The 1,110,968-nt window shown below is 37.3% G+C and overlaps 2 protein-coding genes, 3 long non-coding RNA genes and 2 pseudogenes across 11 annotated transcripts; 3 read left to right on the forward strand and 4 right to left on the reverse strand.

Annotated features, from left to right (window-relative positions):
* The first annotated feature begins 147,340 nt into the window (after positions 1 to 147,340).
* Positions 147,341 to 628,833, forward strand: OXR1 (oxidation resistance 1). 7 transcript variants are annotated; one of them, XM_073229956.1, is made up of 18 exons: positions 147,341 to 147,503; positions 242,152 to 242,302; positions 385,598 to 385,794; positions 441,691 to 441,780; positions 548,059 to 548,141; positions 552,509 to 552,616; positions 553,539 to 553,652; positions 561,285 to 561,437; positions 573,137 to 573,321; positions 576,009 to 576,760; positions 587,932 to 588,100; positions 591,136 to 591,298; positions 618,680 to 618,760; positions 620,486 to 620,611; positions 621,346 to 621,498; positions 623,250 to 623,345; positions 624,936 to 625,009; positions 626,942 to 628,833. In XM_073229956.1, exons 2-18 carry the CDS (start codon positions 242,280 to 242,282, stop codon positions 627,075 to 627,077), a joined length of 2,703 nt encoding a protein of 900 aa, XP_073086057.1. In that variant the 5' UTR covers positions 147,341 to 147,503; positions 242,152 to 242,279; the 3' UTR covers positions 627,078 to 628,833. The 7 variants fall into 7 exon arrangements, with proteins under 7 accessions (XP_073086057.1, XP_073086058.1, XP_073086059.1 ...); XM_073229957.1 differs by lacking the exon at positions 618,680 to 618,760 and having other exon boundaries at positions 147,344 to 147,503; positions 626,942 to 628,832; XM_073229958.1 differs by lacking the exon at positions 441,691 to 441,780 and having other exon boundaries at positions 147,344 to 147,503; positions 626,942 to 628,832.
* Positions 178,656 to 179,174, forward strand: LOC108384763 (large ribosomal subunit protein eL42-like; annotated as a pseudogene).
* Positions 532,315 to 533,237, reverse strand: LOC140847975 (uncharacterized). Its single transcript, XR_012128357.1, has 2 exons — positions 533,101 to 533,237; positions 532,315 to 532,677 (listed from the first exon to the last, which is right to left on the reverse strand). It is a non-coding gene; the product is annotated as an uncharacterized lncRNA (long non-coding RNA).
* On the forward strand, positions 534,162 to 535,859 carry LOC140847976 (uncharacterized). Its single transcript, XR_012128358.1, has 2 exons — positions 534,162 to 534,255; positions 535,632 to 535,859. It is a non-coding gene; the product is annotated as an uncharacterized lncRNA (long non-coding RNA).
* A 5,934-nt stretch (positions 628,834 to 634,767) lies between the features above and the next one.
* Positions 634,768 to 643,316, reverse strand: ABRA (actin binding Rho activating protein). Its single transcript, XM_017644685.3, has 2 exons — positions 642,597 to 643,316; positions 634,768 to 635,367 (listed from the first exon to the last, which is right to left on the reverse strand). Exons 1-2 carry the CDS (start codon positions 643,259 to 643,261, stop codon positions 634,890 to 634,892), a joined length of 1,143 nt encoding a protein of 380 aa, XP_017500174.3. The 5' UTR covers positions 643,262 to 643,316; the 3' UTR covers positions 634,768 to 634,889.
* A 41,619-nt stretch (positions 643,317 to 684,935) lies between these two features.
* On the reverse strand, positions 684,936 to 687,878 carry LOC140845696 (NADH-ubiquinone oxidoreductase chain 1-like; annotated as a pseudogene).
* A 37,157-nt stretch (positions 687,879 to 725,035) lies between these two features.
* Positions 725,036 to 732,057, reverse strand: LOC140845415 (uncharacterized). Its single transcript, XR_012124193.1, has 3 exons — positions 731,926 to 732,057; positions 731,582 to 731,638; positions 725,036 to 726,226 (listed from the first exon to the last, which is right to left on the reverse strand). It is a non-coding gene; the product is annotated as an uncharacterized lncRNA (long non-coding RNA).
* Between the last annotated feature and the right edge of the window lie 378,911 nt (positions 732,058 to 1,110,968).

A 1,110,968-nucleotide genomic window follows, 5' to 3' on the forward strand; every position in this document is an offset into this window, starting at 1 on the left:
GTCCAGAGGCAGCTAAATTAAAACCAAATCAATACATAGTGCTTAGTAAGAGTTTATTGTGCATATAAGAGTTCTTTAACTGGGAGCTTTCAGGTTCCAAGACTGAAATGAAGCTCAGATGCATGATGATCTAGGATCGTTTATAAAGTCAAAATGGGATGCTATTAACCTTTACAATGACAGGTTATAACAATGGGGGTCTCTATGCTGCAGGGGATTGGTTAAAAGTGATTATCTTGTATCTTTTTTTTTTTTGGAGGATGACTTTTTCTTTTATGATTGTCAGAGGCATTTGCAAGAAATGACCTAACTTAAGTTTTGCTTATGTTCATGAGATAAGATAGATTTTAGTTTTGCTTATGACTAAATTGTTTTGTCTGCTCAAGGAATTCTCAAGTCTCATCTCCATTTTGTACTTAATTTTAACAATTCCCCCCATTTGGCCATTGTCTTAGTAAGCTGAGAGTGTGACTGACTAGTGTAGCTTTACTCTCAGTTACCACTGTCCATGCAACACATGGACACATATTCACTGTTTCCACTAGTTGAATTATCAGGATGCTCACGTAATCACTGTTGCTACCAGTCATATTGTCACAGACATGGGAAGTCAGATCATGGAGCTCCTCCAGTTGTCTAATCCTGATAGACATCATTTGATGTGTGAGGGGCTGCTGAAAGGCATTAAAAATGCTTGAGAGGGTACAATGCACTAGAGAGATTAATATGATGACTGTAAGGAGAATAAGCCAAGGATTGAAAATTTTCCCAAATCAAAGATTCCCAGAAGCCAATATTTAAATTAATCAAATGGATTATAATAAGATTTAGATTTTACCTTTCTAACTTAATCTATATATTTTTTGGATGATGTGTAATTGATTTTCAATTATTTCTGAGTTATTTATTTAGGCACAACATGATGTATGAGCAATCATATATCCTTGTGATTACTTAGGACAAGATGCACTTGAGGATGTTTTATTTCAGGAGGCAGTGGTGCAGAGCTTCTATATGATGTAAGCATCTGTAATTTAAGAGAGACATTTCTATGGAAACAAATAAAAAATAAAGTTTAATTTTCAACAAAGGCTAAAAGGTTAGCAAAGGTTAAAATTCCAGCAAATTGTAAACTCAATTTCTGAGTTTGGAGAGCAGCCAGTTGAGAAAATTTCTAGATTGGGGTTGGAAGCATCTTTAGATGGTGGAATGAGATGATAGTTCTAGCCTGATGGATTTTCCTGAGTTGCAGTTTGACTACCTTTGTGACTGTGTGTTTTGATGAACTCTCTTGAGTGGCCCATGTAACAACAGGCAGGCATGAAGATTGTCTGTAATATGTTGTGGTGTTTTTTCTGAGGTTTACAAATAGATGACAAAATCTCAAAGACAATTGAAAGGACTAGAATGTGAAATGGGTACACTATGTTTTTCTACTGAAACACATTTTTAATAGTCATCCCAGTTTTATCTCAGATATTCACAGTCAAACTAATTTTTTTGTGAAATAAATCTAGTCTTACTAAACTTGGCTTGGTTATTTATATTAATGTAGTAAAAACAGTGAGTCTATATATATTCTCAATATAACATTTCAGTTTTGATCATATCTAAAGGGCTTTCTATAAAGTCAACCTTGGTTCTTTAAATATATTCCTTTGATAAAAAGGAATCTCAAATTAGACTTTACAAATCTGTTTAGACTACAAGGCCAGGCTAAGGACTTGTTAAATTATGTCCTATTACACAAAAAAAACAGATTCTTGTTGAACCTAATAAAAGTACATATATTATCAGGATATAAAGAATAATAAAAGCTTCTGAATTCTGGAGGAATCATCTAGGGAGAAAATGAAATATTTCAACTTTTGCTTACGAAAGTTTAATTTTACCAAATTGTTGTCAGTTATAGATAGCTTAAAAAAATAGCAAAAGGGGCCCTTTAAAACCGGAATACAAAACATTGAAGAACTAGTGATGTTTTAAGTGAAATTATAAAAATCAGAGTCATTTTTTAAAAGTTCATTCAGTCTCCTGTTTTGCTTCTTCTTGGGTTAGCAGGGATTAATTTATGAATCAAACAATTTTCATTAGAGTTTTAAAAATTCTTACCCAGTTCAGTGTTACGATCTCAAAGTTATCAGAAACCTGTATTCTAGAGTACTTGTTAGGGTCTTTTCCATGAGTATCTTAGAAGATGAAGCATTTTTGCCTGTATGTGATTATAAATACTTTCAGAGAAGAATTGAGAATAAAATAATTTTCTATGACAAAAGACTTAAAAATATCTATAGTTAAAGATCTGATGAGATCTCTCACACACACAAAACAATGCAATTGTCAAGTAAGTTTGGCTGTTTTCTGATATACAGTATTTAAGATAATAGCTGGAATTGTGATTTATAACATTATACCAGGAGATATAAGAATTTTAGGAATTTCATGTAATTTCTGAATTACTTATATTAATAATATATGCCCATGTAAATATAATATGAGGGTTAAATATTACTTTTTATTTGACAATGCATTTGACATGCAATTAACATACCAAATAAGCCTAACTATATCCACATTTCTCTTTTATAAGGAGAGGGAACAAATCTTTTGAGATCTTCCAGGAACTCTCTGGGAAGTTCCAAAGTTAGTTCGAAGTCAAAAAGGCTTCATTCAGAATTTAATTTGAGGAAGCTTGTCAAAAATGTCAAAGGGTTTAAAGCATTTGATCAAATAGGAGCATAAGTCACTGTGAAACAATGCTTAGTTATCCATTCAAGGAAAGTGAAAATGAAAATATAACATAGGCAAATACAGAGAGTTCGTAGTTGTAAAAAACCTTAGCTTGTTTACTATTGAGATGAGTTTGTTTTTCAAAGTAACCAAAGACCTGATAAAGACAGCATGGAGCACAGGAAATATATTCTAAGGCACAGAGTCTTTGTTTTCTAGACAGATTATCTTTAATGTTTTTTGTCTTTAAAGAAAAACTTTTTATAAATTAAGAGTAGAGCAAAAGATTTCATATACATATACTATGGAATATAATTCAGCCATAAAGAAGAATGAAATCTTGCCATTTGAGACCACATGACTGGACCTAGAGGGTATTATGCTAAGTGAAATAAGTTAGACAGAGGAAGACAAATATCAGATGGTTTCATTTATATGTGGAATATAAATTATAAAACAACCAACAAAACAAAACAGAAACAGACTCATAGACACAGAGAACAGGCTGGGGGATGTCAAGGTTGGGAGGATAGGGGATGGGTGAAGTAGGTAAAGGGGGAGAAATTAGTGAGAATGTCAGTATTTTGTTTGGGGTGATGGTTGCATGTCAAAATTCATCGAGCTGCACACTCAGATTTGTGCATTTTGTTGTATGTATGTATCTCTATTTAAACAAAAAAGTAGACCAATAATGTAAGAAATTTTGTGCTTTGACAGAGAAAAAATTAAGCTTTAGTTATGTACCAATATATTATTGAGCTCATTTAAAAAACCCTTATAAATAAATCTATTCAACTTAGCCAGTTTTGACAATATAAAATTGATTTTCTATAAAACTTTGGCAACTTTTTATACCTTTTTTGGTTTTGTCTTTTATTCCTCCCATATTTTGGAATAACCAGTCATTTTATTTACATTACTCTCTTTTTCCTTAACAAAAACACATCTTATATTCCTTGCATACTCTTCATATAGAAATGCACCCCATTTTATTTTCCATGCTTTGTGTATCAAGATGTTTTCCTTCACTGTTTCTAGTAGTCCTACTTTTACATATTAATTATAAATTTAACTATTAGTAACATTTATTCTCCATATTTAAAACTAGGAAGCAGGCAATCATAAACTATCATATATTAACATCCTATAGTAGATTAGCACATTTATACATAATTAAAAATGTGTAGTTTTTAGAGCTGTATGTTTTTTATAGTATAGTTTTTTTAAGAGGCAAAAGATTTTATTAACAGAGAACTAAGTATCTTTTCTCTATATAAAAATTGAGAAGCCAAAAATAGATAAATTTGAACTTACATTTAGCAATCAGTGTCTCAGTGTTATCTTTTTAGAAATAATCTAGATATTAAGTAAATATCCATTATTTAGTCACATAACTTAATATAAACTTTTATTTACATTTGCATTACTTGTTTTTAATAATTATGCTAACATTGACATCCAACAACCAACTATCATCTTAAGTTATTTTTCTTGTTGATAAATTTTATAACATAGAGATAGCATGAGTTTATTAGACTAGTGAATCCAGGTAGAAAAAGCTGTATGTTTGAATTATATTTAATGGTGACAACTTTGAAGACAAACCAACTAACTTTATTAAAGTTTACTACCGACTTTAACCAACTAACTAATTTTACTAAACCAACAAACTGAAGCTAGCTTTTATTAATCAAAGATTATCCCAAATCATGTGACCTTAAAAAACATTTGAATTAGTTTCTGTATTTCTGAGTTATAGGAATATTTAAATATTTAGTGCTTATTATTCTTTAAGCCAATTAAATAGGACTCTTTTAAAGTATCACATTTACATAACATACATAAACATATAGACAGACACAGATCTTATAGCTTTCATTTTAAAATTTTAGCCATGTCTCAGGTACAGTAATGTACAACTCAAAAGAAAGTTGGATTCACACTGTATTTCTGGCAGATGGACTAAGTTAAAGTTGCCTGCTCAGATGGCCAGAAGTTTTTGCTTTTGTTTTTGTTTTTACTGAAGATATATCATTTTTATGCTGAAAGAATTCTTTTAGACTTGTTTTTGAAGTCATTTTTTTCCTTTAGAAGCTTCTGAATACCAAAGAATGCATTTTGTTCTCTCTGAGAGTTTTCAAAGTGCCCCTTAAAGTGAAAGGTGATCTTATCTCAGTTAACATTTTCCCCAAGTGCCTGCTACAATTTCAAATTATCCAAAAGTTTAACTGTTTTGCATACTTGGCTTAAATGGTTTGTCTAAGCAGGGAATTCTCAAGTTCAGTCTCCATTTTGCACTTAATGTTAACACTGCCTAGACAGGAGCTCCGTTTTCCAGCCCCTTGCTTCTGGTGGAACCATGTGACCTGTTTGTACCAACTGATTAGAGCATTTAAATAGGTGTCCCTTTCCTTTCTGGGACTAGATGCAAAGGACCCCAAACTGCAAGATGAAAAAAGCTTTGGTTTCTGAATCACCATCTGGATTAAAATAAATCTGCTGACCAGGAATACTTGCATTGGACTGCTACATAAACAAGAAACTTTTGTTGTGTGAACCACTGACATTCTAGGATTTATCTGTTAAAAAAGCTACCATTATTCTAGCATGGTTATTGTCTGCCACTAAGCTCCCATCCATTGTATTTCACTGGAAAACTGGCCAGAAACTCCTTCCCTTTTGTAATCCTTTCATCTCTTCAGGGAATTCCAAGTATTTCCTTAGATTTATTTGTGTAGTAACTCTGGTAGTTACCCTTTTAATATCCTTTAATCTACCTGTTGATGTAATCTCCCAAGACACCTATCACTTAGGGAATTCCTTTACTAAAATCTGAGACTACTAGAAGTGTCATTCTTTGCTTTGGGACATTGAGGAAGACAGCATAAAAGATTCACAGAACATTTGTGGAGGAAGCAGCATTGTTCTCTCTTGCTCAGTGTTCAAATGCACAAACTCCCAAGGTGACACATTACATCTGGCCTGGCCTCCTGGCCTCCTAACACCAGAGCCAGGTCCTCTCACCATGCTGCTCAGTCTTAGTCATTCTGTATATTTTAGAAAGGATGTGAATATGAGCACTCACAAAATGGCTAAATTGTGATTGGGAGATGATCATACATGAGACTGTGGTTGAAACATTTAGTTTAAAACATGTGACGAACTCTCAAAGCAAGCTGAGTCAGCTTATAAGGTTTTACAGCTAGAATGATGTGTAAAGCTGTAGGGTATCATGTTCAACTTACTCTCCTTTAGAGCCAAGGTGTGTTCTGCACAATGATGATGGGAGTTAAAGAAAGATGACTTCTGTGCTCAAATATATTTAAGACATCCTGAATTAAACAAGTTAAATATTTTAGTTTTCTTGGACATTATTGGAGCATTTGTTCTATATTCCTAAGTAAGAACTATAGCATGCAAATTTCCCAAATATATTTGACCATAAACTTGCATTAGCAAGCCCTTAAAGGTTTTTGTAAATTTTTTGGCTTATGATGCTGAGTTTTAGAGGCTAAATTTCTAGATGGTTATTATTCACCCTGCTTTTTTTCCTTTATTAAATGATTTCCACCTAATCGTATATATATTCTCCAGATATTGTCAGTGAAAGGGAAAGTAGAAAAACTCAGAGCTTTTCCTGGTTTACTGTTCTGGCTTGTCCAGGATTGCAAAGAATATTTTGACTCTAAAGACAGTCATACCCACATTTACTTGAGCCTTCATACAAAATCCAGGAAAAGAAATGAGAAGTCTGGCAGAGGGGAGGACCTGTTGGAGTGAGAAAGATGTCTAATGGGGAATTAAGTTTCGGTGGTGTGGTATTAAAGAGCTTTTGTCCACTATCTCCCTATTAAATCATAAGTAAGAAATCTATTGTTCTTACATGCCTCAGTCAGTTTAGGCTGCTATTACAAAAATATGATAGACTAGGTGGATGGCTTAAACAATAAAAATATATTCCTCACAGTTTGAAGTCTGGGAATTCTAACATCAGGATGCTGGCCAATAGGGTTTCCAGTTTGCAGATAAACATCCTCACATGGCCCAGGGAAAGAGAAGAAACGAGCTCTCTCAGGGTCCATTCACAAGGGCTCCACCCTCATGACCTGATCACCTCCCACAGAGCCCATCTTCAAAAGCATCACACTGGAGATTAAGCTTTGAACATACGAATTTTGCAGAAACACAAACATTCATCCCATAGCAAGGTGGTTGTTAAGGTGCATCTATTCTGGCTTTGTGATGGTGTGATGATTGATGACTCAGGTTAAGTAGCCTCCCAAAAAGAGGTGCACGTGGATAACACAATAAAGATGGAGAATGCACCAAAGTCGGCATCAGGAGCTGCGTAGCTGGGAGTCCTCGTTTATATTTTATCATCTACACATGCTCAGTAACTCTGGGTCATGGTGCTTAGTTCCATTATCAGGAAATCTGCTTTCTGTAATCATGCAGGAGTTCTTCCGATCCAAAGATAAATACTGTGGGAAAAGCTTGAGAAGGAACTGATGTTAACGTAAGTGTCAGACCCAGAACACATGACACACTCAGTTCACTGTCAGTCACAGCCTTGTCACAAAAGTGGCCTGTTATACTGAAAATCTGAAAATTCTGAGTCATGCAGGTTGTACATGTGCCAGAAAAACTCTTCAGAAAGAGTCGCCATGGAAACAGCACACCAGATGTCTCAAGGGGTATATAAAAACATCTGAAAACTAACAGTCAGAAGGAGTGTTTGGCAAACACTGGGAGAGGTAAGAAGAGCCTGTTCTTACCTTGTGGATAAAACAAGGACCTTTTGATGGTTATTGCTGCTCTGGAAAGTCTGAAGGCAAGAATTCTGGCCTCAGAGCAGGTTCTGTGGTGACTAACTTCACAGCTGGCATCTGTGGTCTGCTCTATGGAGCTCCTGTAGAAACCTAGAATCTTTAGTCTGGGCTTATTTATGGTAAAATCTGACATGTTGGCAGTATGAAATGCTCTGCTGCCATCAGTTCTGTTATTTAACAACAGAAATCTCTGTCTAGCAAAACTCCAGGAAAGTGTGCCTCTATATAGGAAGAAGGACGCTTGCCTCTAAACTGTTACATACGTGAATCTACACTGCTCTCCTTATAAGCCAGTACTTTTAATTCAAACAAAGGAGTTTACTTATGTGTATGTTTTATTTAATTACATATGAAACACATGGATTCATTCTTGCACAAAATTGAAACTACAGAGTACAAGGCGAAAGTCTCCCTTTCCACCTCTTAATCCCACTGTCTTCTGTGAGGCCAGTTGTGCATATAACCTTAAGTCCATTTTCTATATGTCCTACAATTTATTATTTGGTTTAGGGTTTATTATTTAATAAATTGGACCTCCAGTGAGCTTTTTCCCCACTTAACTGTGTTTTGAGTATCTTTCTACTTCTGTACTTCTAAATCTACATTCAAACTTACTTTTCTAAAATTTACATTAAAACATGACCCATTTTCCTGAGATAAAGTATTTTCCTTTACTAAGTTCAAATCCAGAAATAACCAAGAATAGGAGAGAACAGACTGTAGAATAAGAAAGATGTAATTCACATTCCATCTTAGCTACTTGATATCTTGCTGAAGTGGGGCACATTACATATACTTTATGGGCCTTATTTTCCTCATAAAAAGGGGAGAGGCTTTAAAGTTGTGATGAGTGAAAATAAAGAAGAACCCCATCAGCATATTATCCAGCACAAAGCGGATAAACAGTATGTATTTATTTCCTTTACTTTTTAAAAACTTCTGTAAAGCAATAATGTTCTAGAGCAGACATGTTGGTGATAGTTGGCATGTATTTGGTAATTAGTGTATTTTGTTGTAGGATAAGTTAATGAAGCTGCAGCTGTTGTGGAGCAAATATAAGGGACCTTCCCCATCAGATCAAGTGTGACTCTGCTGTAACTGTCTTAACTTCCGCTGGGTGTGAGCTCTTTGTGGGAAGGATGTAGATTTGACTCAATTCTATATACCCCAGAGTATACAGAGCCTTGCCCAATTTCATATAATCATGCAGAACTTTTTTCAAATGAGTGAATGAAATTGCCTTCCCACTGGAGCAAATGCTGACTCTATATAGAGATTTCCACTTTTCTACATTCTTCATGTAAAGTTTCCATTATGGTATTATCAATCTGATTATACGAAATCTTGTTAAATTGAGAAATTTTGGGCATTTATCAAATGATCAATACAAATTTATTGAACAAATTGATCATCTGTTAGAAACTAAGGCTTCCAATCAGGAAAGGATAGTATTCAAATTAAAAAACAATATTGCAAGCTATACTTCTCATCTTCTCTCTAAATCCCATATGCACAGTGTGCTCCCCTGCCCCTACTTTTACCCTACATAGTTCTTCACCACCATACTACCTTCCTTCTTCCATTTCTTCCTTCCATTACATTGTTTTCTGATTTGTTCAATGATTTATGAACAATATCTGCTATCTAATAGAAATAAGTCAATGTATAATTAATGTCTCCCTTCCAGAAATTCAGGGTCACCACTGCATATTGGTTAAAATATCACTATCCTACTTATATACATAGTGTGACTCCTGTCTGTCTGTCCAAAGTCATTTCAATCCATCTTTCCCTTAATTCACACCTAGGACCTTCCTATTTCTCAAACACTTGTGTCCTTCAGGGCCTTGCATTCAATCAATAAAAAATGGGTCATATTTTAATGCATATGTAGTTTCTCCTGCTGGAATGTTCTTCCTGATCTCTCGCCTAGAATCTTTTAGGCCCCAGCATAAATGTCACATCCTACAAAAGTATTGCCTTTCTAAATTCTACTCCCCCATTATCCTCTAACACTACTTTTTCTTTGTTTCTTTTAAGGTTTTAAGTTTCAAATTGCAATAAATTGGTTTGTAATTCCTTCTTTTGTCTGTTAATATTGTAGCTCCTTGAAAGCAGTTTCCATGTCTATTTCTTTTAACATTTGGATATATCAGCAACTAGTGTTAAGTTTTGACATATAGGTGATACTCATAATGTTGAATGAATAAGTCAACAAAGGATATTTGTTCTATTAATTCTTCCAGATTTAAATTTCAGTTTCTGGGAAATGTCATTTAGTAGAGATTTTAGTTTATAATGACTATATTGAGACTTCAATGTTTTGAATTCCTGTGCATGATGATTTACATTAACAAACCACTTGTTTAGTTCTCATTTTTCCATTAAGCAAAGTGTTACTCCTTATTCATAGGGCCAGTATTTGCATTTGTGCAAACGTGTTCACACCAGTCAGTCAGTCATCAGAAACCTAATCAGTAATACTAAAGTGTAAGAAACTCTAAAGGACTTTCTAAGCCAAGAAAACTATTTCATTATGAGGTAATATTTCCATGCCAAGCTCTTAGCAATTCCAGAACTTGGTGTCATTCTTACAGACATAGCTCATAGCTCATCTTTATTGCATTAAGGCAGAACATTGTAGAATAGGACACTGATTCAATCAATATTTTAAATGAATATAAGACCCTCAATTATATGCATGTATTCTAAATTTGGATATATCACAAATAAGTATTAGTAACAGAGTTTATTAAAGGTACACCATTAAATTATCATGGATGAAGAATTGGATTCTTCTTCAAAATTTTTTTCTTCTTGCCAAGAACTCTTAATTATTTTGAGCTTTAAAGACATCCCATCTGCATCAACATGTCCCTGATGGCATTCCTATTTTGAACATATCTTTTGAAATTACTTTATAAAAAATTGTTTAGAGAAGAAGTAAAATGCTGTCTCCATCACAGCATAAGTAAATATCTCTTAAGAATATTTAATGAGTGAAGAGTTTTTAAAAACCAGAAGTTTCTAGGAATGCAATATGATTGCCATATATCAGCATAAGAATGGATTCTGTGATCACAAAAAAGAAGTGTCCTTGAGCAGATGATAATTTTGCCAACAAATTCAACCTTTTGCTCATTGTTTGAAGGGTTTGAATCTGTGATGTCCTTGGACCCATTTGCTGCCAACATCTTCAGCAAGTAACAATGATTGTGACTATATCAAAAGTCAGTACTTTTGAGACAGGGACCATGGGCTTAGAGAGACTAGGGTGAGGGCCATCAGAAAAAGCAAGGCAAGATATTTACAGTCAAAGCAATGTAACAATATAAAGTCCCTATCAAAACTCTGTTCAGCATTATGCAAAGTCAAGGTCACACTAATTCTCTAGGGTAAAGATACCAGACTAAGAGTATAGACATCTTCAGTGACAACAGTTAAAGGTCAAAATGTTTGGCCTGGAATGTTTGAGTGTTCTGCAAGGGTATCTCAGCATAACCCATGACTTCACTGTAAACAGCCCTAGCAGACAGACAACAACCCAGCCCACCTTGAGGGCAGGGCAGGTGGTACAAATCTACACCCTAAGCCCTCTATTCCCCAAAATCCTCAACTGCCTATAAATCCCCTAGCTGACGTATCACCCCGGGCTCTCTTGTCCCCTCCTGGCATGAGCCAGGAGCTCTGTCTGTCCTCTCACTGTATCTCTCAATAAAAGTCTCCCTGGCTCTCCTACCTTGGGTGTTTGCTAAGTTCATTCATTGACTCTGCAAACAAGAACCCCGGCATCACTTCTTAATAGCCAGACAGTGTGCTGACTTATATGCTTTGGTTAATATAACCCTCACCACAGCTAAGTAGGAACAATTATTACCCCAATTTACAAATGAGAAAACAGGTTTTGAGAGGCCAGTATAAGCCTCATGATATCACTTATTAGTTTGTGGCTAATTGGAGGAGCCGAAATGTGTGTGAGGCAGAAAGGTGCTCAAACTTCCCTCACTCAGCAGGGAAAGACAGAATTCCTGAGGACATGTAACAGAAAAGAGGGAGCAATTCCAAGGACATCATGGTCTTCTAGAAGAAAAAATAAGTGAAAATACATTGCTTTAGCAAAGAGGGATGACAAAAGAACAGAAAGATAGTGTATCCTTAGATACTGAGAAATGTATCCCATCTGAAGTCATTAGCATGTGAAATAGCAGAGGCAGAGGAGAAATGAAGAGGGTAGGGGTGCTTACCCCCGGTTCTGTTCTGGTATTGAAGTGAATTCTGGAAAGCATTCTGGTTGGAAACGATAATGTTATAGTAGGTAGATAGCTAGGTATGAGCAGGGAGGGAGTTAGGGACTTTGGCTGGTGTTTGTATTTGGTTATATAATTGTTTATATTCTAAACATTCTTTGTAAACTGTTCTCTGGGGAGTGAGGGTATAGATAGCAGACCTGCCAAAACTGGGTGGTTCCAACATGGAGGAGAAATTAACTGTGACTTTACCTCCAAATACATTATACACTCATTAGTATACTAAAAGTCATACCCTGTGACTCCACAACAGTTCTGAGGCAGACCATTTAAGGGAAAAAAAGAGGGTATCACCCTGTTTCCCAGAAATTTCCTCCCTAATCTGAGAAACCTCACCTGTCCCAATGAGTATTCCACCCCTTGCTTGAACTCCAGCTGTAAGACCACCTAACACAGACCCCACCTTGCTGCTCCCCTCTGTGACACACCCACACTTCCTCTTGGGTGTGTACTTTGCCTTATTAAACTGCTCTTTGCTTATATGTGATCAACCTGCTTGTGAATTCTTTCTCAATCAGAGTCAAGAGCCCTTTCTGGGTTGAGGTCTCCCCTAGTGGCTAGAGGGCAAGGAGATTTCCCCAGAACTGGATTTACCAGCAGCAATAACGGGAAAAAGATAAAATGGGAGAAGATGTTCAGAGAGTTGGATGAGAGCTGTCCTTGATTCGGTAACTAATGAAAAAATAATAATGGCTAATTCATACTGTATACTATGCATGACATTATTTAATGATCATTATAACTTATGCTGTCAGTACTATTGCTATCACCATTTTATAAATGAGAAAACTGAGGCACAGAAAAGCCAGGTAACTTGACCAAGCATCAACAGCTATTGTATAGTGGGACCAGCAACTAAACCTTTGGAAGCTGACATCACAGCACTACTTCCAGTCACCAAATTACATTCTGTTAAATCATGGGGTGGGGTGGGGGGGGGGGCAATCACAATTATGAGAAGCAACAAGGATATTTTTATTGTTGTTAATTTGGATGAATAGGCAGTGCTTTTATTAAACTTGGAGGAAATTTACATTCATTTTATTTTACCTCTCTTTTTTCAAGGTAGGCATGAAGGACCAAAGAGATAAAGTAACTTACTAAGGTCCCACAGGGAGGCCCCACTATGTAACAGAAAGACTCCAGCTTCATGAGACCAGATTCAAGGCTAGGCTCTACCAAAGTAATAGGTGGAAGCCACTTCTTATCTTTTGATCTCAGCTAAGTCATATTGAGACAGGGACCTTAGGTGTACTCAGAGTAGGTTGAGGGCCTCCAGAAAAAGCAAGGCAGGATATTTACAGAAAAAGCAATGTAATGATGTAAAGAAGTCCCTGTTGAAACTGTGTTCAGCATTATGCAAAGTCAAGGTCACACTAATTCTCTAGGGTAAAGATACCAGACTAGGAATACACATCCTCAGTGAGATCAGTTAAAGGTCAAAAGGCCAGGAGCAACTTGGCCTGGAATATTTGAGTGTTCTGCAGATAAAGAAGGGGATCTGGCAAATAAAGAAGGGGATCTGGCATAACCGGTGACTTCACTGTAAACAGCTCTAGCAAACAGACAACAACCTATCCCACCTTGGGAGCAGGGCAGGTAGTACAAGTCCACACTCTAAGCCCTTTATCAGTTCCCCCAAAGCCTCAACTGCCTATAAATCTCCTAGACAATGCAGCACCCCAGACTCTCTTGTCTCCCCCTGGCTGCACCAGGAGTTTGTCCTCTCACTGTATCTCTCAATAAAAACCTCTCCCTCCTACCTTGGATGTTTGCTAAGTTCATTCTTCAACTCTGCACACAAGAACCCCAGCATCAATATGAGAATTGAAATTTTGATACCTACCTTGAGTACAATTCAGCACACAGAGTTTAAGCTTCACAGTCCCTCCATGAATAGGCCTTTATACCTAATTTTGTGTTCATAATTTTAATAAACTTTTCCATCAGAAATGTATAAGCTTCACACAAAAGCTGGGTCTGGTTTATATCTATTTTTATTTGAATAGTTTGATGACTTTGTTTATAAACCTGAGTTAAAAAGTCAAGACCTTTTGACAGCCAAGCCAGAGTTCCTTCTCTCACATTGCCAAATGTCTGAATCTCCTCTCACAATCCCTTCCTTCTCACCCCATCCTGTCAGTGGCTCACCTATGGCCAGTACCCACGCATAACACTCTTAGACAGTGCTGTGGGCTGTAAAAGCAGCTCTTTCCTACCCCCGAAAATATCTGCAAGTAGAATAAAAATACATGTTATGTTACATTTTCTTAATGATAAATGGTCTTTTTAAACCAAGTAATGAGAAACAAATGAATGCCTTCTTTCCAGAGGGCATTTGCATTTTAAGAGAGGTTTTTATTAACACAAAGGAATGAGTGGAAGACACAAAGGTGGAATTGGCAGCTGCTGAGGTGGTTCCTGACTTCTTGTAAAGCCAGGCTCCCACTCTGGTCCAACCTGGAATACGAGGATGCTAGTGGTGCCCCATGAAGCCTGGCAGATATAATACGAAGTGAGGTCAGAGTTGCTAAAACTGATTTACTTAAAAAATTTTTTTAAATCTCTACTTCAAAAAACTGTTTAGCCAAGGTTGTGAAAATGAAGAATGGAATTATGAGCTCTGATAGTTTCATTTTTCATAATGTTTCAGTTGAATTTCCAGTTAAAATTTAATACCTAGAAAATATTTGCATACTTCATGAGTATAAATTCAGCTCTGGATGACATAAAGCAGACTTGCTAGTTAATGAAGCATTTGAAATGCATTTATCTTCTCATAAAAGAAGGAAGAAAAAAAATCAAATTGTTATTGAGCTTTAATCATCATCAAGGATGCTTGTCCAGTACAGTATTTTACAGACAGTTAAAATCCCTTTTCCCATAATGCCAGTACAGCAAGAATAGTCTTAAAGTATATCAATTATTTATACTAATTACTCAAATATGCTCATTGCCCACATAATAATTTGCCAAGTATTAGAGCAGTTCCTTTGGATTTTCTGCTGCATGTAAATTAGTACATGCATGATTTAGTTCCAACTCATTTACTTTCAAGATGATACACACAAAGAGTGTTGGGAAGTTTTAAGAACAATTTTTTTTATATTCTGATATGGAGAAGATGGGAGCATAACTAATAGAAGCACAATGCAGAGTGAAAGTGGAATGCTAATGGAAACTTGTACTGTGGAATAGCAGTGTCACCATCTGAGATTCCCTCATCCTTAACTCTCCCATCTTGGGGTACAAAGGCTAAACTGCTCTATGGCCCCTGATCCTCACTGGTGGTGTATCTTCAGGCCTACCAGAAAAAGAGGGAAACAACGCAACAGCAACCAAAAAACCCTGTGCACAGCTGAGTGGATTGTTTTGCTTCAGTTTCAGCCACAAGCCATCTGGCCGGAAGTCTGAACAAAATACAAATGAGAAACTTTTTTGAACCTATCAGATGGTTATATGCAAATGAACACTGGTGTCCAGTGATTTCACTACAGACTGCCAAATGGGGATGTCATTATTCTCCTGAATCCCCACCCTGACAGCATGTGATCTCAAGGATCAAAGGAAAACTCTCTGTCCTGTAATCCAAGCACTGCTGATATCAGATTGATCTTTGAAAATTTTTTATCCAATTGTATTACACGGGCCTTATAACCTGACTTTGTGCCTAGAACAAAACTAAACTTCTTAGCTAAAACTTCAATTCCCTCCTCTAATCAGACATCTCAGTTCCACCTCATCTTACCCAACTCTCTTCCCTGCTCAACATATTCCAACTCCAGTAGCCTCCTTTTCTTCTGTGGAGTTAAGGTCTCTCCTTTCCAAGGGTCTTTGTATTTGCACTTGCTTGAGTCTAGAAAAATCCTCTTCCCCAGCTCTGCACTGGTGGGGATGCCCTGACCAGCTTATTTAACTCCATGCCATCATCCAGCTTCCTTGTCCCTCCCCCGGCCTCCAATTTATCACAAACTAATATTCTCTTGTTTATGTGATCAGTTCATTTTTTATTTTCCATCTCCCATTGAGGACCCTTTAGCACTTTATGTTTGACACCTAAAACAGCTCTAGGCACACTGTAAGCATTCAAAACTTGTACTGAAGCAATTTAATTAATGAAAGCATACTTACAAATTGAGAGAGAGAAAGAAGAAAGAATATTAGTGAATGACATGGTGAAGGTTAGCATCAGCCCAAATAAGCTGTAATATGGACAAGGCAAAGGCTCATTAGAAAATCAGAAAATCAATATGCAGGACCATAATAACATGGAAATATTCCTATTTACATTTATCATGTTCACTTTTTCTGAGCAATCTGAATATTTATTGAATAAATAAAGTGAGCTTTAGGGTAGATGCTCTGCAATGTTTTTCTAATAAATAATTCATTGTTTAAATTGGCCAGATTTAATCTTACAATATTATAAATCTATTTATCTCTCTGTGCTTTCCTGTTTCTGAACAACATAATTTTGGTCCAAGGCTTAAATACCACATTCATTTATTTCTATTTTTGTGATGGGTTATTACATGCACTTTTTAATTTTCCTTAGTACAGCTTTGAACAAAGTTCAATGCCATAATTCATGCTCAGAGGAAGAAAACAAGGTTAAATTTCCTTTTTGTTTTTCAAAATTTATCTTGTCTCTTTTTAAAGGTACTTGGTCAAATAGGCCTTCTATTATTTATGACACAGGGCGAGCTGTTTCAACAAAGAGATACACAAATCCAGCTGTTCAAATAAGAGAGATGTTTGTTCTTCCCTCCTGTTATGGCCCAGAGGCAGGTGATTCAGGGCTGAAAGGGAATCTCTGAAATCCTCAGTCTATCCAAAGCAGCTCTTCCAGTTCCCTTCATCATGATGCCTGTGTCAAAAAAGATTGCACTAGATGGAGTTAAACAGGCAAAGAAGACTTCCAAGTGGACAGTACTGTGTTTTATATTTAAAGCATGCTGGCACTTGATCTGGAAAGTTCACATCACAAGAAAAAAGTTTCTGACTATGAAGTGATGTTAACGGAACTTCTTGTGATAATCATTTTGTAATATATATATCGGATCATTATGTTGAATACCTAAAACATATATAATGTCATATGTCAATTATATCTCAATAAGACTACTGAGGAAAAAGACTATTGAAACAGATGAGGGAGATGGAAGGTGAGGCAGTTTCTACACACTGGGGGGAGCAAGTAGAAAAGTGGTGAAAGGCACTGGGTGGAAAGGTGATCAGTATGATCGGGCCACTTGTCTTTGCTAACTGGTGCTTCCTGAAGTTAGGCTCCCCTGCCACCCCACAAAGCCTGAGTGATAGGGGCACTGTCTTTCTTTTTTTAATTTTTAGTTGAAATGTAGTTGACATACAATATTATATTCACTTCAGGTATACATCATAGTGATTTGACATTTAAACACATTACAGAATGCTCAGCAGGATAAGCGTAGTTACCATCTGTTCACCATACAAAGTTATAACAATATGACTGACTGTATTCCTATGCTGTGCTTTTCATCCCTGTAACTTATTTCTTTTAGAATTGAAAATTTGTACCTCTTGATCCCCTTCATCTCTTTTTGCCTACCCCCACCTCTGCTGTAAGTACCAGTTTCTTCTCTGTATTTGGGTCTCTTTGCTTTTTTTTCTTTCTTCATTTATTTTGTTTTTTAGATTCCACATATAAATGAAATCATGTGGTGTTTGTCTTTCACTTGGTATTATACCCTCTAGGTCCATCCATGTTGTGGCAAAAAATTTCATTCTTTCTTATGACTGAGTAATAATTCACTGTAAATATATCCTCTATCTTCTTTATCTAATCATCTATCAGTGGACAGTAGGTTACTCTCATAGCCTGGCTATTGTGAATTGCTGCAATAAATAATAGGTTTCATTTTCTGTGAGTAAATACCCAGAAGTAGAACTACTGGTTAATATGATAGTTCCATTTTTAGTTTTTTGAGGAACCTCCATACTGTTTTCCATAGCGGCATTATGTTTCTTGATGGTTCCGTTTCTAAGAAATGGCTTTCAGATCTTTAAGAAAGAAATTGAGGGGTTGTGAAACTGCCAAGAGACTGGGAGATTTATGTTTCAAAGGAGCAGAGAAAGAACTTACAAGTTTTCTAAAGTAAATGCTTCATATAGTTTACCTAGTATCACTAGAAGCCCATATGACTTACTAGGAATTCCAGCACGCTAGCCACCTTGCATCATCATTTCCAGTCAGCGTGATGCCACTGATATAACGGGTCAATGTAATGTTGTAAGGGACTCAGTGAATCTCTTCAGATCATATTAGGACAGAGAGCAGGAGAGTTAACACAGCAAAAGCGTCAGTGAATGTGTTTGTGCCAGTCACGTAAATGCAAACTATTCCTGATCCTCTCATCTGACCAGAATGCATTCACTAAATCAAGAGCTGTACACCATGGGAACATGAGGGTTTACAAATCTGCTCTAGTAATGATGCTACATCTAGCACAGTGGCTGTGAGCAGAGTTACAACTTGTTTTGAGCTTGCAGTGGGCTATACTGTAGTCAGTTCCAGGATCCATCCACTTCTGCAGGAGCCAGACTGGCAAATTAAACAGATCTAAGATAGGGACCAGCACAGTATTCTTTAGGTTTTAATAGAGACATTAATTTCTGCCAATCCCCATCTGAGTATAATATGAGGAAGAAAATTATTTATAGCAGTTACAGAAAGAAAAAAGAAACAGTAAGTCACTGATTCACTCTTCAAGGAGGTAAGGTAATCTAGAGAAAAAAACACAGTCAGAAAGACCAAGGTTTGAATCTTTTAATTCTGTGGCCTGATTATTCTCTGCATCACTTACTATAAATTATTTAACTCTCTGAGTGTCAACTTCTCTCTGCATAGGCTTATTAATGTTTGCTTTCAATATGTCTAGTTTGTAAGACTAGCTATTAAGTAAACAGATGAATATAGAATGTTTCTTAAAAATGGTAGATATTGGTGTGGAAGAAATACATTGGGCAGGCCACTAAACACCTGAAAAAGAAATGTAAGCAATTCAGCGTAGGGAATAGGATTTACTCCTGACTGTCTGCACAAACTTCTGAAATAATGGTGTTAAAATCTCCAGTCATGTGATGTGGATATTTCTTTTTCTCCTGGCAGTCTGTCAGGCTTTGCCTTATATATTTTTAGGCTATCTACCAGATACCAAATTTAAGACTGTTTATCATCTTACTCAATTGACCTTTTATTATTATAAAATATCTCTAAGTTATCCTCTCTCTTACTCTAAAGCCTACTTTGTTGTGGCTGTATAGATACCAGAGAGTCTTCTCTGTAGATAGACAGTAAATGTCTTCTGTCTATCTAGTGACATGTCTTGCCTTAAAATGTACTTTTTCTGATATCATTCTATTATACTAGCTATCGCTTGCTTAGTGTCTACATACTAATTACTAACTGTGATAAATGCTATAAAGGAAATTTTTTAAACTGTGAAGAGATAAGAGAACAATAAGGAGGAACTTTAGCTATGATGTTAAGGAATACCTCTACCCAAGCAGGTGAGAGTAGACAATGAACAAGTACCAGCCAATCAGCGATGCACACGAAGAGCATTCCTTATAGAGGGAAGAACAAAGAAATTCATCCTGCCAGTAAAGCACTAGCCATAGCCCTGTAATAGAAGTAAGGCCTGCTGGGAAAAGGCATAATAAGTAAGCTCAAGGCAGAGGGGATAGAGATGAGTTCAGAGCTGAGTAGGACCTAGATTGTGTGGGACCATATTAACCAAGATTAACAAACATTTTCTATAAAGGTTCAGATAGTAAATACAGGCTATGCAGGCCAAATGGTTTCTATTGTGATGACTCAATTCACCACTGTAGTGCAAAAACAATCATAGGTAACATATGAGTGACTCAGCAATATTGCATTTCAACAAAACTATTTATAAAAACAGGCAGTGGACTGAATGTGCCCTGCAGGCAGACTGTGGTTTACCGCCCCTGGTATGAACCACAGTAAGGATTTAGATTGGTCTAAATATCCTGGCCAGTCTTTAAAGAGGTATTTTTTTTTGCTCCTTTGTTTGTTTGCTTGATTGCTTAGTGTAATAGTCTGATACATATTTTCAGCTGATCACTCTGGTTGGCATGTGGAGATTGGGTAGCAGTGGGACAAGAGTAGAAGCAAAAAAAAAGAGGGAGAGTTATTACAGCACTCTGCCAAGATGTCAGATAGCTTGGAGTAAATTAGTTTAGAGTGGACCTAGAAACCCAAATTATAAACTGATGGCAAAGGGAGAGGACTTGGTGATAGATTGCATTTTGGAGATGAGGAAAATGCTTACATCAAAGATGACTGTTAGGTCATGGCATTTAGTGACAGAGAAAACTTGTAATTGAGCAAGATGGATAGATACAAAAACTCCATTTGGGATATGTTTTATGTTTGAGATGCATATTAGGCATCCAATGGAGATGTCAGGCAGTCAGTTGGATATAAGCTCAGAGAAGAGGTTTAGGTTAGAAATATTGGGTTGAATCAGGAAATTGGTATATTCACCTGACTTTCACTTGCAAAAATAATGGCTGCATGTGGTTGTAACATACCTTATATAATCAGGCAAGGTGAAAATGTAGGTGAGAGAAAATAAGAATAACAAGTAGAGACCTGTCTGAGTAACACCAACCTTTAAAGGTCAAAAGAGGAGGAGATGTCAGCAGAGGAGACTGAGAAGGAGCAGCCAATGAAGTAGGAACAAACCTGGAGAGGACCACGTAAGCTCAGAGAAGAGGTGCTGCAAGAGAAACGATGTTCACTTTGCTAAAAGTCTACTAAAGAAAGTAACGTGGGTGATCCAAGAGCAGCCTGGGGCCTGACGATGGGAAAGTAGTAAGTCGATGAAAGGGCAGGAATCTGGAGCACAAGCTAAACAGAATAAGGACTGGTATGCCTGAGTTATTCATTCTCTACAATCTGGAAGTCAGGGCTTGCTTGCCCTTCCAGCCCTGAAAGATGACATTAGATTTGCCATCTATTTATATATATATTTATCCCCCCAAAATTTATGCCATATATTTATCCCAACAGAAGGATAAAGCAGTATATTTCCAGTACAAAAGTAAAAAACAAAATTATAATTCTGTAAGTGAATACAATAAGATTAAGGAACTCAGAATTTGAAATGTATTGGGAGCTTAGTTCCTGTAAATACTGGCTCCAAGATGAAATAATCAAAGAGTTCAATGTATTCTGATCGGTAAGGCTAGACAGAGAAAAATTGCTCCACTTCTTTGAGACAAAAATACGAATGGATTGCTACTAAACAAAACCATATTTCAGTTGTGATGAAAGAGGAAAGGGAGAAGAATAAGAAGAGAGTTTGGGGGTATTTTAGGATTCCATTTAGATCACTCAAACAAAATCCTACCACTAAGCATCTTTAGCCAGGACAGCCTGGCAGGACCATAAGAGAAGTTTAAATATTTAAATATCATACCCATCAATTAACAGACCCTGCCCCAAATTCTCTAGAGCTCTGCTACCTACCCTAGCCCCTTATATAGTACTCTGTGCCCCACCCCCACCGTTATCCAACAATGAAGGGGTTAATGCTTAGCACAGCAGGGGGCCTCTGATATACTACCTATCTGAAATGTTTTTCTTTAGCATCCTTTCTCCCAACCCACCACAGCAAATAATGCAGACTAACACTAAGGTAAGGAAAAGTAGCTCCCTCTAAAACACCCTCCCCACTCCCACCACCAACTACAAAACGTCTCCAGAGCTCTACCTAATAGCATGCAACCCTCACAAAGAAACCAGGGAGAGGACAGCATGCTCAGAGGGCAGTGGCAGTGCATAAAATGGGGATCTAACTTACAACGGAAAGAATAGGAATGTGTTTGGAGAGCTGCAAAGTAGTCCAGTTTGACTGCAGCACAAAGTATATGTAAAGCACTAGGAGGTGATGGCAGAGGCAGGAGAGGACAAAGAGAAACTGAGACTACTGCATAAGGAATCTGGTGCCACCTCACATAGAATCCCCACTTCTCTGTGTGAACGTCAGCAAGTTATTCAACCTTTTGCACCTCAGTTTACTTATCTGAAAAATGGTAGTAATAATATCTTCTTGCTAAGGTTATTAAGAGAATTAAATGGGTTCATGGATGAAATGTGCCCGGAAAAGTGCCTGATGAGAGTGAATGTTCCGTGAAAGTTAGCTGCTGTTACTGGCAGAGAGTAGTCTTATTTTTGTAAAAGGGAGTGCTGCGGCTGGTTCTATGCGCAAGTGTTTGCACTTTAGTGACTAAGTATAGCTGCCTCTGATGTCGTCAAAGCATAAAGGGCACATACTGCAAACTATTCCAAAATGGTTCATGACTCTTCTCAACAGAGAGTGGGAGGCCTGGCTGAGTCACAGGAAATGCAGCAGATTAAGGCCCTATAAAAGAAGTTCATTAGCATCCAGCTGGCCCAGCATCAGCTCAGGGCCATTTATTTATGCTTTATGACACTGCTTTTATGCTTTATACTTTATGACACAGTTTGACACAGTTTGCAAAGCTCAACAGTTAGCTTTCTTCTCCTATTGCGAATCTCCTAGAACAACTTTTATTTGGGATGCAATCCAATCTATACGTAAATGTTGGCACTTACAACATAAATTAGAAGTTCTTAGATAGTATAGGTGGTTTAATAGGAATGAAGTTTGGTACAATTCATACAGGCAGAAGAATATTAGTCTAGAGAGGTAGGTAGGGGGCACCCTTTTCTGTAGCATTTAATTCTTTTAACCCCTAAGATCATCCAGTGACAAGAATTTCACACAAAGATTAGTTCACTGTTAGAACTTGGATCTATGAAGAGCGGCTAAGGCTTTTTAGAAAATGAATGTATATACAATATGTACAAGTACCATAAAAAAATAATTCCATAGAAAATCCAAAAGCCAGGAAGCAGGCAATCAGTTATTTTTTGACACCAAATGGAACAAAACAGAAATTGATATGTTTTTTCATTGTATCCCATATCTGACTTCTAAGTTAATTACAGTGAGAAATTACCTACTTCTAAAAGTTTTCCAAGTAACTTATCACAATAAACTACTCACTGAGTTTGTGTGTTTAAAATGCTAACCTAAATCCCCGCCCCACGGTGGGGCACAGGACATGTGGCATACGGAAGACCCACTCCTGGGCACTGCTGGTGGTGGGCCCAAGTCCTTCTGATTGAGGCCAAAAAAAACCAAAAAAACAAAAACAAAAAACAAAAAACAAATGCTAACCTAGTCTACCTAAAAACTTACCTAGTGACCATCAGTTAACTTCTCCAAATTTTCTAGGGAAAAAGGACATAAAGGGAAATACAAATATTTGTACATTTACTTCTCTGTCTCACCTGGTTCGTATTGCTGTTGCAGGGGGCCAGCTCATTTGCCATGGGGTCTCAGCAGCATGGGCTGAGGTCACATGATTTCTCTGTCACTGTTGCCTCCCAAACAGAATGTCACATAGAGGCTAATGAACAGTTGCACGAAATAGAAGAAAAAGGAAAACCGTTTATTACCTCTCAATATTTGTTACCTCTGAAACACATGGCATTTATTTTATTTTAATGAAAGATCATCCAGGTTATTTCTATCCTGGAATGTGAACTTGTCAACATTGCTCTAATAAAGGGGCCAATATCCCAATACTACCATAAACCCTTGCAAAAACACAGTAAGAGATAATTTACTACATCCAGATGAATCTTTGTTGTGTGAATAGGTGAGTTCAGTGGTGAGGTGATTAGCATGTACTATGTGAGAGAGAAAAATAAAGAAAGGAAATGCTCACCTAAATCATCCCTTTAAAAAATGTATAGCTTAAATAGATAGCTGGAGCACACAGCTGAAAGGGGGGACTTGTTAGTGTACAACCTCCACAAATTTCATATTTAAAAATTGCTAGATATTTTCCTGACATTCAAGAAAATTTACAAAATAAAAAATCCCTAAGTTTATCATGCTTTTAAGTGAACGCATTACTTGTCATATTTTACTTGATTGTTATCAAGTCCTGTACGAGTCTCAAACCCTCCCAGCTCTCTGGTGTCCCCATCATGCCTTCCACTGGCCCTCCCCTGAATCCCACAGGAGCAAAACCTTGAGAGCTATGCTAGCAAGATTTACAGGATCTTCTGCTGCTCCATACTAGAGGATTCTGGAGGTTGCTCTTGGTATTCTGTGATTCTAATTTCTGGAAAGCAGTCCAAGCACAGGGAGGCCCAGCTTCCTATGATCTGCTCCTCACTCCCATCAGCAGCCATCCACCTCTGCTGGAATCTCGTGGACACCTAGGTTTCACACTGCTTCCTAGCTGTTGACACCAGAAAGAGCTCTGTTTGTCATCTGTACTGTGGTAGAGTTTATTCTTTTAACTTCCATCCATCTAAGGGTCAGAATCAAGTTTCAATCTCCTTTGACTTTTCTCTAGTTGATATTATAAGAAAATTCTTCCTTCCATCTCTGGCTCTCCCTCCATCTTCACTTCACATTTCTGAAGCCAGTTGATCTTCTTCATCTTTTAGTGCAAATGCCCATCGAGCTGGAAGCCCAGGCAGCTTAAGACAGGTGCACTGCCACAGTCCCTGGGACTGACTGGATGGACGGCTGTCCTGCCAACAGAGTTTGGTAGGTAGATAGGCCTCCTTCCCTGTTTTCAATCCTCTCTGAATAACTGTGTGTACATGGCTGACCCCTAAAATTCATTTATGTTAAGCTCTTCACGTGAGTCAGTTTTTATAGCTGTAACTGTAGTGGGCTCACCATACTATATTATTTTATAATTTAGCACAATTAAAAAAATTTTTTTAAAGTCTACATTACTTCATATTCTCTATAATAGTTCATTGAAATGGGTGTGTATTCTTTTGACCAGTTAAAATAATCATTTCATAACCATTTCTGTATTACTAAATGATAGCTTGTTCTATTTTTGAGTTTAAACAATGTAATGGTTTAGAGTACAAAACCTTGAGTCTAATGTCTGCTCCACTGTATCAAGTTTCTTAAGCACTTTGCACCTCAGTTTCCTTCTCTGTAAGATGGGAAGAGATCATTTGAGGATTAAATCAGTATATAAAGCATCTAAAACATCCATGGTACAGAATTAGTATTATATAAATGGCGCTGGTTATGGGAATAACTTCACTTTCACTACATAGAAAATGTTTAGTGACCATTCCCATGCATCTTTTGCTCTTAAAAAGTTATTTTTTAAGAATACATTCTATAAATTTCATTTGCTTGATCAAGAAAAGACAAAATTTGCCTTCTCAAAGAGGCTATACTTTTTTCCAATTTCATAAAAATATATTAATACATTAGTTTTAAAACAAGTGTCAAAATTGTTATCATTTTTACTATGCTATTATCAACTTTTAAAAATTAATTTATTTGATTTTTAGTGAGTTTTTTAAAGTATATTGGCTGCATGATTATGTTTTCTCTATTTAATCCTGTGTGAAATCTTTAATAATATTCTGAATGATCACATAATCAATGCATCCCATTTTTGATAATGCAGCAGTAAACCTGCAGTTCAGGAAATAGGATGAGACTGGCAAATTCATTATAAGTCGTAGATTTTTCTTGGTTTCTACGATAGAAACTTTTCAAGGAGGCTGCTAGAATTAGAAAATAACCATGTGTGTCTTCCTCTGATTCCATTAAACTGAAGCCAGTGACTTATTAGATCAATTAATTGCATCTTCTAAAGAACAGGATGTTTAGGGAAGACCATGGTATGTTCATTTATTATTAACAGTATGAATTATTTATAAAATTTTGTGCTGGGTCTAAAATTTATTTCAAACTTTTAGTTAATGTTCAGGACAGTGACATGTAATGATCACTGTGATGGTGATAATGAAACACTTATTAGTTTATCAAGCATTAACTATATACTAAACATTTCACTAGATACTTGATATTCATTATCCCTAATCCTCATAAATTTTCTACAAAGTATTGGGCAGATGAGACAATTGAGAATTTGAGAGCATAAGTGACTTGCCCAACACTGAAAGATTAGTAAATGTGTATAGAAGAATCAATTCTACAGTAAGAGCTGCTGTTTTTTAAGGTAACCTCCAAAGGTTCATTTCACAGAAAATGTGAAACATTATGGTGCTACTGGGTAAGGCTGTAGTTCATTTTCTCTCTTTCTGTATCTGGAGTTATTTACACGAGACAAATAGAGACATCTATTCACCCTGTAAAACAAACTTTTCCTTCTGTGGCATTTTGTCTTTTATTTTTATTGGATTGGAGAACTTAAAGTAAGTTTACATAACTGTCTTCTGCTCTGCATACCTTCAAATATTTGCCAACTTAGTAAGAGGTTGGGAAATTACCGTTCTTAGCTTCACCGTGAACTTAATGCATGGGACAAAGCGTCTATCGCTAGTTGCCCTAGACAAATTGATCCCCAGGAATTACTGGCTAGTTTTCCTAGATGAACATCCAGATTCCAAAAATGAACACATTTTCTGTAGATACACGTGAAATGAGAACCTCAGACGACCTTAGAGGTGGCCAAAAGTCTTTTCTTCATTAGGTAATTCATTCATTTACAAACATGTATTAAATGTCCACTGTGTGAAACACTGCCTAGATTTTAAAAGGGAACAAAAATTAAACAAGAGATTGTCCCACTTCTTGAACCTGTAATTCAAGAAATGTGATGACATTGTGTTGTTAGGGAAGGATTAAAGAAGGAAATTGAGCCTAGCCTTGGTTATAACCATGACCTTATTAAGGCGGAATCACCTGTGGAGAGAAAGCTTTGAGTTATGCTGAGGACTCCCTCTTTTACCCGCAGACATTGAGTAGTGTGCTGTAAAATGGGAGCACCCAGCTAAACATCGTGCAGACACCCACTGCCTAGCAGTGCAAAATCCTGTAAAGAATATAAACGTGTGCACAAGCGACTGCTGTACAATGTAGTGAATCTAATGATAGAGGCAGAGCCCAGGCCTCGATGGTGCCGTTGTTCCTTGATGTTTAACTGCACACGTGGAAGAAATTCTTCCTTTGCCAAATATCAGTTCTTCATGAAGAGCATGTCTTTATTTTATGGTATCCAAATTTATGACAGAAAGTTGGTTATCATCCCTCATACCTTGAGTAACACTATAGCTATAAATAGGGAGACTTACAATTTAATTCTGGGGGTGTAAACCAATATCTACACATTGTGATCCTAATGGGTGCAATCATTTCAGATTTTGTACTTGAATATATCCTGGATCTCAGTGGATACAATAATGCTTTTGTTTTCAAATTCTGTGCATTCCTAGAAAAAGAAAACATGTGTTAAGTAACCTAAAGGTAGACTTTCTGCCTGAGGTGACTTTCTTGGCCTTTCTACACTGAACTATTCCCATTGAATCAGTGTGTTAATCTCAATTAATAATAGATTGCTAGTTATTGTCAAGTACCTACAATGCTTATTATGTTCTTCTAAGTATCCTGATAAAAATTAAAAGTCCAGGTTATAATCTAACTTGGGAGGATATAAATATGTGTGTGTGTATATATATATATATATATGTATATATATATACATATGTGTGTATATATATATATATATATATGAATTATATTTAGAAATATATATATATATTTGGAGTTAGATATCAAGGTACAAGTTATCCATCCTGATACTATGTGTGTGTGTGTGTGTATGCAATATATATGAAAAGAGAGACATGGTATATCTATTTTTAAATTTAAAATATGTTTATAGAAATAGAACTTTTTTAGAAATATATTTAATCTATAAAATAGCAAGCATTCACTAAGAATAATTCTGTATATTTCTATACATGCTTTTCCTCTTTAGCATCAAATGCCTAGCAGAGCACCTGACATTTAATAGGTGTTGAGTAAATATTTTAGAATGAATTAATAAATATTTTTCTGACTAAGTATCAGCTAAAAGTGATAGCAATAAACCAACCCACCTGTTCATATTATTGGATGTTGAAAACATACAGAGGAAAATATGGATGAACTTTTTTGTAGATTCCTATCACGCTATTTTTGAAACAGCATAACCCTAACATCTTCAAGTTGACAAGCATTCTATCACAAAGGAGATGGTAGCTTGTCTACAGTGAAGATATGAAGTCTTCATTGCTTTACAAATGGTGCAAAATTTATGAAACTGAAAGACTTGTTTATGTGACTGCTGAAGCCCAAAAGAGAATCTCTTCTGACTAATATTTTCTCCATCTCTGGGACCGTCCAATGAAGTTAATTGCACCTTCTTTCTATTAGTATCATTTTTTAAATTTGCTCTTGAAATATTAGGAGATTTAAAACCAGCCAGGAAAAAGAAAAGTTTTCTCAGCAGTACTTAAGTAATTTATTTCTGGTTAAATACAGAAAACAAACAAAAAGAAAATCCATTGGAATCTATATTTTATAACCAACCCCAAGACAGATTGAGACACCTTTTGCATGCAACATCCTAACCAATCCTGAAATATGCTTAGATGTAGTGAGAGTTTGGGTCTGTTTTTAGAGCTTACCTGTTGTTTGTTTTATTGTTTTTAGATTATTAAAGAGGATATAAACCTCTGATGAGTTAGCCTGCTTTCACAGGTGGCTCTGATGCTTCCCTAAACGTTGTCTCTGAGCCGTTATACTTGATCTCTGGGCAGAGAACCAAGGTCTCCTGCTGTGAAGCAGTAAACAGTAGGCCTGATTAAAGAATGGTCTGACAGCTTCTGTAAAGATTTCTATCCAATTTCCTTCAGCTTCCATGTTGGTGGATTAGGTGAAGAAGAGGGGTGGCAAACAAAGAGGCTGTTTGGGGGAACATGGAAAAACACTGTAGAATCATCAGAGGTATGAGTGAAATACCATCAGGCATTCTTTTTTTCAGCCCAGAAAGTAAATGTGAACCTTGATTTACTGTCACAGGCAGTAGGAGTTTTCCAAGTAAAGAAGGCTGTATTTACAAAAGAACCTGACTGCTCGATGATTATGAGAATTCAGATGAACTTTGTCACTATTGCCAGTTTCATGAGAGAAAGATGTCCCTGATGAGAGACAGAGTACCCATGGCATGTTTGAGCAAGAAGCTGATTAAACCAAGAGGCTAGTATGCCTGCGAGCACTGCTTATTGATCTGTGAGTAGGACCGAAAGAGAACTAGCGATGAATATTGATCTGTGAGTAGGACTCAGAAGAGCTAGTTATGGAGAAGAATGAATAACTCTCTCTAAAGCACCTGAGAGAATCAAAGAAACTTTGGAAGTGCACATCCAATACAGGAATTACTTTAATTCTCCTGGTCGCTTCTATTCTCCATCTTAAAATAACTGGAAGAAATCCCATTTGTTTGAAATGCAGCACACAAAATTAAAAACATAGAACATTGGAAGCCAGTACTTAGTTAAGACATACTTGCATGCAAAATTCAGAAAAAAAATATGCAGGAAGCACGGGAAAGCAAGGAAAGGACATTCAGAAAAGGCTACAACCAGGGTTACTTCAGAAGCAAAACCAAGCTTTAATTCTCTAAGTATGGGCTTCCACTGGGCTCACTTCTCGTAAATGACAGCCTTTATTTTAGAATCTTTGTCCAGTTTTGCCTCTGTCCTCTTCAGTACCTGATGGAGACTCAGAATACAAAGGATAAAAAGAACCTTTGCTGTTTATCAGCTCTCCTTGTATCAGCAGATATTACTTGGAGGCATAAACTTCACTAATATAAAATATTTGGGTGTCTTGAAATGGAGCTTCCCTGAAGACCATAAGCATGTTTAGATTTCTTATTAATAAAAATAAAAATGAATTAAAATTCATTTAGCAATTCTGTATATATTAAGTTACATATATTTAAAATACAAGTTCTTGATCGCATATACAGTAAAATCTAAGAGGAGAAATAAACATTGACCCAGAAAAATTAACCTGAGAAATGTCATTCAAATACTCCTCCATGAGAAGGTTAGCTAACTTTAAAATGTATGTTGGAATATATATATATATATATATATTATATATATATATATATATAATCTTAAAATATTTTCTAGAATTATTTTATTCTTGTTTTTTTCAGAGCAGCAAAGGAAATAAAAATATCCTGGTTTTTTTTTTGTTGTTGGAAATAGTCTCCCTTTTGTTGACACATGAAATAGCAATATGAAACCATGAAGCTGTGATTAATGACCATGACCACCCAGTGGAAAGAAGTGTCTTAAGTCTTCCACTGTGGTCGTGGGTTGCCAATTTCCTCATTTAGTGCAGCCTATTTTTGTTTTATAAGTTGTGAGACTGTGTTATTAATTACAAACAGATTTGGAATTGTATGTCCCCAGGCAATGACCCTTTTATTTTGAAACATCTCTATCTCTAGTTATGCTTCTTGCCTTAAAATCCATTTAAAACCATATATAATAGCACAGCTACACGAGCCTCCTTTTGGTTAGTAATTGTGTAGTACGTCTTTTTCTATTCTCTGCTTTTCACTTCTGCATCCTTATAGTTGATGTGTGTCTCTTAAGTTTCATAATTGTTGTTTCTTTTTTAATCCAGACTCTGCCTTTTAATTTGGTATTTAATTAGTTGCTACAAACTGATGACTATCACATTTGGATGTTATTCTACCATCTTACTATTTGCTTTCTATTTGGCCAATTGCTTTTTGTTCCCTTTTCTTCTTTTTTGCCTTCTTTTTGATTAGTCAAGTGCATTTATGTATTATTTTACTTGCTCATTTAGCTTGTTGGTGATACATTCTTTTATTACCGTTCAGTCACTACCATATATATTATCACAGATCTTTGACATTTTAAAATCTATGACAAATACTTTTAGCATTTCCCAACAAGTACCTTAGAATATATTTATTCTATTTACCCTTCCCACCTTTTTGTGATATTGTTAAGTACCTTAATTCTATATTTCTTTAAACCTAAAAGTCATTATTATTATGATTGTTCTATGGAGTTATTATTCATTTATATTTACTCACATTATCCTTCCTTTGCTCTTCACATATTTACATTTTGTGTCTGTAACTAGATCACAAACCCCTTATGCAAGGCATATCTGTCTCCTTCATAATATTACCCCTATCTGTGTCCTCCATCTCATGATCCAGCCATATCAAATACTTGCCTCTATTCTGGCTCCTCATATGATTTACAGGCTACCTATTGCCTTGGTGTCTGTGTAGCTATTACTACTTTCCTTCTCAACCCCATCTCTGTCCTTCAGTTTTCTAAGTCATACTCTGTCTTCCAAATAAGTTCAGATATCTCTACCTCAAAGACAAGATGCCCCATGCTCTGATCATATCTGGATTGCATGTCCCTCTTGTGTGACATGAATTTATCATCTATATACTGATTGAGAGTTTACAAGACTGTTTGTCTACTAGACTTTGAATTTCTTAGTACCAGGACAATGTTTTGTACCTAAGAATCCTTTGCCCTAAGTTTTGTGTTTGGCATATGGTAAGTTTTCTAGAGCTACTGTAATAAAATAGCCATAAACTTAAATAACAGGACTTTATTGTCTCATAATTATGGAGGCCAGAAGTCCAGATCAAAGTGTCAGTAGGGTTGGTTCATTCAGAGGGCTGTGAGAGAAGGATCTATTCTAGGTCTTTCTCGGTAGCTTGGAGATGGCCATCTTCATGTTCATGTTATCTTCTATATAGTATTCTCTTTCTAAATTTCCCCTTCATACTGAAACCTGTAATATTGGATGAGCCCACCCTAATTACCTCATTTTAACCAAAAAAACCCCCTTACCCCAAATAAGGTCACATTCTGAAGTACTGAGTATTAAGACTTCAACACATGAATTTTGGAAGGACACAATTCAACTCATAACAGCACATAATAGGTATTCAATTGCTGCATGTAGAATTAATTGATTGATTGGGGGAATGAAGGACTTGTATTGCCTAGATGGACATAGGATAAAGGTTATGATGCATCATCTTGCTCTATTTGTGGCAAAGGGCCTCTTCTTTAAGTTTATACATAAAAGTTCTAGACAATATATGAAATGGCAAAGATTAGTAATATGATATAGGTGTTTATACCCCTGTAATGATAAAAATTATTTTTAAACTTAATTATATATATATATATAAAACAAAGTTTACTTGTAACACTTTAATTAAATTCATCATTCTGAGACATGTTTAAAAAAAATGTGATCCTGAAGTATTAATTTTTCCTAAATCATTTCTCTAAACATTCACAAACAAGTGATGGTAAAATACAAAAGCTTGAACTTATTCACTAGAGGGGAGCTCTATGTCACTATATATAGTAATTTAAAGAGCAGATGTCATTCTCAAAATGATAGACATTAATATAAACTAGATTTATAAGAAAATCACTTATAATAGAGGTACAATAAAAATAACTAAGATTTGAACAAATTCACCTATTTGATATTTATAAGAACATTCTACCCAAGAAGAGCATAATGTGTATTATTTACAAATGCATAGAACAGTTGCCTAAATAGACCATGTTCTGGGCCATTAAGGAAGTCTCAAGAATTTTTTAAAATTTAAAAGCAATTCAAGACATATAAAGTATGTTGTCTGACAACAATGAAATTAATTAATCACAGAAAGATTCCTGGGAAAATCCCTAAATAGTTGGAAACTAAATACCCTTCAAAATAACTCATACTCAGAAAATATCAAAAGGAAAATTTAAAAAGTATTTTAAACTGAATGAAAATGATCACACTACACATCAAAATTAATGGGTTACTAATAATGTAGTACATAGGGAGAAATGTATAAAACTAAACTACTTTCTTAAAAGATAATAAAGTTCTCAATTCAATGACATCAGCTTCAACTTAAGAAAAATAGAAGAGCAAATTAAACCCAAAATGAGCAGAAAAAAATGAAATTATAAAGGTCAGATTAGAGGAGAGGGGTTCAAAATGGCAACATAGGAAGATCCTGAACTCACTTTCTCTCATGGATACAACAAATTTATAATTACACGTGGATAATTCCCTTTGAAAAAGACCTGAAAACTGGATTAACAAAGCCCCCACAACAAAAGATCAAAGGACGTTGAAATAGGTAGAAGAGGCAGAGACATGGCCTTGTCAAAAATGCCAAACCGAAACAAAAAACCCTCCCCACATGCAGAAATCCACAATTAGGAGGAAATCTCAAAAATGCAGAAGTTTTCCCAGAGAATCAAGTGGTCTGTGTTCCACATCATGTACCCTGACCCCTAGATGTGACACAGGAGAGATAAACTCCCAAAAAATCTGGCTTGCAAACCAGAAGGGATTATGTAAAGGAAAAACATAGAATTGCAGGGAACAGAAAACCTATTCTTAAAGGGTTTCCATACTCACCTTGTGACACAGTAGGAAAAAAAAAAGAGCTTGCAAAGCACCTATACTGTATGTGAAGAAGACCCATTTACTAATCTTAAAAGTGTTTGCAATAGAGGCAAGAATTTGTTGGGACTCTGATGATAGAGACGCTGGTGGCTGCCATTTTTTTGCAGTCTCATGCTAAACTGATAAAGCACTGGCAGACACTACTTTGGAAATCTTCTAAGCTGTCACATGGGAGGGCCTACTGAGGAGGAAGGCCTCACTGCTAAGGACCCTGCCCACCACAGTACTGCAGCCCCACCACAGCAGGCAGTCAAATAGAGCTCACATAGGGGACATCACTTGAGCACTTGGCTTTGGTGATGAGAGGGGATAATGCTTCAGAGCCCCATGGGGCATCTTTACACAAGGCTGCTCCTTCAAGACTGGGAGAAATAGACTTGCCCAATGCATAGAAACAAACACAGATACTCAGATAAAATGAGGCACAAACAATTAACAAAATGGCAATAAGTAGATACCTATCAATAATTACATTAAATGTAAATGGACTAAATTTTCCAAAAGACATAGAGTATGTGAATGGATAAAAGAACAAGAAGTGTCTATATGCTGGTTCTGGATCTTGTATTTGGAAACAAAATAAAATTGACAAACCATTAGTTACAATCACCAAGAAAAAGAGGACTCAAATAAAATCAGAAATTAAAGAGAAGTTACAACTAACACCACAGAAATAAAAAGGACCATGAGAAACTACTATGAATAATTATGTGCCAATAAATTGGACAGCCTAGAAGAAATTGATAAGTTCCAAAAAATACACAATCTTCCATTCTGAATTGTGAAAAAATAGAAAATCTGAATAGACTGATTTTTAATAAGGAGATTGAATCAGTAATCAAAAACCTCACAACAAAAAAAACATATCCAAGTGGTTTCACTGGTGAATTCTATCACACATTCATAAAAGATTTAAAAGCTATCACTCTCAAACTCTTCCAAAAAATTAAAGAGAAGAGAATGCTCCTAAAGTCATTTTATGAGGCCAGCATTACCCTAATAGCAAAATCTGACAAGGACACCACATAAAAGAAAATTGCAGGCTAGTACCTTGATCCAAATGAAAAATCTTTAACAAAATATTAGCAAAATGAATTCAACAAACAATAAAAGGATCATACACCATTATTAAGTGGGAGGTATTCCAGGAATGGTTCACATCTGCAAATCAATCAACATGATTCACCATATTAGCAAAATGAAAGATAAAAAGCATCTCTCAATACAGTAAAAGAATTTCACAAAATTCAACAACCATTTATAATAAAAATTCTCAACAAAGTACATATAGAGGGAACATGCCTCAACATAATAAAGCCCATATATCACAAACCTACAGCTAATACCATCCTCAATGTTGAGAAGCTGAAAGCTTTTCCTCTAAGATCATTAATAAGACAAGAATGATGACTCTCACTAGTTTTATTCAACATAGTATTGGAAGTACTAGCCACAGCAATAAGGCAAGAAAACAATTAAAGCCATCCAAATTGGGAGGGAAGAAGTAAAACTGTTGCTATTTGCACGTGTTGTGATGCTATATAGGAAACCCTGAAGTCTCCACCAAAAGCTGTTAGAACTAATAAAAGTAAGTTTAAAAGAAGAACTTATACTCTTCATAAAATGGATCATATACATAATTGGTAAACATAAAACTATAACTCCAGGAATATAATGCGGGAGAAAACATAGATTACCTTAGGTATGGTGATGGCTTTATAGAAACAACACCAAAATATGATCCATGAAAGATACAATTGATAATCCATACTTCATTAAAAGTAAAAATGTCTGCCCTGTGAAAGACAATACCAACAAAATGAGAAGATAAGCCACAGACTGGGAGCACATATTTTCAAAAACATCACCTTATAAAGGACTGTGATCCAAATACAAAGAATTCTTAAAACTCAATAGTAAGGAAACAACCTAATTTAAAAATAGACCAAAGACCTTAAGAGACACCTCATCAAAAAAGATGTACAAATGTCAAATAAGCATGTAAAAGTGTGTTCTACATCATATGTTGTCAAGGAAATGCAAGTTAAAATGACAACCAGATACAACTGCCTACATATTAGAATGTCCAACATCTGGAGCACTGACAATACCAAATGCTGGTAGGGATGTGGAGCAACAGGAACTTTCATTCACTGCTGCTAAAAATATAAAACTGACAGTGTTGGTAGTTTCTTACAAAGCTAAATACATCTAATATATCATTAGATCCATGAATCACACTCATTGGTATTGACCCAAAGTAACTGAAAACTTATGTCCATACAAACCTGCCAACAGACATTTATATCAGGATTATTCTTCCTTTTTTAAAATTTTTTATTAAGGTATTATTGATACACACTCTTATGAAGCTTTCATGTGAAAAAACAATGTGGTTACTACATTTACCCATATTATCAAGTCTCCACCCATACCCCAATGCAGTCACTGTCCATCAGTGGAGCAAGATGCCACAGATCCACTATGTGTCTTCTCTGTGCTACACTGTTCTCCCTGTGATCTCCCACACCACGTATACTAAACATAATACCCTTCAATCCCCTTCTCCCTCCCTCCCCACCCGTCCTCCAACAACCCTCCCCTTTGGTAACCACTAGTTCATTCTTGGGGTCTTGGAGTCTGCTGCTATTTTGATCCTTCAGTTTTTCTTTGTTGTTATACTCCACAAATGAGTGAAATCATTTGGCACTTGTCTTTCTCTGCCTGGCTTATTTGACTGAGCATAATGTCCTCCAGCTCCATCCGTGTTGTTGCAAATGGTAGAACTTGTTTCTTTCTTATGGCTGAATGGTACTCCATTGTGTATATGTACAACCTCTTCTTTATCCATTCATCTACTGATGGTCATTTAGGTTGATTCCATATCTTGATTATTGTAAAAAGTTCTGTGATAAACATAGGGGTGCATATGTCTTTTTGAATCTGAGAAGTTGTATTCTTTGGGTAAATTCTAAGGAGTGGTATTCTGGGGTCAAATGGTATTTCTATTCTTAGTTTTTTGAGGAACCTCCATATTGCTTTCTACAATGGTTGAACTAGCTTACATTCCCACCAGCAGTGTAGGAGAGTTCCCCTTTCTCCGTATCCTCACCAGCATTTGTTGTTCTTAGTCTTTTCAATGCTGGCCATCCTTAGTGGTGTGAGGTGATATCTCATTGTGGTTTTAATTTGCATTTCCCTGATGATTAGTGATGTGCAGCATCTTTTCATGTGTCTGTTGGACATCTGAATTTCTTCTTTGGAGAACTGTCTCTTTGTATCCTCTGCCCATTTGTTAATTGGGTTATTTGCTTTTTGGGTGTTGAAGTGTGTAATTTCTTTATATATTTTGGATGTTAACCTGTTGTCAGATATGTCATTTACGAACATATTCTCCCATACTGTAAGATACCTTTTTGTTCTGTTGATGGTGTCCTTTGCCGTACAGAAGCTTTTAAGTTTTATGTAGTCCCATGAGTTCATTTTTGCTTTTGTTTCCCTTGCACAAGGAGATGCATTCTGGAAGCAGTTGCTCATGCTTACATTCAAGAGATTTTTTGCCTATGTTGTCTTCTAAGAGTTTTATACTTTCATGACTTGCATTCAAGTCTTTAATTCATTTCTAGTTTACTTTTGTTTATGGGGTTAAACAATAATCCAGTTTCATTCTCTTGCATTTAGCTGTCCAGTTTTGCCAACACCAACTGTTGAAGAGGCTGTCATTTCCCCATTGTATGTCCATGGCTTCTTTATCATGTATTAATTGACCATATATGGTTGGGTTTATATCAGGGCTCTCTAGTGTGTTCCATGCATCTATGGGTCTGATCTTGTGCCAGTACCAAATTATCTTGATTTTACTGTGGCTTTGTAGTAGAGCTTGAAGTTGCAGAGCATAATCCCCCCAGCTTTATTCTTCCTTCTCAGAATTGCTTTGGCTATTTGAGGTCTTTGGTGGTTCCATATGAATTTTAGAATGATTTTCTAAAATTTCAACTTTCTCTAGTTTGTTGAAGAATGGTGTTGGTATTTTGATAGGAATTTCACTGAATCTATAGATTGTTTTAGGCAGGATATCCATTTTGACAATATTAATTCTTCCTATCCATGAGCACGGGATGTGTTTCCATTTATTGGTATCTTCTTTAATGTCTCTCATGAGTGTCTTGTAGTTTTCAGAGTATAGGTCCTTCACTTCCTTGGTTAGGTTTATTCCTAGATATTTTATTCTTTTTGATGCAATTGTGAATGGAATTGGTTTCCTGATTTCTCTCTCAGCTAGTTCATTGTTAGTGTATAGGAATGCAACAGATTTATGTATATTAATTTTGTATCCTGCAACTTTACTGAATTCAGATATTAGATATAGTAGTTTTGGAGTGGATTCTTTAGGGTTTTTATGTACAATATCATGTCATCTGCAAACAGGGACAGTTTAACTTCTCCCTTGCCAATCTGGATGCCTTTTATTTCTTTGTGTTGTCTGATTGTCATGGCTAGGACCTCCAGTACTATGTTGAATAGAAGTGGGGAGAGTGGGCATCCTTGTCTTGTTCCCCATCTTAAAGAAAAAGCTTTCAGCTTCTCATTGTTAAGTATGATGTTGGCTGTGGGTTTGTCATTTATGGCCTTTATTTTGTTGAGGTACTTGCCCTTCATACCCATTTTGTTGAGAGGTTTTATCAGGAATGGATGTTGAATTTTGTCAAATGCTTTTTCAGCATCTATGGAGATGATCATGTGGTTTGTGTCCTTTTTGTTGATGTGGTGTATGATGTGAATGGATTTTCGAATGTTGTACCATCCTTGCATCCCTGGAATAAATCCTACTTGATCATGATGGATAATCTTTTTGATATATTTTATAGTTTGGTTTGCTAATATTTTGTTGAGTATTTTTGCATCTACGTTCATCAGGGATATTGGTCTGTAATTTTCTTTTTTTGTGGTGTCTGCCTGGTTTTGGTATTAGAGTGGTGCTCGCCTCATAGAATGGGTTTTGAAATATTCCCTCTTCTTCTACTCTTTGGAAAACTTTAAGGAGGATGGGTATTAGGTCTTCACTGAATGTTTGATAAAATTCAGTGGTGAAGCCATCTGGTCCAGGTATTTTGTTCTTAGGTAGTTTTTTGATTACAAGTTTAATTTTGTTGCTGGTAATTGGTCGGTTCAGATTTTCTGCTTCTTCCTTGGTAAGCCTTTGAAGGTTGTATTTTTCTAGAAAGTTGTCCATTTCTTCTAGGTTATCCAGTTTGTTAGCATATAATTTTTCATAGTATTTTCTAATAATTCTTTCTATTTTTCATTTCTGATTCTGTTTATGTGTGTAGCCTCTCTTTTTTTCTTGATAAGTCTGTTTAGGGGTTTATCTATTTTGTTTATTTTCTCAAAGAACAAGCTCTTGCTCTCATTGATTCTTTCTATTGTTTTATTCTTCTCCATTTTATATACTTATGCTCTAATCTTTATTATGTCCCTCCTTCTATTGGCTTTGGGCCTCATTAGTTCTTCTTTTTCTAGTTTCATTAATTGTGAGTTTAGATTGCTTATATGGGATTGTTCTTCTTTCCAAAGTATTCACAATATACTTTCCTCTTAGCACAGCCTTGGCTGCATCTCACAGATTTTGCGGTGTTGAATTATTTTTGTCATTTGTCTCCATATATTGCTTGATCTCTGTTTTATTTGGTCATTGTTCCATTGGTTATTTAGGAACATATTGTGAAGTCTCCATGTGTTTGTGGGATTTTCATTTTCTTTGCATAATTTATTTCTAGTTTCATACCTATGTGGTCTGAGAAACTAGTTGGTACAATTTCAATCTTTTGGAATTTACTGAGACTCTTTTTGTGGCCTAGTATATGATCTATTCTTGAAGATATTCCATGTGCACTTGAGAAGAATGTGTATTCTGCTGCTTTTGAGTGTAGAGTTCTGTAGATGTCTGTTAGGTCCATCTGTTCTAATGTGTTGTTCAGTGCCTCTGTGTCCTTACGTATCTTCTGTCTGGTTGATCTGTCCTTCAGAGTGAGTGGAGTGTTGAAGTCTCCTAGAATGAATGCATTGCATTCTATTTCTCCTTTTAATTCAGTTTGTATTTGTTTCACATATGTAGGTGCTCCTGTGTTGGGTGCATAGATATTTATAATGGTTTTATCTTCTTGTTGGATTGACCCCTTTATCATTATGTAATGTTCTTCTTTGTCTATTATGACTTTCTTTCTTTTGACATCTATTTTATCTGATACAAGTACTGGAATTCCTCCTTTTTTCTCTCTATTAGTTGCATGAAATATCTTTTTCCATGCCTTCACTTTTAGTCTGTGTATGTCTTTGGGTTTAAAGTGAGTCTCTTGTAAGCAGCATATAGATGGGTCTTCAGTGACTCTATGTCTTTTGTTTGGTGCATTCAGTCCATTTACATTTGGGGTGATTATTGGTAGGTATGTAGTTATTGCCATTGCAGATTTTAGATTCGTGGTAACCAAAGGTTCAAGGTTAACTTCCTTACTATCTAAGAGTCTAACTTAACTCACTTAATATGCTATTACAAACACAATCTAAAGATTCTTTTTGTCTTTCTCCTCCTTTTTCTTCCTCTTCCATTCTTTATATCTTAGATATCATATTCTGTACTCTTTGTCTATCCCTTGATTGACTTTTGGGATAGTTAATTTAATTTTGCATTTGCTTAGTAATTAGGTGTTCTACTTTTTTTACTGTGGTTTTATTACCTCTGATGACAGCTATTAAACCTTAGGAACACTTCCATCTATAGCAGTCCCTCCAAAATAGACTGTAGAGATGCTTTGTGGGAGGTAAATTCTCTCAGCTTTTGCTTATCTGGAAATTATTTAATCCCTCCTTCACATTTAAATGATAATCTTGCCAGATAAAGTAATCTTGGTTCAAGGTCCTTCTGCTTCATTGCATTAAATACATCATGCCACTCCCTTCTGGCCTGTAAGGTTTCTAGCAGGTTTATTCTTAATAACAAAAACTTGGAAATAATCAAATAGTCTTTTCATAATTGAATGGGTAAATAAATGGTGGTGCATCCACACAATGGAATATTATTCAGTACTAAAACTAAATATTATTCAGTTTCTTCATCTTTCATCTGAATTATAGTTCAGTCTCTAAACTGACCCTCTTACACTTCTCTGTGATCTATTCATTAATCAGATGCCAAGATAAACCTTTTTAATAGGTATCTGAGCATGCCAAACCCTATCAAAGTTGCCTGGAGCCAGCTCATGCTGGCTGGCAAGTGCTGATGATGTACATCTTTCCCCAGCTCTGCCTTTAGTTATATCAAGTTAGTACCTTGAAATATATCATAGTGGGAGTATTTACCCTATGGAAAATGGCAAATACCAAATCAGGCTTAGACACAAGTTTACCAGCATAATGCTCCCTGTATTTTCAAATGTTGGTGTTTCCCATTGCCTAAAGTTCAAACTCTTTAGCATGTTAGATCTCTATAATCTGGCCTTAAACTTCCTTTCTAGCTCCATATCTCACTGTTCTCCATGATCTTTCTCCTACAATCTCCAGTTACACCAGCTGCTAATAGTTCCTTGATTATACTAAATAATTTCCCAAATTTGTAACCCAGAATGTGCCAGTCCTAATATCAAGAATTCCAGTCCCAATACCAAGAGCCAAATATATTCTGTTTGAAGCCAATCATAAATATTGCCCTTTTTATTGAGTCTTTCCTAATACTCCTACTCAAAATCAATTGCTATTCTGCTGTAATAGCAGTCCTTTACTCGTCCATGACATTTAACAATTGCTTAATAAACATTTATTGAGTGCCTTCTAGGCAATGGTAATATATTTCTGTCTGTTCTAAGTTTATTGTAAGTTCTTACAAGGCAGAGATTATATTTATCTTTTTAATTTCCCACATTGACTCTCCATGCTAAATGTAGAATTTATCCATTGTAGATGTGATATGCAATAAAAGTTTGTTGAATTTAATCAAAACCTTTTATGGTTCCAGTACAACTGAACATCTCATTTAATTTTTAATAGAGTTCCAAGTAGTGAGGCTGAAATGAATGCTGTATATGTGTCTATCCAACATTCAGTAAAGTTGAAAATAGATATCAACTATTAACAAAGTAGAGGATAATTACAGTATGACACATTTGTCTTCATGCACACAGAGCACTTCTGGGTAGTTTCTTGTTCTTAAGGTTAATTTGTAACCTGCCTATATAACACTTTTTAACTGTGTGCTTTGAACCCCTATTGAGGAACAGTTATTGGTAAAACTACTGTTAGGAGCAGGTTTGAAAAATCTATGGTTTCACCCAGTTTTGGGTGGGTATTAACTGAGCTAGATGTCACATCTTTTCTATGACTCATTCCTCACAGCAGTTAGGAAGAATGAACATTTCTATTCCTAAATTCCCAAAGAGGAAAGTAAGGCAGAAGACTGTGTGGTTTGTTCACATTTAGCATGAAATGTGAGTAGCATATGCACTGACACAAAGCAACCAGACAGCATTTTAATTGCTCATCTAACCTCCAGAAAGAGTCACCATCTGTTGAAATCCTGAAGATTAAAAGATATAAAACCTGACAAAAACCTGAAAGCATATGATAAACTATAGAGCCTAGTCACAAATCTTGGAAAACTCCACAGTAAAGTATAGTTTATTTACAAATAAGAAAGGAATACCATCAATTAAAAGAGAGTTCCAAGAAGAGTTCACGTGGGGATAGAACACAAAGTGAAATAGTGTTTTTACCTTTGAATGACAGATCACAATGAAAGCACTGTTTTCTGTGGTCAAGGTAATGCCTTTGCCATTCCTCCCAGAATCAAACCTTGTCCCTGAACAACCTTTGATTTTTATCACTGAGATTAATTTCAATCAAATCATCAAAGGCTAGATGACATTTGACCATTGTCAGAGAGGCAAGCTACTCATCTCTGGAAATGTCAAGGTTTTGCCACAGATCATTTGTTAATATATGTTTTTAGAAGCTCATTTTGCCAGTAAAATTTGTAACTGCTAAACCTGAACTTCAATCAGTCCCCATGTACTTCTGTGTGCACAAAATAGTTCTCAAAATGTGTAAAGTCTACTTGTGAAACAGACACTCATGTACTGACCTTACCTCAAATTTTTTTCCTGCTCCTCGAAATCATGACTGATTATACAGTAAGCAGATGGAGGTGAAATTTCAACTGAATCCCTGCCTGAACTGTTATCACCACTCAATAAGTATTTGTTAATGATAATAACATCTGCTAAAACTCATTGCAGCAGTCTGAGAGTTTTACATTGTTAATCTCTCTACTCCTCTCCTATGAGATCAGTGCCATCATCAGCCCCGGTTTACATTTGAGGAAACAAAGGCATCAAAAGTTATTATTGCTTTTTAATATGCTTAGTATCACAGCCAGTAAATATCAAAGTTGGAACTTCAACCTAGACCTAGGCAGTCTGGTGCCAGCACCATGCACTTACTCACTATTTAAGCCTAAGGAAAAATTAGTTCTAATAAGTTTTTAATATATGTTTACTAAAAACCTGCATGCACTGGAACTTTCCAGCAGAAGTTTACCTTTTTTTTGTCAGCAGTTAGGTGACAGCACTCACAATGTTCTCAAATAAACTAAATATAATATATTTTTAATTAAGGTATCACTGATACACAATTTTATGAAGGTTTCACATGAGCAACATTGTGATTTCAACATTCACCCCTATTATCAAGTCCCCCACCCCCACCCCATTGTACTCACTGTCCATCAGCATAGTAAGATGCTATAGAGCCATTACTTGCTTTCTCCATGCTATACTGCCTTCCCCTTGACCCACCTACATTGTGAGTTCTAATTATAATGCCCCTTGATCCCTTTCTCCCTCCCTACCCACCCACCCTCCCCAACCCCTTCCCTTTGGTAACCATTAGTCCCTTCTTGGAGTCTATGTGCTGCTGCTGTTTTGTTCCTTCAGTTTTGCTTTGTTATTATATTCCACAAATGAGTGAAATCGTTTGGTACTTGTCTTTCTCCTCCTGGCTTATTTCACTGAGCATGATACCCTCTAGCTCCATCCACGTTGTAGGATTTGTTTTCTTCTTATGGCTGAATAATATTCCATTGTCTATATGTACCACATTTGCTTTATTCATTCATCTACTGATGGACACTTAAGTTGATTTCATATCTTGACTATTGTACATAGTGCTGTGATAAACGTAGGGGTGCATATGTCTTTTTGAATCAGGGATCTTGTTTTCTTTGGGTAAATTCCTAGGAGTGGAATTCCTGGGTCAAATTGTATTTCTGTTTTCAATTTTTTGAGGAACCTCCGTATTGCTTTCCACAATGGTTGAACTCATTTACATTTCCACCAACAGTATAGGAGGGTTCCCCTTTCTCCACATCCTCACCTGCATTTATTTCTTTAGCCATAATAATTTTTAAGTAATAGTTATGAAATGCCTACTATGTAGCAGGCACCATGTGGTGTGGGGAATCTGAAAATTGATTAGGAATGACTCAGCCCACAGGAACTTTAGACTTGGAAGAGGCAGAGTCATAGCAGCACAGCTATCTGGTATAGGGCTATTGCAGAACTGCACAGAACCCCCTGAGAGGACACAGGATGCTGTGTTGTCACCCAGGCAGGACAGGCTAAGGAAGGAGCTAAGAGTAGGTCACACATGGCTGGGTGCTGTGGTAAGCATAATAGCCCCCCACCCCCACCCCCAAATGCATGCCCTTATCCCTGGAACCTGTTATATTAGCTTTCATGGCAAATGGACTTTACAGATGTGATTAAATTAAGGATCTTGACATGGAGAGAGTATCCTGAATTATCCAGGTGGGCTCAATAGAATCACACTGGTATTTGTGGGAAAAGGGGAAGCAGGAGAAAGAGAAGAGAAGCAAGAAGTCACAGGGATTTGTTTCACTGTTTTATGCATTTGGCTGCAATAGGAGAAGCCACAACTTGTCATCCGCTTTACTAACATGTTTTGGACTGGAGAGGGTAGAATATAATATTGCAAAATGCATGTGAGCCATCTTAAATCTGGGTACATTTTGTATCCCAGATTTCTCAAAATATACCATCAAGCCAACACAGTGAAAATATAATTTCAAATATTTTAATCAGTAGTTTTAGATATGAAACTAAATTTGAAGTAAAATAAATGGAAAATCTTGCTTTCACAATTTCTCCTGCAGTTTAACTTTATCCCACTGGCATTCACTAAATAGCCACATGATGAATTAATTGAATCAAGTATCCCTTTACCAAACCACTGTAGTGTAACCAAGTAATAAATAATTCAGAAAAATCTATTTTCTGACTGTATTATTGTGGGATATGCAGAAGTTTAAACAGGTTGAGCTTCAATTTACCTTCAAAGATAACATTTTTTAAATTGCTTAAGTTCAATAATGTAAATAAGGGAACCATTTAATCTGCTTCATAAAACAGCCAACTGTTTCAGGAATTTGAAACAAATCCCTTTAAATGCAATATTTGCTTTGAAATAGGAAATGAGCTAATCAAACTTTTTTCAGTATCTATGTTCAGCTACTTTATTGAATTCTACACATACATGTTTAAATGTATAAGAATTATAAATATTTAAATACCTCTAAAAAGTTTAAAATACTTATAAGATTTTAAAATACTTAAAATACAATGTATATGTGTGCATGTGTGTCTGCATGTGTGTGCGTGTGTATGTGTGTGTGTGTGTGTGTGTGTAGACAGAGGGATTACCTTAAAATATTCTCCTAGGTACTATACTGGAAAATGTTTTTTGTTTCTCATAGCTCAGCTTTTTACCATGAGAATTAACTTTCTTCCTACTAGTCATATATTAGAGTAATATGGGCCATATGTGTATTTTTTTTTGCTCCATAATACTGTAAATACATAGTTCTAAGTAGAAAGAGATGTCTACAGAAATATAATTTAAAAATTAGATAAAAAACTCCAACAATATGGAATACTTACTCTACCAAAATCAAAGTAAAATGTTGACTCATGTTTATATATAGAATGATTTTACTTTTATAATTTAAAAAGTACTCTTTACATTAACTTATGAATATATTCACATAGAGATATCTTAAAGTTTAAAAGATAAAATTGTTTGGAAAATTTTGAATATATGTAATACTTTAATAAGTATATATTATATATGTGTTATAAACACAAACATTTATATAATTTCCCCTTTTTTCATATAAAAACATATACTTCCCAGTTTATCATTCCTTTGATCAAAAACCAGCCCCGTCTAAACTTTGGAAAACCTACCTAATGAAACTGATCTTTTTTGGTATATAGATAGAAATTCCATCATATATACACACATCAGCTTAATCTTTCTACTTTCAAGCAATAAGAATTAAAGTTTCTTATTCATGCAGTCAGATTTCAGAATTATGATTAAACCCCAACTAGTGTCATGTTTCTCACTGCTTCCAAACCTCTTACAACTGAAGTGTTTATGGCAGTCTAAACCTAAACATTAATAATATGTTGGCTTTGCCAACTCTTCCAGAATTTCAACCAAGCAAACTAGAAATAAGAATAGCTTTTAAACTCTGAGGTTGATTAAAATCTTTTGTACTAAAGTACTTTTGGTAATTTAACTTCCTTTACATAGTAAATGTTTAAAGAAAATAGTTATTAAAATAACTCAATCTGAATACAGATGTATAAACTTTTTAAATAAAGTTGGCAAATTTAGTATTTGAATAAACATCAGAAAACAGTCTATGACAAAACAACTTATAACCTTCAGTTTATTTAAAAATCTCTAATTAATACAGTAATTTGTCATTACTGGAGAAAACTTGGAAACTACCAAAAATTATAATGAGGGGAGAAATTATACATAATCAATCCTAACAGAAAATACATTCTCAATGTGATGTATTTCTACCTGAAGATTTACATAAGTATTAAGTCATATACATACCTATACATCCATTTTCCTTTTATGTAGCTAAGATCACAATATATACTGTACAAACTTTACTTTTAAAATATTATCATTATTTTTCTTGCTATTTCTTTGGTAACTTAGTGATTGAAAAACACAAATAGTATGTCAAAGTGATATACCCAATTTATCACTTTCCAAATCGTTTCCAATTTTAACAACACTGTAACATCACATGCTTGTAATATTTTTCCCTCTGAATCACCGATTATATTTTAATCTTTTCTTTTTCCAACATCACTACAACCATCCTAGGCCAATTCACCTTTGAATGGCCAAGTCTTTCAGGCCTTTAAGGCCAAACGTTCTGCATTCACTTTTGCCCGCTACAGTCCAAACTCTATCTAAAAGCCATAGTGGTCTTCCTAAAACACCTATATGCTGGTGTTTTCTGCCTTACTTAAACCCTTCAATTGACTGCTTATTGTTCTTGGGATAAAACCAAGGTTCTTAGGCTAAAAACCTGCCTGCCTTCCCCTCAGATCTCACCTTGAGCTAGGCTGCCCTTCCTTTATCAAGTTCCTACTGTTCTAGAATTCTTATAGTTCCTCCTTGGTGCCAATTAAAACTCTTTTCCAGCATGTGATCTTCTCATGTGCCATTCTTTCCATTTAGAACAATTTTCTTCTTCTTCTAGTAGCCAACTTTGACATATCCTTCATGTCATTTTCTAAATGCTACTTCTTTAATTTAAGCACATCTTATATCCCTCCCTGGCCCCTTGAAATTCTTTCATAGCACTATCACAGTAGGTAATTTTATATATATGTATGAAATTATTTTTCTTTTACAATATTTAATTTGACATTGTATACACCTTTCTGCACCTTGCTGTTCTGACTCAATAACACCGTAAGAAAATTCTTCTTGGCCAACTGACATCCATTTTTAATGGTCATATATTATGTCATGGTATTTATTCAGCCATTCATCTATTACTCAACATTTACTTTGTTGCCAATTTTAGTTAGTACACCCAATGCTACAATAAAAATCCTTTTAGATACATATTTTATGTGCCAATGCTTTTATTTCTAGGAATTATTGTCCAAAGATTTGCTTACATCTTTTAAGAACACATGTATTGCACATTGTAATAGATGCGGTCAGATCAAGTTCTTAAAAAGCTGGAAAAGTTTATATTTCTGCAAGCCAGCAATATATAGAATTTTATTTTCCCTCTGTGTTTACCAGCAATAAGTATTACATTTTTTTAGTCTAGTCTAATGAGAATAAAGTGATTATATCATAATTATTTTAGTTTGCATTTCCTTTATTGTTAATGAAATTGGGAATCTTTCTGTGAATTTATTGACTATTTGGATTTATTCTCTTGTGTAATTACCTATGCATATATATTGCCTATTTTTCTTTTCATTGCTTTTCCTTTTCTGTCAACTTTAAAATATTTTGGTAAATTACAGATTTTAACTCTTTGTATACTATGTACATTACAGTTGTTTGTTTTAAATCAAACATTTATGTGTTGACATTGCTTGGGGTATTTTGTGCCTCACAAAAGGAGACAAAAATGTTTACCTCTTCTCCTATGTGTCTTCTCTGTCTTGATTAAAAAAGTATCTTCTACAACTTGGTGGTTTTACATGAAGTTAATGTTTCTTGTAAGATGTTTAATATTTTTACAGATATGTTTTGTATTTAATGTTAATCCATCTGTAATATGTTTATATATAGCATAAGATGATTTTTTTCCCAAGATGAATAGCTAGTTGATTCAGCATAATTTAATACACAATCCCTGTTTTCCTCATTGAATTAAACAATTATTTTGGCATGAAATTTCCAATATTTAATAGGCCTATTTCTGAATTTCCAGGCTTTCCACTATTAGTTCATATGTCAATATTATTTTAATATGATTATAAAGGATTTACTTTTAGTATTATGACCCCTGATATGGCAAGAGTCATAATCATATTATCCTTCCAATTAATATATTGTGGCTATGTTATGACATTTACTCTACTACATATATTTAAGGTTATTTTATCCAATCTTCTCTACTTAAAAATAAACTCGTTGGGATTCTACTTGGAAATGTATAACATTTGTAAGTCAATTTCTGGAGAACTTAGATTTTATGATACTGAATCTTACCATACAAGAACTTGCAGGTCCCCCAAGTCTTTTGTTCTGATGACAAAATGGGAGCTTAGCTAAGCTTGGATTTTTGTGTTGTAGTCCTTTTCTTTTAGTAATTTATAGATGCTGTTTCACTGCCTTACAACTCCATTGTAAATAAGATGTCCAATATCAGTCTGACTTTCTATATTCTATCTTTCTGTAGACTACTTATTTTTTCTGCACAGAAGCTTGCAAGCTTGAGAGTTTTGCCAGAATTCATCTAGATGAGTGCATTTTCTCATTCATCCTTCTTGAACTTACTATAAGTCCTTTCAATTGCCAATGCAGATCTTTCTTCAGTTCAGGAAAAAAAAAAGTGTGTTATTTGTTTGCTATTCCCTCTCTTATATCTGCTCCATTTTCCTCCTGTAATCTCTATTTTTCACTTTTTAATTTTCTTGTATCTATCCACTAACTCTCTGATATTTTCCATTTTATACCTTCAATCTATTTTTACTTCCCTATGTGCTTTGGGATAGTGCTTAAACTTGTTCTTTAGGCTAATAATTCTGCTTTCAGCAGAAATTATCCTCTCCTCTATAAACTAAACTGTAGAGTTGTGAAAAATCATGTTTTAGCTCTAAAAAGTGCTCTCATTTTTCTCTTCAACTCATTTTTCATCTCCTTCAGAAGCTCTATTTCGCTTGAGATGGATTTCATCTATTCAGATTTTTCTTCCTATTTCTGGCTTTTGGTCCCCGAGATGGGTGACATTTTCCTTTGTTCGTTGACAAGGGCCCTACCAGCATTACAGTTCCTCACGTGGCAACCTAAGTTGTAGAAGGTAATGAGTCCCACCCCATATGCTAAGGGTGTATATGCAGGCAGGCTGCCAGTTTGTCAATGAGGGCTCTGCAGGAAGACTCCAGAGAGAGAGAGCCCCTCTGCATGAGCCTCTGTACTTCCCTGAGGGCCATGCTCTTACTGGGATTTCACAGGGAGACTCATGCCATTCTCCAACTGCTCTCCAAGCCTGTAGGGAAGAAATCCCAGTATTAGTTTTCTCCACCAGGATGCCAACAACCTTAGAGCATCATCTGTCCACGTTGCCCACAGAACCCTGTACCCATTTGTATCAGTAGCGGCCAATAGTGTAGAGTTAGGTTATGGGAACAGGGGGATGGAAACAGAGCTGTTTCTGGGCTGCCGTGTTCTGAGGATACCTCTCCCAAATATTTTGCAAAGTGTGTCTTTTCCTTCTAAATGTTATTTGTAGTCCAAAAGGCATAAATCATGTCTGTTTCACTCAACACTGTATATTTAGGGCCTCACACAATACCTGTATCAAATAAAATAAGGTCCTAATTAAATTTTTACAGACTGAATAAATGTTTGTTATATTAACCCTCAAAAAATTATTCTTTACACTGCATTCATACTTAGATCTTTCCAATTCAGTTACTTGTTAAACTTTTATACATGGATTTGTCAGGATTGTCCTGTTATCAGACAATCCAGAGCTTTTCCAACTTAATAAGTCACTGACTTCCCTTGGACCTATCAAAGATGCGCCAGATCTTTGTTGTTCAGCCAGCATATGTTCCCTTAGAAAAGGACACGTTTGCATTTATCGCACGAGCAATTCTAGCTCAGTTTCCCCATAAAACTAAATAGCCCTCAGGAAGCCATATAGTTAGAATCAGATGAGCAACATATGACAATGTTTTTTAAAAGATAATGAAAAAGCACACTGGCTAATTTGTTTTCTGTCTTTTTCCTTAACTCAGGAAGCTTGAGAACATTAACTGCTTTGCCAGTCAAGAACAGGTGCGATTCCAGTGATCAGGTGACACTGTTGCCTGAGCAGAGGATAACTATTCTTGTTCATAACAGTTATACCCAAAGGTGAAATGACAGTATGTTCTGGACTATTTTTATACATAAATTTCTACATACAGTAGAGAGGAGAATTTTTATGAAAAGCAGCTCTCACCCAGCTGTCTTGTGCTCCCCTCATACTCATCCTGCTCTTTATTACATCAGTGGGTTATGGGAAGCCTTAACAGACCCCAGTGATACCCCATACTATTTAAATCAAAATGCCTGCAAGTAGACCCTGAGCATCCCAGGTGATTCCAATGTGTGGTCATGTTTGAGAACAAGGGTACTAGATCCTTGCCACTCAAAGTGTTATCTGAAGTCTAGCATCATTGGCACAACCAGGGAAATTGCGAGAAACATCAAATCTAAGGCACCATCCCAAAACTACCGAGTCAGAATCTGCAATTTAAAAAGTGATTTAAGTGCACATTCAAGTAAGAAGGACAGGGCTAGATTGCCTGGTTTATCTCACTAGTCCTGACCTCTGTAGGTGGGCAGGCTCTAGTAATTCATTCAGAATTTGCTAATTGAGTCTTTATTCTGTGCGAAGCATCTTGCTAATAGTACAAGATAGATTGTTTGGGTAGATAGAGCTTTTTTGGAGTCCCTGGAGGAATACAGACTAAAATACCTTTTAAGACATATCAAGTTAACTACAGTTCCCTTTGACCCAACAAAATTCATAAGTAGGGCCGGCTCTTCTCATAGACATGATACAAAGACATTATAGACCTTTATGCCTTTTCCTTGGTGAAGGTTTGAAGTTTAAGACATCCCAATCCTGTAGCCATGATCCCTAGTATTTCACAAATATTTGCACAACTAAACTGCTAGACTATCCCTGAGGATTCTGAGCATCAAAGAAGGCTGCCATCTGGGTGTGAAAATGAGGTAGTTGGAGAGACTTTTGCACATAATCTGGAAATTGGTATTGTGTCAGCTATGTAGGCCTTTTGGCTGATTTCGTGGGCAGCTTTTTATTGGTTCTTCTTTTGGCATTTTTATCAGTAAATTTTTAATTAATTTTTAATTAATTCATTATTTTAAAGGTATCTTTGTTTAAATTGCACCATCTTAAAACATCTGTTTTATTTATAAATAATCAACTGCACAAGTCAATCATGTTTACCAAGTAGATAAATACACAAAAGGAAGAACCCTGACCTGCAGAACTCCCCATACTACAGATTCACCCTCTCTTGTACCAGCAAGTATTATGGGATACCATCACAACTTGGGCTTAATTCCAGTAGGACGAGAGAAAAGTGGGACTGCCATATTCTTGACAGTAAATTGTTTCTCTGGTGGAAATAATACTGAGGTAGCCACATAGGAATATAAACTCTTAGTAAAGCCTGCCTCTTTAGTTAATAAACAGGCTTATCAAACAATGAGTAGTTGCAATATACTAAGAAGGTATAACAATGTAGATGCCTTTGGGTTGCACATTATACAATTAATGTATACAGTCAAGAGGTGGATACCATTTTATCCATCCCACAGATAAACAAAACTGAGGTGCAAAGAAGTTGAGAGGAAATGAGAAGTGACTGTCAGAGTGGTGAGGCAGGTTGCCAAGCAGGATCAGAAAAGTGATCAATAGCAAGTAGTATAGATTTCTACTCCCCCTCTCCTTGCAAAGATGAAACACAGCAACTCATCTGTTTCTTACTTATTAATAGTAAAGCCAGTTGTAAAGAGTGAGAACTATGATGATGAAAGAACAAAGTGCTAATGATAGAGTTTCAAGACTTCTTATGTTTCCATTCGTGTAATATATTTTACACAAATTGGTAAATATTGACTGACTCATTATCTTTGGTAGAGGACTAATAACTAAGGGTTATTTAAATGACATGTTGACGAGTTATAGTAAATACCATAACGTCTTTCCCTACCAAGAATTTTCATGCATAATAGATAAAATCCAATCATTAAATAGTGATTTAATACTTACCATTTAACTTTGAGTCAAAACTTTTAAAATATCTTTAGGAGAGAAGATGCCAGAACACTCACAAAAAAATTAATTTCTAGGAGCTAGTATTTTTTTTGTTTCTAACCCCAAGTTGACTACAAACTTAACTCTACTAGATTTTCCAGACTGTTCTTATACTGAGTATATGTAGAACATGTCTTCAACTTAATAATTATATACATGAAATTGTCATTCCAGAGCCAGTATTCAGCACCTCTCTCAACAGCTGACTCACTATCCAACAGGATGTCGGCAATCCTGGTTGTCATTTCAAAGCACTGATAATCAGACTTAGAGTCTTGAGACCCCATGCATAAGAGTAAAAGTGAAGATGTCACCCAAAGGGGTGTTAAACATTTTGTATTTAGAGAGGAATGGTAAAGAACTCTTAATTCTTCTTTGAACATAGAGCTAGTTTTCATTTGTTTGCTGGTCAAAGAAACTTCTTTACTTTTCTTCTATCATCCAGCTGGTGGTCTCCTTGCTAATCATGCTTATGAATCATCCCTTCCAGGGCACAGAAGGGCAGCTACCACTACGGCCAAGACCCCTAGCTGAGTTCAGTAATACACCTTCCAAATTTTATTTTGCGACTTGAGCATCTGGGAAAAGAATGTATTTCTTAGTCTATTTTATAGTTATGTGTGACCACGTAACTGAGTCTGGCCACATGACTAAATTCTGGCAGGGGTTCTGTGTGGCAAATATTGGGAGCTCTCCCTACCATCTCTTTCCCACTTCCTTCATTATGCCTCTTCTGTCATACTACTTAGAATAAAACTCTGCCGTCTTGGATTATGAGCATAGCGCCCAATGGAGCTAGACATGCCAACTATAGTTTGCAGACATCTAGACTTTGGTTGAGGGAGAAATAGACTTCTATCCTGTTTAAACTACTGTGTTGTGTTTGTTTAGTCAATCACTCCTGAAGTGAGGCCTATCTAATTCACCACACAAGATGCAGAATGTCAGACCAGAACTCATTCAGATTTTCACCAGTATGTTGGTGATACTCATGCCTCTAATCCAGATGCCAGGACCACCTAGGAATCCACTTCTTATGTGGAGTAAAAGGCATGAAGATTTTTAAGGGTGATGGTCTAAACAGCCTTAGTTTAGAAGATATCCTTAGCTAGAGTTATTAACTGTAAATAAATAAATAAATAAATATAGTAACAATATTTCACATATATATGTATAATCACCCCTAGGGGTATGATAATTATAATCTAGACTATTTGTCTGGAATAATATCATCTGACTTTAGTCTGATCTACAGAGAATTGTCCTTTTAAAATGATGTTCGATGGGCCTTGATTACTAGATGCACTGGCATTTGGGGAGGAAACAGTTTGCTGGCAGCCTGGCCTGGAGGGGCTCCTGCCTCACACTCACCCAGAGCTGCTACACAAATCTCACTGCAAAATGTCAGAGGCAGAAAATAAATGGATGAAGGCTAATTACCACTTGGAGAGAACAATCTGATTGTGATGTCTATTGCATAATATCTACAGATTTAGGGTGAACAGCTTCCAAGACTCCAAGGTGAATAAGGGCTATAAATCCATTTGGGGATTAAGTGTAGTATTTTGTCTTTACAAATTGTATACTCTCCAAAAAGCTTTGAAAGGATTTCAAAGATAATGCCAACATTCTCCACAGTGTTCTAGAAACACACAAAAGGACGTAGCCTGAATTTATTTCTATTCTCCATGAACCCTACACCACTAACAGAATCCCACTCCTTTGCAGGAATGATTGAGAATATCTGTTATGAATCCCGTACCTCCTCCCTCCTTTCAAATGTTGTTCCTTGAGAAGGATTTCTCAAGAGCTCTGTTCCTATGGGTCATTTCAGCCTTCCCTGGCTTCTCCAGGACCTCGCTGTAACAGTCTGTTCCTCCTTACATCCTCAAACTCTTCCTTCCTACCTCCTCCCTTGCCCAAAACTCCAAGCAGCTTCAAATCTACCTCTTCAACTCCCCTTCCTCCCCAGGCTAGCTAACTTCTTCCTTTTACAGCCAAACTCAAAAGAGCCTCACTATTTATTGTTTCTACTTTCTCTCCCTTTCTCTGTGTGGACTCCTATAATCTGGGCACTATCCCCATCTCTAATCAATCTTCTTTATTAAGATTCACTGATGTGCCAAATTAAATGGACTTTTCTTAGGACTCATTCTGCTTGACCACTTCTGTCTACCCACCATTGGTTCTTTGCCTTGTCCCAAGCCAGCTTTTTACCTTCAGCTTATACTGACCCTTCAGGGTCCCTCACTCTTGGCCATATCCTCCTTAAAATTCTTTCTTCACTTGGCAGTCTTTCAGTCTGCAGTGGCCTAGTTCTCCTCCTTCTTCTCTGACTTCTTCTGACTCTACTTTTCTAGCATGCTTTTATCTGCCCAACTTTTAAACATAAATGTTCCCCAAAGTTTGCACCTTTACACATCATGCTTCTATGATCTATGTGCTATCTCATCAGAAATGCCTAACCACAACAATGAAAGAAATCAGAATTTCCTTTATTTCCATAACTAACTCCATTCAAATAATTATCAAATAAAATGTCTCAAACCCTGAAACCTCTTTCAAGCTTCAAACCCACCCCTCTCCACCCCACAGGGCTGCAGCATAAAGCATAGGAAGCATTTCAAACAGCACACATCATCTTATATCTTCATCTCATCTGTCCTTCCTTCTGTGTTTCTGGTGCTGATTAATGACCACTTCACTTTAATTTTTCATGATACAAGTGTTATCATCTTTCCCTTTAACTCATGACCAATTCCCAACCCTATAACCATTGATTTAATTCTAAATAAGTGCATGGAATTCTCACGTGCTGTGACAGATGCAAAGCTCAGTATAAGCTTCCTGACGATGCCCAAACAACTCTGTGCATCCACTTATCTTCATTCTCATGGACTTCAGTTCAAACCCACATGAACTCTTTCACTGTCCACTGTCCACTGTTATAGCCTCACAAGAGGTCTCTCTCCCTCTACTCTCTTTTCTTATCCAGATAATCTTCTACATTGTTTCCATAGTTACCAAATCTAAAAGAAATCTAAATCCAGATATTTGTCAGGTTAAAAAAAAACAAAAAGGCCTTTGATGCTTCTCCACTGCAACCTAAACAAAATCCATACTCCTGCCTACAACTTAAATCCCAACACAATTTATTTGTGCACTCAGCAAAGATTACTGAGTATTTATGTGCCTAGGTACAGTCAGATACTGGGGGTATGAAGCCCACACCCATAGGAGATATAAACTGAGCATCACAGGGCCACAAATGATATTAAACACAATATACCAAAAAAAGCCAGGATACTTATGGAGTAATATATTTTTTTAAGTTGAGCAGTTGACAGTAATTCAAAAATAATTCTAGTCTTTACATATTCTTCTTAGAAAAATTACAAGAAATTCAATTTATAGCCTACAGCAACACTCCACAAAAATATTTCCCTCTCCTGTTCACTAAAATTCTTCTTTTCTCTGAAAATCCTTTAGAGTCTATTATTTGTTTAATCCTTAAGAATTCCTCCCCAGTCTATCCAGGTGGCTTTTCAGTTTTTCCTCTCTAGCTTCAAATTTAGATGTTGTCATCATTTTTAATGAATTACTGGGATTTTTCATCAGAGAAGCAGACCAAGGAAATCACCCCATTCTGCAGACTTTCTGTTCCTGCCTGTCTCTGCCTTTTATCACAATTATTTGCACGAAAAGTCCAGGAAAGGGATTTGGCAAAGAAAGAACCTTATTTGAATTGGAAAAATTGTGGGAAGACAACTTGGGAAAGCTCACATAAAAAATGACAGTGTTCAAATAAAAAAAACACAAAAAGGAATTTCTTTGCTAGAGTTATCAGTGCTGGGAAGCTGAGAAAAATAGGGCGAATCAGGCAGAGATGGCTCCCAACACCTGAGCTGAATCTAAAAGAGTGAGTTAACCTGTGGAGAGCAAGGTCTAAAGGGCATATTTGAGTCAGGTGACAGGAGAGATGTGGACATCAAACAATGGCAGGGCCTTAGTGATGAGGCTGAGAATATGAAACAAAGTTCCAGTTCTAGAATGCAGACAAGCGTAAGAAAGAGAGTGGCAGAGCTCCTGACCTGGGTACTGACATGTGGAATTTAGTAATAGAGACCAGTTAAGTAGCTCCCATCTGTGTGTGTGTGTGTGTGTGTGTGTGTGTGTGTGTGTGTGTGTGTGTGTGTGTGTGTGTGTGTGTGTGTGTGTCTGTGTGTCTGTGTGTGTCTGTGTGTGTCTATGTGTGTCTGTGTGATAAAAGGAGTGGTGAAAATTGCTAGCAGAGAAAAAAGTGGAGAGAGGTAAGTGGTGTTTACATATGTGTGCAGGGTCACCCCAGAGAGTTGATTTCAGATGTGTAAGGGAATTAAGGAGCCCCGTGGTTCTGACTTACCTCCTGGATCCCAGTACGAGCAGCTCATGTAAGTAGAAGCCCTTATAAATGGAGTGCTAGGATGCCAGTATCACTGGGGTACTTCCTGCTTTAGAAGGGATGGACCCAAAATATAAATGAATCTGTTCTTTCATGCTTGCAAATGAAATTAACATTTTCCAAGGATAGGAAGGGACAAAGAAAGCTATAGGTGGAATTATCTCCTACATTTCCAGCATTATTTCCCACTGCTTATTTCTTAATTTTCTTTTAAATTTTTAGCATGTCACTCAGGGGCACAGAATTGCCCAATATATAATCATAAGTCTTTGTTCACAGTATACCATTTATCATTAGTGTAATGAACTTCCTTTATCTTTATTACAAATTTAATTTTTATGACATAAATATCCATAAAACCAATAGCCAACAAATAACTGAACATAAACCATAACTTGCTATCTGCTTACTTTCTTTTTCCCAACTCCCTCCCAGTGGTAATACTATCCTGAATGTTTCTGACTCTGGTACTTTTGATTACCTGTATGTATATAAAAACAGCATATTGTTTGATGTTAACTATTCTTCTGTTCTTCAAAAAGGATGCAATATTGTGAAAAGTCCTCAATGACTTGCTTTTTCATTTAATATTCTATAATAATTCATCCATGTTAATGAGTTTAGATAAAGATAGTTTATTTTCATGGCTGTATATAAATCCATTGTGTACATAAACTATTCAACTCACCTGTTAAGACCATTCCCTGAACACCCAGCCTCTTTGCTTTGACTGTAGCTATTCATCTACCTTTTCTTCCAGACTGAGATTACAAAAGTGTTAGAGTTGGCAAAAAACATTAAAATAGATCTTCTAAATATGTTTAAAGATGTAAAGTAAAATATAAACTTGATGAGTAAACATATGGGGAATCAGAGCAGATAAATGGAACTATAAAATCAAGATGGAAATTTTAGAACTAAAAAGCATGATATCTGAGATGAAAAATTCACTGGATGAGCATAAGAGCAGATTGGACACTGGAAAAGAATGGATCTGTCAACTTGAAGACAAATAGAGGCTATTCAATCTGAAGTGCAAAGGGGAGAAAAGACTTTTAAAAAAGGAGGAACTAAGCCCTGGTGACCTGTGGAAGAATAACAAAATCCATAATATATGTATAATTGGAATCCCAGAACAGAAGGCAAGAGAAATGTGGGTAGGGAAAAATATGAAAAAATAATGGTCCAGATTTGACAAAAAAAAATACAAACCCACAGATCCAAGAAGCTTAACAAATTCCACATAGGGGAAACCCAACTTGGAGGGGTTAACAGGAATAAATAGTTACTGCACAAATGGCAGCATGAGGTAGTGGCTCAGAGGGTGGTCTTCAGAGATAGGTTTATTGGGTTGAAACTGTAGCTATTCCATTTACTAGTTGTATAAACTTGAGCAAACTAGTTAACTTCTATGCCTCTCTCTTCTCATCTGTAGGGACAATAAAAACTATAGTTAAGATTGAATTGAATTAATACATAAAAAGCATTCAGAGCATAGCCTTGGGCATATTAAGCACTCGAAATTCTAATTTTAAATATAAGGGGAAGCTGATTAAGAGAAGGAATAAAGAAAGAAATAGTATGTTATGAAGATGATGCACAGTTTGAATTATATATAAATGAAGTAACTTTGACCCTTACAAGTTTTTGTATTTTTTAACTCTCTATTCCTCCACTTCCATATTGTAAAACTCAATAAATCAAGAGAACAGATGCTGTATTCAAATAATGACATTTCTAAATTTTCAGAACACCAACATAATTGAAATTAAATATGCCAGTCTTAACAATACCTTTTTTGCATAGCATATTTCTCAGAAATGTGCAGAGTATCAATTACATGAAAATTGGCTCTTAATAATATAGGAAACTTCTTCAATCCAGATGTCATTATAATCTCTAAAGGAACATTTATTTTTCTATATATAAAAGCATCCAAGTAATAGATTCTCTATAATTTAACAGATAGAACTTATCAGGTATATTTGTAGTATGTTATTTCTTTAAAACAATGTAAAAAAATAGTATAGCATTGTTAAATTATGAATTATTTTCTCACTTTTATTGACCTAATTCAATTATAGAAACTAGTTCAGTTATATGATACTCTTCTAAAATCATGATTCACTTAAGAGTTTTGTTTATCAAAAAACTTAATAACATATTCAATTATAGAGATGTAAGGAATCCTTTTATTCATTCATTCAATGAATATTTATTGAGAACCTACTATGTGCTCGGGGCAAACAAATGAAGACAATTCACAAAACGTTATCTCTTCAAAACATACATTCTGAATGTTCTTAATTTTCAGGTCATTTCTATTGTGTTCCCAAACAACATAATAGAACAAAAGGCACACTGAAAAAGACTTCAAAGCATTCGTGGTTAATATCTAAGAAAACAATTTTCTTGTCCCCCTTCTAACTCCCTAATCATACAACTACCTTCTTCATGCATAATTATAAATGACCCCAAAACTCTGAGTTGAGCATTCTTTTCCATGTCTCTGAATTCATTTTTTTCACTCCCCTTTGATTTACTTCTTTCGTAGTTTTAATCATCTCTATCCTGATAACAGTTTGATGGCATGATAGGAATACTGAACATCAAAAAATCTAGGATCCAGTTCTAGGTCACACAAAGTGCTTTATGATTTTGGACATGTTATTTGAACTCTTAGGCTCAATTGCATAATCTGTAAATTAAGAGTTTGTACCAGATGCTAAGATACCTTTAAGCAATGAAATGCTGTTATTCTCTGATTCTCAAACATAAATCTTCATTACTGTCATTCATGGTCTATTCCTACAATTCCAGTCATCTTTAAAGCATTTTAAGTTGCATGTCCCATAGCCTAAAGTTTATTGTATAAAAACTCAAGTGAGCCTAAAATAATTTGTTCCTTGCCAAAGTTTCTTTCCTTCCAAATTAATAATGTCTCTCAACCCTATAACTTGAATCCATATGAATGACTAACAGACAATAATTGGTTAGTGGGAGGGTATCAGTTCAATGACTAAGAGAAACACTGTCCCAAATGAAAGTAGTTCCTCTTTGGCAAAGGAAATAAAATTTGGGGAAGTTTCAAGGGTGGGGAGTTTTACAGGCAGTTTTCAGCTCAAATTTCTTTTCCCTTCTTAAAGTCCACACAGGTTAATATGACCTTTCCCACTGTACACAACATTTTCAGATAATATTTTCAGGCCTGTGAGAGCACTTAAGGAGAACTTCACAAGAAAACTGCAGCTCAGGCTCCACAACACCCTATAAAAAATCACTTTTTTAATCAGACAGTGTTGGGCAGACTTCTGCACCCTGTTTATTTCTTATATCTTCCTTATCACTGGTTATGCTGCTCTCCCATCTAAAATGGTGTAGCTGCTTCTTTCTGTTTCAAGAGAGGCTGTATAATGTTGTAGTTATATTAGGATATGGGCACTGGGAGTCAGAAAGACCTGTGTTTATTGTACCTCTTACTACCTTTGTGACCTTAAGCAAATTACTTTAACTCCCCCAGCCTCACTTTCCTCAATCTCAACTCACAGCACTGAGGCTGCACATGGTAATGGATGTATCAGTAGTATATAGCATCATCCTCATCATTATCCATTATCTAACTCGTTCCCTGTGTTCTTTTAAGCTCACAGGAAATTGCCTTTCCCTCCTCCCACTCCAACCTGGCTTATAAATTTATTTTTTTTTTTAAATCACTTACACATCTCCAAATCAAACCAAAGATTTGGTGGCATTCATAAAAATTAAAAAAATTTTTTAATGATGTCAGATTCAAGAACCAAAGGTCTATTCTAGGACTGACATGCTGATTTAGGTTCTGGATTTGCTTTCATCAATGATGAAGAGTGAACTCCATTCAAGAAGGGCCCTGCTTCCTTTCCTCACCCTACCTTCTCTCTTTGTCACTCGTGATGCCAATGAGACTACATGAGTAAAACAGGAGGTAATGCAAGTCATGTTTGTTATCAGAGGCCTTTTCCTGTGAGTGTAGAAAGACACAGGCAAGTAGCAGGAGAGAGCTGGAGGAGAGGGAACAGCAAAGCAGAGGAGCAGGAGGTATTTCCAAGGACCAGTCCCTGTTTTTTACTTCAGTGCGTTTATTTCTGGAGGAAACCAAACTTAACAAAGACCTTGGAAAACCTGAAGGCATTCACTTGAAACATTTTTAATGGAACAAGAGAGAAACCCAGGTTTGCAACCAAATGCCAAATAACACATAACTTTGTAGATGACTTCCCAAATCCTGACATCCAGTTTGGGCTAGATCAATAACCAACTGTTTGTGATGGTAAAAATAGATTTATCACACCACCTTAATACCAGCAATAACTCTTCTGTTATCTGGGATGCAGGGAGAAGAAAAGAGACAGAAGAACAAAACATATTGCTGTTACTACATATGCCATAACAATTTTCATCTGGAAATATTCTTTGTTCACAGGTGCCTCCTACACAAACTTATGAAAAGAAATACTTAAAAAAACCTCACTATTTTTTATAACTAAAATCCTAAACCTCATAATACAGGATGCACTAGAACAATAGAAGAGTTTGATCTGACATCTGTCTTATCTTCTTATAACATGTGGCATCCCTCACCATTGTTTTGTGAGGCCATATCACTCATAAAGCAGAATTGCACGCAGGTATTGTCATAATTATCAGTATGCACCAGAAGGCAGGTAAATAAATAGTTTTTCTGAATGATGCCCTAACAATGTAAAAGTGTTATACTTTTTGTACCAAAAGTGCTATAACATTTCTCTTCTTTTCTGTAATAAAGACTTTTTTTCCAGTCCAGCAGGGGTGCAAACAAAATTAACCTAATGCTTCATAAACATTTGCCTCTCTTTCAATGAAAAAAATGAGACTTACCCCTCATTATTTACATGAAGTTGCTTTTTTGGGCAGTAGCAATGGGCTTCCATGAGAGTCTAAGCACATATGTTTCCACAGTCTTCATCCATAAGATGGTTTAGATCTTGGCTAGAACCAGAGGCATACTTTCTGTGCTATGGCCCCTCCTTGCTGACGTTCTCATTTAATCGGGCAGAACATGACCAATGAAACAAATGAAATGATATTTAACATATGGGCACATTGTACATAAATTAATCTTTTATTTAACAACAGTCTTCGCATAGAAGTGATGATGTTACCAGGCAGCTGCACTTGGGGAGGTCTTTCCCTGCACGCTATGTGGAGCACTAGGAGAAACCTCAACCTGAACAGCAGAGGGTTCTTGACTCGGAATGAGAAAAAATTCTCTAGCAGTTCAGAATAGATGCTATTCATTCATTAAAGCAAGAGCAGCAGGGAATAGCAACTGCCACGCAGGCAGCAGAGAACAGGTAAATGCAGACGGAAAGAGGGTAAGTTCTCAGCCAAGGGAAGATTCCCTTGCCAGCTCCTGAAACCAGGGTCACCTGGCATCCTGTGTCCCCTTGGATTGGCATGGTATGGGGACTAGCCCCTACCACTCCAGGATTCGGAGGAGCCATGGAGCACAGGATGGAGTGATTCTATGTTCTGAGAACTTCCCAAAGAAAGATTTTCAGGCAGACTACTAAGAGCAGATCGCATAGTGGCAGTTCCGTCCAGGTCACCCAGGCGATGGAAACATGCAGGCCCAAATCTGAGCTCTTAGCAGCCACTTCCTACTTATTAGGAGTAAAGCAGAGACAGAGTGAAGTCTAGGAAATAAAATAGCAAAGAGACAAACTGCAATAATTTGAGCAGCAAGAAAGTTTTATTTGAAAGTATGCACTTAAAGAAAGGAAAGTGTGGGCATCCTCAGAAAGGAGGCGCAATGACAGTTTGGGGATTTTGGCTTTAAAGGCTTTCAAGAATGGGGCAAAGGGCAAATGAGGGCAGTTGTTGGGCATAGGCTTGACTTGTGGTCTCAAGATGCTTATCTCTGGTGAGAGACATCATATCTCCTTTCCTTTATCATCAGCCCTCCAGCTAATTCTGCTAAATAAACCCAACACAAGGGATTTATTTATCCTGTTCCTCTCCAAGATAGTGGGCACCCTCAAGCAGTGGGGACGTTTCAGCTAAGACTGCTCGCCCTGCCATAAGATAAGGTTTTGGGTTATTGTCTGATTACCAGAGAATATGTTAGGAACCTTACTTCTCAACTCTCTGCTTTTTAAAATGAAATCTCAGCCTTAAGATGGGGTCCCTCCTGTTCTTACTATACTGTTTATATCTTAGCGTTTTCCATCATAGGCAGGAACAGTTCCTCATGATGCTTGTCCCATGTCCCTGCCCTGCCTCACTGAGTGGGCATCTTTGCCTTCTTCTGAATATTAGGAAGAGTCAATATTCCAGTATGAAGTGTTATGTCAGTTGCATGTTTTTTGTAGATGCCATTGGTCAGGGTGAAAACGTCCCTTTCTATTCTTAGTTCCTGAGAGTTTTTAATCATAAATGATGTTAGATTTTGTCAAATGCATTGTTTGTGTTTATTGAGTTGATGGCACAGTTCTTTTTCCTTATTCTGTTAATGTGAATTAAATTGATTTTTTTCATGTGTGGGTAAAATTGTAGTATTTCCATAATCTCCTATCTGGCTTTAGTGCATCTGCATATCAATAGATGTCTCCACAGGGTAGGGATAATTAGTTCATCTACATATCAATAGGTCATTAAAAGGGCATGTGGGGGTTTATCTGGACTGTAGAGGTTGTGTGGAGCTCTCATGCTGCAGCCTGGTCAAGAGAGAGATCTGATGACTGCTTGTAAGAAATAAATTGGTTTCTCCCACTTTATTTCTCCCTTTGACTGATTTCGGTTTCAAAGGTATTTTGACCCGGGATTTTCCCCCCAGAGTTACATCATGTTAAACCATGTTTACATTCTTGTGTTCATTCATTGATTCTTGGTCAGTTTAGATAGAAATTCATTATCAATTGTGTTGATCTTTTCAAAATCTTCTGGCTTTGTATTTTTCTCACCTTTATTATATCCTTCTAGCTATTTGCATTTATTTTGCTCTTTTTGCTAGCTTCTTTATATAGATCCTTAAGTCATTGATTTTTCTATCTTCTTTTCTCATATAAGCATTTAAATCTATAAATTTCACTCTAAGCACCATATTGGCTGATCCCATAAAGTTGATACGCTTTATTTTCATTATTATTCAGTTCAAAATACATTCTAGTTACTCTTGTGATTTTATTCTTCCACAATGGATTGTTTAGAAGCATGTTATTAAATTTCCACGTATTTTATGATTTTCTAGATATCTAATTGCTATTTATGTGTATTTTTCTTCCCTTAGAAAAAAACACCCAGAATTATTCAATCTTTTAAAATTTGTTATGATTTGTTTTATGGGCCAGTTTATGATCTACCTTGATAGATCAAGATGTGATCTATCTTGGTGCCATGTGTGCTTTTTAAAAAGTTTTGTTTTGGACTTATATAAATATCAGTTAGGTCAAGGTGATTTATAGCATTGTTTGGATCAGTATTATCATTACTGATCTTTTGTCTAATTGTTCTATCACTTGCTGAGAGTAGTTTAAAAATCTCCAAATCCTACTTTAGAATTATTTTCTCCTTTTAATTACATCATTTTGAAGAACCTTAAAACTTTAAGTACCATTTATCCCATCTATCTTTTGTATTGTCATATACATTTTTGTACATTTTTTGTTGTGCATAAACTCTCTAAAACATTTCAGTTAATGTTGTACATAGTCAATATTCATTTATATTTCTACATGAATATGCTGTTTCTTAGTTTTCATTTTTCTGTGTGAGATTGTTTTCCTTCGGATTGAATCTCTCTTTTTAGTATATTTTTAAAGTTTTGTTTGTAGTGTAGGCCTTCTCGTGACAAATTAACAGGTTTGGTTTGCTTTAGACATACTTAATAAACCTTCATTTAAAAAAAAATTTTTTTTCACTGAGTGTAGAATCCTAGGATGACATCTACTTCCATACAGTGCTACTGAGGCTTCCGTCACAGGCCTCCATCCTCCCACCTGGAAGTACAGGTACTATTTTAAATGGATTGGAAAAACTCTCTGAGGAGACAAAATTTAAGTAGTTTCTGAAGACAGTTGATCCTGGAATATTTTGGGAACGAGCATTCCAGAAAGAAGGAAAAGGAAATTCAGAGACTTTGAGGTAGAAACACAATTTTTTATGTTGAAGAAACTATCGGGAGGGGAAAAAATGGCCAGAAGGGCTGGAATATAAGAAATGTGAGCAAACATTTTAGGGGAAAAATTGTAAAACTCTCTTTGGTCCAAATCACATGGGACCCTGCAAGCCAAGGTAAAGTATTTGAATTTTTAATCTAGGTATAATTGGAAACCTTTGGACTGTTCTGAGAAGTTATTGATAGCATTGGATAACTTGATCAGAATTATTATTTTCAAATCACTTTTCTCATATGTTGTCATTAGGTACCATTTAATCCTAACGAATCCTAGAAAAATTAATGTAGTGATGCCGGGGTTCTTGTTTGCGGAGCCAAAGATTGAGCTTCACAAACAGTCAAGGTAGGAGAGCAAGGTACAGGCATTTATTTAGAGATAAAGTGAAAGGACAGAGCTCCCGGCTCACGCCAGGAGGGGACAAGAGAGTCCGTAGTGGTGCGTTGTCTAGGGGGTTTTATAGGCAGTTGAGGATTTTTCAAGAACATGAGAAAACTTAGGGGTGGGGACTTGTTAAGTGGTCCCTGAATATTAAAAATTAACTTAACTGTAAGGAATTTCCTGCCTTGATTTCTCTCTGGGACACCGGCGCCTTGGTCTGGGAGCATATCAAAAGGCTGCCTGCCCAGCCCCCAAGGTGGGCTGAGGTATTGTCTACTTGCTAAAGAATCTTGCCACTCGAACTTCCTGGGTGTTAAAATGCAATTTTATCTTTAAGATGGAATTCTTCCTGCCTTTTATCATGTCGTCTACAGCTGGGTCTGCAGCTAAGTTAGTTGCTCAGTTTGCAAAATCACCTTGTCAGATCTGAAGGAAGAAAGACAGCACATAGGCCTGGGCCTTTTAGCATGCTAAAGTGAATCTTACACATGGTTACAAATGTTGAGCATAATAAAACGTGTGCTATTCTTTATCTGGGAAATATTAACTGATTTCACTGAAGAATGATTCTAGAGCTCAATGTTAAACATAGAGTCTTAGCGAGGGGGGGGGGTGCGTTCCTTGCATGTAGTTACATTGCTCTGACTGCAAATATCCCGCCCTGCCCCCTCCAGAGGCCCTCACCCTACTCTGACTACATCTATGGTCCCTGTCTCGGATTCCCCCCCTCTACAGATAGAGACCCTAGCTTCTGCTAGGGAAAGGGGGCGATGACCGCTCTGGCTGCTTCATGCTGAGAGGGGGCGCAGTAAGGGGTGCAGCTAAGTCTCCATCAGTGGACGGGTGAGAGCGCCTCGGAAGATGGGCACTTCTATTCTAGGTTCCATTTCTATTATTATTTGCAGTTTTGTGGCTTCTAGGAAAGATAGAACAAATCATGTTATTAAGTTAAGTAGCAATATCTGGAATTGGATTTTCCATTCTGGAAGGACAAATTTGATGAGATTAAGAATGCATGGCTGAATATGAGAACTAGAAATAGTAAAACTTTAATTGCAATGTTAGGAGAAAACTAAAACATCTAGAGAATCATAGCCAGATATTTTGAAGAAGCTAGAATTCTGGATCTAGTTTATGTCTCAATGACTAGTACTAGGATTTAGTATAGAGAAACAATGCTTTTCTCTAAAATCACCTTCATTTTTATTAGAAGTAACCAGATTAAGAAAATAATTAACACTTGGTTTTATTATTTGCATAAGTGCAGCAAGACGAGCAATTGATTACATAGGCTCTTTTAAATGTGTTTTGCTGGAACTTTTTATAAGGAATTTCAGATTGAACTTTTAAAGGCCTCTCGAGGCTAGAAAGCCAAGTAAGACTTGCTCTCAGGTTTTGCCTGCAGTACTTGTAGATTTGGGAGAAATAAAGTGGGAGATACCATTTATTTCTTACAAGCAGTCATCCCTGTCTCTCTACCCAGCTGCAGAAGAAGAGAGAGCTCCACCCAACCTCTCTGGTGCAGATAAGCCCTCACTCGCCCATGTAATTACCTTTTGATATGAAGATGGCTACTTCCTCCACCCCTTGGAAACACCTATTGATATGTAGATGCACTAAAGCCAGGCTAGAGATTCTGGAAATATTGCAATTTTACCTACATCCCTCTTATGAATGAAGGAACTGAGGCTGAGTGTAATTTAATGACTTCCAAAGTTTCACAGTCAATAAGGGACACAGCTTTAATATTTACCTGTATTTGTACAGGTAAATATTTACCTCCAAAACTATCATCATATTTTGGGTTGAATTTTACTTGAAACTTTCTAATGATTGCATACAGTGTGTGTGTGAGATTTCAAATGGTGATTTTTGAGAACATTTCTAAGAGTGATGGGCTTAAATAGGCTTCCTTTCTATTTGAGTTTTTGTACCTTGATGTTATGCACATAAAAAAGATTTTTCAGCAGAAATGGAATCCAATCCTACTCTCTTCAGGAGAAAACCAGAAAACCTAAAATAACTTAAAATAAAACTTCTTTATTATATCTTAATGACTTTTCCTCCTGTTCTCTCATTTTAGCAGCCTTTCTACAGATTGATCCAAACAGTCAGAAAGCAATTTGGAAGTACTGAATTAAAAAATTTCCCCAGGATTTGCTTTCCAAATCAAGTGAGTCCCTTTATGTAGCTATTAAACTAAAGGGAAAAAAATGACAGAGGAAATCTTAAATCACTTCATTCAACACCAAAATTATAATAATATTTCACTTACCTAGAATAGAACATAGCAACATAAAAGGGAAATGCTGTCACACCCACAATTTAAGTGCCTGCATGTGTTTGACAAAGTTGCTTTTGAGAGGGAAGAGAAAAGCTGGGACCACCCACTTCCCCTTCCCACTTTAATTCACAAGCAGCAAGTGAGAGGACAGCCTCCTTCCTTGGCTCTAGGAATAAAGACTGAAATAAGTATACTTTAAATAATCCAGTTTCCATTTGGAAGAAAGGAAAAACAAGGAGCAGTGCCAATCCAGGAAAAATATCTCTTATCTTAAATATATAGCTGCCCCATAAGATCAAGAAAACATGAATGCATGGAAGTCGAAATGCCACAAAAAAGGAGATGACACAAAAATCCTCTCTATTCCCTAGTCTGGACCCAACCTGAGAATTCATTTTTTGCACATCATCCTCTCAGATCTTCCACAGCATATCCAGTCTAGATACTTTTATCTACTTCTTAATAAATCTAATTAACTGTAACTGATATCCTTTAGAAGAAAGTACATGACTTTCCATGAATGCCATATTTATTCTCTTAATCTCAGAAAATGTATACACCAATGTTAGTGTCACAAGCCCTAGACAATAGAAATGATAGTAGGTACAGAAGTAAGAACAGTGCATAACCATTTGTTGCAATGTTTGTTGCACAAACCTCCCATCTGAGATCTTTGAAGTGCCCCAGAGAATGTAAGCAGGACTTCCATTGAGTGATTAACCTGAACTAATGCATAGTATGAAAAGCAGCATTAGGAAAAACACCCCTAGAAGAAATTGCTAGGGTACGGGGAAGCCACTTATCTTAGGTTTCACACTGAAAATTCATGAACTATATAATGAGTAGAAACTACAGAGAGAAAGCTTTTGACTCCTTAGGAAAATCTTCACAGTGAAAGACCACTGAAAGATGGAACAGGCTGCCCCATAAGATCATGAGTACTCCATCACCAGAAGCGTTCAAGCATAAAAAGTGATCAACAGTTCTCTGTGGTATTAACCAAGTACCAGAAGAGTGGAGGGAATCGATTTCTACCAAGACCTCTTCCCACTCTGAATTGCTGAAATTCTATAATATATCTACTGGGAATTATAGGGAGGATTTAAAATATGTGGGTATAAAATAATTCTATCTAGAGAGCTGACCAAAAGATGAGTGAATAAAGCAATTATAGCACTGATGTTTCATTTGTGGCAATTTTAAAACAGTACTTTACATCATTTATATATGTCATTTATCACTATTAAATTATCACCAATTAAAAACAATTATATTACCCAGGGTAGACAAGCATGTGAGGAAATAGAGACTCTCGTACACTAGGATGAGAATATGAATCAAGGCAGTCTTTTGAGGGACAATTGTCAAAATTTAAATACTCAGTTCTTTGCACATCTAAAAATCTATCATACATAAATATTTTTAATACAGAAATACTTTCAATACTTATGGTAATAGGTACAAAAATGTTTATTTCTGAAAAAAGAAAGAATATAAATGTTCATCAATGGAGAATGATTAAATGAGTATATCCCTATTACAGAATATTTTGTAGTTATGAAAACAATGAGATGCTTCTCTGTTCTAATGAAGAATGATTTCAAACCTTTCCTATTGTTCAGGGAAGAAATGTATATACACCCTCTGGTTCTATTTTAGTTTTTGTAACAACAGCAAAGCTACTATATATGACTGGATTAACACTGAGAAGACTTTCTTAAGAATCTATGTCATGCTGCTAAGAAGAGAAAGGAGATTGAGGACAATATTTTCACTTTGAAAATGTGGATAATTCACAATTGTTTAAATTATTTTTGAGGAACATTTACTTCTGTAACTTTTTTGGAAATCCATCGCAATTTTAAAACATTGTCCCTTTTGTAGCCAGTATTTCCTTACTGATAATCCCCCCAAAGGTCCTAAAAACAGTCAGGTTGAGGAAATCTATGCATTCTTGAAAAAAACTGACATTCCCTTGGGCCAAAAAGCATCAATGTGAAAACAAAAAAAAAACTTACTAGAAGAAAACACATTAAATAAGGTGATTCATTACCTTCTATTCCTTTCTTTGTATCATTGTCACATCATTGCTTTATACTCCTAATAAACATGCTCCCAAACATCAAAATGAGGAAAACAGAAAAATTGGGTCAAGTCTAATTTTAATTAACAGCAATTTATGTGACCGGTGGATGAAGGGTCCCCACCAGTAAGATGGCAAACTTCCGGCTTCTCTTCGGGGTCCTCAGTTCCCGCCGGCGCCACCTGAAGCCCAATCACCTCTCGCCCCCCTCCCAATCCCAGCACCTAGCCAACAGCCACCAGCCCCGTTGAAGTGACACCTCAATCAATTCATGCCCCCTCCTATATAACCCAGCACCTTTCCCTAATAAAGCGGAACTCTCCGGTGAATTGCTGCTATGTGTCGCTCCTTTCCTTTCATTGGTGCCAAAACCCGGGAGACGGGACACCCCAACTGGGCCCCATCTTCCCCCGACACCAGCGGCAGCTTGCCCTCGTCCTCTTTTTCCGGCGCTGGCTCCTCACACTCACCACTCCTCTCTGGCCTTTAGGTAAGTTTTCCCCCCGGAGTGGGCCACTCTTCCCCGAGCTATCGCAGTGCCATTGACCGTGATCGTCCGGCAAGGCCCTGACGCTCGGGGATGAGGAGGGAACGCTCCCCGCCTCAGGCCTTCACGGCTGCGGCGGACCCTCAGGACCCTCCTCCAAAAGCCATAAATCCCCGCCTCAAGCCTTTACGGCTGCGGCGGATGCTCAGGCCCCTCCTCCGACAGTCAAACGCATTCACCATCCCTTCCATCAGTGCTGAAAGTTTTTAAGCAAAATTTCCCCGGGGTGGGCCACTCTTCCCCGAGCTATCGCAGTGCCATTGACCGTGATCCTCCAGCAAGGCCCTGACGCTCAGGGATGAGGAGGGAACTCTCCCCGCCTCAGGCCTTCACGGCTGCAGCGGACCCTCAGGCCCCTCCCCAAACAGCCATAAATCCCCACCTCAAGCCTTTACGGCTGCGGCGCACGCTCAGGCCCCTCCTCCGACAGTCATAAATCCCCACCTCAGGCCTTCACGGCTGCAGCTGACTCTCAGGCACCCCCCTCCAACAACCATAAACGAGGTGACTCCTTTGTGGATGAGAATGCTCCCTTTTCCCCCCCTCCTCCTCCTGTTCCGTCCGCCGAAAACGCCTAGCGCTAGGTACCTCGAGACTCCGGCACTCTGCCTTCTTAGGGAAGTCTGGGTGACGACCCACACTTTCCAAGAAATTCCGACTCGTATACGAGTTTCCGCAGACCACCAAGGATCATCGGGGACGCCCTTTGTCTCCTTGTGGTCTGCTTCCAGTCCGAGGATCTCCGTTCGTCTTCCCCTGTTTGTCTCCTTCTCTGTCCTTTAGCCATGGGAGCCTCCTCATCCCTCCCTGAAAGTTCACCTCTTGAATGCCTGCTTAAGCATCTGGCTACCCTCTCCCTGATGCCTGATATAAAACCAAAACTTCTCCGTAAATATTGCTCCCAAGATTGGCCGACATACCCCCTAGACAATAAAAACCAATGGCCTGCTGGGGGAACTCTTGATCCTAACATCACTCGCGATCTTTTTAACTACTGCCAGCGCCTGAAAAAATGGAAGGAGATTCCCTATATCTAAGCTTTCTGCCTCCTCCTCTCCCCGCCCCCTCCCAAGTACTCCTAGCCTGCAAGCCGCCGCCCCCGCAGAAGCCTCCTGTTCACTCCCTTCCCCTTCTTCTCCTACAACAGCCCTTCTCCCTTCCTCCCCAACCATCTCCTCCCCCATCTCACCTCATCCACCTTCATTCCCTGCAGATTAAGCCTGAGCCTTTCAGCCCCCCTTTAACTAGGTCCCAGGGGCCTCCTCCGTCTTTGCCCTCATCACCTGTTTCTCCCCTGTTAGGGACCGCCTTTGTCTTCTCACATGTTTGTAGAGAGAATGGGAAAGCACCTCCCCCCATGTCTGAACGCAGCATGGGAAAGCACAAGCTAGAAAACAACCGGTGCAGTCCTTAGAAGTTATCTGTCCACAAAAACATATCTTGCCAAGACTCCTCACTCTGAAAATAGGGAGACCTTGAAGATGTGTAGAAACTGCCACCCCTGCTTCTAGCTATGCCCTTCCCCCACTTGCCGATGTGGCAGGAATAGAAAACAATGCATTCCATAAGCAATTAACTGGAGCCCTGCTGTAGCTCAGTAGAGCATGGGACTCTTAATTCAGAGTCATGAGTTCAAGCCCAACTAGAGCGGCAGAAGTAAGCAGCTGGGCTGCTAGCTGGCGACATGTGGGTCCGATTCTATCTTTCTTTATTTTCTTTGCCCCCCTTCTGCACTTCAGGACCTGCTCGACTAGGCACGGCTAGACCGCGTCACTCCCCCACAGACTGAGCCAGAACCCTTCAGTCCCCTCAGATTCAGTCCCAAGAGCCTCCCCAAATTATCGCCCCCCTCTGGGAGGTAGCAGGATCTGAAGGCAGCGTGCGCATTCGCATCCCTTTCTCCTTAAGAGATTTAGCCCAACTAGAGAAACGCCTAAGTTCCTTTTCCACTGATCCCATGACATACATTAGGGAGTTTCAATACACCCTCCAGTCTTACAGCCTCACACATCATGACATTTTCATGCTCCTGGCCAATACTCTCCTCCCTGAAGAGCGTAGACGAGTTTAGGACTTCGCCCAAATGCAGGCTACTGAAACCCACAGGACTGACCCCACCTATTCCCCTGGCCCCACTGCTGTCCCTGAACAAGACCCACACTGAAATTATAACACCACCATGAGTCTCCGCTCTCGAGATATTTTTGCCTCCTGCTTAATAGCAGGTCTGAAAAAGGGCAGCTTGTAAAGTAGTCAATTTTCAAAAGCTCCAAGACATAATTCAAAAGAGAGATGAAACCCCCTCCGAGTTCTTAGACAGACTCACTCAAGCCCTATTACAGTATACCAGCCTGGACCCAGAAACACCTGAAGGAAGACATGTCCTTATGACATACTTCCTAGCTCAAGGCTACCCCGACATTAAAGCTAAACTCAAAAAGTTAGAACAGGGCACTGCTACCCCACAGACTGAGATCCTAACAGTGACCTTTAAAGTCTTCCATAAGAGGGAGGAGGACAAAGAATGCCGTAAACAAAAGGCTGATCAGGCCAATTTCCAGATGTTAGCCCAGCTGATAAAACCACAACCTGGGCGCCCCTCTACAAACAAGCCCCCCCAAGAGCTTGTTTCAAGTGCAGAAAAGAGGGACATTGGTCAAGGGCGTGCCCCTCCCCCAGATCTCCTACCACCCCATGCCCCAGATGCCACAAAAAGGGCCACTGGGGGTCTGATTGCCCAACCACCCAAAGGGGAGGCTGGACGAACAACCCCCATCCTAAGCCCGCCGTAGTGGGGCTGGCAGAAGAAGATTGATGGAGCCCGGGGGCTTCTCGCCCGACCATTTCCATCACCAAACAGGAGCCCAGGGTTACTTTAACAGTAGACGGTCACCCCATCTCCTTCCTCCTAGATACAGGAGCCACCTTGTCAGTCTTGTGAGAATACCGGGGCCCTACCATGCCAGCCATTACTCCTATAGTCAGAGTAGGAGGTAAACAGATTTTCCCATTAAACCCCCCACCCACCCTTTTATGCACAATCCAAGACAATCCCATACCTTTCTCCCACTCCTTCCTGGTTATGCCCCAGTGTCCCATCCCTTTACTAAGACGAGACATCCTTTCCCTCCTCCACATTTCCATAACTATATCCACTCCCACAGCCCCCAGTACTCCCTTTCTGATGGCCCTCATAGCCGACAACCCCCCTCTACCCAATGAAAGCTCTGGTTCTGCCCTCATACACCCTGTAAATCCCAAAGTTTGGGACATTACAAGCCCCTCCGTGGCCCTATGTCCCCCTGCCTCTATCAAATTATGTGACCCCTCTCAGTATATCTGTCAGGCCCAATACCCCCTAACCACTTCAGCCCTCATAAGCCTCCAACCCATCATTCAAGCAGACCCACTCACTCCCCATTTAATACCCCCATATTAGCTGTTTAAAAAAAACCAATGGATCTTTCCGCCTTGTCCAAGACCTTCGCCTCATCAACATAGCCATTGTCCCTATCCATCCCTTAGTTACAAATCCATACAGCCTCAGCATCCCACTTCTCAGTCCTAGATCTCAAAGACCCATTTTTCTATCCCTCTAGACCCCTGCTCCCAAGATCTTTTCATCTTCACCTGGACGGACCCATACACAAGACATTCTAAACAACTCACTTGGTCGGTTTTGCCACAAAGCTTCCGAGATAGTCCCCATATTTTTAGACAGGTCCTAGCTCAGGACCTCAAACAGTTTCATCATGATCACTCCAAGTCCACCTTATAATACATAGACAATCTTCTACTCTGCAGTCTCTCGTGGGAACAGTCTCAACTTGACACTGCCTCCCTACTTAACCTTCTAGCTTCCAGAGGTTACTGAGTATCCCCCGTCACAGCTCAAATCTCTTACCCTCCTGTCACTTACCTCAGATTCCTTCTATCTCAACAAAGAAAGTCCATTACCTTAGGCAGAAAATGGCTCCTCTCTGACCTGCCCATTCCCAAAACCAAGACAGAAATCCTTTCCTTTCTAAGCCTGGCTAGATATTTTAGACCGTAAATCCCTAACTTCTCCCTGCTCCCTGTTGGCAAAACCCCTATACGACCTCAGCAAGAGCCCCCCCTAAAAAGCATTATCCTCCTCACCCCAACACTCCTTCATTAAGCTCTGTCAAGCCCTTGTGGAAGCCCCAGCTCTCCATCTTCCTGATTTGTCGAAGCCCTTCTCATTATACATTCATGAGAGGTCCAGTCAAGCTCTAGGAGTCCTAGGCCAATATTATGGCCCATCCTTTGCCCCAGTAGCTTATCTCTCCAAGCAATTAGACCCCACATTTCGGGGATGGGCCCCCTGCCTACAGGCATTAGCCGCTGGGCAGCTCTTGCAGAAGGCAGCTCATAAACTGACATTCAGGGCGCCCCTTACCATTCTGTCCCCACATCACCTAAAAGATCTCTTAACCTACAAAAGTTTATAAACTCTCCCTCCCTCCAGACTCCTGACCTTATTGTCCTCTTTCCTCCAAAATCCCATTCACCCCCTTTGCCATCCATACCCAAATCATGACTTTTTCCTCCTTTACTGCTCTCTCGCTTTTTTTCCTCATTCCTATTGTCTTCCCCGCCACCCCAGCCTCCTTTGTATGGCGATTCAAAGTCAGACAGACTTACACACAGCATTAAACAAAAGTTACTGCCCTCATTGCCACACCAGACTGCCCTCTGAAAAGCTGCTCTGAGCCTTTATACCTCCACTTTCCTCCCTCCACTGAAGTGTTCACTAGCAGCTACCCTTATTCTCCCTACCTCTGCCTCCTCTATGACCAAAAACAATCCTATTGCAGGCGATGGCCAGATACCTACGGGAGATGTCCCTACTAGTCTTGCACCATTCACTACATAGGTAACTTCCAGTACCCACAGTGTTACTCCTCCAACAGTTTCATGAAATATCCCAACAGTTCATTCTCCTTATCAATCCCAGATCCCTGGGACTCTCGATGGGCTGCCAGAGTCACAGCCTCAGTTTACTACGGGGGGTCCTCGACCCCCCACAGTACCCTTCATATCTCTCGAAAGTATGTTCCCTCTCATTCCCAGATCTCTCAAGTTGCATCAGATAGCAGACATTCCGAAAAAGTCATTATCCAAACTCTTGATAGCGCCTCTTCATCTTCTTATCCCCACCCCTCTTCCCATTTCTCCTACTCTTCGTTACAGCTCATTCAGGACACCACCATCTTTCTCAACCACACCCTTAACACAGCCAATTGTTTCTTGTGCGCATCACTACAGCGCCCACTGCTGGCCGCCGTGCCCCTTAATATTTCCAACTACTCCTTCCATGCAGAAAGACAACCCCTCTGCCCCCTGGCAGACATACCCCTATGGGAACCAGAATACGCAGATAATCTCACCATCCACCACTGTGTAAGCCCAACTCCACCCCCCTCCAGCGCACTTCACTGCCTCTCTATCTACACCCCTACCTCCGGCTCTAAGACTTTTACGCAACCGGGACACTTCTTTTAGTGTAATAGCAGTCTTTTCAACTCACTGCCTCTCAACTCCGATACACCCTGCATTCTCGTCACCCTAATCCCACAGTTAACACTTTACAGCATGGCAGAATTTCTTGAGCTCCAACCTCCCTTGCCCTCGCGCACAAAAAGAGCTGCTTTCCTTCCCATCATGGTCAGTAGCTCTTTGATCACCTCAGCCATTGGGGCAGGGTTTTCGGGAGAAGCCTTGGGTCACTCTCTATAGGCAGTTAGAGATCTCAACGCCAAACTTGAGGGAGCCCTGCCATCCACTGCTGATTCTCTAGCCTCTCTCCAAAGACAGGTCACTTCGCTAGCTAAAGTCACCCTTCAAAACCGGCGGGCCCTAGATCTGCTTACAGCCGAGAAGGGCGGCACCTGCGTCTTCCTCTGGGAAGAGTGCTGCTATTACATCAACGAATCCGGCATTGTAGAAACTGACATTACCAAACTCACCGACCTTGCCTCCAGTCTCCACTCTGCTTCCCATTCCAACCCATTCTCGTCAATACTAACAAACCCCCTCCTCACCTGGCTCTGGCCCATTGCAGGCCCCATAATAATCATTCTTCTCTCCTGTCTCTTCTTACCCTGTATAATAAAGTTCATCAAATCCCAAGTCGGAAAAATCTCTAATCAAGCTTTCAACCAGCTTTTACTCAGGAACTACCAGCTTCTGGCCACAGAAGATCCCTCACCCTCACGTGACCTTACCACACGCTGAGATGGACCCCTCTCTCTACTGGAAACTGTTCCTGGAAACAGTAGCCACAGACGCCTGGCTCCTGACACCCATATCCTCTTGGCCAACCTATGGTTACAGGGAACCTTCATTAATTTCCAAACCTGAAGAAGTCCACATCTACTCGTCCTTATTGCGGGGAGTCCTATCAACCCTTTCCTCCCAATCCTCAAGCCCTCACTCCCTTCTCCGCCCCTGTTCAGCAGGAAGCAGCCAGAGAGAAAGCAACGTCCACAAACCCATAGAGGAGAAAGGGGGGAATGAAGGGTCCCCACCAGTAAGATGGCAAACTTCCGGCTTCTCTTCGGGGTCCTCAGTTCCCGCCGGCGCCACCTGAAGCCCAATCACCTCTCGCCCCCCTCCCAATCCCAGCACCTAGCCAACAGCCACCAGCCCCGTAGAAGTGACACCTCAATCAATTCATGCCCCCTTCTATATAACCCAGCACCTTTCCCTAATAAAGCGGAACTCTCCAGTGAATTGCTGCTATGTGTCGCTCCTTTCCTTTCAAAAAACAGTCAGGTTGAGGAAATCTATGCATTCTTGAAAAAAACTGACATTCCCTTGGGCCAAAAAGCATCAATGTGAAAACAAAAAAAAAACTTACTAGAAGAAAACACATTAAATAAGGTGATTCATTACCTTCTATTCCTTTCTTTGTATCATTGTCACATCATTGCTTTATACTCCTAATAAACGTGCTCCCAAACATCAAAATGAGGAAAACAGAAAAATGGGGCCAAGTCTAATTTTAATTAACAGCAATTTATGTGACCGGTGGTGTCAAGTGAGTCTCGCAAATCCTCCCAAACTAGTCAATATTAATGCAGGGCTCCAGACACATTCCCATTGCTTCTTTAGTCTCCTTTATTGGACCTCAAAAGCTTATGGTTTAATCTTGCCCAGCTTCCCTGGGTGACTCACAGGAAATTATATAAATCTTTGGTCATTGTGCAGAATTGTACAAATGCCTGCTTACAATAAAACTTATTTCAGGGAATAGGACTTTTTTGTTGTTTTTCCAACTTCTTCATAATCTGAATTTGGCTTCCAAAGATACCATGAAAGGAAAAGGAAGCCATGTAAGATTTTATTAAAGATTGATAGCAGATCAGACTTTCTTAATGTTCTGTAGTTACACCTTAAAACATTAGGTGTGATGGAGTGCAAGTGAGGTTAATTCTCCACAACAGTGTAATAGCATGTTGCAATGAGTCAATTTCTCATTGTTTTCTATTTCATCTGAAGAAGGACTCTTTCACATTCAACATTCCACGGCTAACCAGTTTTTGGCTGGTAGAACTATGGTACTTTCACATTAAAAACGTCAGCAATTCAAGCCTGAGATAAGTAGTGCTAGTTCAACAATATAAATAAAATTAATTGCCCTCAATGCCAAGTCTCAGTAGGAAGTTTTGCAGAATGATTAGAATATGAATTATCTAAATTAATTATTCCTGACTCCTCTGAAGTTTTCTGCAGCCTCTTTATACCTTTCACCACAATGCATTCAGTAAAACTCAAAATAAAAACCCCTGACTCAAGGCCATTCCTTGTAATGAGAAGTCTAGCAGTGGGGGAATGTGCAGAACAGAAGCTCACCACACCACAGGTTTCCAGAGTGGACAATAGAACCCTTGGGAGTCTGCTCTGCTCTGATACTACAATCTGTTCTGATATGATTGCCTTTTGAATCCTCTCTTTGGGGCTACTTTGCCCGATTCTCAATTCCATTTCAATGGCCCAATTTTTTTTCCCCTTATACAAAAGATGATCTCTTCTCCTAGAGTCTTTGAGTTTTCCTCACTTCTCTTTTCCCTTCCTTATTTGAAGATTTGATTAAATCACTGAGTGCACTGGCCTCATTTCCTGACAATTTTTTCTACATTAAAGCAAATTCTTAGCATGGATAATTTCCCCATGTCAACACTGTAGAACTCTGAACTGGAGTACTAATTGGCTTGGAGACACGTCAGTCTTTTCTTAAAATCAAAATGCCTTTCCCATCAATAGCCACTTATACCAATGTCAGATATATAAATGAGGCAGATATTGTCATTTTCCCTCAGTGAAGCTGCTTATTGGAAATCTACAAAGACCATTTAACAGTTACCGGGCACTTACCAATGCCAGGGGCATTCACATAGGCCATCTCACTTAATCCTCCACAAACTCTCCAAATTACTTACATTCTCTTCAGTGTACACATAATGTAACCCCAGTGCAGACAGGTCACATAACTTACCATGTTCACACAGCTAATAACTGGCAGAGCTGGGATTCAAGCTCAAAGCTCCTAAATCCAATACTCATTTTTCTTACATGTTCCCCATATATTGTCAAACATGAAAACCTCAAGAACAGAACAAGGATATGGAAGTAGAGAAATTCAGTTTCTACCTGTCTCTTCAAGTTTTGTGATTTTATGTTAATTTTAATTCTTCATGGCTTAGCTTTTCCATCCATAAAATTATTTGCTACTTTATGGAGATATTTTTTAAATAGTGAAATCATGCTTAGAGAACAACATGGAAATAAAATGTAGTGCATGTGCCTTTGTCCAAAAGGAGTCAGGATTAATCTAATGAGAATTAGTCAATCTAGAAAGAATCTGATGTATGGTGTTCTTCTCTGGAAGCTCATGTCGGGTACTGAGAGTGAATTTACAGTAGGCAGGAAATTATATACATTCTCTAAAATAAGATAATGGAATTGGTAGATACAAGTCCATTTGAATTATTATAAAACAAATTGTATATTTATGATCTAACAACTACTATAGAGAATACTGTCATTGACAGGAAAGCTTTTTTAGGAAGAAAAGCCTCATCTCATTTATTTAAGTCTTGATGACAAGGGTGTGGGAAGAAGGAAATGCAAGTAGTAAATCTTTTGTTGGAATGGGAAGGAATAATATCACCATCTGCCTCACCCCTGCATGGGGAACCCTGACAGATCCCTTTTTTGTGTGACAAAAAAAAAGAAACCTAGCAGTGGTAGGTGTCATGAAAACATGCCATGATACATCTTTGATATCTAGCCACATGACATAGGTCAGCTGTGGTAATCCCAATATGCTTGTATCTACATATCACCTCTGGGTTCCTTCTGGGTTTTGGGGGTGCCCTAAGATGAGCTTAGAGGGTTACTTGTGGCCCTTTTAAAGGAGGACAGCAACAATTAGAGACCAATAAATAACAAAATGGTTTACTTATCCAGGTGAATGGCCCCTTTGCATACTTGGGAATTTGCTGGCATCTGCTCTGTAAGTATGTGGCAGGTTATCCCTGGGCTCTCTAGAATGTTAGATAACCTAGTAGGTAACAGTGGTATGCCTGCAAAATTATACAGCAGATTCTATGAGCACCTTAGATGAATAACTTTTCTATCATCTCGTATAGAATGTTCACTGCCTTTTCTCTGAAGCACTGAACTGGAAACAAAATAGGTAAAACAAGGGGAATAAGGAGGAAGGAATTTAAAATAAAATCTAAAAGATTCACCATCAACTTAATGGAAATGTGACTGCCAGTCATATAATTGGATTCTTTGCTCACATATTTTAGATGAAGGCTCTCAGTACAACCATTGTAGATATTAAATATATACATTGAATGACAAGGCTATTCAAATGGCACAGATGATAATACTCAAACTTAGGGATTTGGAGTTTTAAGAAGTGGATCCTTATCTTGGCTCTAAGGCTTATTTATAGTGGTTACACCTGAGCTGTTTACTTATATGCTTCATTTCTACAAGGGGATTAATAATTACATATACCTCACAGAGTTTTGGGAAATAACTAAGATAACTATACTTTATAATACATAAAGCCCTATTAAATCTTAATTAGTATTGTCATTGACAAAAAGATAAAATAAGGAGATTTCAAAACAACCAAATTATGTTATTTGGTGCTGTAATCAATACTGAAAGGGTAATATGATAATGATTAATGGAAAGTTGTAGTGATCTATTATAGTTATGATCATTAATGAAAAGTACACTAAATATAAGTAGCAAAAAGTTTGATTATGAATTCTATAAAAATCCCCCATAATTTTCACATGCCCTTGCCTACAACTGTGAATCCAGGTCTACAGCAGCAAAGTGGAGTGGAAAAATTAGTAGATGCATTATGCTGGTTTATAAACAGGCATGCCTTCCTTGCCATGAAAACTGGTTAGCATTAATTTATAGTTCATATCATACTTTAATCTACCTGCTGTTATTTATTGTACATATTATTTTATGCACTTTTAGTACTAAAATAAACATCAAACATCCAGTAATTTTACCTTGCCTGAGGTTAATTTTTTTTTTAATTCTTCAGTAGATTTAGCATATACTTGTCATATCTGTGATACAAATATGTATCTAAAAGAGAGCCTTTCAGAGCTATGATTGTGCTTCACTGATTGCAGCAACCTTTTTTATTTTAGGAAAGGAAAATTCATGCCTCAAAGCAAAAGAATCAGGGCCAAAGGAGCAAGGAAATGCAGTTAAAACTAAAGGTCTTCTTTTTACTCATCCCAAGGAGTATGGTTTACAAGGACAATTTTCTTCTTGTTTTTTTCAGAGAAGCAAAGGGAAAAAAAAATGTCATATTTAAACTGATAGAATCCAGACAGGAGTGCCGTCTTTTTGAATAAGCCCACCCACCATCTCAGAGAGGCCTAGGTTTCATCTTACCTAGGCCACAAGCATCCTCGGGAGGACACATCAGCAAGCCGTCAGCCCTCCTTTTCCCAGATCCCTCCTCCCAAAAAGCCTGCCAAAAAACTTGGCCATAACAAGCCTCTCAGCCTGTAGGAGACACCCTCTTTGCTCTGCTGGCCAGAACAGAGGGGTCCCTCTCTGGTTTAGCAATACCCCTGCTTCAACTGTGCAGTTTGCAGCCCCTCATTGCCTTTCAGAAACTTATTCCCCTGGGTTCCATAGCAGCTTTTCCCAAAATGTGCTCCAGTACAAAATAGTTCCTAGAGCTCCTTATGGTTGGGAAAAAAATAGTGGAGGGTTCTGTCTTTAAGTAAAGCTCCAACACTCTAATTCCTCTCAGAAACGATTTGCATTTTTAAGGTTCTAGAAAATTACTTAACTTAAATTCTTCCCAGCATTTCCTAAGTGCATTTGACCACCCAATGGTTTTAGTGCTTAATATTTACCATGACCACATTTTGGGGATCTCTGTATTTCTGAAAAGTCATACATGAAATATAAAAAAGAAAAATGACCTCAGCATTGAGCATACCATAAATGTGTGCAAAATTTGATAGACAGAGCTGCAGTGACCTAGGACCAAAAAGACTCAGACTTAAAACATACCAATTTTCAGAGTTTTTTTCTAAGCAAGATCTCTCTCTTCAGATACAAAAAATCCCATTAAGGGGAAACACACATGCTCATTCACACATGCACAGAAGGGTCCTAAGCTAGGCATCTCAGGCAAAATGATTTCTAATAATTGTACCCTCACTTAGAGGCAGAAACAGTTATGTCAGTTTTCTGTGCAGCCTTTGAAAAAGATGGTATGTTGGGTCTACTTCCTGGCTCAACAAGTTATTAAAAATATACTTTGGATTAAGTATCCTAGTGCATGTTTGGCTACCCACGCAACTACTTTCCTCCCTTCAGTGCTGAGATAGCTTGATTCTCCCTTATAACCTGAGACTCTATTCCTCCAGGACACAGGAGGAATTTAAGATCCTTTTCAATATTCACGGTACGCAGCATTGCATAAAATATGCTGGTGATTCTGCCCAGACAGAACTGGTGTCCAGCTCAACTAACTGGAATATTATCATATTCCTTAAAATCTTAAAATGAATCCCTGCCTTAAAGCACAGTTGTCACTGTCCCTTGGGCCTTTTGTTTCTGTGAGCAGGTATAGACTGTATCTCTAAAAGTGCAGCATAAACGGAGGCTCCTTCACAAGGATTGCACTGAAAACTGAGGTTCTAGAACTGGGGACAGTGGCAGATCAGACCCAGGTCTAGGCTTAGTTAAATCTTATCCATAGAAATACTGAGTAGAGTTCCTTAAATCACAACACATAGAAAAGTAGTGTCAGCATCTTGTTTGGGGCTAAGCTCACAGAAGGGGATGATGGGGGTCCATGTAGGTAGGAACTTCAAAAGCAAGGGGCAGGTAAACTTCTACCTTTCTATTTCTATTTCTCCCTATATTGCTAAGCTGAAAGCTTTTGCCCTTGCCTACAACCGTGAATCCAGGTCTACAGCAGCAAAGTGGGGTGGAAAGATTAGTAGATGAATCAGACCATTCAAGTCCCTTAAACTACTAGAGAATGCCAGAAAATTAGGGAACAAAGTTGCTGGGATTTTATCTTGAGTTATCTTGGATTTCTTTTATAGTTTCTCCTTTTTCTGGACACCTTATAAGTAATTTCCCTACAACTGCCATCTACTTCACCAACAATCATAACTAATTATAATTAGTAAATTGTTGTATTAGTAGATTATTGTACTAGCTCTGCATGAAGCCATTTCAAAGGTAAGTCTCTGCCCATTAGATTCACTGTAAAGCCCCAAATTTCCAATAAAACAGAGTGGAAATCTGTTTGGCTATTTGTCCTGCTGCTCTTCGGTTGAGTCCTTGGCTTGTATGCCTAGTTTATGTTCATGTCAGGATTAGTAAGGATCTACAGTACAATTTCTGTTATTGTCTACATTGCACAGCAATCCATTAATAGTTTTAAATTAATTCATTATATCATAAATCATGAAATTTTATAATATGTGTATAGAAGTTCCTTTGGAATGTTCTAATTTTGTCTTTCAAATAATCTTATGGCAACATTGTAGTCTTAAAAGTTGCAAATTTATATATAACAGAAATAAAAAACTTTTGAATTTTTAAGTGTCCGAGTAGGATCCTTGACTATAAATTATAGAAATAAAAGGAGACCGGCATCAGCAGTGCTGGCCATCAATCTGCCACAGCTTTTATCTGCTCCTACTTACTGAATATTATATTATGCTAAGGGTAACACCTCCTCTCCTTCCTGTGAACATGTTCGGTTGAAAATGCTACCAGAAAAAGATAATGTTTCAAAGAAGTCCAAAGTCTGTGTGAAAATTTTAACCTACTTATACTTTTAGTTGTTCACATTTAGTTTGTACAGTAACTTCATTATTTTATCAGTAGTCCAATCCCTATTTGGGTCATACAATGTTTAGCCCTAATTTGGTAAGCTAGAATCTTTAAATATAAATTCTATATAAAGGATTTCCTTTCCTCTCAGATAATCACAGGGACTTCTACAGTTCTATAGAGGGTAAGAGCCTTGACGCTGGACCCCAAACTAATGACCAGGGAGTCAAATAGCCAGTCAGCACCTGTGTTTATAGCCATTAGCCTACTGTCTGGGTCCAAACACCCTTAGTATCGTGTTCTACATTCTACTAAGCAAGATACTTTTAAACTTACCTTCCACAGAACTGCCTTCTTACCCATCAGCCCAATGTGCTATTGGTGCTGGCTTCTCAGGTGCAGACAGAATGGGTCCCTCCTTGTCCTGTGGGTAGAGCTTATTTTATCAGCTAATTTGGCTCTTATGGTCTGAATAGTCTGTAGGTTCTAGCCAAGCTTCCTTTAACCCACCATTTTGCTAGAAAACAACAACCTTGGTTATAAGAAATAAGTAGTAAAGACAAATGCATACATTTGAGTTTGAAAAGACTTCATGGACTTAGTAACTCCAGAGAAGTATAAAAAATATTGAAATCACCCACTCTTCATTAATTCATTCATCCAACATATATGTACTAAATACTTATGCTATGCCAGTCAATGTGGCAGACACTAAAGATAACAGTGGTGAATCAGACAGACATATCCTCTGCTTCATGGTGCTTAGAGCCTGGTTCAAATCTACCACGTCTCCTATTCAATAAAGCCAGGTCAACTTGAGCAAGTCACTTAATTACTTAAACCCAGATTTCCTTTTTATAATCTAGTAAAAAAAAAGAAACATTTAAATTAGATTATACCACAGATTTCTTCAGCATCATGTTCTAAGAAAATTAACTGTCTCACAATCAGAGTCAATGATTTAACCTATAAATCCTTCTACATGTATCTTGCCAGTTAGCCAACAGTTAAATGATCAATCCTTCCACATGGATATAAAAGCAAAGATTCTTCAGTGGTGGCAAGAAAATCATAGCACTGGTAAGCCAAAGGAGAGAATATTCTTCTAATTCCATTTATAAATAAATCTACCTAAGAACTTTAACAAGTTAAATAAGAGCATTAAATAAATAAGAATGCTAACATTACCTTTATGTAATAATGAAGTTAAGAGCTGAACAGTGATTAATTCCAATTCCCTGCAGTTTTTCTATATTTTCAGTTTTTAACCAGCTCAGGATCACATTTTGAAAGCAAGTCCATTCTTCCAGTCATTTCTCACATGGTATGATTGAGCTTTCGTCTGGAAGCATAGGCCTGCACAAACCTGGGCCTTCAAAGATAAATTTTTAAAAGCTGTTTTCACAGAGAAGCCTTAGTAGTACCTGTCCCTACTTAATGTCCCTACATAATGGCTAAACACTTTTTCCATGATCTGACCTACAAGTAACTACTGCTAAATATGTGTTAGAGAACAGTCACTATAATTGTTAACCTTGCAGATGTAGAAAATCTAGGGAAGGTTGCTAGATACTGGAAAGATAAATTGAGAGCAACTGCAAATGGAAAAGTTGAGAGAAACAGATGAAAGGGAAATTTAAAAAGATAAAAGTACAAGGAGCTTTGAGAGAAATAGTCCTCTGTTTTTGCCAAAAAACAAATATTAGTGCTCTCCTGACCTTCTAGGACCTGGAAAGTCAGTGTTGTTTATATCAGAGAGCAAAGAGGGAGGTGGACAAGTAGAGTCAGTTACAATATGATCTAATTAAAGCCTAGCACAGGCCACAGATGGTAGGTACTCAACGAATACATAGCACATGGGTGCAAGAATCTCAGGAGGAGCTGCAAGTGCCCTAGAGAAGTCAGCTTGGCTTTAAAATGAGGGATGCGTGGGGCCTAGATGGAAATGTGGAATCAGCAGCTGCATTTACAGTGGAGTACCAGGGAGATCTGAGCTGGAGGTAAATATTCAGAAGTCATCTACTGAGAACAACTGAAGACATTACTAACACTTCCCTCCTGTTAACTGCACTGAAAGACTAAGTGACCATGAGATAGACAGATGATTACAGAGAAACAGGTGACACTCTGTAGGTTTCAGAGAGACTGAGTGGAGTCATTAGGACAGAAGGTGGCCCAAATGCACATAAGTAAATTGAGGTGGGTATTTAGCACACTAGATAATGAGAGCAGAAGAGGTGACAGAATTCCAAATGCAAAAGTGACCAACTTTTTAAAAATGTTGTCCTGGCATCCTATAGAGAGCACTGTCTTCACAAATATAACATTCTAAGCTTTAAAAAATGTGAAACAAGAAACAAAAGTATAATTTAATTCTCTAAAGGTCCTGACATATTTAAGTAAAATTTTAATTGTAATAAATAATATTATTATCCCTACAATGGGCTTCCCAGAAACTAGAAGCTCTGTGAAGTCAGGGAACTTGTCCTTATCACCCACTCACACATGTACACATAGGGCTAGCTTGCCCAGTACATACAGCATAGTGGCACACAATGAAAACTTATTTCAGTGAATGAATGAGTGAAAGGCTCTCCAAATTTCTTATTGAATTCGAATGTAAATTATGTGGTAACCTGCTGAATCAGTGTACTGTATGACCTCATACCCAAGCCTAGATATTTGAAGGCCTCCAGATCCAATTGCTCTTGTAAAGTTGAAGGCACTAGGGGAAGGGGTGAGCACATGAGACACTGATGACGTGCCAAAGTCCCCTGCTGCTGCCCCCTCCCAACCTGAAAAATGTGCCTTAAGCTGGCCAATCCTCGCACCGCTGTAAATCTAAGCTCTGCCTCCCCCTACCTTCTTTAAAAACTTGCTGCCGGTCTACTTTCACGCGACTTCCCCAGCCTCCATTTCCATTGACGAGGGAACCTCGCCCAGGGCGTTCAAACAAACTACCTGGCCCTTTGTTGCCTCTCTTTGCCTGCTTATTTCAGCTAAAATTTATCTTACAGTTCTAAGTTTTAATTTGGCTCTAGCCTACAGATGATCTTTTCAAAGATAAAAAGTGTTAATGAGTCAGTTTTTTTAGATCTTTCTGTTTAAAAAAAAGTTTCCTGTTCTAGCTAACTTTTAATCTTGGAAATATTTTTAATAATCAAAGACAAAAGGTAAAAGGTGACATAATAGTTCATTGTTTTTACTCCCACATAGGACATTCTATTCATTTGAATAGTGTTTAATTTCATTTGAATAGTGTTCCTCAGTGCTTTTACCATAGCAATGCCTTACTTTCCTGCAGAAAATATTAACCCAGTTAGAAATGATATACAGACATAAGAATCACATCAAATATTCCGTTCGCTTCTCAATGAAAGTCATTTAGACAGCAAATTTTAAAATAATTCCAAAGCCCAGTCTAACCAGGCAAATTATGACATAGCCTCTTCTGAGAACTTTTGTTTTGAAGATTTCCTCCCTCTAGTGGTAGGAAAAAAAAGAACTGATTTTTTTTTTTTTTTCTCTGCTGCACATTTTGCTTTTGTTGCAGTGGTCCTTTCAGGTAGGAGCCCGTTTTCTTTCCTGATCAAATTTGGCTTACATAGAATATCATGTTTCCCTAATAGAGTTTTCCATGTATTTTGGGGTATATCAGGATATTCCTCATGCCCAGTATATAGAAACAGTAAAAAATTCATAGCAAAACAGCTGCCTGCCTTGGTTGTCTCTAACTGCCCAGTTGATTCTCTTACACTTGCTGTATAAGGTTAGCTGCAAATTCTTTCTCATCCTCCCCATTGAGTCTAGCTGGCTGTGAGCTGCTCAACAGTAGACTGGTAGAAATGGCACTGCAGGTTCTAAGCCTGTCCATTAAGACTCTAATCATGGTGGCTGATTCTGCTCCCCCTGGAATGCTCACTACTGGGGCACTTCATCTTACTATTCTGTACTATGATACTTAATATTAGATGCTCAAGACATGTAGAAGGTCGTATGTAAATACTCCAGTTGAAAGCCCCAGAGGAGCACCCATCTAAGAGCCAGCATTAACTTCCAGCCACATGAGTAAGAAATCCTGGACATTGCACTCGGTGGACTCCTCAGGTTATTGCATTCCCAGCCAGTCTAATGTAGAGTGGAAGAACCACCCAGCTCAGCCCAGGCAACTCACAGAATCATGAGAAATAATAAGATAGTTTTTGTTATAGGTCACCAAGTTTTGAGGTTGCTTATGCAGCAATGATAATTAAGAGATTGTCACCAATGAAAGACCTCATCTTTCTCTTCCTGTTTCTGTCCTAGCTTTACAGATTTCCCCTCCATGGTTCTCTTTCTAGCCCCATAAACTAATTCTGTTTAACTCCAGCCATGTTGCAGGGAAAGGGATATCTGTAATTTTTGCTCAAGATACTAATTTTTTAAGTAAACATTTTCAGAACAAATAAATTTAGTAAATAACAAAAACCATTCCTTCTTTATTTTTGAAGTTATCAAGACTTAAGTAAGGGTTAATAACACAATGGCTGCAGTTGTAACTGTAGTTTCACATTATTACTTCCCATGCTCACTGCATCCTCAGTGGTAAAGATCCCCATTTAAAACAGCTTTTTCCTCTAGTGAAGCTGGTCTTTCAGAAATCATTTTTTTCAGTTTGCATATCTCTTGGTCTTCCCACAACATCTGAGCAGTGCCTGAATCTTTTCTGGCTCCTCTTTCTCCTCCTAATACCTACATGCAACCTTTCCCCCAAGTTCCTGTCTGAATATCTTTCTTTAAACAAGCACTATCAGTTAAATTGGACTTGTTAATGCTTCCCAAATCAGTCAGGTCTTTATTCAGTTTTACATTCTGATTCATGCCTTTCTTTCTATTTGAAGCAGGCTTTACCTATCCTCTGTGAACATCTTTAAATAGTCAATGCCCAGTGATATAAACCCACATTGGGATCCAGTGAGAAACTTAACATCCATCTATCCTTTATTTTTATCTAGATCTCCTTTAATCAGCTTACTCCCATACTCCTTACTCATTTCTCCAGTTCCTTCTTTTTTTCTTGTACCATGGTCCTCATTCATCACCTAGCCCTTAGGTAGGAAAGCCAGTTGGGATTGGCTGTCTCACAGCTTGCATTGCATACTGCCCAGCTCCTCAGATTCGGCTCCCTCCTGCCTCCCACCTTGCACTCTAGGCACCAGTGTCAAGATCTAGCAGGTAGGCCTATGTCTGGCCTGCACTGAGTGTTAGCTAACCTTCAAGAGCCCACTCAAGGGCCCCTTTTCCATGAAGTATCCTGTTGCCACTATTAAATATGAACTCCCTTTATTTGAACTACCATATCTCTTTGTTTTTTGCAGAACTTATCAATATTTGTCTTGCATAGAAGGAGCTCGTGATTATGATTCACTTCTCTACTAATTCCTAACCTGCTGAAAGGGCAGGCTCTATGCCTTTGAGCATCTCATGATTGAATACTCACATTTCCTTAGTTCTTATTATTTAGTCAAATTACATATTTTTTGTTTACATTATAATAATCATTAACACTTATCTATTAAAACATTTCACAAAAATCACAAGTTAGCTATTATCCTCAAATAATCTTCATTAGGAGGTTAGATTATAGGAATTCTTTATACTTAGAAATAACAGAGAATACTGAACATTGTATCATATCATCATGAAAGATTTTATCAGATAAAAGTAGACTGGCTCTCTGAAAGCTAATTACGTGACCTGTCTTCTTTCTGAATTCACTTTTTGTCCACTTGAATTTTCCTCTGTGATTTTTTCATTTAATAAAGATGAGCCATTGTTTTCTCCATCTTGTCTCCTAATTTATGTCACTTTAAAAACTTCATGAAAGCTTTCAAGGTCTCCACCAATCAGACCAACCTTCTTGATAAAAATAACATTGCTTCATCGTGCCATTTTAGCTTTCAAGTCATTTAATTGATTTATTTGGCATAATCCCAATTTCTTACTTAAGCCTTTCTGCTGAAATAAAATCAGAAGTATTCTTTTTAAGCCTGCCCTAATGAAAATATATACACTTCTAAATATGTGGCCAAGAATGTAGAATTTTGAAAAACAAGGAAGAGAGTTAGGAGAGTTATCACTGATATTTTTCATTATCTCTTCTTATTAGAAGGTGAAAAATTAAGGAGTAAGATGTGTATGCATCATATGCATCATGCGATTTCTCGAACCACTTAGCACCAAGCTTAGTAAAATAAACAAGTCAATAAATGCTTTATATTTTGACTACATGAGAAGGGTCCAGTAGGAGACAACGGTGAGATTTATTTTGCTTGGAGATGGAAAATGTGAGAAAACCTGTGGGATTTTCAGGTATACATGCTCACTTAGTACTTGGTTTTAAAGCTTGATTATGATAAAGAAGCCTGGGCTGAACATACCAATATGAAAATTACCAATGTGTAAATGAAGTTTAGAGACTGGGAGTGAATAAAAATATCCAGAGAAAACCTGTAGCATGAGTAAAGAGATGTTAGAGAAATAATCTTATTTAGTACACATCTAAATTCTTTAATAGGGATAGAAACTAGAACTATGTCTCAATCCTGAAAGCTAATTACATGACCCAAGTCCTCTTTCTGAATTCACTTTTTGTCCACTTGAATTCTTCTCTTTTTAAGAGAATGTGATTCATCTAGGACCACAGAGGTACTAATGAAAACGATACATAAAGAATAATTGATGTGTATGAGTATCTTCCTAGCTTATAAAGGAAATAGCCTATGATTTATCTGTGCAAACAAGACTGAGCATAGCTCGAGGGGAAGGAGTAAGGGAGTGCGTTTGGAGTACCTGTTAATGAATGAATGAGAAAATGTTAAATTTTGTTTCTGAAATCCCAAGGTCTACACGATCAAGCCTATTTGTCCAAATTGTCTTCCTTCTTCCTTGGCCACTTCTCCTGAGAAAGCCTCTGGACAATTGAATTGAAGAGTCAGTTCCTCTCTTTCTCTACTTGCTTTTCTATCCCAACTGCTAACCATTATACCAAGGTCCTAAGAGATACAACAAAATGGATATTCCATTCAAATGCACCTACCCCATTTCTTATCACACTGTCTATTCTGAATCCTTGCCTTGCTGGACATGACTGTGTAATAAGAAGGATCGCTTTACTCTTCTTGACATTGCTTTCCCTCCTCTGAGCCCAGCTCTGACCCTTCTGATTCTAAGGAATTTAAGTATTGCCCAAATTGAAACTTCCCACACTTAGATGTGCCTTCCCTGGGCTTATCCTCCATCATGTTACCCTGGTAAAAATGAAAGGCATTTCATAATGGCTTCCATTACTCCATTCTCATGCATTAAATGTTTTAGACTCTCTAGTTTTCAGATACTCAGTGAGGATCATGGGGATATCTGGGGCAGGAGTTTGGGCGAAGGAGGATTCCAGTAAGTTTCTAATAAGTAGTTTTTTCCTCTTTATGAGGAAGTTCTTAACTTCTATAGTAGCTTTTTTTATTCCCATATCTTTGGTACCTAATAAGGCTTGTAGCAGACCGTGAGATACCTAAGCAAATGGATTTCCCCACCTCACTTCCATAATGACAGATTCCCATTCAGATGTTTGCTCTCCACAGGACTTTGTGCTCGTGGAGGTGTGAGGATCCCCCTCCTCAAGAGTATGGGTCTTGATTACTGCAAGCCAGTGGGCTCATAGCAACTCTATTTCCCTAGCTAGTGAAGGGAATGACACGCGTGACTTAGTCACGGCACCCAATTCTGGAAAATGAGACAGAGGGGAAGGCTGGTAAATGAGCTATGCTTTTTAAAAAAGAATTTTTGCTCTTAAAAAGAAACTCAGGAAAAGGAAAATTGTTTCATGCCTCTGGGCATTGCTTGGTGAAGATATCATTATTGAAACTCTTTGTGCTGTTTTCAAACCACAAGTGGGGCTAAAGGAGGGCAACACTGAGCTATTAAGGATAAAACTGTTGGAAAGCATGTAAATTACCTGCCCTCCCTCAGACTTTTATATGACGTTACAGATTGGCTTCATTTTTATGACCTTGAGTTAAGGTTTTTATTAATTGCAGACAAAAGCTTATCAACTGATACAGGACCCTAATGAATGGGGCAGAATGAGGAAAAAAGGTCGAGAAGGAGCCATTGACTTCCAGCTACGGTACAGCATGGAGCATGGGCGAAAAGGCTTCCACTCAGGACTTCCCTCTGGGTGGAGGAACCTAAAGAAATAGGTCAAAAGAAGGTATTTGGTCCGGTTTCCTCAATGTCACATTAAAAAAAAATAGTCTGATGAAAAAAAAAATGGTAAAAGTAATTTTAGTATTTCCTTGGCTTCCCCCAGACACCAAAAAGTTTGGGGTGAGATTAGCATATATCTAATTTATTCCAAAAGGTTTAAAAAAAAGTAAATCCTCTCTCCATTTATATGACCTCACATTATCTATGAAAATGTCAGCTACTCCCCCAAACCTTTCTCTCCCAGTTTCACCTCCCAACCAACAGCTGCTCACAGTCAGACTGAGTTCCCGCCAGCACTTCTTTTTCTCCCCCTTCTTTTGTTTCCATTTCATCCTTTGTTCCTTCCAAATATGTTTTGTCAATTTTGGAGGCAGATTCTCCATCCTGGTTTTTCCCAAGCTCATTGCTCTCTGTTTCCCAGTTCTGAGCACAGAACCCCAAGAATTTACACGGCAAAGTCAGACTTCTCTTAGAGGCCAAGAGCACAAGGCTGTGAACACTCACACCTCATATATTATTATTTTTTGTTCTCAAGAATTCACAGTTCCAGACTAGGAAACTCTATAGAAGAAATGACCTGGTTTCTTTAACAAGTAAATAGCAAGGCACAGCAGGGGGAGAAAAAAAAGGGTGGAACTTATCAATGGAAAAAGACTAAATAAACATATCATCAATCATAATGCATAAACCTTATTGAATTTTTATTTCACCCCTTAGCAAAAACATATGCTCATATTTATGACATTTATGAGATAATTGAAAATACTGACTGGATATTTGATAAAACTAAGAAAACACTGTGAATTTTCTTTGTAATAGTGGTATTGCAGTTACATTTTTTAAAAGAATTGTTAACTTGTAGAGATATCTGCTAAAATATTTGTAGATCCAATTATCTGATCAAGTACTTGCTTTAGAATAATATGAGAAGGGTGGAAGTAGCCACATCTTGTTCCTTCTTGAAGCTGGGAAATAGATACATAAAGGTTCATTATATTCTTTTTGTTTGTGGTTGGATTTCTTTGTAATAAATAATAGGGGATAAGATAGATGATAGATAGAAAGATAGATAAGAGGTGGAGAGAGAGAGAGAGGGAATATCCTGCAGGAATAGATGATAGACAAATCTGAAAATACTATTGGTAGGTGAGTTGGTGAGGGCTGCTTGACTAGACCTGGGAAGAGTCATTCTGGAGAGACTCTGAGGTGTCTCTGAGCATGTGTCATGCACATCAATGTTGTATCTGCAGAGTTCTGTGTTAGAACTTGCATTTCAGGCCCACTGTACAGTGTTTGCAATGATTCTGAAGGACAGCATAACCTTTCCAGATTTGCTCACCACCCAACTACCCACTTGATGTACACTTACAGAAAAATTTTTCTAACTCTAGGCTCTGTTGGCGCATCTGCTTGAAACAGTATGGTCAGGCAAGCCCAAGTCATTGGATAAATCTATTACAGTTTTCTTGGCCATTGATGCCATCAGCCATACATAACGGATTTTTTAAAATCTACTGTTTCTGTCTTACGTAATGTGTATATTCAGGTTTTCATTACTTCTCCATATTCTCCAGTGGCCAAATTATATTTAATGTCTAATTTGAAGTTGTCTCAGAAGATGTAAAATTATTGTTCACTCATGATGACTCACTTGTTTTTATGAAAGGCCATGAGTTCAAATTTTAACATCATCAAAATATTCCTTCAATTTTGCTCATCTGAATTTTTTAACTTTATTTCTAATGGCTCTGATGAAACTCTTCTACATAAATCATTTTTCTTCATACAATGCAGCACCAAATTCTAACTCTGTGGAGCTGATTGTAGACTTTTAATTACTCAAACACCTCTCAAACTCAAAACAGCTCTGTGTATTCCTGAAACTTGGAGTCCCTTTGTACAAATTTCTCCACTTGAAAAAAATGTAATTCCTTTCATAGTTATTTAGCCTTGTAACTCTTCAGAGCACATCTGAAGTTCAGCCTGCAAGTTAGCATGTTCAAGACTAGGAAGTATACTATTTCCAATCCTGCACCATAAAATGTATTCGTGAAGAAGACTGACATATAATACATGGGCCAGAACAAAAAGAGCAGAGGGATCTTACATAGAAGGCATTTGTCTTTTTCTCCTTTGTGTAATGTCTGACTTTGCTTCTTTCTTTTGGAAATTCCATGAACATGAGTCTTAGTAGGAAGCACAGTCCATCTTCTGCTATAAAAAACCAAAGAAGACAGTTCATTGCTTTCTGAGCCTATGTGGCAGCTTATTGTTCTTATTGTCCAGACTTGAGATGCAGGCTCAGCCAATTGAATGTACCTGACATGGATATGGAGTCTGGAGCTAGTGACATAAAGAAGTGGGGGAATTCTGTTGTAGCTGCAGAAACAGCAGCCGAGAGCCGGTGTCCAGAGGTAGGAGTGACAGTGTCGCCATGGTGACAGACAGCCCATGCCCAGTGCCAGTGAGAGTGTGGGCGCGAGCTGCAGCATTCCTGTCTGGGGGCATTCTCACTGGTCTTCGTTGCTACTCAAAACTGGTTTTCTCTTTCCATTCTGGCTGCACCCTCACCTTTTATATTTGCCCATTTTCTGACTGGTTCCTTACATTTCCCAAATTCTTCAAGTAACTCAGTATCAGTTCAATAAATAATTTTTCAATGTAAGTCAGCCAAAATCAGCTTCTGTTGGTATTAAGAATCCAGACTTCATAGAAAATGGCTCTGAAATTGGTGGCAGTGCAAGTCACTCTAAGGGATAGGAAATGGGTAGCCTGTGACTTGCCATGACAAAACTTCTAATAAAATTATCTCCTGAGCTCCTTTGGAATGAAATACCCACCAAAGGTAAGATGTTGGAGGTCCGTGTGTGTAGCATGTGAAGGGCAGGAGGTATTGACTGGAGGGCAAGGTGGGATGAGGGCTTTAAATAGCACTAGTCACCTGAAAAAACAAATGAGACGCACATTCCAAATTCTTGTCTCAAGGCATGAACGTGTGTTTCTAGTGCTGGCACAGCAGCACCACCTCCTTTTCCATCCACAGCTATGATGATTCTGCTCAGCATGCTGGTATTAGCTGGATGCAGATGGCTGCAGAGCTACATTCCCTCTAAGCATCACTTAAAAGGCAATGGATAAGCCAAGTCTTACCAGTAGGCAAAACCCTGGGCAATTAGATGTCTTTGTCTTCTTTGCCTAAAAGGGGAGTTGTTCTAAAATCAAAGTCTGCACCAATTTGTGAAGAACTAAGTGTTTAACTGGATGGCCAAGGAACATGGGGGCAAAAAAGAGAGATAAACAGTTTGGGGGAAAGTTATAAATAGAGCCAGTGGATGAGGATACATGTTTGTCATATGAATTCTCAACAACGGTTTCCACTCTGGGAAAGGTGTGTCATAATTAGGAGGAAAGGTGATTCAATCTGGATTCTTCCCCAGTCATCCCAGTGCTTATTCAGTGGGCTCATGAACAAAGTGGCCAGAATAACTCTATCAGTTTCCTATTGCTGTATAACAAATGGCCCTAAAACTTAGCAGATTAGAACTAGGACTGGGGAGCACCTGGGAGAACATGCATGTACATTTGCTGTGGTGCTTCAGGTCCCCCCTTTTGGGAATCAGGTCTCTTTTTCCATCAGCAGTTTCCAGATCCAAGAACTGTCTCAGGTCCAGGCAAAGGTGTTGTAACTTTTGGGGAAAGGGCAACAGCCTTCAGCCCCTCAGTCATTCATTCATGATTTCTTTTCATTGCACAGTTTGAGTACTTAAACTAGCAGCCAATCGGGACACCACGTTCTATTAACCATCTCCATAGGTCTCTGAGAGTCAGGCTCCACCCGGCAGCCTTTCTGTAATTGCCTCTCTTACAGCGTGTCTACCTGACTTCCAGGTTTCAGTGCTGCCATTGAACTGTTGTTTCAAGGATCTTTGCTTGCCCACGGCTAATCTTGCTATGAGCCCTAGCATACAGGCAGCCACCCCTGCCTCTCGCCGGTGCCGGTACCGCTCACCAGAACATCTGTATTGCCTTGGTGGATGGCATATCCTCTGCACCCTTCTGTAGAGCACAGTTAGTGCCCTGGTGAGTCTTCCAGCCTTGCCTAACGTATTCAGAGGATATTCCTTCTACCACACCCACATCTCTGAGCCTTTTAATCCCCTTTCACTCTATGTTTTGGAAATGCTGGCATTCACACCTCATGCGTGGTCCATGATTAGTAGCTTGTCTGCACTGTCTCCCCACGTCCTTGCCAGTGTGTTCAGTCATCCATCCCAGGAGAGTGATCCCAAATATATAATGAATTCTCCCTTCTCCAGGCCTTACATTTTGCCCAGCCTAATCAAGCACTCCCCAAATGCAGGGTTCTGTGCTCTCCCCCAGGTTGTGTGTTAGCAGGCCCCATGGCAATTTGGGGGTGTCGTCCCTTCCTTATCAGGCCCAGCACATCCCTAGCTGAGGTTATGTTGTACCTCAACCTTAATTATTTCCTTGTGGACAGAAGGGAATTGGGGGCAAATGCTGGGGAAATGGGGGGGACACATACTGTCTTTGAGGGGAGAGGCTTCTACATCATTTCTAAATGGAGGAAGTATCCTAGTCTTTAATAGGGAGAAATAAACCTTTGTTGAAGGCCCTAAGAACTCAAGCAGATCTGGGATTCAAGAGTTTTAGGATATCCATCCCATCCTATGGGTCATGGTCTCATTTTTTTTCCCAACCAGGGTCTGCTGCAGTACTACCAGAGGTGGGGTGAAGACCTACATTTCGTGTTGTGTAAACTACACCAAAGCATTCACCAGAAGGTGTTTGCTTCTTCCTGGGAGCAGGGAAGACTATAAATGGAGCCATTTCATCTCTTGGGGTCAGCTTCAGCACTACCATGACTCCTGGGAGGAAAATAGCGGAAGACTAGGGAGACCCTGCATGACTGGGCTCTTTCAAAATGATTCCAACGACCGTCTGGGAGTTTGCCCAATGATGCTCTTTACTCAGGTTGCTGACAAAGTCTACTGGGCAAAGGTGTTTTATAGGGGAAACACACAGAAGGGTTAGCTGCCCTGGCCTTGGTGCAGTCATGGAAGGCTTCACATTCAGTATTTATATAGGTAAAGTAGGACAGAGGGCATTTTAGGCAGTGGTAGAGCAGTGGTAGAAGCCCGACATGAAGAAGTATGCCATGTCCAATGCACCGCAAGGCATTCAATACTAAAGGCTTTTTTGGCATCAGAAATAAAGGTTTGGAAGATAAAGAGTACAGGTGCTATTTCCTTTGTACCATGATGAAACAGGAAATATTAAGTACCTTTGCTGTTTAGATCACTGCATATCTTTAAATGATGTCAGCTGTCAGTATAAAAGAATGTGATCTCAATGTAGGAATTCTCAGTACTCCTTGGATTTGTTTGCTGATATGCTTCCAACCATGACTTCAAATCTCTCATACTCACTTTTTCTTGTCTATGCAGTACTTTAGCATGTTTGATATCTAACTCCAAAAGATCTCAGAAAGAAAAAAGTATTACATCATTTTTTTGTGCACTTGACCCTGATCTGGCTCAACTTAAGATATAGCTCTTGTTGACCCATGCTAGTGGCCTCAAACCATCTCAAGCCATTATTTCTTTTCCTTTTTTATGTCATCTTTCCAAAACAGGGGACAGATGTTGAACTCCCCCCCACTAATCATCCTAGTGCTAGCCAATGTGTCTGCTCCGATTCACAGGAATGCTCAAGCTGGTCACAGTGGTGATGTAATGGCTTTCTGTGAGTAACTGCAGGCTCCCTGGGAAGGTTTTGCATGACCTTACATGCCATCTGCCAAACCATCTGCCTCTTAGTCTGGATCTGAAATAAAAGCAATTGTCCCTGCTAACTTATATCTACCATTCAATCCACATTTATTGAGTGCCTATTCTGTGAAAGGCAACTCTACAAGGTGCTGTGGGTAAAAAACTCTCATGAAGAAGAGCCATTTGCAAGCAACCAACTAAAAAACAGCTTTAAGTGATGCACAGAATTATGAGCAAATTCGAAGGGAAGAATATACACATTGGAAAGAATGTGCATAAAGATTTTCTTTATGTGAAAGTGTGTACATTCTTATAAGCAATTAATTCAGCCATATGTAAAAACAGAATCAATGGTAATGATACGGTGTTTTAAATTGTCTTTAGTCAAGTAATTATACTTGTCATAGAATGAATGAAGGTTCACTGCTTTCAGCTTGTGAAGCATTACCTATTACTCATCCTTAAATGAACAGACACCCAGGGAGAAAAAGATAGATGGGCTTTTTAGCTGAGAGTGAGGATGTTATAAGCAACGCTCCTGGTTACACTTGCAGCCACTTATATTATTGCACATTCTTTCTACTCCTGGGTGTTAGGCTACATTTATATTGGAAAAAGGCTCATTCCAGTGTGTAAAAATTGAAAGAATGCTCTTGGTGCACTCCCTACTATGCTAGTTATGTTTTTAATTGTGATATTTATACAGTCTTACATTTGTGAAACACTCTGTGCCAGACACCAAACTGTATTACAGAGGTAATGCCATTTAATTCCTCACGGAAAACACTTTGGCACAGCTGTTAATATCCCCACGTATGTAAGTAAACTGAGGCTCAGAGAGATTTAATAATGTAGCAATTGAGGACCCACAGCAAACAGATGACATATTCAAAAGGGGTGATTTTCCAAGGTGTAAATCACGGATAAGGAAATCCATAAGGGATGGTGAAGTACATGGACAGAACATACAATAATTGCAATGAGCATGTACAATAGCAGGGCGCCACCCCTACATTGGGATCCAAATGGGAAAAGGGAGAGACGGAAGTTTCTAGAGCCCCATGGGGGCTTGAGAGAAGAAGGCTATCCTATGGGAGTTGCATCTGCAGAACAATGCAGCAACTTCCACTGTGGAAAAAGTCTACTGGGAAAACAAATACCCTGACCATTTTACTGTCTCTCATGCCATCCTCCAACCTCCTGCAGATGCCTCCCATTGGCCAAATAAACCTACCAGGTAATGGAAAGAGAGGGTGCCTCAGTGATGCACTCTGAAAAGGTCAGCACAGCAGGAGGAAGGGGGTTGGAGGAAGGAGGGGTAAACAGAATAACCAGCACAAATAACTTTTCCCAAGTCACATGGCTAGTAAGAGGTAATGCCAATGGATTATGTAAAAGAGTGTGAGTTACTGTATGAACGGATTATCCTATTGGGGATCTTATAGAAGAAAATTCCTGTACTTCTGAACTTTTCTAATTTGATAAGCTCTGAAGGTTCCTTCTAACTCTAACATTCTATGATTCCATAAGCATCCAATAAGTTCTTCAGACCTCTCACTTACAAATGCAGAATGCTTTAAGGATTTCATTGTGCAATATGCATATGACTGGAAATACTACATTCCCAAGGGGGAAAATCATGAAAGATTGTGTCTCCATTACAAATGCTTTCACCTGTTGGCTACAAAAAATTGGGGGACAGAAATATTTAAAAAAAACAGGACAGTGTTTATAAGGCAGCTGTTGTCTGCGCGGGTGCTTACAGTCCTCCAGGGGCTTTTGCTTATGGCTCTACTTTAGCTGCTACCTGTATCCAGAAAGCAAGAGCTTTCCCTGGAATCACACCATAGGACTCTGCTTCTGTCTCATGACATCCCAAAAATAGGTTGAAAATGGGAGTTGGCCAGCCATTCAAAAGTGTCTGCCAGCAACTTGCCTAGCAGTATGCATTGTAAAAGTGGCCTTCCAGCAGCAGATGTTTGCATCTACTGATAAAGAAAGGAGACACCTCTCTCAGGTTCAGGTTCTGATTCAGGCTCTTGTGGGTGTGCTGTGTTGCTTGACATTTTCTTTAGAGGTTGGAGTCCAGGGCATGTTCGCTCCCAGCCTTCTGTATACTGGGATTGCTGTGACGGGTAGGTGTGTACAATTTCTCTAAATAGGTTTGAAAGTTAGTGGAGCACTTAGCATCAGCCTTACTTCTCTAGCTGTGGAAAATAGAATTAATCAAACAGAAGTATCTCTGATTTGGAGAAGAAAATGATGAACTTATTTTAATTACAAAATTATAGGGTTTCTGATGGAATTTCATTCAGCATTGGCTTTAACCGTTCTGGCCACAAGTTGCTTGTAATGGGACAGAGTTACCTCACTATTTTGTTGGGACAACCTCTAAAACATTTTAGACTTAACTGAAGCTGCTAATCTCTTAAATTCCAATATTGATCCTATAAATTTTTCTAGCAATAAATTAGGACAAACTTCACTAATATTTTAAGTCACCCTTCATATTCCCACTTTGGTCACTTTGTCTTGCTTTCATCACTGTTTTCAAGCTAGCTGTCACTTAGTATTGCTCATCCTATTACACTACAGTGTGGCAGCGCCCTTCTTAAATTAAAAAATACATGTATCCTGACACCGAGGAGGAAGAGCATGCTACAGAGCTACACATGTGATAAGAATATTGGCTGATTCTTTTTCTTTTTATATCACTCTTTCTGTGGTCAAAGATTACATTGGCTCTTCATGTGAACTATTGTTAAGTTAGCATAAGCTCAACTGCAGAGCACGGTGGCCTGACTCCAGACACCTCCTTTAAAGTTGACTCAATCCCTTAATTATTTCATGTCTGCTTTGTTCAGAGTCACTTTAGGGCCTTTTTTTTCCACCCTCAAACTCTTCAACTTACATAATCACCTATCCCAATGCTCTGTTTGCTCATATTTACACTATCAAACACCTTGTCATATGTCTCGTTGAAATCCATTATATTATTTTAATGTATTTCCCCTCATAAATAGGTATTTTTGATAAACGAGGGAGAAAGTACAGAAAATTTCAATTAAACTACATAAAAAAACCCACTAATCTATATGAATTCTAGAAGTCCTTCAAGATGTCTGAGTAGAATCTTGATATTAAATATGCTATCAAAATGACTATATCTTTAAACAAACAAACAAAAAAAACTCCCCCGACATCCTTAGCTGGAAAATTTTAAGGAATTATCCTGGAAATATTCCTTTTTTTTTTCCAAAAGATGTAAATCTGGGCAAAGTAAAAAGAACTTTAGCACATTTGACTGTAGCAGATGTATCAATGAGAAACGAAGATAAACAGCACCTTCCAGTCTCTAATGTGAAAGCTGTGTCTTAAGGGCAGAAAACAATCATTTGATAATCATATGTACACAGGGCAGATAACAGAGACAGTAAATAAATTGTCAACATTTTTAGAGAAGCTGTTGAGAGTCTTCTCACTCCCAAATTGCTTTTTGAAGTGTACAGGTAGGAGGTGCCTGAGCAAACACTGGCAAATGCCCAGGCTATTCTGGGAATTTCAAACAAACTAAATGTATTTGAATCTGTGAGAGCAGATGGTAGCTACCTGAAAATTTTAAATTAATCCAAAGAGGAAATTTTTGAATTGTTAGCCAAAAATGCAAAAATTAACCCTTTTCTTTATAAATACAATGATGCTAGAGGAGAGTTTACCAATGATACCCTCAACATGAGAGGAGTCTGCACAGGACACTGTGGAAACCATAGCCAGGGAATCACTGTCAAAGGCTGTGTGACTACATGCATTAAAATTTCTAGCCTAACACTACCTAATTTCTGAAGAGGAAATCATCTGACCCAATTAGTACATAGGGAGAATAGAAGAAACAAATCCATTAATTCAGCCAACATTTACAGATTCCCAGCTAAGTGCCAGGTGCCAGACTAAGTGCTAGGGAAAAAAGATATATTTCAAAAGATCCCTAAACTCAGGGATCTCAGTTCAATATTTGGAGGAAAAAAGCAACCCAATGTAACTGTTCTTAAATCTGCATGGATTTCCAGGCTTTATGTTTTAATCCTCACCATGGCTCTGCCTCAGAGAAGGGTGGAATCAGGATACATCCCTGCATGTGCCTCATGCTTAATTATGGCTTCAGTCAAACCTGTTGAAATTGAACACAAAGGCATGCATATTCTAGGACTAAAATAAAAACATTAATAAAAGTTGTAAGCAGAATGCTTAGTGAGAAAAAGACTCATGGAACAGTGAAGGGATATCACCAAAGGGCAGCAATCAGTTGTAGGATAGGGTGAACAAAGGAATGAAATGCCTTCAAGTCGGCAGAGGAGCAGCTAAGCTGATCGCCTCTAGGCTTCTGTTCTCTCTGTCCACATAGGCTAGAGATGAATCTGAGATGGTAGGATTTTCACTTCCACAATAGGCCAATCCTGAAGTCACAAAGAGAACACTGAGATAAGTAAAACAGGCCAAGGATGCAATAAACTATAACTCCATTGGCTGAGTCTAATGAGAAAGAAATATATTGAAAAATTGAAAATGCATTTGTTTCTGAGAACAAGGAGCCAACCACAAGCGTGAAGAGCAGCAATATTCAAGCTGGCCTGCCTAACCTGCTCACTGAGCAGTTAACACACAAGCAGAGCTTAGACACAGAATGACATATAAAAAGCTCATGTGGTTTTATGAACAAGCTCCTACTAGACGTTTATAAATAAGGTTGGCTAAAGTGTTAATTGGACAATGATATGATTGCCTCCTTCTGATTCTATTTGGTATAAATCTATGAAGATGTTTAAATGGCCAGATGTTTTAATCTGATGTCTTTCTAGAAATAAAGAAAAAAATTATGGAGATCTAGGAGTTGCTTCAAATTGTGATTTGAGGATCTGCTGTAGTGTATGTGTACATGTGTCTGTGTGACAGACAGAGAGAGAATTAACAGATACACAGGGCATTGGACACAGTGATTTGGAGACCATGGATAGTAAGATACTGTTGTTTTGATGCTGTAATTCTGAAGATAAAAATCCATACATTTTACCACCAACCACAAAAAAATAACATAAGGGTTTACAACAATTTCATTCCTTATTTAGCTTGAAAGTGTTTATGGTTCTTACACAAAGTCTCATACTCATCCTAGCTGTCACTGGTCATTAGAATGGCCATTACCATCTTTAGTCTAATAAAAAGGGAAAGCGTAAGTGAATTACCTCCAGAATTACATTAGGTCTCCTGGTTATTCACTCTCATGGCATGCTGTCCTTTGCCCTTTTAATACTTATCACAATTGAATTTATGAATTATTCTTGAAATATCTATGTCTCATAATAAATTTGAAGCTCTAGGATGGTCTAGACTTGTTCACTGGTGTATGCTAACACCTGTACAGTATCTGATACACTTAGGTCCTCCAATATTTGTGAAAGAATGAGGAACAGGGTGAGTGTAGGGAATTGGCATGTTAGTGACGAAGTGAGGAGAGGTCAGGAGTGATATGCAGATCAGGAATAAGGTGAGGGTCAAGGATCAGGAGTGGTATTCAGTGAAGGTGAGGGGTACCTGTTGTGAACATGACCACATAAGATAAAACAGAACATTTATTTTAGAGTCACTTAATTTTAGAATCGAAGTATCATTAAGCCATGCTTTTTATATTTTCAACCCCAAATTCTAGAGTCTGTCTTAAATAGTTAGTGCTGAAATGTTGATAGCATTATCTGCTAGTGATCACTTGAGGATATTCACTCTGTGATAATTTATTTGAGCTGTTCAGTTTTGATATGCGCACTTTGCCAATATGTAACATACTTCAATACAAAATTTACTTTAATAGATGTTTATGGTATAAATTAACATATGTCCATTTACAGCTAGTCCTTTGCAGAGCTCTAACTTTCCATCCAAATTTTAGATCCCTAAAGAAGGACTATCTATCCTTGAACTGCACAGAGTAGAAGTGTTCCATAGCTTATTTTTAATTTCAATGTTAATTGAAATTAAATGTTAATGTAATGTTAATTTGGTGCACTAAGAAAACACTGAACTTCCACTTTAAAGATCCTTCCAGCTTCAACACTCTTGAGTCGCTTTTGCTCCCAGCAGGCACACTCGGATGGACAAGGCTACTATCCATGGGCACGGCAAGCATCATGCCACGACTGTAATGCCTTTAGGGGCTATAAAAATGTTTTTTCTTCTTTAAAATCAGAAGAAAGGGAAAGAATGTTTAGATTGAAGAAAATGTTTTAATATATAATGTTAACATATTTGTCTTCATATCTTGTAAAGTATATTTTTAGTATTCTTATGGAGAAAGGGATCCACAAAGACAAAAATGCCTAGCACCTAGAAAAACCATAATATTGCCCATGGGGATGAATGAAGTAAAGCAAGACTATTATCCTGAGGCAAGCTATGGTCTTAGGAGGAAGAAATCCACTAGGTCTCCTCCAAATTAGGTCATGCACCAACCAAGCCTATACCAACTATTTCACTTTTATATAGCTATGAATCAGGCTGTAAATTTTTAATGGAAAATTTCAGTAAAGACCATCACTTCTACCTTGTTAAATTATTTTCAGGCCCTTCATCAAACTTGCCCTGATGCTGCAAGAGTAAAGAGCACTCAGAAAATGCATTAGCCATAATTCTCTTTTTGATTTGCTTCTGTTATTTTTTATTTTTTCCATATGTCTCAAGTACGTGTTTTCCTATTATTAAAATAGAGTATCTTTAAATTTATATCAATGTGAACTTCATATACATGGCAATTTCAGTAAAAAAAGTTGTGACTGTGATGCCACCCCTCTCTGTCTCTCATCTTTTCTTACTTCCACTGAATGCATGGCATGGTAACTCTATGTTGTAATGGCCTAAAGAAAAGTAGCAAAGATAAACAAAGGACAGGCAGAGGTTCCAGCAGGATGTCAAAAGAAGCCATAAGTCACAAGCATAATTGAAAGATATTCCTCATTAGATATTCACTCAACTATCATTCAAAAAATATTAACATTTTAATGCTTTTTATATGACAGATAAGTGATTTAGTCCATAGGAATAGGAAGTTTTCAACATCTGGTTCATTTCCTTCACTAATAACCTGCTAAAAGTAGGACCCAATCAAAGTCCTAGGAGATCCCACTCAATTGAAGGTAGAGATAGTTATTTGGAGAAGATGCCTTTGAGAAGGTGCCCTGTTACTGAGCAACTGGCAAATTAACAGGACATGTGATAGCTGAGAAAGATGTACTCAAAATGGGCAATTTGTGAATAGCCTAAATAATTATAATCTGCTTTAAGCTAATAGCACCTTAGAGCATAGAGAATTGGGTGTCTGACTTGTTAACATTGCCATAAGGACTTGGAATAAATGGAAAAATCTAGGACATGACAGTATTACAAAGTGAGCTCCAATAACTGACTGATTCTGTTCAGTACACAGTTACCAAAGAGATAGTTCTTTTAAAATTGAATTGTAATTACAGAATAAAGAATTTATTTCCACATAGTGCAGGCATTCCATTCTTGCTTGAATGCAAGATACCCATTTTTATCTTAACCTTGGTTTGGACCCCAAAATTTACAGTTATACACATGCACGTTAAATATTTATAGATGATTTTTCCATACTTGTCAATATTTTCAAACTTAGAAGCCCAGAGGAGTCTATGGTCCCACCTCACCGAACACTGAAATACAGATTAATATCTGTATCTATTTTGCAATAACTATTTACTTTCTCTAAGGTCATTTTAATGATCTTAAACTTGTATTGGTTCTTGGAAATACTGACTGAGCTTCTCCAGGATTCCAAAGCATCTCCTGAATTTGGCTGCATATTTTTGCCTAGTGGGATCAATTCGAATTCTGTAAATCAAATTTTAATTAAAATAAATTAGCTTGACTATAGGCTTTCTGATGTTCTTAGTTGAATAGTTTTAATTACTTATATTAAAAAAGAGCTGAATCTACAAAAAGTTGGTAAAGAAGATAAATAGTTTTCTTGAACAGAAGAGACATATAAGGAGTAAGGAGAATTCAGAGAAAGCCAAAGTTAAAAATGTTTAGTTAATTTGACTCTAGATTAAACAAGGATGCTTTTAAACTAAGGCTAAATGTTGGATAGCATTTTTTCCTACAAAGATAGTAGAACAGAATGAGGTTTTTCCCTTTTCTTCATTCCTACCACCTAGAGAGAGCAAAAAACAGCATTTAGGAACGTCATTCAAGGTAGAGGAAGAAAAAGATTATTTTAGCATCATAGTAGATCATCTTGAGGCCCACTGTTGGAGACTTGGTCATTTCAATAATTCATTGGGAAGATTCAGCAATCCTTACCCCATTCTACCTTCTTTATACAAAGAGGAAATGAGTGGAACAAAATGACAGAAAACTACACCAGAGACTGAGGAAAATGTGAAAATCACGGAAGAGATACAAAGCATTAACAGATGAAAGAGGGAAGAAACAAAAAGAGTCTAAAGAGGTGGGTGGGATTGTCCCCTAGGGATTGCAAGAGAGACAGTCTTGGGAGGTATTCAGTGCCTTTTCCAGAAGACCCTGGTCTTCTGGTGAACAGGGAACAATTTGAAAAGAACAAAGGAGCCACTTTCAGATGCCACAGCATCTTTCCCCCACCTCACCAAAGTCACACAAGTCCTGTGCACCTTGCACAGGTTAGAAATGTGGTTCTTGAGCCTGAATTAAAGGTTTGCATATTCTTTCAGGCTTCATGTGTGTGCATAACTAGCAAACAGGAAAAGTGGTTTAATAAATGACCCTACTAGCACTCCCTTCCAATGTTACGGGGTAATGAATGCTGAGGCAACCCAGTTTCAATTTATCCTGTTTAGCTTCATCACTCTACAGACAAGGACAAATAACCTGGTTTTCTTCTCTCCACATAGGATATTAAGTCTTTCAGGGAAGACTTTAGTCCTATACCAGAGTCCAAGTACTTTGGAGAAAATATATAAAAATAATCATTTAAGGGGCTTTAAGATACACATTCAGAGGAACCACTAATTCCAGGTTAAAGTGGGGGACTCCTCTGACCAATGAAAGAGTTGGAGAAACAAGGATCCAGAATTGAAGAGATGTGATACAGGTTGTTGTTGGCTACAGGAGATTAGTGGCATGCCTGGGTGGACTTAACCTCTTCCTTAGTGTGTACTTATAGTAACAATGCAGGAGGGAGGAGTTTTTTCTGATTAATGTATATCCTGCAGGATGATCATAGGATACAAAACAGAAATATCTGGAGTTCCCCCCACTGCACCACAGCTATAAGAAGAATCTGTACTGGGACCTAGAAGGACAGAGATTTGAGAGTAAGAGGACCTGGGTAATCCATCCAATTGACTCTCCCTTTGAATAGCCAATTTGGTCTGACAATCACTCTTCAAATGTTATAAGTTAACTAAGCTTGTCCCAACTACAGTTGCCCTAAGCCTGGTCTCATTTCTAATATTAGGGTGATATTTTAAATCTTAATTGGATGAGAAATATGATCAGGAAAATGCATTCTGCATTTTTTTCTAACTGCATTTTTTTGAGCAGGTAATTTATTCATAAATTTCAAAATTAAAAACATGTAAAAGTATATATAATAAAAATTTCCCTTCCTATCCCTGTCTCCCAACCTCCCATTTCCTTTCCTTCAAAGTCACTGGTGTTCAGCCTCTCACATACCACACTAGAGACGTTTTTTACTTCTATGAGCAAAATTTATTCATCTCACCCTTTTTTGCATAAATGGTCAGATATTGTACACATTGTTTGGCATCTGGCTTTAATAGCATGAGTCTTGAAAATCTTTCCATTTCAATACATAAAATCTTCCCTGTTGTTTTTAAATGACTGCATCTTGTTCCATTGAATGAATGCACCACTGTATATTTCATTTCTTTCATGTTGACTGACATTTAAGTTGTTTCCAATATTTTGATATTACAGCATAGATGCCTTAATGAATATTCTTCTACACATATCATTTTGCACAGTGCAAATACATCTTTAAAAAGATTCCTAGAGAGGGAGATGATAGGTCATAGTATAAATGTACTTGTAATTTTGATAGCTATTGCCAGATCGCTCCATAGAAGTTGTAAAAATTTATGTTCTCTCCTTCATTAACATAAAGCTATTAAATGTTTTACTATTGTTGGTCTTATATATGAAAAGTAGCATCTCAATTTGGTTGCAGTTTGCATATAATAATAGTTGTATATCTATTGCTGGGGCATATTATGTCATCCAGATAAAAAATAAATTCGTATACATTCTCACTCAGGTTATGGGATCATTTTTCTGGTTAATGCAGCCACCATTAGTACTTTTGTGCAAAATGTTGTTTGAATATACATGGTCCCTGGTCATAAAACATCCACTTAGGGAATAAATTCCACAACTAGAATTATCTATGAGTGGGTGCATAATATGAACATAAAATGAAACTTTCACCTTGCTCTCACCTCCAGGCAATGGATATAATGGAACTATGTCATGGATTACCTAAGTCCCAGATCAAAATCCTCACCATGCTGTAACATGAGCAGGTTTAAAACTGTCCAGGGGAATTCCCTTTTGGGAGGCCAATTTTAATGGACCAGTCTTTATGGTGCTCTCTTCCTTGGCACCTGCCTCCTAGCAGACAGGACCAAGGAATAAGGAAAAATGAAGTTGCACATATAAATGTGATAAATAAATCAGACCACCCTCTCACTACAGGTGCAGTTTGTTATAAGCACCATAAGGAACCGCAGATAAAAGACTTGAACATTTCTCTGTTGAAATCCAAGTGGAGGAAGTAAAAGTGAAGCTTACCTGTTAACTGGATTTATACAAGAAATACATAATCCATGAAAACAGAAGCAAAAAATTTGGAAAAGTAATGTAAACTCATGAGATTGTCCACTTATTAAACCAGATGAAGAAGTCAGCACCTTATGACTCACCAAAAATACTAAGTAAAAATGAAAGTTTCCTTTCACCAAATAGGAGGCAAGTTATGGATTAATTATGAGCAAAGAAGTAGTGCTGCAGAGCCCAAGAAGAACTATATTGAACACATACAAGAAAATCATAATTTTAAATCTCCAAATTATTTGATAATAAGAATTTTTGCTTGATAAAAGTTTTGCCTTTCCAGTCTGGGTCCCCAATCCTGTTCACTCTGATGGTAAACTGCTCTTGATCCTGGCTGTCATTATGATTTTATTTACCTAAATTTCCTTGAGCACAAGTATTTGTGGTACCTGGAAAGCAAAGCCACCCCTGTTTAGAGCACATCTGGAAACTACTCACAAGCCTCTCAGTACAAACTAAGGAAACTCAGTCCCCATAGCAGAGACCAGCTACCAAATATAATAGTTCTTACATTTGGTCACACACCTGGGCAGCACCTGTAGGTGGAGATAGCTTCATGGCAGGGGTAGGACTGACCCACCATAGTTACTAGGAAGTGAGTCCATGTTGAAAAATAAATGTTAATGATAATTGGTGTGTATGGAACCGAAGTCAGCCTTGCAGTGCCTGGTACAAGGATTGGGAAAAAGTATATTTCATCTAACAATGCCTGACTACAATTTAAATGTTTCTCTTGAGAGGCATCATATTTAGTAAGCATTTGCTGATACCCTGAGTATAGATCTCAAAATAAATACCATTTTTAAAAATCTCAAGTCAGTTAAAAAATCAGTCTAATATAATTAAAATAGCAAATGGACAAGTGCATAGAAATTTTAAGAACCAGACCTTAAAGGGTTTGCAGCAGAAGATTAGACTGTTTTAAGACTCTACATAGAGCTGAATCATATTTGGATAAAATATTGCCTGGATTTCACTGGAGCCAACCAAACTTTTAAAATCCTATGGAACAAATAACTAGGTCAAGTTCCAATAGGTGATGCCAATGTCTGGTCTACATCATAGTCAGCTCAGCTTTAGGGGCAGGGGGACTATTAATGAATGAACAGAGCTACAGTGGGGTTTGTGATGCATGAATCAGTCAGCATTTGAACTGTGCATCAGACTTTGCCTATGTCCAAAAGACTGAGGTTCTTAATTGATTAGAAATAGCTAGCCAAAGAATAAAACTTGATTTAATAGACTTACAGAAGCAGAAAGTATTTCCAAATGAATTATTAAAACCTCACCACTCATGATTGTGCCTTTAGTTCTGGAGTATTATTTCTTTTCCTTTTTTATTAAAGTGTAACATATCTATAGAAAAAATGTGCAAATTAGAACTACGGCTGACCCTTGAACAACATGGGGGCTAGGGGTACTGACACCCCACACAGTTGAAAATCTGCACATAACCCTTTGACCCCTCAAAAACTTAACTAATGGCCTAGTTGGCCAGAAACCTTACTGACAAAATCAACCACTGAGTAACACATATTATGTATGTTATATGTATTCTATACTACATTCTTACAATAAAATAAGTTAGAGAAAATATTTTTTTTCATATTGTCCCAAGTCTCAAAAAACTTTCCAATTTATTGAAAAAAATCTGCATATAAGTGGACCCATGCAGTACAAAATTAGGTTACTCACAGCTCAACTCTATACAATTTGATCATTTATTATGAATGGAGCAAACTGTATAACTACCACTGAGATCAAGAAATATGACTTCTGTCCCTGAAGGCGATGTCCCCACCCAATTTCTAGCCTCTGCTTCCTCTGCAAAGACAATCTGACTTCCAGCAACAGAGATTACTTTCCTCTAGCTTTATGTTTTCTAAATGGAATTATACACATGTACTCTTTCGTATATGGCTTCTTTTGTGCAACATTATGTTTGTGAGTCTCCTCCATGTTGTTTCATGTTCCTTAGTGGGCTTATTTCATTTTAGCGTATAATTTTATCAATAGCATCTCAAATGCACATAAAGAAGTGAGATCTGCTGAGAATGGTACAAAATCCACTTGTGACATTACCCACTTGTGAGCCTCAAGAGTGCCAGCTCATTTTTGGTCTTCCAGTCAATAAACTGTCACTTGTCAACACTATGCTTACATATACCCTAGTCTACCGTAAGTTGTTCTTTGCTTCTGGTTGGGAGTTCTAAGTCATGGTCACTGCAGCATAGGTAGAAATGTCTGGCTTTGCTCTAAGAGACTGTTTTTACATATTCATCTACACTTCTTTCTACTGGAAAAGAATTAGCAATACTAACAATTGCTCGAGAAATAAATGGCAACTAATTAAAGCATATATCATTAATGTCAGCATCCCTCAGAAGACCACACCATCAAGGTTACAGAGACCCTAAGTCATAGCGTACCTTTTATAAGTAAAGCTAAGTGTTGCTTTTCAGAATGCAGTTGCAGCATTTGGATCAAAACTTCTGAGAGCCAGGAGCATCACACTTGGACTTAATGGGCTGAGAAAAACAGGACCCATTTCAGCTTGTAAATCATCCTTATCTGTACCTTAGGTTAGTACAAAATGGAGAGACCATAGAGGTGGATGCTAAATGAGCACAACAATGAAGCAAATATATTTGACAAATTAGTAGACAATTTAAAACTTGTGAATGGGAGACCCTAAGCCTCAGAGGAAAATGCACTCTTGCCTAGCAACTCACAGCCTTGCTGTGATGGGGCTGGGGGCCTATTTTTAGATGTCTTCTGTTAGTGAGCCAGATGAATTCTGCCCCCTTCTTTCATTTTGCTTTGGACAATGGCCAAATATCAGGGTTTACTATTCCTTAAATAGTATAGCTCCCATCTGTTCACAGTCAATAGGAAAAAATTGAGATGTGGAATATGCCAGAATTCTTGGCCATTCCTGCCACAGCAGACTAAGAGAGTTTTAAGCAATTTGTTGTGAGACTTTGCTTTCTTCTTCTTTAAATGTATAATTGGTAGAACACCATTATGATGGTACGTATACCATACCATTAAGCAGGGCTTAATCCAGGCATTTTTCAGCAAATAATTTATATAATTCATAACAGGGAAAATAAAACAAAAGCATAGGATAATTGTTAATGTTTCTGTTTTTCACAATATCCTGAGATTTTTTTACATGTAGCTGAGAATTAAGTGAGAAAAATCAAATTATTACATGTTACTTGAGAATAAAATAAAGGGACTTGGTTGGAAAATGCTTCTGACTGACAGCTATCTTTTAGTATGCTGAACCTTTTACTTGCTTCCCTGTAGGAGTAACTTAAAAATTAATTGGGGCTCTCACAAGAAACAAACACCTGCCCTTCCATTTTTAAAAATACCTTTATGTAATACTCCCCTTGAAAGAATATTTGCACCTCCACAACTTCTGGGCTTCAGTCTTAGAATTACAACTTCCAGGGAAGAAACTGATCTTATGCTTTCTTTCATCTCAAGTCCCTTGGAAAGGATTCATCCATTCAGCATGGCTCTTGTGTCTGTTCATAAGCCAGTCATGCCTAGGGATGGGGAAGGGTTCAGAGTCATACAAATATGGCTACTCATAGCCAGCCTTCCAGCTTCCCTCTTGGCTTTTTTTAAATGACTTTATGTCAAATGTTCTTTTTTTTCCTTATACTACACTGTACTGCCTCAAATGGTATAAATAGCCTCAGACATGATTGCTGTAGATCAGCTCCACTTGCTTGACTAGTGGCTTAGTTTGATGACACACGCATTCCTTATGATGAACAATTAAAAAAATATACCTGAAAACATCTAATATACTGAGAAAATATCAAAACTAGAACAAATTATCCCATATATATATATATATGTGTGTGTGTGTGTGTGTGTGTGTGTGTGTGTGTGTATGTGTGTGTGTGTGTGTATACATTTATTTATTCACTCACCTATTTATTACTTATTCATCCATGCATTCATTCAGCAAGTATTCATTGGGCTCTTTAATATGCCAAATACTGAGCTAAATGAGTTATGATTCCTGTGAATATACAGAAAATGTGACCTCATTTTCCTGGTCATTACCATAAGGTCAATGTAGTTCACTCATTTTGAAATTCTAAGTCTTAATCTTAGATAAGTGGCTGGGAACATAATCTAACAATTCACTTACTCTTGTAAAGTAATTATTTGGAACAACTTTTTAAGAAATTAATTTGGAAAAAATATATTGAGTCATAAAAACATTTTTAGAATATGACCTAATGGTTTGAATTTAAGTATTTATTCCAAGAGAGAAGTGCTCAGAACAGGTTTGTTGTACCACTATATTTATTATAAGACACTAGAAACCATCAGATTATGCAAAACTAAGGGAATGATTAAGAAAACTCTGATATATCAATTAAATATGATGCACTTAACTAAAATAATATATATAACCAGGGCAATGTTTATATTAAGTGGCAAAACCAGAACACAAAAAGATCAAATCACTCTGATGGATATTATTTAAAATTTGATATATGAAAAAAACTGAAAGGCAAACAAAAATAACAATAGTTGTGTTTACCATTAATATGCTCAACATTTTTTTTATCATATTGTCCCCTTCAGAGCCATTCTATGAAACATGAAGTCAAGTACTATGTAGTTTCAGGTATACTAATTCATTTTGGTTTTGTACCTTCTTGCAAGATCACACATTTTTCTGGGTGGTGATAGTGCAATTAAGAACTATGTTAGAGAGCTAAGAGCTACTATAACAAATTTGCCCCCCAGAATTTATATTCACTCAAGTACAATAGAAGTTCATTTGTTGCTCAGGTATTCTGGCTGGTGGGATGATCTCTGCACAAGCCATGTGGGGCTCAGGCTGATGGCTGCCCTGCATGTTCAGGAGTTGTAAGGTTGCTTGGATGGTTGGCTGTAATCTCGGTTAGCCACAAAGACAAAATACCATGGGGAACATGAGGAGGAGGTTTAAATGGGGTAAGGCTCACTCATCAATTCTGCTCATATTCTTATGGCTACAACTCAAGCATTTCCCCATACTCAGTTACCAAGGAGGCTGTGAAGCATAGATTCACTGTGCTCCTAGGAAGAAAAGAAAATTAATTTTTTGAAGATCTGGCAATCTCTGCCGAAATTGAAAGTTTACTTGGCTCCAGATAATGGATCCCTTACACATTTTCTTGGTACGTGGATGTGAAATAATCAGTTATGAGCTGAATCGCAATAAAATCTAGCACCTGTAGAGAACCTTCTATGTGCCAGGCACTATTTTAAGTAAATTTATATTATTGATAGGTAGATAGATAGAGATAGATAGAGATAGAGATATTTACACATATAAAATTTATGTCCACAGAAAAACTTAGATACAAATGTTTATCCCAGATTTATTCATAATTGCTAAGCCTTTTTAAGGTTAGATATCCTTCAGTAAGTGAATGAATGACCAAATTGTTGTACATGCATAAAATGGAATATTATTTAGTGATACAAAGAACTGAGCTATCAAGTTATGAAGAAGCATGGGGGATATTTAAATGCATACTGCTATGTGAAAGAAACCAATCTGAAGAAGCTACATACTGTACAATGCCAACTACATGACATTCTGGAAAGTCAAAACTACTGAGACAGTAAAAAACTTAGTGGTTGCCAGGAGTTTGAGAGAAAAAAGGAGGAATGGACAGGTGGAGCACAGATGTTCAGAGCAGTGAAACTATCCTGCATGATCCTATAACAGTGGCTATATGTCATTATTTATTTGCCAAAACTCATAGAAAATACAAGGCAAGCTATGTTAATAATAATGTAACAATACTGGCTGAGCAATTGCAACAAAGTGCCATACCAAGGCAAGAGCTTAAAAGAAAAAACTAAAAGGGGAGTGATAAGAGGTTATACTGGAATTCTCTGCTGTAATTTCTGTTCAATTTTTATGTAAACCTGAACAGTTCTTTAGAAATTGTCTATTAATTTTTATATATGGAATGAAAATAAGTTGACACTTACAAGCTCAGGGTATGTTTCTTAAAGTTAATTAAATATTTTCCGTAGTTCATTTTGTACATTGTTCAGTAGACAATACTTTTTCCCCAAATTTGCCCAATCAAATTCTGTAGAGGATGAGTCAAGGGGATACCAATTTGGTCACAAGTAGTGGATAGGGAGATTCCCCTTGAAATTTGAGAACATAACCTTGGAATAATGAAGGTATGCCTCTTTATATGCAGCAAAGTAAAAAATGTAAGTCAAAAGTTAAAATTAAAATTTTGAGGTAACAAATTTATGAGTTTACTTTCTAGGAAATTAAGAGACAGTCTCTATTGAATTTAACACTAGTTGTACAGAACTGAAGCAAATTCAAACTTGTTATATGATTCTGTGACTATACACACAACACTAGGATTTGATGGAGTATTATCATTGCTGTCTCCCCCCTTTTTTAAGTCATATTTTGGAAGATTCTGCCCTATTAATGCTAAAATTGGATCCAAAATAGATCTGCTCATGTTAGCTGCTGCTTCTAATAAAAGTGTGGAATTTCTATTGAGTTGATTAATCAGATCTGGGTGAATTTCCCCAATTTTAGATTTTCTCACTGATGAGAAATGTAGGAAGGAGATTATGCCTCTGAATAATGCATTTGACACCGATATTTTAATATATCTTGCAGTGAAATAATATCACGTGTATTTAGGGATATTCCCAGCATATTGTTTGAAAGAGTTTTCCTCTTCTCAATTCTAGGCTCAAGTTTAACTGCCTGTAGAAATGTTTTTCAGACTGTTTCTATCTTGGTGCTTCCTCTTTGTTTGAAATCCTGCAATATGCCTGTTCTTATTTTTTCATGTGCATTTTTAACTTAATTGTTCATATTCTAAACTCCTTCAAGGCTGTTTCTTATGTGATTTTGTAGCTCAAGTACCTAAATCATAGTATTAAAAATACATGTTGCTGATAATGGCAATGTTCAAATTTTTGAATTCTGAGATATATACCCACAAAATATTTTAAGCATTGATGTTATGTAAAGAGATGAGTTTCTTGGTTTACTGAGGAAACAGGTATTTTTACAACACTGAGACTTCAGAATATTAGGCTCTCTAACTACAGAGCTCCTTAAGGTTAAATTTTAACAAGGTCATAATCAGTCATACTAACATGTAGAACTGAAAGGCTCAGATATAGTCATACAAAATTCCATGAAAATCCCCTTAGAATTGAGTTCTCATATTTAATCTATTTTCATGTTTAAAATGATGTAAGAGTGAATCACCATTTATTTTCACTTGCTAAGAATCAGACAGTATGTTACTGTATATTTATTACATGCTATTACATAACAATCACTATATGATGATAATTTTTAATATTAATGGCTTTCTCTTTCATTTGAAATAAAATTCAGTCTCTTGCCATGATCTCCTACACCCTCCTCAGTCTCATCTCATGCCATCCCTCCCCTGCTCTTTCTGTTAGCTAAGTGGCCTTTTTAAGGTCCGCAGACATGGTGCTGGGCTCTTTCTAACTTCAGAGTCTCCGCGCATGCTGTTCCCTGTGCTGGGATTCCCCCCTGCTCTTCCTTAGGTTTCCGTTTACCAGTCACTTTTTCTGAGAGGACTTCCCCACCCCCTTCCCAAATGTAAATTTAGTTCATCTTTTTAGTCTCTTCTCTTTCATACAGCACATAATTCTTGTGCTCTAGTATCATGTATTAAAACTCATAACATTTATTTAGTGACATATTCATATATAAATACCTAGCTACCTCACTAAACCATAGGCTCTGGGAGGACGGGACTCAACTCTAATTTGTGAAAGATGCTTAATAGTATTTATTAAGTGGGTTAATAAATACCTCAAAAAGGAGTTCAAGTTATGGCACTGAAACATTGTATTCTAAACTATAATATTAAATAACTTCATTTTAAAACAGCTTCCTTCCCCCCAAAAAACCAAAAAAAACCCCACTTATTCCAAAAATGTTATTTAAAAGTTATTATATGTCTAACTATAATAACCTCTTGTCTTTTAGATAAAATAACCTCTTGCCTTCACTCTGATAAACAATTTTTAAAATAATCTCTTATTTTATGGTTAAAATGGTGATAATTTTCCCATACAATTAAACACTGTCTTACATCTGAGAAGGAACCCTTTGATTTTTGTTGTAAGGGGAGGTAAAGAAATTATTCAGAATATCAAGCATGGAATATTTCAAAGAATCAAGCTTAAAACAAAAGAGTTTTAGGGAATCATTTAACCATAAGCATCCTTTTTGTAGATGGTTAGATCTCAACTAGCTCTGAAAGGCCTTCTCCAAAAATCCCTACACTAAAATCTCCAGTCTAAAAAAGAATTCCACAGCACTTATCGCACTCATTTTTGCAGGTAATTATATATAACTTTGAATTAATGTTTTGCTATTTTATTTCTACCCAAATAGACGTAATGTTTCTTCCAGAAAGTGGAGTCTGTTGCTTAAAGTTATTTACATTATCCTTAGCACAGTGCAATGTACATGGATTGCACAGTAAATACTTGCTTAATAAATTAGTTTCTAACTATTTTATTTCACTGAAGAGTCCAATGCAATGATCAGCAAATAGTTTTGACTCTCCTGCTTTCACAGGGAGAAGGAGATAATTGCAAAAAAAGTGTGCAGTTTGCACATAAAGAGAATTTTCCATGGGAGCTTGACATATATTGAATATCAGTTATATGCAGGAGTTTAATGGATATTTATTACATTTGATACTCCCAAGAACCTTATGAGACTGATATTATTGTTATTATTCTGCCTTTGAAGAAACAAAGTCTAAATGAATTTTAAAACCAAGTAGTTATTAAGAGTTGTAACTGAATACAAATCCAGATCTATTTGATTCCAAGACTGCTCTTTCCACTAACTTACCATACCTTTGAAGACCCAAAGAACAGAAGTAACTATATAATGGTAGATGTGGGTGATCAGAGGGGCAGGAGATTAAAAGGAAGAAATTAAGCCCAAATGTTAAGTTGAAGTGGTGATGTAGAGACAAAGAAGCTGTGACTTTTCAAGGTCAGCATATAATGCAATAATCCAAGGAACTGAACAAATGCTAAGACCAGGCACCTACCAAGAGGTCCTTGTGAATATCTACAGACCAGGAGGAGATTCCCACAGTGAGATCCCAGGGAGGGCAAGGCAGAGAGGAGTGGTATGTCAGTGACACACAAAGGAGCTGGTTGGCAGACAGGACAGGGTGGGTAGCACTCTGCCTCTCAGGCTTCTGTGAGCCACCGGAAGGACTCACTGGAGATTGGAATGTTGACAATAAGAACAGTGGGGTTTTGCTTTGTCTTTCATATCCTTGTCAGTTGACTTGAAGTTTTTGAAAAATATACTTTTATATTTAATTTTAAAACGTTAAATATAGTAGTAAGGCCACAGAAGACTGTAAATGCCTGCTCTGTAGTTCAGATATTCTCAGCTCATAGGGGGAAGGGGAAATTATGCTGACACTAATTGTTAGAAATGATTATTTTGAACTCACAAAAAATACAATAATAACATTTTCATTCATATATATGTCTATGTATGTCATTACATATTAACAATGAATATATGAATAAATGAAATCTAAGTGAAACTCCTAGAAATAACAACTGTCTCACCACACGGTCTGTATTTGCAAAGATGCCAAGATTATTCACAGGAATATTCTCTTTAAGAAAAAAAATCTAACTCTAAAAATTATCTGATAAATATTTCTGAACTTCAGTGTGAAAATGCAGAATCCTTAGCTGACATATTTCAAAAATCTTAATGTGGCAATTCACTCTCTCTACACACATTGTTTGTGGGAATAGAAATTTCAGTGCTGTCATTTTTTCTTGCATAAATCACTGTGAAATTTTTCAGATACTTTAGAGATCATGATGTTACTGTAGATAATACCTTCATGATTTCAAGTGAGTTGCAAATAACTAAAGTACATGGCTTTTAAAGTTTATAGGGCTTTTGAGACTTTTCTTTCTCTTTAAATGCAAAATTCTTGGTCACTTCAAACTTTTAAAAATGTGCATGGTTTTACAAGACTTATTCTAAATTGTTCTAAACAATTAGAGTATGACATTTTGATAATGACTTTTTTATATGGAACTTTCAACTAGCAGTAAACAAGAAAATGGAATAGATGAATTTGGAGATACAGAATTTATCTGCTTACTAGAAAAATCCAAATGTCTGAACAGAAAGGAAACAAGTGTATTGTCTTCATAATTCCTATTCTTTCCACTTCCTGAAGGCCTTCCGATGGCCTTTTCCCACAGTGTGTTCTAAGGAACAATACTCCTGTAAAATGCTCATTACCAAAACTTTAGTGATAAAGTAGGTTAGGGAAATGCTGCATATAAAATCCACCCTCTAGTGGAACCTCATGCACATTAGCTTAGTAGAGGTCCTGAAGTGCTGGATAAAGCTTCTCTGTCTTGTAACACCCAATCTTGCCTAAACTTAATACTACAATCCTTTTATTTTCAGAGAGAATTGAGTACTTTCCTTCAGACCTCAGAGTTTAGGGAACAAATTTTGTGGAGAATTGTTATATAGGGATTTTATTAGTCAGGGTTCTTAAAGAAACAATGTGTATATATATAAATGTGAATATGCATTCAGAATATTATGAATAAGTTATGAATATTGTATTCTATAATATAATATCCTGTGTGTATGTGTATGTATGTATTATCTCTATACCCATATATAAATATTATATATTATCTAGATATATAATATATAGTATACAAACTTAATATATATAACATATTATGTCATATAATTTGTTTATATATATTATATATCAAATAAATGTAATATACAATTATAATTTTATATATTATATATAACATATTCTCTATACTATATATTCTATATATACACATACACATATATGTATAGATTATATAATATATATATTTAGAGAGAAAGGTTGATTTATTAAGAGGAAGAGGCTCATACAATTATGAAGGCTGAGAAGTCTCATGATCTGCCATCTGCAAGCTGGGTATTCAGGAAAGCCAGTGGCGTACTTCAGTCAGAATTCAAAGGCCTAAGAACTAGAGGACCTGATGATGTAAAGCCCAGTCTGAGGACAGGAGAAGAGCAGATGAGATGTCTCAGCTTTTTGGTAAGAAAACAAGTCTGCAAAATGTGGAAGAATGTACAGTTACTCTAATTGGTCTTATCTTGATTCACTATTAGAAATTCCACTGCCAGTATTAAGGTATACTATGGGTTTAATGGGTGTCTCACATATTTTTACATAGATGGATTTCACATTGTGTGATTTTTGGTGTCCCACATATTTTCCCATAGATGGGCTACATACTGTGTGATTTTCAAAGACTCAAAGAGTGACACATAGTGTAGGGGAATATTTTCTTTCCAGGTGTCAGTTTGCTAGATCCTATTTATTCTCATCAACTTTTGACAAATTTTCACACTAGTGTGAAAGCACATGTCACATCCAGTATCATCTGAGATGAATGAACGAACAAGTACGCTAGCTGTCCTGGCCTCTTATCATTACAAGCAAGGTGAATTTGGCCCTGACTTTTCACACTGTTCTACTCTCCTCTCCCATTATGTCAGTCAGGCTCTGAACATACAAACAGTTGCAGAAATTGACATTTTTGCTGCCAATAATGACTGTAACAAAAGAGAAAGCCAAGATAAGTAAGATATTCTACCTTTAAGACTATGGCCCTAAAGAAGGCTTGTTGTGAAAATATTTATGAAAAGGTGGGTGGTTTTATTTATTTAAATGTGGGTAACTGTGCAATTCATCTAGTTGAAAGGAGAAGAACATACAGAATGAATGTGTCTATGAAAAATGTTTTAACCAATGGTATTTAAAGATCTTTGTGAATGCATAGCCCAAATCTAACTGGTCTTGAAACACTCAGACCACACTGACTGTGCTCTGTATTTGGAACCGAATGACCTGGCAATGTGGGAAATAAGCACAGTTATTAGTTTTTTGTAGTGGTATATACTTTGATATGGCCTCTTTTTGAGGAAGCACTCAACTTAGATGATCCCATCTCTTTGCACCAAAAGCTAGTATTTCTTAAACGTAATCTCCACTGTTTTTGTTGTTGTTCAATAAGGAGAAAAAAGAGGAGGAGAAGGAAGAGAAAGGTGGAAGGATAAGATTGGGAAGGGCAAAGAAGAAGAAAGGGAAGAGGAAGAGGAGGAGCTTGAAGGGGGGTAAGGGAGACAAAAAGAGGAAGGAGGGAAAGGGGGAGGGAGAGGGAGAGAAGCAGGTGAGGGGGAAGAGGGGGAGGAGGAAGTGGAAGGAGGGGAGGAAGTAGAGGGAGAGGAGGAAGTGGAGGCAGGGGAGGACATGGAGGGGGAGGAGGCAGAGGAGGAAGAAGAGGGAGAGGAGGAAGTGGAGGCAGGGGAGGAAGTGGAGGGGGAGGAGGAAGTGGAGGGAGAGGAGGAAGTGGAGGCAGAGGAGGAAGTGGAGGAGGAGGAGGAAGTGGAAGCAGGGGAGGAAGTGAAGGTGGAGGAGGAAGTGGAGGCAGGGGAGGAAGTGAAGGTGGAGGAGGAAGTGGAGGGAGAGGAGGAAGTGGAGGCAGAGGAGGAAGTGGAGATGGAGGAGGAGGAAAAGGAGGCAGAGGAGGAAGTGGAGGCAGAGGAGGAAGTGGAGGCAGAGGAGGAAGTGGAGGTGGAGGAGGAAGTGGAGGGAGAGGAGGAAGTGGAGGCAGAGGAGGAAGTTTCCCTTTTGGTAACAAAGTAACAGTAACAAAGCCAAGTTTTAATGTCCTGAAAAGAAACAGTCTTTCCTCCAGCGGCTTATTCTTAAAAAGGAGAGACTGTCTTTTCCAAAAAACCCTTGGAAAACTTCCCTCACCTCTCATATTTCTCAGTGGGTCTCATGCCCTTCAGTGAGGTCCTTTATATCAGCAACTTTTTTGCCAATGAAGCCCTCAGCTTCCTTTGAAGTACGTGGACACTATTGGAGAGATGAGAGTATTGGAACAAAAATCTGGGCATTATCAGGAAAGATAGAAGGATGAAAAGGATGTTCCAACCAGTATTTTCCCCTATGCCATGTTTTTTTTTCATAATATAAGTTTATTTTGTAATACTAATATCCCTATTCCTTTGTACTGTTAAGTTAATTAGGAGGCCATTAGACAAGGATGCTGAGGTGGCCACCTAAGCCTGTAAATGTCTAAAGCTTAAGAAATCAAAACTTAAGGATGAACAATTAAAAACCTTAGGCTTTAAGTTATAAGGACAATCAAGTAATTTCCTTTCTTTGTTACAGGAAAGATGTTGTCTTTCGCCTGACTCCACTAAATAGAATGCTTCTAACCACTTCTGGTTTGATGCTGCCCAATTCTAATCAAGTTTTGTTCAAATAAACTCTTAAAAATGTTAATATTCTTCAGTTTCTTTTAACAGTATTCTTTTGCTTTCCTTAGTGTTTATTTTTTCAAGACCTATTCAGCCTCAGCTGTACTAAAGAGACCCAATTCAGGTTTGTTTACTTTATAAAAAAGAAAAAATTCTTAAACCAGAATGTTAAAGGAGCAGTGCAGTGTCAGAGAGATGATGGCAGTAATCATGGAGACAGTAGAGGCTGCTTAGTCAGCCACTCTTCCCTCACAACCTGGAGTTTCCCCTCGGAGACAGAATATTATGTGATTTTGCTGCCCCAACAGCCACTCATCCTTCTGCTGGTCACATCACCCTGGCTTTTCCTGGTGAGCTACAGCTCTCTATTCTAAGACTATAGGGTTACCTTGGGTTGACCCCATTCTCAGGTTAGTACATAACTCAGCATTGGTCAATCAAAGAACCACATTCCTCTGGCCACAGTGATTGGCATAGGGGTAAGCATGAAACCTAAGTTTTGCCAAACAGAATCCCCCAAAATCAGCTCCAACACTTTCTCCATTATAGTTGATCACCTGGCAGCTTATAGCCCAGAACAAGCAGCAACCAAAATGACCACTGCATGAAGAGTTTCTCCCTAATACAGGAGAAAGTACAGTCAATAGGCTGGGACAGAGTGTCTAGTGAGTCTGAATATTTTGGGGCAGGACATAACTGGACCCAGTTACATATGAAATTAGCATCCCTCTGGGCTTTATATGGATGGCCCAGTGCATTGCCTTTCTTAAACTTTAGTCAGGCTCTTAACAGAGATCTAACCAATTCCCCTTTCCACTGCTAAACTTTGGAAGTAAAAGTATATTTCATGAAATATGTATCCTTGCACATATCCTTTGGCATTTCTTCATTTCCTTCTTAGCCTCCACTGTTTTGTTTTGTTTTTTTCCCCACAAGAAAATACCAGTTAACAAAGAAAGAAGAAATAGACATCTGTCTCCTACATAAAAGCTTCCTGGAGTTTTCGACTGAGAAATAATCTTCCCTTCCTCTAAATTCCCACGAGATTTCTCCCTCTCACATTCAATATCACATTTGTTTTCAGCATTTCTGCTTGTTATTCAACATGTAATGCTTCTTAGTGCACTGTCTACATTTTGTTCAACTTTGTAACTACATCACATCTGATGTATTTCCTTTATTTAATGCTTACTTAAAATAGGAAGAATAAATAAACAAATGTAGTGCCTACAGACAATATTTGATCCCACCTTAAGGCTCTTTTGCCTTTTAAAATTCAAATACACTTTATCTTTCATTTTAGGACTAAAGAAGTTTCAGCAACTTGCCTTCTTTTGAGAACAAGAGCTAAATGAATCCAATAAGTAAACAAGTACTGTGTTATAAACTACTAGCCTTTAATATTATCGCCTAACACTTCTTCCCTTGGTTCTGAATCCAGAATAGCTTTTAAATTATTTCCCATATTCCTTTGGAGAGCACAATCCTGAACTCTGCCAGACATCATTGCCAGGGTAATTTCTAGAGACAAGAAGAGCAGAGGCGATTGTCCTGGGGAAGCACATAGCAAAGTCAGCAGGAGAACATAAAGGGTAGCAAAGGACAGCTGATAATTTGAGATTGAGATGGAAAACACCAAAAGTTATCACAGGTTATGAGCAGAAGTCAAAGTCAAGAAATGGTAGAAGCAAATCACATGTTGGCAAATAGTATTTCATAGCACTCCACTTAGTTTTAAAAGGCTCTCCCCAAAACTCTTCAGGTACTGCCTAGTGGCGTCTAATATACATCCAAAGAGAAGGAAGGAAAATCCCAAACATCTAAGTATATGTAACTCAGAAACTAGTTTCTTTTTTACTTTATATTCAAGAAAGCATTTCAAAATTCCAAATATGTACTTTCTAAGTTACAGGGTCTGCTGACTATTGGAGAATCTCTTGTATCTCTCATAACAATCCTAGGAACTTGAGTCTATTCTTTTGCTCATCTTACTAACAAGGATATTAAACACAGAACAGCTATCGCTTCTCCAGCATCACTTGTCTAGGAAGAAAAGTAAGGATTAGAACCCACATCTTTTGACACTAAAACTGTGATGTCCAAGATGAAAGCTTCTTTCAACTCAGAATAATGTATAGTACAGTATGTGCTTGGTATCACGTGTGGAAGGGGAGCACAGAGCAATACCAGAGGGAGGGTATGGGTTAAATGGCTTTCTCTGTTTTCATTCTACTCTTCTGATATTAGACAACTGCGAATACTGATATAGTCCCTTATCCTTTTTCTTTCTCTACATCTTTTTCTCTCCAATGGTTTAGGAAAACAGACACAGAGATGACTAGGAAAGCTAGACAAGATTATACTGTAGTGGACAAACTAGCTCATTTAGGAAAACCTTAGATTTCTTTCATCTAAGAGGCATGTTAGGGAAGAAAGAAATGCTCATAAAAAGCTTTGTAAGTTGCCAACTCGGGATAAAATGAGACAGCCAGGCAGTTGTGTTATGGTATCAGCATGCTTTTTAAACAAGGTGGTGTTTCTTGAGAAACCTTTCAAAAGGGCAGAGATTTTGTTGAAATAAATCATGACCACAATTGTTGAGATTCATTCTCCCCAAAACATAATAGGACTGAATTCTGTTGTACTCCCTTTATGTATACATATTGAATCACCTCCTCCCCGTACCTAATGAGAACTTTTAACACATCTGTCTACCTGACATTTAGAATTTCTAATTTGCTTTGTGAGAAAAACAAAAACTCTTTAACATACCCGCTGAGTAAACTGTGTAGGAAGAAAGAAATCTGTCTGCTTTCATTTGAGGGAAAAGACTAAGGATACTGATGAAGGACATGTGAGGAAAAAACAGTACAGATAAAGGAAAAGGAAGTAAAAAGATGTAGAAAAAGTTTAAAGAAGGGATTGGGAAGAGATGACAGTAAGACTAGCACACCTGGGGTCTCTCTGGCTGGTTATTTATCCATATGGGTGGCTTGTCTTCCCCGCTGGCTTGTGAGTTCCTTTCAACTGCAGTACCTAGCTCACAGCTTCTCTCCACACTGACTGCCAAAAATCCTTGGCCGTCTACTCATCATAAAGAACAAAATGGAGGGTTTATTTTTTTAATGCCCAAAGATAAGTTCTCTTCCTATCTTTTGGGAAAGCCTTAACTAAAAAGAGAATTAATCCACAAGTAAAGGGAAGAGACACAAGTGCTTTGAAGCAGCTGAGGAAAACAGTAGAGAGGTGACGGTTTGCCTTAGCCTAGGAAGCATAGGAGGCCCCTAAATTCTATGAATAGCAGAATTCCCCCAGCCCCCCAAAAAAGGCAAAGTTTCCTATGTGCTGGGTAGTAAGATACTGACAGTTCTGCTGGTCTTCAAGGACCCAGGTCTTCCTGGACTATGGCGATTGAGAAATACCCAGTGTGGATCAATGAAAGGTGGGTTCGTCAGATGTTGTATTGTTCACACAACTTCAGGGCGTTTGCAGGGCTGTAGTGAGCAGGAGTTGTGGGAATGTCTAGGGTTACATTTCCCATCAGTTTGGCAGGATGAAGGCTTTGGTTAGATTAGGTTGACTCAAAGGAAAAATCTGCACAGATACATTTTTTTGGTGCAAAAATCATAGCTGCTCCATGTTTCAAGTGTTTTGAGCCTTTCATAGCATCAAAGGGAAAATACATTTTTATAATAAATTTTACCTTTCTTATTGTTTTGAAAAATACAGAAAAGTATGATGAAATAAGACATAATTTCACCATGCAAAGATCACCACTTCTGAATTCTGGCATATTATCCCTTCAGTCCTACACTACTATCTAAAAAACTGAAATTTTCAAAAACCTCGTGTTGTCTATTGCTACTACATATTGTATATTTCTAGTAAAAGCACACTTATAATTAAAATATAAATTAATTAGTAAAAGCTAATGTATAATTAGCTTTGTAACTATATGTAAAACAACTACCTAGAGTTAGCTCTGTATGTCTAAATAGTTTTAATGTCAACACTTTCTAACTAAAGCATCATGATTCTTGCAGGTTATTTTTCTAGTTACGCTTTTGTTCCATAGCATATCTTCAAGCAAATTATTTAGGCAATGTTGGTAACTGCTTAGTTTTACGGGAAACGGCACAGCATGGTGGCTTTGAAAAACATGAATGGTCTTTGAGGTCACACCGCCTAGGCTTTGAATTCCAACTCCACAATATGTGATCTTGTGACTTTAGGAAATGTATTTAACATATCTAAGGCATAAAAACAACCACCTCCTAAAATAATTTTAAGGATTAGATAGAATAAACTGTTAACCACTGAACTGGAGCCTCATACACTCTCAGTGAATGGTAGCTGGCATTAATATTTTTCCACAATAAATTATTTCAACTGCAGTCTGATGAAGAGGTAGCTCTAGTCAGCAATATTTGATTCTATGTTACCCATCCTCAAACTTTATCTACAACTGATTAAGTCAAGTGTGGATTCTATACCTAATGGCAACTAATCCATAAACTGATAAACTGAAAAAAAAATTGATCCAACAATGGCAACCTGAACCAATCATGTTGTCATTTTGGGGAATTTGACTTAGATAACTTGTAGACAGAAATATACTGTAGGAATGGCTATCTTTTGGCTTAAAAGAAATGATGGCAGATGAAAAGTTGGACCAACAGGAAATAAATGATAAGTAGGTAAATGTAAAATTTTGTTTAAAGCAAAGCAATAACAGTGTAAGAGAGGTTTATAACATGTAGGGAGAAAAGATTTTAAACAATAACATGAAGTACAGGAGACTGACAAGTAAAGAAAATTACATTGTTCTTAGGTTATAACATTAGTAAAGTGGGAAATATCAGGTGGAAAGTGAAAAGTTCAAAATAGGAATAGGGTGTGTAAAATATCTGGTAGAATGTGAAATGGTACAATATTCTAATTAGTTTTTGATAAGCTAAGGATGCATCTCAGTATCTAGAGCAACCACCAAAAACAAAATAAATGAATAAAGTAAGTATAATGCTAGAGCAACCCCTTAAAAAATAAAGAAGAGAGACAGCTAAGAAATCAATAGAAGAAATAAATGTAACATTAAAAATTATTTGATAAACTCCTTGGAAGGTAAGAAAAAGAGCAGCAGAGAAACAAAAACACACACTCACAAATGGAAAACAAATAGCAAGATGGTGGTTTTCAACCAAACCACAACTAATAAGTATATTGAATGCAAATGAAATTAAAAATCATAAAAAAGTAATAGCCAACTGCAAGTTTTCTATGAAACATGCATATTAAATATAAAGACATACAGATAGAGTGGAAGTAAAAAAAATGGAGAAAGACATATTGTGTAAACAGTAAAGATAAGAAAGCTTGTATTATTTTAATATTTATATTAATAAAAATAAGAAAAAGACACCTAGAAAAAGCTGCAAATATTTAAAAAATAATCACATTTTTAATAGCCAATGGCTCAAAGAATAGAGAAGCTTAAAAATATTTTAAAGTGAATGATATTGAAAACACGTCATATCAAAATATATGGGATACAGCTAACTCAATGTTTAGTGGTTAACATGTAACTTTAGGTGCCTATGCTGAAAAAGAGCAAATGTTTAAAGTTGATCATACCTTAATCCAGGAAAGTAATTAAACTTAAAGTAGTTAGAAAGAAAGAAGTAACAAAGATTATGACAGAAATCAATGAAAAAGAAAGCAAACAGTAGAAAAAAATAACAAAGACAAAAGTATTTTAAGACTATATTTTTTAGAGCAGTTTCAAGTTTGAGAGGAAAGTACAGAGATTTCCCATATACCTCCTACCACAAACATGCATAACTTTCCCCATTATGAATACCTCCACCAGAGTAGCACGTTTATTACAATAGATGAACTAACATTGACACATTATAGTCATCCAAAGTCCATGGTTTTTCTTAGGGTTCACTCTTGGTATTGTACATTCTATGGGTTTAGACATATGTATAATGACATGTATCTACAATTAAATATTGTACAGAGTATCTTCACTGCCCTAAAAATCCCCTGTGCTCTGCCTGTTCATCCCTCCCCATCCTTCCTACCCAGCAACCACTTGATCTTCTTATGTCTCCATAGTTTCACCTTTTCCAAAACATCACATGGTTGGGATCATACAGTACATAGCTTTCTCAGGTAGGCTTCTTTCACTTAGTAATATGCACTTAAGCTTCCTCCATGTCTTTTCATCATTTAATAGTTCATTTCTTTTTAGAACAAAGAATATTCTTTTTTCTGGGTGTGCCACAGTTTATTTGTCCATTCACCTTCTACAGGGTGTCTTAGTTGCTTCCAAGTTTTGGCAACTATGATTAATGCTGCTATAAATATTTGTGTTCAGGTTTTTGTGTCAATAGTAAGTTTTCAATTTCAATTGTATACCTTTGAATAAATACCAAGGAGCATGATTGTTGGATCATATGGCAAGAGTATGTTTAATTTTATAAGAAACCACCAAAATATCTTCCAAAGTATCTGTACCCTTTTGCATCCCCAAAAGCAATATATAAAAGTTTCCGTTGCTTTACATCCTAATTAGCTTTTTTTGTTGGTCCAAATTTTGAACATTCCAATAAGACCCAGTGTACTGCTCTCTTATCATTGTTTTAATTTTCATTTCCATAATCACATGATGTGGGGCATCTTTTCATATACTTAACAGCCATCTGTGTATCTTCCTTGATGAGTGTCTGTTAAGGTCTTTGGCACATTTTTAAAATCTGGTTGCTTCTATATTTTCTTTTTGTTAAGTTTTAGGAGTTATTTGTATAATTTCGGTAACTGCCCTTTTTCAGATGTGTCTTCTACAAATATTTTCTCCCAGTCTGTAGTTTGTCTTCTCATTCATTGTCTTTCACAGAGCAGAAGTTTGTAATTTTAATGAACTCCAGCTCATCACTTATTTCTTTCATGGATCATGCCTTTGGTGTTGTATCTAAAAAGGCATCACCATAATCACAGCCATCTAGGTTTCTCATATGTTATCTTCTAGGAGTTTTATAGTTGTGCATTTTGTGTTTAGGGCTGTGATCTATTTTTAGTCCATTTTTTCGTGAAGGGCAAAGTTGTCTTTTAAAATATTAAAATAATATTAGTAAAAAAAGCTAACAATGTTAATCAAGTAAAAGAAAACAAAAAATAATAACATTGAGAATGAAAGAGAGACTATCACAACAAATCTGAAAGATATTGAATGAAAGAATTGAACTTTTGATTCTTTAAGGAATTATGAACAACTTTAAACTAACACATTCAGTAATTTAGATACATGGACAAATTCCTGAAATATATAATTTACCAAAACTCAAGAAGAAATAGAATCCTTTCATATGATCTATTAATTGAATTTAATGATAATTAAAAACCTTTCCACAAGGAAAATTCTAGACCCAGAGAGTTTTAGATAGTACTAATCATACACAAATTCTATTGGAAGATAGATAAGGTGGGAACAATTCCCATCTCATTTTTTGAGTGTCCTAATCCTGATTCCCTGATAAAAATATTAAAATATAGGTAAATTAGAGACAAATATCCCTGATGAGGATGCACAAAAATCTTGAAAAAAATATAAGCAAATTGAATCTATTAACGTAAGTAAAAGAATAATGCACTACTATCAAGTGAAGACAATCCAGGAATAAAAGCTTGAGCAGTAAATTTATTTCAATATAATTCATAATTATTAAAAAAGTGACATTCAGCACCTATTTATTATAAACACTAAAAAAATGGGGAAGAGAAGGAACTATTGTAATGTGATGAAGGGCTTTGTGAAGACCCTGAAGTTGACATGATATTAGTGGTGTGCTTAATGGTATATCTAAGGGTATACTCTATTTAGGATCAAGAAAAGGCAAGAATGTCTGCTCTATTACTTCACTCACCATCAGAATTCAATTTCTAGCTATGGCAATAAGGAAAGAAAAAAATAAAAGACATAAATATTGGAAAGAAAGAAATATAACTGTCTCTACTTGTAGATGACAGGACATTCTACATAGAAAATGCTGAGCAATTTGTAAAATGCCTACTGGGACTAATGAGTTAACTTCCAAAGTACAAGGTCAATATAGAAAAGAAAATGCATTTTTATATACTAGTAACAAACAATTGAAAATGAAATTGACATAGCAATACTATTTACAATAACATTAAAAAGCATAGGGCCTTAAGGCCTTGAGGCAGACAGGACATAAAAGGTATAACCATAAAAGAAAAACAGTGAAACAGCCTTTAGGCAATGGGGAAAGAACTTTATTAACCTTATAGCTATAGCAGAAAATGCCTTAAAAAAGCATTCTCACAGCACTGTTTCCTTTGTTGTACAAGAGTTTGCACTACAGGGCTTTCTTCCTATGCTGAATGGGCCAAAACGTTGTTGAACCTCAGAAGAAAGTACCAGCCCAGGTTATGGTTCTAGCCACATACAGTTTAGCTAAATGCAGGTTCTAACCTCACAGTCAGTCCTCATCTCACAATGCCAGCCACCTTGTCTCTCTGAATTAAAGAGCAGCTTCAGGAACATGACTCTTCTCCCTTGAATCTGGAAAGGAGCTCTGTCAGTAGAGAGGGAGTTGAGTGTCACCTTGTGTGCCCTCGTTCATTCAGCCCATATTTATTGGAGGCTACTTTATGCATGAGCACTGTTCAAGTGCTGGGGATATTATCTAAAACAAGTTCTAGCCCATCCCCTCAATTTAGGCATTAGATGAGAAAATAGGCAACTGAAACCTTTAAGGATTATAGAAGAATGTATGATAGAATATGATAATATGAGAGAATTTAGGAAGATCATCCAGTACAACTATGAGTGGACGTCAGTGAAGTGCTATGCTGGCTGATACTAGGTGGATGATTGGAGGTGAGTAGGTAAGGCAGATTCCTCTGTCCCTCTCTGCAGAATGACCCATTCCCAGTTTCCTATGTAGATTTTTCTCTGTTGACATAATATCTTAGATATTGAGAAAGGAGTCTCTGATGTCTTACCATAGAATTTTAAAGCAATGCACTTTAATTTTGAATACAAAACCAAATTCTCACCAATTATTATTTGGGTAAGCAATGAACATTACATATCCCCCCCTTCCACCATGACTTCTTTTAACAAAATCTGATATAAAAAATAATATCTTAGTGATGTTTCAATTTTGTTTACTCTTCTTTTGTTTCTGTGACCTCTTGTCTTATTAAATATGTATCATTTTGGTATTTCATGAACTGTTTGCTCAGTATTAAATGATAAAAGCAAACAAAAAATATACAATAGAGTATCGTATTTGTTATGTTACCAATATCTTCTTAGCATTTCTTAAAGTAATTACTCTGTCCTTTTCCATAAATGGAAGTTCTTTCAAAACCAAGTGACTGGGAGTGGCTCAAGATGGTGGCGTGAGTAGGTTGGTGGAAATCTTCTCCCAAAACTATATATATTTTTGAAAATACAACAAATACAACTATTCCTAAAAGAGAGACCAGAAGATACAGTACAACAGCAAGGCTACATCTACATCTGCGAGAACCCAGCATCTCACAAAAAGTGTAAGATACAACGCTGTGACTCGGTGGGACCCAAGCAGTCCTCCCAACCCCAGTTCACCAGCGGGAGGAAAAGAATCAGAGTTGGGAGGGAGTGGATGCACAGGACTGCTAAATACCCAGCCCTAGTAATCTGTACTGGGAGTACAGACACACATTGCATGGTGAACTGTATATTAGAGAAATGGAAAAGTAAAATCCGAGATGGAGACTGTGAGCAGAACCCCACAGCTGGCTCCTCTGGGACAAAAGAAAAGCGGGCACTTTTTAAAAGTCTTAAAGGGACAAGGGCTTAACAGCTGGACAAAATTGTCCCAGCACACTTAGCCCAGCAGGCTGGGACTCTTAAGGAACTTCAGGTGCACTAACCCCCTGAGTGGTAACACAGCTCTGAAGCACCTCACAGTGATAAGCAACCTGCCATTTATTCCCCCCCCCCCCCAAGGGCTCTACAAGCAAACCAGCTTACCCACCACAGCTACGGAGCAGCTGGGGAGCAGCCCCACCAACAGCAACCACACAGAGTCTTCTCTCAGCATGCAGCTAACCAGTACAGACCCAGAGGCTGCTGCCAGTGTGCAGCTGCCCAGCACAGACAGAGGAAGCCAGAGAAGGTCTAGAAGGCACAAAAGGGAACCGTTCTCACAGAAGAACACACCTGGCGCATCTGCGACCCACTGCAGTGCCCTTGGCTATCCCGAGGGCCACCCTGAAGACAGCAACTCAGAAGATTATCCCAGAGACTGCTTCCTGTGTGTGGGTAACCAACAAAGGCAGTGGAGAAGGGCAAGGCAACCAGCAAGCAGGGAGGGACTTTGTTCTCCCAGCTGACACACACACACCCTGCCTGGGACCACTTCTATCTCCATGAAAAGGCAGAAGAATCTGGTTCAGTCAAAAATCATTCAGACAACCCCAGAGAGAGAGCCTGGTGAGATAGATATAACCAATCTTCTGGAAAAAAAATTCAAAATAAAAGTCATAACCATGCTGATAGACCTGCAGAGAAATATGCAAGAGCTAAGGGTTGAAGTCCAGAGGGAGATAACAGAAATGAAACAATCAATAGTAGGTCTTAAGAGCAGGCTGGACAAGGTGCAAGAGACTGTTAATGGAATAGAAATCAGAGAACAAGAATACAGAGAAGCTGAGGCAGAAAGAGATGAAACGATATCTAGGAATGAAAGAATATTAAGAGAACTGTGTGACCAATCCAAATGGAACAATATTCACATTAAAGGGGAAACAGAAGAATAAGAGAGAGAAAAAGGAATAGAAAGTGTCTTTGAAGAAATAATTGCTGAAAACTTCTCCAAGCTGGGAAGGAAATAGTCTCTCAGACCATGGAAGCCCACAGATCTCCCAACACAAGGGACCCAAGGAGGACAACACCAAGACATACAATAATTAAAATGGCAAAGATTAAGGACAAGGACAGAGTATTGAAGGCAGCCAGAGAGAGGAAAAAGGTCACCTACAAAGGAAAACCCATCAGGCTATCATCATCCTTCTCAACATGAACCTTACAGGCCAGAGAGAATGGCATAGTATATTGAGTGCAATGAAACAGAAGGGCCTTGAACCAAGAATACTGTATCCAGCATGATTATCATTTAAATTTGAAGGAGAGATTAAACAATTCCCAGACAAGCAAAAATTGAGGGAATTTGACTCCCACAAAACACCTCTACATGATATTTTAAAGGGAATGCTCTAGATGGAAGCACTGCTAAGGCTAAATAGATTTCACCAGAGAAAATAAAGGCACAGAAAAGAAGGCAGACCAATGAAATAATAACAAAGGCAAAAAATAAAATCAACTATCCACAAAAGTAGTCAAAGGAAACACAAAAGAGTACAGAATAAAACACCTAACATATAAAGAATAGAGAAGGAAGAATAAGAAGGGAAAGAAATAAAGAATCATCAGACTGTATTTATAATAGTGTAATAGGAGAGTTAAGTGAGGCGGTTAGATAGTAAAGAAGCTACCCTTGAACCTTTGGTAACCACAAATCCAAAGCCTGCAATGGCAATAAGTACATATCTTTCAATAATCACCCTAAATATAAATGGACTGAATGCACCAATCAAAAGACACAGAGGAATAGAATGGATAAAAAAACAAGACCCATCTATATGCAGCTTACAAGAGTCTCACCTCAAACCCAAAGACACACACAGACTAAAAGTGGAGGGATGGAAAAAGATATTTCATGCAAACAATTGGGAGAAAAAAGCAGGTGTTGCAGTACTTATACCAGACAAAACAGAAAGAAAGTAAGAAGAGATAAAGAAGAACATTACATAATGATAAAGCGATCAGTCCAACAAGAGGATATAACCATTATAAATATATATGCACCCAACAAAGGAGCACCGACATATGTGAAACAAATACTAACAGAATTAAAGGAGAAAACAGAATGCAATGCATTCATTCTAGGAGTCAACACACCACTCACTCCAAAGGACAGATCCACCCAACAGAAAATAAGTAAGGACACAGAGGCACTGAACAACACGCTAGAACAGATGGACCTAAGAGACATCTACAGAACTCTACCCCCAAAAACAGCAGGATACACATTCTTCTCAAGTGCACATGGAACATTTTCCAGAATAGACCATATAGTAGGCAACAAAAATAGCCTCAGTAAATTCAAAAAGATTCAAATCCTACCAACCAACTTCTCAGATCACAAAGGTATAAAACTGGAAATAAATTGTACAAGAAAACAAAATGGCTCACAAACACATGAAGGCTTAACAACATGCTCCTAAATAATCAATCGATCAATGACCAAATTAAAACATAGGTCAAACAATATATGGAGACAAATGACAATAACAGCACAATGCCCCAACATTCTGTGGAATGCAGTGAAAGCAGTTCCAAGAGGAAAGTATAGCAATCCAGGCCTATGTAAAGAAGAATGAACAATCGCAAATGAATAGTCTAAAGTCACAATTATGGAAACTAGAAAAAGAAGAACAAATGAGGCCCAAAGTCAGAAGAAGGAACATAATAAAGATCATAGAAAAAATGAATAAAATTGAGAAGAATAAAATAATAGAAAAAAATCAATGAAACCAAGAGCTGGTTCTTTGAGAAAATAAACAAAATAGATAAGCCCATAACCAGACTTATTAAGAGAAAAAGAGAATCATCACACAAAAACAGAATCAGAAATGAGAAAGAAAAATGACAGACACCACAGAAATACAAAGAATTATTAGAGAATACTATGAAAATCTATATGCTAACAAGCTGGATAATGTAGAAGAAATGGACAACTTCCTAGAAAATTACAACTTTCAAAGACTGACCAAGGATGACACAGAAAATCTGAACAGGCCAATTACCAGCAACAAAATTGAATCGGTAATCAAAAAACTAACCAAGAACAAAATCCCCAGGCCAGATGATACACCACTGAATTTTATCAGACATATAGAGAAGACATAACACCCATTCTCCTTAAAGTTTTCTAAAAAATAGAAGAGGAGGGAATACTTTTAAACTCATTCTGTGAAGCCAGCATCACTCTAATACCAAAACCAGACAAAGACCCTACCAAAAAAGAAAACTATAGACCAATATCCCTGATGAACATAGATACAAAAATGCTCAACAAAATATTAGCAAACAGAGTTCAAAAATACATCAAGAGGATTATACACCATGACCAAGTGGGATTCATCCCAGGGATGTTCTACCAAGAATGGTACAACATTTGAAAATCCATCAACGTCATCCACCACATCAACAAATAGAAAGACAAAAACTACATGATCATCTCCATAGATGCTGTAAAAGCATTCGACAAAATTCAACAAAATTCGACAAAATCCATTCATGATAAAAACTCTCAATGAAGTGAGTATAAAGGGCAACTACCTCAACATAATAAAGCCCATATATGACAAACCCAGAGCCAACATCATACTTAACAGCAAGAAGCTGAAAGTTTTGCCACTATGATCGTGAAGAAGACAGGGATGCCCACTCTCCTCACTGTTATTCAACACAGTACTGTAAGTGCTAGCCACGGCAATCAGACAAAGCAAAGAAATACAAAGCATACAGATTGGTAAAGAAGAAGTCAAACTGTTACTATTTGCAGATGACATGATATTGTACATAAAAATCCCTAAAGACTCCACTCCAAAACTACTAGATCTAATATCTGAATTCAGCAAAGTTGCAGGATACAAAATTAATACACAGAAATCTGTTGCTTTCCTATGTACTAACAATGAACTAGCAGAAAGAGAAATTAGGAAAACAACTCCATTCACAATAGCATCAAAAAAAATAAAATACCTAGAAATAAACCTAATCAAAGAAGTGAAAGACTTATCACCTGAAAACTGCAAGACACTCTTAAGAGAAATTAAAGGGGACACTAATAAATGGAAACTCATCCCATGCTCATGGCTAGGAAGAGTTAATATCATCAAAATGGCCATCCTGCCCAAAGGAATATACAGATTTGATGCAATCCCTATCAAATTACCAGCAACATTCTTCAATGAAAATTCAAAAATTCATATGGAAACACCAAAGACCCCAAATAGCCAAAGCAATCCTGAGAAAGAAGAATAAAGTAGGGGGGATCTCACTCCCCAACTTCAAGCTCTACTACAAAGCCATAGTAATCAAGACAATTTGGTACTGGCACAAGAACAGAGCCACAGACCAGTGGAACAGAATAGAGAGTCCAGACATTAACCCAAACATATATGGTCAATTAATATTTGATAAAGGAGCCATGGACATACAATGGTGAAATGACAGTCTCTTCAACAGATGGTGCTGGCAAAACTGGACAGCTGCATGTAGGAGAATGAAACTGGACCATTGTCTAACCCCATACACAAAAGTAAACTCAAAATGGATAAAAGACCTGAATGTAAGTCATGAAACCATAAAACTCTTAGAAAAAACATAGGCAAAAATCTCTTGGACATAAATCTGAGCAACTTCTTCATGAATATATCTCCCTGAGCAAGGGAAACAAAAACAAAAATGAACAAGTGGGACTGTATCAAGCTGAAAAGCTTCTGTACAGCAAAGGACACCATCATTAGAACAAAAACACATCCTACAGTATGGGAGAATATATTCATAAATGACATATCTGATAAAGAGTTGACATCCAAAATATATAAAGAGCTCATGCACCTCAACAAACAAAAAGGAAATATTCCAATTAAAAAATGGGCACAGGATCTGAACAGACACTTCTCCAAAGAAGAAATTCAGATGGCCAACAAGCACATGAAAAAATGCTCCACATCATTAATCATCAGAAAAATGCAAATTAAAACCACATTGAGATATCACCTCACACCAGTAAGGATGGCTACCATCCAAAACACAAACAACACAAATGTTGGCAAGGATGTGGAGAAAGAGGGACCCTCCTACACTGCTGGTGGGAATGTAAATTAGTTCAACCATTGTGGAAAGCAGTATGGAGGTTCCTAAAAAAGCTCAAAATAGAAATACCATTTGACCCAGGAATTTCACTTCTAGGAATTTACCCTAAGAATGCAGCAGCCCAGTTTGAAAAATACAGATGCACTCCTATGTGTATCTCAGCACTATTTACAATAGCCAAGAAATGGAAGCAACCTGAGTGTCCATCAGTAGACAAATGGATAAAGAAGATGTGGTACATATGCACAATGGAATATTATTCAGCTGTAAGAAGAAAACAGATCCTACCATTTGCAATAACATGGATGGAGCTGGAGGGTATTACGCTCAGTGAAATAAGCCATGCAGAGAAAGAGAAGTACCAAATAATTTCACTCATCTGTGGAGTATAAGAACAAAGAGAAAAACTGAAAGAACAAAACAGCAGCAGACTCACAGAATCCAAGAATGGACTAACAGTTACCAACGAGAAAGGGACTGGGGAGGATGTGTGGGAAGGGAGGGTTTAGGGGGAGAAAGGGGCATTACGATTAGCAGACATAATGTAGGGGGATGCATGGGGAGGGCAGTACAACACAGGGAAGACAAATAGTGATTCAATAGCATCTATGCTAATGGACAGTGACTGTAATGTGGTATGTGATGGGAACTTGATGATGGGGGGAGTCTAGTAACTGTAAGGTTGTTCATGTAAGTGTAGATTAATGATACCAAAATAAAAAATAAAAAATAAAAAAACCCAAGTGACTGAGATTTGAGGAAATTAATGCTTATTACCTATTCCAAACCATACTTCTTTCTTAAAATGATTTCACATCAAATCTTGTTTTAAGAGAATTCAAAACCTTTCTGAATTATAATGTCTAGCAGTAATAACGTCATCTCTTCCTAAATAGGATAGGTGTTAACGAACTTTCACCATTCTTTAGGAGAGGGTGTATGGTAAAAATCATACCTATCTATCGAGGACTCATTTATTCTAAGTGCCAGGATTGTGCTGGGAATATGGTCATGAACAAGGCACACAGTTCCTGCTCTCATGGAACATACATTCTAGCCAAAAGTATATAATTGGATAATAAGTACACACATACATACATACTTACATATGTGGAGTTTTTATCTGAATCGTTTTTTTCTATCACCTGTATATCTTACCAAGACAGCTGATGTACTTTTATTTCCTGATCACCAGATCCTACTAGCAGAATGTCATCAGTATAGTTGTTCAGCATAAAACCTGGGGAATAATGACATAATCAACAGTTCTCAGGATTATGTGTTACCATAACATGAATGTTGATACTGCCCTGAGCCAAGGCAATAAATTGTTTTGCTTTTTTATCAAGTAAAGGTGAAATCAAACACCTTTTGGGATTCTGTGTTTATGGATACAATGGAAGACACATCTGGCCAATAAATAGCTGTATACCACATGTCAGGGGCTGCTTTGAGTTGTTCCAGTAATGAAGTCACCTTTGAAAAATAATCTGCAATTGGTGTAATCATTTAAGCTTTTGAGAATCCTCTGTCTTTTTCCAGCATTCACGTAGCTTGTGCATAAATTAAACACACATGTTAAGGGAGGGATATGATTTCAGCCACCTCCCTTGCAAGTTTCAAATATTTGGGGATGATAGTTTTCTCTATGATTCTCCTAGGGATGTGTCACTTCCTTGGCTCACTATCATTTTCTAAGGAGGTTGAGGTCTAGGTGTTTGGGGAGTTTTTGTGTTGTTTTCTTTAGGTGGCGGTGTGTGTTCACAAATGGGTTCCAAGAACCACAGAGCCCCTGTGACACTAGTTAACCATGGAATTGCTATTTCTCCCCTCCCAGTGGACCACAGTAGCATTCTGGGTAGGAATTAGACTACCACAATGCCAAGAAAGGTCTGGGTACTTTGATTTCCTAGGGTGTAGTCACCCTGGGAAATAACTGCAGGTCCTTTAGGGGAAGACCAGAATAAAGAATCAAGTATCTACATGTGATGCAGGATCCCTTTCTGAGATTTCTCAGACTCTAATGCTGTAACCCAGGTCCTGAAATTAGGTGGCAATCCATGATTTTCTATTGTGATGGTTAAATCAGGTCTATTTTCACCACAACAAAAGCTACCTTGGTTGTATAGATTAGGTAGGACTTCGGTGTGTTATGTAGGTATTCTGTCCTAAGACGCTCAGGATCTTTCAGCACTTCCAAGAATCTTCATGGGTCACCCTTTCTATAACCATTTCAGCCCCATCATCCATTAGGAGACTCACTCACTTTGCTTTGACTCTAGGGGTTACATTGCTGCTTGGCCCCTTCACCCTGATAATCCTTTATTTCCATTAAATCCTAGAAACCATTTTCATGTCAGCATCTACTACTTCATTCCTGGCTAAAGAGGAATGTTTTGATGAAAGAAGGGTTTTCTGGGTCTTCTCAAGGACCAATATTTAGGGAGTAGGTAAGTCAATCATCCTTGATAATGCTACTCCCACATCCCTATCTCCATAACTTCCTAGATCCCTTTCGTACGTCACCTAGGAATTTCTAGCATCAAAACTTCATTCACTATAGTCCACCATTAAGACCAGGATTTAGTTAACTAAGTGAACAAACCATTAGAATATTTCCCAGTTCTTCAAGTTAGTACATCAAATGTAGATTCTCATAAATACCTCCACATTGATAAATTATGTCCCTCTTTCTTCCCTGATATAGAAACCTTAGAATACACACACACACACATACACGCCCTCCTGGGTGTATATACATATTCAGCCCACCTCAAATTCTTTACATTTCCTATTCCCATTATATTGTATCATGGCAACAGCCAACTGGACCACCAATGTTGCACTTTCATTGGGCATTTCATTTCAATTATCCTCAGGGCATAATCTAAGTAACCCCAGGTTGTAATGCACGTAACACTTGACCAGTGACTATTATGGACTTTTTCTAGTGTCTCATTTCCTTCAAACACGACCAGGTTAGCTAACATATCCCAGACTTCCTTCCTTAATGGCTTGCAAGCACTTCTGGCACCAAGTACTGCATAACCCATGACTCAGTAGCAGACAGAAGAAACCGTGATTATTATCTTCTGGAGGAGAAATTATTCAGAGAACTAGTGCTTACAAAATCATTAGAACAGTTAGAGGAACAGGCTATACACTGAGATCCAGGCACCATGTTCTGAACAACCCCACAAAAAGAGCCCACCAGGAGAGACGTTATCTTTCCACAGGGAGGTGGGGTTTCACACAGACTTTGTGCCAACTGCCAGTTCCAGAATCACACTGCTGTAGCCATGATGGGGGGTACTGAGGGAACATCTAAGCTGATATCAAAGATCAGAGACATTGCCACACCTGCAACTACTGAACCAGCAAGTCTCAGGTTCATCGTGTCTCTCTCCCTTGTACTCAGTTCCAATTTCTAGAATTTTAATAGGTGCTTCTGATTGGTGGAACCTAAGTTATATCTGGGCATCCAGGTGCAAGGATGTTTGGAAAAGGTAGATTTTCAGCCTCTTTCAACTTATATCTATAATAAAATCTCTAGAAAGAGTCCTGAACATATGATGAGCTGGCCATGTGGAACAATTATCTGTCTGCTGCAGTGCCTGGAATCCTACAATAAAGGTTTGTACTTGTTTTTTTAGTCTCGGCTTAAGCACCATTTCCTTAGATCATTTTTGTCCATACAGACTAGGTTAATTCCCTGATCATATGCTCCCTGAACTTCTATAATTTTTAGATTCTTACTTCATTTTAATTGCACTATAAAAGCTCCTTGAAAACAGGAACCAGAAAGATTAAAATATTTTTGTAATACAGTATCACTAGGGCCTAGTATGGTGCTTGGGTAATAACAGGTGCACAATAAAGGATTATGAATTTAAAAATTGAATTGACTGAGGCTTTCATTCTATTTTCTTAATAGCATGGTAGAGTCTCTTAAGGGAGGAAACATATAAGCCCATGTTTTCTGGTTTCACAATATTTATTAAACTAAGTAGGTACGTGGTTAAGAAAGTGTAGTTTTTAAATCAATCTAGCTTCTTTCTAGCTATTTGAGCTGAAATATCAAAATATCTCTAAAGTGGAGTGTTATGACATTTCATGGTTATTACATATAAAATAGCCTAAATCCTGCTCCTTGATTATCCTGCTTCCCCAAAACTCCATCTAATTTTCTAGATATATATATATATATATATATATATGATATCTTGGTCATTACTTTATCAGAATAACAAACTTTTAGGTCACATTTACCATGGTTTCCATTCCACTTTTGTTTTTGCAACTTAGATAGATGTAATTAGCACTGGTCATATGGTTGTATGGTCAATATTGGGGGAAGCATGAAAGTAATGACATTCAAAGGTTTACTTTGTTTTCTGGAGCCCAAGTAATAGAATGACTAAAAGCGTGTGTTTGAATTCTGGGAGTTGTCACTTACTATTTTCATAGAAAAAAATATCATATTTCACCACATCTAAAATATGACCGATAGAAAGAATAGATACAAAAAAAGGTTAAATGTGGAGTATTTTATCTTAATATCGGTGAAATACAGTACTTAGTCCCTGGACTTTTAGCTTTTCATCTGTGTTCTCACCAGTGGGAAAACCGTCTGGCTCACAACTATCAACTCACTCCTCTCCCCGTTCCCATTCTCTGGGAATGGCTGGAATAGCCAATGTGGGACCCAGGGGTCATTTTTCTTCTAGGTGACTTTGCCTGCTGATAGAAGTTAGTTGATTTTGGATGGATACCCAATCCAAGTTGGTTAAATGTGGTTCCCTGGGACTTTGTTTTTCTAACATTGGTTTTATATTCTGTCTTTTAAAATGTATTTAAAAAATTTTTAAGTAATTGTAGATTTATGGGAAAGTTGTGAAGACAGTGCAGAGTTCCTCTGCATACTTCATACAGTTTTTCCTGTGGTTAATATCTCACATTTGTCAAAACTAACACATTAACATTGCTACATCAAGAGTAACTAAACTCCAGATTTCACCCATTTTTTCATTAATTTTCTCTTTATGTTTCAGAATCTGGTCCAAGGTACAATATCTCATTGGTCTCCTTTGGTCTGTGACAGTTTCTTTGTCTTTCCTTATTTTTTTTTGTGACTGTCAGTTTTAAGGAGTCCTGGTCAGGTATTTTGTAGAATGTGCCCCATTTGGGTTTGTCTGATATTTTCTCATGATTAGAGTAGAATTATAATATTTTGGAAATAATCCCACAAAGAGAAGGTGCCCTTCTTATTACATTGTATCATGAGGTAAAAGATACCCATACACCATCACTGATGCTATTACCCTTCATTGCTTGGTTAAGTGGTTCTGCTAGGACTCCCTACTGGACAGTTGCTGTTTTTTCCTTTTTCATACTCTATTCTTTGGAAATATGGCATTAAGTTCTCTGGGGATTTTTAAGCCAAAACAAATGGGATAGATTCAGTCTTTATTTAATGGGAGGATCCTTGAACTATGCAGGTTGTAGAGGAAATTTGTGTACAAGGTGGGAAAATGCTGCTGACACAAGAGAGAGGTGTTAATGAGAAGCAGATAGAATCATGACAGCACATCTGCGATCTGAGGCTCAGAGAAGCCCCCTGCTTTCTGGAGGTTAAATTTTGCATCACTATTGTGCCAGAAAAATCTCCCTTTTCACCTAAACCTGCTTGGGTAGGATTTCTATCTGTACAGCCAAAAGGCTCTAGTAACATACTGTATCATTGGATTTCCATGCAAATTAAATGATAAACAGTATGCAGATTGAATGCCTACTGCAGAATAAGACATATAGAGATACTGATAAATCTTGGATGTTATTGTTACTATTGTTATTAATTGATGCACAGTAGTATTTTGAATGCAATTTATTCAAATGTATTGTGAAATAAACTAATAGTCATGAATCATTTCCTGATAATACTTGAGAATCCGAGATCATACATAAGAAACATTGGTTATTGTAGCATTAGACTCAATGAGAAGTAAAAAGAGTTGCAGCTGTATTAAGACCTTGCTCCTTGCTCAATAACTAAGTCATGTTGTGCTGGATTTAGAGGCAAGAAAAAAGCAGGCTGATATTTTAAGTACATAATTATCCATATTCTTCTTTCCTGAGGAAAGGGCCATCAGAACTAAGTCTTTTAGTCAAAGAGCATTTTTGATTCACAAATACTATGAGCATTTTTCATGTTCCATGACTATTGCCTTAGACAAAGTTAGCCTTGAGATACAGAGAGGGGGAAATGAACATTTATATCTTTAGTATATATCATTAGTTGATCTGTTATGACATTTATCTATAGTCAGGAAATGAAAGAATAATTTAGGCATTAATGTCTTTTAATTACTCCCATTTAATTCTCCATATTAAAAATTATGTTTCTTAACAATGGGAAAATAGCTAACACAAAGACAAGCTTTTAACAGCTCTTCAAAGAAGTCATCTTGATATTTCTTTTTCTCTTAACTCAATTATGAATTAGTTTAAATTCCTAATTTAGTTCTGATTTTCTAAAAGTAAATTTAGTATGGAAGCTCAGTGGAGAGGTAGCCTGGTGCCTAAGTGCCTAAAATGGGCTGCTGTATGTAAAAGAAGCAGAATAGGCTCAGGGATCAGTGCCAATACCTGGAAAAGTAGGGATGCTTGGCAATGTGGCATGAATCAACTCAAGAATTTCCAAGTTAGAAAAGTTTGAGTAGAAAAAGCAAAGAACGGAAAGGATAAAATAAAGGAGCTATACAGGGCTCTTCCCAGACAAAGTGGTGAAATGGGTAAGGTCTATACCCCATGCCATCCTGCCTCCAGCATCAGCTCCCTCCCTGTTTTCTCCACTCCCTGAAACCTGGAGACTTAAAGCCAGCCCCATGAGTCCTCATTTCAGATCTAAATACTCACCTTCCCCTTATATCCACTAATGCTTCAATATTAATGGACACTGAGGATAAAAAATTACAAACATATATAAATTTGCCATATCCCAATCCTTCATGAATTTGTGGCTCAGTGGGGAAGGAAAGCAAGTGTCTAGGTAATTAAAACAAATGGGAGAGCAGTGCGAGAGAACAAAGCACAGCAGAGGCAAAATAAAGAACTAGGAAGAGAGGAAGATAACCAGGGGTGTGGAGTAAGGTGTGGTGTCAAAAGTGCCCAGTTAGGATTTCCTAGAATACCATGTGCAAAAGTCAGTGAGAAAGAAGATCATAGAAAAGATCTTGGATTTGATGATTTTTATATATAACTATAAGTACAGTTTAAATGAAGTGATTCATGGCTTATTTTAATTTATTCAGAAACAAATATTAAAAGAGGTGATAAGTAAAGAGAAAACGAGTGATAATTATTTATTTAAATAATTCTTGTACTGATTCATATGAAAGACATGATACATTTACTGTAAGAGGAGCAGCTTCTCCCCCATATATGTTCAGGAGTAGAGGCAAAAGAGAAAAAGCCCATTTTTTGTTATCAAATGGTTTGTATAATGACCAGGTATGTCAAGTCAAAAAAGAAAGAATGGGCTTTAAGAATATGGAAAAGATCCTTTTCCCATAGAGACAGATTGTGAACTGGAAGCCATAGGTGACTGGAGGCTTATTAGAAGACTTTAATAAGTGGCACCATCTTGTAGTAACCAGGGCCCTGAAATAAAGATGAAAAGGCAACAAGGAGGGGACTAACTGCTGCCCATACACAGGCAAATAAAGGCATCTGAGCCTAAAACATAGGAAAAATAATTTCAAAGCATTATTATTATTTCTACTCATTTGGGAATAATAACTCAAACCAACTGATATCCAGGGGCTTACTGTCCTTTGTTGTCTATGGGGAGACATGGCTGTGGTGGAAATCTGTTATTTGCCATCTTGCAAGCATCCCCTATCCTTTTTTCCACTGGCTGGATACTTTCTCTCCATTTGAGAAGTTTCTTCCCGCAGAGGATGCACAAGGTTATGCGTGTAACCCAGGACAGCCAACCAGAGTCCTTTTTTAAAGATTGAGCTGCTCATCAGAGGACGAGATTTGCTTTGTGAGATTGAAAACTTTCTTATCTGTGTAAGGCTGGAACTGCACTGTGGATACAGTCTGACGGAGAATGAAGCCAAAATGAAAGGAGTGCTGAGAGTAAGTGAGAAACATATTCTTGCTGATCTTGTTAAGCCATGGATCAGTCCTGCCAGGTTCTTATACCTCTGAGTTATATAACCCAATGCATTTTCTTTAGTTAGAGCTGAGTTTCTGTCACTTGCTATTAAAAGTCCTGAATGTAATGTAAAAAAATGTAAAAAGTCTTCAACCACGTATTTAGGTAGAATATCAAACATTTTCATTTTGAAATCAAAATCTTCCTTTTCTTGGTTATGCTTGGTGTGCAGACTGAAACATGAAGATGTTCAGATAATTCATAAGTATTCTAAGATTAATTACTGAGAAGGGAAGAAGGGAAACAACTAGCATGAAGATAAAGCATATTTTTCATTTTCTTTCACTGCCTGAAAAAACGAAGGGGCGAGTTGTGTTAATACCCTAAGGAAATTCCATTTTGATCTTCCCAACAAATAACTCATGGGCAACTAGGAAAATGAGGTTGTCATAACAAAGTGGCTCTAGCCCTAGAGATGACATCTATTGGAAGCTCATTGTTCAGGAAGAAGGATTAAAGGAGCTGGAGACTAGCAAGTGAAAGATCAAATGTGAATTGATCATCTATTTGGGGCTGGTTATGGCATGAAATGGTAAGGGTGGAGGGAAGGAGGCAACTTAGGAGGGAGGACAACTCCACCCAAGTACACTACAGTTCTGTGAAAAAGCACATCTTCATCACTAGGTAAGGTTAGCAAAACCTCACTAATTTGTAGTAAAGGCAAAAGAGAGGAACCTGAGCAAGGAAGTTGAACTTTGAGATTTTTATAATACATTCCAGGTGAATCTATTGTTTTTAGAAGATTCTCAGTAAATTCTCTCTGAAGGAATAAAATTGAAACACACCACTTTCAACAGAATATACAGAATCTAAGCTGTGAATGCCCAGAAATTAGGGGAAAAATAATGCAGAAAAAATCTGGTAGTTGCATTTTTCAATTATTAGCACTCCACAGAGAATAATTGCTAAATTTTTTCAGTCCTCATTCCAGGTAAAGCTATTGATACAGGGGAACAGGTGATAGAGAAATCATGGAGTTTCTAGTATGGACGACTCTGGATTCAACACTGTATTATTAGTCCAGGCAAGAGATGAGTAAACAGGAATAATGATGATTATCCTATGGGGCAGCTGCGAGGGGTGAATAAAAAAGGAGAGAATTTGACCCAGGAAACATTTGTGACTCTTATATCAAGGGAGAAAAAGTTTTCAAAAGCAGATTATCAGGAATTAAGGTAAACTTGCAGGTGCGGCGGTTCTGACAGAACATGAAGATGCAAGTGCTGGAAGCTCAGGAGGCGTGGGACACATCCCAGCCCGAACTTGGCAACAGGACGGAAACCTCTATTCGCCGGGTTACCAAACGGCCAGGTTCCAGTTCAGGCGTCAGAATGGGCTCATAAGCAGTCTGTGCCCTTTTCTTTACGCAAATTTAAACCAGGTTAGAGGAGTGAGGACGGAGGCAGAACGTGGGGGAAGGAAACGACAGCTCAGGGTACAAGAACAACAAAATCACCAAGGTCAGGATGGGTGTCGGCGACACATGCAGAATCCAGCAGAATAAGGAGTGAAAAGAATTCTACATTTTAGAACCTTGTTTCAGAGTCCCTTTCTGCCAGTTGCACAGCGCCCTTTGCCCCGCCCCCCCTGAGCTGCTGAACGTCTCCCTTCCCTTTTTCCTTCCAACAAATCCCAGCATACGAAAAACTTTAATTTGTCTCTATAAGTCTTAGCCAATTTTGTTGCGGCGGAGCTTTTTCATCGCTTTAACCCAACTTTCCCCCGTCCCTTTGGCGAGAACCTGGAATTAGAGCTGCCCGGCAGGCGGGAGCCCGAAATCCGGGCAGCCTCGGGCTGGGTTCCGGAGAAGCCCCCGGGAGGCTGCGAGGGAGGCGCCGCTCCCCAGCGCGCGGGCTCAGAGTGCGGGCAGGGCCCCGCCGCGGCCGCGAGCGCCTCGCCGGCGACCCGAGCTGCCGGCGGCGGGGACGCGCGCGGCGGGAGGCTTGGGGCGGCGTGCGCGGGAGCCGCGGCTTCCGCAGGAGCTATTTTTAGCGGCGCGGCGCCCCCCGCCTTCCCCGGCATCCAGCGTCGTAGCCTCCGGCTGGCGGGGCCGCGCCGCGGCTCTCTCCTGACTCCCCCGCCGCTGCTCGCTCTTGGTAGCGTCCACGCGGGCTGGTCCGGAAACTGAGCATGTCTGGAAGCGCTCGGCGGCCGCGGCGGCGGCGGGGGCAGAGCCAGGCTGCGTCAGGCTGAGCCCATTCACCGCGCGGCCGCAGGAGCGCAGCACCCGCGCCGCCCAGCCCCGCCGAGAGGGGCGCCCTCGCCGCCGCGGGCCCTGCCGCCGCTCACCGCAGCCCTCTTCTGGCGACCCGCAAGTAAGTTTGCGAGGCGGTTGGGCGGTGGGGCGAGGGCTTGGCACCCCGGGGAACCCAGGCTTTGGGGCGGGGGGCGCGGCTGGCGTCCCTGAGACCTGGCCGGCCGCTGCCCCTACACCCGGTCCCTCGGCGAACCTCTTGGCCAATTTGAAAGGAGGTGGCCGCTGGGATGCTCCAGCGGGGAGACTGGCAAAGCTGTGGGGCTGAACTGACTCTGGCGGCGTCCAAGGTGGCCAACTTGCGGAGAGGGAGGGACCGCGCGATGACAGAGGGGACCCGGCAGGCCGGGAACCGGCTAGTGAGGGACGGATAGGCTGCGCTTGGGATGCGGGAGCCCGGCCGAGGACAGCCGCAGAGGGAAAGCTAGGTGTCCCCGGGCGTAGGGTGGAAGCCACGTCAGGGAGCAGCGTGGGTGCATGGTAGAGTGTGAGCGTGTCCTGGCCAGAGCGACGGGAGGGAAGGTGGATGGGAACTGGGGCGTGTGGAAAGCGGATTTCAGCGACAGCGAAGGACGCCGATGGAAGGGCAGTGGGCGCCTGAGAACGAGTGGACTAGGATAATTTGGGGGGAATCAGTACCAGGTCAGGGCGATATAATGATGGAGAGAGGCAGCCTTGATTCAAGGTCTTCGGAGGGAGTATGCGAGGCCACATGTTGGGACCAGGCTGGACAGAGGATGGGTGCAGAAAGTGGCCTGGAAGGGCCAGCTAGAAAATCGCTGAGGGATTTGGATTGAAGGGGAGGAGGGGAGCGGTGCAGAGATACGGTTGAGGAACCGGGCTGCTGATGGGGCCCAAAGGCTGGGAAGGGTTGGAGGCTACCTGCGGCCTCCCGATGGTGACTTAGTAGCGGTTCGCTGAGGTACACTTGCACCCCAGGAGGCTCCTCCTCCGTCTACCTGGTTGGGTCGTAGGGCGGCTTGCTCTAGGCGAGTTTGCAGGAGATTTGGACAGATTAGGCACCCGGAAGGTAGTTATTTACAGGGGAGCGGCAGGGGCTTCCATTAAGTGGCTCCCGGCACCCGCGAGCGAGGTGAAATTTAGTGTCTGAATGTGTGTGTTGCAGGGGGTCGGGCCGGGGGTATGGTGTGTCTGTTCTGGGCCGCGGGAATCCGTGGTCTCCCCTTTTAAGTGCGGGGTTTTGAGCAGGGAAGTCAGGCAGAAGTCTGCAGCGTGCAACTCGCGGCGGGGCGTGCGCGCGCGTGTGTGCGTGTTACCGGTCGGGGGTCTCCTGTGTTGCTGCAGTCTGTCTCGGCGACGAGGATGGCCAGGGGCACCATCCAACACCGGGAAGGAATTCAGGCAAAGTGCTTTTCTCCGCCTTTTCTACCTCCTTTCCCCAGGGTCACATTATTTGCTCTTTCAATAATTCTTCCTTCGAACCTCTCCCCGGCTCCTGCACATCCCAAACTGACGCTAGTCTTGTCTTCTGATACGGTACCAGAGGAGGCGGCTGTCCTTCCTCTACCTGAGGGAATCCTAGGAGTCCCGGGGTCAGCGGGGCTCACGAATGCACGGGTCCTTCGCTGGGCATCGCTCCGGGGTCCTCAGTTCACTCTGCAGCGCCTGCAGGTGACGCGGTGATATTGCCCCGCGGACTCCGGTAGCGCGTTGGCTCCAAGTGGCCAGTGGGGTCGAGAAGCCCGGCCAAGTGACCAGCACTTACTGGTTCTTGAGGTGGGGGTGAGGGGGTCTTCCCCGAGTTCTCCCTATGTAAATACAACTTAAGTCGTAAAAGACCAGGTAAGTGGAATAAACAAGCATCTAGTGCAAAAAGCTCTATGCAAAAACGCCTTTTTGACTAGGAAAGATTCCACCCACTAACCTCAGGAAGGGAAGAAGCTTCTACCGCGTAAGAGGATGGGAAACGGGCAGCGGCGGTGTGGGTGAGGGGGAATTGTCACCACGTCCCAGGCTTCTCAGATCTCATCCGGCTTGCTATATTTTGTTCTCTGTGCCATATTTTGAGACTTTACCAGATACAGGAAAGGGGGATGAAAGTGGTTGGAAACCTGTGTCATCTGTGGAAAGATTCAGAGAAGGAGGAGCGAGAGCTATGCCTACTGTCTGCCGACGTCTAAGAGGGCTGGGCTTATGAGGTGTGTGTAACCATAAGAAATGCTTAAGACGTCCAAACTGCATGGGGGAGACTTAGATGAAGGGACATGAGAGCTGTAAAAAAGTGATGGGGGCCATGGCATGGGTTGTCTTGCCGAGGGATCAGTGACCCAGGGAGGGACACAACAGTAAGGACAGCAAGCTTGTAATGGCCAGGGCATGTGCCATGGCTGGCCCAGTTTCTAGTACAGTAACTATTGAAATGTACCATTTGAAATATGTCCATGAGTCTTGGTGTCTGTAAGGTGGAGAGTTTGAATAGAAAAATTTATGCTGTCATTTTCTGTTTCTGTTATTTTTTTTCATTATCAGAACATGGTGCAAGTCAAACAAATCGTTGTTTTAGCCTTTAATTCAGTTCTCTCCAGAGTGCTGTTCAAATAAAATATAAACTTATATATTTGTCTGTTTTTTTCTTTGGGGGAGTGTTGGACAGATTGATTATGCTGTCAAATATAGGCAGAGTTTAGGCATCTGAAGATCTTAGGAGCCTGTGGAGGTGAAGACTTCATTTATAGAATGCCAAATTTACTGTGCAATGAGAAACCCTTCCCACCCTATCCCTTACCTTCTGATTGGAAATACAAAGGATTGTACCCCTGGGCTTATTTCCTAGTTCTCAGAAACCTAATTTGACAATAATTTTCCTGGAGCTATTGCCTAAACCCAGGTACGCCTTAGGAAATAGTTGAATCTTTCCTGTCCTAAGGTAAAGGCATTTAAAAGAACAGGGAGGAGATGGTGAAATGGCTTTATGAGGCAGAATAAGGAGAGGTACAAATGTTAGTTATGTTGGGAAAAGAGAAATCACTTTTTCTTACCTTAGGGGATCTTACTGATAGGCTTTGAACAGTGTTGCTCAGTGGGGGCAGTTTTGCCCCCCAGGCACTGGCAATGTCTGGGCACTTTGGGTTGTCAGCACTTGCAGGAGGGGGTGCTTTTGGCAAATCCTGGTCCGAGGCCAGGAGTGTTACTAACCTGCAACTCACTGGATAGTCCCCCACAACAAAGAATATCTGACCCCAAATGTCAACAGTGCTGAAGTTGAGAAACCGTGCCTTGAATAAGACATGATTATAATTAAAAACAACTCTTGTCATTCTTGTTATTCAGATATTTCTAGTGGAAGTCTATCTTGAAAACAGAGTAGTTAATGTTAAGAGACTTTCTTTGTAAAATAGGAAACACTTGTTTTAAATAACTCAAACAGGTTTCCTTTTAGCAGAATTTCTTTTCAGTCTTCAAAAAAAATCCTAAAATATATTTGGGAATGTCTAAAAAGACAGGTTATATATAGTATACATGTGAACGAAGTAAATTAAACATTTTTGATGAAAACAATTTAAAACTGCTCAGCTATAGTACTTTTTCACTGAACTTATTTGATTATTGCTTCTTTAAATACAGTTTTGATGTTTTCAAATTAAAAGCAATTCAGTTGAAATTGAAGCTTAGTAAGTTCTTCATGCAGTGAGGAACAGAATTTCTTTAAAGCATTCAAAAAAAATAAATCCTAAAATATATTGGGAACATCCAAAAAGACAGGTTATATAGTATGCATGTGAACTAAGTAAACATTTTAAATGAAAACAATTTAAAGCTGCTCAGTTTTTTTTCACTGAACTTATTTGGTAATTGCTTTTTTGAATACAGAGTTTTGATTTTAAAATAAAAGCAATTCAATTAAAATTGCAACCAGAAAGTTCTTCATGTAATGGGGGATTGAACAAAATCAGAGAAAAATGTGAGATGAGTATTTATTCGAAGCCTCATGAAATTTTCCAAAATGAAGCCTTAGTATTATAGACATCTATGGGATGGAAAGAATCCCATATAATTTTCATGTATTTAGTTTCAGTTTTAAATCGACTGAATGGCATGTATTAAGAAACAAACCTTTCTAGCCTGTAACACAATACCCTGCCTAGAGAGGAGGAACAATAGCCTACGGTCATAAATGTAATAAGATCAGGGAACTGTTCTAATATTGCTTGTATGCAGGAACATGGACGCTTACTAGGTAAAAGCTTTATCATGATCACAGCGAGTCCTAGGAAAACCAAGAGAGATTTGGTCAGTGTTCTACCCCTTCTTCCTGCCCACCCCCACAACTCCTTGTGTCTATCTGTAGGTTGGTTAGTTGATTGATTGGTTTCAGAATTCATTCTGCAGAGATCATCATTAGGGCTGCTTACTTCCCTTCCTGTTCTAATAACCATTCCCTCCATCCTTGGCCATTACCTTCCCTCAGTCCCTCAGGAATTCATGTAGCAGAAGAGGCTTCATATTCCTGCTGAGTCTCTGGGGCACCCAGGAACCCCTCCTTTTCTCCAGTGTGTACAAACACAAACAGCTCTTCCCTGCTTTCAAGTGGAATAGGGGTTTTTGTCTCTTGGAAAAATGCAGTGGTTGAGCCCTTGTTTTCCACAAAGGCAGCCTCACTTTCTCTGCTTGCTTCTTCAAATTGCTGTGTTCAGTTGTTTGTTCAATTGCATTTTCTTGCTGTTGGGAAGGCTTCCTCCTCTTTCCCTAAGGAATAGTGAAAGAAGAGGGAAAACAGACCTTCTTTGTGAGCAACACTGGTGTTTATAGAGTGAGTCCACCTATCACTGGGCTGTGTGAAAGCTCATGAATAGGATTTGAACGAATGAGAATCCTATTTCATAAATTCTACAAGCATCTGTAAATTCGGCAGTAGCAGGTTCCATATCAGGCACTGGGACCCTTGCATTTGCAAGGCTAAGCTGCCTTGTATATTGTCACTGGTTTGTAAAACCAAGTTCATTCAGAGAATATACATGTATTCTATATATGTCTCTGAGAATATACATGTATTCTATATATGTTTCTGAAAGTCTATCTATAAAAAAAACACAAGGTGGATATTCATTTTCATGAAATTTGGAGCAATTACAGAGATATAGCCTGATTCTTGAAAATACTTCAGAACACAGTTGGTGAAATGCAGAAGGAAGAAGAAACCATTAGGAGGGAAACAGTTACATGGATTTCTGTAGAAGACTAGACAACGAGGAAGGGAGTGTTGAGGTGAAAGGGGTCAGTTCTTATCTCCTTTTCCTTTCTTTGGAAACAGTTATTGATTTTGTTTGACTACTGAACAAAGAGAGATAATTTTTTTCCTGGCAGTTACTTGTTGAATGGATGTGTGCCCTTTTCCATTTCTTACTGCCACAGTGGCAGAAGGCAGTGGGATGGCTGGTACTGATGGTTAGAGTGAAGCAAAATTTCAAATCAATTCTGTCCTAATAATGTTTGCTACAAAAGGCTTTGAACACACATTTTCAAAGATGGAACAAATTTCAAAGATTCAAAGATACGATGTCATTATTTTGAGACCAATAAAAAGATTATAGAACTGAGCATTTTTGTTGTTGTGTGTACTAACTAATACATACACTTTATTTTGGGGAAAAATGAAATAATATGACAGCTCCTCTCAACTATAAACAAACTTGCCTGTGACTGGCATGTCAGTTATTATCCCAGCTGGAAGAAGAGTAATGTGAGGGGAGGGCATTTTATCAAACACTGTTATGTTGTCCTTGCTGAATTTAAGAACAAGAGGAACAACAAAAGCAGGAGTTCGAAATTTATGGTATAACAAAAGCAAAGAGAGTTTCTGTTTTTCATTTCGTTTTAGCCTATTATTGTTAAGGATGAGAAAGAGCAATGCACACAAAAGGCTACCTTGCCTGTGGAAGGTTTTACTTTTGTTAAATGCTTATTCATCTTAAGAAACAAATATCCCAGAACATTTCCTAAGGCTTTCAGCTTTCATTATAAATAGTGTGTCTCTTCCATCTCTGGAGTATTCATTATGTGGTATCATTTGGAATCAGTATACTGGGCTAAATTGGCTGATATAATCCGTTCTAATTTTTTGATTTAGAGTTATGTCTGTCCTAAAGAAGGCCAAAGAGAGGCGCTGTTTGTCACTGGGAGCACAATTACAGTGCTGAACGCAGCCTGTTTTACACAAGGACATGAATGTTATTTGAGTTTGGTCTGGAACCCCACTGACCAGATCTCAGTCTTCTGGATTATGAAGACTGATTTTAGCAACTTTGATGTGAACCATTTGGGACTGGGACTGAGATTCAATTTGGGTATGTTTGGAAAAGGCTGACTGATGAGCCAGAACACTGAGCACCCACTGCCAGGAAAGAAGTCTAGCAGTTTAGGGATTGTCATGAGCTTTGCAATTAAATCTGGCACTCCTATTTAGTAGTGTTGTGACTTTATATGAGTTTTTTAGCTTCATGGATCTTCAGTTTCCTCCTCTTTGAAATGGACATACTTTTGTATTTTCCTGTAGCATTCATTATAGGATTAGAGGAAATATCTTCAATGCATAGGTACCTATTAAATAGTGGTGGCAGTGGTGTTTATATATCTGTCTAGTGCTGGAATCTGAATGGCTACTGTCCAGAAAGGGAGAGCAGAGGAGGTATGGACTCAGAAGGGTCATTGGTGAATAAAATGATATGGAAAAGAACCATAGGGATGTAGCATTCATTAAGAAGGGTTCAGAGCTGAAGCAGTCTAATGTCCTCTTGACTGATGAGGTCTTAGAGATTCAGGATTATGAAGCCATTTGTCCAACATCCACATTCACTGTATCATTTCAGTTGAATCTACGGTTTTCAAAGTCTCCATTCAAACTTTCTCCCTCTTAAGTGTATGCTTACTTTATTGCTGAAATCCATGCATCTTCGCTTTATTTAAAAATGCTTATTGAGTTCAAGGACCTTTTTTTTTCAGTTGTTATATTCCAGGTCTTCTCTAGGCAAAAATAAGTCATCTATGGATCTCTAATTGAATTTGTATGAGTTCAGCTCATTTTTTCACCTAAATGATCAAAGTGATCAAGCATATCTTTATTTTTTTTCTAATTGGGGTTAACACAAATAAGGTTTTATGTAAATATATCTAAAAGCAAAAAATTACCACTCTGGATAGTGTCCTTCAACTAGGTTATATCTATTAACTATCAGAAAACTCAAGCTTGGCCTTAGTTGATTGATTGTTGTTAAGTTAATAGTTTTGTTTTTGTTTTAAATCAGTTCAATGCTGTTGCCATTGAGGTGTACTGAAGAGTTCAAACTCAATAAAAATGTAAAAACCTATGTGTTAAAGATACTAGTTGTAAATTATATATATATATATATATATATATATGTCACTTTACCTATAATTTGACAATATGACAATATGTAATCGGTTGTAATAATGAAAGACTAAAATTGGAAGCCAAGGCAGATGGCAGTTTTGAAAGAACTGCTCTTCAGATCGGATAAACTTGAAATCAAATCTCCATTTTTTAGTTAGTAGTTATGAAAACTTGGACAAATTACTTGACTTTCCAGCTTTTCTTATCTTTGGAGAAGCACACCTGCCAGATTATAGGTGAAATGCTTGTGATTAGGCGAGAGAGCTGAGCATGGTGCCGTATGCACTGCCTTCTTTGTCTTTGTACACTGCTAATTTTACCACACTTCAGCTAAGCCATTGAAAGTGAGCATTTATACTTGAATTAGTTCAGATTATTTTACTGTCAAGAGCCAGAAAACCTGATTTTGAGTGACTTGAGGGGAAAAAAACAGACTTGATGACTGTGTAATAACTGAATAGAGGAGGGGAGCCATGGCTCCAAGTAGGACCTGGCTCAGGGCATGAACCATGGACAAGTTCCTTGTTTTCCCATTGTAATGTTTTAGCACCACTTCCTAAGAGTTGGCCCCATTCTTCACAGGTTCTCTCCTCCAGGTTCTAAGATGGCTGCTTGAAGCGTGCAGAGTTTCTTACTCCTAGGTTCAAATTTGAAGAGGAAGGCTTTCCATAGCTTTTGTAGAGAATATAGGAAATTACTCTTCAGAAATCCTAGCAAGTGTCTCCCTTACATCTCATTGGCTCTAATCAGGTAAAGAGCCTATTCTCCCACCAGTCACAGTGTCCAGAAGGATAGTATAGGTGGTGTGAGTTTTCCTGTAGACAGGTGGGGAGTTATTTTTGGGAGAAGGGGGATTGTATGTTAGGCACTGTATTGGATAAGCAATAAGGGGCTACCAAAGCACTTACATTGTTGTTTAGCATCAGAGGAAGTTTTGGAGTTACAGTTTTATTTCATCTGAGTTGTGATTAAATTCTAGAGATTTCTTCCTTCCTTTCCATTACAAAATATATCTTTCTGGTGATTGGAATGAATCTTCACGATTAATTGAAACCAATGTACATTAGGTCACTTCCCTCATAATACATCATTAAACTGGATGGGTAGACACTAGGATTCATGTTTTGCTACAAATGTTTGTTAAAGTGACAAATCAATACATTTTCTTGGTCATAGGATCACTTTTTCTCAAAAGCATCAGGAGTAGCTGTCATTATGTAAGTTACTATTATCTAACATCCAATGATACATCCCTTAGATCATGAGTAACCTGGCTGGCCTCTGGTCCTCAGACCAAAATGTAATGGACATTAAAACTACTAAGGTTTATGCAACAAATGATTCTTAGTGTCTGTTAACTGCTGCACTTGGGCAGCAAAGAAATATTCCAGAAAGGCTAATGTGTTTCTTTATATTTATTTTAAAATTCTGCAGTTCTCACTGGGGCTGTTGCTGCAGAAGTCTCTTAAATGCAGTTGTTTTCTATGATAAAATGTGGTTTTATATTGTAAATGAATACATTAATAGTCTAAGGATTCCTTTTCTCATCTTTCTTAAAACCTTTATGTAGATCACAGTGACAGGATGTCATAAGCACATGTCACACATTTAGCAGAAGAATGTTAACAGCCATGAAAAATGGCTTTGGGAAAATTTTTCTTAGGTTTTCATTCAACTAAGTGGTTTAGTAATATAAATATCCTTGCATTTTTAAAGCTAGCTTTCAGGTTACCATAAAATGTGATCTACTTGTGATAAGAAGAGTATGTCAGTGTAGCAGTTGTTTTTCCCATAGTTGGTTTCCACATGAGGAGAAATATATTCTCCCATAATGAAGTAAAAAGCTATAGAAAAATCAGCAGGGCCTTCATTACTTGTTAAATCTGTTTAGATCTTAAATTCTTAAGGGGCCAAGGAAGTTTAGAGGTTAAAGTTCAAAGGTACTCTTTTACACCACTGAGGTATCATTGAAGTGAGATTTTTAACTCTTAACTAGCATGTTTTTAATTCCAGATAATCAACCATATTATTGTAAGTATACAGCAGGGAAAGAGTAAGATACAGTTTTTAATTATTTGAACTATGATGAACAACCAAGAGGGGAAAGTAACCATTTTGACACTATGGAAATATTCAGGAATTTTTAGAAAAATCTAGGAAGATGTCATGTTAAAATAGCCTTATAGGCATAGCTGCTGATTATGTTATATATTAAAAGTTTTATGTTTCAGTGTTAGGTACACATCATGTCTGTCATTAAATATGATGGGGTAAGTTTTCTTTGGGTATTGCAGTTAGTTATTTTTGCCATCTGCAGTGGGAGTGAGAATAGAAAGGTTGTTATGCATTATTATTATTTTGTTTTAGTTTTCCATCAGCTTCCACTTCTTGAGCTGGAGCACATACACTTGCAAAAAACAATAATAAATCCATTATAGGTAGTTGTACATGGAAGTATTTTGAGTCAATCATTTAAATTATTTTGTGGGAGGGAATGGGATGAAGTTGAAATATTCAGGGAAATCACTCATAGTGGCAAGTCAAAATAAGACATGATAAAACAGAACGAAATTCAGAGCTTCAGTTTTAGAATTTATCAGAGTTCCTTAACTGGATTAAATGGAAACTGGTTCTGGTTAATTTAAGCAGAGTGGCATTCATGGGTGGTTGTGGAGGAATTGAAGGAAATGCTGAAAAACAAGACCTTGGGAAAGGATAGGTCACTGCTGGGATGAATCTCTAGCTCTTTTACATCATTCCCTGTGCTCAAGACAAAATTTTGAGAGAGAGAGAGAGAGAGAGAGTGTGTCCTGGAGAAGTACAAGGCATCTTGATTGACAGTCCATCAACACTGTGTTTGATGAGCCTAAGAATTACCCAAGGAGTAATCTATGATCTTTTGTTAGAAGATGGGGAATAGAAAGTGCTGAGCAGGCACACTCAACTAATGTCCATTACATAGATTCAGGATGGATAAACTTGCTTGCGTAATGATTAATTACTAGAAAGAATAAAGGAAAACAAACAAATAAACCCTGAATGTATTATCTAAACAGTATCTATGTGGAAAACAACAGTTTCCTAAGGCTATCATAACAAATTACCACAAACTCGATGGATTGAAACAACAGGAATTTATTCCCTCACAGTTCTGGAAGATAGCAGTCCAAAATCAAGATGTGTTCAGGCCATTATCTCTGAGGACTCTTGGGGGACAACCTGTCCAATGCCTTTCTCTTAGCTTCTGGTGCTGCTAGTCATCCATGGTGTCCCTTGAGTTACAGATGCACCAGTCCAGTCTGCTTCCATCATCACATGGCATTCATTCTCCCTTGGTGTTTCTTCTCTTCTAATAAGGACACCAGTCAGGTTGGATTAAGGGCCCATGTTATTCCAGTGTGACCTCATTTTAACATAAGCAATTACATCTACAGTGACCCAATTTTCAAATAAGGGCATATCCTCAGATTCCAGGAAGGACACAAAATTTGGGAGGACACTATTCAACCCAGTGAAGCTGTGGTATGGAGAAACCAACAGAACGCATAGCTGGATCTAAAGGGTGGAGGGGTAATAGCCTACTAATCTCTGTTCAGGAACTATCTGAAGAATCATGCCTGGTTTCTTAGGTACCTTTTCTAAATGATTCTGTGTCCACTGGGGAACTAATGGAAGAACAATTTGCTTTTTAAGAGTAGGGGTTTTATATGAACTATGGACCATAAACTTGGCAAAGAGTAGTTTAGGATAAATATAATATGACCTTCCAAATGTCAAAAGGAAGGAAGATGTAGTCCTCTTTGCTCATTTAGAAACAACTGGGACCTGTGACTGAAGTTCCAGGGGAGGCAATTTTCTCTTACAGTAAGCAAGAACACTTTTATATTAGTGTGGTTCAGGAGATGAATGAGCTACCTTGACAGTTAGTTAGGGCCCCATTTCTGGAAGTACTCATCAGAAGCCTAATCAATCTTTTTCATGGATGATCTAGAAGAGATTTTGGGATGGGAAGGGAGCTTAGATTAGATAACTGTCCAAGCTTCCATGTTCAAGATTCTCCTCTTCTAGGGACACGTAGGAGTTGAGGGATCCCCAAAACACTTACTGAGCATCAAACAGGGTATTATATATATGTTGGTGGAAATGAAAGTAAACATGACATATAAGTCTCTAACTCCTACATAGGTAAATATTTCAGAGGTATGTCATGGTGTTTACTATGGTAGTGATAAAGAACAATCCAGGATCCTACGCAGTAGCTGATGCAAAGCACAAGATTAGTAACTATTTGTTGAATGAAATTGTAATTTAATCAGACTCTACTTTATGAATATATGTTCAGGTTATTTACCTGGAGTACTTACCTGATCATTACTAGCCCTGCCATATTCATTCATGCTATTTTCCTAGCCTTCTGTTTATCTAGGATAATACTGTTCATATATCATTCCTCTCTTTATTTCATTTTTAAGATCTTAAAAACAGGGCTGGAGGTGGGAGTAATTTTTCTCCTTAATCTCTTTGCTCCTCTGGGCTGTCTTTGCCAGCATAGGTATCCCTGAGCCTCTGAAGTTAATATATTGATGGAAAGACTGGAGGGTATTTTGGCTAAAGCAGTGTTTTTCAGTGTGGCATGCAACAACTGGTTTTAGGCAAGATGACTTTGGGTGGTATTTGGATATGTACTGAATTGAATGGAAAGGATTTTGAATCTGTTCCCTTTCATGTTTCTTAAGGCAAGGAGGAAATTTCAATTTGGTACTAGTTTTTAACACCTCTCTAAAACACATACCTTTCCTTTTTTAATGAAGAGCAGGCTTCTGATGATGCAAAGATTCCAGAAATCCAGTAATACTGTTATATCTTCATTGTATTCCTTTTAAATTTTACTTTCTACTCATACTAAGTGCTAGTTTCCATATAAAATAATGACAGAAAGCTTCCTTTAAAAATCCATGCAGTTAAATTTTGAAAAATCGTATGATACTGTACAAATCAAGAAGGTAGTATATGTACACAATGGAGACTAGCAATTTCTCTGTCAGAGTTCTGCTCATGCTTCATTTGTCTGGGTTTTGTTGCTGTTTCTGGCACTCCTTTGTATTATAGACACCTGGAAGCAGCTGTTCTGTGTAAGAGTCCTCCCTTTCCGTATTGGTTCAGAAAATACTGGTTCAGAGTTCAGTCTGGTGGGTTCCACCTTATGTGTTTGTGAATCTCAGGAGGTCTGATGTCAGACTTCAGAGCTATAGATCCGAGCTGTTCCTCCAGTTTTGATTTGGTGCCCTGGCAGGCTGGATATGATTTAAATGGGCACACTTAAAGAATAAAGATCTTATATTCTTACTTTTATTATATTTTAAACTTTATTCTAAATGCTGCCATGCAAGAGCAAACCACTTGGGTGACTTAAATGCCAGCAGTGGAATGGTCTAACAGGAATCCATCCAGACCCCTGAGAGATGGGGGACTGCTCCCTGTGGGTTATACTTTACAGTGAGGTACAAATCCATTCTAAAGGTAAATTTTCTGAGCATCTTAAGATAGCTCCTTTCATTTTTAACAATATGACAGAAAGTTTTGCCTCTTTTGGGGTAAAATCTGCTTTTGTTTAAGTTCTATCATTGACCCAAGTCTGGTCTATGAAACCTCACAATTATCTAGGAATTTTCTGAAGTTACTAAAATGCTCATATTGTGACCTTTCTGATGTGTTCAAGGAATGCAGATCATAGTGTAACCTGCCAAATCAAAATACATTTTGACAGATACATACTTGCTGGGAAACATTAGTCTTAGATTGTATGGAACATTTTTCTAACAAATGCTTGGGATCCAAGTATGTGCCAGGCACTCAGTTGAACACTCAAGATGCAATAAGAGCAGACAGATATGGTCCTGTCTTTAAGGATGTTAGGGGGGAAGGGTGTTAATTTTAGTATAGGAAGGTGCTCTGAAGACCAAGCAGGTGCGATGGGAGGCTGTGCAGCAGAGAGACCTGAGCCTGAGAAAGGAGGGGCTCCTTAGGTTGAGGGCTGCATGGGCTGGGTTTAGAGCCAGGAGTAGACGTGTGTTCCAAGCAAAGGAAATAGGTTGGTACATAACGAGGAAATGCAAGATGATCAGTGTGACTAGCTCAAGGGAAAGGGTAGGACCAAATGAAGGAAGAAAGACATCAGACAATGCAGTATCAGACAATGCAGGGTCTTCTTGGCTAGACTGAGGATATTGGTTTTTGAAGCAGGGGGTGACATAATCAACTATTCTTTATTGATACAGAGTAACTATATTTGTTTTCTAAAAGAAGAGATAATATTAAGCAAAAGCAGAATGCCTAGCAACTTAAAATAAAAGTCTGCTATTTAAACACCGTGGACATGACGCAGGTACCACAATAGATATACATTATTACAAATATTCCTTCACCTCTGGGTTGGAAGACTTTGGTTTCAGTGCCAGGATTAAATTACTTGTTTCTTTGAGGTTCTAAGCTAATAGAATTCTAAACCACTTGCCTTTGTCATCTACCTTTGAAGACTTCTTTGGAAAGTTTCCATTATGAAAGCTATTAATGTTATCTTCACTTAAAAAAAAAGGCTAAAAAAATCATTCAGGTATCTGCTGGTTATAGATGCCATTGTTTACCTGTATATTTGGACATCATTATCATCATTATAAAAGACTGGAGGTTTTATTACTATAATCAAACTGACTTGCAAAAAAGCCCCTTTTAGGAATAGTAATCCCTGCTACACTTAAATGTAGAGAAATGTTTTGAATTTTCCATTTGATTACCAAATATGGGCCGTAGTAGTATTGAACACTGATGTCTATATGACCCTCTTAATCACTACTCTGAATTAAAAATTCTTGTAATCTTAGATCATTTGAGTAAGAATGCAAAACACAGTTTTTGCTTCATGTATGTACTTGTTGAAATAGCAAAATTTTGTCCACAAAGTAATCAAGCAGCCCTGCCTCATGTTTAGTATTGGCTACTAACAGGGATGAATTAGCTACCAGCTCATTGTACTGTTCTCATGGATAGTCAGCCTTCATTTTTGGATTCTGTGAGGCATGGACATGAACAACAGGAACATTATTCCCTTTAAAGCTGTCAACCCAGGGTCTGTGTGCCTCCATGTGTACATTTCTGAAGTGTTTCACATAAAACTAAGGCAGAGTGTGCTGAAACTGAGGGCATCCCCCAGTACTTAAGTGACTTGTTATTCACACCAGATTCTTTTCTCCTAGTACACAGAAGATATAAGAGGAAACTTATTGATTCTGCATTATAAAGGACTTTGGAAGGTCCTTGAGACAAGGACATTTAGAGGAAGTGACTAGAGTAGTTACAGAGAATTCTTTTTCTGTGTGTTTGGCATCTTTACACACGATGTCAGCAAGAGCCTCAGAGCCTAACCATAGCATCAAAGGTCTTTGTTCTCTATATCAGGGTCTTAGTTTTTGAGAATGTACTTCCATGAATATATGTCTTCCTCCTTTGTGGGCTCTCCCCAGACCCAGAATCAACTTTTTCAGTAGTGTGGTTGATGTGGGGCTGACCTACCTCCTTTGCTCCTGTTCCGCTAGGGTGGCCATGTGACCCAGCCAGCTGAACCACTCCTGCTTGTAGCCACTGTGGTTTGTTAAAGATTAGGTAGATGATCTTAGCCAGCAAGATGAGAGTACTACCTGGGATTCTGGCAGAACACCTATAACTCCAGGATGAGAGGGTGTGTGGGGCTGGTGGGTATATATTTCCAGCCTGGGGCAAATAACCTTTGAAGCCAAAGTCAAAGGGAGAAATAAAGTGGGAGAAACCCATTTATTGCTTATAAGCAGTTGTCTACTTCTGCTTACCTGTGCTTCTTGCAATCTGGCTGCAGAAGGACCCCACCACACTTCTGAGGTCCAGATGTGCCCTCCACCCCTTGGAAACACCTACTGATATGTAGATGCACCAGGTGAGAGATTCTGGAAATACTTCAGTTTTACTCAAAACACCCAAAGATGCTCTTTCTCATGGGGGTTGCAAAGCTGCTAGGATTTGTATCCAGAGCTGCTGATGGTCCTTTTTTTTCACTAAATGGAGAAAGCCTACCTGAAAATGCATCCAGTCCCAGGGAAATCAAAGCAAAAATGAAAAGACATGTGCCAGTGCATCAATCCCAGCACCCCCAAAGTCAGTACTATTCCTCAGTATTTCAGTGGCATGAACCCATTATGTTCCACTTCTATTTAAACTAATTTGAGTTAGTGTTTTGCTACTGTCAACTAGAAGAATTCAAACAACTGTTGCCCGAACACTGTCCCTATGCTGAGGTAACAAGAGCCGGGAAGAGGTCTGATGTCATCTGGTATAGGTATGAAAGATTTAAAATGTTTCCCTGAGCCAAAAAGAGTTCATAAGAGAAACCAAAGAATGTGCTAACTTTTCCCTCCTGTTGCCATTTCCTTTAAATAGCACTGCATCTTTCAAACTATATTCTGAGGTAGTAACATCCTAGTTTTTCTCATACACAGAAATGAAAGACTTAGTGTTTGCTGTGTGTTACACAGACATCAATGGTACCTGCCAATTCTTACTTAACAGCCTTTCCCTCTGAAATCCATGGATACGTTTGTTATGCATTTGCTTTTACAGTGAGGCATTCTAAGGTCTATTGTTTGACAAATAAGATATTACAACCCCAGTAATGGTCTCTAACATGAATAATAAGATTAGAGAAATATGCAATAAAAATAATAAAAGACAAATTATCCTCTATTTCTAGAAACTCAGCAATGAAAGACATTTATGTTCTCATCTGGACATTTAATAGCTAGAAAATATGAGTCAGTCATTTTGGATGCAAAATTCTGCCATAGCTTCATTCTGTTTGGCATCCTCGGTCTTAGTTTTTTACAGACAGGGAAGAAAAGATCCACTGTGGCAATGAAGAGTATTTCAAGGGTCCAGTGAACCTTAAGTGGAAAGCAGAGGAACTGTAGTGACATTTCTGATACAAGTTTGTGCTAGGGGCTTATTTGTTCATGATTTCTTTATGAATAGATAAAACATAAAACATCTACAAATTAGGATTGTTCATGGCCGAAAGGAAAGCAAGGGAAATGAGAGGCATTAGTAAGACTCACTTTATTGTCCACTGATGCTGGTCTCATGGATAATAATTTCTGCTAAGAAGGGTTATAAGATAATCCCTTTATCTAAAAATAGGACTTGGTTACTAAGCATATCATAATTCAATGACCAGAAAACAATGTCTTCCAGGCCTGAATGTTCTCCAATTATATTTTGAATCAGCTTACTTCCATTTGGAGGGGAAAATATAATAAACACCCATTTTCTACAAGGTACTATGGAATATACTGAGGTATTTATTAGCCCTTGTGCTCACATAAATAGGGAAAAATAGATTTCTCTCTCCCAGGTAATAGAAAAGGGGAAAACATCACATTTTCAAAAGAACAAATGCTGTACAAGAGGAAGTAGCATGAGGATAATGAAACTCTTTGGTGCTATGTTTAGTGAACTGTGGCTTAATGAACTATTGCTTTGGTGACCAAAAACCAAACAAAAACAGAACAAAAATCAATTTTCACTTTTGTATCTATAGCAGATTGTTTAGTAAATAAAAATTAGCATTCACATTTACATTTGGGGTTTGACTCCAAGTATGTGGTTTGTTTTCAGTTATTAGTTCTGCAAGGCTATACAGCTAAAAGAACAGAGACCCCCACCATCAGGCTGTTCCTGCCAGATGGGACACTGCTAGTCTCTCACAGTTAGGTGTCTGGAAAACACACATCTGTGCAGTCGAGTTTCCTGTGCATTTCTATCTCAGTCTGCACTTTCTTCTACCAAAAGAAGTAAGGTATGAAGCACATCCTGTTGCCGTGGCCATGCCCGGGCCCGTGCAGAATACAGAGGCTGCTGGCTGGGCTCTGTGGGCCATACTCACAGACAGGGTTCCTGGGAGTGTATTGAAACTTGTGGGATTCTCCTTAAGTGCAGAACAGCATGCATCATAGAGGAGCAACATCTGGGTAACAAAAGTTCAGGGAAGATCCAGACAGCTCCAACAGCCTGGCATGAAGGCATCTGATTGGAGTTGATGCAGATACACCCGGCCAATGTGTACTTCCACATAATGTACTTCAACTAACTGTGTAACAAAAGGATTGTAGTTTTCATTCCATATTAATTTCAGGAATCCCCAACTCATTTATTCATTCTCTCTTTCTTTCAGTATGTAAATTGATTGTTCACTCTTTGCCAAACACTGGGAAAAAATGGTGAATAAACCCAAAGAAATCACTGCTCTCACAGTAATTTCTGGAGTGTATTGGAAACTGTGGGATTCTGGTTTGTGGAGACAATCAACAATTATACAAAAATACATAGATAAAGGCTGTGAAGAAAAGATATTCCCATGAAGGGGAAAATGCTATAGACCATGACAAGCCTGGGGATTGAGGAATAAAAAATGGAATGTAGTAAAACAGAGAAGGGATCTGAGGATCGGCTGGGGGGTAGATTAACATTGAGAGAATGGGAAAGCAAGGAGGAAGAGGTGAGGGGCCTGGGAAACGCAGCTAGTTAGGTAGCAGAAGAGCCAAGTTAGCTGTCCTTGAGAATGTTTAAGTCATTTGCTAAGCCCAACAGGGACCTGTTCCAGTTGGTGATTTTGGAGTTTTTACCGAGTATTAAGGAGGCAGGACTATCTCAGTACAGAGACAAAAGCAGAGAATCAGTGTAGTGGGCTGTGGTAGTAACTGACAAGAGAAATAACAATTGTTTGGACTGTAATCTTAGTGATTGAGGTGGTCAAAGGAGCTGCATTTGGGATCTGCACAAAAGGTGGTGGTGCTCATGAATTATTAATGAATCTGATACCGGGTGTGAGGCAAGAGGAACAGCCCTATTTGGGTGAAATACTTTGTGGAATGATACCTTCTTAACGTTATGACTTCTAGATTTTCTTAAGCTTTGTTTGATTTTGTTCAGATTAATAGGCAAATGTAGAAGAATAAGATTAGGAAAACATTAAAAAATAAATTAATTAACTCATGTTTATGGAGTGGGGACACAGGGTTCAAGCTAAACCTATCTTGTTCTTCAAAACTTCACCTGTGTCATCATTTAGGAAGCCTTCCAGGTCGTCTAGCCATTCTGATATAAGTGTCTCTCTTATGTGCTTCAATAACACTCTGAATTTTATCTTTATTATAGCACTATTATAAATCAAGCCTGGTTGACTTTTCTCTGCCTCCCCTCAAACTGTAAGCAGGTAGAGGAACGATTGTGTCTTATAACCCCAGTAACCACTTAGGATGTCTGGAACCTTGTAGGTATCTAATTAAACTTTATAAGATAGGTAGTGTGATCATAATTTCAAAGAACAAAAGGATAACTGCTGTGTACACTGCTGGACATAATGGCTAGTATTCAAGTTTGGGGTAACAACCAAAGCAAATACTTTTTTAAGTTAACCAAAATCTGAAGTAAATGACATGAATTATAGCCTCAGTGTTAAAAAGAGAGTTTTAAATATTTAAATGAGTATTACACATTGGACTTCTCAGCCATACCTAGTATGTCATGAGCAATGTCAGTTCAGAAATAAAGGACACTACTGCATATACATTATAATAAAACCTCATCATAGAGGGAAGGACTCATTATACAACAGTGTTACCATAAGACTTGAGGTGGTGAGATATAGCAATTTCTTTCTCTTTTTTACCATGTGTTTAGCAAATCCCTTGAAATGTATTTAGATATATTTAGCAAAATCTTGAAAATCTTAAGATATGACTACGGTTTACAAAAGGATACTAGGTCTCTGAACCAATCAGAATACTTGGAGCTAAAGGATTTTTCATTTTTTTCATCCAATAGATTTTATTTTAAAAATAAAATCTACCGTGTGAAAAAGAATCAAGTGCCACTAAAGTATTAGGAGCTGTGGGGACTAGAAGATGAATCTGACATAGGTCTTGTCTTGATAAGTAAAATGAAAGACCATCAGTCTCTGATGCACATATCTCCAGATGTCACAGGATAACAAAACTAAATCCTTTTTGGTAGACAGTGAGTCATGCTTCCTTGGTGGAGATCTCAGAGCCTGACGGGGCACTAGCCTGACCCTATCTGCTGTTCCCAGTCATGCCCCATGAGGTGGCTGTTCCCATCCCTTCTCACAACTATTGTTGCCTTAAGCGTACCCCTCATCAGGGAAGATCCCAGCCACACAGCAATTTTCAAAGCCACTGTTGCTCCAAGTCTTCTTCTGGTTGCTCCAGTCCAATTCTTATAGGGTCTTCTGGGTTCATCATTAATCTAGATTGTACCCATTCCTTTTATTGCCTTGAGGCAAGCAGAAGTTCAGTCAACACTCACTTGGCTCTGAGTGAACTCCCTAAGGATATCCTTCCTGTTGCTATTCCTAAAAGCAGGTATAAAGAGGACTTAGAGATTGCCTCAAGCTCTTTTAGATAATATGTGTATCAGTAATATCACTAATATTTACTGAGAACTAAAGACAGGTGGGTCCCTGTCCCTTGCAGATACTTTCTCATGTATTCTATATAACAACTCTGGAAGGAAGATACAATTATTACATCCATTTTCCAGGTGAGTAAACAAGGCAGAGAAATTAAGTAGCCTGACCATCACCCTCCTCAGTTCCTACCACCAAAAAGGAGACACCTGTAAAATGAGCCCCATATGGAGCTCTGGCTCTCCCATTAGCTTCCTGTGATTTGCTGAGTCTAGTGATGACTGGAGTTGTGGTGATGAATAGTGGTAAGGCCAGTGTACATATTGTGGACTAAATATATTCTTTGGCTATCATTCTCTCCTTGGATAAGCAGTGAATGAGTTTGGGTCAGAGGCCAAGGTGGTTCCAGGAAATGAAAAATAATGCTGGGACAAGAACCGTCTCAGATCTTGACACCTAACTCTTGACCCATGCTGACATAAGTGTCCCTAAATTTTGGTTTATGATTTCCATTATTTGTTTTGATCTGAAACTGGTAAGAGATGTGGTATTGCCACTGGTTTGCCCTGAAAAAAATCATTCTTCACTTACCAGGGAAGTCCGCGCACATCTGAAGCTGTGTTGGTGGCGCCACTCAGTGTCATCACCTCCAGAGGCACTGACCCTGAGGCTGCCACCTCCTTCACTTCATGTGCATCAGCTCATTTACTCTTCATACAGACCTTATGAAGTTGACTGCACTGTATTATCAGTACAGTGATTTGCATGGCTGATGAATACATTACTCATTCCTTTATATCAGCATGAAGTGACTCGAGTGTCACGATGGGGAATATATTAGACAAATGGACTCTGGGATTTTATTTTATTTTGTCTTGGATTAGATAATTTTCTTAAAGGGAGGGATTCTAGCTCTTACTACAAACCTGCTCTTTGCTGGTCACTATCCTGTTTGCATATAGGTTCTTATTTCTACCAATCTTAGGATTCATTGTAAATATTCACTGAGAGTATTTTCTCACATATGCCTAAGAACATTTTTGCCTAAGAACACCTTGTGAAGTAGGTAGGAAGAAATCTATAAGGTGAAGGAAATAAAAACTGGCATGGGTACTTCATGTGTACAGAGCAGATGCTTAACAAAGAGAATTTTTTATGGCAAGCTGTTGCCCTGGCAGATATATAAAATTTATCACTATGAAAAGCAGTGATCCAGCAATGGACTAAGCATAAACCTTGTAAAGAAACGTTGTGAAAAAAAATTTGATAGGCAACAAAACCTTTTCATTCTCTGCCTACTCTGTTGGAGTTGATGCTGTTCATTGATGTGTATCAAGTAGGGACTAGGGGGCAATAAGTCCTTATAGTCAGAATCAGCCATGATGAGTACAGCCTTTGTCTCTGAAATACCCATGTTTTATGCAGTATTTTATAAAGATGAGTGGAACAGAATAGAGTAGAATGTAATAGAAAATGATGCAAAAGTGGATAATCAGAACCAGAACTATGAAAAAATAGAATATGCACATCACTGATTTGATGTAGAGTATTAAATGATGTTTATGTTTACTGTTTTATTGAAAGGAGGTCCTTCTGGAAAGAAAATAGGGCAAGAGATGTTTATTGACAGAAGACCGAGAACCTTATTAATCTGTCCACACTGACAAAACTTTCCTTCACCTCTGGGGGCCTTGAAACCCCTGGAAAAGAAAACATGAGAAAGACATGTTTATACTATATGTGTGCGTATTTTATATATGTATGTGTTTATATGTGATGTACTGTTTATGTAATCCCACATTTATACAGACATGTAAGGAGTCAGGAAAAGCTGTGCTATGGTATGTTAACAATCAACCCCCAAATCTTAGTGGTTTAGACCACAAAATTTGCATCTCACTTATCCTGTATGTCCCTTACAAATCAGCTGCAGCTCTCCATTGCATTATTTTACTCTAGATCCATGCTGAATGAAGTGTAGCCTGTATCTGGAATATTGCCTGTCTCATAACAGAATAAAAGAACATTGCAGACCTCATAAGAGATCCAAGAGCCTCTGCCCACATGTGTCAATTTTTTCCACACGTCATTGGTTGAAGCAAGTCATGCTCAAGCCTGACGTCATCATGGAATGAGTGTACATACACTCACATATACATATATATATATATATATATAGCAATGTTTTTAAATAATAATGCAGCTACCACAGTAGAGCAGCCCATTATAGTGACACAATGCTAATACAGTATTTGTTGGGGGACTCTTGGTATATAGTGAATGCGTTATAGTTTTCAGAACATAATTATACTAACAGGAACTGGTCTACATACTCAGATTTTTTTTTCTAGATGGTTGGGGAGATAGTGATAGATAAAAACAGCATGCTCTGTGGCTTTAACCTCATTTATTCTCACATTCTCTTTCTCTCCTGTCTGTCATATTTCCATTCATTCTATTAATGACAATGGGTCGCTATTCTGTATTATAAAGTCCATTCCCAATATTTTTCAATCACATGTCTGTTGAGAACCTACTCTGTGCCAGACGCACTGCCATGTGCTTGATGACACCTTGATTAGAAACTGTTGCTAAGTGATTTAAGGCCTGGAGGAAACAGAGTTTATTTCATTAAAAAAATCTATATATTGATTAAGCACTACAGTGGGTGAATGAAACTAGATCACAGTTTTGTGGATGAGTCAGACATGGTGGAGGAGAGTTTACAAAGTGCTTTGGAACATGGAGAAGAGAAGATGATTCTTGGGGAATGGGATAGTTACACAGCATTACAGATGAGATCTGTCCTGTCTTGAGAAAGATGAGTAGGATTTGGTTAAAAGTCAAGGAAGTTGTGGGGTGAAAGCCTTCAGCAAAGTAGTTAGCATACACAAAAACAGAGACACAGGATGATATGTAAAGCATGGTTGAGAAATAGGAGTTCTTTACAGTTGGGGTATAGAATTTGGGGAAATGATAGAGATAAGACTGGATGTATAGATTAAGAGAAATTTTGTAGTTGTTTCATAGAATTCATCATGTCTCGAGAAAGATCAGCCTACCTGAGCCTCTGCATTTGTCCCTGGCCCCTGACAGCAGAGCCTACCTCTTCTTTTACTCACCTTTCAGTTGAGCAATGTCCCAGACTGTCCAGGGTTTCCTTGCATCCATCACCTTTGGTTATTTGGGCTCCTGATCTTCTCCCTTTTCCATGTCTAAGATTTATAGCTAAGCCTCTTTGTTTTGTGGCTTACCCTACTTGCAGAGAGTGGGCTTGTTCCAGTGAGTGACCTAAAAGATTCTGTCCTCTAAATGTCATGTGTGGACTTCTGTATTTCTGTTCTACATATACCATTTTTCTGTTGTGCATAGATCTCTGAGTAAATGTGGTTAGAAAAATGAATTAATGAGTTATTTGCAGCATGAAATGCACCATGAATCATTATTTTTATGGTGTTCTACAAATACTCGACCCAAGGCATGAATGACTCAGCTGTGGCATAAGGACTGTGCTGCACAGACATTTCAGAGACAGACCAAAATGTAACCTGCCAGGAAAACCATCGCTGCTTCAGTTACTCTTTCATCAAAGCCAGTGGTATAGATATTGAAAAAGAACTTCCTCTGCATCACCTTTTTGAAGAGGTTGAATTGAATTTGAGGTTGGGATCACTGTGTATCAGTGGTTTGCTTTCCACTAGGAAGGAAGAATTTCTTCACACAGCTGCCTTCCAGGGTATTTTTTAATTTCATTCTTTTTCCTCATCCTTCTTTTTCTCCTTTATATCTGGGTTAGAGAATGGATAGTTTGGGTTTAGAACTGAAATGTTTCAAAATGACTTGAACCCTTATGTTGTGAAAATGTGACAATTTAGGTAAAAAAATATTAAGTGATAAGACAGATTTTACAAAAGCTGGTATGTAAAGTCAGGATTCTTGATTTTAATATAGTGCTTGTTTGGGCACAGCTTAAAATTGCCCCAATTAGGAGTAAGGAATGTTACCTGGAGCCAAACAATCTGAGGAAAGGGTATGTGTTACAGATGGTCTGGTGTTTATAAATTCTTAAGTCACTGTGTATTTCAACTATACTTATGTGTTGATTTCATTCCTTAGAAAGTTGAGTCATATAATTCAAGAGATAAAGTGTCCTCATGATATACATGTAGAGCACTCAACTTAAAAATTTATTTCTTTAATTTTTCATATTTTGATGCATTAATTTCAGTACTCAATCAATAGGAAAATAAAAATTTGATCAGGCTTTGAAACAGGGACTTGAATCTCAGTCAAGATTTGAACCCCAGATTTGTACCCATCTAACTGTAGTAATACAGTTGTGAAGAGGATCCAGGAGGGTTTGGATTGAACTAATTGGGGTCCAAATCTCTATCATGATGCTCTTGTTACTGAATTTCATCAGATGAAGACACCAGTGGTTGTAAACAGTATCCCAATTTTAGGGATACATTAAAGTGAAACAAGCCTATCTTAAAATCTAATATAGTACCTTTGTGCTTAGGGGTAAGTTAAGTAATAACCTCTTTGAACTTTAATTTCTCTATCTGTTAAGAAAGTGAATGACTAATAGTAACTTATTCAGGAAGATTTAAATATCTGCAGAAGTATTCTAAGAGTTTTATGAGAGAACATGTAAATATGTCCAGCCCTATTTTAGGGACTCAGTAAATGCCTCAGTTAGTTGAGATGGCTTTTTACATTTTATGTAAAAAATATTTCCTCCTAGGAATCAGAAATAAAAATGTAGTTTTGGCTGTATTTTCCATCGAAGAGAAAACAAAAATTTCTATCACATTAAAAACTGAGCAGACAGAAATAAAAACCAATTTCATTAGGTTACTGATAATAGGGAAGAAATAACCAAAGAAGGACTTACATACATAAGGGAATACTGAATGTTGTCATCCTAACTTTATATGAAGAGTTCATGGCCACCTGCTATTTCATACCGGTCTTTTTTAAGTTAAACATATGAAAAGGAGAACCCTGAATAAGTCAGCCTAATATTTTAATTTTCTTTATTTGAATGAATTTGTCTTTAATTTTTAAAATGTGTATCCTTCACATTTATAGGGAAAGGAATAAATTTTATGGGTACTTACTCTGCCATGAACTTGGAAATTTGTGTATTTACTTTAGTCATTCAAGTAAACCTACTGAAGAGGTTAAAGAGGATTCAAAGTTACTGTTGGCATTTTTAGTGTTTATGGTTCACAAGCTCAAAAACACAAATACCTGTTCAATGAAGTATTTTATATATTTGAATAAAATATGTATAATATGTAAACTTTTTAAAATTTTAGACTAAATATTTTAAAACTGGTGTGGCTTTATTTCCTATATCTGCCAGGTAAATATATGTGAGTATGTGGTTCACCTTCCAAAATTGTAGTATCTACTAGTGTTATAACAAGTTGTATTTCACTTATCTTTGTAAGAACACTAAAATAAAATAGCACCATTTGCCTGTCTCTTTTTTAGGTGTGCAAATTATTAAAAGATTTTTATTTTTCTATAAATAGTAATAATCACAACTTTAAAATGTCTTATGTATTTCATTAAATAAAGGTGTATATATCAGAATATATTATTTTTAATTATTTTTTCCAGGAGAATTGATTCAATGAAGTCTTTCTGCTAGTGATAGAAATTCTGATTAAATTTGAGTTGCTGTAAATCAAATCCTCTCTAATTTAGTTTGTGACTGTGCCACAATTTAATCTCTTTCCAATCTCTAAGTGGTAACTGAATTTTTTGCTAACCAAAAACCTTGACTCATTACCTACATTCCTAAATATTTCATGTATTTCCTTTAAAAGGCAAACAACTTTCTTTTAAATGAAAAATAGCCCATCGTATTTTACATTCTGTGTCTTCTGCTTGAAGACACATTTCCTTGGATAAGTGTTTTGAGTCTGATCTTTCTTGGTGTATAAAGTCTAAGCCTAGAATTATGACTAATCAATAAATAGTCAGAACCAATGTATTAATCCCCAAAAATGTTGGGCTTAATCATCATGCATTTTACTTTGAAGAATTTCAGATGAGTCCATAGCCTTTAAAACCTGTTAGAACCAGACTCCCTGTTTTTGTTTGTTCTAGTAGAAATGTAACGTGAGCTACATATATAGTTTTAAGTTTCCTGCTACTAATGTTAAAACAGGTGAAATTACTTTTTATAATTCATTTTTTAGCCCCATATGTCAAATATTATTTCAGATTTTAAGGAATATAAAAAATATCCATGAGATATTTAACATTTTAAAACTGTTTTCAAAATTTGGTGTATATTTTAAACCTACAGCATATCTCCATTAAAACTATTTAGTGTCTCCATTGCACTAGCCTTTTTTGCAGTGTTTAGTAGCCATATATGGCTAGCTATATTGGACAACTCAAATCTAAATGGTTATTTGTGGAAAATTTCTTGGCAAGCTGTACTTTTGATTCAAGGGAACTTTAGTTTCACTTTTTAATTGGGGTCAGTTGTCTAGAGTGATCACAGTGTAATCCACAGTATCTGCAGTTCTGCTTGTAGAGAGAAGCCCACGTGCCTAGTTGTGTTGTTTCTCCTTATTTCAGACTAAGATAAAACTGTAATAATCTCTACCAGAATTACCTTTCTTCGTTACATGTCATTTTCAATAATATAATGTTTTATAAAGAAAAGAATAAAATTAGGTTCTGAGATGTTGTGCTTTTGCCTTCCAAATAATAATAAGAAATTACTACTTAGGCTAAGGTAAAACTTAGATAGTCAAAATTTTGTTCATTATACTTGAAGATGTTATAGTACTTTCTTTTCTCACTCTATCAATTGATTGTATTTTAATCATTTTTTTGTACTAAGATTTGTGTTTTCTTAAAAATTTTCTGAATCCCAAAATATATTTTATAAAAAGATAACCAAAGGAGTTGATATATATTTCCAGTTTAACATCCAACATGTGTGAAAGTACATGCTTTTGAGCATTCCTTCAGAGTTAGATTTAGCAAATACACATCTAAATGTTAATAGCTCTGGCTAGGGAAAACATTCCAATTAAATAAATTTAAATTAACTTATGAGATAGATGTAAATAATTCTTTTCATGACTTTGCTAATAGCTCTTTTTTCACTAAAACAAAAATGATCTTCAATTTATTTACATTAACTTGGGACATATTAGATTAAAATAATATTTAATGATTTATTTGGTTGTGTGGGTAATAATTTCAAAAACTAATTTTTACCTTCAATATCTCCTAAACACTCATTCATTATTTTCTTCTATGGCTGCTACTCATTTTATTTTTTTTGATCTTCCAGTATACATCTTGAATTCCCTAGGCCCAATATCTATACTTGTAGTGTCCATGTCTAAGATTCATTCTCTGTTCTAATATTTTGCTTTGTCACCATTTATATAACTATGTGAGTTGCATCTTCCTTCTGTTTTGTACCAGCCTGTAACAGGGATAGATTTTTATTTGCTATTTTAAACTCAAAGCCACAGGTTGTATTCTAGAGCAAAAACTAGAGGACTCCTTGCTAATCTATTTATATACCTCAGGACAGGGGAAGAGATTACCCAAGGGGTTTAGATTTTGAGGAAGTAAAGTGAGTTACTCCTTACTTTTTAGGCTACCTTTATTGCACATTTTCCCCCATGCCTTCAGCTCTTTTATTTTTTAATAAGATACAGTATGAATCTGATTCTCTGAATTTTGAAGAGCTATTGATACTGTTATAGAGTTTAGTTTTTAAAATTTCCTTGTACTAAGAAGTTTCTTCTTTGGGGACATTAAAGGAGTAATTTCTTAATGCCTCCTAAGTTGCAGTATTTGACATAAATGTTCAGATTTAATCTTCAAGTGAGATTCAACATTTAGATTCACAAAGCACTGATACATAAATCCTTAAAGTTAATAATTTTATTTCATTCTTACTCATAATGAATTAAGATGTTAAGTGTGGGAATCCATTATCTTTTGGCCTAATTAGACACACACCTAGCCTATGGTTATTCCAAGGTATTTATTCAAACAAATGGAAAGGCTTGTTTACAAAAATGGTTGTACATGTTATCCAAGGAGTTTAGATTTTAAGGAAGTGGGTACTTCCTACTGTTTAGGTTACATTTATTGTACAGTTTTCCCATACCTTCAAAGCTCTCTTTATTTTTCATTGAAATTCTGTATGAATCTGATTCTCTAGATTTTGAAGAGCTCTTGATAGTTATACACCTTCATTTTTAAAATTTCATAGCTTTAGTTGTAATAGCTAAAAACTGGATAAAAACAGATACTCACTAATAAGAGATGGATAAACAAACTGGTATATACATACAATAGAAAACTACTTAGCAATATAGAGAAAAATGAAGTACTGATACACACAAAAACCTGGATGTCTCTTCAACTTTATGTTGAATGAAAGAAGATACATATTGTATGATTCCATCTTTATGGATTTCTAGAATAGGCAACACTAATCTGGGTGATAGTAAATTAGAAGAGTTGTTGCCTGTTAGATTTGAGAATTAATTACATTACAAGGGAAAATGAGAACTTTCTGGAAAAAGGAAGATGTTCTATATGTTGATTGGGATGTTGGTTACAAGGATGTATACAATTGCTAACACTTATCCAATTGTACACTTAATGTTTGTGCATTTTTCTCTGTGTGAATTTTGTGTTGATTTTCAAAACAGAATGTAGATGTTAACAAGTTTACAAAAATAAAAGGAAAATGTTAGCCAGCCAAAAGGGAGGAAAGTAAAAAGGATGTAAAGGTAAAGGCAGACATAGAAGCACTTGTAGTTTACATCTTGCATAGCAGGGCAAGGAGATACTGACTCTGTATTTAGATTTATAAAAATAATATTATCAAAAATTGTGAAAAGAATGAATAGCGTAAGTTGTTAAGAAAACAATATTTTATTGGATTGGGAGCCATAATGTGACCTAAAATAAGGAAAGGGTAAAAGAGGTTGCTTATTGGGAATGGAACAGAATGGAATGGTGAAGGAAGGCATGGGTAATTGCTTGAGTGAACAAGGCTCTTCACATAGATCTTTGATGGAAATAAAATTTTGAAACATGATTTCCATCTTGTTCTAGGGATAACATTCAGAAGCTTTACCTTTCCTGGTCTGGAGCCCACCTACTCCTCCAGCCTCATCTTTTGTCAGCCTTCCCTCTTCCTTATACTCCTCCTCCATCCACAGTCTTCAGGTTGCCAGAATGATGATTCTGTTTTCTTCGGGGCTATTGTACATGCTGTTTCCTCCATTTCAAACACTTTTCCACAACCTTGTGGTTCACACTTAGGTCTCATGCTTGTTTGCTCCAGGATTTTTTTGCCTTGTTTTGTGTTCTCTAACTTTTTATCTGTATGTATCTCCCATAAGCTTCATAGTATAGATTTTGAAAAATAACTGTAAACAGAAAATAATCATAAGCAGGAACCCTAAGTGTGTCCTCTTGAAGGTTGCATCCTCAACAAGTAGCACAGTGGCCCAGAGTGTAGTTAATTTCCAGGGACATATTTTAAATGAATCAACAGTTTGAATTGTTAAAATAGTGGCATGAACTTAAGAAGTTATATAACCATTGACTCCTAGGTCTTTTGCTGTGTGTAGGCAACTCAAAAGATGATAGATCAATGGATACAAATTCTTGAAGTAAGATTTCTGAGGATACAGAGTAAAGGCAGTGATTGTCAGAGTCTACTTTCTGAAAATGAGTTATATCTACTACTACCAGGTCAGTAATCCAGTGCTGACCTGGTCAGACCTTGAAGGATCCAAGAATTCCTTGCCTGTTCTGTGTATTAGCAGCTTCCTCCCTGTTAACTGCTTTCCAGTTAAATCAAAACCCAGAGACAAAATACAAGTGACTATCTATATACAACACGAAGCTTTTACATAGTCTTCTATTTATTAATGACTGAAAGTTCCTTTTTTAAAAAAATGTTAGAATGCACTTAGAAATTCTGTTATATAAAATACTATGTAGTACTGAAAAATCAACACAAAACAAAACTTCAAGTCAGCTAAATGTATATTCACATTGGAAAATACTCAGTATTTACCTGCTTATTGCCCTTCTTATAAATTGTTGACAAAGAAGGACACAAATATTTCTCATTATGAAACAATGTGTGATTTCAACTGCCCTACTCTGAAACAAACTTTAGAACTGATTACAGGAAGTTAAGTATTTATAGGCCATTGTTTCATACAAAGAAAGGATTACTTGAATCAATTACTAATATATACAGTTTCTGTTTCTGTTATAAAATCTTTACTCTCAATCTATTTGTAAATTATTTCGTTGGTTGGATAAATATAAATGTACTCATAAAATACCTACTTTTTTCTGTAATTTATTCTTAAAGCTTATTGGAGCTGTCATCAAAAAAGTTAGTATATCTAATTGGAAAACAGAGGATGCATCATCTGGAACTAAAAACTTCAAAATTTAGAATAAAGCATACTTTTCCAAAAATCTACATATTCATTGAAATACCGAACTGTGTTTGTTATTCAAAATAACACTCATAAAAATGATCTTACTAAAAATAATACTCATAAAACCTATCTGCCTGTCTATTAACTTACAAATCTGTAAGTTAAGTTAAAATGCTTATATTGAGCAAAACATTTTCAGAAAAATAAAATCAATTCTCTGACAATTATGGCAAAATTATCTTTCCAGATCCTACATCCAAATTTTAAATAATTTCTCTCTATATGTGTCTATGTCGATACATGTATGTAAGCATGTCTACATAGACATTAAAGTATGAGGAACACATTTCAGGTTACATAAGATAATTATATCCTTTCTCAGTGGACCCAAAACAAGTCTCATCTGTTTAGCTTTGATATTAGTCAATATTTGAAACTGTATCTGGGCTACATTAATATAAGGTGTTAGTTATTGAAGACTTATGTCTGAAGAACAATGAAGAAGTTGAATTTCTCATTCTTATACAGGTAAATACTTTTTCCTTTGGTAGATGCAATTTGCTTTCTCCCATTGGATTCATATGTGAAGGAATTTTTCTGATGTTTTATTGAATGTAAAAATATTAGTACTCTTTGCAAAAGTCATTTAGCTTTGCTCTTTTGAATCTCCATTTTATTTTTAATCAAATTAATATGTATGTCTAATTTAAAGGTTGGTAGTTTTACAAGGTTTATGACAAATGTAGCAGTAAGTACTCTGCTCCTTTTCTCCTCACAGCCATCCTCTTATTCTTTATTTAGGGTAACCACTTCCAACATTTTTAGCTGCTTTTTTCTCAGACCTTCCTCTGTGTTTCTAAATAGCTTTGTTTCTTCATGTTTCTGTTTTGTGTAATGTCTTCTGATTTCCTACTATGCAAAATGGGAATAATTTTTAAAATGTCTTTTCCTCCACCTTTTCAGTTGCTTATGTACATTCTCAGTTAAATCAGTACTTAGTGCTTTTCCTTGCCAATAACCCTCTTGCAAACATGGTGAACGTTCCTGAAACCCACAGGACTTTATGTAAGAAGTGCAGCAAGCAGCAACCACAGAAAGTGACACAGTGCAAGGAGGGCAAGAAGTCTCTGTGTGCCCAGGGAAAGCAGCGGTGTAACAGGAAGCAGAGAGGGTAGGCTGGGCAGACTAAGCCAATTTTCTGGAAAAGGGTAAAAAAACTACAAAGAGATTGTTCTGAGGCTTGAAGGTGTTGATTCTAACTGCAGATCTAAGAAACTGCTGGCTATTAAGAGATGCAAACACTTTAAACTGGGAGGAGAAATGAGAAAGGGCCAAGAGATACAATGCAAAGCTTTATGTTTTATTTTATTATGGAGATGGTAAAATCTTGAGTTTATGTTCATTCAAAAAAAGGTCAACATTTAATACTAAAATTATGACTATGAAAATATTATTCATTATTGATAACATTTCTTAGCAGTGTTTTATTTTATGTGGAGCTAATAAATGACTCACTTTCTCTGTCCTTTTTTTTTATTATTCATTCTAAACTCCCTATCAGAAATGTAAACTTGACAATAATTTCATAAAAATCAGGTTTCTGTCATGTTTCTGTTTCTGTTTTTGTTTTCTTGGAGACATTCCCCATACAGCTGTGTTATAGCTGCCCATCCTCTTGTTCTGATCTGGATTAGTTGCTGTGTGATTCTGCTGGACATCTGTCATGCGTAAATCCCTCCACTGACATGCTGAAAATTCCCTTTGCTTCCTTCTTGTCTTGGGTTCCCACCTGTCTGATCTCATGCCTTCCCCTTTCTTAGTTTCCTCTCATTTTAGACAGGTTTATCTTATAACTTCCAGAAAAGATTATAGATTTTGAAGTACATTTTTGAGATTTTATGTGGTGTACAACTGTTCTTATTCTGATATCACATTTGATTGAAGTTTGGCTTGGTATAAAAATAATAGATGCAAAATATTTGTCCCCCAAATTTTGAAGCCATTTCTTTTGGCGTTCAGTTGTTGCGAAGTATGATGCTATTCTGTTATCTCACATTTTGGTTTTGGACTGCTTTTTTATTGTTTTGTTGTTTTCTCAGATTAAAACTGTTAGGGATTTCTCTTTGTCCTCAGTGTTCTGAAATTTTACATTGATGTGCCTTAAGCTGGATTGTTTATTGTGAAATTAATTGTGAAATAATTAGTAAACCCTTTCTATCTGGTGACTCATATACTTCAGCTCTAGTGTATTTTCTGAAACATTTTCCTTGATGATTCTCCTGGTATTCTGTTTTGCATTTCTGGAGCTTCTCTAATATGGATATTAAACCAACTTGGTAGATCTTATGATTTTTCTTAGCATTTCTTTCTGATTTCCATCTTTTTCTCTTTCTTGTTACCACTTTGTGAGATTTCTTCAACTTTATCTTACATCTCCTTTATTGGATATATTATTTCTGCTCTTATTTTTAATTTCTACAATATTTTTTTTATAATACCCTGTTCTTGTTTCATGTTTGCCTATATCCCTTATTGATTACAGTTTTCTAAACTTTTCTTCTGTTCTGGGCATTTTGCCTTTTTTCTTGTTTCCTTGGTCCCTGTCTTGATTGTCCATTCACACTTGCACATGAGGCAAAGTCACCTGATATTCATGGGTAGAACTTGTTGATTGGTAATCTTCACTCTGTTACCACTTAGTCATTCTTAATCATTTTATTTCTAATATACATTGAACTCTATAGCTTTATCTGTCTGTATATACCAAACTACCAGTCACTGTAAATATTTTACCTTGTGTTTGTCAATTTGCTGAGAAGGAATATTCTGAATGCCTTCCTACTAGGCTGTGACATTCTTAGAACTGAGCAGGGCAGGGTGGTTGGGGTGCATGGTAAGGGTGGGAGATTACTTTTCAGTATATAGAGATTCACTAGACATTTGCTTAGTCCCTGTTTTCTCTATGATACCCTAGCTCTTGCTTCTCCCTGGTATCATTTATACCTTAATTCAACTTTTTAGGAGACTGAACATCCATTCTTTTACCTGGTGAAAGAGGTGTAGTCATCAGGTTGCACAGAAGATTGGCTCTACGGGCCTAAATGCTTCTTAGATGGTCAATCAACCATCCTTCTTAGGCCCACCCTTGCTACTCGCTTCTCAAATACAAAAATGCCCTGTATTCCTACATTTGTCTGGTTTCTATCAAGTGAATTTGCCTGTTTTTTGGCAGTAACTCCTTATTACCCCTTCTTGGCACTGAACTTTCAACATTCTCGGCTCTGTTAAGTCAGCTATCCCACACTCCTCTGCATCTTCAGCAGTCACAATTTTCACTTTCTCTGCCTCCCTCACTCCTTTCCCTGACACTGTCACCATTCTTATTCTTGTTGCTCTCCAAAGTTTATGCTTTTTTAAGCCTCTTTTTTTTTTGTCACTTTTATGTCATTATAGGAGGAAGTGGAGGTTAACTTATTTAACTAGGAGTCTTAAAGATTTTAAGAAATTGGATTTCATATCTTTTCAATATACTCATGAACTGGATCTATCTTGAGTGTACATCTGCCTCTCTACCTTCTGTGTGGTAGCTAACAATCCTAGTGTTACCAAACAATATCCTGAGTGCATAAAGATAAACAGCTGGACTCGATACAAAGTCAGCTTCAGTTTCAGTGGGGGCACATTTGTAGTGAAAAGTAGGGAGTAGGCATAGAAGAATGTTGGAGCAGGGGACACATGTCTTCCAAGAAGACTTGCAGAGCATATATTCTTTTTTTCCTATCTAATGTTCTTTATAGTAACAGAAAGCATTGTGAGGCAAACAGTGTTTGTACTTAATGAGAGTTACATGGGAGATGCCTTCCCAACTCTGTATACATTCATTCACTAGTACTAACTAAGCACTAGTGTGATCCAGGCACTGTTGTAAGTAGTGCGATACAGTAGAAAATAAAATGGACAAAAATCCATATGCCTTCATGGGACTTAAACTTATATATGTTCCTTGTAACTATACAGTGAATTCTGGACATTTGAGAGAAATGCCAACTTTTTTGAAAGTTTGTATTCACTTAATGTGTACCACTGGAGCATATATATTACTTATAAAATAAACATGTAACAAGTCAAGAGCTACAATCATCTGAAGACCTGGCTTGGGGTGGCTTCCAAGATGTTTCATTCTCAAGGTGCTAGTTTTTGCAAAAGGCCTTTGTTCTTCCTCATCTGGGCCTCTTCATGCTTGAGTGTCCTTACGACATGGTAGTGGGAGAAGATACACAGTGGTATGAATTCAGGAGGCAAGAGTCACAGCAGGTCATACTGAAAGTTGGCTACTTACTGGTTCTCTCTCAATTATTAGGTTATCTCTGTCTTTGTCTGTCATGGCTGCTATAATGGAATACTGTACTCTGGGTTTCTTAGAAGCAACAGAATGTTGCTTACAGTTTTGGAGGCTGGGAAGTCCATGATCAAGATACCAGCGGATTTGGTGTCTGGTGAGGAACTGTTTCCTGGTTCACAGGTGGCCATCTCTGTGCTGCATTCTCACATGGCAGAATGAGCAAGGGGACCCTTTGGGACTCTTTCATAAGAGCTCTCACAAACATTCAGGCGTGAGTGGCTCAGATGGGTGCACTTAGATGCACTAAATCTTATGGTGTTACTTGTGATGAATCAAAATTAAAAATACTAGTTTCTTGGGAGCTATTTATAAAGCTTAGTTTAACCCAGCAACCTATATAATTTGGTATAACATAATTCAATCATTGGCTAATGAAGGACTCTATAAACAAGTTAAACTTAAAATTACCTATTCAGATGTTAATAAAGTACACCTACATTATGGACGTCTGGTGTTTCATCTGGGTAGGCCAGATCATCAGGTGATACCAGAATAGACACTTCTGTTTGGAAGAGCCAGTACTTTGAACTGAATAGAATGTTTTTTAGGTGTGTTTTCTTATTTAACAAAGTGGTCATTAGAAATATGGGATCATCAAGAATATCAGAGACCACCAAGTAAAGTGAAATTAAAGGAGGACATAGAGGATCTTGATTTTTTTTCTTCAATATACCTTTGTATTTTTCATACTAATACTACTAGTAGTCATAATTCTGCATGAAATATTGTTTCAGGATGATGGGATATTGGCCTCTCCCTTGCTGAGAAATAGTTGCTGTAATCATGACTGCCTTAAAAATTGGTGAAGATTTACTATTCCCTACATCACACTGTTAGAGCTACAGGTGTGCTCTTGGAAATTTTAATATCCCCTAAATGCAAACTTTTTTTTAAAGAAAGTTGTAATTGTAATTTTAAGTCCACTGAAAACCAATATAATTAGGGTACAACATATTCTGTCTTGCAGTAGATTTTAGAAACATGCAAATGAGACACACTATTTTCCATGGTCATTTGATTTTCATTTGGGTGTTTCGAATTTAATGAGATTTTCCTCAAGCTGATGCCATGTTTTATTGTGGAAGAAGTTCTTTTTTTCTTTTCACAAGCACAGTTGTCAATTGCAAATACATGTTGATATTTTGTGATGAGGAAGAATCCCTAGTTCAATGTAGTTTTTTTTTCTCCCTCTTGCTAGGACAAAATGAATTCTTCCAGTCATATCATAGCCTATGGATACATTATTTCTATGGCAGGAATGCATTGCCAAAAAGAAATCATCAAGCTTTTTATGAAACTCAAACAGTTCATGTAGGTAGGAAGTGTAAGACTTACTGCCATATGCTCTTCTAATCCTGTAGTTCTCCACATTAAATTAGTTGAAATTTTAACATGTATCCTCTATACCTTTGTAGCAGAACTTTTTGGAAAACTGAAAAGGATACTGGAGATTAAAGGGGAGATATTTTTGTGTACCTTCCTGTGGGGATTTAAAATGGGACTATTGAATCCTGAACTATGTTTCCATAGAAATTGGTTTAATAGGTGTTCTGTGGATAAAAAAATCTGTGATTATGTATATTCAGGAAATCATAAATCTGTAAACAAAGTTAAACAGTCTCCCTGACTGCAGGTGGTCATCTAACACATGATCATCATGCATCACCAAGAAGGAGTATTTTATGTGACTCCCCAGCTGCAGGGAGCTCTTCCCTCCAGGAGAATGTCATGAGGTCTGTGTCTACCGAACAAATTCTGGGAAACACCTTTCTACGTTATCTCTCATTTATTGCAAACCAAAATTTACCATGGTTCTTGACATTTTGATCAAGGTGTGACCTCTAAAAAGTGCATCATATGGGCCACCATGCAGTTTTCATCAGTGCCAATTCCAAAGAAAAGGCAATATTTGATATGTTAATTAGTGATGAAGCTGAATATAAGATGCCTAAGTCTAAAATTAGTTTTAATTACTTCTATGTATAAGACACTGAGTACACTTAGCTCACCGCCTAAGCTAAAGTTAAATGCATTGAGATTTTGAATTCCCTTTTATAGGCTCCATGCTTCAGTAACATTTAAAATATTTATGGAACAAATCAAACTGGGCTTATTTACTCTGTGCTAGGCCATGGACTAAGAGCTTTATGAACATGAACTCATAAATGGTGATGACACTGTGGCTTAAAGAAGCTCGGTAAACTGGTCCAGTGTCCCACTTCTGGTAACATAGTAATGCAAGGAATCAAACCCAGTCCAGCCTAGCTTCATACAAGCTCCTACCTACCTACCTCCTGGCAAATATGGGCAGGGATAGAATGCAAGTAATTAGTTGTTAAGTCTGCTTAAAGAAAGAGTATCTTTATTTATGTGAAAATAATGGGATCTAAACTGAATTTTTAAAAAGATGTTGTTAATTAGAATGTAACATGTAGTCACTCAGAATTATCTCTGAGGATGACATTGGCTTTAGGTGTTGGCTATCAGAGAGTAAATGCCCCTGAAGAATTAGATTGAGATGATAGAAAAGATATATTTCTAAACAAATTGTCTTAAGCATATGAAAGTATATTTTAGCAGAGATTTTGTTAGTTTTTTTTTAAACTTGTCAAGTTAGCATTTCTTGGAGAGGTATTATAGTGGAAAGGGTCTTAGACATTTTTAATCTCCATTTTGTCACTTACTAGAGGCTGTTTTAGGCAAGTGTTTTTTTGTTTTGTTTTGTTTTTACCTCTTTGGAGCCTGAGTTTCCTTCAGTAAAGTGGGTATAGTAGTATGTATTTTATAGGATTGCTGTAAATGGTAAGTGAAAGAACTTAAAAAAGCATATAACATAGGGCAAAGAGCCAATATCAAATAAATAATATTTTCCTTCCCCTTTTCCCTATGTTAGTAATATTTAAAATTTTTATTATTGAAATTAACTTATTTGATATATATATATATATATACATTTAAAACACAAGGTAAAATATCTGGGACCTTCTACAACTGCATGGCATCCTCCTGAAAAACTAATTTATAGTTTGGAGATCTTTGAAGCTTTGCTAAGAATTGTCTTAAAAGTCCTTTTTTACTTGATTCTAAGACTGATATTTTTCCTCATTTAGCATTTCAGAAATGGCCAGAAAAGCTGTTCACTCATTAATTCATTAGTGAGACTTGTGATCAGTGTCATCTTAGAATCAAAGAAATACAGTAGAAAACATAATGGGTAATGAAGCCAAAAGTGTTGTAATTTATCATGTATACAGCTGTTATTTTCTCCATTTTATTGAAAAACTCAAGTTCAAAAAGGCTGCCAAGCAATGGGTAGAGAGAGGACTTCTGATTGCATTTGTCGAAGAAGGTCATCTTTACTTAATGTTTAACACTAGCCCTTAACTCTACAAAGAATAAATCCAAATGGACCAAATTGGAAATAAGGTACATGCACAGTAGATCAGAAAAACCTTTTTTTTTTTTTTTGGTATGTGTAATATTTTTAAATCTTGACATGAACCAAAGAAGGATCATGAAATATATTTCTCAAAGGCCTTTAGAAATGGGTAATTTGCAGGGTAGACCATTTAGAGAGGCAGTTGGTCTTCAATGATTAGTGTGATATTATAACTTTTGTTAAGTAAAAAGTTGTAGTAAATCCACAGTGCATTCATATCACTAAGGTGGCTCAATATTGGTAGCAGTGTGTAAAGGAAAATCTGGCCATTGGAGAAAAGTAGGCATCCATATTGGATGGTAAATGCCAACGCAAACCTATCTGTTACTTTGTTCTGTAAATGTACATTTACAAAATATAAGAGTCAAAGCTTCCTTTTCCCTGTGTCATGTATAGACAAACACAGGCTAATGAAATAGCCAAGGAGGATTTTAGCCTCTCAGAATGAAATATCTGAAGAATAATGATATACATTCTGCCTTGAAGGCTGTAATCAATCTTTATTGAAAAGAATCTAGAATGAAGACATGCAGGGTTTTTTTGACAATCCTACCTCATTATATTTTGCATTTATCTGCCATCTTCTTACCTCTTTTGGTCATTGGGGGTTATGGTATTTACTTAGAGTGATTTTTTTTTTGTTTTTACAAAGGAAGATAAATGAACCTACAATATTAAATCACATCCTTGTTTCTTCATTTTATTTGGATACCTATAAAGATTCAATGTTGAATATCTTTCAAAACTTAAGTAAAACACTAGGCTCGGAAAGGCTAATGGCTTAAAGCATTTGTTCACTCTTTGGAAAAAGAACACTTTGATTTTTAACTGCAACTTTATGACCAAGTCTGCAACACACCTTAATATTTTTTATACTAAAGTTTGTGTAAACATGACTGATTGTGTGTGTGTGTGTGTGTGTGTGTGTGTGTGTGTATGTGTGTTGTGTATAAAGAAATTTTTGAGAAAATGGACATTCTAAGTTTAAGGTCTGATTTTAAATACTGATCATATTAATACATTTTGCATAAAGTATGACCTTAATGTCTGTTTTCCTTTCATTCATGCCCCCAGATGACTTTCTAGCTAGGACACCACTGGAGCAGGGCTGTTGGAAAAAAAAATGAGAGCTCCTCTCCCATTACACAGCACAGTGCTTCCGGATATTTCCTATTTTGAGCAGCTGTAGGATCTGACTGACACAGCAGGATGCCTCAGAATATCTTTATGTAGGAGAACTCTCTCTCTCATTCCTTCTCTCTTTTTTTAATCTTTTCTACATTCCCAAAAAATCAAAACAGGAGTTGCAGAGTTTGTGTTTTTCTAAAAATTTAACCTTAGAAAAAAAATTTTATTTGCATTCTGCCACAATGAAGTACATCCAGATTCTAATCTTCCTTTTGCCCATAGAGACACAAAAAGATGAATATAAAATAAACCTGTTATGTAAAGAATAATGTTAAATGTGAAAAGATAAAATCAATATATTCCCAACTCTGACAACTCTACTTTATTCAACTCCAGTCCCTCTTACATAATTTTATAAGTACTGAGTATATGTGGTGCTTATACACGTAGCTATCTTAAACAGATATACAGCCATGATATTTATGGTAATAAAACTGATAAAAATTTAAAATTATCAATTGCTCCATTACCTGAATACAAACACTCACAAAATGAAAAATCTAAAGTAAATTTATTAGGTTTTCTCCTCTGTCCTGAACCTAGAGCTGATTAACTAAAATCTAAGAGACAATGTGTCTTCCAAAAACTCATGTATAATGTTTGTTGTAATTAAAAATCATTAGTTTTTGTTTAGTTTAACCTCTTGGCAAAGTCATGGTAATCTTTCTGTGTGTTATTTTTGTTCAAAGGTTCTTCCTTGCTCAGAAACCTTTGACAGCTCCCATGCCTTAATGACAGTTTTAATTTTTTGTTTGGTATTCAAGGCCTTACCAAAACCCATCCTGTTAGCTTTTCTTCATCCTTTCATCCTGCTTCCTAAGCTCACCAAGCTCTCCGACTTTCCTCAAAGTGTGATGCTTTCAGTGTCTTTGAAATGCCCCCCTCATCACTTTCCTGCTCAGCAAATTCTGATTATTCTCAAAGCTCGGCTCAGATTTCCCCTCTAGTGAAGAGTTCTTGTACACTTTCTTCTGTTTCTGGACCGAATTACCTTCCCCTCTGCATTCCTCCACTGCTTTATGCATGTGAAAAGTGTGGCGTATGTTACACTATTATTATAGGATACTTGTTTTTCTGTTTATGTTTTAGTCTGTTGGAGAGAAAATACAATACATTGTTTATCTTTCCATCACTAGAACCTGGCATGGTAAAAGAGGTAAATAAATGAAGTAAATTATAGATTTATATATGGTTGTCAATAACCATTTTAATAAATGAGAGATAAAATATCCAAAATGTCTTCCATTTTATAGGAGTGTATTAATCTTAATGTTTAAGTGGATGGGCTCCTTGGATAGTTGGTATTTCTAGTAGTCTCTATATTCCTAAAGAAATTTACATTGCTACCATGTTTAATGATAGCTTTAATTCCACTGGTGGGCTTCTTAAAAGTTCCTTTTAAAATTAATTTAGCTAAAATATATCATGCCATATTCTCTGACCTGATTGTTCTAAAGGTCCTATTTCCATAAGATCTTCCAGCAGAAGTAATTTAGGACTGATGCCTCTCCAAAAGCCTTTTGTATAGTTGACGGCACTGAAGTGGAGCCAGAAAAAGGTAAAGAATGAGGCTAACTACCCCTTTGCCAAAGAACCAGACGGACAGGCTGAGAAGTGACTTCCCTTTGACTAAAGAAAATCACATTCCACTAGAGGCAACACATTTTCAGGTTGGTGATCGCCCATCTTTATATCCAGGAGAGTGATTTACTGGAAGGAGAATAGCCTTTCAGAGAAGTAAACTTTTGTCCAAGTTTGGACTGAACAATCCAGACCTATCTTGCCCATCTTGAAGTAGGGCAATTAAAGCTCTTTTGGTCTGTAAGAGAAAAATTCCCAGGGAATTTTAAAATGCCTTTTTCTTGTGAAATATGACAGTTTGCAGAAACCTTTTCTTCTTCCATTTACTCTTTCAGTGAGGAAACTTATCTTCTTGACAAAAATTGTATTCAGAAGCAGCTGCAGCCATTTCCCCTTAGGCAGCATTCTGGGGAATATTTGAGGGAATAACACCCTGAAGATAAATGCGTTCCTCAGTAGCCTCAGGCATAAGAAATAATGGCGGTCCCTTTATTTTTTATTCTCTGAGTATTTCTGTGAATTAGCTGGTTAGCCCAAGTCAAAAACCAACAAAACTTTAGGATTAGGAGTAGTTGCCAATCAGCAGTATTTCTTATCCTAGTTAGTTTTGGGTGTGCGTGGCCGGGCTGGGGCTGGGGGGTCTGGCTGGTTAAGGTTCTTTACTCTGTTTCCAGGTTCCGGGCAGTCTGAGTGGTGCCCTTTTATGATCTGGAGTGAGGCTGAGAAGCTGAATGAATTTGTACCATATAAATCTGTCCTTTTCAGGAAATCCCTCTTTTCAGTCTCAGGTTGCAGATCTTGGATCAATAGTAACTATTATTAAAGTCCTTTCTGAAATTGTACTTAGGTGCTCAGATTTCTCTTCATAATGTGCTGGGATTCTCCTGTTCATTGTACCCCACTTTCCCCCACTTTCCCCTGCTTTCCACACAGACATTTTCTTCTCTCTCTCATTGCCCACTCCTGCCTTCAGGAATCTCCTTGTCCATAGATTTAAGTTTCTCCCAATATTCATTTTCATCCTTTACCTCTAATTAGCCCACAAAGGTCCATAAAATAAATAGTATTTTATCAGGTAAGAATTAGTAAGTATATACTTCTTTCCATAATTTCTTGGTGACAAATATGAAATCAGTGTGTTTTTAATTTTCATTCTATCCTTTCTCTCTTTTTTCTTTGTCATTTTTTACAACAGTCATTACTTCCTTACCACTTTCAACAGCTGAATGTGTTGATTAATAGCACATGGCTTAATAACACAAATCTATACTATTTTCATGTGCCAGAACAAAATTTCTTCAAATCTAGGATTCATTTTACCTCGCAGATTATGTGTTGAAAACTGTTTTAAGGTAAAGTGGCCTTTGTAATCATAATTTACAAAAGCAGAGCTTTTTGAAAATTTCATTTGTTGATAGAAGGACCAATGGCTTTAAACACATTTTTCTCAAATATTTTGAGTTGACAATTCACATTTTAAGGAAAAAAATATATAATGGATTTAATAGTTGTTTTAGCATATTCATTTTTCTACTCTGGTTAATGAAATGGACTCTTACAGTGCAGAGGGTCCTCTGACAGTGGACATGTGACTGGCAACAGTTTGTGGTTCAAGGTGTAGTAGAAACAGGTAGACAGCAGAAGTTGGAGGGGGATGTTGAGGTGGACTGGTGGTGGTGGTGAAAGGCACGGATGGACCAAACAACCCTAGATGCTCCTAAGTGCAAAGAACTTTTACACCAGTTTCTAAATGGTGTTAAGACTGTTTTGAAAGGATATTTGGGGCGCAAAGAGAAGTAAGAGTGAGGAGGTAGAACAGAAAGAGTGTAGCCTCTTCACACTGAGGCTTTCCCACCAGCCAAAGGCACAGACCCCAGATTCTGTGCCCACATTCATTTTAACTGATGTTAGGAGTTGCTTTTAGTTCTCCTGATAAGGGGCTATTTTCTAGAATGACGATATATGTTGTAGCTGTGAAATAAACACTGCTTTAATTGGAAATGACCAAATATCTGTTGTATTTCATGTTGGGGTAATCTTTTTTATTTATGTTTTTATTGAAATATCATTAATACACAATCTTATATTGGTTTGAAATATATAATACAGTGGTTCAACAGTTGCCCATATTATTAAATCCTCACCCCCACTAGTGCTATTACTATCTGCCAACATAGGAAGATGTTATAGAATCAGTGGCTCTCTTCTCTAAGCTGTACTACCATCCCCATGACCAATTTATATTATGACTGAGAATTTTTGTGTCCCTTTATCCCCCTCACCCTCTCCACGCACCATCCCAACCCCTCTCCCATGGTATCCCCCAGTCACTTCTCAGTGTCTGTGAGTCTACTGCTATTTGTTCATGCTTTATTTTTATATTCCACAAATAAGTGAAATCATATGGTATTTGTCTTTCTCTGCTTGGCTTATTTCACTGAGAATTATGCCCTCTAGATCCATCTATGCTGTTGTGAATGGCAAGTTTCTATTTTTATGGCTGAATAATATTCCATGGTGTATATGTGCCACATCTTTTTAAATCATTCACCTATTGATGGATACTTTGGTTGCTTCCATATCCTAGCTATTGTAAATAATATGGCAATAAACATAGGGGTGCATATCTCTCTTTGGATCAGGGATTTTGTTTTCTTTGGATAAATTCCCAGAAGTGGAAATACTGGGTCGTATGGCAGTTCTATTTTTAGTTTTTTGAGGAACCTCCACAATGCTTTCCACAGTGGCTGTGCCAATTTACATTCCCACCAACAGTGTAAGAGTGTTAATCTAATATTACTTTTTGGTAAGAAGGCCCTAGCCCTAGATTATTACTTAGAAAACAAATTTGTTATAACATTTTTTAAATATGACTCTATTATTTTCATTACTCAATAAAATAAAAGCAGAGCAATGACAAACCACCGTTACATGAAAGAACAGTGTGTGATGTGGAGAAAAGAACAAAAGCCAGAGCCCCTGTGCCTGGATTGCAGCTCTGCCATCGGCATCCCTGCTTCCATGAGAACAGTGTTGCATTCCTTTGTTTTGCATATTGGATTTCAATGTAATGTTTTAATTGAAAAGAAAGTTCTGTACAAAAGAGAAAAAGAAAGTTTAGAAATCACTACCAATACATACATGGCTCCTGGGTTTGTCTTTGGATAGTGATATTCCTTTCTGTTGTCAGAGGACTGAGTGCCCTCTGCTGACATCAGCCACTCTCTGCCCCCCATGCTGAGCTCTCATCTATTGAGTACTCACTATGGGCCAGACACCCTAAGGGTTTTGCCTGGGTATCATTCAGTTACTTCTTAGATGATGGATGGGCCAATTTTTTCTGTTAGGGCCTCTATAGTAAATAATATAGGCTAAAGATTTATTTTTTAGGGTAAGGGCTAATTTTAGAAAGGTCTCTGTTACAATTACTGATCTCTGCCAATGTGGTGCAAAAGAAACCGTAAGATGTGTATTGTGTTTGAATAACACTCACACAATACAAGGTAAGAGAATTAAGAATATAATCCACATCCGTTAGCTTCCATTCTTATATTTTTTAAAATAATTCCTGTTAATAGTGTGGTCTCCTGAACTATAAAGGAAATTTTATAGGTTAAAAAAAAGATACATTTATAATCTGTAAGTGAATAACAGACCCTTTGGGAAAAGAATAAAAGTAATAAGACAAAAGAGGAAGGAAACCTTGGAGAGAATTTAATTTTTATTTTATTTCATAGAAATAGTTTTCTCCCAATAGCAATGAATTTTCATAATACTGTTTATTAACTCTTAATGTATTATCATGTGACATATTCTAACAACATAAAGAAACACTGGCTATCTTTGCTTCACTAGAATTCTCTCTGAATCTTCAAAATCTTCCTTTAGAAAAATCATTGTGTTCTCCCATGTTTATTTGAACATTTTTCTTACAGAGGACCTAATGTTTATGGGAAGCAATATAGTATAATGGTTAAGAATCCTGGGGCTGGAGTCAGATATTCTGGTTTCAGCTCCCACCTCTGCCATTCAGCTTTATCAAATAGCTTAATTTCTCTATGCCTCATTTTCCTTAACTGTAAAATGAGTATAGTAATAACATCTATGGCATAGGATTACTGTAAAGATTATATGAGTGCTATACATGATGGCACTCACCACGTATGTGCTGGTTTCACTCCTGCCTGCTCGGTAAATGTCATCCTTATCACTGTTGTTATTAAGACAAATCAACTTGAGTCAACCAGAAATGTGCCAGTCACATTTATCTTACTTGATTTCTATTTTTCACTTGGATCTGAATGTTTAGGAAGATGTCCTTACATCTTAATATGTATTTAATATATATTAATATGCAATTTAATTTATATTTCACATTTACATTCCTATGCAATATGCACATATTATTTTCATTTTAATTGCTCTTTATACAAATACTTATCCCATTTTTTTGCTTGCTATAAAATTGTTTTCTATAAAATAAAATTCTCTTTAAAGGTGAAAGCATTTGTATATGAGAGTCTGAAGAAGAATAAATTTAGATGATGTCATCTGTGACAATTCATTTTATTGCTTATAAAGTGAAAGTACAAAAGAGAAGTATATACAGCCAGCAGTCATCATCAGTGTGGTTAATCTTTAAAACTTGCTTTGGCATCTTTGAAAGTATAGTAGGCATGGATGAATGCTTTGAATGTGACTGCTGGTAATTACAAAATTTGGTGAGAATGTACCATCTTTGACCACATCTTCTGTCACAAGTCCAGTTTATCTGTACGTCTCCTTCCATCCCTCCCCCTTCGAGAAGCAGTCCCAAGGTGAACCGGTCTTACTAATGGGAGAAGTCCCTCTAGTGTGTTGAGGGGAAAATGACAGCCACTGCGGTGAAGTCATTTTGGATGAGGACCTGGGGTACTTCCTAGGAAGAAGACATAATCCTATTCTTAGCAGTTTAACCTAGTAGCAAAGGGTAGTGTAGTTTTCTGGAATGAGCAGTCTTCTTATTACTTAATATCTGAGTTCCAGGGAGAAGGAGGGCTCTGTGACTGTTTGCCTTAATAATATGTAAGAAATTGGGTCATGTTCTTTGGTTCTCCTCCCTCACATAAAACGCACTTTTATACACACTTGCACCTGAGGAACTCAGTACAATGCTAGGCTAGAGTGAAATTTCAGGATCTGGTTAGTGCTAGCCATGGTGTCTAGTATGAAACAGTAGCGCCTACCAGAACTGGCAGAACAACCCAGCAACAGTGGTAACAGGCTGGGGGACCAGTGAATCTAAGTCAAAGTGAAATTGGCACTTGGTGGAAGTGTTGAGTGCTTGGAAATCATGTGGGTGGCTGGAAGTGGTATCCAGCATGTACTTGTATCAGAAATAGCATTACCCATTAGAGGGGGCTGCACCAGAACAGGAAAGAAAAAACAAGAGTCCATATGGTAGCAGCCAGACCATAGACCCAACCAAGTGGCGGGCACCTCTTGGGTCTCCCAGAAATACTTGGGGAGCACTTGACTAACCAGGAAGGAAAAGGGGAGTACATTGCTGGCTGTTGGAGTAACTTGTGCATTTTCTGGTAATATGTTTTTTTATATTTTAAGAAATAAACAATTCTGAAATATGTTTGTGCTATTTCAAGAAGATGGGGTTTGTGTAAGCCCCCGAAATTGAGAAGTAAGTACTATGTTCTATTGCAGTTAGGACCTAGGTGGAATTAGGAGACCTTAGTCTGGCTCCCTCATTAAATTGTGTGGCTTTGACCAAATCACTTAACTTCTCTGAGCTCCCAATCTCTCTGTGGGTTAAAATATCTTTAAGATACTTTTCAGTAGTAAAAATGTATGCCTAATATTTTTATGATTATTAAAGCACCCTAGATATATTTAAATGGGTAGTGAGATGAAAATATTGATACTCAAGTACCCTTTTCAAAGAACTGGTAAAATAGTGCTTACTTCATATAAAAATATATTTTGAACTGTGAGTCACTCTCTCATTTACCAACTTCATTAGTATATACAAATAATTTGTTGTACATATGAGCAACCAAATGGTAGGGAGAGAAAAAAACATCTGGTAATATTTGACTATAGTGCATTATTGACTTGACTAGTGGTGGAAAAAATCTAACTTAGCTTATAATACTGGTTTTTCAATTTAGCATACAAATGAATTAATTATCTCCATTGTAACCATCTTGTTTCAATTGCAAAGTCTGAAAGTGTTTGATTAGTGTTCTATAAAGTTGCCAATAACTATCTGAATTTAGTCCAGCATAACAGATTTTTATTGAATGTCTGGTTAGAGGTAGCATTGGATAGATATTATTCATAAGAGTTCTGTAATTATCCAGTTGAAGCAGTAAGATTTTCAAGTCAAAAAATCAATGTACAATAGGAAAGGATAAGAAAATATGCAATTTAGTGGCAAAAAAAAAAAAGGGAGGGTAAATCAAAGAGGGCTGAAGAAGGAAGTGCTTCTGGAGTTTGTGGGATTTAATAAGGGCCTTAAAAGTTAGATGTTGTGTTGGGGATCTCCAAGACCACCCTTAGGTTAGATGATGATTTGCTAGAAGTGAAGGACTCACAGGATTCAGATGTTGTTATGATAATAGGCAATAAGAAATTAACTCAAATGGATGTCTATGTTGCATGCAAATAATATGCAAGACTAGAAGTTCCCAGCCTTAGCTGTACTTTAGAATCACCTGAGGAGATCTTAAAACTCCTGATGACCAGGCCACTCACCAGAACAATTAAATCAGGATCTCTGGGGTTGTAACCAGGATCAGTTTTTTAAAGCTTTCCAGATAATACTATTCTGTAGGCAGGTTTGGGAGCCACTGCTCTAGAATGTAACTTCCATGAGGGCCGGGGTTTTAGTCTCCTTCACAGCTGTATCCCCAGCACCTAGAACAGAACCTGGCAAATGGTATGTGCACAACATAAACCTAGAAGCAACATTGATTGAGGCTAGTTTTTAGAAACTTGAAGTGAAACAAAGATAGATGGTTATTTACTAATTGTTGGCAAGATCATAACCAGTAAGTATATGTTAGGCTAAAAAAAAAAAAACAAAGCACTAGCAGAAATTTATCCTACTTCTTTTTTTGGTTCCTCAGTGCCTGGTACAGAGCCAGGAATACAAAAAGAATTTAATGCATATTTTTTCCAAGTAAATATATGAATGTGACTATAAAGCAAAAACAAAAGTAACAAAACAAAAAACTGATACATAGAATACATTAAATGGATGGAATTAAGTGTGATGATTCTATTCTTTTAAAGTTGTAAGTTCTTTTAAATTACTCATTTTTACTATGCTTTAATAACTTATCATATTATTGTGAGCCCCAACGTGTTCTGCTGGCACTTGTGTGATTAACCACAGGCAAACAATTTTCTAGACTCTGTTTTCTTCATCTGATTAAAAAGAGGGCAGGATAGTTAGAATTCTCCCCTCCTTTCCCTCATCTCTTTTTTCTGTCCCTTTCCCTGTCCTCTCTGACTTGCTAGGTCTAACCTGTAAGAGCAAAGACTCCAAACCAATGAATACTGGGGTATATTTCTGTTATCCTTTGGTTCCAGGTATATTCTTTGGGCCCAAATTACTTATAATTTTCCTTTTATACACAATTATCAGTTGTACTAATTAAATTACACTTTGTTGGTTAAAAGTGATGTTACAAACTATATATGGCATTTTATTTTCATTCAACTTTGTCACATTTCACCTTTCAATTATTTAGCAACAAATATCTATTAAATACCTACATGCACATCTTTAAGTACTTGAACAAGACAGACACAGATTCTTGCCCATTTTTGTGAGACAGGGAATAGAGAATAAACAAAAAATAACAAAAATTGAGGAGTAGGAAGAGAGACTAGACAGAAACGTAGTAGAAATTAAATTACATAGTTTGCTAAAAGGCAACAAAGAGAAAACAACATAGAGCAGTATAAGGGGACCTGAGAAGTGACGTAAGTCATTTTTAAATGGAATGGTCAAGGTAGGTCTTCTGGAGAAAATTGCACTTGAACAAAATCTTGAACAGAGGGAGTGAGCCACATGAATATCAAGCCAAAGAGTATTCCAGGCAGAGGGAACAGCCTATGCAATGTTGAAGCATGCCTTTTGAGAGCATTAAGGAGTCCATTTGGGCTGGACTAGAAGTGGAAGTAAAGGAAAGCAATAGAGAATAAGCAGTGGGAAGATTTGAGGGACATCATGAGAGTTTTGTAGGACTTTGTAGAAGGCATCTCTCATATTTATTGATCAAATGGTTGTTAACAACAATAAAATTCAGTATAGGGGGGTCAACGCTCAATGTACAATCATTAATCCATCTCAAGCCTAATTCTCGTCAGTCTCCAGTCTTCTGAAGCATAACGAACAAGTTCTTACATGGTGAACGAATTCTTACATAGTGAATAAATTCTTACATGGTGAACAGTACAAGGGCATTCATCACAGAAACTTTCGGTTTTGATCATGCAATATGACCTATAAACAATCAGGTCAAATATGAATATTCGTTTGATTTTTGTACTTGATTTATATGTTGATCCCACATTTCTCCTATTGTTATTATTATTTTTATTTTTAATAAAATGCTGAAGTGGTAGGTAGATGCAAGATAAAGGTAGAAAACATAGTTTAGTGGTGTAAGAGGGCAAATGTAGATGATCAGATGATCAGGTGTGTGCCTATGGACTAAGTATTAATCCAGGCTAGACAAGGGCAGCAAGACAGCCACAGATGCAGAAGATTTCTCTCAAAGCAGGGGGGGTGAGGTTCTGAGCCTCACCTCTGTTGATCCCCAAATTCTCACCTGATGGCCCCCCTGCGACTGTGCCTGTCTTAGGTTGTTCCTCCCTTGAGGAATCTTACCCGTCTCTGGCTAACCAGTCATCTTCCGGGGCCATACAGGGAAATGTAAAGTTGGTAAGTGAGAGAGAAGCCATTTTGTTTGCAAAGGTTAGCTTTTTACTTCTTTGCAGATTTATGCCCTGTGGCTTCTATGCCCAGCATTTGTCTCGAGGTATCTTTACCACCTGGAGGAATTATGATACTCGGTAAATTCGATATGAGGCACGAATTCTATTTAAGGGTTGTAATTAGGAAGGAAGAAGAAAAGCTATAGATGTAGCATATGAAGGAAACATGGGAGGATTGATTATTTCTTTGACATATCTTCTTGTAGAGTACCTTAAGTATGTATAGGTTTTAAACTACTAACTAATTTGCAAACACATATTAACATAATAGGAATACGGTCACATAAACAAAGCAAATCTATAATTACCATCCATCTCCAGTGAAGCCAAGAAAACCATTTAGGCACCCTAGGCATTTGTGAAAATTTATCTATGATATGATGGATATTGTCCAACTGTACTTGAACCATCAGACAAATTAAAGCAGCCCATTTCTGGGATCTGTTCACATCCCATATGTTCTTTTAACCATAGATAGTCTATAGTCATGAGATTTTGGAGCGCTACAACTTGCACCCCTCCCAACTCCTGGTTGAGTTCCAACAGTACAGATCCACTCAAATTCTTTGTCTCACTGTATGAACATGCCAGCCTAGACATCTCCTTCCTCATTCCTATGGCAAGTCCAGGAGACGGTGGGCTGGATGCAGCCACAACCGCAGCATCGTCCGGATCCCTGTGGAGGCTTTTTGATGATCATCCCCCGGCACAAGTCCTCCAGAGAGTGCTGATGCTGGAAGCTCCTCCTCATATCGTATCTTAGTTCATTTTCTGGGTATCCAAGCTAGGCCTTGATCTTCTGCATAGAAACAAACAGACCCTTTGCCCACACGTTGACATGCCCTCTATACCACTGTGCAGAACTCATTGGAGGTCAGCACACAGTAACTGCTTTTTTTTTTTTTTTTTAATTAAGAGAAAGGAATATTATCAGAAAAGAGTACCTCCATAGCTGATCATCTGACACCCTTTAAGTGATCAACATTAAGGATATTTAAAGCATGCTTTGATCTTTGATTTACCAATAGTTTTATCCTGTTAAGGAGTAATCCCCCTTTTCTTTCTTTCTTTCTTTCTTTTTTTTTTTAATTTTTAATTTTTAATCTACACTTACATGAAGAATACTATGTTTACTATGCTCTCCCCTATATCAGGTCCCCCCTAACAACGACATTACGGTTACTGTCCATCAGCTTAGCAAAATGTTGTAGAGTCACTACTTGTCCTCTCTGTGTTGTGCAGCCCACCCTCCCCTTTCTCCCTCCCCCCATGCATGCTAATCTTAATACTCCCCTTCTTCTTCCCCCCCCTTATCCCACCCTGCCCACCCATCCTCCCCAGTTCCTTTCCCTTTGGTACCTGTTAGTCCATTTTTGGGTTCTGTAATTCTGCTGCTGTTTTGTTCCTTCAGTTTTTCCTTTGTTCCTATACTCCTCAGATGAGTGAAATCATTTGGTATTTCTCTTTCTCCGCTTGGCTTATTTCACTGAGCATAATACTCTCCAGCTCCATCCATGTTGCTGCAAATGGTTGGATTTTTCCACTTCTTATGGCTGAGTAGTATTCCATTGTGTATATGTACCACATCTTCTTTATCCATTCATCTACCGATGGACATTTAGGTTGCTTCCAATACTTGGCTATTGTAAATAGTGCTGCGATAAACATAGGAGTGCATCTGTCTTTCTCAAACTTGATTGCTGTGTTCTTAGGGTAAATTCCTAGGAGTGGAATTCCTGGGTCAAATGGTAGGTCTGTTTTGAGCATTTTGATGCACCTCCATACTGCTTTCCACAATGGTTGAACTAATTTACATTCCCACCAGCAGTGTAGGAGGGTTCCCCTTTCTCCACAGCCTCGCCAACATTTGTTGTTGTTTGTCTTTTGGATGGCAGCTATCCTTACTGGTGTGAGGTGATACCTCATTGTAGTTTTAATTTGCATTTCTCTGATAATTAGCGATGTGGAGCATCTTTTCATGTGTCTCTTGGCCATCTGTATTTCTTTTTTGGAGAACTGTCTGTTCAGTTCTTCTGCCCATTTTTTAATTGGGTTATTTGTTTTTTGTTTGTTGAGGCATGTGAGCTCTTTATATATTCTGGACGTCAAGCCTTTATCGAATCTGTCATTTTCAAATATATTCTCCCATACTGTAGGGTTCCTTTTTGTTCTGTTGATGGTATCTTTCGCTGTACAGAAGCTTTTCAGCTTAATGTAGTCCCACTTGCTCATTTTTGCTGTTGTTTTCCTTGCCCAGGGAGATATGTTCAAGAAGAGATCACTCATGTTTATGTCTAAGAGGTTTTTGCCTATGTTTTTTTCCAAGAGTTTAATGGTTTCATGACTTACATTCAGGTCTTTGATCCATTTTGAGTTTACCTTTGTATATGGGGTTAGACAATGGTCCAGTTTCATTCTCCTACATGTAGCTGTCCAGTTTTGCCAGCACCATCTGTTGAAGAGACTAGACTGTCATTTTGCCATTGTATGTCCATGGCTCCTTTATCAAATATTAATTGACCCTATATGTTTGGGTTAATTTCTGGGGTCTCTAATCTGTTCCACTGGTCTGTGGCTCTGTTCTTGTGCCAGTACCAAATTGTCTTGATTACTATGGCTTTGTAGTAGAGCTTGAAGTTGGGGAGTGAGATCCCCCCTACTTTATTCTTCTTTCTCAGGATTGCTTTGGCTATTCGGGGTCTTTGGTGTTTCCATATGAATTTTTGAATTATTTGTTCCAATTCATTGAAGAATGTTGCTGGTAATTTGAGAGGGATTGCATCAAATCTGTATATTGCTTTAGGCAGGATGGCCATTTTGACGATATTAATTCTTCCTAGCCATGAGCATGGGATGAGTTTCCATTTATTAGTGTCCCCTTTAATTTCTCTTAAGAGTGACTTGTAGTTTTCAGAGTATAAGTCTTTCACTTCTTTGGTTAGGTTTATTCCTAGGTATTTTATTCTTTTTGATGCAATGGTGAATGGAATTGTTTTCCTAATTTCTCTTTCTATTGATTCGTTGTTAGTGTATAGGAAAGCTACAGATTTCTGTGTGTTAATTTTGTATCCTGCAACTTTGCTGTATTCCGATATCAGTTCTAGTAGTTTTGGAGTGGAGTCTTTAGGGTTTTTTATGTACAGTATCATATCATCTGCAAATAGTGACAGTTTAACTTCGTCTTTACCAATCTGGATTCCTTGTATTTCTTTGTTTTGTCTGATTGCCGTGGCTAGGACCTCCAGTACTATGTTAAATAACAGTGGGGAGAGTGGGCATCCCTGTCTGGTTCCCGATCTCAGTGGAAATGCTTTCAGCTTCTCGCTGTTCAGTATAATGCTGGCTGTGGGTTTATCATATATGGCCTTTATTATGTTGAGGTACTTGCCCTCTACTCCCATTTTGCTGAGAGTTTTTATCATGAATGGATGTTGAATTTTGTCAAATGCTTTTTCAGCATCTATGGAGATGATCATGTGGTTTTTGTCTTTCTTTTTGTTGATGTGGTGGATGATGTTGATGGATTTTCGAATGTTGTACCATCCTTGCATCCCTGGGATGAACCCCACTTGGTCATGGTGTATGATCCTTTTGATATACTGTTGAATTCTGTTTGCTAATATTTTATTGAGTATTTTTGCATCTACATTCATCAGGGATATTGGTCTGTAATTTTCTTTTTTGGTGGGGTCTTTGCCTGGTTTTGGTATTAGGGTGATGTTGGCCTCATAGAATGAGTTTGGGAGTATTCCCTCTTCTTCTATTTTGTGGAACACTTTAAGGAGAATGGGTATTATGTCTTCTCTGTGTGTCTGATAAAATTCCGAGGTAAATCCGTCTGGCCCCGGGGTTTTGTTCTTGGGTAGTTTTTTGATTACTGTTTCAATTTCTTTGCTTGTAATTGGTTTGTTTAACTTTTGTGTTTCTTCCTTGGTCAGTCTTGGGAGGTTGTATTTTTCTAGGAAGTTGTCCATTTCTTCTAGGTTTTCCAGCTTGTTGGCATATAGGTTTTCATAGTAGTCTTTAATAATTCTTTGTATTTCTGTGGAGTCTGTCGTGATTTTTCCATTCTCATTTCTGATTATGTTGATTTGTGTTGACTCTCTTTTTCTCTTAATAAGTTGGGCTAGAGGCTTATCTATTTTGTTTATTTTCTCAAAGAACCAGCTCTTGGTTATGTTGATTTTTGCTATTGTTTTATTCTTCTCAATTTTGTTTATTTCTTCTCTGATCTTTATTATGTCCCTCCTTCTGCTGACTTTAGGCCTCCTTTGTTCTTCTTTTTCCAGTTTTAATAATTGTGATGTTAGACTATTCATTTGGGATTGTTCTTCCTTCTTCAAGTGTGCCTGGATTGCTATATACTTTCCTCTTAAGACTGCTTTCGCTGCATCCCACAGAAGATGGGGCTTAGTGTTGTTGTTGTCATTTGTTTCTGTATATTTCTTGATCTCTATTTTGATTTGTTCATTGATCCATTGATTATTTAGTAGCATGTTGTTAAGCCTCCATGTGTTTGTGAGCCTTTTTGTTTTCTTTGTAGAATTTATTTCTACTTTCATACCTTTGTGGTCTGAAAAATTGGTTGGTAGAATTTCTATATTTTGGAATTTACTGAGGCTCTTTTTGTGAGCTAGTATGTGGTCTATTCTGGAGAATGTTCCATGTGCACTTGAGAAGAATGTATATCCTGTTGCTTTTGGATGTAGAGTTCTATAGATTTCTATTAGGTCCATCTGTTCTAGTGTGTTGTTCAGTGCCTGTGTGTCTTTACTTATTTTCTGCCCGGTGGATCTATCCTTTGGGGTGAGTGGTGTGTTGAAGTCTCCTACAATGAATGCATTGCAGTCTATTTCCCTCTTTAGTTCTGTTAGTATTTGCTTCACATATGCTGGTGCTCCTGTATTGGGTGCATATATATTTAGAATGGTTATATCCTCTTGTTGGACTGAGCCCTTTATCATTACGTAGTGGCCTTCTTTATCTCTTGTTACTTTCTTTGTTTTGAAGTCTATTTTGTCTGATATTAGTACTGCGACCCCTGCTTTCTTCTCACTGTTGTTTGCCTGAAATATGTTTTTCCATCCCTTGACTTTAAGTCTATGCTTATCTTTGGGTTTAAGGTGAGTTTCTTGTAAGCAGCATATAGATGGGTCTTGCTTTTTTATCCATTCTATTACTCTGTGTCTTTTGATTGGTGCATTAAGTCCATTTACATTTAGGGTGACTATTGAGAGATATGTACTTATTGCCATTTCAGGCTTTAGATTCGTGGTTACCAAAGGTTCAAGGTTAGCTTCTTTAGTATCTTACTGCCTAACTTAGCTCGCTTATTGAGCTGTTATATACACTGTCTGGAGATTCTTTTCTTCTCTCCCTTCTTATTCCTCCTCCTCCATTCTTCATATGTTGTGTGTTTTGTTCTGTGCTCTTTTTAGGGGTGCTCCCATCTAGAGCAGTCCCCGTAGGATGCCCTGTAGCGGTGGTTTGTGGGAAGCAAATTCCCTCAGCTTTTGCTTGTCTGGGAATTGTTTAATCCCACCATCATATTTAAATGATAGTTGTGCTGGATACAGTATCCTTGGTTCAAGGCCCTTCTGTTTCATTGCATTAAGTATATCATGCCATTCTCTTCTGGCCTGTAGGGTTTCTGTTGAGAAGTCTGATGTTAGCCTGATTGGTTTTCCTTTATAGGTGACCTTTTTCTCTCTAGCTGCCTTTAAAACTCTTTCCTTGTCCTTGATCCTTGCCATTTTAATTACTATGTGTCTTGGTGTTGTCCTCCTTGGATCCTTTCTGTTGGGGGTTCTGTGTAATTCCATGGTCTGTTCGATTATTTCCTCCCCCAGTTTGGGGAAGTTTTCAGCAATTATTTCTTCAAAGACACTTTCTATCCCTTTTCCTCTTTCTTCCTCTTCTGGTATCCCTATAATACGAATGTTTTTCCTTTTGTATTGGTCACATATTTCTCTTAGTGTTGTTTCATTCCTGGAGATCCTTTTATCTCTCTCTATGTCAGCTTCTATACGTTCCTGTTCTCTGGCTTCTATTCCTTCAATGGCCTCTTGCATCTTATCCATTCTGCTTATAAATCCTTCAGGGATTGTTTCACTTCTGTGATCTCTTTCCTGACATCTGTGATCTCCTTCCGGACTTCATCCCACTGCTCTTGCATTTTTCTCTGCATCTCATCCACTGCTCTTGCATTTTTCTCTGCATCTCATCCCATTGCTCTTGCATTTTTCTCTGCATCTCTGTCAGCATGTTCATGATTTTTATTTTGAATTCTTTTTCAGGAGGACTAGTTAGGTCTGTCTCCTTCTCAGGTGTTGTCTCTGTGATCTTTTTCTGCCTGTAGTTTTGCCTTTTCATGGTGATAGATATAGTTTGAAGAGCTGGTACAAGTGACCGCTGGAAGAGCTTCCCTTCTTGTTGGTTTGTAGCCTTTTCCTGGGAGAATAGCGACCTCTAGTTGCTTGTGCTGGGCAGCTTTGCGCAGACAGGGCTTCTGCTTCCTGCCCAGTTGCTTTGGGGTTTATCTCTGCTGTTGCTGTGGGCTTGGCCTGGCTGGGGCTGTTCCTCCAAAATGGTGGAGCCCCGTTGGAGGGGGAGCGGCCAGGAGGCTATTTATCTCCGTAAGGGGTCTCTGTGCTCCCTGCTGCCCAGGGGGTTAGAGTGCCCAGAGATCCCCAGATTCCCTGCCTCTGGTCTAAGTGACCTGTCCTGCCCCTTTAAGACTTCCAAAAGGCACTCTCCAAACCAAAACAACAACAGCAACAATGAGAGAGTGAACAGAAAGAAAGAAAAAAAAAAAAAGGAAAAAACAAGCGATTTTTTTTTTTTCTTTTTTTGTCCTCAGGTGCCGGTCCCAGGCACCCGCTCACTGGTCCTGCTGCCCTGTCTCCCTAGCACCAGGGTCCCTGTCCTTTCAGGGCTTCCAAAAAGCACCCACCCACCGGTCCCACAGGGAAGGAACGCTCGATATTCTTTGTCCTCAGGCACTGGTCCCAGGCACCCGCTCACCAGTCCCGCCGCCCTGCCTCCCTAGCACCGGGGTCCCTGTCCCTTTTAGGCTTCCAAAAAGCACTCGCAGAAAAGAGAAAAAAAAAAGGGGAAAAACGCGCGATTTCCTCTGTCCTCAAGTACCGGTCTCAGGCACCCGCCCACCGGTCCCGCAGGGAAAAACGTGGGATATTCTTTGTCCTCAGGCGCCGGTCCCAGGCACCCGCTCACCAGTCCTGCCACCCTGCCTCCCTAGCACTGGGGTCCCTGTCCCTTTAAGGCTTCCAAAAAGCGCTCGCCAAAAAGAGAAAAAAAAAGGGAAAAATGCGCGATTTCCTCTGTCCTCAGGCACCGGTCTCAGGCACCCACCTGCCGGTCCCGCAGGGAGAAATGCAGGATATTCTTTGTCCTCAGGCACCGGTCCCAGGCACCTGCTCACAGGTCCCGCCACCCTGCCTCCCTAGCAACGGGGGTCCGTCCCTTTAAGGCTTCCAAAAAGCGCTCGCCAAAAAAAAAACCGCTCCGGTTTCTTTCCACCCGGGAGCCGGGGGGAGGGGCACTCGGGTCCCGCCGGGCCGGGGCTTGTATCTTACCCCCTTCGCAAGGCGCTGGGTTCTTGCAGGTGTGGATGTGGTCTGGATGTTGTCCTGTGTCCTGTGGTCTCTATTTTAGGAAGATTTTTCTTTGTTATATTTTCATAGCTCTATGTGTTTTTGGGAGGAGATTTCCACTGCTCTACTCACGCCGCCATCCTGGCTCCGCCCCAGATGGCATCTTTTAATTAATTTCTCTGTTAGAAGTTTCTCTTTTACAAAGTGGTGTATATTTTATAAAGGAAATTAATTTATAATTAGCATATAATTAATACATTTTATGGGAGAAATCATTAAGTCATTTTAACTTTTAGAAAAATTCACACACATATTAGATAATCATTTAAATTTCCCATCTGTGATGAAAAATATTTTCCTATAATTTCAATAATGAAATGCCCTTTATAAAAATTTTCCCCTATATCTAACCACCAGATTCTTTTTTAACATGTTAGATTCAGTTTGAATGTAGAGCCTACATTGATCAACTCATTGCTCTCTATAATTTAATTTTATTTTAATTCATTCACATGTGAACTACTTTGTGGAGAATAAAACTAGAGAGAGTAATTGTATGTCCTTTAAAAATTAGCTTGAACCAGAAGGAGGTTACTTCTTGCTCCTGCTTTTTGATTTCATTTTAATTTCCAAACTAATTTCATGCTTTTAAATGTTAAATTACTATAAGGGTTTTCAACTTTGTCTTTAATTCTAGTATTATCTGTTATCTACCATGCTAATTTATTTTCTGGTTAATTGGAAATAAAACAGACACCAGCACAGAAATAGCAGAGGTCAGAATGCTTACCAAATGAGGTTCTGACACAATGCATAATTCATGAAATATATTCACTCATGTTTTCCATTATCCTCAATTGAAAACGTACCTTGGTAAATGGAGCTCTCTACGTTGTTTTAAATGTTGTTGAAGTCTTCAGATTTCTACTCTTTTTATATTTTGATGTCTCCTCTAGTCCGTTTTGTCTTTGCTTTCTTTATAAGTGTTTCTTCTAAAAAGAGTACTTGTTTGCTTTGTACTTCAAGGTTTGCCAAGCTGGTTATTCAGTGCCAAAGGAATTGTGTGTCCCAGCTCATGATTCCAGTTAATCTATTGATAGGCAAAATGTTTATTTCACTACACAATGTACCTGTTTTTAATGTGTATGCTATTATCTCATGGTTTTAAAGAGAAGAAACTCATTTCTTGTTATTCTTGTATTGATAATCAGGACTCTCAGCTCCAAGTGGCAGAAATTCAGTTCAAATTAGCTTAATTTAAAAGGGACTGAGAAAGCTGAGGGTTGTGTGTTGATTCAAACACAGTGGATCCAAGGCTTTCTGTGCTATCACTAGGATTCCGGATGTCTGTATGCCTTCCTTGCCTTTACTAACTTCTGATTTTGGCATCATTTTCAGGTACCATGTGGCAGCTATCAGTGCCAGGCTTACACGTGGCCTCATGACTGACAATCCCAGAAAAAGACCAAAGATTTTCTTTCCCCTAATGTTTATCATTTCTTCAGAGGGTTACACTTTGCCTTTCTTGGTCATGTGCCTATCCCTGGATAAATTTTCATCTAGAGGGAAGAGAAACTTTGCTTTAAATTTTGGATTGAATGCCTAACTGAGGTGGGAAGCTGAAATGGCATGAATAGAGAATGGGAGGTTCTTTTTGAGAAGCAAGACCAGCAACAATAATAACAAATTCCCATGTCTATCTCAGTTCCTTTTGCTACCAAGTGTCAGTCAGGGGCTGCAAATATTAAATGTCTCTACTACCAGTTCTTAAGGTTAGCTGTTTTAATTTTAGAACTTCTTCAAAGTGATAAAATTATATTCTAAATTTTTAAGAACCACGGACAGCTCTGATACAAGAAGTCTCAAAAAATAGGGCCAAGTTTTTCCCTCCGTTCTAATGGCTGTCTCCCCAGTTAATTATGCTGCCTATTCAGAACTCCCATAGAAATAGAAACAAACTATTTTGGAGTAAAGTATAATTTTGTTTGTGTTCTATCAGGTAGCATTTCTTGAAGTGTTGAAGTGCAAAGTTGGAAGGAGTCAAGTTATCCTTCAAAGGTGGTAGTCTTTGGTTGCTACATGAATCATAAGACAGTACCCTAGCCTAAGTATTTCTGGGCCCATTTTAATTTTGGAGATGTAAGATGCACCAGTGTTTGTAGATTAGCTTTATTTGTTTCACAACAATAAAGGGGAAGATTATGACAACATGTTTATTATTTAATGTTTCTACTCCAGTAAAATCCTTTGAGATTAAAAAAAAATCCCACTTTAAAAATTAAAAATAAATTTATTAAGCAAAGGAGGATTACTATACCTTCTTTGAATGTCTCTGGAAGGCCACAGTAGAATGTAAGCACAACTGTGCTGGAAGTTGACTGAGGGGGATATGTTAAGTTTTAATGTCAGTCAGTCTGTTTTCTGAGATTCATATATTAAAGGGGTAACAATTTTGTTTTAAAGCCAAGAGTAAAAGAGAATAAAAAAAAGAAGAAGAAGAAGAAAATAATAGGAAAACAAGAAGACCCCTGAACAGGAATAGTACCATAACAGGATTTCTCATCACCTAACATCCTTTTACACCAGGACATTTGATGAACCCTAGGAATTATCAAGAGCATATTTCTCATTCCACAGCCATTATTTGGAAATTTAAATATCTGTAATTAAATTAACACTCTGGTGGGGCCATTGCTTCTTTTCATTTCTTCTGTCAAAATTTACAGCTCCATCATTTCCAGCTTAGATTGTTACTTTGGCCCTCAGTATTCTGTCTGCTCCGTGGTCTGTCCCGTTTAATTCATTCTTTACTTTGGGGTCATGTTGGCCATTTTTTGGGATCAAGCTTGTTATGCTACTTATCTGTGTAATACTCATCAGTGATCTTCTCATCAATGAGAAAAATATATATGCTTGCTTTTGCATACAAGACTCTTTATGAGAGGCATGCTATTTGTAATCTGGGAGCTGCAATCAAAGTACAGACCTACAAAGCCCAGTTCTACTAGCCTCCTCATCTATAATGGCCTTATCAAAATAAGATCTGCCTTATAGACTTGTTTCATAAGGACTAAATGAGAAAAAAAATGTATGGGACATATTTACCATAGCAGCTGTCATATACTTAATTTTTAGTAAATGTTAGCTGCACTATGGCTTCCTTCTCCCTCCCTAGCCCCACTGTGGGCCACTCCCTCATATCTGCCCTACCATTTAGCCACAACAAGCTTCTTGGTTCCTGAATTGCCATTCAGTTTTATACATCTTGACCTTTATACACTGCTTCCTCTATGACCCCTACTAGACCGAATGGTTTAAGATTAATAATTATATCTTACTTGCATTTATAGTGCTTAACACAATGCCAGGCACTTAGTTGAAGACTTGTAAGAAATAATGTTGAATGAGGACACTGTTCATTCCTCAAAACAGAATTGGCTTCTTCATTTATTTCAGTTCAGCCTTACAGTAGAATCATGTAGAGGCCTTATTGGGAGAAACTACTTCACCCTAGGGCTATGGGTGTCCAAATATTGCAGAAATAGTTTCTTCTGGCTAAGGGCAGTGATTTTTTTTCCCCAGCTCATTTCAGTTCTCTTCAACTGACCTGTCTGTTTCAACTGAAGCTCATTTTGGTATTAGATACTTTAAAAAAGGAAAATATGCTCATTTGTGGTATTAAGAGGACCTATAAAAACCATCTCATGGCATCTAATCTAATTGAAGTATAATAATCTAATCTAAACATCTAATGATGTTTTTATGAGCATATTTTCTTCCCTGAGGGTGATTTATTACTGCTGGGTAGTAAGAACTCCTACTTGGTTATGGCTTGTCCTCTCAAGACCCCGCCTTCCCAGCATTGGAGAGAACCACCATGACCCTATATAAGTGCGGGTCTCCGCAGCTGATGTGCTATTGACACATCAGCTGTATCATCGAGGTGTGGAGAGCTTATGGTGTACTCATGTTGATTCATTTTGAAACATTCAACCAAGGTTGATTCATTTGACCACAATAAAATATGTTAGAAGCATTTCTTCTACAAAAATGTGGAGCTGTTTCTTGGCAACTTTTTCTAAGGACTCAAACATAATAATTCTTCTCTGATCTCCATGAGATAGCAAGCTGGTTTTAAAAAATGTTAGTTAAGAAGAGCAAGTATGAAGTGCTAAGAGGAACTAAGGTTCATTGTAAATACTTTCAGACTTTCGAGTTACTCTGTGTGCATATTGCAGGATTTAGTGTTGATGTGTTGCCCAGAATTACTTCAGTACAATAAATAACTGCCTTGTTCAAGACCGAATTGTTATTTGTTTGTTTATGAATTATTACTTCAGTACTGTTTACCCTACTTTATAAATATTTAAGTTTATCTATAGTCTTCAAGTAAACAAGTATCTCATTTAGTGACAAAAAACACTAATGTATTCTAATTATTTAGTATCAACAAAACATTTTAAAATTAACTGTGCAAATATGACTGGGTATTTTCCATTAGTTGATTGAAATGAAATGTTTGAAAAATTGCTTCAAATGTTTTTCACAATTAAAATTATTGATGTCATAGATTAATTTGTCACTGAAACACTTATACAAATACAATTAATTTCTTTGCAAACACAGTTCAATTGCAGTGTCTTAGAAATAAATTATAAAATTTTTATACAGATCTTTTTAATCAAATTTTCTTTTTAATAAAAATATAATAAATGTTGGCTTTGAAATTATTTTTGATGAACTTATAGAAGGAAATGCCATAAATCCAATTCTGACAAATTTTAAATTCTTTGTAATTTTAAAGGGAGACACTACATAAAATTTATTTAACAGCATGCTTTGACACCATTTGCTATCTTTATTTTTTAGAAAGAATAGGATATATGTGTGTGTGTGTGCATCTACTTTCCTTCCTCCCCATTCTAGTTTATTTTCTTATCTTTTTATAAAATAAGTAAGAACATTTTTGGATTTGGAAATTCATAAAATCAAGTTGTGTTAAGGACTTGAGAAGGGTTCAAGGAAAAATTTAGGCTAACGATATATTAGCATCTTCAAAATTTGAGCTGTGCATATACTGTTTTAAAAACCTGTTTTTGTCATATTTCTTCTTTTGCTTGGCTCTTCTTCCAGTTGGATCTCTACTTTTTAAAAATATTATGGAAGAAAATATTATGGAATGACAAGCTTAAGATCTTGTCATGTATATTTAAGAAACTTGCAGTGCTTATCATAGCGAATTAAATTTTTACTGATGCCTAAGGAACTGAATGCATTTATAGTACAAGGGCTGATTACAGGAAAAGCTAAGAAAGATAAAACTAGCTTTTGGGGATTTGCACCTCATAATTGAAATTTAGGCCTGCCATGTATGTCTGTAGAGGTTGCATTTCCTTTGGCAACACATTAAATCTTTTTTTTTAATTGAGATATAATATGCTGCCATAGAAATTCACCCTATGCAAGTGCACAATTCAGTGGTTTTTAATATATACAAAAAACTGTAACCATCACCCCTAATTCCAGAGCATTTCCATCACCTCCAAAAAGGTACTTCATACCTATTAGCATTCACTTCCCACTCCTCTCTCCCCCAGCCCCTGGCAACCAGAATCTACCTTCTGACTCTAGGATGTACCTGTCTGGACATTTCATATAACTGGAATCACTAAATATGTAACTTCTTTTTGTCTATGTTCTTTAACTTAGTATGTCACTTTCAAGGTTCATCCGTGTTGTGGTATACATTAGTTACTTGACTCCCTTTGTGGTTGAGTACTTTTCTATTACATGGGCATATTACATGTAGTTTACCCATTTATCTGTCAGCTGGTGGACATTTGAGCTGCTTCCACTTTTTTGGCTATTATGAAACCACTGCTGACATTTCTTGTATAAATTTTTGTAGGAGTATATGCTTTCAGTACTCTTGTATAGCTACCCAGAAGTGGAACTGCTGGGTCACATGGTCGCACTGTGTTTAAATTTTGGAGTAACTGTCAAACTGTTTCCCACAGAACCTTTTACATTATAGCCAAGATTTTAATTCAGTAATTGCCCACATTTTAATTGTTATTTTTCTTTTTATTGTTTTGCTGTTAGAGTCCTGTATATGTTGTGAGTTTAGAGCCTTATCAGATACATGATTTGCAAATGTTTTCTCACATTCTTGGCTTATCTTTTCACTTTCTTTGTAGTGTCCTTTGACATGCAAAAGTTTTTAATTTTGAAGAATTCTTATTTATCTATTTTCCTTTGATTGCTTGTATTGTAGGTGTCATATCAAAAAAAAAAGTTGCCTAATACAATTCTTGAAACTGTATACCTGAGTTTCCTGTTTCAGCTATGTCCTACCCTAAACACACATGGGCACACGCCCCTTTCCACTTTAGCCATTCTTATTCCTAACTGTTTAAATATGCCATACCCACTCTGTGGCTTTGTCATGTTTCTTCTCTTACTCTAAGTGCCTGTATTAGCAATTTTTTGAAACTCTGACATTTCCTTCTTTAGAAGCTCTCCTGGACCCACCTTCCCTTGCCTTGTTCAGTGGCTTTATATCATTCACTTTCCTCTTCTGACCTGCAGGCATACAATAATTATATGACATTTTAATTATCCATTTAGATCTTTGTCACCCACCTGCACATTGAGCTCCTTGAGATCAAATTCTTTCCTTGATTTCTGGATATACTGAGCTGAACAGTGGTGTGTAGTAAATGCTCAAAAATATTTGAGTGAATGCCTACTGTTATCTTCATACTGCCTCCCTGGCCATCCAGAATTAAAGGCTGAGTCTTACTCAGACTGCTTCCCATGGAGAAACAATTTGGATCTTTCTTTCTATTCTTCTTTCAGCCCATCCTACCCACTTGGTTACAATCGCTATGGTACACTGTTTACTGAAGTAAAATCATAGCAAGTAATTTGAGCTAAGTGATTCCAGGATTATTTATTCCTAATCTGATTAAATATTATTTCTCCAGGTCAAGAATTAGATCTAAGTTCCAGGCCTTTGATTTTTCTCTAAAGAGTGAGTTTTTACCCAGATAATGCAGACTCACAAGACATAGATATAAAACCTAACTTTAATATCAACCTTAGTATCATTTTCCTTAGAAAGATTGGGAGAAAGGGAGTAGGGAGCAAGGCTAGTCAAAAGGCAAATCAAAGAATCACAGTTTATTTAGGTAGGGCAAGGTGCATACTGACAGTGTAAGAAGGAGTAGATAAGTCTGGCCTCTCATGGATTCCCCTGGATGCTGAAGATTTTGCTGTGTGCTGTGGGAAAGAGCAGCAGTTTTACCACAGGCACTCAGTGGTTCCAGCAGCAGTCAGAGACTGGCTGTGTTCCCTCAAGGCACCGCAGATAGCCTCAAGAGTTACTCCTTTGGGAGTAAGGGACCTGACTCTAGTCATTAACAAATTGGGTTTCCTAGGCATAATCAGCCCAGCACTCTCTTTGTAATATTTTGCTATTTCACATTCACATTTCAAAGTAGACTTATGTCTAAATTCAAACTGATGCATTGGAAGCCAATTGTATCCATCAGCTTTAAAAAATTTATGATACAGTTTTTTGTCCTCCCCTAAAAAGTCTCATTACTAACTGGATTTGAGGAGGAACAATGGAAAGCCCCAGTACACTGACTTCAACTTTCTCTTCTGAAGACATTTTATTTTTGGTAAACTCCTACAGCCAATTTTAGGAGATGAATGCAAAACCAGAGAAGTTTTGGCACTGTGCCAGGTTGACAAAACTTCTTGTTACATCATATCATAAATACTAGGCCAGAATGGTTCTCTAATGAGCTGGAAATGTTGACATAAACCAATGGTTTATGCTAGCAAGAGTCATTTAGGCACTGAGCTTAATTCAAACATTGTTAGTCAAATGTCTATAATGTGATAGCATATTATAAACCTCTTCTAAATAAAATTTTATTTGTATTTTACAAATACATTTAAATTTAATGCCAAGTAGTTATGCTTACTCACTTTCCTAATTGGTAAATATCTTTGAGTTATAAAGCATGACTTAAAATATTTAGTTTTGTATTTAACATAGAAGTACTAAGATAATTCATGAATATTCTCATTTCTTGATGAGATTTTAATTGTGCTTTTTAAAGGCCAAAATATTTCCATCGTATGACATGTTTAATGAATAAAACAGTTTGGGAGAAATTAATATTATGAGAAAATAATTTTATAGTCTAGATGTGTTCTGCACATGATATTGGCTTATTGGCTAAAATAAGAGAATGGAAAGTAAGAGCTAGAGTTTATATAAAATGTGAGACGAGCATAAACTGAGAAATATAGAGGGAAGGAAGAAAAGTATGTAAATGACAAAAAATTATTTAATGTTTATTTCAGCTACATTTGTCAACATGTATAGAAATTGGTTTATCATGAAAATCAGAATTTTCTAAGTACAGGCTGTTACTGAGACATAGGACATACCTAATATAATAATATAGACTTGATTTACTAGTTTTTCTAAAAATCGAGGTGAGGGAATATATTTGTGTGTGTGTATCTGTTAAGAAAGGGAGAGACAGACGGTCAGACAAAAGAGACAAAAGGAGAGATACAGAGTAAACCTTGTTATTTTTAAAGCATGATTTGTGGCCGAGGCATTTCAAATAATTAAATATCTAAAAAACATTATATTATATACCTAATAACTGGAATATAATAAAATAGATTTAATGTTAATATTATATGAAATACAATTTCATATTTTGGAATTCAAAACATCATTTTTTTCAAAGAGCATTACAGCAAAACTCTAGAATCTTAAAGCTTTTAAAGACTTTAGGTAACAATGGTAATAAGTGATAGATATTTTTGGAATAGTACCTGATATTTTATGAATACTTCATTTACAGTGTCACAGGCAGATGATAAGTTCAACCTCCTTGTTTTACAGATAGATGCTGGATTGCCTTTCCTTAAATGACTAGCCCAGGATCACACAGGTTACCAACACCAGCGTGGGGTAGAACCCAACTTTCTGAGCTTTGTAATGTTGTGCACATAGGAAACTCTCATTATGAAACAGCCTCACAGGTGCCTATTGATCTGGCTTTAAAAATTATTTCAAGTTTGTCAAAATTTGTTATATAAAATTCTAAATGTCTCGAAGTTCTCAACATTAATGTCCTTGAAGTCATATCTTTTCCTTCAGGTTATAAGGGACAAAATGAAATATTCCTCCTAAGGAAGGGAGTGGAAGTATAAAGTCGCAGCTGGAAATTTAGCTAGTCACCTTCTCTAATGTTGAACTATAAACATAACTCAAAATCATGCTTGGATTTAAGTACTATCAGAAGCTTTTTTGTTTTACTATTTAAAATTGTACGTAAAGAAGGCATAAAATTATAATAGCTATTTCAACAATGGAAGGCTAATTTGGCTTTTAATAGATATAGGGACCAAATCCTGAACTCTTCAGTGGGAAATTCCAGAGTTTTCATTATAAATTGTTACATTTGAAATGATTTATAAGTATAATTCATAAACTGTCATTATATCCTTAACTACTCATGCATTATAACTTATAATTCTCTAAAATAAATTTCATGATTCTTGAAATCTGTACAAAGATTTACTGTTTGAAAAGGAAATATGTATTTGCCTGGTATTACATTGCTTTTCTCTATCTGATCTTGAACTGATTCTTTAACAAATAGGATTGTCAGTGCTCTGCCCCTCGTAAGTCTTAATTATCAAAAGCAGGAACTTGCCTATATAGCATCTAAAGAAAAAAAAAGATTTCTTTTTCCATTTTCTGTTAAAGCTGTTTTTCTTCTTAAGCAAAATTCACATTTCAGATTTCATGTTTCTCTATGAGAACAGAGTTCCATTTTCTGTTTCTACACTGGGAAATTCATTAGAAATCTTGCCATTTGGGAGTTACTCCCTCACTGCATGTGTTCAGCTGTAGGCATTCACAAATGTAACAAAAATACGGATAAAATAGATAACCAGTAATAATTTGGAGATAGCACAAACTGCTATTTAGATGCACGTTTTTAACCAGTCACACTGGCCTTTTTGTATATATAGAAACTTTTTGCTATACCTTTTTGCTAATACATGAATGCCAAGTTCATTTCTGTCTCAGTATTTGTGCATTATTTTCTCTTCCTTCTCATAAAAATACACATCTTTCTCTGCCAAATATAATATGTGGTGAATCAAAAATTCATCAGTAAAACTCTGAAGAGGTACTACTAATTTCCCTATTTTACAGAAGAAACTGAGGAACAAGCTTAGATTTTAATGGCCTGATTGAGATGAAGTGCTTAAAACAAAGTCTGAAATAGAATAAATACTTAATAAATATTAGCTTTGTGAACTGATATGTAAACAGTATTGTATTTATATGTTCCTTCCCCAGAGTCAATTTACAAAACACAGGTTTCAAAACTCTTGAAAGAACTTTAAGCCTACAACCAAAAACTTCTGTAGCAAGCCTTAAAACCATCAATCAGAAGGTTTTAACTGTTTTCACTGAATGCTTTTAACCCTAGCTCTGATTTTTCATTACCATAGCAACTAGCATTAGTCAACTGATAGGTTGTGATTGGAGCAGCTGTCAGTGAAGGAAAAGAAAGAGAAGCTTCTAATTTAAATGGATCTTGATAATGATCTGCCATACCAACTCACTAGGAAGCCCTTAAATTATCTTCATTCCATTTAAGAAAGCAAAGGTATGATTTAGAAGTTTCACCTGAGCTGCTGAATCCTCTACTTTTATTTTTCATAATACATTTAAAAATCTTTCAAAATCCATAATACTTCAGAAAGCAGAGAAGATTATTCCCTTTTATATTTTCTGCCCAAATATCACCTCTTTATATAGGCCTTTCCTGACCACCATATCTAAAATAGTAGTTCTATCACTTCTGGGCCTCTTATTTGTTATATTTTTCTTCATAGCATTTTCATTCTTGATACTGTATAGATCCCTTTATTATTTTTTGTCACTTATCTTTTTCCTTCAGTAGGATATAAACCACATAGGGGCAGTGCTTTTTCTTATATTTTGCTGTGTTCCTGGCATATAAAGCAATGCCTCAGATAATAGGTGTTTAAATATGTGTTAAATGAATCCATGAATTAATTAATTATTTAAGAATACAATAACACCAAGGAAAGTAGCAGCAAACTAAATTGCTGTAAATTTATTCTACCTACTACAACTTTAAAAAATTCAAACTTTTTCCTTCAAAGACTGTTTTATTCAACATTCAACATTTACTGATATTTGCGAAATGTCTGGCAAATCTTACAGTAATCTCAGATACCTTAGATAAACTTAATACTGCAGAACAAAGCAAATAAAACACAGTGAATAAAGATATTAAGTGACAGATCTAAGATTAGATAGTTTATCTGACTCTAGCATTAAAAATACTTCAACTGCTGCTGCTGAAAGTTCTGTTCTACATAGCCTATAAAAAAAAAGGGACTGGGGAACTACAGTGCTTTCTTACATCATCCATGTGTACATAATCTTTTTTATAAACATTACCTTTACTTAAAATTTTATCTTGGGATCAAAATCAGTATTCTCCAAATAAATACTCTAACATGTTTATAACAACAACAATATCACAAATATAGTACATAAATTCAGACTTATAGTACTAGGAAACCTTAGTTTTAGTATATAGAAATCCAAAGAGACTCCACCAAAAAACTACAAGAACTAATGACCAGATTCAACAAAGTTGTAGGATACAAAATCAATACACAGAAATCTGTTGCATTCCTATATGCTAACAATGAACTAGTAGAAAGAGAAATCAGGGAAGCAATTCCATTTACAATTGTATCAAAAGGCATAAAATACCTAGGAATAAACCTAACCAAGGAGGTGAAAAGCCTGTACCCTGAAAGTAAGACACTCATGATAGAAATTGAAGAAGACACAATGGAAATCTATTCCATGCTCATGAATAGGAGAATTAATATTGTCAAAATGGCTATCCTGCCCAAAGCAGTTTACAGATTCAATGCAATCTCTATCAAAATACCAATACATTTTTTCCATGAACTAGAGCAAATTTTCCTTAAATTCATATGGAACCACAAAAGACCCTGACTATCCAAAGTAATCTTGAGAAAGAGGAGCAAAGCTGGGGGTATTAAGCTCCCTGACTTCAAGCTATGCTACAAAGCTATGATAATTTAAACAGTATGGTACTGGCAGAAGAACAAACCCATAGATCAATGGAACAGAAAGGAGAAACCAGAACTAAACCCTTGCATATATGGTCAATTAATAATGATAAAGGATCCATAAATATACAATGGGGAAAGACAGTTTTTTCCAGAAGTGGTGTTCGGAAAACTGGACAGTTACGTGCAAAGACTGAAACTGGATTACTCTCTAACTCAATGCACAAAAGTAAATTCTAAGTGGATTAAAGACCTAAATATAAGAAATGAAACCATAAAACTCATAGAAGAAAACATAGGAAAACATCTCTTGAACATAAGTATCAGCAATTTTTTTCTGGACATGTCTCCCTGGGCAAAGAAAACTATATATGAACAAGTAGGACTATATCAAACTAAAAAGCTCCTATATAGCAAAGGACACCATCAACAAAACAAAAAGCAACCTACGTTATGGGGAAATATAGTCATAAATTATTTATCCAATAAGGGGTTAACATCCAAAGAATATAAAGAACTCATATGTCTCAACACAATAAAAAAAAAATGGGCAGAGGACCTGAACAGACATTTTTCCAAAGAGAAATACAGATGGCCAACAAGCACATGAAAAGATGCTCCACATCACTAATCATTGCAGAAATGCAAATCAGAACCACAATGAGGTATCACCTCACACCAGTCAGAATGGCCACTGTCTGAAAGACAAGAAATCACAAATGTTGGTGAGGATGTGGAGAAAAGGGAATCCTCCTACATCGTTGTTGGGAATGTAAATTGGTGCAGCCATTATGAAAAACAATATGGAAGTTCCTCAAAAAACTAAAAATAGAAATAACATAGGACCCAGTAACTCCACTTCTAGGAATTCACCCAATGAAAACAAAATCTCTAATTGAAAAAGGTATATGCACACTTATGTTTATCACTGCATTATTTACAATAGCTAAGATATGGAACCAACCAAAATGTCCATCAATAGATGAATGGATAAAGAAGATGTGGTACATATAAACAATATGTATAAATAATAGAATATTATTCAGCCATAAAAAAGAAAGAAACCTGCCATTTGGGACAACATGGATGGACCTAGAGAGTATTATTATGCTAAGTGAAATAAGCCAAGCAGAGAAAGACAAATACCATATGATTTCACTTACATGTGGAATCTGTTAAACGAAACAAAGCAAAATGAACAAAACAGCAGTAGACCTATAGACATGTGGTTACCATGGCAAAGGGGATGGGGTGGGTCAGTAGGGATGGTGAGGGGGATAAAGGGGCACAAATCTCAATCAATATAAGTTGGTCATGGGGATGGAAGTGCAGTATGGAAAATATAGTCAATGGTTCTGTAACATCTTTCTATGTTGATAGTAACTTAACTAGTTGGGGTGAGGATTTAATAATGTGTGCTGTTGAATCACTGTGTTGTATACTTGAAACCAATATAATATTGTATATCATCTATACTTCAATAAAAAAGTAAAAATACATATGTTCATGGAATTTGAATGAGATGGAGAAAAGTAAAACATTTAAAATAGCATGTCCTTTTAGAAATACCTACTTATTTTTTCCTTGTTTGTTTGATCAATCTATTTACATATCTGCCTGTCAACATTAAAAGATGACTAAATGAGCTCAGATACATATTAGGGAAACAATTTCTCTGGGAGAATGTCAGTCTAGTTGGTGAAGACAGATAGGAACATCAAATTACACACACACGTGCATGTGTGTTGTGTGCACATGCACACATGCACATACATATTTAGTACTTGTCCCAATCATCATCTGCTCCTATTTCCCACATGAGCTCTTCTGTCCTCTGAAAGCCCAAAGCCACCTAATTATTAATCAAGTGGTACTGCCTTCTACTTCTCAAAGGATTGGAAACTGAACCCTCTAAGTCATAAATACCACAGTTTCCTATTTCTCCGCTTAAAACTGTTCTCTAGCTGCATCCAAACTCAGCTCCTTTTGTCAAGTCTTAGAGGTTTCCATTCCATACTAACTTCATCCTTCTGTGTATTCCTGACCTGATCTCTTCTCTTTCAGAATTTTCTTCATTTCTTCCCTCTCTATTTTCACATTTTGTGTTAGCTTTCCATTTCTGCTGGATCTTTCTCCACACCGTGTATTCCAAAGTTCATCTGTGTGCTGGATCCAACCACACCAGTGTGGCTCCTGAGAATCAGCTGTGAGCATTTCTTCCTAACTCTGTTTTTAGTGCTTTCAGTAATGCCATATTGGTAGATTGAAATCACCTCCAATAGTGGAATTAATTATGTGAAGGACATTGGCAGATGCTACAAACCAGATCCCCCGTCTATCCCCTGAGGCTGGTGTTTAAACATTTACAGGCAAACCAGTGCTACATATTTCCCCTTCCTTTCAAACCAAGTTCTTGAAAAGAGTAGTCCTCTATCAACTTCCTCACTTCACATCACATCTCTGAAATTAGACATCTGTTCCTGTATCCACTGGAAGTATTATATATAGAGGGAAAAAGTGCTCCTCATTACCTGACCCCCAGGCCACAATTCATGTTGTTGATACCTGCTTTCCAAAAAACTCTCACAGTTTGATATACATCCTACTTCTCCTCCTACACTTCTGGCCATTTTTTTCTCTCCTTTTCTTACTAGATCTTTCTCCTCCCCTAATTATTAATGTCCCTGTGATTCTGTTGTAGACCTCTTCTACACTCTGTATTGGGTAACCCAACAAATGCCCACAGCGTCAAACCATTCCATTAACTATTACCTAATATAAAGCTCCAGGCCAAGCTTTTTACCTGAGTTTCACATTGTTATCTCCAATTGCCTTCTTGATATCTCTACCTGGCTATGTCACAGGCACCTGTAACTCAACATGTCGAAACCTTAATTCATTTGTTTCTCCTTAAATGTTAATGCACCATCTATATTTCCTATCTGGATAAATGGCCTTGCCAGTCATTAACTATGCAAATGAAAAAATCTGGGAGTCGTCCTAGATGTCTTTCTTTTCTTCATTCTGGAAATCCAACTAGTCACTGAATATAATTTTTCCTCTTGCTCCATCCTCCATCCCAGCTATCTTCTTTCAGTTCCTCATAATTTCTTACATAGATTGTTATAATTTTCTCCTAATTTGTCTTCTTACCTTCTGTCACACTCCTCAGCTCCCTCCCCAAAGCTGCTAGAATAATGTTTAAAACATTTAAATCTGATCAAGTTCCTCCCTTACATCAACTCCTTCAGTATCTCTTCAGCCTCCAGGATAATTTCCTTACCATTTAATAGTCCTTCAATTATACAGAAGAGAACACTCCACCCAAACTCCTTAAGCAAAATGGAACTATCAGTAGCTGAAGATTCCAGGGTATGGGTCTGGATTGAATGATGTCAGCAAGAATTGGTTTCTCTTCGTATTTCAGTTCTGCCTTCTATTGTGTTGGCTCCAGGCTCAGATTCAATAGATAGCAAGATGTTGGCTGCTACTCCAGCTGTAAAACTTCTCAACTTTAAGGTACAGAAGGAAAGAATACAAGAAACTCCAAGTCTCCCCATCAAGAGACTATAGATTCCCATTGTTACTGGCCACATGCCTGTCCTTGACACAATCACTGTCTCTAGTACATTCTAACATGCTGATTGGCCTGCAGCCAAACCACATGAGACTTAAGGAAGGTGTGTCCCCAGGGGGGAATTTAAACCCTTGCTAGAAGATGGAGGAATGAATATTAGGGAAGCTTACAATAAAATCATCTGATGTTTATTGAGTTCTTTATATGTTTCAGGCACTGCTTTAGTGTTTTGCATGTATTAACTAACCTCATGAGGAAGTGTGGAAACTGACACACAGAGAAGTGAGGTAGTTTGCCTGTTAGACACAGCAAATGACCAATGTCAGTTGAAAATTTCAAATTTCTAGATACAAGTCTTCCTTTTTTTTTTTCTCATCCATTAAAGTCATCAGGATGTTTTTAGGTTAAATAGCTGGTAGTTCAAAAATTAACCTACATTTTATAGAATGAATATGCTGCATTTTCAAACAGCTAAAACTCATTGGAAATTTTCCATATTCCTTGTCTGGTACACCATCAGGCAGCTTTAAGAGTACATGGAAATGTGACCAGTGGCTAGGGCTTCTATTTGTCAAGAGGTCAGTAAGTCAAGGTTGAAGTGAAGATGAGCTGTTTAGCCCACAAGTGCCTGTAGTAGACACCCTCTTTCCATGAACTGTGGCTTCTCCACTCATCCCTCCACAAGAGTCAGAGTGCAAGATCAGCTAGATCTCAATTTTTTAAACATCTATTGGGATGGAAAGTGAATGGCATAAGATTCTTGTCTTTCTCCCAGTGTGAACAGGAATAATTAAGTGTGTGAAAGACAAAAGTTCCATTATAGTACATAAAGGTTCAAAATCAAATTTCTGCACAACAGTAATTGCCTGTATGACCGAAGGCCTTCCGTGATCAGTCCTTGATCCCTTTCCAGTCCTACTACTTACCATAAACCCCTTGCCTCCACTCTGTGCTCTATGCCATTCCCTTTTTGCTATGCTCTTTAGGTTTTCACACCTTCCTCCGTGTCTTGGCTAATGCCGCACCCTCTGCATCTTTCAAAAGTTGTGTCAAGTGTCATCTTCTCAATGAACATTTTCCTGAAATCACTCTCCTTGTGAACAAACAGCTGTGCCTATCTTTGTGCCCCAACTCTGCTTAACAGAATATTTAGCACAGTCCCTGTACTTCATTATTGTATTCCTATATTTATGTTTGTCTACTAACAGTGCTTTACAATAACAAAGCACATTGTATTAGTTCTTATATTCCTAGCATACTGCCTGACACATAGTAGGTGCTCAATAAATATATGAATAATACGTATATGGAATAATATAAAATAAAATATATGAAAAATACAAGAAATATGCAGAAACCATAATAAGGTCTCAATTGGCAACAATTAATTCTGGCTAGGGCTAGGAGGAATGAATTTGGAAATGGTTTTCATTCAGAGATTCTAAATTAAGAGACCTGTAGACACATGTATTTCTACTATATCAGATAGCCTTCACATCTGAACTCTTGCTGTCAAAATATTGGCTATAATGTTGTGCAGAAAATTTCACCAAAACTTTACTATGCAAATAGAAATTCTACCATAACAAGTTTATGTAAGTGCAACAATGGAAGTGTAGGTCAGTCTGTGTAGGAAGACGTAGAATATTCTTCCATCATAGCTCAGCAGTTCTTTTTACAGGACTGTGTCAGTGTCTTCCAAGGAAATAGAAGAGGCTATGAGGAAAGTTGAACAGCACAAGTCTAGGGAATCCCATGAATTAAGAGGAACATTGGAGGATAAAGTATACTGCGAGAGGTAAACACATAAAAGACAAGTTTCATCATGCATATTTCTCCATCTATAATGCAGTCTTTTTTCAACTTGGGAGAAAATCTAAAACAACAATATGATTATTGGTTTTAGCAAGTGTCCCTGTGTTTCTCAAGAATAATATGGTATGCTTGGAAAGCTAGAAAAGTATCTCATGCTGTGGGTAGATACCATAATCTTCAAAACCACATAAATGCTATTGAAGCACTAGATACCTTTGAAGATCTAAAGAAGATGAAAAGAGTTGGATCATTTGGTAAAGAAGCTGAGTTTCAACTTCACGTCTAGAATGATACAGAGCATTTCAGAACTACATAAGACAGCATCGTTCGGAGATCACAGAAGAAGCACTGCCTTGGTAATGAGGTTGCAGCAGTTTTTTCCAGTGAATTACAGAAAATTATTGATTGACAAAGGTAGCTAATGAATTTTCATTACTGCCAATTCTGATAAAAGTAGGCTTTTAAAAATGAATGTCGTCTTATCAGAGGACAACAAATGAGGCAGGGCATTGAATATCCAAAGATAGGCTCACACAATTTTTAAGTGAAAATGTAAAGGTTATGTTCAACTAAAACCTATATACTTGTATAATTCAACATCTAATAAGGAAATGTTGAGGAGTGAATTGCCTATTATATGGTACTCAAATTGTAAAACTTTGGTTGACAAAGGAGACAGTCAGTCCTTATTCAAGGAGTCATAATTTCTGACAGTTCATTTCTTTGGGCTGTGAGTCTTGACAAGAACATAAAGAGTTGGGGTTGATGCTTGAGGTAATTTTTATTTCATAGATTAAAGAGTTGATAAAGTAGTTGTTGAGTAGGTGCTACTATGAAGAAAGACAGTTTAGATGATAAGCTAAGAAAATGTTGTATTTTCATCTTGGCAAGAGTGAACTATTTTTCCAACCCTAATTCACTTTGCCGGTGGCATGTTCCCTCTATGGAGAGGACTGTACCTTCACAGCTTTTGGCTTCACTGAACCTTCTGTGATGCTCTCTGATGTTGAGAGACACATTCTGTTTAGCTCCAAAAGGAGGAAGATCTTCAGTTTTCAGTTTTAATTAAGCGTGCAGAATGAAGGTCAAAGGCTCTTACAGAAAAGTCAGTTCTTCTCCAGGCTCACTGAAAGGACTTGTTTAAGAAAAATGAATTGATTTTGATCATGTTGGGTATTTTCAAATAATACCCCCAAAAAGAAAACATTTACCCAAGCAAAGAATAACATGCACATATTTTTCTTGTAATCTGTATATGTGAAAAATGTCTCACCCCAGGATGCTAATTCCCTGAGAAATAGATACTGTTTACATGTAGGGGCTGACTAATGCTTACCAACAGGGAAGCTCTTGTCCTATAAGATATCTTCTCTTGGAAGTGGGCTGTTTATTCTTACATCTGTTCTTTGAATATCTCTTATGCATATGCCTTCATTATCAATCAGAAGAAAAAGCAATAATTTGATGACCATAATAATATAGCAATTCAAATAAGATCAATTTAATACATATTTACTGATTTTTTTTTGTATCATTAATTTACAATTACACGAGGAACATTATGTTTACTAAACTCTCCCCATCACCAAGCCCCACCCACAAATCCTATTACAGTCACAGTCCATCAGCTTGGTAAGATGCTATGGAATCACTGCTTGTCTTCTCTGTGTTGCACAGCCCTCCCCATGGTCCCCCCCCACATAATACATGCTAATAATAATGCCCCCTTTCTTTTTTTCCCTCCTTATCCCTCCCTTCCCATGCATCCTCCCCAGTCCCTTTTCCTGTTGGTAAATGTTAGTCCATTGTTGGGTTCTGTGAGTCTGCTGCTGTTTTGTTCCTTCAATTTTTTCTTTGTTCTTATACTCCACATATGAGTGAAATCATTTGGTACTTGTCTTTCTCCACCTGGCTTATTTCATTGAGCATAATACCCTCTAGCTCCATCCATGTTGTGCAAATGGTAGTATTTGTTTTCTTATGGCTGAATAATATTCCATCGTGCATATGTACCACATCTTCTTTATCCATTCATCTACTGATGGACACTTAGGTTGCTTCCATTTCCTGGCCATTGTAAATAGTGCTGCGATAAACATAGGGGTGCATATGTCTTTTTCAAACAGGGCTGCTGCATTCTTAGGGTACATTCCTAGAAGTGGAATTTCCTGGGTCAAATGGTATTTCTACTTTGAGCTTTTTGAGGAACCTCCATATTGCTTCCCACCAGCAGTGTAGGAGGGTTCCCCTTTCTCCACAACCTCGCCAACATTTGTTGTTGTTTGTCTTTTGGATGGTAGCAATCCTTACTGGTGTGAGGTGATATCTCATTGTGGTTTTAATTTGCATTTCTCTGATGACTAGCGATGTGGAGCATCTTTTCATGTGTCTGTTGGCCACCTGAATTTCTTCTTTGGAGAACTGTCTGTTCAGTACCTCTGCCCATTTTTTAATTGGATTATTTGCTTTTTGTTTGTTGAGGTGTGTGAGCTCTTTTTATATTTTGGATGTCAACCCTTTATCAGATCTGTCATTTATGAATATATTCTCCCATACTGTAGGATACCTTTTTGTTCTATTGGTGGTGTCCTTTGCTGTACAGAAGCTTTTCAGCTTGATATAGTCCCACTTGTTCTTTTTTGCTTTTTTTCCCTTGCCCAGGGAGATATGTTCATGAAGAGGTCGCTCATGTTTATGTCCAAAAGATTTTTACCTATGTTTTTTTCTAAGAGTTTTATGGTTTCATGACTTATATTCAGGTCTTTGATCCATTTCTAATTTACTTTTGTGTATGGAGTTAGACAGTGATCCAGTTTCATTCTCTTACATGTAGCTGTTCAGTTCTGCCAACACCAGCTGTTGAAGAGGCTGTCATTTCCCCATTGTATGTACATGGTTCCTTTATCATATATTACTTGACCATATATGTTTGGGTTAATATCTGGACTCTCTATTCTGTTCCACTGGTCTATGGCTCTGTTCTTGTGCCAGTACCAAATTGTCTTGATTACTGTGGCTTTGTAGTAGAGCTTAAAGTTGGGAAGCAAGATCCTCTCCTCTTTATTCTTCCTTCTCAGGATTGCTTTGGCTATTCGGGGTCTTTAGTAGTTCCATATGAATTTTAGAACTATTTGTTCCAGTTCGTTGAAGAATGCTGTTGGTATTTTGAGAGGAATTGCATTGGATTTGTATATTGCTTTGGGCAGGATGGCCATTTTGACAACATTAATTCTTCCTAGCCAAGAGCATGGGATGAGTTTCTGTTTGTTAGTGTCCTCTTTAATTTCTCTTAAGGGTGTCTTATAGTTTTAAGGGTATAGGTCTTTCACTTCTTTGGTTAGGTTTATTCCTAGGTATTTTATTCTTTTTGATTCAGTTGTGAATGGAATTGTTTTCCTGATTTCTCTTTCTGCTAGTTCATCATTAGTGTATAGGAAAGCATAGATTTCTGTGTATTAATTTTGTATCCTGCAACTTTGCTGAATTCAGATATTAGTTCTAGTAGTTTTGGAGTGGAGTCTTTAGGGTTTTTTATGTATAATATAATGTCATCTGCAAATAGTGACAGTTTGACTTCTTATTTACCAATCTGGATGCTTTGTATTTCTTTGTTTTGTCTGATTGCCATGGCTAGGACCTCCAGTACTATGTTGAATAACAGTGGGGAGAGTGGGCATCCCTGTCTTCTTCACGATCATAGAGGCAAAACTTTCAGCTTCTTGCTGTTAAGTATGATGTTGGCTGTGGGTTTGTCATATATGGGCTTTATTATGTTGAGGTAGTTGCCCTCTATACCCATTTTGTTGAGAGTTTTTATCATGAATGGATGTTGAATGTTGTCAAATACTTTTTCAGCATCTATGGAGATGATCATGGGGTTTTTTCCTTTTTTTTGTTGATGTGGTGAATGATGTTGATGGATTTTCAAATGTTGTACTACCCTTGCATCACTGAGATGAATCCCACTTGATCATGGTGTATGATCTTCTTGATGTATTTTTGAATTCAGTTTGCTAATATTTTGTTGAGTATTTTTGCATCTATGTTCATCAGGGATATTGGTCTGTAATTTTCTTTTTTTTGTGAGGTCTTTGCCTGGTTTTGGTATTAGGGTGATGCTGGCTTCATAGAATGAGTTTCGAAGTATTCCGTCCTCTTCTATTTTTTGGAAAACATTAAGTAGAATAGGTATTATGTCTTCTCTGTATGTCTGATAAAATTCTGTGTAAACCCATCTGGCCCAGGGGTTTTGCTCTTGGGTAGTTTTTTGATTACCAAATCAATTTTGTTGCTGGTAATTGTTCTGTTTAGATTTTCTGTTTCTTCTTTGGTCAGTCTTGGAAGGTTGTATTTTTCTCAGAAGTCCATTTCTTCTAGGTTTCCCAGCTTGTTAGCATATAGATTTTCATAGTATACTCTAATAATTTTTTGTATTTCTGTGGAGTCCGTTGTCATTTTTCCTTTCTCATTTCTGATTCTGTTGATGTGTGTAGATTCTCTTTTTCTCTCAATAAGTCTGGCTAGGGGCTTACCTGTTTTATTTATTTTCTCAAAGAACCAGCTCTTGGTTTCATTGATTTTTTTTGTATTGTTTTATTCTTATCAATTTTATTTGTTTCTTCTCTGATCTTTATTATGTCCCTCCTTCTGCTGTCTTTGGGCCTCATTTGTTCTTCTTTTTCCAATTTCAATAATTGTGACTTTAGACTATTCATTATAGGTTGTTCTTCCTTCTTTAAATAGGCCTGGAGTGCTATATACTTTCCTCTTAGAACTGCCTTCGTTGTGTCCCACAGAAGTTGGGGCTTTGTGCTGTTGTTGTCGTTTGTGTCCATATATTGCTTGATCTCTATTTTAATTTGGTCATTGATCCACTGATTATTTAGGAGCATGTTGTTAAGCCTCCATGTGTTTGAGAGCCTTTTTGTTTTCTTTGTACAATTTATTTCTAGTTTTATACCTTTGTGGTCTGACAAGTTAGTTGGTAAAATTGCAGTCTTTTTGAATTTATTGATGCTCTTTTTGTGGCCTAGTCTGTGGTCTATTCTGGAAAATGTTCCATGTGCACTAAGAAGAATGTGTATCCTGCTGCTTTTGGGTGTAGAGTTTTGTAGATATCTATTAGGTTCATTTGTTCTAGTGTCTTGTTCAGCGCCTCTGTGTCCTTACTTATTTTCTGTCTGGTTGATCTGTCCTTTGGAGTGAGTGGTGTGTTAAATTCTCCTAAAATGAATGCATTGCATTCTGTTTCCTCCTTTAATTCTGTTAGTATTTGTTTCACATACGTTGGTGCTTCTATATTGGGTGCATATATATTTATAATGGTTATATCTTCTTGTTGGACTGACCCCCTTATCATTATGTAATGTCTTTCTTTATCTCTTGTTACTTTCTTTGTTTTGAAGTCTATTTTGTCTTATACTAGTACTGCAACATTGCTTTTTTCTCCCTATGGTTTGCATGAAATACCTTTTTCCATCCCTTGACTTTTAGTCTGTATATGTCTTTGGGTTTGAAACAGGTCTCTTGTAAGCAGTGTATAGATGGGACTTGCTTGTTTATCCATTCTATCCCTCTGTGTCTTTTGATTGGTGCATTCAGTCCATTTACATTTAGGGTGATTATCAATAGATATGTACTTATTGCCATTGCAGGCTTTAGATTCGTGGTTACCAAAGGTTCAGGGGCAGCTTCTTTACTATCTAACTGTCTAACTTAACTCGCCTATTAAGCTATTATAAACACAGTGTGATGATTCTTTATTTCTATCCCTTCTTATTCCTCCTCCTCCATTCTTTTTATGTTAGGTGTTTTATTCTGTACTCTTTTGTGTTTCCTTTGACTGTTTTTGTAGATAGTTGATTTTATTTTTTGCCTTCAGTTAGTATTTGGTCTGCTTTCTTTGCTGTGATTTTATTTTCTCTGGTGACATCTATTTAGTCTCAGGAGTGCTTACATCTAGGGAAGTCCCTTTAAAATGTCCTGTATAGGTGTTTTGTGGGAGGCAAATTCCCTTAACTTTTACTTGTCTGGGAATTGTTTCATCCCTCCTTCATATTAAATGATAATCATGCTGGATACAGTATTCTTGTTTCAAGTCCCTTCTGTTTATTTGCATTCAATATATCATGCCATTCTCTTCTGGCCTGTAAGGTTTCTGTTGAGAAGTCTGTTGATTGCCTGATGGGTTTTCCTTTGTAGGTGACTTTTTTTCACCCTCTGGGTGCCTTTAATACTCTGTCCTTGTCCTTGGTCTTTGCCATTTTAATTATCATATGTCTTCTTGTCCTCCTTGCTTCTCTTGAGTTGGGAGATCTGTGGGCTTCCATGGTCTGAGAGACTATTTCCTCCCTCAGTTTGGGGAAAATTTCAGCAATTATTTCTTCAAAGACACTTTCTATCCCTTTTTCTCTCTCTTCTTCTTGTGTTACCCCTATAATGCAAATATTGTCCATTTGGCTTGGTCACACAGTTCTCTTAATATTCTTTCATTTCTGTAGATCCTTTTATCTCTCTCTGCCTCAGCTTCTCTGTGTTACTGTTCTCTGATCTCTATTCCATTAATGGTGTCTTGCACCTCATCCAGTCTTCTCTTCAGTCCTTCCAGAGATTGTTTTATTTCTGTATTCTCCCTCCTAATTTGATCCTTTAGCTCTTGCACATTTCTCTGCATGTCCATCAGCATGGTTATGACCTTTATTTTGAATTCTTTTTCAGTAAGATTGATTAAATCTATCTCCCCAGGTTCTCTCTCATGGGTTTTCTGGGTAATTCTGGCCTGGATCAAATTCTTCTGCCTTTTCATGGTGATAGAGGTGGTCGTAGGCAGTTGGCACGTGTTTCAGCTGGGAGAACAATGCCCTTCCTGCGCCTTGCCCTTCTCCGCTATCTGTGCTTGTTACCCGCACACTGGGAGTAGCTTCCGGTTGTATTTCCTCAGCCTCCGCGGGTGGGGCAGGCTTCGGGGCAGCCCAGTGCCCTGCAGGGAGAGGCAGGTGGACCGGGTGTGCTTTCCTGTGAGGACTGCAACCCTTTTCCCCCTGTCCCAGCTTCCTCTGTCTGTGCTGGCCTGCTGCATGCCAGCGGGTCCTGAGTCTGGCCCGGGTGGCTGCGGAGGAGACTCTGGGCATCTGCTGTGGGCACAGCTGTTCTCAGGCTGCTCCACTGCTAGACAGGAGGCTGCTTATCATTGTCAGATGCTTCAGAGCTGCATTGCCTCCCAGGAGTCTGGGGTGCCTGAAATTCTGATTCCCAGCTGCTGGGCTGAGTGTGTTAGCATGGTTCTGTCCAGCTGTGGAGTCCCTGTCCCTTTAAGACTTTCAGAAAGCACTCACTTTTCTTTTGTCCCAGGGGCACCGTCAGTGGGTAACCCCTTGCTGGTTTTACTGTTCTGTTTCCCTAATATCCAGCACACCATGCACTGTGTCTGCGCTCCCAGTGTGGATGACTAGGGGCTGGTAATTCAGCAGTCCTGGACTCCCACTCCCTCCCTGCTCTGACTCCTCTGCTCCCACTGGTGGGCTGTGGTCGGGGGCGTGCTCGGGTCCTGCTGGGCCGCGGCTTGTATCTTATCCCCTTTGTGAGGCACTGAGTTCTTGCAGATGTAGATGTAGCCTGACCATTGTACTGTACCGAGAGACCATCTTCTGGCCTCTCTTTTAGGAATAGTTGTATTTGTTGTATTTTCAAAAATATATATGGTTTTGAGAGGAGATTTCTTCTGCCCTACTCATGCTGCCATCTTGGCTCCTCCTGCTATTTATTGATTTTTTTATTCTAGATAATAAACTATGCTAGGTGGTACAAGGATGAAGAAAAAAAAGATGCAATTATTGCTCTTGGGGAACTAGTAGGACCTAGATAAGTTAATAAAAAACTATTGAATTTCTTTTACTTTTGTAGGTTTTCTATAATATCTACAATTAAATATATTTTTATTTTTCAGGTGATTATCTGACCTTTGTATAACACAAAGTTGTTCCCTTATTCCTATGGCCAGAAACTTCAAATTCTATGTTTCTTCACTAAGTAACTATTTCTTAAGTAGTTAAATAATATCATAACATATTACTAACATACTGTAACTCCAGGGAGAAAATCCTGGGGCAAAATATCTTTGAAACTAAAATCAGTCAAAGGGAGAAATAAAATGGGAGAAACCCATTTATTTCTTATAACCAGTTGTCCATGTCTGTCGTGATCCAGCCACAGAAGAACAGGCCCCACCCACCCTCTCTGGTCCAGATAAGCCCCTCACTTACCCTTGTAATTACCTATTGATGTGTAGATGGACTACTTCTCTCTACCCCTTAGAAACACCTATTGGCATGGAGATGCACTAAGGCCAGGTGAGAGATGCTGGAAGTATTGCAATTTTACCCACATATATAATGCTCCCTTTTAAGTGGTAAACCATTAATGGTGAGATATGATAAATATTGCAGTAGAAATATATCCATATATCATGAGAAGGGCACAAATATGGAGGGAACATAGTTCTACCAAGTTTTAAATTGTAGGGCTACTGACACTGGAGATAGACTTTGCAGGACAAACAGATTTTTAGGACAAGGAGGGGCGAGACATTGCTTGAGTGGGAATATAATGATCATTCTGATGAGGACCAACCAGGTGACCCAGGCTGAATAACAAGGTGAAGGGCCTTGAAGCAATGTCTGAAAAGTACTCAGGAAAGAAACAGTAACAACTGTATAATTACACTCCTAATCTGCGTTGTGTTCACAGGCAGGTTTTCCCCATTAATCCCAAATTAATTTTGAATGTTAAAATGCTTATGATTTGATACTAAGGAAAGATTCATTGTGTGCCTAAGATTTTTTTCAGTTGATACATTTATTTAGAAAAGTAACAACAATCTGCTTCTTGGTTTCTTTCTGCTTTTAATTAAACTGAGTTTTGGCAATCCTTTCTATTGGGTAATTCATATGGAATTAAACCTTTAGTGACTTACCAAAATTTATTGTGAATTCTAAAAGCAACTTGCCTAAACTAGGCAAGTTTAGACATATTATACTTCTTAAAATGCTCATATATTTAGTGCTACCTTGAGCACAATAATGCACACCTGAAAAACTTGGGTTTTAAACTGAGAATTCGGCTGACTTTTTTTTATTAGTTCCAATGTACAGAGTACTGTTAGGCATTTGGTAAAGGGTAAAACAAATTATTGAACAGCAATAATCCAACATGAGTGCAGACAAGCCAGAAAATATAGGATAGACCATAGGGAAGTACTGTAAGTCTAATATTTAGGTGGAACAGACTATTCGAGGTTTTCTATGCAAGGAATTTGCATATGTAAGTGCTTTGCCATTTTGTGAAATTAACTTGAATATAGATTGAGGGTCACAAACAAGTTTGAAGGCCAGTACAAAAGTTTCCAGGCAGTGATTTGCAAACTGTGTACCAGAGAACACCAGTGCTCAGAGAGTAGGATTGTTCATTTTGCAAACAATGACATGCTGCCCTCAAAACACCAAGAATTTTGAACTGTTCAAAGAACCTTTTGTATCTCCTTTTTAAATTAGAATGTTAGTCTACTCTTAAGTATTTTAAAATATGCTTTAATTAATAAGAAGGTAAAAGGGCTTGAACATGTATGGTGGTAGTAGGAACAAAAAGGAGACAATTTCGAGATATTATCGGACAGTGAAAAAAAACAACGAGATCTGCCAATTGTTTAATACATAATTAGGAAAACTATTATGGAAGTCAGGAAAAAAGATCAGACAAATAGAAATTTCTAAATTATCTACTGGGGAACTTTAGATAGAACTTTAAAGAATATTAATATAAAGGAAATGGAACAATACTAATGTATCAGTGAAGAACAGAGTTTTGGGTAGCCTGGATGTTTCGCATCCTGGAAGTCAAAGAAGCAGCATTCAGGAGTGGAGAGAAGTTGTGGAGTCTGACAGGGACTATTGGAATGAGTGGTTAAATACTGGCTGGTTGACTGATTATGAGACTATTGGAGTAGAAAACAAAAGGCAAAGCGGGTGATGAGAAAGGGAAGACAATGCATGTAGAGTAATATTTTGCAGATTTTGTCTGCAAGGGAAGAAATAAAACAGAGGAATAGTTTAAAGTCATAACTGAGGCAGGGAAACATCATATAGCATCAGGGACACAGAGGAGCAAGAGGCAGAGATGAAAGACGTAGGCAGCAGAGCTTATGATTACATTACGGGTCAAGAGAAAGTGAGATCAAAGCACAAAAGCACAGATGGAAGAGATTTTTTGTAGTTCATGTAGGAATGAAATGCATTTTTCTAAGAAAATTATAAAAGTATCTGTGATGGTCAATTATTCTGAAGAATATAATCCCACACTGTTGTAAGGAGATATTTGTTTCATGTGATAATTAAAGAATTACTCTAAGGTCCATAACCCTTTATTTCTCTGACTGTGGTAAATACTTCCTATAATTTGAACATAGTGGATATTTCTGAAGTGGGTACTTAGGATGATCTTAAATATAACCACTTCTCTGTGATAAATGCTTTTAGACCAATTACTGACATACCCAACTGAATACTAACACCTCCCATGAAATGGCTTTAATATGAATAAAATGACAGCTGCACTGTGGTGAAAGGACACATAAAGCTTTGCATTAGCTCGTCTCCAAGGTTACCATCTGTGTTGATCTGGTTTCAACATGTGGGATTTCTGAACCTTCTGCAAGGACTGTATTATCCGGCTAGGTATCAATAGAATATAAAGACAACTTGGAAAGGCCTTGTGCTGTTTGGTCTATATCTGTTCTGACCTTAATCACTCAACTGTTCCAGAGAGACAGATGCCTGTATCCTGTTAGAAATTTTGTGTTATGATTGCTGAATTAACTGGAATATCAGGATTGTTTCACCCTAGTTTGCAAATCCAAGCAAAAAGATGTTAGTTTGCATATTTTACTGCTAAACCATATTCTGGATAAAATTGAAAAGCAAAACAGATTTGAGAAATGGGGTGATTTCTATTGAAAGTTTCCGACTTTGATCAATATATAAATTCTAGCCAAATACAAATTAGTTTAAAATGTAATGGCATTAAAGAAGACTGGGAATTATTAATATGACCAAGAGTTAAAGGAATAATGTTTTTATAGTTTAGAAGAAAATGAGACACTGCTTTTAGTTCAGCAATTTGTAGAATCTTACATTTCTTGATTTCCAACATTTATTGTTTTTCCACAAAATTTATTCAATATCTTCTCTACCCCCAGGCACTGTACTACGCCTTCTATAACTAGGCAATTTACTAGGTTATATTGACATTTGCTCTCTATCCTCATGGAAATAACAGTCTACAGGGAAATACAGACCAGCATCAAAGAATTTAATCACTATTTCTAGAAGTCATCATAGATTAAGAGCAAAGTGTGATGAGAGAACATGGAACCGCACCTAATGAGGATTAGAAAAGCTTGGAAGAAATGTTATCTACACTGAGGTGTAATGAGTTTGAAATTAGTCCAGCAGAAGGAGAAGGGAAAAGGATGCATGTGACACGCATTGGGATTAGCATGCAAGTGGCCTAGAAGCTAAAGGATGCAGGTGTATTCAGGAAAATGGAAATTCATTGGCTGAAATATAGTGTGTGAGGGGAGGAGAAGGGTGGTGCAGGCCCCAGTGAGAGGAGGGTGGAAAGGAAGCAGGTGTCAAATCCCCTTGATTCTTGTAAACTATCTCAAAGAATGGGGGAAATAGAGCAATTAAAGAGTATGGGGCAGACATTTATTGTCATCAATGTCTCCTCCTCTTTGTTCTTCCTTATCATTATCATCTCATTTTTTTGAACTCTTACTATATGCCAAGCAATATTAAGTCTTTTTTTAGCAGTATTTTTGAATAGACATTGTGATCTTATAAGTACCATTGACATTCCTATTTTAAAATTAAACAAGGGAATGTACTTAATTTTTCTGAGATCATTAGTTGCCAAGAAACATTTCTGAAAATCACATCCAGGCTTGTTGACTGTCATCATCTCTGCCACTGTGTTCTGCTGTCCTAATGTAGAACAGCTGCATTCCTCAAAGACCCCTCAGCTCATAGAGTGATGCAGAGCAAGGTTTGGGTGGGAGCTTAACTAGAAAGGGAATCTGGGTATAAGGTCACTGTTATTATTCAGGCATCAGAAGACAGTGGACAGAATTATTGGGAATGGAGAAAAGTGGGCATATTCCAAAGATATCTCAGAGGCAGAATCGAACAGACATAGTGACTAGCTAATGTGTGGAACAGTATTTCTGGCTTAGACAATGAATATGCTCCAGGAAATGTATTTGTAAAATCCAGGAGGTTAATGGTACTCTAAGCAGTAAGGTCAAAATGATTAAGCTTATATATTGGTGGCAGGTGTGTAAATTGGTATAACTTATATGAAAGTCAACTTACTGGTATCTTTCAGAATTAAAAAATGTGCATCTGTTTGACCCAGGAATATTATTCCGGGTATTTACCTGCAAATATACATCTGCATTGTATCATATATACAAAGATACACACTAGGTATTTTGTATAATTGCAGGATGTCAGATGCAAACCATACTCCAGTATGAGAAGAGTTAATAAATTAGAGCAAATCTGCTCAATGAAATGCTTTAAATCTTAAAAGGTAATGAGGCATCTCTGTATGCGTATCAATAGGGAAATACTGTATGTAAACTTATGATTATGTATGTATGGGAAACAGTAGGTGCAGAAGAAAGCATGTATAATAGGCTATCATTTTGTGAAAACTAGATAGATAGATAGATAGATAGATAGATAGATAGACAGATAGATAGAGACAGATAGATAGATAGATAGATAGATAGATAGATAGATAGATAGATAGATAGACAGACAGATTTGAGACAACTGAAGATAGGTAGGTAGACATAGAGTTTGATATGGATAGCAATCCATAGAATATCTTTTTAAGGGTTAAGATACTGTTAATAATATTAGTTGCTTCTTTGATGGGGAACTGACTGGAGAGCTGTGGACAGGACAGAAAATGGAGAGAGATTTATCCTTCATATCCTTTTGACTTTGCTGTGTATGAATAAGTTTATTTTAAAAGCTAGCAACAAGATAATATAAATAATAAAAATTCAAGGTGGAACTACCATCTGTTTTTAAATTTAATCTCTTTCCTTGTTTAAGGATTTATCTATAAATGTAATGAAGTTCTCAAGGAAAATAGTGTCTTTTTCCAGTGATTGACTGATAGTCTCCCAAAGTCCTGGAGGTCCTGAAATTCCTAATATAAATATAAGAATATAATAAGAAAAATGTCAATGTTTGAAGGGTATTTTTCAGTCATTCAAGTCATATTGCTGCTGAAGTAATGTATTTTGTCCACAAGTTTATTAATTAATACTTATCTGGTACTTATCTTGATATTTATTTGGGTGCTCTGGAGTTTAATCAATAAAAGTTAACTCCTGACCTTTGCAAATTTATGGTTTATATTAATAAGTAAAACTAGTATGCATGAAAAATTAAGTACACAGTTTTATGCTCAATATATTTTAATTGTTAAACTGGATGTAGGGTAGTTCAGAGAGAGGGGAGATCAGAGAAGCCTGACATTCATTGTAAGGCAAGAGTATACAGGATCTGTGGGGCTTTTGCTGATCCTGGAAGTATTTGGATACGTGCAATTAGAGGGCAAAGTAAAAACCCACAGAGATGAATCACTTTGTAGTACAGTCAGGCCTTAGAAATGAACACTGTAAGCAAGCAAGCTCAACTGGAGTAGAGAATCTAGGTTGGGGAATATTGGTATGGGAACCAGAAAGCAAGGAAGAGGCTTTTAATTTGATGTGATAAAAAGGGAAGACACACCATAAATCTCAAAATATTCTAATACTTCCTTGATAATTCATTTTGCTAACAATCATTTATGAATCTTTAGCATAAAAATATTCTTTGTGTACCTAATGCATGTTATTTTTCTCTTTATGCCCATTATCTCTTAAATTGCCCTTCTAAGTGAAAGTAGAGAATATGTATACCTCATCATCTGAACAATGCATCGTTTAAACAACATCCAATGAACCACCTGTCTCACTTAGTTTGAACTTATCCTAGAATGTTTGGTATCACCTTTGGGCCCCAAACTGTCTTTTCTCCAGGCCAGACAATCTGATTCACTGAGGTATACTGAATAGTGCTTGTTGTCAGAATCTTTAATTATTTTCATTCTCCTTCCAAGTAACTTTCGTTTAATGAAGAACAGTTGATATACAGTATTATATTAGTTTCAAGTATACAATACAGTGGTTAAACAGTTACCTACATTATTAAATCCTTACCTTAACTAGTACAGTTACTATCTGTTCAATATAGGAAGATGTTACCAGAATCATTGGCTATATTCTCCATGCTGTACTACCATCCCTGTGACCAACTTACATTATGATTGAGAATTTTTGTGCCCCTTATCCCCCTCACCCTTCCTCCCCACCCACCCCAAACCCTCCCCATAGTAGCCACCAGTCATTTCTCAGTGTCTATGAGTCTAGTGCTATTCCGTTTACTTTTGTTTTGTTTTGTTTTTATATTTTCAAAAGTTTGTTTATATATGTTTCACAAGTAAGTGAAATCATAAGGTATTTTTCTTTCTTTGCCTGGCTTATTTCACTGAGCATAATGCCCTCTAGGTTAGTCCATGTTGTTGCAAATGACAGGGTTTTTCCTTTTCTGTGGCTGAATAATATTCCAGTGTATATATGTACCACATCTTCTTTATCCATTTATTTATTGACAGACACTTTGGTTGCTTCCATAGCTTGGTTACTGTAAATAATGCAACAATAAACATAGGGGTGCACATATCTTTTCAAATCAGAGATTGTATTTTCTTTGGATAAATTCCCAGAAGTGGAATTAATGGGGTCTTATGGTGTTCCTATTTTTAGTTTTTTGAGGAACCTCCATACTATTTTCCACAGTGACTATACCAATTTACATTCCCACCAACTGTGTAGGAGGGTTCCCTTTTCTCCACATCCTCACAAAGACTTGTTATTTCTTGTTTCTTCCAAGTAATTTTTTTATAGATTTACTGTCTGAAGTGTGGAATATATAAAAACACATTTATATGTCAGGTTATTCAAACTGATATTCATGGAATTTTAACAGTTTGAAGACACAATGGAATTAGGTTATGAATATTCTCCCTTTGTTTAAATAAGAGTCACTTTACAGAAATTCTTTTATGTTATATAACTAAATTGCAAGTAATTACAACTAAGTGAACATATTAGAATATAGTATTCCTTTCAGTTGAATTTGAAGACTAGAATCTTATTCACGAGTAAATGATTGAAAGAATTATTTTGTTAAAGTGTAATCCCAATAATCCATTGATTGTATACAAGGAGTATTTACATGTTTTTTGGACTATTTACATTTTTAATTGAATATGTCAAATGAGGGGTGTTGCACTAAATTCACCTACTGTTTTCCTTAACATTGTGCTAAAGGAATCACCCAAACAGTTGTTCTTATGCTTATAACTTATAATCCTGGCTGGGCATTCAGGCAAAATCAAATCACTCCATGTATTTTGAAATTTCCCCTAGCATCAAGATATACTTTCTTTCTCTTGTAACAAAGAGGCAGATGGTGGCTCTTAGTAATGTTAGAATTTTGGCTGAAAGCTATGAATTCATACTTAAGTGTGGAGACTGATGCTGGGATTTGTATAAAGAGTGTGAATCATCAAAATGAACAGAAAATTTAAACTCTCATGAAGATGCTAATGATGTTTTCTCTGGAAAGGTTGCATTAATAAGCAATGAATCATTTAAATGTCATTTAATGGAATAACAAGCGCACTACCAAGATCTTTCAAAAACATCACATCATAAAATTATAAACATAACAGGCCTTTTTGTGTTATTCAACTCAGAAAACTTTATTGAGTGCCTCATGGGTACATATCCTTAAAGAAATGAATCAGATAGTTATAAGAAGCAAATAAAATAAAAGATTGTATATATAATACCAAAATGAAAGAAAGATTATAGTAATCATTATGAATGGTCATAGTGAAATTTTGGGTATTAAATGTTTTGTTCTTATAGACATCTAGCCTTAACATCAGAGAAAATGTAGTTCTCATATTAATTTTATTTTACAAATTCCACATTTAATATAAGCATATCAAAATCCAAGCTGGTAGTTACTTCAGGTAAAGAACATTGAGAAAAGATTGAACTTTTTAACAATATTGTCAGCATATTAAGATATTTTCCTGAAGTTTAAGAACTAAAAACAATACTCTCTAAAAGAAAAATTGAACAGAACAGAGTTCAATAGACAAGGAAAACAATTCAAAACTTGCAATAGGGAAAGAGACTGACTGCAACTCTTCTGAAGCAAAAGGCAGGACAGTTTTAAAGTGCTCAGGTGAGCTGTAGGGAAGTATTAGAGGATTGGGGTGAGGTGAGGTTGGTCAGTGTGACTGGGCCATCTGTGTTTGCTAATTGATTCTTATAGAAGTTATACTCCTCTCCTCCCACAGAGACTAGGAGGTAGGTATATCACCTTTGATGGGTACATTTCAAATGGCCCCCCAATCCTTAAGAAAGGCATTCTGGGTTGTAAAACTGGAAAGAGAACTGATAGGATATTTATGTCTCAAAGGGGCAGAGAAAAAATTTACAATTACAGTTTTCTAAAGTAAATGCTCCTAGAGAAGGGGAGCCAGGGCCCTAGAGTCAGGAAGAAGCCCATCTAAAGTTTAGTTCAGCTGAGGAGAACAATAAGAGGATATCTTGATCATCTCTTCACTTACATTAAGTTGTACCATATACACAGACAATTTTTGACCATTTTTGACCTGTAAAAATACAGTTTCTTATGGCTCAATCTAAGATCCTGGGATCAAATTTCTTTACATGTTATTTCTACATTCTGCAAAAGCAAACAAATCTGGAACTGCGGTCTTTAATTTACCCATACTTACTCTAAAAGGACTTAGGGGAAGTTTTATGTGTATTTATAAAAATAAAGTATGTATATATGTGCGTATGTTTGTCTATGTGTGTGTTTATCAAAAACAGGTTAAAAATAAAAGTTGGCAAAAAAGGGAAACAAAGGTGATCATAAAAAAGCAGATCCCGAGGCCTTGAATAGTTCTTAAAGATCTGTCACAAATTTGTTTCACAGCTTCCCATCCGTTACAGCAAGGAGAGAAGCACAGTAAGTTGCAACAGTATCCCCTTAGGAAAATAGTTTTCTTGGTGTTGAGACCTGGCACATTTTTCTTTTGAGTGCTCATAAGGGCAACACCTTTGTGTTGGTGAATTTTTTACTAAAATAATAGCTGATTCCACAGGCCTGTTTTTCTTACTTATTACTTTCTTTAGTGATGTCCTTCAATGTAAACTCTTGGCAAAACCCTGAAGTATAATTCAGTAACAGTAATTTGGTTAAATATTAAAATAATGTCATCCAGATACACAGCTCTCTAAAGAAAGAATTAAGAATTAATATTATCAAGACAAATTGCACCAGACAATGTTACATACATTTTATTTCTGTAACCAAACCCTTAATAAGACCCAGGATATAGATTTTGAGAGTTTAAAATGATCTGTTTTGGGAGCAGAATCTGTAGTTGCCATGTTCTTGATAGATGTAAGTCCATATGCTTTAATAATTAACCAAGGGGAGGATGGGTTCAAAAGCCTCCTTTGGCATGTAAGGAGACTGTTTGGTATTTGGTCCTTATAGCTGCTTATTCCTCTGGCAGATAATGTCTATTAAAATTAGAATCCATTAGAACTATGGTTCTTTCTCTATTCCCTTATAGCTGCTAATATGCCTTTGTGCATACACAGCAATTTTCAGAGTGCATTTCATTTTGTTTTATTTTTTTATATGATGTCATTCATGTTAGTGATTCTTTATGTGCAAATATTGTATTTCATTAATCTTTGTGCCCTTAGTAATTAGTGGTAAATAGGCACAAAAGTGTTTTGCTGACCCTATGAATGATTTGAGAAAATTGAAGAAGCTGGATATTTTAAAATTATGTGTCACACAGGTCAATTACCAACAAACAGTGGAATGATTCCACCTGCCCTTGGCCCCATGTTTGCCGTTCTGCAGTAGGTACAGAGGAGGTAAAAGTCACTGAGTCTCAAAATGGGATACAATGCTGGTTTTCTCACAAAACCCAGGTTCACCTCCTTTCTTTCTAATAGGTACACTGGTTTGTAGTTGGGCCTATGTCTGCTCAGAATAAAGGCTGAATTTTCCAGTCTCCCTTAGAACAAGAGCAGGCAAGTAATGAAGCTCTGGCCAATAAAATTAAGAAATGTCGTGTGTGCATTTTAGGAAACATCCTTCTTTCCTTCTTCCTTCTTTCTGCTGATTGGAACATAGACACACTCACTGGAGCTCAGCAGCCACTTCGAATGTGAAGGGGAACCACTTGTTGAGAATGGCAAGAAACAAGCCTTCATCCCTGGTGACCATCAAATTTCCATATCTGCCTTGGGCTTCTTAAGACTCAAGATTGCTTATATGAGAGAAAAATTAACTCTGTCTTTTCTAAACCACTTTGATTTTGGATTTTTTTGAAACTTGCAGCCAAACCTAATAGTAGTAGTTTGGGACATAGCTTTGTTAGATATCCTTCCCAAATCCCTGCTGCTGGCCTGGAACCCCCTCTTCTGTGCTCCCATATACTCCGTGTAAACCTTTACTAGCACTTTAGTACAGTTCTCCTTCTTCCATAAAACATCCTTTGAGGGTTAGAACAATGTCTTATTCATGTGTCATTCACCTTTATCCCTGAACTATATAACTCAGAAAGCATTTAAGTGCATATATTTGTATGTCCTCAATAAATGTTTGTTTAATTGGACAGTGCTGGGTTAATGACCTGAATTAAACTAACATAGTACCATGGAATTAGCTGTACCCTAAGAAAATTTTGGTTCAAGATCAAAGGATACTGTATATAGTACATGCTCAAAAAAAGTGTGTGGAAATGTTTGTTATGTACATACACACTGACTTAACCTCCCATGTGTTACTCAATATAAATTCTTATTCACCCTGATGTGGTAGTGAATAATTTTTTGTTACAGCTTTGGACATGACAATTATTTGTGCTAAGGAACTTCTTTTTTTCCTAACATGAGCTGTGGGCTAATCAACGTCTTCGTTATGATCCTTTTATCAGAAGTATGTAAAACTGATTTAGAGAGAATAACCAGTTCACCATATGGAGAAAAAAGTTGGTGCCTCTGAAAATACATTGTTCTTTTCCTGTATTTTCTAATTAAGGGAATGAGCATTGTATTAACCTTTCAACTGTTTATAAAGACAAAGCATTTAGCTCATTATTGGGTTAGTTTAATTTTGTCTTTGGTTTATGTCATATATTTTAAGAAAAACATCATGCTTTTTTTGTGTTTCTGATACCATGACAAAACTATTGACCTGGGTGAAATAAATCTGTAGAAGTCATATAGACTGGGTACTATAGATATTACTTTATTCCTTTTCTTATAGGTCCTCTCAAACTGTGAATAACTACGTGGTTTGTGCATCATTCTGGCAGCAAAGCTAAAATTCCCTGTGATCTCTGCTTGACCTACTCATTCTGAAATCAAGAGGAGACTGCTTCATAAATTGCTGCAATGTCTGTGTCTAATTTATCCTGGTAAGTGAATTTCTTTCTAACCTAAATGCAAATACATGTATATCATACAACTGTATTTTGGGAGAAAGTTGTACTGTCAGAACTGGGGCAGAGAATGAACTTTAGAAATCTGGTTTCCAGAGATTATTGTTGTTGTTCTCTGTTAGGGTGAGGAAATCTACCCAGAATTAAAAGTTGGACACTTAGCCCTGTGGTATCTGGGGACTGTGGGAAGGGTTCAAGTCTCCCACTGAATCCAGTGACATCCAGTGCCTTTCTTTCCAGGATACCCTGAGGGACAGAGGAGTAGGAATAAAACATTCTTTCAATGTTTCTAGTTGCCTTTATGTTCCCTATACAGGACTAACAAGCTGTAAAGGGAACCGTAAGGGTGGGGTATTTTCTCACTAGTACTTTTCTTCAGGCTTCCTATTCCAACAGATCTACCCAAATTAAACAGAGTAGAACTCAAATATGGAAGAGAACATTCCTTTATGGACTTACATCTCTAAATTGTTGGCGTTTTGAATATCTTTGACTCTAGTTCATGTTTAAAAGCTCTTTGTGATTTAAAAAAAGTTATAAAGATGTTTTTCTGGCTAATAATTAACTTTTGTATAGTAATGAAGAGCAATGCTAGCAGGCAGGGATGAATAAGTGAACTGTCTGGATTCAAAGTATTCAGTATGTGAATATAAGAAAACTGGTAATATTTTTCATTTTCTTAAGAGCCCATCTCATCCTTGTCTTCCATTTGTACTGGCAACAGAGATAGCATCAGATTAAAAACCAGTTTCTACAGCTTTGCTCCATGTATTTATTTTTAGTTAAGTAACCAATTCATTAGGACAAAGGATAGAACTATTTGTTTAGATATAGCATAGTGTTTCTATAGGACCTTATTTTTAATGGATTCCCTAAAATATGTCCTTGGATCCCTACTGGGCACTACAGATCCCATTTTGAAAAATGAATAACCTAAAGAAACTAAAATATATTCTGTAAAAGTAAATGAAAAGCATTTAAACTGTGAGTTATTACTGCAAAATGTTTTCTTTCATATTATTATTAAAATAAAAACATCACTATGATAAAACAAAAGTAAACAGTTTCTGTAGAACTTGTGAACCCCTTTGAACCTCTGGGAGATGTAAAGGACACATTTATTTAAAGGAATGATACTCCCAGCAAACATGCGCTGGAGGTGAATATTCAGAAAGAAGGTTTCATGCCAAAGAAAGAAAAGGAAGGGAAGAAGGAAGGGGATGGGACAGGGAAGGAGAATGAGGATGTTGGGAGGCAGAAAGGATGAGAGGGAGAGAAAGAGATAAGAGCAAATATGATTGTCATTTTTCAAGACAGGGTGTGGTGTGGCCTGGCACACTGAATCAGGTGAGCAACCCTGGAGCCTGTCCTTGGTGTATATGTCAGTTAACAGCTGCCTGCATGTGTTGTCATGATTTGATTAAAGGCCATCCAGAACACAGTGAACCCCACAAGGATTGAGACTGTGTGCTGTGGTTCCAGCCCAATTGTCCAGCACAGCTCTTAGAATTTAGTCGATGTTCTATAAATTCATGCTGGGTAAATAAGTGAAAAAATGCAAAGTAGATAATTGATTTAATGGTAAATTAATGTCTTCATTCAAAAAGAAAATGTTAAATTCTGGGGTATCTTATAGAATTCATATAGCTGAAGTTAGAATTCTTTCCATGTCAATGGTTCAGATTTTACAGAAACAAATTCTTGGGTATTTTCATCTGGCAACACCCTCCACTCTGGCTACAAGTAATGTTCCATGTTAGATTTCCATACAGGGAGCTCTTCGTTTGTTTTATCAGTGTCTGCCCTTTGTACAATGATAGGAGTTTGGTATCTCCATCCTACCACTTAGCATCTGAGCCCCCATGTGCAACAGGAAAGGAGAACACTATATGCAAGACAAATTACTGATTGATTTCACTATACACCGTTTAGAAATCATTAACCTTCTTTTTTCTCAGTGACTTTTGTAATTCTTCTATATAGCCTAACATTTCTAATCTATATTTTGGAAAACATTGTCCTATAAATATTTGAACAGAGACATATAATAATTCATCAGTTCTCTGTGGGAATTGCTTACAGAGCTACATTAATTTAGTGAAATTATAGGCCAGTGTCTGGCTCTCTGTTTTTAAATCCAGAAATGCAGACATGAAAACACTGACTGACTGGAAAATAAACTAGGTTGACAGATTATTAATTTAAAATAAGATACATAACTTAATTTAAAATAAGATATAAAATAAGATCATGGGATGCTTTATCTGGCCTCAGCAGTGCACACTCCAACTGTTGTAGAAAACTGCATGGGGCTGTAAGTCAGAAGTTTGGCTGATGATCTCAGATGAGCACATAATCATAGCAAGGAGAGTTACATGCTTCCAATGTTCAGAGGATTCGATTCAGATACACCTGGCAATATATGTCTGTCAGTAAGGATGTATCTGCCAGACACTCCCCTCTGCCTCTCAGGGCAGCTTCTTCATGGCTGGGAGTTAGAGTAACACTGTCAGTGTTTGTTTCTATGATTCTTCTGAGTGACATTTCTGCTAGACTCCCCTCTCTTTGCTGCTCTCCTTAATGTTAGCATTGAATTTACGGTCAAAAACTCCTTCAGTCTGTGAACAGTTCAGTCTGCATACCATGACATTGTACATATCTGATCATACCCATGTGTTGATTTTAAAATTAACTCTGAGGCTTAATGGGATGGGGGTGCCTAATTGTGATCCCTACATACAACCTAAGAATTTAGAAAATATAGGTTAACACACTTACATTACTAACTTCCAGCTATTAAATACCTCTAAGAAAGTTGTCTTTTTACATTAAAAAATAAAAACTTCCTTGCTTTAATAGTTACATGTATGACATTTGAAAAAATATACAATCATATGGCCCTTTTGTGCAGAATCTCAAAAAGAAATATGGTCTAGGACACGTTCGAGTTTCTAGGAAACTGTGCAGTATAAATCAGGTAAGGAGAGCAGTGAGAATTGATTATAAGAGTCACACGGTGACATTTAACAGATGTTTCATGTATCGTCCTGTTTCACAAATAATTACCAGAGGGAGACAATGATTTAGTTGATACTGGTTGAGATTGAGACAAAGGGATGTACGGAGTCAATTGCAGACATCCATGAACAGGTGACAGGTTCCAGGCTATGATCTGAAGGGAAGAACTCTTGCTGGTAGCAGATAATTCACAGGAGAAATGAGGAGGCACAGAGAGTTAAAAAAATCTATGGCCTAGAGAGGGAAATGGCATGATACCAAGGGGTACTTGGGAGGACTCTCCATGCTTCCTTCCCTGAAATCATCCACAATCCCCCCATTTTTATATTCTTTTAAGATTCATAAATATATTTAATATATGCATATATCATAATATATATGATGTTTTTAAATGTACCATTTTTACAACATGCAAGCTAAGTAAATATTATTAAGTGTAAACATTTACATGGCATGACATTTACATGTACCAGGCACTTTTTAAGACAATTTGCAGCTATTAACCCACATGCTTCTCACAATGACACCTTACTAGGAATGTAGTATTGTTTTTTGCACTTCCAAAAATGGAAAGATTAGGCACAGACAGTTAAGTAATGTGCCCAATATGATACAGCCACTAAATGGCAGTTAGGAAATGAATGCAGGCAGGCAGTTGACACCCCTAACCACTGAACTACCTGTGCGAAACAAACACTGTCCATGTGAAAACACGTCTTGCTGTGTGTGCTTTCAAGGCAGGTGCCCAAGTTCCCATTTCCAACCAGAATGTTTCCCTTCACTTCCTCCAGTAAAAATGTGCCAGAGCCTCTCCACGGAGGAAGTGAGTATCTGGACCTGGGAATGCAACCAAACATTAGAATAGAAATGAGGATGGGGCATGGGGGCAGGGGATGAATGCCCTGATTTCCTAGGGGAGGTAAGGATGTTGCTGCTATCAGAAACTTGGTTGCATTTCCAAAATGATATAAACTGAGCAATGTAAACTACAAAAGAGAAATCTCAGTTCTACTTGTTGTATTACAAGCTGTAAATTGTCAGGCTTTCCTTATGATGTAAAAGAAGCACAACAGAAAGATGTAAGCACTTTGCGATAATTTAGCTGAAATGGTTCTTCAGTTGCCCATCTCACAGAGACCCTCCACTACTAAATCAAGTACTTTCTACTCCCATGTCCCCTGTGGCACCTTCAGCTTCTGTCATTTTAATGCCACTGTACATATGTTGACCAGTATTTAGAGAGAGAGATCCGAGTAGCAGCTTAACTGATTTTGCCAAAAGACATCCTTTAGATCCAAGATTGTTTTTCATTGTGGTGCCTGCACACATTTCAGCTTTTATCCCACAGTAGCTTAAAGACTGTATGGCACCTGGCAGAGGCCAGGGTAATTCATCCAGAGCCAGGTATGGGAGAAAGAAGACCCTGTGGGGATGAAAGTAAGAAGCCAGGTATGTAGTGCAAATCTAGAGAGCGTCTGTAATGTGCCATGAAATCATGGCACATGGATGCACTGTGGATGAAATTGACGGCTCCTGTTGGAGCTCGTATTTTATCTGGAAAGACTAAGTACTCAAATAGCTGATTTAGTGTGCTAAACACCCTAAAAGGTATGTTATGGGAGAACAAAATGGATATTTATTTTTCTTGCTTGGAAAGAAATTGCTTATTTTTCAGAAATACAAATACATCTCTTGCATTTATTCCTAAAGATAAAGAAATGTACTAGTTAAAGAGAGTTAAAAGCTATTGAATATTATAAAGCAGAAAATAATAAATAATTTAAATCCTACCCTTAATAGAAAACTACTGTTATAATTGCTGAGGTATATTTTTTTCTACACACATATATTTTTGCAAAAAATGGATTTAAGCATACATCATATTTTTAGAACCCCTGATTACATTTGATTTTGAGCTATGTGCCTTTAGAAATAGCTTTTTAAAAATTAAACATATAGGAAATGTACTGGATATTTTTTCCATATACCTACCTCAAATTCTTTCTCTTTAAATGATCAAAATTTTTCAGTATTCAAATAAGAATATTTTATTCTTAAACATAAAACACATTTTGAAGAAAATTGTTAGTTTTGGTCTGCATAGAGGAGCTTGCTTTCTTGTGCAGTTAATGAGCCTGAGGTTGCAGATTCAGTTCCCACAGGGACCAATTAGTTCCATTCTCTTTCATGGCCAAAGCCTATACCTGTAACCTTGACCAGCCCTCCTTCCCAAACTCGCCATTGCTCACAAGTCATTAGAAACAGTTGATTGATAACTACAATTCTCAATCAGTACTGGGGGAAGGAACAGAAATGGTAAAATCCAGTGCTCATCAGGGACTGATAATGGGTCACATGTATCATCTTCCTTTTGAATATCACCCAAGTCTCTAAATATGCTTTGAAATGTCTTTTCATTATTCTCAGAGGAATCATAATTTACTTCCTTGTGAAATAGCTATAGTGAATGATCACTAGCAATATCTCCTTAGACCACAGAAGCTTTAACATAAAACTGGGCAGTACATTCCAGCCCTTATGTTATGTCTAGAATTAATAAACACCAACTCTTTTTTGGACTTGAACAATTGTTAAGACCAGTGTATGGTTAATGGTCTATGAAATAATTTTGTTATTAAAATAGTTATGCAAGGTAAAGTATGTTATTTTCAGCCTGATCAAAATTAATTTGTGAATTCTTAAATATCATTTGCTTTTGGCGTATAAAATTTTCAATGATTCTGTTATCCTGATATATGCCCTCCATTCTCTTTTTGTGTTTGTTTGCTTATTCAGTTTCCTTTATGTTTATTTTTTTATTAAGGTATCATTGATACACACAGTCTTATTCTCAGGTTTCACATGAGCAACATTATGGTTACTATATTCCCCCCTATTATCAAGTCCCCACTACATACCTACCCCATTACAGTCACTGTCCATCAGCATAGTAAGAAGCTATAGAGTCACTACTTGTCTTCTTCTGTCCTATACTGCTTTCCTAGTGCCTGCGCCCCTAGGTTATGTGTGCTAATCGTAATGCCCCTTATTTCCCTTCTCCCTCCCTTCCCACCTACCCTCCCCAGCCCCTTTCCCTTTTGCAACTGTTAGTCAATTCTTCGTTTCTGTGAGTCTGCTGCTGTTTTGTTCCTTCAGTTTTTGCTGTTCTTATGCTTCACAGTTGAGTGAAATCATTTGATACTTGTCTTTCTTTGCCTGGCTTATTTCACTGAGCATAATGCCCTCTAGCTCCATCCATGTTGTTGCAAATGGTAGCATTTGTTTTCTTCTTATGGCTGAATATTCCATTGTATATATGTACCACCTCTTCTTTATTCATTCATCTACTGATGGACACTTAGGTTGCTTCCATTTCTTGGCTGTTGTAAATAGTGGTGTGATATAGGGGTGCATGTGTCTTTTTCAAACTGGGCTCCTGCATTCTTAGGGTAAATTCCTAGGAGTGGAATTCCTGGGTCAAATGGTATTTCTATTTTGAGCATTCTGAAGAACCTCCATATTGCTTTCCACAATGGTTGAACTAGTTTACATTCCCACCAACAGTGTAGGAGGGTTCCCCTTTCTCCACATCCTCACCAGTGTTTGTTGTTCCTTGTCTTTTCAATGTTGGCAATCCTAACAGGTGTGAGGTGATATCTCATTGTGGTTTTAATTTGCATTTCCCTGATGATGAGTGATGTGGAGCATCTTTTCATGTGCCTGTTTGCCATCTGAATTTCTTCTTTGGAGAATTGTCTCTTCATATCCTGTGAGCATTTTTTAATTGGGTTATTTGCTTTTGGAGTGTTGAGGCATGTGAGGTCTTTATATATTTTGGATGTTAACCCCTTATCAGATATGTCATTTATGAATATATTCTTTCATAGTGTAGGATACCTTTTTGTTCTGATGGTGTCCTTTGCTGTACAGAAGCTTTTTAGTTTGATGTGTTTATGTTTATTTTTATGCTTGTTTTTAAGTTTGTGAAGAGGGTTCACCTTGATTTGAAAACTATTCCAAAAATGACACTTTTCAAGTCAATTGGATCATTATTAAGAGATTCATTCATTTATTCTTGGTTTTATGTTCCTTTTTAAAGTATAGGTTCTTATGAGTTTTGTAAGAATTTAAAAATAATTCCTATGCAGTTAGAGATGAATTAATATAGTTTAATTATATTTAGACTAGTACTACATTATTTTTATGTGAACTAGAAGTTCTTTTTTTACATTTTTATTCACTCATCTTTTCATTCAACAAATATTTTTGAGTGTCTACAGTGTGCAACTTGTGATACTCTGGGTAGAATGATGAGTGAAACAGAAGTCTCCTTCATTAGGCTTACATTCTAGTTCTAAAGATAGATATAAACAGATAATGTTTTATAATACTGGATAGCGACAAGTATTTTGAATAATAATCAAGCGGAGTGAAGAGACAGAGTGATGGTGGGGGTGTCGGGAGCTGGTCCAGAAAAGCCTCATGAGCAAGGTGGCATTTAAGCAGAGAGGGAACTTGCTATACAATTCAGAAGAAAACCGTTTCAGGCAGAAAGCAGGAAGGATCAAGGCACTGCGACTGAAATGTACCTGTTGCGTGTTAAGGAACTATTGTTGGGGAGGGAAAATTTTTCTCTACTCTTTAAGGTTCTTCTTGAATCAAATTGACATGAGACTGCTTACCAGGAGAAAGAACCCAAAGTTTAATTACAGAGGCCCAATTATGAAATTGAGACCCAAAGAAGTGACCAAAGTAGGCAGCTTTTTACATTTTAGATGATGATACAATAAATCTTTGTGGAATTGACAGGACAAAGAAACCTTATGTTTGAGGGCTTAAAATAGTAAGCAATTCTAAACAGCATTTCGTCTGGGGTAATAATTAATTTTAAAAAAATCACAATATTTGTTTATGCAGTTTCTCAGTTCCAATTCCCTGTCTCTGGTGATAAGGATGCTCTCTACCTCCCAGGTGCAGGGAGGGTACCCTTCACTTGGAAGATTTGTTTTCTGGTTTTAGGGCAGGGGACAGAGGAGAGGAGGGTCAGAATATGCCTTCTGCATGAGCTGTTGCTCTAGTCGCTTTAATTCAAAGGCATCCGGACACCATCCTGCACATTTGGGAGCAGCCTGCCCTTGGCCCCCACACTATCAAGGAAGCCAGTTGTTGGAAACAGCTAACAGAGGGGAGAGTCCCAGGAACTGGGCTTGGAGAGGTAGCAAGGGGCCATGCAGGTCATGAGAAAGACTGCATTGCACTCTAAATGTGATGGGAAAGCTCACTTACTAGATTACAGGCCAAAGTTCATATTAAATATGCATTTAGTGAAATTCAGTGATGGCAAGAATTGAGCTTTCAGAACGGAGTTTTGATCTGATTTCTATTTCAAAAGAACCTCCGTGATCTTCAAGCTTTATGAAAAAAATTCATATTATATTCTTAATATAATCACTAATCACTCAGCAGATAATGATTAATAAGATGTAATAATGAAAGAAAAAATAGTAGGTTAATGAAAAACCTTTTTCACAAATATAGCCTGTGTCTCATTACCAATTTTAAAAGATTCTATAAATCTGTTAGATCTGAATAATTAGAAACATGAGAAGATTTCATCTGTAGAAATATTCTGTCTTTCATTAAGGAGTTGTATAGTAGGTAAATGGAAGTTTTTATAAATTGTGGAATTTGAGAATATTTTATCAATTATCCACTTTACATTTTACACTTATTTTTAATTCTCTTCTCCCTTCCTATAAGCTTTAAGGCTAATGGCAATATACAAATACAAAAATTAAGCAGTGACTTCTACACTGGTTGTTCAATGTGCATGTGGTTGTAGTAACAAACCAGATATTAATTGAGCATCCAACCAAGAGCTAACAAGTTTTGGGAAGAATTTTGGCATATAATTACTAGGTGTTCCTTCTTGGGGAATAAGAAATCACCTGTATCCTAAGATTATGAGCTTTCTACACTTTTGGTGGTAAAAGATGGTTTCTTTTCTAGTACTGATTATAGATGGAAGTTAGGTTATTTCTCTTTTTGTATGTCTTTATTTGACAAAATAAAAGCTGGAAACAATGTTGATCCCACCCCTCCCCTATTTGTGTGTGTGTGTGTGTGTGTGTGTGTGTGTGTGTGTGTGTGTGTGTAAGTTAATTGGACCAAAAAAAATCAAAAGTCTGGAGTTTCTGGTGTATGGGAATTATTTTAAACTGTCTCAAATCCAAACTATTAATTGTCAGTGGTATATGATCCAGATCACAGAAGACATCATTCATGGATATTTGCTGCCTTTATTTGGCACTATTGGGATGTAGATTCAGTGTATTGAGAAAGCTTAAAAATGACTTTGTTGCCTACAATGGCATCAGATGGTATTATAAGCATGTAATATTCTACCTTCCTCTTTTGCTAGATCTGTGCAAGCCACTGCCTCTGTAAGGAGCATGGCGAATCCGTCTTTTTCCCCGGATGCACCTTTACTATTTGATGTCTATGAATTATTCTCTATAGCTACAGTTACCTCTTTCCTGCTATTTATTTTTAGTCTTATTTAGCAGTTATGCATTTTCCTTCTCTTTTTAATAATTACATTTTCTATGTCAAATAGTGTTAAAGTTTTCCTTCTGGCGGTTCAGCAAACTCATGTTTTACTGTGAACAACCTGAGTTCATTGCTCAGTGGTCTTAATTTGTTAATGCTACTCTCAAGAAATAAGATATATCTATATTTCCTAATAACTAGGTCTAAGCCTTTGTATGTTTTGATTCCCCCAGAGTTTGTAAAGGTAAATGCTTTCACATTCACATTTACAGAAGTCACATAAATGATATTTGGTGAGTTGAAACTATGTATTATAGATACCCAGTTGAAAGTTTTCTCTTGATCTAGCTCTGCTTAGATAAAATGATGCATGATTCTACAAGTTGAGCACTCAGTATTCAGAGCAGCCTAGCAACAGAAGCAGAGACAGAGTAAACTCCACTGACAGGCGACTGCCTGCAGAGCCAGGTGCACCAGCCTCTCTATTTCAGTTGAGAGCTCCTGGTAGAAGGCTTAGTTATAAGATATTCACCATCTCTTGTGACTGATAAATTTCATGTAGGAAGGATATTGTTGTCCCAAATGTTTTTTCAGCATTATTCATTCACACTAGATTCGTAGACTTCTGCTGTATTCGAAAATTGGTTTTACTTCAACACTTGACAAAAAAATTAAATTAGGTTAACTACTCTTTGGTTTTAGATTACTAATACAATCTGCTTTCATGAATATGACAGAAAAGATTGAAATTCCAACTAAATGATATCCCTGGGTACATTTTCATTTAGATATTTTCGTTGAGGTCTTTATGGTATCATGAAATTGCATTCAGAAGCAGAATTTGCAAAGAATCAGGCTCATTGAAATTTTGATGATCTTTTCAATCCGTAATGTTCTTTTTAGTGTTTTTTTGGAAAACTAGCTGGATATTTGAAGTGACTGTAAAGATAATGATATGAAAAGATTTAAAAAGTATCTATTAATTCACCTACATGGTGAAAGTATTCATTATGCTTATTACTTCTGGGTTCTTATGAACTAACAGAAAGTAATTTTCTTTAATTGAGAATTTGCTTCATATCCCTCCATATTTTTCCCAAGTTCAGATTTTAAGCATTTGGAGAACAAAGCAGACATACAAAATGCTTGTATTTTGTAAGTTATTAATGTGACTGATTGAAGTTAATCATTAAGCTATAACTGTTGCCAGAACATATATAATAAGATACATGAAATTCCAACTTTCCAGCCAGAGTGTATCTGGACAGCTGACTACTAGGATGGGGATGAAGTCATCCCACACATTGTTAATACCCGGTACTGAGCAGGTGCTTTGCACTCACCAATGGCTGAATGTCCACCAGAGCATCAGTCTGAGTCCTCAGCCAGTCATTGGAACAGAGAATATTATGGGTGGGAAGAGTTTTCTTTTAAAAAAGTCCAACATTGAGACAGGAGATGAAGTTACTTGACTGCCATAAGGTTACTTTATGTCTAATGTATGCAGACATTTGTCACTAGGCACTGAAGAGTTTTATGGGTACATTTTCTGCTCTGAATTAGAGCTTTGGCTCATTTGAGCTAAGGTGAGAATTTACTGATGTTTAAGAAAAACAGCTCTATTCCTATTCTGTGCTCTTGATTTTTAACCTCTACACTTTGGAGAAATTTCCTCATATCCATGTTCTGTCATCTTTTTTTGCCCTTTCTAACTCTCTTAGCCTTTTCTCATCATCATAAATTATTGGCTGACATTGACAGGGCATTTGCCTAATATCATAGAACATTTTCTAGAAGCAAGCTATGAGGTCATATAGGGCATTGGTTACAAAGTCAGTGTTTATGGATAAGGGCTAGTCAGTGACAAAATATCTTGTTATAAAATGAGAAAAATAAAGATAATATTGGTCTAATTTTACTAAATTTTTTTCTTTAGTCTGAAATTATGTATTAAATGATTATTTGGTATTCAAATAATCTTCCTTTCATGAAATGAAGGTGATAATAAGTGATAATTATTGTCTCTAATTGATAAAGCAGAAGTATTTAGCCCAAAAGTGGGTCTCCAATTTTAATTTTCAAATGTATGGGTCTATAAACCTAAGAATCTGGGAACTCCTAAACTAGGTCAGCTAATTACCCAAACCATGAATCCCTTCAACAGAAATCCTAACATGTGGTAATCCAGCTTTTCCTCAGAACCCTTCCTGTGAGTTCTTAGCCTCGTGGGCTGCCCATTGTGTTTTGGGGCTCTTGTAATTGTTACAAGCTTTCCCCCCCAATGGATCTAAAGCTACTGCTCTAATTACTACTTTTTAATTTTTACCTAAAGGCATATATGCTATGTCTAATATAACATTTACCCAAATGCTCCTAGAGACCACTAATTCCATATGTTATATGAGTATATGTTAATGAGTATCATGAAGAGTCAGGAGGGATCATAATCAAATTACTTGGGGAAAGAGTGTATCAAACAGTAGATTACTTAATTTCAGTACTTCATAAATTTCTTATTGCGCTAATTCACTCAACCAATATTTACTGAGCACCTGTGACCTGGCAGGCAGTGTTCTATATAATAATCTATATTGGAGATATTTCAGAGGAAGACATGATAATCTGCGTTTTCCAAATTTAGACTGTAGAACCTTTTTTTCCTTTCTTATAATTGGTTTTATTTGGGACAGCACTAAATCATTAAATAAAAGTTATCTTCTTTTCCTCCTCACCTTTTCTTTTAAGTTTCGCAACCTAAGCGTATTGATTTCTTTACTCTTAACTCAGTTACATGATTTCTAGACTCTTCCACTCTACTCTGAACATGTTTTCATTAGCCTTTGCCTCTACTGAAAGTATAGTGCAGCTGAACACAGAAACCAGGTAGGTTTTAACCTAGTACGGCATGGGACTGTAAGTGTAAAAGGAGCTCATTTTTGCTTTGTCTTGCTGTGTTTTGTTTTTGCCAGTTTGATCAGTGATTATCAAATATGAGCTAGAAATCCATAATGAGCACATAGCTGTATCAAGCAACATGTCTTAGGGCTGGCCTATCAACCTGTCTTGTTCAGATCTTTTTGGGAAGATGTTCATTGGACTTTCAAGGAAAGTTGCCTACTGAGGTAGGGACAAGGTATTGTAGGAATGACTGGAATAATGAGGACAGCTATCAGACACACAGTCAAGCTTGCTGTCTTACAGAAACAGCAGCACAAGAGTGTCAGGGGAGCACTGGGAAGCTGTACCACTGGGCTGCTCGGAACTGAAGGCCAGTTAGGATGCAGTGATGTCCTAGTGATTGTCATCTCACTGCCCCCAGGGGCAAAACTTTATTGATCACACCTCTCATTACTTGGTAACTGATGAACTGATAACTTTCTTTGTGACCTTCTGCTTTGGCACCTGCTACCACTCGCTATATATTTCAAACTAAGAGTTAGCCCATTTAGTATACCTCTGTCGTATGCAACAGTTTTCTCTCAATCAAGCAATCCTTCTACTATGGCAATTGTAATCTACCATATGGCTCATGCACCAGGTTTGATTTTTGAGTACAGCTTTGAACTAATTAGTATAAATTAGCCATAAGTAAGACCACAAGTAAACTAAATAGATCAGTGTAGAACAGTGAGTGGTAAAATGTGGCTCCTGGGCTAGCAGAATCATCATCACTGGGGAACCTGTTAGAGCTCCACCCCAATCCTACTGAATCAAAAATTCTGGGGTGGGATTCAGCAATCTGTATTTTATCACACCCACCAGGTGACTGATGCATGCTTAAGTTTGAGAACAGATGGTATAAAATTATCTCTCTGGAATCTAAATTTAGTGTAACTGCCAAAAATAAGACTTTAAGTACAATTGGTAGGCGGAAGATCCTTCCGATAATATTTAACTAACAGCTTCAGCTGTATTTTTTTTCTTTTTGACAGGAGGAGAACATTGTCAGCATAAAAGATCATGCTTATTTTTCTGTTAGCTGTGGCATCCAACTAATGTAAACTTTGGACCAATTTTTTGGTACACCAGTTAAAAACAATAATTCTGATTACCTTAATGTTTAAAACATTTAAAAAGGAACATGTGCTGCTGGAGTTCCTTCATGCCCATTCTGTTTTTCATAGTTTTAAAATATATATGTAACATCTTTATTGAAAGAATTTATATGTCATATAAGTCACTCATTTAAAATACACAGTTCAATAACTTAGTATATTCACAGTTGTACAACCACCACCACAATCAGAACATTATGATCACTACAGAAAGAAACCCCAAACCCATTAGCAGTCACTCCCCCTCCCCTCCCCCCGTACCTAACTCCCCCTCAGCTGGAGGCACCCACCAACCCGCTTTCTGTCTCTATGAGTCTGTATGTTCTAGATATTTCACTATGTTCTAGATATTTCATATATTAATGACATCATGTGATATGTCATCTTTTTTCATTGGCTTCTTTCATTTGGCGTAAAGGTTTTGAGGTTCTTCGCCATTGTGTAGCATTCATTAGCACTTCATTCTTTTTCATTATTCCAAATCATTCCTAATAATATTCCATTGAATGTATATACTATATGTAAGTATACACTATATTTTTATATACAAGAAGATACACATTTTATTTATGCATTCATCAGTTGAAGGACACTTGAGTTGTTTCCACATTTTGGCTGGTATAAGTAATGCCACTATGAACACATGTATGGGTTTCTGTGTGGACATTATTTTCATTTATCTTGGGTATATAAGATTGGATTGGTAGGTCATGTAATAACTCTGTATTTAATTTCTTGAGAAGCCATAAGACTATTTTGTGAAGTTTCTACCACATTTTACATTCCCACCAGCAATGTATGAATGTTCCAATTTCTCCATGTCATTGTTAGCCCTTGTTATTATCTGTCTTTTGAATATAACCATCTTAGTGGGTATGAGTAGTACCTCATCATGGTTTTGATTTTTGATCCCCTGATAATTAATGATATTGATGCTGAGCATCTTTTTATATGCAATTGGCCACTTCTTTGGAGAAATTCTATTCAGAAACTTTATTTTAATTGGGTTATTTGTCTTCATTATTGAATTATAAAAGTTCTTTGTGTATCTTATATTCAGGTTCTTACTAGATAATGATTTCATGTTATTGTTTTGATAAAGGCTTGATATGATTTTGAAAAAGGACTAGATATGGTTTCTGTACTTGGAGAAAGAGATTAAAGAGATTTTTAAAAGTGAATTTCCTTTTCAGTGAATCACATAGTAGCAATCATCATGGCTAGAGTAATTTAACATTAAATTCACCTGTTATTTATGCAAGAGTTTTAACTGAGAGATTTTGCTTCAAATTTGCTGAGGAAAATACCAATCAAGAGTTTTAAAGGAAAGAATTTTCATAAGGAGTGAATAGCTAAATAATGAAGAGTTCAAACAGAATGAGAACTAAATGTAAGCTATTAAGTATTATAACCAAATGAGGATTCTGATTATTGATGACACAGGAGAACGTTTTTCTCTGGAATGATGGGGCAAGAACCATAGTGCACTCAGCTGATGGGCAGCGGGAGAAGACAGGAAATAGGGACAGTGTATACTCCCTTTATTAAATTGTAATGTGATGAATAGAAGAGAGATGGCTGGCTGTGAGGTGGAATCAGAATCAAGGAAGAAGAAGGTCTTTAGATTGGAAAAATTTGAGTTTGTCTGAGGCAATGGAAAGGAAGTGAGTGGAGAGGGAACAATTGATTGTATGTGAAAGTGAGGATGAAGGGAAAATCTCAGTGAGTTAGGGCAAAGTAGAATAGAAAACACAGGGGAGCAATTCCATAATGGCTATCAGGCCACCTCCTGAGGCTCTTCATCCATTCTCATTCATGGGTCCAAACAAGCAGGATGTCTTTACTATTGATCTGAATGGGATTTTTATCTCTCATCACACCCCCTCATAATATGTTCATCTCAAGTTTTGAATCATCAGGTTGAGTCATTCATGAAAAAATGTTCCTTATTATAGAATAGGATTCTGTATTACTGAGGGTTTCCCCCCAGTGAAATTCTGTTTGAGGTAAGCTTTTAATTAAACAATTTGCCTGCTGTCCCTTACAATAAAGTATTTCAATGGCTTAAATATACCTCTAGTCATGCCACAACTCCAGGTGGCATATAAATTGTGAAATGGTTACCAGTTTTAGTCTCTTAGCTGAAGCAAAATTAATAAACAGTAATCTAAACATTTCTAAATGTCAGATTCCAAAACATTTCTTTCTAAATTATGAGATGCCCTCAGATGATTTTCCCTTTGTTTTTATGGTTTATAAATGCAACTTTCCTATTGATGTAATGTCAATATCTGGGGAATAAATGTATGAAAATCAGACTGTTAACTGACCAAAAATCAGGAGAGCCAGCCTTAGGTCCTGGTTCTACAGTAACTAGCTGAGTCCCTGGTCAGGACACATTCTCTCTGGACAGTTTCTTCATGGTAAAATTACAACGTCAAAATGAAATTGAAAGTCCCTTCAGCTTTATTAATTTGCGAATTTTTATGTAAGTTTGGAGTTATATTTCTTTATTTACTAATCCACATTTATTATATATATATAAATATATATATTATATATATATAATATATAATATATACATATACAAATAAAGGGAGTATACACTGTCCCCATATTTAATATATATATAATAAAATATATACATATAAAACATTCTGATTTAAAGGTATAATGCACCATAACGTCTTATTGTCTCATTGCTGATTTTTTCAATTGATTGCAAATCCTCCAAATCCTCTATTGCTAACATCCAAAGTCTTTGTTCTTAGCTACTCTTATGCATCAAGAGGAACTCCAAGGAAGAAGACTACTGGACTTAAGTGCAAGAAAGAATTTTAATGCTTTTTTTACTTTTTTTTCCTTGATGCTTTGAAGAAAGGAGAGAAGGGACACTTGAAAAATATGGGGAAGGAAAGATTGATAACCACATATCTGGGGAGCATGATCATTTCATTTTAAAGTGTGTATTTTAATGGAAATCATGTTTTCCCATTGTTAAGAATACATGATCATAAAAGCGGTTGTCAACCCTCGAGTTGCTTGTGTAATGAGGCAAGAACACTGTTGATCAGTATTTTAATTAGATGTCTTTATATTTCTCTATGTAGGACTTCCATGCATTTTATACAGTTAGCATCATTGGTTTCTGTACATCTAAATTTATTTTCAGTACCTGTAATAAGCCATGCTGTATTAGTTTGGAAATGTATTATCGATGACATGTGTTACATACTCTAGGCAGCTACAAGGTTACACTAAAATGAAGCATTGGTTTTAAGCCAGATGTGTGCCTTGTCATTGCATCATTTGAAATACCACATTAGGAAGAAATTGATACAGTGTTCACAAATCTATCAGGATTATCTTGCCCATGGCTGTTAGAAATGAAAGGAGCAAATCATTACTTTACTATATAGAGATTAGCAGTTCAGCATGTATTGAGTGCTATCTTTTCGGCCAAAAGATAGATGATCAAGACTGAAACCTGGACTTTATATAGCAATAGGCTTTTGGAAAAAACAGATAGATAATTGGATTTTCGATACCAGGGTATTGTCTTTATTTGGTTTATCCTATTTACCTAAAGGGTCTGAATCCATAAATAACACAAGCCAAGTCAAAACTGTCCCTATGCAGAATTCTTTCATCATGTAGCACTTGGGATTTTAAAAAAATCACTCACAAAACTATAAAGAGATACTTGGAATAATAACAGCTCTTCAGGAAATGACTTGAGGATTTTATTTGTCTATAAAGTCACTATAAGCCAGAATGTGGTGAGCTTCCTTACCTATTATAATAGGTGGCATTGAGAGAAGTATGCAGCAAGAACAAACAGACAAGGGAGAAGCCTTCCTTTGTCTGATGTAATAGTTAAATTGCACAAAGAGGATGGTATGCACTTACTACCACATTATGGAAGACACTGACAAAATAAAGCCTGGTTATTAAAGGTAGATAAAAATAGAACTATAAAAGGATGTTTTAATTAGAAAGTATTACTTAACTCTAAGACCAATTTGGAGTCTGTGATGGTGATAATGGTGATGATAGTATCATTAATGATAACGAATGCTGATGACATTATTTCATTTAATGCCCTCACAGTCCAGTGAGGTAGGAATACTTTTGTCATCTATTTTACAGGTAATCAAATGGGCACAAGGAGATCAGTGCACCTCCTTGAAATCACACCGGAAGAGGGAGAGTACAAACCCCTGTTCCTAATGGCATATAAACATCTGCCAATCCTTGACAGAGTACTGTTCCAGGACTGTAGTGCTTTGTGTGAGCTGAGAGAATGTCATAGAGTACCAGGGTGTGGAACTAGCCAGTGAGTTACATTTGGCAGACTTATTCCCAAGCCTTATGTGAAAGAATTTTCTAATAAGCATTGGTGCTCAAGCAATGGCAAGAGATGGCTGTTTTAGGTATACGCCAAAATCAGAGGAAGCTTTGGTCTAGCCCTGATTTCATTTCCAGAGATGGAAATTCCCAGTTATCTGGATACTCAGAGTTGTCTAAAGCTGTTGTTCTTTTTGTTATTTTACCATCCTTAAATTCTTGAGTCAAAACAATATCAAAGTGCATTTGCTCATTTCCCATATGACTCTCAGTCTAGATTCCGTAGTTTTTTTGTCAGGGATGGAAATAGTTTTTTTCAGAACTCAAATAAACATCCTGGACAGGACTGTGCAATTCCTTCAAAGAAGAAAGGTGTCTGAAAATTTCATTACTTTTCCTGGGACAGCAGTGACAGGCTATGACAATTAATGACAAATTTCTTTCCATTCTTTAATAGCAACATTACAAAAGCAAGCTGGAAAAACGTCTAGGGAGAAAATTCTTATTGGCACTTTATAAATATCACAAGTTCCATTGGTTGGAATCCATATGAACTGTCTTTTGATAAAGAATGCACACTGGTTTTAGCTCAGTTTATATAAATCTTTTTTTAAAGCTGCAATTTCCTAGAAATAATTATTACTAACAATTATTGAGCACTTTATGTGACAGGCAGTGTTCCAAGTGCTTTACATTTTAAATGCACTTAATCTTTACACTAACCCAGAGAGTTAAGAATTACAAATATCCTCTATATAAATAAAAAAAATAGAAATAATACATGACTTTCCAAGATCACAAAGGTAGAGTCTGAGATACGATTTGGACTTTAGCGGACTTACTCCAGGACCTATATTTATAATCAAGTCTATGTGGCCTTATTATCCAGTTTTATCCGTTAAAAGCAACAAACTCATTTATTGTGTGGAGACGGTGTGAGGAAAACCACTCTACTCCATTTTAGCTTATCTTCATAGAAGCTGGAAACTCAAGCACCTTTTCAGGACTTCCTTGCAGCTAGAATTCTACTTGTGATCTAGGCTCTACCAAGCAGATTCAGTGGCTAAGACTTGGAGTGTGTGGGAGTGAAGTGTCGGAAAGACAGCAAAGGCATTTGTTCCACTGTGCTTTCTAGTCTAGTCCTTGGCATCATGGCTGCTGAGCAGGGGGTGACAGCAGCAGCAAGACTTCCTCTAGGATATTCTTATATTGTGGTTGGGAAGACTTATAACTACTTACTACCCTATAATAAAATTCTTTCTACTTAACCTAGCTAGATTGCCTCCCTATGAACAAGAACCCTGCTTAATGCAAAGAGCTTCAAGCCTACCCATGGGTTATTAGTTCAAGGGTCTCTCTAACCCTTGGTGTCCCTCCAGTACTAGAAAGTTGACTAGAGGCAATGCATTCCCCCAGTGTTAGAAAGTTGGATAGAAAGCTCCTTTCAAGTTTAAAATTCTCTGATTTTTAATATCAAGGATCAGAATAGGGCAGAGGGATTCTTCATATATTTTTTAAGCCAATTTTTCAATAGAGGTTATCTCTTCCTGCACTGAGCTAGGCACGTCACGTAAAGCATTGTATTTCTGCGAGATGAGGTATCTCTAAGGAATAATAATGGGTGCTGTCTTGAGGAATAATAAGCTTGAAGGGCCTCAGAAAGCATTGCTTAATATCATCAAATGTGGAGAAGCAATAATGGAGATTTTTCTCATCTTTCTGTTGCCTTTATTTTTCTTTTCCTGCCCTCCCCCTGCCCAGGTTGGGAATTGTACTGGGTCTTCATTGAAGGGTGGTAGGGATAGTGTTGGAGGCATTCCTGTGGTGAACAGTCACCGAGAAGGCTAAGGTGACATTGGGACAGTGAGTCTGCAAGTTCAGCCAAGGTGAAGAGGGCAAAGAAACAGGAGAAGCTATGGTTGGAAGGAGGAGCTTAGAAAAAACTGAAGAGATAATCTGCTTGTATAGATAGGGTGATGGTTTTTGAACAGATTTTTAAAAAAGCTCTTTTAAGGAGATTAATATGAAATTGGTAAGTTGGATATGTAGGTGGAAAGAGATAGAAGGGAGAATAGTTTTAAAGCTGCTTCAGTAACTTGGCAATGAGAAATAAACACCTAAAATGTGAACCTAGAAATGGCAAATTCAGGAGTTAGTAAAGTGATACTGGTTCAAGTTAGGAAATTGTCGTGGAAGCTGGGTACAAAGAAAAGAACTTTAAAAAGATGAGAATGGTCATCAATGCCATGCCTCAAAGATACAAATAAGAATGAATGCATAAACAATCACTGAATTTGGAGATTACCATCATTGAAGCATAATTTCAAATACAGTATAAAGAGTAGATGGCAAATAGTGGGGTATGCAGCTACACACAGGCCACCCATGGTTTCCAGCTGTTTGTTAGTGGAAATATGCAAATGAAGCAATAACCAGCACTAAATACTACAAAGCTACTAAGAATTCATAGCAACTTTCTCTCTCCATCTCTATATCATTACATGTTCAGTCTCTCTCAGAGGAGCCCCATGCTACTATTCTCATGGGTCTAGGAAAAGTTATTCTTTTGAGATTGTTGGCTGTTCTGCTGAGGTTGTGGGTCTAACTTTTACTTCTGTTTTTATTTTACTTAGAAATCTTCTTAAAAATGATACTATGAAGGCACTGGAATATTTAGCAGATAATGAAAAGCCCCAAGGGTCATAAGCAGAACTCAAAATGGCTTTTTCTTTTCCCCCATAGAACATTGTAAGAATTTTTAAAAAAGCATTTTAAGTCTAGGGTTGCATCTCTCCTAGAATTTAATTTCTGTTAGATTATTGGAGGGCACATACTGTAGACAGATCATCCAAGTGCTCTCAATTTTCCAAATAATGAGATTGCTCAGAAAACATTCGTTATGATCAAACACTTGAATAGTGTACATTAGAACAATACTAAGCTGGTGACTTCCTGGGCTCTAAATCCATTTACAAACACTCTATTTATCTCAACTTAATTTATTTTGCAATCTCAGCCATCCTAGAACACATTAAGGACCAGAAGTCAAGTATAAAATTCTCTTACATCCTGAAATAGATACAGCCATGTCTGTTGCCCATGTGCTTTGCATGGGTATACCCTGCAGGCAAATATTACTTTTATTGCAGTGCCAATATTGGAAAGATTGTGGCTTCCCAGACCATAACAATTTAGAAGCAACAAAATTGCAAAGGGAATGAAAAGATGATCATGGCAAATATACTGAGTTCATCAAGAAGTAAAAGCTAGGAGTTTCACTTTATCAGTGGATGAAAGTAAATACAATCCTTATTTCTCCAGTTTCTGAAAAAACTACTCAAAGGCCCAGATGTAAATAAAGTACTTGGTTAACCCTGTAGCAAGTGCTGCAATAATGCTGTCCCCACCTCATGCCTACACATTTGGGCCAGTCCTTCAAAGATATGCAGCCCTTTGTCTTGGCCTAATACTGCTATTACACCATCTATTACCATCAAGTTCATAGGACTTTAAACAAAGATCTTTAAGTTGAACTTCAGGAGCACAGTATCTAAGAAATTCTACCAGTTTACTTTCTTGCTCTTTGAAATTCTTTTATTCCTATTGTTAAAAGGAAAAGTAAAGCACATAAATACATTTTTTCCCCAGGAGTTTATGTGAGCATACATGGATTGGAATGGGGGCAGTGCCACACCATTTTTATAGAGAAGATGCTGAAGCAAAGAAAATTATTTGAAATTATTGATTGGCCATAGCATAAACAGCTAACTTATCTGGGAAAGCCTAGCCGGCTGTTTGTGATGGGCTATTCTTAAATTTCAGTTTCTTGGATTTGAGTGCATTGACTTTGGCTTAGGTTTTGATTTGCTTACGTAGGTTACCAAGGCATAGAGTCACCTCAGTCTAATAGCTTCCTTGTTTAATTACTTTAACACTACTTTGATAGCTTAGACCAATGGGCTAGGCTGGGAAGCTGATGGTGTAAAATTCTTTAGGCTGCAGTAGAATTCCTCTTGCTCAGTGAAACCCTTCTTTTCTCTCTCTCACTTCAAGAGTTTCTTCCTGGGGTAGCCTCAAAGCTCAGGTGTCTAAGAACTAGTTTTTCAAGCCTGTACACAGCTCCTGGGGAATGAGAGTGATCATCTAATGGCCTCCATCTACACTCAGATTTATCCCATTGGCTCTGCAGTGAGTGTTCAATATGGATCCCCTCTTTCCTCCCATCATTTTAATAAGAAATGAAGAATCATAGCTATTCAGAGCCTTTAGTAAGACAAACCCCCAAAACTCTCAAAGGCATTCCTGTATTTCAATACAGAGCAATAACTAATTTTGATAATGATGACCCTGAGTCATTATGAGGTTAAGTTATCCAGCATAAAATTTAATCCAACAATGCATGCTATGTGCAAAAAAGTAAGGCAGAATTAAAATCATTTGGGAAAATGCCCATGAAAATGTCTTAACACTATGTAAAGGGTTAAGTTCAGGTTATTTGAAAAATTAAATTGTGTGAAATAGCCCATATTGTGCCAGTACTAGGAAATGAAGCATGTCCATATTTGTCTGTATTTTCACTTAAGAAAGCAAGGTATTGATTAATAAACTGAATATTAATCTACCTACCATTCCTGGGATATCTATGTCTATAGAGCCTAAGTAAGTTTTTAATTGATATTCTTAACCACTATTGAGTAATTCATTGAATGACCGCTTGTGTTCAGAAAGCTTGTGAGAGGCTAATCACCCTATTTTCCAATTATTTTTCTCATGTAGACATGACATCACAATTGAGTTTATCTCCTGAAAAGAAGTAAAAGCTCAACTTCAGTGAAACTGATATTTCATATTTGATACTATATGCCTCCAGATATATTCACTAGAAGGACAATCCTCTGGCATCACTGCCTCTTTGATGTGGATTAGCTTCATTTGCTTTTGGCTTTTAAATTCTTCCTTCATGAATATAAGCAGCAATCACAGAATTTGCAATTTTTTCCTTCATGACTTACTAAATTTCAGTTTTTGCTTCAGCAGGATTGTTTAGCATGTTTATTCTTTAATGTATTATAATAAGTAATACACATTCATGCTTAAAATTTTATCTATGACGATTTTTAAACTACTTATTGAACAAATATTAATTGAATTTCTGTTTCATGCCAGTACTGAAGATGCACTAGTGAACAAAAACCAACAACCTTTCTGGAAGGTACATTTTGGAGGTTAGGGAGTGAGGTGGGGAACAGTGACTTACACTGACATAGAAGTGCCAAGCACTGTAAGCATTTCATATGTTAATTTAGTTAATTCCTCTCAACAGCTGTAAGAGATAGGAACTGTTAATTTCCCCCATTTTATACAGGAGGAAACTGAGATACAGAAAAGTTAAGCAATTTTTCCAAAGGCACACAGCACATTGGTGTCAGGACAAGGCTTCATCTAGTCAGTCTGGCTCTCATTTTGTAGTTCATAGCCATTGCCCTTGCTGTATATTTACGTTTCTATTCTTCAGGCTTTTTGTTATCATAATAATATATGCAGATAAATAATTCAGCAGAAGAGTTTTCCAATTGAAAAACAAATGGTTTATTTATAACAGTAATAAAGTTTTTAGTTTCTACTCCAGAACACCTAAATTCTTCTCTAAGTCAGTGTGTATTGATTTCTCAAATAGAGTCACACATCTGCAATACAATGGGTCTTAAGTGAATGATTCACTAGAAATTTCAGTGGCTAGCCTCTTAAAAACCAGATTTAGTAGGCTCACTTGCAAATGACTCATTGATATTCTTATGATCATTGTCTTGTTGACTAAGAAAAATCAAAGGGAATATGGACAAAATTGTGAAGTCAGCAAAGGTGATTTTTGGTGCATCAACTTCCCTGCTAGCTACCCTCTGCCTCATTTGCTTCCTCCTCCTTAGAGACTCCACAATATCACCTTTTATCTCTGTCTCATGTTGGTTATTTTCCATTCTTCCTCTATCCCATTGGAAGTTCTTATTCTGTGTGTATAGCTCAAAAACTAATTGATTAATGGGCTGCCTCATAGTTTCTCTTCTAGGCAATCTCTGTGTATTTTGTCAAGGTACATTTAGAGAGAATGTTTTAATTCTAGGAAATACCACTAAGTTGTTACCAGGTAATAGGTAGGACTAAAGGATCTATTTTGTGATTGTTTGATCTTTTGGAGCCCCTAGAAATAGTCTCTGTAGAATACTACCAGTGTTGTACCTATGACTCTACTTTTTGTATAAAAAGAGAAAATCAGTGTTATTAGATTGAAGGTAACATCTTGCTTCTGTTTGCCACTGATCTCTTGCTGGGTTTGTCTTTGAAAATAATGTGGATATTTAAATGTTGTAGAGTCTGAGATTTGCTTCAAAATAATTGGAGTTGAGGAAAGTAAATGGAGGCATACATAAACTAAGATTGGCTATGAGTTGATAATTGTTGAATTATGTGGACTCATATTATTTCCCTACTCTTGTATATGTTTGACACTTTCCATGATTAAAAGTATTAAAAAGATACAGATTATATTTGATTTAAAAATAATTTAGCATTTTATTCTATATCTAATTCTGCCTGGGTTAATATCCAAAGTGAAATTTGTGGCATGCTTTGCTAGGAGTTAATATAGATGGTGTTTGTCATGCATGCAGTAGTATAAATAAACAATAAACCATTTTCATTAAAATGATGCCAGTGTTCCATGACTAAGACATATACTCCTTGACTTGAGTCATGAGGGAAAAAATGTATTCCTTCTTTAAAATATTTTTTGTGTAGTGAATACTGAGATATAACAAATAAAAGCATGTGCTCTGTTTAAAATGGGATTTCAAATCTGTGTTGCTTTAGTTTTTCACATACTGTAATAAACTTTCTGTACCATAGTTGATTTCCTATGAAATAGAAATATATTTGTGGGTCCCTTTGAAATCTGCAAACTCAGAATTTCTATACAAATCTTTGCATTTTTTTTAGATCTGTTTGTTTTATTTCTTTTTCAGTGTTTTTCCAAACACTAATTTATGTCTGATGATTAAAGCAATTCATTTACAAAAGAGATAAATTTTAAATATAGAAAATGTTGAAGAAAAATGTCACCTGCAAATCTATAATCCAAAAATAGCAATCAAACACTGAAGACAGTGGCTCCTTCACACTATGCCAAAAGGTAGAGAAGCATCAACAGGATGGCCATCTGGGGCCACAAAGAACTCCCACCCTCACCAGAGAGTTCTTTGCCCTAAGCAGGACATACACACAGTGGAGCTGCAGGACCTTGAAAAGAACCAGAGCAAAGGACACTAAGCTGTGGGCATTACTTAGGGATGGCAGTGGGCCCCCTGGTGCTCTGTTGTCAAGTGAGATCTCAGGGCTTCTTAATAACCAAGGGATGTCTAGCCCCACTAACGAAAGAGTGATTTCCCCCGTTGTGCAGATGTCCTCTTGCACATAAGAAATTCTTGTGCCACATATGTTTGTTTTGTGGAGCAGACTAGGGGATGATCCCATTCACTCTGGTAGGGGACTAAGGAAAAAGATTAGGGTGGGGAAAAGGATTCAAGTGCTGAGTTCTGATAATGTTGAATTTAAGGTGCCCTTAAGTGGGATGTCTAGTAGGCATCTGGAGAAGGTAATACTTGAGCTGGGTTAGTGACAAGAGGAGGGCTTTTTTTAGCTGAGTGAGAGCATAAGCAAGGCACAAAGGATGTGATAGGAAGAACTACTACTAGAGTGTAAGGACCTATCAAAAGTTCACACTGAAGAGCAAATAAAGTAGTAAGGTAGCACCAACATAGGTGAAACATGTAGCTTATGATATGCAGTGGTGGTGGTCTTGATATATCATCATTCTCAGGGATTGGTATGAGAGGGCACTACATATTCTTATATTCTTTAACCAAGGAACAATAGAATGAGTTTGTTGATACAGTTAAACTGGTTTAAGTGTATTACAGAGGAGAGTGACAAATAGGGGAGTAATTTCCTGGAAAGAATAAATATGGCTTGATATTTCCTTACAGCATAGGGCTATTACCCAATAGATTGCCAATTCAGAAACCACTGAATCTAAACAGAAACAGTATTCTTTCTGTCCACAATGTCGAAACCGTTTACCCAGGTCCCTTGAGAACCATATTGCTCCCTACCTCAGGGAGCCACTGTTCCTCTGCTTTCTGATTTCTCCACTTTACTTGGACATTCTTTTCCTTTCTGAGTCACAGCTTCCATATGGTTTCTGTTTCTGTTCTCTTATATAACGAGTTGATTACCCCAGATCTTTTCATTAGTACAGTCTGTACCTCTAACACTAGCTGATCTCACAAAATGTATAAGAGAGAAAATAGTAGAAACAGTATAGATGAACATGGCTTATTCTATTCTCACTACTGGAGAAGTAATTCAAAATAAATTTTCTAATGATAAATTGATAACACCATCTTTGCATATCATAATCTGAGTAAGTTATTCATTATTTACCTTACTATAGCATTCTTGGGCTTAGATAATCCCATAACACAGTTAAGAATCATAAAATGCCCCCGATTCACAGTAATACTTTGAATTTTTGATTCAAACTACTAAATTGTAAAATTAATTAAAAGTACAAATCACTTACATAATCTATTTTTAAACAGTCTATGTTAAACAGTAGGTAGGAACAATCATATTGAACAACATTGTGGTTTCAACATTCATCTATATTATCAAGTCCTCACCCCGTCCCATTGCAGTCACTGTCTGTCAGCATAGTAAGATGCTATAGAGTCATTACTTATCTTCTCCATGCTGTACTGCCTTCCCTGTGACCTGCTTGTGTGCTAATTATAGTGCCCCTTAATGCCCTTCTCCCTTCCTTCCCACCCACCCTCTCCAACCCCTTCCATTTGGTAACCGCTAGTCCCTTCTTGAAGTCTGTGAATCTGCTGCTGTTTTCTTCCTTTAGTTTTGCTTTGTTTTCATACTCCACAAATGAATGAAGTCATTTGGTTCTTGTAAACAGTGAAGTGATAAACATAGAGGTGCATATGCAAATCAGGGATCTTGTTTTCTTCACATAAATTCCTAGGAGTGGAATTACTGGGTCAAATGGCATTTCTATTTTTAGATTTTGGAGGAACCCCCATATTGCTTTCCACAACGGTTGAACTAATTTACATTCCCACCAACAGTGTAGAAGGGTACCCAATTTTCCACATCCCCGCCAGCATTTGTTGTTCCTTGTCTTTTGGATGTTGGCCATCCTAACTGGTGTGAGGTGATATCTCATTGTGGTTTTAATTTGCATTTTCCTGATGATTAGCAATGTGGAACATCTTTTCATGTGCCTGTAGTCCATCCAGACTTTTTTGGAAAAGTGTCTGTTCATATCCTTCACCCATTTTTTAATCAGGTTATTTAATTTTTGTACATTGAGTTATATGAGTTCTTTATATATTTTGGATGGTAACCCCTTATAGGGTGGGTGGGTAATTCATTTGCATATGTTCTCTCATACTATAGGATACCTTCTTGTTCTGCTGATGGTGTCCTTTGCTGTACAGAAGCTTTTTAGTTTGATGTAGCCCACTTGTTCATTTTTTATTTTGTTAACCTTGCCCATGGAGATATATTCATGAAAAAGTTGCTCATGTTTATATTCAAGAGATTTTTGCCTATGTTTTCCTGTATGAATTTTATGGTTGTTGACTTACATTGAGGTCTTTGATCCATTTTGAGTTTACTTTTGTATATGGAGTTAGACAACAATCCAGTTTCATTCTCTTACATGTAGCTGTCCAGTTTTGCCAACACCAGTTGTTGAAGAAGTTGTCTTTTCCCCATTGTATATTCATGTCTCCTTTATTGTATATAAATTGGCCATATATGTGTTGTTTTATATCTGGGCTCTCTATTCTGTTCATTGATTTGTGGGTCTTTCTTGTGCCAGTACCAAATTGTTTTGATCACTGTGGCTTTGTAGTAGAGCTTGAAGTTAGGGAGTGTAATCTTCCTAGCTTTGTTCTTCCTTCTTAGACAGCTTTGGCTATTCATGTTTTTTTTGTGGTTCCATGTGAATTTAGAACTATTTGTTCAAGTTCCTGAAGAATGCTGTTGGTATCTTGATAGGGATTACATTGAGTCTGTAAATTGCTTTCGGCAGGATAGCCATTTTGACAATATTAATTTTTCCTAGCCGTGAGCACAGGATTTGGGTGGAGTGTTCTGTAGCTGTCTGCTAGGTTCATCTGTTTTAATGTATTGTTCAGTGCCTCTGTCTCCTTACTTATTTTCTGTCTGGTTGATCTGTCTTGGTGTGAGTGGTGTGTTCAAGTCTCCTAAGATAAATGCATTACATTCTATTTCCCCCTTTAATTTTGTTAGTATTTGTTTCACATATTTAAGTGCTCCTGTGTTGGCTGCACAGATATTTATAATGGTTATATCCTCTTGTCGGACTGACCCATTTATCATTGTATAATGTTCTTCTTTGTCTCTTGTTACTTTCTTTGTTTTAAAATCTGCTTTATCTAATACAAGTACTGCTACTCCTGCTTTATTCTCCCTATTATTTGCAAAAACATATCTTTTTTCATCCCTTTACTTTTAGTCTGTGTATGTCTTTTGGCTTGAAATGAGTCTCTTGTAGGCAGCATATAGATGGGTCTTATTTTTTATCCATTCTGCAACTCCATGTCTTTTGATTGGTGCATTCAGTCCATTTACATTTAGGGTGATTATCAATAGATATGTAGTTATTACCATTGCAGGCTTTAGATTCATGGTTACTAAAGGTTCAAAGATCGCTACCTCACTATCTAACAGTCTATCTTAAATTGCTTATTACTCTATTTCAAGCATAATCTAAAGGGTTTTTTTTCCCTCCCCTTTCTCTTCTTCCTCATCCACTCTTTATGTATTAGGTGTCATATTCTGTACTCTTTGTGTATCCCTTGACTAGCTTTGTGAGAAGTTTATTTAATTTTGTTTTTACTTAGTAATTAATTGGTCTACTACCTTTATTGTGGGTTTATTTTCTCTGGTGACAGCTATTTGGCCTTAGGAGAATTTCCATCTAGAGCAAATCCTTTAAGATACCTTGTGGAAATGGTTTGGTGGTGGTGAATTCCCTCAACTTTTGCTTATCTGAAAATTGTTTAATCCCTGCTTCAAATTTAAATGATAATCTTTTGGTTGGAGATCTTTCTGTTTCATTGCATTAAATACATCATGCCATCCCTTCTGACCTATAAGTTTTCTGCTCATAGCTGTTTGGAGTTTCCTTTATAAGTGATCTTTTTTCTCTCTCTGTCTGATCACTCTCTCCTTGTCCTTTATCTTTGCCTTTTTAATTATTATATGTCTTGGTGTTGTCTTCCTAGGGTTCCTTGTGTTAGGGGCTCTCTGTACTTCCATGACCTGAGTGTCTATTTCTTTCCTCACATTCGTGAAGTTTTCAACAATTATTTCCTCAAAGAGACTTTCTATGCCTTTGTCTCACTTTCCTTCTTCTGGTACCTTTATAATGCAAATATCATTCTGTTTGGATTGGTATCACAGCTCTCTTATTATTTATTCATTCCTAGAGATCCTTTATTCTCTCTGTGCCTCAGCTTCTTTGTTTTCCTGTTCTCTAATTTCTATTTCATTTACTGTTTCCTCTACCTCATCTAATCTGCTTTTAAGGCCTTCCATTGGATGTTTAGTTTCAGATAAAGTATTTTTCAAAATTTCTCTCTTTGTTGAGGTCCTCCCTGAGATCTTGAATAATTTATGTAGCTCAGTGAGCATGTTTATGATTTTTATTTTGAAATCTTGATCGAGAAGATTGGTGATTTCAGTTTCACTAAGCCCTCTTACATGCATTTTTACTTGAATTTTTGTTTGGATCAAATTCTTCTGTCTCTTCACCTTTTCCAGTGTTTCTTATGGGTTAATAGATTTGTGTAGGCACCACCCTCTTGTGCCCAGAAGGTCAATTTCCTGTGCAGTAGCCCCAGCTGTTGGCCCACAGTGGGTTTGTGCAGTTGGTCTGCCTTGCTCATGGTGTTCTGAGGGGGCCATCAGCTTATCATGGGAACTGGGAGAATATTCTCTGGAGCTTCCCTCCAGCCAGCCACAGTGATGGGGTTCAAGTGAGTGGGACCAGTGCCTGCTGGCAGGAAAGAGCTCCCAGTCCTGGTCTGGGCATGCAGGCCACCAGCCAAGCTGAAGCAGCCCTCTGCATGGCCTGCTGTAATGACGGGGGTTCTGGTGAACAGGACTGTTGCCTGCCGGGAGGAAATTGCTCCCTGGGCTGGTTCTTGCACGCAGCTCTCCAGCTGGCCCAGAGTAGGGCTGAGTAGACTGAGGCCATGCATCATTGTGAGGAATCTCTGGGATGAGTGTCTGATGCTCCTGAGGGCTCCCAACCTGTTGTGCTGAGGGTGGGCTGGGGAGGTATTGTCCACCTGAACAGACAGCACTGTATACTCCTTGCCTCTCTGGTGCCTTGCTCATTTCTGGGAAGTCTTTCAAACTGCCCACTCTGCTTTCTTTCTCAGAGGGATCAGTAGAGCGTGCCTATTCTCCACAGACAGCTGGGATCTCAGCCTCCCTGAGTGTTCTGCCATCTCTGTTGCCCAGTACCACGAATCAGCAGGGCACCATGCCATGTGGGTTTGTGGGCTTGTGTTCCTGGAGCAGATCTGCAAGGCCAGCTGTTCATGGTCCTGGGCTTCTACTCCCTCCCTGCTCTGTTCCTCTTCCTCCCACCTGTGGGCCAGGGTGGGAGGAAGGCTTGGGTCCTGTCAGATCATGGCTTTGTCACTTTACCCATTTCTATAGGCTCTTCTCTTCTTCCCCAAGTATAGGTGGTCAGTTCTGTGATCTTTAAGTTGATTTCAGGCCTAGTTGTATTTGCTGTATTTTCATGTTCTATGTGATTTGGGAGGTTTTGCCTTGTCTCCCTACACTGCCATCTTTTTTTCCCCAATCCCCCAAATCTCAAAATCTCTAAAATCTTAAATATTACCCAAATAAAAAGCTGGATACTTCTTTATTTAACATTCTCTCTTCTTGAAGGTGTTCTGAGTAATGAAATAGATAAGGTAGATTAAAAATAGCTATGTTTCAGATTTATCATCATAAATAATACCTCAGAGCTTAGAAATATAGGAACTTTAAAAATGTAACTCTTCTTTATATACATATTCTATTATGTAGAATTCTATAATTATCTTCATATGTATGTTTTTACTATCAAATTATTATAAGTACTTGATATAACTGTACAGAATATAGTTATCATTAGGGTTTCATACTCCTATATTTTATATACTGTCAGAAATACGGTAAATTATTAGCTAAGAAAATGTAATACTTTGATATTCTTCAGAATGTTTAGCCATTTCAGTTTAAAATACATTTTAAGAAAATATCAGAACATGGATTTTAGGAAAATAATAGAAAATCTATTTTTTAATGAAATTCCTACCTAAAAAAGCAGACTCTATAAAAACAAAAATATTACTTTAAAATCAGTAAACTGATCAGTAAACTAAAATTAGTTTTCTCTTTTTCCAGTAGTATTAAAACATTCACAATAATATTTTTAAACCTTTACTTTTTATTTTAAACCTTTACTATCCATTAGATGATTAAATTACCAGTGATAGCATTTTTAGATACAATATTTTTTTCTAAGAGTTGAGGGGGAAAGAACATATTTCTAACATTTGACACATAGCCACCCACAAATCATGACATGTTGCTCTTCCTGAAAGATGAAATCTTTAAAATTAGAGGCATCTTAAAAGAATAGGTTACTGCTATATACCTGTTGGAATGGCAAAAACAAATAGTTTTTCACAAATTAATTGTGTGCTTGACATATGACACAGAAACCCCACTCCTAGGTAATCACATAAGAGGAATTAAAACCAATATTCACACAAACACCTGTGTGAGGATGTTTAATAACAGCTTGATTCATAGTCACTAAAACTTGGAAAAAACCTTGAGTATCTTTTATGTGGTTAATAGATTCATTAGTGTCATACAAGAGAATGCTACTGGGCAATATAAAGGAAGGAACTATTGATATTAGTAACACCGTGGTGAAATGTTAACCATATTTTGTTAAGTGAAAGACACTGAACTGAAGAAGCTATACATTGTGTGATTCTACTTGTTCGACTTTCTGGAAAAGGTATATGGATGTAGATCAGATCCAAGTTGGTTGCCAAGGTCTTGGGAAGAGACAATGGTTGAATAAAAGGTGGCACACAAGGAATTCTTAGGGTGATAGAACTGTTCTGTGTATTACTCAGGTCAGGGATGTATGACTCTGCATTTATGAAGATCCATAGAAATGTATACCACAAATTTGAACTTTGGTGAAGGCAAATACATTTTGTAAAAGATCAACCAGAATGTCGGGGGATCCCAGGATGAAATGTAGACTGACAGATGTCTTACTGTTTTACAAATGTATGATATGACCTTACTGAAGGTAATGGGGAAAAGTAGTGACACAATCAGATTTTAACCCAGGCAGTCAGATTTCAGATTGCAAGTTCTTAACTTCTGGTCTTTGCTGCCTCTGTGATAAATAGGGTTCTATAGAAGATCTCAGTGTATTTTTCCTTTTTCTAGTCTCCTTATTTCTGGTTAGTCAAGAAAATTCATCGTCATTTGAATTACTGGAAATCATGTTCATATTGAATAAAAGTAATTATATATATATATGACAAAGCTATCAGTTTCAATTCCACTGGGTTTTATTCTTCTAGTTTTATGGCTACCTTCTTAAAAATATCCTCAAAAGATAATGAACTATATTGAGCCTTTTGGATTGGAAGAATTGCAATATTTCCCCAACAGTAACAAAAATATTACTTTAAAGTCAGTTTTCTCTTTTTCCAGTAGTATTAAAATATTCACAATAATATTTTTAAACCTTTACTTTTTATTTTTTAAATCTATATAAATAGGTCTTGTATTATGATTTTACAGCCAGAGTTGCAGATTAGTTTAGTGACTGAAATACTGAGTTATAGCATCCAATTTAGGTTAGGAAAATAGGATTTAAGTTTGTTGTTTTACAGAAAGAAACATCTGGAATAAAATATCTCCATAACAAGGTTCCATTCTGAATCATGCTTAGAGAAAGAATATCTAATTTTGATATGTAAATAAAGCATGCCAAAAGGTGTCATGATCCTGTTGAATGGATTTATGACATAGATACAAGTCGGTCTGTGTTTTGGAGGATTAATTGATCCTTTTTACTTCTTAATTTAATTTAATGGCTTAGTAGCTGCTACTCAAACATTTCAATGTGTTGGCATGTATTACGGTGAAAGTAAGTTTAAGAAAATGAAAAGTTAAAGATAGATGGGGAACCAAACATTTAAAAATAGTTTTACTTGAAACTACTTAGCAAATGAGAATTTTGATGATTTCTTCTGTTCTTGTCAATAAAGATTAGAAAAAGCTATTCATTATCATAAAAATAAAAGTTAACCAAAAATAACTCCTATACTCATTCTATATACTCAGACATATGACTTAAATAAATAATTTAAAGATGAATTATTTGAGGTGGAAGGGCAGTTTACCTTATTTTGCCCAAACTGGGTAATAATTTGTTTCTTATAGTGAGGTAAATTTCCCTTATAACAAATAGTAATGATAATAAAATAACAATGAAAAGCATTTACTGAATGCTTTCTTGTGCCAGACAGTATGCTTACTACACATAATAACACTATAAGATAGTTGGCTATTATTATCTCCATTTCACAAATAAGGGAATTTAAGTTTGCCATCTATTTCCCCTTCCTCGAATCTGAGCAGGACTTTGACTTTGGTTTAATCAACAGAAGCCATGGTGGTACATCCAGACAAATAAGCTATCAAGCCATGGAAAGTCACAGAGCAAACAGAAAACTAATTGAAAGAAGCCAATCTTAAAAGACTATATACAGTATGATTATAACAATAGCATTCTGGAAAAGACAAAACTCTGAAGAGAGTAAAAACTTTAGGGGTTGCTAGGAATTATGAAGGAGGGAGGGGTGAACAGGCAGAGAAAGACTGTTTTACAAACTGAAACGACTCTATCCGATACTATTAATGGATAGATGTCATGATGCATTTGTCAAAACCCATAGAATGTTGTGATATTATGTCTTATAATAAGAAATATGTATTTGGTGTTAGTCCAGTTACTGAGACAGAGCTCCTAAAACCCTTGGAATTTCCTAAGTGTTGAAAACAATAAAAGTGTCTTTTGTTATGGTAACAAGGGGACTTTTAGAACCCACCCAAGGGTGGGGGCTGGTTGCCAGGACGACTTACCATTGTGACTGGAGTATTGGAACTTCAAGTCCCCTCCATTCCCTACATCTGGGCAGGAGAGAGGAGCTGGAGGTTAAATTGGTCAATGGCCAATGACTTAGTCAATCATGACTATGTAACACAGCTCCATAAAAACCAAAAGGACAGCTTTCTGGCTTTTTTATGAAGAGCTTCCATGCTTTGGGAACCAGAACCCTTCCATGTGCTGCCAAGCCAGGTACAAAAAGCCATGAGGACAGAAGCTTTATTGGGAACCCTGAAAGGGTATCTCGCCGTGACCCTCCTTACCCCAGAACAACTCAGGAGATACAGGCCCACCCAAGAGAATTTTATTATCTGAAAGAGAAAATGGCTGCCCCCAGAGAGGAGCAGCAGCCCATGGGTGAGGAAGCACGTTTTTAAGGAGTAGGGATAGGGTGTGTTCTGCATTGGTGATTAGATCTCAAGGGGTGGGTGACCATCTGGTCGGTGGTGATTGGATCTTAAGGGGTGGGGGTCTTAGCGCACCAGAATTTGACTTCAAAGCCATCCTTCATATCTCTTCATTTGGCTGTTGATTCATACCCTTTTTCATGTCCTTTAATAAGCTGTTAAACATAAGTTAGTGTTTCCCAGAGTTCTATGAGCCACTGAAGCAAATTAACTGAATCTAAGGAGGAGGTCTTTGGAAACCCTAGTCTGTAACCAGTTGGTCAGAAACACAGGTAACAACCTGGGCCTGAGTCTGGCTTTTGAAGTGGGTGGTTTGGGGTGCAGTCTTATAGGACTGAACCCTTAACCTGTGGAATCTGATGTTTTTTCTAGGTAGATAGTATCAGAATTGCTTGGTGGTGTTGTGGGGGAGCCTTCCTCCCTCATGTAGGAACTGGGTCCAGAAACACTAAAATAAAGTAAAACACCAAGAGAGAACACTAATATCAACTGTGAACTTTGGGTAATAATGACACACCAATGTAGGTTCATGAATTGTAACAAATGTACCATTCTCGTGGGAGATGTTGACAGTGGGGGTATTCCTGGAGTGGGAGGCTATATGGGAACTCTGTATTTTCTGCTCAATTTTGCTATGTACCTGAAATGGCTCTATAAGGTCTATTTTTGAAAAGTATCTGAAGAGTATGACTAATGTATCAAACTATGTTTTTCCCTTTTTCTCTTTGTGGAAACATTTTAGACTATTTGAAGTATGTTGATGTGATACATGTATACATTTGTGACATGTAAGTCTGTAACTCTTTCAAGCTGATGCAATCTGGAGCAGTTTAATTCATTGTCAATTCAGTAATGTGGGATTTTGTCTAAAGGGTGAGTGATTTCTCCTTTGAATCTGAATGATTTCCCCCAGAGAGGCATGAAAACTGAGGATGCGTTTCTAATCAGTTTTCAGAACCCAACTTAGTAGATCTGCTATTTGATTAGCACTCACTGAAAATCAATATAACATGAAGGGTATCCATTTTAATGAGCTGAGAGACTACTATAAGAAACAAGAAAGATTTATCAAAGAATTTCTTAATTTGAAGGTGCATTGGAGGTCATCCACTATGTGAACACCTTCCTGTAATAGACATGGGCAGTGAAACTCCTGAAAGTTAGATGACGCCCCAAGATCACATAGCTAGTTAGTGATTGAATCAATTGCATTATTTATTATGTCATACCACTTTGCAGCAGCATAATGTATCCAGAACATGTTATAATGGAGAAAGGAAAATATGGCAGAACAGTTGTGCTGATATAATTTGGAGGATTGATAGGCCCAGGATGGCTAGTACTGACTGTGAATGGTCTCACCTTAGGGAACTCCAATTTATGTACTCATTGGCAGGGGATTTATTCTGGTTTTCTGAAAAAGTTCTTTATCATTCCTAATTCAACATAAGCATCATATTGTTTGGGAAGCCTTCACTAATGTCCTCATGTCCTATTAACAACGCCCCGACCATACCTTGCAGTAAACGTCAGTTACAGCGATGGCTCGTAACCACAGGGTGGTTTTACCTCTCAGGGGACATACAGCAAATGTCTGGAGACATTTTTGATTGATGCAACTTGAGGTTGCTACTAGTATCTATTGGGTAGAGACTAGCAATTCTTCTAGAGTCCTGCAGTGCACAGGACAGCCCCTTCACAGCAAAGAATTATCTGACCAAAATGTCAGTAGTGTTACTCTTGAGAAACTCTGAATCACAGCATTGTCTTAAGTGCTTGATCTAAGATGTTTGCTGTATATCCCCGAGAGATAAAACTGCCCTGTGGTTAAGAACCATCGCTGTAATTGATGTGTACTACAAGTTATGGTGGGGCCATTGTCAACAGTACCTGAGGACCTTAGTGAAGGCTTCCCACACAGTATGCTGCTTGGTTGAATTAGGAGTGAGCAAGAATTTTTCAGAACTTGTTCAGAAATGGTGCAAAACCACAGATGATTCTTGTCTCTGGGATAAGACTTACTTTTAGTTCTTGTAAACTAATCAATAAATGGAGATTTCAGGACATCAAGAGATGCACATTAATTCTTTTTCACTACTCTTTCGACTTTGTAAATCCCAAACCATGTTCAACCATATTCAGATTTGACTCACATTGGTATCAATTCTCTGTTGATGAGACTTTTCTTTCTCTTCTTCCTCCTGCTCCTCCTTTTCAAGGCCCCCTATTTTGTAAGGTTTTAGACACAGAGGGTTTTGCTCAGTGTTTCAAGGGGGGGGAGTAGTGGGATGGTTCCATTCCTTTATCTTCTCTTTTCCAAAGTAGACCATGGGTCTCTGATCAGAGCAAACTACTATTATCTCAGTGGTGTTAAGTTCAGTGGGCAGGACCCTCTCTGTTCTCTGATGGCAACTTGATTCCAGCAAATAAACTTTACATATTCTTCAATTTTTGCTCTCTCTGGCCAAGGTGCACACAAGTGTTATCATACTTAGTTGAAGAAAATAGATAGCAGTTAAAGTAGGATAATCCCATTAGCTTCCTGGAAGAAAGAAAAGACCATTTATTCTATGGGGGGATGGGTGGTGAAGTGTTTATGGAGGCTGATAGGGAGAGCAGTAGGGAAAGGGGATTTAACCAAGAAATTCTTGAGGAAAAGCTTCTGTCACTGGGATGGTATTTATTGTGTGACAGATTTATCTCTTCCTCTAGACTATGGACCTCTTAAGCTTTTCACTGGTGTGCTTAGTATGCTTCAGGCATACAATAATGCCTATGCTATGACTACACATTGTTAGGGTGCAGGCTTCCGAGGCTTCCCCAGAGAACAAAATACACAGGCATAGAGATGTAAATTCAAGCAAAGTCTTTATTCAGCCAACTAGTTGGGGTCCAAGTCAGCCCGATGCAGTGGGTCTCAACAAGGACCCCGAGCACTCAGAGCCAAGGGTTTATATAGCAATTTCAAAGCACTTAACTCATAGCAATTTTCTATAACTATACATTATTCTTGCAAGACATATATCCTGGGGTTAAGCAAGGGCAGGGTAAGACTACTCCTCAATGGTTAGGGAGGTTCTGCACGATAAGCTTGGTATGTAAGATTTACTGACCAAGGTTAGCTGACCAAGGGTCACAGCTGCCCACCACCCGGTGCTCATGATTAACTTGTTTTTCAAGGCCTTACCCAGTTCCAGTTTTTCTTTCTAAGTCACATACTCAGAAAATGGCTTCTAGGCCTTTAAGATGGCTATGCTTATGCTAACCTATTTCTATTCTTACAACATAGAGAGGAGAAATGATCAGAAATCACTTTTCCCCATGAATGTTTGCTTTTCCAAAATCATTTCTGGGAGTCAATTTTTCAAAATCAGAAAAATAGAAGCATCATTGTGCATTTTTCATATAAAAAAAGAGTTTATTTTACTATTGAACACAACAAAAAATATTTTTTTTGTTACAGCTTTATTTCCCTGCCTCTATGTACCTAACTCTTAGGAAATGACTACACAATTTGTCCTGGGAAGGAATAGTTAAAATTGAGAAAATGGGTTTCTTTCCAAAGAAATTAAGTTTTACCTCCTACAAAAAAACAGTATACTTTTAAACGTACTGTGTGTAAAATTGCAATATTTCTAAAATCTCTTGCCTGGCCTTAGTACATCTCCATATCAACAGGTGTTTCCAAGGGGTGGAGAGAAGTAGTCCATCTCCATATCAATAGGTAATTACAAAGGTGAACCAGGGCATATATGGACCTGAGAGGTTGGGGGTCCCTTTTTCCTGCATCTGGGTCACAAGAGACATAGGAGAGCAGGAATGGATGACTGCTTGTTAGCAATAAATGGGTTTCTCCTACTTTATTTCTCCCTATAACTAATTTCAGTTTCAAAGTTACTTTGCCCCAGCATTTCCCCCCAGAGTTACAGGTACTCAGCACACAAAGCCAGGGAAATTGTGAAAGTAATGAACACAGAACCTGAAATACTTAGAGTAACTTTAAGGAAAGCTCGGAGGAATTATATTCATGGAAATTATTTCACATCTCCTAAAGAATATTGAAGAATATTTGTGATTCAGTCATTAGCTTTATATGCCAGGATGATGTAATTAATTGCACTACATAATAGGCTTAGTTGCAGTTGGGCTTAATGATAGAAAAATAATCAGATAGGCTTTCTTTTTTTGGAATATATAACTACATATGGTCTATAAAATGAGTTTAGTGAATTAGATGATTTTTAAAATATATGTATATACTTCTTAATCCTGTTCCATCCTTAGAGAGTCATCTTGAAAACATTTTATCTTAGAGAATATATGGCATAGTCTCATCCCACTTGTAATTCTGGAGGAAAATATATTCTAAGCCTTGGGCAAATAACCTTTGAAGCCAAAATCAGTCAAAGAGAGAAATAAAGTGGGAGAAATCTGTTTATTGCCTACAAGCAGTTGTCTACTTCTGCTTGCCCCTGTCTCTAGTGACCTGGCTGCAAAAGGTCCCCCAAAATACCTCTCCAGTCCAGGTGCATGCTCACTCCCCACCCACCTTGTAATCACCTATTGATATGGAGATGTACTAGAAGGACTACTTCTCTCCACCCCTTGGAAACACCGATTGATATGGAGATGCACTAAGGCCAGACTTCTGGAAATACTGCAGTTTTACCCACAACACTAAATAGCAAAGGGAAGAATTTCTTCTTTGATATATCAGGATTTTTTTTTAAATGCTTACAGGAGATAATATACACACATCACACAAAGATACACAGTATGAGCTTTTACCAATAAAAATGTCAATCTAAAAACTGAAAATAAATATGTAACCTCCAATTATTTCAGTAACCATCTAAGGTCTGGGTGGCTGAAAATGCTTGAGTTTACATTTGCATTTGGCTCCTTTAATTTCTAGAAGGAAAAGAATTAATAAACACCAATTTTTCTGTTGACTGAATTATGGTTTTGATATCCCATAAGCATCTATCTACTTTGAAATTCCATTTGCTAATGAAGAGAATTTGTCAGAGAAGATAACTAAATGAAGTTGATTTAGCTTAGAAGTTAAAGATCCTATTACTTTATTTGCTTTTGTAATTAAATCTAATGATTATTATATATCTTTTGTATGTGGAGTAGTGGTAGATGTTGGCTATCAATGACATCCTTGGAAGAAAGAACGACATGACTCTTTATTAAATAAATCGATTCATTAGTACAAAATCAACTCCAGACCATCATTCCAAAATAGCACTGAGCCTTCAGAAGGGCCCTTGGCCTTCTAGAACATTGAAAAACTTTCAAGGTAATTCTGTAAATGGGTGCTGAGCCAAGTGGGAATGCAAGGGTTTATAGAAATAGTAAAGAGAATAGTCAAGGGCTCTGATTTGTAAGCCTAAATTGTGGCTAAGCTAATATGGGATGTGGCTCAAGAAATAGAAAAAATCATCATGTGAATGACTGACTGACTGGCCTAAGCAAAAGAGTAAATGGAATGTATGTGTATAATGACCAACTTTAAAATGAATGTCTTAGAGAAAACAGCGATGATTTCTAATGACTCTGTTTTATACTAAACTCTCAGCTTCTCAGGATTTATATATTTCTATTGCATCTGTGGTGCTCCAGAAATGACTATATGATTATATGTGTCCTCCAGAAATGATTCATTTGTTCAGAATAGTCATCCACTTATTCATTTGTTTATTCATTTAATTAATCATTATTGAGCATCTACCAGGTACCAAATACTCTGTTAGGTGCTGAGATTATAGCAGCAAATAACACCTATACATTTTTGCCCTTATGCAAATAATTACATAAATGAATGTTTAATTTTATTTGAGATAAGTGTGTGAAAGGAAAAGTATCTTATGAGATGAGAATGATTTATAGGGAAATTTGACCTTGTGTCCAGGAGAGAGTAGACTTCTCCATGAAAATGACACTGAACCTGAAACCTGTGTGTGGGCAAATTTCCTGGGCTGGGAAAATGCTGACTTCTTCAAGGATGGAAAGGAGTAAAGGAAGAGAAAGTCATGGCTTGAGGCAAGGCCAGATCACGCACTGGACTTTAGGCCAGGTTAAACATGAAGACTTGTATCCAGTGGATACCCATTATGTACAGCACTATGAAAGTTCTGTATAGTGTGTAACTGGCTCATAACAGGCACATGATGGTACATGATTGGCACCATGAAGGATACAAAAGTGTGAAAGGCATAGCTGCTTCTTTCAAGCTCCCAGTTCATCAGGAAGATGTATAAATTATGCTTTTTCCTTCATGTGAAGTTTCCATGGCTCCTTTCTCTTCATTTTATCCCCTGTCCCTCATGCAATAGATTTGTGCTCAGTAGTAAATATATATTGATTACATAATTCTTTACAAATTTTCATAATTCAATGATATGGCTTTGCTTATCTACAGTCCCTGATTTCTGTACAACTCTTTGAATCTTAGAACTTTGGCATTTTAGCATTTAGAGCGTTTAAGGCTTCAGGATAGTTCTGCCTTTGTTTCTTTATGATTAAACTGTAACATCTTAGATATAGTGTCACCCAAGGAGTCTGCTCCATAGTCAGCTGAGCTCTAAAAGGCACTTCACATACAGTGTATTACTCCAGCCATATAGGAATTGAACACTTTGGAGCCAAACAGCTTAGGATCTAGTCATAATTCTGCTACTCACTAGCACTGTGATGTTTTATTTTTCTTGTGCTATTTCTCAGCAATAAAATGAAGAGAGAAGTAGAACCTACTTCACAGGATTATTGTGAAGACTGATTTTGAAAATGCCTATAAAGTTCATAGTATATGCCCAATACATATGAATATTAAACACTCAAATATATTACCCTTTTAACACTACTGTTATTAGGTAACACACAATTCCTGTGAGATACTCATAATTCTAATACCTGAACCTGGATTTTTTTCTGACAACTTTCACTCCTAACTTTATCAGGCTGTCCCAGGCTTTTTGTATCTCTCAAGAAATTTCCTCCCATATCCAGTATCATAAAAACAAATCCCCAGGATCCCAGTAGGCAACCTGTCTTTTAAATGCTAGGATGGGGACAACGTGGCTCTGGAACCCAAAGTGAGCTACATCTCATCTCACAAACTGAGCTGTAAATATAAAAGCTATTTAAGGCCCAACCCTGGAAACAATTTCCAGACTTCTTTAAAATTGTCATCATATATAACAGAGAGTAGCTGATAGCACTACAACCAAGGACCTTTGAGTTGTGAACAATTCCTACATAAATGTTCTTACATTTTCATATGTTCAATTTCAATAACCTAGTTGATTTTGGCATGAAAAGTTCCTGGACAAATATTACCATATTTCAAGGTGAAGTACTCAGGGAATCAGAAGGTTTTAGACCCAAAACTCTGCCCTGAAATAGAATTGTGTTAATGACTCAATTCAGGCAATGTGAGCCTTACTATTTATTGGTGAACTGAGCAGACTGAAATTTAGTTCTTATATCTGCTTGGGGTGATTTTTCTTTTGTTTTCCTTTTTTTTAAATTTTCCAGAAGTAATATGTATTTATATAATCAGTAAATTATTGTCCTTTCAAAAAAAATGTATACTTTATTGCAGGATAATGATGTGAATATTTCTCCTATGATCCCATTTATTTTTGTTTTCCTATACAAGGAATACTCATATTCAACATATTATAGAAATTTATTGATAAATGGTAACTTGCATTATTCTGAAAGCTATTCTTGATAAATACCCTATGATTTTGATTTTGCATTGTTTGCCAGTGAATCCATTTGGTTCTCTGACTGAGAACAATTTTTGGCAAATAACTAAAGAAAAAATTGTTTAGACAAAGCTAAGATTTGCTTTCACTTGAAGTTTTTAAAACATGCCTTATTTTTCTAGAGTGTTCCTAATTTGTTGAATTCATCATATATGAAGCCTGTTATCAGTGCATTCATTCTATAATAATCCTTGGCATTGTCTTCATCTTAGGTCTAACATTGCTTTGGTCTTTGGATATTAGGTTAAAACGTGTATCGGTGTACCCACAGGTATCAGACCCCAGGAGTCCTATTGTAACTCCATGCACTGCTCTCCTCTCTGTACTCACTGTGATTGATGAGTGTCTGCACTAATAATTTTAGAAAGACATCAGTGTCTGTTGAGCTTCTTAAGATTCTAAAATCTTTAAATGTATCCTAGGTGCAAGGATCATTAAACATTGTTAAATTGAATAAGAACTAATCAGTACAAATTTTCAGTAACACTGAAAAGAGTTTTCACAAATTGGTTAAGGGTCAATAATTAGACTTTATTTTAATGCCAAGCTATGGAGAATATGCTCTTAATTAGATGCTTTTTAGTTTTCAAAGTTGACCTGGTTCTCAATGCATATGATAGTTTGCATATTATAAATAAAATAGGATTAAAATATAGGTAATGCTATATCTGCTTTTACTTTTTATTTATTTTTATTAATGTATTATTGATATACAATCTGATGAAGGTTTCACACGAGCAACATTGTGGTTACAACATTCACTCATATTATCAAGTCCCCCCCACCCCACTTCCCATTGCAGTCACTGTCCATCAGTGTAGTATGATGCTATAGAGTTACTACTTGTTTTCTCTGTGCTATGCTGCCTTCCCCATGCCCCCCTACATTATGTGTGCTAATCATAATGCCCCTGATATATCTGCTTTTAATTGAATAGCTTATAATTTTGTCATCTGTATTGCACCGTGTTTTTTTTCTTAACCAATAATATTTTTAGTTATAATAAGGAGCTAAGGACCATATTAAATTTTTGAACTTGATGGACTAGTTTGATATTTGAAACTTTGTTCTCTGGCATTGATAGTTTTTCAGTGTTTGGTTTGTAAATGTCCTGTCAATGATTTATCATTAAAGAAAGGACAAATACTTTCTATGACAAGTGTTATGAGATCTTGAACGACTCCCAAGGGACACAGTTGGAACGTTTTTTGTAATATATGATTTAAAGAGAGAAGAGACCATGTTGAATTGGAGAAATCATGGAAAGGGAAGCCAGTGTATGTTGATTTTCTATCAGGTGCCAGAAACTATGACAGGATGGTTACACGGCACCATTTAACACACTGAAGGTCATTGACAAGTAGAAAAAAATTAGAATTCAGAATCAAATCTATCTTACCCAAACTTGATATTCTTCCCATTCACACCACCTAAATTCCTTTGTAGGGTATTTTTGAGATACATCAGGAAAGCTTGGTAGGTTTTGGTCATGTAGAGAGATGGCATTGGAGGAGAGAGATGAGTTGATGTGACCATTGATTGACCCACAAGTAGAACCTGGGCGATGGGAGGCTCAGTTTGACAAATCCAAGAACAACCTTTGGAGAAGTGGTAACAATACAAACTGGAAAGGAAGATTAACAACATATTGGAAAGGACTTTTAAATGTGAAGATAAGGAGTATGGACTAATTAGGAAGGCATCAGGGAGCCACTGAAGGTTTTGTACAGAGGAGCAATATGATTACAGCTGACCACCGTCTTAATAAGACTTAATAAATAGTACAGTTTATAACCTTAGGCCAACTGCTGAGCAGAAGCCAAAAGCTGTTCTGCAAAATTAGCAAACCAGTTACCACGAGGATTGATGGCCTGAATTTTATTCGAGTTATCCTTTACAGTAGAGTGGAAACTCCTGGAAATGTCAACAAATTCTTGAAGTTACAGGTGATACATGTTCTCGGAACAGACTTCTTATATTTGATTCCATAGTGGTACACTGTTAAAAATGCCTTAACAGTGCATTATTTACTTTTCACCATTTTTAAAACCATTCTTCCTTGTAAATATCCATTGTATTTTTATGGCTTGTTAGCAGGCCTAAATCTATTGCCATCTGTCTCATTACTTGTAATAATCCTGTGCCATCTTTTATTGGTATTAATATGCTTTGCCAAAAGGGAAGACATCATTATGTTGTCTGCAGTTTGACTTAATAGCTGATATTGACTATAAGACAACATTCAAATTTTAGGTCCAGCAACCAGGAATATTTTGTAATTTAAAGAGTAGGTTATGTAAGAACCTATTAATAAATTTGTCTTCTGGTTAATTTAAGAGATGTGTGTGTGTGCGTGCACACACATGCACGTGTACAAGGGCAAGGAAGGGAGAGAAAAAATATGCATATGTGTATGTAGAAAAAGGATTAGATGTTTACCATATTGCTTCCTTCTGGAAAATAGCTCCTGGCAAAGAATAAAGCTACATAATTAAGTTTCTTCTAAAACATGTTCTCTTTAATACACTATTGGTGATTAGCTTTACTAATTACACTTTCCCATTTCCATAGTCAGAAATTTTTGCTCCCCTGTCAGCATTCCAGTATCATTTTTGAATTTAATAATTTTACTTATTGTCTTACACTAAGTTCTTTTTGCCTTTTTCTCCTTAATCAGATTGTACATCTCTGGAGGACATGTTTGTATATTTGATACATAGCATGGGGTCTGGCTTGGAGTACATCTTCAAATTGTTATTCAATAGCTTTAAAGTTTCCTTTCTTAGAAAAATCTTGCTTGAGCCTTCATTCACTCAACAGATATTGAAAAACTCCTAAATATTTTGGCAGGTAAATGGAACACAGTCTCCTCTCTTTAAATGCTTACAGACAAACAATCAGATAATTATAAAATAATCTGTAAGTATTGTGATTGGTGTAAGTATAGGGTAGAGGCAACTTTGGGGTAAAAGAATGTTTTATTAGAGGAGATGACCCCTTATTTGAGTTATAATACAGTTAAAAAAGGAAAGCATAAATGTGAGGAAGCAGAAGAGATGGTTATATCAGAATACATATGGGCTTGAGTCTAAGAGGGAATGGTGGGGCCATTTTGCTGCTAATTTAGTATGACCATGGGGAAGGCTGATAATTGATCAAGCTGAAGCAGATGCTGAACGTATTTTTGTTAACACATAAAGTCAGCTGTTACTAAGATTTCTGTATTCCAATTTAAAGTTACAATTTAAAATTAATTGGATGCTAAATTCTTGATAAGAAATAATGTTAATAAATGGAATAAAGAGAGTGCTATAAAGACTTATAGGAATATCATACGTCAAATCGATTTCTGTGTGGCTAATGAATCATTTTTAATGTCATACACTTAACGTGTGTTTTTAACTGTCTGATTTTACCTCTGGTTTATACTGTGTGACTGCATCTCAAAAAATAGCAATAGCAGTACCTAAGTTGTAAGACCTTTGGAAGATTATAAAATAATTTATATAATGTATATAAACATAGTGGTTGTCAGATACTAAATATTCAGTTGGTGTTAGCTACTGGAACTCTGCTGCTTTGTAAATATAACATGATTGTACAAACAAGACAGTTTGCACAAATAAGAGAATGCACACTTCTTAAAATTATGGATTTATCATTCAGATCTTAGTAAGGTTTACTACAGCATGTTATATATGATCCTATTCTCAGGAACTAATTATTTCTCACTTCAGACTTTAAGTGTAAGGAAATTCATTCATTTAAAGCATGATCAGAAAATATCTAATAGTCTAAGTAAATTCAACTATGTCTTTCAGGTCAATAAGCTCATTAAACAAAATTTCTGCTCCTAATATAGTAAAGCTGCTATTTACAAACACTATTACTATTCCCAGAAAAAATTTTTAAGTTTCCTAGTCAGTCAAATTTTGTGATATATACAGAGAGACCCCTGGGACCTCCAACTTTTGCCACATGGTAACAGTATAACTGTAGTGTCTTTATTCCTATGAAATATGTGTGGTGTAGCCAGGGTCCCAACAGGAAACAGATGTGTGGAAGTCAAAATGAAATGGAGTCACTTAATGTCAAGAGGTTTTTAAAATAGAGCTGGGAGGCCATTAAGGAGATGGGCCTTATATATGTTTTCACCTGTGGAACCATGAACTTTTGAGCTGGGCCAAACCACAAACATTCCAAGGACTCAGCCTGAACACCAACAACTTATTACGACTAAGAGACTTTACTTAATGATAGCCTTAGCCACCAATTATATTCAGTCTAGGTTAGTTTTCTGCCTCAAACATCAATCAAAATTCTTCATAAATAATGTATACAAGCAAACCCTTGTCTTTAAAAACCCCTAACTTTTGTTTCCTAATGGGACACAATTTAGGTTGCTACCCAAATCTGTGTTCCCCGAATTAGTTTTGATATCCCAAGTAAATGCTTTTGCTTTATTTCAGTTTTATCTCTCTTCTCAGTAGACAGGTGACACTCAAAAGAGGTAGTTTGGGGAGAGTTTAATAAAGGCATGATTTGTGAAGGGTCGCCCAGAGTGTAGGAAGCCACAGAGGAGAGCACAGTTACCACCAGGGACTAGGCACAGCAGTGGTGACAGGAGGTGGGTGGGGCAGGGCTTTTCCATGGTGAGGTGTGAAGTGACCAGTGACTACAGGAAATGGGGGTGTTTTCATTAAAGCTGGGGCCCTCTCTGAGGGATGCAGCTGTCCACTCAGCATCAAGTGGGCAGCTATCGTAAAGGAACATCTTACATTTCAACTTTTGACAAAAATGGCAGCTCATTTACAAACTTATAGAATGTGATTACAAAGAGTTAAAACAACAGAAGACATTTAATCAGGGGGGAGGAGATTCATTTAGGGCAGGAAATGAAGACTGCAAACTTGGGGTTTGTAATGACCTGTAGTTGTTATTTTATCTTGTAAATGAGCTTAGCATGTACTATATATGAATAAAAATAAGGTATAAAAATTAATTTGAAAATACACTAATACATCCATCTCCTCTTAACTATCTCTCTGTGTAGTTCATGTCCTTCTCTGTTTTATATATCTCTATCATTTCCTGGCCCTTTGTTCATAACAAAACATCTGATCTGTAGAAATGGTGCTAGAGCTCCTTTCTGTTGCTTTTTGTGGTTTGTTTTTCAGTAAGATTTAAAATAGATATCAGTAATGGAGATTAGTAAAATAGTTTATATCCTTGCTAAGGACCACAATGCAGAAGACACTGAAAATCGTGCTGTTAAACTATTTATTTTTGGAAGAGGAATATTTTACACAATGACTGGAAAGAAAAAAGATAGCAAAATAACACATATTTAGATGGATGGAAAAGTAGGTGCTGTTTTCAGTGGATCTCCAGATATGTGCACACATGTATGTGTACTGTATGTGTGTATCCACAGAGGTGTCTAGAAGAGTCACCCAAATGTTGATACTGGTTACTTTTGGGTGATGGGATTCAAATTCTTTTTACTTAATACTTTTTTGTATAGTTAAAACTTTTTTTTAAACAATGAACATGCATATTAGTCCTCAGAACAAAAATCCTTTTTGATTTTGGAAAAATGCTCATATACAAATCTCATAATCATTAAAAATAACACTATTATCAGAAAAATGTAATAAGTAAAATATTCTAATTCTATGTTAATCATCAGTGACACCACTGACTCCATGGACATGGTCGTTATTTGTCTATTCATGACACATCTGCATGTGCCATTTTGGAAAACGGAAGTACAAGAGCTTTGTGAGGAGTAGTAAGCTGTTACTTGAGTCGCTCTTAGGCTGCGGACAAGAATACGTATCTTACCCGACCCGGCATCTTCATTCCTCAGAACTCAGCCTTAACTTTAAAAAGGATGTGCTCATTCTGTCTCATAATGTTCCAGTGAGGCAGGTGCTTTGCAGACTGTTTCTTACCCTCTCTTTGCAGAGAGAACTTTTGAAGAGCTGAGTGGTATTGGCCGGGTCAAGGTCACATGGTGAGTCTGTCAGCAGATCTTCAAGAACATCTCAGTCCCTGGAGTCTGGAGTCAATCAATAGCCTGTTGGTCAAAAACTGAATAAATGACTGAGCTCGTTCGTTATGTGGCAAGAGGCATGGGGAGCTGAAACCCTTGGAGCCCGTGAGGAGGCTTGTTCTCCTGCATCATGTCCTACTCCCTTGGGGGGCTGCACAGGGTCCCCCACCAGGGTGGGCTGGGCTCACCACATCCCTCAGCTCTGCATCTGTCTGCATTGCTGTATATCTGGGGGATATTTGTTTGTTTCTTTGTTTCTTATTTGGACAATAATTCAATGAATTTTCTTAATAACCTGGACTTTTTACATGCCAGTCCAACTGCAATAGTCTGAACTGAAAGATGTGTTTCATTTTGTAGAATTATAGATATAACTCAAAACACTATGAATCAATATGTAAATCAGACTTTATACTTAAGCTCACTTTTTTTCAGAAAGAATGTCACTCAACCTGAATAAACATACACACAGTACTCCAACCCTCTTTTAAAGGGTTAAAATTTAGCTCTGATAAAATCACTAGCCTTGAGTATTTAACACTCTGGGATTAAAAAGGAAAATATACTTATGTGAAGGGGAGGGAAAAAAATCACTTGTGTTTTAAAAATACATTTAAGTATACATGTATGAATTTGGCAGTATGATTTAGGAGGAAAAGAAAAATATGTATGGTAGCACTACAAAAGGAATTTAATATATAAGAAAGCCATACAGAAGCAAAGTTGACAGTTTTATATTACTTTCCTTTTAAAAATATAACACATTGTAAAATTGGTTATGAATTGGAGGTCATGCATCTTTATTTGTTAATTTGTAGAACTTCTGTTCTAACATTTATCTTTACCCTATGAAGTCATGAAGAATATATAAATATTCTTATAAATTTTAATGTTCTTATAAATCTTATAAAACTTTCTTATAAATGTCCTTATATCTGAGAAAGGAATACATCATTCTTTACTAGGTTACACTGCTAATACATCTGCAAGTTTAGTTCCAGAAAAGAAGTTATTTTGCAGTTTATCTGATCAAGTAAATTAGCTGTTTTGAAATCACTACAAAGCATTGATATAGGCAGTTTCTTAGGAAACCACATACTCCTAAATCCTTATGCTCATTAACATAATTATGTCTACTGGTAATTATTTGGTGGTTTGGTGGTAGAAATATTTTATATCTAAAATACTTATTAAGATATACCATAATTGGCATGTCCAGTTAAGGTATTAATATTTGAGGAATCTTCTCAAGTCAAAGAGGCTGTTCTGTATTTTCCCATCTTACTTCTCTATATACTCACCAAGCATAGAAAAAAACACTATATAGTCATCAACTTTATTTTTCAGTTTAATTGAATACTAATATATTTTTTTAAATACTTAAAATCTCCTCTGATTCAAAAAAGAGTGAATTGGTCTTTATTCCATTTCTAAAGAGATGACCTATCATTAAAGGGGTCCTACTATGAGGGGAACTCTTACTAGACAAGAAAATTACCAAATGGAAACAGTCAGGATCAGTGGCCTCTGAACCTTTTTGAGGGAGCATACCTATCAATAAAATACGTGCCCTCCAAAACATATGCATGCATTTATTATATTTATGATATAATAATATACTCTACATGATAAAACATATACCTAAAATAGTTGTTAACATAAATTGAAATTTAACACTTTTCATACCACTCACAAGTAGATGATTTTGTAAAACACCTGTGTATGTTCCCTTCTACCACCAACCCCCTACACATACACTCTTGAGAGAACATGAGTATAGAATTCTGTTCTTCCCTAGACCTCTTAAAATAATTCTGGGTTATAAAATTGGAAGTTAAAATCAGGAGACTCAGATTTCTTTACTAATCTAAAAGTATATCAGTTATCTATCACCAGAATAATACCATGTAACAACCTACCCCAAAACATGAGTATGTAAAAGCAGTAAGCATTTATCATTATTCACATGTCTGTAGATGGGCTGGCTGACTCTTTTGGGCTCAGCTGGGCTCACGCTATGTCAGTGGTTAATTACAGGATGGGGAAGCTGTTTTGCTGATCTTGGCTGGGTTCTCTCACATGGCCAGCTATGGATGGGTCTAGGATTTCCTCAATTAGTCTAAAAGAAGAACTGGGCTCTCTTCCACATGCTTGTATGTTATACTGCCTCAAAAGGCTAGACTGGCTATATCCTCACCATGTTCTCAGAGAAGCAGATTGGAAGCATGAAAGACCAAATACTTTTTTCAAGCCTCTGCTTCCATCAGTTTTGCTTCTATGTCATTGGCCAAAGCAAAGCAAATCACTTGATGGAGCTCAACATCAGACTGGCTCAAAAGGCTAGACTGGGTATGTCCTCACCATGTTCTCAGAGAAGCAGATTGGAAGCATGAAAGACCAAATACTTTTTCAAGCCTCTGCTTCCATCAGTTTTGCTTCTATGTCATTGGCCAAAGCAAAGCAAATCACTTGATGGAGCTCAGCATCAGACTGGGACGGGAGCACAAAATTAGAGTAAAAGGAATGGATAAGAGAGGCCAGTAGTTGAGGCCATTAATGCAATTAACCTACAGCATCAAGAAAGTCTCTTTTCCATTAAGTATATCCAAATGGATTGACAATTTACAGATAGCTATATTGGTAGCCAGTGTCAGTTATACCCTAATGTTCTGGTTGAATATTTAGGGTAGTTCTTTGGCCATAGAAGCTATAGTTGTTTCATTTCTGTAATTCAGCTCATTGAAAGTTTAAGTTAAATTTTAAAATTGTATTTCCAAAGAGTTTTGTCATTGTTGGCTTGGGAAGTCTGGGCTCTAACGAAGCAAGAAAGGTGGAATTGTGATTTTTGTAATCATGCATCTGTTTCCTCCACATGTGGTTATTGCTGACTAATTCTACATAGGACCCTGTGCAGTAGACAAAGTAAGCCTTTCATGCAGTGTTGGTCCAAAAGAGGAAATGTGATAAAATTCTTTAAGTTAGGAATGGATAATTTCACAAAGAGATGCAATAGTCTATGTTCTATAGTATATATTGCCCACAAGTATTATTTAAAGAACAAGTACCTCAAAGTGAAAAAAAAAATAACACCTCTTTTCAAAAATGAAAGAAAAGTTAATTCTGCATGGTAACTTTGTATCTATTTTTGAGGTAACTTATAAATATCCCAGATTCTGTTGTCTTAGAAAAATTTTTGCTCATTTAAAGTGTTATAAAATGGTAAAAAGATTAATTGTAATAATGTCTTCATTTTAAATCACATTTTATGGTTTTTCCATGTGTTTACCACATGTATTATTTCAAATAAGGAGCCCAGTGACTTCTCAAGAGTGTTTGCCCTTATTGCAGTAACTACTATTTGTAGAGCACTCATTTTGTGGCAGCTTAGGGCATTCATTTAGCACTCATAGCTCTATGAGCTGTTGTTGGGAAATCCAATCTGGGAAGATCTTCCTACATACTAAGTGAGTCCTCAACTCGGGAGAGGGTTCTTGACTCTAATGGAGAAAGAATTTGTGAGCAGGCTAAGCAGGTACAAGCAAGCAGCAGTTTAAAAAAGCAAACATATACACTCAAAGAAGAAGTGTGGGCATGCTCCAGAGGCAAGCAGCATGGTGAGGTTTGGGTGGTCTTAGAGCTGGAGATTAAGCAGGCAGTGGAATATTCATCAGGTTAGGTGGAGTTTTCTTGAAGAAAGGAGGGATTTTTCTGGAAACAGGGTGATGCCCACCTTTTGTGCTTAGGTGGTCCATGACAGTGCAATTAATCTACAGCATCAAGAAAGGCGTGCCAAGACAGTGCCACCAAGGGGTGTGATTTTTAGTATGCTAGGAAGCGTATAATGTACTCTGAGGTGAAGTCAGGGTCAACTTCGCCTCCATTTGGAACCAGCCAAATTTACCAGGTCTGTTATTTATGCCCTCACTCCCTACATCCCTCCAGAAGGGTTTACAGGGAATGTTTAGGACGTACACGAACATCAGACAGAATGTAAACACAGGATGAAGTCCTCAGCCCCCTCCCTGCTCATAGCTGGCTATCTACCTACTATAACAGAGGTAGCTATGTTTATTACTTCCAATTTACAGATTTTAAAAACAGACTTAGAAAGGTTAAGTAACTTGTGCAAATTCATAATCAATTAGTTGTAGAATCAGAACCTGAATCCATTTTCTCTGACACCAAGTCCTGTGCTCTATAATCTTAATCATTACACTGTATTGCACTTAATATGACATAGCTTTTTAATATGATAAAGAACTTTAAAGAGGTGAGTGAAATGAACAGTGCCTACAAAGCAAGTCAAAATAGTCCTTAGTATTGGCCAGGAGTGAAAGTCCTCTGACTGGTTAGTGGAAATATACATCATTTCCCTAGGGCTCTAGATTCTTCTGACTTCCACAGCTCAGAAGCTTTAGTCCTGCGGTTGACCCAGCCCTGATTGTGCTTTCACCAAGTTTCCTTCTCATTGTTATTTGCTCCCACAGTGAATCAATAAGTCATCTAGCCCCTTGGGAGTCTGGTTTCTTATTACAATTGATTAAATTTACATCTGGCTGATTACAAGAGAGACCAGGGCTCTTATCACTGTAGACTCAGTCTCAAAGCTATGTGTGTCAGCCTCAAAGTGCACTTGACAAATACCCTCAAAGTTAAGATCTGTTCTAAAATGTAGTTATCAGCTATACTTTTGACCATCCTTACTTTTAACAGTAAAGAAGTCTCAGGTGTTCAGTTTTGGAACTGTCATTCAAATTAAACGATTGGACTTTATTTAAGGAGCTATTGCTGTATTTATGGAACTATAGCTAGGAAATACTCTAGAAGCAATTTAAGGGAATGGGCTAAATTTGGCAGGTAAATTAGCTATTCTCAAAATGCTTCTAAATTAAGTTTACATTTTAAACTTATTATGCTAATTTAGTATGCCAGAGAAATTGTTTATTCATTGTATTTGTATCATTATTTAAACTTTTGGTAAGGCGAAACTGGATTTTAAAAGTAGAGGAAAAATTGGCCAGTGTTGGTCTGTGCATGTGTGCAGCATTTTTAATCACAGAAAATGATAAAATGAAAAGCCTTATGCCTCCTGAGAGTTTCCACTCTTTTCTCTGAGAGGCGAATCCTAGCCTTTTTAACCCCAGGAAACTCTCTCCAGAGAAAAATAATTCCATCATAGTACCTTAGATAAAATATAGGGAAAAGGTGAATCCTTTAACTATATCAAGCAGTTTTTTTAATAAAATAATCTTTATTAGTAAAAAGCTAGTCTCTGTAGGAAAATTAGAAAGTACATGTAAATAAACAAATAGAAGAATATCAGAATTATCTGTAATTCAGGTATCCGAGTAAATCTTTTTTTATGTATATTTTCCCAGAGTTCTCTGTATATTTAAATGGGTTCATGCTGTCACTATTTGTCATTTGCTTTTTCCTACTAAAATATGTCATAAATATTTCCTATGTCATTAAATATTCTTCAATACCATTATTTTTAGTGGATACCTAATAAGTAGGGGTAAACATTCCACTAAATGTACCATTATGTATTTGAGCAATTTTCTTTGTCACACTCAAATTATTGCTTAATTTTTCAATATTTGAATAACATTACAATAAGCATACACCTAAAAAAATCTTCCCACATCTGAATTATTTCCTTGGTGTAAATTCATAGTAGTGAAATTACTACATCGGGAAATTTGTCAGAAATAGTTTTGATATTTTCATATTTCCTCCTCTTGCTCTACCTAAGTTAAAATGGTAAGAAATTGCCTCATTAGATATTTCTTCCCATTGATTTCACTTCTGCGATATGCCTCCACATTTGGTAGACTGATTCATGACTGTGTTCCTTGAAGCCCAGAGACTGCAGGACATAGCTTCCCAGAAGACTTCAGCCAGGCTCACAGCTGCAGGTGATGAGGGTCTCAAATGCAGCTCTCATTCCAGATAAATTTTTAAGAAAATGGAAGAGACTGGTTTATTCTGAAAGGACTGAGAACCACTGCTGTAAGGATAGCCATATTTTGAAGCCAATTGCTTTAACTTAATAGCTGCTGTTCTGTGACATGATTGTGGCTGTTATTCCTTTCTTCTTCAAATATTAGCATAGAATTATGAATTTTCTTAATTTTGCCATTATCTCCAGGGAGATTACTTGGTTATTTGGAGCTATGTGAGGAGTATGTCTGACAGACTTATCTAATCCTCTAAGAAAGTGTGAGAAATCTCTTGGATGAAAAGCTAGTCATAAATCAATGTGTGGTATCTCAATATGGAATAAATAATCAGATACCTGGGGGCATATGGGCTTAGTTCAGGGACAGGAACTGAAATGTTTCTGCCCTTAGCTTAGTGATGAAAATGTTAACATCGGTAGCATTCACAGTATATTCACGTGCAAATAAGATTATCTCGAATGCTGTTTAAATAGAAATTTCTGGGATGATGGAAATGTTCTATAATTGCACTGTCTGATGCTGAGGAATCCAATTTATCTTACTTGATTTTAATTAATTTAAACTGTTAATCCACATGTGATTAGTGGCTACCATTTTGGATAGCACAACTGTAAGTGATGGCTTCAAAAAGTACTACGTCTATTTTTCTCACATAAGAAGAAATCTAGATCTAAGAAATGCAGGGATATTCTGGGTGCTTAAAAATGATATTAAGGAAATGAGCTCCTTCAGTTTTCTTTTTTCAGCAGCCCTTAGGTTCCACTTCGGTTCTCACGGTCACAAGATAACTGTACCCTGAGACATCTCATCTTTATTCAGCACAGTAAGGAGGAGGTTGGGTGAAAAGTTAGGAGGCTCTGCTGTGTTATTCCCAAAAGACTTTCACCTACCTTTCATTGATCAGGACTTGTCACTTGGCCACTCCTATCTGCAAGAATGACTTGGAGTCCAAGTATTTCTCTCAACACCTTCTGTTTCAGAGAAAGCAAATGAAGAAGTTTGGAATGGACATGCAATATACTGGTCTATGGATTTGCCATAGCAGACATTTAGCTCATTATCCTATGGAATCCGCAATCATGGGCCCGGAGTAGTCAATATGTTTTTCAAAAATCAAGGTGACAAATGTAGAAGACACTATACTTCGGCTTCAAGACTGCTTAGTACTAGAGAATATAGGACGAGAACTTTGATGTATTGGAATGATGATGAGTAGAGAGTGTTGCATTTAAGTAAAACTAATGATTGACTAATGTTGTGGACTTTTGAAGTATTAAAAACAATTTAGCATGTTACTTAGGAATTAAAGATATTAGAGTTAGAAACTCAAAACCAGATGTTAACTTAGGTAAGCATCTCATGATTATGGAAATAACGGTCTGGAATAACAGAGGTCCTGGCCCATGGGGCACCCTGGAAGACAATCCCACCCCCTAAAATTAATACTTATATTCTAAACCATAAGCATATATTTAAAACCTTCTTTTACAGAATAGGAACCTGAGGCTTGGGGCAGTTAAGGTACTTGTCCAAATCCCCATAACCACTGTATGGCACTCAAGATTCAGACCCCTCAAGTTTTATGAAGCACGAGGAGCAGGCTTAGGGTCTGCAGTCACTCAACCTGGGACCAAGAGTCTGGTTCCTCCACTTACTATGTGATTTTCCTAAGATCCATATTTGCTTGTGTCTGTTCCTTATCTGGAAATTGCTTAATAGTGGGTGCCCTATTAGATAAAATTGGCTTTCAGTACCTCACTTCCTACTCGCTATCCCCCAGTGGGGGAGAGGAGTATACCAGCCTAAGACAGTGAGCGTCTCAAGAGATAAGAATTTCTTCTCATTATCTTTAGATCTCAGCAGAGCATCTGGCACATAGTAGACACTTAGGAAATAATCACTTATCAAACAATCTATGATAGAGATTGTTGACCTTAAAAAACAAAGGAGGCAGTTACTTTATCAGCAAAGTGAGTTTATTCAGGAATAACAAAGGAATTGCAATTTAGGACAGACCGACTGGTGAACCATAGAGAAATCTGGAGAACTGAGGAGATGGACTTGCTTTTATAGGGGAAAGGAGAAAGCTGAGAGGGGCTGTTTCACTGAGTTCTAATTGGCTTGGCTGTTGCTAGGCAAGGAGGAATTCTTTGTTCCTCCTGCTGGGGTATGTAAAGTAGGCTTCTTCCTCTTGGGAAATAAGAGTCAGGACTTCCAGACTCCATTTTAAATGAGGTTTCTTTTATTTATTTTAATAAGATCAGTACAATCTCCCATTAGATTACACATGTCTTTTTCTAACAGGAATGGTTGAGTTTTTTCCAGACTGCCTTGGGTTTCTCAGTTTTACTAAGAAAATATGATTGTTCAGTGTAGGTAAATTTGTGAACATCTCCCAGTATTTTATTCAGTATATTTAAATCTTATGCATGTCTTGTGTAAATATTTTCCAGTAGTTTCTGTAATAATTTCTCTTTCTGAATTGATGGTTGTAGAGATTTACATTAACTTAAAGTAGAAACTAACAGTAGGATTTTGGTAGCTTATTCTTTGTGTGTATGGATAGAACTTTTGTGCTTTTATTTATATAATTAAATTGGTATTTTTTGTTCTCTTTCAGTATTTTTCCTGAAATCATAATCCCTTATAAAATGAATGCATTTTTTTAAATATCCAAAGGCCCATTGCAAAGAGTTGAAAGGAACTTTAGATGTTACATAAACCAAAGGTCCAGTTTAGTTTGCTTAGTCTTTAAAGGGACTCAGTGGGATGATATTCACTAGCATTTTAAAAAGTACAATTGTATACAACACAGATGGGAATGAAAGTTATATTTATATACTTTTCTTTTTTTAATATACTTTCTTCAAATGTGGATTGTGCTCTTTACTTGACTGACTTCATTTCAGAGCTAAGTGAAGGAACATTATTACTATATTCAAAATACCTGGGTTTTAACAGCTGCCTCAGGAAGATAACTTTATTGATTTTTTAATCCTGAGAATGAAGACTTCACTTACCTAACTCTCTCTTCCTCTAAATACCTACTGGGTGTAAAATGATAGTTCATGTTTACCAAAATAAAGCTGCTGTCTATTTCATAGAAGTCATAAAACTTTGAGAACTAAGACACATACACAGAGTTTGGAGTATCTTAGATTTGATATTTCATTTTATTTTCCCATGGTCTTCTACATTCTGGAAAAAATAACAGAGCCTTCTTATGACTAATCCTACTCTTCTAGTACCAATGGACTTCAAGCATTTCCTGGACTTTCCTCATTTCAGCAAATATGGTTTTGAAGTCTCCATTAGTTCCCTGTAAATCTAAAGGGACAAGTCCATTTTAGAGGTCCTATTAGGGGCTAGACAATTTCCATACATTATTTGTTATCCTTATAATTCCCTGAGGTAAACATTATTGCTCCATTCTATAGACTGTATTGATGCATCTCTGAGTAGTTAAGTGATTTGCTATGACAGATTAAATGCCTTGACACTCTTCCCATTGAGAGATGTAGTTTAATAACCCTTGCATTGAGTTTGGCCTGTCCTTATTGATTTGTTTGACCAATAGTGTGTGGCACAAGTGATGCTCTAGCACTTCTGAGGCTTGGTCATAAGAGGCCTTACAGCTCCTGCCCACAACTCCAGAGACACTTGTTCTTGGAGCCCTGACTTGACATAGAAGAAATCCAACTATCCTAAGGTCACCACGATGTGAGGAAGCCCCAGATATGCTCAGCCAACTTACAGTTGTTTCTACACTGAACCTTTTGAACCATCTCAACTGAAATTCCAGTGTCATGGAGCAGAGATGTCTCCACTCTGCCCACTCCAAATTCCTGACCCACAAAATCATGAGATTTAATAACAATAATAATAAGATGATGATGATGATGATGATGATGATGATTGATGACGACGACAAATTGTTTTAAGCCAGCGCAGATAACTGGAATACTTGCCAACTTCGACCCAGGCTTCTGACTCCAAAGTCTGTGCTCTTTACTTCCCTGTAATGTCAGCTCTTCATGTTCCTATGATATTTTATTAAACTTATGATTGATAATAACAGCAATAAAACTAAGATTTCTTTTATAAGAAGACAAAGGTAGAATCAACTTAAAATACTTCTGCCACAATGCTTCATCTTCCTATCCCCTAATCCAAAATAGCATTATGTTATGTATCTGTTGTTCCACTATCTGCCTCCTCCCCCAAAATATAAACTCCATGAGGACTTGGTTTTGCTCTTTGTAGCTTCAACAGCGCCTACACCAGTTTCTGGCATGAGTAGGCACTCAAGGAATATTTGTTGAATAAATGAATGAATTGATTAATCAGTTATTCATAGTGAAAAGAAAACATTGATTCTATATAAAAATAATCCTGGAAAAATATGAAAACCAGAATATTACAAAATAATAAAGCAAACATCTGTGTACTCAAACCCCAAAATTAACAAATGTTAGGATTATACCATTCTCACAGCAGAGTTCTTGTCTCTTAATGAAATATAATATTTGAGAGGAAGCTGAATTTGCCTGTATTTTCCTATTCCCTTTTCTTCTGTCCTAGAGGCAACACTGTAGTTGACTTATATATTCATATACTTTTACTCCATACAATTTTGTGCACAAACAATATCTCCTTGGCTCTGCCTTCGAAATAAATTATATCATAATTCCAATTCTCTCTCACCTGCTCTTGCTACTTTCCTAGCCCAACTCCTTTCATCTCTTAGCAGGATTACCTCACCATGTCCCTAACTCTTCCTTGCTTCCTCTCTCACATTATCACGCCAATGCACCTCATCTGTTCTCCACCCACCAGCCAGACTGATCCTTCAAAAACATACATCTGATCATGTGACTTCCCTCCTCCTAGCCCTTCATTGGTCTCCATCACCTGGAATAAAATCCCAAGTCCTTGCCATGTTCCCCAAGGCCTTGTGTGACCCACCTCTCCAGTCAAACACCCAGACCTCCCATTCTCCCCCTTGCTCCCGCTCCAGGCACACTGGCATCCTTGTTGCTCAGGAAGCACGCCAGCACATGGTCATCTCTGGGCCTTTGTGTCTGCTCATCGTTCCCGAGGAAACCCTTCCACAGGCCTGTTTCATGTGGTTCCAACAGATCATTGAACTCAGCTTTTCTTTTCAGCTTTCAGGTTATGTTCAAACGTCATGTCCTGTTGAGAGTGGAGAGCCCAGTCGATCTATAATTGAACTGCCATCATGATCTCTTACTAGGCTTTATTTCTCTCTATAAAATGAACCACTGCCTGGCAGAATTTGCATATATATGTGTGCATGCATGCATTTATCTCTCTGCTATCTATTACCATCCAAGATTATAACCTTTTGTTATGGCAGGAATTCTGTGATTACATTAAGCCTATAATACTTCTATGAGTACATCCTTTGTGTCTAGAATAATGGATGACATTAAGTAGGTGCCCTGAAAATATGTGTTGAATGAAGTATTCTATATGTTCTGTATTTCTAAAACTACATATAAATTATATCATACTGAATGTGTCTTGCTTACCTCAGTCAACATTGTTTTCAAAATATGTACATGTTGAGATCAATCTCTCTCTCTAGTCCAGTATTTTAATTGTGGTATATTATATTTCATTCAGCTTATTTATCCATTCCTCTACTTCTAGAATGTTACTTTTAGTCTTCTCTTTTCTAAACAATGCTGAAACATTCTATTAAATACACTTTTCTTGTTTGTTTTTCCTCACAGATGTATAACAGAATAAACATTTTTTAAAACTAGAAATTAAATTCATCTATAAAAATGATTATGCTGAAATTAATTTTTGCTTAGATAATTAGTCTGTTGTCCAACACATGTCCATACACAAACCTGGGTGTCATTTTTTTAAAAATTTAAATTTAAATTTAAATTTTATTTATTTATTTATTAAGATATGAATGATATACACTCTTATGAAGGTTTCACATGAAAAAACAATGTGGTTACTACATTTACCCATATTATCAAGTCCCCACCCATACCCCAATGCAGTCACTGTCCATCAGTGTAGTAAGATGCCACAGATCCACTATGTGCCTTCTCTGTGCTACACTGTTCCTCAAGGCCTTGTGTGATCCACCTGTAAATCTAAATTTACCCCCACACCATGTGTGTACTAAACATAATACCCCTCAATCCCTTTCTCCCTCCCTCCCCACTCACCCTCCCACACCTCTCCTCTTTGGTAACCACTAGTTCATTCCTGGAGTCTCTGAGCCTGCTGCTATTTTGTTCCTTCAGTTTTGCTTCATTGTTATACTCCACAAATGAGGGAAATCATTTGGCATTTGTCTTTCTCTGCCTGGCTTATTTTACTGAGCCTAATGTCCTCCAGCTCCATCCATGTTGTTGCAAATGGTAGGATTTGTTTTTTTCTTATGGCTGAATAGTATTCCATTGTGTATATGTACCACATCTTCTTTATCCATTCATCTGCTGATGGACACTTGGATGCTCCCATATCTTGGCTATTGTAAAAAGTGCTGTGATAAACATAGGGGTGCATATGTCTTTTTGAATCTGAGAAGTTGTATTCTTTGTGTAAATTCCAAGGAGTGGGATTCCCAGGTCAAATGGTATTTCTATTTTTAGTTTTTTGAGGAACCTCGAAATAGCTTTCCACAATGGTTGAACTAGCTTACATTCCCACCAGCAGTGTAGGAGGGTTCTCCTTTCTCTGCATCCTCATCAGCATTTGTTGTTCTTAGTCTATTCGATGCTGGCCATCCTTGGTGGTGTGAGGTGGTATCTCACTGTGGTTTTAATTTACATTTCCCTGATGATTAGTGATGTGGAGCATCTTTTCATGTGTCTGTTGGCCATCTGAATTTCTTCTTTGGAGAACTGTCTCTTCATATCCTCTGCCCATTTGTTAATTGGGTTATTTGCTTTTTGGGTTTTGAGGCATGTAAGTTCTTTATATATTTTAAATGTTAACCCCTTGTCGGATATGTCATTTACAAATATATTCTCCCATACTCTAGGATGCCTTTTTGTTCTGTTGATGGTTTCCTTTGCCATACAGAAAATTTTTAGTTTTATGTAGTCCCATGAGTTCCTTTTTGCTTTTGTTTCCCTTGCTCGAGGAGATGCATTCAGGAAGAAGTTGCTCATGCTTATATTCAGGAGATGTTTGCCTATATTGTCTTCTTAGAGTTTTATGGTTTCATGACTTACATTCAAGTCTTTAATCTATTTCGGGATTACATTGTGTATGGGGTTAAACAATAATCCAGTTTCATTCTCTTGTATATAGCTGTCCAGTTTTTCCAACATCAGCTGTTGTAGAGGCTGCCATTTCCCCTTTGTATATCCATGGCTCCTTTATTGTATATTAATTGACCATATATAGTTGGGTTTAAATCAGGGCTCTCTAGTGTATTCCAATGGTCTATGGGTCTTTTCTTATGCCATTACCAAATTGTCTTGATTACTGTGGCTTTGTAGTAGAGCTTGAAGTTGGGGAGCGTAATGCCCCCAGCTTTATTCTTCCTTCTCAAAATTGCTTTGGCTATTCGAGGTCTTCTGTGGTTCCATATGAATTTTAGAATGATTTTCTCTCATTCTTTGAAGAATACTGTTGGTATTTTGATAGGAATTGCATTGAACCTATAGATTGCTTTAGGCAGGATGGCCATTTTGATGGTATTAATTCTTCCTAACCATGAGCATGGGATGAGTTTCCATTTATTTGTATCTTCTTTAATTTCTCTTAAGAATGTCTTGTAGTGTTCAGGGTATAGGTCTTTCACTTCCTTGGTTAGGTTTATTCCTAGGTATTTTACTCTTTTTGATGCAAATGTGAATGGAATTGTTTTTCTGATTTCTCTCTCTGCTAGTTCATTGTTAGTATATAGGAATGCCACAGATTTCTGTGTATTAATTTTGTATCCTGCAACTTTGCTGAATTCAGATATTAGATCTAGTAGTTTTGGAGTGGATTCTTTAGGGTTTTTTATGTACAATATCATGTCATCTGCAAATAGGGACAGTTTAAGTTTTTCCTTGCCAATCTGGATGCCTTTTATTTCTTTGTGTTGTCTGATTGCTGTGGCGAGAACCTCCAGTACTATGTTGAATAGAAGTGGGGAAAGTGGGCATCCTTGTCTTGTTCCCTATATTAGAGGAAAAGCTTTCTGCTTCTCGCTGTTCAGTATGATGTTGGCTGTGGGTTTGTCATATATGGCCTTTATTATGTTGAGGTACTTGCCCTCTATACCCATTTTGTTGATAGTTTTTATCATAAATGGATGTTGAGTTTTGTTGAATGCTTTTTCAGCATCTATGGAGATGATGATGTGGTTTTTGTCCTTCTTTTTGTTGATGTGGTGGATGATGTGGATGGATTTTCGAATGTTGTATCATTCTTGCATCCCTGGAATAAGTCCTACTTGATCATGATGAATGATCTTTTTGATGTATTTTTGAATTTGGTTTGCTAATATTTTGTGGAGTATTTTTGCATCTATGTTCATCAGGGATATTGGTCTGCAATTTTCTTTTTTTGGTGGGGTCTTTGCCTGGTTTTGGTATTAGAGTAATGCTGGCCTCATAGAATGAGTTTGGAAGTATTCCCTCCTACTCTTTGGAAATCTTTAAGGAGGATGGGTATTAGGTCTTCACTAAATGTTTGATAAAGTTCAGTGGTGAAGTCATCTGTCTAGGTGTTTTTTTCTTAGGCAGTTTTTTGATTACCAGTTCAATTTTGTTGCTGGTAATTGGTCTGCTCAGATTTTCTGTTTCTTTCTTGGTCAGCCTTGGAAGGTTGTATTTTTCTAGAAAGTTGTCCATTTTTTCTTGGCTGTCCAGTTTTGTTAGCATATAATTTTTCATAGTATTCTCAAATAATTCTTTGTATTTCTGTTGGGTCCGTCACGATGTTTCCTTTCTCATTTCTGATTCTGTTGATGTGTGTTCTCTTTTTCTCTTAATAAGTCTGGCTCGAGGCTTATCTTATTTTCTCAAAGAACCAGCTTCTACTTCCATTAATTCTTTCTATTGTTTTATTCTTCTCAATTTTATTTATTTCTTCTTTAATCTTTATTATGTCCCTTCTTCTACTGACTTTGGGCCTCATTTGTTCTTCATTTTCTAGTTTCTTTAATTGTGAGTTTAGATTGTTCATTTGGGATTGTTCTTCTTTCCTGAGGTAGGCCTGTATTGCAATATATTGCCCTCTTAGCACGGCTGTCGCTGCGTCCCACAGATTTTTGTCTTGTTGCAACATTGTTGTCATTTGTCTCCATATATTGCTTGATCTCTGTTTTTATTTTGTCATTGATTCATTGATTATTTAGGAGCATGTTATTAGGCCTCCATGTGTTTGTGGGCTTTTTCTTTGTGCAATTTATTTCTAGTTTCATACCTTTGTGATCTGAGAAGCTGGTTGGTACAACTTTAATCTTTTTCAATTTACTGACATTCTTTTTGTTGCCTAAGTATATGATCTATTCTTGAAAATGTTCCATGTGCACTTGAGAAGCATGTGTATCCTGTTGCTTTTAGATGGAGTGTTCTGTAGATGTCCGTTAGGTCCATCTCTTCTAATACGTTGTTCAGTGCCTCTGTCTCTTTACTTATTTTGTGTCTGATTGATCTGTCCTTTGGAGTGAGTGGTGTGTTGAAGTCTCCTAAAATGAATGCACTGCATTCTATTTCCCCCTTTAATTCTGTTAGTATTTGTTTCACATATGCAGGTGATCCTTTGTTGGGTGCATAGATATTTATAGATTTGTTGTATAGTTTTGAAGTGGATACAGTTACAATGTCAAATTTCTGAGGGACAAATTATTTTGCAGAAAACTGAGCATAATCCTTTCTTCTGAGAGGTATAAATATTCATCTCCCTAACACCACCAAAATAATAATCTTGTAGCTAATAATATGTTCCATGCAAAGATTCACCATAGTACTTGGCCCTGTGCAATTAATTACGTACCATCTTAATTAAATGGCATCTCCTCCATGATGTAACTTGTACCAGCTCACCAGAAGCATCTGAAGGTAGAATAAGGCAGGTAGGTGCTCCTCTGTTGGGAGCATAGATATTTATAATGGTTATATTTTCCTGTTGGATTGACCCCTTTATCGTTATGTAATGTGCTTCTTTGTCTCTTGTGAGTTTCTTTGTTTTGAAGTCTATTTTGTCTGATACAACTCCTGCAACACCTGCTTTTTTTCTCTCTATTAGTTACATGAAATATTTTTTCATTCTTCACTTTTAGTCTGTGTATGTCTTTGAGTTTAAAGTGAGTCTCTTGTAGGCAGCATGTAAATGGATCTTTTTTTTTTATCCATTCAGTGACTATGTCTTTTGATTGGTGCATTCAGTCCATTTACATTTAGGGTGATTATCGATAGGCATGTACTTATTGCCATTGCAGACTTTACATTTTTGGTTACCAAAGGTTCAAGGTTAACTTCCTTACTACCTAAGAGTCTAACTTGACTAACTTAATATGCTATTACAAACACAATCTAAGGGTTCTTTTCTTTTTCTCCTCCTTCATTCTTTATATATTAGGTATCATATTCTGTACTCTTTGTCTATCCATTGATTGACTTTGGGGACAGTTAATTTAATCTTGCATTTGCTTAGTATTTAGCTGCTCTACTTTATTTACTGTGGTTTCTTTACCTCTGGTGACAGCTATTAAACCTTAGGAACACTTCCATCTATAGCAGTCCCTCCAAAACAAACTGTAGAGATGGTTTGTGGGATGTTAAATTCTCTCAGCTTTTGCTTATCTGGAAATTGTTTAATCCCTCCTTCAAATTTAAATGATAATCTTGCTGGATAAAGTAATCTTCGTTACAGGTCCTTCTGCTTCATTGAATTAAATACATCATGCCACTCCCTTCTGGCCTGTAAGGTTTCTGCTGAGAAGTCTGATGTTAGCCTGATGGCCTTTCCTTTGTATGTGATCTTATTTCTCTCTCTGGCTGCTTTTAACAGTCTGTCCTTTTCCTTGATCTTTGCCAATTTAATTACTATATGTCTTGATGTTGTCTTCCTTGGGTCCCTTGTGTTGGGAGATCTGTGGATGGCCTGAGAGACTCTCTCCTTCCCCAGATTGGGGAAGTTCTCAGCAATCACCTCCTCAAAGACACTTCCTATCCCTTTCTCTCTCTCTTCTTCTTCTGGTACCCCTATAATGTGAATATTGTTCCGTTTGGATTGGTCACACAGTTTTCTCAATATTCTTTCATTCTTAGAGATCCTTTTTTCTCTCTGTGCCTCAGCTTCTTTGTTTTCCTCTTCTCTGATTTCGATTTCGTTTATCATCTCCTCCACCGTATCCAATCTGCTTTTAATTCCCTCCCCTGTGCTCTTCAACGATTGGATCTAACCGGAATTAATTCCTGAGTTCTTGAATATCTTTCCATACCTCCATTAGTGTGTTAATGATTTTTATTTTGAACTCCCTTTCAGGAAGAGTCATGAGGTCCATATCATCTTTCTCAGGGGTTATATTAATTTTACTCTGTACCAGGTTCCTTTGGCATTTCATATTTGTGTGTGGCACCTTCTATTGTCCAGGAGCTCTACTCTCTGGAGCTGCTCAGCCCCTGAGGCAATGTTGCAGGTTGCAGGGAGTGGGATTGGTGCCTGGAGGGAGGAAAGATCTGTTTCCTGCTTTTTGGCTGCTATGTCTGTCTCCACTGCCTGAACCAGTGGACTGAGCACACAGGTATAAGCTTTTGTCCCAGAGCAGTTGGATATGGATCCCTGCTTTCCACAAGCTGCTGGATTCAGTCTCTCCAGGAATTCTGCCTCTGTTAGCTTTCCAACCCCGTAATCACGAGAGTATCATGAAAGCACCATGAAATGTATGTTTGTGCTCCCAGAGCAGATCTCTGGAGTTAGGTATTCAGCAGTCCCAAGCCTTCCACTCCCTCCCTGCTCAGTTTCTCTTCCTCCTGCCGGTGAGCTGGGGTGGGGGAAGGGCTTGGGTTCCACTGGGCTACCACTTTGGTAAGTCACCCTGTTCTGTGAGGTCTGCTTTTTTTCTCCAGGTGTATGCAGTCTGACACAGTCCTCTTTCCTGTTGCTGTCTCAGGATAGTTGCACCAACTATATTTTTGAATTTTATGTGGTTTTAGGAGGAAGCCTCTGTCTCACCTCTCATGCCACCATCTTTAATCCTCTGCAATATATTGGATGTAATTTTAAGACAAGAAAAGCACCAACATCACAGAAATTTTTTCTTAAAAAAACAAATTTAATATTACATTTATCTTTTAAATCTCATAATTTCCTGACATTGTGCCCTAAGGATGCTTATCTTCTGTTTTTAAAACTAAATATAACATTATCTCTGGTAAATTATTTCATTTTTATGTTAAGTGCATGCATGCTGTGTGTGTGTGTGTGTGGCAATATGATAATTTGAGTTACTATGGTCTCTGTGGTTTAGGCAAAACTAATATTGCACTAAATCATATAGAAACTTTTGAGAGAGTTTGCATTTTGCTTGCTGAAGTTTAAGAAAAGCCAATTTTGTTACAAATTGTGAACTTTGTTAAAATGAAGAAGTGATGAAAAAAAATGAAAACACTGAGAAAGTCATTAAGAGCTGTAATTCTAAGGCATAACATAAACAATTTCCAAAAAGTAATACAGCATAGATTACTGGAGATGTCATGCATTTTGACTATGAAGCTATGAATGTCACTAAAACAGATAAGAAAAAAATAGTTTTTTTGGGGAGACAGTTTGCCTTGTTCATTGTTAAATGATCCTGTAAAGAAAAAAAAAGCTGAGTTCAATTTACTTAATTTGCAATCAGTAATAATTTGGATAGAAATTCATCTAAACTTGAACATTTAAAAAGTTTATGCTGTGAAGAATTACCAATGTTAAAGTTGAGTGACAATTATACCTCATAAAGCCAAAAAAAAAGCTGAATGGATTCAGAAAATATAATTCACTCATTCATCAATTATTTATTGAGTGCCTATGAGGAATCAAGTGCTATTCCAGATGCTAGGGATACAATTATGCATAAAATATTTGAGGTCTCTACTCCCTTTGAGATAATTATTAACTAATACTTAAGTGAGGTAATGCCCCACAGTGAAGTGGCATGTGCTGTGCAGTGTGACTGGAAGAGAAGTGGGGCTGAAGGGCCTTAGTTATGGTGGCCTGCTGGAACCTCAGAGGAGATAATAGTTGAGCTAAGAGATGAGTGAGGCTTCAGTGACAAACGCAGAGGTAACCATTGGGCTACATCGGAGGCAGGCTTTCCTTGTAGCCAGGGCACCTGGGCCAATGTGTCTGCTTCATCATTCCCTGAGGATGCCAAAGGCAAATGGCCAGTCACCTGATAAATGGTAACTGTCTTAGTCTGACCAGAGACCCATAGGTCTCGCCACAACTTTTGCCCCCAAAGGGGCCAGTGACCAGCCATTCAGTTGACATGGTACCATGTCAGTAACTACAAGGTTAGGACCCGATAGAGGGTCCAGTTGTCAGTGCAGACAGCTATAGGGGAGGCCTCCTAGGTGATCACAATCATACTGCCCACAACTCAGCCCATTGACTGCTCTTCCCCTCTCCATCCTCCATCCATATTGTCTCAGTCTTAGGATTGAAAGCCACAGCCCTCCACTTTGGGGACTGCCCACAACTGGAGCTATCTGTACACCAAGCATCTTCAGGTATAGGGGATTTTCCCTCCTAATAAGGACTCTTGGCTACCAATGGCTCAAAAGCAACTTCTTCCTGCTTTCCACTGGTATATATCACTGGACCCAGTAAACATTGGAGTTCTTCACTTAGGGGGCTTTTAGAGAAGGTGCTATGCTGCTCTAATATGCACCACATTTGGCCAGTGTAGGTATCTGTCCCACATCACCTGGCCTTTGGGTCCAGTCTCACATCCATCCCACAATAGGATACATGGTTATTACCTTGGTTGGAACTGTTTTGGTGATGGGCTCCATAGCCAGCAAGGCATGGTACACAGCAGCCAGTTGCTTCTCTATCAAGGTGTACCGGACCTCTGCTCCTTTACATAGTCTGACCAGAATCCAATAGGTCGGTGTGTCCATTCAAGCCACAGCCAAAGGGCCCAAGCATAACCATATTTGGTTACATGAGCATGCAGCTCACAGGGCCTTGATGAGTCCAATACACTCAAGACCTGCATGGCCATGACTGCCCACTTGGTAGCAGTAAAAGCAGCTGCACATGTCTCATCCCAGTCCCACCTGATGCCTTTTGTACCAACTGGTATAAGGGCTTCAAAATTTGTGCCAAGTGCAGGATAACATTCCCCAGTAACCGAAAAGACCCCAAAATATCTTGTAATACTGCCAGAGTGGTAAGGGTAGGGAAAGCCTGGACCTTGTCTATGAGTGTTTCTGGGATAACTTTACTTTTACCCGACCAGACAACACCCAAGAACTTTACAGACAAACAGGTCCCTGAACCTTGGGGCTGTTCAGAGCCCATCTTTTCTCCTGTAGATGTTGCGGCAGTCTAGGAACTGCCCCTTCTATATCTGCACGAGAATCAGATGTGAGCATGATATCATCAGTGTAGTTATACAGCCACACTGTTTGCAGTTTCTTCCATGTGGCCAAGTCCTGGGCTACAAGTCCCTGACAGATGGTGGGACTGTGGAGGTATCCCTGTGGAAGGGCAGTGAATGTCTACTGCAGGCCTTCCCATGTGAAAGCAACCTGTTTCCGACTTTCCTGTGCTATGTCCATGGAGAAGAAAGCATTAGCAAGGTCCACAACATAATATGTCCCAGTTTATGACTAAGGATGTCCATAGGGCTGCTATAGAGGGGACAACAGCATGCAAAGTGGGTGTGATTTTATTCAGTTGCCTGTAGTCCATGGTCATATGCCAGGAGCCATCTGGCTTTTTCACTGGCCACACTGGGGAATTAAAATGACTATGAGTGGGCTTTATGATGCCCACCTTCTCCAACCTTGTGTCCCCCTGGCAATTTATACGGCTTGGTATTTATCACTCACTGAGGTACAGGCAGAGCTACAGGTGGGTGTGCTTAGCATGTCCCCTCAGAACTGCCTTTACCACAGGTACCCTCCTCAGTCTGATTTCACCTGCACTGGTCTGTAACCACAGGCCCTGCAGGGTATCCACCCCCAAAATATATTCAGGGATGGGAGAAATGTACACAGTATTCTCCTTTGGGGGTAAACACCCTATCCCCAATGGGATTTGGGCCTTCCTCACTCTAATTGCCTCACCCCCATAGCCATCTATCACAACAGGGGTCCCGGGGAAATGCTCAGGGTTGCCATAAATCAGAGAACATTAGCTCCTGTGTCCAACAGCTCAGGGACATGTTGTACATTCACAGGGGACCAATGAATTGCTAATTCTACATGTGGCCTCTGGTCCTCACCACGTCCTGCAAGATGGGGGCCTTGACCCTCTCCTCAGTCAAACCACAATGCCCAGTTATCATCCTGTGGGGGTGAGGGCCCAGGCAGAGCCTGCATACTGTTCCCCAGGAAATCTTGCAGGGACACTGGCTGGACATGGGGCTTTGCCTACAGCTTCCATGTCCTGGACCTCAGCAGCTGGAACTGCTGCTCTGATTTGAATTGGTGCCACAGTTCTAACAAGATCCTGTTGGGCTATCCGTCAAGTTTTTCTTTCACTACCCAGGCCTTTATCAAATCAACACACATCTGGGTACTCCAGACTTTCACAGGGCCTTTTTCACCTCTCCTTTCAGTCATAGCCCATACTTCCTTCAGTGCTCTTATTGTTTCAACCTCCGCCAGATCTGCTAAAGTATGAGTAGCCTTGCTTATGGGTTGCCTTATGTTGGGGGCAAGAATAGCCTCCAGGGACACAAGGAGAGATGTGGGAGCTGTATGCAGCACCAGATTTCTCATTACTATGGTGAACAACTCCTCACTGGGGCGCTGGGGTTCCATATTATAGATAATATTGTTTATGCCCAGATTCTGGCATAAACATCCTGGAGCTCTGCATACGTTTTCTAGTTAGGGGGTAAGTATGTTAAATCACCCTGATTAGGCCAAACTGCCCTAATGGCTGCTGTCAGCCAATCCAGAAGTGCCAGATTCCCTAAGGTGTGATGGGCACTTTACAACCACTGCCAGAGGGAAGGGTGAGTCATCAGTAAAGCCCATCTACCCATTTCAGAATCCAATATAACAATGTTTTCCACCCCCATATCCCAGAGACTCAAAAGCCACGTAAGCAGAGGTTCTGATGGCTTCTGCCAATACCAGACACATGTCCACCAGCTCATTCTGTGTATAGGGGTGAAGCATGGAGTGCTCCACCACCTGGGGAGTGGTTGGGGTTTGTAGTTACCACCTTAGGACCCTAAGTCTGTGTTGCTGCTTTGTATCGGGGCAAGTTATTTAAACACTCTGAGGTTCAGTTTTATCACCCATAAAACAGGGATGACAATAATTCTGTTCTCACAGGTTTAAGTGTTAAATCAAATGATATTTATTAAGTACTTAACAGTGCATAGCCCACAATTAGGATTCAATAAATGATAACAGTATGTTTAAGATATGGGGCCAGAAATATAGCATTTTGGTAGAGAGCCCTGTTGCTTCTCTGATAAGTCTGGGATTAGATTAGCATTGCAATAGTGCCCTTACTTTACCAGCCATATGACTTTGGGCCAGTTATTTAACTTCTCTGTGCCTCATTCCCCACCTGCACATGAATTGGGCTTAATAAGAGTCTCATCCCCACTGTTTCTGGGATGACTAAATGAGATAATGCATGAAAGGTATTTAGTACTCCCAGCCTAGAGCAGAGTAACGGAAAATGAGAGTTGCATTGTTGCTTTTGCTATTTTTAATATTCAGAAGACATTTATTTTTAAAATTATATTTATATTTTTGTCTTTCATTCTTTCAGCTTTTTCCTTGTTTATGTCTTATTTAACTTAATTTACTGTTCTGATATTTGCCTTTAAATTCAGGGGTCTGAACAACTGTGCTTTCTGAATGCGTTCCTTCTAGCCTCTTCCCATGTAGCTAAGTCTATGCATGTGCTGGCCGTAAATAGTCACTACCTGCCCCACCTCAAACACGTTCTTGCCACCCAAATACTTATGGGTTTTATCTTGAAAACCCCATTGGGAGAGGGAACAAATCCTTTATTTTTCACTGTTAAATCTTCAGCACCTGCCAAAGTGCTACCCATCTTGTAGGTGCTCAATAAGTTATTGAATGAATGAGAAACCACAAAGCCATGTCTATTAAGTTAATAATATAAACAAAGTTTTAGATATAGTTCTAATTACATACTGCACATAGAACTCTCCTGTGAATAAAACTGAGAATTTGTGAATTGCCTGTGTCTCTACATAGGTGAAGTGTTGGGTAAGTGCAGCTAATATTATTTGCAGGCATGAATAAAATTTTACTAAATTGACCTTTTATTTCATCTTCAAAAAATGGAGAAAAGATCCATCTCTGTCATAGAGGGGATTAATATTGGTTTATCTCCATCAGTGGAATTGTATTGGTGGTTTTCAGAATAGATGGCAGTTTTAGAACTCTAGGGTATTGCCTAGATATTACAGATTTGTAATTTATTGCTTTATTCTTACACCTTCACCCACATCCTATCCAAAAACTGTGGTAGAATAGTTTCTGCTCAGAAGAAATTAGTGCAACATTTCCTGGACAGCTGTGCTCAAGGCTGCCATATGGACCACTGCACAATTTGTTCTTAATACTAATAAATGTCACAGGGCAATCAGCATAATCGCTAATGAAAATGGGATTTTTTTTCCTTTACATGATGAAACTACTCCTGTTTTCAGTAATGAACAATTATATAGTATGTAGTTAAGAGTAAAAAAGTGACTTTCATTCCTGTCCAGCTGTGGGTGATAGGATAATTTCCAGCTCTTTAAAATGTGATTGTTAACTTTTACTATGGGCCTCGGCACACATCTAAAAAATAGCAGAACACTGATGAACAGATTACTCTCCAGTTACTATTCTCATTTGTTTCTTTTCGGGGAGGCTGGGATTTGGTTTGTAATTATTATCTGTTTGGATATTGGTAGTTCAAAATAATATAGAGAGTATTCAGTAGTTGGAATTTTAAAACAATAATAAAACCAAGGTTTATGTTTCACCTAAGACATATGAACATATAAAGTAGTACTAAATTAAAAAAATTAAAATTAAAATTAAAATATCAGCACAGCATGTTAACTTAGATTTTCTTAATAATTGATATTCTCAGGTTAAATGTGTAAGAATAATTAGTACCCTTCCATTAATACTTCTCCAAATGTGAGTATTAACAATTGTTTACTTTTATAGCTAAGCTTGGACTTAAAAACTGTTATTAAATATTTTCATTCCTTGTCTGAGTTTTTTAAAAAGAATGTGTCACCTGGAAAATTTAATTCCAGAATTCTTGTAGAAAGTTTATGTGTTCACATATCACACTCACACTGTCTGTACATACCACACAGATGTTAACATTAGGAGAATGTAATATAAACCATAGTATTTAAGAACAAGTATAAAATAATATGACCTTGGGCAATAGGCACTAGGAGTTCAAGGAGAGTTCTTTTTCTGGTGTTTTGAAATCCTTTGTCTAATAAGTCTACCAACAGAGCCCTTTATTTATAGCAAATCGAATGGAAACTGCTAAAGCTGTCCTGATACTATCCACCTGCTTTCCTGTTATTAAGTGCCTTGTGGCACAGTAAACCAACAGGATAATCTTATCTATTTTATTTCTAGTATAACTTCATAGGCTGGTGACAAGTTTGTAGTCATCTAAGAGGCTTATTTAGGCACTCCGTACCCAAGCAGGGTGACCTCTGACTCATTATAGACAAACAGTGAAGAAGTGAAAAGTACCGTGAGGCCTAACTGCTAACTCAATATTAAGAGTGTCTAAACACTAGCGTATCTATAGTCCCAGGAGAGTCCATCTACAGGTTACTAAGCAGCCTCGTACCCAAAGTTTGGGAAGTGCATATTATGAGCTGAGTCATGTTTTAGAGTCAGGGTCAGGTCAGCACCCCCAGATGGCACTGCATCCAGCTTGTGCTAAAGAACACCTGCCTTACTGCCTTGCCTGGCCCTTGAGCCCCCTCCCCATTGCTGCTAAGGCACAGGGCATCCTCCTCGATTTCTGTTCACATCCCTCATCTGTTCCCTTTTAAGTTTATTCTAGATGTGCACTTAACCTGATTTTACCTGAATGGAAGTGTTAGGGACAGAAGTGAAAGGACACGCATGCTAATAATTTCACAGTTCAGCACTATTCAGATTACGAAGCCTTCAGAAGAATCTCTATGCATGGCAGGTTACTGCTTCTCTTCTCTTAATGTGAAGTAAAAGTGTAGCTTCTTCCAAAAAAATATTTTTTTTTAATTTTTTTGTTGGGCCAGATTAAGTCCTACCTTCCAAGCAAGTTGGCCTTAATTTCTCCTGAAGTAGGGGTGCTAGTGAAAAGCATAAACAAGACCATTGTCTTGACATGTTTTTCAACCCATAATGTCTACAGAGGGATGAAAGCAGAGGCCTTTCTGACTGGGCTGTGACATGGAAGAGGCCTTTGTGACAGTTTTCTTCTCCAGTCTAAGCAGATGGATGAGAGTGAAAAACAGGAGTGTGATGAGAAAGTTCTGGTCTCCCTTCCCTGTAACCCTCTAGAAATTGGCAAAGGGGACACCTGGCTGCGTTCAGATGTGGTTCCCTAACAGATTGGCCTGTAGCCTGAGGAAACTACCCCCATTTCTACTTCTCTTCATAAGTCAAGGTGTGGAAATGCCCATGGACTCTCTTATTTCATGGCTCCTCTGAATCCATAGGGAGGTTCTCCACTTAGAAATTGAATTTTTCACTAATTTGGTAGAAGAACTCTTTCTCTGAATCTATAGGGAGCTTCCCCACTTCGAAATGAAATTTTTCAATAATTTGGTAGAAGAACTCTTAAGATTTTATCCTACCCCCGACCTGTCCTTTAAGTGATATGTTTTACTCTTTCTGCTACTTCTATTAGTTATGAAGTTGAGTAACTTTCACCTAAGAACCATGCTTATGGAACTTTACTATCTTACCATTATCTATATCCCAAGTCCCATACATAAGAAGTTAAATGTTTCTTTGAAGGCATTTAAAGCTTTTTGAGGGTGTTAATTTGACAGCAACGGAGGCTTATCTCTTGTAATGCTTCACACTAAATTACTAAATCTACCTTATCTAAGTATTTTCCTTTGAATATTTAGAAAGAATGTTCTGGTGGTACAAAGGTTCTACAGAAAATAATGTCGTAAAGTGAGAGTTATGTGGTAAGTTGCTCTAGAAGTCCATTTTTGGAGTCTTAAAGGGTACAGTGAGACTCCTTTTGTATCAGATCCCCTCTGTGACATTGACTATTTGACTTTGAGCAAGTTCCTTCACCTTGATACATACAAATGTAAAGAGTACCTACCTCACAGGTCACTATGAGATTAATTAGGAAACGCATGTAAAGCAGTTAGCACAATACCTAGCACATAATAAGAACACAATGAATTATAGTGAGAGCAGCGTCCACATCAATATTTTTGTGTTCTTTAGTGGTAAAAAGTCTGAGACAGGCACTATCTCTAAATCATCTCTGTTTTCTTTGTATGCTACAAAAAAATTTCACCTTAGCACTACCTATCATTTACAAGCACCTCTTATTGTGTGGTTTAAATGATATGCTACAAAGAAAAATATACTTACAAAAACATATTTCTCACATACAAAACAGAAGACCAATTGAGTTTAACCCCACCTTCCTTGTAGTCAGTGCACAGCATTTTCCGTAGGGGGCTAGCAGTTTGCTGTGTGAAGTTGGGGCTCTCCTTTCTCCTGGCCCACCTTTCCTCAGCAGCTCCCCCACACCCCCCCCACCACCAAGGAAGCCGGCTCCCTCAGAGGTGTGGGTAGAGCCTGCAAGACATCAAGCAGGAGGCTCGCAGGTAACAGAACCTCATCAGATCCGACTAGGCTCCCACACAGCTATAAGGTTGCCTGCTCGCCTGCCTGCGCAGAAATGACGAAGGACAAACACAGCCCAGGGTAGGTGGGATCTACCAGCTCCATCTGTTGTTATTTCCCCTGTTATTATGAAGAAAACGTTTCCTAATTCCATTATCAAATACTACATCTCTGATTTCTGTGCAAGTTGGAAATCAAATCTTTGTGTTTATGAGACCAAACAGATGAATTTCTGTTGCCGTTTGTTTCCTGGCAAAGTGGGACTATGAACAAGGCAGGCTGCCAAAGGCCTAAGTGTTACAGAAAGCATGCCTCTGGCATGCTTGGTTTGCTGAGTCAATTACATCTGACCCCTTGAGAAACCATAGTGCTTTGCAATTTTTAATGATATTTTTCCTAATTTTACCTCACACTACCTACCATTTACTAACCCCTCTTATTATAGGGTTTAAATGATTTTAAATGGCATGGGGAGATAATCATACTTTTAATTTTTCATTAAAAGTATCTTAGGCGCTACTTATATATTTCAGTGTTATTTTTAGCTTAATATATTATTTTAAATCATTTTTAAAAACAATTACTTGAAAAAACAAGAGTTGTGACAGTTCTGTGTATATTTTTCTGAGAATAATAGTTTTCAAGCACTCAATATTTTAAACTAACAATGATGTAGGTCTTGAATATAGACTATCTATTGGATTTTCTTGCCTTTCACTTGCTTATGGGCAGTGGTAGACACTCATGAGATCTTTTAGGACATCAGATACAGCAGAGGTGTAGAAACTCATCTCCCAGCTCCAGAAGTAAACTATACTCCCTTTACTTACTAATTCTCTCTTTTTTAAAACTATAAGATTGCATGTTCTTTTCCATTATTTCAGTAAGATGTAGACAACAGCATTAATCATTCAAGTATCAAAATTATATTATTGTATTATTTTACATAATTCAAGCTTTTTTTCCTCCCTACTAATATGGAATTTACAGATGGGCAGGTGGGAAAAAACATAATTTTTGAAACTTGAGTTTTTAACCAGATTACTCAATTTCCTTTCTGCTGCCTGACTTGACATTTATAGTTAACCATGAATTTGCATCTTAGGAGCCAGAAAACCACAACTTTCTGGAAACTTCAATGTAGATTTTCCCAGAATTACAGAGATATTCTAGGGGTTGAAGTTTCCTAATTAAGAATTCACCTGCTTCAACAGGTGTTATCCCTTTGATCACTTTTGACTCTTTGTTTAATGAGAAAAATTTTCAGTTCTTGCTCTCTTTCCATCAATTTTTAAATAGATAAGACCTTCCAAAGATCTGAATCAAAAGCAGACAGCTACCCAGAATATGCTTTAGTCATAAAACAAATAGAGTGATCCAGAATCCTTAGCAAATTGTTTCTTTAGAAATAGTCTCAGATACACCACCCTATACACTAGATGATGTTTATTATTTAATATAAACCACTCTTCCATGGTCTTTACATTGTTAACACAATTATCATAACCTCTCCTGTGAGATTGGTATTGTTATTATAACTATTGTACTGATTAGTAAGTATACTGAGATATAAAAAGAGTAAATAAATTTCCCAGTATCGCACAGCTAGTAATGGTAACATTAGAGTCCACAGTAATTTGGTAATAGAATAAAAAAATTAAAACATACAATCCAAGATTAACTTTTAAAATTTAACTGACATTTTCTTCATGAAGAATTCAAATTACAAAATATGCAGTTACCAATAGAAGTGAAACAGCATAAAAATGTACAGAGAAAATTATGCCGTATCCCCTTTTCTTTCCAGCAGTGTAGAATATCCTTCCACATTTTTCTTCATGCTTAAACAACAAACACATGCATGCTGTCCCACATGCATACAGAGTTTTAAACTAAAATAAAAACATGCTATAAGCAGTACTCCAAAATTAGGTATTTCACCAAATTACATATCACAGTATTTGATACTTAGTCCAGGCCAATAGAATTATAGCTCAGCTTTCATTGGTGAATAATATCTCATGTGACAAATGGACCATAATTTATTCATACTTTGATGGGTGTTTACATAAATGAATGATCAATTGCCTAAATATTTGCAATAGACACCTGCTAGAAAGAGTGAGATTAGCCAGGTGCTTTAACCAATGCTATATGGTCTGATTATGAAGATATTTCTCATAATACTGCAATTTCTTAGTGATTAGTTGATCAGAATTATTCATGGGTACATCCCAAGTGCACATTTCTTAAAATGTTCCCCATCACTTTGAAGACTACAATTGAACTCATCCTACTTGTCTCTATGTGACACCTTCAGTTTAGATATTTGAAGCAAAGCAAAAGGACTTAGGAAATGTAACAGTTGAAATGTCTACATAATGTTAAATGTTTGTTGTTGGAAGAATAACACTAAATCATTACAGTCCGAAACTGTGGATTGGAAAGGTAAAACAAAAGCAATCAGAACAGTAAATGAGGACAGCCAGCTCTGAAATAAACACATTGCCTGGGATGTTCTCCATAAGAACATCCTTTACATGGCTTATGCAAGAGCAGTTCTCCGTATACAACAAACCTTTAAGTCCAACGTCCCTGTGATGCCAATCAGGATTTCATGTAGAATGAAACACATTTGTAAGCTACCTTGATTCCTCTTGAACATAGGACTGTTATTCCTTACATATTTTTGTGTTTCCCTTTTATAAAGCCCCAAATGAGATTTTTTTATTAGTTTGAAAACAAAGTATATCTACAATTAAATACTTCCTCTTTGTGCCTTAGAAAAATAATTCCTCACTTTGTTATTTCTCAAGAACAAGCTGCTCAGATCATCTCCTTAACTTTTCCCGTTTCTAGAACTGAAGCAAGCTTGCTTAGCCGGCAGCACTCTATGAAGCAGCAAAGAGTGATAATTAGTAGTGTCCCCATCACAAATTGAGAACTGAGAAATGATGTAACATGTTCTTCAGGCTTCTGTGGAAACCATTAAAGCTAGAGATGTGGGATCCTGACTGTAGTCACATCTTAAATGTCTGGAAGAAATTTTACATTGTTTATTCACTCAGGGTTTAGTGCAAAAAAAAATTCCCTTGAGGGGATGACAAGAATGCAGACATCTGAGAACATGAATTTTAATGCTGATACTCTGAACATTCTATTCTGAACCATCTGGAATCTAGGGCTACATTTGATCACATATTTTGGCTCTAATATATATATTTTATTCTACAAATGAATTCTACCTACTTAGAAACAAAAACCTGTCTAGAAAATATATAATAGTAGTTGTTTGTTAAACATATACTTTTCTGGATAAAGGATTTGTTCTTATAATTTTGACATTTTGGGAAATTTTGTGTATACATAGTTATTCACTTCAAAACCAGTTCAGTTTCAAAGCAATTAATGTAATGATTGTTTTTAATTCAGAATAATGAGAATTTTTTTCTTTTTCTTTTTCAAATATTGGTTTTGATGTGCAGAAGTATGCTGGTTGAAACATTAATGATTTAAAAATAGCACAAAGTGACAAAGCTTTGTACTGCATAAAATTTTTATTGTTTTCTAGAAATGCTCATACCAGTTAGATTAGCAATAAAAATGATAAATATTATACACATATCTGTAACTTAATTCAATGTAGATTTCTTTAGCGTTTATTTTTTACAAGGTATCTGGCTTTTTAAGAAGATTCAAAATGAATAAAATACAATTCTTGCTTTCCAGAGTTTTACAGGTTAGTGGCTAAACCTGAGAGTTACCCACATAAATAATAAATATGGTATAACACTGGGGAGGCTGCTGCATGCTCGAGCAATGGGAAGTTAAAACACATGAGAACATGAGATGGGTTTGGGAACTTGATTAAATGCCTGCTCTGCACTCAGTTTGGGGTCCCAGGGTCCAGCAAATATTTTAGAACATTTCAGTGTAAAACACACAGACCATGGTGTAGCTCCTGACTCCATCTGCAATTGATTTCTTTCTAGTAAGGTCATGTGTGTAATAAAAGACTCTGGACAAAGAAGTGGCTCATTCTTCAACAGTAATTTAAGATATTAGATGGGTGCTGAACCCCACAAAGATCTGAAAGAGAAGCATTATATTAGCTGAATTTTTTATTCCTTTGCAATTCACATAAAACTGAGCTCAAAAACAGCACTATTTTTTAACCTACTCTATAAACATGACAACAAACCAAAATATTGATGCTAACCATATACATACACATGAATATGTATATACGCACACATATAAATATATATGCATACACATATATACACTTAAATATACATATATGTATGCCTTTAAATACACTATGCTTAAATATAAAAGAGAAACACTTAATAAAGGGCAATGTTCCCATATTGTGTTATCTTCACAAAAAAAAGATCTTTAGATCATTCAGTTTCTATGGACACCTCCTTCTATTACATCAAAGTGCATCATGGAATAATTCTGAAAACAGGGCCACACTCTCTACTTTATATTGGAGCTGTAAAGAAACAAAACTTTAAATTGGTTGCCAATTTACTGGATTTCCACATTTTAAGAAGCATTTCAAATTAACCTCATACTTTAATGGAACATAGCATTAGCCATCTCTTCCCTTGCTTTTTTTAAATTCATTTTGTTATCATTAATCTACAATTACATGAAGAGCATTATGTTTACTAGATTCCCCCCTCTTCCTTTGCTTTTTATTATTAATTTTGAAACTTGATGAAAACTCTTTTCAGGGTTGATATATGCAGAATCCAATTCATTGACATAAAATTTTTTTGAAGGCCTATTTAAATAACATAAACTGAAATATAGGCAGTCCTTCAGTTGGTCTCTAATGCTTGAGAATTAAATTGAATCCCCCTAGTGTGATGTAAGAATATGCCCCCTTACTTCTTCCCACTGTTGATAGGCATATCCACATATTGAAAATTGGTTCAGATATGCTTTGCCCTTTCTCAACTGTGTTTTGCACAGGCTTAGCTCTTCCCAGATTGCCCTTTCTTGCATTGTCTACTTTGTGCTTCTTTGTACTGCTTCTTCAAGCACCCAGTCACATGTGACCCCCCTTTGAGATGTTTCCCAGCTCCAGGCAGTGCTGGCCACATTGAGCCCTCCGGGTGCCGACTGCCTCACTGTTACTGCATGTAATCCAGTGGTATAGTCACGTCATCTGTTGCTCTCTCTCTCCCTTTCCTCTGGGAAGACTCCATTCTTCTTTGCATTCCAGTACTAAACATGGTGACTTGCCCTCAGTGTTGGGTGATTTAAGGCTAAAATGTATTTACCACTTTGAAAGTGAAAAATTTGATGATCAGATAGCTCCCAAGGAAATGCTATACTGTATTTCCATCACTGTGAAGGCCATTTAAATTATCTGCTGGTTTTCTTTGATCACGGTCTATAAGCAACGGGAATCATGTTGATTAAATCCTCTTCTTTCTTTCTCTGCCTGTGGCCATGCCTTAATTCCGGCCTTCATTATATCTCACACAAACTATTTCAAGATCTAACTAGTCTCCATACCACCAGTCCCCTCTCCTGCCTTGCAGCCTGTATAACTGCTAGACCAGTGATCACAGCATTCCTGTTCTTAAAACCCACAGGGGCCTTCCTGTGATAACACACAGTCCAGGTTTTTCAGCTCAGCATTCAGAACTGTAGCCTGGAAGCAGTGTGAGGTCTTGAACATCTGATGTCCTGCTCATTATACTCCCAGCACCTAGCACAGTGCTTCATGTATCTTACGATACAGCTCATTTACTGAATAAGCTATTTCATATACCCTTTTAATTTTTATTTTTTCTTCCTGAAAGACTTACAGAAAAAAAAGATTTTTATTATCTATCACAAATATGCAAAAATAAAAAGTAAAATATAGGCAAAATAGATGGGTTAAACTTATTCTTACAACTTTATAATGAAAGCCTGGCTTTTCTGAATCTCTTTCCACATCAGAGTCATTGGTATCTGTGTTTTCTTCCACATAATGTTGTTCCCTATTTCATCAGAAGTATTAGTGGTGATGCATTTCTTAAAAAAGTCATTTTATTCCAAGCTGCTGACACCCACTTTGCAAGTTGTTACACGCATCCATTGGTGGTAAATATATAATAACTGACCAATTGCATCCTGATTTTAGAGGTATTAAAAGGTTAAAAATAAATAAATTACATCTCAGAATTGATAGCATAAGTGAATTATGCATGGAATGAACTATTAGCTGCCCCCAACCTACCCTTCCAGCCTCTGTTTTCCATCACTCAATCTCACACAATTTTTCTCTGAACTTTGAGATTTTGTGAATGGAAGTAGATTCTTTTGTAACTCTGTGCTGTTGCTTTCATTGTATTTTCTCTGTATGAAATCTACTTCCCTTATTTATTCTCAAACCAACACTATTTAAACCTTCAATTTGTGCCATCTCTAAGCCTGCCTTCCTCAATTGCCCAGATGGACTCAGCTTCTGCCTTTTGATGCTCTCTGACCATTCTGTGTAATAATTTTTGCACTTCTCACATTTTTTGTGACCTTATGGGCAAGGACAAGGACCAACCATGTGGTCGTTTCTCTGTACTTCTGCTGCTTGCACATAGGTATCTTTTAGTAAAACGAGTAAATAGAGTGTGGGATATCTCATTCCTCCATTTGATGGAGTGAGAGAACATTGTTCCAAAGCTGTCCTGGGAGGATTTCTGATATTGCTTTTATATGACTGATGCCCTCAATCAAGCATCATCTAACAAAGGATTTGTTTTGCTTTAGTCGAATATTTCATTTCTGCATTGGTGAAGGCCTGTGTTTTAAAAAACAAACAGAAACACCAAATATCTGTGTTCATTTCATCAGGATTGTATGACCTAGTTGATAAACACATATTCACAATTTTTAGACTAAAATTAATCTGTGATCAGAGCCTGAAGAAGACAACTAAAAGCAATTTTAGAACCTTTAGGAGCAAATTTAAATACTTCAGTTGAATGTTGTCTGTTGATAAAATCATCAGTCAAGGTGAAATACCTGTCCTTTGAAAACATCTCACTATTCCAGTAACAAGTATCAAAACAAGGAGTCTTTCCATATTGCTATGTTAGCCACACGTCATTCTGTTTGTAGATGTTGACATAACTCTCAAAGAGATACCGACAAAGGAATGGGTGATGACCCTCTGGAACAGTGTTACTGAAAATATTGTCTGGTCCATCCAACATGTGTCATATGGGATACTGGACAGAAATTCAGCAGGGTCATAGTTCCTAATTCCCTAGATTCTGGGTAATTCTTATAGATACAAAAATTTGAGAATATGTGTTTTAAATTATGATCCACTGATTCTGATAAACAGAAGATATATTTAGTATTTTCCTGGTAGACCTAGACTAATTTTCAAATTCCAATAGGGATTATTTTTTTCCGGGTTGTAAAAGTCAGTGCTGGTAGGTCCCATAATTAAAAAACTTCCAACAAATATTTTCTAGACTATATTCACCATTAGTCTTTCACTATTAAGTGCTATAAACATAATGACATTTCACTTCAGTCTATGTACATGGGGAGTTAATAACTTCCACTTTGAATACAGGAAGAACTCTCTGTAGTTCTTTGAAGAACTATCTGTAGTTCTTCAAAAAGATAATTTTATACTGTATGCTTTCTAGAGGAAATGTGGAGTTATGGAGTTAAACAGAGCATTTTTTTTTTAAATTCTGAGTCACCGCAAGCAATCCAAAAGAGAAATGTGAGTCATCATAGGCCACCCAGAGGATGGAGACATAGCTGGGAATAGAATGCAGATATTGTCCCTCCATAGCATACCCACTTCCTGTTTCCTCTGACAATTCTTAAATCTATTCATCAAGTCGTTTGGCCATGCTTAAATGAAGCACTGTGGCTATTCCTGAACATCAGCTTTTCATTAAGTGTTTTCTGGGCTCTAGTATATTCAGCAGAAGCAGAATAAACATTATTTACTAAAAAACAATCAGGTTATTTACTAATAAAAAGGAAACTTGAAAATATGATCAAATCATTGAATTTGAGTGCAACTAGCACTGTTGTCTGGTTTTATTCCTATTGGTAAAATAATTATGTTGGAAATTATTAAATAGCATCATTGTAGTTTGAAGGAAAGAGACAAATTTAATCTATTTCAATGAGCTATTGAGTTTTTTTCTTCACACCATGATTTCACCTGCATTTTTTCTTTGTACCTGTAAAGCCTCCAGAATATCCATCCATAATGAACTCCATAACAATATATTAGGCAACTGCAGCCTGGTTAATTCATCTGCTCAGCCCCTCCTCAATTGGATTCTTATCAGAACCCCACGTGAACCAGGCATCACAGAGAAAGGGACCCTAGGGAATCTGAGAGACCAAATAAATAAATGTGTGTGTGTGTGTGTGTGTGTGTGTTTTCTTTCTGTAAATTGCAGTTGTGTTTATTGTAGGCATTTTACATAAAAACGTATCATTAAATTGACCCCTACTTAAGTGGCTAAGACATCTCATTGGCATCATTGTTATCACATTCTTTAGACAATTTTCATCAAAATTTTTAGTCTGTCTCCACTTTCTAGCCAGTACTCATTTGATATCTACTTACTGATTACAGACATTCATTAAATACTCCAGATTTCCAGTCACTGTGCTAGGAACTGGGGCTCAGGTTAGCAAGATAATTGTTCTTTCCAATCACCTTGCTTTTCCACTACAATAGCTTGGGCTTCTGGCAACACATGTTAGGAGTAATAGGAATAACCTCCATTCTTCCTGTCCCCCTCTACAATAAGCTAATCATTTCTTGTCCTATCCAGGAGCCTTTCACTAGGGAAACGGTGGGACAGTCTCTTGAAAAACGCAGAACCTAGCACCTGTGCTGTTCCTTTAGCTTCCTGTGTCTGTAATGCTGGCCCCAACTGTCTGCCAGGCAGTTGTGGGTGCATCAGTTCACAGTGTGCACTTCTTGTCTCAGGAAGAACAATCCTTTACTTTCATAAAAGGCACTCCTTGTGATATACTGGAGGCTGTCAGAAAAATGGCATCCTGGTTGACCCTCATTATTCACTCAGTATCACAAACCAATTGTGCTGCCTGTGTTAAAATCAAGGGGAGACAGAGTTTTCACAGGTGTCTCCTTTCCTCCAGCTGTAGAGTTCACTGTCAACTCATCATTATCATTCACTCATTTATGCATTTACTCCCTTAAAAATGAAGTGCACGTTCAATGCCTGCTGTTGCAGGCACAGTACTTAGTATGAGACATGCTGTGGTTGACAAGGCAGAGATGGTTCTAGCCTTGTGGATTCTAGTCTGTCACTTGCATCTTACCTTAAATTTAGTTTTGAGTCCAGGGCTCTCAATCCTCCAAGAATCTATTTGCACCTGAAACTATCTTCGAAGACTATCTGAGGCTGCCCTGTCCTTGAAGAGCTACCTCCATCAGTTTCCAAGTGCAGGAATAAGTGCACTGTCTTCATGTGTCTTAGATATGTGACTCACAACATCCTGTGTTCTGCTTCCAGGACTCTGGGGACTGCCAGGAAGACAACACACTGGATTGTGATGAGACTCAGAGACCCAGGTTGTTTCCTGCATGCCACTACCTGGCATTGTGAAAACATTCATACCAAATCAAGTGATAGGGCCACACCCACAGCCTTGGTTTCAGAAGCAGTTTTAAGGGTGGCTAAATGACTTAAAAGCAGTCTCTTAAAGTGGCTAATCCAAGTGCTTCATTCCTAGTTGAAATCGGGCCCATAGCTGGTGAAACCATTTGTATAATTATTATCATTTCTTAAAAGTAAATTAATCTTGCATTCTGCTAGGATATTTCAGTGTTCAGGGATATTCTTAATATGTCTCATTAAGGAAAAGACTCTCTGTAAGGCAAAATCCTTCTCTGTATTCAGAATATGCTAGCCATGTTCATTGGCCTAAGCAAGTTTTTATGGCAGATGAGCCACAAATATCCCCTAAGAAATTCAGCTATTTCCTTCATGCAAGTGTATGATACTTGAACTACAGTAACATACTCAGAAAGGCTGGCACCTCCCCTTGTCTTGCAGAACAGAGATTTCAGACTGTCACTTTTTGCCTCTTTTGAACTTATTAACCCCCAAACCATACACACTGTGGCCAGGATTGTTGTACAGGCATAAACTAAAATTTTTACCATGAAGATACCAATGTTCTTGGAAAGAAAATGCCACTAACTTTGATTAAACATCTTTTATTGTTCCACATTCTCTGAGGCTCAGCCTGTCTAAACTAGTCTCTACCAAATAAAAACAGAAAAGTAGCTGAGATATCTTGCAGCAACTCTGAAAAAAAATTGTACAAGGTAATATAAAATTATTGAGCATATTGTGTTCTGTGTGTGTGTGTGTAACTGTAAACTAGGGAAAAAATACTGAATTTTGTTTGACTGTGTCGTTTGTGAAAAAAGGAAAAGCATCTCATAGTATTCCTAGCTTCATAGAAGTATATTTATGTCCCTCTACCATTATTAATAGCAAACAATTATTACAGTCATGTCTTATCTGTAAATTGAGAAACTTGAAAAAGAAGAGTATTAATTCTGTCTTTAATGGGTTTGAGGAATTTTACTTATAGCATATTACTATCATGAACTTGTATTTTTCAGGTTTATGTTTAGAGAAAAAAGGGTAGTAGTTCACTTTAAAGGCATTTGGATACTGATGAATTTATTTTCCTTTCATATTCATTTTTTAGTTAAGTTTTAATGTATTATTTTTCTAATACATTGAAGACCTGGGGTGATCTCACAGACAGGTTTCTGTTTCTTGGTTGGTCTATTTTGTACGTCTCAAAGCAGTTTTGGAAAACAATAATAATCTGTCCAGAAAATTTTACGTATGCAAATAACTTAGCAGAATTAAAATAATTTCAGAGGAATGAAGTTAGATTTCTCAGATTTACATATTCACATCCCTACGATGGTCTTTATTAACCTTTACAGTACACAAAGTTTTTGTCTGATTATTACACTTAAGTCAACTTGTGAAAACATAAATGAGATACTGTGTTGACCTTCTTAATCACTATGTCTGCATAGAATGTGGTAGTTTATTTCTCCACCTGTTTCAATCATTACCCATTCACATACTCTTCAGTTCCTGTGATGAATTTTGGGAAAACACATTGCTTCTTTGAGTGAATACCAAATGCAGTACAAGACCTTGGATAAACTATTTAAAAATCTAAATAAGGTCCCTTGAAGAATGAATCTCAGTCTGCAAAACATTATCATAATGGGGACATTTCCTTGTTTTCTCCGCATTATTTATTTTGTTGTTCTTAATCCAGTTGATATGTTAGAAAGTCAATGAAATTTAGCACTTTTAAAATGGTGCGCATGGTTGACAGAAAGATTTGCTAGATGGAGCACTGCATCAGGAATTAGAAGACCTGGCTGTGACACTTGCTGATTTTGTGATATTGGGTAATGCACTAAACTCTCTGAAGTGTATTTTTTCTGTGTGCTTAAGAGACCTAGACATGACTGTCCTGCCTTATCTTGAGGATCAAATGTACTAGTATATAAAAGTACATTTAAATAATGACTTTTTCAGTAGTGATAATAAACACAACCTGTATTCCTTCCAATAATACCTAACTTTTTAAATAATTCTTTGTTATTTATACTTTCTCTAGTCTTTATTACTTCTTTTGTAGATGAGAGATCTGTAACTCACAGGGTTTTAAATGATTTGTCAATATCAGTAAATGGTGGACCCAGAAGTCACCTCCACTCTTCTGCCTCTAAATCCTGTGCTGTTCCTACTACACTTCACTGAGAATGTATTCTCCTAAACCCATATTTTATCCACTTCAGGGAAACGAAATAATAAGTCAAGGAGACTGTCAGGAAAAAAGTGCCAGGAGAGAGAGTGGTTGTCAGCCTTAGTAAGGCTAGATCCTCTGTACTCAAATTATTCTTCCATGTGATCTTCAACTACAGTAGTCTCGTAAATGGTGATGTGGAGGGATTTAATGGGATGGGGGTTTACTGAGTCCATTCTCAATTTAATACACAGAGTAAACATTCACTTTTTCTCTGTGAAGTTATGTATGGATGTAAGGAATTATTTTCAACCCCTTTAGTAACTGCCCCTCTTTCCAAAAAGACTTCTTAAACCTTTTTTTCCTAATTTCGCCATCCCTCCAATGAGATTTTAATACCATTGATACACTATATATTTATGTTCTGTATCCCTTTGGAGGTTATGCACATTGTGCTAAGATTTTTTGGCCTACAACAAATTTTGCATGAACATGAGAATCAATGATGGAAGGCTGGCAGCCTGCCTCTGCTCAGAGAAGTGACAGAGAGGTTGAGAGCAGAGCAAGGCCATCAGCCTGCCTTGGTTCAAATCCCGGCTCAGCCACTCCCAAGCTGTGTGACTTTGCAAATTACTTAATATTATTTTTGTCTCAACTAGCCTATCAGGGAAGTAGGGATTGTAAGAGCACAAACATCATTGTGTTATCCATATAAAGTACTTCAGGCAATACTGGCGCATAGTAACAGCTCAATAAATGCTTTCTTGTTATATTTTAAAGGTCTTGAAATAGGGTCAGGAAAACCTGAGTTCTAAACCTGACTCATCTCGGTAGCAGATGGTCAATTGTTGCTCACAGCCTCAGTTTCTTTATCCATGTATAATTGATTTCGTTCAATACCACAAGGACTTCTACATTGCAGAATGTAATTATAGGGCCTCATCTATTTATCTTTACATGTAAGTGAACCTGTCTTTCTTTTCCCTGTGATTTATGTATTGATTTCATTTCAACATCATAATTTGTAAAACTCCCTGATTATATTCTTATTGTTTGGTCTGATAGTATCCTGTTGAGTTGGACGTAGGATCTTCATAGAAAATTAATATATTCCACAAATATTTCCTTTGGAATAATCATGGCACCTGATACTTTACAAAACATTTTTAAATCCAGTATTGCACTAATCCTCAAAATATCTTGTGATGTAGGTATTTTTATTCTTATTTTTGGGAAGAGAATATTAATAGCATAAAAAATGGAGTAAAATTAAGCTCTGGGGGGAAAAATCCAAGTTGTTTATTTCTAGAACACACAAATTAATGGATTATATCTGTGCATTTGTGAGACAAGAAGAGGCTTGTCTCCTGTGCAGTGTTTTGCACAAAAAATGCAGCAATTGAAAAATTGAAAAAAAAAATAAGACATGAAGAAATCATTCATTTCTTGATATCTATTACTCCTTTTTTTCTTCATAAAATGGAGGAACTTTTGATATGACAAAGACAAATGTCAGCCTACTGCAGCCATGCTTAGCTATCCCCAGATTCCTTGACATGAGCACACAAGTGTCAGTGAAAGACTTGTCAGTGCATCCATTGTCCTTTTATGCTGTTGACTTCATAGTTGTTAAGTGGCAGTTCTTACTCATCCTGAGTCAATTTCTCCACTGCCCTACTTCTATACCTTGTGTAAGCTTCTGCTTTCTACATATTTATATTTTGTGTGTTAACATATCTGTTATCCTCACCAGACCCTGTGCTTCCCAACTGAGGGCAAGACCTATCTATACCTTATGAATTTTGTATTTTATGAATTTTGTATCCTACACAATAACCCAGTTAGACATAAAAATGCTTACTTTATATGATATCTGAATTTAATAAAAAGATGAAATTTATCATCTTTTCATAAATTTGAATCTCCATAGTATAAGCTTGAAATATATTATAGGAATAGAAAGGAAGTATTAATATTATTGGTTTGAAAAATGGATTATACCACATCGAGCCACATTTTTTTTGGGGGGAAAGGGTGGCAAGGAGGAGGAACTTTCCTTTCAATGACTGTTCTTTTAAGAACCCAAATAATTTATGTTTAGCCATTGCATAATTGGATCATGCTCTTGATTATGCTCTAGAAGTTAAAAAAATATAACTGAGAAATTACATGATTTTCTTCTGATTTTGTTGCTTTCAATTATTTGCATCCTTATAAATTTCATTTATATGATATAACTTACTTCTAATTCAATTTATATTTATTTATTTTTTCCCCAAAAGAAAGAAATTTTTGTACTGAATATAAAGAAGTTAATGTAGCTATAGTAGAATACTGAAGAAGGGATGACACACTGCCACTGAGGAGGACATCTACAGTTTGCTTCAAATAATTTAATTAGACTTGATGATTAAGCTGCAAGTCAAGATTTTCTGGATCACATTGTAAATTGCTCCCAATCTGATGGGTCTTCAAGGCCCTCATAAATAAGGTGGACTACCAATCCAGAGATTTTGGTTTTAAAGTTGTTAACTTTAAACAGAGCGAAAATCAATTTTACTCAAGTAAAAAAAAAATGAAATGAGTTTTTTCAGAAATAGAAGAGGAATTACAATTCACGTTGAGCAAGGTTTGTTGAATCACAGGCAAATCCGGAGAGACAAAGGGAAGGTCAGCTTTTATTTGGTTTTAGCAGGATTGGGGAGGGCTGCTTTGGACTGAAGTTTTGTGGAGAAGAAGAGTTCCCGGGGGTTAGTGCGTTGCTGCTGGGGCAGGAAGGGCTCCACCTTTCATTTCTTATAAGCAGGAGATAAAACTCCTATGTGAAAGTGTCTTCTCTTGTAAAAATAATTGTTACCTTCCTTCTTCCGGCTGGTTACGGAGCCTGCGAGGACTGATGTGAATGAGAGCTCCCCCTTCGGGGATTCCTGATTACTTTTTAAATGAGATTTCCTTTATTTTCACAGTGTAATGAGAGCTATTTTCACTGTTTTCAACATTTGTTCACCAGGCAGTTCTCAACGAAAAAGTCCAAAAATATTTTAGCACTTAATAGCATCATTTGGAGTATATTCAAGCTACTTTAAAGAGGAAAATATGATTGACATTTGAACAATACAGGGCTTAAGGGCGCCTACCCACCCACCGCCCCCGGTTGAAAATCCCCATATATTTTGACCCCCAAAGTTTAACTGCCAATAGCCTATTGCTGATTGGAAGTCTTGCTGATCACATTAAGAGTCAATTAACATACATTGTGTATGTTATATGTATTATATGCTTAAAGTAAACAAGAAAAAAAATATTTTTTCAAATTATTGCAAATCTCTAAAACTATTTCCAATATATTTATTGAAAAAAAATCCACATATAAGAGGACCCACACAGTTCAAACCCACATTGTTCAACAGTCCCTGTACTTTTTTTTTAACCATTTTATCTTGAAAGAATTTTATTTGACTTAAAAGAAAGCTGCAAAAATAGGAGAGGGTTCCCATATATACCCTTCACTCAGCTGGCCACTAAATACTTACTGAAATCTGGAAATGGCATGGTATAGAATTCTGTTAACTAATCTACAGACCCAATGGAAATTCCATCAGTTTTTCCACCACTGTCTTTTTTTCTGATTCAGGATCCAGTCCAAGATCCCACATTGCATTTTGTTGTCTCAGTCAGTCTCTCAATCTGTCTTAGTCCTCCCTGAGCTTCCATGACCTTGCCACCTCTGAAGAGTAATGGTCAGTTATTTTGTAGAGTGTTTAAATGATGTTTCCTTATCATTGGATTCACAACGTGCAGGAAAATACCCCATTGCATATGTAAGCTCGGATGCATTTGTTCAAAAGGTAATAATATATCATATAAAAATGTAAGCAATCTTAAAGACCATGTTTTGAATTGTGCTGAGCTTGCAATTTTCCTCAATTCAAATCTGAGGATTTCCCATTCACAAATAAAAAGATGAGTTAGTAAATCAAACAAAAAATTTTTAAGAATATATAATAAAAATGTACTGTTAGGTGCCCTAAGAAATACAAAGAAATACAAGACTTAATTCTTTACCTCAAATATTGTACAGTCAGGCTAAGGTGACAAGATAGTTTGTTTACCACTTGAATTTGTTCATTGTTAAAATATATATGCACAAAAGATTAAAGGAAAAGCATATTAAAACAACATATTTGAAGAGTATTGTTCTATCAGTTAATTTTAAATTGCTAAATCAATTAAGATTTTTTTCAGTGGCTTAAAGGAAAAAGAACTTTATTGGATCCTAAAGGCGGAAAAGCCCAGATCTCAGGATCTTCTGGATTCATAGCTTTAAAAGTATCACCAAGATTTGGTTCCCTTCCATCTCCTGTTGATGCCTTCTGTTCTGTTGACTTGAGTTTCAGTCCTCATGTGTTAGCAAAATGGAAGCAGTAACTCCTGTCTGTTTTCTTGGGTGTTAGAGAAAATGGTAAAGAAGAAACTTTTCCAGAATATATGGAATGTATATTCTCATATCTTGTTTGCTCTAAGTCACATGCCCATACCTGAGCCATTTCCAGCTGTGGCTGACGGAAAACAATGTAACGATGGGCTGAGGCCTGGATTACACACTCCACCTCGGGATTTGGGTGTGGTGTCAGCTTCACTGGAGGCAAAGGATGGAGGGCAGACAGGCTGCTGCGTGGAGGGAAATAGATGCAGTTATGGGAGGAGAGTAAATGAATGCTAAATGGTAAAAACAACAGGTATTTACTATAACCCTCAAATGTAAATTTGTTTAAATGTAGAGGGGAAATGATCTTTAGCATATGAGACAAATTTTTTGCTGTAGTAAAGGATGTTATCTAGGTACCAACAACTTGCTGTTACATGCCTAGGTCATGGAAGAGACTTACACAATTAAATTTTATTGATCTATTATTCCTGTCACTCTATGGAGATGTATCTTGATTTTTCTAAAGTTAATACCCACATTTAACAATCATCTGAATATCAGTGTCCAGTGATTATAGTTCTCAGAAAGTTCTCCCTGTTAAGTCAGAGTCGTCAGTATTCATACTCCATATGGTCTTCTGGTCTGGGCTGCAGAATTTTTGATGCTATTCTTAACTTCATGCTCTGAGGTTTTTATTTGGTTGAGTTTGGTTGTTTGTTTGTTTGTGTTTATAACAATAAGCCATGTTGCAAACTACCTAACTAGGACAGGCATTATGGTTTTCCTTCACTTTTTTTTTTTTTTTAGCATTACCCAAATTACACATTACTGGTATGTCCTATAAAATCTGCGTTTTCACTCATTTTCAGTCAACTTTGTTATGAAGAATGTAACTCCAGGGAAAATAAATCCTGGGGCAAAACAGCTCTAAAACCAAAATCAGTCAAAGGGAGAAATAAAGTTTAAAACCCGTTTATTGCTTATAAACTGCGGTCCGGGGTGGTTTCTCTCTCCTGCTCCTGCAGAAGCAAGCAAGACCTCCCGCTAACCTCACAGGTTCAGATAAGCCCTAGCTTGTCCAGGTAATTGCCCACTGATATGGAGATGAACTACTTCTCTCCACCTACTAGGAATGCCTATTGATTTGTAGATGCACTAAAGCCAGGCGAGATGTTCTGGAAATATTACAATTTTACCCACAAAGAGATTGACAGGGAAGGTTATAAAAAATTTGTTTATACCATTTGGAAAAGAAGAAAACAGTCTCCTTGAATGGGTTGTCATGTTCTTGGTTGGAAACTCATGTTGGATAAAATGAACACTCACATTTCTTCCCAGCTCTAAGGCAGGATGGAACTACTATTGCCACAGCACAAATAAGCTGCTGCCACAACTGGGCACCTGGTAAATGCCTTTTGATGATGGTGATTAAATAAAGGTCAAAGAATATCACTGCATCCTAATGGTAGTTATCACACAACATCAGCCTTTCTCCCAGTGCCTTTGAAAACACCACTTGAAAAGCCTATAAAAAAATATGTTTTGTTCATGCAGCAAATGCTCTCATTAGGCATCTCAGGGTTTCTTCAAAAAAAATAAAATAAATGTTAGGGTTCTGAGTACTAGATTGTAGGTTTAAAAGAAAAACTAAATGTAACCTTTGTTATGTAAAATAATAAACTCCTAAGATAACCATTAAGGCTTTCTTTTAAAACAAAGTGTGTGTCTATTTTCTAGAAGACTCTAAAAAAAGCCACATGATATGATCACAAATCTATAGGGGAAAGAAAGGACATTTAATAAAATAGAGGTTAACAGTGTTTAATTTCTAGTGGAGAATGCAGAGATTTCTCAAGAGGATTATTTCCATTTTTCAGAGGGTAAACTTCTGAAGTAGTAGTATAAAAATTATTACAATACTTTTAAAACAACTGCCTATCAAATTGGTTCAATATGTTTAATAACTGAGATCTTATCAGAGAGAGAAGTTTCAGTCTTGCCTATTAATACTCTGTTAAGAAAAATCAGCTAAGTGGTCCCCATTTTCTTTAATATTCTGCCTGTGTCTTCCTTTGCCACTGACATGATCCTTAAAACTGTCAGAGGAAGGCAGAAAGGCTGCCCGATTTAAACGATAATTTGATTACTTGGTTGTGTTGTAATATCATGAGCCCCAGTAAGAAATATGTGTCTATTATATATTACATGTGAATTTCAGACTAATGTTCCCTTAGAACTGATAGTATTGTGGACTATGTCTTCTAAAGAATTTTTCTATTTACCAGGTATTTATAGAAAAGGGGGTTCTGTTCCTCAGTGTTCAGTATGATTATGGACAGCAGCATACAAGGGGCTATGTAGATTTCAGAGACTAGGAAAGTGTCTGGTAATGTCAAGATGTGAATTTTACCAAGACCCCTATGTATATATTTAAGTTTCAGAAGCACTTCTTTACATTACAGTGCTTGCAATGTGAGTTCTGGAGATGGACTTCCTGGGATTAATATACTAGCTCCAACAATATGCAAGATAAGTCAGGGGTAAACAAACTATATACCTGGTTGTCCAAATCTGGCCCACTGCCTGTTTTTGAATGGCTTGCAGCCTAAGAATGTTTCTACATTGTTGAAAAGTTAAAAAGAAGAGAGAATATTTTCTGATAGTTGAAAATTATATGAAATTCATATTTCTGTGACAATAAATAAAGCTTTATTAGAATACAGCTACTCTTCTGTCTATGCCTGCTTCTGTGCTACATCAGCAGAGTTGAGCAGTTGTAACAAAGATCTTGTGATCTGCAGAGCCAAAAATGTTTACTACCTGGCCCTTTATAGAATTGGCTTGCTGACCTCTGAGCTAGGTGATTTTCATTAAATTACTTAAATTCTCTAGGATAATAAACTAGCGCCTGTGTCATTGAACTGTCACAAGAGAATAAAGAGGCATTATAGGTTCTGGAGCCAAAGTGAGTTTAAACTTAGTCTTTAATTTAAGAGCTTTTGGCCTAGCCAAGTTATATAACCTCTCTGTGCCTCAGTATACTCATCTGTAAAATGAGGAAAATATAGTACTGATATCTACTTCAGAGGGTTATTGTAAAAGCATGTTAGCACAGGTGAAGAATATCAAGTTGTGTCTGGCATTATTGCTATTATTTTATTATTATTAGTGGTAGCAGTGTTGTGACTCTTTTTACCTACCTCATAGAATTATTTTAAGAATTAAAGGAGATAATCCAGGTGACATTTAGGGCATCATACTCAATAAATATTAGGTATTGTTATTACTACTGATTATATACATTTTCAGCCATAATATGTAGGTGTATCTGATTCTCATGGTGGCTAGGAATTAGAATTACTTCAGAAATAAAAGGAGTAAAAGGGAAATAATTTGGAAAGAACTTCTATATAATTGATAGAATATTTAATCCTATATTTAAATTCATTGGTGATGCTAACCCTAACATGACATAGTAACTATTAATTAATAGCGATGTCTTTCCTTAAATGACTGTTACATAAATAGGTGAGAACAGTTTATTACCAGTGTGTAAATTCTATGTAACTGGCATTTCTACAAGGATTAAGTGTGACTGAAAGAGTTCCTGATTTTTTGGTACATATCATTTACAAAGAACACCATCCCTATTTAAAAAATAAAATGGTGAGAAAGAAGAGCGAAGCTGGAGGTATCATGCTCCTTGATTTCAAACTATACTACAAAGCTATACTAATCAAAACAGTATAATACTGGCACAAGAATGGATGCATAGACCAGTGGGATCCTAGAAATAAACACTTGCCTACATAGTCAGTTAATATATAACAAAGGAGATAAGAATATACAATGGGAAAAGACAGTCTTATCCATAAATGATGTTGGGAAAATAGCTACATGAAAAAGAATGAAACTGGGTCACTGTCTTATAGCATATACAAAAAAATAAACTAAAAATGGATTAAATACCTAACTATAAGACCTGAAACTATTAAACTTCTAGAAAAAAAACATAAGCAATAAACTCTTGAACATCAACATTAATAATTTTTTTTCTGGATATGTATCCCCAGGCAAGGGAAAACAAAGCAAAAATAGATGGGACTACATCAAGAAAAAACCTTCTTTATAACAAAGGAAACCATCAACAAAATGAAAAGGCAACCTACTGAAAGGGAGAAGACAATTGCAAATGATATGTCTGATAAGGGGCAATATCCAAAATATATAAAGAACTCATACAACTCAACACCAAAACAACAATCTGATTAAAAGATGGGCAAAGGACCTGAATAGACATTTTTCCCAAAGAAATACAGATGGCCAATATATACAGAAAACAGACAGGCACATGAAAAGATGTTCAGCATCACTAATCATCAGGGAAATGCACATCAAAACCTCACACCAGTCAACAAGACAAGAAATAACAAGTGTTGACCAGGAGGTAGAGAAAAGTGAACCCTTGTACACTGTTGGTGGTAATGTAAATTGGTGCAGCCACTCTGGAGAGCATTATGGAGGTTTCTCAAATACTAAAAACAGAAATACCATATGATTCAGCAACTCCACTTCTGGGAATTTAACCAAAGAACACAAACTCACTAATCCAAAGGTATGTATTTTATCACAGCATTATTTACAGTGGCCAAAATATGGGAAGAACCTAAATGTCCATTGATAAATTAATGGATAAAAAGGATGTGGAATATATGCACAATGGAATATTACTCAGCCATAAGAAAGAATGAAATTTTGCCATTTATGACAATATGGATAGACCTAGAAGGTATTACGATAAGTGAAATCAGTCATGCAAAGAAAGACCAAATACTGTATGATTTCACTTACATGCAGAATCTAAAAAACAAATGAACAAACAAAACTAAAATAGATCCATAAGCATAGACAGTGGGGGGATGGGATTTTTAAAAATGGTAACCCTAACCAAATTTTCATTAATTCAAAAAATTAGTGTCCAAATAGGTTACTTTTTACTGTATTTCATACTTTAGGCCACCTTAAATCACCCAAAGTGGAGATTTGACACACACACAAAAAGGTAATTGACACTTGCAAAGTAGAATAAAAGGGAATTAAAAATATCTCTTAGTTGAATTCTTTAGTATCTGAACAGTAAATAAGAAAGTGTTTGGCAGAAAGAGCACTTATTAAAAAAGATGAAGTACAGTCATTGTTTGGAAGAGAGTGTTTAGAGATAAACACAGGACTCAGTAAACCTAGAAAAACAGAATATTTTAGGATAGGGGTGGGTGAATTAGTTTGAGAAGTTGGTAAGAGGTCCCTGATGCATATGAGATAGTTAATAGATAAATTTAACATAGTCTATAATTAAGGATTAATTCCAAAAATGATTACAGGAAAGAACTTTTATGTAATTTTTCCTACTGCGTATTTTTCATTGTATATCCATTATAACTTTTAGCAGTAAGAAAAAGTTTTCCTGCAAGTGGGAGTTAAAAATTAGAAGAGGTTCCTAAGAAAAATAGAAAAATCTCTGTGTGTGTTTGCTAATGTGTGTATGTGTCTGCACCTCTAAAGTAGGAAATTAAATTCACCTACATTTAAATCATCTGTGAGAGTTGAAGTACCTAATTAATATGTAATTCCCTTTCAGACCTATACATTTGACAATTTCTAGGTATTCATTGAATATGATAGCAACTCAATTCCCATCTCCTCAGAAAAATAGCAAAAGGGTGATTTTTCTCTAGATTAATCATTTTTAAGTATCCTTCCTAGCATAGTAGTATACTACCTTTGAAAAAACATTATTAATGATTAGCTTTTTTATCTAAATATTTACTGTATGCCCTGAATTGCACTGTCAATATCTGTCTTATATTGCCCATTTCTCTAGGACTGTGCTTGTTTAAGTTATTTTTGGAAGTTAATACCAACTGTATGCTGCTGATAATTATGCATGCTACCACATTACTCTTTCCAATGGAATCATAAATTAAAATTTTTCTTTCAATTTCCATTGACATATTCCATGCAATGTCTGACCTACCTAATAAGTCTTTATTGCCCTCTACAGTATCATGTTAGATTTATTCATCACATTTTCTCAACTGCTTACAAGAAGCAATTACTTAAATTCATTACATGGCAGCCACATTACATACTTTTGGGGGACAGTGTTATGCCATTGTCTCCTGGGATTGTGCAGTGCACAACCTGCCTGAGCACACACAGCAGCCATGTATTACCTTCTTTGCACAGAAGAATTTGAGTTTTTATGCATATTTATTTAGAGATGACAGATTAATTTGCATAAACCAGCTTTTGCATAAAGATCCAGGATCTAGTTACAGAATTCAGTTGCTGTAAATATAATCAGTATACATACCTGTTTTATTCTGTAGAAATTCATAGTTATTCCTGAACTGAAAACAGCACTTGAGAATATAAAGACTCAGACTTTGCAATTTACTCACAACTCGAGTTTTTAGCTTGATTTTAAAAATGAACTTAAGAGACTTTACCGGGAATGTAAGTAGTTTGGTCATATTTACAGTCCAATGTTTTCAGTTGTGAAGTTGGCTAGTTATGTAGGCGAGAGCTGTAGGAGTTGTGAGAGTACATTACAAGCATGTTGCCACTTCTCAACTTCTCTGTATTTTTAACAACTGTAGTAGCAATGCCTTAAATTTCTAGAATGCTTCACTCCCCACAATAGCTCTGAGAGAATTGATTATTTTTTCCACTAATTCTCAAGCTATATATGACTAGCAAGAGAGAAGGGATGGAAAGAAGGTGAAGAGAAAAAAGACAAACCCTGGAAGATTGATCCGACTTTGTTAACATTACACACCAATAAGCAGAGCCAGCCCAGATATTTTGATTCTCTAAATTGTGATATTCCTCAAATTATCTTGTTTCTAAAATTCAAACCTATTATAGCTATTTTACTTTCTGCATTTTTTCTCATTTCTTTTTAGTAAAGGCATAATATAAATAGGTTTTACTTTAATTAGTTTTAGGGGGAAAAATACTGCCCATGAGCATAATAATCCCTTTTTTTTCTTAAAATGCTATTTCTTCTATTTTAGTGAGGTGCTTCAATGGGTTAACTGTATATTTGCTGATAATGAACTGCAGAAATATTTCAGCTCCAGACCTTTTAAAGGGTAGTATTGCTCAGTTTCTCCCTGTGTTTCTTATTTCCTGAACTAGTGAATGTTCAGAATGCATTTGTGGTATACATAGTAAGCCCTTGGTAAGGACATGGATGAAGCACAGCAAAACATACTTCTGATTGAAGAATGTATCACAGTGTCTGAAGCTTTCTAAGCCTTAGATTATTCATAGAAATATAAAATTCCTGCCTTTCCTATCTTACAAGGGGTTATGTGGATTAAATTACTTAATGTAAATGGAGAAACTTAGACCAATAAAGTGCCATATGAATCTAAGAAAGAATGATTGAATACTTCTAACTAAATTAAAGTGACAGTTACTGTTTAAAAGCTTTCTTGTTTCAGGTTACTGAGTGAAATAAATTGGTATCTCTGAATGATCACCTCCAGCACTATTGAGAAAATGTACCAAGTAAATGAAGCTAACCAGGATGGCTAGAACTGAACAAGAATGATGAGATTCATGACAGTAGTCATTCAGAAAATTTTATATTGTGCTCTTCCTAAGACAAGCAATTGGTTTAGTAAAACATGTTTAGATCTCAGATTCTTAAACAGCTGGGCTATGTATGACACATAGGATGCTTAATGTTAAAGACTGGATATTAAATGGGTCTTGGAAGGCCATATACTGAAGTATGTAATGGTTTTATGCTACCTCTTTAGTTATACATGGCAGATTTAAACAAGGAGACTTTTATAAATTTGCATTAAAGATGTTAAACAATAGGGAGAGGCTGAATACCAGAAACATAACCAGATACAAAAGGTATTGAATACTGATGCGTCTTTAAACATAAAATAAGCTCTTTAAGTCAATATTGTGTAGTTCTCTACTGGACTGTACTAGATCCTTCAAAGTGTCAGTGTTTCCTCAATTTCAAGACTTGAAATTGTGGAATATATAAAGTGGCTTTGGGTTAGAGAATCAGGAGCATAAATTCCTAAGCTGTGGGGGAAAAGAGTACACCCAAATAGTTTTAGAGAAATAAAACTATAAATCATCATCTAATGACATGCTGGAGTCATAGTTTATTTCCATTAACTCAATATCTATGTCTCAGAATATAATTAATTGTATCCATTAATGCCTATCTTATTATGTGGCATCCTACTTCTAATAGTCACGCATGTGAATTTCAGGTAGGTTAAAGTAATTTAATTTCCTATACGAATAGGATACTACTGAACTTCCATGAATAGGATACATAAGGAAAGAAACTTAATGCATTACTACCAAAAAATTGAAGAAAGGTAAAAATAACACGTACATAAAATTCATGGATACCTTCATCTGTTCATTAAACAAACATTTAGAAGGTCTCAAATCTGAGAGAGAGACCATAATGACTTGTCTTTAAGTGCATTATGGCTATTTAATGAGGAAAAGACCCAGAATTGCAGTGAGACAGAGTAAATAACATCAGAAAGCCCCATGGCCTCTCTACGAAACTTTATTTTGGTGGATGGAAGGTTAATGATGAGGCCTCAGAAGGGGTCTTCAATGAGCGTGCATGCTGTGAGCCTGAAAATTCATTGGAGATAAAGAACTAAGAGCAGGAATTAAAACCCCTTCTCAAGGGATCCATCCAACTAAATCCTTCAGTGATGAGTGGGTAAGATGTTGAGGCAGCGTTGGATATTAGGAATAAGAGTTAGAAATCAAGAGAAAACAGAGCTCAAATTTCACCTGTAGTCCCTGCAAGCTCAGTGACATCAAGAAAGTTTCATAAATTTCCTCAAAAACCTTTTCTTCATTTTGAAATAGTGATAAAAATATCTTCTTCTCAAGTTGATTATAGAGTGTCCTGCATAGTTTCTGGCATACAGTAGGCAATTAATAAACATTAATTTCTTTTTTATTAGATTGGCACACAAATAGTAGTACAATTTAATGGGCATTCAATTCATCAGCTATTCATAGGTTTAAATAGCAAAGAAAGTACTGAAATTTTCTTTCTTATTTCTCTTAACCATGGAGTTTATTTTTTTCACCCATGGTTTTATTTCGCTATGGATCTTTTGCCTTTTCCAGAATGTCACATAGTTGGAATAATACAGTACTGGAGCCTTTTCAGATTGGCTTTTTTCACTTAGTAAATATGAGTTTAAGGTTCCTCCCTGTCTTTTCATGGCTTGATAGTTTATTTCTTTTCAGTATTGAATAATGTTTCATTGTCTGGATGTACCACAATTTATCCATTCATCTGCTGAAGAACATGTTGGTTGCCTCCAAGTTTTTGGCAGTTATAAGTAAAGCTGCTATAAACTTCTACATGCATGTTTTTGTGTAGACATAAGTTTTCCATTCCTTTGGGTAAATACCAAGAAATGTAAATGGTAGATTGTATGGTTAGAGTATATTTAATTTTATAAGAAACCACCAGACTGTCTTCCAAACCATTTTGCATTCCCACCAGCAATAAATGAGAGTTCCTGTTACCCCATGAACTGAGAGTTCCTTACCAACATTTGGTGGTGTCAGTATTCTGGATTTTGACCATTCTAATGAGTGTGTAGTGGTATCTCTGGTTTTAATTTGCATTTCCCTGATGACATATAATCTGGAGCATCTTTTCATATGCTTATTGGCCATTTGTATATTGTGGTGAGGTGTCTATTAAAGTCTTTGGCCCATTTTTTTAATTGAGTTGTTTGTTCTCCTATTGCTGAGTTTTAAGAATTCTTTGCATATTTTGGTGAATAGCCCTTTATCAGATATATCTTCTCAAATAATTTTTCCCAGTCTGTGGCCTTTTCTTTTCATGCTCTTGACAATGTCTTTTGCAGAGCAGATGTTTAAAATTTGAATGAAGTCCAGCCTATCAATTACTTCTTTTATGGCTCATACCACATAGTGTTTTTATTTATAAAAATTCCTGCAAATAGTTGGGATTTTTTTCATGCAAGAAATCACAAGATGAAATTTCTTTCACAGGGGAAATTTCAATTTTAATGAAGTCCAGCTAATCAGTTCTTTCTTTCATAAAGTGTGCCTTTGGTGTCAAATCTAAAAAAACCACTGCCTAGCCCAAGGTCATATAGATTTTCTAGCTGTATGTATTTTAATAAGTGGAATACAAGGCTAAAACCAAATCAAATACCTTGGTCTGATCCCTTGAAAATCAAATGTAAATTCAGTTATTGTATTTGAGTCCAGGATAGGACAGCCTCATTTTGAATGGAAAGGTTGTGGGCAAGGATGCCTGGAGAAGGCTGGCTGGATCCCCAAGTAGATCGGCCCCCTTAGTTTATGATGGCATCACCATTTCTCCTAATGTGGCCTTAACTTGTGGAGTTGGAAATTGTCCATCTATGGAAGTCTACAGATAATCAGATATCCAAGAGACTAATACATTAAAGTCATAATGCCAAGTCAATAATTTGTAATCAGAAATGTTTTCAAGTGGTCCAGTGGGGTGTGTTTTTCCATATACAACAATAATAATGGTATTATGAACAGCAATAATAATATACAGGGCAGTAAACAGTAGTATAACTCCTTTCAGGTGCACGGACTCAATTCCAATTATGTGTGTGTCGGGGGAGGGGGTCTTCCGACACATAACACCAAGCAATTGTTGAATACCAGCAGGGTGTCTGAGAACTCAACCCATTTCTGACACTTTTTGTCTGGAGATAGCACCAGATTCTCCAGATTAAGGGCTCCATCCTACAAGATTGCCCCCCATTGCCCACTCCAGACGCAGGTTACAAGCCTCAGGCAGTTACCTGTGCTTCTGACCTACCAGCTACAGATTGGAGGTTCCAACAACCTCCTGCTTAAATTTGATTAATTCGCTAGAGCGACTCACAGAACACAGGAAAACACTTAGGTTTAACAGTTTAATAAAGGATGCCAACTAACAGCCAAATGAAGAGATACACAAGGCAAAATCCCAAATGAAAGAGCTTCTATCCTCATGGAGTATTGGGCCTGGCTTGGTGGCATGTGGAGGCATTCTGGTTCCCCAAGGATGGAAGCTCTGCAACAAAGAAGTAGTAACCAAGAAAGAAGTAAGTTCTTCAGGGGTTTTGTGAGGGTTTCATTGCCTAGTCGTGAATGACTAAATTACTGGCCATTGGCTGATTCAGCCTCCAGCCCCCGCCCTTGAGTGGGGTCCCAAAGTCTCTCATTAACATGGCAAGACACCTATTTCACCTTTAAGACTCTGCAGTGTCTTCAGGAACTGTGGGTGGAGACCAAATGTACCTGGGAAATATATATTCATCTGAATGACCAAATATGTATTTCTTATAACTCACTGTATCACAGCCAGATAGTCCATTGGCCTACATTCAAGCTAATAATTCATAATCAAATTATAATTGAAAGTTTCCTGAAGAAGATGGAGGTAAGTAGATTATTTTACTGGTTATTGTCATGGTATTATTGGTACGTACTTTCTAAATGAAGTCATGTTCAGGTGTCATATGACCACCTCCTCAGATGGTGCCTGGAGGTGCTCTGTCAGGCGTTCCTTCACTAAGTCACCAACTTTTCTTTCCATTTGCAGAGATTCTATTTACTGACACTTATTTTTGTGTGGAAGTGCCAATACTCTCAAGTCAAATCTTGCCCTTTAAATCATTCACAGCTAACTTTTCTGGTACCTAATACTTGTTTTTCAATTTACCAGTTAGAAAGCAATATTATTTACTTCCTAGTCCCTAATGGCTAGAATTAGCTCTTGCTACTCTATTTTTCTGAAGAACTCAGGCCACAAAGCAAAGTATGATATTGCTGGACAGCTTTCAAAGTACTTCCAGGTGTTCAGTTCCATTAGCTGTGAAGATTACTTTATATTCATAGTAATTTAAGCCCCAACAACTAAATTTAAGGAAATTATATCCAGGAAGATACATTCTGCTCATTACTAAAAGAACTAATCTAAATATGCTGTCACATAATGACATGTATAAAACCACTCTTAATTTGAAAGAATCTTTGAAACCTGTAACAGATCCATACTTAAAATCAAAATGGGTGAATGAAATAAATTCCATAGTTTATAAGAGAAACAAGGAAGAAGATTTTAGTACTTTCTCTACCATTTAAGTCTATGGATATCTGATGAGTTGAATGCCCATCAAACTGTACTACTGACGTGTGTTTGCCTATCTAGTAGTAAACAGGAACAACTGCCATCAGTTTAGGGAATAAGAGAGGGACATTGAGGGAGAGAAAAGACTTTCACTGTGTTTGTTCAACATTAAGAATGCATAATTCCTTGTAATTTTCTCAAGACAATGAATACAAAATATGATGTTTTAGGATCTCCATATATATATAGAGCCAACTGCCTACTGCAAGTTTTTACACAACTAGCATAATTATCTGCCCCTCTCTTTCCTGCACCCCCTGATCTGCTCAAACTGTTCCCATTGTGGTACCTCTGCCTCACCTGCCCCATCTCTGGGAAATGGAACCATTACTTTCCCAGCCCAAGACACAGTCATTGTCCTTCCCTGTTCTTATCTCTTCCTGTCATGTCCAGTTGGTCAATATCTTCTTATGCCCCTTTCCTCTATTACTACTGCTAGTTGCTGTAATATGAGCTCTTAACATTTTTATTCTGATTTATAGTAATAGCCTCCTGGTCTACTTGATTCTAGTCTTGCCCCTTGTGTTAGATTTCTATTTCTGCTGTAACAAATAGCTACGCAAACATAGTGGTTTGAGACAACACAGATTTCCAGTTCCTGACACTCACCTCACTGGAGTAAAATCAAGGCATGATCAGGGCTGCATCTAAAGTTCCTAGAAGATAATCTGTTTCTTTGCCTTTTCCAGCTTCTAGAGGTCATTCATATTCCTTGGTTCATTTTCTCCTTCTTCCAATAATCACTATTCTTCTATAGTCACATACTGCCATTCTACTGTGGTCTTACATCCCCCTGACTCTTCTAGGGATCCTTGTGATTACATTGGGCCCACCCAGATCCAGTATAATTTCCCTATCTGAATATTTTGAACTTAATCACATCTTCAAAGTCTCTTTTGCTGTGTAAAGCAATCTATTCACAGATTCAAGAGATTAGGACATGTGTATCTTTGGGGGCCACATTCTGTCTACCATACTCCTCTGTCCTCTCCTCGCCTTTATAGCATGCTGGTTAAAAACACTGAGTTTTACTTTATCAAATTCTGCTTGTGTGACTTGTTTAAGTACTGAACCTCTCCAGTTTCAGGTTCCTCATCTGCAAAAGAGTTGTTCTCTTGCCTACTGTAGAGCATAGGATATGGTATGCAATCAACAACTTTCAGTCATTGCTAGTAACAGCATCATCGTTATCATCATGATTAACATAATTGTCTGTTTCCTTACCTCCTACTACATCTTTAAACTTCTTTAGCAGAAGAGCCATGACTCATTCATATTGTTTGTGTTTGTAGGGCCCCAAGATAAGTGTTCAACTCAATAAATGTTTGTGAGTTCATTCAATAAATAGCTATCAAATGAATTCAACAAGTAGGAAAAAGCTGTTCCCCTATATCAGACTGTTAGTCTAAGCCACCTACATGCTTCAACCCTCTAAGTACCTCCACTTACATGTTATGTGTTCAGCTAATGTCATTGAAGCTGCACACCATATTTCAAACTGGTTTTCTTCTAGCAAATCATGTATACATCCTCTCAGATATGACCATATGTACATTTCCAATATAGTACTACAGTTAAATTTATGAGTAATTTCTTATTGAAATGACCAGATAGGTTGTATTAAGTTATAATTACTATATGATAATAATATTTTGAATGTCAGTAGAATTTATCACCTAAAAGTTCTTGAAATTGAAGTAAAGAACAATTTTGGGTAATATTAGGCCAATAGCCCCCATATTGTGAGGCCTTCCTGAATATTAATCTAGTACCTCTAATGCTGTTGTTTGGCTTGGCAGAGTCATGAAGGGTGCAGAGGTTCCCAAGGTAACCCCACCCAGTGAAGCACCATCATGAGGTGACTTTGGGCAATTGCTGGAAAAGCTCATCATTGTAAATTTTCCCAGGAGATAAATTTCTCCTAGTAGTTAAGGATATGTGCAAAAAGCATGCACATTTTGTATCAGTGTAACTGACCTATTATTTTATATCTTACATGGAGTAGACGCTATGTATATATTTACTGATTGCTTACTTTTGACTTTTTGAGAACTAGCATTCATATATTTGGATCACTAAATAAATCAATGATGATGTAAACACAAAATAGTATTGAGATATATTAGTAGGATTGTTAGGATATGGTTACAAAGAATAATAATTTCAAAAAATGTCCTACTTATTAATGATAAAATGTGTTTCATCAAACTGTCTTCCATACCTAAAATCTTTTTGAAAAATTAACATTCTTCATAGAAATTTTAAGAAAATACTTGCCTCTTATTGATTAGGCTTATGTACTAAAACCTTTCTGCGCTCTATGATTTTGAGGCTCTAATTTAACCTTTCCTATAATATATTTTTCTCACCTATTAAACAGCTTCTCTTCCTGTAACTGAGGTGACCATATAATTTGTGCCCAAATTGAAACACCTGAGAGAGAATAAGGCAGTGTTAATAATTGTGTAAGGACAACTGGCTTAAACTAGACTGTCTTAGGCAAATGGGGGTGTGTGATCTTTCTACCAATAGCCCAGTTTTCATTAAACATGACAAATACTTAACTATTATGTGCAAGACATTATGCTTCAAACCAATGTTACATCAGAATGAGTGCATTCCTATTTTACCAGTATTCTTCTCCAGTGTTCTGCTTTGATGTATTTTGTTTTCATTAAGCAATGTATTTCCTGACTTAAAACATTTGAAAACCATAGAAGGAGTAGAGTAGAAGAATAAGATCAGTATCATGAGGGAAGATTTAAAATCTTAGGAGGTACAGAGGTTAGAGAAAGCACATTTTATGGAAGGGAGGAAGGAGGCTGCAGTATGTAAAACATGCGCTCCTCTTTAGGGTGAGCCTGCAGGGATGGTTAGGACTAAAATGGAACTCAGAATGGAAGTACCCTGGGGCAGTCTCCCTCTTTGAGAGGGAGGCTTATTCTCAGTCACCTAGCTTGAAGGAAGCAGCAACTGTAAAGAGAAGACAAATTTGGCCTGTTTAGCCTGTACAAGGGACGGCTGTTGGAGCTCATGCTATATGACTTTGTGGAGGTTTGGTTTGTCAGCTTAGGGATGTGTACCTAATGTGATTTGTTTATTAAGCAGACATGGTCCCCAGCCCGCTCACTTGTCCTGCATGTCCTTTACACTGACTGGTATGTCTCTCTTTGGGGTTATCATTCACTATTCTCCATTTCTTTCAGGTCTGCTTTTTTGATGCAAGTGCTCAATGTATCAACATCCAGACTTCTACCTATTCTAACTGCAAAAGCAACAGACTCTCTCTCAGCTGTGTATCCCCTGGAGGGAGTTGTCCTTTACCCAGTGTTGCTTAGATAAGTGGCCTTGCTTTCCCTTCTTTTCTTTCCCATGTCCAATTTATCTTTTCTGTCTTTCCTATTTGGTAGTTTATTTCAATTACTAGAACTGAAATCAATGTGTGTATGAGACAAGCACATTCATTTCTATACACGTACATACACACACACATCAGTGTGAGTCCACTGTTTCTTCTTGGCCCACAGACACTTTTTTCACATTTTAACTAATATAAAAAGAATGCATGTTTTAACCAATACATACAATTAATGTGGTGATGATGTATCTTCCCAACCCCCATAGAAAGCCCCTGTGAAATCCATGACATTTTTGAAGTGTGAAAATATTGATAGTGTGAAATTTTCAGTTTTCAAGCCTGTGAAAGACAGCAGAGGCTTGTTGAATTAAACGGCACACTGTTTTACATGTTCCTGGCCGGTGAGGAGCAGCAGCTTGGTGGTGAAAAGACGCATGCTCTGAACTGTGTGACCTCGGGCAAGTGAGTCAGCCTCATATGCCCATTCTTACCTGTAAAATGAGGCTAAGAAGGACAAATTTTTCGAAATCAATTGGGATGATTTACAAGAATATTTAGCACAATGTTAAGCAGATTCTAAGGTATCTATGTGGTTACCTTTGTTATGTTGCCTCCAGATTTAACAATGGAAAAGCAAATAAAAAGTAGTAGAAAATGGTATAAAATACTATCTGCTTGTATTTTATGAGACACACACCAGAGGTTCTCAAATGTTCTAGGTTCACTCTTATCTCAGGCTTTTTTTTGTGTGTGTGTGTGGCCCCTCAGTGAAAATAAATACCTAACTGTGTGTTGTTAATTAACTGGGTCTAAACAAATGAAAGGTAACCATTGGCAAGGTGTCAGTCAAATGTCAATGTGGTTTTCTTGAAAACGTAACCGCCCCCCCAACCTCTGAGTTTGCTGTGGCCTTTGAGGTGCCTTGGGGCACAGTTTGGAATGATGAAGGTACTCACTATTCATTTTATTCTCTCTATTACTTAATAATCATTCAGCAAGTGCTGTGTGCTACTAGTTTATGACTTCCCTCTTTCCAAAATATTTTAATCTGTCTAAATAGAGTCAGGTTAGAAAGAAAAAAGAAAGTTGGGACTTCAGGTAAAAGATTACTGTATGTCTGAAAGCCTCAGAGAATCTAAAACAAAGTGGGAAGAAAACAAGAGACTCAGTTCTCCAGTGTGTTGACTGTATCAATTATAGTTGCCCTTTAACCCAAGGAATACCTGCCTTTACAGCTCTGCAGAGCTCCCCTGCGGGTGCACCAAGCGGAAGCTGCCTGAGGTTACCCATGTAAAGATGTGTGTAAAAGATATGCCTTATGTCTACGGTTGCTCCCTCCAGGCTCTGGAAACAGGCAGCAGTACAGCAGAGACACTCAACATCTTCCAGATCTTTCAGTATGTTTGCAGTTGCTGTACACTGGTAGTTGGACTGATGAGAAAAGCTAAGTATTTTGGAAAAAGGAGTCACTGCCTCACTAGATCTCTAAGTTCCAGGCCAGTTAACCCCTCAAGCATTTTGTGTAATATATTAATGTTTACCAAATTAGGATGTCAGTGTTTTAATGAAACTTCATCAGTCCAGAATCCTAAACAGTAGTCTTAAGTTTCTGCAAAGCTGGAGGACAGAGACAAGAGCTCTTACATATGAACTGATGTTTAAAAAGAATTTTTTTTCTAAAATGCATCATAAATTTTGCTGCATTCTGAAAAGGTATATTGCTACATATACTGAAGTACCTGGAGTGTGACCTTTGGGCTAAGAGACTTTCTGCATTGAACTATCGTTAAAAATAAGTCTGTCTAGAATGCCTTATAAATTGTTCTGCAACCTTTCATGCTGTAGCTATAGAGACAGGTGTGGTTAGCAGAGACCTTCTGGGTTAAGCAGTGTTGCCAGTACGTTACCATTCAGAACTGTCAAGCTTGACACCTACCCCATAGCACACTCCATCAGGTCCAAATGTGCCTTTGTCACCCCCATACACCTAGTCCTCCCCGAGTGTGTTCCCCCCTTCGAGTGTTCCCCTTCATCTCCTCTTACTCTCTCCCCTTCCCATTTTACACACTCATTGTCACTACCATGCCCATACCTTTTAGGATTATATACTCAAATGTGCTCTTCTCCCTTCCTGGGGTGTCTAATCCATGCTCATTTCCTCTTAGGACTCCGGGTATGATTATGGGATAGCAAGGCCATTTTTTTTTATATTTCATGTTAACATTTACAGTCATTACAGGAGAGGAGATTGAAAAGAAGTGGCACTGAGACTGAAGGTCAATTTAATACCACATTATCAAAACAGCTCTCAGAGCAGTGTGAGCTAAAGGTAAGAACACCCTCTTTGAAGCTTGCTCTCTGTACCTGCTATCAAACTCCAGCTCATTTATGTATTGTTTATAGAACATTTGATACTGAATCACTAAGATACTCAACCACTTTAAACCTCAGTTCCTCACCTGTAGAACAGGTTGATGATACCTACTTTACATGGTCATTGTGAGAATTAAATCAGAATATGTTGAAAGAGTTTAGATCTGTGAAAATAGTACACTGATTTTACCTATAAAATAGACCCCGTTTTACAGGTGAGACACTGAGAATAGAAGTGGTGAGGGAACATGCTGCAGATTATGCTTGTAAACCTCAGGGCTAGAAGATACTTTCCACCCCCATCTGCCTCACTTTTTCCTACTAGACAGTAAGATGCCATCTAGAAGCTGAGGGTTCTGAATCATCAGGTTTCTGTGGTATTAGGATTTTAGTGCTCTCTCTCTCCCACTCTTTCTCTCTTCCTCTTTTAGTAGCACTTAGTGAAACTTAAAGCCGGATGTATTGTTTTATGGTCTCACTAAAAACAATGGCTTTTCCCCATTAAAAACATATTATGTTTAATGGCCTTTTGTCACACAGAGCAGGTGTGGACTGTGAGGAATTAAATGAACCTTGATCAGGTTTGTTTAAAGCCTGAAGACAGATATATGAAACCATAACCCTCTTTGACTTTCATCAATATCCTGATTATCAACTTGAAACCACAGCATAGTCAGTGAATATCCACTGTCACTAAATGGATGAATACCAAGCACCTACTATGTGCTACTATGTAGTCACCTAAAACTGTGCTTCTCAAACATTCATAGACAAATTATATGGGCCCTTATTAAATTGTCACATCTGGTTCACTGGGTCTAGGATGGCACTGGAGACTGCATTTCTAATGCAGTGTTAGAAATGACACCAGTGTTCCTGGTCCATGGACCAGCAGTTGATTCATATGCACATTAAAATTCAAGCAGCACTGTGGTATCCCATCCCCCTTTTAATTCTCTACTTCTTTGCAGCCCTTCCTTGATTATTCCTTTATTCATTTATGATCTGCTTACAGCCTCCAATAGACTTTAAGTTCTGGGAGAACATAGGCTTTTCTACCTTGATCATTCCTGGCCCCTAGAATAGTGCCTAACACATGTGGGTATTCACAGTGGTAAGCTGGAGCTGAAAGCTGGATCCCTGCACATCAGTACTCAGGAATATCTGTGATTCAGTAAAATAACTCAGTGAATGTAGGTAATCATAATATCCATCCACACATACATAATATTTATAAATTGTTTATATTATCCTCATACCAACATTGAGTACTATATTATCAACTTCTGGTTATAAATATACAATAACACATGCCAAATTAGTATTCTGGGCAAGTACAATAAAACTTACTGAAATCTGATAACTGCTGAAAGTTTCGGAGAAGAGCGAGAACCCACACTGGGCTTGAAAGAAGATGAACACTTTTGTTATTATAGAGAGGAGGAAAGTATTCCATGTGGCAGGTTAATGTTTTTGAGGTTTTATCTTGCTTTATCCCCCTTGAAGTATCCTCCACATTTTCAAGCATGTACCCAGTTCCCTAGTTTTCCTATCATAAGGAAATATGCAGTGCAAAAGCAGAAGTTATGAAAGCCTGCTTTTTCTACCTTTTGTAAAATCCTAAACTTGCTGAAGAGATTAGACTTTGTATCCTGAGATAGGACAGAAGAGAGAATGATTCTTTTGAGGACAGCTAGAGGAGAAAGGATTTTCCTAAACTTGCTGAAGAGATTAGACTTTGTATCCTGAGATAGGACAGAAGAGAGAATGATTCTTTTGAGGACAGCTAGAGGAGAAAGGATTTTCCCAAGACAGGAAAGAATTCATTCTGAGCTGAGAAGATGCTGCTTCAGGTATTACTCATTTTCTCTATGCCATGGTCCCCTTCAGTGGTTCGGTGAGAAGCCTTTATATTTCAATATATATATTGAAATTCATTTGTCAAAATACTTTTTAAGATTGAAGTATATTAGTATATGTGTTTATTTGTTGCATAAAATAAGATCTGAAAGCATATCTAATAATTATCTTAATTTTGATATGGTAATGAGCACAGATTTTTTAGCTATAAAGTGATAAATATTTTTGTGTTTTATTCATGATGGACTTACATGTACTGCTAATACTAGTTGTTCTTCATTGCCTACATTTATAACAGAAGGAAACACTAAATTTTTACTTAAAGGTTAATGAAAATAAAGACAGAAACATTTTCCCATTGAAGACCACGGAACCCTTGCGCATGGACCTCATATTCAGAAGGTCTTGTGCATCACTCCAGGTGCTGTGTGCCTGTCAGGATCATCTAAGTCAGCAGTTCTCAGTGTCTTACCCCTGAACCAGTAGCATCGGTGACACCTGGGAACTGCATAGAGACATAAATTCTTGGGTCCTACCCCAGTCCTGCTGAGTCAGACACTCTGGAAACAGGACAAAGCTATCTGTGCTTTAACAAACTCTCATGGTGATTGACGCATGCTCAAATTTGAGAAGCACTAGGCTAAGTTATAGTTTAGTGACAAACTAGCCCCAAATCCCAGTCACGCAAAACAACGTGGATTCTTTTTCTTCTAAGCTTCATTTCCTTCTTGGTTAGCCTGAGCTCATTCTGTTTCCACGTTTCCTTACTCCAGGATCCTGGTTGATCAACAGCCACTATCTCCAGCATTACTGGGACTGTACCAAAAGAGAAAGAGAAGTGGACGGTCTCACACTGGTGATTAATGGACCATAAGTGTACATACCACTTCTACTAAAACCTAATTGGCCAGAACTGTTCATGTGGCTTCATCCAGTGGCTGGTGGATAGGAAATACCTGGAAACCAGGGAGCTAGTAATGGCTAACACACTATCAAGAGAAAGCAAGATCTCAGAAAGGTTGGCCTGCTGATAGCCCTAGGGAGACTCTCACAGCCATACCAGTGATCCCATGATTGCAGCAGGCACAGAAACAGCAGAATTACAGGCTTCTTGGGACAGTGGGTGGACCAATGTGTTCCTTCTAGTCTAGTCCAGTGTAGACCAATGACTTGGGGGGGAGTCAAGGAAGGGGACACTTCCTTTTGCTTTGGTGATGCTTAAGATCCTGGGATTTTTTGCACAACTCTGGGAAAAGGGAAAAAAGAACCAGAATGTCTGAGTGAATTTCCTGCCACAAGATTCCTCGTGTTAGATTTAAGTTAATTTAAAGAAAAGTAATAATTCTGACACACCTGAGCCTGTGGAGTAAGCTTTATGTCCACCTCAACTGTCATCTCTGTGAACTGTACCAGTTCAGCAATTAATGCAGGCCATTTTAAAGGGAGATTTCTTAAATGCTTTTGATGATGATAAAATAAACTCTTCAGATACTTCCTTACTGACAAAATTGACATATTGACTTAGGGAGACTTCAGACCTATAATCTTTCTAAATTCATATTGAGACTCAGTTAATGGAGCAATATGAGTCTTTGGTACTTAGTCATTTCTTTGTAATTGTGACAAGTAATTCTTTTTCATCTATTAGAAAGTGTTACCTATATCCAGCTGGCATTCTTCTATAATATCCTCAGACTGCCTTGTTTTATCTCAAAATAAAGAGATGGTATTAGCCATATAATGATTAGAAAGTAGACACAGCAAAAGTGACTTGTAAAAAAGCCTGGTCATCTGGTGAAGGTTTTATTACTTGACATTCTTGGAAATATCTGCTGGCATCTTAGCCACTATGCCACCATAAATGTGTATTTGATCAAGATTGAAATCTGTGATTAAAATATAATGTTTGTATTTAGTGACCTAATTTTTTGCAGTTGCATTTTAATTTGCTGGTAGATGATTAACCCTCCCCCAATGGAGATAAAGATTCTGCAGAATTTATGTGGTGGCTATACACACACACACACACACACACACACACACACACACACACACATACATGCACATACATGTACTTTTTTGGGGGGGTTCTTTATTGAGTATCAGAGTAAGGTCAGACATATGTTGGCAGAGAACATTTCACCTTCTCACTATGAAATACATATTGTAATGTCTGCCCACTTTGTGGCTCTATTTTTTTACTAGGAAAAAATATGTGTATATTGCCCAGGAAAACTTATTTACAAAATTAGTTAATATACTTTCAATTGTGTTCAAATATCCTAGCTTATCTCTGACTTTTGTACATATGACTTTTGTGTTCTCATTGCATTTCCCTTCTAGAAATTTGTTGATAATTGTCCGTAAGTAATAGGCACCAAAAGTTCTTACAAAAACTCATGGAAACTGGCATATATTGCCTGATATGAATTCCATTTCAAAAAATCATAATAAAATATAAGTTTCAAGAAAATTGTGCAATTATTTGAACACCAAATTTTACATTTAATAAGAGCAAATATCTTTCTCTAATGTGGTTTTGAGGTTTACACCCAGATAATAAGTCCACATATGGAAAATTCCTTTAAACATATCCAAACATACTATGTCTTATAAACCAATCAATCAAGAGAGTAATTGAGATATAACCTAAAAATATGGAGGAAATTATGCTATCTGAAGAAATAATAACATTTTTGCTTACTAGTGAAGAAATTTCATGAGACAGTTTGCTGCCCACATACTTCTGCTTCAGTCAAACAAATATTTACGTGAAATCCCAAATCCTTAAATCATAGCATGGACCATAGGAATGCAGTTCACTTAAGTCAGACTTTAATTCAAGACTACTTTAAATCATGATTGCAGCTTTATTTTCCATTCTACACAGATCTTCAGTTCTGTGTGTGTGTGTGTGTGTGTGTGTGTGTGTGTGTGTGTGTGTGTGTGTGTATAAATTGAATGATTCATCTTGGACTCATTGCAGTATGTCACTTAGAAAAAATTTTCAAAAATGGTTGCAATTGAGGAATTGATTCTTTTCCAAGACAATTTCATTTGCCATTAATTCACCTCATTATCCCTTACGGCAAAGAACCAACTGTTACAAGTATTACCTCTTTGACTAAAAAATGAATAGATATTTTAAAACTATATAGTATCCTGTTTTCTTTGCAAACTATTATTTTGCCCAGGAGGTGATTACTAAATAACTGCATGTTCATTACTACTCTTATTATTTCTTTTTAATATAAGCATCATTGATATACAATCTTTTATTGGTCTCAAATATATGACACAGTTGTCCATATTATTAAACCCTCACTCCCACCAGTTTGGTCACTATATGTCAACATAAAAAGATGTTATAGAATCATTGACTATATTTTCCATGCTCAATTACCATCCCTGTGACCAACTTATATTATGATTGAGAATTCTTGTGCCCCTTATTGCCCTCCCCCTTCACACCCACTCACCCCAACTCCTCCCCTATGGTAACCACTAGTCACTTCTCAGTATCTATGAATCTACTGCTATTTTGTTCATTCTGTTTTGTTTTGTTTTTATTTTCCACAAATAAGTGAAATCATATGTTATTTGTCTTTCTCCATCTGGCTTTTTTCACTGAGCATAATACCCTCTAGATTCATCCATGTTGTTGCAAATGGCAGTATTTCTTTTTATGGCTGAATAATATTCCATTGTGTACCACATCTTCTTTATCCATTCATCTATTGATGGATAGTTAGGTTTGGCTATTGCAAGTAATGCAACAATAATCATAGGGGTGCATATATCTTTTCAAATCAGGGATTTGTTTTTCTTTGGGTAAATTGCCAGAAGTGGAGTTACTGGGTCATATGATATTTCTATCTTTGGTTTTATAAGGAACCACCATACTGCTTTCCACAGTGCTTGTACCAACTTACATTCCTAACAATAGTGTAGGAGGGTTCCCATTTCTCCACATCCTCACCAGCACTTGCTTTTTCTTGTCTTTTGGATAGTGGCCATTCTAACTGCTGTGAGGTGATATCTCACTGTGGTTTTGATTTAAATTTCCCTGATGATTAGTGATGTGGAGCATTTTTTCATGTGCCTGTAGTTCTTCTTTGGAGAAATATCTGTTCAAGTACTCCACCCATTTTTTAATCAGGTTATTTGGCTTATGGGTGCTGAGGCATGTGGGTTTTTACATATTTGGATGTCGGATGAATCATTTATGACTACATTCTCCCATACTGTAGGTTGCCTTTTTATTACAAATATATTATCCCATACTGTAGGTTGCCTTCTAATTCTGCTGATGGTGTTCTTTGCTGTACAGAAGCTTTCTAGTTTGATGTCCCATTTGTTCATTTTTTATTTTGTTTTCCTTGCCTGAGGAGATGTGTCCAGGAAAAAATTGCTCATACTTATGTACAGGAGCTTTTTGTCTGTTTTCCTCAGAGTTTTATGGATTCATGTCTTACATATAGCTCTTTAATCCATTTTGATATTACTTTTGTGTGCAGAGTTAGAGAACAATCCAGTTTCATCTCTTGCATGCAGCTGTCCAGTTTTCCCAACACCAGTTACAGGAGAGGCTGTCTTTTTCCCATTGTATATTCATGCCTTCTTTATTATATATTAATTGACCATATATATGTAGGCTTATATCTGGGCTCTGTAGTTTGTTCCATTGATCTATGATCTGTGCTTGCCATTACCATACTGTATTGATTAGTGTAACTTTGTAGTATAGCATGAAGTCAGGGAGTATAATTCCCCCAGATTTGTTCCTCTTTCTCAGGCTTACTTTGGCTATTCTGGGTCTTTTGTAGTTCTGTATGAATTTTATGATTATTTGCTCTAGTTCATTGAAAAATTTCATTGGTATTTTGATAGGGATTGCATTGAATCTGTAAATTACTTTGGATAGGATGGCCATTTTGACAATATTAATTCTTCCTAACTATGAGCATTGGATAGATTTCCATTTACTTGTGCCTTCTTTAATTTATCTTATGAGTATCTTATAGTTTTCAGAGTACAGGTCTTTTACCACCTAGGTTAGGTTTATATCTATATATTTTATTCTTTTTGATGCAATTGTAAATGGAACTGTTTACCTAATTTCTGTTTCTATTAGTTCATTGTTATTATATGGCTGTGCAACAGATTTCTGTGTATTGATTTTGTATCCTGCAACTTTACTGAATTGAGTTATTCATTTTAATAGTTTTGGGGTGGATTCTTTAGGCCTTTTTATGTACAATATCATGTCATCTGCAAACATTTACAGTTTAACTTCTTCCTTACCAATTCCTTACTGAGGACTCTTTTTGTATATGATCTACTCTAGAGTATGTTCCGTGTACACTTGAGAAAAATGTGTATCCTGCTGCTTTTGGGTGGAATGTGCTGTAGATACCTGTTAAGGCCATCTGATCAAGTGTATTGTTCAGTGCCTGTATTTCCTTTTATTTTTTTTGTGTTGTCTGATTGCTGTGTCTAGTACTTCCAGTACTATGTCGAATAAAAGTGGGGCGTGTGGGCATCCTTGTCTTGTTCCTCATCTTAGAGGAAAAGCTTTCAGCTTTTCACTGTTAAGTGTGATGTTGGCTGTGGCTTTGTCATATATGGCCTTTATTATGTTGAGGTACTTGCTTTCTGTACTCATTTTGTTGAGAGGTTTTATCATTAGTTGTTGAATTTTGTCAAATGCTTTTTCAGCATCCATTGAGATGATCATGTATTTTTTACTGCAAATATTCCATCCTCTTCTACTTTTTGGAATACTTTAAGAAGGATGTGTCGCACGCCCCGTCCTCGCCGGCAAGAACTGCACGCAACAACAGCAGGATTCTTCTGCAGAAAGCTTTAATCTTCAGCTCTTTTGTGATACAATCATCAAGGGAAGGACCCAAAGGGAAAGACTGGGCTAGCTATATAGTTCTCATGCTCTAAGCTGATTGCACGCTGCTTGTGATGCTTTATTAGCATAGCTGCTATGATACACCAATTGGTTAGCAGGGGAAGGTCTAATTAGCATGTGGTATGCGGCCAGGAAATGGCGGGATTGTCCAGAAGTAGTCTTTGTTTTACCTACAACTTTTTCTCAAGCTGGGCGCCATTTTTTGGGTGCGGCAGGTACGGCTACCAACAGCTCCCCCTTTTTTGTTTTGTTGAAACTCGGGGCGGAACTTGTCAGCTGAGGTGGAGATAGAGGCCTGATCTCCAGAAACATTTGATGTCCTATTTTCGGAGAGGGGTTTGTGGACATCCACCCCCATGCAATCAGGCATGTCTCACAGAGGGGCCCATGACCTCTTGCAGTGCAGTGCCTCGCACCCTCTAGCTGACGGTGGGACCGCCCGGTACAACGGGCTTGGGCCTGTGCAGTGACCCTCTTGTACCGAGTTTCGTATGAGAAGCTTCGGGTAAGCGAACAGGTACCTTAGCCTGGTGCAATGCCACAAAGGCTCAGGGTGCAAGGGCTACCTCAAGCTAAAGCTGAGCTTCTTTGTTGAGCATATTGAGCCATACTTGGGGAGAGGCGCCAATATCTACCGCCATCAAGGCTTGAGCAAGGATCACTTTATCTTGCCTGTGTTGGGCACGAAGCCTGCATAACAACCAGAGTAGGAGCATGAGACCTCCAAGCATGAATACACCCATCCCAGCCATGCCCGCCCACTCTTTAACGTGGGAGAGAGCTCTGTGGAACCAGGAAGAGAGTCCTTTTGCTACGGAGATATCTAGCCGGGTGGAGTTGATATGGGTTATTTCTTGCCGTAGCTCTTCTAACGTTCCATCAAAGTCTTGGGACCAGTTCCCTGAAAGATATTGGGACAGGCTTCGTGACAGATTAGCTGCTCGCGTAAAGTTTTCATATTGTATGCTAGTAATGCAGAGAGCACGAAACTTTCGCTCACATCCCAATTGGGCTAACTGCCAGAGCACATCTAGTTGCTCTTCCACTAGATCTACCCGCTGATTGAGGACCATAATTCCTCCTTTCATCTTTCCATCAAGTGAGGATTGGCGGTCCAGAGCAGTGGCTACTGAATCCGCAAGATTATTCAATTCTGCAGCCGCTTTAACAGAGGTGTCCAAGGCTATGGCAGCTGCAGTGGCAGCCACTGCAGCCAGAGATATTAAGGCCACTATGGCAGCAGTGACACCAAAGTCACGTTTCTCACGAAACAAGGTCATGGAATCAGGTGAATCTACTGGGACAGGGACCCAGCGAGGAATGCGGGCCACTAAAGCATTGGAATGGACAGTTATATTCCAGCACTGAGACAAGAAACAAGTATCATTGGAGCAAGAGTCAAAACTGTTATTGGATAAGATAAATAGAAATGGGGGATACACGCATACCGGAGTAGGTGGATATTGGCCAGGGGCTGGTGCAACTCTTTGACATGAAATATTATAAGTAGTCTTATTCACCTGGTATACAGTCTTGCCATTTAAGGCTGGGCTTGTAGTTTCGTAGGTACAGGAACTATCAGACATCCCGATCCCTCCCCCTTGTAGGACAATAAAGGGAGAAAGGTCTGAACATGAACCATTAACTCCACACAGCAGCCATTTATCGAAGGGGTTCCTGCCTACATCTTGTTGGAACTCTCCTCCTTCTGCCACCCTTCTATAAACACTGCCGGAAATTTCCTCCATATCTGGGGACAAGGAAAATTTGTGTCCCTTATCTGCCCAGGTTGTAGCATGTGACTGGCAATCAGTCCAGGGCCATTGTTCTCCCTCATAATCTCCCACACAATGGGGAGCATATTTGGGTTGACGGGGATGGTAAGGGAAGAATATGTTGCTATAGTTAATCTGCTTAATAGGAGGTTTCATAAATGTACCATTAATCCAAAGGACCTTTAGGCTTACTACTGCATTAGTGTAGGTCTTATTATCACGAAAGGACTGACTAAATTCACCCGATTTCCTATCGCGGCTAAACCACCTGTACATATGCTGTTTAAGGGACAGGCAATTTGCGTGGTTACGAGTGGTGAAGCACAAAGATCCATGGGTTTCAAAGGTTCGGTTTTCTCCTAAAGAAGCTGCTAGGGAATCTAATGGCAAATAAGGCAGGTTCATGCTAGAGTTAGTAGTAAAAAAGCGTGGAAAAACTGCTGCATTATAGCGAACAGGCATGGGCTTAGGGAAGACTGACAATATTCCCCATCTCAGTACTCCCTGAGTCAGGATTCCCATCGACAAGATCAGGATCCACAGGCACAGAGACGCCATCTCCTTTGTTCAGGACTTTCCTGGTCAGGCGTTCCGGGATCCAGAAGGGGTTTTCTTCACCCTGGGGGAAAACACACACAGCTCCCCTGGATCTTATTATAATTGGATCCGGGCCTTTCCATTGGTTAGATAATACATCCTTCCATTTTACCAGTTCTTGTGGGTCTTTTGGCCACTGATTATGGCGGTCTGCCGCTGTACGGCCTTGAGTATCCAGGTTCAAAAAATTTATAGTGAAAAGTGCTAGGGCTATGGCAGTTTTTGGTGTGGGGGGTATATCTTCAATTCCCCCTTTTTGTTTAAGTAAATAGGATTTGAGCGTGCGGTTCGCGCGTTCCACAATCCCTTGACCCTGTGGGTTGTAGGGAAGGCCAGTGATATGTTTTATCCCCATGTGATGACAAAATTGAGCAAATTTTGTAGAGGTATAGGCTGGGCCATTGTCTGTTTTCAGAATCTGTGGTAACCCCCATGCGCTCCAAGCCTCAAGGCAGTGCTGGATGACATGGGAAGCTTTCTCTCCAGACAATGGGGAGGCAAATATGACTCCCGAACAAGTATCTACAGATACATGTACATATTTCAGCTTCCCAAAGGAAGAAATATGTGTTACGTCCATTTGCCAAACCTGTAAAGGCTTAATACCTCTAGGATTGATCCCAACATGAGGTGTGGGAAGAAAACTGCAGCAGTGTTGGCAGCTAAGAACAATGTTCCTAGCTTCGGCTCTGGTTATGCTAAACCGCTTGCGCAGCGTATCGGCAGTGACATGAAATTGTGAGTGGAATTTTGAAGCTGTGGCGACAGGATCTAGCAGAGGGAAAGCTATACTTCTGGTTGCAATGTCTGCTAAGTGATTGCCTTGGGTCATAGGCCCGGGAAGGCCTGAATGTGCTCTAATGTGAGTCATATATAAAGGAGAACGTCTAAGGAGTAATTGTGATTGTATTTGTTTGAACAGGGTAGCTACTGAACTAGATGCTTTGATCAGTCCTGCTACTTCTAGGGAATTAACTGCATTAACAACATAACTAGAGTCTGACACAATATTTAAAGGTTCATGAAAGGTTTGTAGTACTTCTAAAACTATATGACATTCTACTATCTGTGGAGTATTGGGTGTATAGTTTTTCGTTACAACTTCGCCATCATGGACATAGGCGCCTGTACCTGTCTTGGACCCATCTGTGTAGACTGTCTTTCCATGTGGTAGCGGGGTTAAGCTAGTGACTCGAGGGAACACCAGGGGATGATTTCTAGCAAAATTGATGAGGGGATATTTTGGGAAATGATTATCAAAGGTTCCTGAGAAGCTATAAGCGAGTATGGCCCAATCATCATTCATAGCACATAATATTTGTATCTGCTCCATATTGTAAGAGGTTATGATTGTTGCTGGAGCTTTCCCAAAATATGTAAATGAGTTTTTTACTCCCCTTAGAGCGAGATTGGCTATGGCAGCTGGGTAGTATTCTATCGTTCTAGCCTGAGAGGCTTGGGGATGGATCCAGAGCAGTGGCCCTCGTTGCCACAAAACTGCAGTTGGCAGTCCCGGAGTAGGAAGGATGCATAATTCAAAGGGTTCATTTAATTGTATCCTATTCAATTGTGCTGTCATTAAGGCCTGTTCTACCTTATGGATAGCTTGCACTGCCTCAGGTGTAAGGGAGCGTGGAGATGTTAGTTGTGAGTCTCCTTCTAGGATTTTAAACAGTGGTTTCAAGTCAGTGGTAGGTACCCTTAAAAATGGCCGTAACCAATTAATGTCTCCTAGGAGTTTCTGGAAATCATTCAAAGTTCGCAGCTGATCATGTCTTATCTTAAGCTTTTGGGGGCAAATTACATCTGTATAAATGGTGGCTCCTAAGAATTTGCTAACACTAGATTTTTGAACTTTCTCACTGGCTATATTCAGTCCCCAAGTCTCTAGGGATTTAGTGAGCTTCACATAGGCCTCTTCTACTTCTGCTGATTGTGGGGAGCAGAGAAGGATATCATCCATATAGTGAATAATCTTCAATTTGGGGTAGTTTTCGCGAATTGGTGCTAGCGCTTGCTGAACATACAGTTGACATATGGTGGGGCTATTTGCCATCCCTTGAGGGAGGACTTTCCACTGAAATCTGGCGTCTGGTTGCTCATGGTTAATAGCTGGCAGGGTGAATGCAAACCTTTCTTTATCTTTGGTGTTTAGGCGTATGGAAAAGAAACAATCTTTGATGTCTATTATGATTACTTTCCATTCTTTGGGTAGAGCAGAGAGAAGTGGCAGTCCTCGCTGGACAGGTCCAAACAGCCTCATTTGAGCATTTACTGCTCTCAAGTCATGAAGCAATCTTCATGATCCTGACCTTTTTCTGATTATAAATATGGGCGTATTCCATGGAGACACAGAGGGTTCTAAATGTCCTAATTGGAGCTGTTCTTGTACTAAATGGTGAGCTGCTTTTAATTTCTCAGAGGATAGGGGCCACTGAGGAACCCATACGGCCTCCTCTGTGAGCCAAGGTATGGGCATGGCGTCTTCAATGGCCCCTAGGAAAAACCCAGGCCATGACGGTCATTTTTTACTTTGGGAAGGATAGGCTCTATGCGTCCCTGTTGGTGTTTCCCTAGTCCTTTACCAGGAATATATCCCATATCCATCATCATGCCTTGGGCAGGGGTGGAGTACTCATTAATAAGTTTAAGGCCTAGGCCCTGCATGACATCTCTCCCCCACAAATTGACTGGTAGTGGGAGCACATAAGGGGTAACTGTACCTTTTTGCCCTTCAGGCGCCTGCCATCTCAATGGTTTGGCACTAATGGCAGGACTAGACTCATATCCTAAACCTTGTAGAGAGTGTGAGGACTGGGTTACAGGCCATTTGGAGGGCCACCAGTTTGCAGAGATAATACTTTTATCTGCTCCAGTGTCTAGGATCCCTTCAAAGCTCTTTTCTTCTATTTTGAGGGTCAATTTTGGTCTGTCTGCCAAATCTAATACTATAAAGGCTGAGTTATAATTAGAGGAACCAAAGCCCTTTTCTCCTCTCTCCGTGGTGGTAGCTGGATAATTGGCATGGAGACTAGGCAACACTAAGAGTTGGGCTACGCGGTCTCCTGGGGATATAGGGTAGATTCCCCTGGGGGCTGAACACATGATTTTTACCTGTCCTTCATAGTCTTGATCAATAACCCCGGGGTGGACTACAAGGCCTTTCAAGGTAGCAGAAGAGCGCCCCAAGAGCAACCCTACTGTATCTGGTGGTAAGGGGCCTTTAAAGTCTGAGGGGATGGGTTGAACTCCCATCTGTGGAGTTAACACTATTCTGGTGGTGGCACGGATGTCCAATCCCGCGGAACCTGGAGTGGCTCTCCTTGGGGGGCTGTGCTGCTCCTGAAGGACACTGGTGTGCTGGCTGCCCCATATATTTGCGGGCCCTGGCGGCGGGGGCCCCTCTGGGAGTTTTTTGGCGACTCTAAGGGTTTCCCTTCTATGTCTTTAACAGATCGGCATTCCTTAGCCCAATGTCTGCCTTTCTTACATCTCGGGCACATTCCAGGGGTTTTCTGGGCCGTCTGTTCGAAATTTGGGCTTCTACAGTCTCTCTTCATGTGACCTAGTTGTCCACATTGAAAACACTTAACATTCTTATTAAGGGTTTTTGCTTGTCTATGACTCTGTAATATAGCGGCAGCTAGGCCTGCATTGGTGAGGGGCCCTCCTACCTCCCTGCAAGCTTTCAACCAAGCAGACAATCCTTTCTGCTTCCAGGGGGTAATTGCCTGTCTACATTCTCTGGTGCACTGTTCAAACACTAGTTGTTGGACAAGGGGCATGGCCTGTTCTTGATCTCCAAACACTCGGCCTGCAGCTTCCATCATGCGAGCGACGAAGTCTGAAAATGGCTCGCTTGGTCCCTGAATTATTTTTGTTAAATTACCTGACACTTGTCCTTTATTAGTGAGGGCCTTCCACGCCTTAGTAGCACACGCATTTATCTGTGTGTACAATGGCACAGGAAAAGCGATCTGGTTGGCTACCCACTGTCCCTGGCCTGTCAACATATCATAGGACCAATGACACGCGGGTTCCCCCGCAGCAGCGTTATCACGCGCCTGGGTCATGCTTATATCATGCCATAGTGCCTTCCACTCTATATACTGTCCCATGCTAGAAAGACAAGCTTTTGCTACATATTGCCAGTCTGAGGGTGTCATAGCTGATTCTGCCAGCCTTTCAATCTGCGCTAGGGTGTAATTAGCACTGACTCCATAGGTCCGAACAGCCTCTGCGAGGTCTTTAACCTCTTTATGGGTAAGGGGTTGATGGGCACGTGCTCCATTGTCTTCGATTACGGGGAACATCCGTCTAATTGCCCTTAAATCCTCTGGAGCACAGAAGGAATGTGCGCCGTTCGCATAGGGCGGCGGGGCTAAGGGCGATGAGGAGCGTCTCACTTTCATTTTCCCTTTAGTTTGTGTCTCCGTTTTGCTGACATCTGTACTTTTGCACTTAGCAGTTCTAGAGACTCTGGTCTCTTTCTCCTCTTCCGGGGACATTAATTCATCCTCTGACTCCCCATTGGAAAGTTGGAGTTCCCTCAACTCTTTCCAGGGGTATTTGCTATTTTCTCCAAGGCGGTCGTCACCTGCTTCTCGGGGCTCTTTCGCTTTTGCCCTAGACGGGCTCCCTCCCTCACTCTGGGGATTTTTAACTTTTGTTTTAGCGGTCCTCTTTCGGCCGCGAGCCAGCTCTGTCTCCCGTTCCGTTTCTTACATACTTTCTTGGATGTCGGATAAAGCTCTCTGACCTGCTTTTATCACCTTTTCACATTTCTCATCTTGTAGGCAAGCTCTAATCAGTTTCCATAGCGGTCTAGTGCCTCCTCTCAATTGTCCCTCTTCTTCTTCTCGATCGAGATCTTTCCCTAACTTGTCCCAGCTCGGGATGGAGAGGGACCCTGAACAGATAAACCAAGGGGCAACTCGGTCTACTTCTTTTACAAAGGAGCCTAAAACTTTGGTGGAAACTTTCAAATTCCTTTCCTTGAGAACTGCCTGTAAGGCTGAAACTAATGATGGTGCATTCCCCATGGTGTCTCTTTATCTACAGAGAACCATCAGCCGCCACCCTTAAAAGCGCGTCTCTCGGAACTTACCTCTCCGGGCTTTCTTCCGTCCTGCAGTTCTGAATCCTCTCCAGATGTCTGAAGGGTCCTCCCTGTGCCGGTGATATTCTGATTCCCGGGTTTCGGCACCACCTGTCGCGCACCCCGTCCTCGCCGGCAAGAACTGCACGCAACAGCAGCAGGATTCTTCTGCAGAAAGCTTTAATCTTCAGCTCTTTTGTGATACAATCATCAAGGGAAGGACCCAAAGGGAAAGACTGGGCTAGCTATATAGTTCTCATGCTCTAAGCTGATTGCACGCTGCTTGTGATGCTTTATTAGCATAGCTGCTATGATACACCAATTGGTTAGCAGGGGAAGGTCTAATTAGCATGTGGTATGCGGCCAGGAAATGGCGGGATTGTCCAGAAGTAGTCTTTGTTTTACCTACAACTTTTTCTCAAGCTGGGCGCCATTTTTTGGGTGCGGCAGGTACGGCTACCAACAAGGATGAGTATTAGTTCTGTAAATGTTTGGTAAAATTTGTCTGTGAAGCCATCTGGCTCTGGATTTTGTTTGTTGGCAGTTTTTTGATTGCCAATTCAATTTCATTGCTGGTAATTCATCTCTTCAGATTTTCTGTTTTTTCCAGGGTCAAACTTGGAAGGTTGTATTTTTCTAGGAATTTGTCCATTTCTTCTAGGTTGTCCAGTTTATTGGCATATAATTTTTCATAGTATTCTCCAGTAGTTCTTTGTACTTATGTGTTATCCATTGTGACTATTCCTTCATTTCTGAATTTGTTTATTTGTGTTCTCTTTTTTTCTTGAAAATTCTGGCTAGGGTTTTGTCGATTTGGTTTATTTTCTCAAAGAACCAGCTTTTGATTTTGTTGATTTTTTTCTATTGTTTTACTCTTCTATATTTTATTTCTGCTCTGATCTTTATTATGTCCCTCATTCTAACTTTGGGTTTCATTTGTTCTTGTTTTTCTAGTTTCTCTAATTGTGAGTTTAAACTGATAATTTGGGATTTTTCTTGCTTCTTGAGGTAGGCCTATATTGCTATTTACTTCACTCTTAGAACAGCTTTTGCAATGTCCTACAAAATTTGGACTGTTGAATTTTTGTTTCCATTTGTCTTCATGTATTGCTTGATTTCTGTTTTAATTTGTTCATTGATCCATTGATTATTTAGAAAAATGTTGTTTAGCCTCCATATGTTTATAGGCTTTTTTATTTTCTTTGTGTAATTTATTTCTAGTTTCACACCATTGTGGTCTGAGAGACTGCTTGATACAATTTCAATCTTTTTAAAATTTTGAGGCTCATTTTATGGCCTCGTATGTGATCTATTCTGGAGTATGTTCCACGTACACTTGAGAAAAATGTGTATCCTGCTGCTTTTGGGTGGAATGTGCTATAGATATCTGTTAAGGCCATCTGATCTAATGTATTGTTCAGTGCCTCTGTTTCCTTATTTATTTTCTTTCTGGTTGATCTGTCTAATTGATGTGAGTGGTGTGTTAAATTCTCCTAAAATGAATGTGTTGCAATGTTTTCTCCCCTTAATTCTGTTATTATTTGTTTTTCATATTTAGGTGCTCCTATGTGGGTGCATAGATATTTATAATGGTTATATCCTCTTGTTGGACTGACCCCTTTATTATTACATAATGTCCATCTTTGTCTCTTGGTACTTTCTTTGTTTTGAAATCAATTTTGTCTGATATAAGTACTGCTGCTTCTGTTTTTTCTCCTATTATTTGCATGAAATATCTTTTTTGTCCCTTCCATTTGGTCCTTGAACATCTTTGGGTCTAAAATGAGTCTCATGTAGGCAGCATATAGATTCTGCCACTCTGTATCTTTTGATTGGTACATTAAGTCCATTTACTTTTAAGGTAATTATTGATGGTATGTACTTATTACCATTTTATTCATTGTTTTCTGGTTGTTTTTATAGCTCCTCTCTGTTGCTTTCTTCCTTTCTTATGCTCTTCTCTTTTTATTTGATAGTTATCTTTAGTGTTGTGGTTCTATTTCTCCTTTTTAAATTTTTGTGTATCTCTTACAGGTTTTAGATTTATGGTTATTGTAAGGATAGCTTCCTGACTATATAACAGTCTGTATCAAGTTGCTTTATTTCAAACACAATCTAAAAATACTTCTTTATTCTTCTTTCTTCCCCACACTTTATGTATTAGATGTCATAATCTGTACTTTTTGTGTATCCCTTGACTGATTTTGTGTATAATTAGTTTTACTACTTTTGTTTTGTTTTAATTTTGTACTTGCTTGGTAAGTAATTGGTCTAATACCTTATTTTCACTGGTGAAAGCTATTTAGCCTTAGGAACATTTCCATCTACAGCAATCCCTTTAACATATCTTGTCCATTACTTCTTTTGCTTTGGGCTAATATTTATTCTCATGAAAAATATTATTGCTGGTGGTCTTTATTGAAGACTAGTCAGTGAATGTCATCCTAAGTCAGGAAAATATGTGCACATGGTTAATGTGAAATATATATTAATTTCTTCCCCTTCTGTGGGTCAAACCTTTGTGTACCATGGATTTTGCTTTTTTATTCTATATTGTCAGCAGTAGAATAAAAAAATATATTCTGCTCTGTATGCCTATGGGATTTTTTTCCCCAAAAAAACTTATATGATACTTTGCTTCAACTGAATAGGAAACATAAAAGCATACAAGGATCCTATCCTATCCCTGTCTCTAAAAATGCTGCTGCCCTTGATCAACTGAGTGCCTGGTAAGAATTGTGAAGAAGTTTCACAATTTTATCTCCTCTTCCTTGATTCTTGAATAAAGTAGAATCTTATTCTACTTTTCATGCTGGGGTCGAAATAAAAACCAGGGTATAACTAGTTATGTCTGTAATGAGTTGAAGCAATATCTGGGTTTCATCTTTTGCAATACCTTTGAAGTTGAATAGGAGAATATGTGATAGAAAAAGAATTGTTCTTTGCCTAAAACTCTGACCATCTTGTCACTGTCTCAGCAGTGACTTGCAATTTCAAATTATTGTCTGAATAATAAAGTGGTATTTTTGTTGCATGTGACACTGAGAAATGAATGCTAAATATGTATTCACAGAGCTTTTATTTGCTTACGGTGACAAAACCCAATCACCCAGGAATCATAATTACCTACTAGTGTCCAGCTGCTAGCTGTAGCAAGCTATGGATTTTTGTGATACAAAGTATCATTGTATATGGACTACTTAAATGAGCTTCTGAGAAATTACCAAAGTGATAAAATAAGTACAGTCATCAAGGAAGAACACAGTATATATAGTATATATGAAGTGCTATTTAAGATGTCAGTTTTTAGCCTGCATATTTAAAAGTCTCTATAAAGAAGATGTCATATTTAAATGATGGAGATTTTTCCTTCTAGCAAAAAATCTCTGCAGGTGAATTGTCATTTTTAAGTGATAGAAAGTATATAGTGTTTCCTTCTTAGTAAATGCAGAATGAAACATTTGAATGTGCAACAAAATTGCTATACCATCTAAAATTCTGTTCTTAGCACTAGTGGTCTGTCAGTGAATAAGGCAGGCAAGTTTCCAACTCTCACATCATTAATAAAGGGGTTAGAGACCATAGATAATTCCCAAGCAACTAAATCAAAGATAAATGGTTCAAAGAAAATACAAATAAAATAAGGTGATTGGGGGAGTTGGCAACTTAAGGTTAGGTGATCAAGAAAGGGCTTTCTGTAAAATGACTTTGAGTTGAGATCTGGATGACATGGAACCAGACATGCAGATTTACAGGGAAGGTGCATTTCAAGCAGAGAGAACTTCTGGTGCAGAAGCTTTCAAACTCATACAGTCTCTAGAAACAAAAGGAGATGGTAAGTGTTTGAAGTCTGTTCTTAGTGAAGATGAGAGGACATTGGAAAAACTGACGATTTAAATTATGTTTTTAAAAGAGCACTTTGTTCTTTGTGTGAAAAATGGATTTAGTGAGAGGAAAAAGTAGAAGCAATAGGAGGAAGCCACTGTAGTGTCCAAAGAAGGAGTAATGGTGGGTCAGTTTAGTACAATAGACAATATCCTCCAAATTCCCCTTGCTCTGAAATGTCTCCTACTTCTGCAAAATAAAAATTTTATCCATTTAAAGCCCTTCTGCTTCAATGCAAAAAAGGGAAGCTTTGCATATTTCTTCCACAGCGATTTCTCATCTCAAAGCTTGAGATTCTCAGTACCCTTTTCTCTGATGGAATTCTTTTGAGCCGTCCAAGTCATTTTGATCAAATTGCATACATGTAGAATATTATTAAGCTCCAATATAACTCCATAGACACAGAGATTAACTTAAACTCAGGAAACTTCAACTGCCAGGAGGTTAAGACTATATTTAAACTTCATAATCAACAGTACTTTGAGGCCGAGCTATGACTTGCAAGATATGATTTACTGACCAATAACAAAGACTGCATCAAGCTGCACTATCATATCATTCTAAAAATGTTTCCTTATAAAAGATTCCTCGGCACTGAAGCATCACTTTTACAAGGCTGTGCTTTGGGAAACCAATTTGGGGAAACTGGCAATGCTGTCCAGCTTTATTGGTGTGCAACCTGTGCAGCTGCACAGTTGCCTATGCTTAGAAGGACTCCACACTTGGTTTAATACTCTGCTATAACTGTCTTGACTCCTTTATAGTATTTTTAACAAGCAGTCTTGCATTTTCATTTGGTATAGGGCCCCACAAATTATGTAGCCAGTCCTGAGTACAAGAATTGAAAAATTTATATTTCTGTCCTTCTGCTAAAAGGCATAAAGAGGTAAAGGCAGGAGTGGTGCCAGTTAGAATAAAGAGATTCTCAGCAAAGTCAAGTCATTGCTTATAGAATTTTGAGATCAGCTAGGCCAGTGGTTCTCAAGTGCCTGTATGCAGTCCCATGCCTACCTGATTTTTACCTGTCCATGGAAAAATAAGAATATGAATGATGCCCTGTTTTCTTTTAAAAGCTAAAGTTACTCAACTCAAAGCTCTGCTTTTTATTCTGCATTAGATTCATTTTGCCATTTTAGTCTAATATCTTTTTTTGTTTTGTTGGTAACATTTTGGTAATAGTTTTTTCTTTGTTTTCAAAATACTTTTGTAAATAAAACTTTGCTACCTCATTTCAGCCCAATGCTTCTTGACCAAAAAAAAAATACTTCCAGCCCATCTCTGCCTTTTGTTTTACTTTTACCTCTTTTTTCTAATCCCAATCTCATTTTTCTCTTATTCTAATTATTCTCAATAGTAATGACTCATAGTTCACAAATACTTGAACCTAATATATTACAACTGAGTAAAAGATAGTCAGAAATAAATTCACATGAATATTATATCTTCTTGTAAGCAAATTCAAAGTTGAAGAGGGATAACCCTTTTGTAACCAGAGTATTTATCATCTCTGTCAATTTTGTTTTATAAATCCATCCACTTTTATATCCTGAAAAATAGCAACCACTTACTTTTAATTTGAAGCACTTAGCTTCATGTACTGAATTCAATAAGTCTTCAATGAATATATGGAAAGTAATTGAAAAAATATATAAATTACTTTTATCTAGAAATGTCCCTGAAATGAAGGAGTGCCTCCATTTTTCACTACTTTGGCTGTTACCACCCTTCCTCAGCCAGAGAGCAATGACCTTAAGAAATGGGCATTACATCTGTAACAGGAAGTTAAGATGCTCTTTCTGTTTCAGCTGGAACTGAGAAGGCACTCGTTACTCCTATATTTCAATATGAGGTGTGAGGCCACCAAATCAAAATTTGAAAAGCTGATCATCAGGAAGTGATTTTGTGACTCTTAACTAACCACCCACCTCCACCAAATTTAGCAGTTTGGAGATTAGAGCAGGATTTTGAGAGAGAACTGCTGGTGTTCTGGGAATTCTGTCCTATCCTAATCCCCCCAAAAGGGGTGAGGGATGCTTTTACCTTACCTCAAATCTAGGTATGGAACTTCACTGGGGTAATTCAGAGACCCTGGGGGGAACAATGGGTTAGACTTTGGCTCAACCCTGAGAAACCAAACAAAGTGGGGACTGTAGCTGCCTGGAGAATCTGACAAGGCACTAACAGAGCCGCTACAGCATGGGCACGCCAGAACCTACAGGGCCAAAGACGCTTGCTTCTTATTGGCAACAGGTGGCTCTGCAGAAGAGACTGGCCAGGTCTGAAGGAGTCTTCTATCTTGTCTATGAGGCTTTCCTGGGAAAGGGAGGTAACCCCAGCAGAAAGACCGTGATGGCATACATGGAGGCTGGAGAAGGAGCTGTTAGTGGGAAGAGTTGCATTCACCCAAAAAGGAGATGACAGATGAGGGCTCTCCAGTGAACAGTGGACTCCAGAGAACCCGTAAAACGTCCCATCTGGCAAAAGAAAGAGTCGGACACACCGAGCAGAATGCCACGTGCTGATGCCAGCAAGTAAGATCCCTGGAATCTGGTGCACTGCTTTGCACATGGAAAGAAAGATAGTTGGTGAACACAAGTATCATGGGATGATTATCAGCATTGTACAGATGAGAATGACAAGGCTCAAATGAAATGTCTAATGTGAGGTTTTATTCCTAATAATGGCAGAATTCAGTCCAGGACGCTGGTCTAAGGAGGATCTCGGAACAGCACTCTACTGCCATTAGCATATTTGTGACATAAAGCAACAAAGTTCTTATAAGAAAGCTTCAAGGCAGTCCTTCCTGTGGCATTTATATAAGCTAGGATTTTCAATTTATTCTTAGGTGAAGTCAGGCTTCAATAGTGGCTACATTAAATGTAACCTGTGTTATCCTGCCTGACAGGGTACAAGGCACTGGTGGTTCAACTATGAATAAGACTATCCATGACCTCAAATATCTTATGGTATACAAATGAAAGGCAGTTATTTTTCATTTGCTTAACGTATAGAGTTCAAGAAATATAATTAGTTCTATTACTGCCACTGTAAACAGTTAAATGGTTGAATTTGGGTTCCCTACAGACTTAAAAATCCTTTAACCTACAATTAAATATTGATTCCTACTTTTGATCACCATCAGATTTTATTTCTGTTTTTGAATAAGGATTGACTGAACATACTGTTCTAAATAAGTTTTGTAGGAATTTCTATCGAGTCCATAGTGAGATTAGAAATGAACATATATATGGATATTTTTACCACTGCCTTTTTTTGTCCTGGCTTTCATGATGTATAACATAACATCTTGCTTCTCTGCATTCAATTCCACTTGGCTTTTCTCCTAATGTAATTTACCACCTGAAGAAGTATGAGGCCTGGAAAAGGCAGGAGTGAAATGCCATTAGCACAATGCTAGTATACCAGCACATTTTTAAAGGGGTCTTCTTGTCCTAGCCTATTCCTTAGACCATGTATTCAACCATACTTGGCAGCTTTCAGAACTGGTTCAGGTCATCAGCTGATGGAGACAGGAGACAGCTCTCTTTTCATATAATTGTTATGAACCAAAGAAATATGATAGTGATTTCCTGAGAAAGATTTGGGACATTGTGACTGGCTCAAACTAAGAATGAAAGAAGATGAAGGAAATAAGCATAAGCTCATGCCCTGTAGGTCTTCTGTATAAAGGCATATGTGGGGTCTATGTGGAGGGATCATTCATTCATTCATTCATTCATTTACATAGTAAATATTGTTGGTGTGCACATAATGTGCAAGGTTCTCTGTTAGGTGCATAAAGGAATTATGCTTCCACTCCCACCCACAGTGAATAGTGAAATGAGAAAAACAGAACAAAATGAAAAGGAACAAATATATTAGATTTTGTGATAAATACTGTGAGAAGCAGACAGTCAGAGTGCTAAAGAATAACTTGGGATTGATTTGAGGTAGGGGAAATGAAATGAGAGACTCCCTACTTAGAATCAGGGGGATGGTTTTTTTGAGAAGGCTTAAAAAATGATAAGAAACCAGTAACTCGAAGAGCATTCCAGCTAGAAGGACCAACATATACAGAGGCTCTGAGGATGGAAAAAGCTTGACATGTTTTGGAACCTTGAAGATACTAAGGTGACTAGAGAATGAACAGGAAGAGCAGCCCAGGGTGAAGAGCAGCCCAAGATGAAGACGAAGGGAGAGACATGCAGGGCCACGTGGACCTTGGAAGGAAGTTAAGAATTTATCCAACCAACAGAGGGAAGCCATTCAATTATTTGAAGGAGCACAACCTATTTCCTTTATGCTTAAAAATTCTTGTTATGGCTGCTGTAAGAATAGATACTAGGAGAGGACTGTCTAACTGGGAGCCCAACGTGGAGGGCTGGTGATAGTACAGAGGAGTGAGGGCTAGGGAGGTGGAGGTGGAAGTGGAGAGAACTGGAGGACTTAAGATATAATCTGAAGGCACAATAGAGAGACTCTGTTGAAGAATTAGAAGTGAAGAGTATTGCAAAGGAAGGGATCAAATATAACTTCCAAGTTTCTGGCTTGAGTAACTGTTTGGGTGGTGGTGCCATTTACAAAGAGAAGACAGAAAGGAAGATTAGGGGTGAATTTGGGAATCAAGAATTTGCTTACAGACATGTTAAATGTGCCACAGGTCATAGAGAATGTCAATTAGCTACTTGTGTATTTAAGTTTGCAGTACTGGGGAAAGTTTGGGTTTTGGGTAAAAATATGGGAGTTTCCAGCATATAAATATTTCATCCCAAGGGAATGATGAGAACATCTAGGGAGATAGTGAAAATAGAGCACAGGGGGGCCAACTCCATTAGGCCCCTAGCTATCCCAAAATTTAGGGTTGAATAGCAAAAAAAAAAGACTCATCAAGGCATAGTGAAAAAAAATAATATTAGAAGAATTGTTTGTCAGATAATCTAAGCTGAATGATTTAGGATAGAGAGTCCTTTTAAAAAAAGGGCATTTGTATGTACCAGTATGTATCATGCTGAATATTTATATGGATGATGTTGTATTATTTTTTCGATAACCTTTTGAGGTAAGTACTATTACTAAACCAACTTTAGGAAACTATAGAAAGATTAGGTAATGTGCCCAAGATCCTGTAAGGAGCCAGACTTGGTGCCCAGGCCTTCTGACTCCAGAGCCATGGCCTTAGCCTGTGCTCTCCACCTCCACAAGTGCATCTTAAAAGATTCACACAAAATCCAAAAAGTCACTTTTCAGTTTGACTACATGATTGAAAACCTAGGTGAGTTGTTTTGTGAAAGTGGTAAACGCAAAGCAGGACTGTGGAGTGTTGCCCAGTGAGTGGGAGATGCAGCAGTGTGCTGTGTGGAAGGGCGATCACGAAATGGGGTGGCAGCCTTTGGGAGAAAAGGACTTGGAGAGACAGGAGATAGTAGCAACTGGTTGAATTCTGGTGGGAATGGGTTGGTGAAAAGGGAGACGTTAATGGCCAAGATGAGAAGTGATAACCTAGGAGTAAAGCCTTGAGAAAGTGATGCATTTTCTCCCTTCCCTACATCCCTTCCTTTGTGCATAAAATAGAAATGTCCTTGTTTTCTGAAGGATTTAGAAGAGAGCCTGGACTCTATGCCTCTGCAAAGGAAATAGAATCATTTCTCGGTCTGTGCAAAGGACTGTGGATCTGTGCCCCAGCCTCCTCTGCCTTGTGTCCTGGGACTGGGTGCCCACAGCATGTACACGGTGCTCTGTGAATTCCTTCACACCGTCCCTGGAGGAGCCTCACCAGGGCACTGCTTCTCCAGGTTGCCAGCTTGTGAAGGGGTCCCTGAGTCCTGTGCCTATTCCTCAGTTGGTTTAGGACTCACAGAGGGAAGAAAGTGGTTAGTATACTAGAACCTCAAATATAGAGAGAGGATGCAGTTGGATTTAGAGAACATGTGGAGAGATTGGCATAAGAGGACCAGACCCACATTCTCTTCTGTAATAGGAAAAAAAGGTTTAAAATAAAAGGGAAAGATAAATGTACATTTACTGAATTGCTATTGAAAAGAAGACATTGTTTTAATGCAATTTTAGTTATTATATAATATGTTTATCTGAAGAAAGTCTAAAATGCACCTTCACTGTACTGCAGGCACTACATAGCCTTCATGTATTAAACCACTGTCATCTAAATAGAAGAAAACAAGAACAGGTTCCCCGTGAATCTCCAGCTGGGGAAGAGGACATGGTATATGCCCTATTTATGGTAGCTAATCAGAATCTAAATAGGGCACTTAAGGATTTTTTTATATTCATCAATAGGACGATTTAAAGAGATAAAAACGCAAATGGATCAACTCCATCAAGTTCCTGGGTTAACATGTAAATAAAAGACCTATGTATTTCTAAAGCTTCATTTCCTGTTTCTCATTTCTTCATTTGGGGAAATTAAGATGCGGGATTGTGGTGCTACATTGGCATTTTAACTACGAACTACTGGGCTTTGGCCCAGATTTATATTACCTATAGACACTATCTTGATTAAGTTTGGAGCCTCCTTATGTTGTGCATAACCAAAACTACATTTTAATCAGCTAGTCCGTATGCTTTATACGGATAGTTTGTAATAGGCCCTGTTAAAAATAGATTCCTTTAATCAGCAATGTTGGATAGAAGCCTAAGTTTTAAAATAGTCTTATTTATTCTGATTCCTTCTCCCTAAAAGGAATAAACAGAATGCAGTCTCTGTGGCAGTAGCATGTTACAAATAATTTCATCAACAGTAATAAAATTAAATTTCATCTCTGTGAGTTATTGCAGAAAGACTATTTAACATTTACAAGAATCTGACTTCCAAATCCTTCAAGCCCTAATCTTTGAATTTGCATAATGTGTTTCTGCTTTCCAGATTTGCCAGTTGAAAGGCTTTGCAGTTCCAAGGCAAAAACTGAAATAAATTGGACATTTTTGTAATTTCAAAGTGAATGCTTGCAATATAGTGGTATAATTGGAAACCACATGAAAGGGGGGAACTCTTAATGTTACTACTACTCAATGTTTGAAACACTAAGTTTCAAACTTCATAATAGACAGATAATATGCAAAATTGTTCATGAGTGCTTTGAAATATAAAGTAGATATTTCTAATCAATAAAATTAAAGTGTTTCATCTTTAGGTTGTTTAAAAGCAGTAGATCCTGAACCAAACCCAGAGGTTTGATATTAAAGTCCTTTTTCTTTTCTCCATGCCACCACTGAAATTTTTTACATATGGATGTCAATTTATCAAAGCTACAGGAATTACAAAACTAAATTTAGTGAATAAAGAATTGAAATATTGTTCAGATTGATCATAACATTGATAATAGGGATGAAACAGTTTCCTTTTTCTAAGCCCAAAAACACATTCCCAAAATGGGGTGAAAGGAAGGCTGAGTTATATGAATGTATTAAATTGATCATTACATCTGCTACCAAACTGTCCAAAGTCTTACCCTTTTGGTTTATTTTCCTGGGTTGTTATATGTGAACTTGTTTGCATTTCTGCATTATTTCTCTCATGGTGAAACTATTTGTTCATTCAACAGTTTATTTATCAATTGCCTATCTTATGCCAAGAACTCTTAAATTCCTAACTTAATCTTAACTAAATCCTAGCACTAGACTGGTGAACAGACTAAAATTGCTGTGAATGCAGGAATTAAGTTGATGTGGTGCTGAAGACTACTAATACAAAATGCCTCTTGCGTCCTTTTTTTGTGTGGGCTGGTGTAAGCATAAGGATATAAATAAACCAGCTGGCAAACTTTGAGGACTTGATGTCTTTTTCATGAAAGGTCAGTAAGAAATGTTCACCTTTATATTAGGCTTTATTAAACCCTGGGAAGGCAGATTTATCTGAAATTTAATTTATAGATTTTTAGCATGCAGTTAGGGTTAACAGCAATGAATTCATGCATATTTCTATACAATTCATATTATGTACATTGGTCTTGCCCTTCATGGATATGAATTCAATTGCATTTAACAAGAGACTTTCTAGCAAACCATTCCTACATGTCATTGCACCTATGGCTTAATCCTTGAATTTTCTGTTCTCTGAATTTCCAAGGTAGGAAAGAATAAATTTCTTATGGTGAATACAGGGCTAGAAGCATGTCTTTTTATAACAAGGTATCTAGTTTTGGTGTTCTATTAATTGTTCCAATACCAATTTGCACCCACCAAAGGATACTTTTGTTGAAATGTTTTGCCTTGGTTTGGAATTGAAAAGATTAGTGTGTAATTCCTGATTCCACATTAATGATGTCTCAGTCTGTCTCAATCCTGGTGTTTGGGAGCACAAAGAATAGTACGACCACACCAGCTACAGAGCAGGCTATAACTGGCATATTTTATATATTAATGGATTGTTTTTTTGTTTTAATCCCTGTTTCCAATCTGTCATTTCTTCTAGTTGGGCTACTGAATATGCTGGTTTTTTGCTGAATCTGTGGTTTGTTTTTAGCTGCTGTTTTTTAGTCAGACTGTACAGAAGGGATAGCAAAAGCCCTTAATTTCGCAGTGGGGAAAGTTTTTAGCATTTGCTCTCATAAGCTCTTTTTGAGTGAACTGGGATTTTTGCAGCAGCCACAGTATCCAACTTTGAAAAATCTGCATTCTCAGCAGCTTTACTATTTAAAAAAAATATATTCTTACATTAGCTCTTTTAGGAAACAAGGAGACAGCTTTGCTAACACTATAGAGTTGCACAAACCACAGATGGTCTTCCTGCCAGAAATTGCTGGAAAGGACTACAAGTGTTGAGTCTTTGGGGCATAGCCATTCACATGCATCCATGTATACAAGTGTATATGTATATTTTGTAAGTATACAATAAATATATGGGGCAGAGAGTGAATTTGCATAGCTACTACTGGTAAAGGAGATTTCTGGGGGAATTTTTCAAAGTACTTTCCTATGAGTTAACACATTTTATGCTCACAATAACTTTCTTGGGTAAAGTAGGCAGGAAGCATGAATACCACCATTATAACTAAGAAAATAGAGGCCTAGAAAGTCTAGGTTCTCTCCGCAAGTTACAGGGCTGGTATGTGTCAGAGCTGAAATTTACCTCTTAATTCAAAAGTGTGGCCTTTTGGTTAAAATGTCCTGGCCCCTATCACTGTTAGCCCTGTTATTTTCTTGAAACCTCAGATGACCCCTCTACAGATAGGGAATATAATACCCACCTTGTAGGTTTGTTGTGAACAATAAATGAAATAAAGTATGTATAGCATGTAGCCTCTACCCTGTAAGTTATAAATACTAAATGATTATTCATGTTTACTTGTGTTTTTGTTTAAAGCTAAAATTTATATACTTTTTTATGAGCCAAGTATTCTAAGTTCTTTTATAAATATGAACATAACTCTCCTGTTAATTTTGTGACCTAGGTATTATTAATACCTCCATTTTACATATGAAAAAACCAACACAAGGAGAGGTAAAGGAGATTACCCAAGGTCACAAACTGCTGAATACCAGGTTAGGGATTCGGTTGCAAGGAATCTGACCCCATGTCCATATCTTAAAAACTCTGCTGTTATTCTCAAGGTACACAGTCAAATATATGAAGATGTGACTTTTGCATGCTGTTATACCACATTAAATTCCCGTGACCTAGGGAACATCCCAAATATACTATAGAAGATTATTTCAACCATTGCCTCTGTTGTCTAGGGCATCCGAAGACTATACCAAGTGGATAGTCGAAGGTTCATTTTTTTTCTAGATAGCTAGAGAACTCAGAAACATATCCAATTTGTTACAATGTAGGTACAATTTGAGTTCCACCTGATGGAAGAGGTAATTCCAGTTAAGAACTCAAACTAAATAGAAACAATTTTTCTTATGTCATATCCGGCTTTAGTTTAGGCTTAACATAGAGTTCTAGCATGCCATATTTAGGCAAAATAACAAAGCTATTAAGATATACAGAGCATGATAGACAAAAACAGATGAAAACCACTGGTTATGACTTGAATGGAAACCCTACAGTATGAAAGGAGATGAGAAGATAAGACCAAAAGAGTAAGAGAAGTGTTATATAATAGTAGTAAAGGGCTAAAGGTAAAGACACTTGGAGAAAGCTGCTCCATGGTGGAAGCTGTTGAAATGGAGGACTGACCCCAACCTTTGGGACAAGTCTCCTGTGGTGGACAACTTGGTCACTGTTGGCACAAGCCCTGGGCTTTGGGAAGTCTGTTAACTCATTTAAGCCAAAAAGAAGCATGCATTCTACTCAGTGATTTGGAGAATGAATGGAAGATTTCTTATGTTTCTAATAAAGTAGGAATAAGTTATGCAAGAATGAAACTTAGCTGATTACTATGAGAATACATCTTTTTAAATCAGTTAATATTGGTGTTTTCTGCTACCTCTGTTTTTCTGTAGTTCCTGTGACTTCACATTTCTTCATTGGGCTATAGGGCTTCTCCTGTCTGTGGAGAACTAACTGAAATTAGCATGAATCCTGTTTTTCACAGAGTAGGAAAATCAAAAGCCCACCTCACACTTACTTTCTTGTCCTTACCTCCTTATTGTTCCCTAGTCTCCACCTCTGCTTATGAGCTGGCTGTGTTAAGTTAACCCCACATAGATTAAAATACACACATGCACGCGCACACATACACTCTCAGGTGAACTCTCCAGTGGATTCAGTTGTTTTCCGAAATATTTGGGGACTCTCACAAGAGGAGTATCACAGTGCACACCACATTGACGGCCATTTAGCTTGTCCTCTTGTTATCTTCCAGTCTTTCCACAAAATCCACACTCCAGAATAGGTGAAACCACTTATAAAATTCAGTGCCGTTCTGGGGGTTCAATGTTCATCAAAGTAGTACAGCAGGGATGGATCCTGAGAAGCAGACATAATTTCCTCTGTGTCCGTGGATGTTTGAAGAACAATATTATGTCACTGCTTTGTATGCTCTTATAAAGAGATTAAAACCTGCTTGAAAGTTTGGAGAACAAAATTATCCACTGCTTTGCAACCTTTTAAAAAGAGATTGGAACTTGTGTTTATTGAGAGTGCTCTGTGTAGGTGCTAGGCTGAGCACTTGCACACAGGATGTTTACTTAATTCTCAGAACCTTTCTGGGTATGTTTTATCCCCATTTTATGGGTGAAGAAACAGTATCAGAAAAGTGTCCAACTTTGGTACCATGGGGAAATATGTTTTGGAATACATGCAGAGAAGAGTAGGATAGTTCTTTTCTGCTCAGAAATGGAGGAATAAGAACAGGCAAAGATTATGAAGCACCAGGCAGTCTGCCTTTTGGAGCCAAGCCGAGAGGGATAGCTCCTTTTACTCATTTCTCTTCTCCATCCAAGACATCAGCACTCATTTTCCTTTGGAAATGCAGAGCTCATTAAACAAAGATTCTTCTGGTACCTATTAAGAGATTATTTTTGTCTCTAGTTGTAATGTTTCATTTAATATCAATGGGTATTTTATCTCATGTACACCTACATATTCCATTGTGCTATTTACATTTGTTTAACACATTTAATTAAGAACGCTGTTAAAAATTTAGAAAAAAAGGCCCCTTTTGTGAAATGTGGAAATGGAAGGTAGCATTTAGCAGGTTTCCTTGTCAATCATGTAGTCATTTTTATAATCTTTAAGGGAGTAATTCAGTTACCCACACAAATTCTACTTTCTAAGAACATACAAAGGGAAGGCTTTTCTTAAACATGCCAGCAAACCTACTCACTATGTTCCAGACACCAGTGGCAGCGATGAAAACATGACGCTCTTCAAGTCTTCATTCAGAAGGGTGTCTGGTGAGGAAGGGCAAAAAGAACAGAGAAAATACCATAGGGCTTTTTTCTGCTTGCTTTTGGCCTTTGGAGCCCAAAGTTATGTCATTTGCTCATTCCAAAGAGGCTGGTTATAAAAAGGTCTTGTGAGACACTTAGACATTTTGAAATGATGTAGAACTTCATCAATTTTAGTATCTAGCATTGTATCAGATACAAGCTGTCATTGCCGATATCCTCCAAGACAAGACTTTAATTTAATAATTCTGATCAGTTCTAAAGCAGGCCAACATAAAATATAAGCAGTTTCTAGTGACTAATCTGCTATGTGAATTTGAGATAAAAACTTGTCATATTTACATTTTGAAAATAATCTTTGTTGAGAAGTAGAGAGCAGCTGGCTTTCTGTAAAATTCAGCACCTTTCTGAGAAATCCCTACTCCTCTGAACTCCCCTTCCCCCGCAAAAAATGCTATATATTGAAATTCAAATTTAATTTTGCATTCAAGTTTATAGAATAAACTATAGAGAATTGACATTTTTGTAGGTGAAAAAATGGTCAAATTGTGGTAATTGCATGGAGCCTATAGGGTGCAATATATTTTTAATGTAGTCTAAGTCTCTGTGTGTCTAAAGGTACTTTTTTGGAAAACTATATTGGGACAAATTAACCTTGTTGCCTTGGTAACCTGCAAGTTCTTTCTTAACTTACTCTTCTTATCAATCTCATTGTCTTCTTAAGATTCCTACAGTACTGTTACAACATTTAGCTCTAGACTACAAACTCCAGACTAACACAGGAAGGGTATTATTGCGACCAAGGCATTTATAAGAAGTAGATAATTCTGTGCAAAGTAAATCCACATTTCCTCAAGTATGTGGTGCACAAGGTGATTTTATAAGTATCACCACAATTCATTTCCCCATTTCTAGTATTAACAGACATTTAGGTTGTTTTTGATATTTGTGTATTATAAGTGGTGCTTCTATGCTTCTATGTCTTTGAGTGAACGTATCTATAGTTTAGAATATATCCTAGCAATAGAATCAGTGCCAAACATACATGCCTCCAGCTGAGCCGATGTTGCCAGACATTTGTCCAAAGTGGTTATACAAGGTGCCATACCCTCATCAATAATTCCTGCAATTCCACTTGCTCCTCATCACCATACTTAATGTCATGTCTTTTACATTTTAGTCATTCTTCTGGATATCTTAACTTGCATTTCTCATGACTCATGAATTTGAACTCTTTTTAATTATTTGTTAACAATTTGGATAAAGCAAATCAACTTTCATGAATATTAAGTAGGTAATATAGGTGATACGTGGATATGTCAGAAAGCATAGGGTTATAATAATGAAATTACTAAATTATTTAAATTTAATATAACATAATATCTAAAATTTAGTAAAAAATGCTCTCATTCACAAATCTTTTACTAACTGATAATGCTCTGTTCCTTTAACAAAGCTTTTTCTCTGGTAAATTCAATTTAATAGAAGTTTACTGAGAGTTAATTATGAATAACCCCCTCTCCGGAATGGTGTGAGGTTACCAAGGCCATGTCATAGGCTTCCTAGAAGAGGTCACATTTAAACTGAGACTAGCAGAAGCAGGACCTGACAGGGCAGAAAAGGAAGCTAATGAAGCTTGGAGGTGTTATGATGTATGAAGGTTTTAGAAAAATTGCAAATTTTTAGATGTGATTACCTTAGCTGGTAAAGAAAACTGCCAACTTGTTTTCTATGGGGAATTAAGACTTGAAAAATGGCACTTAATATCAGCTCCCAGAATACCAAGGGCCAAGAGTAAACTGGGTTTAGGGTTCAGTTCCATTACATATTAAGTTGTGTAGCTTGAATTACTTGAATTTAATTCGTATCATTTATCAGTTGTTTTCACACCAAGAGAAATATTCTCATGCATGAGTGGAGAAAATGTTTTATGGATAGCGTTTTGCTTTCTATGTTAGGCCTGATGTCAGCTCTCTGAAATGTAGAAGTGAGCAATACATTTATTGTCATTGAAAGTGTCTGGAGAAATAATGTGAACTATAATTTTTACAGCTAAGATACTGTTATAGATAAACAGAAAAGCACTGGCAACCTCTAGTTACCCAAATAATCACTTCATTGTCCTTTACTAGGTTGCAATTATTTATTTTTAAGTAGTGTTTTACTGTAACATTAAAAATACTCTGTTTCCAGAACTAAAAGCCATAGCCAAATGTATTATCTCTGCCTGTTGCCACCTATTAGTTTGCTATTAGAAACACAGAAGACCTTTATCAACTTATACTTTAGTATATGTTAATGAAACCATTCAAAATGATTAGACAGAAGATGTTTTTTTTCAACTAGTTTCAAAATTATTTGAAAAATTTTAACTATGTAGAGAAGGTCTACAATTTTTGAATAAAGCTTGTTCTATTTCAGGGCCAAATGTAAGTCAGTTGTTGAAAAAAAATTACAATGGAGATAAACATGAAACGAGTGTGTCTTTAAAGTTAGTAATCACAGCACGTGGTGTTCTTTACCTGCAGGTTGAAGAAAAAGTCCCAGTCGGTGGATGTCACTGCTCCAGGGTTCAACCCTTTGGCAGGTGCAGGAAAACAAATGCCACAAGCCAGTAAGCCACCCACCCCACAGACTCCCATCATCGAGGAAGAGCAGAACAACGCAGCAAATACCCAGAAGCATCCTTCCCGGAGGAGTGAACTGAAGAGGTTCTACACCATTGGTGAGCACAGGTGTTTACAAAGCAAGGAAATAGACGAAATCTATCTCCATAGCACTGTGAACGTGTAATCTGCTGTTAAATGCCCCCTTGCTTATGTAACATATATATCTTTCTGATTATTTATGTGGACATTTCTTACATGATCTGAACACGGAGATGGAAAAATACTGAAAACCTTTAGCTAAGTTAAATCACATAGCAGGCTTGAGGACCTTCTATAACTTGACCTAAGGGAAGTAAATTATATATATGCGGTTTTTCATTTTTTAAGCATATGTGCTACTATTTTTTTTCCCACCATTCTTCAATTTTTTGTTTTTGTTCTTTTCCCTTCAGGCTTTAAAGTCTCTGGCCCTGTTCTGTCAGTTTAGAACAGTAGTTGATGTCAGCCTGGAACTAACAAAAGCTCTAAGAAAATAGAAATTTTTACAGTCTGAGGGAAGACAGGCTGCACTGCAGGTCTCTTTTGGCCTTACACATTGCTTCACTTTGGAGAGACTGAATAATATCCAGACGTGTCGTATGAGAGAGTAATAGCCTTGCAGGATAGGGTCTTGTAGGCATTATGTCCCTTTTTACCCCATATGGAATAATATCCTATAATTTTGGACTTTAACTGGAATATTTGGGTAATTAATCTAAATAAGTCGAATTTACCAACTTCTGTGTCCTGGGATTTAACCATCATGTCTTTGGCCTTACTTTTTAACACAATAACAGCTTTCAGGGTTTTAACTCTATTTGAGACAAAAGTAGCTCTACATATCCTATATGTTAGAAGATGATGCGTAAGGGATACAGATCTATCCAGGAAGAATGTGGATGCTTTGGCTTTGCTTACTATTTCATCCTGGAGAGATTTGGTTATGTCTGAGAGCCTTAACAGTACAGACTGTGGCTTGATGGGTCCACCAGTGTCACATCAGAGGGATCAGGTTTTATTTGTTATCCCAATATGGGATTGAAATTTTTATCTCACTTATTTTAGTGTCCCTATATAGATATATAGAAATGTTAATGGGACTTGATTTCCGGTTCTTGATGGGACTTGATTTCTGGTTTTGATTTTTCACCAGTCTGTTGTGTGACTTTGTCAAATTGTTTTCTATATCTTTGGGTTAAATTGCATCCTTTGGGCTTGAAGCGATGTCTGCATGTGGGTCTAGAGGTATTTTGGGATTTGGCTGCTGAAACCATGCTTCCGCTTTCTGTCATTTTATGTCCTCTTGCAGGATGTGCTCTCGAGTCTTCTTTCCAGATGAAAATGTTCACTTCTTATTTTTCAACAGACATCAGGCATGGTGTCTTTGAGGTTGTCAATAGTCAAGTAATAAGAAGTGATATAAGGAAGTATAGACAGGTGCATGTTTCCATTTTTAAAACTTACAATAGCATAGTTCTAAAAATCAATCAAGTAGCAAAGCCTGTGATGTTTACATAATTGCCCCTCTACTTTTCAGTGCCCTCTCCTGCACGCTTCAACATGTCCACCTTCTGTTGCTTTCTTGACTGTAAACTGGAATAAAAGACACAATATTTTACTCTCAGAAAATAATGTTGATCATACAAACTCAATATTCTTTAAAGATGAGAAAATGAAGGAGAAGTACTGATCAACTTAGACACCATTTATTAGTAAATAAAGAGCTGTTTACTACTTATTAGTGAATAAAGAGCTAAACTTAGAAAGTAGAAGTCTAAATGGTGAGACTGGATTGCAAAAAGATGAACTATGAGTTATTTAAACGCCCTCTACCACTAGTGAATTTTTAATTATTGGACTACAACAATTTGATTCACAATCAATATCATGTATATTATTTTAAAATAGACATTTGAACTGTCAGCTTACTGTGTTTATGTGACCTTTCTATTAAATTGGACCTGGAAACATTATTTTCAGGGCTGAAATTTAGTAATCATGTAATGGCCTATATTGAAAGATCATTTCACAGATAAGGTTTATTTCGGTATCCCTTCATAAATGGACCTGTGATAACGATTGAAATGACCATTTATTTACAGTTCCATAGAGCAAGTTAAGCTCCTTCTTCTATCTCAATTCATCCTCACAACAGCTCTGAGAAGTGGGTGCTATATGCTCAGCTTTTAGAAATAGGGGATAGAGAAGTTAAGGAGCAAGAAGCCAGAGACAAAGATTCTGCAAATGAAATTAACCTTGTCGTGTGACACTTTAGAACCAACCTTCTGTGTCACTCAGAAGGATACCTGCACAGAGGTGAGCCACAGAATTTTCTGTGGGGAACACAGTGAAGTAATATTTTTACTGCAATTCCCAGATAATCTCATTTAAGGAAACCCTGCCAGCTAACTCATCCACCAGCCAATATGCCCTTTCATTAAAAGGTATCTTTCAATGTCTCAATTTGTAGTTCAGACTGGAAAAACCTGGGAGTCCTCTTGTGGCCAAGTTGAGTACTACATTTAAATTTTGCAATGAAGTATAACATCAATACACTTAAATGAAATATTATATTTAAATTCAAGTCTTGATTCTGGGGGTTAAAGAATTTTTCAAATAAATATATAAATAAATAGAAAATTTCTGAGTTATTTAAATTTGTTTTAGTGGCTAATGAGTGGCTGTACCTTCTCTAGAAATTTCTTCCGATCTCATAGCTGTTATCCTTCATGTCAAGCTGGTATAGGATCTATTTCACGTTGAGAGAATTCTAGGAAAGATAAATTACAGACGCTTTGTGTAGACAATAGTTTGGGTTGTTAATTATTCCTAATAACAGAAACATATTAAATCTAATATAGCAGAAAAAAAAGGCACACTATAAACTCATTACTTTTTATGAGAGAATTAACTGGTCTTACAAGAAACATAACATTTAATTGATTTGGAATAAATAGAGTAAAAGCTGTTTTTTATTTCCATGAAATGTTTTAATTTCAGATAACTTTAAAGGAAAATAATCACTCTATCAGGACTGTGGTAAGGGAATAGCTTTCTCTGCCTTGCCTCCTTCACTGTTTAATCTTGCAGTTATTTACCATCACTTGACCTTAATTTTCTCATCCATACAATGAAAGATTTAGAGTAAATCAGTGTCTGTCTGAATACTTTTTCTCTTAACTCCAGTTTTACTTTTTTGTGAAGTACTGTATGTTTTTGATTGCTATGAAACAAATTACCACAAAGTTAACTGTTTTGTCAGCTCACAGTTACATGGGTCAGAAATCTACATAGCATGGTTGGGTTTTCTCCTCACGGTATCACAGGACTAAAATCAAGGTGCTAGCTGGATGGGCTAAGTTCTTATCTGCAGGATCAACTAGGAAAAGATATGCTTCCAAGCCCATTCTTCTTATTGGCAGAATTGAGTGCCTGGAAGTTGTAGGACTGAGGTCCCCATTTCCTTGCTGGCTGTCAGCTGGAGGCCCCTCTCAGTTTTTAGAAGACACCCTCTTACCTTGCCATCTGGCCCCCTTCATCTTCAGGCCAATAACTGTGTCCAATCCTTCTCATTTGAATCTCTGGCTCCCTCTCCTGGGGCTAGCTAAAAAGCTCTCTGCCTTTAAAGGGCTCATGTTAATTGGGTTAGGCCCACCCAGATGGTCTCCCTGTCTTAAAGTCAACATAACATAATCATGGAAGTAACATCCATCAAATACACAGTCCTGGGCATTATGCAGGTCTGTGCATCAGAGGGATGAGAAATCTTGGGACCATCTTAGAATTCTGCCTGACACATTTTACACCACCTACTGAGCATATACACACTCAGCTGTCAGCATGCTCAAACAAAATTGCCTTAAAACATTTCCTTACTATAACATATATTATGATCTTTTTATTCTATCCTATTTCACTTTGTGAATGGAATCTCAACTCAATAAATTGACTGTGTAGCCCACTAATGAGTTGTGACTTGAAGTTTGAAAAATCACTGGAGTAGATATTTGAAGTCCATCAGATACTTAAAATTCTATTATTTTTAAACAAAAGTGTTAATTAGAACTTGAACAATATAACATTAACAGACTGGCTCTAATGGGTAAATATATGAAAATAGAATTTTTCACTACTCCAATTTTTATTTGTACTAGATAAAACTACTGGAGTTTGATAAAATACATAAGAAATGTATACTGTTATGGTAATTGTAAATACCATAGTTTCAACTTAAAGATAGAAGATTCAATCAAAATGCTTCAGGTATTTACAATTACTCTGTTTCTTCAATTGTTTAGTACAGAGAACTGCTTGTAAGGACTTGTAAAAGAACTGTAACTTAGGCGTAGAGGTAGTCAGGAAGACTGTGCCTGCAGGGTCCAGAAACATTCCAGTGCTCCAACGGGCAGGCTTGTGCAATTGCACGTAATGTTTGTTCCTGGCTTCAGAATCTAGAGCCATAGTTTTATGTCTCTATCCAGCTTCTATTAGTAAAAGATTCTATTAGACTATCAGTAAAAGATGCTGACGTCTCTCCATTCTGAGGATTTTCTCTGGACAGTTAGGAAGTAGGACAACTCTTGAACGGGTGTCCCCACAATAAGAGTCATTCAGTCAAACTCCAAATGCTGATTAATCCCAGATCAGTCCCTGCCATGTGAGAGCCTCATAGATGCTGCACAGAAAGACAGAATTAATACAAGAGCCCTGCTTCAAGGCAGTCATCCTGTGGGTGGGGGTAGGGAGCACCGGGTTAAGGTGGGCACACCTATGGGTAGAATACAAGACAGACGCCCTAAGTGCCAGCAGTGGGGGGCCAGATGAGTGGGGAGCAGCAGAGGCCAGAGGAGCCTCACTCAGGGTGCTGTGGAATCCAAAAGATGGAGATGTCACATCAGACTGTAAACACACTCGGAGGCTCTTTATTGGCCCATAGGCCCAGCTCACCACCTCTGCCCTCCTTGCATATAGGCGCCCTTGGCATCTGGTACTTGTGTTGTACTGTCCGTCTCCATATCAGGTCTCAGCTCCTTTGGACAGGGAACAATGCTGGAATTCCATTAATCCCAGCACCTACTGCAGTGGGAGGTGCAGAGTAAGTGCTAAATAAACTTTGGGAGCAGTGAAGTGGGGTGGGGAGAGAGGCAAGCTGGTGGAGCTTGCCCTTCTAGGGAGGAGCAGAGGAGGAAACCTGCTCAGAGTTCATTTTAAGGAAGAGTTTGGAGCCTTGAGGGCAGAGAGAAGGGTGGGAACACCTGCTGTGGGGACTAGTGAGTACAAGACTGTGACCCTTACATCTGAAAGAGAGAATTATAAAAGCCCTCTTTCATTACTTAGGCTGTTTAAATGTCCTCTGCAGTTTCGTGAAGAAGGCAGGAAAGGGAATTCAGCCTTTCCAGGTCTCTGGCTTGGCAGGGTTTCCAAACAGGTCCCGTAATGGGCTCCTTGGCTAACCGGTGTCTGAATAATTCCTCTAGAACGTTCCTTCTGTTGAGATCTCTCCCTCTCAGGTCCTCACCTGGTCATGTGAACTGACAGCCTGTTCGTCCCTTTCATCTCCTGTTTGCCCTCCCGGATCAGTCTCTACTGTTCACCCAATCTGTATTAATGTCACTGTGACACCTTCTCTTTGTAAGACACCATCTATCACACATCAACCAATGTTCTTTACAAGTAATCTCCAGTTATATTCCAATGAATGAATTCTGGGTTTATTTGAGGAATATGTATAACTCAGACTTTTTCACATCTAAAAATATGTTCATTTATAAATCTATTCATTTATTAGTTCAGTAAATATTTATTGGCTGCCTGCTACATAGAAGGCCTCATTCAAAGTGCTGCTAATACAAGAGCAAACATGACTAAGCCGAGGGACTCAGGTGCTTATGTTCCAGTGGGGAAGACAGGCTATAAATAAACAGTCAGATGTTTGACACATTATCAAGGAGTGATGAACTTTTAAAGAAAACTAAAACAAGCTGAGAGAGAAAAGTGATAGAAAATTTACAGAGCAAAATGTGTTTAAAACAAGTACAAGTTTTTTAAGCATTATAGCAGATGAATTATACAGTACAAACTGAACATCTATTAGACCAGTTTCAATGACAGGACATTAGATGTATTCATAATAGATGTTTTTGTTTTTTTGCTTTCCTTGGCATAGAATTTGCTTATGAAAATACTAATGGAATTGATATTTACAACATGAAGAAAATGATTGAGAGGAAATTTAATGATCCTCAAGTTCCCAGTATTATTTAAAGAGGAGGTGTCCAGACATTTTTCATTTCTACCAGAAAAGAACAAAACATGTGGATTAAACTGTACCATAAAATATTAAAATTAAATGTCGGGGAGAATATAACACAATTTAGCCTATGTTATAGGGAAGTTTGTTTATTGTTTGTTTTTCTTAAAGCAGAGCTGCTAAATCTTTAGAATGGTTTAGGTAACAGCTTGTCTACAGAGAAAAGTGGTAAGGTCAGCTCTCAAAGATCCTAAACGGTTATGGTCAGTGGCATGAAGGCTGAAGTGTTGGGAAGTCATTCACATGCTCACTGGGCATCTTTCGCTCACATAGATAGGGTGGGTCAGTGGTGAGGAACTTGACTAGTGGAGTCTGTCTGAATTGGAATCCCACAGTCCCTGCTGACCATGTGACCATGAGCAAGGTACCTACAATCTCAAAGCTCAGTGTCTTCACTTATAAAAAGAAATAAAATTGAATGGCTGTTGTGGAGATTACATGAAATAAATGACTTATATGTATTGCTCTTAAGAGTGTCTAGGATTTAGAAGTCCTCAATGAAGAGTAGCGAGTTTGTGTTGCTGCTGTAATGCATTAAGGAGTTGGCTAGCATAAAAGATCCCTGCAGTGGTTATGTGAAACTTAACCTGGGACTTTATGATGCAGGCCTTCTAGCTTTTAATCTGTGTACATGTGGTCAACCTCCCCATTGCTTAGAACCCTGCAGTGGTTCTTCATTTCCCACAAGATCAGCTTGTTACTCCATAGACCTTTCATGCTCGGCCCCAACTTCCTCTCCTGCTTTCTTTCAGACCCAGCCTTCCTCTCTAGTCAAACCAAACTCCTTAAGGTTTCCCAAAGGTGTCTGCACGTTGGATATGTCATGGGCTTTATATAAGCTCTTCCTTCTGCCTAGAGCAGTATTAGGATTCCACTGAAACTTCCCTCATACGTGGCCACACCTTCCCCAAATCCATCAGCATGAACAGCCTTTAAAGCATTTTAGCATATGCATTGTCAGTTTTTTGAGTCACTAACAAATACTTGTTGAATTCAGTGGATGCTTACAACATTCCTAAAGAGTAAGTGGAACACATATTATGACTACCATGTAGGATTCTATGGCATTAAGTCTTTGAAAGTTGAATATTCATGATCACGCTGTGAACGGTGGCAAAGCCAAGGAAAGAATCTTAAGTAGATGAGTGGCTACTGGTAAAATGCTTATCCTCTACATGTTTCCAGGTCAGGTTCTCTTCCCCAAAACAAAAATGAAATTAGGTATTGACAGGGATCTCTGTGAGTGGTTTCTCAAGCACTAGTCCATATTCATTGATGGTGAAACAGATTCATTAAAGAAAAGAATACTAGTTTTCATGAAATTAAATTTATTCTATTGAAGTGATTATCATTCTCATCGTTTCCCCATTCCTCCCTCTTTCTTCCTTCCTCTTTCTCTCCTTTATTTCCTTCTTTCTTACCATCTTCCTTGAGCTTTCTTCTGTGAAATAATGGCAGAATGTGTATATTAGTTTGGTAGACTTTTTAACTAAGATTTGTTCTTTTTAAATCTCCTTGCTTGTCAAAATTAAGTTGGGAAATCTCCACAAAATATTCTTTTGGAATTCTACTGGTCTCTGAAATTGTAAAATCTGAAATCCAGTGATCTTGTCTGTTGCCTTGCCTTTAGGATAGAATACCTTCAACATTCCACGCTTCATGAAGCACAGTTAAATAGAAATCTGTCTCTTACTAACCCCAGACTGCTTACATATTGAAAAGAGAGCTTATAGAATTAGGGGTCCCCCGAGCATTCTTCTGAATAGTTGGCAAAATTAAAACAGTAATAACTAGTTTGGAAACTTTAAAAAGAGAAAAGCAAGATGCAAATTTTAACTGCTTTTTAATTGCACTACGCAAGGCATTTAAAAATGTCATTACATAACTCGTATGCCTCCATTTTAAAGCCATACTTTTTAATTATAAGAATAAAAATGGTCAACTCTAAAGTGAAAATACTGTAACAGGAGGGATAAAAAGAAAAAGAAAAAGACTAATCTTGCTGGAGGCAACACATTCTGCAGCATGAAACTAGGTCACCACTTGGCCAGAACCTTCTTTCTAAGCTAGAATATTCTTCATGTAAAAAGCAGGAAGTCTCTGTGGTTTATTCAGTAGAATCATCTTGGCATACAGGTCACTGTCTATAAGCACAGCAGCTAAAATGGGTAACTGCTCTGCGGGTTCAAATTAAATCATGTTCTTAAGAAAAATGACTTTGTTTTGAAGTTTCTTCTAAAAGTTTGATGACTTCTTATATTTTCTGGGTCACAGGGATGTTCAGGGAGAACTGTTCTGTTGCTGAGGTTCCTTGTTATACATGGAATCTAGAATTTCCTAAATGAACCTGGACCTTTCACACATTTTGAAATGTGTAGAAGCACAATTTCTATTCTTTTTAATGCACACTGCCTAATAATGTATAATTTTTAGTAAGATAGAGAATTAGAAAATATTGAGAACCCAAGTTCAAGTTTTTTATTCATTTGTGGAATAAGCAGACTTCGGAGTGCAGTATATGAGAGCCTGCGTCTGTGTGTATGTATGTTTAGGAGGAGTATTTGATTGCATACTTATTCTTGAGTTGAAAAGGATTTTCTGCCTGTGGGTTTTCCTAGGCCTCCTGTTTTAAATTGTGCTTTGAAGAAAGAAATTAAAAAATGATAAGAAATAAAAAATGCCATACCCTCATCAATAATTCCTGCAATTCCACTTGCTCCTCATCACCATACTTAATGTCATGTATTTTACATTTTAGTCATTCTTTTGGATATCTTAACTTGCATTTCTCATGACTCATGAATTTGAGCTCTTTTTAATTATGAAAGCTTTATTTATTTCCAGAGAAATTAAATATATTTTACTAAATATTTATACAACTTTAAACATTACGAAGCAGCTGTAAGTATGCTCCAACGGAGGGAAAATGTTCGTTTGCTGCCATGATGGACTGGTCATGCTTGTACTGTGCTAGATTAGGTCGTGAGCTCTGATTTTGCAGGGTCAGCACCATATTTTGCACAGTTGCCTTGTTCCTTTTTGCCCTAATTCTGTGATTGTTTACTGTCAGAAGTAATCAACCCACAATCTACAGAAACACCTCCATGATCGCTGTGATAAATGGATTAAGAAATGTCCATAACCCTGAGGTTTCCCTGAGCAATTTGTACTGGTATGAACAGCAGCATACTAGTTGTATAACTTACTAAATTAAGTGATACCTGCCAATTTACTAAATGATTTCTAAACAGCCTAATTAAACCTACACTGCTCACAATTGTGGAATAATTAAAAGTGATGTTTTTTCATGGTTGAGAAATAATTGTGATCCTGTTTGAAATTTGCTAAATCCCTATTGCAATATGTCCTTTAGCACTGCCAGCAATCACAACTTGCCCTTTCCACCTACCAACGCCTGTAGTAATGTGTCATTTCAGTGAACCATGGCTAGGGGAAGAAAATGACAGATTATTAAGAAAGACCTACTTTATTTTAAACATTTAATGTTAGAACTAATGGCAATTTGAACAGTGAAATAGTACGTTAAACTTTCTCCAGTATTTCCGTTTTCTTAGAGTATGAATTTAAAGAGCTGCTAGGATCTCACACACATTCCGAAATAAAATTATTTTAAACGTATCTCCTGATATGTTTTAAAGTTGGCTGTTCTTCCCATTTCATACTAATAATATTTACTCACACACACAAACACACACAAAACTGCAAGAAATTTGACCATGGTTACTGATAGTATGATAAGAACCACAGTAGTGAGATTACCCAGGGTAATTGTAGGAGCCAAGAAGGGAACTGAAGATCCAGCTGTGTGTGTGTGTGTGTATGTGAATGTGTTCATGGGTGTTTGGAAGTTCATAATTTAAAAGTACGCTTCCTGCTGGACATTATATATAATAAATCCTGAAGGATAAATAAAAGTTAGACAATGGTAAGGCAAGGTTACATTCCAGGTAGGAGGAACAACAAGAGCACATGATATTCCAAGAACTACAAGTTACTATATTAATGAGAATTATGGCTACTTGAGGTTGTGTGAAATACTGATCATCTTCATAACTCTGACCAAAAGAATATTACTAAGAAGAGTAAAAATAATTGAGTCAGGTACATTTTGGGGAAATGCTTCTATTTCTATTTCTGCCGGAGGTTTTGAAACTACTTTGACTACAGTTAATTACTTTGAATACCCAATTACAAATGCTTCAGTGACCATTCATAATAGTTTTACTATGAATTATTTGCACATCTACAAGCTAGCAAGCTTTAAATGAACTATTTTAAAACTTCACTAATTCAAAGTTTGCAATCATTTGAACAAACTAGGAGATATAAAGCTTTTGTGTTTGTACAACTTATGAATAAAAAGCTATGGTGATTTGTAATGGAAACATGATTTCAGGATATAAGAAAATATTTTTGTCAGCAAATTAGCTTAACAAACAGCTTTTTAGTAGATAAAATTCCTACCAAGGGAAATTAATGAGCTGGTTTTAAGTAATGTTATCTATTTGCTAACCTATTTCATGTACCGTAACATGTTTGAAAGAAGCAAAGTTAAATATCTTCAAAATATTGTATGAATAGTCGATATTAATTTAGATGGATATTTCCTCAGTGAGAAAGCCCATATTCTCTGCATAATCATGGCATCTTAGCATCCCATTTCCTCCCTTCTGTTTGGTCATTTATTTGGGAAGTCCGTTTTATAAACTGTAATAAGTCTTCTGAACCATTCTTCTGTCTTACAGAAAGAAGTGATACACATTGAATTTAAAAGAACTCTGTTGTAAATAATAAAAATCTTACACGTTAAATATATGGAGGAGAGCCCATCATCAGAGAAATCAGCAAGACTTCAAACAGGGCCTGCATTACAGTATTTTCTGTTTGTTAGGATTTGCACTCAAGGATCCTTGGACTTTATTTTGTTGCTTAAATTTAAATACACTGACAGGAAGGACATTGATTTCTTCTCATAGTTCTCTGAGCCATAGGAGGCAAAAATTATTATCAATAGTGTATTGAAGATAAAATGTCATTGGTACTTAAGGAGAGTTGAACTTTGTGACTCTGTTTATTGGGCATCTCATAGAACTATTCAGAAGAATTTCTCTTCCAGTTAGGTAGTTTCCATGTCTTTGAGGTCTTTTTCAAGCACAATTTCAAGTAAGTCAAGATACAGCAAAAGAAGCGGAATAATATTTACTCTCAGTAAAGAAACAGGGTATCTGGTGTGCTCTTTGGAGCTACAAAATTTTACTTCCTGCTTTAAATAATTCTCTCAAATACAGATTTTTCCTGATTGAAGAAACATTCTTGTAAATAAACGTAGGGTGAGTAGGATAGGATAGGGATAGCCAAAATGATGCATTTAAATAAGAAAAAGGGAAGTTAAATAATTCCCTCTCCATGCTCTCATATTTATTGTTCACCTTCATCCCTACGTAAGCCTATACGAACCTCTGAAATTGAAGGCACAGTTTTAAGAGTGCTTATACATTCACTTAATAAATGATTGACTACTACCATTGACAACTGCCAGTAGCTGGAGATGAAACAAGAGAGATGAGAGGCCAGATAATGGGTGTCTTGTGTTCTATACTATGGAACTGGAACTTAATCTTGATATATTAGGAATTGTTAAAGGGTTTTGCCTAACGGAGTGCCTTGATAAGGTTGTTTTATAGAGAGAGGACTCGAGTATCATATGGAGAATGGGTTAGGGATATATATATAGTATAAGGGCTAAATAGGCAGTATGTTGTATCGTTTAAGAGCTTTGACTCTGAAGTTACATAGGTCTGGGTTTGGATCCTAGGTCAGCCATTCTGAGTAGCTCTGTGATTTTGGATAAATCACTTAACCTCTCTGAACTTCTGATTTTTATTTAGGCAGTGACAATATTATCCTCTAAAACTCAGGTTTTTAATAAAATGAGATAATGTGTATAAATTGCTTAATAGACCCTAGACAGGGTAAGAATACAGTAAATGTTAAATAGCAAAGTATATCAAAATATTAATGAAGAGTGACAAGAGCCTAAACCAAAGGCAAAGGCAATATGATGAGGGAGAATCAAGGAGAGATGATGGACATAAATCTTGGAGAATTGGTGACCAATTAGAAATGAAGAAGTGGGAAGATTTTGTAGTCAGTGCTATGATTTCAGGTTTTCAATACTTTTAAAACAACAATACTTAAAGCTAACATTTTGCAGCTAAGAATATACATATATCTTCTTTTAAAAAACAAAAAGAATATCTCTATGTCCCAGAAAAGGGATAAAAGCCCATAGCAATTAATGAGCATCAAAGCCATGGGCCTTTTGAGCTCTGGTCCAGAATAGTCAGGGACAGCCAGGGACTCAGCTCCAGCAGGGTGACTTGGAATTAAACTGTCATAGCCAAGTAGAGTCCAAGAGGACATGGTAGCCAAACGTAATGTGGTGTCCTGGATGGGATTCTGAAACAGAAAAAGGACATTAGGCAAAAAGTAAGGAAATCTGGATGAGGCATGGACTTCAGTTAATAGTAATTTATTAATATTGGTTCATTTATTATAACAAATTTCAAAATATCTAATGTATGATATTAATAACAGAGGAAAATGGATGGTGGGGTATATGAGAACTCTGTAATGTCTTAACAATTATTTGGCAGATCTCAAAACTTCACAAATAGAAAAGTTTGTTTAAAGGAAAAAAAGACACTCTAAATAGTGGAAGAATAGAGCCCCACTCACTTCTTTGAATTGATCTATTTATCTATGCAGGGATCCCAACTATGAAAAGAAGCTGTAAAAACTGTGGTTACTGCCCACCCAGGGTTGTCACTCATAATAAGCTTCAGAGGCCAGAAGAAACAGAGAAAGGCTTGTAGGCTAAGCCTAGGAGAAACCATCCATTTATTCTCTATCTTAATCTGTTTTTTCCCTCCTCGTAGGATGGTATGTAAGCCAGTATAAGACCTTATTCTGGAATGGGGGACACAGGGGACAAGTAAAAAAAAAAAGGGTAAAGTGGCTAGTTGGAAAGAGAGAACAATAGAAAAAGAAAGAAAAATGTGAAGCCTGATACTTTAAGTCCATGAAGAAAGCTAGTACTGAGAAAGTCAACAAAATCTACAATTGAGTGAGGAACTGACTATTCATAAATGAAAAAAATAAATAATTCTTTAAATGACTTTCTGTTTTGCTTGAGGCTTCCAGGATAACCATTAAGTTTCTGATTTGAATGTCTGGGTAAATGGGATTCCCATTTACAAAGGTAGAGAGTACTCCAGGCAGAGTGCTTGAAATGGTATATTGAGTTCATTGTGGGTCTCTTGAGCTTGAGGTTATCTATGGAGATAAGCAGATGGGTCTGCAGTTCTGGTGCTTAGGAAATAGGTTGAGAATGAAGATGTCAAATCAAATTGGCATATGGGTATATAGGAGTTTTAAGAAGAGTGAACAAAAGAAAAAAAGTGTGTTATCCAAAATGTAAGGGGTAGGATGAGACCAGCAGGCTACAAAGGAATCTGCGAAAGGATGGTCGGCACATAGGAGGCAATCTGTTGTTTTCTCTTGCTCTATAATCCAATAGCCTTATCCGTTCTTAGCCTCCACTATTATTTAGGAAAGAAATGGAACTATGTGATTCATATGGCCAAAAGTGCAAAAGAAGATTATCCTGGTGAGACCTTGACATCCTAGGATAGAGAGTAAAGGCATTCATCAAAAAGCTATGTTGGAGGTAGGCAGGAATATTCTTTATCAAAAGAGAAGGGGGGAGCAGTAGCTTCTCCTTGGTTCCCTTCTAGGTCATCATTCTGTGATTTAAGTATGCTAGAGTAATAGAACTAATCAAGAAAAAATGGGATGAACTAGGATTGATGCCTAAGCATCATATCAGAAACCTTTTGAATGTTAAAGACAAATAATTTTATTGGATTTAGAGAAAAGCCAGTGCATCTCCAAACAGCTTTTCACAGTATTAAATCAGTATTCATGAGTCTTTCCTCTCAGTGTAAATCACACTTGTGATTCATTCTGTTTAAACACCCTATTTATTGCAGAGTCATACCGCATCACATGCTTTGAGAACTTTCTCCTACATTATTTTGGGACTTGTACAAAACATAAGGATGAGCAGCAGACAGCAAATGGCTCAGGGTCTAAAGGCAGTTCCATGATATACCACCTGCACAGGGAGAGGCTTGGTTTTATTTTTCATCAGCAGTACTCAGAGGGGAAGCTTCAATACCCTAAATCTAGACTAAAGAAGTGCTTCTTAATTTTCATGTGCATTGGAGAATCTTATGAAAATACATATGCCAACTCAGTAGGGCCAGGGTGGGACCCACAATTTTGCATTTGTAACAAGATTTTAGATGATGCTGGTACTGCTGGTCCATGCATGGCAAGGCTAGAGAGTCTGAAGATCCTCATTTGGCAACATACAATATACTTTTCAGTATTTGGGCCCAAGTGATCATTCTGGACCAAGGATTTACCCTTAAGACCTGTGTTCCTTTCCTGAACAAACTGTTTAACTTGAGCCCTTTATACCAGAGTTACAAGACACTTTCAGAGTATGAAAAGGAATGTGGATATTACTTCATACCCATGGTTTCTATGCTGTAAAATATACAAGTTACCATATGGTATTAATAAATAATATTGTTTTAAGATTGGAGCATTCGAAACCTGTTAACAGTTTCTGAATCTGCCTAGTCGAGTGTGCTAGCTGCCGTAGTATAGTGTAGCTTAGCAGGAGCAGTAAAAGTAACAGCTTCTAACACAAAAGGTGATGCACATAAATCTCTTAGTACTGAATCTAGCTAGTAAATACTTAAAAGAATTGCTAGTTCATTAAAGAAGAAAAATGAAAGTTGATGGAGAAGTAATAGCTAGTCAGTAATTAGTCTTATCTTGGGGAAAATACATTATTGATAAGTTTTTAATATTGATATTTATTTATTTTGGCCTGTAGGCAAAAATGATGTATCTGGATCAGATGTTTTATTATCTACAGCAATCACAGCACAGATTCCCCTTTCTTCAGTTCCCTCACGGCACTGCAGTGAAGGGAGATGTCAGTGATACCAACAGGGATTTGTACCACAGGAGGTCTGAAATTAGGGATCTGGACATTTGTACAGGAGCTGACCAACTGCCCTGCTCCCCTCTGGAAAGAGGAAGAAAACTTTTGTCCCTAGTGTAAATGAATCTTCTCTGGGAAATGTCCTTAGTCTTTGGTCTTTTGCAAAATAAACAAAAGAGCCCTCTTTCTCTCCAGAGCTGTCTATTCAAGCATCCTTTAACCCAGGGCCAGCTTTCTTTGTGAGTGCTGGGCCTTTGAATGTTCTCTTCCCACTCTCCCCTACCTGTGAATTTTCAACAGTCTGTACAAATCATAAACTTCCGGTTGTAAGTGGATTTCCTGTGGAAACTGGTGGAAGGACTAATTTCCTTGTTCTGGTTGAATTGGACAGAACGAAGAAGAGTATATATAGACACATAGGCCATAGAGACCTCAGCTGATATCAGGACCAGATACATAATCATTAATAAAAGGGGACTTAAAATCAGATGAATTTGAAACTATTCCCACATTTATTCCTGACTAAATGTGTGGTACTGCATGTAGGTCATTTATCCTCTTGGGATTCTCACTACCACATCTGATGTATTAGAGAATTCGATGTCCTCATGCTCACAAAGACTCCTTTAGCCTCTCATTCTTGGATTTTAATATATTTTGACTGAAGTGCCTTTTATTAGTATTCTATTCAAATGAAATTATTTTGAGCATTGATTTTTGGCACAGCACCAATACAACATTTGTTTCTAAAAACATGTTCAATTACTTGGACCATCTCCTTTCTGCCATTCTTAGTATTTTTTCATTAAATTTTATTGTTCCAAAACTAAGCTAAGCTCTTCTTCCAAAATATACAAGTTTCAGGTTGTACCTACTCATTTAATTCCAACCACTCACCATGATTAATCTATTTTGCAGTCTCCTGAACTACTTTATTTACTTCAACTATATTGCTGCATTAAAATAAGCAACCTTTGTAATAATTGAATTCCTTTAGACAAAGGGATCTTTTCTTAGGGCTATGTCCTTTGTTTTGGTTTCATGACCTCATGTAGTTCTGACAAATTCAACAACTATGGATAGCATAAAATAGGTGTTTTGAGTGCAATAAAGCAAAGTTAGAGTTGAGCATGCAAAGAAGGCTGACGGAGCTAGGTTCTGCAAAGTCGGGAAGAGGAAGGAGGAAAGAGCCAACGATTTTGAGCACATGTGTATGCTTGATGCTGTGCACTATCATTTCAGTTAGTCATCATAAAAACCTCATAATAGTAGGTTTTTTTTAGTCTTCATATTACACATGAAGTTCCAAGATACCCCATGGATTGCCCAAGGTCACTCTGCATGTAACAAGTAGAACAAGGATTTAAATCCACATTTGACTCTAAAACCTATCTTCTCTCCATTAAATTTCACTTTCTCCAGGCTGTGATCTATTCTGTTATGGCAACTTAGTTATTTATCAGATAGCATAATGGCTGTACAAGTTTCATATAAACTGTAGAGTGCTATACAACTGTGACTTCTTGTTGCTGTAATTGATAAAACTGGATAAGTCATTTAAGATTCCTAAGGAACAATAATAAATGGTTGATATGCACAAGTATGTACTTAGTCTTGCTCCGTATAATTTTACTTCTCATGTGTATATTTGAGAGAGCACTTTATAATTAATGCATTGTTCCCACTGAAGCACTAAACATGCCCTTTTCATATTTTCCCAATGAAAGCAGAAAGCTGGGAATGTTTGAAAATTTGTTTATGATTTGGCTTGAAGCTTGATACAGAGACAGAGAGAGAGAAAACATTTGTGTATGTGTGTGTAGGTTCTTTAGTAAAAATTAAACTGGACCTCTATAATTTGTTTGTTTCATGTTTACAGTAAATTATGAACTGATAAAATTATAATTTTTTTACAAAAACCAAAATGAAATTCACTAAACATTGCTAAAAATGGTAAATTAACTTAAGTGTCTTCAGCGGGATTGTTTATGAGTTCTTTAAGAACTCATGTCAAACAAACCTTTCTTTTTAAATAGAAGATTTAAAGATTAGGGAAATGTCAGAGAGAAAATATCTTGATTTCAGCAGAACCACCTGACATGGTCAGTTAAAAAGAGAAGGAAATAAGCTTGAGATGATTCTGTGAAAACTCTTAGTTCTGAGGATGGTTAGTAACAAGATTTCAGCTTGGAGAGTGGTTCCTAGTACCTGGCCATAAGGCCTGAACTGAGGACTGTGTCTCATGCAAATTTCACCAGTGTTTTTGACCCAGACAGATAAGATAGTTCAGTTCACCTTATATGACTGGCAAATTGATAAAATTAACATTTATATAACTGACTCAAACTGAAAAGTGTACATTTAACAAGTTTAAATGTTAATTTTTCTTTGTTTAAAAAAAGGCAACTGACATATACATATTTCAGAAAACTGATTTAACAATGTAGGGGCAGAAACATTTTTCCTCCTTTCCTTCTATATTCTTTGATTTGGTCTAATAATTAAATTGACATAAAACAAACTAACTGGAGAAAAATTTAATTTTGGACATATGGGATCCCCATAAAAATAGAAGACCCCAAAGGCAGCTGGGTAATTGAAGCTTATATGACATACTGAGCTAAGGAAAGGGGTAGGGGTCTTGGAATACAAAGGGAAGGAAGCCTTTTTACAGGAAGGTGAGAGATGTTTGGAAAACAAAGTTTGCCCTGTAATGCAGATAAGTTTCTTAGGTAAAAGGGTATCTCTAGTAATAGCTATCTTGCTGGTACAGGCTCCCTTTCCAATGTAAATTTAGTCAGTTGAGGGTAGGTAAAAAAAGCTTTTCCTGAATCTTCTGGGTTTTGATTGCTTTTAGCTCAAAATGATAAAAAAGTGACATATTTAGCTGCCCCTGAAACTTCAAATAAGAAGTTTCACAGTCCAGAAGTTAGGTGGACAGATTGTTCCATATCTCATTGAACCAGTTTCTTAGCCCTGAGAATTGGTCAGTTCAGTTAAACCATTGTGTCTCATTTCAGGAGGCAGTGATGCGGTTGGGCAACCAAAGTGAGGCCTGTATTGGGCAAGATATCAGGTATTTAGTAAAAATCCTTTTCTTGGAAATGAAAGAAAAGTAGAAGTTAATGATCAGAGTCTATGAACCAGTTTCTGAGCCCAAGGGGCAGCCGGTCAAGATTTCTTGATGTCAAGGCCAAAGAATCTTTTGTAGTTTGAAATGCCTCTGATATCACTAGGTATTCAGGAAAACTTTCTGAGTAGCCCATACACCAACAGGCACAAAGATTATCTAAACATGAGCCATTGTGTCAATCTCTCAAGTTTCTATCATCATTCACATTTAGTTTTCAGGGCTTCAGGGAAAAGGGAAGCTTTTGTTCTTAGTGATACCAAGTCAAAGAGTGGAAGAAAACTGGAAAATCAGTTTGGAGAGTTGTAATCAAATATGAGAAAAGTAGAATTTAGTATTCAGTCCATTTCACAGGTAGGAAAACAAAACGTCAAAGATAACTAACATGACTAGAATTTATAGGACTAACATCTGATATTCACAAAAGTATTTTGGTTCTACTGAAACGTAATTTTTTCCTCTATACAATCCCCCTATTTTTACGAAAGATAATTATAGTAAAAAAAATTTGTTTGCAAAATAAGTCTAGTCTCAATAAACTCAGCCTGATTATGTACATAAGTACAGCAAGAATAGTGATTGGCCATATAGGTTCTTTTAGATCTACTTTGCTGGAACTTTTCATAAGGAATGTCAGGTTGAATTTTTAAAAGCTTCTCAAGGCTAGGAAGCCAAACCAATTGACTTACCATAAGACTTTGCCTGCATTAACTATAGATTTGGATAAATTCCTCTTCTCTGTAGATCCCCAAAATATCCTGAGATTCCTGCATCTGCCAGGAAGTGACCTTCCTTACATACTGTTTAGACTGTCAAAACCCTAGAAGGAAGGTTCCAGACTGTTTCTTCTAGGGACTTTAATGGCTCCATAAAATTGATCTTGGTTCCTTTAAGCAGTATGGACATAGCTGGGTCTATGTATCTCTCTCTCAAGTATGACATTCTAGTCAAAGTCTTGATAATATAACTGGTGTTTCCAATTGTGTCCTCTTACAAGGAGAATGAATTTTTGTTGAACTTATGCAAGTAACTAACTGTATTGCTATGAAAAGAAACTCAAGAGTTTCTGAATTCTGGAGGGATCAGATAGGAAGGAAAAGTAAATGATTTATCTTTCTTCATAAAGGTACACTTGACCAAGTTGCTCTAAGACATAGGTAGTTTAAAAGGAAAAGTTTCCTTAAATCTTGGAAAAAACAAAACATTAAAGAACCAGCAATGTTTCAAACAAAAATTAATTAAAATTATAATCATCTTCATTGGTTCATTCAATCTCATATTGTTAATTCTTGTTCTGCTTGCATCCAGTTTTTCCATTAGTTCTAGAAATTCCTACCTGGCTTGGTTGTATGACCTTAAAGTTATCAGAAACTTGTGCTTGTGAGAGCCGTTTCTCTGAATCTCCTTGAAGATGAGGCACTTTTGCAAAAACATCAGAGTAAAATAACTACACATGCAAAAGACTTAAAAATGGCCATGATTAAAGACCGGATTAGAGTCCATTATATGTAGTTGATAAAGAAATGTTCTTATTTCTGTGATACATGTTTTAATATAATAACTAGAATTATGACAGATAACATTATACCAGGACATATCAGACTTTTAGGAATTTCATACAATTTCAGAAATGCTTATATATCTATACAAATACAATATAAAGTTGGTTTAGTATTATTTCTTATTTGACTATGCTTCCCACATAACTTAACATACCAAATAAACCTAATTAGTTTAACATCTTTCTTCTTACAAGGATGAGATGTTCCAGAGATCCTCTTGAATATTTTAAAGTTAGTTTGAAGTCAAAAAGACTTCATTTAGAATTTGATTTTTGAAAAGTTTGTCAAAAATATCAAAAGGTTTGGACACTAAATTAAATAGGATCACATATCATTATGAAACAGTACCTAGTTATCTATTTAATCAAAGTGACAATAAAATATTTCAAAGGTAAATGCAAAATGTTACATAGTTGTTAGCAAAACCTAACTCTTGTAATATTAAGACTCAGTTTTCCCAAGTAATCAAAGACTGGATGATAAATATAACATGAAGCACAGGAAATTTCTTTGGTAAAACACAAAATTTTTTATTTCTAGGCAGATTACTTAAGAGATAAAGAAAAATCTTTCATGATCTCTTATTGGGAGCAGACCAATTATCCAAGAAAACTTCGTACATTTCATAGATGAAAGAAAACCAAGTTTTAGTTTTACATGAATATGCTACTGATTTTAAAGCTTAATTTTGTAACCCTTATTATGAATTCATTTAGCCAACTTGACTGCACAAGGTAAGATTTCTCTCTCTCTCTCTCCCTTTCTCTCTTCTCAATTTTCTGTTTAATTTGTCCTTTATTTTCCCCTTTAAATTTTAGAATAACCAGTTTTACTTTGGAACAGATTTACTTTCTTTTCCTATAAACAAAATACATTATATCTCATGCCTTTTCTTACCCCAAAACACATCTTGCTTTCCTGGCATACACAATTATTTCCCTTATTATTTCCAGTAGTATTAATTACATAAATTAATTAGAATTCTTAATCTTTATATAATTTAATTTCTAGTGAAAACTAAGAAGTAAGAAATTGTGAACTGTTACACTAGTGTTATTTAGATTGGCAGATTTATGAATATATTTCATAATTCCTAGAAGCATTTGCTTGTTCCCAAGAATTGTATTTAGACTACCCATGAAAACTTCATGAGAGACAAATTCAGCTATCACCTCAGATATGTTTCTTGCTGAAAAATTTTGTAACAGAGGTAACATGAACTTATATGATGAGTAAATCTAGGTAGAGTCAGTGTTGTTTATCTGCATTATATTTAATGCTAATAACTCTGAAGACATGCCTCTTCTAGTCAGACCAACAAAGTTCAACTATCTTTTATTTACTGAAGATGATCTCAGATCATATGAGCTTGAAAAGCATTGGGTTAGTCTATAATTCTGAGATTTAGGAATATTGAATTCATAAGTGCTTATTTTAAAGCCAATTAAGAAGAGTTCTTTTACAAATTAATTTTGTCAACACCATCCATAGATGGAAAAAAACACCACACATCTACAACATAGACAAACATGCAGACATATGCTGTTAGGGTCCAGGACTCCGGGGTTTCCCAGAGAACAAGACACACGGACACGGAGATGAAAATCCAAGCAAAGTCTTTATTCAGCCAGCAAGCTGGGGTCGACAGCACCTCCCCTGACACGCAGGCTGAGTCCGAGCTGCCGACCCTGAAGCAACTTTGGGTACTGATTATATAGGATCTTCACAGCCGTTACACTAAAGCCCGCGCAGTTCTACAACTAATAGGTTTAAAACACACTCTATATTGTAACCAATGGGAAACATTGTAACCTTTTTAGGGAATGTGCCAGTTGCCTGCCCGCTTCAATTGTTATCTCTTGCTTACCCAAGCATGTCTATGTGACTTATCACGGGTTACATCCCCAGGCGTTCCTAGGCTGTTGCCCACTTCTAGTTATCTAACTTAGGGTAGGCGCATTTCTCAGAAGCCTTGGGTAATTTACACAAGAAAAAACTGGGTGGCTCTTGCTCTAGGCAGTCAGGTTAAGTGTCATTAGTTCTTTTTCCTGAGTCTTGATGCTCTCTGCACTCCTTTGCAATGCAAATAGAGATCTTACAGCTTTTGTTCTAAAGGTAGAGCCATGAATCAGGTACAATAATACAAAACTCACTCGTTTATAAAAGAACAATTGGATCCAGATTTTGTTTCGGCAATTGGAGTAAGTTAAGTTTAACTGCTCAGATGGCTAAATCTTTTTATTAATATTTGTGGAGAAGGTACTTAAGATTTGCCCAATTCTCAAATACCTCCTGTTTTTCTTTTTCTTCCTTCTTCTGATGGGAAACATCACCCCCCTAAAGTTGTAACTCAAAGGTTGGCTTTTAGGTCCTAGAGAAGATGGGAGTAGGAAATCTGTACCACAAAGGCACAGAGAAAGTATTCAACTTTTTCTCTAAGATAGAGTTTTTGAGACCTATTTGTCTATTATCAAAGGCGTAGGGTGTTTTAAATTTTCTTTCTTTTTGTTAGTGCAGAACAAGTGTACTCCCTGTGTCCTGTTTTTTTTACAGTATCTGCAAATGTCTAAAGGCAATTGGAAAGGCTCTGAGGAGACATGGAGTGTTATGTTTTTGTTTCTTTAAAGATTCAGGTTGCAAATCAAGCACTGTTTATTTTAACTTCTTGTTCCTCCTGCATTCCTGCAAGCTATATTTAAAGAATTGAGTAGTTGCTTTCATTGTAATGATTAGAGGTTGACTAGCCCACTCAACCATGTTATTTTGAATTTGGCTTTTGATTTCTGGGAGAAAATTTCCTTCCACAGTGGAAATTAAAAGATTTCTGTGTCTAGAGCTTCAGGTTTAGTGCAGTCTTAGAAAAGTCTATATGAAATGTTCAAGAAAGGCCTTCAGATACTCTCCTTCCTGAGTGCAGAATTCAACCCTAGACCAATTCACTTTAGTGGGTAGAAACCTCTCCTATTGCTTCTATTAGCCCCTGAACATTGGCCTCCAGGTGTTTTATTTCCTAGTCATTTGTAGGGTGGTCTGGGAGAAATTCTGGTCATCCATTTTCTCTAGTGGAAGTGTTGGGGGGATGCTTTCCCCAAGGCACCATCTAGCTTGTCTGCTAACTAGAGTAATCATGGATGGAAAGGATATCCCTTAGTAACCAGTCAAGATCCCTGTGAGTTGGGGTTATGAATGACTACTGATATTTTCAACTCTTCTCTAAATTTGGTGGGAACTTCTGAAAGTGCAGGTAAAAGATCTAGATCTGCTGCCGTCCAGGGGACATGAGTTCTTTGTAAAGGCGGTCAGGATACATCCTCAAAAAACATTCCATAGGAAGGTATGAAGTTAGCAGACCACACTGGTCAACTCCTAAATATCTTAGGTGGAATTGTGTATTTTCCCCAAAACAGTGGCTTTGGTAATGTTGACTGAATTAGCATTCTAAATGTTTACATATCCATTTTTATCCTTCCTCTAAATTGCAGAAAGGACAGGCTTTTCTTCCATTTATGATATGGTGTTCTTGTCAAAACCTATAATCCAAAGGGAGACAGATGTGTGCAACATACGGGTAATAAGGAAGTTATGTAGAAAACAACAGTATGTGAAATTTTTGCGTTTCCTATGCCTCTTATGAGCATTTTTGTTAGCAAATGTAATCATGTTAAAAGGTGAAGCAATCAGGAACATATTTCAATATTTTCTCTTTATTTTGGTTTAGAAGGAAAGTTTAAGCACATTACATAAATGTTATTTAAAGTATATCTGATTTGTTTTCAATTGATGAGAGCATTTAAGCGATACATATTACTAGTGGAAGGAGCCTCAGAAAAAAGAGCACTGCTCTTGCTGGGGTGTCAGATTCTTTTTGACTGACAGAAAACTATGCAGAAGCACTCTGTGTTCCCCTGTAAACAAAAATAATGGAAAAAGAGTATAATGCTGTAATTCATCATCACAGAAAATAGTTGACTTTCTCTGATAGTTCTTATATGAAAGATTATATAGTTGTGCCAGAATGATTTGTAAAGTTTGAAATCAGGTTGTTCTAGATTGACTCTAAATTATCTCCTTTTATTTAATTTCTGTAACTATCCTTTTATGAGGTAAAAATCTTCAAGATAGCTAGTACACTTACATATACCGTGTAAATTTACCATCTAGTTTTTGATTTGTTTATTAGACTTTATAACTGTGAAAATGATTACCGAGAAAAGTCAGTATTGCCCATCTTTTACCATTTGCATTTAACTTTCTCTAGAAGTATTTAATCAGGCTTTCTCAGCCTAAGCACTAATGCCATTTGGGGCCAAATAATTCTTTGGAGAGGTAGTCCTGTGTACTTTAGGGTGTTTATCAGCACCCCTGGCCTCTGTCCATTAGATGCATGTGAATAGCACTGCCCTAAGTTGTGACAACCAGAAATGTCCCCAGCATTGCCAAATGTCCCCTGGGGTCAAAGTCACCTCTGACTGAGAAGAATTCTTTAGACAAGGCACTGTAATACAAAATAGAAATTAGAAACAAACTACTGAAAGGGAAAGAAAATTACCATTTTAGGTAATGCAGTTATCTACATGGTAAAGCCAAAATGTTCAATTGAAAAGTTACTTGAATGGGAGACTTCACTAAAGTAGTCAAAACAGTGTAAATATACAAAATAAAAATATACAGAATCAATAACCATAATAACAAGTTAGAGAATGAAATTTAGAAGTCCCTCTTATAATTTTCAGCAAAAAATAAACAAAAAAAAACAGGAAAAGGAAAAGCAAGAATTGTATGGACATTATAAGAAGAAAGGAATGAAAATCATTTTGCTCTTTTAAATACAAAAACTTCCCTTAAACCTTAATCCAAACAATGGTACATCAGTGCAGTAACTACCCAATAGACCAGCAGGACAGAATAAATGGCCTCAAAAACTAATCTTCCTTTACATTAAAGTTAGTCTTGAAATGTAGCCTCACAAATCAGAAAGTAAAGGAAGGAAAGTTTATGTAATAATGCTGGTACAATTCGTTAACCATTTGGAAGAAAAATGTTACTAGCCTTCACACTTTACATTTCAACAAAATAGATGTTGACTCTTCTGTGCCATTTTGTAGTTTCTCCTTCTACCAAAGTGAAGAGCTTATTCTTTCTCCTTCATTAGGCTACTTGACACCCCTGGCTTACCTGAACCATTTCTTCCTCTGCCTTCTGTAGCCTCTTTTAGATTTGCCTCTTATATAATTCTGTGTCAGGATATGCTTAGCTTGTATCATGAATGTCTGTTTTTTAGCAGTCTTCTCTATTGAATGATGCAATCTTTGAGGAAATTTCTATCACTGCATTCCCAGGCTCTAGTACAGTAGATTCCTTATTGTAAAGTATACTTATGAAGGACTCATTCATTTTTTTAAATTGAGATAAAATACATGTAACATAAAATTTATACTTTCACAATTGTAAGTGTGCTGCTGAGTGGTATTAAGTACATTCATATTGTCATGCAATCATCACACCCATCTATCTCAAAATGTTTTCATCTTGCAAAACTGAAACTGCATCAGTTAAACAAAACTCCCCATTCTCCCTCTCCCCCTGGAAACCATTGTACTTCCTGTATGAATCTGACTGCACTTGGTACCTGTGATGTAAGTGGAATCATACAGTATTTGTCCTTTTGTGACAGGTTTATTTCACTTAGCATAATGTTTTCAGGGTTCATCCATGTTGTGGCATGTGTCAGAATGTCCTTCCTTTTTAGGCTGAGTAATATTCTATTCTTTGTCTATAACACACATTGTTTATTCATCCACTGGTGAGCAGTTGGGCTGCTTCCATTTTTTGGCTATTGTGAATAATGCTGCTATAAACATGTGTTCAAGTATCTGTTTATGTCCCTGCTTTCAGTTCTTTTGAATATATACCAAGGGTTGTAATTGTGGGTCATCTGACAATTCTATTTTTAAGTGTTTGAGGATCAGCATACTGCTTTTCATAATGGCTGTGTTAGGCAGAAAAACAGATGGAAAGAGAATAGGGCCAGTAAAGCCCACTAGAAGGAACTCAAAGAGTTAATCAGTTTAAAATAGAAAGCTCAGAAGGCCAGGAGCAACTTGGCCTAGAAGTTTGAATAGTTCCCAAATAAAGCAAAGTATTTCTGCATAGCCTATGTTTTCACTGTGTCAATTAGAACATTGTAAGATTTACTTTAGCATCTGCTAAAAGGCCCAGCTTATTCAGGAAGAATTCTATCTTAAAGCTAAGACTGCATTTTAATCAAATGGATGGTGGGTCAGCCCACCTTGGAGGCAGGGCAGACAGTCTCGATTAATATGCTTCCAGACAAAAGCTGATATCCCAGAAAGGAATCAAAGCGGTAAATTTCATGTGTTAAGTTAAAAAAAGAAACTTAATGTCTCAACAAAGATGAACATTCTGGGACAATTTGGTCAGTCCACACCTGGCCCTTGGTTGCATTTCTGAAAAATCTTCAACCGCCTGTAAAACCCCAGACCCTAAACCTTAGAGGCGCTCCTCTCTGAGGTTGCCCACACTTTCTAAGTGATAGCCTTAAAACTTCATCTCAACCTTTCAGTGCGCCTCTTCTGTAAAGTAGCTCACACTCCCCTTTCTCCAAGTGCTCACTTGCTCTCTTTAAATAAAACTTAACCCTTTCAGGGTGTACTTTTTCTCTCTTTAAATAACTTTAAATAAAACTTTTACTTTGCTTCACTATTGTATCTCTGCCCTTCAATTCTTGATTGCTGCAGAGACAAAAGCCAAGGAAAATACATAATACCCCCTCAACAGCTACACAGTTTTACATTCCCATCAGCCATGCCCAAGAGTTACAATGTCTCCATATCCTTTTCCAACACTTGTTTTTATCTGTTTGGTTTTGCTTTTTATAATAGTCATCTAATGGGTGTGAAGTGGTATGAACCATTCATTTTTACACCTTCACAATTATCTAATTTGACTCACTCATTTTGCCATAAGCAAGCCCAGAGACAGAAAATTCAGGGAACTCACTCTGGGTCACGGGACTGTTTCATGTGCTCCAGACTTCTGGCCCAGGGCCCCTCCCACCAAGCCACATGTCCCTCTGGTCACCCAGTAGACACAAAGAGGGGCAGAGCAGAGACTTTCCATTTTAATTTCACTTTTGCCTCTCTCTAGCTTTATGACCAAACATTTTCTAATCTCTCACTATAAAAAATAGAGATAACAGGAAAATTATGAGACTACAGAAGAAACAACTATAAAAATATGCCATTAGGTAACAATACTGTATTGTATATTTAAAATTTTCTGAGAGGGTAAATGTCATGTCAAGTGTTTTTAGCACAAATAAAAAAATGTTATAATATATAAAAAGCTGAATAAGAAATGTGAACAAATATTATTTCCTCCACAAACCAGTAGAGAAGAATGGATTAAAAATAATTTATGCTTTGTCTCAACAGTAAATGGATAGCCAACTGAAGTAGTTTTAATTTATTAGTGTAATGTATGTTTGGGGCTTCAGTGAAATAGTTTTTAGGAAATTGCTATGTGTAAGAGAGAGCTGAATATATTAGTGAGATGTCTATTGCCTATTGCTTTTTCATTTACTATTAATATGAGGAAAGATTTGGATTTGATTTTTACAGTTCTCAAAATATTTAGGGATTCAGAGGTATCATAGTCTTGAATATTATAAAATGTGCCAATTTCTGGCTGCAGAAAAAGAACTCCTTGTCTAAACATCCAATCCCAGATTCCTGCTCCCTCACTGGAACTGAACACAACACAAAAGTAACCCTGGCACATTCATGAATATATTATAGCAGCATAAAGTGGCAATTCTAATGCCAGTGAAGAGTACACCTGCTCAAAGTTATGATCACTGGGGAAATAAAAAAACAGCAGCAATGATGCAAATCTAAGCTATGGACTTCCATCCTGGGGAATTGAAACAGGCTACATACAGCCTACAGTGGTCCTTCAAGCAAAGGAAATGGTGACGTTACATAATCTGATTGCAGAGCTCCCAGGGAACCCTGGATTTTCCCATCAGAAAACCTATCAAGTATTTCTGAAGTGACTTGCATCCTTATCTAGACCATAATCTCCTGGGAAGGCAGGAGTCATGGCGTTTGGTTTATCACTGTTTCCCTGGTCCTTTGCTCAGGGCTAGATACATAGGAAACACTAGTGAGCATCCACTGACTTGTGAGTAAACATTGAATGCAACAAATATGTATGAGCACAATTGAGAAAGTTCTGTATTTTTTAAAAATTCTGGAGTTCTTTGCTGTACACACCACCAAAGATTTTTTTCACCAATGTCCTACTATATTTGTTTTTAAATGGCATCAGTTAGATAAAAATCTGAAAGTATAAGTGTTGAGGGTCAACTCTCATATTGCCCATGGGAGATCCTCTTGTGTCCTGTTACAAAAGCCAATCCTCACTTCTGTATCTCCTGTCATTGGGAATACAAGTAACTGGTATTTTTGAATTCTTACTGTTTGCTTGGCATCATGCTAATATGCTTTTCCTAGGTATCTAGCTTAATCTTTATAACAAGGCTGTGAGGTCAATGTTGTCATCATTCCTGTGGTACCTATGAGAAAACTGTGGCTTAAGTTGGTTAGATACAAAGTTGCAATGCTAGTAAAGAGTTGGAACTTGGAAACCTGTACTGTCAGTCCTGAGTTCTAATGGGAATGGAAGAGTCTGTACTGTTCTCTCAAGCAGAGGATTCCAATGCAAAAGGATGCTGTGGGCACAGCTCTCGAACACTCAGTGTATACTAGACAAAGAGCAAGAGCCAAAATCACAGTATATGTCCTCCCAACAGCATTCCATATAACTCATTAGTGAGGATCCCAGAAGCCTCACCCATCCAGATTCACGCATGGTGGAAACAAACCCACTCATCTGGAAGGCCTAATGAGCCAAACTAGGTGAAGGCGACCAAGTGGGGCAGAAACCTGCTGTCGGGACATGTAAGCATGCACTTGTTTCTTTATCCTTGAATGGCCCTTTCTTTTGCCCTGAGCCAATTAATGGCTCATTAATGCTCTCAAACTTAATTCAAATGCTACCTCTCCTGTGAAACCTTCTCCCAGTCCCAAAATGCACCTTTTTTTCCTCTGTGCTCCCGTCCTGTGAAACTTTTGTTTGCTTGGGCATTTAACTGGAGTAATAAAATTCAAATAGTTTACCATCAAGAGCCATTATATTTAAAAATAAGTAGGTAAATTATCTGGAAAATTCACTCATCCTGGAGCATACATTTATTTTAGGGAACAGTTGATTAAACATAGTATCCAACCAACGGCCAGCTATGTAGGGTTCAATAATTGCTGTGATTAGGGAATATTTCTTGTCGAAATGAGCAAAATTTAGTTGAAACATAGCAATTAGTGAAAGAAATGAGCCACAGAAAAACCCTCTGAAGTCCTCTTCTATTTAAACACTTGTGTGTTAGTACAAAAATATAAAAACTTGTCCTTAGTTACTTGCATTCGCATTTTGTTCACCTTTTTTGCCTGTAGAGAAAAACGTGAAATGCTCACCAGCTACTTGAATTCTGGTCTTCGTATGTGATATCAGGCCAGTTTAGAATGCTGAGGCCACATCTAAGCTCAGTATCTTAGGGAATGAGAGGGACTTGGGACTTGGTGGTGTTCCTTTGTTTATGAGCTAGCTGATTTTTTTTTTTAAAGTAGACTTCATTTAAAAGGAAAGGTTCGATAAGTAATTCTTTGTATTAAGGGAATCACACATACTGGGGAAATAGTTCTGCTCAGAGAGCAGGGAGAATTTATGTATGATTGGTTATGCTAAAGTTTTGCCTCTGGGGAAAGAACCCTGGCCACCCTTTGTGCTTGCCTGTAGGCAAAATGTATTGCTGAACTCCATGTCCTCGGAAGAGCTACCCCTGTGATGAGAAACCAGGTAGTGCTTTCTTTAATGAATCTATCCTAAATAGTCTTGTTTCTATTTATCAAGCAAATAAATTTGCTTGCATCTCCCAACTTCTGTTTGACTCTTCTATGTGAACAGCTAGATAGATTTTCTATTTTTTTGGTGGTATAAATTGTAAATTTCAGGCTTAAGGTATTATGACATTTAAAAATCAAAGTTGAGTTCAGTTTATTCAGGCCTCCCAGAAATCCATAGGGACTTCATGGACATTAAATATTAAACCTTCCTACAGATAGCATTTTGTAAATTTAGCTGGTAATTGGCCAGATACATTTGTGAGAACCGACAAAGCAGAAGTGCATTATGATCCCACTAAATCTCTGTTTCTTCCTGAGATAGGATTCAGTGACTCTTGCATTTGCAAAAGATAAAATATATAGCTTTTCTGGTGGAGGAAGGTGGCCAGAGACTATATTTATCCTCAGGTTTTCAGATATGAAATTCATTTGAAATGCAAAAAGTTCATTAATATGAATATTTCATCTCTCTTAACCGTAGTGACATTGGCAGGTTCTCAGTTTACTTCCACAGAGTTTCTGTAAGCCTGAATGTAGTTATGGGGGTGGATCTATTTCACTTGTCTTTCCAAATAATAGCATCCTGTATATTGAAGACTCTTGTTTTATTCCCCTTCTCTTAAATGCCCCCTTGGCACTGATTGGAATGCTGGACATACAGTTTGTGTTTCATGAGCACTTGCTAGCATTTTAGGAAAGAAAATTTTCCTAAACCAAAAGGAGAAAAAAAGTGTGAGGCACAAAAGAGTCTGTTTGTTTCTATGCAGAAGATCAAGGCCTAGCTTGGCTACCCAGAAAATGAACTAAGATACAATATGAGGAGGAGCTTCTGGCATCAGCACTCTCTGGAGGACTCGTGCCGGGGGATGATCATCAAAAAGCCTCCACAGGGATCCGGGCGATGCTGCGGTTGTGGCTGCGTCCACCCCACCGTTTCCTGGACTTGCCATTGGAATGAGGAGGGAGATGTCTAGGCTGGCATGTTCATACAGTGAGACAAAGAATTTGAGTGGATCTGTACTGTTGGAACTCAACCAGGAGTTGGGAGGGGTGCAAGTTGTAGCGCTCCAAAATCCTACGACTATAGACTATCTACGGTTAAAAGAACATATGGGATGTGAACAGATCCCAGAAATGGGTTGCTTTAATTTGTCTGATTTCTCTCAGACTGTTCAAGTACAGTTGGACAATATCCATCATATCATAGACTAACTTTTCACAAATGCCTAGGGTGCCTAAATGGTTTTCTTGGCTTCAGTGGAGATGGCTGGTAATTATAGATTTGCTTTGTTTATGTCACCGTATTCCTATTATGTTAATATGTGTGCGCAAGTTAGTTAGTAGTTTAAAACCTATACATACTTAAGGTACTCTACAAGAAGATATGTCAAAGAAATAATTAATCATCCCATGTTTTCTTCCATATGCTACCTCTATAGCTTTTCTTCTTTCCTAATTACAACCCTTAAATAGAATTCGTGCCTCATATCGAATTTACCGAGTATCATAATTCCTCCAGGTGGTAAAGATACCTCGAGACAAGTGCTGGGCATAGAAGCCACAGGGCATAAATCTGCAAAGAAGTAAAAAGCTAACCTTTTCAAACAATATGGCTTCTCTCTCACTTACCAACTTTACATTTCCCTGTATGGTCGCGGAAGATGACTGGTTAGCCAGAGACGGGTAAGATTCCTCAAGGGAGGAACAACCTAAGACAGGCACAGTCGCAGGGGGACCATCAGGTGAGAAATTGGGGAGCAACAGTGGTGAAGCTTAGAACCTCAGCCCTCCCCCTCTCCCCCCCCCCCGTGTTGAGAGAAAGCTTCTGCATCCATGGATGTTTTATTGCCCTTGTCTAGCTCGGATTAGCACATAGTCTACAGGCACACACCTGATCATCTACAATTGCTCTCTTACAACACTAAACTATGTTTTCTACCTTTATCTTGCATCTACCTACCACTTCAGCAGTTTATTAAAAATAAAAATAATAATAATAATAAAGGGAGAAATGTGGAATCCACATATAAATCAAGTATAAAAATCAAACGAATACTCATATTTGACCTGATTGTGTATAGTTCATAATGCGTGATCAGAACCGAAAGTTTCTGTGATGAATGCCCTTGTACTGTTCACCATGTAAGAACTTATTCACTATGTAAGAATTCGTTCACTATGTAAGAACTTGTTCGTTATGCTTCAGAAGATTGGAGACTGACGAGAACTAGGCTTGAGACGGATTAATGATTGTGCATTGAGCATTGACCCCCCTATGCAGAATTTTATTGTTGTTAACAACCATTTTATCTATAAATATGAGAGATGCCCTCTCAAAAAAAAAAAAAGTGTGAGGCACAATTAGATATATACAGTTGACCCTTGAAAAATCAAGGTTAGAGGTGCTGACCCCCTACACAGTCAAAAGTCCACATATAACTTTTGACTCCCCAAAAACTTTATGAATATCCTACTGTTGACCTGAAATCTTACTGGTGACATGAACAGTCGATTAACACATATTTTGTATATTATATGCATTTGTAACTCGGGGGGAAAATATGTTCCCACCCTCGAGCAAATAAACTGTTGAAACCAAAATCAGTTAAAGGAGAAATAAAGTGGGGGATACCCATTTGTTGCTTACAAGCAGTCATCTACTCCTGCTCACCTGTGTCCCTCATGACCCTGCTGGTAAAGGTTCCACCAAACCTCTCCAGTCCCGGTGCACGCTTGCTTTCTACCCCCTTTGTAATCACCTATTGATATGGAGATGGACTGCTTCTCTCCACCCCTTAGAAACACCTATTGATATAGAGATATACTAAGGGCAGGTGGAAGATTCTGGTAATATTGCAATTTTACCCACATAGGTACTATATTCTTACAATAAAGTCAGCTAGAGAAAAGAAAATGTTTTTTTCAAATTGCTGTAAATTTCCAAAATGTAAATTGAACCTTTATTGAAATTTGTTGAAAATATTTATCCAATAATTATTGAAAAAATCCATATATGTCTACCCACACAGTTTAAATCTGTTATTCAAGAGTCATCTATCTGTATTCTTAGTTAGAGAAAAAAATCTTAAAGTCTTGCACTAAAAAGCTAAGCCCAAACTCACATTAGTGTCCTCTTATTCTTATATAATTTCTGTTCTTGTATTATATTTTTAGAAAATATACTATACTAAAAGCAAAATGTATATAGCCTATTCCCTCTACCCTAACCCCTAAATGTTGCTATTTTTCCCTACAGTTATTTATTTGTGAAGTTCCTCTAGTGCCTCAGGGCCATTCTCACCTTTTATCAGTTAATTTTTCCTGTTCCTTTAAGATTCAGCTCAAGTTGCATCACTTCCATGAAGCCATCATAAGCTCTGTATTAGTACTTGATATTCTATGCTAAAAAGACTGTCTACCCCATTACCTTAAGCTCCCTGAGGTCCAAGTGAATGTCCTGTTTATCTTTGTTTACCAATGCCTGATGTAGTTAACACTCAAAACATTTAAGCCTTTATATTTTATATCCATATTTATGTCTGTCATCAGTTTTCACTGTCCCAGAATGTTTTTTCTTGTTATTCTGTCTGTAATATCCAAATCTCAGGAATCCATCAAGTTACCATAGATTTCTGGACACACTATAATCTCTTCTGTGTCAATGACTGCATGTAGGAATCACCTGGGGAGTTAAAACACACCAATGCTCATAATAAGACATATCAACACCTGCACACCCAATATGATGCACTGAGGTCTAAAATATCACATCTTAAGTATTTTACCCAAAAAGGTGTAACCCAGTTGAATCATGAGAAAACATCAGACAGATCCAGTTGAGGGGCATTCTACAGAATGACCAGCACTCTTCAATGTGCTTAATTTTAGGTCATGAGAATTTCACCTTCATTTTCGTGATATAATGGAGGATCCTGAATTAGATCCCAAACCAAAAAATGGACATTAGTAAGAAAACTGTTGATATTTGAATACGACTAACAGATTAGTTAAAATATCCTATCAATGTTAATTTCCTGACTTGATACACTAAGCTTATCTAAGATGTTTATAGTAGAGAAAGTAGGGTAAAGGTTATATGGCAACTCTGTACTATTATTTCAATTTTATGTCTACAATTATTTAAAAATTAAAAGTTAAAAAAACTTAAGAAAATGATTTATTGTTAACCCCAGATGTTCTGATTTAATGCATTTGGGTTGAGATCTGGGCAGCCAGGTCTTTAAAAATCTTCCTAGGTATTTCTAATGGACACACAAGTTGAAAACCAGTGATCTAAGCCAGTGCTACTTGAACTTAGCTGTCCACTGGAACCCCTTGGGAATATATTTTTAAATCCCAATGCTCAGTCCTTACCCCAAATTAAATTAGAATATCTAGGTATTGGGCCAAGGCACTGATAATTTTAAAAAGCTCTTCAGGAAATTCTACACAAGTCATGTCGAAAACTACCTCCCTAAACTAATATTTCCAAGTGTGCATGATCATAGCATATCCTGGAATATTCCATGATTGTGACAATGATCATGATCATTTTGTAGAGTTCCCCTCTCCAAACCTAGTAAATAAATATTAAGAGGAGAGGAGTACTTTTAACATTCATCCAAGGTGAATTTTGTGACCAGAAAAGTTTGAGAAACATTACAAGCTATCTAGAAATGCTGAAGTTGGTCCAAATTCTGGCAGTGGAGGCTGAAGACCTATTGCGAGACCTTTCCTTTTCATAGCAGTAGGAAAAAGAAGGGTATAAGCAATGGTCTTTAGAGGAAACCCATGGATGATAAATCTCCCAACTTCTATGGAATGTAAATTTGGCCTTATTTATTCAATTGTGATTTACTAGAGATCAAATAATGGGCAGTCAAGTCCCTGACCTTAAAAAACTTGCATTCAGTGGTAGAGGGACATAAATGATAAACAAGTAAATTTATAAATAAGCATGATAATTTCACACAAAGTACAAGTTACACCTAAAAATACTTTTAAAATAGTCCAAATGTCCATCAACAGATGAGTGAATAAATAAAATTGTATATTGTGGAAAATTATTTAGCCATAAAAAGGAATGAAGTACTGATAACATGCTATGATGTGGATGAACCTTGAAAACCTTAAGCTAAGTGAAATAAGCCAGACAGAAAAGGTCACATATTGTATGATTTATTTATATGAAATGTGTAGAAAAGGTAGAAACAGAATACAGATTGATAGTTGTCAGGGGCTGAGAAGGGTGAAACAGGCAGCAACTGCTTAATAGGTACTAGCATTTCCTTTTGGAGTAATGAAAATATTTTGGAAATAGAGGTTGGTTGCACAACATTGCAAATTCACTTAATGCCACTGAATTGTTCACTTGAAAGTGATTAATTTTATGTTATATGAATTTTACCTCAATAAAAATATGTAATTTTTTAAAATGCAATATGGCAACATCATATAGAAGGGTAGATTGTGAGTGGGTACTTAAGATTGTGACACCAGGGAGAGCATCTCCAGAGTAGTTATTTTTGAATTAAAACCTAAATGATAAGAAATTAGTCATGTAAACATCAAGGGGTAGAGAATCCTAAATGCAGGGAATAGCAAATGTAAAGGCCCTAAAATGGGAATGACCTACACATATGATAGGAAAAGAGAAAAGACCAGCATAGTGAAGGGGAAAAGCAAATGAAGTCATAAAAGAAGATTGGGGTGGGTCATATTGGAGCATACAGACCGCAGTAAGGAGTTTAAACAGCCATCATCTAAATCTAATTTTATGTTTTTTAAATGTTAGTGTATATGAAGATTGGATAGTTGGAGGTAAGGTTGGAAGCAGAAAGACCAGCTAAGATGCCTTTTCAGTGTAGCAGGAAAGAGAGTAACTTGGTTTAGAGTGACAGTCACAGAGCGAGATAGAAGTGAATCGATGCAAAGTCTCTTTGAAGGCTTAAAGGCTTATTGATCGACTAGATGTAGAGAGATGAGAGCCAGGAAGAGGAACAGGTGGGTTGGAGAAATCTAAGCACAAGTTTTTCCATTTCAGATAGGGCTGAATTTTCAGATAGGAGGGGAGTTGTCAGGGAAAATGCTTGGGTTGAGCACCTCTCAAGCTCCAGGGTATCTTGGTGGCCCTAGAGAATTCTGTTTCATCTTGATGATCAGTGTCAAGGGTATCTTTGGGGATCCCTTATTAAATGCTGAAATGAACACCTGTTTCAATCATTAGTCATGACTGGCTTTGTTATAGGGTGGTGAGATAGGTGCCTCATTTAATTACCTTTTCTTTTTCTTTTTGGGCTACCTATGTCCCTGGAGACATGTGGGAATTAGTACTCAAGCTGAATATTTAACACAAAGTTTCTTTGTATGCTTTGAATTCTTGTGTACAAACACCTGGGAGTTATAATAGAAATAAATAACTGAGATGAACATCAATAACTTTCTGTAGGCATCTCACAGACCAGGCCCTCTGGGAGCCACTCCCTGCCTCTTACAGACTCTGACCTGCTGCTCCATTAAGAGCTCAGTAGATGACACCCCCTGCAAAGGCGCTTGACCTGCAGCTCTTTCCTCTTCCTCCCATCCCTCATCTGCAGTGATAGATGGTCTGCAAATCTGGGGGCGGTCAGGCCCAGCAGGTCCACACTGGGTCTGCTCTGGAAGAAGGAAGGCTGTGTGTCCCTTACCCTTGTTCCCCTCACCTGTGCTCTTCTAATGGCAATGCTTTCATTGAGGAAGTGGTATTGCACAGTGCTCCTTGTGGGAGTATCTCCTGCAAGTTACCCTTACTATTCAAAGCATTTGATAAGAATCCCAGCTATAACTATGCTTCTCTAAATTGTCATTCTGAAACCACTGCACATCTGATCAGAGAACTTCACAAAGGATGAGCATGACTCCTCCTCCACTCTTATTAAAATATATATATATGTTCTTACCATTGACATTTATGAATAATATTTATTATTTATAAATAATAAAATGAAAAATGTATGAGAGTAAATTTGTCATCACATTTGCAGACATTCGTTTTCCATATCCAATAGAAATAATTTTCCAGTCCCTTTCCTCTGAAAAGCAACCAGCACTGTGCAGATAAATATAGAATAACTAAATATCCTTGTCAGAAGGTAGTCTAAACTGACACTTTTCCACCCTTTGTGTAGAAAAATGAATTCTGCCTATGCCAATTATATATTAAAGTAATAAATTATGTCTCAATTCATTCATGTATCTGTTAAACCAACACAATTTGCCAATTTGTGTTGTTTAATATCCCCATAGCTTGAGAAAATAATTTATCTATCTCCATTCTTATCTAATAATATAGTATGATGTGAGTTAAATAAACTCTGAGAACTAAATATAGTGAGTGTATTTCCTTTTCCAGAGCAGTGGCTTATCATATAATGCTTTGAAACTGGAATTTTGCAACAGAGTAGCTGATGCCCAAAAAAGAAATTAATTGCCCTTATCAAAGTGAGTATTACTTTGAGTGTATTTTATGTAATCAGCTTCTTGATGGGATCAGATCTCATTTGAATGCACTTATTCATCTTGTACATGAATGAATATGCTGATCATAATTAGTCTTAGGCTCTCAAATGATGGTAAGGAAGTTATTTTCCAAAGTTTCAATTAAGTGGAAACTGAAGATTTTCTAGCTTCTGCTTATTATCAGCTAAATAAAGTACCTTGGGACAAATTCTGATCTTAACTATATACTTTGCCACAAAGTAAGAGTTGACTATGGAAATAGTGATAAAATTGGGGATCAGTAGACCAATGGCATGCTAGTAATAATATATTTGAATGTCACATTTGCTTACCTAATAGGGTATTGAATAGAGACTGACATAAAATTTCATCCTCTACTAAAGATAAGTAGAAATTATTTATTTTGGCCTGAGTTCAAAAGTTTTAGCTGACTGGAATGGTTCATGTACAGATAAGCCTTTCTCTTTTGATATATATATAACATTATATATATATTTGACATATATATTACATATCCATATACAAATTGATGTACCATTCCTAAGACTGGATTATTATCACACTGAGTGGAAAACATTATTTTTCTATGATCTTGGGACCCATCAGGCTATGGTTCAAGCCTCTTGCTATGTTGGAAAAGCACATGAACAGAATCTTCTAGGAAGAAAATTAAGGTGGCTATAGTATGGAGCCATCCACACATCTGTTATAAACCAAGACTTTGCCTCTGTGGAAAATTTCCAATGTCCATTTGGAAAGTAATTTCTATTCAGCTGGAGCATTAACAAAGAATAAAAATGGAGCAGTGGAGGTTCTCTCCGTTTGGCTGGAGACTAACGAGAAAAAGTGTTTGGGGGAATGTCAACAAATGCAGCAGGGGAAAATTCCCCAGGGGTACCAACCTCTAAGTCATGCAGCAAAATGCATATTCTTATCAGCTCAGTAGCGTATGAGACCTCTACAAAACAAAGCATAGGCATGACCCTTGCCTAGGCCTACCAGGGCTATCCTGGTAGTTGAATTTGTAAAACAGAGAGAAAAGTAGGCTGGGAAGCAGGAAGAAGCATATTGAACCCCCAACATTACAGGCCTTGTTACTTGACTGTGGGGGCCATTTTCAAGGCTGGTTAGCAGTGAGGAGGCACCACAAACCTGTTTGTATTGGCTTTCATTTGAGACTCTGGATTTAGGCAAGTTTAGGAAGAAAGACAAACCAAAGCCTGGCCGTGCCAAAGGATGTGGATTTTTATGTTTGAACCTGTTATTGTCTCAACGTTAGAAGCTGTAGAGCCCAGTCATGAGCATAGGTGTGGAAATCGTATGATCATCTGTGGTCAGATCCTGGTTCTGCCTTTATTATTTGTGTAAACTAGATGGAATATTTAATCTCCCTCCTCTCGTTTACTTCATCTGTAAAATAGGGTAATAGAAGTGCATAATTTGTAGATTATATAATTAAATGAGATCATAATAAACAGCTAAGCACCGTAGGACATCAAATAGCCTTGAAAAACAAAAGACACCAAAGGAGTTGGATGCTGACTTCAGCAAAAGCTACACAGAAGCCCCTTGTTATGCAAGATGACCATCTAATACCACGCCTGTGTTTCACATAATCTTTCCTCACTGAATATATAATATCTCTGCTAGTGTTGCTTCTCAGTCACTTTTTCTGTGTATATGCTTCACTGCTAAATGTTCTTTGTAACTCACTGTTTCCTAACAGCTAGTCTGAGCTTTCCTTCCATAGCTTCAGGCTGCAGCTTCCTGTTCTCTCAAGTGAACCTAAGCAATTCCCTTCCCTCATTAGTTTTGTGACCTTGAAGCTATTTAAGTCATCTGAGCAAACACCCACCTGCAGTTTTCTTTTTTCCTAAACTCCTAAGAATCAAATTCTTCCCTTTTTCACACACACACAAACTCAAATTCCTTTTTTTCTTAGTGTTTACTCTAATTATAGTTAATGAAACGTTTTCTACATTGCACCCTTCCAATTAACTATTTTTTTTTCTTTTTCTAATGAAAAAGACATAACCCATTACTTGAAAAGCTTATCATTAGGATTTTAAGAAACCTTCCTCTTTATGGTGCTTAAAACCGTTTTAATTTCTTGCTGTCCTGAGTAAGGTAGCTGAAGCATGGGAAATAATTTCATATATAGCTGTGAGTTGCTGCCTAGTTTAAAATGAAATTTTAATTATATAAAGCATGCAGTTGAGGAGTTTGTTATCCACAGAGGCTATTGTTCTGACCATGGTTTCTTCTATATTATAACAGTGATTGATGGCCAACTCAGATGATTCCCATTTCCTGGACATGTTATCTGAGCCACAGATTTAGCAAAAAGCAGTTCTCAGTAAAACTACTGTTTATGGAATTCTACTTACTGGAAACTACTTTGCTGTGAGGCAGCTCCCAAGAAGAGAAAAATCAGATATTTCCCCTAGATGGCAGTGATGGGTAGTTTGAACAAACATATTAAGTATGTCAATATTATAACAACCAGACTTGTCAAGTAGGACAAAAAGAGCCCAGTTTTTTTATATATATAATAGAAAATAAAAGTAAAGTTGGTAGAAATTTGACCAAACACACAGTTCTCAAAGTGGGAGGAGACACACATGCCATTTCAAAAGACATCGTGAGTTACAAACATTAAGAAACATAAAACTGGAGGTAATATGGAGAAAGTTAGAATATTTGGGGTAGAACCCAGGGGAATGTATTTTAAACAAATAATTCTTACTAGCACCACTGGAAAACCATTGGCTATAGATTGTCTGCTATACTTAGCAAATGCAATTGTAAAAGGGCAGCAACCTGAGTAATAAAGGCAAGTTCAGGATATCTGCTGGTTAACAGAATTCCACCCCCTAAGCTGGTCAGGGTCTTTCCTCTGAACTCTTTGCAAAACCTCACCCTTAAGCCTGCTCCCAAGTGACTAATTTTACTTCTATCGGAGCTGGATAAAGCTGCCCAAGATTGCTCACAGTGGGCTTCCAGAGGTAGTGCTTTTCCTGAACCTTGACAGATAACCTTGTAGGAGGTTCTCCTGAAGTCCCTGCATGTCCTGGAAGTCCCATATGCTGACCTGTGGTATCGACCTGATTATGACTTGGCCTCCATTAAAGTCACTGGCCACTTCCTAAGGGCCATGACGAGTAGATCCCACACTCTTATCAAACCACTCTACCTCAGCCTGTTAGGAAGGAGTTTCATTCAGTGAGGCAGGGAAGTCAGAGTGAAAGCAAAATCAAGAAAGACAAGCAAGTTTATTATTCTCTGTAATAGAATGCACCCCTGACCTAGTCTGTGAAGGCCCTGAGTATTCGGGGAAAGTGCAAGGGTTATTTAAGAGGGGCAGTGTTATGCAAACAGTGTTGATTGACAGGCTGGCAGTGATCTAAGCTAATTTTTACTGCACATGCTCTTTCCCAGAATTCTCTCTGACTGCCCATCAAGGGAGTATTAAACCTTAATGCAGATATATTTTAATGACTTTATAATGAGGAAAGGTCACTTCAGGACATCACAGGAGCATGCCCAGTTGGACTCCAGCTTGTGGAATGTCTCTGTGGTTTTACTCCTCCTGCTGGGGATTTTCTCACTGGTGGAAGCTCTCTGTAGTCTCAACTTCTCTGTGGTCACCCTGACCTCTCCTCCTGCTTATTTCTGGCTCTCTGCTTAACAGACCCACCTTATGTATATTAATATGCTACAAATGAGCTTGACTTAATATCTTACTTCTCATGAGATTATCTTGTTGTTGCAGGAAAAAGAGGTATGGAAAATTTATCTTTATAAATGCTTGCTAGTCATATAGAGGTATCTGAGGCGTTGAATTTATTTAGATTCAAGACAAGTGGTTCGAACACTGTAGGTAAGTTCCTCAGGTTTTAAAAAGATTGCTCATGTCTTCACCAGATGCTCTGCAATTTCATCAACGTTATATGCTCTCTGATGCTGCCGCAAAAAGGAGATACTGAGGTTGATGCCATAGCTCTCATTTTGTGTTTGCCTTAGTGAATGAAGCATGAATTCACATACCTTTTTTTAGCCTCATCTGTGTACATTGTTTTCTATGAGCAGACTGCCAGATAATTACCCAAATAAGGAGTTACTTCTCCGGGGTTGGCTTGCCAAAATTCATTGTACTACCAAATACAAATGCTGTTAAAACAGAACATTTGGAAGCTCATATTGGTCTGTCAAAATAGTAAATAATATTGTATAATTTGAAAGCCATGTCTATTATGCATCCTTCCAAAACACAAGTATTCCGAAAGAGTTAATAAAGATAATGAAAACTAAATAATGTTTTAAAATAAGTTCTGTAGCTCTCCATTCCAGTTTGTTGTTAAATACAGAATATCATCAATTAAAATGTAAATGGAATTCATTGCATGAAGCTATCTGGGTAATATGTGACTATTGAATGATTTGCTAACAGCCACTGAACAATGGCCATAAGAAAATAGAATTATTGCTTAATGATTCAGATTATAATATTTTATGATCATTTCTTTCCAGTGCTGATGAAATGTGGCCCTGGACAAGTTTCTTAGCCTCCTTGAATCATTGTGTTCCCATCTATAACATGAGGAAATTAAAGCACATGATCTGTATGATCCTTTCTTGATCTAAAAGTCTGTAACTTTTTAGGTCATGGACTTTATTCTATCTTGTTTTCTTCTACTCTGCCAACCAAGTTAATGAAAGAAGGACTGATTTTGTACTCAGGTATGAATTTATGTCTTGTTTCCTCACTTCCTAACTGTGTGAACACAAGCAAGATAACTTTCCTGAGAGTCCTCATGTGTAACAAATAGAGATTACCTTCCCTGTGGAATTATGATAAATAAAAAAAGGAAGTATTTAAAGCTCTAATATAGAATCCTTCACTTAAGTCATCAGGTCCTCAATCAAGTGGATTCTTTTTCTTATCCTGCATTGTTTTATAAATCTCAAGTCTGCTTTTTCAATGAAATCTTCTGGCCTCTAGCCTCTGATCCCTGCAGAGAAAGTTACAGTCCTGGCAACTGTACTAGATGGATGATAAAATAAAGAACTGCAGCAGACAGGACCTAAAAGATATACATTTTTCCATCTGAATTGTCTGGGTAAAAAGAATAATGGCATCTATTGAAACAGTTGTCATGTCATATACTTCTTTTTGTTTTTGTCTTTAAGGTCTAACATTGGCCTTATTTTTTGTAAATGAATCATAAAAAAGTGGCTTGCTTCCTCTGTGATAGAAAACCTTTTCTCATTATTCCTTTTCACCAATATTTTATTTTTGCTGGCTGTTGTAAAACATAATTTTTAAATTAAAAATAACAATATGATTTGTTCATCATACAAAAATACTAGAAAATAGAAAACAAATAGAATAAATGAAGCAGAAACATTCTCTAGAGAGAACAACTTTATGTAGTTTGCTAGATTTCCTAACTATATGGGAACTATGTATACACATTAACAAAATGGTCTGATACTAAATGGCTCTAGGATAAACCAGAATATGTGCTTTGCAAGGGCTAGGATGTGCTTTGATTTGTTCACTGGTATTACTAGTCCAGCTTCCAGAATATGCTGATCACAGAGCACATTCTCAATACTCTTTTTAACCTAATATATCCTGTATATCTTTTTGTGCTAGTAAATATGATTCTGCAGCATCATTTTTAGTGATTATGTAGTACTCTGTAGTACAGATTTATCACAACTTAATAAATCCTCTTTATTGTACTTGTGAGGTTTTCATTTTGCCTATAATGGTTTTTCAATCAATATCCATGCAAATAAGTCTATGCTTTTCTTCTTCTTTATGACTATTAGAATACCTTTGTAAAAGCAGCATTGCCAAATTTAAGTAATTTACTCACAGCTTTATAGAATTACTATGTATTACCAAATAGCTTTCCAAAAGATTATGTGAATTCATAGTGCAATCAACATAGATTGACCATTTCCCTGAACTCTCACAGATAATAGATGTTGAAAAAAAATTTAAAAAACAGTTTGAAAAGCGGATCATTGCTTTTCAATTACAGACTAAATGCTGTAAATATACACATCTGCATGCTATGTTACAAGCCAGGGACATCTTTCCAAACCTTTTTTCTGAGATATGAGATCCTATAACCCAGCAAAGATAAAATCTTGCTAAAACAATGTAAAGAGAGTCCTGTCTTGTTTGTTAAACTCATTTGGTTAATTTAGGAGAAATGATAGGAAAGTTCCTGCAAATATTCCATTGACATTCACATAATGCTCTCACTTTGACATTCTACCATTTGATAATAAGATCATTTTCAGTAAATGATATTTTGCGTTTAGATAGTTTGGCAGTGCCCATTTAAATTAATCCCAAACTGTTATGAAAACCAAGAAACACTATAAAACCTTGTGAAATATTTGTAGCCTGTTTAAGGTTCTCCTCTTACGGAATCAAATGTGAAATGTCTGTGTGGGAGGTTTTTTCCCCAAGGTAAATAGATGATTATTTATATCTCTAGGTGCAGATGCCTTGAAATAGTCAGAACATTTTGCAGATGAACATGGCATTTCAAAATTTTTATGGCTACTGCATTCTTGTCAGTGCGCTGTCTGTCATGGTGTGGCTTTGATGGTTTGATCCAAGTCTGAATCCTCGTCATGATTCTTGCTTGCATTTTTATTATCCACTTTTATGTGAACAATACATCTGACAATATCCAACTGTGCTTTCTTGTGTTTTCTGACTTTGACATTCAGAAAAATCTTTAATGCTGCTTCCACTGTGTTCACACCTCCGGATCTGAGGTTTGCCCCCGTGAAGGTATTTCTAGAACACATATCCGTTGGTTTGGGACTTCCTGTATGGCATAGAGACCAGTTTGATATGATAATTAATGAATACCAAGAGCTTTAGACATGATTTTGCTACTTATGATTTAGCTCAAAGAGGGATAATTGCCAACATGAACAATTAGAGTAGAGGCTGGGTGACAGTGGAGACAGATAAGAGGGGAGTGAGAATTTAAAAAGGAGTTAGACAGGATGTTGAGAGAAAACTGGGAAACTTGAATTTCAGTGCATGCTGGAAAGAGATGATATAAAAGTAGACAAAGTGGCTAGCCTCTACCCACAGTGAAAAGAGGTATTATGGAAAAGAAAGATGCCAAAAAATCAAAGGAGAAATTACAGTAGGAAAGCAGAAGAATGGCCAAGAATATAGTTTAACCATATAGATTTGAACTATGGGACTCTGGCTAGCCTAAAGAGATGGGGAAGAAATCTGAAAATAGCTCTTTGATAAAAGATTATGTGAGACATGTGGTGCCTACTATGGATAAAGATCAAGGGAAAATAGTGACTAGTCAGACTGTTCAAATTAGCACATTCCTGCTTCTCTCTTTTTAAGAGCCCTTGAAATCTGTTATTTTGGAGACATTGAAGTTATCTCTAAATAGTCTGAAAAATGCTCAATTTTTCCAAAACAAAATTTTAATTCTTAAAATGTAACACAGTATAGAGAGGCAGGTGGTTGAAAACTCACGTTAAATATCTCCACTGTCCTTTTTTTATTTGTTTAAATTTTTATTATTCATCTACAACAATCTAGAGTAATAGAAAATGAGCTTTAGAGATTCGAGTCTCAGAGGATGGATTAGCTGCTGTGTGAACTTGGGAATCTTATATTCTGTGAACATTTTTTATATATATTAATGAACAACCTACCTTCTCTTTTTTGAGAATTAAATAAAATAGTAAACGTTAAATGCCTAACTCAAAGAAGGTAGAGAACTATGTAGAGTTTTTTTCTCACAACCTTCCCATGCAAAGCGAGAAAGGTCTGTAGAGGTTTATGAAATTAAACATAGTGTAAAATGGTGCAGTTAAGGTAAAAAAAAAAAAGGACCACTTTGAAGAGAGGGGATTGACATTATTAAGAATGTGAGATGAAATTTGTGTTGGAGCTAAGCCCTCAATTGGTCTCATTTTCTTATTGTCTCTATCAGAATGCTTTTGGCTACAAGCAACAGCAAATCTTAAATTGATTTTAACACTAAAATAAATTCATAGGCATAAAGTCATAAGTGACTAAAATCCAGAGGTAAGCTAACAAAATCAGGCTTGACGTATCTGCTTAAATGATGTGAGAAGGAATCATTTCATACTCACTCCATTTCTTGACTCCACTTCTTTAGTGTCAACTCCATTCTGTGCAAGCTTCCCACCTCATTGTCCCAAGATGGTTAAGATGTCCAGTCTAAAGTAATCTACTGTGAATGGTTGACAGCCTGAATCTCGTACATGCTGTCTCATTCATATTCAGCAGAGAACAGGTTTTTCTGCTCTCAGACAAAAATCCTGCACTTTTCCCTAAATGAATCAACTTATAGTACTTGCACATCCTTAGCTCAGTATGTGTGGCTTAATATGGAGTTATGCCCATTAGTGTAGGCCTGAGCCACAGATTATACATGTAATTCAGAGGTCAAGCCAGTTACCAATTACCCTTGAAGCCTGTGGGCTTCGTTGGAGAGGAATAGGAGAGTGGGAGCACTATTACCCACTCTTAGGTATATGCGGAAACCTCAGAGGGCAGATACCCACCAGAGTAGTAATGACTAAATGGGAAACATTGGGTTTTATATGTATATCTGATAAAGATCTATATATCAGTTAATAATATAATATATATGTTTGAAAAAGGAAGATTGAGTTTCATCTTATACTCCCAGAAATGAAATTCAAGGAAGAATTTATTGAATAAAGTATTGTCAAAAAAAAGAAACTATTTAATAGAAACAATGTATTCAGTAATGATTCTGTCAATTAGGACAAATGCTAACTTTTTATATACATAATTTATGTTCTGATGTTTTAATTTAATGGGAGATATAATATGGGGAATCTAGAATAGATTGCTAATATATTCATTGGTCTTTAAAATAAAGCCATTTTAAATGCTTGACCCCTGTTCTATTGCTATCAATCAGTTCAAGATTTAGCTCTTTAAGAAGGGACTAGAGTATAACATTCTAAGATATGAAGGAAAGCAAGGTCTCTTTATGCTTGTAATGTTAGATCTGAAGTGTCCAACATTCTTTTTTGAAGAGTTGAGAACCTAACTGGCATTTCACCACTGGTATGGAAATCCATGTGGCCTGAAAGTGCTCCCAACATTAGCCCAATAAATACTTTGAACTGAATCTGAGCCGTATGGCTTATACTGAGTGACATTTAATTTGAAAGAAAAAAAAAGCATTCATTCTTATAAGAACCTTAGATACCTCCTGGGACATCTGGTTTCAAGTAGCATGGCATTTAGCACTCTCAAATAGCTATATTAATTGGCCTATGGAATAGGTTATTTCAGAACAACTATTTAAATGTTGAGGAATGGCTGTGAAATATTTTGGTGTAATTAATGGTGAAATAATATTCAAAGAGTAATCAAATATAGCTGCTTCTGCCAGATAGAAGCAGCAATAATTAGGATATTAATTTGGCTGCTATAATAAAAGGAAAAAGACTTTATTTTTGTCCCATAGAAAAGTCTAGAGGTAAGTAGTCCGGGGGAGGTTTTTCATTGTTAAGTGTAGAGACTCTTTCTAGTTTGCTTACCTGTTGTTCACTGCAACATCTGCATCTCAGCCAGTGAAAAGAAGGGAAAAGGAAAGATGGGCCCAGAGCTTTCCTTGTGGGGGCATGACTCAAAAGTTGTCGCATCACTTCTGTTCATTTCTTGTTGGCCCAAAATTAGTCATGTGGCTACACCTAGGACCAGGGAAGCTTGGGAGATAAAATCTTTTGGTGGACAGCCTCATGTCCCACTAAACCCTCTCTCTCTCTCTATAGAAATGAGTACAGATATTAGAGAGAAACTTAGTAAGCTCTGGCATGGAGCCTCTGAAGAAAGGAGACTGCTTAACATCCTATCCACCAAAACTAAGGGGCATCTGTCCAGTTCTCTCAGTGAACCAGATTATCCAAATATAAACTATCAAAATCAGAATATAGATTTGTGTACAGGAAAATAGTGTTTCTAATGCAGTTACCATGGGTTCTAAAATCCAACATTTAGACAAAATCATAATATTCATTGTTCTGATTTTTAAAAGGGTACATTTTTGAAAGCTTTGAAAATACAGAAAAATACAAACAAATGTAAAGAAGTTAATAAATCGTAATTCTGTTAGCAAGAGATAACCATTATTAAGAGTTTGGAGCTTATGGATTTTCTCCATGAGTTTTATTTTTATTTACATAATTGGATTATGTAAAAACACTTCATTTAATGTGCCAAAGTTTTACATTTATAATTTTCTCACACCATAAAAATATGATAATAAATACCATTGTCTTAATTTAACCTGTAAAAGTACTAGAATTTGTCAACATGTTGCTAATATCAGGTGCTTAGACTTTCCAGTCTTCGTTGATATTAATAGTATGAACATTTTTGCACATAAATTTTTGTCTGCATTTTGAATTATTAGAATAGAGCTTTAAAAAATGAAATTGACTCAAGAGGTAAGAACAGTTTAAAAGCTCTGGATCTATATTGATAAATCACTTTCCACAAAGGATATTACAAATTTTTCCAACTAGTTTTCCTAGTCTATTTCATATCACCCTCAGTAGCATTATTATAATTAAGTAAATTTGTCTCACTTGAAAAAGGACATTCACAAACCCTTAATGACTGGTGCTTCTGAGTAGGATTTCACATGCACCAGCAAGTTTTCATGTCTACATTAAGTGCTATTATTTTGGTCATTTATTTATCCTCTGTTTTAATGCAGATATAAACTATCATATGCCTGACTGAGTCACTAAAACAGGTACACATTGAATGTGCATCTCAATTACATTGACACCTACATTTAACGACATACATATAATTTAATGACACCAATCAACTTAATTTAGCCAAGAATCTTGAAGAATATATTTTAAGAAAAAGAGTGAGTACTGAATTGCTAAAATATTATATTATGCACCTCATTTATGTATCAAAGCTCATGCAATTTTCTCAGAGGAGAGATTTCAGATTCTCATTTCTAAGCACATTAACTCAATTTAAATAAAATCCTAGCACATGTGATTATATGATTTCCGAGCCCATGGCAGATTAACAAAAGCAAATTAGAAAAGAGCAGCAGACACATTAACAACAAATAATGGCATCTGAGAGATTGACAAAGAGGAGAGAGAGATTTTTTTTGTTGTTTGTAACACACAGACACATGTACAAGGAGCAATAACCTGAAATTCTTTTTTTTTCATTGTAATATTCTTACAAGTTTAATTAAATTATGGCTCATCTCAAAGAATATTAAAAAGTCCTTATAGGTATTATTTTTACAAGAGTTTTAATATCAGGAAAAATCATAACAAGAAAAAAAGCTATATATAACTTTGTACATATCATTTTAATAATTGAAGAGAGATATCCTTGAAGTAAATGAACTACAATATTAACTATGATTTTCTTGGGCTGCTAGGATTATTTTTTTCTTGTACTTTTTCCTATATCATCTAAATTTTCTAAATGGATATGTATTACTCTAATAAAAAGAATTGAAGTTATGTTATTTTTAATAATGTTGAAATTTTTAAGAATAAGAGTTATTATTCTTATGTATATTAGTATTACATGGAATTATACAATGATTTGTCCTTACAATAGTAACTGAGTTAAAAAATGATCAAATTTGGCTTCATGGGCTCTATTGCAGAAGACCTGGGAAAAAATATAATCTGTTTCCAAAAGAGTTTTATCTAGAATAAAAATAATTATGTGGTATTTCTAACATATCAAGTGGGAACCAGCAGGAATACAAAACACATAATTGGGGGTGATTTCAAAAACTAGTATTGAGACAGTAGGATGGAGATGTCTCTTGGATAATATTAAAATTTTTTTTTCTATAAAGTAATTATAATTATGGATCATGCCCCATAACATTAGGCAAATCAAGCATCATAATTTAGACAGGGTGCTCATTTAAGTAATATTGTATACATTTTACAAATTAAATTATATTTTAGGCCAGTAGAACTGCAACAATTTAAGCTGAAAAAGTATTTAAATTTTTTTGTATTTAGTCATCTGGCATGTAGGAATGAAATGTTTATGTAAATTATTTCTGTAACATTTTTTCAGTGTAAATTTTTGTCCTGTATTTTGGAGGAATAATTTTTAACTTCTACATAGAATTCATAGTATTTTCCAAAAAATTTTTAAATGTATGAAACATTTCCTTTAGTACTAACTTGAAACTAATCTGCAGATTTTCAAATCACACAGTTAAATTATATGATTTCCTTTATTAAATGATAAATTACATTGAACATATTTTTACACGTGCTACTTTTTAAGTTATACTCTGAGAACCAAACCCACCCTTCTGGGCTCAGCTTTATGAGGCTGGGTTGGTTCTTTACAACTCAGTTTCCCCTTTCCAACTGGTACTTAGGCTGTGCCCATAGGGGGCGCCAGAGGGAGAAGCTGAAAGGCTGGAAGAGATAGGAAACTTCTTGTCTGCTTGGCAACCAGGGTTCATTCTAGCAGCACCCCTTCTCTAAGTTCCTATTTTTTAATAACTCCAACGACTTCCATTTGCTCCTCAGCTCTAGAGTTAGTAGCTGCTTCTTGCAATTGCTATCTTTGTGGTAACTTAATGTTATTAATTGTATACTCAGAGTATTCTTTATGTTCTGTTTCCGGGCTACACTGACTTCTACAGCATGATTACCTAAAGCAGAAATACTTGGATTGATAAAATAATTTTCCTATTAATGTTACAAATTAATGTGGATACATATATGATCACTCTGGAAGAAGCTATATGAACTGTAGAATATACACAGTTCAATATGGTTCAGAAATACAAATCATAGTTCTTCCCATACATCAGCATAGCTCCCTTATGCACATTTTAAGGAAGCAAAAATTTAGTATATATACCCTGTGTGTGTACATATATAATTTTATGTGTGTATATATGTGTATATATGTACATACACACACAATTATATATATATATATATATAAATTATATATATATAATTTTCAAAATGTAAAAGAAAGATGGGGAGGAGAAAAGCTTACAAATTTAATGTGGTTATAAAATAGATCAATTGTGAATTTGTAAAACATTAATTTCATCATCCCACTTGCATCTGAATTCTGGACCCTTGAATACTAAATTCATTAGTTAACAAAATACTTAGCACCTCTGGCTACACAGTCATCAGCTCAGTAGTACTTAACATGGTGTTTGCATTGTCCTTATCATCAAGGTTGTATATCTTCCCATTTACTCTCTACTGTTTACTCTCTATCCTTTTCCTGCCACCATCTGAACTCAAACATTTCTATGGTGAAACATTTTACCTTAATTACCACCTAGATAATCTCAGTCTTTTTCTTGCACAGAAAGAAAATATAACAAACCTTAAATGCCACCTCCTTTAATGCTGACTTAGACTGATGTCTCATAGGTCCTGAAGCCGACTGTCATCCTTTGCCTGTCCCTAGACATGACTATTTAGATTCCAGAATTTTTCAGCTGACTCTGGGTTCCTGGTTTGCCCGAGACCACATTTCTGGATTGCAGCTTGCCTGTTGCTGCAATTCCCTATTGTGGCTATGGTCTGTTACACAGTAACCAAATGAAACTCACCCCTTCTTGTCTGACATCCTGTTATTGCTGTCCCTTGGCATTTGAAAGTCTGCAAACTTCTGATTCTCCTGTGTGTCATTTCATCTTACCTAAGCCAGGGTTAGCCCTGGCCCCACTGCTTTCTAAGCCTGCCAGCCTCTAGCTAAATAAAACGAACAGATGATCTTAGGCCTAAGTGGGGCAAGTACCCACTTTTCCATCTCTGGTTGTCTCTGAGTGTTCAGGGAAGGTTGTAAAGCCTTCTTGCTTAGTTGGCTGGCTCTGGGTCAGGTGGACTGAGCTCACAGTTTGGCTCAATCATTTATTAGTTGTGTGACCTTAGACAAGTTCTTTACCTCTCTATACCTTAGTTTTTGTAAATATAATATGAATAGAACAAAGCTGCCTCAACATTGTTGTAAAGATTAAGTTAAGCAATCTAGTAGGTAGCTTAGAATTGACCAGCACAGGAGAAGCAATCAAATGATAGCTATTGTATTATCCTTTGATCATGATAGCTTTTTGGTATCCAAAACTGAATATCATGTCTAAATGGCTGTTTTCCTGACTTCTGTAAATCATGTGAGAGTTATTAAGTAAATGTACCTTCCTTACACAACTATTGAACCTTCCATCTCTGCGTGGCATCTATTTCCATAAATGAAAAATGGAGAAAAAGCACTGCTAATAAAAATCACTTAGAATCTATTTCAGTCTCTGCTTGAAAGGCCCAAAGATTGTAGGAATCTGGAACAAGCAGTGACCAGAATGGAAATCTTAGAAGAACAACCTGTTCCAAAACCAAGCTACTGGGTTAAGCAATTAATAGCCCAGCTGAGTTTGCACTTTGGGTCCATGTAGGAGACAAAGGTAATATTTTTACCCATGAAAGCAAATCTGCTCATAATTGGCTAACACTTGTTTTTCCCAAGACAATGGTTCTACAAAGAACAGTTACTAATAATATACATGCTCTAGCTGGATAGATATTTATACATTTTAATGACCAAATTCCTCTAAAGAACTTTCTACTTATGTTTGTCTAGTGTTAGGGTTTTTTGTAAGCATGATTACAGTTGATGACACTTAACTTATAAGGTCTTAATAGAAATTAATCTAATTTTCCGTATGAGAAGACTGACCCAAAGATGTAAAGTGTACATATGTGTCCAATGTAACATACTAGTAATCAACAGCATACCTATTTGTCAGATCATTGCTCCAAATTTAGTGTTTTTTCCATTACCTCATGTTGATGCCAAACTCTCTTGCTACTCTACAAGATGTCATAGAGTTTGGAGGTAAAAATAGCAAAAAATTCATGAGTTAGGGTGGAATTAACATTTGAATACTTAATACCTCAATATTTGAAGGAGCCAAGTAATCTATAAAATCAAACTAATTATAAAACCTGGTTTTAGTAACTCACTAAAACAGTTTGATTTATTTTCTCAGCATACTGAGAAGAAAAATTTCTAGCTTCAGATATTTCTTCCAAAAAATGTGTAACAATAGCCAAGATTTCAGTGTTCATTACATGCCAGGCACTAGAGTAAGCATGTACATGCTTCATCTGATAACACTGCTCCTGAGAACCCTAGAACATAATTACAACCTTGTCATTGTACGGATATGACAAGGGTGAGAGAACAAAAGCTTAAAGCTTAGAGAGGTTAAGTAATCTGTCCAAAGTCACACAGGCTCTAAGAAAGGAAGTCAAGATTCAAACTCAGCCTGAGTTTACCTTAATCGTGGTGCTTTATGTTCTTAGTATTCTATAATTTAGCCTTCATGAGCTGTTAATTTCTTCCATTCAGTGAAGTTTGAGGTTGTAATGATTGGTTAAAATTCCAAAATGTTTCATTGGTCTGTGGCATCAGTCCAGGTGCTGTGGTCATTCTAGGCCCACAGCAGAAGTGTGTGCATTCTGACTGACCATGCACTTCTAGCCAGCTGCATAAAATCAGTATTCATGAGTTAGGGTGGAATACTTAGACTCACAAGCAGCATTTTCTGTGTATGAGCTACAGGCAGCTGTGATTCTAAGTGCACAGAATGATAAGCAGAGAATAATTTAAGTAAAGATCCTTCCAAACATTGTATATTTTTAAATCATTTTAACCATTTTTAAGAGTACAATTCAGTAGTGTTAAGTATTGTCACATTGTTGTGAAATAGATCTGAAAAACTTCATCTTGCATGTCCAAAACTCTGTACCCATAAAACTTAGTTTTTCCCTTTACCCCTCACCCTAAACCTCAGTAACCACCATGCTACTTTCTGTTTCTGTGAAGTTGACCATTTTAGATACCTCATAAACTGGAATTATATATAGTTTTGTCTTTTTGTGACTGGCTTATTTCACTTAGCATGAAGTTCCCAAGGTTCATCCATATTATAGCATGTGACAAGATTTCCTTTCTTTTTAAGGCTAAATAATGGTCCATTGTATGTCTATACCACATTGCATTTATGCACTCATCCGTTAATGACCACTTAGGTTGCTTCCAACTCTTGGGTATTGTGAATAGTGCTGCTCTGAATATGAGTGGACAAATATCTTTCTGAGACTCTGTTTTCAATTCTTTTGGATATATATATCCAGAAGTAGCATTGCTGGATCTTATTATGGTAGTTCTATTTTTAATTTTTTGAGAAACCTCCATACTGTTTCCCATAGTGGCTGCACCATTTTACAGTCCCACCTACAATGCATTAGGATTCTGATTTCTCCACATTCTGGACAACACTTGCTTGCCTGTAAAACATTATATCTGTTTTTTTTTTTATGAAGCAGTATGTTTGGTTTCAGAAAATGTAATATCATTGAAACTAATACTTGGTGTAGAACAATATGGGACCAACTTATTTAAATGTTCTCTAGACTGCTAAATGTGTCTAATTTCAGAAGCTAAATATTTCCCAGAACTTTGCTTGAGTAAATGAATAACTTGCTCTTTTGAACCTAAAACACATCTTTGTTTCTGCATTCTTTTGGCTACCACTGTCTTACACAGTTTTAAAAGCTTCTTAAAATTAGTCAGAGGGAGACAAGTGGGAAGGTGTAGACTTCTCACTTCGACTGTCTGCTAAAGATGGAGAAGAAATGGTGCTATTCAATGGCACTCTGTACTTAGAGATTTAAAATTTGGGGTGGAAATAAACCCAGTGAAATAGCAAGAATGTTTGAAAGAGAACTTGCCAACCTACTGCTGCAGACAGCTGAATTCCAAGGAAATATGTTCATTACCTATGAAGCTGTGAAGTGAGTTTCTGAAATCCTGCTTTCTATATTTCCATTTCTCATTTACTTAAAATGTCAATCATTAGTTCAAGAAACCAGAGTCCTGCAACTGAAGCATGGAAATTAACAAAATGGTAATATCTATGGCAAACAACAGTGGGTTTGGGTATTTGTATAGTGGCCCTTTTATCGAGTAAGTACCAGAAATTATTAACCTTTGACTTTAAGACGAGAGTGCTAGTTATGTTAGCTGTCTGTAACATTTTGATTTTGTGGTATACGTTGTTGTTGTTTTTTAAGAACTCTTTAAAACATTTACTTTATTTCTATTAACATTGTTTGATTTTTCTTGTTTATATTTCTCATTTCATTAGTAGAAACTTCTAGAAGCAAATATCTTTTTTTTAATATGAACATGAGAACAGATGAACAAAGTGAAATTATAATATATTTAATGTCATATTTATTCACTTTAAGATAACAATATTTAGATAGATTCTCAAAGGAATTGCTGGAATGGAAAAAAAATGAGAAACTTTAACATTTTCCAGCCAGTGACTGATACATTTTCTAATGTTATTAGGTAACTTATAAAAATAATTGATAAAAAAGACAAGACAGATTTTTTTAATGTATAGAAAACCAAATGTTGTTTTTCAAAACTCAGGGTGGTTCACTTGGAGAGAAATAAAAATAGCAAAGACCTATTAAGTAAGTCAAGATTGTGTGGAAGTATAAAAGTTAATATAAGCTGAAAACAGATACTTGTTCTGTTTGACAGCTAAGAGCAAACTTGGGGACAATGAAAAATTCTTTCCCATACTTATTCTGTGTTATGGTTATCTAGCATGATGAACAAAATACTAATGTCCCTGCCTTTGTAGAATCTTACTATAATTTCTTCTTGATGGTATTTGACAGAATAGAATACTATTATTTTTAAAAAAGGAGTCTTTTACAGCATTTCAACTTGGCCTTTGCTAATCTTCAAAAGCCAAATTCCTTATTGAGTTTATGAGTAAAGCTTAATAATAACAAAGTTAGAAAAATACATTTCATAAAATAGAAATAAAGACATGAATTAATGGCAGCGTTGTATTTCCTGTATTTAGAAAATAACGCTAAACCTGTTTCTTAACCAGCAGGCTTATTTTATGAAGGAATCACTAATTTATGATACAGTGAGACTTTGGAGAAGTCTGTAGAATTAGTTACAAAGTTAGCCACAAAACAAATTGGAAATTTATTAGAGAAAATTGGGATAGAAGAGAGAAAAATAGAAACCTTTGACTTTTCCAGGGGCCTTTTTGGTGACATTTGGACATGACAAGCAATGTCCAGCCATAGTTAAACAATATTTCATTTCTTTCTAGTCTATGAAAGTCTTTTGCTGATGAAATAACAAGGGAGCACTATTTTTTTTGGTGGACACTAAAAACAGAACCAACAAGCTATTTGACTTCTTTTGTTATGATATTCATTTCAGATAGTGGATGTACTTTTTCTGTGGAGTTCTACAGATTATACCGGAGGATATCTAACCTCACACAATTACTTCAAACTGCCAGCCCCTCAGGTATCGTTTGTGGTTTCCTTTCATTTGCTAGGTGGACTTCTTGCACGAGACCCCTTTTCAAACAACTCTGGGGAATTAGCTACCATGGCATCTTACCTACCATAGTATCTGGTCTACAAAAAGTAGAATGCTTTGCTCTGCCACCGGTGGAAGTACAGTTCAGTGCCTGTACAGCCTCCAACTCTTTCTCTGGCCAGGCAGCTGTAGCCAGGTTTCGCTAAAGAGGCCCCTTGATGACTCACTTGACGTGACATGAGGAAGAAACTTGCCCCAGACCATGTGGGGTGAGGTGGAAGCACAATATCCTGACCACTTGCTCCAAAGAAATTCTCCCTTGGCATCTTACGTATAAACTTTTTGATGCCTGTCAGGCATTTGTTACCTACTCCACAGTGTTCAGCCTTGGGGTGCTTCACCAAAACAAAGTTCCATTTCCATAGTTTCCATATTTCTATGTCATGATATAGTTATGCTATTTTAAAATTTATTCCTATCACTTATGTTTTTCTTAAAAAAACTTGAGGCATGATTAACACACAAAAAGCTGTACATATTTCATGAATGCAGCTTGATGGATTTGGAAATAAGTACATACCTGGGAAATCATCACCATAATCTATGCCAGAAATATCTACTACCTCCAAAAGTTTTCTTTACTTATTTTTTATGATAAGAACCTCTTAGAAAGTGTTCTTAGTATGCAATACACTCTTTTTAACTATATGTATTATATTGACCAGTAGATCTCCAGGACTTATTCATTTTGAATAACCTTTGTACCCTTTGACTAATAGCTTCCCTAAGCCCCTAGTAACCATCATTTTATTCTCTGCTTCTATGAGTCTATTTTAGATTTCTCATATAAGTGGGATCATGTAATATTTATTCTACTGTGTCTGGCTTATTTTAGTCAGCATAATGTCTTCCAGTTTCATTAATTAGGTTTTTAGTCAGGAGGAAAGGTTATCTTGTAAAAAAAATAATTCAAAGTTATTTTTGTTAAAATATATTACTTTCATAAACTGAATATTAATTAGAAAGCATAGTTTTTCCTTAACATTTCAGTACAACTCCAAAGTATGGGTATTTTTGTATAAAAATATAGTTACTTGATTCCATTAACTCATAAATTTAAAGATTAAATGCTCTTAAAATTTACTGTCATTTACACACTTAGATAAATGAACTTCTTTCAAGATTTCAAGCTACATGTAACAATGATTTTTTAACAAACCATGATTTTTATATGATTTTTAACAAACACTGTAAATGCCTAATGGCAAATTTAAAATGTAATAAGCCAGTACTTTCTAAGCACTTGAACACCTCCTATAAGTCTAATAAATCAAACCTATAAATGTAGTAAATTAGATTCTCTGAATCATTTCAAACATTTAAAAATCACAATTGCAAACAGGACTTCCAGTTAAAGATGGCAGATTAAATGCAACCATTAAGATCTGTTCGTTTTCGATACTCAAATAAAATGACAGTTAAATGATTTTTTTAAAGAAGGAGACATAGGTCAAAAGGACAAAAAAACAAAATAGGAAATAACAGCAATAATACTTGGGAGGCAGGGAAGCAGATGGTTTAGGAGACTCCAAGAAAGCTGAGGCTAACAGTGGGAGAAGCTGAGAAGCACCAGATTGGCAGTGCAGAACTCTTAAAAGGCAGTGGTGACATTGAGTATTTCAGAAAGTAGGAATAAAGCTAAAACTATAAAAATCTGTTTACAAGTTAGATTGACACAGGAAAGAAGACCTGAGGTTGCTGAAATTAAGAATGCTCCTAGGAATCAGCTCCACCAGAGAATCTTACATTAAAGACTACAGCTGACAAGCTTCGTTGCCAATCAGCTTTTTTACTGCCCCAATCTTAAAAAAATGAAATCTTCCTGAAAGGAACATGATAGAATAAAGGGATGAAAATAAGAGAACAAGAAATAGAGGAATTGTAATGCCATTCATAATAGTCCAGCATTCAAACAGGAGTTCCAGAAAGAGATACAAGATAAAAAATAGAGTAGAGAAAAGTTAGATAACTAACTCAAGAAAACTTCCCAGAACTGATGAACATGAGTTTCAAAATTGAAAGATCCCTGTACCAAGAACGATTTGAGGATATTTTCTTTGTCACCAATTTTCTAAAGTTTCATCATGACAAAGTAAAGATTCTCAAATCTTCAGGAAGACATATTCAAAGGATTAAGAATCAGAATAGTATAGGACTTCTTTATAACAACACAAGAAATAGAAGACAGTGGAGTATGCCTTCAAAATTCTCATGGTACAGTTGTTTCTTAATTCTTAATTTGGTAAAAAAAAGTTTTACCAAAGTTATAAATAATATGTGAGAGTATAATAAAGACATTTTCATACATGAAGATTTAAAAAATTTCTTTCCTATGCCCCCTTTCTTGGGTGCTCCATCAGTGTAAGAAAATAAAACAAGAAAGAAAAAGCTGTGAAGTTCAGGAAGCAGCAGATATCCATAGGGAGAAATGAAAGGGGTCTCCTAAGGGGCAGTTCCACCAAGATAGGTGTCCTAGATAGCAACAGTCTAGTCTGGAGCAGATCAGAATGTGGAGAATTCAAGACTGGCTATGGGAATGGGAAAAGGGAGAGATTGGAAGAATTGCTTTATTTTATAAGAAGTTCAAGAGAACTAATTATTGGCTTCTTTAGTTCATGTGGAACTTTGATAAAAATTAAAACTAAGCTTAATTAAGTCATCATCTTGATTAGAAATGCACATGCTCTATAAACCCAACTTGAGCAATATTCATTTCTTCACCATCTCTGCCCTTTTTTGGTATGCTTTTCCTGACGTTAAAAGTTAGGTGTTGAACCAAAGAGACTGTGCTCATCAACTGTGCTCATTGATTTGGTTTCTGGATGGCAAACTCTCGGGCTTTTCAGTGGTACTTATAGGAAAATTCTATCTAATACAGGCTCACTAACCAAGTCCCTTCTTTTAATGGGACTTTTTAAACCTACCCCTTTTCTTACAAACTAGTGAATCATATGTTCCCTTATTCATTTATTTCCTATCATCTCAGTAAATTTTTTTTGAATTGATTTACTAGGTTATATACCCAATATCGTAATGACATGCTATCTTTCTGCTGGATTGAATTTACTACTTTTTTTATTTTACATTATCTCATTATCCATTCTACATATTATACTAATTCAATTCCTCATGAAGCTTATGTATCAGTAGAGAAAGGCAAAAAGGAAAGAATGAATATGGAAATAAGCAAATTGTATAATTAATTAAGTGATAAGTGCAATGAGTAAAGGAAATATGAAACCACGTAAAGGAGAACAGAAGTGGCAGGGAAGGGGTGTGTTAATAGTGTTCTTTAATGGTAGTAAGGGTGAGCCTCATTGAGAAGGTGGCAGAGATGAGCAAAGGCTTCTAGGGGGTGCGGTGTTAGCAATGAGATCCCTGTGGAAATAGAATTCCAGGAAGGAGGAAAGAAAGGTCTTTGAGGCAGGAGCACGCCTTATGTTTCAGGAACATCCAAGTGAGTATGATTAGAATGAAGTGAACAAGGGGAGAATAAATGGGAAATGAGTGTGGAGGGATAATAGGGGACAGATCATATGGCATCCTAGAAGCTTTTAATCTGGATAACAGGACAAAAGCTCTTACTCAGAGTGAAATGGAGAGTGATGAATGATTTTGAGCTAAAAAGTGACAAGATCTGACTTAAATTTTGAATGACTCCTTCTGACCGGGATGTCAATAATAGACTGTTGGACCAGTAAGAGTGGAAGCAGAGGGCTGACTTAGGAAGGTATTGCTGTGATTCACGTGAGAAATAATAGTAGTTCAGACCAAGATGGCAGTGGTGGGGGTGGTGAGGCACGGTCATATTCTGTGTAGATTTTAAGTGTAGAACCGGAAGATTTTCCTGATGGTTAGGATGGGGAGTGAGAGAGAATATAGAGAGAGCAAAAGCAAGCAAAATAAAGCTCAAGCATTCTAAGGTTTTTGGCCTGAGCAAATGACTTGATTTTTCCCTCCTTTAAAGGGAGAAAAATGAGAGTGGAGCAGGTTCGTAGAAAATTTACGAGTTTATTTATGAACATGTTAAGTTTGAGATGTTAACTAGACATCCAAGTGGGAGGCTATATGAATCTGGAGTTTAGGGGAGAAAAAAATCTGCCCTGGAAATATTAATTTGGGAGTTTTCAACATATAGATGTTAACAAAAACCATAGATGAGTTCACCAAAAGAGAAAGTTTTGGACAGATCGCCAGGAACTGAGGCCTAAGTGTCTCCAATTTGGGTAGCTCTGGTGAAAGAGATAGTCAGTGCAGTAAGAGGAAAAACAGGAGATTGTGAGGTCCTGGGATCAAGTGAAAAAACTGTGTGGAGAAGGAGGTAGAAGTCAGTATTTGAATGAGAACTGAGGTGGCCATTGTGTTTATCAAGGTGAAGGTCAATTGATGACCTTAACAAGAACAGTTTCAGTGCAGCTGTCAGCCTGCAAGACCAGTTGGAATGAATTTAAGAGAGAACATGGGAAGTACTAGAAATGATAAATATATAAATTTTAATATTTTTTTCTCCATAGAGGAGCAGAATAAGGGAATGCTCATCCACAAACTAAATTGGGTCAAGAGAGGGCTTTTTTAATATCAGAGAAATAGCATATTTTTATGTAGATGAGAGTAACCCAGTAGCAAGGAAAAAAAATTGATGATGTAGAGGAGAGCAGGGAGTTTCAGAAGGACTGTCTTTGAATAGGTGAGAGGCGGGGAATAAATGAGCCTAAAATGGGCCGATGAGAAGGCTGAGTATGTGGGTCCACATGGTGTGGAGAGTCCATGGACATCCTCCTTTGAATGCTTCACTTTGATCAGTAAATTAGGCATCAGGACCATGAATGGCAAATACACATGGTGGAAGAGTTTCCTTAGGGATTTTTAAGGAGAGAGTAAATGGTGTTAATCATCTTCCAGGAGAGTGGGAGTGTGTAACTAGGAAAGTACAATACCAATGCCAGGCAGGCAAACGATAGGTCTGCTTGACATTCACAGTCATATAAATCTAGAAGGCCTGCTTGTTCTGAGCATGCAGTCATATTTGAAAATACAAAGGAACCTTATGGGTGTTCTTTAAAGATGGACTTTGAATAAAGAACCTTCTCAAATAATAGGCTTTTGCTCATAGAAGTCCAAATAGGTCATTGCGTAATCACCAGTGGGTTTCTGTTGGGGTGTATGAACGTATGTGGCCCCTACTGTGCTGCATAAGCTCTACAAGCTGGATTGTCTTCTCTCCAAATTCTTGAAATCTCCCTGTATCCCCTTCCTGCATGTTTTCCCTTTCTTATTGGCATGTATTTCCCTTTACTATGGGATTTCTAGATGGAAATGTTAATACTTGAACTGTTGAATATTGCCAACGTTTTGAACTGAGGAAAAAGGAGAAAAAGGTACTAGAATGTCTGAGAACAGAGAAGGGAAAGATACAGATTTAGATGAGAAATTACTCAGAATAATATGTCCATGAGGATAAGGTCAGCTGAATCATGTTCTAAATATAAACAACATAAACAAAATAAGAAAGGATGACGGTGTGAGAGAGAGAGAGTCTATCTCAGAAGGACTCCCAAACTCTCTTGAATTACTTCTGGCAGAACTTCCAGATACTGGGTTAACTGAATACTGAACCTTTCATTTAATGATATCATTTTTCAGGCAAGAAGGAAAATATTCCTTCCTTTTGGGTTTTCATTTATTCACAAGCAATTCATATAATCTCTCATTTGCTTTTAAACCAAGTGATTTCTTAAAATATAACATAATAGTTAAAAGCTTCCTATCTGGGTTTATATATCTCAGCTTCATGATCTCAGGCAGATGACTGAATCTGTCACTATTTGGTGTTTTAATACCTGACTTACAGAGTTGGTGTGAGAATTAAATATTCTACATAAATTACCTTTCACTGCTTATTCCCGACATCCCAAAGGTCACAGACCTCATAAGCAGTGGAACCGGAAATGTTATCACCGCCACCACCAGGATCCTTAAATCAGATCAGTTACTGGCTCCGTGACTGCTTCCCATTTGGAAGTGAAATCAGAAGGCAAAAATGACTTTTCCTTGATCCTTGAGTTTAAAAAGTCCATTTTTTACAGGAGGAAAAAACAGTTCATATATCATTTCTCTGAAGATACCAGATATTTCCTTATCTTCGGGACGTAATGACTTGACAGAATATTTAAATACAAGTTTTCAGTTAAAGGGAAATGAGAGAACCCCTGGGCCTTAGAGCTGCATATGTATTTTTGACACGCTGCTGCCCCCTGCTGAGCGATACATAATAGTTTACTTCTTCACATGTTGGACCCTTATAAAATTAACAAAACTATATATAGTATCATACTACAGAGGAACTGAGGCCCCAAACGTCCCCAAAGTGACACACATGGTGGAAGAGTCAGGACTAGACTACTGAAAAGTCACTTCTTGCTTTGCCATATTGTTTCTCCCCTATTAAAATCAACAAATTATTTATTGTGTGCCAACCTGGGCCTGGTACTGTCAGAATCCCCCAACATGGCAAAATCAAAGCCAAGATCTCGTCATTGATAAAACCCATATTCTTGTGTGAGGAAAGTAGCCAGTAAATAAGAAAAAAATCAATAGCTAAAATAATTTAAGATTATGATAGATACATTAAATAGTAGAGATGACAAATAATATTTATGGGTCACTCTGAGAACAGAAAGTTAAAGGCACCATTCAAACTGCTTCCTGTGATTTGCTTCATTTGATTCTCACAGCAACTGTCAAGGAGCTATTTCACTTTACGTGTGAAGAGGCTGAAGCAAGGTCAGAATGATCCTCTGAGGTGGAACCAAGATTTGAAACAAAACCACTTCTGACTCCAAAAGCATTTAGGGCAGGCTTCTCTGGGGAGATAATACTGAAATGAAGAGAAACCAAGCTTTTGAGGACCTAGGAGACAGGAAGCCAGGCAGAAGGAAGAGCATGTGCAAAGGCTCAGAAGTAAGTGAGTTTGGAGGGCTTTAATCACGGGAGTGATCTTATTCCTCATATAAGGGGCTCACTCCTAATACTGAATACAGATGTTGGAAGACAGGGGTTGGTAAAGGGCACCTAACTGGGAGAGAATGGTGACTTCTCTCCCACCTGGACCTCCTCTTCGGGAGGCCCAACATGCCTAGTTCTGCAGCCTTTTTTCTCTCCAGAATCTTCAGCGCATTGCTTTCTGATGTTCTCTGTTTGTTAATGTCATGAGAGGGTGGCTCCCATCATGCAGCTCCTCTGAATCTCATTTGACAGTAGAATAACAACCCTTCTGAATTACACATCAAATGTAGCTGAAGGCTCTCTCCACTTTTCTTCCTTATGTGACCCATTTGGGGGTGGGATTGGATTTGTGGCCAACTAAATTGCCTTGTGTTTACCTCAATCTTTACAAAGTCTAGAATCCCACATCATGTAGTTAGCAATAGATTTCTTTTGATAACCATTTTTTAGAAAAATATGAATACCAGCTCTCGTATTTCTAAATATAAAGCCCTTTTTTTGTTCCTAAGCCTTCTTCCCAGCAATAAGTCAGGGTGCTTTTATTTTTAAATACTTCTGATTTCCCTGGAGTTGAAACATTTCCTCCTTCCCTAAACTTTGAGTAAATTGTTCAAAAACCCTTACCTACTTTATATCAACTTTAGCACTTCATGAAAGAACAAAACTCCTTTGTTCATGTATGTGGCTACAGAAGTGCAGTAGAATGACAGAGAATCCTCAATCCTGTTTCTGTAAGTTATGAATATCAATGAAAATAACTAGGGTAATCATAACTAAGTATTCATTATTTTAGTGAAAATACATATAATATTTATATCAGAAAGGAAGTATGTTAGCTGATAGTAACAGAGACACAGCTATAGTATTTAGACAAACTAAACCTTTAGACTCACACAGAATGACCAGAGAGAGGCTCTTCAGGCTCAACAAAGCCACTGTTGCTGGGCAGCTGTGTCTGAGAGGTGAACACCACGTGTCCCTGCACACCAGGTGAAACCTCAGCCTGGACGGGGACGGTTCTTGATGCTGAACGAGAAAGAATTTTCAAGCAGGTCAGAAGAGTCTAGGTAAGGAAGGAATTCGTTAGAACGAGAGTAGAAACGAATGGCAGCAGACTTGCAGGAGGCTGAGAGCAGGAAAATGCACAGGTACAGATGGACAGTTTGCTAAACATTTTCTTGGTATTGGGCAGATTCCCTTGCCATCTCATAAAGCCAGGGTCACTTGGCATCCCCTGTCCACTTGGATCTGCACTGCATGGGGACTAGCCCCTACCACCCCACAATTTGGAGGAACCGTGGAGCACGGGATGGAGTGAGATTATGTTCTGAGAACTCCCCAAAGAAGGGAGGTTTTCAGGCAGGCTTCTGCAACTGCAGTTCCTTCCGGGTCACCCAGGCTACTGCAACTTGCAGCCCAAATCTGAGCTCTCAGCAGCCCCTCCCTACTTATCAGGGGTAAAATGGAGACTTGGAAATAGAATGAAATAGCAAAAAGACAGAACACAGTAAGTTGAGCAGTGAGAAAGCTTTATTTAAAGGTATGCACTTAAAGAAAGAAAAAGTGTGGGCATCCTCAGAGAGGAGGAATGCTAAAAGGCTGGGGGGTTCCCTCTTTTAAGGATTTTTCAAAGGGCCAGGGGGTATAGACTTGTAAAGTGGCCTCAAAATGCTTACCTCCAGTGAGAGACACTAAGTCTTTTCTCTTCTATTATCAATCCTCTAGGTAATTTGGCAAAATTAATTTAACACAAGAAATTAGTTCCTCTCCAGGATAGCAGCTTCCCTCTGAGAATATATCAATCAAGATGGCCTGCCCCACCCCCAGAGTGGATTGAGTTACTGTCTGTTTGCTGAAGAATATGTGAGGAATCTTACTTCCTAACTTCCTGATTTTTATAATGGAACTTTAGCTTTAAGATGGAATCCTTCCTGTTCTTACCAAACTGTTTATGTCTCAGCATTTTTCATCACAGGCAGGAAAAGTTAACCATGATGCTTGTCTCCTGTGTCTGCCCTACCTCATCACCAAACCCTGCCTCTCTGTTCTGCCATAACGTGGCTGCTGGCACTCCAGCCATCATGCCTCCCAGATATCTTCACCTGAACAGCCCTCCAGCTCAACTGTCCATGGAAACCCCCTCCTGCTTTTTTTGTACTTCTATCTCTAGAGCTACCATTCTGCTCTAAAACCCACTTTAAAACCTGTGCTATCAACACTCCCTCTTCTGAACAGCCAGTTACTAAGTCTGAAATACTCTTCCTCTGAAATGTCAGTCAAATTAGCTTTCTCCTTCCCTACTCCTCTGTCACTTCAGGTCCTCATGACCTCTCAGCAAAACACGGCCATAGTCTTTCTCCCCTTGTCTCTCCATTTCCATTCATTATACCCACAGTTGCCAAAGTAACTCTCTGAATTGCCAAATGAAAACACTAATATTTAGGGACCTTGAAATCACAAGGTGGCCTAACTTCAGCTCTCCCACTTATTAGCCTACATAGCTATGCAAACATTAATCTTTCTGAACTCAATTTCTTAATTTGTGAAATGGAGGTAAACAGTACATATTTCACAGGTTTATTATGGGAGGTAAATAATATAATGCATGCCCAGAGCTTACAAAATGCCTGGCACACAGCACAGTAAGCATTCAATTGTTGGCTGTTAACCTTTATCACTAGCTCCTGCTTGAGAACACTTGAGACAGCAGCTGCTGGACTGAAAACAGAACTGTGAGCATGGCCTTCAGTGCCTTCCACGTCCTGGGCCCAGTGCACTGTTAAAGCCTTACCACTCTTTCACATCATTTTATGTAAATAGTATATAAAACCTAGCAATACTGAATCTCATCATGTTTTATAAATATGCCCCTGTGCTCCCCTGCCCTGGTCCTTTTTTGGGTGCTTTCTTTCTAGAATCCCTCCCTTGAACCACTTGCCTCATTGACTGTTAGATTCTAATTTTGAGATCAAAGACTAGGACTTGCAGGGCCACCATGTATGAGTGGGCATGTTGACCCCTTCAAGAGGGCACTCAATCAAGACTAGGATTTGTGGCTAGAATCCAGCCTGAGCTCTATTCACCAAACCAAACCCCAGTAGATGGGGCTACATCCACTAGGAGGAATTCTTTTTTTTTTTTTTTTACTAACTCACATAAAAATGCCATGTAGAGTAGTGGGCCCAGAATTGGTATCACTCATCTTTGCATCCCAAAGAGCCTGTAGACCTAGCATGGGAGTATATACAAAGCAGTGTGTGATCAACCTGGTTTAAATGATTCTGATTTAACCAAGTGCAGTTGTAGAAGATAAGACCACAGACTCAAGGTTTAGAGTCTACTTTGGTCACGTGCCCAGGCTGTATGCAGAAAGAAATGAAGTTGACGGTCCTCCCAGGCCCCACTGAGCAGCCATGATATATCAGTTTCAAACAGGGTAAGTAAAACATAAATGCCTTTCAGATTGTTGACATTTAGTTTTTTCTCTAGCTGGAATATTATAGGACATGTGATTCCGTCTATTTTGAGAGCTGGTTTCTTCTTTGTTCCCAAGAAAGTGAACCCTTAACAGGGGCATGTCAGCATCAGTATTGCTGTTTAAGAGAAAAGTCTCATCATCTTTTAAATTAAATCATCATCTAGTTCATTTGACAGTTTGTGAAAGGAGTCCTGGAACCATAAAGCTGGGGGGTCCTCTTTCTTACATACCGTAATGAGGAATGATGTTAGATCTCCATAGAAGCCTTAGAAACCTGTTCCACACCCCTACCCCTAACTCCTACTTACTTGTCTATTATCATTCGAAGAACTTCATTATTTATTTGAGTTGTAACTTCTTGAAGTTCTCATCTATCTTTCTGCCTTCAGTGTGAACAAGTTCAAAATTTCTTCTAAGGATAATATAAAGGGACCAAAAATCATTGGCATCTGAAGTATGAGAGGATGGATGCCAGCCAGGGTTATGACAGATGTGAGGGGTGATGTGAGGCTTGAAATTTGAAGCCTAAGGACACTGGTAGAAATGGACTGATTTCTACTGCTTCTAAGAGTCAGAACAGACCTAAGAAATACAAACAGCAGAGTGGGCACAAATAAACAGAACCGGTCTCTGTTCCATCCAAAGGTGCTCAGTCTTTACGCAGTCCCTTGTGCCTGCAGGGGCCAGTGCTACACAGGAGGGAGAGTGGCCAGGGGAGACTCTGAACTGCAAAGCAGCTCCCCTTCAGTTCCCGCAAAACGTCACCCTGCAGAAGTGCCTGCCCGCTGCCGACAGGCTTTTCAGTGGAGGTTGGTGCTCTGGATTTGTCTGAGAAACCTGTTCTTTAAATGTGGGCAATTTGTTGGCAAAAAAGCTCTTGAAACTTATAGACAAAACCTCACCCGTCTGTGTGGGCCAGATGTGGTCTGTGGACCACCAAGTTGCAAACTCTGCTTTAGAACCGATAGACTCCTGGTCCCTGACTCTGAGAAGGGAGCATGCCCGGGACTCTCTTTTTGCTTTATTAACAACCAATCACATCATTCCATTCTCTGTTTACATGGAGGCATCTCTTCCCCCTTATGTGTCCCAGAACTGTGCCTCATGGGGAAGAAAAGTAATAAAGTCAGCGTTTATCTTTTTTTTATGGTCACTTTTACCAGCGCACAGTAACAGTGGAAGTGGCCTTTCCTTCCTTGCCTGTAAACAAGTCCACAGGCATAATAGGAGGGAGGCATATCCAGTAAAGGTGGCAAATAAAATCCCTAGAGCAGTATTCAAATTCTCTATAAGTTCCTGAAATTGGAATTCAGTAAACACTTGAGTATTTGTGAAAATAGGGTCTGTTGGCATGTCTAGCTATAGGCTGTTAAGACATCTGGCTCAGGATACTACACAATGGGAACCCTTATTATAAAAGAAAGTGTTGAGTAAGGCTTTAGATTTTTGAAAATGCATTCCAAATGTTTCTTCTTAACTTTGTAATTTCAATTCACCATGTATTATTTAAAAAATTTAAACTCTAGCAAAAATTTCTGAAATTCTGAAATTTCTTATTTCTGAAATTCTCTTTCATCTGGTTATTTGTTCAACGAATTCAATAAATGTTTCTTAAGCACCTATTAATGCCAAGCACCCATCTACATACAGGGATCCATCAGTTAACAAAATAGATGAAGATTCCTGCTGCCAAGGAGCTTATATAGCAGAACTAATAAACAGTAAATTTCCTGGTGTGTGGAAAGCAAATATGTATAATGGAAAAACCAGTAGTAGAGCAGGCCAAGAGGGACCCGGGTGGGCTGTGCCCATTGTATATTTAAATAAGCAAGTCAGGGTGGGCTTCATGAGACCTTTGAGCAACAACCTGCCCAGTCAAAGTCAGTATTTTTTATTGGGTTTCCCACTCTGTGTCTTTTTTTTTCCCATTTATCAAAGCAGTATAAGCTAAGTGGTGAAGAACTCGTACACAGTATGTATACTGAGAGAATACGTATCTGTAAAGCAAAGAAGGGAAGACAAATTTAATACAATTCTACAAGATAAGCCTCTTAAAGAATATGTACTTTTGGTACTTTGTATTTTTTCCAGTGAGGGAAGGGAATAATATTACAGCATATTTCTATAATGCTTTATAGTTTACAAAGTTCTTCTCATACAGTTTTACTTGATGTTCATTATAACCCATTGAGGCAGGTGGAATTCTTTCCTTTTTTTAGTGAAGAAATGCAGCTTAGGCTTAGACACTTACCGGTCACTTGCCCTCAGTGATTCCTCATTGCCCCCTCTGATTCCGCATCCCTCAAACCTCTGTTCATAATTCGCAAGGCCCTTCATGATCTGGTCTCCCTTACTTTTCTACACCATTTCTCGCCAATTTCCCTTTCACTGAGCTACATCCTTATCCCCATTTGCTAATCTCTCTCTTGCCTGGGGACCATTTCACATGCTATTCTCTGTCACCAACTCTGGCCACCCTCAAAAGATTCTTCCTGTCTCCATTTGGCACCATTTCCTCTGATGAGCCCTCCCTGATTCCATGAAAGCTGCAGTCAGGGCCCCCCACCCCCATGTTTCCCTAGTACTCTGTGCTTGTTCCTATCATAGTACTAACTGCTCCTTCTGTGACCTCCTGGAGGGTAGAGACTGTGTTTTTTCCATTATGGTATACCCAGTGCTTAGCACGGTTTAGGGCTTATATGGGTCTTTCAACTGATGAGAAAAAAACCTGATTAATGAATTGGTCTGACTATATAAGAAGTCTTGCAAGCTTGGATGTGGTGAAACCCATAATCTGACTAAATCAGTTTTCCCCACCTCTTTTCAGATTTTTTCTTGACCATCCAAGAGGATGGCTTAGTTACTTCATATACACCTCCTCTGCAAGCTTACTGCCTCAGGAGGTATCTCCTGTGGCTCACTGCTTCTGCTAACAACTTCAGTTTCCTTCTGCCAGGTGCCTCCTGTCCTCGTCACAGCTCTGTCACTGCGGACAAGAACGTAATTCTCTCTGAGCCTCTCTAGAACTCCTCCAGTTTTCATCATTACTTCCCAACGTCTGGCAGTTTCTCAGTGCTGTTCCAACTGTCCTCATTTCCTTCCATGAAAACAAGCCCACTTGGCTCACTGGAGTTTGATTCGTACTTTCAGAGTTACCTGCTGCTTCATCTTCTCTTTAATAAGCATAGATCTTGCATATGGGTGGAAAATGTCCACAGTTGTCTTGTTCATCTGAATGGCTGCAACATCTTTGATCAGAGCAATTTCCAGTAAATATCATTCACTCAAAGGGATATAGTAGAGTTCACTGGCATCATAGTCCAGTTCACCTGTCATTTATAAGTTTGGCTCAGGATGTACCAACATTGCCTAGTTATTTTCATTTTTACTCACAGTAGAAATAGAACTTTGGAAACTTCTTATCCTTGATCCCCCCCTTTCAGGTATAAGAGTGACAGATTGCTGGTTGTAGTGGGTAGAAAAATACACTAGAGTATTGTAACTTGAAAATTTGATTGTTAATAACCTAAGTTTCCTTATGGCCTTCAAGTAGACAAAGGCCTCTGTCTGCACTGGCTCACTTGGCTCTCACAAACCAGTGGAATCCATTTCACAGATGAGGCCTAAGAGGCCTAGAAGAATAGTCAAATGATCTTTCAAGACCAGGAACACACAGAAGTAGCAGAACTACACCATGAGCCCAGGTGCTTCTTCCATTGAATCATAACACCTCTCACCAGCTCTTCTTTATATACAATATGTGCCCTTAGAGAACTTGCCATCTTTTTAATGCCAGGGACATTGCATGAGACCATAGCCCGTCCAGTAGAGAATTCCTTCATTCATTACTCTTGCTCAGTATTTTACTTCATTATTAGTCCCTAAAGAGTGATAAGCATTCTAATTTTGGCATAGATTACTTACATTCTCATATACAAGCTTAAAAAGACTCTCAACTTGAACGTGCAGAAAGTTTGCTTTGTTGAATTTTGAAAACAAATGCAATTCAGGAAAGTGTAATGGGAAGGAGCAATTTCCAACTACTATTCTGTGCCTCAGTTTTTGTCTCCTTCTTTTGAATTGAAGTATAATTCACATAGAACCCTATTTTAGGTGTTCATCATACTGATTCAACGTTTTTATACATTCTGAAATGACCCCTGCAAGTCTAGTGACCCTCTGTCAACACACAAAATTATTACAATATTATTGACTATATTCCCTTTGCTATACATTATACCACCATGACTTAACTTGTTTTATAACTAGAAGTTGGTACTTATTAATCCCCTTCATCTGTTTCACGTGCCTCCCCACTCCTCCTCCTTGTACTAACCAGTAGTTTCCTGTATCTATGACTCTGTTTCTTTTTTGTTTTATCAGCTCATATGTTCGGTTTTTTAGAGTCCTCATGTAAGTAAAATCATATGGTATTTGTTTTTTTCTGACTTATTTCACTTAGCATAATACCCTCTAGGCCCATCTGTGTATTACACACAAAAAATGGCAGGATTTTGTTCTTTTTTATGGTTGAGTGATATTCCATTGTGTGTGTGTGTGTGTGTGTGTGTGTGTGTGTGTGTGTGTGTGTACCTTTATCCATTCATCCATTCATCTATCAATAGACACTTAGATTGCTCCCATGTCTTGGACATTGTAAATAATGCTTCAATCAAAGTAGGAGTGCATATATCTCTTCAAATTGGTATTTTCATTTCTTTTGGATAAATACCCAGAAGTGGAATTGCTGGATTTTTAATTTTGGAGGGAACCTCTATACTGTTTTCCACGTGACTGCACTAATTTACATTCCCACCAACCATGTATGAAGGCTCCCTTTTCTCCACATCCTTGCCAACACTTGTTATTTTTGTGTCATTTTGATGACTGCTAGTCTGATAGGTGTGAGGTGATATTTCATAGTGGTTTTGATTTGCATTTTCCTAATGACTAATGATGCTAAACATCTTCTCATGAGTCCATTGGCCATCTGTATGTCCCATTTGGAAAAATGTCTACTCAAGTCTTCTGCCCACTTGTTAATTGGGTTGTTTTTGATACTTAGTTGTATATACTCTTTACATATTTTGGGTATTAACCCCTTATTGGATGTATGATTTGCAAGTATCTCCTCCCATTCAGTAGGTTGCTTTCTTGTCTTGTTGATGGTTTCCTTCACTGCAAAAGCTTTTTCGTTTGATGTAATCCCATTTGTTTAACTTTCGTTGCCCTTGCCTAAAGAGACAGATCCAAAAAAATATTGCTAAGATTGATATCAAAGAGCTTACTGCCTATGTTTTCCTCTAGGAGTTTTATGGTTTCAGGTCTTACATTCAAGTCTTTAATCCATTTGCAATGTATTTTTGTATATAGTTTAAGGCAATTGTACAGTTTCATTCTTTTGCATGTAGCTGTCCAGTTTTCCCAACACCATTTATTGAAGAGACTGTCTTTTTCCCACTGTATATTCCTGCCTCCTTTGTCATTGATTAATTAATCATATATGCATGGGTTTATTTCTAGTGCCTCAGTTTTCTGACATAGAATTTTAACTACTTGAAATGCAGTGAAGGGAAAAACTAAAAGCAAAGCTTTTTTTAACAGAGCAACAACTGCAAGTTCCCCAAATATGTATTCAGTCTAATCATAACTAAAATTTGAACCAAAGAAAGGCTATAAATGAAGGTGGTAGTGATTCACAAATATCGTATGTTGTGTGTCTGAGTCCTTACTGTATGTGCTTTTTAATATCCTAATTTTAGAGCACTTTCTAAAAATAATCACATAGCTAGTTAAGTCTGCTTTTCTGCAAGTCCATGATTTAGAATTCACAAAGTGGTTATTATTAACATATTAAATTGCATACCTGGCAACACAAATGCACCCCATGAAAAAAAACTGTTAATAAATAGCTGAGGTTACATTTTAATTTTGACTTATGTTTAGTATTTTGTCATAGGTGAACCAAAAGGTTGCAAAATTCAAATGACAACTGTTTTTAAGCCCATATTGCATAGATGTATAATAATTCCTACCAATGCCTTTTAATATTTTTGGAAAGCATAAAAATATCTATAAAAACAAAACTCAGGAGTAGAACTGTTACTAAATTTGAAGTGCCTAATATTCATATTTACATAATCCAGATGGAATACATTCAGGATGAAATTTTAGTATAAATTTCACTCTCGAATAAAGACTTTGAAAATTAAATTTCACAACTTTGGGATATCTTGTCCCCAGAAAATTAAGAGGAAGCCCTTTGTTTTAAGTGAAAGTAATTGCCTTAAATTGAAACTGACTTTGTGAAGAATATATCATTGCCTGCCAAATGCTATATTTGGATTAGTATTGATTATGGGTCAGTTGTAGATTATGGATCATTAATGGCTAATTAGCTGGACTCATTTTCAATCAAGTTTACAGTATGACTTTTGAAGTTGACTCATCCTCTAAGATTGCTACTAAGTTATTCCTCACCACAGTATTTTCACATGGCCTCTGATAGTATATCCTGAGATCTCCCATTTGACCCCGTAACAGGGGAGAATTTCAGGGTTATCAGAGGCAATGTCATGATCTCCCCTTTAACGCAAGACCTAGGCTTTGGGGGATTGTGAAGAAAGTGCCTTAACAATAACTAATTCTTAACTAAAATCTAACCAAGAAAAAGAGCAGTTATTTCCAGCATCAGAAGTTGTTAGTGGGAGGCCAAGGGTTATCTCTTACTTACTTAATTGTATGTAGAAAGCAACACAATAGTACAATTAAAATACTTACCAATAACCAAAATGATCTATTAACTGAACTAGACCTCAGGGGTCCTAGTGTGAAAGACTACAGTTGCAAAGGCTTCATGATGTGGTAAATTATTAGGCAGCTATTACAAAACCTCACATTCAACTTCCTGAAACAGTTGAAATACAACCTATGAAAAGAAAATATCAGATATCACTTTGATTACTTGCTCTGTAAGCAAATGTAGATGATAATGTATTTTGTTGGCTCAAAAAGTTGACCAATATCACAAAAATGTAAAATATTCAAGCCTGTCATTCACTATTTAAATAATTGATACTTCAGAAAAAAAATATGAATTTAAATTTAATATAATTTACAAGGTTTTTAGGCAATTAATTATAGGCAAGGTGGGCTTCGAGTACAAGCAGTAACATAAATTACTTTAATAATACATTACTTTTCGGTTAATAAGCCAAATGGTGGTTTTTCCTTTTCTCTGAGTATAAAGTGATGGACTGTCTCTGTAATAACAGGAAGCTAAGTTTGTTGTTTGACTATTCAGTCACATAAGTACTAATTAGCTAAATGGCACTATGGCCTTAAAATAATTAATATAATTCCCTAGTGAGTAAACTAAGTTTTCAGGTATTCTTTCACCACTCTTAGGCTCATGTCAGTGAAATAACTGCAAAGTACAAGTTTATTAATCTGAGAGGTTTGGGTAAAATTGTACTAAAAAAAGTATTTTTTTCTCATGTCCTCAATTTTATAAAGCGTTCTCTTTCATATTTCATTTGCTTAAACTTGGAAAATTGCTAGCTTTTGTTTTGGATAAAATTATGAACAAATGAGAAAGAAGAAACTTTGTAGACAAGTCAATGGCTTCACTTAGTAACCTTATTTCATTTAAGGAGGCTAACTGAAGGTAGATTAGGGGATAGTGTTACCTCCTTCTCACACAAAATGAGCACTTTTCTTCCTTCTCAATGTATGTTTATTACTGAAAGGAGAAATTATTAGCATCTTCTTTATCAGACACCAACTTACCATCTCAGTGGGCCACAGTCAGTCCACTATAGTGGTATAAAGTGTTCACTGTTAAAATTAGACATAATTGCAACTCAGTGGTCTGAAATCAAAAAGAACACGGAGCTGAATTCAATATTTACATGATTGGAGAGACTTTTTACTTTATCTTCCTTCAAATATCTGAACTGGGTCATATTTATTCTTTAATCAGGAACAAAAAGAGTCTTTTCTTTTGGTGCACAGATGTACTGTTATCAAGTTTCTTGCTGTGAAAGGTTAAGTCAATATTTAGATAATAGATAAAATCTTCCAACTGAGCCATAGGCCTAAGTAATGAGAGATTTTGTAGGCTAGAATGTCAAGGATAAAGAGTAGAGACAGGATTTGCAAGTCATACAGTGATGATTGTTCTTAGTGTAAAGTTTATATCCCTCCATCCCAACAACTCTCTTAACATGTCACCTTGTCCTTTACAGTCAGGTTTTGAAAGAGACCTTAACAGGTCCAAGAACAGCAACCCCATGTGCTTCTTTGGGGCCAGTTACTATAAATGAGTATATCCATCATTTACAAATCATAGGAGTGATGGAAACCATGGAAATTTGAGAGCATATAGCATTATCTAAAGATAGCCAAATCAATTTAAAAATAAATATTTTGCCTTCCAAACAAACCCCACCACAAAACAAATGTGGCCTGTGGATCCCCAATTTGCTACCCTTACAATTTAGCCCAACATAAACAACGGTTCCTTCTAACCTCTTACACAACATTCCTGCCAAGTGACTGTTCACTTTTGTTGTAACAATTCCAGTGATGAGGACTCATCAACTTTTGAAGATACCAAGTTTTATTCAATCATATCAGTGATGGTAGTAAAAATATTTTTTGCTTTAGGATAATAATAACAATGGTCTGTGAACTTTAACAATGGATTGCTCTGACCAGCAAGAGTCGAACAGGCCTCTCTGTTTCGTGATTGTTACTGGAGATTCTGTTACTGTTGAGCGTTCTAAAACTCGTTGCTTAATGGATGATACAGTCAGTTCCAGGGTCCTCATATTTGGCTGTATATTTCCAAGGTTACTTAAATGATTCCTCTCAGATAGGCTGATCTTAGAAAGGCCCATTTCCCATTAGCCTAGCCTGACCTCTCTCCCTGTGTTACAGCTGCATGTGACTGGAATCAGGTCCTGTTATTAGTAAGCAGCACCAGGAGATAGAATGATGCCATTAAATCAAACATCCTCTGTGAAAACATGGGCCTTTCCTCTAATGTAGTTTCCAAAGTTATATACATATAATCAGAAAGCCTTAATCTTGTCCCCATCCTCAAATTAGCTTTCCTACAAAAACATGTAGAGTATAATATGCTTTTTACATAGTTTGCCTATATAAAAGAAAGAAAAAAATGTCTAACATTTTTCATCCTGTTTTTCTAATATTTTTAAATGTTTTATGGTAGATAATACCAACATATCTTCTGAGCTAAAACTATCAATTAAAACCTCTAGATATATCTCAAGAATCAGTAATTAAAAATGTATTCAGTGTATGAGGGTGTGTATTATTTTAATAATGGTTCCCTGTGACTGATGGGTTTATTTTTTTTAATTTTTATCACTTTTCACTATTGCCCAAATGTTTAATATTGAATATGCAATTCTCTCTAAAAATAAACATTTGAATTTTTATTTTTAATGAAAAGCACTTTTAGATGTCTTAGAAAGCAATTCTTTGAAATTGGGTTCAAAATCAAGAATAAACACAATCAACCTAAACACTTGCAGGTATTAAGTGGGAAAGCTTTTGAAAATGCAGGCTTACATGGGGTACTAGTTGTACGCCATAATCCCTGACCTCAAACCCACAATTATACTTTCATATAAATCCAAACCAACCTTTAATTATTTTTCCAACACCTTTTTTAAATGGATCAAAAATCCAAAAGAACTATGATGCCCTAATGGTGAAATGTAAGCCAGGGGTGCTGTGAAGCCTAAAAGCTTGGTTTTCAGTGGTAAAGACCACCTTCCCCAGTTCAGCGTCAAGCACACGTTAGGTATTAAATGGTATTTGCAAACTACATTGAAAGTCTACAGGGTTCTTTTTATTAATGATGATAATATCTATTGTTTGAGTAATTTTCTGTGTGCTGGGTAGTATACTATGTGCTTTACATATTCAGTCTTTTTAAGACCTTAAATAATTATTTTAAGTTACCTTATTCTACAAATGAAGAAATAATGCTTAGAGTGATTGCTTGCCCAGGATCACCCTTAATAAACAACAAGATTTAGCCTCAGGATTGTTTTAGTCTTAATTCTTACTCTCAGCTATTACTTGTTTTTTGTTTGTTTTATTGTTTTTGTTTTTGCCTGAAAATTAATTTTTTTAAAATTGAAGTACAGTTGATACAGAATATTGATTTCAGGTATACAACATAACAATTCAAAAGTTATGTATACTACAAATGGCTCACCATGATGTGTAGTTACCATCTGTCACCATACAAAGGTACTACATTATTGACTATATTCCTTTGCTATACTTTTCATCCCAATGCCTTATTTATTTTATAACTGTAAGCCTGTTCTATCCCCTTTGTCATCCCCTCCCCTCCCTCCCCTATGGCAATAACTGGTTTGTTCTCTATGCTTATGAATTCGTTCTATTTTGTTTGTTTGCTTTATTTTTTAGATTCCACATCTAAGTGAAATCATGTGGAATTTATCTCTCACTGTCTGGCTTATTTCACTTAGCCTAATAACCTGCAGGTCCCTCCATACTGTCACAAATAACAAGATTTCATTCTTTTTATGATTGAGTAATATTCCATTGTATATATGTACCACATTTTTTATCCATTCATCTGTCAATAGACACTTAGGTTTCTCAGCTTTTACTTGTAATCCTTATCCTTTATTTCTTAACTGTTTTTCTTCCAAGTATAAGCAATTTAACTTCCATTGCTTTCAAAATTAGCTGTCATTGAGTCAGACTACTTGCAACTTGCTTCTCTGCCATTGTCACCTCTAATCCTTGCTCTTCACTAAAGTGTTCTGTGGATGCAGAACCTCATTCACAGCCCCACTTTGCTTCAAGCTGGAAACTCCCACTTTCATCCTTTCGACCTCCAAAGCACAACTAAACAACATTTAGAGTATAACACACTTACACATGGAGGGCAGGAGATAAGACGTGGTGAAGATGATTGCTGCAAAGAGCAGAAACAACTCAAATTAAGTGTCAGACACCACTATTCCTGGGGATTTACTAACAATTCCTCACCACAGGGGATTTCTTTTTCAAACACAAGCCTCTTGACATGTAGCTGGACCCTCTAACTTACTTCTGCAACCCATTTTTATAACCTTTACCTGGCTTCCAACTCCAACACTCCCCAAAACTGGGACTATAGAAATATATCTATGTATAATATCTATGTTGAACTATAGATACTCCCCCAAACTGGAGAGAGATATATATATAATCTATCTATCTATCATCTAGAGAGATTTATTTTAAAGAATTGGCTCATGCAGTTGTGGAAGCTGGCATGTCCAAAATTCAAAGGGCAAGCTGGAAGGTTGGAAATTTAAATCAGGGTTGATATTGCAAGTCTTTAGTTCTAATTCTGCAGGGTAGGCTGGGCAGACTGGAAACTCTGGCAGACTTTCTGTGTTGCAGTATTGAGACCCAATTTCAGCTTCTTTAGGAAACCTCAGTCTTTTCTTTTAAAGCTTTCAACTGATTGGATAAGGCCTATCCACATTATGGAGGGTAATTTGCTTTAAGTAACATCCACTGATTTAAATGTTAATGCCATCTAAAAAAAAATGCCTTCACAGTAACACCTAGACTCGTGTTTGACTAAACAACTGGACACATCACCTAGCTAAGCTGACACATAAAATTAACCATCGCACTCTAGATATTTGAGTTCCTGTTATATACTAGGCACAAACATGGTCCCACCCTCAGTATGTTAAAAGACTAGTTGGAAAGCCTATGGTTCTTTAAAATGGCCCCTACTTTCAGAAAGGCCCACTTACCCATTATGCCCCAACCCCTGTATGCATTACCATCAGATTTACAGAACTGGGGAGAGGGCTAAGATCTCCAACGGCCTTTGGTACCATTGCATTAGCCGTAAGGAAGCTCTACCATCCTAGGGGAATTCTGGGCATGGTGTTAACTATTAGGAAAACAAGAGCATTTATAATTGTGGCAGAATCTTGTTAGCTACTGAAAAGAAACTATCTTTGGGCGTAATGATGGTGGTTGTGTGGCATAATGGAGAAGAACAGTCCTGAATTCAAAACCCAGTGTTGAACAAAGACAAAGCTCTGCCATCTTGAACAAAACCTTCCTGTTTCCTTTTCATTGCCTTCAAAATAGGAATAATATTTTTTCAGAGCTTAAGTAAGGGTCAAATGAAAAAAAATATATAAATTTTCCAGCAGAATGTTTTATACTCTTTAAAGTGTTCTTTCTAGCCAAAGCTCTCTGAGTCAAAAGAAATTAAAAATGATCCAATCATACTTAAAAAAGATAGAGATGGTAATGACTGGGCAAGCAGTGACATGTACAGGCCAGACTTCATAGAGGCAGGATGAGGTCCTACACAGTCAGGAGGCAGAGCTGTTGCTCCCTCCCTATTCCCCTAAGATCTTTGACTTTTACTTTTCCCTGCAAATCTTTCCCATTCTCCTGTGAGTAGACTAGTTTATCTCCTTTTCCATTAGCCTGTGCATGGCTTTGCTGTTATGACTTCAATCAGGCTCTAATCCTCTATGGTCTTTTAACTCCAGAATTCATCTCTTTGTACCAATTTGAGACCATATCTGCCCAAATTGTCTGCCTGTGGAAGAGCAGCTCTTAAGAAGTGTAAGGTGGGATGCCATCGCCCATTCAGCTCAAGGAAAGGGTTGTGGAGAAACAGATGCTAACATAGCCCGCCTCTTCAACAAGAAGAAAATCTAGTCTTGGGTGTTATCCCTAGACATGTCTACCACTTGCATTTCTTATAACTGCAGTGGAATCATATCACCTTGGACCTATTCTGGGACTTTAGACCCAAACCCAATATAAAGTATGGAACTACCCTCCATTATTCTCATCTAAACTTCAGAATAAATAAATGTAAAATTATAGAGCCTACTATGAAGAAACAGAACTAAAAAGCAGAGTATACCAACAAGCAAACAGAAATACTTTATAATTCCTCATTCAAAAATAAACAAATGAACAAAGAAACAAAGCAGAAATAGGCTCATAAACACAGAGAGCAAATAGCAGTTGCCATAGGGTAAGAGTTTGGGTGAAAGAGATAAAGGGGATAAAGAGGTACAAACTTCTGATTATAAAATAAGTTAGTCACAGGAATGAAAAGTACAGCATAGGGAATATAGTCCATAATATTGTGATTTCCTTGTATGGTGACAGCTGGTAACTACACTTACCATAATGTACACAATTGCCAAATCAGTATGTTGTGTACCTGAAAACAATATAATACTTTGTATCAACTATGCTTCAATTAAAAAAAGGCTAGGATTTCATAGTTACCTTAAAGGCACTATGGTTTGAGTGTTCAAACATTGACATACAGACTTTCCTTTTGTTCATCCTTCAAACATTTTAATGTGTTTAAGAATTTCTCTACCTATGGCATATATACAAAACTGTGCATACCATATATATGGGTGATTTAATGATTTTTTCAATAATGAATTTGACAATACATGTATTTCAGTTCTTTCCTGTAACTTAAAATAACCCCCATGTAAGCTGGGACTCCATGTAGTGACATCATTGGTCATTTCAAAGGAATATAATTACCCAGAGTTACAGATGGTACCAATTAATATTTGATCTCATTAGTTTGGTTAATCACATCATATTATTAAAGTAGATGTTAGAACAGGAAAGGATCTTACTAAAACTCACTTAAAAGACTTACCTATATGCAACTAGTTTATTTTAGAGTGAAAATATTTATGTAGCATCCATATTCTTGCTCTTTCCCTCCTGAATTTATTGTCTACCTATAAGATTTGTTGTGTTCCACAGTCACGCACTGCCAAGTTATTTGAAAAACACAAGCTGTTAATAACCAAGAGCTGAAGAACAGGAAAATATGGCTATATCAGGATAAGGCCGTTGCTATTAATGGAGTGAGAGAGCAAAATTTGTTCCTATGTGTGTAGTTTACTCTGATCTTTCAACAGAAAATGCAAAATGTGTAATTCATTGGACATTTCTGCATACTTATGTTAATTTTAAAAACTCTTAGATGTCACCATCTTTTCCCATTCTGTCATATACAGTATTGTTGATAGCCTCCAAATCAGGTGCTATATTTTAGCTTTTTGTAAAGACTTGCAGCATTAAAAGACTTGCAGCATTAAAAATCCCTGCTGTTCAACTCATCCGTTTGTTTTCTGTGGGCAGATGCAGAAATTTATGCAGTGACAAGACTCAGTACCTTTAAAAGTGTTGGAATGCATGATTTAAAACCAGGTATGAAGAAGAGAAAGGAAAGGTTTTAATTTTTAATTTTTTTTTAACTGAGAGGGTTTTATTGACTGAAGCTGTTTATTGCCTTTCCAGTCTACCACTTGTTAACAAATGGTTGTACAGCTCTTTGCAATAACATAGAAGAAATGTTTACCTTTTGATAATTGTTATGTAAGTTTTTTCTTATTTATTCTCTCAGAGCTGTTTCCAAAAAGTTTACATAATATTCCTGAAGGTTATACGAAGAAGGAAGTGTTTCAGAAGTGATTTAAGCTGCTTGTGGATGTGCACCAGATGCGAGTGTGTTTGCATGGCCTGTGCACACGTGTATGTGTATGACTCACACATCTCTGCACACAGGATTTGAGGTAGCACAGGATGGCATTCTGGGTAAAATGCCACATCATATTCCAATCAGTTAACAGGTCAGATGCTACATAATGCTCTCTTCAGCTTAGATTTCTTGAAATCTTACAAGTTAAAGGAGTTGAGATTCTGCGATTTTTAATTTGCACTAGGGCAAAATCATTCTTTGTGCTAAAGGGGTGTGAGGAAAAAGAGTTCACTGGGAAAAGCAAGCTTTTAACAGAGTTTAATGTATAATTCATAAATATAAAAACTAATATTTTACATTTGAAAACAAATTTTTGGAAAAGAAATTTTTTTATCAAATTTCAACTACAGGAGATAAATTACAAGGTTGGCATGGCTGGCATTCAGCATTGCTCGTCCGGTTTCTGTCTGAGCTCTCTCTGTTATATAAGTTTTTTCTTATTTATTCTCTCAGAGTTGTTTCCAAAAAGTTTATATAATATGCCTGAAGGTTATACCAAGAAGGAATTTTTTTTTATCAAATTTCAACTACAGGAGATAAATTCTTCCTGTTTTAAGCCATTCATCATTTGGTAATTTGTTACAATGGTTCTTCCTTTCCAACAAGTCAGCCTAGATGTGTCTCGTAGCCAGGTGTCACTGAGCCAGCCACCCTCTGCAGGGGAGGAGCCAGGACAGAAGTAGCTAGGAGTTAGTGTTGTGAACAAGGATTACTAAAAATTTAAAGTCTGTATCTCTTACTTCTTATTAAGTAAATAGGAAGCTTCAAAGAATGGTGATCCGTTTCTTGTGATAGAGCCCTTTTTATATTCCTGTTTGAAAGCAACTGATACAAAGTAACCAGGCATCTTAACAAAAAGACAATCATATTTTTTTATTAGGTGAGATTATAATCCCTTCTTGTCCCATTACGATGACATAGGTATCATTAGGTGAGTAGAACTACATTGAGGAATTTTCTGTAAAAGAAAGATGATGACTTGAGGCTCTTCTCTAGATACTTGGGAGAGATTTGGAGGGGGAGGAAATAGTGGCTGAGAGCATGGGTTTTATTATCAGTCCAGGGTATGATTTACCTAACCTTCCATTTTTATTTTTTGTAAAATGCGTATAATAGGTCCTACCTCAGTTATGGTATGTAAAATACTAGGTTATATTAGTTTCCTGTTGCAGTTGTAACAAATTACCAAAAGATGAATGGCTTAAAACAACACAATTTTATCATCATATAGTTCTTGCAGTCTGATCCAAACTGCATCTCCCTGGGCTAGAATCAGTATGTGGGTAGGTCTGCATTCTTTTCTGAAGGCTGTAGGGGAAAAATCCATTGTCTTGCCTTTTCTAGTTTCTAGAGGTTTCTAGCTACAATGTTAGGCCATGGGCCCCTGCTGTCTTCAAAGGCAGCAACGGCTGATCAAGTCTTCCTCATATCCCATCACTTAGACATCTCTCGTGTCTAGCTCTTCCACTTATGAGGACCCTTGTGATTACAATTGACCCACCAGAATAATTTCCCATCTCAAAAAAACTGATTAGCAGCCTTAATTTTATCTGCAACCTTAATTCTCCTCTGACATGTAAGGTAACATGGTCAGATTCCAGGAATTAGGACAAGAGCACTTTTAGGGGTCATTATTCTGCCTACCACACTGGAGAAATTGTCACTAAGAAAATACACAGGGAACGTTAGTTTTTCCTATTCTTTTTTTCTTTTATTGAAGTATAGTTGATACACAATATTATATTGGTTTCAAATATGCAACACAGTGGTTCAACAGTTACTCACATTATTAAATCCTCACCCCAACTAGTGCTTTACTATCTGACAACATAGAAAGATGTTACAAAAGCATTAACTATATTCTCCAGCTGTACCACTATCCCTGTGACAACTTATATTATGATTGAAATTTTTGTGCCCCTTTATCCCCCTCCCCCATCCACCCATCCCAACCCCTCCTCCATGGTAGCCACTAGTCACCTCTCAATGTATCCAAGTCTACTACTGTTTTGTTTGTTTTAGTTTGGTTTTAGATTACCTAAATAAGTGAAATCATATGGCATTTGCCTTTCTTGGCCTGGCTTATTTCACTTAGCATAATACCATCTAGGTCCATCCATGTTGTCACAAATGCAGATTCTTATGGCTGAATAATATTTCATTGTGTGTATATACCATGTCTTCTTTATCCATTCATCTATTGATGGACACTTAGGTTGATTCCGTATCTTGGCTATTGTAAATAACGCAGCAATAAACATAGGGGTGAATATATCTTTTTGAATCAGGGATTTGTTTTTCTTTGGGTAAACTGCCAGAAGTAGAGTTACTGGGTCATATGGTATTTTGTATTTTAGTTTTTTGAGGAACCCTCCATACTGCTTTCCACAGTAGCTGCACTAATTTAATTCAACAGTTCCCACCAACAGTATAGGAGGGTTCCCTTTTCTCCACATTCTCACCAACACTTGTTATTTCTTGTCTTTTGGATAGTGGCCATTTTCACTGGTGTGAGATGATATCTTATTGTGGTTCTGATTTGCATTTCCTTGATGGTTAGTGATGTGTAGTATCTTTTCATGTGTTTGTTGGCCATCTGTATGTCTTCTTTGGAAAGATGTCTGTTCAGGTACTCCACCCATTTTTTAATCAGGATATTTGCTTGGTGTTGAGATGCATGAGTTATTTATATATTTTGTATGTTTACCCCTTATCAGATAAATTGTTTATGAATATATTATCCCATACTGTAGGTTGCCTTTTTGTTCTGCTGATGGTGTCCTTTGCTATGCAGAAGCTTTTTAGTTTGATAGTCCCACTTGTTAATTTTTGCTTTTGTTTCCTTTGTCCAGGGAGATGTGTCTAGAAAAAAGTTGGTCATGCTTAAAATCAAGAGATTTCTTTCCTATGTTTTCTTCAAGAATTTTATGGTTTGATGTCTTACATTTAGATCTTTGATCCATTCTGAGTTTACTTTTGTGTATGGAGTTAGACAGTAAAACAGTTTCATTCTCTTATATGTTGGTTTTTCCAACACCACTTATTGAAGAAACTCTTTCCCCAATGTATTTTCATGGCCCCTTATCATATATTAATTGGCCATATATGTGTGGTGGGTTTATATCGGGGCTCTCTATTCTTTTTAATTGATCCATGGGTCTTTTATTGTGTCGGTACCATACTGTTTTGACTACTGTGTGTAGTATAGCTTGAAGTCAGGGAGTGTCATACCCCCAGCTTTGTTCTTCTTTCCCAGGATTGCTTTGGCTATTTGGGGTCTCTTGTGGTTGTATATGAATTTTAGAATTATTTGCTCTGGTTCATTGAAAAATGCTGTTGGTATTTTGATAGGGATTGCATTGAATCTATACATTGCTTTGGGCAGGATATCTAATTTGGCAATATTAATTCTTCCTATCTATGAGTGTGGGACAGATTTCCATTTTTTGGTGTCTCCTTTAATTTCTCTCATCAGTGTCATAGTTTTCAGAGTACAGGTCTTTCATCTCCTTGGTTAGATTTATTCCTGGGTATTTTAATCTTTTTTGATGCAATTGTAAATGGAATTGGTTTCCTGATTTCCCTTTCTGCTAGTTACCTTTTAGTATGTAGGAATGCAACAGATTTCTTTATGTTAATTTTGTATCCTGCAACTTTGCTGAGGCCAGTTATTAGTTCTAATAGCTCTTTGGTGGAGTCTTTAGGTTTTTCTATATATAGTATCATGTTATCTGCAAATAGTAACAGTTCTACTTCTTCCTTAGCTACTTAGATGTGCTCTATTTCCTTTTCTTGTCTGATTGCTGTGGCTAGGACCTCCAGTACTGTGTTGAATAAAAGTGGTGAGAGTGGACATCCTTGTTTTGTTCCTGATCTTAGAGGAAAAGCTTTCAGCTCTTGACTCTTGAGTATGATGTTAGATCTGGGGTTGTCATATGTAGCCTTTATTATATTGAGGTACATTTCCTCTATACCCATTTTGCTAAGTGTTTTTATCATGTATGGATGTTGAATTTTGAAAAATGCTTTTTCAGCATCTATTGAGATAATCATATGCTTTCTATCCTTTTGTTAATGTGGTGTATTACATCAATTGATTTATGAATATTATACCACCCTTGCATCCCTCAAATAAACAGTTTTTCCTATTCTTAACCCTCCAAAAAGAAAGAAACTCTCTCTGAATGGCTTTTATTTAAGTAAGAAGATGTCAGCTGACCAATATCCCAGAAACCAGATGAGTGTGGAGCCCTCACACATGGCATTTCAGCACTTTCTGCAAACAGTGGTTTTGGCACTCTGCCTTAAAGCTGAAAAATGAAGAATAGGGTTGTTACATCTGACCTAAATACACATAGTCTTTAGCTTTCCTGATATGTTCTTTCTCTAAAATTCTTCCTTTCTTGAGATATTTCTGCCCTGGTATCCACTCAGCTAATGTAACTGACTCCCTTAAAGTGGACCATGAGTGCTAGCCTTTCTGTCAAGATTAAAGTACCACACGTCCCGTTTGAGCTGGGTAGTTTCCAGCTAATATTCTCTGTTCAACATCTCCAGAATTCAAATGACCTTTTTTGACTCAGCCATCCCTTCCTCCCTGCTGATCTCAAGGCCAGCACCACTCTTCCTGTCACATAGATGTTGGAAGTCCCCCACCTCCTTGTACTCCCCACTCCTTGTAAGAGGTCTTCCTCATGGTGTTATCAAAGTTCAAGATTTTTATGCCCTGTCTGGACTACAGGCATAGCCTGCTGTTGCCTTCCTTCACTGATTTGTGCCCCAACCCCTAGGAAGTCTCAGGACCCTCCTTTCCAACTCTTCTGCCTTAAATCAGCCCTTCTGCTTTGTATTAAGTCACTCCTTGTCAGCGTACTGAAGACTCAGGGAATTATTTTAAGCACCTACCTACCATATGGCAGATATGGTACTTAGACGTTTTATATGCATTATGTCACTTAATCCTAATGTAATGTCTTGGCAGGTAGATGTTATTTCTCCTTTTTTCAGTAGTGAGGCAACTGAGAGAGAGAGAGAACTTTATGTATTTCAGCCAAAGCTACACAGTAAGTGGCAGAGAATTTAAATTCAGATGTGTCTGATTTCAAAGCCCCTAGTTTTACCACAACACTGGAGCCCCACCATTTGACTTTGTTCTTGAGGTATCTGTTTTATGAAGGCTCCCTTGAATTCCACACTTCAGAGGCGAATATTCCAGCAGCCTAAGAACAAATATATCATGGTTTGATCATCCACGCAGTGGTTTCTGCTGGTAGATAAGAACTGCTGTGTGTACTGTTTTTATAAAGATCTAGGTTCTTGTCAAACCTCTGCCTTTGATGTGGCTTGTAGATTAATCCAGGTGCATTTCTCATATCTAGAATCAAGAAGGGTGGTGAGGGAAGGAAGTCATTTGTCCACATGTGGCTTTGAGCTACATTAAGTTAGGCCTCTTGTAGAGGTAAATAACCCTAATAAATCTGTCCTTTTTCAATTGGAAATCAGCTCTCAGTGACAAGCCAAAGCATGCTTTTCTTCTCTGACCAAAACACCCACAAATCAAACAGAAACCAGTTTAGCAACTTTGTAAGTGGGTGTGAAAAGATTCCTATAAATAAAGCCTCCCGTTGTGCCACGTTGCTCACGTTAAGTTTGGAATGCTGATGGTTTATCGTCCTAAACTCTTACTGACAACCCAGTGAATTTAGCTCCAGCTAATTCCTAAAAATGTGTTGCATTTTTTAGAATTCTAATTTTGATACTTCTTAACAGTAACCTTAGTCATAAAGTCTACTTTATAAATGAACATTGTCCCCCCTCCACTACTACTACTCACCCCCACTTTCTTAAAGAGAGAGAAAAATAATGTAACTTAAACTAGGTGGCCTTAATAATAGGAAGAATGCTCTCTGGGCCTTAAGTAGCTTTATTGCTCATAAAAAAGCACCAAAGCAAATACTAAACAGAAAAGGTGAGCTTGGACAACTCTTCTTTTATTCACATGGTGGCTTTGCTCTTATGTAGATGATGGAATGGTGAAGTTTTTAAAAAGCTGCAAGACATGGACTTTAGTAATATAAGCAAATATCCTATCAAACCTTATTACTTTTTTTATAGGAAGGAAAATGCAAAGAAAATCAACTACTAAGCATGATTGTAGATTTTTGTGTAATTGTGAAAGATAAGCATAGCAGAAGAAATAGACTTTAGCCTGAGAATTAAAAATGCTATCTGGAGTCATTATGGTCAATAGTCAAAACTGGAATGAAACAACGTATTACCTAAAAGTATTATGTCCATGTGAAATTGCTTAAAGCTGAAAACGGTGCTGTGGTTATATAAAAGAATATCCATATTCATAAGAAGTATACACATAACTTTTCAGGTGCAAAGGGCCATGATACATGTAACTTACCCTAAAATGGTTCAGCAAATATATACATTATGTGTGTGTATGTGTCTGTATATCAGAGAGAGAGAGAAAGCAAGAGTGCACAAACATAAAACAAGTAGGATAAATATTAACAATGCTTGAATATAGGTAATGGGTATATGAGAATGCATTCATCATAAACCATATATGAATTCACATCTATGAGCAGATGCTTGCATCTAAATTTCCCACTGAGAAGATTATCACATACTCTAAACTGATAAATTCAACTTTTTACTAGACATATTCACTAAGATATTCCACAGGTATTTCAAAGTCAACATTTCCACAGTTGATTTTATAACGTTCCCCTTAAACCTGAGTTTCATTCAGTGTTCTCTGGTGCCAAACTAGATTCTTTCCTCTACCTCTCCAAGCACATTGCCCCTACCAACACTGCTACAATCCCTCAAGAAATCTTAACTATTCTACCCTGTAAAGTCTTTTCAGTTGATCCACCTCTCTCAGTCCCTACTAAAATTATTCAGCTTCATGTATCACATGAATTCAAATCAGCACCTCCTAAGTGGTCTTCTGCATTCAAGATGTGTCCTCTCCAGTGCATCTCTTGGAGCTATAGTTCAAGTCTGATCTTGTTAATGTTTTACTTAAAAGCTTAAGTGTCTCCCTATTGCCCTCAAATTAAAATCCAAATCCTTAGTATAATTTACAAGGCTTATGAAACCCTGGTTCTTGTTTGTTTCTCTAATTTCATATCCCTTCTCTTTCTACCCCAATTCATTTTATTCTCTTCCATACCATGTTGCAGTCATACTGGACTTCTTTTTTGAAGCTTTCTATGACAGCCAGGCCTTTGTCTATGTTCGTCTCTATGCTTTGAGCACTTTTTTACCCCTACTCCATCTGTTTTTTTCAACACATAATCCTGTTTGCTTGATATATTTTTCCTTTAAATCTCAGCTTAGATGACTTTCCTCTCGGAAGCACAACACCCTAAGTCTGATCAAATCAGTAGTTAGAAATAAATTTAAAATAAAATGATAGGATTATTATGAATACATTTTGGACTCTAGTGTAAAGCATGTACCCATCCATTCAATCAATAAAATTTTCTAGAAGTATTCATTGAACACCTCTTATATGCCCAGCAACTTCTGGTTGGGTCATCGAACAGGTATTTATTGATCTTCTACAATGTTCTAGATGCTGTTTGGAGTGTGATGACTATGGCAATTAACATTCTTAGGGTTTAAATTCTAGTGAGGGTGACTACTCACAAGCATAGAAATGTATCATATCAGTTAGTAATAAGTGCATGAAGAAAAAATATGTGAGGGAGTACTTCCCTGTATACTGTAGTCAGTAAGACCTCTCCAAGGAAGAGGGACATGCAGGGATCTGAATAAAATGGAGCAAGGTCAGGCCAATGTCTGGGGAAGAACATGTTAGGAAAATGGACACTGTACTTGCAATGGCCGCAGGACAGGAGCATGCTTGGTGTGTTCAAGGAACAGCAAAGAGACTTGTGAGTGTTAAACTCAGTGAGCAAAAGGGAGAGGAAGGAGAGGAGTTCTTAGGGCCAGATCCTGTGATGGTGAGCAGTGAATCCAGTGTCAGGTCTAATTTAGTCTGGATATTGATTTCAGTTATCCTAAGGATTTTGGGTGGAGTACACAAATGGCTACACTTTGTTTAGAAGAAGAGATATTGGGGACTAAGGAGAAAGGGAGGAGAACCTCTCTAGTTCAAAGATTTTCCCTGAGAAATGATAAGCCAGAATCATCTAAACCCTGGAGAACAGAAAGGGAGATGCCAAAACGGAGTCAGCAGGTGGAGCGAAGCCTTTAGTCTGACGTGAACTAGTAGCGCTGCTCAGTCAGCCTGGACGTGCCAGTCTCTTCCCTTTGCCTTTCCCTTCCTCATTCTCTCCTGACTGTTCCAAGAGAAACTTAGCCAAAATCTAGGTTATTTCCCAGCCTTTGGATGGCAATGGCAAGTACTTTTGTTTTTGAACTATAGCAGTGACTTTTGTCAAGAGGTGTATTATATTGTTTTAAAAATTAAAATAAAATAATGAATTCCAGTTTCCACATCAGTTTCCAGCCACATGGTCTAAATAGACCAAATTTAATATAGTTTTGGTCTACACATATCTGCACGGAACATGCAAAACATGAGAAGACCAAAAAAAGAAAAAAAGGCAAGGTTGTTCTGTTCTTCAAGGGAACTTACTTGATTTCAGGATTCACCTACCTGACTGAATGATATGGAATTATTTTCTAAAATGATATCTATTCCATGTTCTTTCCTTATTCATCAGCCTCTAATCAGTTCATCATTTTTCTCTTTCATTTTTTTATACTTGATCCTTGTTGTTTCTCCTTCTCAATGTCCATAATCTTAAAAAAATTCCCTTTTGTTGAAAAAGATTTTTTCTGATAAGCATTCCCTTTCAAGTATATATAAATAAGTAAGGATAAAAGAGAAACTGGAGAGGAAAATCATATGGAAATGAAAATAGTATATATAAGGCATATAATTCATATCTATGAAATTTATAATTAATAATTATAACAATTTATAAGTAAACAGTTAAAAAATATGCACTACTAGGTAGTCTCTTAATCTTACTATTGATTGATGTAAATATTTTAGTTAAACCTTAACTTTAATATAATTTTTTTTAGGGTATTGTAATTTTCATATTCTGTATAATAACTTGGGTGTGTAACCATTCCTTTTCTTTCATAGATTTTATTATGGGATCTTGAAATCAAACTTCAAACTCATCTGTCACTATGATCTGAGGTTTTTTCTTTATTTCCTTTCTCTACATCTTTTCTTATGACAGTTCTGAGTTTTCTAAACCAAATAGGTAAGAAAAGCTTTGTATTGAAGAGTTGATCCCAATACATTTCTGTATTATAAAGAGTGTATTAACATGGCTTATCCTGACATGGCAGGCCATATGGGAGATACCCACACATACACCTCCAGCTCTCTCTTCATAATGATAATTTAACAAGGTAGTATTTACTGAGCTCTTATTACATACCAAATATTGTTCTAAGTGCCTTATATATATTAAGTCCTTTAATCCTTATATCTGTCCCATGAGGTAGGAAGTATTCAAACAGGCTAATAATTCACCCCAGACCTCATGGCTGGAAAGCAGAGGACAGAGATTTGACCGTTGGCCAACAGGCTCCAGAGACTTAACTGTTCATCGCTGCAATACTTGCATTAGCAGATAGAGCCCATAGAAAGAGGGGACTAGCTGCCTATTTAGTGCAGATTGTGAGAAATGTAACAGGAGGGAAGAGTTGGAATGGGAAGTGTGCTTCCTACTTAATACAGTAACAACATGCTCCCCGAATCATTTTTCCCCAGGGAAACAACATAGAACTTATGGGACTTTTTTTTATTCAGTCAGAAAGTATGTCCACAAGGACAAAAAGAGAAGAAAATGTAAAAGGGTGTTTATATCAGCTGGCAAATCACCACGGTATGCACAGTGCTTAGCACAGGGTACCTCAAACACAGAGGTGCTCAGTAATGTTCTTCTTCATTACATGTTGCTTGATTGGGTTAGTGAAAGCTCTTGTAAAGTTACAGGAATTTTGTGAGGTATTTTACTTTCCATGAAACCTAACATGCTTTAAATACCATATATATATATATATATAATGTATGTATATGTATGTATGTACATATGTATATATATATATCCAACAATAATTGCTCCTGTAAGCAGTTCAAAATTTCTTTTAAGAATTGCTCTTAAACACCCTCTCTGTTTAAAAAATAACCATTCTAATAGAGAAGCCAGGTGTTTTCTCTGGACCAAGAAAGATTGCCTTTCCTTACATTTATCCCCTGGAGAACCTTTTCAGAATTGACACCACTTATCACTCAGCATCTTGACCACATTTGTTTCCCTATTCAGCACCTGCCCTGAGAAGGAACACATTATTTTTGGTCTTCTCCAGAGTGCATATTGATAAGGGTACACACTGTGAGTAAATTCACATCTCAGGTTAAGACTATATCCTTGGCATTGTAATGTGATATTAGCAAAAGTACTTTTATAATCCTACCTGCTAACAATTAAAAATCTATAAATAGGAAGATCACAGGATTTGAAAATTATCCAAGTCTTGGAAAAACTTTTTTATAAATCATAAATTTTCCTTTAGCAAAGGGTCTTATCTCTACCATATTCAAAAAAAAGTTCAGCTTGTTCAAGCTTTAATTACGTAATCAAGCAGATTTATCTGTCTCATAAAAATAAACCAACAGGGAGGTTTAAGATGGCAGCATGAGAAGTGAGACAGAGAACTCCTCCCAAAACCACATATAATACAAAAATATAGCTAATACAACTAATCCTAAAACAGCAACAGGAAAGAAGGCTGCACCAGACTGCATACACCTGGAGAACAGAGCAGACCTCATGAAACAGTGTAAGGTACCAAAGCCTTGACTGGCAGGATCCAAGCCCTCCCCAACTCCAGCTCACCAGTGAAAGGAAGAGAAATGGAGTGGGGAGGGAGTGGAAGCCTGCGACTGCTACACCCAGCCCTGGAGAGCTGCTTTGGGAGCACAAACCTACACTGCATGGTGCTCTGAAGATTGGTGGGGTTGGACGGCTAAGACGGGGCAGAACACTTGGAAAGACTGAGATTCCAGCCATTGTGGACAACAGAGATCCAAATCCAGCCCACCTGGGACAAAGGAATGGCAGGCGGTCTGAGAGGCTTCCTAGCAACGAGAAGGCTGCTGAAGGGGAGGGGTTTTCACAGGGCTTGCTGCACGGGAGAAGGGATAGGTGGACAAGGTTGTCTGTGCACACTCTGCCCAGCAGGTTGGGAACTTTGAGGAGCTTCAGGCACTCCATCCCCCTGGCTGGCTATTCAGCTCTGAGGCCCCCCACTGTGATATGCAGCCTGCTGTGCCTTCCTCCTGGCCTGCCGCGACTTCCTCCTGGCCTGCCAGCATCGGCTCACAGACTGGCAGACCCTGCCCTAGCGCTGGGCCAGCCAGAGAGGGGCCCCGCCTATGGCAGCTGCAGATGTAAAGCACAGAGGCTTACACCTGTGGCAGCCCACTGGTTCTGACAGTGGAGGCAGGCACTGCAGCTGGGAAGAAGGAAACAGCTCTTTCCTCCCCCCAGGTACCAGCCCCGCTCCCCTGCAATCCCAGCATTACTCCAGGAACTGAGCATCTCCAGAGACTAGAGCTTCTGGGCACTAGAGGGCGCCAAATACAAATATGAAACATCAAAGGAACCTGGTCCAAACAAAAAATCTCAGAAACACCAGAAAGAGGGCCAAATGAAACTGAACTCACCAATCTTCCTGAAAGAGACTTCAAAATAAAAATCATTAACATGCTCATGGAGGTACAGAAAAATATTCAAGAACTCAGGGATGAATTTAGGACAGAGATTCAATCATTAAGAAATTCCATATCTGAAATGTAACATACAACGGAGGGATTTAAAAGCAATTAGATGTAGTAGAAGAGACAATAGGTAGAATAGAAATTATAGAAGAGGAATACAAACAAGCTGAGGCACAGAGAGAAAAAAGGATCTCTAAGAATGAAAGAATATTGAGAGAGCTGTGTGACCAATACAAATGGAACAGTATTACCTTTATAGGGGTACCAGAAGAAGAACAGAGGGGAAAGAGGATAGAAAGTGTCTTTGAGGAGGTGATTGCTGAAAACTTCCCCAGTCTGGTGAAGGAGATAGTCTCTCAGGTCATGGAGGTGCACAGATCTCCCAACAGAAGGGACCCAAGAAAGACAACATCAAGACATATAATAATTAAAATGGCAGAAATCAAGGATAAGGACAGACCTTTTTTTTTTTTTTTAGAGAGGGCATCTCTCATATTTATTGATCAAATGGTTAACAGCATTAAAATTCTGTATAGGGGACTCAATACACAATCATTAATCAACCCCAAGCCTAATTCTCAACAGTCTCCAATCTTCTGAAGCATAACGAACAAGTTCTTACATGGTGAACAAGTTCATACATAGTGAATAAATTCTTACATGGTGAACAGTGCAAGGGCAGTCATATCACAGAAACTTTCGGTTTTGATCACACATCATAAACTATAAACACTCAAGTCAGATATGATTATTCGTTTGATTTTTATACTTGATTTATAAGTGAATCTCACATTTCTCCCTTATAATTATTATTATTATTATTATTATTATTTTAATAAAATGCTGAAGTGGTAGGTAGATGCAAGATAAAGGGAGAAAACATAATTTAGTGCTGTAAGAGGGCCAGTGTAGATGGTCAGATCTGTGCCTATAGACTAAGTATTAATCCAAGCTAGACAAGGGCAACAAAACATCCATGGATGCAGAAGATTTCTCTCAAAACAGGGGGGTTGAGGTTCTAAGCCTCACCTCTGTTGATCCTCAATTTCTCACGTGATGGCCCCCCTGCGACTGTGCCTGTCTTAGGTTGTTCCTCCCTGAGGAATCTTACCCATCTCTGGCTAGCCAGTCAACTTCTGGGGCCATACAGGGAAATGTAAAGTTGGTTAGTGAGAGAGAAGCAATATTCTTTGAAAAGGTTAGCTTTTTACTTCTTTGCAGATTTATGCCCTGTGGCTTCTATGCCCAGCATTTGTCTTGAGGTATCTTTACCACTTGGAAGAATTATGATACTCAGTAATTTTCGATATGAGGCATGAATTCTACTAAAGGGTTGTAATTAGGAGGGAAGAAGAAAAGCTATAGAAGTAGCAGATAGAAGAAAACATGGGAAGATTGATTATTTCTTTGACATATCTTCTTGTAGAGTAATATAAGCATGTATAGGTTTTAAACTACTAATTAAATTGCATACACACATTAATATAATAGGAATACAGCTACATAACAAAAGCAAACCTACAATTACCAGCCATATCCAGTGAAACCAAGAAAACCAGTTAGGTACCCTAGGCATTTGTGAAAACTTACCAATGATATTATAGATATTGTCTAACTGAATTTGAATAGTTTGAGAAAAATCAGACAAATAAAAACAACACATTCTTGGGAACTGTTCACATCCCATATGTTCTTTTAACAGTAGATAGTCTATAGTCAAACGATTTTGGAGCACTGCAACTTGCACTTCTCCTAATTCTTGGTTGAGTTCCAACAGGATAGATCCAGTCAAATTTGTTGTTTTACTGTATGCACAGGCCAGCTTAGATATCTCCTTCATTCCAATGGCAAGTCCAGGAACCGGTGGGATGAATGCAGCTACAATTGCAACAGCGCCAGGATCTTTATTGAAGTTTTTTGATGATCATCTTCTGGAATGACTCTTCCAGAGGATGTTGATGTTGGAAGTCCTTCATATCGTATCTTAATTCATTTTCTGGGTAGCCAAAGAAGGCTTTGATCCTTTGTATAAACACAAACAAACCCTTTGCCCACACTTTGATATGACCTTTATACCATTGTGAGGAACCTATTGGAGATCACCACACAGGAACTGCTTTTTTTTTTAAGAGAAAGGAATATTATCAGAAAAATGTACTTCCATAGTTGATCATCTGACAGCCTTTAAAAGATCAGAACTAAGGATATGTAAAGCATGCATTAATTGTTGATTTGCAGTTAGTTTTCTCCTATCAGGGAGTAATCCCCCTTTTCTTTCTCTTTTTTTTTGTTATCATTAATCTATAATTACATGAAGAATATTATGTTTACTAGGCTCTGCCTTATACCAAGTCCCCCCCCCCCCAGAAACCCCATTACAGTCACTGTCCATCAGCATAGCAAAATGTTGTAGAATCACTACTTGTCTTCTCTGTGTTTTGCAGGGCCCTCCCCTTTCTCCCACCCCCCCACATTATGCATGCTAATCATAATACCCCCTTTATTCTCCCCAACCCTTATCCCTCCCTACCTACTCATCATCCCCAGTCCCTTTCCTTTTGGTACATGTTAGAATGTTCTTGGATTCTGTGATTCTGCTGCTTTTTTGTTCCTTCAGTTTTTCCTTTGTTCTTATGCTCCACAGATGAGTGAAATTATTTGGTATTTCTCTTTCTCTGCTTGGCTTATTTCACTGAGCATAATACCCTCCAGCTCCGTCCATGTTGTTGCAAATGGTAGGATCTGTTTTCTTCTTATGGCTGAAAAATATTCCATTATGTATATGTACCACATCTTCTTTATCCATTCATCTACTGATGGACATTTAGGTTGCTTCCAATTCTTGACTATTGTAAATAGTGCTGCAATAAACATAGGGGTGCATCTATCTTTTTCAAACTGGAGTGCTGCATTCTTAGGGTAAATTCCTAGGAGTGAAATTCCTGGGTCAAATGGTAAGTCTATTTTGAGCATTTTGAGGATCCTCCATACTGCTTTCCACAATGGTTGAACTAATTTACATTCCTACCAGCAGTGTAGGAGAGTTCCCCTTTCTCCACAACCTCGCCAACATTTGTTGTTGTTTGTCTTTTGGATGGTAGCCATCCTTACTGATGTGAGCCAACCTTATCTCATTGTGGTTTTAATTTGCATTTCTCTGATGACTAGCGATGTGGAGCACCTTTTCATGTGTCTGTTGGCCATCTGAATTTCTTCTTTGGAGAACTGCCTGTCCAGATCCTCTGCCCATTTTTTAATTGGATTATTTGCTTTTTGTTTGTTGAGGTGCATGAGCTCTTTATATATTTTGGATGTCTTCCCTTTATCGAATCTCTCATTTATGAATATATTTTCCCATACTGCAGGATGCCTCTTTGTTCTACTGGTGGTATCCTCTGCTGTACAGAAGCTTTTCTGCTTTATATAGTCCCAATTGTTCATTTATGCTTTTGTTTTCCTCGCCTGGGGAGATATGTTCAAGAAGAGGTCACTCATGTTTATGTCTAAGAGATTTTTGCCTATGTTTTTTTCTAAGAGTTTTATGGTTTCATGACTTATATTCAGGTGTTTGATCCATTTCGAATTTACTTTTGTGTATGGGGTTAGACAATGGTCCAGTTTCATTCTCTTACATGTAGCTGTCCAATTTTGCCAGCACCATATGTTGAAGAGACTGTCATTTCCCCATTGTATGTCCATAGCTCCTTTATCAAATATATCAAATATTAATTGACCATATATGTTTGGGTTAATGTCTGGAGTCTCTAATCTCTTCCACTGGTCTGTGGCTCTTATCTTGTGCCAGTACCAAATTGTCTTGATTACTATGGCTTTGTAGTAAAGCTTGAAGTTGGGGAGTGAGATCCCCCCCACTTTGTTCTTCTTTCTCAGGATTGCTTTGGCTATTCTGGGTCTTTGGTGTTTCCTTATGAATTTTTGAACTATTTGTTCCAGTTCGTTGAGGAATGTTGCTGGTAATTTGATAGGGATTGCATCAAATCTGTATATTGCTTTGGGCAGGATGGCTATTTTGATGATATTAATTCTTCCTAGCCAAGAGGATGGGATGAGTTTCCATTTGTTAGTGACCTCTTTAATTTCTCTTAAGAGTGTCTTGTAGTTTTCAGGGTATAGATCTTTCACTTCTTTGGTTAGTTATATTCCTAGGTATTTTATTCTTTTTGATGCAATGGTGAATGGAGTTGTTTTCCTGATTTCTCTTTCTATTGGTTCATTGTTAGTGTATAGGAAAGCCACAGATTTCTGTGTGTTAATTTTGTATCCTGCAACTTTGCTGTATTCCAATATCAGTTCTAGTAGTTTGGAGTGGACTCTTCAGGGTTTTTTATGTACAGTATCATATCATCTGCAAATAGTGACAGTTTAACTTCTTCTTTACCAATCTGGATTCCTTGTATTTCTTTGTTTTGTCTAATTGCTGAGGCTAGGACCTCCAGTACTATGTTAAATAACAGTGGGGAGAGTGGGCATCCCTGTCTTGTTCCCAATCTCAGAGGAAAAGCTTTCAGCTTCTTGCTGTTACGTATGATGTTGGCTGTGGGTTTATCATATATGGCCTTTATTATGTTGAGGTACTTGCCCTCTATGCCCATTTTGCTGAGAGTTTTTATCATGACTGGATGTTGAATTTTGTCAAATGCTTTTTCAGCATCTATGGAGATGATCATGTGGTTTTTGTCCTTTTTGTTGATGTGGTGGATGATGTTGATGGATTTTCGAATGTTGTACCATCCTTGCATCCCTCGGATGAATCCCACTTGGTCATGGTGTGTGATCCTTTTGATATATTTTTGAACTCAATTTGCTAATATTTTATTGAGTATTTTTGCATCTACATTCATCAGGGATATTGGTCCATAATTTTCTTTTTTGGTGGGCTCTTTACCTGGTTTTGGTATTAGGGTGATGTTGGCTTCATAGAATGAGTTTGGGAGTATTCCCTCCTCTTCTATTTTTTGGGAAACTTTATGGAGAATAGGTATTATGTCTTCTCTGTATGTCTGATAAAATTCCGAGGTAAATCCGTCTGGCCCAGGTGTTTTGTTCTTGGGCAGTTTTTTGATTACCACTTCAATTTCATTGCTGGTAATTGGTCTATTTAGATTTTCTGTTTCTTTCTGGGTCAGCCTTAGAAGGTTGTATTTTTCTAGGAAGTTGTCCAATTCTCCTAGGTTTCCCAGCTTATTAGGATATGGGTTTTCATAGTAGTATTTAATAATTCTTTGTATTTCTGTGGAGTTTGTTGTGATTTTTCCATTCTCATTTCTGATTCTGTTGATGTGTGTTGATTCTCTTTTTCTCTTATTAAGTTTGGCTAGAGGCTTATCTATTTTGTTTATTTTCTCAAAGAACTAGCTCTTGGTTTCATTGATTTTTTCTATTCTTTTATTCTTCTCAATTTTGTTTATTTCTTCTCTGATCTTTATTATGTCCCTCCTTCTACTGACTTTAGGCCTCATTTGGTCCTCTTTTTCCAGTTTCAATAATTGTGATGTTAGAGTATTCATTTGGGATTGTTCTTCCTTCTTTAAGTTTGCCTGGATCGCTATGTACTTTCCTCTTAAGACTGCTTTTGCTGTGTCCCACAGAGGTTGGGGCTTTGTGTTGTTGTTGTCATTTGTTTCCATATATTACTTGATCTCTCTTTTTGTTCGTTGATCCATTGATTATTTAGGAGCATGTTGTTAAGCCTCCATGTGTTTGTGAGTCTTTTTGTTTTCTTTGTAGAATTGATTTCTAGTTTTATACCTTTGTGGTCTGAAAAGTTGGTTGGTAGAATTTCAATCTTTTGGAATTTACTGAGGCTCTTTTTGTGAGCTAGTATGTGGTCTATTCTGGAGAATGTTCCATGTGCACTTGAGAAGAATGTATATCCTTTTGCTTTTGGATGTAGAGTTCTGTAGATGTCTATTAGGTCCATCTGTTCTAGTGTGTTGTTCAGTGCCTCCGTGTCCTTACTTATTTTCTGCCCAGTGGATCTATCCTTTGGGGTGAGTGGCATGTTGAAGTCTCCTAAAATGAATGCATTGCATTCTATTTCCCCCTTTAGTTCTGTTAGTATTTGTTTCACATATGCTGGTGCTCCTGTGTTGGGTACATATATATTCAGAATGGTTATATCCTCTTGTTGGAATGAGCCCTTTATCATTATGTAATGTCCTTCTTTATCTCTTTTACTTTCTTTGTTTTGAAGTCTATTTTGTCTGATACTAGTACTGCAACCCCTGCTTTCTTCTTTCTGTTGTTTGCATGAAATATGTTTTTCCATCCCTTGACTTTTAGTCTGTGCATGTCTTTGGGTTTGAGGTGAGTTTCTTATAAGCAGCATATAGATGGGTCTTGCTTTTTTATCCATTCTATTACTCTGTATCTTTTGATTGGTGCATTCCATCCATTTACATTTAGGGTGACTATTGAAGGATATGTACTTATTGCCATTGCAGGCTTTAGATTCGTGGTTACCAAAGGTTCAAGGTTAGCTTCTTTAGTATCTTACTGCCTAACTTAGCTTGCTTATTGAGCTGTTATATACACTGTCTGTAGATTCTTTTCTTCTCTCCCCTCTTATTCCTCCTCCTCCATTCTTTATATGTTGGTTATTTTATTCTGTGCTCTTTCATGTTTCCTTTAACTGCTTTTAGTGAGTAGTTGATTTTATTTTTTGTCTTTAGTTCGTATTTGGTTGGTCTGATTTCTTTGCTGTAATTTTATTTTCTCTGATGACATCTGTTTAGTCTTAAGAGTGCCCCCATCTAGAACACTCCATCTAAAAAACTCTGTAGAGGTGGTTTGTGGGAGGCAAATTCCCTCAACTTTTGCTTGTCTGGGAATTGTTTAATCCCTCCTTCATATTGAAATGATAATCGTGCTGGATACAGTATCCTTGGTTCAAGGCCCTTCTGTTTCATTGCATTAGATATATCATGCCATTCTCTTCTGGCCTGTAAGGTTTCTGTTGAGAAGTCTGGTGATTGCCTGATGGGATTTCCTTTATAGGTGTCCTTTTTCTCTCTAGCTGCCTTTAAAACTCTTTCCTGTTCCTTGATCCTTGCCATTTTAATTACTATGTGTCTTGGTGTTTTCCTCCTTGGGTGCTTTCTTTTGGGAGTTCTGTGTATTTCCGTGGTCTGTTCGCTTATTTCCTCCCCCAGTTTGGGGAAGTTTTCAGCAATTATTTCTTCAAAGACACTCTCTATCCGTTTTTCTCTCTTTTCTTCTTCTGGTACCCCTATAATATGGATATTGTCCCTTTTGGATTGGTCACAGTTCTCTTAATATTGTTTCATTCCTGGAGATCCTTTTATCTCTCTCTATGTCAGCTTCTATGCGTTCCTGTTCTCTGGTTTCTATTCCTTCAATTGCCTCTTGCATCTTATCCATTCTGCTTATAAATCCTTCCAGAGTTTGTTTCACTTCTGTAATCTCCTTCCAGACGTCTGTAATCTCCCTCTGGGCGTCTGTAATGTTCCTCCGGACTTCATCCCTTAGCTCTTGTATATTTCTCTGCATCTCCGTCAGCATGTTTATGATTTTTATTTTGAATTCTTTTTCAGGAAGACTGGTTAGGTCTGTCTCCTTCTCAAGTTTTGTCTCTGTTATCTTTGTCTGCCTGAAATTTTGCCTTTTCATGGCAATAGAGATAGTTTGCAGAGCTGGCATGAGTGACGGCTGGAAAACTTCCCTTCTTGTTGGTTTGTGGCCTTCCTCTCCTGGGAGAACAGCAACCTCTAGTGGCTTGTGCTGGGAAGCTGCATGCAGGTGGCGCTTCTCGTTCTTGCCCAGCAGCAATGGAGTTTATCTCCACTGTTGCTGTGGGCGTGGCCTGCCTCGGGCTGCTACTCCGATATGATGGAGCCGCATTGGAGGGAGAGCAGCCGGGAGGCTATTTATCTCCGTGAGGGGCCTCCGTGCTCCCTGCTTCCCAGGGAGTTAGAGTGCCCAGCATTCCCCAGATTCCCTGCTGCTCGACTAAGTATCCCAGGACGCTTCCATCTGGGTGTGGGGTCCCTGTCCCTTTAAGACTTCCAAAAGGCACTCGCTTTTCTTTGTTCTCAAGGTGACAGCTGCGGGGACCTGCTCACAGGTCTTACTGTCCTGTTTCTCTATTATCCCAGATCCCACCCATGCACTGTGTCTGCGGTCTGGTGCAGATGGCTAGGGCTGGCTATTTAGCACTCCTGGGCTCCCTCTCCCTCCCCTCTCCAACTCCTGTCCTCCCGCCCAGAGCTGGGGTGTTGGGTGCTCGGCTCCCACCGGGCCGGGCTGTGTATCTTACCCCCTTCACGAGGCACTGGGTTCTCTCAGGTGTGGATGTGGTCTGGATGTTGTCCTGTGTCTTCTGGTCTCTCTTTTAGGAAGAGTTGTCTTTGTTGTATTTTCAAAAATATGTGTGGTTTTGGGAGGAGAGTTCTGCTGCTCTACTCATGCCGCCATCTTGGCTTTACCTTCAAGGACAGACTTTTAAAGGCAGCTAGAGAAAAAAAAGATCACATACAGAGGAAAACCCATTAGGCTATCATCAGAATTCTCAACAAAGTCCTTACAGGCATGAAGAGAGTGGCATGATATATTTAATGCAATGAAGCAGAAGGGCCTTGAATCAAGAATACTCTACCCGGTTAGGTTATCATTTAAATTTGAAGGAGGCATTAAACAATTTTCAAATCAAAGGCAGATCAACCATACAGAAAATAAGTAAGGAGACAGAGGCACTGAAGAACACATTAGAGCAGATGGACCTAACAGACATCTACAGATCTCTACACCCAAAAGCAACAGGATACACATTCTTCTCAAGTGCACATGGAATGTTTTCAAGAAAGATCACATACTAGGCCACAAAGAGAGCCTCAGTAAATTCAAAAATGTTGAAATTGTACCAGTTTCTCAGACCACAAAGGTATGAAAGTAGAAATAAATTACACAAAGAAAACAAAAAAGGCAACAAACACGTGGAGGCTTAATAACATGCTCCTAAATAACCAATGGATCAATGACCAAATAAAAACAGAGATCAAGCAATATATGGAGACAAATGACAATAGTTCAATGGTGCAGAAATCTATGGGACACAGTGAAGGCTGTGCTAAGAGGGAAGTATATGGCAAATACAGGCCTACCTTGGAAAGAAGAACAGTCCCATATGAACAGTCTAAAGTCACAATTAACAAAACTAGAAAAAGAAGAACAAATGAGGCCCAAAGTCAATAGAAGGTCGGACATAATAAAGATTAGAGCAGAAATAAATAAAATCTAGAAAAATAAAACAATAGAATCAAGGAAAGCAGGAGATGGTTCTTTGAGAAAATAAACAAAATAGATAAACCCTAGCCAGACTTATCAAGAAAAAAAGAGAGTCTACACACATATACACAATAAGAAATGAGAAAGGAAGAATTACTACTGACACCACAGAAATACAAAGAATTATGTGAGAATACTATGAAAAATTATATGCTAAAAACTGGATCACCTAGAAGAAATGGACAACTTTCTAGAAAAATACAACAATCCAAGGTTGACCCAGGAAGAAACAGAAAATCTGAATAGAAAAACTACAAGCAAGGAAACTGAATTGGTAATCAAAAAACTACCTAACGACAAAACCCCTGGACCAGAATGTTTCACTCCTAAATTTTATCAAACTTTAGTGAAGACATTATACCCATCCTTCTTAAAGTTTTTCAAAAGGTAAAAGAAGAGGGAATACTCCCAAACTCATTCAATGAGTCCAACATCACTCCAATACCAAAACCAGGCAAGACACCACAAAAAAAGAAAAATTACCAATATCCCTGATGAACATAGATGCCAAAATACTCAACAAAATATTAGCAAACCGAATTCAAAAGTACATTAAAAAGATCATCCATTATGATCAAGTAGGATTTATTCCAGGGATGCAAGGGTGGTACATTTAAAAATCCATCAACATCATCCACCACGTCAACAAGAAGAAGGACAAAACCACATGATCATCTCCATAGAAGCTGAAAAAGCATTCAACAAAATTCAAAATCCATTCATGATAAAAAATCTCAACAAAGTGGGTATAGAGAGCAAGTACATCAACATAATAAAGGCCATATATGACAAACCCACAGTCAACATTATACTTAACAGCAAGAAGCTGAAAGCCTTTCCTTTAGATCAGGAACAAGACAAGGATGTCCATCTCCCCACTTTTATTCAGCATAGTTCTGGAGGTCCTAGCCATAGCAATCAGACAACACAAAGAAATAAAAGGCATCCACATTGGCAAGGAAGAAATTAAACTGTCCCTGTTTGCAGATGACATGATATTGTACATAGAAAATCCTAAAGAATCCACTCTAAAACTACCAGATCTAATATCTGAATTTATCAAAGTTGCAGGATACAAAATTAATACACAGAAATCTGTTACATTCCTATACACTAATGATGAACTTGCAGAAAGAGAAATTAGGAAGACAGTTCCATTCATCAAAAAGATTAAAATACCTAGGAATAAATCTAACCAAGGAAGTGAAAGACCTATACTCTGAAAACTACAAGACACTCGTGAGAGAAATTAAAGAAGATACCAATAAATGGAAACACATCCTGTGCTCATGGATAGGAAGAATTAATGGTGTCAAAATGGCCATACTGCCTCAAGCAATCTACAGATTCAGTGCATTCCTTATCAAAATACCAACAGCATTCTTCAACAAACTAGAGCAAATAGTTCTAAAATTCATATCGAACCACAAATGACCCCAAATAGCCAAAGCAATCCTGAGAAGGAAGAATAAATCGGGGGGAATCTCACTTCCCAACTTCAAGCTCTACTACAACACAGTAATCAAGACAATTTGGTACTGGCACAAGAACAGACCCATAGACCAATGGAATAGATTAGAGAGCCCAGATATAAACCCAAGCATATATGGTCAATTAGTATACAATAAAGGAGCCATGGACATACAATGGGGAAATGGCAGCCTCTTCAACAACTGATGTTGGCACATCTGGATAGCTACATTCAAGAGAATGAAACTGAATTACTGTCTAGCCCCATACACAAAAGTAAACTCAAAATGAATCAAAGACCTGAATGTAAGTCAGAAACCATTAAACTCTTAGAAGACAACATAGGCAAAAATCTGAATATAAACATGAGCAACTTTTTCCTGAATACATCTCCTCGAGCAAGGGAAACAAAAGCAAAAATGAACAAATGGGACTACATCAAACTAAAAAGGTTTTGTACAGCAAAGGACACCATCAGCAGAACAAAAAGGCATCCTACAGTATGGGAGAATATATTTGTAAATGACAGATCCAAAATATATAAAAAATTCACATGCCTCAACACCCAAAAAGCAAAATAACCCAATTAAAAATGGGCAGGGGATCTGAACACTTTTCCAAAGAAGAAATTCAGATGGCCAACAGGCACATGAAAAGATGCTCCACATTACTAATCATCAGGAAAATGCAAATTAAAACCACAATGAGGTATCACCTCACACCAGTTAGGATGGCCAACATCCAAAAGACAAGCAACAACAAATTCTGTTGACAATGTGGAGAAAGGGGAACCCTCCTACACTCCTGGTTGGAATGTAAATTAGTTCAACCATTGTGGAAATCATTATGGAGGTTCCTCAAAAGACTAAAAATAGAAATACTCATTTGACCCAGGTATTCCACTCCTAGAAATTTACCCAAAAGAAAACAAGATCCTAGATTCAAAAAGTCATTTGCACCCCTCTGTTTATCACAGCACTATTTACAATAGCCAAGACATGGATGCAACCTAAGTGTCCATCAGTAGATGAATGGATAAAGAACATGTGGTACATATATACAGTGAATATTATTCAGCCGTAAGAAGAAAACAAATCCTACCATTTGCAACAATATGGATGGAGCTAACGGTTATTATGCTCAGTGAAATAAGCCAGGTGGAGAAAGACAAGTACCAAATGATTTCACACATCTGTGGAGTATAAGAACAAAGAAAAAACTGAAGGAACAAAAACAGCAGCCGACTCACAGAACCCAAGAATGGACTAACAGTTACCAAAGGGAAAGGGACTGGGGTGGGAAGGGAAGGAGGAAGAAAGGGAATTAGGGGCATTACGATTGGCACACATAACATCGGGTGGGGCATGGGGATGACAGTATAGCACAGACAAGACAAGTCGTGACTCTATAGCATCCTACTATGCTGATGGACGTGACTGTAATGGAGTATGTGGGGGGGACTTGTGAGGAATCTAGTAGCCACAATGTTGCTTGTGTTATTTTATATTAATGATACCAAAATTAAAAAAAAATCTGTATGGAACCACAAAAGTCCTTAAATAGCTAAAGCAATCTTGAGAAAGAAAAAGCTGAGGCACCATGCTTCCTGATTTCAAACTATACTAAAAGCTACAGTTAATCAAAACAATATGGTACTGGTGCAAAAATAGATGCATTTACCAGTGGAACAGAAATAGGGATCTGAGATATAAACCCATGCTTTTACTTCAGTTAATGTTTGACAAAGGAAGCAAGAATATATAGTGGGGAAAAGACGGTGTCTTCAATAAATCATCCTGGGAAAACTGGAGAGCAAAAATAAACAAGTTGGACAAACTAAAAAGCTTCTGCACAACAAAGAAAACCATCAGTAAAATAAAAAGCCTACTCTATATGAGACTATATTTGCAAATGATATACCCAATAAGGGGTTAATATCTAAAATAGATAAACTCATATACCACAACACCAAAAAGACAAATAATCCAATTTAAAAATTAGCAAAGGACCTGAAAAGACATTTTTCCAAAGAAAAGATGTACAGATGGCCAACAGGCACATTACAAGATGCTCAACATCACTGATCATCAGGGGAATGCAAATTAAAATCATAATGAGATATCACCTGACACCAGTCAGAATGGCTAGTATAAAAAAGACAAGAAATAACAAATATTGGTGAGGATATAGAGAAAAGGGACCCTCATTCACTGTCATGTTCTGTGGGAATGTAAACTGGTACAGCCACTGTGGAAAACATTACAGAGCTTCCTCAAACAATTAAAAATAGAAGTACCATATAACTCAGTAATTCCTCTTGTGGGTATTTATCCAAAAAAATAAAATCACTAATTTGAAAATGTATACTCACCCCTATGCTTACTCCAGTGTTATTTATAATAACCAAAATATGGGAGCAACCTAAATGTTCATTGACAGATGAATGGATAAACAAAGTGTGGCGTATATGTACAATAGAATATTACTTGTCCATAAAAAAGAATGAAGCCTTCCATTTTTGACAACATGGATGGACCTAATAGGGATTGTGCTAAGTGAAATAAGTCAGACAGAAAAACACATACAATTTCACTTATATGTGTAACCTAACAGCTAAAACGAATGAACAAACAAAACAAATAGATTCATAACTACAGAGCACAAACTGTTGCCACAGAGAAAGGGTGTGGAGATGGGCAAACAGGCAAAGGAGATAGAGTGGCACAAACTTCCAGCTATACAATAAGTCTATGGGATGGAAAGTACAGCACAGGGAATATAGTCAATAGTATTGTAATTATTTTGTATGGTGACGGACACAACTACACCTACTGTGGTGAGAATCTCCTAATGTAAATAATTATTAAATCACTACATTGTACTCCTGAAACTAATGTGTATCAACTATAAATCAATAAAAAAGTGACATTAAAAATAAATAAATAAACCAACAAACTTGGACATTTAAGGTAACATTATCATAGTCAATAGTAACACACTGTGCCTTTAAAATTTTTTAAAAGGATAGATCTCATGTTAAATGTCCTTACCACAATAAAATTGAAAAAATACTTCAAAAAATAAAATAAGTCACAGTATCATAAATTGGTCAGTCTACATTGTGTGATGAGATATAAGGAAAATCAATCAAGACAAGAAAATAAAAAACTAAACTAGAAAAAAAAGTCTCAAATAAAAACTAGAGGAGTTGTAGTAGCACTGGCAGTCCTGATCACCACATCAAAAATATTTTGAAATCAGAGCTCCTTGGCAGCCTGGATCCCAAAGGTGATGGACAGCTACGAGAAAGCAGTGCCCAAGAGCCAGTACTATGCACTGGAAACTACATTAACCAGATGCCTAATGGATAGCTCAAAGCACAATTAAAAGATTCATTTGGTCTTAGGAAACCTTGAAAGAACCACCCTTAGCTGACAAGTGATTCCATTCTAGCTCCTTTCAGTTTCCTATTGAGAGCAAATAAAAGAGCATAAATAACAAAATATAGGAAAATATGTGTATATACGGTGCATAAAGTATTTGCTTATATAGGTACCATTATGTGACCAGTTCACAAGCATATTTGGTATGACTGTGTGTTGCAGCTCTCTTCTTTGTGTTTAAACACAGTGCAAATATAGACTGCATTACCATCTATGTGGGATGTGAATATGTAAAAGCCTGCACTTTTGAATATTCTGAAGCTGCTGAAAATAGTGTGTTTATGTTTCTTCTAAGGTTTCTCGTGTGTGAATTTCTTCTTCTAACATGAACTTTTGCTTAAAGAACCAATTCTTTCCTGTTTTCTACTTGCTACTCTTGTTTCCGGGAGTGTACAGCTGTACTAAATTATTTTGAAGATGAACATCTTCAAGATGGTTATATGCATAACCTGATAATATTAGTTAAAACATTTTGTAAATGGTAAAGCAATAAACATACATAAGCACTGTTATCATTAGCATTACTTTAATGTAGTAGAATGGTATCTAGGCCTGAAATAAGCCAGTCCTGTTATTAAGAAAATAATGGAAATTAATATCGATTAAACACCTACTTACAGCAGAGCGTCAGGAACTTCACTAGAAGTTTTATGTAGGTTGTCTTATTTACTTAACAGCATTCATAGGGAATACTGTTGGAACTCTTGAAGTAGCCTAATAAAGAGTTGCAAACATAGCTCCATAGAGATTAGACATCATGCATTTTCATTTGAGAATGAATCATATTGCCAATTTACACCATTTCCCTTTAATTATGTAATCATAATTGGTGACTTGGTGAGGCACTTTACTAGTCAATGAGTAGCTTGTGGTGGAGCTGTCAGAACTTGGCAAGGCTGTAAGTTCTATATTGCACACAAAATCTTGGTGTGGTCCCTATTATGTAGTGTCATTGTTATGAACTGGTAGTAATATGAACTGTTTTCTTTATAATCATTGTCAGTCATTACTATGTACTAAGTCTGCCCACAGTTTCCAATGGCTTGTGTATCTTCTTGACTAGCTCTGGAAGCCTGTCTGTTTGTCATTCAGTAGTCCTTGGACTTGCAAAAATCTTTTTTTACCTACTGAGTTGATATTTTCTGTATCCGATGATTGTGATCCCTTCCCCAAAACAAAATACAGTATTATATAATATCTCAGTAAGTTGCCATTGAAGGATCTCATAAAAATGTAATGACAGGAAAGAATAAAAAGGAAACATCCACCAGAATCTTCTCAAAGATTCTGAAGTTTAAAGACACAAGCAGGGAGGCAGTGTCGGGCTGTCAATGCTGCCATTTACTTTCATTGGGCTGCGAATATGGATTAAGAGGGGACCCAGTAGGCAGGAGAGAACTATTAGAATTCTAATCCATTCATTCAATTACTAAGTGTTTAGCATCATAGTGAGTATTGTGCAAGACTCTCCACTTATCCTAATAGGGAAAAAAATACAGAAAGAAATAACTATAATTCAAAGCAGTGAGTACTGTATCATGAAGATGGATTTGGAGGTTCTGGGGGAAAAAAGCATACTTACAGTCAGACAGTGAGGCAGAATCATTTAAATACGTGTAAGGTACAAAACACCAGCCAGGTTAGTACCCAACTTATGAAATCTACTACTTGTCAGTGCAATTAAGACTAATAATAGAGATCTGTTAAAGGCAGCCATGACATTGATTTACTTTATTATTAGAAACTGTACAGAAGCTAGATATTGAGTTCTGTTACCTCACTCCATGATAGATTTCATAGGATCCTCTTAGTAATGTGTTATGCAGAGCATGCTGGCACTGTTCTCAAAATGGGCAGTGAGCCAAGAGCAAGTCCCCAGTCCCAAGGTGGGTACAGTGGATTTCCTGAGTGCAGACAGGAACTTTTGACTCTCTCACACTGCCAGCAGGGGTCAGGCACCAAGAGGGAGGAGAGGGCAGCATAGAGGAAGTGTTGTGTTACCCAGGGAAGCACAAGGACCCAAACCCCTGTCCTCTCTTCCTGAGAGCAGCGTATTGCTGGTGGAGTAGGGTGTGAAGAAAGGACCTCAGAAATGTTCTGCCCACGGAAAGGTATGTTTAAGTGCTCTCAGGAGTCACTTTGAAAGTCAGATAAGGCTGACTTTATATTTTCAAAATCTATGTGAGCTCTGTGGCTCTGTGGGTTACTGGCTCCAGAAGGGGGATGTTTGGCTGGGGAGGCTCAAAGGGAGTAAACTCTGTTGAAATACTAAATCCAAATATTGGACATAAAAAAGGTGGAAAACCCTGTGCATGTGTATTATTTGCCTGCTGTAGGTGCTGCTATTAGCTGATTCTATAAGGAGGTGCGTCCAGCATTAAATTCAGACAGTGATTTTCAGTCTGCTTTCCTGTTCAATAGCCCTGTAGAACAAGTTGTTACTGATTTCTTTCATTCATTCACAGGAAATCACTTGTCAGTAAGGCTTCCATATTGCGTTACCTTGCCCTTAACTGAGAAGTTGTGCGCAAGTAGGGTAATGATAGTGATTCAGTCCTCTGTTCATGCTTTTATCACCACTGTGCTCTGGGTTTCAAAGACTGGTAATACGTTTAATTATGCTCTCCTAACCACTCTCTTAAACATTCATTTAAAAGTATTGTTTTCCTTTAGCATTTGATTCCTTTAAATTCTCTAGGCTCCAAAGAAATGAGGCAATAAATAGAAAGAAGGATTTTGTCTCTTTTTTTTAAACTTTGGTCAAACAAGTCAAAATAACATTATTATTGATGGATCGACCTGTACTTTAAAGTGGAAAGAAAAAAGATATAAAAAGATCTGAGGCATGCAAGTAACCTCTTTGATTTTTAATGGCGTGCAGCAGATGGAATTCATTATTGACTTTTAAAAATGAAATTGCTCTACATTATCATTTATTTATAGTTTTGCCTTTCAAAAGAAGTATTTACCATTAGTAGGTTAGTTTTTCCTCAATCACAAGCAACTATGTGACAATATCAGAATATATAATATCATTTACCACTTAGTCATGATGATTACTAATGTTGAGGATATTATCCCATTCAAATTCATAATAAATTTATGAGCATAATGCACAGCTAAATGGTTGAGTATCTTTTCTTTTTATTTGGGTAATTTCAAAAACAATTACTTCACATTATAGGGCAATTTATCTATGAAATTCCCATTGCAGAAACAGAAATGTTTTTAATTAGAAACAAACCATCTAATTTTATTTTTCCAGTTCAGCACGCAGATTTTATGATGATGATCATAATATATGTAAAATGCCCAATTGAAATATTTAGATGATTGATTTCAGCCCAAACAACTTATAAATTTTTATCACAAATTCTAAAACTTTTAAGTCAACAAGGGGGTTGATAACCAGTCATAAAAAAATTTAATTTCCAAGCAATGTTCCATATTAATCATTCCATTTAGTTCAAATTTGAGACATATTAAAATTGTCTAGTTCTCAATTTTCATGGTTTAAAAAATATGCAAGAATGGAAAAATCTTCAGTATTAGACAAGCTATAGATGTTATAAAAATATAAAAAACCCTTTTCAAAGCTGATATTATAAAGTATTTCACATACAGGACAGCAATTATATTCTATATGATGAGGAGATCTGGTGCAGACAGGATTTGGACCACTGTTGACTTTCTATGGAGCTCCCGTTGAATTAGATCCCCCCTCCCATTCTTCTACTCTCCTCCGAACCAAATTTCCCTTCCCCAGCTGCTTCATCCTTTCTCATCTCTCTCCTCCCTCCTTTCCCTCATACCCCAGTCCCTTGCACACTCAAACATCTTTTTGCACAAGTGGATTTGTGAAACTGAAGGATAGCAATTAACATTTCACACATAGCACTTAAGCCTCTTCACCTAGATCATGCATTTGGGTTCTTTGTACCCATCCATAGACACTTAATAAATGCTGATTGATTGTCTAGTAAGGTTGTATTATGACTGATTTTAAGAATTTTAATATCTTCTGCAGTTCCTGGTACTATGTCTCCTTGATTCTAAAATCTGCCTTTTTTCACATTTTAACTATTTTAAATGAAAGTATCTTATGATCAATGACATATCATATTTAATTGGCAGGGTTTTATTTTTTTTCTCTTGTGGTGGTTCATCTCATAATCAATGCTGTCTAAGATTTGATGAAATATAGTAGTAATGATAGATCTATTATTTGTATAATACTCTAAAGGCTATGCACTTCACATTCAAACTTAGTGAGACTGTTATTTTTCATTGTTGTTATGTGGCTTATTCATCAATTCCAGTCTCTCTTCACTACTTTCCTCCACTCCAATTACCTTGCACTGTGGTTCCGCCTGTTCTGGAGCCAACTGTCTTGACTGAACACCTCTGGAAAACACTAGGAGAATTTTATTAGTAATTTAATTACCAATATTTAACTGTAATGAAATGTAAAGAGTACAAGGTTTTTAAACTAAAAACCTAGGTTCAAGGTATGGTTCTGTTCCTTTAACCTGTATGTACTTAGTAATCCAATACTTGCTCTGAAAGCTTCCAATACATCTAAACAATAGAAATAATATAACTAATGTCATCATCACAGGATTATTAGGACTATTTTTCTTAAATTGAACAAGATATTGAATATGAACTGTATATGAGGTTACTTTATAAACCATGAAATACTGTTCAATTATAAATGTTAAACATCAATGTTAAACAAAAATTATTTGAGAAGCTTCTATATGAGTGAAGAGTTGGGGAGAGGACAGAAGGAGAAATTAAGGAATTTGTCTCAAACTGAATAGAGTTAAGTCCTGCATTTTAATTATTATTGGGAATGATAATAAAACACATTAACTCACTATCTGAATTACAAGAACTGAAATCTATCATCAGAGAACTTTGAACTATGAGAGTCCTAGTGATTTTGGATGCTACTGAATGCGTTGCAGTCTCTGAGAGCTTGTATCCTTTATTGAATTAGCAGAACCGCAGCCCACAGCACCTCCGTGGCATTAAAAATACAAGATTCCCCAATCCCTTTCCTATCTTTGTTCCTTCCATTTAAGAGACAATCGATCTGTAAATTACAGTGAGGCTTTGGCTTTAGAAAAATATAACATAAGCATGTTTAAAGCAGATTTTAGAATTATTACATGGCAAAGAATTTTGTCTAACTTCTCGCTTTCAGAGGAAAACATGGTGTGAGCAAGTGGAGTGGATGGGGTGGTTGCCAGCAATTAGGGTTCTTTCTGTGTTTGTTTGATTTAGTTGCTTGGTCTGGTCAAAGCAACCAAACCTTACTTTATTGTCTGTTGAGTCCTCAGTGCTATTTATTTACCAGGTCCTCTAATACATAAACAGTTAAACTGAAATAGAGTTTGCACATGAACATACATTTTAACAGAAAGAGAGTTATAGGTATAAGCTAACGTCCACTGCAAAAAAAGTAGTATTTAATTGCGTAATTGTGGAAGGTCCCCACTCCCTGGTTCCAGGTGTTCATTGAGGAGAAATGACACAAAATTAATTGAACCATATAAAGGTGAGTCATATAGTTATATCCATAGCTAGGACCCTTTTCCTGCCATAAGGAAGACTTCATATATTTTCAGCTTGAAATTCTACCTTATAGTTCATCAGTGAAGAATGAATTCCACAGAAGAACACAGGTCCCATTGCATAGAAACCAAAAGTGGTTTACTTTTCTCCAGATTGATTAGGATGTTTGTATGTATTTGAGCATTTTGTAATACATTTATTGTATTGGCTTTCAGAGTTTCAAGAACATAAAATAATAGTAAAAACTAAATGTCATTGCTGTTTCTTCAGAACAAAGGGTACTTCACTAGTAGTTAAAATAGTACTGTTGAATGGTGAGTGTGAAACACAAGTATCACTTTTTAGAAGTTAGTGTTTGTGTGTGTGCCTTTTCCGAGGATAGGGATACGTTCAAGAGTCAGAAGTACAGAAAAGAAAGACGTGCTATGTTAAAGGCACATGCAGGGCCTGACCACTCCCCATCCAGGAGCATGTGTGTGCACACACAGACACACTCAGCCCTACTGCCCACAGTTCCTCCTCTTACAGTCCACACCACCTACGCCAGCCTTTTTGCTTCTCTTGAACCCCCCAGACATACATCCTTCTCAAGGCTTTGGCAGTTAACAGTTCTCTGTGCCTTGAAGACTCCTTCCGTAGAGACTGATGGTGGCTCCCTCACTTTCTTCAGTGTGTAATCAGAATTGACTTTTCAAGTATGACCTTGCCTGGCCACCCTGTCTAAAACTCCAAAACCCTTCAGCCCTGCAGTAGTTCATATCCTTCTCTGCTTTTTTTCCCCTCACCACTTATCACTGACATATGTCTGTATGTTTATATTTATTTTGCTAACTGAGATGCAAACGCCATGAAAAAGGAAATTTTATCTTTTTGTTTTTCATATTCTGTCCCTCATGTGAAGAACAGAGCCTGGTACATAATACGTCTTCAATAAGTATTTTTTGACTATATCCCAAGAATCAACCCTTTTCATTAAGTACAATTACTACTTACATTTTAAAAATGAAGTTAAAGCACGTAAAGATTAATAAACTTGCCAAAGGTCAAACAAGCTAAGCAAATGTAAGAGTAAAGACTCAAACCCATACCCTGGCTCCAGAGTCTGTGCTCAAACTACTCTACAGTCCTTATTTAAGTGACTGAGTAAATTAGTTGGAAAAATAGAACTATATATATTCATCTATTCTCTGGAATTTTCTTCAACATGCTTTCCTTCCACTTATGTGGAAAATTGAGTTGTCTGACTTAGCAGGTCAGACACAGCAAAGCTTCTTTTCTTTATCACTTTTTAAATATTTTTCCAAAAAGAAGGTATGGATTTTTAAAAGTAAAATATAAAAACAAATGACCCCAATCCCACCCATGATAACGACATTCAAATAGTAATAATGAAGTAACATGTGAGTAATGGTTAAAAAAAAAAGTTAAAACAGTGGAAAAATATAAAATGAAAACATTAATTGAATACCTACTATGTTCTGTGATAAGTAAGCACTAGGACTACTAATATTTGTAATGCAACTAGAATCTAATAAGAGAGACAGACATGCATGCAGACAGTAATAATGCATTTCTTTAAGTGCTACAGTAGGGTTATGTGTATTTCTGAATTGGAATTTTGAAGGAAAAACATCAAATAGAGATCTGCTGACGGCTGAAAGCAGGGCCTTGAAGAGTGAGTAGTTGGGAAGGTATGCAGATAGAGAGTGGAAAGGGTTTAAATGTCTCAAGAGTGAAAAAACTGAAAGAGTAACTTAAGGAATAAATGCCAACAATAAGTGTGACGTCACAATTTTGCTTTAGAGGATAAGACTAAGAGAAAGTATTTTAAAATAACACTTCAAATGCTATAGAGATTATAGACAAGCAAATTATCAGAAAGGTGAGTAGCTGCATGTTGAATTTAATTTATAAAAGGATATCATTGCTTATCCAAATGCATCATATAGAAAATTTCATCTCTCCTAGGTTACTTCAATCTGTTGTTTAAACCTGTTGAAAGGTACTCACAAACAAGAACAAGAAAGTCTCTTCTCCAAGTTGTTATTTTTGCTAATCTATTAGGCCAACTCCAACTTATTATATGTAACAGCAAAGCAAAAAAAAAAAAAAAAAGAAAAAAGAAAAAAACAAGCCATGTCTGTTTAGTGTTTCTTATCCTCACATGTTTCCTTACCCCATCTTGTTCCTCTGGAAAGTCAGGTTTCTGGCTAATCAATTCACTGATTTGACAAGGTCACTTAGAACCTCTGTCATCCAAAGTCTTGGGAGTCCTGTCTCACTTACTGCTTCTCCCAAAAGAGGACACGGCACCCTTCATGGTGATGATTCCATATATAAACAAGTAAAAAAGAAATAATATATTTAGATAATAAATGTTAAGAAGAAAATAATAGAGTAATATGATCACATGAGACTGGAGTGTGTGGGGCAGTGGTAGCTTGGATAATAATGGGGGGCATCTCTGAGAGGGTATCATTAGTGTTGGAACCCATATGATCAGAAGCCACACAAGGATCTAGGAGAATAGCTAACCAGGTAGAGAGATAGTAAGTGCAGCAGTCAGGAAGTAAAACAAATTCATTCATTCAAGGACAGAAAGAATACCAGCATGACTGGAAAGAGTGGTACAAGATGAGGTCTCAGAGTCAGCCAGTGACTTGAAGTGCTCTCACAATTAACCTTCATTTATACCTGCAAACATTGGAATTGTTATTCTTAAATATGTCTCAATTATAAATTTACTATTTCTAATAGACAATAAGTTGAATTTGCTCTGCACTGCACAATTTATAAATTCTTTACCATCCATTCTCATTTTAAAGTTCCACAACATCCTCACGGAGAAGGTAGGGCTAACATTACTTGCATTTCACAGATAAAGAAACTTTGGTATATAGATGTTACATAACGTGCTTTAAAAGGCCTACAAAGTACCCTTCCACACATAAAACGCACACACACACACGCATGCGCGTGCGCATCTTAATTCCCCCTGCTTCATCGATTGTAAAAGAAACAAAACTTTTACCTCAGATTTGAAATGAACTTGGGACTTCTGTATAACTAAGGGCTCATCAGTGCTGAGAAAAAAAACATAAAAGAAATGCAATAATGAATTTAATAAATGTAACTTCAGTTTTCTCTTAACAGCATATGAATGTAAAGCAAAAATCTCTCTCTCGGGCCCCATCATTGTTTCTACTAGAGGGCTGGTTTATGCATCATATGACCTTCCCTGACAGATTTGAGTTTTAAATAATTCACTCCAGAACATGAATTTGAAGAGAATAAGACAGGTTAGTCCAGTGAGAAATGCTGACAACCTGAACTAGGGCAGTGATAGGAGTCCAAGCCTCAGCCACCTCAGTCCCCCAGGTATTTCTGCACTATGTGATCAATGAAGTTTCCCTGTCTTGTTGAAATGATGTCACATGTGACACTAAACATTTTTTTAATTGAATTCTATTCTATTCTATTTTTCATAGGCTTACTTTATCATAAAAAGATAATTCATTTATTTGTAAGTTGTTTATTAAGAAATTAGTTTATCATGAGAATTACATATTAATGTCTCCTTTTTTCTCTTCTACCTGCTTGAAATTTGCTCTTTAAATTTCATATCTTTTCAAATACTTATCTATCTATAATTTTCTGGATTAAAAAATTCTTTTCCATCATGAAGTAATATGTTGTTCTGCTCAAGGTTTTATTTGTGTGTGTGTGTGTGTGTGTGTGTGTGTGTGTTGCAGCATAAATTCTTCCAAGAAAAGAAGGAAACAATTTAAAAATTAAAAAGCCAATCCAGACACATTAGAAATATCTTAGGGTTGAAGCTATCAAGTTCACTAATAAGAGAAGAGGTAAATCAGGGTTATGCAGTTAACCACATAGTCCTCCTTTTATTTAATTTTAAAAATCATTATGTAGAGGTATGATATTTACTGTCTCAGCCTATTAACTAAGAAACCCCTTTTTACTTTTTGTAGCTTTTGATGCTACAAAGGTATTTTTGGAAATCTTTTTGTTTTTTTATAAGCTTTCTTCCTCCTTGCTTATCATGCTTATATTTACAGTTGTATTTCCACAAGTATCATTCTCTGTATGACATGACCTTGATTGAAATTTGGTGGCTTTTCCCTTTTAATTCAGTCCTTTGTCATATTTTTAATTAATTTACTTATTTTTGCTTTGGTCTTGTGGCTTCATAATACCCTCTCTGTCTGGATGATTAATCTTGGATGTAGGTTTTTTTCTTTTTTTTAAGTATCTCATTTTCTTAGTCCTTTTAGAACTCTAGACATTTATTAACTTGAATTAAACGTTTAAGAATGTCTTTTTTTCTCTACCTTTTTTCCACGTCTCAAAGCTGTTTTCTTGATTTAACATTGTAGATCTTCTTGTCATGATCAAAAAACAACCATCACAGCCAAATCTTAAACTTGAGGAAAAGATGTGGTTATTATTCACCAGTGTTGGTACTCTTTCTTATATTTAAACACATTGAAAAATTTAATATTTCATAATTTAAAAACTTTTTCAGGACATTTACAGTTTCTAATTTTCGTTAATCAAATATTTCAAACCAACTTTTAAATATAAATGATCAACGTTTTAGATGCAACATGATTTTTAATGTGCTCCATAACTTTTTTAAAAGGCTAGCACACATTTTTTTGTTTTATCATTTTAAAATTGCAAATTTTGAAAAATACAAAATGCTCAGTCTCTTTTCTCCTTCAATGTCTTGATTCTTTTCTCTAGATAGTTTTCTTGTGTGTCAGTAACAACATGTATCTAAAGGTATATGTATGTGTTGTGCAAACAACTGAAATCAAAGCAACTTAGATAAAGCATGTCTTGTTAAGCAAAAAATGGATCAGAGCACATGCAAAAAGGGTAGGACTCAGGAGAGAAAAGGTGGTATTTCAAAAGAAAACTTAGTTTCTCAAACATTTCTCTAAATATGTAATCAGATGCCAGTACATAAGTAAGAGAGCAGTCCTTCCTGCTTTTCTAGCTTCTGGTATTTTGAGAGAAGAGTAGCCTTCAACATGTCTTAAACTTCCCTTGCATTCCTTGCTCTTTCAAAATATCCATTTTACTATTAAGAATCTCCAGCAAAAAGAATGGAAAGGGACCACTGTTTTATAATGGAAACACTAAATGCTGGGATAAAGAAAATTGGATTTTTGAAATAGAAAAAGATGAAACACTGGAATCAATGGTAAAATGATATTCTGTATTTGTGTTTTATCAAAGTTACTATTAGATATGATTTCCTACTCTTGAATCGATGTAGTAGATTAATGATGATGACGTCAGCATATGAAGATGCCAAAAACGATCAAGGTGTCAAACTACCCAAATGCTTTTAGAGCATCTGCTTTCTCCTTTCTCCCTGTAGCCAAGTAACAATCACACTGGTATTTAGTTCTTCCCATACCAGCAGGAGGCTTACTTGCTGCCTTTTCAGAGGTGAGTAAAACTCTTGCCATTTAGTAACAAAGAAAACCAATCTGGAAAAAGTCTCCAATGCTGGTGCAATTTATAGCTGAAAACATTAACATTTAGTCAAGTCCCAAGGCTTCTGTCATGGCAGGACATAGAGGTGGAGATGAGTGGCACAGAGAACCTGCCAGCCATCCCTTCAGAAGGTCTGTGGGGTTGCAGTTAAGATTTCCATGCTATTACTGAGAGTTATTTACTATGAAGAATTCCTAACTTGATTCCTAACCTCTCTTTTTCTCTCTGTCCAAGCATTATCCACACTGCATCTTCACAGTCTTTCTTTAAAACATAGAACTCACAAGTTTTCTCTTTTAAAAATTCTCAAAAGATTTTCCATTGCCTGATACATATGCCAAATCCCTTATCATGGCATACACAATCTTTCATGGTTTGGAACCTATCTTCCCAGCATCTCTTATGCCCTATATCCTCTTCAAAAACACTTGATTTTAAGAATATATGTCCACTTGACTGTAGCAAAAGATGTGTGAGAAAATATATAGAAAGTACTTAATAATAACTAGTATTTGCTGAACAGTTATCATCTTTTTAGGTGCCAAGGACTGGGCTAGGTGCTTGTGTTTATTTCCTCATTAAATCTCATAAAACCCCATGAGGTACAGATACTTTTATAATCTCCATTCTATAAATGAAAAAACAGATTTAGAGGTCAGGCAACTTGCCCAAGGTCACACCTATAGACAGAAATGGAGTTGTAATTTTATCTATCCAACTCCAAAACTGATACTTGTATAGACTTTGCTGCTGCCTGGCACATCGCCAGGTATACAATTTGGTTGATTAAATATTCATTTTTTAAAAGCCATTACTATAAAACTTACAGTATCTGGAAAATGACCTTTCTTTTCTTGCTTCCATTGCCCACCAAGGTTAACTGATAAACCACGTCTTTGACTCCTTCTAGATGCCACAGTCTCCTCCATGCTGACCTCTTCCATTTCACACTGACTGTTCTGTAGTGTACTAGTTTGTCTATACATGTAATGCCTCTGACCAGCTGCAGCTCCTTGGGTACAGCACCATAGTGTCAGGGTCTTTGCAGTCTTAGAGCTGAACAGAACATGTCACACTCACCAACTGTTGAACAAACAAAGGAGTGGAGCAAACTCTAAAGAGAATTTCGAAATGTGTGGGTCTTTCCCCTTTCACTAAAAAATGAGGAGTTCCTCCTTCCATTTAATGTGTAACTGCACTAACCCTCCAAGTGACCAAACCAACCAGGGCTTACGAAAGCATGGTCAAACGTACGGAAATAGGATGGGGTGAGAAGACAAATTTAACCACTTTCTTTCAGTCCTCTTTTCCTTCCATGAAGTTGAGATATTTTCCTACTAAATGAGAAAGAGACAATGTTAAAGGAGAGAAGATAACTTTTAGAAATAATGAAATGGAATTTTAATTATCTTAAAATAGTTATGCCTCATGCTAAGTTGGCTGAGGCTTAAGTCTTAGGCTTCTTACCCCCTGATCTTTTTTACACTTTCCAAAAAACAGTTACACCTACATTAGCAGCATTTATCAAAGGTTAGTGAGTTAGGAACATTACTAAAATCTAATACCTGAGAACTTCAGGGAGATCAGCTGCTAGGCACACAGTCACTAAGTAAGTCTGTGCAAGTCCCAGGAAGAGAGCTTGCATCTTCTGACTACTAGTCCAGGGTTCTGTTCATTCAAGTACTGCCATGGCCCCTAAGGACTTGTAGAAATACTGAATGGTGCAGGTGGCAAATAAAGTCATTGTCATTGACAGTGTTCATATTGTTTTTCCATGTTTAATAGAATAATAATAATTTTAAGCTCATAAATGCATATGTTCTATTGGTTTGCATGTAATGTTATGTCAAGAATATCAAAACAGAAATACATCTAGAATTTACATTATCCCCCAAAATATAGTCTCACATATATCTGCACAAAAGCATGTGTTAAATTATAAAATAAATCAGGTCAATATACATTTGCCATCATTATTCTGTGTGAATAGGAGGGCAAACATTATTTTTAATAAACTGCTTTCTTTTTCTTTTTTTTAACTTGCATGGCAGAATCCTGCATCCCTGAGTGAGATCCAGCAACTATAAAGTCTAAAGCAGATTGCTACCTGGGAGAAAATAGTAATAGTGTGAGACAAAATAACAGTCCACGTGGTCTAAAAACAGTAGGATATGTCCACCAATTACAATCCCACGTTTTAAGAGAGCAAAACCCCTGCCTCTCTGAATTTGTAGATGAGCCTTAAGATCTCACCTATTTGAACTTCCTTTGTCTGCTTTTTGTATAGAGAAATGGTGGCTTAGCTTTCTCTGCAGAGATAAAAGTCAGCAAATACCTGGGTTTAGGTCCTTGCGCTGCTACCCACCAGGTGTGCAATAGGAGACAAGTCATTGAGCCTCCTTTACCTCTCGTTTCTTCATCTGCAACGTGGGGTAATGTTACTCTTCTTCCCCACAAGGTCGTTGCAAAGATTAATGATGTATGTGTAAACATGGGCTTCAGTCATAGAATTTTGGAACTGAAAGGGATCTTCTCAAGCTCCATCTATGTCACCATTTTTCAGCTAAGAAAACAGGCTCAGGAATGGTATGTGCTGTGCCCAGGACCTATAGCCAGTAAGACATACATCTAAGGCTAGAAACCAAGACTTCTGCTTCAGTGAACTGTTTTTGGGTTTTTTTCCCAGTTGATAGGCACAACAGAACTCACAGGCACATGGACAGAATATAAAGACTATGATAGAATGATCTGAAAGAGGAAGTAAGCTTTTTACACCAAGTAACATGACAGCAGATAAGAAAAGAGGAAGGTACAAGGAAGAATGTTTATTAGAGGGTTTATAGCATGCCAAACATAGTATTAAAAAGTGAAAAACTTAATTACCTGATTTCTATTACATAGTTAAACGACCTACCAACGATATGTTTTTAAATGTATAAAATTATCAAAAGCATATTTCCTTGCCTTCCCTGTTCCCAGCACTCTTCTGATGGCAGGACTCGGCAGGCTTTCCCAGTGGGCACCAAGTCCCCACCCTGTGCTGTCACCGGCGGGCTGGGGGTTGGGGGTGCAGGGAGGAAGTGCAAGGGGCTGAGCTGGGGAGAAGAGTGGCTGCTTAGATTAGATGAGTTCTGGGGAACCCCTCACAAATGAGTCTTCAGCACTTTCCAATCTTAGAGGTTCAACTGGATTTACAAGTTCCTTTTAAAAAATACAGACACCCTCTTAAAATGATATTTGCATAGCTATAAATTTAAGGCCAATAATTCTACATGTCTCTGTGCACATCAGTGATCGGTGGTAGAGAGGTAGAAAACTGTACCCCAAGCTTGAAGCCCTTAGCAAAGGGCGGGCCTAGGTAAGAGTTGAATACTAAAATACCAAAGAGTAATAAGTGCCTGTAAGCAAAAGAAACTCATTGAAAAAAGAAAAAGATTGGTGAGAAATGCCAAAACAAAACAGACTTCCCTTTGGCTATTTAGCTTTCTTACTTAGGGCACTAGAGGTAACCAATTAAAATCCAAGCTGTGGCACTGCCCTAGTTTCCATACTTTGTGAACTTGGGGTTGAATGCTGTATTTCTTGGGTACTAGGAATAAGAACAAGTCATTTTACAATGTAGGATTAGTAGACATCATAATCTAAAACAGACAATGGAAATAAAACAGAGCTGGAAACTTAGAACCTGAACTCATGTTCCTGCTTTAATGAGGAGGAATTTCATTTGCTGTGAATAAAGATCCCTGATTACAGTCACCTAAACATAAAGCTTGATTTTTCTCATGTGGAAAGAAGTCTAGAAATAGGCAGTCACTGGTATGGGTTCAGAATGTCAGAGCTGGGGTCTCTTTAGAATTTTCTTAGCCTTTTCCCCGTGGTTCTAAGAGGACTACTCTAGTTTTTGCCATCACATCCCTCTTCAGACTGGATGCAGATAGAAGCAGGAAGGAGTGGCATCTGTATCAGTGAAGCAAAAACTTCCCCAGAAGCCTCTAGCTGACTTGGCTCATGTCTTTGTGTCCAGAACTGTGTCACAGGGATACCTAGAAAAGCAAAGTGGAAAATAACCTTTCTTTTTTCTGCTACATATATTGTCATTCCAATAGAATCAGGAAGGAAGAAGAGAAGAATAGATAGTGGATAATCACTCTATTCGTACAATCACTAAGTAACTATATAACATCAGAAAAGTTATTTATTTTCTCTGCCTGTATCTCATTTTCTTACCTATAAAATGGTTGTCATAAATACCAGTTCTCTCTTAACTCCCTGGTCTCGCCCCTATGCCCCCACCTTCTGACATTGACTAAGAGAAAATAAATTAGGGAAATAGCAAATTGAAAGCTAAAAGTGGTATATAAATATAAGGTAGTTTTATTGAGATGGTTATATAAAAGTAGGGGTTAGAGGTATTAGAAGGAGACTCTAATGCATACTATTCCATTTCTCTGGACATGAATGAGAGAAAGCATTTATTATCTTAAAGCCCATGTTGGGCATTTTAAAAATATACAATAGGTAAGAAAACCTAACCTTATAATATGCCAACTGCAAACTATTCTTCTGGTCCATGAACTATATGAACTCTTGCCATTTGACCAGTCATAACCATCATAACCTAGCACCCAAGAAATACAGCATTCAACCCCATCATAATGCAACCCAGGTGTGGTCTCAGAGCATCTTGAAAGTTGGGCCAGATATGTCTGTTATAGGAAAAGACAGTGAAAATACTTCTATCTGGAAATCCCTAATTTGAATAGCTAGTTAGGAAAAAGAGGTTTCTCTTCTTCCTTTTTTTTTTCCCAAACCAAGGGTGGGAGTGGGCTGATTTTTAAAAGTAAAACAAATGGTGTAACACTGATCATTTTTTTGATCCAAGATTATAAGAACTTCAGACTTTTCCAGTGAGAAGACATTTGTCTGTTGTCAGGCTGACGGTGTTCTACATTGAAATATATTTTCTGATAGAATAATGTGTAATTTTTTTTCAAGAGTATTACAATGTGATCAAAATGAGAATTAAAGTTCAAAGTCGCATATCAGTAGCTAATAACTTGAAGCCATCCATACAATAACTTTCTCTTATAGATTCAGAATCAGAAATATTCATGGAGTCTGCCAAGTAAAGATATCAGGAACAGCAGAACTTTATAGCAACACTACTAATTGAAACAACCTGTCTCTTAAGAACAAGAGTAGACATAAACTTAGTAAGCTATTTATTTCATTCAAAGATTTGAGATCACTTCCCCGGGATTTTGTTTTGTTTTTAACATACTAGACTGTTTTCTTTATTTCTGTAATTAGCTATGCCCATGGGACATAGTAGATAGGGAGGGAGAGCAGTAGGCCTCTTGCTTGCTGCACCAATACTCAGCAAATGGACAAGGTGCTGGAAATAACCTGTAGCATTATGCTCAAGGAAAGATTACGCCAGTTCCCTCTGGAGGATTTTCTCTGGTCTTCTATACGGAGTAGTACCTGCACCCAAGAGTAAAGCCGGGAAGAATATCACCACGGGGTCATCCAGGAGATGCTTCTGGATCAGAGGAAATGGTTAACGGTTAACAGGCATGGGAATTACTTGAGGGGGAGAAAATACCCATTGAATTCTCAAATACTGGTTCAATAATGAAAGGTAGGAAAAATTGGTGTATGAGTGGTAAAAGATGAAGGGCATAAATGAGAAGTGGGAGACTAGAAATGTGTGAAGTTTCTTAGACTAGAATCTACATAGGCACAATTACAACCTGTGATTTTCTAATATCACATCTATTTTAAACTGATTAATAACAGTGTTATGTAAGGATGTTAAACAACCATTGATTTACATGCATATGGGTGGAACATGAAATTAAGAAAGCAAATTAAATGTCTTCAGAAATACTCATCCATGAACTATTCATATGTCTCATCTTACATTCATCTATTAGTCTTTTTTTGGCACATGAAAAAAATCTGTCAGTATATCATTGTGGCTCTAATTTTTAAGTAGTTATAAAGTGAATTATAGGAGGTATTTTATGTATATCAGCCTAGATTAATGGCACTTAGTAAACATGTAGTAGATTTCATTGTATTCTGTTAGAATTTATTACTTTAATTCATTCAACAAATATTTGTTAAATGATTGCTGTGTGCTAGTACTGAGTTAGGTCATGTCATAAAAGATCATAGTCAGTCTACTAAGAAAACTTTGATCCTTATAAGAACATATAAATGCTCAATGATGCTCAACACAGATTTGCTTGGGAACGTATTACTGAGAAGGTAATTTAATTGCCAAATGAAAAAAAAAACCTTCAGTAAAGCTTTAGTTCTCTGTTCTGAGGAAATTGCTATGTCTGCTATTTATTATAATATCTTATATTACTGCACCCACTTCAGGATACAGTGCAAGAAAATATGCTAAATATTTGAAGTTTGGAAACTGAAACACAATCAGAGGCACTGGGAATATTTTAGTCCATATCCTAGACAAGAAGACAGAATGTATCTATACTTATTGAGAAAAACATTATTGAATGTTCCCTAAACCCAAATAAACATTGGGAAGGTCTCCTAGGGGATTTAGATCTTGAAAATATTAAGAATGAAGAAAGATACAAAATGATCATTTAGGCCTACCCTTCAGGTTTAATAAAAGGTTTGGGGAGAACATAGTAGTGTTCTTTATGCTTAATATGAAAACATACTGCCTTCAAGTGGTATCACATAAGTACATACCCAGCTTTGCCATGCTATCCATTATTGGAGTGATTGATTAGATAGCCCATTTTCAATGCCTTTTGTCTTTATATGGATGCGTTTTGGAAAACTGCTATGGCCTAAAATCTGAAAATGTTTATGAAATGCTACTTTGTTTCTGGGTAGTCTTATTTTATCTAATTCCCTTTTATGTTTGGCTTTTAATCAGTAATTTCAAACAAAATGCAATCAACTGTCTGGAAATAAAACAGATTGCCAAATGAAATGCTCTATTATCTGATAATAGAGGGTTTGTCCTTTTTGGCTAGTACTTACTCTGTATTGATCTTGACTCTGGTTTAGGTGCTGTCTAGCTAAGAAAAAAGATGGGCACTTGTTATATACCACTCTTTTTGTTTAAACTTTGCTACTTTCTGTTGTCAGATGTAATTATGTAGTCTACCCTACGATTTCTAGTTATTCTTTACTTGCATCACATGTAAATACTATGATTCAATACAACTGCATAATAGTAAAATTATGCTAATATCACTACTCTTCTGTTACCATATGGCTGTTTTGCAAGTAACCCTTCAAAAGTAACTGACTTTCAAAATAGTTCCTTCAATTATTTTGCTTTGGTCCTAGTATTCTTTGCCAGTTTCAGCTGCTTATCTTATGTTCCACATCATTAAACTAAAAGTATACATCTCTGAAACAAATATATTCATAGTCTCATAGGAAAGACATCTGAGAAAATCAAAATCAAAAGGAAAAGAAAGAAGAGCAAGTATAGAACAATGTTGGGCTCATTGCCTAGTTTATTTTTGGCTCTGACCTTCTGGGCCGCACTTGTTTGTTATGAAATAGGACTTGGTTACTCTATGCAGGTGGAATTTTTTATAAAGAAAGGAATACCGTAAAAGTCATAGTTTCAACTTGCAATTATAGACTTCCTGTCCATGTAACTCATGTTCTGTGTTCATGTAATCAGGCATTAAACAAAATTCAGACCATACTTTGCTGTTTCAGACTGTCCCCAGGCTTCCTTACTTGGCTTTGTAGATTTCCCAAAGTATCAGGTTTAATTTGAGGATTCTCTACAAATGTCCAAAGCCTAATAAAGAAAGGTAAGGAAATATTAGAGTGTCCCACCAGCTCAACCTCAGTAATCTCTTGAAGATTTACTCTCTGACTAAACCCCAGTCTTCAGATCAAAACATTTCTATATTACTGATAACACACAAGGCTATATAATTTATATAGGTTACAAAATTTATATAGGTTTTACATGAATAACAACAAGCTCCCTTAGTTTGGGCAGTTGATTTGGAACTATTTCATACTGTGCAGTTTTAATGCCTAAATTTCAGTAATGAACTACCAAGAACTAATATTCTTTGAAAGACTTACTTGGATGAGCTGATATGGAATTTAAAAATCTTATTTGTAGGTTTGGTAAGCCATAAAAATCATAAAGGGAAAATAAAACATGGAAAGGAAATCCTCCAAAAACTCATAATATGTTCTTTCTGAGGGTACTGCCTAGTTCTGTGGTTGGCACTGTACAAAAAAAGATAAAAACTATAGGAGAGCCTGAAATGAACAAGAAGTTAAGTATAGGACCTAGAAAAAAAGTCCCAGAAGCTAAAATATTTTTACTTGGGGTAAAGAGATCACAGAAACAATAACAATAATATTGGCTTGCATTATTGAACACTTGCCATGTGCCATTCTTAAGTTATTCCTTAAGATAAATATTATTATTATACCCATTTTACAGATGATAAAACTGAGGCTTGGGGAAAATTAGCTTGCCTGAGGTCAAGTGCAGTATGTAATGGAGGTAGAAGTTGAATCAAAAATTTAACTCTAGAGCCAGCTCTTCAGCACCGCAGTCACTATAAAACACATGATACTCATACAGATTGAATAGTTATTTGAATCACAGAATACTCCTTAAGATACTCTTACCAAAAAAGGTGAGCATGAATCTATTCATGGTTTTAGAGCTAACATTACTTACAGAAAGTAGGGATAATGGAAGAAGAAGCTAAATAATATCACGCACAAACAAACATGAAAATTCAAACCATGGGATACAGCCCATGATCACTGATGTGTTTCTGGGAAAGCAAAAATCATGCCAATGGCATGCAAAAATAACCCAAAACAATGGGGCCTTTGCCAGGATCTTAGTGCTCCAAGTTTGGGCCTCTTTGAGTTCAGCAACACAGGCACCACTTGGGAAATTGTTAGACATGCAATGTCTCAGCTCCTGCCCCAGACCCTACTGAATCTTGAGATTCCTAAATGATTCATTTGCACATTAGAGTTTGAGAAGTACTGGTTTAAATGACTAGAGACTTAACCAGTTGTAATATGTAGACCTCTTCTGGATCATGTTTACCTTTTTGGGTGATTGGGTGTGGACTAGTAGGTCTTGGATTCTTCAAAGGAATGAGTGCTGATTTCATTAAGTGGATAAGGTTACCTGATAGTTAATGATGTATGTCCAAATCTTTAAAAATTTAGACATGTGTACTGAAGCATGTAGGGGTAAAATAGCATCCAGAATTTGCTTTAAAATGTTTTGGCAAATAAAATAGCAAATGTGGAGATGGCTGGTAATTATAGATTTGCTTTGTTTATGTCACCGTACTCCTATTATGTTAATATGTGTGCACAAGTTAGTTAGTAGTTTAAAACCTATACATGCTTAAGGTACTCTACAAGAAGATATGTCAAAGAAATAATCAATCCTCCCATGTTTTCTTCCATATGCTACCTCTATAGCTTTTCTTCTTCCTTCCTAATTACAACCCTTAAATAGAGTTCGTGCCTCACATCGAATTTACCGAGCATCATAATTCCTCCAGGTGGTAAAGATACCTCGAGACAAGTGCTGGGCATAGAAGCCACAGGGCATAAATCTGCAAAGAAGTAAAAAGCTAACCTTTTCAAACAATATGGCTTCTCTCTCACTTACCAACTTTACATTTCCCTGTATGGCCCCGGAAGATGACTGGTTAGCCAGAGACGGATAAGATTCCTCAAGGGAGGAACAACCTAAGACAGGCACAGTCGCAGGGGGCCATCAGGTGAGAAATCGGGGAACAACAGTGGTGAAGCTTAGAACCTCACCCCTCCCCCCCTGTTTTGAGAGAAAGCTTCTGCATCCGTGGATGTTTTGTTGCCCTTATCTAGCTCGGATTGGCACATAGTCTACAGGCACACACATGATCATCTACAATTGCTCTCTTACAACACTAAACTGTGTTCTCTACCTTTGTCTTGCATCTACCTACCACTTCAGCATTTTATTAAAAATAATAAAAATAATAATAATAATAATAATAATAATAAAGGGAGAAATGTGGGATCCACATATAAATCAAGTATAAAAATCAAACGAATATTCATATTTGACCTGATTGTTTATGGTTCATGATGCGTGATCAAAGCCGAAAGTTTCTGTATGAGTGCCCTTGTACTGTTCACCATGTAAGAGCTTATTCACTATGTAAGAATTCGTTCACCATGTAAGAACTTGTTCATTATGCTTCAGAAGATTGGAGACTGACTAGAATTAGGCTTGAGATGGATTAATGATTGTGCATTGAGCATTGACCCCCCTATACAGAATTTTATTGTTGTTAACAACCATTTGATCAATAAGTATGAGAGATGCCCTCTCAAAAAAAAAAACACACAAACTATAACTGACACAATAAGTAGAAAATGTGAATAGCCTTATATCAAAGAAATTAAATTTGTAATTAAAATTTTTGAATAAAGAAAAAAAATAGCAAATGTGGCAAAATATTGAAAATTGTTGAATCTGTGTGATCCATCATTCTACTCTTCTACTTTGAATATGTTAGAATTTTTCATATAATTTGTTTAAAAATACCAAAAGAAATAGGCTTATGCTCTAGAAACTTCAGAAATAACTAAAAAAGAGAAGTTTCTTATAGTAAGAAGTGTTTATTCATTTAAGAGAATGCCAGAGAATCTTTCTCCAAAGGATTTAAAAAATAGAACAAATTTATTGGTCTGGGGGCAGTTTTAGATATAATCCTGGCAAAAGCCAAAACACTTAAAAGTATCTATCTAAAGTAGTGGCTCTGTGGCACCTTACTACACTGACAGACAGTGACTTCAGTGGGGTATAGGGGGACTCGATAATGTGGGTGAATGTAGTAACCACAATGTTTTTCATGTGAAACCTTAATAAAATAAAAATATCTGTCTAGCTCCCTTTCTCAAAAACGCTAAGTGGTAGTTGTTAAATGTTCTGAGTACTTTGGGCCACTGATCTTATATTTAATGCCTTAGTGGTGTTTAAAAAAAGAAAAGGTTGATAATGCCTCAGTTCTAGCCCTCTATTTCCTCCCTTCGTGGCGTTCTTCACTGGCAGTTCAACTTTAATGGTTGACTGATGGAATGTCGAGCTGGTTGAGCTGGCTACTCTTCCCAATTAAGCATTTAATAGAGAGTCCTGTACTGATATTCTGTTGAGAGTCTATGCTTGTAAGTGCAGACCAAGGCCTTTTGATGTTATGTGATCAATAGGAAACCCTTTAAGCTGGTATGTATTGTTCATGTAGAAAGGCATTCCTTTCAACATCATATAAACTTTAATGTACTCACCCAAGACAACGTATACCATTTTTTGTTTCTGGGAAAGGGGCAAAAAATCATTCCACGAACTATTAAAAAGGAAAACAAGGCACGTTTGCAGCTTATTAAGTAGCAGTATTTGTGGTAATATGTCTTCTTTTTCTTGCTCCTTCCTATAGAAACCTTTGGATGGTTCTCAAAGACTAAATAATAAATTCAGCCAGCATTCCCAGCTGTGGATATTATACTGTTTACAGATGAACAACCAACACCTGACCGGTTTATTAGGTGCCTCGTGTTTACAGAGTGAGTCAGTGGACAAGCAAGAATTTGCTTCCAAAAACCTCATTGTAACCACAAGTAGTGTTTCCTATAGGGCACTATATTTTGGCTTGTTGGTTTTGATTTTATGGAATAATCTAGAGAACCTAAGATTTTCCTTTAGACAAATATATATTAGAAAGAATAAATGAGTAATAGGGAAATGGAGGGAATTTTGGTTCTGACTCTGAATCAGAGTTGCTGACACTCAGGTGCTGCTCCTCACACTTCCCCAATTTAGGTTACACTCCCTATTTATAGGAAGCTGCACCATTAGACGTGTGTGGTTTCCAATTTCGCAGACACTTGTTTTCTCTCCCTCTTCCTTATTCTCCCCAGTGGCTGTCCAGTCACCAACACTCTCTCTTCCCTCCACAGCAGCAGCCTCTGCATAAAATTTTCTGTATTGCTTATTACCCCTCAGTCCATTCAAACCAAACCTGGTACATAGTCAAATTGTGATCTTTTGGCATTCTATAAACGTGTTTCACACACCTTTCTACCCCGCAGCTTGTTTGTTTTTCTACAGCCCAATATTCTAATTCTTGGCTAGAGGATTGTAATTAGAATAATTCAAAAGATTTATATGCCTTTACTATCGTGGATGGATTTGAGGGGAAGCATGATGCAGTTTCATAGTCCAAAGAATTAATAAATATAGCAAAAATGTTATTTCCTTTTGCTACTTTAAAAGAATATCAATATATCAAAAGAAAGAGCTTTAATATGTGTGTGTGTGTGTGTGTGCATGTGTATGCATCCCAAATGGGTTCTACCCGAGAAATAAGTACTGTTTAAGGATGACTCTCCCCACAAAAAGGTAAAATCAAGACACGTGTAAAAATAAACACGTTAAATATTTTATTTAACTCATTAGTGAAGGAACCAGTAAACTGTTACAACCAGTTCAAAAGAGAAATCAGACATATTCTAGATCAGGATTATTGAAATGAATGTGCAGATGGAGGCACATTCTTCCGCTGCTGGTGAAGAAAGTCAATTCAAAGTCTCTTGGACAAATTTTGTATAGATAAGTATCTTTGTTTATAGAAAAGAATTTTTTGCATTGCTACCAGCTTTTACAACTTAGTAAGAGTTATATATTAGCATCCATGGAATCAAAATTGATAACCCAGAACAGTGCAGTCTAGACAATGCATAGTTTTCCATTGAAGCACAGATTTTTTTTCCCCTTTATACAGTATTGTATCCCAAGAACATCCTACCATTAGTGACCCCCTATGGTTAACGGAAAGTAGCCCATCCTCCTTAGGCAGACATTCACAATTTAGCTTTAGCTTCTTTCCAACCTAGCCCATTACTTTATCTACTTTAACTACAAATTACTATAGTTTCCCTCATCATATTTTTTTTCCTTTCTTATGTATTGACCATCTGCTATAATCTATAGTAGTTCTCAAACTTGAGAATACATTACCTGGGCGGCTGGTTAAGACACAGATTGCTCTGAGCTTTACCCATGCTCTGATTCAGGGGAGCTGAGGTTAAGCCTGAGAATTTGTAGTTCATACAAGATCCCAGATGTTGCTAATGATGCTAGTCTGAAGACAGCATTTTGAGAGCCATCTGCCCCAGGTAAGATTAATGAGATATAGATCCAGCCCTTTAGGAATTCACAATTTAATGAAAGTGTCAAAGGCTGGTTCCCAAAAGTACCACTAAAACCACCATTTGGTAAGACAAAGCCAAGCTGAATGAGATAGGGAGACTCTCCCACTAACAGCCCTGAGGGAGGGTGTGGGGAGTAATACGATGTTTGAGATTTTCAAGTTTGATTTAAGGCAGGTCTTTCGGTATAACAATTCAGTTAGGACTGGGTAAGGATCATGATATGATAGTTTAGAACTGGTAGAACAAGATGAGGATTCGATGCACAGCGCTCAACGAGTTCTGGTGTGGGAACTGTTGACTGATGCTTTCTGTTGAAGAGTTGATCTATCATTCAGGATGTTTCTGGAATGAACCAGAAGGCAATAGAGTAGCAAAGTCATATTACTATAATCAGCTATACCAATAGTTTCAGAGACAGACACATATATAATTAGTGTGGTAAAATAAGTGTGTTTGAGGTAGTCACAGAGGCCTTTGGGAGCAAGTATAGAAAATCTTATATCCTCCCTACCATCTGCCACTGGCAGAAATTCTAAGATCATGAATATCCTACTTTGTTTTATCTTTGATGTATCAAGGGAAAAGCTTTATATTTATGAAGGCAATGTTCTTCCTTGTTTCCTTTTCTCCTCTTCATACTATTAACATCCACATGCCAGACATGCATACTTCCACATCTATATCTTATAAACACTCAATAACAAATGTTGGTGGAGTGAGAAGAATTCATTTTTTAAGGACCTCCTATATGACATATAATGCAAATCTGTGTGTGTATATTTCAATTAATTGTACATTAGTGTGATAATTACAATTATCCCCTTGTGAGTACAGATCATCCTTATTGAGACCTTAGGGATAAGTGGACCTCTGGATAGGGCTCTTTTCATATTATCCAAAACTCATGGTCTCTTCTTTTTGGGAGAGTTAAATAGTAACTATGATGATTGTAAAGCACAGTAATCCTTGAGTTCAAAATAATAGAAATAAGTATATATTTTTAAAAGAATGAATATCAAGTGATCTTTACTTCGGGAATTAACTCAACCACTGAACTTTAGTAGCATAAAATTAACATCTGTTTCCTTGCAAATCAATTTTTAAGAACACCCTAAAGTGAGTATATTAAAAGTTATGTCTTAGAAAGACAAATTAAATCTTTTGAAATTCAAATTCTGGCACATGATTCAGTGTTTAAACTCAGATTCTCAAAGAAATCATTAAAACTGTAGCAAATACACCCTATGTTTGATCACAGTATCTGAAAGACTACCCAACATACTTTTATACAGTTTCCAAAATCTGACTAGAAAGTATGCATATTATAATTGACTTTATGCATGTTCTGTAAAATTGCTGAGGCAAAAATCCATTTCAATATTCTTTTACTAAAGTTTTGAGAAAATATTGCAAGGTAATACTTTAGAAGTTGTCAGATACTTGCATCATGCTAATGGCATTCACAACATACAAATTTGCTAGCTAAAGTAGCATCATCCTATTAGCAAAAAAACTGTTTTGATGCAGCCATCTTCTCCCTTTGCCATGTGGGCTTCTATCACACCTTTCTTCAGAACCAGATTTCTCTTGTGCTAATTGCAGCTAAGTCAAACTGGTGCCAAGAGGACTTCAGGGAGCAGGGTGTCTTATTTGGGACCACATAGATTTTGAAGCTATTAGAGAAAATGTGGGGCTGAAAGATAAAGCAGAAAAAGATGTCAATAAGTGGCTATAGCCTGCCCACAACTTCTCTGTAATGAAATGTCAGGATCAATAGATGCATGTTATCTCCAGCCACACTACTAAAGTGCAAATGTGAAAGAATATTCAATATTATTTTAGCTAGAATGAAATAAGGCTTTCTTATTTCAATATTATTCAGTATTCAATACTATTTTAGCTTTATTCTTTTATTTGTTTATTATTTATTTTATTATTTTAGCTAGAATGAAATAAGGATAGACTATATAAGTTGCCCAAGGCCTGATACATTTGGGGAGTGCTTAATCTTTCCCAACATCTACAAGGTCTGGGTTTCTCAGCCAGAGCACCACTGACCTTAGAAGTGGGATGACTCTTTGTCACGGGGACTGTCCTGGGCGCTGTAGTATCTTAAGCCGCATCTGTAGCCTTCTTCACCTGCTAGATGCCAGTAACATACCCTCATATGACAACCAAAAATACCTCCAGATACTCATGTATATTCCCTGAAGGTAGGGTTGACACATTTAGCAAGTAAAAATAGAGGACACCAGTGTAAATTTGAATTTCTGCTAAACAGTAAAAAACTTTCTGGTATAAGTATGGTCAATACAACATTTGGCATAAGCTTGTATTAAAAAAGTATTCCTTCTTTATCTAAAATTCCAATTTAATCCTATCTATGTTTTATCCAGGAGCCCTACTGAAAGGCAAAATTGCCCATGATTGAAATCCCTTCAGTAAATTAAGAACCTTGAAACTGGAAAGACTCTTGACTAGCCTAATTGACAATGTTGCTTTCTTTAACTTCTCTGACTCCAGTAATTTTGTTTGCAAAAGGGAGCTTGTTAATCTTCCTTGTAGGGATGGGTGTGAGATCTAAAGGAAATAATGTATGAAAAACCAGTACATGCCTGGCATAGTAAACAATTGATGTATGTTCGCTGTTACTATCTAATGATCCCTCACATGATAGTGTCGCGATAGTTACTGGTCTCTGGACTTTTCACTAATACAGAAGACTGTATTAAGGGGACAGCAGGAACCCTGAAGTGATTCTTAATCTTGGCTGTACATTAAAATCACCTGGGGAGTGTTCTCTCTGATGTCTGTATCCTGCTCTGACAGATTTGGATTTTGTGGATCTGGAGTATGGTGTGAGCACTGGGATTTTCAAAAGCTCCACAAGGAGTCTTAAAATGTGTAGCTGCAACTGAGATCCACTCTTTGAGAGAAATGTATTGAATAATTGTTACTCCTTAATAATGAAGACAGGGAGTAAACTCGACTAAAGTCATCTGATTATTGGGTCATAGAAAAGTGGGTTGAGATCTGAGTTAGAGAAAAGATGGGCATGATCTCATTCATTCAACAAATATAGTATCTGAATGCCTATAGTATGTTCCAGGTCATGTTCTAAACAGTGAATGGAGTTCCTGTCCTTGTTGAATGCTACTAGAGAGAGAATAGTAGCAGAGAGAACAGTACGATATTTTAATCTAATATTAAAACTAGAATAAGGCGTTCATGAGAGAGGGTAGCGTTCCAAAAACATGAAACTCATGAATGATCGTAATGAGAAAGCAAAATGGGTAGAAACCAGTATGACTTGACAGGATGTTCTCTGAGCTTAGTTCTTAGAAGAGATAAAAGTAGGAAGGGCGTAATAACAAGGACAAGTAAAAGGATGGCATAAATTGTATAAAAGAGTGTCAGAAAGGTCAAAACATAAAATAAGGTTTTAGAAACACCAAAGACATAAACTAGAGCCATTCTTTGAAAAGGGAAATCCTAGAATAGAAGAGAACAAGAAGGAAGTATGAGGTTCTCTTTTTGAGGAAGATGTACATTGTTTAACAGATGATTAAAAGGCAGAACAAGTGTAATGCTTATTATGTTTTCTTTTTCTCAGTTAAAAGAATGAGATTCTAGAAAGTATAAAACAAAAACTGTGAAATAGAAATTGCAGCATAAGGTAGGTAAGCATATAGTGAAAGACCACTCATGTTCACTTTACCTGAATTTATAACCTCTTGGACCAGGAAACTAAGGATATTTTCATATGTGGTCACAGAACCTTTGGTAGTTAATAGGAATGATAAGTACTTATGAAAATTATACTCCCTTTTATAACAATCCTCAAAACATATATAATGGCTTAAATACAAGAGAAGCTTATTTCTTGTTCAAGTTTGAATTTGGTGTTCCTGAATGGTAGGTGGCTGTTCTGTAAGGGTGGATTCTGGGATCCAGGTTCCTTCTGTCTTGTGGCTCTGCCATCTTTAATAAGTGGCTTGTCAGGTGTGCTCATGCTCATCTGCTTCCAGGCTGTGGAGAGGAAAAGGCGATGGAGGGTCACCAATGGGATGCTTCTGTGCAGCAGGCCTGGAGGTAGCACACATTACTTTTATGGTCTTTCCATTGGCTAGAACCTGGTCACTTGGGCACCCAGATTGAAAACAAAGCTGGAAGGTGCAGTGCGCCAAGTAAGAATAATAATCAAGTCTGCTGACACTCACCTGTCTTTACTCAGATAATCACAAATCTGCCAGAGAACTATAGTTGGATGAATAATTCAAAATTCAAAAAATGGAGTTGAAATGGAATTGAAGATATAAAAACAACACAGGTTTGAAACCACTTGGCAGGAAAAAAACTGTGGTCAATTGGAGTCTGCACCTCATTTTCTTCTGCATTTTAGAAAGGCATTTAAAAAAGCAGTTGACCCTGAAACAACAGAGGTTTGAACTGCATGAGTCCACTTGTATGTGTTTTTTCCCCCAATATATTGGAAATATTGGGGGGGATTTGCAACAATTTGAAAAATGTTTTCTTTCCTCTGTTGTAGTTTATTGTAGGAATACAGTATATAATACATATAACATACAAAATACATGTTAATGAACTGTTTATGTTATTGGCTTCTGGTCGACAATAGGCTCTTACGAGTTTTTTGGCAGAGTCAAAAGTTACACACAAATTTTTGACTGATGGAGATCTGTGTCTCTAAACCCACATTGTTCAAGGGTCAGCTGTACATGACATTGTTGATAAATGAGAACTACATGATGTATCATTCAGTGGATTCATACTTCCTCAGATAACTGTTTCTAGGTAATCATTGTCAACCATGAAAGCATGTTTGTGCTCTGCCCTGTGACTCTCCTTGCCTATGTGTCATTAAATATTTTTCTGAACAGTTTGAATAGAGACAAATCTTTGTCTGACTCAAAGAGATATAGGATGATACTGCAAATGAAAGAATCAAGAATAGTTTCAAAAATGAACATCAGTCAGCAAAATTTTCTGAAAACAGCAAGGGAGTAAATATTTTAGACTTTTGGGTCATAGGTCTCTGTCACATACAGTCATCTCTGCTGTGGCAGCCCAAAAACAGCCATAGATAATACATTAGAGGACAGGTTTGGTGGTGTTCCAGTGAAACAAAATTTACAAAATAGCTGCCACGACAGATTTGATCCATAGGCCATATCTTGCTGAACTCTGATCTAGAAATAAAGGCTGAAATCATAAGACAATAAATCTAATAAATGTGTTCATATAAGACCAAGGAACAGGGAACCTAACACTGTACAAATGTGATTTCCTTTCTAATCACAACAGAGTTCCATGATAAACATTATTAAAGCTAATCTCAAAAATAAATTGTTCAACCTAGCTTTCATATTTGGAAAACACTTTATGGGACATCATGCCACTTCAACAAATGTTTGGGCAAATCGAAAGAGTCCCAGTGAATTGCTCAAGTCAATGATGGTGCACTTGATATATGGCAGCACTTCCTGCAGGAAAGCCCTGGATTCCTCTGGCTCTGTTCTCATCTAAGTGTGTGACCTTGAGAGATTCACTTGACTTGTGTGGGCCTTGACTGCCAAATCAACAAAAACAAGTCTCAACTTGATAAACACCAAGGCCACTCTCAGGTCAAATAGGGCTGTTATTAAAATATTAAAGGCATCAGATGAAAGAGAATTGAGGCTTATCCTTTGTAGGTCTAAAAGCAATTCTTTTCAAACTTTTTCTAGTACAGTTTTACATAAAACCAACATATAAAATATAAAAAAAGGATTTTATGAGCATACATGTGTTCTTCAAGTTCAAATTTATAATATTTAATGGTAATTGCTTGTCGGGTCCCTTCCCTGTCTCTGACCCACAGATGAGGGAAGAGACGCGATTGTTCTTCGAAGACCTAAGGACCAGCCAGGGGACTCAAGGTGTCACAGCACAAGAGTGGTGCTGAGAAGGCAGCTCTCGTATTTATTGATGAAATGGTTGTTAACAACAATATTGGGGTTTCCATGCGCCATCATTAATTAAGTCCAACACTCAGCAGTTTCACCTTTTGAAGGATAATGAACAAATCCTCATGGTGAACGAACACAGAAACTCTTTCTCTCTTGGCTACTGTTTCTGTCTTAACTATGAATCATGAACCATAAACAAACCATCAAGGCAAAAGTGCTTATACATATAATTCTTATACTTTATATATAAATTCCATATAAAGTCCCACATTGCTTCTTCACTTTATTCCATTTCAGTTTATAAAAGTTTTTCATAGGAACACTCTGCTTTTGGATAGTGGGAAAAACCTGTATTAATTTTGCACATATAATAAAAATAAATGTTAATTAAGCATTTGCAAATATATCATTCAGGGTAGGTAAGTGTATGCTATGGCTTCAAATGAACCCCCAGACCTTGGTGGCTTGCTCTGTTAAGTGTTTATTTTTTATTTATTTCTTGCTCATTTTGCATGTCCAATTCAGGTTGAGGTTGCTGGCAGCAGGGGTTGGGGGAGTCTCTGATCCACAATCCACATAGTTTTCTCAGGGATCCAGATTATTGGAGATGGCTCCATCATCTCATAAGTGCACCATCTGGAGCAGGTAATATTCTTGGCTGCCGAGGCAGGGCCGTACAAAACACTGGCTGTTTTAAACGAGGCTGTTCTTTACATACATGAACATAAAACACATATGTCACTCCTGCTCAGTGTTTGCTAAAACTAGTCTTGTGTCCCTATTTCAGAAATTAATGTGTGATTCACATGAACTAAATATGAAAAAGCACTTGGAAGAACTATAAAGGAGCATATCTCAAAAATGGCTTATAATACAAAATGCAGGTTCCTGAGCCCCACTCTACAATCCTGGAATCAGAATCCTTGATATATAGTTGGGAAATCTGCATTTGTAAAAAGGTTCCACAGCTGACTCTTTTTATCAACAGGAAGCTATTGCTCTGAACAAGGAGCATGATTTTAAAGTACAGGAAATGCAACAATTAGATCTATGGATTTAAGATTCCCCTGGCTGCAGTGTTGGAGATGGATTAAAGAGGGAGAAAGTAGAAGCTGGGAGATTACAAATCATACAACATACAGGGTTTAATGAGCCAACATAAATGCATGTGCTTATAAATCATGCAAAATGTTATGAGCAGAACCAGCTCAGTCTGAGACCTAACAATTTTGTGGTAAATTTCTCTGTGTATTTTAAGAATCTCTGCCCCACTTTTTCTTTCCTTGACTCCCAGAAAACCAGCAGGATAGGCACAAAGTAACTGTCTACCAGTTCTTGTTCAGTTCATTCAATAATGTTTGCATGTTACTGCTGCTGAAGGGAGTGTTTGTAGAGCCATCTTAGCACCCACAGGAGCCCCTGGAGAGTGGGGAGTGAGGCATGGGGTAAGTGGGTGTAGCCTTCTTCCCTTCTGAGAGGTGGTTGGAAGTGGTCAAACTTTCCTTCATGCCTGTAAAGGACAGCACAGAATCTGGTTACAATGCTCCATCTGCTGCCTTCTGAGAAGACTGAGAATTAGGAGTGTATCTTCAGTGGGAGAAAATGAAAACTATGTGATTCTTTTGAAAATGAGACCTGTCTGGTCAGCACTGGCTTATTTAAGGATTGACCATCCAGGTTTGGATTTCTCTTCCTATTTGCTGCCTGGACTTTGGCCGATTCACCTGGCATTATTAGCGTCTTTCTCATTGTGTTTGGGATGAGGTGGTGGAGAGTCAGGGAACCCCCATACACTCTGGGAAGAAGAGTAGTCTCTTCCTTTTAAATAGTATCCTCAGCACTTAGCAGTTTGCTGCTCATGTACCATGGCTGAAACAAGTGGAATATTGATGAGAACTTGGCATTGCTTCCCAGCATTTTCTCTAAAAGAGATGGATGGACTTGTAGACACGATCTCTTTTTACTGCCATGCTTCATTCTGTCTTGTATTGATAGAGCTCAGGTTTCAGTCTCCTCACCCCCAAATAGGAGGAAAAAAAACAAAAACAAAAACAAAAATACTTAAATGTCAACTATGGTTTGAAGCTGGAAACTGGATTTTTGGCATAAAAGCAATACATCAACAAGATTGAGTCTCTCCCAAATTAATTTGCTCATTTTCTTTATGTGTTTATATTTTTATAATACATTTTTTAAAAAAATACAGAGCAAACATAGGGACATTATTTCTAATACATTCTAAATGACACCTCTCAAAAATATAAATATTATATAACCATGAAATATTTACTATCAATACCTAAAATTAATATATTACAGCATTTAATATCCAAATGCTACACATCCAAATGCTTCACTTTTGATATATTTTAGAGTAAGAATATGAAGTATCAAAATTCTATTCAATAAACACAAATAAGAAGCTACAGCGACATATAAATACCAAATATAGAATAAAGAGAAAAGAAGTGGAACAATGGTAGCGAGGAAGAGTCCAGAAAGATAAAGACAGAGGGTAGACTACTTCCTGGCCATGCCTGCAGTCTCATCTGTAGAAACACACCCTCTGCTATGATCGCTCACAGAGCACAGGCAGAGAAAGAAAACACCCAGCAGTAGAAAAAAAATGTGAATGTTTGTCTTTATAACATAACATTCCTGTTTGGGGATTTGATTGGCTATTGATCCTAAAGACTTTTAAAGCCTTGTTCAGTTTTTACAACTTTGGGCATCAATATAATTACCCCTTGGCACTTGTTCAGTGAGCTCAGTGAAACTGATCCAAAGCCTTAAGCTGCCACATTGTAGGTATGGAGTATTTGGGACTGTATTTAGATACTTGTAAACATAATTTTTTTTTAAATTTCATTTTGGTATCATTAATCTACAGTTACATGAAGGACATTATGTTTACTAGGCTCCCCCCTTCACCAAGTCCCCCCCACATCCCCATTCACAGTCACTGTCCATCAACATAGTAAGATGATGTAAAATCACTACTTGTCTTCTCTGTGTTGCACAGCCCTCCCCGTGCCCCCCCAACACTATACATGCTAATCGTAATGCCCCCTTTCTTTTTTTCTCGCCCTTATCCCTCCCTTCCCACCTGTCCTCCCCAGTCCCTTTCCTTTTGGTAACTATTAGTCCATTCTTGGGTTCTGTGCTTCTGCTGCTGTTTTGTTCCTTTAGTTTTCTTTTGTTCTTATACCCCACATATGAGTGAAATCATTTGGTACTTGTCTTTCTCCACCTGGCTTTTGTAATCATAATTTTTGATGGGATAAAAAATGTTGTCTTGAAATATGGTAAGTTGATGTCAGTTATTGTGACCTGAGTTTTAATTATAATTCTCAGTGCTGGTATTCCTGGGCCCTTGCTTGATGTGACTACCAATGTGTCTTAATCCTGACAAGTGTGGTACATAAAACTTTTAGACAGTTTTCAAATTGAGAAAAAATTAGTTGGTTTTCAGTAGGGCTTGTAATGATTATACCTACGGTTGGCCTCTACACAGCGGAATTTGTTTTTAATTAATATTAACTATTCTTTCCCATTCAACTGAAAAGCCATATTAAATCCTTAGCATATACTCCTCAGTGCTAGATTCATTCCTTTGCTTTTTCACACTTATAAAACCTCTTTGATTAGTGTCAGTCCATTTTATTGATTCTGTCAGTGATTCTGCTTATCACATCAGAAATTTGAGTGCTGACATTTTTATCCCACAAAATATTTGCCAGGTACACATCAGATGATTTCCAGGATTTGATAAATTTGTCCCTGAGAAGTGAAAGAAAGAGAATGACTTTCCCAAACAAACAAAAGCTGAGGGAGTTTATCACCACCAGACATGTCTTACAAAATATGCTCCAAGGAGTTCCTCAAGCTGAAGTGAAAGTGCTAATTGATAACATAAAAACATATGAAAATATAAAACAGACCAGTAAAGGTACGAACTTAATCAAATTCAGAATACTCTGATATATGGTTGTGCGTTAGTCACTTAACTATAGTAAAAATATTAAAGGACATTGTTTTGAACCAAATGGACCTAACAGGTGTATACATAACAGTCCCTCCAAGAGCAGAATACACATTCTTCTCAAGCACACATGGAACATTCTCTAGGACAGATCATATCTTAAGCCACAAAACAATTTTCAGAAAATTGAAAAGGGTTGAAGTTATACAAAGTATCTTTCCTGACCAAAATGACATGAAACTAGAAATCAATAGCAGGAAGAAAACAGGAAAGTTCACCAATATGTGGAAATTAAACAACATGCTCCTTAACAACCTATGAGTTGAAGAAAAAATCAAAAGGAAATCATAAAGTATCTTGAAACAAAAGAAAGTGGGAACATAACATACCAAAATTTATTGGCTGCAGCAAAATCAGTACTAAGAGGGAAATTATAGTGATAAAATTCTACATTAAAAAAAGAGAAGGATATCAAACAATCTAAAGTTACACTTTAAGGAACTGAAAAAGAAGAACACACAGTCCAAGTTAGTGGAACGAAAGAAAGAACAAAGACCCCAGTAAGTAAATGAAATGGAGATCAGAAAAACATTAGAAAAGATCAATGAAACTAAGAGTAGATTTTTTGGAAAAGATAAACAAAATTGAGAAACATTTAGCTGGGCTAAGAAAAAGAGAGATGACTCTAATTAATAAAACCAGAAATGAAGGAAGTGGCATTACAAGTGACAGTGCACAAATACAAAACTCGTAAGCAGCTACTGTGAATAATTATATGCCAATAAATTGGATAACATAGGAGAAATGGATAAATTTTCAGAAACACACAGCCTACTAAGACTGAATTATAGAGATATAGAAAATCCAAACAGACCAATAATAAGTTAAGGAGACTGAATCAGTAATCAAAACATCCCAAAAAGAAATTACAGTACCAAATAGTTTCACTGGTGAATTCTACCAAACATGTAAAGGAGAACTGACACCAGTCCTTCTCAAACTCTTCAAAAAGCTGAAGAGGGAACACACACAAATTCACTTTATGAGGCCAGCATTATCCTAATACCAAAGCCAGATTAGGACTCTATAAGAAAAGAAAACTACAGGATAATATCTCTGATGAATATAGATGCAAAAATTAACAAAATACTAGCAAACCAAATTTGACAGTGCCATTAAAAGATTATGATCAAGTGGGATTTAACCCTGAGATTTAAGAATGGTTCAACATATACAAATGGTAAATGTTATACACCACATTAGTAGAATGAAAGATAAAAATCATATGATCATCTCAATAGATGCAGAAAAAGAATTTGACAAAATTCAATATTCTTGCATGACAAACTGTCGACAAATTGCCTACAAAAGGAATATACTTCAATATAGTAGAGGCCATGTATATGACAAGCCCACAGCTAACATCACACTCAATGTTCAGTGAAGAGTTGAAAGCTTTTCCTCTAAGATCAGGAAGAAGACAACGTACCGACTGTTACCATTCCTATTCATCATAATCCTGGGAGTTCTAGCCAGACAATAAATTAAAAGGCACCCAAATCAGAAAGGAAGAAGTAAAATTGTGTCTATTTGCAGATGACATGATCCTATATAGAGATAACCCTATAGACTCAATGAAAGTACTTTTAAAACTAACAAACAAATTTTGCAAAGTTGCAGGATACAACTTAACATAAAAATTCAGTGGCATTCATGTATGCTGACAATAAACTATCTGAGAAAGAAATAAAACAATTCCATTTATAGTAACATCAAAAATAATGAAATACTTAGGAATAAATTTACCAAGGAGGTGAAAGATCTCTATTCCAAAAACTACAAGGCATTGATTAAAGAAACTGAATAAGACACAAGCAAATAGAAAGATGTTTATTTATTCATAGGAATAAAACAATCCTAAAATTCATATGAAACTGCATGGAACTTGAAATAGCCAAAGCAATCCTGAGAAAGAAGAACAAAACTGGATGCATTACACTTCTTGACTTCAACTATATTACAAAGTTACAGTATCCAAAGAGTATAGTACTGGCATAAAAACAGACACACAGACCAACTGAATGAAATCAAGATTCTAGGAATAAACCATCAACTAATATTTGACAAGGGAACTAAGAATACTTAATGGGGAAAGAACAATATCTTTATATATAGGATGCTGGTAAAACTGGGCATTCACATGCAAAGGAATGAAGTTTAACCCCTGTCTATATGGAATTACCATATGATCCAGCAATTGCACTTCTTGGTATATCCTAAGGAAATGAAATCACTATCTAGAAGAGGTATCTGCACCTTTATGTTCACTGCAGGATTATTGACAGTAGCCAAGACATGGAAACAACCTACATGTCCATCATTGGATGAATGGATAAAGATGTGATTATGTATGTGTATGTATACACAAAATGGAATAGTCATAAAAAAAGGAAGAAAATTCTGCCATTTACAACAACATAAATGGAATTTGAGGGTATTATGCTAAATGAAGTAAGTGAGGCAAAGGAAGGCAAATGCTATGTGATCTCACTTGTGGAATCTAAAAGAGCTGAACTCATAGAGACAGAGAGGAATCATGGTTGCCAGGGGCTGGGGAAATGGTGAGATGTTGCTCAAATGGCACAAACTTCCAATTTTAAGATGAATAAGTTCTGGGTATCTAATGTATAGCATGGTGAGTATAGTTAACAGTAGTGTAATTATATACTTGGAAGTTACTAAATCTTATGTTCTCATCACACACACACACACACACACAAACATACAAGGTAATTATGTGAGTTGATGCGGTGTTAAGTAACATTATTGTGGTAATCATGCCATATGATTTATACATGTGTATATATATATAATTTTATCAAATATAATGTATACCATAAATTTACAGTTATATTTTTTAAAAAAGAACCAACAAATCCACTCATAAGTATATATTCAAAAGAACTGAAAATCTATGTCCATAAAAAATTTTGTAGATAGATGTGCATAGAAACATTATTCTTAATAGCCAAAAGAGTGGGAACAATCCAAATGTCCATCAACTTATGAGTGAGTAAATAAAATGTGATCCATACAATGGAATATTATTTGGCAAAAAACAGGAGTGAAGTACTAATACATGCTGCAACATGAATAAGCCTCAGAAACATCAAATTAAGTGAAAGAAGCCAGGCACCAAAGATCAGCTATTGTATGATTCCACAGAGACAAAAAGTAGATTGGTAGTTGCCTGTGACTGAGATTGGGAATGGGGTTGACTGAAATGTATATGAGATTTCTTTTTGGGGTGATAAAAGTGTTCAAAAATAAGATTTTGGTGATGGTTTAACAACTGTGTAAATACACTAACCACCACTTGCTTGTATGCTTTTGACAGGTGAATTATATGGTTTGTAAATCATGTCAATAAAGGTATTTTAAAAATGAGGCGAAGGGTTCCTGGAGGAGCTATGCATGGTATGTAAGGAAACTGTTTTCTAAGGGTAGAATTATGTAGATGATATAGGTAGAATAAGGGGCAAGGACCAGAGTGGAAAGAGAGGAAATTAATACAAGAGAGAGGAATAATAAGGCTGGCAAGTCGTAAGCACATAAAACAGACTAAGTTCAATAATTAATTTGGAGGAGAGGTATGGACAGGGGTAAAGACTTCCTCCTGAGTCAAAATATAGAGAAGAAGAAATTTTAAAATGTAGAGAAACATTTTACATTGTAAAATGAAGAGAAAAGGGGAAGAAAAGTGGGAGTGTGTGTATTAGACCGCCTGTGATTTTCTGGGCCATGTAACATGTTCAAGTGATGAATCTGGTAACTTCACAAGAATGCTGACAGTTCAACAACAAATGCGAAAAAGAAAACATTATATGAGTAAGAGGATTTTGGAGACATTACAGATGAGCTGAATTTAAAACAAAATTTATAAAGCACTTAATAATCAAGGTCATACATTTTTCTCCAGTAGCTCTAGTTGTCCACAAAATAGCAGCAGAAAAAATTGATGGATTAACTGCCTGTAAACTGTATTTGAACTGGTAGAGTACAGCTTAATGCTACAGGTTGGATATAAAAGTGCAGATTTAATCAGGTATAAAAAAAAGTCAAACACTTGGATATGATTATCACAAACTAAATGGCAAATTTCAAGATGTAAAACATAACTAAGAAAAAAATTTCAATTTGGTTAATCAGGATTAGACCTTAAGTCATTGAAATTAGATTTTTAAAGTTCACTAAGCCTGAGACCTTACAAGTGGTGGTAAGAATGATAACGCTTCCTTATCAAATGGAAATCTCAGAAAACCAGGAGCCACTTCTAGCAAATGAGTCTGTAAGAGGTACATAAGGAAGTCTGGAGCAGTGCTTTCCCAAGCAGCACATCTAAACATATGGATGATTGCAGAATATGCTGATTCCTGGGTTCTTTCTTATAAACCCTGTGAATTACACTCTTGGGATACAGCTAGACATTATTTTAAATCAGATATTAAGGTGATGCAGATGTTAGAATGAAATTTATCCAACCTAGTAATGATTTTACACTGAAAATGATGATGGTGGGAAATATCAAACAATTTTTTAAGAAGGGGGAAGGAGGATAATCTTTAAAGTTTTGGCAAAAAGCTTAAGTTCTTGAAATTTTCTGGACTCCGTTATTTGGTATGATTAACTCTTTAACTTCCTCGGCAATTCAAACCTTTTCTTCGAATACGTTAATAAATTGGTAATTCCAAGAAAGAAGGCTTATGTATTTAATGTGTGGGAAAAGCTGAAAGAGCTGTAAACAGATGTGAAAGGACAATAACCAGGTCTCACAGGGAACAAAATCAGGTACTAAATATCTGTCAAAAGCTATTGCTCTTTCTCTGCCTAGAGGAAGATAAGGTTACACACCAAAACCCTTAATTATCTTGCCTTACATGACCTACTCATGGGATGTCAAACTCCTATCAGTTCATAATGCCACCACGAACTTAAAACGTGACTATTGATGTTTTATTTTATGAAGATGGTCTTATAATGCTCTCTAAGAGGCATTTTATCTAGGTCCCAAACTGTGCAAGTCCAGCAAAGCTTCCCCAGCCAGTCCTGACCCAGTTCAGGCCGCGGGTTGGAGGCTCGGGTCTCCTCCCCTTTCCCCAGCAGTCCCGAAAGTCCGGTCGGGTCGGCGGGGCGGGGCGGGGCGGGGCGGGGCAGGCCTGCGCCACCGGCCCCGGAGGGCGGGGGGAGGAGCGCGGGGGACCAGCCGGCTCTCGCTCAAAAGCCGCCAGCCGTTCGACTCTGCGTCCGTTCCAGGAAGATCATAACCCCTTTACTTGCAAAGTTCTGCCTGACACGGCATCTGGAAGCAATAAGAAAAACTTTCAAAACTTTAGTTCGGCTTCTGCTCCCCCGACGCGCAGTCTCCGGATGGTCGGCCCCCGAGCCCAGCTCCGGACACCCCCTCCGCCTCCCCGCCCCCTGTGAGGGCGGTGGAGCCCCCGCCCCCGAGTCGTGGCCAGGCGGACGCGCTCGGAGTGGCTCCTCCGTGGGAAGCGTGGGCCTCCTCGGCCCCTGCCCCGCAGCAGCATGGACTACCTGACCACGTTCACGGGGAAGAGCGGGCGCCTCCTGCGGGGCACCGCCGGCCGACTGTGGGGGCTCGGGGGCGGCGGCGAAGCCCGGCAGGTGCGCTTCGAGGATTACCTGAGGGAGCCCGACCAGGGGGACCCCGGGTGCGTGTCCTCGACCCCCCGGCCCCCTGTGCCCTCCCGGCCGGACGGACCTGGTGAGCCCGGCCTTCCCTCGCCTCCCGCGCGGCCGACCTGGGCTGAGGGCTGGGGGAGGCGGCGGGCGGGCGCCAGGCGCCGGCGGGGAGGCGGGCGGCGAGGGTAGCGCGGCCGGGGCGAGCGGGAAGGACGCGTCCTGCCCTGAGGACGGAGCACTTTCTGCCGTCTGCGCGGTAGCCCTTCCTTCCTGCTCGGCTCTTCCTGCTTTCTTCACCTAGACTCCACTTTCTTTAACCCGCCGAGTATTTCAAGGGTGTGATCCATTCGCTTTATCCTCCCACCGGGAGGTAACTCTGCTGAACCAATTATAACGCCCATAGTTCTCGTCTTTGAGCTCATTAAGAACGACGTGCCTGGTTTTGTTTGGGTCAGTATTTTTATTTGATATTTGCCAACTGTTAGGATTCACTTCAGCACCTAATACTACTTTGGTAAAGAAAATGCTTAACTTACACTGAACCTTTCTGAGTTTTGTATCATGTACTTTGAAAGGCTGCATATTATCTTGAAATGACAGAACTTAGAAACTTTTCTGTGCTACCATTTATACTGTTACGTTAGTTTTCTTGCATCATAGTGACTTTGTACCGTTCTTAAAAAAAACATCCGTCACGGTGGCATGATAATCGGTATCTTACGGAATTTTTTAAAGCGCTTGTTGAAGGAAAATTAGCATAATGCATATGGTAACTTCTCCAAAGCCATTGGCTTCGTCTAATAAGTGGCAGGCCTCTCCTATTATTTCTGTTTTATTTTTGCTACTTGTTTTAGTACTCATTTTGGTATTACGAGAGTAAACGTATTAGCGAGTTTAGAAAGTAGAGAAAGCACCTATCCACAATCTCACATCCTGCCATTCATTTTAAAGCAGTGACACCATGAGGACGTTTATTGATCTGTGTGTGTAGGTGTGTGATTTAAGGTTTGAAGAAACTTGAAACTCTAGTTTTAGCATGGTCCCTTTTAGTAATTTTCCCTCACTTTACATAAAATGTCTTTAGAATTCCTGTTTATGGAATTAGAAAATGAAAAACGTGGATATTTGGTTTCTGCTCTGCAGAACATTAACGAGTTGCAGAATCTTCTTAAAGGAGGCGGGGGCAAGAATGAGGACCAGAACTTTAAAGCGTTTGAATGAAGTTTTTTTTTCGGTGAGTCTTAAGTAGTGTAATTGAAAACAGCTGGTATGTCGCCAGCCTTTAGATAGATGGAGAATTGTGAAATATGTGTAACTTAACCAAGAAGGAATATGATCAATATTTTAATAAATATGCCTGAATATGTACATGTTATTCATTCATTCAAAAACATTTATTGAGCAAACTGCTATATCTGACACTCTTTCAGAATAGCAGCTTCAAAATTCCTCTTCTATTGAGGCTGCTTTATGAACTCATGACACAGTATTTAATATTCATGGTGTCCCCAAATCTCTGACATAAGTTAGTGAGCCCTTGTGATGTCTCAGGTATGATGACAGTCAGTTGGGCAAAGTATGTCCTAGTATTACTTGCTGAAAGAATTTGTACAAATTATTTAGTCTCTTTGGGCCTCGTGTTTTCTCATTTGTAAATGTGCTGATTTAATGATCTCAAAGGTTCTCAATTCTAGAGAATCAACAATTTTCATTTAAAACAAAACTGGTGAAAATGATGGGTGCTAAAGCTAGAAAATAGAATTTGAGGGTAAAAACATTGTAGGTCTATGAAGTTATACTTACAGAGCTTTGAAGATAATTCAAGAATTAAGTCCCCCAGCAGTAATTTGATCACCCCCTGCCATCCTTAGAGTAAGCTTCCTAAGACTCCTTCCTTGACTTATTTGGGAAGCAACATGTGTGTATAAAGGTAAAAAAAAAAAACAATTACTAATTTCTATCCAGCCTTTACTTAAAATTAGAACTCCCTTCTTTGCAGCTGTCTACCAGACGGATTTTGGCTATAGAGTTTTTCCTTGCATTTGTGTGCTTCAGAATGAATATCTGTCAATCTGTTTGAAGGATTTCTTACGCCCTTTCAGCTTGTGACCACCCTTATTTTAGATTTTTGTAACAGCATCTTATGTTTCCTATTATCTGTCACCCTTCAGTTCTTTAAAATGTCCTGTGTGTAAGATAAATTTTAGCCGAAATAAGCAGGCGAAGAGAGGCAACAAAGGGCCAGGTAGTTTATTTGAATGCCGCTCCCAAGTGATGTTCCGCGGTCTTGGTACTACAGGCCGGGGAAGTCACACCCAGTCAGGGAGGTGGGGGCTTATAAGGGATTAGGTGGGGGAGGAGTGGGCAAGATATCCTAGGGGGTGTGGAGAGGTATGATTGGCTAAAGGTGACATAATAGACAACTAGAAACTTTTTTTCCTTCCAAGAGGGAGGAGGCTGACATCTGGGTCTTAGTTGGCATATCAGAAGGATGGAATTCAGGAAGAGCTGTCCGCTTTCCATATAAGGCATGGACTTGGGGTCTGGTCTGTTCTCCCCCTATGGCATCTCTCTGTTCTGTTTGCATGTCCTTGTTTTTCCTTCCTCCAGCCTAACTGAAGGGCCCCCACCAGTAAGATGGCAAACTTCCGGCTTCTCTTTGGGGTCCTCAGTTCCTGCCGGCACCACCTGAAGCCCAATCACCTCTCCCCCCCTCCCAATCCCAGCACCTAGCCAACAGCCACCAGCCCCATAGAAGTGACACCTCAATCAATTCATGCCCCTTCCTATATAACCCAGCACCTTTCCCTAATAAAGCGGAACTCTCCGGTGAATTGCGGCTATGTGTCGCTCCTTTCCTTTCATTGGTGCCGAAACCCGGGAGACGGGACACCCCAACTGGGCCCCGTCTTCCCCCCGACACCAGCAGCAGCTTGCCCTCATCCTCTTTTTCCGGCGCTGGCTCATCACACTCACCACTCCTCTCTGGCCTTTAGGTAAGTTTTCCCCCCGGAGTGGGCCACTCTTCCCGAGCTATCGCAGTGCCATTGACCGTGATTGTCCGGCAAGGCCCTGACGCTCGGGGATGAGGAGGGAACTCTCCCCGCCTCAGGCCTTCACGGCTGTGGCGGACCCTCAGGTCCCTCCAACAGCCATAAATCCCCGCCTCAAGCCTTTACGGCTGCGGTGGACCCTCAGGCCCCTCCTCCAACAGTCATAAACGCATTCACCATCCCTTCCATCAGTGCTGAAAGTTTTTAAGCAAAATTTCCCCGGGGTGGGCCACTCTTCCCAGAGCTATCGCAGTGCCATTGACCGTGATAGTCCGGCAAGGCCCTGACGCTCGGGGATGAGGAGGGAACTCTCCCCGCCTCAGGCCTTCACGGCTGTGGCGGACCCTCAGGCCCCTCCTCCAACAGCCATAAATCCCCGCCTCAAGCCTTTACGGCTGCGGCGGACGCTCAGGCCCCTCCTCCGACAGTCATAAATCCCCGCCTCAGGCCTTCACGGCTGCGGCCAACTCTCAGGCACCCCCCTCCAACAGCCATAAACGAGGTGACTCCTTTGTAGATGAGAACGCTCCCTTTTCCCCCCTCCTCCGCCGAAAACGCCTAGCGCTAGGTACCTTGTGACTCCGGCACTCTGCCTTCTTAGGGAAGTCTGGGTGACGACCCACACTTCCTAAGAAATTCCGACTCGTATACGAGTTTCCACAGACCACCAAGGATCATCGGGGATGCCCTTTGTCTCCTTGCGGTCTGATTCCAGTCCAAGGATCTCCGTTCGTCTTCCCCTGTTTGTCTCCTCCTCTGTCCTTTAGCCATAGGAGCCTCCTCATCCCTCCCTGAAAGTTCACCTCTTGAATGCCTGCTTAAGCATCTGGCTACCCTCTCCCTGACGCCTGATATAAAACCAAAACTTCTCCGTAAATATTGCTCCCAAGATTGGCCAACATACCCCCTAGACAATAACAACCAATGGCCCGCAGGGGGAACTCTTGATCCTAACATCACTCACGATCTTTTTAACTACTGCCAGCGCCTGAAAAAATGGAAGGAGATTCCCTATATCGAAGCTTTCCGCCTCCTCCTCCCCCAGCCCCCTCCCAAGTTCTCCTAGCCTGCAAGCCACTGCCCCCGCAGAAACCTCCCGTTCACTCCCTTCCCCTTCCCCTTCTTCTCCTACAACAGCCCTTCTTCCTCCTCCCCCACCATCTCCTCCCCATCTCACCTTCTCCGCCTTCGTCCCCCGCAGATTAAGCCTGAGCCTTTCAGCCCCCCCTTTAACTAGGTCCCAAGGGCCTCCTCCGTCTTTGCCCTCATCACCTGTTTCTCCCCTGTTAGGGACCACCTTTGTCTTCTCACATGTTTGTTGAGAGAATGGGAAAGCACCTCCCCCCATGTCTGAACGCAGCATGGGAAAGCACAAGCTAAACAAAAACCGGTTCAGTCCTTAGAAGTTATCTGTCCACAAAAACATATCTTGCCAAAACTCCTCACTCTGAAAATAGGGAGACCTTAAAGATGTGTAGAAACACCGCCCCTGCTTCTAGCTATGCCTTTCCCCCACTTGCCGATGTGGCAGGAATAGAAAACAACGCATTCCATAAGCAATTAACTGGAGCCCTGCTGTAGCTCAATTAGTAGAGCATGGGACTCTTAACCTCAGAGTCATGAGTTCAAGCCTAACTAAAGCAGCAGAGGCAAGCAGCTGGGCTGCAGGCTGGCAACACGTGGGTCTGATTCTATCTTTCTTTGTTTTCTTTGCCCCCCTTCTGCACTTCAGGACCTGCTTGAATAGGCGCAGCTAGACCACGTCACTCCTCCACAGACTGAGCCAGAACCCTTCAGTCCCCCTCAGACTTGGTCCCGAGAGCCTGCCAAAATTATCACCCCCTCCTGGAGGTAGCAGGATCCAAAGGCATTTAGGAGATTTACCCAACTAGAAAAATGCCTAAGTTCCTTTTCCACTGATCCCACGACATACATCAGGGAGTTTCAATGGACCCTCCAGTCTTACAGCCTCACGCATCATGACATTTTCATGCTCCTGGCCAATACTCTCCTCCCTGAAGAGCATAGACGAGTTTGGGACTTCGCCCAAACACACGCTACCGAAACCCACAGGACTGACCCCACCTATCCCCCTAGCCCCACTGCTGTCCCCGAACAAGACCCACACTGGAATTATAACACCGCCGTAGGTCTCCGCTCTCGAGATATTTTTGCCTCCTGCTTAATAGCAGGTCTGAAAAAGGCAGCTCGTAAAGTAGTCAATTTTCAAAAGCTCCAAGACATAATTCAAAAGAGAGATGAAACCCCCTCCAAGTTCTTAGACTCACTCAAGCCCTATTACAGTATACCAGCCTAAACCCAGAAACACCTAAAGGAAGACATGTCCTTGTGACATACTTCCTAGCTCAAAGCTACCCCGACATTAAAGCTAAACTCAAAAAGTTAGAACAGGGCCCCACTACCCCACAGACTGAGATCCTAACAGTGGCCTTTAAAGTCTTCCATAACCGGGAGGAGGAGAAAGAACGCCGTAAACAAAAGGCTGATCAGGCCAATTTCCAGATGTTGGCCAGCTGATAAAACCACAACCTGGGCGCCCCTCTACAAACAAGCCCCCCCAGGAGCTTGTTTCAAGTTCGGAAAAGAGGGACATTGGTCAAGGGCGTGCCCCTTCCCCAGATCTCCTACCACCCCATGCCCCAGATGCCACAAAAAGGGCCACTGGGGGTCTGATTGCCCAACCACCCAAAGGGGAGGCTGGACGAACAACCCCCATCCTAAGCCCGCCGTAGTGGGGCTGGCAGAAGAAGATTGATGGGGCCTGGGGGCTTCTTGCCCGACCATTTCCATCACCAAACAGCCCAGGGTTACTTTAACAGTAGACGGTCACCCCATCTCCTTCCTCCTAGATACAGGAGCCACCTTCTCAGTCTTGCGAGAATACCGGGGCCCTACCACGCCAGCCATTACTCCTATAGTCGGGGTAGGAGGTAAACAGATTCTCCCATTCAAACCCCCCCCCTTTTTTATACACAATCCTAGACAATCCCATACCTTTCTCCCACTCCTTCCTGGTTATGCCCCAGTGTCCCATCCCTTTACTAGGACAAGACATCCTTTCCCTCCTCCACGTTTCCATAACTATATCCACTCCCACAGCCCCCAGTACTCCCTTTCTGATGGCCCTCATAGCTGACGACCCCCCTCTACCCAATGAAAGCTCCGGTTCTGCCCTCATACACCCTGTAAATCCCAAAGTTTGGGACATTACAAGCCCCTCCGTAGCCCTATGTCCCCCTGCCTCTATCAAATTATGTGACCCCTCTCAGTATATCTGTCAGGCCCAATACCCCCTAACCACTTCAGCCCTCATAGGCCTCCAACCCATCATTCAAGATCTCTTAAAAATTACCTCAGACCCACTCACTCCCCATTTAATACCCCCATATTAGCTGTTAAAAAAACCAACGGATCTTTCCACCTTGTCCAAGACCTTCGCCTCATCAACATAGCCATTGTCCCTATCCATCCCTTAGTTCCAAATCCATACAGCCTCAGCATCCCTAGATCTCAGTCCTACTTCTCAGTCCTAGATCTCAAGGACCCATTTTTCTATCCCTCTAGACCCCTGCTCCCAAGATTTTTTCATCTTCACCTGGACGGACCCATACACAAGACATTCTGAACAACTCACTTGGACAGTTTTGCCACAAAGCTTCCGAGATAGTCCCCATATTTTTAGACAGGTCCTAGCTCAGGACCTCAAACAGTTTCATCATGATCACTCCAAGCCCACCTTATAATACATAGACAATCTTCTACTCTGCAGTCTCTCGTGGGAACAGTCTCAACTTGACACTGCCTCCCTACTTAACCTTCTAGCTTCCAGAAGTTACCGAGTATCCCCCGTCAAAGCTCAACTCTCTTCCCCTCCTGTCACTTACCTCAGATTCCTTCTATCTCAACAAAGAAAGTCCATTACCTTAGACAGAAAATGGCTCCTCTCTGACCTGCCCATTCCCAAAACCAAGACAGAAATCCTTTCCTTTCTAGGCCCTTTCTAAGCCTGGCTAGATATTTTAAAACGTAGATCCCTAACTTCTCCCTGCTCCCTGTTGAAAAGACCCCTATACAACCTCAGCAAGAGCACCCCCCAAAAAACCATTGTCCTCCTCACCCCGACACTCCTTCATTAAGCTCTGTCAAGCCCTTGTAGAAGCCCCAGCTCTCCATCTTCCTGATTTGTCGAAGCCCTTCTCATTATACATTCATGAGAGGTCCAGTCAAGCTCTAAGAGTCCTAGGCCAATATTATGGCCCATCCTTTGCCCCAGTAGCTTATCTCTCCAAGCAATTAGACCCCACAGTTCAGAGATGGGCCCCCTGCCTACGAGCATTAGCCGCTAGACAGGTCTTGCAGAAGGCAGCTCATAAACTGACATTCAGGGCGCCCCTTACCATTCTGTCCCCACATCACCTAAAAGATCTCTTAACCTACAGAAGTTTATAGACTCTCCCTCCCTCCAGACTCCTGACCTTACTGTCCTCTTTCCTCCAAAATCCCATTCACCCCTTTGCCATCTATACCCGAATCATGACTTTTTCCTCCTTTACTGCTCTCTCACTTTTTTTCCTCATTCCTATTGTCTTCCCCACAACCCCAGCCTCCTTTGTATGACGATTGAAAGTCAGAGAGACTTACACACAGCATCAAACAAAAGTTACTGCCCTCATTGCCACACCAGACTGCCCTCTGAAAAGCTGCTCTGAGCCTTTATACCTCCACTTTCCTCCCTCCACTGAAGTGTTCACTAGCAGCTACCCTTATTCTCCCTACCTCTGCTTCCTCTATGACCAAAAACAATCCTATTGCAGGCGATGGCCAGACACCTACAGGAGATGTCCCTACTAGTCTTGTGCCATTCACTACATGAGTAACTTCCAGTACCCACAGTATTACTCCTCCAACCGTTTCATGAAATATCCCAACGGCTCATTCTCCTTATCAATCCCAGATCCCTGGGACTCTCGATGGGCCGCCAGAGTCACAGCCTCAGTTTACTACGGGGGGTTTCTCGACCCCCCACGGTACCCTTCATATCTCTCAAAAGTATGTTCCCTCTCATTCCCAGATCTCTCAAGTTGCATCAGATAGCAGACATTCCGAAAAAGTCATTATCCAAACTCTTGACGGCGCCTCTTCATCTTCTTATCCCCGCCCCTCTTCTCATTTCTTCTACTCTTCGTTACAGCTCATTCAGGACACCACCATCTTTCTCAACCACACCCTTAACACCGCCAATTGTTTCTTGTGTGCATCACTACAGTGCCCACTGCTGGCCGCCGTGCCCCTTAATATTTCCAACTACTCCTTCCATGCAGAAAGACAACCCCTCTGCCCTCTGGCAGGCATACCCCTATGGGAACCAGAATACGCAGATAATCTCACCATCCACCACTGTGTAGGCCCGACTCCCCCCCCTCCAGCGCACTTCACTGCCTATCTACACCCCTACCTCCGGCTCTAAGAGTTTTACGCAACCGGGACACTTCTTTTAGTGTAATGGCAGTCTTTTCAACTCACTGCCTCTCAACTCTGATACACCCTGCATTCTCGTCACCCTAATCCCACAGTTAACACTTTACAGCATGGCAGAATATCTTGAGCTCCAACCTCCCTTGCCCTCACGCACAAAAAGAGCTGCTTTCCTACCCATCATGGTCAGTAGCTCTTTGATCACCTCAGCCATTGGGGCAGGGTTTTCAGGAGAAGCCTTGAGTCACTCTCTATGGGCAGTTAGAGATCTCAACGCCAAACTTGAGGGAGCCCTGACATCCACTGCCGATTCTCTAGCCTCTCTTCAGAGACAGGTCACTTCGCTAGCTAAGGTCACCCTTCAAAACCAGCGGGCCCTAGATCTGCTTACAGCCAAGAAGGGCGGCACCTGCGTCTTCCTCTGAGAAGAGTGCTGCTATTACATCAACGAATCCGGCATTGTAGAAACTGACATTACCAAACTCACCGACCTTGCCTCCAGTCTCCACTCTGCTTCCAATTCCAACCCATTCTCTTCAGTACTAACAAACCCCCTCCTTACCTGGGTCTGGCCCATTGCAGGCCCCATAATAGTCATTTTTCTCGTCTGTCTCTTCTTACCCTGTATAATAAAGTTCATCAAATCCCAAGTCAGAAAAATCTCTAATCAAGCTTTCAACCAGCTTTTACTCAGCAACTACCAGCTTCTGGCCACAGAAGATCCCTCACCCTCACGTGACCTCCTCACCACACGCTGAGATGGACCCCTCTCTCCACTGGAAACTGTTCCTGGAAACAATGGCCACAGACGCCTAGCTCCTGACACCCATATCCTCTTAGCCAACGTATAGTTACAGGGAACCTTCATTGATTTCCAAACCTGAAGAAGTCCACATCTACTCATCCTTACTGTGGGGAATCCTATCAACCCTTTCCTCCCAATCCTCAAGCCCTCACTCCCTTCTCCACCCCTGTTCAGCAGGAAGCAGCCAGAGAGAAAGCAACGTCTACAACCCTATAGAGGAGAAAGGGGGGAATGAAGGGCCCCCACCAGTAAGATGGCAAACTTACGGCTTCTTTTCGGGGTCCTTGGTTCCCGCCGGCGCCACCTGAAGCCCAATCACCTCTTGCTCCCCTCCCAATCCCAGCACCTAGCCAACAGCCACCAGCCCCATAGAAGTGACACCTCAATCAATTCATGCCCCTTCCTATATAACCCAGCACCTTTCCCTAATAAAGCGGAACTCTCCGGTGAATTGCTGCTATGTGTTGCTCCTTTCCTTTCACTAACACTGTGTATTTTAGCAGTATTACTTGTACATACACTTACTTGTAGATTGGCTGCACTTCAGGATCCCATTTGTAGCTTAGTGGTCTTGCCCCTCACCCTTCATGCCTAGTAATGATGATGATGAAATAGTTTTACTTTTGACACATTAAGGATGTGCCAGATAAAATTATGGTCAAATGTTTCTGATTTTACTCCTGTATACAATTTAACAGGCTGTTAGTGTTAACTGATGCCTTTACTCCTCCAACATGGTTGCTTTTGCTCTTTAGTGTTTGTAGACTCCAACATTGTAGTCCCTTTAGGGAAAACCGTAATTGGGACTTAGACACATTAAGGAGCTTATCGCACCATTGAAGGTGTAAGGGAAAAAGCTAAGAGCTTATATTTGTACTTCAGTAAGTTGAATGTTAATAACAATTACAGAGAAAACATGATACAATTCTTATTTCTGCTTAAAGAGTAATAATGATTTGATTCAAAAAATTTCTTTTGGATCTTGAGTTTAGCTCTTGTTTGCGAGTATGACCATAAGGCTATACTGTGTAGCCTTTAAAAGTAATCACTTTTCTAGATTGAATGCTAATAAATAATTGTAAATAAATGAATTTAATAAGCTTAGAGTCTCATCTTATTGTAGGATAGGTTTTATCATAAACTGTCCTGTTATGTCAGTTGTTTTCCCATTTGGTGATAGTATACTTTAAACACATCATAGTCCTATTTAAATTTCCATTTACTTTTAGCAATTAAAACATTATCTTTGAGGGGGAAATGACAAGAATTATGTCTGCTAAGAACATTTTCTGTGGGGCAGGCACTAGCAACTACTTACATTTAATCCTAGTAACAACTTTGTAAAATATATACTATTATTATATATTATATATATTATTATCCTGTTTTCCTGATGAAGAAACTGAGCAAAGAAAATGGCTGTAGAATTCATTTGTATGTTATCTTTGTATTTCTAAGAGTTATTGTCCTGTCAGAAAAAAAAATGTGAGAAAAATGCAGAGTTCTTTCGTGTATGATGTTGTGTTTCTTATGCCCTTTCAGCTTGTGACAATGATGTTGAAGTTAAAACAAGTTAAATTAGGTAAAAGAATGGATTGTCATTGAAATTTCTTTAGAGTTAGAAAGATGATAAAATGAGCTGAAAATGAAAAATCCAATGAAGGTGTTAGAGAAATTAAATATATTTTAGGTTGGAAACTGCAGATGTGGATTACCCATAAATGCAGGAGAGTTAGATATTAATTTGTCATGAACCCAGGAAAGACCAAGTGACTCTAAAGCATTTGGAGAACCAATTGGTGAAGTGACTATTAAGGAAACCAGTATTGATCAGTGGTGGAAGAAGATAATCCTACATGTATGCAGTCTGAGTCTCATTTCCTAAACGGGGGGCAGCACAGGGGAGAAAACTCTTGAAAAATAACCTCAGTCTGCTCTGATGGTTAATTTGAGCTCATATTGTTTTCTTAGTCCAGTGGTTCTCAAGGATTAGGTAGATTTGCCTATTTTAGAACTACCAATCATCTCCAGGTTGTTTGAAGTCCTTTACATTTGTGTTTTAGGACAAAAGTACCTGAGTAGTTGAGGCTGTAATAATGCAGTGATTGTCAAGCTTTAGTATGCCTCAGAATCACCTGAACAGCTCATTAAAACAAAAATGTTGGGCCCCTGCCCCAGGGTCTCTGATTCAGTACTTCTGGGTTGAGCTCCATAATTTGCATTTCTAACAATTTCCCCAAGTAATGCTGATGTTGCTAGTCTGGGGAGCACACTTTGAGAATCACTACTTAGGGAGGTAAGTCTTTTATCCACTGTAAAGTTAGAAATAAATATGGAAATAGTGAAATTTATTAAATGCTTAAGATTAATATTTTTATATTAAGTTTAGGGGGAAATCATTATAGTTGGTCTTTGGAATATTTGTCCCATTTCAAAGAATTAGGCATATTAGAACACATACAAATTAGTCTTGTGAATCTGATTTAAAATGAATACTTGTTTAATTGTTTTTTGGCTTGTGATTTTAAGTTGAAAGGTACAAGTAGTTGGCTAAATTTAGAAAGCACTGGAATGTTTCAGAGAAGTTAACATTCATTATATTTAATACTATTGTAATGTATTTATTAGAGTTAAGTTCTTACAAGGGTTTACTTGTTAGAGGAAATTACATAAAGTGTTTAAAAGAGAATATAGTAAATTTATTGATGCAGTTGAGTATGCATTAGAGAATTTATTTACCCAAGTTTATAAATAGTTATTTAAGGATATTTAGTTTGTTTTCAGTCTGAGATCAGTTATCATATACACCTTAGAAAGTGCTACAATTTACTAGACTTCTGAGTAGAATGCACTTCATAGTTGAAGGTGTAAGGGAAAAAGCTAGGTTTTTTTTTTTTTTTTTTGAGTGCATCTCTCATATTTATTGATCATATGGTTGTATGGTTGTTAACAACAATAAAATTCTGTATAGGGGACTCAATGCACAATCATTAATCAACCCCAAGCCTAATTCTCAACAGTCTCCAATCTTCTGAAGCATAACGAACAAGTTTTTACATGGTGAACAAGTTCTTACATAGTGAATAAGTTCTTTCATGGTGAACAGTGCAAGGGCAGTCATCACAGAAACTTTCGGTTTTGATCACACATCATGAACTATAAACAATCAGGTCAATTATGATTATTCATTTGATTTTTATACTTGATTTATATGTGAATCCCACATTTCTCCCTTATTATTATTATTATTATTATTATTATTATTATTATTTTTAATAAAATGCTGAAGTGGTAGGTAGATGCAAGATAAAGGTAGAAAACATAGTTTAGTGCTGTAAGAGGGCAAATGTAGAAGATCAGGTGTGTGCATATAGACTAAGTATTAATCCAAGCTAGACAAGGGCAACAAAACATCCACGGATGCAGAAGATTTCTCTCAAAACAGGGAGGGTGAGGTTCTAAGCGTCACCTCTGTTTTTCCCCAATTTCTCACCTGATGGCCCCTCTGTGACTGTGCCTGTCTTAAGTTGTTCCTCCCTTGAGGAATCATACCCGTCTCTTGTAATTTTAAATTATTTAAGTGAGTATTTTCAATTTCTTTCAAACTTTAAACTATGAAAAGCTGGCATATTAGTTTTCTTTCTCTGACTTGTACTCCATGGCGAATTCTTGAATATGATAGAGCAGTTGCAAACTTCACTGTGATTAAATGTTTAATGAACTCTTGGGATATTATAAAACACTGGACTGAACAACTGTTAGGCAAAGTAAGTGTATGTAGACTTATAGTTTCTCCTAAAAATCCATTAAGGAGTAGTATATATTAGTTAAAAGTAATCTAATTTTGCATTGCTTTTAAGAAGTCTAAATAACGAAAATGTTTTTGGTTCCCTCTGCTGTTTGTGAAATAGCAGAAATAAATTGCTATTTAAAATTTGAAATAGTTGTATTTTATTATATGAAAATAAAATTGAAATACATGCTATTCAGTGAAGAAAAAAATCAGAATGTATTGATATGCAAAAATAATGCTATTTTCCATAAAAATTTTACTATTTTGCATTCCCACCATAAATGTTTTTCTACAGCCAGTGAAATTTTTATCTAAATGGTAGGTGAGAAATGGTATCTCAGTCTAGTTTAAGTTTGCATTTCCCTAATTATGAGTTATATTAAGCATAGGTTTATATGATTAAGAGCCATTTTTACATTCTCCTGTGAATCTTCTGATATCTTTTGCTTTTTTTTCGTTCTGAGTTTCTAATCTTTTTTTTCCCCTCAGTTTTTAACAGTTCACTAAATATTTAGGATATGAAATTAGAATAGGGTATGAAATTAGAATATTTATTTATTTATTTATTCCTCTATTAATAGATGAACCATAAATCTTTGTCTACATTTCTTTATGGTCAATTAATGACATATGAATTGTACAGTTTAAGGTGTTGCTGCAGAATATTAGTTAATTCAGATTGGATGCTTGCCCTGTCTCAGGCCCTTTGTTCAAGAGTGAGGACACATTGTGGAACAAAGCAAGCACGGTGTTTTGTAATTTATAGTTTAGTGGAAGATAGAAACTTAAAACTGTGCAGATGCTATGCGGGAGACATAAAGATGCTGTGTGATGAATAACAGTGACTTGGGTTATTAACCTGGGTGATCAGGAAGGTTTAAGACAGTTTTTTGAAGCATTGCAGAGCCAACTGAATTTTTTTGGGACTCAGGCTTGATCATTAATATTATTATTAGCATTGTTAATGCTTCATTGGAGCCATTCACCCAGCTGAGCTAATTAGGTAGGTAAATTCTAGTATGAGCTTAATGTCCATTAAGATTGGATAGAGGGAGATCTATGAAATAGATATTTTATGGGTTATTTGGGCTTAGTATTAATTTTTGCTTGAAAAGTAGCATTTTAATCTTGCCAGATGTTGAGAGTGAAAACAGCATTTTCCTTTGCCCACTATCATACTCATGTTTGAGTTTTTTATTAGTTTTTTAAGATTGGCAGTCATTGTTATATAACGTATAGATGAGAAGATTAATACTAATGTAAATTTTAAACTGAAACATACTATAATCTTGTTGGTAATGACATGTTTAAGTGAAATGTCTTGATGAGCAATAGTTGGCACTATTTCTGGAATGAAATATGTGAAAGTGTGTTTACAATGAAAATGTATCTTAATTTACTTCATGTAAATGGGAAATTTAATTATTTAAAGTAATTTGATAGAGAAGACTTCATCTTTAACTAGGACTGTAGAAGTAGAACCAATTTTTTCCCTTACGAATTACCTTTACATTTTTCAGACTTGGTTTGGTTAATAATAATGATATTAGTAATATATATATTTTTAATATAATTTATTATAATCAGGTTAGATGTATTGGAAGAAATCCATAATTTAGTTTTTAACAACTTCCTTTCTGCTAACATTTGCTTATATTTTAAATTGACTTCCAATTATTTTAGTGTTTCATACTGGTCAGGTCATAAAGCAAAAAGGAAGTACATTTCCTGTTTTGATGGTTGTATTTTAGAGCAGAGAATCCCATTCTCTGTATTATTAGTGAATCTAATAGATAAACTGCCCAGTGAGCTCTATTTAGCAGTCCTTGTATTACTCTAAAAGGAAAATTAACTTAATAAGAGTTTTGCCTTTTTTTTTCTTTTCTCCAGACACTGGCCAAAAGAAGACCCTAGACAAGAAAGATGGGAGGCGAATGTCTTTTCAGAAACCTAAAGGGACTGTTGAGTATACTGTAAGTTATTTGCTTTTGAAAGGGTAGATTATTTTTGATAGTCTTATTTAAGACATTGTTTGTCTATACTATAAATAAGACAAGGGTTATTAATTGCCTTATTTCAAAATTTTTTATTTCACTTTCAGTAACTGTTTTGGTAATGATAATATTTAAGTTCTCAGTTGTATTTTAGGACTTTTTTCTTGAGAAATTTTATTAAATGTGACAAAAAGATAGTTATTTCAGCAAGTTTAACTTACATGATAGTTTACTGGGAATCAAAGTTTCTTATGCAACAGTAATTTTTATTAGGTTAGGCTTTTTGGATACTTTTTTAGAAATGTGATTTTTATTATATTCTCTTCATTGCTAATGGTAATTAAAATGGCACATAGAATACTTCTAGTATAGCCTTTCACATTAGATTATTTGCACTGATTTATAGCTAAGTTTCTTTAGCTCTGAAAATGGAGCTTTTTTCTTTGTTCTTGAAATGACCCTCAAAATGTCCCTGCAGTCAGCTTTTCACATTTCTGATTACCATGGAAAACTGAAGTGAGAAATCCACTTTAATTATGGTATGCTACTTTTTTGATTGAATGTAAATATTGTTTATTTAGATAGTGTTAATGTTGTAAGACAGTTACTTTAACTGGGTTTAATTTAGTGTAAATTTGTGTTTTTCTAATTGTTTTAACTATATTAAGAAAAAAGCGATTTTAAACAGTTTACATTTTTGTCATGAAATTTGGATTCCACTCTTGGTTTAAATCTTGATTATATCCCATAAACCCTTAAAATTAAACAAATTACCCAAACCCTCAGTTACATTTTATTTTCATATACTGTATAATTGACAATTCAAGATTTTCAATGCTTTTCAAAGGCTAGGAACCAACTAATTTGGGATAGAATTTTATTTACTACTATCAAAGAATCTCTTCTTTAAGCATATTACAAAATTCAGTTAGGTGTGCTTGTTCCTTCTCTAAATGATTGAGAAAATGAGAAAATAAGTTCAAACAGTAAAATATTGGGTAATTAATTTGATGTATTTGTGTTAAGGCATAAAATTAAGATTATAAGTACAAGGCATAAGATATTCTCTATATATGTAATCGTGACTGTGAAGCATTGTAATAGTGTAGATAGTTTTGAATTTATGAGTTTACCATTCTTTCATTCTTTTTGTGTAATTCAGTAAAACTCGTGTTGTCTATAGTAAAATTAAATACAAGTTATGAAACATTTTTTTTGGAGGAAGGTTAACTCAAACTTGAAATTACTTTTTTCTCCTTAATGTTATAAATGACCTTTTGGAAAATAATCAAGTACTGACCAGAAAAGTTATAAAATATCTTCTAGTAAGTGTTTGTTCAGACTTTCTTTTTTCATTTTTTAATCCTTTGTTTATTCCTTTTGCCAAATCCTAAAAGAAACAAATGTATTTCTAAAATTTAATAAGATGTTGTTGTCTTATATTCTATTTTTCTTATTTGTAAAATCTTCATAAGATACATTTATATAAAATATATAACATGACCCTTATATTTAGGAATATTTCTCTTAAAACTTTTAATGTCACAATGTGCTCTCAAAATTTCATTATCCTAAAATATTTGTGCTATAGCTTGAATGTATTTCTGGACCACCTAAATACAATATAAATTAATTGTTGTACTTTAGATAGCTTTAAAGTTAAAATCGGGCATACATATGCACATACATTTACACATATTCTTATTGTTCTTAATTGTAAAATCACTTTCAGTAGAATCAAAAGCAGACCTTGAAAATGCTATACGTTATCATTTTCTTCTAGTTAATTGAATATTCCTATATCTTTCTACTGAAAGAGCCCTCTCCAAGGTAACTAATGATTTTCTAATTATCAAGCCCACTGGCCTTTTCTTTGTTTTTGCTTCCTGCCCATTGTTCTTTCTTTCTGATTTTACTTTCCTTCTTCTTAAGGTCCTTTAATAGGTCTTTCCATAAGGATCTCTGAGTGTATAATCAGACAATGTCTGAAAAGTCTTAACTGTACCCTTTCCTGGTAGTTGAGCTGTCTATAGGTTGACAGTCATTTTCTGTCAGCACTTTGAATATAATAATCCATTGTCATAGGTTTTTCTGTTGCCTTTTTATTTTTGTTCATTTCTAAGCACTTCTTTTTTAAGATTGTTTTTGAAGTTTCTTCCTTGTCATTATAGTTCTACAGTGCCACTATGATAAGTCTAGATTCAGATAAATTTTTATTTATCTTGCTTATTATGTTTCTTCAGACTAAGGAACCATGTCATTCAGAAATTCTGTAAGATTGTCAGCCATTATTTCTTTGACTATATCCTCTCTTCCTTTCTCTGTTTATTTTTGAAACTAATAAAGCAATACTTCTTTCTCATTATACTTCAGTGGCCTGATATTCATTTTGACTATCTTCCATCTCCTTTGTTGGCTATTCTAATTTTCTTGATTACAAATGTTAGTGGTCCTTGGTTTCTTTTCACTTTTCCATTTACATTCTGTTACTTGGAGAGCTTAAGAACTTTATATATATAAACTATGTGGAGTGAGACCCAAACTTTTTTCTATTCCTACCTTTCTAGATGCCTGCTTTAGATTTCATATTTAACAAATTACAGCAAACCTCTTACCACTTGTCTCTCCATCCTTGCCCAGTGCCAATTTTATTACCATTTCCCTTCAGTCTGTTACTAATCCAGATTGGAATTTTTGGATTCAGCATCAGTTGCTCATTAACATTTGCTCCCCTGACTGCTGCTGTTACTGTCAACATCAGAACCTTATTTTTCTCTTGAATCTTATTTGAAAATCTTGTTCTTTAGTGTCTTTCTTTACGTTTTTATTACCTTAAACCTGATCTATTGCAGTAGGTATTACATTAGTTTTCTGTATCCATTCTCTTTCAGTAATCCTAAACCTGTTGCCACCAATCTAAAATGTCACTTGGGCCATGGAACTTCCCTGCTTTATAATTATTGGTGTTTGGTGTTTTTTTTTTATTTACCTTCGTCACCCCATTTAATAGGATCATTGTGCAGATAAGGTGTGTGATAATATGAAAGTACTTTGTAAACTTACAGGTGTAGTTGCAAAATAAATTTTGTTTACAGAGAGCTTTTACATATATTATCTCAATAAGGTGGGTGAACTATCATCTCATGGCATAGATAAGAAAGTTTGCACAGAAGAAAGGAAGATTACTAGATTATTAGCCCATGTGTTTGTCATAAATTTGGTTTTACAAATCCGTTAAAGAAAAAGACATGTATTATTGGTTTTTATACTCCCATAGATATTTTCCTGACTTTCAAAGTCTTCTCCAGACTAATTCTAACTGCACTTTCAATCTTACCCCTTTTTGAGATGTAACTCTAGTTATTAACCTTCCTAGACCCCTGAGTTCGTGAGCGCACACTCGGTGGTTTAGGAGGAAGCAGTACTCCACAAATGTGTCTTGTAGTTTTCTGTCTCCTGTCAGTTCTATTCTCTTCACTTTGAATGTTCTTTCCCTTCTCTCTATTTCACAAATTCCTACCCCTCCTTCAAGATCTAACTCTAAGTCATTTTTATAAAGTCTTCCCTGGACAGTTTGGAGCAAACATGGTGCTCTTTCCAGATTCAGAACTTCTGTTAAATGTGTTGTTTCATTTAAATTGTTCTTCATCTTTCATATATTCTTTTTTTTTTCTTTATTTCCTAACTAGATTATAAGTCCCTTGTGCACTGAAACCACTTAGTCATACTTAATTTTATCTCTGCTGTGTTCTCATCATGCCTTATGTATCCAGAACTCCAAAGGAATATATTGACTAATCACATGACTTTTCCTTTCAGGATAATTGGCAAAATCTCATGATTTAAGATTTCTATAAATATGACCACTAAAATATACCAATGATTCAGAAACAGATTGTTCAAGTTTGGTTCAAATATGTTTTCTAATTTATACATTTGAAAGACAGAATATATGCATAAAGATCCTTAGAAATAGCATTTTAAGTTTAATACAGGCATACATTGCTAAAATAAAATTAGTATGTTTCTGAAGTTAACGTGTTTTAGAAACTACAGAAATAGTAAGTTTTCTTAAGCATTTGGTAAAATAAAAATCACTAATTTGTGTTTTATAAATTGTATTTTGTATTTTGAAACTGCTTGAAGTACAAGATCACGTGTAGTTGTAATACAGACCATTTGCTAGCAAAACACAAACTTTCTCAAGTTACCCTATATCCAAGATGGAAATACCACTTATTAATCAAATGTAAGCTTGGTCCAGAGACATTTTAATGGTTGTTAAACCTTATATTTTAGTTTTTCTGTTTTAACAGATCAAATAATTTATTTTTTCTTTTAAACAGGTTGAATCAAGGGATTCTTTGAATAGTATAGCCCTGAAATTTGATACAACACCCAACGAACTTGTTCAATTAAATAAGTTATTCTCCCGAGCAGTTGTTACTGGACAGGTATCTTTTTTTAATACATTTGTGTTTAGAAGCATTAAATAGCAAGATAGAAAGTATCCATTGCAGTATAGTTAATAATATAGAATATTTAAGAAGAATATTTTTATGCATGCTTTGAACACTCTTACTGGCTCCTGAAGAGAAAATTAACTGTCACTTATATCCATATGGATTTTTCTTAATGTATTTTGAAAATCATTGTGAATTGTCTTTTCAAATGTTGTTTTAAAATATTCAAAGCAGTACATGTACATGATGAAAAATACAAACATTTTTAAAGGTAAGTTATCATATCCCAGACTTCCAGTTTTCTTTATCCAAAAGCAACCAGGATTCCAGTCTGTACCCCCTTCCAGAAATATTCTAGCCTTTTTTAAAATTTTTAATTTAACTTTGATCCTTGGGAAAGTCTTCTGTTTAAGAACAGCTTTATTTCAGACTTTCTCCCATTGTAGTGTTGTGCTGTGTTAATATAGTTTAACTAGATACAGTGAGTTTTAAACTGTTTCCACTTTTTTGCTATTGTAGACATTGCTATAGGGAACATTCTTGTACACATCTCTTTTCCTTTATATGCAGTATTTCTATTAAGTCACAGAAGTGAAATTGCTGAGTTAAAGGATGTGTGTATTTTAGTTTTTGCTAGCTATTTCCAAATTGCCCTTTATGAGGAACATCCGTAATATATGAGCATGATGTTTTGCTCACTCTACCCCTATTATATATTATCAAGCTTGTCTAAACTGAATTTAATATCTTTTTTTTTCACTTTGTTAGAATTATGGTAATAAATACTCTTTTAATGCAAAAATTTTTATTGTTTCTATTTATTGCTGAAGATCATTAATAGTACATGCTTATAGAGCACCACCTGATTATTATTTCAGTTTGACTGAATTTTTGTGTGAATGTTTTCTTGCAGGTTTTGTATGTTCCTGATCCTGAATACATCTCCAGTGTTGACAGCTCTCCATCCTTAAGTCCTGTAAGTCCTCTGTCACCAACATCGTCTGAAGCTGAAATTGACAAGACCACTGTAAGTGTCCCTACTTTTCAAAGATAGCTATGAAGAAATCTCACTGGGTACATATATATCATCATGATTTTTTCAATACTACTTTGATTATGGTTAGAACAATATTTTACCCCTCTATTTTGTTACTTAAATTTGTAAAGCCCAGTTTTTAAAGTGAAACATTCATATTAAACCAGATAGCTTAAATTGACTTACTGTTGGTCATACTGGTCCAGAGATACTCATCAACTCTCTCTTATAAATACTGTAAAATAATTTAACCACATGGGAGTATCATGGTAAGTCCATGTTCAATTTGGTTTTTATTTCAGTTTCTGTGAATATTTATTTAATACATGGAACTCTTGAGTTCGTTTTGACACACTGCCTTTTTAAAAAGAATTATCTTCTTAGCCATTCTTCCAAATATTGATTCTGAATGATTAATAGTGAATTAATTTATCTAGCATTTTTAAGGAATGTTCTATATAAGTTGCATTTTACAAATGAATTTTAAGGAATCAAAATTTATTAGGTATTTTTTATGACAATCTCTCTGAAAGGAATTACATTATTTATGCCTTTTATGTAAATTAACACTAATCATAATTTCCATTTTCATAATGACCTAATGATTATTGTTGCATGTAAAAGGCTATTCCTCCATTAAAAGGCTGGACTCCTGTGGGGGATTCTTCTGCTGACTTTAGGAGGCATCCTTTTCTTTTGAGTGCAAACTAGAAAGTTTGCACTCAAAATTTAGAGTACTAAATGGCACACTGGCAACAAAAGACAAATGATTAATGTTAATATGTCTACAATTTTAGGCATTATTAGTTTCTAAGTTCTATTATTAGGCTATTTCTACTTCTTTCATGGACTAATGTACATGAAATTATTGGTAACAGGTTTTCTCCTTACCCAGGGACTTTTTTCTGTGTGTTTGTATGTGTGTATGTGTGAAAGAGAGAAGTTGGGTCTTCTTCAAATGTTTATTTGTTGGTTATTATTTTATTTGTATAAATATAACACTATATTTTAGAATTCAGTCATGTGAAAGGAATATATTACATTTATCGTCATCATTGATGAGAATAGAAGTCAGGTTCTAATGATAGGTATTATTGGACCAAATGATGCAAGAACACCTTTTTGAACATGACCATATCATTTTCCTGGGACTTAGGAAGAGATGCACTGATAAGAGGCAGTGATAGAGAAGAGCTATGTAGCCTTAGGGTAATTTACCTTGTGTTTCAAACCCTAAAACAGAACTGTGAAAAGCTAGACTGTAGTACCTTGTCTGACTAGAAATATGTGGGGCCCTTCTCTGTCCTTCAGCTTTAACCTAAATCTGCCTACCACCTGGCTCTATTTAAAGACAAAGGGTCAAAGAGAAAAGAGTGCTGAAGCTCAAGGGAGCAAGGAAGCCAGGCTTCCTCCTCTGTGAAAATGCTCTCCTTCGCATTTGCCATGTTGGTGAAAGAGAAGGAGAGAATAATAAAGTCATATGAATGACCTTTTGATCTGTAGTGACTCAGCTGCTGTCAAAGCCCAAGAAGCATCCTCTAATATGACCAGCAATATGAATAAATTCTTTCTACGAGATGGATTCAGGAAAGAGTTAGAGTTCTTGAAATTCCCTTTACCTCAATGATAGTAATCACCTGCTATCTGATTATGGGCAATTGTTAGCAATAATTTCTTTTGAACAGTTGTTTTATGAACTGTAATTTTATTTTTTTACCTAGAAATATATTCATTCCTAGACTCAAAGATAGTCCTACATAACTTTATACATATCTCAAGTTCTTATGTCTCTGTATTATAATTATTCTATATGTATAATCTCCCATTCTATATGTATATATTATTGTTATGTTTTTCCCAGAAATTAACAGTTTTTATTTCTAATAATGACTGATAGGTTTCCTGAATGTTCAACTTTGCAGTGGCTTACCTATGAGGCCAAAATGTTATGTTCCTGGCTTTGTTAGCATAAGAACTTCGGTGCTTTTTTGAATAATTTATTTCACAGAAAAATAATTGTCTTTGAGAATTTCCTGGGTCAAACAGTTTATTCTCTTTTTTTCTTTACATATTAATGAAGAAACACATAAGGAGGTAGAACCAAAGTAAGATGAAATAAATGATAAGTAATGAAAATTTAGTATGTCAGGTAAATAAATTTCTAAGCACTTTTAAAGTTTTATCATTTATTCCTAACCTCAAACTTAAGAATTAAGCACTTGGCCTGGCTGTCTTTGTTTTCTCTTCCAGATCCAGCCTTAACCTTCTTATTCTCCTTTGGGTGGTAGGTTTCATCAGTGGCCTCCCTTGACCTTTTGCTTCTTTTGGTTTTGGTCTTTGAAGAGCATTGGTGGAAGATAAAAGGGAAAGGGGGAAGATGCATATTTATTCTCCAGCTCCCTACCTACAAGCTCATTCCAGAGTGGCTTCATTCTTAACATGTCATCTCTTGTGAGCCACAGATCCCTCTCTATCACCAGGATTAGGTATCTGTTTCTCCCCTCTTATGTCTTTAGGCCTATGGTAATAATGAAGCCCGTTGTTTTTTACCCTAGATTTTTTTATACACTGCATACTTTCATAAATAGTTGCATTATTAAACTCTCTTAAAAATCACTCAAATTGATGTATCATCTATTTTTTCCAGAACCTGACCCAATGTAGTATTTATTTCACAGGTGAGAGATTAAGTAGTTTGTGTTTGAATAGCTATTAGCCAAGTTATGATTCCAACCCAGGAAGGCTGGGTATAGAGTCTATAGTCCTTATTATCATTTTATAGCTGGAAATTGATGACTTAGAAACTAATATTGTCCAATAAATAATTGGGCCCAAAGAGAGAAATAGTATTTAATCATTATACATGAGTGTACTAATAGCTGCCACTTTGTACTATCATCTTTGTAAGATTCTTTAAATCAAACATCCTCTTATAAACATAGAATCTTTTGTTTTTTTTTACCTCCTTTTGTTTTTCCTCTGCACTGTAAATTTACTCATTATGCTAATGCCATTTTAGGCTAAAACTAGCAGTGTGATATCACTACATTCAAGATGATATTCAGAGGAAAAATGTTTAAAACAAGTAATGTAGAAAAATGAAATGATTTCAAATAGTCTTTATTTTTGCTTAAACTAATGTACTCCACTGAAGGATGAGATATGCAGAAAGTTGTATTCTCTTTAATATCAGAGTACTATAACAATTGGATTTGATACACAGAGGTCAGAAAATACAGTTTAAAAATATTGTTAAAAATTCTATGAAAGGTCTAGAATACTTAGAGAAGGAAAATATATAAGGTAGCAACAGGGCAATAGGCACACCAAAAGCTTTAAGCATCAGCTGTGATTATACTCTTACTGTTAATACTTTAAAAGAGCTCACCGTGCACTTATTTTATCAATGAGGAAACTAAGGCTTAGAGAGGAGAATGAGTGCTTTAAACAAGGTCACATGGTAAATTAGGGATACAGGTGGGATCGAAACTCTGAGAGTCTACGTCCAGATTTTGTGTTGTGTTCTTAACTACTTTTTGAACTGCCTACTTAATGAAATTGTGAAGACTAGCAGTATAGACAATCTGTGACTGAAACACATGAACTAAAATTGTATACCTGAAAACAGACATTAATTAAAGTAATAGCAGATGTGTAAGAAGTAAAAAAAAATTTGGTTAGAAATATCAAGATAGTTTGAAGAGGTTAAATACTGCATATGCTTCAAGAAATGTTCTCACACAGTCCACCCTTAAACTAGTCACAAACATACCTCTGTCCCTTCTCTCTCTCCTTCCTTCCTTATTTCCCCCACTTTTCCTCTTTCTCTATATATGTATATATTACCTATTTAAACTTAAAATAAATTTAAAATCACTAAAATATATAATATGTATACTTACCTGTTATATGCAATGAATATATAAATTATAATTTCAACTTTCATGTGTTTAAATCTAAATTTTAATTTATAAATATATGTACTTTATTATATAATCTATAAGCTTATAGATTATGTAACAATTAAATAACTACAAATATATATAAAAAACAAATTCTATAGTATATATCATTTATATATTATATAATTTAGCTATAATAGAAAATTAAATAACTATAAATATCATATATATAAATAAATTCTATAGTATATATCATTTATATATTATATAATTTTGATTTGGTGCTTTTAAACCTAATTTAAATATAAACAATTTATTAGGAAATTATAATTTTTTAATATGTGCTTTTTTATCAGACCTTGGTCTTATATTCTGTATACAAAATTTTATAGTTAATTTGTGAAAAAGGAGAACTTTATAGTAGGACTTTGTACTTATGTAGATTTTAGGAAAGCGATTCTTTATGTAAATTCCTGTATTTGTAACACTACAAATAAGAAATGGTTAAACTCTCAGGGTGAGAGTGTTCTTCTAGACTCTGAATAGAAGTATCATTCCCATAATTATAACTTAAAAATTAATTCTGCTTTGCTTTTTAACCTGGTTCCTGGAAACTTCAGAGCCATATCCAAAGCCCCAAATATAACTCTTAAAGTTGCACTTTACTTTCTCATCACTATGATATTTTTATTTTTTAATTTATCTTACTTTATTCTGTGTGTTGACTTTAAGACCCTCAAATTCCTGGTCTCAAGTGGAATTTAATTAAATTCTGAGAGAGGTGGTTAAGCATAATAATTTACAAGTAGTAAATGGTACACATCATGTCTGTTGGACTAAATGAAGAAACATAATTTCATTGCTTTAAAAGTAAATATTTTCTTTAAATTTCATATTATGTATGTTGTGTGAAATAAATACCAATGTCGTTATTCTATGCCTGCATGTTTTTTTCCTCTTCAAACTTCTATGCCTTTCCTATATGTTACCTGAGAACATTTCTACATATTTTCAATTTCAAAGGGGCAAGAGCTCAGCAAAGCCAAGGCAAGATGGGAAATGAAGAGTTTGGAGTTGCTAATTCGGTTATGGTAATAATTTACAGTGATAATATACAAATCATATTGTATAACATTTAATCATACTGTATAAAAACAATGAACATACATAAATCTTTTGGGGTCATTTGTCTTAGCATTGCTTTGCTTTTGCATGTTTGAACATTTGGGGCAATAATTGAGACTCTACAGATGGATGTTTATACTGTATTTTTAAGGCCCTTTCCATTCCTATTGGCTAAAACAAAAGTGAACAAAAGTACTTTAGAAAGTTCTCAAATGAGCTTCAAAAATCACTACATTAAGAATCAGAATCTATAAATACCAGTCAAAACCAGCTACACAGAAATACTGACACTTTGGATAATGTAATATATGTAAATTATAATGAGGTCTGATTATGATTCCTCTGAACAACTTTGATCTTTTTTAAAATAGATGTACTCTTTTGTGCTATACTCTGAGCATTTGCTGAGATAATCTCATATATTCTTTTTAATAGGATTATGACAAACTGGGATTGCTATAGATGCTCAGTTGTAGAATTAGAGACTTTGAGGGAACCTCAGAGGTCATGTTGTTCAATGGGGTATATCTTCATTAAGGAAAGCATTTGATAGTTTTTGTGAATAATATGGTTACATAGTAGATAATGTTGTCAACTGGATTTAGAGGTAACTGAACAGTCATAAACACAATAAGTTGATGGCTTTGTGCCAACTTGTAGGGACCTCCCAGTGGCTCTGCATTGGCTGTTTTCCCCTCCACACATTTATCAATTGTTTAGAAAAATATTTGAAAGGGAAGGTATATAGTATTGCTATAGTTAAGCCTGCTAACTCATGTGTTGGCGACGTGGGTTTGAATCTTAGCTTTATCTTATTCAATGGGGAAGTTACTGGACTTAGCTAAGCATAAGTTTCCTCCAAAAATTAAAGTAACCCAGTATGAGTGATCTTAAAATTGAAGTCCATATAACACACTTAAACATAACAAGTATTTATAAATATCCATTAATGTTATTGCTATCCCCTTTTAAGTTATCTGTGCTGAATTAATTTATATATGTTAAGAAAAAAAACATATATATGTTATATATGTTATGACTGCCAGAGAGAACAGAATGAGTATAATATTAATTTGCATCAAAGAAGAATAAAATTGAAGAGAACTTTTAATTGGTATTAGTGATTGAACAGTGTCATGCAACTATTAAACTCTAACTCCATTTTAGGTTTATTAAAAATATAATCATGTATTAAATATAGTTGTTTTGCAATATTCTGCCATCGTCTGTCCTTCCTTCAAAAAACATCTGTTGAGTATCTGCCCACATGCTTGGGATTCAACCCTGCATTTTAAGAAGGGTATATGAAATTTAGAAAGGAAGTCTAAAAATTCTGTCCTCATATAGTTTTAAGGAATCAGATCCATTTATTAGAGTAGAAAAAGTTACGTTAAAGTTTGATAGCTTTTTACAAGTATCTCAGTCTATGAGGTTGAAAATGAAGCAGTCTTACTATTTTGAAAAGTGAAAGCAGAGCTATTAGGTATTAGTTACAAAGTGAAAGATTTTAGCTTATAGCTCTAAAGAACCTTTTTACTATGAAAACCATTCTGCAAGGCACTACTGCATTTACTCAGGTAGGGAATGCCTCTGTGGAAGTATTTAAAACAAAGATTAAATATCTGTCTAGCTTTCCTTCACTGAACAGAATGTTGAACTTTGCAGGGAACTGAGTTCTAAAGGGTTTAAGAACTTGAAATCTAACTTTTTAAAAATTAAGAATATAAGTAGTAAACTATAGAGTAGTACCAGGCATACCTGTGACTGTCACCAATAGACCTGCCAGGTATTTTCTTAATCACTTTAGAGCTGTAGGTACCACAAAATTTCATTTATGGCCATCTGTTTCAAAATTATAATTATCAGAGTTACCACTAGGTTTTGTTAATTAATGTATTAATGAAGAAGCATATGTATGAATATATATATAAACTATATCCAACTTTTACAAAATATTTTGATATTTGTGTTTCAATATAATTGCTTTCTTTATAATTCTATATTTTAAGTATTCAAGGACAAGGAGGTCCATGGGCTTCACTGTGAGGATGGTCCATGTCACCAAAAAAGTTAATCTGTGATCTGACACTAATCAACACTTCATAGAATGGTCTTGATAAACTTTTGAAGCTTGAGATTTTAAAGGGCTCTTCCAGTGAATGGATTTTGCTGAATTCCTAGATATTACAGACTGCATTTCACCCTTTCTCTGCTCCCAATGCCTGACAGATTTATTAAGTAAAATATATGTGGGATATAAATCACTTATCAAGACCAGTGGTTTTTTTCAGGAGCATCTGAGAGAGAGTGTGTGTGTATGTGTGTGGTGTGGGTACAGAAGTAGTTTTCAAAATTCTCTAGATGATTCATACAGACATTGAATTCTGTATGTTTAGGCTGTGTTAAAGCTCTTTACTGAACTGAAAATGGTATCATTCTTTCCTGTTTATTTTTTTAACATAAGAATATTTTGTGCTGATTTCCAGAATGTAATGAGAAGGAAGAAAACTTAAGGGGAAAGCTATTCATTTGGCTTTGAATGTGCTTATTTTTATTTATTCTCTGAAGTGCCTTTGTTTATTTATTTATTTTAAAGAGTCCTGATGTAGTCCACCCAAAAGAAGCAACTCTTTCAACTACTTTTACTGGTATTCGACCTGCACGAGTTGTATCTTCAACTTCTGAAGAGGAAGAAGCATTTACTGAGAAATTTCTTAAAATTAATTGCAAATATATTACCGATGGCAAGGTAATGAGTAACATTTTAGGAAAAAACGTTTAATCATGCTCTATTTATTACTAAAATATCAGTTTCGCATATAGATTTTAAATCATCAACTTCAACAAACGCTTGAGTATTTTTTAAAAAGTTTTAGAACTAATTTGGGTTAGTGTGGACCTTGTTCATTAACTAACTTACAATCTGTATCTGTTGAGCTGATCACTAGATTGTAAATGAACAAGGCAATGGGATATAAATTAATTTACTGCACTAAGGTATTTAAAATAACTAATTTGCTGTTGGTAGAATGTTGGTAAAAGCTGATAAAAAGTGACCATTACTAGGAATTGTTTGGAGTGCTAAGTATTGCAAACTTAATATAACACACAAACAGGAAGACAGGAAGATAACCACTGTTTACTGAGTACCTACTATATGCCAGAAACTATATAAAGTGTTTTAATTATTTTATCAACTCAATAAGCCTGTGAAGTAGGCAATTCTATTCCTTCTTCACAGGAAGAAAAAATTTTCAGAAAAGGTTAATAAGTACGTTTCTTGATCACAGCCAGAATTCAAACCCAGTTTGAATTTATGTTTTATCTACCATACCTTACTGCTTTTCTAAGGAAAGAACGTTAGCCTGCAAAGGGAATATAGTAAAATAATAATTGGAAAAAAAAAAACAGGTATTGCTTAGAAAGTAGCTATAGCGTGATACACCCTTTAGTGGTCACACATGACCAATACTTTACAGTCATAATTCATAAATTATGAGCATTTGAAATACGGGAGGTGTCTGATGCTACAGATTTCCTCCATGTACTGTTTTAATGGCATTCACAATCTTGATAGGTTGTATTTTAATTTTCATTCAATTCAAAATACTTTCTTTTTATTGCTTCCTTGTCCTGTGAAATATTTAGGAGTGTTTTAGTTAGTTTCCAAGTAATTGGAGATTTTCTATATATCTTTCTGTTATTGATCTCTAATGTTATTCCATGTGATTGGATAACAATCTAATAGTTAAAGGCTTAATTTATTAGGACTTGTTTATGGTCCAGAATGTGGTATATCTTGATAAATGTTGTGTGTGCACTTGAAAAGAATGTGTGTTCTGCTGCTGTTGGGAGGAATATTCTGTCAGTTAAGTTAAATTGAGTGATAAGAGTTGTTCTTCTGTACCTGTACTGATTTTCTATTCTATCAATTACTGACAGAAGAATGTTGAAATGAACACCTTACTATAACTGTGAATTTCTCTCTTCTTTCAGTTCTATCAGTTTTTGTTTCGTGTATTTGGAAACTCTGCTGTTGTAAAAACATTTAGAATTCTTAAATTGTTTTTGTGAATTGACTTGTTTCATCATGAAGGACCCTTTTTGTTCTTGAATAATATTCTTTGCTATGAAATCTACTTTGATGGATATTAATATAGTTATTTCAGCTTCCTTTTGATTAGTGTTAATATGTTTTTTATTATTATTTTAACCTGTGTCTTTAAAGTGGGTTTCCATAGTTTACATTAGAATTCATTCTTTGTGTTGTACATTCTGTGGGCTTTGACAAGCTTATAATGACATGTATCCACCATATATACTATCATATATAGTTTCATTGCCCTAAAAGTCCTCTGTGCTCTGCCCATTCATAGTCCCTCCCCCTAAATTCCTGAAAACTACTGATCTTTTTTACTTTGATTTGCCTTTTCAGAGTATCATATAGTAAGAATTATACAGTTATGATTATATAATTATGTTCAGATTGGCTTCTTTCACTTGGCAGTATGCATTTAAGAATCCTCCATTTCTTTCACTGCTTGACAGCTCACTTCTTTTTATTGCTGAATAATATTCAACTGTGTGGTTGTACCACACTTCATCCATTCACCTACTGAAGGACAACCTGGTTGCTTCCAAGTTAGGGCACTTATGAGTACATCTGCTATAAACATCCATATGCAGGTTTTGTGTAGATATAAGTTTTTACCTCATTTGGCTGAATATTAAGGAGTGCAGAGCACTAGTTTGTACGGCAAGGCTGTCTTTAGCTTCGTAAGAAGTTACCAAATTATCTTCCAAAGTGGCTGGATCATTTTGGATTCCTACCAGCATTCACTATGGTCAGTTTTAGATTTTAGCCTTGCTAATTTGTCTTTAGTGCTAACTCATTGTTTCAATTTTCATTTCTCTAATGACTTAAGATAATTAGCATCTTTTCATATGCTTATTTACTATCCATGCATCTTTAGCATTTTGTTTATTTTTGAAAGATATTTTCATGCATTATCAAATTATAGGCTGACAGGGTTTTCTTTATCTTTCAGAATGTTTAAGTTGTTCTTTCAGAACTGCACTGTTTTCTTGTTTGCTGTGCTTCTGATGACAGATCTTGTATAATTTTTATGTTTGGCATTCTGTACAAAATATATTTCTTTCTTTGGGTGCATTTAAGATGGTTTATCATTGTGATTTTAAGCAATTTGATTATGATGTGTGTCTTGGTGTATTTTTCATATTTATTTTGCTTGGGATTTATTCATCTTCCTGGATCTGCAGGTTAATAGTTTCATCAAATTTGGAAAACTGCCTGCCATATATCGTTAAATATTTTTTTCTCTCCCATCCTCTCTTGAGAATTCCAGCTATGCATATTTTGGGTTGCTCAACACTGTCTCATAGCTTGTGGATGCTTTTTCTATATCTCTAGGAATTTTTTTCTCTTTTTTTTACAATTTCCAACTGCATGAGTTTACCTGCTCTTTTTTTTTTTAAATTTTTCATTAAGGTATTATTGATATACACTCTTATAAAGATTTCACATGAAAAAACAATGTGGTTACTACATTTACCCATATTATCAAGTCCCCACCCATACCCCAATGCAGTCACTGTCCATCAATGTAGTAAGATGCCACAGATTTACTATTTGCCTTCTCTGTGCTACACTGTTTTCCCTTTGATGCCCCACACCATATGTACTAAACATAATACCCCTCAATCCCCTTTTCCCTCCACACCCGCCCTCCCACACCCCTCCCCTTTGGTAACCACTAATTACTTCTTGGAGTCTGAGTCTGCTGCTACTTTGTTCCTTCAGTTTTGCTTTGTTTTTATACTCCACAAATGAGTGAAATCATTTGCCACTTGTCTTTCTCCACCAGGTTTATTTCACTGAGCATAATATCCTCCAGCTCCATCCATGTTGTTGCAAATGGTAGGATTTGTTTCTTTCTTATGACTGAATAGTAGTCCATTGTGTATATGTAGCATATCTTTATCCATTCATCTACTGATGGACACTTAGATTGCTTCCATATCTTGGCTATTGTATAAAGTGCTGCGATCAACATAGGCATGCATATGTCTTTTTGAATCTGAGAAGTTGTATTCTTTGCATGAATTCCAAGGAGTGGGATTCCCAGGTCAAATAGTATTTCTATTTTTAGTTTTTTTGAGGAACCTCCATATTGCTTTCCACAATGCTTGAACTAGTTTACATTCTCACCAGCAGTGTAGGAGGGTTCCCCTTTCTCCGCATCCTCACCACCATTTGTTGTTCTTAGTCTTTTCGATGCTGGCCATTCTTACTGGTATGAGATGATATCTCATTGTTGTTTTAATTTGCATTTCCCTGATGAGTAGTGATGTGGAGCATCTTTTCATATTTCTGTTGGCCATCTGAATTTCTTCTTTGGAGAACTGCCTGTTCAGCTCCTCTGCCCATTTTTTAATCGGGTTATTTGCTTTTTGTGTGTTGAGGCTTGTGAGTTCTTTATATATTTTGGATGTTAACCCCTTGTCGGATATGTCATTTACAAATATATTGTCCCATACCATAGGATGCCTTTTTTTTCTGTTGATGTCCTTTGCCATACAGAAACTTTTTAGTTTGATGTAGGCCCATGTGTTCATTTTTGCTTTTCTTTCCCTTGCTCGAGGAGATGCATTCAGGAAGAAGTTTCTCATGCTTATATTTGGGAGATGTTTGCCTATGTTGTCTTCTAAGAGTTTTATGGTTTCATGACTTACATTCAGGTCTTTGATCCATTTTGAGTTTACATATGTATATGGGGTTAAACAGTAATTCAGTTTAATTCTCTTGCATGGAGCTGTCCAGTTTTGTCAACACCAGCTGTTGAAGAGGCTGTCATTTCCCCATTGTATGTCCATGGCTCCATTATCATATATTAATTGACCATAAACAGTTGGGTTTATATCAGGGCTCTCTAGTCTGTTCCATTGGTTTATGGGTCTGTTCTTGTGCCAGTACCAAATTGTCTTGATTACTATGGCTTTGTAGTAGAACTTGAAGTTGGGGAGCATAATCCCCCCAGCTTTATTCTTCCTTCTCAGGATTGATTTGGGTATTCAGAGTCTTTTGTGGTTCCATATGAATTTTAGAACTATTTGCACTAGTTTGTTGAAGAATGCTGTTGGTATTTTGATAGAGTTTGCGTTGAATCTGTAGATTGCTTTAGGCATTATGGCCATTTTGACAATATTAATTCTTCCTACCCATGATCATGGGATGTGTTTCCATTTATTGATATCTTCTTTAATTTCTCTCAAGTGTCTTGTAGTTTTCAGAGTATAGATCTTTCACTTCCTTGGTTAGGTTTATTTCTAGGTATTTTATTCTTTTTGATGCAGTTGTGAATGGAATTGTTTTCCTGATTTCTCTCTCTGCTAGTTCATTGTTAGTGTATAGGAATGCCATAGATCTCTGCTTATTAATTTTAGATCCTGTACCTTTGCTGAATTCAGATATTAGATCTAGTAATTTTGGAGTGGATTCCTTAGGGTTTTTTATGTACAATATCATGTCATCTGCAAACAGGGATAGTTTAACTTCTTCCTTGCCAATCTGGATGCCTTGTATTTTTTTGTGTTGTCTGATTGCCATGGCTCGCACGTCCAGTATTATGTTGAGTAGAAGTGGGAAGAGTGGGCATCCTTGTCTTGTTCCCATTCTTAAAGGAAAAGCTTTCAGCTTCTCGCTGTTAAGTATAATGTTGACTGTGGGTTTGTCATATATGGTCTTTATTATGTTGAGGTACTTGCCTTCTATACCCATTTTGTTGAGAGTTTTTATCATTAATGGATGTTGAATTTTGTCAAATGCTTTTTCAACATCTGTGGAGATAACATTGTGGTTTTTGTCCTTCTTTTTGTTGATGTGGTAGATGATGTTGATGGATTTTCGAATGTTGTACCATCCTTGCATCCCTGGAATAAATCCTACTTGCTCATGATGGATGATCTTTTTGATGTATTTTTGATTGCTAACATTTTGTTGAGTATTTTTACATCTATGTGCATCAAGGATATTGGTCTGTAATTTTCTTTTTTTTTTGTGGTGTCTTTGCCTGGTTTTGGTATTAGAGTGATGCTGGCCTCATAGAATGAGTTTTAAAGTATTCCCTCTTCTTCTACTCTTTGGAAAACTTTGAGAATGGGTATTAGGTCATCACTAAATGTTTGATAAAATTCAGCCATGAAGCCATCTGGTACAGGGCCTTTGATCTTAGGTACTTTTTTGATTACCAGTTTAATTTCATTGCTGATAATAGGTCTGTTCAGATTTTGTTTCTTTCTGGGTCAGCCTTGGAAGGTTGTATTTTACTAGAAAGTTATCCGTTTTTTATGTTATCCGGTTTGTTGGAATATAATTTTTCATAGTATTCTCTAATAATTCTTTGTATTTCTGTGGTGTGTATGGTGATTTTTCCTTTCTCATGTCTGATTCTCTTTGTGTGAATAGACTCTCTTTTTTTCTTGATAAGTCTGGCTAGGTGTTTTAACTATTTTGTTTATTTTCTCGAAGAACCATCTCCTGCTTTCATTGATTCTGTCTATTGTTTTATTCTTCTCAATTTTATATATTTCCGCTCTAATCTTTATTATGTCCCTCCTTCTGCTGACTTTGGGCCTCATTTGTTTTTCTTTTTCTAGTTACATTAATTGGGAGTTTAGACTGCTGATATGGGATTTTTCTTCTTTCCTGAGGTAGGCCTGTACTGCAATATACTGTCCTCTTAGCCTGGCCTTCACTGCATCCCACAGATTTTGCAGTGTTGAATTATTGTTGTCATTTGTCTTCATATATTGCTTGATCTCTGTTTTTATTTTGTCATTGATCCATTGGTTATTTAGGAGCATGTTGTGAAGCCTCCACGTGTTTGTGGGATTTTTCATTTTCTTTGTGCAATTTATTTCTAGTTTCATACATTTGTGAGAAACTGGTTGGTACAATCTATCTTTTTTAATTTACTGAGGCTCTTTTTCTGGCCTACTATATGATCTATTCTTGAAAATGTTCCATGTGCACTTGAGAGGAATTTGTGTTCTGCTGCTTTTGGGTGTAGAGTTTTGTAGATGTCTGTTAGGTCCATCTGTTCTAATGTGTTGTTCAGTGCCTCTGTCTCCATACTTATTTTCTGTCTGGTTGATCTGTCCTTTGGAGGGAGTGGAGTGTTGAAGTCTCCTAGAATGAATGCATTGCATTCTATTTCCCCTTTTAATTCTGTTAGTATTTGTTTCACATATGTAGGTGCTCCTGTGTTGGGTGGATAGACATTTATAATGGTTATATCTTCTTGTAGGATTGACCCCTGTATCATTATAAAATGTCCTTGTCTCTTGTGACTTTCTTTGTTTTGAAGTCTACTTTGTCTGATACTAGTACTGCAACTCCACCTTTTTTCTCTCTATTGGTTGCATGAAATATCTTTTCCATCCCTTCACTTTTAGTCTGTATATATCTTTGGGTTTAAATTGAGTCTCTTCTAGGCAGCATATAGATGGGTCCTGGTTTTTTATCCATTCAGTGAGTCTGTGTCTTTTGATTGGTGCATTCTGTCCATTTACATTTAAGGGTGGTTATTGATAGGTCTGTACTTACTGCCACTGCAGGCTTTGGATTTGTGGTTATCAAAGGTTCAAGGTTAACTTCCTTACTATCTAAGAGTCTAACTTAACTCATTTAGTATGCTATTACAAATACAATCTAAAGGTTCTTTTTTTCTCTTTCTTTTTCTTCTTCCTCCTTTCTTCATATATTAGGTATCATATTCTGTACTCTTTGTCTTTCTGTTAATTGACTTTGGGGTTAGTTGATTTAATTTTTCATTTGCTTAGTAGTTAACTGTTCTTCTTTCTTTACTGTGGTTTTATTATCTCTGGTGACAGCTATTAAACATTAGGAGCACTTTCACTTATAAGAGTCCTTCCAAAACAGACTGTAGAGATGGTTTGTGGGAGGTAAATTCTTTTAGCTTTTGCTTATCTGGAAATTGTTTAATCCCTCCTTCAAATTTTAATGATAATCTTGCTGGATAAAGTATTCTTTGTTCCAGGCCCTTCTGCTTCATTACATTAAATATCATGCCTCTCCATTCTGGCTTGTAAGGTTCCTGCTGAGAAGTCTGATGATAGCCTGATGGACTTTCCTTTGTATGTGATCTTATTCCTCTCTCTTGCTGCTTTTAATAGTCTGTCCTTATCCTTGATGTTTGCCATTTTAATTACTATATGTCTTGGTGTTGTCTTCCTTGGGTCCCTTGTGTTGGGAGATCTGTGCACCTGCATGGCTCGAGAGACTATCTCCTACCCATATTGGGGAAGTTTTCAGCAACTACCTCCTCAAAGACACTTTCTATCCCTTTTTCTCTCTTCTTCTAATACCCCTATAATGTGAATATTGTACCGTTTGGTTTGGTTACACAGTTCTCTCGATATTCTTTCATTCTTAGAGATCCTTTTTTCTCTCTGTGCCTAAACTTCTTTGTATTCCTTGTCTCTAATTTCTATTTCATTCATCATCTCCTCCACTGTATCTTATCTGCTTTTAAAACTTTCCATTGTATGTTTCATTTCTGATACTGTGTTCCATAATGTTTGGATCTCTGACTGGAATTCATTCCTGAGTCTTGAATATTTTTCTGTACCTCCATGAGCATGTTAATGATTTTTATTTTGAAAATCCCTTTCAGTAAGATTCATGAGGTTGATGTCATTTGACTCTCTATCAGGAGTTGTATTCATAATTTTACTTTGAACCAGGTTCCTTTGGCATTTCATATTTGTATATGCCACCCTCTAGTTCCCAGGAGCTCTATGCTCTGGAGCTGCTCAGCCCCTGAAGCAATGTTAGGGGTCACAGGGGAGTGGTATTGGTGCCTGATGGGAGGAAAGAGCTGGTTCCTGCTTTCCAGCCGCTATGCCTGTCTCCACTGCCAGAACCAGTGGGCCAAGCACTCAGGCATAATCCTCTATGCTTTGTTTTTGTAGTTGCTGTAGACAGGTCTTCCTTGTGGCTGGCCTAATGCCAAGGTAAGGTTTGCTGGTTTGTGAACCAGGTGGGGCTGGAGGGAGAAAGGCACAGTAGACTGTGTATCACAGAGGGGGTTCTTGGAGTTGTGTAGCCAGCCAGGGAGCCTGGAGTGCCTGAAAATCATGAAAGTTCCCATCCTGCTGGGCAGAGTACACCTGGACAATTTTGTCTACCTCTCCTTTCTCCTGAGCAGTAAGCTCTGTGCAATCCTTTCCCCTTTAGCAGCCTTCATGGTGTTAGGATGTCTCTCAGACTGCCCACCTTTCTTTTGTCCCTGAGCAGCCATATATGGATCCCTGCTTTCTGCAAGTGGCTGGAATCTAGGTCTCTCCAGGAATTCTGCCTGTCTTAGCTTTTCAATCCCCTCATCATGAGAGTAACATGCAAGCACGTGAAATGTAGGTTTGTGCTCCCAGACCAGATCTCCAGAGTTAGGTATTCAGCAGTCCAGGGCCTCCCCTTCCTCCCTGCTCGGTTTCTCTTCCTCTCCCTGGTGAGCTGGGGTGGGGGAAGGGCTTGGTTCCCACCGGGCCACCGCTTTGGTACGTTACCCTGTTCTGTGAGGTTTATTCTTTTCTCCCCGTGTATGCAGTTTGGCGCAGTCCTCTTTCCTGTTACTCTTTCAGGATTATTTTTCTTATTTGTGTTTTCATACTATATGCAGTTTTAGGAGGAAGCCTCTGTCTCACCTCTCACACTGCCATCTTTAATCCTCTGCCCCTCTAGTAATTTTTAATTGGATATCAGATATGAATTTTATCTTACTGTGTGCTGGATATATTTGTATTTATGTTTTCATAGACTTTTTTTCTGTGATACGGTTGTTTCTTATAAACAGCTTGATCCTATTATGGCTTGTTTCTAAGTTTTTTTAGTCAGGAGCAAAGCAGTTTCAGTCTATAGCTAATTTTCTCCCTTCCTGAGAGAATACTCTTTTGAGTATTTTGAGGCCCTATAAATTACAAGGTTTTTTTGCTCTGGTTGGTGAGAACACAAATTATTCCTGACTCTCTGGACCTTAGGGATTGTTTCCTGTGCTGCTTTTGAGTGCTTCTTTTCTCATCCTTACCTAGTTGCCATATATACAGGTGGCAATCAGTACTCAGCTGGAAGCTTAAAAAGTATCCTCTATAGCTCACCAATACTTTGTCAGTGGGGAGTGCTCATTTCTCTTTCCTTTCTCTGCCTGCACCTGGAAACTGTCTTCACTCAATATGCTGAGGCATTTGTAGAGCTCATTTTATTTGTTTCTCCTTATTCAGGTATCATGCCCAGCATTCCAGTATCTGAAAACAGTTACTTCATATATTTGGTGTATGTGTATTTTAGTAGCTTTAGCAGAATTAGTTCTTGGCTAGAAGCAGAATTTCAGTTTTAAGTATTTGAATGAAAGTTTTATTTAAGGATCAAAGCAAAGGTAAAGTCATTGGCAAGATTAGGAACAGCCTGCAGCCTAGTGTTCTTAGAACATCATTTCTTGTTGGAGGCTCACTTTGTTTATTCTAATGCATGGAAGAAAGCTGGAAAAAATGCTTTCTCGTGCAAGTCATCTTTTCTTTTTTCTTTTGTACATTGATTGTAGTCAAGGTTATTTATATAGAAATTTTGGAAATTTATCAACAGTAATTATAATGGTTAAATTACTGTGTACTTGAGATTGAAAAAAAATTAGGAAAAGCTTTTTTCTCTGTTGGGATAGGTCCCCATAGTCTTTTATCTTTAATTATTTGGTGTGATACCCAATCAAGCAGGGCTTGTTTTTATTTTCTTTAATAGCTTCTGAAAAAAAGACAAAAAGAACTTGAAAGTAATGATTTGGTTTATTTTTAGAATTCTGTTTGGCTTTTCATTTTCACACTTACAGAATATAGTGGAATGGGAGTTTAAAAACATGAATTAAGGAATATTTGGCAAAAATTTGGCACTGAAGTTGGAGTGATTATACTCTATGACTCAAACATGGAAGGATTATAGTGAAAAGCAGAGTGCCTAGATTTTGAATCTTGGTTCTACCACGTATTACAGGCATACCTCAGACATATTGTGGGTTGGTTCCAGACCACCCACTGCAATAAAGTATCACAATAAAGCAAGTCAGATGAATTTTTTGGCTTCCCAGTGTATATAAAATTTATATTTATGCTACACTGTAGTCTAAGAATACTCTTCAATAGCATCATGTCTAAAAATAACAATATATGTACCTTAATAAAAAAATACTTTACTGCTAACAAATGCTAGTCATCATCTCATCATTCAGGGAGTCCTGATAACTGATCATAGATTACTAAATGCACTAAAATAATAATAATGAAAAAGTTTGAAATATTGTGAGATTTACCAAAATGTGACAGAGAGACATGAAGTGACCAGATGCTGTTGGAAAAATAGCACCAATAGACTTGCTTGTGATCAGGGTTGCCACAAACCTTTAATCTGTAAAAAATACTATATCTGCAAAGTGGAATAATAATTCCACAATAAAGTGGAATGTGATAAAATGAGGTTTTCCTATAGTTATCTATGTTGTTATTAGTTAGGACAAGTTTCCTAGCCCCTTTGAACCTTAATCTCTCCATCAGTGTACTCATAGCATGATTGTGAAGATCAGATGAACAATAATATATATAAAGTATGACACAGAGCATTAAATTAATATTAGATAAAAAGTGAGATCATATTTCTATGGACTTCAGTTTGTTCATATGTAAAATGGAAGGGTTAGACTACACATTTGTATAGCTATTTCTATAAATATTTAAAATTTCACAACTTTTCATGATTAAATTAAAAATGATTACTGTGTATCTTAGAAGTCCTCTAATATACCTAATTTTACAGATGAAGAAACTGAGGCCCAGAGGCTTTGCTTACCCAAAGTCACATAGCTAGGTAGAAACAGATTTTTTTTTTTAATGTTTAAAGGACATTATTCTACTTTCCTTTTATAATGGAATGAGTTATCAACACATGCATTGTATACATGAAACTATATTTGGTACTTGTGTTGAGGGAACAACACAGGCAGCACTAGCAGATTAATGTAAAATACTGCTGATGTCTTAACAGGACTTCACCATACCTTTTTACATTCCTGAAGTTATCTTACTGAGATAACTCAGTAATTTACTGAAGCTAAATGTTAATGCCTGATTTGTTTGGGGATGAATATGATATTTTTTTGTATTTTGCTTCTGCTAAAGAGAATTTACTGGGAAAACTTGGGTTTTATTAAAAATCTTCTCTTGAGAATGCTGGCTGAAGTGCGTGAATATACAGCTTTTATATAGAGCAGATGGCCTAACATTAGGAGAAAATTACTAAAAGAGCTAGAATATTTTTTGAAAATTTAAATTTTGAAGATTAAATGGTATTTTCTTTTCTCATCTTAGGGCACAGTCAGTGGTGTGCTGCTAGTTACACCAAATAATATAATGTTTGATCCACATAAAACTGACCCCTTGGTTCAAGAGAATGGCTGTGAGGAATATGGCATCATGTGTCCAATGGAAGAGGTGATGTCAGCTGCAATGTACACAGAAATTTTGGATAGCAAAATAAAGGAATCCTTACCCATGTAAGAGTGGTATTTATATTCCTTTGCAGTTTTATTGCATCTGGATAGTTATCCTGGTCTAATACTCTTAAATATTTTTTATTAGTTTTATTAAAGCTACTTTTCATTTTACCTATAATGAAATATATATCATATTGAAAAGATTATTCTTAATTCACCCATAATAGTTAGGAATTGTTTTAGATTTAGATTTATACATTTAGTCAGAGACTTGGATATTTAAAAGTAACCTATAGGGACTCATTTAATTCAGTGTTGGCCAGCCCTTTTTAATCAGGCACCACATTCAGAATTCTAAATTATTTCTATGACTAATTTAAGGTAATACTAATAATCTCGGGTAGCTTTCAAATTTTCCTTAGAAAAGTCTGAAGAGTTGGGTGTGTGGTTTAGAGAAGACCCACAGATTGCACAAATACAGATTTAATGGTGGAATATACAGGTCAGGGGATTGGTGTGATTGTGATAACAGGTGTGAGTCTGCAGATTAGCACAATCTTTGAAAGTAATGCGCTTGACTAAAGAAATGACCAGAGAGAAAAGGGAGGAGTGCAATAAAAAAAGATAAAAGGTAGGTATACAAGGAAAGGAAAGAGAAGTAGGAAATAAGAAAGTAATATATAACAGAGAAGAACACCCCTATTCCTCCATATATGACTGTCAACAGTTTAAAAACTGGCTTTACTTTAACTGATACTGAGGTGTATATCCCTGTTTTAGCCCACACAGATGAAAATGACTGTTTTAAAATTAAACCCTTATGGTACAGAACTAATTACAAAGAAGAAGAGCCAGTTATTTTTGTTTCTGAGGCAGACTACATGAGTTGTTAGGATACCTGTGATAGAATAAAATCCTTATTCAGAAAGTCTCCATTATACCTTCCACCCAATGGAAGGTAAATTCATCTTTAGAGGTACAGATCATTCCAAGAATATCTTCTATTGTTAGTTATCATCATCCAAAGTCCGTTTCAGCAGATAGGGATTATTGAGGTGGGTGGAGAGATAAGACAAAGGTGAAGGAGTGAAGGATAAGATTAAATAGAACAGAAACCAGATATATTATATGTATGTTATCAGTCATTGGTGAGATTCACCTTCTGTTACCCTGCTGCTCCATTTGTATTCTGATACTGTGGGATTCTCCTACGCCGAATGATCTGTAACTTATACAAGGATGCTATAGGGCTCCTCCTCTTGCAAATCACTGGTTTATCAGAATGTCACCTGGAAAGACCATGCCTTTGATCTGAATATTTCAAAAGAATGCTCCAAAAAGAAATATCTTTCAGTCTTGCCTTATAACTTGACCAAAAACAGTATTTGGCAACAAATCAGATACAGTAAGTGGTTTTGCAGAATAATGTCAAGTTTGGCAAAAATGACATATAAGATTTGATTGATTTTCTTCTGTCTTATAATGCTTGGGGAGTTGATTGCAAAGGTGTTCTGGAACTATATAAGTATCAGCATTACTGGCATAACTAAATATTTAGTATCTGAAGTTTTATAGCACTTAACTAAATATATATCCTGTTACACTGTTAACTTTATCTCTAACCTAAGGGTCTTGTTAAATGTACAGATAGTTTCTCAAAACTTGCGAAGTTTCAAGACCCTATGTATGCAGTTTGAGTGGCTCACCAGTAGATGACACTATATCTAATAGCACAAATTAAATGCTTGTGTTTCTTAAGGTGAATCAAATGCAAGAAAAGCAGAGGTATGACTTGTACTTCAGCTAATGTAATACTTTAAAAAAATGTATTTACCTATCTAGATTATAAAAATTATGCATAGGCATTATAGAAAATACGAAAAATAAAGTAAATAAGAGAATTACCCAGCTTCTAGAGGTAGCCAATTATTTTTGTGTCAGTTTACTTCCCAGTCTTTTCTATTCTCAAGCTTGCATAAATGTTAATACTTTTTCCACTAAGAACTCATCCAGTTTCCATTTACCACAAACTACTTTTAACCATCATTTTGAATTACTCATGTATACATGCCAAGATGTTTGTACTCTCCCCTTCCAGAACTAAAACTGTCTAATTTTTGGACATTAGTGTTTACATATCCTAAAGCTATTAAATGTGGATATATGAACCATTCTGCTCTCTAATATCTAAACACTTTAGCTGAACAAGTTTTCTTAGAATGGTTAAGAACTGTTGCCAGTAGCTGGAAGAATTCCTCTGAGTACTTTTGTCTCAGTCCTATTCCAGTTAGTTTTCAGCTTTGCATTTGAACCATATGTTTTAGTTTAATCTCTCTGTAAATGTAAATAAATGTGTGCACACATGTGTAATATCAATGTATTTTTACTTTGACATTTAAAATTTTAATCAAAATTTTATCTAAGCTTATATTCTATATTCCATCAATGAATAGATTTTAGTTCAGATTGTAACTTCACCCAAAGTTTACATCTTCAACTTCTTTTCAGGTAGATTCATTCAGGAAATGTTATATTGATGTTTCCCAGATCTTAAGCTGTTGATGTAAATACTTGACTTAATTATATGGCGTATATTAATCTAATTTTTTACATTCTTTCTGTTAAGAGATAGAGATATAATCTACATCTTCTTAGAAAAGCCTTTTTAGTGATACTAATGAAGTTTGGGGGAAAATGGAATTCTATAATTTAAAAGTCTAATAAGATTTAATTTTATTTATTGACAGAGAGATAGATCAGTTATCAGGAAGGGACTTCTGCCATTTAAAGAAAATGACAAGAAGTAATACTGATGAAATAGACTCAAGAACTAGAGATGCAGGTAATGACAGTGCCAGCACTGCTCCAAGGAGCACTGAGGAGTCTCTTTCTGAAGACGTGTTCACAGAATCAGAACTCTCTCCTATACGAGAGGAGCTTGTCTCTTCAGATGAGCTGCGACAAGATAAGTCATCTGATGCGTCATCAGAATCTGTGCAAACTGTCAGTCAGATTGGAGTAGAATGTTTGACAGTCATATCAGAGTCTAATAGTACTCCTGATCACTTAAGATCTGATTCTGGACATTCTGCAAATGAAGTTGGGACTCCTCTTAAAACTGATTTAAGTAATCTTGAAATGGCCACGAATGAAGGAGATCAGGCTACAGGTAATTTTCCAGAAATATCAGGCCCTAAAGAACAAAGCACAATTGTGAAAAGTAATGTAGACCAGGATTTTCTTCATGAGAATTCGCTACACCAAGAAGAGCGTGAAAAAGAAAGTATGCCGTGTGGGGAAGCAACAGATATTAAACAAAAGCAAACTGTCAAAGGAAAACAAGGAAAGGAGCAAAATCAGGACTCAGAGACAGAGGTAGAAGAGCTACGGAAACTTTGGAAAACCCATACTATGCAACAAACTAAGCAGCAAAGGGAAAATATTCAGCAGGTATCACAAAAAGAAATTAAGCATAAAATAGCAACTGCTGAGATAGAAGGTAAGTGTTAAAGAGTACATAAAGTTCGTTTGTCTTATTGCATACTGTCTCCCTCTTTCCTCACTGATTCAGAAGCTGCTCTTTGCTTTGAAGAAGAATCTAGTGGTCCTTGACTGATGGTGTTTCTCTGGGAACAAGTGTATGGTCTCTAGTTTCTACTGTCTTGTCTTTTCTTATCCCTTGGGGAATAATACACATAATGAGCATCTTTTCCACGACGTTTGAAGATTCCCAACTCACTGCATTCTATCTGTACACAACTTTTTTCTATAAGTGCATGCAAGCTCTGTAATACCATCAATTCCTTCATTTTTTTCTTTTACTTCTTAGTATGTTACCTCATTAAAATGTCTTTTTTCATTGCACAGATAATATCCTAGTTACAGTTTGTAATTGCCAAAGCTGTAATTCCATCTCTTTTTAAAAGTACAGTTAGAAATAAAAATATTTCTAAAATCCTTCCAAATATTAGAAGTTCCATCATTGTCTGATTAAATGTTTTCTTTTAAAAAGTAGCCCTAAGGATAAATTAAAAGACCACTTTATCTTTCAGTTTTGTTTTTTGATACTATTAGGAAAATTGTGGTAAAAGTCTTTTATTTGTATATACAGTGTTTCTACTTAATATATTATGCATTAAATAGTGTGCAGCTCAGAAATCTTAGCTAACATTTCCTTTATTCTTTTGGAATATTGATTCCATATTGATTTCCTTATGAACTTTTTATATAATATACACACCTTATATACTTTTTATAGAATTTGTGTAGGAAATCATATAATACTTGTCCTTTTGTATGTGGCTTATGTCTTTTAGCATAATATTTTCAGTTTTCTTCTATTTCAAAGCATATGTCAGAATTTCTTTCCTTTTTAAAGCTGAATAATATTCTATTATACATACCATTTCTCTTTATCTGTTTATTCAGTGATAGACATTTGGGTTATTTCCAGTTTGGCTGTTGTGAATAATGCCATTGTGAACATTGGTGTACAAATTTGACTCCTCCTTTCAGTTTTTCTGGATATATACCCCGAAGTGGATTTGCTGCATCCTATGGTAATTCTGTTTAATTTTTTGAGGAACCACTGAACTGTTTTCCACAATGGCTGCACCATTTTACATTCCCACCAGTGGTGTACAGGGTTTTGATTCAGTTTTTAAAATACTGAGTTTTCTTTGCATCATCTCATATCCTGATGACCTAGGTAGATGCTAAGGAATACATTTACTTGAAGCAAGTTCTATAAAAGATCAAATATTTCTTTTTTTGTAGTAATTTTTTCTTTCTTCAGAACTAATGAATGTTCATTAAAGAACATTTGACAAATATAGGAGTTTTCTAGAAAATTTATTAAAAAATACCTGGAATTCGTCATCAAAGATAATAATTTTTAACATTTGGCATATATATCTTTTATCTTTGGTTTGTATGTATATATATATCTATATATATATATACACACACATATATATACAATTTTGACATTTTTATGCATCTATAAATATATATTTTTATATAAAGTCAGGGTCATATATGTAGCATTTATCCTGCTTTTATTGCTTAAATTTTATGTCATGAACATTTTACCATGTCATAAAATAAGTTCTTTGAAAACAGGATTTTAATGGCCTAGTAATTTAACCATTTTCTATTGTTAAGATATTCAATTGTTATTAATTCATATTGTTAAGACATTTTCTTTGATGTTGTAAAGAATGCTGGTATGAATATATTGATACCTTTGCATCTAATGGTTGCTTTAGATTTTGAAATCTCTGAGAAAGATAAAATAAGGGGTTCTGTTTAATCCAATAATGTGTAAGGGTACTTTTTTTTTCTCACTGAATATGTATTTTACTGTGATACATTTTGATACACTAATCTGTTGTAGTTTTGCCACTCTTTTTTTTCTTTTGAGAGGGCATCTCTCATATTTATTGATCAAATGGTTGTTAACAACAATAAAATTCTGTATAGGGGGGTCAATGCTCAGTGCACAATCATTAATCCATCTCAAGCCTAATTCTCGTCAGTCTCCAATCTTCTGAAGCATAACGAACAAGTTCTTACATGGTGAATGAATTCTTACATAGTGAATAAGTTCTTACATGGTGCACAGTACAAGGGCATTCATCACAGAAACTTTCGGTTTTGATCATGCATTATGAATTATAAACAATCAGGTCAAATATGAATATTCGTTTGATTTTTATACTTGATTTATATGTGAATCCCACATTTCTCCCTTTATTATTATTATTATTTTTATTTTTAATAAAATGCTGAAGTGGTAGGTAGATGCAAGATAAAGGTAGAAAACATAGTTTAGTGTTGTAAGAGAGCAATTGTAGATGATCAGGTGTGTGCCTGTAGACTATGTGTTAATCCAAGCTAGACAAGGGCATTAAAACATCCACGGATGCAGAAGATTTCTCTCAAAACAGGGGGGGTGAGGTTCTAAGACTGACCACTGTTGGTCCCCAATTTCTCACCTGATGGCCCTCCTGCGACTGTGCCTGTCTTAGGTTGTTCCTCCCTTGAGGAATCTTACCCGACTCTGGCTAACCAGTCATCTTCCGGGGCCATACAGGGAGATGTAAAGTTGGTAAGTGAGAGAGAAGCCATTTTGTTTGAAAAGTTTAGCTTTTTACTTCTTTGCAGATTTATGCCCTGTGGCTTCTATGCCCAACACTTGTCTCGAGGTATCTTTACCACCTGGAGGAATTACGATGCTCGGTAAATTCAATATGAGGCACGAATTCTATTTAAGGGTTGTAATTAGGAAGGAAGAAGAAAAGCTATAGAGGTAGCATATGGAAGAAAACATGGGAGGATTATTTCTTTGACATATCTTCTTGTAGAGTACCTTAAGCATGTATAGGTTTTAAACTACTAACTAACTTGTGCACACATATTAACATAATAGGAATACGTTGACATAAATTAAGCAAATCTATAATTACCAGCCATCTCCAGTGAAGCCAAGAAAACCAGTTAGGCACCCTAGGCATTTGTGAGAATTTGTCTATGATATGATGGATACTGTCCAACTGTACTTGAACAGTCTGAGAGAAATCAGACAAATTAAAGCAACCCATTTCTGGGATCTGTTCACATCCCATATGTTCTTTTAACTGTAGATAGTCTATAGTCATAAGATTTTGGCGCGCTACAACTTGCACCCCTCCCAACTCCTGTTTGAGTACCAACAGTACAGATCCACTCAAATTCGTTGTCTCACTGTATGCACATGCCAACCTAGACATCTCCCTCGTCATTCCAGTGGCAAGTCCAGGAAACGGTGGGATGGACGCAGCCACAACCGCAGCATCGCCTGTATCCCTGTGGAGGCTTTTTGATGATCATCCCCCTGGCACAAGTCCTCCAGAGAGTGCTGATGCTGGAAGCTCCTCCTCATATCGTATCTTAGTTCATTTTCTGGGTAGCCAAGCTACTCCTTGATCTTCTGCATAAAAACAAACAGACCCTTTGCCCACACTTTGACATGCCCTCTATACCACTGTGTAGAACTCATTGGAGGTCAGCACACAGGAACTGCTTTTTTTTTTTTTTTATTAAGAGAAAGGAATATTATCAGAAAAGAGTACCTCCATAGCTGATTATCTGACACCCTTTAAGTGATCAAAATTAAGGATCTTTAAAGCATACGTTAATCTTTGATTTACCAATAGTTTTATCCTATCAAGGAGTAATCCCCTTTTCTTTCTTTCTTTCTTTCTTTTTTTTCCTTTTTTCTTTTTTTTTAATCTTTAATCTACACTTAGATGAAGAATACTATGTTTACTGTGCTCTCCCCTATACCAAGTCCCCCCTAAAAACCTCATTAGAGTCACTGTCCATCAGCATAGCAAAATGTTGTAGAATCACTACTTGTCCTCTCTGTGTTGTACAGCCCTCCCTCCCCTTTCTCCCTCCCCCCATGCATGCTAATCTTTATACCCCTTTTCTTCTCCCCCCCCCCCATCCCTCCCTGCCCACCCATCCTCCCCAGTTCCTTTCCCTTTGGTACCCGTTAGTCCATTTTTGGATTCTGTAATTCCGCTGCTGTTTTGTTCCTTCAGTTTTTCCTTTGTTCTTATACTCCTCAGATGAGTGAAACCATTTGGTATTTCTCTTTCTCCGCTTGGCTTATTTCACTGAGCATAATACTCTCCAGCTCCATCCATGTTGCTGCAAATGGTAGGATTTTCTCTCTTCTTATGGCTGAGTAGTATTCCATTGTGTATATGTACCATATCTTCTTTATCCATTCATCTACCGATGGACATTTAGGTTGCTTCCAATTCTTGGCTATTGTACATAGTGCAGCGATAAACATAGGGGTGCATCTGTCTTTCTCAAACTTGATTGCTGCGTTCTTAGGGTAAATTCCTAGGAGTGGAATTCCTGGGTCAAATGGTAGGTCTGTTTTGAGCATTTTGATGAACCTCCATACTGCTTTCCACAATGGTTGAACTAATTTACATTCCCACCAGCAGTGTAGGAGGGTTCCCCTTTCTCCACAGCCTCGCCAACATTTGTTGTTTGTCTTTTGGATGGCAGCCATCCTTACTGGTGTGAGGTGATACCTCATTGTAGTTTTAATTTGCATTTCTCTGATAATTAGCGATGTGGAGCATCTTTTCATGTGTCTGTTGGCCATCTGTATTTCTTTTTTAGAGAACTGTCTGTTCAGTTCCTCTGCCCATTTTTTAATTGGGTTATTTGTTTTTTGTTTGTTGAGGCATGTGAGCTCTTTATATATTCTGGACGTCAAGCCTTTATCAGATCTGTCATTTTCAAATATGTTCTCCCATACTGTAGGGTTCCTTTTTGTTCTATTGATTGTGTCTTTCGCTGTACAGAAGCTTTTCAGCTTAATGTAGTCCCACTTGCTCATTTTTGCTGCTGTTTTCCTTGCCCCAGGAGATATGTTCAAGAAGAGGTCACTCAGGTTTATGTCTAAGAGCTTTTTGCCTATGTTTTTTTTCCAAGAGTTTAATGGTTTCATTACTTACATTCAGGTCTTTGATCCATTTTGAGTTTACCTTTGTATATGGGGTTAGACAATGGTCCAGTTTCATTCTCCTACATGTAGCTGTCCAGTTTTGCCAGCACCATCTGTTGAAGAGACTGTCATTTTGCCATTGTATGTCCATGGCTCCTTTATCAAATATTAATTGACTGTATATGTTTGGGTTAATTTCTGGAGTCTCTATTCTGTTCCACTGGTCTGTGGCTCTGTTCTTGTTCCAGTACCAAATTGTCTTGACTACTATGGCTTTGTAGTAGAGCCTGAAGTTGAGGAGTGAGATGCCCCCTACTTTATTCTTCTTTTTCACGATTGCTTTGTCTATTCGGGGTCTTTGGTGTTTCCATATGAATTTTTGAATTCTTTGTTCCAGTTCATTGAAGAATGTTGCTGGTAATTTGATAGGGATTGCATCAAATCTGTATATTGCTTTGGGCAAGGTGGCCATTTTGACAATATTAATTCTTCCTAGCCATGAGCATGGGATGAGTTTCCATTTGTTAGTGTCCCCTTTAATTTCTCTTAAGAGTGACTTGTAGTTTTCAGAGTATAAGTCTTTCACTTATTTGGTTAGGTTTATTCCTAGGTATTTTATTCTTCTTGATGCAATTGTGAATGGAATTATTTTCCTGATTTCTCTTTCTATTGGTTCATTGTTAGTGTATAGGAAAGCTACAGATTTCTGTGTGTTAATTTTGTATCCTGCAACTTTGCTGTAGTCTGATATCAGTTCTAGTAGTTTTGGAGTGGAGTCTTTAGGGTTTCTTATGTACAGTATCATATCATCTGCAAATAGTGACAGTTCTTCTTTACCAATGTGGATTCCTTGTATTTCTTTGTTTTGTCTGATTGCCATGGCTAGGACCTCCAGTACTATGTTAAATAACAGTGGGGAGAGTGGGCATCCCTGCCTGGTTCCCGATCTCAGAGGAAATGCTTTCAGCTTCTCGCTGTTCAGTATAATGTTGGCTGTGGGTTTATCATATATGGCCTTTATTATGTTGAGGTACTTGCCCTCTATTCCCATTTTGCTGAGAGTTTTTATCATGACTGGATGTTGAATTTTGTCAAATGCTTTTTCAGCATCTATGGAGATGATCATGTGGTTTTGTCTTTCTTTTTGTTGATGTGGTGGATGATGTTGATGGATTTTCGAATGTTGTACCATCCTTGGATGCCTGGGATGAATCCCACCTGGTCATGGTGTATGATCCATTTGATATACTGTTGAATTTTGTTTGCTAATATTTTGTTGAGTATTTTTGCATGTACATTCATCAGGGATATTGGTCTGTCATTTTCTTTTTTGGTGGGGTCTTTGCCTGGTTTTGGTATTAGGGTGATGTTGGCTTCATAGAATGATTTTGGGAGTATTCCCTCCTCTTCTATTTTTTGGAACACGTTAAGGAGAATGGGTATTATATCTTCTCTGTGTGTCTGATAAAATTCCGAGGTAAATCCGTCCGGCCCCGGGGTTTTGTTCTTGGGTAGTTCTTTGATTACCGTTTCAATTTCTTTGCTTGTAATTGGTTTGTTAAACGTTTGTGTTTCTTCCTTGGTCAGTCTTGGGAGGTTGTATTTTTCTAGGAAGTTGTCCATTTCTTCTAGGTTTTCCAGCTTGTTGGCATATAGGTTTTCATAGTAGTCTTTAATAATTCTTTGTATTTCTGTGGAGTCTGTCGTGATTATTCCGTTCTCATTTCTGATGCTGTTGATTTGTGTTGATTCTCTTTTTCTCTTAAGTTTGGCTAGAGGCTTATCTATTTTGTTTATTTTCTCAAAGAACCAGCTCTTGGTTTCGTTGATTTTTGCTATTGTTTTATTCTTCTCAATTTTGTTTATTTCTTCTCTGATCTTTATTATGTCCCTCCTTCTGCTGACTTTAGGCCTCATTTGTTCTTCTTTTTCCAGTTTCGATAATTGTGATGTTAGACTATTCATTTGGGATTGTTCTTCCTTCTTCAAGTGTACCTGGATCGCTATATACTTTTCTCTTAAGACTGCTTTCGCTGCATCCCACAGAAGTTGGGGCTTTGTGTTGTTGTTATTTGTTTCTATATATTCCTTGATCTCTATTTTGATTTAATCATTGATCCATTGATGATTTAGAAGCATGTTGTTAAGCCTCCATGTGTTTGTGAGCCTTTTTGTTTTCTTTGTAGAATTTATTTCTAGTTTTATACTTTTGTGGTCTGAAAAATTGGTTGGTAGAATTTCAATATTTTGGAATTTACTGAGGCTCTTTTTGTGAGCTACTATGTGGTCTATTCTGGAGAATGTTGCATGTGCACTTGAGAAGAATGTATATCCTGTTGCTTTTGGATGTAGAGTTCTGTAGATGTCTGTTAGGTCCATCTGTTCTAGTGTTTTGTTCAGTGCCTGTGTGTCCTTACTTATTTTCTGCCCGGTGGATCTATTCTTTAGGGTGAGTGGTGTGTTGAAGTCTCCTAAAATGAATGCATTGCAGTCTATTACCCTCTTTAGTTCTTTTAGTATTTGTTTCACAAATGCTGGTGCTCCTGTGTTGGATGCATATATATTTAGAATGGTTATATCCTCTTGTTGGACTGAGTCCTTTATCATTATGTAGTGTCCTTCTTTATCTCTTGTTACTTTCTTTGTTTCGAAGTCTATTTTGTCTGATATTAGTACTGCAACCCCTGCTTTATTTTCACTGTTCTTTGCTTGAAATATGTTTTTCCATCCCTTGACTTTTAGTCTGTGCCTGTCTGTGGGCTTGTGGTTAGTTTCTTGTAAGCAGCATATAGATGGGTCTTGCTTTTTTATCCATTCTATTACTCTGTGTCTTTTGATTGGTACATTAAGTCCATTTACATTTAGGGTCACTATTGAGAGATATGTACTTATTGCCATTGCAGGCTTTAGATTCGTGGTTACCAAAGGTTCAAGGTTAGCTTCTTTAGTATCTTACTGCCTAACTTAGCTCGCTTATTGAGGTGTTATATACACTGTCTGTATATTCTTTTCTTCTCTCCCTTCTTATTCCTCCTCCTCCATTCTTCATATGTTGTGTGTTTTGTTCTGTGCTCTTTTTAGGAGTGCTCCCATCTAGAGCAGTCCCTGTAAGATGCCCTGTAGAGGTGGTTTGTGGGAAGCAAATTCCCTCAACTTTTCCTTGTCTGGGAATTGTTTAATCCCTCCTTCATATTTAAATGATAATCGTGCTGGATACAGTATCCTTGGTTCAAGGCCCTTCTGTTTCATTGCATTAAATATATCATGCCATTCTCTTCTGGCCTATAGGGTTTCTGTCGAGAAATCTGATGTTAGCCTGATGGGTTTTCCTTTATAGGTGACCTTTTTCTCTCTAGCTGCCTTTAAAACTCTTTCCTTGTCCTTGATCCTTTTCATTTTAATTATTATGTGTCTTGGTGTTGTCCTCCTTTTATCCTTTCTGTTGGGGGTTCTGTGTATTTCTGTGGTCTGTTCGATTATTTCCTCCCCCATTTTGGGGAAGTTTTCAGCAATTATTTCTTCAAAGAGACTTTCTATCCCTTTTCCTCTTTCTTCTTCTTCTGGTACCCCTATAATATGAATATTACTCCTTTTGGATTGGTCACATAATTCTCTTAGTGTTGTTTCTTTCCTGGAGATCCTTTTATCTCTCTCTATGTCAGCTTCTATACGTTCCTGTTCTCTGGTTTCTATTCCTTCAATGGCCTCTTGCATCTTATCCATTCTGCTTATTAATCCTTCCTGGGTTTGTTTCACTTCTGTGATCTCCTTCCTGACATCTGTGATCTCCCTCCGGACTTCATCCCATTGCTCTTGCATTTTTCTCTGCTTCTCATCCCATTGCTCTTACGTTTTTCTCTGCATCTCTGTCAGCATGTTCATGATTTTTATTTTGAATTCTTTTTCAGGAGGACTGGTTAGGTCTGTCTCCTTCTCAGGTGTTGTCTCTGTGATCTTTGTCTGCCTGTAGTTTTGCCTTTTCATGGTGATAGAGATAGTTTGCAGAGCTGGTACGAGTGACAGCTGGGCGAGCTTTCCTTCTTGTTGGTTTGTGGCCTTCCTCTCCTGGGAGAATAGCGACCTCTAGTGGCTTATGCTTGGCAGCTGTGCTCAGACAGGGCTTCAGCTACCTGCCCGGTTGGTTTGGAGTTTATCTCCGCTGTTGCTGTGGGCATGGCCTGGCTGGGGCTGCTCCTCCAAAATGGTGGAGCCCCGTTGGAGGGGGAGCGGCCGAGAGGCTATTTATCTCCGTAAGGGGCCTCTGTGCTCCCTGTTGCCCAGGGGCATAGAGTGCCCAGAGATCCCCAGATTCCCTGCCTCTCGTCTAAGTGTCCTGTCCTGCCCCTTTAAGACTTCCAAAAAGCACTCTCCAAACCAAAACAAAAATAGCAACAATGAAAGAGGAAAAAAAAAAAGGGAAAAACGCGCGATTTTCTTTGTCCTCAGGCACCAGTCTCAGGCACCCACTCACCAATCTTGCTGCCCTATTTCCCTAGTATTGGGGTCCCTGTCCCTTTAAGGCTTCCAAAAAGCACTCACCAAGAAAAAAGAGAAAAACACGCGATTTTCTTTGTCCTCAGGTGCCGGTCTCAGGCACCCGCTCACCGGTCTTGCTGCCCTGTTTCCTTAGTATTGGGGTCCCTGTCCCTTTAAGGCTTCCAAAAAGCACTCGCCAAAAAAAAAACCGCTCCCGTTTCTTTGTTCTCTGGCGTCAGCCTCAGGCTCCTGCTCACCAGTCCTGCCATCCTGTTTCCCTAGTATCCAGGACCTCACGCATGCACTGTGTCTGCGCTCTGGTCCGGAATCCTGGGGCTGGGTGTTCAGCAGTCCTGGGCCTTCTCTCCCTCCCTGCTGACTCTTCTCCACCCGCCAGGGGCCAGGGGGAGGGGGTGCTCAGGTCCCACCAGGCCGGGGCTTGTATCTTACCCCCTTCGCGAGGCGCTGGGTTCTCGCAGGTGTGGATGTGGTCTGGATATTGTCCTGTGTCCTCTGGTCTCTATTTTAGGAAGAGTTGTGTTTGTTATATTTTCATAGATATATGTGGTTTTGGGAGATTTCTGCTGCTCTTCTCATGCTGCCATCCTGGCTCCGCCCCCCTAAGGGTACTTTCTTTTGAGTGGGTTTGTTGGAGTACAGGGTTTGGTAATGAAATTTCTATTATGACAAAATTCTAGAAGGAGAAAAATTGTTCAACATATTTAGATAGATGTCCTAGATTGTTATTGTTTTGTTTCTTTTTTGTGGGAGAGTGGGATTAAAATTAGTTTTAAGTAACTGATTTTAGGTAATTTGAAATTAGGAATATAGGGAATTATTCAATGTTTCTTATGTTTAGTGACTTCATAATATAAAACTGCTTAATAAATGTAAAACTGTGAAATATGATCACAGGGAAAATGGTAGAAGCTTACTCTTTAACAAAATACAAATACTAGGGGTCAGATACATTATCTTGCATAATATTACACAGAAAAAAAGCCATGACTAAGTACCCAGATCTGACACTTAAGTGCTGTTTCCTCCACTGTGTGCCACCTTCATAAATGAATTAATGTCCAGGATCCTGAATTCAAGTATATTGTCAGATCCTCTGTGTACTTTATGTCAACATCTTTATTTGGAAGAGTTATACTTCATTTCAACTTGATAAACTGTCCAAACAAATGGCTGAATCTAGCATATTGTGGATTATTTTATCATTCCTTCATATGTATGTAAAAGCTTCAGTAATTAAAAAAAAAATTTGTCTGTAACAACCATAATAAAAATTTAAAAATGCTACAAACTTATTTATATATTATTTTAGAATGCTGATAGAGAATGTGCATAAAATTATATTAACATAATTAGTGTAATTAGTAGAGTTGCTACAGAAATTTAATAAAGGAGTTCCTGAAGCTTTCACATTTTTTCCTACCACCTTTAGTCATAACTTCAGTTCATAACTTGGCTATTAGTTCATTAGTCTTGCTGTGCCTGTTACTGTATCTTTGATGGAAAAACATACAAGTTACTTAAGAGAATTCACCTAAGTGTGTATCAATAAATTTGAAGTTTTATTTGGTGATTATTTGTCAGAAGTCTGAAGGTAAACACTTAATCTAAATTAAGTATGGTGTATAAGAACTGAATAAACACTTTCTGCATCTCAATTCTAGGTTCTGTACTTCTAAAAGAAAAGAAAAGGCACCAATTACATAAGTTCTTATGTCTCAGAGTTGGAAAACCAATGAGGAAAACGTTTGTATCTCAAGCAAGCGCGACAATGCAGCAGTATGCACAGAGAGATAAGAAACATGAGTACTGGTTCGCTGTCCCACAAGAAAGGTAAAAAACAAAAAAAAATATGAAACATTATTGAAATTCTTTGAATTAAAAATTATTTTGTACATAACATATCCTGTTGAAATGGCAAAGTACTGTTCAAACATAGTTTATGATTCAACTTGACATTAAATCTATTCAAAATCATTTAGCTCTATTTTATACTCTATCTCATTTTTAATTTTATCCCCCTTTCTGGTTTAATGCAAAAATGTGAATGTGTACCCAGTTTTAGTAATAAAGAAGCTTACTTTAAATATCTTAGCGTAAAAGGGGTCATCAAAATACTCACAGTTATGTCCTATACTTCAAGGCAGGTAATAATGTATAGTCCCTTTTTTGAAATTTCCTCAAATACTTACTGAATTCCTGCTATAAAATATAGCACCAAATTAGCTACTAAAAGGATGTGTCTTCAAACTATTTTTTGTATCCCCTACACAATATTTTTCATTCTAAGTTTTAAGTAATTGTAAAGGATATCTGTTGTGTCACTGTACAGTATATACATTTTAAGTTAAAACTGTTACATTGATATTTTTAAATATCTAGTAGAATATAAACCTCCTAACAGTTTGCCCTCTAACTATACATTTAAAAACTACTTGAATGTGCTCTTCTTTAACAGAGTTTGTATCATTTTTTCTCTTTGAACATGTATTTCCATTACACCTAGTCATAGAATCTTATTAACGGTACTATATTTTTATCCCCTGTTGCAACCAATTACATGTACATGCACATCTGTGTGTGTGCATAAATTGAAATGATAATTATTTTAAGATTTTTCTGTGACTATTGTCAAAATAATAAAGGTGTAAGATTTACCCTACTTGTAAGCTAACATTTTGGTCTGCCTCAGTTTATTTCATCCTGGCAGAAAACAGTCACAATAGCTATAGTCAAGAGTACCAGCATTTGCATTAGTTCTGTGAGCCTCAGTTCCCGTAGGGTGATGTGAAGAAGGCCATGTGAGAGCTCTACATGCCATGGGTTATGTTACAGAAGAAGAACCATGAGTTTAGGCAACCTAAACCTTTTATTATGTACAGTAAGCATGGTTACCCTTTGTCCAGAGTTAGATGCTATTTCTACCTTATAAGACTATACTTGGCTATGTTTTGTGTGCTAACATACTATGAAGAGACAGTGCTGAACAAGGGTACTTAATGCTTCTGCTCACAAGACATACAGAGATCCAGGAGAAAATTTTCTTACCAACAACTGTATTATTCCAAATGTTAATTAAATCCAGAAGAAAATTTTATCATTACAATTATTAAGATAACTGATCAAAGCAACATAAATTACAAATTGGCATAATTATTAGACATTTAACATAAAATATCATTGAAATGTCTTACTTTGATGGGCCTGTCCTCTAATTTATGTAGCCATTGGTGAATATTGCTTATTGAAAGGTTGAGATAGAATTCAGTCCCTCAGTTGTCCCCTCCCTTTTTCCTTGTATAAGTACTGAAAGCTTTGTTCATAAAAAGGTCTATGAGATGGAAAAAAGTTTTACTGTAGTAATATCACTCAATTCTTTAAACATGTTTCTATTGTCAAAACTACTTAGTCATCTTTCATAAAAAGTATTTTTAGTGATGATTAGTGAACAACTCCATTAAAAACTCATTCCAGTTTTGTAGAAATCAGTGGATTAGAAACCATTTGAGATACAGAAGGGTTTATCACCCACTCTTTAGAATTTTTCCCTGGAAGTTTTTATCCTTTAAGGCATGCAGTAAAATTCTCATAAGGAAGTAGAAAAGTCAATCCCTTAGAACCTTAAGTGTCTGTCTACTTCTTGGAAACTCTATATGTTGCTGTGAAGACCACTTCTTTCAAGTATATAATAATTAAGTTCTTCTCCCTTTCCTGCAGATATAATTTGTGCATTCAACAAAATGTTAATAGAATAATTTTAAAATGTGATATGATGTACATAATTCACAAATACCAGAAAGGCACAGAGCCAAATACTCAAATTTGCCAGTGATACCAAGATGAAAAATTTTAAGTGTATTATCTCTGGTTAAAACTAGCATAAAGATTTAGTCTTTCTCATTACTGTTGGCTTTATTTCAATTTTCACATGAAATTTTTCATTTTAGTATTATCCTTGCACCTTAGCTAATGTTCACTAAAAATTAGTTGGATTAGGATTTTGAACTTCATTATATACATATAGTTTGCAAAAATTGCCTTTTTGATAGGGACAAATTCTTTGAAAGATGAAATTTAACACCCTTTTAATATGTGATCTGCCATGTAAGAAATGATACTTTTTAAAAAAATTATAAATTAGAAACATAACTTCCAGAACTATTGTTATTAATTGGTATATGTTAGTTGAGGTTTTGTGATCAATTTTCAATTACTCATGCCAATTAAAACCAACAGCATAAGTATTTTGAAAAACATTATGTTTGATCCTCAAGTATTATTAGGGACATAATTATCTTTTTTTAATAACAGCCTTTATTTTAGTAAATAAAAGTGAAAAGGGAAATGAGATATAAAAGATTAGATCATCTATCTCAGAACCAGTAGTAAACTGTATGTTCCTAGAATCATTTAAAAAGTAAACACATTAAGTTTTTATTAAGTTGGAATAATTCTTATAATATCCAGGTTTCAAAATAGGCAATTAGTAAATTGTTTACTTGTATTTTAGCTAATTAGATCATTGTGTGAATTAGGTCAAAATTGTGGGTTCAGCTTCCCTTCCCATCTCTTTTCTTTAATGAGAAAAAAACATTAACATGAACATCATCTGAACTAATAATCAAAAGCATACCAAGGAAAAGTCTTCTCAGAACAGCTTGACAAACACAGTCAAATAAATTTAAGTTAATGGCTTCTTGGTGGTGGGCTTTGTTATCTTTTCAAGTAAAGCATAGTATATGTTGTGTATATTTTAAGTCTTCAAGTTTTGTCAGGATATTTAGGATATTTAACAAATATCATTTTGCAATTCTAGCTAATAGCATAGAGTACTATTGATATTATTAATAGTTAACTTGTTCTAATAGGACAGACCACTTGTATGCCTTCTTCATTCAGTGGAGTCCAGAAATATATGCAGAAGATACTGGTGAATATACCAGAGAACCTGGATTTATAGTAGTAAAAAAGATTGAAAAATCTGAAACAAATGAAGATTCTACTAATGAAACAGCAGCCAGAGAATGGGAGGTAAGGAGAAAAATGTGAAGATTTCGTTCATCTTTTTACTTTTTGTGAATTTATAGCTTTATGGCAGAACATGGGAAATACAGGTGAAGTTTGTGTAAAAGAATAGTTTTTAAAGGTTCACTGTCCATATGTATGTTTGTTTAATGAATTAATCTGATTAATAACCTTAGTTACTATTACTGTTTGTCATTTCCCTTTTGCATTAAAATCCTGGAGAAGTAATCTGTCTTCAATAACATGACTTTTATTGAGTGTAGTTTGAAATAATATTAATAGCTGTTATACTAATTTTAACAAAACATTTATTTCATATCTTATTCATTTTAATATTATCTCCTGTATGGTGGAGATACAACAGTAATGTAACACATCATGCAAATTAGCACTCCTTTCAAAGCCCATACCCAGTCATTATCTTGACATGAATTTAGCAATGGTAGGGAAATAAATTTATGTTAATTTTACAAAGTATTAAAAATTTATTTGCTCAAATTTACTGAACTTGTTTAAATGGCCAAATTAACACTAATCAACTTTTGTATTCCTCTTAGATACATCTCTTAGTATTACATAGCATTTCTTATATGCTTTGTCTTATGGGATTGATAGGGTGACAGTGTCTGTTTTTTCTGTGTGGTTGCCTAAATTAATCTATTCATGATGCATTAGAAAATACAGAGCAGGTGCTAAAATGTGATAATAAACAGGATCACATTTTGTTATCCATTTGTTGTTAATGTTTGTGATGGCTTATGTGGTGTGAGTTTATTGTGCATGTGCTTAACATGTATAAAGATTGAAGGTATACATGGTATATCTTTGTTTAAAATGTGAACCTGATTTTAAAAGTGTCTTAAGTCCCTTCTATGTAGTATGTACAGCATCAGATTCTACTGTAACTCCAATATAGCAGAGGAAAAGATGGTATATAAATGAAGCATTTATTTTGGGGTTTTTTTAATACTGAACTCAAAATAATTAATCTTCATACCAACTTTATTCACAATAGCCCCAAAGTGGAAACAACCTGAATGCCTGTCAACTGGATAAAAATAAATAAATTTGGCAACATTAATAAAATTCCAAATAATATAACAATGAAAAAGATCTACTAGTACAAGCAACAACATAGATGAATCTCACAGATAATATGTTTAATAAAAGAAGCCAAGCCAGACATAAAAGTGTATATACTGTATGGGTCTGTTTATGTGAAGGTCAAAAGTGCTAAACTAGTCAAAAGTCTATTAGACAACCTGTTTCTGGGAGCTGGGGGGGTGGCTAGTGGCAAGAAGGAACATATAGAGTATTGGAGATGTTCTGTATTTTGCTCTGGGTGATATTACTTGGGTTCTGACATATGTAAAATAATCTCGGTGTATTTAAAATTAATTTTAGAAGGCTTTTTAATATACCCCAGTTTATCAAAGATGTGTACCTGTACTAAGGTAGTGACTATGGAAGGTGATAAAATAATGCTTTTTAACAAGATACTACCTAGCAGAGGAACCAAGATGGCGGTGTGAGTAGGGCAGTGGAAATCTCCTCCCAAAACCATATATATTTCTGAAAATACAACAAATACAACTATTCCTAAAAGAGAGGCCAGAAGATACAGTACAACAGTCAGGCTACATCTACATCTGTGAGAACTCAGTAATTCACGAAGGGGGTAAGATACAAGCTGCGGCCCGGCAGGACCTGAGCACTCCCCCAACCCCAGCCCACTCGTGGGAGGAGAGGAGTCAGAGTGGGGAGGGAGTGGAAGTGCAGGACTGCTAAATATCCAGCCCTAGTCATCCACACCGGAAGTGCAGACACACAGTGCATGATGCGCTGGATATTAGGGAAACAGAACAGTAAAACCTGCAAGCAGGTCCCCACTGCCAGCGCCCCTGGGTCAAAAGAAAAGCGAGTGCTTTTTGAAAGTCTTAAAGGGACAGGGGCTTCACAGCTGAATGGAACATCCCGGCACACTCAGCCCAGCAGCTGGGAATCCCCGGGAATTTTAGGTGCCCCAGCCCACTGGGAGGCAACGCAGCTCTGAAACCCCTTACAGCGATAAACAGCCTCCTGTCCATTCCCCCACCCGCATGGCCTCACCATAGCCAAGGAGCAGCCTGAGAGCGGCCACGCCCACAGCAGCCACCCAGAGCCGCCTCTGCGGCTGTCCGGGCCAGAGTCAGAGGCCCTGCCAGCACACAGCAGCCCAGCACAGACAGAGGAAGCCGGGACAGGGCGCGAAGGGTCACCCTTTTCACAGGAGAGCACACCCGGCATGCCTACCTCACCCCGTGGGCCTCTGGGCTGCCCCAATGGCTGTTCCGCCCATGACAGCTCAGGAAATAAAACTGGAAGCTCTCTCCCCTATGAGAGTAACTGGCACAGGCAGCGGAGAAGGGCAAGGCACAGGAAGGGATGTTGTTTTCCCAGCTGACCCACACACCAACTGCCTACGACTACCTCTATCACCATGAAAAGGCAGAAGAATTTGATCCAGTCCATAATTACCCAGACAACCCCCGAGAGAGAGCCTGGGGAAATAGATTTAACCAATCTTCCTGAAAAAGAATTCAAAATAAAGGTCATAACCATGCTGATGGACCTGCATAGAAATATGCAAGAGCTAAAGGATCAAGTTAGGATGGAGAATACAGAAATAAAACAATCTCTGGAAGGACTTAAGAGCAGACTGGATGAGGTGCAGGAGGCCCTTAACAGAATAGAAATCAGAGAATAGGAACACAAAGGCTGAGGCAGAGAGAGATAAAAGGATCTCCAGGAATGAAAGAACATTAAGAGAACTGTGTGACCAAGCCAAATGGCACAATATTTGCATTATAAGGATACCAAAAGAAGAAGAAGAAGAGAGAAAAAGGAATAGAAAGTGTCTTTGAAGAAATATTTGCTAACCTTCCTACACTGCTGGTGGGAATGTAAGCTAGTTCAACAATTGTGGAAAGCAATATGGAGGTTCCTACATAAACTAAAAGTAGAAATACCATTTGACCCTGGAATCCCACTCCTTGGAATTTACCCAAAGAATACAACTTCTCAGATTCAAAAAGACATGCACACCTATGTTTATCGCAGCACTTTTTACAATAGCCAAGATACAGAAACAATCTAAGTGTCCATCAGTAGATGAACGGATAAAGAAGATGTACTACATATACACAATGGAATACTATTCAGCCATAAGAAAGAAACAAATCCTACCATTTGCAACAACATGGATGGAGCTGGAGGACATTATGCTCAGTGAAATAAGCCAGGTGGAGAAAGACAAATGCCAAATAATTTCCCTCATTTGTGGAGTGTAACAATGAAGCAAAACTGAAGGAAAAAATGGCAGCAGACTCAGAGACTCCAAGAATGAACTAGTGGTTACCAAAGGGAAGGGATGGGGGAGGTTGGGTGGGGAGGGATAAAGAAGGGGATTGAGGGGTATTATGTTTAGTACACATGCTGTGGGGGATCACGGGGAGAACAGTGTACCACAGGGAAGGGACATAGTGGATCTCTGGCATCTTACTACACTGATGGACAGTGACTGCATTGGGGTATGGGTGGGGCTTGATAATATGGGTAAATGTAATAACCACATTGTTTTTTCATGTGAAACCTTCATAAGAGTGTATATCAATCATATCTTAATAAAAATAAAAAAAGTAAATAAAATAAAATAAAAAAGTAATTGCTGAAAACTTCCCCAAACTTGGGGAGGAAATAGTCTCTCAGACCATGGAAGCCCCCAGATCTCCCAACACAAGAGACCCAAGGAAGATAACACCAAGACACATAATAATTAAAATGGCAAAGATCAAGGACAAGGACAGAGTATTAAAGGCAGCCAGAGAGAGAAAAAAGGTCACATACAAAGGAAAACCCATCAGGCTATCATTAAACTACTCAACAGAAACCTTACAGGCCAGAAGAGAATGGCATGATATATTTAATGCAATGAAACAGAAGGGCTTTGAACCAAGAATACTGTGTCCAGCACGATTATCATTCAAATATAAAGAAGGGATTAAACAGTTTCCAGACAAGCAAAAGTTGAGGGAATCTGCCTCCTACAAACCTGCCCTACAGGATATTTTACAGGGACTGCTCTAGATGGAAGCACTCCTAAGGCTAAATAGATGTCACCAGAGAAAATAAAATCATAGCAAAGAAAGTAGACCAACCAAATACTAAGTAAAGGCAAAAAATAAAATCAATGACTGACAAAAACAGTCAAAGGAAATACAAAAGAGTACAAAATAAAACACCGAACATATAAAGAATGGAGGAGGAGGAGGAGGAGGAATAAGAAGGAGAGAAATAAAGAATCATCAGACTGTGTTTATAATAGCTTAATAAGTGAGTTAAGTTAGAAAGTTAGATAGTGAAGGAGCTACCCTTGAAACTTTGGTAACCACAATTCTAAAGCCTGCAATGGCAATAAGTACATATTTTTCAATAATCACCCTAAATGTAAATGGACTGAATGCACCAATCAAAAGACCCCGAGTAACAGAATGGATGAAAAAGCAAGAGCTATCTATATGCTGCTTACAAGAGACCCACCTCAAACCTAAGGACATACACAGACTAAAAGTGAAGGAATGGGAAAAGATATTTCATGCCAACAGTAGGGAGAAAAAAGCAGGTGTCACAGTACTAGTATCAGACAAAATAGACTTCAAAACAAAGAAAGTAACAAGAGATAAAGAGGAAATTACATAATGATAAAGGGGTCAGTTCAACAAGAAGATATAACCATTATAAATATATATTCACCCAATACAGGAGCACCAACATATGTGAAACAAATACTAACAGAATTAAAGGAGGAAATAGAATGCAATGCATTCATTTTGGGAGACTTCAACACACCATTCACTCCAAAAGACAGATCCACCAGACAGAAAATAAGTAAGGACACAGAGGCACTGAACAACACACTAGAACAGATGGACCTAATAGGTATCTACAGAACTCTACACCCAAAAGCAACAGGATAGACATTCTTTCAAGTGCACATGGAACATTGTCCAGAATAGACCACATACTAGGCCACAAAAATAGCCTCACTAAATTCTAAAAGATGGAAATTTTAGCAGCCAACTTCTCCGACCACAAAGGTATAAAACTAGAAATCAATTGTACAAAGAAAATAAAAAGGCTCACAAACACATGGAGGCTTAACAACATGCTCCTAAATTATCAATGGATCAATGACCAAATTAAAATAGAGATCAGGCAATATATGGAGACAAATGACAACAACACAAAGACCCAACTTCTGTGGAACATCACGAAGGCAGTTCTAAGAGGAAAGTGTATAGCAATCCAGCTTATTTAAAGAAAGAACAATCCCAAATAAATAGTCTAAAGTCACAATTATTGAAATTGGTAAAAGAAGAATAAATGAGGCCCAAAGTCAGCAGAAGGAGGGACATAATAAAGATCAGAGAAGAAATCAATGAAACCAAGAGTGGGTTCTTTGAGAAAATAAACAAAATAGATAAACCCCTACCCAGACTTATTAAGATAAAAAGTGAATCTACACACATCAACAGAATCAGAAATGAGAAAGGAAGAATCATGACGGACCCCACAGAAATACAAAGAATCATTAGAGAGTACTATGAGAATCTATATGCTAAAAAGCTGGAAAACCTAGAAGAAATGGACAACTTCCTAGAAAAACACTATCTTCCAAGACTTACCAAGAAAGAAACAGAAAATCTAAACAGACCAATTATCGGCAACGAAATTGAAGCAGTAATCAAACAACTACCCAAGAGCAAAACCTCCGGGCCAGATGGATTTACCATGGAATTTTATGAGACATACAGAGAAGATATAATACCCATTCTCCTTAAAGTTTTCCAAAAAATAGAAGAGAAGGGAATACTCCCAAACTCATTCTATGAAGCCAGCATCACCCTAATACCAAAACCAGGCAAAGACCCCACCAAAAAAGAAAATGACAGACCAATATCCCTGATGAATGTAGATGCAAAAATACTCAATAAAATATTAGCAAACAGAATTCAACAGTATATCAAATGGATCATACACCATGACCAGGTGGGATTCATCCCAGGGATGCAAGGATGGTACAACATTCGAAAATCCATCAACTTCATCCACCACATCAACAAAAAGAAGGACAAAAACTACATGATCTTCTCCATAGTCGCTGAAAAAGCATTCGACAAAATTCAACAACCACTCATGGTAAAAACTCGCAACAAAATGGGTATAGAGGGCAAGTACCTCAACATAATAAAGCCCGTATATGATAAACCCACAGCCAACATCATACTTAACAGTGAGAAGCTGAAAGCTTTTCCTCTAATACTGGGAACAAGACAGGGATGCCCACTCTCCCCACTGTTACTCAACATAGTACCGGAGGTCCTAGCCATGGCAATCAGACAAAACAAAGAAATACAAGGCATCCAGATTGATAAAGAAGAAGTCAAACTATCACTATTTGCAGATGACATAATATTGTACATAAAAAACCCTAAAGTCTCCACTCCAAAACTACCTGGCCTAGTATCTGAATTCAGCAAAGTTGCAGGACACAAAATTAATACACAGAAATCTGTGGCTTTCCCATACACTAATGATAAACTTGCAGAAACAGAAATCAGGAAAACAATTCCATTCACAGTTGCATCAGAAAGAATAAAATACCTAGGAATCTTGGTATCTCGCTTCCCAACTTCAAGCTGTACTACAAAGCCACAGTAATCAAGACAATTTGGTACTTGCACAAGAACAGACCCACAGACCAGTGGAACAAGAAAAAGCATCCAGATATTAACCCAAACAAATATGGTCAATTAATGTACAATAAAGGAGCCATGGACATACAGTGGGGAAATGACAGCCTCTTCAACAGCTGGTGCTGGCAAAACTGGACAGCTACATGTAAGACAATGAAACTGGATCATTGTCTAACCCCATACACAAAAGTAAATTCGAAATGGATCACAGACCTGAATGTAAGTCATGAAACCATAAAAGTTTTAGAAAAAAACAAAGGTAAAAATCTCTTGGACATAAACGTGAGCGACCTCTCCATGAACATATTAACCCCGGGCAAGGGAAACAAAAGCAAAAATGAACAATTGGGACTATATCAAGCTGAAAAGCTTCTGTACAGCAGAGGATACCACCAGTAGAACGAAAAGGCATCCTACAGTATGGGAGAATATATTCTATAAATGACAGATCTAATAAAGGGTTGACATCCAAAATATATAAAGAGCTCACGCACCTCAACAAACAAAAAGCAAATAATCCAATTAAAAAATGGGCAGAGCAGCTGAACACACAGTTCTCCAAAGAAGAAATTCGGATGGCCAATAGACACATGAAAAGGTGCTCCACATCGCTAGTCATCAGAGAAATGCAAATTAAAACCACAATAGGATATCACCTCACACCAGTAAGGATGACCAACATCCAAAAGACAAACAACAACAAATGTTGGTGAGGTTGTGGCAAAAAGGGAACCCTCCTACACTGCTGGTAGGAATGTAAACTAGTTCAACCATTGTGGAAAGCAGTATGCAGATTTCTCAAAAACCTCAAAATAGAAATACCATTTGATCCAGGAATTCCACTTCTAGGAATTTACCCAAAGAATGCAGCAACCCAGTTTGAAAAAGATATATGCACCCCTATGTTTATCATAGCATTATTTACAATAGCCTAGAAATGGTAGCAACGTAAGTGTCCATCAGTAGATGAATGGATAAAGAAGAGGTGGTAGTTATACACAATGGAATATTATTCAGCCATAAGAAGAAAACAAATCCTACCATTTGCAACAACATGGATGGAGCTAGAGGGTATTATGCTCAGTGAAGTAAGCCAGGTGGAGAAAGACAAGTACCGAATGATTTCACTCATATGTGGAGTATAAGAACAAAGAAAATACTGAAGGAACAAAACTCACAGTCACTGAAGAGGCAGACTCACAGACCCCAAGAATGGACTAACAGTTGCCAAAGGGAAAGGGACTGGGGAGGATGTGTGGGAAGGGAGGGATAAGGAGAGGAAAAAAAGAAAGGGGGTACTACAATTAGCATGTATAATGTGGGGGGGGGGCACGGGAGGGCTGTGCAACACAGAGAAGACAAGTAGTGATTCTACAGCATCTTACTATGCTGATGGATAGTGATAGTAATGGGGTTTGTGAGGGGGGTCTTGGAGATGGGGGGGTCCAGTAATCATAATGTTCCTCATGTAATTGTAGATTAATGATACCAAAATAAAAAAATAAGAAAAAGATACTGCCTAGCTAATCAGATAAGATTTAGTGACACCTAAGTAACGGTGAAGTTTCTAATTTGGTTAGCAAGAATGGGTGGCAATATTTTCAACCGGAAAGGGAATTTGGAGTTTTCTTTCCACTGGGGTTGGAAATATTTAACTTTGGAAATAACCGACTGTTATAATTGATTAGTTAATAAAAGGAACTGCCTCAGCTCTTGTGGAAGACTTTACGGGTTATAATTTGTGAAGAAAAAATAAATGTCTGCTCACCTGTTTCAACCAGAATTCATTGAAATAAAAGAAAATGGTAGAGAAAAAAATTATATTTTATAAACTTTTTACTGCATTGTCTAGAAACAGTGTGGCACATAGCTGTTGAATATTTGAAGTGTGGCTAATGCAGCTTAGACACTGAATTTTTTCTTATGTTTATTAAATTTAAAAACCAAAACCAGTATTTGATTCAGTTATTAGATAACTTCAAAATGTTTGGAACAACTTCAGTAGAGAAATCTACTTTTTCAACTATCAACTTCATGAAACTAAGTATGATCTAAATAAATATAAAGAAGATTAGGTATTTCCCATGAAAGTGCTTGAATTGAGATCTACTATAGTGTAAAATACAGTAAACAATAGACACTAGCCCCATGTAGCTATTAAGCACTTGAAATTTGGCTTGTCCAAACTGAGATGTTCTGTAAGTATAAAGGTTTGGAATTAAAAGAAAAAAATAATGTAAAATACCATTATTTTTTATATTATTTATGTTGAGATAATATTTTGGATATTTGTCTATATTGAGTTAAAAATGTTAAAATTAACTCTTTTCTTCATTTTTAATGTGGCTATTAGAAAATTAAAAATTGCCTATGTCTTGCATTGTCATTCTCTTTTACAGCTGGGGTAGTGCATTTTTTTTTTTTATCCAGAGTCCATTGTTTAAGGATTCACTCTTGGTGTTATGCATTTGATGGGTTTGAACAAATGTATAATAACATAAAAAGTATTATAAATGTTAAAATGATGTTCTGAAAAAGGAAATTGTCTAGTACACTTATATAAAAGAAGAGTATTTCAAAATGTGAATTGCTGTGTTTGGCGTTCTTTCTTCCTAGGGATGGAGAATTGGGGACTTTAGAATTTAGGATGAATTTATTCAGGCTACCAACTTGGGCATCATTCTGTTTGATTGTAACTATTAGCTCTACTCACTTTTATTCTGCTTCAGTAATACTTAGGAGATTATTATCCCTGACTGTTATTTATACAGGAATACATTGCTAACCAAAAATTTATACATTGGGGAACCTTTTGCATATGATAAACTTACCTCCACTCTCACTGTTAATAGAAATCTTCTATTTCCCTCCTATCCCCCTTTATGTACGTACCATAAGGACCTAGTTTTGTCAATTTCATGCACTACTGTATACTCAGAGCAAAGACAGTGCAGGCATTTAATTCATTTTCAATAAATATTAACTTTTTTATTAGATGAATGAATAAATTTGTAAAGTAGAATATAAAATTTCTACTCATCTTTCAAATTGGTCAATATCCCAAAATAAGCTGTTACATCAGTTGTATTAAATATTTTGTTTGTAAAGCTGTAGACTCTGGAAATTGGAATTAATTGGACAGTCCAGCTTCTCTCATTCTTGGTTCTGCTTTAACATATTCAGTGATAAGGAGTTCATTACCTCAAAGGGCCGTACTTTCCATTTTAGGACAACTCTGTTAGAAAGTTCTTTCTTACAGTGAGTTTAAAGAAACCTTTTTAAGTTTAATCCATTTGTCTTCTTCCTTTCCATATATATCAGTAACAAACAAAAATTTTGTATATATGATGATCTGACAATATTTATTATCTTCCTTTTTACTCTTCCCGAGGACTGTTTTCCCTGGTACTTTCACTGTTTAACTTTACTAACTCTACTATCCTCATCATTACCCTAAAAAGGTACCAAAGTCTTCATAAACTATGGCACTCTAAATTGCTAAAATGTGCACTTCAGATAGCAAGGAAAATTGTGTAATATTTGAAACAATTTCAGTTCCAAAATATGCAAATTGAAAGGCAGACCTATTGAAAATAGTTAGGAAAGGCTGCAATTTAAGAATTAGAAATGATGAAAAAAAGGAAAGCAGTATTAAAGATATGTGCAGTGAATTCCAGAGACAGATGAGAGCAGCAGCAACCTGCATTTACTAAAAGTTAGCCAAATATTAATGTGGTCAGGAGTAAGAGTCCCTAATGATACATAAGAACTAAGATTCCTAAATATGGGAGAACAAATCTGAGAGATACTGTATATATAACTCAAGATGTGTAAGAGATTGATATTCTCTAATACTCTTTTTTATTCTAGCTTAGTCAATGTAAATATAGCTAAAATATCAGCTTACTTCAACCTTTTTTTAACTGTAATATCTTGAGTTTCTTAATTACAAATCCTTCCACTATTGAAAGTTCAATAACTTTACCTTACAACTGAAAAGAAACTACTGTCTTTTCCTCTGGTTCCTGCCTGAGGTTTGTTTTTGATGGATTTTCACTAAAAAAGGAATGGCATTCGAACAAAGTTTTAAGAAGTTCCTGAGGTAAAGGTGGAGAAAGATGCCTGTTGCCACCTACTATTTCCTAATGATAGTGGATTTGGTATCACTTTGATTTGGTAAATATACAAAAATAGATTAATAGTATAATGAATTTGCATATACCAGTCACTCGGCTTTATCGACTTAATTTCATCTGTAATCCCTCCTTTTGCCCAGTTGCCCATATTTCTTCAAATGCCATAAAAATGTTTAAAATACATGTATGAATATATTTTTATAGTTATTTGAATTAGGATCCAACTAAGATGCAAATGTTCAGTTAGTTAAAAATGTCTCTAAATCTTTGTAAATGTAGGGTCTCGCTCCATTTATTTGCTTTGATTTCTTTTTTTTCCGTGTAGCTTTTGTCTTAAAGAAATCAGACTTTTCCTTTAGAATGTCTCACAGTTTGTATTTTGCTGATCACATCCCCACAATGTTAACACAGACATGTTCTTCTGTCTTGAATTTCCTATGAATTGATAATTGGATCTAGAGAAATCCATTTAGTCATAGACTCTCATCTTTATTTTACAGCTAATCTCTAAGCTTATTTCTTTTTTGGCTAAAATCCATGTAGTAGTAATTAGTACTAGTGGTCAATCTGTAATTTAGAGCCTGTATTCTTTTCATCACACCAAGTTCTCAACTGTGGCAGGACCCTTTGATTTATCTGAGGGAGCTTTCAAAAGTCTTCTCAGGGTCACCTCAGACCTATAAATCAGAATTGCTGGGGGATGAGACCTAGTTATCAATATTTTTTAAAGATCCTCAGGTGATTACATTGTACCATAGAGGTAGTTACATTACATTATATTATGTCATATTACATTATACTACCCCATGCCACCACTTCAGGTGTTCTGTTAAACATATACAATGTTAAGACTGGAAGATTCTTCCAGACTATATTGATCATAATATAGTTTAATTTTCGAGTTTTCTGTCATGCAAGTTATATTGTATAAAATATTTTTCAAAATGCTCCTTTTATTTTGGGTGTACACCAAAAGCAATTGTGAACACCAGAAACATAAACTTGGTTTACTGTAGAGAAAGAATTCTTTACCATTTTGTGCCTTGATTATTAAAAACATGTTTTCTTATCAGCAACAGCCATGCTAATAAAATCACTTCAGGCTTAGCTCCCTTACATACTAAAAAACTGCTGTCATATTGTACTCCAAGGCACTACAAGAGGAGGAAATCAAGAAACATACCAGGCTATAAATCATATATACCATGCACCACTTGAACTTGTTCATCAAATACCCTTTTAAGTTTGGGTACTTGACAAGTACCCAAGAGTCCATTGGTCTCCTGTAAGCCTGAAATATCATTAAAGCCTGTTTTATCCTTAAGATTTATGTGAATTTTGCCCTCATCTTTTTAATTTATCTCATACTATAAAAGAATTGTTAAAATTCCTTTTCATGGCATAAAAAATGTTATAGTAATCCACATCAATTTTATCCTGTCATCAGATCCCATGGCGCATTGTTGCGCCCCTCAGGTTATATTATCCACAACCTGAAGTACCAGCTTCAAAAGGCTGTTTAGTAGAATCCTTTGAAGGCTTTTGGTTTCGAAGTGTTGCATGTGTTGGGTGTCCAGTATTGCTGCTTGATGACATGAGCTTCAAAGTGGGGCTTTGTAAACTAAAATTGCTTGTTGTCCCACTTCCTATGTGTTGACTTTCACTCCATTTGGGAATAAGAGTCAGCAGAGAAAGCTTTCCATTTTTTTCATCTCATAAAGTTCATTATAGTTCAGCATCTCTCATACTCCAAACCTACTAATGAAAACATCTGGTGTCACTGGGATGAAAAAATGACTAAGATTATTAACGAATTTGTTAATTAGCTTTAATTGATTTATTTAGAAGTTTATCTCCCAAGTTTATTGAATTTAAAAATAATGAGTTTACTAAGATTATATACAATAGAGAATATGATATAATAGCACTTCTCATTTTTAAAAGTAATGATTGGTATTAGAAGAAAATTGCTGTGGTTTACTCCTTACTTCTCAGCCTTGCCAAAGTATTGATAAAAATGTATTCCATTCAATTTATGGTTTCTGAGATGACTTTATTTGTTTGCTTAATATTTTATTTTTTAAGCTGCCAAATAATGAATATTCATTCTGTTCTTTTATTAAACACATTTTTAAAAATTAAAGCACAATGCTAAAATTAAAATTTAGTCAATTTTTAGAAAACAAAATTTCTGATCTCAGCGTGGCCAGCAAAATCCACACAGAATTATGTTCCAAATGAAAAGTAGTCTTATGTCTAAATCACTAAATAGAAGGCACATTTCTCAGATAAAGGCAGTTAAAGAAAAGACTGATTTTTTTACATCGATTGAATCACATAGTATTACACATCATAATTCCAGAAGGAGTTCAATAAATCTGCAAAAGATAGAAATAAAAATATTGAAAACTATTAGAATTTATAAATTTTCCCATATGTTTCTCTATCGAGTATTCTTAAACCACATTATTAAGGTATGACTTACAGACAAAATGCCGTGTATATTTATACAACTTTGATGAATTTGGAAACAAGAAAACATCAGCACAATCTATGCCATAAACATTCCATTATCTCCAAAAGTTTCTTCCCACCCTGAATTATGAGAATAGATTATTTTTGACCTTTAAACTGGTTATATTTTTAAAAGCGCTTCATTTTATAGTCTGTTTTTTTATTCTAATACTATATTAACAAACTCCTTCAAGTTCTAGAATGTCTAGATATATTTAATCAACCTAGCATTAGCTCTTTTTTAAACACTGTGAAAAGAGAAAGGGCAATAATGAGATTTACTGAGCTCATTTTATGTCTGCTAGATATTGTATTTATTAATTAGGGAGCATTTGGTTTCAAGAAACAGTAAACCACATTCAAAATAGCTTAAGTCAGTTTTCTTTTTTAATTGAGGTACACTCGACATGAACATTATATTAGTTTTAGGGGCAACCTAATGATTCAGCATTGTGTTTATTGAGAAATGGTCACCACAATAAATCTGGTTAACATTTGTCATCATAGTTTTAAAATTTCTCTTTCTTGTGATGAGGACTTTTAACATCTACTTTCTTATTAGCAACTTTAAAAAATGCGATACAGTATTAGTAACCATAGTCCTTATGCTGTACATTGCATCCTCATGACTTATTTGTTTTATATCTGGAAGTTTGTACTTTGTGACCCCCTTCACCCACTTTGCCCACATCCAGCCACCTGCATCTGGCAACCACCTATCTATTCTCTGTGGCTATAAGCTTATTTTTGTTGTTGTTTCAAATTGCACATTTAAAAGTAAAATCAAATAGCATGTCTTTCTTTGACTGACTTCACTTAGCATAATGCCTTCAAGGTCCATCCAATATTGTTGCAAATGGTGAGATGTCATTTTTTACGGCTGAATAATATTCCCGTGTGTGTGTGTGTGTGTGTGTGTACGTACCACATCTTCTTTAGACATTCATCCATCGATGGACACTTAGGTTGCTTCCATATCTTGGCTATTATAACTAATGCTGCAGTGAACTTAGGATGCAGATATCTTTTTGAATTCGTGTTTTTGTTTTCTTCAGATAAATACCCAGAAGTGGGATTGCTGGATCGTGTGGTAGTTCTATTTTTCATTTTTTAGGGACCTGCATACCTTTATCCAGTGTGACTACACCAGTTTACATTACCACCAGTAGTGTGTGAGGGTTCCCTTTTCTACATATCATCACCAATACTTGTTAATTGTAGTCTCATTGGTAATAGCTGTTCTAACAGATACAAGATTATACCTCATTGTGGTTCACTTGTTTTTCAAACTATGATCCCCCAACCATCAGCAGTAAGCAGCATCTAGGAAATTGTTACAAATGCACATTGAGAGTTATACCATTCTAGTTCGATTACTCAGAAACTGGTTTCGGAGCCTAGCATTCTGTGTTATAATAAATGCTCCACGTGATTCTGATGCAGGCTCAAATTTGAGAATCACTGGTTTAGATCTGAAGGACCCATCCTGTCCAGGCTTGCCCAGACTTCTCAGAAACACAAGGCTGAAAAGATACTAAGCAAAATCAAAGCTATATTAGGAATAAGGTGGTGATGGATGTTGTTGAGCAGACAACCAACAAAATAGGCTGTCCTGTGCTTGGGTAGGTGTGTGGGGTGGGTATTTTAAAAAATTTCATTTAAATCACATTTCGGAGCACATGTAATATTTTTAACTTAAGAAAAGCTGTCTTGAAAATGATAGGTTTCCAAAATGGCAGTCCACTGCTACCAAATCATGTAATATTACTGAAGTGTATAGGGGTAGTACAGTGATATTGGGGGCTGGAGGGATGACCACAGTGCACTGTAATTGTAATAGGACTCTGTGTGTATTAAGACTGGTGTGGCAATGGCTACAGTGTGCCTCTAAGGGACTGTGGGAAATAGATCTTAGAATAAGTGTGGTGGGGCTGGTTGGGGAAGTGGAGGGGGTGGCTGGTGTTTGTGGGAGAGAAGATGTTCAGTATAAGGTGTGCGGTGTCCTATGTGTACATGTGTGCTAAAATGTGGCGATGGGGGGGTGGTGCAGTGTGTGTGTGCTAGAAAGGTAGTGTGCATTGTGTGCCACAACTTTATACACAAGGTAGTGGGGGGAGGAGCAGGTTCAGCTTAAAATGGAAGAAATGTTCAGGTATACTATATTATGGCACTGATATTCTACTTAAACTCTAGATATTTAGTTTATAGCCATTCTTAATCTTAAAAATTCACTTATTTGGTATTATTCAACATGCCACTGGTTAGTGAAGTATGTAGGCATAGTGAATGTTAATACCTTTTCAAGAAATTTGATGTCAAAAAATTCAGTTTAAAGCTATTTCTGTAAGATTTGTCTGTAGTAGACTAGTTTCTTTTTTACACATTCATTCTACAAAATTTGAAGGCTGAAGGGTCCTCAGAGGGCATCTTATTGCTTAAAAAATGTTCACATAGAGGAAGAAATTTTGTAGGATTCTTAAATATAAATAACAATTTTATTACTGAGCAGCTAATTAAATCTTAATTGAAATCATTTGTGTACTTTGGGAGGGACTCTATTAACTGTGCATACTACTATTTATGACAGATATTTTTAAGTATTTCTTGGTGTACTCTAGTTTGAAAATATGTGCTCTGTGTCTTTAAACTTTTGAGCTTTTTTTTTTTCACATTTGGGTACAGTGCAACCAAACTTAAACATGGGAAACCCTCTCTTCCCTCCCCAGCTCTACAGTCTCCACTCAGGACTATCTTTGCAATGGATTCTACTTAGTGATTAGCTCGCTGTCTTGTCAGTCAAATATTTGTCTCTAACAAACTGTTTTGTCACTGTAGTAGGGCTCTTGTGCTGAAAATTTATCTTTGGCAGAGGAAGAATGCTTTTTAAAACAGTTCTTATGAGATTTGATGTAACTTAATTTTTCCTGGAAAGGAAATGTCTCGTCTCTGGTATGGGAAAAAAGGGAGAAGGCATCAACCAATTAATCATAAATATACTCTGGTAAATCTTAGTCAATGATTTCAATTTCTATACTTAGTCTTTTTTGGTGACATTATGCAAAATTATACAATCTCTGAAAGTTTAAGCATAGAGAGTATTTACAGAACACAAAATTGTATGATTATAGAAAAGTACCTTTAAGTTGTCTCTGCTAATCCTAAATACCTTCAAAAAAGGAAATGAATAAGGGACTATAATTTTGTTTTGTGAAAGTGTTTTGATTTTCCTATTCTACATTTGTAGAAAGTTAACAAGTCTTTATTTCTGCCTCAATTTTTTGGTTTAAGCTTAATTTTGTAGGAAAATATTCAGAATTTTTTCTGCTTAAAAATAAATTGAGTAGAAAAAAGTGAATTAACTTTAATTTTTATTGATTGAATTCCAGATACATTTATAATAATGTGTATTAAGACTATTATTTTAGCAATCTGAGAAAAGGCATTTTTAAGTTGTATACAGTTTCAATCAGTGTTACCCTAATGCAAAAATTTAAGATAGTCTAGTGAAGTCTCAGTCAACCTTAACTATTTTAAGAATCCTAGATTTTTTTCAATATCTATATATGTGCATTATGTGTTAGAAAGTGTATTGCCAATTCTCTCTGTGGTAATTCAGGATTATATCGTGCTTTATGAATATTAATTTTGTATTTACAGTATTTGTGGGTGATTTAATAATACTAGATATATGCTTAGAACCAGGAGTGACTTTGGAAAATGCCCCCAAAGAACTTTGCTTGCACCCATAAATGTTAAGCATGTAAAAATATCACAGTAATTTCAGTTGGTATTATTTTTAATAAGGCTTGGCTGTGCTTTATGTTTTTTTTATTTTTCGAGTTTAATAATTTCAAGTTTTTGCTTATACATCAGCATAGAGGGGTTTGGGCATCTGAAATGAAATGGACTGAATTTGTTAAAATTGTGATGAGGTTTATCAAAACAGCTAATTAACAGCTTTTTTTTCAAACTAAGAACAGTGAAGCTATTATTTGCTGTTAAAAAAATGTTTGTCATTAGTTTGCTAATACTTTAATACAGTTTATTATAAATGCAGGTTAAATAAATTGTGGGTGTTTTGCATTTTACAGGTCATTATAATGTGCATCATACACACTTGTTACACTCACCATTTCCTGTTCAACCTTACAGGAAGCTATTATGTGATTTTTGTCAGATAAAAGAGCATGCTTGTCACTGGTCTTCAGTTCTGCCCATACATATAGTTTATATATATTTTATTTCATTTAACCTTCACAGTAACCTTGCAAAATCAGTTGTATTACTCCCCTTTTTAAAGATGAGGAAATAGATAGGGAGTGGTTACTGAACTAAGCTGTCATGGGGCACAGAGACAGCTTTACCCTATCATATTCTTTACTTCATTAGGATGCTTTTGATAGTTTTCTAAGATGGTACAGTACTACAGTATGATGTGTTTTGATGTGTAGAAAGGTTCAGGTCCTGCTTTTTTGTCCTCCTCGCCTTAAAGTAGATATACTAGAAGCTGTAGGGCAGGAGACAGGCTTAAGAAAAGGATATTAAAAGTATAGCAATTTTTAAATTTGTTTTGTAGATGGAGATTCCTTATAAGATTTTACCTGAAAAGAGGTTCTTCTGCTTTAAAACTGAAACTACAAAATGATTCTTCTAGCAGAATAGCAAATATTTTAGAGCAAATAAAATTTCTTATTTTTGAACTTTATATTTTATAGCTTTTTAGAATTTTTCATATCTTTAGTCAGCTGATTAATAGAATGATATCTATAGACTTAATTGATAAACCATTTATAGCTAGTACTAATATGGCTATATACTTATATAAGCCAGGATAGTTTTCTAAATGATCATGTATGGTATTGTATTTGACCTTTCATTAACCCTATGTGTTAACCAGAGAGATTATTTTCATTTTATAAATAAGTTAATTAAAGCTCAAAGACATAAAGTAATAAGTAGAGTAAGTTCCAAAATATATGTAGTGAAGTGAAAACTTTGCCAGTTAGCTTCTTTGAGAATCATATTGATCGAGTATGTTTAATTTTCTTATCTTTATTTTTTAAGGCTGCTTTAAATTATATTCTGACAACCTAAACTTTAATGGTTTACTTGAAGCTGTTCATATATTTGATATAACCATATACTGTATCTTGCCTGATTGGTGTCTGTCAATAGATTGTAATTTGCTTGAAATTATAAGTCTATTTTATAATAATAAATTAGGCTAAATCAGATTAATTAACAAATCATTAAAGAACAATTTTGTGTTGTCTCTATTGATATTCCACTAGTTTAGTCACCACTTTTTGTATTTAGGCCCTTGTATGTGACAAGATAAATTTAAATTTAGGCTTTCATATATGAACACACAGAAGGAAAGTTGCTATGATGACATATTTGCATCTCTGCAAAAAGTAGTTCACAGGTAGAATATTAAGAGCAATTTTAAATGTAAAAATCTGTTCATTGATCTCAGTTCAAGATAATATAATAATGATAAAAATAATTACTTCTGCTAATGCTATACTCCTAGTAATACCGTGTATTATTCTAAACAACATGAGTTATTTAATACTCAACCCTGTGAAATATTACTACTGTCATCTTCATTTTACAAAACAGAGGCATATAGCAGTCATACCATAACCAGTAAGGGTCAGAGTTGTGTTTCAAATCCAGATATTTTCGCTCTTGCCTGTGTCCTTAAATTCTTGCTATACTTGCTCTCAAAACCTTCAAAATACTACTACGAAAGAGAATTAACATTTATTCTTTACATCTAATGTATCAATATCTTTTATATATGTTTTACACATATTGTCCTTTATTCCTCATAAAGTATTTCTAAGTATGATTTTATTTCCATTTGAAAAGCCAAAAATAGAATAATTAAATGTGGTTGTTACAAGCTTACAAAACTAGTAAAAAGCATAATCAGAATTAAGACAGGTCTAAACCCAAAACCAGTATTCTCTCAGCTATACTGTATTGCCTACTTAGAGTACATATTCACAGGAAATTTATATATGCTTTTTTGTATGTTAAAACAACATACTGTATGAAAACATTTCTAATCATAACCTAATTGGAAAGAGGAGATATATATATATATATATATAAACATAAATTTATGTATATATTCAGTATAGGATTTTTTTTCTTTGACTTAGTTGAAAAGTATATGTATTGGATATACAAGTTATGAAGTATAATAATAAAATTAATATTTGTGATCCCACTACTCAACTTAAGAACTAGAACATTACCAATGCACTTGTATTGGCCTATGTGTTCTTCGCATAGTTCATCTCATGTGTCCCCAAAATTGGTAACCACCACCCTGAATTTTGAGTTTGTCATTCTTCTTTTTTTTTTAGTTAATAGATATTATTTCTTAGAGCAGCTTTAGGTTTACAGAAGAATGGAAAGGCCAGAGAGTTAGTTCCTGTATATCCCCTTCCCCCCACACACAGCATCCCTATGATTCACATCTTGTGTTCGTATGGTGCATTATGAACTAATATTGTACATTATTACCACCCAAAGGCCATAGTTTACCTTAGGGTTCATTCTTTGTGTTGTACATTCTATGCAGTGACATGTATCTACCATTACAGGATGAATCAGTATTATTTCACTGCCCTAAAAATTCTCTGGGCTCCATTTATTCATCCTTCCTTCCTTTCCTTTACCTGAAAACTCAGTAACACTGATTATTGTTTCTATAGTTTTGTCTTTTTCAAAGTATCATATAGTTGGAGTCATGCAGTATGTAGCCTTTTCATATTTCTTTCTTTCACATAGTAAGATGTGCTTAGGGTTCCTCATTGTCTTTTTTTGGCATGATAGCTCATTTCTTTTTAATGCTGACTTTTAAGAATCCATTGTCTAGATGTACCAGTTTGTCTATTTACTCACCTATTGAAGGACATATTGGTTACTTCCAAGTTTTAAAGCTGTAATAAACATTCATGTGTAGATTTGGGTAAATGCTAAGAGTGTGATTCCTGGATCATGTAATAATAATATGTTCAGTTTTGTATGATACTGCCAGACTATTTTCCAAAGTGACTATACCATTTTGCACTATACTAACAATGAATGATAGTTCCTTTTGCTTCACAAACTCACCAGCATTTGATGATGTCAGTTTTTGGATTTTAGCTGTTCTAAATAAGTATGCAGTAGTGTTCCATTATTTTAATTTGCATCTCCCTGATGACATATGATAATGAGAATCTTTTCATATGCTTATTTGCCATCTGTATATCTTTTTTGATGAGAAGTCTGTTCAGATCTTTACTTCATGCTTTAATTAGTTTGGTTATCTTCTGATTGTTGTGTTTTAAGAGTTATTCACGTATTTTAGTTGACATTTATCAGATTGTATTTTGCAAATATTTTCTCCCAGTCAGTGGTTTCCTTTTTCATTATCTTTGTCATGGAGCAGATATTTTTCATTTTAATGAAATTAAACTTGCTAATTTTTTCTTTCATGGGTCATCCCTTTGGTGTTCCATCTAAAAATGCATCTTCAAACCCAAGGTCACCTAGATTTTTTCCTGTATTATCTTACAGGAGTTTAATAGTTTTATGTTTTACATTTGGGTCTGTGATCCATTTTGAGGTTATTTTTGTGAAGTATAAGGGCTTTGCCTAGGTTAACTTTTCTGTATGTCCATGCCCAACTGTCCCAGCAGTATTTGGTGAAAGACCATCCATTCTCTGTTGAATTATCTTTGCTTCTTTGTAAAAAATCAACTGTGTTTGTGTTGAGTCTCTCTGGGTGCTCTATTCCATTCCATTTATCCATTAGTCTGTTCTTTTGCCACTATCAGTGTCTTGATTATGGTAGCTTTACAGTAAGTCTTTAAGTTGACTAGTGTCAATCCACCAATTTTATTTTTTCTCCCCTACAATTTTTTATTTTTCTTCATTATAGTGTTGGCATTGGGATCTTTCTACATAAACTTTAATAATCAGTTTGCCTATATCCACAAAATAATTTTGGTGGGATTTTTAGAGGAATTGTGTTGAATCTGTAGAGCAAGTTGGGAAGAACTAATATCTTGACGATATTGAGTCTTCCTGTCTATATCTATGAACATGGAATATCTCTACATTTATTTAAATTTCCTTTGATTTCTTCAGACTTCTGTACTTCATATAGATCTTATATATACTTTATTAGACTTATACCTAAGTATGTCATTTTGTGGCACTAATCTAAATAGCATTGCTTTACCCTTCAATTTATCATTGACAAAACATGGAAAACAGTTGATGTTTTTTTTTATATTAACCTTGTATCCTGCAGACCTACTGTGATCACTTATTAATGCCAGTAGTTTTTGGTTAACTCTTTTAAACGTTCTGTATAGATAATAATAATGTCATCTGCTAACACTTTTATTTCATGCTTCCCAATCTTTTATTTCCTTTTCTTGTCCTACTATGTTAGCTAAGTCTTCCACTTACTGACTGAATAGGAGGGGTAAGAAGAGGTATCTTCACCTTGCTTCCTATTTTAGTGAGAAAGCATTTAATTTCTCACCATTGTATAAGATGTTAACTGTAGGATTTTATTGTAGACACTCTTTATCAAGTTGAAGGAGTTCCCCACTATTCCCAGTTTTTATTATGAAATACTGTTGGATTTTGACTAGTGCTTTTTCCTGCATCTATTGACATAATAATGGTTTTTCTTCTTTAGTCTGTTGATGTGATGGATTGCATCAGTCGACTTTCAAATATTGAAATACCTTGCAAATGGCTTACATACCTGTAGTAAATCCTTCTAGGTCATTGTGTGTAATTCTTTTTATGCATTGTTGATTCAGTTTGCTAATAATGTGTTGAGACTCTTTGCATGTATATTCATGAGAGATATTGGTCTGTAGTTTTACTTTTTTATAATGTCTTGTTTTTTTATTAGGATAAATAAAATATCTCAGAGAATCAGTTGGGAAGTATTTCCTCCACTTCTGTTTCCTGGAAGAGATAGTAGAGAATTCAATTTCTTCCTTCCAAATGTTTGATTAGAATTCACCTGTGAATCCATCTGGATTTACTCCAGATGCTCCAGAGTTAGAGATCATAACTACTTTGGGTTTCTTCGTAAGTACAGGGTCAGCTGCGATAGTGTATGCATTGTTGCTTTGCAAAAGTCAGTAAAATAATGGCCTAAACAGAAATTTGTCTAGTTTTTTCTTTATTCTCATGTCTCCATAGCTTTCAACAAGTTTGCATAGCTTTTCATAGAGTTATACTAATTCTAACTGGTAAATAATTCATTTGCTTGGCTAGAACTGGGCCTATTATTTTCTGTTTTGGAAGGTTATTATTTATTTATTCAATTTCTTTAATAGATAATAGGCCTATTCAGATTATCTCTTTTTAGTTGTGTGAGTTTTGGTGGTATGTGTTTTTTAAGGATTGGTATATTTCATCTAAGCTATCAAATTTGCAGGTATAGAGTTGCTTATAATATTTCTGTATTATCTTTTAATGACTATGGGATCAGTAGTAATGGCCAGTACTCATTTCTGATATAATTTATTTGTGTTTTCTCTCTCATTTTAGTTACCTCTGCTAGAGGTTTACCAATTGTATTGATCCTTACTGGGCTGGCTTTCAGTTTTATTGACTTTTTTTCTTTATTGATTTTCTGCCTTCAGATTCATTCATTTCTGCTTTAATTTTTTTTATTATTTCTTCTGCTTCAGATGTAATTTGTTCTTCCTTTTCTAGTTTCCTAAGGTGGAAATTTAGATTATCGATTTTAAATCTCTTTTCTTACACATGCATTCAATGCTATAAATTTCCCTCTAATCCCCGTTTTCACAGCATCCCAAGATTTTGATACATTGTATTTTTATTTTCATTTAGTTCAAAATATTTTAAATTTCTGCCAGAACTTTTTTGACCATGCATTAATTACAACTCTGCTGGTTGAAAGCATTTGGGGATTTTTCTATTTCTCTTGTTTCTAATTTAATTCCATTGTGATCTAAGAGCATACTTTTTGTGATTTTTATTTGTTAAGATGCGTTTTATGGCCCACAATGTGAACTTAGTGAACATACCATATGACTTGAGAAGAATGTGGATTATGCAATTGTTAGATAAAAAATTTTATATATTGCAGTTGGATCCATTTAATTGAGGACACCATGCCATTCAGTTCAGTTATGTCCTTACTAATTTTCTGCCTGCTGGATTTGTGAATTACTGATAGAGGAGTTTTGAAGTCTCCAACTGTAGTAGTGGATTTTTATATTTCAAGATTATGCAATGAGTATTCTACCCTGATACGCTATGAAGAAAACAAGATTACTCCCTTTTTTATTAGTCACTTCTTAAATTTATTCTTCCAGAGAGCTATGACAATAGGTACGAATGATTTTGAGTAGTTAATAGGTTTCTTTTTGACTAAAAGAACAGTGAGTATATCTGCCTTCTCAAGAAAATCTATGAGAGTCATCTGCAAATATGTTTAATAGGGAGTCATTTTAAACATAGGATTTTGTTTTGTTCAAATCAAAATTTTGATAATACATTTTAATTTGAATTCATTCTGGATTTAAATGTTTTTTTTTCCCCTATCAGTTCTATTCTGTATTCCCCAAATATATAATGTATGATAATCTATTTGCTTCTTTTATACCTCATTTAATATACTTCCAGGAAGTGTTATTTTAATAGCAATAGTTTTAATTGAAGGCAAAAAGGAGCAAAGTTTTAACATGACCCATGTCCTACTTTGTAGTAAAGACTTTGTTGTATATAATGTACGTGCATAGAACAGACGGTCATATGGCTTCGGGATGCTGCTGTCTTCCCTTTTTATTAGCTATGCAGTTTAGACTTATATTTACTCCTTGTTTAACATAGTTTTGGATATCAGAGTATAAATGGCACTAATTAGATAACACTTTACTTTCTACTCCATCTTCCTTCACTAAGGAATAAAAAAATAAGGATTAAGTAAGGGATAAAAATGGCACATTCACAGGTATCTACTGGACATTTGATAATCTGCAAGGCAGTTGGGGATATGAAGGTTTTTGGTTGGCTCGTAGGTAATCTCAGAGGCAAGGTTCATCCTGGAAGGAGAACTATTACACCCAAAGTATTGGTCTTTATGTCTAAGAGAACCAGTTCTTATTTATGGAATTGACAGCAACTGTAAGTTTTCTCTATTTTCAGCTTTTGTTCTGTTCTGGTTGTTGTTAGTCCTTTGTAATAGAGATGGGTGAATTTAATCCTGCCTTTACATTTCTAATTCTGTGAAAATAAATGGTTAGGTAAACATTTTCTCTGTGTAGACTCCTTTGTCAAAGACTGAGAAAACTAGAAAGAGCCCTTAATTCTGCAAAGGATAGTTCATAGTACTCAGTTCCTACAGATGGGATTTAATAGTATGTGCAAGCCATTTTATTCTCAAGAAATAATTTTGTAGCCACAGACAGGACACTTTTAATTGGAAGGTCTTCATTTCCTCAACTGTGCCCCTTTATAATTGACAGTGTGATGCCGGACATTTTTTAGAAACGTATCTTTTTTACTCAGTTTTAGCTTTAGGGCAAAAAAATAAATTCTATACATGATTTACCATGGAGATAAAAGTTGATTTAAGACTTTTTCCAGTTTCTTCACATACACTAGGAATCTATATCTCTTTATTCATTTATTTTGACAAGAGGAAGTATATTTCTATACTCACCTGATTTCAAATCTTTTTTCTTTATTAATTCACAGGCTTTTTTTGACAGTTTTGTGTATTTTCATTCATTATAGCATGAGTAAATATTTAGGATTAATGAAGTGGTGAGTTTATAAGGCCCAGAAAAGAGTACAGTTTTTCTTAAAAAGTAAGAATGAGAAATGATAGACTTGCAACATTAAAGAAACTGTGATTTTACCAAATACAAGTTTGTACTTAACGAAGGCAGTTCATGGCTCCCTCACTGAACTCCTGTTCTCAGTGATGTTGATACTATTAGATTATAACTGATAACCTTTTGTGAGCATATTTCAATTTCACTTCATCTAGGAAGTATGTTGAATATGGTAAAAGAAGGGGCTTTAAAAAATCAGTGAAAGATCAGAGTTAATTAGAGGGATAGAGCGAAGAATGCAAAGAAATAATTTGAAAATTCTTGGCTAGGAGACTTAATTAGACTGAACGCCATGGGAAATAGAAAGAAGGCTGTGGTTTTTTATCTTAGTACCTACTTTTTCTTTCATATTTATTAAAAATTCTGTTCTTTATTCTTATTTGAAAATTCTCTAGTATTTTTATCTAATAACTGAAATTTCAATTTAATTTTAGAATAGCCATTCAAAGTATATACAAAACTGAAATATTTTAACATAAAAAATAAAGAGGCTCTTCAGACATTATCCTATAGTCTTTAGGGTAATGGGTGAAAAATGACCACTATATACTGGTCACTATATTCAGTCTTTTATATGCATTCCATTTGCTTATTTTTAAAAAAATTAAAACCCTATTTGGTATATAATCTTGGGATTTCCATTGTCTTATGAAGAAATAGCTAAAGAAGGGTCCAAACCCAGGTCCATCTGATCCCTTAGAGCTGGAGATCATAACCACTTTGATTTCTTTGTTAGAAAGTCAGCTGTCATATTACATGCCTTGTTACTGTGTAAAAGTCATGTTAAAGATAATGGCCAGAATGGAAATCTGTCCAGTTTCTTTTACTTTTTTCTATTTGTATGTCTTTTATGGCTTTCAGCAGGCTTTCATAGCTTTTTATAGAGTTTCCTTGATGGCTAATTTTTACTGGTGGCTGGTTCATTTTAATTAACTAGAACAAGAACTTTCTGAAACCTAGCTTAGAAGTCAGACTCTTGATGGGCCACTTAGTTTAACTGCATTTTGTAACCAGAACCTCTACATATACCTAATTGATCACAAGAGGAATTTGTCATAGCTCAGGACAATCAGTGCATACGTATGGCACCACCAGAGTTCAGTATATTATGGCTACTCACTTGGGAATTATGTCATGCTCTGAGAAAGCTGCAGCTGTCATGTCAACCTGAGGAAACTTGTCTGTTTTTGTGGGCTTTTTGTCATAATGTTTATCTGTCACATATGGCTTTCAGATTTAGCACTATGCAAGTGATGGGTCTAGGCAATTAGAGAACATACAGAATTTCACTTAAGAATTTAGAATGTAGAAAAGTCATTAAGTTTTCATCACAAATAACTGCTACAGTACCAAACATAAGAAAGTCATACAGAGAAAGAGCAAAAACTAAAAAGAGTCATTTCAAAAGACTGAGGTAGATATGCCTGAGAAGGTACTACTGAATAGGTAAGCTTTGAAACTCTATTTTTCTCTTTTCTAGAGCTTATTTTTCTATTGTCTTAGTCTTTTAAAATGTATGTCATGTCTTTTTCTGGCTCCCTCCTTTTTTCTGATATACATCATAGAGCATGGGTATGTTTGTCACCTTTGCCTAGAAGAAATTCTCCCAGCACTAACATTAGGATGTTATGTTTGAGCCAAACTGACTTGGAGGGGCGAGTTGAAACTACCATTTTTTTTGTAAACTGCAAGACATTTAGATTTTAGGTGTTATCTTTGATATTAGAAAGCATGTTACATTTTCTATAGTGTTTCCTTTAATAAACAACTATAGTTCTGTTCATTCAATTAAATTCTGTCTATATGAAACAATCCATAAAATAAAACTTATATTGTGAACCAGTTGGATGTGGTCATTCATGTGTATCTCACTGTAGTTTGATATTATAAATCTCTTGGATTTTCAGCATAGAGTGGGGAAAGAAATTCTTATTACAGTTCTGGTTCCCATTTAAATTTCTCCATTTTTTTTTCTTTTGGTTTTGTTCTGGCTATTTTTCTCAACTGTCAGTGGAATTATTGTCTTCCTGTCTCCATATTCAGGTAGTGTCAGTGGCTGAGTATCACCGCAGGATCGATGCTCTAAATACTGAAGAACTGCGCACACTCTGCAGACGTCTCCAGGTGCCCCCTTCAGTAGTTTAAACCCCTCCGGAGATGAATAGTCCTTGTTTTTAGTGTCTCTCATCAGGACAGATCTCATTCTGAAGGATTTGTTTTGACTGCTGCACTAAAATAACTCATCAGAAAATTCCTTTTTGTATTAAAGAGTATAGTATTGCCTTGAGGGCCTATAGGATTATCTTTTCTGCATCTTTTCATTTGAAAAATATTCAGAGGAATTTTCTGTCACTTTAGAACTGTTCTCAGTACTGTGTGTTTCTTAGAGCAATGAGGTCTCATTTAATTTAACTTTGGAAAAATGTCTTTGGGTTTGAGATTGAATCTTTACTAAACAGAATCTGAAAAATGTGATATAAAGGAAAGTTTTTAAGGGATAGCAAAACTTAAATATTTCCTCTTCTTTAGGGCTATTGCAGTTCTATCATCAATTTGATAAGATATTGTCAAATATCTTAATGAGATAAATTGGTTTTCTTCTCAAGGTATTCCTGGTTGGTTTGAGAAATACTTTGGAATAGAATAGGTTAGACACCAGAACTAGGTAAATTATTTAAAATTCTGTGAAGTGATCTTTGTGAATTTTTAGAAACAATACAGTTGAACTCATTTTTCAGTTTTGTGTATTATTGTGTGTTTTCCTCTTCTTAATAAGATGTGCTTTTGTGGCTGTGCTAGAACTTCTGAAACTTTTTCTTTTCTTTCAGTGCTTCTCATGCTTCCTTGGATTTTTTTTTTTTTAATCTTTCACATCATCAAAATAAGGGTAAAACTTGGTGATGTGAAAGAATTTCACTTGGTGAAAGTTTAAAGTTTAGCTTCTCACCAAAAAGCAATACAGTTCTAGAACATGTATTGGTTGCAAATATATGCTGTTTAGATTTGGTAAGAAAACTGTTAATGCAACAGAATAATTGAGCAAGCTTTCAGTCCTGTACAAGATCACAGTCATCGAGCATTGTTACATTTTAGTTATCTGCTTCAATTGAATTCTTTTTTCCAATAAAAGTTCATCAATAATAGTTATGTTTCATATCTTTTATTATTCTCTAATATTACTGCATGTTATATATTAAAATAAAATATTATGAAAAAGTGCCAACAGATCAGATCATATTGGAGTTTGTTTTGAATTAACATCATTTTAAGAGCATCAGTGAGATCATTTTCTTCAAGCAAAAGCATATATTCTCTTTAATGCATCAAATTGTTATAATTTAAAAATAAACTTGTGGTAAAATTAACTTTTAAATGCATTGTTTGGTTCAACTGGATTTTAAGAAATAATTTAGAAAGTAAAAAGACATTTTAAAAAATAATAGTAACTTTTCCAATGAAGCAAGTAAATCTAGAAACATACATACACCAATGAAAAGTTGTGCATTTTATTGGAATAGTCTTTAAGATTTTTGTACCCAGGAAGTTTAATATTTTTTGGCAAATTTTGTTTACCATGGAAAAAAATACCACATATTTTAAATAGCTCACTTTTGCTTTCAACAGCAAAACCAAAGTTTGCATGCAACTATCTCCATTTACACAGAAATATGGGGGTTTATCATTTATTACCTGTCCTTCCTTATGTAATGGATGAGAAAAATATCTGCTTATAATTACAGATTTTTTCTACATTGAATATATCATTGTTGCTAGATGGAGATATTTTGCAAATTTTTGAAAGCATGTTGCAATTTTATATTAATAAGCTCCTGCTGTTTACTTCTTTAGATTACTACAAGGGAAGACATAAATTCAAAGCAGGTTGCTCCAGTGAAAGCAGACCTGGAGTCTGAATCTTTTCGACCAAACCTAAGTGATCCCAGTGAACTCTTACTGCCAGATCAAATTGAAAAGGTATGACATACCCACATATGTGCATTTCTGAATGTGTACCAGGAAGAGTAAGCAGCCTCTTTTTGCTTGTTTTGAAAACTGCTGAAGAAGAACAAAACATAGTAGTGTAATAGAAGGTATTAGGAGATGTGGGTGAGCACACATTAAAATTGTAATAGAAGGTATCAGGAGATGTGGGTGAGCACACATTAAAATAAACAATAGTAATTTCAGTGAGATACTATAACACCCAATATTATTTTGTGTGCTAATTACCTACTTCATTTGGATTATCTCATGTAGTTGTTACCAAAACCTGCAGGAGTTAAATACTCCTACTGTATGTATTTTATAAGTGAAGAAACTTGGTCATAGAGAGATTAAGTAACTTGTTTAAAGTCACATAGCTATAAGGATTGAAGCTTGATTTCTAACTCAGAGATTATTAATAATTAAACTAACAGTCTGTCCAATATTTTTAATATGGCACAGAGGGCACAAGCAATGAGCAATCTGTGTTTCTTGTCTGTGTTCTAATCTTGGCATGATTCTTTTTCTAGTGGACAGACAGTCTTTAATGCTGAGAAATGTACAATTACGCTTCAAGCATCTCAGTATTTTTGAGAATGATAAATAATTCTACTGTTACTATTTAGCCTCCATTTTAGAGAGTACCATTAAATTCCAACTGGCATTAGTATCTTACAAATTAGCAATAAGCTATCAAGTAAACATTAACATTTTATTTTTCAAAGCTTACCAAACATCTTCCACCAAGAACGATTGGCTATCCATGGACTCTTGTTTATGGTACTGGAAAGCATGGCACAAGCTTGAAGACCCTTTATCGAACAATGACAGGTTTAGATACCCCAGTGCTGATGGTGATTAAAGACAGTGATGGGCAGGTATGAAAAGTAATAACACAAGCACTTTACTCATTAAGAGATTACAGTAACAGTAACTTTTAGCATATTCTTTTAATAAAAATTATTTTCATTACTATATTTTATTAAATTTAACTGATAGTTATTGAACACTTTCAATATGCAAGGCAATACTAAATGCTCTGGAGGACAGATAAGAGCATGAATAGTAGTTTCTACCTTCAGAGAGATTATAGTCTGATAGAAAAGAACATATCAGTATACTAGTACCTCTATTGCCATGCAAAATATGGCAAGTGTAGTAAGAATCTAGATGAAACAAAAGGGGTGTGTTAGAGTAAGGGTTGTTCAGATCTGTTTGAAAGAGGTAAGAATGAGGTTCTTGGAAAGGGTGGAAATTGACAGTCTTTGAAGCATGGGTAAAAGTTTTTAAAGCTGAAGATAATTGTGTGAAGATGATACCAAGAATAAAACCAGAAGTAAGAGAAATATTGGTTTGTTCCTGAAACAGCAAGTTTAGGTCAGTTATCAGCATGGGAGAGTCATTGGAGGGTGAAATAGCAATATTAATTTAAAAGCAAAACGCAACTACTACTAACATCTTTAGTGTACTTATTGTGCTCACTTAATCATTTTATATGCATTATCTTACTTAGTCAAAGTGCTGTGAGATTGATACTTTTATCATCCCTGTCTTAGAGATGAGCTAACTATGACAGAGTTTCATCAGCTTTCCCCAAGCTATACACCCAATACAAGGTATTTGTTGCAGTGAAAATGAAGGAATTGCACTATATGCCATAATATAGATAAGTGTCATAAATGTAATATTGAGTTAAAAATAAGACACTAAAGAGTAACTTATTATGATTCCATGTATAGAAAGTTCATAAATGGACAAAACAAATTTATAGTATTGTCAGTCTAGTAGCTTCCTTTGGGGAGGTTGGGATAGTAGTACAGAAGAGGCCCGAGGAGAGCTTCTGAAGTATTGGATGTGCTCTGTTTCTTGGTCTGAATTAAGGTAAAGTGGGACTTTGTGATAATTTCATATTGATCAGTACATTTATATATATATATGATATATATATATATATCATATGTATATATATGTAAAATACATATACCTTTCAGTAAGAAAGTGTATTTTAAAAATTACGACTATAAAAATAGACTGTCAGGAGAGACAGTGACTGTAGAGATCATCTGTCAAACTCTCTACGTTCACATAATGTGGAAATTTAGATCCAGAGCATTAAAATAACTTGCCCAGGTCTCTTATTTATTCATCCTTTTTTTCAGGTTATCTACTATATATCTTATACTGTGTAAGGCCATGGTGTTAACAAGGCCAAACAGTGCAGACCCAAGACCTGCCCTCATGGAGTTTACAGTCTAATGAAGAAAAAAATAGGATACCTTAGTAGTAGTAGAGTATTTACCTATACCAAAGGGTTTTGCTTCCCTGAGTGCATTACACTGTGCGTGTAAGTCCTCCTAAAATGTGTGAACCACTTTCTAAGATTGTTTGTTGTAATCATCATTTTAGATTTCAAATCTAGGAACAATTTTTTCCCCATTCATAAACTGATTTGCTTTGTACTTGGTAGTAGTGTGAATTATATAGCAACTGATCATATTTCTCTTTTTTTATGTGCAAGTAGATAAAACTATACTAGATTTCTAGTATTTTACTTAAACATATATAACGGGATAATGCTGAATGAAACATTAATAGTCATGTCATTGACCATGCCATTTTTTATCCTTAGGTTTTTGGTGCATTAGCTTCTGAGCCATTTAAAATTAGTGATGGCTTTTATGGTACTGGAGAGACCTTTGTTTTTACATTCTGTCCAGAATTTGAGGTAAGGACAGTTATTCCAGTATTCAGTTTACAAAGAAATAGCATAGTGATGAGCTCATGTACTTTGGAGTCATGGACACTTGAATTTGACTCTCATCTCTGCCTTTTACTAACTGATAACTTAGCACTTTTTGACCATTTTAAGCATCAGCTTTCCTGTAGGTAGTATGGGGATCATAAAATGTAATGGAGTTGTTTAAAAATTAAATGAGAATCATGTATGTATAACATTGGCAGGGTGCCGGACACACATCATAGGGCAGTAGGGAGTATATATATATTATTATTATTATTCTGTTAATGAATTGTCAAGAAACTTTTAATGACTCAATAAGTTTAATGATGTAACAGTCTTGAAAACTTAAAATACATATTCTTTGGTTTTAAATCAAAAGTGATTACCTGATTTCTCATTGTTGTTGCTTGACTAACTTAGTAGAATACATCCTAATGCCAATAAGATAAAAAATGTGAATATACCTGAATTTCAGTGAATGTGTGATTCTGAGTACCACACTGAGTACAATTTAAAACAATGAGTGCAACCCCAGCATGTCAGTTACATTAAGGTTCAACATATCAGACCTTTCCTAAGATGAAATTATATGTAAAAAAAATGAAAAACGTGGCTTTAAGAACAGTTTCTATAATGAACAAAATAGGAAGGATTTCATAATACAATAAAAGCTCTCTTTAAAAACGTGCTAAACTGGCTCACCAGATTAACCAGCGCTTTCCATTCCCTCCATAACACATGCCAGCTGATGCCTGCAGCTAACTGGAAGTTTGTATAGTTGTTGCCCTTTTTTTAAGGTTTATTTATGCTGATTCTCAAACCTTTTTATGCTTTTTCTACCGAAGTGTAGTAATCAATCAATTGAATACAACTATGAAAAAGTGTTAAACTATTTTATTGAAAACAAAATACTTTGGATAAACTTGGTAATGGTGAGATGCCAGAAATTGCAATCATATTAGGTTTAAGTAAAATTCCCATCAAAGGTTAGAAAAAAATATTTAAGAATATTAATATCTAGAAATTTTGTCCTCAGATTTCTTAAGTGTCCTTACATTTTCATTGCTCTTAAAGAATTGAAACTAGAAAACATAAACATGTGTCTTGGGCTTATAGAAGAATGATAGGCAAATCCTTACCCAAAGAAAAGACCATGGCCCTATGTCAAAATATTAAAAATTATCAAATTAATGTACATTTATGTTTAATGTTAAAATAAAAGCTAATGGCATCTACATGATGGCTCTTTGGTATCTGATTTTCTGCTTTCTTCAACTTCTTTCATTAATTGTCCAGTTCTTGATATCTACATAGTTAGGAATGTGTGAAGAGATAATAAGATCTGAGAAGTTAGAATTGAAGGTTATGTTGCAGTAGAGGACATGCTTTCAAAGTTAGTTGTACAAACACTGAAATGCAAAGCACCAGATCCTTTTGCCCAGACTTTTCCTTTTCTTGTTATTACTCCTTTTACTATCAATCTAGGCTTTGTTAAGTATTTGGGGTTAAGAAGAACTAACCTTATTTAGTGACTATTTTCATCTTCATACTTAAAGCTTATTTTCGTTCATGTAGGTCTTTAAATGGACAGGAGATAATATGTTTTTTATCAAAGGAGACATGGATTCGCTAGCTTTTGGAGGTGGAGGGTAAGTTTCTTGAACATTTTACCACAATAGTTTTCAAAAACTTAAAAAATTCAATTGTATTACTAATCAATTATCTTTGGAAACCTTTGACCTATGAATCCTAATTTTTATGTTAGAACTAAGAAAAGTACTTATGCACAAAGGTGCTTAAATGCAGTATATGAAACTATTGATAGAATATTTGGTTACCTATTTAAAATTGCTGTTTAATTGATAACCTTTTGATTACAACCTATCCTTTTCTAGAGTACAGTGATTCCTTGGTATTTGAAAGAGAAGTATACTAATACCTTAACACTTCTCCAGTTTTCAAAAAACCATGATGGTATGTTATTTCTCCTGATGTGTAAAAAAGGTTCAATTGTTTTCAGTTCTTTCTACCCTGGAGACTATTTGGACTGATATTTTGGACAATAATAGAAATTTGTTTTCCTACAAAAAATGTTAATGACAACCCCTGTCCCCAACACCCAGGTTTTCAGAATTTGCATTCTTATCTACTTTGTTTTTAACAATATGAGTCAGTCAATTTTTTAAAATTCTTGTGGCATAATGAACACTTTGGAAATTTTTATTCCCTTATTCTGGGATCCCAGCTTCATTTAGTCAGTACGGTGTTTAGAGGTAGCTTGCTCTACTACCTCCTAGCCTAGACTTTTCAAATAATGCTGACTAGCAAACATCAGCTCCTTCTTTTGGTATCTCTCTCTGTCCATCAGGTCAGACATACGGTATACTAAATAATTGGAAAACTGACGAAAGTGATTTTTGTTTCCCACAGGTGAGGATAAATAATAATTCATTTAGGCCACAGAATCTTGTTAGCCTTTAAGATTATTCATCATCCGGAGTGATTCTAGCAAATTCTCTTATCACTTCTCTGAAAATAGATTTTAGAAAATATGATTTTAGTGATTTAAAAAATAACCATGGCTATTATAACCCTCTCTGAAAGACATAATCAGTTAACTAAAAACCATGTTATTTCTAATTGTTGGAATCTGTATATAATATTTATATGTTCCAATTACACCTTTTTTTGATGGAATGCATTTGGTCATTCAGCTTTACCCCAAATGGTAGTCTTACTTGTGATTCATTTAGGTTTCCAGGAAGACCTCACAAGCAAGTGCTTATAATTGCAAGGTGTTGTGCCCTGAGTCTGAAATAACATACACAGTGTCCCGCAATGTCTTCTGGAACTTGATTTTGATTATACAACATGATCCCAGCAAGCTAAACTAAGCATTGGGTCATTGTTGATAACAAACTAAGACAAGTTCATGGTCTTTGAAGAAAAAGAGTACAGATTCATAAGACAGAAGCTACAGGGACTTGATATTCCAAAATTCCAAACAAGAGCCATCAAGAAATCAAAATTATGATGTGATGGGTTAAATGTAGGCCTTGGAGTCAGGTAGATCTGATTCAGATTCCAGCTTCAGCACATATTTATTACATGTGACACCCTGAACAAACTCAAGTCTGAAGTTTTCTAAGCTATGAATTGGAGGTGGAACCCTTAACCTTAACCCCACATTGTATTTTGGACAGTATGGAATTTCATGCCTCCAAGAGACTCATGTTAAATATATTAAAACCATACAGCAAAAAGAAAGTCATAATATCAGGCAAAGAATAACAGAGTAGCATATGTCTCAAGAGTTAATTCTATATTATTTCAGAGGATTCGTTTTATTCCTTGATCTGTGCATTTAGTGATTTTATAATCGGATATGAACAAACCAAAATTGCCATGTGCCAAAGTGGAAAGGAGTGGAGAAGGGTTTGGAAAAATTATTTTAAGAGTTGTTGTATATTGAAGCAGCTCACTTAAATTATTATTTTACAACCTCTGCAGTTATTGTTTACAACGTAAGACATAAGTATTAAGATATTACTGTTGACACTATTCTCTTTTATGCATTGCAGAGGAGAATTTGCCCTTTGGCTTGATGGTGATCTCTACCATGGAAGAAGCCATTCTTGTAAAACATTTGGGAATCATACACTTTCTAAGAAGGAAGATTTCTTTATCCAAGACATTGAAATCTGGGCTTTTGAATAAATACAATGCTCTCTGTCTTAGCAGGATAATGGCTCAAACCTGACATGGACAAACAATGTTTGGAAAGTTCAAGAAGCAATACAATGTAACATGTCACTCATACTTCAAAATTAGTCCATATCATTTATTACAGCTATGATTTTGGAATTTATTTTTGAAATCATGTTTCCCAGAGTTCTTTAGGCTTAGACCATGGCATGGGTCTGTGTGTGTAACAGCTTGGGTTTTGTCAGAATTTTGGCAGCATTTTGATTGTTGTGACCACCTCATCTGCATCCTATGTTATCCTGGTCTCCTAATAGAATGGTGCTCTTTTTTTGAACATGCTTTGGTTTATTTTTAGAATTATATTGGTTTTATTAGAGCAGTCTAACGGGCATTGAGGGAATGAAGACTAGGTACTGCTCTCTGAGGTTGGCACAGATGACATTTGGAGTTGTTTAACTTAGTCATTCTTAGAAAGAAAAAACACTTGCCAAAATAGAACTTCTTAGACCACTGAGTTCTAGTTTTAGATCACACTGTAATATTTTCTTTATTAATTTTTCAGGTATTCTCAGTAATTTTATTTAGTAAAAATGAAATACAAGAATTCTGGTTGTAGTAGACAGTGATACATGTGATCTGCAGGTTTGGGCATACGCTTTCATCATTGGATTATCCAATAGAGTTATAAAATGACAAAGGAGAATAAGAACTTGATGATTCAATGGGATTTAATATGTCAAGCAAGAAAATATACTATTTACATATTTGTAGCTTAGCGCAGGGCATTATCATAAGTACAAAAACTATGAAACAGATACATATTTCTTCAATATATTGTGTCAGGTGTACTGTTTTATAGTTCTGTTGTTTTAGCCTTGTTGCACACCAACTCCCAAAATATAGGTTACTGTTCACAAGGAAAAAAATGATTTTTTTTGAGTGGTATATGTTATTAATTATTAGATTTTGCTGTAATAAAAGGACAATGATTATAGTAGACAATATTGTAACTCAGTAGTCTTGTTGAATATGCAAACTTATTGTGAAGTGGCCTCACAAAAAAATACAGAAAGGTAGAATATACTAGTAGTTCTTAATCTTCTTTTGTAGGAAACCAATAATAAGCCATCGTGGCAATGATTCATCAATTAATTTCAAAGCTTCATGTTATGCAAAAAAAAATCCTGCTGTTATACATGTGACAGTGACTTTGTGCTGAAATTTCAGCTCTTCCAGATAAACATTGTATACTATCTTGTAAATTAATGTTTAAAGGTAGTTTTGTTCTTATAGAAAGTGTTGATTGCCAGGTTGCTTACAGCACTTTAAATTATTCTAAAAATGAAATTATAAGCCAGATATGTTGGCTAAGTAGCTCTAGTTGTATAGCACTTGAATATATTTAGACCTTTTGAAAGTTCAGATAATTATCTAAAGAAAGCATAATGCTAATGGAAAAGAAAATCTGATGCTCTATTTAATATGCTCTTGCTGAATATGAATAGAAATGCAGGCATCATTTCCTTGTCTGTGTAAAGCTCTTGTAAGTTAGTAACAGTTTATAGATTAAATGTTTACAATATAGGGAATTGTAAATAAATATATTGTTTTTCCCCCCTTTGGTCTTCCACAGCAGTATTATTGTCTTTGTGGAGTTGACTAATCATTAAAAAAAAAAAATCCTGTATTGTATTTCAGTTACAATAAGGTTATAATGGTATATATATATCCAATAAAATTAAATATATAAACACAAGTGTGAGTTTGGATTTATTGAATAATCACATTAATTTCATATCTAAAAAGTCTTTGATTAACATACTGCCATCTTTTATGTGTCAGTGCTTCTAGTAGCCTTGGTGGTGGTGGTGGTGGTGGTGGTGATAATGGTAATAGTGACAGAAGGATGCATTCAAGTATCATCCTTCAAGTATACATTCAAGAGGAAGCGCCAGTTTAAAAAGTGCAAGTCATTTGGTAAGTTTAAATTACATTGTTTTCTTTTTTAATAGGGAGCACATAGCAAGGTAAGACTTGAAGTCATGGAGAGCTTTGTTGTGTGCAATGTCAAGAAATTTATATATTTTTAATCTTACAGAAGCAATTAAGAAAATTTGGAGAAATTACATGATCAAACTTACACTTTACTAAGATCTCTGTGAAAAATACATCAGTAGAAAAACTAGAGTCAAGGAAACCAATAAGCAAGAGTGTTGTAAAACCCAGAGAAAAAGTGACTAGGCCTGAATAAGAATAGTTCCAATGGTGATGAAGGAGGCATGGATTTGAGATTTAGGAATTAGGATTAACATGATTTGGTTGTTAATTAGATAGCAGAAAGAGTTAAAAATAGCTTTCAGATTTTTTTGCATAGAAATTGAGAATATTATTCATCAATAGGGGTGAGTTACAAAAATGATAACAAGCAGCAAATGGGGAAATTAGGTTAGTTACAAACTTTAATGTAGTATGATCTGAGAAACTGGATAATGTTTTGTAGGGAAGAGATTTCATGTCCTGTTCTGACAGATAAAAAGATTTTAAAATCAGCAATACATAGGTAGATGTTGAAGCCATAACCTATGGATTTAAGTGCCCTTGGAGATTATAGACTGAGTAAAAAGAATCTAAAAGGAGGTATCACTAAAGAGCCTTCAGACCTTCAGAAGATAGGGTGAACAACTTGGCATCAATGAACTTGACAGTATAGGTGAAATGGAAAAATATTTTTGGAAAGCATATTACTAAACCTGATCTAAGAAGAAATACACTTTTTGTCTTACAGAAATTGAATCTGTTAAGTAAAAGAAAAAGCCTTTCCACAAAAAACCCAAAGCCCATATGATTCCAGTGGGTAATTCTTTTAAATATTTAAGGGAAAAAAGTATCAATCTTGGATGAATTCTTGAAGATTACTCAGTAAAGGGAGAAATACTGACATTGCTTTAGGAGGGTAGCACAACCTTGATACCCAAAGTTTACAATTCTTACAAAAAATGACAGAGCTGTCTCATATGAACATAGATACAAAATTCTACATAGAATCACAAATCAAATTCAACTAAACCTAAAAAGAGCAGTATAACCAAATTGGGTTTATTCCAGGAAAGCAAGAGTAGTTAGCTGTTTTAAAATTGGTGCCATTTACTGCATTTATAGAAAAAAAATTCCATAATCATAATGTCTTCATGACCTGAAGATACATGTGTTTCTTAAATGGGACACAAAAACACCATAAAGGGGGAAAAAAATGATAAATTTTATTACACTAAATTTGAAGAGCTATTTTTCAAAAGACATCATTAAAAGGGAAAAGGCAACCAAGAGTGTAGAAGATTTTTCTAATATATCTAATGAAGGCCTCATACACATAATATATAAATGACTACAAATCAAAAAATTCAATAAAGGCAAAAGAATTCCTAAGAGTATCAAAACAGCTAGTAAGTGCTATTTTCAAAGTACTATAAAGTTAAACAACTTTGGAAAACTTTTTTGGCAGTATCTATTAAAGCTAAGCCTTTAACCAGCAAATTTAATTTCTTGATATGTACCCAACAGTAATGTGTGTATTTGTTTTCCAAGAGATAGGTACTAAAATGTTTAGAACTGTATGCTTTCCAGCTTAGCTTCTTATCTTCCACCCTCCTTCTCTCCACACACATGCCCCTATTATTTTACTGAGTCGAATACACTGCACATATAAATATTTGCATGTATGTCCTAAGAACAAGGTATTCTTTTATATAACTACAATGTAGTAATCAAATTCAAGGAATTTAACATAATACAGTCTTACTTAATACACAGTCAATTCTTAAATTTTGCCAATGGCCCTAACCTTTAAAGAATTGTTTTCCCTGATCTATGATCCAATCCAGGACCCCCTACACATTGCTTATTAATTACAAAGAGAAAAATGATAACTGTGGAGAAACATGGGAGACTAATATGATCTACTAATCAAAGTTAATAACACCAATAAGGGGATAAACATACTTTATATGCATCTTGATATGATGCAGAATACACATCACTTCCCTGGTTATCCTGTCAAAAAAGCATAACCTAAATTTAAGAATAGGAAAAATTCAGATATCCACATTGAAAGATATTCTACAATCCTAAACTCTTCAACCATGTCACTGTCATAAAACACAAAGAAAAATGAACTCTTCCAGGCTAAAGGAGATAAAAGAGAAAAAAGCTACATTAACAGAAGGTCCTGTATTGGTTGCCTCTGGTGCAAAAAAATGCTGTAGACATTCTGTAACCCAGTCCTAGAATCAGCAACTTCTAGAAGTACCTTCTTTTAAGAAGCATTTGGAAATGTGGATGTTAGATGTGCTTATTGCTACTGGAGTGGCACTACTAGTAGGGCTTTTCAGGAGACAGATCGGAAGTAAATAAATCATGTGTGCACACTGATAACCTCTAATAACAATCTAATGTTACAGAATTCTTCCTCCAAACCATGTTTGTGTCTGCTCTCCCACAGTAAGGATATCACTATATTTGCTTAATCAGACAACACATTACAGTTTCAGAATTGTAATGCTCATGCTCTCCTGCTCACAACAAAATTAAGTAGAGTTTAATATTCCTTTGCAGTTCTTTTTTGTCTTTACTTGACGGTATTTTAATCTAAGTATTGTATTCAAAAGTTATGTGTATTTCTTTTTTCTTCCTGTGTGGTTATTTTAATCATATGAAATAGAATTCAGTTCATTACTTTGTTTGCATTCAATTTTAGCTTTCTTCTGTCTTTGTTAATTTACTTTTACTTCTTGTATGTGTAAGATAGTTAAAGTATTCCAAAGTCAAAACTGCAGATTTCTCTTTCAAACCATTTCCACCCATCCCTACAGAAGTCAACTTCATTATTATCTTCTGTTTTCAAAATGCAGATAACATACACACTAGAAATAACTCCATTTAAGTTCTTAAAGACTGCATACTTTTTTTTAGAGATGCATGCATTGTGTGGCTGTATCATACTTTATTTGATCATTTTCCCATATGTTTTTTTTGCAGTATTTTGCAATTAAAAATAATGTACAATGCATTATGCATATGTATTTTCATATTTGAGTTTTATCTTTAAGAGAAATCTTAGTGCAGTTCCTTGGTGTAAAGTAAAAAACAATGTCATTTACTTGCATGACCCTAACTCTGGGCACATAATGTTATCAGGTAACTCTCACTGGGATGGTAGTGAGTGAACCATGGCACTCTAAAACTTCTAGGCTAAGAGGTTAGCTCATTATTTATAAATTAAATAATTCAAAGGACATTAACCATATCCTTACTGTATACTAAGAAATGTCCTAGGTACTGGAAATAAAAATGAATATTCTAGGAATCCTAAGGAGGCATCTGCATTTCAGAAGCCACTTCAGCATGGGCCATGACTCTCCTGCTCCTCTTAAACTCCCTGAACACAGTGACTTAGTGAAAAAGCACAGAAATACTTCCCTGAGCATCAGTTCTCACTGACAAAAAATTGTAGTTTATGCAGAATTATTCCCAAATCATGTGAGAAATGGCATCTTATATTCCTGTTGGTAGTATTAAAAAAAAAAGGCACTTGAGTTTTGGAAGGGAAAGGAAAGGAAGAAGCAGAAGGCGAACAAAGACAACAGGTGCAGCCTCATGTTCCAGCACAGTATAGGAAGGAAGAAAGCCAGAGCACAGAACTTCCTTCCTGTTGGTCTAAGTGGGCAGGAAGGTGAGGTGAGCTTGGGAATCAGGAAGTCATAAAACTTGTTACAAAAGGTGAGCCCTCATACATTTGAGGTCCAGACAGAAAGGGTAAAAACAACAAGGGTATTTCAAGAGCCTTCAGTAGCCCAGGAAGTAAATATCATTGAACGTTTGCAAAAGGAAAACTGAAGATTTGGAAGCCAATTGTACACTGCCTGTTATTGGGATTTTAGAATTATCAATAGTAAAATGCTATTGATAGTGTATTTCATATATTATTTTGGCGACAAAATACCGGTAAGAACTTCTGCCACCTGAGTTCTACTTACCCTTTTTTGTCTAAAAGTCCTCATGTTTTCAACTATGGATATTCCTGTCTTTGTGTTTTTAGGATAAAAATCTCGCACTTGGCAGGAATTTTTCCTGTAAGGAAACCAGCTTTCTAACTTTACAGCCACACCTTTACTATAAGCTCTCTGAGAAGACTTTTTAACCTATTCTCATTCAAATTGAGCTTTGAACAATCTCCATCACTGTTTGCATAAACTTACTGTCCAGAGTTGAATATAAAGGAACTCTTTTAAAGCCTTGGCCTAAATAATCTCCTACTATTAGAAATAATCCAAGTTGCACTCTATGATTTTATTCTATTTCAAACACAAGAAAGTGGTATAATGGAATATTATAACCTAAAGTAGTATAAAAACAACAGAAAATGCAAGAAAATGCCTTTTTTTCCTGTGCCATTTCTTTACATTTTGATGTAGGTTGGACTTCTTATAGAAGTGTATGTCTTATATAAAATTATACTTAGAAATATTGGTCATTTATAATTTAATAAATCTATATGGAAATGAAAGAGTACACACGTAAAGAAGATACTGGAACTTCCAGTGTGAAAGAGAATCACACATGAAAAGAAAAATTATTGCTACAGTAGTTTAATCCATACTTTATTAAACCCAACCCCTAACAATTATGAGTGTCTATTATTTTGAGGTGTCAGAATTTGACACTAATTTCTGTTACATCAATGAGCTATAATGTCAGTAACTTTCACTGAATTTGGTAAGGATTATAATCTCATGTTTTATTGTTTTTAGAATTCTATAAAATGTTAAATCTAATTGAGAAAAAATGACAACAGAATGGTGTCAAATAAATTTGTCAATTAAACTACTTTTTTCACTTTGACAGGACTAATATTGCTGTTTTTTGACTTTCAAATAATTTTTAAAGTTTGTTGGAGCTTTAAGAAAGTTAAAATGTCTCAGCTCTGTTTTTAATTTACCAATGATTCTATCAGATTCTTCTACCCTGAACATTCCACTTCATCATAGAATTTTCTGTATTTCTACTTCATTGTATATTGACATAAATGTAAACAGCGTAACTCACTAAGGTTTTGAGAAAAAAAACTTCTCCAAGAAATCCTACAAGGCAGGTAGGTAGATCTGAATCTCTCACCTGTATATATACAACTGCCTTCTGTTGGCTTTAAGACCACCAGCAGTCTATTTTTATGTGATTTGTGCAAATCACACAGAAGGAGGACAGCTAACACCTATTGGAAATTTGTTAAATTCCAAGACCACAGAGAAATTTCAGCAATTTGAAAAAGAAACATCTTATTTGAAAAAATTAATTTATGTACCTATTTTGTGATGCCATAATAAAAATAATAATAAATAGTGCAAAATCAATCTTCTTAGAAAAATTTAGTTTTCCCAAACTTGATGGAATTCTTTGCCTCTTAAAATGTCAGTCTGTTCTGATATTTACCTAAAGTCAGCATTCTTAGATGGAATAATTGCTTAATTGAAGATGTATAATAATTTCTGTGATGATTAGCCAAATATTTTTGCCTAAAAGGATAAGTGGAATTTCAAATATTTATACTATTGTTGGATACTAATAACATTCTAGGTGCTTTCTGAACTTCTCAGTGTGTACTTTAAAAAATTTTTAATTTCCTCAAAAGTAGAGTGCCAAAAAGTCATTTATGTAAAAATTATTTAATATTTATAAATATTACAGAGCAGTTTGCATTTCAATTTTTACTATATCAACATTCAGCATTAAGACAATACTGGGTGAAGTCTGGATTTTGTTGCTAAAGGTTCACTTGAGTAGTGTGATCACAACATGGTCATCTCGGCCTTGCCACAACATTTCTCCTTCAAAGTCCACCAATCCGTGTTTCCTGGCGCGCATGAGGATACCCACTACTTTATCTGAAATATGAACATATCTGTCAAAGAGATCTCCAAATGTAACCTGGATCTTGCCATCTCGTCTGCGGCGAGCCATTGTGCGGATAATGAAGCACATGTCCATGATTTCTCTGTAGATGTGCTCCTCCGCTCGCTTGGCCCTTTCAGCAGTTTTGGTTCCCTCCTTGGGACGGCCATAGCCTTCATCTCCCTTGTGTAGGCGAGTAGACATGGCCAACTCATAATCAAATTCTTCACTGAAAGGATTGAGTTTCTGGGATTGCATGTGTTCATCAGCCCACTGTTGCCATCTCCCTTTCAGGTTGTCCACTTGGCTATATTTTTGTTGGGCCTTGCAGCTGAGTTTCTCTGTAAATCTATGTGCTCTGAAGGAGAGAGAGGATGAAGAATGAAGATGTTGATATTTTAACATTCAAGTGTTGCTTTCTCTTTATGCCTCCTGCGCATATGCATCTTAATGTAAGTCTTTAATTTTTTATTATAAAAACAAATACAAAAAAATTAGAAATGAAAGAAGAAAAATCATACACAGTCCCACTGTTGTTCTCAGTTTGGTGTATGTCCTTAAGATTATTTTCTCCATTAATACAATAATGTATTAAGCATCATAAAATAATGATATTAAGCTCAAGAAAAAAAAGCTTCGTTACACAAATGTAACATGAATATTTGTATCTTAAAGATGCATGTTAATAACATTTTAGAACTGGAATCCTATGAGCATAATAAGGGAATCTAGTTTGAATAAGAGTCCAGAAGCCAATTATTTCCCCCAAAATAAGGCTTATATCAGCACACACACATTGTAATATTCACTCATGTATAGATTTTCATATGTGGGTTTTTAATGAGTGTGTTATCTATACTAGTATTGATACACCACAAATTTTGAAATATCAAGTTGTATAGATGGAAGACACTAGCTAGCAGTGGTAACGTCTATTGGATGTGATGTGCTAGCATTCTTTTAAGTACTTCTCATTAATATTCCCACAAGGATTCTGTGAAATAGTTAATACTATTCTCACTTTACAGACTGAGAAACTGAGGCCAGAGGGGTTAAGTAACTTGCTTAAAGTCGCAAAACTGTTAAATGATAGAACTGATATTTGAACCAAACTTAAGCTGGTTCCGGAGCTTGTATAAACGTTCTGTGAAATACTGCCCTACAACAGTGGCCGAGGTAAGTTTCAGACACAAACTAAAGCTGAAGTCAATACTCTTCTTCCTGTGCAATAGGGCCACTTAGCAAGCATGTGGAACAGTGTCCAGTAAATGTTGAATGATCTTTCAAATGTGGGCATCTTCCCTTAATAGCATTGTTAAATGTAGACCAGCAGTGACATGAGGGTGCAGGCCTAATTTTAAAATGGACAAAATTTGTCGTTCAAAGGCTTCCCTGTCATTTCTGTACCTCCAGTCTCCTAGACTCTTTTTCCTAGGTCTCTTGGCCTTCATGAGGAAAACATAAACTCTTAAACTCTTAGACTGTCTAAAAGACAGAGGTCTGTATTCCTCATCCACACAAGTAACCACCCTTCCCCTCCCCACCCCCAACAGCATTGGGACTGGAGTGTTAGAGCTATGCTGAAATTGCTCATGTGAATGGCGTGCCAGAATGAAATAGCCACTCCTACACAAACTCTCACAATTCACCATTCAAAACTCAGAAACGGGTCAGTTGTGGGTATGGCTCACTATCCAAAATCACTTCCTGAAATATGTATCCAAATTCAGGAGACCAGCAGATATGGACAGGGAAGCCTGCGTACTTGTATGAGCCTTGTTTTCAAAAGAGGGACGACATCCACTAGATGGCGAACTTCCCTTAATTCCCGCACTTCGTGCTGCTCAAAGCCCCACGCTTGCCGCCTTGTTCCACGATTACAGTAAAATTCAAATTAGGAATAAGCTGCTACGTATACGCTACTCTTGTTTGTAGCCACATGGACAAAGGTACATGACAGAGTTAATTGGGAAAAAACAGCACACAAACATTGTATACACAATTATTGAAACTTTAAAAAATCATGTATGTGTTAGAAAAGGGGTAGGAAATACAGTGCATTGAAGTGGAGTGGATTTCTCTAAGCCCTCACCTGCTGGTGCTCACCATCACCTGCCTCACCACAGACCCTCCAAGAATATGGGTTGCTTGATTTCATTAACAAAGAAGAGCAAACACCTTGTATTCTTGGAACCATGGCAGTCCATGACAGGCATAGTCTTCAGTAACAAGCTCAAGGCCATCCTGGTAGAACCCAAAGCTCATACCAGATTTGAGGCTGGGAGATCTTGATAAAGAAGAGACTTGAAACATCTCATAAGAAAGTGAAAAGAATTGTAGGACTCACTAGTTCATACTTTTTGTCTCCTGAGCACCAACTGCAGTTATGTCCTTATATTATAAATATATAATGCAGTATAGTAGCCCTTGCTTATCGAGATTTCAATTACCCACAGTCAACTGCAGTCCGGCAGCAGATGATCCTCCTCTTGACCCATCATCAGAAGATCAATTGTAGCTTCATGCTTGATAACAATGTCTATCTACATCATTCACCTCACTTCATCACATAGCCATTTTATCATCTCATACGTTAAGAAGGGTGACTATAGCACAGTATTTTGAGATACCATATTCATGTAACTTTTATTACAGTATATTGTCATAATTATTCTATTATTAGTTGTTAATCTATTGTGCCTAATCTATAAGGTAAACTTTATCAGATGTATGTATAGGAAAAAATATAGTATATATAGGGTTTGGTACTGTCCATGGTTGCAGGCATCCACAGGGGGTCTTGTACCCTCCATGGATAACCGGGAACCACAGCACATCCTCCCTTTATGGAGCTTCTGTGTGCTGTGACATTCCCTCCATCCTTTGCTAAAGTACTTATGACACCAATTGTGGTCTGACACTGTTTTAGGTACTTACTGGATATTCAGTAATAAAAATAAAACAGTGAATAACCACAATAAGCATTTATGAAAATAGAGTAATAAAAATTTGAGTTTATGGTATAATTCTAACTATGTAAAATGTGTATGCACCAGAATGAAGAAATCAAGAGCATATGTGTAATTGCAAACAGCGAAGTTGGTATCCAGATGATGGTTGATTCTTTTCATTTTTTAAAATTCTTTTATGTTGATAAATTTTATAATTTAAAGAAAGCAAAAAATAGGAAGATACTGAAATGAACATCCAGAGGTAATTTGTTTAAACTATATGTTATATGGGTCTCTGATTCTTTGGTGTATTTTTCTTTTATAATTTTAATTAGGAACTTGCAGTTTCTGAGTATTGAAACTCTGTCATTTGGGATAAGGTTTGAGGGTAGTAAGGTAGTAAATCAATGAAGAAGAGAAACATTTATCTTGTAAAAATGCACCTTCTAAATCTTAATGTCCATTTGTTTACTATCAAACTATAATTCCCAGTAATAGCAGAAAGGAAAGCAAAGGAATTAGTTCTACAAGCAAGAACTAGATAATAGTGTTGTTTTAAAAAATACTAGGAGGAAATATACTCTAATGATTAATTTCCTCTCTTATAAACATTCTGTATTGTATTTCCAATGTTAAAAAAGTCTGAAAGTATCAGGTTTAAGTCAGAATTAGAAAGTTTTATACCCTGAGTATCTTGTTGATCAATGAATACAAGAATCAATATACCAGCTTAGCCTGTGCTTTTTTTTCAAGTAAAAATGTGAATGATAGTTTAGATTGAGCTTTAAAAAGACAATCTAATGCAAATTCATAGAAAGCAAAGCAATATACAAAGACAGGAATTACACCTGTATTTTAGCATAGTAATATTTAATGTAGACTCACCTTCTCAATTTCATTACAAATAAGCAAATGTTCTTACCGCCAGTCAACAAATACTTCCCCTGTCCTATTGTGTGCAAGGTAATTAATTCTACTATACATTATAAGCATTCTGTCCTCGAAAGTCTAGGTTCATTCACCAAAGTAAATTCTGAAATTTCTTTCTTATATGTCAACTTTAAAAGTGACATCAGTGTGAGTGCTGCTTTCTAACATGAATGGGCTCTTCAGCAATATGAGAACATGGGAACCACTTGTATCACGATTTCGTCATTTTGGATTGATAATTACATGGATAAATTATTAAAAATGGAAAAGACCCACAGGAAATAAAAGTCCTAAAAGATATATTTTAAACCTGACCAAGTCCTTTAGGCCTGGTAGCATTCTTTCTGGTATACGGTCTTCTCACCTGGACCACCAGCTTCACAATGTCGTGGGCCTTGCGAGCGCCCTCTCCTGGGCTATGTCTGTATTTGTATGAAGAAAATGAAGATCTGCTCTCATCACTCTCCTACCCCATAGACTCTCCCTTAGAGGAAGCATTTCTCCTCATAGACTAGGAACATTTCTTTGTCAGTAAAGCAAAGCACTGCCATCCTTTCCAACTTCTTGGGGGAGTACTGGGGAGAATTCACTCCTCTGGGCATTGGTTTGCTCTTCTCCACAGGAAAAATAGCCAGTTTGATTAATGGGAGCATGACATCCACAGGGTCACGTTTATAAGAAGCAGGTGGCTGCTTTCAAAAGGCAGGGTAAACATCTCTGATCAACGATTATGCTCCCTGTTCTTTTATCAACCAGGTTCGAGATCCAGGCCTGGGATTCTCCTGGCAGATTGGTAACTGCTGTTACCATGGAAAGAATTGTAAGCTCTAGAATTGGAGGCAAATCATAGAAAGCCATACTTTTGTTTGTTTCTAGCAAAGTCCTTCAGTACAGTTGTACCAAAACCCTGCATTTTGGGTGTTACTGGGATTCCATTAATGAAGCACCCCATTAATGGAAATACTTCCATCTCCATTTTATTCCTTGAGTGTATTCTCTACTGAGAGGATCAGAGCAGCATAGTGGTACAAGCTCTGGCATCAGCCTTCCCGACTTCTTCACTTACTAGTTCTATGACTTGGGTACATTTCTTAATGTCTCTATGCTTCAGTTCCCTTATCTATAGAATGGCATCCTCATGCTCAACTATTATCTTTCTTGTTGAATAGCACTTGGAGGAGAGGATGGATGAGTGATTGGCATTGTCACATTACACCATGCTGTATGGAAGAGGGTGTGATTTCCTTTGTCTAAAGGAACTGGATGAAACAAGTGATATAGCTATACAATCAAAAGACTAAATATTTTCTAAATCAAGCATAAAATAGAAAACATTTTCACAATGGTAAAACCTCAATTAGCAATACTCTATTGGTAACAAATACCTCTACTTTTTACCAAACCTGACTTGTTTTTGTTCCCGTGGAACATCTTAGCCACAAAGAAAATTCTTCTTTTCCTCTTCAACAATCATGATACACAATTTTCTCCGTATTGGTGGATACAGGGAAAGAATGGTATTTAGAGTTTAATATAGGTGAATAAAACCTCCTTTTATATAGGCTTGCTCAATAATGCCACATTCATTTCTCAAGCAGCATTTGAGAGTTCCATCAGGCAAAAAGTCCCATTAGGCTTCTGTGAAGCTTGAGCCCAGCTAGGATTACTGCTGACATTAAGAGCTGTTGCTATTCTGGTACCCCATGGATTCTAAGACTGAGGGAAAGGAACCTAAGGTGGAGAGAAGAGATTTAAAAATTCTCACTCTCCCCAACCCCCCAGCCCTGAGAGTCAGTCTCCTACAATTAGAAAGATTGGGATCATCAGAACTGGCATCCTACATTATAATGGGTACTACTTGTTCAGTAGCTTCTTTGGGTCCAATCTTTGCATACTTAGTATCAAGGTAACTCTATGGATTATTGTATCTACTTTTGGGGTGAGGATGAAGAGACAGGATTTGCCAAAGTAACCATGATTCAAATCTAATTGTCTCTTATTCAACACTTATGCACCTCTCCATCACACTAAGATGTCCATGTACATGCCAGGGTTTAGGAACTATGAGAAGTGTCCTGAATCAAGTCCCCACTTCCAGGTGAGACAGTTTAGAGTAGTGGTCAAGAGGTTGGGCTCTAGAGCCAGAGTTCTGGGTTGAAATCCCATCAGCTATACAATCTTATATAAATTCCTTAATACTTCTTGATATCATGTTCCCATCTATCAAATGTGAATAATTTATGAGAAAGCTGTGAAGATAAATGAATAAGCATATGCAAAGTGCTTATTAGACAATAGCCAGAGTACATGCATTGAAGACTGGTCCCAGCTGTCATCTCCCTACCTCTGGCCAATTCAAAATGTGCAGACAAGATCTTCATTGTGCCATCCTCAGTCTTTATTCTGTTGGGTTCTATTATTCCATCTCTAGTGCACACTCTCTCACACACACACACACAAATCCACAAGGCCAGAATTTAGACGACAGTTCAATTTGTTCTGGCAGAATAAGTATTTCTAAATGAGTTCCTATATTAATGTAAATAAAGCATAAATCCATATCTTTGAACACATCCTCAAGGCACCACATGTGAACATGTGAGCACCGTGTCTTATTTTAAAACATTGCATGTGGAGCCAGGCACACCTCAGCTTTGTCCCTCCCTTGCTGGATAAACTCCCCTCTGGACTTCAGTGCTCTCATCCCTAAAATGGGATAATATCTATTTCATAGAATTATGAGAGTTAAAATAACAAAGCATTTAAAATACCCATAGCACACACTAAATGTGTGAGGGACTAGTATAAATCTATCAGTTTGAGTCTGTGTGTGTATGTATTTAATATCAAAATGTTTTAGGATTGTTGTATTTTAATTACCTAGCTTTAATAGTGTTTCTGCTTTTGTTTATAAACAGGACGAACTTTTCTGAAAGGTTGAAAAATTTCTAAATAATAGAATTTATATGAATAATAATAGGTTTCATATGTATTTCACATATATTTATATGTGGCAGGCACTGTGCCATGCACTTGGCAACTTTAATCTCATTTACTTCTACCAATACAACAATTTAACCCAAAAGATTACTGTTTCCTACAAAGGAGAAATTAGGCTTAGAAAAATAACCAGGATTTTTGTTTTGTGGTGAGAACATTTAACATCTATTCTTTTTCAAGTATATAATACACTGTTAACTATAGTCAGGGCAGAGCTGGAATTTGAACTTGGTTCTGTCTGACTTCAGAGCCTGCTGTCCAGTTAGAAGTAGCCTCCTACCTGTTTACAGGGTCACCAGTTTGGATAGATGTCCCTCCTGATGATATTATGTCCCCTCATTTGAGACAAGGGAAAAGTTTCCTCAGTCAGTCTACCAGCAAGCAGTTTGCAGAGAAATAAACCAATCTGTTACTCTTTATAGAATTGATTGTAAAAATGTTCCCAAAGCAGACACTTTTCTCTGGTGGCTTCATTTCTGCTGAGGCTAAAACCTGAATGTTCGGTTCAAACAGAAATGAGAAACAAAACAGCACATGTCTGAGATTGGCACTGCCCTTGTGGCCCAGGGACATGCCTTCCCCACAGGACCTCGCTGCCTGCCCAATTTTTGAGATTCTTCCTCTAAACTTTGATAGCACTTCCCTGCTCACACAGGTGGATGGGGCTCAGTAGCAGAACAAGAAACTGAAGGATGCGTTCACTTACTGGGAGGGTAAGGGGCGTTTGATTCTGGCAGTGACCATCTGCTCTCCATCCTGCTCAGGCCTCTCCTCGGTCTCCCCTCCATAGCCGCTGTCTTCTGTGTCTATGCTGTCACTCCTCCACTTGGGCTCATCCTGTTCCATCTCCTTCCAGCCTTTGGTCAGCTCAGACACCATGTTGGCACATTTCCTCCTCCGCGTCGGGGAGTCATGGCTGTGCAGGATCCGGTCAATGTCATTCTCGGGCTGACCGCGTTCAGGTAAGCCGCCATCCTCGTATCTGCGGCTGAGGTGGCTCACGTCGCTTCCTCTCTCACAAGCCTTGCTGACAATTGTTTTGGTCACCTCTTTCCTTTTGATATGAGAGACCTCAGTGGCTCCCTCTGAGCTTTGTCCATCTCCATGTCCCTCTGGCTTTTGGGAGGGAGACTTTGGGGCACTTTGAGATTTCTGGTGGGCCGTGGGGTATATCACAGGTTTAGGAGCTTGGGGTGGGTCCTGGATCCCTCCTGGCATCCAGCCCATGGGCTCCTGGGCCTGCCTGGTGCTGTTCTCATTTGCCCACTGCTGCCAACCTCGGGCCAAGGTGATGACCAGGGAGGCTGTGCGTACCTTCCGGAGGGCACGCTTGGCTGGCCCCTCCTCTCTTTCCTTTGCTCCCGGAGCCATGCTTCCCTTCTCTGCTGGTAGCCTGGGCACTGGCTAAAATGAGTGTGGATAAGCAGAGTTCTTTGGATTTAAATAGAAGCAGAGTGTGGGGTGAGAAGAGAGTTTGGTGACAATGGAAACTATGTTAAGCATTTCTTGCCAAGATGTGGTGCCTTCCCCCTGACAGTGTTCTTTTTTTAAACCCTGACAGCTCCTGTTTCATCACAGCAGAGGGACATCTCTGCTGGTGAAGGACAGTGATATGCTCATCCCCTTTCTTCTCCAAGTGTCAGAGTGGAAATTACTGGATCTGATCATGTGCCCAGTCTTACGTTTTTGTTGATCTTAAAATATGGTCCTACCATTTATAGGAGCTTAAAATATGCACACGAACTGTGCTAGGAACATTATAGGCTCATTTTCATTTAAACCTCAACAGCCCTCAATAAAGCTCTTAATTAATCTCACTCAATAGCTGAGCACAAAGCAATCTAACTTCCTACAGCTAGTAATATCTGAGATTCAATCTCAGATCTGTCTGATTCAAAGCTTATGCCTCTTTTCATTGTAGTTACCAAACACTCTAAGTTGCCTTTTGCTTTTGTCTTCAACTCTGTTCAATACTGACCTTAGAAGTCACATCATTCAATCTTCATTTTCCAGGTGACAAAACTGAGGCCTAGTTAAGGTGGGAGACAAGGGCCAGGTTTTCTAGTTCCAGGTTTGAAGTATCATATGGACAAGTCATATTAATATACAAGATGATGGTCAAAATTTTGGTCCTATTATTTTAAAAAATCTTTAAGGCCTATGCACACATTGAATTTCATAGGTTATTATTGTAAATCATCAAATATGTTGTTTAAAAAGACCATTTAAAGACAAAATAAGTGAATGTTATCAGAATCAGGCCCTGCCCAACTTTTTGTTTTTAATAACACAGCTTCCTTAGCAAGTCTTTAGGTTCATACAGAAAAAGGCACTTTTTCAATTCTTAGAACAAAGACTGAAATATAGTTTTGTTTTTGTTTTTGTTTTAAAGGACTGGATAAACCATTTGGACAGAAAAAGAACCACCTATAAAGTGTATTAAACCAGATTAAAATGCTCAGGGCTAAGCATTGAATAATTTCTTAAAGGAAGACAAATAGGATTTTTTTTTCATACAGCAGTTTTATGGACTATAAAACTATTTTAAAACTATCCTTTCCTCTATTGTTGACGTGCAGCTAACCACACTGATTGAAAACTGCTGGCTAAGAGCATTAAAAAAATGTAAAAGGTGATTACCTCTAATGGGGAGACAAATCTATTTTGAAAAAAAAAATGCTGTGTCAGTTTTTCATCATGTAGGTCATTTACCTCCTAGGATTAAAACAGTTTGGGAGATGATCTAATACTGCACCTGGAAATCTGTCAGATGTGTTTTCAGAGTTCAACAGTATCTAATACTGTTAACTGAAGTCCACAGTGCAGAGACAAAATCCGTCTTGATTAATTAAGAGGAAATCAGATCACAAGGAAAGAAAACGATTACAAAGATTTAAATCTGAGTCTGGGATTTCTGGCATTCTTTCTTGGACTGTAGATATACTGCAGACTGTTTGGTTCCTGTGAGATTCCCTTCATCCCACCAGAATACCTTTGGGAAGGAATGGGGTTCCTCAGAGATGCCCATGAGTTTAGCCCACAATCAGGCTAATACACAACTTGCAAAGGTATTTTTCTGCTTCCCTGCCCACACCTGCTCCACATTCAGTTCTAATAGCAGGAGAATAAATGGAGACAGCAAAATGTTATTAGTCTTTCACATATTACCAGGCATTATAGTCAGTTACCTGGGGCTTGGGGCTGTCCGCAGGTAGTCCTAGCAAAAAACAGTGGCAGCTCTGAAAAGAATCTGGTCTTTTCTTCTCAGATTTCACTTCCAAGGAATCTGTGGTCCTTCATTCTTACTTCTCCAAAAGAGGGTGTAAAATCCTTTTCCTCATGTCTACTTTGGGCATCCCTGTAACAAGGTCTTCATGCTACCTACTGTTTATCTTATAAGAAATGTCCTATCTCCTTTATCAACCTTGATCTAGAGTCTTAAAAGTTCAGTATTCTTCTACTTTATTTTTTGGATTAAGAGGTACAAAATTCCAGTTATAATATAAATAAATCATGGGGATGAAAAGTACAGCATAGGGAGTGTAGTCAACTACATTGTAATAACTTGGTATGGTGATAGATGGTGGCTACACTTAGCATGATGAGCATTTTATAATGTATATAATTGTTGAATCGCTATATTATACACCTGAAACTAACATAATATCTGTCTATTATACTTCCATTTTTAAGAAGGTATTCTACTTTAATAGAAAGTATAAAAGGAAATGGAAATAAAGTCTCAAAGATACAGTGAAATAAAAGGAAGTTTACAGTGTATGAGATTTGAAACTCTAGGTGAAGATGCAGACCTGATTAGTGAAGTAATCACTACATAAGAAACTTGTTATAAGTCTTAAAGTGTTTTGAAAAAAATGTAATTATTTGATCATATGGGCAATACTATGGAGGAGAGGGAATTGTAGTTATATACTTTTCTGCATGACAGACAGACGTCAGGTAGAGCCAACTCTCATAACCAGCTATATAGCCTTACGAAAGAGGCTTTAGAAACCTACATTTGCTCAGGAAGCTCACATGAAACAATCATTTCAATGGTCCTTAAACTATGAAGTTCTTTACTTGTTTAGTTTCAGAAATGTTGGATTGAAAATAATGAAGAGCAAAAAGAGCTTCTGATTTCAATTGGCTTTCCTCAGTGCCTGCAGAGTGTAGACCGTGGGTGAGGCGTGATGGTAGACACTGTGGGACGGGACAAAACAGTCTGCTTCCAAGGTGTTCCCAGTCTAACCAGGAGAAGACATACAACTACTGTTAACAGTTTGGGGACATCTTCAGTAGAAATACAGATAAAGCTTTATGGAATCATTGAGCAAAAGGTGACTGATTTTATTATGACCTCACAGGAATGGTGATACTTTTTTGGTTTCCTTAAAAGTTACTTCTCCAGGAGGAGAAAGGATACTCAATCTGAAGAAACATGAACAAAGTTACAAAGGTATGAAGGTACATGGTGCACTTAGATGCCTTCCAGAATGTAGAGATGACAAACTCAAATGGCCACAAGGTCATGCAGGTCACTTAAATGTGGGAGGTGAGTTGGTTTGGGGCACAACATAGGGTGAAGAGGACTGTGGGCAGCTGGTGAAGTAATGTTTCAAGAAAAGTAAGAGAATCTGAATTTTTGCACGAATTCTCCCAATTATTTAGGTGGTGACAGTTAATACACACATACACACACTCACCTACACAGTAGAACTGGGGGGACCAATGTAGTGCAGTGTATCTTTGGACCAGATCCTGTTTGTGGGTCCCCAGTTTATCGTCTTTAGTGAAGTGTATGCAGTGTTTATGGGAAGAAGGGGCCAGGGAGCAGGAGGACAGGACTTTGAAAAAGTAAGTTGAAGCTGCACTTTGAGGGACACTTGGCTAGGAAATCAGTGTTGTATCATATGGGACTCATTTCATCACTGAAGCATTCTCAGCCTTGAAGTGATGCCAGATTTGCCCTACCAAATGGTCAAACTGAGGACCAGCAAAGTGGGGTTTAGGGAGAAAAATATAAGACTAGGATAGGTGAACTGTTTGTAGGATTTACTAAAATAATCTTGGAAAGAACTAACTGAGGATATGAAAAAGGAGAGAAGATTCGAGAGCCGCTGAGGGTAACAAGGAAAGAACACAGGGACCAGCAAGTTGCCATGGGTAATGGGTGTCAGGGAGGTTGTAGAAGTTTCCATTTAAGTGATAGGAGTGGGGAACTGACATTAGCTGGGAGAGGACAGGAGGAAAGGATTTGTGGTGAGAGGGAAACATTTCCAACTGGAGCTGAGGATGCTCTGGGGCATGTACGTGGAGATGTGAGTATGGAGAGTGACCAGGAACATGGGGTCTGCAGTCAGGCAGAACTGGATGAAAATCCAGGCTCTGCTAGTTAGCAGGGTGACCTAGGGCATGTTATTTAATTTCCATAAGATTCAGTTTCTTTATCTGTAAGATGAGTATTATCAGAGTATCTACCGCATAGTCAGCGTGATGATTAAATGAGTTAACACACTGCAAAGCACTTAACACCCTGCTTGGCACATGTAGGCTCTTAATAAATGGTTATTGTTACTAATATCTTGATGTTGAGTCATGGAATTGGAGCATTAAATCTCCTTAAATAGTTCTATTTGACCAAGGACAAAATTGATACCAGAACCCATGGCAGGGGTGAGTCTTCAGTTTAGAGGGTCAAGCAGGGTCACTTGTAGGCATTGGAGGCTGCAAGGGAAAGCTTATGTATAGTGTTCTAGTTTAAGGTAATTTGTAGTGAGGCAGTGTCTAAAAACTTTCCCTCACCCTGGTGAGGGTCAGGCGAGGTCTTAGTTACTTGGTAGTGATAACCAAAGGGTTGAGCACAGACTCTTTCCTGGAACCTCCTGGAATATAGCACCCAGTGGTTTATAATCACTGAGGATTTCAGTAGGATCTTAAATCACATTAGATCATAAATTACATTAAGATCACCTGTGGGGCTTTAAAAACTACAGGTGGTAAAGTGTTATCTCTGGAAACAGGTCTTGGGTGGAGTGCTGGCACCACGTGAATCTAACATACCATCAGGGTTAAGAAGATGTGGATCCAGCAGAGACTCAGCATGCAGCTTTTAAGAATGTGTTGGCTGAAGCCCAGGTATGGGTTCTGGCAGATTGGTTTGGTTTCTGGATCTCCTTTTACAATCTTTGTACCTTTGGAGGAGTTAATGTCTTTGATACTCAGTTGCCTTGTCTGAAAATGACAATAATATTACTTCCCCTTGTGTTAATATGTTTATATGAGATGATGTCTATGAAGCAATTAGCCTAGCATCCAGTAAGCTGAGTGTGAGCACCACGAGTTCATATTGTTATTTATACTATTATTGAGACTAATGATGCCCCCCTCTATAAATGATCTAGATTCATAGGCAACATATCAAACCTCTGTATGAGCAATGCAGTGTTAACTTTTACATTATAGAATAACAATTTATGCACATTACCAGAGACTAAAGAAAATTTCAGAGAACAAATGTCACAAAAGCCTAATATCATACTGTAGTCACAGTAGCTTAATTCAGGACACAAACACATAAATGCTTATTATATCTAATTAAATCTGAACAATGGTATCTCAGAAACTGGCCTTGTAATTATGACTTAAACATTTTTTTGAATAAGAGTTGCTCAGTATTCACTGTTATTAACACAAATTTGGTTCAATTCATGCTTAATCAATTAACTCCAAACTGCACAATTTAGAAGTATATCTCATAAAACTGAATAACACCAGGAACTGACAATATCCATTAAAGTATCATGCTCCTAACTCCTTTGATCATTGAATTCAGTAGTATAACACACCTAGTATGGCATCACCTTATAGTTTCAAGGCAAGTAAAGTAAAATCAACAGCTGGTTTGGTCTTATCTCACATGTAATTAGTGAAATAGCATCTTCATAAGTTTCTGTGTTCCTAATTTTGCCTATGCCCATCTATCCATGTACATCCTCCATCTTTACCTTAAATGCAAAATACATGCACACTCTCAGCTAATCAAGCCCTTTAACAGCTTCTCAGTACCATCTGGATAAGTTCAAAATTCTTAGCTTCCTAGGCAAAGCTAATTATCATTTGCCTTCACTTTCCACTACTTGATTTTATACCTTTGTTACTCTAGGACTTTCACCTGAAAAAAATCTTTTTCTTCCTATTCCAGAGGATGTCTAGTTGAAGCAAGAGTGGCCTTAGCAAGCACACGTCCCTGGGGATGGTTATGCCCCTGACAGATGAGCAAGAGCTGTTAAGTGAAATCATGTTTGAGAAGCTCTCAGTCCCTATGTTGTTGACGTTACCTGGCGCTTCTGCTTTTGGATTCATCACCATTCACACCACAGCCTTCACCACCCTCCTATGCCCGTATCTTCTCTCACCATATTTGTCTTAATAAAACCCCAACCACATTAAATTCAATCCCTGTCTACCTGGACCATCTCAGGCACCATCCGCTCTTGTGTGGATTACTGAATAGTTTCTTAACTGGTCTCTCTGCTCCCATTATTCTCCAGTTTATTCTTAACATTAGCCAGATCCTTTAAGAACAAGTCAGATCATATCACTTTACTCAAAATCCCTCTATAGTTTTCACCTCAGAGTAAAAGCTGAAATCCTGATGGGGCCTACAAAGTCCTCCAGCTCCTCCTTGTCTGCTGCCTGGCTGCCTCTCCTGTGACTCTCCCCCATCCCGTTACTCACCCTGCCTCCCTCACACTGGTCTCCAAGCTTGCACCTGCCTTGGGACTTCTGCACTAGCTCCCTTGGTCTTAACCTCCTTATTCTCCATCAAGCTTGGGGCCATTGCACATCTGCATAGTCAAGAGACACAATAAAGTGCTTCTCTAAACAAAAGAAGTTCACCTCTTGGGAGCAATATGCCTTCTCTGTAGAAGAGAGGGGATAGTCTCTTTAATTTCATCTTTCTGCAATACAGACTGAGAAAAAGGGTACTGTGAAGTTTGAGGCTAGCAAAGTAAATCAGTCTGACCAGACTGTAGAGGAATTTTAAGCCCTAATGAGAAATGGAGATTTTATCCAGATGTAGTTTAACCTGCAGAATGGCATGATTGGAAATGCATTTGAATAAATGTACTTCATTTGCGGTTAGGGAGGATAGATTCAAAGGTCGTATGTGGGCAAGAGTAGAAGCTGAGATAATTTTCTTTTATCCAGAGACCCTACCTAGGGTAGGACATTTGAGGGTCTCTGTAGGCTCACCAGGCTCTTTCTCACTCCCTTTGGGCTCTTCTAACACAGAAATTCTAATCAGTTGCACTAATTCCAAATAGGTGGACCTGGATTGTGCCCAGAGCTAGAGGTTGGAGACTGGAGAGGTGTCGCCCTCCACCTGTTCAGTCTGGTCACAACGGTGACAGCCAAGGGTAACCCAAGTGCTCCTCCATCCCTCCTCCCAAGTTAGGAGAGATGATGGCACCTCACTGACTGCACAAGATTCCAGCCAGTGGCAGCTGCTCCCACCTTCCCTTATGCCAACTCTCCCCCCTTTCCACTCCTGGGAACCTGATTCACAAAGCTGGGGATTTGGGGCTCAAGGCCAGGTGCAAGGATACTGGGCAGAGCTGGAGGAAAGCAGTAGTCTCAGCAAGAGGTGATTAAAATCTACTCTAAGGTGGTAACGGTAAAATTGGAAAGGAGGGCATACGTATTCCAGATGAAAATAAGAGGTGGAGTTGCACTCCTCTCAGAACACCAGAAAATAAAATGTGAGTTGGCCACAATGAGATGTCAGGTGTGAAACAAATGAAGGCATTTGGGATATACATGGGTGATCTGACTTGGGTTTCTTAGGTAGGTGATGGTTTAAGTCACTAAGAAGTGAATACAAGGGGGAACAAGCTTGGGGATTAGACAACTACTAAATAACATTTGGACATATTAATTTGGAGATACCTGTAAGACATCCAAGACAAATCCGGTAGACAAAGACTGGAGCTCAGGAGAAAGGGCTGGTCTCTTGTATAGATTACAGCATCATTGGGGGCCATGGAGACTAAGTCACAGAGCCAACAGGACTGACAGGGAGTTACACTGACTGCAGAGGCTGCTAATGACTGGACTTTAACACAAAATCCTTTCCTCCTCCTTGCTTTCCGCCCCCACCTTGAAGGACAGAACTTCACGAGCTTGTGACACCATTCTCTAAACAAGCTTCTTAAGGAGATCTAAATATAGACATAGCCCTGACTTTCTATCTGATCCTGTAAAACTTTCCTTTCGTTAGTAGCCAAGTGTCTCTTTGTGACCTGATGGAGGGGTTAGCTAACTCTACAGTGGTAATGATTTTACAATTTATAAATTTATCAAACCGACACATTGTACACCTTGAACTTACATAATGTTATATGTCAATTACGTTTCAATGAAGCTGGAGAAAAAAGTGTCTTTAAAAAGTAGTCTGCATTCCTTAATTTATTCCCTCCTATTCACTTCTCAACTCCTTCAATTCACAATTCTGGTTTCTGCCCCAAAACTCCATTTGATCAAGATCACAGATGACTTCCTCATTGCCAAACCCAAGGGAGGTTTCTAGTTCACACTTATTTAAACTTTCTATAGCATTCTATAATATTGTAAACACTCTGTTCACATGTTTGTGTGTGTGCACATGCATGCACACATGTACATACATGGGTATGTGTGAATATGTGTAGGTGTTGAGGGAAAGAGTCATGACAGAAAAAGTTTGGAAAGCCTGAAGAAAATAGCCAATCATAATTATACCACACTCATACAGCTCACCCAGAGGCATGTATATTCATACAGAGTTACATTCTATTCCCAATCCTGAATCTTTGGCTAGAAGTATTCCTTTCAGTGCAGGGCTGGAATTCTGAGGAAAAAATTGCTGATGAACATGGCTTTGTATGTCAGATTTTTCCTTTCTTCTGGAAATCATCTGAAAGTAGGTAAATTAAAAAGAAAAAAAAAAACCTTAAATTCTATCCTCAGTTAAATAGAACACAGATAATCTGCAGACTCTGACATTTGCTTAATGACTGGTAAAACTAGCTATCAAGAGGTATACAGAGAAGGCCTGAGTTGTAGAACGACTTTGCAAAATCACACTTTCTGAAAGGAAGAGGTTTATCCTCTAGTAAAAAGACTGCATGGCCTGTTTGCTATAGTGAGTTTGGAAATCTGCTATCAGGACTGGCAATAAAAATCCTCCCAAACTTAGGTTTTGAAAAGCAATAGATTTAAAAACAGAGTTGCAGTAAGGCTAAGAATTACATGGATGTACCATATTGGCAGGAGACAATCTCTGTGGTAGCCACAGAAGGTTCTTTGGATTGTAACACTTGAAAGCTGCTCTGATCTCCCCTTCCTTCTCACAAAAACTTTCTTAAATGCCTAGCCAGAAAAATTCAACTCATTTAGTGATGTAAAAAAGTTTTAAAAGGGTACATCAAAGACACCTTAAGAAAGACATGGAAACGTAAAGTAAACCTACCAACCAAAAACACCAGAAAAAAATTGCCACACAACAGGTGAAAAATGTGAACTTCATATTTTTTAAGATAAACTTCAGTTCCATGAAAAAGGGAGAGCACAGATACAGGAATTCATGGAAGAGATGGCAAGACACTTATCAAAGACAAGACAAGAGAAAAGATATTAGAGGTTAAAAAAAAGGGAAAAAAGACATTTATTATTTATAAGAAATATGTATACTTGGGAAACATGAAAATCAACTGAAAAGTTAAAAATTCAGTTGGATGGTGGGATCATTAGCAAAAATGATTATCATTCATGTATTTAACAAAATCATATAGAAGACATAATGGAATAAATTATCTATTTATAATAAAAATATATTAAAGTAAAATAATACATATAAAGTACCTATGAATAAACTTACTAATAAATATGCAAAAGCTTTACTGTACTTCTGAAAGACAAAAAAATTGCAATTGAATGAAGATAAAACAGTAATCTTAGATAAGAGGACTTGACATAATTTTTCTTTATGGTAAATCTTACTCTATTCCAAAATAATATCAATTTTTTTCTTTTCTTAGAATGAGACCAACTGATACTAAAGGTCATATGAAAATTGAGCCACCAAGGATAGATAGGAAAACACTGAGAAAGGAGGAGTGCAATTATTAAGTAGTATATTGACATATAAATTGACAAACAGAACCACTGGAGCAGGATAGAAAATTAAAACAATAAAACCCAACTATATATATATATATATATATATGTGTGTGTGTGTGTGTGTGTGTGTGTGTGTGTGTGTAGTTAGAGAGATAACTGCATATAAGAATTTAATATGTGATAGAGGTGTCATCTCAAATCAGTTAGGGGAAATAGACTATTCAAAAAATATGATGGAAAAACTAGGGAGCCAGCTGGGACAAAGAATTGGAATCATTTCTCACACTGTGCACCTGAATACATTCTAAATAGATCACAGATTCATATATAAAAACTGAAACCATCAGCATCTAGAAGACAATGAAAAGATTCCTTTATACGTTTCGAGTGGGATAATATTTTAAAATATGACTCAAAATCCAGAAGCTGTAAAGAGAAATACTGGTGTTATCACACTAAAAATTGCAAGGGAAAAAAGAAAGAATACTATAAACAAAATTAAAGGCAGATAACACATTGGAAAAAATACTCATAATCCATAAAACAGAATAGTCTCCCCAGTATATAAATCAATGAGAAAAAGGCCAACTTCCCAGTATAAAATTGAGCAAAAATGTGAACGAAATGTTTTTTGAAAAAGTAACAGGTTCTAAGCACATGAAAAGATATTCACCGTTATTCATAGACAAAATTTAAAATTACATGGGGTCATCATTCTTCTGCCAATCATAATGGCTAAAAACCCTTACGGATAAACTTTTGACATAACAGTTGATAAGCAACCTGTGGGAAACAAGTGCTCCCCTTTACTGTTGTTGGGAGATAAATATCAGCAAAACCCCAATGGAGTGTAATTGGCAATATTTGTTAAAATAATTCATTCATATAGCTTTGGCCCAGAAGTTCCTCCTCTGGGCAATAATCCAGGAGATTCAAATGATATTTGTACACAGATTATGCATTACAACATTTTTTAGAAGAACACTGAGCTGAAAACAACCTAAATGTCCATCATAGGGAAGGAGTTAAATAAATTCCTGTATATTCACACAAATAATGATATTCTAGCCAGTGTACAAAAATAAATAAATAAGGAAACTTTCCAGGAAAAAAAGATACCTGATAAAAAACTGCAAGAAATATTAAATTAAAACAGCAAGAAGCAGTATAACATGCTGCCTTTTGTACTAAAAAGAAGAGAAAATAAGAATGTATGTTCAAATTTGCTGCCATACTCTTAAAGAAACTCGAGAAGGATTGAGAAAAATCTAATAATAGAAGTGGCACCACAGGGGGAAAATATTCGCTTGGCTAACTTCCTTCGCCTTGTTTTTGCTCATGTCTCTCTTCTCATAGGGGCTTATTTTGACTTCTCAGCCCACTTGAACATGAAGGCCACGAAGACAGTATACCTAGCAGGCACTTAATAAATATTTGGTCAGTGAATGAATGAATGGGTTGGGGAAGTGGGGTAGGAGACTTCACTGCACACCTTTGTATATTTTAGTAATGAATTTATTTTAAAACTAAATTTAAAAAAAAAGTGAATGGTAGAAGAGACTCTGATTATTTCTAATTTTCTCCATTTCATAATTTACAGGAATCAATCCTGATTTTGCACAACTACATTTTGATTAGGGCTGAAAGCGTTCAGTTGCTCTGAATTTCCCGGGTCACCCCATATCTCCCTACATGAGGGCAGGGCTCCTGACCCTTCTCAGGCCCATGCAAGGGCCACATGCATGATTTCAGTTTGGTCTGGCCCCTTTGAGAGGGATCAGCTTGCCACAGCCTCCTCTGCATGCTTTCAGATGATTCCAGGCTGGTGTCTCTGCAGTCTCCACTCACAGGACTTTCAGCTATCTCCATGGCCCAAGTCGAAAACATTCATCGGGCTACACATCAGTACCATGAATGTGCGTGGTACAAAGACGACTGAGGCGCAGTGTGTGCCCTTTCGGGCTGTGTACTCTAGTCAGAGATTCAGGCGCGCCCGATAATCACAGGGATTCTACAAGTGGCTAACCTAAGGATTTCTTTCTTCTGAGACTACATTATTTCACTAGGGCTGCTGTAACAAATTGTCACAAACTTGGTGATTTAAAACAGAAATGTATTCCCTCACAGTCCTGGAGACCCCAAGTCAGAAATGAAGGTGTCAGCACCGCTATGCCCCCTCGGAGGACTCCGGGAGAGAATCTTCCCTGGCTCCTGCAGCTTCTGAAGCTCCGGGCTTCTTGGAGTGCGGCTGCCCCGCCCTGACCTCGGCCTCCGTCTCTGGGGTCACCCCTCTCTGTCTCCGTTGTCTCTCTGCGTTGAGTCTCTCTCCGCCTGTCTCTTAGGTGAAGACATGTCATGTCTTTGGAATTAGGGCCCACTCAGTCCAGGATTATCTCAGCCTGAGATACTTAAATTAATTACATCTGCTAAGACCCTTTTTCCAAATGTCGTCATATTCACAAATTCAAGGGATGAGGATGCAGACAAGCTTTTGAGGGGCCACCATCCGATTGCATTGTGGGTAGCATCTGGGACAGTACAGACTAGGAGGACTTCAGCTTCTCAACGTGTAGTTTTACAGTGAGGCACTTGTCGTGAGCCTTTTGTGCTCGTCTTCCTATTGCCAAGATAAACACCGGAGACCTGCTCCAATCTCAGAACACACCGGCTCTGCTTTGGAAGCCTCGCAGCTCGCTGGCGGCCAACTAGAAACTCACTATTTCAAGCTTTAGGACGCTGGCAGGAGGTCCAATTTATGTTAATTTCAGAACCTTCTAACAGGCTTCTCTTCAGACCTCTCCTTTTTAAAAATCAATATTGCAGCTTTCTCAAAGAGTCCAAAGAAGCTGTGAGAGAGGTATCTTGTTTAGCATCTGCCTGTCATTTAACACCACTTGTACCCCACAGGGAGAAAGGAGAGGGAGGCTGAGAGCTAAATTCAAGTTGTAAGGGTCTGAACAGCATCTTTAAAAGGCAGATCACAGCTTCTCCTCGTGGAGAGATCACTCAAAGAGAAACGTTTAGCATTCCTTAGCTTTTTTGGAGAGAATGATTCCCACCCACACAAAGCTCAGAGAGTTATTTGTAGTTAGTAAGATGTTTAAAATCCTTGTTCAGTCTTTTCTTCAAAGTAAACATGTGTTCTCTTCAAAAACCAAGAGGTGTATAAAACCTGTACTTACTTTCCTTTTCTCTAAAAGTAAAAGATTTCTCTGGTGAAAACACTTTGGTCAAATGAATTGTCCATGGAGGCCTAATTTATAACACAAGTAAAGGAGAAACTCCTCATTTATGGAGAGGAGGCAATTGGAGAGCCTCGGGCAACACCCCTCAGCGGGGCAAACATGCAGCCCTCCAAGCAGGTACAGGCTTCTCCCCGAGGTGTCATCTTTAGCCACTGCAGACCTGCAGATGTCACCTGACTGAGGAAGGGCATGGAGAACGTTAGGGCCAGCGAGAGAGGGCCCGAAGCTTTGATTCCAAGGGCAGGTTGCCTGTGATGAAGCTTTGTTCTGTAAACCTCATAAATGCAAAAAAAGGGGATGAGATATCAACTACACAGAATACCTTAGGTTCCAAGAAATAATGTGGAATAAAAACAAAGCTAGACCCATTGTAATAACAATCCTATGCACAGTCCTGGGAGGTTTGGCCAATGTAGTGAAGTGGTGAATAGCCCAAAGCCAGGAGCTCCTACGGCTGGTTCCTGCCCCAGCTTTATGGGGTCTCCATGGCCCCCAGATGGACCAACACCACCAGTGATGCCCACTTGCTGTTGTTTGTAGCTCCCTCTGAGTGGGGGTGGGGCTTGAGACTTACTTCTAGTCTGTAGTATATGGCAAAAGGTGAAGAGACTGTGCAGGTATAATTAATATCTCAAATTAGTTGACTGAGTTAAAAGGTAGAGAACCCCAGGTGGGCCTCTCCTCATTAAGTGAAGAAGTGACTGCATTAGAGAAGCTGCATGGCCTCTAAGGACCTGAAGGCAGCCGCCAACCAAAAGTCAGAATATAAAGAGGCCTCCATCATACAGGTGCAAGGAGACGATTTCTACCAAGAACCTGAATGACTTCGGAAAAAGAATTTTCACCAGCTGAGCCTCAGGATAAGAATTCAGCCCAGCTGACATGTGACTTGCAGCCTTGTAAGACCCCAAAGGACAGTTAAGATGTCTCTTCGTTGGCAGAAACTGTAAGTTAGTGTGTGTTGTTTTAAGTTTGTGATAATGTATTATGCGGCAACAGAAAACCAGTACACGTAGGGCAGTTTATGTATCTACTCTGTCTTATTGCCTAAAAACAAAAAGGGATAAAAATAGTGTTAACCATGGGGTTATTGTACAGATTTATGAGATACATACTTTAAGGGCTTAAAACTGTGCTTGGTAAAATGTGCTAAGTGCTAAAAAAAATTTTGTTTTTATAGCATATACGTGATAAAGAGAATTACATGATTATAATTCCCTAGTTTTTAAGTGCTGCTTTAAACAGGACTGAAGAGTAGGCACAATGTGAATGACAGTCAAGGAATTATGTTGTATCTTGTATATATGAGCTTTCAGGAAACCCCAAGCGTGTCTTCTGAATTTGCTTCAGTGAATATGTATGTAAATGCTGCTAGAGCCTGTGTTGCCTTTTGTGTTTGGTTTATTCACTGAAGAGAATCTAGCCAAGAGTCTGCTGGTTACAAATCAAAGTGGAAAAACGTACCTTATCTTCATTTTACAAACAGGTAACTGTGGCAGTGTGAGAACTGACCTGTCCCTGTCATGGAGGAAGTACGTAATGTGAATAGAACTCAAGTCTAGCATCTTGATTCAAGCCCAGGTTCTCAAAACACGATAGGCTTTTTGCTGTATGACACAAAACAGTTTCTGGTTGAGGATGGACTATATTAAATGAACATTTCTGAGCACAGATTTCAGTGCCTGCGTCTTTCTTCTGTGTCTGCCTCTCCTAACCTGCCAATCAATGAACCTGCATTTTTTTTCCCCTTCTTTGACAGAATCTTTGTTTTGGACCTTGCAAAATGTTACTTCTGATCACACGGTGTACCTTGCAGGTATGAGCGATACAGAGTAATAGCTGTCTCTGGGCCTTTGAGTGGCAGCAAGGCTGCTGTTATGTCGGCAAAATTAGAATGGGAGGTGAGTTCTGCTATTTCCTCTGACACTTAAATGTGGTTTTTTTGCAGCCCCTACGTAAAACTTCACATGGAATGCCATTCCAAGCACTTACTTTCTCAGCATCCCTGCCATTCTCTGTCAGTGCCTGTGTTACTTTCGTCTTGTAATCACCTTGCATATTGTATTTAAAATACTGCTCAGGTTTTTTAAATTATGATGCCTTTTCAGGAGACTTGTACCTGGCAGCCACATGTTCCATTGCTCTTTGTTTTGAAGCTCGTTATGCACTCAGGAGTGCTTTTTTCTCTACTCTACCAAAGACACATTAGGCTTTTGGCAAATGCCAATGACAGGGTCACTCTGTAATTGAACTCCCTAAATCATCCTCAATAGGCAACCAAACTCCCACAGCCTTTTCTTCCCTCAGAAACCTTTCCAAAGCCCTACAGGGTGAGATAAAGAAACAGGTTTGTCTCTTTCAGTGTATGTTTTATTTTTCATTCCTCTGCCAACTAAGGGTTTAGGCTTTGTTGCCAACACAGATGGACTCCTCTCACCTAAGCCTGCTGAGGAGGTGGCCAAGCTGGGAAAATTGTGTATGCCCTCAGAATTTCATGGTAATATGACAGGGCATATGTATATTTTTTTCGTATTTGTTAATCAATTTAATATGCCTGTCTTGATGTTTACAAGTATCTCAATTAATATACAGGTATTTGTATATACATAAATAGTTATTTAAGTCCTTGTATTAGAAGTCCCTAGATTTCTACTATTCTCTAACCCTAGGAGCCAATATCATTAACTTTGTGTGTGGTAAAAAACACAGGAAGAATATATTTTTAACCCATCCACAAATACTTGACTGAGAGAGAGTGCAAAAGAGTGAGCATAAACTTTCCTTTAGAGCATTATTAGGGGCTGAAGGTATCTAAATAATGCCAACAAAATACATTAATAATGATGCTGCTGCTGATAGTTGCACCTCCTTTTAAATCTGAACCCAGCGAAGTTAGTATGTATGCATTTTTAGTAACTGCATTAGGAAAGTTACATGACAAAAATTCCTTAAGAATTTTTCAAAGACAAACGATACTAGAGAGCAACAAAAGTATTTCGGCAAGCTTTCACAGTCACTATTTTTCATTATGTTTTAACGAGTGTGGGGAAAAACTACACAGGAAAACTAAGACAATGATATTAATTACACAACTTCATGAGAAACACAGCAAAGGAACAAGTAGATCATACGTTTTCTGTTGTGTATTGTCATGAACAGCGTGGAGAGCAGCATGGGCTGTAAAGCAGAATATGATGCAGGTGTACAAAGACATAGCTAGGCAGTCACTAGAATGTTGAAATACTTCCCTAAACAGTACTTGTGTCCAACACCCCACCTCTGCCCCAGGGACCCCAGACACCCCCAATCCAGCAGCTAAAGGATGAACATCTGGTGAATAGGTGACCCTTCTGGTCCCAGCTTTAGTTCAGTGCTCAGGCTGTCCCAGTGGTTCCATATTTTGAATGTTACCAAGGATAAAGTTGTTTAATAAGCAAGTGTGATGCTAGTGAAGATTCAGTGGTTCAGGTGATTGTAGTTGTCCTGAGAGTGGTTGTGTTATGTCTCCTCTTCTTTCTGTTGCAGTGTTTTTTTTATCACACCTTCATCTCAAACTTTATAAATGTCAATTAGTCTGCCTCTGCTTTGTAAAGTTCCAACTTAGAAAGCTACTTCATGGGATCTGATATTTGGAAATGTGAATACATTAATGGAGTTACTAAAACAGTCTTGTTGAGATAGGGAGATAGAAAAGAAGTGGCATCTCTACATATGCTCTAAAGCAGTACTCTGAGGATACCAGAAATATTATCAGAAGGATTTCTTAAAGGATTTGGCTACACAGCTGCAAATCTTGCTGGTTATGGTAAGCTGGCCTCAAATACATAGGAATAAAGAAGAGTTTTTGATCTTCACTGGAAGGTAAACAAAGACAGTCTGAGAACTGAATTAGATAGACCTCATGAGTTGTTTTTCTATAAGTGAGGGAGGACTGTTAACTGAAGCTTGAAATATCTATAAATAAACCATCTTTGTCTTTCTATTGTGGTGATGATATGACAAGGTTAAAGCAACATTTCATGTACTAAAGAGCCACCTTAAATTTCCATATTATCTAAATTTCCAAGGTCAAGACTAGTTCTTAAGGAAGGTGATTGAAGGCTAAAAACTCAGATGTTATCTGTCTCAAAGGCTGTTCAGAAATACTATTTTGGAACAGGCTAATCTCAACCTTTATTCTGTATGAGTCAAACTGATTGTTTTCGTTTTATGACCTTAACTTGCAGGCATTCCTAATCCCCATTTCCAAGTAAAACTTTCTTCTAGTTAGTAATGGCCAGCCCACATCAAAAGATGCACATATTTCTGATTGATGACCAATTTTATTTTGCTCTTTCCCAGAGCTACATGTACTGTGATTTAGCTGGAAATGCACCCCCCAACCCCCAACCCATTACATTTCCCTCCCTACCCAAGTGGCTTTCTGGGTCACATTACTCAATGCTGGTGTGAAATTTTGTGTTTTCTGATACAGTAACAGACCTGAAGATCATTGTATGATTTTTCAGTCAGTGGCTAGACAACATGATCTCATTATTCCCTTTTACTGTGTTCTCCCCTTGGGGTTGGCTTTCAGAAACAACTCAGTTGCATTTTACTCCAAACCTACAGCTGAGTTGCTTGACCTTTCTATCGGGCAAAGTCTCTTGGGGCAAGTCAGACTATCAGCTACTCCCTTTCTCATTTCATAGCAACAGGCAGAATGTGTTCTTTCTCACTGCTCAGCAGGCAGCTATGTTATGGTTGGAAAAGGTAGCTTTCTAACAGACCTAATATTTATTTAACCAAAAGCAGCCTCTGGGGCTAACCTGCAATCATAGTGAGCCTCAATCAAACATTTTCTGTACACTCAGGGTGTCTCAAGCATGTCAACAACCTGTGATCAGGAACTTTGATAGAGTGGGATTTATATTCAGGCAGGCCCCTGAGTGCCTTTGGGACCCTCAGCTTATACGTGGGATGTCATAAAATATGGGAAGGAAAGAGCAGTGCAATGAATGTAACAGTATAATTGAAGAAACAAGCCAGGATCTGTGGTAGAGGCAAGTTCCTTTGGTTAAATTAACTTTTTGAGTGCATTTAAGTGAAGTAGCCTTTTGTTTTAAAGTGACTAGGCATAGACTTAAATGAAAAACATGTAAATAAAATAGACAAAAAATTTTATTTTTTAAAAAAGGACAAGTCAGGGACTTACTATGTTTTAGTCCCTTATGGGGTAAAAAGTATAAAAATATTTGGGCAATTTTTTTTTTTTTTGCCTCTCAGATAATCAGTCTTTCTTCTCCAGAAGTCAGCTTATTTCTTAATTAAACCAGCTCTCCTTATCCTTATCATTATCCTACATAATCCATACATTGGTCCAATAATCCACAACTCTCCCACATTACCTAGTACCCTGATCCCCAAAGATCGCTACCTCCCAGTCACCACTACCACTCACTTGTCTTTGTGACTTGCCTCTACACCATGACCCTCTGCCCCTTGTTCAATCCTCACGTCACATGCTGCTCTCTGACCTCTCCTCTATGTCTTTCTATTCTTACTCATTGAAGTAGATGTGTTCCTAGATTGCAGAAGCCATGTAACAAGTCCTATAATAGTATTAATCATCTCTAAAATGTGAGTGTTGTTAGTATCAATAAATTCACTGAGTCTGCTTAGTTTGAGGCAAGAGCAAAGGATGTAGCTTGTGGGATGCTCTCTAGAAACAGAGCCACCATGGTGGAAAAAGCCCAGGCCCTCTGGATAGGGCATATACAGACACTTGATCAATAGCTATCAGCGGAGCTCCCAGTCAGTGGCCAGTTACATGAATGAGGTCTCTTGGGTTTCCAGCCCCGTTAGGTGGCTAGATGACTCTAGGCCCAGCAGAGATATAATTGCACTTACATGAAAGACCCTAGAAGAGAAACTCCCAGATGACTCTGGTCAGTCCACTGACTCCTTTCCAGATAGCACAATATCTCATTTTTAACAGGGCAAAGATCATCTAAAGGTGGCAGTTTTGTTTGGAGTCTTTTTACACCCTTTTAAGTAGTCAGAACATTAAGAACCTTAAAGGCATCGTCTCACCTACGGTCGCCAGACAATGAAGGAAACAACACTTGGCAATACTTAAACCAGAAATGTGTTCATTGTTTATCTGAAAATCAGATTTAACTGGACCTCTATTTTATTTACTAAACTTGGCAAGCTAGCATACCCTAAATCTCTACCCAATAAAGAAAAAGCCTAGTTCCAAAGAGACTGCTTATCTTCCCTATCTGTACTTCATTCCTTGGTGCCTTCTTAGGTCAATACAGGATGTAGATTTCCTAGGTCAAGCAAATCCACTTATTAAAATACTATAAACCTTCCCTCAAGATGCTTTAAGAAAACATTCATTTTCCCAGCACTCCCAAAACATTTATAAAATATGTAACTTGATCCTCACAAAACAAATCTAAAGGTAAACTAGTACGTAGACTTTAGAAAAATCAAATGCAAATAAAAGCAAGCTTTGAGTAAGAAGAAATTACTTGTTTTGATTTGTCTCTGAAGGATATAGTGAAGGAAAAAGAAACCAAAGAATTTGTATGATTTTCAACAACAGAAAAAGAACTTAAAATTCATGGAAAAATAATACCAATAGCATTTCATTTTTTTTTATATTGTTTTATGGTTTGCAAAAGATTCTCATTATCTAATTTGAATTTCACAAGGACCTATGTGAATTAGAAAAGTAATAGATCATTTTTAAATCCTACAGACTTTAACACTCAATATATTCAATACATTGGAGCTAGGTTGAAAAATTATTTCCATTTATCTACAAGGAAACTATGCTTCCAGGAAAATATGTCAATTGCTTGCTGCCAGAATTAAGTAATGCATGAGAAAGCCAGGACTCAGAATTTGGTATTCTCACCCTTGATTAAGTGGCTTTCCCATTATATCATGCAACCTCTCTGAAAATTCTGTAACCAGTGAAAATCAACTTAAAAACTAAGCAAACAATAAAGACATCATAGGTGAGGAAAATGTTGATTCAACTAATATCATTGAGCACCTCTTACATTATGTATCAAGCACTAAACTAAGTGGTTTTTCACATTTTCTCACCTCATAGGAATTGTCAGTAACAGTTTATGCAGAATTCACATATCTAAATCTACAAAACCAAGAATATGAAATAAGTTTAGAAGTTCAGTCAAAATAAATGCCAAGCTGTAAATTCATTTAGTCATACATATTTAGTCACTTAGTCACTTTAATGGTTTAATCACTCATATTTGTTGAGTGCCAATATCAGCCTCTGGTAAGTTCTTAGAATGCAGACATGACTCTGCTATCTTAGATTTCTTAATGTAGAGGTTGATGAACATAAAATATAGTCCATCCATGGAAACTGTTCTACCTTATTCATTGCAGAGATCTTTAAATGGTCACATAGTACTCTGACGTTACACAAATTCTAACAATCTCAGTTATGTGTTATTCCTTCTACCACAGGTTGGAAATTGCAATGAGGAAGACATACTTACAGCACTGAGAAGCTGCAGTTGACCATCTGGCAGTGGAGGAGGTCACAGAAGACACAATTGCATGTGAGTTTGAAGTAATTTAATATGTTAGGTCCATACAAACCCCAGTAAGTTTAAAGCCCTGAGACTGCCACTGATTTTTGCATATTAGTTTATGTTTTGATTTGTAACTCAGCTAGTAAGTCAAATAATGCACTTTAGAAAAATGTAGCAAAATTATACATAATTAAAGCAATTATTTGGAAAATGTTCCTATACCTTATTCTATGACAGTGTTAAACAAGGTAGTGTTATATTAGGACATTAAAGATAATTACATGTATAAACAATGAGAGTCATCCATTCTACCCTCATTTTAAAGTCTGAGTCTTTCTGCAAGTTACACTGTTGATAATCAATAAAATCTTTGGCAATTTCTGCATTGAATACTAGCATAAATTGAAAATTTAAGGAAAACTTCTAAAATAAACCCAAGCAACATCAATTAAGCATAAACTAGAGTCTCTTTTTCTGCAGTGTTGGGGCACCCTAAGGGTCATTCTTTAGAAGCCTCAGAGCAGTGTCAATCTTTTATCTGTTTTCACATGCATGACAGATGGCACTTAAAAGAAATCTGGATATACTTTGGTTATGTAACTGTATTCCTATTATGTTAATGTGTGTGTGCAATTTAATTAGGAGTTTAAAACCTATACATGCTTAAGTTACTCTGCAAGAAGATATATCAAAGAAATAATCAATCTTCCCACGTTTTCTTCCATCTGCTACCTCTATAGCTTTTCTTCTTCCTTCCTAATCACAACCCTTAAATAGAATTCGTGCCTCATATCGAATTCACCGAGTATCATTAACTCCTCCAAGTGGTAAAGATACCTCAAGACAAATGCTGGGCATAGAAGCCACAGGGCATAAATCTGCAAAGAAGTAAAAAGCTAACCTTTTCAAACAATATGGCTTCTCTCTCACTTACCAACTTTACATTTCCCTGTATGGTCCCGGAAGATGACTGGTTAGCCAGAGACGGATAAGATTCCTCAAGGGAGGAACAACCTAAGACAAGCACAGTCGCAGGGGGGCCACCAGGTGAGAAATTGGGAATCAACAAAGGTGAGGCTTAGAACCTCACCCCCCTGTTTTGAGAAAAATCTTCTGCATCCATGGATGTATTATTGCCCTTGTCTAGCTTGGATTAACACATAATCTACAGGCACACACCTGATCATCTACATTTGTTCTCTTACAACACTAAACTATGTTTTCTACCTTTATCTTACATCTACCTACCACTTCAGCATTTTATTTAAAAATAATAATAATAATAATAATAAAGGGAGAAATGTGGGATTCACATATAAATCAAGTAGAAAAATCAAACGAATATTCATATTTGACCTGATTGTTTATAGTTCATTATGAGTGATCAAAACCGAAAGTTTTTGTGATGACTGCCCTTGTACTGTTCACCATGTAAGAACTTATTCACTATGTAAGAATTTGTTCACCATGTAAGAACTTGTTCATTATGCTTCAGCAGATTGGAGACTGACGAGAATTAGGCTGGGGGTGGATCAATGATTGTGCATTGAGCATTGACTCCCCTATACAGAATTTTATTGTTGTTAACAACCATTTGATCAATAAATATGAGAGATGCCCTCTCAAAAAAAAAAAATCTGGATATAAATTTAAGCCAAGTTTACCAAAATGTCATCAGATTCAGTATGGATATGGCTAGGCTGCTTTTTGCATTTCCCTTGCTCTCTTCCTTATTCAAAAGTGTATCTATCAATAAAATAAGAAAATAAGTTGTTAGGCTTTGTTGAATTATAATCCACAAATACCACCGTAATATAACTGCTGTTGTTGTCATGCAAGAGAGTACAGCAACATGAGAGAGATGTGTCTCTTTTGTGCAGTGGACAAATGCTTTTGCTAAGACCCCCTTCACCTCCCATCTCCCCTGGCTGTGTGTAGTTCACTACTCTTGTTTTTATCAGCTTGGCCTTCATTTTTTCTTTTTTCTGGAAACAGCATCTCAATTTTTCTTTTGGAAATGATCTTACTCTCTGCCTACATAGTTGAATGAGACTGAAAACCTATGACCCAGCTGGTTCCTCTCCTCCTGGTATTTGATCTAACAAATCAGCATATTTTATCCCCCCTGGAGGACAAGTGACTCCATAGAGGCAGTGACACTCAGTCCTGGAACTTTTCTAGAATTCTTTCTATGAGTACTGCTAAGTTATAAGGTAAGCCATTTTGCTACTTCATGGGAAAAGCCTACCTGAAAATGAAATCAATGTAAAGGAAAGCAAAGCCAGAAAATGGAGAGAGTTATTGTCCAAATAATACTGTTTTAGCACCTTGGTCAGGCCATATCTGAACACATTACTCCCCCAGGAATCTTCATTTATGTTAACTAATAAATTCTCTTTTTTTGCTTATGCCACTTTGAACTTGAATTTTATCATTTAAAATAAATCAAAATGCAGAATTAAACAAAATCATAAACCAGTAAGAGTGACGTTGCTTTAAGAAAAAAATGAGTACACTTTGATTGCTTAATTGCCATTAGGTATTACTCATTTGTGCCTCTTACTTCATAGCACTGTGAGATGTCTGTGAGGGAGAACATGAGTCTATGCCATTATTTGTTCCCCTCACATGTTCAATGAAATGAAGGAATTTACTATACCTTGGAATGTCTTATGCCCTAGCATCATAAAAAAGCAATTGGTTGGAGCCATTCATGAGAAATCCCAGCACAAAGGACAACAAAGCACTAAACCTAATAGGTGGCATCTTCTTGAAATGTATAATATAATACCAAAAGCAAACAGTCCTCATATTGGATTTAATGTAGCCTACCTGTGTGAGTACCAAAAACCAGGAACCAAGATGCCTTATTCTACCTTCACATGCTTCTGGTGAGCTGGTACAAGTTACATCATGGAGGAGATGCCATTTAATTAAGATGGCATGTAATTAATTACACAGGGCCACGTACTATGGTGAGTCTTTGCATGGAAGGTATTATTAGCTACAAGATTATTATTCTGGTGGTGTTAGGGAGATGAATATTTATACCTCTCAGAAGAGAGGATTATGCTCAGTTTTCTGCCAAATAATTTGTCCCTCAGTAATTAGACATTGTAACTGGATGCACTTCAAAATTATACAACAAATCTTGATGGTCACATATGAGGCTGGTGACAGAGTAATGAGCTTGACTTGCAGGGGAAAGATTAGCCTTTCACCTTTCTTCTTATTCTTAAGAAAAACTCCTCCTTTTCTGCCTCTTTCTGAAGTCATTTGTCACCATCTTGCCCACATACCTGCAGGCCTAGATTTACTTCCTCCTCAGACAGTAAATAGACATTTCTCTGGCAAGTTTACAAGTCAGCCTTGCCTGAGACTGGGTTCTCTTCTGAATTCTAATTGGTAGTTATTTTTTAACTATCATAGGCATTCTTTTCAGGGATTCTTTTCTCTTAGTCTCTAACCTTCAGCCCCCCAAAATCAATGTGTGTGTGTGTGTGAGAGTGCACGTGTGAATGTGAGTGTGTGTGTGAAAAACAAGTGGCTACTTTTAAATGTGTGAGCATCTCTTTGCTTTATTCCAGATTGGATTCCTTATGCACATTTGGAAGGGAAGGAATTTCACAGCACTTAGAGGTTAAATGCACTGAGGTATACAGAACATAACTGGATGACTTGCCTGATGAATCAAAAAGAGGTATGTGTCTCCTTGGTCAGTGCCAGAGAGAAAACAGTTTTTATTAGTCTTTGCTATATTTGATGAAACAGGCTTGTGTGGTGGCAAAGGACATGACTTCTGTAGTCAGAGAGATCTGGTTTTAAACCTAAGTTTGGTGACTTACCAGTTGTGTGGCCTCAGGTAACTTTTTCTATGTCTCTGTGCCTTGGTTTCCTGGTTTTGTAAAATGAGAAGGTAAAAAGAGTTCTGAAAGGTTTATATTCAAACATGTTGGTGAAGTGCTTGCTCAGCACCCAGTGGGCACTCAGTGGTTGCATTTTTAGACCCTCGTCTTACCTGAAAATGACCAGGAACTTGCTCGGGGCATCAGTACAGATTTGTCTCCTGAGCCGGCTCCTCAGCGGCAGTTTAAGTGTGACATGAAAATCTTGGCACGGTTTTCATACAACTCAGTGCCGAGAATTGGGACTGTGGCAGACATCTAAATTCTAGGTTAGAATGAAATGACCAGCTCACTGAATTCTCCCCCTTTCTCCTACATTTCGAGAGTGAGCCCAGGCTGAATGTTAGGATCCACCTCCTGTATCTTGCCACATTTCTGCACCATTGATTTAAAACAGAGTATTTCCAGTCCCTTTGATAAGAAAACTTACATCTACTTTTCAGTCAAACCTGCTGTCAGTGGAATAGAACGAATGACTCTGAGAGGCTTCACATTCTCTCTCACTTACACGGAAACCAATTAGGGAGACCAGAGGTTACTGGGACCTATGCGAGAACCAGACGCAAAACTTTTCAGAAAATAAATAAATGGGTTTTTTGGTTCAATCTTGATTATTTGGCAAATCTAATATTACGTTGACAAGAAAGAGTATATACTACTTAAGACCTCTCTACTGATTTACCCTTGTTTTATGTGATCTTATTTTAATTTTCCAAGCCTAATATTTTACCTGTGATAATCCACAACAGCAGGTCTTCCAAAAGCAGCCTTGGCTTTCCTGACTTCACATGAACTTTGGAAACTTTGTCCTGCCTTTTCTCATCCAGTGAAAGGGCATTTATTAAAGCCTTTTTAAAGGACTTCAATTATCTTACACCCTTTGAGTAGTTCTCATATTTACTTAGTATGTTCTTTTAAACTCCACAGTAGGGAAAATTTCAAACACAGGCAAAAGCAGTGAATATAGCATAATAACTCCCAGGTGCCCAGCGCCCCATCATGCAGATGCAGCCTTTATAGCTGATGGCCAGGCTCTTCTCGTCTGCAGGCAACACACTCTACTCCCACTGTCGGATCATGTTGAAATAAACACGAGGCACTATGTCATTTTATTAATAAACATTTCAGCCTGGCCTGTCTTTCTAAGAGATAAGGGTTCTCTCTTATTTTTAAAATATTCATAATTCCATGTTCACACCTAAAAAACAATCATTCCTTAACATCATGAAAACAGAATAGGTTCAAATTCTACCAAACCAATCATACTTTTTAAAAAAATATTTTATTAATTTTTTTAGTTAGTTATCATTAATCTACAATTACATGAAGAAATTATGTTTACTAGGCTCCCCCCTTTACAAGTCCCACCCACACACCCCATTACAGTCACTGTCCATCAGCATAGCAAAATGTTGTAGAATCACTACTTGTCTTCTCTGTGTTGCACAGCCCTCCCCTTTCTCCCACCACCCACATTATGCATGCTAATCATAATACCCCCTTTCTTCTTCCCTCCCCTTATCCCTCCCTTCCCATCCGTCCTCCCCAGTCCCTATCCCTTTGGTAACTGTTGGTCCACTCTAGGGTTCTGTGATTCTGCTGCTGTTTTGTTCCTTCAGTTTTTCTTTGTTCTTATACTCCACATATGAGTGAAATCATTTGGTACTTGTCTTTCTCTGCCTGGCTTATTTCACTGAGCATAATACCCTCTAGCTCCATCCATGTTGTTGCAAATGGTAGGATTTGTTTTCTTCTTATGGCTGAATAATATTCCATTGTGTATATGTACCACATCTTCTTTATCCATACATCTACTGATGGACATTTAGGTTGCTTCCATTTCTTGGCTATTGTAAATAGTGCTGCGATAAACATAGGGGTGCATATGTCTTTTTCAAACTGGGCTGCTGCATTCTTAGGGTAAATTCCTAGAAGTGGAATTCCTGGGTCAAATGGTATGTCTATTTTGAGCTTTTTGAGGAACCTCCATACTGCTTTCCACAATGGTTGAACTAATTTACATTCCCACCAGCAGTGTAGGAGGGTTCCCCTTTCTCCACAGCCTCACCAACATTTGTTGTTTGTCTTTTGGATGGCAGCCATCCTTACTGGTTTGAGGTGATATCTCATTGTGGTTTTAATTTGCATTTCTCTGATAACTAGCGATGTGGAGCATCTTTTCATGTGTCTTTTGGCCACATGAATTTCTTCTTTGGAGAACTGTTCAGCTTCTCTGCCCATTTTTTAATTGGATTATTTGCTTTTTGTTTGTTGAGGTGCATGAGCTATTTATATATTTTGGATGTCAAGCCTTTATCGGATCTGTCATTTACAAATATATTCTCCCATACTGTAGGGTACCTTTTTGTTCTATTGATGGTGTCCTTTGCTGTACAGAAGCTTTTCAGCTTGATATAGTCCCACTTGCTCATTTTTGCTTTTGTTTCCCTTGCCCTGGGGAGATATGTTCATGAAGAAGTCGCTCATGTTTATGTTAAAGAGATTTTTGCCTATGTTTATTTCTAAGAGTTTTATGGTTTCATGGCTTACATTTAGGTCCTTGATCCATTTCGAATTTACTTTTTTGTATGGGGTTAGACAGTGATCCAGTTTCATTCTCTTACATGTAGCTGTCCAGTTTTGCCAGCACCATCTGTTGAAGAGGCTGTCATTTCCCCATTGTATTTCCATGGATCCTTTATTGTGTATTAACTGACCATATATGTTTGGGTTAATGTCTGGAGTCTCTATTCTGTTCCACTGGTCTGTGGCCCTGTTCTTGTGCCAGTACCAAATTGTCTTGATTACTGTGGCTTTGAAGGAGAGCTTGAAGTTGGGGTGTGAGATCCCCACCCACTTTATTCTTCCTTCTCAGGAGGAAGAATTGCTTTGGCTATTTGGGGTCTTTGGTGTTTCCATATGAATTTTTGAACTATTTGTTCCAGTTCGTTGAAGAATCTTGTTGGTAATTTGATAGGATTCGCATCAAATCTGTATATTGCTTTGGGCAGGATGGCCATTTTGACGATATTAATTCTTCCTAGCCAAGAGCATGGGATGAGTTTCCATTTGTTAGTGTCCTCTTTAATTTCTCTTCAGAGTGTCTTATAGTTTTCAGGGTATAGATCTTTCACCTCTTTGGTTAGGTTTATTCCTAGGTATTTTATTCTTTTTGATACAGTTGTGAATGGAATTGTTTTCCTAATTTCTCTTTCTGTTAGTTCATTGTTAGTGTATAGGAAAGCCACAGATTTCTGTGTGTTAATTTTATATCCTGCAACTCTGCTGTATTCTGATATCAGTTCTAGTAGTTTTAGAGTGGAGTCTTTAGGGTTTTTTATGTACAATATCATACATTTAATTGCATAAAACTGCAGCTTCCTTCCCCAGGGGTGATTTCTAGAACTATTTGTCAATTTCTGTGGTCACCACTGGATGACCACTCTGTGCCTACCAAGGATCTTTGACAACCAAACTGACCGACTTACTCAGAATTCAGTATGCCCTGGGCCATCGTGTGCCAAGGACAAGGGGGGCTGTGTCCTTTGTAAGCTGGGCAATGCAGAGATGTGGGCAGGGGGCCTACTTGCAGATGGGGAGACAGCACTGCTCACAACTACACCCACACAGTCTTCCTGCCCTTCCACATCATGCAACCTAGTGGTGAGGGTGGAGAATAGAAGCTGGAATTGGTATCTGTCATTCCAAAATTTTCTTCCCAATCAACCCCAGGGGAAAGCAAGGATAAAGCCATCGGGTGTGGAAGGGACATGCCATCTCACTAAGCCTCCCCTCTCCAGTCTCCCTCTCCAACGAGGCTGTGCCCTAACAACAAAGCTGACCTATGTGCATATGGGTGCATCTCACTGAGCCCCCTGCTCAGGTCCACCTACTGGGGATGGTCCAGCAGGGGAGTGCCAGAATCAGGGGGCTGGTGCTGGACCTGGGGCTGTGGTGTGTAAGGTACCTTATTGATAGGCCCTTTCTGGGAGAGGGTGGCAGCTTCCTAGAAACCACTGATGGGAACTGCAGAGAGACCAGGCAGAGGGACAGTCTCGGGTTCTACCATCAGGGAACCTATAGGCTGTGCTGAGGAAATGTGGACAAAGCAGATCAGCACCTGGAGTTCTCTGGGCAGGGACAGCACTTTGCTCAAAGAAGAGATGCACCCTGGTATTGGAGTATGTTGTTTAATATCATTGAGAGGTGGTGCTTTCCTTGTTCCTCCTATAATTGATTTAATGTGGCTATACTGCACAGAGGAGGGAGTAGGACCTTGGCCCACCTTCCAGCCTCATTGCTCAGGGCTCCCCACCTGGTCCTCCGGAGTCCAGCCATGGGCAGCTTCTACCACTTCCTCGGATGCAGAGCGCTGTTGACCTCTGGCCCTCATGCTTCTTCCTGTATTTGGAATGCTCATTCCTTTCCTTATCCAATCCCCACTCCTCCCTCAGGTCTCATCTTAAAGGACCCAGGCCTTGGGCAGCCCCATTTCACCCCAGTAGGTGACAGGCTGCTGTCATATGCTCCTATAATACACTATTACACCTCACTTATGCTATGGCTTGTTCATTTGTATGTCTTCCCTGTTTGACTGTTAAAACCTTGAAAGGCAGGGACCACCTCTATCTTGCTCACCCTTTAAGCACAGTGCCTGCTACAGTATTTTGACACAAGTAAGTTCTTAATACATATTTGTTGAATGAATGAATGATTTCAGTTTACAATATACTTAGTGAACAGATTTGAGTCAAAATTTTGAGCTTGCTGGAAAACATCAATAAAGGACCTAACTCATTAGGGTTGAGACCTTAACTAGAAACCAAAAAAAGAAATTGACTGATGGACAGGAGAGTAAGGGGCAGAGAAGGGTGGACGATGGGCTATTCCTCATACCACACTAACCTGTGCTACAACAGAGCATGTGCTCAGTTATGAGCAGTGGCTCAGACACAGAAAATAGGACAAGCTTCCTGTCAATGATGCTCTGTTGGGGTCTACGTCAGGTGTCTTTGGGGCTGAAGAAGTTGCCTGTCTTCTTAGAACCCAGGACCGAGGAGTCCTGCATGACAGTCACTCCAGATGCTGGAGTGTAGACCCTGGCAGCATGGAGGGGCCATTCTAAGGGCTGCTAGTTCAGCCTCATTTAAATCAGGGCTCTTGTGTACACCATGTTAAATAATGGTGATGCAGGCCCTGCTGAAAGAGCTGATTCACAACAGAGCTCAGTTTACGGTTAAGCAATTCTCATTAAACAATAGAAGATTTTTTTTGTTGTTGTATTTTGTTCTGAAACCTGATTTCCTGAAGCCCCCATCCATTGGCCCTCCTTCTAGAGAAACATACCAGGACTTAATACCCTTCCAGTGCAACAGATCTTGAAATATTTGAAGATAGCTGTTAAGTTGTGGCCATAGTGTCTTTAACTGTGATGAAACTGAGACACCACCTTGAACTAACCCTAGAAGAATGGGAATTGTTTATCATTTTGAAGAGATATAGAGATGTTTTTTCTAATTGTATAGTGCTTGTTAATTACAGGGATTATCTTTATAAAAACTACCTAAAGTAGAACCCTGCTAAAAGTAAGTCATGTATCACTCTTAACTCACTTTTCCATTCCCAAATATTGCTTCCATAGACTATTACTACATATAGCAACTGGACATTGTAAATGTACTTTAATGAAAATCCCAATCTAAAAAATCTGTGTCCTTAAAGAGACCCAGCCAAATTTATTGGTGGTCTGAAAGAAATGTGACCCAAATTCTTGGCTATTTTGCTGTAGAATAGAACCTTGGACAGTCTGTTTCATTAATTTGTTGATTTGGATTGAATGATCATGATGGATTAAATTTTGCTCTAGGTTGAATTCTTCATTTTCAAATTATTGTCAGCTGAATTCATGCACTGTCTTATTCACAGGTTATAAACAACCGACTTAGTTGCTTTGTTTAGTTACTAAATCACTTCCCTATTTTTAGATCCTTACCGTACTTGAGAAGAATAGATAACCTTTGATTTCTTGTGCATGTGGCAGCCTGAGGTGCCAGCACTTAGGCTAATGTAGCTAAATCTCGTTCATGGACTAGAAGTCTGGGACTGGTCATAGGTGTGGCTCCTAATTCAATGGAACTTTTTTTCTGACACTAGATTCCATCTAATAACTTTAGCCCAAGTTATTTTAGCTCTGTTTGAAGCCCCTCCCCTTCTCAGTGAGTGGCTCTACGGCAACGTCCCTTCCTGCCATGCCATGCTCTTACCAGTGACGCCACACTGCTGAGCTGTATTCACCACCATTCCAAGTCAGGTTTTCCAGGAAGATGATTGACTTATGGGAAAAGAGCTTGTGTTTAAAGTCACGGAGAGTACAGAGAATTTATCCAAGGAGATCCTGATGCTCAAATCCCTTTTAAATGGATATTTGTATCCCTAACACTGAGTTCCATGTATTAAAAATCTGAAGGCCTATGGGACTGATACATATCTTACCAGCATATACTTATCTGAATATTTTCATTTCCTGTAATAGCAACATTACCTGTATAAGACAGCTTCTTTTTCCCCCCAAGTTATCCTTGGGATAAAGCAGTGATTCTCAACCATGAATGACTTTGCCCCTGAGGGGACATTTGGCAATGTCTGGAGACATCGTTGGTTGTCACAGATGGCGGCTCGGCTGTCTTCTAGTGAGGAGAGGCAGGGATGCTGTAAAAATCCCACAGTGCACATGACAGCCCCCCCATAATGAAGAATTACCTGGTCCAAAATGTCAGTACTGCTAAGGCTGAAAAACCCTGGGTTGGAGAATTTATTTCTAATAGGTTTAAATTTTCTCCTTATTGACTTCAATTTTATGTACTGATTTAGATCATTTTCTTGAGTCTGAGAATGACTAAAGTTAGTATAGAATGACTGCTTATCAAATTTCCCTACGTCACATCCAAGATGAACGGCCATTCCCAGTGTTCAATATGACACACATTCCCAGGGTCTTCCTGGGAGAGGATGTTACCATGGGTTTTGTGCCCTTCGTGAGGAGACACTGAAAAGAAGTCTTCTGTTGCTGCCATGACGAGTTACCACAGACCTCATGGCTTAAAACAATACAAATTTGTTCTCTTACAGACTACAGGTCAGGAGGCTGACATGAGTCTCCCTGGACTAAAATGAAGGTGTTGGCAGAGTCGCCATCCTTCCTGAAGCCCCAGGGCTGCATCTGTGGAGTAGCGAGTACTGGGAATTGTAGGTCTGGGATATTTGGGTTATGAAACAAAATCTGCTTTACAGTAATGAGTACAAGATTTTAGGGCATTTGGGTAATAAATATGACATTTTACATTGGTAGAAAACTCCGTTGAACCAGAAGATTGTGTAATGTAGTGCTGTCGAGATCCCACTGAGTTTCCCTTTTGAAGTTATTGACTAGGGTAGGCCTCATGAAAGGACCCTGGACTGCTCACGAGGAGACCAGCTTTTGCATCTCCTGTTTTCACTCCATATATGTACATGAATGAGCTCACCCGCTCCTGGATTCATCCACCGTCAGGCATGCATGATTCTTGGCATATACTCCAGCCTCCTCCTCTGTGAGGGAGTCCATAGCCCCTGCCCTCAAGAAACTCAGAGCGTAGTTTGTTTATTTGTACCCACAGGTACCCAACATCATGCCTGAAAAAATTATCTTTTGTTAAGAACTACATCAAGGTTACTATTCGCAGTAACCACTGCCTGACCTTGGTGAACTCACTTTATCGAGCTTCAGTTTCCTCACTCAAAATGAAAGGTACAGAAATTTTCATTCTAACCTCACGTCTGACTCTATTTCATATTCTTTTTAGTGTGTAGAGTGTGGCTTCAACCCATTGATGGTTTTACATCCTCTTTTTTATTTGATGAAGTGGAAGGGTACCTAAATGTCTTCCACTAGCGTCAGATATTTCAGGTGGCAAGTAACCAAGCTGGGTAGGATCACTCTTGATATATGTATTATATACATTTTGTTCATCCTGTTCAGTCAGTTCATGCTATGTCTATAGAACATAAAATGTATCAGAAATTAATTTCGCCCCAGCGCCTTGTCAGGTAGAATCAAAGGAAGCAGATTCTGGTGCTACATCAGACAAGGGTTGGGCAAAATTCCCTTCAACCTTGCTATCTCCTCAAGTTTCTTAGATTCATGTCTCTGGCTCTGGGGCATCCATTCGCCTAGCCTGACCCCCCTTAGTTCTCCAGCTCACCCCCTTAATCTCCACAGGATATCCTAAGGTTGTGGGCTAAAAGATTTCTTAATTGCATTTTCCCCCAGGGACAAGGACGGTTGCCTCTCCTCCAGTACACATGAGCTTTCTTTTGAGCTTTGGCATGTGGGTGGTGACAGAAATACACTGGCTTACAATTGCCAACACCCAAGGCCACCGCAGGGATTCAGGTGTCACCTGCCAGAGCATTTGACACTTGCATCAGGAAGAGGCAACAGCTGAGAAAAGCCCTGTGAGAAATACTTTCTCATGTATGTCGTCAAGGCTGTCCCGAATTGTAAATCGGTTGGATGTCTGTTGCTTCCAGCTGATTCTCCCAAGGGTGGAGGAAGTGAAGAATCCATTCAGCTCGCTGGATGGTTGTATGGAAAATGATAGCATACCAATGATGCCAGAGTAATTTTTCACCATGAGATACAGGCTTTTGGCTCCTTGTCCTTAGCAGTTTGGCTGAGCCTGGGAGACCAGTTGCTTCTAGGGGTAGAATGTTGTGTGCAGGCCCCTCCTCATATTTAATAGTAAAGATCACAAACTTTGAGCATGTTCAAAGAGACCAGATCTTTATTTCGACCGATCATGGTGAAGGTATTCAAATGTTCCTCCCTTAGCTCTGCCTCCCCAAGCTCTTAGAGATTTCCTTTCATTCCTGATGGCATTCTAACCTCTTTTTAGATTCTAACATGAAGTTATTTACAAATGTTGCTGATAAACAAAGCCTTTTGAATTTAAAGTTAGTATTGAACTTAAGGAAGGTAGGAGGGCAGAGCCATTTGCCCAGGATATAGTTATTCAGAGGTGATGGGTAATATGCAGAGAAACACATTAATATGTCATTGGGAGGGAAGTTCTCTGCTCAGGAAGTTAGCACAGTTAACTGGAGATGTGCCTCAGTGGGACCTGCATGGACCTGAAATTCTAGATGTGACTCCTTGGAACCTAAAGATTCATGTAGTCCCACTTAAATAGTAGCTTAGTATTCAACAAATAGAATCCAGACCCCCAAATAAACAAAAAAAATCTCAAATATTTCCCTTGTACTATTTTGAGGATATTAATAGGGGGAATCAGTGTATAGTTATATTTATTAACATAGCCATTTTTCTCTTCAATTATCCAGCTTCTCTGATCTCTCCAAATAGCCTCACTTTCCAGTCTAGAATATTCTGTGTCTTTGGCAATAATCATCAACATCCAGGCACAAAGGAGGGAGCTGCTTTCTTATTAAGTGGATTCCACACTTAACAAGAAATGTAAGTGGCAAAAAGTAAATCTGGCCCAGGCCATGCCATCATTTCTTCAGTTTCAGGGCCCTATTGCACCATTGTTCTTCTGATTATATATATTGTATATATACTGTATTATTTATATACACACACACACACAAACACATACACACACAGGAATGCATATAAATGACAATTTGGAAGTTTGGTTACTTACTTCATGTAAAATAATGTGTTAGGGCCAATGATTCTCAATTTTTTTCAGGTGACAGAGTGCCCAGACGTTATGGTACTTTTCAGAACACCATGAAAAATTGACTAATTAATTCTATTATATGAACTAAGAACATACTGTAAGTTTATAACATAAAATTACAATCCTGAGCATACCAGTCTGTGAAATAAAAACTACCAAACCAACATGGTTAGTTAGTTCCTAGGTTTCCCTCTGTGGGGAAGTTGGGGTTCCTATGGCCAGGATCCTCACTGGACTTAAACCACTGATGATGTAACTGGCCTGTTGCTGGGCTACCGCTTCCACACCTTTAGGCAATGAGCTATTGCACTATATAGAGAGCTTGGCCCAGTGCTCTGGGCAGAGGCAGAGGTGCTAGTGCTCAATCTACCGCCGGAGAACAAGCCGGGTAATAAACCCTTTCACCCCAAAGAACGTTTTGCTGTCAATTTCATTGGTCATACTGAATCCATAGCGAACTTGCCTGGTCTGAAACCCATTGACAAGACACTGTCTTTCATATTTATTACTTTTTATTCCCTTGTTTCTTCAAACTCTAGCACTTAATAGCAGAAGTGTGAAATGGAAACCAAAAGTGTGATACAGCTCTGTGAGAGACAAACTTGTAATTGAGAATGCATCATTGTGAATTAAGTGAAGGTTCCTGTGGCCAGGATTCTCACCTGGCCCTGGTCGGCTACCTCCCTGCACACATGTGGGCAATACGTTGTTATTAACTCTATGTAAAGAGCCCTGCCCAGTGCGCTGGGCTGCTGCCCAGCTGCAGGAGAGCAGAGGCAAGTGGTGGCTGCGACAACGACAGAGGCTGAGGTGGCTGTGGAGGCAGACACGAAGGAGGGTTACAGACCTGCAGACTATTGGCTGCAGACGTAATTTTAGTGCTCCACCTATCACTGGGAGAACAAGCCAGGTAATAAACCCTTTCACCCTAAGAACGTTCCATTGCCATCTTTCAGTTTCATTGAATCCATAATGAACTTGTCTGGAGCTGAAACCCATTGGTAAGACAATCGTCCTTTAAATTAATTTTTTTCTGCATATTGGAAAAGATATCAGTATTTTATTTTAATGGTACAATATATTTTGTCCAACTTAAAACATATCTGAATTGCATGGGGAAATACTTTGATAATCTTTGTGCTGGGTTCTATGGAGAGATGTAAAGGAAGCTTCTATCCAAAAGATGGGCAAAGGAAAGTTTTCTTATTTCTCTAGGTTTATATTTTCCTTTTCCTAGGCTACTATTCTACAACTTTGGTATGCTGTCCTTTATTTTATTTTTATAGTCCTTTTTCTTAATGGGCACTGTTCTGTCTATATCTTACATTATGTACTCTGCAGCTTTTCTTAGCTTTGGTAACATCCTTCTTGAAATTCTGCTATGGTATGAATATTTGTGCCCCTGAAAATTCATACATTGAAATCCTAACCCCCAAGGTGATGGTGTTAGGTGATTAGGCCATGAGAGGAGCCCTCATAAATGTGATCAGTGTCCTTAATAAGGGACCCCAGAATGCTCTCCCACACCTCCTCCACGATGTGAGGTCACAGCAGAAGGTGCTGTCACTGAACCAGGAACCTGGTCCTCCTCAGACACCAGATTTGCCAACGCCTTAATCTTAGACTTCTCAGTCTCTAAAACTGTGAGAAATAAATTTGTGTTGTTTATAAGCCATCCAGTTTATGGCATTTTTTTATAACTGCCTCTCGACTTCTGGGATGTTAGTCTTTACAGATTCTCATCTTACATATCTGATTGTGTCTCGGTGGCTCCTTGTCCTCCTGCATCTGCCTGTCGGAGGTTAGTTTCTCCTAAACTGGCCACATTTCTTATATTCTTCCTGGTCCCTTTCATCTACTTTTATTTGTTCTCTAACATTTCCAGGTGATGATTCCTAATTCTCCACCCAAGGTTAGACCATTCTTTTAACTTTCAGATCTATGTTACTCCTGTCTAGATCTAGTTACTTTCCTCACACCCATTGCAATTCTTTTATCCATACAATAAATATTTGTTGAACACTGATACCAGGACAATGAATAGCACAGTTTCTCTGCCTTTGAGTTATTGATGGTTTCTTGTGAGAGGCAGTTTTCCTGATTGTCCTCCCTAAAATGTGAAATCCTTGGAAATAGAATTTGTCTGTGTTTTATGTGTCCAGATTCTCCCAGTTACTGGCATGTTAAGATGCTCAAAATATGTTCACTGAATTAACACATGAATTATAGACACTTGAGGGCACAAAGAATCCTACATTCAAGCACTGTCCCAATCAGATATTTGCTTCTCTTCCAAAATATACCAATAACTGGCCACTCAGTCTCTGTGAGCACTGGAGGATTATTGTGTCATTGTTTATAGACTCCATGCAAAATGTCTTTCCTAGGTCTCTTCCATCAATATGAGAAAGAAAGAAATGCTGAACCAAGAAAAGCCTGGGGAAAATACTAGGATATGTGAACAGAGGTAGAAAGAAAGACTGTTATGTAATGAGCAGGGTTAGAAAAAGGGACTGAACTATTCACCTCACATAGCACCCATTCAAAGCAGGGTCAATAGCTACAGCTGTTTCAACTTTGTCAATTTTGCCCTCCAAATTGGACACGTGCCTTCCATTTACCTTAATAGGAGCCACATGCATACAGCCGATGGTGGTACTTATCACTAAGGAAGCAAAGTGCTGAGTTCCTGCCACCCACCCACATCTGTGGCTTTATAAGCCACAAGCAAATGAAAAACAAACCTGCCCCTGGCATATTCGGAAACCATAGAGTTTTAACAAAACCAACCAGGAAGAAAAAGGGAACTGGAGTGTGGAGACTGGGCTGGTGGTGGGCTGTGTGAGCATCACGAAGGGTAAGCACCTACATTCACCATCCCTGGGACACTGTTCACCGCTGAGGTCTTTAGAGGATGACATGCAGGATGTGTTTGAGTTGTTATATCTCAGAACAACACAATACTCATAGTTAATAATGAGAACCATTAAGTCATTTATTGAACAAATGCTTGTTTGAGTTGAGCTCCCAAAATTTGTCAGCTAGGTTATGGCAACACTTGCCACGGCACGGGTTTTGAGTTTTAATGAAAAACCTATTTTCAAAGTTATAGTCAAAGATATTCAGTGCCCCATTCTTTAGGGTATCTCTCAATTGGTCAGTGGTCAGCAATAGTGGACTTGATAAATTACAAAAAAACTTATATACAATGAAATTCCATTGGCAGAAATTTAAAAGAGAGGATTAAGCCATTAGGCAATATATCTTTTCAAGATATATTGTGGACTGAAAAAAGAAAAGCTTCAAAACAATGTCTGTGTAGACCTGTGTTCAACAGACTGGGGATTCTCTGGAAACTTTATTCTCTTAAAAAATTTAGTAGGTTTATAGGGGTCTATTCACCACCAGTCAATTTTAGTAACATCAGAGCTAGTTATCTCACCAAATCAGTTCTCCAGAATTTAGATCGTGGCCAGTGGGCCCTGGAGCATGATGGGCACATCTGACGAGGGATTAGCTTAACACTCTCTGGTTCGCCCTTCGTCTCCAGATGGTTCCCAAGTGTCATGTTATCTTTCCCTTGTCCTCAGCCTGTAGTCCGATGCCTAGCTCTTCTCCTTGGAGTTGTCTCCTTTTAAGATAGGGAGTTCACAGGTTGGGGGTTTAAAAGCAGTCTGAGGGATAAAGCTGTGGATTCCTCCTTATCTCTGGCTCCACTTTTGGCCTCAGTTCCAGCTTTAGCTTGGGGCAGAGAATTCAGTGTCTCTAGCCCTGCAAGTAGAAGATGAGCAGGATCTAAAGCACCTTCAATTACTTGCATGTAGAAAAAGTCTTTTTCAGCGAGGCTTTATTTTCTTCCATTTCCGGATGGGCTAGTGTGCATAGAAATTATTCGTGAAAGAAGTTTGTTTCTTGCTGGAGCTTACTGAAGGCTGCCGTACAAAAATAACAAAACACACACACATACATACAAAAAATACCTACATTCTAGAGTTTTCCTGCCAAGTTTCTTAATATTCCAGCCTTTTGAGATGTTACCTATATGCCCAGGAACAATAGGTGACAGGTCATACACCTGGTAATAAACATTTCCAACTTCTTAGTAATGATAGTTATCCTTACTGCCCCATGTCACACACAGCTCAGCCAATTCCACATTTCATTGACTCTTATTTATAATACCCTATTTCCCAGCACTGGTTTCAAGTAACAGAAACATAACTCAGAATACTTTAAAATAGTTTATTGCCTTCTAAATGTGAAGCTGGGTAGCTTTTCTTGAAGCACAGCTGAGTTCCATACTGTCCTTTATTTTTTTTCTAGTCTTTTTTTCTTAATGGGCTCTATTCTGTCTATATCTTATGTATGTACGCTGTGGCTTTTCTTAACTTTGGTAACGCCCTTCTTGAAATTCTGCTATGGTATGAATATTTGTGTCTCCTGAAAATTCATACATTGAGATCCTAACCCCCAAGATGATGGTGTTAGTTATTAGGTGATTGGGCCATGAGAGTGGCGCCCTCATAAATGTGATTAATGCAGGTTTGGGATTAACCTACTTAAATGTGGTTGTAACAACCCCCAGATATACTTTCATTCCACCCATAAGTTTACTTTCTTGTTGTTAGCTTCATTCTCAGCTTCTTATTCTCACTTTTGGCAATTATGGACTTACATATTTTTAAGGCTAGTGTCCTGAAAAGAAAGACTCTTTTCTAATAGCCTGAACCGTCCTGGAATTGTTCCATTGCCTCTTACTGGGCTGAGGCACATGCTCGTGCTCATGCTGAGAAGATCACTGGGAGGGCAGGTGATTGGCAGCTACACCTGAAACACTTTCAAGGAGGAGAAGATGATTTCCCAAGGAAAAGCACTTTTATTACTAGAAAAAGAAATGACAGATTTGGAGCATGAAAAATAAGATACTGATGACTGATTAAATATTAAGGAGACAAAGCTATTGATAGGAGGAAGGAATTTAAAAAAGGAAAGAGAAATGCAAAATTCTGAGTAGACTAAAATTTTGAGAGGGTGTTTTTGAAAGAGCAGGGAGGAGATACTAGACATTTGATATACTGAGATGCAGGATTTGGGAAGACAGTATTTTTAAGATATCCTTTTTACCAAGATCTAGGGCCACATGCAGTAGTAACAATAGCAGTAGGTAAAGGTGAATGGGAGAAGTAAACAGCCCAAAAGTATCAGAAGGCAGTGGAAACAGTTACTCTGCAAACCCTGAGGATGTATGGCCCATGTATAAGCATTAAGCAGGAATTCACTTAGCTTCATGTTAGAATCATGAGGTGGCTTAAAAAAAATACCAATGTCTGGGACCTCCCCCAAATTTGAATATAACTGGTCCAGGGCAGGCAAGGCGTCCGCGTTTTTATAAGCTCTCTAGGTGACTGTAACATCTGCTGGAACTGAGGGGGCCGCAGTAGACTGTGCTGTGGAGCATGCACATCTAAGCCACTGTCATGTGAGCTGCATTTGTTGAGAACTCCTACATTTTCTCCAACAACTTTCTGTTACTTAATTAGTTTAATATAGCATGGGAACAAATGTTTCTTCTACGAAGTAACAATTTTTTTCTGGTTAAGGAAGCTCTCTGGGTTTATATGAGGGACCAGGAGTTGACCTGCAGACTAACAGCCAGACCATCACAGCCCTTGATGACCACATTTCCCTACAGCCGTTGTAATTGGTGGCGGAGCTGGTCCAGAGTTAAAGGCCAGTATGTAAATGTCAAAACCTGCCACAAAGGCCTTGAGACCTACAGCGTGAATCAGATATTCAGGCAATGCTCTTACAGCGATGCTGTTTTGACTCCCATACCTACAGAAAGAGCCAGATTGCTGAGTGCCTATCTGGCGTCTGCGGTAATACCAGTCCCCATGGAGGCGCTGTCTCGGACTCCAGAGAAAGAGGCGATGTTATTTTCAGTTAAAAGCTTGGGTACTTCACCTCCTTGCACCCCACATACCACTCAGAGCCCCGCCTATTCTGCCTGCTGGCTTGCCAGGTCCTGAGGTGGTTACACATTGAATTGCAAATTCAAAGAAGCAGCTTCAATTCTGCCGGGACTTCTCCCGCCACTTTCTTTTTTATGGCGGGAGAAGTAGATTGAAGCCAGTTGACTAGGGTATTTAGCTGTTAACTAAAATTTCGTGAGTTTGTATCCCATCAGTCTAGTGAGGATTTAGCTTAATTAAAGCACCTGATTTGCATTTAGGTGATGTAGATTGAATTTCTACAGTCCTTATATCAGGGACTAAATAGTTTGTATTTGCTTAGAGCTTTGAAGGCTCTCGGTCTGTGTAGCCTAAGTCCCTAGCTTAGGATTGATATTATGGGGGTGAGTGGGAGTGCTATTGTGAATAGAATGATTAGGGGCGGGGTTAGTTTTATGATTTTTATTGTTTCGAATTGTCATTTTATTTTTATGTTGTTGATAGTTGGAAGTATTGTTAGTGCTGTGGAGTACACTAGGCGTATGTAGAAGTATAGGTTGAGTAATGCTGTTACTGCTATTACAGTTGGTAGTATTACCATGTTGTTTTTAGTGAGTTCTTGGATTATTATTCACTTGGGCATGAATCCGGTCAGTGGAGGGAGGCCTCCTAGTGATAGTAGGATTAGGAGTGCGAGGACTGTAATTAGTGGTGTTTTGACAAGTGGGACAGGGATAGGGTTGTTGTTGATGAGTTATATAGTAGGACCGCGAATATGGATAATGTCATTATGATGTAGATCAGGAGGTTTAGGATAGCAATGTCTGGGTTATATGTCATGATTATTGCTATTCAGCCTATGTGGGCGATTGAGGAGTATGCTATAATTTTTCGTAGTTGGGTCTGGTTTAGGCCTCCTCAGCCACTGATCAGGATCGAAAGTGTGGCCATAGTTGCTAGTATGTTTGTGTTGATTGTGGGTATAATTTGGTATAGGATTGATATTGGTGCAATTTTTTGTCAGGTTAGGAGTAGCATGCCCGATGATAGTGGGCTTCCTTGTGTCACTTCTGGTACTCAGAAGTGGAATGGGGCTATAGCTACGGTGATGATGGCTGATGGTATGGTGTTGTGCATTTTTGTAATGGCTCATTGTCCGGAGGTTATTAGGTCGAGGGTGATGGCTAGCATTAGTAGTATAGATGCAGTGGCTTGGACTAGGAAGTATTTTGTGGCTGCTTCTATAGATCGTGGGTTAAAATTTTTTATTAGTATGGGGATTATGGCTAGTATATTTATCTCGAATCTGATTCAAATTATCAGTCAGTGAGAGCTGATCAGGACAAGTATGGTTCCCAGGAATAAGGTTGTTAGGATGGCAAATATAATGAGGTTTATTAGTATGGGAAGGTTATAATCCAACATTTTCGGGGTATGGGCCTGATAGCTTATTTAGCTGACCTTACTATAGATTATGGTGTAAATTGGTAGCACGGAGATTTTTGAGTTCTCAGGTGCAGGTTCAATGCCTGTTTTTCTAGAAATAAGGGGATTAAAACCTCTATTATTTACTCTATCAAAGTAATTCTTTTGTCAGACATATTTCTTATGATTGTGGGGGAATGCTTGACATGGCGATTGGTATTGATACCTATCATATGCATAGTGCTAGGGTTAATGGCAGGAAGTTTTTCCATAGTAGGTATATTAGCTGGTCATAGCGAAACCGTGGGTAGGATGCTCGGATTCATAGGAATAGGGCGGTCAGGGCGAGTGTTTTTACTACAAAGTTGACTGTGTAAAGGCTTGGGATGTAGGGGTCGTGAAAGGCTCCTATGAAGAGTGTTACCGATAGGATGTTTATTATGATGATGTTTGCGTATTCGGCCAGGAAGAAAAGTGCGAACGGACCTGCTGCGTATTCTACGTTAAAGCCGGATACGAGTTTAGATTCTCCTTCTGTTAGATCGAAGGGTGCTCGGTTGGTCTCGGCTAGAGTTGAGATGAATCATATTATGGCCAGGGGTCATGTGGGCACTAGTAATCATAGTTTTTCTTGGGTTGTGATTAGGGTGGAGAGGGTGAAGGACCTTGAGGGTCCTGGGGCGGGAGAGGGGGTCCAACTGCGAGGCTGGGCTTGTTACTCCTGAGGCCGTGTCCCTACCTGCTCACGCTGCCTCCTGTAAACTGCAGCCAGCCCCCAAACCCATTGTAGTAACTGAGTGCATTTGGCGTCTTTCAATAAATAAAATACCTACTATGGTGATTAAAAGGAACCACGCGTAAATGTTTTACACATTACTTAAAATAAGAGCAGCAGGAGAGCTAGGGAGATTTGTATCAGTGCTGTAGTGAAATGACCCTTTGGATGCCTCCATCCTCCAGCAAAATGTTTCCACAGAGTCATTTGGTACTTTCTTCCTGAAAAGAGCCATTTCTGAAGGGGAGAACCACTAGAATTTCAAGATGGAGGGATTAGAAAGTAGTGCTTCACTTGTTTTGTAATGAAAAAGATGTGGTAGGGCTGACTTTCTGCATTAGAGAAAGGCTGTGAGAAGTGCCATGAAAGGGAATAGAAAGAGAATTATCTGCTTTCACGGTCACCAAAACCTGTCTAAAATACATTGGAATCTTTCTTGTTAGAGACAGACAATGCCTTCTGATCTGATCCCCATTTCTGGTTAGTTGAAGTTGAAATAGATTGTTTAAAAGATCTGTTTAGGGTTATCAGTGTGTAACAAAACACCCTCAAATTGTGGCTTCAAACAATAACCACCACTCATCTCCACTGGTGCTGAAGACTGGCTGGGCTCAGCCAGGCAGTGCTCGTTCAGTGTCGCATGGGATGGCAGCCCCACAGTGGCTGGGGCTGGGGCTGGGGCGTCCCGAAGGCCTGAGTACTCGCGGGTCTCCTGCAGCCGGGGCTCCTGGGCGTCTTTCTTAGGGTCCGTGAGGCCTTCCTGGGGCACGCCCCAGCATGGTGGCCCCAAGGCCAGAGGGCCTCTTGCATGTGACTCCAGGCTCCACAGACAAGTGCCTCAGAAGAGAAGGCCAGCTGTCTTCCTCCTGGGTTAATCCCTTAGATCAGATGCTTCTGGGGAGGCCAGTAGCCAGGTGGTGAGCAGTCCTGCAGAGAGGTCCAAGTGGTGAGTAACGGAGGACTGTGGGCAACAGCCCGTAAGTGATCTTGGTGCAGATCCTCCAGCCCAGTTAAGCCTTCAGATGCCTGCAGCCTCAGCTGGTATCTTGACTGCAACCCCATGACACACCCGGAGCTAGACACACCCAGCTGAGCCCCACTCAGAAGCCTGATACTCAAACTCTGAGATAATACCTTTTTGTTTTAAGCTCTTACATTTTGGGTGACTTTGTTACACAGCAGTAGATAACTAAGATAACCTCTTTTCTGCCCTTTTCCTAATCTTTCATCTGCAGGGTAGGCACTGAGTCATTGCAGAAGGAAGGGAGGGAAGGAGGGAGGGAGGGAGGGATAAACACATTGTCTCTGGTTCTCAAAGGTAGTTCATTGTCTCCCCTAGCACACACTTGCTTTTGTTATGGGGATGTAATAGGTCTGTGTTGGTTGTCTCATCTTTCTACAGAACTGAAAATTGCCAAAGGCTATTAATTAAATCTCCATCCAATAAACCGGTGGTATACACATGAGCACATACATGAACACAAATACATGTATATACATACTCACACTGGATTGCCAAATATATTTCATTTCAGAAAATCTAATAAAATAGATGAACTGGGTGGTATGTGTTGGTCTGTCACATCCAGATGTTATTTAGTTCCTAGCATAAGCACAGTATAACCTTACAAAAATGTTTGTTTTTTTTTTACTAACAAGTTATATACTAGGCTGTTTTGCTGTTCCTAGTATTTATTTTGGCCTATTCACTTCTCACCTTTTTGAGTCAAGTTACTTGCTATTTGAGAGTTATAAAAATATTTTAAAGTAGACTGATTTTTGCTACCCAATAACTGGGTTAGGATTTTGAAGTCTCCCTTAGAAGATATGTATTAATTATGAAAATCTGAACATAATTTTATGCCAGTTGACTCTGTTACATGATCTCTAGTTATTTTGGGTCTCTATTGCCCAAATTATACCTTCTGTTTTTCAGGTAGAAATGTGCTAATAATTCAGTGAAATCTAAGTCAAACCAGAAAATATGGCTTGCCCAAGATTTCTTTTTGGTAATAAAAGGTACAAAGGTGAGTGAAGACATTCTAGATAATTTTTTTAGATACTTCTCAGCTGCCGTAATTCTCACCTAGAAGCACCACTGCTGGGGAACCTTCCCCACTGGTTCCATCACATGCTCTCCCAGTGCCTCTTGTCCCCTGGCTTCCTCTTCTCAGCAGAGGAGTAACTCACCTGACGTGAGTTTGGGTGAGGAACTGAGCATGCATGACGTAACTCAGGGAAGCCTGAGATCTGGTCTGCCTTGGTGTGGTGGTAAGCATAGAGCTACGTGCCCTGCCCTGTGGGGCGGCCTGAGGCTGCCAGTGCTGCCTGTCACTTGACAGGTGTACCGAATGCTTCACCTCTCTCCTACCAGCCTTCACCTCTACAGGCAGAAAGTTGATTTTTACAAACACCTGTACTTTCTGTTTGTTTTTCCTGGCCACAGGTGCCTGCTTGGTCCATGCCCAAGACAAGCTGGAAGGACCTGAGGGTTGGTGTCCCTACAGGCAGCTCTCAAACAAGGATGGCGTGCCATCCTTGATGAGTAAATGTGCCAACTTCCTAGACACTTGGTTGAGCTACTCTCAGAAGTGTGTTTTCTCCTTTCTCCCACAGTTCCCCAGCTGGATTGAACTAGGGATGCCCAGTATGGTGACTGGCTTTAGAAGGTATTATTGCTAGCTTTCTTCCCTTCCCTGACTCACTCCCCCATATTCCTGCTCAGATTAATTCCCAAAAATTTATTTGTAGTTAAATCTTTGTCTTGGGCCCACTTCTGGGTGAATCAGTTCAGGGTACATAAACAGGAACCACTGTTGCCTTCCTCCTAAGCCACCTTCTCCAACTGCTCATGAGTGATAAGCTGGCGTTTCCAGTCCCATCTGCCCAACTTTCTTGTTTATCTCAGTTCAGAACTCCAGAAGTTAAACTGCTTATTTTACTGGGGCTCCTTCTCAAATCCTCATAAACTTTACTTTTCTAACTTTCCTAGTTTCCTCACAATAAATTTTAAACTATGAATTAAGCCTTATAAATATTACATGAATTTGGCTCACAACCAACTCTGTTCCTACCAAAACCATGGAGAGAAAAATATGTATATATATATATATTCTATTTTGTTTACAAAAATCTCAAATGTCCACAGTGTTATTTCTCATGCAAATTAAGCAAGTCATTTTTTTTTTTTTACAAAACCCAAACACTTGTTTCTAGTTTCACTGGCACCTGGTGGCCTCTCACACTGTGTGGGGAAAGAAGGCCATTCAAGGCTGTGCTTTGCCTGGACAGCAGCATGGTATCTTCTGACTGTGTAATATGTTTCAATCTCAGAGAATCTTTAGTTTCTCATTAAAACTGTGTATTCCTTCCAGAGCCCCTTGTCATGACCACTCAGCTTTTGTGTCCCCTTTTCAGTCTTGAGTTTCACTTCTTTGCTAAGATTTCTTTGTTAGAATTTTTATTTTTGCTGACATTAAATTTACTTCCTACTTTACATGGCAATGCACCTTTTATCCTTCCATATTCCTTCAGGTTTTCTCTTTAATAAAATCTCACTTTTGTTTATTTGGGAAAGAGGTCTAGACCAGGTGACCCATAAGACGTGTCGGATGTCCTAGGCTATGTTGGGCCTGCTTTCTCAGCTGTAGGTCTGTGTGCATGTTTAGGGAGAACGGGTTGGAACTGAAGAACTCAGTGCTCCCTCTGACTCTATTTTCCTTTGCCCACACAGCCATAAAGCAACTGTCTTCGAGTGAAATTGAGTCAGTGTAGAAATGGCTTGTTTTAAGCCTGTTGGCATTCTAGGTGAATTACCAGTTCATCACCCTTCCTGTTCTCAAAGAGCTAAAAGGTACAGAACTGATACAGGGAAAAGATAATTCTTTTTTTAAATCAAGAGCTAATAATTATTAAAGCCCTGGGCTCTCCCTGGCTGAAAATTAGGCAAAAATTCCTACTGCCTTCATCCTTGAAGTGAGCTTGGGGAGAGTTGAATCTGCAGAGCAGTGACCTGACTCTACCTGCTACATGGAGGATCATGGACTACCTTATCCTGGTGGAAATGCAGGGAGAAGAGAAGTATTCATGTTGCTCTGCCTGAGTAGCAAGGCTATAAAAAGCCTTGGAAGAGTGATGTTGAAAACTGATTCAGACCTAAGGGAAAACTCAGTCATGGTTGACAGATACCCCCCAATAACTTTTGGCTACATACAAAGTTCACAATTCACTGCCAGTGTTTCTACCCCATACTGGCAGTCTGGAATATTGGACACACAGGGTAGAACTATCAGATAAGAAGGTGTATCCCTTAATGACTCATTCAGATATAGCAGAGTTTGGTGTTAGTTTGCAAAGTTGGGGGTGTAGGGCAACTCATGAAAGTTTGGTAGCTAATGATGTAGAATTCTTATATGTAAACAGAATTGACCAGGTGAGCATTGAAAAACAAATGCTATTTGGAAATTCAAGGAGAATCTGAATAAAATAGGGGAAAAAGAATGTATCTGTGTCCTATGGAAGCTCATACTTAGGACTAAAACTAGTGTCACATCAGACTCTCCATGTGCCCAGCACCATGCTAGATGTCTGCTATCGGAAGTCCTCAGTCAATTTCCTTTAAAGGGTATGTTAGGGTTCTCCAAGAAAAAAAAATCAATAGAAGATACATACTTTTCACATGCATGTGTGCTTTAATGCCTATGGAAGTTTATAGGAATGAGCTCATGTGGTTATGGAGACTGAAAAGTCCCATGATCTGCCATGTACAAGCTGGAGAACCAGGAAAGACAGTGGCATAATTCAGTACAACTCTAAAGGCCTGAGAACTAGGGGAGCTGATGATGTCACTACCAGTCTGAGCCTAAGGCCTGAGAACCAGATGGGTAGGGGTGATGGTGTAAGTCCTGGATTCCAGAGATTCAAGAACTGGGAACTTTGATGTCTAAGAGCAGGAGGAAATGGACATACCAACTCAAGTAGAGAATTCACCCTTCCTCTGCCTTTCTGTTCTAGTTAGGCCTTTGAAGCATTGGGTGATGCCTACCACACTCCTGAGGGCAGATGTCCTTTACTCAGGCTACTGATAAAAATGCTAATTTATGCTGGAAGCAGCCTCACACACACACCCAGAAATAAAGTGTTAGCAACTATTTGGGCATCCCTTAACCCAGTCAAGGTGAAACATAAAATGGACCATCACTCAGGGCCTCAAAATCCCTGACACCTGGCATGTAATTCTTTTTCTTCTCTTTTCATGGAAAACAAAGAACTAATGAACTATGTTCATTGCTTATTCTTCTTAAATAAGTCACTGTAAAATAAATTCTACATATTTCACAAGGAGAGAAAACATGTTTATCTTGTAAAAATTTCAGAGATAAAATTCTGCTTACAAAACTGTGCATGTTTAAAAATTCTGTAACAGGGAGAGCTGCCACTTCATAATTCCAAAGGACACTGTGATTTGTAGTTTGAGGCCCAGGAGCTCCAGAAAGGATATACACCTCCTCGCCTGCATCACTTGGGCAAGGCTATGAGGTCTGGCTTTGGCCGTACGCTAGTCTCAGGACTCCCGGTTGCTCAGGTGGGGAAGACATACATGGTGCTCAGGTCAGGGGCAGAGCTGGGGCTGTCTGGGTACTGCTTAGCACTGCAGTTCTTCAGGCATAAAGGGATAGTCAAGTTACTTTTGGGTTGGTTTCTCTAATTGTCCTAAATTTCTCTCTCATGATTAAACAATGGAAAATAAGGTTCTGCCTAGAATGGAGAGGTGTCTAATTCTGTAAAGCCCCTCAAGTGTTTGGCACAGAATCTTGACAGATTTTAAAACAGCTGGAGGGATGCACTTGGAAAATACCTTGTTCCTTAACAGCCCAGTGTCTGCCATTCTGTTGGGCTAATAGAATACTTCAAAGGCAGGACCCATATCTTGTCATTCTTTGTAATCTCAGCAACTGACTCATAAGAAGATACACAGTAAATAAGATAAAGGACCAAAGTTCAGGCTCTGAGGGAGGGGAACAGCGGGAGATGAGTCTATGGGGATAGAATGACTAAGGACAACTCATGAAGGGTTTTGAATGGACCTTCACCAAGGTGTAGTTGATTTTTCAAAATTACTTAGTTGAATATTTGGGTCTGAAATACTAACTTAAAATCTAGGAAAGGCATACAAATGGGGGCTAAGGTAATGAGGCCTCTGTAGGAGACTGATGAGCTCATCGGACCACTAGGACAAGGGCTACCTAGGTTCATAAAGAGTTAATGATGAATCTTACCATTTCTCTGAATATCAGGCGCTCCTGAGAGCTTTCAACGAGGGTTGGATCACAGAGAATTCCTGCCTACATTCTTGAAGTGCCCAAAGTGCCAACTGTCTGTGGTTTTGATTAAAGATAGATCTATATGCCTTACATGTCAGACTTGCAGGCGACAGAGTTGGCTTTCTGCTGTGAAATTGTTAACAGCCCTGGCTTTGTGCTTAGCACACACAGGATCATCCCCCAGCTGGGAGGGGCCTTCCGGGCTGCCTGGGAGAAGTGGAAATATTTTTGTTAAAAGAGCACAGACCTTGATCCACTAATTATTTAGGGAGGCATTAGTTTCCTTTTGTAAAGGGTATCCTAAGAGAGGTATTAAAACCTTGTTAAAAGCAGCCATCAGTCTGGCTACTTTTCAGCTTACAGTTTAAGGAGGAGGTTGGAAAAATTACACATCTGGAGAAAACTTAAGAGCCCTGGATTCCTGTCAAGTTTATTAATGAAACTGTCAATAAAAGAATTTCTGATAGCTGTTTAGATATCATATCAAGCTTCATTTAAAAGAGTATTACAGAAACTTTAGAACTGCCAGATCAATTTATCCTGCTGCTTAAAACTCTTCGAGGGCTCTTTATTGTTACTGGAGTCATGTACAAACTCTTTAATATGATGTTCAAAGCCCTTCAAAATTTGGTTTCAAAGTTCTTTTCTGCTGTCTTCCTACAACTCCTCCTATCTGCTTGTCCATCCCACAGATGCTGGACAGAATTTCACTGTGTAGCAACTTCTATGTTCTCTGAAACAACCTTGAATTTTCTTATCATTGTAAAATCTGTACAACTTAAAATTTACCGTTTTAACCATTGAAGTTTAAAATTTTTTCCCCCTTCACCTATTTTACCTATTTTACCCAACCCCCAACCGCCCTGTAGCAACCACAAGAGACTGTCCTCTGCGAACCAGTTAATAAATGGCCTTATATGTCTGGCTGCTTTCACTTAGCATGTTGTTTTTAAGGTTCATCCATGTGGAATGTATCCATATTTCATTCCTTTTTATAGGTGATTAGCAATCCATTATATGAATTTTACTACAGTTTATCTTCATGACAGTTTACATTTTTCCTGCCTTTTGGCTGTTGTGAATAGAGATGCTACAACCATTTGCATACCCATTTTCTTTGGATACACACCACACCCACCCACACCCACCCATACCCACCCATCCACACCTAGGGGTGGCATTGCTGGTTCACATTGTAATTCTGTGTTTAACTTCTTCAGGAACCTCCAAACTATTTCCACAGTGGCTGGCCCATTTTACATTTATTTCTACCAGCAATGTATAAGGGTTCCAGTTTCTCCACATTCTTTACCAACAGTTATTTCCCATTTTTTATTACAGCCATAGTGAGTATGAAGTGATATGTCATTGTTTTGATTTGCATTTCGCTAATTGCCAGTGATGTTGAGCATTTTTTCATGTGCTTGTTGGCTGTCTGTTTATCTTCTTGGAGAAAAGTCTATGCAAGTCCTTTGACTATGTTCAGTCTCTTGTTGCTTTGTAAGAATTCTTCCCATATTCTAAATACTAGACCCTTAGCAGATATGATTTGCAAGTATTTTCTCACATTCTGTGAGCTGATATTTTACTTTCTCAACATATGCTTTGATGCATAACAGTTTTCAGTTTTGTTGAAGTCCAATTTATCTATTTTGTTCCTTGTGCTTTGGGGTCATATTCAAGAAATCATTGCTAAATTCAACATCTTAAAGATTTTCTCCTATGATTTCGTGTAAGAGTTTTATAGTTTTAATTCTTTTGTAGGTCTTTGATTCATTTTAAGTTGTTTTTGCATATGATGTAAAGGTCCAGCTTATTTTGAATGTGGATATCCAGTTTCCTCAGCACCATTTGTTGAGAAGACAACTCTGCAGTTGTGACATTTCCTTGAAATGCTTTCTGTTCTCCTTTAGGTGAAGCGTGGTTTCCCCTGATGGTACTGCTTTTCTGGTCACCCTCTCACATAGAGGCCATTTTTTCCTATCTTCTTATTGATCTTGGAAAGGTCAGTTCATGTAAAACTCCCATTTTCTGCTTCTTCCTCTCTGCTCCCCCACTAGCCCTTGTTGATGCCTTTCTTTGGACCCCTAATATTATCTGCTAGTGCCACCTCCTCCCCTACTTCATTGCCAGGATCCACTGATTCTATCAGTGGATGGAAATGGGTGACTTCTACACTGAGATAAGTTTTTGTCTTTAATTGAATAACTGTTGTCATCTTTGTAGACTTTAAACATTGTATTAATAACAGGCTTCTTTGTTCTTTAACTTTTGTGGTACCAGAATCTTGTTCCCTGTAAATAGCCATCATTAGTGAGGTCATGATTTAGACAGTTTCACCCTTAGAAACTGCTTCCTTAATAAGGTTCTAAGCTCTGAAGCTCCTCCTTAGTAAACCCTGACTTCTGTCTCTTGCTCTTGTTAGTCTTGTTGAACTTGATATTAGTTTCTGGCATTCTTAGGACCTCTTTGCCACTCCTGATTCTTCTAAAATGACATAAACATTTTGTAGCCTTTAATTTTAATCTTATAGAAAAATTGTGAAAATAATATAAGGAGCTCTCTTCTCTATATTCATATTCACCATTTATTTATATTGTCTCTTTTGTTGTATCATTCCTTTTCTTGTTTTCTGAATCATTTAAAAGTAAGTTGCAAGGTACCTTTTATCCCTAAATATTTCAGAGTGTATGTCCTAAAATAAGGACACATATTTACATAAATTCAGTAAAATGATCCAAATCGGGATATTTACCACTGAATATTATATCTCATCTAATTTATATTCTATATTCAAATTTCACTGATTTTCTGATAATATCTTTTTTTCTCTTCAGCCCAGTATTCACTTTAGTATAATGTATTCTTTTTGATTTCCCTATAACTTCAGTCTCCTTTAACTTAGACTAGTTCCTCAGTCTTTTTTGGCTTTTTAAACTTTGACAATTTTTAAGAGAATAGGCAAATTAACTTCTAGATGTCCTGAAATTTGGATTTACCTATGATTTCCTTATAGTTAGGACACATTTTCAGCAGGAATACTATAAATATTATAGCTTCAGTGCATCATATCAAGAAGCATGTAGTGGAGCATTGTCTTATTGGTGACATTAACATAGTAATCAAAGTTAAGGGAGGGTCCACTAGCTCTCTACTGTACAGCTACTACATTTCCCCTTGTCATTAATAATCTGGAAAGATACTTAAGAGATTGTGTAAATACCCTGTTCCTTATCAAATACTCAACCACTAGTTTTATTATCCATTGAAAATTATTGCCTAAAAATCAAGTCTTAAAGAGGTGGTTGCAAAATGATGATTTCCCTCCACCCCCAACTCTATCATTGCATTATATTTATTAGTTGTCATTCCATTATTAGATAAAGCTTTGATTTCTCCTATATTTATTAATTTACTTATATTAGTATTGACTTGCATTTTTTGTTTTACTAAGATAATTATTATATCGCTAATTATTTTGGTGCTCAAATGTCCCTAGATTTATCTAGTGAGTTCATGCTAGTTTCTGTGTCCTTTTGACATGCTCCCATTATTCTTTGAAACGTAGCATACTTTCTGCCACAGGAAGAGGTGGCTATGTTTACCTTCTAATATCCCTGCTCCTTACAGTCCTCCCTACCAGATGGTTTCCAAGAAACTCTGATTCCTTTTGGTGAGGAATGGGATTTTGAAACCAAGATTTATATGCTGTGTGTTCATTGTTCCTGGGGTATCAATGCTACTAGGTCTTCCCAGGAGAGAAAGCTGTGTATGTGTATATCTATATTTACTCTCTCAGTCTACATTAAATACCATGAGTTCATACTAGTATTTTCAATTCCAGAATAGACTTCTCCATTTCTGTATTTGTAATTTCTTCTTCAACAGAAAGAAACTTGGCTCCGGTTATTCTCAGTATGTTGAACCATTTGCTCAGTCCTGGAATGTACACAGAATAGTTTCAGAGTTGCTAATAAATATCACTGTGAAAAACAAACTATTAACTAGAGTTCAATATTTGTTTTCTGTTTTCTTTGTCTTTAGACTGAAGGACAATTTTGGGTTCTATTCAGGGTAGTTACATTTAGTTGCCTATTACATATCTGAGTAGATGGGCAGAGTAGGCTTTTGGATCTCAGAAATGTCAGGAATAGACGAAGTTTCAGGAATCATCAGCTTAAAAATGATAATAAGAAAATGTAATCAAGCATGTTAAGGAGAGTGAGGATAGAGAAGATAGCTGAGCAGGAGGATCCAGCAAAGGAAGCTGAGAAAGATAGGCCAGTAAGATAGGAGGCATATTCAAAGAATACAATACTCTGGAGGCCAACTGTAGGAAGTGTTTCAGGAAGAAAATCATCAGCTGTACCTAATGCTGCAAGAGGCCTTTAGGAGATGAGGTCTGAGAATTGGTCATCAAATTTGTCCATTGGTGATCTTAACAAGTAATCATAGGGTGATTAGGATAGAAGGGATTAAAACATAGCCAATACCTTCCTAAGAATGGGAAGTGAGGAAATGGAGAGAGTGAGCACAGAAAAATCTTGAGTAATTTTGCTGTGCATGGGAACTGAGTAAAGGGTTGAGAGCTGGAGGGAGGGTCTTTTTAAAGATGTCAGATAATGCAGTATGTAAGTATGCTGATAAGAATAACCTCATGAAAATGGTAAAAGGATGATGTAGGAGGTGGGGAGGAGGAACTATTCAGGAAAAATATCTTCAAAGAGCTGGGATTAAATGGATCCACTGTATGAGTAGAGTGGTTGGACTTCAATGAGAGCAGAAATTTCATCCCTGACAGTGAATAAAGGGAATGAGGATTCTGCACTGAGTCTTTGGGATTGCTGAGTCACCATACAAGACAACAGCGTACTAAATTCACCATTCAAATCCAAGGTGGATTGCCTTTCCGGATTAGTTTCCCAATATTCCTGTTCTTCCCAAGTACTTTATCCTTGACTCAGTAATCCATGTGTCTGTATAACATTCCTGCCTCCTCCTGAAAACAGTTTAAAAACTAAGAAACCTAAACAAATGTTTTCATTGTTTATCTCTTACTTTCTTCTTCCAGCCAAGAGATACGTTCCCACCAGCCTCTACTCGTGGTATCTGAGTTACTCACAACTACAGATAGGAATCTCCTTGAAAGAGAGGAGATCTTGGCCTCTGTTCCTGAGGTCATATTTTGCTTTATGAACCACCTCACCATCCACACCATATACCATGGAGAGCTGACAAAGACTAATTTAAAAGTTAAACGACCCCCAAATCTTAGCTTTATGTTTAAAGGTAAGAGACCTCCCTACCAGACATAAGGAAGTACATGTGGAAATAAAATGAGTTATGTAGTACTCAATGGGGAGGTGATGTCCTGCCTCCCCACTCTCAGCTACCCCCAGCCCCACTGCCACAGGATCTGAGGATCTGAGAGGAATGGTGGGGGCTAGGATCTACTTCCTGTTTGAGATTTTAGAGTTTAGCAGCCTAATAAGGTGCCTAATCCCCCCACACCACTGGGATCAGGATATGAGTTGGGGAGTTGAAATGGAAGTATATAATGTATGTGAGCATCAGAGGGACAGAGACTTCCCTGTCCCTCCTCCCCATCGGAATTTCTCAGAGCTCCAGAGAATTGGAAGGGTGCTGGAGTTACTCTGGGCCTGAGTCGGGTGAAGAATTGGCAAGAGGAAGTGTTCCCATACCTTCCAGGTGGCCAGGATTACAAGTAGGATGAAGTGTGAGGGTAAATAGTTTGCCCCTGGGAAACCATCGGGAAGCTTGGTTGAAATTTCCATAGTTCCCAAAAGCCAGCAAGGAGGAAAGGAGTCATTTAGACTGAAGGCTAAGTTCACTGTTTATTGGAGGAGCACACAATCATTCATGCCCCAGAAAGAAACGGGAAAAAGACTCAGCTGACTTAGAACTTCCCTGCCACAAAGACTATGGAGTCAGCCTAGTAAATGGGTGAAGAAGAAAACCCGAAACACATAAGGGAATTTTGAACTATCACCAGATTGTACCAGGCTGAACTCTCCGAGTATCTGGGCTGGACTGAGAACTGATCCGGAACAATTTTGTACCAGAATGATTTTCTACCATCAGCAAAAATGGGGCTATGGAACAAGTCAATTCTAGTATTTACACACTCAAGTATGTACTTAAAATTTACTCAGATTCCAACAGGGTTAGTTACACTTCCTAACCTGCACATTAAATTCAAATACGGACTTTTATATGTATCCAAAGGTAAAAGCTGATCTCTATCTCTATATTGTTGGATTTTGAAAACTTTCTACATAAACAATAACTAAATGTAGTATGTAATAATTATTGGTTTTTACATGAAATCTAGTAGAATATTTGACCAATTAATATTTGATTAGTAGAATATTTCAATAATCAAATAATATCTGTTCATTTACTTAAATATTATATTTTAGAAAATTTATAAACGTGGATAAATTTGTGTTTTGGTTAAGTTTATATTGTCTAAGTTAGAGATTGGCAAACTATGGCCTGTGGGAAGAATTGAGCTTTGTATCTCCTTTTGAACATAAAGTTTTATTGGAATGCAACCATTCCAGTTTGGTTTTGTATTTTTTTTATTAAGGTATCATTGATATACAAACTTATGAAGGTTTCACAAGTAGAGTCATTACTTGTCTTCTCTGTGCTATACTGCCTTCCCCATGCTTCCCCCACATTATATGTGCTAATCATAATACCCCTGAATCCCCTCTTCATTCCTTCTGCCTGCTCTCCCCACCCCCTTTCCCTTTGGTAACTGTTAGTTCCTTCTTCGAGTCTGTGAGTCTGCTGCTGTTTTGTTCCTTCAGTTTTTTCTTTGTTGTTATACTCCACAAATAAGTGAAATCATTTAGTACTTGTCTTTCTCCACCTGGCTTATTTCACTGAGCATAATAACACTCTAGCTCCATTGATGTTGTTACAAATAGTAAGATTTGTTTTCTTCTTATGGCTGAATAATATTCTATTGTGTATATGTACCACATCTTCTTTATCCATTCATCTACTGATGGACACTTAGGTTGCTTCCATGTCTTGGCTATTGCATATAGTGCTGCAATATAGGGGTGAGTATGTCTTTTTGAATCTGGGATATTGTTTTCTTTTGGGTAAATTCCTAGGAGTGTAATTCCTGGGTTAAATGGTATTTCAATTTTTAGTTTTTTGAGGAACCTCCATATTGCTTTCCACAATGGTTGAACTAATTTACATTCACACCAGCAGTATAGGAGGGTTCCCCTTTCTCCACATCCTCACCAGCATTTGTTGTTTCTTGTCTTTTGGATCTTGGCCATCCTAACTGGTAAGAGGTGATACCTCATTGTGGTTTTAATTTGCATTTTCCTGATGATTAGTAATGTGGAGCATCTTTTCATTTGCCTGTTGGCCATGTGAATCTCTTCTTTGGTGAAGAGTCTGTTCAGATTCCCTGCTCATTTTTTAATTGGGTTATTTGCTTTTTGGGTATTGAGGCCTGTGAACTCTTTATATATTTTGGATGTGTCATTTACAAATATATTCTCCCATACTGTAGGACGCCTTTTTGTTCTGCTGATGGTGCCCTTTGCTGTACAGAATCTTTTTAGTTTGACGTAATCCCATTTGTTCATTTTTGCTTTTGTTTCCCTTGCTCAAGGAGATGTGTTCAAGAAAAAGTTGCTCATGTTTATATTCAGGAGATTTTTGCCTATGTTGTCTTCTAAGAGTTTTATGACTAACATTCAGATCTTTGATCCATTTCAAGTTTATTTTTGTATATGAGACTAGACAGTAATCCAGTTTCATTCTCTTATGTGTAGCTGTCCAGTTTTGCGAACACCAGTTGTTGAAGAGGCTGTCATTTCCCCATTGTATGTCCATGGCTCCTTTATCATGTATTAATTGACCATATATAGTTGGGTTTATATACGGGCTCTCTAGTCTGTTCCATTGGTCTATGGGTCTGTTCTTGTGCCAGTACCAAATTGTTTTGAATACTGTGGCTTTGTAGTAGAGCTTGATGTTTGGGAGCAGAATCCCCCCAGCTTTATTCTTCCTTCTCAGGATTGCTTTGGCTATTCAGGGTCTTTGTGGTTCCATATGAATTTTAGAACTACTTGTTCCAGTTCATCAAAGAATGTTGTCAGTATTTTGATAAGTATTGCATTGAATCTCTAGATTGCTTTAGGCAAGATGGCCATTTTGACAATATTAATTCTTCCTATCCATGAGCATGGGATGTGTTTCCATTTATTGGTATCATCTTTAATTTTTTTCATGAGTGTCATGTAGTTTTCAGGGTATAGGTCTTTCACTTCCTTGGTTAGGTTAATTCCTAGGTATTTTATTCTTTTTGATGCAATTGTGAATGGAATTGTTTTCCTGTTTTCTCTTTCTGCTAGTTCATAATTAGTGTATAGGAATGCAGCAGATTTCTGTGTATTAATTTTGTATCCCGCAACTTTGCCGAATTCAGATATTGGATCTAGTAGTTTTGGAGTGGATGCTTTAGGGTTTTTTTATGTACAATATCATGTCATCTGCAAACAGGGACAGTTTAACTTTTTCCTTGCCAGTCTGGATGCTCTTTATTTCTTTGTGTTGTCTGATCGCTGTGGCTAGGACCTCCAGAACTATGTTGATTAAAAGTAGTGAGAGTGGGCATCTTTGTCTTGTTTCCAATCTTAAAGGAAAAGCTTTCAGCTTCTCACTGTTAAGTATGATGTAGGCTGTGGGTTTGTCATTTGTGGACTTTATTATGTTGAGTTACTTGCCTTCTATACCGATTTTGTTGAGAGTTTTTATAATGAATGATTGTTGATTTTTGTCAAATGCTTTTTTGGCATTTATGGAGATGATCATGTGATTTTTGTCCTTCTATTTATTGATAGAGTGGATGATGTTGAGGGATTTTCAAATATTGTACCATTCTTGCATCCCTGGGATGAATCCCACTTGACCATGATGTATGATCCTCTTGATGTATTTTTTTATTTGGTTTGCTAATATTTTCTTGAATGTTTTTGCATCTATGTTCATCAGGGATATTGGTCTGTAGTTTTTCTTGTGTGTGGTGTCTTTGCCTGGTTTTGGTATTAGAGTGATGCTGGCTCCATAGAATGAGTTTGGAAGTATTTCTTCCTCTTCTACTTTTTGGAAAACTTTAAGGAAGATGGGTATTAGGTTTTCTCTCACTGTCTGATGTCTGGGGTCACAGGTAAGTAATGCTTGTGCCTGCTGGGAGGAAAGACCTCTTTCCTGCTTCCCGGCTGCAGTGCCTGCCTCTGCTGTTGGGGCCAGTGAGCTGCATGCACAGGGAGGAGCCTCTGTATCATGCCCCTGTAGCTGCCATAGACAGGGCTGTCTTCCTGCTGGCCTTGTATGAGGGTGGGGGCAGCAGGTGGGCAGCAAGTTTGTGTGCGGGTGCTGGCCAGGAGGAAGAAACAGCAGGCTGTGTATCACCATGAGGGGCCTCAGGGCTGCATTGCTAGCCAGGGGAATGGAGCGCCTGAAGATCGTGAAAGTTCCCAACCTGCTGGGCTAAGTGTGCCATGAAGATTTTGTCCACCTGTTTCTCCTGAGCAGCAAGGTCTGTGTAATCCTTGCCCCTTTAGCAGCCCTCTCACTGTTGGAAATTCTTTCAAAGCTGCTGCCTTTCTTTTGTCCCAGAGCAGCTGGTTGTGGGAACCTGTTCTCCACAGCTGGAATCTCAGTCTGTCTCAGTATTCCTCCTGTCTTGCTTTCCAATCCTCAAATCTCCAGAGCACCATGCAATGTTGGTTGTGCTCCTGGAGTAGATCTCCAGGGCTGGGTATTTAGCAGTCCTGGGCTTCTAGTCCCTCCCTGCTCTGTTTTTCTTCCTCCCATTGGTGAGCTGCGATCGGGGGAATGCAGCCTTATTACTGTACCCTTTTCTGTGAGGTCTGCTCTTTTTCCAGATGTAGCCCGGCTGTGTCACTCTTTTAGGATTAGTTGTATTTGCTGTATTTTTGTATTATATGTGGTTTTGGGAGGAGAGTTCTGCTTCACTTCTCACGCCGCCATCTTTTTCCCACCCTATAGCCTGTTTATGTATTGCTTTACACTTATTGTTGCAACAGAGACCATTTAACTTACAAAGCCTGAAAAAGTTATCTGACTTAAAAAAAAAAATTTCCTAAGCCTAGACTAACACTTAATCAAGGCAAAATGTATTTGTGGTCTTATCTTTTCCAGTACTAAGTAGTGTATTTTGTTTCCCTTTGAGCATATTGTCTTATTAATTAAGGCATGGTACTTTCTGAACATAGTGTTTGGGACATTGCAAAGAAAGAATCTTTAAGGATCTATAAAATGGAGCATCACATAGAATATTAATCCAAAGACACAAGCTGACTTTTATAGATGTGTAAATGCAATGACAAAGATCGTTAGCTTATTGTACCAATTTAGTACTTGCTAAATTAGCTAAAAAGAAGAGCTGTTTTATAAGGAGTTCAGTGAAGATCTGTCTCGCAGCACTTGCACAATTTCATTCCATGTACTACCACTCAGGTGGCAATATGGATCTTCTGCCCTTCTGAATAAGCTTCCACAGACAATGTTAAATTAGACCAAGTGGATATTATGTCCTAACAAGGAAAACATCACAATGCCTTCTTGTGATATGACTTGTTATCTTATAAGGATCAAGGCCATATTGCAAACTCTAAATGTAAGGCCTGATAATCTATTGATTTCCACTTGTCTATCTAATCTTATATTCTTAAAAAGTATCTCCTATTTAAGTTGGATCCATTTCTTCCTGTCTGCTCTATGTGCTGTTCCCATTTCCCATTTCAAACTTTAGGCAATGTTATGTAGGTAGGAATCAAAATACTATTTTTAATTCAGTGGTTTGGTATATTGACAAAATTGCATAACCATCATCATATTCTTTTTTTTCATTTAATTTATAAATATTTTAGATTTTTTATATTGAGGTACATAATAAAATGCACAAATCCTAGGGTATAGCTCAATGAATTCTGACATGTGTATTGTGTATACACTCATATAACTGTCCAACCAACCGAATTACTCTTGAAAGAAATTGTGTGGGCTGAGTACCAGAGATTTGCCTCTGGATATAGGTCCTGGAAGTCATAGTGTCTCAGACTGGACAGGATTGAAATAATTATAATTGTTTCTAAAATCAATATTCATTTTGGAAAAAATGAAACCCATCCATAATTCTCCTCTACTTCCCACAGTTTCTGATTTTATAATGTTTGTGTTTATCTTTTCAGGAACTTTCCTATGGACACATTTTTTAAAAACATAAAAATTAGTGCCATTTGTATTGAAATGTAATCTTACTATTGACTATCTGCTCCTTTGATAAAAAACAACTAGCAACCTTTGGTGTAGGTTGTAAACCTGCCTCAAAATTTATTTAAATCATTACTCTATCATTTGACCCTTTGGTTCCCAGGTTTTCATTATTACTCATCATGTTGCAAAAATATATATACCTAAGTACCTGATCAAATCTTTTGTAGGTTAAATTTTGAGTGGCAGGATTACAAGTTCAGAAGATCTGAACAATTTTGATGCTTTTGGTACTTATTACCAAATTGCCCTCTTAAGTTATACCATTTCACATTCTCTATTGAAGTATATGTGAGTGCCTTTTTTCCGATACTACCATTACCAGGTTATTAATCTAGTGACTTACAAAAAGTCTCTTGAATATGACCTAAGGGTAAGAAACATTTTATATTGTGACTTAGAACATACACTTACATACACATAATATATGGTTGTTTATATATATGCATTTATTAACTAAAATAAAAATCTCACAAACTAATACCCTTAGTCTATGAAATACATCCAATTTTGTATCCTATTTTATTAAAACAATAACAAATGCTGGCTGAGACCCACTAAATTGATTTCATGAATGATACTAAGCTGAAATAAATGGTGAAATCTTGGGGTAAAAGATATATGGCCTAAAAAGCACTTTATGAGCCAGAGGAAAAGTCTGTAATGAGATGAAATTTAACACAGATATTATGAGATTCCTCAAAACCACTACCACCAGTGTCCAGGTATTCCATTTGTGATATTCATCCTGCTCTTACTTGCTAAAAGTCTTGAACTTTTAAAGATGTTCCTTAATGGTTTTAGCTCAATTAATCATATTTGCTTTTTTCCCTTCTATGTACTCCTTGGCTTTCAAAATCTGTACTGATTATGACCTTTCCAGCAATCTACAATCATTCCTCAACCTTCTCATTTTTAGCTAATTATCTTCAAATTTAATCTAGGAACTCCTCTTTGTCCTTAGAATTATCTGGAACCGTTTTTGTCAAACTGTCATTGTGCCTGTGACAATAGCCATCTGTCTTTCCACCCTTCCTTGTCCCTGTAGGTGCTAATAACCATTATAGAATCTTCCCTACTTGGCTCCCTCTTTCCTTAGAATGGCTTTAAGACCCCCTTCAAGGCCTTAATCAAATGAATCATGTTTGGCCTATAAGACCTATAAGATGTGGTGGGGCATTTCTGCATCTGAGGAAGGACTGGGCTTTCCCTTCCCCTGCCACTACCTTTCCCATGAAGACCTGCTGGAAATGCTATTGGCTAACTCTGGCAGAGTCATCAAAATATGACTTCTTTCCTGGTTCCCAGGACATTTATCACCTCCAGAGTTCAGGAAGATTGCCCATTTGTTCTCTACTCAATAACAGCCAGTGGTTTTCAAACTGTAGTCTGCAGGCCTAGGAGTTTCATGACCTCTATGCACTCCTTTGGGAAGGAGGGAGACTGAAAGATGACAGGGTGGGGGCTCCAGAACTCCAAAGCCCCTTCAATGAAGCTTCCACACTCTTACTATTTTTTATATGCTGAGCTTCCATGTAAAATCCAGTTTTTAAACCCCCTCCCAGTTCTGAAAGACAATGCTAAGAAAATTTTTAAATTCCAAAATATAATTATTAAATACTTACAAAAAATGCAACAAGCAGTATAGAAAAGACATCTTCTCCCATTAGGACCTTGGTATTGCTGTTTTAACTCCCACATGGGTAGGTGAGTGAGTGGGGCAGCCTCTAAGTGATCCCAGAGGGCTTTGGTGGGTCTTCTTGTTCTAAGAATTTTTGAATTTTACATGAGCAAAGTAGAGAGCAATACAGATGTGTTTCATTTTTGTTTTGCCATTTCCTAACATTCAAATAAGTAGTGTGTAATTGGCTGTAAATTGTACTTGCTCCTTTATCCTATGCTTTTATCTGCGAAATAAACAAAAATCCTCTGCACCTTCTCCAGATGACTCATTCCAATTTTATACCAGCATCTCCCACCTGAGTTGGGGCCTGAGGGTTGCTTCCAGCCTTGTTGTCTATGATAGGCCTACAGAGCCAGTACCAAGGCCCTAACCATAAAATCCTATCCCTGGTAGATTCCCAGAAACTGGGTAACATGGAGGTTGGGTGTAGCTTTGAACACAACATGTCTGAATTTAAATCCTAATAGAGCAAATTCTGAGATACGGGTTCTCAGGCAAGTTAGATTTTTCTGTGCTTCACCTTACTCACCTGTGAAAGAGCTTGCATAAGCATAACTTGGCACATAGGGATGTTACAAGGATTATACACCCATAAAGCACTGAAAGTACCTGGTGCATAGTAACTTCTCAAGAAAAGGTAATTTTTATTATTCCCAGTTTAATCCATTCTGATCTAAATTAAGACTGAAATTTTACCCTAGGAAGGCTACAGGTCTGTATTGGTATATCATGGTAGTCAAAGTATCAAAAGAGAAATACACACATTCACACATAATGGAGAAATATCTTTTATTGATCTCTTAATACATATGAAGGTATGAGTGTAAGAGGAATCAGTTTGGTGTGCTGTCTAGCTTTATCAATCATGATACACACTCTACGGAGTTATTTTTGAGTCTAACATATTCCAAATACATCAAGATTTTAACAAGAAAAGTCCTTTTGTTGATGAAATGAATGGCTTTTTTTACTCATTGATTTCCTCTACCTTGTCCACTTTCCTTCTTCCTCCACTGTCATTGCTAATAGCTTTCTAATGGAGTCTACCACAGAGTGCTTTTACAGTTAGGAATATAAAAAGCAAAGAAGCATGTTGAGCTGGAAGAAAATATCAAGATCATGTAAACCAAACAGCCCCATTCACTAGGACTTCTATTTCATCCTAGAAATGAGAGGTGTCCGTTCAAGGTCATTTGGTTCTTAATGACCCAGTGAATTCCTATGACAAAGATCTAAAAAATTTATTTTGGTCCTGATTTTCACCTGGTAGGTGTTCAGTGATGCTGTTGAGCACACTGGGTACTTATAAGATCACTTCTGTGTCTGTGCATTTGGCTGATCCATGTACTGGTCCATGTTCTACAGCAATCATGCCACTCTTTTTGTTCCTGGAGCCAGAGATGATATACTAATGGCCATATTTCAGATTTGGCTTTCAACTCTACTTACGTGACTGAATATTTCTGTTCCTATATATCATGATAAGGTGTGTGCAGATACTAAGTCCTGAGATCTGACTCTCTTTCAGTGCAGACACTTCATGATGCCACTTCTCTGGATAGCACTGTAGCATGGGAAGAGGCTGTAGAGACCTCTGTTGTATTAGGCAACAAGAGAAACCCTTTCAGGCTGAGTGCTACTTCAGACGTAGACTCATCACTAAAAAATGATGATCTTTGTATGCACCATCAGATGACGCTATCCCATCTTCTGCCCCCAAGTTAAACCACTTATCCACAGCTGTGGTTAACTCTCTGCGCTTACTGATCAGCAGGGATCAGTAATTTGTTTTTTCTTTGCTACACATATTGGTTACACACAGAGAGATTGAAAATGTATTAAGAGAGGAAGCAAGAGATTGGAGAATAGTTGGTCAGTTTTGTTTTAGTTGGAATTACTTTGGCCAAAAAGAACAGAAGCCAACTAAAATGAATTTCAGCATAAAATTTCAGGGTAAGGACCCTCTGGATATCCTGGAATCCAAGGTCAGCAGGGCTCTGGGCCTCTGGAAGGCAGGTTCCAAGGATCCAAACGCCACCAATTCTCTGGCTTTTATTTTTTTCCCTGTCCTCTGTTCCTTCACCTCCGTGGCAGAACACAGAGCCCACCACCAAGTCCCGGGCTCTGTGTGTTACAGTGCAGGCACACAGGGAACACTGTCACAGTTCTCTTGATTCAGGCCCAATTTCCCAAGGAAGGAAATTCACTGGCCATCGGGACCAGGATATCTTTCCTGTTTCTACTTCCCTACCTCATATTTTTCTTCCCCTGTTTTCTCTTTCTCATCCACAACTTTTTTTTGTTCCTGTACCTTACTTCTCATCCCTCTCCCCCAGCTACCTCTAAAAACTATTGTTTGGAGAATGGGGTAAAACATACCTCTCCTCACACAAGCCAAAATGGTAGGACACAAAATGAGGTAGTACATTAAATGTTCCACGGGAATGGTTCCAGTTAGGTCACATTTGCTTTGTAGCTATTTTTTTAAATGCATATTTTAATTAGGAACAAATCTAAAAGTAAACAATGTTGGAGAGGATTTCCACTACCACACGAGACTGCATACTTGATCCACCCAATTGTTCTTTGCTTCTGCCATTATCCCTTGTTTTTCTACTCCCTTTTTTACTTCTTACAACACCATTTCTCTTTCCTCTTTCACCCATGTTAATTTCTCTGATGTGCTTTTAATTCCTCCACATAAAAGCAAGAATGGCAGGTACATCTTAACAGGTTTTGGTAGAGATATTTTGTGATTATAACTTAATATTACTACTAATACTTAATATCTCTCTCCTAGGCTGCAACAACTTAGACTGGATTTGTGTCTCCAGCATCTATAACATTATCCAGTATCTGGTAGTTGTCAGTAGTGCTTGTTGAATAGGTTGTAGCATTAATATTTTGGATGATACAGATTTAAAGAAAAGTTACAAATATGGAGCATTCCTGTATACCCTCACCCAGCTCCCCTGCCCTGATACTAGCTTGTCAGTTGATCAGTTTGTCAAAACCAAGAAATTAACATTGATAACTCTGCTGTTAGCAAAACTACAGACTTTAATTTAGATATCACCAATTTTTCTGTTCTAAGATTGAACGCCTGATAGCATCTGGCATTTAGTATTCATGTTATTTTAGTCTTTAATATTACATGCTGATTTCAAAATTTACCTTTTATGATTTTACTCTTAATAATTAATTTGTAATGTTAAATGATATGGAACACTAAGAAAATAAATATAGGAATATGTAAAAATAAACTGTACTTTAAATTATTCAGTGATTTCCATTTTGTTTAAAATGAGATCGCCTCATATCAGTGTGATAAAAAGGAAATTTATCAGACTTAAAATTTTATGATCTGGAAAGGGAATTATTTTCCCTGGCATCTCTTGACTTTTTAACTCCTCTTTATTTTAAAACATAGTTCTTTTCACTGACTTTTTGTCATATAGTGAAGGGTTTTTTCTTATCAGTGATAATTCAAACTGTACTCAATTGGCAAGGTTAATATTGGTTAATAACAAAAAATAGACTTTACAATTTTATTGTAAGCAAATTAAATTCCAAAGAAAATGCTTTTAGAAACAAAAAGGATTGAGATTTTGGAGTCAATCTTCAGATTTTTTGTGGTAATCCCAGTAGGATTTTAAAATTTTTCCGGACACATCCAGCTTTCTATTTTGATTTGTTGCATTGTATGTGATTTTTCTTCCATACTTTTTAGCTGTACCCTCCTGTGTACTGTATAATTATATTAGTGTGCTGTCCATAAGTTCTTGTCTTTTCTCCATGAAACAAAATATCCAGTGTTTTTTAAAAACCATACAGTAAATAAAGGTAATTTAAAAAATTGGAGATGGTCTTGCCCGCCAAAATCTAGTATAATCTTTGGAACATAACATGCATTCCAAAAAGGTTTATAGAGAAGTCAAAGCCCTAGAAGCAGAGAGTAGGATGGTAGATGCCAGAGACGGGGGTGAGGGAAATGGGAAGATGTTGGTCAAAGGGCATAGACTTTCAGTTATATAATGAATAAATTTGGGGGATCTTATGTACAGCATGGTGACTATAGTTAACAATACTGTACAGTATACTTGACATTTTCTAAAAGAGTAGTTCTAGGTGTTCTCACCACAGAAAGAAAGGCAACTGTGAGGCGATGGATGTGTGCATCAGCTCCACGGTAGCAGTCGTTTCGCAGTGTAAAGGTATATCAAACCATCATGTTGTACACCTTCAATGTATACAGTTTTTAAAGTTTCAACTATACTTCAATAACGTTGGGGGAAAAAAGAAAAAAAAAATTGTTGATGGATTCAGTAATAGGAGACCTGAATCGGAAAAGAAAGCTGCGAGCCTTCACTGGAGCTCCTGAACGCTCAATCCCCGCCTGCCATCTTGAGGACACGGTGAGAATTGCACCCCATTCTACCTGAAGCCCTCCTACTGCTGGTGAGGAGCTAAGCCATTGATTGAAGCAAGCAGGAAGAACTGCAGATTTTAAGAGATATGAATTGAGAGAATTATTCAGATTATGAAGATGGAAAGGAGTTTTCACTTGAAATTTGCCAATTATTATGTGCTAGGCATTTCAAATAAAATTACCAGAAAACTCTGTCCTGTATTTGATCTTGTCAGAGTGGAAGAACATCAAAGAATCTGTGATGTTTTCTTAAGCCGTTCTTCAGTATCGTGGGTCAAATGCTATTTTATTCAAGTAGTTTTGTTTTTTCTTTTTATCTATGATGTTTAGGTTGGAAACAAACAAAAGGACTAATAAAGAACCAGTGAGAGGAGAGAGACAAAGAAAAGATTTGCTTAGTCGGTGGTGAACTGATGTGGTCTTGTCTTATCGTCACACAACATGAGTGTAATGGAGTAGGCCGTGTTTGTGGCCAAAGAAATCTAAGCATAGTCCTTTCTTCTTTCTTCCTCCTCTGTCCTTCTGCCTTACCACAAATCTGTACCACTCTCTTGACTTATTCCTTTACAAAATCTTTTTTATATGCACAGGGGCAGAGCCCCTTCCTTTATATTTACTGCTGATTATATCTGGTGGCTCTTTGACCTCCAAGTTTGTGGCACACAATGGGTGCACTCTGTGCGTGGGAGTGAGGCCACACCCACACTCCATCCTTCAATGTCCTCTGCGAGATGATTGCCTCTTCAGCAGTTTTATCCTCTTATAACCTGTTTTCTCTTAATTGTGTCTTTTTGAAACGTCATGGATATTTTTCTCTGTAATTATCATTGTGTTTCAAATATGCTCTGTGGTTCAGCCCACAGCCCTCCAACTCTCCATCGCCTGTCTTATTTGCCTCTTCAGTGCCTGCTTTGTCCTTCCAGATGTCTCACATTCCAAAAACACAGCTGTCTTTCCTTCATTGTTGTGTATCACCAGCCAGATACTGAGAATACATTGTTATGGACAGATTTTCCACATGAGGATTTTACTGGGCATGAATATACACCCTGAGATTGACAAAACTGTTAGAACATGTGTCAGGGGCCACACACCCAAAGAGGAAATCGTTTCTGGGCAGGCACTTTCCCAGGCAGTATGAAGTGGACAGACTATCAAGGTTAGAGATTTTCTGCCCACCAGGCAAGGGTCTTTAATGATTCTCCCGTTGCCTCTGTTCTTGCCATTCCCATTGGATAGTGTGTAGGTCTGTTTAAATGCAGAGCCTGTCCGTCTCTGCATGAGCCTTTGAAAGCTCAAGTTTCTTAAAAGCAGCAAACATGATGTCATAGGACTGTGTGCTAGGCATTCTTTGAAATGTTTTACATATAGTAACTCATTTTATCCTTAGAACAACCCTATGTGGGAAAAACTATCATCACCTCTATTTTAGAGATGAGACAAGTGAAGCTCATAAAATACTTCTCCCACTACAGCCTTAGAGGGTATGCTCTGGAGCCGGTACCTGTATGACAAAATTCCTAAATTGTGGAGCCAGAATTTGGACATGGGCAATCGGTCTCTAAAATCTGAACTCAGGAGCATTATACTGTGGAAAATCAGGACAGCTGCTACTCATCAACACCTCCTGGGGGTAGGGTGGGAGGAATATTTCGAGCTTCATTGGCCCTTGGATGGTCTAACATGCTCCAGTAACCTACAGTTGGTTCAGCACAGTGATACTGAATGAAACCATGTTAGAGAGCAGGAATTTGTTCAGCAGCTCTGCACATCCGTTCTCAAGGAGAATGTTCTCATGCTGTTTTTGTGGAAAACATTCCACCTGGATAGAGCTCTCTTCCCTGAAAGATAAAGAATCAGGAAAAGAAACATAGGACCTATGGATCAATTCTACAATCTGAAGAATGAGACATTGTCTCACATTGTAGATAAAAATCAGACTTCTAAAAATTGTTTACAAAATAAAAGTAAATTTTGTAAGCCATCTGCTTTGGGTTATCAATACAATATGGGGAAAATGTATAAAAGTTGACTAGCATACAGATGTCAATAAATATGAAAAAGGACTGACTATAATGCAGGTAAAATAAGAAAAACCTTGTACAAAGCCTTAAAAAGATGTAGCATGATTTATAGCTTCAATAGAAGCAGTGAAGGGTAAAATCAATATTAAAAAAATTCTATCAGAATTTGAAAAGTGTTACTAATGAGAAAAAATGAAGAATAAGAATCAAGCATATAAGAGCATAAAAACTTTACTAGGATTACCAAATAGTAAGCAAAATTGAGAAAAGAAAACCCCAAGATGTAACCTGATGAATTGTTTTTAAATTTCAGAGAGCACTCTGTTTGAATGTGCAGACAGGAAAAGCAGGACAGAAGCCAAGCAGGGTAATTCCAAGTGAAATGAAACTGGATTTATCCTTCTTTGCAAAATTCATGTTAGACTCTAAGGGCATAACACGCATTCCTGGGAAAAATTGCAACAGAATTTTTCTCTTTCTTTTTAAAAACTTTATTATTTTTTATTGAAATATATTTGACATATAACATTGTTTAAATCTGAGGTGTATAACATGCTAATTTGATACATTTATATATTATATATATTCACACATATATATTATAATAGGACTGCTATTGTAGCAATAATACCTTTAGCACATTATATAATTACCATTTCTTTCTAGTGGTTGGAATAATTGAGTTCTAGTTTCTTAGCAAGTTTAATGATAATACAATATTGTCTATGTTCATTAAACTGTACATTAGATTTCTAGAACTTACTACTCATTGTGAATTTGTACCCTTAATCATCTGTCCTAAGCCTGCTCCAACCATCCCCTGGATATAAACCACCATTTTTCTCCCTGCATTTGTGAGTTTGGCTTTCTAGATTTTCCATTTATAAGTGATATCATACAGTTCTTATCTTCCTCTGTCTGACATCTCACTTAGCATAATGTGCTCAAGGCCCATCCAAGTTGTTACAAATGGCAGAATGTTCTTCTTTGTCATTGCTGAATAATAGTCCATTGTGTGTGTGTATGTGTATGCATGTGTGTGTATATTTTTTTTTATAAATGTGTCTTGGCTGTTGTGAATAATGCTTCAATAAACATAGGAGTATATATATCTCTTCAATATCCTGTTTTCATTCCTTTGGGTGTATACCTGGAAGTGGAATTGCTGGATTGTATTCTAGACCCATTTTTAATTTTTTGAGGAATATCTATATTGTTTTCCATAGTGGCTGAACCAATTTACATTCCCCAGAAGTGTGATGAGAGCTCCTTGTTCTGCACATCCTCACCAACACTTGCTATCTTGTCATCCTGAGGACAGCCATTCTAATGTATGTGGAGTGATGCCTCATTATGGGTTTGATTTACATTTCCTTGATGACTGTTGAGGTTGAGCAGCTTTTCATATACCATTGGCTTGTTGGATATATTTGGAAAAATGTCTGTTTCATTCCTCTGCCCATTTTAAACCCATTTTTTTTCTTATTGGTTGAATGAATTATTTATATATTTTGAATAGTAACCTCTTAGCCAACATATAGTTTACAAAAGTTTTCTCCCATTCTGTAGGTTGCCTCTTTATTTTCTTAATTGTTTCTTTGCTGTGCAGAAACTGTTAAGTTTGATGTAGTTCCACTGATGATTTTTTTTTCCTTTTTTCGTGTGATTTTGGTGTCATAGCCAAAAACTCATTGAGAAGACCAATATTGAGGAGTTTCTTCCCTACATTTTCTTCTAGGAGCTTTATGGTATCAAGTCTCATATTTGAGTCTTTGATCCATTCTAAGTTAATTTTTGTGAGTGATGTAAGATAATTTCATTGGTCTGCATGTGTTTATCCAATATTCCTAACACCTTTTATTGAAGAGACTATCCTTCCCTCATTGGGTATTTGTGGCTCCCTTGTTGAATATTAATTGACCAAAAATATGGAGGTTTTATTTTGGGCTCTTTGTTCTGTTCCATTGGTCTATGTATCTATTCTTATGCCAGTACCAGACTGTTTTTAACTCCTCTAGAGCTTTGTAGTAGAGTTTGAAATCAGGAAGTGTGATATGTCCAGCTTTATTCTTCTTTCACAGGATTACTTTGTCTATTTGGGGTCTTTTGTGGTTCCACACACATTTTAGGATTGCTTTTCTATTTCTGTGAAGAATGCCATTGATATTTTGATGGAAATTGCATTAATTCTATATATGGCTTTAGATAGTATGGGTATTTTAACAATATTAGTTCTTCTGATTCATGAACATGAGATGTCTTTCCATTGTTTGTGTCTTTTTTAGTTTCCTTCACCAGAATCCTGCATTTTTTTTTGTACAGATCTTTTACTTCCTTGCTTAAATTTATTGCAAGAGATTTTATTGTTTTTGATGCTCTTGTGAATATAATAGTTTTATTTATTTTTCAGATGTTTTATTATTACTGTACAGAAGAACTACAGCTGAGTTATGCATGTTGATCTTACATCCTGAAATTTACTAAATTTGTTGATTAGTTCCAACAGTTTTTTGGTTGGGTCTGGGGATTTTCTATATACAAAATCAAATCATCTGAAAATAACTATTTTATTTCTTATTTTTTGACTTGGATGCCTTTTCTTTCTTTGTCTTACCTAATTTCTCTAGCTAGGACATTCAGTACTACATAAACTAAGAGTGGTAAGTGTGGGCATCCTTATCTTACTCCAGATCTTAGAAGAAAATCTTTCAGTTTTTCACCATTGACTATTAATGTTAGCTGAGAGATTGTTGTGTGTGGCCTTTATTAGTTTGAGGTATGCTCCTTCTGTACACAGTTGGTTTAGAGATTTTACCATGAAAATATGTTGAATTTTCTCATTCTCTGATTTTTATACCTCATTTAGTTCATGTTGCATATTACATTTATTGATTAGCATTTGTTGAACCATCTTTTCATTCCTGGGATAAATCCCACTTTGTCATGGTGTATAATCCTTTTAATGTGTTCTTGAATTCAGTTTGTTATGTGAGATTGAGAATTTTTACATGTTGTATTCATTAGAGATACTGGTTTCTAGTTTTCTTTCTTGTAGTATCGTTATCTAGCTTTGGTATCAGGATAATGCTGACTTTATAAAATGAGTTTGGAAGTGTTTTCTCTTGTTCAATTTTTTTTGAAGAGTTTGAGAAAGATTGACATTAATTTTTATTTAAATGTTTAGTAGATTTTGCTAGTGAAGCCACCTGGTCCTGGGGTTTTCTTTGATGGGAGGTTTTAGATTACTGATTCAATCTGTTCATTTGTTATTGGTCTGTTTAAATTTTGTAGTTTTTGTGAATTAGGCATGGTAGGTTGTGTGTTTCTAGGAGTTTATCTATTTCTTTTATGTTATCTTATTTGTTGGCATGTAATTGTTCATAGTCTCTTATAATCCTGTTTGTTTCTATAGTATCAGTTATAATGTTTCCTCTTTCACTTACAGTTTTATTTATTTGAGTCTTGTCACTTTTTTTCTTAGTCTAGCTGAAGATTTGCCTTTTTTTTTCTTTTTGAAAGCTAACTCTTGGATTTGTTGATCCTGTTATTTTTTTTTTTTGTCTCTATTTCATTTATTTCTGCTCTGATCATTATTATGTTTCTTCTGCTTCTTTGGGCTTACATTTTTTTCTTGTTTCCTCAGTTCCTTGAAGTGTAAACTTAGGTTGTTCATTTGAGTCTTTCCAATTGCTTAACATATGCATTTATTGGTATTAACTTTCCATTCAGAACTGTTTTTGTAACATCCCATAAAATTTGAAATGTTGTGTGCCCATTTTCATTTGCTTCAAGATAATTTATTTCCCTTTTGGTTTCTTCTTTGACCCATTGGTTTTTCAGAAGTGTGTTGTTCAGTTTCCACATATTTGTAGATTTTCTAGTTTTCTTCTTACTGTTGATTTCTAATTTAATAACATGATCAGAAGAGATAGTTGGAATGATTGCAGTCTTCTTAAATTTTGTAAACTTTTTTTTGTGGCTTATCATATAATCCATCCTGGAGAATGTTCTATATGCACTTAAGAAGGGTATGTCTTCTGCTGCTGGAAGGAATGCTCTGTATTTGTCAAGTCCATTTGGTCTAAAGTATGGGTCAAGTCCAACTTTGCCTTGTTGATTTTCTGCCTGGATGATCTCTCCATTGCTGATAGTGTGGTGTTGAACTCTCCTACTCTTATTGTATTGTCTATTTCTCCCTTCAGACCTGTTAGCATTTGCTTAATATATTTAGGTGCTCTGGTATTAGGTGCATATATGTATTTATTATTGTTATATCTACTTGATGTATTGACACCTTTATCATTATATAATGACCTTCTTTGTCTTTTGCTACCATGTTTGGCTTAAAAATCTGTTCTGTCTGATATAAATATGTATATTCTATGCTTTCTTTTGGTTTCTGTTTATCTGGAATGTCTTTTTCCATCCCTTCACTTTGAGCCCATGTGTGTCTTTAGAACCTAAATGAATCTCCTGTGAGAAGCATATAATTGAGTCTTTTTTTTTTATTCATTCAGCTACGTTGTACCTTTTAATCAGTACATTCAATCTATTTAGAGTGATTCTTGATATGTAAGGGCTCACTAATGCCGTCTTACTCTTTGTCTTCTCGTTCTTTTGTATCTTCATTGTTTTTATGTCTCTCTCGCTTCCTGCCTACTTTTGTAAATGATGATTTCCCATGGTAGTATGCTGTTTCCCCATTTTTAGATTTCATGAATCTACTCTAGATTTTTCTTTGTGGTTGCCATGAGGCTTACATAAAACATCTCATAGATAAAACAGTCCATTTTATGCTGATCACAACTTATTTTCATGTGCTATAAAGACTCTACCCTTTTACTCCTGTCTTGTCTTTTTGGTGTCATGATTTACCTCTTTTTATGATGTATATTTGTTAACAAATTATAATAGCTATAGTTATTTTCAATGCTCTTTTCCTTAAAGTTTATGCTATAGTTAAGTGGTTAATACACCATTCTAGTATAGAGTTTTCTAATTCTGAGTTTTTCACCTTTACCACAGTGTTGCATGTTTTCATGTTGCTGATTAGTATCTTCATTTTAGCTTTGAGAACTCCTTTCAGCATTTTTTTTTGCAAAGCAGGCCTAGCGGTGGTCAACCTCTCAGCTTTTGTTTGTCTAGGAAAGCCTTTATTTTTCCCTTATATCTGAAGGCTAACTTTTGCAGACAGAGTAATGCTGGTTGGCAATTTTTATTTTCTCAACAGTGAATATGCCATTCTGCTCTCTCCTGGCATGTAAATCTGCTGATAGTGTAATGGGAGTTCCTTTGCAGGTTCCTTTCTTTTTTTCCCTGAATGCCTTTAGAATTCTTTCTTTTTAATCACTGATTTTTGACAGTTTCATTATAATGTGTCTCAAAGAAGGTTTTTTTTGCATTGAGATAATAGGGTATTCTGCTGGTTTCATGGACTTGTATGTCCAGGTCCTTCCGTGGGTTTGGGAAGCTCTCAGCTATTATTTCTTTACATAAGCTATACCCCCTTCTCCCTCAGTTCTCCTCCTGATATATCATTTATTCCTATATTTGCCTTTCTGACTGAATTCCATAGCTTTTGTAGGGTTTTGTAGGGTTTCTTCCATTTTTTTTTTAAACTTAGTTCTCTCTCCTCTTCTAATTATTTCTGTATTCCTGTCTTCCGAGTCATTTATTCTTTCTTCCATCTTGCCTGCCCTATTACCAATTGCTCATTTATTAAATTCTTCAGCTCCAGGATGTGGTTCATTATAATTTTAATATCTTTGGTAAAGAACTCTTCTCTTCATTAGTTTTATTCCTGAGGTTTAACTTTTTGAGGTTTTAATTATATGAGTTTTCTTGTATGTCAATGAATTTCTTCATCACAGCTATTTGATTTTATTAGAATGCAATATTCCTTCCATGCTTTTGAGTTTGGTTGCTAGAGAATTATCATTTTTCTTTTTATGATACCATCTTTCCTTGATTTTTTCATAGTGCTTAAAGACATGCACTTCTACTTGTGCCTTTGAAGTGGCAGATCCATCGTTAACTAAAGTTTTCTGTTTTATATGGTTATAATTAATGAAGCTGGCTATTAGAAATCTTTCTTTTGTATTCCAGAAGGTGGCAATAGAGATCAAGTTTGTGGTTTCTCCTACTTGAGCTGGTGGTCAGCAATGCAGTCTGGCCTGAGCACAAGGAGCTGGCAGCAGAGCAGGGAAGGGTGTGGGCTTAACAACTGAGGCTTTGGGGTGCCCGTGGGCCTGGCGGGAGGATCTTAAGTGAGCCACTCCCAGAGGATATCCTGCTAAAGTCTCAGAGTAAACAGCAAGAAAAACAGTTCTTCAATGCCCTTTTGTATTGTTATCTGCCTCCTTTCCCTTTTTCTCCCTTCCCCAAGACACAGAGGTTCCTCCTCAGAAATTCAGGGGCTGCTAAAGAGAAATGGGCCTCTCCAGCCACAACCAGGACAGCTGGGAAATCACTCACCACCTTTGCTTTCCACCTCCTCTGCAGATGAGGTTGCCATTTTCTATCTCTTCTGCTGGGGAGGTCACTGCTTCCCCCACCAAAAGCCCAGCCACTTGCAGTGTTACTCTGGTAGGGAGGCCACCTTGGTGAGTGCCTCCCTCTCCTCTGCATCTGAAGTCCCCTGCATCCAAGCTCATCTGTACCCCACTCCCAGCGCATGCCGGATTCTCCCTTCAGGAGGGCTGGAGTTTCATAAATTCTCTCTTAACCACGTGTATCCACACAGTTTTGCACTTTCCAGTTCCCTCTTTCCCTGTGGAAGTGAGGGCAGTCTTGTGGATCCCATTGGATCTGCAGCCCCGTGCTGAGGCCCTGTCTGCCCATTTTCAGATGCACAGGTGGGTAGAAATCTCCCCGGTGTCCTGGTGTAATATGCAGAAGTACTTTCGTTCCATTATGGATATCCAAACAGTCGTTAAGCAAAGGGTAGAGAAAAGGGAAATGACTCATACGACAATGGTGCTGATGTCACTCCCACCTTCCCTCTTTTACAGGGTTTATGGAAAATACAGTATATGCATATATGAAAATATATGAAGTAAAGGAAGTAAATTCTCATAAAATCAATGACTCAAAAATTGTATCACCCGTCCATCTTTAAAAAATTAAACCATACATTGCAGCAGGACATAAATTAATATCAAACTTAAGAAAAGGAGAAATTAGGCCGTAAGAGAATTGAAGTTAAACACTAATACCAGTGACACATAAGTCTAAATTTTTGCTGTAAATATAAATACAAAAATAGTGCAAATGTAAAAATATGCCCTAAGAGAATATGGAAAATAAATATAATCCATGCCTAAAAATCCTATATTTTATAAATAGAAACTGAGTAAGTGGGACAGAATTAAAAGAAGCCAAATCATACTACATTTCTTATTGATATGGCAGAGTCAAGAGATTCTCTGGCATTCTTGATATTGATAATTGAGGAAGGTGGTTTCAAGCCTGTTTTAAATTTTGAAAGCACTTTAGATAACTTCTAATTGATAAAAGCAGAGAAAATATGGAAATAATCCACAAAGCAAAATACAGAAAAAAAAGGTAAGTTAAAGGAAAAATTATAGACCCAGTGAGAATATGACTTATATTCAAGTATTCGAGGAACATTTTCAAAATTGTATCATCCACAATTAGCCCAGTAGTCTCAAGTGGGATAGTGGGATATATACTCAAACAATATTGGGGTAAGGAAAGAAATTTTAGAACTTCTAATTGTATTTATTTTTATCTCGCCTTTTAACGTGTGTGTATATGTGCATATAGATATATAAAAATACATTGATACTAAAACAGAAAATTTATAAATACATAGAATATATTTATAAAAATGAAATTATATAAGATGACAATACTTATGTTTGTGAATATACATTTATTGGGAATACAGGCTCAAAATATTTATTAATACACAGAGTGGTATGATCCACAAGTTTGGACACCAGTGCATTCATTCACAACTTTCCAAAGCCAAAATTGTTCAGACCACATTCTCTGACTACAAAAAAAGTAGCTCCCCTTCCATACTCCAAAACCAATAAACAAAAAGCTCACCAAGTCATATGTGTATACTCTGGAACTAATATTTGAAGTACAGTGTATATTATTGACTTCTTCACTTCGTATACTTTGAAAGCACTTCGAAACTGTTCTCTTAAATGATCCCTATCCTTCACATTCAGTTTACACACTTCAGTCTTTTCTCGACTCCTCCCGTTATTCTGTATTTACTGTATTTACTACTTGATGAAACCCTACTTCCCCTTCTAAACTCTGTTAATAGTTCTTATACTGTCATCCTTGGTTTTATTTTCCTTTTTTGACTAACCCACCCCACAGTCTTTCTCAAATATTGGTTCTCCTTACTACTTAGTAGTAGATTTCCCTGATTTCAGCATCCCTTCCCAAACTCAGCCTTAAACAACTATCTTTCTCTAAATAGAAAACACAATTTGTATCTCAGTCTGATCTCTTTTCTAAACTGCTAGATTAAAATTTCAACCATATGTGCCTACTTGGAAGGATTTCCTGATCATCTCCAAGGTGACTAGTACATTTTAAGTATGTTTATATAGTCTCTCAATCTTTGAAAAAATGTGAAAGGCAGACAGTATTGTAGTATTTACAGACAAAGAAATCAAGTTTTAAGACATAATCAGTCACTTGCCCAGTAGAGTCTCTTTAGATCTATATTCAAATCTTATTCTGTCCAATTCCAATACCCAAGTAGAAAATTAAATTTTAGGAAAATCATCCTTTGCCCTTTTCTCTAGGAAATGACCAAATTCATTGGGATGAGAAACAAAATATATTTGAGTACTTCCTCTGTACCCAGCACTGTGCTGCATTTTTGCACCTGCAGTTTGTTTCACAACAATACTAAGCAGCAGAGGTAGACAGGGAGGGAAGCTGTGAAATATCATGGAGCTGACTCTTAGCAGATCAGGAATTTGATTCTAAGTCTTTTTCTTCATTGTATCACTCTGACACAATTAGTTGGGAGTTTGGATCAAGGTGCTTTCTCTCTCTTAGTCTTTGCTCAGTTTCCCTGTTTTTTAAATGAGGAGGTTAAATGCCTGATAACCAATTCCTTCTGTAGTTCTGTCAAAAAATTCAATAGCTCTAAACAGAAAAGTTCTCTGAGAAAATTAGGTCCCTTAGTAATAGAGCTGCAATTGGATATTTTGCCTCAGCATCTACCCTCAGCATTCTCACTATACCCAAGCTGCTCGCTCTCCTGTGGTCTCTGTCACAGTCAAATGCACGATTTCCCGCTGAGCAGGTGGACACTGAGACCTGTGTGTGTGCCCTCCTCACCCCTCGATTCAGATCCCTGCCTCGTCCTATCCACTCCTGCTTCCAGCATAACTTTCAAAACTGGCCACTTCTCCCCACTGGCACTTTAGTCTCTGCTGCAGTGGTCTCTTACCTATGGCAATGCAAGATCCATATTACTGGTCTCCATGCCCCACCCCGCCCTCTTGAGTCCATTGTGTGCAGGGAGCCAGAGGGCCCTTCTGAAATGCACATCTCCTAACAAAGCCTCGCAGTAGGACCCCATGGCCCTCAACATGGCAAGTGAGACCTAGCTTGGTCTGGCCTTTCTAACATGTCGCCTCATTGCTGTGACTTTCGTCCTGCCTCTGGGAGCCCTGAGCTGCTTGCAGTTCCCTGACTCCATCGAGTTATCTTGACTTTGAGACTTACCACTCTGAATTAAAATGCCCTTTTTTTTCTCAGTCCTTTTGGTTTCTTTCTCCTCAAGCTCAGTTCATGTGTCATTTTTATGAGCCTCCATGTTATCAGTATCATCCTGGGCTTACCATGGCATTTATTACAGTATCTTGAAACTCCTGTTTATTATTTGTCTTCCCACGAGCTTATAAATTTCTTCTAGATGGAGAATAGGCACACCACACCCAGTGAATGGCGCATGTATGGTGCTTAGTAATATTTGTTGCATGAATGAAATAATTTCTAGAAGAGTCACAGACCTCTTTTATATCAATTAATCTCTTCTCACAAAAATATTTGTTCTTGGGGCTCATTTCTGTCCTGTTCTGCTTTCTACGAATACCTGCTAGGAATGATGGAAGAAGGAGGAGGAGGAACGGCGAGGAAGTTTGACAGAAAGAGAAAAAAAAGAGCAAAGAAACCTCCCTTCACACAGTAGACTGAGGCCATTCCAAAGCTATCTTTTTGGAAAAGTAGCCAGACCCGAGGCATGTGCTCAGTGGTTGTGGGCGGGGGGCTGTCTCACGCTGGTGAGAAGGGAAGGAAGGTCGGAGCAAAATGCCATAGACCCTCAGAGACCTATTTTCCAGGATTCGTTTAGAGTTCAAAGCTGGTGTATCTTGGATTACACATTCCAAAGTTAACTTTTCCACCTTTATTTGATCTTGTGCTTTATTTTCCTCTCATACTGGCGGGGCCTTCTCTGCTCTAAGCGCATCGTCTACAGCAGTGGTACCCACAGGGGCGGTCCCACTGCAAAGCAATGTTTTGGAAGACTGGGGGGAGGGGTGCTGTGGTTCTCCCAGCGGCAGAAAGGCTCTGTTGGCACTTAATGGGTGGGAAATCAGGAGGCTGGGTGTCTAACGATGTTCAGGCGAGTCCTGATTAGCAAATAATTGTCTCTGGGACTGCTGACTTTCAGAAGTGCCACCAGACATCTATATATTTAAAGAATCTATAATTATCTGAAGGAAGAACCAAGTGACCTTTTTACATATAAGCCCATTGAATTTGCTAGAATGCAACTGTTGTCTACACAGTGAAAGGTTTTACGTTGTTTCACTTGGAACCTTACCAAGAGTTGTTCATCATTATGGTAAATCTCATCACTGATGGCACTGCTGCTTATGTAATTTGGGACAGAAACATAACACACCTGGGTCAGTCTTCATCTGTGGCTATTTGGATCATTGTTTTTTATGTGAGTATTTATATATTGACTTATATATTATTTTACTATAATTTGCTTTGTTTTTATTTTTTTATCATATAACAACTATGGAATTGTATGGGTTTTTCTTGTTTTAGTTATACTGTTAGGAAGATTGTATTTTCTATATATTTTATTTTAGGACTTTAAAATAGGAGTTACACAGTATTTATTTTTAAAAGTGGAAATTCAATTTGATAGGGTTGAAAACCATTGATGGAGTTAGGAGAGCATGATGATCTAAGAGCAAGGACTGTAGTATTCCTCCTGGTTTGAATTCCATCTCCAGACTTGCTTGCTATGAAAACTTTGGGAAGTTATTTTCATTCTGTTTGATTTATTTCCTTATCTATAAAATAGTTAACCTTAGGGTTGTTGTGTTGATTATGTAAGTTTGTATAGCAGAAGGTGCTTAGATCTGGACTTGGTACAGAGAAAGTATTTGGTAAATGTTAAGCCTTCACTATTTAAATACTTATTTCCTATCTTTTTATTGTACCTGACAGCATCTGTTTAATTTATTGTTCTCTTCTGTTATTTATTACTAGACTATTAGACTTTCCAAAGTATTTTGATCACTGAGTATGAAATAGGCAAACTATTAATATTCCATAGTTGGAAGTACAAAATCCATCTCTTAAAAATACTTCAGAGACACATATGGGGTGTAGAGTGTTTATAATCATTACAGGAAATTTTTTAATAGTAATAAATACAGATTTGAGTTTGTAGGTTTAGAGTTGGTAGTTGTAAATCTACAAACTCCAATAGGAGATGACAAATGGCCTTAAGATTTGCGTCTGAGTCTTCTTCTGGAATAGTGGCAATGGGAAGACTAAGGGATGGGAGTGCCAAGTGTGAAGCTGAGTGGTCTTGATGGATCAAATAATTCATCTTACTTCCTCTTTTGATGGCAGAAGATAGTTTGTAGATGTCCCCCAACATTGTCATGTGGATGTCTAAAGTTCAGCTTTGCTGAAAGCGGTTATTACGCTTATAAATTACCAGCAGCTCCAGTAAAAGAATGTAGGAGAGAGAAAGGCAAGCCAGAGGTGGCCTGTCGGGGGAAGGCTGGAGAAGGCCAGACAGAGGGGGGGTGTCCCAGAAGACAACCAGAACTTCCAAAGAAATGGGGAAGAAAGGAGTTTCTAAGGAAGATCATCAATTATGGATGAGGTGGCCAAGAAATAGATGTGTTTGGCTTATGTGAGGCTAAAATAATGTTTTTATTTAATTAGTAAGTTTGAGATTTAGCCTTTTAAAAAAATTCCAGACAGGAAACATATATTATACAATTTTGCTGACACATTAAAATACATATAATTAATCATTATATTCCTTAACTTGGGAAAGAAAATGTTAAAACTATTTAAATGTATTTGTGGTCAAAATAATTTTTGAGATTGACATATCCTTGAAAAAAATCTTACTTCCACAGAAAATGGCATATGTTTATATATTTTCTCAGTGACTTTTAGCATATAAATATCCTGAACTTTTAAAGTACATTAACTAGTTGTAAATTGGAAGTGTGGCAAAGATTAGAAAATAAGAATTGAGTCATTATAATTCAATCTGTGAAAGGCCATTGGATATATAATGATGCATTTTACTAACAGGAAAATGAATAAGTAGCATTTGCTTGCCTCATTGAGAAGTTCATATGAATTAGGTTTTTCAGAATTTGATTCTATAAGACAGTTGATACTTGGACTTCCAGCAAAAGTCCACCTGAGAGGATTACTATGTGGAAGGAACAGGTTCTTTAACATTTTTAACAAGATAGCTGATACATACTTACCTACTGTTTGTCCAGTGAGAGCATTGCTCTACATGGATGCTTCAGATATAGAAGAATAAATGAGTAGAATAGTTAACAGGACCTTGTAGCTCAGACAGACAATCTAAGAGTTGGGCTGGATGACATGTATCAACTCAACCAGGATGTGTTTCTGTGTGAGAGGAGATGCTATTAGAACTCTGGGACAATAGGTGTAAACTAGGACTAATCTGGGATGGATGGTCACATTTTAAGAGGTCAGCTAGTCAAACCTTCTCACAGTAAGATTAGGAGAAGAAGCCACAAAGATTTGCAATTTGAATAAAGTCATGAAGTCCATCTGGGACTAAGAAAGGACTAAAACCCAACTCTTGGTAAAGTGGTGTGTGTCTATTTCTTCTACACAATTGCCTTCCTTTTTAATTACCTCTTAATTTTACACATTTCCATGATTGCCTTGCAAAACAGGCTAAATCTTGATTTTTGCAACTAAAGAGGGGAATAGAAAAAAGATAAATTCATACACTTTGGCTTGTTTATGGAAGTTGACTTTTTTGCACTCCTACCGTACATGGTAAAAGTATTAGGAATAGAATGAGAGAAAGGATCTTAGAAGCACACTGGGTAGTGAGCAATCCATTAAGGAAACATTACTGTTGCAAGGATTGTGTTTCTTCATCTACTTTAGTTTTACTGTTCTCTGAAGCCTATTTTCAGGGCATGAATTCCTTGTACTGTTCTTTTCTGCTCTTTCTTGCCTGCACTGGCAACCTGGTGGCTGTATAGACGCTGATGTAGTGCTTTTCGACGGTACGTGTCTCTTATCTTGACCCTTGTTTGTTTTACATCTTATACTATTTAAACACAAATGTCCAGGTGCTTCTTAATTCAGTTTCTCTTTTTTTGTAACCTGTTCTACCACATGAACCCTGGAACAGATCTGATCTCCTGGAGAGTGTATAGAACATATTGTCTGCATTTCAGGCCTCCAGTACTGGCAGCACTGAACTTTGGGGGTGCCTAATGGTACCCTCAGTAGACTGTGCCAAGTCTGAGGGATGTAGGTTTAGGGACCTTTTCGAGCCACCAAGAACAGTGAGTTCTGATTCTATGCATTAGGTTTTTAAAGCCCTTGGCCTGTGGCATGTCTGTGGGTGCCATTGTACCATATGCCAGAACATCTGTAGCTCTTAGCAGATGGGAAAACATGTGGCAAACATTTGATTTTGCTTGTCAGAAATTTAAGAAAAAAGAGACTTTTTATATGAACAAGATCGATTCATTAAAATGAACTTTACAAAAATTCCTCAGTTTATAATGATTATTTTGTGCATTTAAAATAGGAATGATGTTATTTTGAATTTAAGTGGCCTAAAGAAAAGAAATATCCCAAAACTACAACTGAGCACAGAGAACTGTAAAACAGGGTCGTAGGGGCTGCCATTAATTTTGAGCCCTCACCACATGGCAAGCATGGTATTATGTGATTTATAAGTCTTAAAAATTAATCCCCATAACAACATAGTAAAATGCACATTATGCTGATCATATTCTGGATAAGGAAACTGAGGCTCACAAAATTCGAGTTTATTGCCCAAGACCACACAGCTAGTAGGTGGTGGAAGCTGGAGTTAATTGGGACTCTGCTGAAACCAAAGCATATGCTGTTCAAGAATGTTCAAGAATGTCAGACAGCTTCACAGAGACCCATTATCAGCTGTAGATAGGACTTTCCCTGTAATATCAAAACCTAGTTAGTTTTTACAGAGCGACTACGGAGAGTCACAGCCATCACTAACAGTCCGTCGCTGCCCTGTTCTCTCCTTGGTTTGCACACACACGGGCCACAGGAGGCGCAGCTTGAACCCATCACTGCAGTCTGAAACATCTGTCCTTGGAGCTTTCTGCTTGGAGCTTTGAAACCACTGTTTCATCTGTCAGTAGTGTCTTTACAGAGTTGGCAAATCTCTTCCCGTTGGCAGCCATCCTGGGCTTTCCCTGTTTCTCAGCTTCAGCTGTTCAGGCATTTGGTGCACAGCCCATATAAAAAATCAACCATCCCAAATGTAACATACAGATTTGATGACATGTAACATACAGATTTGATGACAGCATGGACATGCTTATTCACATACTACAGCAGTGGACAAACACAGGCATAGACTAGAATTTTATTTTTATAGATCATTTTTGAAAACTCAGAGCTCTGTCTCTTTTCCACTGAAGAGGGATGACTCCACATACTTGGTATCATGTATACAATAGCTGGTCTCCTCTTGTGGTGGACATTGTGGTGCTCACTGACTTGCCCCTCTACCTTCCTGGGTGCCCAGGAGACCTCGCTCCCCAGCCACACAGCTGTGTGGGGTCTGTCACTGGCTGCTGCCAATGAAATATCAGCAGAAGGGGAATGTGTAGTTTTGGGTTTCCCTGCTTACCTACACTGACATCTTGTTGCCCTTAGGATAAGTACCAAACCCTAAATATGGTGTAAAAGGCTTTTCATGATCAGCCTGCCTACACCACTCCACCCCTTCTCTTACTATTTCCTGCCTTGTTCTCTGTTTCAACCAGCCTGAAGCTTCCAGAAAGCACTACGCTGTTCCTCATCACAGGCTCTTCATTCAGGTGACAGTCATCTCCTCCAAGGTTGGTCTGCTCTAACTTCCAAAGCATGGTTGAGGTGTCCTTCCTATGCATTTTCATAGCACTCTACATGCTCCTAAGGATACCAGTTATCACACTTTACTGAAAGGTCCTTCTTGCTTGTTTGTTTCCCCACTGAGTTATACGCCCTTTGGGAGGAACAACTGATGTGCCTTCATTCATTCATTTAATATTTATTTCCAGCTCTAAATACTGATCTTTCCCCTGAAAAAGTTCCTCCTGTTCTTCCTCATAACTTCCTCATTTTCCCTTTTAGAGAAATTACTACCAGGCATCTTTGAATCTTCTTTTTTCACTTCCCCTCCCATATCTTATCCAACAGCAAGTCTTGTTGGCTTTACCTCCCAAATTATGCATCCGTCCATTTCACTCCTTCTGCACTGTTACCTCCTTAATCCAATGTATTGTTTTAGATTATGAAAATGCCATTCAAATTGGACTCCTTACTTCTACTCTTGCTCGCTCTTTGTGAAATCAGGTATGTATTATATTGTTTCCCTACTTAAAACCTGCCAATAGTTTCCTATTTTATTTAGAACTTAATGCAAACTCCTCATCATGGCCAGTGGCCCTGTATGAACTGGCCACTACCTGTTGCTCTGACCTCACCTCACATATGCTCAGCACATTACAAGCACTCTGGCTTTGCTGCTGTTCCTTGAGCAAAACAAGGTCCTTGCTTTGCATGTGTGTCCATTGTGCTACCTGAATATCCCAGGGTGACGCTACAGAGTGCTTGGGGGAAGTAATAGAGGAGCAAATGCAGTGACATGCCATGTTCATTACCAGTTTGTTTGTTTTTCCCTGCATCAGAAAACTGCTGCTTGTAATTAGTTTTGTAGTCACATATATATTTTTCAGCTGAAGAGAAGTAGACTAAATCACTACATTATGTTTTCTGAGCTGAGGGGTGTCACTGCAGCCAGGATGAATTTCTGTTCTCCTGGTATGGAAACTTGCTTATTGGCAGAGAGCTGATGAGGAATTAAGTGTACAGAGACAACTGACTGAAATCAAAGCTACTTACTATTTCATTCTCCAAGGCTCTCCCCTATTCTTTCAACAACATCACTGGTACAGAAAATTAAGTAATAACCATAAAGCAATTTAGATAGGATCTCTCAAAATAGTGTAAGAAAAAATATTTGACTGGGAATATGACAAATAAAAACTGAAAATTGGTTCAGATGAGAAATATTTTACCATGAATGAGGCAAAAAGCAAGATATAGCATCTTTATAAAGTTAGTTTAATAGTGGCTACCCTGAAATAAATGCTCAAAGTAGAGATAAGACAATAAAAGGTGAATATGATATTAAATTGGCAGCACTCAGTAATGTGAGAAATGAAATGAAAACAGAAGAATTAGCAAAAAGAAAACTGAAGATTATATTCTGCTACAAATGGAATTAGGCATATGAAAGACAGGTATGAGGAAATTGAACAAATGAGTAAAAAAAGTCAAGAAAAGAATAGAATATGCTAGAAGGTCAAAGGAGATATCATATATACATTGATATTCCTTAAGAATAGAATGGAAATGAACAAAAATATTAAAATATATGAGGCTACAATTTCTTGCAGAATTGTGGATTAGATTCTCTGAATACTCCTCCCACTAAAAACAGCTGAAATGCTGGGTAACATATATCTTTTCAAATGTGTCACTGAGCTGACAAGAAAATAAACCCATATGGGTCAAAGCCAAAGGGAAAGCAGGCGTATTGGGAGAAGGTTTTCCCTGAGGATATCTACTGCACCCTGTGACCCTGAGATTCAGGTGGTTTGATTTTTAATACTTTAACATAGTTTGAAACTACAAAAAAGATACAAGAAGAGCAAAAAAAAAAAACAAACCTATTTTTGGTTGTCCCAGGTACCCGATTCAGGTTTTGCTGACTGTCCCAGTAGTGTTTTCTTACAGCAAAGAGTCCAATCCTGGATTATGCATTATACCCATTGTCATGTCTTTCTGTTTCTTTCAACCTGGAGCCATACTTCAGTCCCTGACTTTCACTCTATTGATAGTTTTGCAGATTCTAGGCCAGTCATTTGCAGAATCTCCCTCAATTTGACTTAGTCTTTTGTTTCCTTATCACTGGTTCCCCATTGTGTATTTTTATATGAATCATATTGGGTGGCACATGACACCCATTTGTCACATTATTGGTTGTGTTAAATTTGGTCACCTTGTTCAGATGCTGCCTGCCAGGTTTCTCCACTATGAAGTTACTCCCAAATCTTCCTCCCCTTTCAATAATTATTTTGTGAAGACATAGAGACTGTACACAATCCTGTTCCTTAATTACCTTTCACCAACAAATTTTAGCATGCATTAATGTTTCTTTTTAATTATTACTAGATTTAATTATTACTAGTATGGTTGTCAAATGGTGATTTTTCTAATATAGCATTACTTCAGTAAATAAGTTTCCTTTCTTTATACTTATTTATTAATTTTCATATGGTCTTCTGGGTTTCTGTTTTATTAGGATATAATCCATTATTGTCACTATTCATTTTCATGCTTTAATTTTCCCAGATTCAACCAATGGGAGTGCCTTTAAGCTAGCTTCTGTGTTCTTTTGCCATGCAAAGTACTTGCAAATAATATGCAAGTTTATTTGCATACTTCCTTATCATCTGGTACAAGATATTCCAGGTTCATCTTGCTCTGCATGTGCCCTTGCTCTGGATTCACTAGTTTTCCAAGGATCCCTGGTTATATTTAGTGGAGCAAAATAAAGGTTTAGCTGGAAGCTGTGCAGGGTGTTATTGAGGTATCACTCTTTCCAAACTCGTATCAGTGGGAATTCAGAAATATATGTTATGTACATACATATGTACACTCACATTCACAAGAAACCATACATTTATATTTATTCCTTTAACTAGATATATGTTTACAGCCATGCATTCTCATGGCTATCTCTAGTTCCATTATAACAACACAAGATATATTCTAGCTTTTCGCCTTTTGATATTTGTACCTCCTCTTCTGATGAGAAAGCTAGTTCTCATTGTCTCGATCTCCCTTTACATAGCCAATGTTCTCATTCTGCTGGTTGTTAATCCTCTCCTGCAGGTGTCCCTAGGACACCACCTCTTTCAGGCCTATATAATGGCTTTTTGATGAAGAAAAGGAAGGAACTCAATTTTTTTAATTAAAAAGGGGAAGGGAATAAGAAGGGAACTGAACTCTCATTCCCAAAGTTCCAAAGGGGTTGATGGACAGGAGATCAAAAACCAGGGCCTCCTCAGAGTGAAGAATGTAAGCGAAGACTTCTAGCACTAGAACCTCAAAAACCCCTATTTCAGTGCAGTGGAAACCAAGGATTAGCCTTGCCGCACAGAAGTGGACGTAACTTTGACATAGGTTGGAAGGGGAAAATAACTCCCTTGATTATCGGTACTACAAGTTAATCCTCACATACGTTTACTACCTGGATTCAGGTGATCTGTTTGTTTCAAAAATATTTCAGGCAGGACCACCTGAAATTCAGTGAGACATCTTTAAGAGTATAATTGATTTTTTTGTTCACAAGCCAGAAAATGTCTCCTGGCTACTGCTATGAAGTACAAATAAAACCTTTCAATATGTGAAGAAAATCAGTCAGCCTTAAATTATGTACCTGGTGAAAATATCTTTCAAGAATATTGGTAAACTAAAGTCACTTTCAGACAATAATGGAACATTTATCACTAATAAATTCACATAGAGGATATTTTAAAGATTATGCTAAGGCAGAAGAAAAATTATGCTTTGGGAAAGTTCTAAGAGGTGAGAAAAAATGGTGAACCAAGATATTAACAACTGTGAAGAAAAATCTAAAGAAACATTTGTTGATGGGGAAAGAAAGTTTTCTGGATTGCGTAGGCAGAAATTAAAAATATGAAACTCTGAGAAATTAAGAGAAAGGAAGGATAGTGAGATACAGTCTAACAAATATAATGTTAGTGAAATACAGTCTAACATATATCATGCAATGTGTCATGGTAGAATTAATACAAGATAGAATTAAGATACAAGAAAACAATAGCATTTGAGTTAGTAGAGGTTATCAGATTTGAAGTGTTCTGATTCTTACATTTGGGGAGAGGAAGATAAGGATTTTGATTAACATTAGACTTGGTCTGAATTTAATTATGATGGAATGCGTCAAAATAATTGTAAAATCATAATATATAAATTAATAGAGGAGATAAATGGATTGAGAAAAAGAAAAATAACTTTTCCCAATCAAATAACCCAAGAGAGGAAAAAATGGGAAAATCAGGACAATAAGAAGTGCAAATAAGATGGTAGAAATAAAATTTTGTCAGTAATCAAAACAAATATAAATCAAATATACTCTCCTGTTAGAATAGTTAGAAGACGAGATTTTAAAAATCGAAATTTGTGATATTTATAGAAGAATTAGCTAAAACAAAAGGATAATAAAAGGATATTAAAAGCTTGAGAGAAAAAGAAGTGGAAAAACACAGTTACATATTAACCAAAAGAAAGTGAAAGTAGCTGGATTAGCGTCAGGCAAAATAGACTTTGAGATAAAATTAGACTTCAAAGGTGATTTTTTATAAAAAAGATAACATTATTTTATGGCCTCACTCCATAATGAAATAATGTTTGATTCACTTGGGGGAAATGACAGTTCTGAACTGAAAATATGGCTTCAAAATAAATAAAACAAAATTCGACTTACAAAGAGAAATGGGAAAATCCATCATCCAGGGAGAATGTATCATACTTCTTTCAGTACCTGGTAAAAGAAGCAGTCAAAAAACCAGTTAAACATGTAAATTTGAACAATGATTTAGAAACTAATGACAGCATGTATTAAGCAATTAGAGTATATATCTAGTGTCAGCCCAAAGATATTCCTATTAGTTACTAATGAGAAAGGATTAAAATTTAAAAATTCGTAGTCTTAGTCCAAAGCCCTAGACAAAAGCTTATTCCTCAGTCTTCACCTTTGTGTTTTTCGATTTCCCTCCTAAACTTCAAATATTTATACATAATGAAGTTGGCTGTATTTGAATAAAATACCTGCTGAGAGTGAGTTTTTGTTTTCCTCCATCTGTGTCTAATTGGATATCCTCTTTTTTCATGGGCTGGTCAACTCGACTAAAGCTTGTCTACCAGCAAAACAGATTGTAAATTCCCATCCAGATTTGTGATCAGACAGGCTTTAACAAGAGTGTTTTTAATTTTATCTGAGACAGACAGAATGTTCCTGCATAAAGTATGTCTTGAATGTTCACAGAATAGTTCCCACTAAGAAGCTACTAATTTACTATACGAAATTTTTCTTTTAACTTTTTTTTCCTATCATGTCCTCTCCTCACGTTGGGGCTTGTGAGAGTGACCGTATGACCATTATATACACATATTTTAGTTAAAAATAATGTATCTTCTGATACTGCATTGGCACATCTGGTTCATGAAGATGGAGAGGTATCTATGTGTTTTTCTTTCTCTTCAGGGAAACAATGGATAGTCACATAGTACACATATGTAGCATATGTCACATAAACACTTGTAGCAGATTTCATCTTTCATAAAATGTTTCAAGAGAAACAACTTCCATTAGTCTGAGATAACTTCTTTTCTACTCTAAAGAGATATTCCACCTACTAAAATACAGTGCAACTACTGTAGTTCATGGAATTGGCTGGAAAATAAACCTTAGGAAAGCTTCCTATAGAAGAAAGAAATGTGACATGTTGAATGGTTAAAAGTTCTGGCTTTTTTCTGTGGAGGTTCAAAATTCCTTATCTCTTCTTTCCCTCAACAAGTTCTTATTTTAAAAGTTGATATAATTCATCTCTATTTCCTGGTCTCTTTCTCCTATTAACCTTAGAAAAGGTTCCATATCTTTATTATTTTCAATGTTATTGAGGTATAATAATTGACATATATAAATTATATATGTTTAAGTTGTACAACTTAATGTTTTGATAAAAGTATATGCATTGTGAAATGATTAGCACAACGAGGCTAATGAACATACCCATCACCTCATACTCATTTCCTTCTGTCCTTCCTTTATCTCTTTTATTGTGATGATAACACTTAAGATCTACCTGCTTAGCAAATTTCATATATACAATTCAGAATTATTAACTATTGTCACCATGCTGTATATTAGATTTCCAGGACTTATTTATCTTGAATAATTGAAACATCTTCCTTCCTCATGGCCCCTGGAACCTACATTCTACTTTCTGCTTATGAGTTTGACCTTTTTAGATTCAATGCATGATGAGATTATACAGTATGTCTTTCCGTGGCTGCCTTATTTCACTCAGCATAATGTCCTCCAGGTTCATCCACATTGTCACAAATGGCTAGATTTCCTTCTTTATAAAGGCTGAATAATATTCCATTGTTTATATACTACATTTTCTTGTGTTTATCCAGGATGTGGAGATGGGCTTTCTTTTCCCTTGGCACTGAAAATAAGACTGTTGAATGTAACCTACCCTTTCCACTGAGACATGTTAGCAGACGTGCAGGAGTCTCAAAGCTGATTCAGAATAGAACTTCCTCCCAATGAATCAACTAGACAGGTGACTAAATTCCCACTCTCAGGTTGTAAGGTTGTAACATGTGTTTGCAGATAACTCAGTACTTCACACCTGCTCACTGCCCCAGACAAATCTGTGGGAATGTTCGGTGTGAATGTATTTTGTGTATAAGCATCTGTATCAGAAGACTTAACCCTAAGGCACCCCACAATGACTGCCTTAGTATTGACAATGCTGATGTATACAGAGGACAGTTTCTAAAACCTGAATGTGCATACATCACCTAGGGGAATATTGTTAAATACAGAATCTGATTCAGTTTCAGATGGGGCCTGAGGTTCTACATTTAAAACAAGTCCCCAGGTGATGCTCTACTGCTTGTCTTAGAGCCATACTTTGAGTAGCAAGAGCACAGAGACTCACCTCTTTACATGGAATTCTCCAACAGCTGCGTGGAGAAGGTGTGAATACCTTGTGCAGACAAGAAAGAGAGGTTGAGAGGATTTATCTGATGCTGTCATGCAGCCGTAGGTCTTCTGATGAAGATTTTTTCCTTCTGTTCTTCAATTGCATTCCTCTTAGGAAATAATCGTCCTCTTTATTTCTTGAATTACTATTTTTGTGTATTTGGAATTCATGTAGTAGCAACTCCTGTCCTTAGGCATTCTGTACCATCTTTGTAAGTTATTTTCAAAATGATAGTATTCAAGTAAACCTTAACACAAGTTAGCACTAAGCTTTAACTTAGTGAAACCTAGTTTGGGCTTATTTTTATCCAGTCCTTCAGATATGACAGTCCCACTGTGTTCTGTACATCTGTAAATCTGGAGGGAAGATTCTGGGGCAAAATACATTTCAAACTGAAATCAGTCAAAGCGAGAAATAAAGTGGGAGAAACCCATTTATTTCTTTCAAGCAGTCGTTCACTTCTGCTCTCCCGTGTCTCTCGTGACCTGGTGCAGAAGAAGAAGCAGCCCCCACCCAATCTCTCCTGTCCAGGTAAGTCCTCCTCACCCCTGTAATTACCTATTGATATGGATGGAGATGGCTACTCCTCTCCACCCCCTTGAAACACTCACTGTATGGAGATACACTAAAGCCAGGCAAGAGATTCTGGAAATACTGTAATTTTGCCCACAACATCTGACTGAAATTACAACTTTGTGTTGACCGACTTGCAGAACATGGCTTGTTCTGCAAACATAAGGCCAGGGAACTGACATGTTTATAGGACCTCCTGCCAAAGACAAGTTTGGGGTCTTACATCAGTTTTGTGAAAGAAATTCTGCCATAAGTTTTTAACCTGGGCTACCATTAAGAAATAACTATGAGATTTTAAATACTCTCGTTGGGCACCACCCCCGGAGAGTCTGACCAGTTGTTTTGGTGTAGAATCTAAGCATTAGTAAGATTAGTAAATTAGCATAAGCATAGCCATCTTAGAAACCTAGAAACCATTTTCTGAGAGTGTGACTCAGAGGAAAAAGAAAAAAAAAAAAAAACCCTGGGCCTGGGTAAGGCCTTGAAAAACAAGTTAATCATGAGCACTGGCTGGTGGGCAGCTGTGACCCTTGGTCAGCTAACCTTGGTCAGTTAATCTTACATACCAAGCTTATCGTGCAGAACCTCCCTAACCATTGAGGAGTAGTCTTACCCTGCCCTTGCTTAACCCCAGGATATATGTCTTGCAAGAATAATGTATAGTTATAGAAAATTGCTATATAAACCCTTGGCTCTGAGTGATCGGGGTCCTTGTTGAGACCCGCTGCATCGGGCTGACTTGGACCCCAGCTAGCTGGCTGAATAAAGACTTTGCTTGAATTTACATCTCTATGTCTGTGTAGTTTGTTCTCTGGAGAAGCCTCGGAAGCCTGGACCCTAACATTTGGGGGCTCGTCCGGGATTCGAGCGGCTTCCCTGAGAACAAAGGACAGCTGGAGGCAAGGTCTAATTGTCCGGACGGGGCAGTGTAATTCGAGGGTCGCCCCCTCGTGTCTGCATAAATCCATTATAAAGCGGGAGTCGCCATCCCGTGTATGGTCTCGGGTTAGTGGTCCCGAGTGAGGAAGTCCGGGCTGGTAGTCCCGGCCCCCAGGTTAGCGACCCTGGGTAAAAGTCCAGGTAACCAATCCTGGCCCTAGGGTCCGAGTGACTCGGCCTTAGGAAGGCAAATCCGATCGGCAGAAAACTGGCGCCCGAGGAGGAAAAGATCGAGCTCGTCACCCTGCGGCAGTCCGAGTGGATGCCCTTCGGGAGAATTACGAGAGTTTTTGAGGACCCTGAAAGTGGTGAGTGTGGTGCGCACCAGAGTGAGAGAAGGACTGGTCCGAACGAGTGCGATCAGATGTGGTGTGTGTGTTTGGTGTTATCATTGATTGTTTTACTGTGTTTTGGTTTTGGTTTATATTTCTTTTTGCACTTCTCATTTTAAGTTTCCTTGTTCTAAGGTTCTCCTGCTCTCTCCGTTCCTCCTTTCTGTCACTACATCATTCCCTGCAGGCACGGGTCGGGCAATTAAGAGCCATTAGGGCGCCCGCCGCTAGAAGACTCCCGTGACAGGATAAGGGGGTCACAGCCACGAATCCCAGATAAATTCGCGTGTTCCTCCTTTCTGTCACTACATCATTCCCTGCAGGCACGGGTCGGGCAATTAAGAGCCATTAGGGCGCCCGCCGCTAGAAGACTCCCGTGACAGGATAAGGGGGTCACAGCCACGAATCCCAGATAAATTCGCATCCCCCGCGGAAGAAAAACTGTGCAACGACAGGCACTCATTCACAAGCACATACAACAGTCATTTTGTTTGAAGTGGCATCTTCATCCTTCGCCTTTGTCTCCCTCATATTCTTTTTCCTTCTTCTTTCTCACCATGGGTCAGACTCAGGCTACTCCTAAGAGTCTGATCCTCTCCCATTTCCCCAAGGTCAAGGAACAGGCCTTAAGTATGAGCCTTGGCATCAAGAAGGGTAAGCTCGACACCTTTTGCTCAGTCGAGTGGCCTTCCTTCGGAGTAGGCTGGCCGGCCCAGGGGTCTCTTTCTTTGGACCTTATTGGCAAGATCAAAGCCATTATCTCCCAGCCAGGTCCTGAGGGCCACCCTGACCAACTTCCCTATATTCTTGTCTGGGAAAATTTGGCCGAGAATCCCTCTTCCTGGTTGGAGCCCTTTTTGGTGGAGAAACCTCATACTGATCCACAAAAGACCTCCGTCCTAGTGGCCCAGGAAAAATCAAAGCCCTCTGATCGCAGGGCCAGAAATCCTGTGTGCCCGAGTGCGCTGCCTGTCCTCCCCTACAGTTCTCCTCTCTACCCCCTTCTGCCGATTGAGCAGCCACCCCCGTATGCAGAGGAGAGAGGTGAAGCTGCCGGGGGGATAGAAAATGCGACTAGGGAACCCAGCGGGAACCAGGCGGCTGCAGCTTCCCCAGATTCTTCAGCAGAGGGAGGCGGGAGGCCGGAAAGAGCTTCCTCACACTCCCCCGCCCTGGCCCCACGCTGGGCGCCAGGTAGAACTGGAGGAATGCAGCTAAGGTCTCGAGGGGCCAGGGAACAAGAAGGGGAGGCTCCCTCCTCCACCTCAGAAGGAGCAGTGCCGGTTCTGCCTGTGTGTGCCATCGGTACAGGCATCGCTCAGCAATATCAATATTGGCCCTTTTCATCTAGTGACCTTTATAATTGGAGGACTCAGAATCCTCCCTTCTCAGAGGACCCCAAGTGTCTTATAGGTTTAGTGGAGTCCATTATGTTTACCCATCGTCCCACATGGGATGACTGCCAGCAATTACTCCGCACTCTCTTCACAATGGAAGAACGAGAGCGTATCCTCAATGAAGCCAGGAAAAATATCCTCGGAGAAAATGGAAGACCCACTACCCTCCAGCCCATCATTGACGAGGCGTTCCCACTTACGCGCCCAGATTGGGACTTCGGAACTGCAGAAGGTAGGGAGCGTCTCCGGGTCTACCGCCAGACTCTGATGACCGGTCTCCGGGCGGCCACCAGACGGCCCACTAACTTGGCTAAGGTAAAAACTATTGTTCGGGGGAAATGGAAAGCCCAGCCGCGTATCTGGAAAGGCTGTTTGATGCTTACCGGCAGTACACCCCCATAAACCCGGAAGCAGAGGAACATAGGTCAGCTGTAGTCCTCTCATTCATCAACCAGGCAGCCCCCGATATCCGGAGAAAACTCCACAAGCGGGAGGACCTAGGGGAGATCTCTATTAGAGAGCTGCTGCAGCAGGCAGAGAAGGTCTTCAATGCTAGAGAAACTCCGGAAGATAGAGAAGAAAGGCTGAGGAAAGAGAAATGGGTAATGCAGGAGAAAAATAGGAAGGAAGACAGAGAATTTCAGAAAAGGGAGAACAAGAAGCAGAGGGAGGAGATGGCCAGGATATTCCTGGCCAGGGTGAAGGAGGGCCCTAGGCCACCTCAAGGAACAGGACCCCGTCAATCCCGACTAGGACAAGATCAGTGCGCCCTGTGTAAGAAATATGGACATTGGAAGAGGGAGTGCCCCCAACGGAGGGAACAAGGGAGAGGGAACCCTGTTAAGACCCTGCACCTAGGAGAGGAGGATTGACGGGGACGGGGCTTGGCACCCCTCCCCGAGTCCTGGGTAACCCTGTGCGTGGAGGGGACTCCCATTGGGTTTATGGTAGATACTGGGGCACAGTATTCAGTTCTCAACCAGGCCCACGGCCCCCTAAACCCAGGACGCACAAGTATAGTCCAGGGAGTGACAGGGTCCAGGAAATGTGCCTGGACTACTAACAGAAAAGTGGACCTAGGAAGGCATCAGGTCTCTCACTCATTCCTGGTCATACCCGAAAGCCCCGCACCGTTGCTGGGCAGAGACTTATTAACCAAGGTCGGGGCTCACATTCATTTTGAACCCAAAGGGATAAAAATCATGGACAAAGAAGGGCAGCCCCTACAACCGGCGCATGTGTTAACTCTTTCCCTGGCCGATGAACATCGTCTGTTCCAGACGGATCAAGAAAAGGGGGGCCGGGGAGAGATAGACTCTTGGGTACAGAAGTTCCCTTCTGCATGGGCTGAGACCGGAGGAATTGGTCTCGCTAAACACCTATCCCCAGTCGTTGTTCAACTCAAAGCCGCAGCTCTACCCATCCGGGTCCGGCAATATCCAATGCCAGAAGAGGCTAGGAAAGGGATAGCACCCCATATCCATAGGCTGTTAGAGACAGGAATCCTTAAGACCTGCCAATCTGCATGGAATACGCCTCTGCTTCCAGTGAGGAAGCCTGGCAGTAAAGATTATAGGCCAGTGCAAGACTTGCGGAAAGTCAATGAGAGGGTAGAAGACATCCATCCTACAGTGCCCAACCCTTACACCCTACTCAGCCACCTGCCACTCACGTATGTGTGGTATACTACTCTGGACCTGAAAGATGCCTTCTTTAGTATTCCACTCTCTGAAGTTAGTCAGCCTTTGTTTGCCTTTGAGTGGCAAGAGCCAGGGGGAGGAAGAAAAGGGCAGCTTACCTGGACTAGACTGCCTCAGGGCTTCAAGAACTCTCCCACCTTATTCAATGAAGCCCTAAGCCAGGACTTGGAGCCCTTTCGTAGGAGCCACCCCCACGTGACGTTGTTGCAGTATGTAGATGACCTGTTGCTGGCCACAGAAACCCGTGAAGAGTGCGAAGAAGCCACGGGGAATTTGCTGGCTGAACTAGGTGAACTGGCATATCGAGCCAGCGCCAAGAAAGCCCACATCTGTCAGAGGTCAGTAGTCTACTTGGGGTACACAATATCTAATGGGGCCAGGTGGCTAACACAGGCCATGAAGCAAACTGTCCTGGCTATCCCCATCCCTTCCTCACCCCGGGGAGTGAGAGAATTTCTTGGCTCAGCCGGGTTTTGCAGGCTCTGAATTCCAGGGTACGCAGAAATAGCCCGACCACTATATGAAGCAACCAAAGAAGGGCCGGGCTGGCAATGGACGCAGGAACAACAAGAGGCGTTTGACAGACTAAAAGAAGCTCTCCTCCGGGCCCCCGGCCTATCTCTGCCAGACCCAGAAAAACCCTTTATCCTGTTTGTAGATGAAAAGAAGGGAGTGGCTAAAGGAGTTCTGGCTCAGCAGCTGGGCCCGTGGAAGAGACCTGTGGCTTATTTGTCCAAGCGGCTAGACCCAGTGGCCTCCGGGTGGCCACCTTGTCTGCGTATCCTAGCAGCCATCGCTCTACTGGTAAAAGAGGCAGACAAGCTGACTTTTAGCCAAAATCTGAGAATAACAGCCCCACATACCATGGAGGGGATCCTCAAGCATCCTCTGGGAAAATGGATGACGAATGCAAGACTCACCCACTATCAAGGGCTCCTACTAGATTCTCCCCGAATTGCCTTCTCTGACCCGGTAACCCTAAATCCTGCCACCCTTCTGCCGGACCCAGATCTGACGACCCCCATCCATGACTGTAGAGATATCCTTTCCGAAATTATCCAGGTGCGAGCAGACCTGAAAGACACACCGTTACTGAACTGTGAGCTAAATTGGTATACGGATGGGAGCAGCTTTGTGCAGGAGGGGGTCAGGAGAGCAGGGGCAGCAGTAGTAACCCATGATGGGGAAGTTGTCTGGAGCACAGCTCTGCCCCCTGGCACCTCAGCACAGAAGGCGGAACTTATTGCTCTCACTGAGGCCCTGGAAAGAGCAGAAGGAAAGCGGGCCAACGTTTACACAGATAGCAGATATGCCTTTGGCACTGTCCATGTCCATGGTGCCATCTACCGAGAAAGAGGATTCCGTTCCACGGAAGGGAAGGGACTGAGGAATCTGCAAGAAGTCCAAAGACTATTAGCTGCTGTTGAAAAACCTAAAGCAGTAGCAGTTATACATGTACCGGGCCATCAATCAAAGAAGACACCCGAGGCCATCGGCAACAGCCATGCAGATGCAGAAGCTAAGAGGACAGCCCTCTCGGACTCTCTTGTGCTTGTGGCCCTCGAAATATCCATACCTGAACTGCCCGCACTGCCGCCCAAACCTGAGTATTCCCCTCAAGATCTTGAGTGGATTAGGAAACAAGTCCCGGGGGAAGTGTTTGGAGAGGGACATTGGGATAGGGACCAGGAGGGTAGATTGATCTTGCCAGAAGCATTAGGACAGTACCTGCTTGCTAATCTGCATAAGTCCACCCATCTAGGTGGAAAAAAACTGCTCAGCCTTTTCCAGTCTGCTCAGTTGGTGTTTCCCCACCAGAATGAGGTGACTCGCCAGATCATGAAAGAATGCAGTAGCTGTGCAATGCTAAGACCAGCCCCAAGAGGGCTGCACCCAGCAGGTACCCGGGAAAGGGGGAGGGCTCCAGGGAGGAATTGGGAAATAGACTTCACCGAAATAAAACCAGGGAAGTATGGATACAGGTATTTGCTAGTTATGGTAGATACTTTCTCTGGGTGGGTGGAGGCCTTTCCAACCAAGCATGAGACTAGCCAGGTAGTAGCAAAAAGATTAATTGAAGAAATCATCCCCAGATATGGGGTCCCTGAAGCAATAGGTTCCAATAACGGCCCGGCTTTCGTTAGCAAAGTCCTGCAAGGACTAGCCCTAGCTTTGGGAGTAGATTGGAAGTTACATTGTGCTTATAACCCACAAAGCTCTGGGCAGGTAGAAAGAATGAATCGGACCCTGAAGGAGACCCTTTCTAAATTGGTATTGGAGACTGGTGGGGACTGGGTGACTCTCCTTCCCTTAGCCATCTTCCGCGCTCGGAACTCCCCCTATGTACATGGTTTAACTCCATTTAAGATAATGTATGGGGCCCCTCCACCTATAACTCGACGAGTGCAGCTTCCCGATGCAGAGGACCCAGCCCCTGACTATCTGAATGTGTTGCAAGTTCTTGCTAAAGTGCAGCAAGAAATCTGGCCCCTGATCAGAGCATATTATGAGGGTGGGAAAATTCCAAGCCCGGAACATGGCATAGTCCCAGGGGATATAGTATGGGTCAAAAGACATCAAGTGAAGACTCTCAAGCCCAGGTGGAAAGGACCTTATGTTGTATTGTTTACCACCCCCACTGCTCTCAAGGTTGATGGTATCGCTCCCTGGGTACACCACACCCACGTTCGGAAAGTCCTGCCTCATAAAGACCCAGGGGCCCGTAAGGAAAAGTGGAAGGTGCAGCAGCATCCTGCCAATCCCCTAAAACTACACTTAAGCCGAAGATGATAGAGATCCTGCTAATAAGCTCCTTAGTATGGATCTTCACGGGAGCCACATCTGTGGGGATCAGAGGCACCAACCCCCATCAACCAAGGAACCTGACCTGGATGCTGATTGATAGTGACAATGGGGAAATCATCAACTCCACACAACACAGTGCGCCAATCGGAACCTGGTGGCCTGACCTGTATTTCTGCTTTCGACAGATCAACCCCGTTTACCGATCCATCCCTCCAAATTTGGCTCGCTCCCATGGGTTTTATGCTTGCCCAGGAACAGGTAAAGGAAGGCACTGTGGGGGGGGGCATGACTTCTTTTGTGCCAGCTGGGACTGTGTAACCTCGAACGATGGGGATTGGAGATGGACAGTTACAAAAATCGATTCTGTCAAATTTACTTATGTCAACAAGGGCATCCCTCATCACCAGCCTATGACCCTTTACAAAACCAAGGCTTGTGACAAAACGGACCAGGATTGGGTAAGAGTTCAATTCACCGAGACGGGCAAAAACACTGAGGTATTGCGCTGGATAAATGGACTAGCATGGGGAATAGTGTATTATAAATATGGGGGGCATGCTGGCTCGACCCTCATCATTAAATTAACCGTGTCAACTCCCACCGCTGCCGTAGGTCCCAACTCGGTTATAAATCCCCAGAAACCTTCAATCCAGGACAAGGGCCTGAGCAAAAAGGATGAGAAAATGCCGACCAGAACGCTTGCTCCAGAGCCCACGAGAGGACCGAGTCCATCGACCTCTGGGTTATGGGCCCAGCACACCCCCTCCTGGTTAGATAATCCCATGTGGGAAATGGTGCAGGCAGTTGTAGAGACTCTTAACCACACCACTTCCTCCCTCACCGATCCCTGTTGGCTATGCTACCCAGGTTCACCCCCCTTCTATGAGGCAATCGGGATAAATGGCTCCTACACTATCAACAACTCCCATCCCACTTACTGGGACGGGAGACCGTGGGGACTTACAATCGCTCAAGTCTCAGTCATTGGTACGTGTGTAGGCACAGTCCCGACGACCCAGAGCCAGTTATGCTCCTCCTATAATAACACTACGTGGGAGCAGGGAAAGTGGATTATACCCTCCTCGGGCTGGTGGCTCTCCTCAAAGACAGGCCTCACTCCAGCCCTATCCAACTCTGTGTTCAATGCTAACAGTGAGTTTTGTGTGCTGGTGGCCCTTCTACCTCGCCTAATGTATCATTCTCATGAATCTCTCCTTTCTTATTGGGAAGAAAGGCTGAGCCCCCACCGGAGCAAGGGGGAGGTTGTTACCGCCCTGACCATTGGGACCCTCTTCACCCTAGGGATGGCAGGGGCAAGCACGGGGGTTGCAGCCCTTGTAACTCGAGAAAAGGGGCTCACAGCCCTGAGGCTGGCAATCGACAGAGACCTAGAACAACTCCGACAGACAATATCAGACCTAGAGCAATCCCTCACCTCCTTGTCCGAGGTGGTCCTACAGAACCGAAGAGGCCTGGACCTCTTGTTCTTAAAGGAAGGTGGGTTATGTGCAGCCTTAAGAGAAGAGTGCTGTTTCTATGTAGACAAAACAGGTGCAGTCAGAGATTCCTTGGCCAAACTGAAAAAAGATTTAGAGAAGAGGCGTAAAGAATATGAAAGTAGCGAAGGCTGGTTTGAGTCTTGGTTCAAATACAAGCCTTGGTTTGCTACCCTTCTCTCGGCCGTTGTGGGGCCACTCGTCATCCTGCTGTTGCTGTTTACGATTGGCCCGTGCATAATTAACAGGCTTGTTAAGTTTGTGCAGGAAAGAATTGACACTGTCCAACTCTTAGTCCTTCGTCAAAGGTATCAGGACCCAGATGCTGCTGTGGAAGATTCCACAGTCTAATCAAGAAAAGGGGAGAAATGTAAAGGAGTGCAGAGAGCATTAAGAGTCAGGAAAAAGAACTAATAAAACTTAGCTAAACCTTAACAGCAGACCATTCCGGAATAGTAAGAGATTCAATGTCTAAACTTAGAGAGAGACCAGATCAAAGGAAGAGAGAGCGAGAGGCCAGCCAAGGGCTATTTGAATCCTAGTTTACTAAATCCCCATGGTTTACAACCCTGATATCCACCCTGGCAGGGCCCTTGCTTATTTTTATACTGCTTCTCACTTTAGGTCCCTGTATCTTAAACCGGCTAATAGCCTTTGTTAGGGAAAGAGTGAGTGCTGTTCAGGTGCTAATGCTGAGACCGCAGTATCATTCACTCACACAGCAGGAAGAAACAAACATTCCATGATTGGAATGGTCAAAGGAAAGTGGGGAAATGTAGAATCTAAGCATTAGTAAGATTAGTAAATTAGCATAAGCATAGCCATCTTAGAAACCTAGAAACCATTTTCTGAGAGTGTGACTCAGAGGAAAAAAAAAAAAAAAAAAAAAAAAAAACCTGGGCCTGGGTAAGGCCTTGAAAAACAAGTTAATCATGAGCACCGGGTGGTGGGCAGCTGGGACCCTTGGTCAGCTAACCTTGGTCAGTTAATCTTACATACCAAGCTTATCGTGCAGAACCTCCCTAACCATTGAGGAGTAGTCTTACCCTGCCCTTGCTTAACCCCAGGATATATGTCTTGCAAGAATAATGTATAGTTATAGAAAATTGCTATGAGTTAAGTGCTTTGAAATTGCTATATAAACCCTTGGCTCTGAGTGCTCGGGGTCCTTGTTGAGACCCGCTGCATCGGGCTGACTTGGACCCCAGCTAGCTGGCTGAATAAAGACTTTGCTTGAATTTACATCTCTATGTCTGTGTAGTTTGTTCTCTGGAGACGCCTCGGAAGCCTGGACCCTAACATTGGGTTGGGCTTGGCCTTACATGTTAGGTACACTAGTTGTTTCTAAAATGAAATGTGGGCTGAGAACTACTGTCTTAAAAGAACTGATTCTTAAGCACCCATGTACTCTGCACAATTAAATCATAATTTCTGAGTAGAGTCCAAACATGGGTATTTTTGAAAAGTTCCTACATGATTTTAACGTGCTGTATGTTTGAAAATCACTGCTCCAACATTTTCCTAACAAGTTCATTATCTTTGAGGTGTGTGGCTTGTATTAGTGTTTTGGTGAAAAAAGGAGCTGTTGTCTTTCTCCCTATAAGATTGATGAGAATTACCACAGAGGGTCGGGGCTTAGCTTTGGTTAAATAATAGCTCTGAAAACTGAAGCAACAAGAAAAGGGTACCAGTAAGATAAAGCCAGTTTGTACATGTTTAAATCAGTGGTTTCTAAACAAGAATGAGACAGTTATTTGTCAAATAACTCTCAGCTAATCCTAATTGTACTAATCTTAATGCATGTTTGTGTTATGCATCTTTCCCATCATAAGTAATAAGAATTCTAGGATGTAAAGGTAAGGAAAGTTTGAGACCCTGGATTAGGTAAATTGTTAAAAATTACTATCTGATGAATTCTACCTTCCATGTTTTCCCCTGTGGTGATCTTTTCTGTGTGCAAGGTCATGCTGCTCTGTCATGAAGCTATTTTAGCCTCATAGATCTTGGTTTCTTATCAGGTTCGATGCCCCCTTGATATAAAACAGCAGTTACAAAGAATTCATAATTTACTGTTCCTGGATTAAAATGGAGTATGACTAAAATTCATTACTCAGTGTAGGTGGTGTTACAGAAAAACTGAGGCTATTTTCTACAGTACAATTAAATATTTTCAAATTCTAAATACAAAGCAGGGGTAAAAGCCTGTCTACCACTTCCTTCCAGGGAGGCATTGAGCTTTAAGTTTTTCTCTTCATAATTTATTTAGGGAGAACTTCAGTTCCTGCCCAAGTTGAAGACAAAAATCAAAATTTAGAGGTGAGGATTTTGATAGTTGTTTAGTTTATAATATTCTAGAGAGATTTGACATCATGCAAAATAATTATTTAAACTAACAACTATTTATTTTCACGAATCATATACTCATGAGTTAGCCAGTTGATTATTGGTAAGCAAGCAGTAAATAGCTCCATCTCATTCAATTTCTTTCCCTTTACCAAGACTCTCCATTTGGAAGAAATCTTGATTTTCATGTGCCCTCAAAGAACAAAGAAAGGGAATGGGCAAAGGAATTCTTCCAGTGACTTATTGCTGTTGTTATTACCACATAAATGCAGATTTCATGATGACAGTGCCTCATAACTCATGGGTGCTAACCAAAAAAAAAAAATTAAAGAACTATTAAAAAATGTGATGGGCCTTGTGGTGAACCATGAGATGCTAAGGTCCCTGATAAGTTTGTGCCAGAGTGACAGGTGTTTTTCTCGAATTCTTGCCAACCTCTCCGACTTTGTCTTGTAGAACTTCCTTCTCTACTCTGTGGTTAAATTAAACTTAAATTTCTTTTTGTTTTTGCAATGAGGTTATACCCTTCCTGGCCTCTGGATTTTTGCACATGTTGGTTCCCTTTGCCTAGATCAGAGATTCTCAGATTGTTTGTTCTCAGGATCCCTCAACACACTCAAAGATTATTGAGCACCCAAAGACCTTTCATTGACATAGGTTATATTATTATATCTAACACATTAGAATGAAGCTGAAGAAATTTTAAATTATTATTAATTTTCTAATATAACATAAATCCATTACATTATTACAGAAACATTTTTTGAAAAGTAAACTATATCTTTCAAAACACACAACGAAAGGGGTAGCATTGTTTTTTGTTTTTTCAAATCTCATTCATATCTGTCTTAATAGAAGACAGGTGGGTTTGTATATATGCTTCATTCAATCTTTTGCAATATATTGCTTTGGTTTAAGTATATGAGCAAAATCCAGCCTCAAATATATGGCTGGAAAAGGGAGATGTAGTGTAGTAGCCTTTTTGGAAAATTGTGAATATTATTCTTTGTTACTACACCAGCATTCAACAACAGGTACCTTCCAGCTTAGTTGTGCTGTGGCTTCAGATCTAGTTCATAATAAAAATTGTTAAGGTACACAACCATAGATTTACTCCTATTTCCTGGAGAGAACACAGAATGCCCTGTCTCTATGAACCTTCCCCTAAATCAGCTACCACAAGCCAAAATCCTCTTTGAATCCCCTCTAAAACCCTCTTATTGAGATCTCCTAATGGTGCTCCATGGTGTGTGTTCGCACTTGTTGCAGTTAAGTCGGTCAATAATGCTAACTGTTTGAAGACAGTGGTATTCCTGGTGGTCTTTGACTGGAAAGAATCAACAATGATTTTTACAGCGCCGGGGATAAAACAATTTACTAACTCATTTCCAAGTTGATACATAATATTATATTGGTTTCAAGTATACAACGTAGTGATTTGATAGTTACATACATTATTAAATCAGAAGACTGATACCCAGTAATCAATGATGAAAAATGTTGTTGACTTATGATGTTTGCCTCTGTACTTCGTGAATCCGTCTCCTGGAGTCAGAAGGCAGACCTCAGCTCCTTACTTACTACTTATGTGACAAGTGCAGATTCTTTATGCTCTCTGTGCTTCAACTTCCTCATCTGCAAAAAGGGGGTAATGATACTTCCCACCTCATACCGTTGTTATGAGGGCCAAGAGAGTTAATCTTTGGGTTCCCTTTGAATAGTGTCTGTGGGCACATTATGTATGTGTATTTATTAAATAAGTAAGTAGTTTCTTCACTTTACAAACTTGGACTTTGCATATCCCCTTAGACTTTAGCCTAACTGCCCAGGTTTAATCAGAGAGAAGCAATGCAAATGTAAGCTGATGACACTTTATCTACAATTCTCCTTTAAGATTGTCTTGGCTTCTTGTCGCAATGAAATAGTGATGTGATGCATAGAAAGATTCCTACTAATACAATTGGAGATTGTGAAGTTCTTTAAATGACAAAGAAAGAAAGAGGTATGATTACATAAAGTAGGAGATAAGAAAACATGCTCCCAGGGAGTCCTAAAAGCGTATTTAACCCATGGGAAAATCTGAATTTTAGTATTTGTGGGTAAAATTGCAGTATTTCTGGAATCTTTGCCAGGCCTTAGTGCATCTCCATATTGATAGGTGTTTCCAAGGGGTGGAGAGAAGTAGTCCATCTCCATAACAGTAGGTAATTACAAGGGTGAGCAGGGCATATCTGGGCCAGAGAGGTTGGGTGGGGGCTCTGCAGCTGGGTCACAAGAGACATGGGTGTGCAGAAGTGGGCAACTGCTTGTAAGAAAATAAATTGATTTCTCCCACTTTATTTCTCCCTTTGACTGATTTTGGTTTCAAAGGTATTTTGTTCTGGGAATTTGCCCCATTACAGTATTGCAATGAGCTATGCCCTTCTATGTTAATAGTATCCTAAACTTTACCTGGATTGATACAAAGGATATATAAATCTAATGTGCATATAGGATATGCAATTGAAATTTATTATCTATAGGTACTAGTTTTTATTAGTATAACATTAGACAATTATTGCAAATACTTATTAAATACAGTAAAAATACAGGAATATACAGAAATGATTCACATGAACTTCTGTGGTAAAACCCATCTTTACAGCTATGTCAATGAAATATGTTAATACACAAAGAAACCGTTATGTACATAAAGGTTCACCTGCAATATTATTTTATAAAATCATCTACAATATTATTTTAAATATTTCATAAAGCTAATATACTGGATTTTCTCAATACTATAAAGATTCAGACACACATCTAACAAGCATAGTATTTTTAAAGATTTGAAACTGAATTTTATCCTAACTTATAAATTTAATAAATCAGATTATTTAATACTAAAAATACTGTCTATAAATTGATCAGTCTCTGTCCTTTATACCTTTCAAACTGAAATTGCAACTCTAATAACAATATAAAAACATTAAATAAAACTACATGTCTAATAAATCCACATGGCATAGTGGATAATAGTACGAACTCTGGAACTTAACTCCCTTAGGCTTAAATCCCAGATTTGCCAGTTACTACCTGTGCAACCTTGAGTAAATTACTTCTCTGTGCCTCAATTTCCTCATATGCGAAAAGCACAATAATGGTATTACTAAGGGGTGGTTATGAGTATTGAATGAGTTACATTTCTAAAGACTCAAGAGTACCTGTTACACAGATAAAACTTCATTAAATAAATATATAATATTTTTCCAAAATATCTAATTATTTTAAGCATTTAAAACCTAAAATAACATTTGATGACTGCAGAACTACTTTGTAAACTGAACCAAATAATAATATGGATTTGATTTAAATATTATTTCTAGCCCTGTTTTTACAACTTTCTAGTAGTTTCAAACTTCCCTACTACATAGGAGAGATATATTGTCTCATCCAAGGGAAGGTTACTTCTTGAATTAGGCTGACTATGATACAAATAAAGTTTTGAGTTACCTGCCAAGATTTGAGAGACAGAACTTAGTATCTGTTTTGGGTTTGGACTTTACAAAATTACGTTTTTCTAAAATGTAATGTCAATAAACTGATCTTGTTCTTAAGGGTGGGGTTCTTCTTACTTCATCAATAGAGAGCTGAACACATAATTGCAGCTGAGATTTAATTTAGCGATCCAGTAAATTTAGTTCTAACTCATTTTTCAACTTTGATTTCCTTTTAAATCATGTCTCCAAATTTTAATTGAGTAGAAAAGATTGGATTTTTCATCCCCTACATAGACTTTAATTTATTCATTATTTGGATTAAATAAATCTCTTTGTTGCCTAATGGAATTGTTCATTCTTTTCCATCTTTTTCATTTTTGTCTTTTTACATTGTGTAAAATTCTATCATTATTATACCGACAGCTTCTCCAATTCCTCGGCTCCCCCTTTTTATTTATACCTAGCCCAACCAAAAAGGAAACTATACTACTGTAATGTCTGACCGTTGGCAATCTTGGATTATTGGACCTCCCTTAGCAAAACTTTATAACTCTCGTACTGTCCTGTTCATCTGGAATACCTTGGGCAGTATGAGTCCCTCTCCTGCAACATTTTACTGAATTCTGAAAGAAGTAGCTAACACACTCTGTCATCCTGATATTTCCTACCCAGCAGCCTGAAATTCCTATCTTTATAGTTACATCATCTGGGACCCAAAGCACAACAGATGGTTACTTATTAACTTTTCTATTGAGAGTAGCAAGAATTGAAAATTTCTCAGCCCCTAATATAAGAAAACTTCACTGTTTCTCATTCAAATCACTACTTAGTTATTTCCACATTATTGTAAGTGTTTGGCACTTGTGACACCCATTTTCAAGGACAAATTTCTTTATTAAGACTCTAGTTGCAAGTAACAGAGGATTCCTCTGGCTAACATCATTTTAGAAGAGGAGCCTGGGGTTATTGGAGAAACACTGTGGTCACCCATAGAATCAAAGGAACAGTGGGACAATTTAGCCTTGGGATGGTGGAGGAAAAGCTTCGACTTGGTAGCTCTGCACTCTGTTGCTCAGACATTTTGGTGACATAGCTTGAAAGCGTTTTTCATGAATTATGTAAGCCCAGCTCTACTTCCAAAATGCCCTTTAGAGTTCTAACAATTGGTTAATTCCACCTGGTCTGAAAACTCCCTTCATTTTACAGATGAGAAAACTGGTCCAGAGAGGTTAAATAATTTGATTATAGTAAATATAATAGAGTTCCTCTGGCACTTAAGTAAATCCCTTTGAATGGTTCTACAAGTAAATTAACTTCTACAACATTCCAAGAATAAATGTAATTAAAGTGACATTTTACTAGGATGCATTGTGTTAATTCTGTTGTTTTGTTACCAAGTATGACACCATGATCTTTATATTTGTGTCATTCTTTATACTTTCCTTACCCCTTCTCCTTTATCTACAACAATACCAAGATTATGTATGTGTTAGTTGCCTTTAGTCAATCAGTAACATCAAGAACACATTTGAGACAGACTGCCTAGATGTCACAATATGGAAAAACATGATTTTCCCAAAGATATCCCAGTTCTTTTTGGCTAGTGGCTTGTTAAAATTAGATTACTTTGAAAAGATTAGCTCTCTGGAATTTCATTCATTTATACAAAGAAGATTTATTGACCACATTCTGTGTATGAAGCACATAACAATTTTGGATGCATTAGTGAACAAAACAAAAACAAATATAAAGTATATGTGGTTTCATAGAGTTTACATTCTTGGAAAACAAATAATAAATACAATATAAGTAAATTTTACAGTCTTAGCTGATATTAAGCATTATGAGAAATAAAGCAAGATAAGGGAGTCAGAAATTGGAAAGAAGGGTTAAATTTTACATGTAGTGGTTAGGAAAATCCATGTTGAGAAAATGACATTTGAAGGAAGACTCAAAAGGAGTGAGGGATTCCTTCATGTGTGGATCTGGAGGAAGAGCATTGGTTAACATTTGGTTTATTTTGGATATTTAAATCTAACTATTTTGAAGTATGATTTACATATAGTAAAATGTAACCATTGTAATTGTAGAGCTTGATGGTTTTTGACAAATATGTATTCCATGTTGCCATCCTCACAACCAAAATACAGAACATTTCTATCACCTCCAAAAGTTTATGTTCTATCCCAGTCAACCTTTACCTTACCTTTCACCACTAGTTCCAGGTAACCACTGATCTCTCTCTTATACCTATAATTTAGATTTGTCTTCCTAGAGTTTGATGAAAATGAAATTACATAAAATGTACTTCTTTATGTTAGCTTTCTGTTGCTTAGTATAAATTTTTTTGTGTTTCATCTTTGTTGTGTATCTCCGCTGTTCTTTCCTTTTCATCATTATGTGATATTCCATCACATAAATATACCACAGTTTGTATTTCTATCATGTGTTAATGGACATTTGGGTTGTTTCCTGTTTCTCACTATTACATATAAGGCAACTATGGATTCCATATAAGACTTTGTATGGACTTTCATTTTGGTCATTTCGATAGGACTTCTATTGTAATGAATTTATGGAAAATCATTCATAGATTTTCACTTCAATATTTAGGAGGAGATATCTTGTATCACATGTAATGTATGTTTATAGGAAACTGTCAAGCTGTTTCCAAAATGTTATCCCCATTTTATATTCCTGCTGTTAATGTATGAGATTTCCAAAAGCTTCCTATCCTTGCTAAGAAACAGTGTGAATCTGCATATATACATAGAAAGTGATGTATTATAAAGAATTAGCTCCCATTGTTATGGAGACTGAGAAGCCCAAGATCTATAGTTAGCAATCTCAAGACCCTGAGGAGTTATGTTTCAGTTTTCAAGGCAGTAAAATAACTGATGTCCCTATTCTCAGGCAACCAGGCAGGAGGAGTTCCCTTTTTCTGTAGGAAGGGTCAACTTTTTTGTTGTTTCAGGCCTTCAACTGATTAGATGAGGACATATTGAGGAAAACAATATGTTTTACTCAGTCTACCAATTCAAACGTTAGTCTTACCCCTCACAGACACATCCAGAATATTTGACCAAATGTTCGGGCACCTTGTGGCCCAGTTAAGTGGACACACAAAACTAACCAACACACTTTGGTAGAAGGGGAACTAAGCATAATGAAAAGTTCTTCTGAATTTACATTAGGGTGTGGCAAACTAAAGTAGGCAAATTTCAATCAATACAAAGGAGAGATGGGCTGTATAAACACTTACATATGGGCCTTCCTTGCTTATATATATTTTGAGTTACCAGAAAATTGATGTGAATAAATACCCACTTATAAATAATTCTTCACTGATGCTGTTACTACATTTTATAGAAAGGGATTTTTAACCACATTGTTTAATGTTTTCTAGATAGCTTGAATTATTCAGATGCCAGTTCATGACCACCTGAAATTGGGGGAAAGTATATTCCTCATACAGTCACTGAGTTTCTGATGTTTCCAAAGTTTTACAGGACACAAAAGAGCAGATAGTTAGAAAAAGAAAGAAGTCATATATTTCCAGTTTCCATGAAGTATCATGCTGTGGTCTCAGTCACTCACTGACAAAAGCTCTAGCTGGGGAGATATAAAAATCCTATCTCCTTATTGAACAGCTAGAGACTAAGAGTGAATCTTAGGCCGTATCAGAAGCACTCCTTGCCTTGCCTTTGCAGGGACTCCAAACGATGAGCAAGGGCCAGCTCAGTGGCGGGAAGGGTGAGATCCTCCCTGAACCCACCATGCTCATCAGAGACCTTGGCCCATGTTAACAGAATGGGAAGCAGGGTGAGCTAACGGGGTGGAAGCACAGGCAAGAAACAAGAGCTAGAGAATATGTAGGTGGTATTTGTAAATAATATCACCCACACTCTTGTTGGTAGAATAGTATGTCTTCCAGAGTAGCTTCAGATGACCAAACAAGGGATAACTGAGTATAAACGAGACTGCAAGTCCAGGCAGGATGTGGTTTCCCCCTATACGATTTCCAACTTTTGGCCCCTGCTTCACTGCTGTGAGAGGGGTCCACGCAGCACATCACATCACAGCTCTCTTTTAGCTTGACAGAGCTTCTGCTACACCAGGCAGATAAAACCTGAGAGGGATTCATGTGGCTTCAGGCTTTGAGTGGGAACTGGGTTGAATTGTGTTCCCAGCTCATGCTCTACAGATCACATTCTTAAGCCAAACAGAAAACACCCATTCCTTCAAGGTTGACATGCAACTGGATTTTACTTCTCATGCTCAGATTAGATTTTTTTCAACAAGGAGCATGTCCCTAGGGGCCAGTTATGGCTGAACTTTCACTCACTCCAAGCTGTAGGAGAAATCTCAGCAGCGTAGGAATGCTCAGTAAGACCATCAGCACTTTTATCAGAATGAAGGTCCTGCTTGACTGTTTTGTAGGATAGGTACTTGTTGCTTAGGATTCTTTTCCTTAGAGATTATAAAACTGAATGTTTTTACATGTCCTAATAAAATGCTTTCAACAAGAGGATTCTTATTCTTTAAGCCAGGTGGATTCCAGAGATATTTACCTAACCCGCACTGGCATCAGATGTTCACATTTATTCAATTTACTTCCAGCTCTAGATATTTCTAAAAGATAGGAATTTCCTCCAAGTAGATTTTCACAAGATATAGACTCTTCCCACTTAGGTATAATTTGTTGCATAGTTCTAAATTTGAATATCAAATTTTGTATCTTTATTTTCTTCCTATTTATATTTATCACCACTTTATTATATTTATAATTTTTGTGGACAAGTTGATTTGAAATGGGAAAATTTTTTTAAGGAATTTCATATTACTAAGAGTTCTACACTGTTAAAATAGAAATTAAGTTCTTTAGTTCATTCAGTATACTATTCAAAACAATGCTATGTTCAGTATTTATTTGATGTTCTTATAGTGGAAGGTTTGGACCATCATGTCAGCATCCATTATGCTGTCCTTCTCATATTCATACATTCTTAGTGTCATGAAAGCCAGTGTCATGAAAATATAATAGACATTTTTTCACTTAAAGTGTGACTCTAGGACTAACTACTGGTGGTACTTAAGGAATTTTCACAGCATGTTTTCTTTCTGGGAATTAAGAAGTTAGTTTTGGGATCTGGACAAGTTACCAAGAATTCTGAGAATCTGAATTCTAAAAGTAGTTATATCAGTTCAGAGGTCAGGTGGTTTGGCCAGTGGAAGGTCAGTGTTGGGGCAAGTGATCATTTATCAGGCTGTCATAGAACTGCTTCTTGCTCCTGTAATCTTCAGGGTGGAGGATGGCTTCTTTCCAACCAGCTAGCCCCATTCTGCCTCCTTAGTAAACATCTGCTCAGGGGCCCATAGCCCCTGCTGGGGGCACAGAATTACTGAAGATTGGTTGCTGTTCATCTCTTTTGGCTGCTAGCAAGACTAGCTATGTTTGAAAATTCATTTCAATTTGTTATTTTTTATAACATCAAAGGGCTGTCTTTTCCTCAGCTATTAGCGATTTGTGTTTATGGCAATCATATCATTCAAGCTGGGACACTTTTGAGAGCTAAAGGGGTGCTATTAATAATTATATTGATGTTAAATAGGACTGGTTCCAGGCAAACTAGGAAAGTTTACCCATTACCCTGTAATAGTATAGAAGTTGTTTCATGCAGTTCATCTATAGTGAGAGTAACTGACAGGGAGAGAGATCTGGTCTTTCATAAGGTGAACTAGGTAATGGATTAATGTCACACACATGCAGTCTTATAAATCACAGGCGACCAGGACAACACAGGAGGGAAATACCAGATAACTGCTTATCACTTATGAAAGCTTGGTTTAAGTAAACAGGATTTGCTCAATTTTGTGTTTTTTGAAATCTGATGAGACTCAACAAAATGTTCTCTGGAAGAATACACATATACATCAAATTTTGCATGCAGTTCCAGGGGAAATCTCAATTTCCATGGAGCCATCTATGAAAACACGGATCCTAGGTTTATCAGCTCTATAAGGCATTAACTACACAATAGACTTCTGTTACTTTTTCCAAAGTTGTTACAATAAGCTTAGGAGCATATAACTTGTAGAATCTATTGAAATAGACATGATAAAAAAATGCATATTAAGTGATGTGTATGAATATAATTCATAAGTGGTCACCTCAAGTTCACTTTTGAGAATGTGCATCACTGGACATTCATGGGACACTGCATCCATGACTTTAGGACCAACTGGGGACCATAAAGGAATTCACAAGGTCAGAATTCACCACACACTGATCCCAAGATTACTCCACCAGTTTCTGACAGTGGTCACAACTTGGTAATATTCTGTAGTTATAGTTGATCTGGGATTTTATAAAGCATATAGTGCAATTTAAAAAGAAAAGCTAGCATCTACTTAGTACTTAACTATGGACCAGGCATGCATCTAAGAACTTTACATGCATATCTGAGTTGTCTCATGTTTTACTCTTGAAGCATTTTATTTTAAATTATATTTCCATTTTCCAGATGAGGAAGTTGAAATTTAGGCAAAATAACTCACTTGCACAGTATCATTATATTCCATGTTGTCTGATTATAAAACTTAGGATCTCACCCTTTATAAAATGATTCACAACTATCATGCTTCTTTGCTAATGTTACAGGATTGCAATCCTGTGTACAATCAGGAGAAAACATGACAATGTAGGGTAGGTGTGGGGTATATGGCAGAATCTCCTGCCTGGCCTTTGCCTATTTACATATCAATGGGTGTTTACCACTGAAGCTTCCCGCAGCCTCCAGCGGATCCGGAAAGGGGTGGAGAGAAAATGTCCATTCTCTTCTCCCCTCCGTTCCTGGTACATAATTGGTCTGGCATCTGCCCGTCACCAAGGACTGGCCCATGGAGTTCCACCCAGGAGGGGAGGGCAGGGAAGTGGAGAGCGTGCCAGCTGCAGAGAAATGAAGCATGGAGCGGGCTTCGCTAACAGGGGCTGGGGAGAAAGGACTTGGGGAGTGTGGTGCCTCCATCCTGAGGGACGGATGGGGCCGCGCCTGGCCGATGAATCCCAGCAAGCTGTGAGCGATAAAAATGGTTTCTCCCGACCTACCTTTCTTGCCTTGTTTCGGTTTCACCGGATTCATAGGGGAATTTGCTCCAGGAGAGGGACCACCTCTCCCCAAAACTAACAATAAGGAAAAAGAAGAATTCCAGGTGAGGATAGCATTTGTATCACATGTCATTTTAGAACTACCTCAGGAGAAATGTGATGAGGATTTTTGAGAAGTGTCTAAGGGTAGTTGTGATAAAGAGAAAGAAAATAAAGATGAAGAGTTGACAGAAATATAGGTAAGAAAGTGGTCCTCTGGCTGTGTTACTGAAAACTGGTCCTTGTCACCAGTAAAATCACAAAACACAATTACAAGATTTTCAGGGAAGGACAGTTTATTAATTTGCCAGCAAATGAGTGGCAGGCTCATGCCTTAAAGAACTACTGTCCCCTGGAAGCACAGCAGTTAGAGATTTTAAAGGGGAAATTGTGGGAGAGAGGCAGTTTATGGACATGTAAAGCAGCAAGTTGCAAGGATCCAAGTACACATTCTTGTGCCGATTCGATTGCTTTTTGTTTCACTTACCAGTTCCTCCTTGGTACTGGACTGGATGGCTTGGGTTCTACCAAATCAGCTTTCTGTTTTATCTCTGACCCTGAGACTCAGAAAATAGGGAGAACAAAGAGAAACTGCCACCTGTTAGAGGTTACAAAGTGTTGGGAACTACTTGAGCTCATTTTCAAGTGAATGTTTAAGTTAAATTTTAAATCCATAGATTTAATTCGGTTTTCCTCTGTAATAGCTGGGCCTTGGAGACCTAGATCCCAGTTGGCATCTACCTCAATCTCTTCTCATGTCTTTTCTCATTCTTCTGTCCTCTATAATGCTATATTCAGTAGCTTTCCACCCCACCCAGAACTTCTCCCTGTATATTTAAAGAAATTTCAAATTGTTTTGAGCATCCCCAAATCCTCTAACCACCTCTTTAAGAAAAATGGAATCACCATGAATACAGGGAATGAACAGGAAAATGGATCAACTATACAGCATGTACATACAATGGAAATCTATGCAGCAATAAAGATAATTGAATTGTAATTACAGTTACTAATGTGGATGATTCTTACAAACATTAGTTAAGCAAATAAAGCAAGAAGAATATATAAAGTATGGTATAATTCAGTACTACAATACTGTATCATTAGGGACACATGCGTATGTAGTAAAGTGTCGCGACCCTTCAGGGACCGAAGCAACACGCCCAAGGTCTTGATTCTTCTCTAGGCTTTATTGTCTAATCTCTCGCGGCGGTTACAGCAGTTGTCGGGAAGCTTTTCTCCCTCCCGGCGGGCTCCCTTATATTCAGTCACCCAACCAATCCGGGACAGTATCATGCGTGACCTTTAAGCGGATAGGTGTCACGCGCCACTCTAAGTGGGCAGCACGAGCTGTGCACGGGTACGGAACTCTGCTGGGCCAATCCCCAACAGGGGAGAGGGGAAAGGGTGGTGAGCAGGAAGCAGGCGCCATCTTTAGGGCATTATCCAGCTAGAGTGGGGCTCAGCCTCGGCCATAGGCCGGGCCCCCACATCTCCCCCTTTATTGTTTTATAACCAAAGGGCTGTCGGGATCATGCCTGTCTTAGGTCGTCTGGAGTCTGCGGCATTCTTACCCGTCCTCAGGCAACAGACAGCTTAGGTCTGCGCCCTGTCTTAGGTTGATATGCGCAGCTCCCAATCTTACCCGTCCTTGACTACTGATCCAGCATATTAAGCCATACTCTAGGGGAGATGCCTTCCTCTAGCGCTGCCATGGCCTGCAACAGGACCTTCCTTTCTCCCTGTTGCTGTTTTTGTATGGAACAGACTTTCCTCCCAACCAGGAGGAGGCCCACAATTACACAGCTTTAGCTATTTGAGCTACGGAGAGCATCTCTACCTTCTTGGAGCTAACATTCAAAATTTCTAACCATAGCTGAGTGGTGAGCTCGTCAAGCTCACTGGACCAATTTGTGGTTAACATCTTGCCTAACTGTCTGGACAAGTTGGCAGCTTTAGAATAATTATAAAAAGGAATACCAGTAATACACCCTCGTATACGCAGCCCACAGACAAAACCTCCCCCAAGAGGTCCAATTGTTCTTGAAGAAGGTTCAGTGGCCTGGGACAGACCATTCAGCATCTCTGCTGTAGGAATGGTGATAGTCAGCGCGGCGGTGGCTGCAGCTGCAGCTCGGCTCCGCCGTTGCCTGCTGTAGGATCCACGGCAGGAGCAGAAGCAGTGCGATCATCTTGTACCTCCGCTCCGGGGTTTTCCACTCTGCATATCAGACGTTCAGGCACCCAAACGGGGTTCTGCTGGCCCTGTGGAAAAACACAAACTGAGCCTCGGGTCCAGATTATCACTGGGTCCAGGCCTTTCCATTTTCCTTCCAACACATCCTTCCACAAAACTTTAGGCATGTGTTTTGGATTGGATTGTTGGCTGTGCCGCTCTGCTGCACTGCAGCCATTTTTGTCCAATGTTAAAAAGTTTAAAATGAATAATATGTTTAATTTGTCTCTGGGGGATCTAAAGTCTTCTCCTATTCCCCCTTTTTGTTTATATAAGGCATTCTTGAGGGTGAGGTGGGTGCGTTCCACCATACCCTGACCCTGAGGGTTGTCTCTAGCTCCCTGCTGCTCTCATGACACAAAAGGATGTCATCCATATAATGATAGATGATTATCAGGGGAAACTATTTCCTGACAGTTTGTAAGGCCTTCTTTACATACACATGGTGGGGCTATTAGCCATGCCCTGTGGCAATAAACCTTTGACAGTCTCTGGGGTGAAGCGGGATGGAGAAGAAACAGTCTTTGATAATCTCCACTTGCCAGACTTTTTCCTAATTACAAAAATAGGTGTGTTCCATGGCGAGGTAGACCAGCTGCTATCTGTTCTTGTACTAAAGTGTGAGCTGCTTCCTTCTTTTCTTTGGTGAGGGGCCACTGAGGTACCCACATGGGCCTTTTTGACTGCCATGTTATTTCTATAGGCTGTTTTCCCTCAGTGGCCCCAAAGAAAAACCCAATCCTGGTCCTCCGGGCCCTTTGGGCGGTCTCCCTGCTAAAAGGATTGGTTGTTCTTTCCCTTGGAGATCCTTCCCTAGTCCTCTAGTGCCCGCGTACCCCTGTTTTTTCATTATGGCATTAGACTGCTCACTGTAAAGAGTCTCTGTGGTTAGTTTAACTCTGCTATTAAACCTGTTCTCTAGCTTGTCCCCCAAAAGTTCCCCATCTTCATCCTCATCAGATGGCAGTCCCTGTTCAGATCCCCCTTCCGATGCCTTTGCGGAGGCACGCTCTTCTCGTACTTCCTCTAATATTTCCTCCCCCTCTTGGATGGCCTCTCGGCAGCTTGGCTTCTGTCCCTTCAGGCAATTTTTTACTCGACCCCAAATAGGGATTGTCCCTGGTGGAAGGGGCTCCCTCTTGTCTGCCCGGCATAAGTCACCCCCCAGCCTGTCCCATAAAGGGCTGGTGATCTTTCCTTCATCTAAGAACCATGGGGCATGATTCTCTATAGTGATCAGGAATGCCCTGGCAGTCTTCGTTTTCAAAGGGGTTCCATTAGCTCTAAGGAGCGCTTTCAGAGGTTCCTCGGCCCTAACCCTAGAGGCCTCCGTCCCCATCCTCTCTCTAAAGGGGCAAGTATCCTAGTTATGATTTAGATGGACTACGTCGCTAATTCCGTGAACCTTTTGATTTCGTCGCCACTCTGTGAACCTTTTTATTTCGTCGCCACTCTGCGAACCTTTTTATTTCGTCGCCGCTCTGCGAACCTTCACTGGCGCCTCCTCATTCCATATATTATAATAAACAATGTCACAAACACTAACAGGACACACACACTACACATAATATCACAAACACTAACAGGACACACACACTACACATAAACACCCACCACAACTGCCTGCTGTCTGCCCTGCCACGTATACTTTCAGTTTACTCGCCGATCCACTCACCCTCCTCAGTTCCCACTCCCGGTCTGGCCAGCCGACCGAACGGCGTCCAGCGACGTTCCTGAAAAGTTACAAGCTCTACTTCATCGGCAGGCGCCAGGGTCAGCGGATCAGGTCGCGATGAGGTTTAGCAATTCCCGGGTTTCGGCACCACTTGTCGCGACCCTTCAGGGACCGAAGCAACACACCCAAGGTCTTGATTCTTCTCTAGGCTTTATTGTCTAATCTCTCACGGCGGTTACAGCAGTTGTCGGGAAGCTTTTCTCCCTCCCGGCGGGCTCCCTTATATTCAGTCACCCAACCAATCCGGGACAGTATCATGCGTGACCTTTAAGCGGATAGGTGTCACGCGCCACTCTAAGTGGGCAGCACGAGCTGTGCATGGGTACGGAAGTCTGCTGGGCCAATCCCCAACAGGGGAGAGGGGAAAGGGTGGTGAGCAGGAAGCAGACGCCATCTTTAGGCCATTGTCCAGCTAGAGTGGGACTCAGCCTCGGCCATAGGCTGGGCCCCCACAGTAAAGGATAAAGAAATGCATGGGAATACAAAACACCTCATGTAAGTTACTCGTTATTTTTGGAACAAGGAATAGAAGTGATCATGGAGTGGTATACAGGCGACTTCTATTCTGTTTGCAGCTAAAGAACTTGAGAGAAAGTCCTGGACAGAGGATTCATCTGAGAACAATTTGTTGCCAATGCTCCCAACACCTGGGAGAAGGAACATTTCTATCCTAGAGTGCCTGAGTCCTGCTCCAGGGAGTCCAGCAGTCCCTGAAAGAGGAACAGTGTCAGCGAGTGAGTGAGGACACAGGCACTAGCAAAGATGCTAAGCTGGCCTGGCCCGTTTATTGACAGAAACCTCAAGCAATATATATATATATGGGATTGGTTACAGGAAATCATCATAAAATCTTCATAAGACATGTGTCATTCAGTGATTTATAGCATAATCTACTTCTCGGAATGTTCCCCTGTTTTCCCAACTATGAAAGGTCATTATGTTTTCTTCAAGATTTTTCTGTTGCTCTCATACCTTTAGATTCTAATCTCAGGTTAAATTTCCACAAGGCACCACAATATTTTCTGAACGTGTCTTAAAACTTGCTCACCTGGACTCTCACTCGGGCTCCCTGTGGGGGCATGTTTGTTCCATAGTTCCATGAAACCATTCACAGTAGAATGTGCAGCATTCATTCTATTGATCTTGACTATAACAATGTGTACTGTAATTTTTATAGTAATGATTTATAAGGGAACTCTACCAAGATTTTTCCACCTGTTTTCCTGACCCACACTCATGTTAGTCACCTCTTGTTTCTCCTGGGGGCCAGGCTGGCCAGGGAGTTGTACCCTGAAGTCACCTCAACTTTTTTCTATTTCCCAACCCAGGGATAATAACCCACCGGCCTGAGGGGAATGCGCAGGGTCACAGCTGAGTTTTATGATTGCTTTACGACTCCTAACAGTCTTTTCTCTGGGGGCTTTTTCTGATTCATGAGGGCCGCTCGGACTGGGGGAATGGTCAGATTAAGCAATAGAAGAGATATCAGTAGCTTCCCCTCTGGAGGCCCGTGTGCAGCATCCATCCACCGGCCTGCTGGGCTGTGCCATCAGGCAGGCGGAGTAGGTCGGCTCCCAGCACTAGAGTGGAGATCTGGGCAGGTACCACAGCATCCACTAAATCATTGGTTCTCAAATTTGCCTGCATATTGGAATCACCTGGGGAGATTTGCAAACTCCCAGAGTCCAGACTGCATCCCAGAACAATTAAATCATATTTTCTGGGAATGGGGCTGAAGTGTCAGTACACTTTAATGAAAACTCCCCAAGTGACTTCGATGTGCAGCCGCAGCCAGGTTGAAGAAATACTTCATTTCAGTACATCCCTCCACTTACCCAGATACTTTTAAATTCTTATGGTAAGGTTTTTACTTTAACCCATAATGCTCTTTGCTTAAATTTATATCTATTTTCTTTCAAATATTTAAAATGCTGTTTAAAATGTTTCATTTTCTGTTTGTTGCTAGTGCATAGAAATAGTACTTCAAAAAATATCTACCTAATGTCCATCAATCTTGACATAATTTTTTGCCTTAGTTCTCTTTTGCATCATCTGTGTAAATAATTATGTAGTATATGAATAATGATTGTTTAGTTTCTTCCTTTCAATATCTATCCCTTTAAATCTTATTTTTTCTTCCTCACTGTGATGTCTGGGACCTCCAGGGCTGTGTGGGTTAAAAGTGATGAATGGTAGGAACTATCCATACTTGAATTTAAGGGGAATGTTTTTAAAGGTTTGCTACTAAGTATGATACTTGTTGTAGGTTTTATGTAGAATCTCTTTATTGGGAGATGAAGTTTTCATTTCTTCTTGACTTTATGTAAGTTTTATCATTAACTGGCATAGAATTTTACTGCACTCTTCTGCCTATGTGATTATCTGAATGTTTCTTAATTTATTACTGTGGTGAATAGCATTTCCTATTAAATTTTTCTTCCATGCATGGGACAAATCCAACATGTATTACAACCCCTTTGTATTTCAATTCTGTTTGTATGTGAACTTAGCCTGAAGTTTCCTTTCCATACTGTAATATTGATATCAAGGTTATACTATACTCAAAAAAGCATTACAGCATGTTCTTTTCTTCTTTCTTTCTCTGGTAGAGTTTGTAACAATCTTTTCTTTTATTGTTGAGTAAAATTCACCTGTAATATAGTCCGAGACACTTTGGATTACCTGGGTAGATTTTCAACTATTAATATAATTTCTGTAATTGTTTAAGGACTATTTATGTTTTCCATTTCTTCTTGAAGAAGTAATACTAAGTATATGTTTGCAGGAGGTTGTCCAGTGCACTTAAGTTATTATACATATTGGCATAATAATAATGTGATTATTATTATGTCTTATTCTGAATTTATGGCTGTATAGTTGTTCCTAATATAGCTTATTTGTCCCCTTTCTGTTTTTCTTTCCTTGATCTTTTCTGGAGAAATATATAAACCAGTTTTTTCTCATGTTCAGGGCTATAAAAACATTTATTTTCAAATTCTTGATCCAGAGAAAACATTTGGATTTTATTAGTGCTCTTCTGTAAACAAAGCAAAGTGTTTCTAATGACAGACATATTAGGCATATTGTGGGAGAGATGTGAATTAACCTCAAGACTTTTTAGAAGCTGCCCATTCTGCTCATAAATAAGACTACTTTGCTCTCATGCATTGCCCACATTTTAATTTTCTTTCATAACAAACATTTAAAAATTAAAAAGCATATGCAAATAAATTTACCTGAGCAATAAACTAATTGATTAGTTCATTCATTTATTCAGTAAGTATTTATTAGACATATACTATATGCCAACCATGATTTTAGGCATACCACATTACTTGGCACTGCTATTCTCTTGGCCTAGAATGCACAGTGCCCTTGAAATTTGAGATGTGCTATTCCTAGAAATCTGAAGAAAAACAGTAGTGTGTACATAAGGGCCAAAATCAGCAATAGGATGAAAACACTGAGTCAAATAGTTGATAGAAACTAAAACATTGGGCTTCCTATCTGCCTCTCTTCAACCTAAGTCTTTGTGACAGGAGTATGTTTAGGTATATTGCTCTCCTGGTGCTATTGTTTATGTCAGATTGATGTCACCCAGTGAGTGGATTCATTTGCTTTATACCATTTAAATCGATGGTGGAATATGAGTAGCATACATATTTCTTTAACTGAGTTATTTTTTTTGTCATCACTGTCATTTCTAATATATTCTAAGAGAGATTTGGTTACATAGTTAGGTCTGCTCATAAGACAGAACATTTTGGTTTTGAAAATGCGTAGTTTACAATGGTATTGCCAAAATCTAAGAGTCAATAGCCAGTTAGATGAGAAACATACTACAATTTTTAATTATAACCTGTTGCAAATTACTTTTCTGGGGGACAATATTTGGCATGATCTTATAGAATATAGATATTATCATTATCATAATCAATATAAATAAAATTATCTGAACATGCTTTGAAAACAGTTCCCATTTCAGTGTCCATTTAAGTTTGCCTTGAATACTCTATGGAATTTCAAAACTGGACTTCAGGTCCAATAGAATTGAGTGGTTTAATTCTAAGGTCCATCTAGTACAGCTGAGTAACTCAAATGTTTTCATTACAGAGATGCCTCAACAGTGATTTGTTTGGGCAAATGGACAGTATAAAATTTATAAAAATCCCCAAAGAAATGTCTTCACAATGAGTGGCTATTGTCAATATTTGTTGAGTATCCACCAGATGCTAAATAAAATCCTGGCAGATACAACATTAACCAGGATAGTTAGTGCCTTCTTGGGATTACATTATACTGGTAGACTTTTTCCAGTAAATCTCACTGCAAAAGGGTAAGAGTTATGATGGGTTTAAATATAGGTGCTCACAGGAACCCAGACTTGGAGATTAAGAGAAGGCTTCCTGGAACAAATTGTCAACTTATAAATTGTAGGTTGGAAACTCTAAACAGCAGCAAAAAAGCAAACACAAGTCATGTGGAATGGGCTGCGGTTATATGAAGTAGAACAAGTGTAAGGAATTCAATATTCACTAGCTAAGATTCCAGTGTGCACTGGACGAATTGAAGCAGTATTAGGACATGAGTCTGTCCTTTGTTCTGTATCATCTCCTTCTTATACTGCAAAGCTTTTGATACACGTGCAGAATTTGAACACCACCCTTTTCAGCTCTTTTGTATAAGGACCAAAGATTAAATGTATGAAAATGGCAAAAGGAGCTATTTGGTGAACAGTGATGGCTGTTGGTGGTCTGTCCAGTAAAAAGGGCACCAAATTTAGTATAAGGAAACCCATTTGAAATTCTTTTGACTCCAAGTTATAGAAACTATACAAACTAACTTTGGCAAAAGCTAAATTTATTATGAAGCTACTGGTACACCCCACGGAGCACAACAGGAGTGTGAAGAACCTGGATGTCAGGAAAAATGGGACAGGGATTCTTCCACTCTTTTTCATCTTCACTTCTATTTCTTGTATTTACTGACTTCTCTGGCTCAGAATTACATTCCCCATTGTGTGGAGATCATAGATGCCAAGAAATCCAGAGTTAAACATATTAAAGCCCTGTTATCCAAGAGAAAATTTCTAGGCTTAAGTCTGAAGAGTTGAGAAAGGTGCATTTGGCTCAAATTGAGTAATGTCTACCCTTAGACCAATCAACTGTGGGCACTGTGAATGTGGACTGCTGCTATTGGCTCCACTTGACTCTGTCCCACAGTTGGACCAATCATTAGTAGCCAAGAGTGTGGATTTATGTGTAAGACTTAGAAATTCTCATAGGAACCCTACAAATGAAGTGGAGGGCGAGACATTTTCAGGACAAACATCATAGGCAACCAGAGTACATCAGCTACACTGAAAGTTATTATTAAAAAGTCACTTAATTTCTCTGAGTCTTATTTGTCTCCTATCTAAAAGGGTATGAATTGACTATTGTTACAGATTTATTTCAAATGAGATACTTATGAAGGCTTTAAATGATAAAGTTCCATGCAATTATAAAATGTTGCTCTGATTATTGTGAGTGACTGCTTAAATGGGTACTAGAATATAATTCTTGAGAGCTCTAATTTGTGAAAGTGGAATGATTTTCTTCTATTTCCTATGGTTTTAAACCAATAAGACAGAAAATTAATCTTCTAGTTTTTGATGCTTTATTATGAAACAAGAATTATGGTAGGAGTTTTGTGCATATTATCTTCTTTAATCTTTATCATGGTCATATAAAGTAGATACTCCTGCCAAGTGCACTGTAAATTGAAGAGTCTAAGTAGCTTAGGTTCCTATAATGAATAAGTATCAGAGAAAGTTTAAAACAGGTCTAAGTGATTCCGAAGATAAGGAATGGGTGACAAGGATTTTAAGGAGTCATAGTAACTCACTGTATGAATGCATTATAATAATTTATTTTTATTGTTCATCTTCACAATTCAATTATCTTTCTGTTTGTGTTATTTCTTAACTAGTAGTCTTTAAAAGTTTTAAGTAATATTTTATTATTCTATTTTTCTATTTGGTGATCTGGCAATTATATTCAAAATCCCACTGTTATGAAGATAAAAGGGTTCCATACTGTGGATTTGCTAAGAGCTGCTCTAGTTCTTGTTTTGAGAAGTTAAATTTTTAATTCTGAATGGAAATCTTGAGGTTTCTAAACAACTGCGAGAAGGAAAAATAATCACAATTTCTCTAACCTCCAGGGTGGTCTGAAAATTTCCAAACAGTGGGTCACCATTTTTGGTCTCAAAAATGGAAAATACAAATAATCAATTATAAGAACGTCTGGATTCTGACCTAGCTGAACAGAATACACCCTTATTGTTCTTTTTAAGTTTATGTCTCATAAGTATGTTCTGAATAGGCCTTGCACTAGCATCAGGGGAAGATGTAGAACACATTGCTTTCAGCACAACAATGGAAGCCTGAGAGTTTGTATTTGCTTTATTTATCTGCCAGTGCTGGATGCTGTTTTCAAGTGACTTGTTCCTAAGGGATACTTAGAGCTGACCTTTGACACCTCCCTAGAAGGCTGTCCTCTCTGTATGCACTCCAACTCAGTGAATTTACACTGTGCTGAAAATAAGTAAGTAAATGAATGAGTGAATAAATAAATAAATGAATTTGTATCTCAAAGAAGATACCTAGCCCATCTGAGCATGTATAATTACTTTGGTGAAACTGTGTTCTAACCAGGAATATTGGAGTCTTCTAATCATCTTTCTAAGACAAAGCTTTTCAGTCACAAAGACAATGCCTTAAAAAAGGGTTCTATTTTATATTCTTAATATAATGAAATTTATAAATCCCAAAGTCCATTCAAATTGATGAGAGAGCCAGCTGTGGAATAATACTTATCCCTGGGATATTTTATGACCCTTTCAGGTATTTCAGAAAACATGCAGGAGACAGAGCCCACTCTTCATGGAGTAGGGGATTGCGGTCCCCCTCAGTGTCTCCTGTGGTCACTGTTTACCTCTTGACCTCCAAGAGGTTTCTGCACAGTCTATTTCTTTTTTTGGCTTGACTATAAGTATTCTCTGTTAGTTTATGCATACACTTAATGGTTCTTTTTCAAAGAGTGCATTTCCTTTAAGATTTAAGCTCTCTTGGGAATTAATCCACACTTGTGGCTTTACTTGGAAGTCTCAAAATCATGAAATTACATATCTGGGAGAACAATTCCATCCACAACACATTAGCACAACATTTACACAGAAAGCATTTAGATTTCTTTGGACATAACTTTTTGAGAATGAACTTCCCTCTCATGTACCAAAATATTCTCAGGTATATGCAGTTTTCTTATTTGGAAATACTTTCTAAGAGGGCATCTTGTGAGGTACGAAGGAAATGTTCATCTGTTTCGCAGAGGGAAACTACAATTTTGGGGAATGAAATGGCCTATTATGGCTGTTGGCAAATAATACTCATGTCTTCTGTTTCCTAGTCCAGAGTCCTTTCTGTAATCCTTTACACAGCAGTATTGTCCTCCATTAGTTTACAGATGATAACATTGAGCCTTAGAAGGCTTTTTGCCCAAGACTACACAATGAGAAAACTTTTGCTTCTAAATCCAAGTTCATTCGCTGGCTTTCCAGCTTTAATACATCCTAAATGGCCTATTAAAAAATCCTACAATCTCTTGGTTTAAAAAAAAATTCCCTTTATGTTTTTCTTGGTTTCTTATATTTATAATGCTTTAAAAACACATTTTATTAAACAAACAAAACAATACTTTGTCAAGCTCCAGCCTGAATTTCCTAGGAAACCTGACCTGCTCTCAGAATACTAACAACTATAGCAAATAGCCTTCTTGATTGAGACCTACATCTGCTCTGTTGCCAATCAAATGAACATTTCTTAAGTAATGTGTATGAAATAAAACTCTTAAAAATGTGGGAGTTCTTTTCATACCTTTAAGCCAAAATAAAGTGATTTTCTTTTCCTTGAAAACTAATTGGTATTAATTTATTACAATCATTTATCTGTATCTCTCAAGACATCTGTTAATTTGCTAAATGTCCTTTAGGAGGTAGTTCAATATTTGTTACCAGGAATATAAGACACATTCTGACTTCAACAATAGTAAATTAATAGAAAATGGAATCAAACAATGTTCTAACTCACTGTTATCCTTAAAAGTTGTGCAAATTTGAGACCTCTGTTCACTAAAGTCCTATATTAGTTTTCTATTACTGCGATTACTAAACATTACTACAAACTTAGTGGTTTAAATACACAAGTTTATTATCTTTTTATCTCTGTAGGTCATGAGTCTGACTCAGGTCTCAGACTAAAATCAGTGTTTATGTTCCTTAAGGCTCTAGGCAAGAGTCTTGTTTCCTTGTTCCTTCAGCTTGTTGGCAGAAATCACTTTCATGTGTTGCAGGATGAAGGCCCCCATTTCTGACTGCTGGTGGTCACCCTCAGCTTCAAGAGGTCACTTTCATTCTTTGACTTATAGGCACTTTTGTCTTCAAAGCAGGCAATGGCAGGTGGCTGTCATTTCCCTGCCTTCTCTCCTGCTTTTTATTTGTCATCACATCTTTCTGACCACAGTTGGGGAAGTTTCTCTCTTTTTAAGAGTTTATGTGATTACATTAGGCCTACCTTGATAATCCAGCATAATCTCCCCTCCCAATCCATAACTTTAATTTTTTACAAAGCCCCTTTTGTTATATAAAGTAACATTCACAGGTTCTGGGAATTGGGGCATAGATATTTTGGGGGTCCATTATTCTGCCTACCAGAATCTCCCTTATGAGATTCTCTGACTCTTTGATTCAAGCTTATATCTGCAAATTAGCTACTTTTGACTTCAGAGAAATATTGGCTCCTATTTTTCTGGGACAAAAAAAACCCCAACTTTCCATTTAATTGTACTAAAAATGACTTTCTGGGTAAATGGACTCTGTCCCAATTTATGCTAGATATACAAAATGGTTGATTTCTGTTAGTTGTCAGTCAATGCAGTGAAAATAATTATACTCTTGGTTGTTTAGTGTCAAAATGACTGAGGGTCCCATTTTCAAGATGTGTTTGCCAGGCAAACATCACAACAAATATGCATGGACTAAAATAATATATTAAAAGATAATATTCAGTTAAGAAATGTGACATTATATGAAATAAATATTTGGTCTTTGTTTCTGGTTCCTGCCACGTAGTTCCTAAAACCCTGGAATCTCCAATGTTATAAAAGTATCTTTTGTATTCTAATAAGATGTCTGATGGTTGGGGACCTCTAAATAGTTTCAGGATGGGGACTAATTGCCAGAAAGACCAAGCTATGCTTAGAGGGTTAGAATTTTCAGTCCTACCCCTAAACATCTTTATGTTTCTTTAATCATATTATTCTTTGTTTAACCTATTTATGGACATTCATTGAGCTTTTAAATTTCAATATACATAATTTGAATTATAAATTTTTATTTCTGTACATTTCAACCTTTTCTTTCAGCTTATTTCTCTTAGTTTTACTGTATAGTTAATCTTGTAATTTCATTTTTTAAATACATTACACAAATAGTTATTTTCTACTAAGTCAAGCGGTTTCAATATCTGCAGTTCTTTGTTTAAATCTTTTTTATTGTCTTTGGATCCTCACACAGAGTGGCTTGTTTTTCTATGTTTTTGGTGACACCAGAAGAATGTACAGTATAAGGCTCTAGTTGATTACTCGTATCTCTTAGATACTAGTGACCCTGAAAGAAAAACAAGCCAATGGCTTTTGCTGTTGACATTCTCACAAGTGAGAATCCTAGAAGATAGCTGTATGTTTGTACACTGAGGAACAAAGCTATATTTGGGGAATTATAATTTTAGAAGTAAACATTGGCAATGACTATCTCTCTTATATTTGTGACTAACTAACAAGAATGAGCCAGAAATTGAACAACATAGCAAAGGAAGAGTCAAATCTAGGTGTTTGCTCTGTGGAAAGGGATTAGAGCTTCCATGCTGCTGAGAATATTCTAATTATGAAAGTATTAAATAGCTTATGAACTATTTTCTGTTCTTTTTAGAAAACACAAAAAACTGGGTAATGTATGAATGATCTAGAAGAGGAGAATTCATCTTCTGTACAAATCTGTATGTACATGTGTAACTTTAGAGAAGTTAATGTTACATTGTCCAATTTGTAGATAACATGAAATTATGTTATTTCCATGTATACAATTTTATAATTATAAAAGATCATCTTCATTCAGCCCCTGTAGGAAGCTAAGTCCAATAAAGGGGAAAGCTTTGTCTAAATTTAAAGAACCAGCAAATGACACAGCCACTTTGTGACAAGTTTTTGACCCCCAGACCACTCATTGTAAATGGCTGCCAATCTAGGGCTGGGCAACAGGACCATTAGAGACAAGATGAATGGAGGGCAAGGATCTTTGAACTTAAAAAAAAAAAGAAATCTGAAATTGTAGTTGGCTTTATTTAGGCTTTTAACAAGAAGCACTAATTTGTAAAGAGATGTTAGCAGTAACAAATCTTTCTTGAATTATCACTGATTGAAATGTCATGTCTGTTGATTAAAACAGCATGTGCAAGGAGACAAAACTTCTAGCTTCATTTCTTTCTGATGAGGTAGTATTTGGCATTCATTTAAAGAATTAAAACTATGTTTTAATGTTCGTGGTGCTCATTTCTATCATTTAATACTATTGAATAGTTGATGAGGACAAAAATATAGGGAATGATAAGAATAAAACTTTTATAGGGGGCACTTAATACTACACTGTGGCCGATCAGACCCTTATGTAGTTTATTTTTAACCCATATAATTCTCACACTACCTCCATGCAATAGGCTCTGTTACAATCTAGATTTGAAAGAGGAGGAAACAGAGACACAAGATTCATCAACTTGCTCTGGATCAAACAAACAATTAAGAATATGAATAACATATTTCAATATTACATTACCAAAATGAAGTATTTTATAAATCCTCTTATATTTAGAAATGAATAACAGAACCAAGATGACATCACAAATCTAAGAAGATCTTTCATATCACTGCCTTAGGTGGCTTCTGAAGACCAGTTTTCCAAGTTTGAGTCTGAGAGCTCAAAGACTATTCAAATCCATTCATCATTTTGCTGATCTTCCTTTCCTCCCATTTTCTGGACTACTTTTGTTGGTGTTCTTCAACAAGGCATAATTTTACTATGAAAATCATTGACATTTATGTATGAAGAAAAGTAAAGCCAGAAAACTCTAGAGTGAGCAAGGTAATCTATAGAGAAATGCCAATAGCAATATTATTGTATAGCCTGTATATGAACAAAATGGACATAGGCAGTGAGTTATACTTATTGGAGAGCTTTGTGTGATTGTCACATTAAGTGAGGTGACAAGCCAGTAATGGAAATGTCAATAGAAAAAAAATGTGTTGATAGCAAAGGATATAGAGATTGTTGGGTAGAATAGAAGAATATAATCTTTAATTCAATGAAATTCAATAAATTCAATAAAATTCTTTTGCAAGTACACCAGGTGGAATACACCAGGGTGTTATTCCAGTGTCTAATCCTAAATAAATTGTAGCACATACACAACAGAGTACCTACAACAATGACCAATGTTTTGATCTTTATTTTTATACTTGATTCAGAAATGCCACGTGGAATATTATACATAAAAAACTTGACATTGCCTAAATGGCTATGTAAGTTTATTTTAAATAAATAACTTAACTTGCAAGAATTTATTATTTTGAATTGGATATTTCCCAACTTATAGGATGAAATTCAAGTCTTAATAGAACACAGAGTTAGAAATCTACTCTGTATTTTTGCTCTTGTGTTTGTAGGGTTACTGATAAGGGTAATGCTAAGGATGGTATCTCACATTTTCTTATGTTGTCCCAGAGGAGATGTTGACAGATTTCCATGACATGTAAATTCTTCTTTTCTTGAATGATTGGTTTTTAAAGTTCTTGGGACATTATGTATCTGATAAGTGATTATGTTTCTCCCTTTGCTTTGGGCATTAAGAATCTCAAAGCTGACTTTGCAAAGCATTTTACTAACCATGTAGCTCCTGTGGGGTTCAATTTTATGTACCCAAACCATCTAACAGGCCTGCCTTTATTCTCCTTTGCACTCATTTCCCAATTTGCTTTTGGCTCTGTTGTAGTATCTATATATCTGTAAGCAACTCCAAATCACTTTGGAAGCATGTAAGGTATAATTACCTGAACAAATGTTCAACTTTTCTTTATTGAAACTTATAATAAACATTGATAAGAAATGAATTATCAAGTATGCCAAAATGACATGCCAGAAAGTCACATACCATTATTTTCTGAGTATGGTGCTCCAAAGTATGAAGAATATCAGAAACTGAGAAATCTTAATGTTGTATTATTCCAATAATGGAAAGGATGTGAGGAGTAGATGCGCAATTCAAATAGTAAACAAACATTAGATAATGTTTATTGGAAGGAATTAGGGCACCAAAGTCACTTATAGTTTGAAATTTAAAACATGGTTGTATATTGGAAAGACTTTTACAAAAACATTTGAGATGTATGAGTCTTGTAATTTATTTTCCTTAATGTAAACCAATTCTAAATTATCCTACTTGTTTTTCCATATTAGCCAGTGAGAATATTCAAGGGACCAAATTTAATTTGTTATACATTCACATTGGCTTCTTCAAAGGTCAAATTTTTGGAGTTGAATTTCAATAGCATAAATAAAGGTGGTGGAATTGTGATCCGAAGCCAGGCAGTTTGCTGACCTCGTTGTCTTAATCACTGTGTTATATTGTTTGTATATGTAGGGGTAGACAAAGTTAATGTGCATAACAAATGACCTCCCAAATTCAGGGGCCTTAAACCATAAGAGTTGATTTCTCATTCACATGAACATGTTCACCATGAGCTGGCTGGGGCTTTGCCATCTGTCGTTTTCCATCGTGGGCTTATGCTGATGGAGAAGCTCCTATGGGGCATTGTTGGGCTCATAATAGAAGGGAAGTAGAAAACTAGTGATTCATGTGCTGATTCTGAAAGCATCTGCTGAGAAGTAACATGTGTCACATTCTGTTCACGTTTCTTTGTTCGAAGCATTAGTGGCTATCCTGTTGTCAGCAGTGGGGATATATAATCTTCCTACACTGGAGCAGTGAATATTTTGAATAATAATACAATATATACTATTGTTGCAAACAAAGAATCTTACCTCTTGTGTTTTTTGTTTTGTTTTGTTTTGCTTTCTTGAGCCTGGTACAGTGTTTAGTACCTAAACTATATGACTATCTGTCTAATACACACACTACCAGACTACCTGGTCTTGACAACAGATGGCATTTCCCTCTTCCTGTTTTGTCTAGGATGCCTACTCTTTGGGGTGATGAAACCTGAAACAAAAGTCTCTCCGTATGGGCTACTTCCTTATATTCTTCTCTAAACTGCTCTGTGAAGAGTAAATAGAAGGTATATATGTGATCTTGGAAAAGCTATGAGGTATGGTAAATGTTTAACTCATAGAGTTGTTTGGAGAATTAGATGTTTGGGGGATAATCATTAGCAGGGTGCTTAGCATATGGTAAGTGCTCAATATATTTTATCTGTTACTATTACTATTAATTCTAGCAAAATGTCCTTTGCTGTCTTCATGGCTCACCTAGTAACTGAACAGTCACCTAGAAATGACTTACTCTTAAAAAACTTGAAAAACTGCCCTATTCAGTGAACTAATACTTTATTGATATAGTAGTATATACAAACATACACACACAATTAGAAAAAATATATGTAAGAGACTTTATGTATTTAGTCTACTAAAAAGGCAAATGGTATGCCACATTCTTTGATGACCCTTTGCAATAAATCTATACCCTCTAATTCATTCTGACCCACCAAAGTTTCATGGTTAATTTGTTGATATATGTAAACAATGGCTTCTCCTCCTTCAGTAGAATACCAGTTCTAACCCTGGCCTCTCATTAACTGTCATTCATCTTATTCAATATTATTCTGTAGGTTTAGCTGACCTTATTGGTCAACATCAAGAAGTTCACTTACATCTTAATGATTTGAAATGGAATCAGACTTCATTGAATTAAAATTTTCACTAATGCACACTAGGTCTTAAAATTGAAGGGCCAAAATATTCCATAAAATATGTTTTGAGTTTAATGAACCTAAGACTGTTAGCAAAAATTTAAATCCCAATGCAGTCAACATATGTGGCAAAGATTTGTCTGTTCTGGTAACCAGCAATGTATTTGTGCACCAATTTCAACTTTAAATTTTATGGAACTATAGCAAAAGAAAATGTGGTTGCTTACTTTAGCTCAGTTCTTTAAGTCAGTTTCTGCATAAAATAGAGAAAACTTTGCAGGAAAATATATGAATGATATCATTCAATGCCATACAATTGAGCTGACTTTTCTCCAGGGTAATTATATATTATCATATTAGTACCATGTCTTCCATTTTCTTTGTCTTCTCCTCTAAAAGAATATTTTTCTTATGGTGGAAATTCAATGACATCTTTTCTTAAAATTGACATTTTCTGTTTGCATGAGGCCAAAGCAGAGCAAATAAGACATAAGCGGAAGAGGCTGAAAAATATTTGGGGGTGAAGAAGAGCTGTATAGGAGCTCGTTCCTCATGTGCAGGGACCACCGGCATGAATGTGTATGTTGGAGTAGTTTTACATCACTAAAAATAAGTCTTATCACTGAAGCACTATCTGAACTAATGTTTTAGAAAATGGGATAATTTCCTCCCATTATTTACAATTATAGAGATACTTGTTTTTTATTTCTGATCAACTTCGAACAATGTGATTCCACTTCCAAGTTTGAAAGTATCATCCTCTGTGTGTAAATAAGAATTGGGAGGTAAAAGGACTCTATATATTTCATAGAAATTTGAGTTGAATGAACACAGTTATGAAGGGAAATCAACTATTTTAAGTGGTAGTAATCCTTAGTTGATCTCTTTTCTAAGTTGGGTTTTAAATATTTTCTCATATGCTGTGTTTCTTGGGAGTGATTATATAATGAAGGATCTGTTTGCAATATGAATGATTACCCTGTGATATTTCTCCTTTGGAAGTATAGACTAATTACATGTTAAGTTCCAGGGGATGCAGGATGGTCCAGCACATCTCTGGTACTGGGAATGGGTTGAGTCTGAGGCATTTTGCCAAATGGCATGGCCCCTGATGTTGCTCCCACCCATCTTGTGTAAGGGACGGCTTTCACCTTTTCATGCCCTGGTTTCCATGGTAACTAGGTGTATTATTTTTCTTTGGCATTAATTGTGCCATATCATGTTAAATTAGACCCAGGGACTCAGCCACAAATACTCTTGCTTCTTGATTTATGAGAGATAACATGATTGAGAGAAAAGAATTTGTAAGTAGCAATTAGAGGAGCAGAGGTAAAGAATTGCACTGACATTTATTTTTTCAGTGAAGTGCAGTTAATGGAGCATGTAAATGGAAAGGACTTTCCCTTCTTTGGCTAGCTAGTACATTCCCAGATTTAATCAAATAAGACTGAAATGTGCCTTTTACTTTCTACACAGACTGACAAAGGTAATTTAGATGAGTTGGTTTCTGCTGCCAGGACTTACATCTTTATGAAGGAAATAGAGTTGCAGATGTCTTCTCAAGCTGATTGATAGGCAGTAAGAAAGTGAAACAAGAGTTCAATCTCCAAGAAATGAGAAAAAGCTGTGTTTGTTAAATGGGGCAGAAAAATACCTGCCATCCTTTTGTGATTTTCTGTGTCTAATTTAGTGCCTATGCAGATCTGCACTGCCACCCATGAAACCAGATACACATTACCAGCATAACATGCCTCACTTGAGTCATAACATTTTTGCTGAACTGCATATCCCATAATGCTCCAGAGCCAGTGTAAAAATCTTGGCTGATTAGAATCAACTGCATTTGTAAATTATTGGTGTTGGACCAAGAGAGAAATTTCTGGGTTGGAGGGTTTTAATACATATTGTAATTAACAGAATTGAGATTCAGATTCTTGTTTTCACCCTCAAATTATTCCCTTTTGTTCATGTAAAACCTATCTACTAAAAACTGGAGACAATAAGATGACAATACAGATTACTGTTTTTGATACAACACATTTCTTCTTCCCTCCCTCCCTTACCCCCATTTTTACAAGCATGTAATACATTTTACATACCTAACAAGGACACTGCTATTTGCTATGGAGATAGGCATAAAAGTGAATAGTTATAATGCAGTGTGTCTGAACAACAGAAAATTTCTATACTAAAGGATAAACTCTGTGTAGGGCCTGTGTAAAGACAGAATTGGTAACTCTGTCAGGGGTGGGAGATGAGTCAGGGAAGACTTTATGCAGGAGACCAGGAAGAAAAGAAAATTCCAGCTAGGGAGAACACAGTGATACAAAGACATGAAAGATGAAGGTATTTTCAGTTACTTAGCTCTGGTCAAGGATCCAAGACCTAAGAACAAGGGCAATTACATTAACTTTTCCATACACTAAATTGGCTTACCACATTGACTTGATATTGCAAAAGTGGATAGACTTTAGGGCAAAAGATGTAATCAGGAGCAGAGGTTAAACATGAAATTTCCCTTTGACGGAACTTTCAGATGCCTAAGTGACTGTAATATGTGGTGAGGCAAGGTGCACCTTGATAAAGATGATCCAAATACTTAGTGAAGATAGTAAGGAGTGGCCCAGTTTTGGATAAAATATTAACAAGAGAAAGAGATGATGGCCAAAGGGCATTGTGAGGTTTCTGTCTTGGATTACTGGTCATGTCTGTGCAGGTCTGGACATGTTAAGTTTGAAGAACTGGTGAGCCAAGATAGTTTTCTTGTCACTGGAAATACAAATTTAGATTCCAGGAAAGAAGCTGAGATTGCAGATGTAGATTTGGGAGTGCCCATTCTACAGAGTTGGTACTTAAAGACACGAAGTAGTGGATTAAAATACCCCAAACTGCTGGACATGAAATTCTAGAAAGCCCATTCTAATTCATGTATATGAGGAAACTAATTGTAATTTGTCTGTGGCTAGCACAATAATTCCCCTGCCTCCTCCTTTATACTGTAACCTAGATTTTGCTAGGGTATCCACACTTCTTTCCATTAGGCTGCTGATGTGTTTCTTAAGAAGCTGACTTAAACACAGCTCTGGAGATGAGTCCTTGCTTATATAGCCATTCAGAGTAATACTATACCATTGCCATAATGATGGGTTCAAATAACCCATGCCTAAAGCAATCAGAACATAACATTTCTAGGGTGAGAGGGATTCTTAGGACAGGGCTTAGACCTAAAAACACTTAATTAAATATGATGGGAAATTCGTTGGAGGTTTCTGGAAAAATAGCTCTTGAAAGACAATCTTGCTGTTCTGAGGGTCTGAAAGGTGTGGCGTGTTAATGGGAAGCTTGGAATTGTTACAGCATAGGATGAAATTGATACCAGAGAAGTTGAATTGAAGGAAAGAAACTGGGTTCTTGATGAGCTGCCTAATGAAATTGACTGAGACCTGCCTTCACTGAAAAATTCAGTTGTATGAACTTATATATTGTTATTGTTTAGTCCAATTTTAGTTGAGTTTTCCTTTGTTTGCAGTGGAAGTCATCCTAACTGATAGTCACATTATCACAATCAAGAAGCTGTTGAGCAAAGTGTCAAATGCCATAGATGGCTGGGGTAGACATGGGTTAGGCAATTACAGTGTACTCCCACATTTGCTAGAGCTGCCCTGGATGAGTGGAGGCATGGGAGCAGATGTCAGTGGCAAAAGAATGAGTGGGAGATGAGAAATTAAAACAGCAAATTCAATAAGGGCAAGAATTTTTGTCTTTTTAAAATGTGTTATTATATCTCCAGCATATAAAAATGTTTGTGACACACAGTGCTCACTGGAGAGTGAATGAACCTGGACACATTCATTGAATGTTTCCCATTTAACAGGTGTGAGGAGAAGAGAATGCACAGGGTGTGGTAAATCTGAAAGAGGGTAGGGTTAAGCAAAAGATAATTTAAAATTGGAAAATTTTTGGCATGATCTTAACTGAGTAGTTAGAAGAAATTCAGGAAAATATGGAAGACAATAGAAAAGTCTGAGAAATGTGGAGAACAGACCTAGAAATTTTTAGGAGACAGAAGATGCAAAGAGAAAATATTTCAAGTTTCCAGATTAAATAAATTTAAAAAAAGGCTACTTCCAAAGGAAGAATAGACTACTTAAAAAGGGAGAAAAGTAATACTGTGATTCCGGAAACAAGATGGTAATTGCTGTAGGCCACTGAAAGGGAAGTGCAGCAAGCTAAGAATATTGATAACATTCATTTGCTAAAGGAAGAGAAAGATTTGTGAGGGTTCAGAGAATGTCAACCACATATCCCAAATATGAAATATGCTTGTAAAAAAACAAACAAACCCTTACATCAGAAGAAATCTCAATATAGGTGAAGATAAAGAGGAGAAAAAACAATGGCACACAATAAGTTTTAAACTATATTTCAATAGATGTAAATATATGCAAATGGAATTAAATGGATGTGAATGAATAGTGATAATGTAACAAGGAATGCATAGTTTAAGTGATAAATGCAAAGTATTAAAACGGGAGTCATACAGAAACAGAAAACAACAGATAGTAAATGTTTGCCTAAAAATTATGTTTAGGTTTTTGGGTGAAGTAAAGACATGAGTATTCTACAGAACCCATTACCAAGAAATGGAGAAGAAAAAGTCCTTCAGTAGCCTTGTTGGGGAAGGGAAAGAAAATGTAGTAAAGAAATTGGTCATCTCAGTTGGAAGAAATAGTTATTTTGGTTTCAAATTAAGAAAGATAGAAAAGTGTTTGATTATGAGTGTAGGAAAAGAGAAGGTAAATACTGGTGGAATAGAAAAATACAGAATTTCAAATGAAATACAAGGGAAAGAAAAGAAGAGGAAGCAATAACAAAGTAAAAATGAATAAACCACATAAGATGAAAAGAATAAAAAAGTATATAAATTGTTACATTTGCTATGACTTGGACAAATTATCTTATTAGAAGATAGAAACAAAGAGATTGGGTTAAAAAAAAAGAAAGTTATACAGTTTAATGAAACATGCTTAAAGTGGTAAAATTTTAAAACAGAAGGATGGGCAAGAGAGACCAAAGGCATACACAAAGAAGAGTGGAAATATTATTAGATGAGGTAGAACTTAAGATTAAAGCATCAAATATACATGTGTGACCAAAGAATGAGTTACATCAACATCAAATTTCTTGATGAGATTTCCATGTGTAAGTGTGACATGGCAGATATAGAGACTATAATATAAAAATCACTGGAGAAGATTAAAGATGGTGGCATGACAGGTGAGACAGAGGCCTCCTCCTAAAACCACATGTAATACAAAAATATAATTAACACAACAAATCCTGAAAGAGCAACAGGAAAGAAAGCTGCACCAGACTGCATACATTTGGAGAAAAGAACAGACTTCACAGAACAGGGTAAATACCAAAGCCATGATCTGGCAGGACCAAACCCCTTCCCCCACCCCAGCTTACCAATGGGAGGAGAGAAATGGAGTGGAGAGGGAGTGGAGGACTGGGACTGCTGAACACCTGGCCCTGGATATCTGCTCCTACATTACATGGTGCTCTGGTGATTAGTGGGGTTGGAAAGCTAAGACAAGTGGAATACTTGGAGAGAATGAGATTCCAGCCACTTGTGAAAAATAGGGATCCATATCTGGTTGCTCTGGGACAAAGGAAAGGTGGGGAGTCTGAGAGACTTCCTAACAGCGAGAGGGCTGCTAGAGGGGCAAGGACTTCACAGAACTTGCTGCTCAGGAGAAAGGACAGGTAGACAAAATTGGGCACACTCTGCCCAGCATGTTGGTAACATCCAGGACCTTCAGGTGCTCCAACCCCATGGCAGGATACACAGCTCCAAGGCCCCACAGAATGATATGCAGCCTGCTGTACCTTCCTCCCAGCCAGCCTGCCCCTGGCTCACAAACCAGCAGACCCTGTCCTGGCATTAGGCCAGCCAGAGGAAGGCCCTGCCTACAGCATCTACAATTCCAAAGCATAGAGGCCTTCACCTGTGTGTTTGGCCCACTGGTTCTGGCAGTGGAGACAGGCATAGCAGCCAGAAAGGAGGAACAGATCTTTCATCACCCCAGGCACCAACATCACTCCCCTGCGACCCTCAACATTGCTCCAGGGGCTGATATGAAACATCAATGAAACCCGGTTCAAAGCAAAATCCTACATACATGAGGAAAAGAGTCAAATGAAACCAATATCAACAATCTTCCTGAAAGATATTTCTATATAAAAACCATAAACATGCTCATGGAGGTATAGAAAAATATTCAAGAACTCAGGAATGAATTCTGTTTGGAGATCCAATCATTAAGGAATACAATGGAGGGCTTTAAAAGCAAAATAGATATGGGGGAGAAGACAATAAATGAAATAGAAATTACAGAAGAAGGAATACAAAGAAGCTGAAGCACAGAGAGAAAAAAGGATCTCTAAGAATGAAAGAATAGTGAGAGAACTGTGTTACCAATCCAAACAGAACAGTATTTGTACTATAGGGATACCAAAAGAAGAGAGAGAGAAAAAGGGATAGAAAATGTCCTTGAGGATGTAATTGCCGAAAACTTCCCCAGTCTGGGAAAGGAGATAGTCTCTCAGGCCATGGAGGTGCACAGATCTCCCAACACAAGGGACCCAAGGAAGACAAAAATGAGACATATAATAATTAAAATGACAAAGTTCAAGGACAAGGACAGAGTACTAAAAGCAGCCAGAGAGATCACATACAAAGGAAAACTTATCAGGCTATCATCAGACTTCTCAGCAGAAACTGTACAGGCCAGAATGGAGTGGCATGATATATTTAATGCAATGAAGCACAAGGGCCTTGAGCCAAGAATACTCTATCCGGCAAGTTTATCATTTAAATTTGAAGGAGGGATTAAACAATTTCCAGATATGCAAAAACTGAGAGAATTAACCACCCACAAGTATATTTTGAAGGGACTTCTATAGAAGAAAGTGCTCCTAAGGCTAAACAGCTGTGACCAGGGGTAATAAAACCATAGTAAAGAAAGTAGAACAATTAATTACTAAGCAAATGCAAAATTAAATCAATTATCCCCAAAGTCAGTCAAGAGATAGACAAAGAGTATAGAATATGATACTAAATATATAAAGAATGGAGGAGGAAGAAAAAGGTGGGAAAAAAAAGAACTTTTAGATTGTGTTTGTAATAGCATACTAAATGAGTTAAGTTAGACTCTTAGATAGTAAGGGAGTTAATGTTGAACCTTTGGTAACCATGAATCTAAGCCTGCAATGGCAATAAGCACATACCTATTGGTAATTCCCCTAAATGTAAATGAACTGAATGCACCAATCAAAAGACACAGAGTCACTGAATGGATAAAAAACCAAGACCCAACTATATGCTGCCTACAAGAGACTCACTTCAAACCCAAAGACATACACAGACTACAAGCGAAGGGATGGAAAAAAATATTTCATGCATCTAATAGGGAGAAAAATACAGGAGTTGTAGTACTTGTAGCAGACAAAATAGGCTTCAAAACAAAGAAAGTCACAAAAGACAAAGAAAGACAGAGACAGTACATAATGATAAAGGGGTCAATCCAACAAGAAGATATAACCATTATAAATATTTATGCACCCAACACTGGATCACATACATATGTGAAACAAATACTAACAGAATTAAAGGAGGAAATAGAATGCAGTGCACTCATTCTAGAAGACTTCAACACACCACTCACTCCAAAGGACAGATCAACCAGACAGAATGTAAGAAAGAAGACAAACACACTGAACAATACATTAGAACAGATGGACCTAATGGATATCTACAGATCTCTCTACCCAAAAGCAACAGAATACACATTCTTCTCAAGTGCACATGGAACATTTTCAAGAATAGATCATATACTAGGCCACAAAAAGAACCTCAGTAAATTCAAAAAGATTGAAATTGTAGCAACCATCTTCTCAGACCACAAAGGTATGAAACTAGAAATAAATTATGCAAAGAAAACTAAAAATCCCACAAGCACATGGAGGCTTTACAACATGCTCCTAAATAACCAATGGATCAATGACCAAATAAACACAGAGATCAAGCAATATATAGAGACGAATGACAACAATAATTTGACACCGCAAAATTTGTGAGATGCAGTGAAGGCCGTGCTAAAAAGGGAAGTATATTGCAATATAGGCCTATCTCAGGAAAGAAGAACAATTCCATGTAACAGTATAAAATCACAATTAATGAAACTAGAAAAAGAAGAACAAATGGGGCCCAAAATCAGTAGAAGGAGGGACATAATAAAGATCAGAGCAGAAATAAATAAAATTGAGAACAATAAAACAATATAAAGAATCAATGAAAGCAAGAGCTGGTTCTTTGAGAAAATAAACAAAATAAATAAACCCCTAGCCAGACATATCAAGAAAAAAAAGTCTACATGCATAAATGAATCAGAAATGAGAAACCAAACATTACTACAACACCACAGAAATAAGAAGAATTATCAGAGAATACTATGAAAAATTATATGCTAACAAACTGGATAACCTAGAAGAAATGGACAAGTTTCTAGAAAAATACAACCTTACAAAGCTGACCCAGAAAGAAACAGAAAATCTGAACAGACCAATTACCAGCAATGAAATTGAACTGATAATCAAAAAACTACCTAAGAACAAAAGCCGTGAACCAGATGACTTCACCATGAATTTTTATCAAACATTTAGTAAAGACCTAATACCCATACTCCATAAAGTTTTCCAAAAAGTAGAAATAAAGGGAATACTTCCAAACTCATTCTATGAGGCCACCATCACTCTAATACCAAAACCAGGCATAGACACCACAAAAAAAGAAAAGTACAGTACAATATGCCTCATGAACATAGATGCAAAAATATTCATCAAAATATTAGCAAACCGAATTCAAAAATATATCAAAAAGATCATCCATCATGATCAAATGGGATTCATCCCAGGAATGCAAGGATGGTACAACTTTCGAAAATCCATCAACATCATCCACTACATCAACAAAAAGGACAAAAACCACATGATCATCTTCTTAGATGCTGAAAAAGCATTCGACAAAATTCAACATCCATTCATGATAAAAACTCTCAACAAAATGGGTATAGAGGGCAAGTACCTCAACATAATAAAGGCCATATATGACAAACTCACAGCCAACATCATACTTAACAGCGAGAAGCTGAAAGCCTTTCCTCCAAGATCAGAAACAAGACAAGGATGACCATTCTCTCCACTTTTATTCAACATAGTTCTGAAGGGCCTTGCCATGGCAATCAGATAATACAAAGAATAAAGGGCCTCCAGATTGGTAAAGAAGTTAAGCTGTCACTGTTTGCAGATGACATGATATTATACATAAAAAACCTTAAAGAATCTACTCCAAAACTACTAGATCTAATATCTGAATTCAGCAAAGTTGTGGGAGACCAAATTAATATGCAGAAATCTGTTGTATTTCTATACAGTAATGATGAACTAGCAAAAAGAGTAATCGGGAAAACAATTCCATTCAGTTACATCAAAAAGAATAAAATACCTAGGAATAAACTTAACTGAGGAAGTGAAAGACCTATACTCTGAAAACCACATGACACTCATGAGAGAAATTAAAGAAGATACCAATAAATGGAAACACATCCTGTGCTCATGGATAGGAAGAATTAATATTGTCAAAATGGCCATCCTGCCTAAAGCAATCTACAGATTCAATGCAATCCCTATCAAAATAACAAGAGCATTCTTCAGTGAACTAGAGCAAATCATTCTAAAATTCATATGGAACCACAGAAGACTCCAAGTAGCCAAAGCAATCCTGAGAAGGAAGAATAAAGCTGGGGGGATTATGCTCCCAGACTTCAAGCTCTACTACAAAACCACAGTAATCAAGACAATTTGGTACTGGCACAATAACAGAACAATAGACCAATGGAACAGACTAGAGATGCCAGATATAAACCCATCCATATACGGTCAATTAATATACAATAAAGGAGCTATGGACATACAATGGGGAAATGACAGCCTCTCCAACAACTGGTGTTGGGAAACTGGACAGCTACATGCAAGAGAATGAAACTGGATTATTGTTTAACCCCATACACAAAAGTAAACCAGAAATGGAGCAAAGACCTGAATGTAAGTCATGAAACGATAAAACTCTTAGAAGGCAACCTAGGCAAAATTCTCCTGAATATAAATATGAGCAACTTCTTCCTGAACGCATCTCCTGAAGCAAGGGGAAGAAAAGCAAAAATGAACACATGGGACTACATCAAACTAAAAAGCTTCTGTATGGCAAAGGACACTATCAACGGAACAAAATGGCATCCTACAGTACAGGAGAATATATTTGTATACGACATATCCGACAAGGGGTTAACATTCAAAATATATAAAGAACTCACATGCCTCAACACCCAACAAACAAATAACCCTATTAACAAATGGGCAGAGGATATGAAGAGACAGTTCTCCAAAGAAGAAATTCAGATGGCCAACAGACACATGAAAAGATGCTCCACATCACTACTCATCAGGGAAATGCAAATTAAAACCACAATGAGTTATCACCTCACACCAGTAAGGATGGCCAGCATCGAAAAGACTAAGAACAACAAATGCTGGCGAGGATGCGGAGAAACCGGAACCCTCCTACACTGCTGGTGGGAATGTAAGCTAGTTCAACCATTGTGGAAAGCAATATGGAGGTTCCTCAAAAAACTAAAAATAGAAATACCGTTTGATCCAGGAATTCCACTCCTAGGAATTTACCCAAAAAATACAAGTTCTCAGATTCAAAAAGACATATGCACCCCTACATTTATCGCAGCACTATTTAGAATAGCCAGGATATGGATGTAACCTATCCATTGGTAGATGAATGGATAAAGAAGAAGTGGTACATATACCCAATGGAATACTATTCAGCCATAAGAAACAAATCCTACCATTTGCAACAACGTGAATGGAGCTGGGATATTATGCTCAGTGAAATAAACCAGGTGGAGAAAGACAAATGCCAAATGATTTCCCTCATTTGTGGAGTACAACAATGAAGCAAACCTGGAGGAACAAAACAGCAGCAGACTCACAGACTCCAAGAAGGGACTAGCAGTTACCTGAGGGGAGGGGCATGGGAGGGTGGGTGGGGAGGGAGGGAGAAGGGAATTGAGGGGTAATAATGTTTAGTACACATGGTGTCGGGGGTCACGGTGATGAGAGTGTAGCACAGAAAAGGCAAATAGTCAATCTGTAGTATCTTATGACACTGATGGACAGTGACTGCTCTTAAGAAAGAGCAGTTGTGTATCGGGGAAGGGACTCAATATTATGGATGAATGTAGTAATATAAGTCCAGGGAAAAGAAATCCCAGGGCAAAATACCCATAAAAACCAAAAATCAGTCAAAGGGGGAAATTAAGTTTAAAACCCATTTATTGCTCACAAACTGCAGTCCCAGGCCATCTTTCTTCTCTGCTCAAGCAGCAACAACAACACTGGCTGTCCCCCTCACCTCTCAGGTACAGATAAGCCCTCTGTTGCCCAGGTAATCACCCATTGATATTGAGATGAACTTCTCCACCCCTGAGGAAAGATGCAAATGCACTAAAGCCTACTTGTTTCCACTTCTGAATGCCTGTTGATATGCAGATGTACCAAAGCCAGGCGAGATATTCTGGAAATGTTTCAATTTTACCCACAATCCACCTCTTCCAGAAATCTCACCTTACAATTTACTCGATCCCCCCTTCTGACCAATCTAGTAACATGCAAAAGCAACAGCAATAAAATCTTGATAATTCTCAAGCCAGAGGATTCAGCCAATGCAGATAAAGTAAACGTACTTTACAGCACAATCACTCACTAAGCACAAAATACATTTCTACACTGGTTTACTCATTCCTAACAATCATGCTAGATTGCTCACAAAACTTTTACTGAACATTAGACAAAGTCAAGCCTCTCTTTAAACATTATTTATTGACAACAGCAACACAATCACAAGCCAGAGGATTCAGCTAGATTCAAAGTCCCATGCAGATTAAGTCCAAAGCTCCTCCATTCCAGCCACCACGTGGCAATTGCAGCCAGGGGGCGTATCCAGGACACAAAGACAGTAGAAGCAAATAACAATGATTGTCAGGGGCCAATTTGCTGTTATTACAGGAATACACAGAAGGCCAGCTTCCAGGCCTTTTCCCCAAGGTGCCAGAAGACCAGCCATTGGCAGTCCATGTGTTGAAATGTCCAGGGCCATGGCCATTTTACTCCTAATTGCTGCACCCATCCTTGCAACACATGTCCAATAAAGTGGGTACCTTGATTGCTCTCAGTAACCAGTGACCGACCATAGGCTGCAGAGAGACTCTCTAGGCCCCTCTTGGTGGTTTGCTGATCTGTACAATGTGCAGGGCACTCCTTCCAGGCTTGGCTGACTTCTTCAAAGGTGAAAGACAAGCCACACTGAAGGGCCCACATTGTCTTTTGAGGTGTCAGTACCACACCACTCTATGGCCTTTGGGTCCAGTCTTGCACCCACGCCGCGATGGGATAGGAGGTTGTTACCTTGGTCGCAGCTGTTCCGCAATGGGCTCTGTAGCCAGCAAGGCAGCCAGCTGCTTCAAGGTGACCCGGACCTCTACTCCCTTCCATAGTTGTGGCCAGGCTCTAGCCGGCAGCAAGAGCAGCAGCAGTGGCAGAAGCAGTAGCCTTAGGCTCAGGCCATGGGCTGGGGTTGGCGTGGCCAGCAGTGGTGATGGCGCCTCCACAACCACACGAGTATAGACACATGTCCCTTGGTGAGAGCGCCGCTTCTCCTCATCATTTCTAGGGGCAGCCCTCCCAAAGGTCACACCCATTATGACAGATTTTGGGTTCACAGGAACCCTATTGACTTACACCATTCATAAGTCTGGGGAAAGGAAATCCCAGGGCAAAATACCCGTAAAAACCAAAATCAGTCAAAGGGGAAAATAAAGTTTAAAACCCATTTATTGCTCACAAACTGCAGTCCCAGGCCATCTTTCTTCTCTGCTCAAGCAGCAACAACACTGGCTGTCCCCCTCACCTCTCAGGTAGATAAGCCCTCTGTTGCCCAGGTAATCACCCACTGATATTGAGATGAACTTCTCCACCCCTGAGGAAAGATGCAAATGCACTAAAGCCTACTTGTTCCCACTTCTGAATGCCTGTTGATATGCAGATGTACCAAAGCCAGGCGAGATATTCTGGAAATGTTTCAATTTTACCCACAAGTAACGACATTGTTTTTTCATGTGAAACCTCCATAAGAGTGTATAGAGTGTATATCAATAATACCTTAATTAAAAAATGAGATAAAAAAAATCATTCTGTAAAATAATGATAAGAACAATGTAAAATCAAAGATTGTGTGTATTAAGAAGGAGACCTTGGAGGATGGGATAAAAAATATAGAGGTGATGGACAGCAGAGACAGGAAACAAGCATCATGATTAATTTCCTGAAAAGCCAAGATAGAAACAATACAGTAAGAGCAGGAAGGATTTCATCTTAAGGCTAAGATTCCATTTTAAAAACCAGGAAGTGAGGAAGTAAGATTCCTAACATATTCTTTAGCAAACAGACAAAAGCTCAACACACCTTGGAGGCAGGGTGGGAGGTTTTGATTGATATGGTCCCAGAGGGAAGCTGATATCCTGGAGAGGAACCACCAATTTCTTGTGTTGAGTTGATTTTGCAGAATTACCTGGAGGACTGATAATAGAAGAGAAGAGACATAATGTCTTTCACTGGAGAAAAGCATTTGGAGACCAATTTGCAAGTCACATCCTGGCCCTTTGTCACCTTCCTGAAAATTCTCAAAAGATGGAACCCCAGCCTTCCAGTGCGGCTCTCCTCTCTAAGGACACATGCACTTTTCTTCTCTTTAAGTGCATAACTTCAAACAAAGCTTTCTCACTGCTCAACGTAATTGAATTTTGTCTCTTTGTGCTTTTCCAAAGGTAAGTGTCTTTGTTTGTTTGCTATTTCATTTTATTTCCAAGTCTACACATAGTCTCTGCTTTACTCCTGACAAGTAGGGAGGGGCTGCTGAGAGCTCAGATTTGGGCCTGCAAGTTCCTGTCACCTGGGTGACCCAGACAGTACTGCAGCTGCAGGAGTCTGCATGAAAATCTCTTCTTTGGGAAGTTCTCAGAACATAATCTCACTCCATCCTTTGCTCCGAGGCTAGTTCCCACGCTGTGCAGATCCAAGTGGATACAGGAAGCCAGGTGACCCTGGCTTTACAAGTTGACATGGGAATCTGCCCTAACCCTCTGCACTTTTCTGTTCTCAGCAGCCTGCAAGGCATCTGCCATTCATTTCTACTCTTGCTTTAATAAATTCCTTCCTTACTGACACTTGTCTGACGTATTCAAGAATTCTTTCTCGTTCAGAGTCAAGAACCCTCCCCCATCTAAGTTGAGGTTTCCATCTGGTGTGCAGGGAGAGACCTCCCAGGTGCAGCTGCCTAGCAGGACAGGGTTCCTAGAGGAGAGGTTCAAGAATTGACCTAAGTTCTATATAATTACTTGTCTATGTTAAAAATGGCATAAAACTAAATGTGATTTAGTCCCAGAGGAATTGATGGTTAAACAAATGGATACTGACAAGAAGACTACATGTCAGAACATGTACCAGGGAGTCACTCTGGCTGAGAGGGGGAATGAGATTAAGAAAGAACAGTTGTGCATCACTTCAGAAAAATGCAAAAAAATAAGTTTTGAACCAGCCAATAAAATGAAGACAGATGTAAAGAAAGCCTAATATGGATATAACTTGCTTGGGTGACATCTGGGAAGAATGTGAACCCTGTAGTATTCAGCCAGTGAGGAGCCAGGAGAGGGACTCCTGGGCTAAGGAATAAATAGCTTGTTGTAACTACCCTTTGTGTGCCTGCTTACCAGACACCTGATCCTGCAAGACCACTATTAAAGCCTCATTCTGCTGTTCTCTTTGACTCCATGTCCACTTACTAAGTTCAGACCAGTGAGTGTGTTTCTCACACCTAGCCACACTACTTAAGAGGAAGATAATTTTTTCAATTTTGTTGTATACAAATATACAAAGAAGCCTGCAAAAGGCTTGTGAAAGGAAAGGAGCGACACATAGCAGCAATTCACCAGAGAGTTCCGCTTTATTAGGGAAAGGTGCTGGGTTATATAGGAGGGGGCATGAATTGATTGAGGTGTCACTTCTGCGGGGCTGGTGGCTGTTGGCTAGGTGCTGGGATTGGGAGGGGGGCGAGAGGTGATTGGGCTTCAGATGGCGCCGGCGGGAACTGAGGACCCCGAAGAGAAGCCGGAAGTTTGCCATCTTGCTGGTGGGGACCCTTCATTCCCCCCTTTCTCCTCTATGGGTTTGTGGACGTTGCTTTCTCTCTGGCTGCTTCCTGCTGAACAGGGGCGGAGAAGGGAGTGAGGGCTTGAGGATTGGGAGGAAAGGGTTGATAGGACTCCCCGCAGTAAGGACGAGTAGATGTGGACTTCTTCAGGTTTGGAAATCAATGAAGGTTCCCTGTAACTATAGGTTGGCCAAGAAGATATGGGTGTCAGGAGCCAGGCGTCTGCGGCTATTGTTTCCAGGAACAGTTTCCAGTGGAGAGAGGGGTCCATCTCAGCGTGTGGTGAGGAGGTCACGTGAGGGTGAGGGATCTTCTGTGGCCAGAAGCTGGTAGTTCCTGAGTAAAAGCTGGTTGAAAGCTTGATTAGAGATTTTTCCGACTTGGGATTTGATGAACTTTATTATACAGGGTAAGAAGAGACAGGCGAGAAGAATGATTATTATGGGGCCTGCAATGGGCCAGAGCCAGGTGAGGAGGGGGTTTGTTAGTATTGACGAGAATGGGTTGGAATTGGAAGCAGAGTGGAGACTGGAGGCAAGGTCGGTGAGTTTGGTAATGTCAGTTTCTACAATGCCAGATTCGTTGATGTAATAGCAGCACTCTTCCCAGAGGAAGACGCAGGTGCCGCCCTTCTCGGCTGTAAGCAGATCTAGGGCCCGCCGGTTTTGAAGGGTGACTTTAGCTAGCGAAGTGACCTGTCTTTGGAGAGAGGCTAGAGAATCGGCAGTGGATGTCAGGGCTCCCTCAAGTTTGGCATTGAGATCTCTAATTGCCTATAGAGAGTGACCCAAGGCTTCTCCCGAAAACCCTGCCCCAAATGACTGAGGTGATCAAAGAGCTACTGACCATGATGGCAAGGAAAGCAGCTCTTTTTGTGCGCGAGGGCAAGGGAGGTTGGAGCTCAAGGAATTCTGCCATGCTGTAAAGTGTTAACTGTGGGATTAGGGTGACGAGAATGCAGGGTGTATCGGAGTTGAGAGGCAGTGAGTTGAAAAGACTGCTATTACACTAAAAGAAGTGTCCCGGTTGCGTAAAAGTCTTAGAGCCGGAGGTAGGGGTGTAGATAGAGAGGCAGTGAAGTGCCCTGGAAGGGGGTGGAGTTGGGCTTACACAGTGGTGGATGGTGAGATTATCTGCGTATTCTGGTTCCCATAGGGGTATGTCTGCCAGGGGGCAGAGGGGTTGTCTTTCTGCATGGAAGGAGTAGTTGGAAATATTAAGGGGCATGGCGGCTAGCAGTGGGCGCTGTAGTGATGCACACAAGAAACAATTGGCGGTGTTGAGGGTGTGGTTGAGAAAGATGGTGGTGTCCTGAATGAGCTGTAATGAAGAGTAGGAGAAATGGGAAGAGGGGTGGGGATAAGAAGATGAAGAGGCGCTATCAAGAGTTTGGATAATGACTTTTTCGGAATGTCTGCTATCTGATGCAAATTGAGAGATCTGGGAATGAGAGGGAACATACTTTCGAGAGATATGAAGGGTACTGTGGGGGGTCGAGGACTCCCCGTAGTAAACTGAGGCTGTGACTCTGGCAGCCCATCGAGAGTCCCAGGGATCTGGGATTGATAAGGAGAATGAGCCATTGGGATATTTCATGACACGGTTGTAGGAGTAATACTGTGGGTACTGGAAGTTACCTATGTAGTGAATGGTGCAAGACTAGTAGGGACATCTCCTGTAGGTATCTGGCCATCGCCTGCAATAGGCTTGTTTTTGGTCATAGAGGAAGCAGAGGTAGGGAGAATAAGGGTAGCTGCTAGTGAACATTTCAATGGAGGGAGGAAAGTGGAGGTATAAAGGCTCAGAGCAGCTTTTCAGAGGGCAGTCTGGTGTGGCAATGAGGGCAGTAACTTTTGTTTGATGCTGTGTGTAAGTCTGTCTGACTTTGAATCGCCATACAAAGGAGGCTGGGGTTGTGGGGAAGACAATAGGAATGAGGAAAAAAAGCGAGAGAGCAGTAAAGGAGGAAAAAGTCATGATTCGGGTATGGATGGCAAAGGGGGGTGAACGGGATTTTGGAGGAAAGAGGACAGTAAGGTCAGGAGTCTGGAGGGAGGGAGAGTCTGTAAACTTTTGTAGGTTAAGAGATCTTTTAGGTGATGTGGGGACAGAATGGTAAGGGGCGCCCTGAATGTCAGTTTATGAGCTTCTTTCTGCAAGAGCTGTCCAGCGGCTAATGCTCGTAGGCAGGGGGCCCATCCCTGAACTGTGGGGTCTAATTGCTTGGAGATATAAGCTACTGGGGCAAAGCATATTGGCCTAGGACTCCTAGAGCTTGACTGGACCTCTCATGAATGTATAATGAGAAGGGCTTTGACAAATCAGGAAGATGGAGAGCTGGGGCTTCTACAAGGGCTTGACGGAGCTTAATGAAGGAGTGTCGGGGTGAGGAGGATAATGGTTTTTTAGGGGGGCTCTTGCTGAGGTTGTATAGGGGTCTTGCTAACAGGGTGCAGGGAGAAGTTAGGGATCTACGTTCTAAAATATCTAGCTAGGCTTAGAAAGGGCCTAGAAAGGAAAGGATTTTTGTCTTGGTTTTGGGAATGCGCAGGTCAGAGAGGAGCCATTTTCTGTCTAAGTTAATGGACTTTCTTTGTTGAGATAGAAGGAATCTGAGGTAAGTGATAGGAGGGGAAGAGATTTGAGCTTTGATGGGGGATACTCGGTAACTTCTGGAAGCTAGAAGGTTAAGTAGGGAGGCAGTGTCAAGTTGAGACTGTTCCCACGAGAGACTGCAGAGTAGAAGATTGTCTATGTATTATAAGGTGGACTTGGAGTGATCATGATGAAACTGTTTGAGGTCCTGAGCTAGGACCTGTCTAAAAATATGGGGACTATCTCGGAAGCTTTGTGGCAAAACTGACCAAGTGAGTTGTTTAGAATGTCTTGTGTATGGGTCCGTCCAGGTGAAGATGAAAAAATCTTGGGAGCAGGGGTCTAGAGGGATAGAAAAATGGGTCTTTGAGATCTAGGACTGAGAAGCGGGATGCTGAGGCTGTATGGATTTGGAACTAAGGGATGGATAGGGACAATGGCTATGTTGATGAGGCGAAGGTCTTGGACAAGGCGGAAAGATCCGTTGGTTTTTTTAACAGCCGGTATTAAATGGGGAGTGAGTGGGTCTGCTTGAATGATGGGTTGGAGGCCTATGAGGGCTGAAGTGGTTAGGGGGTATTGGGCCTGACAGATATACTGAGAGGGGTCACATAATTTGATACAGGCAGGGGGACATAGGGCCACGGAGGGGCTTGTAATGTCCCAAACTTTGGGATTTACAGGGTGTATGAGGGCAGAACCGGAGCTTTCATTGGGTAGAGGGGGGTCGTTGGCTATGAGGGCCATCAGAAAGGGAGTACTGGGGGCTGTGGGAGTGGATATAGTTATGGAAACGTGGAGGAGGGAAAGGATGTCCCGTCCTAGTAAAGGGATGGGACACTGGGGCATAACTAGGAAGGAGTGGGAGAAAGGTATGGGACTGTCTAGGATTGTGCATAAAAGGGGGGGGGGTTTTTAATGGGAAAATCTGTTTACCTCCTACCCCGACTATAGGAGTAATGGCTGGCGTGGTAGGGCCCCGGTATTCTCGCAAGACTGAGAAGGTGGCTCCTGTATCTAGGAGGAAGGAGATGGGGCGACCGTCTACTGTTAAAGTAACCCTGGGCTCCTGTTTGTGATGGAAATGGTCGGGCGAGAAGCCCCCGGGCCCCGTCAATCTTCTTCTGCCAGCCCCACTAGGGTGGGCTTAGGATGGGGGTTGTTCGTCCAGCCTCCCCTTCAGGTGGTTGGGCAATCAGACCCCCAGTGGCCCTTTTTGTGGCATCTGGGGCATGGGGTGGTAGGAGATCTGGGGGAGGGGCACGCCCTTGACCAATGTCCCTCTTTTCCGCACTTGAAACAAGCTCCTGGCGGGGGGCTTGTCTGTAGAGGGGTGCCCAGGTTGTGGTTTTATCAGCTGGGCCAACATCTGGAAATTGGCCTGATCAGCTTTTTGTTTACGGCGTTCTTTCTCCTCCTCCCGGTTATGGAAGACTTTAAAGGCCACTGTTAGGATCTCAGTCTGTGGGGTAGCGGGGCCCTGTTCTAACTTTTTGAGTTTAGCTTTAATGTCGGGGTAGCTTTGAGCTAGGAAGTATGTCATAAGGACCTGTCTTCCTTCAGGTGTTTCTGGGTCCAGGCTGGTATACTGTAACAGGGCTTGAGTGAGTCTATCTAAGAACTCGGAGGGGGTTTCGTCTCTCTTTTGAATTATGTCTTGGAGCTTTTGAAAATTGACTACTTTACGAGCTGCCTTTTTTAGACCTGCTATTAAGCAGGAGGCAAAAATATCTCGAGAGTGGAGACCCACAGCGGTGTTATAATCCCAGTGTGGGTCTTGTTTGGGGACAGCAGTGGGACCAGGGGGACAGGTGGGGTCAGTCCTGTGGGTTTCGGTAGCATGCATTTGGGCGAAGTCCCAAGCTTGTCTACGCTCCTCAGGGAGGAGAGTATTGGCCAGGAGCATGAAAATGTCATGATGCGTGAGGCTGTAAGACTGGAGGGTCCATTGAAACTCCCTGATGTAGGTCGTGGGATCAGTGGAAAAGGAACCTAGGCGTTTCTCCAGTTGGGCTAAATCTCCTAAGGAGAAAGGTACGTGAACGCGCAAGATGCCTTCAGATCCTGCTACCTCCCCGAGCGGGGCGATAATTTTGGGAGGCCCTCGGGACCGAGTCTGAGGGGGACTGAAGGGTTCTGGCTCATTCTGTGCAGGGGAAACAGGTAATGGGGGCAAAGCCGCGATAATTTTGGGAGGCTCTCGGGACCGAATCTGAGGGGGTAAAGACGGACGAGGCTCTTGGAACTTAGTTAGAGGGGGGCTGAAAGGCTCAGGCTCGATTTGCGGGAGGGGGGAAGGTGAGGGGGACGGAGGAGGAGGTGGTGAGGTGTAGGAGGAGATGGTGGAGGAGGGGGAAGGGAGAGGATGGGAGGCTTCTGCGGGGGTGGAGGTGGCCGCGGCGGTAGAGGAAGGGGGAGGGGCTGTTGTAGGAGGAGAAGGGGAAGGGAGAGGATGGGAAGCTTCTGCCGTGGGGAAAGTGGCAGCCGTGGCGGTGGTAGAGGAAGGGGGAGGGGCTGTTGTAGGAGAAGAAGGGGAAGGGAGAGGACGGGAGGCTTCTGCCATGGGGAAAGAGGCGGCAGTGGCGGCGGAGGGTGGAGGGGTTGTAGGAGGGGGAGGGGCTGAAGGGGGAAGTCTGTATGGCGGAGGCTCGTCGGCTGGGTCAAAGGTAATTGAAGAGGGACTGGGAGTGTGTGGTGGGGAGGGAGACGGCTTGCAGGCTAGGAGAACTTGGGGCGGGGAGGAGGTGGTGCAGAGGCTGGGATTTTGAGCTAGGAGGCGAAAAGCTTCGATATAGGGAATCTCCTTCCATTTTTTCAGGCGCTGGCAGTAGTTAAAGAGATTGTGAGTGATGTTAGGATCAAGAGTTCCCCCTGCGGGCCATTGGTTGTTATTGTCTAGGGGGTATGTCGGCCAATCTTGGGAGCAATATTTACGGAGAAGTTTTGGTTTTATATCAGGCGTCAGGGAGAGGGTAGCTAGATGCTTAAGCAGGCATTCAAGAGGTGAACTTTCAGGGAGGGATGAGGAGGCTCCCATGGCTAAAGGACAGAGAAGGAGACAAACAGGGGAAGACAAACGGAGATCCTTGGACTGGAGGCAGACCACAAGGAGACAAAATAGCTAAAGGACAGAGAAGGAGACAAACAGGGGAAGACGAACGGGGATCCTCGGACTGGAGGCAGACCACAAGGAGACAAAGGGCGTCCCCGATGATCCTTGGTGGTCTATGGAAACTCGTATACGAGTCGGAATTTCTTGGGAAGTGTGGGTCGTCACCCAGACTTCCCTAAGAAGGCAGAGTGCCGGAGTCACGAGGTACCTAGCGCTAGGCGTTTTCGGCAGACCGAACAGGTTTCGGCGGACGGAACAGAAGGAGGAGGGGGCGGGAAAGGGAGCGTTCTCATCCGCAAAGGAGTCACCTCATTTATGGCTGTTGGAGGGGGAGGGGGCTGAGAGTCTGCTGCAGCTGTGAAGGCCTGAGGTGGGGGTTTATGGCTTTTGGAGGAGGGGCCTGAGGGTCCGCTGCAGCCGTGAAGGCCTGAGGCAGGGATTTATGGCTGTCGGGGAAGGGGCCTGAGGGTCCGCCGCAGCCGTGAAGGCCTGAGGTGGGGAGCATTCCCTCCTCGTCCCCGAGCGTCAGGGCCTTGCCGGACGATCACGGTCAATGGCACTGCGATAGCTCAGGGAAGAGTGGCCCACCCCGGGGAAATTTTGCTTAAAAAGTTTCAGCTGAGGCGGGGGTTTATGGCTTTTGGAGGAGGGGCCTGAGGGTCCACCGCAGCCGTGAAGGCCTGAGGCGGGGAGCGTTCCCTCCTCGTCCCCGAGCGTCAGGGCCTTGCCGGACGATCACGGTCAATGGCACTGCGATAGCTCAGGGAAGAGTGGCCCACCCTGGGGCGGGGGGGGAACTTACCTAAAGGCCAGAGAGGAGTGGTGAGTGTGATGAGCCAGCGCCGGAAAAAGAGGACGAGGGCAAGCTGCTGCTGGTGTTGGGGGAAGATGGGGCCCAGTTGGGGTGTCCCGTCTCCCGGGTTTCGGCACCAATGAAAGGAAAGGAACGACACATAGCAGCAATTCACCGGAGAGTTCCGCTTTATTAGGGAAAGGTGCTGGGTTATATAGGAGGGGGCATGAATTGATTGAGGTGTCACTTCTACGGGGCTGGTGGCTGTTGGCTAGGTGCTGGGATTGGGAGGGGGGCGAGAGGTGATTGGGCTTCAGGTGGCGCCGGCGGGAACTGAGGACCCCGAAGAGAAGCCGGAAGTTTGCCATCTTGCTGGTGGGGACCCTTCAGCTTGCATTTAAAAAAATAAATGCCTAGAAACTTAGGCTTAATGCCAACAAAAACTGTGTTTTCAGTTGTGGCTAAGCATCCAGAGAACAGTTTACTCTGAACAGTTTCGATCTACACTGTATCCTTTGACAGTTCCTACAGGCAGATACCTTTGGAGAAGACAGACATATACATTGCTATTAATTATTCCCCTGATCTCAGGCAATTTCTTGAATGTACTGTGAAGGTCTGGAGTCACCTTTACTTGGGTGATTTTAAGTAAAAGACAATTTAGTGTATAATAATTCAGAATTATTCTATATGTTTCAAGGTCCAGAAAGTGTAACCCTCAATATAAAAGGACAATTAGAGCATAAAATAATTCTTTTGCATGAAAATGCAAAGTAACTTCATGATATGTTTTGATAAATTTGTCAGAGGTGGGTTTAATTTTTCTTTCTATAACTATAAAAGGAAGCTGGCCCAAATGTTCTCTGCTTAAAAGAAAATTAACATGATGAATTCATGAACACAAGAAAAATAAGTGCATTTACAGGGGGCTGTATTGATTACAATGTTGATGTTGGTGAGCACATTTATTACTTAATTGTGTAAATTTAACTTCTGATAACATTTTTTATTTAAGTGAATAAGTATGATTTCCTATAAAAAATATTTCATGAGGTTTATGGTCATCAAAAGCTTTACTGTTCAGAGTTACTTTCCTTTGTGATTAAACCAAAAGGTTGAGCAGTTGAATATTAAAAAGAGGAGCTTTAATCATGTTAATAAGAAACAGCTGTATAGATTTAAACTTAAATAAGGCAATTGCTCCTTCGGGCTAATCTCTGCATCACAGGCTACCCTTGCTCTCTGTTTCCCTTGTAGGTTCTTCCAGGGAGAGGCAGAGGCAGAGTCTAGGAGGCTGGGAGAATGGGTGGGGTATTTATTCCCTTCACCCTCTCCCTGTCCTATTGCTACAGGTCAGCTGCATTTTTCTCTGGAAGTCAAGGCTGCCCAGCTGCCCTTATATTCTGTCTGGGTTCTAGGAACTCCGCTTGCTGCTTCTGGCCTGGGTGTGGTAATGGCTCCTGCTGTTGTCCTAGGGCACTGTGCTGTGCTCACAGCCCTGCATGGGACCCGTGACTTAGCACGCTGCAGACCTCATACAGCTGTGCCAAATGTTCAGAGTTAGGCCGCTGAGCGATACCGTATCCTCTAACCTGCTCTCCTTCATTGTGTTAGAAGTGAAATGTCAGTACAGGCTTCTTTACCTATGTCAGAAAGATAGTTCTCAAAATTTCATCCAATACAAATGTGACTTACATTTTCTCAATCAAGGGCAGCTGAAGAAATTAAAGTTTACTAATCCAAATTTCCATAGTTACATCCATTTTTTAAGTTGGTAATCAGAGACCATCAGATTTCAATGTGGATACTATGATCTACGTGTTTCATTATGATATCCTCTCCTGTTTATGCCTATATCTCTTTAGACTATGGAATCAACATGTTGTAATTTCCTAGCAATGACGTGTCTTTAAGAGAATCCTAAGCAGGTCAAACGGACAATGATCTATCATTTTGTCCTTGTTTGTAAGACTGACAGGCTAGGTGGGGCCTCTCAGGGTGCACAAGTGGATGTGCAGGTATTTAAATCTCTCTAGGGTCAGGTGTCTGAGCCTGTGTGCTGTTGGCAACATTGTTCCTTCATTCATCCTTCAGTTAAGAATTCATGAATATTGGAAGTTTGAAACCCTGAATAGTGAACTAGAGACTTTTTCCTGCTCCAGACCCTTCAACCCATCTGATGACAGTGAGGTATTTCTCAAACGGAGACAATTCTAAAAAGCATGATAGAACCTAACCAACTAGAAATGGTGAGCAACCTGACAACCCAGCATGCAAATTGCTGAAGAGTTTCTGTGAATCCAAATCCTCAAACTTGGCTTGTCTTTAGGAAAAACTGCTGCCAATAAAATGTGACGACTGCACGGTGATTGGGATGTAGCCTCTTCCTGACATGAAACAGATGGGGAAAGTTTCTGGATAAGATTTGTACTACCTGATTAGTGCTGTACTGCTCAGTGTCAGCAGCTTTTTCCAGGGGCCTGCGAGAGGTCTGAAAGGTGAGGAAGGAGTCAGAGGTGGCCTGGCTCTATTCAGAAGCTTCCTGTGAAGGTGATGGTACAGTGAATGGGAGAAATTTGGTACTCCATGCAATTTCCCTGTGGATTGGAAAACAGGAATGAGGACCACTTTGGAAGATAGCTCGGTGGTTTCTTACAAAACTTAACATACCCTTATCATATGATCCAGCAATTGTGACTCCAGAGTTTTTACCCAAAGTGGTTTAAAATGTTGTTAGCACAAAAACCTTCACACACATGTTTACAGCGGCTTTATTCATAATTTCAAAAAGTTGGAAGCAATCAATAGTCCCTCAGTAAGTAAATGGATAAACTGTGATATATCCAGACAATGGACTGTTACTCAACACTAAAGAAGTATCAAGCTATGAAAAGAAAGAACATAATTTACCTATTACTAAGATAAGTCAATCTGAAAAAAAATTTGCATATAGCATGATTCTAATTACATAACAATCTTGAAAAGGCAAAACTATGCAGCCAGTAAAAAAGCTAGTGGTTGCCAGGTTTGGTGGGTAGGGGGTGCTGAGGAGAGATGAATAAATAGAACATGGAATTTTAGGGAAGTGAAACTATTTTGTGTGCTATAAATGGTAGATATATGTCTCTATACATCTGTCATAAACCATAAATGGTACAACACCAAGACTGAACCACAGTGAATCTATGGACTTGGGGTGATAAGGATGCATCAATGTTGGGTCATCACACGCACCCATCTGCAGGACGTTGATAGTTGCGGTGGCTGTGCTTGTGTTGGGAAAGGCCGTATGGGGACTGTCTTTATGCTCAATTTTGCTGTGTATCTAAAACTGCTTTAAAATAACAGTCTATTTTTTTAAAAAAAAGAAGAAATGAGGCCCAGATTTAAATATAAACTGAACAAGTGAGGCAGTGTATCTCATTGAGTCTCTGGCTTGTAAAGACTGTTGGAACAACCTCTAAGCCCTAGGATCCTTCATCACTGTATGTCATGCTAAAAAAAGCGAAGCATCAGAACTTGAGACCTATCAAAGAGGTAAGGTCATTGACTAGCCATGGGGCATACCCTTACCTTCAACTTACTCTCTGGTAATGTTCTATGGCCATGGGAATCTAAGGTTATTGATAGTAGGAAGTTTAATAAACACCCTCAATCAATTAAAAAGTTTCTTTGCTATTGGTGACATTGCCTTTTTTAATTTCTAAAACACTTCCTAGATTACTCCTTGTGGCCTGGAAGCCTTTGGGGGCTGCACTCTTTCTAAAGAGAGAGGATCCACCCTATACGATGTTTTTCTCAACGAGTAAGAGAAGAAGAGATAGAATTTGTATTTACACTAAAGGCCAAGTGAAATACTCTGTGCTACAATTGCACATATTTGGAATGCTAAGGCTTTGGGGCAGTTTTTTCTGAAGTCCTTAATCTTTCAGTAGCTACCAGTTGATCAAGAAAGCAAAGAGCAGGAAGGCACATTTCTGTATATTACTGTTCATAAAAGCTTTGAAAATTTTCTCCAGAGAAACTGATGATCCTTTGGCAGACAGTAGATAACTAATCCATCATCCCATCCCTTCAGAGAAGTAAAAGAGTTTTCTGATTTAACTGATGGGGAAATGTGATCACCAGTGGAGGAGAGACTGGCCAAGGCCAGGGCCTGGGGAAAAGTTATCAGAGACCTTGTTTCATGGTCAGATTGAACAGCTTGGACTACTGGGTATACATGACGCTGCTGGCTGCTAGTCAGTTTCCAAGAAAGACTGGCTTGTGTATCTAGACATCCTCATTTCAGAAGTAGATGAATATACAGGGCAGCCTAACTTGGGGGCAGAAGTGTTCCAACATTTGTTGTGCTGTGCATTCTTTCATTTCTCTTTTGGAAATTCAACACATGGCATTTATCCCACTAGTGGCAGGAGAAAAAGACCTGGTTACCTTCCAATTCATATGATGTATGTCAGTGGTTTGCAGCAATGGTGGTGATACATTTTTCTCTGCTTATGTTGTTCATGTATTTAAGGGCCCTTGAAATCTGAAAATGGCTGCTATAAGCAGCTAAGCCCCCTTTTCTAGCTGCTGCTCAGATATGGATTTCTAATTTAAACCACTATCATATTTCAAGTTGTGTTGAAGGAGGAGATTATGGCAAATTCTACTTCTACTTCTTTGTAGTGGTTTGCCTTGATCTAAAAAATTTCAATTTAGGTTAAAAAAGAAAAGAAACATATCCTTATAATACATTCACATACAGGTATAGTAAAAATGACATAACCAACCTAGCTAGTTTGAGCTTTATAACTCTTTTTGCCTCAGTTCTATGTGAGTACTATTAGGAAAGTATGAAAAATGTGAAGAAATGTCAGCATCCTACAAGGCGGGGTGTGCACGGAGGTAATTTTTCATGTTGGGTGTATTTCCCTACTGTGCAATGATATCAGCAAAGAGTTGGCTTAGTGTCCTGTCACCTGTCTCAGTTAGGTCTAGACCAAGTACACTTGAAGAAATGGTTGAGCTGCACCATCTGTGGAATTGTTTGTGACTCCAGCCCTACTATGAATTGAATTTTGGGTCCCTCCACCAAAATTCACATTTTGAAACCTAATCCCTGTTATGATAGCATTTGGAGATGATTAGGTCATAAAGGTGGAGCCTTCCTGATAGGATTAGTGCTCTTATAAAAGAGACCCCAGATAGCTCCTTCCCCCTTCCCCTAGCTGAGGACACAGCAAGCAGATAGCCATCAATGAACCAGAAAGTAGGGCCTCACTAGACACGGAATCAGCTAATAACTTGATCTTTGACTTCCTAGTCTCCAGAATTGTGAGAAATAAATTTCTGTTTTTTTTTGTAAGCCCCCAACCAGTGGTATACTTTTCTAGCAGCCTGAATTAACCAAGACAAGTCCTAAAGAGCATATTGTGTCTGTGGCCACAGCAGCAGGAGGCAGGGACACTGAAAAACAGTATAGAATAGGGATTATGAGTGGTTTTGGAGTTCGGAGGCCCATGACTTGCATCCCAACTTTGACCTTTAGATGTTGCATAATCTTGGAAAGCTTTAACTTTTTCTGATCTGTAAAATGGGTTGACTAAGGAATAAAGTGAGATAAAACAGCATAGTTCCTGGCTTATTATGAACACTCAATATATAGTGTAATGATAATCTATTTCCGTATTAATTATTATAATTAACTATTTTTTGAATCAGATTCCTCTAATCATTTCCAGCATCTTCTGCAGAGATACAGAATGAATAGCTGAGATTAGGGCCTAGATCTCTGCATTTTCCCAAGCTCCATAGTTGACCAGTGAACACCGTGAAAAAGTAAAGACCATCTCAGAGACTGAGATGTGTGGCCAAGGCACTGGAGTCTTAGGTGATTGGATTTCTAGAAATGGACCTTGGAATCAGAAGTCCCGTCCTGTGAATCTGGGTGGATTTCTGTGAGAGTCTCAGGAGCACAGCTGAAAGTCCCAGAATTAAACAAACAGAAACCAAAGTAGAGTGAACAGTTTGAAAATCAGGAGAAATCAGCCTGTGGATGCCACTTTTTCAAATCAGGGAATCACTTAACACTATAAACCCCTCAGAATAAGGCTTAAGTACTTCGCATTTCAAGGAATCTTCAGTCAAGGAGATCAGTCGGTGTAACTGGGGGGAAGGTGGGAGTAAATGAAGCCAAAGGCATAACACCACCAGAGCTTTCCCAGCTTTCAGTTTCCCTGCAATTTGTAAAGTCCTAGTGCAGGTGAGTATTACCACGACATAGAGGGGAGCACTCACTGTGGGTCGGGAGCTGTGCCAGGCACTTTACATGTATCGTCTCTTTCTTCTTCCCACAAACCCTATAGGTAGATTCTTTTGTCACTGAGCAAACTAAGTTTCAGAGAAATAATGTGCATGTATTACAGAACTGTCCAGATGTGTTAACTATTTTATACATGCTGATTTTAGCTATAATTTGTTGATCTGGGTTAAATCACGATAGTCCTTGAAGTAGACTTCTTATACCTTGCCATTTGTAACTCCAGTTTACCCTGACGGAAAATGAAGAGACATGAAACTGCACGCATTCTCTCTCTTGCCCTCTCTTTCTCTGCCATCTCTGTCATCTATCCCATTTATATCTACATGATGTTAACAGTATCCATTGTTAAATTATACAAACACTGAGCCTCTATTCTGCCTTAAACATTTAGTATGACAATGCAAAAAATTCAAGTATGTAGGAAATAGGCTCCCTGGGCTAAAGGAATATAAAATCCAGTTCAGACAAAAGACAAATGTCATGCCAATATAATGAAGGTGACATGTCTCCCATGCTATACAGTCACAGGCAGGGGAGCAGGTCAGTTAGGCCTTCATAGCACTCTGCAAAAATTGGCTGACTCAAGTCTGGGGCTTTATGTCTGTACTAGGAGTATCTATCTGACTGCCTAAAACATAGTACGTATCAATAGATGTTTTACATTAAAAGAATGAGCCGATGAATGATATCTGTTGACCATTTAGCTCCTCTACTTTTTGGAACAGATTTATGGCTGCGTACAAACCATTCATTTTGTATATTACTTAAAAGATAATTACATTTGCCAGTAAGCCTTTGATTCTAATCATCTTCTAATATTTGTGGTTATTATAAGAGGCTCTCAAAACTGGAAAAAAAAATCCCACTTTGATGGGGGAAAGAAACTCAAAGTATTTTGAATTATACTCATTAAATTGTACATATCTGTATTTTTCCACAAATAGAAGTTTATAAAATCTTGAAGATAGTTCTCATCCTATTGAAAGAGATTCAAAATAAAAATATTTCTTTTGTCTTTAGGAAACTAATGGCTGTCTGTTATTCTCTACAAATTACAAATGTTTAAAAATCTTTTGTATGTATTTTGAGAACTAATTCTCATACTTGACTTCCTCTTATTTTTTTACCATAATTTGCTGTCATCCCCAATTTTTAACTTTGTTTTTGTGTCTGTAAATTTATATTACTTTTAAGTATTCAGTTTTGAAAATGTCCTCTTGTCCTTTTTGGTATGAGACAGGCTATAAGTAAGTGTGTGTGTGAATCTAAAATAACAGCTATCATTTTTGGAGTGCTTATTATGTATAAGTTATTTTGCAAATATTTTTAAATTTAATGTTCACAAAGATCCTTTCATGTAGGGAACATTATCCCATTTATGGATGATGCAGCAAAGTTAAAAATAGCTAGTAAATGTCAGGACTCAAACCCATTTCTATGTGACACCCAAGCATCCCCCACAGCTCACAGCAAACATAAATAAATGTCCAAGATGCCTGGAGCCTCAGCCTCAGCCTCTCCCATTGCAGCTCTCTCTTGACAGTCACCATGAATCCTGCTTGCTCAGGAGAAGAATTAAGTTTCTTTCTGGGTCATATGCTTGAATGGAAACATTCCTCTTTGTAGTACAAGGGGTTTACTTTCCAACTGCTGTCTGTTTTGTGCGTTGCTCCTCCAACTCCCAAACAATATAAAACAATAAGATAGCTCTAGTGGAATATAGACTAAGATTGTATTTTGGGAAGGCACAAGAAGCTTTGTGGACTTAAAGTACATGACAGATACTTTGAGGGCTCAATTTGACTCTATAAAATATTTCTTCACATCTAAGTGAACTTTGGGATAAAGACTTGTATTTCACTTGATAATCAGTCTTACGGCCAATATGAAACTGTGGCCTTCTTCCTGTCTTTAAAACAAATCTGTGCAAATTACTGAGCCCTGTAGAATGTCTACCTGCATTAATAAACTGATGACTTAAAATCAGAAAGAAGGGAGACATGGTGTATTACTTCATTTGATCTGTGGCTGATGAAGGCAGAAAATCAAGTTTGAGATTCAAGTTCATATTTTGCTTTCAATCTACTTTTTTGTAAGAAGAGAAGTGGGTTCTTTTTTTCAGTCTCAAATTTTCCACGTGAGTAATTTCCATGTAGTCTATTCAATCCATTTTATGGCAAGGTTACAGGGATGGAAGCTTCTGATGGGCATAAAGTCTCTGAGCTGCATGTGGTCTGTAATATTTGTCTGTTCACTTGGCCTTGGGGGTTTAATTTATTCAGCACCAGGATAGGAGCATTGGTTAACTGTACTTTTGCTTCATTCACTTCATGTAGATGGTATTCTACTTTAGGCTCAGGAATATAAATGCAGATTTGAAGCTATTATACAAATAATTTATGTATTTATAGCCATCTTTTTTTGTAATGTATATAGTGATTGAATTCTTTTAGAAGGTAGACTTAGAATGCTAAAGTATCTTAGAAGCTGAATAGAGCCGTAGAAAATGAGTCTCAGGAATTGAAATAGTATAGTTATTAGACTTTCTCTAAAATAATCACTATCCTCAGATCTCTGAAAGTATAAGAGAAATTGTCTTCTCAGAAAATAACTAGAAAACTCTAAAAATATTTCTGAGGGAATATTTAAGAAAAACATTGGCTAGGGTATTGGTTTTTCTCTATCTTTTCTGGCTCTAGTCTTTTGTTTAAATTTGTAATTTCTGAAGAAATGGGCCAAAAAATATTTAATCTAATATAGCCAAACAATTAAAGCCAAGTTAGGGTCTTTAGTTAAACTATTTGAATACTTTCTTAAGTTTCTCTTGTCACTTTAACATTGAAACACACACACGCATGATACTATGTATTGGGGATGGCATAGAGTTTCTGGGATATAACAAACATACATGTCAAAGACTTTGGACTTTAGTTTGTTCAGTCATTCAACAATTTTCTGACTACCACGTACCAGTCTACATACTGGGGATTCAGCAGTGAGAAAGAAAAGTGAATAAAACATAGACAAAAATCTCTGTTCTCTTGGAGTTTACATTCTAATTAGGGAATAAGAAAGTATATAGTTAGAAGTGATAAGAGCTAAAGAGAAAAAAGCTAGGAGGGGTGGGAGGAAGTGTTAGGGGCAAGTTGACATCATGATGTGGCCAGAGAGGTTCTCATTGCAAAAATAGTATTTGTGTAGAGACATGCTAGTAGGGAAAAAGCAAACCGTGCTAAGATGCATGGGAAAGGGCTTCCAGGCAAGGAACAGCAGTGTTCTGGGTGTCCCCCCAAAGGTCCTGGGGTGACATTTCTGATTGATTGTGGAACAAAATGCAAGGAGGCCAGTGTGGCTGAAGTAGGTAAGGGAGGGAAGGATTATAAGAGATGAGTTAAGGAAGTAACAACTGAGGACAAGAGGTACATTCTACAGAGATCTGCATGCCATACCAAGGACTTTGGGTGTTACTCTAAGTCAGAGTTTCCCAACCTAAGCACCACAGACATTTTGTTGCAATGCCCAAGATTTAGTAGTATCTCTGGCTTCTATGCATTAGATGACAGGAGCTCTCGTCCAGAATGAAAATAAAAAAATGTTTCCGCACTTTGCCAGGTATTTCCTGGAGGCAAAATCACTGCTGAGAAGCATTGCTTTAAGTGATATGAGAAGCCACTAGAAGGTTTAGAAGAAAGAGATGCATGATGCGACTTAAAATTAGTAAGATCCCTCCAGCTGCTATTTTGAGCATAAACTGGAGGAAGCAAGAGAGAGCATACAATATTTCTGTAACTAAGTAGTTCTTAAATTTTAAAATTAGATGTTGCTAATAAAAATTTTGTTTCTATATTCAGGGACCCGGACCCCTTCTCCTTATATAATATCTGATTAACTCAATAGTTAAAGGAAATTTGTAGTGATCATAGGAAATCCAAACATGGCATCCTTCATCTCCATTACAAAACAGAAACTTAAAAATTTCCTAACTAGTTCTAGGAAAGAAATCTCTTTCAGATTACCAAAGTATGAGTAAACTAACATTAGAAGACTTTGAATTTCATCTAAAAATTTTAAGGCTTTCCTATTGCAAACAGTGCCATAAATATAGTAAAATAAGGCAATTAACAAGCATTGTTTATATATATATTTGTAACATAATTTTTAAGTAAACAGTATTTATATTTAATATATACAAAAGATTAATACTATTAATATACAAATCTTTTCAGAATTAAAGAAAAGAAAAAGACTTCAATAGCAAGGAGCATACATGGTATTAATAGGAAGTACACAAAAACAGATGAATGAGATAGAAAAACAGGAAAACTTGTTTAACACCATGAAAAATCAAATTTAAGTGAAATAATACAATACTATTTTTCACCTATCAAACTGGCAAGGATAAAAGAGCATTTTATTTACTCTTTGCAAAAAAATAGATACTCAGTTTACACCACTGGGTAGAATAAAAATCATAAACTATGAGCATTCAGTTTCTAGAAGGTTTTCCTGCAGAAGTAAATAGACTTAGAACCCAGCCATGTATGTACATGTTCTGTGGTTGCCATGCAAGGGCAGGATCAACCCCTCACCTAAAACAGGTTCAGATATTGATAGTGATGCGACCACACATGCACCAAAAGGGTGTGAAAAGGTTTATAATTCATAGGAGAGGACTCTCTGGGAAGGGCAGGGCAGATATCCAAGATGATCTGTGAGGCCTGCACCCTAACTGGTGAGAAAGGTGGAAGTTGCCATGAATGCCTTGTTGAAGAGTATTGCACATTGTGAGAAGTTGAACGAGTGCCTTGGTCTCTATCAGTAATGTCTGGGACTCTCAGGGGGATGGGGAGTGCTTGGTGAGGCCTTGCATTATGGCTTTAGCTCATATAAAGACACGTGTGACCTTAATTTGGGTATCTGTGAGGCGAGAAATTCCTGGTATTTTTATCCCAGTAAGAGCAACCTTGGATAAAGAATTGCTGTTGCCATAGGTTGGAACAGATAGCCATGCCATTATCAGTGGCCCATGTCTGTAAGAATGTGCCACAAGGACTGATCATTACCCAGGTCCTCCTCCAGTGCTAAGACAGTAGCCACACCCTGGTCAGTGCTGCTGACCTTGGAGGCTGTCTTTGAACAAGGAGGTTGCAGGTGGAGGGTGGACAGTAGCAGCGCCTTAGGGAGCTCCACCACGTGTGCCGTCTGGAAAGTATATGAATTCCTGTTCTGACCACTCAGGTTATTCCTATGGGCATCCAGGTGGCCAGTGGGTCTGAAGAGGGGTGACCTCCTCTGGTGTCATTGCACCTGAGGAGAGAATGAGGACAGGGGAAGCTGCTTCCTCTTACATGTGGAATATACCAGAGGGTCCAGGTTTGGCTCCATCTGTAAGTAAGTAAATGCTTCCATTTTAATATGGCTGTGGCCATACCGAGCCTTTGGGGTTCCACCCCAATGTCCCACGGCATCACTGTTGGCACGGGAAGGCACAGGCTCAGGGCTGTGAGAGCCTCCATCTCCAGAAGGGTTCAGTATGTGGCCAGAATTTGCTGCTCTAACGGTGCCCTCTGAGGAGGGCAGTCTTTTGTACCAGAAGCACGTGGTCAACTACGGCCGTTTTGCATGATCCAGCAGCTCCAGGTGACGTGGCAGGAAGTTGCTAGAGCCTGAACGGTAAGAGTCTCTGGGCACACAAATGAACAGTACTTGTTGTCTAACAGGTTGAATAGATTCTAGAACCCTTTTCTGGTAGAGAACACAACACAAAATGAGCTAATTTGTAACAGACAGCATAAATAGGCCTACGATCAGTTACAGATTATGTTGGTTTGAGATATGTGATTTGATCTGAGTTACATGGCTAGGTCTTGGCCACGATATACAGCCCAGGTCCGCTGTAAGGGGAGCCCCAATCCTACACTCCTGGGTTTAACATCATTACTGAAACTTGTAATTTAGGTAGATTAAATCTGTAACAGAAGCAGGACTCTATAAATGCAACAGACTCTCAGGCAGATCAAAATGCAAGCTTGCCAGCAGGCAGCTATACAACCCAAAGCTCATGCTAGTTGACAGACAGCCACTCAGAGTGTGTGCCTGCCACAGACAGGTGATCCAGTTAATGTGAGGGATCAGAGATCCCCAGGTAGTGGTGGCCATTGCCCTGGTCTGCCACCCTGCTTGCATCACCACTCGTGTTTGGTGGCCCTGTGGTAGGTGGGGTCAACCCTTCACTCAGATTTGGTTTGGATATTAAGAATGGTGGTGTCACACATTCACAAGTGGATAGGAAAAGGTTTATTATTCAGATAATGGGACCACCCAGAGTGACTCAAACAAAAGAGGGACCATGGAGGGAGTTGGGGCTGGGATGAGGGTCCCTGTGAGCTTTGAACTACCCCTCTGGTGCCAGAGGCTTTTTCATGGGCTTGCCCAAATTTGGGGCTAGAGAGAGGAGGAGGGGTATGAAAGTAGTCCAACCCAAAAATGAACTCAGGTTCTCTATGATAGCGTGTTCATCATAATTCCATTTATATTGAAAAACTTAGAACTAACAAATACTCAAGGAGAAGATTGGGTGATTGATTTGTAGATCCATGCAATGGTATATCATGAGGCCAGAAATATTGTTAGGTGAGGAAATTAAGTTATGCACTATAATTCTATTTTTGTGCAAATCCACACATGCATCTAAACATACATACATACAGTTAGAAGGAAATACACCAGAATGTTAACAGTGTTTACTTATGTGGTAGGATCACAATGGTGTTCACTCTGAGTTTGTTCATTTGTGTTTTTCTTTAATAAATATTACATTTGCAATATTTTTTTAAATGAGTTTTTTGGGGAAAAGTTTCTTTCTTGAAACCTTTGGTTTAATGTCACTTCTAGCCATGAGGCCACACACTGGGTTGAGGTGAGAGCTGGCTTTGCCGCACATGGCTTTGGTGATTCTGTGTATTTCATCATTTTGTTGGTCTAGTTTAAAGATGATCCAGATGGTCAGAAATGCTATGTTGTGTAAACAGCTTTGCTGCATGGTCTGTTTAATTCTGATTTATTATGGTTCAGAACATCTTGAATTACTTTTGTATTTATTTTGTGATTTTGTGAAACCCCCACATTTTGGAGGCAGAAAGATAAGATTATTCAGTTGCTATGGTAAATCGTCTTCCCTCTACTTTTTCAGTGCCTTTTCTAGAAAATGATAATGTCTTTATAGGAATTATTAATACTGATGGTTGAATAGGGTGAGAATTTGGTCCATGATAATGATTACTTCATTAGTAAAGGAAATAATTTGTAGAGGACATGAACATATCATAGCACATATGGGAAAATAAGCGGGGCAATTAAAAACTACTTTGCATGTTAGAAAACAATACAGCTTTCTATTAAAAATGAAATACTGTTTTTTAAAAAATGAAAGATCATTAAACATTTATGTTAATACCTTTTAGAGTATTAATATTCATTTCTTAATCATGATTACTAAAAAAAGTATGTGTTTAAAGGTTGTTTTAGCAGGAGATCTAAAATTAAGAAGTCCTTATTATGTTGCACTTATTTTCATTATCAGGATATTAAATAAAGATAAATAATGTCCATTGGGTAATACTGTAAAGCCTTCTGAATCTGAAAAAAGAGTTTATTGAATTCAAAACTCTCTGGCAATAACTGCATGTATTACATTGTAATTATTTTAAAATTAATAATATATATTTGCCATTTTAACGTACTAACCCATAAATCAGAAAATGTATTCCCCAATTGTCAAATATAAAGAATGTATATAATATAGTTTCCAGAGAGGAGAGTGTCATAAGATGGGAAGAGGAAAAGACATCTGTTACTTGTCTACTATGTGCCAGGCAGCTCAAGTCTTTACCCATATTGTTCACCTATTCCTTGCTTTTTAAACGTTCATTACTCTAACAACTCTTATTGAGCATCTATTATATGCCAGCCTTGAATTATAGTGTTTTCCTTGTTGGAAATTTCACCCATCTATATAATTTCAGCCTTACTGTAAGTCTTCAAAAGAAGCATGTTCAGTTGCTCAATGGGCAGAGGCTATCTCCCGCTTCACTTTCTCAGCCTCCCTCCTAGCTAAGCTGTGGGCACATTGACTCCAGACTTGGGATGGAAGAGGATGTCCTGAGGAAGCAGAGGCAAAAAAAAAAAATCTATACTTGTGACTGATGGAAGCAATGGGGATAGAAAGAGAAGTCCATTTTCCAGGGGTGGCCATAGCATGCTCGAGTCACACTGAGGCATTTGCCGCTGGCAGCTATTGCCATTGGCCAGGCACTGGGCCCAGTTCTCTGGTCTTCCCTGAGATCCTAGGGACCACCTACTATCCTTTAAATAAAGTTTTTTTGCTTGTTTTCTTCTTTTCTAAAATCAGGATCCATACCTCTTGCTTGCATCTAAGAATTTAAATTCTTGAGTATTCTTAAGCTTATTTCACCCAGGAGGGAACACATTTTTTAAAAAAAATTAAGATGTGTCTGTGTAGAAACCCATGCTCTCTCTTTCTAAAAGGTCATGCAGCAGAGCTAGCTTCTCTCGCCGGCAAAGCCTCCTTCGGGTCCAAGTTTACAGCCAGCTGGAAAATGACTCACAGCTCATTATAGCCTGTATACCCTTCTGCGGTGGCACCTCTCACGATGGCAGGAAAAGGCTTATAATCTTAACTCAGATTTTGTCTATGGCACTGCAACGATCTTTGATTCATTCAGTTTAGTGAGAAAATGATTTAGTTAAAAAATCAAAGCTCAGCATTGTGGAAGTAGCTAGTTGACTTACTGAATATTTTAATTTGCAGGTCATTGTTTTGCTATTAAGTATAAAATAGCAGTTTTAAAGTAAAACCTGGTCATTTTCTATTAGAGAGAGCAAGGTTATTTGAAGTGTTACAGAACTGGCGCTGGAGTTGTGGTAACATGGCTCATTCCACACACTCCTGCTGTTATGTGGAACATGCTCTTAAGATTTATGTTTGTTTTGAAGTTGATTAGTCCAGTGTAAACCTTATGTGCTTTTGATTAATTGGTTTCACTCTGGTGGACTCTGATGTACATGCATGATCTAATGCTGACACAGAAATGGGACAACATGGGCTGGCAGGTCTGAAGAGGGAGTAGGTAGGAGGTCTTTCCATAAGAAGATGCTTCATTCTCTTCATTCTCGATGGAATCCTAACAAAAACCTGAGTACATTTTACAGTCTCAGAGGAACAATTTGTGTTTTACAACCCACATTGTGATTTTATGATCTATCACGTTTCTTGTTTGAACTCATTTCTGACAGTTACAATATGGTTTGGATTTTTGGTTGCTTTTTCTCAGGGTAAACTTTGTGAAATTCTGATGGTTGCTCTAAGTCTCTGATGTCTACCAAAACTTCTTCAGTAAATGCTCAGTTTTTCAGATTCCTTTCTTGCCCTTTCTCCTTCCCAAGTTGACTACTTAGTCTTTGGGGCAGTCTAAGGTGTGGGTGTGGTGGGGTGAAAGTAGGAAGGGTTTCAGATCTGCACGGAAGTCCCAGAGTTGTTTCCTGGGTCCCTGTTGGACTCTTGTCCTTGAGGTCACTGCTTGACCTGCTGGCCCTGCCGCTAAGGCCTATGGTAGAGAACATATTAAAAGTGCCACTGCTTCTCTGCTCCTTCTTCTCTCTCTTGTCCCCTCCTCTGCCTGCCCTCCCCTGCGCTTCCTTCTCTTGTCCTGTCTTTTCTTCCTATCCTGCTTTCCAGAAGGAACCAGTCAAGGCCTGCCCTCCTTCCACAGGGCACATAAAAACCTTTGGATACCCTCTGCATCATGTAAGGGCAGATGGCAGAAGTTCTAGAAAGATAAATTCAGAGCGTCCTTCTCCAGCGCACCATTCCACTGTATGCACTGGGTGATGTCTGCTCCTGTGGGTCTCTTCCCACAGGGCAAAATGGGAAACCAGGCAAAGGTCCTTCTTCTTGTAGTTTCCCCTCAACCTATCAAATATGTCGTAGCTCCAGGAGTAAGGGGCTTCTCAGACTGGGGGAAGTTCCTTATGAATCCAGTAAAACCAGAGGAGGACAAGGGGAAAGGCAGGTTGGGTTAAAGAGTTTTATTGCTCACAACTCAGTCTCTTGCTGGGCTTCCCCTGGCATGCTCCCAAGTTCCTCCTTTCTGGCCCCCAAACTAGCAAGCCCACTCTATCCAACCCCCCAGCTGCAGTGTGACTGGCTTCCCCAGCCCACACTTTTTGGCAGGAACTCCATGGATGGGTCCCTGGTGACTGATGGGCACCAGACCCACTAGACACCAGGAACGGAGCAGAGGAGAGAATGACCACCACTCTCTACCCCTTACCCCAGATTGACCAAGGGCTCTGCTGTGGCCCATTGATATGTAAATGAACCTTTATCTGCATACCACTATGGAAGCCAGGTGGATATTCTGGGTGGAAACTGCCATTTACCCCACTTATGTTTTTCTGCACAACCTAAGATTTTGGCTTAAAGTGGGAGGAGGTCTTGACCACTTCTCACCACTAAATCTTTTCTTCTTTCCACACTCTTCAACTTTAGGTTTGGAAGAGACTTCTTTCTCCTTCCCAAGATGTCTGTCCTGTCACCTTCTCTGGATCATAATAGTTGATCAAATTGCAGCAAAAAAATTAGTTTATTTTAAAAGAAGTTCCACAAATTTTATAGTGTGTGCATTTGGATATATATAGATATTTCCTGCACCCTAAGTTGTAGCTTAATAACATACCTTGCATACCATTCTTTTGGGGACATATGTATACATAAACACTTTAAAGAATTTTTTAAAAAGAGACAGGAGGCCGTAAGTAAAGCCATACTTAGTTGCCTTTCTCTTCCTTACCCCAGCCTCTTATTCTCCAGCGGGAACCAATTTTATCTTTTTATGTAATTTCTGTTTACATTTCTCTGATATAACCATATATCACTAAACAGTACAATATCATTGTGAGGAGGGAAGCTTAAGCTGCGGGGAACTTCTTCACCCCACCTGCAGGTGAACTTAAAGGTGAGTTCAGGGTTCTGCATCAGTTGCATCTGCTACACTGTCTCTGTGTGGACTTATTACCATCTCTTTCTTATTGAGAACTCATTACATACTAAATGAATGGATATTATTAAATTTACTATAGCATTAAAGTTAAGCATGCCCAATTATTTGCAGATGTCTTAAAATGTGAAAACCATAACATTTAAAATGAAGATTACATATATATATATATAGCAGGTATGTGCAATTGATAAGTTGAATACATGACTCATGGGATGTGATCAAACCTTTGTCTCCCATGTACCTTTCAACTTTATTCAGTTGGGGGGAGGTGCAGAGGAAACGTTCCTTAGCTACTCGATAAAGTTACTGAAGTAATTGACCATCCTGGAGTCAATTTTTATCAAAAATAGTCGTAATTCAAAAAGGCAAAGCATTTGGTCTAAACTGTTAACACTTCAATCTTTATTCAAACACTTATCTTCTTACCTTTTCCCAGGTAGGGCCTAGAATGTAGTGGTTACCTACACTCTTTCTCTCCTATTCTATCTTTCAGTGGATGTTCTCTACCCCATCAGTGATGAGACATGGGGAGTGAGGAGAGGTCACGGGATACTAATGCTGGCTGGATGGCTTTGTGCCATCTGGGTTTGGCATGGGAAACACCCTCTTTCTCTTGTGGTTCCTTCCACTGGTTCTTTTGAGAACCCCAAATGGGGGACTCTTATTTGGACTAAATTTTGGCTATTATTTTCGAAGTTCTGTTATTTTCATCTGGCATTTCACTTTTGTATATTTTATTTTTTTATTTTTGTAACTTATTAAAAAATTTATATGTAACACATTGTCACATACTTTTTCATCAAGGTCATCAATCCTTTCTTATATAGTGTGTTGATTATAGTTTATTAGCTTATAATTTTTAGATACAAGTCTCAATCCATCTCTTGTCCTGTTTTCCTTTAACTGCATTATTTAGGACTCTGCATTCTAACCAAAAGAAACCAAGCAAAGTTGGCCTAGGCAGCTTTCATGATGACAGTTCTTTCATGAAAGGCAGGGGTGTACATTTGAGCCTGCGACTAGAAGGTGACAGGGAGCCTAGGGAATATTCTCACTCTACTTCATATACGTATATATGTATTTATGTGTGTATGTATCTGTGTTTATTTTGTATATGTATGTGTATGTATATATACATTTTTTTTTCCTGTTTCTCTGTAGGGCTATTGTATTCTCACTTGACAGGCTGGCTGTCTCTGTTATTAGCATCTGTGGCAGAAAGAAAATGATCACCAATAGTGTTCAAATCTGTATGTTACAATATTAGTTGCAAAGAGAGACTACTACTTTTGTTTCTAGGAAATGAATCCTGATTGGTCCATCTTTGGTTAGGCATTCATTTTTTGTGACAATAAAAAGGAGTGGTAGTAAAATAGTAAAAACATTGTTACTGCTGAGAGCTCAACACAGTGGATTGGGTCAGTGAACAGCAAATACATTAAAATTGGAAGAGGCAAAGTGTATCTTGGAAGCGAATGAAAAATGATACTGTGGTATTATGTGGTTTTTTCCAAAGCTAGTCAATGAATGAACCAAGAAAAATATCATTAATAATTGGAGCTATGACTAAAACCAGAAATGATAAACAAATTAATAGTAATGACTAAAACCAGAAATGATAAACAAATTAATCATAATGTATATTTATATGGTTATTAATGATTAAAATAATGGCTATCATTTATTGGAAACTTAGTATGTGACAGAAATTGGGTTAAGTGCCTTCTGTATATAATAATAATAATCCTGCCAGCCTCAGTACTATTATTATTCCCCTTTGTAACTGGGAGACTGAGAATTAGCAAGATTATGTGAGTTTCCCAAAACCACACCAGTATTAGGTAGGGGAACCTAGATTTAAACCCATAGGGTTCAATTATATCTACAGCCTCCAAATTATATCAGATACTTCAAAACTCCCTCTAATTCTCCCCCTCCCCACTTTATCCTCCCTAGAACCATACAGATGAAGATATCAAGCCTTGGAGAGATCAAGACACTTCCCCAAGGCCACCCAATTTTGACAGAGCCTCTGATACCCCTCTGATAAGTCTTAGGCATCAGCAGAAGTAAAGAAAAGAAAGGAAGAAACATGAAGAGGTAAAAAAGAAAATGAAGTATAAAGTGGAAAAAAGTTAAGAGGGAAAGGAAAAAAGAGTAATTAAAGCTTGCATAAAACTTGAAAAATTATCAATGGGGGACACAGTAGAAGTTGCTGTGTTTCCTTGCTACCTACCCGGAGTACTTACAACCCATTCAACTGAACAACTTACTCCTGATCTCCCAGGATTTCCTGTCCTTTCCCAGAGGGCTGGGATCTAAGCCATGTTGTTTTTATATACTCATGAGCCATTGACAATGACCAAGTCGTGTGTTCAGGCAGAGGGTCATTTAAGATCAGATTATTAAGGGCACACTCATAAGGACTGTCCTCTATGGAAACAGATTGGCATTATCTGGACTTTGATTGAAGGCAATCAGATGGACATAAACTTGGATGCTTTTGTCCATTGGATGGTACCTGACAGTCATACTCATTACAAGGGCAGCTTTAACCTCATCTTTGCTGTGAAGCTACCCTTCTTTGCTTCTGGGGTCACATTTGGTGTGAAATGATGACTTTTCAACTCCTGGAGCATTAATTGCTCCAGAAAAAGGACAGTTTGGCTTATCTTCAAGGCTGAAGACATGATGATCCCAGGAAGGTTGGAGAGTTAAAAGATGTGTGAGTTTTTCTCCCTTTGCAATTTATGTATTGATAGACAGCCCTGAACTGCTTCTTAGAATGGTCCCAGGAAATAGCCCAGAGTGAAAACTTGTCAAAAAAAGCTGACAAAAATTATTGTGCATCTTCCTGGTGGAAGGAACTGAATTTAATGAGTGAGTGTAGTCAGGGTGTAGACTAAGGAGAGACAAACCTGATTTCTTCCAGATGATCTCTCTCCCTCACAAGCTGGCAGTGATTCTTGAATAGGTACCTCAGATGCAACTTCTGCAGGCATTAACATGGGAAAATAGAATGTTTCCCTTGCCAAAAGACTAGATAGAGTGGCAATCCCATGTGTCCAATTGCTTTATAAATTCTCAAGGCATTTATAAATGCCAGAACTGAGGTCCCTCTCAAGGAGCACAGTCCACAGGGTGTCTAGCCATGATTGAAGATAGCACACATGCATGGGTGATGAGACTGGGATAATACAGGCTTAGCCCTTTGACTAACTTCCTGTGGAGTGTTCCATCATCTCTTTTGATGGTGACCGTCTTGTGATCTTTCAAAATATCTATCTTGAGTGCGAAGAATAGGCCACTTTTAATTTCTGATCCCACAAGTTTATCTGGGGTCCATTTGAAACTCTCCACTTTTAGGTCATCTGTATTCATACATATCTCCCTAAAATCCAGTCTTTATGTAATCTGGCTAGATGGAGGTCAAAGCAGTGGGAGTCAAAGGAGATGTATTTTTACTCATGACACATGCTCATAAACCCATGTTAGAGGTTCTCAAGGGGAAATATAAGACCTAAATATGTTGAATGTCCACAAAGAATAAAATGATTGGCAAAGAACTGATTGACTATTGGGACAGAATGAACAGGTAAAGTTAAACCTTCTTGTATATACATATTATATCCATATATAATATGTCTATGTTAAAAGAGCTATGAGATAGTCCCTTATAAAAGAACAAAGAAGCAATGATTTTAGTTCTAAATTGCCATAATGAAAACCAGTAATTATTGATAAAATGTCTTTTGATGTAACAGTGACTAAGGGCTTGTGAGAAATTCTTGAAACCCTATTTCTCAGACAAAGGTACAGCTCACTTCATCTTCAGCTCTACTCAACTATGATCTTATCAGTGAAGCCTTCTCTGACTACCCTATTTAAAATTACAGCACTGTTTACCCCCTTAGAAGTCTCTTTTCCCTTCTCTGCTTTCTTTTCCTTCAAAGCACTTATCACATTTTAGAATACCATATTTTAAAAATGTCTGTTATTTGCCCCACTTCCACTACATCTAGAATGTAATTTCTATGGGGGCAGAAATTTACATTTGTTTTATTCCTGTGACCTAGAACAGTGCCTTAATTTTAGTAGAATTTATTTGGTATATTTGAGGGGATAGTTGTTGAGTAAAGAATCAGTATTTGTTGGATGGATAAAGAATGTGTGCATCTATTTTAACTGATAATCTAAAATGATATTTTCCAAAGTAGACTTTTCTAAGATTTGAGAGTTGTGAATTATTTAAAAACCAATTCATTCAGTGATTTGCTTAGCTATTATTTTACCACTGAACTTAACCTCTATTTCATCTTAATCTCAAGGGGGATTATGGAATATTTTACTTTTCTTGTCTTTTAATGTAGAAATTTTCCAAAAGAGCATACATATTCCTTTTCTGATTATTTTCCATAGGTATGATTTTTATGTTTGGAATTTGTAGTATCTGGAGTAAGGACAAATCCTGAAGGCTGTTAACAAAGGGGGCAGCAATTGTTAGTAACTCAGAGTCATCTGGAATCTCAATATTTCTCCTTAATTTCATGCCTCTTTGTTATGTATTTACCAGGACCAAAGAGCAAAATTGCTAAATTGAGAAAGCATCTGCACCCTAGAAAAATGATGAACGTGTTCTAAAAGATTATTATAAGCAAAAGTAAGCTAGTTGGAATGAAAAGGAAATGGTGCAGAACTTTTATTCTTTTTTACTTAATTCAGAACTTAGTGGTATTTCTAGCTAAATTGATTTTGGCATACATTTATTTTGATTTTACTGTCTTATTTAACTGTGTTTAATACTGAGACTGTTGCTTAAGGTTTATTCTATTTTTTATGACCTTCTTTTACTATACTTTATTAAAGTAAGACAATGTTTAAGATAACATACAGTAATTAATATGAAGACCCTTTAGAAGAGATACTAAGGCGATTTATAAAAATTGTCTATGTTTTATGAGGTAGATGTGGAACAGATAGTTCATTTGTTCTAGTTGCTGCATTTAAATGTTAATTTAGTTAATGCAGTTAAATCTTCTTTTACCTTGGGGTGTATCTTAACTCTTTCATACATATTTTTTTTTTGGCACCACATCCCAGTGATGTAGCTAGGGGAATATGCAGTGTGTGTTAATTTAAGCATGCCAATCTCCACAAATAGATGGCAAGAAGCAGAAAAGAAAAGAATTTGGATTTCTCAGTTGTTAAGGTCTGAATGCAATAGTAAAAACTTGAGGAAGATTCTGTATATTTATGGCTTTTCTATTATAGATATAGAGCAATGAAGAACTCTAGCTCTGAAGTCATATCAACTTGTATTAGAATAGTCAATCACAATTTCATAATATAATAATTTTAAAATTATTCTAAGCCTCACTTTTTTTCTCAAAGCCTCCATTTCCTCATCTGTAAAATGGTTGCCATTTTCCATGTATATTATACATTTACTATACTTACCTATTTGTACATAAGTTCTTTAAGTTATGCATCTATTTTTCCCAAACCATATGAATTACACACTGACTAAGATTTCTGGTATTGATCACAGAGGTTTAGTGCCCTAAGACCTCATAACTAGTAAGTGGCAAAGTTCGGTTAAGTTTGACACAGCTTCTAATACTGCATTTTCCCCATTATGCCCCAGGGGAATCACTGGGCACCTGCTATGCAGAACCTGTGGCATCTAAGAGATAGAGAAATAAAGAGTTGGTAATAATGAAAGACAAAGAGACAGTGAAAAAAAAGAGAGAGAGTAAATAAGAGAGAAGTGACAGGTCAGGTTTAACATTAAATTTTTTAAATATAATTGAAACATAACATATTAGCTTTAGGTATGCAACAAAATGATTTGATATTTGTATATATTGTGATATGATGACCACATAAATCTAGTTAACAATTATCACCATCACATAGTTACAATTTTTTTTCTTGTGATGAAAAACTCCTTAAGATCTACCCTCACAACTTTCAAATATAAAATTCATTATTATTGTATTGGTGAAGTCACCATGCTATATATTATGTCCCTAGGAATTACTTATTTTATAACTAGAAGTTTGTACCTTTTGACCCCCTTCAACCACCTATTTCACCCACCTCCCCACCCCTTGCCTCTGGACACCACCAATCTGTTTTCTTATCTGCATATCTACAAGCTCCGTTTACTGTCTTGTGTTGGGGTTTATTTTATTTTATTTTTAGATAATAGGGTGTTTGTCTTCCTCTGTCTTATTTCATTTAGCATACTGCCCTCCAGGTCCATCTGTGTTGTAAAAAATGACAAGATTGCCTTCCTTTATTAGTCTGAAAAATATTCCACTATGTATGTATGTATGTGCCACAGCTCCTTTATCCAGTCATCCATCAACAGACACTTACTTTGCTTCTATGTCTTGGCAATTGTAAATAGTTGTGCAGTGAACATAGGGTGCAAATATCTTTTTAAGTTGTGTTTTCATTTCTTTCAGATAAACACCCAGAAGTGGAATTGTTGAATCACAAGGTAGTTCTATTTTTAATTTGTTGAGGAACCTCCATACTCTTCTCCATGGTGGCTGTACCAGTTTACATTCCCACCAGTAGTGAACAGGGTTCCCTTTTCTCACATCCTCACCAGCACTTGCTGTTTCTTGTCTTTTTGATACTAGCCATCTTAACGGGTATGAGGTCATATTTCATTGTGGTTTTGATTTGCATATCCCTCCCTGATTAGTGATGCTGAGTACCTTTTCATGTACCTGCTGGCCATCTTTGGGAACAATGACTATTTACTTCTGCTGTCCTTCTTTTAATCTGGTTGTTTGTTTTGTTACTTTGTTACATATAAAGTATGAGTTCTTTACATATTTTGGATATTACCTTCTTAGCATATATGATCTGTAAATATTTTCTCCCATTGAGTAGGTTGTCTTTTAATTTTGTTGATGGTTTCCAAGCTTTTTGTTTGATGCAGACCCCTTTCTTCATTTTTGCTTTTGTTGCCTCTTCTTTTTGGTGTCTAAATATATAAATTTTTTATTTGAGTGAAAGTGGAGTGAATCCTAACTATAAAAGCGGAGCTACATATTCACATGTCAGTTATCCAAGTTCAACTACATGTGTTCAATACAAAAAATCATCTATCATTTAACCTATTACAGTATGGACTTTATATATTAGCAAAGTACTTTATTTGGTGTCCAAGAAGAAAGACAAAAACAAAACAACAATTCAGTCTTACATTGGAGAGAGAGTGTACACAAACTGCACAGTGTAGTTTATGGTGACTTAATGGTTATTGAGGGTAATTTTGACAACATACACTTTTCATCTATGTACTTATTTCAGAACATAACCCATGTTAGAAGTGATTTCACTGTGGTATTAATGTAAGTGGTTTTCTATGAATTAGATTAATTTTTGCATAATCTGTTATAATATAAAAATTTCTGTGAATCCTTTACATTCTGTAAAAAGCTTTAACTAGTACAGAACTGGGTACTTTTTATGGAAATATACTTATCAGTCTGTTATTTCCTAGTTTGTTTATGTCGTAACTTACTCATATATTCACATGCATATAGAGACATTGTTACAAATGGTGGTTACCAGCTACTCCAACCCCAGAAATTGCAGTATATTTGAAATACGCATTCTATAAATATAATAAAAACAGCACAATACTGGTTTGAAAGCTAATTGCCCTGGACGACTCATAAAGCAGATTAAATTTACCCATAGAAAGCTTCGAAAGCCTTGGAAGAAATGTGCCATCGAAATGCAAATATGTTTTCACTTAAAAAGAAAAAAATTCTCTCTGGAAACTGGTTTACATTGGATTTGGAGTTAACATTCCAGTTTTTCAACTGATTGAAACCATTGGCTATTTTATTTACCAATGTTCTTTGGACTTGGTACCATCTGCTGTTTATTGTTAGGGCATGCAAAATTCCTGGGATTTTATATCCTCCAGCAGATTTCTTTGTTATGGTCCATTTTTTGTAGGCTGTTGGTTGGATTTCTCTTGGTAGCTCTGGCATTCTTTTTGCTAAAATCTGTGCTTTGGTTCTTCCATGACCTGAACTACAAATTTCTAATTTCCAGAAGAAATAACAAAGAATATGCAAATTATAACAGTTTAAATCATTCTGACCCTATTAACTACATGTAGCTTTTGTTTTGTTTTGTTTTCAGTAACTAGATCTGTGTTCCTTCTAGTTTTCATTTGTTCTGGAACCAAAGTCGTTTAACTTATGTTTTACCTAAGGTATTATTAAGGAGTACTTTAGTCCACTAGCCTGTTAAACAAAGTTTTGCCTTCTCTGTTGCTTACTGCAATGGGTGGTGTTCCACCTTCCCCCTGCCAGAAGAAAAAAAAATGTATTGGAATCTTAACCCCCAATATCTCAGAATATTACCTTATTTGGAGATCAAATCTTTATACAGATAATCAAGTTAAAATGAGGGCATTACTATGGGCCTCTATGCAATATGTCAAGTGTCTTTATAAAGAGGGAGAATTGGGAAACAGAGGTGCATGCTTAGGGTGAATGTCATGTGCAGGCTGGAGTTAACGCTGATGCAAGCCCAGGAAGTACCAGAAGCTACCAGAAAGGGAGAAAGGCCTGCAACAAATTTTAACTTAGAGCATCCAGAGGGATCATGACCCTGCTGACACTTTGATATCGGATTTCTAGCCTCCAGGACAATAAACCAATAAATTTCTAGTCACTCAATATGTGCTCCTTTACTAGAGCAGCCCTAGCAAAGTCATATGCTTGCTCTCTGATCTTCTTGCCCATTTTATCTCTTCATGTCCCCTGCTGTGTTCCCTAACTTTCCCAGTTCTTTGCCTTTTTTCTTTGCTATTCCTTTATCATGGACTGCCCTTCTCTCATATCCATATATAAAAATGTACCTTTCACTTTAAGTCTTGTTGCTCAAATGCCAGATTGTTTATGAAAATTTCATAAATAATAAATCTCATAAATTAGAGGTACTTCCTCCGTGATGTCCCATTTTGAGGTCCTTAGTTCAGTCCCAAAGGGCTGGCAGGATATTGTCTTTCCAACACAATAATGTACAGGGCCCATGTGTTCTGGAAGGCTTGTTAAATAAGTTATTGGAAGAAATTCACAATGAAACTGATATACACAGGTGCAGTGCTCTGGGGCAGGTGGTAAGAAGTCCAAGATTATAGGGAGATGAATGATGGGTGAGAAAATTCTCCCTGTGTAGCCCAAGTTCGGTTAGCCTCTGGGCATTCTCCCAACGGCCCTAGGAAAATTTCTTCTTTATTCCACTTATCCTGGCTCTGCCCAGGCAGAAAAACCACTACGAAAATGTTTTCCTATATTTTTTTCTAGTTCACTTTTCTTTTATTACTGAGACTTTAATATGAAATTTATTCAGGGATGCAGTGTAACTTAATTTATTTTCTACAAGTCAATTTTTTCCATCTCCATTAGGATAGAATGACCCATTTCATATTCATTGTGTGATGAATTTTTTATCATACATTAAAACTTTATATTTGCCAGGAGCATATTCTTCTATTGATTGATTCTAGGGTTAACTTTATATTAATTATTATAACTCCATAATAAATTTGAATATTGTGCAAGGCACATCCCTTTCATTACCTGTTTATAAACACATATTACCTAGATGCTTACTTCTCCCAGTACATTTAATTATATTTTTATCTTTGAGCTTAATCTAAAAATTTATTACAGAAAAATGGTATCTAGATAGTATTTGACATTGTCATCCTTTAACATAAATTTTCATCCTATAACAAAATTTTGTAGTTTTATTTACACTTAATATATTTCTTATTGAGATCATTTATAGTTACCTGTATTTTATTATTATTATATTTTTTAGTATCCTTTGATCTCTTCTTTGACCTATTGGTTGTTCAGTAGCATGTTGTTTAATCTCCACATACTTGTACATATTTTATTTTTGTTCTTGGAATTGGTTTCTAGTTTCATACCATTGTGGTCAGAAAAGATAGGATTTCAGTCGTCTTCAATTTATTAAGACTTGTTTTATGGCCTAACATATGATTTATCCTGGAGAATATTCCATATGTGCTTGAGAAGAATGTGCATTACATTGCTTTTGGATGGGATGTTCTGTATAGGTCTGTTAAGCTGATCTGTTCTAATATGCCATTTAAGACCAATATTTTCTTATTGATTTTCTGTCTAGATGATCTATCAGTTAGTGAAAGAGGGGATATTATGTTCTCCTATTATTGTATTGCTTCTTCTCCCTTTAGGTCTATCAAAATTTGCTTTATAAATTTAGGTGCTCCTATATTGAGTGTGTAAATATTTACAAATGTTACATTCTTTTGTTGGACTGACCTCTGTCATTATATAATGACCCTCATTGTGTCTTATTACAGTCTTTGTCTTAAAGTCTATTTTGTTTGCCCGAAGTATTACTGTTTCAGCTTTTTTTCTTGTTTCCCGTTGTACGGAATATTTTTTCTATCCCTTCACTTTCAGTCTCTGTGTGTCTGTATCTGAAGTGTGTCTCTTGTAGGCACAGATGGGTTTGTTTTTTATCTATTTAGCTATTCTATGTCCTTTGGTTGCAAAATTTATCCCATTTACCTTTAATAATTATTGATATGTATGTACGTAATGCCAATTTGCTAATTAATTTCTGGCTCTTTAGTAGTTCTATGTTCTTCTCTTTCTCTGTTCCTTTTGATTCAATATGTTCTAAAGTCTTATGCTTAGATTTTTTAATCTTTTATGTATCTACTATAGGTTTTTGCCTTGTGGTTATCATGGGGCTTACATAAAACAACTTACACCTGTAAGAGTCTATTTTAAATTAACAACTTAAGTTTGCATACATTCTAAAGCTCTACATATTTGCCCCTTACACACACACTTTATGTTTTTGATATCACATATAGAGTTCTAAGATAACTCTATGAGGAACTTTTTGAAACATTGGAAAATGGTTTTTGAAAACAGCTGCATTTTTTTTCATTCCATCAGCAATTCATGAATATTTTCTATGCCTACACTTACTTTTTGGCCTTTTTTATTATAGCTATTCTGGTCAGTGGGAAATGGTATCTCATTGTGGTTTTTGGCTTGCTTTTTCCTAATAATTATTAGCCTTTTGTATATCCTCTTGGGAGAAATATCTAGTCAATTTCTTTACACACATTTTAATTGTGTTGTCTTTTGTTGTTGAATTGTAAGACTTCTTGTCAGTCTGGATACCTTTCATTTCTCCTTGTCTAATTGCTCTGACTATAGCCTCCAGTAGTACAGTGTTACATATCAGTGACAAGGGCTGATATCTTTGTCTTGCTCTTAATTTTAGGAGGAAAGTTTTCAATCTTTCACCTTTAAGTATGATATTAGCTGTGAATTTTTCATAGATGCTCTTTATCTGGTTGAGGAAGTTCCCTTCTATTTCTAGTTTGTTGAGTGTTCTTATAATAAAGAATGTTGGATTTGTCAAATGCCCTTTCTGCATCTTTTGTGATGATCATGTGTTTCTTATCATTTATTCTATTACTATGGTGTATTACACTCTTGATTTTCAGATATTGAACCAACCTTGTATTCCTGGAATGAATCCCCCTTGGTCATGATGTATATGTTTTACATATTGCTAGATTTGTTTTTCTAGTATTTATTGGGGATTTTTGTATTTACATTCATAAAGAATATTGGTCATACTTTTAATTTCTTGTAATATGTCTGACTTGGGGATCAGTCTAATATATTGGCCTCAGAATGACTTGAGAAGTTTTCCTTTCAATTGTACTTTTTAGAAGAGTTTGAGAAGGTTAATGCTAATTTTTCCTTTAACATTCAGTAGAATTCATGGTTTTCTTTTAAGTAAGATGGGAGAAAGGAGTTACAAAAAATACATTTATACTGTCCTTAACATTTACCTATGTACTAACTTTTGTCTGTGCTCTTTATTTCTTCATGTGGATTTGTTACTATCTAGTGTTTTTTTATGCTTGAAGAACTCCTTTTTTAGTATATCTTTTACAAACGGTCTGCTATTGACAGATTTTTTTGTTCTTATTTATCTGGTAATGTCTTAATTTCTTCTTCACTTTTGAAAGATGGTTTTGCTCAATAAAGAATCACTTGCTGACAATCTATTTCTTTTAGCAGTTTGAGTATATTACTCTAATCCATTATAGCCTACATAGTTTCAGAAAGAAATAAGCTGTTAATACTATTGAGATTCCCTGTACATCATGAGTTCCTTCACTCTTGTTGCTTTCAAGATTCTTTTTTATAGTGGTAAAAAGTCTACCCTCTTGGCACACTTTTAAGTGTAAAGTACAGTTTTGTTATCTACAGGCAAAATGTTATATAGCAGATCTTTAGAACATACTCATCTTGCATAAAAGAAAAATTTTACCTGTTAATTAACAACTCCCCATTCTACCCTCCCTCTAAACACTGTCAACTACAATTTTATTGTTTTCTTCCATGAATTTGACTACTTTACTTACCTCATATAAGTAGAATCATGCAGTATTTGTCCTTTTGTAACTGGCTTACTTCACTTAGCATAATGTCCTCCAGGTTCATTTCTTTCATGCAGATTTCAGAATTTCCTTTTTTAAGGCTAAATAACATTCCATTGTGTGTGTGCATGTATGTGTATATACATATATATTTATATATACTTCTCAAAATCCATTCATTGGTCAATGACCATTCAGGTTATTTCTACATCTTGGCTATTGTGATTTGTGGGGCAATAAACAGAGAAATGCAATCTTTTCAAGACATGATTTAAATTTTTTTTGTCTAAATACCCAGACATGGAATTGCTAGGTCAGAGAGTAGTTCTGGTGTTAATTTTTTTAGGTACTCTCATACTGTTTTCTACAGTGGCTGTACCATTTTGCATTCTCTTAACAGTATAGAAGGGTTCCAGTTTCTCTACAACCTCTCCAACACTTATCTTTTGATGTTTTAATAATGGCAAACCTATCAAATGTGATATATCTCATAGTGGTATTTATATACATTTCCCTGTTGATTAGTATATTCATGTCATGCTCTTTTTACAGGGATAGATATAGGCAAAGATAATTGCCAGCAATTCTCCTACTCCTGTATGTGCATGCCATTCCTCCATCCAGTGTGGAAGTCATTTTCCCTCCTTTTGAATCTGAGATTAACTTGGTCAGCTTGCTTTAACCAATAAAATGTAACAGAAGAAATGTAAAACCATCTCAGGTCTGGCCCTTAAGAGTCCTGGCAGCTTTTGCACTCACTCTCTTGGAGCCTGAGGTAACAGCTAAAGAGTCTGCATTTCTAGCTAGAGACTGAGGTCTGGCTCCCATGAAGCACCATGTTAATAAGATCCAGTTGGAAATTCCAGCCCCAAGTGGAACAGAACAACCACCCAGATCATCTAACCAAGCCATAGAATCATGAGAGACTATAATCACCAAATTTCACTTCTTAACACATCAAAATTACAAGCTTACTTTCATATCTGAGTATACCTAAAACTCCTTTCAAGATCTGCCTGTGAGCAAGGGTGGAGGGTCTTTTGACACTGAAGGAAGATGAAGTGTCCCTATACTCATCAGGGATGGGTGGACCTTATCAAAAGTTAGCAAAATCCAGAGGTATTTGAAAAGAGAGTTTTAAGAAAATACATTTGAAAAGAGCTCAAATGTACATTTGAAAAGAAGATAGGTCATGGTATTTGTTCAGAAAAATCAAAGGAAGTATGACACTGGAGATCCATAAAGGGATCATGATGTCTGTTCAAGTAATACACTGAATATCATTTTTGTCCAAGTTTTAAATATATGACATGAGGGCTCTTTTTTTGGCTTCTGTTGGGCTGATTTCCTCCAAATAGTTGCATATCAAGAATCCTTCTTTATCTTTGGTTTTCAAATGTTTGAGCATCATATGTCTAGGTATGAATGTCTTTGAGTTTATCATACTTGAAGTTTGTTGAGCTTCTTGGATATGTAGATTAGTGTTTATCATCAAGTTCAGCCATTATTTTTTAAAATATTTGTTCTGCCCCTTCCTCTCTCTCTTTCCATTTTGTGTATGTTGGAATATTCAATGACATCCCCCAGGTCTGAGGCTGTGTTCATGTATTCTTCATTCTTTTTTCTCTCTGTTCCTCAGTTCTGTTCCTTGAACTAATTTCAAATTCACTGATTCTTTCTTCTTCCAGCTCAAATTTCCTTTTGGATCCCATTAGTGAAATTTTCATTTCAGATGAAATTACTTCTCAACTCCAGAATTTCTCTAGTTCTTTTTTATAAGCTATTCTCTATTGATAATCTCTACTTGGTGAGATACTGTTTTCATACTTTCCTTTAGTTCTTTAGACATGATTTCCTTTAGTTCTTGCAACAAATTTCAAATATCTACTTAAATCTGTCTAGTAAGTATAACATCTGTGTTTCTGTAATAGGAGCAAATTCCAATGATTGCTTTTTTCCCTGTGCAGGGAACATACTTCCTTGTTTGTCTGCATGTCCCTTAATTTTTTGTTGAAAACTGGACATTTTGAATAATGTGGCAACTTTGAAAATCCTATCTCCCTCTTCCCTACATTTTGCTGTTTTTATTATCTGTTTTAAAATCTATGTTTTTTGTTGTATGAAGCCATGGAAGTATAATCTGTTTAATGGTCAGATAATGATTGGAGAATGATTTCCTTAAATCCCTGGAACCAATAAGTCTCCCAGTCTTTGCTAAGGGGCTGTGTATGTTGGTGCAAACTTTTCATATTCAGCCAGGCAGTTTATCACTCTTCCTTGACCTTTCACTTCCTTGAAGTTAAGGTCAGCCAGAGGTGGGTGTGAAGGAATTTCTCAAGTTTTTCCTGAGCATGTGCACAGACCTAAGTATAAACAATCCCTTCACATGTATGTGGCCATCTAGATTTCCAGGAGGTACTGGAACTTTTCAAAGCTCCTTAGGGTAATCCACTTCTCCCACATTTCCTTTCAAGTTTTTTGGTCACCTTGTGGTTTGCCCTAGCCATTATTGCTATCTTAGGCAGCTGAGATATTAAACAGTTGCAGATGAATATCTTTGATAAGCACCTGCAGGGAAGAAGCTATTTGCATTGGGAAACTTGAGTCTGGTGAAATAAAGACAAGCCATGTGAGTGGAGCTTTGGAGAAACTCCAACTCTATGCTGCCGCCTCCAGTGGCTGCTAAGCTTCTGGTTTTCCTGTGATTGTGGGATTGTTGGGGTATCATGGAGCTGAAAAGAGGGGTATGGAAACTGGCCAAGTTCAAATGCTGCAAAGGTCATTTAGCTCTTACTGAGATTCAGCTGTTTTTCTTGAATAAATGCTCCCCAGATTGTTTTAAAACTAGTTAATTTCCAGAGTTCTAAAAATGTTGATTTGACCTCCTTTGCCAGTGTTTGTTACTTTGACAGAGGAGAGAATTTTAGGTGATCTTTAGTTCAGAAGTTCCATCGACATCACTAATTCATTGAATGATATTTGATGTAGAATTGTACTTGGATAACACTAGGTGATTATAGTGCATGATTAAAAAGTACACTGTTGGATTTTTGAAGGCTACCTTTTATTTGGGATTTTTGTACCCAGATGCGTTAAGTACAATTATGTCATGCTTTTTTATTTTTTGTCATCTGATTTTGGAATCCTGATTATATTTGTCCTGAATGATATTCAAACTAAGTAACATTCAGAATGACGATGAATGTTCACTGATTAATCATATTGGGGCATCAGCCCATGAGAATGCAAATAAGTATTAAATTTTATAGGTGAAAATTGGTTAGTTATTACTTCTCCATATAAATTTAGCTGGGCAGCATTTTCTGTTTTCTTGCCAAGGATGTGGAATAATGCAAATCTCAATTTCACTATTGCTGGAAATATAATTAGTACTATTGATTTAAAAAGCAAACTGACAATATCTATTTAAAGTGATGATATGTAACTATAACCCAGAAATTTTACTTTTAGATATTTTTCCTGGAGCCACTATTATTCATGGATGTAAGATGATGTGTTTAAAGACGCTTACACAAGCATTATTTGAAATGGAGAAAATAGGAGACTGGGTAAATGGACAAGTAAAAACAAAAGAACTGGTAGTACATGTTTCAACAAGGATAAGTAACAGAAACAAGAGTTAAGAAACCAAGTTATAGAATGACTCATATTCTATGATAACATATATTTAAATTTTATATATACATATATATAAATATATGTATATATATTTATTTTTATATATGCATATATATATATATATGCATATGTAGGATTAGTTATATAAATCTGGGATAAGAAGAATGCATAGCACCTTTACTGAGGAGATGGGAGGGGATTGGATTTCAGACCCATCAATTGGACTACAAGTATATTTAATATTTGGTTTTCTAAAAAAATAACCTAAAGAAAATATGGTATAATGTTAGTATTTATTACATCTTGGCTTGGGCACATAGGTTTTCATTATATTAGTCTAATTTCCCACATGTCTGAAATATTTTAGAAGAAAAATATTTTTAAACATCTTAGCAGGGTAGAACAATGTGCTGACAATAACAAGATAAAATTCAGGAGAGATGAATAAAAAAAATCCTAACCTCAAATCAAATAAAAACCCCACCAATTGCATGTGTACACAGTAGGGGGGCATGTGGGTTAAAAGATTTTGTTTAAGTATCTATTATTTGATTTGACTATGATTTCATGTGTCAATACTACTGAGGCCTGCTGAACAGTATGGGTGAAATATCTAAAACAGAAAAATGATAGTACTCTTAGACTTTGCTTCAGTCAAAAACTTATATTGCTCAGTTTTATAGAAACTGGAAGCTGTTTAGAGAACATGACCAGAATGGTGAGCTGTGCCACGTGAAGCGCCGTGTGTGGCCAATGCTTGAGGGAGAGAAGACAAAGTTCAGGAGGGGCACGATACCCTCCTTAGTGCTGTGGCCAGAGGGAAGGACAAGAACCAGGAACCAATGAATTGTTAGGAGATGGTTAATCTCCTAACATTAAAAAAAAAAATGTTTTCTTTTGCCTCAACATAAAGAGCTTTCCAATGGGACTGACCAAATATGGCATGGTCTTCCTCAGAAAGAGGCAGATTCCTCGTCGCAAAATTGTTTAAGTCAAGTGTACCTGATGATTTGGTTGTAAATTGTTGGCCGTTGGCTAGACTAGAACAGTGATTCCAGAATTCTGGGCCTCATGGACTAATGAATTTCAAATGAAAAACTGGAAATGAGTTTCCAACCTAATTATGTTGCTACGGAATGGTGCTTATTCACACCATTATTTTAACTCCAAAATAAATGAAGTAAATAACCTCAGAATATTATTTTCCCTTCTCAAGAAAAGAATGTTGACCACTTTGCACAGATATTTAAAAAAATTAAAACAATTAAATATATCTTATTTTTTGTTATATGGTAAATAAGCATTTTCTTGATTAAATATATCACTTCATAATATATGATTATGTGTATGAATTCCTGAAGTAGATTCAAATTCCAAGCTATTCTTGAAATTTATTTTTGTTTATGCTTATTGTCAAGCATACTGCTTGGCCTAGAGATGGAAGCAAATTCCAATGTCATTTTACTTAATTTAGACTATTCCAGGTGGGCTGGGAAAAGCCAAAGAACAAGAGCTCATATAGCTCTAGCCTCCCTTTTGTGACTTCCTTTTAGGCCCCTGCAGGTCAGGATCTGAGAGGCAGGCCTGCTAGCAGACAGGAGCAGGGCTGTGGGCTCCAAGTAATTGCCTACAAGGAGGATTTCTCAGCTCAGAAATAGCGGGAGAAGCCCCACCAAATGGCTGCTTAAAATGAGGACCTCCAAGGTCAAAAATCAATGAAATGACCATGCTTCCTCACAAATTGGGCTGAACCAGGGGATATTGCTCTATACCAACATTCTTGATATTTTGGGCCATAATGCCCTCCTGTCAGGGGCTGGCCATACACTGTAGGATGTTTTGCTTAATTCCAGGCTTCTACTCATTAGATGCCAGTAGCAGTTCCCCACCTGCAGTTGTGACCATCAGAAATGTCCCTGGACATGCCAAATTGGGGCAAATTACTCCCAGTTGAGATCCATTTGTTTAGATCTTTAGTCTCTTCCAAGCCTGAAAAGGTTAGGATCAGTCTTCCTGAACTGCTCAAATAAAAGAATTTCTAGTAGGATGGCTCACTTTTTTTTTTTTTTATCACCTTTAAGCACAAATGAAGATCAGGAAGGGGGATGAGGGTGGGCAGCTTCACAGGCTCTCTCCTGTTTGGTCAGGGATCTTTCTTGTTTTGGACATGGATAAAAATATCTGGGAACAAGTTTCAGCTGCACTTGAGCTTAGGGAAACTGGTAAACCTTTAAATACCATAGCTGCTCTCTGCAATCATCAGTCTTGATGAAGGCTATGGTTCTTTTATTATGCTGTTTCTTTTTTTTAAAGAAATTACCTCAAAGTATTTATAAAATATTTGTAAAGTTTTGTAGTCTGAGCATTATATTTCTATCATCCTTCAAAAACCATCAAAAGTTAACTTCATAATTTGGGGAAAATCCCAACTTGTGTAGGCAATGTTCTAACACATATATATATGGCTTCTTTTATTCTAGGTTTGGCTTTCTGCCTGGATCAAAAGTAAGAACTGATCTGTACTTGCCTCTGAGAAAGGGATTTGTGACCTCTCTTTTTGTTTTTCAGTGCTGTTTTATAGAAATCTGCAACCACCACTACTCAAACGTAAGTAGTCACTTTTGTTAATCCTAATGGAAAATTAAAATTTGTACAGAGACTAAAACTATGCCTGCAAGACACCATTGGGACTTGTGAAAACAGCAAAAGGTATGAAGTATTATACCAATTAAATGAATATTTTCAGGGATTTGTTTATACAGAGTAAGACAAAATTTTAAAAAGCAGACAGAGATTGCATGATTTGCATGAAGATACTTACTAATTGGTGCTGGAATTAGATCATATAAATTTCATACAGGCTAAAATCCATCCCTGTTCCTTGTTAGAGTTGAACATGGTATCTAGATCTTACGCTTTCCAGAATGTTGACTTTTTTTTGTGCAAACCATTTATTCTAACAGGAGAAAGAAATCTAAGGCACCAGTTATGGTAACTGAATGTTCACTGGTCCACTATGGAGAAGTAGCTCAAAGGAGGCAGAGTTAGTAGCCCAGCAGTTACAGGATCTCCTAAACCCATGGGTTGGAAATCATGAACTGCTTAGAAAAATGGTATAATATGATAGAATCAGAGTGGTGTTTTTTTTTTGCTTATAGGTTTTGTCTTGTTTCTGATACAGATATTGCCAGAGGCAAAAATAAAAATAAGCAAACAATTGGTAACCTTTAGTATTTGCGACCTCCCCTGTGGTCTGATTACTGGGGTCATTTACCTGTTGGGGTACCTGAGAATGAGGAATGCCTTTTTAGAAAGGTCATTGTCACCACCTGAGTTTTGGGTTGACCAGAGCTCTACTATGTATTTTCTTACACCCTTTTCCTAGAAAAGTAAATGTTTATAATCTTATCTCTTGATTTTTGCTCATACTTTTCCATCAACAACTTGAATATGTATTCATATTCAAGTCTCACTTTTTGTATTGCTTCCAGTTGTAAATTTACCAGTATACCTTATGCATATGTCTTTGTTTTATTTTCTTATTTCTCTTTTTTTCTAAGTTCTTTTCAGATGATGAACATTTAATGATCATCATTTATGCCTCTAATATATCTGTATTTAAGATGAATGCTCTTCTATAGAAATTTACTGTTGAGTCCAGGAAGGTTATTTCTGTGACACAGAAGTTGCCTTTTGCTAAATATGAAAGCTTTTTATTACATTCCTATAAATATATGCAAATTTCATTTTCATAATAACCATACTATTTTATGGTTTATTATATGCTTTTCATTATATTTTTTCTTAGATTCTTCTTACATGAGGATAGAAAACTTTTCTGCCCTGAAACCCCATGTCCCCTTTAGAGCAAATATTTCTTCAGTGTAGAGGTTACTGGTAGGCCCACCCAGTATCAGTGATACTAGTCCCAGGACTGCTTGAATATCTGAGAGCTCAGTGGGAGCAAGGCAGTAAGAGAAAGATTGATAGAAATTAAAAAAGGAAGACAGGACAGCGTAGAGCAATGATCCTAATCAGTGTACAACTATGTCTGCAAAAGTAAGATGGAAAGAAATGAATTCTTTTCATTGTGATACTGGGGGAGGTTCAAGGAAGTAAAAAGTATAAATGAAAAAAGCATACAACTAAGATAGTCAGGGCTTATTAGCATCTGATAAAGTTATAATAAAGACTTCTCTACAGAGTCAGCCCCTTGTACACTAATTGGCCCAACCTCACACCATAAGGATTGGTAAAAGAACAGATTGCCAGCTTCTTATACAAACTACTTAATAATATTTTATTTTAGTATTAGTTTTATGTAAAATGTCCTTGTCTGTATTTCATATACTCCCAGGAGTGTTACAAAAATAACTTATGGCAAATTAGTTGAAGTCTATGACATAATGTCCACAGAAATTCGTCTAAGATGGCACTGACATGGGTCTCACATGGAGAATTGCTCATTGATGGTTAGCCGTTCCAGGCTTCTGTATAACCTATTTTACATGTACTTCTACAGCACCTGGACATGGTACCTGTTTTGTTTACCACTGAACAGTGCATAGCACATAGTAGGCATACAATAAATATTGTTGAAGAAAATTGGTATTCAGAGATCTTAAGTATCTCATTCCAGATTATACAGCTAAAACTAGCAAGCATCAAAACAAAAATTCCAATCTAGGTCTCTCTGGCTCTAATGCAAGCCTCTCTTTTTCTTATATTCATTCAAGCATAATATAATGTAGTTACTGCACCCTTTTTTTACCATTCTTAGCAAGGCAAATTAAGGGGTATGTCAAATAATACACAAAAATCTAATAGAAGACTTTTATTACCTGATTTTGACTATTATTCTATTTCAATTGTTGTCAGTTCTATAATTCTACATACCTTCTGGGACTCCACAAGTTTCTTTAATGTTTTAAGGAGTAAAATTTCTGGGTTATAGGTGAATTCATGTTTAGATTAACAGAATGATTGCTTTCCAAATTTGATGTTCCAAATTACACACCCCCCAGAGCTGCACATATTTTTCATCACTCTACTGTCCTTGCCAACAATAGATATTATACAAATTTTTAGTTCAATGTAATACAAATAACATGATATCTCATTTTGATCTTAATTTGCACTTCTATGAATACTAATGAGGCCAAGCCTTTAGTATTTCCTCTCATTTGAAATGCTGTTTGGTCATTTATTAGTCTCTTCTTATGTTTTTTTTTTTTTGGAAGTGGGGAAGATGTTCATCTTTTTCTGGTTGCTTTATAAGAGTTATTATAATTAACGGGGAGTAATCTTTTGTCAAATTTGTACATTTTAAATAGTTTGTAGTTAGTATTCCCATTTGCTTTATGATGTCTTTTTATAAAAAGAGGTTCTTGCTATTAATGAGTTTAGCATCTTCATTTAAGGTTAACATTTTCCTTGAGATCATAAAAGTTATTGTCTATAATTTCTTTTAAACATTTTAGAAGTTTTACTTTGAAATTAAATTTTTAATCTACCTGGAATCTATGTATATGTATTACATAAGCAAATAATAAATATTGTTTTTTCACATAATTAGCTCAGCTCCTTTCTCCAGTGCTCCCATTAATATCTTTATTGTTATCAAGTTCTATTATGCATCCATCTGTTTCTTGGCCCTCTTGTTCACTGAATGTTCTATTCCAATGGCCAACTGGTCTGTTCTTGAGTTATTATCACACTGTGTTCACTGATACAACTTTGTAAAAAAGCTTTATACTTGGTAGCACATTTTTGCCCACCTACTTTCTTCAGTTACTGTTTACCCACTATTGGACCTTTGCTACTTCAAGTAAGTTTTGGAATTAACTTGTCAAGTTCCTCAGAAAAAATAAACCTGTTAAATTTTGATAAAGTCTGCAGTGAAATTTAAGGAAAACTGACATTTTTATGAGATTGAGGTATACCATCTAGGGACAAGGTATATAGTTCTCTATATTTATGTTTTAAAAATAGCTTTCAATAAAATTTAAGAAGTTCTTCCCTAGCTTTTTGTGCATCATCTTTTAAAATACCTATTTCATTGTAACTATGAATAACATATTTTAAATTTTGCTTTGTAGATTTATAGATGGTATATATTAACACATTGGTATTTTATTTTTTACTGAAGTATAGTTGATATATGATACATTGTTTCAAGTACACAGCATAGTGATTTGACAGTTATATGCATTATTTAATGTTCACCCCAACTAATGTAGTTACTATCTGTCAACATACAAAGATGTGTTGGAGCTATTGACTATGTTCTCTATGCTTTACTTTCATCTCTGTGACTAATTTATATTATGATTGAGATTTTGTGCCTCTTCACCTTTTTCACCCACACCAACCCCTTCCCCATGGTAACCACCAGTCACTCAGTGTCTATGAGTCTATTGCTGTTTTGTTCATTGTTTTGTTTTCAGGTTCCACATGTAAGTGAAATCATATGGTATTTGTCTTTCTATGCCTGGATCATTTAATTTTGTGTAACACCCCTAGTTCCATCCATGTTGTTGCAAATGGCAGGATTTCTTTCTTCTGTATGACTGAATAATATTCCATTGTGTATATGTACCATATCTTTATCCATTCATCTATTGATGGGCATTCTGGTTGCTTCCATATCTTGGCTACTGTAAATAATGTAGCAGTAAACATAGGAGTGCCTCTATCTTTTTGAATCAGAGATTTTCTTTTCTTTGGGTAAATTCCTAGAAATGAAATTACCAGATATTGGTATTTCTATTTTTAGTTTTTTAAGGAAACTCCATACTGCTTTCCACAGTAGCTGTACAAACTTACATTCCCACCAACAATGTAAGAGGGTTTCCTTTACTTTACATCTTCACCAACACTTATTTCTTATCTTTTCAAAAGTGGACATTTTGACTGGTATGAGTTGGTATCTCATTATGGTTTTGATTTGCATTTCCCTGATGATTAGTGATGTAGAGCATCTTTTCATGTGCCCATTGGCCATCTGTATAACTTCTGTGGAAGAACACCTTTTCAGGTTCTTTGTGCATTTTTTTTTTTTTGAGAGGGCATCTCTCATATTTATTGATCAAATGGTTGTTAACAACAATAAAATTCTATATAGAGGAGTCAATGCTCAATGCACAATCATTAATCCACCCCCAGCCTAATTATCATCAGTCTCCAGCATAACGAACAAGTTCTTACATGGTGAACGAATTCTTACATAGTGAATAAGTTTCTTACATGGTGAACAGTACAAGGGCAGTCATCACAAAAACTTTCGGTTTTGATCACTCATTATGAACTATAAACAATCTGGTCAAATATGAATATTCATTTGATTTTTTTTTTTTTGAGAGGGCATCTCATATTTATTGATCAAATGGTTGTTAACAACAATAAAATTCAGTATAGGGGGGTCAACGCTCAATGTACAATCATTAATCCATCTCAAGCCTAATTCTCGTCAGTCTCCAATCTTCTGAAGCATAACGAACAAGTTCTTACATGGTGAATGAATTCTTACATAGTGAATAAATTCTTACATGGTGAACAGTACAAGGGCATTCATCACAGAAACTTTCGGTTTTGATCATGCATTATGACCTATAAACAATCAGGTCAAATATGAATATTCGTTTGATTTTTGTACTTGATTTATATGTTGATCCCACATTTCTCCTATTATTATTATTATTTTTATTTTTAATAAAATGCTGAAGTGGTAGGTAGATGCAAGATAAAGGTAGAAAACATAGTTTAGTGTTGTAAGAGGGCAAATGTAGATGATCAGATGATCAGGTGTGTGCCTATGGACTAAGTATTAATCCAGGCTAGACAAGGGCAGCAAGACATCCACGGATGCAGAAGATTTCTCTCAAAGCAGGGGGGGTGAGGTTCTGAGCCTCACCTCTGTTGATCCCCAAATTCTCACCTGATGGCCCCCCTGCGACTGTGCCTGTCTTAGGTTGTTCCTCCCTTGAGGAATCTTACCCGTCTCTGGCTAACCAGTCATCTTCCGGGACCATACAGGGAAATGTAAAGTTGGTAAGTGAGAGAGAAGCCATATTGTTTGCAAAGGTTAGCTTTTTACTTCTTTGCAGATTTATGCCCTGTGGCTTCTATGCCCAGCACTTGTCTCGAGGTATCTTTACCACCTGGAGGAATTATGATACTCGGTAAATTCGATATGAGGCACGAATTCTATTTAAGGGTTGTAATTAGGAAGGAAGAAGAAAAGCTATAGATGTAGCATATGAAGGAAACATGGGAGGATTGATTATTTCTTTGACATATCTTCTTGTATAGTACCTTAGGTATGTATAGGTTTTAAACTACTAACTAATTTGTCTTTGTGCATTTTTAAATTAGATATTTTGTTTTTTGGTGTTGAGTCATATGAATTCTTTATCTATTTTGGATATTAGCCCCTGATCAGATATATCACTTACAAATATATTCTACTATACTGTAGGCTGCCTTTTTTTATTGGTGGTTTCCTTTGTGGTACAGAATCTTTTAAGTTTGAAGTAGTCCCACTTGTTTATTTTTGCTTTGGTTTCCCTTGCCTGGGAAAATGCAGCCAGAAAAAAAATTGCTGATGTTTATGTTCAAGAAATTTTTGCCTCTGTTTTCTTGTATTATAGTTTTATGGCTTCTTGTCTTATATTTAGGTCTTTAATCCACTTCCAAGTTTACTTTTGTATATGGTGTTAGTAATACAGTTTCATTTTTTTGCATGTAGCTGAGCACCTTTCCTAGTGTCATTTATTAAGGAGACTCTCTTTATTCCATTGTATATTCTTGCCTCCTTTGTCATATATTAATTGACCATATATGTGTGAGTTTATTTCTGGGATTTCTATTCTGTTCCATTGATCTAACACACATTGACTTTTTAATATTCTTATTTTATTCAGGTGCCTTAATAAACACTAATTCTAATATTTTGCTGGTAGATTCTTTGGGTTTCTATATAAGCCATCATCATTTGTTAATAGTGACATTTGAGTTTCTCCCATATTTATAGTAATTTTGTCTTAAAAACTAGAGATAGGACAGCTGGTACAACTGGCTATTATGTCTGAAAAACTAGATGTAGGACCTGTGGTATATTTCATCAGAAATGTACCTTGTGTGACCAAAAAAATCAAATTTTTTACTTAATTTTACTTGCATTTCAATAGTAATTTGTGGCTAATAGTTTATTGGATAGTGTAGATCTAGTGTTCTGTCTTTATTAACACAGACATTAGTTATCATTTTCTTACTATTTACATTATTTCTTTTGAGATTACTGTAAATTTTTAACAATTTTTTGAAACATTTTTTGTTGAATTTCATACCTTATTTCTAGAACCTTCTTCCTCCTTTAAGTACATCATTTATAATATACAGCAGGAAAGGTCTGTTGGTACTGAACAACTCTGTTTTTCTTTTATGTAAATGTCTTTAGTTTGATAATGACCTTGGAAAAGAATTTTTATAACAGAACAATTCTAGGTTGATCATTATTTTTTTCAGCATTTTGAAGATATTGCTCTAAGGACTTTTGACTTACTTTGAAGCTATTGAGAAATATACTGTTGGACTAAATTTTCTTCCTTATTGGCTCTGCTTTTTTCTCTGGCTACCTTTTAGATACTTCCTTTATTTCGTGTTCTGAAATTGTATTATAACATGCTTCACACATAGATTTTTATTTGATTATTCTGTTTGGTACATGTTCTTATACTATTCTTATAGTTTCTGTCTATCATAAGTGCTTGGAAATTCTCTGCCTAATTCTCTTCCATTATTGCCTCTTTTGTGTTTTCTATTATTTTTTGGGGATTACAATTAGATGTATATTTGACATTCTTGTGTTTATTTCCTCTTCAATAACCTCTTAAAAATGTTTTCATGTCCTTCTCTCTTAATATTGCAAATTGTTCAGTTTTTCTAGTTAAGTATCTCTAGCTGTGTCTAATATTATTTAATATAGTCATTAAGCTTTTAATTTTAGTGAATCTATTAAAAATGACCAAGCACATTATTTTAAAAAATGTATAAGTTTCATAAAAGAAAAATAATCTTATATTCCTTACTGATTTTTATTATTTTAAACATTTCTTAAGACATTTTATAACATGATGATTTTACATTTTCCATCAGCTAATTCTACTATCTCCAGGTTTTGGCAATCTAAGTTTGTTTTTTGTTTCTTTTCTTTTTTTTGAGAGGGCACCTCTCATATTTATTGATCAAATGGTTGTTAACAACAATAAAATTCTGTATAGGGGGGTCAATGCTCAATGCACAATCATTAATCCATCTCAAGCCTAATTCTCGACAGTCTCCAATCTTCTGAAGCATAACGAACAAGTTCTTACATGGTGAACGAATTCTTACATAGTGAATAAGTTCTTACGTGGTACATGGTGAACAGTACAAGGGCAGTCATCACAGAAACTTTCGGTTTTGATCACGCATTATGAACTATAAACAATCAGGTCAAATATGAACATTCGTTTTATTTTTATACTTGATTTATATGTGAATCCCACATTTATCCACTTTATTATTATTATTATTATTATTTTTAATAAAATGCTGAAGTGGTAGGTAGATGCAAGAAAACATAGTTTACTGTTGTAAGAGAGCAAATGTAGATGATCAGGTGTGTACTTGTAGACTAAGTGTTAATCCAAGCTAGACAACGGCAATAAAACATCCATGGATGTGGAAGATTTCTCTCAAAACAGCGGGGGGTGAGGTTCTAAGCCTCACCTCTGTTGATCCCCAATTTCTCACCTGATGGCCCCCCGTGACTGTGTCTGCCTTAGGTTGTTCCTCCCTTGAGGAATCTTACCCGTCTCTGGCTAACCAGTCATCTTCCGGGTCCATACAGGGAAATGTAAAGTTGGTAAGTGAGAGAGAAGCAATATTGTTTGAAAAGGATAGCTTTTTACTTCTTTGCAGATTTATGCCTTGTGGCTTCTATGCCCAGCATTTGTCTTGAGGTAAAATTACCACTGGGAAGAATTATGATACTTGGTAAATTTGATATGAGGCACGAATTCTATTTAAGGGTTGTAATTAGGAAGGAAGAAGAAAAGCTATAGAAGTAGCAGATGGAAGAAAACATGGGAAGTTGGTTATTTCTTTGACATATCTTCTTTAGAGAAACTTAAGCATGTATAGGTTTTAAACTACTGATTAAATTGCGCACACACATTAACATAAAGGAATACAGTTACATAACTAAAGCAGATCTATAATTACCAGCCATCTCCAGTGAAGCCAAGAAAACCAGTTAGGCATCCTAGGCATTTGTGAAAATTTATCTATGATATGATGGATATTGTCTAACTGAACTTGAACAGTCTGAGAGAAATCAGACAAGTTAAAACAACCCATTCCTGGGATCTGTTCACATCCCATATGTTTTTTTAACAGTAGATAGTCTGCAGTTGTAAGATGTTGGAGCGCTACAACTTGCACTTCTCCTAATTCTTGTTTGAGTTCCAACAGTATAGATCCAGTCAAATTTGTTGTTTTACTGTATGTACAGGCCAGCTTAGATATCTCCTTCTTCATGCCCATGGCATGTCCAGGAATCGGTGGGATGAATGCAGCTACAACTGTAGCAGTGCCTGGATCTTTGTTGAGGTTTTTTGATGATCATCTTCTGGTATGACTCTTCCAGAGAGTGCTGATGTTGGAAATTCTTCATATCGTATCTTAGTTCATTTTCTGGGTAGCCAAATTAGGCTTTGATCCTCTGTATAAACACAAACAGACCCTTTGCTCACACTTTGATATGCCCTTTATACCATTGTGTAGAACTCATTGGAGGTCAGCACACAGGAACTGCTTTTTTTTTCTTTTTTTTTTAAGAAAAAGGAATATTATCAGAAAAATGTACCTCCATAGCCGATCACCTGACACCCTTTAAGTGATGAAAATTAAGGATATTTAAAGCATGCATTAATAGTTGATTTACAGTTAGTTTTATCCTATCAGGGAGTAATCCCCGTTTTCTTTCTTTCTTTCTTTTTTTTTTTGTTATCGTTAATCTACACTTACATGAAGAATATTATGTTTACTAGGCTCTCCCCTATACCAGGTCCCCCCTATAAACCCCTTTACAGTCACTGTCCATCAGCATAGCAAAATGTTGTAGAATCACTACTTGTCTTCTCTGTGTTGTACAGACCTCCCCTTTCTCCCCCCCCATTATGCATGCTAATCTTAATACCCCCCTTCTTCTTCCTCCCCTTATCCCTCCCTACACACCCATCCTCCCCAGTCCCTTTCCCTTTGGTACCTGTTAGTTCATTCTTGGGTTTTGTGATTGCACTGCTGTTTTGTTCCTTCAGTTTTTCCCTTGGTCTTATTCTCTGCAGATGAGTGAAATCATTTGGTATTTCTCTTTCTCCACTTGGCTTATTTCACTGAGCATAATACCCTCCAGCTCCATCCATGTTACTGCAAATGGTAGGATTTGCCTTCTTCTTATGGCTGAGTAGTATTCCATTATGTATATGTACCACATCTTCTTTATTCATTCATCTACCGATGGACATTTCGGTTGCTTCCAATTCTTGGCTGTTGTAAATAGTGCTGCAATAAACATAGGGGTGCATCTGTCTTTCTCAAACTTGATTGCTGCGTTCTTAGGGTAAATTCCTAGGAGTGGAATTCCTGGGCCAAATGGTAAGTCTGTTTTGAGCATTTTGATGAACCTCCATACTGCTTTCCACAATGGTTGAACTAATTTACATTCCCACCAGCAGTGTAGGAGGGTTCCCCTTTCTCCACAGCCTCACCAACATTTGTTGTTGTTTGTCCTTTGGATGGCAGCCATCCTTACTGGTGTGAGGTGATACCTCATTGTAGTTTTAATTTGCATTTCTCTGATAATTAGTGATGTGGAGCATCTTTTCATGTGTCTGTAGGCCATCTGTATTTCTTTTTTGGAGAACTGTTCAGTTCCTCTGCCCATTTTTTAATTGGATTATTTGTTTTTTGTTTGTTGAGGCGTCTGAGCTCTTTATATATTTTGGACATCAAGCCTTTATCAAATCTGTCATTTACAAATATATTCTCCCATACTGTAGGGTTCCTTTTTGCTCTATTGATGGTGTCTTTTGCTTTACAGAAGCTTTTCAGCTTAATATAGTCTCACGTGTTCATTTTTGCTGTTATTTTCCTTGCCCGGGGAGATATATTCAAGAAGAGGTCACTCATGTTTATGTCTAAGGTTTTTGCCTATGTTTTTTTCCAAGAGTTTAATGGTTTCATGACTTACATTCAGGTCTTTGATCCATTTTGAGTTTACCTTTGTATATGGGGTTAGGCAATGGTCCAGTTTCATTCTCCTACATGTAGCTGTCCAGTTTGGCCAGCACCATCTGTTGAAGAGACTGTCATTTCACCATTGTATGTCCATGGCTCCTTTATCAAATATTAATTGACCATATATGATTGGGTTAATGTCTGGAGTCTCTAGTCTGTTCCACTGGTCTATGGCTCTGTTCTTGTGCCAGTACCAAATTGCCTTGATTACTATGGCTTTGTAGTAGAGCTTGAAGTTGGGGAGTGAGTTCCCCCCTACTTTATTTTTCTTTCTCAGGATTGCTTTGGCTATTCGCAGTCTTTGGTGATTCCATATGAATTTTTGTATTTGTTCCAGTTCATTGAAGAATGTTGCTGGTAATTTGATAGGGATTGCATCAAATCTGTATATTGCTTTGGGCAGGATGGCCATTTTGACGATATTAATTCTTCCTAGCCACGAGCATGGGATGAGTTTCCATTTGTTAGTGTCCCCTTTAATTTCTCTTAAGAGTGATTTGTAGTTTTCAGAGTATAGGTCTTTCACTTCTTTGGTTAGGTTTATTCCTAGGTATTTTATTCTTTTTGATGCTATTGTGAATGGAATTGTTCTCCTGATTTCTCTTTCTATTGGTTCATTGTTAGTGTATAGGAAAGCTACAGATTTCTGTGTGTTAATTTTGTATCCTGCAACTTTGCTGTATTCTGATATCAGTTCTAGTAGTTTTGGGGGTGGAGTCTTTAGGTTTTTTATGTACAATATCATGTCATCTGCAAATAGTGACAGTTTAACTTCTTCTTTACCAATCTGGATTCCTTGTATTTCTTTGTTTTGTCTGATTGCCGTGGCTAGGACCTCCAGTACTATGTTAAATAACAGTGGGGAGAATGGCATCCCTGTCTAGTTCCCAATCTCAGAGGAAAAGCTTTCAGCTTCTCGCTCTTCAGTATAATGTTGGCTGTGGGTTTATGGTATATCGCCTTTATTATGGTGAGGTACTTGCCTTCTATTCCCATTTTGCTGAGAGTTTTTATCATGAATGGATGTTGAATTTTGTCAAATGCTTTTTCAGCATCTATGGAGATGATCATGTGGTTTTTTTCCTTCTTGTTGTTGATGTGGTGGATGATGTTGATGGATTTTCGAATGTGTACCATCCTTGCATCCCTGGGATGGATCCCACTTGGTCATGGTGTACGATCTGTTTGATGTATTTTTGAATTCGGTTTGCTAATATTTTGTTGAGTATTTTTGGATCTACGTTCATCAGGGATAATGGTCTGTAGTTTTCTTTTTTGGTGGGGTCTTTGCCTGGTTTTGTTATACGGGTAATGTTGGCTTCATAGAATGAGTTTGAGAGTATTCCCTCCTCTTCTATTTTTTGGAAAACTTTAAGGGGTATGGGCATTATGTCTTCCCTGTATGTCTGATAAAATTCCGAGGTGAATCCATCTGGCCCGGGGGTTTTGTTCTTTGGTAGTTTTTTGATTACCGCTTCAATTTCATTGCTGGTAATTGGTCTGTTTAGATTTTCTGTTTCTTTCTGGGTCAGTCTTGGAAGGTTGTATTTTTCTCAGAAGTTGTCCATTTCTCCTAGGTTTCCCAGCGTGTTAGCATACAGGTTTTCATAGTACTCTCTAATAATTCTTTGTATTTCTGTGGGGTCCATCGTGATTTTTCCTTTCTCGTTTCTGATTCTGTTGATTTGTGTTGACTCTCTTTTCCTCTTAATAAGTCTGGCTAGAGGCTTATCTATTTTGTTTATTTTCTCGAAGAAGCAGCTCTTGGTTTCATTGATTTTTGCTATTGTTTTATTCTTCTCAATTTTATTTATTTCTTCTCTGATCTTTATCATGTCCCTCCTTCTGCTGACCTTAGGCCTCATTTGTTCTTCTTTTTCCAATTTCGATAATTGTGACATTAGACCATTCATTTGGGATTGTTCTTCCTTCTTTAAATATGCCTGGATTGCTATATACTTTCCTCTTAAGACTGCTTTTGCTGTATCCCACAGTAGTTGGGGCTTTGTGTTGTTGTTGTCGTTTGTTTCCATATATTGCTGGATCTCCATTTTGATTTGGTCATTGATCCATTGATTATTTAGGAGCGTGTTGTTAAGCCTCCATGTGTTTGTGAGCCTTTTTGCTTTCTTCATACGGTTTATTTCTAGTTTTATGCCTTTGTGGTCTGAAAAGTTGGTTGGTAGGATTTCAATCTTTTTGAATTTACTGAGGCACTTTTGTGAGCTAGTATGTGGTCTATTCTGGAGAACGTTCCTTGTGCTCTTGAGAAGAATGTGTATCGTGTTGCTTTTGGATGTAGAATTCTGTAGATGTCTATTAGGTCCATCTGTTCTAGTGTGTTGTTCAGTGCCTCTGTATCCTTACTTATTTTCTATCTGGTGGATCTGTCCTTTGGAGTGAGTGTTGTGTTGAAGTCTCCCAGGATGAATGCATTGCATTCTATTTCCTCATTTAGTTCTGTTAGTATTTGTTTTAGATATCTTGGTGCTCCTGTATTGGGTGCCTATGTATTTATATTGGTTATATCCTTTTCTTGGACTGAGCCCTTTATCATTATGTAACGTCCTTCTTTATCTTTTGTTACTTTCTTTATTTTCAAGTCTGTTTTGTCTGATACTAGTATTGCATCACCTGCTTTTTTCTCTCTGTTGTTTGCATGAAATATCTTTTTCCTTCCCTTGACTTTAAGTCTGTGCATGTCTTTGGGCTTGAGGTGAGTCTCTTGTAAGCAGCATATGGATGGATCTTGCTTTTTTATCCATTCTATTACTCTGTGTCTTTTGATTGGTGCATTCAGTCCATTTACATTTAGGGTGATTATTGAAAGGTATGTGCTTATTGACATTGCAGGCTTTAAGTTTGTGGTTACCAAAGGTTCAGGGTTAGCTTCTTTACTATCTTACTGTCTAACTTAACTCGCTTGTTGAGCTATTATAAACACGGTCTGATGATTCTTTATTTCTCTCCCTTCTTATTCCTCCTCCTCCCTTCTTCATATGTTGGGTGTTTTGTTCTGTGCTCTTTTTAGGAGTGCTCCCATCTAGAGCAGTCCCTGTAAGATGCCCTGTAGAGGTGGTTTGTGGGAGGCAAATTCCCTCAACTTTTGCTTGTCTGGGAATTGTTTAATCCCTCCTTCACATTTAAATGATAATTGTGCTGGATACAGTAGTCTTGGTTTAAGGCCCTTCTGTTTCATTGCATTAAGTATATCATGCCATTCTCTTCTGGCCTGTAGGGTTTCTGTTGAGAAGTCTGATGATAGCCTGATGGGTTTTCCTTTGTAGGTGACCTTTTTTTTCTCTCTGGCTGCCTTTAATACTTTGTCCTTATCTTTGATCTTTGCCATTTTAATTATTATGTGTCTTGGTGTTGCCCTCCTTGGATCCCTTGTCATGGTAGTTCTGTGTACCTCTGTGGTCTAACAGGCCATTTCCTCCCCTAATTTGGGGAAGTTTTGAGTAATTATTTCTTCAAAGACACTTTCTATTCCTTTTTCTCCCTCTTCTTCTTCTGGTACCCCTATAATGCAGATATTGTTCTGTTTTGATTGGTCACTCAGCTCTCTTAGAATTCTTTCATTCCTGGAGATCATTTTATCTCTCTCTGCATCAGCTTCTCTGCGTTCCTGTTCTCTGTTTTCTAGTCCATTAATGGTCTCTTGCATCTCGTCCATTCTCTTTTGATGTCCTTCCAGAGCTTGTTTTATTTCTGTATTCTCCTTCCTTAGTTCTTGAATATTTCTCTGCAAGTCCATCAGTATGGTTGTGACTTTTGTTTTGAATTCTTTTTCAGGAAGACTGGTTAAATCTATCTCCCCAGGTTCCTTCTCAGGGGAAGATGTAGCAGATGCCGAAGCTGTCTGGGTTTGTCTTGTCTAGATCAAATTTTTTTGCCTTTTCATGTTGATAGGTGCTATTGACTGTCAGCTGGGAGAGCCAAACTTTCCACTTGCTACTGGCCTTTCTTTACTGGGACAACTGCAACCCCTAGTGTCTTGTGTTGGGCAATTGCGTGTAGACTGGGTCTTCGTTTCTTGCCCGGCCGGTATGGAGGAAGCTCCCTTGCTGAGGGTGTGGCCAGCCACAGGTGCTTCTCTGCTATGGCTGCACCCCAGAGGGGTAATGGACGGGGGGCTGTTTGGCTGTTTACCTCCGTGAGGGGTCTCAGAGCTATTGCCCAGGGGGTTAGTCCACCCAGTTTTCCCTGGAATTTCCAGCTTCTGGACTGTGACCACGGTTGTTTCCGTCCAGCTGTTGTGTACCTGTCCCTTTAAGACTTTCAAAAAGCACTCGCTTTTCTTTGTCACAGGGGCATCAGCTTCGGGACCCGCTCAGAGGTCTTGCTGCCCTGTTTCCCTAGTTTCCAGCCCTCCATGCATGCACTGTGTCTGTGCTCTGGTGCGGATGGCTAGGGCTGGGTGTTTAGCAGTCCTGGGCTCCCTCTCCCTCCCTGCTCTGACCCCTATCCTCCTGCTGGGAGCTGGGGTGAGGGGCACTTGGGTCCCGCTGGGCTGGGGCTTGTATCTTACCCCTTTCACCAGGCCCTGGGCTCTTGCACATGTCGATGTAGTCTGGCTATTGTCCTGTATCCTCTGGTCTCTCTTTTAGGATTAGTTGTATTTATTGTATTTTTGAAAATATATATGTTTTTGGGAGGAGGTTCCCACTGTACTACTCACTCCGCCATCTTGGCTCTGCCTGTTTTTTTTTTTTATGATGACTCTCATTCATGGTAGCCTATTTCATTTATTATTAGGTGATTTAAAAAAAATTAGTTTATTTTAATTTTTGAGAATTATGAAGGGTTACTGTAGGGTGGCTTTCTGCCACATAACATTTGGTTTATTGGATCCACAGGCAAAAAGGAACATATATCCACAGCCACTTTGGAGCGTCCTGCCTCAATGTCACCATCCTCACCTTGCAGAACTTCTTAGGTGTCTCCTCAGCCCAGGCCTATTAGGAACCTTGCCTCTTGTATTTGTTTACTGGTACTATGAAAAGTTTATCTCACTGTTCTTTTTCTTCTTTCCCCACTTGCTTCTTGATTTTGCTCCACATATCTTTTCTTTATCTTCATCTTTGGAGATTCCTATGATTTCTTTGAACACAGCTCTTTAAAAAACAAATGTGCTATAGTTATGCAGGGTCAGTTTGCCTTGCCTTGCCAGACTGGAACATCAATTCTATGATTTGCTAACATCAGAGTCAGTCCATGATCATCATAGGCTTCTTTTAGAGCTCTGCAGCATTTCTGGGTATAAAGTGCTTATTATAGAGTCTCCAGTGCTAGATCTAGATTTATTCAATTTTTTCCCTAATACGTTAGACTTTTTTGAGCTTTATGAAAATCCAGTTATATTATCAGATAATTAAACTGGTTATTTTAATCAAATATGCATAAAATGAAATACCGAATTGTATCATCTCAAAAGAAGCATAGGTAGGAAAATAGTTGCCAAGAAAAGTTGTATATATGCTCTTTAAATTTTGCTCAAATTCATCCTTTTGATCTTGTCTAAAATTACAGATAGCATATGGAAAGAGCATGGAATGTTGGGTCAGAAAAAATCACTGTAATCTCTGCTTAGTCATTAAGCATGTGATTTTCAACAATATAATAAATTTATATGAGCCTGAATTTCCTTACTTCATATAATGGAGATAATTTCCATTTGTAGGGGAAATCTCCATTTACTAGGGTATCTCTTTCTGTACCAGGAAGGAAAGGATGATTAAATCTCTAGAGACTGATATGTTTCTAGGCAACTGATAAAATCTGCATACCGACCTCACCTTGTTTACTGTGCTTTGCCCACTATCTTCCCATAACTGGCTTCTTCCTTCCTCAACATCCTCTTTTGTGTTTAGCTAGAGATGGTAGTTAAAGGGGTAGCTTGGGCCATTTCAATTGTTACTCAGTTTTCCTGGGTTTCTTCCATGAGTGGTATACATGTTGTTAAACTTCTGTTTGTTTTTCTCATGTTAATCTGTATTTTATTACAGGGCTCTCTCAGCCAAGAACCTAGATAGAAAGATAGAGGAAAAATGATTTTTTCCTCCCCTAGTTTGGTAACTTACCATGGCACCTGTTGAGATACCATATTTACTTCAGAGCCTGCAAATGGGATCTGGAAGACTGGCAGAAGCTGGCAAAAAGTAAGAATTCTTACCAAAGTCAGCTCTCCTGGATCTCTCTCTGTCTGACCTGTTGAGAGGAGAAGGTAGAAATTTCTAGTCCCTCCCTTTCCTAATTTAGATTAGCGAGAGAAAATAATCTTGTGAACTAGTTCCTGGGGTATAGTGACTCTGTAAAGGATTTTTGTGAGTACTCATTTCTATTGTTCCCTTTCCTCCCAGAAATGATCATTGTTTTCTTTTCACTCTATCCTTTGTGCCCTTTGTTATAAGAAGGAGAACATAGGCAAGATAATGTTTCCCTTTTGCCTTGTTCTATGTCTTGAGAGCTTGGCTTTGTGACCAGTGAGGATATTCTCTCTAGTGCTGGCCAGCCAAAGTAGGTTGGGGATCTAGAGCTGTAAGTGACAAGCAGCATTCTCTTTTCCAACCGAGCTGGCTCTCAGAGGAGGGGTCCTAGTCCATAAGGGGCTTTTGTCATCTCAACTCCTCTTTTTTCATTAATGTTGGAAAATTCCTATTTCAGCAGTGCCTGTCCAGTATCACAGATTAGCAGGTGTGACTGGAGGCATCTCATGTTCTTGTGGGAAACCTGAGATACTATTTCACTAACACCATTCTTAATGCCAACAAAGGTCTTTGCTTTCTTAGACAATGCTGGGAATGAACTTATTGAATCTGGGGGCTGCATCTTCTATACCCTCTTTTGGGATGCCTTTTACATCCATTGTTAAACCATGAAAAGACTGATTGGCTTGAGTTCTATTGAGATAAGTATACCATTGAATATCCTACTCATCAATGGCTAAAGGATAGATCTTTCTGAATTGGAAAAGCTGTATTTGAAAAATTTTTTAGAGAGCTCTCATCCTGAACAACTGTCTTTTTGGTATTTAGAGGGAGGTGAAATTGGAGAGAATGCAAAAACGAGTATGACATCTAGTCTTAGAGTCTTCTTTAACAAGATGAGATTATACAAAGCCCTCTTTAACCTCTGCTTTCAGAAGATCCTACCAAATTTAGAGAAGAGTTAGAAAGACCAGTGGACATTCACAATCTCACTAAGAGGTACCCTGATTGGCTGCTAAGGAGTGCTTTTCCCATCCATTTATTATATTGTAGTTAACAAACCAGCCAGATGGACCCCCTGGGGAAAATGTCCCTCACAGGAAAACAAAAAAACAGAATTTCTCCCAGGCCTCTTATAATGATCAAGAAATGGCTCAGCTGGAGGCTGATGTTAAGGGGCTGACAGAAGCAATAGAGGAGGTTTTTTCTTCTTACGGTTGAATTGTACACTCAGATAATAAGGTAAGCTTTTATACAGACATTATATGGGTGTACTGCATTAGACCCTGAAGCTCCAGCATGTAGAAATTTTTTTGCTCTTGAGAAGAAAATTGAAGATAATGTATTTGGATGGGTGGCTCAGACCCTAGGTATCATTAGGCTGCAATCCAATTCTTTGAGGAATTAGAACCAACTTTCTTTGTCTTAAAAGTTTTGTAAAACCATAAATGCAGCTCTAGAAGCAATTCAAAAGCCATCTATCCTTACCAATCACCAAACCTCTCCTGTTCATCTCAAAATGTTTACAGATACTATAAAAGGACAATGTTTCAGGACATTGGAAATATAATTGTTTTGAATTTAAGAAAAAGGACAAATTTAAACAGTAATTACCTTAGATCTCTGATAATAGGCAGATATATTCCCCCCAAACTGCACCTTATAGAAAACTTAGATACTTTCTCTGTGCCTTAGAGATATAAATTTTCTACCCTGTGTTTTCTAGAAGCTGAAAGATAGTTCTGTGAAATACAAACTTCAGGGAAATGGTTCTTATTAGTTTAGAAATTCAGCAGATAAAAAAATCTTAAGTGTCTTCTTCACCAATATTAGTAAAAAAATCTCTATCTATCTTAGTGAATAAACTTATTCAAACTCCAAGAAACACAGTTTGAATCTAACTGTTCTTTATAAACTAGTGAGTTTTGTAGTGTATGTACATCATGGCTAAAATTTTATAATGAAAGCTATGAGATTTGATTTTTTTTTTGTGTGTGTGTGTGTGTGTGTGTATATAAAATAGATGTGATGTTTTTCTATCTCAAGATGGTATTGCCAAAATTAATTTGTAAAACCTATTTGGTGGGCTTGAAGGAAAATGCTTGTATGGATTGGGTGTTTCAAAACTCTTAGAAATATAGAAACTAGCCCTAATATTTTTCAAGTTCAGGTGATCTGAAATAATCTTTGATAAATAAAAGTTAGTTGAAGTTTGTTGGTTTGATTAAAATAGATTTGTCTTTGGAGTTAATATAATGTGGACATATTACTTTTATTCTACCTGGTTTTACTACTCAAATAAGCTCATGTTATCTATGTTACAAAATTTGTCAACAAGAGAAAATAATTTAAAATGATTGTTGACTTTATTTAATGTCTCATGAAAATTTCAGAATAATCTAAATATGACTGTTAAGAACAAGGAATTAAATAGATATAGGTGGAATGAAAGTCTATAAATTAACTTTTCAACAATGATGAGATTTTTGTAAGCTATATCTACTTTGAAATAGCTTCCAAAATCTTTTTTGGTAACTTGAAACCTTAAAATTTTGCTAAGTTCAATAATAGAAATACATTGAATATCTATATCATTTCTTAGTAAGATAAAATATTGAACATTACTCACTGAACATTGGTTTATCTGCTTTCAGTTTCTTATTACAGAGAAACTACAGATACTTGGGTCTATTAGTAAACATCTTGTGCTACACGGGTAAATTTATGAATAAATCTCTAGAAGCATATGCCTTCTTTTAATAGTGTAATTTTTCAATCTAAAGAATGCTGGTATAGCAGTTTATAATTGCTTACGTACAAGTTTTCATTAGAAATTAAGGTTTCTAAAACTTAATTTTAATTAGTATACATAATTAAAACTCACAACAATATTAAGGGAAACTATCTCTGTATGCAAGTAAAGTAGGATATATTTTGGGGTAAGAAAAAGAATGAGATATGGAGATGCATTTTTGTTAAGGGAAATGGAAGTAATACAGTATTAAAAACAACAGGCTATTTCAGAACAGTGAAGAGGAGAATACATAAATTTAAATGGATATGGAAAGTCAAGAAGAGAGAAAGAGAATCTTTGTGTGGCCAAGCTGGCTAAAATTCAATTGTTATTATAAGGGTTTAAAAAGTTTAGCTTTATATAAATACACTGTTGATATTAAAGCTTAACTTAATTTTCTTTCATCTGCTAAAAGAACAAAGTTTTCTTGGACTATTGGTCTGCTCCTGATAAAAGATTAAATCCTTTCACAATACCTTAAGTAATCTGCCTGGAAAGCTAAGATTTTGATGTATCAAAATAATATCCTGGGCTTCATATTGTCCTCATCAGGTCTTCAATTACCTAAGATAATGGAATCTTCTCAATATTAAAAGAGTGAGGTTTTGTTCACAACTGTGTATGTGGCTTCCTGAATTTGCCTTTAAAATCTTTTATCATCACCTTGGTCAAATAGATAATTAAGTTGTTTCATAATGATCTGTGGTCCTATTCAATCAAATGTCCAGAACCTTTCAACAGTTTTGACCAATTTCCCAAAATCAAAATTCTAAAAATTTTTTTGACCCAGGACTGACTTTGGGATTTTCCAGAGGTTTCTTGGAACATCTCAAAAGGTTTGCTTTCTTTCCTTATGAAAAGGGAGAGGTTACATCAATTAGGTTTATTTGATAAGTTGTTATATAGGAAGCATTGTCAAATAAGAAGTATAACTAAACCTTCTTTACATTATATTTGTAGGGGTATATAGTATTAATATAAGTATTCCAGAATTTATTTGACACTTCTGGAAATCTGATATTCTTGGTAGGTTCTCAGTCACAATTCTAGTTATCATCTTAAAATGGTGTATGTCACAGACATAACCAAATTTCCTTATCAATTACATTATAATAAACTCTCATCAGATCTTTAACTATGGCCATTTTTAAGTTGTTTTATCATTTATATACAGTTACTATTTTACTCTGATGCTTTTGCAAAAGTGCTCCATCTTTAAGACCATCCATGGAAAGGATTCTGATAAGTACAACTTACTGATAACTTTCAGATCATACCACTGAAGAGGCTAAGAATTGATAGAACTTAATGGAGAAACTGATAGATTCATAAAACTTCTAGTGAAAGATCAAGATCAGCAATAATTCATTATATTGGGCTGAATTGATTCATGAGGATGTCTTTTTGTTTGAAACATTGCTGGATCTGATTCTTTAACATTTTGCTGTTCTAGATTTAAGGAAGTATGTTTCTCTTATCTATGATTTATAGCAGTTTGGTAAACTATACTTTTGTGAGCAGAAATGAGACAATTATATTTTCTCCCTACTTGGTCCCTCCTGAATTTGGAAAGTCATATTGAGTATCCTTATTTTCATGGTAATAGTTATTTGTGTAAGTTCAAAAAGAGCATGTTCTCCTTGTAACAGGGCACAATTATAAATATTGGTTATATTACCAAGGCTTGACTGGAATATCATATTTGAGAGTGATGTGCATACACTCAGATATGATCAGATAGTTTTAAGGAATTAATGTTGACTTTATGGAAACAACAAAGCCCCTTGAAAAAACATCCTCCAGATACCTTGCTTATAGGGTTCTCAATGGCCTTACCAAGTGAGTAAAGAAGGTCACTTCTTGAAAGGTCCAGGAACCTCAGGCTATATTGGAGACCTTAGCCAAACCTATAGGGATTGCAGGCAAAGTCTGATGGGGAGTCCTTGGCTTCCTAGCTTTGAGGTGGTTTAAATGTCCAATCTGAGATTTCTGAAGAAATTTCAAGCAAAACAGACTTAAAAAGAACATAGATGGTCAATCACTATTCTTGCTGCATTTATGTCAATAATCATCCACAGTTTAATGAAACTACACTTATTTTTAAAGTAAATTGGTCTTATTGTGATTGGTAGAAATGAGAGTGATTATAGAGAAAAAATGTTTCAGTAGAAGCTATAATAATACACTTTTCTGGATATCAGATTCTAGTACTGTTACTCTTGTTTTCTACCTGTAAACTGGACTAGATCCTGAATTTTTCTAGTTTCCTCAACTATCTAGCAACACCTTCCAAACTAATGTTTCCAGTTTTCTCCCACATTTTTGACTTTGAATCACTAAGAACAAAAGTACGCTCTTCCCAAAGTGCTGCAAACTGAAGCTGGACAACGTACTATACACTTCAGAGAAACCACAATATCTCATGTATGGACAATCTTAATCCCTAGCGCTGCGGGGGCCACTCAAGTCACAAGAGACATTCAAACTGTAAGCCAGGAAAGTCAATCAGATTGCCACTGTCTGGCCTCACTGCATCTGAAGAATACTTCAAGCCTGACATCGAGAATGGCTGTTTTCAGGACTCAAACTCAGTTTAGAGTCTGCTTTATTTTCATTTTTTTGTTTTTTTCCCTAGAAATGCCTCTTGAAATGAGACACAACTATTTAATTGAATTTATCTGTTTTCAAGATTAAGAGACTGGGTATATATATATATATGAGCTAGTTTGCACATCTATAGGAAGTTTACCCAGGGACAGATGGGATGGTCAGTCACAGTCACGGGAGTACTGGCCCAAGGGAATGGTGGAGAGGAAATGCGCATTCTCTCCTCTCAGTTCCTGTTATGTGATTGGTCAGGCATCCTGCAGTCACCAGAGATCCTCCCACAGAGCTCCTCCCAGTGCTAGGGGCAGGGAAGCAGAGTGGAGAGAGGGTTGTGAGAGAGAACTAGGAGAGAATGGTGGCTGCTAGTGGGAAGCCACTGAGCCCTGGTGCCCGGAGAGAATTAAGCCTGTACTGGAAAGCAAGAGGGAGCCGTGCCAGAACCAGGAGAGACTGATAACTATGCTGTGAGAATAAATGTGGTACCCCTTTTAAAACCACCAACTTCTTGCCCTTGTCTTTATTTAGTCTCACTGATTTCATAGTAAACTTACTCCAGGCGGTGAGCTCCCCGCTCCTGGAGCAACTCTGCGTCAGTGAGAGATGGGACAATCTATCAACTCAGCTTCTGGACTGTGAAACTTCAGTGCTTTGGGAAGAGGGTAGTTTTTGTTCTTAGTGATGCCAAGTCAAAACTTCACAGGTGGGACTGAAGGGAAGCATAAAAATTATCTTAAGCTGGTTATTTTTAAGAAACAAGTTCTGAAAACCAGTAAGAGTTACCCCCTCATAAGAAACATTTAAATAATGGAAATCTCCATTTGTAAGGGTGTCTCCCTCTCTGAACCAGGAAGAGTATGACTAAATATCAAGAAACTCTCACCAGTGTATAAGGCAACAACTTAAATCTATATAACAACCTTATCCTTATTTACTAATCTTTACCTACTAACCTCCCTTAAGTGGCTTCCTTCCCCCACCCTCAACATTGTCTTTTGCCTTTAGCTGGAGACTGTAAGTAAGTTACTCATTTTTCCTGGGTATCTGCCCCATGTATAGAGGAGGTATATATGTTATTAAATTTCTGTTTTTTTCTTGCTAATCTGTATTTTGTGTGTATGTGGGGGGGTCTCAGCAAAGAACCTAGAAGGGTAGAGGAAAAATTATTTTTCCACCCGCACGTAGTGGACACTTGGAGAGTATTGAGTTTTCTTTCCTTCTTATGGAGTCTTTGAGCTAATGTGATTAAATATGACTTCCAAAAATATATCTAGAATTTTTAATGATATTCATTCACTTCTAAGGCAAATCTATCAGCCTTATCTCTGTATTAAGTTGAGAGTTAATTTTTAAAAATAGTGCAGAGTATAACTCCTACCTATACAAATTAAGTTACTTTTAAGATATGGGAAGTTAGCTCTGATTGTAGTTAAAAATGTGAACAATGTTTATGTAACTTTAGTTAGGCAACATCTGGGACTGATCTCCAGAACTTTGATTAACAGAACCAGCCTGATGAATCCCAGATGTTTAAACATGGCTATGTTTCTGAGACTTACTGGATTATGAGAGTGAATACATGGAAGGAAGGGAAACATTTACAAGAACTAGGTGTCAAAGTAGCCAAGGGGGTATTTCGGTGTTGGCTTAGTTGGAGTTACGGGGGAAATCTTTCCAAATGAACATCCCCTTTAAAGTTTTATATGTGTTATTTAGACAAAGATCCTATCTTTGATGACCTCAATAGTATGTCTTAATAAATTTCACTCATATTTGTTCATGCACAAATGTATTTTCGAGCATCTACTATATCTGAAGTCCTGTGGTTAGAAAGACAAATAATAAACATTCCCTGCCTTTGAGTCACTCAGTTTAGTGAAGGACATGGGCATGTGAATAGTAATTATAATCAATTATAACTGCTGTACTGAAGGGCTGTGTGCACGAAGTAACCAGTTCTGCCAAGGAAGTTAGGATGATTTCAAAGAGAAGACAATGGGCCCAGGATTTCTCTACATTATTCCTTTTGAGCTGCATTTAGCTGTGCTATAATATAATAACAACTTCCATAGGAACGTATGCCTAGATCACCAGACCATTTGTCATGTCATAAAAATATATTTAAACAGCAATTTCTGAAATCATAAAACTAAAGCATTTTGACAATACAGTGTGACAATGGAAAACACACGATTAATAATTATGTGGATGTCCTATCATTTGGTAAAGTTTCTAAACAATATTTTCATCTTTCTTCTCCACAAATTGTGATTTTAAGTGAAGGAATGCCTTTACTTTTTGTAACCTTTCTCTCCTACATGGGCAGGAAAGGAAAATCAGAAATGTTCTGAGTTCAAAATTAGTTTAGAAGCTTTTGTGGGGAAATATCCAGTTGTTTTGTGATATACTTTAGTCCTCATAAAATCTACATTTTTCTCCCAAGGAAATATCAATTCTGAATGAAAAGAAACAAAACAGGCATCCTAATGAGAAGACCAAAGTCCCCTATTGACAGTTTTGAGCAGATTTAAAACTGCAGTGTTAAGCATAAAATAGTAACCTGATGACAAGAATAAAAAAGCTAATTCTTACACAAAGATTTTCAGTGAAAACTAATGACCCATTAGGTTCAAATGTTCTTCAATTTCTTTATCTAGCCATGACTAGCAATTTCTTTCTTTTATTTTATATTCAATGTATCAATACTTCCTTCTGTATAGGCCATCAAATCTAAATTGTCCATTTACTCCTATAAATTCTTCCTTTGAAGAAACAAATATACCAACTGACCTGGGATGTTTCTTCTACTTGGACAGTCTCCTAAACCTGCAACCCTTCACACAGCAAAGCTTACTCATCTTTGAAAACCTGGTTCAAATGGTGGTTCCTCAGAGAGGACTCCCCCAGTTCTTCTAGGGTTGGTAAAACACAATTGCTACACCTGCCCATATTACCCTATCACATGGTCCTCATCACACCTGTAATTGTACACTCAGGTGTGTCTTTCTCCCCTGATTGTAAGTTCCAGGAGAGCAGGAACATTTTTTAATCTGTTATAATCTGTTTTTAATCTGTTTTAATCTGATAATAATTTATCATTGTATCTCCAGTTCCTTGTACTCACATAGTAGATGCTTGTTGATAATAATGCATTCAAAATCCTTATCACAGTAATAGTTTTGCCCTTATTATTTCTTGTCTGACCTGTCAGGAAGGTAAGTCTTACCTTGGAGCTTTCAAAACACTCTTCTCTCTTTCTGGACCAACTTTCTCATACATGATTACTTCTTGACTTTCAATTCTCATTTGAACCTCACATCTTCATGGAGATCTTCCTGCACCGAGATTAATGACTGGGTTATTTTCTATTACTTGTTTTCTTCATTAGGCTAATCACAATTTATAGTTACATACTGAATTTTTTCTTAATAGCAAGTTAAGGGCAGGACTGCATCACCCAATGCCTAGTCAGTGTTAGACAGGCAGATGCTATTTTTTTTTAACTAAGTAAATAGAAGTTGCAGCTGTGAATGTTTGGTGACTATCTCTAAGTTTCTTAGGCACAGAACCTGTCATTTTCTTCACTATTATTCTAGTATCTAACATACTTCTTTATATATAGTAAGAATTGATATAAGGTTTTGGAATGTAGCTCTGGGAGGAGGGGTTCCCCGCCCAGGACAAGTTCTCTATGATTTTGGTAAGACCAAAGAAAGACAAAGAGGAAAGTTGGGGAAAAAAAGTTTGGGGAAAAGGGTTTTAACACATTTATTCTCACAGCGGTCACAGGCATCTTTGCACACATGACTGGCTAAAATGCACTCCCCAGCCCGGCTACAGGTTCTGCTCCCTAGTGTGAGCCTAATCCTGTAAGCAGTAGGCGTCAGTCTCTCCTCACTCCCTACCCTCCAAGCTCCCTGCTCTCACACTTGGGCTTAATTCTCCAGGAGCACAGGGACCCCATGGTTCTCTTAACCCTCTCCCAGGGGCAGCCAGCCCCTGCCCCCATGCTCAGGGAGCAACTCTATGGGCTGGTCCCAGGTGACTGGCAGATGCCTGACCAATTATGTACCAGGAACCCAAAGGAAAGAATGGGTGCTTCCTCTTTATCCCTCCCGTGGGCAGGTACTCCTATGACAACCAGTGGCTCTGTCACAAGTAAACATCCCATAATTGGGATGTGCAAACATGCTCTTATTATATATACAATGGACACTATTAAGGGCAGGTGGGAATCTTTGTTAGAAAGTTCCATTTTCCCCATATAGAATCATTAAAAACAATTTTAAAGGTCTTATATAAATCCTGTCACTTATACTCTATATTAGGAAAAAAACAAGTGATATGAATCGTATATATAAGACCATAAAACATCAATTACCAAAACGTAACTATATAAATTCTATTTAGTAAGAACTCCTAGTGTGCAAGGTGCTAATTGACCTCTCAAAACAAGACAAAGACCATCTACTCTAGAAGTTTTATTATTGTAACTGGGGGATATTGCTACTAGTTTTCAATCCATCATGGGGTGAGGTGATTGATACCCCTCTGCTCCCCTACTAGGAGTAGCAGCATATCCAAAATCCAAAATAATTCCCTGTCCAGAGGTCCTCTAGGTCTACACACTCAGTGCCAGACTCCCAGTCCTGACTTGAGGAATGACTAGTGCCTCAGAATGGCATTCTGATGTGCAGAGCCTGAGATCCCCAGGGATGCGAAGGCCCATACTTGCCTGAGGCCTCTGGGCAGGGTCACCAGGGACAGGTGACCCAGGGGTTAACCTGAGTCCTCTGTTAAGGGCACTGTCAGGTACACTGGGATGACACCTCTTTAAAACCTTTCACTTCATTGATACAGTTACTTTCCAGGCCACGGGACAGCATAGGTGAATCATAAAATGACGCACCCGAGGGATTCAGATTCCTATTCAGCCTCAGGGAGGAATCATTTTTTAATGTCATCTAAAAAATTCCCAAATTTTCTTTTTGACTATAACTTATACAAAACTCACTTGCTCTGAGGTCTTCTATGAGCTTTCCTTTTGTCAGGTACAATGATTTTTGCCCAATAACCCAGAATTTTCTTTGAGGCATGCATCCTTAAGAATGATTTTTGTCCTTTTATTAATTAGAGTTACAATAGCTCTTGATATGCATTAGCTGTTGAAAGAAACAAACATTTTACAAGTTAGTTTCATATACTTAATTTATCCTAATCACAGCATGAGAAAGGCTTTGTTGCTCTTCTATAGGTGTGTTTTAGCTGTCAACAAAATTATCTGTGGAACTAGAAAATAATAAATAATAAATGTAAATGTAAGCAGCTGCAGCAGACCCATGAATGTGAATCCCCACGTGTACCTGGGCAAGTATAATTTTAAAGAATATGAGGTAAGAACTGTGAGTTTTCAGTGTCAGTGCCCAGGTTCTACAGTAAGATCTGTGAATTAAGTACCTTTTCAGGCAATTACCAGCTGTACTGTCTGGGACAAATTAGCTTCTCTGAGCTTTCATTTCCTTATCTACATAATGGAATTACAGTGATCAATATGATTAAATGAAACAAAAATTGCTAGAATCAGTAACAACTAACATGCTACATTTCTTGTTTACTAAGTGACAGACATTCACTGAGAGTTTTACATGTAATATCTCAGTTCATGCTCAGAATAGCCCTGGGGTAGGTACTAGCAGTATTTTCATTCTATAGATGGCAAAATGAAGGTCTTTGAAATAATAATTTGCCCAGATTTCAAAGCAAGCAAAGTGCCCAGATTGGGATTTAAGTCTATGTTGGCTAATATTAAATTGGTGCTTTTAATCATTATTCTATGCCATCTTAATACAGTGTCCAGAATGTAATAAATACCAAATATGTAATATTACTATTATTGTCATTATTCTCTTTAGTCTCAAATCAAATCACAACTTCAATGGTATATGTGTGCTCTGCAAACTATTTAATGGACCTATATTTTAAAATGTCAAGCGAGGCAGAATCCAATGAAAGCAACAGATTTTAGACTGTTAGTGTAGTATTAAAATGCAAAATGGGTTTTTAGAAGGGATTGGAGAATTAAAAGAAAAAAGTAAAATTTAAAACTGAAAAGAGAATTGATGAAGGGAGAGAAGGACAGCAAAGGAGCTAGCATTTTCACCACCCTCCCCAGTGAATTGGGAAATCAATGGCTACAGTAGACCCATCCACATGCGTGGGAGTCTATATGACAGACATGTGACTGCACCGCCACCGGGATAGTCTGTAGGCCAGCCATCTTATTGTGAAGACTCACTGAGGGGACAGTGTGAACTGCATATAAGATTTGCGGGCCACCAGTAGTACTTTGGGAGGAGGCCAGGTGGAAGCCAGGGGAAGAAAATGGTAGAGATTGTTGCTTAAAATGGCAACACCAGATTCTGTGGGTGTCTTACTAAAGTACTTCCCTGTTGTCTCAGTGGGATTACTGATCTGAAGAGTGCCAGTAACCAGGAATTAATGCCATCATGGTTCAATATTAGCATCTAATTCTAGATTCCTAATCTGTTTAAATGTCTGTTCATGGAACCACATTCAGAATAAAGCTGGGCCTCCAAGTTCTATCTGTATCCCCTGTATAGCTTGCTGATGCCTCCTGAAGTGTCTGGAGCTCATGGCTTTCCCAAAGAGCATCATGCTTCTAAACCAAGCTCAACACAGTTATATTTTTCATCCCTGCCTCTGCCTAACCAAGGAAACTGTCTTAAAGAAAATAGCACTTGATGGAGATTGAATTTTATGGGACATGGTTAGTCATTCTTATAAGTACAGTTTCTCCATTTAAAGAGTGCATAATAATCATGCATGTATTATGCTTTTTTAACATGGTTTTTAAAAATTATAGAAATTAACCAGAAGATTGTAGTTCTGCCTATACACAAAACAAGTTTGATTTGCATCATGAGACAATTTGTACTTTTGTTTCACTGAACTGACTAGTAGTTCAATTGATTTAACTGAAAGAAAAACTTTTTGGTTTTAAAAATAAAACCAATTATTTTTGTTTTGTGTTTGTCTGTAGAAACCATGCATGTAGGCTATGGACACAAAGTACATTAAGTGCTGGTGGCACAAATGCATAGAGAATATGGATGCTACCCTCATGTAGTTAACAACATATGTGTTTTAGGCAATATTGTCCATATTTAGAACTTTACATAGAATACAAAATGCCTCACTGTGAAACTCTTGCACATGCTGAATTTCAGTTAAAAATGCAACTGCTTTTTAATGATTTGTATAGACAATCTAACATGGTTAACAAGGGACAGCTTATAATTTTGTGTCTCTTCTCCCACTTCCTTGCATTCCAGTAACAAGTATGTCTGCTTTCTTCCAGTGCTACTTCAAATAACCAGTTTGAACTGTAGAAAATATTGGAGAGTTCCACCTCAAAAGAAAAATTTTGGCAAGTTTTGAGTGAAAACAGAGAATTATAACAGAAACCACTGTGCATATCTCTACTGCTGAGAGCAGACCTCATGTTTTCACAGTCACCCAGTGCTAATGCAGCAGGAGGGCCTGTCCTAGATTCTTTCTGGCTCCAGACTACTTTATTTCCTTTTTTCTCACCGTAGGAGAATATTTCCTTTTTCCCTGTGTCTCAGGGCCAATGAGACAACATTAGCCCTACTGGGGTTATTCAGCCCTACTTATTAGCCCTAGTTGATATTTATCTTTTTTGTTTTCTTCTTTTCCAATTCTCATACTTTATTATTTCTGCTTCTGTGTGAAGAGGACTAGATGCGCTATTAAATTAAAAGCTGAGGGAATAATAGTTCATTACCACTTCTGAATACTGGTTATGTGCCAGGTGCTTTGTATTCCTTATTTCTAATAGAACAATCCCTAAAGCAAGATGTTAACATCCACATTTAGCAGTTGTGGAAACTGAAACTTGGAGACTAGTGGCGAGTAAGTAGCAAAATTGAGGGGAGATTTCAGGACTGTTACCTTCCAAAGGCTGCACTCTCTTTACTATGCTATGAGTCTATCAACCTGGTCTAGTTTAGCATGGTTTACCTTCCCAGGTATGGAACACTAAACTTCAAGTGGTGACTATGGAACTTTTCTAAGGATTAAGTTTCTTCTTTAATTTTGCTTCTTGCCAGTCTGTCCGGAAACTATAGCTCTAACTGGAAATTCACTAGACTGTGCAGTCCTGTTTGACTTCAAAAGCTCTGCTCCTTGCTCCTTGTGTCCTGCTACTTTGCCTATCAGCATGGTTGATCAGCTGTCACCAGGCACCAACTGCTGGAGGCTACGACGTTTGAACTTCAGTGACTGAGTTTCTTGGAAAAGCTTTCAAGCTTACATATCAGCTGCTCTTTTCTAAACTATTCTTCCTGAAGCAGTATCAGTCAGAATACAGTTACAAGAAACAAAAATCTTACAATTTGAAGCAAAAAATTATTCAAAACAAGGAAGGAATGGTTTCTAGGCAGGTCCTCCAGGAACAACCCTCAGAGCAGAATGATAAACGCCCCAATCAGGGGAGTTTTTCCTTCTGTTACAATCAAGGAATTAGGAATCACAGGCCTCTTTTTGTAATTGCTTCTGGGTATTCCCATGGCAGTGATTGGGCGCTGTAGCACTGTTTCAGAAAGACCCAGCATATCCCTGGCAGTGATCACCCACAGAAAATAGGAAGTGAATCATTGGCCTCCACCCCACTTCCAACTTGTGGAACTTACATGAATAGACCTCATTGGTAGACCCCGCCTGGTATGTAGAACCCTAGCTGCAGGGGAGTTTGAAATACAATTTTCAGTTTCCCAGCCTGCCACACAGAAATGTTTTAGGGAACACTTGGAATAGAAGACCAAAAACCAATTCTTCTTATTCAACAGAGGGTTATTCGGTAAATGTTGATTTGTGTGCATGTGTATTAAAGTGAGATGGAGGATTTTCAGCAAATAGTTAAAATAATGCAAGCAAATGACATTACATACACCATGTGAGTCTCTCAATTATTTAGATGATCAGTGTCTTGCCCTACTGAATGCATACAAATATTTATGTGTCATTAATGATGGTATTTGACAAAGGGGTTTCCTTTCTCAAATGCATAAATGACTTCTTAAAGGAATGAGTCTCTCTTAAATATTCTGTGACTCCAGGCAGAAAGAAGTGTTAGGCAGAAAAATAGACATGAGTGGGTGGACAGAATAAAGCCAATAAAGCCACTTAAAGGGACTCAAATTGTTAACCAGATAAAACAAGAGAGCCAGAAAGGATTCACAAAGTTAATGAGTTAATCAATTCAAGTTCCAAAGGCCAGCAGTGACTTAGAATGTCCAGATATTCTCCAGATAAAGAAAAGTATCAGAGCACAGCCCATGTCTTCATTGTACCAATTAGATCATGCCATTGTAAAATCTACTTAACCTGCAAAAAGGCCCATCTTATTCTTTAACTTAACCTATATGCTGTTTTTCCCTCTTCCTTTGGTCTCTTAATCAAGTAACTTTGTAACCAGGTCAGGAGACAGACCTCAGAAGTGTAAATGAACCTATGTGGACAAAGAATGCCAGGATCTGAATCAACACAGTCACCTAAATAACCCTATTCTTAAGATAAAACTTCAAAGGAATTATAAATCACCTCTATGCATCATGCCTTATGCTGACCCTTACTCAAAAAGCCCTATAAAACCCCAAACCCTAAATCCTTAAGTGTGCCTCCTCTCTGAGGTTTGTGCTCACCTTTCTTCAAGTGTGTCAGTCTCTGTTCTACTCCAGATAAGGAGGGAGAGGCTGCTGAGAGCTCTGATTTGAGCTTCCAAGTTCCTGTCACCTGGGTGACCTGGAAAGAACTGCAGCTGTACAATCTTGCTCTTTAGTAGCCTGCCTGAAAATCTCCTTTCTTTGCCTTTGGGAAGTTCTCAAAACATAATCTCACTCCATCCAGAACTCTGCGGCTGCCCCGAATCCTGGGGTGGTAGGGACTTAGTTCCCATGCTGTACAGATTCAAACGGACACTGGACACCAGGTGACACTGGCTTTAGGAGTTGTCAGGGAATTATGCCCTATGCCGAAAAGCAGTTCAAAGAGCTTCCTTTTCTTCCCTCTTTTTCCTTGCTCTCTGCTTTATTCGAGTAAACCTGCCTTTGTCTGCCTTGGTTCTCTAGCCCACTCCTCCCTTGGTGTGTATTCAAATAAAGCCCTAGCTGTGCTTCACTGCTGTGTTTCTGCCCTTCAGTTCTTCGTTGTGGCAGCAATAAGAACCGAGGAAAATAAACTCAACCCCCAACAGAAGTATAGAGTGTAAGCTCTACAACCCTTATGTTAGAGAGAGACTGGAAAAGAATGGAAGAATAGCTTCTTGGCAAATGCTAGGCATATGTTATATTTCAAATTTAAAAAAATCAGCATTACAGGGAAAATAAAACCAATTCAAAGCAAGTTAATCAATTATAGAGAAGTCAATTAATAGTGGGATCACCAAATTACTACAACAAAAGGCTATGGTTCATCATTTGTTTAAAAGAGAAGCTTTTCTAGAGACTTCAGAAATAACAGTAATGGTAATGACCTATTTTCAAATTGACAACAGCATGAAAATTAACATTTAAACTTTTCATGTCTTTAAATGAACCTTGAAACTAAGTGTCCCTTAACTAATTTATTTCTGTTATTATAAGAATAACAAGAGACATGTACCCCATAAGTGAACATTTTTTTCCTTTGAATTATTTTTAATTGGGCTGTAAACTAGCCATCTCCCACAATTTTATCAAAAAATACAGTATGTATAAAACACAGTGAAAGGGACAAATCATTAATCTTTGAAAAAAGAGTTAACTTTTAAGAAGTGATATCTAAATACAACACCAACTTTTAAAATCTGGATAATGTAAAATCTATTTTGGTTTCTTTAAATCAATTTTTATCTTTCTTGTCTGTTTCTGACAAGGGTGCTGGGGAAAGTTCCTAAGGCTAACCTTCATTTTTCAAAAGCACACTTTGAAATAGGTTTTCATTTTTGCATTCTCTTAAATAACTACAAATATTTTAATTTTATTTTCTACTAGGCTAGTTGGTGTAAGAATTTGAGTCCTAGGAGTTCCGTTTCAAGATGGAAACACAGGAGGATCCTGAACTTGCCTCCTGCATGGATATACCAAATCTACAGCTACCTACATACAGAAAAATTTCCTCTGAAAATAGCAAAAAATAATAAAATAAAATAAAATAATAAAATAATAAAATAAAATAAAATAATAAAATAATAAAATAAAATAAAATAAAACAAGCGAGTGAACCCCACATTGAAATGAGTAGGAGAGGTTGAGATACATGAATCCCATTCCTAGCACAGCAATCCACAATAGAGGGAAAAGAAGTATGCTTCTCCATAAGGAACAAAGGGTTTGAACCCCACATTGGGCACCCCAACCTTTAAGATCTGCACTTGAAAGATAAGTTCCCAAGACATCTAGGTTTTTTTTAAATTGAAGTACATACAATATGTTATGCACAAATCTTAGTGTATAACTCAATGAATTTTGGCATATGTATACACTTATAATCTAAACTTACATCAAAATATCAAACATTCTCACTAATTCTTTTTCCTCATTCATTTATTTAACCCATCTCATCCATCACCCTTTCTTACAGCAGCCAATAGTCTGTTCTGTATCTATGAGTCTATTTCTGTTCTGTTTCAAAATATCTAGCTTTGAGAAGACCAACAGGGTTCGGGTCCACACAAGGATATAGTGAACTGAGAAACAATTCCTAAAGAGTTCCTATATATAGATTCACCAGCCCCAGGGCCCAGCACAAAGCAGTAGTCAACTCAAAAGCACCCAATCTGTGAGAGAGGCTCATTTGCTTATCTTAAATTATCAACCCAATGTACATGCATCTAATTTAAGACATATAGTTCTACTAAAATACTCTCCAGATACAGAAGCCAGTAGGCACTGTCTTTGTGCTCTCTGACTGCCTTGTTTCAGGTCATTGGTATCCCCCAGAAAGCAGCTTGTATACTTTTCTGGCACCCTGATTTTAGAATCTGCAACCCAGGAGACATCTCTAGATCATCTGGCTCTGGTGGCCAGTCAGGCTTACATTCATGGGTCTCACAGGGCTGTAACCAATGGAAAAAGAGATGTTAACCAGCTACCACGCATATGGTAGAGCAGAGGGGAAACAGATTGAGGCACCCAGTCTTCTTGTAAAAGACACCTGATTAGCTTATGTTCATAGCTATGGATGGAATGGCAGGCTTCTAATTAAACACACATCTAGGGGCTGACTGCAGTCCTCTACAGAGACTGGGGATGACTATGGGCACTATATTTGTACTGTCTCTCTGTCCCACTCCAGGTCATTAGTGTCTTTGAGAAAGGAGCTTGTGTGTAGGTCTGGCACTATGCTTCTTGTGTTTGCTGCTCAGAGGACCCATCTCTTAAAAGCCTGGCTTCAGTGACCACAGGACTTATGTTTATGGATTTAACAGAACAGTAGCAAAGTAAGAAACAGTTTTTAACTGGCTATCCCCCACAGCTTAGAACAGAGAGAACAGATAAATATGCCCATATTCTAGTCTTCTCCTGAAAGAGGTATATTTTCATATTTTAGCTGCTAGCTAAGGGTCTGGCTTCCAATCAGTCTTAATCTAAGTGCTCCTTGAGATCCTTCTCTTTGGACAATGACAGGTTCATGCCCTCAACTATTGGGAACCACTAAAAATAAAACAGGTTGCTTGGACAATCAGAAAGATTTGAGAGACAACTGAGAGCTAGGGTAGGGTTGGACAATAAAGTACAACACCTCCAGTAGACCACTCCTTCAAGACTGGGAGAGGGCCTGTCTTATTTAATGCACAGAAACTAACATAGACAGTCAAGGAAAATGAAGAAACAAAATAGGTTCCAAGTGAAAAAAATAATATAAAACCTCAGTAAAAGACTTTAATGGAATGGAGATAAGTGATTTACCTGATAGTTCAAAATAGCAGTCATAAAGATGCTCACTGAACTCAGGAGAAGATTGGATGAAAAGTATGAATTTCAACAAAGAGAAGACATAAGAAGGGAGCAAATAAAAGTGATAGAGTTGAAGAATATAGTAAGTGAATTGAAAAGCACACTAAAGGGATTCAAAAGTGGACTAGATGATGCAGAAGAAAAGATCAGTGAACTCAAACACAGGGAAATGAAACTCACCCAATCAGAGCAACAAAATGAAAAATAATACAAAAGAGTAAAGATTGCTTAAGGGACTTATGGGATAACATCAAATGGACCAAAATTCACATCATAGGGGTTCCAAATGAGGAAAAAGGAAAGGGGCAGAAAATGTATTTGAAGAAACAATGGCCAAACACTTCCCTAACTGGGGAAAAGAAACAGACTTCCAGATCCAGGAATCTCAGAGAGTTCCAAACTAGATGAACCCAAAGACACCCACACCAAGACACATTATAATTGAAGTGTCAAAAAAGTTAAACCCAAGGAGAGAATCTTAAAAGCACCAAGAGAAAAATAATTCTATAAGCTGAAATAAAAGAGCTAAATAGTAAAAGGAAACATGAAAGTATAAATAGCTCAGGTAGAGGCAAATACATATTAAAACTCAGAATAATCTATTGTTGTAAGGTGGTGGGTTAATAACTTACAAAGCTTATATGTACGTTCAAGACAAAAGTAGTAAAAATAAGTATAAGCACAATAATTTTTTAATGTATATGCAGGCTAAGGAGATGTAAATTGTGACAACCAAAACATAAAATGTGGGGGGGGGGCCGCTAAAAATGTAAAACTATAGCATGTGTTCAAACTAAACTTATCAACTTAACATAGATCATTATAGATATGTTGTTTTATGTAAACCTTATGATAACCAGAATGCAAAAACCTAGAGTAGATACACAGAAGATACAAACAGGGGAATCTGAGCATACCACTAAAGAACACATCAAACCACAAAGAGAGAAAGAAGAAAGGAATTACTAAACAGAAATTAACAAAATGGCAACAAATACATATCTATCAATATTTACTTTAAATATAAATGGGCCATAGTCTTCACTCAAAAGACAGAGTGGCTGAAAGGATAAAAGAACAAGACCCACAAGAAATTGACTTCAATGAAAGGACACAGACTGAAAGTGAAGGGGGGTAAAAAGATATTCCATGTAAAGTGAAACTAAAAGAAAGCAGGACTAGCTATACTTACATAAGACAAAATAGATTTTAAGGCAAAGGCTGTAATAGAAACAAAGAAGGTCATTATGTAATGATAAGGGCATCAATTCAATAACAGGATATAACATTTGTAAATATTTATGTATCCAATACAGGAACACCTAAATATATAAAGCAAATATTAACAGACCTCAAGGGAGAGAGAAACAGCAGTACAATAATGGAAGTAGACTTTATATCCCACTTTTAACAATGGATAGATCATCCAGATAGAAAATAATTATGGAAACATTGGCCTTAATATGTTAGACCAGATGGACTTAGCAGATAAATATGCTATGTATATGTATATGTATATGTATATGTATATGTATAACATTCCATCCAAAAGCAAATATACATACTTTGCAAGTACACATGGAACAGTCTCCAGGATAGTTCATATGTTAGTTAGCAAAACAAGTCTCAATAAATTTAAGAATTTTGAAATCACATCAAACATCCTTAAGACCACAATGATATGAAACTAAAAATCAATTGCATGAGGAAAACTGGAAAATTCACAAATATGTGGAGATTAAATGACATGCTACTGTACAGCCAATAGGTCAATGAAAATATCAAAAGAGAAATAAAAAATACCTTAAGACAAATGAAAATGGAAATGCAACATACCAACATTTAGGGGATGCAGCAAAAGCAGTTCTAAGAGGAAAGTTCATAGTGATAAATGTCTATATAAAATATAAGAAAAATCTTAAACAAGCTAACTTTACACCTCAGGGAACTAGAAAAAGAAGAATGAATCCCAAAGGAAGGAAGTAACAAATATCAGAGCAGAAATAAATGCAATAAAGACTAAAAAGACAATAGAAATGGTCAATTAAACTATCAGCTGCTTCTCTGAAAAGAAAATCAAATTGATAAACCTTTAGTTAGATTCACCAAAAAAAAAAAAAGGACTCAAGTAAAATCAAAAATGAAAGAGGAAACATTACAAGTGATACAACAGAAATACAAACAATCAATATAAACTACTGTGAACAATTTTGCTTCAACAATTTGCTAGTCTAGAAGACCAAGACCAAGTCATGGAGAAAAAGAAAGAAAGAAAGTGCCAACACACCAATTACTAATACAGAGATTGAAACAGTAACCAAAGGCCTCCAACAAAGTCTAAAATCAGGTGGCTTCAATGGTCAGTTGCACCAAACATTAAAGAATTAATACCAAACTTTCTCAACTGTTACAAAAAACTGAAGAGGAGGGAGTACTTCCCAAACTCATTTTATAAAGCCAGCATTACCTTGATGTAAAAATCAGAAAAAGACATACAAAAAATAAAGTTACAGGCAAAATTCCCTGATGAACATAGATGTAAAAGTCTTTAACAAAATATTAACAAGCAGAATTCAATAATTCATTAAAAGGATCATAAGTCATGTTCAAGTGGGATCTATCCAGGCATGAAAAGGCAAGGATGGTTCAACATCCAAAAAACAATGTGATACACCACATTAATAAAATGAAAAATAAAAATCACATGCTCATTCAAAGAAGGAACTTATATAATGATTAAGGGCTTAAGCCATCAAGAAGATATAGTAATTTCAAATATATATGGTTATAGGTAACTTTTTAGTATTTTTTAAGAGAGAACTTTAGCACCCCACTTACATCAATGGATAGATCATGCAAACAGAAAAATCAATAAATATTGTTAACATGTCCATACTATCTAAAGCAACTGACAGAGTCAATGCAATGCTTATTGAAATTTCATGACATTTTTCATAGAAATAAAGCAAACAATCCTAAAATTTGTACGGAACCAAAAGCTGTCAAGTAGCCAAGGCAATCTTTGAGAAAAAGGACAAATCTGGAGGCACCATTGTTCTTGATTTCAAACTGTATTACAAAGCTATAGTCTTCAAAGCAATGTGGTATTTGCATAGAAACAGACACATAAATCAATGGAACAGAACAGAGAGCTCAGTAATAAACTCACCCATATGTAATCAGTTAATTTACAGAAAAGGAGGCAAGAATATACAATGAAGGAAGAGTAGTCCCTTTAATAAATGGTGTTGAGAAAACTGGACTACATGCAAATGAATGAAAGTAGATCACTATGTTACATCATACAAGAAATTTTACACAAAATGGATTAAAGACTTGAATATAAGACTTGAAACCATAAAAATTTTAGAAGAAAACATGGGCAGTAAGCTCCTTAATGTAGATCTTTGACAACAAATCCAAAGGCAACAAAACAAAATGAAAAAGTGGAAGTACACCAAACTTAAAATCTTCTGCACATCAAAGGAAACCATCAAACAAATGAAAAGGCCACCTACTGAAAGGGAGAAGATAGTTGCAAACCACATGTATGGTAATGGTTTAATATCCAAAACATAAAAAAACTCACACAACTCAATAGCAAAAATAACAAAAATATGATAAAAAAATGGGTAGAGGATCTGAACAGACATTTTTCCAAAGAAGACATACACAAGGCCAACAGGTACACGATAAGGTGCTCAATACCACTAATCATTAGGGAAATACAAATCAAAACCACAATGAAATATTACCCTCAGCCTTCATTAGAAAGGCTATTATGAAAAAGATAAGTAAGTCTTGGTGAGGATGTGGAGAAAGGGAGACCATTGTGCACTGTTGGCAGAAATGTAAATTTGTGCAACCACTAGAGAAACAGTACAGAGGTTCCTCAAAAAGTTAAAAGTAGAACTACAATATGATCTAGAAATTCTACTTCTGGGTATCTATTCAAAGAAATTGGAAACACTGACTCAAAAAGATATCTGCACCCCCATATTCCTTGCAACTTTATTTGCAATAGCAAGACATTGAAGCAATATAAATGTCTGCTGATGGATGAGTGGATAAAGAAAACATGGTATGTATACATTCAAAAGAATATTATTCAGCCATGAAAAGGAAATCTTGCCATTTGCAACAGCATAGATGGTCTTTGAAGGCATTATGCTAAGTTAAGTAAGTCAGACAGAGAAAGACATACCAAATGACCTCACCTTTGTGGAATCTAAAAAAGAAAAAGAAAAAAACCAAATCCATACAGAAAACATATTGGTGGTTTCCAGAGGCAGGGGGTGATGTTTGGGCAAACAATAGGTAAATGTCAAAAGATACATACTTCCATTTATAAAATAAGTCATGAATGTCATGTGTAACATGGTGACTATAGCTAATAATACTTGGAAGTTGCTAAGAGATTAAACAAAAGTTCTCAATTACAAGAAAAAAATTGTAGCTATTTGTGGTGATAGATATTAAGTAGACATTGTGGTGATCATCCCACAATATATACAAATATAGAATCATTACAACTGAAACTATTATGTTATATGTCAATTACATCTAAATAATAAAAGAATTGAGCCCTGAAAATTTGATTATTTTTTTAAAAACATGATGTGTATAAATATAATTTCTAATCCTATATAGTTTATTTAATTTCACCACAAACTGACACATCATTCAGCAGATGAATTATACAGCTTTCTATCTCCATTTGAACGATGGCATGTCTGAAATCAAAATATAATCTGAACTTCGGATTTTGCAACATAAATACAAAGTTATTACTGTCAGAAATTGCTGGCAGAATTACTTATTTTCAATAGAGACACAAAAGAAGCTTAGTTTATAACAGGGTTTTGAGGTTATGTTACTTAGATGCAGAGCCTGAGACAAAAATTCAAATGCGGGTTTTTGAGGGAGTGCTCTTCAGAAAAAAAGTCAAAGAGAGGAAGTAAAGCAGGATAAAGAATGTAAACAAGAGGGAGGGAAAGGGCAGACACTGGTGGGCTGCGGTGGGGCAGCTCCTGTTGGCTAACAGCTCCCTGGAACGAGGGGGCAGCTATAAGCCTTCAACACCAGACTCACAGAAGCTGGCTGACAGGTGCACTGGCTAGCAAGGGGAATGTGGGTAGGAACCACTTATCTATCACAGTAGGGAAGAATTACAGCAATTAACATAATTCACAGCAATCATAATAGTTGCCTTCCTCTGGCCCAGTCGACTGAGAACTAAGCTGTGAGCAGTAGCAGAAGAAGGGGTGATTGGGATAATCATTTTTGGAATAATCAAAGTTATAAATGACTGAAGGGCCAGTGCTAGGTCATGAACAAACAGTAAACTATATGTTGGTCAATGAGCAATAAGACCAGATTTAAAAGATGAGCTGAAGGATCAGATTTCTTACTTTGAATATTTGAAGTGGGCAATACTGGGAGCAGAAGTGGAAGTCAGAGAAGTCAGGATGACCTCATGTATAGGCTGAAGTTATGAAGGAGGCAGAAACTACAAGCAAGCAGCAACCATGAGGTAGAGAAAAGGCACGTACACAGTATACAGTGAGGAAATAATTTGCCAGATAAATGTAGGATGGGAGACTGTAACTCTGGGGGAAAAATATGTTCCCAGGCCGGGACAAAGAGACCTTTGAAGCCAAAATCAGTCAAAGGGAGAAACAAAGTGGGAGAAACTAGTTTATTGCTTACAAGCAGTTGTCTTTTCCTGCTCGCCCGTGTCTCTCACCACCCGGCTGCGAAGACCCCCCAAACCTCTGCAGTTCAGGTATGTGCTCGCTCCCCACACCCCCTTGTAATCACCTGTTAATATGAGATGGACTACTTCTCTCACCCCCTTAGAAACACCTACTGGTATGGAGATGCATTAAGGCCAGGTGAGAGATTTGGGAAACACTGCAATTTTACCGACAGAGACAAAGTAGAAACATAAAGAGTAGCTGAATTACATTGGTAGTGCTCCAGAACTAAGAAATGCAAAGTCCTAATGTTACTTTTATCAGATAGGGAAGTATTTCAATAACATGATCAGGAAACACTAGACTGGATAAAGTATCCTGTGGAGATGGTATATAAAGTTATTTACATGATCTTGGTTTGTCAAACAATGAAATTCATCTGGTATGCTTGAAAGTGCTATTGCTTTGTTGAAGAGAGGCTAGAGAATCCTGGAGGCCAGGGTGCTACCAGGAAGAGAATGGTTGAGAAGGTGATTTTAAACAAAATAGATGCACAAGCAAAATTTGAAGTTGCTAATGGTGGAGTGTGCAATGTAAACCAATTTACAGTTATTTGTTTTTGGTGAAGTGTGATTCAACCATGGCAATAAGGGAAACACTGACATCTGGACTACCCAGTATTATTTGGTAAATGCCCAGAGAAAGGGGTAGAGGTGTGCAAAGAATTCCAAGTGAACTCAAAGGAGGAGCACCTGCAAATTAGTGAAGGCTTTCTGGAAGAGCAGAGAGAAGCTAAAAGGACGGGCAAGGGTTGGCCTGGTAAAGTAGAGGGGATCATTGTTCTGGTTAATAGTGAGAAGTGTTGGACTTGATTATGTCATAGGTCTTGTTAGCTTTGTCTCAATGACTCTATAGTGTTGTTCTGGAACATAGGATCCTGGACATACTGATCTTCCATAGCAAGTGGAGAGAGAAGCTCGGGTAGCCTGGGTCAGAGTTTAGTAAGGGGAGTCATTTCTACAATACGGTAAGCTTTCTGAAATAATGATAAGGCAGGGAACTTGGTAAGGTTATTGTGAATCATCCCCTCTCCCCCCATGAGAATATTTTATAAGAGGTACTAAGTACACAAACTTTAAAGTCTAACAAAATGTCAAACTCTCCAGTAATTGCTAGATTTTCCTTAGCATTTGAATTATGAACTATTCGACCCAAGAAAATAATGTGTGTGTGCATGTGTGTATACATGTGTATGTTTATATGTGTGTGAGAAAATATAAGATCCACTTTTATGAGTTTAAGAGAAACTTAGACATACTGTATTGTTTCTGCATTTGCCCTTTGCATTTAAGGTTTGGTGAATTGATTTCTTGAATATTCCATTAAAACAGATCTCAAGAAAATAATGAAGAAGATACAAAATATACAAAATGAAATAATAAAACAACACAAATGGATGGAGTGGGTAGATTGAGAACAAGTTCAAGATTGAGAACCAGTTCAAGCATAATTGTATGTAGTTGTGGTGTTTGTATATAAATGTGAATGTATTTGTGAGTATCTAATTCAATAATAAGAGAACATTGAACATTAATTTGGCCTAAATATCTCAGAAATCAGTGATTTTCCTAGCTGTAAGATTCCTGGGTTCCTCTTGCTTCCTCTCGGAAACACTGTATAAAGCTACTGCAGATCTTCCCTCTGCCCTGCTTTCAGGAGATTATCAAAGAGATAATTTTACAGCTCTTGGTGCTAACAGTGTTAATCTTAAATACTTAAATTCTTTAATTTTAAATGTTCCCACTGAGTGTTATCAAAAATGAAATACAACCACTAGAAGAAAAAGCATTAGATCATTTCAAGGCTGGAACTTAAATGTAATGCTCTCATAATCAAAGCCGTGTTCCCCTAATGTGATAATATGTACTTATAAACACTTATAAACAGGGCTTTGTGGTTGATGCCATCAACCACTTTGCAATATCTTGCCAATAATATTATTGCCATAAAAATCGGAGAGTTGATTAGAGGATTACTTAAAACCGTAATCTTAGCCTTTAGAGGATTTATTTAATTCTAATTTTAAAAGAGTTCTTTAATATTTAATGGAAGTTAACTTAGAAATTTAATATTGAAAAACTATTTCAGATGAGTGCTGCTGAAACTAAACTTGGACATGTGGCTTTTTTCCAAGGTGGTCATATTTCCCTCAAGGCCAATTTGTCATTGATGGAACATCTGTCCAAAACCATTCCTGTGTTTTGAGAAGCTAGGACCAATCAAATTCTCTGTTTGGATAGGCAACGACTGTTGTCTAACTTCAGATGAATGATGATAGGTAAATAATTTTTAGTTCTAACTTTAATGATGCCTATTTATTTTTCTATAATTGGAAAAATACCAGAATGGTATTTTGTGCTTTTGCCTTATCTTACAATTAAGTTCTTATTGGAAACTTGGGAAAGGAAACAGTTGAAAGGTATTTAGAAGTCTTATGAGATATTTATTTTGTGTTAATGGCACTTTCTTATGGAACTCTTTGAATATACTGCCAATGATAAATACATGGAAGATTTTTCTATTTTGAAACACTTTTTTCCTTTCTGAGGCACCAAAACCATGATGTCATTCTTCTATTGAAGGTCTTACATACTCCATTTTTTATGTCCCAGATCTTCCCCTTCCCTATTCTAGCCACATGCATACAGAAAATATATTGCACTAATACATACATGAACTAGAATTTTTGTTTTTTGCCAATATAGGATAAATGATAACTGTAAATTGGAATCTTTAGAAAGAGATGCATACTACAGGTTAAGCTTTTCACTTAATCATTTGTTTATTTATTCACTAAGCATTAATTGAACATTTCTCAGGCATATTTACATTACACTCTAATTAGCTGTTTAATGATCTCTCATTAGACTATGAGAACCTCTCTCTCAGTGGCTGGATTAATGGTTAACCCTTAATGTATTTCACATACATACTTGTCAAACAAATAAATGAATGTGAGGATCTGAGAATGATTTTTTAAAATGAAGGGAAATGCAAAAGAGACACCTAAAATAAATTCAGCATGATATGTATGTTGGATGTTTTGTGATTCACTTCACTTGCTGTTATCTTCTTTAATTCAACTGTTTACTGTTAACCTTTGAGGAAGTAAGAAAATAAATCAGGGATATTTAGTGACTTACTCAGCATCAGTGGGCTGGTAAGTTGGAACTGGAAATTGAGTGCATGTCTGTATGATCTCAGGGTCCATGTGCTTAGATTGTAACAGCCGGCCACCACCCAGACACTCTTACCAGTCTACCAGTTTAAATGAGAAAAAAAAAACAAAGAACTTTTACCACTGTATTACATTAAAAGGAAATTTAGTAAGTTTCAAAACAGATTCTATTAAAAGTATTTCTTCTAATGAAGTAGCCACTATTACATGTTCTCTCAAAAATAGGATGAGGGACAGCAAAGGTTATTATTGTTTTAAAACATCTGGCCATTAGAAAGGATATAAAACATAAATCATAATATTTAATAGTAAATATAGAAAAGCAAGAAAATATTTTTGTACTTGATATGTTTGGATACCTAGAAAAATCAAAAGATTAAGCTAAAAGATATTGAAATATAAGTGAATTAATTTAAGTAGCAGATGCATCATACACAACAGCAATAACTGTTTTTCTTTAATTCATTCAATGAATATTAAATGAATTTATTATTCCAGATACTAGGGATACAATGGGGAACAAAAGAGACAATGATTCTGCTCTCCCTGAGCTTACATTCTTAAGGGGGAAGACAAATCATGTTTATTGTAGCAATTAATGCATACATAGTGCTTATGTGCCAGATACTCATTTTTTTAAGTGCTTCTCTTTCTCACATTCTCTCATACTACACACACACACACAAATATATATCAAAGTTGCTTAGGGTGTTCAACAAAGGCCTTGGATGAGATGCCATTTAAGAGACCTGATTAAATAATTTAGCTATGATGTTACCTTAGGATAAAAAAGAAAATCTAAGCAGTGCGAACAGTAGATGCAAAGGTCCTGTGGTTGGAGCATATTTGATATGTTCAATGTATAACAAGAAGTTCAGTGTAGCTAGAGTAAAATAAGTAAGGGGAGACTGGAAATAAGGTCATATACTTAGCTATGGGCCATAGTATGGGATCTGTAGACCATGAATGGACTTTGGATTTTTCTGTTAGAGATGGGAAACCATTAGGAGATTTTGAGCATAGATCTGGAATAGTCTAACATTTTTAAGAGGCCCATCCTAATAGCTTTATAAAGACTAGACTAGAATTTCAAGATTGCAAAGAGAGGTTATTTAGGAGGCATTTTCAATTGTCTGAGAGGAAGATTACTTGGACCAGGTGGTAAGAAGTAGGTAGATTTTAGATGATCATTTGACCCTTGAACAACATGGGTTTGAACTACACAAGTCCAGTTTTATGCAGATTTAAAAAATATATATATATTGGAAAAATTTTTTGAAAATTTGTGATAATTTGAAAAATGCATTTTCTTTTCTCTAGCTTACTTTGTTATAAGAATATCATATACAATACATATAACATACAGACTGTGTTAGTTGACTATATTATTGGTAAGGCTTCCAGTCAACAGTAGGCTATTGTTAAGTTTTGGGGGAGTCAAAAGTTACATGCAGCTTTTGACAGCACAGTGGGTTGGTACCCCTAACCTCCATGTTCTTCAAGGGTCAACTATATTTTAAAAGGACAACTAATGAGATTTACAGATAGATAGGCTCTTTTGGTGTGTGAGAATGAACAGGCAGGATGATTCTGCAGTTTTGGGCCTGTGTAATTTAATGAATAATTGAATTTATTTAACTATAAATAGACTCAGCTGTTTACTGGGAAGGGGAATACTGGGGGAAACCATGTAGTGGGTAAGAAGAATCAGGAATTTTTTTTGGAACATTTCAAGTCTTAGATGCTGACTGAACATCTAGGTAAAGGTTTTGACTAAGTAGTTGCATATGTGAAGATGTTGCATCTTGAGGACAGAGCCCTCATGACAGGATTAGCGCCCTTATAAGAAAAGACACAAGAGGTCTTGCCTCTGTCTCTCCTCTCCATGTGAGTACCAGTCAGGAAATACACATTTAGGAATCATCAAGTCATGCATAATTTTTAAATTGAGGGTCTAGATGAGTCCACTTAAGGATACGTATAGATAGACAAAAGAAGAGGTCTGAGGATTCAGTTATAAGGCAATCTGACGTTTAGAAGTTGGGGCAATGAGTAGAGTCCAACAAAGGATCTTGAGGAAAAGTAGCCAATGAAATAGAAGACTTACATGTTTTGTGTCCCAAAAGTCAAGAAGAAAGTGTTTCAGTAGAGAGTCATCTCAACTTTGTTAACTGTTACCCGTGGATTAGATAGGTGGAGACTGATGGTTGGGTTTTTAATGAAGAGATTGCCTGTTACACTGTCAAGAGCAGTTTTGGTGCAACAGTGGCAATGAAAGCCCATTTGAAATGCACAAGTGGAGTGTTTGTCCAATACAGAAGTATAAATATTTCAGTGACTGTGGCAGGAGAGTTACAGAGTATATGATTTCAAATGTGGAGCATTGATAGATGTGAAGGTGGGATGGTGCAGAATTTCTCTTTGTTTCCATTTCATGTGAAATAAGAAGCTGACTCAGTTACTGAGAGTGAGGAAGGGAGATGCTAGGGATTGAGCTGTGTTCCCCCCGTTCATATGCTGATGCCCTGGCTCCCAATGTGATGGTACTTGGAGGTGATACCTTTGGAGGGAAATTAAGTTTCGATGAGGTCATGAGGATAGGGTCTTCATGATGGGATTGGTGGCCTTATAAGAAAAAGGACAAGAAGAATTGCCTGCTTTCTCTCTCTCCTCACCTTGTGGGCACACAGTGGGAAAGCGGCCAGGAAGAGAGGCCTCACCAAGGGACTGAATGGACTGGTACCTTGGGCCTGGGCTCTCCAGCCTCTAGGACTGTGAGAAAATTAATTGTGTGGTTTAAGCCATCAGTCTGTGGTATTTTGTTATGGCAGCCCGAGCATGCTGACACAGGAGAGAAGATGTTAGAGGTTTGAGAAGCTGTGGGAAAGTAGTATAGGAGGATAGTAGAGTGAATTGACCAGGGGAGTGTAATAGCAGGTTTGGTGGGCCAGCACTGACAGCTTATGGTAGGATTTTTATTCATAAATTCAAAGTTGCACTGTTCAGCATAGTTTCAAGTTTTATTCTAACTATATTCAACTAGTTTGGTGCAGAGAGAGCAGTGTGAGGTAACTAGGTTTGAGTTACTGTGATAATGATAGAGGGAATGGGGAAAAAGACATTAGGGATTCATAACCATATAGTAAACATATCATATAGAGACCACAGCAACAGTGGCACTGTGATTGTAAATAACTGTGAATGTGAGACATATATAGTCCATTAAATAAATTGTACTGACATCTGGTGAATTTGTAATGTGTCACTGTGGCTTGGGTGACTACCTTTCCCAGAACCCCCTTTCCTATATATTTCCAGTTAGAATATTTATAGGGCATTTGGGAGATGGAAGTTAAACAGAAGGTTTGTCTCAGCCTCGGCTGGGACAGAAGCTGGGTCTGCAGTTTTACCACCTTTCCCTGGACCCCTCTTCAACCCCACTACTCCTGGCAAGTGTGTGTTTAGCTCCAAGGACACCAGCTTTCTGTGCAGGATACGCACATCATAAAGATCATAGGGGGTGAGAATCGATATGGGTTTTTTCTTTCCTCGTGGGTTCATCTTCTCCTTGTGAGTTCCAGCCTGTCTTTGATCTTCCCAAGGCTACATCATCCATCTTCTGTTCCCTACTTCCCACCGTGTGAACTTGAAGCTCTAGCATCAGAGGAAAGACAGCAGCCTTTACAGACACTGCTTAGCCAGCTCTCATAACTGCAGAAGACCAAATCTCAGTAAAAAAATCCCTTATCTTATATATAGTGGTTCTGCTTCTCTGTTAGAATTTTGATACAAGAGATTATGAAAGAAGTATTAAACAAATGCAGAAATCTATATTGAAATCCTTTTACAGTATGTGACAGAGCACAGAAAGCCACTGCAATGAAGCCCCGAGGAGGCCTGCTGTGGGGTTAAGAATAGGACATGGAAGTAGCGAGGTTCTGCACCATGCTTGGAAGCATTATATAGTGAAGTTGTGTAAAATGTCTACAGAAAGAAATCATAATCTGGAACCAAGATTTTCAAGTCAAGTGGCAGGAATTAAGTGGTATAAACTTGTTATTACAGCTTGCTATATGGCACTTTATGGGGGAGACACTCATTTTCTAAGTGCTGCACACACATACCTGCATGTCTACCCGCACACACCAGCTCATTTAATCATTGCAACAGCAGCTCTGTGAGGTAGAGCCTATTATTCCTGTTTCTTAGGCAAGATAATTGAATCACAGTGAGATTAAAGACCTTGCCCAGGGTCACACAAGAAAGTGACAGTGAGGTCACCCTAGAGATCAGTAGAGGTCAGAACTCCCATGCCAACCCAGCTTCTTCCATTTCCTCATTGTGATGTGAGCGCTGCTGTTTGAGAGCTTCACCCTGGAAGAGCAAAGGCAGGCAATGGAGTAGGCTAATACCTACAAGTTTCTCCTGAGAGGAAAGCAGCAGTATTTCATCCTGTGACTAACAATGCACCTAGACTGCTGAAGATGGAGAAAATCAGCTCCAGGAGCAGAGCTAAATAAGAGCAATTGATCCTGTCATTATTCTTGTGGGTTATTGGTTGGTTGGAATAAAGGAGACAGAGTGGCCCAGGGATAGACTGAGTGAAACATGTTATGGATCAAGAATCAAGACAGAAGTTGCTTAATATCCTGACCTCAAGAATGGGACATTTTAGTGCTTGTCATGTAAGGACACTCCTTCAGTTCACTGTCATGCCAAGGTGGATCACGTCACAGGACAGATCACCGAGTATTAAAGAAAGGGTGAGAGGTTATATTGCTCCCAGCCCATAAACTTGTGGTCTCATGGTTAAAAGATGAGGCAGCAACAGTGGCTAGGTCACATTTTGCCTCTAGGGAATAGGAAATGGTTTGTGTGTGTTTAGAGGAGAGGGAAGGATTTGGAGGATTATTATTTTTCATAAAAGCTCTGGTAAGGTTTTTAAAGTCTTTTTTGCACTTATGTCTAATTTTTTTAAAGAACACACTAAAATCTATAATGAGACCTAATTCTTCACCTATCAAATTAGCAAAGATGCTAGAGAACCTGGGATGAAAAATACTAGTAAGTGTATAATGGACTGTGCCAGTTATTGCTGGTGGTAGAGTTAATTGGTATGACCTCTCTGGACAGCAGCTTATCAAGATGTATGAAGAGTCTTAAGAAAGCTGATGTCCTCCAAATAGTAATTTGACCCCTGAGAATCTATCAAGAAAATAACCCCAAATACAGAAAAGAGATGTACATTCAAAGAAGTTCATAGGATCATCTTTACTAATTGTGAAAAACTACAATGTCCAATCATAAGGAAAGAATTAAATAAACCATGGTGCATTTGCTCATTAAAATATTATGTACCACTACAAATATTTGCAAAGATTATGTAAGGACATGGGAAAGCCTAATGGAATAATGTTAAATAAGAAGAGTAGAATATAAAACCATGTATATTATAATATATATTTTTTAAGTGCATGTATTTCTGTCAAAGGCTTAGAAGACAAAAATATAAAACTGTTAGAAAAAATAGTTGAAGATAGCTGGTAAGAAAATTGATGATTTTCCCTCCTTCTGTTTCTACTTGTGTAAATTTTCAAGTCTATTCACAAATAGGTCTTAAATGAAAAAATTAAGTTATATACAATAACAATAGCGTAAATAACAATGGTGTAAAATTAATCATTAGAAAGAAAGGGGAACTATAATAAACAAACTTGAACCCCTGAAGCCCTTCATCATTAAAGCAAAAGAAACATCCCAACATTTCAAAAATGTAATGTAATTTAATGTGCTAATGTAGCTGTTATAAGAATAGTTTCAAAGTGAGCTCATAATAGAATCTTAAATAAGTACATCTTCTGGATATGCGGCAAAGTTTGGTTTATTTGGAATCAGTTGGCTCGAAAACTTTGTTGTGATTAACCTGCATGGGAAGGCTGGAATTTAACTTCATTCTTTGGTTATATTGCATCCATCTTGCTTATTCCACTGGATAAAACTAATATTATATTGGGAAAGAAATGGGAAGTGAGGGGAATTTACAGACAAATGTGTTTTAGATTAGAGACCCTTCTAGACTCTGGCTCCAAGGTGAAATTAGTCATTGGCATGAGTGCTCCTTTTTAAAACTGTTTATGGTGCATATGCAGAAATGGGGGGTTCGGGGGGAGACAGGGGGAGAGAAAGAGAGAGAGTGTGTGTGTGTGTGTGTGCATGCGCAGGCACCAGTTTACTTAGGTTCTCTCATATTTCTATGTAGTCATTTGAACTGGAATTTGAGTTAGGGCTTCTATTTTGTGACCCATTAAAACAGTATTGTTTTTCCTTTTAAAATTTCTTCTGAAGGACTGGTTAGTATTAGTGCATAGCTTTTCAGAAATGTTTAAAAGCACAATAAATAGCATTTCTTCATTATTGCCCCAAAACCATGGTTTTAATATATTTTAAAGAAAAAACCCTGCCATTTGTGACCACATGGATGGACCTTGAGGGCTTTATGAAATAAATCAGAGAAAGACAGATGCTGTATGTTATCACTTACACGTGGAATCTAAACATAAATACACAGTAACCAAAGTCACAGATACAGAGAACAGACTGGTGGTTTCCAGAGGTAGGTGTTCGAGGAGTGAATGAAATGGGTGAAGGGAGTCAAAAGATACAAGCTCCCAGTTATAAAATAAGTAAGACTTAATCATTAACAATACTGTATTGTGTATTTGAAAGTTGCTAAGAGAACTTATTTTAGTGATCATTTTTCAATATGTACATAAACATTATGTTGTACACTGAAAACTAATACAATGTGATATGTCAATTATATCTCAATTTAAATAAATATGAGATTAAAAAAACAAAAGGAGAAATACTTTTAGATATATAAATCTGAATTACACTTAAAAGTACCACTTGCGCTTTTTCCAAATGTTGCATTAGCTATTATGATGAAAGATAAAAACAAAGAAAATATAAAATTATAGCCCCTTATATGCATTTTGGACATTTGCAAATTTTAGAAGGTAGACACATGTGAGATATATCAAGTCACTACATTTTTGCTCTTCTTTCTTTCTGCATTCCCAGTAAGATAATTATACCACAGGAATTTGTACATTCTGTCTATACAGACACTATACTATTTTTATTTTCAAAATTAACTGCTGCCTTCAGCATTGTGCAATGTTTGGCTAGCATCACATTTTGGCTATGTCAGGAGCGTTAGTGTTATACATTATTGCCATAGATTTTGTTATTGATTCCAGATATGTTTATATGTCTGTCTTGTTCTCAGTTTCTGGAGGTTGATCTGTCTAGCATTGTTCCTTTTCTTGCAGAAAGGAATCTGGGTATCCTTGAGCTGGATGAAACTGGCACGAAAAAAGGAAAAGAATAATAACCGAGTGAGGTGTTTGGAGAGAAAACTGTAAACTGACTCAGAGAAAAACCTTCTTTAGGTCTGAAAAATCTGACAAATTTAGACGTATTTTTTTTTTTTTGTATAGTCCCTTCACATCCTTGCTCAGTACCAGAAGTAAAAGCAAGCATTCAGTGTTAAGCTCTTAAATGCATAAAATGTTGCATTGGCTTCTGAAATTGAAACTGGCTCTGTATTTGGCCAGCAAAAGAGGAGCAGTGTGGTAAAGTGGCCAGTACAGTAGCTGCTAGTGTTTTTCTTGATGTCCAGTCCATATGATGGACAGGTAGACACAGACAGGTTTATCTTGAAAATTGTTCCAGCCAAACTAGATTTCCTAGAAAGGCCTGAATTTTAATCTCTGTCTGAATATAACCAATACATGAATGCAAGTAAATAATTGGATATAATCTAAATAGTTTTATTTTTATCTCCGATTGCTCCTTCAAAATTTGTTTAGTTGAGGAAAGGTTTTTTTCTGTCCATCAGATGGAAACTTAGCAGATCCCAAAGTGTTTATATACACTCTTACAGAACAGTTACTTCACGAGATAAGACATAGTCTCAATGCAAAATTTAAAAAGTAATCTAGCATAAGACATTAATTAGCATTTCAACTTTTAACTCAGAGTAGAAGGTGCAGGCCTGTAAATGGTAGGGTAGGGCATTTGGGAAAGAGAAAGAGAAACTGATCTGTAGATTATTGAACTCATCAAGCTATAGTTTTGGACCACAACACAGCTGAAAAAGGCGAAGAAAGAAAGGAAGTAGGAATGGGACTTCACTCTCTGGTGACTGATATCTTCACAAGCTGCCTTCTCACCCCAGTCCTAGTGGGTGTTTGTAGCTGGCACTTTCTCCTGTGAGTACTTTGAAAACTCCTGATGGGCCCTTTTTAACATCACCTCTCTCAGCATAAGCAATGTCCCTCCTGCCCTCAGCCTGGTCCTGACAAATCCCCCACCTTGGTCCTCCACCCAAGTCCCTTTGTGCTCTGGACCAGCTCTCCCCGCAGAGGCCCACACTTCATACACGGGAATCACGATTTCCTTGACTTTTCCTAGTGGAAGTATATTCCTTTGCAAACTAAGCCCTATCCTTTGTTGTCCTGAAATGGACCACTTTAACTTTCTTGGGCAATGATATCCCCCAACAACAGAAAATATCAGACAGTCCAAGAACTCCAGCTGAAACCCTTATTTGCATTGATGATGGCCAACAAATTCCTCTCCTTATCCCTGGGGAATGTTCTCCACAATATCTCCCTCATTCTCTGAGTGCTATGATGCTTTTTTATATCCTTGATCTGATGGAGTATCCCAAGAAGTATAGAACCGGTTTTTGTACATTTTACTTAGGAATTCTGTATTTTTGTCTGGGCCTCTGGCTTTGGCATGCAGCACCTTTTGTATTTTGTTGCTTGGACCAAAGCTTCAGTTAACACACCACTACAGTGACGTGAGCTCCAACATCTTGATCTTAGCCTAAGATTGCCAGATATAATAGAGTATACCCTTTTAAAATCTTCTATAACCTTTGTTTTAATTGAAGTATCATTGATATACAATCATATATTGGTTTCAAATATACAACACAGTGTTTCAACAGTTACCCACATTATTAAATGCTCACCCACTCTAGTGCAGTTACTATATGACAACATAGGAAGATGTTACAGAATGATTAACTATATTCTCCATGTTGCACTACTATCCCTGTGACCAACTTATGATTGAGAATTTTTTGCTCTACCCATTCACCTCAACCCCTCCCCCATGGTAATCAACAGTCATTTCTCAGTGTTTATGTGTCTACTCCTATTTTTTGTTCATTTTGTTTTGTTTTGTTTTAAGATTCCACAAATAAGTGAAATCATATTGTATTTGTCTTTTTCTGCCTGGTTTATTTCACTTCGCATAATACTCTCTAGGTCTATCCATGCCGCAAATGGCAGGATTTCTTTCTTTTTTATGATACCCACTTAAAATTTGAATTTCAGATAAACAATGAATAATTTTTTACTATGCATATGTCACATGCACTACTGGGAACATGTGTAAACTAAAAAATTACTCATTGTTTATCTGAAATTCAAATTTAACTGGGCAGCCTGTACTTTATTTGCTAAATCTGGCAACTTTCTTTTAGCCAAAACCCCTTAAATGCAAATGAAAAATATTTTGATTAACATTTCATTATCAGTAGTGCTGTATGCATTTATATCTCTCATGGACAGTTGAGGTAATTAGGTGTAACATGTGCTAGAGGCATAAAATAACTATCAGCAAATATGCTTAGATGTCAATATGTATGGTTTTGCTTCTAGATGTAAAGGATCGGCCATCTTCCAGGCTACTAATTTATCTTATACACACACATGTGTAATGAATCCTGAGCATAGAGGAAGGCCTATTTTCCCTTAGCCATATTGAGCCTGTTTTGAGAGGGTTATAACATAATGAAAAATATTTTGATACAGGGAATAAGCTATTTGTTCTGTTTTAAACACTTCTTAACTGCTTGAATTTCTCTATTTACTCTTTAACTCATAAATACTTATTTATAATGTGTCTTATAAGGAGTTCAAAATGCATTACAAATGTATCCTATTAAGGCTGTCTAATGCCATTATTGATATTATTAGATATTCTGCTATGATCATGATTTTAATTTGTGTTAAGCAATTAAGTTACAAATGTGTTAAGCAATGAAGTTACAAAAATCACATAGCAAGAAAACAATGTACTAAATCATGGATTCTACTCAATATTTTCAGTCACATCACAAGATTCATTTAATGACACAGTCTATGTGAAGAGTCATTTTGTAGTTCTATGTGTCTTTAACATCCTGGTTTGGTGGTAGATGGAGAGACAGGTTTTCCAAAGTAAGATTGTTGAGGTGTGTTTAGAGTACAGAGTGCCTGACAGAAGTGTAGAAAGGCCTTTTGTGGAATAGGGCATCCTCCTTAGCAGCAAATTCTGAAAATTTTAGCAAAAAATAGCATGGTGGAAAAGAGAATTTATGGAAATTAGCTGGGCGAGTCTTTTAATATACAATAGGTGTTTCTGATTATAGATGGCAAAATTTATTTTTTTCTTTCATAGCCTGAGAGTTGACAGCATCACCACTGTAACATTTCACTATTTAACTTCTAAACTTAAGAGGACAGGATCTCACTGAAGTTTATCTTATATTTATGAGAAGTACATAAGATGGAATGGGAGAAGATGACCTTAAAAAAGCTAAAATGGGGAAAAAAACGTAAATCAAACATATCTGGCCATCTTACATCACCAAATTCAATACCAGCTAATGGTGTGATGAGACTGAAGAAAATATTAATGTAGACTTGGCCTGCAATAATGGAAGTATACTAGTGTGACCACATCTGTGCTCGCTTCTAGGTTTAATGGAAGATGTGTGAGGACTCACAAAGCTTATGTGGAGGAGAGAAGAGTTAACTTACCAGGAGACACAATTCAGCCTGTCACTGGATTACAAATAGAATGATCTAAAAATGCAACTGTTTTGCTCTGGTAGCAAACAGCCCATTGAGAAGGAGCTTACCTAAAGCTGGGATGATCACTTTTCAAAATGTAGATTAAATATGAGACAGAAAAGAGAACCCAGAAATAAAACCATATTTATATGGTCAATTAACTTACGACAAAGGAGACAAAAATATACAATGAGGAAAAGACAATACATGGTGTTGGGAAAACTAGACATGTATATGCAAAAGAGTGAAACTGGATCACTGTCTTACACCATACACACAATAAACTCAAAATGGATTAAAGACCTAAATAAAAGACCTGGAACCAGAAAACATAAGCACTAAACAAACATTTGCATTAGGAATTTTTTCCCTGGATATTTCTCCTCAGGCAAAGGAAATAAAAGCAAAAATAAACAAGTGAGACTACATCAAAGCAAAGAGCTTCTGCACAGCAAAGGAAACTATCAACAAAACAAAAAGGCAATCTACTGTGTGGGAGAATATCTTTGCAAATGACATATCCAATAGGGGGCTGATATCCAAAGTAAAGAGTTTGTACAACTCAACACCAATAAAAACCCCAAATCCTGATTAAAAAATGGGCAGAAGTCCCAAATAGACATTTTTCCAAAAAAGACATACAGATGGCCAACAGACATATGAAAAGATGCTCAACATTACTAATTATCAAGGAAATGCACTTATTTTGAAGGCAGAGGCAACACAATTTGCTGACAGATTGGAGGTGTGTAGCTGGAGAAAGGAGGGATTAGGCTGACTTTAAGGACTTGGCCTGAGCAAATGGAAGAACTGAATTGATATGAAATGATAAGGCGAAGACTGGGTTCGGTGGGGTTGGGGAGTGCAGGCATCTTTATAAGAATTATCCTTTTAATCATAACGCTTTGAGGTTATAGTCCCTAAAGACGAGGGCATTTAGAGAATTTAAGGAACTAGGTAGCATTCAAACAACTGAAGGCAAGATTTGTACACAGGTGCCTGACTCAAGACTTGGCCTCCCAGCAATGTTTCGGTGTCTCACAGTAAACCTGGTTACATGATGGTCTCAGAAGTTCCTCTGCAGGGAGCAGCCGACATAGGCTTCAGTAACCGCAAGCAACCACCAAACTCTAGAAATCTGCAGGAGGAAACACAAGGTATAGAAAAAAAGAAGAGACTAAAACTCCAATTCTGATCATAGATAATGATTCCTGTCTCTCACTGATTATTACTGGGGAAGAAAAACATTTCGTATAGAGACTTTCCTCTGGTTAACCAAATGTTGAATAAAAAATAAATCCCCAATTTTTCTAAGCTGGGATTGATTTTGTCTCATTTATGTAAATTGAACATGAAGGCATTCTATTTTTCCATGTAAATGGTTTCAGTTTTATTTTAAATCATTCTATCAATTTTCACCTTGTTAAAGGACTTTCAAATTTTGTATTATACATTTTGCCATCTTCCCTTCTTATGAATATTAAAGATAATTTGAAAAGTATAGCAAAGTACTAAGAACATAATCAAGATCATACTAAAAGATAACCATAAATGGTCTTTTACTACATATCCTATTAATAAAGTTCCCTTTAGTATTTCTAGCACAGTAGTCCCTCCACCTTGTTCACAGGGGATATGTTCCAAGACCACCAGTGGGGATGGATTATACTGAACTTTATATATACTATGTATATACACTATGTTTTTTCCTATATATACATACCTATTATAAAGTCCAGTTTATAAATAAGGAATGGTAAGAGATAAACATCAACTAAAAATAGAACAGTTATAATACAATAAAAGTTATGTGAATGTGGTTTCTCACACTCCTTCTAACAATATCTTATTGTATTGTCCTTACACCCTTTCTTTTGTGGTAATGGGAGATAAAGTGCCTATGTAATGAGGTGAAGTGAGGTGAATGATACAGGCATTGTGACATGGCCTTAGGTGACTATTGACCTTCAACTGATATGTCAGAAAGAGGATCATTTGCTTCCAGACCATGGCTGACTACAGGTAACTGAATCCTGGGGCAGTGAAACTTCAGATAGGAGGGGACTCCTGTATTCATAGCTACAGATGTTATATGTGTGGACATTATGCTATATACACAGCTTTGTATTATGCTTTTTCAGTGGCATGATATCATGACAGATCACCCACATTATTAAATTCTTTGTAAATATAATATCCATTCACAATTCTTTTAAGCATTCCCCTGTTGTTGGACTTTGTTTAACTTTTTTTAACTGTTGTTAAACTTTGTAGTGTCTTCTTAAAAAGACATTTTTGGCACATTATGAATATTTTCCAAATACAACTGTTTGTGTTTGGAATGAAAACATATTAATGGAGATTGTGCACTCTGGTGTGCCAGTGTTTCTGTAACATTCTCTCTGAAATGGTCATTGGTGAGAGAGAAAGCTTGCCAATTGATAAAAATCCCTTTACTAAAGATCTGTGTTAGAGAATTTGGTATCGTTAATGCTCTTTTCTGTGTCAATAAACTTTGTCAGACATCACTTTTAAAAGCAAAGGAGTGCTGTGCTCCATTCCAATATCTGTATTTTTGTTACAGTCTTCATGGAACTTTTATAGGAAGCAATAAATATAAATCTTTCCAAAGAACAATGTGAAGTTCAATTTAATTTTAATGATTTTTCCATGAAGTGGCATTTATGTCTTCAAGATTAAAAACTAAGCTATTGTTGTACAGTCTATGATGAGCACATTGGGATATATCTGTAAATATCAAATTTGGGGGATTAAATTTGCTAAATGCTCTGCAAATATTCTTCTGTGTTTTCTTATGTATAATGAATATATCCTAATATTGATCCCTGTTTCTACTTGAAAAGACTCTTGATTTGAATATAAAATTACTTCAATAACTTAGTGATCAATCTATGATGATGCTATGTACCTCCTTTATTTTTAATTAGAAATAAATAAACTTAAGCCTCATCAGCTTTCATGAAGTATTTGTGGAAGCTCATGCTTAGGTGAAGTCCATACTATGCAAAAAATAAATTTTAGCTTCTTTAAACTGATTGAACAAAGAGGTAGTTCATTAACAGCAAAGTATACTTAAGGAAAACTCCTGTAAACAGATGGTCAATTGCAAAAGTAGAACAGGAAAAAAATATATACCTAGCATTAATATTTTGCTGAGTAGAATATAAGCTTTGATAATATGTACATTTATTTTTTGAATTATAAAAGATTTAAATTATAAATATTAACTGCTCTTGTATTGTGGGTATTTTGAAGTTTACTAAGAAACACCTAAGAATATTAGAGTTGGGAGGATCTATAAACTTAATCTAGTAACAACTTGACTCAAATAAATTTTAAAAATTCAGAGCTCCAGATAGTCTGACATCTCATTCTTGGATATTTTCCACAATAGCACACAAAATATTCTTCCTTATGAGACATTTGTACAGATGGCTTAATGGTAGGTTAATAAGCTTCTTGTTCAAAGATCCTGAGGGAAGAGTAGTGACATAGGTCATTCTTAACTTTGCTCCCTCTCATAAGAAAAACTAACAAGTAACTCATGGACAAGACACCCCTGAGAAAATCCTAGAACACAGGATGAAGCACCCCCTATACTACAGATACCAAGACAGATGTCATTGGAAGTATAAGAGGGGTGGCTACCCACTGACCACATTGCCCACCCCCCAGGCTGGGTACTACACTGAGTTTTCCCTGAGCCTATTATTTCTCCAGTTTTAAAAGGGTGGACATCAAGCTCTGTCAGCATTGTGGGTCCCTTCTTGGGAGCCCCCACTCTGTTTTCACTCCATGGAATTGCTGGGTAATCCTCCAGGTTTGACCACTCAGTATCTGTGATGGAGAAAGGGAAAGGAGGTTTTAAACTTGCACTCAAACTTGAGCAGAATGAGTTCTTACCTGCAGCACCCAAATAATAGTCTAAACCAGCATCTTTGCTCATCTACAGAGCCAAGATGGTGGTGTAGTCTGACCGGAGATCTGGGCAGGATGTAGGTTTTGCCTGATTCAGGTCCTCAAAGAAAGAACCTTGCCAGCCCTGTAACTTAGACAAGACCCCAAAGAAAGAGGCTTTTCAACCTTGGAGCAACTTCTCCAGCCTCATCTGAATAGAGAAAGTAATTCATGGCCCTGATTCATGGCCCTGCACATTACTGAATGCAGCCTTCCACCTGCCTGACCAGGTATCCTAAGCAGAGCACATGGAAACTGAGTAGCCCATCCAACAGCCTTGCATACAGTGGCACTTGAACAGAGAGCATAACCTATGGCTTTCCTTATCTGCAGAGCAAAACCAATGGCCCTATCCAGCCAGGATATCCAGTGTATAGTCTTTCTTGATTTGGGACCCCAGATACATGTGGGCTCAAGGACTCATTCTGTTTTTCTACCAAGGCAGGGAATCTAATTCAAAGCCCCACCTGCTACTAAGAATAGTACCTAGTCTTGACTTCTAGGAAACCTGAACAGAAAACACAAACAACCACAGAGGCCATCCTATAATCTTGTTTGGTCAGGGAGTTAGTAGTTCTTTCCAACTTCTCTGCCAGTGGCACAATCCCCGCCACTCTCTTAGAGCTCAGGAAGGGGACTCAGCTAAAAATAGACCCTGAGAGCAAGCCCCACCTGCCCAAGGATGTTACCAGAAGACCTGGCCAGAAACCCAAACTGAAATTACTTGTGAAGAACTGTCTCTGCCACAGTGAACCTATAAAGTTTAGAAGAGGAAAATGCTTACTCAAATGCACAGTTAGCAATGTGAATAATCAAGTATTTTAAAAAATCAAGTAAACATGACACCATGAAAGAAAACTATTAAATCTCCAATAACTGACCCTTAAGAAATGGAGATCTGTGAACTATCAAAGAATTCAGAATAATCCTTGTAAAGAACTTTAGTGAACTACAAGAACATACAGACAACTAAATAAAATTCAGAAAACAATGTATAAGCAAAACAAGAAGTTTAACAACTAGAAACCATCAAAGAAAGAAACTAAACTGAAATCCCAGAGCTGAAAAATATAATGACTTAACTGTGAACACAGTACAGAGCTTCAAAAGCAGACCTGACTATGCAGAAGAAAGAATAAATACTTAGAAGACAGAACATTTGAAATTATATAGTCAAAGGAGCTAAAAGAAAGCCCTCTGGGACACTACTGCATTGTGGGAGTTTCAAGAAAAAAAGAGAAAAGGACAGAAAATATATTTAAAGCAATAATGGCTAAAAATTTTCCAAACCTTGGTAGAGAAATAAACATCCAGAGCCATGAAACCCAAAAGATCCAAATAGGTTGAACCTAAATAGGGATAACACTGAGACATGTTATAATTAAATTGTTAAAAGTCAAAGACAAAGGGTTTTGAAAACAAGATAGAAAAAGTTACATACAAAGGAACCCCCTTGTGACTATCAACAGATTTCTCAACAGAAAAGTTTCAGGCTAGAAAAAAATAGGATGATACATTCAAAATATTTGAAGGAAAAATAAAGCCTGTTAACCAAGTATTCTATACCTGGCAAAACTGTCTGTCAGAAATAAAAGTGAGATAAAGACTTTCCCAAACAAAAGCTGAAGAAGTTCCTCACCACTAGACTTGCCTTAAAAGAAACACTAACAATTATTTAAGCAGAAATAAAAGAACTCTAATGTCAAGAAAACAAAGAGGTAGCAGAAAACCTACTGGTAATGGTAAATATATAGTCAAAGTTAGATCCTGTAATATGGTAATGGTGGCGTGTAATTCATTTACAACTCTAGTTTAAAAGTTCAAAAGCAAACATAGTCAAACTGACCATAACTACAATAATCTGTTATTGGATACATGCTGTAAAAAAATATGTAAAGTATAACATCAATAACCTAAAATGTGAGGGGGAGAAGTCAAAATGTAAACTATTAAAGTTAAGTTCTTATGAGTTTAAAATAGGGTGTTATAATTTTAAGATATTTTAAGTAAGCCTCTGGTAAGCACACACACACATTAAAAACCTGTGCTAATTACTCAAAAGAAGTCAAAACATGATAAAGAAGTCAAAGCAAACTGATACCAAAAGATACCAAAACACATAAAAATATAGGAGAACAAAAAGGAACAATGAATCTACAAAATAGCCAGAAAACAATTTACAAAATGGCAATAGTAAGTCATTACCTATCAATAACTACTTTAAATTTGAATAGATTAAGCTATCCAATCAAAAGACATGGAATGCTGAATGGATAAAAAACAAAATCCAACAAAATGCTGTCTATGAGAGATTCACTTTAGGCTTGACACACATAGACTGAGAGGGAAGTGATGGAAGAGATATTCCGAGCAAGTGGAATCCAAAAAAAAAGCTCCGGTGTAGCTATACTTGCATTAGATAATACAGACTTTAAAAATGGTAAAAAAAAAAAAAAAAAAGAGGATGATCTTTATATAATGCATTATATAATGAAAAGGGGATCACTCCATCAAGAAGTTGTAACAGTGGTAAATATTTATATACCCAAGAATGGAATACTTACATACGTAAAACAAAAACTATCAGAACTAAATGGAACAATCAACAGCAATACAATAATTCATGGGGACTTTAATACCATTGTCAAAAATGGGTAGATCATCTAGACAGAATGAATAAGTAAACATCAAATTTGAACAACACTAGACCAAATGGACCCTACAGACATATACAGATATTCTGACAACAGCAGAATACTCAATTTTTTCAAGTGTATATGGAATATTTTCTATGATATATCATATATTAGGCTATAAAATAACTCTTAGCAAATTCAAGAACATTGAAATCACACCAAGCATCTTCTCTGACCACAGTTATTTAGAACTAGAATTCAGTAACAGGAAGAAAACTGGAAATGTCACAAATACATGGAAATTAAACAACAGACTCCTGAACAATCAATGGATAAAGAAGAAATTTAAGAAAAAATTAATTAAAAAAAATCTGTGACAAAAAATGGGACTACAAATACCATAACTTGTGGACTGTAGCAGAAGCAATTGTAAGGGGAATGTTTATAGCAATAAATACCTACATTAACAAACAAAGATGCTAAATAAACCACCTAACTCAAGGAACTAGAAAAACAACAAACTCAAAATTAGCAGAAGGAAGGAAATAATAAAGATTAGGGCAGAAATAAACAAAACAGAGGACAGGAAAACAACAGAAAAGAATAACAAAGAAAATGAAAGAGTTGGTTCTTTGAAAAGTTTGAATGAACCTTTAACTAGACTAACAAAGGAAAAAGGAGCACCCAAATCAACAAAATTGTAAATGAAAAAAAAGACATTATAATTGATACCACAGAAACACAAAGGATCATAAGAAGCTACTATGAACAACTATATATCAATAAATTAGACAACCAGAAGAAATGGAAAAATTCTTAGAAAGCTATACCTACCTAGATTAAATCAAGAGGAAATAGAAAATCTGAACTGACCAATTACTAGTACAAATCTCCCAGCAAAGAAAAATGCTAGGTTCAGTGGTTTATTAGTGAATTTTACCAAAAATTTTTAAAATAATTATTGCCAAACCTTCTCAAATTCTACCAAAAATTGAAAGAGGAGGGAGCACTCCTTAATTTATTTTCCCAGGCCATCATTACCTTGATACCAAAGCCATTAAAGGACACAACAAGGAATGAAAACTATGGGACAATATCCATGATGAATATAGATGCAGAAATTCTCAATAAAATACTAGCAAAGCAATTACAGCACATTAAAAATATCATTCACCATGATCAAATGGGATTTACTTCTGTGATACAAAGGATGGTTCAAGATTTGCAAATGCATAAATGTGAGACATCATATTCATAGAATTAAATTAAAAAATCATGATCATCTCAATAGATACAGAAAAGGCATTTGACAAAATTCAACACCTGTTCATGATAAAACACAAAATAAACTAGTTAGAGAATGAATATGCTGCAACATAATAAATAACAAAGGCCATACATGAGAAACCTACATCTAACTTAACAGTAAGAGGTTGAAAATTTTCTGTCTAAGATCAGGAATATGACAAAGGAACCCAGTCTCACCACTCTTATTCAGCATAGCACTGGAAATCCTAGCCAGGGCAATCAGGCATGAAAAAGAAATAAAAGGCATCAGAAGTAGAAAAGAAGTAAAATGGTTTATATTTGCAGATGGCATGATTTAATAATAGAAAATCCTGAAGACAACACCAAAAACTGCTAATAAACAAACTCAGTGAAGTTGCAGGATACAAAATTAACAACAACCAAAAATCAGTAGTGCTTCTAGACACTAACAATGATTTTTCTGAAAAAGAAATAAAACTATCCCATTCATAATAACATCAAAAACAATAAAATACAAGACAATGAGAAAAGAAATTGAAGAAGACACAAATTAATGGAAAGGTAACTGTGTTCATGGATTGTAAAAATACTGCTAAAATGTCCATACCATTCAAAGCTATCTATAGACTCAATGCAATCTCTATAAAGATTCTAATGGCAATTTTTTTTTTTTACAGAAGTGGAAAAAAAATCCTAACATATATATGGAACCATGAAAAACCCTAAGTAGCCAAAACAATCCTGAGAGAGAAGAACAGTGCAGAAGGTGTCACACTTCCTGATTTCAGGCTATTTTATAAAGCTATAGTAATTAAAAAAAAGTATGGTACTAGCATAAAAGTAGACACACAGACCAAAGGAACAAAACTGAGAGCCCAGAAACGAACCCACTAGTATAAAGTTTAGTAATATTTAACAAGGGAGCCTAGAATACACAATGAAGAAAACAGTTTGTTCAATAAATGGGGCTGGGAAAATTGAATAGTCACACACAAAAGAATGAAACTAGACCCCTTTCTTGTACCACATAGGAAAAAACCTCTTTGATATAGGTCTTGGCATTGATATTTTGGATATAACACCTCAAGCATAAGCAACAAAATAAAAAATTAACAAGTGGGATCACATCAAACTAAAAAGCTTCTATACAACAAGGGAAATGATCAACAAGATAGACACGTTACAGAATGGAGAAAATATTTGCAAACTATACATCTAATAAGGAGTTCATATCTAAAACATATAAAGAACTCAGACAACTTAATATCAGAAAAACAAATAATCCAATTAAAAATGAGCAAAGGACCTGAGTAAAACAACCAGAATATTTTTCAAAAAAGATATATGAATGTCCAATAGGTGCTTAATGTTGCTAGTCACCAGGGAAAGGCAAACAAAACCACATTGAGGTATCCCTCACACCTGTTAGAATGACTATTATCAAAAAGACAAAGGATAACAAATGCTAGAGAGGATGTGGAGAAAAGGTACCCCAGAGCACTGTTGGTGGATTGTACATTGATATAGCCATTATAGACAACAATATGAAGATTCCTCAGAAAATTAAAAATAGGACTACTGTATGATCCAGCAATTTCACTTCTGGGTATTTATTCAAAGGAAATGAAAACACTGTTTGAAGAGGTATCAGTACCCCCACATTCACTGCAGCATTATTTACAATAGCCAAGACTTAGAAACATCCCAAGTGTCCACTAACTGATGAATGGATAAATAAGCATATAGTCTATGTATATACATATAATGGAGTATTATTCAGCCAAAAAAGGAAATCTTGCTATTTGCAACAATATGGATGAACCTTAAGTGCATTATGCAAGAGAAATAAATCAAAGACAAATACTGTCTGATCTCACTTTACGTGGAATCCAAAAAACCAAGCAAACAAAACCCGCCAAATTCATAAAAAAGAGATCAGATTTGTGATTTCCAGGGGTTGTGGGGAGGGGAATCGGATGAAGGTGGTCAAAGTTACAAATCTCCGGTATTTAATAAATAAAAACTAGAGATGAAACATACATCATGTGAAGAATTCTCATCACAAGGAGAAATTTTATTTTCTTTTTTTGCTACCTATATGAGAGGATGAATATTAACCGAACTTAAATTATAATATTTTACAATATATGTAAGTCTAATCATGATGTACTATACCTTAAACTTACACAGTGCTGTATGTTAATTATATTTCAATAAAATAGGGAAAATTGCAAGAGAAATTTAAGACTATTGTTTTGAAGATATTATTAAACTACTGTTACAGCCCCCCAATTTTAATATGTCACCATGTTTCATAAAATTGGTCTGTGTACATATAGCCATTCAGAGAAAAATCCACCACCCATAAATGATGTAACATTAGTGATTTAAGAAATAGTAAATTGTGTATCTTAGATTCAAAGATGTAATATGTACTTTTTGAGGGGTACTTGGCTTTTATACATTTAGGCTCTGTTCAGACACAAAGAGATCATCTATTTATTCCAGTAGGAAGGCTGCTTGGTGTGGTGCCATTTCTGTAAATCTGTCAGTGACCCAGGAAAGTAACTGTGGGTCCTTCTTACTTACATGCCTTTTCTTAACAATATATGAACAGGTTCTTTTACTTGATATTTTATAGATTAGCACAAGAATTATTTGAAGCTTAAAATCTATTATTTAAAATACCCATTTATATTTAACAGAGGCTTAAAGACAGCTATTACTGGCAGGTCGCTTGCAGTATTTTTCTAAGCTTTGGATTGCAACTCCATGGCACAAGTGCCACTCCTTATGGCTCTTCTAACTATGGACAGTCACTGAGCTAAAATGTGCAGTTAATATGGAATGAAATCTGTAAAACTTAATTCTAGCAACTGCTACCCGATGGCAAATCTGTATTTGCACTTCAACTGAAAACTGTTTATTAACTCTTGTTATGCTACTAGTGAAGCCCCTAGCTAGGTGCGCTTAGAATGATGTATGCATCATAGTCTTGGTCTGTTCTAAATCTTTTTTCTTAATTGTTTTTGCATCTGATCCATATGGTTTTCTTTTATATCCTACATCTGGCACTCACTGAGACCAGCAAATGTTTGCTTGTAATTGTTCAAAGCTCAGCTTGTAAGGGACACATGCTTTCTCTCTGAAGTCTGTGGATTTTATCAATTGTAATTCTACTGTTTCTTCTATCTACTATTAATCAATGCAAAAGGGAAGTTTCAGAAAGTACAGTTTTCTTGTGCAACTCCTTCCAAATGCTCTCAAGTAACAAGAATGGCCAGAATACTTTTTGAATGAGTTTGGCAGGAAATATATATTGCCTGTAGCAAGAGCTGCTGGGAAACATTCTCTCATGATGGAAATGTTTTTTAAATCCTATTTTCCTTCAGAGTTGTTGGCTGTCGTTCACTTAAATCTAATACAAACAACAATAGGCATAAAAAAAAACCCAACACCCTCTCCCCTCAAAAAAAAAAGTATGCTCTGTGGCCCTGTATCTGCAAAAGGACATAAGTTAGAGTTTTGCTTATTGTAACATGTGGCCTACACTGGAGGCCCCAAATTGCTCTTTCTTTACTTCAGGCTGTTTGCAATCCATCAAAGAAGAGATGGGCTTTATAGGCAATAGTTGCTTCCAAAACTTTAAAAGATGAAACAAGAACAAATTAACATAGTAATATCAGATGTTTCCATGGTAGTAGCTCTCAAACTGTGGTCCCATGAAACACTGGTGTTTGAGCTGAATATGTTCTAATAGAAAAGCAAGAAAATAAATAATTAGCAGCAGCTTTTTTCCCAGATTCTAGGAAAAAAGAATCCATAATTTCCCAATTTAAATTACTTCCATTTGATTTTTGTTGTTTTTAAGTCTTTGGTGTTTGCTACTGTTCCAGTATTGCAAATGAGACAATGAATGAAGAAATAGCAAATGAATGTGAATAGGATAAAACTGATCATATCTGTTTTGGTCATTTGCTTTCCTTATGAATTGTGTACTCATGACTACTTGTATTTTATACATTTATGGAGAGACAGGTGGGGTAGAGAGAGAGAAAGAAATTCTGCTCATAAACATGATCTTAATTTACAGATATGTTTAAAATATCTTTAATACTTGATTTCCATCAAACAAAAAGTTACATCACTAAAGAATTCCATGATTTCCAGTTACTTTGACATCTGAACAAATTTGAGAAAAACCATTCAGTAAGGCTCACTCACAGTTTTCTTTGACACATCAGAGATCTCTGTTAGCAGAGTTCTAAGCCCTACTCTGTGTCTTCCAGGGTTTCTGGAGAAGCCTAAGAAATTTGTAAGAAATTTCTTCCATTAGGCAGAGTTCCTCCTCAGCATCTAAGGAAAGATATTCCCTTTCAAAAAGCTTTTTTCCCTGATGAACTGTTGTTAAGGCGACACTGTATTTCATTAGTTGGTATGTTTTGTCACTCAGAACACTGAATATTTTCTCTTGTCCTAGCAACTTAGTCATCCTGGGCTTTAATATTCTCATGGTAGAGATGTTATTGCAGAAACGCAGAATGAAAGAAATGAGTGCTTAATTTTTGCATTTTGAAATGGATTTTTGAACTTCAAGACAAAGGTAAGAATATTGAGGAATTTTGAATTGTAGGAGCTGGGTTATTTTTCAAAAGCATACACTGAAGAATTCAGAGTACAACTTTCATGATACAATTTTCTCAATCTTGAGAAAGATCCTTCAAGTTGAATATAGGGATATAGTAGAGGGGAAAAGTATATCAGAATGAATCTTGGGTTTGAGTATCTGAAAGATGAGTAGATTTTGCTAAGTTCTGTCTCTGGTTGGTTCCAAGTAGAGGCAGGTGATAGAACCTCTTGTACCTCCCATGAGGGGAGAGGGAGCTATGCTTGCTTTTAAGGTAGAACCCAAGGAATCTGGCAAAATTCCTGATTACCCTTGTACCATATCAGTTTGGTTTAGTAGCAGTAGAATAGAAATGGTGGTGTGACATAAGTAAACAGATTGGAGGCAGCTCTACCATTTTCTATGGCCTCAGAAAGGTTCGGGGAAAGTATAAAGATACCCCATGAGTGGCCCCAAGAGTGAAAGAGAAGTAGATGAAAGAGAGATAGCAAATCAGAAAAAACTTTTTTTTGCTGGGGGATAATGTCTATGACTAATATGATAGCAGATCTCAGGGGATGCCCGCATGGGAGGATGAGAAGCCAGAGACAAGGGAGTGTGAAAATGGCAGCAGAACTAATAATCAACCTTTCCCCCACCATTCACTAAACAAACTTAGGTAAGAACACAAGAACCTGGGAAAGGAGGATAAGGACAGGAACTTCTTGGATGATTAGCTTAAATTTGGAATGATTGACTTTAATTAGAATTGGCTAAAGCCTGGTAGGATCTGGATTTGAGTTGATTATAGAAAAATATGGGGGTATACTAATTCTGCATATATGAATGTTATGACCTGATAATTTATACCTGCTACATATACTTGACCTCATTTTTGTTGCAGAATCTTGACTGGAAATGATCCTATCTTGGGGTATAGTAGAATCACTTCTTAATTAAGGATTCCCTTCTTCAACGAGGGCATAAAGCAAAATTGTCTATTAGGAAAAATCATTCATGAAATCCCTGAGGCCAAGCATACAGCACAGTATGCAGACATGAGACATGTTCTTATTCAATAGATCCTACACAGGCAGCTTTTCTCCAGGTCTGGGAGATAACTGTTTCTTAAGGTGGCACCAGATTATGTCATGTGCTTTGTATCTTGAGACACATAGGGTACAAAATGTTCTGAATATGAGAGGCTCATGGTGTCAGATACCAAGTGAGAACAGACTCACTCCTTCCATCTGCCACTCTGAGACACCGGCTCATCCAGCAGAAGGCAGGCAGCTTTCCCCCCACTGTTTAATTCTCCTGCACACTTGCTCTTGCTCTTTCACCTTACTCTTGTGTATTTGAGTGTAAACTGTATATAGGCAATTGGACTTGTGTTCATTCTTGAAGTTTTGATTTGGAAGTGTGGCTTTGGGCAGACGGCCTCTGTAAACATTCCTACCTGGCTTGACAATTTGGGTCGGATCCAGTAGTATTTCAACTCATCCTCTTTCCTCCCAATTTTAAGCGTCTGTTCTCCATTTCTTAAGGTTAAAATAATATGGGCTTCTTTCTTCACCCAGTACACTGACGTTTTGACAGTATGCTAACAATTTCAAAACTACACCAATTCAATATAACTACCTACTTGAAAACAACAAACTTGAAAGAATACCTAGCTTCTAAGACAAGCATCACATGATTTCCCTCATTTGTGGAGTGTAACAACAAAGTAAAACTGAAGGAACAAAACAGCAGCAGACTCAGAGAACCCAAGAAGGGACTAGTGGTTACCAAAAGGAAGAAGGTGTGGAGGGGGGGTGGGGAGGGAGGAAGAAAGGGATTGAGGGGTATTATGATCAGCGCACATACTGTAGAGGGGTCACGGGGAAGGCAGTACAGTACAGAGAAGACAAGTAGTGACTCTATAGCATCTTTCTATGCTGATGGACAGTGACTGCAATGGGGTATGTGTGGGGGGGACTTGATAATATGGGTGAGTGTAGTAACCACAATGTTGCTCATGTGAAACCTTCATAAGATTGTATATCAATGATACCTTAATAAAAAAAAAAAGAAAAAATACTCCTCCCTCTCATGGTAGCCCCTGAGTTCCTTAACTTTGGGCAATGGAGAGGAAAGGGTTGGTCTGGGCTTTCCCAGAGGTTGGAGAAAAAAAAAAGAAAGGAAGGAAGAATACCTAGCTTCTAATTCCCACTGACATTGAGTTATTGTCTTCAAAATACAAATTCATTTGTTAACAGTACATACTTCAAAAGGAAAACTAGTTATACCTACTTAATTGTGAACTCAGATTCCATTTCCATAATTATATTTTTTCAAAGTAAACTTTTGTAATTATTTTGAACTAGGAAAAACAGCCAAATTATACTGAATTATAATGTTACTGATTCTCATAATCAGAAATAATCATAATCACATAATAATTATATAATTCTGTAAACTTCAATTTTGGAAGCTAAGAAAATATATACAGTATTACAAAGTTAGGTATTAAATTTATTTACAATGAGATAATACATCAAAGCAAAATGTTAAAGATTAAATTGACACCTCGCAAAAATCACATATTGCTAGGGTTTCTTCCAGAATCTTAGGAGGGGTCCCACAAAAAGGAAGTGACCAGAAACATATATTAGTTGCATGGTAAATCCCACTATGGGCACAACTTATTGGGCATTTGCTATATGACAGACATTGTGTTAGACACTTTATATTTGTTGACTCATGCCTGTTACACCCTATTTCATATTGACATCATATTTAGAGGTTAAGAGGGCAAAGCTCAGTGAGGGTAAGAAACTTGCCTAAGGTCACATAGCTAGTAACTAAGAGCAAAAATTTTAATAGATTCAAGTCTAATTCGTTCCAAATCCCTTATTTTTTATAGTATTTAAAATCTGATTAACACACAATTGAAAATGTTATTTTATGTAATGTCAGTTACACTAAAACATGAAAAGGCAGAAATATTTTCTTCCTTCTTTACCTATCCTTAAAACTTATTTTATATGTAAATTGATCTTGACTGTATATATATGCTTTAATAGCCAATATTTTGACAAACACTAGATTGCACCTAGATCTGGGGAACAGTGATATGTTTAGTAGGTCCTGAGTAAAAAACAGGCAAGGCATAGCTTTGGAAAACCCCAGTGCCATGAATACTTCAGTAAGTGATTACATTCTCCCTAATGATTTGCTGAAAACTGAATGTTCTTCACATGTTTACTTCGTTTCCCCCTGGAACTTTAAGTTGTAGGGCAGAGAATCTGTGGAAATATTGGCTTCAGATTTGGATTTGTAATTCAACTGAGCCCCCATTCTGAGTCCTGTAGAAACACAAAATACCATGATTTATTTCTACACTTTGATCAGTATCTGCTCAGGTTATTGATTTTTTGCTCTTTCTCTTCCAGCCTGAGCTTTGTTTTGATGTTTATTAAGCCTGACTAGAGTGACTGCAGAAACCTGCAGGTTCCAAGCACAAGGCAGGCTTCTGGGTGTGTTAAAGTCAAAGGAACTAAAAGGAAAACCATCATTTATAACACATATATGTACATATGTACACTTGGAGTATTTATATACTAGTAAACGTTATTTTTGTGTCCAGATGAGGTTGCTCTTGACATGATGGCCCCCGACCCCTGCAGACCCTCACTGATGGAGATGTCGCTCTGCCGCAAGAGCGTGGCTTGGTTTGTTTGCTGCCCTGGGTCCTTTTGTTGTGTTATCCTTTGTTTTCACCCTCGGTTTCATGGTAGGTCTTTCCATAACTTGTTTCACATCATCTTGAACTTAACTGTAATATGTCACAGATCAAGGGTCTAATTATACGCTTTCTTGCTTCCTATGATCTCTCACTGCTGGTCTCCTGTCAACACCGGTTTTTAAATTGAATTCCCTTGGCAGCCATGCCCTTGTAAGTTTTATATACATATTTATTTTTGCCCTGGAATTTGGCCATAGGTTTTTCAACATCTGGGCTTTAATCAAGATTTTAATTGTATTTGTTTTCCTAGTGACTTCCCATGGAAAATGTACTACTTTCTCTGGGCAGCACTTTGGAAAATGAGACATGAAGAGAATTATTTCTACCACTGAAGAATAGAAAATTGATATAAGTAATATATTCTTACCCCTAAGAAAAAACAAGATGGTGATTGTTCTTTAGGTAAGAGTTGGTGGGGGGTAGGGGGGTAGGAAACACACCTCTACAGAAAGTTTTTTTTTTCTTTATTGAAAGTCTTAATAATAAATTTTCCTCATAGTCAGGGCGTAGAGTAAGCATTGCTGAAAAAGAATTAGATCCTTATTTTCTTAAAGTATCTGTTTTTGTTTTGTTATATTATCCCAGGAAATGGTGTTATTGATTGATTGCAATCCAAGAAGTGATTCAAAACATACATGCCCTATAAAATCATGTGTTTTTTTTGTTTTTTCTAAAAATTACTTGCATCTTGCTAAGAGTGTTTAAACCTAATCAGTGATAATATTATGTGATAAGACATGGCATTTAGAAAATGTGAGATAACTCAAGTGTAGTTCAGATCAATGATTCTTGGATGTCTACAGTAAGACAGAAAATGTACTCACTACTGTGAATGAAAGTGAATAATAGTACCCCCACCAAGAGCTCATTATCTATTAATGAGACAGAACATTAAGAAAGGAGGTGGACTATTTGTTGAAGAAGGCAGGTATGGTGGCATAATTTCATCTGAAATTGCAAAGATTATCTTTAGGAAATAATTTAATTATCTGTTCAATTAAATTGTGTGACAGACACTAGAATAATACGTCTCTGGTCTCTACAAATTTGATATCTCACAGGAAACAGCAAGGAGGGAGTAAGGCCTCATAATCTGGTGTCAAGCAGATCTCTGTGAATCTTGGCTTTACTTCTTACTGTTGAGTGATTTTGCTTTTATGTCTGTAAAGTGGGGATAATAGTACAAATTTATAGATATGTTCTAATAAGACTTATTATATAATAATTTGATAACATAAGCCTTCAAAAATTTTGTTTATTAATTTGATCATTATTAGTTGTAACTAATGATGTAGAGATCTAGGAATGCTAATCAAAGTAGCCAGGAGATGATCATGATATAGAGCTACTTTCTCTTGAAAAACCCATATAAAATGAAAAATGTAAGTAACTGGATGCTCTTGGAAATGTTATTAAAATAACTATAGAACAGTAATGCTATAGAGCAGTGTTTCCAAAATGTGATTCCTGGAACAACTACTCACTGTCGTCTGAGAACTTGACCAAAATGTAAATTCTAGGGCCTCATCTCAGACCTATTGAATCAGAAATTCTGGGAGTGGGGCCCCACTGATCTGTATTATAAGTCTTCAGGTGTTTCTTATACATGCTAACATTTGGAACTACTGTTGTAGAGAGTATTGACAACAACATCATATCTTCTTAGACAAGTCATTTGTGACCAATTTTTTTACAAAACACCTCTTTATTACTAAGTCTGTTTTGAGGAATACACCCCAATATACTTTCACATGGGAATTTTCTTTTTCATTTCATTTACTAATAAAATACTTTAGTCACTGGGGAACAGGAGGAAAGAAAAGTTAGAATAAAGTTGAACTAGCAAAATTTAATATAAAATAGGGCATATACAGTGATAGAATTGTTCTGAGAATTATTTTGTCTGTGGTGATGACTTTCAGGTGTCGATTTTTTTTGGTTTCTCCTGAGCATAATGTTTTTGTTACTATTATTTTTACAAGCTGGTTTTTCTTAATATCTTGGGGACGTAACTGTTATGTCAAAATACTTTGTTTTCATTTGGTAGGGAAGATAAGTTATGTCCATAAGCCAACTAGAGTGGAAGCTGCTTGAGGATTTGAACCCCATTTTATACATGTTTGCACCCATAGTATCTACTAATGTAACTAGTATATGCAGGTGTTTCATAAGTATTTATTAAAATCAATTATAATAGCACAAAGCCAAAAGCTGCCAATGTCATAGATGAAATAAAGAAAAATAAAGATTTCATAAAAGATTATTTCCAGCTGTAAGACTAAAATATTTCACAATAAAAATGGAATTTGAGCTAATCCCTTGAAGAATGAGTAGAGTTTAGACCTGCTTGCATGAAGAAGTTGGCAGGCAGTGGGAAATCTAGGCAGAGTGAATAACATCTTGCAATACACAGAGAACTGAAGCATGGGATGGGCACATGGCACAAATACTTCCATGTCACTCAACAATCATGGAAAATAGTAGAATAAACTGTTGAAGCTAGACCATTAAAGAATAAGAGGCTGGAAAATTATTACATGGGTAGTATAAAGCCATTTTAAGGTTTTGAACAGAAAGCAAATGCTTAGTTATATTTGAAGATTAATATGCCAAGTTTAAACTAGATTGAAGAAGGAGCTTTTGAACATGGGAAGAGGAGGGCAACCTGGGTTTAAGAGAATTAGGACAGCTCGACGGACTCTGAGTGTGTTGGACGAGTCGTAAGGGTCAAAGAGAGAGAGATGAGAGATGAGATGGCATTCGGCTTGGGAGCCTGGCTCATCCAGAGAAGAGCGATTCAAAGAAGAGCACCAGAAAACAGGTTGAGGAGCTTTAACTTGGGGACATGATGAATTTGAGCTGCCTCTAGACCAAATAGGCAAGGAAATACATAGTAAGTAGCTGTATATTAAATATTCAAATTTAATAATGAAGCAAGGTTGGCCATACAGATTTGAGAGCTATCTGTTCAGAAGTGTTATTACATTTGAATTTATTATTAGTTATTACATTATGAATTTCCAAAGAAAGTGCAGCAGAATTCAAAGACAGCTTTGAAGAACACCTACATAGTGTGGGGGAAGAAAACATATCTAGAAGTATCAAGCAGGTATGAAAGAGAAGGAAGACTAAGAGAAGGCCTGCAAACTGATGATGATTACAAAGTCATTAGTGAATACCCAGCAAGGCTTTAGTAAAAATAAGGGTAGAAATAAAATTATATAATAATTAGAGGGAATGAACAATGAAGGCAGACATGAAAACTTTAAAAAATTGTAGATGGATTAAGAGAGTGATGTTAGTATCATTGTGGCATAAGATAGCCCTCCTTTTTGTCCCCCTTTTTAACTACTAAAATTCAGCATACGTTCATGAACAAGAGTGTGTCTGTGGGGACCACCACGTACACCAAAGGGGCTCCCACACCTCTGCACTGGGTGATTGACAGACATTGGTATGGAACCTATGAACTGGCCTCAGCCCTCCTTGGTCATGGTAAGGTCACCTGAACAGGCTGGTTTGGACAGATACCCACAGGCAAGAGTGTCTTTGTAGAAGTCCAGGTTTCCAGAGGAGAAATTCCAACATTTTACTGGAGAAAAAAAAAATGAACTGGGTAGTAAGAAGAACTTTGCAAGTGCCATGCCTCCCCCAGGGCAGCATGGCTGGGGCTGAAGTAGACCATGGCAACCTCTCCTGTGGGGGAAAGGGAGAGTGTTGAGGGGGCATCCGGCTTCTTCAACTGTGTGGACACCACAGGAGAAACCTATTTCTCTCCCACAGGACCCAGAATATTAAGGTGAGACTTTTATAGGGGAAAGAGGAGATAGGAAAAGAGGCAGATGAGTATATCAGAGGGCATTAAAGGGGTTTCAGTTCTTGCTGACCATGTCCTGGACTCCAGCAGGAAGCCCAGCCATATGCCACAGGAAACACCTCACACAAGAATCCCCCCACCAGGCCTGTGGGTATCCCAACAACCGCCAAATCCACACCTCTCGCCTTCTCTGAGGCTGGCTCCTCATGTGGTCTCTGGCTCCTTAAGAGGCTCCAGGGATGCAGCAGAAGCTACCTCCAGTAGACAGGGAACAAGCAGAGAAAGCAGGCCAGGATCTACTAACAAGGCAGAAACCACAGATCTGAGTTGTAACACCACCTTCAGGAACACAAAATAGGTTTCCAGTAGCTGGTGTGATGAGCTACAAGATCGAAAGAAGACATACATGCTTAAAAATTCTGCCATAATTAACATCCATTTATGATTAAAATTCTCAACAAAGTAGTATACAGGGAATGTACTTCCACATGATAAAGGGCACATGACATGCCAGCTAATATCTTTCAAAGGTGAATAGCTGAAAGTTTTGCTTCTAACATCAGGAACAAGACAAAGATGCCCACTCTTGCCTCATTTACTCAATATAGTACATTATTTGCAGATGATGTGATAATACATATATAAAGAAAACCTTAAAGACTCCACTGTTGGGATAAATGAATTCAGTAAAGTTGCAGGAGATAAACATCAGTATACAAAAATCTGTTGCATTTCTCTATACTTACAAACTATCAGAGAAAGAAAACAATCCCATTTATAATTTCATCAAAAAGAATAAAACACATAGGAATAAATTTAACCAGGAAGGTGAAGGATATTGATGAAAGAAACTGAAGACACAAATAAATAGGAATATATTTCTACTATGGTATTATATAAAGACATCAACCACTATGGAAAAAGAGCACGGGCTCATGGATAGGAAGAATATTGTTTAAATGTCCATACGACCTAACCATCCTACAGATTCAATGCAATCCCTATCAAAATTCTATTTTCAAAGAAATAGAAAAAGACCCTGTATAGCCAAAGTAATCATGAGAAAGAACAAAGCTGGAAGCATCACACTTTCTAGATTTCCAACTATATATTACAAAACTATAGTAATCAAATGAGTATGATACTGCCATAATACATACATAAGACCAATGGAAGAGAATGAGAGCCCAGAAATAACAACTCCCCCACATATACAGTCAACTAATATTTGACAAGGCAGCCAAGGATACTCAATGGAAAAAATACAGTCTCTTCAATAACTCATACTGGGAAAACTGGATAACCACAGGCAGAAAAAAAAAATTGGGCCCTTTTTTTATACTAGTCAAAAAATTTGAAATAAATTAAAGACTTAATTAAAATTTTGGGGATATGATACCAAAAATGCAAAAATCAAAAGTCAACAAGTGGGACTACCTCAAACTAAAATGCTTTGGCACAACAAAGCAAACAATCAATAAAATGAAAAGGCAACTTATGGAATAGGAGACAATATCTGCAACCAATATATCTGATAAGGGGTTTATATCCATAATATATAAAGAACTCATATAGCTCAATAACAAAAAAAACACAACACTCTGCCTTAAAAATGATCAGAGGATCTGAAAGAACATTTTTCCAAAGAAGATATCCAAATGTCCAACAAGTATGCAAAAAATATTCAATATCAATAGTCATCAGGAAATGTAAATCAAAACTGGAATGAGATATCTCCTCATGTCTGTTAGGACAGCAGTCAAAAAGACAAGATATAACAAATGCTGTCAATGATGTAGAGAAAAGGGAATCCTTGTATACTCTTGGTGGAAATGTAAATTGGTTCAACCACTATGGAAAAGAGTATGAAGGTTCTTCATAAAGTTAAAAATACAACTACTGGATGATCCAGCAATCCCCCTTCTGGGAATAAATCCAAAAGAAATACAAACAAGATACTGAAGAAATATCTTCACTCCCATATCTACTGTATCATTTATAATTGCAATGACTGGAAAAAGCCCTAAGTGTCCATTGACAGGTGAATGGATAAATAAGATGTGGTATATATAAATGTTACTTACCTGTGAGAAAAGAAAATCCTGCCATTTGTGACAGCATGCGTGGATCTTGAGGGCACTGTGTTAAGTGAAATAAGACAAAGACAAATACTGCATGGCATCACTTACACATGGAACCAAAGAGAAAAAAAATCAGACTCATAGGAACTCAAGTTGAAAAGTAGTGCCAGGGTGTGGGTGGTGGGAAAAATAGGGAGAAGTAGTCAAAAGGCACAAACTATCAGATGAATTAAGTTTGAGAATCTAATGTATTACATGGTGACTATAGTTAATAACACTGCATAAGATTATTGGAATGTGGTAAGAGTCCAATAAAAGATGAAGGTTAGGTTATGTATGTGTTAATTTAGATAAAAGGAATGATTTCATAATGTATACATATATCAAATGATCACAATAAACACTTTAAACTTATAATATTGTCAATTATATTTCAATAAAGCCTAAAAGAAGAAATGGAGATAAGGAAGTAAATGCAATCAGTTTATCAAATTCAGGATAAAATAAAAGGAAAATCCATATCATTCAGAAGTAAAGAAAAAGGATGCACAAGGGAAAGGAGATTCAAATACAAATTTAGTAAAGAATGCTGAAGAAAGGCATGGTAACTTCCAAGAAAATGAGAATGAATAAAGGAAGAAAAGAAAAGGGTAAAAGGGAAAGTGTTTTAAAGAAAGTCAAGAAGTTTCAAAATGCACATAATTGGAATCTTGGGGTGGTAAGTAAATCTATGGAACAGAGTATTTAAATTTATAACCTAATAAAACTTTATATACATAAGAAAAAATAAATCTACAGATCAAAGGGGTCTATTATATACCAACTGAAAACATATTTTAAAGATGGAAGATATCAGGACCTCCATGCAAAATGATCAAGTTATTAATAAGGTTAAAAAAGGTAGGTTGGTATCAGACCTATCAGGAAAATGACAGTACAAAGGTTACAGGAGACTAGTATTCTTAAGAAATTCAGGAAAACAATTTCAGCCAAACTGTCCTTCAATTATCAGAGCTATAGAAACACTTTCAAACGTGTAAGTAATCAGGTAATACTGATCAGAAGTGTCCCTTTTGATGAATTTACTAGTAAGTGTAATCCAACCAAGTGACAATAGGGGAAACTTGAGCAGAATAACTGATGTGAGCATAAAACGTTTATATATGGTGAACAGACAATGTAATTATAAAGCCAAGACAAAAACAATTGGTAAGACAAGAGGAAGAATATACATAAATATGTTCTTATAGAATAAGAAAACTGCAACTAAAAATAGAAGAGAAATGCAGAAGTGGGATGAGGCTGCTGCGGTTTAATAGGTAACAGATGGGCATCAGAGGACACTTTATAAAATGACCATTATTAACAGATTAAGTAGGAAAGAAGAATTAAAAGCTCTATAAAAGCTATAAATCCGAAGATAACTACTAAAAAATACAAACCTTCCTAAATTCCAAGAGAAAAATTTATAGAAGTGAGAACATATCTAGTAGAGAAACATAGCACATAAAGAACATAGCAATTATGGTATAGAATTATGATTGAGTTGAGAGCTTATATTAGTGCAGTCAGTAAACAAAGGAGATGAACTTTTATATTTTCAACTATTTGAAAATGCAAAAGATCTATATATGCATATATATGTATACAAATATATAATTAGGGAGTGGTAGAGATTGAAAACAAAATTGCCATTTTTCAAATGTCATGGTAGTTGGTTCAGGCACTAGCTCAGTGATCATGAGCAGGTGATAAATCATAGGGAGGGGGTGGGTAGTGTGTTGTCTGATGAGCAGGATATTTACATTGCCCTTAAAGTGTCTCCCACCAGTCAAGGGCAAGATTAGGCTCAAGGTGGGGAAAAGGATACTTATATATAAATATAATAACAAAACATCATCTCAAGCATGATATTAGGAATTAGGGGCCAGTGGACATTGTATGCTCCTGGATATAACAGAAAAGGAAGGCAGCAGCCCGCATATTTGTATTATTCAGACTGGAAGGCATAATCAGACTATAAACACAAGGAGCTATCAGATGAATGCAAACTAAGCATCATTTATATAAAATGACTGCTCTGTATTAAAAAATATCAGTGTCATGAGAGATAAAAGCCAAGACAAAAACACAAGTGGTAAGACAAGAGGAAGAATATACATAGGAATTTTTTTTTTGAGAGGGCATCTCTCATATTTTTTGATCAAATGGTTGTTAACAACAATAAAATTCTGTATAGGGGGGTCAATGCTCAATGCGCAATCACTAATCCATCTCAAGCCTAGTTCTCATCAGTCTCCAATCTTCTGAAGCATAATGAACAAGTTCTTAGATAGTGAACGAATTCTTACATAGTGAATAAGTTCTTACATGGTGAACAGTACAAGGGCAGTCATCACAGAAACTTTCGGTTCTGATCACGCATTATGAACTATAAACAATCAGGTCAAATATGAATATTTGTTTGATTTTTATACTTGATTTATATGTGGATCCCACCTTTCTCCCTTTATTATTATTATTATTTTTATTTTTAATAAACTACTGAAGTGGTAGGTAGATGCAAGATAAAGGTAGAAAACATAGTTTAGTGTTGTAAGAGAGCAATTGTAGATGATCAGGTGTGTGCCTGCAGACTATGTGCTAATCCGAGCTAGACAAGGGCAATAAAACATCCATGGATGCAGAAGCTTTCTCTCAACACAGGGGGTGTGTGTGTGAGGTTCTAAGCTTCACCACTGTTGTTCCCCAATTTCTCACCTGATGGCCCCCTGCGACTGTGCCTGTCTTAGGTTGTTCCTCCCTTGAGGAATCTTACCCGTCTCTGGCTAACCAGTCATCTTCCGAGGCCATACAGGGAAATGTAAAGTTGGTAAGTGAGAGAGAAGCCATATTGTTTGAAAAGGTTAGCTTTTTACTTCTTTGCAGATTTATGCCCTGTGGCTTCTATGCCCAGCACTTGTCTCGAGGTATCTTTACCACCTGGAGGAATTATGATACTCGGTAAATTCGATATGAGGCACGAATTCTATTTAAGGTTGAAATTAGGAAGGAAGAAGAAAAGCTATAGAGGTAGCATATGGAAGAAAACATGGGAGGATTGATTATTTCTTTGACATATCTTCTTGTAGAGTACCTTAAGTATGTATAGGTTTTAAACTACTAACTTGCACACACATATTAACATAATAGGAATACGGTGACATAAACAAAGCAAATCTATAATTACCAGCCATTTCCAGTGAAGCCAAGAAAACCATTTAGGCACCCTAGGCATTTGTGAAAATTAGTCTATGATATGATGGATATTGTCCAACTGAACTTGAACAGTCTGAGAGAAATCAGACAAATTAAAACAACCCATTTCTGGGATCTGTTCACATTCCATATGTTCTTTTATCCATAGATAGTCTATAGACGTAAGATTTTGGAGCACTACAACTTGCACCCCTCCCAACTCCTGATTGAGTTCCAACAGTACAGATCCGGACAAATTCGTTGTCTCACTGTATGCAAATGCCAGCCTAGACATCTCCCTCCTCATTCCAATGGCAAGTCCAGGAGATGGTGGGATGGACGCAGCCAAAACCGCAGCATCTCCCGGATCCCTGTGGAGGCTTTTTGATGATCATCCACCGGCACGAGTCCTCCAGAGAGTGCTGATGCCGGAAGCTCCTCCTCATATTGTATCTTAGTTCATTTTCTGGGTAGCCAAGCTAGGCCTTGATCTTCTGCATAGAAACAAACAGACCCTTTGCCCACACTTTGACATGCCCTCCATACCACTGTGTAGAACTCATTGGAGGTCAGCACACAGGAACTGCTTTTTTTTAATTTTAATTTTTAATTTTTATTTTTATTACGAGAAAGCAATATTATCAGAAAAGAGTACCTCCATAGCTGATCATCTGACACCCTTTAAGTGATCAACATTAAGGATATTTAAAGCATGTGTTAATCTTTGATTTACCAATTGTTTTATCCTATCAAGGAGTAATCCCCCTTTTCTTTCTTTTTTTTTTTAATCTTTAATCTGCACTTACATGAAGAATACTATGTTTACTACGCTCTCCCCTATATCAGGTCCCCCCTAAAAACCACCTTACGGTCACTGTCCATCAGCATAGCAAAATGTAGAATCACTACTTGTCCTCTCTGTGTTGTAGAGCCCTCCCTCCCATTTCTCCCTTCCCCAAATGCACGCTAATCTTAATAAATACCCCCTTCTTCTTCCCCCACTTATCCCCCCTGCCCACCCATCCTCCCCAGTTCCTTTCCCTTTGCTACCTGTGAGTCCATTTTTGGGTTCTGTAATTCCACTGCTGTTTTGTTCCTTCAGTTTTTCCTTTGTTCTTATACTCCTCAGATGAGTGAAATAATTTGGTATTTCTCTCTCTGCTTGGCTTATTTCACTGAGCATAATACTCTCCAGCTCCATCCATGTTGCTGCAAATGGTAGGATTTTTCCTATTCTTATGGCTGAGTAGTATTCCATTGTGTATATGTACCACATCTTCTTTATCCATTCATCTACCAATGGACATTTAGGTTGCTTCCAATTCTTGGCTATAGTAAATAGTGCTGCGATAAACATAGGGGTGCATCTGTCTTTCTCAAACTTGATTGCTGCGTTCTTAGGGTAAATTCCTAGGAGAAGAATTCCTGGGTCAAATGGTAAGTCTGTTTTGAGCATTTTGATGAACCTCCATACTGCTCTCCACAATGGTTGAACTAATTTACATTCCCACCAGCAGTGTAGGAGGGTTCCCCTTTCTCCACAGCCTCGCCAACATTTGTTGTTGTTTGTCTTTTGGATGGCAGCTATCCTTACTGGTGTGAGGTGATACCTCATTGCAGTTTTAATTTGCATTTCTCTGATAATTAGCGATGTGGAGCATCTTTTCATGTGTCTGTTGGCCATCTGTATTTCTTTTTTAGAGAACTGTCTGTTCAGTTCCTCTGCCCATTTTTTAATTGGGTTATTTATTTTTTGTTTGTTGAGGCGTGTGAGCTCCTTATATATTCTGGACGTCAAGCCTTTATCAGATCTGTCATTTTCAAATATATTCTCCCATACTGTAGGGTTCCTTTTTGTTCTATTGATGGTATCTTTCATTGTACAGAAGTTTTTCAGCTTAATGTAGTCCCACTTGCTCATTTTTGCTGTTGTTTTGCTTGCCCCGGGAGATATGTTCAAGAAGAGGTCACTCATGCTTATGTCTAAGAGGTTTTTGCCTATGTTTTTTTCTAAGAGTTTTATGGTTTCATGACTTACATTCAGGTCTTTGATCCATTTTGAGTTTACCTTTGTATATGGGGTTAGACTATGGTCCAGTTTCATTCTCCTACATGTAGCTGTCCAGTTTTGCCAGCACCATCTGTTGAAGAGACTGTCATTTTGCCATTGTATGTCCATGGCTCCTTTATCAAATATTAATTGACTGTATATGTTTGGGTTAATGTCTGGAGTCTTTATTCTGTTCCAATGGTCTGTGCCTCTGTTCTTGTGCCAGTACCAAATTGTCTTGATTACTATGGCTTTGTAGTAGAGCTTGAAGTTGGGGAGTGAGATCCCCCCTACTTTATTCTTCTTTCTCAGGATTGCTTTGGCTATTCGGGGTCTTTGGTGTTTCCATATGAATTTTTGAATTATTTGTTTCAATTCATTGAAGAATGTTGCTGGTAATTTCATACGGATTGCATCAAATCTGTATATTGCTTTAGGCAGGATGGCCATTTTGACGATATTAATTCTTCCTAGCCATGAGCATGGGATAAGTTTCCATTTGTTAGTGTCCCCTTTAATTTCTCTTAAGAGTGACTTCTGGTTTTTAGAGTATAAGTCTTTCACTTATTTGGTTAGGTTTATTCCTAGGTATTTTATTCTTTTTGATGCAATTGTGAATGGAATTGTTTTCCTGATTTCTCTTTTTATTGGTTCATTGTTAGTGTATAGGAAAGCTACAGATTTCTGTGTGTTAATTTTGTATCCTGCAACTTTGCTGTATTCCGATATCAGTTCTAGTAGTTTGGAGTGGAGTCTTTAGGGTTTTTTATGTACAGTAGCATATCATCTGCAAATAGTGACAGTTTAACTTCTTCTTTACCAATGTGGATTCCTTGTATTTCTTTGTTTTGTCTGATTGCCATGGCTAGGACCTCCAGTACTATGTTAAATAACAGTGGGGAGAATGTGCATCCCTGTCTGGTTCCCGATCTCAGAGGAAATGCTTTCAGCTTCTCACTGTTCAGTATAATGCTGGCTGTGGGTTTATCATATATGGCCTTTATTATGTTGAGGTACTTGCCCTCTATTCCCATTTTGCTGAGAGTTTTTATCATGAATGGATGTTGGATTTTGTCGAATGCTTTTTCAGCATTTATGGAGATGATCATGTGGTTTTTGTCCTTTTTATTTCTGTGGCGGATGATGTTGATGGATTTTTTAATGTTGTACCATCCTTGCATCCCTTGGATGAATCCCACTTGGTCATGGTGTACGATCCTTTTGATGTATTTTTGAATTTTGTTTGCTAATATTTTGTTGAGTATTTTTGCATCTACGTTCATCAGGGATATTGGTCTGTAAAAATGTTCTTTTTTGGTGGTGTCTTTGCCTGGTTTTGGTATTAGGGTGATTTGGCTTCATAGAATGAGTTTGGGAGTATTCCCTCCTCTTCTATTTTTTGGAACACTTTAAGGAGAATGGGTATTATGTCTTCTCTGTGTGTCTGATAAAATTCTGAGGTGAATCCGTCCAGCACCGGGGTTTTGTTCTTGGGTAGTTTTTTTATTACCGTTTCAATTTCTTTGCTCGTAATTGGTTTGTTTAACTTTTGTGTTTCTTCCTTGGTCAGTCTTGGGAGGTTGTATTTTTCTAGGTAGTTGTCCATTTCTTCTAGGTTTTCCAGCTTGTTGGCATATAGGTTTTCATAGTAGTCTTTAATAATTCTTTGTATTTCTGTGGAGTCTGTCGTGATTTTTCCATTCTCATTTCTGATTATGTTGATATGTGTTGATTCCCTTTTTCTCTTAATAAGTTTGGCTAGAGGCTTATCTATTTTGTTTATTTTCTCAAAGAACCAGCTCTTGGTTTCATTGATTTTTGCTATTGTTTTATTCTTCTCAATTTTGTTTATTTCTTCCCTGATCTTTATTATGTCCCTCCTTCTGCTGACTTTAGGCCTCATTTGTTCTTCTTTTTCCAGTTTCGATAGTTGTGATGTTAGACTATTCATTTGGGATTGTTCTTCCTTCTTCAGGTGTGCCTGGATCGCTGTATACTTTCCTCTTACGACTGCTTTCGCTGCATCCCACAGAAGTTGGGGCTTTGTGTTGTTGTTGTCATTTGTTTCTATATATTCCTAGATCTCTACTTTGATTTGTTCATTGATCCATTGATTATTTAGAAGCATGTTGTTAAGCCTCCATGTGTTTGTGAGCCTTTTTGTTTTCTTTGTAGAATTTATTTCTAGTTTTATACCTTTGTGGTCTGAAAAATTGGTTGGTAGAATTTCAATATTTTGCAATTTACTGAGGCTCTTTTTGTGAGTTAGTATGTGGTCTATTCTGGAGAATGTTCCATGTGCACTTGAGAAGAATGTATATCCTGTTGCTTTTGGATGTAGAGTTCTATAGATGTCTGTTAGGTCCATCTGTTCTAGTGTGTTGTTCAATGCCTGTGTGTCCTTACTTATTTTCTGCCCGGTGGATCTATCCTTTGGGGTGAGTGGTGTGTTGAAGTCTCCTAAGATGAATGCATTGCAGTCTATTTCCCTCTTTAGTTCTGTTAGTATTTGTTTCACAAATGTTGGTGCTCCTGTGTTGGGTGCATATATATTTAGAATGGTTATATCCTCTTGTTGGACTGAGCCCTTTATCATTATGTAGAGTCCTTCTTTATCTCTTGTTACTTTCTTTGTTTTGAAGTCTATTTTGTCTGATATTAGTACTGCAACCCCTGCTTTCTTCTCACTGTTGTTTGCCTGAAATATGCTTTTTCCATCCTTTGACTTTTAGTCTGCGCTTGTCTTTGGATTTGAGGTGAGTTTCTTGTAAGCAGCATATAGATGGGTCTTGCTTTTTTATCCATTCTATTACTCTGTGTCTTTTGATTGGTACATTAAGTCCATTTACATTTAGGGTGACTATTGAGAGATATGTACTTATTGCCATTGCAGGCTTTAGATTCGTGGTTACCAAAGGTTCAAGGTCAGCTTCTTTAGTATTTTACTGCCTAACTTAGCTCGCTTATTGAGCTGTTATATACACTGTCTGGAGATTCTTTTCTTCTCTCCCTTCTTATTCCTCCTCCTCCATTCTTCATATGTTGTATGTTTTGTTCTGTGCTCTTTTTAGGAGTGCTCCCATCTAGAGCAGTCCCTGTAAGATGCCCTGTAGAGGTGGTTTGTGGGAAGCAAATTCCCTCAGCTTTTGATTGTCTGGGAATTGTTTAATCCCACCATCATATTTAAATGATAGTCGTGCTGGATACAGTATCCTTGGTTCAAGGCCCTTCTGTTTCATTGCATTAAGTATATCATGCCATTCTCTTCTGACCTGTAGGGTTTCTGTCGAGAAGTCTGATGTTAGCCTGATGGGTTTTCCTTTATAGGTGACCTTTTTCTCTCTAGCTGCCTTTAAAACTCTTTCCTTGTCCTTGATCCTTGCCATTTTAGTTATTATGTGTCTTGGTGTTGTCCTCCTTGGATCCTTTCTGTTGTGGGTTCTGTGTATTTCCGTGGTCTGTTCTATTATTTCCTCCCCCAGTTTGGGGAAGTTTTCAGCAATTATTTCTTCAAAAAGACTTTCTATCCCTTTTCCTCTTTCTTCTTCTTCTGGTACCCTATAATACGAATATTATTCCTTTTGGTTTGGTCACATAGTTCTTAGTGTTGTTTCATTCCTGGAGATCCTTTTATCTCTCTCTATGTCAGCTTCTATATGTTCCTGTTCTCTGGTTTCTATTCCTTCAATGGCCTCTTGCATCTTATCCATTCTGCTTATAAATACTTCCAGGGATTGTTTCACTTCTGTGATCTCCTTCCTGACATCTGTGATCTCCCTGTGGACTTCATCCCATTGCTCTTGCATTTTTCTCTGCATCTCTGTCAGCATGTTCATGATTTTTATTTTGAATTCTTTTTCAGGAGGACTGGCTAGGTCTGTCTCCTTCTCAGGTGTTGTCTCTGTGATCTTTGTCTGCCTGTAGTTTTGCCTTTTCATGGTGATAGAGATAGTTTGCAGAGCTGGTAAGAGTGACAGCTGGGAGGGCTTTCCTTCTTGTTGGTTTGTGGCCTTCCTCTCCAGGGAGAATAGCGACCTCTAGTGGCTTATGCTTGTCAGTTGTGTGCAGGCAGGGCTTCTGCTACCTGTCGGTTTGCTATGGAGTTTATCTCCGCTGTTGCTGTGGGCATGGTCTGGCTGGGGCTGCTCCTCCAAAATGGTGGAGCCCCATTGGAGGGGGAGTAGCCAGGAGGCTATTTATCTCCATAATGTGCCTCTGTGCTCTCTGTTGCCCATGGAGTTAGAGTGCCCAGAGATCCCCAGATTCCCTGCCTCTGGTCTAAGTGTCCTGTCCTGCCCCTTTAAGACTACCAAAAAGCACTCTCCAAACCAAAACAACAACAGCAACAACAAAAGAGGAAGAAAAAAAAAAGGAAAAACTGTGTGATTCTCTTTGTCCTCAGGCGCCTGTCTCAGGTACCATCTTACTGGTCTTGCTGCCTTGTTTTCCTAGTATTGGGGTCCCTGTCCCTTTAAGTCTTCCAAAAAGCACTCACCAAAAAAAAAAAAAAAAAGGGAGAAACACGTGATAGTTTGTCCTCAGGCGCTGGTCTCAGGCACCCGCTCACCAGTCTTGCTGCCCTGTTTCCCTAGTATTGGGGTCCCTGTCCCTTTAAGGCTTCCAAAAAGCACTCGCCAAAAAAAGAAAAGGGAAAAATGTGCGATTTTCTTTGTCCTCAGGCGCCGGTCTCAGGCACCCGCTCACCGGTCTTGCTGCCCTGTTTCCCTAGTATTGGGGTCCCTGTCCCTTTAAGGCTTCCAAAAAGCACTTGCCAAAAAAGAAAAAAAACCCACTCCGGTTTCTTTCCACCCGCCGGGAGCTGGGGGAAGGGGTGCTCGGGTTCGCTGGGCCGGGGCTTGTATCTTACCCCCTTCGCTAGGCACTGGGTTCTCGCAGGTGTGGATGTGGTCTGGATGTTGTCCTGTGTCCTCTGGTCTCTATTTTAGGAAGAGTTGTCTTTGTTATATTTTCATAATTCTATGTGGTTTTGGGAGGAGGGTTCCACTGCTCTACTTATGCCGCCATCCTGGCTCCGCCCCCCAATATCTACATAGGAATTTCTTAAGATAAAAGGAGACTTAAAGATATATGACAACTAAGTACAATATGTGATTCTAGACTGGGACCTGTACTGAAGGAGGGAAAAAAATTATAAAGGACATTAACACTATTCACAAAATTGGAATGTGGATTGTAGATAAGAACACTGTATTAATATAATATTTTCTGAATTTTATTATGTTGGTTGTATAAAAGAATATCCTTGTTCTTCGAAAACTCACTTTGAAGCTTTAAGGTCAAAGTGGCCTGGTATGTGCAGCATGATCTCAAATTGTTAAAAAAAACATATAAATAATATGTGTGAGTAGATAGACACAAAAAGAAAAAATAATCAAATAGAGAGAATGTTAAATTGGTAAACCTGAGTATAGGGGTTCCTTTCATTCTTCCAGATTTTCTTTAATTTTGAGATTTCAAAGCAAAGTTATAAAAGGAACAGTCTTTCATTCAACAAACAGTGTTTCCACTGCCTTAACTTTTTCAATTTAATTTCTTTTTGTTATCTATGACTAAGCTGCTTTTTACTTGTGACAACTTTAAAGAATATTTTCTCATGAGTCACTTAATCATGACAAATATCACATTCCCTACCTGGTCTCAGGGAAATGCACAAAACTGAATGTAATCTTGTTTCAGTTCTTAGAATTTTGATATAATTTGAATAAAGGAATATCGACTATGGGTACAACCAAATTATTTATATAATCTTTCATAATACAGGATTCCAGTATGCAAAGAATATGCACGAATAGGACAAACTGAAGGATATAATTATTTTTATTTAATAGTATAGAAATATGGACAGCAACCAGCTTCTTATATAGCTTAATGAATTGCAGGTTAGTGCATACAGAGTAATGTGTAGCACTTCAGAATTCAAGTAGGTTCAGTCACAAGAAGTCAAATGCAGTAAGAAAAAAAATGATGCTAATATCAGGTGGAAAATTCTCAACTTCCAGGTCACACATTAGTATATGTTTGTACTGCCATTTATACATATTTCAAATTAATATGGATATATACTTACACAGAACTTTATAAGTTGCTATTTATATACACTGTGCCATTTTAATTTTGAACCAATATTTTAAATTAAATAGGTCAGAAATCACCCAGTTTCTACTTTAAAAAACCAGGAAATAAGTAATCAAGTTCTTTTGCTCAATAATGGCTATTAAGTTACAGACATAAGGTTATTGAATCAGTTCTTAATCTAAGTTTACTACCTCAAAAACCCTCCTTAAACGGGTATGGGGGCATCTTTCTTTTACCTATTTGATAACAGGAATGAACGAAGACAATTTAGAAGGCTTTCAACAATTCAGGTTGAAGCAAAAGGACTCTGATTAATTCTATTAGCAAAAATAACAAATCCAGTTATGTAGAATACTTAGTATATTCTGAAGAAATACAATTCTACCTCAGGGAGATAGTAGGCTATGAGAACCCTCTTCATGTCTATGATATGTATACTAGTCTAATGATTGCATCTCTTTAGAGTTGAGAAACTGAAGCACAATTTAAACCTACTCAAAGGGAAGAAATAATCCAGGCATCTTATGTGACCAGCACATTAAAAAAGTTTCTCACTGAAGATATTGATTGAACCAATCAACTGCATTTGCTCTTTCGAGAGGTATATTTAGAATGATGGATACTTGGACCACTCAACTGATTACACTGTTGGATAAAGAACTGTGGATTTCCTGTGGGTTTTGGAGTTTAAATGGAGATCTTTTCCTCAACCCTTAAGATATAGACTCCCACCTTCCTCCAATAACAGTAGTATATACTTATCTTGTGAAAGGACAATGTACTCTCTAGGGAGTTTCAGATTCCTTCATTTTTAAGCATCTATACATTGAGAAGATAAACAACTATAAAGAAAGCAAATTTAGCTGTATAAGAGATTAACAATACTTAACCTTCTTATATTTCAGTTGAGCTGATAATAAGGATTAATTCATGGATGCTGATTCCAAGTTGAGCCTGGTATTCTGCCAAATCCAGGAATGTGTGGTGGTTATGTGCATGTAGTTTAAAGCCAGATTTCTGGATTTGAATTCTGGTTCCATGCTTATTAGCTGGGTGCCTGGTAGAAGTTAATTAACCTCTCTGATATTCAGTTTCCTCAACTGTAAATTGGGGATAACAATAGGATTGCCACAGGGTTGTTTTGAAAATTGCATGTAATATATGTAAGGAAGCCAGTGCATGAAAGTGCTCATCATAATACAAACAAATCAACATCTACATGGAACTGACAATGTAGAGATTCAAGATCAATGCTGCTTTTATCATAAATCCTCAGGGAGTAAGCAAATACACAAAACTGAATCAAGCATTTCTGGGACAGTTGCAATTCTGATTAACAAGAACATTCGTGTACTCATACTTAAATCTATGGAACCTGGGCCACCAAGAGTTGAGATACCTGAAGGAGAGCCATTAAGAGGGCCAAGCTGGGAGCCATAAGGTGACTTGAGTCAAGCCATAAAATGTTCAAACAGACATAAGGGATGCCTAGATACCAAACTGATCCCCAAGGGAATAAGATGAGAAAGGTATCATTGAAGGCAGCTGGCTGGCAAGGTAGTGCCTTCTGTGGTCTAAAAGTCAGTGTTGAAGGATGATTTACTTCTTTCACTTATGAGACTGAGAGATCCTCAAAGGCAACAAATGTTATTCTTTTGCTTTAAAAATATCTCTATGCTTGACATTTTCACAGATACTTAATAATTAGACTAAGCATATGACTCAGTTTGCTTGAAAATCCTACTTTTCAAGCAAACTTTGTCCCAACATAATAGCATGTTGATTTCATTCAACAGTATCTCAGCTTGGATAACCAATCACCCGTTCTTCCTATTAGTAGTGGTAACTGAATGACCAAATTCTCCCTATCTATATCTATTTCTACATTTATGCTTCTCCATTTTCCAGCATTTTCCCTACAAATAGTGAAAGTAGTATTATATTCAAGTAGAAATAGATGTTTAATATATTTTATATTTTAGTTTGCTTAATTTTTCCTTTTTATAAAATTAAGACAGAATAGTGGAGAGTTGCACAATATGTTATTTAACAGAGAAGAACGTATCTTTAAGTCTATTTAGCCTTCATGAGAGTTAAAATATAAAAGAAAAAGCCATTTCAGAAAAGTTGTATGGAGAAGCAATTTTATAATCTAAGTACAGACAGTTACAAAATTATCAAAATTGACAAAAATACTTAGTTCAAATATTTAGAGATGTAATCAAGGAAACTATCTGGAGCAGCTGTTTCAAAAATTGTATTAATGTAATAACATTTTGAAGAATGCATTATTATAAGCGCCAAATTGGTTCCAGTATAGTAGATTTTTAAAACTTGTTCTGTAAAAGGAATGTAATTAGATTAGCTCTATATTGGAAATATCCATAATTTCACAGAAGTAATTCAAAAACCATTATCTATAAGAATTATTTTTGCTATTATACTCTAACATTGCTATAATCATATTTCTGTTTCCTCCTCCATTTGTTTTGCCAGATATTTGACCAAGTTAAACATTCTTCATGTATTTTATCCTATTTTACATAATAAATTTCAATTGTAGTCCAACCATAGTATCACTTTCCTTCATTGCAATGACCCAACTACTAGTTATAAAATTCATTGTTCAGACTCATTTCATCTTACAACTTATGTCCATTGAAAATTTGTGTCAATGGAAGGAAAATAATCCATCTTGGGCTTGTTTTCTCTTTTAATATATATATCAACACAAAATCATCAAAACAATATTGGTGGAGGAAAGAAGGCCTCTCCTTTCCACCAACTTTCTTCCTATCCTCTATCTTGGTTCATTCTTTATAATACTTCTTAACCCATCTACGTTATTTAATTTCAAATAAGGAAGGAGAGAAACAGCCTAAAGGGAAGGGACCATTTGTGGCAAGCTAGTTGAAGGCTGTGTGATATAAGTTAGTGAAAGGTGACTTGGAAAGACCTGCTATAAAATTTTATCTCCAAAGCCCAGGAGAAAATTTGACTAAAGCTTAAAAGCAGATGAATATTTTGAGGGAGAACTGTATAAAAACTGGCCCTGAAAACTGTTTTGGTTTTGCTGGATTTGTTGAAGGCAAAATTCTTTTATATCTTTTCTTTATTTACACAGACTATGCTAACTATTTGAGGCTGTTTCAGAGATTCCTACTATTAAAAAGAAAAGTCTCAGACCTAAGAACAAGTGCGGGGCCAGATCACGAACCTGGGGCTTAATGCCTAGCCTAACAGTAATTCCAACCTCCCACAGAAATGTAGTCACCCTCAGTCAGGACTTTTCTGGTCAATACCAATGAGGCAATATGTCCCATGAGCCCTCCCCACTTCCCCCCAAAAGAGGAGGAGGTTATCTGCATGATAAGACCTCCACGCTTCTCTTAATGGAGGGGTGACTTTGCCCAAAACCATCTTCTTTTGCTAATAAATTTTGCCACACTCTTCTGTGTATAAAACCTTCAATTTTGTTTAACACCCCAGAGCACTTATCTACTTGCTTCATGGTATGCTGCCTGATTTATAAGTCATTTAATAAAGCCAATTAAATCTTCAAGTTTACTTGGTTGAGGAGACATCTGGCATAAAAGATGGCAGACTAGGAATTTAAGTAGGAAACCTCCTCCCACATACACACCAAGGAAGTAACTATAGAAAAAAACAACTAATCCTGAAAATTACCTGAAGACTGCAGAACAGACCATTTACACCTGGTGGAGAAGACCACAAAGAGGGGGTAAACTAGCAGAGCTGCAATCTATTGGGACCCAAGCACTTCCCCCGTCCCAGCCCACAAGCTGGGGGGAGAGGAACAGAGTAGGGAGGGGATAAGCACTCAGGAACTCTGCACACCTGACTCTGGAGAGCTGCTGTGGGAACATGAGTCCACATTGAATTGGGCTTTGGTAATTAACAGGGCTGGACACCAGGGAAAGTCAGAACACTCTGGAAGACAGAGACTCCTGCTGCTATGGAAGTCAGGCATGCCTCATTGGTCCCACCAAGACCCAACACAGAGGTGGCTACTTGAAAGATTTACCAGCAGTATGAAGGGTACCAGAGGGGCAGGGTTTGGATAGAGCTCTTTCTGCAGGAGAGAGGGCAGGTGGACAATGCTTCCCAACCCTCCCACAGCCCAACTGGTCAGGTAGCAGCAGAAGCCAGTCCCAAGTGCTTCATCTACCTTGCTGGGTGCTCAGCCACCTGCCTGGCCTGCTTGACCCAGCAGCAGTCAGACTTTGCTGCCTGGAAGTCACAGGGAAACTTTCCCAGCTTTTCCAGTCCTCTCAGCCTGACTTGGAGAAGTGCCTGCAGGGCCAACTTCAAAGCTCTTCCTCCTTATTGGCTGCCCAGTCCTATGCCATGCTTTCTTGCACACCTGTCCCTATTTCCTTGGCTCACTAACATTGCCATTCCTGCCTAGGCAGGCAGAGGGTGGCCCTTCCCACAACACTCCTAGGAGGATCCTTCTGCATGGGTCACAAGGGGCCAGATGAGGTGAGCTGCCACCCATGGCAGACCAAGACTGACCACTGCCACAGACAGGCAGAAAGGTTTCCCTTCCCACAGCCCTCCAACAGTGGCTCCACTGCGAAGGAGAACCAGGCACAGGTGGTCAGAGTTTTGAGCTTCTGGGCACCACATGATGCCTTCTTCAGAAAACCATTACTCTTTAGAAGAGGAGGCATAGCAGATACAACTAATATAAAGGAAGAAATACAGAAATCCTGACAAAGGGAGGAGGCAGAGGAATATGTTCCAAACAGAATTACAGGATAAGACACCAGAAAGAGGCCGAATGAAATGGAGATCTTCTTAATAAAGATTTCAAAATAACATTCATAAATATGATCACTGAACTATGGAAAAGTACTGATGATCTCAGGGAGGACTTCATTAAAGAGAAGATCTGAAAAAGAGCAATTCAGAGTGAAGAATATAGTAACTGAAATAAAAAGTACAATGGAGGGAATGAATAATAGAATGTTGCAAGTAGAGGAGACACTGAGATGGAAACTAGAGAACAGGAAAACAATGAAGCTGAGGAACAGAGAGAAAAAAGAATCTCTAGAAACAAGAGGATGCTATGAGAGCTGTATAACAACTTCATATGAAATAGTTGCATAATAGGGGTCCCAGAAGAAGAGACACAAGGTAGTACAAAGTCTGTTTGAATAAATAATTGGTGAAAACTTCCCCAGTCTGGAGAAGGATATAGATACCCAGGTCCTGGAAGCACAGAGAGCCCTTAACAAAAGGAGGCCCAGGAAGAAAACACCAAGAAATATAATGATTAAAATGACAAAGATTAAGGATAAAGAGAGAAAACTGAAAGCAGCTAGAGAGAGAGGCAAAAAACTACTTACAAGGGAAATTCCATAAAGTTATCAGCAGATTTCTCAGCAGAAACTTTACAGGCCAGAAGGAAGTGGCATGAAATATTTAATATGTTGAAGCAGAAGGATCTCTAATCAAGAATCCTCTACCCAGCAAGGTTATCATTCAGAATTTAAGGAGAAATTAAAACTTTCCCAGAAAATGAAATTTAAACATTCACTACCACTAAACTGGCCTTATAGAATATGTTAAAGAAACATCTGTAGATGTAAATATTCTTAAACCTAAATATTTTTCATAGTGAAAATAAACTCACAGCAAAGATAATATACCAATTGCTTTCTAAGCAAGTATGAAGTTAAAAAAACAGAAGTAGTCGATAAACTGTACAAAAAATAAGTCAAGGGGATACGCAAAAAGTGCAGATTATGACATCTAATACATAAAGGGTACAGGGAGAGGAAGAATAAAAAAGTACTTTAGACTGTGTTCAAAATAGAGTGACTTAATATAGACTGTTATATATTTAGGAAATTTATTGTAAGCACAAGCCTAAAGCCTATAATAGAGTCACAAAAAATTAAAACATAGGAATCCAATCACAGCACTGAAGAAAAACATCAAACAACAAGAGTATAAGAGAGGAAGAAGGATCAGAGAGGAACTACAAAAACAACCAGAAAAAGTAATGGCAATAAGTACCTTAAATATAAATGTACTGAATGCACCAGTCAAGAGACATAGGGTGGCAGAATGGATAAAGAAACAAGCCCATCTATATTCTGCTTACAAGAAACTCATTTCAGACCTAAGAGACATATACTGAAAGTAAAAGGATGGAAAAAACTTCATGAAAGTCAGGAGAAAAAAAGCAGTAGCAGTACTCTTACCAGACAAAATATACTTCAAAACAAATAAAATAACAAGAGACAAAGAAGGATATTACATAATGATAAAGGGATCAGTCCAACAACAGGCTATAACCATTATAAATATCTATGTACCCAACACAGGAGCACCTAAATATGTAAAATAAATGCTAACAGAACTAAAAGGAGAAATAGACTGCAACTCAATCACATTAGGGGACTTTACCCCAGCATTTACATCAATAGATCAACAGACATACAATAAGGAAACAGAGACACTGAACAACACACTAGATGAGATGGACTTAATAGGTATATACAGAATATTCCACCCAAAAGCAGCAGGGTACACATTTCAGATCACAATGGTATGAATACAGAAATAAGTTACATAAGAAAAACAAAAAAAGTTCACAAACACATGGAGGGTAAACAACATGCTTCTAAATAATCAATTGATAAATGAACAAATCAAAAAATAAATCAAGCAATACATGGAGACAAATGAAAACAAAAATGCAATAGTTCAACAGAAGTAGACTAATAGACTGAGAAGTGACTGGTAGTTACCATGGGAGAGGATGTAACTCGGGAGGGGGGGGAAATATGTACCCACCCTGGGGCAAATAACCTTTGAAGCCAAAATCAGTCAAGGGAAAAATAAAGTGGGAGAAACCCATTTATTGCTTACAAGCAGTTATCCACTGCTTGCCCGTGTCTCTCTTGACATGGCTGCAAAGAGGGGCCCAACCAAAACTCTCCAGTCCACGTGTGCCGTAGCTCCCCACCCACCTTGTAATCACCTTTTCATATGGAGATGGACTACTTCTCTCCACCTCTTGGAAACACCTATTGATATGGAAGTGCACTAAGGCCAGGTGAGAGATTCTGCAAATATTGCCATTTTATCCATAGCCTAGCCCTCCAGAAAATTCACCTCACCATCTACTTGCTCCTCAAATTCCACAATGGCCTCTGTGCAAGAAAACTGGAGCACTGTAATTATAATAATAACATACAATAACAACAGCAAAAAAATCATGATAATCCTCAAACCTTGGAGGATTGTCATGATAAACCTCGAATCAAAAGGATTCAGCTAGGTTCAAAATAATGTCCAGAGCTCTCTTATTCCATAAGAGGCCAGTAGCTGAATGGGTAGGGGTTCAGTGCACTCATCATGTGGTGGCTGCAGCCAGTGAGTGTGCCCAGGCCACAGGGGCTATAGAAGAAAACAAACCTAAAGGCGATAAGATACATGCTTTAACGACACTAGCAGAGGCAAATCTTGTCCATCAGGGAAGAAAGCATTAGCAAAGTCCAGAACATAATGATACATCCCTAGTTCATGACTGAGGGTGTCCATAAGGGATGCTATAGAGGGGACAGCAGCATCCCAAAGGGGTGTGGCTTTATTCAATTCCTTGTAATCCATGTTCATGTGCCAGGAGCCATCTGGCCTTTTCACTGGCCAACAGGGGAATTAAAAGGACTATGAATGAGCTTTATGATGCTCACCTTCTATAACTCCTGTAGAGTTTCTGCAATTTCCTTGTGTCTCCCAGGCAATTTATATTGCTTAGTATTTGTTACCCACTGAGGTACAGGCAGAGCTACAGGCAGGTGCTTAGCATGTCCCCTCTGAACTGCCTTTACCACATGTACCCTTGGTAATAACTCACCTGCAGTGGTCTATATCCACAGGTCCTGCACGATATCCTCCCCCAAAATATATCCAGGGATGGGAGAAATGTACACAGTATATTCATTTTGGGGTAAATGCCCTACCTCAATGGGATTTGGATTTTCTTCACTCATTGTCATACCCCCTAGTCATCTATCACAGCAGGAGTCCCAGGAAAATGGTCAGGTTTGCCATAAATCAGAGAACATTCAGTCACTGTGCCCACGAGCGCCAGGACACATTGTATATTCATATGGAACCAATGAACTGCTAATTCTACATGTGGTTTCCAGTACTCACCATGTTCCTCCAAGGTGGAGGTCTTGACCACCACCCACCCCAGTCAAACCACAACACCCAATTGTCATCCTGTGGGGGTGAGGGCTGAGGCAGAGCCTGAGTATTATCCCCCAGGAAGTCTTGGAGGGACACAGGCCAGACATTGGGCTTTGCCTCCAACTTCCGTGTCCTGGACCTCAGTGGCTGGAACTGCTGCTCTGGCTTTAAGTCCTGGACCTCAGTGGCTGGAACTGCTGCTCTGGCTTTAACTGGTGCCACAGTTCTAACAAGATCCTCCTGCATTGCCCATCAAATTTTTCTTTCACTATCCCGGCCTCTATCAAATCAACCCACATCTGGGTCCTCGAGACCTTCATGGGGCCCTCTGCACTTCTCCATTCAATAGTAGCTTCTACTTTCTTCCATGCTCTTATTGTTTCAACCTCCCCTAGATCTGCTAAAATATGAGTAGCCTCACTTATGTGTTGCCCCATGTGGGGACCCAAAGAGAGATGGGGAAGCTGTATGGAGCACTAGATTTCTCATTTCTACAGTGAACAACTGCTCATCAGGGACCTGGGGATCAATATTACAGATGATATTTTTCATGCCTAATCCCATAACACCTGCTGGAACTCTGCATACATTTTCCAGTTAGTGGGGAAGTATGGCAAATCACCCTGATTAGGCCAAACTGCCCGATAGCTGCTATCAGCCAATCCAGAAGCACCTGATTCCTTGATTCCCAATCCAAAGCTCCTGATGGGCATTTTGCAACTGATGCCAGAAGAAAGGGTGAGTTGCCAATCTACCCATTTCAGAACGTGACATAAAAATGTTTTCCACCCCCATATCCCAAAGATGCAAAAGCCATGTAGGCAGAGGTTCCAACAGCTTCTGCCAAAACCTGATGCTCATATCCACCAACTCATTCTGAGTATAGGGGCAGAGCATGGATGCTACACAACTTGGGGAAGGGGCTGCTCCTTCCCCTGAGAAGCCTGCAGTTGTTGCATTTTTACTTTCTTAATTACAACTGGTGGGGAGGCTTTAATACAGGAGGGGCTGGTGCCTTGAGCAGTGGCCTCAGCAACAGTTCTACCCATGGCCCCACCTTTTTCATCCTCTCCCAACATCTCTACCATCTCTGGGGCTGAAAGCACAGCTCTTTCCTCCCCCTCCCCTATGGCCTCCTGCAACACAAATTCTTCTGCTGCCTCTTCCCTTGCTCTTAACATATCTTCCAGGAGCATGACCTGTCTTCTTAATAACTATCTCTCTTTCTTAGAGGCATCCCATAGGTCATCACCCAGCTCCTCTAAGCGATGCCAAAGTGTATCTCTCTCCTCGATAACCCTTTCCAATATATCGGGAAACAAACATCCCACAATCCTGACTACCACACAGTGACTCAGGACCTCTAAGTGGTCTTCTATCTCACAATTGCTAATTCCACAGCTTCTGGTGTCTCCACCATTCCCCAAGTTTGTGGAAAGCCTCACTCCACTAGGAGGTGCTTTTCCCTAATTTCCTCCTAGGTGCTCCCCAAGTGGAAGCCTCCTGGATAGGGGGCTCCTGGGTGAAGCTGCACCATCCACTGCTGCTGGAGGGAAGGGTGAGTCATCTTCCCCCATGCAGTAGGCACCGGTGTCTCCCCACCATACCTAGGGGAAGCCCACCCAAACATTGCACCCATGAAGACAGATTTCAGGTTCAGAAGTTCTGATGACTATCACCAGATGTAAATCTTGGGGGAAAATCTGTTTTCACCCAAGGAAAATAATCTTTGAAGCCAAAATCAGTCTAGGTAGAAAAAAAGTAGGAGAAATGTATTTATCACTTACAAACAGTTGTCTACTTCTGCTTACCCAAATCTCTCATGAACTGGCCACAAAAGGACCCCGTCAAACCTCTCCAGTCCAGGTTTGCTCTCAATCCATACCCACCTTCTAATCACCTATTGATATGAAAATAGACTACTTCTTTCCTCTCCTCAGAAACACCTACTGATATGGAGTTGCACTAAGGCCAGGCAAGAGATTCTGGAAATCTTACCCGCAGAGGGGTTAGGGTAGTGGGTGAGGAGAGGGATAAAGAAGCACAAAAATGATCATAATATAGGTTGGTTACAGAGATGGTAGTACAGCATGGAGAATATAGCCAATGATTCTGTAACATTTTTCTATGTTGACAAATAGTAACTGCACTAGTTGGGGTGAAGATTTAATAATGTGGGCAGCTGTTGAACCACTGTGTTGTGTACTTGAACCTATTAAGATTGCATATCAACTATATGTTAATAAAAAATTTACTTGGTTGAAATGCTTAATATTAGTTAATATTTAATACAACTCTTTAAGAAGGAACCATTTCTTCCAGAGAAGATTGTTCTAACTTCTTAGTGGTAATATAAAAATGTTAGTGTTTTTTACTACTTATTATATTCTAGGTACTAAACAAAGAGCTTTGGCTACACAGCCAGGTTTAATTCTTGCAAAAGTTCTATTTGCAGATATAAATTGAAATACAAAAAATATATAAGAAAATGAAACATTTTTAATTATATGTCTAAAGTGACACAGCTTGGAAGCTCCAGAACCAGGACCCAAATGCACAGTTTATATCATTTATGATTGGGGAACAGCAAGGTTTAGAGAAAATATAGACTTCCAACTGGGAAACCTGGAGTTGAGACTTGACTCTGCCATTAACTACCTGGTTGACTTTGGTAAACTAATCTCTATGAGCCTTAGGTTTACTAATCTGTAAAATGTGAATAACAATGACAACCTTATATAACTGTAGTTTAAAAAAGATAATAGATTCATCCATTCACCCAAAGATATGATAGGGGCTATACTGGGGCTTGCGGACTCCTGAGAAGGCTGATAGAAACACTAGAAGCTTTGAGATCAGAAGGGAAAACCACCTGATCCAGGTGAGGAAATTAAGAAAATAATCTCTTAGAAGAGGAAATGCCTCAGCTAATTCTTGAACAGGAAGGATTTAAGCAAGCAAGAAGGCAAGGTGGTGGGTTTTGCAACATGTTTTTGAAAGACAAGTTAAAGGCTCAGAAGTGCACCTAAGTAGGGTGTTCAAGGAATTTCATATAGTCAGTTTTGATGGAAACACTGGTTCTCAAATTCTGGTCCCCAGACTATTATCATCAACATCACATGGGAACTTCTTAGGGGTACAAATTCTCAGTTCATGCTGCAACCCTATTGAATCAGAGACTATGGGTATGGGATCCAGCAATCTGTGTTCTAGTACGTCATCTAGGGAATTGTGATGCCTGATCAAGCTTGAGAATCATGAGATTAGAGCCTTGGGTATTAGTAGCAAATGATGTGTCTACACTAGTTGAATATTTATATGGCTTACAAAAGCAGTTTTATATGAAGATTTATAAATAGTATAAATTGTATACCATTTTAGGCTATTAGAAAATACAGAAAAGGTTAAAGAAAAAAATGTAATCTCATTAGATATATATGTTATTAATATTTGGTAGATTATACAAACATATCCTTTTGCAATGTTTGGCAATAATGTACATTCCATGTTAACTTAATATTATATGGGTAGAGGAGAGGAAAAAAAGATGGCAGCATGAGAGGTGAGGCAGAAATCTCTTCCCAAAACCACATATAATATGAAAATACAGCAATTACAACTAATTCTGAAAGAGTGACCAGAAATAGGATTGTACCAGCCAGCATACATCTGGAAAGAGAACATCTCACAGAAAAGAGTAAAGTAATAAAACCATGACCCAGAGGCACCTGAGCTCTCCCTCAACCCCAGCTCACCAGAAGGAGGAACAGAAAAAGAATGGGGAGGGAGAAGAAGCCCAGTTCTTCTAAATAACCAGCCCTAGAGATCTACTCCAGGAGCAAAAACTCACATTTGGTGGTGTTCTGGAGATTAGAGGGGTTGAAGGAAAGTAAGAGACTGAGATTCCAGCCACTTGTGTTGAAGAGGTTCCCCAAACCGACTGCTCTGGGACAAAAGAAATGCAGGCACTTTGAAAGACTTCCCAACAGTAAGAGGGCTGCTAAAGGGGCAAGGATTACACAGAGCTTGCTGCTGAAGAGAAGGAACAGGTGGACAAAATCATCCCAGCCTACGCAGCCCATCGGGTTGGGAACTTTCAGGAACTTCAGTCACTCCACCCCTCTGGCTGGCAATGCAGGCATAACGCCCCTCATTATGAAAAGAAGCCTGCTGCTCCTTCCTCCCAGCAAGCACCTGCACACAAACATGCTGCCCTGCCATCACTCCAGGCCAGCCAGAGGGCAGCGCTACCTACAGCAATTAAAGTGTCTTAACACAGAGGCTTCTCCTTATGTGTGTAGCTTGCTGGCCCTGACAGCAGAGGCAGGAACTGCAGCTGGGAAGCAGAATAGAGCTCTGTCCTCCCAGGAGGTACCAGTGCCACTCATGTGCAACCTCTCCCATCACTCCAAGCCAGCTGAAGGGCAACCCTGCCTACAGCAGTTTAGGGGATTAACACAGAGGCTGCTCCCTGTGCATGATGCACTGGCCTGCCAGCGGAGGCAGGCACTGCAGCCAGGAAGCAAGAAAGAGTTCTCTCCTTTGGGTAGGCATGGACACCATTCACCTGCGAATGCTGCCATTGCTCCAGGATTATGAAAAGGCAGAAGAATCTGGTTCAATTCAAAATCCCTCAAACACCACAAAGAGGACTCAGTGAAACTGAAATCATCAATATTCCTGAAGAACAATTCAAATTAAAAGTCAGAAGCAGGCTAATGGAGCTACAGAAAAATATTCAAGATCTAAGGAACAAATTCAAGACAAAGACTTGTTGAAAAATATAGTAGCTGAAATGAAACATACAATGTAGGGAATTAAAAGCAGATTAGATGAAGTAGAGGAGATGGTACATGGAATAGAGAACAGGACTACAAAGAAGCTGAGGCAGAGAGAAAAAAAAGGATCTCTAGGAATGAAAGAATGTTAAGAGAACTGTGTGACCAATACAAATGGAACAATATTTGCATTACAGGGGTATCAGAAGAAGAAGAGAGAAAAAGGGATAGAAAGTGTCTTTGAAAAAATAATTGCTAGAAACTTCCCCAGTCTGGGGAAGGAAATAGTCTCTCAGGCCATGGAAGTGCACAGATCTCCCAACACAAGGGACCCAAGGAAGGCAGCACCAAGACATATAATAATTAAAATGGCAAAGATCAAGGACAAGGACAGAGTATTAAAAGCAGCCAGAGAGAGAAAAAAGATCACCTACAAAGGAAAACCCATCAATCTATCATCAGAATTCTCAGCAGAAACCTTACAGGCTGTAAGGGAGTGGCATGATATATTCAATGCAATGAAACAGAAGGGCCTCAGACCAAAAATAGTCTACCCAGCAAGATTATCATTTAAATTTGAAGGAGGGATTAAACAGTTCCCAGATAAGCAAAAGTTGAGGGAATTTACCTCCCACAAACCATCTCTACAGTGTATTTTAAAGGGACTGCTCTAGTGCTCCTAAGGCTAAATAGCTGTCACTAGGGAAAATAAAACCACAGTAAAGGAAGTAGACCAATTAATTACTAACCAAATGCAAAATTAAATCAGCTACCCACAAAGTCAGTCAACGGATAGACAAAGAGTATGGAATATGACACCTAACATATAAAGAGTGGATGAGGAAGGAAAAGGAGGGGGGAAAATCTTCAGATTATGTTTAAAATAGCATAAAAAGTGAGTTAAGTTAGACTGTTAGATAGTAAAGAAGCTGCTCTTGATAATAGCATAGTAAGTGACTTAAGTTAGACTGTTAGATTGTAAAGCAGCTGCCCTTGAACCTTTGGTAACCACGAATCCAAAGCCTGCAATGGCAATAAGTATGTATCTATCGATAATCACCCTAAATGTAAATGTCCTTAATGCCCCAATCAAAAGACATAGAGTTACACAATGGATAAAAAAACAACACCCATCTATATGCTGCCTACAAAGACTCATGTCAAACCCAAAGACATACACAGAGTAAAAGTGAAAGGAAGGAAAAAGATATTTCATGCAAACAATAGGGAGAAAAAAGAAGGAGTTGCAATACATGTATCAGATAAAATAGACTTCAAAACAAAGTCACAAGAGACAAAAAAGCACATTACATAATGAAGATAAAGGGGTCAGTCCCACAAGAGGATATAACCATTATGAAGATCAATGCACCCAATATAGGAGCACCCAAATATGTGCAACAAATACTAAGAAATACAAAGAATTAAAGGGGGAAAGAGAATTCAATGCATTCATTTTAGAAGACTTCAACACACCACTCACTCCAAAGGACAGATGAACCAGAGACTAGGTAAGGAGATATAGGCACTAAACAAAGTATTAGAACAGATGGACATAACAGACATCTACAGAACACTCCACCCAAAAGCAGCAGGATACACATTCTTCTCAAGGGCACATGGAACATTTTCCAGAATAGGTCACATACTAGGCCACAAAAAGAGCTTCAGTAAATTAAAAAAGATTAAAATTGTACCAACCAAGTTCTCAGATCAGAAAGGTATGAAACTATAAATAAATTGTGCCAAGAAAACAAAAAGGCCCACAAACATGGAGGCTTAACCACATGCTACTAAATAATCAATGGATCAATGACCAAACTAAAACAGATCAGTCAATATATGAAGACAAATGAAAACAACAGCTCAATGCCCCAACTTCTGTGGAACACAGAAGGCAGTTCTAAGAGGAAAGTATATAGCAATTCAGGCCTATCTAACGAAGGAAATACAATCCCAAATGAATAGTCTAAATTCACAATTAATGAAACTGGAAAAAGAAGAACAAATGAGGCCCAAAGTAAGTAGAAGGAGGGACATAATGAAGATCAGAGAAGAAATAAATAAAATTGAGATAAATAAAACAATAGAAAGAATCAATGAAAGCAGGAGCTGGTTCTTTGAAAAAATAAACAAAATAGATAACCCCCTAGCCAGACTTATCAAGAAAAAAATAGTCTACACACATAAACAGAATCAGAAATAAGAAAGGAAAAATCACTATGGACACCACAGAAATACAAAGAATTATTAGAGAATACTATGAAAAATTATATGCTAACAAACTGGATAATCTAGAAGAAATGGACAACTTTCTAGAAAAACACAACCTTTCAAAACTCTCCCAGGAAGAAAAAGAAAATCTGAACAGACCACTTAACAGTTTGAAATTGAATTCATACTAAAAAATATACCCAAGAACAAAACAACTGTATCAGATGGCTTCACTGCTGAATTTTATCAGACATTTAGAGAAGACCTAATCCCATCCTCCTTAAAGTTTTCCAAAAAGTAGAAGAGGAGGGAATACTTCCAAATTCATTCTATGAAGCCAGTATCACTCTAATACCAAAACCAGGCAAAGACTCCACCAAAAAAGAAAATTACAGACCAATATCCCTGATGAACATAGATGCAAAAATACTCAACAAATTATTAGCAAACCAAATTGAAAAATACATCAAAAAGATCATACATCATGATCAAGTGAGATTTATTCCAGGGATGCAAGAATGGTACAATATTAGAAAATCCATCAACATCATCCAGCCTATCAACAAAAAGAAGGACAAAAATTACATGATCATCTCCATAGATGCTGAAAAAGCATTTGACAAAATTCAACATCCACTCATGATAAAAACTCTCAACAAATGGGTATAGAAGGCAAGTACCTCAACATAATAAAGAGTATATATGACAAACCCATAGCCAACATCATACTTAACAGTGAAAAGCTGAAAGCTTTTCCTCTAAGATCGGGAACAAGACATGGATGCCCACTCTCCCCACTTCTATTCAACATAGTACTAGAGGTCCTAGTCATGGCAATCAGACAACACAAAGAAATAAAAGGCATCCAGATTGGCAAGGAACAAGGTAAACTGTCCCTGTTTGCAGAAGCCATGATATTGTACATAAAAAACCCTAAAGAATCCACCCCAAAACTACTAGAACTAACAGCTGATTTCAGTAAAGTTGCAGGATACAAAATTAATACCCAGAAATTTGTTGCATTCATATATACTAATTATGAACTAGCAGAAAGAGAAAATCAGGAAACAATTTCATTCACAATTGCATCAAAAAGAATAAAATACCTAGGAATAAACCTAACCAAGATAGTGGAAAGGCCTATCCTCTGAAAAGTACAAGACACTTTTGCGAGAAATTAAAGGAGACCCAAATAAATGGATATACATCCCATGCTCATAGATAGAAAGAATTAATATTGTCAAAATGGCCATCTGGCCTAAAGCAATCTATAGATTCAATGCAATTCCTATCAAAATACAAACAGCGTTCTTCAACAAACTTTGAACAAATAGTTCTAAAATTCATATGGAACTACAAAAGACCCCAAATAGCCAAAACAATCCTTAGGAGGAAGAATAAAGTGGGGGTGGAGGGGAGTAGGGGGGATTTACGCTTCCCAACTTCAAGCTCTACTGCAAAACCACAGTAATCAAGACAATTTGGTACTGGCACAGGATCAGAGCCATAGATCAATGGAATAGAATAGAGATACCACATATAAACCCACACATGTATGGTCAGTTAATATTTGATAAAGGAGCCATGGATGTGCAATGGGGAAATGACAGCCTCTTCAACAACTGTGTTGGCGAAACTGGACAGCTACATGTAAGAGAGTGAAACTGGATTACAGTATAACTCCATACACAAAAGTAAACTTTGAAATGAATCAAAGACCTGAATGTAAGTCATGAAACCATAAAACTCGTAGAAGAAAACATAGGCAAAACTCTCTTGAATATAAACATGAGCAATCTTTTCATGGGCATATATCCTTGGGAAATGGAAACAAAAGCAAAAATGAACATATGGGACTACATCAAACTAAAAGATTCTGTACAGCAAAGGACACCATCAGCAGAACAAAATGGCATCCTACAATATTGGAGAATATATTCATAAATGATATATCCGATGAGGGGTTAAAATCCAAAATATATAAAGATCTCACATGCCTTAACACCCAAAAAGCAAATAACCCAATTAAAAAATGGGCAGAGGAGCTGAACAGACACTTCTCCAAAGAAGAAATTCAAATGGCCAATAGGAACATGAAAAGATGCTCTATATTGCTAATCATCAGGGAAATGCAAATTAAAACCACAATAAGATATCATTGCACACCAGTTGGGATGGCCAACAGAGAAAAGGCAAGTAACAACAAATGCTGTCAAGGATGCAGAGAAAGAGGAACCTTCCTACACTGTTAGTGGGAATATAAACTAGGTCAACCATTGTGGAAAGCAATATGGAGATTCCCCAAAAAACTAAAAATAGAAATCCCATTTGACCTGGGAATTCCACTTCCAGGAATTTACTCTAAGAAAACAAGATCACAGATTAAAACAGACATATGCACCTCTATGTTTATCACAGCACTATTTACAATAGCCAAGACATGGAAGCAACCTAAGCGTCCATCAGTAGATGAATGGATAAAGAAGAGGTGGTACATATACACAATGGAATATTATTCAGCCATAAGAAAAAGCAAATCCTACCATTTGCAACAACGTGGATGGAGCTAGAGGGTATTATGCTCAGTGAAATAAGCCAGGCGGAGAAAGACTAGTACCAAATGGTTTCATTCATCTGTGGAGTATAACAACGAAGCAAAACTTGAAGGAACAGAACAGCTGCAGACTCGCAGAACCCAAGAAGGGACTAGCAGTTACCAAAGGGAAAGGGTTTGGGGAGGGTGGACGGGAAGGGAGGGAGAAGGGGATTAAGGTGCATTATGATTAGTGCACATAATATAGGGGGGCATAGGGAAGGCAGTAGAGCACTGAAAAGATAAGTAGTGGCTCTATAGCATCTTACTATATACATATAATGGAGTATGTGGTGGGACTTGATAATAGAGGGGATTGTAGTAACCACAATGTTGCTCATGTGAAACCTTCATCAGACTGTATATCACTGACACCTTAATAAAAAAAAAAAGACAACAGGAAAAAAAATTCTATGGGTATTTTCCCATTGATTTTGAATTGTATCAATTGGTCCTAAAAACCCATGGAAAGTATTTCATCATGTTGATAGAACAAAATCTAATTTACCCTTTATTACTGTTGGATAATTTTTTCAATAATTTTTATAAATAGAATGATAAAGACATTTTAAGTAAATATTTTTCTGCATCTCTGTTTTCTTATAATAAATTCCTAGAAGTAAAGCGTGGAGAAAGTGAAGGTTCTTGTGGCCAGGATTCTTACCTGGCCCCTGGTCAGCTTGCTAATTGCAGACGTGTGGGCAGTACACTGTTATGGACTTCATAAAGAGCTCCACCCAGTGCTCTGGGTGGCATGACAGCACAGTGGCAAGGCTGCAAGAGAGCAGAGACGAGTGGTGGCAGCGCCAAGGACAGAGACTGAGATGTCTGCTGGGACAGAAAGGCCCAGAGGCAGAGAGCGGCTTGCTGCATGCAGAGTTGCTCTGAGTGAACAGGATTTTAGTGACTGACCTGCCACCAGGAAATAAAGTTGGGTGTAACCCTTTCACCCGAGAACGTTTTGCTGTTTTTTTGGTCACATTGATTCCATAGCAAACGCCCTGGGACTGAAACCCATGGGCAAGACAGCCAGACATAGAGTTACCATACTGAGTACCTATTCTGTGTCTCTCCTTCTGGTACCAGACCCAACTTCTCTAGCTATGGGACAGGCAAGTCCTAGACAAAGCCCATTAGGGGTTTGATTAACTCAGACTAATCATGTGACTAATTATGTAAAAATTCAGACTAATTATGTGACTCCAGCTGGGCCAAATAATAGCTTAATAACTGTATACTGCAGGGAAGCCATGCTTCTCCCCCTCCTGAGAGTATGAAGAAACTAGTCAGCTGCAGGAAGTAATGAAGTTAACTTGAAGAGAGAAGCAGAGAAGCAGAAAGCACCTACATTTTCAACAGTTTCAAGCTTATTTACTCTCCCAAAACAAAATATTCTGGTTCTAGCTGGTTTATTAGTCCTGACTAAAATACAGGGCCTGTTGTGCATGAATATCATTGCATTAAATCTATGCATAAGTCTGGGAACATTGAACACCTATTTAGCCTTCCTATTTGGAATCATATTGTGCTTCTCCAATTATTTGCATTTTATTTTATAATTTGCAGTACAATTTTGTCACTTTCTTCCTATAGGAACAACATATTCCTCACAGAGTATATTCTTAGAGATGTCATTTTTGGTTGCTTATGTTATAACAAGCTTTCCCCTGCATTAGAATTCTATTGCTGCTGTAACTAATTACCACAAACTAAGTGGCTTAAAACATCACAAATTCATTATCTTACCACTCTGGAGGTCATCTCACTGGGCTCCAGTCAAGGATGTCAGTAGGGCTGGGCTCCTTTGGAGACTCCAGGAGAGCAACTATTTCCTTCCATTTACAGCTTCCACACACGAGCCAGTTTGTGGACTCTCAGCCCTCTTCAATCTTCAAAGCAAGCAATGCTTAGATGAGTCTTTCTCACAAGACCCTCTCTCTCTGTTTCTGGTTTTCCGTACTTTTCTTCCTCATTGAGGTATTCTTATTTTACACTGGGCTCACATGGGTAATCTTATTTTAAGGCCAGTTAATTAACAGCCTTACTCCACCTGCAACCTTAATTCCTCCTTGCCATGTAACCTGACAGTCACAGGTTCTGGGGATTAGGATGTGGACTTTTTGGGGGAATATCATTGTGTCCATTGTACCCTTCATTATACATCTCAGTTGGCTATGAATTTTTGTAAATAAATATATGTTTATGTGTATGTATGTATATGTGTGTGTATTATACTATATATATATATATATATAGCATATATATATATATATATATATACACACACACACACACACACACACACACACACACACATACATTGTGGATAAAATGAGAGTTCCTGTAGCCAGGATTCTCACTTGGCCCTGGCTGACTAACTCACTGCACACGTGTGGGCAATAATACATGGCTGTTGACTCTATATAAAGAGCTCCATCCAGTGCTCTGGGTGACATGGTGGCAGGGCTGCAAGGCTGCAGGAGAGCAGACAGAGGCTGCAGTGGTGGTGGCGCTGAGGACAGACTCCCAGAGGACAGCTTTGCAGGCAGAGAGGCCCAGAGGCAGAGGCTGGCTTGCTGCATGCAGATTCGCTCTGAGTGGAGGAGATTTTAGTGATTGACCTGTCACAGGGGGAATAAAGTTGGGTATAACCCTTTCACCCCAAGAACATTCTACTGTCATTTCTTTGGTCACACTGAATCCATAGTGAACTTGCCCAGGGCTGAAATCCATTGGCAAGGGAACATAAACACACACACACACATATTATTTTTTTTGCTTTCACAGCAAAACTCCCCAAACAATTGTGTCTCTACATTTGCTCTTGAGATTATCTCTTGAATGTTTTGCAATCATGCTTTCATTCTCACCATTCCACTAGAAATTTATTTCAGGCTTAAGAATTACCTACACTTGGCTAAACCCAAGGATTAACTCATGGTTCTCATCAGGGGAGGCTTTACTGATATTCATGACATCTCAATGTCTTAGCACAACGAAAGTTTGTTTCTTGCTCATGCCACAGTCAAATGAAGGTTGGAACAGAGGGATGACTGGGATCCACACTGTCATTATATGACCTAAGTCTTTCCAAATAATGTTTCCATCACTTCCTAGAGCCCCAGAGTCCTTCCCTCAATTCTCTGCATATAGTTGGCAGATGAGGGAAGAGAAAAATGTGCAAACTTTCTTTTTTTCAAAGGAGCTAGTGCTGGAAATGATGTGCAGTACATCTTCCACATCCCATTCGGCCTAATTCCATCTCAATGCCTCACCTAACTGCCAGACATGATGGAAACTGGATCTAGCTATGTGGCCAGGCAGAACGGAAAACAGAGTTCAGGGAACATACAGCATCGTTTCTGCTGTATAACCAGTCATGTACATTTGACACAACTGGTCACTCCCTCCTGGGCCTTCACTATATTCTGGCGACCAGATAGTGCTTGGAAGGTTCAGTCAGTTCCAGAACCAATATAATTTGCAGCAAATTTAGAACATGTGTGATGATTTAATTCCATACTTATTTTTTCTCCCCAAACTTCTCTTTCATTCTGTTTTTCGTTTATCTTTATTAGTGCTCTGCTTCTCCTTACTACTGATTTTTTTAACTCCTCCCCTCACAGTGACAATACCTTACCATTTTCTACACGTCTTCTGGAATCAATATTCCATTGTGAACAACTCCCCACATCCCCCACAGTCATTAATTCTTTCAAATAATTTCCATTTTGATAAGAGCACTTAAATATGGACATTTCTCTGTGAACCTCTCTAGTGGTCCCCTTAGTTCACATCAAAGGACCCAAAGGGGGTGTTAGCATTTTCCTTAACAAAAATTGTGCTTGATTTTCAAGCCCAAGTCCTCAGCATTTTTGTTCTAAGTTTTGGCCATATAGAATTTAATACTACCATTATTACTAATAATAATGACACTAATAAAGATAGATAACATTTGTTGACGTATTTGCTGAGCTGTACAGTACAGATTTACATATGCTCATTTTTTAATCCACAAAACAATAAATTCTTTTACCCCTAGTTTCAAAGAAAGTTATCATTCTTTCTTTAATATGTCATATTTAATTTTGTTCAGTCTAATAATTATTATCTGGAGATCTTTTCTGATTATTTATTTTTATTTCCTTTTTTCAATATTTGATTCTATCAAAAGCACTTTTCATAATGATAATGACTGGTATACAATTACGGGCCAACGTGTTAAGTGCCTCATGAGGACTGTCATATTTAATGCTCTAAGACATTGTTACTTTTTAATCCCCATTTTACAGAGCAGGAAATAGAGGCACAGAAATATTTAAGAGGTTGCTTAAGATGGAAGGGAAGAGCAAGGCCCCTTCCTGATGGCGACCCGGAGCCCAGGTGGCTGTGATCACAGCTTCCCAGGCCCACTGGGCCCCCCGCCCTCCCACACCGCCTGCTCTGGTCAGCCCTTCCTCCTCTTATGACCATGATTCCTGTCCCTGGATAATTTCCTGTGCTGGATCTTTGTCACCTATTTTATAAAATATGAGTTCCTTACAATTAGAAATGAAATGGGGAATTTTTGTATGTACTACTTAAAAAATAATTGTGACCACATATTTTATTTTTCACTTCTGAATATGCAGAATTTCTGTGGTAAAATTAGAGTTATGATTTGGTTTTCATGAGGCTATCAATAAGTTATATTTAAAATCCTGACCTTTTATTCATTTAGTAAAATTTTACTAAATGAATAAAATTTTAAATTTCAATAAAATTTAATAAAATAAGATAGTATTCTGGCAAGTAAGAATCAAATACAAATTTAACCTGTTTCTACAGATGTTTACATTAGGAAGCAGTGAGGGTAACTTTTGAGAAAGATTTTAAATTCAACATTCAATAGTAATAATGATAAGCATAACAAATACATAATAAATAAAAAGGGAATTAAAAACCAGCATGTGTTTGCCAATATCTGGACGTGTTTACTAATTCTTGAATTTATAGCATGTGTTCTAGTAGGCAATATGCACAAAACTTGTCTCATCTCCTTCTTAACTAATCAAACCCTTATAATAAACTCTGTAGTCATGAGATTATATACAAGTCATTATAAATCAAGTGGAACAAAATAGGCTAGGAGGTAACTCGATCCAGAAAAATCTCCTGGCTTTTCTCTGAATCATGTTCAATAAATTCTGGTAATCGTAATGAAGATGATTCATGTGTTCAGATGAAAGCTAAGATATTGTTATCATTGTTGGACAAAAAGTCCCCATGTTTATTAAATAGTGGAAGGAAATTCAAAAGATTGAGGGTATGTTGAAATTTCCATTAATAAAATATTCAAAAAGTGTTTGGTAGGCTTAAGTTATAAAGAATGTAGGTTACATTCTTATTTGAATACCAATGTTGACCTCAACCCAGTGACACTTGTCAACTTGAAAATGAAGAGTGTAAAACTGCCTGGATTTCCACAGTAATTTAACTTTGCTGACCCTTTTCATCAGTTCTTATTTTTGAGGATTTGTAGTTCAAAGAAAAGTCCATATGCTCAATCCATGTGAACTGCACCAAACATTAACCTAGCTTTAGTGGATTTCTTTTGTTTCCTAAAGAAACTGCATCTACTTAGCAAATGTTCCCTAAATTTTGATGTGTTTTTTCTTCTAGTTTCCCTGATATATGAGTACATCTCTGTATGCTATTACATGTTTTTCAATAAAAACACTTAAGAATACATGTAAAATAAGGTCAATTATTCAAACAATGCAAATAAACATAATCTGACCATTAGTCCTGCTACCTGTTAATAAATCACAAAAATTTGCTACTCTTTTTCTCAGAGTATTTTCTCATCAAGTCAGTGTGTTGGTTACCAGGGTGTGTTATTGTGGCATTAGCAGGAGCATATAAAATTCTTCTGTGATTTGTATTTTACTATTCCTACCTCTAGATGCTTTATGTTTGCCTGTTTGTATTAGGTCACATAATATTTGCACAGATTTTTAATCCATCAGTGGTTGAGAAAAATATGATGACATCTTAAGCTATATTAATCATAGCATTTAAGTCTGTTCTGCTGACCATAACAGCAGCAGTGTAATGAAGATATTTCCTAGCATCAATCATGAAGATTTGGAATTAGAAGGGAGGTGGCTCAATTAAGCCACATACATCCCTTGGGTCTGATGCTGGTTAATTTAAGGTTTATAGCTAATGGGTCTTATCGCCTCCTATGACATAGAATTGGCCAGAGGCCCAGACCAAAAGCGTTTAATTGGATGAATGATTATTAATTCTGAAGATGATACAAATCAAAGGATTTAAAGAATAGGGTTGTTATGTTCATCGTAACTGGCATCTTTGCTAAATTTAATAGCTCCCATTCTCCCATCACTGGCGGACTGACCCCTGTTAATCTTGGGGAGGATTTCAGTGTGAGAAAAGGGTCGGCCTGATGCAACCACGCTCAGAGACTCAGACTCCAGTCAAGTGATGTAACATCATCTGGAGCCACCAGATGTCATACATACATTGTTCATTATTTGATTCTCTATATGAAGTAAGCACTGGAAAGAATTAAAAAACCAAGTTTCTGCAGCTGGTAAAAGCTTAAGAGGATTCTACCCAGAGCAGTGTTGAGTTTGCTGATAAAATTTGCTTCCTCTGCCTTTGTACATGCAGTTTATGAAATAATTTCTACCTTCTTCACAGGAAGCATCTTCAGGTAACATGAAACATAATAAATATTTTTATGATGATTCAATTTTCCTGAACACATTTTTTCAAAATTTCCATTCAAGTTGACCCCTTGCTTTTTCTTCCATTCATTCAACTCCTGACTGAGTGTTTTTTATTCAATCACCACATGCTAGATGTTGGGAATACAGGATTAAGTAAGATTTTCCCTGTCCTCAAGGACCATAGTCTAGTCAGGGTGTTAGAGAAGTAAACTAATAGAATACAGCTGTGGAGTGGTCGCAGCACAGGTTCTCTGGAGGCAAGTACTGAGATGGAGTTGGGGTGCAAGATGTTTACTAGGATGAACACTCTGGAAAGGATGTGTGTGTGGGGAGCAGGACTGGACAGAGAGTAAGTCAAACTGATGTCAAAGTTTTAGCCAATCTAGTGGCACATTCTGAAGCAAGTATTGCCCATCAGAGTTGTCCCATGACAGGCTGGGTGTTTGTATCTTATGTTGCACGACCTTGGGTGAGGTTGCTCTCTGCAGCTGATGTAGACTCCTAGGCCATGAGCAGAAGGCTTGATGGGGAGAAAGTCTTTTCTTGTAGGGGTTCTGGGTGATGCACCCTGAAAAAAATTCAGCTCAGCCTTGGTAGGTAGTCCATAGACGGTTTAAAGTGAAGCCGTGATGTATCTTACAAACAATGATGGTAAAAATAGCCTAGATTTGCTGAGCAATTACTGTATGTCAGGTGTAAAATTAAGTTCTTTACATGGATTATCTCATTTAATGTGTACCACAAACCTAGGAAACAGATATGTAACTATCATTCTTAACTTATAGATGAGGATATAGCACCTTAAGAATTAGTAACTTGTTCAAGGCTACAGAGTTAGATTCAATCCTCTACTGTATGACTTCAAGACCTATTGAGTATATGCATTGCTTTTCAGGATTGTGGGCTGGACTGTTACTTTGGGGAAACAGTGCATAAAAATATGAACTGTTCCTGACCTAGAATTTGAATTTAATAAGCATTTGTTTAAGGAAGTAGAAGAGAAGGACAGAGAGGGAGGTAGATGGGAAGGAAGGGATGAAGGAAGGAAGAGAGGAACATGGAAGAACTGTAAGGAAATAGATATGTTCAGATAACTGAGTCCAAAGTTCCCAAATTTTTTCTTAAAAACTTGTACTTTGTGGCTTCTCTATGTGAAGATACTCTTTCTGAGATTATTTCCTCTAACTCACCATGATTTTTAAAGCTATATATGTGATTTAAAGCTGCATATATAGTTCCTTCTTCAGTGCGCGTCAGTTATCCTATTTTGTTGGGATTGTTTACAGAGGTGTTCCCACCTTACCGGACTGCCTGTGGCCTTGGGGACCACGTGATTCCCACCGTCCTAGAGTACTGTAGGGCTACATACTGGATTGACTCCTCAGAATTTGGTGGTCGTGCTCGTTCAGCTTCTATTTTTGTGTCTCTTTTCCAGCTTTCTCTCTTTCTACACGTTTGTGTCCAGCCCACTTCATCTACCAGCCTGTGGTACTTGTATCTCTTGCTCAGATATCAGGTCCAGGAGAAATGTGTTTCCACAAGACACGAACCTGACCGGCATGGCTGTTTCCTGGCAGCCCTCTCTACCTGAAGTACATAATGCTGTAAGGGGTGTTAAAAACTATACGACGGTACTTACGACACCTGAGTAGGCCTATTATGGCACTTGGTCTTTTAACCTCATGTAAGTGTTTGACAATCTTGTCAATTAGATTTTCTACTTTCTGGTTGTATTTTAACTTATGTGACCCCATTTTTAAAACCCATGCTTCATGGTTTCTAGAATTGAGAACAGTACCATGTTTAAATAAAGCCTTATATTTAAGATACTACTGTGAAAAAGAATGATGAAAATAAAGTGGTAGGTGACAGTGTGTACGTTTTCAACATGAGTTTGGAGAATACGGCATGTCAGAAAAATCGATTCTGCTGGTGCTGGCAGATAGGCCTCTGGAGCACTTCCAGCAGTGCTTTTAACTGCCACCAAAATCCATTTTCTGTAAAATTTATAAAAAGCTCTGTAAAAGAGAAGCTGGGACCTCTGTGCTAAGCTAACGGCATGGGCCTAATCAAGGACCTGTTGATGTCTGATTTTCTACTTGGTACTGGTAATCTGGACTGGCACCAGTGTGAAGTCAGAGACCAAAGCAGGAGTTTTACCTGGAATGATTTAGGAAACAAGACCTGAACAGTGAGAGCTGGAGGAAGCATCTGCTTAGCATCAAACCCAAGGTTGTGTAAAGGTTAGTAGACAAGAAATGGAGGTAATCAAGCACAATTTGAAACTAGTGCTGACCAGGGCAAGGGGAGGAGATGGGATGGGAAGCCCAGGACACGGTTAATAAAGGCAGGGTTTGGGGAGCATCTCCTACCTATTCAGGGAGGGGTTAACTTAACTGTGCAAAAAGTTGGCAGTGACTGCAGAGGTTATGCTGACCTGGGGAGCAGGAGAAAGAAGGGGCGTATGTGATCTCAGATGGTCCATTCCACCTAATTTTCTGTTTTCATCTGGTGCTAATTCTGAGTCTTACATGTACTTCCATATATCAGATATAAGAATGATTTTCAAAGTACCTTTACTTTCTAGTGGACAAAAGCCTATATAAAACTCTAGCACAGAAAATAAGTAAAAGAGCTACCCTAGATGACATGAAGTAGAAGTTGGGACCAATTACTCTTCTCCTGAGGGGACACTTAAAAAAAATCTGTTAGAAGTTTCTGCAGGTTTAATGATACTTGCAAGGACATATGAGTTTGAAAAAAATCCTTGGTTTAAAGTTAATTAAAATTATGCAATATTTTCTGTAGATTTTTTGCATATACTACTCACTGAATGTATAGCTATTTTAATATTTAGGTTTTTATTTTTGAATTTTTTAAAAATTTTGTTATCATTAATCTACAATTACATGAAGGACATTATGTTTACTAGGCTCTCCCCAAACCCAAGTCCCCCCCACACACCCCATTACAGTCACTGACCATCAGCATAGTAAGATGTTGTAGAATCACTACTTGTCTTCTCTGTGTTGCAAAGCCCTCCCCTTTCCCCCACCCCCCACATTATACATGCTAATCATGATACCCCCTTTCTTCTTCCCCGTCCTTATCCCTCCCGACCCTCCCATTCTCCCCAGTCTCTTTCCCTTTGGTAACTGTTAGTCCATTCTTGGGTTCTGTGATTCTGCTGCTGTTTTGTTCCTTCAGTTTTTCCTTTGTTCTTATACTCCACAGATGAGTGAAATCATTTGGTATTTGTCTTTCTCCGCTTGGCTTATTTCACTGAGCATAATACCCTCTAGCTCCATCCATGTTGTTGCAAATTGTAGGATTTGTTTTCTTCTAATGGCTGAATAATATTCCATTGTGTATATGTACCACATCTTCTTTATCCATTCATCTACTGATGGACACTTAGGTTGCTTCCATTTCTTGGCTATTGTAAATAGTGCTGTGATAAACATAGGGGTGCATCTGTCTTTTTCAAACTGGAGTGCTGCATCCTTAGGGTAAATTCCTAGAAGTGGAATTCCTGGGTCAAATGGTAAGTCTGTTTTGAGCATTTTGAGGAACCTCCATATTGCTTTCCACAATGGTTGAACTAATTTACATTCCCATCAGCAGTGTAGGAGGGTTCCCCTTTCTCCACAACCTCGCAAACATTTGTTGTTGTTTGTCTTTTGGATGGTAGCTATCCTTACTGGTGCGAGGTGATATCTCATTTTCATTTCTCTGATAACTAGCGATGTGGAGCATCTTTTCATGTGTCTGTTGGCCATCTGAGTTTCTTCTTTGGAAAACTGTCTGTTCAGCTCCTCTGCCCAATTTTTTAATTGGATTATTTGCTTTTTTGTTTGCTGAGGTGTGTGAGCTCTTTATATATTTTGGATGTGAAGCCTTTATCGGATCTGTCATTTATGAAAATATTCTCCCATACTGTAGGGTACCTTTTTGTTCTATTGATGGTGTCTTTTGCTGTACAGAAGCTTTTCAGCTTAATATAGTCCCACTTGTTCATTTTTGCTTTTGTTTTCCTTGCCCGGGGAGATATATTCATGAAGAAGTCGCTAATGTTCATGTCCAAGAGATTTTTGTCTGTTTTTTTCTAAGAGTTTTATGGTTTCATGACTTACATTCAGGTCTTTGATCCATTTTGAATTGAATTTACTTCTGTGTATGGGGTTAGACAGTGGTCCAGTTTCATTCTCTTACATGTAGCTGTCCAGTTTTGCCAGCACCATCTATTGAAGAGACTGTCATTTCCCCATTGTATGTCCATGGCTCCTTTATCGAATATTAATTGACCATATATGTTTGGGTTAATGTCTGGAGTCTCTAATCTGTTCCACTGGTCTGTGGCTCTGTTCTTGTGCCAGTACCAAATTGTCTTGATTACTATGGGTTCGTAGTAGAGCTTGAAGTTGGGGAGTGAGATCCCTGCCACTTTATTCTTCTTTCTCAGGATTGCTTTGGCTATTCGGGGTCTTTGGTGTCTCCATATGAATTTTTGAACTATTTGTTCCAGTTCGTTGAAGAATGTTGCTGGTAATTTGATAGGGATTGCATCAAATCTGTATATTGCTTTGGGCAGTATGGCCATTTTGACGATATTAATTCTTCCCAGCCAAGAGCATGGGATGAGTTTCCATTTGTTAGTGTCCTCTTTAATTTCTCTTAAGAGTGTCTTATAGTTTTCAAGGTATAGGTCTTTCATTTCTTTGGTTAGGTTTATTCCTAGGTATTTTATTCTTTTTGATGCTATTGTGAATGGAATTGTCTTCCTGATTTCTCTTTGTATTAGTTTATTGTTAGTGTATAGGAAAGCCACAGATTTCTGTGCGTTAATTTTGTATCCTGCAACTTTGCTGTATTCTGATATCAGTTCTAGTAGTTTTGGAGTGGAGTCTTTAGGGTTTTTTATGTACAATATCATGTCATCTGCAAATAGTGACAGTTTAACTTCTTCTTTACCAATCTGGATTCCTTGTATTTCTTTGTTTTGTCTAATTGCCATGGCTAGGACCTCCAGTACTATGTTAAATAACAGTGGGGAGAGTGGGCATCCCTGTCTAGTTCCCGATCTCAGAGGAAAAGCTTTCAGCTTCTCACTGTTCAGTATGATGTTGGCTGTGGGTTTATCGTATATGGCCTTTATTATGTTGAGGTACTTGTCCTCTATACGCACTTTGCTGAGAGTTTTTATCATGACTGGATGTTGAATTTTGTCGAATGCTTTTTCAGCATCTATGGAGATGCTCATGTGGTTTTTGTCTTTCTTTTTGTTGATGTGGTGGATGATGTTGATGGACTTTCGAATGTTGTATACCATCCTTGCATCCCTGGGATGAATCCCACTTGGTCGTGGTGTATGATCCTTTTGATATATTTTTGGATTTGGTTTGCTAATATTTTATTGAGTATTTTTGCATCTGCGTTCATCAGGGATATTGGTCTGTAATTTTCTTTTTTGGTGGGGTCTTTGCCTGGTTTTGGTATTAGGGTGATGTTGGCTTCATAGAATGAGTTTGGGAGTATTCCCTCCTCGTCTATTTATTGGAAAACTTTAAGGAGAATGGGTATTATATATCTTCTCTGTATGTCTGATAAAATTGCAAGGTAAATCCATCTGGCCCGGGGGTTTTTTCCTTGGGTAGTTTTTTGATTACTGCTTCCATTTCTTTGCTGGTAATTGGTTTGTTTAGATTTTGTGTTTCTTCCTTTGTCAGTCTTGGAAGGTTGTATGTTTCTAGGACATCTTCTAGGTTTTCCAGTTTCTTAGCATATAGGTTTTCATAGTAGTCTCTAATAATTCTTTGTATTTCTGTTGGATCTGTCGTGATGTTTCCTTTTTCATTTCTGATTCTGTTGATGTGTGTTGATTCTCTTTTTCTCTTAACAAGTATGTCTAGAGGCTTATCTATTTTGTTTATTTTCTCAAAGAATCAGCTCTTGGTTTCATTGATTTTTTCTATTGTTTTATTCTTCTCAATTTTGTTTATTTCTTCTCTGATCTTTATTATGTCCTTCCTTCTGCTGACTTTAGGCCTCATTTGTTCTTCTTTTTCCAATTTTGATAATTGTGATGTTAGACTATTCATTTGGGTTTGTTCTTTCTTCTTTAAATATGCCTGGATTGCTACATACTTTCCTCTTAAGACTGCTTTCCTGCGTCCCACAGGAGTTGGGGCTTTGTGTTGTTGTTATCATTTATTTCCATATATTGCTGGATCTCCATTTTATTTTGTCATTGATCCATTGACTATTTAGAAGTGTGTTGTTAAGCCTCCATGTGTTTGTGAACCTTTTTGCTTTCTTGGTACAATTTATTTCTAGTTTTATACCTTTGTGGTCTGAAAAATTGGTTGGTAGGATTTCAATCTTTTGGAATTTACTTAGGCTCTTTTTGTGGCCTACTATGTGGTCTATTCTGGAGAATGTTCCATCTGCACTTGAGAAGAATGTGTATCCTGTTGCTTTTGGGTGTAGAGTTCTATAGATGTCTATTAGGTCCATCTGTTCTAGTGTGTTGTTCAGAGCCTCTGTGTCCTTACTTATTTTCTGTCTGGTGGATCTGTCCTTTGGAGTGAATGGTGTGTTGAAGTCTCCCAGAATGAATGCATTGCAGTCTATTTCCTCCTTTAGTTCTGTTAGTATTTGTGTCACATATGCTGGTGCTCCTGTGTTGGGTGCATATATATATATATTTATAATGGTTATATCCTCTTGTTGGACTGAGCCCTTTATCATTATGTAATGTCCTTCTTTATCTCTCGTTACTTTCTTTGCTTTGAAGTCTATTTTGTCTGATACTAGTACTGCAACACCTGCTTTTTTCTCCCTATTGTTTGCATGAAATATCTTTTTCCATCCCTTGACTTTTAGTCTGTGTATGTCTTTGGGTTTGAGGTGAGTCTCTTGTAAGCAGCATATAGATGGGTCTTATTTTTTTATCCATTTAGTGACTCTATGTCTTTTGATTGGTGCATTCAGTCCATTTACATTTAGGGTGATTATTGATAGGTATGTACTTATTGCCATTTCAGGCTTTAGATTTGTGGTTACCAAAGGTTGCAGTTTACTTTCCTTACTATCCAAGAGTCTAACTTAACTCACTTAGTATACTGTTACAAACACAATCTAAAGGTTCTTTTCTATTTCTCCTCCTTTTTCTTCCTCCTTCATTCTTTATATATTAGGTATCAAATTCTATACTTTTTCTCTATCCCTTAATTGACTTTGGGGATAGTCAATTTAATTTTCATTTGCCTCCCAATCAGCTGCTCCACCCTCCCTACCATGATTTTACTACCTCTGGTGGCAGCTATCCAACCCTAGGAACAGTTCCATCTATAGCAGTCCCTCCAAAATAGACTGCAGAGATGGTTTGTGGGAGGTAAACTCTCTCAGCTTTTGCTTATCTGGAAATTGTTTAATCCCTCCTTCAAATTTAAATGATAATCTTGCCAGATAAAGTAATCTTGGTTCCAGGCCCTTCTGCTTCATGGCATTAAGTACATCATGCCACTCCCTTCTGGCCTGTAAGGTTTCTTCTGAGAAGTCTGATGTTAGTCTGATGGGCTTTCCTTTGTATGTGATCTTATTTATGCCTCTGGCTGCTTTTAACAGTCTGTCCTTATCCTTGATCTTTCCCATTTTAATTACTATGTGTCTTGGTGTTGTCTTCCTTGGGTCCCTTGTGTAGGGGGATCTGTGGATCTCCATGGCCTGAGAGACTATCTCCTTCCCCAGATTGGGGAAGTTTTCAGCAACTACCTCCTCAAAGACCATTTCTATCCCTTTCTCTCTCTCTTCTTCTTCTGGTATCCCTATAATGTGAATATTGTTCCACTTGATTGGTCACACAGTTCTCTCAATATTCTTTCATTTTTAGAGATCCTTTTTTCTCTCTGTGCTTCAGCTTCTTTGTATTTCTCTTCTCTAGTTTCTATTTCATTTATTGTCTTCTCCACCGTATCCAACCTGCTTTTAATACCCTCCATTGTGTTCTTTAATGATTGGATCTCCAACCTGAATTCATTCCTGAGTTCTTGAATGTCTTTCCGTACCTCCATTAGGATGTTGATGATTTTTATTTTGAACTCCTTTTCAGGAAGAGTCACAAGGTCCATATCATTTAAATCTTTCTCGGGAGTTGTATTAACAATTTTACTCTGGACAGGGTTCCTTGACATTTCATATTTGTATATGGCGCCCTCTAGTGTCCAGAAGCTCTACTCTGGAGCTGCTGAGCCCCTGAAGCAATGTCGGCGGTCACAGGGGAGCAGTACTTGGGATAGGAAAGAGCTGTTCCCCACCTCCTGGTTGCTGTGCCTGTCTCCACTGCCTGAGCCAGTGGGCCAGTCACACAGGTATGTTTTTGTCTCTGAGTAGCCAGATATGGATCCCTGCTTTCCACAACCAGCCGGAATCCCAGTCTCCCCAGGAACTCTGCCTGTATTAACTTTCCAACCCAGTAGTCATGCGAGTCTCAAGAAAGCACCATGAAATGTAGGTTTGTGCAGATCTCTGGAGCTAGGTATTCAGCAGTCCCAAGCCTTCCACTCCCTCCCTGCTCCATTTGTCTTCCTCCAGCGGGTGAGTTGGGGTGGAGGAGGGGCTCAGGTCCCGCGGAGCCACAGCTCTGGTACGTTACCCCGTTCGCTGAGGTCTGCTCTTTTCTCCAAGTGTGTGCAGTCTGATGCCATCCTCTTTCCTGTTGCTCTCTGAGGATTAGTTGCGCCAATGAAATTTTCTAATTTTATCCAGTTTTAGGAGGAAGCCTCTGTCTCTCCTCTCATGCCATCATCTTTAATCTGAATAATATTTAGTTTTTTAATTGGTTTTAATTAATTACATTTAATATTTAGTATTGTTAGACCATTTCCAGATTAATACATATGTAGGTTGAGAGTAATTTTAAATACAGATCGAATTTTTTTCAGTTAAATTTTGAAGAATACATTTGTTTGCTGGTCCTAAAAGTGTGAAAAATACTTTTCTCCAAAAGAATAAGCAGATTACAAACTTCCTGAGGTCTGAGGCATTATTTATGTCTCTTTTTATCTTAAGTCATGTTTTTTATATAATGAGTATTCAGGAAAGTAATAAATTAATTAACCAATTATTAATTGGGCACCTACTAGAACAGGATACAAAGGCACCCTTAGAGCTTGAGAGCATAAAGATGAATAAAGCAGGGCTCTTGAGAAATTTGCAACTAATGACCCAAAACTAAATAAAATTTAAAATCATTAAATAGAATTAATCTAATTAATGGGAATTTATGTAATAAAAGAGCTATAATAGGGGTAAGCCAAAACTTTTTTGAAAAACAAGTTTAGGAGACTAGACTCTTGGTCAGATTTTATCCTTCGGTACCAGTACTCTGAATTGTGTCTGAGTTAAATTTTGAAGAATGCATTAGGTTGCTAATTCTAAAAGTAAGAAAGATACTTTTGCCCCAAAGAATAAGTGGTTGTAAAGGCACAGAGGCAAAAATCAGCATGCCACTGGAAACAGTAAGGCCTTACTTGAATAAGATACAAAGGTAAATAGGTACCTGAACAGAGAAGACCAAACATGTCAGTCTAGGGTTTCAGACTTCATACTGTAGGAATTGAGTAACTGTGCAGGTTTTTGCTACATAAATATTTGTGGATACTGACGATTTCTTTTCTGGATTGAACAACTACATCAAGCTCCCTTTGGGGCTTCTGGATTGTTACACATAGATACTATGTTTTTTTAAATGAAAAAGTAAAACTAAGGGCTTTGCTTTTTAGTGGCTCCAACTAAATGTCATTAAAGACCATTACAAATAACTGAGAGATTGTATGTTTTAAACTATTCACTCTTCTAGTTTTAATTTTGAAACCCTGTTTTTCTGTAGAGAAATTTTATTTTTCTTCTTATACAGTAAAATGTCAGGAACATAATCGTGGGAAGTTTTTGTTTGGACAGAAACCACAAGTTCATAGTCTCTTGTAATTTTGTAGGAGGAAGAACAAGAGCTGCACTTGGCTGTCACAGATCCTTCCTCTAGATTTAGGAGAATGAGAACCATCAAAGTACACGAGGTTGCCTATGTGAGATCTTGTTGATTTAGCTGAATTTTGGTGTTTTCTTTTGCACTTTCCTTTATTTATATTTAACACTGGGTTATATCTTTTCTGCTTCATTAGACATTTTATATTCTTTGGTTTCTTTTTTTAATGCTTAGCCCATAGTAAAAATTCAGTAAGTTGTTATGTAGGTAACACAGTTTGACTTTCCATACCAACTAATTAATATAAAATCCATGACAAATAATAACTTGCTGATTATGTATAGAAATTGAAAATCCCACAGAACTCCATTCTTTTATGTTATGATTAATAGTGGAAAAGGAAATCTTCCATACTAATCCAAAGATCTTTCCCATTCTTCCTGCTGCTTTCAATGCTAATGATCCCCAGCCTTTCTAGGGTCCATGCTCCAGGATCTTAGGAATGGATCATTTTCTCAAAGTTGACCTCTAACAGATAACATGTTTATTTTCTTAGAGGAAAGGAAGAGGGAAAACAAAACAAAATGAAAACCTCGACTTTACCAGGGCACCAAAATTTTCCAAGTAAAAGCATTATCATATGTTGAAAAGCACGCATTTTTCAGAATTAGATCTCAGTTCAAAATTGGGCTGATTCTTGTGTGACCAAGCTTGGGACCTAGGTGAGTTTGCTTTCTCAAACATAAAGGAAGAATATTAACATGTACCACAGAGGGTTGTTTCAAAGACGGAAGAGGAGACATATGTAGTCACATGGAGTTTTGTGAGTATTGTCTGTTAGAAATAGAAGGCATCCAATACATTCTGGGTACCCATCCCACTACCAAATCATGCCTCCTAACTTCTGGAAGCCACTCTCTTTCTAGAGATCTTAACCATAAAACTTACAAAGAATAGTTATTATGAGTAATAGTCAACTGAATTCTTTATGATTGCTTACAGTAAGTTGTATGGCAGACCTTTCCAGTATAAGAAGCACTCTTTCCTCTGGTTCTGTGGTTGAGATAACCCTGTTCACTCCATTCATCTGTCTCGGGGGTGGTCGTGGTGGTCACAGACCTCAGAGTATGCTCTCTTTTAGCCAAAGAGACTGTCTGAGGAATGGGCCTGTGGCATGTGATCTCAGTCAGGACGATTCTCCCCAGGCTTTTCACCACAAATGTGAGTGAAACTCTCTCTTTCCACTGGGCTTGATAAACTGACAGGCTATGAGTCAGGGATTGCCATCCTGCATACTACATGAGGGAGAACTGCCTTGAAGGAAGAAAGAGTCAGGGAGAGAATCTTATGGTATCAGCTGAATCCCTGAATACAGATATTCCAGAGGCCATATTTATGCCTAAATGTCTTCAGTTTATTCTTAAACTGTCTGAGATCATTTTCTGTTATTTGCAATGAAAAGAATTCTGAAAAAATACAGTTTGGCTTCCAGAAGAAGTTACTTTGATCAAATAGATTTAAAAATATATCAATAAGTCCTCTGACACATTTATAATTTTCTAAAGACAATTGTATGTTGGAAATGACATTAAGTCCCTACCTAGTATTAACAGCTAGTGTAAGGTTGATTAAGTAGGATCAGAATTGCTTGCACTAAGGATAGTGTATTAATATTGAAACTGGGTGGCTAATTCTTATATTTGAACACACCTCAGAAGCAGAAGAGGCCACTTGGATTAAGAATCCCAAGGAAAGTCAAGACCAGAACAAAAAACAAAACCATAGACATGCTGGGAATACTCAAAGGTGTTAATCAGGGCAAGTGCTTAACTAAGCTGCTGGATACAAGCCTCTGACAGCTTCTCTAAAATCTCTGAAGTATCTGCAGTGTGGCACTCTGCACCTCACCACTCTCCAGTGACAAGGGATAAGGACAATTAAGATTAAGATATTCAATGGAGGTAAATTAAAAAAAAAAAAAAAGTAGAACCAAGAAAAACAACAGCCTACAATGATACCCAGAACTGAACATTTGTCACCCCAAAGTCACAACCCAGCAGGCCAGTCTTCTTGGAGACAATCACCTACAGCATGCTTGTAAATCACCCAGTGTTCATTATTCCTCTATTCAATAGGTATTTATGTTGAATTCCCAAGAAGTGCTAGTTCCTATTCTAAATGCTGGGGATAGGGGATACAAAATAGTGCAAAAACAGAAAGAAGCCCCTGCCCTCAGGGGGATTACATTCCAGGAGCAGAACATTGTAAATAAAAATAAGTGACATGTGATGTCCTGGGTGGTGCTAAGTGCTGTGGGAAGAACCACACTGCATGGAAGACAGAAGAGGGAATGCCTTGTGGGGGTGGGGAGATAGTGTTGGAGTTGTGTTTTGAAATAGAGTGAATGGAAAAGACCTCACAAAGAGAAGTGAGGTGGCAAATTGTTGAACTGTCAAGGTGGGGACTACTCAGAGAAGTGGGAAGAGCCTGTGTGGAAGTCCCCAGGAGGAGCATGACTGAGGCCCTGAAGAAAGCAAGCTCTGCCACGCGGCCCCATCCCGAGGGAGGGATGCAGGTAGGAGAGGCATAAAAGATGAGGTCAGGAAAGTGGCACCTTCCAGATTTTGTAGAACCTTGGAGCCAATCTAAGAAATAGACTTTTATTCCACACAGAAGTCTTGAGCAAGAACTGCACGATCTAAATCAAATTTGAAAGTATCCGTCCAGCTGCTGTGCTAAAAGATACGTAGTTGGGAGGGGTGGAATCAGGGAAACCAGTCAAGATGTCATTGTGATAGTTCAGATGAGAGATGATGGTGGCTTGGTCTTGGCAGAGGTGGGGAGAAATCCTCAGATCCTTTGATATGGGGTGAGGGTAGACCCAACAGATATCAGATGAATATTTTTAAAAATCCCCAATGGTGACAATATTATCAAGGTCTTATACACACATATATGTATACATATATATTTTACTATTAAAAAATACTGAAATACACATAATTAGCATAATGAGTTTATAATTTTTATCAGTATCATATCTAAAGAATGTTTTATCATCTGCAAGAACTTCATTAACCAGAGCTTGAAACAGAAAACTATTCCAAGCTGAAGAGCCACCTGCATACATTTGCATGTGATTTCTAGACCTCTCTCTGCCTCCCTCCATCCATCCTTTCCTCTATCTGGTTGGCATTCATATACATAATTATATATGTACAGCTAGGGCCAGCTACATAATTTGTGGGGCCAAGGGAAAAATGAAAGTATGGGACCTTTTGTTCAAAAAAGCAAGAAAAAGTGTTAGATTTACTAAAATATAAAGCTTTTCCTTTTCCTCTGAAGACTTGCACTCAACTTGTCATGATGTTTCTTTGTTATTTATGATTGTTCTAAGTAAATTAAAATTTTGAATTATTAGGATGAACTTTACTATCCATCTTTATAATGTACAATGCTAGCTTTTAATACAAAGGTGATAGCATGTAATTAGTATGAAGAATCACTGAAATTGCACCATTTGTATTCTGTAACTTGTATGTACACATATATTCAATTATGACTACAACACAGGAAATGCTGCATAAAACTAACTGAACTGCTTCTACTTCACTTCTGGATATATGCACATTCTACCAACACTCCTCTCTCTCAGGCTTACTGATGAGTAAGGATGAATGAAAGAAAAGGAACCATGTGTCATCTGACTTTTCTCTTTCCTTGGGTATCAATGTCTTAGGCATAAGAGGCCAGCTAATACCAGAAGCAATGCAGGTAAGAAGATGTATGACAGGACACCTTGGTCATCCCTCTTTCTTGAATGCCATTTCTGCATTTGAAGCAAGTTTTGTTTGAACTGAAAGGAGGGAGTCTTCTAGGGGCTGTCAGTGTCCCCACTTACTCAATAGTACAGCTAACATACTGAACTCTTGCTCATGGTAGGTCCAACAGATTTCTATACTCACAGAACTTTGAGATAACTCTTTGCAAATGATGTGGCAAGAAATGACAGACATGCATATTTGCACATGTCTTCTATGCTTCACACACATGCTCTGTGTGAGGTCCACTGTCCCACTGGACTTCACTTGCAAAACACACCTTCAAAGGTTATTAAGTATTTCAAGGCAGCAATTGCAGAGCATTAAGTGATGCATGGGGTGCACCAGGATGGTAGCAACAGGAATGGAAGTGTGTAGTTACTTCTAAGAGATATTTAGGTATGATCTGTTTTTGTGGAAGTAGTCCTGGCAATCGAAGAAAGGTATAGCAGGCACCAGGCTCATTTCTGACCCGTCAGTGGACTTCTAATTTGACAGACTTCCAATAGCTCCAGTTTGAAAGCAAAGGTCAAACTCCTTGGACATTTCATTCCACATTCAGACATAGTATTTGTTTCTTTAAAAAAAATGTGTATTAAAAAGTTTTCACCATAGACTCTTATGAACAAATTAATAGCACTATACTTCAATTTTGATAACACTTTCATTAACAGAAAGAAAGCCTTTTTCTACCCAGAGACTTGTTTTCCTCATCTGGCATTTATTGCTGATGTTCTCCAAGTCCTCTCAGAGGCAGTATGAATGCCAAATGTGGAAGGCAACTTGGCCATTAAGCTGTATGTCCTCACGTGATTCTGTAAAGACAACTTTTTTCCAGGGTAATGCTGGAGCAGATGTTATGGTTCTGTGAAAGTTTTATTTGTATTTTATGAGATTAGCACACAAAAAAATCCATATGGCACATTCTCTTTGGTTTTCAGCAATAATTATATATATATATATATATTTGGAGAGGTAAGAAGAAGAGACAATATTATTTATTTTGGCTAATTCAGTTACTCAGCAGACTCATTATTCATGCCCTGGCTCAAAAGTAGCACATTTTGAATGTGGATCAGAATATTCTTTTTCTTGTTGTGTTGAATTACAGTGGTTGAATCATTTTACCAATAGTTAGCCTTTCTGTGACTGAGAAGCCATATCCTGTTATTTTTATGCTCCAAAGATGATGCTGTTTAGATAGAGGAAGTGTCAGGAATGAAGCTTTCTGACAGCGGTGTGAAATTCTCTCCATTTAAAGAATTCTCACTAGAGGTGTCTGTAATCTTCCTCTAGTTTTTCCCTTCCTCCTAAAACCTGCTTGAAGATAAAGCAGAGTGTAACCTGTGCCCTGTCAACTTCCTGCAAAGTGTTAACTCAGAAACCTCCACCAGCCACAGAGCACATCATTTAACAAGTTCCTAGTGATCGGGAATGAGCTCCAGACCACTTTCCACAAGATTGGTTGTCCATTGCCCTAGGCCACTTAGCTGTTCATTAACTCTTTGGAAGGAAGTATCTAACTTGATGATTAAAGAACAGTGAAGTAAGGCATAATGTGACTCTTTGTCAGTAAATTCATCTCACTTCTCCCAAACTAGATGAGATGAGAAGATCTCAAACTAGAAGATGAGAAATGGCTTCTGAGAATTTGAGAGCTTTAAAATAATGGTCAGGACACCCTTGGTATGCAGGGTTTGCTGATGTTGTGGTCATTATTTTACTCTTAAGATGTAAGGTCCAATTCACTAAATCTTTTTTTTTTAGTACAAATAAAAAGAAATCCTTTCATCAGATATACCTGGATATTGGGGCCATCATGGCAAACAAACCAGAGAAATTCCTTGCTCATGGAGCTTGCATCTTAGGAATAAATGATTGAACAAAGGAATGAATGACATGTAACCTTCAAAGGCAGGGGGTTTAAACGAAAGTTCACTTGAGATTCCTTCTAGCTTTTTAAAATCTTTTTATTTTGAAATAATTTTAGTCTTAAGATGAGTTGCAAAGATGATGCCAAGGGTTCTCTTATTCCCCAAGGCTTACATCTTACCTCTCTGCACGGTAGGATGATCAAATCTAAGGGAGTCACATCGGTACAACATTGTTTACTCAACTGTAGATTTTACTTGCACTTCCCAATTTTCCCTATGTCTTGTTGCTGTTCCACTGTCCGAGGCTGGGCATCACATACCAGTAAGTGGTCCCGTCTCCACGGTCTCCTCCCACCTGTGACAGTCTCTCAGCCTTTTCTTGTCTTTCATGTCGTGACACTTTTGAAGAGTTTTGGCTACATATTGGGTAATACATCCCTCAATTGGCTTTGTCTGATGTTTTCTCATGATGAGATTATGGTCACAGATTTTTTGTGAAGACTGCAAAGAGATGTGTTCTCATTATCACATGAGAGGATTCATGGTACCAATGCTTTATTATAAATGGTATTAATCTTGATCACTTGGTTAAGGTGGTGCCTGCCAGTATTTGTTGAAGTTGCCACTTCTCCATTTCAAAATCTATTCTTTGGAATCTAATCATTAAGTCCAACCTACACTCAAGGAAAGGAAGAATTAGTTTCACCTTCTAGAAAGAAATATCAAAAAATTTGTAGATGTATGTTAAAACTACCACAGTAATTAATAATTCTGTTTAGGGAGGTATTTTGAGACTCTGCAGATTTCCTGTTTCTCTTTAATTTAGTGTTCACCCAAGGACCTTGCTTGCAGGGGTTATTACTATGGTCTTCCAATAGTAATTTCCTCCAATTTCCTTCATTCATTCAACCTTTACTAATTAGAATTCTTCCCTGAGAAAGAGCTGTCTTTCTCCCTGGTTTGTTTGTTTCATCATCTATTTGTATCACTGTGGACTCATGAATATGTATCTTATTCTTTGGGTTGTAGTAAAATCCTATTGTTATTTATTTTGTTGTTCAAACTGTTCAAGTTTTGGCCCATTCATTTTTGGTTGAATGCTCTGCTGTTTGTAACTGAGGCTTGACACTCTAATTGTTTTATCTGTATGACACAGTGGCTCTGTAGTCCCTCTGTGAGACACGGCTTTGTCTGTATGTCTATGTAATTTGTGAGCTTTAGAAAGAAAAGTGGAGGGAAAAGATTGTCCTCATTAACTCTGAGAATTATTCACCCATATATTTAAGAAAATCAACTGCATTTTGGTGAGTAGAAGTAATAGTGTAGAATGGTAATGAAAACACACCTTATCTTGGGTTTGTTTATACATTATTAAGAATAATCATACATTTCTTTAAATGAGATACCACATCTTGGTTCCACTCACCAATCCTGGGAAGTTTTGTCTTAGCCTAGTAAAATATCATATAGGAAAACCCAATTAATAATTCCTTATTGAACTTCATCTGTATACTCTGCATTGTCCATTTAGCATGGGGAAAAAAGAGAAATACACATGTTTGTTGGATAAATAAAGACAAAATTCCTGCACTGAAGAATTGTAATGTTTGCCAGTGAGATAAGATTAAAAATTATGAAGCAGTTAATTCAAAGTAAAATATTATATATAGGTAAATTTACATTTCATGTAACAAATAGTAAGGGATGTTCCTAGTTAGAGACATTACTATTTGCTTTTCCTTGTTTTGGTTAAGCTTTAGGGGATCTTATTGTGATTTATGTTAGAAACTGGAATGGTTGTGAGATAATTTAGGATGATCCATTTGTGTATTATAAAAAGGGAGACATAAAAGACCACTAATAAGCCAAAAGATCTTGAGAAAGAAGTACAAAGCTTGAGGTATCACAACCTTAGTTTCAAACTATATTACAAAGCTATAGTGATCAAAACAGTGTGGTAACAGCACAAAAATAGACACAAAATCACTGGAATAGAATAGAGAGCCCAGGAATAAACCCATGCTCATTTGGTCAATTAATCTATGACAAAGGAGGCAAGAATATACAATGGGGGAAGGACAATCTCTTCAATAAATGGTGTTGGGAAAACTGGACAGACAGCCAAATGAATGAAACTGGACCACTTTCTTTTAGCATATGCAAAAATAAGTTCAAATTGGGTTAAAAACTTAAATGTAAGACCTGAAACCACAAAACTCCTTAAAGAAAACATAAGCGGAAAACTCTTTGGATATCAGCCTTGGTAGTTTTTCTTGGGAAGTGTTTCTCCAGGCAAGTGAAACAAAAGCAAAAATAAATAAGTGGGACACATCAAACTAAAAAGCTTTTTGCACAGTGAAGGAAACTATCAACAAAAAGGCAACCTACTGAATGGGGAAAGATATTTGCAAATGATATATCTGATAAGGGGCTAACATCTGAAATATATAAAGAATTGTATGAACCACTCAACACTGAAAAAATAAGTAATCCATTAAAAAATGGGCAGAGGACTTGAATAGACATTGTTCCAAAGAAGACACACAGATTTTTGACAGACACATAAAAAGAAGGTCAACACCACTATTCTTTGGTCAACACCACTATTTCTCATCTGAGAAATGCAAATCAAAACCACAGGGCAACATCACCTCATGTCAGTTAAAATGGCTAGTATCAAAAAGATAAGATATAACACATGTAGGTAAGGATGTGGAGAAAAGGGAACCCTCATGCACTGTTGGTGGGCATGTAAAATGTTGCAGACTATGGGAAACAGTAAGGAGGTTTCACAGAAAATTAAAAATAGTAATATCATAGAACCCAGTACTTCTACCTCTGGAGAAAACAAAATCACTAATTCAGAAAGATATCAGAACCCTATGTTTATTGCAGCTCTATTTACAATAGCCAAGATATGGAAGCAACATAAGTGTCCATCGATACATGGATGAATAAAGAAGATGTAATACACACAGAGACACACATATACAATGGAATATTACTCAGCCATAAAAAAGAATAGAATCTTGCTCTTTGCGATAACATGGATGGATCTCAAGGGTATTATATCTTAAGGGTATTATTCCAAGTGGTATAGTCAGGTATGAAAGAGTCAGGTAGAGAAAGACAAATACCATATGATTTCACTTATATGAACAAAATAAAATAAGACAAAACAAGCAAACAAACAGAAACAGACTCATAACTACAGAAAACAAACTGCTGGTTGCCAGAGGGGATAGAATGGGAAGATAGGTGAACCAGGTAAAGGGGGTTAAAAAAAAGCATACAGTATGTTGAATATCATAATCCTTCTTTCCTGTCACCCAGCACCCTAATTTAAATTGTTGGGAATTAGATTTCTAGGTTTTATATATTCTAACATAATATGCTGCATTTAATTGATCTCTGAATTACTTAGTCTTTTTTAAATTGAAGACTGGTTGATATACAATCTTATATTGGTTTCAAATATACAATGCAGTGGTTTAGCAGTTACTCATATTATTAAATCCTCACCCCCACTAGTGCAGTTACTATCTCTCAACATAGGAAGATGTTACAGAATCATTGGCTATTCTCCATGTTGTACTACTAGCTAGGATATGGAAGCAACTGAAGTGCCCATCAATAGATGAATGGATAAAGAAGAAGTGGTGCATACATACAATGGAAGATTATTCAGCCATAAAAAAGAAAGAAATCCTGCCATTTGCAACAACATAGATGGACCTAGAGGGTATTATGACTGACTTCTTGATTTAAGAATTTTATTGGTAAATATTTTGTCAAGATCAAAGCATTTCAAAGAAGGACTCTTAAGATTCTGCAGAATATTTCCTCACTTGAACTTGGCTTTATCCATCATAGTATGTAGAATGAACTATTATCCATAGGAACCTTCTCCAGTGTCCAGATTCAGGGATAACTCACTTAAAAGTGCAAACACAAAGCGTCATGAATATGTGTGTGATCACAGATGCTAGGCTCTCTCACGCACTCTGCATAGGAAGTCACATTCCTCATAATAGGTTCAGGGACAGTCAAGTTACAAAGACACAGATACCATGTATCTATGGGTCACTGAGGACTACTCAAAATGGCAAACTTAAATTTGATAATACTAAACGTGTAGTTAACTTTCAAGGCAATATTTGTAGAAAGATATTTTTCAACATCAAATATAATTTTGTTGTCAGATCACTAGGCATTTTTGGTCTTCATATTTTGTTATCTTGAGATGCAATAGTCAGGGTTCTGTAATTTTAGGAGCATTTGACCTTCAATGGAGGATTATAAGCCCATTTTTATTCTGAGAGTAGACTCAGACAGACTGGATCTTCAAAACAAAGATTCAGGGAAGCTATTTCTACATCTATGTTTATATTTGATGGAATCAAGCTTCTGGAGGAGAAAGATAATGTATGGGAGTTTCCCTAGTAGGGCCTTTGACAATGTACTTACTCCACATATAACAATATATATCAAAGTGTATAGTATAATAAACTTCATTTTATCAACTCTAATGGCTGCACCAGCCATTAGACACTCTGTATTTTAGAACAGAGTGTCATAAAGATAAGCATCAGAAATACAGAAATTGTAGGTAAGATTAGAAAAAAAAATGAGGAAACTTCTTTCTAGAAGTGGTTGTTGGAGGGGTGAGATTAGAAATCACTTACATAGAATCATATTTTGTCTTTTTCTTAAAGATGAGTAGTTTTCTCTTGGTTTTAACATAGATTTAATCTGCTTCATACTCCCCAGTCAAAATGTAACATTCCCAGTGTTGTTATTAGTGGGTTATTTCCTCATTCCTCATCTCCTCATCTTCCTGACAGTATTTAAATTTTTATTCAAGCAATTCCAACATTCATCTATCTATACAAACCCTTACATTTAGTTATTAGACTACATCATCATCAAAATTATTTTATGACTGGCAATTCTTATCCAGAATATACCATGTGTAAGAAAAGAAATAATGGAGGATTTTTTTTTAACTCCCAGGGTCACTACTTAAATGATAGCTATTTTGGATAAGGGTAATTAGCTGATGTCCCTTATTTCTCAACTTTTTAAATCCTTTTTATTTCATTTCAACATAAGAAATATCTTCTGGTTCGGTGTTCATTAAAAAAAAATCTCCTTGAAATAGAAAAACTAGAACAAATATAAACAGAAAATCCTACCACCACAACAATGAAGGGATTACTCTAATAGCTCTGTTTTCTTTATTGCAAATGCTGGTTTGGGAGGTCTGGCTTCTCCGAAGTCTGCTTATCTAATGAAGTAGCTCTACATAAATTGAGACTTAACATTACCCAGAAATTTGGCTAAGTTTCATAACTGACACACATCTTATTACTTTTAGATGAAATTTCAAGGAAGCAGACATTAGCCTGTTTTTGATCACGTAGCATAGTCACATTTAGATTAGAGAAGCTTAAATTACAAATCTTATTTAAAATGTGAGAGCCACTATGATAAGAACCTCATAAATAAGAGCATGAAACACATTTAAAAATACAGATTATAAGCCTTACAAAATAAATTCAGCAACAACATCCCTTTACAGAGTGAGTTATATATGGGAAGGTTCTCTTGATAATGAGAATTACTACTACATTCAAAAATCAGTATTATTTTTCTTGTGGTAGTAAAATAAATGTTAACCCACAATCTAGCAGTGCAAGTCAAAGAACCCACCTTTTGGCGGTGCACCCAAAAGCCGTGATGTAACATTACTTAGTTGGCATTTTAGAAGCTTTAAAATAGGATCATATTTTAGAAAATTAAATATCTATGACAATAGAAAAATAAGAATAATGTGTGTGCTAAGTTTTTATTTTTAAATCTGATGATATGTACTTTTTTGTCAAATTTAATATCAATATATGATACTTAATTGTAATGCCCTCCCTCCAAAAAAAAATCACCAGTAATAAACAGAAAAATTACCCTTTTCAAGGATAGCTGAAAGTCTGTAAAAAGTTAAATTGTAATAAAGCATTATCAATAGTTTCAGCCTGTAATTCCTTCATGGTAAGTATAATAGACGGTGGCAATTTGTGTTATGAAATATACAATTAAAACATGTGAAATAGTCAATTAAAAATAAAATATAGACTAATAAAAATGCTTATGTTAACCCCACACCCTTAATAATAAACCTGCTGTCTTTACCAAAGTGAACATGCTTGTCCAAAATGTTTCACAGGTTCCCCGACACCTTGTTTGCTACCTGCTTCTGCTACATCCAGGAGCACCACAGTCACACGTGCTACCCAGCTTCCTCTCTGCTCTCCTTCTGGTTTTCTTTTCCTTCCATTATAGCTTGCACACCAACTGCAAACTAATGTTTATCTTGTTCTCATTACATCATTTTCTTACAGGTCTTTAATAGTTCCACTTTTTCTACTGGGTAGTGCCCAAATCATTGTTAACAGAAAAGCTTTACGGAACTAAGAGAACATGACCTTTGAAATAGAATCTGACGTGATTCTTTTTCACCGTTTCCCTCAACTACTGTAGATTGTTCACCACTGTCTCTTAAAGGAGACGTGCTTATTGTTGCGTCTATAATAATTCTCTTAATTATCCCTTTATTAATATTTTCATCCTCTTCTCAATTCATATCACCTCTAACACCAGTTAACTTTCCAATTACTGTTACTTCCAAGTCCCATTCAACTTCCACCTCCTTTTTGATAATTTCACATTGTATTAACCTCTCCTCCCAAGCATTTATCACATTTTACCCATCTTTCGCACTTAATCTCATGAAGCTCTTTGGCATATCTTATGTCTTTTTAGTGGACTTTAGTATAGCTCTTGCACTGTCTTTTAATCATTTATGTTTTCAGAGTCCTTTGGAGCAGACACTGAATTTTTTATCCTTGAGAATACTGTGCATAGAACAATGCATTGATTTTATAATAGACAATTGTAAGATTTGAATCTTGAGTCCACCTTTATTAGCTATGTCAGACCATTATATAGTCTCTTTTGGCCTCAGTTTACCCATCTCTAAGAATGGGTGAAACAAACTAATTCACAGGATTGTAGTGAGCATAGCGGTCCTTGTATAAAGCACTCAGTGCTCAACATATGTTCTTTCCCTTGTAGTATGCACAATGCAGTTGCTCAGTACTTATTTATCAAAGCATTGAAGAATCATTTGCATATGTTCCTTTGACTCTTCCTTTAATTAGTATTTTAAAGGTATATCACAATACTTCAAAGGTATTAATCAGTACTATGCAAAGATGTCATTACATTACTATTGGTAAATAGCCTAATTTATTTAAAGTTCTAATTCTTTTAAAGGATTAAGAAATCAAATAAAGAATACCTTCTTGCTTCCAAGGATTTCGATGAAGTGAAATGCATAGTGTTCATATTTTACCCATCTTTTGCACTTAATCTAATTTTGGGTAAGTTTTTGTCATTATTTTTCAAGTCACTCTGCTTTACTGGTAGTACCTAAGAATGTACAGCAGTGTCCATATGATCAGTCAGCTATTCCTACTCCACTTCCTAAGCAAGGATAAATTGCACAGTCATTAGTTTCTCTCTTCCCCTAGTAAGTTTAAATAATGATTTTCAGACATCACTTTAGAACCAGAAGCCCATGGTAAATCAGCTAAATAGCTTAGTCAATTTTCTGAGCAAGAATCAATTAAGTCAGTTTTAACCACAGCTGACTGGTAACTGAGTGATTCTTCAACTGTCTGTCTGGCCCTCACCCAAAGTGCTGAAATATAGAGATGTACAGAGCAGCCGCACTGGGCTTTTCACCATTTGCTGTTGCAGTGGTGTGACACTTAGCTACGGCTCAGTTACACTGGCTCACGAAGCAGAGGCAAAGAAATTTGGATGTTTCATATACTCTTTAATCTGGCTCTAACGTGCTCTTACCATTGGATTGGAGCAGCCAGACGTCCCATCATTTCTCTTCAGAAAAAACTCTTATGGGGAGGAGGGTTTGTGTTTTCTTTTTTCTTATCTGTCACAGCAACTTAGAGGACCTAATTCCTAATGTCAATCTGATTGTCTTAAACTCTATCATAATGAATAGAAACTGGACAGGAAGAAGGAAAGGTCAAACCTGTTTAGTCAAGCCTTTGCCTAAAGGAACTTTGTTGGACAGGAAGTTTTATTTAAATTGTCAGGCTGTTAACTGGGGATCACTCTAGACTGAGGTCCTTTGTCATTAACATGCTTCTTTAGTTGCTTGGGGTTTCTTGTTCATTCTTAAGGAAAAATAGTATTCTATAATGTGTTCTGAGACATTTGATTACATATATAAACTAATAAATTTCAAAATGATGTCTCTAAGGGAATTCATAAGCCAGGATAGACATAAAAGGGATGGCAGATCTCTCCAGAAACCCAAGCCATACGGGATGGCAGATCTCTCCAGAAACCCAAGCCATACACAGGAAAGCAATGGATTCCTAAATGTTGTATTTCTGAAAATGTATTATTTTAAAAATATAGTATGCATATTTATATATAGACACACATATACTAATACACTTCATTATACAACATGAAGGTCAATTTCTATTTATACCTTTAAGATCTTCAAATATATTTTGTCTATTTCATTAAAGTAATACCTTAGTTATTCAACCCTTTTGTTCCTGGATCTTTAAACCTTTTAGAGAAGCCAGGAATCAAGACTGGATAAGCCAAGGGCTCCAGTGAAGGATAAGGGATTTCTTAAGAGTTGAGTAGAGGGTGTAAGAGGCAGTAAGAGCTTAGCCTATTGTCCAGGAGAAAGGATCAGCCTATGGTCAAAGCCAAACCTCACTAGCACTAAGTCAGAATTTTTAGGAAAAGCATGTAAAAAGCAAAAGAAAGTAGCTGCTCTAGTGGCATGTTGGGCATCTGGTGGATGGCAGATGATCTGATGGTGATTAGTAGAAGTCACATGGGTTAAGTAAAGCTGAGAAAAGTAACATCTGTGAGCAGATCCGTAGGCAAATGCCTTAATTTTTCTGAATCTGTGCCTTCATTAGTAAAACAAAATGTTATCTATTTTATAGAATTACTATGTTATTGAAGAAGATATTTATGTAACAAATGAAACATGTATCTGGATCATATTTACTAAGTTCTTACTGTTAGCTCTGTAACATGAACTTTTCAAAAATCAGTGCCTCTCCTGATAATCCATGACTTTCCACTTATCTATGGTTTATGCTGATTGTATTACTGTTGGTGTGTTGGATTGTGTGTTACTTGTGTGGATGGCCATAAAAGACCATTTTAAGAATGAGATGTTTTCAGTGAAGAACTATAGTGAAGTTTAATATAACACAAGAGCCAACTAATGAGACCAGATCCTGGTTCAATTTGAAAAGACAGTTATACATAGCTCCATGAGATACCACTGTGCACCAAAAGAGCATCAGTCCTGCCTGTGTGACTCACGTTTAGCTAATCTGTTGGGAAGTTCCATGGGGAGGATTTCTGCAGATAGAGGAGCCTCTGCTTCCCCTCTGGTATTATGTCTTTTAAAGCAGGAGTCTGCCTAGTGATTCTGGATCCCTGGTAGAGAGGAAGGAAAGAAGGAAGGTAGGAAGGAAAGAAGGTGGAAAGGAAGGAAGGAGAGAAGGAAGGAGGGAAGGAAATATTAACAAAGCCAAAGAAACAAAAAAGTTCAATTCTTCATCTAACACCACTTTGTTAATTTAATCTTCAATGATTAGCTGGCTTAAAAATTGAAGTCCCTTGGAAGACATAATACCCATTCTCCTTAAAGTTTTCCAAAAAAATAGAAGAGGAAGGGATACTCCCAAACTCATTCTATGAAGCTAACATCACCCTAATACCAAAACCAGGCAGACACCACCAAAAAAGAAAACTACAGACCAATATACCTGATGAACGTAGATGCAAAAATACTCAATAAAATATTAGCAAACCGAATTCAAAAATACATCAAAAGGATTGTACACCATGACCAAGTGGGATTCATCCCAGGGATGCAAGGATGGTACAACATTCGAAAGTCCATCAACATCATCCACCACATCAACAAAAAGAAAGACAAAAATCACATGATCATCTCCATAGATGGTGAAAAAGCATTTGACAAAGTTCAACATCCATTCATGATAAAAACTCTCAGCAAAATGGGAATAGAGGGCAAGTACCTCAACATAATAAAGGCCATCTATGATAAACCCACAGCCAACATTATATTGAACAGCGAGAAGCTGAAAGCTTTTCCTCTGAGATCAGGAACTAGACAGGGATGCCCACTCTCCCCACTGTTATTTAACATAGTACTGGAGGTCCTAGCCATGGCAATTAGACAAAACAAAGAAATACAAGGAATCCAGATTGGTAAAGAAGAAGTTAAACTGTCACTATTTGCAGATGACATGATATTGTACATAAAAAACCCTAAAGACTCCACTCCAAAACTACTAGAACTGATATCAGAATACAGCAAAGTTACAGGATACAAAATCAACACACAGAAATCTGTGGCTTTCCTATACACTAACAATGAACCAACAGAAAGAGAAATCAGGAAAACAACTCCATTCACAACTGCAGCAAAACAAATAAAACACATAGGAATGAACCCAACCAAAGAAGTTAAAGACTTATACTCTGAAAACTACAAGTCACTCTTAAGAGAAATTAAAGGGGACACTAACAAATGGAAACTCATCCCATGCTCATGGCTAGGAAGAATTAATATCGTCAAAGTGTCCATCCTGCCCAAAGCAATATACAGATTTGATGCAATCCCTATGAAACTACCAGCAACATTCTTCAATGAACTGGAACAAATAATTCAAAAATTCATATGGAAACACCAAAGACCCTGAATAGCCAAAGCAATCCTGAGAAAGAATAATAAAGTAGGGGGGATCTCACTCCCCAACTTCAAGCTCTACTATAAAGCCATAGTAATCAAGACAATTAGGTACAGGGACAAGAACAGAGCCACAGACCAATGGAACAGACTAGAGAATCCAGACATTAACCCAGACATACATGGTCAATTAATATTTGATAAAGGAGCCATGGACATACAATGGCAAAATGACAGTCTCTTCAACAGATGGTGCTGGCAAAACTGGACAGCTACATGTAGGAGAATGAAACTGGACCATTGTCTAACCCCATATACAAAAGTAAACTCAAAATGGATCAAAGACCTGAATGTAAGTCATGAAACCATTAAACTCTTGGAAAAAAACATAGGCAAAATCCTCTTAGACATAAACATGAGTGACCTCTTCCTGAACATATCTCCCCAGGCAAGGAAAACAACAGCAAAAATGAGCAAGTGGGACTACATTAAGCTGAAAAGCTTCTGTACAGCAAAAGACACCATCAATAGAACAAAAAGGAACCCTACAGTATGGGAGAATATATTTGAAAATGACAGATCCGATAAAGGCTTGATGTCCAGAATATATAAAGAGCTCACACGCCTCAACAAACAAAAAACAAATAACCCAATTAAAAAATGGGCAGAGGAACTGAACAGACAGTTCTCCAAAAAAGAAATACAGATGGCCAACAGACACATGAAAAGATGCTCCACATCGCTAATTATCAGAGAAATGCAAATTAAAACTACAATGAGGTATCACCTCATACCAGTAAGGATGGCTGCCATCCAAAAGACAAACAACAACAAATATTGGCGAGGCTGTGGAGAAAGGGGAACCCTCCTACACTGCTGGTGGGAATGTAAATTAGTTCAACCATTGTGGAAAGCAGTATGGAGGTTCATCAAAATGCTCAAAACAGACCTACCATTTGACCCAGGAATTCCACTCCTAGGAATTTACCCTAAGAACGCAGCAATCAAGTTTGAGAATGACAGATGCACCCCTATGTTTATCGTAGCACTATTTACAATAGCCAAGAATTGGAAGCAACCTAAATGTCCATCGATAGATGAATGGATAAAGAAGATGTGGTACATATACACAATGGAAAACTACTCAGCCATAAGAAGAGGGCAAATCCTACCACTTGCAGCAACATGGATGGAGCTGGAGGGTATTATGCTCAGTGAAGTAAGCCAGGTGGAGAAAGACAAGTACCAAATGATTTCACTCATCTGTGGAGTATAAGAACAAAAGAAAAACTGAAGGAACAAAACAGCAGCAGAATCACAGAACCCAAGAATGGACTAACAGGTACCAAAGGGAAAGGGACTGGGGAGGATGGGTGGGTAGGAGGGATAAGGGGGAGGGAAGAAGAAGGGGGGTATTATTAGCATGCAAGGGGGGGTGGGAGAAAGGGGAGGGCTGTGCAACACAGAGAAGACAAGTAGTGATTCTACAACATTTTGCTATGCTGATGGACAGTGACTGTAAAGAGGTTTATAGGGGGGACCTGGTATAGGGGAGAGCCTAGTAAACATAATATTCGTCATGTAAGTGTAGATTAATGATAACAAAAAAAAAAAAAAGAAAAGGGGGATTACTCCCTGATAGGATAAAACTAACTGTAAATCAACTGTTAATGCATGCTTTAAATATCCTTAATTTCAACCACTTAAAGGGTGTCAGATGGTCGGCTATGGAGGTACATTTTTCTGATAATATTCCTTTCTCTTAAAAAAAGAAAAAAAAGAAAAAAAAAGCAGTTCCTGTATGGTGACCTCCAATGAGTTCTACACAATGGCATAAAGGGCATATAAAAGTGTAGGCAAAGGGTCTGTTTGTGTTTATACAGAGGATCAAAGCCTAATTTGGCTACCCAGAAAATGAACTAAGATATGATATGAAGAAGAACTTCCAACATCAGCACTCTCTGGAAGATTCATACCAGATGATGATCATCAAAAAACCTCAACAGAGATCCAGGCACTGCTACAGCTGTAGCTGCATTCATCCCACTGGTTCCTGGACATGCCATGGGAATGAAGAAGGAGATATCTAAGCTGGCCTGTGCATACAGTAAAACAACAAATTTGACTGGATCTATACTGTGTGAACTCAACCAACAATTAGGAGAAGTGCAAATTGTAGCGCTCCAAAATCTTACAACTACAGACTATCTTCTGTTAAAAGAACATATGGGATGTGAACAGTCCCCAGGAATGGGTTGTTTTAATTTGTCTGATTTCTCTCAGACTGTTCAAGTTCAGTTGGACAATATTCACCATATTATAGATAAATTTTCACAAATGCCTAAGGTGCCTAACTGGTTTTCTTGGTTTCACTGGAGATAGCTGTTAACTATAGGTCTGCTTTGGTTATGTAACTACTCTTATTATGTTAATGTGTGTGCACAATTTAATTAGTATTTTAAAACCTATACATACTTAAGGTACTCTACAAGAAGATATATCAAAGAAATAATCAATCTTCCCATGTTTTCTTCCGCCTGCTACTTCTATAGCTTTTCTTCTTCCTTCCTAATTACAACCCTTAAATAGAATTCGTGCCTCATATTGAATTTACCGAGCATCATAATTCCTCCAAGTGGTAAAGATACCTCAAGACAAATGCTGGGCATAGAAGCCACAGTGCATAAATCAGCAAAGAAGTAAAAAGCTAACCTTTTCAAACAATAAGGCTTCTCACTCACTTACCAACTTTACATTTCCCTGTATGGCCCCGGAAGATGACTGGTTAGCCAGAGATGGGTAAGATTCCTCAAGGGAGGAACAACCTAAGACAGGCACAGTCGCAGGGGAGCCATCAGGTGAGAAATTGGGGATCAACAGAGGTGAGGCTTAGAACCTCACCCCCCCTGATCTGAGAGAAATCTTCTGCATCTGTGGATGTTTTAATGCCCTTGTCTAGCTTGGATTAACACACAGTCTACAGGCACACACCTGATCATCTACATTTGCTCTCTTACAACACTAAACTATGTTCTCTACCTTTATCTTGCATCTACGTACCACTTCAGTATTTTATTAAAAATAATAATAATAAAGAGAGAAATGTGGTATCCACATATAAATCAAGTATAAAAATCAAACGAATATTCATATTTGAACTGATTGCTTATAGTTCATATGCATGATCAAAACCAAAAGTTTCTATGATGACTGCCCTTGTACTGTTCACCATGTGACTTATTCACTATGTAAGAACTTGTTCTCCATGTAAGAACTTGTTCATTATGCTTCAGAAGATTGGAGACTGATGAAAATTAGGCTTGGGGTGGATTAATGATTGTGCATTGAGCATTGACTCCCCTATACAGAATTTTATTGTTGTTAACAACCATTTGATCAATAAATATAAGAGATGCCCTCTCAAAAAAAAAAAAAAAGTATAGACTTCCAATTGTAAAATAAATAAGTAACCAGGATGTAATGTATAGCATAAGGAATATAGTCAAAATATTGTAACAATTTTGTATGGTGATAGCTGGTAGCTAGAATTATCATGTATATAAATGCTGAATCACTGTGTTGTACACCTGAAACTAAAGTAATACTGTGTGTCAACTACACTTCAATAAAAAATAATTATCTACAAAAAAAAAAAAAATTGAAGTCCCTTGCAAGTGTTTAGGATGTACTAAAGCAATCAAGAATAAGTAATACAAAATAATAAAATTTGGACAAATCTCTTACTTTATTTGGCTAATGGATTATTGTTACCAAAGGTTAAACAAAACAACAAAAAAACGGTTGCCTACAAGAGGATAAAACAATGGTTCAATTTCTGAAATCCTGTAAATATTTTAAATATTTCTGAAAAAGAAGTTGGATGTAAATGTAAACAAACTGGACTTAAAAATTTTTGAAAAGCCTGTGTGAAAAATGGCAAAAAGAGTTAGGAGACCCAAGAAGATGAGGAAACACTCAGGAAAGCATCAGATTTTAGGAGATTTAGTCACTGGGTACATTTCTCATCAAACTGGTTCTAGGCAAAGGGGCTTTAGGAAATCTGGATTGAAATAAAAAAATCCAGATCTGCTTGATCCAATGAGATTGTCATGTCACACCACAGGAGACAGGTTTTCCAGGTTTGTCAGACTTGCCCCAGACCTGCATCACTGGGTGTCTGGATTGTGAATGTGGCATGTGAACTCCATGATCCTTCAAGAATATGTGTTACCATATCTTGGACCAACTTCTTGTAAAAGTAGTTGATATTTGGGTGTTCTTAAAAGAAAGTGTTCCCTAGTATTTCTAGAAGTCCCTTTTGAAGTTCATTAATGAAACATAAGAGATGGGGAAATAGAACTTATGACATCTGGAGGTTTGTTGAAACCACAGAAATTTGGTGATCTTAGTCTAAGCAACTTGATGTTAATGAAAGACTGAAACAAGTTATGCCCAGGAACTCCACTGCCTGGATGGAAACTTTCCTGGGGTTAGCTTAAAATGGTGATGATTGAGCTCTAGGTAGATTGAAGATTTGTACAAAAAGTCTGAATAGTATATTAGATTATTATCCAAATATAATACACCTAATACTAATCTTTCCCAAGGTTAGGAATTCATGGAGTAAGCCATTCATCAACTAATGGGACACAATTTAACACATGATTTACAGGCATCATGAAGTTTGAATTAGCTTGGAAGTCTGTTTGATGCATCATATGTCTGGGCAACATCTAGAACAAGGGATAGAGTGGAGCTGCAATCCTGATTGGCTAGAAATAAGTGCTTCAGAAGAATTCTGTCAGAAAGCACAGTAAGTGCAGGCAGTCCTCCCTTCGCATGGCATTGTGTTACATGACACTTGTGCATACCAAAATAGCTTCATTGCCTTATACGGTTCTGCTGTACAAAGCCAGGAAACAGTTCAGACATACATAAATTTCCATTAGGACAATGCATAATGCCATGCAAAGGGAGGACAACTTATAGATATTCCAGGACATGGTGAGTCACAGGGAAGTGACAATATAATTAATCATTCAAACTGAAATGGGTTTGAGAGTGAAAGAAGGCTGTATGAATTATCATACAGGGACAACAGGCATAACTCAGGAGTGTCCCAGGCAAAAATATGGTCACTGTGGTCTTACATTTATAAGCCAGGTAAGACCAAGGACAAATGGGAAAAAAAGAGGCGATAGACATCACCAGTGGTGCCAAGAACTTTGTCCAGACAGAGAGCATGGTCTTGAGATGATTATTTAGTCAGATTGTTAGCCTATCAAATTGCCATTTCCTTGACATCTGTCATACTGTGGCTCCAAAGGTAAGTCTTGACCTACCCTGTGTTATATTGGCAGCTCAACAGTCTCAGGATTGGCAAGGGTTTTAGGGTTCGTGGAGGTCAATACTGAGCTTGGCCATTTTCCCCAATACTGGTAGGATGTGGCATTTACCAGTGACGGGTCTGATTAAAAAAGCATTTGCCTTTTTAGTACCACATGGTTCCAATAATTCAGCATGTTTGGAATATAGTAGACACTTAATAGATATACAGAAAATGAAATACAAGATGCTGTCAGTAGTCATCTAGAGTCTGCCAGAACTCCACGGAATATCATCTGTGACAGAAAACATACAATTTCACAAGGAGTCCATTTTATTGTTAGTAAACTCTAGTTGTTAAATGTTCTTTCTTGGATTATTTTGATCTAAAGTCTGTCTTTCTGTGCTTCCTACTCTTTTCTGTCTTTTGAATTAATGAAGAGCTAGCTAGTTTATTTCCTTTCTTTGTACCTTTCCATCTTATGTTACCTGTTGGACACTTGCTTTATTTCAGGAAAAAAAATCCCCATTGCTTCAGCCATTCATTATACGATTTGTTCCTAGCTACTTAGAAGAAAAGTATATTAGAACTATCTTGGGAAGACTCATACAATTCTCTTTCTTTGTGTCAGAATCAACAGATAAGTCACACTATTTGTTTTCTATGTGATATAGAGCATTAACGTCTTGATTCATGAGCTGCACTTATTACTGATGATAAATTTTAGTGCCCTGTTCTTTTAGCTATTATCTTTGCTTTTTCTCATTTATCACTTTTTAATCTACTTTGTGAACAGTCAGATCTGTCATTAGAATTTCAAGAAACTATTAAACAAAACTGTTTTCTAAGAAAATATACTGTTTCTGTCACTGTAGAGCCATTTTGTTTTTAAAAGCTTCACACTGTGCCTGCACCACCCTCCTGGCCGTCATTCACCATTGCTTCAACATTGTTAAGCTAAACTTCAGTGGTTGTACTGATTCTTTAAATCGGTCATTATTTCCACAAATTTTTTTTTAAGAATACACCTTGAGTAGTTGGCATATATGTTTCCAATTTCCAGCAAGGAAATATAGTCAAGTCTGGATAACTTAAAATAATGCTTTTGTGTATAAACCACAGACTACTCACATGATGATTAGGGAGCTAACAAATAACTTAAAGGGTTTGCTAGGCAATAGTAGAGGGGATAGTAAATTTATAAAGAGTTGAAAAGCATTTTTGTCACCTTCATCCTATGTGGTTCTAACAACAATGTGGAGTTGTTAAAGATGACTCTTAGAGCTGTTTGCACTATGCAGACGCTTTTAGAATATATTCCTAATTTTTGAAATGAAAAGTGATATGACAAAATGAAGGAAGAAAACCAGTCCAGGAGGTTGGGTAGACTGAGGCAGGCTCTGCTCAACACACATGTACGGAGGCCACTTCTGCCCACTGGCCGTTCTTTGAAATTAGCTACTCTTGGTGACTTCTGTTTTTCATAGTTTATTATCTTCCTCCAATTTTGAACCAACAAATTTTCTGTAAGCATTATTTAGGCGTTCATAGCAATATTCTTAGCAGGTATTTCATAATCTGTGTGTAAAGGAGCAATTGCTTATAGATTTAGGTTATCTGAGGATTGACTGTAAGTTGGGGGCTTGAAAAGAATCAAATCATAAGAAAATTTATTATTCCACAGGCTGGATTTCTTGCATGTTTCTCCCCAAACACTTTAATTGTAAATCTACCAACTTTTAAATTACTGTGGTTTTAAAGATACACATATTTAGCCCTAAGACAATAAAGTACTTGAATTTGCCCATAGGTCAGCAGTTGTGCCCTAATTGCTGACATTAGGTGAATACCAACCAGCTAAATCACAGAGGCTCCAGAACGTTTTAAGGAGCTGTGCCTGCACAGTATATGGCTTCATGTGCAAAATAGAAGATTGCTTATACAAACAGAAGTGTGCACGTGCACATTCCTTTTGAGAGTTGCTTATTTTGTACAGATAATTACCAGGCTGCATTCCCATGAAATATATTCTGCTGCCTTAACTCGAGGGCTTAATTGTGAAAATTGATCCTTTGAAGAGATGAAACTCTTTGAAGGTTTCTTTCCTGACTGCAAAATTTTATGGGTTTTTCTATAAATTGACTTGTGCAGGATGATTGGGTTGATGGATTCTATAGATTGGGGTACAATGGTGTCACATTACTCATTTTCTACCAGAATACTATTTCTGGCACAAGGACCCATGGGCCATGAGTTGATGGTGACATTAACTCTTCAGAAACTCAAGTTTCTGCTTTTGGACATTTTTCCCATTTGGACAATCTCTCATTGTCAACAATGAGAGCAGTGAAGGGATTGGAAAACGTGTCTATCAGGATAAGCTATATTATGAAGTAGCCCTGTTATCTGGAGATCAAGGCAGTATTTAACATTTACAAATGATTATCTTTGTTACCTGTATGAAATGCTTTGAGCACTGGGAAGAAATGGCTCTATAAAGTCCAAAGTGTATACATACCTCATGTCACTTTTGAGGGTGAAAATGGCTAACAAAATTAATGTTGGGTCCCTAGATCTTTCCACAGTGCGAGATTAAAGTTTATTTCACATGTAGGTTCAGAGACCATTCACACTGATAGGCATAGTTTACAAAGTTACCTCTTAGGATCTTAGTTCAGAATCTTTATTTGGAGGGCTTCTATATGCATTTTTATTTATTTCCTTCTCAGCTCTGCTGGTGTTATCCTATAGGATTTAAACAAAATCTTTGAGGTGCGAGAACTAACCTGGCTGGGAAAACTAAAAAAGAAAAGAAAAGAGAATGTGACTGTGTAACCAGCAAGAATGCTTGCTGGGGTTTGCACTCCACATCGGGGCCGTGGCTATAAGCTACTCTGTGACTTCACCTCAAATATTTCTATGAAGTAAGTCTTTCTCATTGCAACATTCTAAGCCATTCTGTCTATTGTGGGATGGCCAGCAAGTCCACAGCTGTGCTATGTTGTGAAGTTGGGTCATACTGTGGTTTTAAAACACTGTCTGTAATATGTTTTGCATGTGAATTGAAGCAACTTTCTGGAGGGAATTCACCAGTATCCATTCAAATACTCCATGAGTCAGCAATTTGACTTCCTGGAATATATCAGAAGGAAAAAAATCAATAACACGTATTAATATTTATGAACATAATTGTTTTTCCAAGTGTCGTGTGTAATTAAAAATTTGAACATTATTATGCTCCACAATGAAAGATTGCCGATATAAATTCCATAAGATAGAACAGTAGGGAGTCATTAAAAAAAATCACATGATAAAGGCGTATGGATATCAGGAAACATTTATAATTGTTTAAAAATGGAAAAGTAGTTTTGTCAAGTATGTTCACTTTGAAACTACTTTTTGTAAAATAGAGGTAAATATATAATAATGAGTATTAGCGTTTTATATAATCTGTGTGAGTGTGTATATGTGTGTGTGTATGTAATGTTAGACACCAATATACACTCTGGATGTTTTTTATTTTCTTTTTTGTGCATTTTGATATTTTCCAAAAAGCTAATAATGAGCAGCATATATTAATAGATATTATAATCAGGTAAACAATAGTTGTTCTATCACCCGTTCTACCCCCTGAATTTTTAAGAGCGGCAATGTTTACAGAGAAGTCTCAGGAATAGAAGAGCAAGGACTAGGGCTTCAATTTTAAAAATATTTTATTACTGCAGAAGTGGTCTACTTAACACACCCTTTCATTGTTTTCTCCCTTCCTGTGTGCAGTAAAAATGCCCGCCAGTTGGTTCTGAAATAATTGTCCATTCCTTTCCAAACATTGCTGAACTGCGATACTACAACCTCCAGCACCTCTTCCCTGCTGCAGAGCTTGAAATTAACACCACCTCTGCACTCATAACAAACTTAACACCTCAGTGAAGGGGGATGTTTTTATGAGGCTGTTTCTGTCACTCTACAAGTTGAGGAAAGATTGAAGAAATACTAAATGTATAGAAAAGAGATTGATACGATGTGGGAACTGAGACGAAGCAAGTTCCACTTCCGGGTTTCTAGGTTGGGCGACTGTGAATTGGGGTAGTCTCCAAAATAAGGGGGGAGGAAGAGGAGCAGGGATGGATAAAGAACATGAATTTTATTCTGAACCTTTGTAGTATGAACAAACTAGCAGTTCCACTTGCAGACAAATTTTGAAGTATTATAACTGTTGCAGATGGACACTGCAACAGTTTAACTGAGAAGTCTTTCCGGTAAAAGCACTGCAAAAAGACTTACGGAATTCTGGATTATGGCTTCTTGCCACTTCTAATGCAGACAACTCTGCATTTAACACTGCAACTCTTACTGAGCTGCAACACCACATCCCATCACTGATGCATCTACTGGTTAGCATGCAGGCTGTAGGAATACAGAGATGAATAAGGCACTGCTTTCCACTTAGGACAGCTCTCAGTGTAGAAGGTGTGAAACAAATATTAAGACACAGTGAGGTTAGTGTAATAATTAACATATGTACTTTATACTGCCAGCTCAGAAGAAAGAATAAATACTCTCTGGGTCGTGAAGCTCTATTTAAGCTTCAAAACCAGGGTGATGCTTGATTTGGATCTTGAAGATTGAGTAGACATAGAAATTATGAGTTCTAACAAATTATGAGTACTTAGAAATCATGAGTGGTGACATGTGGCAATGTAGTCCCACCATTTAGGGTTTTCTTAGGCCACCGCAAAGGTCAAATTTAGTTCAGTCAAATGAACCACTGGAAAATGTCATTTTGAATTCCACATATATAGCCCTTTCCCACATACCATCTAAGAAACACCAAAAATTTCACAGCTGTAGAAATGATACAACTCTTCAATATCAAAGCACAAGACCCACCCACACAGGTAGCAGATTCTGTCTGTGAAGCATAAACCTCAGAACAAGAACTGATAAATGTTGGAGAAATGAACTTTCAATAATTTCACCAATCCCTCCTAAGTCTCTGTTTAGATTAGCATTTTTCAACCTTATTTTCATTATTACTAGCCTGCAAAGGAGGCCTTAAGGACTTCTTTTTTTTTACCTAATTGTCTCTCCTTCCCCCCTTGAAACTTAAGTACTGCAGATATACTTTTTCTATTTATACACAACCACAAACCATTGTAACACCTAAGATTTTTTCACCCAGTAAGAACCAATTTTTGTTCTGCTGGGGTTCACTTTGCTCCCAACTGCTTATGTGTGATCTGGATGAAAATGTTAGTGCAAAAGTTTTGTCTCCTAGATTGCCTGGAGGCCAAAATTGGTTTAAGAGGGCTTTATATTTTGCTTTTCATTTACATGTAATTGAAGTAGCATGTAATTCAAAGTAGTTTTGCTCAGATTCCTTATGAAGCCATTCTCAATATCTGAAGTGTACCTCTCCAGTGAGTGTCTTGACTGCCTCTTCTTTCTCAGATTTCCTAACAATATCTCACTGTTGTTTTCACAATATCATGGGTAATAATTTAAAAAATAGGCAGAGAACAAAAATTCTTTGAATGGACAAAACTCCTTTTTTTGACCATAAATTTAGTCTGGCTAACCTCAGCTATACCAAATCACAGCAACAAGCAGTTAGAGCATTTCAAAAGACACACACTCTCTCACAAACTAAAATGAGGCATAATTTTATTTGGCAAATACAAGCTGTGGCCAAAATTTTTATGTAAAGTGTAATGCTTCAGAAAATAGCACACCCACAACTAAGCCTCGTGGAGGCTCCTTTTGAAAGAAAGGAGAGGTTGGCTGGAGGGGGTGGGCGGAGAAAACTCCACAGGAAAATAAAGGGACAACTTCCAGTTCTGGGAAAGTTAAAGTGGAAAACATCTGAGAAGGAGATAGGTTGAGGCCTTCAAGTGAGTGGAAAAATGTCCTCTCTGCCCTGGATGTATTCGGGATCTGAAGACAAAGGTCTTTAGATCACTTCCTAGGATATCCAGCATGCACATGAGGGGCTTCAACCTAGAGCAGATGGAGCCGTGTACTCCTGAAGAAAATGAATATCCTGGGGACAAAAGCATGAACTCCAGAAAAACATGGAGGAAACCAGAGAAAGCGTCCCCAGATTCCACATGTACTCTGACTCACACACACCAGAATTCTGTAGCATTAGGCAAAGGATTTTGCTAGTTCCATAGAACAACTACTCATGTAAAACATTATTACAACTGTGCATTTAGAAAACTATGAATAAAATATATTAGATATTTTCTCCAAGAGCAATAGAAATAGGGGTGAAGGGATGGATCTGTGCCATCTTGTCATCCATGTGGGTGTTTACATGAAAAAAAGTTCAGGTAGGAATGGCCCAAGATGGGACCTGAAGCAAGTGTGTCTCAGTGCTCTTGACCCCCTTGGATTTCCCCTTCACCTCCAGTCCTCACCTGGCTCTTCCCTTCAGCCCTCAAGCACCTGCCCTCTTCTCTATTTCAGATATACTAAGCTTGCTGATTTTTAAACTTTCTGTTGGTCTGGGGCTTAAAGTTCACAAACTGCTATCCCAAAAGGATGATAGATGTGCACAAAGTCCTCCAATGGAGAAGTAATGTTGGGGAATCTAGCACGAATAAACTTCAACAGGTTGACCAGCATGCTAACAAGCGCTTGATTCTTCCAAAGGGACATTAACTATACACAGTTTCTTAACATATATTGGAAGACGGTTTGAGAAATGCTTTTTTGCCATTACACTATTAGAAACTGATATTTGTCGATGTGAATTTTCTTTTGAGGCTGGGGACAGAAATACAGGAGTCCCTCCTTCTACACAGGGTATATGTTCCAAGGCTCCCTGTAGATGCTTAAAACCGCAGATAGTACCGAACCCTACATAAACTGTTTTTTCCTATGCATACATCCCTATAACAAAGGTTAATGTATAAATTAGGCACAGTAAGAGATGAACAACAATAATTAATATAAAATAGAGTGATAACAACAATATACTGTGGTAAGTTATTTGCATGTGGTCGGTCTCTCTCTTTCTCAAAATATTGTGTTGTACTCTACTTACCCTTCTTCTCTTGATGCTGTGAGATGATAAAATGCCTGTGTGATGAGGTGAAGTGAGGTGAGTGACACAGGCGTTGTGATCAGAAGGAGGGTCATTGCTTTGCACTGCAGTTGATGGTGGGTAACTAAAACCACAGAGAGTGACACCATGGTTAAGGGGGTCTTGGTGAGCAGAAATGACTCTTTGTAGCAACTTGGGATCTGAATTAATATTCAATTCGTTGAATAAATATTCAATTTATGATTAAAAACAGCTTCCTTTTAGCCTTTCAACCAATACTTCTTAACCTTCCCTCAGTATATCTACTAATAATAATATGAAAATAAAATCACTGTTACCTGCATCAAATGGAAATCAAGTAGCTCAACTTAAAAAGACTAAACCACCTTTAACTATGAATGGTATTTAAAATTTAGTTATATTCCTGTAAATATTTCATCTGCATTTATAAATGTAATACTTTGATTTTCTTAAGTGATTCAAATATATGACAGGGTACACGTCCTATCTGAACATGCAAAACCTTCCTAATCCTGACAGCTGACATTAACACAGTGCTTACTTTATGCCAGAATTGTTCTAACTTTTTAACTTATATTAATTTAACCCTCACATCAATCCTAGGAGGTAGCTAAGTATTTTGATTACTATTGTACAACTGAGGAAACTAAGGTATTAAAATGTTGAGTAACTTGGCAAAGTCACACAGATAAGGGTCAGAGCTCTTATTAATTTAATGCATAAAAAGTGTCTTAAACATGCAAATACCTTAAATAGCGTACAGTTTATTTGGAATTTAATATGATTTTTGTCTACTACTTTGATGTCTATGTCTCCCCAGAGTTTAAAAGACCCAGATAAAAGGAGAGTTGCATCTCAGACTGAGGTTATTAATTCAAAACCTCAGGACCACAATATAGTTACTTCTCAGTCAGAAACCAGAACCTAGAACATGGGACCTGGAAGCAAAAAGCTTCCAGATGATCTGCCTAGAACCACAGTTGAAATGTTGGGTTATTTTAGTACTGACCATGGAGCATTGTGTCCAACTGAAATTGCAACCCATTTCTGAAACTGTAACCTACTTCTTCTGGTGTGTGTGTATGTATGTGTGTGTGTGTGTGTGTGTGTGTGTGTGTGTGTGTGTGTGCACATGCATGTCTAAGGAATGTTGGATTGGATTCATGTGCTTATTTTACTGTCTCATTGACTTCTGTACTCTTTTTGTTTTCTTCTTAAGAAGCAAAAACTCTATATCTTCCTAATGATAAATTATTATCAGCAGTTTGAAAACAAGGAAGTTGAGGGTCTGCGAATTAAGTAACTTGCCCTGAGTCCAGTAGTGGATAAACAGTAGAGCTGAGATACAAGCCCAGGTCTTCCATCCCCATCAAAGCCTAGTGTACTGCTCAATAATTGCTTCCAGTGACTGCTGTAGGGGAATTTGCCTCCTGCCCTGTGACAGCTCTGTATCTCATGTTGAATTATATTCTCTCAGCTTCTTTCCCCTGTCTGTGCCTTTGAGAATTATCAGTTATTACTAGGTTATTCATTCTTTCATCAGTCAATTACAAAGTATTTACTGGGTCCCTGTCATATCCTGGGCACTGCTCTGGGCACTGGGGAAGTTGTGGTAACAAAATTTATGCTGAGAAAAGGGTTAGACTTTTGTTTAAAGAGACCCCTGTATTTGTCCGGTTTCCCTCTTGCAAGTAACAGAAATCTAACTTAAATGAAATGAAATTTAAAGTAAATGGATTGATTAATGTAACTGTGAACCTTCTGGGTAGGGAGCCAAGCCTTCATGTGTGGCTGTATCAGAGGCCTACGCTATGTCGCTATGTCGTTGTCTCTCTCTCTCTTGCCTTAACAATCCGCTTCCATATATTCTTTGTCTCCATGCTAATTTGCTACAATATGAGTTTGGCATGAGTTTTTCTTGCTGCTGACTATTTTTTTCATGTGGCAAATGAAAATGACTGCAAATTTCTTCATTTTCCTGTTCCTCCCCCTTTGTGATTTAAGAGGAAACGAGATCTTATCCAAGAGCTCTTGGAGAAGAAATCCGGGAAAGAATATTAGTTGACCCAGTTGGAGTCACATGCCCATCTCTGAATAGATCATGGTGACCAGGAGCAGGGAGAGGCTTGTGCCACTTGTCCTGCAGTGGAAACAGTCCCACCTGTCGCTTGAAATTATGAAGAGTGGTTATTTAAAGGGAGGGTGGTAGGCAGAAAAACTTCTTGGGTCACATGAGCATTTTCTCTCTCTTCCTTTCTCCATTCTTCGCATCTTTCCTTCCCTTAAGAGTTGTTGTGTGTCTCCTGTGTGCTAGTTATTGCAAATAAAGTGAGGAAGAAAATGTATGTAACCTTGCTTCTGAAGCTTAGTATACCTGCAAGGAAGATAGACTAGTTAATTATTTAGCTTATTAATGAAGTTCAATTGTGGTAAATGTTGAAAAGCAGAAGTACAGGATGTCAATGCAGTGTATAGTGAGAACGTAGCCTGGCCTGAAGGGTTAGGGAAGGCTTTCCTGAGAAAAATGAGAGGTCTAAATGAAAAATAGTAAATAACGGAAAAAAGAAGGGAATGAGGAGGTACTAGAGAGAGGGGAGAGCGGCTGCAAAGACTCCCGCAGGCGGGCGGGGAGGTGATCAGGCTGAGAGGCCTGTACGGCTGGGCCATGCTGAGCAGGGGAAGGGGGAGCAGGGCTGGAGCTGTGGTGGGTGTGGGGAGACAAGGGGCCAGATCACACAGCGTCTCGTGAAGTCATGGCGAACCTGTGTGGCTTTACAGAGACAGTGTTCTACAACCTCATTTATCAAGGTGGTATAATCCAAAGGAATGAAATTAATGGTAGGAATTCTGGCCATTAGAAGTGTAGACTGGGAAAACAATACCACATCAGGATATTTGAGGGCAACAGGGTCTTGCAAAGTTTCACAAGTCACTCCCTGTAGCTGACAGCTGGCCCTGCCCAGGAGTGTGGTTAGAACAGAAACAGAGTCACCGCTTGGCGCTCCTGCCATCAGCCTCAGCCTAGAGCACATTCAACTTAGCTCATAAGATTGAGTGACTCTGGTCAGTATATGTAAAATACTCTGGAAACATAAAGTCTGCCCTACTATTTAATCTTGAAAAATATGAAAACACCCAGAACTGTCTTCATGCATCTCTTTATCTTCAATCCTTTATTAAGCTAACATCTAATTTTCAATGGATATAAGCTCAACCATCATTTGTTTTGAAAACCTTCCTTGATCTCCAGTCCGGATCAAAATCCATCTGCTACATGCTATCACTCTCTTGCATAGAACTTACACTTACTAATTATATATTTGTATGAGGTTGTAATAACAACTCATCCCACTAAGTTCCATGTATGTAATGTCCATATCCTTCAGTGTGTGCCCAGTGCCAAACACATGGTAGATGATCAATGAGTTTTTATGAATAAATGAATAGTATCAATTTTTTTGACATATTTACTTTTTTCAGATTTATACTTAAATCAGGTAATATTCTAAGAACATGCTTGGTCTCCAGTTGAAGACTTGCTTATAATGGTCTCTCATTATTTGCTGAAAGGAATTCACTGAAGAAAAATAAATCAAGGCTATTTTTACAATGCCTGAGCTGTATAACATTTTACATATAATTTGATTAAGAGATCAAAAGCACAGAAGAACTATCCAAGTAATCTCCATTTGAATTCCTCTCTTTGTGGAGTCATACATTCATGACCTTTGCTCCTGTCTCTGGATCCCTCTATCGGAAAGAAGCCTACTGCTGCAGCCCTGGAAGCGGATGGGACCTGAGGAAGAGGAGACAGAACCTCTGGGCCAAATAATAACCTCATCTCATCTGGCAAACACCATAATATTCTACGGTTCAATTCTTGTCTATAAAGATCTTCTTAGACATTTTTACTTATTAACTGTTTGGTGTTTAAATGCTTCTCAGTGGAGGAACATTAAACACACACATACGTATTTCTCATTTGCTGAAGATGTCTCTCATGTTTAGTTCCTGTGCCTAACCATAACTCTTACAATTTTACATTATCCTTTAACCTTCAGTTTCCTTTTGAATAAACAACATGTCCAGGCCTCCAGCAGTAGCTGGTTAGAATTGTTCTGTGGCCACTAGGCGAGGAGATTTCAGTGATACTAAAATATTCATGGCATTTGGACTTACAACTGTTGTACTCTTCTAGAAGGGGAATCTTGAAGATGAGTTGACATAGCTCCATCAGCAAACATCCCACCGGATGTTTTCTTAAGCATTCTGAACAAAGTTCAATTGCCCTTCGGGAGAGAACACACATTTCTTCCTAATTTATAATTTTTGGCATTGTCCCAACTGAAAAAATCTGAAGAGTTCATTAGAGGAAAAAAATGACCAAATATAATAATACTTGTCCATTATTCCATAGAACCATATAGTTTTTTTTAAGTATCTCAGCAATCAATTACTACCATTTCTTAAGGAAGGCAGGAAATACTAACTCCATTTTATAACTTTTGTGGGGGAAACAGGAAGGCTTAACTCTTCGGAGATTAAGAGCCTTCCTGGAAGAAGGTTATCTTCTTGGAGAATGTGTTAATAATTTCACATCATACTTAAGAAGCAAAGCAATATATAGCTGTGCACAAGAGTGCAGGATTCAAAATGATCACATAGAATTTTATGTTTTCAAATACAGGTTGTCTTGTGGAGTTTGCTTTAAAAGATGAAGGATCTAGTGATTTAGAAAACTGTGATATTCTTTTAACTCAGTGTGGGAAGTATTTAAGCTTGGTTTAATTACAGTTGCATATTTACCTTACATTTCTGTGGGCCACAGCACTTGCAGTGTACTGTAGACCTGAAACAAAATAACAGTTTCTGTCTGTATCCCCTTTCCAGCCATATCCCTGAAACCTGAGTGGTCTTAAAACATTTTCCTCCAGTTTAAATAGTGTTTGGTTTTCCCCATTTATTCAGGAGTGGCTAACTTATTTGAATTTTGCAGTAATGGTCCTTCTACCCTTGCTGTGTCTTAAATGTTCGGTGATTCAATTCCCTAACCCTGAACCAATTCCACTGAAAATGTATAGACGCCTTGCTGTTGTGCTGCTCTCTGCTCTGGCAAGGGCCCTGATAATATGTAGTCACGCTGCTTCAACACTGCCGTGCTCTTTTAAATAATTCATAAAACATATCATACATTGAGTACATGGATCAATTAAAAATAAACTATATCATGCACATAAAAGTGAATATAATATGCCTATTTATCTAAATAACAGTCACGATAAAATGAACATTCAAGAACCCACCAGCCAGCTCAGGAACTAGAACCCCACTGCCATCTTTCAATCCCTTGTGGGCCCCATCTTGCCCCCTCCTCCCCACTAGAGGTAATAACCCCAAGCCTAAAGCTTCCCTTAGTCAGTCCTTACCCTTCTTATTACTATCCCACATATATACATATCCCAAAACAATATGGTATTTCATGTTGCCTGGTTTAGAATCTTACATACATGATATTACAATGTGTTTGTTCTGTGACTTGCTTGTTTTGCTCATTTTATATATATATATATATATATATATATATATATGTATGTATTTTAAGGTTTAGCTTTTTTAGAGCAGTTTTTAGGTTCCCAGAAAAATTGATGAGAAGGTACAGAGATTTCCCATGTACCACATGCCCCTACACACCCAGAGCTTCCCCCATCAGAGTGGTACATTTGTTACAACTGATGAACTGACACTGATACATTTTAATCAGCCAGAGTCCATAGTTTACCTTAGGGTTCACTCTTGGTGTTGTACATTCTGTGAGTTTGGACAAATGTATAACATGCACCCACTATTATAGTACGTAGGGCATTTTCACTGCCCTAAAAATCCTCTGTGCTCCACGTATTCATCCCTCCTCATGCCCCAAACCTGACAACCTCTGACTGTCTCCATTATTTTGCCTTTCCAGAATGCCATACAGTAGGAATAATACAATATATGTAGCCTTTTCAGATAGGTTTCTTTTGCTTAGTAGTATGCACTTAAGGTTCCTCTAAGTCTTTTCATGTCTTGATAACTGTTTGTTCTTAGTACTGAATTAAGTTCCATTGTCTTGATGTACCACAGTTTATCCAGATAACTACTGAAGGACATCTTGGTTGCTTCCTGGTTTGGGTAATTATGAATAAGGCTGCTGTAAATGTCTGCATGTAAGTTTTTGTGTGAACATAAATTTTTAACTCCTTTGGGTAAATACCAGGGAGTACCATTGCTTGATTGTGAGGTAAGATCATACTTACTTTTGTTAAGAAACCACCAAACTTCCACCAAAGTGGCTGTACCATTTTGCATTCCTTCCAGCACTGAATGAGAGTTCCTGTTGCTCTATTTCCTTGACAGCATTTGGTTTTGTCAGTATTCCAGATTTAGGTCTTTCTAATAGATGTTCTTCTATATTTTTTGAGATTCATTCACATTGGTGTATAGAATTAAGGCTTATTCATTTTCATTGCTGTGTAATACTTTGTTGTATGGATTGGTACTTTAAAATCACTTCTCTGATGGACTTCTAGATTATCAGTGATGTTTTTAACATGAATGATGCTGTTATAAACATTTATGTTCTGTGTAATTCTTTGTAAATATGTACAAGTGTTTGCTAGGACAGATGCCTCATAAATGAAATAGCTGTTGTAGAGTAAATATAATTTCATTTCAACATTACTGGGTAAGGTCCAACTATCTTCCAAAAAAGTTGACACTATTAATATACCCATCAATAGTGAACGAAAATTCCTCTTGCTTTATAATCTCATCAACACTTGGTCTCACATTTAACATTTTTGCAAGTCAGAATACTGTGAAATATTATTTCATTATTAGCAAAGTTGAGTATTTTTTCATATTTTTATTGGTCAGTTGGTTTCCAGTGAAATGTTTGTCTAGGTGTTTGCTTATTTTTCTTTTGAGTTGTTTTTTCTTAGAGACTTGCACAAGTATTTTAGAATTAGCATATTTAGAGTCCTGTTTAAGAAATTCTTCCCTAATTACAGCCTTTAGATTATTTTTCTAAAAGTTTTAAAGTTTTTCTTTAAGATTTAAGTCCTGATTTAATCCTTTTGGAATTGTTTTGTGTATATTGCAAGGGGGAGATCCATTTCCATTTTCCTCACATAGATTTTCATTCTCAGTATCATTTATCAAATAGTAGTTCTTCCTTTTCCCATTTATTTGCAGTGCATCTCTGCCCTGCATCTATTTGCATGGATTTTAGGTCATTTTAAAGCCCACTATTTGGTTTAATTAGGAAATTTGTCCAATGCTCTTCCATTGTTACAGCTCTTCCACTCTCCTATTTACTATAGCTTTGAATAAGTTTTGATATATAGTAAGTCATTTCTGTCTAATTCTATTGAACATTAATTGGATTTTATATGAATTTATAGATTAAATAAAATTGAAATTGACATCTTTAAGCTATTGTGTCCTATTCCATAAATAGGCTGTATCTTTCCATTTATATAGGTCTTCCTTAATGTATCTTAAAAAGTTTTATAAATTTCTCCAAAATAGTCTTTTACATCATTTACTGGATTTATTCCTAGGTGCTTTATATTTTTAGTTGCTATTGCAAATTTTTTTTTTATTGTTTAATATTTTCTCTCTGGTATAAAGAAATACAATACAATACACTTGTGTATTAAGTATAAATCAATATTGCTAAAATCTCCAATTAATTATAATATAATTTGTCCACTTAGATTTTGGGGTTTACTGTGCATACAATCATAGAAATTGAAAATAATAGTAATAATAATAATATTTATTTCTAATTCTTATACAGCTAATTTACTTTTTATATTCTTGTGTAGTCTAGCTATCTTTATCTGTTAATAAAGAAATATGTTTTTTGGGTTTTGTTTGGTGATAATATGAATCAAAATGTCAAGGCTATGAAGTGGTATTTAGGAGAGAGAATTTAAACCAGTAACTACAATTGTTAAATTGTTGTAGGATTACTCAGGGTTCTATTTATTTTTTATAACAATTTTGATACTTTTTAAAATATAGGAATTTCTTTGAGCTAAATTTTCATTATTTTGTTTAAAACTTGTTTATATTATTATGTCTTTTCTTCATCTCTAATTATGCCCTTTATTATTCTAAAATAATGACCAGTTTGAGTATTTTAAAAATTTTCAGTGCTATATCTTCTTTAACACATATATATCAACAATTTTAAAGGCTTATTTTCTTGTTTTTGGTTTAAGATGGATTTGGATAAATGTTTGTTCATAAGATGTTCAAAATTTGAGATGCTATATGGGATTGTACATTATGATATGTGTATATATTTTATTTATGCTGGTGAAGAATATGTATTTGCAATGGCTGGGTCCAGTGTTCAACATATGTTCATTAGATCAATCTTGTTAATTGTGCTCAAATTTTCTCTAGTCTTATTGATATATTTTATCTACCTGTATAGCAATACTAAGAGAGAAGTATTAAAATGGCCAGTACTTATAGTTGATGTGTCAGTTTCTTATGTAGGTAAATATATCAATACTTTTTATTTTGTAAGTTTCATCATAAGTGCATTAGTTTAGAACTGCTATATCATCCTTTTAGGATAAATTAATGATTTATTGGTATGTAATGATCCTCTTTATGACTTATATTGCTTTTTGTTTGAAACTCTATTTTCTATTATCAATAAAGCTAAAGTAACCTTGTTTTTACTTATATTTACATAACATTTGTTTTTATTTTAAAATTAAAATTTTGTTTCTTATAAATAACACAAAATCAGATTTTATTGTTATTCAGTCTAAACAAATCTCTGATTTTAAAGGAGAAATCATCTCATTTACACATATTCATATAATTACTGCTATATTTAGACTAACTGTACCACCTTATGTTCTACCATCTATTTGCTCACTTCTACTCAATTTTTTCCTTTCTTGCTTTTTTTTGGACTGATAATATTTTATTTTTCCACAATTTTATATTTTCTCTGATAATTTGGAAGATATAAACCATTTTTATATAGTTTTAATGGTTACAGTACACATTTAAAATAATAAAGTAAGCTAATACATTTTTTTGTAAAAACAATATATTTAGAATGTTAGGATGCACAGACTCCTGGAGGAACTGTAGATGACCACAGGGTGGTGGAATATGGTACTTCCGAAGTTGCAAATGACTTTTTTTGTTGTTGTTATCAGCTAATACATTTTAAAGCTAATACATACCTTTTATTCTTCTCCTGAGTAAGACAAGCACCTTAAAGTGGCTTACCTCTGAACATCCACTGCAGGTAATCGTATATGCTTTGCTCAGTGCGCTCTTGAATTATTAATCCCACAAATGACTCACTATCATTAAAATTTCATAAATTTCTATTAGATTATATTTTCCATATATTTACAATTTTCTTTGCTCACCATTCATCTTGTATCTCAGACCTTTCTCTTTAAGGACACCCTTTAAAAAAGTTCCTGTAAAATTCTTTAAACAGTTTCTTTCATGAGGACTGTTGTGTAATGAAATCTCTCCATTTTTGTTTACTTGAAGTCTTCTTTATTTTGATCTTATTCTTTAAAGATGGCTTTATTGGCTGTAGTAACTGGCATATATTCTAAATGCCAGTTATTTTTTTCTCTGCACTTTTGATGTATTATTGCACATTTTGTGCCTTTTATAATTTTGAATTATAGCCCCAGCTCTACAGACCATTCTAGTCTCAAGCCAAGGCAGGGCTACGGAATGATCACGTACATTTTTTTCTCTGGCTTTAGTCCCACCAACAAACTTCATGGAAATCTAGCTTCTCCTTCAGAGTCTCTATCCTATTTGTGGGAGTTCCCTGGGGAATATCTCATGTGGGCCCACAATGAGCCACTTCTGCTGTCACGTGGCGGGTGCCAGGTTCTCTGCCTTCTCCAGGCCTCACATACCTATGAACCCTCGCCAGAGGATGCGCCCCTGCTGGGTGTGCCCACCGTTCAGCCTGACAGCCATGCCATGTCAGGGTTTCCTGACTTCCAGTCCCCTGGCGATGCTCTTCTTGAGCCAGTAACAGCCTACAGCCTTTGCTCGCCAGAGATCTGTGCTGTGTTTTCCAGGAAAGTGAGAAACACCTCTCTTACTCTTATGATACACTGGCCAAAATGGAAAAGGGTCTCCTAAAGACTGGGATAAAACATATTTTGATTCTTGATTTGTTTGTTAGTTGTTTTTAGTATGAGCAACCTCCTTTCCCTAGCCTCAGACATGCATGTGTGGAAAGGAAGGGGCAGAGGGCAGGGAGGTGAGTGTAGGGTGAGCCTCAGCTGCAGAGGGTTTTGTGGGCAAACTCAATATAAGGCTCATACGGGATAAGAGATACCACATTCTTTTCAGAGAGGCCTGCCCCTCATAAGACTGGTGTGCTATTACCAGCTAATCGCACATGCCTGTGTTTTTCTTCTTGGGGATGAGATCTTTCCCAGGCAGCTCTTGCATCAGATGAAGAGCACCCTGGTGGACCCATCCTATAAGTCCTCCCTTCACACCCAAACACACCTGAATCCCCGGCTGGGGATCTGCATATGCATTTAAGCTGGCCTCCTGAAGAGCATAAATCAGCTGTTTTATAAATATACATTGAAAATGTATTAGTGCTGGCTCATCAGTCACACACAAGTCCCCTAGAGGAATGTGTGGAACAATCCTCTTTGCAGAAGAGTCTGCTCACGGCAGCATGGCCTTGCCCGGTGGCCACACTGGTGGAATGTTTCTCCCTGTTGGCCAGCCATGCTCTCCTCTGCAGTCTTTCCCTCTCCTGCTCCCCATGGAGCTTGTTAGTTTTGGGGACCTTCTCTCTCCATCCCTGCACCACTGGCCTTCTAGGTCCACTTTTACACACCACCTCTTGCTCCTTCTTGCTCTCCTTTGGCTGGGGATGTCTGTTATGCAGCTCCAATTGTTTTGTTTTGTTTTTTCCCCCCTGGATTAAATTAGAAAGATTTCAAATCCAAGGAATGCTGAGGAAATTGAAGTGAGCCAATTAGTAAAAGTCTTCCTAGTCTGATTCCGGTGCTATATCTCTATAGGATAAGCAGAATTGGCACCACGAAGTGGGTCTGCCTCTTGCAGGACATCAGTGCATTATTTTATTGAAAAGACCCTCTGTCTCCTCTCTTGCTGTCAGTTGCAGTGAAAAAGGTCTCTTCTTTGTTGTCCAGGCTTTCCAAGCGCAAGTTCGGGAAAGGTCATGGTATGTGTTTTATTTTCCAATGTGGGGGTAAGGCGGAGAAAAAAACCTCTTACATTCCACAGCTGTTGAAAATGAATCTGAACACATCAAGAAAGCCATCACAGATGGTGTTGGGCAAACCCCAAGTGGAAAACTGTAACATTTCTCAATAAATTTTGATTTGAAACCCATTGGCATAAAAGGAAGCTGGGAAAGTAGATCTAGATGAGCAGAGGAGAAGAGGAATGTCAGATTCAGCTGATGACAGTCTCCCAGCTCTTCTTTGAGCAGCCATGCATGTGTGTGGCTAGTGAGGAGCTTGCAGCTTTTGAAAGAAGTCTGCATTTGGGACAGACTTCCAACTAGTTGAGCAAATAATAGTTTACTCTGTACCTGCTCAGCTTAATGGACATTTACAATGCTTTCTGCCCTCCATTGTGCTCTGGAGTTAGGAACCTGAGCTAGAAGATTTGATTGTTGTTATGTATGGTCATTTGAAATATTCCTGGACTGTCTCGTCTGTTTTTGGTAGAGCTCAGTTAGAAGTTTAGCTCAAAATTCTGAAGGGAAAGCAATGCAAGTACCAGCTTTAAATGTTCTCTGGAGATTTTTTAAAAAGACATTTATATGGAATTTTCTGTATTAGTAAAATATATATTTCAAATGTAAATGGGGACAGGGTTAAAATCATCATCAACTATTGATATTTTAGCCTATATTAATATGAACTTCAGAACATGCCCTGGCGCAGTAACTGTTCATCATAACAATGTTTCTGACTGCCGTTATCTAATTTAAGGGGAACCTAACAAATGAAAGCTAGAACAATATTCTTCAATGCACAATGGTTAAGCAGTTTCTTTATCAAAGGGAGTTTACAAAAGTTCAAATGTAATATTTGAATCTCCATGCTAATGATCTGTAAGATAAACACTTTAAAAGTTTCTCCTTAAAAAAGCATAAGAAGGGGCTCTCTTGTCCCCTCCAGGCATGAGCCAGGAGCTCTGTCCTCTCGCTTTCTCTCTAAATAAAGCCTCTGCTTTGCTCTCCTAAAAAAAAAAAAAAAAAAAAAAAGCATAAGAAAAGTAAAACACACATGCTATACAATGGTCCCCAAAATGATTGGGGTTCATGTCCTCAAATACCATTTTGTCATCTCATTTGAACTTCTGAAGTTTAGACCCACGCATTGCTTGTAGAAGTGTAAGCTTAGGCTTTTAGGCTTGAGTCCTTAAATGACAAACGATCTAACCAATGTAAAAGTGTTTCTTGAAAATGTGAACTACTGAATAATGGTATATATGAATATTCATATATGTTAATCACTCACAGAAAGTTCAGTTTTTAAACAAATTTGGGAAATTCTAGATCAAACAAATTTAAATAGGATCCTTTATTGAAAGGCTGTAATATGCTAAGGTGCTTCATAGCTCTAGATAGCATTCAGGCAATAAATATTTATCCAGTCCCTACTGTGTGCCAGGAACAGCACCATGTTTTGCTCAAAGAAGTGTCAACAAGGCAGATATGGTTTCTATTCTCACAGGGTTTTCAAAGTAATGGGAAGGGAGAGATTAAACAAATAAAGACATAAATACTTGGATTGCACTTAATTATACTGTGCTATGAAAAGAAAGAAGATTTCATAAACAATGAACAACAGGTACCATTCATTGGAGGATAAATTTAGGAAGGCCCTCCAATAAGAGGTGAGATTTAAGTTGAAGAAAAAAAAAGTAGGTAATAGCTAGATAAACAGGCATTCCAGGCAGAGTGAACAACAAATTCAAAGCTTTGAGGTAGAAGAGAGTTTGCTATATGGGAGGAATAAAAGACCAGTGTGGTTAGGGTATAGTAAATAAGAGGCCCACGGAAGGAGAAGAAATAATGAGGGGTAAACTCACACAGAATCTTATAGGCCACATGAACAATGATCTTTATTTTAAGTGCAAAGGGTTTTAATGAGGGGACTGATGTTAAAATATGATTTTCCTGAAGAAAAATGAAGTACTACATTTAGCATTTCCCAACTGTATCTGATGATGGAAACATTTTGGTGTGAAATTTCCTGGGAGCAGTACCTTTGAAAAACATACTGCCAAAACTTTCAAATACCCTACTCTAACCAAGGATGATTCCCTGAAATGGTAAGTGACAAAAAATAGCAAAAGAGGCTTTACCAGTTCAAATGCACTTATCAATCTCAAAAACATCCAATATGGTTGGACTTGCGGCTCAATTGTAATTAGGACTCAGTTTCTCTTCATCACTCAGCTCTTCTTGTCCCTGTTTTGGTTTTATTCTGAGGTTCACTAACATGACCTCAGAAGCTCCAGTATTTTCCACTGTGGTGGCAAGGTGGCTGAATCATCCTACATGCTCCCAGCTTGCATGTCAGTGAGAAAGACAGCCTCTTTCACAACATTCCCTGGAAAAATTTCATTGCTTCTTGCTACCACTCATTAAGGTGCCCGTTTGGGAACCAAGTAGCAAAATAATCAAGGTAACAGGATATGTGGATCATTTTAGTTTAGGTAACATGCAGCCTTGACTATTGGATTCCCAAATGTAAATCTAGGATGAATACTGTAGGACGGAACCATGCTGCAGAGGCAGAGAACAAAACTTCAGTACAGACTTTTAAAACAATTTCAGTTATATGGATGCGTTTGAAGCAATCATGTTGTAGTTCATGTTAAATGCATAAAAAGGAAATGCAATAGTTTCTAAAATAGCACAAAAACCATGTACCTTTTGTTGCTTCAGTGTGGTTATAGAAAATAGAAAAATATGGAATGATGAAATAGGATATTTCTTTTATTACTACTACTAACAGTTACACTTTGTCTATGACTTTTTTTTTTGGTCCTTTCTTTCTACATGGAAATTATTCTACCTAAATAAGTGCATCATTAAATGATGTCATGTGCTTCATTAAAATTAATTGTTCACAGCCCTTCCATTGTGTGCTTCCTACTACTATACATTTCACCATATATACCACTATATATATAATATGTGCATATATATAATATGCATGCTTTTACAAAAATATAAATATTGAGGATCACAAAAGATGATTTTATGGTTAGAAGCTGTAATCCAAATGTTCTCCCCAGTAATGTTAAGGTAGAAATAAATATTGGAATTTTTAAGAGGTAATGAGTCAAACTCCTGAGCATGTAAAGTAAATTTTAGAAGTATAAAAGGGAAAGAATGTTCTTCTATGAGAAGATAATATGGTCTGAGTGATCAAAATAGATTTAGATAAACCGTGGGGACTGCATAAAAACTACAGGTCAAGAAAAAGCTATGACCCTTACAGCATCAACTAGCAATATATTTTTAGTTTTACAGATGGTGATTAACACTTCTGGTCATTTATACTTTGTTCCTCATTTTATGACTGTCTTCTAAAAATAGTTGGGGCCAAGTGGGTAGGAATTGTTAGGGAGGGCCTGTAAATGAAATGAGCCTTTGGGGAATTTTTTAAAGGGGAGCTGGGAGCACATGGTAGAGAATCCTACCAGGAAGTCAAATAGAGGGAAAGAGCTTAACAAATGCAGTCTTACAGTTCCCACTCCCAAACAGGTTCTACTGCCCTCAAATCCCAAGAATGGTCCCACAGCAAATTTCTTTAGGATTTCTAGAGTGGTAGACAGCCAAGGTTAGATTATGTTTTCTGATTTCATTCTGTATATTTGTGTCCCTCTAAATTCCCCTCTCAACCTAGAGGAAGAGTAGAACTAGATCTGTTTTTAGGATTTAGAAGTAAAGAGAAAGGCAAGTATGCATGTTTTTTTTTTTTTTTTTTGGTTCTTGATTAGCTACATAGATACAGAAGCTTGAAAATAGGTGGGTTTAAGCATGAATATTGTATAAATGTATTATTTTTACTTCACAGTCATTGAGCATTAAAATACTTAATATGTAACTTTTATCCTTCAGTTGTCCTGTGATTTTTCTTTTTTGGTTGATATACTCCTGTTAAAGACCAAATTTATAAGAATTTATTCTAAAAATATAAAATTTACTAAAATTTCTAAATAACTGTATCTTTAACTTTGTAAGAAAAGGGATTATTAAACTACTAATTGTCACATGGCTCTGTGAAGTTATGAACATCCTTGGAAATTCTATTAGAATTACTTCATTAATATGCTTTCTACAATTACTTCCTGGATGATACAAAATCCCATGCATGGTCAAGTAATATAATGAAATGCTTTTAAGAATTTATTAAGAGATAGTAGTAATTCAAACCATACATAAAAATAAATAATCTCCTATTCTTTTAATAATTTTTTAATAAGTTCAAAATATTCTTAATAATTCCTAGGAAGTTAAGTATTAGACCATGTGTATTCTTTGTTTAAAATGAAAGATTCTTGTACTCTATATAAATAAGAATATTAATGATTCTATATGTTTAGTTAATTAAATTATGCTAAAGTGATACTTCAGTGAAAAAATCTTTTTTAACAGACACCCACATTAAGTTTTGGCAATGCCATATACTATGAAGCATCAGAAATTATTAAATATTATTAATGCTCAGTTTTTAAAGGAGGATTTCCCTATTAGATTAATAGCCATGAATTTAGTTGTTTAGACAAATGGCATTTTATTTTAGCTTTACTGAGGTATAGTTGACAAAAAGGAACGGTATATATTTAAGGTGTATAATTTGAAATTTTGATATGGTATGTATTGTGGACTTATTACCACAGTCAGGATAATTAGCATACCCATCACCTCACGTGTTACAATGTGCTGCCTGCCTGCCTTCTCTCCTTTCTTTCCTTTCTCTCTCCTTCCCTCCATCTTTGCTTTCTTTCTCTCTTTCATTCTTTTTCTCTCTTCTTCCTTTCTTCCTTCTTTCCTTCCTCTCTCTCTCTCTCCCTCTCTCTCTCTCATTTTCTTTCTTTCTGCAGTGAGAGTATGTATGATCTATCCTAGAAAATTTCAAGTATACAATTCAGTATTGTTAATTATAGTTGCCATAGGGCATCTATAAGAAGAAAACAACCACAACATTTTGTTTGGTTTCATGTTTTGCATTGAACATATATCTGAAGATTTTAATCTGCCATTTTAATTTAATTAAAATCTGAGGATTTATATATTTTATATTTATATTTAACAATATAACAAAACTATATTTTTTGTTTGTTTTCTTTAGATTCCACACATAAGTGATATCACACAGTCTTTCTGTGTCTGACTTATTTCACTTGGCATAATGCTCTCAAGGTATCCATGTTGTCATAGGTGCCACATTATTTTTTAAAGCAAATAAACTAGAAGTTTGTTGACTGACAAAATGGCTAAATTGACATTAAAGTAGAACTCATGATTCCAATGTTCTTTCTCTTAATTTATGTAATACTATGGGTAACCTCTTAAAAACACAGGCTGTGGGCTAGAACATTACTTTCAGCTAATATTCCTTGGCCTCATCATATGAGTAAAACAGAAAAAGTACATCCTTCTCCAGTTTACCTCCCCTACCTTTTAAAGTTTTATATGTCAGGTTCTATTCAGTTCTCTTCACAATTTCTGTGAGCTCCTACCAGCCCAGCCTAGGACTTGTGTTCTAATCTTTATAGGCCATGATGTACATAATTCCTCCTACTCTCATTAAACCACCTTCTTTACATACATGACACACAAATGTACTTATCTATCTATAAGTAGATAATACTGGGTCCAGTCCCAGAATTCCCAAAGGAAATCCAGCAGACAGAGCAGTGTTTTCCCCTGTCCCCCACCACCTAGTTTGCAAATGCACAAAAAAATCATGTACATGTCACCCAAAGCACAAAAACATGAGGGTAAATATCATTAGTATTAATAAGTGCTAGTGTTTTTCCTTTTCAGCATCAAAATTGTGCATTCCTTCCTCTCTACTTTCATTAATTAAGGTGTGCTATCTCCCATCTTGATTACTATAATTTACTTCTAAAAAATTCAAATTCTGTATCAACCCCATACTTTTATTAGTCTTTTCCCTTCTTTTGGAAAACATGATATCCTCCACTTTGGGATCTTGCACTGTTTCCAATTAAACTTTTCAATGAGTTCTACTTTTCTAAAAGTAGAATGCAAAGTGCCTGTAGAGACACAGATTTGTAAAAGAACTTTTCACATAGAATTGGTCAGGATTCTTCCCACTACAAGTGACAGGTAAAAATAACTAAAACTGCCTTAAGTTAAACAAACATTCTTCATGCAAGACTGGATCCAAAGTCTCAAACAGTATCACCACCTGAACTCCACCTTACTCGAGTCACCTGTCAGTTCGGCTTACTTCTATGTTCAGTCTAAGAAAGATTTCCCTTCCCTGGCAATTGCCACCAACTTTAACTTACAATCTACCTTTTCAGAATCCTACCCAGTGATTCCAATAAATATCTTAAAATTGAGTCTCCATGGCTCGGACTGGGACACATGCTCATTCCTAAGCCCATCACCATGGCCAGGAGACTTCAGTCTCTAACTGGTCATATCTTCATCACATGCCAGCCCTTGCCTGAAGAGTGGAGGCATCATCTCTAGAACCATGTGGCCTGGAAAGGAGAAGGGGTGACTTAGAAGATCAGAGTGCTATTCTGAGAAGACAAAACAAATAGATATGCACTATACTGAGAGGTGGGAAGCTATATAGATACTATATCAATAGGAAATATATGTGAAATAAAAGCAAATAATTGTGGAGCTCCGTACATTATGATGAGTCTTAGAAATATTTGACATTAGGCAGTAATTACACAGTAATCCTTATTTTTTTTCAAATACATAATATTTAGGCTTATTTGGAGGATCACCAAAAAGTAGATGAAAGAATTTTCCATCAGGCCCTCTCTACAAGTGTTCGATTTTTTTTCCTGGAACCAGTGATCTCTTTCCCTCTAGAAATGGGCGAGAAAGGGGCAGATTACCTTGAAGGCACAGGCAGATGTATAATAAGGTTTAGGATGTCATCCAAACTTTTCATTACTAGGCTTTTATTTGCTGGACTCGCCCAAAAATATTTTTCAAAAGCATCATTAATGGAATATTTAGCTTCTTAATATATGTACTAATAACAAGGAACTTTTGGAAAAAAATGGATAAAAAGAGAATAATTACAATAATTTAAATCCCTTGCAGGTGTACTTTGTTGCCCCTAAGGTAAAAGCAAGTAAAGTTCATAGTCATGTGCAGCAGTTGCTTCTCTGAAGTTGGATATCATCAGCAGAGTTATAATCAGGATAGGGTGAGGCTACTCTCATTGAAGAACAGTGCTCCAGACCCAGAAACTATTCCAGACACAGACACATCTTGCAGAGAAAGAGTTGGATCAAGAGTGGTGACTGGTGACAAGAAATATACAACTTAGTTTAGGAAGAAGGCTAGTCTACAAATGCACAGACCTGGCTTCTGACCCTGATTTATTAATACGCTGTTTGATATTAGGTATGAGTTTCACCTATCTGGACTTCCACATTTTCATCTTTAAAATATGTGTGTGTAAGACCTATGTGGTCAATTAATATATGACAAAAGAGGAAAGAATATACAATGGAGAAAAGACAGTCTTCAATAAGTGGACAGCTACATGCAAAAGAATGAAATTGGATCATTGTCTAACACTATACACAAAAATAAACTCAAAATGTATTATAAACATAAACATAAAACTGTCAATCAATCATAAAAATCCTAGAAGAACACAGGCAGTGAATGCCTGAACATTAGTTATTTTTTTCTGGATATGTCTTCCCAGGCAAGGGAAACAAAAGCAAAATTAAACAAATGGTACTAGATCAAAATAAAAAGCTTCTGCACAAAAAAGGCAATCTACTGGGTGGGACAGTATATTTGCAAACTATATTTTTGATCAGGGGCTTATATACAACATCTATAAACACTCATACAACTGAACACCAAACTAATAACCTGACTGAAAATGGGCAGACGACCTCAATAGACATTTTTCCAATTAAGACATACAGAAGGCCAACAGGCACATGAAAAGATGCCTAATGTCGGTAATCATCAGGGAAATACAAATCAAAACCACAGTGAGATATCATCTCATGCCACTCAGAGTGGCTAATATCAACAAGACAAGAAGCAAGTATTGTCAAGGATGTGGAGAAAAGGGCACCCTTACACACTGCTGGCATGAATGCGAATTGGTGCAGCCACTATGGAAAGCAATATGGAGCTTTCTCAGAAAAAATAAAAATAGAAATACCATATGACCCAGCAATTCCACTTCGGGAATTTACCCAAAGAAAATAAAATTACTAATTGAAAAGACTGCACATGTTTATTGTAGCATTATTTACAATAGCCAAGATATGGAAGCAACCCAAATGGCCATCAATAGATGAATGGATGAAAAAGATGTGGTATATATATACATAAAATGGAAGACATAGAGGCACATGGATCAGATAAGCACTTTTGAAAACCTGTGCATGTTGTGTCAATGGCAGTTGGTGTGTTGTTAAATCAAATACTACAGAAGGGTTCCATTCCTGGGAATAGAATAGTATCAACAATAATGGCAGCCAAGATCACCAAGAAGCGGCTCAGGGAGAATGGAGTGCTCCCTCTCAAGTGAACAGGTCCCATTATAAGAGAGCTGAACAGACAGTTGGAGAAGGCTAGTGATTTTTGTGGCCACGTATGAACTCCTTTCCTAGAAACTGAATTGTTCCTTCCTACCGCTAACCTCTTTCATCAGTGCGATTGTAGCAAAGAGCAACCTGGCTTTAGCAACTGGACCAGCAGTGGGCTTGTCAAGCAAAGTAGACTAGGGAAGCTTTTTTTCAGAGATTTGGATATGGCATGCAAAGAGATAAGTAATTTTTCCCTTTTGAATGGCTGACCTTGTAAACCTTGGGAAATGTTAATGGTCATGACTTCCACCAAATAGTCAAGATAAGGGGAAGGAGATAGAAAGGAAGAAAGAAGGATCAAGTGGATATAAGAATGTTAATAGATGAGAAACAGAGAGAATCCTGCTGGTTGTGAAATTCCTCTTCCAGTTTTTCCTGAGATTCACTGGCATTCCTGTCCTGGGGTTCTATGAGACAACCAGCATAATTTTGAGTCATTATTAATGAGTTTTTTCCCCTAAGTTAATTTGAACTACTTCTAACTTTTACCAGCTAGTAGGTGCTGGAGTCAAATATGTGTTTGATTATAGGTTAAGCTTTCAATATTTGCTATAACAATTGGGGATTTTTATTGATCAATTATCATATACTAGGTATTAAATATAGATTATAGTCTTTAATGCCTCTAAGTTCCACAAAGTAGGCAATATTATCCCCTTTGTACAGGTGAATAAACTTAGGTTTAGAAAAGTTTTCTAACTCACCCTGAGTTAAACAGCCAGTAAGTGGTGGGGCTACTTTCTAACAGACTTTCATTAGTTGGATTCCAACTCTAATCAGTTTAACCCAGGCTCATGCTTTTAGCCAGTATTTCATAAGATTGGATAAGGCATAAGTTGCTAGTGGGAAATCTGAGATAGAGAAAGTATAGAAAATACTGGTTTTCCTAATATATTCCAATTTTCCAGAAAGGAGATCAATATGGTTTGAATCAGGACTGAAGATATGAGGAGAGAGTGGTCAGTGTTTACGGGAGCCTAATAGTAAAATATATTTTGTATGTTATGTCAGAATCTGCAATTCTAAAAGCTGGAGACTTCACGAAATTGTTAAAGAAAGGAAATTATGTAAGGGTTAGTCATTTAGAATTAAATCTGTGCATCACTGGCTGGTATTTACCAGTGTCAGAGGTCAAATGCTACCACTTCAAGCTTTAGTGGTCTCTCCCTCAATGAATTTCTCCCAGGCTGCAGGACCTAATAACTTTTTAAGTCTAGCAATGCTGCCTTTACAAGTATTTTTAATCACAAACATTCAGTTGGTCACAAACACATTCCTGTACAATTCCTTCATTGGTGTCTTCTTAAGAGTGAACAGAACTGTTAACTTACTTTTAAACAAAACTAAATAGTTGAAATGTCTGACTACTTCCTATCAGTATAAAAAATATGAATGTACACAACAGCTGCAACTCATTTCAGTAGGATTAAGTTTTGCCCAAAGAAGGACAAAGGAAAAAAAAAGTTGTCTACAACAAGAGAAGACTAATGTTCTCAATGTGGAAAGAAATGAATATACCCACAGCTTTTTAATGTTGGTAAACATAAAAATGTCTTTGAAGATTAAATGAGGAACATCCTTTCTATTATGATTCACCTTATTTCCAGATGATTAGTAGGGTCAGAGCATAAAGATAGTGAGATTATTTTTTTAAAAGGGGGAGTAGGGTTTGAAGAATGTTACAAAAATTCAACAGCAGTACCTATAAAATGGTTGATCAAACTTTATAAGATGTCATGGTTGCTTTATGAAGAATGGTAAAAATATGCTTTTGAGGTTTTACTTATTGAGAGCCCTTGTAATCTTTCCCCATGAATGAAACTAATTGTTATCTTTTCAACTGTCCAAAATTATATGACAATATTAAATAGATGTAAGATATTTCATAAGCGCTCATAACCCACCATTGCAAATTAACAACTCTCCCGGGCATGCATAGTGCTGTATCTGTGAGTGAAAGGGGAGCTCCTGCAGTTACCGGCTGGACCTTTTAGGGCTAATATCTGGGCTCAGTCATGAATTTCATGGTCAATCCTTGCTCTTTAGATTCTGAACTGAGTTTTCTCAGCCCACCTAGAGATGGCCAGTTTCTCAGTAGTCAACTTGTTCATTAAAACATTCAACAAGCATGGCACAGAAGATGAGAGAAATGAGTCAAGAGCCAGCTGTCAGGAGCAAATCTTACTTAGCCCTCCTATTTGGGCATATAACTTAACCATCAAGTACCTCAGCTTCATAATTGGTCAAATAGAGATAATATAAATTCCAACATCATAGGACTATTATGAAAATCAAAAATGTTAATAACTGGAAAATCTTTAGAACAGTGCCTGACATTATAATTAACACTATGTAAGTGCTAAATATAAATATGAAATTCTTTGATTTATTTCAGCAGTGTTTATTATGACCTGCCAAAGGTCAGGCACCATGGGTTGCTCTAGATTGATAATCTGTACCTGCCTTCATGGAGCTGGTTGGAGAAAGGAAACAGTAAAAAAGTAAACAAACAGACAAGATTATTTCAGTTGATGATTTTCATGAAGACAATAAACTGGGTGATGAAATAAGATTTGAGATGGGTGGATGGGGAGCCGTTATTGGTCAGAGAGGGTCTCTAATTTGAGCCAAGGCTTGAAGGATGAGCAGGAGCCAGCCATGTGAGGCACAGCGAGGAGAGCTGAAAGGATGGGGAGGATGATCCGGGGTAAGAACGTAGGTAGAGAGGAAGGGCATAGAAGGGGGCGGGGCATCAGGCCAGGGGCTGATGACACAGGATCTGGTGGAGCAGGCTAAGGAGTCTATGTTTTATTTTTAATTTAGAAGAATTTGTTTCTATTCTGGCTCTTTGGTTACCAGTGAATACATTTTATTTAAACTATAGAAAAAAAAAACAAAGGAAAAACTGTTGTAGCTAATCAAAACATATTCAAGGGATAAATGTGATCCAGTCAGAACTGGATCCAGAACTTCAATTAGGACTTCAGGACAGTTTTTGTTTCCCCATTTCTTTAATTTCTCAATTTTTGGTTCCACTCACAGGCAAACTTTTACCTTAATGTGGTAAAGATGGCCACTAGCATCTCCACATTAGCACCTCTTTTCCAATAATTATAGTGAAAATACTTCAGGATAAGTCTGCTCTGGATTGTCATGAGTTCATCTGGGAACCAACCTTTGACCATGGTCTGCTATGCCTGGGTGACCTGTCTACACGGAGAGCCAGAGGGCGGGCAGTCTGAAGGGAGCAACATAGAGAGAATGAAGATGGAGGGATTTCCTGAAGGAAAATTAAAGTGTTCCTAGCAGAACAAGAAGTGATGGATTCTTGGCAGGGAAATGATTTCTATCAGATATTTGAAGGGTTATAACCAAGTGAGTAATATACTCTTGGTTAAATTTATTAGGTACAATATTTTTGATGCATAATTTGTCTATCCAAAATGTATAAATTTTATTTTTTTGTAATTTAAAATGAATTCTCTCATGAGCTCTGTAATCTTATCAATGCCAAATAAATTCAATCAAATTAGCAATTTTCCACTTCACCTCATCCCTGTCTTTTCAGCTGAAATGATCTGTATGCCAGAGGGTTTATATAACATAATGGCTTTATGAGGTTGGATTTAAAGGATCAGAAATATGGTCCAACTTCCTCACATGTCCGCTGTGACATCCACTGAAATGTATTTCTTCTTTATGTTTTGGCACCTGTCTCCACTGCATCTGTGGAGAAGGCAAGTTGCCATCTGATATGCAAGTACCAGTCCACACACACTACGTCATCTTGGAGCTCAGAGGAGCTGACCCTCTCTGGGGTGCTTCTGTACCCTTGTGAGGACCAGAGAAACCTTCTAATTCTTTCCAATACTATCAAAATTTGAGGTGGGTCAGGGGGCACACATCCAGCCCTTCTGCCTGGCCAATGTGGTACTATGTCTATGGTTCCACTGCACACCACCTCTGGGTGTTAGGATCACAAGAAGACATCCTGCCTCCTTAAGCTCACTCAGAGGCTGGGTGCATGTAATCTGCTCTCTGAACCTACCAAGCGCCTTTTGGAATGGGAACAGTATGGACAAGATGGCATGAGGCACTTCTTGGAGAACTGCTGACCTGTGGCCCAGCTGCTGTCTCTCCCGCCTCAGCCCTGAATTATTTTTTTAACAGCTTCAGGGTAGAAACATGGCTCTTATGTATATGTGTTCCTCTCAACTCTATGGTTACATACAACAACTTGAATTTTGGTAATAAAAAATTAGGGGAGGAACTCAAAAAAGCCTTTATTATATCCTGTATCTTTTTTTGTTTTTGGAATAGACTTTTCTTTTCCTCTTCAGCGTGACTTCCCTTCCCCAGAGCAGTGAGCACAATCAATACCAGCTGATGTCTGAACACCCCTCTGTTGATAAAAGCACTGCGTGCTCCAGATCCATCACCACTCTCCCTGGGGAAGAGGGGAGGAGCATTGACAGGGTTAGTTTTTCTGAACCCTGTTTTCCAGGTGACCACTCTCACCTCGCTTATATCTTTTCCTAAGACAGAACTTCCAAGAGTACTTCTAATCATTAATTATAAAATCAAAAACAAAAACTATGCTGGCTATTTTAAGCAAAAGGGGTTTGCATGGACCCCACCTAAGGCTCCCAGATGGAATGGCATACAGCAGGAATTTAGGGCATTTGGCACCATCACCAAGGTAAAGAGTAACCTCGGACCATGACTCACTTTCTTGCATCATTTCCTCAGGTCCCAGGAGAGCATCTCGCTGGCCTGGCCTGGATCACATTCCATCCTGTGTGCACTGGGGCACGGAGAGGAGTTATCTGATGCCAATGACTCTGTAATAGAAAGCAGAAACTACGTACCACCAACACTGCACATGGGGGAAGGACAACTCCTTGAACAGAAATCAAGATGGGATTAGACAGGAGGAGAACTCCTGGATATGACTGGATCCACAGCCACAATTCTGTGGTTCTATGTATTATATATCATATTGCCTAGTGTTAGCAATATCACTGAGGTGCTCTTGGGAAATATTACTGTAGCTTCTTTCTAAAGATTAAAAAAAGAGAAAAATAATCCCCTTCTGAATTCTTCCACCAAGAAAGAATTTTTTAGATAATTTACTTAATTCCTCCTTCTATGCAAAGCTTTAGTTGTGTTATATGTATAAGGGGAAAACAGCACAACATTGGCCTTCAGTTCCTCTGCCCACCAGAACTGATCATTCTTTTCTATTAACAAATAGAAAACAAAAGAAATGTCAGCACCAACATAAGAAAATAAGTTTAGAGAAGAGATAGAGGATATAAAAAAAGAGTATGGCAAGAGAAGGGGAATGAGAGAAAGTCTAGAGTGTGAGAAAAAAGGAAAAGAATTCCATTTAGAATGCTTCAGCAATAGCTTCAAATGCAGGACAAAAAATGAATCATCATGAATGGAAAGATCTCTCTCTCTTTTTTTGTCTCTCCTCCTTCTTCTTTGCCTCACTGGCTCCCATTCAGTGTCTCTCTCCCCTTCTTTCTTCAATTATTTTTTGATAACAATAACCATTCCCTGGTATCTGCTATTGGCAATAGACTCATGAGGTAGCTTCTGCAATCAGCTATACTCCTCACCCAAATGATCACCATGAAAACAATTCAACAAGGACAACAAAAATACTACACAGAGGATTTTGGGATTTTTTTTTCTCTTTCCCTCAAAATTTCCAGAATCACCTTTAATTTCTTCATTGGAGTCAATTTGTAAGTATTTCCTATTCAAAGCTGACTTAATGTTTTGTTTTTGTCATGGTAATGTGGTAAATAATCATAACATGCTTTGAAAATGTACAGTTTTGTGTAAACCAAAGCTACAGTTCTGTATAAGCTTGCCCATAAATGTGTTTCCACTAAATCTGGACAGTCTTCATCCAATGGTGAGAAACATGTTGGACACTGTCTCCCTAACTTTAGTCATTTCTCTAACAGAGGAACTCTTTAGATCTTAGTTGGATGTAGACCAACAAAGTCATTCACCTCTCTCAGTAACTATTTGATAGGTACATCATTGAATTGGCTACGTGCTTTTGAAAGAATTCAAATTGTATGGTTTCTTGTGATTCAAGTTGTATTGCCTTTAATAAAAACAAAAGTAATCACCATTATCATCTTCAATAATTATTGAATATTAACTACTTTCCAGGAACTGTGCTGAGCACTTTAAATGTAGTGTTTCATTCATTCCTAATAACCAACTTATGAGAGTATACATTATGCTACTGAAATATATATTGTCATTATTATTGTTATTCCCATTTTACAGGTCTCATAAGTAGTAGGCCAATAAGGCCAATACTTATTGCAGCTAATAAGTAGTAGGCCAAGCCTTTAAATCAAAGTATGTTTATTTAACAACCCATTGCATAATCCTTAAAGTTAATGTGCTAAAGTGTGCATTTGGGCAAAGGATGCTTTCTCAAATTTAACTTTGTAAGCAGTACTTAAACTCATAAGACTAATGAAAGCACTCCAGTATGCCCTGAGTTGATTTGTTGGAAGAAAGACTTTGCTAACTAAGTTCACCAAAACACTCTGAGTATACCATTCTATTTCACTTTCTTCATAGCACTTCTTTAACTTGAATGTGAATTGAAGAGAGCGAGGACTGTACCTTTTAACTGCTGTTTTCAGAACATATTAAAACTTTGATCTGTGGCAAGAGCTCAATAAATATTCACAGAATATTGAAGTTGCATATTGAATCTCGACTGTAAATAAGCACTGTGTCAGATATTCAGATGGAATGAGAGTCAGGCCATGGTCCCCTGGATAATGTGATCTGTTTTCCAAGTTCTTTCCTTTTCACATTCATTTGTATGTGTGTGGGCATTGTGCATATGTATGTGTTTTTGTGTGTATTTGTGTACTAATAGAGGTTTAATGAACTCCTCTGTCCGTGGGAGAATACTCAGAATATTTTCTCCAGCCTTAGTAGAATGGAGTCTGAGAATGTGCCACATACAAATTTTTCAAGCTCCCACAGTCTTTGAAAACTATTTGAAAGTATTTAAAAGGACGATATATGAAAGTGACTAAAAAACTCATAAATTCTAATTTGCTGATTACTTACTATATTCTCTAAGTTCTTCAAAGAAGCATTTTATTTCCCTTGATTACAATGTTTAAATGTTTTATTTCATTTTCTTTCTTATTTGACTGGTTTGATCTTCCCATTGAATGTTGATTGGATGCAGGAATAGCTGGATACTTATTGCATTCTTGATTTTAAAAGGAATACTTTAAAATAAATTACAGTAGTTGCTGTATATTCTTGTTAGATTTTGATTACTAATTGTGCTGATAATCAATTTATTTCCACTTGGCTCCACTTGCATACTTTATTGCCTGCTCGTGAAAATAGAAATGAAACCTTTAAATATTTTTACTTTAACAGTTAAGCTTCCATGGTGGAAGGAGAAGAGATTAACTGCAGGAAGAAAGGGTTATCCTTCCTGGTTGCGGCGTGCTCACTGGGCATGCAGCTCTCATAGATTCTCCAGTGCCGAACTCATACCGCCTGGCAGCTTTCCCAGCATTTGCCTCCTGAAGCACCACAGCTTCTACAAGGCCAGGCTCCTACAGTGCAGGTAACTTCTCCAGCATCAAGCTCCTGTAGTGCATGCAGCTTTCGCCACGTACAGCTGCTGCGACATAGGCTGCTTCTTCAGCACTGGGCTCCTACAGCATATGGCAGTCAGTAGCGACGGGCGCTAGTGGACTCCACTGGCTTGTATTGGAGGCTTCCACTCCCTTTGCATTGTTTCATTGTTTCCTAATTCCTCCAACAAGACACCTTTCTATGAGTGACTTTCCCCCAATTCCTAGAGTAGGTTGCTGGCAATTACTAGAGGGCAGATTTCCAGCAAATTCCACTGCTAGAACACTACAGAAACCTTCTCTGCCTTCCTTCTCTCTAGGGAAGTCTGGGTCTCAGAGGGAGAGTCTTCCTTGCGCACTGTATCTCAGTCTGAGGGGTAGTGCTACTTCTTATATTTGTTTATGTTATTTAGCATTTTCTTTACTTCTCACTAACCAATCCCTCCCTTATTCCAATAGCTTATTATAGTTGGAAATTCTTTAAACTTCCCCTGTTCAAGTTGCTGTGTGGTTTCTGTCTCCTGATTGTACCCTGACCGGTGTATCAGGTTAAGTAACTTTTCTTCTGTACTTACTTTGCTTAAATTTTTATTATAAATATTATTACGAATGGGCTTTGAATTTAATCAGAGGTCTTTTCTATGCAAATTGAGATAATGTCTCTTTTAAATTTGATAATGTGCTGATACAAACAAATTAAAAACATTTTTGAAACCAACTTTCCACTCTGGGATAGATCCCATGTTGTCATGATTTTTTTATGCACTGCTATCTTTAGTTTACCAATATTTTCTTAGAATTTTTATGTATACGTACACAATACACACAAGGTTGAGCTGTATTTCTCTTTTTTTGTTTGTATTTGTTTCAAGCTCATGCAGACATATGAAACATCTTGAAAAGAGTGAGGACACACCCACCATCCTCTTTTCCTTTCCGGCCTTCCTTTCTCTGTCCTTGAATAGCTGCTATGGAATCTCTTCATTCTCTCTGCCTTTGGCTTTGATCTCCATCATTTTTAAATGGGGCTATAAAAGGCTTCCTCCCTTACCCAAACTGCTCTTTCCTTACCCATGTAGCAATCCAAGTTAACTTTCTAAAATAGCAGCTTCAGATAATCCCATTTCCTTATGTAATAATGTTGCTGAAAACTTATCAAAGGCCAGGCAAGTCACCAATCGAATTTTCTTCTATAAGGAAAACTCTTCCTGGAGGACTAAAAATTGATCCCAAATGCCTAATTATAGTTCACCTTTTACACAGTCTTTAAAAATGTATATGTATCATACATATTCTTTTACTTTGTTCTTTTCCTTCCTAATTACTTATAAGTCAACAGGATTAGGTTCAATGAGTCTGTTTAGTCTAATGCTTCCCATATTTACCTCAGGTTTATTAATTTCATGAAATCTTTGCTTGTTATTGCTAATGTCAACACCTTTTGGGAAATATTTTTTTTATAAAATAAAATGAATGAAATGCATAAAATATAGAATTTTTAAACATTTCTGTTTTAAAGTTCTGACATACTCAAATCATATGGCATGCACTACAACCAAAAAGGTAATTTATTGGGTGGAGTACAAACACGTAAATTTAGAACATAAAAGGCAACTTTAAGGTTTTCAAATATAATGTCTAAAAGTGAGTTGTTTGAAAATATTAAAATGGTCAAGAGGTCTATTTATGAAAATTTTTGGTGTTCCTCATTCCTTCAAAAATGAGTCTAAACTTTTGAGAATGCCATTCAGTATTATTTGCAATCCCAGCTTACTTAGCAAGCTGGAGCTCTCACTATTCTGCCATTTCCATCACGCACCTCATGGACTGCTCGTCCTTGCCAAGTGTAGTTGGTTTTCATGCCTGTTTCTATAGCCATGACGTTGTCAGTCTAGCTTTACCATTTCACATTCTCTTCTTTCAATGTCATTCTAATTTTTCCAAGCCTTTTGGAAGCACTAACTCCAACATGAACCTTCTGCATTTCCCCTTAAAATTCCCCAGAACAAATTAAGTTTCCCTTTATGTCCCCGGAGCACTTTATTTTTTTTTTCATCTTCTAAGTGGAGATAACTGTAGCAGTCTAGGATACAGTATAAATCTCATCTTTTTATATTTCAGTTAAATAGTTTGAGTCGTCATTTAACCTCTTTCAATAATTTCCTCTTGTTCCCAGGGTCTACAATTAGAACAATTCTGAGACTAGTAAAAGCTCTAATAACCATTGACACATATGTAGTGCTTCCAATGTGTGTTTTGCATACATTAATGCATTTGGCTATGACCACTTTATAATTACAATATCTTATTTAATATAGGAGGATACTGAGATAAACAAGGGTTAAGTAACTTGCTCAACGTCACAAAGCTAGGCTCTGTGGCGAAAGTGCATCCATTCTGAGCCTTTTGGAGAGAGAAGCTGCAGGCATAGGTGAAGAAACTGGTTTTGTGAGTGACTCTGAATATCAGAGTGGCACACACAGTTTTTGGGTTCAGGTGACATAGCACAATGCTGAGTAAGAGAGAGACTGTCCTCTCACTTCTGAGTACTCTCATTCTGATTCAGTGCAATGGATCCAGGGGGATTCCAGCAGTGGCTCAAACACCTTTGAGTGTGCCATTTGGACAGCACTGGAAGCCAACGTTGCCAGCCGAGCTACTGGTCTTCTCATAAAGTGCATCAGCAGCACTGACAGGGAAGAGGCTTCAGGCTTGGAGGATGCCAATGAGGAGAGCACCCGTGGTGTTAATATTGTGGGGGAGATCTCCCTGGGGTGTCAAAAGGTCACGGGGGAGACTTGGACAAACTGTAAGCCCTTCATCATGAGGGACTGAGCAAGAGACACTGAAATCTGTACTGTTGGGATTAATGAGACTCCAAAGTACCTACATTTTTGTGAAATCTAGAACCACTTCAGATATGCAATGATCTTGTCTATTATCCACAATTAGCTTTCAAGAGATGCAATATTATTTCTATCTTAGATGGTTAAGAAACTGGAACTCAGAGAAATAAGTAACTTACTCAAGACCAGGATACTTGTAAGCAGCAGAGCCGGGTTCATGATGCTAAAGTTCACATTGTCTCCACAGTGCATGTCTTCCTGTAACGATGAAAAAAGAAATACTGTTGTGTCTTCTTCTGACATATGGAGGCACAGCATTCTTTTCTCGGTAGTTGTCATTTCTCATGACCTAGTTTTGTCCTCACCCAAGCTAGATAAACCTCCTCTGTATGCTGCTATAATCTGATGATTCTCAATGTGGTTTTCCTTAGAAAATGTGAGTTCAGATGAAGCTATCACTCCTAACATGTAAATAAATGCACATGTACACCACAGTTGTTCACTATCAGTTCATATGACATGCAGATAAGAACAAGTCCCTCCATTTCCTCCAGTACACAGCCCAGCCTCACAGGAGTACTTTTTTTAATGTTTACAACAAAATGTTTCCCAAGACATTATATTCTTCATAAATTTGTCCATTATCCTACTTAAGAAATTCCCTGAACCACTTCCTTTATTAAAAAAAAAAATGAAATTGTGTCTCAAAGGAGAAAGGAGAAGGGGTGTTACAATATCATCAATAGAAATATAGCCACTCAGGGGATTCTGCAGGGAATTAGATTCTGTTTATATCAATTTTGGTGCAATTATAAATTTGATTTTTGTCATAGGAAATGTGATCGTGGATTAGATTTAATTTAAACAACTTATGATACCGTAATTCAGAAGAAATTTCGATTCATTCCAAAGAAGGGGGAATACCACTTTTTATGGCTATAGTTTCACTGAGAACCTGAATTAAATTGTTTACCCAATATATATGGGTGAGGAAGACATATATGCTTCCTTTAGACACCTCGCCAAGGGGGCAAATGTTCCGCAGGGTGAACTAGTTCAGCCTGTACCTGCTTCCGTGCTGTCTCAGCCTGTCCAAATTGATTGGGTCAAATTGGTACAGGGGTGCCATCCTCCCTTATGCCTGCTCTGACTGGCTGAAAATCAGGGTCTCAGAAGGCAAAGTCTCCTCAGTGGGGCCTCCAAAAGAGTTTTTATTGGGATGCAGAAATGTCACAGACCTATATTTATATAAGTACGTATTTTTCAAAACTATATGTATAAAGTAGGAGGGGAGGGGAAAAAACAACTATGTCTGAGTGTCAGTCTCTTACAGTAACACAAAAAAATTTCCAAACTATCTGCCTAAAGGAAAATCAAGAATTTATTTTGCCAAGAATGTTTCCCTCTAGTTAATCCCAATCAATCTTTCTCAGAAAATTAATCCATTTTTTTCTAGCATCTTTAATGTGTGGATGTTCATGATTTTCTACTTTTTAATTTGAATCAGTGTGAAATGGAACATTAGTCCCAAATAGATTGACACTGAATTTTGTACTTGGTTACAATCTAAATAGGTTGTTTTGAATATTTGAGGTTTTTCTTCTTTTCACAATCATAGATAGCCTACTGTTCTTGCACAATGTGGATGATTAAATGATACAACTTGGAAGTAAATTCAATAATGGAATTACAATGAAAACTCGTGAGGGCTGTACCAATGCTGGGCCTTGAAATGGCTGCTTCTTAACAAACTGATGTCTCACTGCTGTTGAGGTTGGTGTGTGGGAGGCAGACTGGCTGCTGGAAATTTAGCAAACTGACTATCTAAAGAGGGAGAATTTGTTGAAAGAAATCTTCAAGTCAGCATTAGAGTCTGAGAACCTTGCAAAATGAATGCCTCTCCTGTTCTCTTAGTTAGGAATGCATTATCTCACTACCCTTCCGTCACTCCATGCCACCCCTATCTCCAGAAGGTCAAACTCTTTATATTTCTAAGTCCAGTTCAAATACTACCTTCTCTACAAATTGCCCCTCCATATCTCCCTTGTTCCTTTAAAGTCCTTTTTAAATGCCCATATTAATTACATGTATCTTTCCTGAGGCAGATTGCTTCCTCTTTATTATGGCCATTTGAATCCATGTCTTATTTCCCCAACTGTATTCTAAAAGCTTTTGAGTTCAGGTTCATTATCTGTCCAGTCTTTGAATTCTTCACAGGGCTTAGGGAATGCTCTACGTAGGCCAGGGATACCAATGGAGAGCTTGAAAGGTGTTTGAAAAGTGTCACTTAATCTTTCAAAAACCACATAAGGTAGGTAGTAAATATTCAAATGCAGGACTCATACCAGGAAAGAGTGACTTTAGAGCTGTGCTCAAAAAAAAAAAAAAAAAAAAAAAGGAAGGGGGAAAAAAGAAAAAGAAAAAAGGCTCTAAATCAGAAAAAATGAATTTACCAAGTAACTGACAGAATCAATACAAAATAGAGGTTAAGGTTATATGTTCTGCTCTTCTACTATAAAAATGTTCAAATAATCTAATCCATACCTCTCATTCTCTAACCCTTTCTAAACTATTACAAAAAGAGCAGTCTACAGAGTCCCTCTCCATCCTCAGTCTTCTGGTCAATTTGATTCTAACCTGGCAGAGCCAGGATTTGAATCCAGAAATACTGTATTTAAAGCCCCATGTCAGCAACCACTATGCTAGGATCCTCTAATGCCATGAAGGGTTAGCTTCCACTTCTGTTGTGGTCATTAGAACTCATTTCCACTGGGTTCCTCTGTTGCCTTGTTGACCAGGCCCTAGGACCTCTTCCTTTAAAGCCTGTTTTATATACTTTTAGGCTTCTAATTTCTCCACCAGCCTCTCATGTTCAAGGTCAAGTAAGTCACTTTTTCATTCTTTCCCGAAGGTCAAATTTTTAGGCCTTGCAACATTCTTGTTGGTCCTCTCTGTGCCCTCTTCAAGCTATGCACACATGACATTAATATTAAGTGACTGCTTTGAATTATTCAATTGTTGATTTAATAATTTTCAGGTGCGTTTTCTTGAAAACAATTGCAAGATTGCACAGGCTGATTCAGTCACTCTGCTCTCATGTGCATGCATATAAAATAAACACAAGGGAGCAGATGAGAGAAGAGAAAGTAACTGTCAGCTGGAACTTTACAAATGAATGACATTCTGTAACCTCAGGAGCAATTGACCACATTTGAACCTTGTCTATTTTTGGCAGTATATTAAGGATACATGAAATATTGTGGCTTCCCTGCCCTGCCCCCATGTTTCTGGGGTATATGGAGCTGATCTACTGCATGACAGTAAGCAGTCTAGTAATCTTGCTTGCATGTACTTTGAGTTAGAATGTAGCTCAGAACTATTTTTTGCATTTTTGTCCTTTCAAGATTCATAATGATATTAGCAATCCTGGACACAAATCTTTTCTATGTTCCAATATTTTTGTGCTTGCTCTATAAAAATAACCTATCATGATTTTTCTCATATGCAGGCCATACAGATTTTATGAAGGTTATTATGAAGAGTTTTAGGTCGGATCTCATTTTTTTTCTAATTAGCTTCTGTCAAAATACATGGGAGTAAAAAAGAATTTCAACATTTTCTTGCACATCCCATAAGATAAATGCTATTTTCCTCCATACTCTTGAATTTCTCCAGCAGAAGTATGTAAAATCAAGCAAGTAAACCAATACAAGTCTTAGTTATTATCATCACTGTTATTATTATGGCTATTTTTTTATTAGATAGAGAAGTAGTTATCACCAGCATTGTCTTATCACTTTTTGAAATTTGAAATTTTGCTTTTCAGTTACGAGTTTCCAGAAGAAGTCTCACCTACTTATGTACTCAAGCCCATATTGAATAGGTTGTTATTTCTGATCCATATATAATTTAAATATGTTCCTGTGTTTCCATCTTTTTGTTTTGAATTAATCTGCTCTCTTAACCACGTTTGTGTCTCAGCCTCAGTGTTGCCCTACTTTGGGACACCTCTCAAACTTTAATGCACATACATGTCGCCTGGGGACTCTCCTTAAGAGGCCCATTCTGAGGTCTGCATGGGCCGGAGAGTCTGTATTTCTCACAAGCACTCAGCTGACACTGATGCTGCTGGTTCTGTGAACAACACTTTGAATATAGAACAACTTTATAAGTTGTTATAAATACTATATTATACATATTATATGTATAATAAGTTCTCAAATAAACCAATGTAAGAGTTATCCTTGATTTTTCCTCTTCCTAAATGTAAAACTGATCAGTCATTCATTCAATAAGTATTTACTGAAGGTTAGTATGTACCAGCTAAATCAAATATTAATCATTCTATGCATAGTCACCTACTTTTTCCATTTCCACTGATACCATCCAAACTCATGCTACTATTATGTCTCTTCAGGATTTTTTGCAATAGCTGTTAAATGCACTTCTCTACATATATCCTTCTTCAATTTATTTTTTTTTAAATAGAAAACAAATGGATTTTAAAAAATGAATATCTAATCACAGCATTCCAGTAATCAAGTACTTCCCATTGACTTTTAAAATAAAATGACAAATTTTTAACATAAAAAAATCAACAAGATTCTGTTTACATTAACACCTCCATCTCCTATCACTCTCCTTCTGGCTTTTGATGATCCAGCTACGCTGGCACTCAGTTGTTAAATTTGCTAAGCTTCTTTCTATCCCAAATCTTTGCACATGCTGCTCTTTTGCCTAGAATGTTCTGCTGCTGCTTTATCTGATACTAGTCATCCTTCAGATCTCAGATCAATGTGACATCATCAGAGAACCCTCATTTGAAGTAGGCAGGATATCCTGCCTAAGTTCTTTGAGTGCCATTTATTTCTTTTAAGGGGCACTTTTCATAGACATAATTACATAACTAAATATGAAAATTAGTCTGCTTCCTCTGATAACCCATTGTGTGAGGGCATGGATTTTGTCTTTCCTTTTTTACTTTAATACATTCAGTTTATAGCACAGTTCCTGGAATGTAGTACATGTCAACAAATATTTAGTAAATGAATGATTAAAAAACAGAGGTTGGAACATTCTGGTCCATCTGTGTCCCTCTGTTAAAAACAGCAGTAGTTTGCAACTGTCAAAGAACAGTCTGTAACAAAATATACAACATTAAAATGTTATCATTTCTTAGATATATTCATAAGATGTTTCAGTATCTACCAGTGCTCCTGTGTCATTTGTATGTATCCATTTTCCTCTAAAGTTCATGAGATGACTAATAGAAAAATTAATTTCATGTGAAAAAAAACCCAGCTGTTTATGTGTTCAACAAGTGTTTAATATACTGCCATATACAACCTCCTCCATCTTCATAAATTGCCTCTGATGACACAGAGCCTTTGTATGCAGTGAGTTATTGTATGTGTTCAAGGACCTTTTGTCAAAAAAGAAGATGAATCTCTGGGAGCTAAATCCCAGAAAATCTTTATAGTTACATTGTTTAGGTATTCTAAGAAGCTGTGGTCTCATCTTTTCTCTGGTTAACAAATTTCATTTACAAAAATATGTGTTGAATCTATTTCTTGAAGTTCTGCCACCACCTTGGGGCATGAGGGGAAGGAAACAGAGGGGCTCCTGACAATGATGCTTGGGCCCTGCATGCCCCTAGATATTTAGGACCACAAACACACTGGTCTAGGAGATCATTATGATCTCTTCAGAAGCATTATTTTAGAAATATTTTTCAATAGTTATAAATATATAATGGAAAGTCATCCTTAACATTCTGAAATCAGGCGAGAAGCAAAAATAATTTTGAAAAATTCATCTGTCTTCTGCACAGTAAACGGGAAACTAATTCACATCAGTGAACTGAAGCAATACAGTTTGTGGCTTGGTTACCATATCTTCCAAAGACCTCTATTACTATCCCACTCAAGATCTCAAACAATGACCTCAGCCCTCCCAGACACATTCTGTATCTCCAAAGTGGTGATTCAGCTTTATTTTAAACCCTGAATGAACTAGGGAGCATTGTTTTCCTCAGGTTCACAGTGGGCTCCAGGCCAGCAGCAGCTGTCTGCTCAGCGGATTTCAGCTTGCTGCTCAATGCAGAATGACTTAGAGCCCTTGGCAGGGACGAATGAGAGCGCTGTGCTTATGGGAAAATGCTTAAGTTGTCTGCTCTCTCTTTGTTGCTGTTGTTTTACCATCCAAGTTCCACTTAATAGACATCAGGAAAAAGCTGCTTCATCCTCAGTAGCAGTGGAAACATCCATTCTCACGGGTACATTGCGCCAACACAGCTCTTAACTGGAGGTCACTGAACTATTGAACCAACCTACAGGGAGGTGGCAGGTGTCCTGGAACCAAGGGGGCTTGCCTGCCTGTTGCCACGGGGCTATTCTCAGTTGCCTCTGGCTCTGGCTTTAACTCTCACTCATCTCCTCACATATACATCTCTAATCTTACCCCACTCCCAAAGGTTTAATTATATGGATATAATAAGCACTCTTTTTATCATGTCTTTTCTTCTAACTAATCTTGTTCCAATTTTTGCCTTCCATTTTCATTAATCATTTGAGTTAACACATCTAAGATGTTCAAACTTTAATCTTCTAGCTGAATTTCGCAATTTATAAACAGAGTAGATGCTAAGGTAATCAGCCTATGTATGAGTGAGTCAAGAGGCTCAGTTAGTTCCTATAGAATATCTGGAGAATTGTTTTTGTTGTATTTTGGATATTCCTCTCATTTTTTTATCCTTTGTGTGGTCAAATCCCATTGTTATGTCCCAGAAGGATCCTGAGATATGCTGACATGCATCTTTCTCTTGTCCATTAGGTTCTGGGCCGGCGGGGTGGGGGGTGGGAGGAGATTTGAAAATAAAGGAAATAAAGAAACTTTGTCCTCATTCCTTCTTCTCCTTCACTGTGTATATGGACTTCTCTCCTCCTTTAATCTTCCCATTTCACTATAAAACCTTTTCACTCTTCCTTTCATTCACTTACATAATAACATCATGCTGGGACCAACCATGTTTGAGAAGCTGTTGGCACTAGGGATACAGTAATGAACAAGACAAAACTTTTTCCTGCCCAGTTTGCATTCCAGTGAGGAAAACAATAGTAAACAAGTAAACAAAGTCATAGCCAGGAGAGTAGTGGGTTGCTATTTTTTATGTACTGATGGAGACTGATTCCTTTCTACCTGAAGTAGAAGCATTCTACCTTGTGTTCAAGAGAGCCTTCTCAGAAGAGTTATATTTAAGCTGATATCTGAAGAACGAGACCAATTTGACTATGTAAAGAACCTGGGGAGAGAGTAAAGGCAAGCAGCAGGAAAAAGCTTGTGGTATATTACAGACTGACAGAAATCCAGTGTGGCTGGAGAATAACACACAGTGCTTCCTACTGAATGTGGTAAGGTAGGCTGGGGCTAGATCCCATGAGCGCTCTGCAGGTTAGAGCAAACTCTTGAAGAACAATCTTAGGCTTCTTGTGAGGAGAGCTCTGATGATTGCCTGGTAAAACCAGGTGATGATTCCAAGGGGATACCTGCTTGATAGATTATGTATAGACATGTTCAGCCTGGACCCAGGATAAAGGTCAGGGTGAAACTCAAGGAAGACAATTCTCAGGAGTGTTGTCCACAGTGAAGTATCCAGAAGGAACAGCTTTCTCATTTTAAAGAGTACACTGTATAATATAATGCATATAGTGTTATATATTCAAGCACTTGGAATGCTTCCCCTGCGTTTTTCCCAGTCCATACTTACATCCACTGGGCTGACCACTTATCATTACAGCCAAGACCTATTTATCAGGTATCCAGATTGGGCAGGCCAATGCAAATTTCTAGGCAAAGACTGAGCCCAAATTACTTGAATACAGACTTAAACAACCTCTCAAAACTCCTTTTAGGTTTTCATTCCCATGGTTCTTTTCTATGTGGATGCTCCTAGGATTTGTATTTTGAATAATATTGCACATCTATTAGTATTTGGCTTTTCTTCATTCTTAATATGCTTTCATCACCCTCCCTGATTACATGTTAAAATGTGACCATTTGATTCCTAAACTGCCTTTCTACCTGGTTTTTTTTTGGAGGATTACCATCAAGCTGTAAATTCCCAATACTTTGATACTGGTTTTAGAAATTTAAAAGACAAATGCACCTTCTGCATTATTTTCCAACAAAGCATTTTTCAATCCTACCTCAAATGAATAGTTTCATTGACTTCCTTAGGCTTTTTGAATAACATCTTGAGCCAAAGGTGAAATATTATCTTGTTATTTGCATTACTGTATTTCTGAGCATGTGACTATCTGGTGGATTACTAGGAAAAGTCATATATAAAGGACCCAGATGGCAGAATACCTTATGTTCTATGTCTTAGTATGAGAAACAGCTCAGGCAAGTAAACTATTCCCAGACGTTTATTAAATAGTCCAGGTTTGGAATAATTATTGTGCTGCTGGCAAGAGACAAAGGTGAAAATGAACATTTAAGTAAAGTTAACATTAAAGGAATTATTGCATTCTTTTCTGAACATAATCCCTTTACCCAGAGAAGTAATGGTTCCATATGTCATGTTTTTTACTGATTTCTGTTAGATATTTGCACTTGTTTGAGCCAAGGGTAAGCATGGGATGTTGCTAACCTAGAAATTCTTGAGAACTTAATAAAATCAATTGACTATTGATAATAGAGCAGTATGCTTATTTAGAGTATATTGAATCTAACTTTAAAAAAATAGTATGCTTTTGTTAAAACATCTAAAAGCATGCCCTTCCTCTAATAACTATGCAAAATTCAAACAAACTGACATACATTTTGCTTACTGAATACAAATTGTGGGAACAATTTTGTATTATCACTTTTTACATATACTTCTGAATGTGTAGGCAAACCTCTTTCTAATGGCATTTCTTAATACCAGGTAGCTTTTATTGAACTGGCGTCTCAATATCTCACTGACATTGTTATTTCTTCACTATCAGGTGCATTGTTTCTCTTATTGAGACTACCTAGATAATCTGAATAGGTATTTATGACCCAGAATGAAGATTATACAACATAGAGCCTTTAGATTAATAAAGCTATTAGCTTTATTTTATTCAGAAATTAGTAAATGAACCAATCCTGGTTCCAGCAAATATCTTATTTCAGCTGAATATCGCAACAAAGTACATCCTGCATCTGCTTCTTTTATGATTTTATAGTATAAAACACAATTATTTCTGGGGAATTCTGAGCTACTCAGAACTCCAAAGAGAAAATCACAAATGAACAACTCTATGTATGAATCACAGCTCTTGGCTTTCATCATATAATGCATGACAATGGGAAAAAAATGTTATCCTACATTTCCTATATGAATTTTATCTTAAGGTATTCAAATACCTGTGAAAAAAATTCATTTAGAGAATAATATAAGCTAATCAATTCAAGAAATGGATTTAGAATAATCATCTAAAAATATTCTTGAAAAAAAGTGTAATTCAGGAAAAAGTGTCAACATTTATGTCCAATTAATAATGAAAAAACTATCTTTTATGGTGAAACTCAAACACTATTATAAGGTTTACTTTTTTTCAGGATGGAAATTCAGACCCAGAGAAGTAAAGGTACTAGACTCATGCCATGAAGAAAGCTAGTGGCTTTATTCAGACTAGAATCACAAGCTAAGTTGCTAGAATACTGACTTTTTGTCATTTTAAGATAGCCAACTGTCTGTTATTTTGGTTTTCCCTCTGTGACACCAGGAGATTATTCCTTAGGATTCTACTGGGTAACAAGGACAATGAGTCATAAAATGGCTGCTGTTTGTATTTTAATTTTGCTGAGAGAAGGAGACTGAAAATGAAACAAAGTTAATAAAAACACTGAGGCTCCTCTCCCCAGACTCTTTTAGACTAGGGTTCACATAAGTCCATGTTTGCAGTATGTTCAGTGGTCAGAATCATGACTGCCCAGCCAGTTTAAGCAAAAACGTTGGTTCTTCATAATTAGCGGGTCTGTGGAGAAGATAGAGTCTCTAACACATTCTTCCCAGGCTTTTTCATAACTCTCCACGGCTTACTGCTCAGAGAGGAGGAACAGTATGAGGAAAACAGACAGACCTTTGTGCACTGGCTCTTGGCCTGCAAAATCAGCTGGCTTGGTGCAGAGGCAATTTCCTCAGTACTTGCGGCCTTATGCTGACTTCTGCCTGGGGAAGTTAGGCAATATTTATTGTTGAGTGGGGTCCTGGGAGATTATTCTTGGAAAGAAAAACCTCTGTGAACCTTTGTGTGGTGATTGAAAATCTCTTATAATCAGAGTTTCACAAACTAGATATGATTGCCTCCTTCTAACACAAAATGACTGGGAAACAAAAATAATTCAACACTACAAAATCTGTGAGGTGCAGCAAAGGCCGTGCTATAGGGGAAGTATATTGCAATACAGGCCTACCTCAGGAAAGAAGAACAATCCCAAATGAACAGTTTAAACTCACAATTAACAAAACTAGAAAAAGAAGAACAAGTGAAGCCCAAAGTCAGTAGAAGGAGGGACATAATAAAGATTAGAGAAGAAATAAATAAATTGAGATGAATAAAACAATAGAAAGAATCAATGAAAGCAGGAGCTGTGTCTTTGAGAAAATAAACAAAATAGATAAACCCCAACCCAGACTTATAAATTAAAAAAGAGAGTCTACACACATAAACAGAATCAGAAGTGAGAAAGGAAAAATCACTATGGACACCACAGAAATACAAAGCATTATGAGAGAATACTATGAAAAATTACATGCTAACAAACTGGATAATCTAGAAGAAATAGACAACTTTCTAGAAAAATACAACCTTCCAAGGCTGACCCAGGAAGAAACAGAATATCTGAATAGACCATTTACCAGCAAGGAAATTGAATTGGTAATCAAGAACCTACCTAAGAACAAAACCCAATGACCAGATGGTTTCACTGCTGAATTTTAACAAACATTTAGTGAAGACCTAATACGTATCCTCCTTAGTTTTCCAAAAAGTTGAAGAGGAGGGAATACTTCCCAACTCATTGTATGAGGCCAGCATCACTCTAATACCAAAACCAGGCAAAGACACCTCAAAAAAAGAAAATTACAGACCAATATCCCTGATGAACAAAGATGCAAAAATACTCAAAACAAAATATTAGCAAACTGAATTCAAAAATACATCAAAAAGATCATCAATCATGACCAAGTAGGACTTATTTGAGGGACACAATGATGGTACAACATAGGAAAATCCATCAACATCATCCACCACATCAACAAAAAGAAGGAAAACAACCACATGATCATCTCCATAGATGCTGAAAAAACATTCAACAAAATTCAACATCCATTCATGATAAAAACTCTCAACAAAATGGGTATAGAGGGCAAGTACTTCAACATATATGACAAACCCACAGCCAACATAATACTTAACAGTGAGAAGCTGAAAGCATTTCCTTTAAGTTCGGGAACAAGACAAGGATGCCCACTCTCCCCACTTTTATTCAACATAGTACTGGATGTCCTAGCCATGTCAATCAGACAACACAAAGAAATGAAAGGCTTCTAGATTGCCAAGGAAAAAATTAAACTATCCCTGTTTGCAGATGACATGATATTGTACATAAAAAACCCTAAAGAATCCACTGCAAAATTACTAGATCTAATATCTGAATTAAGCAAAGTTGTAGGATACAGAATTACTACACAGAAATCTGTTGCATTTCTATACCCTAATGATTAACTAGCAGAAAGAGAAATCAGGAAAACAATTTCATTCACAATTGCATCAAAAAGAATAAAATACCTAGGAATAAACCTAATGAAGGAAGTGGAAGACCTATACTCTGAAAACTACAAGACACTCATGCTAGAAATTAAAGAAGATACCAATAAAAGGAAAAAACATCCCATGCTCATGGATAGGAAGATTTAATATTGTCAAAATGGTCATCCTGCCTAAAGCAATCTACAGATTCAATGCAATCCCTACCAAAATACCAACAGCATTCTTCAATGAACTAGAGCAAATAATTCTAAAATTCACATGGAACCACAAAAGACCCCAAATAGCCAAAACTATCCTGAGAAGGAAGAATAAAGTGTGGGGGGGATGATGCTCCCTGACTTCAAGCTCTACTACAAAGCCACAGTAATCAAGACAATTTGGTACAGGCACAAGATCAGACCCGTAGACCAATGGAACAGACTAGAAAGCCTAGATATAAACCTAATCATATATGGTCAATTAATATACAATAAAGGAGCCATGGATATGCAATGGGGAAATGACATCCTCTTCAACATCTGGTGTTGGCACAACTGGACAGCTACATGTAAGAGAATGAAACTGGATTATTGTCTAACCCCATAGACAAAAGTAAACTCAAAATGGATCAAAGACCTGAATGTAAATCATGAAACCATAAAACTCTTAGAAGACAAAATAGGCAAAAATCTATTGAATATAAACATGAGCAACTTTTTCCTGAATGCATCTCCTCAGGCAAGGGAAACAAAATAAAAAATGAACAAATGGGACTGCATCATGCTAAAAGCTTCTGTACAGCAAAGGACACCATAGGCAGAACAAAAAGGCACCCTACAGTATGAGAGAATGTATTTGTAAATGACATATCCAACAATCCAAAATATATAAAGAACTCACATGCCTCAACACCCAAAAAGCAAATAACCATATAAATAAATGGGTGGAGGATATGAACAGACACTTCTCCAAAGAAGAAATTCAGATGGCCAACAGACACATGAAAAGATGCTCTACATCGCTAATTATCAGGGAAATGCAAATTAAAACCACAATGAGATATCACCTCACAACAGTTAGAATGGACAACACAGAAAAGACTAGGAACAACAAATACTGGCAAGGATGCAGAGAAAGGGAAACCCTCCTACACTGCTGGTGGTAATGTTAAACTAGTTCAACCACTGTGGAAAGCAGTATGGAGGTTCCTCAAAAAACTAAAAATAGGAATACCGTTTGACCCAGGAATTCCACTCCTAGGAATTTACCCTAAGAATGCAGGAGCCTAGTTTCAAAAAGACATGTGCACCCCTATGTTTATCGCAGCACTATTTACAATAGCCAAGACATGGAAGCAACCTAAATGTCCACCAGTAGATGAATGGATAAAGAAGAGGTGGTACATATACACAATGGAATATTATTCAGCCATAAAAGAAAACAAATCCTACCATTTGCAACAATATGGGTGGAGCTAGAGGGTATTATACTCAGTAAAAGAAGCCAGGCAGAGAAAGACAAGTACCAAATGATTTCACTCATCTGTAGAGCATAAGAACAAAGCAAAAACTGAAGGAACAAAACAGCAGCAGACTCACAGAAGCCAAGAATGGACTAACAGTTACCAAAGGCAAAGGACCTGGGGAGGATGAGTGGGAAAGGAGGGATAAGGGGGAAAAGGGGTCATTAAGATTAGCACATATGATGTAAGGGGGGTTGCACGGGGAAAGCAGTACAATACAGAGAAGACAAGTAGTGACTCTATAGCATCTTGCTATGTTGATTGACAGTGACTGTAATGGGGTATGTGGTGGGGACTTGATAATGGGGGGGAATATAGTAACCACAATTTTGCTCATGTGATTGTATACTAATGATACCAAAGTAAAAAAAATGACTGGGAAACAGAAAAATTCTTAAAGTTTGAAAATCCAGTCATGTAGACATGGTCTCTTCTCACTGGAGTTGATTTGTATCTTCGGAGTACTAACTTAGAGAAGTGTGGAAATAGGGAGATAAACTTAAAAATACTGTGCGTTGCTCCCTAGGAATTTGTGGACCAGTGAAATTTTAAGATATCTATTTATGCTTTACTTATTTACAGGGAATTTTGTTTTGGTGCTCTTTCTACATGCAGAGTTATGTGTCAGGTACTGGAAGAGAGGTAAAATGAAAAAGCATAATCCTTGACATAGGTGCTCACACAATTCACCAACTTTCAAAAAAAGAAAATCAAACAATAATAATAAATAAACCACTTATATCAATATTCATCTAATTTAAATAGCCCATTTAAGTGTCATAAAAGTCATTCAAATACCATGTCTTGTCGCTCTTTCTCCCCCTCAGTCAGTACATGAGCATATGGGGAGGGCTGGGGCCTCAGGCTCAATGCTGTCTGTCATGCTGGGCTTAGGACAATGTCCCTCACCCAGATTGTGTTCCTAGTCCTCTTGTCGTTTGTAGCTCAGTTTGTAGCTGGTACAGTTCATGAGCTGGTCTTTCTCAGCATGGTCAGGGGTGAGCAATCCTCTCTGGCAAACAAGCCTCACATTGGCTTCTGCTTGTGTTCAGACCTTGCAGAGTCTAACTTAGTTGGCTTTGAGCCTTGTGGTCTGCTCAGTAACACTTTCTACAAAGTTGTGCTGTGCAACCTGTGACAAGCTCCCCACTCAGAATCTCAGTTGCTTTAAAACTCAGGATGACTCAAGGAAGTCGAAGCCTTCCTCTGCCTGACCACCTAACATTGCCAAGTTGCTGCGGCGATTCCCAGCTTGATAACTGGGGGATGTTTCAGAGATGACTTCTTTCTAAAGTCATCAATGTGGAGAATGCAGAACCCTTCTCTGCCTTCAATATTTCCCTCACCTTTCTGGAAGGTTCTTTCATTTTCACTAAAGAGAGGACATCAGAAGATACCTACAGATTCAACGTTCTCATTTTTTTCTTCTCTTCTACCTCCAACAAATTTCCTAGGTCTGAAAAGGGTTGGGCATGTCTTTTTGCTCCATATCATATCTTCTCTTTACATTCACTTAGCTCAGATGGAGCACAGTCTCCACATCACAGTGAGTCCTCTGAGCACATTTTTTTTATAGCCTCAAAGGAGAGTAAAGGCTCTATGGAACCAAAAACTTCTACTCTCATCCGAGAGGCCAGGTACTACCTTACTCTTTTCCTGTAATATCCAAATGTCTCCTAAGGCTAGTAGATGCTTTGGTCAAAGGGGATAAATACCTTGTACTGAGAAAGGCAAACGGAAAAGCCCATTGCTCATGTTTAAGGCAACCCTGTGTATGATTATTATACTTATCATTTGCATTTGTCTTACCCCCAGAGTCCCAAAAGACTCATGATTTAATCCTCAGGTGAGGAACTCTGCAGAAATGGTAAGTAAAACCTAATTTATTTCCCAGTGTAATCTCTGTGAAACAATGAGATCAGAAACTTTTAACAAGAAATACTGCCAGAAGCTTCTATGATGATAGAAGCCACTCTTAGGTGCAGTCAGTGGAGCCCTTGATATAATGAGTCAGTTGCCTCAAGACAGACATTGAAAACTGGCAAAGCCTTCCTTTGGTGCCCATCAGCCTTTGGCCAAGCCCAGCAGGAGGGAAGGTGAGTGCCCAGCAGAACTGCTGCTCTACGGTTCATTAGCCAGAAGAAGACAATGAACAAAATGGAAGAGGCTGAGAGTCCTGGTCCATCGAGCACTCGTGAGACACTGTTCTGGAGGGATGTGAAAGGGTTTAAGTTCCTTAAACATCAGTAGCAGGTTGGAGAACTGCCCTGTTTCTCAACCCAACCCCCAAATTTTAATCAGATCCCCACCGTGCTCTCTTGTTGCATTCTCTTCTCTTCTTACTTAGCACTTATCTTATCTTGATTTGTAATTACATATTTATTTGTGTCATTTATTAATTTTTCATGTGTGAAACAATAGTCTTCAGAGAATCAAGGAGGAGAGGGATAAGGAGACCACGTCACAGATGGCAGGCCGCGGCTGGGGACCTTAAAAGAGCACAACAGAGTCATCTGCCTCTGGCCGTGTCACTGGCCCCTTGGGGTTCACACACATGGGCCCCAGGTCCTCCTCAGCACTGCCCTCCCCTCACTTGCCGGGAGCCCATTTTCACGATCATTACTGCCCATCTATCTCCCAATTCACTCTTCATCAGAGTGGGGGGAACAGTTCCAGCTGGTTGCAAAGGAATAGATCAAGGAGGGGTAGCGGGAAGAACATTGTAAACCACCGAAGAACTGAATACAGAAAAATGTGCTTCTGGAATTCCATGTTGGACCACCAGATGTATACTTTTCTCTAAACACATGGTTGTGGGGATCAAAAGAAGTAGCATAAAAATGAGAGTCAGTGAGCTTAAAAATAAGCCTGTGGCACAGCAGAGTGGGAATTGAACCCTGGCCAATATGACTCCAAAGTACATGAGCTTCCTGTTATATCAGCTGCCTCGTGCTCACAGCTCCGCATTAAGACTGGCCTAAAAGCAACTGTATTTCTGCTCCTGCACTCAGGAACTATACTGAGGTCTTCAGTTGCTTTTTTTTTATGCTGAAGCCCTTATTTCAGTGATTTTCAGCATTCTGCCTTTGTTATTTGCCCCAGCACAGTAAGAAGCTGTCCATCAGTCCAGTGGCTTATTGCAGCCGAATGGAGCCTAGACAGGGCAGAATAATTGTATAATTTGAACATGGCTTTACCTGAAGCAGGTCCTGAAAGAGATTGCCTAGAGAGATTGCCCCTTCCCACTTTTCAGAATCCTTCTGGGCTCTTTGCTGTCAGAAGCAGGGTCACTCATACTTGACTCCTTGCTTTGTGAGCCTCCCCAGGATCCAGTTTGTTTAGAAGCAGGGCCCTTTGTGGTATCAGAGATTTATTCCTGAACATACCTCCCCTGGTACATGCTAGAGCTGTGCTTCCCAGGTTCTGATGGCTTTTCCTCCTGAACTTCTGTGTGCTGCTTACTGCTCATTCCTTTCACCACCTTCCCCATGCTCTGCCTCTCCTGTTGTAAGCCCAGCACACCCAGGCACCATGCTTCCCTCGCGAGCGGCAATGTCTGCCAGCTGTTTTCAATGAATCTTTGACATATCCCTGCGGTCTGTCTGGGTGCAGGGTCCTCTTCATTCTAATCCCATCACCATTTGTCTGCTCCTTCCCTACAGTATCCACACAATCATCCCTTGTTCTTTTTAACTTGAACCTTCTTTTCATAGCTGCATCATGGATAAACGAGCTTTTTAAAAGAGAAATATATCTTCCTTACATATATTTTTATATGAATTCTTGTTTTATGGTCCTTGAATAGGTTGATTTGTTCAGGAAAACACAATGGAGCACAGATGTTTGGGCCAAGTGTGCTTGCAAGAGGGTAGTCTTTACCACATGCTTTTAGATATATGAGTATTCACAACAAAAGATGGCCATGTTTCCCTTTTGGAGGGTTTTATTTTTTCTCAGTCCTGTCAAAAGTTGGATGTATAAACTAAATCTGTGTCATATTTATTTAAAAATGTTCACTAGCAAAATATATGAGTCTATATATTAAAGCTTATGAAACCACTTTCATAAAAACAAACTTTTTAAACGTTAGTATCACTGAACATTCTCCACTGGGCTGGGATCTGTTGGTTCACATTCTTGCTCAGAGGAATTTCTATTGTTTTTTCCCTCTGAGCCATTGAGAATGGATCTGGCAAGGATGTGCTGGCACACCATGATATGTTGTGGTGTGTTGGGTAGGACCTTTGTCTAATACCTATTCTCTGAAGGAAAAACACACTGTCTGTATTGTGAGTTTGTTTATGAAGCATTTCTGTTTCTTGTGGTAACTGTGGCTATAGCAATTCTCTGAAACAAAATTGGTCATTGACTTCCTTCTCCCTATTCAAAGCAGATAGAGGCTAAGAGCACACTCTGGGGATTTAATATTCATTATTATGTTTTTTATTATTTATCCTTCTAATGTTTTTGCATATGAAAGGAAGACCCACACAGGAACTGATAATAACAGGTAGAGTATTTTCAATTACTAATAATAACCATTCATGTTTTCATGTGAAGAGGTCTTGAATGCCTAGAGATTCAAACTATCATTTCCTTAATAATAACTGGTCTGTTTCTATAGATCTATAATGATAGACAGATACAGATATAGATATATAGCTTTAAATTTTAGTAAACTGCTTTGCTATTTCACAGAAGTTCAGGATAAGGTCACATCTGAAAAGATTGTGGAGAAAATGCCAGCTTGGAATTTCAATATTTAAGATACCCTCCCACCCCCACAAATAAAATATAGGTTATATGATTCTAAAGTTTTCAGTTATAAAGTTTTGCTTTCATTGCAGAAGAAAACTGCAAGTTATTATAGCCTATGATGTGTATTTAGGGAGAATGGGAGATAACACATAATTTAAACTTATTTCTGGATGAAATTAATATGATTATATGCTATTTCATACTGGAAGAATAAAATTATTCTTAGAAGTTGACTACTATTCCAAATTAACTGTTAGTTATTTTGATCAATATTTTGTATTAATATCACTACCAGTCAGATATTTTGGGAAAGAAAAAAAAAATCACACTTGTCACTAATCCCATCTCAAATTAATAATAAGAAGTAAGTAATTTGTAGGGTATATGCATGTGTTTTCATTTGCCTCTTAGTTTGGATTTGGAGATGGGGGTGGATCATCAGCAGTTATCTATCTTCACAGCTGACCTAGAAGCATATAGTCACTAGAACACTGTAGTTTTAGCTGTATAGACAGATAACCACTAAGGACTGACTAAATACGGTAGCCCTCTTGAAGGAAAGAAATGAAGACATGTATGGGAGGTATTTAAATAGCTGGGGATGTTTTCCAAGAAAGACTTAGGAACTAAGATCATAAGGTAATGGTGAAGTATATCTTTTAGAGGGAACACACAGGTGCCCTCATATTAAAGAATATTCAGGAGATAAGTCACCAAAACTTTCTCAAGATGAATTGAGGTATTCTCATTCAACCAGGTAAATGAAAGAAACAGTTAGAATTGAGAAATGTGCTTTTCCTTACATTACCCAGTAAGCTTCTCCTAGGTAATGCATCAAATGATTTGAAAGATGTGTCTCCTAGATAAAGAAAAATTGATATCTACAATATGGAATATCAGAGCTCCTAAAGTATTTGGGTCAAAAAGATGCACAGAGAGCTAATCTATTGCTCAGTCCACTGGAATTGGAATCTTAAGGATGATCCCTAAAAGAGAGTTAACCAGAAAAAAGTGTATTGATGAGATACCCATCAATGGTTTATGCCAGACGCCTGAGAAGAGGCACGCCTTGCAAAGGAAGCAATGCACCTGCAGCCCTCAAGGGGAGCCATTCCCAGGGAAGTGCCCATGAACCAAAGGTGACATACTGTCATTTTCACAATTGTAATCTCTAGGATAAGTATTTCTGTTTATTTTTTCTCACCTCAAAAATCAAACAGATGGTCTGCTTATGTGACTACCTGTACATGTATAGATAATAAAAAATCCACTCAGTTAAAAATAAAACAGTGAAAACACATTAAGTAAAAGTACTTTTAACAAATATGAATTGCTTTTATCAATATTATATCATGTTATATATTCTTCCCAGCTCACCAGGGGGAGGAAGAGAAATGGAGCAGGGAGGGAGTGGAGGCCTGGGACGGCTGAATACCTAACTCTGGAGATCTGGTCTGGGAGCACAACCTACATTTCATGGTGCTTGCATTGTATTCTCATTATTAGGGGGTTGGAAAGCTAAGACAGGCAGAATTTCTGGAGAGACTGAGATTCCACCTGCTTGTGGAAAGCAGGGATCCATATCCAGCTGCTCTGGGATGAAAGAAAGGCAGGCAATCTGAGGGACTTCCTAACAGCAAGAGGGCTGCTAAAGGGGTAAGGATTGCACAGAGCTAACTGCTCAAGAGAAAGGAAAGGTAGACAAAATTGTATGGGTGCACTCTGCTCAGCAGGTTGGGAACTTTCTTGATTTTCAGCTCCCTGGCTGGCTACACAGCTCAAAGGACTCCCTCTGTGATACACAGCCTACTGCATCTTTCTTCCAGACAGCCCACCTGGCTGGCAAACTGACAAACCTACCCTGGCACTAGGCCCAGAGGGAAGACCTGTCTACAGGAACTACAAATGCAAAGCATAGAGGCTTAGACCTGTGTGCTCGGCCCACTGGTTCTGGCAGTGGAGTTAGGCACAGCAGCCAGGAAGCAGGAAACAGCTCCTTCCTCCCCCCAGGCACCAATACAACTCCACTGTGACCCCCTACATTGCTTCAGGGGCTGAGAAGCTCCAGAGAGTAGAGCTTCTGGGCACTAGAGGGCACCATATACAAAAATGAAACACCAAAGAAACCTGGTTCAAAGTAAAATAATGAATACAACACCTGAGAAAGATTCAAATGAAACTGACCTCATGAATGTTCCTGAAAGGGATTTCAAAATAAAATCATTAACATGCTCATGGAGGTACAGAAAAATATTCAGCAACAAGAATGAATTCCTGTTGGAGATCCAATGGTTGAAGAGCACAATGGAGGATATTAAAAGCAGATTCGATATGGTGGAGGAGATGGTAAATGAAGTCAAAATTAAAGAAGGGGAAGACACAGAAACTGAGGCATAGAGAAAAACAAGGATCTCTAAGAATGAAAGAATATTAGGAAAACAGTGTAACCAATCCAAATGGAACTATATTCTCATCATACGGGTACCAGCAGAAGAAGAAAAGAGAGAAAGGGATAGAAAGTGTCTTTGAGGAGGTAATCACTGAAAACTTCCCCAATCTGGGAAAGAAGGTAGTCTCTCAGGCCATGGAGGTGCACAGATCTCCCAACACAAGGGTCTCAAGGAAGGCAACACCAGGACATATAGTAATTAAAATGGCAAAGATCAAGGATAGGACAGACTATTAAAAGCAGCCAGAGAGAGAAATAAGATCACATTCAAAGGAAAGCCCATCATACTACCATCAGACTTCTGAGCAGAAACCTAACAGGCCAGAAAGGAGTGGCATGATGTATTTAATGCAATGAAGTAGAAGGACCTTGAACCATGAATACTTCATCCGGCAAGATTACCATTTAAATTTGAAGGTTGGATTAAACAATTTTCAGATAAGCAAAAGCTGAGAGAATATACCTCCCACAAAACATCTCTACAGTGTATTTTGGAGGGACTGCCATAGATGGAAGTGTTCCTAAGGTTTAATAGTTGTCACCAGAGGTAATAAAACCACAGTAAAGAAAGTAGAACAGTTAATTACTAAGCAAATGAAAAATTAAATGAACTATTCCCAAAGTCAATCAAGGGATAGACAAAGAGTACAGAATATGATACCTAATATATAAAGAATGGAGAAGGAAGAAAAAGGAGGAGAAAAAAAGAACCTTTGGATTGTGTTTGTTATAGCATATTATGTGATTTAAGTTAGACACTTAGATAGTAAGGAAATTAACCTTGAACCTTTGGTAACCACGAATCTAAAGCCTGCAATGGCAATAAACACATACCTATTGATAATCACCCTAAATGTAAATGGACTGAATACACCAGTCAAAAGACATAGAATCAATGAATGGATAAAAAAAACAGGACCCATCTCTATGCTGCCTACAAGGGACTCATTTTAAACCCAAAGACATGCACAGACTAAAAGTGAAGGGATGGAAAAATATATTTCATGCAACTAATAGGAGAAAAAAGCAGAAGGTGCAGTGCTTATATAAGACAAAATAGACTTCAAAACAAAGAAAGTCACAAGAGACAAAGAAATATATTACATAATGATTAAAGGGTCAATCCAACAAGATGATATATCCGTTATAAATATCTATGCACCCAACACAGGAGCACCTACATATGTGAAACAAATACTAACAGAATTAAAAAGGGAAATAGAATGTAATGCATTCATTCTAGGAGACTTGAACACTCGACCCACTATGAAGGACAGATCAACCAGACAGAGGATAAGCAAGGAGACAGAGGCACTGAACAACACAATAGAACAGATGGACCTAATGGACATCTACAGAACTGTACACCCAAAAGCAACATAATACACATTCTTCTCAAGTGCACATGGAACATTTTCAAGAATAGATCATATACTAGGCCACAAAGAGAGCCTCAGTAAATTTTAAAAGATTGAAATTGTACCAACCAGTTTCTCAGATCACAAAGGTATGAAACTAGAAATAAATTACTCAAAGAAAATGAAAAAACCCACAAACACATGGAGGCTTCACAACATGCTCCTAAATAACCAATGGATCAATGACCAAATAAACACAGAGATCAAGCAATATATAGAGACAAATGACAACAATAATTCAAAACAACAAAATCTGTGGGACGCAGAAAAGGATGTGCTCTGAGGGAAGTATATTGCAATACAGGCCTACCTCAGGAAAGAAGAACAATCCCATATGAACACTCTAAACTCACAACTAATGAAACTAGAAAAAGAAGAACAAATGAAGCCAAAAGTCAGTAGAAGGAGGGACATCATAAAGATTAAAGCAGAGATAAATAAAATCTAGAAGAATAAAACAATAGAAAGGATCAATGAAAGCAAAATCAGGTTTTTTGAGAAAATAAACAAAATAGATAAACCCCTAGTCAGACTTATCAAGAAAAACAGTCTACACACATAAACAGAATCAGAAATGAGAAAGGAAAAGTCACTACAGACACCACAGAAATACAAAGCATTATGAGAGAATACTATGAAAAATTAAATGCCAACAAATGGAATAACCTAGAGGAAATGGACAACTTTCTAGAAAAATATAACCTTCCAAGGCCAACCCAGAAAGAAACTGATATCTGAGCAGAACAATTACCAGCAAGGAAATCGAATTGCTATTCCAAAAACTATCTAACAACAAAACCACTGGAACAGATGGCTTCACTGATGAATTTTATCAAATATAGTGAAGACCTCATACCCATCCTCCTTAAAGTTTTCCAAAGAGTAGAAGAGGAGGTAATACTTCCAAACTCATTGTATGAGGCCAGCATCACTCTAATACCAAAACCAGGCAAAGATACAACAAAAAAAAGAAAATTACAGACCAATATCCCTGATGAACATAGATGCAAAAATATTCAACAAAATATTAGCAAACCGAATTCAAAAAAACATCAAAAAGATCATCCATCATGATCAAGTAGGATTTATTCCAGGGATGCAAAGATGGTACAACATTTGAAAATCCATCAACATCCACCACACCACAAAAAGGACAAAAACCACATGATCATCTCCATAGATGCTGAAAAAACATTCAACAAAATTCAACATCCATTCATGATAAAACCTCTCAACAAAATGCATATAAAGAGCAAGTACCTCAACATAATAAAGGCTATATATGACAAGCGCACAGCCAACATTATACTTTACAGAGAGAAGCTGAAAGCTTTTCCTTTAACTTTGGGAACAAGACAAGGATGCCGACTCTCCCCACTTCCGTTCAACATAGTACTGGAGGTCCTAGCCACAGCAATCAGACAACACAAAAAAATAAAAGGCTTCCAGTTTGGCAAGGAAGAAGTTAAACTGTCCTTGTTTGCAGATGACATGATACTGTACATAAAAAACCCTAAGGAATCCACTGCAAAACTACTAAATCTAATATCTGAATTCAGCAAAGTTATGGGATACAAAATTAATACACAGAAATCTGTTGCATTCCTATAAACTAATGATGAACTAGCAAAAAGGAAATAAGGAAAACAATTTCATTAATCAAAAAGAATAAAATACCTAGGAATAAACCTAACCAAGGAAGTGAAAGACCTCTACTCTGAAAACTACAAGGCACTCATGCTAGAAATTAAAGAAGATACCAATAAATGGAAACGCATCCTGTTCTCATGGATAGGAAGAATTATACTGTCAAAATGGCCATCCTGCCTAAAGCAATCTGTGGATTCAATGCAATTCCTATCAAAATACCAACAGTATTCTTCACTGAACTAGAGCAAATCATTCTAAAAATCATATGGAACCACAAAAGACCCCTAAGCAATCCTGAGAAGGAATCATAAAGTGGGGGGGATCTCACTCCCCTACTTCAAGCTTTACTACAAAGCCACAGTAATCAAGACATTTTGGTACTGGCACAAGAACAGACCCATAGACCAATGGAACAGACTAGAGACCCCTGATATAAACCCAACCATATGTGATCAATTAATATACAATAAAGGAGTCACAGACATACAATGGGGAAATGACAGCCTCTTCAACAACTGGTGTTGGAAAAACTGAACAGCCACATGCAAGAGAATGAAACTGGATTATTGTTCAACCCCACACACAAAAGTAAACTCAAATGGATCAAAGACCATAATGTAAGTCATGAAACCATAAAACTCTTAAAAGACAACATGGGCAAAAATCTCCTGAATATAAGCATAGCAACTTCTTCCTGAACACATCTCCTTTGGCAAGGGAAACAAAAGCAAAAAAAACACATGGGACTACATCAATCTAAAAATTTCTGTATGGCAAAAGACACCATCAACAGAACAAAATGGCATCCTACAGTATGGGAGAGTATATTTGTAAAAGACATATCCGACAAGGGGTTAACATCCAAACTATATAAAGAACTCACATGCCTCAACACCCAAAAAGCAAATAACCTGATTAAAAAATGGGCAGAAGATATGAAGAGACAATTCTCCAAAGAAATTCAGATGCTCAACAGACACATGAAAAGATGCTCCACATCACTAAGTATGAGGGAAATGCAAATTAAAACCACAATGAGATATCACCTCACACCAGTAAGGATGGCCAACATCGAAAAGACTAAGAACAACTAATGCTGGCGAGGATGTGGAGAAAGGGGAACCCTCCTACACTGCTGGTGGGAATATAAGCTGGTTCAACCATTGTGGAAAGCAGTATGGAGGTTCCTCAAAAAACTAAAAATAAAAATACCATTTGACCTGGGAATCCCACTCCTTGGAATTTACCCAAAGAATACAACTTCTCAGATTCAAAAAGACATATGCACCCCTATGTTTACTGCAGCACTATTTACCATAGCCAAGATATGGAAGCAAGCTAAGTGTCCATGAGTAGATGAATGGATAAAGAAGAGGTGGTACATATACACAATGTAATACTATTCAGGCATAAGAAAGAAACAAATCCTACCATTTGCAACAACATGGATGGAGCTGGAGGATATTATGCTCAGTGAAATAAGTCAGGTGGAGAAAGACAAGTGCCAAATGATTTCCCTCATTTGTGGAGTATAACAATGAAGAAAAACTGAGGGAACAAAATAGCAGCAGACTCAGAGGCTCCAAGAAGGGACTACTGGTTACCAAAGGGGAAGGTTGTGGGAGGGTAAGTGGAGAGGGAGGGAGATGGTGATTGAAGGGTATTATGCTTAGTGTGGGGGGTCACAGGGAAAAAGCGTAGCACAGAGAAGGCAAATAGTGAATATGTGGCATGTTAGTACACTGATGGACAGTGACTGCATTGAGGTATGGGTGGGGACTTGATAATATGGATAAATGTAGTAACCACATTGTTCTTTCATGTGAAACCTTCGTAAGAGTGTGTATCATTAATACTTTAATAAAAAAATTTTTTTAAATAGTAAGAAAGCCTCAAGAATCTCAATAGACACATGTGCAAAATATATAAATAATGAATTTATATTGAGATGATTGAAATATTTTCTACACCAATAGTAACAGAATATAAATGAAAATGATTATGCAATGCTCTGTTCTGGTAAAAAGTGAAAGGAATATTCTGATCCCATTAATTGCAGCCCAGAAAAATAATGAATAAAAAATGATTTTTCTGGAGATTAATTTGTCAGTTCTTATCAAGAAAATTTAAGTATTATTCTCCTTTGGACTGGCAATTTTACTTCTAGAAATCTACCAAGAAATGAAATACTAATAGAGGCAGAAAAGATGATGTTCAACCATATTCATTAGAACCTGACAGATATGTGCTCTCTCTGGCTCCATCCTTTTCTAGTTCTGTGACTGAGGGTTATTTCTCTCTGAACAAACCTCAGTCAAATTATCTATAAAACATGATACAGTTAAAACTCCTATGAGTAATGATATAGTCTATATAAACTACTTATCATCATGTGCTCAATAAATGGCAACAATATATTACTAATATATCTCTAACCATAGGGAAATGACCTTGAAATAAATCTGACAGATCAAATTGTTCGAGTAGCATGCACCCATTAATACTGATATTTACAAAGAATATGAAATAAGGAATAAAATTTGTATCTTAGAATGTTAAGTGAATTGGAATAAACTATATAAAACTGCACAAAGAGTTATTTCTAATACTTAAGTAGAAAGAAAGGAGGAAAAGAAGGAAGGCAGGAAGACAAATGAAAGAAATTAAGCCTAGAAAAATGTCCTGGGAGGAAATAACCAAAATGTTAGAATCGTTATTTGTGGTAGGTTAAAAAAATTTTTTTTCTATATAGCTAAACATTTGTTGATAAGAAGATCCACCTCCAAAACAACAGTGTGAGGAGCTCTGCAGATCTGCTCCCCATAGAAAAACCTTACTGATGAAAATTATAAGAAGACAGCCATTTAAAGTATCTGGAAATATATTCCTTGGGCATATAACTAATGGAAAAAATATTCAGGAAAATCTATTAAATGTCAGTTAGAACAGTGAAAGTCTGTGTTGCTTGAGCATGACCTGCTCCCTCCCTCCTCTGCCCCCAGCTCAGTGTGATGGAAGCTCCACTTTGGGTCAGTAAAACAAGAACACAAGACTCTTGCTCTCCCTTCCCTGCCCCCCAGCTCTCAGTTGAGGGAGAGGGATATGGTATCTCTCCAAGTGGGGTAGGACACTTCTCATTCCCTCAGCTTTGTGGTGTAGACGCTGTATTCTAGGTGAGTGAGGTTAAGAGGTCAAGGGGAAGGGGGTTTCATCCACACAGAAGACCCCTTTCAGAGGGTCGAGGCTCTATTCCAGGTATGGCAGACCAGAAATTGGGGCCCCAACCTACCCCATCCCAGCTCAATTGTATGAAAAAGATTCCAGTCTGGGAGAGTTGACTAATTCAAAAGTTGAGAAGACTAGATGCTGAGTGATCCCTGCTGAGTGACATGCTCATAAAGGAGACTGTAACTCAGTCTCTGGAGTAGGAGCTCATCAAATTTTCCTGGGGTTGGTGGGGAAGAGGAGATCATAATAACAGAGTCCCAAGGCTCTCCCAAAAGAACTGACTTTATTAAAAATAGACAGAGGGGAAGTTCAGCCTAATGGCACTTTTGAAAACCATGGTGGTAAGATATAAAGAGGGGGCTGGTAGTTCCATGACAGTAACAAACTAAATCTTAAGCCAGCTGGTTCACAGGGAGAAGCAAAGAGAGATAACAAAGAAGAGTATTCTGGGTGTCCAGAGCAAACCTTAAGGCCTGGCTTCAAAATGCACTTCTTCAAAGATATCTGAATTTAATAAGACCAGAATGTGGAGCAGTTTCTGACTCAGAGAACTGTTGAAAACAATTGGGCAACAAGTAGGAATAAGTGGAAGCTAACAGCTGGGTATGAGACCAAAAGAAACAGCCACATTAACACAGATAAGTGAAAAAGGCAATCAAAGAGAGACCTTGCTAAAACTGCTGTCATAGCAGGGAGACTGCGCACATGACCAAGGTTGTACCCTCTGAGAAGCCAGCATCAGAGATTTAATACTGCAAAAGACATAGACTTCACTCAAATAGGCCAGCCAAGTCACTAAACAAATAAATAACCAAACAACAGCAGTAAGCCTGGGGGTAGAGGGTAGGGGGTAAGGGGTGTAGCATCAAGAGCCATTAAAATATAAATTTTTTAATGTTCAATTTTCAGCAAAAAAAAAAAAAATGAGAAATGCAAAGAAATGGGAAAGTGTGACTCATACACAAGAAAAAAAGCTAACAGAAACCGCCTGTGAGAAGGCCCAGAAGTCAAACTTAAGAGACAAAAATTTCAAAGCAGCTATTATAAACATGTTCAAGAACTAAAGGAAACCATCACTAAAGAAGTAAAGAAAAATATGATGTCAATGTCTCATCAAGTAAAGAATATCACTAAAGAGACAGAAATTATAAAAAGAGTCTATGGAAATTTCAGCCAAAATAAAAAATTCACATGAGGAGCTCAATAGTATATTTGAACTAACAGAAAAGATCAGCAACTTTGAAGATTAAATCAACAGAGATTATATAATATGAAGAACAGATGGGAAGAAATGATGAAGAAGAATGAACACAGCCTCAGAGAAATGTGGGACACCCCTAAACTCACCAACATGCATCTAGCAGGGGTGCCAAAGGAGAGGAATGAAAGATTAGAGAAAATAATCAAAGAAAACTTCCCAAATATGATGAGAAACATTAATCTATGCACTGAAGAAACTCGAGGAATCCCTAATAAGCAGAAAGAGATCCACATCCAGACATATTATAGAGAAAATAATGAGAGTCAAAAATAAAGAAAAAATCTTGAAAGCTAAAAGAAAAACAACTCATTACTCCAAGAGAGCAATGATATTAATAAATGTTTTCTCATTAGAAACAACAGAGGCCAGAAGCAATAGGATGATATTAAAATCCTGGAAATTAAAAAAAATTACAAGAATCTTCTATCCAGCAAAACTATCTTTAAAAAATGAAGGCAATATCAAGATATTCTGAGACAAACAAAACCTAGAAAAATTATTGCAAGCAGACCTGTCTTGAAAGAAATACTAAAAGAATTTCTTCAGGCTAAAGCAAGTGACTTGAGACAGTAATTCCATCCACCTGAAAAAACAAAGGGCTCCACTCAAACACTAAAGACAATTTTGTAGATAACTATAAAAGACAGTAAAAATTACATATTTCTCTATTTTCTTCTTTTAATTGAGCTAAAAAGTAATCTCATAAAACAAACTGTATACAATTCTTATTGCCCTAAAATACATGGAAATGTAAAGAATTTGACAATAACAGCAGATAGAAAGTGGGTAGGAACAAAGCTGTATTAAAGGAATACTTACCAGATAGTAACTAGAATCCATAAAAAGAAAGGAAAGATCAGGAAATAGTAAATAAGAAAATTTAACAAGTTATATAAATATATTCTTAACTCTTCTTCTCTCAGTTCCTTTAGAACCCATAAAATAATAAGCATAAAAATGTATTTCTGGCTTGCAATATATGTAGATGCAAGATATATGGCAATAATAGCACAAAAAGGTAAAGAGGGAAAGGAAGTATAAAGGAGTAGCAAGTCTATATCTAATTTAAATAAAGTCAGTATATATCTGAAGTATATTCTGGTAAGTTTAGATATATATGGTAAGTCCTAAAGCAACCACTGAGAAATAACTAAAAAAAATAGTGAAAATAGCATTTAGGAATTAGAGGTAAATGTTTGTGACTTGGGTTAGGCCAAACCTTCTTTAGATATAACACCAAGAATATAAGCAACAAGAGAAAAACAGATAAATTGGACTTCATCAAAATTAAAACCTTTTGTTTTTAATGGATACCATCAAGCATGTCAGAAAATACCCCACATAATGCAAGAAAATACTGCACTGATAGTGATTTGTATTTGAAATATATAAGGAACTCTTACAACTGAATAATAAAAGAAATCCCAGTCAAAAATGGGGAAAGAAATTAAAAAGATATTTCTCCAAAGAAGATATGCAAACAACCAATAAAAAGGTCAACATCATTAGCCATCAGGGAAATACAAAATACAGTCAAAACCATAGTGAAATACCATTTCATACCCACTAGGATGAATTTAATTAAAAAATCAGATAATAATAAGCAGTCAGTGACAAGAATGTGGAGAAATTAGAACACTCATCCATTTTTGTTTGGCATGTAAAATGATCAAAAATAGTCTGGTAGTTCCTCAGAAGTTTAACATAGACTTATCATATTCCCTAGAAATTCCACTCCTAGGAATACATCTAAGATAAATGAAAACATATCTCACAGATACTTCTACATGAATATCCATAGCAATATTATTCATAATAGCCCCAAAGAAGGAACAAGCAAATGTCCATCATCTAATGAGTAATAAACAAAATGCATGTGTGCATATATTATATTACATTACATTATTCCATTTATGTGAAAATGTCCAGATTATGCAAATCTATTGAGACAGGAAATAAGTTAATGGTTATCTGGGGTGGTAAAGTGGAGGCAAAATGGGAAGTGACAGTTAATGTCTATGGGGTTTCCTTTTAGGGTATGAAAATGCTATAAAATTTATGGTGGGAATAGTTGTACAACCCTTCATATATACTAAAAACTATTGAGTTATATGCTTTAGATGGGTGAACTATATTGCAGGTGAGTTATATATTAATAAAGCCATCAAATTTAAATAAATAAGCAAAAAAAAGGTATTGAATATATATATCCCCTATAATAAAATGTATCCAAATGCACAAACATATAATATGCCTTTCTGTATTAGAAATAGACTATTACATAAAGTTCTTCTAATGTTAAATATTATTATTCTATGAGAATATTAAACAGAAATGAATAAACATTTTAATAATAACACATTAAATGTAACCAGGTAGCAAAGTATGAAGATACCTTAAAAATGAGGAGGAAGTGGTTTACTCTAGATTTTGCTGTTTGGGGAAATGTCATTCTCGAGAAGATAAAGCTTGACAGATCCTTAATGGATAGGGGTTATTCATTAAATAACAACTCCCTTATGGATAGACATGTTTTGTTTTAAAAGAGCTCTTAAGCAGCTGCTCTTTTGTCAGGTACTTTTCAAAGTGTTTAACATACAATATCATTAGTTCTCACACAATGAATTTTACATATGAGAATACTAGAGCTTTTTATAAAGGCAATTTTCACACAACTAGCATATGGTAGAAAAAAGATTGGAATTCAGGAAAACTTATTATATCATTCTATGCTGATTATTATAATTTAAAACTGTGATTTTATTAAAACACCTTTTGCATATCATTTGATTCAAAATAAAAGAAGAGACAATTGAAATTTGCAAAGTCATTAATTTATAAGTAAATTATAAGATTCCCAAGGAAAATTCATGAGACTTTTAAAATATTGTCTTAAAAAGGTAGCACCTTAGATCATGTGAGCAACTTTTCCAAGTGAAAGTAATGCATGTTTTAGTTTTTTCTGGCTAGGTATCATTAAAGATTTTATTGCTTATTCAATTGTTTAAAAAATGAATGAAACCCATCAATTGAAAAACCTTGGTCACATTTATGAAAATCTTAAGGGATTGCTTCTCTTTCAGACTGGAACATGTAACATACCAAATATTTCTCAGCTCAACATATCATTAGTCATGTCCCTTAATGTGAATAATATTTCTTAATGTAAACAAAATATACTATTCTGAAACACTGCTCTAATCCTTATGCTTTAGATTAAATATTAAATAAAGAAAAACATCAGGCTTATAAGAATTATAAAAATTATTTAAATGCTTACAGTTATTTTTGTATAGAAAACTGATTGTTTTCCCCCAGTGGAGAGGTAGACCAGCAATAGAATTCTGGCAAGAAGATTTATATGATTCCAATTATAATTTAAGTCACAAAGACTAATAAACGTATTGGTCATAACCTCCTGCTTGGGTGAGCCCCTTAAAATCCCTTGCTGTGGAATCCCTGATGAGGTCATCCCTTTGCAGACATCCTTTCACCAGCGTCTGGTACTAGGATACCTGGGATTTGATTTAGACAGTTTGATGCAGACAGGATCATGCTGATTAGAGGGGAGGGAAAGGGTGTGCTCCAATCAGAATAGCCAAAGCAACAGACTAGAACTTTACCTTGAGGGACTGATTAATTTGATGTGTTACAAATTTATAGGGGTGGATCCATTCACCCCAGTGGGACCCCAGGTGATTTCCAGACAGGCAAAATGCCCAACATGTCTTTGAGAACAGACATGTCCATTACATGACAGCTGTTTATGTCTTCTGATATAGGGAGGAGATTATTTTGCTTTTGAGTTTAGCAATGATATATTCTTTTTGGCCAGCAGGGCAGAGATATTGTGGATTAAAATGAAAGGCAGATCATAGGAAGCAATCATAGGGTGATGATAAGACAGGCCAGGAAATGCTTATTTAGATAAATGAGGCATATTAATAGCTAAACCATCATGCCTGGGGATTCCTACCCAAAAAGGATTTAAACTCTAAAATAGATTTAGATATTTAAAAGCATAGGTGGCTTTCAAAAATGCATGGTCACTCAATTAAAGTCCCAAAACTCTTATTTTAAAAAGTACTACATAAGAAAGATGACATTAATTAAAATCCCTCCCCACATTCACACCAAGATAAATACTGTAGAAAAATCTAACAGTGGAGAAAGACATCCCTGAGTTTCAGTTCCCTTATCTATAAAAATCACAATAAAAATACTTGCCAGTTTGAACCTGCGACCTCTGAGATTCTTTCTAAATTAGTTTTTATGATTCTAGGTAAGATATAGTTACCCTAAGTTCAGGGTGTCACATTTACCAGGAGTATATGAATTTTAATAAGTAATGAAGAGGCTTCAATACCCAATGGGATGAATCTCTAAGGATGAACTATCATGTAATCTGACAGGTTTGTGATGGACATATATGGGGTGGGGGAGCCTTCCCACAATCCTTAACTTACATTGACATTTTCCAAAGCAATTCTAATGAAGAGTTCTTAAGCTTAGCTGCACATTAGAATCTTAAGAGCTTTAAAAAATCTTGATGTCCAGGCCATACCTCTGACCAATTAAATCAGGATCTCTGAGGATGGGACCCACACATCAATATTTTTTATAAGCCCCTGAAACAATTCCACTGTGAGTCAAGGTAAGCACCCCTGTCTCAGGCCTTCATGTTGAAGAGGAGAAAACAGACCCTCATAAGCTAAATGACTGAATTTAGCTCAAAGAGTCTGTGATGAAGCCAAGACAAGAGTCCCGATCTCCCAATTCTCCATCCTATTCTTTCAGCTCCACCCCAGTCTTTTTGTCTTTCCTTATTTTACACTGTTCCATCTGAATTGGCTTACCTATAGTCTTAATTTCTGATCTCCCATTCAGCACCTATGCCCACCATGTAATCAAGCTATGAGCAGCCTCTTCCAGTGCAATTTTTGCATATTACTTTCCTTTTTACAGGCAATGCTTTCCTAGGCTTGCCAGTTTGGAGGTGACCCAAATTCTTTCAATTTATTGGTAAGAAAATTAAGGACCAGGGAAGTTAATTAATGGTGACTAGCCTATATTCATTTAATCCAGCCAAGAGCAAAGTCCAGAATGGAGATTGCTTAACATCTCATCCAAGTTCTTTCCACTCTTCCAAGCCTCCAGCTCTGATGACAGCTGTGTCCTAAGGGAGACATAGCACCCTTCATCAAGAAGCTTATTGTAACTCTGGGGGGAAATATTCTCCCAGTCTGGGGCAAAATACCTTTGAAACTGAAATCAGTCAAAGGGAGAAATAAAGCGGGAGAAACCTGTTTTGCCTACAAGCCATCGACCACTTCTGCTCACCCAATCTCTCACATCCTGGCTGCAAAAGGGACCCCATCCAACCTCTAGATCCAGATATGCACTGCTCTCCTTTGTAATTACCTACTGATATGGAGATGGACTACTTCTCTCTACCCTTGGAAACACCTATTGATATGGAGATGTACTAAGACCAGGCTGAAGAGTCTGGAAATGTTGCAATGTTATCCACACTGACACACATCTGTTCCAAGAGAAGAGAAGCTGAACAAGGATTAGGCAGGTTGCACTTGCGGCAGGCATCTTAATTTTCAATTTTATGAGTGCAGATCAGCAGAGAGTATATGGTGCTTTTGCAGTCCAGACACCTTACTGCTTGTGTCCTGGGGGCAGGAACTCACCACACAGTTTCTTCCTCATGGGTTCCAGTTCAACCTTACAGATTTCAGTTTTTCCTTGCTTTCCCCTCATGCCCCTTCTCCCTTCTTTACTCCTTGTCTTTTGGACTTCAGTTTCCAGCAGGAGACACAGACACGACAAACAAGAGGAAACAATAAACTCAAATAAACAAGAGCTTCAAGCAAACTATGTAACCAGCTCTGACAATTACCTAAGGTCAAAGCCCTCTAATAAATCATTCATATATATATATCATCCTAAGGTTTTGTTCTAATTGGAACCCCGACTTATACACAGTACTGGCACCACTGCCTTGGCCATGGCTCCCTTTTGTCTACAGACAAACAACTGGTATTGAAAACCCCAAATCTGACACCACCAGGTCGTCGTGACCTTCTGACAACGACTTGCTGAGGCAGAGCAGTGAGCACCCCCTTTGCATTTCACCGCTGCCTCCATCCCTGCCTGCTACGTGTTTATAGAAGCCTGCTTTGTACATTCCCCTTGCTGTCCTGGCCCTGTGGATGTTCGAGTTTACATCCTGCAGGCAACTCAAATCTAACCAACAATGCTCCTATTTTCCGATGACATTTATCTCATACCTTTCTGACAATTTCTCTGATTTTTCATGCCTCTGATTTCCACTTTTCCATCTCCTCAGGTATGTTTGTCTTATTCCTAATGGTCTCATTTGTGCTGCTGTTTACTTTGTTATTTTAATCCTTGGGTTTAGAATGCAACAATGCTTATACCTCTTCTTCTTATCTATAAAAGAATTAGAAAGAATTGGAAATGTAGTAGAGGCTCACTAAATAACTGTTGAAATTAGTGAATCTTCATTGGAGGCCCACTGTTTATGTATTACTGTGCTTGTTGAGTTGGAAGGGAGCTGGCAGCTTGCCTTCTTGCATATGCTTTAACCAGAGCAGGAGCATTAACCTGGAGCTACTTTTGTCTGTCTGCTTTTAGGATATCTTCTTAATACCTAGAGACAGTGCTGATAATTCTATTAACTAGCTGTAGAAAGACAACTACCACATATCCACTCTGAAAACTTTTATAGCCACAGTGTTTTGAAAAGGAAAATAAAATACTATATATTCAATGATTTATTATACAATAGTTTTCTTTAAACAATTTATTCTAGTTTTCTATTTTTAGAGGAATATTAGTAATTTGTTTTTTAAAAAATATAATACATTATATAACTCATTTAGCCTTGCTTTTGAAGTCTTAGGTAATAAACTTGATTTTAAAAGTTGAAGCCTGTAAATGACTGGCTCTTTATACTTACGACCTATGTTTACAAAGGCTTATATAACTGTTTCATATATTTTTAAATACAGAAATCATATGTTGTAATTCTGATCTGTGGTAAAATAGAAGCGTTCAACATTTAAACACCTGACACTTGAAAAGCAACTTCCTCTATAGAGGTACAAAACTTGTATTTCAGTATAAATATATGTATGATTAAATAGATAGATCCTTATTTCAGATGTAAAGTTTTATAGTCTGCTTAATTTTTACTTAAAAGTACAAGAATTTCACATTAAAACATGATTTTTAATATCCACAAAATATTTTATTCCATGAATAGCCACTTTGCTTAATCTCCTAGTGTAGGATATTTGATTACAAGTAATAGTTAAGCAAAACCTCCTTGTCCATCAATCTCATTGCCAATTTTTAAATAATAATCTCAGGATAAAATTTTAAGGCAAAAATATATGTGTATTTAAAAACTTTTGACATGTGTTTCTGCTTTTTCTTAGAAAGGGTATGCTAATTACACTCTCATCAATAAGTTATCCTCCTTTTTATATTGCCAAGTTGATAAGCCAAAATTATACATAATGTCTGTTTTAAGTTGCACTTCCTCAAAACTATAGTTCCAGGACAGTATTTTTATACCCTTAGAGAACTTGAGGTTAGATATGCTGAGATATATTTTTTCATTAAACTTTTAGTTATCAGATTTCTGTTATATACAATAAATAAATAGTGTAGCAACAATTGTTTTCAGAAAAGGAAAAAAAGAGCAGAATTTTGAAATGAAAGCAATGAAGCCCAAGGAAGTAGGAAAGCTGCAGAATAGTAATTCTTCTCCCATCTAAAATCCATGTTGAGCAGGGAGAGGTTAGATTTGCCTAAAGTAGGGATGCAGTTGCTCTGGATATCAAACAGAGAGTAAAATCGTGCTAACAGCTTTGGCTGGGACTCTGCAAGTATGGTATGAGATGTTATAACTGAAAAGGCACCAAGCCAAACTTTTCACATCCAAGGCTCATAAAGGAAGTTAGAGTAGAAACCGTAGAAGTGTCAGTTGATATTTTCACAAATTTGTTAAGCTCAAAATGAGATTCCTGAAGACAGAGATGATGATTAACATAACCCCATTACGATAAAAAGGGGGAAGGCTAGCAAATGACTCAGAAAGTAGCCATCAGTCCATTCTAATGTCAGTGGGGAGAGAAATTGTGTAGCCCTTGAGGAATCCAATAGCACTACACTAGCCAGCACGTGGTCTGACGGAGCCGAACCTGCGCTCTCCTTCCTTAGCTCACCAGAATCCTTTGAGGATATCGTTACTGCAAAGGTGCTAAACTGTTTTCAGAGAAGAGAAAGCAGAGAGCGCGTGCTTTTACTGCTTTGAGTGGGACTCAGCTTGTTGGTGCGGGCTGGGAGCTCATCCTGCTTACTGAGAGATATCTGTGATAGTATAAAGCTGTGAAGGATTTGCATCTTTCTGAAGTGCTTCGAATAAGGAAATGCTTTTTCACTGTCCAAAGTTCTGGTGAGAAAAATCTTCCTCCACCCCAGGAAATGCCCTTCTATAACGAAGACCTGAGAACATTACAGTCTTGAGTGGGCTAATGTGGCAAGCATATGTCAAGTGGCTCGTAGGAGTCTAAACCTACATCTTCTCCAAAATCTCTGGGGACCTCTAAGAGTCAGAAGAGCCTGAGATCTTGATTATTGCCTGAAGTTCAAAGAAGGGAAATGAAAACACAGGAGAGGGGATGATTTAAATGGCAGAAGAGAGAGAACATACAACCAATAACTCAAATAGGCTGGCTTCTAGGGACGGTGCTCTCCTATCCACGCTTGACTCTCAGTTTGAGTCTTTCCAAGGTCCTGGACCCACAAAATTTCTGAGCGCATTAGTTGTTTGATATTTCTTTTCTCACATGAGAGGAAATAGCCAGAGAACAACCTATCCTTTTCTGCTTTAGACCTAACTGGAAAAAAAAAGGAGTGTGACACATATAATTAACTCTCAAGTACTTACAGCAATAGAGTGAAGACTTTTTCTCTGAAATAGATGTTGATAATCTGCCTGAGATAGTGGGAGCACCCTGCTGTTCGATGGACCTAGGCTTGGCCATTCGAGCAGCTCTCCAGGAAACACACAAAACAAAACCAAAGCAAAACCCTCTCTAAGGATTTGAGTCACTGTCCTTATCAAGAAGTTCATCTGCATTGTTCCTAGTGTAGATTTTCTGTCCTAGTTTAGGTATAATTTCCTGTAATCGAGACCTAGTGGTTGTGAAACTGAACAACCATAGAATATTCACAAGTCCTTTGAATGACCCATCCTGCCTGGGCAACAGTTTCCTGCCTTGGGCTGCATCTCTGAGCATAGATCAGGCATCCTTGGACAGAATGCGCTGCCCTCATTTGGGCACAGGGTGGACAACTCTCAGCTGAACCTGCAGGTCCTGAGGGCACCCACAATTGATATTTATTTGTAGAAGCCAGGGACAATATAACTCCTTTTTATTAAGCCAACAGTCGTAGTTGTGGGAGATCATTCAGATCAAGTGCATTGGCCTAGAACAAGCTTTGGCAAGCCTCTGAGAAGAACATGTCCTTTCTGTTCCAGTTGAGTATGTTTCCAACATACCTCCTTGTTCAAAAGGGGTCATCCAACTATAATTCCACATGGTAGTTTCTTTTAATAACCAAGCCTTACCTTTTATCTGAATATGCTCAGCTTTGAGTCCCTGGGGTAGTTTAGACATTTTATAGTGGCTAAAATAAAGAAATTATGGCCACTGTGCTAAACATATTCTTAAATCAACCCCCTTTGTGAGAGTCTTGATAGTCAAGAGGCAACATAGTTGGTGAGAAAGGGAAGTGGATTTCTCAGGATTGCTCATGTTCCCTATTCAATCAATAACGAAAAACTTCAGGGTCAAGTCAAAAGCAGAAAAGCACAGTGAAATCAGTTTCTACAACTGGGCAAAGCAGACAACTGTACATTTATTTACCATAAGTTTTCTTCACCACCTCCACATGGAGAATTGGTTTTCCTATCTTCATACTTTCATGTGGCATCTCTTTCTATGCTGTGTATAAAACATTTTCTCAGTAGGTTTCCATGTGTTTCTTATTGTACTACTGAATTACAAGCAATTTGAGGGCCAGTACAAATTGCCATAGAACGTAACATGGTGCTCTGAAAATGTTAATCCTTCACTGAAAACTTTTTGCTATCTCACTGTGATGATTTTATGGATATCAAATAGTTCAGCCTACTCCAGCACACATTTAAATATTCTCCATCCTGAACACAAGTTCTGCCACTTGATTTCCCAACAGTGGGATGTCATTTCTTTAGGCGTGGAAGTTTCTCAACCTTTAACAGTGTCCTACCAAAAGTGCAAATACAGCTGGGCAGAGTGAACCCAAAGTCTTCTCTTATAGCAATGGCTGCCCACTCTCCCAGGGTATTTCTCTTTTTCTAGTCCTTGCTTTCTAGCATCGCCTTTATCTAACATCTGGAGAAGGGATGCAGAAGGTAATAGGGACATTTTATTTTCCCTTGCATAGAACTTAAAATTATGGCCAGTTTGTATTTGTCTATTAAGTAAAGAATTTATTCTAACACTTCTTGAAATTTTTGACTTGTAACTTTGATGCAGGCAAGCATCTTTTGCTTAAAAACCAAATTCTACTTGGCTTTAAGTCCAGAGTAATTTCACTTAGGCCCAGGACTGCTCATTTGCAGAGTTAGCTTAAACAGTGAATAGTTGAGACTTCTCTGAAAGGCTTCACCACTTGAACACCATGGTGTTCCTTTTTGGTGTTTAAGGAGAAAAGTATTAATTTTCATAAAACTCAGGAAGAGAAAAATTAGTCAAAGTAGTTATGGTTTATAACTCTCTATTATGACCCAGTGCTGGAAAGAAAATAGAAAATTTCACGATTTTCAAAAATTTAAATTTATACTCCAACTATCTTAAACCACAAGGAGATGGTAAGGATTTCAATAAGACCTGTTTCTAATTGAGAAAGTCCTGCCCTGCTCATCAACCCTGCTGTCTATGGATCTGAAGGCCTTTAAAGTTTGGGGGAATTCAGTCCCTTGCTCCACACCTCATTATGAAGTTTTTAATGTTCCCCACTCCTCTCTGCCTCTTTCAAGAATAATTAGTACCCTCATCAATTTCCCTGCCCTTGCTCATTTGACAAACAAGTGCTATTTGAGTGAAATGTTTGCATTCCCTACTGAGCAGAATTTGGGGGCAGCTTCTAACTACAGATTTCATAGCAGTGAAGCTCCCAAGAGAGTCATAAGTGGATTTGTGGTGACACAAGCAGTTTTGACTACCAACAGTGTTGTGTTACACCCTGAATTGGCCTTCCGTTTCAGTGATGAACAGGTGTGGAACAGGAAGCCTTTGGCTCCAGCTCCATTTAATCTAGCAGCTTGCTTCTGCTTTGCTACCAAGTCTAAGAAACAATATCAGGCTTCAGAAGAGTAACGAGATTTCTACATATTTAGATTATTTCGGAAATGACTTAACTAGAAAAATCTAACACATAGTACCCAGCAGGCACAATTTCCTGACTCTTTCTTTCTATAACTTTATAAATAAAATAACTTATTTCAAGTTATGTGTCTAAACTAAAAATCTCTTTTCTTTCAAAATTACATAATAAATTACAATCATTAATCAATTAAGACCAATCTTGAATCATCAGCCTAAAGATGAACCATTTTCCTGAATTTCTTCCTCTTTTTTTCTAAGTGCTTGCTCTTGGGCAATATAATTTCATATAGTTCCCATTGAAAACGATTATCAGAAAGGAAATGGGAGAATGTAATAATAATAATTCATGTTATTGTTTGTTTTCAAAAGTTATTTTAGGGGTTAACAAAGAGAAAGAATTTTTGAGGGGACAAGACAATTCTATTGAGAAGATTTCCCAAGTTGCACTGATGTCCTCTTCACATACTCACTGAGCATGTGTGAAGCATCTGCCATAAACTGAGTATTGCAGCTGGCTCTGGATGACATACCGAGGAAAAACCACATTGCTTCTGCCTTTTTGAGAATGAGAAACAGGCCAGTGACACATGAAATAAAGAGTAACACAAATAGGTATAAAGGTCAGGAAATTCAAAATAAAGGGAATGGGACCCTGGAGCTGAGACTCTCTCGGCGAAGGTCTTTTGACTTTGAGGAAAGTAAAAGAGTAGATACTGAAGTCAGAGGGCACAGCAGCACAAAGAATCAAGTGGATGCACCCAAAGTGTAAGGCTGAGTCAGGTGCACATGCTGAAAAGTGGGCCATCATTCAAGTGGCTATGGAACCAGGTATTTTCAGATTAGGAAAATGGCATTTGTAGTGAGAGAGAAACTCTAAGTTTTTTAATCAGAGAAATGACACAGAAAAAGCTTCTGTGTACTTCATGACTGGAATCCGGATTAGAATTGATGTTCAGTATCAGATTAAGCTCACTTAAGAAAGAACAATTTGAAGCAAACAATCAAGCATTAATAATGAAATGAATAATCAAGGGAGTGCTCAAATTCAATTAACTTAGGTTCATTATCCTGGGATTGATACTAAAATAGATGGAAATTAATGAATTCACTTGAGTTCCAAGTCACTCCAAGTATTATTTCAGAGTCAGTGTAGTCATCCATGTTTCCAAATGATTCACTTTAAATAATTATGAGGCAAAATTATTACCTGAGATGTGATCAAATCCAGATATCTAAGACAGGAAAACCTTAACAGCAGATTATTAACATATTCCATTCTATATCATGACACTTAAAACCCTGGAAAAATAAGGGCTTCTTATTCACAAGTTTATGAATTTCACTGGAACCAAAGATGACCTTTGTAATCCCTGCAGTCAGTCTTCAGAGAGATCTAATCCACAGTCTAACTGAAAGCAGAGTTGTCACTGTAAGAACTTGACTTAAAGCTGGGATTTATGGGCAGTACAATATTCATGATTTGCATTGCAGTGTGAATTAGGCTTTCATATAGTTTGACATTCATTGGAGGGTATATTAGGGGCCAAACTTGAATTTAGTTATAGTCAATGGCTTCTTCATTATCTAAAACAGAAGAAAGCATTTATCAATGCATCAATCAAAGTTTCAGATATCTTAGAATGTAAAATTATTTAAGGGAACTCCAGGGAGTCATTACACACAGTCTACCTAAAATGATTTCAATGTTATTTTTGTCCTTAATGTGAATACTGAAGTTACCTGATTATAGCAGTTTTGTGTTATATTTACTCAAAAACAGATTCATGACCCTGCTTTTGAGCTGAGTTTAAACCTTAGAGAGATTCCAAAGCATAAACATTGTAATCAATACCACTTTCTTGACAAGACTCTGAGAAATAAATTAGGAATTCCATTCTTCTAAAAGGAAACATAAATTAACCAAGATTTTCAAAATGTAGTTTACATGATGCATTTTGGCTGTATCCTCAGTGTTATTTTTAAAAAATAGAAATTAAACTATAGCATATTGAATTGAGAACAATGTATACTTTGGAAACAGTAGGAACATTTCCATGTGTTCCTGCTTCATGTGCATTATTTTCATGATAATTCATTCATTTTACAAATATTTATTTAGCACTAATTTGCATCAAAGACTATAACAGATGTTAGGACACAAAAAGAAATGCGAGGGAAAACGAATTCTGCCACTATCGATTCCCTCATTATCTCAAGGTATTCCTTCCAAGTTTTTAGACTGTTTGGTCTATGAATTTTTTTCCCCATATAATCTACATAAAGGTTTGGCTAGAAGTGTGGACAATTAATGTAGGTTGATTATTAAAGGAAAGTTGGAAATAATCCATATACCTTATATCCTTTTAAGATTGGTATTGCAAGTGGTCCCTTTAGTCAATTCTTGATCTTTCTTGAAGGACAAGGGATCCTAAGATAGTTTCCAAATCAAGAAGATTGTACTAGATTTCAGGACATAATAAAAGAAAGTATAGAGTTAATTAAAGAGAATGAAAGGGATGAAGATAAACCAACATCTATCTTTTGATTCCAGGAGTCAGAAGGAAGAAGACAGAGTCTAAAAACAAAGATACACATGTGGCCAACTTTAAAGCCAGTTATTTTTAAAGAATGTATAATATTCTGTAGAAAAATGGTTTGTGTGTGGGAATTAACCTTGTTAGAATCTTCATCAACCATATTTAACGTGGACAAATTAAATGGACAAAAGAAAAGAGAGACCAGTGACTATAATTCATTCATGCAATGACCAAGACACAGATTTCACCTTTTATGGTAAATGTGGGTATGTTGTATTATTGACAAGGTATAGAGGACAAAAATAAACCAAAAGAAATACTTACAATTATCCCTACATTGGCTATCTGTGAGAACTGCAAAGGTGTGACTCACACTACAAGTGAAGATAGGAGCATGGCCTAGGGGGAAATAGCAAGTGTTATGTTCATCTATATGATGATAGGTTTACAGGCTGTGAAACATGTAGGCAAAAACATCTGAAAGCTTAAAGGGTAGGTCTGGACAGGAGGAGGAGTAAGGTTGGCTTAGAAATGTAGATCTGGGAATGATCTGGAAAATGATGTTATTGTAGGTGGGAGAGTGTAGGAATCTGCCAAGGAGAGGAGGTCTGGACGCCACATAATCCAGCAGCCAAGTCAAGCTAGAGCTGATCTCAGACCCAGGGAGAGGAAGGTTGAGGGGGGACTGCAGAGGATCCTTTCCTGGAGCCTGGAATTTCAAGCTTTTGTATCTATACTAATCCTGCCTCTCCCTATGCCTAGGGGGTTTGCAATTTAGAAGCTTTAAACTAGCACAAATTTTTTAAAAATCTAAAAGTGAAGAGAAAACAAATGTCTGCAAGAATAGGGACAAATAATCAGAAAATGAAGATGTTACCATAGGCCAAGCACAATGAAGATGGCCAAATGGGATGTCTACCAGATATGTTTAGATTACCTTTTTTATTTTAGGTAATTTGCCACAACATCTTACTGTGCCACTTAAAATGTATGTTTGATTCAGGTTTTAATTATACTTGCTTTCACTGACATTATGGATTGATGTTATGAATCAGCACTGGAGAATCTAATTTCCCTATTCTGAGCAGAGCACCTTGCTAATTTCCTGGGTAGCACAGAAGATGACTTCAAGGCATTGGCAGCCTGGCTGCAAAACCAAGATGGATGAAGAAACATTGAATAGGGGGAAGGAATATACATAGTTAAGGAGTGAATTGTGAGTTGTAAGCCAATTGCCATTACAGAAAATTTCAATTTGTAAAATCAGTGCAGGCTAGAAAAATACAGAGGGTTCAAGGAAGAGGATTCTGAGCTGGGATTTCAAGGATGAGTAGGATTTGACTTGATAGGAAGAAGAAAGCTTTACAGGAAGGAGAACTGACTGAAGATGGGACTAAAAATGGCATATTTGAGGTCTTGTAAGATTACCAAGCACTAAAAAATAAGTGGTGTCTGTTTAAAGGTTGTGGGAATTAAAGTTATCTAGATGAAGGAAAGGATTTAAGCTATGTCTAGGTGACTTCCTTTACATTTGCAAGGTGAGGTCAGATTGAGGCTAACATTCCTGATTTAGAGGACCAGTGGTGGCCTAGATGAAGTTGAGGTGGGACAAGGGTCCCTTCCCACATCACAGATAATGAAGAGTTAGCTGTGCAAAACCCTATTCACTCCAGTGGAAAAGTTCCAGACTTTACTCCAGAAGCTGTTAGCAGCAATTCTAACACACAGCCTAATCAAAACATTATGCCTGATACTAGGCAACTGCATAGATAAAGTATGTTAAATGGAAACTCTTAGCACAGGATACTACATGGTAAATGACAATAAATGGACTATGAGAACTCTTCTTGCCCTGCAATCAGCATTTTCTAATTTCTCCCTCCCACCTTGGACTTTCCACAATTTAAGTGCTATCATGTTCCTTATCTTTTAAAACTGTTCTGACTCTCTATTACCTATATGGTTTGCAAAGTGTGATTGATCCCTTGAAGCAGCATCCCCTGGGAACTTGTTAAAAATGCAAGTTCTTGTGCACCACTGACCTGCTTAACTCAGGAAGGTAGGCCCAGCAATCTATGCTTCAAAGAGCCATCCAGGTCAATTTCACACATGCTAAATTAAATAACTACTCACTACAGGATGCAGTGATGACTCAGAACATCATAGAAAGCTCTTTATGGTCTATTCCTAACTTACTTCTCCAGCTGTGTTCAGCCTTTGCCCTGGCCTGCAACTGAACCCAACACTGAGCATCATGTATTATAGACACACACACAATTTCAGTCTCCTGACCTCACCAAACTCTTCACTAGATCCTTTTTTTTTTTTTTTGAATTACTGTTCTTACAATCTTGTCTAGATTTCACTGTGCTCACTTTGGTAAGCCCATGCTTTTCAAGTCCACCCTCAACATGGCTTGATTGTGTCCAGCAGTCACTCTCTTATAATCCCAAAGCCCTTGTGTAGGGAAAATGGAAGTTCCTGTGGCCAGGATCCTCACTTGACCCTGAACTACTTGATGATGTAATTGACCTACTGCTAGACGAATGTTTCCACACCTGTTAACAATGGACAATTATTGACTAAGTCACTATATAAAGAGCTCTGCCCAGTACTCTGGTGGAGGCAGAGACAGAGGATTGTGGACCAGCAGACTGCTGGATTTAGACCTCATTCTAGTGCTCAACCTACTGGGAGAAAAGCCGAGTATAAACCCTTTTACACCAATAAAGTTTGTCTTGCCAACGGGTTTCAGCCCCAGGCAAGTTTGCTATGGATTCAGTGTGACCAAAGAAATCAACAGCAAAACGTTCTTGGGGTGAAAAGGTTATACCCAACTTTTATTTCCAGGTGGCAGGTCAGTCACTAAAATCCCATTCACTCAGAGCGAGTCTGCATGCAGCAAGCCAGTCTCTGCCTCTGGGCCCCAATGTCAGCACAGCTGTCCCACACAGCCATCCTCTGGGCCCCTCTGTCCTCATAGCCATCCTCTGGGCCTCTGTCATCAGCGCTGCCACCACTCCAGCCTCTGCTCTGCTCTCCTGCAGCCTTGCATCCCTGCCACCATGTCATGCCCAGAGCACTGGGCACAGATCTTTTTATAGAGTCAACAACCATGTATTGCCCACAGGTGTGCAGTGAGCTAGCCAACCAGGGCCAGGTGAGAATCCTGGCCACAGGAACTCTCATTTTATCCACAATGTTCCATTGTCATTTCTGGGTCTCACTGAATCCATAGTGAACTTTCCTGGGACTGAAACCCTCAGGCAAGACACTTGGTATAAACCCTTCTACCTTTAACGTTCCCTTGTTATTTGGTCTCATAGAATCCAGAGTGAACTTGCCCAGCTGAGGGCAATCCCCTCAGGCAAGACACCTTGTTTATCCACTAGTATAATAATTATCACAATGAATTAAATACTCTATTTATGTGTCTATGTTAAGAACAGGAATCTTGTTGCATTCAACTCTGAGTACTTACCCAGGTAAGAGAGACAGGACACCCAGATTCTAATCCCAGCTTTGCTGACCAGCTGGTGCCCTCAGGTACATGGCTTGGCATTCTGTCTCTCCTGCCCCAATTTCTGCATCTGTAAAATGAGGGATTGGATTAAACGATCCCCAGAGGTTTAATAACACTAGGAATTGCATTTCCAAGCAGCCAGATGATTTTTATGCATTCTGAAGTTTAAGAATCACTGATTATGGCCTTCCTACCTATAAAAAATAAGAAGTCTCCAACTATGTATTTAGGAAATTTAATCTTTCTTTATTCTTGCCAATCCAAATAATTCAAATTCCTAAATTCTTGCCCCACCATCAACATAATGAATAAGCCAGCTCAGGTTTCCTCTCTGCCATCAGATGAAACTCACCTGCAGGAACTTCCTTCTACTTTGAAGTCTTTGCAGGCCCAGCATTGAGCTTAGCTGGAGCTCCTTAAATTTACTGGTAACTTGGAGAAGCAGTGTGGAGAAAGTGAAGGTTCATATGGCCGGGATTCTCACCTGGCCCTGGTCGGCTTGCTTGCTACCCACGTGTGGGCAAGATCTTGTTACTGACTCTATATAAAGAGCTCTGCCCAGTGCTCTGGGCTGCAAGGTTGCAGGAGAGTAGAGGCTGGAGTGGTGGCAGCTACAAGGACAGAGACTGAGATGGCTGTGGGGGTAGAGAGGCCTAGAGGCAGAGACTGGCTTGCTGCATGCAGACTTGCTCTGAGTGGACAGGATTCTGGTGATTGATCTGCCACCATGGGAATAAAGTTGGGAATAAACCCTTTCACCCCAAGAACTTTCCATTGTCATTCTTCGGTCTCATTGAATCCATAGTGAATTTGTCTGGGTCTGAAACCCATTGGCAAGACAAGCAGCTAAAAAGTAAGGCCTGGAAAGGAAGGGAGAAATTTAAAGAAAAAAAATTGTGTTGGACGTTTTGTTTGTTTGACCAAAGAAATTGTTTTAACAAATCAAAAATCATATATTCAAAAAATCAAATTGGCTCCCAGTTAAAGATAATGGCATAGCTTCTAATTATCCAGCCCCAATTTCTCATGAGCTATGTGTTACAGTTTCTGCAAAGTGGTAAACATGAGGAATGTGTACAGATGTACTATTAGTGTATTCTTTTCCTTCTTTTTCTTATCATAAATGGCTGATTCAGTGGCAAAGACAGGCCACCCACAGTACCTTGAAGCAGCAGTTTGCTACCAGCAATGATTTGGTTAACCTTTGATTAAACATAGGAATTTAAAGCATGAAAAGGTCTGGAACTCAACACAACCCTTTGACACCATGCTGTCTGTCATTAATGATAATCCACCATTAGATGTTCAGCTTTGAAAATGGAATTAGACTACTTCGGTTTTCAGCCTTAACCCCGCTGTACTGTAAACTGAACCCTGCTGTGTTTGGAGACTTCCTGATTTACTGCTTGCCTTTTAACTATTTTCGGGCAAATGGGAGTTGGGGGCAGGGTAAAAGAGTCCAGGGATCAAGTGAGTACAAACAAGGCATCTCAAGTACTATCAAGGGAAGCAACTTTGTGCTTAGATAAGTCACCAGGTCAAAAGAGCTTTATTCCCACAGTTGATTTAATCTTTTTCTTTTTCTTTTCCTAACTAGGTGTAAGAATTTCCTTGCAGGGACATCATGCAAGAAGTATTCGGTATCCTTTTTCACTTCCTTTAAAAAATAACAGCAATAATATTAGAGTTCCCTAGGGTCCCTCTTAGGTCTCACAGGTTCTTTTCTTTTTTAACAATACATCAGTGTGTCTGAGGGCTCCACATGTCATTTCCTTTGTAGTGCAGTGTTCAGAGCAGGGTACAATATATGTCTAAATGCTTGTTGAATGAACAAGTGATGGAATCTGCCTCCCAGTTTCATAGCTGTGGTTTACACATGAAAGCAAGGTTTAGTAAACAATAAAATTGCAGACAGTTGACCCAGATTTCTTCCTGTTAACAGCTGACTTGTTATTCTTAGGTTCACTCTGTTTGGACTTGAGTCTGTGGCTATCCCTCTTAACTCCCACCACATCGTATAGCTTGTTGGCTGTTTGGACTTGCGAATCTCTCAGCTCTTAGTTCAGCTGTGTCCTGGGATTTCAGTGACAGGAGGCTCCTCCTTCAGACCCCCCCCACCCCTTGGAAGCCTTTGGGGAGGACTAAATTGAACTTCCCTATTCCCTGGGAGGAGAGAGATTTGGGCATCAGTTCTCCATTCATTGAGGTGAGAAGGACTGGAGTAAACTGCGTTATCTTTGGATCCTTCTCAGATACAGAGACGGTTTAACATAATTGGATCATTTAAATTTTTTTTCATTGTCATGCAAAAACTTTTCAGACTGTAATAACCTCCATGAAATTAGTTTCAAGCAGAGAGCTATGATATCACCGCAGTAGCTACTACATTGATATTACTTTGGGGATCTAGAGGCTATTCCAGATTAAATCAGCCAACTACCATACTGGGGAATTTTATTTCATTTAACAAACACACATAGCATTTGCCATGAAAGAGACACTGTTTAAGTATTAAGTATTAATTAAATTAAGTGTTAATTCATTTAAATTTCAAAACAAGGCAAGAGGTAGGTATTATTATTAACTCTATGTCAATAAAGGAAAGTGAGACACAAAGAGTTAAGTAATTTACACAGATAACGAATGGAGGAGTTGGGATTCAAATCCAGTGAACTACAGCCAGGAGGTCTGTGCTTATAACCACTTTACTATGTGATTGGTACCTGACTCCATCTGGTGTCTCTTATAGAAACTTAAGCTGTAATCAAATGATAATTTAATATCATTAAATATCATTAATGATAAAAGAATAATAGGATAATTTTTAATAAGAATTTGTTAATAATAACAAATTTCTTCTATTATTTGAGGGCATGGTCCATGTTCTGATATATATTATACAAGACAGTTCTGATATTCATTTTAAAATGAGATTTGTTATTTTTACTATGATACATAGTAACTATAATATTAGTGTTTCCTTTTTATTATGACATATATATAAATAGCATAAAATCTGCCATTTAACCATTTTTAAGTGTACAATTCAGCTGCATTAATTACCTTCACAATATGTGCAATTATCATCAATATCTCTAAAATTTTTCATTAACCCAAACAGATATACTGTACTCATTAAGCAATAATTCCCCACTACTTCTTCTGTAACCATTGATATACTTTCTTTTTTTTTAAATTTTTTATTCAGGTATTATTGATATACACTCTTATGAAAGTTTCACATGAAAACACAATATGATTACTACATTTACCCATATTATCAAGTCTCCACCCATACCCCAATGCAGTCACTGTCCATCAGTGTAGTAAGATGCCACATATTCACTATTTGCCTTCTCTGTGCTATACTATTTTCCCTGTGACACACACACCATGTGTACTGAACTTAATACCCCTTAATGCCCTTCTCCCTCCCTCCCCACCTGCTCTCCCACACACCTCCCCTTTGGTTGTATATGTCATTTACAAATACATTCTCCCATACTGTAGGATGCCTTTTTTGTCCTATTGACAGTGTCCTTTGCCATACAGAAACTTTTTCGTTTGATGTAGTCTCATGAGTTTATTTTTGCTTTTGTTTCCCTTGCTCAAGGAGATGTGTTCAGGAAGAAGTTGCTATGCTTATATTCAGGAGATTTTTGCCTATGTTGTCTTCTAAAAGTTTAATGGTTTCATGACTTACATTCAGGTCTTTGATCCATTTTGAGTTTACATTTGTATATGGGGATAAACAATAATCCAGTTTCATTCTCTTGCATGTAGCTGTCCAGTTTTACAAACACCAGCTGTTGAAGAGGCTGTTATTTCCCCATCGTATGTCCATGGCTCCTTTATCATATATTAATTGGCCATATATGATTGGGTTTATTTCAGGGCTCTCTAGTCTGTTCCATTGGTCAATGGAATAGTACCAAATTGTCTTGATTACTGTGGCTTTGTAGTAGAGTTTGAAGTTGGGGAGCATAATTCCTCCAGCTTTATTCTGCCTTCTCAGGATTGCTTTGGCTATTCAGGGTCTTCTGTGGTTCCGTATGAATTTTAGAACGATATTCTCTAGTTCGTTGAAGAATGCTGTTCGTGTTTTGGTACAGATTGCATTGAATCTGTAGATTGCTTTAGGCAGGATGGCCATTTTGACAATATTAATTCTTCCTGTCCATGAGCACAGGATGTGTTTCCATTTATTGGTATCATCTTTAATTTTTTTCATGAGTGTCTTGTAGTTTTCAGAGTATAGGTCTTTCACTTCCTTGGTTAGGTTTATTCCTAGGTATTTTATTCTTTTTGATGCAACTGTGAATGGAATAGTTTACCTGATTTCTCTTTCTGCTAGTTCACTGTTAGTGTATAGGAATGTCACAGATTTCTGTGTATTAATTTTGTATCCTGCAACTTTGCTAAATTCAGATATTAGGTCTAATAGTTTTGGAGTGGATTCTTTAGGGTTTTTTTAATCTACAATATCATGTCATCTGCAACCAGGGACAGTTTAACTTCTTCCTTGCCAACCTGGATGCCTTTTACTTCTTTGTGTTGTCTGATTGCCATGGCTAGGAACTCCAGAACTATGTTGAATAAAATTGGGGAGTGAGCAACCTTGTCTTGTTGCTAATCTTAAAGGAAAAGCTTTTAGCTTCTCACTGTTAAGTATAATGTTGGCTGTGGGTTTGTCATATACACCTTTATTATGTTGAGGTACTTGCCTTCTATACTCATTTTGTTGAGAGTTTTTATCATGAATGGATGTTGAATTTTTCCAATGCTTGTTCAGCATCTATGGAGATGATCATGTGATTTTTGTCCTTCTTTTTGTTGATGTGGTGGATGATGTTGATGGATTTTCAAATGTTGTGCCATCCTTTCATCCCTTTGATAAATCCTATTTTATCATGATGGATGATCTTTTTGATGTATTTTTGAATTTTGCTAATATTTTGTTGAATACTTTTGCATCTATGTTCATCAGGGATATTGGTCTGTAATTTTCTTTGTTTTTTTGGTGTCTTTGCTTGGTTTTGGTATTAGAGTGATGCTGGCCTTATAGAATGAGTTTGAAAGTATTCCCTCCTCTTCAACTCTTTGGAAAACTTTAAGGAGGATGGGTATGAAGTCTTCACTAAATGTTTGATAAATTTTAGCAGTGAAACCATCTGGTCCAATGGTTCATTCTTAGGTAGTTTTTGATTACCAGTTCAATTTTGTTGCTGGTAATTGGTCTGTTTAGATTTTCTGTTTCTTTCTGGGTCAGCCTTGGAGAGTTGTATTTTTCTAGAAAGTTGTCCATTTCTTGTAGGTTATCCAGTTTGGTAGCATATAATTTTTCATAGTATCCTCTCATAATTCTTTGTATTTCTATGGTCTCGTAGTGATTTTTCCTTTCTCATTTCTGATTTTGTTTATGTTTGTGGACTCTTTTTTTCTTGGTAAGTCTGACTAGGGGTTTATCTATTCTATTTATTTTCTTGGAAAACCAGCTCTTGCTTTCATTGATTCTTTCTATTGTTTTATTCTTCTCAATTTTATTCATTTCTGCTCTTATCTTTATTATGTCCCTCATTATACTGATTTTGGGCCTCATTTATTCTTTTTTATCCAGTTTCTTTAATTGTGAGTTTACAGTGTTCATATGGGATTGTTCTTCTTTCCTGAGTTAGGCCTGAATTGCAGTATACTTTCCTCTTAGCACAGCCTTTACAGCATCCCACTGATTTTGTGGTTTTCAGTTATTGTTGTCATTTGTCTCCATATATTGCTAGATCTCTGTTTTTATTTGGTCATTGATCCATTGGTTATTTAAGAGCATGTTGTGAAGCCTCCATGTGGTTGTGGAATTTTTCACTTTCTTTGCATAATTTATTTCTAGTTTCATGCCTTTGTGGTCTGAGAAACTCACTGGTACAATTTCAACCTTTTTGATTTTACCGAGGTTCTTTTTGTGGCCTAGTATATGATCTATTCTTGAAAAGGTTTCATGTGTACTTGAGAAGATGTGTATTCTGCTGCTTTTGGGTAGAGAGTTCTGTAGATGTCTGTTAGGTCCATCTGTTCTAGTGTGTTATTCAATGCATCTGTCTCCTTACTTGTGTTCTGTTTGGTTGATCTGTCCTCAAAGTGAGTGGAGTGTTGAGGTCTCCTAGAATGAATGCATTGCATTCTATTTCCCCTTTTAATTCTGTTAGTATTTGTTTCACATATGTAGGTGCTCCTATGTTGGGCCCATAGATATTTATAATGGTTATATCATCTTGTTGGATTGAACCTTTTATCATTATGTATTGTCCTTCTTTGTCTCTTGTGACTCTCTGTGTTTTGAAGTCTATTTTGTCTGATACAAGTACTGCAACTCCTGCTTTTTTCTCGCTATTAGTTGCATGAAATACCTTTTTCCATCCCTTCACTTTTAGTCTGTGTATGTCTTTTAGTTTAAAGTGAGTCTCTTTTAGGCAGAATATAGATGGGTCTTGTTTTTTTAATCCTTTCAGTGACTCTGTATCTTTTGATTTGTGCATTCGGTCCATTTACATTTAGGGTGATTATCGATAGGTATGTACTTACTGCCATTGCAGGCTTTAGATTCATGGTTACCAAAGGTTCAAGGTTAACTTCCTAAATGTCTAAGAGTTTAAGTTAACTCACTTAATATGCTGTTATAAACACAGTCTAAAGGTTCTTTTTTTTCTCCTCCTTTTTCTTCCTCCTCCATTCTTTATATATTAAGTATCATATTCTGTACTCTTTGTCTATCCCTTGAGTGACTTTGGGAATAGTTAATTTAATTTTGAATTTGCTTAGTAATTAACTGTTCTACTTTCTTTACTGTGGTTTTATTACCTCTGGTGACAGCGATTAAACCTTAGGAACACTTCCATCTACAGCAGTCCCTCCAAAATGCACTGTAGAGATGGTTTGTGGGAGGTAAAATCTCTCAGCTTTTGCTTATCTGGAAATTGTTTAATCCTACCTTCAAATTTAAATGATAATCTTGTCAGATAAAGTAATCTTGGTTCAAGACCCTTCTGCTTCATTGCATTAAATACATCATGCCACTCCCTTCTGGCCTGTAAGGTTTCTGCTGAAAAGTCTGATGAAAGCCTGATGGGCTTTCCTTTGTATGTGATCTTATTTCTCTCTCTGGCTGCTTTTAATAGTCTGTCTTTATCCTTGATCTTTGTCATTTTAATTACAATATGTCTGGGTTTGTCTTCCTTGGGTCCCTTGTGTTGGGAGATCTGTGGGTTTCCATGGGCTGAGAGACTGTCTCCTTCCCCAGATTGGGGAAGTTTTCAGCAATTACCTCCTCAAAGACACTTTGTATCCCATTCTCTCTCTTCTTCTTCTTCTGGTACCCCTATAATGCGAATATTGTTCCATTTGGATTGGTCACACAGTTCTCTCAATATTCTTTCATTTTCTGAGATCCTTTTTTCTCTCTGTGCCTTAGCTTCTTTGAATTCTTCTTCTCTAGTTTCTATTTCATTTATTGTCTCTTCTACCATATCTAATCTGCTTTTAATATGCTCCATTGTTCTCTTCAACGATTGGATCTCCAACCGGAATTCATTCCTGAGTTCTTGAATATGTTTCTGTACCTCCATGAGCATGTTAATGATTTTTATTTTGAAATCCCTTTCTGGAAGACTCACGAGGTTGACGTCATTTTAATCTTTCTCAGGAGTTGTATTCATAATTTTACTTTGAACCAGGTTTCTTTAGTGTTTCATATTTGCATATGGCACCCTCTAGTGCCCATAAGCTCTACTCTCTGGAGGTTCTCAGCCCCTGAAGCAATGTCAGGGGTCACAGAGGAGTGTTACTGGTGCCTGGGGGGAAGAAAGAGCTGTTTCCTGCTTCGCGGCTACTATGCCTGTCTCCACTGCCTGAACCAGTGGGCTGAGTACACAGGTGTAAGCCTCTATGCTTTGCATTTGTAGTTCCTGTAGATAGGTCTTCCCTCTGGCTGGCCTAACGCCAGGGTAGGATTTGTCAGTTTGCAAGCCAGGTGGTGCTTTCCAGGAGAAAGGTGCAGTAGACTGTGTATCATGGAGGGGGTCCTTGGATCTGTGTAGCCAGCCAGGGCGCTGGACCACCTGAAGATCGTGAAAGCTCCCAACCTGCTGGGCAGGGTGTACCCAGACAATTTTGTCTACCTGTCCTTTCTCCTGAGGATGTATATGCAATCCTTGCCCATTTAGCAGCCCTCTTGCTGGTAGGGAGTCTCTCAGACTGCCACCTTTCTTTTGTCCCAGAGCAGCTGGATATGGATTCCTGATTTCCACCAGTAGCTGGCATCTCCCTCTCTCCAGGAATTCTGCCTGTCTTAGCTTTCCAACCCCCTAATCACAAGAGTACCACGCAAGCACCATGAAGTGTATGTTTGTGCTCCTACAGCAGATTTCTGGAGTTAGGTATTCAGCAGTCCCAGGCCTCCACTCTCTCCCCGCTCTGGTTCTCTTCCTCCCACTGGTGAGCTGGGGTGGGGAAGGGGCTTGGGTCCCACTGGGCCATGGATTTGGTATGTTACCCTGTTCTGTGAGGTTTATTCTTTTCTCGGTGTATGCAGTTTGGCGCAGTCCTCTTTCCTGTTGCTCTTTCAGGATTAGTTGTATTAATTATATTTTCATTTTATATGCGGTTTTAGGAGGAAGCCTCTGTCTCACCTCTCACACCACCATCTTTAATCCTCACCCTGATTTACTTTCTGTCTCTATGAATTTGCCTATTCTTGATATTTCGTGTAAGTGGAATCATGTAATTATGTTTTTTGTGTCTGTCTTATTATGCTTACTACATTTTCTAAGTTCATCTATATTCTGGGAGGTGTCAGACCTTCCTTCCTTTCTATGGCTGAATAGTATTTCATTGCATATACCACATTTTATCTATCTAGTCTTTAGCTTATGACCACTTCGGTTGTTTCCACTTTTGGCTATTGTGAATAAAGCCTCAAAAAACACTGAAGTAGGTGTTGCTGGTGGCATCCCTGTCTTTAATTCTTTTTGAATTGCCAAATTATATATATTTATTCCATGTTTAGCTTTTTGAGGAACTGCCAGCTGTTTTCGACAGTAGCTGCACTATTTTTGCATCCTCACCACTAGTGCACAAGGGTTCCAATTTCTCCATATCATCAGCAATACTTAGTATTTTCTATTTTTGTTTGTTTAATTATAGTCATCCTGGTATGTATGTGTATCTCATTGTGGGTTTGATTTGCATTTTTCCTAATGATTAATGATGCTGAAAACTTTTTGAAGTGCGTTTTGGTCATTTCTATATCTTCTTTCCCGAAGTGTCTTGTCAAGACCTTTGCTTGTTTTTTAATTGAGTTCTTTGTATTCCTGTTGTTGAGTTACATGAGTTCTCTATATATTCTGAGTATTAAATCTTTGTCAGATTTTTTATTTTCAAATATTTCTTTCATTCTGTGGGTAACTTGTTCACTTTCTTGATGGTGTATTTTGATGTACAAAAGTTTTTAATTTCAATGAAGTCCAATTTATCTATTTCCTTTCTTTTGTGACTTCTGATTTGACTTTATGTCTAAGAACAATTGTGAAATCAAATTTCATGAAAATTTGCCCTATATTTTTCTCTTAAAGTTTTAGTTTTAGCTTTCAAATTTAAATTTGAATCCATTTGGGATAATTTTTATATGTGGTGTAAGCTAAGAATCTAACTTCATTCTTTTACATGTGGATATCCAGTATTCCCAGCAGTTTTGTTGAACAGACTGTTCTTTCACCATCAAATGGCCTTTTAAACTTTGTAAAAAATCATTTGACTGAATGAGCAAGGCTTTATGTTTGAAATCTCTGTTCTATTCCGTTGGTCTCTCTATATGTCCATCTTCTGCCAGTATCACACCATTTTTTTTTTACTTTAGAACATTATGTTTATGTACCTATGTTCTAATCAATCACTATAAAAGTTAAAGGTCAGCAGCTTTGTATAGGTAGATCAATTGTGTTCCATAAAACACTTAGTTCAGTTAGCTAAAACTAATTACTATAAACATGTAATTCTGACATTAGAAAATTAGATCTCCTAATATCCAATTTCCTTCTCATTCTGGGAAGACTGAAGATTTTGGGAGCCATATGACTAGTTCTGGCCTCAGTAGACATGATGTGTGCCACTTCTGGGTCAAAGAGAAGAGTGGCTATAAGAACTCATAGCTCTCTTCTACTACTTGGCAACCAATGATGTGGTGTGTTCCAGATGGTCCAGATACAGAATGGAGTACAGCCAGTGTCCCTGAGTGACTATGTGGAGCATAGACCCTCCAACCTCCACCCCATTATAGATGGCCTTTTATGGACATGTTGCATGTGTGATAAATGATCTTTTGTTTTGATAAACGACAAGGAAGTGAGAGAATGTTTGTTATAATAGCACAGGTGTTCTAAAAGTGTAGTCCAAGAGCATCAGTTTCAGCAAGGAATTTATTAGGAATGAAAATTCTTAGTCCCCATCCCAGAATACTGAGTCAGAATCTCTGAGGGTGGGGCCCAACAATCTATAGCATTGGAATTCCCTCCAGGATAGTCTTACACAAGCTGAAGTTTGAAATCTACCACAGTAGCATAATCTAATCTATCCCATTTAATACTTGGCAATATTTTTTAAATTTGTTGAATAGTTTAATCTGTGTCTAAGAAAGAAAACTGTAACTGCACATTTTTCATCATGAACTTTACCATTTCCTACTATTACCATCTTAGGTGGATACTGAGTTTAGTTGCAATATAGGCTATGTGAAGAGGAATAATGGAAAAGAAGACTGTGAATAATGGTTTGGGTCATATCAAGTATGATATTTGCAAAATTACTGCTTAATAAATGATGATTATCTTCTCTGCCCTTCAGCAACTAGATACTTCTTGATTGGACTAATGCAGGAACTCCCTAACTCACTCTTCTGTGTTCACTTTTTCTCCATTCTAGTCCCCCCACATTAAGTTTGCATTAAACTTTCAGAAGTTCAGCTTTGATTACCTCATTTTTAACAGCTTCATTGCAATATAATTCACAACCACAGACTTGGATTTAAGGGAGGGTTACCACCATTACTAAAACTGATGAGAAAGGCTCGCTGTGCTTAAACTGTTTGCACAAAGGATGTGGTTTACATTGAACTCCTGCTTTCCTTTTGGGATTCTGGAATTTTTGTACATGCTAGGCTGAGTGCCTAGGTGACCAGCCTCCAGTAAAAACCAGAGTCTCTAATGAACTTCCCTGGTAGACAACTTTTCACAAGTATTATCGCACTGTGTGGCTGGAAGATTTATGCATGCTGTATGAGTCCACAAAAGGACTCTTGGAAGCTTGTACCTAGTTTGCTCTGCACCTCAACTCATTCACCTTTTGTCTTTGCTGATCTTACTTTGTCACCTTTCACTGCACTAATTATAGCCCTGAATACAGTGTATGCTGAGTCCTCTGAATTGTCCTGATAAATTGTGGAACTGAGGACAATTTTGAGGATACTCAATATAACTTCCAAATGTTAGATTCCACTAATTGCTAATTGATTGCTCTATTGTTTATGACAATGTCCTCAGGTATAAAGTGTTCCAAGTGTCATCCAATTAATGGCCAACCCCTTTGTAGGGGAAGGGTAATGCCAGCCTTTGAGACTTGTCATACCCCGCAGGACTCCTCTTAGCTCTCTGTTTTGCTCCGTTTTAACTTTCAGCTGTTTACCATTTTGCTTATTGCTATGGCTACCATAGAGCTATCAGTTTTCCCTCAGTGCTCACCACCAAGGTCACCAATGTTTGCGACACCTTCAGGCATGAACTTCCCCAAGCTCTGCTGCAAATGAAGTGTGTTTCCTTAGAGAAACAGAGAATTCAGTGTTTTCTGATCTTGTGGCCCACTTAACCCACACTCCTTGGACGGAGGTTTTATTGTACCGCAGTGGGGCTGGGGCTGGGGCTGGGGCTGGGGACACAGGCCTGCTTCTTCTACAAACATACTGTACTGTTCCAGTGGAGAGAACTGAATGAGGAAGTAGCCCCTGGTTCTTGCAGCTTTCCCCTTCTGGCATGCATCCTCTACCCTACAAGTGAACCAGGGTGGGGGCAATTGAGGCCTTGTCTTCTTGACCCCCCACATTTGCGGGTGCAGTTCCTGCCCTAAGACTTGGGGTTTGGTAGGGAAATAAGCTGCAGTCCTCAGAGCAGTGTCTGCCTGCAAGAGCTTCTGCAACACAGAATGGGGGAATGGAAGATGGCAGCAGCCCCTCCCGGACTGAAATTGTAATCCTGGACCAGGAGCTGGAGAAGAGGGAGCCCTATGTCCTTGACAACACCTGCTAAAGGTAGAGCTCCCACTACACTGATCAAGGGAAAGGGGCAGGGGTAGGTTGCAACCCAGATGCCACAGGCTCTCACTGTTCTTGCTGAGAGTTAGTAGATTCCCTTGAATAAATACTTACCCATTTAAAATTTCCAGAAGCAAGAGGTTGTTTTTTTTTTTAAATATATATATCATTTATACTTTTTATCAGTTAAATGGTTACTTCACTGGGGAGGAGTTCCCTGAGTCCCTCATACCCCCCATTCTGGAAGTCCTGCTTCTGATCATACCTCATTATATACAAAATTGTCAAAGACACTCTATTTCCTATTATAATAAAATCTATACTCCTTAGCTTGATATTCAGTGTGCTGTGTTAGTTGCTCCATATGGTATCATCATCACCATTAGAGAACCAGTCTGGTGTTCCTTGAACATATCTCATGTTGTTTGCTCTGTCAAAACTTTCATCTCCTAACACATATTCATATTCTTCATTACTTTGATATGAATATCCCTTTTTGTATCATTTACAAATTTTACAGCTCACAGTGTCTCTCCCTATAAAGTGTGTTAGAATTTTGACACCACTTTTTCTATTTCTAGTTTTATACAGGTATTAATAGATGTAATCATTCAATGCCGTTAGCACAACACCTGACATATAGTAGGCACTCTAGAAATATTTCATGTTCCATGGACAAGTGGCTAAATAAGAACAAGTCATAGAAGAAAATGTCAATGGTAAAGGTTTTACCATTTAAAGAGGACTTTCCCACACATGCACCCAGTTGCTTGTCCCAGCAACAGTGTTAGCCAAGGTCATTATCATTCCCATGAGGAAACTGGGGCTTTTAAATTTACCTAAGATCATACAGAGTCTGAATAGTCATTACAGATCTGAGTTCAAGCCTGCAGTCTTTTAAGAACCAAGCTCTTTCTCTACTGAAAGGGATCAGGAAAAGAGAGTGTCTACTACCACTGAGGCCTGCTCATTTTTCAATCAGAAAGGAATAAGGGCAACTAGAAACTAAGAGCAAAATAGATAAAGGAAGCCCTTTCTGAAAGTTTTGCTTGGTTATCTAAAATGTAAACTTCAGGCTTCGATAATGAATGTTGGTTATATAAAAGATAGTAACAAATTAGTTCTACTCTTCACAAAAACGCAGCACTAACCTAACCACATGGCCATTTTATTACAGTGACTGTCGTTTTGAAAAACAACTCATTCCACTGGAGATGAAATGTAAGCGACCTCAGCATGTGGAGCAAAGAGAAGAACTCTTGTTGTACATATGAGAAGGCTAAGGTCGGGTGAGAGAGGCCCGAAGAAAGAGATTTTGGAAGGAGCTACCTTCTGGATGATGATGCATACTATTTAGAAATGATTTTTGATGCCTTTCTTTCAGTCACTGAATCACCTGTATAGTTACTCATTGAGGGCTATTTTACAGCCATAAAACTTCCATTTGCTTGACGCATGCTACACTTCATTCACAACCACACTTATAGCATTGTGGCTGGTTGCTCCACTTAGACAGGGAGTTATCAGCAGAGGGACTTTTTTGTAGGTGTTGGTTAAGAGGTTGAAAATTCTCTCTTTAACCAGCATGTGGGAGAGGCAGAACCAATATAATATTGTATGCTGAACCTTGATTATCACTTTGCCTACCTTTATAATGGGCATAATATTTCTTCCTATGCATTGCCCTAAAATTTTTTTTTAATTATGCAAACAGTTCTAGCAAAATGTCTGGCATGCTATATGATCAGAAAGGTCTTCCTTGCCTGCCTCTCCTCTCCATCACTGCTGTACTGTGGATGTGGTCCCAGATCTCCTGACTGGCTTTACCCACACAGATAAAAATATATACAAAAGAATATTGATGAGGTAATACATTAAGGGGCCTTGAATTTTCCCATCATTCACTTATTTCAATGATGCCATAAGAGTGGAGGTAGGGAGTATTTGAGTACTGAAGGAAACTGTAGAAATGTGATATTTATAAGAGATCATAAAAACAATAGATGATTTACCTTGTATGCTTTCCAGACTGAAAAATATTCTGATGTACATAATCTCACTTGATTTTCCACCAGCATGATGACGTAGATGTGCTTATCTTCATTTTATAAATGAAGACACTGAAGTTCAGAGAAGATTGATGATACATCAAAATTATTCAATGAAAACCTTCACATGAGTGCCAGAGCTTTCTATGGAGAAAAGAAGCAGTCATCTTACACCCTGTAGAAAGAAAGATTGCAAAAGATAAGTAATTATAGATTAAGAATGAGGTCTCATAGATATGTTTATGTTTGGGGGTGATAAAAATAATTTATTTTGGGACTTGCAATTATGTAACTTCTCACCTCTGCTATCAATTATCTTTTCAAGAAGCTGTTTTTGTTATTTGAATTTCTGATGAATACATATCACATTTCATAGTGAAAACATATATACTTTCACTTATATTTATCCATACAAGAAGCACTTATTAGACAGCAACAAGGAATTTGGAATGCTATGAAAGAACTGTATTTTACTGTCCATTCCTCACTTGTAGTTCACATTTATGAATGGTGAAGAGTACAATTAAGTAGGTTTAAATGCCACATTTTGCAGTATATTTTTATTTACTCTCTTTTAAGTCTCTCTAATTAGTCTGACTTCCTGATGCATTATTTGTAAATCCTAGGGACTCTCATTCTTTTTCTCTACTATTTCATGAGGACCAATATTTATGTGGCTTATTTTCACTTAAAACAAGTTGTATAATAAAATATAGGAATGAATTCACTTTCATAAATATGAAATGATTTCAATTAAAAAAATACTAAAAGAACCAAAATAGATAAGCTAAAAAAAACTTGAAAGTAATTTAGGCAAACCTGAGTTTGGGGGAAATTAAATGAAATCATGTGAATATTTTTGGATTATGATCTTCTATGCTAATTAAGTTATTTGGAGAAATAATTTTCTTCACATTGTACATTACTATTATTTAATTGACATAAAAATCACAATTTTAGAATTTTAGAATGCATAGCTAGAGACAATGGAAATCAAACATGAAACTTTAAATAGAGTTTTATTCCTCCCTGAAAATATATTATATTGCAGTCTAGGTTCACTTTAGAGAAAATTAAATCTTGATTTATTTTTAGTCTGATTTTTGCTAAAAGGTTGAAACTCCTTTTTTTAAATTATTATCTCTGATAACATTGCCCAGAACACTTGCTGAAGATAAACACAATGGAATTAACACCGTAATATGATATTTCCTCATGGAATACCAAGCTTATCCCTCATGGGACGCAAAACCCATAATCAACTGGCAGGGTTGTGAAGGTTTTACTTACACACTAGATTGATCTGATAATCCATATCATGTTTGGACATATTTTTATGTACTAAAATTTATATTCTTGTGCTTCTATGGCAACTGATGGGTTTGTAAATCTTTGAAGCACTAGGGAAAGCAATGTATCGGCAGAATGCTTAGTTTTTAATTTTTTCATAAGATAGAAGAAATAAGATACTCAACAACTAGCTGTGATGATGTGATAAGAGATTATTTAATTATTCTTGACATGCTCCTATGTAACCAAGAAGTCATCTTAACTTTGTTAAAGGCATGCATTGATTTAAAAACAAACTCCAATACAAAAATTTATTTTTCTTATTTTAATAATATAATAGATTTTTCAACACAACAGCACACATGTGAAGCATATGTACTCTTTTGGTACAACCATGGAAATAAAATATTGCAATTTTGAGTATCTAAATGGATTGTAGTTTTCAGTCATTTTGTTTTAATAATAGGAAATTAGATTTTTAAGGATCTCAAGTTTCTTAAATCCATTTTTACATGCGAAAATTTGGATAAATATTTGCAGTTTTTTGGTTAAACCTTTTCATTTTCTTAATACTAATGATTTCTAATCAGATAGGTCAGGGGTTGGAAACTATGGCCTGTGAGTCAAATCCAGCTCATGGATATTTTCATATATCTTGTGATCTAACAATCATATTTATATTTTTTAATGGTAGAAAAAAATGTTTAAGGAATAACATTTCATAATGTGAAAATACTTGAAATTCAAACGTTAGTGTTTCCAAATAAACTTTATTGGAATATAACTATGCCCATTCATTTATGTGTAGTCTATTTTGCACTATATTTCTATCTATATTCTATGTATATTTCTATGTACAGGCTTCTTTTGCACTAGTAGCAAAATTGAGTAATTGAAACAATGATCATATAGACCACAAAGCTGAAAATATTCATAACCTGGCTCTTTGCAGAAAAAGTTTGCTGGTCCCAGAGATAGTTACCTCTAAACCCCAGATGGCTACTAAAATGTGCACTGATGGACAAATAAACACACACACACACTGTATCCTAGGTGTGTACCCTGTCAAAATATTTTCACTCCAAACACTTTGATTCATGAAAAGTATCATTTCATATTTTGAATATTCTTTTAAAGTTTAAAAATTATTAGGAAAACAATCCCCTACTTTTACCATCAGGATCATGACAGTTACCAAAGAACAACTAAAGACAACATATTGTGCAAATATAAATCTCATGGATTAAATATACTTAAGTCCTGGGGTCACAGATTGATTAGACTCCTTTGAGAGCATCCATATTCTCCTTCCTTACTCCCCATAATAGACTGAAGCATCAGGATAGGCATAATTTAAGACATTTGTTGTCTACATGGTTGCTACTCTTACTTAGAGGAATATCTCAGATCACTACTAAAAAATAATGCAATCTAGAGTTAATTTTAATAATTTGTATTATCTTGACCAGAAATCCAGTTATATGTTACTTAACAGTCTGATACTTAATTAATATTAATTATTAATTATACGATATAAGACGTATCCAACATTTTACATACTGATCTGTATTTTCCAGACAAAGAGAGCTCAATGAAAATAGCTTTCAAACTGGAGAGTTTTGGGGAGCAGATAGCTTGTCAGGGAGCTATAAGGAAGAAGCTGGAGAGTTTAGGCCCCTTTACCTTTTCCCCTTTCAGCTAGGGTAGTTCTGCCTTTGTTTTCAGATATTGCAGGCCCTAAGTGAGGATTTCTAATGGCTCTACTGTGGCTAAATGCAGAGGTTTTGTACTGTGATGACATAGCCTAACTACAACTACATTTTCCTGAATTCCCTTCTCTGTACAGTTCCACAGGGAACCATATAAGTAGAATTGGCCACAGGAAAGTTTGAATTAGATTTGGTAGGCAAGTGGAGAGTTACTATTCTCCGAGGTTCACTGTAGGAGACAGTTCATATACATTGGCATGGATCTGCCAGATCATCTTGTTTGCATGAAATAGCAACTGGTTCCATAGCTCCTTCAGCTTTTCTATGTCCTAGCCAGTTGCAATGCAGCTCCACTGTGGTGAAGGTTGCTAGCTTCTTCTGCAGGTCACCCACATCATCACAGTCAAAGGTGGTGACAAACAAGCTGGGTTTCTGCTGTCCTTGAAAGATCTAGTTAGTCCATGTTCTCCCTGCTTCATGCTTAGGATTCTTCCCAGATGCTGATTCTGCAGATTCTGCTGACCTACCACAGCTTCAGGCCCCCTATCAGACACAGATGCAACAACCTTCCATAGACAGATGTCTGTGTCACAACTCGGGCCTCTGTATGCAATTATAATACTGAAAATAAGTCCTTTATTCTCTGTCACTCAAAGAGATTTTATTCTCTGGTAGAACCATAATTGTTATACCAAGAATGTCTGAAAGCTACCTGTTATTGTTAAGCATTGTTTCATAAGTGAGTAAACTGCAATCCAGAGAAAATAGCAGTAGTAGTAATTGTCATCATAGTAGTAGTAGTAGCAGCAGCAGCAGCAGTAGTAACAGCAGCAGTAGTGGTAGTAGTAGCAGTAGTAGCAGCAGCAGCAGCAGCAATAGTAGTAGCATGGTAGTAGCAATAGTAGTAGTAGTAGCAGTGGTAATAGCAGTGGTTGTAGCAGTAGTAGTAGTGGAAATAGTAGCAGCAGTAGTAGTAGTAGTAAACATTTACCAAGTGCTTACTTAATAAATAATACCTCGATTCTCATCCTACTTATATCCCTGTAACTAAGTTAGTGACACTACTCAGTGTTACTGTTTTCCCCATTTTAAAGGCAAGGAAAACTGAAGTATAGAGAATATAAGTTTAAAGCTTGGGGTCATAGTTATTTAAATGGTAGAGTTGGAATTTGAATCAAAGCAATTTGACTCATTCCAAGCTGTTTATCATAGTTTGTTGTTGACTGTAAAGTTTTCTAGAAATGTAATGGAAAGAAAATTTTTCTAGCTCTTCATTTTCCTAGGCAATTGCTTAAGTAATTCACAAATGTTTACTATAGGCTCTGTTACACAAGCAAGATAAATAGGGTTCCTGCCCAGAGGGAGCCAGGATATATTGTGCCATTTCCTAATTCACAAACGAATACACAAGTCAAATATATATTGGGTTTGACAATATGTTGCCATGAATTAGCCTTGGCAGCAGAAACGCTTAGACACACTTTCTGGAGAACACTGGTAGTGCTCATCCTGAAACTTCTTGATAGCATGTAGCTGACTGTAAACTAGAGTCAATATTAACCCTTGGCACTAGTGTGGAACTTCTCTGGTCCAAAAATTGTCTCTCCAGAAAGCTCAAGCTTCTATAACAAGTTCCAAACTTTAAGTAGTCTACTAAAATGTGTCTTTCTTTGCTTGTGAGGATGATGATTCTCTAAATGGTGAAGACCTGCGGTGTCTCTCATTCGTCATGTTGCCAGGCAGGAAGGAGCTTTCTGTTAACTGGTGGTGTCAATGAATGTCATTTTTTCCATGCATTAGTCAAGAGGCTTATAAGAGAAGTGACAAGAGATGAGTGAGACAAGAAAAGAGGTTCAGACAAAGTAAGAAAGTACTAGAATGAGATTCTATATAGAGGTGATCGCAATTAGAAGCGGCAATAGGAGGGTGAGTGGCAAACACTGACCCACAGGAGGAATCCCAGATGGCTGGCTGGCAGGGAGAGAAACCAGCACTGTGCTCCGTTAGCCTTTACAGGTTCAGGGACATCATTAGGGCTTAACTCTGCGTGTGATGTTGGTTGAAGCAAACTCCTTTCCCCCTACTTTCTGTTCCCATTTGTGTAGCATCCAATCCTCCATCTGCTCCCTGACTCACTCTTCCCCTTGCCAAGTGTGGTGACTCATCTGTAATCAAGAAAGTCTAATTATCTGTAGTGATGCTCTTTCTGTGCCCTTTTCTCTCCAGGACTCTCCGGGCGTTTGACAGCACAGGTTCAGCAGTGGGATGGGGTTCGAGGAGAAGTTTCTGCCTCTGATGTGGTAGGGTTTTGAGATTGTCCAACTTTGCCTCTGACTGGGAAGTAACCCTGTCTAATTCTGAGGTCCACCTTTAGGAAGTCCACTCTCTCTGCCTAGGCACCATCACACCAGGGCGTCTTGGATCCTGGATGCAAATAAACTCTGTTCTCTTACCGACAGGCCAAAGAGACTGGTAGGGTGCTGAGAAGGAGGAACAGTAGATGTGTTGTGTCTGAGTAATCCATCCAGTGTACCTCACAGGAGGGAGAGTTTGCCGACTCTACGACAGAGTCACTGTCTGATGTCACCCACTCATCCCTCAGGGAGAGGTCGGCCTGCAGTATTGGGCACTGATGGTGGCATTAGCCTGTGAATAGAATGAGGCTTAGGAAAGGAAAGCAGGCATACAGAGAAACCTGGACTGCTCTCTTTCAGGCGTTAGAAGAATAGGCCCATTTCCCTCAGGCTCATCTTCCATGTGTCATTTACAGCAATGAGACTGCAGAACTAAGATTGGATCAGAGACAAAGGTGCTAACAAGTCTGTTTAGGCAAGCCTTAACATGAAACCACACGTCTCTCATAGTAGTCAGCCTAGTGTGTAGCAGAGCATACCAAAGAGGGACGTGGGGCTCACTCCTATCTTTATTAGCTGATAGGCAAAAATCTTGGAACTGGTGTTCAAGAAAGGCATGTGGTCAAAAATGGGGCATTTCTGCATTCTGGCTTTATTTTCTTCTTCATCTCAAAGATGGTTCTGATAAAACAGCTGCATCTTTCTCACAAATGAATTAGTGGAAATCCACTAACCACTTTTTTGTGACACATGACATTCTTAACTCACAAAATATCACCATCTAGATTAACATTATAACTTATCTCTTTGGGACTCTCAGTTTTTAGGCCTCATTTACAAACTTGCTACAAGTCTTTACCAATTTGTTTATTGAAATTACTACCTTGGAAAGGTTCTGCAAAATGTTGGAATGTGCCAGTCAAATGCTAGGCATGGCGCCTGTTGGCGGGGCTCTGCAGCTCTCTGTGGCCTGAGTGCTCTGTTATTCCATCTCCTCTGCTGGGTGCGCTCTGTTGGCACAGGGCATGGTTACAGGCTCCTCCTAAGATGGGAGGGCCTTCTCAAGACTTTATCAGGGTTAGTGTTGGGAACTAGGTCCCCTGTTGCATAGCACCAGCATGGATTTTTGTTTAACACCTTTATAGTCAGGTCAGGGGCACTGCTGCTAAGCAACTACACACCCACTATCATGTGGGATTTGGGATTTGGGGACTTGGTATCTGCACTTCACTCCCGTGGCTATTGAGGGCATTGGAAACAGTAGGATAAGCCAACATATGGTTCACAGCACATCTATGAACATGGTAATATTGGTTGTGCTATAGGGAACATATAATACAATATGTAGGTTCTTAAGTGTGTTCTAGAGAGCATGAGCTTGTGACTTTTAGGTAATAATTTAATGAGAAAAAGAGTTTTCATACTGGGAAATGCTGCATATTATAAACCACCACATGGAAAATTACAACTGTACTAGCATATAAAAAGCAAGCAATTCTGTAATAAATATACGTATTTGTTTTTTATCCAGTGTTCCTGTAATGTATTTGAATGTAGACTTTTCTTTGTTGACATCAAATCCCTTTTCTCATTGGAACATGATACTGAATGAAAAGCAAAGTGAAGAACCACATGATTGGTTGTGCTCACATGAAGAAAGAAAATGGACATCAGTTTACACCCAAAAATGTAAGGACTGGAATGTCGATGAGGCAACATAATATAGATACATGCTCCCTGTTTAATCAGGATTAAGAAAGGGCAGTGATTGGAAGTTTTCCTAGATCTCAAAGACTCACAGACTAGTTGTATGGAAAGGATATGATCAAATACTTCATTGAGTGATGTGCCAAAACTTTGCTTAGAGAACCCTTTCAGGCACCCTTGATGTGTGTGGTGGATGTTGCTGGGTTTCTTCAGGACTGCTTCTCATATTCTGCCATGCGGGGGGAAGATTGTACTTCTCAATCCTCTCACTGTTAGCTGGGCAATGTGACTAGCACTAGCCAGTGAAATGTGAGCAGAAGTGACACATTTCACTTCCTGGTAAAGGAGAATAAAGACTGCATGCAATTATGCAGTGTCTCTCTGTTCTCATAACCAGTAAGTCCATGAGCTTCTGAAAGTAAAACAGTGAGATGGAGAACTCTCCTTTAACTTGGAAACCTGAGTCGCTATGTGGACCTTAACCCACCATCTCTATTTTTCCATGTCCTATCATCCCCATTTATCTATCTTAGACATATAGCATGAGCAAGAAACTCCCGTTGACTAATTTGACTGAGAATTTGATATTGCTTGTTACTGCAGCTCAACTAAATCTCTCCAGATTGTGAATACCGAAGAACCACTCAAGTAAAATTAAAATCTCAGCAAAATTACTTTTGACAGTTAGTGGAAGTAGAAATTGATTCATATTTTTTTTTGTATTTTACCTTAAGTTGATTTTATTTTCTTGCACTATAAAGTTGAAAGTTAATTAAAAAACAAAAAATAACACAGAATAGAATAAAAATAGTATCCATAGGCCCACTACTCAAAAACAAGCACTCTATTTTCTCATGTAGTTCTTTATGATCTTTTAAAATAATAATATTAGTAATAATCACCTTTATTTATTGAGTTCTCCAAGATGCCAGACACCCAGAAGTTAAAAGCAAAGCTTTTGGAATCTGACTATAAGTATCCATACTCCCACAATTCTTAGCTCTGTGACTTTGTTCAATCCTCCATAAATCAGATTCCTGATCTTTAAAATGAGTATTTTACTAGGTTCTTACGAAGATTAAGTGCATTTTAAAATACATAGTAAATATTAATACTTGTATGACTGCCTTGATTATTGTAAGCACTCAACAAATGTTAGCAATTTTACTTTTCATTTTTTTCCCCAGTTAATGCTCACATCAAGTCTCTGCAGTAGGTATTGCTATCTTTCTTCCATAGATGATGTAAGGAAGAATTAGGGCAGTTAGTAATTTCCCACAGTCAGACAGCCAACAAGTAGCCAAGGCCTACTCCAAAACATGTTCATTTAATTAGTATAATACAAAATATGCCATTCTTGTGTATTAATTCATTAATGCTCAGATGACAGATACCTCCAAAATGACAGAATGTGTCCATCCTGCCACACCACCTTCCGCTTAAAAATTCCTAGGGGGTTCTCTACTTTGCTTATATGATGATGAGACTGAATTTTCATGGTCTGAATGGGGGATGCCTATCTCTAGCATCACTCTCTGCTCCCTCCATATCCCCGTCCCTCTCTGCCATGTGCACTGTGCTACAGCAATCATTTCAAAGCCTGACTATACATTTGAACCACCTCGGGCCTTTTAAAAGAGACAAATGGACAAGATCCTCTACCCAGAGACTATGATTTAATTGATTTGGGTAAAGCCAGGACATTGGTATTTCTTTTTAAATTCATGAAAGCACTCTAATGTACTGCCAGAGTGAGACCCACTTTTTATCACCAAATTAAACTACGGTTCATTCTTCCAATCCTCTGTTCCCTATCTTGCCTTCTGCCAGGGATACACCCTTGCTCATCACTTCAGTCTGTGAACCTCTGTTCAACTTCAAGTACTCAGTTGATGCGTACCTCATGGAGAGAGGGGAAAGAGACTTGCAGCAAATATGGTGCCCCCACTCTGTCCCCTTCACATTTTCTCTCTTGTGAACAACTGACTTTTTATCAATCTTATAAAAGTGTTATGCTTCAAACCAGCCACTTGGGACCAGATTGCTGCCCCTAAAATTCTTCAAGGCAGCTATTCCAAAACCACTGGTTCTAGCATTAGTACCTCAGCAAAATCTTTTCTGCCCCTTGGGTAGACTGGAGTGCACCTTCCTGTAGGTATACATGGCACCTTGAATTTTGAAAGCTCTCTGATAACTCCTGCCCCCATGCTGTACAGGAACTTCTCATTTGCAGGTTTCAGGGCCACTGATTGCTACAGAATTCTGAGTGGTACAGCAGAAGCATCTGTGTTTTCTTTGTGTCTCTCCAGTCTGGCATAGTGCCTGCCTATATAATAGATACTCAATAAATGTTTATCCAATAAATGTATTTGATAACCAGCCTAGCTGCTGCCAGCTGACTACTACAAGCTCAGCAGATCCCCAAGGGACTTAGGCAGGTGAGACGTAAGACATAAGGAAATGACTCTGACTTTTTGAATCTTGGTTTACCTAAGAAGTTCACCTTTGGGTTGTGTTGGATTTCTATTATTAATCTTTATTTTCAAATCTTTGCAGTATATCTGGAAAAAAATCCTTTCCAGGTATTAGAGTTTAAGTGAAATAGTTTCAACCTTTAAACACTGATTTTTGCTTCTGGATTATGGACAATGTCTTCCTCCATTCTTTCTGCAGTTCAGGAGTTTGGGGTTTGTAATAAGTTCAGGATGTGCTTCCCTCTAGTTTCTTTACATTTAAATAAATCAAATTAATGAAAAGCCATTATTTACTGTGTTTTTAATAAGGCTTATAGTCTTGAAACAAGGATAGTCAGAAAAGTGCAATTTATTTCTGCTTTTCTTGAGAGAAAATGTGATCCTTAATCTTAATTAGCTTGTAGGAGTGTGTTTCTTTCTTCTGTAATTTCAATATGACTAAAAATGTCTGAGTTTGTTGGCTGACAATCCTTATACATCACCCTGTGCCCTCTGAGGCTCCACTAAGCAATAATCTTCCCCTTGGGTTGGGGGTTAATCAAAATAATAGTAGTACTACCACTATTATTACTATACTGATTGCCTGCTGTGGATCAGTCAATAAGCGAATTGCCTGTAATGCACTATCTTGTTGAATACTTACTACTAAAAATTTACTATTATTACTTACTGGTATTTCAAAGAGATGAAATTATTTCTTAGTATCACATACCTACTAAGCCATGGAGTTGGCACTGCATGAATGAGCTGAACAAAAAGCTGAGCTCCCTGAAAGGCTGCTGGAGATACGACTAATGCATCAAAACATGGTGCTGCACTATAAAAACCTTTGGGGGTCAGCTGCCGAATTCAGCTAAGAGGCAGCTCCTGTAAGCACGAGTCCTGTAATGCAAGACGATGCTGAGCTTTTCTGCCATGAATTTTTGAACCAAGACATTTTCTGGTGCTTTTTGCTGATTATATTTACAAAGCATGCAACAAGATGAGGAGATGTTTTTTTAAGATGTGATATGAATCATTGTACCTGGTAAACTTGACCCTTGTATCTTTCATTCTGCTAAGGGTTATCTTTCTACTTAGAAACACAGATAGAGAGTTGTAATTACCACAAGGGCTGTATTTGTTGAAAGCTCATCCTTTAAAGCCACAACATACCATTTCAAGAAAAGTTTGACAGGAAATTTTAGATTCAAAGCTGATTGTCGTTGTAAAAAATTACACTTTTAGTTTCTTGGAAATACTAGTTAATTGATTAGTTAATTATTTAAAATAGGCTTAATGTGTATTGTCTTAATTCCACATAGAAGTCTGTTCTGTCATGTTCATGTCAACTTCTATTTTGGGATGTTCAAGAAAAATCATTTGACCAACGTTTTCAAGAAAACCTCTGAGTGTTAGTGACTCTCCACAATAAGGAATCTCTCTTTGGCAGTCATGTATTTGTTGCTCTTTACTCATTTCAGCAAATAAAAAAGTCATATATTGTGTTAACACTTGAAGAGTTGTATATGATTATGATATCTGATGACTGGGAGAGGTGAAAACACTCTGTATGGACTCATAGCAGTGGGCTTATTCTCCCAAGGGAAATCATTTTGTAACACACTCTATACAAGGAGATGGAATTGCCTTTCATTTATCAAAAAGTTTTCCCCAAAGACAGCTTGAATTCTGTAACTGGTGTAGTAATTATTCTTTTGTTTAAAGTTCATACTATCAAAGGAACTGAGCCACATTTTCCAAGGATGACTAATTATTTGATAAAGATGTTAGTGAAGGATTTTTTTTCTCGCCCCCCACCCCCGACTTTCTCTCCTTTTCTTTTTTCTTTTTTTTTTTTTTTTTTTTTTGGTCTAGTTACTGAAATTCTCATTGGATGTATACAGTCTATGAATCATCTATGCATGTATGTAAGCCCAATGTGTACCTAAAATCAGACTTACTGTCTTACATTGCAAGCCTACAATTTGAAAGAAAATTTAAATTCAGTCCATACCAACAGGAAGAGAAACAACAAGAAGAAGTAATTGTGTTTTGGCAATATAGCATCAGCATATTCTTTATCTGTACTATAAACCACTTCACATCATTCCATGTCTTTTGGTACTCCTTGCCTCTAAAATTAAACATACATAAAAGACACCTGGTCTTGAGTTCTGAAATTAAATGCAAACCAGATGGATTTGTTAAAAACATCGTCCTCGACTCTCCCACTGAAATAGGGAGCTGATTTTTTTAAATGACATCTACAAATACACACTTGAACGGCAGCTTTTGTTGGTTAGGTGTTAGGGTTCTTGGGGTTTTGACCTGTCCCAAGAAGTTGTCTATACAATACTTGGCCTCTTGCATTGAAAGATAAGGAAAATATAGCTTCAGTTGAAACATAGTATAGAAAAATATAAAAATAAGTTCTTTTTCCAAGTTTTGAGACAGTATCATTGCTTTAGTATAGTAATATAGATCATAAAATGGCAGGAGAATTTTAACATTTTTTACAAATTAGTGATATAATTAGAATGTTCTAAATTATAATATTAACTTATTATTGAGTGCCTACTTTGTGCCAAGCCTTGGGTATATAATTGCAAGCAACCCGTATTTGATTCTTAACCTCATGCAGCTTAGTCTTATAAAACCATTTTGTTCATTCTTTAAAAACAAACAAATCAAGAATCAATCAGTTAAAGAGAAGAAAACCAACATATATTAAATACTAATTCTGTCCCAGGACTGAGCTAGGATTTTCCCTCTTATTTAAACTTCCCAATAACTCTACAAGGTAGTTACCATTATCCCCATTTTATAGATGGGAAAATGGAGGCTCAGATATGTGAAGTAACTTGATTACAGTCATACAGCTAGTAAATTAGTAAACGACAGAGTGAGCACTTGAATTTAGGCCTGATTGCTAGTTTGACATCTCTCCTGAGTTCACCTCTCTCTGCTTTATAGAATTTCGATTCAGCAGGTCAAACTGCCCTTTCTTCTGTCCTACTAAATGACTTAACTTTATCATAAGAAGTAATACACTGTAAATCACAAAATACCAGATTGGAAACATGGAAATCTCCATTCCCAATATTGTAATCGGTCATTAGAGCTTTGATGATTTTTTCTTTGTCTCTCTCTTTATAGGCTAGAGTGAGTAAATGTCCATAACGGGATTTAAAACTAAAAATCCATATACATTGGAGGAATTGTTCTTTTTCTTTTAAATGTAGAAAGAGGCCAATATTAACTATTGTATTTTGATGGTTTTGGTCTGAGGGTGCAGCCAGACTGAGGCTTTCCCAGGTAAGATAGGACTTTTCCTAAAAGCAGGTTTCCACTTTTTTCTATTATTTCCTCCAGAGATACCCTCAGTGGGGGCTCAAATCCTACTAGGCCAACTAACATAAAACTTAAAGCTTTTATTTTTTCATATACTTCCTGAACTCTCTATAGTCTACTTACTAAGTGTCTTCTTGCTTTTCTTTTGAATATCCCTAATGAAGGATCTCACTATTTTTTGAAAGAATTCATTCCATCTTTGTTTAGTTCTCATAATCAGGTTATTTTTCCTCATAATATGACAATGCGCATGCAGTTTTCAGATACAGAACATATTTAATTCCCATTCTGTGAGGTAATCATTCAAATCTATCCCAAATAGGACATGTCTAATCTGTCTTGTGTGTGGCAACCATTTGCATTGATAAATATTTTCAAAAAACTATCACGATCTCTACCTGTTACTTCTGTTAAATATCCCCACTTCCTTCACCTGCTCCTGGAATAAGAGAACTTTGATTTTCTTCACTTAAAGCTAAGATGGTGAGCCCTGTATTCCTAATGTAATTTTACAAGTAAGTAGTGTACCAATTCTTTCCCCTTTCCCCTTATTCTACTGTAGTCACTCTGTTTCTATAAATGAGGTCAAAGTTTATGTTGTTTATTTTGGAAGTCACTTCATCATTTTGGCTGAAATTGAATTTAATCTAAACTTAAAACCCTACACTTTTTTTTTCTTTAACCAGTGCTGTGTTTCAATTCACAGCATTACTGTCAATGTTGCCCTTTGTATGTTTACAATCAGTCTGACTATACCCCCTTTTTATATTATTTGTCTTTTCTCCCCACTTGCTTTTAAAATTTCTTCATTTTAGTGTTCTGTGGTTTTATTATAATAGCCCTTTTTGTTGTCTTTCCAGGATCTAAGCATTTATACCTCTAATTGATTCTGTAATTTTCTCAGCCATATTCTCTTCAAAATTTGCCTCTCCTGTATTATATGCATTTTCTGTTTTCTGATTCTCCAATATGCATGTTAGACTATTTTATTATATCATTTATGTTTCATCATCCCTATTTTCTATCTGTGTTGTTTTCTGAGTATTTCATTCAGATCTATATTTGTTCCATTGAGGTTTTTTTTGGCCTGAGTTTGAATTTGGACATTTCTAGTGCCTAAGATCTGTATAAAGATGTGTATTTCAGCATTATATATAAACAACCTGAATTTCAATCTATAGTAAATAGTTAAATAGATACCACTTCATATAATAGATTGTTATGCAACTGCTAACATCCATACACACATATTATACATGTATCTCTATATGTATACTTATATTTACCTAGAAAATGTCTAAAAGGATAGGCAAGGAACACTGAAAAGTGACTACATTTGAGAAGTGGATAGTAGTCTGGGAGGATGGGAAATAATCCTCTCCGTTTTGCTTTATTGCCTTCTGTCCTGTTTGACATTTTTCTAAAATTGTTTTTTTACAGTGAACATGCCCTTCTATATATTTAACATACAATTATTAAACATTCTATTAAATTCATTTGCTCACCCCATTTATCTTTTTTTTTGGATGGTGAGGGGTAGATTCTGACAGTCAGTAGGTTAGATCTCCTTCGCTACTTCACGTCACCTGAAAATTGATCAAACAGGAATTCTGTAACATCATCAGTCATTGGCAAACGTTCCTCCAGAGAGGTCTTATCAACTGGTAACCCCTGGTCTGAACCCCAGTTTTCTTTCTTTCCTTTCCCTTTTCCTTTCCTTGATTTCTCTCTCTTTCTTTTTCTTCCTTCTTCCCTCCCTCCTTCCTTCCTTCCTTCCTTCCTTCTTTCCTTCCTTCCTCTTTTTTTCTTTCCTTCTCTTCCTTTCCTTCATATATATATATGTGATTTATATATATACATATATGATTTATATATATATATGACATATATATACACATATGACTTGTGTGTATTTAATGTATCAAGCGCTCTGTCAAACATATTTACCTTTTAGACAAATTTAAATACCAAAATACTGGCATGCTAATTCCTTGTGCATCAGAAAATCTACCATCCTACATCAAATCTACCTGTATATCAAAATTAATTGGGATTACTGAATTATAAAATCCATATCTTGATCATTTCTCAAATCTTTTAAGGATCTCCTTTTTTTTATTTCAAGCAACAAAAACATTCTGTACCTACTTTTCCTTCTTGACACTCATAAATTTCAAGATATAAGTCTAAAAGAGGAGACCATCTCATTTGCGTCTTTCTTTCCACATCATACTTCCTCAATGTATCATCAAGTTAAGAGTTCAAATTAAAGATGAAATCTAAACTGAATTTGTCAGATCGGAAGGGAGAAGTGAAGTTGCTTGCTAGGAAATAATAGTTGTCTGTAGTGATTAAGCTGGACTTTCTCTTGAGTGATGGAGCCTGAATATACTCCTGTGAGGTACTAGAGCCAAGAAGGCGAAAAGGACTGCGCATCTCAAGCTCTGTAGTATCTTCTCCAAAGTTTTCCATGCCTTGTGAGATGTTACTGAAGGTCCCTGGGAGACCATCCCAGAGGCTTCATGCCTCCTAAGCTTTTCTGTTAAATTTCTGGGGCAAAATGGACAAGATTTTGCAGTCATTATTTTGACTCTATTCATTTCTAGATACTATGCAGGATGTCAGTTTGAAACTGCACATCTTTGTGTGATGATAACTTCTTAACTTTAAGATCACTTCTGCTCCCCCACAACGTTACATTAAAATTAATCATTTCACTCATCCCAACTGGAGTCAACTATTTTGGAAAGTCTGTACTTTGGAGTCTCCTGGTTGATTTCTGGAGAATAGTGAGCATATTGTTTTAGGACAGCTGTCCCTAGGAAGTCCAGAGAGTGCGCCTCTTTTTAGAAGAGCAATTTTATTTCCCTTGTGCCTTTTAATACATATACATTTCTTAAGACATGGGAACTCTATGGTCAATTTGCCATTTTTGTTATAGGTGGATAAACCAATCTGAATAGATAGAAATAATAAGAGTGCCTAGGTAAAAATTAATGTATTATTTTTCTAATAGTTGGTAGGTTCCAGTTCCCTGACTGCTATTGACTGAGGCTTCAGGAACAAACAACAAATCTATGTGATTTCATAATCGTCTTCCTGAGGCAATGTTTACAGACAAAATTGGTTCAGCCATTTTTACTGATCTGAGTACTGAAAGTAAATTCACATACATTCCACAAATTAAAACTAACCAATGTTTGCCAGAAGGGATTGATTTTTTTCAGCTAAACTACCCTGTGAAATAATGAAAATTGTTGATCTGATTGTATAGCTGACCTAAAATGTAAAGAAAATCATCTTTTTCTAAACTGACAAAGCTTTAAAACAATATAATCAGATCTACTGTGTTCAAACACTTTACATGACTTATTTTATTTTATTCTTGATATAACACTAAGTTAGAAGAATTAATATTGCTAGCTCCATTTTGCAGATGAGAAACTGAGGTGTGAAAAGGCTAGCTAATAGGCCCCGGGGTCACAATATGTTATTAAAATGGAGATCTAGATTAGCGCCAGAGTCCAAGCTCAGAACCATTTTAATACCAAATTGTTTTTCAGTGTTCTCACCTTTCATGTATTAGGTGAGTATGATACTGACTGCTTTGGAAAACCCATGCTAAGGAGAAAGTCAAGCAGTTCAGTCCTGATCTATCTCATATAGGAAGGTTTCTTAAAAAGGCAAGTGCCTGTATAATAGTGGCCTACAGTGTTAGCCAAAGGGTGTTACAAGTCAACTGTTACTGAAGAGAACTTCAGAGATACTTGTACTAGGTCTGGTTCTAATTAGTAGTTCATTGTGAAGGATACTAAACACAGACAGGCACTTAAGAGTAAATGGAAAAAAGAAAAGGCCATTTTATCCAATCAGAACCTTTTTAAAATTGACCTGAATATATTGTTGCATACCTAACAATTTTCTCCTGGTGTTAATTACAGGATGTTACCAAAGTTTGCCTATGTGGTGCACAGCCTAAAGTTTTGCATTTTCCCTCTGATCTGAAAACATTCTTGTCATATTTTCTTTTGAGTCATCAAATATTCCAGACATCACACAGTTGAGTCAATTAAAATAAAGTTAATTGGGATTTTTGTCCTTTGTCAAACTAAATCATTCCATATGGAGGGGTTTGCAGATTGCTGGAGATGTCTTTGGGGAAGGTGAGAGTTCAGAGGTGAAGGCCAAGAAACTGTTTCATTCCTTTGGAAATATTAAGTGATCTTTTTCTAAAAATAAGAAATGTCATTTTAAAATGATCTAGATGCCAACCCTTAGAGAAATAATCTCTTGAGCTTCCTAGGGTTTTACTTAAGAGTGCCAACAGAGGAATGCAAGTAAGACTGGTTGTCATAGAGAAGTCATTCTGATTTTCTCTTCCATAAATCTTCAATCATGTTATTTTATTCATTACTTCACATTCGTTATTTAACTCTTAAAATATACATTTGGAAGTTGAACTGTTATGTGGTGAATTTATGTAAATTTTAGCTAAAAATATTCACACATTCAAATAACTTCTTTTTCTTTCTTACAAGCCCTCTCTCATGGGGTTCTCGGCATTTCTTTAGGCGTTTCAAAGATCAGGAATGGTTATAGACTTACCATGTTCTTCTTTTTAAATTCATATTACTAAGCTGCAATAGTAACTGCTATTTTAATAACTTATGAATAACAAAAAGCTCTCACTTATAGTATCTACCATGTATATGGTTCTGGGATGTGAAATATACTTTTACATTTTTTACAACTTAACTCTTATCATAGCCTTATGAAGAAACTGAGGTCCAGGTAATTTGCTTAAGGTCACACAGCATTAAGTGGCAGGGATTCAACCTTTTATCTGCATGTGAAAAAGTTGGTTTCCCAAAGCTCATCTATTTATCCTGAATATAGTTCTTAGTATAGGCACAAAAATTATTGAGATTCTATTTATTGGTAGTGGGAACTGACTAGAAGGTTCGACAATACAGAGACATAGCGAAGTGATTGACCTGAATGAAAAGAAAAGAAAGAAGCCTGAAGAATGGGAGTTTTAAATAATTGTGCAAGTCTTGGTGCTGAATGACAGGTGTGCCGGATGCAACGGGAAATGTGCCCAACAGAAGGCGGCAGTCAAGGAGAGAACATTAAGGAGCAGGTCCCGAATCAGGGAGACCCCATCTCTTGCCAGAATTCCGTTCCAAGGGATTATTTTGATTCTGATCATCATTTAGGAATTTTTAGCACTGATTTTTTTTTTTAAGAGAAAAGTATATTCCATTGTTACTAGATTTTGCTCTAACAGAAGAATTTTACTATCTTTGGGTATGTTTTATTTCTTGAAATTTTTTTCTCCATGGAATTCAGCTTTAAAGATTGATTTTATTCATTACTTCCATAAAATTTTCCTCAGTGTAGATATCTTTGAAAGAATGTAAACTTCTGACTCGTAGACATTTCTGGAATAATACTTGGGATAATATTTGGCATATGCTCTGTGCCACAGTGGAATCAGTGATAAGAAAAGGATGCAGATTATCATAGAACCAGCTGTAGTTTTCATCACAAAGTAGAAAAATTGAGATAATTTTTAAGAATTAAGTCAGATCACATTGCTTGCTGCTCAAAACCCTCCACTGGTTCCCATAGCGCCTAAATCCTTAATACACCCTATAAAACTACCGGACCTGGTCGCGACAGACAGACCTCAACAACCTCCTTGACCACTCCTTGCACCCAGCACCCTCCACGCTGACCTTCTCTCTTTCCCAACACACCCAGCCCACTCCTGCCTCTGAGGCTTTGCAGTCACGGCTCCCTCATCTAGAGCGCTGTCCCTAGAGGTTCAGCCGTGTTCACTCTCTCACAGGGAAGTTCCCCTGAAGTCCTTTGCTCACCATTGTCTGACCACTTTCCTTAAACGGCCCCCTCATCACCTACCCCTTCATTCTCACATCTCCTGTCCTGCTGTATTTTCTTAATCGCATCTTTTTCTGAAACAGTGTCATTAAATTATTTATGTATCAACTAATTAAGTCTGCCCCCAAAAATGCAAAATCAGTTACGTGGAGATTATAACAATTTCACTCACAGCCTAGGCCTATACTGGGTACATAAAATTTACTCGTTATATTCATTAATGAACAAACAAAAAAGGTTGCAGGAAGTGGCTACTAATTCCCTTTCACACTCCCAGTAGGGCTCTAATGCCTCCATGCTTTACAGTTAGGGCCTAAGAGAAAAGAGAAAGCTTTGCCTCTTATTAACCTAATATTTGCCTTCTAAATCAGTACTTCCTCTCCAGGGTTTTTGACATGAGAATGTCCTCTGACTTCAGAATAAATATTATCCCAAATTACACATTACTTATTATCCATGACAACTTTCTAAAACTACTTTTCTATCTCATTACTGGGATTCTCCAGCCTCACGCCCCACTCTACCCTGTCCTGAGCTTTGCTATTTTTCTGCCTTGTTTATGGTCAGAGTCCCTAAAATAATTTTGGGTGGTCTATATTTGCCCCATCTCCACCAAAATGCTAGTATGATTACCTCCTTCCCCCCACACCACAGGTCAAATCCCTTTGGCAGGCTTCCATACACATACCCAGATATATACTCATATTTAAGGCCTTTTGTCACACTAATGTCATTATTGACTCCTTTTTTGGACATACATTTAATTAAAGCTGGTCCAGACAACCTTGTCTTTCTAGAATGAGTCTTCCATGATTCCTGGATTGCTTGTTAGTAATATTTGCTGCTCAGTGATGCATACTAACCCCTAGTTAGGGGTGATCCTTCCACCTCTCATTGGCTGTTCCTTTTACTTTGGAGGCACCCCCCTCCAAACGCCTTGGAACAGCCTTCCCTTCTTCTTCCCTCTTTGAGAGTTTCACTCTACTCTTGGCAACGAGGCTCTAATTCCCATTCACTATTTTATGAAAGCGAACTGACAGCCTTCATGCAAATGGAACCTGGGAAAATTAACTTAGCTTCCCAACAACTTGGTGTGGAAATGATGGACAAGCTCTGTGTGGGTGCTCAGTATGCTGCAGTCAGCATTCAGGCGGTAACAGAATCATGGACAAGACATTAATATTACAGAAAAATAAAAATACTTGAGTGTGTTTACTTATTAATGTCCCATTCAATTTCATATCAGAGTGACTACCATGATTTTGGGCATTTGACACAGTGGTGTCCCAACTGTATTGTTCATTCCTTGCAATAAAATGCTTACTTTGTTTTTAGCTATCCATGTGCCATTACGGCATTTTCCACACAGTGGGTGCTCCGTAAATATTGACTGGTGGGAATTTGGAATTTCAAATGTCATAACTTAAGAGGTTATTGGCACCTTATAATTGCATCTGTGAACTACAAATGTAGCTAAAATTGGATCTCTACCTTGAAACATTTCCATTCAGTTTCTGGTTCAAGTCACACAGCAAACCCTTAAGGTAGAAATTATCCTTTTTATAGCTTCAAGGCTATTATATAAGGCCAATAAATAGTGGTTAATAATGCAGAAGTCTTAAATTTCTAGAGCATGTTTCTAGAGACTAAACTAATAACATTATTAAGTGGAGGCAAAGAAATATTATTTATTTTGGTCATAGTCATTAAAAATCCAATAGAATCACACAGATCATGCCCAAGTAATGATTTTGTGTTTTCATTCTAGTTTCCTTAAGTGTAAGAAATTGCACTGAGAGTATTACAGTAGGTTTTTGTTTTTGTTTTTATGGTTAGAATCTACCTTCTAAATATAGCAGATATTTATAACATTCTAAATCAGATTTCAGATATTCAGGGAAAGCTTATTTTTAAGAACTATGATAAAATATAGGTCACTTTAATGAAACCAGTGGTACTATTAAACACTGATCGTGAGGAGCTTATAAGACACAGGAATGGTTTCAAAGTAAGGTCCCTACACCAGCCGGTCTACAAGACTAGGACTTGATTACAGGAAGAAATGTGTAAACTTCTGTTTCTGCTTATAAAATGAAAAAATAAAAATTATAAAGAGTACATCAGTAAAATATAAAATCCAAGATGTCCAATGCAAAGAAATTAAGACTACTAATTGTCCCCATGGCCCCAGTGCCTTGACTCACACTCAGCAAGAGGAATTCTGAGTGAAGTAGTCAGAACATAAAAGCAAACATCTATGCCTTCGTGTAATGTTTAGAATAAGACACACAACCAGATCTTACAAAACTCTGCTAAATAAAACAATGTTTAAAAGACTTTGTTGAGGTTTTTACTTAATGAAGCCAAATATTTTAGGGACATGCTTATTCTTCCCACCACAATGAAAATGGCTAAAAGCAATACACAGAATAAAATATAAAAATATAGTTGCATATTAAGTGCATGCCTTTGTTATTAAATCTTGGAAGATTCACAAGATTGATAGAGATGAATAGACATGAATATTAGAAAGAAGCCACCCAACTTGGGAATTTTGCAATGCAGTTGGAGGAAGGCACAAATGTTACTAACATGTCTCAACTGATGGCATTTTTTCCATTCTATTTAAATAATGAACTACACAAAGAATTACTTGTTTTTACAAACCACCAAAGGAAAGATGTAGCAGAGATGATGCATTCTCAGCAGAAAATGATTTTGTTAATAAAAACAATGTTTTGTGGAAATAACTGTAAGTATAACCACTGATGAAGCAACTGCTCTTCACTGGAATTTTTCAAGTAGGTTCTAGGGAAATATTGTGCAGAGAACATTATTTCCTGAATCCTTCATAGGTAAACTATTTAGGCAAAAGGGTACATAAATCCAGAAATACTCAGAATGCATAAACTCTTAAAGAATGTCTTCTATATAAAAGTAAGGCACCTGAGATACAGTAGAATATTTAAAATATTTTGAATTGAGATAAGGAGTAGTCTTGAAAATCTTTTCTATAGAGATGTTACAGTGGAGAGATAAAGAAAATTTTTTAAAGTGATGGATTTAATGTTAGTCTACACACTCTTCTACATAAATGAGTATTCCAAGTTGATAAATGGCTATCACTAGGATGATTACTAATGGATAAAATTTTAAAAGTCACACACTTGTTCTAAATAAAATTGATATTCAACAGAATATTTGTTACGGAAAAATCTTTTTGAAAAAGAATGTTAAGACATTTTTCCAGATTAAATGATTTTGTTTCTTAAAATGGTATGTTTACACTGAAACATTAATCTCTGCCAAAAAAATTGGGCACATTTGTTTTACCTGTTAAAAATCTTACAAATAAAGGTTTGGAGCCCATTTATTAAAGTATTCAAATATATTGGTTTTGATCCATTTTTAAGAAAAACTGATCACATCAAGGAAGATTAAAGTTACTAGACAAATTTCAACAAAAACATTTGCATAATTCATGAATGAGGTTGAAATACAAGTTTCTTACTTAATAAACCCATTCACAGATTCCCTTGTGCTATTTAGACTTGCAGGTCTTTTTTAGGTTTTCACTCTGATTGGTGTCTGATTTCCCTAATTGCCTTATAAACATATGTTAGTTTGTTTAAATAGGGATCCTATAAGCTGTTTAAATAGGATCCTATAGTTAGACCTAGAGGTTGAATGGGATTCAGGTTTGCTTTTTGTCAGGAACACCTCATAATGTGTGAATCAATCAGGAGTCACATGATATCTAGTTCTTTATTTTTATTTGATATTAACAGCCATTACTTAGATCCTCTAATTAGGATGCAAATGGTGATAACTGTAATTCCATCAATCTATAAGGAGAAGTATTCACATCAACTATTTGGTTATCCCAAGGCACAGTTTTTCTGGGATGGACAGGATAAATGCCTTATTCTTTCCCTTCATTTTTTAGTTTTCAACATGATAATTTTGCTTCCTGGTATTGCCTGCAATATCATGTACATACATCAAATATATCATATACATATACACAATATGCAAAGGCATAGGGACAGGAAAGAACCAGACCAACAGGATGAATTGAAAGTTCAATAGAACTGGAATATAGAGTCTAAGAGAGGGAGAGGAAAGAGTGAAATTCTTCTTTTGGTATATTCTGTGAAATAAGGTTGAGTTTTGAACTAAATTTAAGGAGTATGACAATCAATTAACAGACTTCATTCTCTCAGGGAGCCCATGATATAGTGAGAAGGAAGACAATCACAAAATGACTATAATACCTCATATTAAGGTGCTTCTATAGTTTATATTTTTATTTTGCACTCACAGGCATGGGGACAAGGCCTCTGTGGGTCATGGAAGATACGATAGAAGAAGTAATGTTTGAGCAAAGTCTCAAAGTATGTTCTGGAGATTTTTCAATAGCCCTGGATGCAGGGTAGATAACAAAATGCGTTCCAGACATCAAGACCCACAAGCACAAAGACACAGAACTTGTGATGAGGAAGACTTTTGTGTTTGAGGAATCACATTTAGAACAGTCTGGCTGAGATATATTTCTGGTCCAGCTCCCAACTGTCCAGCATCCCAGGGCCAGAGGAAGCCTGGAGTAGGGACCATGCATGCCTCACATGCCAATGGTGTGAAGTATGGCTGGAGATGCGGTTTCCATCAGTGTGACTCTAAATGAGATTCCTCAGCCTTCACACTGCGCTGGTGCCAGGGAGCCCCCAAAATAACTGTGGTGGTTTCTTTGCTGACTTCATGGGGGTCTGGAGATAAACTTAAGTTGATTTAAAACATATAATGCATTGTATAATTATATTATCACAATATAAAGTATTGTGATATTCCTTACTTTGCCTGAGCTTATGAAATTGAGATTTATAGTAACAATAGATACTTAAAACATCTCATTTGATTTTGAACAGGATACTTGAAAGGACAATAAAAGCAGGTATTATTATTATCCATGTTTAATAACTTGAGGAAGTAATTTTAGAGAGAGTAAGAGAATTTTCCAGGGTAAAATATCAGTGCTAGGTCACTGGCTTAGATTTTCTGATATATATATATACATATAATCTGAATATGAATATATATATAAGTGAAGAAGACTTGTGTTTGAGGAATCACATTTAGAACAGTCTGGCTGGGATATGAAACATATATATATATGTTTCAGCGGAGGTGTTTGTCTACAGATAACTATCATCTGTTTAAGACTGTTTTTCAAGACACGAACTATATATACGTACACACACACACACACACACACATATACATATATATATATGTGACAATGTTTCACTTCACTTGCACCATTTCCAAAACCTTAGATGTTTTTCCTGATAAGCAGAGTATTGTCCACCCTTGATCTATCATCTCTGGTAGGCAGAATTCTATCATGGCTCCTGAGATTCCCTATGCCCTATTGTACTTCCTCTGCATAATCCCCTAAACTGTAAATGTGATGAACTTCACTCCTGTCTCTGACCTCTAGACTCATATTTAAATGGCTTATGGGATTAGGTCAAGCCCATATAGACATTAAGTCAGGAGCTGAGCGTGGTCCCCAGCTCACATCCAGCAAGGAAAGGGGACTTCAGCTCTACAACCATGAGAACTTAATATTGCCAACAGATGAGCCTGTCGCCTGCTGAAACCTTGATTTCAGCCCTGTGAGACTCTGAGCAGCAAGTTCAGACATGACAGATTGAAACAAATATTTTTATAAAATGTTTCATGGAGCAAACAAATAAGATTTTTATGTTGTAAAACAATAAAACATGCAGAGATATTTTAAGCTAAATACATGTTTCCCACTGAAACAGTAAGACTGCAAATCAGCTTGGGTTTGCATTTAATCACTTTCAACAACAGAAAGACTGAATTATTTGGTTTATAGAACTAAGAATGTTGTGGTTGATATAGTCGGGAAGGAATGAGGTTGGAACAGTAGAAAAGAAACGGGAAAAGGAAATGGAGCAGTGAGGGGCAAGCCAAACGGAAGAAAAGGATAGTGGAGAAGCAGGCCACTGGCTTGGGTCTGGGCCACTGCAATCACTACATATAGGAAGCATTTAAATTCTGGGTGCTCTAACGACATCTGATGACTCTCTTAATCTGAAATAGTCCCAGGGTACAGTGGTGGAAGCATCTCCTCATGAGGAAGAGCATTATGGCTTGGCTGCTCTAATTCTTTTCACATCAGGTTCACCCCCCCACTTAGACAACTTCTGAGTCCCCATGGCCTCCCCCAAAACTGCCTCAGTGATGATTATTTTTAACCATCTACTCTAGCACAAAGTGGGCACAAATCTTTCTCTCAATTACCAATAGTATATTTGATTTTAGTCTGGCACATTTAACAAACCTTTATAAAGGGAAGTGTAATGGTACCAGAAACAAAATATAATCCACAACTGGTATTTAGATGACTGCTTTGAAGGACCACTAGCTCCATCTGTCCTCACAGAGGCTCCTCTGTAACTCTGTATTCAACAGTCCTATGTCTTATTGGAGGTGTCTCTTTGCTTCTCAAGAATAGACTAGACACATGTAGACTTCCTTGGTTTGAGTTCTGCCAGAAATAGAGCATGAGAAAAGGAATTAAGGGTAAATAGTTTATTTGGGAGGGGATTCCAGGAAACACTGGTAAAGGACTGGAGATAAGATGTGTAAGAGAATAAGACAATAAATAGTATGCTATCAAGCTAGTTGCCAGTGTGAACAATGGGAGTGCATTTCTCCTAGGGAATCTGACAGTGTAGAATGTACCCCAGAATTACCTCCATCAAGGGGAAGACAAGTTGAGGTATTTGTCTACCTCTGGGCCAGAAAACAAATGGAACACCTCTCATTAGAGAATCACAGTTTTTCCCAGTTAACAGCCTTTTCTATGTAGAGGTAAATGCCCAGGGGGCACCAAGTATCTGCCAAGAGAATTCTCAGAATCTTGAGGCCCAGAGACAATCAACAAACTTTTACTGACCCCTGTTCACACACCAAGCACCCTTCCCGAGTGGCTCATCCCCACTCTTAACCTACAGTCTCACAAAAGCAATGATATTGGAACCTATAGCTCAAGAAACTACAATGGAGGCTTTTGCCTTTTTGAACAATAATGGAAGTTCCTTTGTTTCCCTTTTCCCGTTCCACTACCCCAAGAAACACTGTCATCCCGCTCTCTGGGTCTCCCTGCCTGGGGTAGGCTCTGTACAGTGTTCCTGCTTTCTGAGCACAAGTCTCACTGTATGGATCACTAGTTTGGACATAAGCAGTTCAAATATAACCAAGTGGTTTTGTTAGCCAGTGCTTTTTCAGTTTTTTCCTTAAACTTTAAACAAAAAGTTTTTTAATTTTGAAGAAATGTAATCCACATGATAGTCATTAGTATATAAATAATCTGTTCTTTTTATGTAAGCTTTTTGATATTTGGGAGAAAAATGTGTCTTTACAATATTTTTGTTGAAAGCAGGAAGGTAATTTTCTTAAAATATAAACTCTAGAGAAAAAGTGATTTGGTAGATAATTTTGCGTTTCTGCTGTTTTCATTCAGGTGTCATGTATCCATCCATCCACCCACTACCCAACCTTTACTTACTACCTAAGCTGTCTTAGTATTATGCTGAGTCCTGGAAAAACAAACTAAAATAAGACACAGAACAAGAATTCAAGGAGTTTATAGTCTGGAATTATAGTTTGGACAAAATCAGCACAAATCAGTTGACATTTAATTGAGATTCAATAATGTTCTAGGTACAATGAGCCTTAGAAGAGCTGAGGTTGAAAATAGGTTCTAGTAACACAAAAACTAATTAAATGTGATCGCTGAATCAAAATGTTCATTACCTGGAGAGACAACAAGGATGTTAACAGTTGACTAGAATACATGTCAAAATGAAAATCCTATTACATAAGTAGAAGTAACATGCCAGGGAGTGTGGGAGCACAGAAGAAAGGTGTGTAGCTGAGTTTAGGGTAATTGGGGTGGAATTCAGAGAGGAGACAATTTTTGCTGGGTGTGAGAATTCATAGGCACAAATGTGGGCTGAAGTGGGTCCTAGATGTCATAGAATGACCTAGGTGTCACAGAGTGAAGCTGTTAAACTAAGTGGTGCTATTCATGTCATTATTTTCACACATGAAAACCACTGGACAAAGTGAATTACTCTGTTCACATTCATGGCTTCCAATCTCAATTAAACCTTTTATAGCACTTGGTAAAGTTATAACTCGTCTGGACAGTTAGTTCTTCCATTACCTTAAGTAGCTATTTCAATCTATTTTCAAATGCCATTTCACTGAATTGCTTACGCTCTCCTAAAGCTTTCTTCCCTTCCTCTTCCTTTATAACACAGAGGCCATTAGGTGGCTGCCCCTCCCATGGCATTTCTTTCCCTTCTACTCTGTTCTCTTAGAGGAAGACATATTTTTCTTCCCATTCAGATTAAGCCTCCACTCCATCTATTCTTAATCCCACATCCTCAGCCACCTCAAAATACTTGCTCCATCAAGGACCTTTCCGTTCCTCTTCTCAACCTCAGCTCTTCTAAAGGTTCATTTTCCTCAGCCTGCAAATTCATTCACATACCGCTCATCCTACAAACCATCCCTATCCTTGTTGTCATCCCTCTAGTTCCCTCCCTATCTCCTTCCATTTTCAGCCATCTTTTTGAAAGTATAATCTAAACCAAAGCTCCTCAAACTTTAATGTCCATAAGAATCACATAGAAATTGTTAAAATGAAGATTCTAATTCAATAGTCTGGGTGAGGCCTGAGATTCTGCATTTCTAACCACTCCCCAGCTTATAATGCTATCCCAGAACACATTCTAAACAACAAGTTTCTAACCTCTAAATCTCCTTGTGTCCTTTCCTCCCATTTGTTTATAATCCTCTTGTCATCTGACTTCCATCTGCACCTCTAATGATGCCCTCATGAAAGTCCCCAATTGACCCCTGAATGCCAAATCCACAAGACACTTTGCAGTTGTGATGCCTCCTGCCTTCTGTGGTGTTAGGCATCCTCATTCTGTTTTTGACATGTTGAACATTTTTATTTTATTCATTAAAAAAAAAATTTTGGTAACATTAATATACAATCACATGAGCAACATTGTGGTTACTAGATTCCCCCCCATTATCAACTCCCCACCACATACCCCATTACAGTCACTGTCCATCAGCATAATAAGATGCTACAGAGTCACTACCTGTCTTCTCTGTGCTATACTGCCTTTCTAGTGCCCCCTCTACATTATGTATGCTAATTGTAATGCCACTTATTCCCTTTCTCCCTCCCTCCCTTCCCACCCACCCTCCGCAGTCCCTTTGTTAACTGTTAGTCCATTCTTGGATTCTGTGAGTGCTGCTGTTTTGTTCCTTCAGCTTTTGCTTTGTTCTTATGCTCCACAAATGAGTGAAATCATTTGGTATTTGTCTTTCCCTGCCTGGCTTATTTCACAGAGCATAATATCCTCTAGCTCCATCCATGTTGTTGAAAATGATAGGGTTTGTTTTTTTCTTATGGCTGAATAATATTCCATTGTGTATATGTACCACATCTTCTTTATCCATTCATCTACTGATGGACACTTAGGTTGCTTCCATTTCTTGGCTATTGTAAATAGTGCAGCAATAAACATAGGGGTGCATATGTCTTTTTGAAACTGGGCTCATGCATTCTTAGAGTAAATTCCTAGGAGTGGAATTCCTGAATCAAATGGTATTCCTCTTTTTAGTTTTTTTGAGGAACCTCTATACTGCATTCCACAATGGTTGAACTAGTTTACATTCCCACCAGCAGTGTAGGAGGGTTCTCCTTTCTCTGCATCCTCACCAACATTTGTTGTTCCTAGTCTTGTGGTTTTAATTTGCATTTCCCTGATAATTAGCGATGTGGAGCCTCTTTTCCTGTGCCTGCTGGCCATCTGAATTTCTTCATTGGAGAAGTGTCTGTTCATATCCCCTGCCCATTTTTTAATAGGGTTATTTCCTTTTGGGGTGTTGACGCATGTGAGTTATTTATATATTTTGGATGTTAACCTCTTCTCAGATAGGTCATTTACAAATATATTCTCCCATACTGTAGGATGCCTTTTTGTTCTGCTGATGTTGTCCTTTGCTGTACAGAAGCTTTTTAGCATGATGTAGTCCCATTTGTTCATTTTTTATTTTGTTTCCCTTGCCTGAGGAGATGTGTTCAGAAAAAAGTTGCTCATGTTTATATTCAAGAGATTTTTCCCTATGCTTTCTTCTAAGAGTTTTATGGTTCAGGACTTACATTCAGGTCTTTGATCCATTTTGAGTTTACTTTTGTGTATGGGATTAGAAAATAATCAGTTTCATTCTCTTGCATGTAGCTGTCCACTTTTGCCAACACCAGCTGGTGAAGAGGCTATCATTTCCCCATTGTATATCCATGGCTCCTGTATTGTATATTAATTGATCATATATGCTTGAGTTTATATCTGGCCTCTCAAGTCTGTTCCATTGGTCTATGGGTCTGTTCTTGTGCCAGTACCAAATTGTCTTGATTACTGTGACTTTGTAGTAGAGCTTGAAGTTGGGGAGCATAATCCCTCCAGCTTTATTCTGCCTTCTCAGGATTGCTTTGGCTATTTGGGGTCTTCTGTGGTTCCATATGAATTTTAAAATGGTTTTCTCTAGTTTGTTGAAGAATGCTGTTCGTATTTTGATAGGGATTGCACTGAATCTGTAGACTGCTTTAGGCAGGATGGCCATTTTGACAATATTAATTCTTCCTATCCATGAGGACGGGATGTGTTTCCATTTATTGGTATCTTCTTTAATTTCTCTCATGAGTGTCTTGTAGTTTTCAGAGTAGAGATCTTTCACTTCCTTGCTTAGATTTATTGCTAGGTGTTTTACTCTTTTTGATGCAGTTGTGAATGGAATTGTTTTCCTGATTTCTGTTTCTGCTAGTTCATTGCTAATGTATAGGAATGCAACAGATTTCTGTGTATTAATTTTGTATCCGACAACTTTGCTGAACACAGATATTAGGTCTAGTAGTTTTGGAGTGGATTCCTTAAGGTTTTTTATGTACAATATCACATTATCTGCAAACAGGCACAGTTTAACTTCTTCCTTGCCAAGGTGGATGCCTTTTATTTTTTTGTGTTCCATGGCTAGGACCTCCAGAACTATGTTGAATAAAAGTGGGGATGGTGGGTATCCTTATCTTGTTGCCAATCTTAAAGGAAAGCTTTCAGCTTCTTGCTGTTAAGTATAATGTTGGCTGTGGGTTTCTCATACATGGCCTTTATTATGTTGAGGTACTGGCCCTCTATACTCATTTTGTTGAGAGTTTTTATCGTGAACAGATGTTGAATTTTGTCAAATGCTTTTTCAGCATCTATGGAAATGACCATGTGGTTTTTGTCCTTTTTGTTGATATGGTGAATGATGTTAATGGATTTTTTAATGTTATACCATCCTTGCATCCCTAGAATAAATCCTAGTTGATCATGATGGATGATCTTTTTGATGTATTTTTGAATTCAGTTTGCTAATATTTTGTTGAGTATTTTTGCATCTATGTTCAGAGGGGATATTGGTCTGTAATTTTCTTTTTTGTTGTTGTTGTATCTTTGCCTGGTTTTGGTATTACAGTGATGCTGGCTTCCTAGAATGAGTTTGGAAGTATTCCCTCCTCTTCTACTTTTTGGAAAACTTTAAGGAGAATGGGTATCAGGTCTTCACTAAATATTTGATAAAATTCAGCAGTTAAACCATCTGATCCAGGAGTTTTGTTATTAAGTAGATTTTTGTTTACCAATTCAATTTCCTTGCTGGTAATTGGTCTGTTCAGATATTCTGTTTCAGTCCGGGTCAGACGTGGAAGGTTGTATTTTTCTAGAAAGTTGTCCATCTCTTCTAGGTTATCCAGTTTGTTAGCATATAATTTCCCATAGTATTCTCTAATAATTCTCTGTATTTCTGTGGTGTCCATAGTGATTTTTCCTTTCTTATTTCTGATTCTGTTTATGTGTGTAGACTCTGTTTTTTTCTTGATAAGTCTGGCTAGGGGTTTATCTATTTTGTTTATTTTCTTGAAGAACCAGCTTCTGCTTTCATTGATTCTGTTGTTTTTTTCTTCTCTATTTTATTTATTTATGCTCTAATCTTTATTATGTCCCTCCTTCTACTGACTTTGGGCCTCATTTGTTCTTTTTCTAGTTTCATTAATTGTGAGTTTAGACTGTTCATTTGGGATTGTTCTCCTTTCCTGAGGTAGGCCTATACTGCAATATACTTCCCTCTTAGCACAGCCTTTGCTGCATCCCACAGGTTTTGCAGTGAATTTTTGTTGTCATTTGTCTCCATATATTGCTTGATTTTTTTATTTCATCATTGATCCATTGATTATTTAGAATCATGTTATTAAGATTTCATGTGTTTTTGGGCTTTTTCATTTTCTTTGCATAATTTATTTCTAGTTTAATACCTTTGTGATCTGAGTAGATGGTTGGTACAATTTTAACCTTTTTGAATTTACTGTGGCTCTTTTTGTGGAGTAGTGTATGATCTATTGAAAATATTCCATGGGAATTTGAGAAGAATGTGTATCCTGTGCTTTTGGTGTAGAGTTCTGTAGATATCTGTTAGGTCCATCTGTTCTAATACATTGCTCAGTGCCTCTGTCTCTTTACTTATTTTCTGTCTGGTTGATCTGTCCTTTGGAGTGAGTGGTGTGTTGAACTCTTCTAATATAAATGCATTGCTTTCTATATTCCCCTTTAATTCTCTAAGTATTTGTTTCACATATGCAGGTGCTCCTGTCTTGGGTGCATAGATATTTATAATGGTTATATCCTCATGTTGGCCTGACCCCTCCTTTATCATTTTGTAAAGTCCTTCTTTGTCTCTTGTGACTTTCTTTGTTTTGAAGTCTATTTTGTCTGATACAAGTACTGCAACTCTTGCTTTTTTCTCCCTGTTAGTTGCATGAAATATCTTTTTCCATACCTTTTCTTTCAGACTGTGTATGTCTTTGGGTTTGAAGTGAGTCTCTTGTAGGCAGCATATAGATGGGTCTTGTTTTTTTATCCATTCAGTGATTCTGTCTTTTGATTAGTGCATTCAGACCATTTACATTTAGGGTGATTATCGATATGTATGTGTTAATTGTCATTGCAGGCTTGAGATTTGTGGTTACCAAAAGTTGTAGGATAATTCCCTTACTATCTAACTGTCTAATTTAACTCACTTAGTATGCTATTATAAACACAACCTAAAGGTTTTTTTTTCCTCCTCATCCCGTCTTTATATGTTTGGTATTATATTCTGTACTCTTTGTCTATCCCTTCATTGACTTTAGGGTTAGTTGATTTGATTTTACATCTGCTTAGTAATTAATTGTTCTAGTTTGCTGTATTTTTATTTCCCCTGGTGACAGCTATTTAGCCTTAGGAATTCTTCCATTTATAGCTGTCCCTCCAAAATGCAGTGTAGAGGTGGTTTGTGGAAGGTAAATTCTCTCACTTTTGCATATCTGGAAATTATTTAATCTCTCCTTCAAATTTAAATGTTATTGTTGCCAGTTAGAGTATTCTTGGTTTGAGGCCCTTATGCTTCATTGCATTAAATACATCATGCCACTCCTTTCTGGCCTGTAAGTTTTCTGTTGAGAAGTCTGATGATAGCCTGATGGGTTTTCCTTTGTATGTGATCTTTTTTCTCTCTCTAGCTGCTTTTAAAAGTCTGTCTTTATCCTTGATCTTTGACATTTTAATTATTGTATGTCTTGATGTTGTCTTCCTTGGGTCCCTTGTGTTGGTAGGTCTGTGCACCTCCATGGCTTGAGAGACTATCTCCTTCCCCAGATTGGGGAAGTTTTCAGCAATTACCTCCTCAAAGACACTTTATTTCCCTTTTTCTCTTCTTCTTCTGGTACCTCTATAATGCAAATATTGTTCTGTTTGGATTGGTCACATAGTTCTCTCAATATTCTTTCATTGTTAGAGATCCTTTTTTCTCTCTGTGCCTCATCTTCTTTGTATTCCTTTTCTCTAATTTCTATTCCATTTACCATCTCTTCTACTACATCTAATCTGCTTTTAAATCCCTCCATTGTATGTTTCATTTCAGATATGGAATTTCTTAATGATTGAATCTCTGACTTAAATTCATTCCTGAGTTCTTGAATGTTTTTCTGTATCTCCATGAGCATTTTTATGATTTTTGTTTTGAACTCTCTTTCAGGAAATTGATGAGTTCAGTTTCATTTTGACCTTTTACTGGGATTTGTGAGATTTTGGTCTGAACCAGGTTCCTTTGATGTTTCATATTTCTATGTGGCACCCTCTAGTTCCCAGAAGCTCTAGTCTCTGGAGCTGCTCAGCCCCTGGAGTGAGGTCAGGGTTCTCAGGGGAGTGGTGCGGGATGCCTGAGGGTAGGAAAGAGATGTTTCCTGCTTCCTGGCTGCAGTGCCTGTCTCCACTGTCAGAGGCAGTGGGCCAAGCACACAGGTGTAAGCCACTCTGCAAACCCCATCCCTTTAGCAGCCCTCTCACTGCTAGGAAGCCTCTCAGACCACCCGCCTTTCCTTTGTCCCAGAGCAGCTGGATGTAGATCCTTGTCCTCCCCAAATGGCTGAAATCTGTCTCTCTACTTATTCCACCTGTCTTAGCTTTCCAACCTCACTAATCTCCAGATCACCATGCAATGTAGATTTGTGCTCCCAAAGCATATCTCCAGGTCTGGGTGTTCAGCAGTCCCTGGCTTCCACTCTCTCCCTGCTGTTTCTCTTCCTCTCGCTGGTAAGCTGGCATGGGGGAAGGGCTTGGGTCCTGCCAGATCAAGGCTTTTGTATGTTACTGTGTTTTGCGAGGTCTGCTCTGTTCTCCAGGTGTATGCAGTCTTGGCATCCTGATTCTTAATGCAGTCTGCTGGAATAACATTCCCTCCTGGTTCTCCTCTTATCTGGCCATGAGTTCTCATCTCCTTTTCCCATCCTTCTTGTTTACCTGTTCCTTAAAATATTTGTTTTATCAAGTTTTTCACTGAGATATGTTTCACTATATGTTCTCATGAAATTATCTCATCTAGTAATTTTAATTTCTGCTTAGATACTGTAGAGTCTAAAATCTTCCACTTTAGTCCTGTTTGAGCTCAGATTCATGTATCCAATTGCCTAACTGATTCATTCAAACTAAATACATGAAACCAAACTTGTTAGTCACTTCTCAAAACCTGTTTCCTATTTTAGACATTTTGCACTGCCTTCTTCTAACTAGAACAAAGGTCTGGAATGACCTTGATCCTTCCCCATCTTCCATCAGTTCGTTAAGTTCTTTGGATTCTTTTTCCTTAATATCTCTCAAAATCCAACTTCTCCAGGCCAGTCCTATGGTCCCTGCTGTACAGATCAGGTCCGCACCATAGAAGACTTGTATGGCAGCAGCCTCACTGGTTCACACCTCTCCAGTCTTACTCCTTTCTAATGAGTCTACTAACTACAGCAAGTACAGTGTTTCTAAAGTGTATAAAATGCTGCATTTTCTCCCTTCATCAAGAAAAACAAAGTTTCAGCTTAGGAACATGAGTTAAAGTCCTTCGTGATCTGGCTTGATCTCCAACCTCATCTTCTGCTATCCCTTTCTCAAAGCAACTCTAGTCCCCTCATACTGAATGACTTGGAGTTTCCCATAACTCCATGCTTTCTGACATCTTTTTGCCTTTTCACTTTCTCCTGTTTCTGTAAACTCCCAAGAAACTTTCAAAATAAAGCTCAAATGCCATCTTCTATGAAATGGGTTATGTAAATTGAGGGTGGACTAAATGTCTAATTTTAAAAACATATATCTATAAAATTTACTATTGAGTAGTACTTTTTTCTTTACATACTATTATAGACAATTATATACAACAAAGCCTTCAGCAGAACCTTAATAACTTAATCACTCTTGTCTCAGTATTCTCATTGCAGCCTAAACATACTTACTTTAATTCTATTAATTTAAAATTCCTACTGCTCATGAAAGTCTACTTCCTTGTTTCTCTAATTGTGAATTTCTTTATGCCATAATCATTGATATCCCTAGTAGTTTCCTAATGCTTCATCTGGATCTTAGTAATTATTTAATATGTTTGTTAAATATAATACATGCTCTGCCATTCAATCAAAGCTATAAAATAATTTCCTAAAGGAAGAGTTTATACAACTATAATCCAGCATTTTCTTATGACTCTGATGGTTATACTTTTCTCCTAATATTGAAGTTTATTTACAAATATTGATGATATTTTTCTCTAATCTTTTACATCACTGTTTTGATGTTTAGACATTCTATTAAACAATGCAAATGAATATACCTTGCTTATATTTTCTTTTAAATCCATTTTCAACTTACAATGTGTTAGAACCTTTTTTATGAAGTTGATCCTGGTTCCTTACAGCATGACTTGGAAGCAGAAACATTTTTTTACTTTATGTAGGAAGAACTTAGGTAAGGTAGTCACAGTTCTGTGCCAGAACTAGATGAGAGTGGTACCCGTCTAGTTCCCACCATCACAACATGCACACTATCCCTGAGGGCCAAGACGGAGTGGATGGCCTGGGGAGGCAGACTAGTTTTATGAGCAGATGAAGTAGGAGATTGCTTGTAAAGGATATCAGGAGTCATTCTCTCCACAAAATAAAATATCCTTTCACAATTTGATGAGAGTTAGTGTGTCGGAGTATGAGATTATTTTTCCTGGATTAAAAGGCAAAACCCTGGGACTTATTAAACCTTAACTATTATCCACGATTTGTCATGAGTCTATTGCTCTCTTTCTTGAATGTCTTCAATGACTTGCTTAATGTCAATATTTCCTAGGAATCCTTTTATATGTTCATTTTCATAATCTCAATGGATGGTATAAAATAAGTAATCAATAACATAATGATCCATGAAAAGGAATCCATGAGAATATATTGGTTTTGAATTAGAAGAGACTTTTATTCAAAGAGCATCAACTGGAAAAAAGCCTTCAGTTGAACCTTAAATTGTAAAGCTGAAATAAGTTGCCCAAATAAAAATATCTAAATTCAGATCATTACATTAAAATAATGTATAATGAAAAATAAAATTACTATTCAACAGTACATTTCATATAGCTACATAATTTTAGAATGAAAAGAAACACATAAACCTCCCTCAGTCTATGCAATATGTATGTTCCAGTAAAGTTGGTAATGAAATGAATTTCTGTAGATGACTAAAGTAAGTTTGAACATGGTTTTTTTTTCTGGAGTAGAATGTGTTAAGTTTAAAGTCTGAAAATAAATGGCTTAATATAGTGGTCAAGTCTAGTATTGTTGAATTTGTATAGAGAGAATGTTAATCTTTCAGATAATTT

The sequence above is a fragment of the Manis javanica genome, chromosome 2 (assembly GCF_040802235.1).
Source record: "Manis javanica isolate MJ-LG chromosome 2, MJ_LKY, whole genome shotgun sequence".
NCBI lineage: Eukaryota > Metazoa > Chordata > Mammalia > Pholidota > Manidae > Manis > Manis javanica.

Bases quoted from the DNA above. Each gene is read 5' to 3' on its own strand.
- OXR1 (XM_073229956.1), top strand. From the start codon at position 242,280: ATGTCTGTGTCTAATTTATCCTG. The intron at 441,781-548,058 runs GTATCGTTTGTG...TCTTTTCTCCAG, and splicing joins TCAAACTGCCAGCCCCTCAG to ACACTGGCCAAAAGAAGACC. The intron at 576,761-587,931 runs GTAAGTGTTAAA...TCTCAATTCTAG, and splicing joins AGCAACTGCTGAGATAGAAG to GTTCTGTACTTCTAAAAGAA.
- ABRA (XM_017644685.3), bottom strand. From the start codon at position 643,261: ATGGCTCCGGGAGCAAAGGAAAGAGAGGAGGGGCCAGCCAAGCGTGCC. The intron at 635,368-642,596 runs GTAAGTGAACGC...TCTCTCCTTCAG, and splicing joins AAACGCCCCTTACCCTCCCA to AGCACATAGATTTACAGAGA.